The sequence below is a fragment of the Bubalus kerabau genome, chromosome 3, assembly GCF_029407905.1.
Source record: "Bubalus kerabau isolate K-KA32 ecotype Philippines breed swamp buffalo chromosome 3, PCC_UOA_SB_1v2, whole genome shotgun sequence".
Taxonomy (NCBI): domain Eukaryota; kingdom Metazoa; phylum Chordata; class Mammalia; order Artiodactyla; family Bovidae; genus Bubalus; species Bubalus kerabau.
The window spans coordinates 91,022,258-92,109,520 of record NC_073626.1 but is presented as its reverse complement, the minus strand read 5'-3'; the positions used below and the strand labels follow the sequence as shown (position 1 = coordinate 92,109,520).

The 1,087,263-nt window shown below is 40.1% G+C and overlaps 4 protein-coding genes, 2 long non-coding RNA genes, 3 other non-coding genes and 1 pseudogene across 28 annotated transcripts; 5 read left to right on the top strand and 5 right to left on the bottom strand.

Annotated features, from left to right (window-relative positions):
* Positions 1-83,637: 83,637 nt before the first annotated feature.
* Positions 83,638-83,741, bottom strand: LOC129648047 (U6 spliceosomal RNA). Its single transcript, XR_008712649.1, has one exon. It is a non-coding gene; the product is annotated as a U6 spliceosomal RNA (small nuclear RNA).
* Positions 83,742-126,910: 43,169 nt separating this feature from the next.
* Positions 126,911-136,907, bottom strand: LOC129647718 (uncharacterized). Its single transcript, XR_008712458.1, has 4 exons — positions 136,799-136,907; positions 134,280-134,399; positions 133,650-133,739; positions 126,911-126,993 (listed from the first exon to the last, which is right to left on the bottom strand). It is a non-coding gene; the product is annotated as an uncharacterized LOC129647718 (long non-coding RNA).
* A 61,029-nt stretch (positions 136,908-197,936) lies between these two features.
* Positions 197,937-236,780, top strand: UPP2 (uridine phosphorylase 2). 5 transcript variants are annotated; one of them, XM_055572510.1, is made up of 9 exons: positions 197,937-198,063; positions 198,590-198,654; positions 203,394-203,511; positions 209,364-209,522; positions 212,694-212,808; positions 220,059-220,268; positions 222,394-222,540; positions 234,168-234,319; positions 235,646-236,780. In XM_055572510.1, the coding sequence occupies exons 2-8, from the start codon at positions 198,593-198,595 to the stop codon at positions 234,317-234,319; spliced, it is 963 nt and encodes a 320-aa protein (XP_055428485.1). In that variant the 5' UTR covers positions 197,937-198,063; positions 198,590-198,592; the 3' UTR covers positions 235,646-236,780. The 5 variants fall into 5 exon arrangements, with proteins under 5 accessions (XP_055428485.1, XP_055428486.1, XP_055428483.1 ...); XM_055572511.1 differs by lacking the exon at positions 235,646-236,780 and having other exon boundaries at positions 234,168-235,425; XM_055572508.1 differs by lacking the exons at positions 234,168-234,319; positions 235,646-236,780 and adding an exon at positions 230,128-230,715.
* Positions 217,783-218,534, top strand: LOC129647990 (60S ribosomal protein L21-like; annotated as a pseudogene).
* A 22,967-nt stretch (positions 236,781-259,747) lies between the features above and the next one.
* CCDC148 (coiled-coil domain containing 148) lies at positions 259,748-577,065 on the bottom strand. Its single transcript, XM_055572507.1, has 16 exons — positions 576,759-577,065; positions 545,087-545,179; positions 490,948-491,010; positions 489,442-489,563; positions 481,910-482,013; positions 473,412-473,494; positions 471,241-471,392; positions 469,004-469,099; positions 468,746-468,927; positions 441,943-442,081; positions 435,407-435,613; positions 376,587-376,727; positions 329,562-329,680; positions 268,018-268,135; positions 265,701-265,841; positions 259,748-260,535 (listed from the first exon to the last, which is right to left on the bottom strand). The coding sequence occupies exons 3-16, from the start codon at positions 491,006-491,008 to the stop codon at positions 260,389-260,391; spliced, it is 1,812 nt and encodes a 603-aa protein (XP_055428482.1). The 5' UTR covers positions 491,009-491,010; positions 545,087-545,179; positions 576,759-577,065; the 3' UTR covers positions 259,748-260,388.
* On the bottom strand, positions 434,481-434,628 carry LOC129648144 (U12 minor spliceosomal RNA). Its single transcript, XR_008712727.1, has one exon. It is a non-coding gene; the product is annotated as a U12 minor spliceosomal RNA (small nuclear RNA).
* A 154-nt stretch (positions 577,066-577,219) lies between the features above and the next one.
* Positions 577,220-836,940, top strand: PKP4 (plakophilin 4). 14 transcript variants are annotated; one of them, XM_055572499.1, is made up of 23 exons: positions 577,220-577,236; positions 577,492-577,557; positions 649,335-649,471; positions 710,567-710,679; positions 746,411-746,445; positions 770,240-770,371; positions 770,483-770,673; positions 773,323-773,875; positions 782,290-782,478; positions 784,573-784,792; positions 791,342-791,474; positions 792,585-792,798; positions 811,221-811,404; positions 815,484-815,601; positions 817,049-817,240; positions 817,441-817,614; positions 820,612-820,762; positions 823,822-824,017; positions 828,055-828,139; positions 828,263-828,380; positions 830,813-830,941; positions 832,627-832,700; positions 834,467-835,478. In XM_055572499.1, the coding sequence occupies exons 3-23, from the start codon at positions 649,340-649,342 to the stop codon at positions 834,713-834,715; spliced, it is 3,582 nt and encodes a 1,193-aa protein (XP_055428474.1). In that variant the 5' UTR covers positions 577,220-577,236; positions 577,492-577,557; positions 649,335-649,339; the 3' UTR covers positions 834,716-835,478. The 14 variants fall into 14 exon arrangements, with proteins under 14 accessions (XP_055428474.1, XP_055428473.1, XP_055428477.1 ...); XM_055572498.1 differs by lacking the exon at positions 577,220-577,236 and having other exon boundaries at positions 577,438-577,557; XM_055572496.1 differs by lacking the exons at positions 577,220-577,236; positions 577,492-577,557 and adding an exon at positions 577,853-577,973 and having other exon boundaries at positions 770,240-770,365; positions 784,576-784,796; positions 791,346-791,474.
* A 41,030-nt stretch (positions 836,941-877,970) lies between these two features.
* DAPL1 (death associated protein like 1) lies at positions 877,971-988,388 on the top strand. Of its 3 annotated transcripts, none has more exons than XM_055572489.1 (5): positions 877,971-878,126; positions 878,473-878,597; positions 975,707-975,794; positions 979,743-979,803; positions 988,111-988,388. In XM_055572489.1, the coding sequence occupies exons 1-5, from the start codon at positions 878,110-878,112 to the stop codon at positions 988,225-988,227; spliced, it is 408 nt and encodes a 135-aa protein (XP_055428464.1). In that variant the 5' UTR covers positions 877,971-878,109; the 3' UTR covers positions 988,228-988,388. The 3 variants fall into 3 exon arrangements, with proteins under 3 accessions (XP_055428464.1, XP_055428463.1, XP_055428465.1); XM_055572488.1 differs by having other exon boundaries at positions 877,976-878,126; positions 878,470-878,597; XM_055572490.1 differs by lacking the exons at positions 877,971-878,126; positions 878,473-878,597 and adding an exon at positions 964,014-964,146.
* On the bottom strand, positions 947,870-949,867 carry LOC129646402 (uncharacterized). The gene is made up of 3 exons (XR_008711905.1): positions 949,446-949,867; positions 948,545-948,640; positions 947,870-948,415 (listed from the first exon to the last, which is right to left on the bottom strand). It is a non-coding gene; the product is annotated as an uncharacterized LOC129646402 (long non-coding RNA).
* Positions 988,389-1,037,231: 48,843 nt separating the features above from the next.
* On the top strand, positions 1,037,232-1,037,303 carry TRNAY-GUA (transfer RNA tyrosine (anticodon GUA)). Its single transcript has one exon. It is a non-coding gene; the product is annotated as a tRNA-Tyr (tRNA).
* Positions 1,037,304-1,087,263: the final 49,960 nt, after the last annotated feature.

Genomic DNA, 1,087,263 nt, shown 5'->3' with positions numbered 1-1,087,263 from the left:
TCGTGTTGGATTGATGTGCTGAAGTTCAATTTCTAGAAGTTTCTGGAAGAAAAAGATTAATGGTTGAAGGAATGAATAAACAAATTCTAATAAGTCTGTTCATTTGGTTTGGACACGTAGACCCCCCCCAAAAAAAATCCCTTCCAGCAGGCGATAGTACTGGGTTTACAATGTGAGCAGACATTTTTGTTCAGCAAGACAATATCATCTGTCTCATTAAATAAAGTTATTTCAAGCATTGGTTTTACAGTTCATACTTAGTTTGGATTTTACAGCTGTGTAACAGTTACAAGCATATGGAGATTAGTTTACATATAGTTTGGTGGTTGTTTACATTTAAGTTGAGCATTGAAAGCTAGGTAGGCATAATAGCTTAGAAAAAAAGGCAAAGTTTGAGGCTGGATGTGGTTTATGGCATAGCGATTCTCCAATTTTGTTTTGGTAAACTGGAACTGGGACACATACTCTTAGGGGATCTCCAAGTTGTCTATGAACTTTGTTCTTTTGCTTCAGTTATAATTTTTTTTTAATTGATGTCATATTAAAGTAATTAATATGCATATTCTGGATCTTATGTCTGTCATGCAACCATGATTCCACTACCATTTTTTGCTATGTACCTTTCATGTAGTTTATTTAAATGAAATTTTATAAAACTTATTTAAGATCTGTGAAGGTCTGTGGAACTGTTTTCCTCTTAACTGTGTCCATACGTTACTCAAGTGTGAGAAATGCTGACCAAACTGCATCTTTACTATTCCTGGAGAATGATAAATTCAAAGACCCTGAGATCTGGAATTTAGTCCTAATCCTGAGGCCCATAAGAAACCAGTTAACCAGTATTATGTTCCAAAGATTGAAATGACTGGATCAGAATAGTAAGGGGTGGAAAGGAAATCTTAACCTGAAAGGGTCACTAAAAATCCTGTCATTACTGGCACCCTTTTCCTCAAACGGTAAACATTTAACCCATCAGGACAGATACTTGTTTATCTTCCAATTAAACTTTGACAGGTGTATGAATGACTCATTAACTGTACATTTCTTACAAGACTTTATTGACCATCCACCATATTCAAAGAGCTGTGGGAGCTATAGCCACTTCCCATTTAGGAAAGTTCATCCAGTCACTCCTGGCACAGCAGGTTACAAGCAAACCAGTGCTCAGCTATGAGCCAACCATATGATAAAAGAGGCACTACCAAACCGTTGCAGAAAGAAAGATTATTCATTAAACAGTGTTGATGCACTTGGACAAAATCCTGTTATTGCGTCCTCTCACACTATTCCTGAAAATATTTCCAGAAGAAATAAAAAAGCTTACTTTTTAAATTATAAATTAACTCAGAGCAAATATAGGTAGAAACCTTTGGATGGAGATAGGACTGGTTTTTTTTGGCCGCAGCATAGGGCTTGCAGGATCCCGGCCCAGGGATCCAACCCAGGCCCATGGCAGTGAAAGCACCAAATCTTAACTGCTAGACCACTAGGAAATTCCCAGAAAGGACTTTCTAAATAAAAGCTATGGAAGAAATTAAAAAGATTGGTTGAAAAATAATAATAATAAATAAAAATAAGAAAGATTGGTTGGCTTGACTATGTAAAATTTTTCCCCTAAAATGTCATAGGGAATAACCAAACAAAATAAAACCACAGGGGAGCCAAGCAGTTAAGCTACCTACAACATAGACTCAAAAGGATTAAAATGTGTTTTTTGGTGTGTTTTGGCTGCTCTGAGTCTTCGCTGTTGCTTGCAGGCTTTCCCTTATTGTGGCGAGTGGGGCCTACTCTGTAGTTGCTGTGCAGGGGCTTCTCATTGCGGTGGCTTCTCCTGTTGCAGAGCACAGGCTCAGTAGCTGTGGCCCACAAACTTAGTTGTCCTGGGGCATTGGCAGCTGAATTCTTAACCACTGGACCATCAAGGAAGTCTAAACTCTTTAATATATTAAAATTTTTTTAATAAATATATTTTAAAAATTAAATTTAAATTTTTTAATTTAATTTAAAAATTAATATATTTAAAAATTAAAAATATCTAAATTCTTTAATATATTAAAAAAAAACTTGAAAATTAACAAAATGTACCTTTTAATAGAAAGTTGAGTAAATGTCATACTAGATAAGGAAAAATAAAATTTTACATATGAATATTAGGAAAAAAGTTCACTCTAAAAATTGAGATGGGAGAAGGCAATGGCACCCCACTCTAGTACTCTTGCCTGGAAAATCCCATGGACGGAGGAGCCTGGTGGGCTGCCGTCCGTGGGGTCGCTAAGAGTCAGACACGACTGAGCGACTTCACTTTCACTTTTCACTTTCATGCATTGGAGAAGGAAATGGCAACCCACTCCAGTGTTCTTGCCTGGAGAATCCCAGGGACGGGGGATCCTGATGGGCTGCTGTCTATGGGGTCGCACGCAGTCGGACACGACTGAAGCAACTTAGCAGCAGCAGCAGCAATGCAAATAAAACTAAGATAAAATGTTTTATACAATTTGTTAGCAATTGAGCATATTCTCTAGTGGTAAGATTGACTTTATAAAGGACATTTAGTTGCTATGGAGAGTGTAAACTGGAAAACAGTTTCTTGAAGATAATTGATGTGTATCAAACACCTTAAAAATATTTATACCCAGATACTTTAATCCCATTTCAGGAATTTATTCTATGAAAATAATCATCAATCACACAAAGATTTATATAAAAGAATGATCATCATCTAATAATTTTGGAAATGCAAAAAATAAAGCATAAGTTGAAAAAATAGGATACAAAGATAATATTCCAATCCTATGAGATTATAAACACATGAATCCCTCACACTCACATATACACTAAGATGAAAGACTAGAAGACAATTTTTTCAGATGTGTAGTAATAGCTTTGAATCATGGATAGGGTTGACTTATTTTCTTTTTTACACATGTCTGTGTATTCTAACTTTTCTATATTTCATAAGCAGAAATAATCATTATAAAAATAGAAATGCCTATATTTTAAAAGGGTCTGACAGTCATGGGACAAACCTAACTGGTGAGGAGTATATATGGACTTGTATGTGTGAAGTGGGAGTTAGGAATTAGAGAATAAAATTCAAATTAGGCATTTTTGTGCTCTGCTAGTAGGTCCATTTCTTTCCGAAGAGAATTTCTCAGAGATCTCAGAGCCTTATCTCATTCTTTGCTTGCATCTCAGTCTCCTTGTGACTCATTTCCTTACAACCTTGAGGGCCATCAGGGGCTATCAGCCATCAGCCCTGTTCTTGGTCTTGCTCACATTCTGAAGCTGCTTGAGTTTCTAGTTCCCTTCAGCCAGTTCAGTCGCTCAGTCGTGTCCGACTCTTTGCGACCCCATGGACTGCAGCACGCCAGGCTTCCCTGTCCATCACCAACTCCCGGAGTTTGCTCAAACTCCTGTCCATCAGGTCGGTGATGCCATCCAGCCATCTCATCCTCTGTCGTCCCCTTCTCCTGCCTTCAGTCTTTCCTAGCATCAGGGTCTTTTCCAAGGAGTCAGTTCTTCTCATCACATGGCCAAAGTATTGGAGCTTCAGCTTCAGCATCAGTCCTTCCGATGAACATTCAAGACTGATTTCCTTTAGGATATCTAATTCCCTTAACTACAGTTAATTTAGCTACATTGTGGAGATTTGGATTTTTAAAAGCTACTTCCGTGGATAAATGCCCTCAGGACAACCAAATTAATTTCTTCCTCCAATTAAACGATATATTTTGAACATAACTGTGTAGCTCTTGGTAGAATTCAGCATTACAGTGGCTTTTCATTTTTAAGGAACATCCCTTTGCCTGACTGGTCCCTCTGAACATTGGCATCATGAAGACATTGTCATGAATAAGAAATCAAATTAATTTTCCAAGTCCTAGTATAGCCCCACTCTACCAATATCTAAAATCCAAAGGCTTCCTTTTTATTAACCTACTTTTGTTTAATGAAACTCCAGAGATCAGCTGCTCAGGTTAATTACATGTAGCGGAGGACTAGCTGTGTGACCTTAGGCAGGTAACTTCTAGATTTCAGAGCCTAGCTTCTCCTCCAGTGTAAACGTGAGGGGTGAGTTGCATTTCAGAGGTCTCTCGGTTTTAAAATTCCACAACTCAAGTTAGAATTACTAAGAAGCTTAATATGTGAAGTTGCTGATGCTGTGTTTGACGTTTTGAGAATGAAGCGCTTAAGATTCTCTAGGAACTGTCCAAAGGCCAGTGGGACTGGAATGAAAGGAGAATATCATGAAGTGACCATAGAGGACTGGCCCATTCTTGCAGGTATCCCAAAATCAGGCCAGGGAAGTGATGAAGTGATTAAAGGGGTTTAAGCAAAGGAGTGAGTGACAAGTTTGCTTAAGATCATTTATCATTCCACCCAAGACATCTATGCTCCTTTGTTAACAAGATTTTTCCCCTAATGATTATTTTGTTTTTTTTTTTTAAAAAGATACAAAGTATGCAAGTACAAAAGGATATATTGTATAAGGAAATGCAAATTTCAGAATCGCCAGTTTCCCAGTCACCCACCCTCTTAATATAGAAACTCTGTAAACACAGCAAAACTACATGTGTTCTCTTTTGCTTTAATACAGATCATAGCATGCTATACACTCTTCTGTCCTTTGTTTTATCACCAAACCAATAATACCAGTTCCCACTGATAAATAGTCTTTGCTATTACAAAGAAGTCGTTTCAACCAGTTTTAGTACTGTTTTTGTTCTCTTCAAGTAAGCAAAGACTCACAGAAGTCTAAAATTGGAAGGGACCAAAAATCTCATCTAGTCTCAGCTCTGCCTTTTACAAGGAAAAAGTTTGTTACCAAAAAGTCATGTAATTCCTCAAGGTCTCAACTCCTTAAAGTAAGGCTGGATTCAGAACTCGGTTGTCCTAATCATCTTTAGGTCTCTTTATACTTCTTGATTATACAGTTATACTTGTTGCAGTTAAAAGTGCTTTTTAAGTGATATGCATGGTAAGATCTGATTTAATCTTTAAGCAGATATGTATGAGCACAGAAATGAGTTTGGAAGGCCATGCAATAAGATGCTGTCAGTGGTAATCTTGGCAATGCAGGCAGCAGGTTTATGAGGTATAAATCACATACCATACAATTAACCCATTTAACCCATTTGAGTGTACAATTCAATGGTTTTTAGTATATTCACAGATTTTTACACCTATCACTACAATCAATTTTAAAACATTTTCATTATCTCCAAAAGATACCCTGAGCACATTAGCTGTCCTTATTTACATTTTTTATTCTTATGTTGTATTTCCTAAAAATTTTGAAGTAACTGGTACTGTTATAATAAAAATACATCTATTTGAAACCAAAATAAAACAATGCAATATTCACTGTGAAAATATACAGAGGAAATAGAAAGAAAAAAAATTTCAAATAAGAAAAAATCACTTAATTGTACTATTTCTGATATAAATAGGTATAATATTTTGGATAATTTTCTCTTGGTCTTTTCTGTGCATATTTATATATTACAAGGAAATAACATAGTTTACTCTTAGTTATATATGAGCATTTTCTCAGGTCAGTAGCTACTCTCTGAGCGTGATTTTTAGAGTGATTTAAGACTATGAGTCCATCTCACCACACCTTTTGGTGTCTTTGTCACCATACCCTCTATTATCCTTGCCAATTTGGGAATTTAAAAACATCTATGTTTTAATTTGTATTCTTTTGATTGCTAATGAGGTTGTATCTTGCTCATAAATATATCAACTGTATGTTTTCAATTTTCTTTTTATTTAATGCCCTTTACCTATTATTCCATTGGAATGTTAGTGTTATTTTTATTGATAAGAATATAAAGAGCTTTCTATTTTTCTTTCCTATTGAGCACTGACCAGGTAGAAATTCCAACCTATAAACAAGTTTTAAAGATTAACTTGGTTTCCGCTTATTATTTCCCAGATTTTTTTCAGTGGGACTGGCTGCTTTTCTTTAAGGGGACTCTTCATTTCTATTGTACTAAAGAAATCACTAAGGATGAGGGGCAGTCTGTGAAGTTCCTTGCAGTTTGATGAAACAGTTCACAAATTTCATTCTAAAGCTCCACAAATAATACCTTATTTACTACTAGTAATATAAAAACTATTTTAATGAGCTATCACTTTTCTAAGTAGCCAGGTAAGTTAGGTTGAGTCAAGGTCACCCACCCTTGTAAAAGGTAACATCAGCACTTTGCCAAGTATACCAGGGTATGTAGAATGCACTCAAGGCTCACTCCATTTTTCTTTTTGACAACCATGAGTTTTTAAGCCAGCGAACAGTCTGAATTTTTTGTGTTTTATATTAACTTTTCCTATTGACTTATCATTGATTCACAGTGTTGTGTTAATTAACAGTCTGAAGTTTTAACTATTACTCAGTTCCCCCAAGTGCTTCACCACAGAGTACAAAAGGTTACCAAATCCTCCAGTTTCTAACCTAGAGATCCAATGTGGAATGAAAAAAGTAAACCTATCACTCTTCAGCAGCTAAAGATGTTATACTCATCAGTATAATTTGGAAAGGAAAAGAAACACATAAGCAGCAAGGAAAAGATATCGATGACAACGATTATTCCTGGATAGAAAATGGTCACATAACCCATTTGGTAAAGAGAGAGGAAAAAGGCAATTTATTGATCTGAGTGAACACACAGCAAAGGCTATTCCATACAACCTCTCAAAGAGCTGAGACGAGCTTTCAATTTAGAAAAGCTCACTCTATTGCTGGTAAAGGTTGGGGTTCCCTGTTGACAAATCAAACAAAGATTTGTTGACAAAGCAAATGTTCATCAGAAGGTCTTCTACTGTGAACTTTCTGCTTCTACTTAATTTTCAGTTGTATGTATTAGGCACCAGTAAATTTAATACTCAGAACACAGCCCTAGTTATTAATAGGTACTATTTGTTTTTTAAAATCAAAACAAAAACCGCTTTATTATTTTTACAGTGATCATTGATTAGCCTTTGAAACAGAATGATGGAGTCTTCTATTTTGAAGAGAGTTTAGAAAAATGTAGTACAGCCTCCACTTATCTTTTCTTGTTGTTTTCGATTTTTTTTTTTTTTTGAGGATTTCGTGATGCTATAGTTTCTTTTTAAAGAAAACTTTCAAACATAAAAGAAAAAAATAGAATAACAACCCCCATAAACCTATTGCCTGGTTAAGCAACTATCAAGATTAGGCCAGACTTGATTCATTTATTTCCCATGCCCTCTTACACACCCTTTTTTTTGGTGGGCAGGGGAAAGAAGTATTATTCAGAAGTAAACTTCAGCTGTCATATCATTCTATTCCTACTTTTTCAGCAAGTATCTCTAATACATAGGAACATTTTTTTCTATGGTTAGGTATGATAATGCAACTATCATACCTAACAAAATTAATGATTACTTGGTATATCTCCAGTTCAGATTCTAATTGCCTAGATTTTCTCAGAAAAGTCTTTCATCAAATCATGATCCAGACAATGCCTGCTTATATTATTTAGTTGTTTCGCCTATTATTAAGTCTCTTTTAATTTTGAGATCATTTAATCCTCCCTCCATACCCCACTCTCATATACGGATGTGAGAGTTGGACTATAAAGAAAGCTGAGCACTGAAGAATTGATGCTTTGAACTATGCTGTTGGAGAAGACTCTTGAAAGTCCCTTGGACCATAAGGAGATCCAATCAGTCCATCCTAAAGGAGATCAGTCCTGAGTGTTCATTAGAAGGACCGATGTTGAAGCTGAAACTCCAATACTTTGGCCACCTGATTTGAAGAGCTGACTCATTTGAAAAGACCCTGATGCTGGGAAAGATTGAGGGCAGGAGGAGAAGGGGACAACAAGGGATGAGATGGTTGGATGGCATCACCAACTCAATGGAAATGGGTTTGAGTGGACTCTGGGAGTTGGTGATGGACAGGGAGGCCTGGTCTGCTGCGGTTCATGGGGTCACAAAGAATCAGACATGACTGACTGACTGACTATGATATGCAGATGACACCACCCTTATGGCAGAAAGTGAAGAGGAACTAAAAAGTCTCTTGATGAAAGTGAAAGTGGAGAGTGAAAAAGTTGGCTTAAAGCTCAACATTCAGGAAACAAAGATCATGGCATCCGGTCCCATCACTTCATGGGAAATAGATGGGGAAACAGTGGAAACAGTGTCTGACTTTATTTTTTTGGTCTCCAAAATCACTGCGGATGGTGACTGCAGCCATGAAATTAAAAGACTCTTACTCCTTGGAAGGAAAGTAATGACCAACCTAGATAGCGTATTCAAAAGCAGAGACATTACTTTGCCAGCAAAGGTCCATCTAGTCAAGGCTATGGTTTTCCTGTGGTCATGTATGGATGTGAGAGTTGGACTGTGAAGAAGGCTGAGTGCCAAAGAATTGATGCTTTTGAACTGTGGTGTTGGAGAAGACTCTTGAGAGTCCCCTGGACTGCAAGGAGATTCAACCAGTCCATTCTGAAAGGCGATCAACCCTGGGATTTCTTTGGAAGGAATGATGCTAAAGCTGAAACTCCAGTACTTTGGCCACCTCATGCGAAGAGTTGACTCATTGGAAAAGACTCTGATGCTGGGAGGGATTGGGGGCAAGAGGAGAAGGGGACGACAGAGGATGAGATGGCTGGATGGCATCACTGACTCGATGGACGTGAGTCTGAGTGAACTCCGGGAGTTGGTGAGGGACAGGGAGGCCTGGCGTGCTGCAATTCAGGGAGTCTCAAAGAGTCGGACACGACTGAGCGACTGAACTGAACTGAACTGAGCGACTGAAGTGAACTGAACTGAACCATACCCCACCCTCACCCATGTTTGTTATTGTTGGTCATGGTGGTAAGTGAAGTTGATGCCACTGATTTGTTGATGAAACCAGGTCACTAGGTTCCACTTCCATTTTACTTTTTAACTGGAGGAGAAATAGAGGCTTAAAGAATTTGAGTGAGTCTCCCTCGAAGAGGTAGTTAATCAATATAGAGCAGAATTCAGAGCTCCTAACCCCATCCTATCATGCCCTTTTCCCATATATAATGTTGTCATGCTGTTTTACAATATCTATGACTTTAATGTTCTAGTGGTTCAGAACATATTAAGAACATTTTAAGCTTTATTTCTTTTGGGATTATTTACATTTAAAATTCCTACTATTTCCCAAAAGTTAGTCAGGATTTAGAATTTGCAGCTTGCATTTTCCCAATGCCTGGTCCATTGTAGTTACTCTATAAATGTTACTTTCTGAAAATATACCAAAACTCACTGAAAGACTTAAGTTTTCAAAAATTCCAAATAAAATAGAAACTCATAGCAGACTAATAAAAAGTACAAGTGCTTTGAATCTGAAACAAAATTATTCAAACAATAATAAAATGCACCAAAAATTAAGATCAGGCATTAAAACTTAGAAAATGTCAAAAACAAATTGATTTATGGAAACCTATTTTAGTTAAGCAGGACTTATATTTTTCTACTGGTGATACAATTAGTACATGAAGTAAAACATGATCATTGGTAGTTTATATATTCTCAGGAAGCATGAAGGTAGAGAAGGCACAGGGAAATGAAGGACAAAAACACATCTTCTTTCATCCCTTTCTTAGAGTCTCCGGAGAAGATGGAGAGAAGAAACAAAACTTAAATCCATTTTAATGGCTCCAGCTTTGTCCTTTTTAACAAGTCAACCAACAAATCATTTTTTTTAACCAGTTTTAGCTAATAAAGACTTATTTGCATATGCTGTTTGCAGTCTTCCTGCGTTCAAGAACTCTGATTAGGAATTGTTACTTTCAAACACCACAACTTCCTCACATAAAAATGAAGAATTCTTGGCCACATTTTCCCCTCCTTCATAAGGCTGTTAAACAGGGGTCATCTACCACTCTCTGGAGTTTATTTCAGTTCTTAAGTATATCTGATTTAAAAATATTTGTTACAGTAGAATAGATTCTGCATGGTTGCTGCTGAATATGTTTTTCTTTCTTTTTTTCTGAGAAGGAAGGAGAAAAACACATTGTTTGAAAAACATGTTTTTAAAATAATTTTATAGATTGCAGATTTTGTAAATGATCATGTTAATTGTTGGGAAGGGGTTCCCAACCTTGTTAATGTCCCCTTCGCATTAGGCTTTTGTTCCCCAGCTTTGAATATGTCATTTTCTCCCACAGACTGCATTTCTAGGGGTATAATTGCTGTCTCCATGTAAAAGACAACTCATGTGCATAAATTTCCACTCACTGAAACAAGACTGCCTCCCCTAATTTTAATGCAGATGTGATCCAGGGGGTAGGGTTACACTTACTCCCCCAAGCAAAATGAAACAGATTATACATTAAATATTGTCTTTGGAACCAGGTGCACAGAAACAGCCAATTACCTAGACAGCTCATCACGTCCTGATATGTTTACCACATTGTTTTTTGTTTTCTCTTTAAACATTTGGCAAATTATTCTGAGGCTTTCATTTCTTTATAATGAAGAGAATATGCTTATTAATAAAGGCCACTTTTGTGTGATTCACCAAGAGTTGACTCACAAAAAGCCTTTAAAACCATGTTTGAAAGTTTCTGAACTGCACTTGAGTTCCTGTGAAGACAAAGCCTTATTACTATGAAGAGGAGCAGTTCTGGCTCTTCTGCTTCTGCTGCTGCTTCTTTTCTACATAACTGATATCTAAAAACAATCTAAAAGAGGAGAAGGGATGTGAGTTTGTGAAGAAGAGAGATGGAGGGAGGGTGCTTCTGTTTATCCTTGAGATATTTTATATGGTTCATACTTAAAGGTTACAGTATCCATATTAATTTATCACGTTTTGGTCACTGCTCATTCTACCATCTTGAATTTTTATGCATATTATTACTTCTTTGGGGTTTTGAATTCATTGAAAATGCTGATGAAGTCAAGAGCTCTTTCAAGGCTGGTTTCTATTATTCCAAGAGAATTTACCACTTCCTAAAAAGGGGCTATTTTAGATTTCCAGCCATTAACCTTCCAAAGAAATGTGAAGAAGAGATACAGTGGCAGCAAAGATGGAATTGGTGCAAACCAAGAGAAAGGTTAAAGTCAGGGGGCTTTGCGGTGGGCATGCCTGACAGTGGACTGAGGGGAGGGGTGGTTAAGTATAGGGAGGAAGAAGATGTTACTGGGAATTCTAGGGAAAGGCTTAAGGGCAAATGGCCTAGAGATCAACCATCTGCTGGTTGAGTGGTTCCACAGGTACTAATTTGCTGAGAGTCAGTCCTTAAACTGTATACTCTGAACTTCTTTTGGAAGTTAGTTCAATTCAGTCACTCAGTTGTGCCCGACTCTTTGCGACCCCATGAATCGCAGCACGCCGGGCCTCCCTGTCCATCACCAACTCCTGGAGTTCACTCAGACTCACGTCCATCGAGTCAGTGATGCCATCCAGCCATCTCATCCTCTGTCGTCCCCTTCTCCTCCTGCCCCCAATCCCTCCCAGCATCAGAGTCTTTTCCAATGAGTCAACTCTTCTCATGAGGTGGCCAAAGTACTGGAGTTTCAGCTTTAGCATCATTCCTTCCCAAGAAATCCCGGGGCTGATCACCTTCAGAATGGACTGGTTGAATCTCCTTGCAGTCCAGGGGACTCTCAAGAGTCCTCTCCAACACCACAGTTCAAAAGCATCAATTCTTCGGCACTCAGCCTTCTTCACAGTCCAACTCTCACATCCATATATGACCACAGGAAAAACCATAGCCTTGACTAGACGGACCTTTGTTGGCAAAGTAATGTCTCTGCTTTTGAGTATGCTATCTAGGTTGGTCATAACTTTCCTTCCAAGGAGTAAGAGTCTTTTAATTTCATGGCTGCAGTCACCATCTGCAGGGGGAGCTCTAAGCAAAGTAGGTGAAAACAGGAGAAATTCTCTATATGTGAACCAGGAAATTGAGTGTAAGCCTTATGTTATTCTTTTTGCTAAACATTTTAGAGAATATGAAATACATATGTGGGAGTAGAAAAAGAACTTGAAATCATCAAAAATAATAATAATAAGGAAATTCTTCATGTATTGCTATGAACTGAGCTCTTCAACATAGTGATAATTGGGAGGAAAAAAAGGCAATTGGATCATATGCTACCATTTGAGTTTAAAAAGAAGGAGAGATAATACATCTGTATTGGCTAGTATAATTGGACAAAAATTATTGGAGATAGTAGGATGGAGGAAAAAGGAAACAACAGAAAGACAGGGACAGGGTAATATATTTCACTTCTTTGAAAAGGAAAATGTTCAGCGTTTAGAAGACAAAAATTGCTAGGTCTGGAGTGAGGTGGTCCTGGTTCTGATCACTGGTTCTAGCACTTTCTGACTCTATAACCTGTTTCCTTATCTGCATAATGAGAAGATAATACTACCTGCCTCATGAGGGAGCTGAAGATATGAAGTAAAGGAACATATAGCCTGCAGTGGAGGAGGTACAGTGCCTGGGATACATTCATTCAGTGCAGGTAGTCACCATTATTCTTAGCAATACTACCACTGGCTTTCTCACAAATGACTGGGTATTTGGGGAAGAGGGTGGAAATGGGTTATGAGAATAATTTACTGGAACAGAGCATTTTCAGCTTTGAAGGAGTTTGCTGAAGGGTTCAATACCATCAAAAGCCTTTATAGATCACCTCTCTGCACCTGGCACTCTTCTCTGCAGAATTAACAAATAAGGACCCTTTCCTGAGCTTCATATCATGCACCTCTCTTTTCAAGTTCTGATGGAAAATAGGACACTAATTGGTCTGACTTGGGACAAGCAACAGAAGTGTCAGCCACGGAACTTTTTTGCACTTTTTATTATTTTTAAGAAGTGGGGAGAGAGGGAAGAGAGAGGATAGTTTCCTTACTATCTACATGATTGTAGGCAGCAGGCTGGGTGGCTTTGCCCTGGGCAGGCAGTGAAGGAAATGGTGTTCCTTGCAGATATATAGAAGGTGTAGCTTAAAGGCTCAACTGACCTGTGAATTTAAGGAAGCAGAGAATGAGTAAGTGGACACAACCTTGAATTTATGTTCCCCCAATCTGCAAGATTCCACAGATAGACCCTGAGTGGTTCTGAAAACCCAGAAATTATATGCAGAAGTGTGTTTGTATATGGTAATATGCATTTTCAGGGGAAATACATAACTTTAATCAGATTCTCAAAGAAGGCTGATCTCAAAAGGATGAGAAGGCCCTGCTAGACTGATGATGATTTTGTGATTCATCCAACATTGGGAACTTGAGGTCTACACAATAAAGATTTTCCTAAGATAAAGAAGTAAAAGACCACTGCTCTGCTATGGTTGCTTCCTAAGCTGCTAAACTTGCATGTTTTGCTGTATTCATTTTTATTATTACTTGCTGAATATTCTTCCTTAAATTTGTTCACTTTTTAAACTTAAACGCCTAGTTTAGACTCATCCTGTGCAAAAATATCTGTGAAATCATGGGTATATTGTGCCATTTGCAGTTCTTTTCCTGGTGTATGTTAGATGAAATTTATTACTTTTAAAATTTAAAGATGTTTGTATCATTGCCAAAATCATTTATTGCATGCTCAGAGGTGGGCTTAGGGCATTTTAGAAAACTGTCTCTAAGTATTCTAAAATTCACATCGAGCATTCCATTTTATAGGGGAGCATGAGGCAATTAACGCAACTTATTAGAGATTCTAAGCAAATGGGGGAAAACTTTAAGTCAGGTACCAGGCGATGCTGTATCTGCTAATGACTCGGCCATGCTGTCTATCTCATTGCTATGCAGACAGCTTAAAGAGATTTTCAAATGCTCCCATATTTCCCCACTACCACATAAAGAGAATCAACTAGAGGAAAACCTTGATCAATTTAATACTCTGGTAATGATCCCAGTAACTGAGGAGGGGGAGGGGAGAGCCAGTGAGTTTCTTTCTACTCAAATTCCATCTCATTTTTATTTTCTCTTAATGTTTTTTTGAATCCCAAGTTCCAAAACCTGTCCCCTATTATGCAGTGCAAACGAGAACAGATGGGGAAAAGTTATGTTGGAAAGGGCTTTGGAGGGCCACAGAGAAGAGAAATATGACTACTCAATGTGTCACACACCAACTTGCAGCTGCCACCAGCCCTTCCACACGACACGCTGCGTATGGAACCAGCCCATGGTGCTTGGAGGAGCAGGCTGACTGCAGGAAGGGAGCGCAATGAAAGAACAGTCGCTTTACTTGTGTTTCCTTGAAAATACGAATAAAGAGCGGAGCAGCAGCACAGCCAACAAAGGAGAAATAAATCCAGAGGCCAGGCGGGAAAACAGTGAGCTGTGCCCCCAAGTTCCCAAATGTTAACTGAGAATCAGCTTTATCCTGCCTTTTTATATCAAGCGATGCCTCAGCGTTTTTCCAAGTCACATTCAGGGCTTCACTCTGTCTAGGAATGCTTCCTCCAGAAAGACATGCTAGTTCACATGCATGGTGTGGCCTTCCAACAAGTATTTGTCAGTGCTTACATGGCGCTTATGCGTTCACTAAATATTTCAAGGGCAAGGCAGCTGATCTGGTTTCAACTGGCAGGTCTGTCAGGTACCAGCTGTGACACCTGAGGAAGTTACCTTCTCTGAGCCTGGGGTCCATCATCTGTAAAACAGCTAACATGACTTCCTGCTGAGGGTGTTTGTATTCAAGGTAATATATATAAATGTCTGGCACAGGACCCGTGCTCAATAATGGCAACTATTATTACTGTGATTATCAAAAAGCATGGAACATGTTCTCTCTTTTCTTTGAATTCAATATAAAGATAATAAGAATGTGTGTGTATGTGTGTGTGTGTGTATACACACACATATACATGACTAAGAATCCCTGAGAATCTACGTTGAAAGTAATTATAAAGTTAACATGGTTCAGATGATTTGAATCAAATGGTGATTCAGGTGAAACAGACATTATCTACAAACAAATCTTCATGTTGTAAATACCTGCGTTATTAAGTCCTGCAGGGACTTCCTCTGCCACTAGGCCCACCTTTGTAGAGTAAGTGTGTGAAGTCTTCATACCATAGAATACAGTTTTCCTTCCCAGGGTAGTTCGTAAATTACCTAGATCAAAAGCCCTATGAGCAGGGAGGGATGTTAAAATGCAGTTTCCTGGGCCCACCTATAGTTTCAACATCTCTAAGTTATTTTAAATAAAAATGCTGGTGATTCTTAAGCACATTGAAGTTCAAGAACTACTTCCTAAAAAACAGGGCCAACGATAATTCTAAATCTGAGTGATTAATTTCTAGCTACTTTCCCTCTCTCAGCACACAGAGCCAGGCGCACAAATGCAGCAATGGCTTCTGAGACAGCTTTAGGTTTGGTCCAGCGTCTCTTCCCCCCACCTCTGTTCTCTTGCTTTGCATGGTGTTTAGTTAAGGCCAGACCATCAGTACTCTCTTTGTCCATAGGAGACACTCGCTTGGTTACAGTTTGTCATGAGAGGGTGGCCATACATCCCAGTTTACCTCTGACAGCTCCAGGTTGACCAGCATAGTTATTAAAGCACTTCTTTTCATTTTTAAAAGTGTCCCAGTTTGAATGATTAATTATATTATTACCTTAGGTCTAGAGGAACTCTGACTTCACATGTAGGACATGAAAAAGGACTGGCAAAATATCTAAGATGTGTTATTCACCAGTAAAAAAGATATGTCTAAATACCATCAGCAACAAGGAGGTGCTTTGGGCTAAAGTGACGCAGGAGAGATCAAATAAAATTGTTTTATTTCAATTTATTCTATAAATTAGTATCAAGAAAAGAAAGGTACAGAAAAGCTAGGATTCTAGACTGGTTAATATCTCCCCTCTCACCAAAGCAGGTGAGCAAAAAAGCACAGATCTTGGCACTGAATAGAGTTAGATATTATCTGTCTTTCTGCTTACTGGCTGTGACTCTGGGCAAGTTACTCAATGTCTCCAAACCCCACTTTAATCATGTGTATAAAGGTAATAAACTACTTCAGTTATGAGGATTTCATGATATGTGTATAAAGCAGCTGGTGCCATGATTAGCTAGCTGCTCAATGGTGGCAGTTCTGCCGTTAATTCTCTCCATCATGGCCACTCTGCACTGTCGTTCCACCAAGAGATGTGACTTTTAAAGTAATGAGTCCTTGCGAGAGGAGTCATGAGGGTGCTGTGGAAATGGGACTAGATTCCTAGATTCCAGTATATGAAAACTTCTTCCTTCTTCTATCTTTCTTTCTTCCTTTTCTGATAAACTTAAAGCCACAAACCTTTCTTTTTTTTTTTTTGGATAGAAAGAAACTAAAGGGATGAGTAGTAACAGAAGACTGATCAAGAAAGGTATATTTATAATCATGGGTGGGGTGAAAACAAAAGAAGAGAAAAGGAAGGAAAGAAAGAAAGGGAGGAAGAAAGGAAAGAAGGGAAGGTGAAAGAGAGGGAGGAAAGAAAGAGAAAAGGCGGTGATGAGATATAATCACTGGTCAGCCAAAACCTGACTAGAACTTGGGCTGAGAACTTCTGTAAGGGGTGCTGCTAGATTTGGGGGGTGGCATAGGCGGGGTGGGACATAGTCCATCCTATGGAAATGATGCTACTGTTCATCAAATTGTCGCCTCTCAGCCATCCAGGCTGCTGTTTGGGTGGGCGGGATGGAGAAATACTATTCTGTTAACACGAAGAGCTTTGAAGTGGAGACCAACACAATCTGGTAGTATTACAGAGCATTATTCACCCTGATGACTCACTCTCTTTGGCTCCTGCACAGCAGAGACAAGAAGTAAAATCAGTGACCTTGAAGATGTCGGCCAAGTATAGATCTAGCTATAAGGCCTGATTTTTCAAATGAACACCTCTGTGTGTGTGTGTGTGTGTGTGTGTGTGTGTGTGTGTCTGTGTGTGTGTGTGTGTGTGTGTAGATGGAGAGAGAGGGAGTGAAAGTGAAAAGTGAAAGTTGCTCAGTCATGTCCAACTCTTTGAAACCCCATGGATTATATAGTCCGTGGGATTCTCCAGGCCAGAATACTGGAGTGGGTAGCCATTCCCTTCTCCAAGAGATCTTCCCAACCCAGGGATGGAACCCAGATCTCCCACATTGCATGTGGATTCTTTTACCAACTGAACCACCAGGGAAGCACAAGAATATTGGAGTGGGTTGCTTATCCCTTCTCCAGCAGATCTCCCCAACCCAGGAATCAAACCAGGGTCTCCTGCATTGCAGGTGGATTCTTTACCAGCTGAGCTACCAGGGAAGCCTAAAAGAGGGAGAAGGGGAATACATGCTAAAGAGTGTATCCATGAGCAATTCTAAAAAGCCAATACAAAAAACTCGTAATATTTAAATAGCTAAGTCAACTAAATAACAAGTACTTACAAAGGAAATAACCATTGTGTAAGTAGTCTCAGCTCAAAGCATTTGAAATGGTAGTTCATTGTGGGAACACTCAAAATAATCTTTCTTAGCTAGGAGTTGAATATGGAATCCAGTCCCAGTCATGGATTCAAATCTCTCTCATCATTTCCATTCATCATGACTCCATGAATCCAGCTTGCTGAAGATAATGTTTTCTGTTTTACATAGCGTTTGACACACTACTTGATGCTTGGAGCCCTACAGACAAAACTCAAACAGATGCAGTCCCCAGGCCTTTGACGACATGCAATGGAGAGCAGAAAATAATAAAAGGCTGCATCAGAACATACAGATGTGCAGGCAGCTGCACAAATGGCAAACAGTCATGGCCTTAAACCAGATGGTCCCTGCGGTCTAGTGAAAAATTATCAACATGGAGCCCAGCAATAGTTTAAGGTTAATAGACATAGTTAATCTTGGAATGGTGCATTGAATCCTCAAAGAAAAATAAAAGGAAAACCATGAAGCTATTTGAAGCTAATCCAAAAAAGGGGAGGGGGAACTACAGGAGTTAAGTACTGAACACCTAGAATAGAAAGGATTCCTACTTACAGAGTATGACACAAGGACTAACCAGGACACGGTAGGAGAGCACAGCATTGTAAATGAAGCTTGAAGAATCTCAGACTGCCCCCTATGTCTGTATGGACAAAGACAGAGAGTTGGTATGAGAGGGTGGTAAAAGATGGCTTAAAGGTAAACTTGAGACAACTAGCCTCTTATAGTTTGTGATTGGTGTTAAGTTTCCCAAAGTTTACAGTAGTGTTTCAGGAGTATATTTGTCCTTCGGTATTTCTACTTTGGGTTTCCCTGGTGGCTCAGTGGTAGAGAACCCACCTGCCAGTGCAGGAAACATAGGTTTGATCCTTAGGTCAGGAAGATCCCCTGGAGAAGGAAATGGCAACCCACTCCAGCATTCTTGCCTGGGAATCCCATGGACATAGAAGTCTGGCAGGCTCCAGTTCATAGGGTCACAAGAGAGTTCAACACGACTTAGTGACTTAACAACAATAACTTATACTTTATATAAAATTTTTACTTTTCTTGGGTACATATAAGTTATAGGAAGTAAGATGCTGTTTGCTCAGCATTCATAGCTATAATTAAACAAAACACTCTTAGGGTCTCTTGTCTGCAATAAGCAGAACCCAGCTCAAAACTCAAGGCTGTATATTGTTTCCTTGCTTATTTAACTTATATGCAGAGTACATCATGTGAAATACCATGCTGGATGAAGCACAAGCTGGAATCAAGATTGCAAAGAAAAACATCAATAACCTCAGATATGCAGATGATACCACCCTTATGGCAGAAAGCAAAGAAGAACCAAATGGTGTCTTGAGGAAAGTGAAAGAGGAGAGTGAAAAAGCTACCTTAAAGCTCAACATTCAGAAAACTAAGGTCATGGCATTCAGTCCCACCACTTCATGGTAAATAGATGGGGAAACAGTGGAAACAGTGACATACTTTATTTTCTTGGGCTCCAAAATCACTGCAGATGGTGACTGCAGCCATGTAATTAAAAGATGCTTGCTCCTTGGAAGAAAAGCTATGACCAACCTAGACAGAACATTAAAAAGCAGAGACATTACTTTACCCACAAAGGTCCATCTAGTCAAAGTTAAGGTTTTCTTTAGTAGTCATATATGGTTGTGCGAGTTCGACCATAAAGAAAGCTGAGTACTCAAGAATTGATGCTTTTGAACTGTGGTGTTGGAGAATACTTTTGAGAGCCTCTTGGATAGCAAGGAGATCCAACCAGTCGATCCTAAAGGAAATTAGTCCTGAATATTCATTCGAAGGACTGATGCTGAGCTGAAACTCCAATACTTTGGCCACCTGATGCAAAGAACTGACTCACTGGAAAAGACCCTGATGCTGGGAAAGATTGAAGGTAGGAGGAGAAGGGAACAACAGAGAATGAGATGGTTGGATGGCATCACCAATTCAATGGACATGAATTTGAGCAAGCTATGGGAGTTGGTGATGGACAGGGAAGCCTGGCTTGCTGCAGTCTATGGGGTTGCAAAGAGTCAGACACAACTGAGCAACTGAACTGAACTGAACTCAAAACAGACCAAGGAAAAGGGAGATTTTATTGAGAAAATTCATATTTTCCCCAGATCCCAAGAACTGAGATACAGGTGGGTCTCAGAAACAATTGGAACCACACATACACCATGAGCATTCTCTATCTTTTGTCTTTGTTTCTCCATCAATCTGCTTCACGCCACCCTTTTGCTAACTGCTAATCTTTTGGTGGTGCTCACAAGTACACACAGGAAATACAATTGCCAAGAATCTACAAGTTTGCCTTTCTTCCATTTCAAAAAGCAGCAAGAGTGAGTTAAATCTCTCTAGTTTAATTCCAGACTCCTTGGGAAGGACTATGCTGCTGCTGCTGCTGTGTCACTTCAGTTGTGTCCGACTCTGTGCGACCCCAGAAACGGCAGCCCACCAGGCCTCCCGTCCCTGGGATTCTCCAGGCAAGAACACTGGAGTGGGTTGCCATTTCCTTCTCCAATGCATGAAAGTGAAAAGTGAAAGTGAAGTCGCTCAGTCGTGTCTGACTCTTCTCGACCCCATGGATTGCAGCCTACCAGACTCCTCTGTCCATGGGATTTTCTAGGCAAAAGTACTGGAGTGGGGTGCTATTGCCTTCTCCGTGGGAAGGACTATGATTGGCCCATTTTGGGTTAAGTACCCAACCCTGAATGAATCAACTGTGTGAAAGGAGTCACACTGTAATTAACTTAGCTCTCTTCATAACCATGTTCATTTAGATGGGAGGAACAGTCATAGAAAAGAATGATATTTTCTAGACCGGGGTCCCCAATCTCTGGGATCTAATGCCTGATTATCTAAGGTGGAGCTGATATAATAATAAATAAATGTAATGCATTTGACTCATCATGAAACTATCCACCATCCCCCATCTGTGGAAAAATTGTCTTCCACTAAATGGTTCGCTAGTGCCAAAAAGGTTGGGGACCGCTGGTCTACACAAACCATATCAGTGTATCAAGATGCTTTCAATTAGAAGTAAGAGGTTATTCATTATCTCACATAATAAAACAATTTGTCAGAAATTTGGTGAGTCTGAGATTCAAGTCAATTCAATTCAACCAATATATATTGAGCATCTGCTATATGCCAGTATTGCTTTATGTGTTGGAGATGGTTGAGTGAATACAGCAGACAAAAATTCCTATGGTTGGTTAATTCGGGAACTCAACAACATCAACAAGTTACTAGGGTTTATGTTTTCTGTTTTTGTTATCTGTTTTTTTTTTAACTCTGCCAAGGCCAGCAAGTCAGCTGTAATAATCTCTGACAAGAGGCCTAGAACTGAGAACACAAGTTTTAGTCACTCACCTGCTGCTGCTGCTAAGTCACTTCAGTCATGTCCGACTCTGTGTGACCGCATAGATAGCAGCCCACCAGACTCCTCTGTCCCTGGGATTCTCTAGGCAAGAACACTGGAGTGGGTTACCATTTCCTTCTCCAATTCATGAAAAGCAAAAAGTGAAAGTGAAGTCGCTCAGTCATGTTCGACTCTTAGCGACCCCATGGACTGCAGCCTACCAGGCTCCTCCGTCCATGGGATTTTCCAGGCAAGAGTACTGGAGTGGGGTGCCATTGCTAATGGAGGAATCGTGATCCTAGATTCTTAGCTGCTGTGTAATGCTGTTTCTTCCCTTCGCCTGGAGGGGTCCAGCGTCCCTGATGCATATGGTTGCCTGATACCTGAACAGAATCCGGGATCTATGAGCTAGAAATAAATGAGAAATGCTTCTAAAGAGGGAACTACTGTGACTTTTACAGCCTGTTGCATTGGGATTTCTTGGGGCAAATGTATCTCCAGGTCTTAAAACTGACCCCTTTATTTATTGGTTAGATGCTGTCCCAAAGGTCATGGTTAGGAGATCAGGAGAGAGCCTGGGTAACATGCACAGAATCGAGGCACCTGTAAGTCAGTGTTTCCATTTGTAAAGGCACTGACCACTGCAGAAGGGGTGGCGCTTGTGGCCATGCCACCGGGCAGTTTTCCTAAATAGAGAAGATTGATATGGCAAAAGCATACAAAGGCTGGAATATAGAGACTGGGATAAGTCCCTGTGATGGAACAGTCACAAAGTTCTTCAGATATGTTGGGGCAACATTTTGGCAGGCGTTGAGGAAAATTATCTTAATTTGGTTCTAACCAAGAAAGGTGCTTCTGAATCTCAAGGTCCCAACCTTGATTTAGGTGACCCTCTTCAGTGATGGAACTTAGGAACTTCTAGGGGGAAAAGCATAAATTTAAACAGAATTTAGATAAACTTAAATAATATAGGAGGAAGAGGAGGAGGAATCATATAGATAATTATTTCTATGAAATGCAAAGTAGAGGCATAATTTCCTATAAAAAGAACAATAAAGCTTCATATTAAGAGACAAGGAAGTCATCACAACAGCTGATAAATACACAGAAAAACTGAAAGTCGCTTAGTCGTGTTCGACTCTTTGCAACTCTATGAACTATATAGCCTGCCAGGCTCCTTTGTCCAGGGATTTCCCAGGCAAGAATACTGGAGCAGGAAGCCATTCCCTTTTCCAGGAGAACTTCCCAACCCAGGGATTGAACCTGGGTCTCCCACATTGCAGGCATATTCTTTACCATTGGAGCCACAAGAGAAGCCCAAAATACACAGAGAAAACGGAATCATATTTGCAATGAGTAGTGGGTACATGAGTATATGGTATATTATTCCCTATGCCTTCTTTTAATTTTTTCTGAAATAGTTCATTAACAAATTTGGTATCATTTTGCTTGTTTGAAATCTGTCATTTGTAATTTGATGAGTTGTCATTAGCAGAGAGGTAGAGAAGAGAATCTGAGTTCTGGTGTCTCCCTCCTGCCAGAAGGAAGGGTCAGATCTGGGGTCCCTGATCTTAGATCATCAGCGATGTTCCTCACATCTTTGCAGCCACAGTGCTGCCTTACTCTCCCCTGTCCCCTGCTCCTTTGCAATTTCTTTCCCTTTATCTTTGGGAATTCAGTTGCACCCTACAATTTGCCACTGTCCCAGTTGCACCAAGGAGTGGGTGTAGCAGAAATTCAATATCCACTGGTATGTGTCATTGTTCCTAGTCAACTTTGCTTTTCAAAAACACAATATGTTATTAAACAAAATCTTTCTTCAGTTCTGAACAACAGACTAGTGGTTGGGTTTTTTAATACAGATTTAAGAAAATAGTACACATGCCTAGTCCACTTAAAGGCTAATCACCCGCCAGGGTTTATTGAGAGTTGCTAGGGTGGGTTTCCTTTTTACCCCCCATACCAGTTTTTCAGTCACATAATGGCAACATTTTGCTATAAAAATGCTAACTTCTCTTCTGTTGTGCTTCTGCTGTTATTCAAAAACAGCCAAATGGATGTTATTGAAATCCGGTCCCAAAAAAGGTTGAAATTGCTCCCCAGCTGGGCCTGAGACCCTGTGTGCCAAATTTCAGCCTAAAGAGAATTCTTATATTTGAGTCACTGTGAGCAGCTGAAAATATGAGGTTTGGGGTGGAAATGCTAACAGACTCTTAACTATCATTTTGCAAACCATGTGATTATAACACAATGCAAACCTCCTCTGGAGCAACTCTCTGGCAAAAGCAACAGAAACAAGATGTCTGGGGCCCCAAGTTCTGCCTTTACAAGCTTCTGCCGGGCTAGCAGCAGGCAGGGAAGGCCTGACAGTGACATGCACAACCTTTCTGTTTTTGCTGAGGTCAAAAGATGGGCCCCTCTGGTGAACTCCTGTTAAATAACAGAGGTGTGTACAGCTCATTCCTTTACAGGGCTCCTTGGAACACGGGTTTATGGTCACCCTTGCTTGTTCTGAAGTGCTATCGCCAACATGGTGCTTGGTTCCAACCAGACATGAATTGTTTGCCACCTCTAGTCCCATTGGCTTAGTCACACTTGCTCCCATTCCAACTTGGCAAAAATGCCTGCACGGCTTGGCCACTTGCTTCTGTCATCTGGCATTTAAACGTGGGCTGAATCTCTCCTCAGTAACGTCCGGGGCCACAAAGATGCTTCAGTTCCAGGCTTTGAACACATGTTCCAGGCGGCAAATGCCCAACCATAGATGGAGTTTCCATAGGCTGATCCATTCATGGATGGAGAGGCGATCAAAGCTTCTCAAGATCAGCCCCCAGGAGTGCTCTTTCCAGAAGAGTCCCTTACCACACCTCCTATAACACTCAGCCCTCTCCAGGGGCTGTGATAAAAATCTTTCCTCCCAAAGCTCAGTTAGCTAATCTGTTTCTGCCACTTAAAAAGCCAGGTCTACTTTGGGCAAGGCATTTAACCACACTGAGCCCCAGTTTCTTCATTTATAAAATGGGGTTGGTACCTGCTTTCTATCCAGTTGTAAGGACCAAAAAATGGGAGAGTGGTTCCTAAATTGCAATGCACTATATGCATTTTTGTAATGTTATTATCTCCAGAATCTCATTAAAATGTCAAAGTTCTGAGTTAAAACTATGGTTGAAATCAATAGGAATAGAAAAGATCTCCCATTTGAAATAGCAGGCCACAGGTTCTAAGAATCAATATTTATCAGATGCCTCATATTAATATAAGCTCAGTTCTCTGCAGGGGCTACAGAGGATACACAGAAAGCAGAGATATAATTGCTAACTTTGAATAGAATTTAGCAGGAAACATAAGATATTTGACAATTGGTGATAGGTGCTCTAAATACAGTATCAGTTCAGAAGTGAAGAGGAGTGAGGAAGACTAGAGAAATAGAGTTGGCTATCTCTATAGCCACGGGAGATTCTATCATTTATCAAGATCCCTTCTTGAGTGGATATGATCTTCCACCCTCTGAGTAGTTTTAGCAGGTTTGCCAGTCACAATATCACTGTGTGATTATAACATAATGCAAACCTCCCCTGGACCAACTCTCTGATTACAGATGAGGGCTTAGGCCCCAGGCTTGTCTACCATGGCAGCCCATCCTTCTAGCTGGAATGACTGAACATGGGAATGGCAGGTGATCCAAATCAGGCCAACGAAAAATCTCTCCCACGATATTATAGCCTTTAGCAGAAGATGGTAACTAAGGGGAGGGCTTCAGCCATTTTGGTGTGTTACTCAGTTTTCCTGGGTCTCTCCCATGTATAATATGCTATTAAACTTTTGTGTGATTTCTATTTTAAAAAATCAAGTTACCAGAGGACCCAGAGCATGATAACAAATCAGTGAGATGCTGGAACTGGCTCACATATAGTACGCTCATCTCTCCCCAGATCCTCGTGTGCTCACATCATGTGGTAGCTTGAAATTGGCCATCGTGGGAATGTTTACACCATAGAAATTGGCAGATGCCTTAAGTCAGGTCTTTTTTTTCTTCCTCCTTGGAGAACCTCCCTAGTAAATGCTATTAAATATTTACCAGGATACCACCGGGTAACATTTTTAGAAATATTTAAAACAGTATATCACAGTAACCTTATAAAGGCAAGTATTTGGTGTGATGAGCACATTCAGGAACTGAATACTTCTTGAGAGGTAGGAAAGGAATGTGATTCGGGAGGGATACAAAATGGCTTCAACTGATCTTGAAATGTTTATTTCTTAAGCTGAGAAACAGGTATGTGAGTGTTCATTATTTTATGCTCTATACTTTGTGTTTTTCTAAAATATTTAGTAAATGATGAGATATAGAAGCCAGTGTTCTCATACAGTACAGTTACTTGGGTAAGTCAGGGGAGGCACCACACTTAGTCTCTATCCTTGAGCCGTCCTACCAGCTTGGCAGTGATGGGGAGATCTGTGGTTCTCAGGTTTGGTGACTGAGTAGACCAGATGAATCTGCAGGATCTCTGGGGCTGCACCCAGATTCCACGTTTGATTCTGAGGTTTCAGAAGAAAAAGGGAGTAAACAGCACAGCAATGAGGTAAGCTGATCTGAGGGGAATATTTCAGGTGCTTGTCATGATTATTTATGGATGACCCTTTGTGCTGCACTGTGCTTAGTCGCTCAGTCATGTCTGACTATTTTTGACTCCGTGGACTGTAGCCTGTCAGGCTTCTCTGTCCATGGGGATTCTCCAGGCAAGAATACTGGAGTGGGTTGCCATGCCCTCCTTCAGGGGCCTTTCCCAACCCAGGGATCAAATCCAAGTCTACCGCATTGCTGGCAGATTCTTTACCATCTGAGCCACAAGGAAAGCCCAAGAATATTGGAGTGGGTAGATTTATCCCTTCTCCAGGGGATCTTCCTGACTCAGGGATCAAACTGGGGCCTCCTGCATTGCAGGTGGATTCTTTACCAGCTGAGCTACTAGGGAAGCCCAGATGACCCTTTAGCTCTACCTAACTGACCATTGGGCTTCCCAGGTGGCTCAGTGGGCAAAGAATCCACCTGCAATGCAGGAGATGCAGGAGACTTCAGTTCAATTCCTGGGTCAGGAAGATCCCTTGGAGTAGAGCATGGCAAGCCACATGAATATTCTTGCCTGGAGAATCCCATGGACAGTGAAGCCTGGTGGGCTACTGTCCATAGGATTGCAAAGTCAGCCACGACTGAAGTGACTGAGCACACAGGCACAGCTGACCAGTGCAGGCCACCCAGCGGGCTGGGGGTATATTTGGTTACAGGCAGCAAACAGACCTTACATTGTTTAAGTGCTTGCTTCTAGTCAACCTGGGTCATAAGAAAGCTCAGGTTCTTCTAGCAAGGGGCATGTGTAGGAAATGTTAAGGGTAGATTTACAGCAAGCATAGGTCAGGGGATTCTAGGAGGGGAAGAATGTCACTGGGGGGAAATGCCTTAGCATTTCTATTTGGATTTTTGGCTTGTTATCATTCCTAGGTGAGGTGGAACGAAGTGCCTATTTTATTTCCATTCCCCCTTGCTCTTGAAAGCAATAAAGCATTTATAGGCTGATCTGGATTTTGCACCTTACCTGACCCCCTTCCTCCTCTTCCCATTTAGTGACACTAACAGTTTGCTAAACACACCGTGCTGTTTCTGCACACGCTGTTCTCTCTGCCTGGAATCTACTACCCCACCCACAGTCCTTCTCTTTCTTTAAGCTCCTCCTGTGTGAAAACTTTCCTCCCACCCCTCCACATGAGCAGAGTTTCTCTGTCTCCTCGGGCCCTGCTCTTCCTGGGACACACCATGGCAAGGTAGTGACTGCTCATTGGTCCAGCTCCCCTGCTGTGGTGCTGAGCTCCTTTGTGACAAGGATCCTGTGTTATTTAATTTTCTATCTCCAGGGCCTAACACCCTCTCTTTTACTCTATCTTTTCTCTTCAAAACTGTCTGCTAACACCCATGCAGAATTTAGCTGAAGGCAAGGAAGCAAGGCAAAGGGGGGTAGATATGCCAAAGACAAGGAAATGGACACTAGTTGGCACAAAATTCTAATCCCATTCATTTGTGGGACTTCACTTGACCTAGTGCAGTCTGTAGAAAATAAACCACCCAAGACCCAAAGGCTGGAGGTATGCAGAAGGCAGGGCTGTGGGGATGATAGCAAAGCTCCTCATACCTCTCTTTCCCTTTCCTCTGTGAACTTCTGCTTTTCTCTGTCTCCTGACCTGGTCTGAAATCTCCTGAATTGTTGTCAATAGCTAGCTCTTTCAAGTGTGTGGTGCCCTGAATTCTGTTCTGAATACAACACTAGTAGGTTCCACTAATTAATTAAATTGTACTTCATAGACTTGGAGTCAGGTCGCTTGAATACAAGATGCAAATTTATGCAACATATGCAAATCACTCATGTTCTCAAATTCCATGAACAAAATCTGGTAGCCTTGAGATAAAAAAGCCCCTGCCAAGCATCATCTCTTCTAATTATTGCTTAATTCCACCCCCCATCCCCCTTTAACATTGAACTAACACTTTCAGGCTTGGCAGGAACTGGTAGACATACAATGAGAATCAGTTATAAACAGGAAGTTCCTTAAGGGCAAAGACCCTGTAATCTATTTATTTTATGTTCTCCAGTGGCTCCTAATATATATATACTATCAAGTATACATAGTCTTGCATGGTGCACTCTACCACCAGTCCTGACTACTAAATTAGGGATGATGCAGATAAAAGTCAGGAGCTCTGTTAGCTCTGCAAAGCATGGCAGCAGAATCTAGGAACAAGGAGATGGTGACGTGCCCTGTTGAATACATGTGGCTATAGAAATTCAAGTTAGTTAAACTTAAATAAAGTATTCAAGTTCAGGGCTTCTCTGGTGGTCCAGTGGTTAAGAATCTGCCTTGCAATGCAGGGACACTGGGTGGACCCCTGGTCTGGGAAGATCCCATATGTTGTGAGGAAGTGAGCCCACAGGCCACAATTACTGAAGCCCAGGAGTCTAGAGTCTGCTACACAACAAGAGAAGCCACTGCAATGAGAAACCAGCACACCGCAGCGAAGAGTAGCTCTTATTCGCTGCAACTAGAGAAAGCCCACACAGCAACGAAGACCCAGCGCTGCCAAAAACAAAGTAATTAAAAATGAATAAATATATTTTTTTAAATATTCAAGTTCAGTTCTCAGAATAGCCACATTTTGAGGGTCTAGTAGTTATGGAGGGCTGGTGACTTTCTTATTGGGCAGTACAGATATAAGTCATCTCCATCATAACAGAAAGTTCTGTTAGATAAACCTGCTCAAGATCTTTGTCCCTCAGATGTGGTCCGCTGACCAGCAATATAGCATCACCTGGGTGCTTATTGGAAATGCAGGATCTCAGGCCCTACCTCAGGTTCACAGCATCAGAACCTGCATTTTAACAAAGTCCCCAATTCATTCACGTGTGTATTCGAGTGCAAGGCATCAGTCTACATCTAGAATAGAAATCAGGGGTTCTCACATTTTAGTCTGCAGCAGAATCCTCTGGAGGGCTGATTAAACACAGATTGCTGGGCAGCAAGGTAAGAGTTTCTGATTTAGTTGGTGTATTAGTTTCCTAGGGCAGTTATAACAAATGACTACAAATCAGATGGTTTAAAACTAGAGAAATATATTATTTTTCCCAATTCTGGAGGCTAGAAGCCTGAAATCAGTGTTGGCAAGGCTATGCTCCCCTGAAACTTTCCTTGGGTAGGAAAGAATCCTTCCTTGCCTCTTCCTAGCTTCCAGAGGTTTGCTGGCCATCTTTGGTTGGCTTGAAGGTGCATAACTTCACTTCCCACCTCCATCATCACATGGCATTCTCCTCTTGTGTATCTATGCCTTGTATCTGTCTCTTCTTCTAATGACACCAGTCATATTGCATTAAGTTCCCATCCTACTCCAGTATGACCTCGACTTAGCTAATTACATCTTCAGTGACCTTATTTTACATTATTATGTACTAGGGGGTTAAGACTTCAACATTTCTTTTTGGCGGAGGGATATAATTCAATCCATAACAGGCATCTAGGGTGAAATCTGATAATATGTACTTTTAACAACCTCTGAGGTGATGCTGTTGTTGCTCCAGGGACCACACTTTGAAAACCATAGGTTTAAAATATCTACAAAGCAGAAATACATAGAACTAAAAGTTGGATCATGTTATAGAAACAACTGTGTTCAACTTCCCAAATGTGCAGAATTCCATTTTAAAGCACACTTGAAAGATTGCCATCCAGCCTGTGCATGAATACTTCCAATGACAGGGTTCTCCTTACTAGCGGAACAGCCTTCTCCACAGCTATGCCTGTGAAAATTCACACCCTTTGAACTTCCTGAATATCTGATATATCTAGATATATCTAGATATTTGATGGCAACTGAATGTTTCAACATTGAACTCTACATTTCCTCTGTGTGACAGAGTTCCCGGAGTCCTCTAGATTCTGGCTTGCTCCAGACAGCAAGTTTTTAGGGGTGATAATCATGCCTCCCACTGGTTATGAATTAATTAGAAATAGACACAGGAATCCAACTGATGATGCTCAAATAGCCAGGTTTATTTCCAGTACATATACAGTGGCGAGTAGAGCCTGGACCTTGACCATAATTAGCCTTCCTACTAAGCGCTACCTAATTGACTTCATGTGACACAGTCAGATACAGAGAAGTAGGACAACTGAAGCAGGGCTTACCCTTAAAGCCCTACATTTCGTGCAGGGCTTTAAGGGTAAGTGTTATAGCTATTACCACAAAAAGATCAGGAGAGGGCCAGTTTCTCTCAAAGAGAAAGGAAAGCTACCTAGCTTCTCTTCCCCCTGAACTCACCCACCCAGTAAGACCTTCTTTCCCCTCTAATAGATTTAGCATCTATATGGCATTCATCTCTACTATTCTCCTCCTTTCAAAAAGAGCCCTGATGTTGTTCACAAAAGCCCCTCTCTTTCATGTTGCCTAAATGTCTCAGGAAACTGATTCTATTCTCTACTCAAGCCAGTCAGAGTAATTCTAATCCCCTTGCAAGTGATTGGTTCAGAATGTAAGCTTAAGCCAATCAGTTCATGGTATTATCCTAGAGCCTGCTGTTGGGATGGGTGCAGGATACATATTAGCTTAATTAGACTGAAGGTGAGAACTTTTATTCACTGGTTAGAAGAGAGATTTTCTAACGAGGAAGCACTTTGTCCCAGGACAGATGGTAGCCATCTTCTAACCACAAGAGGAGAGGGTTTGAAGAAAAAGCTTCTACCTAGAGGCTGCTGCTGCTGCTGCTAAGTCGCTCCAGCCGTGTCCGACTCTGTGCGACCCCATAGACGGCAGCCCACCAGGCTAGAAGAGTTCAAAGTAGAGCAAAGATATAGGTCCCTCACTCCAGTTATGACGTTTGCACTGCCTTTGAATTTATTATCATTGTTATGAACGACACTAAATGTCCTCATTGTTTAAGCTAGTTACATCAGTGTTTTTGTCATTTCCAGGTAAAATATTTAACAATAAAATACTCAAATATTATTCCCATAGGTTAGAAGTTGCCTCATAGAAACCTAAAGAAACAGAATAAGTCTCCACCTACCAATGCTCCACTTTAATTAATTAATTCTGCTCTTAAAGTACGTGCCCTTCACTGGACAGATTATTCCAGACACAGTACTACCATCAGCTCCCAGGATCCAGCATTGTACCTACCATGGAATACACTCTAAGCAATCATTTATTGAACATATGCAGCTGGAGACTGCATTAACATTTTTATCAGACACATAATAGTTGTCATATTAAGTTCCGATGAAATAAAACCCCTGGAACATTTTTATAAAAATTTATGTCAAAGCTGTCTGTCTCAACCCTGTATCTGAGCAGTTGCATTGTGTATGGAGTTTCTTTTTTTTTGAAAAAATTTAACTTAAATACAAGTCTTGATATTTATTGCTGTTCAAGTGTTTCTAGGAGAGTCCAGCCTGTGTTGCACTCAGTTGAGACAAATTTTAATTGGGTCCCATCGTTTGTCAAGTCAGCTATTCTTCCTATTTTGGAAACAACTTCAAAAGAGATACACATTCCTTCTACATCTTCATATGAATCCAATAGCAAAATGTGGACTAAAACAGCAACAAGAAGAGAAGACCAACTCCAGGTTCATCCGTTTTTGCCAGAAGTAACCACTCTATTTCTCTCCTTGCAATCCTAACTTGGCTGGTAAAATAAGAATTTCTGCCCTTCCAGAAATGTCAGGATTATAATGTCTGCCACTTTTAGCCCACTCCATCTACTTCTAACCATGCTTGGTGAATTTGGGGGAAGGCACTGCAAATGCTGCCTGAATCCTTTCTGAGTTCTTTGAAGTTTCTCTCAGTCTGTCTGCTCAGGACACATTAAATCTCTTCCACCAAGCCCTGAGCTGCCTCCTAGGGGGATAACCTGCAATGCTCCAGTTAAGCCCATGACTGGACAGAGTGTTGGAATATTAGGAATGATTAGGGGTTAGATTGTGGGCACATTACCAACCATAGTCTCCCATCAGTTTTGGCAAAAACAAAGCTGAGAGGTTTTTTCTCTTTTGGGTTGACATTTGCATTTACTTTTCTGTTGCTTCAGAATTTATACAGGTAAGAGCAATTTATTATTAATAAACAATTAGCAAAGCTCAATCTTAGCACTCTACATTTAATTGTCTGATGACTTCAAATCCTTCAAGATATATAGCTATTGAGGCCTTCAAATGAATCAAAATTAAACCAGGTCTGTGGAGAAGGCAATGGCATCCCACTCCAGTACTTTTGCCTAGAAAATCCCATGGATGGAGGAGCCTGCTAGGCTGCAGTCCATGGGGTCGCTAGAGTCAGACACGACTGAGAGACTTCACTTTCATTTTTCACTTTCATGCATTGGAGAAGGAAATGGCAACCCACTCCAGTGTTCTTGCCTGGAGAATCCCAGGGACAGGGAAGCCTGGTGGGCTGCCGTCTATAGGGTCGCATAGAGTCGGACACGACTGAAGCGACTTAGCAGCAGCAGCAGCAGCATCATAGTCCCCTACTCTGACAATATAATACTCCAACTCAAAAGGGAAAATAAGTGAATTTGGTATGACTTATTTTGAGCAAACTCATCATAATTTGAAATGATTACTTTCTTAGTTTGGACTTGTTATAACAGACTACCATAGACAAGGTAGCTTAAACAACAGAAACTTACCCCTCACAGTTCTATTTCACCTTTCCTTATTTCATGCAGACCCACTCTATTGCTCTGCCCCCACCCTCCCATCTTACCAGAGCTAAGTGACTAAATCTGGCTGATGAAATGTGAGCTTAAGTAACATCACCACTTTTAGGCCTGGCCCTTATGATCTCTCCATTGCCACCTCGAACGTCTTTCTGGTCTGGGTAGCAGAAAGCAAAGGACTGCAAAGTCTAGACAATGATTAGAAGAGCCGATGATGGAAGGAGCCCGGATCCCTGAGTTACCACCTAAGGAGAGCTGCCAAAAACAGCTCTCTGGCCAAAGAACACCTGGCCACCTTAGACTGGGTAAGAAGCAAACTTATCTTAAGACACTGTAATTTGACGTCTTTTGTCTAATGACTAGTTTTAATTACACTGCCTGATTCAGATGTCTCACCCTTCTTTCTCATGCAACACATATGCCTCCCAGATGCTTATAACTGAAGTAGGGGAGGAGATACAAATAATGGCTGAGATTGAATTTCTCACTGGCTCAATGGGATCCTGAAAATTGCATTTCATTTGACTTAAAGAAAATGCATTACTTGGAAACAAGACTTGACAACATAGACTAAGAGTTTTACCTCATTTCTCTACCCGAATTCCTTTTTCTTTCTGGAAAAGATGTAATTGAGGAATCTGACCTCTCTGAGTGACAAGATTCCCCATCATACACCTAAAAGCAATTCTTTCCACCAAAGTAGGTGTCAGCTTCCTGAAGCCCCACACCCATCCTTTTATTTTCAGCCCCTCTCGGTCCTTCAAGGGTATGGACATGACCGTAGAAGTGGCTTATGGGTAGCGAAGAGTTAAACCTTTCTTTCAGGTCTTTAGCTTCTTCCGTCAATTAATTAGATTGAAATTTGAACTTCAGGCTGCTCAGCTGGTCTCTAGTAGTGCTGCCACTCGAAACACTGCCCACCACACATGTGCTTTTGACAGCAAGAGCCGCTCAAAAGCCTCTCCACGCCTCTATTTCAGGAATAATCCAAGGGCTGATACCTGTGAAAACTGAGTGCTGAGGTCCTCTCTGTCCACCGCTTCAAACGAATAACTACCCTCAGCCTGCATTTATTTTGTGCTATAGCTCTTCTTTTTCAATGAAAAGTCCCTGTTCTCTATTCATTATAAGAATAAAGAGCTTTTCAAGTGTGAGTTGCTAAACCCAGAAGGGAACAGAGCTATTTTTAAGAGGGTTTCAACTCTGAGCTGCTGCACCAGGCCAGCCTGCCAGCCGCGGAGGTCTTCCAGGGAGGCTGAAGGCAATCACAGCCTCTCTTTAGGAGAGGACATTCAGGAAGGAAGTTCCTGGGGCAGAAGCATCCCAGCTCTCTGGCCCACAGACAGCCCTGGTGCCTTCATACCTGGCTCCTCCAGGCAAAACCGCGCAAGGGGGTCGGGGGAGTAGTTTTTATTCTCACTCATCTGAGGTTTGCCTGCTGCCTTAGGTTTCTCACATGCACTTCCTCCAAATAGGAAACAATCTGCTTGATTCTCATCCGGGAGCACAGGGAGGAGGGGGGCGCCTTTATGTCCTCTCCTATCTTCGTCAAGCCATATGCAACTGGCAGCCACCACGCTTCTCTCTGTGGGAAGAGGATAATCAGAGCCGGATTCCGAATGAAAGGGGAAACATGCAGAGTCGCCTGCCTCCCGTCCAACAGCAGTGGAATCCTTGTGGCCCAGGCCAGGCCAGAGCTCTTCTGAAGTCAGTGTACTTGAGGGGCAGAGTCGGGCTCACAGATTTAGAGCTAGAGGACCTGGGTTCAAGTCTCACGTCTGTTCCCTCAGGGTAAAAGGACAATGTTACCATTCTCTCAGAGGTGTTGCAATTGAGGATTATCCATCCTCTTGTTGGGTAGAGAAGGGTTTGTAAACTCTGCCATTTCATATGTGTATTAATCATTGATCCAAAGGCTTAGATATGCACTCTAATTTATTTCAAGAACAGAAAACGGTGCTGCTGGATGACAGAGGAGATATTGTCAGTTTGATAGAAACTATTAATGATTAGGGCTTCGCAGTGTGCTAGTGGTAAAGAACCTGCCTTTCAATGCAGGAGACATAAAAGACGTGGGTTCAAAGGGCATGAACTCACTCTAATATTCTTGCTTGGAGAATCCCATGGAGAGAGGAGCCTGGTGGGTTATGGTCCAGAGTTGCAGAGTCGGACACACCTGAAGCGACTTAGCACAGCAGACGTTAATGATTCAGTAGGACTGAGATTATGTTTTCAATCTCCCCATCACATTAAGTTTTCCACCATAGAAAAGGGGTAGGGAATTAAAACTATTTCATTATTCTGGTAGCTGCTGCTGCTGCTGGTGCTAAGTCGCTTCAGTCGTGTTTGACTCTGTGTGACCCCATAGACGGCAGCCCACCAGGCTCCCCCATCCCTGGGATTCTCCAGGCAAGAACACTGGAGCGGGTTGCCATTTCCTTCTCCAATACATGAAAGTGAAAAGTGAAAGTGAAGTCGCTCAGTCGTGCCCGACTCTTAGCGACCCCATGGACTGCAGCCTACCAGGCTCCTCCGTCCATGGGATTTTCCAGGCAAGAGTACTGGAGTGGGGTGCCATTGCCTTCTCCGATTCTGGTAGCTACTGGGAGTAAAAGATTGAATATATGCTAAAAGGTGATACGGAACAAAAATGCTTAGATTTCATGCAAAGAATGGCTAAAGAAAATAGAGAAACATATTTGATTATGATGCACCTTGAACCATAGAGGTATAGAGCTTACAGAGATATAGAACTTACAGAGATATGCTTCTGTAAAAGAAAAATTTTTAAGAAAAAAATAATAGGAAAAAATACAGGCAAAATACGATGATTAGACCTAAGGGCAGAGAGTGCATATACATGGAGGTGATAAAGTTATAAAGATGAGGCAACCAATAAGACTCTGAGCTTCCAGGAGGCCAAAGCAAAAAGGGAATATGATGTTACCAAATTTATATCCTATATGAGGAACCCCCTACTGCTACCAATGCCTTATCCTTTTTTATCATAAGACTTATAAGCATAGATATTTATCTTCAGGAAGAGAATACTTAGGGAGTTTCATTATGGTCTTCTTTGTGTATTTGATGGGCTGCCAAGTACAAAAAGGAAAGATTGCTTTGGGTAATTCCAGACCACAAAACTAGAATCAATGAGAGTAAGTTAAGGAGAACAGATTTTAGTTAAAAATAAAGAACTTTCTAACAATTAGAGTTGTCCATAAATGGAATGAACTGTCTGGCAAAGAAGTGAGCTCCCTGTTACTGGAAGTGATCAAACAGAGGCTGGCTAACCATCTGTTAAGGATAAAAAGGATTTGCGCATAACGAGAGAATTATGCAACAACATAATACAAGATTCTTCATGACAGTTTTATTTATAATCATAGGAAAGAAAATAGGATCAACCTACATGCCCAACAATAGGGGATTAGTTAGATTATTTAAGGTACTCTCACACCATTTGTTTTTTACAGATTTTACATAGCAATAAAATAATGATATTAAAAATGCTTATAATCTATCACTAAGTTAAAAACAGTCTACACAAAATAACATATATATTGTGATTCCATTTTGTAAAGAAAATTTCTGTATAGAAAAATAACTCTAAAGAGTGCATACAAGAAAACATTAAAAGTAATTACTATGAGTGTTTGAATTATGGGTGATTTTCCTTTCCTGGGCTTCTCACAGTTTTCCAAGTTTTCTACTTCAAGCATTTACCACTTATGTTATTACGGGGAAAAGTAAAACAAAAAGAACTCCCAAAGAGTCTCTTATTAACTAGTAGTTTGAAACATATAATGTCTATAATTTTTTAAATCTAATATCTTATAATTTTAATTTTAAACAGGTTAATTTTTTTCTCTTATAAAATAACTTATCTTTTAAAAAGATTTCTATCAAATATAAACACCTCCCTACCAAAAAAACTGACTTAAATTATCTGGTTTTGGCATAAAATCTAATGCATTTCTGATTGCTATAGTCATTTTCATCTGAAGTCTCTTTTGGAAATATGTGGGATATAAATTTAAAAGTTTGTACATTAAAGTAGAAAGAGCTTAAGAATTGGAGTCAGACAACCTAGGGACTCAAATTTTGGCTCTGTTGCATACCAACTCAGTTTATTCAATTTTAATTTGGGATAATAATAATAGATAAGATTTGTAGAAGATTCCCTATGTGTCAGGCACTGTTTAAGTGCTTTATGTGCAATGGAATCTTCAAAACAATCCTCTGAGGTGAATTCTATTCTTCTTATTTTTCAGATGATAAAATTAAAGTGCAGAAAATTTCAATATCTTGCCCAGGCAGACAGCTAGAAAGTATGGAGTGAAATTTCAATGTCAGGCAGTTCAACCTCAGAATCCAGGGTGTTAACCATTATGCTACACTGCCTTACAGAATTGTGAAAGGACTGAGTAAATCAGTAGATGTAAAGTACCTAGCAGAAAATTGGGGCAATCATTATTAAGTTTCTCTCTAAACTTCTCCATAGCTCTTTGCTCCAGAAAGACTTTTAATTATCTTCCCCAAGACTGCATTCAATCAACACACTGAGGGAAGTGTGGCTCTGTGGTAGGCAGTCTTATGAGTGCGTTTTCAACAGCACTCATGTCAAACTTGGGGAGATCAGAAATCATATCCCACAGGACTCTATTCTGGGACTGATTCTTTAATATTTCATCAATGATTTACATGGATAGAACAGAAAATAAGCTCCTAGAGCTGACAGATGATACATGCTGTTAGCAGATGACACCCATCGTCAGTTAGGAAGGCGGGCATCCAGGACAGGATTAGAATTCCAAATGGCCTGGCAAGATGGAGAAGAGGTGGAGGCAGAGAGAATGAACTTCATTAGCAACTAGCACAGAGTAATATGTTTATTAAGAGGGAAAATATTATATACTTGCATAACAAGGGCATGACTTAACAACGAATGATTGTTGCTGGAAAGAGTTAACGGTTAAAGTTGCCCACAAGCTGCTGGAAATGAGACAGAAAGTTGAGTATGATTCTGGAAATGTATGAAAAAATAGGCCTAGGTGGGGGTAAATAATTTTTCCTATTACATGCCATATTTTAAAAACTCTTTTCAAGTGCTGTTGTTTCCCCCTTTTTCTTCATCAGTGTTCTGGACATCTTGGAAAAGGTATATGGGAAGCAACAGAAACCCTTACAATTGCAAAATAAAACCTGAGGGGATAGGAACCGAGAACTTTTCAATGAAGAAGACAAGAATTGTTGACAATTCATGTAAGAATTCTTGATGAAGCAGCCTCCGTGTGTCGGTCTGTGCTGGGTGCTGAGAGACAAAGACAATCAGATCTGGTTTCTGGCCTTGAGAAACTCAGAGACAAGAGGGTAATCACTGTAAAGTTTATGAAGACTCTTATTTAGTACTCTGATATTTGTACGATTCCTGGCTAACTCCTACACCTTTCTTGAATCTCCCCTTTCTTCCCTTCTTTTCTCATTTCCTTTTCTCTATTCTTTCCCTTCGCTAGACTTTAGGTCTGTTATTGGAGCCCACCAGCATACCATGAGTAGCTGGGAGTATTCAATGGAGCCCCATCTGAGACTCTGCCAGAACACAAAGACTCTCTCTTCTTACATTTCAAGGTATTTCTATAAATTTATCTTTCACTCGACATGTACTCCAATAAAATTGCAAGCAATAAAGCAAGGCTGGGAGAGAGAAAAATAGGTTCCCAGATGGCAAATAGATCAGTTTGGCTAGAGAAAATGCTAGAGTAGACATATTATGAATTTTATAATATTAAGGAATTTGAACTTTCTCTTGTTGATGACAGAAAGTCAATCAAAGTTTGTGAGAAAGGGAGTGACAAGATCAATTTAGGGTTTTGGGAAGAGTAATCTTATTGTGGTAGACAGAATGGGTTGTTAGGAGACATTCTGGAGGCAAGCGTCTCATCAAAAGATGGTTATTATGCTATAAAAAATAAGGACCAGGCAGTTAGGCAATCTGAAGAGTTAGAAGAGGCAGAGACATATAGACATGAGAGACACTGTAAAGGGAAAATCAATATGATTTGGTGCCTAAATAAGTACAAGCATCAGAGGAGCAAGGAATTGAAAACAACCCATAGGTGGTAGACAAGGGGATCTGGGAAATGAAAATATCATTAACCAACATGGGGCAGTGGAAGCTGAAGGTGGCCTGTGGTAAGGGAATCAATGCTAGACAGCTTGTCTTTGTGCTGATGGAACATATAAACAAAAGTCATATATCCAGCAGGGAGCTAGGAATAGATTTCCTAGGTGATCCTCCTCACAGAGGTAATAGGGTGTTTTAGACACCTCCACCTGTATATCCCACTGACACATCACATTCTACATGCCTAAAACTGAGCTCGACTGTCATTCACAAGCACAAAGCTTAATTTACATTTCTCTTCAATGTTAGTCATGCTTTTAAACACTCAGGCTACTTAAACTCAGTCATTTCTGGTGCTTTAATCTCCCACCCTTTCTGCTCCCATGATCAACTAGTCACTCATTGCTTCTGAGAGATCAATATGTTGTACATCAATTCCTATTGCCATAATCAAAGCTTGCGTGATTTATTCCTTTAACTATCACAGTTTTATAATAGGTTTTCTTGCCACATAGGTCTGTATTTTTCCACTATTTACAGATTGAAATTCAGAGTCTTCCAGGAATGAACATACCTGTCCAACCTGATCCCTGAGAAGATCTATACATACCCAAGGTGAAAGCTCCACCTCCTTGCCTTTCTTTAATGATGCCAGGCATTTCTATCCCTGGGGTGCCTCTACTGATGCTGTTCCATTATTTTGGAATAACTTTTTCCACTCAAGGATAGTATCTTTCACAGTTCTGAGTCACATGCCAGTCCCATTGTGAGGGCTTCCTGACCACCCGTTGCCTGTCTCTCTTCACTCTCGCTGCTTTTTGTGAAAGCAAGAGCCTGAACCAGGAGGTGGGAGTGGACATGTGAAGAAGTAAAGGATGCTATAAAAATCCAAGCAAAGCATTGTGGGGAAGCAGGCACAGAGAAGGGAGAAGTTCAAGATAAAATGACGGTCTTGGTCAGCCCTGGCTGACTGGGGAGAATTATAGAGAGGGAAAAAAAAAGGAGTACTTGGGCTTTGAGTTTGTTCTAGAGTTGAGATAGCAGCAATGAATCCAAACTGAGCTGATAATTTAGAAGTCTTACAGAAATAAAAGAGGGTGGTTGGGCTAGAGAAAAACATTTGGGGTTTATATGCAAAGAGATAGTACTAGATGCATGGGGAATCAAGGAATGGAAAAGATCTCCAGAGAAAAGTCTGTCAGATAGAAGGTTGAAGACAGAGCTACAAACATATTACCAATTTCTAAAATGAGAGGAAGATATTCAACTAGCAAAAGAGCCAAAGACTGGCTACTGAGAAAATATTGCATATTTTACTTTTCCTAAAAGGCAAGCTTTTTGTTTGTTTGTTTTTAACCTTTTATGGGAAACTTTTTTTTTTTTTTTTTTTTTTTGACCATGCTGCATGGCTTGTGGGGTCCTAGTTCCCCAGCCAGGGATTGAACCCAGGCCACAGCAGTGAAAGCACCAAATCCCATAGGAAACTTTTAATTTCTGAGATGTTGTGCTTCTGATTTATGGAAACTGCTGGTTCTCTGCTCAAATTGGATCCCTTTTAATTACAAATCTTGATACTCAGTGGTATGAAAATTAGTATTCCAATATTACATGAGGATATCCAAATAAAACCAACAACCACCAAATATTAGGCTGTAGAATTTAAAGCGAAGTGGGAGAGTAGGGGCTGCTTTTCACATAATCTGATAGCATATTGGGGGTAAGGTGGGGGTCTAGAATAAGATGTGTTAAAATGGATTCGATTTGTCCAAATCACAGGCTTTGAAAGAACTTCTGTTTAGCACAGGGGATCTTTGTTGCTTTTGAGGAATTTCTTGAAATAAAAATATTATAAAAATACATGCTTGTTGTCAAAATAACTCAAGCAATCCATATAGAAGTAAATATGACAACACCCTAGGGGGATTCCCTGGGTATCTAGTGGTTAGGACTCTGTGCTTTCACTGCTGAGGGCCCAGGTTCCATCCCTGGTTGGGGAACTAAAATCCCATAAGCTGCAAGGCATGGCCCAAAAAAGAGAAAAGCCCATCACAATAAACAGTGTGGCATATACCCTTCTAGGCTTTTCAGAATACACACACAATCATATATGCATGTACCTTTTCTATATGTAACATGTCCCACTCCCACCATCTAATTTCCCCTAAAAATAACACGCTATAGCAATGAACAGGTGGTGCTAGTGGTGAAAAAAAAAAACCCTGCCTGCCCATGCAGGAAACCTAAGAGATGCGGGTTTCATCCCTGGGTTAGGACGATCTCCTGGAGGAGGGCATGGCAACCCACTCCAGTATTCTTGCCTGGAGAAGCCCATGGACAGAAGAGCATGGCAGGCCACAGTCCATAGAGTCTCAAAGAGTTGGGCAGGACTGACGTGACTCAGCACACACGCATAGCAATGAACAATTATATTAATAAACATTTTATTTGTACAGCACATCCACACACATTATATTTCACATGCATTATCTCCTGGATCTTCACTCCGATGTTCGGAAGTAGGCAGGGTGGGATTATTGGTGTCATTTTATAGACAATATCATTTGTCCAAAGTCTCAAAGCTACTGTGCTGAAGAATTTACAGGTGGACTTGGGTCCTCCATTCCAAACAACATGTTTATTTCCTACATAACATGGTTTCCCACAGTGGGTTTTGAATATCCAGGTCTCCCCAGCCTCAGCCAAAGTGTCCTACAGAGTTTATCAGCTTACAGCTTGAATTAGGATACTTCTGAACATCACCACATGGCTGCCTAGTAGTTTTCTTGAGATGGGAAAATGTGGCCTTGTCAGCTTGATCTGCCAAGTATTTGGGTTACAGGTTGAAAGTGATGACAATGGAGGGTACAGTGAAAATTCTACAGAACCCCACACTGATGTCCCTATATGTAACACTGATATCACTGTATGTAATCCAGCTAATAAATTATGCTGAAAATGGGCACATCTACTATTGAACAATGTGTTATTAAAAAAAAAAAAAAGACAACAGGCCCCAAACAGATTTCCTTAGGATAAGCCCCATATCACCATCAGTTCAGTTCAGTCCAGTTCAGTCGCTCAGTCGTGTCTGACTCTTCGCAACCCCATGAATCGCAGCACGCCAGGCCTCCCTGTCCATCACCAACTCCCAGAGTTCACTCAGACTCATGTCCATCAAGTCAGTGATGCCATCCAGCCATCTCATCCTCTGCCGTCCCCTTCTCCTCCTGCCCCCAATCCCTCCCAGCATCAGAGTCTTTTCCAATGAGTCAACTCTTCGCATGAGGTGGCCAAAGTACTGGAGTTTCAGCTTTAGCATCATTCCTTCCAAAGAAATCCCAGGGCTTATCTTCTTCAGAATGGACTGGTTGGATCTCCTTGCAGTCAGTCCAAGGGACTCTCAAGAGTCTTCTCCAACACCACAGTTCAAAAGCATCAATTCTTCGGCGCTCAGCCTTCTTCACAGTCCAAATGTCACATCCATACATGACCACTGGAAAAACCATAGCCTTGACTAGACGGACCTTTGTTGGCAAAGTAATGTCTCTGCTTTTCAATATGCTATCTAGGTTGGTCATTACTTTTCTTCCAAGGAGTAAGCGTCTTTTAATTGAGAGTTAATTACCGTTTCTGCTCTCTCAGAAATGGAATCTTAAACCAGGCAGTCAGGAATCTCTTGATCATCACTAGTTAGGTAATCTGTTTGATAGATCCCCACCATGCCCTAAAGAAAATAACCTTGTAACAACCAACTCACTCTTTTGCCTAACAAAAAAGGGCTGCTCCTTTCTGCATATAATAAGTCTTTTTGGTATAGTTCCTTGGAGCTCCTTTCTATCTGCTCAATTGAATGTTGCCAGATCCAAACCCATTTTTTCTCAAATGAACTCTTAAAATTTTTAATACATTTCAGTTTATCTTTTAACAGTTCTAATGAAGAGAAATTTGAGAGGAAAGATACAAGAAGTAGTGTAATGGAAAGAGCACTTCTATATTTCATTTCTGAGAAACATATTTTCCCCCACATTTTAATACCTGAAAATAGGCATTCATCTTACAAACCCACGGATCTTTGATTCGGTAAAGAGCAGTAAATAGAGACTCGTTAAAACAACTAAATTCTGGTCTAGACTGCATTTCCCCATCTTGGGCAGTGTTGTGAACATGAGGTGATGTATATCATGCACAATACAGACTATACAAGATGCTGTTAATGATAACCACCATTTATTGAGGGTTTACCCTATTCCAGTTACTGTTCTTTGCATACTGAGAGGATTTTCTCATTTAATCCTCACAGTGACCCTCTAAGAAAAGTCCTATAAATATCTCAGTTTTATAGAGAAGCAAAGTGAGATTTTAAAAGTTCAGATGAATATAGCTATAGGTTAAAAACTGGTAATAGCAAGACTGGGGGTTGAACAAGGTATGAGGCCAGGGACTCCCAAGTACTATTGACCTACTTGTGACCTATGACTTCACTTCATCATCCTTTTATTTGCCTTCATCCTTTCCCATTCCTCTGCAGGTTTACTAGCTGATTTTGATTTGTGATAAACTCAGATGCCTTCAGGATTATAAACATAGAGCTGGTGAGGGATGGCAGACATTAGGGATGGTGAACAATATGATTCTTAGCCAGGACACCACGCACGCATGCACGCACGCACGCATACCACACCATACACCACATACCAGACTGACCTTTGGATGACCTTTCCACAGCAGCAAAAAAATTAAACAACACATCAAATTTATCAAGTCCCCAAGGAAAACAATAGCAACAACAAATTGGACTGGCTCTTTAAAAAGTAAAACAAATTAAAGTTGTTAGAAATCCTTGAAATCTCAAAAAAAAAAATGTACTAACTTCAGCTACCTAGTTCAGGAATTTTGCCAAGTTTCAAAGTGTTAATAATAATATATATTCCAAGTGGATTAGAATGAAACCGGAGAAAAACTTCAATAAAGTGAAGAGAGACACAAAAAGAAGAGAAGCTAGCTCATAATGAATCTATAACATCCCAGAGAGGAGGTCTTCAAAATGGCATTTTAATTAATGCCTCCTACCAAACACAAGGTATTTTCTTTTCTCTCTTGCATCTTTCTCAAGCATCAATTTTGTAGATAGAGGGCCCCATTTTACAGATTACACAATTAAGGCTCTAGGGAGGGAAAAACTTGTCCAAGGGCTTCCAAGCCTCTGCTTTTCTAGTACACTTTACTGGGGCAGAGGCAAAGATACTGTAAGCAGACAGGGTAGAGGGTCCTCAGAGAAAAAGAACCAGACAGTTTTCTTGATATTAGAGAAGCGAATTTTGGCCTAAGCCAGTCTGTGATGTAGATAGCATATTAAAAAGCAGAGATATCGCGTTGACCACAGATATCCATCTAGTCAAAACTATGATTTTTTTTCAGTAGTCATGTACAGATGTGAGAGTTGACCATGAAGTAGGCTGAGTGCTAAAGAATTGATGCTTTCAAACTGTGGTGTTGGAAAAGACTCTTCAGAGTCCCTTGGAATGCAAGGAGATCCAACCAGTCAATCCTAAAAGAAATCAACCCTGAATATTCATTGGAAGGACTGATGCTGAAGCTGAAGCTTCAATACTTGGGCCACCTGATGCGAAAAGCCAACTCATTGAAAAAGACTCTGATGCTGGGAAAGGTTGAAGGCAGGAGGGAAAGGGGACGACAGAAGACAAGATGGTTGAATGGCATCAGTGACTGAATGGACATGAGTTTGAACAAGCTTTGGGAGAGAGTGAAGGACAGGAAAGCCTGGCGTGCTGCAGTCCATGGGGTTACAAAGAGTTGGACAAGCCTGAGCAGCTGAACAACAACAACAAAAAGAGTCCCAATTCCTCCTTAAGGGATATACATCACAATCTGATACATATTTTTGAGTTCTGCAGGAACTAAGGGTCCCACCCAAGTGGAGGACTATAACTACATGCAGAGACCACAGACTCGTCAGAACCTACGATATGATGATGGTGACATTTTCTGACCCTTGAGACTTCAGTCAACTAAACCCTGTCAGTCTTTTCCCTAATTCTATGCTGAATTCTCCTCTGCTCAAGCCCCTTTATCAGTATGCATACACTGCCCAAGCCCCCTTCATGGATATGCATGTACCTTTAGCCTAAAACTTCTCCAATTTTGCAATACAGGGAGACTTCAATATTGCTGCTCTGGGAAAGGGCCCCAGTGATCGCCTTACTTCCTGCAAGTAATAAATCTTTCCTTCTCCTGATCTTTGGCTGGATACCTAGCAAGAGGCAAACTCTGTTTTTTGGGTAACAGTATCATGAAGTCAATGATGACCCTCAGTTGTTCTTTTCAAAGCCTCAAATCTGACTGTATTCATGGTTTGTGTTCTTTCTTAAAGAGAGCCCTCCAAATTGTACAAACACTGGGCTCCCCCAAGCCCTGGGTCCACATCTGTATGGAAATCAAAAGTCTGTGATAACAGCCAACTTGAGTAAGTCAGCCTCTGACTCCAGCTCTCTCTGGAGAGAAGAGAATGCCTCGGATGCCAGGATCTCCAGCCAGATCCAGGACAGCGGGACTATAGACATCCTGCATTTCTCCTGGAGGCCTTCTCTGTCAATGTAGTGATTAACTCTCTTGTGCTGGCTCACCACACAGAGATGCTTGGAGGGCAAGGTTGACTATATTTTTACAGCTTTGGTTTCCCTATTAATTGCGAAGTTGGCCCTAGCCTACAGGAAATAAGATGCCAAAAGAAAGGGGAGTGGATCCCTTCCAGACCTCTACAAGACTCAGATTATACCAAACCAGGAGCAAAAACCCTTTTTAGCATTTGAAAGGGAAGGCAATTGTATTACTAAGCCTCACTCAACCGCCTCCAGACTTTTCTCAGCCAGAGAACAAAGGGAAAAAAGCAAACACCACTTCACACCCTTATTCACTGGAGGTTAAAAGAGACCTCCCACTAGACAAAAGTCCTTCTAAAGGTCAGCTTGGGAGTGTATTGAAGAGGAGGGCACTGGCCAGGGAACAAAATGTTTACCATCTCTCTGAGGCGGGCTGTTTCTGTTTTCCTTTCAGCACGTGCTTGGGGTACATCTGTCAGAATTGGACATTTTCATCCTGATTTGCTTGCTGGTGGCCAAATTATACTTCCTTGGACCTCAGTCTTTTTCAGATTCTTGATTCCCATTGAACTAAGAAAGAAGGGGTACCCAGAGCCAGGACAGCACCCTGGGGATGGTTACTCATTCATATTCATCAAGTCCACAGCTCTCATTGATGTGTACAATGTGTCAAACACTGCGCGAGGTGCTGGAAGGATGTAACAATGCAAAAGCTGAAGCAGTGCCTGAACACTTCAATCCAATGGGGACAGACTGCTGTTAAACAATGAAACACACACACTCCGTTGTCAAATACAACTAGTCATGTCCGACTCTTTGCGACCCCATGGACTGTAGCCCACCAAGCTCCTCTATCCATGGAATTCTCCAGGCAAGAATACTGGAGTGGGTTGCCATTCCCTTCTCCAGGGGATCTTCCTGACTCAGGATTGAACCCGGGTCTCCTGCATTGCTGGCAGATTCTTTACCATCTGAGCCACAGGAACATGATAAAGGTTTGAAGAAGCACAGTGTGCAAAGAGAGCTTAGCATGAGAGTGGCTGACATCACATGGGTTGTAAGAGAGGGGAATTCTTTGAGGAAGTGAAGGAGTTCTCTATGCAGTAGGGAGGTGGACTTCCCATGCGGTTCTAACAGTAAAGAACCTACCTGCCAATGCAGGAGACGTAAGAGAGGCAGGTTCGAGCCCTGGGTTGGAAAGATGCCCTGGAGTGGGGCATGGCAACCCACTCCAATGTTCTTGCTTGGAGAATCCATGGACAGAGAAGCCTTGCAGCCTATGGCCTATAGTGTTGCAGACGGACACAACTGAACCGACTTAGCAGGCACTAAGTCACTTAGTTTCCTGCATTGCAGGCGGATTCTTTAGTAGCTGAGCCACAAAGGAAGCCCTAGCAGGCACACAGAAAAGCTGAAATCATTCTGTTACAGGGGAGCAACAGGCAAAAACTCCCAGGGACTTCATTGCCTGGCACAGAAATTAGAAGAATACTAGTGGTTGGAGCCCAGTGGGCAAGCCAGATTGGGGCTGGGAACTAGGCAGGAGGGGGACTATGGTAAGGCTTTGAATTCTGCAGGCTTTTGCTTTCTATCTGCAAAGCAATGGGAAGCTAGTTAAGAATTTAATGACAGAACATGACTTACGTGGTGTGCAGTATAGAGAAAGAGTTTTAGGGGCCAAGAGATTGATATAGGAAGACTTGATATTCAGTTCAGTTCAGTTTAGACACTCAGTAGGGTCTCTTTGCAACCCCATGGACTGCAGCACGCCAGGCTTCCCTGTCCATCGCCAACACCCGGAGCTTACTCATACTCATGTATAAAGTCTGTCATTGTTTCCACTGTTTTCCCATCTATTTGCCATGAAGTGATGAGACCGGATGCCATGATCTTAGTTTTCTGAATGTTGAGCTTTAAGCCACCTTTTTCACTCTCCACTTTCACTTTCATTAAGAGCTTTTTTAGTTTCTCTTCACTTTCTGCCATAAGGGTGGTCTTCTGCATATCTGAGGTAATTTATATTTCTCCCAGCAATCTTGATTCCAGCTTGTGTTTCACCCAGCCCAGCATTTCGCATGATGTACTCTGCATATAAGTTAAATAAGCAGGGTGACGATATACAGCCTTGACATATTCCTTTCTTGATTTGGAACCAGTCTGTTGTTCCATGACCAGTTCTAACTGTTGGTTCTTGACCTGCATACAGATTTCTCAGGAGGCAGGTCAGGTGGTCTGGTATTCCCATCTCTTGAAGAATTTTCCACAGTTTGCTGTGATTCACACAGTCAAAGGCTTTGGCATAGTCAATAAAGCAGAAGTAGATGTTTTTTCTGCTATTCTCTTGCTTTTTCGATGATCCAACAGATGTTGGCAATTTGATCTCTGGTTCCTCTGTCTTTTCTAAATCCAGCTTGAAGATCTGGAAATTCATGGTTCACATATTGCTGAAGCCAGGCTTGGAGAATTTTGAGCATTACTTTACTAGCGTGTGAGATGAGTGCAATTGTGCGGTAGTTTGAGCATTCTTTGGCATTGCCTTTCTTTGGGATTGAAATGAAAATGGACCTTTTCCAGTCCTGTGGCCACTGCTGAGTTTTCCAAATTTGCTGGCATATTGAATGCAGCACATTCACAGCTATTATATTATAAAAGCTATTATAAAAAGCTATTATATTTTATTATATTATAAAAAGCTATTATAAAAGATTTCAAATCTTTTAGGACTTGAAATAGCTCAACTGGAATTTCATCACCTCTAGATATTAATCTTTGTCAAAAGCCGAGATGATAAGTCCTCAAATTTTAATGAATTCTCTGGAATTTTGACAAAAAGTAGATTCTGATTCAGGATTCTTAGGGTAGGGTTTGAGATCTGCATTTACAACACAGATGCCCATGCTTCTGGTCCATACAATACTTAAGTGACAGAGTTTTAGATCAAGGTGTCTGCAATGGAAATGAAGAAAAGCAGACAAATTTGAGAGCTTTCCTTGTGAAAGTCTAGAAGGGCTCTGACTTGAACAACTTGGTGGAAGAGGTTGACATTCACTTAGATATGATGCACCAGAAGAAAGAGCAACTTTGGGTGAGAGATGAAAAGCTCAGTTTTGGATATACTGAGTTTGATATGTCTTAGGAATATCTAATTAGGCTACAGTACATATGGATATGAAACTCTGGAATGAGGTGGAAACTGGAGATACAAATTTAGGAGTTATCAATATGTAAGTAGGAATTGAAGCTACGAAAATGGATACTGTCAGCATAGGGAGACGTTCACAAACTCATATTTGGCCTGCTGGCCACCTGTTGGTCTTGTAAGTATGTTGGGAAGAGAAAAGGTTTAAGACAAAGCAAGTGTTTAACATCTGAGTGGTCAGGAGAAGCTGGCAAAAAAAAAATATCTGTAAAGAAGAGGCCAAAATGATGGAAGAAAAACCAAATTGCTATCTAACAGTCATTGCCTCTCCTTCTTGCTGACAGAACAAGTTTCAGACATGAAGATGGTTTGAAATCCACGAAAGTAAACCCTTCCTGTAAGCCACAGTGGCTGATTCATGGTTGATTTAAATTAGACACAATAATCTCATCTGTTTTGCCTGAAGATTTGGGCTCTGATCAATGAGACAAAAAAGGAAGTAGATTGGGGTGAATGGGGATTCAAGGAAGGCATTTTTCTTTCCCAGAAAAAGGGTAAGAATAAGAAAAGAGCGTCATAGTGCCATTGCTACCTCCCTTTTCCTGCTCTGAACTCAGCTGTGATGTCAGAGCAATGTCAGCTATCCTAGGGCTGAGAGGAGAAAGCACAAGGGTGAAAGTTCAGCAGCTAAGGATGGTGAAATTGAAGGGTCTTCAGGTTGCTGATGATACAGCTGCTCTGGAACCACCTCCCTCTAATTTCTTTGTTAAGTGACATGATAAATGCCCCAAATTGCTTAAGCCATTGTTATGGGGTTCTGCCACTTGCATTTTCAACTGCTATTTAAGGTATATTGTAGAGAGTAGTTCTGGGACTAGATAGACATATTTGAGGTAGATACAGTGCTTAACTCTGGACATTCTGTATATTTCTTCATCTGCAAAATGGAGATAATAATAGTATCTATTCAAAGAACTATCATATACTCTTGGTGGAAGTGTAAATTAGTAAAACTACTTTATAAAGTATAATAATTTAGCAGGGTTTAGTATAATAAAACTGAAAATACATGAAACTTAAGGTATAGCAATTCCACTTTTAGGTAAATCCTACAGAGATTCTTGCATAATGCATTGAGAGATGTCTGTAAGAGTATTCAGTGAAGCACTTTGTATAATAGGAATTAGCAACAGCCTAGATATCCATCAGGGCTTCCTAGGTGGCTCGGTGGTAAAGAATCTGCCTGCCAAGCAGGAGACACTGGAGGCGCAAGTTCAATCCCGGGGTCAGGAAGATCCCCTGGAGGAGGAAATGACAATCCATTCAAGCATTCTTGCCTGAAAAATCGCCTGGACAGAGGAGCCTGGCAGACCACAGTCCATGGGGTTGCAGAGTCCAACACAGCAGCGACTAGACACACAGGCAGATATCCATCAGGAAAAATTTATACATAAGGTATAGTATATCATCATGATAGTATACAGTGGAGCAGTTTAAACAGATGAACTAGCTCTCTGTATGTATACATCAACAAGCATGGAGCTCAGAAACTTAATGCTGTGTAAAAAAAGCAAATTTCAGAGTGAGATGTGCAGTATGCTCCATTTATATACATTTTAAAAGCAGACACTACGCTACATATTTTTGTGAATCTGTAAGTCTATGGAAAATAGATTGGAAGCACACACATTAGATACACTCAGGGATGAGGGACAAAGGAGATAAGAAAAAAGAGGGGTCATGTCTAGACAGATGATTATATCATGCCAGTAACGGAAGAATGACTGATTAAATCAATTCAATTCTGGGCATCTGCAGCTCAACTTTAGAAACAAAATGAAACAAAACAAAATAGTATCAGTCTTCTAGGATTAAATAACCCAATGTATAGCACATAGTAAGGATTTAACAAACGGTGGCCATCCTTATCCTATGATGCTCACCAGCTTTGCTCTGCCTTTTTTGCTTTCCATAGGTTCTTTCTAGTAATTTTAGAAAGATGGTGAGTTTGGTAGGGTATTTCTCTCTGTACCTACATTTCTGTTCTCACTTATTGGTGTAAGGGCTGTAAAAGCAAAAGGCTTGGTTTGGGCCAGGCCCTGATGTGCACACAGGCTATTCTAATGAGTTAAAAAAAAGTGCTACCAGGCATACCCAGTGGTAGCCCTAACCTGCCAATCCCCCAAATAGCCACAAATAAGAACACTTTACTAGTATAAGTCTTTGCATCTTGAATAAGTAGTTTATATTAATTAGGACTAGATTGAGTATAAGGGAAAATTTTTTGGTGCTTATGAAAATTGGGAATTTCAAGAAGAAGAACTGGCTTCAACTTTCTCAACTAAATCAGGGAACTCTTACTGCCTTGCACCTACCTACTTCTGCTATTTCCATAGCTAAAAGTCTGTTCTTGCCGTGTCCACTTCCAGGTACCAATTTTGAGCCAGTTATGCAAGCAACTGAAAGAAGGTTTGACTCACCAAGTGGAAAATAGAATTTGCTGGAAGCAAATACTATAGTTCATAGAGTTAAAGGAAATGCTCAGAGCCAGGGCTTGGGAAGAGAGAAAAGCAGGAAGCAACATAATCTTAGTAAGGAGTACATACTCTTTCTTTAGGTCATGCCAGGGGCTTCCCAGGTGGCTCAGTGGTAAAGAATCTTTCCTGACAAGCTGGAGTCACTCAGGAGACATGGGTTCGATCCCTGGGTTTGGAAGATCCCTGGAGAAGGAAATGGCAACCAACTCCAGTAATCTTGCCTGTAAAATTCCATGGACTGTGGCCCCTGGTGGGCTATAGTCCATGGGGTCAGAAAATTGTTGGACATGACTTAGTGACTTAATGACTAAACAACAGCAACAAATGGGAACAATCCAATCCACCAGCCTAGATTCCCACTGTCATTCTCCCTGGAGAGTCTGACTGGCTTAGTTTGGGTCATGCGGGGTGGGCCCTGTGATTGACAGCCCTAGTAAGACTCCACAGAATTGAGAAGTTGTAGTCCCCTGATGGCACCCCACTCTAGTACTCTTGCCTGGAAAATCCCATGGACAGAGGAGCCTGGTAGGCTGCAGTCCATGGGGTCACTAAGAGTCGGACACGACTAAGCGACTTCACTTTCACTTTTCACTTTTCACTTTCCTGCATTGGAGAAGGAAATGGCAACCCACTCCAGTGTTCTTGCCTGGAGAATCCCAGGGACAGGGGAGCCTGGTGGGCTGCCATCTATGGGGTCACACAGACTTGAACACGACTGAAGTGACTTAGCAACAGCAACAGTCCCCTGAAAGACAAGCAGCTTTCAAAACAAGGGTAGGGATGCTGGCCTAGCAAAAACGGTAGACATCTACTTCACAGCTAAAAGTGGTTTGCATCTTATTAGAAGTTTCCAAAGGTCACAGACAGAAAGATGTGATATTATAATGTCACTATCAGCTCACGTTCAATGTTGGCAGCTTACTTCACAATTCTATCTTTTCCCTCTTCCATATCTGTAAAATGAAGTTTATGACGCATTCCTTTCTTGTATCACCAGATGTAAATCTCCATAAATTAATAATAACTCAGAGCTGGAAATGGTCTCAGATCTCTTAAGGGAGTGATTCTCAACCTTGCCTTGGCTGAACAGTTTTTTAAAAGCACACACACAGAGATTCTGATTTAATCGGTCTGGGAGAGAGAGCTTGGGCATCAATATTTTTTTCTGAAACTTTCCCAGGAGATTCTAACATGCAGCCACGATTGAGAAGTCCTGGGAAAGGCTTTCAGGGGTAGTTTGCTCTCATGCACTCTCCTCCTGCTGAAAGTTCCTCTGTATCTCCAACAGGTGATTGTCAGCTTGTTTTAATGATTCTAGTGAGGAGAGCATTTTAGTTTGCTTCAGCTGAAATAATAAAATACCATAGGCTGAGTGGCTTAAACAACAGCAATTTATTTTCTCATAGCTGTGCAAGCTGGAAAGTCCAAGATCAAGGTTTCAGCAGGGATCAGCTCCTGGTGAGAGCTCTCTTTGCTGTGTCCTCACAGGGTGGAGTGGGAACAAGCTCTCTGGTATCTGTTCTTATAAGGACACTCACTCTATGAGGTGATGGTTCTACCCTTATTAGCGCATTTCACCTCAATTACCTCCATAAAGGCCATATTTGCAAATACAGGTGGGGTTATTTGGGGGTTGAGGTTTCACTACATGAATCTTTGGGGGATGTAAACATTCAGTCTATAGCAAGGAGATCACAGCTCATTGGGCTGTAGTAGGATTCAAATTATTAGAAAACTTTTTCATTAAGCCCCAAACTGTCTCTTTCCAAAGCCCTTCTTAGTCTTAGCTCTTCAGAAAGGCTTAAGGGAATTTTTTTGTAGTTCTTGTTTAGTTGCGAAGTCATGTCTGACTCTTTTGAAACCACATGTACTTGTAGCCCGCCAGGCTCCTCTGTCCATGGGATTTCCCAGGCAAGAATGCTGGAGTGAGTTGCCATTTCCTTCTCCAGTGGATCTTCCCTGACCCAGGGGTCGAAGCATCATCTCCTGCATTAGCAGGTGGATCCTTTACCACTGAGTCCCCCAACACATCAGGGAAGCCCTAGGGAAATAGGAGGCAGCTAATCCAATAAACAACCATTTTGCTAGGCATTTTACATACATTCTATCTCTCAAGCCTCAGGAGGATACAGTGAGGAAGATATTGTGCCTAATTCCCAGATCAAAAGACTGCTATCAGAGAGGATGGATAATCTACCTTAATTAATAAGGCCGATCAGTGGCAAAATGAGAATTCACACCCAGGTCTTTCTATCTCCTAAGCCCATCTTCCTTCTATGCTTGTGCTGCGGAGTCATCACTTCTACAGAAAACCCTCAGATACATGAGGGTAAAGCTGCCCATAGGATTGAAAGGAAAGTTCTCCTGAGAACTTGCCTTATCCATCCAAATACTGCTTCTGCTACTGTGGATGTCTTTGCTTTTCTTTCTCTCCTTTTCTCCCCTTTATTTCATACTTTGTTATTTATACTTCATCCTAGTTTTGATTTACTTCTCTCCCCCATGATCTTATTTTTCCTCAGTGTTCTTTCTGGACTTCCTTTCATTTCACAGACTCTAGTATAGACCAGATATTAGCATGAGTAAGAATCATAGAAATGTTCGGATTGACTTGGTGAGGGGGGGATGAAGGATCTACATTTCAAACAAGTTCTCAGGTTGCCACTGGTTGGTAGATTTCATCTGAACGTACTGGAATATATTCACTTTTCAGCCTTTCTAACTAGCTGATCTGTAGGAAGGGTTTCATATGCTTCTGTACTTTCTCCTCCACAGATAAGATCAGCTTGTACTTCCAGTGCCATTATGACAGGCATAGACAGAAAAAAAGGGCTTCCCTGGTGGCTCAGTGGTAAAGAATCTGCCTGGCAATGCAAGAGAGGCTGGTTCAATCCCTGGGTCAGGAAGATGACCCCCCTCCCCTGCCCCAGGAGAAGGAAATGGCAATCCACTCCAGTGTTCTTGCCTGGGGAATCCCATGGTCAGAGGAGCCTGGTGGGCTATAGTCCACTGGGTCACAAAAGAGTTGGATATGACTTAGCGACTAAACAACAAAAAGAAAGAAAAAGCCGTGAGAGGATAGAATCTCGAGGTCATGAGAGCAGCAAACCATCATTTGTACATAACATGATGTTCTTTTTCTGCCCGTCACCTGTCCCCCTTTTTCCACAATGGCACTTCTCTTTTATTTTGGGGGAGAGCTTTTAGCCCACTCTGTGTGATCCTGGTGGTTCTGTCAATCATGTGGCCTCACATATTTCACTGTAGGAGTAAACACAGGAGTCAGAAGAGCAGGTCAGAATGTGTGCACCACTTCCCTGATCACTGTAATTGGAATCTAAGTTGTTCAGCAAATGATCCACGAAGAGCCAGTCAGAATTTTTTTCAAAATGGCCATAAATGCTGGGAGAAAAGAGGTTTATTTCCTTGCTGTTGCTGGCTATTGGGATGGCGCAGGTCTGGTGATGCTGGTTGCTGTCTTTGCTCTCACATGGAGGGAGTCTATGGGGGAACAAAGCTAACACAGAGGGGAATAGAACCCAAAGATGGAGAGGGAGAAAGAAGGCCCAGTGGCCTTGCATCTAGCTTGGCTGTAGCCTGTTTCTCTTAGATTACCCATTCCCTTGAGTCAATAAGTACTGTTTGGATTAATCTTGTTTGAGTTGAGTTTTTGCTTTTTGCAGCCAGACTTAAGCTATAAAATGTGCCCACCTTGTTCAACACTGTATCTCCAATGCTTAACAATCAATATGTGCTCACACAGTACTCACCAAATGAATGAACAGAGAAAGATCTCACTGTACAAATACTTTTCTGGGTCTCAACATTCACTAAAATACCACTCTTCCAGGTAACTTCACTTGGAACCTACTTCAGAATCTGCTTTGGTTCCTGGGCTATAGCAGATTTGGGGATGAGAATAGTGATTAAGAAATCAAACTCTAGATTGGGCAGAACTGGGTTCAGATGACAACTTTATGACTTGCTACAAAGTTTAGTCTCTGAGACATGGTTTTCTTCCCCATCCTAAAATAAAGGTAACATTATTTATGAAGCAATTATCACTTGGATCTGCTCCATTCCTCCTCTTCACTCCTTCTTCATAGCTGAACCTGCTCTTTTGGCCCAAGGTGGGCTTTGTCCCAAACAGGGGCCAGTGATAGCACCTTTGTCCCAGCAAGATAAGATTAACTTGAGTTGGAATTTAAATTGCAAGTGAAAACCCAGAGAAGTGGAAGGTGGTTTAGATAGTAATCTGAAGACAGCGCCGTAGACTGAGGAAGCACTAAGAGCTGCAGCTGAGCTGAGTTCCTCGAGCTGTTGCTACTTCTCTTTCCTAACTCTACTTGTGCAGTTCTTCCGGTCCACGAGCCAGTCCAGAGGCCTTCCAATAAATCTTTTTTCTTAGTTTAAGTAGGATACAAACCAAGAGCCTAAGCAAAATCAATCTACCTCAAATATCAGCTTAGAGAATTAAATAAAATACATGTGAGGTAATTTGCTCAGCACTAGGAATATAATAAATGTTCAGTAAATGTTAGCTATAATACATTTTTTACTTCAACTTGACTTATTTGGATCCTACATGATAAACAAATTAATCTCTCCTAATTATCCAGAAGTCAGCTACATGGAGTTGCCTGTGCGAGAAACAGCTTGACTGTGAACAGGAGCCTATACACCAGTATCTACTCTTCTGCCTTTAGTGAGGGTGAGAATCAGATGGAGAGATTCTGATTCAATAGGTCAGGGTTAGGGAGGGGGTCTCCAGAACTCATGTTGAAACCACTGATTATTTTCTCTATCTGTGATGTGCTAATCCCTTCTGATTGCACACTGCTTCTCAATTTGGGGCTCTAGAAGCAGACTGCTCTTCAAAAAGCCAGCGCCCCCAAAGTTGATTTCATATTCATTATGTATTTTAAATTGTCTGTAGCAGTTCCACAGATGTTAGGTCCTAATCTTTGGGACCTATAAATGTTAACCTATAAAGAAACAGGGGTTTTGCAGATGTGATTAAGTGAAGGATCTTGAGATGAGGAGATTATCCTGGGTAAGCCCTAATTATTATCATCTGGGTGGCCCCCAAATGCCACACATGTCTCAGAGAGAGATTATACCCACACACAGCAGAGAAGGCAATGCAAAGACAGGAGGTCTTTGCAGCTACAAGCCAAGAAACATTGACAGCCACCCGAAACCAGAAGAGTCAAGGAAAGGATTTTCCCCCAGAGCCTCCAGAGGGAGCGTGGCCCTGACAATGTCTTGATTTCTGCTGAGTGAACCTGACTTTCCATGTTTGGCCTGCAGAACTGTGAGAGGATAAATTTCTGTTGTTTGAAGCCACCAATTCTGTGGTAATTTGTTACAGCAGCTGCAGGAAACGAATACACCACCCTACATACATTTGTCAAATGTATTGAAAATCTGTCTAACCAAAGCTGTAAGAAACAAACTTCATTTGATTTATATAGGTTTTTTGGGCCCTTTTCTATCCTGTTAACTTGCCAAAAAGCTGGGAAGAGTTGTTAATGTAAGACTCAACTACGCCTGTGGTCTCTCTCACAGACCACCCCCTGCTGAATCACCCTTTGGTAACAGGTACCCAGGTTGATCTTCTTCTCATGCAATTTTGGGACCCCTGGATCTGAGTTGGCATCTGAAAACCCTTAGGACCCTTGTGAAAAGGGAATGAAAGACTGTGGCTGCTAGCAGATAATAAGCCTTTCCCCCTCTTTTGCAGGAGCAGGTGACTGGTCCACTGCACAGTGGCCTTCACCATCCCTTACCTCCCCTTGAGTTGGGGTCAAGTGAGATCAAACCTCAGGGTGAAATCAAGAATATTGTTAAAGTCTTCTTCCTTCTTCTTTCAGTTCTCTCCCCTGAAGGCGGATTGGCAAACTTTTTGGCCAACCCAATACATCAAAAGTAAATAGTTCAAGTTCCTCTATCCACATCTTCCCACTTTACTCCCTTCTATATATTTAACCACCGTTAAAAGTCTGATATGCACTTTCAGAAATTTCTTTAAAGGCTTGCAAACTCCATGGGCATTACATGCCTGTGTGTCCACTTGTACAGATAGACATAGAGGTTTGGGGGGTTTTGTTTTAAATTGAAAACAATTATGGGGAAATGTTTAAATGCTAAACCAAAGCAACTCTGTTATACCAAGGTCAGAACCATGGTTAGGAAAAACAGAAACTTACCCTGGAGCTGGGGTCGTGTGGGTAAATGTTATTTAAGATTTTGAGCCCCAGACTCTCTGAATCCTCCTGGCCTATAGAAGGGACCATCCCTCTCCATTAAGAACTAGCACTCTTTACTTGTTTGAAAACCATGCAGAGACTTTTCCGGCAAGGCAACACATACCTTCCTTGTGATCTGCCCTGCTTTCCCTTCCTGGCCCCTAGGCCTATAACTAGGTTAAGCTCCAAAATTACACAGCTGGGGACATGCTAGACGTGATAAGGAAGGAAAGGGACTCTACCCAAAGGAGTTGCAAATCCCACCTAGAATGTATTTGTAGGAGCTGGAACTGGGTCCCAAGAGCATTCTATTAAGCAGTCTGGAACAATATATTGGATAGAGAAGAGTTTATCAATTTGTGGACACTCTCTCAGAATATAAAGTTTAGCACTCTGTCAAGGATCTGAGGAGATCACGGTGTGAACTCGTCACTAAAATGGATCTTAGGAGCATGGAAAAAAATGATGGCTTATGCTAAACAAAGATGAAATCCAATGGACAGAGGAGCCTGGTGGGCTATAGTTCATGGAGTCACAAGGAGTTGGACATGACTGAGCAGCTAACGCTTACTGTGGTTGACAGTGGAGGAAGGGGTTAAACGGTTCAGAGAAATGGGCATGCTGAAGTGGATATCTCTGCAAAGTTGGAAGAGACACCAGATGATATGTACCATGGGAAGGACTATCACACTCATCATTGCTAAGGCCATAGGTAATGTACTGGTGAAAGGAGTACCAGCGTCACTCAGAAGTTTATAAGACAGGGTTAACCATAGGAGAGGCCACTACAGAATTAGGCTCAATGATAATAATGGGGATGTTAGGACTCCAAAACAATAGAGAATATATAGTGGTATTTCTCAAGTGGGGCTAATGGTAAAGAGCCTGCCTGTCAATGCAGGAGACATAAGAGACATTGGTTCAATCCCTGGGTCAGTAAGATGCCCTGGAAGAGGGCACAGCAACCCTCTCCAGTATTCTTGCCTGGAGAATCTCATGGAAGAGAAGCCTGATGAGTTACAGTCCACAGGATTGCAAAGAGTTGGACATGACTGAAGCGACTTAGCATGCACACATGCAGTGGCACTTAACTGCCAGAAGCAACATGGGTGTAATTTTCTTGATAAATCTAAGGGTCACAGGGTAGACAATGGGGGCTAACTTGTAAAGAGAACTGGAGATGGTTAAGAGAACACAGTATCCCTAGGGACAAAATAGATGGGCGTCCAACAAGGGTACAACTCAGCTTGTACTGTCAAAAGAAATCAAAGAAGGATGACTGCTAGATGGAGGACAATTACATGTTATGATTGCTTGCTCAGCTCCTGGACCTGAGTTACTTTTTAGGTATAAAACCCCTTAACTGAGTATTCACTTATAGTTAGGTATCCCAATCATTATGAAGCCTGTTGGAAACAAAGGACTAAACTGATTTGATATTCAGAAATCATGGTCTCTCTGTAAGAATGAAGGCTTATGGAGTGTTGACCAACATCCTGCTTACAAGCAAATCTACAGAATCTGTTGATCCACTCAGCAGTCATTTTCACGATCCCCAAATGTATATTTGGGATTGACCTATGTAGTACTTGATAGAGTTCCAACTTTGGGTTCTTGGCTTTTGGGTTTAAGGTTTCTTGTAGTGAGGAAGTCCAAGTAGAAGCCTCTGAAAATACTCCATCATCCCTCAATCCCATCCAAGGTCCCAAACCAGTATTGCAACCCCAGTGTAGCGAGACAGCAAAAATTAGTGCCATCTTTAAGGACATGAAAAAAAGGAAGGATGGTGGACTCTATCCTATCTCCATTTAATTTGCCAAGCTGGCTCCCAGAGGAAACCAGATGGATCTTGGAAAATGATAGTTTACTGTAAATTTAAACAAATTATCCCCCTAATTGCAGCCACAGTACTAAGTATGGTTAATATCTTTACTAAAGCAGATTAACATGATTTCAGGTACACAATACATGACCATTGGCTTGGCAAATGCATTCTTTCATATTATGATAGAAAAGAGCATCAGAAATAGTTTACATTTATATAGAGTGGATAATAGTACATATTTACACTTTATTCCGGAGAAGGCAATGGCACCCCACTCCAGTACTCTTGCCTGGAAAATCCCATGGATGGAGGAGCCTGGAAGGCTGCAGTCCATGGGGTCGCTGAGGGTCGGACACGACTGAGCGACTTCACTTTCACTTTTCACTTTCATGCATTGGAGAAGGAGATGGCAACCCACTCCAGTGTTCTTGCCTGGAGAATCCCAGGGATGGGGGAGCCTGGGGGGCTGCCGTCTATGGGGTCACACAGAGTCGGACATGAATGAAATGGCTAATTCTCTGCTTTCTATAAGAATATAGATCAAAGAGATCTGGACCATCTGGACATACTATAGAACTTCACATTGATCCATTATATTAATGATAATATACTAAGTGGGGCTAACGAATAGGATGTGGCCAGCACAGTGGAGGACTTAGTAAGACATACATACTCCATGTGAGATAAACCCTATAAAGAATCGTATCCCTGACATATGAAACATTTTTAGGCTTGTAGTCAGGGGTGTGCCAGGACATACCTTACCAAGTAAAAGACAAATCATTCTACCTTGCCACTCCCATATAAAGAAGGAAATCCTATGCTTGATAGGTGGATCTCAGTTCTAGGGAAAGCATTTTCCACACCAGAGAATAATTCTTCAACCCACAAACCGGGTGACAAGAAACATTGCCATCTTTGAGTAGGTCTTAGTCAAAAAACAATTTGCAACCAATCCAAGCAGCAGTGCAAGCAGCCCTTCTGCTTGGGCCACAAACCTGAAGGACCTATCGTGTCAGAGACATCAGTGGCAGGAAAAGATGCAACGTGGTGGAAGGGCTCATGGCTAGCCCCAGTGGGAAACTGACAGCACAAACTCCTGAGACTCTGGTTCAAGAAGAATTAGATACTTAAAAAAAAAAACTCCAATTTATACATGCTATTGGGCATTGCTACAGATGGAATGCCTGATCATGAGACACCAAATGGCTATGCTTCCAGAACTGCCCATTAAGAGCTGGGTTGACATTGAGCCCTGAGATTGCAGCCAGGTTCACATGAGTCTGTAAGTCAAACCCGAGAGCCCTGTAGCAGTGTAGGATGAGCCCCAAGCATGAGAAGGACTAAAGAGCAAAATCAAGCTGCACAACCATGTATCCCAGGCTCCCACAGCCTTCACCATGTGCATCAGCACCTCTCCCCCAGCTCACTATGATCGTATCAGGAATCTCTTATCACCAGCTGACGGGAAAGCAAAAATGCCAAGCTTGGTTTGCAAATAGAACAGCTTAGTATGTGGGTGCTTAAAAATGGGAGCAGCTGCACTGCAGCCTCATTCTGGAGTGGTTTTGAAAGACGGTAGTGAGGGGAAATTCTCCTACTGGGCAGAGTTTAGGGTAATGCACCTGTTTACCCACTTCATATGAAAGAGGTGGCCTGAGGTTACAATATATCCAGACTCATGGGCAGGCACCCAAGAAAGAGTAAGACTGAAAGAATGGAACAAGGAGGTGGATGAACATATGGGAGTGGGAACAAAAGTGTGAAAATCTTTGTATTGTATGTTAAAGCCCACCAGAGAGCATCAACTATGGAGGAAGATCTAAATAGCTAAGTTGACAAGATTATTCCACCAGTCCCTGTCATCAGGTACTTCACGGCTGGTTCAGAGGGTACACGAACATATTGGCCATGGTAGGAGAGATGAATGCTGTACCTGGGTCTGATATCATGCATTCCAACTTAGCAAGGCTGGTTTAATTTCAGCTGCCATCAGATACCCAATGTGCCAGCGGCATACACCAACGCTGGGTCCCTGATATAATACTATTTCTCAAGAAGGCCTCTGGTGTCAAGTTAACTACATTGAGTCTCTTTTATGTTGGAAACACCAGAGGTGTGTTCTAATATTGGTTTGGTTTAGTCACTAAGTCGTGTCCAACTCTTGCGACCCAATGGACTGTAGCCCTCCAGGCTCCTCTGTCCATGAGATTCTCCAGGCAAGAATACTGGAGTGGGTTGCCATTTCCTTCTCCAGGAATATTAATAAACACTTATTCCTGGAATGGGTTTGTTTTTCCTGCCTACCAGTCTTCAGCCACTGCAGCTACCCATGAACTTTAAGAATATTTTTTCTCTGGGGCAGAATCTTATATAACATTGTGTCAGAGAGGGGAGTCCACTTTTCTACAAAGGAGGTATGGGAGTGGGCCTGTGACTACCGGATCCACTGGGCATATCACATACCATAACCACCCAGAAGCTTCCTGCCTAATGGAACATTGAAACAACCTACTGAGGGCAGAGTTAAAATGCTAGCTTAAAGGTGACACTTCACAAGAAATGGCATCCACCTCCCAGAAGAGGGAATCAAAAAAATTTACATAGCATTGTTTTCCCAAGTAAGAGTAATACACAGGTTTAGGAATCAAGGGATGGGAACAGAAATTATCCAAATTATGATCTCTCCCAATGACCCCCTGGGGACTTTGTTCTTTCTGTCCCCACAATTCAAGACTCTACAGCGTTAGACTTTCTGGCTTCCAAAGGGGGCACACTTTTGCAGGGGAACCCAGTGAGTGTTCCATGGAAATACAGACTACAGCCACCACCTAAGCACTTCAGGGTCCCTTGTGTCCAGGGACTGGCAGAAAAGGAGAGGAGTTACCAGCTTGGCAGGGACTCGGCCAGGATCCTGGACCCTGATTATCAGGAGGCAGTAGAAGTGCTTTTACAAGATGGGGGCAGCAATAAGAACGCATGATATCCACATAGTAAATACACCTGAGTGCTTTTTTTTCTATTCCTATGGTCAATTGTGATGATAAAGGGACATGTCAGCAACTTTGGCCTCAAGAAAACATGATGTCCAGAACCTCATACTTCTCAGGTATGAGGGCCTGTAACTCCATCAGATAAGTCACCACCATCAGCAGAAGTAGTGCTGAGATAGAAGTAATCCAGAATTTTTTTAGAGGAGAAAGACAATAAGTATCAGTTATGGTCTTGAGACCAACTCTAGAGGAAGGGGCTATAATTTGTCCCACTGACTTTTTCCTTTTAAGTTTCTTTTGGGAAGAGAGGTACATCAAAATTCTGGAAGAACAGCTCTCCAAATCTATTTGTATATACTTGAAGAAATGTATCTGAGTGGCACAAAGGATGTAATGGATATGGACATGAGCTACAATGATCCCTCATCAAGGAAAGGCTTGCTGTCCTGTCAGCCCCTTCAGAGTTAATCCTAGCTGCAGACAATTGCCTTGCTCAAGAACACATGCTGTTCAGGATAGCCTACATCCAATGACTGGTCATGTGGAGGTATAAAGGCCTAGCCATTGGGGTACTATGATGTCTATATATTCTAATATAGACAACTTTGATTGTCTGTATTCCAGAGATCCCAGTGAGGTTGTTAAGATTTTACCAGAATTACATTGTAGTTCAACTTTCCCCTCTGTCAATCATATTTCCTTCCCTTTCTTTCCATGTCTGTTGATTTCTAATAGCTGATTCACATAAAACTCTATCTCAAGGTGTGTCTCTGGAGAACTCAACCTATAATATCTATAATACCACCCTTAACCCCCAACTCTGAAGATGTGAGGAGGGTATCCATGCAGTGTGGAATGGAGAATAAGAGCTAATCAGGGCGAAGAAACTATATATGTGGAAGAGAGAACAACAGCAGAGTTGTGAGATTTACTATACATGAAAATTAATAAACAAGTAAATATTTCAAAGATATTGGAAGTCGGTTTTTTCACTGTTGAAGAAGTTGTAAACACAGAGAAAGAGAAAATTAGAATAAACTCTTGATCTTAAGTTATTGGAGGCATTGGTGCAAACTATTGGTTTTTAATATATTTAGACAGAGATAGAAATTTAAAAAATTGATGCAACTCTGTGTGCCCACTGAGGGGAACTGGGAACATTGACATGTTAATAAGTAAGGAGCACATTTAGCACTCAAATGTGGCTTTTAGAGACCATTTTCCAAAAATGAAACTAGGGCTCATTGAAGAAGTGACTGATTCTAGAATTAGGGCAAGAAAAGTACAGGATAATTATAAAATGTCTTGTTGTTTCAGAAAACATGTTTGTTAAGAATTGTGAAGGGTCAGAGAGTTGACCCTACTTGCAAACTAACAAGTTAGCCTACCATGGTTTCAGCAATGCTCACAGAGGACATGAAACTCCTAGGTTGGGTATAAAGAACTGTTAGATATGGCATAGCAAGCAGCAGGACCTTACTCTGTCAGTGCCCCTAACCTCCCAACGCTTGTGGGGTCTGACACAGAGGTGGATGCTGCACAGGCAGTCTATGTTACAGCTGAGGAACCCTGAGCTTAGGGAACCTGAACTTTTATAATGGGCTGTAAGCAACCTGCCTGATCTTTGTCCTGAAGGGAGACATTATTTTGGTAACACTAGAGGGTAAACAAGCTGGCCTTTGCTTTGGAGGAAGTTACTTTATCTACCTTCAGAGCTTTTTGCTATACAAACATTCTTGAAAAGGTGATCCAGAACAAAAGCACAGTTGGACTTTCTGCTTACAAGATGTACAGAAACACCAGAGACCCATGAAAGATTATTTTCCAACTATGTTCAAAGAATGATAAAGATATGTCAAAATGAGGTTTTTCAATAAACTAAAAATGGAACTACCATATGACCCAGCAGTTCCATTTGGGGGTATATATCTGAAAAAAAACCCCACTAATTAGAAAAGATACATACACCTCGATGTTCCTAGTAGCATTATTTATAACTGACAAGATATGGAAACAACCCAGGTGTCCATTACAGATGAGTGGATAAAGAAGATGAGTGGACAATATTAGATGTGTTATACACACACACACACACACACTCACACACTATGGAATACTACTCAGTCATAAAAAAGAATGAGCTTTAAAAAAAACCTTTTACCATTTGTAGCAACATGCATGGGCTGGAGGGTATTATGCTAAATAAAATAAATCAGAGAAAGACAAATATTGTATAGTATCCTTTACATGTGGAATCTAAAAAAATACAACAAACTAGAAGCAGACTCACAGGTATGGAGAACAAACCAGTTGGGAGTGCAATACAGGAGTAGGGGAGTGGAGGTGCAAACCGCTGGCTGTGAGATAGGCACAAGGGTGTCCTGTACCACACAGGGAATGTAGCCAATATTTTGTTATAACTGTAAATGGAAAGCAACCTTTTAAAATTGTATAAAGAGATTTTTAAAAAATACCAAAAAAAAGTAAAAGGACGCAGAAGCCAGTTTCAAAATGTGCTAACTGGTTAAATTAGGAAAAATCTGTGCATGAGAATAACTGAGTAAAAAGGACTCTAACCCATTGAATAAAATAGAAAACTATGACTCTACTTATGTATTAATATATATAAATAGTCTCTCTTTCTCTCCTTCTATTTTTTCCTTTACTTACCCTTCCCTCATTCCTGTTCTGTGGATTGAACTCCATAATTGTTTAGTAGCACATAAACCTTGGCTCAGAGTGTATTTTGGGGGAAACCCATGATATGATGATGTCCATTGTCCTATTTTCCCCTGAACTTGTTGTATTTTCATTTTGATTTGTAGTTGATATTTCTCTACTAGATATAGATATTAAATTCTTATGATCTTTAGATATTAATTTCTTATAATCTTTAAACTTCTTCCTTAGTCATCCAGGTACTAACTTGTCCAATGTATTCTTTGTTCAACAGGAAGCCTCAAATTAGATGTAATCAAATTCATTTCCTTTTTTTTTCTTGCTTTATGATTTGTGCCTCTGAAGTTTTAAATAAGCAATCCATCCTCACACGTAGGCCACAAAGATGCTCTGTTACATTTTGCTCTATTAATTTATAGCTATATCTTTGTACTGGTTCTTAAGTCAATTGGACTGCCATCTTTTTGTTGTGTTATATAAAGATACTGTTCATGGGGTTCTCAAGGCAAGAATGCTGAAGTGGTTTGCCTTCCCTTCTCCAGTGGGCCATGGTTTAGCAGAACTGTCCACCATGCCCGGGTGGCCGGTCATGGCATGGCTTACAGTTTTACTGAGTTAGACAAGGCTGTGATCCATGTGATCAGTTTAGCTAGCTTTCTGTGATTGTGGTTTTCATTCTGCCTGCCCTCTGATGGATGAGGATAAGAGGCTTTGTGCAAGCTTCCTGATGGGAGGGACTGGCTATGGGAAAACAGTGTCTTGCTCTGGTGGGTGAGGCCATGCTCAGTAAATCTTTACTCCAATTGGTGGGGCTGCGTTCCCTCCCTGTAGTTTGGCCAAAGGCATGGTAGGGGTAATGGTGGCAGTGGCAACCTCCTTCAAAAGGACTTCTGCCAGCACTGTTGCGGTCAGCGCCCCTGACCCTGCAGCTGGTCACTCTCAACCGACACCTTCACTGGAGCCTCGGGGATACTCACAGGCAAGTCTGGCTCAGTCTCTTTTGGCGTCACTGCTCCTTTCTCCTGGGTCCTGGTGTGTAAGGTTTTGTTGTGCCCTCCAAGAGTCTGTCTCCCCAGTTCTGTGGAAGTTCTGTAATCAGAAATTCCCACTGGCCTTCCAAGTCAAATTCCCTGGGGGTTCTCAGTCCCTTTGTCAGATCCCCAGGTTGGGAAAACTACCGTGGCTCCTAGGAATTTTTGCAGCAGAAGAACTTCTTTGATGCAATTGCTCTCCAGTTTGTGGGTCGTCTGCTCGGTGGCTCTACAGTGGGGCTAATGGCGACCTCCTCGAGAGGACTTAGGCCACACGCTGCACCTCCCAGGTTTGCTGCAGCCAGAGCCCCTGGCAGTGCGTCAGGCCATTGCTGACCCATGCCTCTGCAGGAGACACTCAAAGTCAGGTCTGGCTCAGTCTCTTCTGGGGGTCACTGCTCCTTTCCCTGGGTCCTGGTGTACACAAGGGTTTTGTTTGTGCCCTCTGAGCATCTCTGGCAGGTATGAGGTTTGATTCTGAATGCGATTGCGCCCCTCCTGTCATTTTGTTGAGGCCTCTCCTTGCCCATGGGTGCAGGGTATCATTTTTTGGTGGGCTCCAACATTCTTCTGTTGGTGTTTGCCCAGCACTTAGTCGAGATTTTGGTGTTCTCGCAGAAGAAGACGAGCACACATCCTCTACTCCACTGTTTTTTCTGTTTGATAAAGAAAATGTAAAGATACAATTTTGCGTGCCTACCACGAGTTACCCTTTAGTATCTACTAAGTTCCTGCATAAATATGTCCCTGGCACTTATTTCTTGTCTCTACATTACTATGGTGGTTTTGTACTCTGTCACATTTGCTACGCTGGAAATACATTTCCTATAGTTCTCTTTTCTGCATAGTTCTGACTTAGTGCTGGCCACGAGAGACATTTTGTGTGATATTTCAAAGGTAAAAATGAAAAAGCAGCTTTTCTTTTTCTTTCCTTTTAACGCTGTGAAGGTCAATGGTACAGTGATACCTTGCACATACTGTCACTGATCTGCTAGCTCACCTTGCTAAATCAACCCAGATATTCAGCTCCTCCAGCACCTGTCACATCTCCAAGTTCTGCCTCAAGTGCATGGGCAACCTGGTGAAATGTGCTGCCATTTTTTCTGATCACTCATAGCATTGAGACAAGGTGTCAAGAGACAGATGTTGGTTTTCCTTTATCCTGTGGGTCTGTTTGTCTTCACTGGTTTCAGTTTGTCTGTTCCCCATCCACATCTTGCTTTGCTTTCAAATGCTAGTTGATCTGACCCATAGAGACTTCAGGCTCAACACCAGATGCAGATGCAACAGCTGCATAGTCTTCTACCAGCTCCCATAATTGCATGGACTCTAACACTATGATAGATCATTGTTTTATACCATTATCAGAGTTTATGCATTTATTTTCCATTTCTCATTCATGTAAATATCATCCTGCTCTTTATTATTATTGTTTCAAATTATTATGTTTTAATATTATGAAGTTTTATTCTATTCTTAAAAGGCAATATAAATATCTGAGGACATTACTTTTCCATATAAGCTTTAGAGTATAAATCTTCTCACAAAATCCAACTGGAGATTTGAGGAACTACATTAAGTTGACTGATTAATTTGGGGAGGCATGGAATATTTGATTGGTTTGCCTTGGAAATGAACTGAGATCACTCTATTATTTTTGAGATTGCACCCAAGTACTGCATTTTGGACTCTCTTGGAGACTATGAGGGCTACTCTATTTCTTCTAAGGAATTCTTGCAGTAGTAGATATAATGGTCATCTGAATTAAATTTCCCCTTTCTGGGCCATTTTAGTTCACTAGATTCCAAAATTTTAGATTCCTAAAATGTCAATGTTCACTCTTGCCATCTCCTATTTGACCACTTCCAATTTACCTTGATTCATGGACCTAATATTCCAGGTTCATATGCAATATTGTTCTTTAGAGTATCAGATTTTACTTGCACCACCAGACACTTCCACAACTGGGGGTTATGTTCCCTCATAGTCAACAAAAGAGTTTGAAATGCAGTACTTGGGTGCAATCTCTAAAACAACAGAATGATTTCAGTTTGTTTCCAAAGTAAACAATTCAATATCACAGTAATCCAAGTCTATGCCTCAACGACTAATGCCAAAGAAGTTGAAGATGAATGGTGCCATGAAGACCTATAAGACCTTCTAGAACTAATACCAAAAAAGATGTCCTTTTCATCATAGGGGACTGGAATGCAAAAGTAGGAAGTCAAGAGATACCTGGAGTAACAGGCAAGTTTTGTTTTTGGGTACAAAATGAAGCAGGGCAAAGGCTAACAGAGTTTTGCCAAGAGAATGCACTGGTTATAGCAAACACCCTAATCCAAAAACACAAGAGACAACTCTACAGGTGAACATCGCCAGATGGTCAATACCGAAATTAGATTGATTATATTCTTTGCAGCCAAAGATGGACACACTCTATACAGTCAGCAAAAAACAAGACCAGAAGCTGATTGTGTCTCAGATCACAAACTCCTTATTGCAAAATTCAGACTTAAATTGAAGAAGTGGAAAACCACTAGACCATTCAGGTATGACCTAAATCATACCTGAATCATACCCTTATGATTATACAGTGGAAGTGACAAATAGACTCAAGGGATTAGATCTGATACAGTGCCTGAAGAACTATGGACAGAGGTTCATAGCACTGTACAGGAGGTGGTGATCAAGACCATCCCCAAGAAAAAGAAATGCAAAAAGGCAAAATGGTTGTCTGAGGAGGTCTTACAAATAGCTGAGGAAAGAGAAGCAAAAGGCAAAGGAGAAAATGAAAGAGATAACCATCTGAATGCAGAGTTCCAAAGAACAGCAAGGAGATATAAGAAAGCCTTTCTAAGTGACCAATGCAAAGAAATAGAGGAAAACAATAGAATGGGAAAGACTAGAGATCTCTTCAAGAAAATTAGAGCTATCAAGGGAATATTTCACGCAAAGATGGGCACAATAAAGGATGGAAATGGTATGGACCTAACAGAAGCATAAAATATTAAGAAGAGGTGGCAAGAATACACAGAAGAACTATACAAAAAAAGATCTTAATGACCCAGATGACCACAATGGTGTGATCACTCATCTAGAGCCAGACATCTGTAGTGTGAAATCAAATGGGCCTTAGGAAGCATCACTACAAACAAAGCTAGTGGAGGTGATGGAATCCCAGCTGAGCTGTTTCAGATCCTAAAAGATGATGCTGTTAAAATGCTGCACACAATGTGCCAGGAATTTTGGGAAAGTCAGCAACGGCCATAGGACTGGAAAAGGTCACTTTTCATTCCAATCCCAAAGAAGGGCAATGCCAAAGAATATTCAAACTACGACACAATTGTACTCATTCCACATGATAGCAAAATAATTCTCAAAATTCTCCAAGCTAGGCTTCAACACTACGTGAACTGAGAATCCCAGATGTTCACACTGGATTTAGAAAAGTCAGAGAAACCAGATATCAAATTGCTAACATCCATTGGATCATAGAAAAAACAAGAGAATTCCAGAAAAAAAATCTACTCTGCTTTATTGACTACACTAAAGCCTTTGACTGTGCGGATCACAACAAACTGTGGAAATTTCTTAAAGAGATGAGTATACCAGACCACCTTACCTGCCTCCTGAGAAACCTCTATGCAGGTCAAGAAGCAACATTTAGAACCGGACATGAAACAAGGGACTGGTTCCAAATTGGGAAAAGAGTACATGAAGATTGTATATTGTCACTCTATTTATTTAACTTATATGCAGAGTACATCATGAGAAATGCCAGGCTGGATGAAGCACAAACCAGAATCAAGATTGCTGGGAGAAATATCAATAACTTCAGATATGCAGATGACACCACCCTTATGGCAGAAAGTGAAGAACTAAAGAGCCTCTTGATGAAAGTGAAAGTGGAGAGTGAAAAAGTTGGCTTAAAGCTCAACATTCAGAAAACTAAGATCATGGCATCTGGTCCCATCAGTTCATGGCAAATAGATGGGGAAACAGTGGACACAGTGGCTGACTTTATTTTTCTGGGCTCCAAAATCACTGCAGATGGTGACTGCAGCCATATAATTAAAAGACTTGCTCCTTGGAAGGAAAGCTATGACAAACCTAGACAGCGTATTAAAAAGCAGAGACATTGCTTTGCTGACAAAGGTCCATCTAGTCAATGCTATGTTTTTTTCAGTAGTCATGTATGGATGTGAGAGTTGGACCATAAACAAGGGTGAGTGCTGAAGAATTGATGCTTTTTAACTGTGGTGTTGGAGGAGACCCTTGAGAGACTCTCAGACAGCAAGGAGATCAAACCAGTCAATCCTAAAGGAAATAAACCCTGAATATTCATTGGAAGGACTTATGCTGAAGCTGAAGCTCCAATCCTTTGGCCACCTGATGCAAAGTACTGACTCATTGAAAAAGACCCTGATTCTGGGTAAGGTTGAAGGCAGGGGGAGAAAGGATGACACAGGATGGGATGGTTGGATGGCATCACCGACTCAGGGGACATGAGTTTGAGCAAGCTCTGGAAGGTGGTGAAGGACAGGGAAGCCTGGCATGCTGCAGTCCACGGGGTTGCAAAGAGTTGGACACAACTGAACAATGAAATGATATCTTTAAATTATAAAGTTTGAGAGCTGAATTCGTTTCATGTATTAAGGTCATATCTATGCCCTTTATTAAGAGTTTAAAATTTCTTTCATCGATGTGTTGTGCATTCTTGGTTAACTAGCTCATTTTAACAAAATGCCTTGATTTCTTTTTGTGCAAAAAAATGGATTTATTTTTTAAAATATTTTTATTTGGTTATTGAGAGTAAAGGGAATCAATTTTTATTACAGTCATATATTTGTCAACCTTGTTAAAGTTCCTTATTAGTTCTGATAGTTTTTTGATTCTGTGTTGTGTGTGTGTATTTTAAGTAGATGATCACATCATCTACAAAAATGATGTATGTTTTTCTTCTTTGACATCTTAAATTTATTATCTTTTTGTTGTTCTTTATAGAGCTAGCTAGTACATATAATACAATATGAGTGAATAATGGTGATAGCCTGCCTTATATTATGTACCTTTGAGCACTGTTATTTAATTTATTTTTTGAGCACTGTTTTATAAGCGAGGTATTACTAGAGTTCCAGTGAAGCTAATATGACCAGTATTCAATCTACAAGGCAGGCTCTCACCATTAACTTAACCGTATGCTATGCTCTTTCAAGTCTCTCATCTTTGAACACACTGTTTTCTGTCTAGAATTTCTGTTCATTTTTCTTCATTTGACAAATATGAACCCTCCTTCAATACTAAGCTGAGATGTTGTTTATTTCAGGAAGCTTGTTCTAAATCCCTTGTTTGAACTAAAGGCCCATAATATCATGTACCTCTGTCTTAACACTTAGTTATTTAGGGATATGTCTTCTCTCTTAGACTGTAAGCTATCTGATGTTGGGGTGGTATACTAATAACCTTTGTACTCCTGTTAAGTCCAATACCTGGAACACAGTAGTTACTCATTTAACTTATTTTGAATATATTTGAATTGAATTGAACTGAATAAAAGAATCACAGTTGGTAGGAAACATGCATAAATTACCCAGAGTATCCTAGAATCATGATCAGGGGCCAGTGTTCATGTAGGGAAGGTTTAAAAAGGAAATGGCAATACAACTAAATGCCTACCAGTTGGGGAATGATTACATAAATAATGGCACATTCATACTATGAAACAGTCTGCAGTAGTTTTTTTTTTTTTAAAGATGGCTCTATATGTAGTGAGACAGAAATAAAAATCTACAAAGTATAGTAAATTTTTTAAAAAGAACACTGAGATTGAAGCTAATGTATAAAATAAGTGTTACCTTTATTTGCAAGTTTGTGCATGTGAATATTTGTATGTGTATATGTACGCATGGGTGTATTTATTTATGTGACAGGCTCTGATGTTTGCCTACCCACTGTCCCTTCTACCTTCTCCCTTGTAGTAATATGTCTAATTTCAGGACAAGGATTATAATTGGTTTATCTACAAATTTAATGTGATCTTTATCAAATTATCCATGACATTGTCACAAAACTAGAACAAGTAATCCTAAAATTTATAGGGGAAGACATAAAAGACCTAGAATTGCCAAAGCAACACTAAGTGAAAAGGACAAAGTTTGAATAATAACCATTCCAGACTTCAGACAACATTATCAATACTGTGCTGTGCTGTGGTTAGTTGCTCCAGTAATGTCTGACTCTTTGCAACCCCATGGACTGTAGCCTGCCAGGCTCTGTCCATGGGGATTCTCTAGGCAAGAATACTGGAATGGGTTGCCATGCCCTCCTCCAGGGGATCTTCCCAACCCAGGGATCAAACCCAGGTCTCCTGCATTGCAGGTAGATTCTTTACCGTCTGAACCACCAGGGAAGCCCAAGAATACTGGAGTGGGTAGGCTACCCCTTCTCCAGGGAAACTTCCCCACTCAGGAATCAAACCAGGGTCTCCTGCATTGCAGGGGGATTCTTAACAGCTGAGCCACCCAGGAATCCCATGGACTACAGTCTGCCAGTTTTCTCTGCTCATGTGATTTCCTAGGCAAGAATAATGGAGTGGGTTGCCATTTCCTTCTTCAGGGGATCTTTCCAATCCAGGGATTGAACTCGAGTCTCCTGCATCTTCTGCATTGCAGACAAATTCTTTACCATTGAGCCGTTGGGAAAGCCCAGTTATCAATACAAAGCTACAGTAATCAAAACATCATGGTATTGGCACAATTACAAACACATTACGGAGCCCAAAATAAACACCCATGCATCTTTGATCAATCTACAACAAAAGAGGCAAAATATGCAATGGAGAAAAGACAGTCTCTTCAACAAGTAGTGTTGGGAAAGCTTGACAACTGCATGTGGATCAATGAAGTCAGAACACTCCCTCATACCCTACACAAAAATAAACTCAACATGGCTTGAACAATTAAATATAAGACAGGATACCATAAAACTGGAAGAGAATATAGGTAAAACATTTTCTGACATAAATTATATCAATATTTTCTTAGGTCAGTCCCCCAAGCAATAGAAATAAAAGCAAGACTTATTTTATTTCAAACTTACTAGTTTTTGCACAGCAAAAGAGATCGTAAACAAAATGAAAAGACAACTTATGGACTGAGATAAAATATTTGCAAACAAGGCAACTGATAAGCACTTAATTTCCAAAACATGCAGACAGCTCATACAACTCAATTAAAAAAAAACGACAACCCAATCAGCAAAGGAGATGCAGACATAAAGGATAGAATTTTGGACACAGTAGGGGAAGGAGAAGGTGGGATGATATGAGAAAGTAGCATGGAAACATATACATTACCATATGTAAAATAGATAGCCAGTGGGAATTTGTTGTATGATGCAGGGAACTCAAGGCTAGTGCTCTGTGACAACCTAGAAGGGTGGGATGGGGAGGGAGGTGGGAGGAAGGTTCAATAGGGAAGGGGCATATGTATATACCTATGGCTGATTCATGTTGATGGATGGCAGAAACCATCACAATATTATAAAGTAATTATCTTCTAATTAAAAATAAAATAAAATTAAAAAAAAGACTTTAAACCACACACACAAAAAAACCATTTAAAAATGGGCAGAAGACATTTCTCCAAAGAAGTCATATAAAAGATATGAAAAGGCATGTGAAAAGATGCTCAACTTTGCTAATTATTAGAGAAATGCAAGTCAAAACTTCAATAATGTATCACCACACACCAGACACAATGGCCATCATTAAAATGTTTACAAATACATTGTGGAAAGAGTATGACAAAAAAGTGGGATATAAATTGGTGCCACTATGAAAAACAGTGTGAAGGTTCCTCAAAAAACTAAAAAAAGAACTACCAACCATATGATCCAGCAATCCCACTCTTGGGCATATACCCAGAAGAGATGAAAACCATAATTCAAAAAGATACATGCACCCCCAATGTTCATAGCAGAGCAATTTACAATAGCCAAGACATAGAAACAACCTAAGTGTCCATTGACACTTAGATGAATAGATAAAGATGTGTTATACACGTATATATATATAATAGAATACTAGGCAGCCATAAAAGGGAATGAAATAATGCCACTGGCCGCAATATAAATGGACCTAGAGATTATCACGTTAAATGAAGTCAGAAAGAGAAAGACAAATACCATATGTTATCACTTATATGTAGAATTTAAAAATATGACACAAACGAACTTACAAAACAGAAATGAACTCATAGACACAGAAAACAAACTTCTGGTTACCAAAGGGGTAAGGTAGGGGGATAAATCTTGAGGTTGGGATTAGCAGATACAAACTGTGCTTAGCTGCTCAGTCATATCTGACTCTTTGTGACCCCATGGGCTGAAGTCCACCAAGCTCCTCTGTCCATCGGGATTCTCCAGTAAGAATACTGGAGTGGGTTGCCATGCCCTCCTCCAGGGTATCTTTCCAATCCAGGGATGGAACCCTGGTATCCCACAATGCAGGCGGATTCTTTACCACCTGAGCCACCAGGGAAGCCCAAGAATAGTGGAGTGGGGAGACTGTCCCTTCTCCAGGGGATCTTCCTGACCCAGGAACTAAGCCAGGGATTCCTGCATTGCAGGCAGATTTTTTACCAGTTGAGCTTCCAGGGACGCTCACAGTACAGCACAGGGCTTCCCAAGTGGCGCTAGTGGTAAAGAACCCACATGCCCATGCAGGAGATGTAAGAGACGTGGGTTTGATCTCTGGGTCAGGAAGATCCCCTGGAGAAGGGCACGGCAACCCACTCCAGTATTCTTATCTGGAAAATCCCTTGGACAGAGGAGCTGGGTGGGCTACACTCCATAGGGTCACAAAGAGTGGAACACAAGTGCAGTGACTTAGCACAGCACAGCACTGTATAGCACAGAAAACCATATTCAATATCCCGCAGTAAACCATAATGGAAAGAATATGAAAAAGAATATAAATATAAACAGATATACATATATATATATATATCTGAGTCACTTTGCTATATACCAGAAGCTAACATGACATTATAAATCAGCTATATTTCAATTTAAACAAAAAGAATTGTGATTGATTTAAACCATATGACAATCTCATTTCTCTTTGACTGTGTTTGGTCTAGCAGCATATTACCAAGTTCTGCTCTGTCGAGATCTTTAGGAAAAGACTATCCGCTCAGATAACAGGAAGGCATGAAAAGAAAAAGTTTCCTTTGCTCATTCCTACTTCCTCCCTGCTTAGGTAGTGATTGAAGTGGATGTGGGAGATTTTGTGCTTAGAGTGCCAGCAGTCACTGTATATAACCATAATGAGGGACTTGGGGACACAGTGGAGATGGCCCAGAAGAAAGACTGGAAAAGCTGGGACCCTTGGCTACTCCATGAGCTTCCAGACCAACTGGGTATCATTTACTTCCAGAGTGCTGTCAATTGAGGAACAATTGTCCTAATGGCTAAGTCACCATTGGTTGAGTTCTCTGTCATTTACAGCCAAAATTATCCAATTTGCTAAAGTGGCAGTACAGTTTCATAGTAATACCCCTTGAGCACTCCCCTTTACAGTCTCAATTACAAAATGTATAATACATATATTCTTGTTTTTTTTCCATTTTTACATTTCTGCCTTATGTTTCATCCCTATACCCCCAACGAGTTTTAGCACCTTGAAAGTGAAAGTGAAGTCGAACTTCAGCTCTGGACTATTTCCACAGACAACACAGGAAATAGTCTACAGTGTTAAAACCCTGTTGGGTTTCCAGTAGAACCAGATCCATCTTGCTTCCCTTTATCCTTCACCTAAAGTTACAGGTAGGGAATTCCTTGGTGGACCAGTGGTTAGGAACCTGCACTTTCACTGCCATGGCCAGGCTTCATTCTCTGGTTGGGGAATTAAGATCCCACAAGCTGGCTGGCACAACCAAAAAATAAAAATAAAAAAAACAATAAAAGGGACTTCTCTGGAGATCCAGTGGTTAAGAATCCATCTGCCAAAGCAGGAGGCATGTGTTAGATCCCTAGTTCTGGAACTAAGATCCCATATGCAGCAGGGCAATTAAACCTGTGTACCACAACTACTGAGCCTGTACACCTAGAACCCGTGCTTTGCAACAAGAAAAGCCACAGCAATAAGAAACCTGCACACAGCACATAGACAGTAGCCCCTGCTTGCCACAACCAGAGGAAAGCCCACTCACAGCAATGGAGAGCCTGTGCACCCAGGACAACAAATAAAACATTGCAAGCAACTTTAAGCTCTCTATTAATACCCGGGATATTAAAACCTTCTTGTGGGTATTCATAAAGCACAAATAATGACACGTATGAAGCTATGATGAACTGGACTCTAGGGAGTTTCAGACACTTGCCCAACACTTAAGCTATTCAAAGTGTCACTTTGTGTTTGAAATCTCTCATTTGATTTTGATAATACTTATAAACAAAATGTGTCTGGTAGGGCAAAATGGAAAGATCCCAGTGAAACACACACGAAAACTCCATGTACACAGTAAGAGAGATTAGGGTGAACTAGAGGTGGGGGGTAACGAAGGAAAAGGGGACTGACTGTAACTGGCTAATGAGGACATTTTAAAGCTATAATAAGAGGTGAACATCAACTCGCTTTATTGTATTAAAGATGCCTACCTAGAATGTCAGGGAGCTGACTTCTACCTTGTCAATTAATATTTCTGTGACCTTTGAGATTTTCCTTTTTTTCACTTTTCTCACTAAGAAAAAGAGAAGGGTCGACAGAAGGTGTTCATATGGAAGTGAGAGCCACCTTTTTAAAGTTATTAAACTCGAAGAGGAGAGAGCTCTTCCTGACCATACACAGATATTCTTAACTCCTTCTCATCCCCAACATTTTTCCCAACATTTGAAACATATAATAGTGAACTAAAATTTATTTAGCCTAAGGAGTGAGTAACTCTGAGTTTGTATTCTAGCTTTCAACACTCACTAGCTTCTGCATGATCCTAGCCAAGTCACACTTCCGTCATTCTTTCTCTAAGTCAGTAGGTACTCTTTGTGTTCTCCCTTCAAAGGAAAGATGACACACTTCAAGAGAAGTAAAGTCATATTCTTGGAAAGATCATTTCGCACCATCCCCAGCAGGCGCCAGGAACAGGGGCAGTTGGTAGAGGGGCAGGAACATCTGTGATCTGAGTCAAACAGCCGTGGGGTAGAAACTCACATACTTAAATTCTGGAAGCAGGATATTCTTGCCAAGGGTCAAGTTTTCCAAACAAGAAGGAGTTTCCTTTTTCTTTAAACATTTTCTTGTCATCTTACTAAGAAATAGTAAATGTTATTTAACAATTTCTTAAAGATATGAAATTACTATTAAAACCAGTAATTCTTAACTCTATCGAAGACCAGCTCTCCTTTTTATGATAGATATTTTATAAGACCTGCTTACAATTCTGAGATTAAATTACTTTGTTGCTATTCAGCCACTAAGTTGTGTCTGACTCTTTGCAACCCTGTGGACTGCAGAACTCCAGGCTCATCTGTCCTCTATTATCTCCCAGAGTTTTCTCAAATTCAAGTCCATTGAGTTGGTGATGCTATCTAACCATTTCATCCTCTAGTTTAAATAATTAATATAACTCACATAGGAATATACTGCCACAAAAAAACCCCCACAATGCATGATTATAATATAAAGGAGTAAAGAATAAAAGCAAAGTTCTTTATAATAAAATATGTACTTCAATCTGAAAATGTCTAGGTATGACTGGTAGATATAATAACATCATCAGATGCCTGCATGTATATGTAGAGTCAGTATGAGAACGCTATAAAAGCAGACTGATACAAGTTTGTTATTCTGGAGACTCAAAAACCATATGCAGAATTGCTACTTGTGATCTTGAATAACTAATGGTAAATTTCTAACAAAATATTCTTGGAAAGTTTGGATCTATTAAGCATTGCAGAAAATATATGGTATTTGGTTGTAGAATGGAGTTAGATTCTGAGTTCAGATCATTAAAAACTCCATTGTTTACATAAATGTGTGTCTTGGCAGGTGTTGAAAAGTGTACAGGCTACTGGACAATTCTCACTTCATGAGACTGTCCATGCATTTGAAGAAGTATTATATTCCAAAAATCAACCCATTAAGTAGTACCAACCCCCAGTTATTGTAACACTATAAAAACCTTCCCACAAATGTGTAAAATGCTCTCAAATAATAATATAGTCTGTATTGATAAATTATGCTATAAATAGTGCCTGGCACTCAGTATGTGGTTAATATATCCCTATTGATTGAATAGATGAATGAATGTATAAGTATTATATCTCTAAAGATGATTAACTTTTGATGGCAAGTAACAGAAAACCCAGTTAACTCATTGTTAGACAAATAAGGGTTTATATCACTTTTTTTTTTTCATATATAGCCTTTATTATGTTGAGGTAAGGAAACAATCCCATACACCACTGCAACAAAAAGAAGAAAATATCCAGGAATAAAGATACTAGAGGAGATAAAATACCTGTGTGCAGAAATCTATAATGATAAAAGAAATCAAAGAAGACATAAACAGATGGGGACATATACCATGTTCCTGGATCGGAAGAATCAACATTATGATAATGATTATACTTACACAAAGTAATCGACAGACTCAATGCACTCCATAATCAATTACCAATGCTGTTTTTCACAGAACTACCACAAAAAAAAATCCACAATTTGTAGTCACAAAATAACAACAGTAATGGGAACAATAAGACCCTGAATAGCCACAGAAATCTTGAGAAAGAAAAATGAAGTTGGAGGAATCGAGCCCCTTGACTTCAGACTATACTAGAAAATTCCAGTGACCAAGACACTATAGCTCTGGTACAAAAACAGAAGTATAAATCAGTGGAACAAGATAGAAAGCCTTGATAAAGGTAAAAGAGGAAAGTGAAAAAGCTGACTTAACTACCGCCCACAGTGGTGAAAGTGCGCAGGTTTGATCCCTGGCCAGGGAGCTAAAATCCCGCAAGCTGTGCAGTGTGGCCAAAAGAAATTCAAAATTGTTTTAAATTAAAAATAAATAAGGGAATAGTATGAACAATTAAACACCAACAAATTTGACAACCTAGAAGAAACTGACAACTTCCTAGAAACGCACAGCCCACCAGAACTGCATCAAGAAGAAATCTGTAAAGCGTCTAAGATGAGAAAAAGGAAAAGGAGCACAGACACAAACAGAAAACAAAGGGATACACTGTGTTCAGCAAACAGCCTCAGAAGAAAATCTACTTAGACGGTGAACGGGAGGAAAAACTGAAAGAGCTTAAGACAAGATTGTGTCAGGAAACGGAGGAACAGACAGCATCTCAAAAGAAGAAGCTCACACGTGTCCACGGTCAGACTGCGGGGGGCAGTCAGTCAGCTTTTTAACTTAAGATGTTTAGAGTAATACGTCTAGGGTTGGTGCCACAGCTCATGATGTTATTGTTTATGGTTCTTATTCTCCTTCCACTTTGCTGTTGTTGGTAAATCTGTTATTTTATCACTTCATGAATTAAAAACCACGGCAGCATCTCTGAGTCTTACATCTATATTCAAAGCAGAAGGAAGAAGAAAGGATCACTGCCTGTAGACTTCATTTTCTATCATACTGGCCAGAACTGTATCACATGGCTAGTGCTCACCGCCAGGAAAATGGTGGTCCTCCTACTGAAAGCAATAATTCTGACATATAAAGTGTAAAAAGCAAAGAAACAAGCAAACAAAAACGTTCAAATACATTACTGAGCTGCCAAGAAAATAAAGATTCTAAGAAGACAAAAATTGGTGAAGTGAACATAGAACTCCAAGGAGGTGGGGAGCACCAGGAATGGCTTTTGCCTGTAGGCATGTGTGCCAAATTCTGGTGATCGATTTCATTTTTAATGGTTTCACAGGAAGTGTGGATGGGGGACAGATGACAAAGCTTAAGGCCTGCTCAATATATGAAGTCTAATAGTAGCGCTTGAACCAAAGTTGGGAAATGAGGAAAATGTGGTCTAGTGGTTAGCAATCCACCTGCCAATGCAGGGGACATGAGTTCAATCCCTACTCTGGAAGGATCCCAGCTGCCTCAGGGCAACTAAGCCCATGTGCCACAACTACTGAGCCTGTGCTCTCAAGCCAACATGCTACAACTGCTAAAGCACGAGCTACCTAGAGGCCGTGCTCCACAGCAACAGAAGCCACGGCAACGAGAAGCTTGCGCACCACAGCTAGAGAAACCCCTGCTTGCTGCAACTAGAGACAGCTCCCTCACAGCAATGAAGACCCAGTGCAGCCAAAAATTAACATCAAAGTAATTAAAAATTAAAAAAAAGTTGGAAAATGAACAGGCAAGCCACAGACTGGTAGAAATATTCACAAGGACTTATGTTCAGAATATATAAAAACTCCTATAAATCAGTATCAAAAAAGAAACAATTCAGTTTTTTTCACTGTGCAGTAATGTAATAAGGTACATGTACATGAAAATTTACATACATTTTTGTTTTTCAATTTTTTTAAACAATTGATATTTATTTTAAAATTGAATCTTTTTCATTAGTCTTCAATTATAAAATTCAATTCCAACTTTAAAGACATTTTTGTAAAAGAAAAAGGAGAGCTATGGAAAACTTAACTAAAGGGAAGGAGAAAAAGATACATGAGTGAGCTTGAGATCTTTGGTTAAAGTGAATACTTTCAAGTTTCCATGTGTTTAGAATCTTAATCCAATGTTTAAATGGACAAACATTTTGAAAAGATAATTTTAAAAAGAAGATACACTAATAGCCTATAAGGACTGAAAAGGCACTTGACATCATTAGTCATCAGTGAAATGCAAATTAAAACCACATTGAGACATTATTACACATCCATTTAAAAAGTTAAAATTTAAAAGACTAACCAAACCAAAAGTTAGTAAGGATAAAGAACAATGAGAAATTTCATACCTTTCTTGTGGCAATATAAAATGTACAAACACTTTGAAAACTGTTTGGTAGTTTCTAAATACTGTTAAATATACACTTATACTATATTCTAAGAAAAATGAAAAATTATGTATATACAAGCCTTGTGTACATGAATGTTCACAGTAGTGTTTTTAATAATAGCCAAGAAACAAACAACCCAAATGTCCATCAACTGATGAATGGATATAGAAAATCTGGTATATCCATGCAATGAAATATTATTCAACCATAAAAAAGGAATGTGCTGATACATGCTACAACATGGACGAACCTTTAAAACATTATGCTGCATAAAAGAGGTCAGATGCAAAAGTCATATAATGCGTGAAATTATTTATATGGTATATATCTAGAAGAGGCGAATTCATGCAAACAGAAAGTAGGTGAGGGGTTGTCAGGGGATGGGGGAATGGGAAGTGAGAAGTGACTTCCAATGGATTTGAGGTTTCTTTTTGGAGTAAGGAAAATGTTCTGGAACTGGAGAGTGGTGATGATTTCATAAGTACCATTAAATTGTACACTTTACACAGGTGGAATGTTCAGTATGTGAGTTATATCTCAACAGTGTTGTTAAAATAACAGAAATGAATCAAACAAACAAAGCATATGTAAAGATCACCATCGTTGCCGTCATCTAAGATTACCACTGCCGGCCTCTTGGTACGTAGACTTCCAAACTCATTTCTGTGCATCACATGCATTTATTTAAAGAATAAAAACTGAACTCTACCATTTGAAAAGTATTTTTACTACAACACATATAACTTTGAAATTATAAAGTGATATCAGATTGGAGTGTGATTGCCTTGTAACTGATCTTAGGGGGGATACCTCTAATCTTTTGTCATTAAGTATTGTGTTAGCTGTGGGGGTTTTGTTGAGTGGTTTTGGTTTGTCTGTCATTAAAGGGTGTTGGATTTTGTCAAATATTCTTTTCTACATCTATTGACAAGATCGTATGGGTTTTTTCCCCTTTATCATATTAATTTGTATATTATATTGATTTTCATGTATTGCACCAAGTATAAATCCCACTTGACAATGTTATAAAATTCTTTTATATGTTTTACTGGATTCAGTTTTCTAGTATGTATGTGGTTGAAGAGTTTTATTTCTATATTTATAAGGATTTGGTCTGTAGTTTTCTCTTGTTATGTCTCTGTCTTGCTTTGCTATCAGGGACATTGGCCTCAAAAAAATGAATTAGGAAGTGTTCCATCTTCTTCTTTTATTTGTAAAGGTTTATGAAGAATAGGTATTAATTCTTCTTGAAATGTTTTATAGAATTCACCCATGAAGCTATATAGTCTTGTATTTCTTTGCTGGAACTGTTTTGATTATTAACTTAAGCTGTTTACTTGTTATACATCTTTTCAGATTTTTCTATTTCTTCATTAATCAACTTTGGTAGTTTTTGTTTCTAGGAATTTATCCACATCATCAAAGTTGTCTTCTTTGTTGGCCTACACTGTAGGCTTTATATCTTAGTCATCTCAGGATGCCATAAACAATACCATAGACTGGGTAGCTTAAATAGTAGAAATATATTTTTCACAGTTCTGGGGGTTGGAAGATCCAGTACAAAGGTGCCAGCCAATCTGGTTCCTGGTGAAAAATCTCTTCCTGCCTCACAGACAACCACATTTTCACTGTGTCCTTATGTGGCCTTTCCTTGCTTGCACCTAGGGTGAGGGGAGGGGTGGGGTAGAAAGAAGGGAAGGCAAGAGTGGGGTCGGAGAAAGAGGGAGAGAGAAAGATCTATTTCTTCTTTTAAAGTCACTAGTCTCATCATTCTCATCATGAGAGCTCCACCCTCTTTACTTAATCTTTCCCTATTACTTTTCAAAGATCCTATTTCCGAACACCTATCTCCTAACACATTGGGTGTTAGGACTTCAATATATGAATTTTGAACGATACAAACATTCAGTCCATAACACCTTATAATCTTTTTTGTGTGTGATGTTGATAATAACATCCCTTCCTTTCTTTAGTAGGGCTTCCCTGGTGGCTCAGACTGTTAAGAATCTGCCTGCAATGCGGGAGACTTAGGTTTGATTCCTGGATTGGGAAGATCCCCTGGAGAAGGGAACGGCTACCCACTCCAGTATTCTTGCCTGGAGAATCCCATGGACAGATGAGCCAGGCACTCTACAGTCCTTGGGGTCACAAAGAGTCAGACAAGACTGAGTGACTTTCATTTTTTCTTTAGTAATTTTAGTATTTTCTTTTTTGCTTGATTCGGTTAGCTAAAAGATTTGTCAATTTTGTTGATCATTTCAATGAACCAATATTCAGTTTTGTTGATTTTCTTTATTATTTTTCTATTCCCTATTTTATTTTCACTCCAACCTATATATTTCTGTCCTTCTGCTCTAGACTTAGTTTGCTTTTGTTTTTCCAGTTCCGGAAGGTGGAATATTAGATTATTGATTTGAGATCTTTCTTTTTAAATATAGGCAAATATAGTACCCTGTTTTCATTGCACCCCATAACATCTGGTATGCTGTGTTTTAATTTTCATTCATCTTAAAATATTTTCTAATTTCCTTTGTTATTTACTTTTGACTCTCTGATTATGACTGGGTTTAATTTCCATGTATTTGTGAATTTGCCAAATTTTGTTGTTATTAATTCATAATTTCATTCCATTGTGGTTGGAGAACATATTTCATATGATTTCAATCTTTTAAAAATTATTTACACTTGTTTTATGGCCTAACATACATTTTATAGTGGTAAATGTTCCACATGTATTTGAAAAGGATGTATTTGAAAAGGATGTTTTTTGTAGTTGTTGAATGGAGGCTTCTCTATCTCTCTGTTAATACAATTATAATATCATTCAAGTCTTTTACTAGCTTGATGATTTTCTGTCTAGTTCTTCTACTCATTATTGAAAGTGAGGTGTGGAAATCTCCAACTGTTATTACTGAATTGATTATTTTCCCCTTCAATTCTGTTAGCTTTTGATTCACGAGTTTGGGATTGTCATATATATATATGCTTATGATTGTTATATCTTTTAAAAGACTTTAAATTATACATTTGTTAGTTGTTCACTCATGTCTGATTGTTTGAGACCCCACGGACTGTAGACCGCCAGGCTCCTCCATCCATGGGATTTTCCAGGCAAGAATTCTGGAGTGGGTTGCCATTTTTCCTTCAGAGGATCTTCCTAGCCCAGGGATCAAACCTTCTTTTCCTGTGTCTCCTGCATTGCAGGTAGATTCTTTACCCACTGAGCCATCAGGGAAGCCCGGGGATTGTTATAAGGATTACAATTAATGTCTTAATTTATAAGAATCTAGTTCAGATTTATACCTAATTCATTACAATACTATACAGAAACTTTGCTCCTGTATGACTTCATCTTCTCTTCCTGTGTGCTGTTACTGTTATGCAAAATATACCTTTACAGATTGTGTGTCCATCAATAAAGAAAAAAAATAAATACTTTAGAAATTTATAAGTCATTCTATCAAAGTGGTCATGCTAGTCTTCTCTGTATTGTTCCAACTTTAGTATATATGCTAAGCACAGCATAAGGTAATATTGTCATGAAAAGCTACTCTGGCTTCAGTATAGAAAATGAATTAAACAGGAGGCCAATCTAGAATGAGAAAACTCGATAAAAGATGCTCAAATATGTCTGGTAAAAGATGATAGTGATCTGAACTAGAGTTCAGGACTAGAGTACTAGAGAAGAGATGTAGGCAAATTAATTAATTTGAAAGATATTAAAGAGATAATAAACTAGCTTTGGTAACTGGATATAGAGTTGAGCAAAATAAAGGAGTCAAAAATGATTAATTTTCCGTATTATGTAACTGAGGGAATTACGGTGCTATTCACAGAGAGAGAGATAACACTGAAATTGAAGCTTTGGGAGAAACTATGATGAGCTCAATTTTGGATATTCTGAATTTGTGATTCTTATAAGATACTTAGATGGAAATAGGAAATGTTCAGTAAAGATGACTAAAGACTTGAGAGTGATTAATATGTATATTGTAATGGAAGTCTTGAGAGTTTATTAGAATGTCCAATAAGATAAACAGAAAAATATAAAGTAATAATAGAAGAGGACCAAGGATGGAATACTAAGGAATAATACTATTTCGAGTTTAGAGAAGTGGATTCTTAACAAAAGGGTTAAGAGTGTGTTGTCTTAAGAAAACAAGGGGAGTGTGTTGTCATGGAAGTTGAAAGAATGAAATATTTCAAGAATTGAGATGCCACAGAAAATAGAAACCTATTATTTTTAGTTAGCAATAAGGAAGACCATTAATAACAGTGGTATATTAAAGTTGGTTGCAAATTCTTTCCTCTTCCTCCCATCAAGAAGTGAAATTTATTTCCTTCCCCTTGATTCTAGACTGCTTTGTGTTTGTATTGACCAATAATATATGGCAGAAGTGAAACTGTTAACTCTGAGACTGCTGCTGCTGCTGCTAAGTCGCTTCAGTCGTGTCCGACTCTGTGCGACCCCATAGACGGCAGCCCACCAGGCTCCCCCGTCCCTAGGATTCTCCAAGCAAGAATTCTGGAGTGGGTTGCCATTTCCTTCAACTTTGAGACTGGGCAGCTTCTATTTTCACAGACTTGAAACATTCCTTCTAAAAATCTAGCATTCATGCTGTGGGAACCCCACACATGACGGTACCATGAAGGGAAGGACTCAAGCTTCCAGCCAAGAGCCAACACCACCTCCCAGCCCTGTGAATGAACCACAGTGGATGTTCTAGTCCAGTCAAGCCTCCAGATGACCACAGCTCCAGACCACACAATGCAGGACAGAACTCTCCACCTGTGCCTAGTCAATCCCCAGGATTATGAAAGACAATCAGTGGTGGCTGCTGTTCTAAATGACTAAGTTTTGGGTTTGTTTGTTACTCAGTTTTTACCCTATTTTATGACCATTCTGTAACATCTGTAAAAGACCATATCCTGTTGGAGTATAGCAGATGTAAATTGCCATAGGTTGAAGAGTGACTTGAAGGGTAGTAACTGGAGACAACTATTTTGATAAGTTGATAGTGAAAGAAAGAAGGTAGCTAGAGTGTCATATGTAAGACAGTTGATGTTTGACAAAGATCTTATGTTAGTTTTTTTTTTTTACTACTTTTAAAATGGTGTTTAAGAAGGTGCTAGTATAAGCAGAAGATATTGATGATACAGAGGAGAGATGAGTTAATTGATGGAGTGAGGTTCTGAAGAGATGGGAGAAAAATCTATTCAGGCTCTTCCAGAAAGGGTCTGATTGGTCTCATTAGATGTGATCCAGCCAAAAGGTCCTGATCAGTAGACTCTTAAATCCTGACTCGATGGCAGTTACCCTATGGATAGCTGCTTTTGGCTCAGATACTAACCATTTTTTTCTAATTATTTATGGCTAGAATCCTAGGTTGTATTTGTTAGGATTTGGGGAGGGAGCTACAGGTAACATAAGATTTATTTCTAAGAGACTGAAACATAAATCTGAAGTGTGAGGGTTGGTTAATTCAGCAGCTCCACAGCATCATCGAGGTCCCAGGTTCTTTCCATCAAGCTACTCTGTTACCCACAGACTTTTGTCTTACTCTCTTAGTTTCAGTTCAGGTCAGTTCTGTCACTCAGTTGTGTCCGACTCTTTGTGACCCCATGGACTGCAGCACACCAGGCCTCCCTGTCCATCACCAACTCCCAGAGTTTACCCAAACTCAAGTCCATTGAGTTGATGATGCCATCCAACCATCTCCTCCTCTGTCTCCCCTTCTCCTCCTGCCTTCAATCTTTCCCAGAATCAGGGTCTTTAACAATGAGTCAGTTCTTCCCATCAGGTGGTCAAAGTATTGGAGTTTCAGCTTCAGCATAAATTCTTCCAATGAATTTTCAGGACTGATTTTCTTTAGGATGGACTGGTTGGATCTTCTTGCAGTCCAAGGAACTCTCAAGAGTCTTCTCCAACACCACAGTTCAAAAGCATCAATTCTTCGGTGCTCAGCTTTCTTTATAGTCCAAATCTCACATCCATACGTGACTACTGGAAAAACCATAGCTTTGACTAGATGGACGTTTGTTGGCAAAATAATGTCTCTGCTTTTTAATATGCCATCTAGGTTGGTCATAACTTTCCTTCCAAGGAGCAAGCGTCTTTTAATTTCTTGGCTGCAGTGATTTTGGCGCCCAGAAAAATAAGGCTCTCAGTATTTCCACTGTTTCCTCATCTATTTGCCATGAACTGATGGGACCAGATGCCATGATCTTAGTTTTCTGTATGTTGAGCTTTAAGCCAACTTTTTCACTCTCCTCTTTCACTTTCATCAAGAGGCACTTCAGTTCTTCTTCACTTTCTGCCATAAGGATGGTGTCATCTGCATATCTGAGATTATTGATACTTCTCCTGGCAATTTTGATTCCAGCTTTTGCTTCATCCAGCCCAGAATTTCTCATGATGTACTCTGCATATAAGTTAAATAAGTAGGGTGACAATATACAGCCTTGACGTACTTCTTTCCTGATTTGGAACCACTCTGTTGTTCCAGGTCCGGTTCTAACTGTTGTATCCTGACCTGCATACAGATTTCTCAAGAGTCAGGTCAGGTGGTCTGGTATTCCCTTCTCTTTCAGAATACCCCACAGTTTGTTGTAATCCAGAGTCAAAGGCTTTGGCATAATCAATAAAGCAGAAGTAGAAGTTTTTTTTGAACTCTCTTGCTTTTTCGATGATTGAATTGATGTTGGCAATTTGATCTCTGGTTCCTCTGTCTTTTCTAAATCCAGCTTGAACATCTGGAAGTTAACAGTTCACTTACTGTTGAAGCCTGGCTTGGAGAATTTTGAGCATTACTTTACTAGGGTGCAAGATGAGTGCAATTGTGCGGTAGTTTGAGCATTCTTTGGCATTGCCTTTCTTTGGGATTGAAATGAAAACTTACCTTTTCCAGTCCTGTGGCCACTGCTGACTTTTTCAATTGCTGGTATATTGAGTGAAGCATTTTCTCAGCATCATCTTTTAGGACTTGAAATAGCTCAACTGGAATTCCATCACCTTTACTAGCTTTGTTCACGGTGATGCTTGCTAATTGATTTCGCATTCTGGGATGTTTGGCTCTAGGTGAGTGGTCACACCATATTGATTATCTGGGTCATGAAGATTTTTTTTTTGTATAGTTCTTCTATGTATTCTTGCCACCTCTACTTAATATCTTCTGCTTCTGTTAGGTCCATACCATTTCTGTCCTTTATTGTGCTCATCTTTGCATGAAATATTCCCTTGGTATCTCTAATTTTCTTGAAGAGATCTCTAGTGTTTGTTGTTTCCTTTATTTCTTTGCACTGATCACTGAGGAAGACTTTCTTATCCCTCCTTTCTAGTCTTTGGAACTCTGCATTCAAATGGGTATATCTTTCCTTTTCCCCTTTGCCTTTCATGTTTTCTTTTCTCAGCTATTTGGAAGGCCTCCTCGGACAACCATTTTGCCTTTTTGCCTTTCTTTATCTTGGAGATGGTCTTGATCACTGCCTCCTGTACAATGTGCCGAACCTCCGTCCATAGTTCTTCAGGCACTCTGTCTATCAGATCTAATCCCTTGAATCTATTTGTCACTTCCACTGTATAATCATAAGGGATTTGATTTAGGTCATACCTGAATGGTCTAGTGGTTTTCCATTTTCTTCAATTTAAGTCTGAATTTGACAATAAGGAATTCATGATCTGAGCCACAGTCTGTTCCCAGTCTTGTTTTTGCTGACTGTATAGAGCTTCTCCATCTTTGGCTGCAAAGAATATAATCAATCTGATTTTGGTGTTGACCATCTCGTGATGTCCACGTGCAGAGTCTTCTCTTGTGCTTTTGGAAGAGGGTATTTGCTTTGACCAGTGCCTTCTCTTGGCACAACTCTATTAACTTTGACCTGCTTTATTTTGTACTCCAAGGCCAAATTTGCCTGTTACTCCAGGTATCTCTTGACTTCCTACTTTTGCATTCCAGTCCCCTGTAATGAAAAGGACATCTTTTTTGGCCTTGTTGGTTTTCATAGAACTTTTCAACTTCAGCTTCTTCAGCATTACTGGTTGGAGCATAGACTTGGATTACTGTGATATTGAATGGTTTGCCTTGGAAACAAACAGAGATCATTCTGTCGTTTTTGAGATTGCATCCAGGTACTGCATTTCGGACTCTTTTGTTGACTATGAGGGCTACTCCATTTCTTCTAATAGATTCTTGCCCACAGTAGTAGATATAATGGTCATCTAAGTTAAATTCACCCATACCAGTCCATTTTATTTCTCTGATTCCTAAAATATTGTCATTCACTCTTGCCATCTCCTGTTTGAGCACTTCCAATTTACCTTAATTCATGGACCTAACACTCTAGGTTCCTCTGCAATATTGCTCTTTACGCATTGGACTTACTTCCATCACCAGTCACATCCACTACTGGGTGTTGTTTTTGCTTTGGCTCTGTCTGTTCATTCTTTCTGGAATTATTTCTCCACTGATCTCCAGTAGCATATTGGGCACCTACCGACCTGGGGAGTTCATCTTCAGTGTCCTATCTTTTTGCCTTTTCATACTGTTCATGGGGTTCTCAAGGCAAGAATACTGAAGTGGTTTGCTATTCCCTTCTCCAGTGGACCCCGTTTTGTCAGAACTCTCTGCCATGACCCGTCTGTCTTGGGTGGCCCTACACTACATGGCTCATAGTTTCATTGAGTTAGACAAGGTTGTGGTCCATGTGATCAGATTGGTTAGTTATCTGTGATTGTGGTTTTCAGTTTGCCTGCCCTCTTAGGTTGACTCCTGTAATTATCTCAAGATAAATACTGCTGTCCATGGGTTCATATTCAAAAAAGGTCATGTCAGGGGACAGAAACGGGAGATTTCTCCTTGCATGTTTCTTTACCCAAAGTCCAACAGCAGACTTCTCTAACAGTTAGAATCTCATCATAAGCTCAGTCAACAATAAGGCTGATTTTAGGTAGGTGGTTTAAACTTTCTGAGCTTCATTTTCCTCAAATGTTAAATGGGTAGCAGAGTACCTACCTCAAGATTATAATAAGGAATATTCTATTAAGTGCATAGCATAGTGGTTGTCTCACAGAATCTCTTTTCATCCTCTCTATCCCTCATACTGTGTTAAGAGTTTATTTTCTAAGAAGGAAACTTGAGGTTCTTCTCCCATTCTTAAATGGGATACTGCAGCCAGCTTAAATAAATTTGGTTCATCTTCTGGTGCTGGGGTCTACTCTCCTGAAAGCACTCAGAAGAGAGAAAAAATATTTAGATATATATTATAAACGACTACCAAGAAGGGTAGTACTAAAGAACATTCTAACCATTGGACAATTGAACTTATCTCTCATGCTAGTAAGGTCACGCTTAAAATCTTGCATGCTAGGCTTTAGCATTACATGAACCAAGAACTTCCAGATGTCCAAGCCAGATGATATCACTCTAATGGCAGAAAGCAAATAGGAACAAAGCGTCTCTTGATGAGAGTGAAAGAGGCAGTTTAAAATTAAATATTAAAAAAATTAAGATCATGGCATCCAGCCCCATTACTTCATAGCAAATAGAAGAGGAAAGGGTGGAAGTAGTGACAGATTTCCTCTTTTGGGGCTCTCAAATCACTGTGGATGGTGACTGCAGCCATGAAATAAGAGGATGACTGCTTCTCAGCAGGAACGTTATGACAAACCTAGACAGTGTGTTGAAAAGCAGAGACATTACGCTGCTGACAAAAGTCCATATAGTCAAGGCTACAGTCTTTTCAGTGGTCACGTACTGTTGTGAGAGCTAGACCGTAAAGAAGGCAGAGCGCCAAAGAATTGATGCTTTCGAACTGTGGTGCTGGAGAAGACTCCTGAAATTTCCTTGAACATAAAGAGATCAAACCAGTCAATCTTAAGGGAAATCAACCCTAAATTCTTATTGGAAGGACTGATGCAAGAGCTGAAGCTCCAATATTTTGGTCACCTGATGTAAACAGTTAATTCATTGGAAAAGTCCTTGATGCTGGGAGAGACTGAGGGCAGAAGAAAAGGGCATCAGAGGATAAGATGGCTGTATGGCATCACTGATGCAATGGACATGAGTTTGACCAAACTCTAGGAGATGGTGAGGGACAGGGAGGCCTGGCGAGCTGCAGTCCATGGAGTCGCAAAGAGCTGGACACCACTGGACAATTAAACAACAACAACAACAATAAAGGATAAAGTATGGATGGGCAAGTAACAGTATCTACAACATAGGAGCACCCATGTGTAAGAAACTGATCTGGTTGCCTTGGTTCCAGGGGTGTGAGATTACTGTGTGCTGGGCAGGAACCAAGGCATCAGAGTGTTCTACCTTGGTAAGGGGGAATCCAGTGCCTAGGGTAGAAGTCCAGCCATAGATAGAGTACAGATACTGATTTATGTGTTGGGTGATAAAGTAGGTGAATGTTCAGAGTGATTTATTCTTATTCCAACTATATCTCTCATAGAATGGCCCTGGGCTCCACTACAGCCTTGAGTCTGAGCCAGAATAGTAAATCATAAAGTTCCTTGAGCTCCAAAGAGAGTGCTAACATGAATACTAAATAGCATTTGTGTTATCACGTCACTCAATAAAAATATAAACCATGCATTATCGAACGCAGTATGCCTTCTCTAGAAACAATCAGATTTCCCATCTAGACTTTCCTTTTGCTGCTCTCAATAGACACACTGCCATCTACTGAAAATAAAGCACCCATAACCATGGTACCAGGGATTCCCAGGAGAGCCCCCCTTTCTGTGCGCTCCCTGTCTCACTCACTTCCCAGATGGACTGGAGGGAGTAGGCGGATCCACAGGCTGTTCTCCTGTCACAAACTGCAATACATCTGTTCCCTGGTGCTTTCTGAGAGCAGCAAGAGTAAGATGGTCCTAGAGGACCTAAGGAGCTTGGCCAGAAATTTTAAAATGTCTGTGAAAGCTCTTTTAGGCTATCCTTTTGCCTTCAACCAAATATGCACTTCAATGATCCTATTAATATATAGGCAAGGCACTCTTTTATAGTAAAACATGAAAGGATTATTGACATCTTTCTTTGAGTAATTATGATGTTTCCATGTGATAGTGTAGCAATGTATCCAATTTCTTTTATCTTTGTGAGATTTTTAGTAGGTAGAAGAGATAAGAGGTTTAATCACATAATCCTGGAACTTTAATGAAGACTGCCATGTCTTTGGGATTTGTGGATAATCTATGTTGCTAATTAAGAAGAGAAAGCAAGAATAATCAGAAGAACTGTACAAAAAAGATCCACATGACCCAGATAATCACCATGGTGTGATCATTCACCTAGAGCCAGACATCCTGGAATGTGAAGTCAAGTGGGCCTTAGGAAGCATCACTACGAACAAAGCTAGTGGAGGTGATGGAATTTCAGTTGAGCTATTCAAATCCTGAAAGATGATGCTGTGAAAGTGCTGCACTCAATATGCCAGCAAATTTGGAAAACTCAGCAGTGGCCACAGGACTGGAAAAGGTCAGTTTTCATTCCAATCCCAAAGAAAGGCAATACCAAAGAATGCTCAAACCACCATACAATTGCAGTCATCTCACACGCTAGTAAAGTAATGCTCAAATTCTCCAAGCCAGACTTCAGCAATACGTGAACCATGAACTTCCAGATGTTCAAGCTGGTTTTAGGAAAGGCAGAGGAACCAGAGATCAAATTGCCAACATCCAATGGATCATGGAAAAAGCAAGAGAGTTCCAGAAAAACATCTATTTCTGCTTTATTGACTATGCCAAAGCCTTTGACTGTGTGGATCACAATAAACCGTGGAAAATTCTGAAGGAGATGGGAATAGCAGATCACCTGACCTGCCTCTTGAGAAACCTATATGCAGGTCAGGAAGCAACAGTTAGAACTGGATATGGAACAACAGACTGGTTCCAAATAGGAAAAGGAGTACGTCAAGGCTGTATATTGTCACCCTGCTTATTTAACTTATATGCAGAGTACATCATGAGAAACGCTGGGCTGCATGAAGCACAAGCTGGAATCAAGATTGCCGGGAGAAATATCAATAACCTCAGATATGCAGATGACACCACCCTTATGGCAGAAATTGAAGAAGAATGAAAGAGCCTCTTGATAAAAGTAAAAGAGGAGAGTGAAAAAGTTGGCTTAAAGCTCAACATTCAGAAAATTAAGATCATGGCATCCGGTCCCATCACTTCATGGCAAATAAATGGGGAAACAGTGGACACAGTGGCTGACTTTATTTTTCTGGGCTCCAAAATCACTGCAGATGGTGATTGCAGCCATGAAATTAAAAGATGCTTGCTCCTTGGAAGGAAAGTTATGACCAACCTAGACAGCATATTAAAAAGCAGAGACATTACTTTGCCAACAAAGGTCCGTCTAGGCAAGGCTATGGTTTTTCCAGTACTCATGTATGGATGTGAGAGTTGGACTATAAAGAAGGCTGAGCACTGAAGAATTGATGCTTTTGAACTGTGGTGTTGGAGAAGACTCTTGAGAGTCCCTTGGACTGCAAGGAGATCCAACCACTCCATCCTAAAGGAGATCAGTCCTGGGTGTTCATTGGAGGGACTGATATTGAAGCTGAAACTCCAATACTTTGGCCACCTGATGGGAAGAACAGATTCATTGGAAAAGACCCTGATGCTGGGAAAGATGGAGGGCAGGAGGAGAAGGGGACGACAGAGGATGAGATGGTTGGATGGCATCACCGATTCGATGGACATGGGTTTGAGTGATCTCCAGGAGTTGGTGATGGACAGGGAGGCCTGGCATGCTGCGGTTCATGGGGTCGCAAAGAATCGGACATGACTGAGTGACTGTACTGAACTGAACTAGGTTGCTAAGGAAATTCACTATGCCAAACTGCACAGTCTAGTTAAGTGTGTCTTCTTCAGGTCACAGTGTCTCTTGGTTGCATAAATGAAGAAACAAGAGAAAGATTGTTGCCAACATTTAGTCATCATGGTCAGGAATAAAATAGAAACTGAAGCTCTTTAAAATAAACAGCCTTCTGCAGGGCATACTCAACTCCTGCCCTCTCCACATCTTATTCTACCATGCCTCCTCCCATGGAATCTTGGCTCTGACTGGTGGCTAGCCCTTTAGGGACCAATTATAATTTAAAGCTTTGGTTTGAATTGATTTTGATCTGCCTTTGGTAGTCAGGCCTGGCTTCTCGTCCATTTGCCTCTCCAAATCTGGCCCCATTTTCTCTAGTCCATTTGCTGCTCATTCTTTTTGCTTTCTTTTTATTTGATTTTTCAAAGCAAAAATTCCCATAGTTAAGTTTGTGATCTGGTAATTTATCATGAATATTTGTGAAATTGCCTCATTAAAAGGGGCATTTGAAGCTGAAACCTAGGTATCTGCTACCATGGGAACCAACAACAACTATTTAGAGCTGCCTGCTTAAACTAGTTAAGGTAAGGGTTGCTGTTGGCAGGAGGTTGAAGGCAGGCAATCAAAGACTACTGGGTGGAGTAGACTCTGGTCTGGACTTCTCAAACTTATGTTGGATAGTCTTCTGGGTTGGTGCTATGCTCCTGAATTCTCTACATGATGCAGTTTAGAAACTGGAAGTTCCTTTCTCCATCAGATTACTGAGGAGAGTTTGAATTATAAGTTTACAACTTGAAACTTACTTGATCACACTTTATGTGTTCCTGAGCCAGTCATTTACCTGTCTGTGCCTTGTTATCAATTTTAAAAATGTGAAAAATAGTCCCTGTGTCACCAGGGTATATAAGCATCAGTAAGGCAATAAAAGTAAAACCTTTTTGAAAACAGGGTGCTATACTCATGCAGACTAAAATCCATGCTCGAGTCTACAACTATTCTCTAGAACCTGTTTTGGTTGCTATCAGTCCACCGTCTTTCTCAAACAAAAGACAGTTTCTTCAATAGAGAGCAGTGTCAAACTAACCTTAGTGATTGCCTCTGCAAACCAGGATTCTCCAAGAGTTCCATTACCCACTGGGTCTGTAAAAGTGAACACTGGCAGTTAGGCATGTCTTGAAATGTTGAAAAGGTGGTTATAAAGAAAAAAGTATATTTGATAAATAATCAAGGTTACAAGAAGTGCAAATTACATTCCTTCACCTTTTTTTCCTTTGCCTTTCAGTTGTAATTTTGGGCAGAATATTAAAGAGATAATCAAGAGTGGCAGGCTTTGTATTAAAAAGAGAAAGAAATGTCAAGTCAGGCAATTCATATGGGAAATGCAGAAAGATCTATACACAAAAAAGTGTGTATTTACTTGGGAGTATTTTGTATGTGTCAAACTACATATCTTGTTAGTATTGCTTTCTTGGTAGGACTATAATGCATTTGAATCAATAGGATTAGACAAAAATGACAGAAAAATACATCTTGGTGAATAAAGCAAGGAGCCAAATAGACAAAGAGGAAGATACTGCATAGTGTTGACATTCTTATGACCACAAGAGAGGGGGTGCACTGGGGTGAAGTCTTGGTAGGAATTCTTATGGAACACAATACCCAGGATCATATAGAGGAGGGGTTGAGTTATGGATATAAGTGGATACATCAAATCTGTCAGATTTCTTGGGCACGACACCCTTTTGTCACTTCTCTTATTAGCACAACTGCCATCAGCATAAGTAACTGAAGCGTTAGTGCAGATCTGGTGACTCATTCATGTCCTGCATGAAGGAACTGGAGTGGACAGTACTCTTTCTTCAAGTGGTCATAAGCAGGCAGTCTGCTACCTCTAAAGTTCTAAATTCCTTTCTTCTCATCAACTGGGTAGGGAATCAAACCTTCTCAAAGATAGGTGGGTGTGGAGGAGTTCTCAGAATGTTGAAAATAGTCAGATGTTGGAATCAGAATGGGTTCACCATCAAAGAAATATCTTACATGTGTTTTGAGAAAGAATACACAACATAATTCCTCAAAAAATTGCTAGTTTTGTGGTTGTTAATGAGAAATATTCAAAGGGAAAAAAATACCTTTTACTGTTTACATTTCAAACCTTGTAAATCATGAAATGCAGTTTCAGTTTTTGGTGTAGGACCTATAGAGTAACATGGTTATTGCTGTTAGCTGTAAATACAGTTATTATGGTTGCAGCTTGCTCTTCCTAAAATAAAATTCAGCATTTGCTGAATTTAAGTTTAGCTTGGCTTACTTTTCTGCCAAATAGAATATAAGGATACTGCATATAATACTGTGCTAGCTTTTTTTTCAACCAGAAATTTGAATGTTCTTATCATTTATTATAAAATTTGCATGCAAAAGCAAAATGGGAAATTTTAAGAGCATAATCTTTGGCATTAGATAGACCTAGTTCAGATCTTAACTATGCCACTTTTGTGATTGGTAGTCTTCATTTATCTATAAAAACTGGCTGAGAAAAATGCTTATCTCATATGGTAGTTATGAGGCTGAAAGGAGCTCATGAATGTAGATTGTATTGGGGTATTTGCATAGCTTTTAAAAAGAATATTCATTCTCTCCACCCAAGTCCTGAAACAATTAAGAAACTCAATAGCTTACTTTCAGAAGCACCTGGACAACTAATACTCATAATGGTAATTCTGCAGTCCTCATTTTGAAAAAAAGTACTTGAACCAGGATGAGTTTACATGGGTGGTCTGAGTCAGGACAAGGACCTGGGTCAGATGATGCTATGCTATGCTAAGTCACTTGAGTCGTGTCCAACTCTGTGCGACCCCATAGATGGCAGCCCAACAGGCTCCCCTGTCTCTGGGATTCTCCAGGCAAGAACACTGGAGTCGGTTGCCATTTCTTTCTCCAATGCATGAAAGTGAAAAGTGAAAGTGAAGTCGCTCAGTCGTGTCCAACCCTCAGCGACCCCATGGACTGCGGCCCTCCAGGCTCCTCCATCCATGGGATTTTCCAGGCAAGTGGGTCAGATGAGGTGATGCCCAAATATAGCCTATATATATAGGCTAATATATATATATATGTATACACAGAAATGCCATATGAATATATACTTAGACATGGAAGGGGGCAATTAAATGTCCAGAAGATCTGATGTAACTTTAACTCACTCAGATAATATCTAAAATGGTCCACGGCCCAATAGCTTGCATTTCCATGTCTCTCCTGCAGAACTGATGCATCCTATGCTCTATCAGATGGCTGTACTATTTTCTAAGTTCTTTACATATGTACATCGGTTGTGATTCACTCAGCTAATATCTGTGTTGAACGTCTCTGTTAATCTGAACTTCTAGGGCAGAGTTAGGCCAACTACAGCCTGTGGCCAAATCTTGCCTGCCTGTTTTTATACAGCCCGTGAGCAAGGAATGGTTTTTACGTATTCCAATGGTTGTAGGGGGAAAAAAAACAAAAGGGAAAAGAAGAATATTTTCTGACACATAAAATTTATATGAAATTCAAATTTCAATGTGTAAATAGCTTTACTGGAAATGAAAAAAAAATAGCAAAAGAGTAAGGCAGACAGGAGACATGATCATCAATAACACTGACATTGGAGAGCGTAGGCTTCCTGACCTGGAACACCAGAAATAGATTTACCACCTGGTCACAGTCCTAGACAATAGGTCTCCCACTGGGCAAAGGTCTTTTACAGCTTGCCTGAGATCAATTGGGAGCACATGCTCCCTGTGGGGAGATTTGCTACAGAGAGAGGCAGAGGCTGAATTATAAATAGCCAGTTTCTTCCGAGCTCACCAATGAGATGTATTACTCTCCTCCCAGGGAAGCTAAGTGAGGAGGTGGATGAATCCAGGAGGGTTACAGCTCATGGAGTGCCCTCTCCGGGAGATAACACTGGAAAACACAAAGACTATGAGTGTTCCTTCCAACAGAATGTTTAGCACACTGCTTGGCACAAAGGAACATATATTATATATGATAGAAGATACATTGAAATATATTGAACATTTTAGGAGTTTATTTGAATAAAAATAAATTTGAATCAGGCATCATCCAATCTAACAGACTGAAAGGAACTCTGAGCAGCTGTACCAAATGAAAGACTTTCATAGGCAGAAGAGAAAGGGTCATTTTTTACTAAGCAAAAAAGTGGGCTGGTTATTGTAAGCGTATTTTCCTTTAGGGGATGACATGAGTCTTTCAGGAAGATTACCAAACTAGTGATGATCAGGAGATTCCTAACTGACTGGTTTGAGATTACATTTCTGATAGAGCTGAAACTGCAATTACCCCTTCGTTTGGTGACCTGGTGCATAAATGACTCCATTTTGGGCTTGTTGTCTTGTTAACCTACGTCACCTATGTCTGTTATAGTTACTGACCCTTAAGGACAAGTGGGCTTCCCTGATAGCTCAGTTGGTAAAGAATCCACGTGCAATGCAGGAGACCCTGGTTCAATCCCTGGATTGGGATGAGTTGCTGGAGAAGGGACAGGCTACACACTTCAGTATTCTTGGGCTTCCCTTGTGGCTTAGCTAGTAAAGAATCTGCCTGCAATGCGGGAGACCTTGGTTCGATCCCTGGGTTGGGAAGATCCCCTGGAGAAGGGAAAGGCTACCCACTCCAGTATTCTGGCCTGGAGAATTCCATCGACTGTATAGTCCATGGGGTCACAAAGACTGGACATGACTGAGCGACTTTCACTTTCAAGGAAAAGTGAAAATACAAATTTTATATTGGACCTTGATACATGTGTGAGAACGGTAGGTGGCAAGTCTACAAAAGTGGATGAAACCCGAACTAAAAACGTCTTCATTGTCTATAATGTACATTTCCATTTTGTTTGGTAGAAAATGGGTAAGTAAAAATAATTTTAAGTTGAAGAGAGATCCTCAAGTTTACATGTCCTAACTCTAACTGTACTATGCAGGATCAAAAGAGTGTCCAGGAGCCAGGCACTGAGCTATGCACTTAAGATAATGTTCTCTCTTAATCACCACAATAATCTTGAGAATGATACATAATCATTATTCTGATGTTACAGATGAGAAAACTGAAGCTTTAGAAGTTTAAATAACTTAAGATACTCAGCTTGTAAATGAAAACCTAGGATTTGATCTCTAGTCTCAGGACTGGCCCCATGGGCTTGTGGCCTGTACATTTACACTGGGCTCTGTTCTTGGTATAATGCTTTGCTGTCACCATCTTAAAATTCTTAACAATTTTAGAACAAGAGGTCCTCCATTTTTATTTCGCACTGTGTTTCAGTTCTGCCAAGACATCTTTTCTTTCCATTACCCCAGTCACCAGTTTTACAAGTCTGGAGGATTCTACACAAATAAAACTTTCCATTAATCAAAGAACTATGGAGAATTAATTATTCCACTCTAGGTGGAATAAATATGTAGACAATTATATATGAATGTTTTCACATTTATACATACAAATATTCACAATTTGGAGCCAGATTTCCATCACCAGATGATCCTTCTTCAGATTCTCTTTGGTTGCTGGTACCTCCCCAGTGCTGTAAGTGGAACCAAGCCAAGAAGTGGTGAGAGCATGGTATGAGGTTTAGTGGGGGGTAAATATATTCATGTCTAAGCACATGTGTCTGGTTATATTCCAAGCCCAAGAACAAATTAATTTAGGATTATCTTTTTGATGCTTTCCATATTTCAGCTCCCATCAGTTGGCACAAATAATTAAGGGATGATGGAACACACATTGGCACAATTTCGCAAATTTTTTGAGGCTATAGGCTACTGAAAGGCAGGCAGCTATTATAGAAGATGGGGGAGGGTATTTTAGAAGAATATACTACATAAGCAGCACTTCACTAGTTTCTAATCACTTTCTTTAACCATGAACTCACAATACTACTCTGAATCTTTCTTTAAAAAACAACTTTTTTTTTTCATTAAAGAAAAACACACATAAACAAACACACATATGCACACACACTATTACAAAATGGAAAGTAATGGGCATACAGTTTTTAACCTTTTTTTTTTTTTTCTAATTAATATACTGCGCTGGTTCAATCCCTGGGTCATATTAATAAAGATTCCCTGGAGAAGGAAATGGCAACCGACTCCAGCCTTCTTGCTTAGGAACTTCCATGGACAGAGGAGCCTGGCAGCTATAGTCCATGGGATCACAAGAGTTGGACATGACTGAGAGAGTAACAACACCACAGTTGTTTTAAAGAACTTTTCCGAGTCCTAGACTTGCTTTGCTGAAAGCCATATTGATCGGGGCCCATATTAGTAAGAAGTTTAATAGGGAATTATAATGAAACCCTTTCTGGCCAGATACTGAGTAAGTAACTTTAAGGCAATATGACATGCTTTGAGTGATAAACTGTATTCTGAGAAGACTCTTGAGAGTCCCTTGGACAGCAAGGAGATCAAACCAGTCAATCCTAAAGGAAATCAACACTGAGTATTCATTAGAAGGACTGATGCTGAAGCTGAAGCTCCAATACTTTGGCCGCCTGATGCTAAGAGCCAACTCACTGGAAAAATCCTGATGATGGGAAAGATTGAGGGCAGGAGAAGAAGGCGGCAACAGAGGATGAGAAGGTTGGATGGCACCACTGTTTTAATGGACATGAGTTTGAGCAAACTCAGGGAGATGGTGAAGGACAGCGAAGCCTGACGTGCTGCAGTCCATGGGGTTGCAAAGAGTTGGACAAGACTTAGTAACAACAACAAAAGAGACATTTATTCAGTCATATTAATAAAGTAACCACAATTCTTTTCATTAATTGATTCTGTCTCAGCAAACATGTTTAGTCAACTAAAGAACCAAGAGAACAATAATATCAACTTGTCCTTTAACTTTTAATGTCAGCAGCGTGTCCTCATACCACTGCAGGAGAGTACTGCAGGCTGAAGGAAAGGCTACAAGCAGACATCCTTCCCTGTTGTTTTCTCATAACATTGCTTTGGAATACTGCCCTAAATGCTAAGGGTAATTTGTCTGCCTATAGAACTGGACACGGAACAACAGACTGGCTCCAAATAGGAAAAGGAGTAAGTCAAGGCTGTATATTGTCACCCTGCTTATTTAACTTATATGCAGAGTACATCATGAGGAATGCTGGGCTGGATGAATCACAAGCTGGAATCAAGATTGCTGGGAGAAATATCAATAACTTCAGATATGCAGATGACACCACCCTTATGGCAGAAAGCGAAGAAGAACTAAAGAGCTTCTTGATGGAAGTGAAAGAGGCGAGTTAAAAAGTTGTCTTAAAACTCAAAATTCAAAAATGAAGATCATGGCATCTGGTCCCATCACTTCATGGCAAATAGATGGGGAAACAGTGGACACAGTGTCAGATTTTATTTATCTGGGCTCCAAAATCACTGCAGATGGTGACTGCAGCCATGAAATTAAAAGAAGCTTACTCCTTGGAAGGAAAGTTATGACCAACCCAGACAGCATATTAAAAAGCATAGACATTACTTTGCCAACAAAGGTCCATCTAGTCAAGGTTATGGTTTTTCCAGTGGTCATGTATGGACATGAGAGTTGGACTATAAAGAAAGCTGAGTGCTGAAGAACTGATGCTTTTGAACTGTGGTATTGGAGAAGTCTTTTGAGAGTCCCTTGGACTGCGAGGAGATCCAACCAGTCCACCCTAAAGGAGATCAGTCCTGAGTGTTCATTGGAAGGACTGATGTTGAAGCTGAAACTCCAATACTTTGGCCATCTGATGTGAAGAACTTACTCATTGGAAAAGACCCTGATGCTGGGAAAGATTGAAGGTGGGAGGAGAATGGGGATGACAGAGGATGAGATAGTTGGATGGCGTCACTGACTTAATGGACATGAGTTTGGGTAAACTCCGGGAGTTGGTGATGGACAGTGAGGCCTGGCTTGCTGCAGTCCATCGGGTCACAAGGAGTCAGACACGACTGAGCGACTGAACTGAACATCAGCAGGACTTCTTCACTGTTTGATTATTAGATCAAAGGGGATGATGAACTTTGAAACTTATTTTGGAATCAATAAAACATATTCTGGTGACTCAGTGATAAAGACTCTGCCTGCAATGCAGGAGACGCTGGTTTGATTCTTTAGTTTGGAAGATCTCCTGGAGAAGAGCATGGCACCCTACTCTAGTATTCTTGCCTGGAGAATCCCATGGACAGAAGAGCCTAACTGGCTACAGTCCATAGGGTCGCAAAGACTTGGACACAACTGAAGCGACTTAGCATGCAAAGCATATTCAGGACACCACATAATATTTTGTTTCTGGCTCTACTATCTTTTGTTTTGCTTCCAGGTACTCTACTGCTCATTTGGGGAATCTTTGCTCATTTATTTTATGACAAGGTAATCATTTTACAGTATACAACACTGAAGATGTATAAGGATCACCCACATTTTTAGGTAGTTAAAATTTGAGCTCAATACTTTTTAGAACACTGTTTCTTAGTAGTGTTGGAGTGAAGGCTATTAGCTATTTTCAAAGTATTAACAAATTCTGATTTCTCTAGAGATACATTTTCAACTTCCCTTTTCAGGACAGATTATCCCTGATTGTTTACTTCTGCTCCTTAGTTTTCAATTCTATGCATATTGTCTATGGGGGAGATGCCACCATGTCATGGTCTTTGAGTCAAAGTACATACAGAACTCCACCTTTTCAGGATGTTATCTCTCAATCGCCACCATAACTGAGTCTTTGGTAAGTAAGCTTTTCTAGCTTTCAACAGCCTAACCTTTTCCAAGAAATGGTTCAGTGGTAGACCAGGTATTTCCATGAGCATTTAGTCCATTGTTATATTTCTTTTGCTGGGAAAACCCTGTGATAACTTTCTCTGGGAAAATTGCCTTGAAAGGGAATGTCCATTCCCTGTAAGACTTACCAAAAGCCTCCCATTTTAGCACTAAACCTGTGGATTAGGTCAAATCCAGCATTTTCCAGGGAATGGATACCCATTATGATCTAAGAGAAAATAACTTACACCCCCCCAAAGATTCCAAGGCTTTGCTAATAATATTCATCAATGGAAACCTGGGGAATATCTGTAGTGGTGCATTTAAAATGCATTTGTTCAAACAACATATAATAGTAGATTGGGTTGAACTCATTGATATGGGTATAATTCCTAGAGATTTTAGATTTAATGAGTTAACTTGTGCGGCTGAAGGTGACTCTCTCTTCCTTGGTTGACTGACTAAAACTTGGACTTGGTGGTGGCCTACATTTAGTGAGATGACAGGCCAAAGCTTCCTTGGCATGATATGGAGGAGGGAATCCACAGGCTTAGGGAGATAAGAATGTTAGACTAAATTTATCATGTGCAATTTACATATTGATCTCCACACCTCTGTTCCACAAGGTGGCCCAAAATTCATTCTTTTAATCCAGCCATTGAAAAATACATTAATGAACAGAATATTTGCATCTTTAAAACAATCTGTGGTTGCCCTCATTGGGAGGCTAGGTATGACCATCAGAGATGCTGCCACTGAGATAGGCTCCCTGATTTGATGATAAGATGCTGTGGTATGGGTTCTTCATGTTTCTTTCAATTAGGATTTAATGAGTCTTAGATCTGTATGTTTACATTTTTCAACAAATTTGGACAAATTTCAGACATTATGTCTTCAAATAATTTTTTATTTATTCTCTCTCCTTTCCTTTGGGGACTACATTTGCATGTAGGAGGCTGCCTGGGTGGGTCCCACAGCTCAGTGATGCTCTGCTGATTTCTTTTTTAGTCATTTTTCTTTCTGGGTTTCATTTTGAACAGTTTCTATTGACACGTCTTTGAATTCACTAGTGCTTTACTCTGCAGTGTCTGATCGGCACTTAATTCCATTCCGTATATTTTTCATTTTAGACATTGTACTTGTCAACTCTAGATGTTTGATTTGGGCCTTTTTCATACTATCATCTATTTTTTTCCCTAACACACTTATGGTGTCCTCTACTTTCTTGAACATGTGGTTATCATGCCCTTGACTACTTAGTTCTATTATCTGTGTAATTCTGGATCAATTTTAATTGATTTTTCTTCGTATATGGGTTATAGTTTCCTACTTCTTTGCATGCCTGGTAATGTTTGATTGGATGTCAGCAAGTGCAACCTTTACATTTTTCGATGCTGCATGTTTTTGTATTTCTATATGTATTCTTGAGCTTTGTTCTAGGATATAGTTAATTTACTTGGAAACAGTCTGATCTTTTAAAGGCTTACATTTTGGGTTTGTTATGCAGAGCTAACAAAGTTCAGGACTGATGTTTCCCCCACTACTAATCATGTAATAGATTTCTGAGTATTCTGTGTGGTGTCCCATGCATCAGAAGTTTTTTCATTCTGGTTGTGGTACCACTAACTATTTCTGGATCTATGTGGGCCCTGAGGATAGTCCCACCTGCTCCATTTGAGTATCTTTCCCCAACCTTGGGGGCTTCCTTGTACACAAATCTTGATCGCTGCTCAGCTGAAGAATACCTAAGTAAGCTTCAATATATTTACAGAATATTTTTGATAATATATAACAGAAATACCACTTACATCAAGTAGAAAAGTAATTGTTGGCTCATAAGAAGAATCTAGGGATAGAAGCTACTTGAAGACAGAGGATGCAGGAGCAAATTAGGTCATCTCTCCTGGGTTTGCTCTTGGTCCATCTGTCTCTTCTCTCTGCATGATATGGTTCTCTTTTCATGATATGGTATGATTTCTTACCAGAGATAGCTTTCTCCAAGCAGAAGGAAAGGTGACCCTAAGCAGTGGCAGCTAACATCATTAAATTTCTAGCTCTTTTTCTAAGTTCATATATCAAAACTCAAGGAAAACTTAACTGGTCTGTTTGGGCTATATGTTCACTGAACCAAATATTACACATGTGAGATGTATTGTTCTAAGGCCCGAGTTAGCCCTACCTAACATGTAGGATGTGTAACTTGTAAAAAAGTTCTCTTGCTAGAAGATGTGGACGGAGGGATGTTGAATAAACAAAATAGCAATGAGCAGTGCACCCAATTTCCTCATCTGTAAAGCTCATAAAATAACGTGTGACAGTGTATTGAGAGCTTAGCACAGTGCCTGGCCTACGATAAATCACAGTTCTTATGTTGTCATCAGTGAACTGAGGTTGGCACCTCCAGGTGTCAGTAGGTTTATTCACTTCTTTTCATCACTAATCTCTAGTAATGAAGTTTCTCCTTTGTCCCTCTGTGTCAAGAGTGACTTAAATTCCTACCTATGGGCCTTCATTTCCAGGTAACTGGGTTCCTGATCATCTCCCATTGCAATTTCCCAGAACACCTGCTTCTGCCTTGTCTAAGCAGACCTTGTATAAGCATCAAATTAGTAGCAGGAAACAGATGGTCCACTAGAGTTGAGTAATTTGAAGAGGGTTTAATAAAGGGATTATTAACAAAGGTGTTGGCAGGTTATAAGGAAATCATGAGGGGTAGTGAGGTACTCTGGGCTAGTAGAAAGGACAAACGACAGAATGGTGACTAGAAATGAAGAAAGGAGACATCTGACAGGAGCAGGGATAGTCAGCCAGTCTGTAGTGATCCCGTGGAGAGGGAGCCAGTGAATAAACACCCTGACCTCTACAGCTTCCTGATCTCCTGTGTTCCCCGCTAGGTGAAAGAAACAAGATGCCAAAGGGCACAGAAATCTGTCATTCCAGTCCAAGGCCAGCCTGCTGCCTGTGGCACAGGGAAAAGAGCAGCCTAGAGGAAAAATTGGTAAACATAACATGCCCATGCTGTGGTCTTAGTTTGGATGGTTTTCTCTGAGTGTATGTAACCCACCCATTTTACTCTGCTGGTTGATTTTCCAGTCCCTTTGGACTTATTATTTTGTCTCTATTCTCAGAATAATCTATTCCTGGTCACGATCACAGAACTTATGTCTGTTTAGGATTTTCCTGGTCCTAAGGTAGGGACCTCTGAAAATCTATAATCTGGAATGGGATAAAAGACTGCCAGGTATAGTCTGTATTTATGACGAGGAAAGCTCAGTTGCAAGTGCCTGGAAATTTGCAGTCTCATAACAGGAAGTTTTGTTCATTTGTTGTAATCTTGTGTGCATCCTCAATCAAGCCATTTCTTCAATGGGGCAGCTTTACAGGTGGACTGGAAAGAATTTGCTGTCAAGAAAGGAGAGCTGTCACTTTATGTGGACTCAAGTGGAAGGAAAAGACTGGGTTAGCTTTAAAGATCTGCCTCTCAGCAACTTCCACAGACACAAAATTCACCTCATTCCCCAAAGTCCTTAGAGAGGAAGCCAGGGACATAGGCACGGGTAGTAAAACACAGAAATACTAATGAAAGAGAGGGAGATGAGGTAAAAACAAGTTGTTGGAAAATACACAGATAAAAGTGAAGTCAAGGGAATGAGTGAATTAATGACAAAATGGAAAGGCAGTAGTACCCTGGAAAGACAAACTTTCCACTCAGGAACCACAGGCAATCCTGCAGTTACAGAGGAAGAGCAGGACCCAGCCCGGCTTCGGCTGTAGCCAATGAAACAGAGGCCAAGCAGCTGCCCATTAACACAGTTAGAGGAGAATGCAGGCCTGGCCCAAGTGTCTGTTCTTTATTTTGAATCCCTCATGTTGCTCTCTGAAACACCTCGGAAGCAACTCAGTCAAGCCAAGTAAGGAAAAGAGGAAGCCTGGCTGTCTGGCAGGCTTGCATCCACCAAGAGTTTTGCTGAGCCATTTGAGATTGGTGGGTGATCTCAGACTGGAACCTCAAGAGATGGTCCCTGGGGTGGTTTGAATATTTTGTATATATTACCTAATATTTAAAAAGGAATCTCATAACCTAAGTGCCCCATGGCTTAAGTGCATGTTTATTTTCTCAGCCTTTGTCTTTCAGAGATCAGCACTCGGTTGCGGTGCTGCTATTGTAAGGGTGGAATAAATAGAACCATTTTAATGTGCTGTTTGCACTTCCTGACAGTTAAAAAGCAGCCCATTATTAGCTGCAACACTGTTGTGACATCAGTGGGGACTTTGCTGCTCGGGTTTCAGCTCATGAAATATTTTCCCTGATACAATTATCTTTCCTTTTTTTTTTTTCTTCTTTTTTCACCTTTCATATTTCATCCTCATGCAAATGACTGGCTAAATGGCCATCCATGTTTCTGGTCTTTTCAAGAATGGGCTATGAAGATGCTAACACATATTCTGCTTGACCCAGTTTCACAACTTTGGACCCCAGGAGCCACTTTCTTACAGCGACCCCTGAATGGGCAAGGGAGCTGTCCTTGTTGTATTGAGGAGGTATAGGGGCATGGAGTGTTACATGGAGTAGGGAGAGCCTGGCACAAGAGAGGGAGTGTCTCTGAGCTTTGTGCTGGTAGGGGTTGCTGGAGCCTGGGTGAGAGGGGGAGACTGCTCCATGACAGGGAGGGAAAGGGGCACCTGAGGGGTCACTGTGAAGTGTGAGAGGCTGGTGAAAGAGAAAGACATCTTCTTCGGGGAGGGAGACAGCAGAAGTGAGAGGAGGTGGGTTATATGCAAGGGATCAATTTAATAAGTATACTGAGGACAACTGAATTCAGAATTCGCATTATTAGAAAAGAGAAATAGGGGGTTCAGGATGCGGAACACGTGTACACCTGTGGCGGATTCATGTTGATGTATGGCAAAACCAATACAATATTGTAAAGTAAAAAAAAAAAGAAAAGAGAAATAAACATATAAAAAGAGAGAAAACTAAAACTTGATATAAGAATTGAATTATAGATATTAGTATGATCTCATGGGTTTTTAAAACATGTAGATATAGAAGTATATACAAAATGTACCTACCTGTATGAGTTTGTGATACTTTGTATCTTGCAACCTTTTTCTAAGTTTGGGGTTATTTCAAAATAAAACTAAAAAAAAAAGTTTATATGAGTATAATAGCACTATTTAAAGTAGAAGTATAATACTACCAATATGATGTTGTTAAATGAATTAAATAAGATAATTCATATGGAGGGTATAATATAGTCCCTGGCACACAGTAATCTTCCAGTAACTATTCTTATTATCTTCTGGGATAAAAACATACCATGAAAATTATTCTGTATCTTTTTTCCCACTAAAAATTATCTTGGAAAGCTTTTCATAACAATTCATACCTTGTTTTTTAAAATTAATAAATCTAGCTTGTATTCTTTATTATATTACTGTTATAATTAGAAAAACAAAAAAACAATAATTGTGGGAGGGGGGATAATCTGCCTCAGTATGTCATCTGCTGATGACTCATAATTTAATTAATTCTCGTTGCTAATGGAAACCTTTGGTTGAACAGGCATAGCTGTATTTTAATAGCAGCTTTTGAGTGGAGAGTATAAGAAAAAAATACCCAATACCACATCACTGGACACATAGATGTTCACACAAATTTTTCCTATATTTGTAAAGCTCAGAATGAAAAGCACTGGGTAATTAGAGAAGCTGTTAAAATTCATTCATTCAATCATTTCTTCAGTCCATTGACAAATCCCTATTTAAGGACTGCTGTGATCATTCACTGTTGGATGTGCTAGGAATGCAGCACGAATTAAACAGGGTCCCTGCCCTCAAGGGGCTCTCTCCTTCTAGAGGAAGAAGAAAAACACCCAGTCAGTCTTACATGATACATTGCTTGCTATTTGCTATTGCTAAGTCACTTCAGTCGTGTCCGACTCTGTGTGACCCCATAGACGGCAGCCCACAGGGCTTCCCCATCCCTGGGATTCTCCAGGCAAGAACACTGGAGTGGGTTGCCATTTCCTTCTCCAATGCATGAAAGTGAAAAGTGAAAGTGAAGTCGCTCAGTCGTGTCCGACCCTCAATGACCCCATGGACTGCAGCCTTCCAGGCTCCACATGATACATTAGTTGGTGATAATTTAAACATGAGATCAATCCCTTCCCTTCATGAAGAAAGCTAATTTGGTAATTTTTTAAAGTTCATGCCTTACTAATCATCTATAATAACTCAGTAACCTTTTGAGCCTGGGTTTCCAGATATCAAAAATGGAGATAATAATAAGGTTGCTGTAATCAAATACATTAAGTGCCCAGCATAAAGACAGCCCCTTAGCAGGTACTTGATAAACAGAAACCCTTATTTGCTTTTAGTTGTACAATTTTGGGTTCTTATATTTGAGACTAAGAGAATAGGAGTGGCTTTGATTTACAGGGAAGCTGTTTCCTTCCCCAGGTTGGGTGTGTCACTGATGTGTCCCCAGACCTTACTAACCTGCTCCGTTAGGCACATTTTCTTTACTGAGCTGTCATACCTTCCACCCACAGGAAATGGGAAGTCCATTTTTTTTTTTCTGGGTTGCTTTCCTGAAGGAATCCCAAGAAGCACTAGTCCCAAGAGCCTATCATAGACTCTTGCCACCGACCTGGCAGCCCACACTTTGAACAGTCACTTGGCACTGCCCTGTAGTTGGGCCCCAGCTGACTTCTCAGAGGCCAAAGTTCACATTAACCTCTTGAAAGTGCATCCAAGTCCAAACATGGCCTTGCCAAATATGCTGAACCTTTGGGTCTTTATCCTGAAAACACCAAGGAAACAAAGTTTTTAAGGGAATGAGCTGGCTTCACTTATATTTTAAAAAATTTCCCCTGGGTTGCTCTGTAAAGAATGGAGAATAAAACTCAAGAGAAGAAGCAGGAGAGTGGGGTTGCTCCTCTGTGACCCAAAAGGGCAGAGAAGAAAGGGAAACAGCACAAGTTTGAGATCTGGCCATTTTGGAGGCAGAATTGATAGTACTGTTGACGGATTTGTTGTAGGAGTGGGAAGGAGTAGGGAAGTTGCCAGCTTGAACATTTGGATGATTTTATATGGCTGTGCCACTTGTTAAAAATGGGAAAAACCAGGATGTCTAATAAAAACTCAACTAAGTGCTAAAGAAATCTCAAGTTGGGTGCTTGACATTGCAGGGACCAATAAGCAAACTTGGGGCTTACAACTGGCCCAGAATAAACCTCAGTGTCCCAGGTTAGCCCCTGGAGGCTTCTGCATGGCCAGAACCAGCTCAAATACACCAATAAATAGTCCAGGTCTCAGTGAAACTTAGACCCATGCCTAAGCCATCAGTCCCCTTGGAGCAAAGCAGTCTCTCTCCTTTCCTATTCTAATGTATGTTCATTTCCATTTCAGGATGGCTAAGGATGGGAAAAATCGTCCTGTACATGGAGGATGGCCTCAGCTACACTGTCCAGCTTAAAGAATCAGCAAAAAACTTCAAAGTACATTTCACAAAATCTAGGCTCTCCAGTTTCAGACTACAGTAAATGGAGGATAGTCCAGGTTTCAAACACTTTATGGCCAGAAAAAGTGCTCTGGAGCATAGTCTAGTTAAAAATGCCCATAATCCCCATTATAAAGCAGAACATTTTGCATCTTACAAACTGTGGTGCCTGTTTGCAGAAGGAAACCTCACTGCCTTCTCCAAGAATAAGAGTGAGGTACTTGTTTAACATTTTTGCAATAGAAGGGACCATTTACATGAATAAAAAAAAAAATAACAACTTTCAAAAAAATCAGTCGTTTGCATAAACAAAGCTAACAATCTCCAGTGGATGTCCTACCACGTGTACCTGAGAATGGTGAGGAAGCCTTTCTATGGAACAAGCTTCTCATTCTCATTTAATATTTGCATTTGTCAAATAGCAAGGTCTTAATCGGGCTTCCCAGGGGAATTTCAAGATGGCAGAGTAGAAGGATGTGCTCTCATCTTCTCAAGCAAGAACTCCAAAATTATAACTCGCTGCTGAACAACCTTTGACAGGAGAATGTTGGATCCCACCAAAATAAGATACCCCACATCCAAGGGCAAAGGAGAAGCCCCAGCAAGATGGTAGGAGGGGAGAAATCGTGTTTAGAATCAAACCCCATACCCACCAGAGATGCTTGGAGGGCTCAAACGAAGCTTGTGCACACCAGGACCCAGAGACCCCACAGAGACTGAGCCAGAACGGTGTTTGAGAGTCTCCTGCAGAGGTACAGGTCAGCAGTGGACTGCTACAGGGGCAGGGGCTCTGGGTGCAATAGACCTGGGTATGGCATAAACCCCTTTGGAGGAAGTAGCCATTAACCCCACCATGGAGCTGCCAGAACTTACACAGGACTGGGGAAACAGACTCTTGGAGCACACAAACAAAACCTTGTGCACACCAGGACCCAGGAGAAAGGAGCAGTGACCCTACAAGAGACTGACCCAGACTCGCCCATGAGTGTTCAGGAGTCTCCAGCGGAGGCGTGGGTCAGTGGTGGCCTGCTGCAGGGTTGGGGGAACTGAGTGCAGCAGTGCCTGCATGGGACATTTTGAAGGAGGTCAACATTATCTTCATTACCTCCACCATAGTTTGGCCTCAAGTCAAACAACAGGGAGTGAACGGAGCCCCACCCATCAACAGAAAATTAGATTAAAGATTTACTGAGCATGGCCCCACCCATCAGAAAAAAACTCAGTTTCCCCCTCAGTCAGTCTCTGTCATCAGGAAGCTTCCAAAAGCCTCTTATCCTTCTCCATCAGAGGACAGACAGAATGAAAACCACAATCACAGAAAACAACCAATCTGATCACATGGACCACAGCCTTGTCTAACTCAATGAAACTATGAGCCATACCATGTAGGGCCACCAAAGACAAACTGGTCATGGTGGAGAGTTCTGGAAAAATGGGGTCCACTGGAGAAGGGATGGCAGACTACTTCAGTATTCTTGCCTTGAGAACCCCATACACAGTATGAAAGGGCAAAATGATAGGACACTGAAAGATGAACTCCCCAGGTCAGTAGGTGCCCAATATGCTACTGGAGATCAGTAGAGAAATAATTCCAGAAAGAATGAAGACACAAAGCCAAAGCAAAAACACCACCCAGTGTGGATGTGACTGGTGATAGAAGTAAAGTCTGATGCATAAAGAGCAATATTACATAGGAACCTGGAATGTTAGGTCCATGAATCAAGGCAAATTAGAAATGGTCAAATAGGAGATGACAGGAGTGAACATAGACATTTTAGGAATCAGCAAACTGGACTGGATGAATTTAACTCAGATGACCATTATATCTATTACTGTGGGCAAGAATCCTGAGAAGAAATGGAGTAGCCCTCTTGGTCAACAAAAGAGTCTTAAAAATCACTCACCTTGAGATTTGGGTGCATTCTCAAAAATGACAGAATGATTTCTGTTTGTTTCCAAGGCAAACCATTCAACACCACAGTAATCCAAGTCTATGCCCCAACCAGTAAGGCTGAAGAAGCTGAACAGTTCTAAGAAGACCTACAAGACCTTCTAGAACTAACACCCCAAAAGGATGTCCTTTTCATTATAGAGGACTGGAATGCAAAAGTAGGAAATCAAGAGATACCTGGAGTAACAGGCAAATTTGGCCTTGGAGTACAAAACAAAGCAGGTCAAAGGTTAACAGATTTTTGCCAAGAGAATGCACTGGTCATAGGGAACACCCTCTTCCAACAACACAAGAGAAGACTCTACACGTGGACATCACCAGATGGTCAACACCAAAATCAGATTGATTATATTCTTTGCAGCCAACAATGGAGAAGCTCTATACAGTCAGCAAAAACAAGACCAGGAGCTGACATTGGCTCAGATCATGAACTCCTTATTGCCAAATTCAGACTTAAATTGAAGAAAGTGGAAACCACTAGACCACTCAGGTATGACCTAAATCAAATCCCTTATGATTATACAGTGGAAGTGACAAATAGATTCAAGGGATTAGATCTGATAGACAGAGTGCCTGAAGAACTATGGATGGAGGTTCGTGACATTGTACAGGAGGCAGTGATCAAGATCATCTCCAAGAAAAAGAAATGCAAAAAGGCAAAATGGTTGTCCAAGGAGGCCTTCCAAATAGCTGAGAAAAGAAAACACAAACGGCAAAGGAGAAAAGGAAAGATATACCCATTTGAATGCAGAGTTCCAAAGAATAGCAAGGAGGGATAAGAAAGTCTTCTTCAGTGATCAATGCAAAGAAATAGAGGAAAACAATAGAATGGCAATGACTAGAGCTCTCTTCAAGAAAATTAGAGACACCAAGGGAATATTTCATGCAAAGATGAGCACAATGAAGGACAGAAATGGTATGGACCTAACAGAAGCAGAAAGTATTAAGTAGAGGTGGCAAGAATACAAAGAAGAACTATACAAAAAAAATCTTCATGACCCAGATAACCATGATGGTGTGATCACTCACCTAGAGCCAGAAATCCTGTAATACAAAGTCAAGTGGGCTTTAGGAAGCATCACTACCGACAAAGTTAGTGGAGGTGATGGAATTCCAGTTGAGTTATTTCAAGTCCTAAAAGATGATGCTGTGAAAGTGTTGCATTCAATATGCCAGCAAATTTGGAAAAGTCAACAGTGGCCACAGGACTGGGAAAGGTCAGTTTTCATTTCAATCCTAAAGAAAGGCAATGCCAAAAATGTTCAAACTACCACACAATTGCACTCATCTCACATGCTAGTAAAGTAATGCTCAAAATTCTCCAAGCCAGGCTTCAGCAATGCGTGAACTGTGAACTTCCAGATGTTCAAGCTGGATTTTAAAAAGCCAGAGGAACCAGAGATCAAATTGCCAACATCTGTTGGATCATCAAAAAAGCAAAAGAGTTCCAGAAAAACATGTACTTCTGCATTATTGACTATGCCAAAGCCTTTGACTGTGTGGATCACAATAAACTGTGGAAAACTCTTCAAGAGATGGGAATACCAGACCACCTAAACTGCCTCCTGAGAAATCTGTATGCAGGTCAGGAAGCAACAGTTAGAACTGGACATGGAACAACAGATTGGTTCCAAATAGGGAAAGGAGTTACGTCAAGGCTGTATATTGTCATCCTGCTTATTTAACTCATATGCAGAGTACATCATGAGAAATGCTGGGCTGGGTGAAGCACAAGCTGGAATCAAGATCACTGGGAGAAATATCAACAAACTCAGATATGCAGATGACACCACCCTTATGGCAGAAAGTGAAGAAGAACTAAAGAGCCTCTTGATGAAAGTGAAAGAAGAGAGTGAAAAAGTTGGCTTCAAGCTCAACATTCAGAAAACTAAGATCATGGCATCTGGTCCCATCAGTTCATGGCAAATAGATGGGAAAACAGTGCAAAAAATGACAGACTTCATTTTTGGGGGCTCCAAAATCACTGTAGATGGTGACTGCAGCCATGAAATTAAGACACTTGCTCCTCGGAAGAAAAGTTATGACCAACCTAGACGGCATATTAAAAAGCAGAGACATTACTTTGCCAACAAAGGTCCGTCTAGTCAAAGTTATGGTTTTTCCAGTAGTCAAGTATGGATGTGAGAATTGGACTATAATGAAAGCTGAGTGCCAAAGAATTGATGCTTTTGAACTGTGGTGTTGGAGAAGACTCTTGAGAGTCCCTTGGGCTGCAAGGAGATCTAATCAGTCCATCCTAAAGGAAATCAGTCCTGAATATTCATTGGAAGGACTCTTGCTGAAGCTGAAACTCCAATAGTTTGGCCACCTGATGTGAAGAACTGACTCATTGGAAAAGACCTTGATGCTGGAAAAGATTGAAGGTGGAAGGAGAAGGGGATGACAGAGGATGAGATGGTTGGATGGCACCACTGACCTGATGGATACGTTTGAATAAGCTCTGGAAGTTGGTCATGGACAGGGATGCCTGGCGTGCTGCAGTCCATGGGGTCGCAAAGAGTCAGACACGACTAAGCAACTGAATTGAACTGCGCTGAACTGAGGTGGTGCTAGTGGTAAAGAATCTGCCTTCAATGCAGGAGATGTTAAGAGACTCTAGTTGGCTCCCTGGGTCAGGAAGATCCCCTGGAGGAAGGCACGTCAACCCACTGCAGTATTCTCATTTGGAGAATCCCTCGGACAGAGGAGCCTGGTGGGTTGCAAAGTGCTGGACACAACTAAAGCAGCTTAACACACACACACAGGGTGTTAATAAAAAATAACACTAGGTTTGCTTTCCAGAGAAGATACTACCAATGAACAGCCTCAAAAGGTACCTTTAAGACCAGGTACTGGTAGGTAGACATTCTTAGAGGAAAGATTTAAATGTCCAAATAAGACATCAGCTCAACTTAGATATAGTAAGCGGAGTCCTCACTCTTCTGGCCCCTTTTGCCCTGCTCTTGTCTCCTTCCTAACTTTGAGGTGCCCATTCATTTCTTTCTCTGAGGCTGGCACTCAGCTCAACATTGCCAGATTCTCTGGCCTCAGCAGTCGTAAATAATACCACACATCTGTTAAACCTTTTCTGTACACTGGTAGGCAATGTGATAAGCACTTGACACACACACTCTGATCACCTTGTATCAATTCTGCGAAGCAGTGATACAGATCATTATATTCATTTATACACAGAAAACACCAACCATGATATGAAGCCCTTTGCCTGACGTGACAGGAGTCAGGTTTTTGTGACTTCAAAGCCCAAGCTCTTTCCTCTTTGCATTCAGCCCCTTCTTGTTCTTTTTCCTTGTTTCTCCTGGCTGGTGCTTCCAGTTAGCAGCCTCTCCATTCAGTTGATTTCCCTATAACAGATTGATCTTGCCCAGCTCTTCAATGTCCTCGGGGTTCCCTGGCAACCACCAGGCCCTAAGGGTCTCAGCTAACTGTTCTTTGCAAGTGCTCTCTGCCGCCCCCGCCTGGCAAACCTTAACACAGATTAATCCCTTGGTCAGCACATTTGCTAAGAATAAGGCCCAAGGACGGAGGAGCCTGGTGGGCTGCAGTCCATGGGGTCGCTAAGAGTCGAACACGAATGAGCGACTTCACTTTCTCTTTTCACTTTCATGCATTGGAGAAGGAAATGGCAACCCACTCCAGTGTTCTTGCCTGGAGAATCCCAGGGACGGGGGAGCCTGGTGGACTGCTGTCTATGGGGTCGCACAGAGTCGGACACGACTGAAGTGACTTAGCAGCAGCAGCAGCAGCAGAACTTTTCCTTATATATCCCTTTCTGTGAATCAGACGCTCATGTATTACTGTTTAAATTAAGAAAAACAATGATAAATTGTCAAGACCAAGATCTAAGAATACATTTAAGGTCTCAAAAATTGGACTCAAGACAAAGTAAATTTAACCTGTATTGGATACATGGATCCTCAAGAAAAGTTAATGGGAAGTAAGAATATCGGCGTGCTGCAGTCCAAGGGGTCACAAAGAGTCAGACGTGAATTAGCAACTGAACAACAACAAAAACAAAAGAATATTTCAAATTGAAAATCTTTGGAGACTTTTCCTAAAGATGAGAAATTATGATTTTATGATTTTTCCTAAAGATGAGAAATTTGGATTTTTTAAAAAAGACTTTATCTACCCCAATAAAAAACAAAGAAACAAAAGACTATATCTTTCACATGATTTCCTGCTTTTGCAGCAGTCCCCCTTATTTGCAGGGAAAGCGTTTCTCAGTGAATGCCTGGAAACTTTTATATCAATATACTATGTTTTTTTTCCACATACATGCATATCTATGATAAAGTTCACTTTGTAAATTAGACACAGTGAGAGATTAACAACAACAATAATAAAATAGAGCAATTATAACAAAAATACTGTAATAAAAGCTGAAATGAATAAAAACTGAATGTGGTCTCTCTCTCAAAATATCTTGTACAAACTTAATGCCTTTTCCAAATTAACTGAGCACTTACCAGGCATTGTGGTGATAAATTTTGAAGTTTGAGGTACAAGAAAAACAAAACCAGCAGAAGTTTCTTTTGCCTTCTTCACAATTTCAAAGAGAGAGGATTCCGTCTTACCATAGGCCTCAGCATTGGATAGTTTCCCTTTCCTCAAGTTGAGTACTTTCATCTTTTCACTTCAAGGAAGCACTTTATAGCTTCCCTTTGGCATAACTTAATTGCCACAATAACTAGACATCCACTTTGGTGTCATTATTAAGCACAGTAAGGGTTACCTGAACCCAAGCTCTACAAACCACCACACCAACAGCTGATATGCAGGCAAAGGAAAGACTCAAGTCGCGGGCAGGACATCGTGAGATTTCATCATGCTACTCAGAATGGCCTGCAACTTAAAACTTGCTAATTATTTATTTCTGGAATTTTCCTCATTATTTTTAGGCTGCAGTTGACTTTGAGTAACAAACTATAGGAGGCAGAACCTCGGATAAGAGAGGATGATTGTACATATGTCTGTTTATGAAACTTTGCCAAAGTGTTTCAGGAAAGCCAGTATTAAAGTGTAAATTTACTGTTTTGAGAAGATCATTACTTCTTCAGCTTGATAGAAATAAGCCAGTGTGAGATTAGTAGTTATCTTTTGAAATGTTAAATTACTTGTTTGATTCTGTTGTGTGCCACGCATACAGTAGGTGTCCAGTCAATGTTTGATGAATTATAAATAGGACCTAAATAGCTTTTACAAATTCTGGAGAAGTGGAAAGGAATGTTATTTGACTTGGGTTAACACTGGAATTTCTGCTAAACACACAGTTGTTTGAAAGTTCTACTCAATAAAATACTGTACTAGTACAATGATGTAGTGGGTATCCTCTTTCCCCAAAGTTAATGACTTTCTCAAGCATTTGGCTTTCTTACCATAGGATTAGTTCCATTATTTCTAGGCCAGTCAATAGGCACAATTCCAAGATTAAGAGCAATTTGGATCACTATTCTCCTTTCATCACATATTCATTATTCTCTGTTTGAATAAGACCTGTAATCAGTGTTATTTACCAATCTTTATGGTGAAACTTTAAACCACTGATTATTCCTGTCTTTGCAGGTATTAAACACCATTTCAAATATCCTTTCAATAAATTTGTAGTAGCTAATGAGGTCCATTTTTCCAGATTTTTCAGTCCACTGAAGGCACATTGAAACCCCGAGAGTCTTTAAAATGTATGTGTTGTTTAATTGGTGGCAGCTGTTCCTTAGAATGTTACCTAAGTACATAAGTGTTTTTTTCCCCCTGTTTAATAGCTTTTTAAAAAATCACAGTTTAAGTTATCCTTGATATATATATGGAACACATATAAAGGTCCCCTGAAGTTCTTTGATACTGAAAATTTCAAATATTATAAGTCTAATATATGCAAGAAATTATAGGACAGTACTCTTTTAAAAATGTATATTCTTTAGGTACTCAGGATAGATTTCTTCGAAAGAAGGTATTAATTTATTGTAGTTAATTCTAAAGCATATACATTCTGTATTATTTGAATGCAGCATTTTCCGCTTTGTCCTTGAATTCTTTCCAAAAATCATTAAGTACTGGATACATACAATAATAGCAGATACGCTTAAAAGTCACTATGAATCCAGTGTATACCCGCTAACATTTTATAGGAGAAATTTTGAAAAGAAACACACAGACATCTAATGTTCAAAATAACCAGAGCCAAATATAATGATTTTACAGTTGAAGGATTGCCAAGATGTACATTTTCTGAGTGTGGTTTTCCTGAGAGTCTGTATGCAGATGAAATATGGCTTTTAAGAACATAATCTTCATGGATCAGGTCTTTCTTGTCATAGCACTGGACTGACTTTCACGTCAAGGTCAAAGTCCTTTCTGCAGATCTAATTTTAGGTTTTCCATTTCTCACCAGGACACTGCAGGTTTTGAGTTAGTGAGACACAGACTGCATTCATTGTGCTGTAGAAAGAGGAGGGAAGCCTCCTCTCTGCGGTTTTCCCTGCTTCTGTCCGGAGACTCCCTGCTATGATCCGGTTGGCCGCCCCCTGTGGTCACCTCGCCCCATTAAACGGGGTGGTCTCTGGGATGGCAAAGCCATACTCAGGGCTCTCCCTTCTTTTGTCTGTTTTGGATTTTCTGAGACAGCGGCGAACTTATGTTATCATTATTAATCAAAAATTGCCTAGATCTTCAAACTGTAAACCTGAAGGAAAAGTAGTGAAGTCAACGTGATTTCATTTAGATTGAGATAGAAGAGACCAGGAAACAAGGACATGAAGATAGAAAATATCAAATGTCATTCATTTACTTTTAGTTTTATATACAGAGCACATAGACGTCTGTAACAACAACAACAACAAATCAAAGAATTTCCATTTCATTTTATGGCCTTTCACTGAAAGAGACAGAGGAATGAAGATAGAAGGGCCAGGGGGAAAGCCAAGCAAGCAACCTTCATGTTAGCAAAATCTCCAATAAGAAAATAGCTAATATAATAAGCATGTATTTTTTTTCCTAAAAAGGAATCACTTGTTTTTTAAAAAGGAATATTTTCTATATTTATTATAAGCACTATTTTGATTTTATAAAAAGTTTAGAAGCATATACATCCATAAAATATTTTTGCCTTCGTTTTTAGTGAGGAAAGATTTAAATATCCACTTCTGGATGTTGGAAGATTTTTTGCATCCTCTCCAAGTGCCCCATAAAATGGTATTTTCATTGCATAGCAGCCCCATCTGGTGGTTATTTGTAAACTTTCCACTAAAGATACGTTGCATTTTCTCAGTTACGGGCATAAGTGGGATCCTTGCTTTTAATTTTCTCTGTAGGCTGGATGAAGTTAAGCAGGGAAGAAGAAAGAGCATGCATCAATTCAGTTTAAAAGGCCACAGGCTGGAGAGGGGAATACATGGTAGGGATTCAGTAAATAAGTGCTGAATTAGTGTTGGGTGAAGGGCGAGTTGTGTTCAAAGCTGAGAGGGAGGGTAATATGATCCCTCAGAGAGAACACCATCATTTCCCTCCTTAATCTGCAAAGACATTTGACCCTGTACCTGTCTGCTTCGTTAGACTGGGGAGGCTTTCTTATGCATCTCGATCAGATCAGATCAGATCAGTCGCTCAGTTGTGTCCGACTCTTTGCGACCCCATGAACCACAGCACGCCAGGCCTCCCTGTCCATCACCAACTCCAGAAGTTCACCCAGACTCATGTCCATCGAGTCAGTGATGCCATCCAGCCATCTCATCCTCTGTCGTCCCCTTCTCCTCCTGCCCCCAAACCCTCCCAGCATCAGAGTCTTTTCCAATGAGTCAACTCTTCTCATGAGGTGGCCAAAGTACTGGAGTTTCAGCTTTAGCATCATTCCCTCCAAAGAAATCCCAGGGCCGATCTCCTTCAGAATGGACTGGTTGGCTCTCCTTGCAGTCCAAGGGACTCTCAAGAGCCTTCTGCAACACCACAGGTCAAAAGCATCAATTCTTCGACGCTCACCCTTCTTCACAGTCCAACTCTCACATCCATACATGACCACAGGGAAAAACCATAGCCTTGACTAGACGGACCTTTGTTGGCAAAGTAATGTCTCTGCTTTTGAATATGCTATCTAGGTTGGTCATAACTTTCCTTCCAAGGAGTAAGCGTCTTTTAATTTCATGGCTGCAGTTACCATCTGCAGTGATTTTGGAGCCCAGAAAAATAAAGTCAGACACTGTTTCCACTGTTTCCCCATCTATTTCCCATGATCCTTGTTTTAACACAAGGCTTTGCAATGCTAGGTCCTACCCTGGCAAGGTCTCTGGTTTCACGGGGCTGAAACACAACTGAAACTAGCTTCCTAAGAACTGGAAGGTAACCAAACGGCCAGAGGAACAGAAGTGGTCGGCTCAGGGAGAGCTGAAGCAGGGATTCGAATATCAGCAGGACTCTCTCTTTCTCTGGTGTCTCTGAGTATCTGAGTATTGCCTCATTTTCTCCTCTGCTTCTTAACGGGCTCTTTGCTGCTTCCAGGTTCACAGCGCCACAGCTCTCAAACAGGTGGCAATAGGCAGTCAATAAGACTAGCTTTATTTCCTGAGAAGGGTGCTTGCCTGTTGGTCTCCTAGGCACTTCTGTATCTGGACAAAAATAGCTCTTAGCAGCAGTAAAGGGAGCTGTGAAGGGCGAACAGCAAATGAGCTCACGCACGGGAAGGAAAGTTTTTTGCCGCTTGTTTGTGCAGAAGCCAAGCCCAGGGGTTTTATTTTATGTTGCTTACATAGGTAAGTCACAGACAGGGGCTTCCCTAGAGACTGTCTTCTGTAGCCACTGTCTGCTCCAAATAGTTCCAGGAGCCACCTCTTACTCCCGCAGCTGGAGGGAGTGTGCTTCTGCAGGGTCCCTGATGGGGAAGAACTGAGATATTTAGGAATGAATTGCCCACCTACTGTTAAGTAATGTTCTGTCTCTAATGCAGTCTCTCCATGTAGGAAAATGTGTTGTGCACTTGGCTGCAGCCTTTACTACGCATCTGCTTGTCAAGCCTGAACTGCAGCTCTGAAGGCCCAGCTTCCAAACAGCAAGCGATTTCTGAAGCCAATGCGGGCTTTAGGAGGCAGACCACAGCTGCGGAGGCGTCAGGGTAACAGCTAGTCTACTATGAAGGTCTGGTGGAATCAATTAGGAAAGTTAAGCAGGGGAGCCCATCAGTGGCTGATTGTGTCTCCTAGAACAACCCCATCTAGCAATCCTCCCCAGAGTTATTCCAACAGCAGTGGACCCTAGAGGGGTGGCTTAAGCTGGAAGGTAGTAAAGTTTAGTTATGGGCGTCCCACAATCCAAGCTAAAGCCACAGTTTCCTGAACAGTTTTCCAGCAGCACTCCGTCTCTTATTAAAAGTACAGTTGATCTGGACCTTTTCTCCCCCTTAATGTCAGAAAAGAAATGTGTTTCTGATAATAAATGCTTCCTTTGCTGCACAGCTATATTTCATCAGGGCTGTAGTTGGCAAATTGCTGCTGCATAGTATAAACTAAGTAATGAAACATAAGATATGTGCCTTGTATAATTTGCTACTGGTGGACACAGAAGGCAGCCCCCACCCCAAGCAGGATCAGATCAAATTCTATCACACCTTCCACCCCAACACAACAAAACAACCAAACCATTGAGTTTCCTAGGGAAATTTGGTTACCAGGAAACTGCTGGGTCACAGAGTCTTTTGAAAATTATTCTTATATTCCAAAAGAATTATTGGGTTGTATGGTAATGGAGTGGGTTTCCCTAGAGGCCCAGTGGTAAAGAATCCACCTGTAGTGCAGGATCTGGAGGAGACATGGGTCCAGTCCCTGGGTCCAGAAGATCTCCTGGAGGAGGGCATGGCAACCCACTCCAGTATTCTTGCCTGGAGAATACCATGGACAGAGGAGCCTGGAGGGCTACAGTCAATAGGGTCGCAAAGAGTTGGACGTGACTGAAGTGACTTAGCATGCATGCATGCATGGTGATAGAGTATCTTGGAATGCTTAGCCAAGTTGATTTGCAGGAGGCAGGAAGCCCAGTCTAGCAACAGGATGGATAGTAAAATTATGCATATCCCTATCCCATAAGGACTCTTTGAACATCATTTAATTTACCTTGATTATGGTCATTAGAAAAAAACTAACTTTTTTTTTTAAGAGATCCATTTTAAAAAATGAGAATTGAGAAAAGATTTTTTCAGGTCTTCCCATTAAGATCCTCTCTTAGTGTCCTTGGTATTTACTGAGTAACCTGTAGGTTTGTGTAGAAATTGATAGGAGATCTGTGTAAGCAAAAAATATTCTTGTAAACCAGATAGTGCTGTGGACTTCTACACTGTTGGTGTATTTCTGCTACTTCATTTTTCCAAATTGAGTTTGACAAACAAATGCTGTGGGTCTAGGTCTTGATTACCCAAGCCCTCTTCCTGTGGAATTTGAACTTGAGTTTAGCTCAGGCAACTTTGCTGATTGCTGGCCTTCATCTCTAACCCTGGAGCAAGCCCAGAGATTTCTCAATAATTAAGTGAGATGGTCCCCTTCCCTCCTCACCTCACAAGCTCAGTCAGGTGGTTGATATTTCAGGCGTTAAGTCCAATCCTCTTCAATTTTCCCCTCTGCACAAAAAGGAGAGCCAAGGAAGAGTGACCAGACTTTGTAACGGCTCATTATTGGGCCATTCATTACACTTTTTGTGTGCAGTATGTTAATAAGCCAAGAGACCATGGCAGAGAGTCCATAACTAATCTCCTGTTATAAATAAGAGTAATGGCAATGGTACCAGTATATTCTATGGACATAATGTGCTGCTGGCTAAGTGTGACATTTTGAATAAACTTTATTCTTGAGGTATTTAAAAAAACATAAAGGCAGTAATGAAATATGGAGCACAACATTAGTTGACACAGCAATTCCTGCCTCCCAAGACCCTGCTAAATAACCAGAGTTTAAATCTTCATCTTGAAATATACAGCTCTTCTAAGATTTTAAGTGAGTTGTAAAACTTTTATGTACTATGCCCTAACTTTATTTTTAAAATATTCTCCACTTTTATAGTAAAGGTGACCCAGAAGTACCTTATGAATAATAGAACAACATATTTAAGCTATTAAATTCACCTCTCTAGACAATACATAAGCTTTCCTGGTACTCACATCTTTCCTGGATGGAAGCAGGAATTGGAAAGTATCTTGAATTGTCCATTTACCCAAAACATACTGATTTTAACTCCAGAAATGACTGAATTGTACTTCAAATGGGAAAACTTAAAATTTATGCCATGCAGTTGAAACAAGAATTCAAAACCTAACACCATTTATTATAGAAACTTAGAGAAAGTCAAATATTTGTATACTTGAGTGTTGAAATAGTGAAAAGTTCATACCCCCAACACCTAGTTTAGAGTTGTTGTTTTTGACATACAAAAGCTGACTTAGGCCTGGGGGATGAGTTTGTTCCCATATACAGCGAACTCATTTTTAAGTCCAAAAACTAATTAAGGTACTCAAGTACTTTTTATTTATTGCCTGTCTCATCATTGAGTTATGGTTCTCTGATTATATCAAGCTCCCATACATCTCTTAGTGAAGGACAATTTATTTTCTACCTTTCTTTGTTTCTTCTATTTAAGCTTACATTCTTTGAAAATAGTTGTAGTCTAACACACACACATACACACACACACACATAAAGTACATACACGCACTGTATGGCCTTCAGCTTAACCACAATATGTTCAACCTTGTTTGACTATGACAATAGTGTTTAAAAAATGAGAAACTGGTTCATCTATTTATTTCTTCTCTTTTGCACTGAAGTCACCTATAAGTAGACTGTATCCTAGTTGACAAAAGGCTCTTAGTCAACAGTTTCTTTTATGTGGTGCCATATTAAGCATTATCCAAAGGACAGTAGTCTAAGTCACAGACTACAAGTTCTACTGTCTGTGACCTCTCAGAAAATATCTACTTCCACAGACATTTAGTAAGAATGCAATTGTTTACTGAATTCAGAGGTCTTGTTACAACTAATAGTCTCTTTTTCAGTGTTTATGGAAGGCAGGGCACGTGGCCATGTGTCTTTTTTCCCCAGTAGAACTCTACCGTGTGAGCATCAGTTTCTTTTATATCTGTGTTCATTCGCTCTTCCCTTGTCTTTTCTGTCTTAACTTCCAGCCTCAGTTCTCTTGTTAAGGGAAGAAGCCAAGTGGGGATCCAGCCAGCTGAGTTTAGTGGCCGCAAGTACGGAAGATATGGATTTGGTTGCTTCCCATGTGGCTTTGGGGGAAGCACACCGCTTAGTCTCTCAGGAGAGCAGGTGGGCACTGCAGACAAATGCCCTTTTATTTCAGGCAATGTTAAGTGAACAGGAAGTCTATAGAGGGTACAGTTTTAGCGGGAGGAAAAAAGGAAATCCTTTCTCTTTTGTCAATAGACTCTTCATTCCTGTATTACTCACTGGAGGACTCAGAGATAGAAAATCAGAGAAGAGTAGCAAAGACAAGGAAGAGGCAAGTAGGTGGGATGAGGGGTGGAGAGAGGAGCTACTGGAGAGTCGCCAGGACCTGGTGCAGGGAGGGAGCTGGGAGCTGGCAGCCTCAAAGGTCCTGGCTGGTTGATGGGGACTCTGGGGGATGCTCTTGGGTCTCCTTCCTGGGGCCACTTTAGGCCTCACCCCTTGGTTTGCAGGGCGGCTCTAATGTCTTCTGTCAAAATTTGAAAACAGTCAAAACATCATTTTTCTTTGCAAAATTGTTGAAAATGCTCTTCAACAGTGGCCTGTGCTGGATATTTTTCAACAATTTAAAATCCTCCCAAGTGGAAAGAAATCAAATCCTTTAAGACACAAACACACACACCTACATACAGAAATTCTTTCCTACAAATAAAATGCATGCTTCATTTTACAAATACCCCTATCATGTAACTATTTTTAAAACTATTTTAAAGGGCTAGCATTAAGGAGCTTATTGGAGCGATGGATCTGTATTCTGAAGGTGGTTACCCAAATCTAAACATATGTTAACATTCATAGAACTATATACTCAAAAAAGTCAATGTCACTGTATTATAATTTTTATTTTTTATTTGGCTGTGGGATCTTAGTTTCCCAGCCAGGGACTGAACTGGGTCCCCAGCTGTGGAAGCTCAGACCTAGCCACTGGACCAACAGGGAATTCTCTATAGTTTTTAAAAGTGTAATAAAATACATTTTACTGACATAAGAAATAAAAAGCCCAGCTCCCTTGTAAGTTATCTCCGCTCTGTGATTAGCATAAAGCTAAGATGGCTGTTTGGGAGAAAACAGATTCACTTGAAATGTCTAGACTCTCTGAAACATTAATGCATCCAGTTTAAACAAAACTTGTTAAACCCTTGCTGTGGAATTTCCAAAAGTCACTTTCTCCTCAAAATGTGTGTTTTGTTCTCCCCTCTGGGTATTTATATAGATTCAGATTCAGGAAGTTTGTGCTCTCCTGATACTGCGCCTCACTCTCCTTGAACCTCAGTGGTCCTCCTTTGCAAGTTAGGGGCTCATTCCTTTTCTTTTCTCAGATGGGTTGGTATGAGGATCCCCTCAGGTGAGGTCTAGGGAGAGAGCTGAGTAAAACACCTTGAGGATGACAATTGTGGGCATTATTAGGACCCACTCTGTGTTCCCTCAAGTCCAAAGACTGGATGAGAGGCTTGAGGCGGCATCTCTGTTCCTTTGCTGAAAGGGAGAAACAGAAACTCTTCTCAGAGTTCCCTGGGAAACTGTAGTGTTGACACCCCAAACAAGTTCTAAACAGCCTCGCACTCACACACCCTGATATCCCAGGAAGAAGGGAGGATGCAGCAGAGAGTTATGTCTGGAGATTTAGGGGAGTCCAGTGGAGCAGAGTGAGGACTCCAGGCGCGGGGCTGAAGTTTGGGTGGCACATGCCAGAATTGTCTGTTTGCAGGTGGCAACCTGGTGTTATACCGAGGTTCTGAGGTGTTGAATTTAACCCTTGTGGGCAGAGATCATTGAGGCAGCATAAATAAGTGGGACAGCCTAGTATAAGAATTCCATGATCCTCTTGGTTCATTTATATTTTTCCAACTTTTAAAAGAGATTTGATTACAGGGAGATATTTCACCATTCTTAGAAAAGCATCAGTACAGTGGAAAATGGAAACACACGCACAGTCTCAGAGCAAGGAAAGAGTGATGAGGATGATGACCACTTATGCAGGTAAAGGGGAGAGATGCTGCTTGGCTCGAGACTTGGAGGTCTTAACGCTTATTGGGCCCCTTTGGCAGCCTGGTGAAGCCTCTGGATCCCATCTCAGGATGATATTTTTAATGAAGTGAAATACATGAGATTATAAAATTAATTACATAAAAATACAGGGATTTCATAGATTTAGGTTAAGAATAGTTGTTCCTGTGCAGCAATACGGGCCTTGTAGTGCTAAATATTTTTATTTTCTTAGAAATGCCAAGTTCCAAATTTTTAAATGAAGCTTTCTGATTTTTAAGTGTCTCTCTCTCTCTACATATATATATGTATGCTATGCTATACTATGTTAAGTTGATTCAGTCGTGTCTGACTCTCTGCGAGCCCATAGACGGCAGCCCACCAGGCTCCCCCGTCCCTGGGATTTTCCAGGCAAGAACATTGGAGTGGGTTGCCATTTCCTTCTCCAATGCATGAAAGTGAAAAGTCAAAGTGAAGTCGCTCAGTCGTGTCCGACTCTTAGCGACCCCATGGACTGCAGCCCACCAGGCTCCTCTGTCCATGGGATTTTCCAGGCAAGAGTACTGGAGTGGGGTGCCATCGCCTTCTCTGATATGTGTGTGTGTGTGTGTGTGTGTGTGTGTATATATATATATATATATATTTTTAACATGGAGTCAGTCTACCCAAGCACATGTCTGCTGGTCACCACTTTGAAGTTTTCTTACTAGAGATTGTAGGAGACTCTTTGTAAACAAGGAAGGGTTGAGATCCTATATGATGTCAACAGATAAGGCTGGGGACAGTGTCTTGACCCGGAGAAGGCAGTGGCACCCCACTCCAATACTCTTGCCTGGAAAATCCCATGGATTGAGGAGCCTTGTAGGCTGCAGTCCATGGGGTCGCTAAGAGTTGGACACAACTGAGCGACTTCACTTTCACTTTTCACTTTCATGCATTGGAGAAGGAAATGGCAACCCACCCCAGTGTTCTTGCCTGGAGAATCCCAGGGACAGGGAGCCTGGTGGGCTGCCGTCTATGGGGTAGCATAGAGTTGGACACGACTGAAGTGACTTAGCAGCAGCAGCAGCAGCAGAAGTGTCTTGACCAAACCAGTGAAAGCTTAAAATGGTCATTTGTCTAATGGAAGAGGATAAAACACAGTGGAGAGGTTGTATGTGCCTTACATGCTTGGATTCAAGTTCACAGCAAGGTCAGTAATTATTTTCCTTCTTTTGTAATTTTAATTTTAGCATCTCACCTTCCGCTGTAATTTTCCACTGAGATATTTAGATAATTTTTTTTTTTTTAAGTTTGGCTTTGGGATTTAAGTTTTTAGATTTATTTTATCACTTCTTTCTACTAACTCTTAGTAGAAATAGATTTTTCTCCCTGAAGGAAAAAAGCAGAGAGCTAGTGTCACGCTATTGGCATAGAAAGGTAATGCAAAGGACTTCCCTGGTTGTCCAGTGGTTACATGCAGGGGGCACTGGCCCGATACCTGCTAGGGGAAGATCTGAAATGCAGAGAAAAAAAAAAAAGGTAATGCATGAGTACACACCAAAAGAAAAATAGAGGGTAAGGTCTCTATTTCAGTAAAAATGTCTTACAATAATAATCTCTAGAAAGGATATTTATCTGTTCTGAACATAATTGAAATAAGGTTAAATCGGATCATTATCATTTCTTATAATTAGAAAATATATTGATCTCCAAAGAGTCATGGGATCTGTATACATTTCCTTACAAAAAGGTCCTCACAATCCAATAAATGGAAGCCACATCATAAGGTCACTGTTATTTTTCTCAAATGGAGTCAATGAAGTGTAAAGGGACGACCTTTCCTAAATCTGTGGCTTCTAAATCTTTTTGACACCATGTGAAGAGAAGTATATTTTGCATCTTTATATATATATATATATGTAGTGTTATGTATATTCATATTTTCATGAAGATAAAATGCAAATTCCAGAATCCATCCTGGTATGTTCTAATCCTTAGGTCTTACGGTAGGAAAACCCTAAACCTGGCTTCTAAATATCTTCCTCAAAGATGCTGATGAATGTATCCCCTTGGAGCACATTTGGAAGAACATAAGAGCAATAGCACATTGGCTTTGAGTAAAACAAAGACCTGGGCTCCCAGGAAGTTGTTTCCCCTCTTGACCAAAACACAGTTTAAGGAGTCACAAGATTTCCTTTACCTAACCCACTGAAGCCACTTAGAACAGCTGTCTTTCCCAAAACTGTCAGGAAATCTCCCCAAGTTGACCTTCAGAAGAGCAGATTGGATGTGAACTGCATGGAAAAAGATCTTATTAGAAGTCGTTTAATTAGCAGCAAGGCCCCAACCTTGGGAAAACCCAGCAGAAGTCTAAGTGGCAGATTTCACAGTGGCCACGAGGTGGCGATCTTCTGCATCTATTCGAAATGCTCTTCTGTCATCCGGTTTTAGCTTACTTTCAATATTAAACACATCATTAATTTTAAAAGTGTGTATTAATTTTAAAAGGATGCAAGTAGATATGATTTAACCTGTGATACCTCAAACTTGCATTTCACTCAAATACTGACATGCTCTAGATGGAGGAATTTAGTGAGATTTCCACATCAGACCCCAGAAAAAAGATAAAAATCTGTTTGAGAAAAGGCTGTGGTCCTTGCAAAATGAAAAATGTCACTCAAAGAAAGTGTCTTAAAAGCTTTCTGGGAAGCTGGTTTTCTTGAGAAGTAGCAGATGCACTTTGGTCATTAGAAAATAAAAAAGCATCATCTGGTAAAACTTCCTTTTCACTGGTCTGTAGTCAAGATCAGAAAATGAAAGACAGGGAGTGGGGGAAGAGAGAGAGGAAGAGAGAAAGGGAAAAAGGAAAGAAAGGAAGAAAGAAGAAAAAAGCTCTGGGTAAACATACTAACACCAGAAAATAAGAGCCAAGCTGAATCAAAAAGAAGAGCCAAGCTGTGGCATGGCTTGTGTGGACTTGAACCTTTCTCCCAGTCATTCTAGTGAGTTCCCCAGGAGGAGCAGCAGCAGGCGAGGAAGCCAGTGGGCTGAAAGCAGAGGCCTTGGGATCACCACAGCTCAGCCTCAACTATGCAGCACAGCCTAGGACCACTGGAAGGCTAAGTCACTGCCAAGGTCACTGTGAGCCTGGGATCCCAGGGACAGAGAGGCTAGCAATTGGGCTTACAGTGAGGTCAAGGCACCATTCCACAGGGACAGGCTGCAAAAGACCCAAGAACCTCAGGCCAGCAGAGAGTGCAGGGGATAGTGTGGTCTTTGGGCTGTATTTGTACACATCTGTACACAATTGGCTTGATCTGTTCTAGTGAAAGTGTCAGTCTCAGTCATGTCTGACTCTGCGACCCCATGGATGGTAGCCCACCAGGCTCCTCTGTCCATGGAATCCTTAAGGCAAGAATACTGGAGTGGGTTGCCATTCCCTTCTCCAGGGGATCTTCCACATTTGGTGTGGGAGCAGCCGCAGGCCAGAGCCTCACACTGAGAACATACAATTCAGTGAACGAACAATGTGTTGGAGGAGGTTAGTAGGAGGGGCCCTGTAGAGAGTTACAAGTCACATCCTCACTCTCTAAGGGCACAGGGGAAAGCTGGCTTCACATCCTGCCCCTGCTTCTCCCTGTTTCTTCTATTGTGTCCTTGGTCAGGATAGGAAATGGTAGGAGAGAGAAAAGTCTTTCAAAGAGGAAGAGCTGAGAAGGCCATTGTCTTAGAAGTTTGTAGAGTACAGGAAAGAAAGAAAACCTATCTCTTTTCTCTTATTCCCCCAGGGTAGGGCCAGGAGAAAGCCGCAAGGTCCTGCTTGTTTTGAGGGACAGCCATCCTTTGGTTCAGGGGAAATCAGACAAGAGAGGATAGTGGTTGTCTGCAGAGAAGATAGCGGTTCTCTACACAGATCTAGTGTGTCTTCAGGACTGTAGCCCAGGAGAACCTTCCCTGTGCTGCTAGGCAGCTGGAGGAGATGCTTACATGGCTGAGGAGAGGGGATATCTAAGAGACACCCCTGCCTTGGCAAGACCCTCTTCTATCGCATTATCCATGGATCCAGGGAGATGAGCTACTCAATGCTAGGCACCCAGAAAGAACCTATTTGCAGAGCAGAAATGGAGATGCAGACATAAGACTTGTGGACACAGTTGGGGAAGGAAAGGGAGGGATGAACTGAAAGAGTAACACTGGAACATATATGTTACCATATGTAAAATAGTCAGTGGGAATTTGCTGTATGATGCAGGGAGCTCAAATTAGGTACTCTGTGACAACCTAGAGGGATGGGGTGGGAGGTGGGAGGGAGGTTCAGGAAGGAGGGGACATAGTATGCCTATGTCTGATTCATGTTGATGTATGGCAGAAACCAAACACAATATTGTAAAGCAATTATCCTCCAATTAAAAATTAAAATTGAAAAAAATCTTTCCAACTCTTGTGAGACTGCTGGGCCATATTTAAAGTAAAATACAGTAGGTGATACAAAGGCAAGCAGTTCATTTAGTGACCTTTAAATGAAAACCTTATCCCACATGCAGTTTGAGAAATGCCTTGTCTTTGGGGTACATGTCTCACTGACTCGGGCTGATTTCCTTACACTCAGGCAGTCAGCTCAGAGGCGAAATGGAGAAACGTAGAGGATGTCAATTATAAGAAGCAATTTTTTGAGTCTTTTTTGGTTTTTACCTTGCATGGCAGACTTCATGTTTGAAGATGAAGTTTCTGATTCACAATATGGGGGTGGTGGTAGTGTTCAGAGTGATTTTCTGATGAGTGGGAGTGGATTACATGAACTTTTTCACGATGTCCCCTTTAGTCTCTGCATATCCATCAGTATTGTACAGGCAGTGTGTGTGTATGCTCAATCACTCAGTCGTGTCTGCCTCTTTGAGGCCCCACAAACGAGAGCCCATCAGGTTCCTCTGTCTATGGAATTTCCCTGGCAAGAATACTGGAGTGGGTTGCCATTTCCTCCTCCAGGGGATCTTCCCTACCCAGGGATTGTACCCACATCTTCTGCATCACCCACCTGGAAGCTTACAGGCAGTAGCCCAAGGAAGGCTTGCAGGCTGGCACAGGGGCCAGAATTCTGATATGAGCCCTGTGGGCCCAGAACTTTCAGGAGCCACTCTGCCTGTTTCTACACCCCTCATCACACACTTCACACTCACATGCAAGACACTGAGTAAGACATGAACTTTCCTTAAACGAGCTGTCTTTGTAAGTATGAGTGGTCAAAGTGTAAAATAAGAAATAAAGACAATTTCCCTCCACCTATTTAGAAATGTTAAACTAAATATTTTGTTTAATAATAAATGAAATGCACTATTCTCAGATCAACTGAACTATTCTCTAATTGTTATTGGATTTTATTAAAAAAAAAGAATTATTTTAAAGAAATGTTTCCTCTAGAAGCAGATGCTGTGTTGACTGTTGTCAGATTACCAGAATCTTAGACATTTTCATATCACTTTAGATTATTAGCTGCATTTCTTTCATTTCCAACTAGTGCGCCCTTGGTTCTGTCTGGGACCCATGCAGATGTTAGTCTCACAGGAAAGTTGCTGAATGGCCAATGTGTTGGATGTCTTGGCACAGTCACAGAATTACGGTATAGAGTAATATATACTCCTCGGGTAGCTCAGCAGTTAAAGTGTCTGCCTGCAATGCAGGAGACCCGGGTTCAATCCCTGGGTAGGGAAGATCTCCTGGAGAAGGAAATGGCAACCCACTTCAGTACTCTTGCCTGGAGAATCCCACGGACGGAAGAGCCTGGTGGGCTACTGTCCACGGGGTCGCAAAGAGTCGGACACAACTGAGCGACTTCACTTTCACTTTCACTGTAAGTACAGTAACTATATAATTTATTGTCCAAACTGGGACACTTTTGAGACTAAAGGAGGCACTATTAATAATTACTTCAGGAAAACAGATATAAACTTGGACCTCCTTACTTTTAGGCAAGGTATTTCACAGAAAGGAAGAAGATGCAGATATAGATATTATTCAAAGGCTCATGGAATTTTTCATATTTTAGGTCAAGTTCTGTTTTATTTTAACAGTAAAATACAATTTAAAAAGTCCTGGGACAATTTAATCACTGCTAGTTTTGCATTTTTATAGAGGTCAGCTAATGGAAAGGATATCCTTTTAAAAGGAGGCATAGAATCTTGATGTACATTTAGAAATTATTCCTGGGGTAGTCACTCAAAATTTTAGTTGTTGAGTTTTGCAAGCACTTAAAAAAGAAGAAAGGTGAGTGGTTGGGCTGTCAACCCGTAGGATAAATGGAAGCTCCTATTGTTATGAAAGCTCATGGTTTGAAAGGCATTTTTCAGCGACATCATCAGACATGATTTTTCAAATTGCTGTCTTGTCAAACAATGAAGCATAAAGATGTGCTCTGGACAACTTAGTACAAGATAAAACAAAATTGGCCATTATGTTGAAGGAGATAATGAAGATGAAATATTTAGGTGGAGACTGAATATGAGCAGATGACTCATATTCAAATGACTGAATATGAAAAAATTCTAAATTAAGCATTATTTCATTTAATATATAAATACATGACTTTTAATATCAATATGTACAAATTAAATATTATGAGCAGTCACTTGAATATTTCATCTGTAGCCCTAAAAGCTGATATATTTAAATTCACCAAAAAGTATCCTTTGACTCTTTTTATAAAAATTCATCTTGTATTTGGGGTCAGCTTATAGGGCTTCCCTTGTGGCTCAGATGGTAAAGAATCGGCTTGCAATTCAGGAGACCTGGATTCGATCACTGGATCAGGAAGATCTCCTGGAGAAGGGAATGCAACCCACTCCAGTATTTTTACCTGGAGAACTCCATGGACAGATGAGGCTGGCAGACAACCCCTTCTATGGGGTTGCCAAGAGTCAGACATGACCAAGTGACTGACTAACACTATTTCCAGGCATATGTTATCATCATATGGATTTCTGTTCTGTGTAGTTTTATAGCACCTGGGATTAAGGCTAGGAGAATGCAGGGTCCCCCAGCTACTTTTTTGGGCAGAAAACACATTGAAACTCCAGGTGATAGATCAAACCATTAGCCTGTGAGTTATGTCTGCTTTATCCTAAGCCCAGCTTGCGAAATACCACTATGCATGGAGTACGAGATGATGGAGATGAGCAGATCCTAAAGATGATTAGATGACTATCAGGGTTTCTGCAACCAAAACTCTCAGGTCTATACTGCATGGCCCAGGGGCACTGCCTTTCCATCAAGGGCTCTGAGCAGTCTCAGTCCTAGACCCAAGCCTTAACTCAGTTTGGGATTAAAAAGGTGGCCTGGGGTACCTTTATCAAAAGCCAGCCACTGGGTGCATCTGGAAAGAAGGATGTGTCAACCTGGTCTCTTCTGGCTTCTTGGGAGTTTAACATCTAGCTGGGGATGGATGAGGCATGCTACTATACTAACCAGCTCCGCAGCTTTAGGCAAATCCCTTAACCTTTCTGAGGGACTTAGATGTGTTTCCTTCTAGAGTTGATTACTCCTTTTCTTTATGAAAATAAAAGTAAAAAGACAGAACGCTTTTAATAAATGGTTCAGAAAATAAACACCTCAGAAGTAAAAAGAAACAAAGATTAGTGTGACGGAAGTGATTAGGGAGATCATCTGATTTCTTTGGATTTCCTGAAAAAAGGAAATTAGTTTTCCCTCCTCCATTAGCTATAGATTTTTAGTTTCATAGATTTTGGAGTAAACTCAAGGTTAAAGGAGGAGAATACATTTACTTAAGGCCATATAGATACACAAAAGGCCCTTAAGAACCAAAGCAGATCCATCTGGCCTCCCAAGCCCTAAAGTAAGATACTACTTAGTATGTTGAGAATCTTATGGAAATGAAAGTCATGTATTCCCGGTGACCTTACTTTTAAATGTGATGACCCTGTTCTCCTGACTTGGTACTTCAAAGGAACTGCAGAAACTGTGAGGTGCTAGGGGCAGGATTAGGGATGGGTGAGGAGTGCAGGAATGGGGACCCAGGGGTGCTGGAGCACCTTCAGGACCACTGAAGCCAGTTAGGTGACTCAGCTGTTTTCTAACAAGAATCTGAAGAGTCAGCCAGTGCCAGGTTGGGAGGCTTAGAGCTTTGACACCCTTCACCCTCCAACTTGCTCTACTTACATTTTGGTTTGGCACCTTTTATAGCTGGAGAACCAGTTACATGAACTTCTTTACAGAACTCACATGAACTGCAACTATGCCATCAGAAACCTATGAGATAAAATTGAGAAAATAGATTTCATATCTGCGGTAATCCAGGTGGTTCTAATTCCTACACTTTGGGTTTTATTTAAAACTGCAATGCCTTGGTTGGGTAAAATACTTACTTTTTTTTTTTAGCTGCAATACACAGCATGCAGAACTTCCCTGACCAGGGATTGAATGTGCGTCCTCTGCAGGAGAAGTGCAGAGTCTTAACTACTGGAACATCAGGGAAATGCTGCTATCTTTCTTTTTTAATTAAATTTTATTTTTTAAAACTTTTAATTTATATCAGAGCCAATTAACAATATTGTGATAGTTTCAGGTGTAAAGCAAAGGGACTCAGCCATACATTTATATACACGTAACCATTCTCCCCCAAATTCTCCTAACCAGGCTGCCATATCCGGCTTTCTTTTTTAAAAAAGCATTTCCTTCTTGTTTTAAGCAAAGATCATTAGAATCCGGTCATGATCATAATCATCACAGTTATCATCGAAACACCTCCCTCATGTGCCTCCCCCTCTGTGCTTTGTACTCATCACCCACCTTGCACATCATCCATAGCTGAATATTGCATTCAGTTCTTGGAAGCACATTGCATGGGTGATACTGGAAACCAAGAAGTTCCCAGAAAGAGAACTGCTGGGACGATGCAGGATCTGGAAACTACAATAAATGAAGAACAGGCAAAATTACTGCAGCTCTCTGGTATGGAGAAGAGAATCCATACTTAAAAATTGAGAGCTCGCAGCTGCTCATAATGCAGAATTGGGACCAGATATGGCTCATTTTGGCTTTGTATAAGGAAGAACTTAGTAGAACTTAGAGCTATTTGGTATTAGAAGTCACAAGCATCCTGACCCCAGACATGTTCACAAGGAGATGGAAGTGAGCATCTTTCAGGGATGCTGTATTGGGGATTTCTCCCAGGGTAACTTGCAGTGAAAGATTCTGCATTTGACCTGATGATACAGAGAGATTTACAGCAAAGAATCTACTGCCTTCCACAAGGAAAGGCGCCTTCATAAATATATAAGTAACAGCGTACTGATAGATGAAACAGACAAGGCAGTGGGTGGTGAAACTGAAAGTCTGACTCTTTGTGACACCCATGGACTGTGTAGTCCATGGAATTCTCCAGGCCAGAATGCAGGAGTGGATAGTCTTTCCCTTCTCCAGGGGATCTTCTCAACTCAGGGCTCAAACCCAGGTCTCCCGCATTGCAGGCAGAGTGGGTGGGGAGGAAGGCAATAGATGAGAAAGGCTTCATAAGGACGTGGGATGTGGGGTGGGAGCTGAAATGTGGCAGGCACTCAGTGGTGAAGGAGATTACAGGGGTGCATCTGGGGCTACAGGAACGACACCGTGAACAAACAATTGTGCTAGAACAATGAGTCTGCCTAGGATAGAGAGGAGGATTTGTGAGAAGAGGGGTCCTTGAGAAGATTAGAGACACCATAAAGACCAGATCCTGAGAATTCTTGAACCCAAGTCATTGAAATAAATCTTCTGCTGGAACTTGGATTGCTAAATAGCAATGCCTTTCATATTTGACAGACAGTGCTGGCCTCTTTGTGCTGCACCTCAGGGTGGCCAAATGCTAGGGTAGACAGTAATTTCACCGCATTTTCCTGACCTCTTTCATCACTGGAGGATCTAGCCCTAACAGGCTTTTAAGGGAAATAGTACATTCTTTTGGCATTTGCCAGTATGAGCCTACCCACCCCTAAACCCTCAAAGCCCGCTGTATAATTACCCCCAGGAGGCCAGAGGTCATTTAGAACAAGTGTAGGCAACACCCAGCTATTAGAACTCAAATTTCAGAGCTCTGCTTAAATTCTGACCTGAAGCATTTTGGAAATGAGAGGAGGCCCCCAAGTTGGGGGGCCTTTGTGGTTGGTATTTCCTGTGTGTGGTTTGTGAGGTTGGCCTGGCAGGCTGTGTGCCTGGTAGGAGGGGTGAAGCTCAAGGAGGCCCCCTTCTCAGCCCTGGCTGCAGGCCGGCTACAGGCCTCCCTGCCTCCTCAGAGGCACATACTCAGCTGTTCTGTCTTTCTGCATTGAACTGGGCATCTTGGGAGCGAAGCCCAGACAAGACTCAGGGCTTCTGTAACCCACTACCTCAGAGGGGAGAGGTGGTTCCAACAGGGAGTGCTGAAAGGCAGCTTTTCCCAAAGGGACCTTCCAGTGAGCCTGTGAGCAGTCAGCCAGCTAGCCAGGCAGTGTTCCTCCTGTTTCCTGAGAGAAGGGGATGAAGCTAGGGCAGGGGCAGTCCAATAGATGGTCTCCTTGTGGAGTGACCCCTTGGCCAAGATGGCAGCAATAACAGCCTTGCATGGTACCAGAGCTGCCTGCAGATGCCTGCTCCCCACGGTCTCATCTGAGGGGTCTCAGAAACCCCACATTAGCCTATGCTGAGATCTAAAATGATGCCGTCAGGATAGAGTCACTGGATTTTAGCATAAATCTCACCCTGAGGTTCTCTTTAAAAAATGCAGTTTCACCAGGATGGAATAAATTAGTCTATTGGTTCATTTCTCCTTGACAGGAGGAGTGCGCTGCCCTGAAAGCATCAGGGGCTGGCAAAGGCAGCCAGCGGCAATTAGATGCTCTGAATTGAAAGAGCAGAGTAACAAGGGCCACACTCACTTTCTTCATGATGTGCCCTGGCCTAACACAGACCCAGATGGCACTAGTGGTAAATAACCCGCTTGCCAGTACAGGAGACATAAGAAATGTGGGTTCAATCCCTGATTGAGAAGATCCCGTGGAGGAGGGTATGACAACTCACTCTAGTATTCTAGCCTGGAGAATCCTAATGGACAGAAGAGCCTGGCAGGCTATGGTCCATAGGGTTGCAAAGAGTCAGACACAACAGAAGCAACTTAACATGCACAAAACAGACCCAGTCAAGCATCTCCTGGCTCTGGAAACCCAGAGCCCATGATAAGAGTCTATATCCTGAAATTGATGCTTTGGAACCCAGCTTTATGTTCAGTCTCTCCAGGAGAAGAAAAAAAAAACAAAACAAAAAAACACAGGAATGCAGAGTTTGATCATGATTACCAATTCCAGCCCTCTTAATGTTCCCTGTTCTGTCTGCTGATCTTGCATTCATTTTCACCATTCTGGCCTTTGTCTTTGAAGTTGGCTGGAGAGTCTGAAGTTTGTTCTCTGTGGGGAGAAACACAGCACTCTGCAGGGCGTGGCAAGCTCTCCATGCCTACCCCAGTCTAGAAACCAGTACCTTGGGACCATCACACATAGAGCAAAGGCTTCTGCTCAGATCCTACTGACTGTCCAGCAGATGTCAGTAATTTCTAAGATGTGCTGGGAGCCTGACTTGACAATCAAGTGTCTTCTTTTCCAAACCAGCTTAGCATCCAAAGACCTCAGAGGGGATGTGACTGAGCAGAGGGCCTGTAGTAGCGGAGATCCTGAAAAGGAGAGCAAGGAGTGGAAATAGAGTCCATGCTCCTTGCGGAGAAGAGCTGAGATCGGTCATGTGTCTGAGGCTTCCAGGGAGCCTGCACTATGGAGCCCAGGCTGAGAAATGCCTGGTAATTGATGAGGCAGAGATTTTGAGGCTCCAGATAGGAGTTCATGCTGTCTATTTCACTACCAAGGGGTACAATCTTGTTCTGGCATCAGCTAGGGGCAACGTGTTTAAACTAGCCCTAGATTTCTCATTCAGTTTGAATGAGGCCTTAACTGAGCTAACTGAGAAGAGCCCAGGCACGTCAGTCCAGCCCACTGGACTCCATACTACACTAAAGTGACCCTTTGACCCCCCTCCAAGTGCCTGCAAATGTGCTAAGTCGCTTCAGTCATGTCTGACTCGTTGCGACCTTATGGACTATAACCCTCCAGGCTCTTCTGTCCGTGGGATTCTCCAGGCAAAAATACTGGAGTAGGTTGCCATTCCCTTTTCCAGGGAATCTTCCTGACCCAGAGATTGAATTTGCACTTAAGTCTCCTGCGTTGGCAGGTGGGTTCTTTATCACTAGTGCCATTTGGGAAGCCCAGTCCAAATGCACAAATACACAAGTGTCGAAACTCATTTCCTGCCAATTAGCAGCTATTATCCTTACAAGCTGTGTGGATAGAGGATGTCTAGGAAGTTGATTTTCACATTAAACCTAGATTAGTGAGCTCTGAAAGACAAGGATTGTGTCCACTAGTTGACTGACAGTTGAAGTTGCTGTTGCTAATGCTTGGAGTTGCTGTTGCTATGCTTGGACAGAAAAAGAAGGGTACGCTGTTGTTGGGGATGGGCTAGGAAATGCCTGCTGAGCTTCTTAAGCCATTCTCCAAGATTCACAGTGTTATACCTTCTGTTATTAAAGTTATATTTTCTGTTTTGCACTTTTCTTTTTCATAGTTTAATCTAAAGTGTTTTCACTTGAGCCTAAAGAGCAGGAGGAGCAAATACTCAGCCCATTCACCACTACTGATCCCTGTGCTAAGCACAGACATCACATGTTTCTCCTGGGTCCATGGGTGGTCTTACAATTGACCTCAACACTGAGCTCTGGGCCTTGGCATTCATTACTAACCCATTAGTGTTGGCCTACTGCATGCCATGTGAGATGAAAGCTATTTTCAAGCATGAACTATAACCAGTGGTGCAGGTATATGTAAAGACCATGAGCAGGAATTTTGCTAGCTCTTATCTGTGCATATGCTGGTGTAAGGCTTAGAGAAATACACAACTTCAAAATCAATCACCTATAGATTGTGACACCGATGCTGTGAATATAGATGTTTATGGAACGGCAAATGAAGATAAGACCAGTTACTTCTAAGTACTCTATGCATCAGTTTCCTGTCCCTGCAGGCAGAAGATAAATATTCATTGAATGAATCAAAGAATAGTGATCCATTGAAAGGAGTGCAGTCAAAATTTCACATTTCCAAATGTGTTTTGCTTCTTACTGACAGCTCCCTGACAGTCAAGGAGACTCAAGGTCGTCTCTATGTTCTTTAAAAAAAAAAAGTGACGTATTGCCAACAAAACAGTGGCTCAGTCCAAAGCCTGCATTGGGCTGGAAAAGTTTTCTGTGCTCAAACTCTTTTATTTCCTGGAGTCTCAGATTCATTCTCATCTCAGAGGGCCAGTCCTTTGATGACTTGACAAAGAAGATGGAAATATAACAATCCCTATAAGGAGAATATATTTATTCCTTAGAGCTATTATAATAAAGTACCACAAATTAGTGGCTGAAAACAACAGAAATTTATTCTTTCACAGTTCTGAATGCTAGAAGTATTCTAGCATTACCCTGGTGGCTTAGGGGTAAGGAACCCGTCTGCCAACTCATTAGATGTGGGCTTGATCCCTGGGTCGGGAAGATTCCTTGGAGAAGGAAATGGCAATCCACTCCAATATTCTTGCCTGGGAAATACCATGGACAGAGGAGCCTGGTGGGCTACAATCCATGGGGTCACAAAGAGATGGACCCAGCAACTGAGCACATACATAATATTGGATTAGGGGCTACCCTACTCCAGTATAACCTCATCTTAATTAGTTACATCTGCATTATCCTGTTTCCAAATAAGGTCATATTCTCAGGTACTAGGGGTTAGGTCTTTGATGTATTTTTTTTTTTTTTTCTGAGGTTGAGTGTAGGGAACACAATCCAATCCATGATAGAGAATGAGAAATGATCAGACTTCATCAAATAATTAATGTTGCCAAATCATGTAAAGCAACATCTTAGGTTTAATTTGTGATTCACAGGGGCTTTAGAAATAAACTAAGACATCTAATAATATACCCACAATGGATAGAAATGTTTCTGTTCTATTATTTTCCATCTCAACTCTGATTAGGATATTACCATCCACCTAAAAGATAAAAGGTCCATATTCCATCACCAACTTCCAGAACCGTCTTATTTTTAGTTTCCCAAATTTGCAGATGTCAGGAACACAGAGTTCAGTATTTGTATCAATAGCACTAGCTTTCTCTGTCTTGTTAAGCTGACTTTTCTCCCCAGGGCATTCCACATATCAGATTTTCAATATAGCTTCAATGCATGTAGAAACAGAAAAAAAATATTCTACAGAGGTTAAAGTGATATGAGGCTGAGTTGTTAAAAGAGTTGTGTCTTTAGGATAAGTGGATACTAAAATAGTTGATTTCAAAGAACTAGATTGATCACTCCACTTGGGTTGCACCAATAATAAAGACAACCAGAGTGATGATACTTTTTGTCGTGTATTTGTTACCATGTTTGTAATTTTTTTCACTCGGCAGATGCTGGAATGATATATTTTGTTTTATGCAGCAACTCTAGACAGACAGCTAATATTTTTTCCAGTTCAGTTATTCATAGCTCAGCATTGCTGCAGAAAGAAGTCATTTCATTCCTTTTACTGCGGAGAAAGGAAAAAATCTGTGCTACTCTTCACCATTGAGCTGGAACAGCCTGTGTCGAATGCCCATTTGCAAAACTACACTGGGGGAGAATTTTTACTCTCTCTGCTTTCTGACCTCCCCATAGACATCACTGTCGAGTGCTAGCGTTAAAAACTCTATTCAGCCCTGGAGAAGGAAATGGCAACCCACTCCAATATTCTTGTCTGGAAAAGTCCATGGACAAAGAAGCCTGGCGGGCTGCAGTCCTTGGGGTTACATGACTGAGCATGCATGCATGAGGGTGGAGGGAGATGGGTTGGTAGTAATAAACTGGTAGAACTAAAAAAAAACAAAAAACAAACAAAAAAACCTCTATTGAGGCTTTCTACAAAGATGCTAGAGAAGAAAAGAGGGGTGTAGGTGCCCAACACTTGGAGTAGACTGAACTTTATCCCTGTCGACCAGGTCACCAAGACTAACATTATGCCGAGTCTACACCATAGGTTCTACTAGGGCTGTCATAATTTCCCCAGGGAGGAAATGCCTTTCCTTAGAGCCTGGGGGCTTCTGCATACTGCACTGAGAAGATGTAATCCATTTTGGCTGGCTGCACTGGGATACTCTCTGTTCTCAATTAAATCAATTATCTGAGTAATCTTCATAATTAATGGCAGAAGACTTGAGCTGTCAGGACCGGCTGGAGCAAAAATATTTGGGCGTGTGGGTTAAGCCACAGTTGTTCTGTGGGTGTCTGAGGCTGGGGCAGGGAACGGGGCTGATTGCATGCTGCGGGCAACTTTTTCAATTAGCAATGGACTCTAACTAGACGGCAGAGAGCATTTTTGCTTAGAAGTCAGGAGATAGTGTTCCTGTTCAGTCTCTGGCACTAGTAAGCTGTGACATATTGAGCAAGATTCTTTACCTTGGAATGACTTATCTTTACTTCTGCAAAATGAGGAGTAAAGTCATATGGATTTTGTTAGCATTTACAAAGCAGATGCTGAATATCAGGCACTATAGTAAGCATTATATCATTTAATCCCCATAACCAAACTTTTATGAAAAACAAAGAACAGAGAGGATAAGTAACTTACCCAAGATCACACAGCTAGTAATTTTCAAAGATGAGTTCTAAGCTCCCTCCCTGCTGTGATTTTAATGGCCATTCCTGAGAGTCAAGTGGAAATATCTGTGTCCCAATTAAGGCTTAAGTTAATTTAGATTCTTGCTACATAAAGTTCATAGATTAACAGCATGAGTGTCACCTGTAATCCCACTGGAAATCTGCAATCTCAGATCCCACATCAAATTTATTAAACCAAACCGGCATTTTAAATTAGATGCTTATGAAAGATCGAGAGGCAACGATCTAAGGCAGACCACAGGTCAGTCAAATTGGAACCACTGTGAGGAATTTCTGTTTTCTGTCTCCTCTGGTAAGGTCTGAAGGCCCTAGAATGAGGTGCCAGGCAAGGGATGCCCTTTTGCTTGAAGTTAGTCCTGAGCTGGAGAAGGCAATGGCACCCCACTCCAGTACTCTTGCCTGGAGAATCCCAGGGATGGGGGAGCCTGGTGGGCTGCCGTCTATGGGGTCGCACAGAGTCGGACACGACTGAAGCGATTTAGCAGCAGCAGCAGCAGCAGTCCTGAGCCAGTTGCCCAGTGCAAGAATCTGTGTTTCATCTTCTCATTTCTTACCCAAGTTATGTGCTCCTGACTCTCTGCCCCACTTCCAAAAGGAAGCTTCCAGTAGCCAGAAGAGATCTTTGGGGGCTGACTGCAGAGGGGAGGCCATTGTGAACAGATTAATGTATGTGCGAGATGAAATTCTCCAGTGTCCTTTTGCAGGCAGAAGAAATTGTTGTTCTAATGTTCCCACTGGTTCCCCTCCTTTCTATAACAATGACTCTACACAAAAGCTTTCTATTGAAAGATAATTGGATTTCTAACTCTATTTGTTCAAAACTCACTTAACATTATAATGACCCTAGTTACATTATTTGTATCAACTCATCAGTAGTAAAATACCAATTTCTGAATAAATATCTAGATTTTGTACCTACATCTAGCATTACCAAAGCAAGGAGGGGAAAAGAAGCCAGAAATAGAAATCCATTAATAAAGACAGATACCACATATGCCTTGCTGCACCAGGCTTAAATGTGTAAATTGGGTAAATTTCGGTTTCAATCATTTCAGTGCTATTCTTTATCTTATCTATGTATGTATTTGCTTAGTGTTTAATCACTATAGTACTTTTGGCAAATGGGTCACTGAAGAAGAAAAATAGAGCCTGGTGTATTCACGACTGAAGTGCCGATGTAAAATGAATGAAACATATACTTTAACTTAACAGTGATTATCCCTCTCTAGCAATGGAGATTACAATGGATTCCTGTTTCCTGAATACTCTAGAGGTTCCCCTTTGACACTTTTAGAGCAAAATGAGGGAGAGAAAGAGAATTTCTAAGGCTTTTTGTGTTTCCATTATGTACAGTGGAGATTTCTTTTTCACCTTTTCAGATATATCATGTATCTATGGCTTTCTTTCACATTTTTCCTTCTCTGCTCCTTCCCCTGGACAAGAAAGAAACTAATATCTTCTTTTTATCCTGTTGTACATTACATCCCTAGTACTTATTCATCTTGCAACTAGAAGTTTGTACCTTTTGGCTTGTTGTTATTCTATTGCTAAGTTGTGTCCGACTCTTTGCAACCCCATGGACTGCAGCACGCCAGGCTTCCCTGTCTTTCAGTATCTCCCGGAGTTCACTCCAACTCATGTCCATTGAGTCAGTGATGCCATCCAACTATCTTATCCTCTGTCACCCCCTTCTTCTCCTGCTCTCAATCTTTTCCAGGATCAAGGTCTTTTCCAGTGAGTTGGCTCTTCACATCAGGTCGCCAAATATTGGAGCTTCAGTTTCAGCATCGGTCCTTCCAATGAATATTCAGGATTGATTTCCTTTAGAATTGACTGGTTTGATCTCCTTGCTGTTCAAGGGACTCTCAAAGTTTTCTCTAGCAGCACAATTCATAAGCATCAGTTCTTTGGTGCTCAGCCTTCTTTATGGTCCAGCTCTCGCATCCATACATGACTAATGGAAAAACCATAGCTTTGACTATATGGACATTTGTTGGCAAAGTGATATCTTTGCTTTTTAATACACTGTCTAGGTTTGTCACAGCTTTTGGCTACCTTCATCGGATTTCTCCCTCCCCTCACTCCTCACCTCTGGAAAACTACAAATCTGCTCTCTTTTTCTGTGAGTTTGTTTATTTTTGAAGCATAATTGGCCTATGACACTACGCTAGTTCCTGGGACACAACATAGTAATTCAATAGTTCTATGCATTGCACAATGACCCCTACAATAGGTAGGGATCTAATTACCATCTGTCCATCATGGACAGTTATTACAATATTAGCAACTATATTCTCCATCCTGTACATTTCATCCTGTAACTTATTTATTTTGTGACTGGAAACTTGCACCTCTTAATTTCCCTCACCCATTTCATTCCCCTACTTCCTTCCCCTCTGGTTATCAACTATTTGTTCTCTGCATCTCTGACTCTGTTTCTGATTTGTTATATTTTTTCATTTTTTTTTTAGATTCCATACATAAGTGAAAATATATGATATTTGTCTTTCTCTGACTTATTTCACTTAGCCTAATACCTTCTAGGTCTATCCCTCTTGTTGCAAATGACAAGATTTCATTCCTTTTTATGGCTGAGTTGTATTCCATTGCCTATATATGACACATCTTTATCCATTCATCTATTGATGGGCACTTAGATTGCTGCCATATATTGGTTATAATGCTGAAAGGAACATGCAGGTGCATATACCTTTTTGAATCAGTAGTTTTGTTTTCCTAGAAAAAATTTCTCAGAAGTGGGATTGCTGGATAATAATTTTTTGAGGAATCTCCATACTATTTTCCACAGTGACTGCATTCATTTACATTCCCAGCAAAAAGCATGAGGATTCCCTTTTCTCCATATTCTCACCAATACTTGCTATTTGTTTCTTTTTGATGACAGCCATTCTGACAGGTGTGAAGTGATATCATTGTTGTTTCAATTAGCATTTCACTAATGATTAGTGATGCTGAGCATCTTTTTATGTGCCTGTTTCCATCTGCATGTCTCCTTCAAAAAAGTGTCTATTCAGGTTCTCTGCCCATTTTTTAATCAGGTTGTTTGGTCTTTTGATATTGAATTGTGTGAGTTCTTTGTCTATTTTGGATGTTAAACTCTTGATTGCATACATTGTTTGTAAATATTTTCTCCCTTTCAGTAGGCTGCCTTTTCATTTTAAGATAGTTTCCTTTGCTGTATAAAAGCTTCTTAGTTTGATGTAGTCCCATTTATTTAGTTTTGCTTTTGTTTCCTTTGCCTGAGGAGACAGAGACAAAAAAGTATTTCCAAGACCAATGCACTTGAGTGTACTGCTTATGTTTTCTTATAGGAGATTTATGATTTCAGATCTTATATTTAAGTTGTTGATCCATTTTGAATTTACTTTTGTATTTGGTGTGAGAAAGTTGGACAAAATTTTAAGTGCCACTTTACCTCACATTTGACTTTTGCTGTTCAGTTACTTAGGGTTTCCCAGGTGGCACTAGTCATAAAGAACCTGTCTGCCAATGCATAAGACATAACAGACACAAGTTTGATCCCTGGGTTGGGAAGATCCCCTAGAGGAGTGTATGGAAACCTACTCTAATATTCTTGCCTGAAGGATCCCCTGGACAGAGGACCCTGGTGCGCTACAGTCCATGGGGCCACAGAGGGTAAGACACGACTGAAACGACTTAGTGTGCACACATGCACACAGTTACCAAAAGAGTCAATTTTTTTTTTTTTCAAAATATTAAAGGACTTCACTTATTCTCCCAAGGGTCTCTTTTAATTCTCTGATATTTAAATCAGTCTCTTATAAAGCTCAAATTGTGTCCTCGTCCAACTTGGATGAAAGCCTGCATCTTTTGCAGAATGGGCAATTTCACTTCGTTGCAATCAATTTGCATTTGATTTGCATTGTATTGTTGACCACATGGGAGTGTCCAACAAAGATCTTGATGCCTTGTATGAGGGTCAACACACCAGCATAATAGGAAGTTATTAAATGGGAACTAATTACAGAAGTGGTCAAATGATGGATGAATATTTTTCTGTCCTGAGAATTTTTGCTTCCCCACCTAATCTTAGGACTGCATCAATGTAGTTAATGAGTTCCTATCCTCCCATTAAAACTGTATATAATCCAATTCTCAAGAAGTTGATTTGGAATCAAATTTTTAAGAACCAGATTGTATTTCAAATGCCCTTGAATGGGAGACACTATATTAAGACACCGTTTGATGTTTCTCAAGTAAAACGGAAAACCTACCTAATCTCTGACTTAATCTTACTTTCATAAATCTGGATTTCCAGGAATCAGATTTTCTTAGAGCAGAACACATCCACTTCTTTCTTACATGAGTTGGGGGCCCATGATGTCTGGCTTTTCTCTCTGTGCAGGCAAAGGACCAGGTGCAGGTGGGACAGGCATGGAAACAAGTTCTCTACTTGCAGGGAAAGAGTGAATTCTTACTGGGAGCACCTCTCCCTTTCTGAGCTGCCCTGACTAAAACAGGCCTTTGAAGTTCTCTCTTTTCCGTCCTCTGCAGGCACGACATGTTGATGCTTAAAGACATAAGCAGACCAGGAAAGAACAATGTCTCAGAGCACCTCCCAAAACCTGTAACATCCCCTGACTCATCTGGAAGGGGAAGTGTCTGATGTCTGTTGCGATCACAAAAGCAACCTTTCCCTCAACTTGAACCAGACTCCACTTTCCTATCCTGTGGGGTTGGCAGTGGATAGGGCTGAGATCAAACAGGATTTCACGGTGCTTTTGTTAGATTTCCTAAACAGGCAGCTGTGGGCAGAAATTTAAACAAACAACAGGCCTTGTAAGGGGATTCTGAAATAATCTCATCATTCTTGACCTTGTCGCTCTGTTTCCACAGTCTGACCTTAGTAAGACCAGAAGCTTGCGCTCTGAGGAATTGGGGCGCCCCTTTTGAATATGCTTTGTTCTCCTCTTCCTCCCAAGGAGGAGAGTGGGTGGGAAGGCGAAGGAGAGAGAGAGGAGGGGGAGGCTCTGAAGAGTCCACTGTGCTGGCTGGAGAGGAAGGGAGGGGCCATACTGTGGGGAGGAGGCCTTTTGAGGAAATGAGCGATTTCCACCCAGAGTCCTCTCACGACAAAATGGCCACTGCAGAACCTTCTCTGGCCAGCTCAGGTCTGCACAAGCTCCCACACCCATCCACAAAGACCCAAACCAAATGTTGACTATCTCAGAGCCTCACTTCACTACATCTTAGAGTTCTTAAGGCCTGAAGCTTCTCATTTAGGAGAGGGAAGAGAAATCCTCTGGGGAAAATCTTTTTTGAAACGTTAAACTCTAATGTTTAAAATCTGTTAGCAAACCACATACTTCTCCACTCTCACTGGGGCAGCTGGTTTCTTTCCAAATAAATCCTGGGCTGCTGAGCATTTTAAGGAGAGACCTTTGGGGGTCTCCTTTAAACTCTGCTCGAAAAGCCTGGCCTCAAGGGAACTGGCCAGAGACACCCCTCCTGCAGGCTATGATCCTGTTTATAAAATCCTTTGGGACTGGTGCGTCTGAAAGGTGGGTTTAGGAACACTGAACCACCTTGGCACTGCAGAAAGGTGTCAGTGGTGGCCAGGGCTCTGGGTTGTCAGAAGTCACACCTGGCAGGTGGGCAGAGAGAGACGGAGTCTCCATGGGGGAATCAGATGCCGCCTATCTCGGGTGGTTGTCACCTCAGTGATGCAGTGGCTCACAGAGTGTTCATGGGAAGAAAGGGGAGAGACGCAGTGCATAACCTTACAGAGGCTGAGGAAACCTTGAAGGGAAAGGTTGTGTTGCTCTGTGTCTGAAAATGGTGATTCTATGGGAGAGGCCAGTCATGGGAAGATAAGTATAATTGAAGGGTCTATTACGTACTTGCTTAGGAGGACCCAGAGAGCGCAGAAGTCGTGATCCTGCCCACACAGTTGCCTGTAATCTAGTTGGGGCCATTAGAGAAAGACACTTGAAGGTAGAAGGAGCAATTCTCTGGGGTAAAAGGCCATATGAACGGAAAGTTTAGCCTCTGACATTTGATTTCTTTGCACAAATTGTTTCTCCATCAACTACCCAGTTCTATAAGCTTGGGAAAGCCTCTGAATTGCCAGGAGGCCCAGGTTCCTCACCTTCAAATGTGCATATCATAGTACTCATCTCACATGGTTGGTGTGGAGATTAAATGAGCTATGCCTGTGGAGCACTTAGTCCATAAAAGGTACTCAATAAATATTGTTGTTCTGTTGCCAAATCATGTTCGACTCTTTGTGACCCCATGGACTGCAGCACACCAGACTTCCCTGTCCTTCATTATCTCCCAGAGTTTGCTCAAACTCGTGTCCATTGAGTCAAGGATGCCAGCATTAGCTATTGATATCATGTGTTATCCAAAGATGGAATATAATGAAGCTCTAAAGTAGTGTGGCATAACCTAGTATGCGTGCATGCATGCTTAGTGGCTCAGTCGTGCCTGACTCTCTGTGACCCCATGGACTGTAGCCCGCCAGGGTCCTCTGTCCATGAGATTCTCCAGACAAGAATACTGGAGTGGGTTGCCATTCCCTTCTCCTGGGAATCTTCCTGACCCAGGGATCAAACAACCTAGAGTAACAAACAATTCTGAAAACAGAAGATAAGTTGCATTTGAGATAGGCTTGGGAAAACAGTTGGATTTAAATTAACAGTTGAGAGAGGAAAAAAATCATTTCAAAGCATGTAAAAAAAAGTGAGAAAGGCACAGACTGCAGTGTTTCTATTCCTGTGCCAGTTGGGACAATGGTCTGCCTAGAGTAGGAGAATGGTGATCATGGAGGGGATTTGGGGTTTGTTTACAAGAGCAGAGCCTGGAAACTGGGCTGAGGCAAATCCAAGTCACTGAGATAGGGAAGAGGGAAAGGTCCATCCCTCAAGTCTCTGAACAGGAGGTAATGTGGTGAAGGTAGAGTTTCAGGAAGACTATGGGGGCAAGAATTTTAGGATTAAGGGAGCAGAGAAACTATAGTCTGGCCAGTTAGCTAGGGTGACATATTGGTGATCTGGAAATGTGACAGCTGGGGTCTGGAATAAGGTGGAAGGGTGAATTAGAAAGACTTCCATAGGAAACATGAAATAAGATTTAGTGATACTCATATGCACAGTGTACACACTGTGGAATGTGAAACCTTCAGTTCAGTTCAGTTCAATTGCTCAGTTGTGTCTGATTTTTTGCAATCCCGTGGACTGCAGCAAGCCAGGCCTCCCTGTCCATCACCAACTCTGGAGTTTACTCAAACTCATGTCCATTGAGTCAGTGATACCATCCAACCATCTCATCTTCTGTCATCCCCTTCTCTTCCTGCCTTCAATCTTTCCCAGTATCAGGGTCTTTTCAAATGAGTCAGTTCTTCGCATCAGGTGGCCAAAGTATTGGAGTTTTGGCTTCAACATCAGTCCTCCCAATGAGTATTCAGGACTGATTTCCTTTAGCATGGACTGCTTGGATCTCCTTGCAGTCCAAAGGACTCTCAAAAGTCTTCTCCAACACCACAGTTCAAAAGCATCAGTTCTTTGGCACTCAGCTTTCTTTATAGTCCAACTCTCACATCCATACATGACTACTGCAAAAACCATAGCCTTGACTAGATGGACATTTGTTGGAGAAGTAATGTCTCTGCTTTTTAATATGCTGTCAAGGTTGGTCATAACTTTCCTTCCAAAGAGTAAGTGTCTTAATTTCATGGCTGCAATCACCATCTGCAGTGATTTTTGGGAGCCCCCCAAAATAAAGTCTGACACTGTTTCCCCTGTTTCCCCATCTATTTCCCATGAAGTGATGGGACCAGATGCCATGATCTTCGTTTTCTGAAAGTTGAGTTTTAAGCCAACTTTTTCACTCTCCTCTTTCACTTTCATCAAGAAGCTCTTTAGTTCTTCTTCGCTTTCTGCCATAAGGGTGGTGTCATCTGCATATCTGAGGTTATTGATATTTCTCCTGGCAATCTTGATTTCAGCTTGTGCTTCCTCCAGCCCAGCATTTCTCATGATGTACTCTGCATATAAGTTAAATAAGCAGGGTGACAATATACAGCCTTGACATACTCTTTTTCCTCTTTGGAACCAGTCTGTTGTTCCATGTCCAGTTCTAACTGTTGCTTCCTGACCTGCTTACAGGTTTCTCAATATTTATGGAATATAATTAACCTCTCAAGAGGCAGGTCAGATGGTCTGATATTCCTATCTCTTTCAGAATTTCCACAGTTTATTGTGATCCACACAGTCAAAGGCTTTGGCATAGTTAATAAAGCAGAAATAGATGTATTTCTGGAACTCTCTTGCTTTTTTGATGATCCAGTGGATGTTGGCAATTTGACCTCTGGTTCCTCTGCCTTTCCTAAAACCAGCTTGAACATCTGGAAGTTTATGGTCCACGTATTGTTGAAACCTGGCTTGGAGAATTTTGAGCATTACTTTACTAGCATGTGAGATGAGTGCAATTTTGTGGTAGTTTGAGCATTCTTTGGCATTGCCTTTCTTTGGGATTGGAATGAAAACTGACCTTTTCCAGAACTGTGGCCATTGCTGACTTTTCCAAATTTGTTGGCAGATTGAGTGCAGCATTTGCAGAGCATTGTCTTTTAGGATTTGAGCTAGCTCAACTGGAATTCCATCATCTCCACTAACTTTGTTTGTAGTGATGCTTCCTCAAGCCCAATTGACTTCACATTCCAGGATGTGTGGCTCTAGGTGAGTGATCACACCACTGTGATTAATCTGGGTCATGAAGATCTTTTTGTACAGTTCTTCTGTGTATTCTTGCCAAATCTTCTTAGTATCTTCTGCTTCTGTTAAGTTTAACTGAAAGCTTTTATTCATTTAAATACACTCAAGTTAAACCAAGTAATTAAAGATTTGCACACAAGCATGGAGACTCAGGAAAGGTTCAACAAACTAACTAAAGGAGGTCTCAGGGAGACTAACTGGAGACAGTCTTCTATAACTGAAATGGCTCTAGTAAGGCAATTGTGAGTTTCATTTTAGTGCTCTAGCAATAACAGACTTAATTTTGCTCTGCGTGTTGCATCTCAGTTTCCTCATTTCTGACCAACTCCCCACCCTTTATAAATATATTTTATATTCTCTATAGTGCAATAGGGATACTATTTGCAAAATATTAAGCTAATATGTTTTACTTTCTTCCTGAAGTCATATTCTTTGGAACTTTCCACCTCTGAGGATCAACCATAGAATCCAGTGTCTTATGAGAAAGTAACAGATTTGAAAAGCAGACTTGAATGAAAGAGATGATTTTCTAAATCCCTTTAGAATTTCACGAACTAACTTGACAGGTCAGATCATAGAAATCCTCCCAGGGAATGGAGATGACACCTTTTTTGAGCACATTCACATGCACACAAGTAATGGTGGGAGGATAATATGATGCAGGTGAAGTGATGAAAAACCCCACCTTTTATAACCTGAAGGACAGTGGGAGAACGGAGGAGGCAGAGGTAGAGGAAAGGAGACATCAGACACGTATTTTTTCTTCCTCTTATCTCCTCCCATCACCTCAAGGTTAAACGTCAAGGGCAATGGGCAGCATTAGTAGCATCTAGGTAACTTGGGTTCTTAATGTGAGGAGTCTGCTGCACTCCACACCTGGGAGTCTGGAATGCAGTGAGTTCCCACGTGCCCTCTGCAGCTCTCCATGACAGCCTCATCAAAGTAAACATAGTGTGCTGTGTGGCAGGAAAGACAAGCTTTCTGATGCTTTAGTGTTTTTGGTCTGCCTTTGGTGCTCCATGATGTGGATTCAACATAGAGAAAATTGAGAGTTTAAGGAGCTCTCTTTCTTAGCAAGAGGGTTTTGAAGCTGTAGCAGATGAATGGGAGGGAGTCATAGCCCTTTAGCATCAATAAGAGCAGAGTGGGGCCACATGAGCCAGGGAGGGCCACCAACCACAGTCCACACTTCAAGAGACCAGATCACAAGTGACACCATCTGCCAATGGCTGTCGTGAGGGCTAGCAGGTCCAGTTCAAGGGTGATGACTGTGAAGACTAGAGAAGATAGGCTGCCAAATGGTTTTTAGGCCTGTTTCCATTCAGAGTCACAAGGTCACTTGAGCCCTAGTTGTCCCATAGACCCAGATACCATACTGAAATTGAGAAGGGAAAGCAATAAAATTCAAAAAAATTGAAATGCTAAAATTAATAACTCAAGCTAAGAACTAAAGTTTATTTTACTTTGTTCCTTTTGTTAGTGGATAGGGGTACATGAAGAAGATTAAAGGAGTCAGAAATCAAATAAGGAAGCTCTATTTTCTCTGCACAGTAGCTGCTGTGTCGCTTCAGTTGTGTCCGACTCTGTGCAACCCCATAGACGGCAGCCCACCAGGCTCCTCTGTCTCTGGGATTCTCCAGGAAAGAACTCTGGAATGGGTTGCCATTTCCTTCTCCAATGCATGAAAGTGAAAAGTGAAAGTGAAGTCGCTCAGTCGTGTCCAACGGATTGTAGTTTAAATGAATTATAACACCACCACAAGAGTGTCTGCCTGTTCGTAGTTTCTACTCCCTCCAAACCTCACTTGAAAATGGTCCATTGTGATTTCCCAGTCAACTCCTCAGTTGCTGTCTAAATCATTACCTACAATTTACCTTTCCACTGCTAGGAGTCTGCTTTGCACACAGTGTGTTAGTTTAGGAACTCTGCAGTTGAGAATCTTTTGGACCTAGATCACCTTTTTGAGCCAGGTTGCAAGTACTGGGACCTGACCTTTGGTTCAGGAGATAGAAGACAGAGCCCAGCACAGGGGAAGTCACAGGAAAGTGTCTGAAGTAGATAAATTAATAGAATAGCCAATTCTTTACTCTTCCATCCATGCTGAAAGTCATGTGTGTTTAGTCGCTCAGTCATGTCCAACTCTTTGTGACCCCATGAACTGTAGCCTGCCAGGTTCCTTTGTCCATGGGGATTCTTCAGGCAAGAATACTGGAGTGGGTTGCTGTGCCATCCTCCAGGGGACCTTCCCAACCCAGGGATTGAACCCAGGTCTCCCGCATTGCAGGCAGATTCTTTACTGTCTGAGCCACCATGCTTAAAGTCATCACCAAAGAAAAACTGGGAAAAGTGCCCTGTAAAAGTATAAAAATGTTGACTCTTGACAGCCTGTTCTTTCCTCTGCGTCTTTTCAATACACTTATGTAACTGTGACCGTTTCTCTACTATCATAAACAAACTTGATAAGTTCTGTAAATTTCCCTCCTTTTCCTCTACAGGGAATCAGGGATCCATCAATTCTTAATTATGCAGAATTTCATTTACATTTTCCAGTTACTCTGATATTATAATAGTTAATAAACTGTCAGCATTATGTTATAGTGGAATATGACTTTTTAAAAATTCAAATACATATACTGCAACAGATAAACTAAGACCACACTATACACTATCCCCATTTTAAGATTCAGAAGAGAGTTCAGTATTTTGCATTCTCTCTGGGTTGTAATTATGAAAATAAGTTATCATTTTCTTTATATGTGCATCTGAGAGAGTTATGGTTAACAATCTAAGTCAGTTGATAATTCTCTTTCACTTTGCATTTATTCCAAGTTTTATTCCATCGAAAAGCAACTTCAAGGTGTCCTGTGGTGTATTTCCTACCTCATAAACATCTTTGTCAAGAGCTCCACATGTTCACCCAGCGGGGGTGTTGAGGTTCATTTAAGGGGAACCATGCCAGGTGATCCACACCGAAGCATGAGTGCAGGGCTGCTGAGCCAATGGAAAAGTCACGTGAGGACCTGGGGGCTGTTAGGAGATGGAGGTGGCTGCTGGTTTACTCACTCACCTAACTTCAACATAAGTTTAAACATGCCCTTCTTCCAAGTTTTAAGTCAGTGGCAAGATGAACATGCTGATATGAGGATTTGTTAGCTGACATCAGCTTTAAACTTGGGTGTTAGTGTCTACTCAGAGACATCACATAGGTTTGCCCAAGGCCAAGCCAAGAGACCAACAGAAATGGGAAAGCACAGAAAAATTTCTTTTTTCTAATTCAGTACCTCTCCTTAGGGTCCCTTGTGAAAATAACACTCACTTCAATAGCAGCTGTAATTGTTGAAAAACAGAAGAGAGGGGCATATTGCAAATGTACCTTCATTTTTCAGCTTACTCTAGTGGCTCAGACAGTAAAGAATCTGCCTCCAATGCAGGAGACCTGGGATCAATCCCTGGGTTGGGAAGATCCCCTGGAGAAGGAAATGGCAACCCACTCCAGTATTCTTGCCTGGAGAATCCCATGGACAGAATAGCCAGGCGAGCTACAGTCCACAGGGTCACAAAGAGTTGGATGTGACTGAGTGACTAACATTTTTCAGTTATATTTGCAGATAGGAGAGAGTTCATCATCCTTATTCCATAACCCTATGGCTTGTCTGTTAACACATTTGATCCCACTCGTGTTCAGTGAACTCCTACTATATGCCAGACTGTTTGAAACTGTCGGGGCACAAATCTGTTCAGCTAGCTTTTCTCCCACCTCAGCCCTGATGTATGAGGATATTTACTTGTTTTGTTGGATTTTTACTCTCAAACAGCTCAAAATCTGAAGAGAGAAGTATGTAGGGTAAAGAGTCTCGAGCAGCATTCAGTAGGGGGTGGGTGAAAGGGTGGGACCTCTGAGAATCCAGAGCATGCTGTTCAACCAGAGATGGATTAAAGTGTGGCGTTACTGGGCCTCTCCCCTCAAGCACCTCATCAAGCATGCTGGCCATTACTGAACATTAAATGAAAGACAGCACAGATTTTTGCAAGACCTCTTCTCATATTTTGTGCTTTATGTCGTTGAAAGCGATACTTGGACAACACAAGTGGGCAGGAGCCAGGGAAGTGTGACTGTTCACTCTGGAGGCTTTCATAGCAATGATTGTTAAGGCATATTTTTGTTTTGCTGCTCTTCCTCATGGTGGTAGCCAGGGCTGAACTGACCTGCTCAGGAAAGCAAATAAAACGGAAGGCTCATCACATACCTTCCCTCTCAGTTCCCCTCCATGATGTAGCAAGACCGTTTCTCATATTTTGAGAGACCTCTAAGTCAAGTAAATATTTAAAGAATATTGGTTTAAAGTATTGCAAATTATTGGCTCTCCAAGACTCCTGCTTCCATGTTTAACCATACTCTTCTTGTTTTGCTTGGACCCACCATGAGTGGCTTGAAAAGGAGGAAATCAGAAAGCCACATGAGGACCTGATCTGTGTCTGGAAATAGAGGTGAAGACCTAACTGATTTCTTCCTGTGCCCCCCTCCCTGTTAAACAGAGCAGGTTATTAAAAGATGTGATGAGAATGATTGTGTCCTTGGCCATCTCTCATTCTCCACTGCAACATCTGCCTGCTTCCTGGGCTGAGCCCTGACAATTTAGGTCTTCCCAGTGTGACTCCAGACATTCTGTCTGTCCTGCCTCATCACAATTTAATTGCCAGGTGTCTGATGTCCCTAGGGTCCCACTAGGTGACTTTTACTAAAGTACCATATTCTAAAATAATGATTAGCTATGGAACCATGTTCTAACTCAATGAAACTAAGCCATGCAGTGTGGGGCCACCCAATATGGGCAGGTCATGGTGGAGAGGTCTGACAGAATGTGGTCCACTGGAGAAGGGAATGGCAAACCACTTCAGTATTCTTGCCTTGAGAACCCCATGAACAGTATGAAAAGGCAACATGATAGGATACTGAAAGGGGAACTCTCCAGGTCAGTAGGTGCCCAATATGCTACTGGAGATCAGTGAAGAAATAACTCCAGAAAGAATGAAGGGATGGAGCCAAAGCAAAAAAAAAAAAATACCCAGTTTTGGATGTAACTGGTGATAGAAGCAAGGTCCGATGCTGTAAAGAGCAATATTACATAGGAACCTGGAATGTTAGGTCCATGAATCAAGGCAAATTGGAAGTAGTCAAACAGAAGATGGCAAGAGTGAACGTCAACATTCTAGGAATCAGCGAACTAAAATGGACTGGAATGGGTGAATTTAACTCAGATGACCATTATATCTACTACTGTGGGCAGGAATCCCTTAGAAGAAATGAAGTAGCCATTATGGTCAACAAAAGAGTCCAAAAGGCAGTACTTGGATGCAATCTCAAAAACAACAGAATGACCTCTGTTCGTTTCCAAGGCAAACCATTCAATGTCACAGTAATCCAAGTCTATGCCCCACCAGTAATGCTGAAGAAGCTGAAGTTGAACGGTTCTATGAAGACCTACAAGACCTTCTAGAACTAACACCCAAAAAAGATGTCCTTTTCATTAGAGGGGACTGAAATGCAAAAGTAGGAAGTCAAGAAACACCTGGGGTAAGAGGCAAATTTGGCCTTGGAATATGGAATGAAGTAGGGCAAAGACTAATAGAGTTTTGCCAAGAGAACGCACTGGTCATAGCAAACACCCTCTTCCAACAACACAAGACAAGACTCTACACATGGACGTCACCAGATGGTCAATGCCGAAATCAGATTGATTATATTCTTTGCAGCCAAAGATGGAGAAGCTCTAAATAGTCACAAAAACAAGACCGGGAGCTGACTGTGGCTCAGATCATGAACTCCTTATTGCCAAATTCAGACTGAAATTGAAGAAAGTGGGGAAAACCACTAGACCATTCAGGTATGACCTAAATCAAATTCCTTATGATTATACAGTGGGAGTGAGAAATAGATTTCAGGGCCTAGATCTGATAGATAGAGTGCCTGATGAACTATGGACTGAGGTTCATGACATTGTACAGGAGACAGGGATCAAGACCATCCCCATGGAAAAGAAATGCAAAAAAGCAAAATGGCTGCCTGAGGAGGCCTTACAAATAGCTGTGAAAAGAAGAGAAGTGAAAAGCAAAGGAGAAAAGGAAAGATACAAGCATCTGAATGCAGAGTTCCAAAGAATAGCAAGGAGAGATAAGAAAGCTTTCTTCAGAGACCAATGCAAAGAAATAGAGGAAAACAACAGAATGGGAAAGACTAGAGATCTCTTCAAGAAAATTAGAGATACCAAAGGAACATTTCATGCAAAGATGGGCTCGATAAAGGACAGAAATGGTATGGACCTAACAGAAGCAGAAGATATTAAGAAGAGGTGGCAAGAATACACAGAAGAACTGTACAAAAAAGATCTGCATGACCCAGATAATCACGATGGTGTGATCACTGACCTAGAGCCAGACATCCTGGAATGTGAAGTCAAGTGGGCCTTAGAAAGCATCACTACGAACAAAGCTAGTGGAGGTGATGGAATTCCAGTTGAGCTATTTCAAATCCTGAAAGATGATGCTGTGAAAGTGCTGCACTCAATATGCCAGCAAATTTAGAAAACTCAGCAGTGGCCACAGGACTGGAAAAGGTCAGTTTTCATTCCAATCCCAAAGAAAGGCAATGCCAAAGAATGCTCAAACTACCACACAGTTGCACTCATCTCACATGCTAGTAAAATAATGGTCAAAATTCTCCAAGCCAGGCTTCAGCAATATGCAAACCGTGAACTTCCAGATGTTCAAGCTGGTTTTAGAAAAGACAGAGGAACCAGAGGTCAAATTACCAATATCCAGTGGATCCATCAAAAAGCAAGGGAGTTCCAGAAAAACATCTATTTCTGCTTTATTGACTATGCCAAAGTCTTTGACTGTGTGGATCACAATAAACTGTGGAAATTCTGAAAGAGATTGGAATACCAGACCACCTGATCTTCCTCTTGAGAAACCGATATGCAGGTGAGGAAGCAACAGTTAGAACTGGACATGGAACAACAGACTGGTTCCAAAGAGGAAAAGGAGTACGTCAAGGCTGTATATTGTCACCCTGCTTATTTAACTTATATGTAGAGTACATCATGAGAGATGCTGGGCTGGAGGAAGCACAAGCTAGAATCAAGATTGCCAGGAGAAATATCAATAACCTCAGATATGCAGATGACACCACCCTTATGGCAGAAAGTGAAGAGGAACTCAAAAGCCTCTTGATGAAAGTGAAAGAGGAGAGTGGAAAAGTCGGCTGAAAGCTCAACATTCAGAAAACTAAGATCATGGCATCTAGTCCCATCACTTCATGGGAAGTAGATGGCGAAACAGTGGAAACAGTGTCAGACTTTATTTTGGGGGGCTCCAAAATCAGTGCAGATGGTGACTGCAGCCATGAAATTAAAAGACGCTTACTCCTTGGAAGGAAAGTTATGACCAACCTAGAGAGCATATTCAAAAGCAGAGACATTACTTTGCCAACAAAGGTCCATCTAATGAAGGCTATGGTTTTTCCTGTGGTCATGTATGGATGTGAGAGTTGGACTGTGAAGAAAGCTGAGTGCTGAAGAACTGATGCTTTTGAACTGTGGTGTTGGAGAAGACTCTTGAGAGTCCTTTGGACTGCAAGGAGATCCAACCAGTCCATTCTAAAGGAGATCAGTCCTGTGTGTACTTTGGAAGGACTGATGCTGAAACTGAAACTCCAATACTTTGGCCACCTCATGAGAAGAGTTGACTTATTGGAAAAGACTCTGATGCTGGGAGGAATTGGGGTCCGGAGGAGAAGAGGACGACAGAGGATGAGATGGCTGGAAGACATCATCGACTCGATGCACATGAGTTTGGGTGAACTCCGGGAGTTGGTGATGGACAGGGAGGCCTGGCGTGCTGCGATTCATGGGGTTGCAAAGAGTCAGACACGACTGAGTGACTGAACTGAACTGATGGAACCATGTCTAACTTCTTCCCTATAGAAAGACAAAGATTAATAGCAAAGCCTGAGACATGGACAGTTATTTCAAAGGCACGCAACTATTATGGTAGGCTTGGACTGATGCTAAAGCTGAAATCCAATTGGCCACCTGATGTGAAGAACTGACTCATTTGAAAAGACCCTGATGCTGGGAAAAATTGAACGCAGGAGGAGAAGGGGATGACAGAGGATGAGATGGCTGGATGGCATCACTGACTCAACGGACGTGAGTTTGAGTAAACTCCGGGAGTTGGTGATGGACAGGGAAGCCTGGTGTGCTGCAGTTCATGGGGTCACAAAGTGTCAGACATGACTGAGCGGCTGATTCCCTTTCTCTGAGACAGATGGAGAGTGACTTGGGGACACCCTCAAAATCACAGCACCTGGGAGCAGCTAAAAAGCCTCCTCTTATATGCCCCAATCTTTCTTTCTTTTTTTAGCCTCATTAGTTAAGTTCCAAATTGTTTTCAAGTGCAATGCAAACCAGAGGACATCAGGTCTGGTCATGTGTTCTTTCACACATTTTCCTTTAAAATTTCCTCATCTGTTTGTGGCCCAGCATTTCAAAGCAGAGAGTGGGTTTTCAGGCCCTTTCATTTGAGGCAGGTAATACATTAGTGAGTCTTTTTCCTACTGTGAACAATAGGTACATGGAAATCGTAGTCAGGGAGAACAGGCTGTAGCCATCAGACTTTCACATACTCTGTGGGAAGTAGGAGCTCAGGCACATTAACTGCCTCTTGCATTTGGGATTTAAGACCATTTCAAAGGTCTAAGTCTGCAGTAGAATAGTTGTCAGCTTACATCTGAAATTCTAAAGTGAACTGGGGAATATTACCTGCAGAGAAGAAGTTTGTAAATGTTTTCCATTAGTTTCTTATGATTATACATTAGAATTTGAACATGTTTGTTTACACCCTGTCGATAGTTTTCACTTGGAAGAGACTTCAGCAAAATGGCTCTTAGGTGATATTATTTATTTGGATCAACAAACCCCATCACAAGTTGAAATAAAAAATCCCTTTGGTTCTGGGCTTCTTGCTTCACAGTAGTGATTTGTGTTTTCTTTCTAATTGTCAGTTTCCTTGATTTCCTCAGTTTTATTTTCTTTTGTTTTTTTTTCCTGAGTGGAGCAGTGGAAATAATATGAATAATAGGCAACAACAGAGAGTGGAGGGGATTATGCTGTGTTCCTAACACAGACATTTAGCAGAGAGGGCTTAGCTAAAGAGATTCATGAGAAATAAATAAGAACCTTTACGGGCTAAGGCTTTCCATGAGTGTATTTCAGAATAGACCAGTTCCTGAGGACGGGTAACATATTATTTCCTTTATTTTGCATTTTTAAGAACCTGTGAGAGCCATTAGCTACTATCTGTTAAAGGCATAAAGGTAGAGACTCTAAGTGAAGACTAAGAAGTAAAAGTTTGGCTCCAATTTGTTCACATGGATTAATTGCTTAATCGCTTAGTTTCTTTCTTTCTTTCTTTCTTTTTTTTTTTTCAGGTACTACTTTATCCTGTCCTTGTTCTCTGAACTGCATTAACCCCAACTGTAAAATTCCAATCTCTAAAGGAGACCTTAGAATAGGAAGGATCTGGCATTTATTAAAAGAACAAGGAGGACAAAAGTTCTCTAATGCAAGGAATTTTTAAAAATGAGTTTTTAGTTTCTGCAATCAAATGTGAATATGGAATTTGAAACAGGTTGACATTCAAAAGCAAATAATATAACTGGTTGTGAGCTAGTCACATCCACTCAGGGAGAAAATATTTATGGAATATCCTTCATTTTATAGGAACTGAATTTATTTTAATTTTTTCCTATGAAATTTATAAACCAGGGGTGGATTTTGTGTACTTCATGATTAAATCAATTTTAATGGATGTTTAAATTCCTCTGTCAGATGTTGAGGAAGGGAGTTCGGGGAACAAAAATCCTACAGCACTGTGCTGAGGGCATATGGAGGAATGTCTGTTTTACAGAATCCAGACTCTCAGAGGGAATAATTAAACAGAATGAACAAATTTTACTTGGATAGAAGACAACAGTTACTAGCTTTTTATCAAGCATGATACTACTCACATACACCATTTCACTGAGTCTTCACAAAACCAAGCTAGTAGGAAACTATTATTTTCATTTCATGGGGGGTGAAATATAGATATTTTGAATTGTAGGTAATTTTCCCAGCTGTCCTGGCACACACATCTTCTAACAGCAAATCATACACTCTTTTTCCTAACCCACAAGGCCTTCCAAGTAAATGCCCTGCCACTCCGCAATGGGTAATTCATCTTCCAGCTACAAAAACACAGAGATGGGGTTAAGGTTGCCAGACTTAGCAAATTAAAATGAAGGACCCTGTATAAGTCCCAAATATTGCACAGGGCATACTCATACTAAGAAATTATTCATTGCTTATCTGAAATTAAAATTCAACGGCTCTGCTGCATTTTATTGGGCAATCTTAGGTGGGGAACTAAGGGGCATTTGCTCAAAGGGAAGAACCTGAAGGAAGAAGGAGGTAAGATATTAGAACTCAACAGTGTGTCTAAGGACTTCCCTGTTGGTCCAGTGACTAAGACTCCATGTTCCCAATGCAGGGGGCCTGGTTTGATCCCTATCAGAGAACTAGACCCCCATGCCACAACTAAGAGTTCACATGCTGCTACTAAAGAGCCTGTGTGCTGCAAAAAAAATACAGTGCAGCCAAATAAATATAAATATAAAAAAAAGTCTATGGTCAAATAAACAGTGAGAGATCTTTCTAAGGAAAAAAGATGCACTTTTACTTTCACATGAAGCTGCAGGAGAAAGCAGGATGGTAGAGATTCTGGGATGTGTATAACTTGGGAAGAAGTACACTTAGAGTAAATGTTCAGTAAACAGAGACAGCATTAAGTTAGTGTTGTCTGGAAAGGACTTGCGTACTGTTAGATCCCTAATGACTAATGTCCTGGACAACAAGAGTAGCCACTCACTCTACAGGCCATGAGTGACTGAATTAAAAGCACACACTTTGGAGTGATATTAACTATTAGGTATTAACTCTGTCACTTTGATCAGTTTACAAAACATCTTTGAGCTTCAATGCCTTTCTTTGTATAAGAGAGTTGATATCACTCTCTTTAAGAACTATTTTACTCAATTAATGGCAGAAGTGTTGTATTTTCTTTTTTCCCCTTCTCCTCCTCCTTATAATCTAGAGTAGGAATTGGTGAATGTTTCCTGTAAAGCCCCAAATAACAAATATTTTAGATTTGATGGGATATAATGGGGCTTCCCAGGTGGCTCAGACGGTAAAGTGTCTGCCTACAATGCTGGAGACCCAAGTTCAATCCCTGGATTGGGAAGATCCTCTGGAGTAGGAAATGGAAACCCATTCCAGTACTCTTGCCTGGAAAAACCCATGGACAGAGGAGCATGGTAGGCTACAGTCCATGGGGTTGCAAAGAGTCGGACATGACTGAGCGATGTGACTTTCAATGGGGCTTCCCAGGTGGCTCAGTGCTAAAGAATCTGTCAACCAATGTAGGAGATGAGGTTTGATCCCTGGGACAGGAAGATCCCCTGGAGGAGGAAACGGCAACCCACTCAAGTATTCTTGCCTGGAGAATCCCATGGACAGAGGACCCTGGCGGGCTACAGTGCAAGGGGTTGCAGAGTTGGACACAACTTAGCGTCTGAGCATGCATGCAGGGGACGTGTCACAATTACTCCGTTCTGCCATTCTAGTGAGAATGCAGCCACAAACAACACAGAGAAATGGTTTTGTTCACTAAAACTTTATTAACCAAAAGGTATTGAATTGGATTTGCCCTGAGGGCTGTGGTATGCCAATCCCTATTTCAAAGCAGGGCTCCTGATTTCTTCCCAAATCTCATCATCACAGGGAAAGGATGAGGAAAGAAGGAAGGGGGTGCTTCTGGACCTGTTGATTTAGCAGGAGTTTATCTCTGACAGAGTACCACTTGTATGTGATGAAAAGCAAACTGCTTCTTTTTTTAAACTGGCTTATTTTTAAGCAGTTTTAGACTCACAACAAAATTGAGAGGAAGGTACAGAGATCTCCTGTGTCCACACATGCATAGCTCCCTGCATTACCACCATTCCACACCAGGGTGGTATATTCATTACAACTAATGCATTTATATGGACACATCATAATCACCCAAAGTCCATGGTTTATGATTCATTCTTGCTGTACATTCTATGGGTTTGGATAGGTGTATATGTCATGATACAATGACATGTACTCACCATTACAGTATCATAGTCTTTTCACTGCCCTAAAAATCCTCTGTACTCTGCTTATTTATCCGGTTCCCCTCCAACCCTTGGCAACTGCTGATCTTTTCATTGTCTCTGTAGTTTCCAGAATGTCCCAGAGTTAGAATCACATAGTTTTTTGCCTTTTCAAATTGCCTTATTCCTTTCACTTAATAATATGCATATGGGTTTCTCCATGTCTTTTTGTGGCTTGATAGATCATTTCTTATTAGCACTGAATAATATTTCATTGCCTGATTATACTAGATTTCTTTTCCATTCACCTACTAACACATGGCCTCATTGCTTCTAAGTTTTGGCAGTTGTGAATAAAGCTGCTATAAACATCTGTGTGCAGGGTTCTGAATGGACAAAATTTTTTCACTTTTTTGGGTAAATACCAAGGAACACAACTGCTGGACTGTATGGTAAGAATATGTTTTGCAAGAAACTGCCAAACTGTTTTACAAAGTGACTGTACCATTTTTCATTCCCACCAAAAATGAATAAGAGTTCCTATTTTTCCACATCTTTGCCAGAATTTGGTGGTGTCAGTAGTCTGCATTTGGTCATTCTATTAGCATAAACTGATATCTTGATTTAATTTCCATTTCCCTGATGACATATGATGTGGAATATCTTTTTATGCTTATTTGCCATCTGCATATCTTCCTTGCTGAGGTGTCTATTAAGGTCTTTGGTCTGTTTCTTAATTGTTTATTTAATTTCTTGGTGTTGAGTTTTAAGGGTTCTTTGTATATCTATATATATATTTGCAAAACATATATCTTTATTTTTTGCAAATATTTTCTCTGTGTACCTGCCTTTTGAGAAGCTCTGATTTAGAGGAATGAGTAAGAAAGACATAAACTATCAAAATTCCAAAGGAAAGAGTTGATTTTTATGCACTTTTATAATAATATCTAAAATATACTGGATGTTTATTGTGTGCTAACCACTGAGATAGCATTTTATATACGTTATCTCATTCATTGCAGTCCAGAATTTCAAAGAGTGGGTACTACTACTATTCCCCACTTTGCAGATGGGGAAACTCAGGTTTGGGAAGACTCACATGATCACCTAATGATCCAGAACTTAAATTCAGGCAGTCTGACTCCAGCGTCTGGATGCTTGACTCCTACACCATATTGCCAGTGGCAGTACTGTTTAATACAACACAGCTTCCTCAAAACAAGGGAGGAGAGAAGCCAGCTTTTCATGTGCCAAGTGCAGAATGTTGGAAGGCACCAAAGCATGAAATAACACGGTGCCTTTCAGAAGCGGTGAGAGGTTTGGCATAGCTGGTCTTACTCTAGGCTTCTCATTTCTGTGTCTCAATGAGTGACAACTCCATCCATCCAGCTGGGTCAAGTCAGCAATCTATAAATCATTCTCAACTCTTTTCTTTTCCTTAGCTTCATGACCAAATTTTCTACTCACTTGAATTTCACCTTCTTTACCCTTCAGGTCTACCTATTCCTCTCCATCTCTTCCACCTCCACCACCACCCTGGTCTGTGCTCCTGTCACCTCCACCTGGACCATGGCAGTAGCTGTCTAACTAAGATGCCAGATCCACCCCTTCCCTGCCAATCCATTCTCTTCACTGCAGCCAGAGTGATCTTTCAAAATTACAAATCTGATGACAATGTCATGTCTTCTTCCCCACAAACTTTTAATATCTCTAATAGTTTACCATTGTCGTCAGGAAAGACAAAATCCTTGGTTTGACCTCAGGGTTCTGTGGGGTCTGGCCCTCTGTTTCTCTTTCCAGCATCTTCCCACATTAATACTCACTCTCCCTCACTCTGCTCCCTGAGCAGAATGGCTTAATCCCTCATATCTACATGCTCCCTCCCACCACAAGGGCTTTATGTTGACCATTCCCTCTACCTGGAGACTCATTTCCCTCATTCTTTGCCAAGTTAACACACATTTCTCAAGTCTCAGCTCAGGCTTTACACCCTCAAATTTGTCTTCCTTGACTTCTGTGACTAAGTGATACCTCTCTAAAAATGCTCTCATAATAAACCACGATCTTCGCTTTTATAGAACATGCAAAAGCTGTGATTTTAAGTTAAAGTGGGTATTCAACGGTCATATATCTATTGAGTCAAAGGAGAGCAGTGAGTTCAGGCATAACCAATTCCAGGGACTCTAATAATGGCCCCAGACCTCTCTTCTGCTGTCCCCTTGGATGGGTTCTTTCTCTGCTGAGCTCTCTTCCCAGGACAAAGAGTATGTTGTCCTTACAGCGAATGATCCAAGTTTAAAAGCTCACAGGGCAATCTGGCATTTGTTTGTGTGATTATATTTGTAGTGTCTGTCTTCTCCCCTGGATGACAAGGGCACTGTATGTACCTGGCACATGTCCTGGCACAGAATGAAAAGGTGGATGGATAACTAGATCTCGAATGGGGACGAGGAGAGGAGAGGAAGCAGATAAGACTAAATTAGGAGCATGATGCCTTTAGGATGGCTTTCTGTGGGGCACTCTCTGATTCTTTAAAATTAGAATGCAGTTGATACAAACAACATAGAAGCAGATGATTCAAAACAAGAGCTTGGAGGAAATAAGAGGCCTTATTTCAATGCTTGCAGTGATATGAACAAAATATTTTAAAGCTATACTTTATTTTTAGTTTTCAGTTCAGTTCAGTCACTCAGTCGTGTCTGACTCTGCGACTCCATGGACTGCAGCATGCCAGGCTTCCCTGTCCATCACCAACTCCTGGAACTTACTCAAACTCATGTCCATCGAGTCAGTAATGCCATCCAGCCATCTCATCCTCTGTTGTCTCCTTCTCCTCCTGCCTTCAATCTTTCCCAGCATCAGGGTCTTTTCCAATGAGTCAGGTCTTTATATTAGGCGGCCAAAGTATTGGAGCTTCAGCTTCAGCATCATTCTTTCCAAAGAATATTCAGGATTGATTTCCTTTAGGATTGACTGGTTTGATCTCCTTGCAGTCCAAGGGACTCTCAGGAGTCTTCTCCTGAGATGGCCAGCTTTCTTTATGGTCCAACTCTCACGTCCATACATGACTACTGGAAAAACCATAGCTTTGACTAGATGGACCTTTGTCAGCAAAGTAATGTCTCTGCTTTTTAATATGCTGTCTAGGTTTGTCGTAGCTTTATCACTATTTTACAGTATGTTATTTAATATTTTTAGTTACTGAATAATTGTGAAGACAGTACAGAGAACCAGTTTTTCTCATTAGTAGCATCTTACATTAGTATGATGATACATTTGTTACAATTAGTGAACCAATATCAATACATTGTCATTAGCTAATAATGAACAGTTTATTCAGACTTAGCTTTTACCTACTGTTTTTGTTTTCAGTTCCAATACTGTATTAATTCTTAAGGGTGACATTAAAAAATTCCTCAAACTAGGTGGTTTGAAACAGCAGAATTTTATTGTCTCACAGTTCTGGAGGTTAGAAGTCTGAAATCAAGGCGTCAGTAGGACCATGCTCCCTCTAAAACCTGTAGAAGAATTCCTCCTAGCTTCTAGTGGTTCTCCGGCAATCTTTGATGTTCCTTGCCTGCAGCTGCATAATTCCAGTTCTTGCTTTGTTATCAAGTGGCCTTCTCCTGTGTTTCTCTCTTCACAAGGCCATCTTCTTATAAGGATGCCCGTAGTATAGGATTAGGGACTCACTCTACCCAGTATGTGCTCATCTTAACTAATTACATTGCCATGACACTATTACCAAATAGGGTCACATTCTAAAATACTGGGAATTAGGACTTCAACATATCTTTTTTGGGGGGGACACACTTAATCCATGACAGACCTCATCCAAAATACTACGTTATGTTTAGTTGTTGTGTCTTTTTAGGCTCCTCTTGGCTAGGACAGTTTCTTCAGCTTTCCTTGGTTTCAATACCTTGAGAGTTTTGATGAATACTGGTCAGGTATTTTGTAAGATGCCTCACTGTTGATACGTGTCTGATCTTTTGTTCACAGTAAGATCAGGATAATGTGTTACTAGTAGCGGAAAATCCACAGAGGTAAAGAGTTATTGTCATCACCTAGTATCCAGAGTGCATACTATCAACACGATTTATCACTGTTGATGTTCACCTTGATCACCTGGCTGAGGTTGCATTTAGCATGTTTCTCCACTGGAAAGTTGCTCTTTCCCTACCTTTCCATATTGTACATTTTGCAAGGAAGTCACTAAGCATAGCCCCTAAAGAATGAGGAGTTATGCTCTTGCTCCTTGAGTGTGGAGAATATACACAAATTATTTGAAATTTATCTGTATGAGAAATCTGTCTCTTCTTGCCATTTATTACTTTATTCAATCATATGTTTCTATCAGTATGAACTCATGGATATTTATTTTCTGTTTTGGATCATAATTCAATACTACTTTATTTTGTTGCTCAAATTCTTTCAGCTTTGCCACTGGGGACTCTTTTAGTTGACTCCTGTGTCCCTTTGACATAATCCAATCAAAAATTTTATGCATGTCTTTATTTTTTGACACTACAAGATAAGACGCTCCAGACTATTTTTGCATATTTTTGCTTCAGTATCAGTCAGTTCTCCATGGAGACTTGGTACCTTTTATCAAAGAATGGTATTAGAAACCAAAATCTGGGCAATGAAAAGGGTTTTGTAAAAGGGAAATGAATGATTTAGGAAGCTGAGAGGGAGAAGAGAGTTTTAGGTACAAAACTCATGAGAAAGGGAGGAAGGGAATTGCCCAGGTTACGCAATGATTTCCCGATTAAAGTTCAGACAGGTTAGGGAGGTGAGAGATAGTGGAGGGACGTAAATGAAGAGGACAGTATAGATGGTCCCAAAGTCAACCAAGTGGTATCAAAGCAAATGACCTTGGTATTACCTGAGCTGCTAATTGTAAGTCATTAAAAAGATCTTCCATAGCAATCTTTAATTCCTGTCCCACCTCCAAAACAACTATCTACTTGACTATAACTTCAAGGTCTTGTAAGATCATTAAACCCTTCAAAGAGCCAAGCAAGATGGGACAATGTAGGTAAAAAATCTCTGCACTTAGACTTTTTCCCTGCCTCTAGCCATTTAGTGAAACTGACCATCAGCAAACCAAGTTGGCCGGTACTCTCAGCCAGATTTATATTGGACATGAATACCTATCAGCCTTTGGCTTCTGCAGCTGTTTGAGTTGATGGCTAGGAAATTGGCTGTTCATTCATTCTGTCATTTAACTGGACCATTGAATTTCTTGAGTCTATCCTGAGTGTTGTCCCATATGAAGTCATATTTTAACATAAGCTATGTATTGCATCTAGATGGTAAAGCATAACCAACCTTGAACATCTGGCTGACATGAAGACAGGTTTTAGTGGCTGGTGCTGGCTATGCTGGGCAAAGGACAAAAGTAAATAAACCTGTCCTAGGAAGCCTATACACAGAGAACAGATTTTTTGTTCAAATGTTGGCTATTTACTAGGTATGTAATTTTAGGTATGTTTTGAATATCCCCAGGATTCAGTAACTACAATATAGGAGTAATAAAATCTACTTCCAAAGATTATTGTGGGGAGAAATGAGAAAATACATTTATAATGTCCCAAGAACAGCGTCTGTCATGCCGAACTCTAGAGAGGGTACACTCCGTTTCTGTACTCCTCTCCTCAGCATGACCTCCCTATTTTCTCCCTCCATTTTCCTCTTTTCAAGTGCTTAAGCCTTTGTCTCATTCCCTAGTAGTTTGTGGTTCCTAAATTCAGCCTTCTTTCCAAGGCTCTCATCCCTCAATTGCTCCAATCCAAAATAGCTTCTTTCTCTTAACTGCTCATCAAAACTCTCATTTCCTGAAATTCTGATCTCAGACAGGTGTTAAGAAAAAACATTTTGCTGAATTGATTAAAATACATCATATTGCTTATAGGCATTAATATGTTACTTACATGTTAATTAATACATGTTTTTGATATATCAATACAACTCTAGGGTGTGTGTGTATGGACTCTCCCGATAGTCTGTGTCCAACCTGAGAATGTAGAGCATGGTAATTAGGTGGGCAGGCTCTGGAATTAGTCTTCTGGGTTTCATATGCAGATTTAGTCTCATGGTAACTGTGGGAGCTTATGCAAGTTACTACAGCTTTCCACATATAAGTGTCTTTATCTCTGCTGCTGCTAAGTCGCTTCAGTCGTGTCCAACTCTGTGCGACCCCATAGACAGCAGCCCACCAGGCTTCCCCGTCCCTGGGATTCTCCAGGCAAGAACACTGGAGTGGGTTGCCATTTCCTTCTCCAATGCAGGAAAGTGAAAAGTGAAAGTGAAGTCGTTCAGTTGTGTCCGACTCTTAGCGACCCCATGGACTGCAGCCCACCAGGCTCCTCGGTCCATGGGATTTTCCAGGCAAGAGTACTGGAGTGGGGTGCCATTGCCTTCTCCGGTCTTTATGTGGGTCTAATAAGGTCCCTGATACTGGGAAAGATTGAAGGCAAAAGGAGAAGGGGATGGTAGAAGATGAGATGGTTAGATGGCAGCACTGACTCAATGGACATGAATTTAAGCAAACTCTGGGTGACAATGAAGGATAGGGAAACCTGGCATGCTGCAGTCCATGGGGCTACAGAGTTGGACACAGCTTGGTGACTGAACAACAACAATAATAAGGTTGCTGTAGGATGAAATGAGATCGTTCATACAATACACTTTGAAGAGGGCCTCATGGAAATAAGCTGCTCAGTAAATGTTAGCCATCATGATCATTGATAACTGAGGCAGTCATCTTTCCATCCCACCTCTGCTTTGAATCTCAAGAAAGGTGAGACTCAATCTGATACTTCTTTCTCAAAAATTTCCTACTGATGAGAAAAGCATCTCCTTTTGTCTTGTACGTAACCAGAGAGCAAACTTCCAAGAACTCAGCATCCAAGCATAAAGTAATTTCAAGGTTTGTGCTGCAGACTGAATTCAGTCTCCCTGCCAAGTTCATGAGTTGAAGTTATAATCTCCAGTGTGATGGTGTTTGGACATGGAACCTTTGGGGGTAATTAGGTTTAGTTGAGGTTATAAGAGTGGGCTATCATCATGTGAGTGTCCTTATATGAGGCGACACCAGAGAGCTCTCTCTCTGTGTATTTCTCTCTGCCATGTGAGGACGCAGGTAGAAGGTAGCCATCTGCAACCAGAAAGAGGCTCCTCATCAGGCACTGGCCATACTGGTGCCCTGATCTCAGACTTCTAAACTCCAAAACCTGAGAAAATATATGTCTGTAGTTTAAGCCTCCTGGGTTATGGTATTTTGTTATGATAGCTCAAGCAGACTAATACAGTTTGAGAGATAAGATGACCCCCACAACCATCCAAGTATAAAATGTCAGAGCTTTTCAGTGAACTGGTAGAAGCTTACTAATAAAGCTAAGACTTTATTCATTAACATGTGATCTGGTTCTCCATGTTAATTATAATCTCAGCTACAACCCCAGCCAGATGTCTTTCAGATGAAACATAGATTGTTATCTAAGCTGGGTAAGAATGTAGTAGTCATTTGATTCACATTCCCATGTTGCCTATGAAGTCACTGAGGCCTAGAGTGTTAAGAGATTTTGCAGAAGTCACACAGCTGGAGCCCAGGTTCTCTCCCTCTGAGGCTGTGTTCTCTTCACAGAGCGCCTTGGTGCAGATCATCAGTCACAGGGAGACCCTGGAGGGGCTGCAGAGATGAATAAGCTCAAACCAGAGCTCCTAGGAAAAGTGCTTTCCTAAGCTCCATGTGCATATAAGAAAACATAGTGTAGCAGCATTAACCTTTTAGTTACTCTGACTCAGAGATGCAAAGAATGGCTTACCCATTTTCTAGAATTGATCTAAAGTTCCTCTGGAGTTTCACCCTATCCCCTTGTGTAAACTGAGGTGGGGGGGTTGGGACAGTGGGTGATGACATCTACATTTGCCAACAAACAGCATCACTCTCTCTTCCAACTTTAACAGCATCCTATGGGTCATTGACTGATTTGAGGTTGGTCTTGCAGGTCTCTTCCCTCTGTGTTCCTTCTCAGGATGGCCTTGACTCTGTGTGTGCAAGTTTGTGTGCTGTTCTACAATGCTAGTCTGGTCCTTGTGCTGAATTTCACCTGGACCTGCACTGCTTTGGGTGCAAAATTGGTCCTATCCCAGGGCTCCACTAGTCCACCAATTCTTTCAGTGGTTTCTGTCCCTTCACTGAGGCACTCATGTGGGGATTTTCAGATCTTCTAGACCAGAGATGAACATACTGTGGCCCTTGGGTAAACGTTTTTTTTGTAAATAAAGTTTTATTGGAACATAGACAAGCCTGCTTATTTACACATGGACTATGGCTGCCTTCATGCTACAAATACAGTACTGAGTAGTTAGGAAGGGAACTGGTCCATACCTCCCAAAATATTAACTATCTAGCTTTTTAGAGAAAAAGTTTGTTGCTCACTGCACTAGACCACTGCTGTCTAAAAAAACTTTCTGCTGTGGTGGAAATGTTTCCTATTTGCCTTTCAATACAGTAGCCACCAGTGACATATTGTTTTTGAGCACTAGACCTGTGGCTCGTGTGACTAAGGAACCAAATTTAAAATTTCACTTAATGTATTTGGCAAAACTAATACAATTATGTAAAGTTTAAAAATAAAATAAAATTAAAAAAAATTTCACTTAATGTGAATAACTTTAAAATTTACAACACATTTATAACAACAACATCATACTCAACAGTGAAAAACTGAAAGCATTCCCTCTAAGATCAGGAACAAGACAAGGATGCCCACTCTCACATTTTTATTCAAAATTATTCTGGCCAAAAAGCACAAGAAAAGAAGCTCAACATCACTAATTATTAGAGAAGTGCAAATCAAAACTACAATGAGGTACCACCTCACACTGGATCAGATGGCCATCATCAAAATGTGGTGGCTCAGAATGGCCATCACCAAAATGTCTGCAAATAATAAATGCTGGAGAGGGTGTGGAGAAAAAGGAAATCTCCTACACTATTGGTGGGAGTTTGACTGATACAGCCACTATGAGAACAGTATGGAGATTCTTTAAAAAACCCAGCATAGAGCTTCCATATGATCCAGAAGGGCTTCCCAGGTGGCTCAGCTGGTAAAGAATCTGCCCGTAATGTGGGAGACCTGGGTTCGATCCCTGGGTTGGGAAGATCCCCTGGAAAAGGGAATGGCTACCCACTCCAGTATTCTGGCCTTGAGAATTCCATGGACTGTACAGTCCTTGGGGTCAGAAAGAGTTGGACATGACTGAGCAACTTTCACTTTTACATGATCCAGGAATCCACTCCTGGGTACATACCCAGAAACAATTAAAACTCTAATTTGAAAAGATACATGCATGCCAATGTTCATATCAGTACTAATGACAATAGCCAAGACATGGAAACAACCCAAATGCCTAACAACAGATGATTTGCTTAAGAAAATATGGTATGTACACACACACATGCACACACAATGGAATTTTACTCAGCCATTAAAAAGAATAAAATAATGCCTTTGCAGCCATGATTTGTTTAAGAAAATATGATATGTATATATACATATATATATACACAAACACATATATGTACACAATGGAATATTACTCGGCCATGAAAAAGAATAAAATAATGCCATTTGCAGCCACATAGTTAGACCTAGAGATTATCCTACTAAATGAAGTAAGTCAGACAAAGACAAATATCATGTGATATCTCTTTTTGTGGAATCCAAAAAATGATACAAATGAACTTATTTATAAAACAGAAGTAGACTCACAGAGGTAGCAAGCAAATTTATGGTTACCAAGGGGGAAAGGGGTAAAAGGATAAATCAGGAATTTGGGATTAACAGATATATATTATTACATATAAAATAGATAAAAGCAAAAACCTACTGTATAGCACATGAACTATATTCAGTATCTTGTAATAACCTATAAAGAAAAAGAATCTGAAAAAATATATGTATATAAAACGGAATCACTTTGCTGTATACCTGAAACATTGTAAATCAACTATACTTCAATTTTTAAAAGGATAAATAAGTTAGGGGAAAAATACCATTTAACTACCTTATGTGTATAGCAGCTATCATACTGGACAGTGCAGCCGTAAGCACCCTGAATAGGCCTCTGGGAGCCGTTCTGAATCCCTCGGGATCTTCTCTGGCCCCTTCCCTGGGCATCTACATTATCACTCTGGGAACACGTGTTCACATTCAAGGTTTTTAACTACAGGTATGCAACTTTCCTCAGGCAGGGAAGAGGAACATGCTGTTAGTCCCTGATGTTCCAGACTCTTCCATATCTATGAAATGTTCACTATCCAGCACCAACCAACAGTGTCCCAGGTTCTGACCCAGGGATGCACTGCAAAGAGTTAACCCTGGAATATTCTTCTTCTGTGGTCTACTGGGTTAGGGGTGGCACTGTTCCCTCCTTCCTCATGTGGCTGAGGCTTCTCTTACAAGATGCTGTATCCTCCTCCCTGAGATCACATCCATTCTTTCCCCTTTCCAAGACCATCAGATGGATGAGGTACAGAGAGAGAAAACAGCTTAACCACAAGGGAAGGCTATCATACCGGCATTCCAATACAGGTCCTTCATAGGACTGCTGCATTAACTTGGTTTGTATAGGATAGAAGCTGGACTATGCTCAGATTCAATGCACATTTGTTGAGTACCTAAAGTTTTAAGCCCTCAACCCACTGCTAGAAAGGACCCACTCTACTTCTCTCCCTCTTCTCAAGCTGACAAATACAGTTCCTAATTACCCCTTTGAATCTGCTTCGGTAGCTTTAGAAGAAATACTTGCAACATAAGCATGGCTTTTTCTTGAATAACTTACATTTTCTAAACTATTACCTTTATATAGCATTTATACCTGATATAGCACTTATCACCTGTCAAACCTGATTACCTAGTTAACTGATTTCCTGTTTCCACATTCAGAATATAGGCTACATGAGAGCAGAAATTCATTGCTGTAGTGTACAGAATTGCACCTGAGAGAAGGTAGGTGCTCAAATATTTCTGAGTAAACAAAACATGCGGGTTATACCTCATAGGATGCCTTTGATGTTTAAAAACAAAACACCTTCCACACCAGTGGTGAAGATGGAGATGGAGCAGGCTAAAGAAGTTGAAGGCTGTAGAGAATCCCTCTTCACAGCCTTGGTGGGGATAGTGAGTGGCAAAAATTGTAAAACAACATGGAATCTCACCTGCATCATGGATTAAAAATCTACAACTTTGAGAACTTAAATGATGACCCGTTGTTGGTGGAGAAGATATATAAATTCACATGCCCTGCTTTCCAAATTTCAAGTGTTCATCCATTCTTTACTTGACTATGACTACTGTGCTGTGCTGTGCTGTGCTGGGCTTAGTCACTCAGTTGTGTCCAACTCTTTGTGACCCCATGGACTGTAGCCCACCAGGCTCCTCCGTTCATGGGGACTCTCCAGGCAAGAATACTGGAGTGGGTTGCCATGCTCTTCTGCAGCAGATCTTCCCCATTTAGGGATCAAACCCAGGTCTTCTACATTGCCAGTGGATTCTTTACCATCTTAGCCACGAGGGAAGCCCAAAAATACTGGAGTGGGTAGCCTATCCCCTCTTCAGGGGAATCTTCCCGACCCAGGAATCAAACTGGAGTCTTCTCCATTGCAGGCAGGTTCTTGACCAGCTGAGTTACCAGAGAAGCCCTATAACTACTGAACCTGAGATTAACTTCTGAAACTCACTTATTTACCTAAAATTTCAAGTTATCAACTTCTGGAGTTGTCTTTATTCTTTTAGTAAAAAAAAAAAATTAGGTTGTGGAGATTACTTCAGTTTTTGTTTGAAATGAACTGGAATCTTTTCTTAATTAAGTTTTGCCTTAGCATCTTTCAGCTGCAAAATATCTTCAACTAGGCTTCTTAGTTAAAAAATAAAGGGTTACTTGAAAATAAACTTTCTGAAGATTTATTTCAAATGAAATAATGTATAGAAAAGTTTTATCATAAACATGAAGTATTCTGCGTTAGTAAGCCTTTGCGACGCTATTGTCTTTATCAGCAATCCTGAAGAAAAAACTTTGCAATAAAATTTTCTTTCTCACCTTACAAAGAGTGTAAAATTATGTAAGATTTTGGAAATCACCTAACATTTAGTTCCTTAATGAAAATAGCATAAATTTCCCATTCTGTTAAGTGATAGGAATCTCTACAACCTCATCAGATAAAAAGTGATGGCTTTGAAAATGCAGAAGGGTTAAAGTGGGAATCAATGAAATTGTTTTTGTAGTAGTAATTATAGATTGGGAAGTGCTGATTTGGTTTTAAGGGATTTTGAGTGGGAATTTACATGAGAGCAAACTTAATATCAGGGTCGTTAACCCAAGGAGAAACCAGTCTTTATAAGCTTGCTGCAGAGCATTATGAAGACATTTCTTCCAACAATCTCCTCATTTTATGTAAGTGAACAAAGTCTATGCAACACAAACAGCCCAAATCTAGTACAAGTGTTTGACAAATCCACATATACGTTTATTTCTTGTCCTTGACAAACATCTCCCCATTCCCTTTTCTCCCCAGTCCTTGGCAACCACCATCCTGCTTTCTGCTTCTATGAGCTTGACTATTTTAGATCCTGCCTGTAAGTGAGATCATGTAGTATTTGTTTTCTGTGCTTGGCTTATTTTACTTAACATAATGTCTTTAAGGTTCATCCTGATGCTGCTGCTGCTAAGTTGCTTCAGTCGTATCCGACTCTGTGCGACCCCATAGACGGCAGCTCACCAGGCTCCCCTGTCCCTGGGATTCTCCAGGAAAGAACACTGGAGTGGGTTCTCATTTCCTTTTCCAATGCATGAAAGTGAAAAGTGAAAGTGAAGTCGCTCAGACTTGTCCGACTCTTCGCGACCCCATGGACTGCAGCCTACCAGGCTCCTCCATCCATGGGATTTTCCAGGCAAGAGTACTGGATTGGGGTGCCATTGCCTTCTCTGAAGTTTCATCCATGTTGACACAAATGGCAGGATTTTTTTCTTTTTAAAGACAGAATAATATTCCATTGCATGTGTATACTACATTTTCTTCATCTGTTATTGAGCATTTAGATTGTTTCCATATCTTGTTAATAATGTTACAATGAGCTTGAGAGTGCAGATAGATATCTCTTCCATATCCTGGTTTTATTTCCTTTGTCTATATACCTGGAATTCCACCTATATTTTAAGAAAAAGAATTGAAGAAAAGGCTTTTCCCAAACTTTCATCATTATTTGCCACTTTTTCTGCTCTCCAATGATGAGTGTGCCTCTAGCAGAGAAAGACCGAACAAGTAGAAATGAGTCAGTCGTTGACAGAGGGGTGCACGACATGCCGCCTGGTCCATTGTTCCTTCACATCATCATCGTGGATAAATGGAAGGTTAGCTGCATCCAGAGAAATGTTTCACAGGGATCACTTTCTTGTCTGTCAGGCACAGAGACATCCAGAACAATCACCATCTGTGTTTGAAGTCTGATTCTCTGGGGCAGAGCCTTGCTGAAGATACAATACAGTCATGTAAACATGCCCGGTGTTCTCCTGGAAGCCCTCCTTCTGAGACTGCTTATTTAACGAGGGGATTTGGGTTCCAAGAACCACACTTCATTTCACATTTCTTTATTTGTGTGTTCTGTAATTTTTTTAAAAGAGTGTGTTAAGATAATAAATGGTATTAAGATAACAACTGCCATTCTTTATGATGTGTTAATGAACCAGGCATTTAATATATATTTTCTCATTTTATCTTTCAGAGACTCCTTTATGGTAATTACTATTATTTCACTTTCTAGGAAACAAACTACAGTTGGGAGAGATTACAAACTTGCCCAACAGTTCAGTCTACCGTATTGCCTCTGTAGTTGCAATTTTTTTAGCCTACCATTTTGAAACATAACAGCATCCCTATACTGCAATAGAACTGTGCTTATTGTTTCCTTCTCCTTCCAGAGCCAAGAGTATGGCTTTTCTCTGAATGCAATGATGTCCATTTATCCACACACTGATTATACTCAAGGACAATACATCATTTGATATATTGTTGGTATATTTTTATAAATTTTGATGTTTTCTTTTTTAAGCATATTAAAGCCATAATTCTTTTTTTCTAGCTAGCTCAATTCAAGAAAAAACTTGCCAAATTGCAATTTTTTTCCCTCTACTTTGCAATAGAACTATGAAACTCTTACCAAGATCCAAGCCTTTGCATTTTGTTCACCAAACTATGATCTCATTGGTGTGTGAATGAAGGAGTAATTAAGGCAAAGAAATAGAGGATTAGAACCAGGAGGAACATCTCTGGTACTTGTCCACTGCCCCTTCCTTCACCCCCAGAAAGGAGAAAGAGTAGGCTCTGTCTAAAAGAGAGGGGAGATGCCCAGTAACCCAGGTTATTTGTTAGAAAGCCATACATTGTAGCATTTTAAAAATATTCATTTAAAGGCATTTATTTTAAAATATTTTCAAATAAAACTTACTATTTAAAAATGCGGTATACCATGCCTGTGTCCTATTTTAAATGTTGATTTGCTCTATTGTTACATCCCAATTGAGTTATAGAATAAGAATCAAGTATTGCTAGCAAAATATATGCATAGACATATTCTCATAAAAGAAATTACAGAATATAACAGAATTTTGGGAAATGCTGATATTGGTATCAAGTTTGATAAGCTTAGAAACTACTTATGTCAATTCTTGAGTATTTAACTGAAATAGAGTCTACTTTTAGTGCTTAACGAAAAATCAAGGCTATCAGCCAGGACATGAAAGCAACCTAAATGTCCATCAACAGAGAAATGGATAAAGAAGATGTGATATATATATATATATATATATATATATATATATGTATATATATAATGGAATATTACTCAGTCATAAAAAGAAATAATGCAATTTGCAACAACATAGATGGATCTAGAGATTATATACTGAGTGAAGTAAGTCAGACAGAGAAAGGAAAATATCATATGATATCACTTATATATGGAATCTAAAAAAATGAACTTATTTACAAAACAGAAATTGAGTTACAGACGTAGAAAACAATCTTATGGCTATCAGAAGGAAAGGCAGGGGGCTAAATTGGGAGATTGGGACTGACATATACACACTGCTATATAGAAAATAGACTTGAGGACTGTATAGCACAGAGAACTCTACTCAGTCCTCTGTAATGACCCACACGGGAAAAGAATTTTTAAAAGAGTGGATATGTGTATACATATAACTGATTCATTGTGCTGTATACCTGAAACTAACATGACATTGTACATCAACTATATTCCAATAAAAATTAAACAACAGCAAAACATAGGCTATTAAAAAACACCAAAAACTGTTGTCCTGATCCATATTCTTTGTAACGAACCATGTTTTTCTTTTGCCCGAGTGCTGGGTCAGTTAAAAAAAAAAAATCTCTGTCTAATTTTTACGGCCAATTATCTGTATTTACTAAACAAAGCAAGTGCATGTGCAAGCAACATGGAAAAACTGAGTGAACTAGATGTCTTTCCTAAAGTAAACAAAAAGAAGTATTGTGCAAAAGTCAATACTGGGTGAACTTTAAGGAATGAAGCTAATCTCAAATTTCAGAAATGAAGAATGTCATAAATCATACCAATGTTTTCTTAGGTTAGTTTCTCAAGATAATATAAAATAGTTGAAAATAAACAAATGGGATCTAATAAAACTTACAGACTTTTGCAAAGCAAAGGAAACCATAAACAAAATGAAAAGACAACCTATAGAATGGGAGAAAATATTTGCAAATGATGCAACCAACAAGGGCTTAAATTTCTAAAATATACAACCAGTGCATACAACTTGACAACAACAAAGAAAACACAACCCAAGTGGAAAAATGGGCAGAAGAAGCAAAGAGGCATTTCTTCAAAGATGAAATACTGGTGGCCAATAGGCACATGAAAAGATGCTCAACATCACTAATTACTACAGAAATGTAAATCAAAACAACAATGAGTATCACCTCACACCAGTCAGAATGGCCATCATTAAAAAGTCTACAGATAAAAAGTGCTGGGGAGGGTATGGATAAAAGGGAACCCTCCTACACTGTTGGTGGGAATGTAAGTTGGTTCAGCCACTGTGGAAAACAGTATAGAGGTTCCTCAGAAAACTAAAAATATAATTACCATATGATCCAGCAATCCCATTCCGGGGCATATATCCAGAGAAAAGTTTAATTCAAAAAGATATATGCACCTCTACATTCATAGCAGCACTATTCACAATAGCCGAGACATGGAAACAATATAAACGTCCATTGACAGGTGACTGGATAAAGAAGATGTGGTACATATATAAATGGAATATTACTGAGCAACAAAAAGAACAAAATCCGGCCATTTCCAGCAGCAAGGATGCAACTAGAGACTGTTAGTAAGCCAGAAAGAGAAAGACAAGTACCCTATGATATGGTACAGACATAGAATTGGGGACATAGAGAATATATTGGTATTCGCCAAGGGGAAAAGGGTGGGAGAAGGTTGGATTGGGAGTTTGGAATTAGCAGTTGCAAATTTGGTATTAATATATATATATATATATATATATATAGAATGGAAAAACAACAAGCTCCTACTGTATAGCATAGGCACTATATTCATTATCCTCTGATAAATCATAATGGAAAAGAATACAAAAAAGAATATATATATATGTTTTATATATGTGTGTGTGTGTGTAACTGAGTCACTTTGCTGTACAATAGTAATTCACACACCATTGTAAATCAATAGTAGGTCAATAAAAATTTTTTTAAAGTCAGCTCACAAGCTGATGACACTATAGCCAGCCCAGTGAGGATTAGCCTTGGAGTAGACCCTCATGCCAAGATGCTGGGTTTACAGGACACACAGACATGGTCCTGGTCCTCAGGAGGTGGAACTTGGACCTGGAATTCCTACATTAAGATGGGACCTTGGAAATTCTGTACCTTCAGTGAAAGAGGATTAAATATTCAGATGACCAGTCTGAAAATGCAAAAGAAGCTTGTCTCTGACAGCAGATGTGGTTAGAAAAAGTTTCTAGTGAGAAACTGAAACAAAACATGATATGTGGTCGTAGACACAACTTATGCTAGCCATGTGGTGCTGAAATCATTAAGACAGGGATTTAATGTAAATCTGGTCCTGAGGCTACCCCTGGAGCTCCTGGCAGAAGCAAATACAAAACCACCGCCTTGGGACATTTTCCTGAATCCATCTATACCATGAAAAGTGAAAATGTTAGTTGTTGAGTCGTACCTAACTCTTTATGACTCCGTGGACTGTAGCCCACTAGGCTCCTCTGTCCATGGGATTTTCCAGGTGAGGTTACTGGAGTGGTTTGCCGTTTCCTTCTCCAGAAGATCTTTCCAATCCAGGGATCAAACCCAGGTCTCCTGCACTGCAGGCAGGTTCTTTACTGACTGAGCTACCAGGAAACTCTACACACATAGAAAAAACAATATGGAGTCAAAAATTAAAATTATAGATAAAATGAAGAAACATTCCCTTAGGAGAGAAATCAGTGGACGCAACAAACAGAAAGATGAACACTGTAAGAACTTGACATAATTTAACATAATTTAAATGGTGCTATTTAAAGTGATTAAGTAGAAACATGATGGAGTAGAAATATATAGAAACAATTTACAAAGAATAGGCAAGTTTGAAAAAGTAACAATTAGAATATCCACAAATGAAAAAATATTCATCGGAAAAAAAGTCTCAGTGGATGGTATATCAGTTATCTATTGCCATAGTATATTGCCTTGGACTCGAGAGGTATGAAAGTCTGAAAGTATTAGTTGCTCAGTTGTGTTCAACTCTATGCGACCCCATGGAGCCCACCAGGCTCCTCTGTCCATGGATTTCTCCAGGCAAGATACTGGAGTGGGTAGCCAGTCCCTTCTCCAGTGGATCTTCCCAACCCAGGGACTGAAACTGGGTCTCCTGCATTGCAGGCGGAGTCTTTACCTTCTGAGACACCAAGGAAGCTGAGAAGTATACAATAAGCATTTATTCCTTATGTGCCTGGAGTCAGCTGGGGCTGCCTAGGTGGCATTGTTGCCCTTGGCTGCGATTGCTCACTTATAAGGGGTCAGCTGGCTTTTGGCTGCTATAAGCTGGCCTCAGTTGGGGTGACAAGGGTGACGGCTCCATTTTACATGTTTCTCTTCCTGCAGTAGACTCCTGGGTATGTTCTTATGACAATGATAGAGCAAGGGCATAATAACTGACACACTGTCACTCCTACTTCATTTCCTTGATCAAAATCATGACTCGACCAAGCCCTGAATCAAGGTCAGGGCAGGGTGTCTCATTCATGATGAGAGAGCACTGCATTGCACAGTCGTGTGGAATAGGATATTTCAGGGAGACGTGAAGAATTGAGGACATTACTGCAATAGATTGCAGATGAGTGAAAGAGCTCATTAAACACACCTGAATAGAGAATGAGTGAAAAAGGAAAACCTGAAAAAAACTCAATTTACAGCAAGCAGAGAAGCAAAGAGATAGTATACATGAAAAAGTTAAGACATTAGAAGTACAGATTGAGATGGCCTGTCATACATCTAATAAGAGTGCCAGAGAAGACAGTACATTTAAGGAAGAAATACTGAGAATTTTCCTGAGTTTATAACAGACCTATTTTTTCGTAATTTGAAAGCATGATGGGCCCTGAGAAGAACTTTATTTTTTTTTAAAGTCATACCTAAATGCACTTTAGTAAAACTTGAGAATGTGAAAATTTCAAAGCCACAAGGAAGAATAGACAGATTGCTTACTAAAATACAACCGGTTGCTGCTGCTGCTGCTACATCGCTTCAGTCATGTCCAACTCTGTGCGACCCCATAGATGGCAGCCCACCAGGTTCCTCTGTCCCTGGGATTCTCCAGGCAAGAACACTGGAGTGGGTTGCCGTTTCCTTCTCCAATGCATGAAAGTGAAAAGTGAAAGTGAAGTCTCTCAGTCATGTCCGACTCTTAGCGACCCCAGGGACTGCAGCCTACCAGGCTCCTCCATCCATGGGATTTTCCAGGCAAGAGTACTGGAGTGGGGTGCCAGTTCCTTCTTCAAAATACAACCAGTAAATGAAAGCAAACTTTTCATCAACAACAATAGATACCATAAAACAACAAACTATACCCTACGGGGATTGAGGGAAAATAGCCATCAATATGGAATTCTATATGATACAAAAAAGTCACTACAAAATGAGGGCAAAATAAAAGGCTATGCTAAACAACTATTACATAATGTTCTTTAGAAAGAAAAAAAATAAATCCAGAAGGAAGGAATAAGATCAGAGAAGCAACAGTGATCATAGACAGTGCAGATGTGGATAATTTAAATTTTTATTAACTGAAGATACCGCAATAACCAAAATAATGACTATGGCTGAGGGAGGCTTGAAAACAGTAGATTAAGCTCCTTCATAAGGAAAATGTGAAGGAGTAACTAGAGTCAAAGAATTCCAAGTTTCTTGTGTTACTCAGGAGAAGACTTGAGGTATTAATTAACTGTAAATTTTGTTAAGTCAAGCATACTTGTTAAAATATAAGGGTAACTATTAGAAGGACAGAAATAGAATATATAACTTCAGAATCAACAGAGGAAAGTGGAGTCTACAGAGAACCTAATTATTTTATAGAAGGCAGGAAGTGAAAAGAAGCACTATCTTTCTCTCTATATATAATTAGAAACACAAAATAAGGTAGAAGAAATGTAATCACACTATTTGTAAGTGTATTAAACTAAAGAATGCTTGGCCTCATTAACAGTCAGAGAAATGTAAAATGAAGCAAAGAGATACAATTTTATGACCATCATATTGTGAAAAGAATTAAACTGCTAACAACACCAGATTTGTTGCCAAGGATATAGGAAAATAGGTCATGTTGTACACTGTTGGCACAAGCGTAACTTGGTACTTTGTAAGGCAGTGTCATAATACCTGATAAAATTGAAAACATACAAACATATGTCCAGGTGTTACAGAAACTCTCATGTGCATACAGAAGGAGATATACATAACGATGTTAACAGGGAAAAACTGGAAGCAACCAAAAACTGTAAGGTAGAGGCAACCTATAAAAAGCAAACAGTAAGGAATATATATAGTATTCTCCTGTTTCTCTGTGTCACATATGTGTGTGTGTGTAACATACACATATATACCTTAAAGTATATACTTATAAGTATATTATAACTACATGAGCAGGTTATATGTATATACCTTAAACCTGCCAATGCTATGTGGGTAAATAAAAATATACTTATAAGTAGAAGCTATAAAATGTGCCCTAGAAGGACATCCACCAGCCTCAGGGTGGTGGTTACCTCTGGGGAGAAAGAAAAGTTATCTAAGGATAAAGAAGGTGAAGAGGGCTTTAATAGACTCTTTAAAAAAAAAAAACCTGTATTAAGTATGGCAAAATGTTGGCAACTGTAAAATTTGTGTGGCAACTTCACAGTCATTTGTTACAGCTGTACATTTCTAAAAGTTTGAAAAATTTCCATAATTAAAAATTTAAAGAATTCTGGCTAACACAAAATACTCAGAGAAACACCAGCAATCATCACAGCAGAGAATGAAATTCAAAGCCAAGAAGTGTTCAAAGGAATCACATTTTTGGAAAGTCATGACATTCCTAAGGTGAGGCATTAACAGAAATGCAACTGTAATCACGATTATGTACTCAAGATTTCCTACTTCTTTAGCAACAAATTAATGTTTAACCCAATGTATTGCACTTGGTAGTGTTAGGAGAGCACCATAAACACGCTGTTCTCTGTCCCTCAGCTAAATTCAAATTATAATCAGTCAGCTTTGACATTTCATGACTTTCTGGGCCTGGAATTCACCACCTCCACAAAGTATTAGCATTATTTTCCCATCTGAGCCCTTTTGGGCCACAGCAGTAATAACCTAGGTTTTTTTTGTGAGAGGTTATAACTGAACCTTCCTTGCGTTCCAAGGAAAATAGCCCCCATCTCATTTCAGTGTGAGGTTTGTCAAACTCAGAGCTTCCTTCCAACTGTGAGTTTGATTTCCCAATATTCTTCATGTTCCATTTGGGGCACTTTCATCTGGTGCTGAGAATGAACATAGGCTTTAATCTCCAAGGCCCAAAGTGATTAGAATGAGTAGGAGCCTCTCAGCGCTGTGCTTTTTAAATGCCCTTTTCAGGGACAGCTTAGGAGCAGACAGTTCTGCAAGCAGGGTGTTGAACTGGACCTAGCTTTTGGGGTAAAATCATGGGAAGTAGTAAGCCTGAGATGAGTTAAACTGTAAAGTGTATTTGAGGCATATTTTAAAGGTCAATTTAAATTTTGTCAATGAGGTAATTTTTAAAATCAGCATTAGGACTGGGCTACCAATCTAATGGTAGCCACAGAGCACACACTTGCTATGGCTTGGCTATGCCCTCTGCTCCCATAAATGCATGAAATCGACAACCCTTCCAACCAGGGTAAGATGTTGCAGAGAGATGCTCCTCACATCCCAATCTTGTGTCACCTTTAAAACACATGGCAAATTTCCTTCTCTTGTTGATATCATTCTCTGTGGATTATTGTCTTCTTTAAGGGACACTAACATTTAAAAGGGTTTCCCTGGAGGCTCAGACGGTAAAGAATCTGCCTGCAACGTGGGAGACCATTTCTCACAACTTTGTAGTTGGACAAACCTAGGTGTGAATTCCAGTCTTGGATTACTCATTGTAGGATCTCAGGTACCTTATTTAACCTCTCTTTGCTTTAATTTCCTCATCTGAAAATTGGGAAAATAATAAGACTTTTTTTAGAGGCTTGTTGTGAGGACTGAATGAGATAGTACAGAGTCTGCCCTGGCATAATGCTGAATTAATCACAATTGTTACCAACATTCTTCTTTCCACTAATTTTCCTTGTCCTTCAGATTTCCATGCTGAGTTGAGAGTGATTATTTTGAACTTAGAGAAAAGCATTTTCATTTTATTCTTGTCTGCTATTGATGAAAAATATCATGCTTTATTTCCAATGAAAGAGATTTTCTTGAATTATTGTTTGGTATTCTGTGTCTTACATTTCCTTTTCTCTAACATCATTAAGAACAGAAACATTTGAAAAATTGAAGTCAAGCATATTCAGCAGTCAAGTGGTTTCAGTCTTAAGGACCACTGTTCATCAAGCCACTTGAGGTACTTCTGACCTTTGCTGACTTCTCAGAGTGGCTGTTAATTCACTGAGGCATTGGTGTTGGTGTTAAGATCAGCCATTGGGGAATAGGACATTTAAGCTTTATTACACTATGGGAGTTGTATTTCCAGTAAGAAAGGCCAAGAAAACAACCAGAGAAGTTGTAAGTTCAGTCCTTTCCACTTACAGGTTGCCAGGAGAATGAGTCTGAGAACAAATACCATTCCTTTATGTCTTTTAAGCAGTGTCAGCCATGAACAAACATAGTCGGTACTTGATAGTCGCTTGCTGAGTAACATGTAATGCCTCCCATGGGCAGTCACCTCAAGACAGACTGTCATGGACTAACTGTGTCCCCCCAAATTCACATGTTGAAGTCCTAAACTCCAAGGTGATGCTATTAGGAGTAACTAGTTCACAAGGGTGGAGCCCTCACGAATGGGCTTAATGCCCTTGTGAAAGTGACCTCTGAGGGCTCCTTGCTCCTTTTCTACTATGCAAGTATACAGCGAGACGATATAGTCTATACGAGGAAGTGGTCTCTTACCAGACTCTGGATCTGCAGGTGCCCTGATCTTGGACTTCCCAACCTCCAGAATTATGAGAAATAACTGTTTGTTTTTTAAACCAGCCAGTCTGTAGTGTTTTGCGGTAGCACCCTGAACAGACTAAGAAACAGACCCTATCAAGGATGCCTGACAATCGTCAAGTCTTCCCCACCCCTCAAAAAAGTCCTGAAACTAAATGCCTATACAACTTGAACTGTGTTCTTTTGTTTATTATTTTCAGTCATTGCCCAAAGAAAAATTCGTGGCTATATATACTTTAAATATTAGAAAATATAATTCTGGAAGGAAAAGCAGATCAATGAAATTTTATAAATCAAAAGAAATCATTTTCCTTAAGAGAAATTCAACTTTGTAAAGATTCCAGATGTCAGTGCTCTGTGAATCCTGGAAAATCTGTCATTGTTTTGTATTTGTAATCTCATACACAATTACTGAACTTCAAAAACCTGCCCACAGTAACTCCAGCATCTCCTGGGACTGAGAACCGGCAGCTGCAGTTCTATGCTGTCATCCTTGCCACGGTCTCAGCATGGTTCAGCTTCCACTAGAGAGCCCTTCCAGTGGCCCTGCTCATGGCAAAGTCTTCTTCATCTGCTCCCCCTCTGTGTGACCCTGCCTAGAAGAGTCTCGTATAGCTCATATAGACTAAGTATAGCACTTTAACAGAATAATGGAGGGACAAGCACTCCAAAGAACAATACAAACCCTGTGTGGTTCCTGGCATTTGGGCTAGGAAGTCAGTTCTTATTATTTATAATGCTAATGGAGACGGTACTTTTTTTTTTTTAACTTTACAATATTGTATTGGTTTTGCCATATATCAAAATGAATCCGCCACAGGTATACATGTGTTCCCCATCCTGAACCCTCCTTCCTCCTCCCTCCCCTGGAGACAGTACTTTTGAGAAATATTACTAAACTCTTTTTTCCTTTCTGTGTACATAACCATTTTCATATCCCATATTCCCACCCATCTGCTGTGGGGATGGGAATTAGAGTAGAGAATTCTATATCTATTCTTTTACAGATTATTTCCTATTATAGTTTATCACACGATATTGAATATAGTTCCCTGTGCTATACAGTAGGATCTTGTTGTTTACCTATGGAGTAGGGAATTCTGATGATTTGAATAGAAATTTTGAGTCTCTAGTCAGGCAATGTGGCAAAAAATAAGGATTTGAAAAATGTTTATGTTTTGGGGGGAAAGGTGGGGGAAGGAAAAATTGGGAGATTGAGATGGACATAAACATTCTATTATATATAAAATAGATAACTAATAAAGACCTACTATATAGCACAGGGAACTCTTCTCAATACTTTATAATGATCTATATGGGAAAAGAATTTAAAAAATTGTAGATGTATGTATGCTAGTGCTAAGTTGCTTTCAGTCTTGTCTGACTCTTTGCGACCCCATGGACTGTAGCCTACCAAGCTCCTGTGTCCATGGAATTCTCCAGGCAAGAATACTGAAATGGGTTGCCATTTCCTTCTTCAGAGGATCTTCCCAACCCAGGGATCAAACCCATATCTTTTATTTCTCCTGCATTGGCAAGTGGGTTTTTGCCGCTAGAGCCACCTGGAAAGCCCAAAGATGTATGTGTGTGTGAAAATGAAAGTGAATGTCTCTCATTAGTGTCCGACTCTTGTGGCCCCATGGACTATACAGTCCATGGAATTCTCCAGGCCAGAATACTGGAGTGGGTAGCCTTTCCCTTCTCCAGGGGATCTTCCCAACCTAGTGATCAAACCCAGGTCTACCACATTGCAGGTGGATTCTTTTTCTTTCTTTTTTTATTTTATCTTTTAAATCTATTTTTTAATTGAAGGATAATTGCTTTACAGAATTTTGTTATTTTCTGTTAAACTTCAACATGAATGAGCCACAAGTATACATGTATCCCCTCCCTTTTGAACCTCCCTCCCATCTCCCTCCCCATCCCACCCAGATTCTTTACCAGCTGAGCCAAAAGGGAAGCCCAAGAATAGTGGACCTATTCCTTCTCCAGTGGATCTTCCTGACCCAGGAATCTAACTGTGGTCTCCTGCATTGCAGGTGGATTCTTTACCAACTGAGCTATCAGTGCGTGTGTGTGTGTATAAATGTGTGTGTGTGTGTGTGTGTGTGTGTGTATAAACAAAAAATAAATTTAAAAATGTTTATATCTCTATTAGCATACTGACAGTAGATAAGGGCATTTCACATCAGACAGGGAGAAACGTTATGAAGGGGGACCTTATTTTCTAGTTATGAGAATGAGAAGGCAGGAGAAATGGAGTAAGAAGATCAGACAAGGGTCCTTGGTTCCCATCCACTGTTGTGGATAAAATTCAAGGAAGAAAGTAGTATTAAATATCTCATTAGGCATAGGTCAGCCTGAGAACATTGGAGCAAGAGACCTGCATCTTTTGATGTCACCCAGGGGAAGATATAGGGATGGCCTGACAGGAGGATGTAGGATGTCTCTAGAAGAAGTTCCGTCTTCAACCTGGGCCATATCCAACATGGGGTGAGTGAATTAGCAGCCACGGTAGAGAGAGAAGAGTCGGGAGAAACAGCCAGAGACCACACTAATGGCTCCCCAAGCCTAGGTCTGGCAGGTAGGGTCTTAAAACTTCCTGAGTGTTCTCTTGAAGAATGCAGAGGTTTTTGGGTGTTGGTGCACTGTCAGAAGCCAGGAGACTGAACAGGAAGGACACAATGGAATAGGGCTTTGAGGCTGGAGTAGAGGCCACAGACTTCAGAGATGGGTACATGATGTTCCAATAGTGATAGATGGAATTAGCTGCATCTCAGTGGCCTCATTCAGGGACTCATGGACCAACCCAAATAGTCACAGATTCCTCACAGGGACACAGTGGACAACACCTGACCTGCCACCTGCCAAACGGCAAGGAACTGAGCACATGGCTCCAGAGGCCCTCCTTTTCCTTACTGCCAAGGAATCAAGTAAATTCTCCCCACCCACTCTATTCAGTAGGTGTCATTTCAGATAGAAGAAGCAGGCAGAGGCAGGAGATTAGAGAGACTGAGTACACGTATCAATAAGAGCAGGTCATCTGAATGAGACCATTTAATCAAAGACACGAAGCTGCTATTGATTGGCAAGTTTAAAGTCACCACCCTCTGCCTCAACTTCCAGGACAGTGGGTACTGTGAGAAAGACTGGGTGGCTAATAGATAATAAGGTACATTTTCTTCACACATATGTGTAAAAATATTAAGCTGCAGAACATCTATACAACAAAGGAAAGAGTTGTGTATTTTTAAATATCTCCTTTCTTCTAAAAAAGATTTGAGACAATTAAAACCTATATATTGTAAAATAAATGCTTAAGGGAAGAGCCAAAAATTGAGTAAGTTTTAATTATTAGGCATGAAGAATAAAATGATGCAGATACACTTAACATATGTGTTACAATCTAGAGAGAGAGAGTATGAGATGGGTGATACCTTGCATCTTCTCTGTTCTTGTAATGTCAATATGTTTGTGGAAGAAATCAGAAAAGCAAAAACTGTGCTAGTCACACCTGTATTGCCAGCACTTCCTAGACTTGTTGGAGCATAGTGTATGCTCAGTAAATATTTGCTGAATGAATAAAAGAAAAAATACAGGAAGCATTAGCATCCAAATGGATAACAAGACATTTTTTGAACTCTCAAGTCATCAATAGTGGGCCAAATGATGGGGGGAGGGGTTCTGGTATGGCAGGAAGTAGGAATACCCTGCGAGACCTGCACAGAAGCAGGAAAAAAGAAGGAAGTGGGCGTGGGGACTTAGCTGTGCTTCTCACCTTATCTCCCCAAGCTGTGAGTTTGGTGCTGTTGTCTGTGTGTGTGTGTGTGATTGTTTTCTGGGGCAGAGGTGCCTGCTGTAGTTTCAGGTGAACGGATATGACCTTCAGTGGTACCTTATGCAGCAGAGATTCAGGGCCAGGGCAGAGTGGATTGTCTGGGAGGAAGGAACAAGGCACTCAGCATGGCTTCTGGGAGGCAGGCCTAGATCAGTGGGCCCCGGAGAGGCCTTTGGTCTACAATTAGACTTTATATACATATACTCATAACTCACTGATTACCCAGAAAGAAAGAGAAGAACATGCTGTAACTTTAAACTGTATTTCATTAAACTTACATTGTGTGATGAATTAAGAATTGTTTTAATAACCCTGCAATATCTTGTTACTAGCACAATTTAACTCATTGGAAAAGACTCTGATGCTGGGAGGGATCGGGGGCAAGAGGAGAAGGGGACGACAGAGGATGAGATGGCTGGATGGCATCACTAACTCGATGGACATGAGTCTGAGTGAACTCCGGGAGTTGGTGATGGACAGGGAGGCCTGCCGTGCTGCGATTCATGGGGTCGCAAAGAGTCGGACACGACTGAGCGACTGATCTGATCTGATCTGAGCACAATTTGACTATTGTTTATTAAAAGAGTTAAGATGCCAGTTTACTAAATGTCAACATTTAAAGTACACTGCAATTAGTGTAAGTTTGTTTTTGGCTTTTCTTTATTTTTTAAAATACCAGAATCTCAAAAAGAAAAAGCCACTAAAGGCCCTGTCTGAGATATTCTGGTGCAAATAGTAAAACCACGCAGCGCTACTGATGGTTCTCTCAATGTGATGCTTTTTCTGTCACCTCTATGCATTTCACACACTGTTCCCTGGGCCAGGAGCACAGACTTTCCATATTTAGCCCACTTCCACCCTCAGCAATATTTTTCGGGATTACATCTTTCTTCAAGACTCAACCCACGTATCACATCCTCCCAGAAGCTCCCACTTCTTCCATCTTGGGTTCAAGGCTGCTCTTTTCATAGCACTCATCATATTTACCACTCATCTCTCTTATCCACTAGAGTACAAATTCCTTTAGGAAAGACAGCAACCATTTCACCCTTTTTGTGTTCTTAGAATTTGGCACAGTGTCTGGCACTAGGTAGATGCCCAGCTCTTACAGTAAAGTTCTGGGAATTCCAAATTTCTAATTATGTCCTTCCCCAGCATGATCGGAGCACAGTTTTAGAGGGTGGGTAGGTGGCACTAGTGGCATAGAACCTGCCTGACAATGTAGGAGACAAGAGAGACGCGGGTTCCATCTCTGAGTCAGGAAGATCCCTGGAGGAGGGCATCGCAACCCACTCCAGTATTCTTTTTTTTAATTTATTTTTATTTTTTAACTTTACAATATTGTATTGATTTTGCCATATACAAACATGAATCCACCACAGGCGTACACGTGTTCCCCATCCTGAACCCTCCCCCCTCTTCCCTCCCCATACCATCCCTCTGGGTCGTCCCAGTGCACCAGCCCCAAGCATCCAGTATCGTGCATTGAACCTGGACTGGGGACTCATTTCATATATGATATTATACATATTTCAATGCCATTCTCCCAAATCATCCCACCCTCTCCCTCTCCCACAGAGTCCAAAAGACTGTTCTATACATCAGTGTCTCTTTTCTGTCTTGTATACAGGGTTATTGTTACCATCTTTCTAAATTCCATATATATGCGTTAGTATACTGTATTGGTGTTTTTCTTTCTGGCTTACTTCATTCTGTATAATAGGCTCCAGTTTCATCCACCTCATTAGAACTGATTCAAATGTATTCTTTTTAATGGCTGAGTAATACTCCATTGTGTATATGTACCACAGCTTTCTTATCCAATCATCTGCTGATGGACATACAGGTTGCTTCCATGTCCTGGCTATTATAAACAGTGCTGCGATGAACACTGGGGTACACATGTCTCTTTCCATTCTGGTTTCCTCAGTGTGTATGCCCAGCAGTGGGATTGCTGGGTCATAATGCAGTTCTATTTCCAATTTTTAAAGGAATCTCCACACTATTCTCCATAGTGGCTGTACCTAGTTTGCATTCCCACCAACAGTGGAAGAGGGTTCCCTTTTCTCCACACCCTCTCCAGCATTTATTGCTTGTAGACATTTGGATCGCAGCCATTCTGACTGGCATGAAATGGTACCTCATAGTGGTTTTGATTTGCATTTCTCTGATAATGAGTGATGTTGAGCATCTTTTCATGTGTTTGTTAGCCATCTGTATGTCTTCTTTGCAGAAATGTCTATTTAGTTCTTTAGCCCATTTTTTGATTGGATCGTTTATTTTTCTGGAATTGAGCTGCAGGAGTTGCTTGTATATTTTTGAGATTAGTTGTTTGTCAGTTGCTTCATTTGCTATTATTTTCTCCCATTCTGAAGGCTGTCTTTTCACCTTGCTTATAGTTTCCTTTGTTGTGCAGAAGCTTTTAAGTTTAGGTTCCATTTGTTTATTTTTGCTTTTATTTCCAGTATTCTGGGAGGTGGATCATAGAGGATCCTGCTGTGATGTATGTTGGAGAGTGTTTTGCCTATGTTCTCCTCTAGGAGTTTTATAATTTCTGGTCTTACGTTTAGATCTTTAATCCATTTTGAGTTTATTTTTGTGTATGGTGTTAGAAAGTGTTCTAGTTTCATTCTTTTACAAGTGGTTGACCAGTTTTCCCAGCACCACTTGTTAAAGAGATTGTCTTTAATCCATTGTATATTCCTGCCTCCTTTGTCAAAGATAAGGTGTCCATAGGTGCGTGGATTTCTCTCTGGGCTTTCTATTTTGTTCCATTGATCTATATTTCTGTCTTTGTGCCAGTACCATACTGTCTTGATGACTGTGGCTTTGTAGTAGAGCCTGAAGTCAGTCAGTCCTCCAGTTCCATTCTTCTTTCTCAAGATTGCTTTGGCTATTTGAGGTTTTTTTGTATTTCTGTACAAAGTGTGAAATTATTTGTTCTAGCTCTGTGAAGAATATCATCGGTAGCTTGATAGGGATTGCATTGAATCTATAAATTGCTTTGGTAGTATACTCATTTTCACTGTATTGATTCTTCCAATCCATGAACATGATATATTTCTCCATCTATTAGTGTCCTCTTTGATTTCTTTCACCAGTGTTTTATAGTTTTCTATATATAGGTCTTTAGTTTCTTTTCTTTCTTTTTTTTTTAGTGACAAAGCAGTTTATTTATGATAGGCTTCTTTCCCCTGCATAGTAACATTTGCTATTAGAATGTTCCCTAAAGACTCCCTATGTTTTTATTTTATTTTATTTAACTTTACAATATTGTATTGGTTGTGCCATTTAGTTTCTTTAGGTAGATATATTCCTAAGTATTTTATTCTTTTCGTTGCAATGGTGAATGGAATTGATTCCTTAATTTCTCTTTCTATTTTCTCATTATTAGTGTATAGGAATGCAAGGGATTTCTGTGTGTTGATTTTACATCCTGCAACTTTACTATATTCATTGATTAGTTCTAGTAATTTTCTAGTGGAGTCTTCAGGGTTTTCTATGTAGAGGATCATGTCATCTGCAAACCGTGAGAGTTTTACTTCTTCTTTTCCAATCTGGATTCCTTTTATTTCTTTTTCTGCTCTGATTGCTGTGGCCAAAACTTCCAAAACTATGTTGAATAGTAATGGTGAAAGTGGGCACCCTTGTCTTGTTCCTGACTTTAGGAGAAATGCTTTCAATTTTTCACCATTGAGGATAATGTTTGCTGTGGGTTTGTCATATATAGCTTTTATTATGTTGAGGTATGTTCCTTCTATTCTTGCTTTCTGGAGGGTTTTTATCATAAATGGATGTTGAATTTTGTCAAAGGCTTTCTCTGCATCTATTGAGATAATCATATGGTTTTTATTTTTCAATTTGTTAATGTGGTGTATTACATTGATTAATTTGTGGATATTGAAGAATCCTTGCATCCCTGGGATAAAGCCCACTTGGTCATGGTGTATGATCTTTTTAATGTGTTGTTGGATTCTGATTGCTAGAATTTTGTTAAGGATTTTTGCATCTATGTTCATCAGTGATATTGGCCTGTAGTTTTCTTTTTTTGGCATCTTTGTCAGGTTTTGGTATTAGGGTGATGGTGGCCTCATAGAATGAGTTTGGAAGTTTACCTTCCTCTGCAATTTTCTGGAAGAGTTTGAGTAGGATAGGTGTTAGCTCTTCTCTAAATTTTTGGTAGAGTTCAGCTGTGAAGCCGTCTGGACCTGGGCTTTTGTTTGCTGGAAGACTTCTGATTACAGTTTCAATTTCCGTGCTTGTGATGGGTCTGTTAAGATTTTCTATTTCTTCCTGGTCCAGTTTTGGAAAGTTGTACTTTTCTAAGAATTTGTCCATTTCTTCCACGTTGTCCATTTTATTAGCATTTAATTGCTGATAGTAGTCTCTTATGATCCTTTGTATTTCTGTGTTGTCTGTTGTGATCTCTCCATTTTCATTTCTAATTTTATTGATTTGATTTTTCTCCCTTTGTTTCTGGATGAGTCTGGCTAATGGTTTGTCAATTTTATTTATCCTTTCAAGAACCAGCTTTTGGCTTTGTTGATTTTTGCTATGGTCTCTTTTGTTTCTTTTGCATTTATTTCTGCCCTAGTTTTTAAGATTTCTTTCCTTCTACTAATCCTGGGGTTCTTCATTTCTTCCTTTTCTAGTTGCTTTAGGTGTAGAGTTAGGTTATTTATTTGACTTTTTTCTTGTTTCTTGAGGTATGCCTGTATTGCTATGAACTTTCCCCTTAGGACTGCTTTTACCATGTCCCACAGGTTTTGGGTTGTTGTGTTTTCATTTTCATTTATTTCTATGCAAATTTTGATTTCTTTTTTGATTTCTTCTGTGATTTGTTGGTTATTCAGCAGCGTATTGTTCAGCCTCCATATGTTGGAATTTTTAATAGTTTTTCTCCTGTAATTGAGATTTAATCTTACTGCATTGTGGTCAGAAAAGATGCTTGGAATGATTTCAATTTTTTTGAATTTACCAAGGCTAGATTTATGGCCCAGGATGTGATCTATCCTGGAGAAGGTTCCGTGTGTGCTTGAGAAAAAGGTGAAATTCATTGTTTTGGGGTGAAATGTCCTATAGATATCAATTAGGTCTAATTGGTCTATTGTATCATTTAAAGTTTGTGTTTCCTTGTTAATTTTCTGTTTAGTTGATCTATCCATAGATGTGAGTGGGTATTAAAGTCTCCCACTATTATTGTGTTATTGTTAATTTCCCCTTTCATACTTGTTAGCATTTGTCTTACATATTGAGGTGCTCCTGTGTTGGGTGCATATATATTTATAATTGTTATATCTTCTTCTTGGATTGATCCTTTGATCATTATGTAGTGACCTTCTTTGTCTCTTTTCACAGCCTTTGTTTTAAAGTCTATTTTATCTGATATGAGTATTGCTACTCCTGCTTTCTTTTGGTCCCTATTTGCATGGAAAATCTTTTTCCAGCCCTTCACTTTCAGTCTGTATGTGTCCCCTGTTTTGAGGTGGGTCTCTTGTAGACAACATATATAGGGGTCTTGTTTTTGTATCCATTCACCCAGTCTTTGTCTTTTGGTTGGGGCATTCAACCCATATATGTTTAAGGTAATTATTGATAAGTATGATCCCGTTGCCATTTACTTTATTGTTTTGGGTTCGAGTTTATACACCCTTTTTGTGTTTCCTGTCTAGAGAATATCCTTTAGTATTTGTTGGAGTTCTGGTTTGGTGGTGCTGAATTCTCTCAGCTTTTGCTTGTCTGTAAAGCTTTTGATTTCTCCTTCATATTTGAATGAGATCCTTGCTGGGTACAGTAATCTGGGCTGTAGGTTATTTTCTTTCATCACTTTAAGTATGTCTTGCCATTCCCTCCTGGCCTGAAGAGTTTCTATTGAAAAATCAGCTGTTATCCTTATGGGAATTCCCTTGTGTGATATTTGTTGTTTTTCCCTTGCTGCTTTTAATATTTGTTCTTTGTGTTTAATCTTTGTTAATTTGATTAATATGTGTCTTGGGGTGTTTTGCCTTGGGTTTATCATGTTTGGGACTCTCTGGGTTTCTTGGACTTGGGTGATTATTTCCTTCCCCATTTTAGGGAAGTTTTCAACTATTATCTCCTCAAGTATTTTCTCATGGTCTTTCTTTTTGTCTTCTTCTTCTGGGACTCCTATGATTCACATGTTGTAGCGTTTAATATTGTCCTGGAGGTCTCTGAGATTGTCCTCATTTCTTTTAATTTGTTTTTCTTTTTTCCTCTCTGATTCATTTATTTCTACCATTCTATCTTCTAATTCACTAATCCTATCTTCTGCCTCTGTTATTCTACTATTTGTTACCTCCAGAGTGTTTTTGATCTTATTCGTTGTATTATTCATTATATATTGATTCTTTTTTATTTCTTCTAGGTCCTTGTTAAGCCTTTCTTGCATCTTCTCAATCCTTGTCTCCGGGCTATTTATCTGTGATTCCATTTTGATTTCAAGATTTTGGATCATTTTCACTATCATTATTCAGAATTCATTATCAGGTAGATTCCCTATCTCTTCCTCTTTTGTTTGGTTTGGTGGGCATTTATCCTGTTCCTTTACCTGCTGGGTATTCCTCTGTCTCTTCATCTTGTTTATATTGCTGAGTTTGGGGTGTCCTTTCTGTATTCTGGCAGTTTGTGGAGTTCTCTTTATTGTGGAGTTTCCTTTCTGTCCACTCCAGTATTCTTGCCTGGAGAATCCCATGGACAGAGGAGCCTGGTGGGCTACAGTCCATAGGGTTGCAAAGAGTCAGACATGACTGAAGTGATTTAGCAAGAATGCATAGTCCTAAGTCTACATGAGTAAATAGCACAGATTCAGCAGAAAGTATATCAACTGGGGAGAGACACAAATGCCACCCAGTTACACAGCAGGGCTCTGACTTCTTTTCTCCAAAATTAGAGGTTTGGGGGCAAGATTAAAGCAGAGAGAAAATTTTTGTTAGACTGAGGATAGGAGGTTGCTGTTACTGTTCAGGAAGACAGTTGGAAGTGAAATGCTTTGTCCCAGGCCAGGAACTGTGGAGAACGAGCTGATGCAGCCCCTGCTAATCTCAAAGCTGTGCTGAGTCATGGGCTCTTCCTGGCACATGGCCTCTGCTCACAAAACACCCACTGATGGTGTGAGTTTGCATTGTGCATGCTTTCTAAAAACAAAAACTTTTCCTGTTCTTGTTTAGATGACTGGCCTTTTGCAATACAGGCAGTTTTAAAAAATTATCAAGGACCAATCTGTCATAAGAAAGGGCTTGAGTCTTAAGAATATTGAAAACTAGGGAAAATAAGACAACTCAGAAGACATGAATTAGTACTCCACTTTCATAGACTGAACAAGACTATTCTGCATTCCACCCAGATGATGACCACTTGTGTAATGTCCTGGAGCGTTGTTATATGGGGTCCATAAATCTTTGCTGGCATTACCTGGCACAGGCAGTGATGAAATCATTAGCTGACAGGCATAGAAAACATGCCATGTTGCCACAAAGGAAAGGATAAATTAGGGAAGGGATAAATTAGGAGTTTTGGATTAGCAGATACAAAGTACCATATATAAAACAGATAAACAACAAAGTCCTAATGTATAGCACAGAAAAATATTTTCAATATTTTAGAATAATCTATAAATCAAAAGATATGAGAAAGAATATATATATGTGTGTTTGTGCATAATAATCACTTTACTGTACACCAAGAACTAACACAACATTGTAAATCAACTATAATTTTGAAAAAAGATCATTGGCTGACAGAAATTGCACTGGAAATCAACATGTCAACTGGCCTAATTAATTCACTGGAGTAATTAATTATATAGCATTTTTCCAATTAGTGAATGTTTTCACCTGTCAGAACCAGAGGTAAATGCCACACTGGAATTGGCGGCGGTGGGTGAGGGGTGCGGGGTTCCTCCTCATTATACTCAACAGTAAATTGAGAGGAGCACAGAATACTAAACATAAGTGGGAAGGTCCCAGCAGTGGGAAGTGGGCATGCTGAGTCTCAACACTGTCAGTGGGCATTGGGAAAAAGCAGCACGTAGACCACTTTGGGGTAGGTCATGAGGTCAGAGACATACGTGTTATTATAAACTACAAACAGGAACTACTGTACCAAATTACAAGCAACATACATGTGCAGGTTTATTTTGCTTCAAAGTTTTCATTGCCTTCAGTTTCCTTGGGGATTTTTGGATACCCAAAGTGACAAATGTATGTTTGGTGGTGGCAATGACAGGATTTAGGCTGCTATATTGGTTCCCTATTTATGGCCTTTCCTTTTCAATCAGTAAACTTTGCTAGCTGACTAAGATGGACCAAAGGAAGCCAGTATGGAATTTGAGGAGTTTTCCACAATGACTGTCACCAGGAAGAGGAGTGTCTTCTAACATGCAGACCCCAATTAAGACATGGGCATTTGATACCTAACAAGGACATGTTGTATAGCACATGGAACTGTACTCAATACTCTGTAATGACTTGTATGGGAAAATAATCTAAATAAAAATGGATATATGTATAACTGATTCACTCTGCTGTACACCTGAACTTAACACAACATTGTAAATCAACTATACTCCAAAAAAAAATTTTTTTTAAAGATATGGGCATTTGATTCTCCACTGTTATGCACATTCTTACAGAGAAATCCATGCACATTATGGAGTGCCTTGATCTGGTGCTGTTTGGGCATTTATGGACATTTGAAGCTCCAGTTTGCTTGAAAGTCATGAGATTAATATTCTTGATGCTCTCACCAGCATAGAACCTCAACTGATTGGCGCTGGAGCTGAGCCAAAAGTGAAACAGGATGATGAAGTTCCCGTAACGTCTTTTAGATTTTCTGTCTGTAGAAGTATAAAGTGATAAACAACAGCAAACATGGTGAATTCATGGATTTCTTGACAGAAATACCCTGTTTTCTGAAAATATTAGTCCGTATTTTGTTTTTCTACCTGGGTTGATTTCTGACAGCTGCTTCATTGGATTTCACAGGCAGCCTTGGGTTTAGCTAAATAAAGAGTACCTGGAAACAGGTTTTGTTTAATTATCAGACCTTCTGTGTGAATTTGAACGGGCAAAGTTCAAATGAAGGGGTGTTTTGAGTTCCTGAGTTTGTGTGTTTTTCTCACTTGTGATCACAAAGAATGAAAACAAGTTGATGAGAGGTAGGATGGGGTAAGAAAACGAAATGTTTGGGAACTGAAAGTTCTCACGTGTATCGGATACATTTTGAGACAACCCGGTGGATTTGTTATGGAAATCAGTGGAGGACTTGAAGCCATATACAGTTGTCTTAAAGAAAATAAGTCTGTGTGCTACCCCAGACCCATACTGGACCAAGGACAAATGTAAGGAGAAGGTGCACTGGTCAACAGTTAACAAATCAACCAACCTATCCTATTAGAGAGATAGATGCCACACCTTCAGAGGGGGCCTATCTTCTCGGGGAAATGTTGCCCTGAGAGCTGGGGTATAGTATAAAAGGCTATGTCGGGGGAATATTTTTGAATTGATAAGGGAGTTTAGAAAGCTAAGGGGAAAGTTCCATTAGCAGTTTCAGAAGAAAACGAGCTTAAAGGGAGAATGGCATTCTAACATCATTCTACCGTGATTTGATCTGTAAATGAATAGCAAATTACAATATTTTTATTTTCTGTTATCAAATTAAGAGTGACTATCTTCATATTACAGAATATGGCTTCAATTTTACCTGCTTCCAACACATCCATGAGATCTGACAGGAATACATATGTTGGGTGAGTAATTTTGACTTTTTTCTATTGACTTTGACAAGATGGAGATTCTTTGGACTTTATATTAAATGTTCAGAAGATGGATCTCTACAGTTATGTAAGTTTCTTAAGTTTAGAGATCACATAGTTGGAAAGCAGTTCAGAATACAAAGCAAAAACAATGCCAATTTTCTTCTCAGTGGCATTTTCTTTCCTCAGTCCTTGGGAGAGTTTAGCTCATCTTTAAGAAAGTGGGGCAATATGTCAATTACATCTCAATTAAAGAAAAAAGAAAGTGGGGGCAAAACAATTCACCAAAAAACATGGAAAAGCTGAACCAACCTGCCTGAATGAACAAATTCACAGTTCAGCCTGAAATTCAGTGTGGAGTTCAGTCTTTAATTCCAAGACTATGTGCTGTATCTGAGATATAATTAAAGGGGCCTCCTGGTATCTAAGGCAGATTTAACTGTGTTGCAGCATATTACAAAGTGAATTCATATGCTTTGTGATGGACTTTACATAGAATTCACTTCTAAAATACCATGTAGGTTATTCATCTCAGAGGTAGACATAAATCTGTTGAAGCTGTCTGCAAATTTAGCTCCAATTCTTGCCCCAGGTTCATAGAACATAATAGAGCATTAATCTTCATGAAGCTTAAGGAATTTTTTTAAGTTCTCTCTGATTTGCTGAGAGTTGTGTAAAATGTCTGCTTAAAGCTTCCATCAGGTCAGCATTTCAGAAAATGCTACACTTACACATCTCAAACAGAAGTAGCCTTCCATTGTGTTCATTTCTTCAGGGAAGCCAAGGAGAAAGAAAAGGAAAAATTACAAAGATGGAGGTAATAGTAAAATGGAAAGACTTCTCAGCCAGCACTTTACTTTGGTTAACAATATTTAATACTGACCGTGCCATGTAGCTTGTCATAGTTTGCTAAGACTTTATTCCCAACCCCATCTCTGGCTTATGTTTTAGCAAAAAAAAAAAAGCAAAACAAGGTAGAGGAGAAGACAGTAAATGCAAGTCTATTTAATAAATATCTATCTTGGAAAAACTGAAGCAATTGTCTGATTCATGCTGGATTGAATTTGGTATGATACCCCAAATTAATACTTTATTTGGTCATTGGTAAGCATGATCATCTTAGAAATGCTTCTCGATGAAGCCAATGTAATAAAAATCTTCTACAGACATCTCCCTGCCCCAATTTCTAGTCCAAGGGATCATTAGACAATGGGACAGACATCAAGGAAAACTAAAGAATGAATTATGAGAAGTATTATTATTAACATGAAAGAATATAATTAATGGTTATGCCAGTTTGAGAATTTCTTCTTGAAGATAGGAGAGGTGGAATAGATCAGTGATTTTAAAAATATAAAATCCCAGATCTCCTTGACCAACTAAATCAGATTTTCAAGGACCTGGGTCCAAGTATTACTAATTTTAAAGCACCATGGGTGATTCTGATATGTAGTTAGGGTTTGACTCACTGGAGTAGATGAACTCTTTTATAGAGTAATGATTCACTCATTCAATTGGGAATCCAAAGGAAAAATATCCAGATAGTGAAGCTGTTTTGGCAGAGTAAGACAGGAAGCATAATAGAAACTGGAAAAGAAAGTGGATGGTGGTGTTTCTCAAACTTTAATGTGCATGAGAATCAAAAAACAATTAGTTGAAATGTAGACTTCATTAGATCCAGGGTAGGGAGTAAGATTTTGCATCTCTAACAAGTTGCCCAGGTGAATGCTGCTGACCCTGCTGGTTCATTGACCACTTTGTCTAGCAAGGGACAGTGGGTAAATGTCCTCTTGCCCTTCATCAAGAGAAGAAAGGACACCTGTGGCGGATTCATGTTGATGTATGGCAAAACCAATACAATACTGTAAAAAAAAAAAAAGAAAGAAACCTTAATAAAAAAAAGAATTAAAAAAAAGAGAAGAAAGGCGATATCCTTTTGCCTTGAAGCTTATTCTGAAAGTGCACTAATGCCATGGAATATTTTATTTTTGAAATCTACTCTGATTCACTAAGAATCTGTTATCCTAAATGTCTTGGAAATTAATAGTATTTTCTGTTCTACTTCCTGAACAGTTAAATTTAATTCAGCTAGTAGAATTTTTAAAGATTTAGGAATTAAAAAAAAAGATGTATATGTACAGCTGAGTCCCTACGCAGTTTACCTGAAACTAAAATACCGTTATCGGCTGTTCACGTGTCCTCATTGTGTCCGACTCTTTGAGACCCACCAGGCTCCTCTGTCCATGGAATTCTCCAGGCAAACATACTGGAGTGGGTTGCCATTAAGTAATTAGCTATACTCGAACAGAAAATAAAAAGCTTTAAAAAAAGATATATGAGAGAGCTTGTATGAGGGAATCCATATCTTTCTGGGGAGGCAAAAAAAATTAACATGTGAAATGCTAAAATAAATGCTTTAGGAGCACAGTGGGGGAGGAATTCATACTGACCAGAGAGGAAAGATGCTTTGAAAAGCCTTCACAGAGAATATGGTATTTGAATTTGACCTTGAAGAATGGGTAGAAGGGTTTCCTTTTCTCCATACCCTCTTTATTGTTTGTAGACTTATTGTTCGTAGACTTTTTAAATGGTGGCCATTCTAACTGGTGTGAGATGGTACCTCATTGTAGTTTTGATCTGCATTTCTCTAATACCTAGTGAGGGCTTCCCTGATAGCTCAGTTGGTAAAGAATCCACCTGCAATGCAGGAGATCGAGGTTCAATTCCTGGGTCGGGAAGATCCGCTGGAGAACGGATAGGCTACCCATTCCAGTATTCTTGGGCTTCTCTGGTGGTTCAGCTGGTCAAGAATCTGCCTGCAATGCAGGAGACCTGAGTTTGATCCTTGAGTTGGGAAGATCCCCTGGAGAAGGGAACAGCTACCCACTCCAGTATTCTGGCCTGGAGAATTCCATGGACTGTATAGTCCATGGGGTCACAAGAGTTGGACACGACTGAGAGACTTTCACTTTCAGCATATTTTCATGTGCCTCTTGGTCATCTGTATGTTGTCTTTGGAGAAATGTCTATGCAGGTCTCTGCCTATTTTTGAATGAGTTTGTTGTTTTGATATTGAGCTGCATGAGATGTTTGTATATTTTGGAGATTAATCTTTTAATCAGTTGTTTCACTTGCAAATATTTCCTCTCATTCTGAGGGCTATCTTTTCATCTTGTTAATGTTTTCCTTTGCTGTGCTGAGGATTTTAAGTTCAATTAGGTCCCATTTGTTTATTTTTAAAATTTTCATTACTCAAGGCAATTTTACTCCAATAAAAAAAAATCTATATATATCTGAAACCATACTTTAAAAAAAAAGTGAGTAGGATTCCAGTAATTAAAAAACAGAAGGGTAGCAGAAGGCTGTTTCAGGAACAAAGGCCTAGAACAAGGGTCCTTAACTTTGGCTTCACATCAGATCATCCCAGAAGATCTGAAACATAATCAGAGTTTAAATTAATTGGGGCCTGAGCACCAGTGTTTCCTGCAAAGCCTCTTGGTGATTTTAATGTACAATCAGGTTGAGGGTCATCAGAGATATAGAAAGATACAAGGTTTTTGTTAAGGGGTTTTGAGGTATTTGGAGGGAAATGGGAGGTCTATAGAACAGAGAAGTCCCAGATGGTTCTTGGTAAAGTTGGCTGGATCCACTGTGGTGTAGGGTACATAATTTTTTATCACTACTAATTAAAGCAGTATATAATTATTATTGAAATAACCAAAGTCTATATAGATGATGTGTTTCATAAATATGAATGTTTGAATTAAGGTGATTTCTATAACAGCAGTCAATTCACTGTCTTGACTTCCATGTCTTGTATTACTTTTCCAAGAGAGGGATGAAAAACTGGTGGTTCAGCTTGCACTGCTGTGATGGAGGTCTAAGCTGGGGCAGTGGCCACTGGCGTGGAGAGGAGGTGGTGTATTCAGCGTGGTTGATGGAATCCTCAATGGCAGTGCTACTCTGAGTGTGATCCTTGGGCCAGCAACATCACACCAATGAGCAGCTTGTTTAAAAGGCAAAATCTGACACACACACACACACCCCCCCAAACTGCTGAATCAAAATTTCTAGAAGAGAAGCCATGAAGTGTCCAGTGATTCTTATGCTTGTTAAACTTTGAGAAACACCGGTCTATGGAGCTGAAAGACACTATTGGACTCACAGATTACATGTACACATACACTCAGATACAGACATACACAAAACCCCATGGAAAGCTGAGGAGACAAAGAAATATGCAGAGATGAAAAGACAGCAGTGATAATATTCCCTCAGCAGAGCGTATGGAAGGATTGTCATGGGAGCAAAAGCCTGCCTGTGCAGAAATGACTGCTCTGCAATTTCTTGGTTATATAATCTTGCACAAGTTTCTCAACTTCTGTAAGCTTTGGTGTCTTACAAATTGAATTATTAGTATTTGTTACCTAATAGAATGATTATAGGATTAAATGAAGTAATATATTTATTATATGCAGTTTTTATGACATTGTGGAATTTTCATGCCTAATGCTATGCCTGGCACACAGTAAATGCACAGCAAATCTTTGTCATTTTTATTCATTATACCATATTTCTTCCTTACAAATCAATAAATCCTAAACAAAGGTTTGTGTCCAATATTTGGGCTTGTGGTTATCACAGATGTAGAACGATATTTCTCTTTTGTGTGGTATCTCTCCAGATTCCTTTACATGTTTGTACTATTATTATTATTATTTTTTTTTTTTCAGAAAAAGTTTTGTTCATGTTAAAAATCCTTACCTGGACTCTATGGATGAAGATGTTCTCTATCACTTGAATTTAGGAACAAAAACACACAACCTACCAGAAATGTTTGGGGATGTAAAGGTAAAATATTTCTAACTTTAGGGAAAACAATTTAATTTCCTCTGGTGATATTTCTCCTTATTTTCCTAACATAAACATTACTCTTTTGGCTAGAGAAATGTCAGAGGTCCAATAGGAACCAAAATCATGCTCATTCTCTGAAACAATTTAGATTGTGTATGTCATAAACAATCATTTCCACCTCAACAAGACACAAAAGTTCCCAAGCTAAATCTAATGCAAACATTGTTATTTGACTTCTTTGGCCCCTAGAGATAAATCTGACTTTATTGACAATCCTGCTGGGTGTTCAGAATTCATTATGATTCAGTTCACTGTTTAACATCTTTATTTATAGATGAACCTCACTAATCTTCATTTTATCAAACCATGAAATAACTCAACAGAACTAACAATAGGATCTACCACTTCCTGAAAACAAGCATTATTCAATATTTCATATTATTAAGATTTTTGTTATTTCATAAGACAATATTATGAGAAAAAATGTTTATGGAATTTTACTAGGAAAATTGTATGTCTGTATTATTTATTTTATCTTAAATGTATATGTTAATTATAAAGGTGGCTCATATTCACTATTTAAAATTGGAAAAATATAAAAAAGAATAATGACTTTAAAAAACACACCTAAGAAAAACTCCTACTCCTAGACATAGATGCCATCAACTTATTTTCTTTTCTTTTAAAAGGGAGGTGGGAGGGGGGTTCAGGATGGGGAACATGTGTATACCCGTGGTGGATTTATGTTGATATATGGCAAAACCAATACAATATTGTAAAGTAATTAGCCTCCAATTAAAACAAATAAATTTAAATTAAAAAAATAAAACTTTTTTAATAAATAGATTTTATAATTGTTGGAATTACATAACTTTACATCTTGTGATTTTCATTTAACTTGATGTCATTAATATTTCCCCATATTACAATATTCTCTTTGAAACAGTTTTTATGGATGCCAAGTGCCTGTGCCATACATTATATAGTCTAAAACTGGCTTTCCTGTTGAAGTATTTTCCATCATTAACAGTGCTCAAATGGATATTTTTATACCTAAAATTTTTTCACATATAAGTCTATTTCTTTAAGATGATTTACAGAAGTAGTCAAAGGGAATAAACTTATTTTTAAATTAATTTTTATTGGAGTATAGTTGCTTTACAATGTTGTGTTAATTTTTGCTGTACAGCAAAGTGAATTATAAATCTACATGTGTATATACATCCCCTCTTTTTTGGATTTCCTTCCCATTTAGGTCACCACAGAGCATTGTGTAGAGTTTCCTGTACTATATACTAGGCTCTCGTTCATTATCTATTCCATATATGAACTTAAAAAAAGATTTGTGTGCTCTAAAAGGCCTACACTGGATCACAGTCCCACTACTAGAGAACTGTGCAGTTTTCAGCTGACTTTTATTCACTCCTTTAGCAATTATAAGAACATAAAAATTAATGCATCCACTATCTCAAATCTTCACATTCCCTCTGTTAAGTGGGTATAGCAGATATTCATTTCCTCCATAAAATAAGGAAATTGAGTTTGAGTGGTCAAAGGTGGTTAACAAGTTATGCCATATAGTGGCATCGCTAGGACTTGTCCAGTTTCCAGGATTCTTGCCTACTGCTCTAGGTGGGCTCTTTGAGTAATCATAACTGAGAATAGTCCATTAATTGGCAGGGGGCACTGGAGAAAGGGAGCAAGAGGAGGAGGATGTTAGGTACATGAAGAAGGAGGGGAAGGAACGAAAGCGGGAAGAGGGAGGTGAAGAAATCAATCTATGATGCTGATTAACAGTAGGTGTTAAACTCTTCCTCCCCTCCCATTGCTCCTATGGCACAAGGTGTGAAGATACAGGCTGATCTGATGTGACCTGCCTGTTTCCTCACTCCCCTGCGATCACTGACTCCTTGCCTTTTCATGGCAACCCTCAATCTTTTGCTTCATCTTTTCAGTGTGACCTCTTTTCCTACTGCTGTTTCTGATATTTATGCTCCAAGAGAAATTGATCAAGGCTGTCTGTGATATTCACTAACCAGACTTTATCTGAATTCAGATGTTAGGTTTGAGGTTCATGCCTCACAATTTTTCCAGGACCCTTATTTAAACATAACTCTGATTAATTAAATGATCCATAATAATTAATAAACTAAGGTGCACATCTAATTAAAAAGACATGTTTTTGAGACAGAACATGATCTGTTATTTACATATCTAGGTATCTCTCTCTCTTCTACCTGACTAGATTTTTATCAGCACTCATTCTTATACTTTGTCATAACCACTATCCAATCTTAAAAATTCACAACCCACTTGGTTCTGGACCACTTCAGTGATTCTCTTTTGGATAAAAAGACATGCTCTGGTTTAGAACACATTTCTACCAGAGAACAACTCTATTGATTGGGCCATTTGGATGGCTAGGACGCAAACATGTTTGTGTGTGTGTATGTAGATTGGGGAGCAAGTAATGTAGTTTAAAATAATCTGAACTGGCTGTTTAATGTATTCTTTAGAGGCAGCAGGTAAAGTCTGACATATTTATTAATGTTCTTCTCAGAAACTTGCCTCCTTCCAGTTACATTCTTATCTTTGATTGAGAATATGCTAGGTTCAATTGTTTGACTCACTTAAATTCCAGGATAGCAATCCTAGGTAAGAGAGAGGACATAACCCATCAGTACCTGAAAACTTAGCCTTGTCTTCACAGAGATGATCATTATTAATACCACTATGTTCAAAGAAAAGAAGGACTTTGAGTGTGTAAAATTTTAAAACTTAAAATTTTTAATCATTGAAATGATCTCTATTTTCTTCATTTTCTTACTTACTGTACTTAAAGGGCTTTGTTAGCTGCTACTTCAAAATATCAGTGGCATAACACAGTGTAAGTTTGTTTCTCACTCACAGTGAGTGCCCCTGGTCAGTGGGGGGTTTCCTCCACCTGGTGATCAAGGATCCAGACTTCTTTCATCTTGTTGCTCTGTCATCGTCAAGGGGTGCCTTGCAAGGAGTGCCTGGGTGTCAACACCCATTCAGCAGACACATGGAAGACAATCTATAGCATCATTACTGGGAGATTTCTATGGGTGAGAACTGGAAGTGACACTCATCACTTCTGTTCACATTCTAGCAGCTGGAACTCAGGTATATGGCCTCATCTAACTGAAGAGAAGGCCGGAAAGCTACATTTGGTAGTGTATCCAGAAAGAAGGGGGAATAGCTTTGGTGAGCAGCTAATGTCTTCTGTCGTACTGACTTGACTCAATCAATCCTTTGAAAAATATAGTGGGGAATCTTTAGAAGTTATCTACTCAAATTCAGCCTCCAAATATATCTTTTATAAAGTCACTAACTGGTACTCTCCATTCTCTCCCTAGAAATTTCAAGCAATATGGAAAAGCATTATACCACTATATATGTGTACTTTAAGTCTTTTTACTCCTTTATTAACATATGAAATACATATACTGAAATAGGACTAGATTAATACAACATGGCAAAGCTAAGTCTTTCAAAACAGTAGGCATATTTGAAAGTGAGCTTATGCTGGCAGTCATTAGGGCAAGTCCTTGACATAGTTTTGCAATGCTTCAGACTCCTTCCCAACACAGTTTTATCTCCTTTGATAAAACCAGGACACATCATCATTGAGGGGAGCATAAGTCACAGAAAGTGTCGCTTAAGGTTAATGTTGGCTGGTGGTCTTCAGTTGTATTTTACTTCTCATCAAAGCAACCAGACTGAAAATTGTGTCCAGAGGTGATATTTAGTAAGTCTGATTTAGATATAACTCGTTAAGAACAAAAATGCTTTTGTCTATACTTATCATCTTTATGTCTCCAGAAACATTCAGAAATTCCCATTGATTACAGCAATATCTATGTTCAAAGAAGAATTCAAACCGCAAGCTATTCCAACATCTGTTTTGGTTTTATGGTCAATCTGAATAGCTGTATTTTACATTTATGGTACCACACAATGAGGTTATTTTCAAACTACTGTATTTTGTAAAAAGGAAACAACGACAACAAAAATGACCTCCTTGTACTTAGATCTTGAGCCAAGTCTTAACTATCCATACCCACAAGGGGAAAATTTCATGAATAATCAATAATAATTCAAAAACTCACCTTAGACCATGGCCTTATCCTCTTTGCTACTCAGGCTTGACGGCTACCTTTCATTACAGTTCATACCAACTTTAGGCCCCAACCGAGAGCCTTGTAAAAAGGCACAGAAAAGACAATAACGAGAGTAGAAGAGAAGCAGAGGGCCTGGATAAAAGGGTAATTACATCCCTTAATTGAGAATGAGGGTGGCATAGGAATTATTGCTAAATGGAAACAGAATGCATCATGTAATGGACCACCCATGATTCACAGTAAATCGTTTGTGAATTGGGCACCTAACTCTACAGCCTCAGTTAGGTATTTCCTTAGGCAAATACTCTTCATCCCTGTGAGAGACCTCATCGACAATCTTTCTGAAGCTCTGCCCAACACTGCCTGCATCAGTCAGGCAGCACCAGCTGCCTTTTCCTTGCTGGATTTGAACCAGCTTCATTTGCAAAAATTATGCAAATACAGAAACACATAACCAAGCTAAAAGCAGGGCTAGGAAATTGCTCTATGAAAGATGGAAGTTACCATTTGTTGACCACTCAGAAGGTGCCTGGCTTTGTCCTCTATCACACTCAACAAAATCCTCAAAAGGGACTGTTTTTTTTTTTTCCTATTTTGGTGATGATGATCCGAGGCACATAGAGATTACATGTATAACACTGAACAAGCTTCTTAATCAGAGACAGAATTGGGGTACAAAACCAGGTTTCTCTAACTTCAAAGGGCAGTCCTTTAACCACTATGCTTCCATGTCTCTCTGACTCGGGGCTTCTTCAGACTCTGCACTTTACCACTCAGCTCAGATTCCAGAATGACTTTGCAGCTGGTACCTTTCTGTGGACTATGCTTCATTGGGTCTCTGATACCTGCTGCCACTCATCATCCCACTGCTGAGCACTGGTCCCCACAAAGCTGGCTGCTCATCCACACTACACTTAGGTCATGCCCATCCTGTCTCTGGCATCCACCTCTCTCAGCCCTGGGGCTGATGTACCCCTAACAGGCTATTGCACAAGCAATTACCAGTCAATTTTATTACTGTGCTTTATTAGATTTGACACTCTTGACTGCAACACATATTGTAATTTCAAAAATGTTAAATGTGAATGAATAAGACAAAAATAAAGCCAAATCACTGGAAATGATGAAATACCATACTGAGATTTTTAGTCTACAATGATAAGGCTTGTTCCATGAGGATTTCTTCTGAATGAGAAGTTGGAAAGCCTTGTGCTTTCTTTTAAGTTTCATGTTAACATTGTGTATTTCACAATAAAAACATATGATTGGGAGAGTGGAATCAGAAAACGTATCTAAACTTGTCATTCTCCTATGGTTGCTCTTATATTACTTGCATTCCATGTCCTCGGGATCGCCATGTTAAGCCCGTAGCCCACTAACGCCAACAACAGGTTGCCTATATAAACTTAAGATGCTGGTTGATATCCATTGTGACAAAAACACCCACTTGAACAAAATCAACACTTATTTTGATTATGTGATTATCTTTTTTTTACAAATTAAGTACATCAAACTTTTTTTCTGGTTGCCTGATTTACTGGTTAATGATGCCAATTATTTAACTCATGAACATTAACCCAGAACGTCTACATATATCCTTAAGTATATAACTGAAAAAACGAAATAACAACATTAAAGTTGAAAGATGACCCTTGCCTTTTATCTCAGGTACTCAGGTGGGTAATTGTTTATTTTTATTATCAGTTTGTCTGTGTTGGTGGGAGCCCCAACAGAATGAAAGCATTTGCACTGTTTATGCACAAGGAGCTTGGATTGGCAGACAGTGAAGAGGACATCAAGGATATCTGTGCTGGGACAGACAGATATTGTATGTACAAAACTGGTCCCGTGCTCTCCATCAGTGTAAGTACTCTAATAGCTGCATGTCACGTAGTCATCACAAGCTAGCAAAAGAAAGTGGGACCTTCCAAATATAGGAGTTCCTTTTCCTCTCCTTCTTTGCATTTTCACACAGTTAAATGAAGTGTCCAGGTGTGACATTCATAGTTGGAAAAAGTTCTAGGGGCAGAAAATAACATTCTGTGCCACTTTGGTATACTTTATTAGTTACCACTAAGCTATGCAAGTTAGGGGAAAAAGCCTTCAAAGCACACTTCCTCTCTTTAGTTTGTAACTGATTAATAAGCCACCAGCAATTTTTTTCTCCTCTATGTCTTATCCAACTTTGGAAATGTTGGGCTTTTAGTACACAGGGTCTGATTTTCAGGGTTACCAAAGTGGTGCCATTTAACACTATACTAAGCTTGCTGAAAAGCTGCTAATGCATTTCTATGGAGATCTTGTAAATTGCTCTCCTGTATTTAGAACATGCTAACAGCTCTGGACACACAGTGTCCTGGGACAGTATGAAAGTGGAATGACTTGCAATCTTAGGGAACACAAGGCCTCTTTCCCTCTTGGACCCAGGATAGCATACACTTAGCCAAGTGTAAATGTATGTGCATCCAGCTTGCCTTCCAAGTGGGTCTCTCTGCCACAGGGCTGTTTTCTGAAACAACAGTTCTGAGGCTGTACATATCTAGACACTGAAGCCCCCATAAGGAGACAGTTAACCATGTCAGATGACAAGGGAAGAATCTACAATGGCATGTGACAATTCTAAGGAGCTGCATTATATATGACTCCTGCACTAGGGGATAACTACTTTTCCTCAGTCACTCTGGAGATGGAAAAATGGATGATCATGGCTACAAGCCTGGACTGCAGAAGGGAAAACTATACAACACTAGTGGAACAGCTAAGCTGATCTCTCCTCTGGGTCAAAACACATGAAACCTGCTTTGGACTCGAATGGGAGAAACCATTCATTCATGTATTTGTTTAGCCAACAATTATAGAATATCTACATTTGAAAAAACTGAATATCCCCTGATCGTGGCATATTTTGTCTTACTTTTGTTTGACTTTTAGACTACAACTATTTGTCCTTTTTTGCACAATAAATGGGAAAGGACAAAAAGGTAAAATTTATAAAAATGAGAAACTATCATAAACAAGTAGTAAAACTTCAGATATAAAAACAGCAGTGAGTGATACTCTTGGCCTGTCAGAAAAAGAATGGAAATATGTATCATGCCCGAAGAGGTCAGCCAATTGGAAATGAGCCTCAGTAGGCAGAAAGAGGATTTCCAGTTGAGATCCCTTCTTTGAAAATTCTTCCTCTCCAAAAGCTGCTGAGGTCTGTGTGTGTGTGTGTGTGTGTGTGAGAGAGAGAGAGAGAGAGAGAGAGAGAGAGACAGAGAGACAGAGAGACAGAGAGAGAGTTCAATAGAAATACACAAGCCCATTTGTCATATCACCATGCCATATATAAAGTGATAATCATAAACCTATCAAGTATCTGATTTAGGAGGAACCTAATAGACTTCCCTGGTGGCTCAGATGGTAAAGCGTCTGCCTACAATGTGGGAGACCTAGGTTCGATCCCTGGGTAGGGAATATTCCCTAGAGAAGGAAATGGCAACCCACTCCAGTATTCTCGCCTGGAAAATCCCATGGACAGAGAAGCCTCTTAGGCTGCAATCCATGGGTTTGCAAAGAGTTGGACACAACTGAGCGACTTTACTTTTCACTAATAGATCAAATAATGGTTCATTCTCTTCATTTACAATCAAGGAAATGAGACTTAGAGAGTTTGCTCATTAGTGGCAGAGCCCAGACTTGTTAATCTTGGACATACAATTAACGTAGGTTTGATTCAGGCCTCTCAGAGACTTATGATGCAATTGGAAGTCAGAACATGTTCCGTGGCAACCAAAAATAGGAAGTCCAGAGGTTCAAAGTTTCTGTAGTTTAATATTCATGATGGTGAGAAAAAGGGAACTCAGGTGAAAGTATTGTGCCCGTGGCTGCAGTGGTTTTCCAGATTTGTTAATGAAGAATTAGTGGAAGCCATCATCTAACTGCCAAGATGCCCCTGGTGCTTTTGTGCACTCAAAGTCTTTGTGCCTGATAGAATACTGAAGACCACATTTGACTTTCTGGCATTATGTTAGAAATGAAATAGAAACTGATTCGAAACTTAGCTCCATCTACCACAAATTCCAGCATGGAGGATCTTTCTAGAACATTATTAGAACATATTGTAAATGCCAAGAATGGCCAAATCCTCTAACCTGTGTTGATCTTTATTCTATGACAATGATTCTACTTTCCCAAATGCTGAGGAAGACAGGGTTGCAGTCATGAGCTATAGCAACTTATTCAACAACTTAATCTCACCTACACATTTAGCATGGGCTTCCCAAGTGGCGTTAGTGGTAAAGAACTCACCTGCCGATGCAGGAGACATAAGAGACGTGGGTATGATCCCTGGGTTAGGAAGATCCCCTGGAGAAGGGCATGGGAACCTACCCCAGTATTCTTTCATGGAGAATCCCAAAGACAGAGGAGCCTCGTGGGCTACAGTCCATAGGGTTGCAAAGAGTCAGACACAACTGAAGTGACTTAGCAGGCATGCACACATTTAGTATATGCTCCAATTTTTAGGTGTAGGTATAACCCATATCTCTAACTTTGTACCTTTCAAAGCTCACACAGAATTACCATCAATTGAACATGGACACATGAGAGCAATGAAATGGATTTACTCTTTCATTTAGTATGGTGGAAAAGGACTAAATACATGGCAGCCAAATCTATATTTCCTCGAAATCAAGTCAATCTTGCAAAAAGCTCTTTTTCAAAGACTCACTGTGAAAAGCCCAGAAATGGCACTGCCCTGACACACCAGTACACCACGCTGTCCCCACCTTCTGCTCTTGACAATGAGGGTTGAACTCAGTTTAACTGGCAGGGAGATGCCTCTCTTTGATCATCACAGATGGACCCATCTATCAGCATGTCATGTGGGCGTCAGTTAGAGCTGACTTACGTTTTTCTCTGCTTTGGCAAAGTCATAATGATTATGTAAATTTATCTGCGGGCTGTTAACTTGTAATGAAGGAAGAAAATATGTCCTGTGCGTGTATCAGTCTGCGAGATGTATAATGACTTTCCCTTTTCTCTCCACAGCATGGCATGGGCATCCCCTCCATTTCTATTATGCTTCATGAACTCATTAAATTACTATACCATGCCCGATGCTCTGACGTTACCATTATCAGAATCGGCACATCAGGGGGAATAGGTGAGATGAACTGATTTCTATACTATACTAATAAATTCAAGGAGTGGTTCTGTACAGGGTAACTAGCTGGCAAAGCATACCAACATACCCAGAGCCCCGCTGAAACCCAGATGGGCTGAAAAGTGTCAGGAGGCTGAGCTGGAGGCAATTTGGAAATTTAAACTTAGAGAAAACTAAAGGAATTTAAAGAAATGTGTGTGTATATGTATATATATATATATGCATATATATATATATATGTATGTACATATATATGTATGTATAATCTTTCTCTTTTTACCTGCATGGAAACCTGGAGTGAGATCTCACACTGCCTGTTGCCCAAATAGGCTTAGGTGTTCTTAAGGGGAAGAGTGGAACAACTGCTAGGAAATTTGTTTTGAGGATAAGAGTAAGTTTCAAGGGTTAGCATAAATTTTGAGGCTTAAAAATTTTATAAGTGACAGAAATAAGTGCTTTCAAGTGAAAAAAAAATCACTACGACTTGCTTTGTATCAGCTAAGTAAGAAGATGTCAATAGTTCTCAGAAAAACATTGCTTTTAGCTCACATCAGTGACTACCCTTTACTTGGCTTGGTCTGGGTCTTTTCTACATGGACATACCAGAAGACATCAGGCAAGGCTGTTAGGGAAGAGTTGGGTGATGCTTCCAAAGTTTTTCTCAGCATCTCGCCTCCTCCCTTACTCCTCGGCCGGCCAGGCAACTGGTCAGGAGCCTTGTTAATATATCTACCCTGTGTTTAGGTAAAGTTCTGAGGAGACCTTCTTTTTCAACCGTTTCTTCAGGAGCAGATCTTGTGAGAGGATGATTCTACTATGTCAAGAAATGCAAACATAGCAGGGCATTGTAACTGAAAAGGTTGGGTTGACAGAGTGACAGGACTGAATGGGAATTATTTTTTTTTTTAAGCTGGGAATTATTAACAAAAATTTGGTCTTAGAATTACACAGGTGGCTAAGTTGTGCTTCACTGGAAACCAACATATTAAAAAAAAAATCATGTCCTTTCCACAGCTATTGTACAGGAATAAAGTCCATCCAAGACCCTCACAGATGGATTAAAGGACATCTATGGATGTTCATTTGGAAAGAGAAGGAGAATGTTAGCAATCATTGTTAGATCAGGCATCCTTCTGGATGGTTATTTAGCCAATGTTATGCCAAATAGGCAATAGTAGGGAATGAGGCATTTGGGGATGAAATGGATAATGTTGTTATAAAAAAGTGCTCAGAATTCTTGAGTTGTGGGATACAAGGATCTGTCTGGGCAGCCCGTGCCCATGCAGTGTACCATCCTGACCGCTGAGGTTTCCCTGTGATATTGGCAAGTGTCCGGTGTGGGCAAGGTACCCTACTGACCATCCAGCTTATGGTCATGGACTCTAGGTGTCTTGCTTCATGATACATACATCCCTTGCAGCACAATGAAGGGCTATGAATTGTGGGAAATTAAAGCAACGTGCTGTTGTGGATATCTATCATTTTGAAGTTCTGGTCTCACTAAGAATTCTTAGCTTATTGGTAAGATGTGTTTGTTTGTTTTGTCTTAAGAAACATTGATTTGGAGATGAAGAAGGTGCAACTTGTTTCTCCCCCAACTTATGTTTCCATTCTTTAAATGAGCCAACAAAACTTGATGATGATCAAGTACTTGAATAAATAGTAAATAGTACATTAGCCTTTAACTGGGATATAAATGTTCCAATGCATCTAAATATTAGGATGGCATGTGAATAATTTCGTTATTGATGTCCACATTTTCAGTTTCCTTCTCAGTCACTTTCTTGTCTTTAGGACATTGTAAATAATTCAAGAAGTTACTTTTTTGATTTATTTAAAAAGTATTTGACCTACCAAGGTTCTATCATCATAGTCCACGTTGGGTCTCTACCTGGATTTTCTAAATTAACCACATGTTGACAATGTTTGAATTTATTAAGAACCCAGATAGGCATTATGGTAAGGGTTTGTAATTTTTTTCTATACTAAGTCACATAATAAATATTTTAAGATTTGCAAGCCACATGGTTTCTGTTGCAACATCTGAACTCTGCCATTAGTGTGGAAACAATCATTAAAAATATGCAAATGAGTGAATGTGGCTGTGTTTCAATAAAACTCTATTTACAAAGATGGACTGGATCTGGCCCATGAGTTGTAGTTTGCAGATCTCTGTCTATGGCATCTCTATGGAAACATTTCACTCATTCAATGAGTTTTTACTGAGTTCTTATAATGTGTCATGGATCACAACTTTGTTGTGGCAAAAGGGCTTGCATACCTCAATGAAGCTATAAGCCATTCCATGCAGGGCCACCCAAGATGGACAGTTCATAGTGAAGAGTTCTGACAAAACGTGGTACACTAGAGGAAGAAATGGCAACCCACTCCAGTATTCTTGCCACGAGAACGCCATGAACAGTATGAAAAAGCAAAAAGATATGACACCAGAAGATGAGCCCTCCAGTTCAGAAGGTGTCCAATATGCTACTGGGGAAGAGCAGAGGGCAACTACTAATAGTTCCAGAAAGAATTAGGTGGCTGGGCCAAAGCAGAAATGACACCCAGTTGTGGATATATCTGGTGGTGAAAGTGAAGTTCCATGCTGTGAATAATAATATTGCATAGAAACCTGGAATGTTAGGTCTAAAAATCTAGGTAAACTGGAGGTGTTCAAGCATGAGATGGCAAGATTGAACATCGACATCTTAGGAATCAATGAACTATAATGGAACAGAAAGGGTGAATTTAATTCAGGTGACCATTATATCTACTACTGAGTACAAAAATCCCTTAGAAGAAAGAGAGTAGCCCTCATAGTCAATAAGAGTCCAAAAGGCAGTACCTGTGTGCAGCTTCAAAAACAAAAGAATGATTTTGATTCATTTCTAGGCCAACCATTCAATATCACAGTAATCCAAGTCTATGCCCCAACCACTGATGCCAAAGAAGCTGGAGTTGATTGATACTATGAAGAGCTACAAGAGCTTTTAGAACTAACACCAAAAAAAGATGCCTTTTTCATCATAGGGGAATTGAATGAAAAGGTAGGAAGTCAAGAGATACCCAGAATAACAGGCAAGTTTGGTCTTGGGGTACAAAATGAAGCAGGGTAAATGCTAACAGAGTTTTTTCACAAGAAGATGCTGGTCACAGCAAATATCCTTTTCCAATAACCCAAGAGACAGCTCTACACATGGACATCTCGAGATGGTCAATACTGAAATCAGATTGATTATGTTCTTTGCAGCCAAAGACAGAGAAGCTCTATACAGTTAGCAAAAACATGACCTGGAGCTGACTGTGGCTCAGATCACCAGTTCCTTATTGCAAAATTCAGGCTTAAATTGAAAAAAGTAGGGAGATCAACTAGGATCTCTTCAAGAAAATTGGAGATATCAAGGGAACATTTCATGCAAGGATGAAAAGTGAAAGTGAAAGTCGCTCAGTTGTGTCTGACTCTTAGTGACCCCATGGACTACAGTCTGCTAGGCTCCTCTGTCTATGGAATTCTCCAGGTAAAAATACTGGAGTGGGTTGTCATTCCCTTCTCCAGAGGATCTTCCTGACCCAGGGATCGAACCTGGGTCTCCTGCATTGCAGGCAGATTCTTTATCAACTGAACCACTATGATAAAAGACAGAAATGGTAAGGACCTAACAGAAGCAGAAGAGATTAAGAAGAAGTGGCAAGAATATACAGAAGAACTATACAAAAAGGTCTTACTGACCTAGATAATCATGATGGTGTGGTTATTCACCTAGAGCTGAACATCTAGGAATGTGAAGTCAAATGGGCCTTAGGAAGCATCACTATGAACAAAGCTAGTGAAGGTGACAGAATTCCTGCTGAGCTATTTAAAATCCTAAACGATGATGCTGTTAAAGTGCTGCATTCAGCATGTCAGCAAATTTGGAAAACTTAGCAGTGGCCACAGGACTAGAAAATGTCAGTTTTCCTTCCAATTTGAAAGAAGAGCAATACTAAAGAATGTTCAAATTACCATACAATTGAGTTCATTTCACATGCTAGCAAGGTTATACTCCAAATCCTTCAAGCTAGGTTTCAGCAGTAGGTGAACTGAGAACTTCCAGGTTTACCAGCTGGGTTTTGAAGAGGCAGAGGAACCAGAGATCAACTTGCCAACATTCACTGGATCATGGAGAAAGCAAGATAGTTCCAGAAAAACATCCACCTCTGCTTTATTGATTCCACTAAAGCCTTTGACTGTGTGGATCACACCAAACTTGGAAAACTCTTAAAGAGATAGGAGTACCAGACCACTTTACCTGTATCTTGAGAAACCTGTATGGGGGTCAAGAAACAACAGTTAGAACTGGACATAAAACAAAAGACTGGTTCCAAATTATGAAAGCAGAATGACAAGGCTGTATATTGTCACTTTGCTTCTTTAACCGTTATGCAGAGTATATCATACAAAACAGGGGGTTGGATGGATCACCAGCTATAATCAAGATTGCCAGGAGAAATATCAATAACCTCGGATATGCAGATGATACCACTCTAAAGGCAGAAAATGAAGAGGAACTAAAGAGCCTCTTGATGTGGGTGAAAGAAGAGCGTGGAAAAGCTGGCTTGAAACTCAACATTCAGAAAATTAAGATCATGGCATCTGGTCCCATCACTTCATGGCAAATAGAAGGGGGAAAACTGGAAACAGTGTTAGATTTTATTTTCTTGGGCTCCAAAATCACTGCATATAGTGACTGCTGCCATGAAATAAAGACATTTGCTCCCTGGAAAGAAAGCTGTGACAAACCTAGACAGTATATTAAAAAGCAGAGACATCACTTTGCCAACAAAAGTTCATATAGTCAAAGCTATGGTTTTTCCAGTAGTCATGTATGGATGTGGGAGTTGGACCATAAAGAAGGTTGAGCACCAAAACTGAAGCTTTCAAATTGTGGCGCTGCCCTTTCGGCTGGAACTGCCACCTTCCAGTAAATTACAAAAATAACCAACACAAAGGCAAAGAGGAGGGGCACCCACTACATGTTCCCTAGGCCTTTCAGAAAACATGGAGTTGTTCCTTTGGCCACATACATACAAATCTACAAGAAGGATGATATCGTGGATATCAAGGAAATTGGTACTGTTGAAAAAGGAATGCCCCACAAATGTTACCATGGAAAAACTGGGAGAGTCTACAATGTTACCCAGCATTATGTTGGCATCATTGTAAACAAACAAGTTAAGGGCAAGATTCTTGCCAAGAGAATTAATGTGCATAAGGCAATGGCAACCCACTCCAGTACTCTTGCCTGGAAAATCCCATGGACGGAGGAGCCTGGTGGGCTGCAGTCCATGGGATCGCTAAGAGTCGGACACGACTGAGCGACTTCACTTTCACTTTTCACTTTCATGCATTGGAGAAGGAAATGGCAACCCACTCCAGTGTTCTTGCCTGGAGAATCCTAGGGACGGAGGAGCCTGGTGGGCTGCCGTCTATGGGGTCGCACAGAGTCGGACACGACTGAAGCGACTTAGCAGCAGCAGCAGCAGAGCATATTAAGCAACCGAAGAGCTGAGATAGCTTCCTGAAATGTGTGAAGGAAAATGATCAGAAAAAGAAGGAAGCCAAAGAGAAAGGGACTTGGGTTCAGCTGAAGTGCCAGCCTGCTCTACCCAGAGAAGTACACTTCGTGAGGACCAATGGAAAGGAACACGAACTACTGGAGCCCATTCTCTATGGATTCATGGCCTGATGGATGTAAAAATAAAGACCTGGGCTTAAAAAAAAAATTGTGATGCTGGTGAAGACTCTTAAGAATCACTTGAACTGCAAGGAGATCAAACCAGTCAATCCTAAAGGAAATCAATTCTGAATATTCATTGGAAGGACTGCTGCTGAAACTGAAGCTTCAGTACTTTGGCCACCTGATTTGAAGAGTTGACTGATTGGAAAAGTCCCTGATGCTTGGAAAGATTGAAGCCAAAAGGAGAAAGGGGTGGCAGAGGATGAGATGGTTAGATCGCATCATCAACTCAATGGACATGAATTTGAGCAAATTATGGATCTTAGTGAAGGACAGAGGAGCCTGGTGTACTGCAGTCCATGGGGTTACAAAGAGTTGGATTCTTAGTGACTGAATAACAACAAAACCTATAATGTGATAGGCATAATACTACCAAGGAGAGAACAGAGGACAAATACTGCTCTTGCCTTTATAGAGCCTATGTTTTATCAGGATAACAGACAAACAAATGAGGAATTATGAAAAGTGTAATGAATCTTAGGACAGAGAGAATCTAGTGAAGAAAGTGTGGTCACTCAGTCACAGCCAACTGTCTGTGACCCCGTGGACTATAGCCTGCTAGGCTCCTCTGTCCATGGGATTTCCCAGGCAAGAATACTGGAGTGGGTTTGCCATTTCCTTCTCCAGGGATTCTTCCCAACTCAAGGATTGAACCCAGGTCTCCTGCATTGTAGGTGGATTCTTTACCATCTGAGCCACCATGGAAAGCCTTCCTGGGGAAATTGAATGTAATCTATCTGTGTGACCTTTTAGACCTCCCCATACCCCACTGTGGATTCAGATCTTTTGAAGGAAGTGATTTAAACTGACACTTGAAGAATGGGTTGGAGTTAGTCTGATGAAAGTGCATGGGGGAGGATGAGAGAGCGAATCAGGCCAGGGGAATACCAGTTGTCAGAAAATGGTTTCTCAAGTCCCAGAGACTTGAGTTCCTGAGTCCCAAGAGCAAACCAGACTTTGTAGCAATGGAAGGTCAGACAAGAGGCCTAATTTACATGGGGTGGGAGAGGGGAGGAGGGAATGGATGTGATGAAGATCAAACAGAAGGGAGGACAGTGATGCAAACAAATTATAGTAATCAAAGAGTTGCAGAGAAGATTAAATATCAAGTAGTCACATCATTTTACGAAGACTACTTGCTGGCAGTCTCACTTAGTTTATTCCTGACCTAATTTATTCAAATTTGAGCCCGAAGGTCAATACTAATTTGCATGCCCAAGAGTCATGTTTATCTAAAATCTAAACCCCATCACATTGTAAATGTGAATCTGGAAAGACAGCAAATGTAAATGCCTGTTTGGAATGTTATTATTAATTGCATTTGGAAAAGAAAATAATTTAAAACTTGAAAGTCCAGAGAATCATTAGCAACTAGCATTAATTAGGAAGAAGAGATTATATTATATACTACATGTCACAAGTCAACTCTAAGTGACATTTTTCTGTAACCATCTATTTATTCCCACACTGCAGGGATTGCACCAGGATCTGTTGTAATAACAGATGAAGCTGTAGACTCCTTCTTTAAGCCCCGGTTTGAACAGGTAATCTTGGACAACATTGTCACCAGAAGTACTGAACTTGACAAAGAACTGGCTGAGGAAATATTCAACTGTAGCAAAGAAATTTCCAACTTCCCAACCCTCATTGGACATACGATGTGTACCTATGATTTTTATGAAGGTGAGAAGAATTTATAAACTGTGAAAGCAGCAGAAAATTACCAGCAATATTTTGTTATTCAAACCTATAATTAATATTAAAAACTTCACCATAGAGAATTAATAGTTGGGGATTTAAAAAGGCACTGAAACAGCCTTTTCAACTTACTAAAGTAAAGAAATGTAAGGACATAATAAGCAGAAGAGACATACACATAATGAATTTATTTTGAGAGTGAGTTTAATCCTCCAAGAACAAATTGGATACTCTATGTAATTAGTGATGTTAGCAAAATCTTATCTCTGTTTATACCTTTAATTTAAACTGGAGAAAGGGGATAAACGTCTATGCTTCTGCCATTTTGAGGTACATTCACCTGTACCTTGAAAAGAAGCAGGTGCCTATTAAAGAGCGGGAACCTGGAAATCAGGAGAAATACTTGGAGGAGGAAATCTTGAAGGGATGGAATAGTCTCAGATCAGTTCTCTTCTCTCTCAGCCATGAGTAAAATGTCCTCAAATCAAGTTTAGGAACAAACTGAAGGTGACTTCCAAGTAGCAGTTCTTGCTACAAGGGGTGGGGGGCCAGCAGAAAAATCGCTCCGGGACAGACCCTGCTCATTCCACAAGAAAAATCTAACCAGGGTTGGTACCATTCCTTGGAGGGCATTCTAGAAATCTTGTAGTATAGCTGTGTCTGAGTATATTCATTAAACCACATATTACTTCACTTTAAATTATTTTTCTTTTCCCTTTGGATCAAACTTAATGTATTACATTGAATTATAAACAATTATGTATGAAGATACATTATATTATCTATACAGGTTACTTCAGGTTAGCAAACGTGTTGTCACAACATATGTGTTATAAAATAGGAGGTGCTTTGGGTCTGATAGGGTAAAGACTCCATCTCAGGCCACTGGTCCCCTTCATTGGGAGGGTCACCAATGAGTTTAAGCCAGAGCTTGCAAAGAGCACAGGTAGGAGTCAATGTTTCTTTGGGCTGCACAGTATTTTTAAAGTGTGAATTGTTTTGCCAACATTTATACGTTCTGGATTTTTCACATGAAAAATATCCAGATTTGGGGCTTCTTGAAATAACATAATAACATAATATTAAAAATATAAAATAATTTATGCATGGCCTCCCTGGCAAGTCACATCCGGGGCTGCATTCATTGAAGGTGAGGTGAGGCTGCTCCCTTCCCACCAGGCACACCTCATTGACATTACCTGCTTGACTTGTGGGACTTCTGAGTTTAGATTGGTTCATTAGTGGTGTTAGCAGGCAGCTACAAGGAGTGCAGGAGAAGTAGGCAGAGTAGAAGTAGCATGAAAGATAAAGGAAAGGGGAAACGGAGAGGAAAGGGAGACAAAAAAAGAGAATTGTGCAATATGGATAACAGTATATACTGGCCTCCCTGCTTCAACAGGACACCCTCAGAGGTAGGACGCGGTGAAGTCTGTTCCCAGCGCATGCGCAGTGGAGTCATAGCATCTGCCTTTTCTCTGGACCCACTAGTAGATGCAGGTGGAAAAAGTGCTAAATAAACACTGAGAGCATCCTAAAAGGGAAAAATGTGATCACAAAAGGCTGGCGTGCAGCCTGAGGTGTGTGGCAAGGAACAGGGTTGACAAATCAACTGTCTGTATGTACCTACCATGGTCATGATGGTCAGACGGAACTGCAATATACAAACCACCCTCCCAGTCCTCAAATAGCTTAGGATCATCACTGGGGCTTGGAGCATCGTATTCTTCCGCAGCAACTGTTTCTGGGCCATCTGCCAGTCACAGGAGCAACTTGAGATTTTCCTCAAAGGGCAGATCTTCCAGCAACCCTCAGATCCTGCTATCCCTGGGCACAGTGCTGGCTGCTGAGGCCACTCAATGGTTACTTGCCCCAGAGTTGGGGAGCTCAGTGCCATGGAGACCCCACTCTATGTGAGATGCTTGAGCTAGGCACAATCTTGCCTCATGTCCTCTGGTAGGATGATTCAGATGGCTAGATTTATCTGATCTGGGGTGCAGGCTCACAGGTTAGAGTTAGCCACAGAGCACTTGGTCTGACAGCAAGCCTCTTAGTGATGCCACAGTGACTGTAGAGGGCATCAAGTCACTAAACATTCTCCATTCTCTTTCAGGCCAGGGTCGACTTGATGGAGCACTGTGCTCTTTTTCCAGAGAAAAGGGTTTAGATTACTTGAAGAGAGCATATAATGCCGGCATCAGAAATATCGAAATGGAATCTACGGTGTTTGCAGCCATGTGTAGACTTTGTGGTCTAAAAGGTAAGACTTTCATGAACGCCTAGGGTCAAATTATCTTCTTTCATGAAGTTATTTTCATACTTCAGGAGAAGAAAAAGGAATTCAGCTATATATTACTTTGGGTTGAAAGCATGATTATGTCTTAGTATCTTGCGAGTGGGTTGGACATTATTCCTATTTTGCAAATGAGGAAACGAAACCTTAAGGGTCAGAAGTGAGTTGCCCACCATCACTAGATAGTGGGTTATGTAGCCAAGACTTGACAGCTAGTTCAGTTTTCTTCATCCTAATAGTGACTGCTGTTTTCTACTACAATTGAATTTACTGAGCCATAACACAAATAACATATCCCTAAAACAGTCCATCAAAGGACAAAACATCAGTAGAGCAGTGTGTTTTTAGAATTAATTTACATGCATTTTTGCTTTTCCCACCCTTTTATTTTGAAAAGAAATCAAGAATACAGAAAAATTAAAAGAATAGTATACTTAGGTACCCTTTACCAAAATTCAAGTTTTTAGTATTTTCATGTTTGTGCATATATATCTAAATATATATGTATGTGTGTGTATGTATATATGTGTGTATGCATATATATATATATATACATATATACACACACACACACATCTATTTGGTTTTTTCTTCTGAATCATTATAAATAAATTACAAATATCATGCCACTTAACTTTTGTACCTCAGCATCATTTCCTAAGAATAAGGATGTTCTCCTAATGTCCATAATATAATTATCAAACAAGAAAAGCTAAGAAAAGTAAAAATCATTTCATAACATCATTTAACATCCATTCCATATTTAAATTTTCTGATTGTCCTAAGAATATCTTTGAAGAGTACTTTAATCCAGTATTGAATTAACTTTATATGTTGTATTGCTTGGTTATTGTATCTCTATATTTTTACAACTAGAACAGTCTCTCTACTTTTCTTTTTTCCCTGGGATTGTGATTTTTTTGAAAAGTCCAGGCTGCTATCCTGTAGCACACCCATGATCATTTCAAGGTTTTGCTTGTGCATTTATACTGAATATTTCCTGTAAAGCAGAAGCAAAATCTAGGGGCTTGATTAGAGTCAGCTATGTGGCAAGAAGATTTCATAGTAATGTAAGCTATGTACATTAGTTTTTCTTGTTCCATATCAGAGAAAGGTAAGGTGAAGATATTCCACTATCAGTAATTTTGCATCACTTGGTTCAGGTGGTAACATCCATCTCTCTCCATTGAAAAATTAATGCTTTCTCTTTGTAAGTAACAAGTAACCTCGGGGATGATAATTTGGCATTTTGATAATTTTGATTTTCTAATTCCATCATTCCTCCTACATATATTAGCTGGTATTTTTTAAAAAGAGGCTTTCTTTCTCACACTCCTCTCTCTCTCTCTTTTTGGTGACAGGGAGTTATTGTTTTGCTGATTTTGTTCAAAACAGTTTGTATATACGGCTTCTGTCATTATTCTTTTTGATACTCAAATTATCCCAAAATTGGCTAGAAAGAGTCTCTTCTAGCATCCTTTTTTGACATAATCCTCTTAGCTCTTAGGCATCACTTGCATCAGGTTTGGAATCATCCATTTCTCCAAGAAGCTCTGCTTCTTTGGGTGGAGAATGGCATTATGAAGCCAAATATGGATGTGGCATGCATTTTTATTTTGGGTGAAATTATTCCATTAGAACCACTAACCTTTGACCAATACCGAGAAAACCTATTGTAGTAAAACATAATTTTCACAAGAATTAATCAATATAACTATTCTTTTTGATTTTAAATTATTTTCATACTCATCTTCTAGATTAAAAAAATCAAGCTTAACTGATCGAAAAGGTAAAGCTGCAAAGTTAGTTAAATATTATATATTAACTTGGCTATGAAAGCCTCAGATCTAAAGCTAAATAGCATCATCTAAAATAATATTTTTGAGTGGCAAGCAGTCCCCAAATATGAATAATGATGTTCAAGAAAACATTGGAGCAACTTTTTTTTAAATGCCTAGTTTTGTTTTTCACATGGCAATTATCTTTTTTCATGAGTCCATAAAAAATGTCATCTATTCAAATGTGTTTTAGAGCATGCCTACTGAGTGCATGGCACAATACAAGAAGCCAGGTTTTTTAATCAGATTTTTGGCTGATAAGATTTGTCTCAATCATTGTCTTCCTAAAGAGAGAAGAACTTTCTCCTATGCATCAGCTAGTTTCCTGAGCACCCAGGCAGTGTGGACACAGCAGAGGATGACACAGAATCTCCTCCCTTGAGGAGTTCTAGAGAGGAGAGAAATAACAACAAAGAGTAATCTATATTAATATAGTAGTGTGTTAGATGCTGAGGAGCATGATGGTGAAAAAATAAGGCAGGGAAAGGGCACAGGGACAACCAAGGTAGGGAGGAAAACCATAAATTAAAATAGGGAAGGGTGCACGGAGAAGGTGCCATTTAGGAAAATGCCACATGGGTGTCTGGGCAAAGCAGTCTGGGAAATGCAAATCTAAGACTCCCAAGCAGGAGCATTCAGAGTGTGCTGGACACACAGGGAGACCAGTGTGTCTGGAGGGCAGTGACAGCAGTGGAGAGGGTAGGGGATGGAGTGAGTGAGGACTGTGTGGTCCCCGTGAGAACTGTGAGTTTCACTCTGAGCAACATGAGAAGCCATTGGAGGCCTTTGAATGGAGAAGTGATGGGATCTGGCTTGCCTTTGAACAGAAGCACACTGGCTGCTGATCTGAGAAGAGCCTACTGGGGTCCATGGCAGAAGCAGGGAGAAAGGAGGGCTGATCCCATAGTCTAGGGAGATATGAACAACAGTCGAGAAAGTGGGAAGCAATCATGCTAGATATAACTTGAAAGCAAACCCAACAAGATTTGTTGACAATGTGATGTGAATTTGGAGAGAAATACAAGAGTGAAGATCAACTCCCAGGCTTTGGGCCTGAACAGCTGGAAGGATGGAGTTATCACAGCTGGGACAGAGAAAATTTGGTGGGGCTTTGGGGGTACTGTGAAAGTGAACGTTGCTCAGTCGTGTCTGACTCTTTGTGACCCCCTGGACTATACAGTCCATGGAATTCTCCAGGCCAGAATACTGGAATGGATAGCCTTTCCCTTCTCCAGGGGATCTTCCCAACCCAGGGATCGAACTCCGGTCTCCCGCATTGCAGGCAGATTCTTTACCAGCTGAGCCACAAGGGAAGCCCAGGAATACTGGAGTGAGTAGCCTATCCCTTCTCCAGTGGATCTTCCTGACCCAGGAATTGAACCAGGGTCTCCTGCATTGCAGGCAGATTCTTTACCAACTGAGCTATCAGGGAAGTCCTGGGAGTACTGTAGTAGATGTCAAACAGAGGTTAAATAAGCAGGTGGGCTTATCAATCTTGAGTTTAGGTGTGAAGTTTGGACTGGAGAAGTAAAGAAAGAAAGTTGTAAGTTGACAACATGTAGGTAGCATTTAAAGTCCTGCAATGAATGAGATGACAAAGCAAATCAATGCAGATACAGATGAAAAAGTTAGGGCAGGTGAGGGAGGTCTAGCAGAAACTAAGGAGGAGGGGTCAGTGCAATTGGCAGAACACTTGGAGAGTCTAGTGTCCCAGAACCAGAGAATAAATCTTCAAAGAAGCAAAGAATTATAGCCCGATAATGATTTACTTGGTCACAAGTAGACATTTAATTCTAGTATTTGTCCTTATTGTCACCTAATTTTAATACACAAAGCTACAAACAAAATGTACGTGGTAACATTTCCAAGCACATCTTAGAAAGAAGTTGTAGGTCCCAAGAAGAGATGAATTGTAGAACCATTACTCTCATCGCAGAGTGAATGCACACACAACTCCTTGTAACATATGCGTGAAGATGCAGTTGCATCCTTGTCCTCTTTAGAAGGCCATCATTAATACCCACTTTCAGGGAAGCAATAACACCTGCTTTTCTTCCACAAGTTAGTGAAGGTGGGAGGCCTAGCTGGGAGCAACTCGCCCTTCCCTGAGCAGCAGCCCAACCAGCACATGACCTGCAGGAGCACCTGGATTCAGGTTATTTCTGCTCCAGGAAATGTTTCCTCACATTTCTTTCTTATGGAAATAGCAAGTGGTCACCTGAGTCATGGCTCCCTCTAATATGCAAATGGAGGAAATTTTGATAACCAATGTAGTCAAACACAACACGCCAGGTCACAAACTGCTGCCCTGATGTAAGTTTGGCGATCACCATCAGTTCTTTCTTAAGAGGCAGTCAGAGAGAGTTCTAGGCTTGTGAACACTGGACCCAAGTCTTTCTCTCTTTGAAATGTTGCCAAAACTTCAGAGAAGTTACCCTTTTTTGAGAGAGTTTTTGCCCTTGCCACAGGTCCTTGTGACCTTGCTCTCTCTGCCACCTGCAGGTCCCCTCCTAGGCTCTTTCCTCTCTAGCTTGCTCTAGTTCCTGCCCTCTGCTGTGTTTTCCCTTTTCTGTTGCTATTGAAGCTGTTGGTAGCTGATTTCAGCCTGCCAATAGCTGTCTTCCAGGCCACTGATGCAGCCTTTTTCTTGAGCAGATCCCTTCTGGGCTGCCAACATTCACACTAAAGGTTATATCTGTAAGTATGTAATTCTGTAGTTCTTGGGAGAATTTCTGTCCAAATTTCTTCTTGGTGACAGTGACTCTTTATCTCCCTCAGACACCACTGTTTCCAATGATGAATTCTTGGTACAGGAAGATCAACCCCTGGAAGGTCAACCACCAAGGACACAGACCAAAACCCCATGCATATGATTCTGCCACATTCCCATCTTTCATCCCCACTTCATTGTATTCTACTCCGAATGCAGTGAAGCTTGGAAAAGCTCTGTATGAGCTGGAAGAGCTTCATTTGGGGAAGGGTTGTGAGAGCCTTCACAAATGGCTGCTTTAACATACTTATCAGGGAGGTCATATACCAATGGTAAGCAACACTGGAAAATATGTTTCATCTGGCACCAAAAGCTCAAGACTCCCAGGCCTATTCCCCCTCCCCCTCCATCTTGCTCCCACTGTCAGCAAAGACCCATTCCCCATGTGTCTCCAAATGGCCTTCTCTAATGGCATCACCGACTCAATGGACATGAGTCTGGGTGAACTCCTGGAGTTGGTGATGGACAGAGGGGCCTGGCATGCTGCGATTCATGGGGTCGCAAAGAGTCGGACATGACTGAGCGACTGAACTGAACTGAACTGAACTGAACTGAATGGCCTTTTATGTCTCTTTAGTAGTACCAGATGACTGGCTTCATACTAAGGCAATGATGCCTAATGGTTTCAGCTTATAAACAATGTTTTATTTAAACAAGAGTCTTCTAGAGGATCATTGTTCTCAGAGGAATCACTCATTGAGTATGGACTAGTGCAAAAACAGATCTTTCTGCATTCACCAGGACAAGGAGGTCCTGGGACCCCATGGACTAGCACTTCTTATCTTTACAATTCATGTAAGGTCTCACTTACATTAAGGGACATAATTCTCACTTCATCAGGGACATTTTGCATGACTGCCTGAACTACTCACTCCCATTCATTCTACTTACCCACTCATTCACTTTTTCTACCTCATTTCTCTGTATTGTATTTACTACTATACCAAACTACATTTCTTATTTCTTTATATATTAACTTACATATAATTTTGTATGTATTAATACATGAAGATATATATTTATCATCTCTCTCCATTACAACATAAGTACAAGAACAGGAATGCTGTTTGTAATTTTCTTGTTATATCTTTAGCACTTAGAATAATATCTGTATATGGTCCTTCAATAAATATTTGCTAAATGAATAAAAAGAATGACTACTCAACTTCTATAGACCATAGAAGATAGCTATAACAAACTCAACTGGTTCCTTGTTATTCAGCTACATTTATGGCTTGGGATTATCTAAAGGACTCTGGAGTGCCTCATACTCATCCCAGTAGGAAGTGGCAAAACCTTATAAAGTTAAGCATCCTTTTGCTATAAGGTTCATATAATACTTCTATATCTCCTAATATCTGATAGATGGACAAACTACTTGAAATGGAGCCATGGACACCTCTACCGTCACTGTTGTTATCTTGATCTCATTATGCTGAAAAAGAATAGTGGGAGTCCATTGTTGCTTTAACAAAGATTTAAGTGAGGGAAATAGTGGTCTTCACAAAATTATTCTACCTTGAAAGGCTGAACCTTCAGAACCATGTAAACCCACTGTACAATGCTATATACATATATTCATCTATGGTTCTATAATATGCACACATCTTTCCATCTCTTAAAACAAAATCTACTTTAATTAAAACCCCTAACATTCTGGTTAAAGATGATATTCCTTTTGCACTGGGAACTTGTGATAAGTATGTTCAGTTTTTATCCATCTTTAAAAGACAGTGCTGGCTGCCTTTTGACACATGCTTGCTTGCATGACAATATATGAAACCTAGTATTTATCCAAGATTAAGTTCACTTAAATCTTCTTTGTCTTTAGTTTTTGGCAGTACTTACAGTGGTTTATCTTTAGGGTAAAGGAAGAATTCACTGTTATTTCTTTTGACATATACTGGGAACTTTGGGGATAAGTTCAGTCTTCATAATATTACTTTGCTAGAGTTTGATGAAAGCAAGCAGAATCCTGACTTTAATTCCATATTATATTCATCTGCTGATCCAAGAAATGAAGGCTACTGGGCTCTGGGAACTGCAGGATGATCATTGATAGAGTAAACAAGATATTACAACAAGGATTAAAGATTATATTCAGTCTGGAGCTGGAGTATTTCTTTTTTTTTTTAATTTAATTTAATTTTATTTTTAAACTTTACATAATTGTATTAGTTTTGCCAAATGGAGTATTTCTTAACTCAAAAATGGGAAAACTGGGGTTTTGAATTATTATTATACAAAAGCAAAAGGTGACCCACTGCAGTTCTTCACCCTCACAGTATTTGCTGAGAGATACTGTAGCTCAGAGAGGCTAACAACTTTCCCAAGTTCTCACACTAAATAAGAAGTAGCTGAACTGGAACTGGAATTGACCTCTCTCTGACTTGAGGCCCCTTTGCACCATGCCCTGCTGTGTCTTCTGGCAGCCTCTGATGGATACACAAGGTTCAGAGTCTCTATTCACAGGAAACAAAAAAATAAGTGCAGATTTTTCTATTTTATATGTTGTGAGCAGATAGTTGTGCTACTTCAGAAAGCAAAGCCCCTAAAGGCTAATCATATATCAAGATAGTGTTGAAATCAAGTAAAGCATCACATAGATACTTATTCAGTTGTAAGTATAGACATTATTTTATCAAGAAAATAAGTCAGTGTATTTGGGAAATCAGACATAAATGATAATTCATTTATTATGCTTATAAAGGTAAAAAATTTTAAAAATTGTTTCTTCTTATTTTGCTGGGTTTTACATATTTTTAATGAAAGTCAGTGTCTAGAATTTTGTTTGATTCATTTTAATTCTACTCTCCTGCCTCTATCCTACTTCTGCTTGCCTTGTACCAACACACTCACACATTAGAGAATGATTTGGATCCATGGATCCAACTTTTTGTGTGATAGCATTACCCGTGACCTGCCTCTCTCCATCTGTGACCCCAGTGAGGAATTCTCCCTGCTGGAGCCCCCAACCCCAGCACAGCAGGTTCCATCCTCTGCCCCTCCTGACACAGCTCTGCATGGAGGTCCAGCATCCAACAGAAGCACAAGTTCCCAAGGCTGAACCAGGATCTCCAGGAGATGACAGCATGGTCCTCACACCAAGATAATGTGAGACACAGATGCTGAGGGTGTGGGCTTGGAAGAGACCTTTGAGGTCCAACCTGCTCCTTTCTCAGAGAATAAGACTCAGAGAGTAAAAAGTGACCTGTCAAAGGAAGCACAGCTAGATCAAAATGATGATGGACTAGCCCTGATATCTCCTACCTCTTTGCTCCCACTTTCTACATTACTCCATAAGGTGTAAAAGAGTAACATATTTATCTATTGACAGATTACCTATACTTTCCCCATTTTTTGAAAAGGCATGAGCAGCAGCTTTCGATAAAAGATGAATATATAAATAATTTAAGCAAAAGTAAAGAGAATAAGAGGCATGTAGTTAAGGGAATGAATGGGATGTTCTCAATAGCAAAGAGCTACCTGGAAGGCCAATACTAAATATAAATAGTCTGAGTTTCCTAGAAGCCAAGTTGAAAATGGAGACCTGTAAAAGAAAGCATTTGAAGTTTGTCATAAAACTTTATTCAAATATGTTAAACATAAGTGATCAGCTGTATTACATTGACAGTGTCTTTAGTAACACTTTCATAAAAGATATGGGACAATTTTTGATAGAGTTAATACTAAATCTTGGTTCTAATCCAGCATTTCTTTGGAAATCTAAAGTGCTAGGGTGCAGGTATGAGCATTTGTTTTCATTTGATTTAATTAGGGATAAAGTTTAAAGTCTTTAAGGCAATAGTTGTCAAATATCAATGTGCAAATAATTTAACTGATAATTGTTTTTTTATAAAATAAAGCTTAACTGTCCTTTTTTACTCCTCACTCCTAATTCTGTAAGTCTGCTGTTGCTGCTGCTAAGTCACTTCAGTCGTGTCTGACTTTGTGCTACCCTAAATTAAAAGACGCTTACTCCTTGGAAGGAAAGTTATGACCAACCTAGATAGCATATTGAAAAGCAGAGACATTACTTTGCCAACAAAGGTCTGCCTAGTCAAGGCTATGGTTTTTCCTGTGGTCATGTATGGATGTGAGAGTTGGACTGTGAAGAAGGCTAAGCGCCAAAGAATTGATGCTTTTGAACTGTGGTGTTGGAGAGGACTCTTGAGAGTCCCTTGGACTGCAAGGAGATCCAACCAGTCCATTCTGAAGGAGAACAGCCCTGGAATTTCTTTGGAAGGAATGATGCTAAAGCTGAAACTCCAGTACTTTGGCCACCTCATGTGAAGCATTGACTCATTGGAAAAGACTCTGATGCTGGGAGAGATTGGGGCAGGAGGAGAAGGGCATGACAGAGGATGAGGTGGCTGGATGGTATCACTGACTCGATGGACATGAGTCTGAGTGAACTCCAGGAGTTGGTGATGGACAGGGAGGCCTGGCATGCTGCAATTCATGGGGTTGAAAAGAGTCGGACACGACTGAGCGACTGAACTGAACTGAACTGAACTGATAGATGGCAGCGCACCAGGCTCCCCTGTCCCTGGGATTCTCCCGGCAAGAATACTGGAGTGGGTTGCCATTTCCTTCTCCAATGTATGCATGCATGCTAAGTTGTTTCTGTCATGTCTAACTCTATGCTACCCCTTGGACAGCAGCCCACCAGGCTCCTCTGTCTACAGGATTCTCCAGGCAAGAATATCGGAGTGGGTTGCCATTACCTTCTCCAATATACAAATACTAGATTGGCCAAAGTGTTTGTTCAGGTTTTCCCGTAATATATGGGAAAATCCGAATGAACATTTTGACCAACCCAATATTTTATGTGTATATGCACATGTATATTTTTTTGAAGAGAGGTTCCAGTTACAGCTTTTATCAGGGGGAAAAAAAATTAACGATCAAAGAGTTGAGAATCACTGGGAGTTCCTGGTGCAGCTCTGAGTGAATTGAGCTCCATGTTGACACTGGTGTGTTCCCATCCCATTGCAGCCTGAGGTCACTTAGTTGACAACCTCTTTGGTGACAGCTAGGTAACTAAATGTCCCTCCACAGGAGCCATCCTCCCTGCCCAATATGAGGATTATGGTAGCAAAACTGTCAGGCTTAATTCTGAAAAATTGTTTTGGGTAAGTTGGTCCCTTTTAATTGCTTGTGGAAATTGTAATTTTAGATGACAAGATTATTACAAGCTGCTTGTTAATTGGTCTGCCAGCATCAAGAAAACCCCACTGAGATCACAGTGACCTGTTCTTGTCCCTCTTTGGCACTACCCATGAAATCACCAGAGAAGACATTTAGTAAAGTCAGCTCTTGCTCCTTGACAAGCACGAGTTTCCTTTTATCCCTCTGCCAAGTGAAGGATTAGAGAAGGACTTTCATCTTTTCCCTGCTACCACCAGCCCATGTCAGCCTTCACAGACTAACTGATCATTAACTTGAAAAGCTGAGGAAGTTTCTAGCCCTTCTGTTTGCTTGTTTACCTGTTGAGCCAAGTTGCTTTACAACCGGATGATTTTTGAATAAATAGGGTCCTAGATGATGAAATATTTGACTCAGTTCCAGTTGGATATTTTCATTGCTTTTCACAGGTCACTGAGCAGGAGAGTCAGTTTGACTGGTAGGTCAGGACAGGTCTGCCTTATGGTTTGCCATGTGCCTGCTCAGTAGAGGAGGGATGGGAGGAAAAGGAGTCTTCTCAGCAGTTTATGAAGTGGGGAGTTGATTGGCTATTTACTAGCTGTGTCTTCCTGGGCCTTTTGACCTCCCTAATTCCTCATTTCATCATTTGTCAAAAGAGGCTAAGAATAATAGCTAGCTTATGGCACAGCAATGAGGTCTAAATAGTATTGTAAATACCCAGCATATAGCAAGAGCTAAACCAAACAAAAAAGATAGCACCTATTATAGTTACAGTTCATTTTTCCTTCTCAAATCCAGAAGTCTGAGATAGCAGAGAAGTCAAAGAAATAAATATCACATTCATACCCAACTGTATCTTCATGACCTCAAAGCTTGTGAAGGTAGCTACATCTAATCCCAGATCCACTGAAATGCTTATTTAAATGATGCAGATGAACATAGAGATTATGATACTGCTATCAATTCAAAGTGATTGTCACTGATTTCAGTGTATGTAACCATATTCCTTGAAATCAAAGATTTCATGTGAAACTGGCAATAAAAAATTTGTAGGGTACCCAGTGTTTCTCTCGAGTTCTTGATGGAACAAACCAAGATGTTGCCTTTATGGTGACTTATCAAAATGAAACTTTCATTTTTTAGAAAAGAAAGATGCTTGTTCTTTCCCCTTAGTTTTGCAACTGTCACAAGATTTTGTCATCATTCTTTGGAAACTAAATGCTAATAAATGTGCTACTTCATGGAGCTGATTCTTATGTTTAAGCATATTGTTTCACCTTTTTCTCAAATTTCAAAAGGGTCAGGACTTGCCTTTAAGGCTATTTCCCAAGGTTAGCGTGCATGTCTCTTCTCTGGTTACTATCCTTCCCAGCAGGCACACTCAAACATTGGATCAAGGAGTAAAATGTCATCTCAGGAAAAATGGCTAGCTCTCTAGTTATATCCTCAAGAAAGAAAAGCCTGCCCTAAGAACTGGAAATGGGATAGAAAGCTGGAGGTTTGTGTATCTTGAATGGCAAAGATCCTTTCTCATTCTTGTCTTGAATACAAAGCTATTCTGAGCCTTAATCTAACCAGTTGTAGGGGAAAGGGAGAGTACTGACAATTATTTCAATTAATTTATTTAGATGGAGTGTTTGATGGGAGTCCACAGAAACATGAATCATAACATAGGAGTCTTGAGGGTTCAGTGGGTTGCGTTCACACGACAAGGAAAACAACACAAAGCCCACGTGCGAGGGACATGGGGAGTGACCGGTTAATGTTTCTATAAGAAAGATAAACCCATTTGCTCAGTAATGGTCTCGGCTCAGTAATGGTCTCGTTTACGTTTCCAGCTGCTGTGGTCTGCGTGACACTTCTCAACAGACTTGAATGTGACCAGATCAACTCTCCCCATGATGTTCTCGTGGAGTACCAGAAACGGCCTCAGCTCCTAATCTCCAAATTCATTAAACAGCGGCTTGGATTACGTGACCAGACATCATAGGTGGGCAGCTCAATCCTTCTCTGCAAATTCACAGTTCCAGTCATAATGTTGAAGTCATATATTATTTATGGCATTTTTATATAGCTCTCATCCACATGGTAAAATCATAATTGAATGATTTTATAAAACCCTTTCTCTTAAAAATGAATTTGTTGAAAAAAATTTAATAACTTACATTAAATTAAGTTCAGATTTCGTTTTAAAATGAGTTAGCTAAGTCAGTCTAATAATTAAAATTGTAAAACTGTATTGTGACATTTGGAGTTTCATATGCAGCATTAATTAAGTTCACATCAAAATAGATCAACCACTTGTAGATTCAGTTATCCGTCACTCTGCTTCTGAAACCAATCCAGAAATTCATGTTACGATGTTGTCAGGCACTTCTAGGTGTTGGACAAGTGACAGAAATTGATCATGCACTTTCAAAATATTTACAGAAAAAAAGCGTCAGTGTAATGTAGGTCTCTATGAAAAAGCTACTCATAGGGAAATAGGGCCATACTTCTTTTTTTCCCCCCCTGCGGGATTTTAGTGCACCACAGAGTAGGATTAGAGGCTGAGGTTTGCCTATGTTTGTGATTTTACCACAAGCTGTAACAACTCTAGATCACACATTGATTTTCAGATGAAAACCTTTGGAAATGCAAAGAAAGATCTTCATTTTTCTTCCAAAATCACACACGATTAAACTATTTTCTAACAAATTTTTCTTTTAAGGAAGTGCATTTCAAACGGGCTGTATTTTTAAAAGTTCATTTCAATATTAACTTCATAGGCTGAGGAATAATAACAACTGAATTTAGACTTGAGTTCAAGATGTTAAAGTCATCCTTTTGTGTGACTTTGAAGTGGTCTTGCCTGCACCCTGCCCTGCCTATTCAGTTTGACTCTCTGGCAGGCATGGTGTCACTTGGAGGGTACACCATGCTTTGTATGAGTTGATGCTGCCTGGAGGGGGCAGTTCTTCTAAAGATGATATACTTAGGAGTTGGGAGGCATGGATGGAGGATGCGTGGAGGATGGCTTACAATCTTGAATAGTATGTAATGTTGTATACATATATTTATATTGTTGTGGCTCAAATAAAGTTTAATCCCAACCATGATAGAGATTTTTTTGCCTACTGTAATCAATGACAATAAACAATCCCCAGAGAGGAACATCAGTCTGGAAACATTTTTGGTAACAGTTATGCTTGGAGTGTTTTTAAAGCCGTCCCAATAATTGACCATCAAATACCATGATTAGAACTAAAAGTAAGGTAGAATGACATTATAGTTATTAGGTGGGGTTTTCACTATATTTCATTTTTCTTTTTTTCAGACAAAGTGGACAGTACTTCAGAGTGTTCTCCATAGCCTTCAATTTGAACTTTTATCTGTCTGTTCCTGGAAAATCTTATTTTCCTTTTTATTGAGAGAAGAGGAGGTTATGGGGGCAGAGAGAGAGAGAATTAAATACTCACAGTTAATCCTCCTCTCAGCTCCTGTGTAGGGTGTGTATATGTGTGCACACATGCCAGAAATCTAGGAAACCTTTTTGATGATTCTGCCTCCTCATCCAATCAATCACCATGCCTATTAATTGATTCTAAGACATTTTTCCAAACTGTGCTTCAATGAAAAGCGTTCCCTGTCCTCAAACCAGATTTCTCCCAGCCTCACCCATAGCTTCCCACAGCACCCTCTACAGCTTCTTTAAAGTATTCATGACAGCTTGCAGTTGTGTTGAGATTTGGGTCTTTAATGTGTTTAGACTATAAGATTCATGAGGACAAACACTACATTTGTCTTATTCACTGCTGTATCCCAAGCACCCAAAAGTGCTTATCTCATTCTGCTGCTGCTAAGTCACTTCAGTCGTGTCCGACTCTGTGAGACCCCATAGACGGCAGCCCACCAGGCTTCCCCGTCCCTGGGATTCTCCAGGCAAGAACACTGGAGTGGGTTGCCATTTCCTTCTCCAATGCATGAAAGTGAAAAGTGAAAGTGAAGTCGCTCAGTCGTGTCCGACTCTTCGCGACCCCATGGACTGCAGCCTACCAGGCTCCTCCATCCATGGGATTTTCCCGGCAAGAGTACTGGAGTGGGGTGCCATTGCCTTCTCCGTATCTCATTATAGGTGCTTCATTTAAGTGAAGGATGTATTCTCTGCAAACATTTCCCTTATAAACTCTCACTAAAATGCCTCTAGTCTTTGCAAAACCCATCCTCTCCTTATTCAGTCCCTTGTCAGCTCAGCTCTCCCTGGCTTCCTCCCATGACATCCCACTTTGTGAGGTGGAAAGTTCTCTGTATCATCAGTGTAGAGTTGGGGTGATGTCTAGAACTTCTTGTTTTCTCCTATAGCACGTGACTTTCCCCTCTGTCAAAATCAAACCCCAAATTCACCCTCTTTAAGAAGGTCTCCAAGCTTAATTCCCCTTGATTCATCACACCTAGTTCCTTAGAGAGATACCAATGTGTTCTCATTTATATGCTGTTTTGAGAACACTTGTGCTTTTATGTGAACCTGGGGAATGGATGCCCAGCTTCATTTGGGAGGCTCGTGTTTCCTTTCTACCCTTTGACTGCCATGGAGTGTTATCCACTGCGGGCATTCAGCCACTACTCACCTATGCCTGCCCTAAGGAACCACCTCTTCACCTCACCCCTAACCTCACCTTCTGCACACTCATTCAGTCTTGCCCTCCTAGAAGTCAGTTCAAGAAACAGTTAGACTTGCAAAAATTCCTCTGATTATTTCTATTTATGGGTGTTTCCATGCATTTTTGGTATGTTTTTCCTTTGTTCATTCATTTGTTATAAATCCATATCTCTCCTTTTTCCCCAGAAGAATAAGAGACAATTTATAAGGAAAAATTAAAGTACATCAAGATAGTATAAACTAGACATAAGTGGGGGGAAAAAAAGAAAAAGGGAAGGGAAGGGCCCCACTGACAAATCCTGAAGCTAATACCACAATGCGTTGCATATAGCCCATGCAGTGGCAGACAGTAGGGCCTGAATTGGCTCTGGGTTGCCCAGCAGTTCCTTCATAAAGAGAAAAAATTTACAGCGCCTCTAAGATAAAATGTGAACTAATCATCAGAAGAACAACTAGTCATGATTCTAAGAGGTTAGAGTGTAGTGTAGTGGTGAGTGAGGGAGGTGGGGAGGGGGAGAGATGTGTACGTCAATGCCTTTACTCCAGGTGGCTCTCAACACTGGTGCACGTTGGGATACCGGAAAAGCCTTCAAAAAACACTGTTTGGCGCCCCACCTCAAACCAGCTAAATGGGAATCTCTCAGAGTGGGATTGGGAAGCTCTATTTTAATAATTTCCCCTGATGATATGCAGCCTGGGTCAAAAGACACTGATTTTAAAAGAACAAATAGTCTGTGAATCTAGCAGGTACTCCTCCAGGTGAACTTCTAGAAGTCTTTTGATGATGACTTCATTGGAAGAGTTATATACAGATCAAGCTCTTTTACTTGATTCTTACTCCTCAACAGGAACAGTATCCTTTTGTTTTAGTATTTTCAAGTGTACAATATGATGATTTGATAATACGTACATTCTGAAATGATTACCACAGTCGAGTTAATTAACATATCCATCATCTCACATAGTTATATGCATTAGCCAAGCTATGGAAACAGCATGTGTGTCTGTTGACTGATGAATGGACAAAGAAAATGTGTTATATATATGTGTGTAATATATACATATATATATACACAATGGAATATTATTTAACCGTAAAAGAGGGGGAATCCTGCCATTTGTAACAACATGGATGAAACTGGAGGGCATTATACCAATAAAATAAACCAGACAGAGAAAGACATATACTGTATGGTATTGCTTAAATGTAGAATCCCCCCAAAAAATCAGATTCATAGAAACAGAGAATAGAATGGTGGTTACCAAGAGCTGGAGCAGGAAAAGGGGAGATGTTGGTCTAAGCAGTCAAAGGATACAAATTTCTAGTCCTAAAATGAATAAGTTTTGAGGATCTGACATGCAGTATGGTAACTCTAGTTTAACATTGTATTGTATACTTGAAATTTGCTAAAAGAGTAGTTTTTTAGCATTCTCACACAAAAAAAGAAACAATGTATTAACAGCAATGTGCACAGTGCGTAACACATAATAAAAGTGGATTAATTATACATATTTTATATATCTATATATATTGCTATCGATTGAATTTTTGTGTTCCCCTCACCTAATTCTTATGTTGCAGCTCTCACCCTATATTGTGGCTATGTTTGGAGATGGGGCCTATAAGGAATTAGGTTCAGTGTGGTCACAGGATGGGGCCCTAATCTGATAGAATTATTGTCCTTATCAGAAGGGACACCAGAGAGTTCACTGTCTTTCTCTCTGTGTACATATGGACTGAGAAAGGTCCATGTGAGGATGCAGTGAGAAGATGGCCATCTGCAAGTCGGGAAGAGAGCTCTCAACTGATATGGAGTCAGCTGAAATCTTGATCTGGAACTCCTAGCTTCCAGAACTACGAGAAAATAAACTTCTGTTATATTTATTTAATCACTCAGTCCCTGGTATTTTGTTATGGCACCCACAGCTAAGATATATATCATATATATGAATTACATGTGTATACATATATATATATGTATATATAACCCCATAAACAAACAAACAAAAATGATCAATTGATCAGTTAATACAAACACATAGCTGACTCCTGTCAACTTAATTTTGCCTGAATATTATCCCCTGACCAACCTTTCAGAATAACATGTGTATATTATTCAGCGTAATTTTCTATGTGAGATCATTACCAGCCAGTTCGCCTCCTCTGTTCCACGTTTCACTGCCAAACACACTGGACAACTGACGCACAATGCATTCTTAGTAAAACTCAATCTTTGGTCCAAAATATCCTCAGTAACTTCCTGTCTTATTTTTACACAGTTATAGAATAGTTATAGAATGTTAGTAAGTGCTCTGCACTATGTAGGTACTTAACAAGGACTAAAAGCTATCACCTTCAGAAATACAACAAAATGAGTTTAAATTTTATATCCTTCTTCTAAAAACATAGCTCTTAACATTTGGATTCATTTAGGAGACCGTTGATAGCAATCTATGGACCAACTCCACAGAAAAAGGCATATTCACACACATAACTCTGAGTTTGCATATAATTCGTGGGTTTGCACACCTTCCTCAGGCTGTCATGGCAGGATACCTGCATCCCCTGCCACAGGCCCAGTCCTTCTGGGTGACCCAAGTTACAGTGCTGTTCTTGATGTTCTGGTTGTCGCTCCCCTCCAGCCACCTCACTCCAGTGCTAACAGCTGTTTTGGCTACACCACCTTTGTCGGTCCCTAAATCCTGCTCACCCTTTTGTAAATAGTTCAGTAAATTCTCTCAGTTTCCTAGTTTAATTGTGCCATCTGCTTCCTGCTGGGGCCCATTAATACGGCCTCCAAGATACATCTGGGGACCCAGAACCATTTGGAAAAATGTAAGAAGCTAAAGTCATTCTATATGCAGATCTTTCTATTATAATTTTTTTTTAACTGCAAAACAGAAGTTAGTATTTTTCCTCTTAACTGGTAGAGTACTTTAAAAAATATATAACCTTCTATTCAAGACTGTATATTTGTATTTAAAATTCTCCTGGAACGCTCCAGGACTTGTAGCTTGAAAAACAGAATGTTCAACTTACATTTTCTTAGCTGGCTGCTGGGCATCCCGTGTATGATAGAACTGAAAGCTTGAATAAAAGACAGATAAATGACTTCTATTGCTTGCCTCCAAGCTACATGTTTCGTCATCCTGTCATGGAAGGAAATTAAAATTGTCTGACATACTGAGCTTCATAAAGCCACACTGTTCCTCTCCAGGATCCTGTGTGCCTCTAGATGTCTATACCACGAGTAGATTTTTTCTGGGATTTGATCTACAATCTTCATCTCAAGATTAAAACTTAAGCAAACTCAATCCTTAGTTATTAGGGTCTCTCTTTAACCCTTTAAAAAATAAACTATACAACCATTTCATTCATCAGTCCACCTGGACTTTCTCTACCTCTTAATAATCCTAAAATTTTGGCCAGTGGGTCTACCATCCAATGTCTCCTAAGATGAATAAATGAAGATACTTATAATTTGCAAACTGCTTCATTATTTACTTCTTAAGGGTTTTCCTCATTTCTTATTTGCTTTTTTAATCCTTCCAAATAGTTGTTACTCAATATAGAATCAGCTTAACATTTATTTTTCTAAAAACTGAGCAATTTTCACTTGAGAACAAAAGCTCACCATTAAATCACTTTTTCCCCTGAAATTTTAAATGTTATTTAAACATTATTTTTATAAGTATAGTTTAAAAAATCATCAGGCAAACAACCTAGAAACCAGTATCATCTAGTTTGTACAGGATTAGTAAAAAATTACTCTCCAAAATGCAGTAATTTAAGATCATGTCCATTTATTTTCTAAATTTCCAAAGTGTTTTAGAAAATCTGTTACTCTCTACAGTAGCTTAGTCATTAACATTGTGAAGCACTGGGTGCATTCCAGAGTTACAGAAATCATTTGAATAATCTGATTTTGGCCCTTCCTCTGTTAGAAAAGGAAGTACAGATCTTTAAAAATCTGGTTTCTTCTTTTTACTTTCATATGAGTTTACTTTTTCATCTGAGTTTATGGACATTTGCATTTGTATTTTCTCCTAACATTGTAACCAACAAAAACCAATGATGTGGCAAATAAACGTTACCCATGTCCCACTTACTCTGGGCAAATAATCAGCAGTGGACACCAATTCCACTAGACAGATCTGTCTCCTACACTGCCTGGTCCCGTCCTCTCCTTTCTTCCCCTTGGACTCCAGAGATCGCACCTATTCTGGAGCTGGTTCCATGATTGATTTAAGGTTGTAATGCCATTGGCTAGCATGCAAGTGATAGAACAAATATAAAGGACCTACTATGCACAAACCACAGTTCTAGACGTTGTGGGAGAGCAAGACACAGTCACCTCCTTTAGACAATGGACAGACATTCTACTAAGTTTGAGGCACTAAAACAAAGGTGTGGATAACTACAATTCAGAGATAATTGGATAGACTTGAAAAGAGAGGTGGAAATAAGAGTCTTCTAAGGAGGTATTGGACTTCCCAGGTGGTGCTAGTGGTAAAGAATCTACCTGCCTTTGCAGGTAAACATAAGAGATGCGGGTTCAATCCCTGGGTCAGGAAGATTCCCTGGAGGAGGGCACAGCACCCCACTCCAGCGTTTCTGCCTGGAGAATTCCACGGACAGAGGAGCCTGGCAGGCTGCAGTGCATAGGGTTGCACAAAGTCCAACATGACTGAACCAACTTAGCATGCACGCAAGGAGTTATCAGGAAAATGATGGTATAGTGGTGGAAATATTTGAAAGGGTTTCTTGGACAAGGTAGATATTTGAGATGAGCTTTATTTAAGGGCCATAATTCTGAAAGGACTCTAAGGAGGGTGTTGTCATTAGAGGAAAAAAGAAAACATGAAATAAAACAAAGGAGGAAAATACAGGACATATATAAGAATTGTGAAGAATCCTATTTGGCTGGATCTGGAAAGCTAGCTTGGGGTTCTATTATGTGGGACCCCAGAAGTCGGGGTAAGGAGATTGGATCTTATTCCCAGGCAAAGGGAAGTGACTGAAGCACATAGAGCAGAACCGATCAGTAGTCTGTCAGGATAAGAAGAAGGCGAAGTAAAGTTGAGATAATTAAAAATAACAAAAAACTGCACCAGGTGGAGGTGACCAAGATGTGACTAATTCCCTCCCACAACATTCCAACATTGCGGGATGGGCAGAGATGGAGTAAAGATAAGCTCCTCTGTAAAGATGGTCCGCCAGGCTCCTCTGTCCATGGAATGCTCCAGGCAAGAATACTGGAGCGGGTTGCCATTTCCTACTCAGGGGATCTTCCCCATCCAGGGATTAAACCCACATCTCTTGCATCTCCTGTATTGCAGGCAGATTCTTTACCCATTGAGGCCCCTGGGAAGCCCTTAAAGATAAGTTAGGGCTGCCAAAAGACATTATTATTTTTTTTTTTTTTTGTTAGACTAGTCAGCTCCCCTACTTGTGAAGGTCAGTGCCTTCAAATTTTCACCTAATAAGTTAAATAGCATACATATTTCAGAATAAAAATTCCCTTCTCATGTGAAAATGATGTGTTTCCAAAATCTTTCTCTTGCTAAAAGGCTAAGGAAAGTTCAAACATGACAGAGCCAGAGCAGTAGCTGTGGGAGAGAATGGCATTTAAAGGGCTAATGAGTGAGAGATGTCAGTGGTGATCTCAGTATCCATTTAGATAAAACTTCTTATGGCTTTGTGGCTAATAAAAAATCTTCTTTCCCTCAAAGGATAAATGTAAAGTAAAGACTTGACTCACAGATAGAGAAAGCAAACTAGTGGCTACCGAGGGGTGGGGCAATGGGAGGTGTAAACTGCTGAGTGTAAGACAGGCTCAAGGATGTATGTACAACATGGGGAATATAGCCAGTATTTTGTAATAACTGTAAATGGAAAGAAACTTTTTAAAACTGTATAAAATTTTTTTAAAAGATTTTAAAAGTAAACCAAATAAAAATGAATAAATAAAATTAGAAAATAAAAGGAGGTTCATCAGTCTGCATCTCTATTTCGGCCCTGTAAACAGGTGAATATAGGAATGGAGACACAGACACAGAGAACAGACGAGAACTCAGTGGGGAAGGAGAGGGTGGGATGAACTGAGAGGGCAGCACTGACAGATATACACCACCATGTATAAAATCGATAGCTAGCAGGAAGCCCGTGCTCTGTAATGACCTAGAGTGCTGGGATGGGGGTGATGGTGGGGGGAGGCTCTCCAGGGAGGGAATATGTGTATACATACAGCTTATTCGTGCTGTTGTACAGCAGAAACTAGCACAGCATTGTAAAGCGATTATCCTCCAATTAAAAAAAAAGTAAAGGCTCAATGAAATCCTGTCACATGATGCACCGTGAATGAACCTTGAGGACATGACGCTAAGTGAAATAAGGCAGACATGAAGGGACAAGCATCGTACCTAGAACAGTCAGACGGTTATGAGAGACTGAGGGAAAGCCTGTACTGGGTACAGAGTTTCAGTTTGGGGTGGTAAAAAAAAGTTGTGGAGATGGACACAATAGTGGTATTGTATTGACAGTTGCACAACAATGTGGATGTACCTAATGCCTCTGATTTCTATGCTCAAAAAAGGTTAAAATGGTAAATGTCATAGTAGGTACATTTTACTATAATAAAAAAGTAAAAGCTCGTTGAGGTCTGCATTGTGGTTTTGATAACAACAAATTCTAACTTACTAATTTTTGGAAAGAAAGTTCATACTATATTGTCTGCTGGTTGACAACCTATCCATATATATGGGCTTCTCTGTTCTACAGGAGGAGTCATGGGGCTCTGAGAAGCTTGCTTGGTGAGTGATAAATCAGGGCTGGGACTAGGTATGGTGATGGTTACCAGTAGACAGACTATTTTGTTTAACGTTCTCATCTTCAATATAGGAATATATCTGCTAAGGAGGCCTGAATCTTCGGATCAGCCAGTTAGGGCATTCTTCCTCAAAACAGTGTAATCAACCAAGGTTATTTTTCAAAGCACAGTTTATCAGAGTCAGGAATGGAGTAGGAGAATACTAACACATCAATAACTGTCAGGAAGAATGATGAAATCTAAAATACTCAGAAGAGAGACGAGAAGAGTAACATCAGAAAATATTACTACCAGATGAAAGCCAGTGATTTTAGAACTGCCTGCATCAACCCAATATGCATTCCCTTTGGTTCAAATGCTTTGGTGTCTCGATGGTAGAAGACCATTTAATAAGGTTATTTATCTTTTCAGGTTGTCATAACACATATGAGAGTCTCTAGGATTGAAATATGCTACTGGGGAAGGAAAGAAACGGATATGAAATGGGGGAAGACAATAAGATGAAAAATGAAATATTGAGAAGGAAGGGAGACTAGTAAGGAAGAAGACAGTTGAGAAATAATGTTGTGAGAAGAAGCAAGTCTACTGGGGCTTCTAAGAGACGAAGAGCTTGTATATCCTCAAGAACTGGAAATACCTACAAAAGCTACATGAAACATTTCTGGAAGAGAATTAAAACATGCTAATAAAAAGGAAGAAACTTAAAGCCAGAGTAGGGACCTGAGCAGATACTTAATAACCTGGAGGCTTGGCCTTAAAGTTCATGTAGACACATTTTGAGTGAGGTGTTGGGACTAAGCCTCAAGAGTAAAAAATCTGCCAACCTGAACAGGAGATCCTAGTGAATATAGTCTGTCTCTGTCTAGACAACCAGTGGGAAAAAGCATGTAATTCCCTGAGAGATCCAAAATTCATTCCTGATCCTTACTCAGGCTTGGAGTTTAAATTTACATTGCATTCAAAGAAACCCTATTTCAAAATAAAAACAGAAAATTAAGTTATGGAACAGAGATGTCCCTGGCATGAGTAAATGAAAATCAATGTGGGAGAATATAGACCCAGCTAGGTGGCAGGGGATTCCCACAAAATATTCAGCCTCATTGAATATGAACTCAGGATAAAAAATCACACAGTAAGTAACAATTTTTGTGTGAAGCAAAGTCAATGGTCATAAAATACAGGAAAATTATATTCAAGAATTTGAATTACTAGATGAGATATAGAAATTGACTGCCAAGGAGAATATCTTTAAAATTATTAAAGCTATACTAGACATAATTAAAACACAGAAATGAAAAATGAAAAAAGTCAAGACTGCTTTGAATGATGTTGTTGATGATAATAATAAAAACACAGCACTGATCACTTTTCTAAATGCTTGGCAAATATTAATTCATTTAATCCTCACAACAACACTGTTATATTGTATTATGAGGGATTACTATTTTATCATTTTGTAGGTGAGAAAACTGGGGCACAGAGAGCTTAAGTGACTTGCTCCAGGTCACAGATATAATAAGAGACAAAACTGAAGTTTGTACTAAAACATTCTTTATCCAAATGTCTTAGTCCTTTTGGCCTGCTATAACAAAAATACCATAAACTGGGCGACTTACAAGCAACAGAAGGGTATTTCTCTCAGTTTGGAGGCTGAAAAGATCAAGTTTTGTGCCAGCATACTTGATGTCTGGTGAAAAATCATTTCCTGGTTCATAGATGGCCATCTTCTCACTGAAACTTCACATGGCAAAAGGAACAAGGAACTCTCTGGGGTCTCCTTTACAAGGGCACGAATACCATTCATTTGGGCTCTACCTCTGTCTCAAATGTGTCATAATCGTGTGATTTAAGAATTGCCAGCTTTCCTTGTCTGTGTCCTTTGCAAAGAGTCGGGTTTTCTCTCAGTCAAGTCTTTTACAGAGAGTAAAGTCGTTTCAAGTGTCCCATTTGTGGGGAGTCTACACTTCACCTCCTTCTCTTTGTACAGACTAAGGGCCCAGGCTTCACTTTCATATGGTTCGCTCTATGTAGTCTCACCCTGGGCCTCTGGAACAGGGGTCAGCAAACTTTCTTATAAAGGGCTAGATAGCAAGTGGGCTTCCCAGGTGGCATTAGTGGTAAAGAACCTGCATGCCATTGCAAGAGACATTAAGAGATGCAGGTTCGATATCTGGATTGAGAAGATCCCCAGGAGGAGAGCACGGCAACCCATTCTAGCATTCTTGTCTGGAGAATTCCAAGGACAGAGGAGCCTGGCGGGCTGCGGTTCATAGGGTAGCACAGAGTTGGATGCGACTGAAGTGACTTAGCATTGCACACACACAGATAGTTAAGTATTTTACCTTTGCCAGTAATATGATCTCTGTTGAAACTACTCAGTTTTGTTGTAGTACAAAAGGATCACATGGCAAAAGGGGCAAAGCAACTCTCTGGGGTCCCTTTTACAAGGGCACGAATACCATTCATTTGGGCTCCACCTTCATGACCTAATCACCTCCTAATATCCCCATTTCCTAAAAGCACCACTTTAAAATGTCATATTAGGCTCATAATAAATTAGAGAAGTCCTTAAGACAGAGAGAAAGCAAAGAGGAAGCCCACATCACAGAAGTAGATGAATACAAACACAAAATGTGGGGCTGCTCTGGGTCAGGGGTCAGCAAACTACAGTCTGGAAGCCAAAACTGCCTCTCCTGTTGTTGTCAAATTTTCTTGGAACCCAGCCAGGCCCATTGTTTACATGTTGTCTCTGGATCCTTTTGTACTACAACAACAGAACTGAGTAGTTTCAATAGGGATCATATGACTGGCAAAGGTGAAATACTATCTGTGTGCATGCAATGCTAAGTCACTTTCAGTTCAGTTCAGTCACTCAGTCGTGTCCGACTCTTTGCGACCACATGAATCGCAGCACGCCAGGCCTCCCTGTCCATCACCATCTCCCGGAATTCACTCAGACTCACATCCATCAAGTCAGTGATGCCATCCAGCCATCTCATCCTCTGTCGTCCCCTTCTCCTCCTGCCCCCAATCCCTCCCAGCATCAGAGTCTTTTCCAATGACTCAACTCTTTGCATGAGGTGGCCAAAGTACTGGAGTTTCAGCTTTAGCATCATTGCTTCCAAAGAAATCCCAGGGCTGATCTCCTTCAGAATGGACTGGTTGGATCTCCTTGCAGTCCAAGGGACTCTCAAGAGTCTTAGTCATGTCCAACTCTACATGATCCTATGAACCACAGCCCGCTAGGTTCCTCTGTCCTTGGAATTCTCTAGGACTAGGAGATTTTCAATTTCTCCACAGAGGTTTTCTGAGGGTGGTCTTGGTCATAGTCGCCACAGAAGTCCTCAGTATTGGCACCCCAATTTCATGTTTTAACTTATATGCCAAGCAGTAAGTCTACTATAAAACTCCCTTTCCTCCTTGACATAAACTTTAGGATCCATCCCAGCTGGTTTACCTTTTCCCTTCCTTTCATTTCTAAGTTCTTTCTTATCTCTGTGTATAAAATGGAAAAGGAGGTTAGAGAAGGAATGGAGAAGACATGAGTTGTTCCAATGTCCCAAGAAGCCAAGGCGTTGGATTACAAACATTAGTGAAACTGGTGAGATGTGTCTTGCTCTGAGGTTCTCTCATGTCTACTGCTTTTACTGTATATGTTTTACCTCCTCAAATTCTGAGCATGTTTTAGGAACAGAAGAGATTTTAAACCTTGTCTCTCTACCATGTATATTTATCCTTATCCAGAGGATATATAGATAAATATTTCTAGGTTGAGTATCTCATACAAAAACAAAGTCATATAGTTTGCCCATCCATCCATCCATCCGTCCATCCATTTATTGAGAAAACAAACATTTACTGACTGACTCCTATTCACCTTGAAGCCTGACTAGATGCTGCCTGCCACTGCAGATGGTTTGTGAAGGCTCTAGAACTCCTGGATTCCCCAGCATTTGATACATAGCACCCTATAAAATATTCATTATTATAAAAGTAACACAAGCTCATGGTAAATATTAAAACAGTATAAAAGGGTATAGAGGAAAATGTTTTACTTTCCTAGTCACCATTCTATCAAATTCTTCTGTTTCAGTTACTCAAAAGAAACCGTTGCTGATAGTTTCTTACATATCCTTCCAGAAATGTGCATTATTCTTTCTACATAAATGAAATCATTCTATATGTAATTTCTGTTGTTGCTCTCCACCCCTCACCTATACAATGCATTTTGGTTCTCTTTTCACATTAGCTCGTATAATTTTCCTTGCTTTTCTTGTAATACTTTACTGAGATATAATTCAAACACTATGTAATTCACTCACTTAAATTATATAATTCAATGATTTTTAGAATATTCATAGAATTATGCCACCATCACCATAATTCTCATTCTTTTTTTAATGGTTACAGAGACTATTTTATCTTATGCATGATTTCAATAAATATTTGTTGAATTGAATTAAACCATAGATTTGGACTAAAAAAGTAGGCTAAAAAAGCAAATTGTCTAGAAACATAACAATAAAGAGGTTCTAATTCTTCCACTAGTCTTTTAAGTCAATTTGTAACTATGTTATATTGATGTGAAACATGGATGAAAAAATATTCTCCACACATTATCTGGATGTTTTCTTTGCAGGTAATAGGGTCCTAATCCACATGGACAACTTGATGTTGCACTGCACTGGATTTTCTTTAGCGAGTCAATTATTTTTACTTCCAAGTAAAGTTTTACTTCATTTTAGTAAGTTTAAAAATAAATATTACCTCTAATAATCTTCCCAAAGTAAGCTTATAACATTTCAATAGTAACAGGACTTTCCCTCCCCCTAGCATTTGTTTTAAATATATGCGAAGGTAAGCATTTCAGATTAATACAATATTTATAAAACGTCTAAAGAAATGCAAGCAAATTGTTTTTGCAATCGTTTATAAATATTAGGAATTTAAAGCATATGTGGTGCTAAGTAATATTGACATGTTGGGAAAATGTGCAAAGCAGAAGGAAAATCATGCAACTACTCCTTCCCTGCAATTACATTTCCATTTATAAAATAAATGCTCTGAGGGACAAAAAAAGATACTTGGTAATATTAGTAAGGCCTACAGTGACATTAGGAACATATATTTAAATAATTTCAATAAACAAGTCAAGTTAAGCAGTGTAAAAAATAGACTCAAATACTCTCTGAGGTAGGAAAGAAAAAGAACACAATCACTTGTCAGAATAAAAGAGGAATTACTGTAGAAAGGGGAAATCATCTTTCTAGAGATTTAAAAAATATGAACAGGACAGATTTGATGCCACATTCCTCCCTAATGATTGAGACTTGATTCTATAAGCGGTCATGGAGATTGTGAATTCTATTATTATAATCCAGTCCCACATTGAGTCTCAAAGTGAAATATTCAGTGTTTCAAAATGTTCAATGTCTAAATTCCTGAAAAATTTTCCCCCAGGACCTCTCCAGTACTTGCCAATAATGTATTAAGTGTTCGTCCTCAAATGCATCAGCCACATACAACCATTTTTCCAAAACAAATTAATCAGATGCCAGAAACAGGCATTTTTTTCTAGAATTTCAGAATTTTCAGATTTTTTTTTTTCTTCTCAGATCAAACTTAATCATTTCTGGGATTTGACTGAGATCTTTAAAAGTCTGTATCCTAGATTTTTCCTCGAAACTTCTCTAGGCAGTTTTGGACTTAAAAGACCTTCAATTATTCCAGATTTCCTCAAAAATGTCTTTTGTCTTCAAAATGATTTCATATTTTACCTCTGTGTCCTATGCTTAAAATCAAGCACAGATAGAGATGATGTAGCTGTTTTAATGGGGGCAAAATAAAACCCAAGAAAATGCAGTCTCCATAAAAAAATAACTAAATATATGCCAGATGTAGGAAGCCTCACCCTCTTCATGCTTTTTAAAAATAAAAATACTACATAGGGCTTTGGATATGGGAAAATGGGCCGAACTCTTTAAGAAGATAAAAAGTAATTTTCAGTAGGCCCTTTCATAGAGTCGAAAATACTGCTGTGGAAAATAGCACTCAGCAATTAATGTGACATGCAAAAAAAAAAATTAACATAGAAATATTCTCTTCATTCTACTTTTTGGAGAAAAAGAAAATGATAATTAAGAGGACAGATTATGGAGATGGAGGGATTATCTACTTATCTAAAGAGGGCATGAGACTGAAAAAAACCACTTTTGTGGTTGGTGCATTGAAAAAAGAACAATGTATCAGAGCATCCATAGTAGCAAACAACAAAACCCACTTAAGCTGGTTGGATAGGAAAGAAGTTTATTGGGTTGACCAGAAAGTTCATTACTTTTGGATTTCTATAACTTCTTGTGGAACAACTCAAATGAATTTTTTGGCCAATCCAATATTAAAGGGTGTTGGATAGTTCCTAGAATTTCTGGGAGGGCCAGAGAAGATGCTCAACCCTCACTAGGAGACTGCTACCCTGAAGGCTTGCTGCAGCTCTGCTAGTTCCATGTACATATGTCTGCATCACCTGTCCTGACAGCTAGATACTGTGAGCATGCTGCTGCTGCTGCTGCTAAGTCGCTTCAGTCATGTCCAACTCTGTGCAACCCCATAGACGGCAGCCCACCAGGCTCCCCCATCCCTGGGATTCTCCAGGCAAGAACACTGGAGTGGGTTGCCATTTCCTTCTCCAATGCAGGAAAGTGAAAAGTGAAAGTGAAGTCACTCAGTCGTGTCCGACTCTTAGTGACCCTATGGACTGCAGCCCACCAGGGTAATGGTGTTAATTAGACTTATTGTGGTGATCATTTCATAATATATACAACTATTAAAACATTATGTTGTACACCTGAAGTTAATTATATGTCAATTATGCTTCAATTTTTAAAAGAAAGAGGAGGAGATGTGGAGGGGAAAAGAAGGAAGATGAGGAGGAGATAACAATGATGACAATGACAAGCTGGCAGATTTAGCTGGAAAATAATAACCCACAGGCATACCTCAGAGATATTGTGGGCTTGGTTCCAGGGCACCACTATAAAGGAACTATTGCAGTAAAGCAAGTCACACAAAATTTTTGGCTTCCTAGTATATATGAAAATTATGTTTATATTATACCCTAGTAGTCTATTAAGTGTATAAAATCATCATGTTCAAAAATGTTTTACCTTAATTGGAAAATAATTCATTGCTAAGAAATCCTAATCATCCTCTGAGCCTTTGATGAGTCATAATCTTTTTGCAGTAGAGGCTCTTGCCTTGATGTTGATGGCTGATGACTGATCAGGGTGGTGGTTGCTAAAGGTTGGGGTTGTTGTAGCAATTTCTTAAAATGACAATGAAGTTTGCTGCATTACTGAACTCTTCCTTTCACGAAGGATTTCTCTGTATCATGCAATGCTGTTTGGTACCATTTCACTCATAGAAGAATTTCTTTCAAAGTGGAAGCCAATCTGCTCAAACCCTGCTAGTGCTTCATTAACTAAGTTTATGTAATATTCGAAATCCTTTGTGCTCTTAAGTGAACAATGCAAAGAAATAGAGGAAAACAATAGAACAAGAAGGGAGAGAGATCTCTTCAAGAAAATTAGAGATACCAGGGGAACATTTCATGCAAGGATGGGCACAATAAAGGACAGAAATGGTACAGATCTAACAGAAGCAGTAGATATTAAGAAGCAGCAGCAAGAATACACAGAAGAACTATACAAAAAAGTCTTAATGACCCAGATAACCACAATGGTGTAGCCACTCGCCTAGGGCCAGACATCCTGGAGTGTAAAATCAGTGGGCCTTAGGAAGCATCACTACGAACAAAGCTAGTGGAGGTGATGGAATTCCAGCTGAGCTATTTCAAATCCTAAGAGATGATGCTGTGAAAGTGCTTCACTCAATATGCCAGCAAATTTGGAAAACTCAGCAGTGGCCAGAGGACTGGAAAATGTTAGTTTTCATTCCAATTCCAAAGAAGGGCAATGCCAAAGAATGTTCAAACTACTGCATTATTGCACTCATTTCATTTGCTAGCAAGTCATCCTCAAAATCCTTCAAGCTAGGCTTCAACAGTACCTGAACTGAGAAATTCCAGATGTATAAGCTGGATTTGGAAAAGTCAGAGGAACCAGAGATCAAATTGCCAACATCTGTTGGATCATAGAAAAAGTGAGAGAATTCCAGAAAAATATCTACTTCTGCTTCATTGACTATGCTAAAGCCTTTGACTGTGTGGATCACAACAAACTGTGGAAAATTCTGAAAGAGATGGGAATGTCATCTTACCTTACTTTTCTTACTGGCCTCCTGAGAAATCTTTATGCAGGTCAAGAGGTAACAGTTAGAACCAGACATGGAACAATGGCCGTTCGAAATTGGGAAAGGACTACGTCAAGGCTGTAGATTGTCACCCTGCTTATTTAACTTATATGCAGAGTGAAAGAAAGTGAAGTCGCCCAGTCGTGTCGACTCTTTGCGACCCCATGGACTGTAGCCTATCAGGCTCCTCCGTCCATGGGATTTTCCAGGCAAGAGTGCTGGAGTGGATTGCCATTTCCTTCTCCAGGGGATCTTCCCGACCCAGGAATCGAACCGGGGTCTCCCGCATTGCGGGCAGATGCTTTACCGTCTGAGCCACCATGCAAAAGGCCAGGCTAGATGAATCACAAAGTGGAATCAAGATTACTGGGAAAAATATTAGTAACCTCAGATATGCAGATGACACCACTCTTACGGCAGAAAGTGAAGAGGAACTAAAGTCTTTTGATGAAAGTGAAAGAGGAGAATGAAAAAGCTGTCTTAAAACTCAACATTCAAAAAACAAAGATCATGGCATCTGGTCCCATCATTACATGGCAAATAGGTGGGGGAAACAATGGAAACAGTGACAGACTTAATTTTCCCAGGCTCCAAAATCACTGGGGATGGTGACTGCAGCCATTAAATTGACAGACGCTTGCTCCTTGGAAGAAAAGCTATGACAAAACTACACAGCATATTAAAAAGCAGAGACATCACTTTGCTGACAAAGGTCTATGTAGTCAAAACTATGGTTTCTCCAGTAGTCATGCATGTATGTGAGAGTTGGACCATAAAGAAGGCTGAAGAATTGATGCTTCTAACTATGGTGCTAGAGAGTCCAAGGGACTCTTGAGAGTCCCTTGGACTGCAAGGAGATCAAACCAGTCAATCCTGAAGGAAATCAACTCTGAATGTTCATTGGAAGACTGATGCTCTGGCTGAACTCCAATACTTTGGCCAGCTCGTGGGAACAGCCAGCTCATTGAAAAAGACCTGGATGCTGGAAAGATTGAGTGCAAGAGGAGAAGCGGGCACAGAGGATGAGATGGTTGGATGGCATCATTGACTCAGTGGACATGAGTTTGAGCAAACTCCAAGAGATAGTGAAGACAGGGAAGTCTGGCGTGCTGCAGTCCATGGAGTCCCAAAGAGTAGGATGTGACTGAGTAACTGAACATTTAACAATCCTCACAGCATCTTTACCAGTAGTAAAGTCCATCTCAAGAAACCACTTTCTGTGCTTATTCATAAGAAGCAACTCACCATCTGTTAGTTTTGTCAGTGATTCAGATACATGTTCAGGCTCCATTCAAGTTTTCTTGCAATTTCCACCACATCTGCAGTTACTTCCACCACCAATGCTTTAAACCCCTCAAAGTAATTGAAGACGATTAAAATCAACTTCTTCCAAACTCCTGCCAATCTTGACCCCTTTCCATGAATCACAAATGTTCTTCATGGCATCTAGAATGGTGAATCCTTTCCAGATTTTCAATTTTCTTTGCCCAGATCCACCAGAGGAATCACTATCTATGGCAGCTATAGTCTTACAAAACCCATGAGTTGCAAAATGGATGCTGTGTTAGCAGGCATGAAAACATGAATCTCATTGTACATCTGCATCAGAGCTCTTAGGTGCCCAGGGACATTGTCTATGAGCAGTAATATTTTGAAAGGAATCTTTTTTTTTTTTCTGAGCAGTAAGGCTCACCAATTGGGCTTAAATAATCAGTAAACCACGTTGTAAACAGTTGTGCTATCATCCAGGCTTTGTCATTCTGTTTATACAGTACATAAAGAGTGGATTGAGCATAACTCAATGTTTCTAGGGGTTTCAAAATGGTAAATGAGCACTGGCTTAAACTTAAAGTTACCAGCTGCATTAGTCCCTAACAAGATAGTCAACCAGGCATTGACTTGTCTTCTCTAGCTACTAAAGTCCTAGAAAGCATATTCTAATAGAAGGCTATTTCATCTACATCGAAAATCTCTTATTTAACGTAGACACTGATACTGTGCCCCATAGTGTTAATAGAAGCTGATAACTAACAGAAATTCCTGAACTTGCATTATGAAAGAACAGACAAAGGATCAGCTTGTTAAAACCTCTTTGCTTTTAATCTGTCTTCATTGATTAAGTTCATGTTAATATTTTTTTCTTCCTCTTTTCCTCTTTTAAACAGCATACCTTCCTAGCTTCATACAGCTCAGTTGCTTTATAGGAATTTGGAGTCAGCTGCTGACCGGTATGAGCTGGCTGGAGGCTAAATGGGACTATGACCCTAAAACTGTGCCTGCTCAGATGCCCAGGAATGGTCTTTTGATGTCAAAGAGCCGGAAAACTCCACCCTCAGATCATACTAAGTGTCTCCATTTTGAATATGCAGACTCATATAACCCAGGTGCACCTGCACAGAACACTGATTCCCTAGCCACTGTCCATACCTCCAATCTCCTTTCCCCATGCCTGAGAGTGCCCTGCTTATTCTATAAGTACCCCAAGGTGGATCTGAGACTTGTTCTCCATCTCCTTGTTTGGCTGCCTTGCAAATCAATTCTTTCTTGGTTATGAACCTCAGTGTCTTGGCATTTGGTTTGCTGCACATCTAGCAAATGGATCCAGTTTGGTAACATCACATTTATTAATTATCTTAGCCAGATCTCCTGGGAAATTTGTTTCAGCTTATACATCAGCACTTGCTTTACCTTGTGCTTTTATGTTACAGAGAGGGCTTTTTTCCTTAAACCTCGTAAACCAATCTCTGCTAGCTTCCAACTGTTCTTCAGGAGCTTCCTCACCTCTCTCAGGCTTCACAGAATAAATGAATGGTCTGGATTAGGCTTTGATTTAAAGGAATACTATGGCTGGTTTGGTCTTCCATCCAGACCACTCAAACCTTTTCCATTCCAGAAATAAACCATTTTGCTTTCTTATCATTCATGTGTTCACTGGAGTAGCACTTTTAATTTCCTTCAGGGACTTTTCCTTTGTGTTCACAACTTGGCTAACTTTGGCCTGAGGAACCTAGTTTTCAGTCTAGGTCTTGACTTTTGACATGTCCTTCCTCACTAAGCTAAATCATTCCTAGTTTTTTATTTAAAGTAAGAGACATGTGACTCTTCCTTTCACTTGAACACTTAGAAGCTTAGGATTATTAACTGGCCTAATTTCACCAAGAAATTGTGTCCCCAGGAATAGGGATTCCCAAGGACAGTGAGAGAAATGAGGAAACAGCAGGTTGGTGGAGCAGTCAGAACACACACATTTATCAATTAAGTTTCCGTATTGTATGAGCATGGTGTTAAAATAATTACAATAGTAATATCAAGATCACTGAGCACAGAACACCACCACAAGTATAACAGAAATATTTGAAGTGTTTTGAACACTACCAAAATGTGAAACAGACATGAACAGGCAAATATTGTAAAAACCCCACCAATAGACTTGCTTGATGCAGGGTTGCCACAAACTTTCAATTTTATAAAAAAACAAAAAACAAAAAACCAAAAATCAAAAACACAATATCTGTGAAGCACAATAAAGAACAATAACATGAAGTATGCCTGTAGTTAAAATGAATAAATAAAAGCTATGCAATTATTCTACCCCAAGCTGAGTGCTTTCCTTGCCACCCTTGCCAGAAAGTAGATTCTTGCTTTCTCACACAGCTCTCTTAACAGTGAAGTATCAAATGGGTGCATTTCATAGCCACATAGTAGATCATGAGAGGCTGGGGAAATTGAGTCTCTAGCCTCTACTCTGGAAGATGAATGCACAATATGGGGTATTCCCCAATTGTGAGAATGGTGTGGCCAGGGAGCCCAAAATCATGGCAAGTATTCTCCCTCAGCAGAATGGTTCCATTGTTGGCACTAGAAAGACAGTAGGTCTTGACAGACGCAGTACTGAAGTGAGAGCACAGGGCCTAGCATTGCGAGTGGCAACCAGATTTCAGGTTTGTGTAGGGTGGTGGACAGTGTTATCATTACTTTGATGGGGGTGGCTTGAGGGAGAAACATGTTTAGTGCAGGAAAGGCAGGTGGGATATCAAGAGCAGTTTAAAGGGATGCTGGGAAACAGAAGTGGCATATTTTTTGAATCTCTTCAAATTATTTTATAAAAAGAAACAAAAATAAATAGAACAAAGCCAAAAATCATGGTGATAATCTTTACCAGTAGGTGACAAGGTATTGCCATATACCAAAAAATAGGAATGGGCAGGGAGTAAACCACTGAGAGTTAAAAGACTTCAGTGTACCATCTTTGCAGGACAGAAGAAATCAAGTGTTATCAAATGGACTTGAGAACCCTAAAAGAGTCAAGAAGTATTTATTGGAAACATCAGCTGAAACTGAAGAGTTTTACACTCTCTAATAATAAATGAATATAGGAGTTTGCAGTAAAGTCTAAAGGAGCCAGAGAAGTCTGGGTCCCACAAATTCCCAGACTAACAAGTCAAAACTAACTTCTAGGACAAAGTCTCACAATAATGAGAAAACTTCTGCAAAGAGAATCCAAAGTAAGTAGCACAGGAACAACAGTCAAAGAAAATAGCAGGTCCAAATAAAAGTAAGGGAAGGCAGGAAGACAAATCTCTAGAAAATAAGCTGTAATAAAAAAAAAAAATGTTGCATACACACAACAAAAAATTCTAAAACTATGAAGTTAGAGGAAATATCTTGAGTCACATCCACTTCTGTAAGTTAAGAAAAACCTCATTTCAAGTATAAAAGGAAAAATAAAAGGATTAGATCTTGACACTAACAGGAAAAAAACAGATTAAGAAGCAGAATAACATCCCTACAGATCAGGAATGAACACAGAAAGACATCGCATAAGACATATTAGAATTATAATCTAAAAATTAACAAAATAATACAAGATAAAAAATAATAATCAGAATTGGAAAACTCAGAAATGAGGTGATATAGTCGCAGAAAAAATTCTAAAGAAAAGAAAAACATTTCAGAAACAAGGTTAACTAGAAGGAAAACAAACCAATGGCCTAAGGATTTCAATGGACATTTCTTCAAAGAAGACATACAAATGGTCAATAAGCATATTAAAAAATGCTTAATGTCACTAATAATTAAGTAAATGTGAATCTAAACTACAATGAGATAGCAATTCACACCTATCAGGATGGCTGGTAAATGCAAGTCAAAAACAAAATAACAAGTCCTAGAGAGCTGTAGAGGATGTGAAGACATTGGAAACCTTGTACATTGCTGTCAGGAATAAAAAAAGAAACAGCTGCTGTGGAAAACAGTTTGACCAATTTTCAAGAAATTAAACATAGAGTTACTATATCATCCAGTGATTATACTTCTGGGAATATACTCAAGAGAATTAAAAGCAAGGGGTGTGAACAGATATTTGTGTGCCAATATTCATAAAAGCCATATTAATGATAGTCAAAAGGAGAAAACATACCAACTGTTCACTGAGACATGAATAAAATATGGTTTTAAAAAGTGGTATATACTATTCAGCCTAGAAAAGGAATGAAATTCTATACATGCTACAACATGGATGAATGTTTAAAGCATGATGGTAAGTGAAATAAGCCATTCACAAAAGAATAAATACTTTATAATTTGAATTATATGAAATACCAATTTGGAAAACTCAGCAGTGGCCATAGGACTGGAAAAGGTCAGTTTTCATTTTGATCCCAAAGAAAGGCAATGTCAAAGAATGTTCAAACTACTGCACAATTGCACTCATCTCACACAATAGCAAAGTAATGCTCAAAAGTCTCCAAGCCAGGCTTCAACAGGATGTGAACCAAGAACTAACTTCCAGATGTACAAGCTGGATTTAGAAAAGGCAGAGGAACCAGAGATCAAATTGCCAACATCTGCTGGATCATCAAAAAAGCAAGAGAGTTCCAGAAAAACATCTATTTCTGCTTTATTGACTATGCCAAAGCCTTTGACTGTGTGGATCACAACAAACTGGAAAATTCTGGAAGAGATGGGAATACCAGACCACCTTACCTGCCTCCTGAGAAATCTGTATACAGGTCAAGAAGCAGCAGTTAGAACTGGACATGGAACAATGGACTGGTTCCAAATTGGGAAAGGAGTATCTCAAGGCTGTATACTGTCACCCTGCTTATTTAACTTAGGTGCAGAGTATACTATGAGAAATGCCGGGCTGGATGAAGCACAAACTGGAATCAAAATTGCTGGGAGAAATATCAATAACCTCAGATAGGCAGATGACACCACTCTTATAGCAGAAAGTGAAGAGGAACTAAAGAGCCTCTTGATGACAGTGAAGGAGGAGAGTGAAAAAGCTGGCTTAAATCTCAACATTCAAAAAACTAAGATCACGGCATCTGGTCCCATAACTTCATGGCAAATATATGGTGAAACAGTAGAAACAGTGAGAGACTTTACTTTCTTGGGCTCCAAAATCTCTGCAGATGGTGACTGCAAGTCATGAAATTAAAAGATGCTTGCTCCTTAGAAGAAAAGCTATGACAAATCTAGACGGCATATTAAGAAGCAGAGACATTACTTTGCCGACAAGGTCCACCTAGTCAAAGCTATGGTTTTTCTAGTAGTTATGTATGGATGTGAGAATTGGACCATAAAGAAAGCTGAGTGCTAAAGAATTGATGCTTTTGAACTGTGTTGCTGGAGAAGACTTTTGAGAGTCCCTTGGACTGTAAGGAAATCCAACCAGTCCATCCTAAAGGAGATCAGTCCTGGGTGTTCATTGCAAGGACTGATGTTGAAGCTGAAACTCCAATACTTTGGCCACCTGATGTGAAGAGCTGACTCATGTGAAAAGACCCTGATGCTGGGAAAGATTGAGGGCAGAAGGAGAAGGGGACGACAGAGGATGAGATGGTTGGATGGCATCACCGACTCGATGGACATACGTTTTGGTGGACTCTGGGAGTTGGTGATGGACAGGGAGGCCTGGCGTGCTGCGGTTCATGGGGTTGCAAAGAGTCAGACATGACTGAGTGACTGAACTGAACTGAACTGATGTACATGCTAAAGGAAAACTTGAAAATATAGGTGAGAAAGAGCATAACCAAGCAAGACAAATTCTTGTGGAATTGAGAAGGGATGAAACTCAAATCACACATGGATTTCGGGTTATGTCTTTTTGTGTGTCATTTAAAAACTACTTACTAATCAGGACTCACTATATTGATTTAATGACCCACAGTTTGAAAAACAATGGAATTACGGCATAATATTTTACCTTCCTGAATCTATTTCTTTAACTATAAAATGGGAATGACAATCTTATAAGGTTGTTAGGATGGTCAAATAAGACATTATATGTAAAGTATATATATGGTACTGAGCACACAGCTCATGCTCAATAAATGTAACTATTATTACAAGTATTTTTAAAAACAGAGAAAGTTAATAAGGTCTGAGTCTGGGCATTGCCAGAACATATCTAGGCTGCTGCCCAAACTTCAACTAATATTTTCATCATAACCACAAGCATCAGATCTATGGTGTCACTATCTCCTGCTGTGTAGCACCAGCTACTTCTATTTGTGTGATTGTTTAGAAATAGCAAAAAATTACGCTTTAGTTTATTTGAAACACTTCCTTTCTATAAAATCATCCAGATATTTAATTGAGAACATGGAAATTTTGGTAGCATTCTAAATTTTAAAACATTCCTCCCAAACAACCATACGAATACATTTTCCCAAGTCAAACAGATATCCCTAGGCTTGAACTGCTATTTCTAATTTCTAATTTATTCTTACAGGCTAATTTATAAAATGAAATTGTTTGGATGATTGGTTTGCAGTAAACATGGTAAACCAAACTGGTTTCTAAATTTAGAAAAAGGTTGAGTCTCCTCTTATAATAATGGAGAAATAATAGAAGTATTAATGACAATGAAACTTTCATAATTAAAAAGTCAAATTCTGAAATAACAAGAAGAAATGAACATTAATAGGTAACAACAGCATAAATTGTGATTCTTGCAAATGGTTATTTTAAGCTCTTTTCACGGGATACTGTAACCTCCAAAATACAATTTACTAAATGATAATATATGTTCCAGATGTGTCCTAATTAAGTTCCATAGTCTTTGGAGAATTTAGTACTATTAAACATAAAAAGAGATTGGAAAATAGTGCATAAAATTCTAAAAATCATAAAAGAAGGACAAAATTGTTTTAATAGATGCTATGACATCTACATCTGATAATTTGTAAACTTTAAGAAAGTAGTAATTATTATTATCCATATAAATGTATTCAAAGAAAAATCTTGTTTATGTATAACAGAATTTGAGGATGAACTCTAGATTTTAAATACAGTAGACTCCATATCCTTTCTTGGAGGTTTTTGAGGACTGATTTTTGGTAATATCTCTTTGGCATAAAATGTTTTATGAAGTCCAGCTTCTCGGAGTGCTAACTCAAAACGAAGTCTAGGGTCAGAAATTATCTGTAGAAATAAAATGATATAAATATTATGTATATAAATAACATAAGTAATACAGATAATATAAAATAATACAAATAAATTTAATGAAGTTTATTTTATCATTTAGTTCCATATTTCCCCAAGCTGTATAGCTTGTTTTTGCTAGATGGATGACTAGATAACAATAAATTTTGTGCATACAGTGACTATATTCTGCTTATTTTTACTGAAAGGTCAAAATTTTTTGACATTATCACTTTTTAGTATATCAGTGGTTTCCAACATAAGATGTATAGAATATTGTATACTAGATTAGTCAAAATAAAACATAAAATTATTTTAAAATGAGATAAAAGAAGCTTACTTTCAGTACTATCATTGATTTGTTATTTATCGTTAGCTGGGATTATAAAATATAAGCAACCATTCATTAAATAAACCTAAATCACAATCTTGTATATTTGTCTTTAAACAGACATTTTAATTTCTCCATCATTTGGCAGTATGTAAGTTAAGTTCAAATACATGGCTACTACTTGAAAAACACAATCAATAGAACCTTTCTTCCAAGGCCAGATTTCTATTTCAAGCAGAACTAGAAAATGGTTCTATCAATCTAAGTGGGAATAGATATATGAGTAGTTCAATTTCTGTTTTCATTTATAGCTGATTAGGCTTTATTTCTTCTTCTTATGAATATTAATGTCAACAGTCACTGTTTGCAATGATAAAAAAGTGGCCATATCAAGAATATACAATGGATTAAAGACAATCTCTTTAACAAGTGGTGCTGGGAACTCTGGTCAACCACTTGTAAAAGAATGAAACTAGAACACTTTCTAACACCATACACAAAAATAAACTCAAAATGGATTAAAGATCTAAACGTAAGACCAGAAACTATAAAACTCCTAGAGGAGAACATAGGCAAAACACTCTCTGACATACATCACAGCAGGATCCTCTATGACCCACCTCCCAGAATATTGGAAATAAAAGCAAAAATAAACAAATGGGACCTAATTAACCTTAAAAGCTTCTGCACATCAAAGGAAACTATTAGCAAGGTGAAAAGACAGCCTTCAGAATGGGAGAAGATAATAGCAAATGAAGCAACTGACAAACAACTAATCTCGAGAATATACAAGCAACTCCTACAGCTCAACTCCAGAAAAATAAATGACCCAATCAAAAAATGGGCCAAAGAACTAAATAGACATTTCTCCAAAGAAGACATACAGATGGCTAACAAACACATGAAAAGATGCTCAACATCACTCATTATCAGAGAAATGCAAATCAAAACCACTATGAGGTACCATTTCACACCAGTCAGAATGGCTGCGATCCAAAAGTCTACAAGTAATAAATGCTGGAGAGGGTGTGGAGAAAAGGGAACCCTCTTACACTGTTGGTGGGAATGCAAACTAGTACAGCCACCATGGAGAACAGTGTGGAGATTCCTTAAAAAACTGGAAATAGACCTGCCTTATGATCCAGCAATCCCACTGCTGGGCATACACACTGAGAAAACCAGAAGGGAAAGAGACACGAGTACCCCAATGTTCATCGCAGCACTGTTTATAATAGCCAGGACATGGAAGCAACCCAGATGTCCATCAGCAGATGAATGGATAAGAAAGCTGTGATACATATACACAATGGAGTATTATTCAGCCATTAAAAAGAATACATTTGAATCAGTTCTAATGAGGTGGATGAAACTGGAGCCTATTATACAGAGTGAAGTAAGCCAGAAAGAAAAACACCAATACAGTATACTAACGCATATATATGGAATTTAGAAAGATGGTAACAATAACCCTGTGTACGAGACAGCAAAAGAGACACTGATGTATAGAACAGTCTTATGGACTCTGTGGGAGAGGGAGAGGGTGGGAAGATTTGGGAGAATGGCATTGAAACATGTAAAATATCATGTATGAAATGAGTTGCCAGTCCAGGTTCGATGCACGATACTGGATGCTTGGGGCTGGTGCACTGGGACGACCCAGAGGGATGGAATGGGGAGGGAGGAGGGAGGAGGGTTCAGGATGGGGAACACATGTATACCTGTGGCGGATTCATTTTGATATTTGGCAAATCTAATACAGTTATGTAAAGTTTAAAAAAAAAAAAAAAAAGTGGCCATATATAGATTTCAGCTAATGAAGCATTTTACATGAACATTATCCCCCTAGAGGATGGGATAATAAGCTGTTGAAAGCAGCCCCTCCTTCAAGGAGCTCTTAAACTAACAGAGGTAGTAAGAATGTACACAGATAATTATAGTCCATGGCAACATGTGACAGATGCTCCAAGAGTACTAGAACACATTGGGACATCTCCTGGTACCAGTGGGACTAGGATGGTCTCAGGTAAGGACAATAACTTGAGATAACTTTGAGGTCCAACTTATTCTTCTATAAAGTTGGGAGTGCGAGTGGAGGAGGAAGAGAGATCAAGTAAGAAAGGAAGGCTTATGCTAACTTAGAGATGAAATGGGTCAATTTAGGATCATGGTAATTTGGGTGGAGTACTTGGTACCATTGGGGAACATTGAAAAAGGACACTTCTAAGACTAGGACTTGAATTTTAAAGGCTTGAAGTCTGTGTCATGGAGTCTGGGGAGCTACTGAGGTTTTGTTTCTGTTTTCAGCATGGAACTAATATAATCAGAACTGTTGCATAAGGAGATACATCTGATTATAAGTTCGGGATAAATTAAGGCAGCAGGCAAACAAGAGACAGAGGCACAAAGAGTGCTTAAGAGTCTACTACAGTTGTCTAGACATAAAGTAATAAATGCCTAAAATTGGCTGGTAGCAAAGAAGAGATAACTGTCCAAAACATTATGAAGGGAAGAATCAGTAGAACTTGGCAACTGATCAGATACAGGGACGGGGGCAATGATGCATATAAATGGAGAATAACACAGAATTTGTGTCGGCAAAGCAAAATATTTAAGTCTTAGACTTAGGTTTCTTCTCTTTTGCCCCAAAAGAGTCTTCCTGGTCACTTTCATCCACTTCCACATATTCATGCTCCACCTGTTTGCTGTTGACATCCTAATTATCTCCAGGATTCACCATTTCTCCCCCAGCTCCAGATATGTGATGTTCAAAACATTTTCATAATTATAGTTTTTTCAACATATATCAAGTGAAATGGACATCTGCCTCCCATACTGATGTCCCTTTCCCCAATTCTCCTCCCCAGAGAAAGCCGAGTAGTTTCTTGCGAGCATGTATTAGACATCTTCACCCTAAACCTGACATGAACAAAGCAATTGCTCTCTCCCTAAGTCTGTTTTTTCCTTCTGTATTCTTACATGGTTAATGGCAGCACCACCTAACAATTGCAATTTATTGAATTACTACTAGGTGCCAGACAATATTCTAGGCAATTGACATGTATTATCCTAATCATCACAAAAAACTTACGAATTATTGTTCTACAGATGAAGTAAACAAAACATAAAGATGTTAACAGCTTACACAAGTTCACACAGCCAGCAAACAGTGGATGTGGATTTCTCAATATCACTTGCTGCCTAGTTTAGAATCACCCTCACTTTCATTATCCTCTCCTCAGCCAGAGCCATACATGCCTCCACATCCCACCCTCCCCCTACGCCGCCCTCCCCTGACTCCACTCCACTTCCATGAAGTCTCCACCATCTTAAAAGAACCCAACTCCACCTCCACCAATTTTCCATTCAGACACATTGCTATAACATGAAGCTTTTATATACTTCACTTGCTTCAAAGTCTCCCCTCTGCTCATAGGTCAAAAGTTCAAAAGTCTTTAGAAAGTAAGATCTACTATACGTTCCACAGTCTGACCCAAACTTATGTTTGCAGTCTTATCTCCTAGCACCCAAGATGTACAAGTAAGGACCTCTTTTCACCCTCTTCTGCTTGATCAAACCCTTATTTCCTCAGCCTAGGTACCTGAAAGCTTTCCAGCTTCTGACTTCAATTCTTTATAAGCCCAGATGCCTTCCTGCTTTGAATTCTAGAGATACTACTGCATCTTCTAAGTAACCGCTCTTCCTATGCCCACCCCTCCCCAGTCAGTTTTGCCGTTCTTTTCAGTTAAATTATCTGGAATGAATTCTGTTACTGATGCCAAAATTCCTCAGTGAAGATGGAGCTTAGTTTCATCTTTTCTGCCTTCTCTGACTTCCTCTTGTCTTCACTCCCTTCCTCTTGCTGCCGCAGCCCTGAGCCCTCTATCAGGGAGGTAGGTGATCTCACTCTAGTGGCATTATTCCCGTGCATTCTACTTTCTTTCCCAACCCAATTCCCCTGCTCACTTCCTTCACACAGAACAAGTTTATCTTGTTTGGGATGCAGCCCTGGCACCTGGCTCAGTGCAGATACAGTATATGTTCCATAAATATCTGCCCAATTAATATGTAAATTGTTCTTTTTATTAATATTCCCTAGCAAAGTGTGCAGCACATAATAGAGGCACATTAGATTTATTTGTCATTGGATGAATGTATAAAGTTTCCTACTTTTAAAATGATTAAACATTTAGCTTCTCTTAGATTTGTAAAGTTTATAGCTACTTTCTCCCTTAACTCCTGTGGTATCCAATCATTCATATGTCCTGGCTCCCTCTCTTCCATCCACCTAAAAAAAAGCTTCTTAAAATCCCTTCTCCATTACAGAAACAGACTAAAATGATTCAGAAGCACCTAGAAATAGTTAAATAATCTCTTAATACCTTTTTCCACAGCAAGTGTTTTATCATTAGCTCCAATACATTATTTTCTGTTCATTTTAATTTCAGAAAGCTTCCCTCTGCTTTGTCTTATCAGTATCATCAATTGTTTCATTAATAGGATTTATATTATGCATTTAAATAAATTCTGAATATGATAAATATTTAAACAAAAATACAATATTAACACAACTTTAAAGTAAAATTTTATAAAATTGTTTTAGATTAAAATAATTTCCAATGACAGATTCATAATATTTTCAAAGTGTTTTGTTCTATGGTCACCTATTAACATTTTATAATATTAAGAACTGTTCAGTAATTACATGCAATTTATGCTAATATGCATGGTATTTAAATAGAAATATAAATAATTTGTAACCCAAAATACACACTTCTACAATTCTTATCATCATCATGGCTTTTGCATCAATCTTGCCAATTTCCATAATTACCTGCTGTTCATTGTATGTATTCAATGTGAAGAGTGGCTTTTGAAGAATAAATTCTTCTTCAGTTCCAATACCCATCCTTGCTTTTGATGCCACTGTATCTGACATCATTCTAACAGGATCAAATTGAGCAACAATAGCAACCTAAAAAAAGAGAAAACATGGCTGCTTGGAGCAAGATACAAGCTAAATACTTCTGGGCAACATTATTAATGCTTAATGTCCATTAAAGTTAAGAAATTTTATTATTGCATAGTTACAGGTATGATTAAGTTTAGATAAAAATTTCTTCCTGATCCAAAGTCAAGGGAAATTTTATACAGAAAACCTACATATTCAATCACTTTGAAAGTAACCCAAAGTAGAAAACATTAATTTTTAGCCACTAGAAATCCGTGGCCACAGTAATGACTCCATGAAGCTTTCTAGAAAGTTTAATCTGATTAAACTGAGTCTAGAGTATATCATTTATGGGTAAAGTCATGTGTGTTAGCATTATTGAGCAAGATGGGTGAGTTTTCATTGTACTGAACAACAAGATTTCCAGGGACTGTTAAAAACCATTGTTTTCTCTTCCACTGAAAAACTGTAAGAGTCATTTTAACCCAAATGTCCTTGAGCTTTATGATAATTGAAATCAATCAAACCTGCATTCTGATGAAAAGAAGCCACTAATTTTGTAAATTATATGCCACCATTAATAACACCTGCCTGCTAATTCCTAAAGTCAGGAAATAGCAATAGGAAAATGGCATTTTTAATTCTATTTAGAAATTATAATGACATAACTGGAGGTTGAGCATACTTTAATTATTATAGGTTTTACTAGCCAAAATGTCTTTTACTATAGTTCTAAACACTGATTACAGATAACAGGCACAGACATTTCCTCTTTCAAAGGTCTCACAGATGGAAAAAGAATCTTAATCATATGGACTGTAGTTGTCAAAATGATATTTTGAACAAAATGTGTTTAGTAATAGTAACATTAAATTTTGTCCCTAGAAGGCTATGGTATATCATTATTGGCTAATGATTGAAACATTTAAATTTCGTTGACTCTAAGATGACCAGATGTATATTCCTATGCTTTGAATTTGTTTCTATAATCTGTTTTATCAAAGATGGATACAATGTTTGTATGCATTTATACTTCCTTTATATGATTTCATTTAACTTAATTTCCTTGGTTTGAATTCATATTTACATTGAGTAGCTAGGTGACTTTGGGAAAACTCTGGGCTGCCTCAATTTTCTCTTCTATAAAATAATAATTCTTACATCATAGGGTTGGGGTAGGAGTTAAACGAGGTAAGACCTAAGAGCATTTAGAAGAGGGCTTTACACTTAATCAATATTCAAAACATGTGAACACACACATTGCTACAAACCTATGAGGTAGGCTGTTGTTCTGTTGTTCAGTCACCAAGTTGCATCTGACTCTTTGCGATCCCAAGGATGAGATAGGTACAATTACTATTATTCCATTTTTCAGAGGAGGAAATAAAGTTTAGGGAGGTTACGTGAAAGACCTAAGTTTCCTCTGCCAGTAAGCAGTGAGCCAGGTTGTACCAGCTTTGAAGGAAGCCAGAGGTGGAGTTCTTACCCAAGATTCGAGGCTAACTCCCAACCATATGGAAGGAGAACCAGTCAGTCATTTCCTGTCAGCTAGGAAATGGTATCAGAGAAGACTCTGGAGCTGATGAGCTGTGCTTATCACTGCTATGTTAACAATACTGAAAAATTACCAAGCAAAACTACTTTATAAAATTTCCTAAGGTCTGAAATTCTTGTTCTTGCTGTCTATAAATACTATTTTCAAAACTTTTGTCTACTTTTATGAGCCAAAGCAATAGAAGGCTTTTATTTTCCCACAAAAACAGTCATTTTAATAAGTGATTTTTAACCTTTCTGTTGACTGTAGGATATTTCCAAACAGAGGTCCCTTCCCTAGGGAGTATTATCTTGCTCAAGCTCCACCACATGTTTTTCGAGGAGAGTAAAATCCTTTAGCTACAGGCAGGGTTTCACTGCTATAAATGGATACTATTCAGCTTATAAACTAGAGGTAATATGGATGTATTTAAATCTTGGGAGAGCTTTCTTTAAAGGTTCTGATGAAGTTCTTTTCATATACTAAGAAACTGAAAATAATTCAACATAAAACTAATTGTTCCCAGGAAAGAAGATCAGTGTTCCAATTTGGAAAAGTTACATTTTATATAGCAGATGTCATGAACTAAGTCCTAGTAATAATGTTATTAAGAGCACTTAGACACATTTTTTAAACCACCCATGAAATTCTCCAAATTAAAAACACCTGTTTCCTCAGGGCTTCTAGTCGCTTTTCCCTCTCTTCTTCTTCAAGTGCTTCTTGAAGGGCCACTTCTTTTTTCTCCATCAAACGCTTTTCCAATAATTCTTGTCTATATTTAACCCTTTAAAAATAATGCACAGGGAAGTTAGGAGAACATCATGATAATGTTGGCGATTATGTGGACAGCAGCATAAGGGCAGAAGTCATCCCCGAAGTCACATCACTGTCATTTTGTTTTGCTTGCTTTGGATGATTTCTCGTATCACAACCATACAGGATGTTTCTATAAAATATAATTTACAGTAATTCTAATAACAATCATAGAACTGCAGGTCACGCGGGCAGGAAAACATGGGGTAAAATCCAATCTTGCTCCTTCTTCATTGAAATCATTCTATTAACCATCAGCTGCCACAACTGCAGCTAATCCAACTTGACAGATGACAGCCTCACTCTTGAGTTATTTCAGCAGTCTTCTAGTAAGTTTTAATACAATATGAGATTTAAAAGGCTATGTTACTGTTTGAATAGGCCTAATTTTAAAAAGACAAGTAAATAAAATACTATAATATGCCCAAAGTATCTCAATTACTAGAATTTAAACCAAACTTTATATTGTCACTCATTTTGTCAAGAATGCTCTATCTGGATGGATGTGTGTGTTTGTGTTAAGAAACTTTGAAAATTGTACATTGACTGTAGATGGCAGCAAAAACATGACTTTCCCTGAGCATTCTGTTTCCATCCTCCTTAACAGCAGCTATTAAAACCGAGCACATTTAAATACCTGTTTAATACTCCAGGTTTCACCTGGCCCTCCTCTGTTGCTCTTTTGGGGCAGCCTCCCTAACTATATTTTTGTCCAAGGTATTATTCTATTGAATTATAGAGATAAGATTTGCCTTTTCAAAAACAGTAGGCACCTGGCTTCTCAAGGTAGAAGGAGGTGTTAGCTCTGTCTTCTATCATTGATGGTTTAGATTTGACTTCCTCTATAGCATCAGGGCTTCCTCAGTGGCTCAATGGTAAAGAATCTGCCTGCCAATGCAGGAGATGCAGGTTCAATTCCTAGGTCAGGAAGATCCCCTGGAGAAGGAAATGGCAACCCACTTCAGTATTCTTGCCTGGGCAATCCCATGGGCAGAGGAGCCTGGCAGTCTGCAGTCCAAGTCCAACACCGCTTAGAGACTAAATAGCAATAGCTTCAGTCACAAATGTGCTTTGCCCCAGGCGTGCACACCTGTATTTTCCATGGATGTCCCTGCACTAGACCATTTTTATTCTGGATCCTGACATTTACTGAGGTGTTCACGACACATCAAGTCTTGTGCTAAGGGCTCTTTCAAACTTCACATGTTGGGGTACCATTGCTGCTAAGTCACTTCAGTTGTGTCCGACTCTGTGTGAACCCATGGACGGCAACCCACCAGGCTCCCCTGTCCCTGGGATTCCCCAGGCAAGAACACTGGAGTGGGTTGCCATTTCCTTCTCCAGTGCATGAAAGTGAAAAGTGAAAGTGAAGTCGCTCAGTCATGTCCGACCCTCAGGGACCCCATGGACTGCAGCCCACCAGGCTCCTCCATCCATGGGATTTTCCAGGCAAGAGTACTGGAGTGGGGTGCCATATCCCATTTTAAAGATAAAGAAATGGAGGCATAGAAAGGTAATGAAACTTGTCCCAAGCCTCAGTGGCAGAACCTGAGGTCAAACCCAGGCGAACTGGCCCCAGAGCCCATGAACAGTTAACTACCATGTTCTTCTCTCTTCTCCCCTTGACAGCTCTCCTCACCTCACTGACTGATGAATACCTACTTTGTGCCAAACCCTGTGCTGGAAATTGAGAGCATTCTGAGAAAAAGACCGCTCTTAAAGAGCCTGTGGTTTAACAGAGACAAAAGACAAGCCCAAGAACTAAACAAGGTATACAGTATCTTCAGAGAGGTATAAATAAGGTCCACTGAGGATTCAGAGGAAAGTGAGATGCCTACTTGCTGAATTGTGAGAAAGACTGGGCGACTTCAGCAAGCACTTTATGGAGGAGGCAGCATCATCTGAGCTGGGTCTGGAGGACTAGGGTTTGGAGAAGCCAGGAGGCATGGCTGAGGTGGGGCAGAGCGAGAGCTGGGACGAGGGCGAGTCCAGGGAGGCTCAGGCTCTGCAAGTGCACGGTTGGCCTCCCAGAGTGGCCGACTTCTTCAGTTTTGTCCTCTGGGCACCTCGCTTGCCCCATCTCGTCACAGCAGTGGGCAGGGAAGGGTTCAAGGTGGCTAAACAGAGTGAGTGGGTGAGCAGTGACAGAGAAGCCCAGAAAAGCACTGAGTAGTCACATGGTTCCCTCAATGATCTGCTCTTGGGGAGGAAAACTTTAAAACCAGGTTGCTCCTGAGGCTGGCATTGAAGAAGCAGCACTAGGAAAGGAGAGGAGGGAAGCAGGAAGCAGATACTTTAGGAGTACAAAACCCAGAATGGAATTTGGAAAGAAGGTCCTAAGCTCTCTTGATGGCTGTGGCTGTTCTGCCCCATCATCTCCCATTTCAAGAGTCACTACAACCGGATACGTGGATTAAGAATTCACAGACCAGATTGCTCGCTTTCTCTGATGCCTCTCTGTCATAGAAAGCTCTATTTCTCATTCCCTCCATTTTCACTAAGGCGTGACACAACTTTCCTAATGAGGTTCTACTCAATTTAAGCACTGAGTACAAGCTAAGGGAACTACTGTGAAGGTTCAATTAAAAGACACCCAGGGATTTGACAATTACCATATGTTAATTCTCAGAACTTCTGAAAAGTTTCTCTTCCTTTGGGATGTATAGGTTGCTTTGTCTGCTACAAACTTTTGGCTGCTTTGTGGAAAAGTAATAGCTGTTTTGGTTAGAGGAGCTTGACTAGTGAGGAAGAGATTAAAAAGGGGAGTGAAGCATTTGAAGCTATTTGGTAAAGAAAGCTGGCTCATGCTTTACTTTAAGTTCATTCATTCATTCAACAAAAATTTGAGCGCCTCTCTGTGTCAATTACTGTTGTTAGCACTGGACAAAGGACTTCAGTACAGAAGACATACTCCTGTCCTCACAGAAGTGACCGTCTAATGTAGATACAAAGATCCAGGCAATTATGGCACAGGGTAGCTCTTGCCCTGATGAGACAATGGGGCAGAGATCATGGGAGAAGCATCTTTGCCAGACTTGGGGCATTCAGAGGAGCAGCCATCAGGAAGTGCTCTGAATTTCAGATCTAAAAAAGGAGCAGGAATTCTTCAGAGGGGGAGAGAACAGAAAGAATGTTCTAAGTAGAAAAAATATATATATATCATATGAAGGCCCAGAAGGTGAGAGAGCATGGTATGCTTGAAGAACTCAAAAATATTTGGAATGACCAAAAATGAAAATTGTAAGGTGAGGAATACCAAGAGCTGAGGCTAGGAAGGCAAGGGAGGACAGGTGATGAGGACTTAGCAAGCATGAGGGCTTTGATCAAGGCAACACAATCAGAAAACTCTCTCCTGTAATGTGGAGGATGGATTGCTAGGAAGCAAGACCAGAGAGACTTATTCTGATGCAAAACAGCTTTCCTGAATTAGGGCAGGGGAGGGGTGCTTGTAGGACTTAGGGAGACGATATAGTCTTAAAAATTTATGTAGAAAGTAGAATAAATAAGCATTGTTAGTGTTTTTTAAGGGAAAGAGAGAGGAAGCTAAGGTTTCCATGCTGCATGGTGAACAATGGCATTCCTCTCTAAAACTGAGGACTTAGAGAAACCAGGGAGAGAAGGAATTAGGTTGAGTTTAGACATAGATCTACTGTCATAAGATCTGGGCTGGAGAAATGGATGGGGATCTTTATCAATGGCATGAGACTGAGACTGAGAAACAGATAGCATCTATCCAGGAAGCTACTATAGTGTAAGAAGAGCTTCTAGGCAGGCCTAGAACTGATTACGAAGGAAACAACTTTTTCTTTTTCATTTTTTCTATGTATGTTTTCAGTATTTATAATTTTATATCATTCACTCATTCATTGACTGGGTGCCCACACTGTGCCAAGTGCTATTCTAGGGTGAATGATCCACACTGATTTAAAAAAACGAAAACAACAAAACCCTGTTCTCACACTTTCAATTATAGGCATATATTTTCATGTATTTAGAAGTTTAATTTCTTTTCAAAAAGGGGGTAAATTACCAATTTAATTTCCCCACTCTACTCAACCCAAGGAAGGGGCCACTTTTAAGAAGGGGACAGAAAAGGAAGAAACTAGGAGAATGAGGAGAAATTGTGGCAAAGAAGAGAATGACAATGGAAACAGCAATGTCTCATGCTAAAAATCAGCTCTAATCTAAGATAATCATTGGATTAAATAACAGGGAGCCACTGGCAAACTTGGCAGTAGAGAGGTGGCTGAAGAATTAGCAGTAGATAAGGAAGTAAGAGGTAAGAGAGACAACACCTTCAGTAAGGCTGATGCCAGTGGAGAGGAGAGAAGCAAGCTGGGGCTGGAGGAAGCTGATCACAGTTGCATTGGTTCCAAAGTGATGACCAAATGGGAAATTTTAAGGAGACATACTCAAATTCTTCATTCTTAGAGATGCCAATGTTTAAACTCAAATAATAATTCACTGTAAAAGGGGAAACTCCTGATACACCCTCCTTTTCCCAGTCTGGATGGAAAAATGTCTTTGCCTAAAGAGAAGTGATGCAGAAAAATTCCTGGGAGAAAGCCAAATACTCACATATTCATGGGGAAAGAAAATAGCAACAGTAAAGTCAATCATTTGGAAAATTTTCCACATAAATACCTTTAGCCATTTGAAATAGCAGATTTTCTCCAAATTAAACTGTTGCTATGAAAGTCAATGTCAGGAAGTGGCAAAACCCAATAGTCTTTAAGCTGTGCACTGAATTCCCAAACAAGAATCCTAGGTTCATCTCTCAGTCTGTTTCATACTCCCTGAGTTGACAAAGGTTGAGAGTGCAGCAAAGGAGGCCTTTTCCATTCCTCTTGGGGGAGGAGAAGCATCATATTGTTCAAAAGCAACAGCTGTTGCAGAACTAGGCAGAGCATTAACAATAATCTGAAAAGGATTTTGTTTAAGCTTCCAGACCTGAGTGTAGTTGAAGGGACAAGAAGCTTTCATGTAGAAATGGAGAATTTATATATCATTTTGGAGATATTTTTATTTGTGTATTGCATTAGAAGAGAGGAGTTGCTGTTGTTGTTTAGTCACTAAGTCATGTCTGACTCTTCTGAGACCCTGTGGACTGTACCCTGCCAGGCTCCTCTGTCCATGGGATTTCCCAGGTGAGAATACTGGAGTAGGTTGCCATTTACTTCTCCAGGGGATCTTCCTCACCCAGGGATCGAACCTGCATCTGCTGCATTGCAGACTGATTCTTTACCACTGAGCCATCATGGAAGCTCAAGAGATGAGCATACAAATGCAAAGAGTTGGGAAACATCATGAACTTCAGTGACACCCTCCTTTGCTTCAGTGAAACTAGCAGTTAGAACTAGGCAAATTATTAACTTCAAAATTTGACCTCCCTCCTATCTGAAGGGAGACACAGATAACTTCAGTCTTAAAAGAAGCTACAGGAACTAAGAGGGGAAAAAAGACTTCAGAGTAATTTTTTGCTGACAGTGGCAGGTTCTACAGTTTGTTTTCTTTAACTTAAGCAGTAAATAAAACAGCATTAACAATACATCTTAATTAGGTTACACTAACCAGTACTGGAAAATCCCATGGACGGAGGAGCCTGGTGGGCTGCAGTCCATGGGGTCGCTGAGGGTCGGACACGACTGAGCGACTTCACTTTCACTTTTCACTTTCATGCTTGGAGAAGGAAATGGCAACCCACTCCAGTGTTCTTGCCTTGAGAATCCCAGGGACGGGGGAGCCTGGTGGGCTGCCATCTATGGGTCGCACAGAGTTGGACACGACTGGAGTGACTTAGCAGCAGCAGCAACCAGTACGGAACTCCCACCAAAAATGTTTCAGGGAAGTAATTTGCCCTACTGAATTAGAGCCAGTTTCCAAACAAATCTGCTATTTCATTTTTAGGTAATGTGGCTTACTCAACACTGAACAAGAAATCTTTAACAGGCACATGCTGGAGGTGCTATTGCCAGAGGAGTTTGAACAGCAGTGCAGCAGAGTGAACCTGTTTCTCCCTGCTGGGAAATCCAGTTTTGGCTTAAACCCCACTCAGAAAGTTGTTCTTCCCACCAAGCAAAGAGACACCCCCATGAGCTCTACAGGACTCCAACAGGGAAGAGTGTGCAGATCAAAACATAGGCAGGCCAAGTGGCAGCACCTGCACAGAGGAGGTGGTGGAGAAGCCAGCGCACAGAGAAGAAGGAAGAAAACATGACAGGTGTTCACCTTGGCCAGCATCACCCCTCCAGTGGTCAGGGCCATGAGATTCTATACTCAGTGAGGGTTCTGGCTAAGGGCATAAACAGAGACCAGCTCCTGCAAATGTAATGTGAATCCCGATACAAGGCAGTGACATCCTGGTACAGATCAGCATGGGACAAGAACAAAGAGGATTCACAGAGAACCCACAGAACCAGAAGGAGATGAACCCAGGCCAGCCCCAGACAGAGACTATTCTTCTAGCTCAGAGTGCTTACTGGCTCCTTTGTGGGGTGTAAAGGCAAGTTCCTGTTGGAACTTATCTTTAATTGATTAATCCAATTAGTCAACATAGAGTTATTGGCAAACCTACTGTGTGCCAGGCACTGCCCCACAGGCTCAGGATACAATAACGAAAAATAAAATCCAGACAAACAAGATCCCTGCTCTTAAATCTTACATTACTTATGGTTTGTTGTATATGAGCATGCCTAAATTAACGTCCTAGTAAAATACATAAAATTGTTTTAATAAATTATTTTAAATTTATCACTAAGTCCTAAATTAGAGATCTTTTTCTTTTATTGCTATAGCTCGATAGTTCTCAACTATGACTATCATTAGAATCACTGGAACTTATAAAAACTTCTGATGCCAGGGCCTCACACCACACTAATTACATCAGAATCTGGTTTTGGGGCTCAAGATTGGTATTTTGTTAAAAGTTTCTCGGTGATTCCGATATGCAGCCTGGTCTGAGCACAGCACTGCCTGGCCCAGTGGATCCCTAATTCACACTAGTGTCAGAATCACCTGGAGGGCTTGTTTTTGTTTTTTTATATTTGTCTGGGCTGGGTCTTCGTTGCTGCATGGGCTGTAGTCGCGGAGAGCTGGGGCTGCTCTCTAGTGGCACACAGGCTTCTCATCAGGGTGGCTTCTTTCGTTGCAGAGCACGGGGCTCTAGGGCATGGGCTTCAGTAGCTGCAGCTCCCAGGCTCACGAACACAGGCTCAGTTGTTGCGGTACACAGGCTTAGTTGCTCCGTGGCATGCGGGATCTTCCCAGATCAGGGATGGAACCCTCCTGTCCTGTATTGGCAGGTGAATTCTTTACCACTGAGCCACCAAGGAGGCCTTGGAGGGCTTGTTGAAGGTCAGATTCAGGAGTAGTGAGTTGGGGTCTGAAAATCTGTATTTCTAAGAAATTTCCAGGTGATGCTGGTCTGGAGACTACACTTTGAGAACCACAGCACAGATAAATATTTAGATTAAAGGAAATCTAATTGCCTATTATTAGCAAGACAAAACTAGGTGCAAATCACTACCTAGATCAGCTTCTTATTTCTGGTTGCATGTGCTAAACATCACAGTTATATGCCTCAGGATTGATCCAAACTAGAGGTTTCTACTTTTGTGCTACTGACATTCATGAGCAGAAACTTTAATTTGTGTCATATGTTAGATTCCACATATAAGTGATGTCATTCATAGTCCATTGTGTGTATGTATATATATATATATATATATAGTGTGTATATATATATGTATACATATAGTGTATATATATATATATGTGTGTATATATATATATATATCCACATCTTCTTTACCTATAAAATAGAAACACACTCATATAGAGTGGTTCCCAAGGTAAGGGGGAAGAGGGAGAGGGTTGGCTTGGGAGTTTGGGGTTACTAGATGCAAACTGTTATATAGAGAATGAATAAACAACTAGGTCCTACTGTATAGCAAAGGGAACTATATTTAGTACCCTGGGATAAACCATAATGGAAAAGAATATGAAAAGAACATGCATATGCATAACTGAATCACTTTGCTGTATACCAGAAACTAACACAATGTTGTTAATTAACTATACTTCAGTTAGAAAAACAAGAAGCAGAATCTTTCAATCCCAACCTATCCCATGGCCTTAACACACATGGATGACAGGTTTCCTAGTGACAGTGGTCCGCCCAGGCTTGAGAGAGCAACAGTGGCTATCACTGAACCTCTTTCTTTCCCTCAATGGACAAAACACTGGGATAGCCTGACAACAACTGGAAACCTCAGACTCCTGGTGATATTTAAAGGGTCTATTCAATAAAATCAAAGAAGGAAGAAACAACTTGAAAGCATTTGAGCAATGAGCCACTTCCCTTGGGACTAGTTCCTGAAACTCCAGGGTTGGGGGAGGGGAGGGGGTAAATATTTTTCATACTGGAAGTGAAAACCCATAAATGAGAGTGATATACATCTTCCTGTTGGCTGTAATCAGTTCCAACCTAGCCATCTGAGTTCACTTGAGTTGGAAATGCAGAGATACAAAAGCTGTGAAACAAGGACTTAAACCTGGGACTCCAGAGTTAAATATAGGATAAGCTGTGAGGACAGGGTTAGTGAAAGAATGTTATAAATATAATTTTGGCCTTTGCTCCAAGTAAGTTCACAAAGGCATTTCTGCCACATTTACCTCCTCTTTTTGAACTATTTCTAAGTCTTTCCATCCAGTTTTCAGTAATCCTTTTATATCCTCACATAGTATCAAAAATTTCCTAGAATACTCCTTTCCCAATAGCATTTCAAGTAGGGTATAGGAAATAAAAGATGCATTGTCTATGGAGAATTAAAAGCAATAAATAAAAGCTAGCCTTTTTTTTTTTTTTTTTTTTTTGTATTTTTAAACACTATGCATCAGCAAGTCTCAACAAAGTTAGTGATAAAAACCCCCTCTACTGGAGCATGCATTCCTATCTCACTTACTCACTTGCCCCTTCCAGTGCTTCCCAGGTGATACTACTTCCATTGCTACCTATTTACAATGGAGAGAGAAGAAAGATGATAGCATTTTCTTGGCTCTCTGACAATTCCAGAAAAGTTTTATCCATTGACTTGGGTTAGATCATCCTGTTTCTAATACAGTTCTCGGGATCAACTACTGGCTTCCCAGCTCACTGCCCATATTTACTGAGGGTTATTCAAAACTCCACTTTTACAGTTCCTTGATCCTGAACAGCATTTGCTTTTCCTCTCCTTTAACGGCCCACTCCTTAGACCAAAATTGGAGCTTGGCATCACCTAAAACCTTTGAAACTGTGGATAATTATCAAATCCACTTTACCTGCCTTCACTACTCAAGAGCATTTCATGACGTGCATGTTCTCCCCAAGCTGCATGGAGCCTAAACAATAAGATGTTTGCCCGAGGTGCTCTCCAGGAACTGGGAGTCAGTTCTGTCCTATTGGAACTGAAGGACCACCAACCCTCCAAATGAGCATGCTCGAGTGTCCACTAGGTGACTTTTGACATCAGAGAGCTGAAATCTTTACCCTCAGATGGTGCTAAGCATCTCAATTTTTGGATGTGCAGAGGCCTGTAACTTAGTTACACCTGAGGAGAATGATGATTACCTTTTCCCAACCAGCTTTCTCCATGCTCCACATACTTCAGATCACCCTGCCCATTGCTTCATGGCAATGGGGAAAACATGGAAACAAGGACAGACTTTATTTTCTTGGGTTCCAAAATCACTGTGGATGATGACTGTAGCCATGAAATTAAAAGACACTCACTCCTTGAAAGAAAGGCTATGACAAACCTAGACAGCATATTAAAAAGCAGAGACATCACTTTGCCAACAAAGGTCCATCTAGTCAAAGCTGTGGTTTTTCCAGTAGTCATGTACAGATGTAAGAATTGGACCATAAAGAAGGCAGAGCCCTGAAGAATTGATGCTTTTGAACTGTGGTGTTGGAGAAGACTTTTGAGAGTCCCTTGGACTGCAAGGAGATCCAACCAGTCAATCCTAAAGGAAATCAACCCAGAATATTCATTGGAAGGACTGATGCTGAAGCTGAAGCTCCAATACTTTGGCCATATGATGCAAAGAGTTGACTCACTGAAAAGACCCTGATGCTGGGAAAGATTGAAGGCAGGAGGAGAAAGGAGTGACAGAGGGTGAGATGGTTGGATGGCATCATCAACTCAATGGATATGAGTTTGAGCAAACTGAGATAGTGAAGGACAGGGAGGCCTGGCATGCTGCAGTCCATGGTGCTGCAAAGAATCAGACATGACCGAGTCACTGTACAACAACAATGTATTTCAGTTCAGTTCAGATGCTCAGCCATGTCCAACTCTTTGCAACCCCATGGACTGCAGCATGCCAGGCTTCCCTGTCCATCACCAACTCCCGGAGTTTACCCAAACTGATGTCCATGGAGTTGGTGATGCCATCCAACCATCTCATCCTCTGTGGTCCCCTTCTCCTCCCACCTTCAATCTTTCCCAGCATCAGGGTCTTTTCAAATGAGTCAGCTCTTCGCATCAGGTGGCCAAATATTGGAGTTTCAGCTTCAACATCAGTCCTACCAATGAACACTCGGGACTGATCTCTTTTAGGATGGACTGGTTGGATCTCCTTGCAGTCCAAGGGACTCTCAAAAGTCTTCTCCAACACCACAGTTCGAATGCATCAATTCTTCGGCACTCAGCTTTCTTTATAGTCCAATTCTCACATCCATACATGACTACAGGAAAAACCACAGCCTTGACTAGACGGAGCTTTGTTGGCAAAGTAACAATGTATTTATTGACAGGCAAAAATATCAAATACATGAGAAATTTTTAAAGAATTTGCATTAAGATATATTGGCTACCTCAGATTGAATAGCAATGTATGCTTTATTCTTTATCCCACAAATACCCAGCACCCCATGCCTCTGGGAAGTGTGTGTGGGGGGAGGGGGGCATGGGGCAGTCTGAGACTTGTTCTCCTGTCTCCTTAATTGGAGATGCTCTCCAATTAGAAGATGCTCCTAATAAATGCTCTCTTTGCTGCACGCTCTGGCTTCTCAGCACTTTGCTTTGCTGCCTGTCAGGCAAAACGAACTTGGTTTGGGAACACCATTTCCCTGCCAAAAGTTTACACTGAGGTATTCTGTTCTGACTCCAATCTCCAGAGTCACTGAATAGACTGACAAAGGTTGCAGGCTAAGTAACCAGGAATGGATTGCCTTCAACCTCCTGTCCTTTATGTGTTGATTATTTAACCTTATTCAACCTGATATTACCTTAGTTTATCAGGCTCTCCACTTATCAACAACTTTTTATAAACTATAAACTTTATGCCAGGCACTGGGCTAGGTCTTCCCTCATGAAGCTTACTGTCATTCTACTTCTTTCTTTTCTCCCAGGCTATGAGACACAATCAGATTTACTCAGTTCTCTCTCCAGCTTTGGACTGATGGATCTATCTCTTCAAAGGCATTACCACTAGTATTCTTTTGTTATCTTCTTTCCACAACTGCCTTGCCAATTTCCAGCTCTCATTGTTTACTGAATTTATTATGTATTCATGAGGTTTGAGCCTAAACTGAGACATTTAACACTCCTCCAGAATAATTTTTACTTACCCCAGCTACTCTATATTCTCCCTCTTAGCAGAGAAGCTCACCTCCTACTTCACTGAAAACAAAAGGCCATAAGCATTTACTTTCCCCACCATGCGTTGCTCCTTTCCAATCTTGTTAGGACCATCTTAATTCATCCTTTGCTCCTTAAACCTGGGCTTTTAATCCCAGAAATATGGCTGTCTCTAGGATCTTGCCCCAGTGAATCTTTTCCTTTCTTTTTTCTTCAGACACTCTCCCATTCATGGTCTTTTTTCCTCTGCATATAAACTTCTCCAAATGGGGAAAATACGTAACTCTCAACTTTCCTTTCAGCTACCATCTTCTTTGTCCCTTCCTTGCAAAATTTTTTAAACAAAGAAGCCCCAATTTTGTCTCTAATTCTTTGCTTCTAACTTGGTGCAACAACCCCTGCAGTTGGCTTCTGATCCTTCCACTCAGAAGGATCCTTTTACTCAGTCGGCTTCTGATCCTTCTACTCCAAGTAAAAACTACTCCCCCCAATGTCTGTGTAAACTCGGGACCTTCTTTTAGAAGAAATTTTAGTCTGACTTGACCTGAGCAATGCCTGGTACTGATGACCACCTCCTTCATGAAATGCACACCCAATTTTTGACTGCTGTTTCTCACCTTTCACTGGCTCCTCCTCATCTGTGTACCCAAGTTTTCAACACAAATCCTCTTTTCACAATTTAAAAACATTGTCTGGGAACATGGCTTCAGCTACAATCAAGGCATGAATAGCTACAGCCTCCACCCCTTCAAAGCCCCAAATCCTTTGATCTTTTATTTTTTTCCTCTATGTAATTTCAGGATTGGCTGCAGACAAATCCCTCAAATGTTACTATATTACAGCGATAGTTAAATGCAAAGCTTCTGCTTTAATGGGCATCTGAGCTTTTTGTAGTAACAAACCTAATGACACAAGGTTAAGTAGAAATCTGGAATTCCTGCCCACATCCTCTTAGAAAAAAGCCACTGGAGCACCATGGGTACCATGGACAGGGCCAAGATTTTGCCTACTCAGTTATTTTAGGTTCACTCTAATCCACAGACCAATACTTAAGCTCCCTTATAATATGGCTGCAATACAGTTAGTCACTTCAGCTACCTAAAAATCAGAGAATGTGTAACTTTGAGCAATACAACTCGGAACCAAGAAAAATTTTTACATCCTTAACAGATTAGGGCCAAAACTTGTGGGGATATTAGCTATAAACCATTTTATAAATTAGGAGATATCTCCCACAAATAATGGCTTTAATATTAGAAGACTTGATTTTTTAAAATCTCTGCTTTCTGATAGTAATTGTATAGGGCTACTGCCTATTATGGCTACATCTAGATTTTAATAATTAGGCCATACCGTGGTAGGTATCTGTTGCTTTTTTTTTTTTTTCACCCTCTAGCATCAACCTAGTAATATCAATTCCCTTTCCAATTGCCTTTCTTCATTCCATGTAGGTTTATTGAAGCCTTTAAACAAGAATCCCCCACCTTTCCATGTGATCAGATATGGTTAATATTAAGTACATTACAAATATGACCACAGTGATTGGCCCTCGGTGCCCACATGATTTCAGCTGAGCTAATCAGAATCAGAATCTTTCCCTGGGGATTTATATACAGATATTGAAGAAGAATTCTCCCAGCGAGGTTTAAAATTCTCCAAATGAGGCTTCAACTGTACGTGAACCAAGAACTTCCAGATGTTCAAGCTGGATTTAGAAAAGACAGAAATCAGAGATCAAATTGCCAACATTTGTTGGATCATCAAAAAAGCAAGAGTGTCCCAGAAAAACATCTACTTCTGCTTTACTGACTATGCTAAAGCCTTTGACTGTGTGGATCACAACAAACTGTGGAAAATTCTTCAAGAGATGGGAATACCAGACCACCTTACCTACCTCCTGAGAAATCTGTATTCCAGTCAAGAAGTAACAGTTAGAACTGGACATGGAACAATGGACTAGTTCTAAATTGGGAAAGGAGTATGTCAAGGCTGTATGTTGTCTCCCTGCTTATTTAACTTATATGCAGAATACATCATGTTAAATGCCAGGTTGGATGAAGCACAAGCTGGAATCAAGCTTGTCAGGAGAAATATCAATAACCTCAGATATGCAGATGACACCACCTTTATGATAGAAAGCAAAGAGGAACTAAAGAGCCTCTTGATGAACTGAACTGAACTGACTGAAGAAGAAAAGCTTTCTCTTCTCTCTTTAGTTGCTAAGCTCAAATGATACAATTAACCCTGGAACTGCTAGTAGCCATGCCTCCTTTTCCTTCTGACTCCCCCAACCCAGACACATGAGGAAGTCCATTTCAGTGTACAAACATGGACAGATAAGTGGAGAGTGAGAGGAACCCAAAGATGGCATTTGAGTCCCTGAGGCAAGACCCACTTCTGGATTCTCATTCATGTGAATCAATCCATTCTCTTTTCAGCCTAACCTAGCTTGAGTTAAATTTCTCTCAGTTGTTTCTGAAGAATCCTGACTGAAAACATAATTTATAAGGGAATACTAATTTTTTTTACTCTTTATAACATACAGAGCTGTTTCAAGTGATAATCAGTTCATTTCTTAAATTGATGGCCCATGAATTGTTAACATCCCATAGGACATGTTAACATCCCACATGACATGTATGCCATGAAAAATGTGTTGGATGTCTAGTAAGTTTGAGGAAAACTAAGATAAAGTGAAAGAAGATTCTTTACAGTAGGAGCTCTCAAAAGATTTATTATGGTATAGTGGGGTGAATTATGACTCTCCAAAAGGAGGATTTAGCATGCCAATTCCCCCAAATTATCTAAGAATAGAAAATTTTTAATAGAAGCCAGTTTGGGGAATGTTATTTGCCTTTCTATGACAAGCAGGGATATTCAACTCTGAGCCACCAGGGAGGCCCCAGTAAATGAACTAATGGGCATCAACACAAATATACTTATTGGTTTGTTTTATAGCTATAAATGTTTGTTTTCACATGTTCCTTCTGTTAGACTGCATTTCCCGAGTACAACCAGTTCAGTTCAGTAGCTCAGTTGTGTCCAACTCTTTGCAGCCTCATAGACTGCAGCACACCAGGCTTCTCTATCCATCACCAAGTCCCAGACCTTGCTCAAACTCATGTCCATGGGGTTGGTGATGCCATCCAACCTTCTCATCTTCTGTCATACCCTTCTCCTCCTGCCTTCAATCTTTCCCAGCATCAGGGTCTTTTCCAATGAGTCAGTTCTTCGCATAAGGTAACCAAAGTATTGGAGCTTTAGTATCAGCATCAGTCCTTCCAGTGAAATTCTGGGCTGATTTCCTTTAATTTTGACTGCTTTGATCTCCTTGCAGTCCAAGGAACTCTCAAGAGTCCTCTCAAACACCACAGTTTAAAAGTGTCAATTCTTCAGCACTCATCTTTCTTTATGGTCCAACTCTCACATCCATACATGACTACTGGAAAAGCCATAGCTTTGACTATATGGCCCTTTGTCGGCAAAGTAATGTCTCTGCTTTTTAATATGTTGTCTAGGTTTGTTAAAAAAAATGAACAGAGATTTATTTATTTATTTATGTATTTTGATGTTCAAGCTGGTTTTAGAAAAGGCAGAGGAACCAGAGATCAAATTGCCAACATCTGCTGGATCATCAAAAAAGCAAGAACATTCTAGAAAAACATCTATTTCTGCTTTATTAACTATGCCAAAGCCTTTGACTGTATGGATCACAATAAACTGTGGAAAATTCTGAAAGAGATGAGATTACCAGACCATCTGATCTCCCTCTTGAGAAACCTGTATGCAGGTCAGGAATCAACAGTTAGCACTGGACATGGAACAACAGACTGGTTCCAAATAGGAAAAGGAGTACCGTCAAGGCTCTATATTGTCATCCTGCTTATTTAACTCATATGTGGAGTACATCATGAGAATTGCTGGGCTGGATGAAGCACAAGCTGGAATCAAGATTGCCGGGAGAAATATCAATAACCTCAGATACATAGATGACACCACCCTTATGGCAGAAAGTGAAAAAGAACTAAAGATCCTCATGATGAAAGTGAAACGAGAGAGTGAAAAAGTTGGCTTAAAGCTCAATATTCAGAAAACTAAGATCATAGCATCTGGTCTCATCACTTCATGGCAAATAGATGGGGAAGCAGTGTGGATGTGGAAACAGTGGCTGACTTTATTTTGGGGGGCTCCAAAATCACTGCAGATGGTGATTGCAGCCATGAAATTAAAAGATGCTTACTCCTTGGAAGGAAAGTTATGACCAACCTAGACAGCATATTAAAAAGCAGAGACATTACTTTGCCAACAAAGGTCCATCTAGTCAAGGCTATGGTTTTTCCAGTAGTAATGTATGGATGTGAGAGTTGGACTGTAAAGAAAGCTGAGCACTGAAGAATTGATGCTTTTGAACTGTGGTGTTGAAGAAGAGTCTTGAGCATCCCTTGGACTGCAAGGAGATCCAACCAGTCCATCCTAAAGGAGATTAGTCTTGAGTGTTCATTGGAAGGACTGATACGGAAGCTGAAATTCCAATACTTTGGCCACCTGATGTGAAGAGCTGACTCATTTTGAAAAGACCCTGATGCTGGGAAAGATTGAAGGCAGGAGAAGAAAGAGAATGAGATGGTTGGATGGCATCACCGACTCAATGGACATCAGTTTGGGTAAACTGCGGGAGTTGGTGATGGACAGGGAAGCCTGGCATGGCGTAGTCCATGGGGTTCAAAGAGTTGGACACGACTGAGCAACTGGACTGAACTGAGGTTTGTCATAGCTTTTCTTCTGAGGAGCAAGTATCTTTTAATTTCATGGCTGCAGTCACCATCTGCAGTGATTTTGGGGCCCAAGAAATTAAAGTCTCTCACTGTTTCCATTGTTTCTCCATCTATTTGCCATGAAGTGATGGGACAAAATGCCATGATCTTAGTTTTCTGAATGTTTAGTTTTAAGCCAGCATTTTCACTCTCCTCTTTCACTTTCATTAAGAGGTTCTTTAGTTCCTCTTTTCATATTTGCAAGTCTGAATTTTGCAAGAAGGAGTTCATGATCTGAGCCACTGTCAGCTTCAGGTCTTGTTTTTGCTGACTGTATAGAGCTTCTCCCTCTTCAGCTACAAAAAATATAGTCAATCTGATTTTGATTTTGACCATCCAGTGATGACTATGTGTAGAGTCATCTCTTGTGTTGTTGGAAGAGAGTGTTTGCTATGACCAGTGTCTTAGCAAAACTCCTTCAACCTTTGCCCTGCTTCATTTGGACTCTAAGGCCAAACTTCCTGTTACTCCAGGTATCTCTTGACTTCCTGCTTTTGCATTCCAATTCCCTATGATGAAAAGGGCATCATTTTTGGTGTTAGTTCTAGAAGGTCTTGTAGGTCATCATAGAACTGTTCAACTTCAGCTTGTTTGGCATTGGTGGTTGGGGCATAGATTTGGATAATTGTGATGTTGAGTGGCTTGCCTTGGAAACGAACACAGATCATTTTGTCATTTTTGAGATTTCACCCAAGAACCCTGAGTACACTCAGTTCAGTCATTTCAGTTCAGTCACTCAGTCGTGTCCGACTCTGCGACCCCATGAATCACAGCTCTTGCCAGGCCTCCCTGTCCATCACCAACTCCCGGAGTTCACTGAGACTCATGTCCATCGAGTCAGTGATGCCATCCAGCCATCTCATCCTCTGTAGTCCCCTTTTCCTCCTGCCCTCAATCCCTCCCAGCATCAGTCTTTTCCAATGAGTCAACTCTTTGCATGAGGTGCCCAAAGTACTGGAGTTTCAGCTTTAGCAACAGTCCTTCCAAAGAAATCCCAGGGCTGAGTACACTGGCTATGTCTTAATTGTCTTTGTATCCCTGAGAGCTAGCATAAGGCCTAAAACAGAAGGCATCCACCAACACGTGAATGACAGAATGAATGATGAATGAATTTCTAAAGCTATAGAAAGTACCCAATTGAATTTTCTAAGTTGTAGGTAAATAACAGGATGCGGGAGTTGATAAAATAAGTTTAAAAATAAATTGAATATATACATCTCCATTAAACCTGTCAAATAAGTCAGTGGGAATTTTTTGGGTAAGATATTTAATTATTTGAGGAGTGAAAGACAAGTTGAATTCAGTTCAGTTCAGTCGCTCAGTCATGTCTGACTCTTTGTGACCCCATGAACCACAGCACGCCAGGCCTCCCTGTCCACAACCAACTCCCGGAGTTCACCCAAACCCATCTCCATCGAGTCGGTGATGCCATCCAACCATCTCATCCTCTGTCATCCCTTTCTCCTCCTGCTCTCAATCTTTCCCAGCATTAGGGTCTTTTCAAATGAGTCAGCTCTCTGCATCAGGTGGCCAAAGTATTGGAGTTTCAGCTTCAGCATCAGTCCTTGCAATGAACACCCAGGACTGATCTCCTTTAGGATGGACTGGTTGGATCTCCTTGCAGTCCAAGGGATTCTCAAGAGTTTTCTCCAAAACCACAGTTTAGAAGCATCAATTCTTCGGTGCTCAGCTTTCTTTACAGTCCAACTCTCACATCCATACATGACTACTGGAAAAACCATAGCCTTCACTAGATGGACTTTTGTTGACAAAATGTCTCTGCTTTTTAATATGCTGTCTAGGTTGGTCATAACTTTCCTTCCAAGGAGCAAGCGTCTTTTAATTTCATGGCTTCAATCACCATCCGCAGTGATTTTGGAGCCCAGAAAAATAAAGTCATCCACTGTTTCCCCATCTATTTGCCATGAAGTGAACGCACCCAACTCCAGTACTCTTGCCTGGAAAATCCCATGGATGGAGGAGCCTGGTAGGCTATAGTCCATGGGGTCACTAAGAGTTGGACATGACTGAGTGACTTCCCTTTCACTTTTCACTTTCATGCATTGAAGAAGGAAATGGTGACCCACTCCAGTGTTCTTGCCTGGAGAATCCCAAGGACAGGGAGCCTGGTGTGCTTCCGTCTATGGGGTCGCACAGAGTTTGACACAACTGAAGCAGTAGCAGATGGGACTGGATGCCATGAACTTAGTTTTCTGAATGTTGAGCATTAAGCCAACTTTTTTACTCTCTTCTTTCACTTTCATCAAGAGGCACTTTAGTTCTTCTTCACTTTCTGCCATAAGGGTGGTGTCATCTGCATATCTGAGGTTATTGATATTTCTCCCGGTAATCTTGATTCCAGCTTGTGCTTCCTGCAGCCCAGTGTTTGTCATGATGTATTCTGCATATAAGTTAAACAAGCAGGGTGACAATATACAGCCTTGACATACTCCTTTTCCTATTTGGAACCACTCTGTTGTTCCATGTCCAGTTCTAACTGTTGCTTCCTGACCTGCATACAGGTTTCTCAAGAGGCAGGTCAGGTGGTCTGGTATTCCCATCTCTTTTGGAATTCTCCACAGTTTATTGTGATCCACACAGTCAAAGGCTTTGGCATAGTCAATAAAGCAGAAATAGATGTTTTTCTGGAACTCTCTTGCTTTTTCGATGATCCAGCCGATGTTGGCAATTTGATCTCTGGTTCCTCTGCCTTTTCTAAAACCAGCTTGAACACCTGGAAGCTCACAGTTCACATATTGCTGAAGCCTGGCTTGGAGAATTTTGAGCATTACTTTACTAGCAAGTGAGATGAGTGCAATTGTGCGATAGTTTGAGCATTCTTTGGCATTGCCTTTCTTTGAGATTGGAATGAAAACACACCTTTTCCAGTCCTGTGGCCACTGCTGAGTTCTCCAAATTTGCTGATATATTGAGTGCAGCACTTTCACAGCATCATCTTTTAGAATTTGAACTAACTAAACTGGAATGCCATCACCACCACTAGCTTTGTTCGTAGTGATGCTTCCTAAGGCCCACCTGACTTCACATTCCAGGATGTCCGGCTCTAGGTGTTGGGAGTGATCACACCTTCATGATTATCTGGGTTGTGAAGATCTTTTTTGTACAGTTCTTCTATGTAGTCTTGCCACCTCTTAATATCATCTGCTTCTGCTAGGTCCATACCATTTCTGTCCTTTATTGAGCCCATCTTTGCATGAAATGTTCCCTTGGTATCTCTAATTTTCTTGAAGAGATCTCTACTCTTTCCCATTCTGTTGTTTTCCTCTATTTCTTTGCACTGATCACTGAGGAAGGCTTTCTTATCTCTCCTTGCTATTCTTTGGAACTCTGCATTCTCCTTTTCTCCCTTTTCTCCCTTTTCTCCCTTTCTCCCTTGCTTTTCGCTTCTCTTCTTTTCACAGCTTTGTAAGGCCTCCTCAGAAGTTGAATTACTGTAAAATAAATCAGGTGTCCAGTTTCTTTGGACAATCAGGAACCATTGATGCTAAAAGGCAAACTCAAATGACATCCATGAAACTGTGCTTTTGGAGGGGTAGTACAGGAGAATGACATGTTGGCTTGCAGGAATTATTTATTATGAACTGAAATTTAAAAAGCTACCCAGGCAAATCGGCATTTATTTGCCTACTTTCCTCCTTACATTCATTTATTCATTGTATTCATATTATATGCCATATATACATGATTGTGTAAAACATCATATTCTGCAAAACATGGAAAAACCCAGAGCAATTGGAAACACCTGTCAAGTAGATAAGAGCAGAGTCTATATCTGGATTTATATTTCAAAAATCTGCATTTTTGAGCCTATATCTGGAGCTTGCCACTTGGCGTCATATGAGTTCACTAAGAAAAGACATCTGTCATTTGACACTAATTGGGTAATTTGCACAGTGACTCTTGAACCCACAAATGGTTTACGTAGATAAAAAATGGTTTACGTAGTCTAGCATCACAATTAATATGCATTGCATTTTAAAAATCTTTAAGATGCACATAATCATCTTATCCATTGTATAAGAATGGAACTCATGTGGAGGGTTTATCTCATAGCTGTCTTTAAATTCTTTCCACTAAGGTTTATGAACAAAAGGAAATGATTTAAGAGCTAAGAAAATTATAAGCATGGGTGATTTGTTTTATCAGAGCTTTTTTTTTTTTTCCCTCTGAAGGATTTCCTGATTGCTCAGACAGTAAAGAATCTCCCTGCAATGCAGGAGACCAGGGTTCGATCCCTGGGTTGTGAAGATACCCTCAGAAGGCAATGACAATCCACTCTAGTATTCTTGCATGGAGAATTCCATGGACAGAGGAGCCTAGTGAGCTGTAGTCCATGGAGCTGCAAAGATCAGACATGACTGACTAACATACACAAAGACAGTTTCTGATAAACCTAATTTCAATGAGTGTTTTCAGAATCACCAATATTGAAAAATGCATTGTGTTAGTGTGGAACTTTGAAAAGTCATGCTGAAGAAATACACCACTTTGTTATCAAATCATTTTGGTATGGTTTTATATCTTTTTAACTTCTGACTTTAACTGGTCTTTGTTTTCCAGGGACAGACACCTGTATCATGATGGAACTGGTTTTTCTTCTTCAGGAGTCCTGCCGGGATGGTATTGAGACAACAAAAGAAACCGCAGTCCTCTCCCTCAAACAAATGGCTTAAGTAAATAAGATTAATAAAACTTGCCTTCTCTAATCCTGTTTGAAAATCCCCCTTACATTCTCTTTCTTCCTTCCCAGGTCTCTCAGAACTTCTGTAGACAGCAAACATCAAAAAGACCAGATTTTTATAGTGATTCAGCCGCCCACGACAATGAAGTAAACCCTGATTTTCTTTCAGCCTAGGAAAAGATTAGGAAAGAGGCTTCACAAACAACCTCTTTAACACTTGAGGTTAAAAAAAAAACAAACCAGTGTAGCAGAAAGGTTACTTTCATCCATACCTTTGGCGGGGGGGGGGGGGGGGGGGGGGGATGGGGAGCGGTGGGGGGAGGGTGGGGAGCGGTGGGGGGGCGGTTGTTTCCTTTCTCTTTGCTTTTTTTTTTTCTTTTTAAGTAACTCTTAATCCGTACCTATTACCCCCTATACAAACATTATAAAATATTTTCTTTACCAAAATTTTTGGTTACACATTTAAAGTATACTTTAAAAAGGATGACAAAATGTATTTCTTCTGGGGGCATGGCATTTCTGGTGCCTTTTTTCCTTTGCTCATTCCCTCAAATGCGGATTTGCTCCTGCTGCAGCTGGAGTTTCCCTCTTCAAGTTTAAACTAGTTTCTCAGGTGACTTCCCGCCAAGGCTCATCTCTCTTAGCAGTCTCCTTTCTCTCGGAATTCAGCTTCCCTAAGTAAGTTCTGGAATCCTTGTTCTTTATTCCTTTTGTTGTTGCTCTTCGGTGGCTAAGTCGGGTCCGGCTCTTTTCGACTCCATGGACTGCAGCGCACTAGGCTTCCCTGTCCTTCCTTTAGAGACAGACACCCCACAAAGTAGCGCCCCCTACAGTCTCGCCGAGTGAACGCTGGTGTTCGGATCTGCGAGCAGAGTGCCGCAATCGAGAGCACTTCATGCACCAACACTAGCTTTTTCCAGGTAAAAGTTCAAAGCTGATGTTCTGGAAAGGCTACTGCTTGAGGCCAAGAGAGAGATGTGTGTCTTTATCCAGAGCCCAAGCGAATAAAATTAAAAATAGTATTATTGACTAAACTGATAGGGAACCAGCTTTGTTGGAAAACGTAGAACAATAAACTGGACAGAGATACAAATTAGTTTACAAATAATACCTTGGTCACAAACAACAACATCCTTTAAAGGATACCTATATTTTCTCAACAGCGTTATTTAAGTATGGGCAGAAATAAATCTCCAAAAGCCCTGTATTTTTCTTTCCTATAATAAATTAAAGATGTCCACACCCATATTCCATGGGACTTCTCTTTGGAAGCCTTTCAAAGGAAATGGAGAAATTCCTAAAGGAGGGTCATGGGCCAGAGAAGTTCAGTAAAGCAGGCTTACAAAAACACACAATTTGTACAATTTAACAGTATACTAGAATTACAATTAAATCCCAAACTTAGGGAGCAGCTAGGGAAAGGGTGGAGAGACTAAAGAGAGAAGTAGCACAGATTCCTAAGTAAGTTGGTGGTGTAAATACAACAGATAATGAACTTTTATGAAACTGTATTTTAATAAACATTACAATGGTCAAATGTTGGCCCATCTAGACACAGCAGTGGTTGTGTTTCCTGTATTCAAATTTTGCAGAGAGCAAAGCAACAGCATAAGAGGCTCCTTAGGAAGAAGAGCTCTCTCCCAGCACAAGAACTTTACAGCAGTTGAGCTCAGAAAATAGGCTGACCCGGCCCTCCCAAGCGGCCTAATCATGACCCCCAAACAGTAAATCTGCAGGAAAATCCACATAGTCCTTGTTAAAATGACAAAAGGGTAGTGACTCTTGCTCCTCAAAGGCAGATTATTTACTCTAACCCAAGCTACTGGGCAATCCAATGGCTTGGATAGCAAAAAGGATATTTTATTTCCTCTAAAAGCTATAAGCTGAGTGTCTACATAATGCTAATGTCTTAGAGATATAGCCAACCTTGTCATATATATGAAAGGCAACTCACATTTTTCTCTTCAAGTGACTCTAAATTTTAATCTTTATTGTCTTCTCCCAGATGTCACAACTCTTCTCTGCCAGATTCCCCATTATTTCAAGAGACAAGAATATTCCCTGAAGCCTCCTTTTGAATATACATTTTTCTGAGATCATGTCTCTGGTTTCCCTTGAGGACTGTCACATCAATAAATCTATCTACTGCCTGGATCCTTGGTTTTGAAAATAATTTTACCGCCTTGGCCAGGCATAGCCAGTATTTTTCTCTAATACATATTCTTTAGTTCAAGTAAAAAGTCTTGCTTGGGCTGTTTTCTTTCTGTTCATAAAAATGTTCATATGCAGAACTTGGCATAACTGCAGATGGAGACAAGACTTTCTGCAAAGAGGCCAGTTCTTACATATGGGCCAAGGAAGACCTTACCTGAGCCTGGTCCAATATAAAGTTATATCCATTACATGGATTCCTCAGAGAGTATGGTTCACAGGGCAATACTCTGACAGAGCATACGGATTAACTTGAACCAAAAGCTCCCAGTATTTTTAAAAAAAACACAACAACAACAAAAATCAAAAAGCTTTACTCTTTTAGAAACATTTAAAGCTTTCAAGCCCACACACACTCAGATAGTACTGATAATCCTCTCTCCGTTTGTGGGATTTGGAAGAGCTACAAAGAATGAAGAGCCACAATATTTTGACAAAGTGATATAGTCTTCTCTTTAGGTGTATTTGATGGAAACTTTTGGACTTTTCCCCTTCACTTAACAAAATGTCATAAATGCAGCAACATTTGAGTAAATGGAGACTTTATAGTAATACAATACATAAATATACATACTTCTCTGGTATATATAGTGTCAATATCTTTAAAAAATTACCTTTTGTATAAAACTTTACAATTTTCAAATTACTCTCACATACATTATCAGTACAGATTCTGTATTAAAAATAACTTATTAGTCAACTAATATCTAAGGAGCATTACTCACTCCACTTCTGATTATGTGAGAGAGGGTATCAGTTCAGTTCAGTCGCTCAGTCGTGTCCGACTCTTAGTGACCCCATGGACTGTAGCCCACCAGGCTCCTCCGTGCATGGGATTTTCCAGGCAAGAGTACTGGAGTGAGGTGCCATTGCCTTCTCCTCACTCTCTGTTTGTATCATTTGGGATCGGTTTACTCCATTGTTCTTCAAGGGAACATGGGAGACACTCTCTTCTCCAGCTTCTGGCCATCAATGCCCAGATAAGGCCTTCAGTTCAGTTCAGTTCAGTCGCTCAGTCACGTCCGACTCTTTATGACCCCATGAATCGCAGCACATCAGGCCTCCCTGTCCATCACCAACTCCTGGAGTTCACTCAAACTCATGTCCATTGAGTAGGTGATGCCATCCAGCCATCTCATCCTCTGTCATCCCCTTCTCCTCCTGCCCCCAATCCCTCCCAGCATCAGAGTCTTTTCCAATGAGTCAACTCTTAGCAGGAGGTGGTCAAAGTACTGGAGTTTCAGCTTTAGCATCATTCCTTCCAAAGAACACCCAGGGCTGATCTCCTTTAGAATGGACTGGTTTGATTTCCTTGCAGTCCAAGGGACTCTCAAGAGTCTTCTCCAACACCTTAGGTAGGAGAAATGATCTGATCTCTGCTCTTTAATGTTATTTCCAGTTCATGGGCTTTATTTGATTATTTTCTCTATGTGAGGTATATATATTATGCTTTTCCCACGCTTCAAACTCTCTTAGACACAGTCTGCTGCCCCTGTCATTTTCTGCTTTCCTCAATACAGTCACTGGCTTATACTATTGTCTTCTACATTTGATGTGACTCCTATATCTGACTTCCCTAGTGGCTCAGATGGTAAAGTGTCTGCCTACAGTGCGGGAGACCCGGGTTCAATCCTGGGGTTGGGATCTCCTGGAGAAGGGAATTGTAACCCACTCCAGTATTCTTGCCTGGAAAATCCCATGGACCGAGGAGCCTGGTAGGCTATAGTCCATGGGGTCGCAAAGAGTCAGACACGACTGAGTGACTTCACTTTCCTTTCACTTTCCTATATCTGATGATTTCATATGAAGGCACACTCAACATTTTGACTTCAAAATTTATGGCCCTAATTTCTACACTATAATTGTCAGTCCTCCAGGCATATATTTGGGAATCAATTCATCATCCTGTAACACTCACTTACCCCCAAGGTTTTTCTCTTGTTCTCTGTGAATTTTTGCCTTTTCTCTAGCAGTGCAGAGTATAATCCTAAATTTGAAGAGAAAATTTTTACTAATGTAAAAATTTTACAGTATTTTTCAAAAATATTTTCTCCATCTTTGAGAACTATCCTTTGTCCCTAGTTCAGAGCCGCTTTTTCTGGCCATGAACTACTTAGGAAACTACTTTTAAAAGATAGTAGACAGTGTAACCTGAGAATTTGTTATGTTTAACTTTGCTTCCAAAGTTGTCAGTATTAACAGGAAGAACAGGTGGAAACACCATCTCCACAACCAGCTCCTCTGGTCTTCTTCCTAAGACACCAGAGTTTCTGCACACCTTCCACTTTTCTCCAAACTTACCATCCAAACCAGAACAAGTGCAGGGTGTCTGTTGGGTGCATGAGGTTAGGACTTCCCTTCTAAATTTTAGGAGAGTTTTACAGGGGAGGCAGCTAGCGGATAAGGTCCAGCAGATTGGCTCATGGGCAATTCCATAGCGATCAGTAGGAATTCACAATGATATCTTCATGTGACCTTTGTTATATGATTCCACTGCTGGGGTGCCTAAGAACCCTAGTCCAGAGCTAGAGCTGCCTCACACCAGCTGGAGAGAGCAAACTGCTCAATATTTAGGAATATCGCAAGCTAGTTGTTAAATATAGCCACTAATAAACATTCAGTTAATGTGGCTCAGACAGTAAAGCGTCTGCCTGCAATCAAACCCAGGAGACCTGGGTTTGATCCCTGGGTCGGGAAGATCCCTGGAGAAGGAAATGGCAACCCACTCCAGTATCCTTGCTTGAAGAATCCCATGGGTGGAGGAGCCTGGTAGGCTACAGTCCACGGGGTCGCAAAGAGTCAGACACGACCGAGCAACTTCACTTTCACTTTCTTTCTATAAATTTAAAATGAAATAGACTATATTTAAAAACAAAGGTAAAAATACTCAAAACTCATCATTGTTAATTTACAGTTACTGTTATCTAGGCTCTAAAAATAATATGTAATGATGTGCAATGGCATATTTCTCCATAACTCTGTCCAGTAACATCAAGTCGGTCATTTGAAATAAGCCACAGGAGAGGATCTATACCTCAGAAATCACCAAACTACAAACCGGGACTCACTCCCATCCTCTCCTCCCACCTCCAGCCAGTTTTTAAATATTTGTCAGTACATTATCGCTGTGAATCCACTTAGTATTAAGATGGAAAGCCACAAAAGAACAGTACAGTTATGTGAACTTTCTCAATTTGACAATTCCCTTCAGACTGCTTTCCTTTCAACGTGGTCTTGCATCTCCCAAGTCAAAGCCTTTGGAAGCAGAACCTGTATCAAATAACTCACCTGAACAGTGTTCAGTCTGAGTTTTTACTTTATTTATTGGCTTTCCCCTGTAAGATGAAATCAGAAGTTCCTTTATAGAAACTGTATATCTAAATGCTCCCTGCTCAGTATCCCTGCTCTTTTGCTGACATTGTATCTTAGGCCCTGCACTGCACATGTGAGTGTGCCTCAGTATTTGTGTTGTGTTTGTGTTTATGCATATCTGTGAGTACTATAAAATAGCTGTACAGCTACTTCCAATAGGCTAATTTTAACTTAAAATAACTACAATTAAACCCAGCTCTGTACCTACTAAAACCCTAGAAAGGGAGATCATTAAATGTCTTAGAATCAATATTTTAATTCTGAAGAGGAAATTCAGTAGGAGGTCAGCAAATGTTATTAAAGGATCAGGAAACTGACTCAGGAAAATCTAAAGAAAGTAAGACTCCTTATATGGCAATGATAAGGCTAATGGGAAACTGAAAGCGATCTTGGAGACGGACTGGAAATTTTATACAGAGGAATCATTGTTCTCTGTTTCCACTCAGAATAAGTCAAGAAGTATTCAACTTACAGCGCTTTATTGAGAGAACTTTACAAGAATTCAGTAAAAGAAAATTATCTTAAGGATTTTTTCTCCTAAAGTTATTTCTTAATCAGCCATTTTAATCAGTGATCCCACAGAAGCTTAAATTAAAGGTAGAGTGTCTTATTACGAAAAAGTCACCCATAAGTGCACTCAATGGAAGATGGATGTCTGGATTTTCCCCACAAGTAGATATGGACTTTAGCTTTCAAAATATTCTTCAAAGTTCTAAGCTCCCTTGAAGGTCATATTTACTAAGGCTAACCTGAAGAGATAGGCATGTATAATTAAGGGATAAGGATATAAATACCTAAGACAGGTAATACCAAATCAGACCAAAGAAACATTATATCTGAAACTCAGTTTCTGATCATGTCAATGAGGTCCTTTTGTGGGAGGGCATGTGAGGGGCTCAGATAAACAACTTTCCCTAATAATCCACTAAGTCCATATGTGTGTCTAATTCCATTTTGAACTCACTTATATATTTATATGTTCAACCTCTTAGGGTAATTACTTCCCTAGTTTTTATGACCACTTCTTCTGGTATACTGAAATTTGTTGAATCTCTATGGATGCATTAAAATCCTTTTGGAAAAAGATAGAGTATAACCCCTAAATGTATTCACTAATTGTTTAATGTGATTAACAATAATTAATCAAGTAATTAAAACAGAATTTAATCCCACAAGATTTAAGACTCCCAAGGGTTTCCATTATTTGGCCTCTGCTTATCCTGTTATCTTCTCTCACCATAAACTTTCCTCAACCCACTGCATATGTTATGCTTCAACTACTTTAAATTATTTTCAGTTCCTTAAAATTGCCATAGAAATTTGGCAGTTGACATTTTAAAGATGTTTCTTTCCACCACAAAGACTTCCTGGCTTCCCCCTGCCACCCTCTACCTGGTTGAGGTGGTGGGCCCTCATGAAGAATATTTTAATTTCCCATTAAACTGTCAGGTCTTTGAAAATAAGGACTGTGTCTTGTTTGTTTACTACTCTACATCAAGACATAGGCATTCAATAATAATTATGTAAAAAATAAGTAGATCAATGGCTTTAAAACAATATCACCACTGTTCATATACTAGAGGCTCCATCCATTAACTCTGACCCTCACAAACATGGCCCAACTTCATGGCCATTATATTTAATGGCCATTATATTTATCATTTTTTGAATAATAAATAGAAATCATGCAGTCCCCCAAATGCAAATTTATAAAGATCTTATACACATGCCAATTCATGCTTTTGTATTCTTTGTTAGCAGTCAGATAGCATTACTGACTCAATGGACATGAGTTTGAGCACACTCAGGGAGCTACTGAAGGACAGGGAAGCCTGGCATGCTGCAGCCCATGGAGTAGCAAAGAGTCGGACAAGACTTAAGGACTACACGACTGCTAGTGGTACTTTGGATTCACTGGACTTTTTTGGCTGATACCTTCAAGCAAATACATATAGTGGCCTCAGGATCTCTTTAATAGGCTGTAAAGAATCATTTAGAATTATCACCCTATAAACATGGTTTGCAGAATAGAAGAAGCAGAAATGGTGAACTGAGTTTCAGTTTATCTTTTGATTTTGTATGCTACTGGCAGCACAAACTTTCGGCCTTTGTTAAGGGGAGTTGAAGAGTCACTGTAAAGTTTAAGAACATCTCCTCCTTCAAGGAACAAAAGCAGGAGAAACTTCCATCATGATGATGTAAATCAAACAAACCTTGGTTTTGAAACTGCTTTGTCCTCACGAAGGTGACTTCTTAAGGGAGGAAACCAAAACTAAAGTGGGAAAATAGAGGCAGGGGCCATCAGACTAGTCAAGATTAGTCGAATATAAAGAAGTATGCTCTTTATAAGTTGTGTGTAGACTTTATAAGAACAATAGTAGAGGGTCATGGCAGCAAAGTATGGATTTTTAAAAAAATATATCTTGGTCTATATGAGATCTTACTTGACTTTATTAGTTTGCTCTAAAGTATATGATACTTTAAACTTAGAAAATGACTTTCTTATAAATGGCTTCAATAAACACATATGTTGATAGTAAGACAGTTTTTGGTTTATATGTTATTTTAAATTGTTCTTTTTAACAGATCTTGGGTGCTGATGGGTGACATTTTCTGAAATAAATCAAGATTTTAAACTCCAAGTTCCTTCTGTCTTACAGGAAAATCACAGGTGAATAGGATGATCTTTTATTACAATCATTAGTGAAAAATATTGTTATCTGCTTAAGTTACTCTTCAGAACAAACAAAATTTTTTATTTTGGAATAAAAGGGTCAAATCATATAAACCTCCAGCTTGTGACTGATGGCGAAGATTGGTGATTAAGGCACAGACATTTTTTTCTCTCTTTCCTTCTTTTTATAAGCTTTCTCTCTTAATGATTTTAATGAAAAGTTCAGAGAAAAATTGTATTGATTTTATGTCATGAGGCTAAGAGAGTTGAGACACTCTCAAACTAGTCATTCTGGTAATGATTACAAATCATTCTTATGGAGGGAAGAAGATATTTGAAAGATTCTGCATATTGTTCCAAAAACTCATCTGCACAAGACAGGGATGAGAAGACAGGGTTTAGTGGCACCATGTTTTAAAAAGATGGCTTTTATCTAGGTTCACGCATTGAGACTGATTTTTATATCTTAACTAGTTTATTTTAGTCTGAACAGTCCCATCACTTTTTCCCCCAGGACACTGACTTTTTTGAAGCATTTAAACAAGTTGGTTTATAGAATGTCCCTCATTTTGGATGTGTCTGGTTATTTCCTCTTGATATCTAGTAATTGCCTTTTATTTCTCTTTTCCCTGAATTTCCTGTAAGTTAGGTCTCAAACAGGGGTCAACAAACTACAAATTACAAGCTACATTGAATCCCTTGCTTATTTTTGTAAATAAAGTTTTATTGGCACACAGTCACATCCATTTGTTTATATACTGTTTGTGGCTGCTTTCTGCCAGCCATAAGGACAGGGTAGAGTAGTTGTGATGGAGACCATGTAGTCCACAAAGACTAAAAAAAATTACTACACTCAGTCTCTTTCTAAAAAGTACTTGTCAATTCTTAGACAAGAAAATTGGTGGATTGAGGTAAAATACCTTTGGCATAAAAGTGATATATTTCCTATTCAACATCTTAGAAGGCACAATGTCATGCTATCCAACTATTAGTGATGCAACATTAGTACCCTTGATGAAGCTGGTGATAGCTAGATCTCCCCATTGAAAAGGTACATTTTTTTTTTCCTGTTTCCATTCTGTAAGTAATTCATGGAGTGACATTTTGGCTCTGTATAAATATTCTATTACTCAAAAATGTTCCCTCCAAATGTTTTACTATCCATTGATGATCTTTGCCTGAAATAATTATTTCATTAGGGGTTGAAAAAGGTCATTTTCCAAATCTATCATTTCTTTAACAATTATCAGGTGATACAATAAAACAAAGTTCACCTTAGAAATTTAAATCAGCAATATTTTTTCCCAATTAGCTCTGGTTCCTTTGAGTGAAAAATTGTATTTAGAAATCAATACTTAAACTGATTTAGATACTAGACTGTATGATTTAGTACTTAGAGTGTATGACCTGTGGGCCTGAAAGAGTTTTATTATCTGGCCTTTTACAGAAAAAGCTTACTGATCCCAGGTCTAGTGGGATGACAAAAGGGAGGGGCACCAAATATTTAAAGACAGAATGTGGCCCACTGGAGAAGGGAATGGCAAACCACTTCAGTATTCTTGCCTTGAAAACCCCATGAACAGTATGAAAAGGCAGAATGATAGGATACTGAAAGAGGAACTCTCCCGGTCAGTAGGCACCCAATATGCTACTGGAGATCAGTGGAGAAGTAACTCCAGAAAGAAAAAAGGGATGGAGCCAAAGCAAAAACAATACCCAGTTGTGGATGTGACTGGTGATAGAAGCAAGGTCCGATGCTGTAAAGAGCAATATTGCATAGGAACCTGGAATGTCAGGTCCATGAATCAAGGCGAAATGGAAGTGGTCAAACAGGAGATGGCAAGAGTGAACGTCGACATTCTAGGAATCAGTGAACTAAAATGGACTGGAATGGGTGAATTTAACTCAGATGACCATCTATCTACTACTGTGGGCAGGAATCCCTCAGAAGAAATGGAGTAGCCATCATGGTCAACAAAAGAGTCCAAAATACATTACTTGGATGCAATCTCAAAAATGACAGAATGATCTCTGTCCATTTCCAAGGCAAACCATTCAATATCATGGTAATCCAAGCCTATGCCCCAACCAGTAACACTGAAGAAGCTGAAGTTGAGTGGTTCTATAAAGACCTAGAAGACCTTTTAGAACTAACACCCAAAAAAGATGTCCTTTTCATTATAGGGGACTGGAATGCAAAAGTAGGAAGTCAAGAAACACCTAGAGTAACAGGAAAATTTGGCCTTGGAGTATGGAATGAAGCAGGGCAAAGGCTAATAGAGTTTTGCCAAGAGAATGCACTGGTCATAGCAAACACCCTCTTCCAACAACACAGGAGAAGACTCTACACATGGACGTCACCAGATGGTCAATGCCGAAATCAGATTGATTATATTCTTTGCAGCCAAAGATGGAGAAGCTCTATACAGTCAGCAAAAACAAGACCAGGAGCTGACTGTGACTCAGATCATGAACTCCTTATTGCCAAATTCAGACTGAAATTGAAGAAAGTAGGGAAAACCACTAGACCATTCAGGTATGACCTAAATCAAATCCCTTATGATTATACAGTGGAAGTGAGAAATAGATTTAAGGGACTAGATCTGATAGAGTGCTTGATTAACTATGGACGGAGGTTCGTGACATTGTACAGGGGACAGGGATCAAGACCATCCCTATGGATAAGAAATGCAAAAAAGAAAAATGGCTGTCTGGGGAGTCTTACAAATAGCTGTGAAAAGAAGAGAAGCAAAAAGCAAAGGAGAAAAGGAAAGATATAAGCATCTGAATGCAGAGTTACAAAGAATAGCAAGAAGAGATAAGAAAGCCTTCCTCAGTGATCAATGCAAAGAAATAGAGGAAAACAACAGAATGGGAAAGACTAGAGATCTCTTCAAGAAAATTAGAGATACCAAGGGAACATTTCATGTAAAATGGGCTCAATAAAGGACAGATGGTATGGACCTAACAGAAGCAGAAGATGTTAAGAAAAGGTGGCAAGAATACACAGAAGAACTGTACAAAAAGGATCTTCATGACTCAGATAATCACAATGGTGTGATCACTCACCTAGAGCCAGACATCCTGGAATGTGAAGTCAAGTGGACCTTAGGAAGCATCACTACGAACAAAGCTAGTGGAGGTGATGGAATACCGGTTGACCTATTTCAAATCCTGGAAGATGATGCTGTGAAAGTGCTGCACTCAATATGCCAGCAAATTTGGAAAACTCAGTAGTGGCTACAGGACTGGAAAAGGTGTGTTTTCATTCCAATCCCAAAGAAAGGCAATGCCAAAGAATGCTCAAACTACTGCACAATTGCACTCATCTCACATGCTAGTAAAGTAATGCTCAAAATTCTCCAAGCCAGGCTTCAGAAATACATGAACCATGAACTTCCGGATGTTCAAGCTGGTTTTAGAAAAGGCAGAGGAACCAGAGATCAAATTGCCAACATCTGCTGGATCATCAAAAAAGCAAGAGAGTTCCAGAAAAACATTTATTTCTGCTTCATTGACTATGCCAAAGCCTATGACTGTGTGGATCACAATAAACTGTGGAAAATTCTGAAAGAGATGGGAATACCAGACCACCTGACCTGCCTCTTGAGAAAGCTATATGCAGGTCACGAAGCAACAGTTAGAACTGGACATGGAACAACAGACTGTTTCCAAATAGGAAAAGGAGCATGTCAAGGCTGTATATTGTCACCCTGCTTATTTAACTTCTATACAGAGTACATCAAGAGAAGAGCTGGGCTGGAAGAAGCACAAGCTGGAATCAAGATTGCCAGGAGAAATATCAATAACCTCAGATATGCAGATGACACCACCCTTACGGCACAAAGTGAAGAGGAACTAAAAAGCCTCTTGATGAAAGTGAATGAGGAGAGTGAAACAGTTGGCTTAAAGCTCAACATTCAGAAAACTAAGATCATGGCATCTGGTCCCATCACTTCATGGGAAATAGATGGGGAAACAGTGGAAACAGTAGCAGACTTTATTATGGGGGGCTCCAAAATCAATGCAGGTGGTTATTGCAGCCATGAAATTAAAAGACTCTTACTCCTTGCAAGGAAAGTTATGACCAACCTAGATAGCATATTAAAAAGCAGAGATATTATTTTGCCAACAAAGGTCCATCTAGTCAAGGCTATGGTTTTTCCAGTGGTCATGTATGGATGTGAGAGTTTGACTGTGAAGAAAGCTGAGAGCTGAAGAATTGATGCTTTTGAACTGTGGTGTTGGAGAAGACTCTTGAGAGTCCCTTGGACTGCAAGGAGATCCAACCAGTCCATTCTAAAGGAGATCAGTCCTGGGTGTTCATTGGGAGGACTGATGCTAAAGCTGAAACTCCAATACTTAGGCCACCTCATGCGAAGAGTTGACTCATTGGAAAAGACCCTGATACTGGGAGGGATTGGGAGCAGAAGGAAAAGGGGACAACAGAGGATGAGATGGCTGGATGGCATCACCGACTTGATGGACATGAGTTTGAGTGAACTCTGGGGGTTGGTGATGGACAGGGAGGCCTGGCGTCCTGCGATTCATGTGGTCGCAAAGAGTCGGACACAACTGAGCGGCTGAACTGAACTGATCTGAACTGCGTTCTACTCAGTACTACTTAAGTGTCATTATTTCTGGGGATACATTCAGAGTGATCCTTTTCAGAGGGAGAAATGTTTTTTCTAAAAAGAAAAAAAAACTCTTACTGATATTTTCATTTTATATTTAATATTATAGTCTTTCAAAAATGTTATTTAATATAGGTATCTTTTATCATACACTAAGTACTAATCCTGTTAACATTAAAATAATCATTTGTATGTTTTACTCTACCAAATGTAAAATATTTCAGGCTCACAATACCAATGTTATCACTGAATGTCAAACCTACTGAATGAAGTTTAGGATTTCTTTCTAGCATTTTTTCACTTAGAATACAATCAAATAAGGATGTACAGAGCATTATTTTCAAAAATCAGTTGAAATAATTTTTTTCTTCATGTGGTTTTATTATCTTAGCTGGGGAGGCTATAAAAATTCTTATGACAGGAAAATTTGAATACAGACTGGATACTAGATGATGTTATGGAATTATTGGTCATTTTCTTAGCTACTTCATGTCAAAGTTTTAATGGTGATGTGTCATGATATCTACACCTTTCTTTTAAATAGTATGGCAGAACGCAGTGTGTGTGTGTGTGTGTGTGTGTGTGTGTGTGTGTGTGTTGAGAGAAAGCAAGATTACAAATAAAACAAATAGGGCACAATACTAAAAATCCATTAATCTAGGTAAAAAAAATTTTGTACCATTCTTGCAACTCTTCTTTAAACTTGAAATTTTATTGAAGTTAACAGTTAAAGAAATAGGTGGAGAAAAACAGAGGATTATTCGTCCAATATGGATTTTAAAAAGTGATTTACATACGCATGCACAAATACTTTGCCACCTTGGGCAAAATTAATTAATGTGTTTATCTTGGGAAAGAAGCTTTTAATTCTGCTCTGCTTTGTCAGGAGAATCAGACCATATACTTAGAGCTCCAAATACTTTACCGTGAAAGGGAACAGACAGAAACGAATGCAGTGAAAGAAGACAGTGGTGTGTTAGGTGGAAAAAACATCAAGTTTTCTTTGTTTTCCTCATCCCAGTTAGGTTTATTTGTACACTATTTGAGGCTCGAGCCCAAGTACATAAGAATATCTTGCTTTTTGATGCAACAGCATGAATTCCTCTCCCTTTCACCATCCCATTAGACCTGGGGTTAGCAAATTTCTTCTGTAAAGGGCCAGATAAACGATTTAGGCCCGTGGGCCATACAGTCATCAAATGCATCACACTGCCATCGTCACAGGGAGCCACAGGGTTTCCGTATGTGTTACACAGTAGGTGTCACTAAAATTTTGCTTATGGATACAGAAATTTAAATTTCATATAGTTTCCACAAAACACAATTCCTTCTTTTTTTTTTTTAACTGCTTAAAGCTGTTAAAAAACACTCTTAGCTTGTAAGAAATGCAAAAAAGTAGAGGGCTAGATATGGCTAAACCCAGAGAAAAAAGGGGGAAACTTACAATTGTACCTTTGTGTTGGCTGCCTTTTAGCTGCTCCATTTGGCTTTGATGAAGAAAACAGGCTCCTTTAGATGGTATGACAGGTCAAAGCAGCTTTCTCTTTCTCTTTTTTTATTTTTTTTTGGTCATGCCCTGCAGCTTGCAGACTTTCCTGTTGGCTTAGACAGTAAAGAATCTGTGTGCAGCAGGAGACCCAGGTTCGATCCCTGGGTTGGGAAGATGCCCTGGAGAAGGGAATGGCTCCAGTATTTTTGCCTGGAAAATTCCATGGACAGAGCAGCCTGGCGGGCTACAGTCCATGGGGTTGGAAAAAGTCAGACATGACTGAGTGAGTGACACTTTCACTTTTCTTTTTTCACTGCAGCTTGCAGGGTCTTCATTCTCCAGCTAGGGATCAAACCAGGGCCCCATGCAGTAGAAGTGTGGAGTCCTAATCACTGGAGCGCCAGGAAATTCCCAGCTGTGTCACTAAGCAGACTGTAGAAGACTCCTCCCAGAGCTTCAAGATTGAAGAAGTCCATGAACTGCTCTAAATAGGAAGGCTCATTTCAAGCTTGTAATCAGTGTTTGGGGGAGAAGTCATGATGTAGGTGATCATACATAGAACCTTGATCTGTCAGCCCAGGATCCAGCTGGAACTAGAGAGAAGTGTCTTTGCACTCTAGGGCCACTGCCTTGACAGATCCATGTCATGTTAATACCTCTGTGCCATCAAATTACTTTGCTTCTAGATACGATGGGTCTTATTTAAACAAATGAATATTAGACACAGATACAGGTAACTTCCTAAGTAATAACCTTTATTTACAATAATTTATATACTTTGATAGTACTTCATAGCAACCCTGAACAATGATATGTGGTTCACTGCTCATGTTGGGGTGCTCCTTTGGCCAGTGAGGATCTCCCTTGGAGTCTTCCTTTACTATACATGACAAATGAGTTGAAAGCATACCCCTTCCAAAAACAATTTATAAAAAAGAGGACTTACAGGAATGAGGATGGATATGTAGGGAGAGACATGCATAGCTATCCTTAATGTTTAAAGTGGTTGTCAAGGGAAAGAAGCTTCAGACTTGTTCCACGTGGTTTCAAGCAATGGAAGGAGGATTAACATGTAGAAGATAGTGGGACAGATCTGGGCATACCAACAACAATAAAGGAATAAAAAGAGGAAAAGAAAAAAAAAATCCAGTATCTATCCAAAGGTGAAATGGACTGCCCTGAAAGATAGCAAGTTTAGTATCAGGAGGTACATACATGCCTAGGATATATGATTACATAGTGGAGAGGGAGTAGAAGAAATCTAAAACTTAAAGTCATTGAGCAATATTACTTTTAAGACATGACTTTTAATACTTAGGCTTGAAAATTTTGAGATGGCATTCTTTTCTTTGTTAAAAAAAAAGACAAATATAAGGAAAAAAAGAGAGAAACAATCCCTCATTTCTCTAGTTTAATGACAACAAAGATAAGTGCAGTTCATTCACCTACAACAAATCAAGGCCCTACCATTTGTCTAGTAGTAGTTTACTTCAGCTATATTCACTCTTACACTTAAAGAATATTTATTGTGACTGAGTTTCCCCCAATATGTAATATATGAGAGCATGATGGTAAAGACAGACACAGATTTCACTCTCATAATATTAACAGCTCGCTGGAAAGAGTTAAAAATTTAACAAGTAATTACACTGGTGTTGATATTTTATAGATATAGGGCACAGTGATGCTCTGTAAACATGATCACAAATTCATTAATATTATTCCTTTTGAGAGTTTGGGTCTCTGCAATGAACATTGGGGTATATGTGTCTTTTTCAGTTTTGGTTTCCTCAGGGTATACGCATAGTAGTGGGATTGTTGAGTCATACAGTGGTTTTATTCCTGGTTTTTAAAGGAATCTCCATACCGTCTTCCATAGTGGCTGTATTAATTTACATTCCCACCAACAGTGCAAGACCATTCCCTTTTCTCCACACCCTCTCCAGTATTTATTGTTTGTAGACTTTTTGATGATTGCCATTCTTACCGGTGTGAGGTAATATCTCATTGTAATTTTGATTTGCATTTCTCTAATAATGAGTGGTGTAGAGCATCTTTTCATGAGTGTGTTAGCCATCTGTACATCTTCTTTGGAGAAATGTCTGGTTAGGTCTTTTTCCCACTTTTGGATTGGGTTGTTTGTTTTCCTGGTAATTAATTGTGTGAGCTGCTTGTATATTGTGGAAATTAATCCTTTGTCTGTTGTTTAATTTGCTATAGGGCTCAATATTGAAAATGTGAATTCATGAGATTTACTAAGCCCTTGGCTGGGGGAGCGGGCAGGGAGACAGTGAGAGAGGGGGGAGTCACCTGGGCTTCTGATTGGGCAAGGGGGTGAGCGGGGTGAGTCATTTATGAAAAGGAAATATTGGAAGAAGAACAGGTGTAAGGGGTAACTAGTAGCTCCATCTGGGCCATGGAGAATTGGAAATGCCAGTGAGATATCCATGTGACAAAGACAGGAGACAGCTGGCTAAACATTACACATAAGGAGAAGAGTATGGAGAGGAACTAACATTACCAAGTGTGTATTCCAATATGAGTGCCATTTTATAGATGTCATTTCCTTTAATTCTGTTAAGAACCACGTGGGAGTGTTCAGAGAGGTAAGTTCACAGACACAGGAAGTGGTAAGGTAGTAATTTCAATATAGACCTTCTTACTCCTTGTTCAAAGTGAAAGGCACATCGTACTCTGTCCACTAAAAAAAAAAAAGAAAAGAAATCACCATGCCCAGTGATACTCTTTGGATTTTGAAGGCAGTAAAATCAGCATTTAGGAATGCCTCTCCAGTCAATTTAGAGAGTGACCTGAAAAGCTAGCAGTTTTGAACAGTGGCCAGAGCAAGAGAAAAGTGTCCACCTGGTCTAAGCCACACTGCAGAGGGCAGTGCCACTTGGCCCTATGACACTGTGGATTCAGTGTTGCACTGGTATATTCTGGATGACCAGACTGTTCTACAGAGCCTGCCAAAAACCTTATAGGTTTTTGTATCATAGAAACCCTCAGGATTCAGTGACGCACTCATGCTTTCTTTGCAAGTTATGCTTTTTCTTTTAAGAAGTAGCTCTTGGCTTAGTACTCAACTATCATCTGTCAAGCAGGTACAATGTAATAAGCACTATTATAAGGGCTTCTGTGTTTTTAGCTTATTTATTCCTCTCAACAACCAGGTATTATTTTTCTGTTCTATAGGTGTCAATTGGACTTTTGACTTTAAGACACCAGATGACAATGAGACTCTAGCTACTCATAATAAGCTGAGTGTTATCTAAGCCACCTGGCCATAAAGCTGGGAGTGGCTCACAGCACAGATTAATAAAAAGAAGTGCACTAGGCTTAAGCATGATCTGAAGACATAAGTAATTTGCCCAAGGAGATGGCTCACTCTCCTTTCAACTGACATGCCTCCCTCAATCCACAACTATGGCCCATGGGGCATTCTCAATGATGAGCTGATGAGGGAGAAAAAAGTGGATCTGACACAAGTAGACTGCTTTGGTGGATAGGTCTGTACTGAGGTGTCCTGAGAGGTGGTAAAGAAGAGAAATTTTCACTGAGTATAATTTCAAGAGGAACATCTCATTGTTCACTTTACCTGAGCTAAAGGACTAGTGACTGCCACATATTTGAGACTCAATAAATATTTTTTGAGTCAGTGAATAAATGAATTAATAACACTCTGTGGAAAGTAGTTCATAGTTGGGCCAGCTGGTTAGGGACATGGAAGGAATATTATTAGAAGATTTGTGACAGGAAGATTCAGAGAGATTATATGGGTGAACTTGATGGAGTTAGTCCAAAGGATAGAAGTAACTTACAGAGGTGATTTAAAAGAATTAGGTGAAAAGAGATTATGTGCTGTGTGTGTGCCAGTCTTCTCCAGAAGCCTGATATTTGCTTAATGGGCTCATGATAAAATGCCCCCCATGATGAGAACAGGAACTACAAGTTACTCAACTGCACTGATTTGCCCTTATCAAGGCTGACCTGGCTATTGTCAGTCTGAACTCTTGACATATATATATATCTCTCTCTCTTATAACTCGACACTTCAGTGCAGACCTATCTATATATATATATATACTATGCTAAGTCGCTTCAGTCATGTCCGACTCTGTGCGACCCCATAGACGGCAGCCCACCAGGCTCCCCCGTCCCTGGGATTCTCCAGGCAAGAACACTGGAGTGGGCTGCCATTTCCTTCTCCAATGCATGAAAGTGAAAAGTGAAAGTGAAAGTGAAGTCGTGTCCGACTCTTAGAGACCCCATGGATTGCAGCCTAACAGGCTCCTCCGTCCATGGGATTTTCCAAGCAAGAGTACTGGAGTGGGGTGCCATTGCCTTCTCCGATATATATATATATATATATATATAAAACACACACCAGGGGAACTAGTCAGTGTTAGCTGTTACAACATTATATCACACCCATTCTTTCATGGGAAAGGCAGAAAAAGAATTTGGATCTTCTCTCCTTATATACCACATTTGTACCATCTGTGCAACTTAACATCCCACAGGATATTGCTTCATCCTAAGGAACTCCCTTCACTCTGTAAGATGTCAGGCAACAGGCTGCAGCCCATATGCTGCCATCCTTACAAGACAAATGGCCTGTTGAAGACTCAGATACATCGTGAGCTGGGAACTAATATTTTGTGAGGCTGGGTGCTATTTTACAGGAGGTGATTTTGCTGTGAAATAGTGACCAATATATGGTGCTATTTCTCAATACAGTCAGTATATGAACATAGGTGGACCACTGCTTTTTCACTACAAACCTTAAAGACCCATTTGCAAAATTTGTTTCTTATCCCTGAGATTTAAGACTCTGCTCATGTTAACCTCTAATACTTCTACCAGGATGACAAAAATAGTTACATTGAACTGGACCACAAAGAAGGCTGTGGTGCTGGAGAAATTTTGAACTGTGGTGCTGGAGAAGACTCTTGAGAGTCACTTAGACAGCAAGGAGATACAACCAGTCAATCCTAAAGGAAATCAATCATGAATACTCATTAGAAGGATTGATGCTGAAGCTGAAGCTCCAATACTTTGGCCACCTGATGCGAAGAGCCAACTCATTGGAAAAGACTCTGATGCTGGGAAAGATTGAGGGCAGGAGAATGGGGCAACAGAGGATGAGATGGTTGGATGGTATCACTGACTCAGTGGACATGAGTTTGAGCAAACTCAGGCTGATGGTGAAGGACAAGGAAGCCTGGTGTGCTGCAGTTCATGGGGTCACAAAGAGTCAGACATAACTTAGCAACTGAACCATAGCAACAAGGAGCTAAGGTAAGTATTTGCCTTTGGGGGGTTATCTTAACACTAAGTAAATAGGTAGAAAAGGAGGTTACAGTGCTGGCTGGAACAACTGATCTATCAAAAGGAAATAGGACTGCTATTATTTAATAGTGACAGGGAGAAGTAGAGGGAATTCCCAGGACATCTTCTGGTATCATGTGGCCAGTGATAAAAGTCACCCTATACAACCCAGAATAGGTTGACCTGCTAGGTAAAGAATCTCACACAACCAAGAAGCTGGCTAAGAGCAAAGGCCACATGTAATGCATAATAGAGAAGAAAAATCATAAATTGGAGTTGTGATCTTAACCATTTACCTAAGGAAGGCACTCACTCTTGATTTACCATATACATGCAAATACATACGTATCTGTCTAGATAACGTGCATAAATATATGTATGTGCTCACTTATTAAACTAATTTTCTGTCTGCTTCTTTCATCTCTCTTTTTCTTACAATTTTACATGAGGGCGTTTATTGGTAGTAAACTTTAAAGTTTAGTTCATTGATCATAAAATATTCAGATGAATCATGACAGACTTGAGAATGATATGGCAAAAACATATCACCTAGAAGATATTAAATTTAGGGATGGATGTTATAATAAATGAGACTTTAAACTGATTCCCTTTAGGAATGAGGTAGGCATGATTTGGGTTGTAAAAAGTAAAATTACACAGTGTTAGGTAGAAGGCAAGTTTGGGATAGTTTACGTGTAGAAAGAAGGGTACATGTTGATTTTGCCAATTAAAGTTGTGGATTGTAAGAGACAGTCTTTTTCTTTTTGTCTCAGCTTCTGCACCCTCTTCCTCTTTTGAAGAAATGCCCACTATCAGCTGATGCCAGATACTTGCTTTCCCAGCCTCCTTTGCAGTTAGAGAATGAGCCTCTGGCCTGAGTTCAGCCCATCACAAGCTTCACTTAGAAGTCAGTGATGCTAAGAAGCAAGGCCTGTGGAGGCTCTGTTAAGGCCATGGGCAGTGGCAGTCTGGCAGGAATGTGAATCATGTTGCCAACAGTGATGTCTGGAGTCCAGAGTCAACAGAAGAGGAAGTGCAGGCAGTGACATCTAACAGTCAGTGGTTAGACTCGCTGGGGTGATTCTGTACAGGGAGTTGTGTAACTGTCCTGACTCTCATCTTCACAGTCTCTGTTATTTCCAGCCATTTTCTAAGCCGATTCTGTAGGTGATTCCATAAGCTACCCAAATACCTCTCAACAAAATCATTTTACTGCAAAATTTGACTTTCTAGTTGAATTCTGCCTACCTAGCCCTGCAGCTTTATAAAGTCTTCCTTTATAAAAACTTTCTAAAAGTTTCTGCCTGGAAAGTATCGCATTACCTGAGAGTGATTTCTGTTGTTTACAAACTAGAACCCTACTTAATACAAGGGAGCGGGACTAGATGCTTTCTGAGATTTCCAGGGGCTCTAAAATTATATGACTCTATAAAAAGAAAATAACCCAGATTACAAATATGCTCCTTTCAATAAATAATTACTTTAATATCACCTGATAGCTCTGTATATATATTTTTTGCAGGAGTAGTTTCAAACAAAGATAAACATCAAGTTGTATCCACTATAGCGGTAGCATTTTATGAAAGTTGCCATTACCTTTCTCCCTATATAATGGCTTTATACTTCCATTATAGCTGCTAAATTTCCGCCTACCTAGCCCTGCAGCTTTATAAAATCTTCCTAAAGTTTATGCCTGAAAAGTATTTCATTACCTGAAAGTGCTTAGTAAAACTCCCTAGCTAAAGACATCAATACCATCCAGTGTGGTTGCTCCAGTTTACACAGGATTTACTCTGGAATATGGTGTAGGGTGCTGGAGGACACTGCCTCTCTTTGCTGCAAAAAAGGAACAGCAAGTCATCTAACTCTAGGTATTAGTGTAAATGCTGAATGGGAGAAAGGCAATGCAGTTTCAAAACAACCCAGTGCCCAAAGAGAAACTTTCAAGTATCTGCAGAACAAGAAAGAAGTCTGTGTTCCTGGGGAACAGTATATGACATAACTTAATCTTGAAAATACCACTCAATCTATCTCTTCTATTTGGAATTATAGCATCTATGATCATTTCACTGATACATACATATGCAGGAAAATAATGATGGGCACAAAGGGGAGGTAGTAATGCTCATTTTCTATTAAAATTGTATTATGAAGGGTGTCTGAATACTGCCAGCTCTCAAACAAACACATACATGCTGATACTTCATTTTAAGTCCTAAACAAGTAACTGCAACAGACAAATCAACTTGGTATTGTAGAAATCCAGTAGCTTTTTTTTAATGAGCAAAGATTTCTAAAGTCAAAAATCCAAGTTGTAAACAATAAGTAAAAGTAGCCCAAACTACTGTGCAAAAAGCATTCTCCAATTGCCTGTGATTTGGAAAGGACCACAGATCTGAAGTTGGACTTGTGCAACTCAGGAGATAAATCACCATCCAAGACCTTTAGAAAGTTCCCAGCTGAGCCATCCCTGCCCAGCTGATGCTCCATCTGCTGAGGGCACAATTTTGCTTATTCAATTTCACATTAAAATGACTCTACATATTATGCTTTGTCCACAGATTTCTTAGCCTTCCTCTGTTGATCATGCTTGCTCAGCTAAGATCCATTTGAGGACTGCTATTGTTGTTGTTCAGTCACCCAGCAGTGCCCAGCTCTGCAGTGTCTAACCCATGGACTGCAGCACACCAGGTTTCCCTGTCTTTGATCATCTCCTGGAGCTTGCTCAAACCCATGTCCATCAAGTTGGTGATGCCATCCAAATATCTCATCCTCTGTCATCCCAATCTCCTCCTGCCTTCAATCTTTCCCAGTATCAGGGTCTTTTCCAATGAGTTGGTTCTTCACATCAGGTGGCCAAAGAATTGGAGCTTCAGCTTCAGTCCTTCCAATGAATATTCAGGATTGACTTCCTTTAGGATTCACTGGTTTGATCTCCTTGCAGTCCAAGGAACTCTGAAGAGTCTTCTTCAACAGCACAGTTCAAAAGCATCAGATCTTTGGTGCTTCTCTATGGTTCAATGCTCACATCCATATGTGACTATTGGAAAAACCATAGCTTTGACTAGACAGACCTTTGTTGGCAAAGTAATGTCTCTGCTTTTGAATATGCTATCTAGGTTTGTCATAGCTTTTCTTCTAAGGAGTAAGTGTCTTTTAATTTCATGGCTGCAGTCACCATCTACAGTGATTTTGGAGCCCAAGAAAAAAAGTCTCTCACTGTTTCCATTGTTTCTCCATCTATTTGCCATGAAATGATGGGACTGAATGCCATAATCTTCATCTTTGGAATGTTGAGTTTTAAACCAACTTTTTTATTCTTCTCTTCCACTTTCATCAAAAGATTCTTTAGTTCCTCTTCGCTTTGTGCCATAAGGGTGGTATCATCTGCTTATCTGAGGTTATTGATATGTCTCCTGGAAATCTTGATTCCAGCTTGTGCTTCATCCAGCCCAGCATTTCTCATGATGTACGCTGATATAAGTTAAATAAGCAGGGTGACAATATACAGTACTCCTTTGACATACTCCTTTCCCAATTTGGAAACTGTCTGGTGTTCCATGTCCAGTTCTAACTGTTACTTCTTCACCTGCATACAGGTTTCTCAGGAGGCAGGTAAGGTGGTCTGCTATTCCCTCTTTAAGAATTTTCCACAGTTTGTTGTGATCCACACAGTCAAAGGCTTTCGCATAGTCAATGAAGCAGATGTTTTTCTGGAATTCTCTTGCTTTTTCTATGATCCAACAGATATTGGCAATTTGATCTCTGGTTCCTCTGCCTTTTCTAAATCCAGCTTGAACATCTGGAAGTTCTCAGTTCACACACTGTTGAAACCTAGCTTGGAGAGTTTTCAGTATTACTTTGCTAGCATGTGAGATGAGTGCAATTGTGCAGTAGTTGGAATGTTCTTTGGCATTGCCTTTCTTTGGGATTGGAATGAAAACTGACCTTTTCCAGTCCTGTGGCCACTGCTGAACTTTCCAATTTCCCTGGCATATTGAGTGCAGCATTTTCACAGTATCATCTTTTAGGATTTGAAATAGTTCAGCTGGAATTCCATCACCTCCGCTAGTTTTATTCATAGTGATGCTTCCTAAGGCCCACTGGGCTTCGCACTCCAGGATGTCTTGTCTCTCAGTGAGTGATCACACTATCATGGTTATCTGGGTCATTGAGATCTTTTTTTGTGTAGTTCTTCAATGTATTCTTGCCACCTCTTCTTAATATCTTCTGCTCCTGTTAAGTCCATACTGTTTCTGTCCTTTATTGAGCCCATCTTTGCATGAAATGTTCCCTTGGAATCTCTAATTTTCTTGAAGAGATCTCTAGTCTTTCCCATTCTATTGTTTTCCTCTGTTTCTTTGCTGTGTTCACTTAAGAAGGCTTTCTTATCTCTTCTTGCTGTTCTTTGGAACTCTGCATTCAGATAGGTATATCTTTCCTTTTCTCCCATTATTTGGACTACTATGATTATGTCCAAATGATCTGTTATCAATCATCCAGTATATAAAAAAATATGGACACACATATACACAAAAGCCATAGTCAGTTTTACAGTTTTACACTGATAAGCAGATTCTACAAGTTATTATTTTTATTCACCTCTGTGGGTTGTAAGACTGCTTGTTGTCTGTCACTGGGGTCTCTTTCAGTCTTTTAAATGAATGGTAATTTGTGAAACTTTTATAATATCATTTAAAAAACAAAACAGGAAGCCTTGCTAAGAACTCTATTTGTTTAATGCCTCATGGTGATCCGTGGTTGACATAATTTGGCAAAAGTACTTGTAATGGGGATTTGGTTGACAGAGATTTAATGAACAAGAACTTTCCCACTAATTTGGGGAAATCTCATGCTGAGAAGCAAAAGCATAACAAACGTTTATTAAGTTTCTGTTGAAGTCACTTTACTAAACATACTCTTTAAAATCTCAAAGATTAGACTGTGGACCCACTTTAAAAGTTCTCAATTTCTTCTAATACAACATACTGAATTTTACATATTGTAAGGAAAAGACATGGAAAATAGAGAGAAACATCTGGTTTTACTACTTAGAAAATGCAATAACTGTCAATTCCCTCCTGTTGGCATGCACCCCAAAATACACACTAGATTAAGAAAACCAATTTAGTGTTAGGAAGGCAGCTGACTCTAGTTTCTTCCTTCCAAATAGCCACTGCCATCTTCAACTTCAAATGTTTGTTTTACAACATAGGAAAACTCTCCTCTTTTGGAAAAAATAAGAACTAGTGTTCGTTATTGCTAAACATATTTGCAAACACACACACACCTGCTTAATGAGAAACATGCAAGATTTCTGCTTACAGAAGATTCTTGTAATTGATAAACTCTTCCATGAATATAAAGTTTTACCTACATGACTTTCCTGAACTATTTCAGTGAGGGTATAGCATTGAGGAAAGAGAAATTAGGAGCACTTCTAAAAAAGTGTAATGTTCTCAAGAATCCAATAGATAATTAGAGGCCCATACTTCAAAAAGTATGGAAAGAACTCTAGTAAACTGGTTCTCAAACGTTGCTGCATTGCAGAATCACTTGTGGATTTTCAAAAACTATTTAGGAAGAAATCCCATTGTCAGGGATTCTGATCTAACTGGTCTGGGGCCTGACCTGGACATCAGAACTTTCGAATGCTTTCCAGGTGAACCTATTGCAGCAAAGAATGGAAATTCTGCTCTCTTGCTGCATTAGCATTGATCAATGATATGCTCAGAGTTTGTATCTTCTGTTTGTTGGCTGTGCTCAGCTTCAGATTCCTGGTTATAAAATTATGTCCAGAGGAACTGCTTAACCAGGTTAATTTGCCTTTAGAAATCTTTAAAATTTCTTTCTATAGTGTATAGTTTAAAACATTTTTTTAAATTGTTATTAATTTATTTGGCTGCGCTTAGTCTTATTGCTGCATGTGGGATCTTCCATTTTTAGTGTGGCATGCGTGATTTTTAGTTGCAGCATGGGATCTAGTTTCACTGAACTGCTAGGGAAGTCCCTAACCATTTTTAATACACTAAAATTATTACAAAGGATGTAAATGGAAAGGGCAGAGTATTTGTTAAAAGCCACAATTATATCCATCCTTGTAGAAACAAGAATTGGCAAATACAGAGAAAAGAAAGTACATGTTTGCTACAAGAGAGCTCAACTTCAGAAAAGTTAGAAATTGAGCATTTGAACATGGATTTTGAAAATGTCCTAATGACAAGGGCAGCCCTTGCATGGAAGGGTGATCTAAATTTATCCTTGTTTACTTTGCAACTTTCAGTGGTAATGGAAAGCAATATGCTTATTTTCTGCTGCTCCCTGTGTGTATCTAACATAAAGAATACTCAGTCAAGAAAATTTTTGGAGACAATACAAATATGTTTAAAATTACACCCAAACAAAAGAAACATAAACATCACAGAATCATCACACACCATGGTGATTAGGACTGTGCCACTGGCCCCAAGAGGCCCCAGTAGGAAGGCTGTGCATTCAGAGTCCTGCTGGCAAGAAAGGACCACTGTGTCTAAAAGAAGAGAGAAAGTTTAACTTACATCAGAGGATGGAAAAAGAAGGGTCTGGGGGAAGCCATCAGGAGATCAAATGACAAGGAAGCAGGAAGACTAGAAAAGGACCTCAAATGTAGAATTAGAGAAATTAGATCATACCAGGTATAAATTGGGTTCCCTGGTGGCTCAGACAGTAAAGAACTGGCCACCAATGTATGAGACTGGGATTCTATCCCTGGGTGGGGAAGATCCCCTGGAGAAGGGAATGGCAACCCATTCCAGTACTCTTGCCTGGAGAATTCCATGCACAGAGGAACCTGGTAGGCTACAGTCCATGGGGTGGCAAAGAGATGGATAAGACTGAGGACTAACACTTTCACACAGGTATAATAAATATTGTGGTAAACAAACACAAAGACGTGTACGTTCTTACGGCTACTTTGAAGACTTTTCTCTTGCCTGAAAAGTGTATCTTCTGTTTCATACTTTTATATTTGAATTCATATATTCACTTCTATACATTTCCATTACTTCCTACTTTTCCTACCAATTTGAAACCCACAGACAAACAGTTGATGAAAATAAAAAAAGTATGTTTTATTTATTATTTTTAAAACTACTGAGGTTTTTTTCTTACTGTCAGAAATATATGCTCATTGTGGAACTTTTGAAAAGTGCAGAAATATAAAGAAGAAAATCAGAACTGTCCATTTAATTACATGGAGACAAAAACTGTTATCATAGGGTTATGTTTTTTTCTAGACTTTTTTTTCATACTGATACTACAGAGACAACATTTTGAAAATATTAACCTCATCTACTTTATTTCTCCTGGATATCATATTTTCCTTTGACCATTTCACTAGTGTGCAAAGGAGAAGTAGGTGAAGTTCTCAAATACTAGCTCCATAGCTTTCTACCCCTCAGTGAATCAACTGTAAATGATGGGAGCTTGTTAGAAACACTGAGATAGTTATGGGAGAACCCAAGAACATGGGACTAGTTCCCCACTTTCCTGGTATAAAATACCTCCCAGGGAAGGCCTATATTTAGCATGTCCAGCATGACATAGGAAGGGGAGGTGTTTAGAGATTACATTAGGGAACATTTGCTTCCCACGGTTTGCTCGAGGTCTTACTGGAAGTATCAGTCACACGCTGGGAAAACCAGGGCTGAAAAGACCTGGAGGAAGAGACCTCAGGACCAGAGAAAATGTCAGGTGTGATCAGTTGCAGCGTTAAATATTGCTTGCATCCTAAGGCTCAGTAGGTCCAATTCTGTTACCAGCAGATTGCCTAGAAACTAAGGCCTATTCCAGGGGACAAGAGCTACCAAGGACAAACTGGCAAGGGCAGTGAAAACTTTGAAAGATAGAAGATGAGTTCTATAGAAGAACATAAAGATGAGAAGTTCTAAAATAAAGAAGGTAAGATAGAAGAAGATAAAAGCAGAGTTCAAAATTTTTATAAAAATGATATCAATTCTATTAACATAAGAGTCAGAATCTTCAGGTTGACCAGCCACTCAATCCTCCATTGGCAAGAGGCTAATAAGCTTTTTTGTATACCTCCACTGGCCAGTATGGCTCCCTCTAACCACATGAGGTTACTGTGCACTTGAAATGTGACTAGTTCAAACAGAAATGTGATGAAAGTGTACAATGTATAGCAGATTTCAAAAATTTCCTATGAAAAAAGAATATAAAATATGCATTAATAATTTTTATATTGACAGCATAGTGAATGGATGTTGTTAGTTGCTGTCTAACAACCCCATGGTTGTTTGCAACCCCATGGACTGTAGCCCACCAGGCTTCTCTGTCCATGGGATTTCCCAGGCAAGAATACTGAAGTGGATTGCCACTTCCTTCTCCAGGGGATCCTCCCGACCCAGGGATGAAACCCATGTTTCCTGCATTGGCAGGTGAATTCTTTACCATTGAGCCCCCAGGGAAGACCATGGAATGGATAGACAGGTTAAATAAAGTGTACTATTAAAGTCAATTCTACCTGCTATTTTTAAATCTAGATACTAGAAAATTTTTAGCTACATATGTGATTCATGTAACATTTTTATTGGATAGCACTGCGTCATACCCTGGGGACATGGAGGGATGGAGTGAAATTATGGAAAGTAATGAGGACCCTAAGGGATATCAGAATCTGCATGCTGACCAGCCATATCACCCTTATATTGGAGGAGGCTGTCTGAGCTCCAGCGTAGGTTGGAGTTTCTACCTTTACCACCCAAAGAGACAATCTGAAATGAGACCATTTAGAAATGAAAGACTTATGGATACAGGGAGAGGGGAGGAAAGGATTAGATGTATAGAGAAAGTAAGATGGAAACTTACATTCAGTTCAGTTCAGTTGCTCAGTCATGTCCAACTCTTTGTGACCCCATGAATTGCAGCACGCCAGGCCTCCCTGTCCATCACCAACCCCCAGAGTTCACTCAAACTCACGTCCATCGAGTTAGTGATGCCATCCAACGATCTCATCCTCTGTTGTCCGCTTCTCCTCCTGCTCCCAATTCCTCCCAGCATCAGGGTCTTTTCCAGTGAGTCATCTCTTCTCATCAGGTGGCCAAAGTATTGGAGTTTCAGCTTTAGCATCAGTCCTCGCAATGAACACCCAGGACTGATCTCCTTTAGGATGTACTGGTTGGATCTCTTTGCAGTCCAAGGGACTCTCAAGAGTCTTCTCCAACACCACAGTTCAAAAGCATCAATTCTTCAGCACTCAGCTTTGTTCACAATCCAACTCTCACATCCATACATGACCACTGGAAAACCATAGCCTTGACTAGATGGACCTTTGTTGGCAAAGTAATGTCTCTGCTTTTGAATATGCTATCTAGGTTGGTCATAACTTTCCTTCCAAGGAGTAAGCGTCTTTTAATCTCATGGCTGCAATCACCATTTGCAGTGATTTTGGAGCCCCCCAAAATAAAGTCTGACACTTTCCACTGTTTCCCCATCTATTTTGCCATGAAGTGATGGGACCGGATGCCATGATCTTCATTTTCTGAATGTTGAGCTTTAAGCCAACTTTTTCACTCTCCTCTTTCACTTTCATCAAGAGGCTTTTTAGTTCCTCTTCACTTTGTGCCATAAGGGTGGTGTCATCTGCATACCTGAGGTTATTGATATTTCTCCTGGCAATCTTGATTCCAGCTTGTGCTTCTTCCAGCCCAGCATTTCTCATGATGTACTCTGCATATAAGTTAAATAAGCAGGGTGATAATATACAGCCTTGACATACTCCTTTTCCTATTTGGAACCAGTCTGTTGTTCCATGTCCAGTTCTAACTGTTGCTTCTTGACCTGCATACAGGTTTCTCAAGAGGCAGGTCAGGTGGTCTGGTATTCCCATCTCTTTCAGAATTTTCCACAGTTTATTGTGATCCACACAGTCAAAGGCTTTGGCATAGTCAATGAAGCAGAAATAAATGTTTTTCTGGAACTCTCTTGCTTTTTTGATGATCCAGCAGGTGTGGGCAATTTGATCTCTGGTTCCTCTGCCTTTTCTAAAACCAGCTTGAACATCTGGAAGTTCACAGTTCATGTACTGCTGAAGCCTGGCTTGGAGAATTTTGAGCATTACTTTACTAGTGTGTGAGATGAGTGCAATTGTGCGGTAGTTTGAGCGTTCTTCGGCATTGCCTTTCTTTGGGATTGGAATGAAAACTGACCTTTTCCAGTTCTGCGGCCACTGCTGAGTTTTCCAAATTTGCTGGCATATTGAGTGCAGCACTTTCACAGCATCATCTTTCAGGATTTGAGGTAAAATAGATAGCCAATGGGAATCTGCTGTATATCTCAGGGAACTCAAACAGGGGATCTGTGTCAACTTAGAGGGGTGGGATTGGGAGCTAGATGGGAGGAAGGTTCAAGAGTTAGTGGACATATGTACATATGGCTGATTCATGTTGACATTTGACAGAAAACTACAAAATTCTGTAAAGCAATTATCTTTCAATTAAAAATTAAATGAAATTTAGAAAAAGAAATGAAAGAACCTAACATGCTTTTAATTTAAAAGTTTCCATTTGTCTTACTACCCAACAAGAAGGGGGCTCATAAGGAAGTTGAGATCAGTTCAGTTCAGTTCAGTCGCTCAGTCGTGTCCAACTCTTTGCGACCCCATGAGATCAGTTACTACTCTTCAAACATTTGGGATAACGTGAGTGAATATGTCACCCTGGTACAAATTAAAGTCTTATATTATATTGATATCACACTTTACATACATTTTAAAACTTCCTTTTATACTATTTTGCATACATTAATATTAATATTTTACCAACAAGAAAGGAAACAGCATTGCCTTGAAAAACAGATTTAAAAAGTAATGCTGTCTTTTCATCTTGCTCATAGTTTCCTTTGTTGTGCAGAAGCTTTTAAATTTAATTAGGTCCCATTTGTTTATTTTTGCTTTTATTTCCAATATTCTGGGAGGTGGGTCATAGAGGATCCTGCTGTGGTTTATGTTGGAGAGTGTTTTGCCTATGTTTTACTCTAGGAGTTTTACAGTTTCTGGTCTTACATTTAGGTCTTTAATCCATTTTGAGTTTATTTTTTGTATGGTGTTAGAAAGTGATCTAGTTTCATTCTTTTACAAGTGGTTGACCAGATTTCCCAGTATCACTTGTTAAAGAGATTGTTTTTTCACCATTGTATATTCTTGTCTCCTTTGTCAAAGATAAGGTGTCCATAGGTGTGTGGATTTATCTCTTGGCTTTCTATTTTGTTCCATTGATCTATATTTCTGTCTTTGTGCCAGTACCGTACTGTCTTGATGACTGTGGCTTTGTAGTAGAGCCTGAAGTCAGGCAGGTTGATTCCTCCAGTTCCATTCTTCTTTCTCAAGATTGCTTTGGCTATTTGAGGTTTTTTGTATTTCCATACAAATTGTGAAATTATTTGTTCTAGTTCTCTGAAAAATACTGTTGGTAGCTTGATAGGCATTGCATTGAATCTACAGATTGCTTTGGGTAGTATCTTCTTTTTTACTATATTGATTCTTCCGATCCATGAACATGGTATATTTCTCTATCTATTTGTGTCCTTTTTGATTTCTTTCACCAATATTTTATAGTTTTCTATATATAGGTCTTTAGTTTCTTTAGGTAGATATATTCCAAGGTATTTTATTCTTTTTGTTGCAATGGTGAATGGAATTAGCAAGGTGAAAATACAGCCTTCAGAATGGGAGAAAATAATAGCAAATGAAGCAATGGACAAACAACTAATCTCAAAAATATACAAGCAACTCCTGGAGCTCAATTCCAGAAAAATAAATGACCCAATCAAAAAGTGGACCAAAGAACTAAACAGACATTTCTCCAAAGAAGACATACAGATGGCTAACAAACATATGAAAAGATGCTCAACATCACTCATTATCAGAGAAATTCAAATCAAAACCACAAAGAGGTACCACTTCACATCAGTCAGAATTGCTGCTATCCAAAAGTCTACAAACAATAAATGCAGGAGAGGGTGTGGAGAAAAGGGAACCCTCTTACACTGTTGGTGGGAATGCAATCTAGTACAACCACTATGGAGAACAGTGTGGAGATTCCTTAAAAAACTGGAAATAGAACTGCCATACGACCCAGCAATCCCACTGCTGGGCATACACACCAAGGAAACCAGAATTGAAAGAGACACGTGTACCCCACTCTTCATCACAGCACTGTTTATAATAGCCAGGATATGGAAGCAACCTAGATGTAAGAAAGCTGTGGTACATATACACAATGGAGTATTACTCAGGCATTAAAAAGAATACATTTGAATCAGTTCTAATGAGGTGGATGAAACTGGAGCCTATTCTACAGAGTGAAGTAAGCCAGAAAGAAAAACACCAATACAGTATACTAACACATATATATGGAATTTAGAAAGATGGTAATGATAACCCTGTATGTGAAACAGCAAAAAAGACACAGATGTATAGAACAGTCTTTTGGACTCTGTGGGAGAGGGTGAGGGTGGGATGATTTGTGAGAATGGCATTGAAACATGTAAATTATCACACGTGAAATGAATCACCAGTCCAGGTTCAAAGCATGATACAGGGTACTCGGGGCTGGAGCACTGGGATGACCCTGAGGGATGGGATGGGGATGGAGGTGGGAGGGGGGTTGAGGATGGGGAACACATGTACATCCATGGCGGATTCATGTTGACATATGGCAAAACCAATACAATATTGTAAAGTAAAAAAATAAATTGATTAATTTAAAAAAGTAATGCTGAAGTGGAATATTATTCAATATAAAAGGAAAAAAGCTAATAATACACACAACTATATGGATGAGCCTCAAGAACATTATGCTAAATAAAATAATTCAGTGAGTTACATTATATAATATGTCTAGAAAAGGCAAATCTTTGAGTCAGAAATAGATTAATGGTCATTTGAAGCTAGGAGGGGGATTGGGAATTAATGCAAATAGGCATGAAAATCTTTTAGGGGTGAGGAAAATGATTTAAGACTGGACTATAGAGATGGTTGTAGAATTACATATATTTATTCTATATAAGTGTGTGTGCATGTGTGCTAGGTCGCTTCAGTTGTGTCCTTGAGACTCCATGGACTGAAACCTGCCAGGCTCCTCTGTCAATAGGACTCTCCACACAAGAATACTAGCGTGGGTTGCCATGCCCTCCTCCAAGGGATCTTACCTACCCAGGGATCAAACTGACATCTCTTGTATTCCCTGCATTGTCTGAGGGCTTTATTACAACCAGCGCCACCTGGGAAGCCCCTGGTGGTGGTTTAGTCGCTAAGTCGTGTCTGAATTTTGAGACCCCATGGACTATACCTGCCAGGCTCCTCTGTCTATGGGGTTCTTCAGGCAAGAATACTGGAGTAGATTGCTATTTCCTTCTCCTGAGGATCTTCCTGACCCAGGTTTTGAACCTAGGTCTCCTGCATTGCAGGCAGATTCTTTACCAACTGAGCTATGAGGGAAGCCCTTATATAAGTGTAAATCATTTAATTGTACACTTAAAAGGGGAATTTATGATAACATAAATTATTTTTCAATGAAGGTTTTATGTGTTAAAAGTAGCAGTGTTATTAGCTTCCCATAAATCATGCTGAATTTTTACTCATCTTTATGAAAGACAGAAAATAGAAAAGTTAAAGAAATTAAAAACTGTTAGCAACCTTGCCTTTGTCAAGCACCCTACCAATATATTGTTAGGACATCAAAAATGAAACCTAAACTATTTAAAAATTAAATAATAAAAACATATTTCAAACCATGTAGAAAGTGGTCAAAGATACATAGATAATATATGCAAACAAATTTATCAGAAAGTAAAAGAGATTGAAAACAAAATAACTAAAAGCTTTAAACCCAAGAGGACAGAAAAAGCTCTATAATATTCAGGATCATGCTGTCTCCTCTGTTTTACTTCAAACACCTTCCTCAGTGAAATTAATTTTACCTAATCTAGGTACTTCCTAAGAGTCTATCACCTCTGCATCCCCACTGCCACTTTCTAGTTCAGACACTTTTCACATAGTGACTAAAGAAAATTTATAATTGGCTTCTTGGTCACTCAGTTCTACTTATTCCAAAATAATTTCCAGGTCTTCACCAGAAAAAAAAAGAAATAACAGAGCAAAACAAAAACTATGAAATCTTCCAGAGAACCTAAGAAGAGATTTGAACTGGAGAGCTACTCTGGAATGATGGTCCGAGAATGGAGATTAAATTTGGCACATAAATCAGCTCTCAATAACAAAGTTTCAATGTAAAAAATTAACAGATTTTAAAATTGAAATGATATAGTAATTAACATATTTTTGAAAAGAACAATGAATGAACACAAAATTATTAAAACAGAAAAACAATAATTAAAACAGCATGTTATTGATGTAGAAATAAAAATATAGATCAGTTTTTATTTAATCTAGTCAAGTGTCTATATGGATATAAAAGCATAATTAGAAATGTAGTATATAATAAAAGAGTAGCATTAAAATCAGGGGGAAAGGATGAATCATTATATAACTGGTGTAGAGATGGTGGTCTATCAGTTTAGAAATATGAAAGGCTTCCCTGGTGGCTCAGCTGGTAAAGAATCAGCCTGCAATGACGTAGACCTGGGTTTGATCCCTGGGTTGTGAAGATCCCCTGGAGAAGGGAATATCTACCCATTCCAGTATTCTGGCCTGGAGAATTCCATGGACTGTATAGTCCATGGGGTTGCAGAGCTGGACACAACACTGGGCAGCTTTCATAAAAGTCAGAAACTTAGCTCACATCTTTCATGAAAGAAATAGCAGATGGCTAAACTTTAGAAGCAACATGGATAATATATAATATTTAAAAAGAATTAGGTTGGTTTATTTGCAGGGATATCCATTTTGAAGATTGTGCTTTGCAAAAGTGATGCTTAGCCAGGAGTAAAAATGGGGTATGATGTCCAGTTTTGCCTCTGCTTGTCAAGCTGTGTGTCATGGTTCAGGAGGGGAGTCTTGTCTTTTCCTAATTTGTCTGCTTCCTGTAGGGAATCTATGTACTTTGCCACCAGAAAGGGGTTCAGTTCAGTTCAGTCGCTCAGTCGTGTCCAACTCTTTGCGACCCCATGAATTGCAGCACGCCAGGCCTCCCTGTCCATCACCATCTCCTGGAGTTCACTCAAACTCATGTCCATCGAGTCGGTCATCCCATCCAGCCATCTCATCCTCTGTCGTCCCCTTCTCCTCCTGCCCGCAATCCCTTCCAGCATCAGAGTCTTTTCCAATGAGGCAACTCTTCGCTGAGGTGACCAAAGTATTGGAGTTTCAGCTTTAGCATCATTCCTTCCAAAGACATCCCAGGGCTGATCTCCTTCAGAATGGACGGGTTGGATCTCCTTGCAGTCCAAGGGACTCTCAAGAGTCTTCTCCAACACCACAGTTCAAAAGCATCAATTCTTCGGCACTCAGCCTTCTTCACAGTCCAACTCTCACATCTATACATGACCACTGGAAAAACCATAGCCTTGACTAGACGGACCTTTGTTGGCAAAGTAATGTCTCTGCTTTTGAATATGCTATCTAGGTTGGTCATAACTTTCCTTCCAAGGAGTAAATGTCTTTTAATTTCATGGCTGCATCACCATCTGCAGTGATTTTGGACTTAGGCATATATAATTTGTATGTATGTATTAAACAGCTGATATTAGAGAAGACTTCCAGTGGAGAGATTGCATGAGGGTCTCCCAAAATATACATACAGCTCATACAACTCAACAATGAACAAACAACTCACCCGCCTGGAAAATAGGCAGAAGACCTCAATAGACATTTCTCCAAAGAAGACATACAGATAGTCAGTAGGTACGTGAGAAGATGCTCAATATCACTAATTATTAGAGATATGCAAATACAATGGGAGACAGTACCTCCTCAAATGGTCAGAATGGCCATCATTAAAAAGTCTACAAATAGCAAATGCTGGAGAGAATGTGGAGAAAAGGGAATCCTCCTATGCCGTTGGTGGGAATGTAAGTTGGTACGGCCACTGTGGAAAACAGTATGGAGGTTCCCCATGCAAGCATACTCAGTCACTAAGTTGTGTCTGACTCTGTGTGACCCCATGGACTGTAGCCCACCAGGTTTCTCTGTCTATGAGATTTTCCAGGCAAGAATACTGGAGTACATTGCCATTTCCTTCTCCGGGGGTCTTCCCAACCCAGAGTTCCAACCTACATCTTCTGCATTGGTAGGAAGATTCTTTACCACTGAGCCACCCAGAGAGTCCTCAGAAAACTAGAAATAGAATTACCATATGATCTAACAAACCTGCTTCTGGGAATATACCCAGACAAAACTATAATTCAAAAAGATGCACACACCCCTATATTCATAGTGGCACTATTCACAATAGCCAAAATATGGAAACAACCTAAATGTTCATTGACAGATGAATGGATAAAGAAGATGTGGTACATATATACAATGGAGTACTACTCAGCCATAAAAAGTGTGAAATAATGCCATTTGCAGTAACATGGATGACACTAGAGATTATCATACTAAGTGAGGTAAGTCAGGAGAAAGGTAAACACCATATGATATCACTTATATGTGGAATCTAAAATATGACACAAATGAAATGAAACAGAGTCAGACTCACAGACACAGAGATCAGACTTGTGGTTTCCAAGCTGGGGCAGGAGGGTGGAGAGTGATGGACTAGGAATTTGGGGCTGGTAGATGCAAGCTATTACATTTAAAATGGATAAACAGCAAGGTCTTAGTATATAGCACAGGGAACTATATACAATCTCCTGGGATAAACATAATGGAAAAGAATCTTTTAAAAAAAGAATGCATAAAAATTTAAAACTAAGTCACTTTGCTGTACAGCAGAGATTGCCACAACATTGTAAATCAACTATATTTCAGTTTTGAAAAGTGTCCCCATTATTACACCTTTTATTTAAAACATTTAAAATGCTTAAATATTTTGAGAACAAATTATGTTAGTGTCACATGTTTTAAAACATCAATTGACAGTAATCTTTATATCTAATGGATGTTCACTGTGTGTGCATTCCATTTGATATCTCACTGATTTCTTGCAACAATCCCACGAAGAAGATACTATTTATTTCTTCATTATATAGGTGAAGAAACTGAAGCACAGAAATGTGAAATAATTTACCCAAATGTCACACAGTTATAAAGGATAGAGACAGGATTCTTATGTTGACAACCTGATTCTAGAGCCTTCCCTCTCCACTTCTTTGACATTGTTGAGAAATAAAAATAGGGCATTAGGAGGTTAGTGGAAACTATGTCAAGAACAATGTCAATAAAGTGATGAGGGCACAAGACAGTTTATAACAGATTGAGACAGGAAATGTAATTAGTAAAGAAATTGCTCTATCTCTTTATTATGTTGAACTGCATAAAACTGCCAATACTTAACCATTGTTTGACCTATAAAAAGGGAATTTTCTTATGGTTTAACCTAATATATGTGTTAATTTATGAGTACTGTTTTCAAGAAATTTAATATTAGAGTTAGAAAATAGAAAAATGAAATAACAGAAGTTTGCAAACTCTCAAGGCTATGTGTATGTGTGTTTTTAACAGATTTGGAAACTGCTTCAAGCCTTCTTATTCTGACCTGAGAAAAATGTGCCTACAGTTAAAATATCATGGTGTGGGGAGGGTGGAGGGAGGAGGGTTCAGGATGGGGAGCACATGTATACCTGAGGCGGATTCGTTTTGATGTTTGGCAAAACTAATACAGTGTTTCAGGTTTAAAAATAAAATAAAATTTAAAAAAAAAAACAAACAAAAAACAAATATGAGATTTGTGAATTGTATTTCAGTAGTGGAGAAAAACATTTTAACCAATCAACCACATTTCTCAGCATCAGGATGGCTGCAAAAGAACACAATTTCTAGCTCTTGTCAGAAGCAAAAGTTATCAGCTGTTTTTACATGTTAGATTCTCTTTCTCTAAATCACAAAATGAGGACTGTGCTTTTATCTACAATATCATCCAAAAATTTCTGAGAATTATGTTCTGATACATTATCTGGATATTTTAATGGCCCTCCTCACTCATTTTCCATTGGCATACAAGGATTGGATTCATAATTATCTGAATCTATATTTCAGATGAGTAAAATATACAGATCATAAACTCTTAAAAATTGATAGCTCACTTAGCATTCAAAAGTTATCCAGTTCAGTTTTTTTACAAAGAACAAAACAGAGCCTAATAGAGGTTAAATTAATGACTTTCCCTAGGTCGTACACCATTCAAATAATATACTAAAACCCTGGTCTCCTGGTTCCTAATCTTTAGTACTGTTTTCATTATGTTATAATATGACACTTATTTTTCTTTTATGTTAGGTAAGACAGGCCCATTTAATTTTCCTTTTCTTCTTTCAACTAAAGTTCTGAATCAGCTTATCTTGATAATTATTGGGACAAGAAGCACAAGGCTGAAATGGCTCTGTAATCAAAGAAACTCCTTGGCTAAGAGGGTAGATTCTACTAGAAGCATGCAGGGACTTCACCGCTGTTCCTTTTTCCCCACCCCCTTTAATTCCTGGGGCTCTCTTTTGTTCCTCTAGCTGAGTTTCAGACTATCCAACCAGCCTTTTGATCCCCACATTTGCCTTGCCTTTAATACTGAACTGCCTCTTTCTGCCTCTGACCCATGGCCTGGCCTGCCCTCTGGTATCCTCTTATATCTTGGTTTGTGCTTAACTGATTTCTCACTGGTTGTTTCATCACTTAGCCTTGAGCCCTAGCTTTGCTATATTCTTGATTTTTTTCATAATAGATTAAACTCAATTATAAATCCTGAGATACATGGAAAATCAACTGAATTTTATTCAGAAGCTTGAGGGGAATTGCCTGGCATCTGTGTGGAACCCCAGATTCACTCTGCAACTTGGTGACTGGAATTTGAAATTATTTCCATGGGTCACAAAGGAAGCTTCCTAGATATAAGTGAACTTCGTTGTGTAAAATGGTTATGTCATCTTAAGTTAAATAAGTCTAAAATGTAATTTTTACTACTTTAATAGACTTCATTTTTAGAGCAGTTTTAAGTTCACAATGAAATTGAGCAGAAAATATGAAGAGTTGCAGGCAATTTTTTTTTTACATTGACTAACTGTAAAGAAAACTTTATTATGATTTATGTTACAAAATGAAAGATCTATTTTTAATTTATCTTTTGTGAAAATCCACTCAGGAGCTGGCTAAACTATAACTATGCCAGTTACCAATTTATTGTCTCTCAGCTCCAAATCTACCCTTCATTATCTGCTCTATGAAAATAGAGATGGACCTTGTAACATTTCTGCTTTGCAGCTGGCACAGTGCTTAGCCATGATGGAAAAGTGTGCTGGAGGGATTCTGAAGAAGGAAAAGGCTTTCCTTCCTAGTTTCTGTGTTTACTCCTCCTTCTTGCTCCTGCTTCATGGCTGCCAGCAGCACTTGTGGGGTACACTCAGGGGTGCTTGTGGAGCTCAGTTGCACCCTGTGGGCAGTTTCCCATCAAATTTCAGAAGTACTCTCATCGTCAGATTCCCATCAAGTCTTGGAAGCATGAGCATCACAATGCTTGACTTCCAGTTTGGGCATCCTGCACCCAGGTAGGGTGTTCCTGCTTGCCCAGTGACTGGGAACAACTTCTGGATGAGCCCATTCAAGGACTTTCCCACCACGTGGCAGCCCACAACCACACCTTCTGCAGTGAGATCTGAATCCCAACTGTGAAGAGGAGGGTTCGCACTCTCAAATTTGTTTCTTCCATGAGAACCCTCCTTCAACCCTGGGACATTCTTTAAACTTCTCTATATCCTTTTACGTAACTGAGAATTAATATTTTTTTATCTTAAACTTCCCCTATTCAAAATACTATGTTGTCTCTGCCCCTTCACTGACCTTGATTGTTACATTAAACTAGGGAAAAGTAATTTTAACTTTCAGTGCAGTAAATCCTCATAGAATGAGGAAACTGGATCTCAGATGTCCTTTCCAGCTCTAAAATTACAGTATTCTAGGGAATTCAAGGTTTTTCCTATATCAAATATCTCATAAGTATAATAAAAGGAATACCACACAGCACAGTATGATTGTGTATTGTCTTTCTCAGCCTCAGTCATAGTAAATGGGTCTCCCTTTTCCTCTGAATAATGGTCTCTTTCTTCTAGGACAAAATATTAAGTCACTGCAGCAGCCAGTATTATTTCACAAACACAGGGGGCAATCAAATACTATGAAATTCTCTGTGATGATTCTAACTAGGAAGCTATCTAAGGAACAAAATGGAAAATTAGAGATTTGTGTATGAATATGAAAGTTTAAAATATAAGTATCACTTTTCAATTTGTGAATATAAATATTGCAAGGACATATTAAGTACAGAAAAATGCTCCCTCTGATATTATTTATCCTAACACATTATGTAAGATTCCATTCACTTAACACATTACAAAAGACTTCTATTACCACACAATTTACTGTTTTGGTTTTTTTTTTTTACCTTTCTCTGTCTTTTACTGATTGTTCAGCCATTAATTTCTTCAGTTCTTCCAGACGCCGAAGATCTCTCATTTCCATTTCCTGCCATTTCTGTTCTTTATCAGCCCGGTATTTTCTTATCTAATGTATAAGTATCACATAAAATTTAAATTAACGACAAATACAAAAACAAGGAACAAAGTTATAACAACATTATCCATTGGTTCATATAGCAAAGACTGAATTTAAATGGCCCTCCATGTTTTTGGTCTGCCTACAATACACTGACAACAGAAAAAATAAGTTAAAACATGAAAGTACATGTCCTGAGAAACTGCACGGTTTAACAGTTTCTAAAGTGAAAATGTAACATGTGCTCAAGACCTAAAGTTTTAATCTATGGCTAAAATAATCGACTTTCAGGGAACCACAAAAAAAGCATATTATCGTCTCTAAAGTATATGATCTACCTGTTACTCAAGAATATTTTTATCCTCTTATGGTAATGTAGTCTTTAATAAATATAGCATTAAATCTATTTTTACTTTAAAAGCATGAGTTTATTTATGCTAATGGACAGCAAGATATTGAAAGCTTTATGCTTCTGGGGATGTGGCAGGAGATAGGCGGGAGGAAGGAGGAAAAGAAAAAATTAGCAGGGTTGTGATAAATAGTAGTTCTGACTTATGTGGTAAAATGAAGGACAAATTTATCAAGCTCAAAAAAATGAAAGTACTGTCTCACTAGGCATGTTTTACCTCCCTTTTCTGGGAATGGAGTCAGCAAGAGAAAACCTGAAGCACACATAAGCTATTTTCAGGGGGCCAAAACCATTATTCCCCTAGTGACGGTGCAACTGAAGTTTATGTTTAATTGACAGAGGACCATTCAATGACTGGCCTGCCATGCTGTGTCTGGGTCAAGAGACTGAATCTTGCTGGTAAAAAACAGTACATTAATGGTGAATTGTAGTGAGTTACTACCAGCAGAGGGGCTTTCGTAAAGGTTGGGTTAGCCTCATCCCCAAGGTGGCATTTTTCTCTTTTGAGAAGTGAATATGAAAAGCTAAGTGGTTTTCAGACTTGCCCAGCAATGTGGTCTCTGGCCCCTGGAAGAACAAGAAGAGGCATTCCAAGTGCCATGGCCACAGCCTAGCAACTCTGCAGCAGGCCTGCAACACCAGCAGCCGCAACAGCAACATCCATTCAGTGCTTAATGAGTAACTGCATGGCTCCAAGGTAAGGTGATTCTACAACAGACATGGTTGAAGTCTGAATTTGGGGGGAACAGAGAGGAAGCTAGAAAGGTAGCAGCACCAAAGATGGAAGGTGAAAGAGAGGGTAGGAAAGGGAGAAAAAGGAACACTGACACATTTCAGAGTCCTAACTGACAAATGCCTCAGCATTCTATTAGTGCCAGATATGGAAATGTTAACAACCATTATATTACCTCCCTCTGGGTTTATAACTGATCTTTATTTTATTCTTCATACTTTTCTGTGTTACCTTATTTTGTGCAGTGAATATATATTTCTTTCATAATCAGAGAGAAAAGAGATACTTCAAAAGAAAAGATATTGGATTACAGGGCATTTTTCTCTGGGTTCTGACCATTGACAATATTGCTTACTCCCAGCATTGACCTTGAGGGGAAGTCAGTGGTCCTTCTGCCGACAATCCCTTGACAAGAAGTGGACCAATCCCAGGTTGCTGGTATCTTCAGATCACTGACACCATGTGGTTCAGTGGCCTGTGCAGGCTCTGGAAGTGTGTCACACCTGAGGCTTTTTGGCATCTCAGAACCAACAATTTCCATCCTTGACTCTGGTATCCTCAGCCTTTGCTATAGCTAACAAATCACTCTCTTTCTCTCTCTCCCCCTCACTCCCTCCTTCCCTCTTGTTTTGGCTGAAATTCTCCTGAGTGAAGGATGCTTTTCTTATGATGCCTTGTTTGCCAGGAGGCTGGGGAATGGCTTGAGCATTTTCTGTCTTGTTAATGGCTACTTTGAGACCACGATGCTGTCCCTCGCAGGTACAATGCTTTCTTCCTTTGATGCTTACACCATCTGGCTGTATTACACCATCTACCTAGCCTTATCACCAGTATGTGTGGACTTCCAGGTCTCTCTCAAATATTCATTGAGAATTCAGATGTCTGAGCCACAGCCACATGGGCCTTGTCTAGAAGAACTCCTTCTACCTTCCTAGTCAACTTCCGTCTGAAGCCCCTCTGACCTGCTAACTCACAGATGCATGACTTCCTCCATTCCAGTGAGCCACCTCCCCGTCCAGGATTCTACTATCATGGAGAATGGCTCCAATTCCAAGAGCTTCAATTATAGCCAGTTATCTTACAACCAGACCTATGACCCTTTCCCATCATCCTCTGTGTTCTGCTTGTATAATTTTATTCCTCTGGTATAAGCCTCGCCACAAGGCTTTGCTAATTAGTATACTTATTCCTCTGTCCCAGTACACTGCAGAAACGGTGATTTATTATCCTCCGCACTTCCAGCAACGACCAAAGTGTCTAGGAGATAGAATATACCTAATACACGTGTGATTGATGAAAGAATTACATGACTTTATAAACTGGTACCAAATTGATGGTTTCAGTTGAATCTTTATTGACAATCAACATTCCTTTTATGAACTCCTGGCCAGTGCTTCTCAGCTTGCTTATGGTATCATTTGAAAGCCTGTTCACTATATTAAGTTCCATACCTGCCTCTATTTCTTTGCTTTTATCAGAAGAAATGGAGATTCTAATGTCCTGCTCCTCAGAGGAAATGAGGAGCACTTCCAAAACTTACCCCCACCTGGGCTCCATATCCTATTCTCCAATTCCATTTCTATAATCTTCCTCCATCACCTACCCTTTCTTCTCTTGTAACTTCAACCTCTTGGTCTTTGCTTCTTTCTCCTCACATGAAAATCTAAACAAATTTTATTCGTTAACCAAAATTGTAAAGTACTTTCTTTACACACCCCAAGACTGTAGCACCATACCCTTCATTGTCCCCTTTCAGCCAAGAATCAGATCAGATCAGTCACTCAGTTGTGTCCGACTCCTTGCGACCCCATGAATCGCAGCACGCCAGGCCTCCCTGTCCATCACCAACTCCCAGAGTTCACTCAGACTCACGTCCATCGAGTCAGTGATGCCATCCAGCCATCTCATTCTCTGTCGTCCCCTTCTCCTCTTGCCCCCAATCCCTCCCAGCATCAGAGTCTTTTCCAATGAGTCAACTCTTCGCATAAGGTGGCCAAAGTACTGGAGTTTCAGCTTTAGCATCATTCCTTCCAAAGAAATCCCAGGGCTGATCTCCTTCAGAATGGACGGGTTGGATCTCCTTGCAGTCCAAGGGACTCTCAAGAGTCTTCTCCAACACCACAGTTCAAAAGCATCAATTCTTCGGCGCCCAGCCTTCTTCACAGTTCAACTCTCACATCCATACATGACCACAGGAAAAACCATAGCCTTGACTAGACGAACCTTTGTTGGCAAAGTCTCTGCTTTTGAATATGCTATCTAGGTGGGTCATAACTTTCCTTCCAAGGAGTAAGCGTCTTTTAATTTCATGACTGCAGTCACCATCTGTAGTGATTTTGGAGCCCAGAAAAATAAAGTCTGACACTGTTTCCACTGTTTCCCCATCTATTTCCCATGAAGTGGTGGGACCGGATGCCATGATCTTCGTTTTCTGAATGTTGAGCTTTAAGCCAACTTTTCCACTCTCCACTTTCACTTTCATCAAGAGGCTTCTCCTATTTTAATCCTCACCCATGATGTACCTCTGCCTCCACTCCAATTGACTGCTTCTGACAGTGACTTCCCAATGAACAAACCAAATTCATTTTACATAATGTCTTATTTTTTTAAGTGTCTTTGTATTTGATTCTATCAATGCTTATAGTCTTAAGAAACTAGTGACTTTGGCATTCATTTATTCAAAAAATACTCATTGAGCATCTACTTTAAGCCAGATACTTGGAATATGATGCTTAAAAAGAAATAAAGCCTTGGCTTCAAGGTTCTGAGAGTTTCTGGAAAGAGAGATAACAAGTAAATGAATGAAAAGAATATTATGTTAAATTCTAGGAAGGAAATAAATATGGCAATAATTTAGAAAATCTGGGAAAAACTATTAGAAAGCATAGTTTTAAATGACATTTGGATTAAAATTTGGAAGATGAGGGTAAGGAAACAATGAAAAGAGATGAAGGAGACCACTGAAGGAAGTGTGAGTTTTGGGTGCAATAGCATTGAGTGAAAATGACTTTGCACTTGTTCAGAATTGGGAAGACACCAGAGCAGCTGGAACAGGTGGTTCCAATTTAGACTGGAGGTGAGTTTGGTAAACTAGATGGTGGCTAGACAATTAGGCAAGGATTTAGTTCTGAAAAAAGACATAGAAGAGTTTAAAGCAAAGAGTGATATGATGTGACTTAAATTTTTAAAAGAATGGACAGTAGAGAAGCAAAATAGAAGAAAAGCAAAAATAATCACTGGGATTCAGGAAATTAAGAATTCAAATCTAAAATGTGCTTTTGAGTAGAGTCAAAGTGCTCATTGAAGGATTAGATATAGTAGTTGAAGTTAAAAGAATCAAGGATAATTCCTAGGGTTTTGGTAGAGCAACCAGGTAGATGATGGTACCAATAACTGAGATGGGAAATTAGAAGAATAACAGGTTCAGAAAAGAAAGTCAAGGGCTCACTATTAAACATTAAACAGTTGACATAACTGAATGACATCTAAGTAGAAATTCCACATAAACATCTGGAGGTACACAGATGGGTGGCTCAGGAGAATTCAGGACTGGAGATCTAAATTAAGGAGAGATGCCAAGGGACTAGACAACATCTGTAGAGTAAGAACATAAATAGAAAAGAGAAGGCAGTCATGCACTTTCATGTTTATCTGCCTTTTGCAGTTTCATCAACCAGTATAACTTCATTTTCCTTCTCTACATGTCAGTTTTACTCTACCATTAAGACCAGAACAAATGCCATCTTCTTGAATCTTCCTCTGAACCCTCTAGGAAAAATGTTAGCTCAATCCTTGGCATACCACTGGTCCTTAATTAAGATTTTTTTACCCTCACTTCTTTGTTCTGCCTTGTACTCTTTCATTTGCTTTCAGGAGGGACTGCCACTGCCATTGTTATTGATCTATCTGGGCATTTACTACATGCCTGGCATGCTCTGCCCTGCCTTATTGCCTGCTAAATCCCCCTGTCCATCATTTAAGACTCAACTATAGCATTGCTTTTCCAGCCTTCCTCCTTCCCCCTCTTCTCCAGACATAGTTAGGCACTATTTTATGTATCTTTAGCATAGCACTTTCCATATTGATCTGCATTATTCACCTTTGTATGCCTAGGACATTGTATCATGTCTGACACACAATAGGGCTTAAGTGATCATCGCTAAGGTGAGTGGAAGCATTTTCTGATCTCTGGTCTGAGAATAACAAAGTTATGGATGGGAACCAGGCCAGCAGTTTTATTTGCAGGGTGGTAAAGTCCAAACTAAACACTTCCCTAAGGACAGTTCCATTCACTTTCCATCAGTTAATAAGAGCAGGAAGTGTGTGTCATGAAATACTTTTCAAGCTTTAACTAAAGTTAAGGTTAAGAGTATTTAACTAGCCCTTTAGGACATTTGTTGAGACATAGATTGTAAACATACTACTTTTTAGACTTTTTGAGTGGTTCTTACAGCTTTCCAATGATAGGGGAACCAGAAAGCTAGCGCACAGGAGACAAGTTGAATTTAAACCTTGTTTCTTCTAGACTTGCAGACTAAATTTCTTGAAAAAGTTTTCTTTTCTGAAAACCGAAATGGGCCCTCATTATCCTTCATTTCCTCTTGTTATCTTTGATTCTACTGGATAGTCCTCTTTCACAGTTCCACATTTTGTTCATTTTGGTAAAGTTAAGCCATTATAAGTATAAACAAACTTAAGAAACTATTCCCTATACAGATTTATGAGCCAAAATAATGTTGTGCTATCTTTTCAGAGGGTTTAAGATACTTTTTATATCCCACCTTACTTTTGTAATCTTCCAAACAATTTGTTTCCTATTAAAAACTTGACTAGTAAACATGATGTTTATGGTATTAGAGTAAATCAGAGTTTAATTTTTAAAATCTTGTGCTAATATTACATAAACATTCAACTATAACTTTTTCATTTCTTCAGTCCGAGTTATAATTCAGTATGGAATAAAAATTTCTTATTTACACATAGAAGGGTTTCCCCTGTGACTCAGATGGTAAAGAATCTGCCTGTAATGTAGGAGACCTGGGTTGGGAAGATCCCCTGGAGAAAGGAATGGTAACCCACTCCAGTATTTCTGCTGCAAAATCCCATGGACAGAGGAGTCTGGAGGCTACAGTCCATGAGATGGCAAAGAATCGGACTAATCAACTAATCGGACCAAGCAACTAATACTTGGACTTCTCAGACATTAGAAAGTTAGGGCTAAAGCATTATAGTAGGAAGACAGTTTAGTCTCTAATTTCAAGCAATCTATGTGATATTGAATCTTTGAACAAATAAACTTCTGGACCTTGCTCCTAAGTCATAACAAAGGTTTCAATGACTTATTCAGGAGGAGGTCATAATTTTTAACCAGATAGGCAAAGTATATGAAATATGAAGTGAAAAATATTCAGTTCCATTCCTCATAAACCACTGAGGTAAAACAATTTTGATTTAATTTTCTAAGATTCATTTACTTAGCTAATTCCTTGCATCTTTTCTACTTTGGCCTAGAATATGCACTGCCACACACACACACACACACACACACACACACACATACACAAATGTGTCGTTGCTATATATGAAAACATGACAGGACCTCTTAATAAAAAAACCATTTTTTTTTACTTTAAATTTTCCCACGTTTCACGTAGATGAGCCTATATCACATAAAATCGCCACCAACAGAAGTTTGACTCATTTCTATGCAATCAGTTTGACAATCATCTATATTTTGCCACATAAAGTTTCATACATTTGTGTGAACTTCTGAAAGGTTAGGAACATGCTTTACACTGCAGCATTTATTTGTAACCAGTAGTATCCCATCTTGGAGATAAGAGATATACAAGACACATATTTGCTAAATTACTCCAGTAGAAAATAATATGGAAAGGCAACATTGTACATAGCACTTTTCTTGTATCAATTCATATAAATCCAAACCTATTAATAAAGCATCCAGATAGATAATAATGACAGACCACAGACATGAGTGAACCAATTTGTTTAGTTGTGTGGTGTATAGAGGTATGTTTAATCCCAGCAGAGCATGGGAACATGACATTTCTCTAAGTCAAATTGTCTATGGAAGCCAAATTCAAGGTTTTTTGTGCTAAAGATGGATACTTGGTCACTTCCATCCTCAGAACCTTTCAACTAACATTATCTCTTCATCCTTTATGGTATAGAGATCTCTGTGGGCTTTAATCCAGGATGTGCTGAAGCTTCTGAGCAAAAAATTAGCCTCAAAAGAATTATTTTGCAGGATATTCTTTATGCAAAGATGGGACAACTCTCTATATGGGTAAAAAATCAAAGCTAGTTCTCTGGTTTTTAAAATAGAAAATCAGTTTTTACATCCTCCTGCCTGGTTATTTGAATATAATGGATCTCCTTTCAGTCTACAGTTCAGACTATTTGTATTTCAGCTACTTACTTTCAGTGTCTTGAAGATTTTTGACACCAATCTCCAATCTGATAAACAAGAGCATCTACCATTAGTGAGAGGGTAAACTGTCATACTCTTTTAAAAGAATAAATAGGGAAATGACTAGCAAAAGTCTTAAAAATTAAAAAATGAAATTAAAGAATTAATACCAGATACCTATACAAAGATTTATATATAGGTATATTCATTACAGCCTTAAAATAGGCTGAAAAATTGAAAATAATATAATACCTCCCAAATAAGAAATTGGTTAAATGCAATTATTCACATAATGAAACACTAAGCAAACACTAAAAATTATGTGGTAGAAATACAGAGTAAAATACCCTGGATATATTGACAGATGGGAAAAATCAGATTAAAAATATATATGTAGTATGTATGCAGTTAGATTAAAATCCTGCCTGGTGGGCTACGGCCCATAGGGTTGCAAAGAGCTGGACATGACTAAAGCGACTTAGCAGAGTTGGTGATGGATATGGAGGCCTGGCGTGCTGTGATTCATGGGGTCACAAAGAGTCGGACATGACTGAGTGACTGAACTGAACTGATACATAAGGAAAAAAGAATAAATATAAGAATATTTAATCTTTTGCTAATGGTTTACAATTTGGGGTGGATTTATGGTATTTTGTGTGCTTAATTGCATTTTCCAAACTATCTACAATGGACATAAAAGACTTCATAATTACAAAGGGGTGTATTAAAAGTATAGCCAAGAAAAATAAAAATTTAGAAGAAATATTTACGGGACATGACTGTTATTCATTCTGGAAGTTTCCAAATTCTATTCCCATATCAAATCAGATGACAAAATACTGTATATCCTTGTATATAACATTTTCTATATTTGTCACCTTGCATGCACCACTTTCCATTTTTGTAAAAACGTTTTATAGAATTATGATTTAATTTTATTTGGAAGGCCTTATAAAGGTTAACACGATATTATATGAGAGTTGGTTTAGATGCAGTAAAACTACTGAAGATGCTTTTCCTTGGGCAGTTTGCCTCCCTCCCCCTGCCAGCTCTGGTTGTGCTAGATGTTGTCTATTATTAGCAAATAAGAACTAAATGCTTCCTTTTAACTTTACCCATGTTCAATTACAGCACCCCTTTTTAGTCTTGGTGTGCTGACATAACTATATTCCCATCCTCTTGGTTTTTTGTCTCTTATTCTCTTACTAATTTTCTATTTTAACGATTCCTAATAGGAAACAGATGGCACACTCAAAACTAGGATAAATCCAGAAGAATGTAATAAGGGGATGATGATAAAGAAGGTTGGAATGCAGGGCAATCACAAGGGCGCATGTGGCAGCCAGGCTGCTCTACCCAGAGCCAGAGAAGAGCTTGTCAGGTGGCCTTCCCCATCTCCTGCATGGGGAGGGCCACCTGGCTATGGCTGAGACCTTTGTTGGAGGACACAGCTAGTCAACACAACTCTGCAGGGTCAGGAGCTGCGAGAACAACGGTCCCAACCTCACTTTCTTATCTTATCTTCATCCGTAGCATTCCACTTCGACTGAACCCAACCAAAGGCCCAAGAATAAGGGAGCCTCCTATAAGACAACTCTCAGGGACATAGAGCAGAATGGAGAGTAGACATGACCGAGTGGGTGGATATCTAGCACAATAACATTAGTGCCTTTATTATAAATTGTTTGGAAGTATGTGGTTTCTATATGTGTAAGTAAATAACATGAATTTTTTTAGGTGATGTTCACTTTGGTCATTTATGTGAGCATTTTTCCCATAGCTGAGCTGCCAACTCAAATTGGCAATAGCTATTTTCTGCCTCAGTGTAGTCTTATGCCCCTAGAACATGATGAGCCAAGAAAGTATTCTGGGGTAAACACATTAGTTATCTCCCTCTTAATTGAAATGCCAGGTGGATTTAAAAATAACTGTGATATCTTCTTTAGGAGTAAAGTCTATTTTCAGTCTGCGCATTGAAATATTACATAATGATCATGTCATATGTTGATATGACTAAAATGAATTTATAATCTTGTTTAATTTCTGTCTTTTCACTATTCATTAAAAAGGGAGTATATATACTGAGGATGTTGTATTTCAAAGCCTGAAGTGTTAGGGAGAGTGAAAAGTGAAAAGTAATCAAACCTAAGAGTCATTCAATCACGACTTCTTAGAGCTGAGGTGATTTCAGCAATCATTTAATTCAAACACTTCATTTTACAACTGAGTAAGCAAAATCCCACAGAGCCTACATATCTTGCCCAAGGTCACCCACCTTGCTAGGGTCTCCTAGTTTGACATATTTTCCTCTATATCTCAGCATCAAAGTACAGTTGTATTCTGTTCATTCACTAAATTCACTCATTCAAACAATATTTATTGAGTGCCTTGTGTCAGGCACTGGAGATAAAACAATAAGAAAATGGACAAATTCCTCCTTTTTATTGGGCTTACATTCTAGAAGAGATAGTCAATAAATAAATAAATAAATAGATGTCAGACAAATGATAAATCCTAAGAAAAAAATTAAGTAGGGTAAATGGACACAGTGACAGGGACTGCTACTGCTGCTAAGTCGCTTCAGTCATGTCCGACTCTGTGCGACCCCATAGACGGCAGCCCACCAGGCTCCCCAGTCCCTGGGATTCTCCAAGCAAGAACACTGGAGTGGGTTGCCATTTCCTTCTCCAATGCATGAAAATGAAAAGCAAAAGTGAAGTCGCTCAGTCAGGTCTGACCCTTAGCGACCACATGGACTGCAGCCTACCAGGTTCCTCTGTCCATGGGATTTTCTAGGCAAGAGTACTGGAGTGGGGTGCCATTGGCTTCTCCCAGTGACAGGGAAGGAGGATGCTATTTTAAATTTGGTAATCAAGGACAGATGCTCTCTTTGATAAGATGACATTTGAGCGGGACTCTGAATGGAGTGAGTGAGTTATGCAGACATCTGGGAGAAGACTCTTCCAGGCACAGGGGACAGCCAGTGCAAAAGGGTAAGGGGACCTGTGCTAGGGTGTTTGAAGAGGAAGAAGCAGGTTGTGATGGGTGGAGCAGGAGAAGTGATGGGGAAGTGGCAAGATAGGAGATCCAAGAGATATTGAGTGCAATGCAGGGAACGATGTAATCTGATGTGACTTAAAAAAAAAAAAAAAACACTCCGACTGCTATGTGGGAAACGGATGAAAAGGGAGGGTGGGAATGGAAAAGGAGGAGGCAGAGAAATTAATTAGAAGAGTAAGAAATTTATAATAGTTCTGATTTGAAACATGGAGCCTTATATTCATGACAATAGGTAAGGCATGACAATGTGAGTATAGGATGTAAGGGGGAGGGATGAGTCAAAATATCACGGCTTTTGAACTCAAACTAGGGCTCTGGGACAACCTAGAGGGGTGGGATGGGGTGGGAGGTAGGAGGGAGGCTCAAGAGGGAGAGGACATACGTATACCTATGGCTGATCTATGTTGATGTATGGCAGAAACCAACACAATATTATAATCATCCTTCAATTAAAAATAAATAAGGAAGAAAAAGGGCAGAAAAAAAAAATCAAGATGTTTAGCCCAAGCACTGGGAGAATAGGTTTCTATTTGTTTGAGAAATGGAATGTGGAGGAAAGAGAAGGTTTAGAGGGAAAAGCAAGATTATATTTGGGACATATTAGATATGAGACAGTGAGATATGTGAGTTTGCAGTTCAAGAGAGAAACCTCTACCAGTGATATTAATTGGTAATTTGAGTCAGCATGTAAATGGCATATGAAGTATATTGGGTCCATTGAGATCCCCTAGAAAGTTCCCCAAGCGAATTCCAAGACTTAGAGGTGGAATGGTGAAGAGGATCCATCCAAATTTATTGAGGACAACCCAGTGAAATAAAACAAAGAGAATGGCTTCCTAGAAGCTAAATATCAAGTTTTCCAAAGAGGAGGCAGTGATCATTTCCATCTTAATAGCTTATGTAAAGTGAGGACTGAGAATTGACCCCTGAAATTAGCAACATGGAGATCACTAATGCCCTTGACAAGCACAATTTTGCTGGAATCAAGGGAGAAAATGGCTCCAGAGACAATGGGTGGGAAGAAGTGAGGACAGTGTGCATAGGCTACGGGGGGTGATGTAATTTTCTTAAGGGAGGAGGTGTGAAGTCAAGGGAGAGTAATTTTTTTTTTATTAATAAATACAAGTCAGAATGGTATATTTGTAGGTTAATAGGAAAGACTTAGAACAAAAGGAGGGGAATCACGGTGGTGGGAGAGAGATTTGATGGCCTTGAGTAGGAGAGGGGGAACAGGATCCTGAGCATAAATGAAGGGACTGGCCATAGACAGGAGCACAAATACATAATGCATTGTAAAAGAAGGAAAGGTAGCGAATGGGTGCAGATTCTGATAGGTTGGTAAATGCAATACTGAAAGCCCATGGAAATTCTCTTCTTGTGAAATATAGACAGGCTTAAAATAAAACTCACATCAAAATCATTAATATTTTCTTCAGTCAACTTAACAAAAGAACAACACCAAGGAGGCAAATGAAGCTGGTTTCTTTTTTTTTTTTTTAACCTGTTCACAAAACATGTCTTATACTTGACACTTCAACTGTGATCAAACTCTAACGGTCTGGTTCCTTGTACTGTTAAGCTATACTGGTTCATTAACCCAAGGAGAGAAATCCTGAGAGAATATTAACAAGAATAAGACAGACTGTACCTGTGGAACATGAAAGAAATACTCCTAGTAAGCAGACTACTAAAGAGATTTTAAATTAACAATTACCTATTTAACAGTTCTGAGTAAACTAGGACAGGATCAAAGCCATGAAAATGACCCTAAAGCAAATAGTTTGAAACCAAGTGTTCTTAAAATGGATTAATCACAAAATTAACAGTAAACAGCAGAGTGATGGGCAGCACGGCACAGTGTTTAATGTCATGAATGATGGAGTTGCACCTCCTGGGTTCAAATCTTAGCTGCACCTCTTAGGGGCTATGTGACTTTGGGGAAATTATGTTCCCTCTATGTATCTCTGTTTCTTCATCTATAAAATGAAGATCATATTAGTACCCACCCCTTAGGGTTATTAAGAAGATTAAATAAACGCAGAACAGTGCCTTGCACATAGCAAGCATTGTATAGGTGCCTGTTAATTAAATCAAATCACCATGAATAATCAAGACCCAGCCAGAAAATGCAGCCAAAAATTGACACCTGGAGATAATTTTTAAGACTTTACTTTTTAAATTTCCTAGTGGGAAATCTTTTACAGAAAAACAAATACATCTGCTTCTTGATCATCCTGGATATTTTTCCCCCTCCATCTGACTTTTTCTTCAAATTGTATCCTGACAAAGGTTAGGAAGAATCCATAATCAGCATTTCCATGCTCAAAAAAAAAAAAAAAATTCTAATGGAAATCTTCACTTTAAAAGACATGGAAACTAAAAAAGTGAGTCTCTTGTATTACCATCCTACCTTTCTGTCACTTACTGACTCAAATACTAAGAGTTGACTCTACATTTGGACTCATATTAGAAGGTCATAATCTGCTGGGAGCCGGCATATTGCATATTGAGTGAGGATCTGGAATAGCTCAACTGGAATTCTATCACTGCTGAGAGCCAGCGTGAGGCACTCCACCCATGACAAAGGTCATGAGGAAGGAGGCTCGGCATACGCAAAGGCGGGATCGAGCCTCAGGAGTCCCCCTGGAAATTCTCGAGCATCTACCCCCAAAACCAGAGTCTGCCTACTTTCTGCTTTGTGCTTTCACCTACACCTCTGACTTTACGGGGGGCTGTCTCCCACTACCTCTCTCTGAAAAAAGAGTTAGCTTACAGCTCCAGTTAATAATTCCTGGATGTGACAGTGTTTCAACCTACAAACTCCTTTAGAAATCCTCTAGCCTGCCTGAATGGGTTTTTCCGGCCACATGTGATTGTTCAGAGCCTCCCAACTGTGAGAGGCAGGAGATGTTCTAAACTGCCTAAACACAGATTCCTTTGAGCAGTTAAAAGATTGATTAGAAAATGTATTGGTGAAGGGTTTTTCACTTGTTGGGCCAATGTTTGCTGCTAAGTCTCCATACTCCTTACCTACTGTGTCCTTGGCAGTGTATTGATTGATATAATGGGTGTATAGAAATGTAAAATGCAGCTTTGTTCAATGCTTTTTGGAAGGCTGGCGCCTGACTTTGGAATAATCACCTTTAGAGAAAGATAAGTTTCTTAAAATGTTAACAGGCCTCCGGGCCAGAAGATGATGTCTATCACCTGAACTTTTGCATATGATAAGTTTACAGGAAAAAAGCCTGGCTTGCTGCATGACTCTACCCCTTCCCCCATTATCCACTATGCATAACTTAAGGTATAAAAACTACTTTGGAAAATAAAGTGCGGGCCTTGTTCACTGAAACTTGGTCTCCCCATGTCATTCTTCCCTTTAACTTCCGGCTGAGCGTCCATCTGGAGCGTGGATGTCCTCTGCGACCATTTATTTGCCTGGGCTTCTAAGACCCACTCGAGAAGGTGTCTAAGGTGGGGCACCTTCCGCTATTCGAGAGGGCGCCTGCGGCCTCCGTGGTCAGAGCTAACCTGGTGTCACGGGTTATATTGATTTTCCGCGTAAACCAAGCCACTCAGCTTCTTTTCTCCACTGAATTTTCCTACTGAGCTATCCTTATTTCAGCCGCTTTTCTCCACTGAATTTCTTCACTGAGCTATCCTCATTCTATTACTCTTTGAATCTTTGATGAATAAATAAATATAAATAGGTCGCCGACGCCGTCCCCGCTTCGAATACCCTGGATCAGCCGGGGCTGGACCCCGGCAGGTGGCGCCCGAACAGGGGACATTCGAAGGTAGGTCCCCAACCCTTTCCCCAAGTGTTAAATTTTAGGGACGGATAGGACCCCACTCAGGGTGCCGCGGACCCCCCTGTAGGATAGACAGGGCGAGTAAGAGTGGGAAGTGTTGAAAGTGTTAAAGAGTTAGAGAAAAAAAACGGTTTCTGAAGTTAAAAGGCCAAAAAAAAGCCTGATCTTTTAAAAGCTAAAAGCTTTATCTTCTATTACACTTAATTTTCTGACATGGGTAGCACTGAAACTAAGAATGGCAACTCTTTATACAAGTAATCTTCAAACTGATAAAGAGGCTACTGTTAATTTAGATACTTGGGTGAAGGTAAAAAACAACTAAAAACTTATCCTATAAATATGATTAAAAATGTTCTGGACCCTCCTCATGAGGCTGTGGGATAGCCTATGGGAGAAGCTATAGCGGTGGATGGTAGTGGGTCTCCACCTTCTGCGCAGATCATATTTTCTGCCATTGACAAAAGAAAGGAGGGAGACTGTGCTCTACCTCCCGAAAAAGGAGAGGGCTTACAGGACGCTGCGGCCGGGCGCCCTGGCGAGCCCCCTCCCCCTCTACACAAACCTTTAAAAATTTATCCAACAATTTCTGATTTAAGGCAACTACCCCACCTCCGCTTGCACCTCCCAGGGCCTAAAAATTCCCCAGTTTACATCCAAAGTCTCCCAGAACATTGCCTAAAGCTGAAAAAGATAAAAAAGATTTTTTTTTTAAAACAAAGGAGCTTTTAAAGAATACACAATATACAGAGCCTGCTCATTGCACAAAAACCCCTCGGGGGGCCTCACCCAAGCAAAAATAAAAAAAAAAAAAAAAAAAAAAAAAGAAAAAAAGAAAAAAAGAAAAAAAAAGTGAAAAAGGAAAGAAAATAGAGAAAGATGTAAAGATAGAGAAAGAGCTAAAGAGTGAAAAAGAGGAACAGAAAAGTATTAGAGAACGCAACAAGATAGAAAAAGGAAGTTAAAAAAAGAGATACAGAGAAAAAGATAGAAAAAAAAAATTAAGGAAGAAAAGAGAGTAAAGAGAAAAAAACGAAAGAAAGAAGGGTAGCAAAAAAAGAAGGGTGAGAAAAAAGTGAGAAAGGCAGGAAGAGAGAGAAAAAGACAGTAAGAGACGCTGTGACCAGGTGCCCTGGCAAGCTCCCTCCCGCTCTGCACAAACCTTTAAAAAACAAAAAACAAAAAACTTATCCACCACTTTATGATTTAAGGCCATCGCCGCCGCCTCCGTTTGCGCCTTTCAGGGCTCAAGAGTTCCCCACTTTGCCCCCAAAGCCTCTCAAAGTGTTACCTAAGCCTGAGAAAAAAAAAAAAAAAAGTTTTTTAAACAGTGGAGCTTTTAAAACAGACTGCCTGCACGATATGCAGAGCGTGCTCCTTGGAGAAAACCCCCTCAGGGGGGTCTCACCCAGGCTAAGAAAAAAACCGTAAGGGGATTTAACAACAATATTAACCCTTGACTAGCTGGTTACTCCAATTCCAATGGGAGTGGCTGGCCCCCTGCCTGAGGGCATTGTAGGACTTGTGCTAGGGCGAAGCTCGCTTTCTTAAAAAAAAAAAAAAAAAAAAAATTCGGTGGTACATGGTGTAGTAGATTCTGATTATATTGGAGAAATTAGTTTTGATCTCGCAGCCTACCAAAACTGCAAATTAATAAAGGTCAAAGAATAACACAGTTTTTGCTTTTACCTTATCAGACAGGAAAAAACTTGACTTCTCAAGCTAAGAGCCACAGAATATTTGGATTTAGTGATCTAGCTTTTTGGGTGCAGAAAATTACAGCTCCAAGGCCTTTAAAAGATCTTTTAATTCAAAAAAGTAAAATCTCAGGGCTATTAGACACAGGAACAGACGTCTCTTAACATTTCTGGGAAAGACTGACCCAGCTCCTGGCCAACACATACTACTGAAAATGAGTTGGTGAGATTAGAAAAAGCAGAGTGGGAATGCTATAGAGAAAAAGGTGAGAGAGCGTTTAAAGCCTTGAAGAGTAGTGAGTTCCCCGTTGCTGGAAGTATTCAAGCAAAGATTAGATGGTTACTTGTCATATAAAAAGCTATAGACCAGATTTAGTTTACAAAATGATAATTGGAGAAGCTTATAAAGATGTTGTGTAACACCTCTTTACTTGCTTCTCATATTTAGGTGCCAAAAGTTTTAAAAATTGATAATGCCCATTTGAAGATTGTTTACTAACTTTAAATGATTTCCAAAAATTATTAGGGGACATTAATTGGATACGCCCACATTTAAAACTGACTACTGCAGATTTAAAGCCTTTGATTACTTAAAAAGCAATCCTAATTCCAGTTCTAAGAGAAAGTTGACTAAATGAGACAGTCAGCTCTTGTTAAAGTAGATGAGACTTTAAATGATCAGTTAATTAGGATTAATATTACCAAAAGATGAGATTAAATTATTCTTGCCACAAAACATACACCTACAAGGCGCTTGTGACAAAAAGGCCCATTGGTTCCATCTATCAGTGACCCCAAGAAAAATAGTTTTATCTTTTCCCAGCCTGGTGACACAATTAATTATAAAAGGAAGAAAAAAGAAGTGTAAAACTTTTTAGAAAAAAAGTAACAAATATAATAATTTCACTCAATAAGGATCAACTGCAAGTCTTTTACAAAATAGTGATGATTGGCAAGTTGCCCTGATAGATTTCAAGAGTCAAATTTTGTTTCATTTGCCCTCAAGCCCCCACAGTAGTTAAAAGTTCAAAAATGTTAGATTGGAAGTTTGAAGATACCTGTGAAACTTTCCAACCCTATGTAGTTCCTACGCTCCCCTTTACCCTATGGGGGAGGGACGTGCTGTCTCAAATAGGAGATACTCAGAGAAGGGTTTTCTCAATTTCTTAGTTGTCAACAGGCGGTACAATTAACAATACTTTATATGTTGTTATAAATACATAATATAAATATATTTACATAATTACAGTTTGCCTAGTTAGGTATGGGTATAAATAAAATATAATGAAGGTATACCTAATTCTATTTATAGATCTATACTTAATTAATTTGTATATAAATTAATATGTATACTATATATGCATATTATATATATACTGTATAATTGAATATATATTACAGTAATATAATGTGTGAATGGCTGATATTAATTGGTATGGATTGATGTACTGTGATATATGTTCTATATACTGTATTATTATATATGTGTGACATGTATTATTGCAGTGCATTGGTTTGTGTTGGTTGGTATTAGCTGTGTACGTATTGTATTGCTGTAATATATATATTAATATATTAATTATAAAGATTAATTCAAGTATATCGATTTATATATATTATATGGTAACAAGTATAAACTATATAAATACATTTTGCATTTAGGTATATCTGTATACTAAAATGAGATAAGGAGGTTATACGTTTATTTTTTAAATTTATACAAAGACCTAAACTAAACATTAGACCTAAATTAACATATCTTTAAATTCATGTTGTTAAAATGTAAATTTTAAAAATTAAAAAATTAAATTGACAACTGCTTGACAATTCCTTTGCCATAAAACCCCCATAGGTGTAATTGGAGAAGCCAGGCAAAAAATTGGTTTTATGGCAAAACGGCTCCCTAGAGTGGGTCCATCTTCCCGCTCAAACTAAAAAAGTAGTGGCTTCTTATCTAGGATTAATAGCTACTTTGATATTAAAAGAAAAAAGCGGAACATTGAATTATTTGGTAAAGAGCCATCAGAAATTGTAATTCCATATAATAAAAAACAACTTGATGTGCTTCTAATGTTTGAAAATTGGCAGATTACTATAAGAAACTATTTTGGTCAAAATTTTTGCATCATTTTCCTTCACATGTTTTGCTGAATTTTATATCCAGACATCCAGTTATTTTTCCTGTCAGATGTAAACAGTCTCCTATTCCAAATGCTCAGATAGCCTTTACTGACAGGTCAGCAAATGGTAAAGCCTCCATAGTTACTAAAAATCACCAAAAGGTTTTAGAAACACAGGAAACTTCAGCTCAAAGAGCTGAACTAACAGCAGTCATAGAGGCTTTTGCTATGTTTACAGATGAGGAATTTAATCTTTACTCTGATTCTCAGTATGTGGTCAGGCTGATTCCACACATTGAAACTGCGGTTTTGCCTGAAAATAAAACTACCATATTTCATTTGTTAACTAAGTTACAGCAACAAATTTGGAAAAAAAAAAATAATATTTTTCATTGGACACATTCGGGCTCATTCCAGATTGCCTGGCCCTTTAAATGCCTTTAATGATTTGGCTGACTTGTTAACCAGAAATACAGTGGCTGCTGTGATTGAGGAGGCCAGAGCCTCTCACTCACTTCATCATCAATACACTACTGCTTTAAGATATTAATTCCAAATTCCCAGAGAGACTGCTCGAGAGATTGTGCGTTCTTGCTTACACTGCCCCACTGTTTATAATAATCTACCTATGGGAGTTAATCCTCATGGTCTCAAACCTAACGTACTCTGGCAGACGGATGTAACTCATGTCTCTTCATTTGGAAAACTGTCTTTTGTTCATGTAACTGTAGATACCTTTTATCACGTTATTATTACAACTGCTCATACCGGAGAGGCAGGTAAAGATGTGATACAACATCTCTTTACTTGTTTTTCATATTTGAGCCTGCCAAAAGCTTTGAAAACTGACAATGCTCCTGCTTACACTTCTAAGTCTTTTCAAAAATTTTGTATAAAGTTTCAAATTAAACATAATACAGGCATCCCTTATTACCCACAGGGACAAGCCATTGTTGAAAAAACACATCAAACATTAAAAATCCAAATTCAAAAACTAAAAGAAGGGGAGTTTAAGTATAGTTCTCCCCATCAAATCTTGCAACATGCTCTTTTCGTAATAAATATTTTAAATACTGATTTCAGCCAGAACTATTGCAATGCTTCGTTATTGGTGCCTGGAGCAATTAAATACAAAACCATTAGTCAAATGGAAGGACCTCCTCTCAAGACAATGGAAGGGTCCTGACCCATTATTAACTAGCAGTCGAGGATGTGCTTATATTTTTCCACAGAATGCAGATTCTTCAATTTAGACAGGCTGATTCGCCATGTTGCAGACCCCCAGACATCCAGTTCACGCATTGCTTCGATCACAAAAGAGGAGCCCGCCAGAAGGGGAGGCAAGATAAACATCAAGATCCCCGCGGGACCGACGGGGCTGCTGCAGCGCGAACTCCAACCAGAAAATAATTCTACTTATTCTGTTTTGGCTTGTCTACCCTCTTCTTATGTTTTTCTCTTTACCAATGATTCTGGAAAACTTAATGTACATATGACTTTAAACTGGTGGACCCAATGTAGTGACCTGTGAATAATGTATGCTCTCATCTTGTTTAAACCCTCAATATAATGTTTGCTCCTTTGTAAGTGTTACAACGTCCACCTTATCTTATAATGTAACCACTTATTGATATAACTATAGTCTTGCTGTATTACAACAACTTCAGGATTTAATGCGATTGCGACGATTTGTGGGCTTACTTATTTTAGGAATATCAGCTTTAATAACTGCAATTACTTCTGTTACTGTGGCAGCAATATCATTGACTCAACAAGTGCATACTGCCCAATATGTTGATACCATGTCTAAAAATGTTTCACTAACTCTAGCAACACAGAAAGCTATAGATAGGAAATTAGAGATGAGAGTAGACGCCTTAGAAGAGGCAATAATGCATATTGGGACTGATTTACAGGCTTTAAAAGTGAAAATGGCTTTGTCTTGCCACGCTGATTACCGGTGGATATGCGTGACATCTTTAAAGGTACATGAGACAGATTATAAATGAGAAAAAAATTACAAATCATATCTCAGGTGTTTGGAACAGCTCTGACATTGGCCTGGACTTAGGGAAACTTCATAATCAAATCCAGACCCTGAAACACTCTTGACTGCATTTTACCGCCGCTGGAGCAGCTAATAACTTTTTTCACACCTTCTCTAACTTTTATTTCTAGAAAAAACATTCTGTCTAATCTTATAATCATTCTTCCTTGTATGGTCAGGATTCTTCGGCAGAACATTCAGAAGCTCGCGACTGAGCTGTATCTGGCTGTTTTTAAGAAATAAAAAAGGGGGAGATGCTGGGAGCCGGCATATTGCATATTGAGTGAGGATCTGGAATAGCTCAACTGGAATTCTATCACTGCTGAGAGCCAGCGTGAGGCACTCCACCCATGACAAAGGTCATGAGGAAGGAGGCTCGGCATACGCAAAGGCGGGATCGAGCCTCAGGAGTCCCCCTGGAAATTCTCGAGCATCTACCCCCAAAACCAGAGTCTGCCTACTTTCTGCTTTGTGCTTTCACCTACACCTCTGACTTTACGGGGGGCTGTCTCCCACTACCTCTCTCTGAAAAAAGAGTTAGCTTACAGCTCCAGTTAATAATTCCTGGATGTGACAGTGTTTCAACCTACAAACTCCTTTAGAAATCCTCTAGCCTGCCTGAATGGGTTTTTCCGGCCACATGTGATTGTTCAGAGCCTCCCAACTGTGAGAGGCAGGAGATGTTCTAAACTGCCTAAACACAGATTCCTTTGAGCAGTTAAAAGATTGATTAGAAAATGTATTGGTGAAGGGTTTTTCACTTGTTGGGCCAATGTTTGCTGCTAAGTCTCCATACTCCTTACCTACTGTGTCCTTGGCAGTGTATTGATTGATATAATGGGTGTATAGAAATGTAAAATGCAGCTTTGTTCAATGCTTTTTGGAAGGCTGGCGCCTGACTTTGGAATAATCACCTTTAGAGAAAGATAAGTTTCTTAAAATGTTAACAGGCCTCCGGGCCAGAAGATGATGTCTATCACCTGAACTTTTGCATATGATAAGTTTACAGGAAAAAAGCCTGGCTTGCTGCATGACTCTACCCCTTCCCCCATTATCCACTATGCATAACTTAAGGTATAAAAACTACTTTGGAAAATAAAGTGCGGGCCTTGTTCACTGAAACTTGGTCTCCCCATGTCATTCTTCCCTTTAACTTCCGGCTGAGCGTCCATCTGGAGCGTGGATGTCCTCTGCGACCATTTATTTGCCTGGGCTTCTAAGACCCACTCGAGAAGGTGTCTAAGGTGGGGCACCTTCCGCTATTCGAGAGGGCGCCTGCGGCCTCCGTGGTCAGAGCTAACCTGGTGTCACGGGTTATATTGATTTTCCGCGTAAACCAAGCCACTCAGCTTCTTTTCTCCACTGAATTTTCCTACTGAGCTATCCTTATTTCAGCCGCTTTTCTCCACTGAATTTCTTCACTGAGCTATCCTCATTCTATTACTCTTTGAATCTTTGATGAATAAATAAATATAAATAGGTCGCCGACGCCGTCCCCGCTTCGAATACCCTGGATCAGCCGGGGCTGGACCCCGGCAATAATCAGTAAACAAGTTCTGTTAATGTTAATTTCTAAATTTTAATGACAAAATACAGAATGTTATTATTTTAAAATTATATGATCCTTGATTTATTTTTTTTCTCCCATACCACATTCATTTCTTTACTCATATAGCATAAGTCAGAGGACTGGTTAAATATTCAGAAGGTAAAATCTGAACCCCCAAGTTTATTTTGGAGTCATTTCTACATGAAATATACATTAACTATCTTTTCCTTTTGACCAATATAATATCCTGATGGTTAATTTACCTGCTAGATTTTATAGCAACACCTGCTTAAACTTTGTGCGATCACATTTCTGGTAGTTAGTAATTGAGCAAACTACAAAACAGAGGTTGGGAAGTCATTCAATAGATGGTCCTCAGCCAGATGGTCCTCAGCTATTCCTTTAGCTGTAGTAGCAGGAGGTTCCTTTGCAAAAAAGTTTGCAGTGAGAGATTTGGGTGGGTGGATTTTAGAGAAGAGGTCAAACTGGTGTTCAGAGAGATTCAAGAGACATTTTTAGGGTCTAAAGAGTCTATAAAAGTTTTTACATTCTATATTCTTCATTTTATAAAGACATAAAAAAGTGCTATAAACCAATCTGAGATCATCTGAATGTCCCTTCCTGACTAAATGCCTCCATGGTGGTTTTTTGTGTTTGCAACTCAGTTGGTCCCCAGTGGTATATTCCATAAACTGGCAGTATAGCTTAAGTTATTTTACTCTAAGTGGGGTCCAGTTAGATCAATTAATCTTTCTCTATCTCCCTCTCCCTCCCCTGTACCATCTTCAGTCAAGGTTGAGAAAGAGCAGCTTGAGGGAACAGGATGGAGGATCTGGACCAGGAGATGCTAAAGGCTCTTTTTCCCACTGCCTAAATCCCCGAGATCTGTATCACCCTCCTCTGCAACAGCAGAGAATTCACTGGAAATGAAAAGCAATCAGTCACAGACATTTGAAGGAAATTGCAGAGGACAGTTCTGTATCCTGCAGTTCCTTTGGTGCACAAACACATACAACAGCAATCAAAGGCCTAAACAGGAAAGAGAAGAATTAATAGAAAAAGAATTGATGAACCCTTTTGGAATCAGTCAGGGCAAAAATTTTGTATTCTAAGGCCTGAACTTTGACCAATTGTGGCAAAACCAATAAGTTTCTTTGGCATAAGAGCATTCTTACTAGGAAGCAATCAGAGCAACATGGGCCAGTGTGAGGATGGATGATATGGGACGAGGAAATAAGAGAAGGTCTAGGCATAAATAATGGCAAAGGTACTATCCTAACCACCCCAAGCTTAAACCCTCATCAATACCCACTGAAAGGAGCAGGAAAGTCACACCATAATTGTGCATGTCTATGTACACAAATATACACATTTGTATATGTCCATATATATTTAATTTACTATATATAGTTGGGCTTAATTTAACTAATTGAAAATTTCATGTATAGTTTAGTCCACTTTGTATTTTTAGTTTTTCTCTTTTAACCCTTTTATTTTACTTATAAACTTTGAAGCTAAAATAAATTCTTCTGTATTATTGGGAAGGGTCCTAAAATGGTGGAGGAATAGGACAGGAAGACCACTTTCTCCCCTACAAATTCATTGAAAGATCATTTGAACGCTGAGCAAATACCACAAAACAACTTCTGAACGCTGGTGGAGGACACCAGGCACCCAGAAAGGCAGACCATTGTCTTCAAAAGGAGGTAGGACAAAATATAAAAGATAAAAAGAGAGACAAAAGAGTTAGGGATGGAGACCCATCCCCGGGAGGAAGTCGTAAAAGAGAAGTTCCCAAACACCAGGAAACCCTCTCACCAGCGGGTCTGTGGGGAGTTTTGGAATCTCAGAGGGCGACATAACTGGGAGGAAAAAATAGATAAATAAAACCCACAGATTATGCGCCTAACCACAACTCCCAGCAGAGAAGTAGCCCAGACGCTTGCATCTCCCACCAGCAAGTGGGCTGAACAGGGAGGCGCGGGCTGCATTGCTTAGGGTAAGGACCGGACCTGAATGCCCTGAGGACAATCTGAGGGAGCTAACCTGAGATAGCAACCCAAACTGTGGGATAGCCAGAGAGAAAAAAAAAAAAGAGAGAGAAAGAGAGAACTTTCCCGCTAAACGCTCTAACCTAAGGCACTGCCAGGCCACTCACAGAACAAAGGACTGAGCAAATACCAGAGGAGAGTTAGCCGGCAGTTGACAGGCCCATTCCCCGCCGGAGGCAGCCAGGTGACAGCCAGAGCCAGAAGGCAAGGGGTAAACTCGGCCCCAGAGATGGCATCCTCTACCAAACTGCAAGCAGGCTCCCCAGTTGCTAACCAAGTCTTCTTGGGATCCTGAACGGTTGACATCCACCAGGAGGGTTGCAGCCAGAGATCAGCTCCCCAGAGGAGACACAGGGCACACAGTGCTCCCGCTGTGCACCCAGGAAACAGAGCGGCTGGGACATGGGAGGTGATAAGACCCACTGCCCCACCTGGGGAGTGTGCACTCACCAAGGACCTGGTCGCCTAAGCTGCTCGGACCCAGGAAGGGCACAAAACGCAGGCCCAACTGAGTCTGTGCCTTTATGGAGTACCCGAGAACCTGAAACTGAGTGGGTTAGACCTGGGAAGTGCACACAAACCAGGGCCCCCCCTTAGACAGTTCCCCTGCAGAGCAACCTGGAGCCTGAGCAGTGTAGACCAGGAAAGCACACACGCCGTGAGTGGGGCAAACCCAGTGTGGCCCAGACACTGCGAGCACTCCCCACGCACACCAGTGATATTTGTTTGCAGTGTTCCTCCCTCCCCACAGCACAACTGAACAAGTGAGCCTAAATAAATGACCACCTTTGCCCCCTTGTGTCAGGGCGGAAGTTAGATACTAATGAGACTTGCAAACAGAGGAAGCCAAAATAAATGAAGAAGAGGGAACCGCTTTGGAAGTGACAGGTACAACAGATTAAAACCCTGTAGCTAGCACTGGCTACATTGGAGGGACCTATAGACCTTGAGAAGAAGTATAAGCTGGAACAAGGAACTATCTGAAACTGAACTGACCCCACACTACCCGCAACAGCTCCAGAGAAATTCCTAGATATATTTTTACTATTATCACTTTTTAAATTAAAAAAATATATATATGTTTTTAAGTCCTCTATTAATCCTTTAATTTTCATTTTTATAACCTACTATTACCTTGCAAAAAAAACCCCTATTTTTAAAGCAAACTTCATATATACTTTTTATAACTTTTGTGATTTTGCTTTGTTTTTTTAATAGTGTATTTTTGAGAGTCTAACCTCTACTCTAGATTTTTAATCTTTGCTTTTTGGTATTTGTTATCAATTCTGTACCTGTAAGAATCTAATCTTTAGTGCCCATTTTTACTTAGTGTGTGATTACTAGCTTGATTGCTTTCTCACCTTTTGACTCTCCTTTTTCTCCCCCAGGTCACCTCTATCTCCTCCCTCCAACTTCTCTTCTCTACTTTGTGAATCTCTTTGGGTGTTCCAGGCTGTGGAGAACACTTAGGGAATTGATCACAGGCTAGATTGGTCTCTCTCTTTTTGACTCCCCCTCCTCTCCTCCCTTCTCTCCTCCTGGTCACCTCTATCTCCTTCCTCCATCTTCTCTTCTCTATGGAAATCCGTGAACCTCTCTGAGTGTTCCAGACTGTGGAGAGCAAATAGGGAACTGATTACTGGCTAGATTTCTCTTGCCCCTTTTGATTCCCCCTCTTCTCCTCTTGGTCACCTCTATCTCCCTCCTCCCTCTTCTCTTCTCCGTGTAACTCTATGAACCTCTCTGGCTGTCCCCAACTGTGGAAAAACTTTTCACCATTAACCTAGATATTTTATCATCAGTGTTGCATGGATGGAGAAGTCTTGAGGCTACTGTAAGAATAAGACTGAAAACCAGAGGCAGGAGGCCTAAATCCAAAACTTGAGGACACCAGAAAACTCCTGACTCCATGGAACATTAATCGACTGGAGCTCATCCAAAAGCCTCCATACCTACACTGAAACCAAGCTCTACCCAAGAGTCAAAAAGTTTCAGAGCAAGACATACCAAGCTAATCATCCAACGAAGCAGGAAAATAACCCTGAGCACAAAAATACAGGCAGCCAAAAGTCATATCAAACCCAGAGACACCTCAAAACTCACTACTGGACACTTCATTGCAGTTCAGAGCGAAGAGGTCCAGCTCCACCCACCAGAACACCGACACAAGCTTCCTTAACCAGGAAACCTTGACAGGACACTCATCCAACTCCACCCACAAGGAGGAAACTCCACAATAAAGAGGAACCACAAACTTCCAGCAAACAGAAAGGCCACCCAAAACACAGCAATCTAAACAAGATGAAAAGGCCGAGAAATATTCAGCAGATAAAGGAACATGATAAAAAGCCCACCAAACTAAACAAAAAAAGTAGGAGATAGGGGGTCTACCCAAAAAAGAATTCAGAAGAATGATAGTAAAAATGATCCAAAATCTTGAAAACAAAATGGAGTTACAGATAGTCTGGAGGCAAGGAATGAGGAGATGCAAGAAAAGTTTAATAAGGACCTAGAAGAAATAAAAAAGAGTCAATCAATAATGAATAATGCAATAACTGAGATCAAAAGCACTCTGGAGGGAACCAACAGTAGAATAACTGAGGCAGAAGATAGGATAAGTGAGGTGGAAGATTGAATGGTGGAAAAAAATGAAGCAGAGAGGAAAAAAGAAAAAAGAATTAAAAGAAATGAGGACAACATCAGGGACCTCTGGGACAATGTTAAATGCCTCAACATCAAATCATAGGAGTCCCAGAAGAAGAAGACAAAAAGAAAGGCCATGAGAAAATACGTGAGGAGATAATACTTGAAAACTTCCCTAAATTGGGGAAGGAAATAGTCACCCAACTCCAAGAAACCCAGAGGGTCCCAAACAGGATAAACCCAAGGTGAAACACCCTAAGACACATATTAAACAAATTAATGAAGATCAAACACAAAGAACAAATACTAAAAGCAGCAAGGGAAAAACAACAAATAACTCACAAGGGGATCCCCATAAGGATAACAGTTGATCTTTCAATAGAAACTCTTCAAGCCAGAAGGGAATAGCAGGACACGCTTAAAGTGATGAAAGAGGAAAACCTACAACCCAGATTACTGTACCCAGCAAGAATCTCCTTCAAATATGAAGGAGAAATCAAAAGCTTTACAGACAAGCAAAAACTCAGAGACTCCAGCACCACCAAACCAGCTCTTCAACAAATGCTAAAGATTCTTCTCTAGGCAGGAAACACAGAAAGGGTGTATAAACTCGAACCCAAAATAACAAAGTAAAGAGCAATGGGATCATCAGTTCACTTCAGTTGTTCAGACATGTCCAACTCTTTGCAACCCCATGAATCACAACATGCCAGGCCTCCCTGTCCATCACCACTCCCGGAGTCCACCCAAACCAATGTCCATTGAGTCAGTGATGTCATCCAACCATCTCATCTTCTGTCATCCCCTTCTCCTCCTGCCCACAATCTTTCCCAGCATCAGGGTCTTTTCAAATGAGTCAGCTCTTCACATCAGGTGGCCAAAGTATTGGAATTTCAGCTTCAGCATCAGTCCTCCCAATGAACACCCAGGACTGATCTCCTTTAGGATGAATTGGTTGGATCACCTTGCAGTCCAAGGGACTCTAAAGAGGCTTCTCCAACATCACAGTTCAAAAGCATTAATTCTTTGGCACTCAGCTTTCTTTATAGTCCAACTTTTACATCGATACATGACCACTGGAAAAAACATAGCCTTGACTAGACAGACTTTTGTTGACAAAGTAATGTCTCTGTTTTTTAATATGCTATCTAGGTTGGTCATAACTTTCCTTCCAAAGAATAAGCATCTTTTAATTTCATGGCTGCAATCACCATCTGCAGTGATTTTTGGGAGCCCCCCAAAATAAAGTCTGACACTGTTTCCACTGTTTCCCCATCTATTTCCCATGAAGTGATGGGACCAGATGCCATGATCTTAGTTTTCTGAATGTTGAGCTTTAAGCCAACTTTTTCACTCTCCTCTTTCACTTTCATCAAGAGGCTCTTTAGTTTTTCTTCACTTTTTGCCATAAGGGTGGTGTCATCTGCATATCTGAGGTTATTGATATTTCTCCTGGCCACCTTGATTCCAGCTTGTGCTTCCTCCAGCTCAGGGTTTCTCGTGATGTACTCTGCATATAAGTTAAATAAGCAGGGTGACAATACACAGCCTTGACATACTCCTTTTCCTATTTGGAACCAGTCTGTTGTTCCATGTCCAGTTCTAACTGTTGCTTCCTAAAGTGTATACAGGTTTGCTGGTCAGGTGGTCTGGTATTCCCATCTCTTGAATAATTTTCCACAGTTAATTGTGATCCACACAGTCAAAAGCTTTGGCATAGTCAATAAAGCAGAAATAGATGTTTTTCTGGAACTTTCTTATTTTTTCAAAGATTTATCAGATGTTGGCAATTTGATCTCTGGTTCCTCTGCCTTTCCTAAAACCAGCTTGAACATCTGGAAGTTCACGGTTCACATATTGCTGAAGCCTGGCTTGGAGAATTTTAAGCATTACTTAACTAGAGTGTGAGATGAGTACAATTGTGCGGTAGTTTGAGCATTCTTTAGCATTGCCTTTCTTTGGGACTGGAATGAAAACTGACCTTTTCCAGTCCTGTGGCCACTGCTGAGTTTTCCAAATTTGCTGGCATATTGAGTGCAGAACTTTCACAGCGTCATCTTTCAGGATTTGAAATAGCTCAACTGGAATTCCATCACTTCCACTAGATTTGTTTGTAGTGATGCTTCCTAAGGTCCACTTGACTTCACATTCAAGGATGTCTGGCTCTAGGTGATTGATCACACCATCATGATTATCTGGGCTGTGAAGATCTTTTTTGTACAGTTCTTCTGTGTATTCTTGCCACCTCTTCTTAATATCTTCTGCTTCTGTTAGGTCCATACCATTTCTGTCCTTTATTGAGCCCATCTTTGCATGAAATGTACCCTTGGTATCTCTAATTTTCTTGAAGAGATCTCTAGTCTTTCCCATTCTATTGTTTTCCTCTATTTCTTTGCATTGATCACTGAGGAAGCCTTTATCTCTTCTTGTTATTCTTTGGAACTCTGAATTCAAATGGGTATATCTTTTCTTTTCTCCTTTGCTTTTCACTTCTCTTCTTTTCACAGCTATTTGTAAGGCCTCTTCAGACAGCCATTTTGCTTTTTCGCATTTCTTTTTCTTGGGAATGGTCTTGATTCTTGTCTCCTGTACAATGTCACAAACCTCCACTCATAGTTCATCAGGCACTCTATCTATCAGATCTAGTCCCTTAAATCTATTTCTCACTTCCACTTATAGTCATAAGGGATTTAAATAGGTCATACCTAAATGGTCTAGTGGTTTTCCACACTTTCTACAATTTCAGTCTGAATTTGGTAATAAGGCGTTCAGGATCTGAGCCACGGGTTGAATGCCCCAACCAAAAGACAAAGACTGGCTACTGAATGGATACAAAAACAAGACTCCTATATATGCTGTCTACAAGAGACCCACCTCAAACCTAGGGACACATACAGACTAAAAGTGAAGGGCTAGAAAAAGATATTTCACATAAATGGAGATCAAAAGAGTAGCAATACTCGTATCAGATAAAATTGACTTTGAAATAAAGGCCATGAAAAGAGACAAAGAAAGATGCTACATAATGATCAAAGGATCAATCCAAGAAGAAGATATAACAATTATAAATATATATGCTCCCATATTGTCACCCTGTTTATTTAACTTATATGCAGAGTACATCATGAGAAACATTGGACTGGAAGAAACACAAGCTGGAATCAAGATTTCTGGGAGAAATATCAATAACCTCAGATATGCAGATGACACCACCCTTATGGCAGAAAGTGAAGAGGAACTAAAAGCCTCTTGATGAAGGTGAAAGAGGAGAGTGAAAAAGTTGGCTTAAAGCTCAACATTCAGAAAATGAAGATCATGGCATCCGATCCCATCACTTCATAGGAAATAGATGGGGAAACAGGGGAAACAGGGTCACACTTTATTTTTCTGGGCTCCAAAATCACTGCAGATGGTGACTGCAGCCATGAAATTAAAAGACACTTACTCTTTGGAAGGAAAGTTATGACCAACCTAGATAGCATATTCAAAAGCAGAGACATTACTTTGCCAACAAATGTTCATCTAGTTAAGGCTATGGTTTTTCCTGTGGTCATGTATGGATGTGAGAGTTGGACTGTGAAGAAGGCTGAGTGCCGAAGAATTGATGCTTTTGAACCATGGTGTTGGAGAAGACTCTTGAGAGTCCCTTGGACTGCAAGGAGATCCAACCAGTACATCCTAAAGGAGATCAGCCCTGGGGTTTCTTTGGAAGGAATGATGCTAAAGCTGAAACTCCAGTACTTTGGCCACCTCATGTGAAGAGTTGACTCATTGGAAAAGACTCTGATGCTGGGAGGGATTGGGGGCAAGAGGAGAAGGGGACGACAGAGGATGAGATGGCTGGATGGGATCACTGACTCGATGGACGTGAGTCTGAGTGAACTCTGGGAGTTGGTGATGGACAGGGAGGCCTGGCGTGCTGCGATTCATGGGGTCGCAAAGAGTCGGACACAACTGAGCGACTTATCTGATCTGATCTGAACATAGGAGCACCACAATATGTAAGGCAAATGATAACAAGAATGAGAGAGGAAATTAACAGTAACACAATAATAGTGGGAGACTTTAATACCCCACTCACACCTATGAATAGATTAACTAAACAGAAAATTAGCAAGGAAACACAAACTTTAAGTGATACAATGGACCAGTTAGATCTAATTGATGTCTATAGGACATTTCACCCTAAAACAATGAATTTCACCTTCCTGGGCCATAAATATAGCTTGGTAAATTCAAAAAAATTGAAACCATCTCAAGCATCTTTTCTGATAACAATGCAGTAAGAATAGATGTCAACTACAGGATAAGAAAACTATTAAAAATACAAACATATGGAGGCTAAACAACACACTTCTGAAAAACCAACAAATCGCAGAAGGAATCAAAAAAGAAATCAAAATATGCAAAGAAATGAATGAAAATGAAAACACAACAACCCAAAACCTATTGGATTCAGTAAACGCAGTGCTAAGGGGAAGGTCCATAGCAATACAAGCCTACCTCAAGAAACAGAGAAATCAAATAAATAACCTAACTCTACACCTAAAGAAACTAGAAAAAGAAGAAATGAAGCACCCCAGAGTTAGTAGAAGGAAAGAAATCATTAAAAATAGGGCAGAAATAAATGCAAAAGAAACAAAGGCGACCATAGCCAAAATCAACAAAGCTAAAAGCTGGTTCTTTGAGAACACAAATAAAATAGACAAATCATTAGCCAGACTAATCAAGAAAAAAAGGGAGAAGAATCAAATCAACAAAATTAGAAATGAAAATGGAGAAATCACAACAGACAACAAAGAAATACAAAGGATCATAAGAGATAACTATCACCAACTATATGCCAATAAAATGGACAACTTGGAAGAAATGGATAAATTCTTAGAAAAGTATAACTTTCCAAAAGTGAACCAAGAAGAAATAGAACATCTTAACAGATGCATCAGAACCACAGAAATCAAAACTGTAACCAGAAATCTTCCAACAAACAAAAGCCCAGGGCCAGGTGGCTTCACAGCTGAATTCTACCAAAAATTTAGAGAAGAGCTAACACCTATCCTACTCAAACTCTTCCAGAAAATTACAGAGGAAGGTAAACCTCCAAGCTCATTCTATGAGGCCACCATCACCCTAATACCAAAACCTGACAAAGATCCCACAAAAAAAGAAAACTACAGGCCAGTATCACTGATGAACACAGATGCAAAAATCCTTAACAAAATTCTAGCAAACAGAATCCAACAACATATTAAAAAGATCATAAACCATGACCAAGTGGGCTTTATCCCTGGGATGCAAGGGTTCCTCAATATTTGCAAATCAATCAATGTGATACACCACATTAACAAATTGAAAGATAAAAACCATATGATTATCTCAATAGATGCAGAGAAAGTCTTTGACAAAAGTCAACATCCATTTATGATAAAATAATTAAAAAAAAAAAACCTCCAGAAAGCAGCAATAGAAGGAACATACCTCAACATAATAAAAGCCATATATGATAAACCCACAGCAAACATTATCCTCAATGGTGAAAAATTGAAAGCATTTCCCATAAAGTCAGGAGCAAGACAAGCATGCCCACTCTCACCACTACTATTCAACATAGTTTTGGAAGTTTTAGCCACAGCAATCAGAGAAAAAAGAAACAAAAGAAATCTAGATTGGAAAAGAAATGAAACTCTCACTGTTTCCAGATGACATGATCCTCTATATAGAAAACCCTAAAGACCCCACCAGAAAATTATTAGAGCTAAACAATGAATATAGTAAAGTTGCAGGATATAAAATTAACACACAAAAGTCTCTTGCATTTCTATACACTAACAATGAGAAAACAGAAGGAGAAATTAAGGAAACAATTCCATTCACTATAGCAACAAAAAGAATAAAACACTTAGGAATAAATCTACCCAAAGAAACAAAAGACCTATATATAGAAAACTATAAAACACTGATGAAAGAAATCAAAGCGAACACAAATAGATGGAGAAATATACCATGTTCATGGATTGGAAGAATCAATATAGTGAAAATGAGTATACTACCCAAAGCAATCTATAGATTCAATGTAATCCCTATCAAGATACCAATGGTATTTTTCAGAGAACTAGAACAAATAATTTCACAATTTGTATGGAAATACAAAAAACCTCGAATAGCCAAAGCAATCTTGAGAAGGAAGAATGGAACTGGAGGAATCAACCTGCCTGACTTCAGGCTATAGTACAAAGCAACAGGCATCAAGACAGTATAGTCCTGGCACAAAGACAGAAACACAGATCAATGGAACAAAATAGAAAGCCAAGAGGTAAATCCATGCACCTATGGACACCTTATCTTTGTCAAAGGAGCCTAGAATATACAATGGATTAAAGACAATCTCTTTAACAAGTGGTGCTGGAAAAACTGGTCAACCACTTGTAAAAGAATGAAACTAGAACACTGTCTAACACCATACACAAAAATAAACTCAAAATGGAATAAAGACCTAAATGTAAGACCAGGAACTATAAAACTCCTAGAGGAAAACATAGGCAAAACACTTTCTGACATAAATCATAGCAGGATCCTCTATGACCCACCCCCCAGAGTAATGGAAATAAAAGCAAAAATAAACAAATGGGATCTAATTAAACTTAAAAGCTTTTGCACATCAAAGGAAACTATTAGCAAGGTGAAAAGACAGCCTTCAGAATGGGAGAAAATAATAGCAAATGAAGCAACTGACAAAGAATTAATCTCAAAAATATACAAGCAACTCCTGCAGCTCAATTCCAAAAAAATAACTGACCCAATCAAAAACTGGGCCAAAGAACTAAACAGACATTTCTCCAAAGAAGACATACAGATGGCTAACAAACACATGAAAAGATGCTCAACATCACTCATTATCAGAGAAATGCAAATCAAAACCACAAATGAGGTACCATCTCACGCCAGTCAGAATGGCTGCTATCCAAAAGTCTACAAACAATAAATGCTGGAGAGGGTGTGGAGAAAAAGGAAACGTCTTACACTGTTGGTGGGAATGCAATCTAGTCCAGCCACTATGGAGAACGGTGTGGAGATTCCTTAAAAAACTGAAAATAGAACTGCCATATGACCCAGCAATCCCACTGCTGGGCATACACACCGAGGAAACCAGAATTGAAAGAGACACGTGTACTCCACTGTTCATCGCAGCACTGTTTACAATAGCCAGGACATGGAAGCAACCTAGATGTCCATCAGCAGATGAATGGATAAGAAAGCTGTGGTACATATACACAATGGAATATTACTCAGCTACTAAAAAGAATGCATTTGAATCAGTTCTAATGAGGTGGATGAAACTGGAGCCTATTATACAGAGCGAAGTAAGTCAGAAAGAAAAACACTAATACAGTATATTAACGCATATATATGGAATTTAGAAAGATGGTAACAATGACCCCATATGCAAGACAACAAAAGAGACACAGATGTAAAGAACAGACTTTTGGACTCTGTAGGAGAAGGCGAGGGTGGGATGATTTGAGAGAATAGCATTGAAACATGTATATATTCATATGTAAAATAGATTGCCAGTCCAGGTTTGATGTATGAGACAGGGTGCTCAGGGCTGTTGCACTGGGATGACCCTGAGGGATGGGATGGGGAGGGAGGTGGGAGGGAGGGTCAGGATGGGGAACACATGTACACCCATGGTTGATTCATGTGAACATATGACAAAACCCACCACAATATTGTAAAGTAATTAGCCTCCAATTAAAATAAATTAAATTAAAAAAGAGAAATTCTTCTGTATTATTAACAAGAACTTCTATTGACCTAACCAAGAATTGCAAACACACCCACAAAAAATCTTTATGGCACAGTGGGCAAGCACCCTTTTAAAAAGACACCAGAGAAAGGCCAATTTGTGTTTGCATGAAGTGAACTCTTAGAGTTGCATGAAGGACTGAGTGTAATATGTATCACATTAAAGTCACTTGGTACATACTTACTGAAGAAGCAAATAAGTGAATGAATGATCAGTCTATTTGGATCTTTAGTGACCCATTTTGGATTATATACAATCTTATTGTCAATACTGTCAAAAGCAGAGACACTACTTTGCTGACAAAGGTCCGTCTAGTCAAAGCTATGGTTTTCCCAGTAGTCATGTATGGATGTGAGAGTTGGATCATATAGAAAGCTGAGCACCAGAGCTGAAGAATGATGTTTTTGAACTGTGGTGTTGGAGAAGACTCTTGAGCATCTTTCAACTGCAAGGAAATCAAACCAGTCAATCCTAAAGGATATCAGTACTGAATATTCATTGGAACGATTGATGCTGAAGCTGAACCTCCAATATTTTGGCCACCTGATGCAAAGAACTGACTCATTTGAAAAGACCCTGATGCTGGGAAAGATTGAAGGCAGGACGAGAAGGGGACGAGAGAGGATGAGCTGGTTGATGGCATCACCGACTCAATGGACATAAGTTTGACTAAGCTCTGGGAGTTGGAGATGGACTGGGAAGCCTGGCATGCTGCAGTCCATGGGGTCACAAACAGACTGTCAATATATCTTACTAAGAGCTGATACAATTATTCTATGTGCAAAGTGGTGGGGAGTTAATAGAGTTAACAGAGCTCTTCCTGAGCCTAGATGGGTGGTCTGATTCCATGGTAGCACTATTAGGAATGCCAGGTGGCTGAGCAGTTTTATCAGCCTGCTTCCTGCCAATGGAATTTGGGGGATCCATTAACCTCCTTTCAATTCATTCTCTCTCTGTCCCTTTCAGTCTAATCTTACAGCATTTTTGATAAATTTTTTTCAAGAACCCAGTGGGACTTAGTGGATTTTATGGGATTCCCTCCATTAGACAAATACCAATAAACACAAGTCTTTTTGAAATGAACCCTTCTCTATTTTGGCCTCCTACTGATGTGGTTGCGAGAAATTGCCCTTAAACTTCTCTGAAGTTCTCTACTTAGAGAGTACCTATGAGAAACACCCCTTATCTCTTGGAAGGGTCATTTATATGAATGGATACACTGACCTTTTGATCTTTCCAAAGTTATTAACAAAACAACTGTACATTAACACTTTCAGCTTTTTCTCTGTGCTATTGGAAATAACCTCTTCAGTCTATAATCTTTTTCCGTTTGGATAGGTGGAGTTTCCCAAAGCATCGAGTCCTCATTCTTTTTAGTTTAACAGTTCCTCTCTCAATTTATCTCACTCTCTTTTACTATAAGAAGCAAAATAAAAAATACAGGTAGTATGTTCAACATCTTGGAAATTTTAGTTCATTATATATGAAGTTCATTGTTTAGTAAGTTTTTCCATTTAACTACAGGACAAAACTCCCTAGGTTTTAGTGCCATAACATAACAGTGATTCTCCTTTCTCCAATTTCCAACAACATGTTCATCACTTCCTTTGAATCCTCACCAGCCACATCTTAAACACCAATATTTCTATTAATACTAATGGTCTGTTCAAGGCATTCTAGTCTTTTTTCTATCATGCTCCTCAAAATTCTTCCAATTTCTCCCTGCTTCCCAATTCCAAAAAGATTTCTATATTTTGATGTATCTGTTACAGTAGCATTTCACTTCCAGATACTAAAATCCATATTAATTTTTCAAACTGCTGTGCAACAAGCTACCACAAATTTCACTACTTGAAACAATACTCACTTATTAGCTCAGAGTACTATAAGTCAGAGGTTCAGCAAGGCATGGCTGGGCCTTTGGTCATGACATCACAATGCTAAAATCAAAATGTTGACAAAACTGAGCCCTCATCTGGAAGCTTTAAAGAAAAATTTGCTTCCAAGCTCTTTTTTTTTTTTTCTGGCAATATTCGGTCCATTATAGTTATAGGGCTAGACCAGCCAAAGAAAACTCTTGGCTTTTAAAGGGTTCATGTGACTACTTCAAGCCTGCCCAAGTTATCTCCCTTTCTCAAGGCTGTTTATGCCATATAATATAACCCAATTAGATATTTAGAGATATCTGGTGTATGATATAGGGTATGTATCACAGAAGAGCAGGAAATCTCAGGGTCCATCTTAGAAGCCTGCCTATCACGGGGCTATTCAATAACTCTTTTAAGCCCCACAATCCTAAAGAAGCAGAGCTCAAAATCTAGGAATTCTTTTTTATTATTCTTCTATGTTTTTCACCTGTTTTTCTACTCTTGGTTCTTTTGACCAGTATATTATTAGATTAAGAAACATTTCAGAAGAAATTTCATAATTTTATGATGAATTACTCTCATAAGGAGGACTTTCTATGTGGTGCTGGTGGTAAAGAACCCACCTGAAAATGCAGGAGACATTAGAGACATGGGTTTTATGCCTGGGTTGGGAAGATCCCCTGGAGGAGGGCATGGCAAACCACTCCAGTATTCTTGCCTGGAGAATCCCATGGACAGAGGAGCCTGGCAAGCTACAGTTGATAGGGTCGCAAAGAGTCAGACATGACAGAAGCAACTGAGCACATATTCTCATGAGAAACCATAAATTCTCACATAGAGAGACTGGTTTTGATCTGAATGTGCTCTGGATTCCCTCCTAAGCCTGTGGTTCTTAAATCTTCTGAGAAGCAGCACTGTTCCAGATCTCTAGCATCCATTCTGATTAAGACAGCCTACCATCTCTTGTTTTAGACTTTTTCCTCTCTTCTCAGTTATCTCTCAGATGAATATAATTCTGAGTATTTTCCAGGTCACCTGAGGACAAGGGGAAGCACCCAAGTGCTGAGGTTCTACTGAAGACTGGGTCTACTGGTATTTACTGGTGTGATGTCCCTTGAAGTTCCCCAGAAATACCTCTGAGATAAGGCTAAAGGTCACATGGCCAGTAGAGTCATTCTGATTTTTCTATGTCCCCCACCACTCAGTTGTGCAAAATGAATGGTTTCAAAGCTGGATTCAGAGTTGGTGAAAATAGGGAGAGAACTGTGACACAATAAATCAAAGAAAGAATGTGTTTCCTTTTTATGTGAGCCTTGCTTAAAAATCTCCATTTTGGGCACAAGGCTAAAACTATCCTTGCCTTGGATCCCATAGCATGCCAGGCATTATGCAGCAATAAGATCTCCAAAGATGCTATGATACAGAGCAATTTTTTTTTTTGTTATTCAAGCCATCCAAACAGTCACATGCAGTGAAAGGGGTGGTTCTGGGACCAATACTACAGGTCAAGCATTTTGAGGTTTATCTAACATGATAAACTTGAGTTTTACAATAGCTCCTAGGGCTGGTTTATTGAAAGGCATCATCTCTTGATTTAGCCATGATAATTTCAACAGTGGAGACATGCTTCTGAAATATTATCTTTATCACCTAACAGCTTCTGCATCAAAATTGTCCTTGGGTCTTGAGATATAACTATGAGAACCATGAATATAATGTTAAACTATATTTTTAAAGCACAGAAGGAAAAAAGTGATCTACTAATAGTAAATGTACATTTGCAAGAAGCTGGGCACCTACCAGGATAAACTTTAATACTGGATACAAATTATGTTATTCTAGCAAAAATACAGTATTATTTCCTAACAGACAAATACTGGGAAGAAGAATTAGGATAATGGTGATTGCTTGTTCAGGAATTCTAAGATAATGTTTTACACATGGCATTGTATCTCTTTTTTCATTTCAATCCCAAGAAAGGCAATGACAAAGAATGTTCAAACTACTGCACAATTGCACTCATCTCATATGCTAGCAAAGTAGTGGTCAAAATTCTTCAAGCTAGGCTTCAACAGTATGTGAACTGAGAAATTCCAGATGTTCAAGCTGGATTTAGAAAAGGCAGAGGAACCAGAGATCAAATTGCCAACCATCTGCTGGATCATAGAAAAAGCAAGAGAACTTCAGAAAAACATCTACTTCTACTTTACAGACTACATTAAAGCCTTTGCCTGTGTGGATCACAACAAACTGGAAAATTCTTAAAGAGATGGGAATACCAGACCACCTGACCTGCTTCCTGAGAAATCTGTATGCAGGTTAAAAAGCAACAGTTGGAACTGAACAGAGAACAACAGACTGGTTCCAAATTAGGAAAGGAGGACATCAAGGCTGTATATTGTCACACTACTTATTTAACTTGTATGCAGAGTACATCATGCGAAATGCCAGGCTAGATGAAGCACAAGCTAGAATCAAGATTTCTGGGAGAAATATCAGTAACCTCAGATATACAGATGACACCACCCTTATAGCAGAAAACAAAGAGGAACTAAAGAACCTCTTGATGAAAGTGAAAGAGAATGAAAAAGCTGGCTTAAAACTCAACATTCAAAAAATGAAGATCATGGCATCTGGTCCCATCTCTTCATGACAAATAGATGGAGAAACAATAGAAACAGTGACAGACTTTATTTTATGGGGCTCCAAAATCACTGCAGATGCTGACTGCAGCCATGAAATTAAAAGATGCTTGCAACTTGGAAGAAAAGCTGTGACCAACCGAGACAGCATATTAAAAAGCAAAGACATTACTTTGCCGACAAAGGTCCAGCTAGTCAAAGCTATGGTTTTTCCAGTAGTCATGTATGGATGTGAGCTGAGCACTGAAGAACTGATGCTTTTGAACTGTGGTGTCAGAGAAGACTCTTGAGAGTCCCTTGGACAGCAAGGAGATCCAACCAGTCCATCCTAAAGGAAATCAATCCTGAATAGTCATTGGAACGACTGATGCTGAAGCTGAAGCTCCAATACTTTGGCCATCTACTGCAAAGAACTGACTCATTGGAAAAGACACTGATGCTGGGAAAGACTGAAGGCAGGAGGAGAAGGGGACAAGAAAGGATGAGATGGTTGGATGGCATCACCGACTAGATGGACATGAGTTTGAGCAAGTTCCAGGAGTTGGTGATGGACAGGGAAGCGTGGCATGCTGCAGTCCATGGGGCTGTAAAGAGTTGGACATGACTGAGTGACTGAACTGAACAGAACTAGTATCTCTACTTCTGTTGCTGCTCTCTTTTGAGAAGATATGTCAGGAATTGAAACAGTAGATGAGAAGACAAAGAACACCAGGTAACAAAGCAGCCAGTCTCAAGTCAAGGGGAAGTTGCCTATGGGGAGTTTTCTGCCAAGCTTCCAGGAGAAGGGAAAGGCTACCCACTTCAGTATTCTAGCCTGGAGAATTACATGAACTGTATAGTTCATGGGGTCGCAAAGAGTTGGACACTACTGAGCAACTTTGACTATTCTATTAAACACTGAAGAGCTAAAATTTGTCTCCAACATAAAAAAAGACAGTTAAAGAAAATGTATATTTGTGGTTAGAATATATAAAGATAGTCAGAAGCTTGGTCAGTATGTCTGAGTTGACACAGAAATCTCCTTTACCACTTTAAACACAGAAATTTTGAACAAACTATACCACAACCACACACACACACACACAGTCAGTACCTCAGTGCTGAAAATAAAGATGGAACTCAAAGTCAGAGCAGTAAGAAGGATCCAAAGCCAAGTGACTCCTGGGGAGAGCTGGACCTGAGATACATCTGAGAAGCTAATGGCTCAGTTTTTAATAATAGGTGTGGGACCTGTGCACATGGGTTAGGAACCAGCTACCTATGAAGAGCCAAGAAGTCATGTAGGACTTGTCCATACATACAGTGCAAACTAGCTACGCCATAAACTCTGCCCAGGAGAGTGACAGGGAGCTGATTTCCTGCTTGGGACCAGAGGAGGAATAGGGTCAAGTGCAGAGCCCAGGGTGCTGTACATGAGTGCCAAATCAATACCCACTCCCAGCTCACACCATGGGTCCCAAGTCTCAAAGTTAATGCTGTACACAAACTGGTGTGGGGCCAGTAAAATACACAGGGCCCTGCCCTTAGCAGAGGCAAACATCAAAGCTCTCCACAGAGATGTTCTGACTACCAGGTCATAGTTTATACACGAAAGCATGATTCTCAAAGGAAAAGTTTAAGAACTTGGATTATTTGATCATTTTAACTTTCCATGAAACTAAAGACACTGAGGCAAATTTATAGGCCAATGACCAACGAAAGAAAATATTTGCAACTCATGTAACTGATAGAAAGAAATAGTACCAAGAATTTATAAAGATCACCAACAGATTAAATAAAGGAAAAATAGACAAATGGACAAGAAGCATGAATAAGCAATTCACAGAGGAAGAAAACAGCTCAATAAAAACATGAGATTTGCCATCTCACAGGTGACCAGGGGAATCCAATTTAAAACACTGACATACTGTTCCCTTTTGTCAGATTCTTCTGCTGTTGTTCAGTGCGACTCTTTGCAACCCCATAGACTGCAGCACGCCAGGCTTCCCTGTCCTTCACAGTAGGAATACCCCTTGATGTACTCATTTCCCAGTTTTGAACCAGTCAGCTCTTTCATGTCCAGTTCTGTTTCTTCTTAACCCACATACAGGTTTCTCAGGAGATAGGTAAGGTGGTCTGGTATTTCCATCTCTTTAAAAACTGTCCACAGTTTGTTGTGCTCCACACAGTCAAAGGCTTTGGCACAGTCAATGAAGCAGGAGTAGATGTGATTTTCTGGAGCTCCCTTGCTTTTTCCATGATTTACAAATGTTGGCAATTTGATTTCTGGTTCCTCTGCCTTTTCTAAACATAGCTTGTACTGCTGCTGCTGCTGCTAAGTCACTTCAGTCGTGTGCGACTCTGTGCGATCCCATAGACAGCAGCCCACCAGGCTTCCCCATCCCTGGGATTCTCCAGGCAAGAACACTGGAGTGGGTTGCCATTTCCTTCTCCAATGCATGAAAGTGAAAAAATAAAGTGAAGTCGCTCTGTCGTGTCCAACTCTAGCGAGCCCATGGACTGCAGCCTACCAGGCTCCTCTGTCCATGGGATTTTCTAGGCAAAAGTACTGGAGTGGGGTGCCATTGCCTTCTCTGTAGCTTGTACTGGAAGTTCTCAATTCATGTACTGCTAAAGCCTAGCTTGAAAGATTTTAAGCATAACCTTACTAGCATGTGAAATGAGCACAATTGTATGGTAGTTTGAACATTCTTTGGCATTGAACTTCTTTCAGATTGAAATGAAAACTGACTTTTTCCAGTCTTCTGTGGCCACTGCTGAGTTTTCCAAATTTGTTGACATGTTGAGTGCAGCACTTTAACAGCATCGTCTCTTAGAATTTTAAATAGCTCAGCTGGAATTCTATCACCTCTACTAGCTCTCTTTGTAGTACTGCTTCCTAAGATCCACTTGACCTCACTCTAGGATGTCCAGCTCTAGTTGAGTGACCACACCATTGTGGTTATCCAAGTCATTAAGATCTTTTTTGTATAGCTCTTCTGTGTACTCTTGCCACCTCCTCTTAATCTCTTCTGCTTCTGTTAGGTCCTTACAGTTTCTGTTCTTTATTGTTCCTATCCTTGCATGAAACGTTCCCTTGATATCTCCAATTTTCTTGAAGAGATCTCTAGTCCTCCCCAATCTATTGTTTTCCTCAAGTTCTTTGCATTGTTCATTTAAGAAGGCCTTCTAATCTCTCCTTGCTATTCTGGAACTCTGCATTCAGTCGGGAATAATCTTTCCTTTTCTCCCTCGTCTTTTGCTCTCTTCTTTCCTCAGCTATCTGTAAAGCCTCCTCAGACAATCACTTTGCCTTCTTGCATTTCTTTTTTCTTGGGATGGTTTTTGTCACCACCGCCTGTACAATGTTCTAACTTTCTTCCATAGTTTTTCAGACATTCTGTCTACCAAATCTAATTCCTTGAATCTATTCATCACCTCCACTGTATAATCATAAGGGATTTGATATAGATCATATCTGAATGGCCTAATGTTTTTCCCTAATTTCTTCCATTTAAGCCTGAATTTTGTAATAAGGAACTTATGATCTGAGTGACAGTCTGCTTCAGGTCTTATTTTTACTGACTGTATAGAGTTTCTCCATCTTTAGCTGCAAAGAACATAGTCTGACTTCGGTTTTGACTATCTGAGGATGTTCATTTGTAGAGTCATCTCTTAGGTTGTTGGAAAAGCGTGTTTGCTAAGACCCTTGTGTTCTCTTGACAAACTCTGTTAGCCTAAGCTCTGCTTTATTTTGTAGTCCAAGGTCAAACTTGCCTGTTACTCCAAATAGGTATCTCTTGATTTCCTGCTTCTGCATTCCAATACCCTATGATCAAAGAGACATCTTTTTTTTTTTTTTTTTTTGGTGTTAGTTGTAGGTCTTGTAGGTCTTCACAAAACCAGTCAGCATCAGTATCTTCAGCATCAGTGGTCGGGACATAGACTTGGATTACTGTGATGTTGAACAGTTTGCCTTGGAAACTAATTGAGATCATTCTGTTATTTTTGCAGTTGCATCCAAGTAGTGCATTTCAGACTCTTTTGTTGACTATGAGGGCCACTCCTTTTCTTTTAAGGGATTCTTGCCCACATTAGTAGATATAATGGTCATCTCAATTAAATTTACCTGTTCCAGTCCACTTTTGTTCACTGATTCCTCAGATGTCAATGTTCAAACTTGCCAACTCCTGCTTGATCATGTCCAATTTATCTTGCTTCATGGATTTAGCATTCCCGCTTCCTATGCAATATTGTTCTATATGCCATCGAACTTTACTTTCACCAGACACATCCACAACTAAGCATTGTTTCTGCTTTGGCCCAGCCACCTCATTTTTCTGGAGCTATTAGTAGTTGCCATCTGTTCTTCCCCAGTAGCATATTGGACAGATTCTGACCTGCAGGGCTTATCTTCTGGTGTCATATCTTTTTGCCTTTTTCATACTGTTCATGGGGCTCTCATGGCAAGAATACTGGAGTGGATTGCCATTTCCTCCTTCAATGGACCACATTTTGTCAGAATTCTTCAGTTACCCATCTTAGATGGCCCTGCCGATGTGTTTTATAGCTTCACTGAGTTATGTAAGCCTCTTTGCCACGACAAGGCTGTGGTCCATGAAAGGGATTTATTAGATTGGCAAAAATCAAAAAGAATAGTTTAAATATTTTATGAAGTCTTATAAAGTTGAAAACATGCAAATCCTGCAACACAGTGATTCCCACCCAAGGTATACCCTAGAGAAAGCTGTGCATACATGCCCCTGTCATTATATACAGGTGGCTGCTGCAGTACAGTTTCAAGAACAAAACTTAAGAAACTTACATGTCAACTGCTCAAAGAATGGATAAATGGTAACCTAGTTCTACAGTGAAATGTAATATAGCCATTAAAAGAGTAAACTAGCTGCCTCTACTAACATGGCTGTATCTCAAAATTCATGGTTAAATGAAAAAGCACATGCTGCAGAATGATACAGTGTGAAAATATTTATGAAAAAAGTAAAAGAATTAAAATATATTAAAAGCAATAGATGGTCTGAAATATAGCAATAACATTCATGGTCAAGACTCCTTTGGGGTGGTAAGAAGAAAAATGGTACTGAGTAAAGTCCTCAAAAGAAGACTTCAACTTTATCTATAAAATTAAATAGGAAACAATGAAAAATTTTAACAGTTTCAATGTTAGGTGATGAGTACTGTTTTAATTTCATCAAGCTCTGTACTTTAATTTTTTTTCTAAATGTTAAGAAGTAATTTTTAAAAGAAAAAAAATAAAATAGATACCTTGGTCGCATACATTTGCAAGAGGTTGACCATGAATTTGACTTAGAGCTCGATTATTCATTCCATTACTATTTTCTTTGTTGTGGTTGCTGCTGTTTTGGTGTTAGGCCAAGTTCAGTCCAGATCAGTTCAGTCAGTCATGTCTGACTCTTTGAGACCCAATGGACCACAGCATGTCAGGCTTCCCTGTCCATCACCATCTCCTGGAGCTTGGTCAAACTCATGTCCATCCCATCTCATCCTCTGTCGTCCCCTTCTTATCCTGCCTTTAATCTTTCCCAGCATCAGGATCTATTCTAATGATTCAGCTCTTCGCATCAGGTGGCCAAAGTATCAGAGCTTCAGCTTCAGCATCAATCCTTCTAAAGAGTGTTCAGGGTTGATTTCCTTTAGGATTGACTGGTTTGATCTCCTTGCTGTCCAAGGGACACTCAAGAGTCTTCTCCAGTACCACAGTTCAAAAGCATCAATTCTTCAGTGCTCAGCCTTCTTTTATGGTCCAACTCTCACATCCATGCATGACTACTGGAAAAACCAAAGCTTTGACTAGATAGACTTGTTGGCAAAGTGATGTCTCTGCTTTTTAATATGCTATCTAGGTTTGTCATAGCTTTTCTTCCAAGGAGCAAGAGTCTTTTTAATTTCATGGCTGCAGTAACTGTCTAGAGTGATTTTGGAGTCCAGGAGAATAAAATCTGTTACTGTTCCCAATTTTTTCCACATCTATTTTCCATGAAAAGATGGGACTAGATGCCATGATATTCATTTTTTGAATGTTGAGTTTTAAGCCAGTTTTTTTTTCTGTCATTTTTAACCCTCATCAAGAGGCTCTTTAGTTTCTCTTGGCTTTCTGCCATTAGAATGGTATCATCTGCATATATGTGTTGATATTCCTCACAGAAATCTTGATTCCAGCTTGTGATTCGTCCAGCCTGGCATTTCACATGACGTGTCTGTGTATGGCACTTAAAATGACACTACATGCAAGCTAATGTTTAAAAATACATCCTTTCATGGTCATACTAATTTATAGAAAGGAAGTTTTATGAAGGTAGATGACAAATCTCTAAGGATATACTTTTCCAATACTATAGTTTCATAACAGCAAATGCTGGAATTGATGTTTTATCCAGAAATGTGTATAGGTCACATTTGTTTGTTTTTGTTTTTAGTCGCTCAGTCATGTCTGACTCTCTGCGACCCCATGGACTGTAGCTCACCAGGCTCCTCTGTCCATGGAATTCTCCAGGGATGAATAGTGGAGTGTGTTGCCATTTCCTACTCCAGGACGTCTTCTCAACCCATGAATCGAACCCAGGTTTTCTGCATTCAGGCAATTTCTTTTACCATCTGAAACACCAGGGAAGCCCTACATTATCTGAAACATAGTTGATATTTATGAGTATCTCTTTTGATGGGGACTTGATGAAACCACTTAATGTACTCACTTAGAAATCAAACTGTAAATTACATCTTCTTCACAGCTCATTTTGTCAAAAATTATATAATTCCTATACATGTTGTTTTTCACATATACTGACTCTACAACAATTTGCTGACATAAGAGCACAAACCAAGCAAGAATAATGATAACTGAACTATAAAAATGTAGAAAATCTGACTTTTAGCTAAAAAACCACGGTGTTATTTTTTTCTTCAGGTTGAATTTTAAAGGAAAAACTTCTAGACAAGAGTTTCATATGGTTTCAATGGACCGTATAGCTTAAAGTATAGCAACTGTGTTCATGAAGCAAAAATTTATTCATCAAGGACTATGAATTAGTCATTCTTAGCACTTTACGCAACTCCAAAAAGAAACATTTCACACATTGTCCAGATCAAGTCAATACAGATTAATGAAAATTCCTTTCTTTATGTTATAAATTGACCATAAATTGCTTTTTGTGAATTATTTCCACAGAAGTCATAAAATCTTAAAGAAAAGTATTCTTTACTATAAATTCTATCACTTTTGTGATATGGGCAAATAAAATATCTAAATATATACCCTATATATATTTTTAAATCCTCTGTGAAATATGTTTTATCTTCCACAGGCTGTCAATAATTATTTTAAAGCTATTAATAAGTATTTTGGGGAATTCTCTGGAGGTCCAGTGGTTAGGATTCCACACTTCCTCTCCATAGGACATGGATTTGATCCCTGGTCAGAGAACTAAGATCCAACAAGCTACATGGTACAGCCAAAAATAATAAAAATAAAAAATACCTTTTTAAAAATAAGTGTTTTAATCAATATTTTGAGGATTGGGAAACCAATGTTCATTCAAAAATAGGATGATGAATTTGTATCAGTATGAAAAACCAAACAATCTAACACATAATAAAACAAGAAGTAAATTCTTTAAAGGGACTTTTGGTATTCTATGAACTGTACTGACCCCAGTATACTGTATTTTCTAATAAATACATCTTTTCACAGTCTTATGCTGTACTGTAGTCAACCAAAATGCTATTCCAGTACCTCTGGCTTTGCCATGTCCCTACTTAGAACATGCTTTAACAACAACCACAAACCCTGTCTTTTCTTTATCTATAGTATCTCTTCTAATCACAAGTACTTGTGCTTATGAAGTCAATAAAGTGGGTTTTCCTCCATGTACATAAATCTCTGAAGCTCATATACATTCAAGCAAGACTCCCCTAGAACCTTATGAATATTTCTAAGAACTGCCTATGAGGATTCTATGCCAAAGACCAAGGTCAATCAAATCTCAATCAGGCAATTAAATATTCATTCACACCTTTGCAGCAACAGTATAAATACCTCTTTTTTCTTTTCTTCTCTTTGTAACAATTCCTTCTTCTTCCACAGTTTCTCTTTCTCCTCTTCCTTTTCTCTTCTTCTGGCAGAGATTTCCATTTCCAGCCTTGTTATCTCTTCCTGGCGGGCTCGCCACTGAAGAACCTGAAATAAATAGAAATTCATCCAATAAATAAATACTCTCAAGTGATTTCACAGATCACAAGGAGACTAGGGTTTGTATCAAGCAGATGTTAAAGATTTTCCAAGGACACATTAAAATTCTGCATGCACATGAGCGTGTGATGTATGTGTAAGGTGTAGAAAGCAACTGTAAAAATCACCTCATTCAGAGATTGTTCACTTGGATTCATGGAATGAAATTCTAAAGAGTCTGTGATTTGACTTCAAAAGGTCTGTGAATTCTCATAAATATTATGTCAAAGTTTTGTGTTTTTGCAGATGTGTTTTCCTGGAACAATATTTCTATTTTCTAGTCAACAGTTTTCAAATGGTCTTAATATCCTAAAACTTTTAAGTATCACTTATATGTTTCATCCTGATTTTTATAAGTGAAGAAAATGAGCCTGAATGAAGATGAAAAAAATTAAGACATTTAAAAGAACTTCCTGGGTACTAATAGGTGTTATTGGTAGAAATATAATTGGTACAGCACTTCTAGAGAACACTGGGTAACATGTAAATATATATCACAATATGAAATATACATAGTCTTTCACCCATAACCCCACTTTGAAGAAGTTATTCCAAGAAGACAATCAACAGGACATGTGCACAAATTACCAATAGGAATGTTCATTGCAGTGCTGCTTAAACAGAACAAATGGAGAGTCTAAGTGTCTGGCAACAAGAGATGGCTTAAATTAATTATGGCATCATCATGTAATGATTTCCATTGAAAAAGTTTCTATAGTTCCATATTCATCAACACAGAAAATATCTACAACCTATTATTAGATGTAAAAAAGCAGGTGCAAAACCACATTCACAGTATGATCTCATTAAAATAAAATATCATCTATCTATCTATGCATAGAAAGAGATTTGGAAGGAGGTTTACCAAAATAATAATATTGTTTATCTCTGAATAGAAGCATTTCATGGAATTAAAAAAAAATTTTATAATAAACATGTCTTATCTTTGTGAGCAGTAAACCAATAAAACTAACAAAATAAAAGCAAACACACGTTCCATGTACACATATAGCTAACAAAGCAGAGAGGAAGGAGATGGAGACAGATGCAGAAAATCTTTTTTTTTTGAAAAGGAAGAAACTAGCATTCTCAGTTTAATATATCATTGTCATATATTTGATATAAGCATGATTCACTGTGGTAATATATGAAATGAAAATTGAGTAAATAAAATATCATAAAATATAGTGAACTAAAATAACTAGTTAAGCTCTTTTTGCACTTTCATTATTCAAAGTTTGCTTTCTAAAAATATATTTTGCTCTATTTATCAAAATAGAAGGAATATCAAGGAAATTCAGACTTTTGGGCTTCAAACACTTAGGTTTCCCCAACTACTGATAATCTTGGCCATATTTACCTTCTTCTTTTGAACCCTATTCCTAGAATGAGATCATCTATGCCCTCTGTCCTAACCTGTTACTTCCAAATCATTCTTTCCTTTATCTACCCTCTGTCTGTAATATGCTATATCAAAATCAAGTGCCCTTGTCAAATATTGCCAGGGGTCTCCCTCCTGAATTGGTCCCCCTTTCTTTAACCTTACAGTGGTATTTAACTCTGTCAACCACCTCTTCATGTTTAAAACTCTTTCATTCCTTGGCTATAACGCTGTTCTCCCCTGCTTCTCCACCAGTTGATACTGCTCTCTTCTCTTCTTCCTGCTTCCTGTGTCTACCTTATACTCCTAACTCTATTGCTGTCCTTTCTCAACCTCACCCTCTCTGTTTGTTATCTAATGTGCTTGTCCTCACCTCCATCTAATCCCCCACTTTAACCTTGTTAATGTGGAGTCTCTAGGTAGGTTTTTTCCCGTTCCTTTCTTTATACCACCATCTTTGTTCTTTGCCTTATGGTGTGACCCAAACTATTCCCCTGCCTGCAATGCCCTCAGTTTCCCCCTATTTCATAAAAAGCTTCTTGGGCCAGCACATGTCCCATAGCTGCCATTAAACATTCTCCAACCCACACTCATAACTGTTCTCTAATTATTTTGAGCACAATATTTCTATTTCCATTTCGAGCAGAGGCCATGATATATAGGTATTTTGTTTTCCCCTTATACTATCTAGCAGAGTGCTAGCACATGATAGATGCTCAAGTAATACCTATTTAAATTACCCAAATAACATTTTTAAATGGAACCAAATAAATAAAAAAGAAATGATAACATTAGAATATACCCTATTGCAATGCATAATGAAATAATGGGTTCTCGTTCATGATAATCATTTGCTACTGAAATTGATTTGAGCTGATAGGAAATGTTATAGTAATGGATGGATCAGGCTGACAATAGCTGAAAACACTGAGTAATCTTAACATCAAAGAGGAAACAAGCAGCCATTTTAGTTTCTGATTTGAATACACCTAATATAAAAAAAAACCACAGATATATTTCAATATTGATTAGTAAGTAGATGCTATTATGAAAATACTGTTCAAGTTTTTAGGTGTGATCATAGTATGGCTATGCTTTTATAAAGGCTTTATAAATGGTTTATTCTTTTTAATTTTAGAGATAAATACTAAAATATAGATGAAATGATACATATGGGTATTTGCATAGGCATGAGAGACTAGATAAGGGTATAGATGAAAAAAATTTGACTAGTAAGTTGATAATTGCTGAAGTTGAATAATGACAGACTTCTAGATTTATGTGTATATTTTTCTGTATTAAAATTTTTATTTAAAAAAACACAAAATATAATGTATGTCCAAAGAGATTTGTATAATAAAACACTGTAGTCTCAAGGTTCTCAGACAATGAGACCTGAGAAGCAGTGAACTAATGTAAAGAAAATTAGTACACATTCAGCCTTTCTGAGTCCTGGACTATTCCTATAAATTTCAATAGAAAAAAGTTTGTGTTTTGAAACTATTTTACTCACTTTTGATTTAAGACTAATTTATGGGAATTATCATTGAATGACTTTGCATATGTACTGTTGTATGATTTATGAAGCCAAATATAAGCAAATACCTACAACTGGACAAGATTTCTGTTTCCAAAGGTAAGTATAGCAAGAGAATAACCAGACCAATAAAATTCAGGTACCCCAGTTAATCTCCCAGTTTACCCTTCTTGTCATTTGCAAGTCTAAACAATGTTTTTCCTGTTCTCCAGAAAAGATTACAGTAGTTTTTAAAATGGGGACTACACTGTAAATCATAAAACAAATGCAAGTTGAGCAATCAAAAGCCAATGCGTTATAGATGTTAAACTATGTGCACATATATGAATTGCTGGAACAAAAACTCTGGAGCAAGTCAGCAACAGCCTTTTGAAACAAAATAGCTTCTACTTCATATTAGAATCATGAGAGTGGACAGGGACTGTTAGAAGTTTACCTGCAATCAATAACTCACAATATCATCTGTAATTATACCTATATCCCCTCTCCCCCACAAAAAAAAAAAAAAAAAAGGTGAAAATTGAAGAAGGGAACGTTGTTGAAGCTAGCATTATATCCTCCTAAGTAGCTGGAGTTGTGAGATCATGACAATGAGAAACAGGCTCTGCAACGGTTAGTATCCAGGAGGTAAGGTAATGGGGCTTTTTGGAATACACAACAAATAGAGTGAAGACTCTGCTGGGAAAAGGGTGCCATTGAAAAAATCTGTACCCAGTGGATCCCCACAGAGGCAGCCAAAGGATTTTCCATGAGGAGAGAATGACAACCGATTATGGTGTTTTCAAGTCCAAGAACAAGAAAGCTGACAGGTGGGCAGAGGAATCAATATAAGCACAATAAGCTGAAGTACCAAAGAGCAAACCATGAGCAAAAGGAAGAATACCCCAGAAAAACATTTTAGTGGTTTTTACTTTAAAAGGTTTGGTAATTATATAGCTTTAAATGGAGCATGCGAACATAACTGTGTAGCAATAACAACCAGGAAAGAACATTACCACAGTGGTAGTCAGGAGCACATTATAAGTAAAGTATTATTTAGATTATTAACTACAGAAGTTTTTCCAGTTCTTTAGTTAATTCTTTGTTTAATATTCCTGCCAAAGGGACAGTCTTTGAATGAAACCTTAACCTAACAGAGAACAAATGAAGTTTAAAATATATTAATCTTTTGCCAATAATAAATTAAGGATTAAATGAAAATGGTTAGTAGTATTACATATGTCCTTTGCTCTTGATGTAAAAGTTAAATAGTTCAAGGGAAATTAATTAACACGCATATTTTCAGAATGAATCAAGTACTAGAAAACACAAAATGAAGCCCATGTAAATTTCAAAGGCAATACTGGAAATTAATATCAAGGTAACAATATTAACACAATTTTACATCAAAGTTGAGAGCATTGAAAATAACTCTGAAGTTGGCAATGCAGTATAAAGGAAATGAGGATGAAGGTGCTGGTCAGAATACCAGCCTTTTTGTCTTCTCGCTGCCACTAACTGACAACATTGCTACTTTGAGCAAATGGCTAGCCTAGTTTTCTCCCATGTTAAAGGGAATGACTGGATCAGGTGACTTCTATAGTTTCTTTAAGTCTTAATATTCTGATTCTATTTTCTATTTTCCTTATACAGAGAGACCACAATATGCTCTGTAGTTTTCAGAATGAAAACTGAATGCAATTCAAAATGAATTGCAATGAGGAACAAACATCAGCATTTTATGAGCCTGTAAAATAATAATAGACAATTAAACATTAATTGTGAATTCTATCAGCCATTATTTGCAGAAACATTGTATCATGCGTATTGTTTTACATGTGGGAAAAGTACTATTGAGCAGTGTCTATTACTTATGATAAAATACTAAAAACTGCCATATATGAGGGCTTACTGTGTGCTGGGCCTATGCTTTGTAAACATATTAATCACAGTGTCAAGTAATCCTTGAAACAAGCAAGCTCTCTCTTCTTCATGCTTCATCTGGCTAACTTTTCCTTATCCTACTCAAGCCTAAACTTAGACATCATTTGCTCCAAGAAGTCTTCCCTAACTTACCATGTCCAGATCAGGTGTCTCTTCCCAACTCCCCTAGCATCTTGTCCCTCTCTTGTATTACAGCACATATCAGCATTGAACCACTTGGACTTGCCCATATCTCAGACTTGGCTACAAACTTCTTAAGGGCAGGGACCAGATTTGTCTTATTCGTGAGCTCTCTCCAGAGTCTTGCATGGTATCTAGCACTTTAAAGGTTTAAGAAATATTTATTGGTAAATGCACAGATAAGACTCTGAGGCTATGCTTGGCAGTTAGATGGACAATATATCCCTTTCTCCCCCACTGGATAGGTCTTTGGAAAGAAAGGTACCCTCTCCAGACACGTTATCGTTTTCTGACTCTTCCACCCTGTGATGCTCGATCCCTGCTTTCCCCATGGGAACTGTTTCTAGGATTCCCAAGCACCACTTCTGCTTGTCAGACAAGGAAAATATCCAGAAAACCTTGTCAGGATTTTCAATAATGAATTATATTTCTAGCAATGTTAGAGGATATGTGCAAAAAGTGTCAAGCAAATCTTTTTCTATCTTCTCCTTAAATGCTCCTATAAGCTTCTACAGCTGAGTAAACCTCAAATTTTCATTTTATTGAATCTTCAACAGTCTGATAGTTTCACTAAATTCTTTCCAAATGTCCCACAATTTTTCAATATTACCTAAGCTTTTTTTTTTATCTTATATGTTCCTTTTATGTTTAAACTCCACTCATGAACATGGAGAAGGAAATGGCAACCCACTCCAGTATTCTTGCCTGGAGAATCCAATGGACCGAGGAGCCTGGTGGGCTACAGTCCATGGGGTGGCAGAGTCAGACACGACTAAGCAACTTCACTTTCACTTTCATGAAATACAGTACCTGTGCTTTTGCATACATTATTAAAACTTCCTGTTCTCTCCTTGGCATTTTTGCTTAGTGGAAAGATTTGGTTTTTCCTCTTGGTTTCACAATTGTCCCTTGGTTTCTTGGATGACTTCATAAGTGCATTTTTTGATCACCTCTCTTTGATAACTGCTTTCTATTTTCTGTGAATTTTTACTCGTCTTTTTGAGAATCTCAATGATTAAGCACTATTATCTGACTGTTTCGTGTCCTTTTCTTTTCAAATAAAATCTTGCAAAATTTCATTTAAACAGGTCCTAGAGGGTCTTAACCTTAGTGTAAAATAAGACTTGCAGAGGAAGAAACAAACTAAATGCTAATAAGTGAAAAACTATCAACAGATATTTTTTCCTAAGGGACAAAACTTACAAACCTATCATTGTACTATATTTACAAAGCTGACAAAGCCAAATTGCATAATAGACTCAGAAAATGGGGTTATCAGTCAGGAAATCACTTGCCTGCTGACTATGAGATCTAGGGAAACCATTTCCCATTTCTGGGCCTCAAATCCTCTTCAAAAAATGAAGAGCACTAAATCAGTTTTTCAGACAAAGGGTTACAACTCATTAGTGGATAATGAAATAAATTTTATGGATGGGAACTAGCATATTTTTATGGAAGAAAATATCAGAGTGCATCTCATATCATTACAGTAATGCTGTTTCAGGAAATTTTTATTTCCATTCTCTGTGTGTGTATATATATATATATTCATTTGTGATGTAAAATACATTTCTCATGTAGGTCACAGTGAAATAAGCTTGAAAAACACAGCAGTAAATTCTCTATAATCTCTTCCAATGCTGAGATTCTATGACTATGTGATATAAAGACCAAAGCTATTGTGCTGCCATTATTAAGCCACAGTCCTCATCCTTTCTGCGGTCAACCGAGAAGCATAATGAGAGAACCCAGGTTTTGAAATCAGAAACCAGAGATTTAGTCCTACCCTTGTGACTTATTAATGGCACTCCCTGGGGCACATTGTTTAACCACCTCTAACTTCAGAATAATATAAAATGGGATAAAAATGGCACATACCTTACAGGATTGCTATGCAAATATCATCAGTTTGCACAAGCCAGATTTTCAAGAATCATCCTGACACTGCCTGTCCCTGACACTCCACATATAATCCATTACCAAGTCCTGCAGACTGCATCTGACATCATTTGGACTGACATTCGATTCTATCTTCAGGCCTTCCATCCTAGAGCTATCAGAATACATCCTGCATCCATGCTGGTTTCATTTCCTGCCCACATCCCCATCTCACTTCCTACACTTTTAAAGATTTCCATCACTCTTAGGGTGAAGTCTAAGCTCCCAACTATGGACTACAAAGCCTCCAGAGTTTGGCCCTGCCTATATCTGCAGCCCCAACTGCTAAACCCATTACAATAACTGACTCACCCTCTCTGCTCCAGGAGCCCTGGTCATCATCCAGATCCCTAAACAAGCCACCTTTCCTCATCTATGTGGATGCTGAACATGCCATTTCTTTCACTTGCATCCTCCCCTTCTCTTTGCATCCTCCACATCTTTTCCTATTCAATACTTAGCCCCAAAGTTTAGCTTCAGTGTCTGTCAGGGGAGTTTTACCCACCCATCCTAGTTGCATGCTCCCATAACTCGCTTATTTTTCAACATACTTGCCATAGTTTAAAATCAGACATTCAGCTTTGATTACATGACCATGGTCCGCTTCCCCACTAGACTGTGATCTCCATGAAGAAAGGGACCACATCTGATTGGCTCATCGTATTTCCAGTGCCTCACACACCACCTGACACCTAATAGATGCTCAATAAATATGTGTGAAGGGGTGAATAAATGAGATAAGAAAGCATAACTGCTATACAAATGTTCAGTATATTCCTCAATTGCTACTATTGTTTTCTAGCTGACTTTTCTGACGTCAGTGCCATTTTGATTCAACCAATTCAGTAGATATTTGTATTTTGGATTAATTTTCACATATTTTTGCTCCCCTTCACATGATTCTAATAATAATGGCTTTGCATTTGCAACCATTTCAAGCAGTTTCTATGGCAATTTGGACATTACCTTGTTCAAAGAAATACTCAATCTTTTAAGGCATATGTGGACTTGACCCCATGTATATCACCTTATTTCCTATTACTCCCCAAAGCAAACAGCCCAGGCCTTCCTCTTCCTCTGCCTCTTCCTCTCTGCCCCACTGCTACACATCCATATTTATCTCTGTCCCAGCTCTTTGCCTGGGAAACCCTCACTGCTGCTCATCTGTCCTTCAAGGTCCTTCAGGGTTGTCCTTCATAACATCCTCTCTACCATTTGTCAACACCAGCTCTTGTGTGCATCTATGAATGTGTCTCAAAATAGATATCATCCACTCTTTAACCATCTTGCTTTATTTTCATTCCACTTACACTATAAAAAATTATCTTATTACCCTAAGAGTTCTCAACAAAAGGAGGATTTTGTTTTTCTCATATCTATATGAGATGATATCAACTAAACATACTGTGGTAATCACTTCCAATAAATATAAATCAAACCATCATGCTGTACACCTTAAACTTATACAGTGAGGTATGTCAATTATTTCTCAATAAAACTGGAAAACATTTTATTATTGGTCAGTTGATTTATTTTCTTAACAGTGTTTCTCCCTAGACTTTAAACTCCATGAGAACAGGTACTTGGCCTTATTTACTTTCTAATCCACTGCTGGAACAGTGCCTCCTCCAAAGTAGATGCTCAATGAATATTTCTTGGGTAAATGAACAAGAATGGCTTTCATCAAAAAGATAAGAAATAATGAATGTTGGTGAGGATGTGAAGAAAAGGAAACCCTTTTGCACTGTTGGTGGGACTGTAAATTGGTGCAGCCATGGTGGAAAACAGTATGGAGGATCCTCAAAAAATTCAAAACAGAACTATCATACAATCCAGCAATTCCACTTCTGTATATTTATCCAATGGGAATGAAATCAGTATCTTGAAAGATATCTGCACTCGCAACTTCACTGCAGCATTATTTATAATAGCCGAGACATGGAAACAACCCAAGTGTCCACTGACAGATGAATGGATAAAGAAAATGTTGTACACATATACACTGGAATATTATTCAGTGGTAAAAAGAAGAAATCCTACAACTTCCAACAACATGTATAGATCTTAAGGGTATTATGCCAAGGGAAATAAGTCAAAGACAAATACTATATGATCTCACATGTGGAGTCTAAAACAAAAAACAAACCCCCAAAAATGAACTTTTAGATACAGAGAACAGATTGGTGGTTGCCAAAGGCAGAGGGGTTGGGGAGGTAGTCAAAACGGGTAAAGCATGTCAAGGCGCAGACTTGCAGTTATAAGTCCTAGGGGTACGATGCACAGCATGGTGACTGTGCGTCATACCCCCAGGACTGTGCAACAGTTAACAATTCTGTTTCGTATGTTTGAAAGTTTCTGAGACAGTAAATCTTAAGAGTTCTCATCATAAGAGAAAAATATAATAATTATGTGTGGTGGTGAATGTTAACCTAAACTTACTGAGGTAATCATTTCCCACAATACATAAATATTTCAAATTATACTATATGCCTAAAATTAATACAAAGTTATATGTCAGTTATATTTCAATTGTTAAAAAGGTGGGAAAAAGGTTTTATTTATTAGCCATTTCACAGGCACATACTACTTTTCCCAATTAGATTATATGCTCCTTATATTCTGAGGTCAAGGTTTACACAATTTTTATAATCTATAAAATCTTCTGCAACACTAAAAGTTATTATTAAAGATATCTGCGATCTAACAACATCTTGCAGGAAAGTTGAGATAACTTTATGCTGAGCCCTAAGTTTAACTTCAGTATCAGGGATTTTCCATAAAGCCATCAACCCAAGAAATGACTACACTTCTGATTCTGCAATTCAGAGTTTTCTTATCTTGGTCTATGGTTAAAAATAAAATACAAATAAAATATGTAGTACATTTGCCTAACAAGGCATTTGGCTAATTAATGCAAGTGAAATAGATTACAGAAGAGAGAAAAAGTTACCTAGAACCCCTTCCTGTAATTAGGATGGTTTGCTGTCTAGAGGGAGAAAGTGGGAGATATATATTATATAATGTAAATAAGTATTAGTAAGTTATTCTTAAATTCACAAGTTTATACTAGCATAATCATACACCTCAAGCTCTGATATTTTTCCCTGAGAGTTATTATTTTAATGAACAGAGCCTCAAGAGAAATACTTATGGATTAGTAATCACTGAAATAGTCTTTTTTTATGAGAATAAGATGATTTTGGAGCTATGAAATGAAGACCACTACTGAGAATAAAAATTAGGGAAAGTTATTATGGAGTGTGATAAAAGTGATTACAGTTTATGGATTTCATAACTCATAGGACCCAAATAGGAAGCCTTCAGTGAGAGTGTTTTTCTTTCCATCGACACAGTTCTGTCTAGATATAGCACAGAATCAACAACAGAATAATTCAACAGAAATAATTCAAAGAACTTGGCAGTACTTTTAATCTCTTCACTCAAACTTATTACATCTTACCTATAAAAAGGGGCCATGAATAGAAGTCAAGCAGAGATCACAAGAAGATTAACTGGGAAAAATCATAAAAGAAAGTGACTTCCATTATCATCAGCAGAACCCCATTCACTTAGGATGTTATTCAGCAATAAATATTTCAAACTAGATATAGTGCATGTTGATAAATGTGTATTGCCTGAATGCCTTTCTTCAGAAAGAACAGTCAAAACATATCAGAAAAAATAAGCAATATCTTCTTGGTGGAAGCAATAGTAGAAAAGAGAGGAGGGAAAGATAAAAGACAAGATGAAAAATTAAGGGGACCATTCTGTTCAGTTCAGTTCAGTTCAGTCACTCAGTTGTGTCCAACTCTTTGCAACCCCATGAATCGCAGCACGCCAGGCCTCCCTGTCCATCACCAACTCCCGAAGTTCACTCAAACTCATGTCCATCGAGTCGGTGATGCCATCCAGCCATCTCATCCTCTGGCGTCCCCTTCTCCTCCTGTCCCCCATCCCTCCCAGCATCAGAGTCTTTTTCAATGAGTCAACTCTTTGCATGAGGTGGCCAAAGTACTGGAGTTTCAGCTTTAGCATCATTCCTTCCAATGAACACCCAGGACTGATCTCCTTTGGAATGGACTGGTTGGATCTCCTTGCAGTCCAAGGGACTCGCAAGAGTCTTCTCCAACACCACAGTTCAAAAGCACCAATTCTTCAGTGCTCAGCTTTCTTCACAGTCCAACTCTCACATCCATACATGACTACTGGAAAAACCATAGCCTTGACTAGACGGACCTTTGTTGGCAAAGTAATGTCTCTGCTTTTGAATATTATATGAATGCAAAGGGGCCTCACCAAGATTATCCCTAAAAATGCTAATGGAAGTTACACACATCAATTTTCTGAGCAGTCACAAGATAATAAATCCCATTATCTTGAACTTTTTCCAAATAGATACTAAGAAAGAGGCAGATTGCTGTACTGATACTACAGCATGAGGTGTTCGTGAAGATGGGAAACCTTGTTCTTCTCCATAAAGTCTTGGTGCTGCTGCTAAGTCACTTCAGTCATGTCCGACTCTGTGCGACCCCATAGATGGCAGCCCATCAGGCTCTGCCGTCCCTGGGATTCTCCAGGCAAGAACACTGGAGTGGGTTGCCATTTCCTTCTCCAATGCATGAAAGTGAAAAGTGAAAGTGAAGTCGCTTAGTCATGTCTGACTTTTCGCGACCCCATGTACTGCAGCTTACCAGGCTCCTCCATCCATGGGATTTTCCAGGCAAGATGAGAACCTGCTTATTCTCAGATCCAAGGCACAGCTAGCTGCCGCTCCTGCTAAGTCGCTTCAGTCGTGTCCGACTCTGTGCAACCCCATAGATGGCAGCCCACCAGGCTCCGCCGTCCCTGGGATTCTCCAGGCAAGAACACTGGAGTGGGTTGCCATTTCCTTCTCCAATGCATGAAAGTGAAAAGTGAAAGTGAAGTTGCTTAGTCGTGTCTGACTCTTAGCGACCCCATGGACTGCAGCCTACCAGGCTCCTCCGTCCATGGGATTTTCCAGGCAAGAGTACTGGAGTGGGGTGCCATTAATCTCTGAAATGAATGGTCTGAACAGATAAACACTAAAACAGTGTACATTATTTTTAATTCATTTATCTTATATTTGGTTATATTTAACCAGTTTTGCTTCTAAATGACAACTCCTTTGCAGTTCCAATTTCCCCAGTCTTCAAATTACTTACTCTGTATATGTTTCTTGAAGGAATAGCTCTGACCCCCTATATAAAATTCTATACTATTTAACCAAGGAGACAACTCTGTCCTAATTCATAAAAACATATTAAGCAGAAGATATGAAGCATGATGGTATGAATCCAATTGCCACTTATGCTAGGAGATTTAGAAATTTGAATTTGGTCTTTTATGTCTGTGTTCTATTGCAAGTTTCCTGCCTCCAGATAATTACTCCCAGCTAGAAAAAAAAAAGATCCTATCTGTCATTACAGAGCTAATGTAACTGACCAACAATTCTAAACACCATTATGTGCAAATGTCTTGGGGATTTTTTACATTTAAAGCTATTTTGTCTTTTCACAGGAGTCCAGTGAATTATGGCATTCCATGTTTCTCATGTGTAATTCCCGTCATGTACCTTCCCTGCATCACATAGACAGAGATTCTAATCCTTGAATAATATTGCCATTAGCACTTAAATTGAGACATGCTCTGTGAAATTAATAAGAAAATCTCTAATTTGTAATTGAATAAAAGCATGTTTAAGAGTTAGTATCATGTCAGAATTAATAATACTGATTATACATCTTCATCAGCTAGCCGGATCCACCTCTGATGTTCCCAGGGTTTCTGTTTTGGTTTTTTTGCTTCTCACTCAGCCCACTGGGCCTCCAGTACCATGAATGGGCTCATAACTCCCAAATTCATGGCTCCAGATCCATTTTGCCAACTGCCTGTTGGGTAATCTATAGCCCTCTACAAGCAATACATTAAAGACAGAATCACTATCCTTCCCTCAGAACCTTACTACTTAGCTAAGTTGGTGGCATCATAGACATACCCAGTTGCCCAACCCAAGAGCCACTCTAGACCCCTTTCTCTCCAATATCCTTCACACTCTGTCACTAAATCCTTCTTAATATATCTAGACTCCCTTATCTCACCTCTAGTCCCAAAGCTACAAAGTTCAGTTAAACTTTGATCATCTCATTCCTCAACTTTGAGAATTAGTCCTAACTGGGCTCCCCACATTCAGATTTATCCCATATCAATCCATTTTCCACATCTTTACTGAATAATCCTTTATAATGAGAAATCTGATGTTACTCCACTTTTGTGGTTGTTGTTTTTCACTCGCACAGTTGTGTCCGACTCTTTGCGACCCCTTGGACTGCAGCATGCCAGGCTTCCTGTCCTTCGCTATCTCCCAGAACTTGTTCAAACTCATGTCTATTAAGTCAGTGATGCCATCCAGCCATCTCATCTTCTGTTGTCCCCTTCTCCTGCCTTCAATTTTTCCCAGCATCAGGGTTTTTTCCAATGAGTTGGCTCTTTTCACCAGGTGGCCAAAGCATTGGAGCTTCAGCTTCACCATCAGTCCTTGCAGTGAATATTCAGGACTGATTTCCTTTAGGATTGACTGGGTTGATCTTGCTGTCCAAAGGACTCTCAAGAGTCTTCTCCAGAACCACAGTTCAAAAGCATCAGTTTTCAGTGCTCAGCTTTCTTCATGGTCCAACTCTTACTTCCATACATGACTACTGGAAAAACTGTAACTTTGACTATATAGACCTTTGTTGGCAAAGTAATGAAATGTCTCTGCTTTTTAATATGCTATCTAGGTTTGTCACAGCTTTTCTTCCAAGGAGCAAGTGTCTTTTAATTTGAAGTCTGCAGTCACCATCTGCTGTGATTCTGGAGCCCAAGAAAAGAAAGTCTGTCACTGTTTTCATTGTTTCCTCATCTATTTGCCATGAAGTGATGGGACCAGATGCCATGATCTCAATTTTTTGAGTGTTGAGTTTTAAGCCAACATTTTCACTCTCCTCTTTCACCTAGCTTTTCAAAGGTTCCCCATTGTCTCCAGCAGAGACTTAAGTTCAAATATCTGTTGGAGCCAGGTAAGTAGCAAAAGTGAGAAAAGGGGGGTGGGTGTAAAACACCCAAGTGGTAGTTGGGAAGCGACCCATATTGACAGGCACATGCTCCACTTAAAGTCACATAAGGGAGGCAGTGGCTTTTGACGTTAGACAGTTGTTGCCACAAAGAAAGGAATTCCTAAGTAATTCAGTTCAGTTCAGTTGCTCAGTTGGATACCTGCAGACCCCCTGGACTGCAGCACACCAGGCTTCCACGTCCATCACCAACTCCTGGAGCTTGCTCAAATTCATATCCATCGAGTTGATGATGCCGTCCAACCAGCTCATCCTCTATTTCCCCTTCTCCTCTTGCCATCAATCTTCCCCAGCATCAGGGTCTTTTCCAATGAGTCAGTTCTTTGCATCAGGTGGCAAAAGTATTGGAACTTCAGCTTCAGCATGAGTCCTTCCAATGAATATTCAGGACTGATTTCCTTTAGGATTGACTGGTTTGATCTCCTTGCTGTTCAAGGGACTCTCAAGAGTCTTCTCCAAACCACAGTTCATGATTGTGATACTTTTGAACTGTGGTGTTGGAGAAGACTCTTGAGAATCCCTTGGACAGCAAGGAAATTATTCCAATTTTTCAAAAGAAGTTCAAAGTCTGGATTTGTATGCATATATTCCAATATTTTAACATTGAAAATATACTCATATTCTTAAAAACAAATATTGCTCACTCAGTTGCTTCAGTCATGTGTGACTCTTTGCAACCCTATGGACCATAGCCTACCAGGCTCCTCTGTCCATGGGATTCTCCAGGCAATAATACTGCAGTCGGTTGCCATTTCCTCCTCCAGAGGATCTTCTCAACCCAGGGATTGAACCCATGTCGTCTGTGTCTCCTGCAGGTAGATTCTTTACCACTGAACCACCAATTAAGCCCAAAAAGCAAATACATGAAGCCCTAATTTAATATTTAGGCTATCTTTTTTTCAGCTTCTCATCTACCAGATAGAATTCCAAGTCTTCACATGATTTACCAGGTCCTCCATTATCTGTCAAAGAATATTCTTTCTTCATCCTTCCTGCACCCAAACCACATTCCCTGCACCTATAACAAAATATATGCAGTTCTTCAAACATGACATGCTGTTTTACATACCCATGCCTTTGAATAGTCTCTCTTACTTCTGAAATACCCTGCTTCCCTAGTGGCAAATGGTTATTCACTTATCCAGTTTTAGCTAAAGAATCTCCTCCTCTAATAAAGCCTTCCTGGATCCAGCCACAGTAAGATAATTATCCTTGGTGTCACTTCCACCTCTAGGCCATAACCATATGACTCACCAGTCCCATTGGGCATGTATCCAAGTGAATTAATTGAATTATTTTATAAATAAGCTCACTAAATTGAAATCATTTATTTTAAAGTTGCCTCTTCTGTATCAGGACCACTTTTAGGGTAAAGACTTATTTCACCTTTTTTATGTCTATTCTCAGCCCGTAGCCTATTTAGTAGACATAATAGTATTAGAACTAAACAGGAGATATGAGTTGATGTATGGCAAAACCAATACAATATGGTAAAGTAATTAGCCTCCAATTAAAATAAATAAATTTAAATTTTTAAAAAATGAAAAAAAATAGGAGATATGAGACTTGTGTCATTTTTACTAGTTGATAATTAAATATTAATGATAGGAAAACAGAGATCTGCATTGCTATCTGAGAGAATTTAACAACTTTCATAGAAGTAGAATACCTTTAGCTTTAACTGAAAAAGACTTCTACTCTGCCTCTTCTCCTAGGCTGGTCAGTCCTTCACTAGATATGTAGTGGCTTCAGCCCTGTTTACTGTCTCTTGACCCTGTAAGTTTTGCCTTTTCCACTGTTTTATATAAAACTACATGTAGCTTTGGACTTGGCTTCTTTCACTTAGCATAACACATGTTGTTACACGTATAGAAGCTGATTCCCTTGGTTGTTGAGAAGTATTCTGTTGTGTAGATGCACCACAGATTGTTTATCCACCCACTAGTTGTAGGACATTTGGGTTGCTTCCAGTTTGGGGCAATTACAATTAAGCTGTTTATAAACACTTGCTGCAGGTTTTGTATAAACATAAGTTTTAATTTCGCCTGGATACATACTCAGTAGGATTGGTGAGTCATACAGTTAAGTGTAAGTTTAACTTTACAAGAAATTGTCAAACTGCTTTTTCCAAAGTGGCTGTACCATTCTGCACTTCCATCAGCAATGTATGAGAGTTCCAGTTGCTTCACATTCTCACCAGAACTTGCTACTGTCAGATTTCTGGATAGTTTTTTTAGGGTAGCAGGTGTGGTTGACTGCAAGAGGGCATGACAACCCACTCGAGTGTTCTTGCCTGGAGAACACCCATGGACAGAGGAGCCTGGCAGGCTACAGTCCATGGGGTTGTAAAGAATCGCACACGACTAAGCTACTAAGCACAGCAAAGCACAGGAGTGGTTGAAGCCATTCGAACAGAAATGTAGCAGAATGTAATTGTGGTTTCAGTTTGCCTGACATCCTCTAAATAATGTTTTCTTCCCTGTTCTTTATTAGCTGATATTTGCGACATCTCTGTGTCCTGCCTTGTATCCTCTTGGTCAGCCTTTTGACTGCAGCTGTTGCTCTGTCAGCCAGTTGCTCACACATAGGGCCTGAGAGCAACTCAACCTCATCTCACTTGCACCGTGTATCTTGCACTTTCTGCCCCCTGGCTTCTCTGTCCCCACCTCACATTTGAAATATTTGTAAAAATCTTCTCATTCTGATGCAGTGTAAAGCTAGAAATGCAAGAAACCTTTTACCCTAGTGGGCAATTCTTGACCCATGGTGGACTGAAGCCAATGCATACATACTCCTGCCCATGGAAGGATAGTTCTAAGACATTTTCTCTATGGCTCCTCGCAGAATCCCCAGTGGGAATGAACACCATCTGAACATTATTTTTGCCCATAATGGTGATCTGCAAAATAATATATCCCAGGGATGGTTTTCCCTTCTTTCTTGTTTGACTCTTTCAAAGCTCCTACTTTTCCTCCTTGAGGTTGCCTCCTGAAATAAATTACCTGTGCACAAGCCTTTGTTTTGGTTCCTGCTTTAGGTGGTATCCAGAGTGAGTCAGCTCTGGGAAGTATCTCAGTTCAAAGGAGAAGTAAGTAACAAAATAAAATGAACCTAGGCTGATACTCTGTAAAGGACACAACATATTTTTTTTTTCTTCTTTAGTGAGTAGTATATTTAGTCAGGTCTTCAACCATGAGATTTAAGACTGAAAAGTTATGTGACTAAACTGTTGGATTTTTAATACTTAAATATGTCTCTTTAATTAGAACCTTAAGGAGATATATGAAGATAGTATTTTAGATTTATTGAAAATAATAAAATAGTAACGTCAACTTGCTAAACATTAATATTTAACTTTAATTCTTCACTAAAGGGATTTGCAAATTTGCATTGTCTTAGTTTACTTGCACATTTTGTGACAGAGCCTCATGGAAGTAATATGGAAAACTACGGAGGTGGCTTGCTGAGGTGTAGTCTCCTATGGAAGGGGCGTTTTATTCTATACAAGGGCTCTTACCAGGTCTGGAGAGAGGATGTGAGTGACAATGACTCTTATGTCACTTAGAACTGAAGCAAACAACAAAGGGAAGAGTTATTTTATGTGAGGAACAGAGTCCTCGATACTGATAACTCTGGCTACTAAAGTTACACTCAAGTGTAGCTCTGTCTTAGCTTACTTCTAAGAAATGTCCATAGAGAGAACAATTTATAGGTAAACAAGGGATTTTGTAAAGGTTTGTATTATTAGTATCATGCTTGACACTGAATACCACTTTTCTGATTATCTACGCAGAAAGAGCTTTTGTTAGCAAGCAGGATAAAGCTAATCTATTCAGAAGGAGAGAGGTCTCAATTTTCTTGATGACAATACACAAGTATAACTCAACTCTCTTTGGCACAAATCATTCTGGCATGTATACATTATATATGTGGGTTGATTGTATCTATGGACACTCTTTGCGTGGGTTTTCTTTTCCTATTGTGGAAGCATCCTTAGTCTTTTCATAAAAGGAAAAAGCTGACATGTTGGTAGACAGAAGCCACATGTGTGTTCTCTTAGAGGATAATCTTGATTATAGGCTTCATAGGTGAATGGTAGGAAAAAAATCTCTTGGGAAAAATGAGCAATTCAGGTTGAATGTGATTTCAGATAAAAATGTTTAACTACTTGGTATTTACAATAAGCAAGCCCTGTAAACATTTTCAACACCCTGCCTTTGTGAAACAGATCTATTCTGTTTCAGCATAATCATCATCACCTTTACTTTAACCAACTAACAGAATTAATGACGCAGGTTTTTAAAGTTAATAAACTATTCTGAGGGCTTTATGTGTACTCTTCTAAATCTCTCAGATAATAATTTACCAGTATATGAGTAGTTTCCAGTACATCTATTTTATTATACTGAAACCAGATAAAATGTTGTCTGCTGACTATTTTTATGTAGGTCTGTAACTATCATTTAAACAACATGCCTTAAAACCAAACAGTGATTTTGTCACAAAAGTAAATTGCTCTTCTCCTTTCTCTATTCCCCTAAACACTCCAGGTTGGAAAGCTTAGGCATCTTACATCCTCTTTGCCTCCTTATAGTAAATTAAACTCCATTAATTTATCCTTTGTTTTACTTGATTCTTCTTCTCCATTTCCTCTCCTCCTACTCAAGTTGAAAAGGCTAGGCTGATGCTCAGTGGATTAATAGTAGGGTCAGTAATCAGTAAGCTTTGAGAAAACATGAACATTACCTGACAAACTTAAATGCGGCATTCCAAAAGGTTTTCATAAGATTTATAGGGGGAACTTCTGGGGAAAGTACAAAGAGCTATAGCTCCACTTGAGACTTAGGAATGATCTCAGAACAATCACAGGGACAAGCAGAGCATATACTAGAGAAAGAAACAAATATATAGGTCCTAAGTGCAAGTTGGTCTCCTTGATGAATGAGATGATTTTGGTAATTCCTTTCTACCTCTCTGGTTTACAGAAGATGAATTATAGTTTTCAGATGAATAGAATAAAGTATACTTAAATGAAAGTCAAAAAGAAAAAGAGCACAACTATTGCCCATTGTTTGGCAATTCTTATCTTTGACAGAGATAAGAAAAAAGGGAAACTCTTTAATGCCTTAACTATACATCAGGCATGAAACTCTCCCCAGGCAAAGTGGATTCACACCTTTTGATGAAGCTGCAAAGGCCCCACCCCAGAGGGTGTTAGTGCCAGGTTGGATGTGCAGTACTTTCTGCAGAGGATGAGGCAGCTAAATGCAAGTCTGATATGGGAAATTATCCTGCACTATTCAAAGTTCAAGGAGAGCTTGCCTAGAAACAAGTGTATCAACCCTCCCCACCACTACATTTCTTCTCTTACACTTGGAAAGAATGAAACAATAAAATTCAGAATGTATCTCTTAGACCTTAGAAAGTTATCTCAGAAATTGAAGCCTTGGAGACAAAAAAGGTAGATTAACTTTTTCTTCTAATTAAAGGTCATGGCTTTGGAAGAGGCTGGAAAATGAGAGAAGTAAATAACTGGCTCTGAAAAAAGTATTAAGAAGATTTGGTTTCTGTGCTGTAAATTATGATTCCAGATTGATAAACTCCTAGAAGAGCATTTTATAAAGATTAGGAAGAAGATTTTGGCAGAAGTCATACAGCTCTGACATGGAGGATGTCAACCTTGAAAGCAGCTGAGGATTGGTAAAGAAGTATACATTATAGTGACAACAGGCACAGTATGTCGAGAACAATGGTGAAGGAAGTAGTTTATAATTATCAGTAATAAATAATATATTCCCATTGTCCCCATTTGAATGCAGAGTTCCAAAGAATAGCAAGGAGAGATAAGAAAGACTTCCTTAGTGATCAATGCAAAGAAATAGAGGAAAACAATAGAATGGGAAAGACTAGAGATCTCTTCAAGAAAATTAGAGATACCAAGGAAACATTTCATGCAAAGATGAGCTCCATAAAGGACAGAAATGGTATGGACCTAACAGAAGCAGAAAATATTCAGAAGAGGTGGCAAGAATACACAGAAGAACTGTACAAAAAAGATCTTCACGACCCAGATAATCACAGTGAGTGTGATCACTCACTTAGAGCCAGACATCTGGAATGCGAAGTCAAGTGGGCCTTAGGAAGCATCACTAAGAACAAAGCTAGTGGCAGTGATGGAATTCCAGTTGAGCTATTTCAAATCCTGAAAGATGATGCTGTGAAAGTGCTGCACTCAATATGCCAGCAAATTTGGAAAACTCAGTAGTGGCCACAGGACTGGAAAAGTCAGTTTTCATTCCAATCCCAAAGAAAGGCAATGCCAAAGAATGCTCAAACTACTGCACGATTGCACTCATCTCAAAGTAAAGATCCTTAAAGTAATCCTTAAAATTCTCCAAGCCAGGCTTCAGCAATACGTGAACTGTGAACTTCTTGACGTTCAAGCTGGTTTTAGAAAAGGCAGAGGAACCAGAGATCAAACTGCCCACATCCGCTGGATCATCAAAAAAGCAAGAGAGTTCTAGAAAAATATCTATTTCTGCTTTATTGACTATGCCAAAGCCTTTGACTGTGTGGATCACAATAAACTGTGGAAAATTCTGAAAGAGGTGGGAATACCAGACCACCTGACCTGCCTCTTGAGAAACTTGTATGCAGGTCAGGAAGCAACAGTTAGAACTGGACATAGAACAACAGACTGGTTCCAAATAGGAAAAGGAGTACGTCAGGAAGACAATTGTGAATTTTAAGCAGAGGAGTAACATGGTCAAATGTTTTGTTTCAAGTAGATTATTCTGGTGGCTGTTTGGAAAACAGATTTAAGGTCTCATGGCTGGTATAAGAGGAATCAACATGGGACACTGTGCCTGCAGTCCACATGAGTGTCAGAAGTGACCATAGACTAGAAGAAAAACTGGGCAGAACGGATTCTCAGAAGCAAGGATGAGAGGATTTCAAGAAGAAAGGGGCAAGTCAACAGAGTCAAATGGACTTACAGGAGTTATGTAAATTAGTAGTTAGGTGGCTATAAAAATGCATGCACAGCTGGAAACAAACAAAGCAAATTCACTTTGCCTTGGCATAAGTGTTTGAGGGAAATGAACATGGAAAAGAAGAAAGAGCAAGAAATGTTTTATTGCTTTTATTCTGAGCAGCATTTTCCCTTTTACTCCTATGTCACTGCAAATGATCTTGTAGTCTTTGGGAAATGGATTTGCTAAGAAACTGCAGAATGAATTCTAGTCCTAAATCAAATGCCAAATATGTCACTTCTGGCAGGCCAATTTTTTGTGACTCAATATTCTTATCCATGGCTTAGGGATAATAATATGTCCTCTCTCATAAGATAACTTTGGAGACAGGAAAATAAATGTCAAAATACTTTGAAAATTAAGGAAGATAACTAAATTGTGATTGTTGTACTGTTTAGATTTAGACAATATAATAGGTTTTTATTCAGAGCATCTGTATGCTCAAGTGGGAGCCATGCCATTCACTTCTAGGTAGTAATTAGGTTTTCCCTTTCTCAAAAAAGAAAGAAAGGACTTTCTGATATTAACACTTTTCTATGGCTTCATACTAGGGAATTTATGTGAACAAAGGGGCCTAATAATTCTTTGACTTTTGAAGTCTCTTTTTTTACTCAAATCCCTGTCAATCTAGTTTTATAATCAAAGTATATTCTTTGGAGACCTTTGGTGACAGCTGGAAGTCAGAGTTATAGTTGGCTGTATTTATTCAAAGTATTTTGTAAAAGATTCTTGATGGGGGAATTTTAAATTGGAAAAAGATCTCTGGAGAAATGATTATTACTTTAGAAAAATGTAAGTAGTCATGACGATTCTGAAAAGAAGCATTGTATGGTGAGCATTTTGCTGTCAGTGGAAGTTCCACACAGAATCACCCACCTATACCATCAGCACTACTTATTAGTACCCAGAAAAGTTTATTGCCTGAGCATTTATTCACTTCAAAATCAAAGAATTATACATACAGATTTCCTGACAGGCTCTCTGTTTTTTTGTTTTTTTTTTTTTTTTTAAGATATAAATGTCCAATTTCTCTTTTAAAAAAAAAGTAAATTGGTTTTGCTAAATAAAAGGATTAACATGTAAAATAATGATATTTAGCTATAAATTCAGAGAAGGCAATGGCACCCCACTCCAGTACTCTTGCCTGGGAAATCCCATGGACGGAGGAGCCTGGTGGGCAGCAGTCCATGGGGTCACGAAGAGTCAAACGTGACTGAGAGACTTCACTTTCCCTTTTTACTTTCATGCATTGGAGAAGGAAATGGCAACCCACTCCAGTATTCTTGTCTGGAGAATCCCAGGAACGGCGGAGCCTGGTGGGCTGCCATCTATGGGGTCGCACAGAGTCGGACACGAATGATGCGACTTAGCAGCAGCAGCAGCAGCTATAAATTATTTATCTGACTCGTAGTTCTCCAAGAGTCTTATCAGGCCAGGACAAAACACTAGAAGTTTACTGAGTTTATGTTCAAAACTGCCTCACTTTGTCATTGAGCCAACTTTAAGGTTGAACATAAAGTGAGCTGACACTCCATTCAGATACATTTCCATTATCATTCAGGAGGACTTCTCTCAGCTGTGTGAAATACTGTGACTATGTGTAGGCATCCAATATGGTCATTTATACACAGATAATCGTGGTGCTGGAACAGACTTTGAAAAGGCCTCTTAGGTCAGACTAAGCCTTATTATTTTAAATGTCACACATTTTTCCTAGAGTAAGTATGCTTTGTTAATATGACAAATGGAAAAAGTATGATGCTTCATGCTAATTATCAGCCTATAACTACAAATTCCAAGCTGTCCAACTAACACTAGAAATTCATTAAATATGCAAATTCACTACAAAGATACTAGAATTGTATTTTGCATGTGAATATTAGAATTTTAGAACTGAAGACAATTTAGCCCAACTCTTGTTTTTGACATACAAAGAAATTGAGGCCTGGGGATAGTAAGCCATTTGCTCAAGTCACACAGACAGTAACAGGGCAGAAACTAGAATTCAAGAAATTCTCTTAAAAAAATTGGAATAATTAAAACAGATTATGGTTTGAAAGTTAATATTGCAAATGTGTTAAGAATATACATTACTATTGAAAAATACTCCCAGGGCTACTGCGTGTAGTTGTACAGAGTGAATACAGAACACAGCTCAAGGGGTGGTGCCATTTTAGAGATGAAAGTTGGGTAGTACACAACCTAAACAACTATTCACATCAGGGTTCACTTTATTTCATTCAAAAGTTCTTTTGAGAATTTGGGGAGCTACTCTAAGGCAGTCTACATCTCTCTGAGGTAATGAAACTTCTTGATACTTAAGAGTTGGTATCTACCAAGAAATGTTCCAAATTACGCTAATGAGTTGTCATAATCAAGGAGACTAATCATTGACCTAAATATATCATTACAATTCTTCTCCCTGACAAATAAGGAAATTATAGCTAACATTTACGAAATGTTATGAAATGCCAGGGCCTACACCATGCGATTTACACATGTGGCCTCATTTAATACTCACTACAACATAGTGAGTTAGGGTTTTTATTGTCTCTAATTTATAAATGAAGAAGCAGATGTTAGAGGGATTAAGCAACTTGTTCAAGGTTAACAGGCTCATAAGCAATCTAGACAAGACATAAACCATGACAATCGGAGGCATGGCTCTGGTCCCATCCACTATACCAGTGTTTGCAAACTTCAGTCACTAAAGTATCCCTTCATAATCAGATCTGCAGATAATCTGTGGATATTAGTATTTTTCTTTAAATGGACTCACTTTAAAAAACATTAAATTTATAATAATAAACATTAAAATTTGAAAATAAACATAATAGATTAGGTATGTCAGACTAAACTGTCTATCAAACAACTAGAAAAATATTAATAACCAGCCAAAATTTTTTAACATAATGATAACTTCTTAAAAGCTAAGAAAAACTTCTCAAAAATTGAAAGAAATTAGTGGATCAAATGAGGATTTCCTTTGAGGAATTTGGAAAGCTACTTAAATCAATTCTTTTTTGAAAAACAGGAAGTTAAGCATTTTAGGGGCACTCACTAAATGGGGTAGGGGAAGAGCAACACTTTGAAAAGGTAAAACATGAATTTTGAAAGGCTGTACCAGTGAAGCCTGCCTTTGCTTGGGAGCACTTACCTGGAAGCAGCTATAGTTCTTAGGAGTGGAGGAGCAGCGAGTGGAGGCCAGCATTCTCCAAGCATAGAGATCTGAGTGAAACAGCCTCTGATAAGGGCTGGGGTCCTGAAATTTGATGAGTCAAAACTCTTCAAACCTCAGTCCTGGGCTTTAAATGATTTCAGGTATATGACAAAAGAGTAGAGGATATTTTCTAAAAGCAAATGATATCACATATGCATCAAATTATTTCTATCAGCATTTTAAATTCAATACCTAGTAAGCACTCATCTAAGGGAGAAAGAGCTGAGCTTTGGAAAGATCATAGAGAAAATATGGGTTTTGAAAGGCTGTACCATGGGAACCTGTTTGAGCAAGGACTGGCTAAATCTATGAAATTCTGCAAAATCTGAAATTCTGCAAAAATTGTCAGAAGCAGACTGTAATTTACTATGTTTAGAAGCATAAAGACTGAGCTTGAAATTTTAAGCTCTATGAATTTAATGGTGAACATCTATGAACTATGAACCTTGATGTTTAACATTAGTAAAAGGCAAATAGAAATTCTAGAACTGAAAATCAGAAAAAGCAAGCAAGAATTCAATGGTGGATTTAATTGCAGATTAATCATAGCTGAAAGTGCAGCCGAGAGGAGCTACCCCACGTCCAAGGAAAGGAGCAGCGGGTGCACTTTGCTGGAGCAGCCGTGAAGTGATACCCCACGTCAAGGAAAGAGAAACCCAAGTAAGACGGTAGGCACTGAGAGAGGGCATCAGAGGGCAGACAGACTGAAACCACAATCACAGACAACTAGCCAATCTGATCACACAGACCACAGCCTTGTCTAACTCAATGCAACTAAGCCATGCCATGTGGGGCCACCCAAGACAGACAGGTCATGGTGGAGAGGTCTGACAGAATGTGGTCCACTGGAGAAAGAAATGGCAAACCACTTCATATTCTTGCCTTGAGAACCCAATGAACAGTATGAAAAGGCAAAAAGATAAGCACTGAAAGATGAACTCCCCAGGTCGGTAAGTGCCCAGTGTACTACTAGAGATCAGTGGAGAAGTAACTCCAGAAAGAATGAAGGGATAGAGCCAAAGCAAAAACAATATCCAGTTGTGGAAGGGACTGGTGATAGAAGCAATGTTCAATGCTGTAAAGAGCAATATTGCATAGGAACCTGGAATGTCAGGGTCATGAATCAAGGCAAATTGGAAGTGGTCAAACAGGAGATGGCAACAGTGAACATCGACATTCTAGGAATCACTGAACTAAGATGGACTGGAATGGGTGAATTTAACTCAGATGACCATTATATCTACTACTGTGGGCAGGAATCCCTTAGAATAAATGGAGTAGCCATCGTAGTCAACAAAAGAGTCCAAAGCGCAGTACTTGGATGCAATCTCAGAAACGACAGAATGATCTCTGTTCATTTCCAAGGCAAACCATTCAATATCACAGTAATCCAAGTCTATGCCCCAACCTGTAATGCTGAAGAAGCTGAAGTTGAACAGTTCTATGAAGACCTACAAGACCTTCTAGAACTAACACCCAAAAAAGATGTCCTTTTCATTATAGGGGACTGGAATGCAAAAGTAGGCAGTCAAGAAACACCTGGAGTAACAGGCAAATTTGGTCTTGGAGTACAGAATGAAGCAGGGCAAAGGCTAATAGAGTTCTGCCAAGAGAACGCACTGGTCATAGCAAACACCCTCTTCCAACAACACAAGAGAAGACTCTACACGTGGACATCTTCAGACGGTCATCACCAAAAAAAGATTGATTATATTCTTTGCAGCCAAAGATGGAGAAGCTCTATACAGTCTGCTAAAACAAGACCGGGGCCTGACTGTGGCTCAGATCATGAACTCCTTATTGCCAAATTCAGACTGAAATTGAAAAGTGGAGAAAACCACTAGACCATTCAGGTATGACCTAAATCAAATCCCTTATGACTATACCATGGAAGTGAGAAATAGATTTAAGGGACTAGATCTGATAGAGTGCCTGATGAACTATGGATGGAGGTTAATGACATTGTACGAGAGACAGGAATCAAGACCATCCCCAAGAAAAAGAAATGTAAAAAAGCAAAATGGCTGTCTGAGGAGGCCTTACAAACAGCTGTGAAAAGAAGGGAAGCAAAAAGCAAAGAAGAAAAGGAAAGATATACCCATTTGAATGCAGAGTTCCAAAGAATAGCAAGGAGAGATAAGAAAGCTTTCCTCAACAATCAATGCAAAGAAATAGACCAAAACAATAGAATGGGAAAGACTAGAGATCTCTTCAAGAAAATTAGAGATATCAAGGGAACATTTCATGCAAAGATGGGCTTGATAAAGGACAGAAATGGTATGGACCTGACAGAAGCAGAAGATATTAAGAAGAAATGGCAAGAATACACAGAAGAACTGTACAAAAAAGATCTTCACAACCCAGATAATTACAATGGTGTGATCACTCATCTAAAGCCAGACATCCTTGAATGTGAAGTCAAGGCCTTAGAAAGCATCACTACAAACAAAGCTAGTGGAGGTGATGGAATTCCAGTTGAGCTATTTCAAATCCTGAAAGATGATGCTGTGAAAGTGCTGCACTCAATATGTCAGCAAATTTGGAAAACTCAGCAGTGGCCACAGGACTCAAAAAGGTGTTTTCATTCCAATCCCAAATAAAGGCAATGCCAAAGAATGCTCAAACTATTGCACAATTGCACTCATCTCACACTCTAGTAAAGTAATACTTAAAATTCTCCAAGCCAGGCTTCAGCAACACATGAACCATGAACTTCCAGATGTTCAAGATGGTTTTAGAAAAGGCAGAAGAACAAGAGATCAAATTGCCAACAGCTGATGGATCTTTGAAAAAGCAAGAGAGTTTCAGAAAAACATCTATTTCTGCTTTATTGACTATGCCAAAGCCTTTGACTGTTTGGATCACAACAAACTATGGACAATTCTGAAAGAGATGGGAATACCAGACCACCTGACCTGCCTCTTGAGAAACCTGTATGCAGGTCAGGAAGCAACAGGTAGACTGGACATGGAACAACAGATTGGTTCCAAATAGGAAAAGGAATATCTCAAGGTATATTGTTACCCTGCTTATTTAACTTATATGCAGAGTATATCATGATAAATGCTGGGCTGGAGGAAGCACAAACTGGAATCAAGATTGCTGGGAGAAATATCAATAACCTCAGATATGCAGATGATACCACCCTTATGGCAGAAAGTGAATAAGAACTAAAGAGTCTCTTGATGAAAGTGAAAGAAGAGAGTGCAAAAGTCAGCTTAAAGCTCAACATCAGAAAATGAAGATCATGGCATCTGGTCCCATCACTTCATGGCAAATAGATGGGGAAAAAGTGGAAACAATGGATGACTTTATTTGGGGGGGCTCCAAAATCACTGCAGATGGTGATTGCAGCCATGAAATTAAAAGACACTTACTCCTTGGAAGGAAAGTTATGACCAACCTAGACAGCTTATTAAAAAGCAGAGACATTACTTTGCCAACAAAGGTCCGTCTAGTCAAGGCTATGGTTTTGCCAGTGGTCATGTATGGATGTGAGAGTTGGACTATAAAGAAAGCTGAGCACAGAAGAATTGACGCTTTTGAACTGTGGTGTTGGAGAAGACTCTTGAAATTCCCTTGGACTGCAAGAAAATCCAACCAGTCCATCCTAAAGGAGATTAGTCCTGGGTGTTCAATGGTAGGACTGATGTTGAAGCTGAAACTCCAATACTTTGGCCACCTGATGCAAAGAGCTGACTCATTTGAAAAGACCCTGATGCTGGGAAAGATTGAGGGCAAGAGGAGAAGGGGAGGACAGAGGATGAGATGGTTGGATGGCATCACCAACTCAATGGACATGGGTTTGGATAGACTCCGGGAGTTGGTGATGGACAGGGAGGCCTGGCATGCTGTGGTTCATGGGGTCACAAAGAGTTGGACACGACTGAGTGACTGAGATGATCTGAAATGAATAGCTGAAAAAAGAATTGATAACCCAGAAGACAGTCAGAAAAAAGCATCTAGAACAAAATATACCAGATAAAATAGAGGGTATAGACAGGTAAAAACATAAGCATAGAAATATAAAAGGTATTTAATAATAATATATATACATGTACAATTTTACAAGAAGCAAAATAGTTATTCATAAATAGTACCATCATAGACAATCTAACATAGAGATATATTATTAGAATTAATACTACTTAATATATGAATATTAGAATATCAGTTATTTATCAGATCAGATCAGATCAGTCACTCAGTTGTGTCGGACTCTTTGTGACCCCATGAATCGCAGCACGGCAGGCCTCCCTGTCCATCACCAACTCCCAGAGTTCACTCAGACTCACGTCCATCAAGTCAGTGATGCCATCCAGCCATCTCATCCTCTGTCGTCCCCTTCTCCTCTTGCCCTCAATCCCTCCCAGCATCAGAGTCTTTTCCAATGAGTCAACACTTTGCATGAGGTGGCCAAAGTACTGGAGTTTCAGCTTTAGCATCATTCCTTCCAAAGAACTCTCAGGGCTGACTCCTTCAGAATTGACTGGCTGGATCTCCTTGCAGTCCAAGGGACTCTCAAGAGTCTTCTCCAACACCACAGTTCAAAAGCGTCAATTCTTCGGCACTCAGCCTTCTTCACAGTCCAACTCTCACACCCATACATGACCACAGGAAAAACCATAGCCTTGACTAGACGAACCTTTGTTGGCAAAGTAATGTCTCTGCTTTTGAATATGCTCTCTAGGTTGGTCATAACTTTCCTTCCAAGGAGTAAGCATCTTTTAATTTCATGGCTGCAGTCACCATCTGTAGTGATTTTGGAGCCCAGAAAAATAAAGTCTGACACTGTTTCCACTGTTTCCCCATCTATTTCCCATGAAATGATGGGACCAGATGCCATGATCTTCATTTTCTGAATGTTGAGCTTTAAGTTAATATAAATTATATTGTTATGTTCTAACAATAAATATTAGTTATATTTTTAAAGATATCATTTTCAATACCATCAAAGACGCAAATATCTAAAAATAAATATAGCAAAAGATGTATAAGATCTCTGCAAAGAAACTATAAAACTTTATAAAAGAAATAAAAATTAAAGAAGACTTAAGTAATTTAAAGGGCTTACATAAATCAATGAAACTATGAGCCATGCTGTGCAGGGCCACTGAAGGTGGATGGGTCATAGTGAAGAGTTCTGACAAAACATGGTCCACTGGAGGAGGAAATGGCAACCAACTCCAGTAACCTTACCTGGAAAACCCCATCAGTTCAGTTCAGTTCAGTTCAGTGCCTCAGTCATGTCTGACTCTTTGTGACCCCATGAATTGCAGCATGCCAGGCCTTCTGTCCATCACCAACTCCCGGAGTTTACTCAGTCAGACTCACATCCATCAGGTCGGTGATCCATCCAGCCATCTCATCCTCTGTCATCCCCTTCTCCTCCTGCCCCCAATCCCTCCCAGCATCAGAGTCTTTTCCAATGAGTCAACTCTTCGCATGAGGTGGTCAAAGTATTGGAGTTTCAGCTTCAGCATCATTCCTTCTAAAGAATACCCAGGACTGATCTCCTTTAGAATGGATTGGTTGGATCTCCTTGCAGTCCAAGGGACTCTCAAGAGTCTTCTCCAACACCACAGTTCAAAAGCATCAATTCTTTGGCACTCAGCTTTCTTTATAGTCCAACTCTCACATCCATACATGACCACTGGAAAAACCGTAGCCTTGACTAGACGAACCTTTGTTGGCAAAGCAATGTCTCTGCTTTTGAATATGCTATCTAGGATGGTCATAACTTTCCTTCCAAGGAGTAAGCGTCTTTTAATTTCATGGCTGCGGTCACCATCTGCAGTGATTTTGGAGCCCCCCAAAATAAAGTCTGACACTGTTACCACTGTTTCCCCATCTATTTCCCATGAAGTGATGGGACCAGATGCCATGATCTTAGTTTTCTGAATGCTGAGCTTTAAGCCAACTTTTTCACTCTCCTCTCTCACTTTCATCAAGAGGCTTTTTAGTTCCTCTTCACTTTCTGCCATAAGGGTGGTGTCATCTGCATATCTGAGGTTATTGATATTTCTCCTGGCAATCTTGATTCCAGCTTGTGTTTCTTCCAGTCCAGCGTTTCTCCTGATGTACTCTGCATATAAGTTAAATAAGCAGGGTGACAATATACAGCCTTGATGTACTCCTTTTCCTATTTGGAACCAGTCTGTTGTTCCATGTCCAGTTCTAACTGCTGCTTCCTGACCTTCATACGGGTCTTGCTGGAGCTATTACTAATTAGCCTCCACTCTTCTCCAGTAGCTTATTAGACACCTTCTGACCTGTGGCGGGGGGTTGGGGGTGGTGGTGGTGGTGCTTAAGGCAAAATGATAGGACACTGGAAGACAAGCACCAGAACCAGCCCCCGCACGCCCTGCCACAGGTCAGAAGGTGTCCAATATGCTACTGGAGAAGAGTGGAGGCCAACTGTAATAACCCCAGCAAGAATGACGTAGCTGGGCCAAAGCAGGAATTTCTTTGACATTCAGCTGTGGATGTGTCTGGTGGTGAAAGCAAAGTCTGACTCTGTAAACAACAATGTTGCACAGGAACCTGGCATGTTAGGTCCATGATTCAAGGTAAATTGGACGTGGCCAAGCAGGAGAGAACAATAGTGAACATCGACATCTCAGGAATCAGTGAACTAAAATGGACCAGAATGAGAGAGTTTAATTCAGATGACCATTATATCTACTACTGTAGGCAAGAATCCCTTAGAAGAAATGGAGTAGCCCTCATAGTCATCAAAAGAGTCTGAAATACAGTACTTGGGTGCAGACTCAAAAATAACAGAATGAAATTTAAAAAAAAAAAAAACAAAAAAAAAACAACCAGAATGATCTCAATTCGTTTCCAAGGCAAATCATTCAATATTACAGTAAGCCAATTCTATGCCCCAACCACTGATGCTGAAGAAGCTGAGGTTGACTAACTCTACAAAGACATACACGACCTTCTAGAATGAACACCTCCCCCCCCCAAAAAAAGATGTACTTTTCATCAAAGGGAATTGGAATGCAAAAGTAGGAAGTCAAGAGATATCTGGAATAACAGGAAAGTTTGGCCTTAGAGTACAAAATGAAACAGGACAAAGGCTAACAGAGTTCTGTCAAGAGAAACAAGCTGGTTGTAGCAAACACCCTTTTTCAACAACCCAAAAGACAACTCTTTGTGGACATCAACAGATGATCACTACCAAAATCAGATTAATTATGTTCTTTGCAGCAGAAGATGGAGAAGCTCTATACAATCAGCAAAAACAAGACCTGGGGTGGACTGTGGCTCAGTCATGAGCTCCTTATTGCAAAATTCAGGCTTAAATTGAAGAAAGTAGGGAAACTATGAGGCCATTCCAGGAGATAGTGAAGGACAAGGAAGCCTGGTGTGCTGTGGTCCATGGGGTCACAAAGAGTTGGACTGAACAGCGACAACAACAAGGCCATTCAGGTATGCTCTAAATCAAATCTCTTATGATTATACAACGGGGGGTGATCAACAGATTTGAGGGGTTAGATCTGGTAGACAGAGTGCCTGAAGAACAATGGAAGGAGGTTTATAACATTGTATAGGAGGCAGAGAAAAAGAAATGCAAGAAGGTGAAGTGGTTGTCTGAGGAGGCTTTACAATAGCTGAGGAAAGAAGAGAAGTGAAAGGCAAGGGAATAAGGGAAAGATATACCTAACTAAATGCAGAGTTCCAGAGAATAGCAAGGAGAGATAAGAAGGTATTCTTAATTGAACAATGCAAAGAAATAGAAGAAAACAATAGATTGGGAAGAACTAGGGACCTCTTCAAAGAAAAAAAAAATGGCACTATCAAAGGAACATTCTATATAAAGATGGGCACGATAAAAAACAGAAATGGTAAGGACCTAACAGAAGCAGTAGAGATTAAGAAGAGGTGGCAAGAATACACAGAAAAATTGTGTATTTAAACAGGTGTTAAAAACCTAAAAAAACATGGTGGTATGGTCAGTCACCTAGAGCCAGACATCCTGGAATGTGAAGTCAAGTGGGCCTTAGGAAGCATCACTACAAACAAAACTAGTGGAGATGATGGAATTCCAGCTGAGCTATTTCTGATGCTGTTAAAGTGCTGCACTCAGTATGTCAGCAAATTTGGAAAACTAAACAGGGGCCACAGGACTGGAAAAGGTCAGTTTTCATTCCAATCCCAAAGAAGAGCAATGCCAAAAAATGTTCAAACTACCATAAAATTGTGCTCATTTCACAAGCTAACAAGGTTATGCTCAAAATCCTTCAAGCTAGGCTTCAGCAGTAGGTAAACTGAGAACTTTCAGATGTACAAGCTGGGTTTTGAAGAAGGAAAGGAACCAGAGATCAAATTGCAAACATTTGTTGAATCATGGAGAAAGCAAGGGAGTTCAGAAAAACATCAACTTCTGCTTCATTGACTATACTAAAGCCTGACTGTGTGGATCACAACAAACTGGGAACAATTCTTAAAGAGATGAGAATACCAGACCATCTTACCTACCTCCTGAGAAACCCACATACAGGTCAAGAATCAAAAATTAGAACTGGACTTAATAATGGATTAGTTCAAAATTGGGAAAGGAATACAACAAGGCAGTACAGTGTCCTCCTCCTTATTTAACTTGCAAAGTGCATCATGTAAAATGCTGGGTTGGATGAATCACAAGCTGGAATCAAGATTGCCAGAAGAAATATTGACAACCTCAGATATGCAGATGATACCACTCTAATGGTAGAAAATGAAGAAGGACTAAGAGCCTCTTGATGAGGGTAAAAGAGGAGAGTGAAAAAGCTGGGCTTGAAATTCAACATTTAGAAAACTAAGATCATGACATCTATTTCCATCACTTCAATGGAAAAGACTCTGATGCTGGGAGGGATTGGGGGCAGGAGGAGAAGGGGACGACAGAGGATGAGATGGCTGGATGGCATCACTGACTTGATGGACATGAGTCTGAGTGAACTCCAGGAGTTGGTGATGGACAGGGAGGCCTGGCGTGCTGCAATTCATGGGGTCACAGAGAGTCAGACACGACTGAGCGACTGAACTGAACTGAACTGAACTGAATGGCAAATAGAAGGGGAAAAACTGAAAGCAGTGACAAATTTTATTTTCTTAGGCTCCAAAATCAATGCAGATGGTGACTGCAACCATGCAATTAAAAGATGCTTGCTCATTGGGAGCAAAGCTATGACAAACTTAGACCACATATCAAAAAGCAGAGAGATCACTTTGCCAACATAGGTCCATATAGTCATAGCTATGGTTTTCCCAATAGTCCTGTATGGCTGTGAGAGCTGGACCATAAAGAAGGCTAAGTGCTGAAGAACTGATGCTTTTGAATTGTGGTGCTAGAGAAGACTCTTGAGAATTCCTTGGACAAACCGCAGGGATAACAAACCAGTCAATCCTAAAGGAAATCAACACTGAATATTCAGGGTTGAAAAGGCTGTTGGTAAAGCTGAAGCTCCAATACTTTGGCCACCTGATGGAAAGAACCAGTTCAATGGAAAAGACCCTGATGCTGGGAAGATTGAAGGCAAAAGGAGAAGGGGGTGGCAGAGAATGAGATCGCTAGATAGCATCATCAAGTAAATGGTCAGGAATTTGAGCAAACTCCAGGAGAGAGCGGAGGTCAGAGAAGCCTGCTATGCTATAGCCCATGGGCTCACAAAGAATCTGATGTGACTTGGCAACTGAACAACAACAACAAATAATTTAAAACATATATGATGTTCTTTATCTTGTAAAAATCTCCTTTAATGCCAAATTTATCTATATATTTATTATAATCTTAACCCTCAAAAGGGCTGTTTTTAGACTATGGCAAACTGTTTTTAAATGTATATGACAGTTCTTGTTTTTCAGTTGCTCGGTCGTGTCTGACTCTTTGCAACCCCATGGACTGCAGCACACCAGGCTTCCCTGTCCTTCACTATCTCCTGGAATTTGCTCAAACTCATGGCAGTGCTAACGTCTAAGAATTACTAAGACATTTATAAAAAAGAAAAAAAGGTAGAAGGAATACTTTATCATGAATCAACACTTACTTACAAAGCAATAGTAACTGAGGCAGCACATTATCAGCCCATGCATTTCATACAGAAGATGAAACAGAATCGAGGGCAGAGAAATAGATTCATACATTTAGACCATTGGCTTATGACATAGATGGAATTGAAAAGGAGTGGGAAAGGACAGACCTTATAATAAAAGGTGCCAGAATAACTGAGTATCCTTATGATAAAACTAAAATTGGTCCTTTACCTCATGCTATTAAAAAAAAAAAATCCAGGTAGATCATAGACCTAAGTACCAGAGACAAAATAATAAAGGTTTTAGAAGGTTAAAAGGAAAATATATTTATGACTTTGATGGGAGGCAAAGATTTCTTACACAAAATACAAACATACTAACCATAAAAGAGAAAAAGTGATAGAGTCATTACTTAAAAACTTAAAACTTTCATTAATGGAATACCAGACCACCTTACCTGCCTCCTGAGAAATTGATATGCAGGTCAAGAAGCACCAGTTAGAACTGGACATGGAACAATAGACTGTTTCCAAATTGGGAAAGGAGTATGCCAAGGCTGTATATTGCCACCCTGCTTATTTAACTTATAGGCAGAATACATCATGCAAAAAGCTGGACTGGATGAAGAACAAACTGGAATCAAGATGGCCAGGAGAAATATCAATAACCTCAGATATGCTGATGACACCACCCTTATTGCAGAAAGAGAAGAACTAAAGAGCCTCTTGATGAAAGTGAAAGAGGAGAATGGAATAGCTGCTTAAAACTCAACATTTAAAAAACTAAGATCCTGGCATCCAGTCCTATCAATTCATCATGGCAAATAGATGGGGAAACAATGGAAATGGTGAGAGACTTTATTTTCTTGGGCTCTAAAATCACTGCAGATGGTGACTGCAGCCATGAAATCGAAAGATGCTTGTTCCTTGAAAGAAAAGCTGTGACCAACCTAGAGGGCATACTAAAAAGCAGAGACATTACTTTGCAGACAAAGGTCCTTCTAGTCAAAACTATGGTTCTTCCAGTAGTCACGTATGGAAGTGAGAGTTGGCCCATAAAGAAAGCTGAGTGCCTAAGAGTCAATGTTTTTGAAATGTGGTGTTGCAGAAAACTCTTGAGAGTCCCTGGGACTGCAAGGAGATCAAAGTAGTTAATCGTAAAGGAATCAGTCCTGAATATTCATTGGAAGGACTTATACTGAATCTGAAGCTCCAATACTTTGGCCACCTGATGCAAACTGTCTCATTGGAAAAGACCTGATGTGGGGAAAGATTGAAGGCACAAAGAGAAGGGACAACAGAGGATGAGATGGTTGGATGGTATCACTGACTGGATGGACATGAGTTTGAGCTCTAGGAGTTGGTGATGGACAGAGAAACCTAGTGTGCTGCAGTCCACGGGGTCACAAAGAGTCAGACACGACTGAGTGAGTGAACTGAACCGAACTACTAAGAAGGGTACTACTCTTGGACAGCAAGGAGATCAAACCAATCAATCTTAAGGGAAATCAACCCTGAATACTCATTGGAAGGACTGATGCTGAAGTTGAAACTACAGTATTTTGGTCATCTGATGTGAACAGCTAACTCATTGGAAAAGTCCCTGATGCTGGGAAAGATTGAATGCAGAAAGAGAAGAGGGTGTCAGAGGGTGAGATGACTGGATGGCATCACCAATGCAATGGACATGAACTTGGGCAAACTTTAGGAGATGGTGAGGGACAGAGAGGTCTGGCACGCTACAGTCCATGGGGTCGCAAAGATCAGATATGACTGGGCACTGAACAACATCTGCTAAGAAATTAAAAATGATACACACAGAGTGGGTAAATATACCTGCAACTCACATAACCCACAGTAAGTTTATATCCCAAATATTTAATGAATAAGAACAAATTGATAAGAAAAAGCAAGACAATACAATAGAACAAAAAGGATAAATAATCTGAACAGGCTATTTCATAAAGAAGTCCAATAGCCATTAATAATGTTAAAAGACCCTTCAGTTCAGTTCAGTTCAGTCACTCAGTCGTGTCTGACTCCTCATTAGAAACCACAGTACTGCAAATGAAAACTACCACAAAAACTTCCTGTCCACCAGATTGACTAAAATGAAACCATTTGAGTATACAAGCATCAGCAAGGATGTGGATCAATTGGAAATGGTATGTATACTTGGTGTAACTCAAAATTGGTACAACCCCTTTTGGAAAAAGTGTAGTTGTACCTTGCAAAGTTGTAAATACACATACTCCATGACCCAGTAATCCCCTCTTGGTTGTAGATCCTATAGAAATGTGGTACTGGGGAATATTTGCAAGAATGTTCACAACCATATTGTTCCTAAAAACTCCTCATATGTGGATAACTCAAATGTCCATCAATAGCAAAATACATTAATCATGATACAGTCATGCACAATACAATAATGTACTATTTTATTCCGTTCACAAAAGTTCAAACACAGGCAAAACTATCCAATTAAGGATGCAGGGCTTCCCTTGTGGCTCAACTGGTAAAGAATCTGCCTGCAATGCAGGAGACCTGGGTTTGATCCCTGGGTTGGGAAGATCCTCTGGAGAAGGGAAATGCTACCCACTCTAGTATTCTGGCCTGGAGAATTCCATGGACTGTTCATCCATGGGGTAGCAAAGAGTCAGACATGACTGAGTGACTTTCATTTTCTTCACTTTCTTCTTTCATCCAATAGTAAAACCATGGAAATGATTATGGCAAAAATCTGGTTTTATTATTCTGAAGATGAGAGTTTTATAGAGTTGGAGGGGAAAACTGTGGGAAGAAGTTGAAAGAAAAGAGCTGAGGGAAGCACATGGGTAGGGGCTGGGCTGAGGTTACAGTCTGGGGGAGGAGGGGGCAAAGAAGGACTATATGGAAAGGGGGTGGTGGGAGGGGGTCGGGGTGGGGGGACCTGAGGGGATGTGTGAGATGCAGGTGTGGAGGTCAAGGTGAGTCACTGGAGAGAGGGAGCTGAGGTCTGGTGTGGAGGTCAAGGTGAGTCACTGGAGAGAGGGAGCTGAGGTCTGGCAGCAGCTGAGGAGGGGATGAGCTGACAGGACCTAAACAAGCTGGGGAAGAAAGGAGGCTTGGGCGCAGGGCACGCTCTGCCAGGCAGTGCAGGTTGTCATTAAATATTAGCAGTTGGTTCATTGTCTCTAGCCTGGCTAACTGCAAACGACTCCAAATGGGTCTGCCAGCTTCTTCCCTTGGCATTTTAGCCTATTCTCAAACCAAGAGTCAGAGAGATTCTGCTAAATTGTTTTAAGTCAGATCATGTCATTCCTTGTTCACTCCAATCACACTACTCCAGTTTCTGTTCTCAAGGTGCAATAGACAGGGCCTTTACACTTGCTCTTCCTTTGCCTAGATTTATCTGTTACCTTTCACCTAGATACACAACTTGCTTTCTCATCTTGAAATAGGGTCATCATTGTTTAGTCAGTAAGTCATGTCTGACTCTTTTGCGACCTCATGGACTGTAGCCCACGTGGCTCCTCTGTCCATGGGATTTCCCAGGCAAGAATACTGGAGTGGGTTTCCATTTCCTTCTCCAGGGGATCTTCCCCTCCCAGGGACTAAACCAGAGTCTCCTGCATTGGCAAGCGGATTCTTTACCACTGAGACAGCAGGGAAGCCCCGAAATAGGGTAGAACCTTTGTATTCTATTACAAGTTAATCACTAAAGGGATGTTGCCTAACAGGCTTAAAGTGTATATAAAGGACCATCTCTGGGAACCCTGCCTCCCAGCTAAGGAGCATCAAGTTAAAATACCTTTGTTTAGCTCACAGGAAACACCCTGTCCAGGCCCACCTGTAAATGACTCCAGAAAGGAAAAAATTAATACATCCCCTCTGGAGGCTGACCAGGACAAAGAAATGTTTGACTTTATTCCCCTCCCCCTACACTTTTTTATATAAAAGAAGTCTGAATTTTAATTCAGGCAAGATGCTTCTTTGGAACACCATCTCCTGTGTCTACTGGCTTTCCAAATACAGTCACTATTCCTTGTCCCAACAACTTGTCTCTAGATTTATTGGCCTGTTATGTGGCAAGGAGTATAAACTTGAACTTAGTAAAAATCTCTTTCCAGTTTTCACTCAACTGTCAGCTTCTCCCAAAGACCTTCCAGAGACAGTCCATCTAAAATTTTAACTACATTCTCCCCACCACCACTTTTTTCTTTTTCTTTCCTTAATATTTTTTTGCCATTATTACCTATCACTCTCTTGCACTATACACTTCACTTATTTTGTTAGCCATCCTAACTTCCACCAAAACATAAGCACCATAACAGAGTGGGATTTAGGGGCATTTTTCATGTTTGACTCCATATTACTTAGAAGAATGTTTAGCATATGCTCGTGCATACATGAGTGCTAAGTCACTTCAGTGGCGTCCAATTCTTTGAGACGTTATGAACTGTAGCCTGCCAGGCTCCTGTGTCCATGGGATTCTCCAGGCAGGAATACTGGAGTGGGTTTGCCATGCCCTCCTCCAGGGGATTTTCCTAACCCAGGGGTTGAACCTGCATCTCTTATAGCTTCTGCATTGGCAAGTGAGTTATTTACCACTAGCACCACCTGGGAAGCCCCAGTATATACTCAGCACTAACTAAATATTTGTTGAGTAAATGAACGTAAGAATGAATGAATGAACCCATCCATCCAAAAATGTAAGTTAGAAACATGGGTACCTTTGGCTGTTTTTCCTTCACCCAGTTCTGCCCATTTACTTTTCTCAATACCCCTCTACCCCTTCCTCTACATCTCTATTAATCATCATTCCAGTTCAGACCACCATCATCTTTCACTCAGATCACAGTAATATATGTCTGACTTCTCTCCCCTCCACTATCCCTGTCCCAGAAAATCCATCTTTCCCCCAGCTATCAGACTGATCTTCTTAGAACATGTCAGTTTCCTACTAAAACCCTTCGATGGTTCCTCATCACAGATGCTGACTAAAACCCAAGCCCCTTGCCGTGGCACACAAGACCCTGCAAGATCTGGTTCACACCTTCCTCTCTCACGACTTCTCTTTACTCCCTGATACACAAAGTATGAAGAGGAAACACCAAACTGCTTTTGTGCCCTGACATGCTGTTGGTGATCTTGGGAGAGTGGCTCATCCATCCAATGTCTGGAATGTTTTCCCACTTCTCATTTGACTGAGCCGACAAATACCATCCTTTAGGATTTAATTCAAATGGTCGCCTCTCCCAGCGCTCATTACTGCTGCCTTCTCCTGTAGGCTATGTACCCTTCTCCGTGCTCCCATAAATTTCACATGTCTCTCCTTATCACACTCCATAATAACTATATGTCTCTTCTACTGGAATCTGAGATCCTTGAGGGCATCTTCTTCATATCTGGATGTTTAGTGCCTATTACAGTGCCTGGCACAAGGCAAACACTCAAAAACATTTGGTGACTGAGTAAATGAATGTGTTATATTATATGAGCTATACTACATACAAAGAAAAATAATTTTTATAATAATCACTAAACAAATTAGTAACATGCAACTTGTGTCACTTTCAAATACTCAGGCATTCAACATATGTTTTTTACAAATTCCATCTTCTGTGAAAGTAAAAAAATAGGCACAGAGCCCAGAAGAATCACTTTTAACATGTCTCTTATGGTCCTTTCATGCCCAGAAATTTGATTCTCTTTATTATAAATGCCTCAGGCACCATCAGATCATTTTTCTCATTTTTTGTTCAGCTTTATCCCTTCACTAGTCTGCCTCTCTCACCCACAAGAAAGAACTTTCAGCAAGCTACCATAACCAAATGTAACATTCATTATAATGAGACAATATAGGAGAAATTCAATACACCTTATTTTAGACATTTATAAAATGGGAATTTTCTCAAGTACTCTGCAGTGAAAATACTCTAATGGGAATTTACTATGTTAGAATCGACCTAGTAACAAGTGCTAAGCGGTCATTGTATTCAGACCACTAATGTTCACTAGGTAGAAATGTACTTAAATACCATAGATATCAGTAATTAATATATTTAGTTGCTCTATTATCATCCAGAGAGTTCTGTGAAAATACACAGCACATCAAAAAGATGACCTCATCTGTCCATTTGTAAACTATCAACCCTAAACTTGAAAGTCTTTTAATAAAAGATTTCCTGGGTTATCTGGAGCTAAGGGCGAGGAATCAGGACTAGAGTTTTTCTACCCAATTATCTTCACATTCACTGCCTAGGGTTTCCCCATTCAAACAAAACCAAGGTGAAAGGGCGAACTACAAAAAGCAGATCTGCCCTCTGAGTTTCCAGTTGGAGAAAAGTATATATAGAAACCAGAATGAGCTCTGGTATGATAAAAAAAAAACTATGGGGATAGCTTCAAACAGAGTTAGATCTACGTTAACACCATGAATTGATTTTAAAATACAAACTTTTTTAAACTATGAGGAACATCAAAGCCAGATGTGAACAATTTGAAACACAAATAGATTATCAGAGAGCATACATGAGTACACAAGATTCTTCCCATAGCACTCTTTAAAAAATAATACAAATTTCATACAAATACAACTTATTCAATGGTATATGATACTAATACCAGTGCTTATTGAGTATGTATTATGGATTATAACTGGTATTAGGCATTATGACACAAAAATGAATAAAAATGGACCCTTTTTTTCATATACTTAGAGTCTGGCAATAGACATATAAACATTTACTCAGATGTAATAAACATAATATGGGAGGTAGGCACAGGGAAAACAATATCAGAAGGAGGGAAAGAGCACATTTACCTTTTGCATCACGTGTAAAAATCAGATTTCTAAAGAAAGTTGCACTGTATATATAATGTAAAAGGTGGCAATACACCTTATACTTTCTATAGAGTAGGTTGTACCATATGAAAGTGCTGCCACTTTAGCTACTTAGCCATTTCTGACACACAGAAACAGTAATTTGACATGTCCTAACAAGTGAGTTTAAAGGAAAGTTTGTTTATTCCACATATATTTGTTCATCATGTAGGAAGTACAGATAGAAGAGGAACAGAGAGGAGGAAGAGTAGCCAGCACCAACATGAACTAAGGGAACCTACGTGAGTGTGGACGAAGTTGTTTCAGTCCTGTCCAACTCTTTGCAACCCTATGGACTATAGCCAGCCAGGCTCCTCTGTTCATGGGATTCTCCAGGCAAGAATACTGGAGTGGGATGTCATGCTCCCTCTCCAGGGAAGGGAACCTAAGGATTACATTCAGCACTTAACCAAGTCGTTTTGTACCTGAAATTTCCCCTGAAGAGTGCCACAAACTCAGCCCACCAAAAATTCTGCACAACTCAAAGAGGCTTGTGTTTGTTCTTATAGAAAACAGGCCATAGAGACCCTTTGCGAGAATGCCTGAAGCAGAGGTGGAGTCTTAGGGAGGCAGGGACCCCCACACCCCATGCTGGTAACTCATAGATGTGGTCGGCTAACTGTCTCTCTTATTTATTCTCTTCTTTCATAGTGTGCTTCAGTCATGTCCAAGTCTTTGTGACCCCATGGACCACGTGTGCTTCAGTCATGTCCAAGTCTTTGTGACCCCATGGACCACGGACTGATTCTTTGCAACCATAGACTGACCCCATGGACCATAGACTGATTCTTTGCAACCCCATGGACAGAGTAGCGTGTCAGGCTCCTCTGTCCATGGGATTCTCCAGACAAGAATACTGGAGTGGGTTGCCATGCCCTCCTCCAGGTGACCTTCCTGACCCAGGGATTGAACCCATGTCTTTTTATGCCACCTACATTGGCAATTGGGTTCTTTACCACTAGTGAAACCTGGGTAGCCCTTCTTTCATAGTAATGATCTCTTAATTTTGGCTGGATGTCAACCACCTAAAATAGACTACACTGTTCAGCTTGCTGCCAGGTATGGCAGGTATGAGTAAGTGCTTATTCAGGGGGAGCCAAGTGGACCAGATTGTGCAACCTGGAAAATAAACTTGACAGGTGGTCATGAAGCCTTCTTATTCCCTTTCTCCTGCTGACTGGGGAAGTCCTTCCTTCCTCAGTTTCCATAGTTTTGTCTTTGCAAGAAGATCCTACAAATGAAATCATATAGTGTGTAGCCTTTTGTGTTTGGCATTTTTCACTTAGGACAATACCTCTGATATTCGTCCATGTTGTTGCACATATCAGTAGTTTGTTCCTTTTTTTGGCTAAGTAGTAATCCATTGAATGGAAGTATCATAGTTTGTTCATCCCTTCCCCAGTTGACGGCATTTGGGTTGCTTCCAGTTTTAGCGGTTACAAATAAAGCTGCTATACATGTTCAATTACAGGTTTTTGTGTGAACAGAAGTTTTCATTTTAAATGAGTAAATATCTAGAAGTAGAAGTGCTGTGTCATGTGGTAAAAGTACATTTATTAATATAAGAAGCTGCAATAATGTTATACAACATGATGATCATTTTGCAGTCCCACAGCAATGTTTGAGAATTCAAGTTGTTTCACATCTTTTGTCAATATTTGGTATGATCAGATTTTTTTATTTCGACTTTCTAGATAGGTTATGCTGCTGCTGCTGCTAAGTTGCTTCAGTCGTGTCTGACTCTGTTAGTCATATTCTATTATGGTTTGGGGCTTACCAGTTGGCACTAGTGGAAAAAAACCTGCCTGCCAATTCAGGAGACATAAAGAGACATGGATTAGATCCCTGGGTCAGGGAGATCCCCTGGAGGAGGACATGGCAACCCACACTAGTATTCTTGCCTGGGAGATCCCATGGACAGAGGAGCCTGGTGGGCTACAGTCCATGGGGTCGCAAAGAGCCTGACATAACTAAAGCAGCTTAGCACAGACATAGCTTTATGGTTTTAATTTGCATTTCTCTAATGACTAGTAATATTGAGCATCTTTTTATGTCCTATTTGCCATATGACTTGTTTTAAGAGTGTTTAAATATTTTACTCCTTTTTAATTAGGTTGTTTACTTATTACTAAGTAAATAAGATACTTTATAAATCCTGAAAATTCTTTATAAATTTGAGTACAAATCTTTTATCAGATATGTGATTTGCAAATATTTTCTCCTAATGGGAGGCCTGCCTTTTTATTCTTTTAGGCATAATACTTTTGGTGTCATGTTTAAGAAATCTTTGATAAACCCAAGGTTATAAAGATTTTCTCATATGTTGTCTTTCCTTGTGTTTTTTAGTTTTCAGTTTTACCCTTAGGTTAATGATCCATTTCAAGTTAATTTTTATATAAGTCACAAGGTATGTATCAAGGTTCATTTATTTTTTTCACCTAAGTATTCAATGGTGCCCACATTATTTGTTCATAAAACTACCCTTTCTCCACTAAATGGACTTTGTATCTTTGTTGAAAATCAATTGACCATAGATGTGTGGGCCTATCTCTAGACTCTATTCTGTTCATTGAGACCCATGATTTTTAGTAGATATGTGCTTATTTTTAATAAGAATTTTAAAAAATACTGACTTTCCAATCCAAGTTGTGGTTTCCTCTCTTAAATTACCTAATCATTGAATTATGATTTCCTAGTTGTACTGTACAGTCACTGTAAAATACAAACATTCCATACAATATATGTCATACCAAGAATCCTCACTTGCAAAACATCTTGTGAGATGTTGTTATGACTTGCCATTGAAATGCAAGGCTCTCATTGTAAAGAACATTAAAAAGTACAGTCTCTTTTAGACTTTATAAATAGATCTCAATGCTGACAAATGTAATTTTTTTAAACTAAGACATTTTAAGAGTGGGGCTACTTTGACTATATTACTTGGAACTAATACATTTGAATCTGTTCTAATGAGGTGGATGAAACTAGTAGAGCCTATTATACAGAGTGAAGTAAGTCAGATTCCACACATATATGGAATCTAAAGAGATGGCACTGATGAATTTATCTTCAGGGCAGCAATGGAGAAACAGACATAGAGAATAGACCTATGGACATGGTGGGAGGAGAGGAGGGAGAAGGGGAGATGTATGGAGAGGGTAACATAGAAATTTACAACACCATATGTAAAATAGATAGCCAATGGGAATTTGCTGTATGACTCAGGGAACTCAAATAGGGGTTGAAGGGTGGGATGGGGCTGAAGGGTGGGATGGGGCTGAAGGGTGGTATGGGGAGAGAGATGGGAGGGAGGTCCAGGAGGGAGGGGACATGTGTATATCTAAGGCTGATTCTTGTTGATGTATGACAGAAAACCACAAAATTCTATAAAGCAATTATCCTTCAATTAAAAAACTTTTAAAAATGCATGCTAAATATTAAACAGTAAAAAAAAAAAAAAAAAAAAAAGAGTGGGGCTACTTTGAATACATTACTTGGAACTAAAACACAGATTCATCAAGTCCCCAGGCCCTGTGCAATTTCAATTAGCTATCTGCCAGGAGCCACAGACAGCATAATATAGCTGTACCAAGGAAATGCTATCTGCCTCTGTGACCAAAAATCACTCTAGTATTGATATGTATGATTCCTCAAAGCTCTCTTGATTCTGCTGATATTATAGCCAAGGTTAATCACACTTCTCTGAATGTCTTCAACTGCAGAGGCTATAGTACCCATGCAGCACTGTACAAGATTCCCAATAACACTGTGCTGTTGGTGCCTGGCACAGTTAACCACACCAAGATATTCATGAACAAATGTCCTCGATTGGCAGAAACTACTGAATCCTTGCCAGTTCTTGTGGTAAACTAAGCATCCAGGTTTTCCAATTATACATTTTTTTTCTTTATTGATTAAGGAAGTATATAACGTGAGGATCATTATTTCCCAAGAAGAAATTTGCAGCATCTCTCATTACCAAAAAAAAAAAAAAAAATACTCCTGAGATGATGTCAGAAGGATAAACAGAAGTAAATACTAATAACACTGTGGGCTTCCCAGGTGGCTCAATGATAAAGAATTCGCCTACCCAGGGCAGGAGCTGCAGGAGACATAGGTTTGATCCCTGGTTTGGGAAGATCCTCTGGAGGAGGAAATGGCAACCCACTCCAGTATTCTTGCCTGGGAAATCCCATGGACAGAAGAACTTGGTGAGCTACAGTTCATGGGGTTGCAAAGACCTGGACATGGCTGAGTCACTGAGCACACACAAATAACATTATGGACATTGGAAGATTGTTATGAGGTGGTAAAAGCATCCTTGCCCCTGCATCTAGTCCCTTAGGCCATGTGACTGAACAGTAAGCTTTTTGTGATCACCTCTTCCTTTGAGATGATCCTATATATGGTCCCATGTGCCTTTAGCATCAATTCCAGCTTGACCAGTTAAGTGATGGGTCATCACTGGTTCTGACTCCTGCTTATCTTAACCTGCAATCACCATACAGGCAAGTTAGAATAGCATAGCAGGACCTAGACATCATCTGTGCCAGAGTTATTAGTTGTGCACAAGAGAGTCCAGCCTAGTTATAAAAGGGAAGTATTAATTACAGGGCTTTAGAAAGTTCACAGTCTTTGGAAGGGTCTGAGAAGCAAGCTCTAGACAAAGCTTCCAGGAACAACATCCAGAATCGTACATCACAAAGCTGGTCTGGTAAAGGACATGCTGTTTCTGGTTGCCATCACCACTGACCCCAGAACACGCTGTATTTGCTTGGGATTGCACCAGCAGGATGGATGTCCATTCTATATCTGTCTCTTCACTTAACTGTATTACTCTTTACCTTTCATTTCAGTAATTGGATTATTACGTGCCTCAGAATAATTTCCTTTGTATTTATCCATCTTAGGAGTTTGCTGAGTTTCTTGAAAATACAGATTGAGATCATTCATCAAATTTGGTAAGCTCATATGTCACTTCTTCAATATTGCCTGTATCTCATTCTCTGTCTCCTATTTCTAGGGCTTTAACTACATGTACATTAAACCTTTTTACTATCTTTCATATTTCTATTATGCTTTCTTCCCTATTCTGCTTTTTATTATTTTTATCTTCATATATTTCAGTTCGAAGATCTATTGCTCTATCTCCAGGTTCATTAATTCTGTCTTCTGATATGTCTAGTCTGCTCTTAAGGCTCATTCAATGAGTTCTTAACTTAAGGTATTATATTTTGCATTTCTAAAATGCTCATTTGATTCATTTTTATATAGTTTAATTCTATACTGAAGTATTCCATATTTTTATCCATTTTCATCTTTTCTTATATTTTCTTTAACACATTAATCATAATTGTTATAGTTCTTACCTTTTAACTACAATATCTAGATCATTTCTGAGACTGTTTTATTCCTTTATTATCTGTACGTCACTTTTTCCTGTTTCTTTGAATGTTCGGTAATTTTTATTTTGGGCTGAATGTTGTGAAGGATCTGTTGTAGAGGCTCTAAGTTATATTATTTTTCTCTAAAGAGTGTTGAGTCTTTAGTCTGAAAGGTAGTTAAATTGTCACAAAAATCTCCTGGATTGTGTTGATGCTTTATTTTTACCTTTTTAAGGGTGAGTTTGTTTCAGTTTTGTCCACAATCCTTAGTTGTAATTCATACACCTTTCTGGAGTTTCACCTGAATGCCTAGAGTGCTCACCAAGATTTTTTCACATGAGCTCAGCTAGGATTCCAATATCTACACCTCCCCAAAACTGTGTGACCTCTGAAACCTCTGTTCTCAGCCTTCCAGTAGTTGTTCTCTTTTGGCCTCTTGGCATCTCATTCTCTGCATTCAGAGCTTACAAGTTGGCGAAGAACTCATGAGATATTTTTTGAAGGCATTTTGGAGGCTTTTATCTGCCGTTCCTTTATCTCTGGTACTCCGTCCCCCAAATCTCAGGTGACTCTGCAACCCAAACTCCAATATCTGCCTTCTTCACCTATCGAGATTATAATTTACTGCATAGTTTATTTCTCTTTTTTCCTTATATTAAAACATGATGTCAGAGGAATTTCATTGCAGTCTAGTGGTTAGGACTCCACATTTTCACTGCCAAGGGCCCAGGTTCAATCCCTGGTGGGGGAAACAAGATCCTGCAAGCCACAAGGTACAGCCAAAAAAAGAAAACAAAACAAACCAAAAAACCATGACGAACCCATGAAGTCAGGAAGAAACCTAAGGTGAATACAGGGCTCATCTTTAAAGTTTTTCTTATTTTAGGGATCTTATTCAGGCACTGGCTGTCCAATGCCTATAAACACTTTTTTTTTCCCTATAAACACTTTTAAAATAATACCTTGTTCATTTTTTATTGCTGTTTATCATGGTATCTGTTATTCATTATCAATGGAATTGAAATTCAAAAACTATATTATAGTACCATACACCATGCAATTTGTAAAACCTAAGTCTGTTCTCCAACAGCAAAGGAGGCTAAAATCTGTGGAGAAGGGATATTATGGGAGGAGCCGATGCCATGACAAATATGGAAAAGGTATTTCAGATATGATTTATTCAAAAAAGTATCTTCAGTCTCATTATTATCTGATTTCCCTTACTACTATGGTTTCTTGGTTAAGTCATTCATTAGATAGATAGAGATGGGAGGAAGGGCACACAAAGAAGATGAACTGGAGAAGACTAAGTACCTGGTAACATGGTCCATGCCTGAAATACACCTCAGTTTTATAGACTATCAGCTTTTCTTTGTAAAACCATATGTGACTTCACAGCATATTCAATGTTGACAATTAAGTCTTGTATTTCACTTTTTAATGACCTTAAACATCCACGTACTTGTTTCTATAGAAGATTCCCTCATAAATAAATAAGGTAGAAAGAAGGTAGTTAAAACAGTACTATATCAAGAGGTATAGTGGTGCTAGTGGTAAAGAACCTGCCTGCCAATGCAGGAGACGTACGAGACATGGGTTCAGTCCCTGGGTTGGAAAGACCCCTTGGAGGAGGGCACGACAACCCATTTCAGTATTCTTGCCTGGAGAATCCAGAGGACAGAGGACCCTGGTGGACTACAGTTGATAGGGTTGCAAAGAGTCAGACATGACTGAAGTAACTTAGCACACACACATTAAGAAGAGAAAAATGCCTAAGGCTTATTATATACTTCAACAAGAGTCACTCAGCACCAAGCATGTTCTGATCACTGAGAAATTTGTTGCGAGGGTGGTGTTAGAGGAGTAAAGGAGTTATAGGAGGTATATGCTATACCAAGATAAATAAGATGGGGCTCCTGCCTGCAGTTGTATAGGGGACATAGATTTTTTTCAGTGTGGCAGAATCACTGGCAAGTTATGATTATCCATAAGGGGCTAGGGATAACCAAGAATGGACTGAACCTAGCCAGAGACCCAAGAAAGTCTTCCTGTAGCAGACATTTGAACTAAATCTTGAAGATGAGTGAGACTTAACCAGACAAAGGAAGGCAAGAGCAGCATGCCTGACAAGCCAACACTGGTGGGAGCAAGGACACAAGGTCAGGGAACAAAATGCTGTACAATGCAGTGTCAGCTGGAGATGGAGAAAGGACTACAGGGGTTTGGCATGTTTAAACTGTTAAATATGAGGTGGAGTATCAAGAAAGGAGGCTAGGAAGGGGGCCAGGGTCCGTGTTACTGAGGACTTAGAAAGCCATGCTAGGAAGTTTAGCCATATTGCAAGTTAAGGGCTGCTACTGAGGAGCTGTCATCAAGGGATGGACTAACGGAAGTAACCAGAACGCTTTTAGACAGAGCGCCCTACCTGCAGTTTAGGGGGAAACTTACAGAAATGTTTTTGTGGGATGTGAAGCATAGCCATTAGAAGGCTGCTGTAATAGTTCAGGAACAGTGGCCAAGGCCCCCTGATAGAAAGGAAAGGCTATATAGTTAATACAGAAAATTTTCCAAATTTGGCAAGTCGCTATGAGGGTGAGGGAAAAGAGGAAGCTAAGATAAGTTTCAAGAAAGAAGTGCAAATTTATTATGGGAAAACAAAGATTTCTATTTTGGACACTGAGTTCAAGGTATCTGTAGACTTCTAAGTTGGTATAACTAGCGTGTAGCTGGATAAATGAGGTTCAAACGAGAGCTGTTCAGAGATGAGAAAAAAAGATTTGAGAGTAATTAGCATATAAAGTAGGGAAAATAACAAGAGGGATGGAGAGCCAATGAAGTAGAGACAGAAGAACAAAGAGCAAGGACAGAATCCTCGAAGAAACCAAGGTTAAAGGAGGGGCAGAGTGACAAATACACAGGCTGGCTGAGAATCACTTTAAGACATGACGAAGCTAATGATATTTTGGAAGCTCACAGAGTGAAAAATGTCCAGAGTGAGTAGTCAAGAGTGAGAAAAGAGGCAGAGGGGTCCACTAGGATCAGCATGGAAGAGTGTCAATTCCATTAAGTAATACAGAGGTCACTCGTCATCTTGGAGAGAGGATAGGAATTTGATGGAGTGGAGACATCTCAAGTCTTGAAGAAAAAAATAATCTAGATTATTCTTTCAAAAGTTTGATTTTAAATGAAAGGGTAGAGAATAGGGACTGCCCAGGACCTAGAGGATGACAGAGAGGAATACCCCACAGAGTGAAAATAAAGGAAAGGGGGTAAACAGTACAACCAAGTGGCTATATGGGTCAGAATCCCAACTATCAGAGGAAAGGACTGGACATGAACGTGTAGAAGATCTCACACTGTGCATCAGAGGGGAGAGCAGGGGACTAGCAGACACAGGGCCACGGAGATAGGAACTGAGGATTAATCTTATACCTCCATGACTTCATTTTATTGATAAAGCAGGAAGTGGTTTGTCTTCTGGGAGTGTGATGGGGAGGGTGTATAGTGTTAGATGAAAGTGTTAGTCACTCAGTTATGTCCGACTCTTTGTGATCCCACAGACTATAGCCCACCAGCTCCTCTGTTCACAGAATTCTCCAGGCAAGAATACTGGAGTGGGTAGCCATTCCCTTCTCCAGGGGATCTTTCTGACCCAGGGATTGAATCCCCGTTTCCTGCATTGCAGGCAGATTCTTTACCATCTGATCTACCAGTGAAGCCCAAGAGTCTTTTAAGGACCTGTCTGGGGCTTACTTAATGTTGGCACTAGTGGTAAAGAACCCACTGCCAATGGAGGAGACAGAAGAGACACAGGTTTGGTCCCTGGATAGGAAGATCCCCAGGAGGAGGGGATGGCAACCCACTCCAGTACTCTTGCCTGGAGAATCCCCATGGACAGAAGAGCCTGGAAGGTTACAGTCCATAGCGTCAAAAGAGTTGGACATGACTGAAGTGACTTAGCATACACACACAATGCTTTGAAACAGGGATAAGAGGACTAGGAAGAGCATTCTCATGTGGACATTTCATTCAGAGTCTGGATCAAATAACTTTTTCTTAGCAGTACTTGGCCACCCAGCATAGAGACAGAGAAAGTCAACTGTGAGACAGATCTGGGAAAGAGGCCCCCCAGCCATTCCATAGACAGTTGAAGATGTTAAGGAATCAAATACACAGCTAACAGAGTGGTCCAGGCTAGTGCTAGGAGGGTCTGGGGCTAGCAGTCTGAGAAAATTTAGGGGACCAAACAGAAGGCTTTGTGGGAGCAAGAGAATGAGAGCTCTGTTTTCCCGCTTTCCTCTCAACAATCTTGTGAGAGGCCTGAAAGTCCCTACTTGCTACAGCAGCTGCTGCTGATAGAAAACTAAAACAGAGAAAGCACATTATTTCAAAATTCCTTTAGCTCTTTCCTTAAAGACACAAATCATCTAAATCACTCCCCAAAAGCCCTTTTAAATTCCAAGACTAAGAACAAAATTATGGTTAAATATTTAACTAGTGTTTATTATAGCTAGCATGTTGGTTTTAGAAAGATCAAATTTATGATACGACGAAGTAATATTTTTCACATTCTGTAAGTCTATTTTATAGCACATTGGGGCCCAGAGTATAATAAATATCTTCTATTATTTTATAAGATTCTTATATGCAAAGCTGTGTAGGGCAGAGATAATATTGAATTTCAAATCAAATGAGCTGGCATGAACCTTAAGTCAGGTCACTTTGTCTTTCAGGACATCATCTTTTGGACTTGTAAAATGAAGACTGAGAATAAATCTCCAAGTTTCTTTCCAGGTTTTAAAAAAAACATGAAATGAAAGAGGAGAGTGAAAAAGCTGGCTTAAAACTCAGCATTCAAAAAACTAAGATCATGGCTTCTGGTCCCATCACTTCATGGCAAATAGATGGGGAAACAATGGAAACAGTGAGAGACTTTCTTTTCTTGGGCTCCAAAATCATTGCAGATGGTGACTGCAGCCATGAAATTAAAAGACCCTTGATCCTTGGAAGAAAAGCTATGACAAACCTAAACAGCATATGAAAAAGCAGAGACATTCCTTTGCTGACAAAGCTCTGTCTAGTCAAGGCTATGGTTTTTCCAGTAGTCATGTGTGGTTGTAAGAGTTGGACCATAAAGAAGGCAGAGCACCAAAGAACTGATGCTTTTGAACTTGGTGTTGGAGAAGACCCTTGAGAATCCCTTGGACTGCAAGGAGATCAAATCAGTCAATCCTAAAGGAAATCAGTCCTCACTATTCATTGGAAGGACTGATGCTGAAGCTGAAGCTCCAATACTTTGGCCACCTGATGCAAAGAACTGACTCATTGGGAAAAACCCTGATGCTGGGAAAGATTGAAGGCAGGAGGAGAAGGGGACGACAGAGGATGAAATGGTTGGATGGCATCACCAACTTGACGGACATGAGTTTGAGCAAGCTCCAGGAGTTGGCGATGGACAGGGAAGCCTGGCATGCCACAGTCCATGGAGTTACAAAGAGTCAGAAATGACTGAGTGACTGAACTGATGAGATTAATTTAATATTTTTAATTACTACAGAATTAATAGAGTGACCACTTTTCTTTTATGATATATTTTTGTTATGAACTATAATTTGCTGAGGCTCAGTTCTTGATCAGGAACACAGACTCCAACAATAACACTGTCTCTATGAAAAATAGAATCCATTTTACCAGTTTACTTTATGCTCCAATTTTTCCACTCTCTGCCCACATTTACTCTTTGGAGGCTGCATCTCCAAAAGTTCAGAGATATTTGTTCACCATATTGTGATCATGTGTCTCTGAAGAGACCCATATTATATTGCCTCTGCAGAACCCAGCCCATGATCTCATGGCTGAGTGCTCTACAGCACTCATATGCAAAGCTGTGTAGGGCAGTTGTGCACCTTAACTTAGATTTGTCATTGAGAGTAATATCAGAAAGTGCCTATAAAGCATCTATTCAAATGTCTGAGATGTTGAGGGCACTCCACAGAGTATGCCTGATACACTGGGCAGCATGATGTGTGGGAAATAATCAAAACACAGCATTATTTCTGTCCCCATTCAGATATTTCTCCTGCCACTAGACGAAACCTAGGCAGAAACCATAGCCCACTCTTGGATTACAGAGGGTCCCACAATCACTTTAAGTCACAAAATATAGTCTTGATTCAAAATTAAATTATCTAGTTCTAAGAGATTAAATAACTCTTCCCTCTTTATTCAGAAGATAACATTTCCTTTTACTCCCTACATGCTTAGACCATCAGAGCCCAGGAGTGGGAAAGAAAAGGAGAGGAGAGATAAAGGGGAAAGGCAGTTTTCTCATGGACTGGTAATGAGGCTGTCTGGTAAACTCAGTAGGTACTTAATGCTGCTGACTCTTCCCTTCCTATCAGTTTTGTTGCCTGGGCTGTTCCTGGAAAATTTCCCCATACACAATTTCCTTTAGTTACTTCTTTTCCACCTTCAGGTTCCCATTTACTGCTCTTCCAATTCACTGTTTTGGGTGGAGCCTAAACCTCTGGCAGGACCCTTGTTGGGCAGAAAGAATCTCAGACTTTTGAAAATGACCCCATGCCACTAGCCAATGATTTCTTAAATACAGCATGTAAAAGACTGATAAACTGCATTGCATTAGGACCTTCCAGAAACCAGAAAAGAATGGCACTCCAACTTTAACCACAAGAAAAAGCTGGATAGCCTACAACATAAAAATTTTTCTTGAATCTAACAGAGAGAAGACATCATAGGACAATAAACTAGCCTGATATTTAAAGAAAGGTAGAGGCCTCCAACAAGATAGGCAATTCTAGAGCTACTTACCTGAGGCAGAGCCCCTGGGAAAGACAAGGCCATTTTAGAAGGGATAAAATGATTGCAGGTAAAATTTTGTGATGATTCCATAGTTTCATTTTAACAATTTGCTGTTGTGGCAGAGTCTGAGCTTCTGCCATACGGAAGCTACAGATGGAAGGGAAATTTACACCCCTTCACAAGCTTTTCTTTACAAATCTACTAGAATGTTCCTAAGAAAGATCCCGGTCAGGGAAAGCAGCAGAGGAAGACTCCTGTGGTCATACAAACCAGCCAGAGAGGAACAAGGACCTAAGGAACAAAAGGCACTGTGGGTGGGGAGGGAGGCGGAGCTGCAAACCCTCAGGGCGCAAGTGTAGACCCTTTGAGGCCAGGGAAAGGGGACAAAGAAATCCTTCTCTCCTGAGGAAGAAACAGGAAGCTTTCTCCCCCACAAGAACCAGCAAGACCTGAGGTGAACTTGAAGTTCATCTGCCCTGGGGAGGAGGGCATAGTCACTGAATAGGTTCTGGCCCCAATATCCAGGAACGTAGGTCCTGCCTGATACTGAGGCTGAACCAAGAAAGCAGAAAGCCTCTTCCCCAAGCAGGCTAGCAAATGACAGTAAGAATCTGCAACTTGAGAAGATGCGAGAGTGGCAAGACACTCTCTTGGGCTCAGACTCACAAGGAAAGCCTGAAGCCTACTTCCACCATAAGCAAAGTGACACTAATTGCCAAAAACTGAAGACAACTGGTGAGTGACAAACTGTAATAAACCCATATCACGGAATATTACAGCAACAAAAAGGACCGAACTGTTGGCATTTACACTATCATGGCTAGATCTCAAAGGCATTATGCTCAGTGAAAAAAGACAGACTCAAAAGAGCACATGTCATACTATCTGGTTATAGTCATATGACATTCTAGAATAGGCAGAACAATAGAGACAGAGATCAATAGTTGCCAAAGGCTGAAGGTGGGTGTGGTGTTGACTTCACTGTGGGAGAGGGAGAGGGTGGGAAGATTTGGGAGAATGGCATTGAAACATGTAAAATATCATGTATGAAATGAGTTGCCAGTCCAGGTTCGATGCACGATACTGGATGCTTGGGGCTGGTGCACTGGGACGACCCAGAGGGATGGAATGGGGAGGGAGGAGGGAGGAGGGTTCAGGATGGGGAACACATGTATACCTGTGGCGGATTCATTTTGATATTTGGCAAATCTAATACAGTTATGTAAAGTTTAAAAAAAAAAAAAATTAAAAAAATAAATAAATAAAATAAAATATAGTGGACTAAAAAAAAAAAAAAAAAAAAAAAGAGGCATGAAGGACTGTTGAAAGTGATAAAACAGTTCTATATCCTGACTGTGGGGGTGGTTGCATGTCCAGCATTTGTCGAAACTCATAGAGCTATACACTAAAAAGGGTGATTTTGTGTGATAGTCATTCAGTTGTATCCAACTCTGCAACCCCATAGACTGTAGTCTGCCAGGCTCCTCTGTCCATGGGAATTCTCCAGGCAAGAATACTAGAATGGGTTGCCATTTCCTTCTTGACATAGGGATCAAATCCAGGTCTCCCACATTGTGGGCAGATTCTTTACTGTCTGAGGCCCCAGGGAAGTCCCCCAAAAGGATGATTTTAACCACATATAACTTACATCTCAAAGATATTTAAAATTAAAAGAAAACAATTTCATTGCAATTAAATTGTTCATCAAAAAACAACATTAACAGTGTGAAGAGACAAGTTACAGATTGGGAGGAAAAAATGGAATTTGCCTACAGAACATATAAAGAATATACAAATGAGCAGACAATGGAATAGAAAAATGGGCAAAGGACCTAAGTGGCTGTTTCACAAAAGAGGATATTCAAATTGCCAATATGCATAAGAAAAGCTGCTCAACATCTTTATTCTAAATGCAAATGAAAATCATAATGATGTACCACTACACATTCATGAGATTAGCTGAAGTTAAAGATTTGGCAATACCAATGTTGGCAAGAACGTGGATTAACTGAAACTGGTTGTAAATTTGTATAACCACCTTGGAAAACTATTTGGAAGTATTTAACATGAGCCTTATGATTCAGCAATTCCACTCTGAGGTAATTATTCAAGAGTTACAAGGGCCTATGACCACCATAAGTCAAGATCAAGGATATTCATAGCACCATTATCATAACATGAAAAGCTGGAAGCAAATCAAATGTCCACCAACAGGAGAAAATATAAATAAACTGTGGTATATGTATGTGCACAAAATATTACCCAGATGATTACGACATGCAACAAGGATGAAACTCACAGATATGATGCATGAAAGAAGTATCAAAGAGTAACTGTATGATCTGACTTATATGAAATTCACCAATAAACAAAACTAATCTTGAATGATTAGATGAATTTGGAATAGTAGTCATGGATGGGGCTAGTATATATTGGGGGTGGGGGGCGGCTTCCCTGTAGCTCAGATGGGAAAGAATCTGCCTTCAATGCAAGAGAACCTGGTTTGATTCCTGGGTCAGGAAGATCCCTGGAGTAGGGATAGGCTACCCACTCCAGTATTCTTAGGCTTCCTTTGTGGCTCAGATTGAAGAATCTGCCTGCAATGTGGGAGACCTGGGTTCAATCCATGGGGTTCAGAAGATCCCCTGGAGAAGGGCATGGTAATCCACTCCAGTGTTCTTACCTGGAGAAACCCCATGGACGGAGGAGTCTGGAGGGCTACAGTCTACAGGGTCACAAAGAGCCGGACACTACTGAGTGACTAAGCACAGTCTATATTGAGAAGAGGGGTGAGGGAGCATTCCGAGCCCTTCTGTATCTTGATCTCAGTGGTATTTCTATGGGCAGCATACATTTGTAGATCTTTATTCAATAGTACACTTATATTCTGTGGACTCTACTCCATGTATTTTTACCTCTATGTGATACAAAACCAGAAAATATCCCCTTCAGCACATCCTGAATGTGTGCAAAATGAGTATAAACAGACTAGGAGTATATAAGGATTTGTCAAGACCCCTGACCATCCTTCTTCTCTTGTTTTTTTATAGTCACTGAGTATTTCTTATCAGCCACAGATGGAGATGAAACATGCATTAGCTCTGTAGGCCATGGTAGATTGGGCTTTGTGTGTGTGTGCATTTGTCAGTCATGTCCAACTCTTTGTGACTCCATGAGCTATAGCCCACAAGGTTCCTCTGTCCATGGGGTTTCCCGGGCAAGAATACTGGAGTGGGTAGCCATTCTATTCTCCAGGGCATCATCCTGACCCAGGGATCAAACCTGGGTCTTCCAAATTGCAGGCAGATTCTTTACCATCTGAGCCACCTTGGAAGCTTCATGTAAATTCTATTGCTTTTAGGTCCTAAGTTTATGCAATGTCAAAAGAAATATCTTTGTGTTTAAAAAACTGCAGAGGAGAAATTTTTCCTCTAATGTTTTCAAATAGAGACATTTATGTGTTTGTTTTTTACTTTATTTATTTATGGCTGTGCTGGGTCTTTGTTGCTGTGCGGGCTTTTCTCTGGTTGTGGGAGCAAGGACTACTCTCTCGTTGCCACGCATGGGCTTCTCATTGCGGGGGCTTCTCTTATGGTGAAGCACAGGCTCCAGGTGAAGGGCTTCGGTAGTTGCAGTGCATAGACCCAATAGTTGTGCCTCCAGGGCCCTAGGGCTTGTGCACGTCCCTAGATGTACAGGGTCGGTAGCTGTGGTACATGAGCTCAGCTGCTCTGAGGCATGTGGAATCTTCCTGCACCAGGGACTGAATTCATGTCCCCTGAATTGGCAGGCAGATTCTCAGCCCCTGGACCACCAGGGAAGTCCAAGACATTTGTTTTTATATGTTATTAATTGCTACAACGTAACATCTACCAGCTTACTTTTTCTTTCAAGAGAATAAAAGGTTGCAACATCCTCCTGCTATGTCATTTATCAATAAATTAAGATCTGTGCACCTTACTGTGTGTATGCGGTACCTCAATACAATTGTGTGTGTGTGTGTGTGTGTCGCATGTATCTTTATTCCTCAAGTACAAACAAGCAGTTGGCATTATACTGCAGTTACAGAAGTAAGTTTCAGAGAACTGCCTAAGGTCACTAACTCCTGGTTCAACAGTTTCATGGTTAATAGTATTTTCAGCAATTCTGTGAGGTCCAAACAGTCCCCTGCCCAGGGACTTCAACAGTGAAGGATTAGTGAACTCCTCGTCCTGTCTCAGCTCCTCCAGTCTGATTGGGTCAGGCCATTCTACTCTTTAAGTATAAGGGGGATGGGCACATCACAGCTCCCAGGCATCCTGCAAAGTAGGCAGGTCACCTTAGGGACAGCTTTACCCACACAAAAATTCATCTCACATTAGCTGTGAGGATTCAGTGTCACCCCCAATCATAATTTTCCTTACTCAAGAGTTTAAAACATGATACAGTTTATGTTTGACGGCCCTTCCAACACTCCTAGGGAGGCCAAATCCACCTGGGGCCGCTGGGACTCATGCACCCGAGATCCATTTGAGGGGTGCAATTACTCCCAACACAGCAGCCACTCTTGTTTGCAGTTCTGCCATTAAGTCAGTTTCTCTATACTTCCCGATTTTGTGCTGTCTGTACTTCCCTGCAAGCCTCAGACACCAGTCCCCAAGACTCCACTACAAGGGTTACCCACTCAACTCTCCAAGCCATCCTGGAGGTTCCTCGCTGGGTCTGGGCAGGAGGAAAACCCAATCTGCTCCCCATCTCACTTTGTCGAGAGCTCAAACAGCCCGTCAAGCTCTCCCCAACGTATCTGTTCACAAATCCTCCCTCCTCTTCATAACTGGATCCTTTTTTTAAAAAAATCTTTAAAGTGAATGAGAGGTTCCTGAGTCTGAACAAGTATCAGACATTTACTCTATAATTACACTGCATTTTCATCCCGTACCCCATGCTGACGTATAGCATTCGTAGTTGGTATTGGATATTCACAATCAAAGCTTCAATACTCACCTCCTGTTCGACTTCAGGTTGAACTGTATGAAACTGTTGATTGTTTACAATGTTTTGACTTAAAGGAATTGCAATTTCATATAGTTCAAACTAACAATTTTATTCAAAATAGGCTTTTTAGAGAAATTTTAGGTTGGAATTGAACAAACAGGAAAAGTGAATTCTGAAATGAATACTCAGGCAAATACTGAAGCATCATCTGCAAAGCGTCTCACCTTGGCTTTCAGATCCGCACACGCTTCCTGTTGCTTTTTCCTGTCCTTCGCCAACATGCTTTCCATTTCATGAGTTGCACAGGCTTCGGCCAGCGTCAGCACAGCCTTCTGTATAAAGTCTCGCCGATTCTTATTCCAACTCAATATCAGGATTCTTCGCTGCTCCTTAGCAAAGCGATATTGGTCACAATATTTCTCATGTTCGACCTGAAAAGACAAAAGATGATAAATGCTTATTATGAAACTGAGCTTATGTGTTATGTCATTGCTAGAAAAGTGAATAAAATGAATTAAAATCAATGATTTTGAAAGGTGAAGACCAAATATCTTAATAGTAAATACAACAATCAGGATCAGGTACCAGTTCCAGATTTCTGGGTCCATGGCTAATTGGTGACTGAGGACCAGTCATTTATTCTTTTTAAGTTCTCATACAGGATGGAGTCAGGCCAGGTGGTCCTAGAACAACTTCTACTTCTATATGGTGATGAATCTATAAGCAGAAAACATGATTTCCCCTGCATATAATTTTAAAAATACTCAATCTAAATCAATTTTGTTATATTAATAACGACTTCAGGTGCTTTGGTTAGACATGTGCTAATAAACATTAAAAATCACGATAATAATTCTAAAAACTCAGTTTGCCATTGATTAGGGAAACAATCAGATATTAGAACATCTAAACTTAAAATAATTATAGCACTGACAGTAGCTCTTCCCATCCTATGCTCTTGAAGGGCATGACATTCTGACATGGGGATCAATAGTTCCTACTGCCAGTGAATACCAACCCTAAGAGGTCTGAGTCTTAAGAGAAAGAAGAGCAAGAGAGATAGCCTGAAGAGTTTGAAAAACCTCTGTAGGTGATTCTGAAATACTCCTTATAAAAAGGTGTGTGTGTGTCTATGAGAGCTCAGTTGCTCAGTCATGTCCAACTCTTTGTGACCCCATGGGCTGTAGCCTGCCAGGCTCCGCCATCCATGGGACTTACAGCAAGAATACTGGAGTGGCTTGCTATTCCCTTATCCAGGGGTTCTTCCTGAACAAGGGATTGAACCCATGTGTCTTGCATACCCTGCACTGGCAGGCAGATTCTTTACCACTAGTGCCACCTGGGAGGCCCCTATATAAAGGTATGTCACCTGAAATTAAGAGTTGATGACCTAAATAATTCTTCATTTTACTAGTATAGACTGCATCTCTGAATTTAATACATTATTTAACCTCTAAGTGATGTGAGAAAAGAACCTAGCAAACAAGATAAGGTGGCTCCTACTTAAAAAAAAATTATAATTTAGGTATGGTTAATTAAGTAAACAGTGGTATAATCACTCACCTAGAGCCAGACATCCTGGAATGTGAAGTCAAGGGGGCCTTAGGAAGCATCACTACAAACAAAGCGAGTAGAGGTGATGGAATTCCAGTTGAGCTATTTCAAATCTTAAAAGATGATGCTGCGAAAGTGCTGCATTCAATATGCCAGCAAATTTGGAAAACTCAGCAGTGGCCACAGGACTGGAAAAGGTCAGTTTTCATTCCAATCCCAAAGAAAGGCAATGCCAAAGAATGCTCAAACTACCACACAATTGCACTCAACTTGCACGCTAGTAAAGTAATGTTCAAAACTCTCCAAGCCAGGCTTCAATAGTATATGTGAACCATGAACTTCCAGATGTTCAAGCTCGATTTACAAAAGGCAGAGGAACCAGTGATCAAATTGCCAACAACCACTGGATCATTGAAAAAACAAGAGAGTTCCAGAAAAACATCTAGTTCTGCTTTATTGACTACACCAAAGCCTTTGACTGTGTGGATCACAATAAGCTATGGAAAATTCTTCAAGAGATGGGAGTATCAGACCACCTGAACTGCCTCTTGAGAAATCTGTATGCAGGTCAGGAAGCAACAGTTAGAACTGGACATGAAACAACAGACTGGTTCCAAATAGGGAAATGAGTACATGAAGGCTGTATATCATCACCCTGCTTATTTAACTTATATGCAGAGTACATCATGAGAAACACTGGGCTGGAAGAAGCACAAGCTGGAATCAAGACTACCAGGAGAAATATCCATAACCTCATATATGCAGATGACACCACCCTTATGGCAGAAAGTGAAGAAGAACTAAAGAGCCTCTTGATGAAAGTGAAAGAGAGAGTGAAAAAGCTGGCTTAAAGTTCAACATGCAGAAAACTAAGATCATGGCATCTGGTCCCAACACTTCATGGCAAATAGGTGGGTAAACAGTGGAAACAGTGAGAAACTTTACTTTTGGGGGCTCAAAACTACTGCAGATAGTGACTGCAGCCATGAAATTGAAAGACGCTTGCTCCTAGGAAGAAAAGCTATGACCAACCTAGACGGCATATTAAAAAGCAGAGACATTACTTTGCCAACAAAGGTCCATCTAGTCAAAGCTATGGTTTTTCCAGTAGTCATGTATGGATGTGAGAGTTGGACTATAAAGAAAGCTGAGCACCAATGAATTGATGCCTTTGAACTGTGGTATTAGAGAAGACTCTTGAGAGTCCCTTGGACTGCAAGGAGATCCAACCAGTCCATACTAAAGGAAATCAGTCTTGAATATTCATTGGAAGGACTGATGCTGAAGTTGAAACTCCAATACTTTGGGCACCTGATGCAAAGAGCTGACTCATTTGAAAAGACCCTGATTCTGGGAAAGATTGAAGGCAGGAGGAGAAGGGGATGACAGAGGATGAGACGGTTGGATGGCATCACCGACTCAATGGACATGAGTTTGAGTAAACTCCGCGAGCTGGTGATGGACAGGGAGGCCTGTTGTGCTGCAGTCCATGGGGTTGCAAAGAGTTGGACACGACTGAGAGACTGAACTGAACTAAGAACATAATGAAACAGGCTATGGCTTCACTTAAATCAAATATTAGCTACTAAAATCCATTCTATAAATTCTTAGCTTTAGTCCTCAAAGCCAAGACTATGCTTAAAACTTGTCAAACACTAAGAAAGGATGTACACATCATACAGAAATGCATACTAATTATTCCAGTGTAAGAAGTAAATGCAAAAATCTTTATCGTATTAACAGTAGGCAAATACAAGTAAGCCAGAAAGAAAAACACCAATACAGTATACTAACGCATATATATGGAATTTAGAAAGATGGTAACAATAACCCTGTGTACGAGACAGCAAAAGAGACACTGATGTATAGAACAGTCTTATGGACTCTGTGGGAGAGGGAGAGGGTGGGAAGATGTGGGAGAATGGCATTGAAACTTGTATAATATCATGTGTGAAACGAGTTGCCAGTCCAGGTTCAATGCACAATACTGGATGCTTGGGGCTAGTGCACTGGGAAGACCCAGAGGGATGGTATGGGGAGGGAGGAGGGAGGAGGGTTCAGGATGGGGAACACATGTATACCTGTGGTGGATTCATTTTGATATTTGGCAAAACTAATATAATTTTGTAAAGTTTAAAAAAAAAAAATGACAGCTGGTCACAGATACAAATGAAATCAATAAGGAATAAAATGAAAGCTCCAATTTAATAAATTAGGACTTGTATAAAATCTAGAATGAATTATTAATATTATATAACATATTTTTTGCATAACAAGAATTTGCAATAAAATAAAGGTCAGAAGGAAAACAAATAACTGAATGGGGATTAATGGGATAGGAGAGGTTGGTCATACTAGTTGTGTGGCCTTTGCTTCAGTTTCTTCACCTGAAAAGTAAGGATGATTATAGTACTTCTCTCATCCACTATTATGTGCACTACATGACTGACATAAAATAAATTCTATACACATTAGTATTGGTTTTTTAAATTTATTTATTGTTTTATTGAAGAATAATTACTTTACAGAATTTTTGTTTTCTGTCAAAGCACAACGTGAATCAGCCATAGGTATACATATATTCTCTCCCTGTTGAAACTCCCTCCCATCCTCCTCCCTCAAGTATTGTTACTTGATTTAAAACAATTACAAAAGTACAGAGTATGTAATCATATTTTATGGCATGGCCTATAATATTTAAAAGGTAAGAGTCCATACATGTTTGTTTACATATATGTTTTAAAGTGAATTACTGTGAAATTCATTGGTGACATGGTAACTTCTGTTTCCTTGTCTCTGTGGTCTTGTCCAGGAAAGAATGTAACCATAACTTCCCAGGCCTGTCTCAGGGAAACTTCAGACAAGACTCTGATTTATGAATTTGGGGTATTTGTGTTCAGACCCATCTAGGGGATCAAGTGGAATTGTGGTGGGGATGGTGTAGGTAGACACAAGCTCCTAAGGCAAGTTTTGGCTTCCCCATGACTAGAAAGATTGAGATGTGGCAGGCTGTGTGAATGGAAGGGCAAAAACCCATTTTCTGGCAAGACTCAAGGAATGGCAGAACCTCTGAGATGGGCAGGTGAATTTGCAGACACCTGGAAGTCAAACACAAGCAGAGCAAGCCAGAGGACCCTGGTGAAGCTCTCTGGGGTAAGTAAGCCACAGAATAAATGTTGCCAGAGGGGTCGCCCATCTTTTTATGCAACAGGTTGTTGTTCAGTTGCTAAGTCATATCCGACTCTGTGACCCCATGAACTGCATGCAGCACACCAGGCTTCCCTGTTCTTCACCATCTCCCTGAGCTTGCTCAAACTCATGTCCATTGAGTCAGCGATGCCATCCAACCATCTCATCCTCTGTTGTCCCTTTTCCTACTGCCCTCAATCTTTCCCAGCATCAGGGTCTTCCAATGAGTTGGCTCTTTGCATCAGGTGGCCAAACTATTGGAGCTTCAGTTGCAGCATCAGTCCTTCCAATGGATACTCATAGTTGATTTCCTATGGATTGATCTTTTCCTATGGTTTGATCCTTTACCGTCCAAGGAACTCTCAAGAATCTTCTCCATGACCACAATTCAAAAGCCTCAATTTCTTTGGCACTCAGCCTGCTTTATGGTCCAAACCTCACATCCATACATGACTACTGGAAAAACAATAGCTTTAACTAGATGGGATTTTGTCAGCAAAGTGATGTTTCTGCTTTTTAATACATTGTCTAGGTTTGTCATAGCTTTCCTTTCAAGGAGCAAGCATCTTTTAATTCTTTGGCTGCAGTCATCATCCACAGTGATTTTAGAGACCAAGAAAATAAAATATGTCACTGTTTCCATTTTTTCCCATCTATTTGCCATGAAGTGATGGCACTGGATGCCATGATCTTAGTTTTTTTTGAATGTTGAGTTTTAAGTCAGCTTTTTTACTTTCCTGTTTCACTCTCATCAAGAGGCTCTTTAGTTCCTCTTCAATTTCTGCCATTAAGATAGTATCATCTGCATATTTGAGGTTGTTGCTATTTCTCCTAGCAATCTTGATTCATCCAGTCCAGCATTTCACATGATGTACTCTGCATAGAAGTTAGATAAGCAGAGTGACAATATATAGCCTTGATGTACTCCTTTCCCAATTCTGAACTAGTCTGTTATTTCATGTCCAGTTCTAACTGTTGCTTTTTGACCAGCATACAAGTTTCTCAGGAGGCAGGTAAGGTGGTCTGGTATTTCCATTTCTTTGAGAATTTTCCACAGTTTGTTGTGATCCACAGCCAAAAGCTTTAGCATAGTTATGCACCATGCTGTCTTGTAAAACAAGACTTCATACCTATAACCCTATTATTATATAACCTTATATATAACCCTTCATATAACCCTATTATTTTCTAGAGTGTAGGAAAAAATAATTTTAGAGCACCATTTAAAGTGTATATATATATATATACACACACACACACACACACACATATATATACATATATATACCTGCTGCTCTGTGACAACCTAGAGGAGTGGTTTGGGGTGGGAGGTGGGTAGGAAGATCAAGAGGGAGGGAACATATGTGTATACCCATAGCTGATTCACGTTGATGTATTGCAAAAACCAATATAACATTGTAAAGCAATTATCCTTCAATTAAAAATAACTTTTTAAAATATGTATATGTGTGTGTGTGTGTGTGTGTGTGTGTGTGTGTCTATGGTGGTGGTTTAGTTGTTAAGTCATCTCCAATTAATGCGACCCTATGGACTGTAGCCTGCCAGGCTCCTCTGTCCATGGGATTTCCCAGGCAAGAATACTGGAGTGGTTTGCCATTTCCTTCTGTAGGGGATCTTCCTGACCCAGGGATCAAACTCGGATTTCCCACATGGCAGACTGGTCTCCTGCATTGCAGGGGATTCTGTTATTGCTGAGCCACCAGGGAAGATGTGTGTGTGTGTGTGTGTGTGTGTGTGTGTGTGAGACAGAGAGAGAGAGAGTGTGTGTGTGTGCATGTGTGTGTGTGTGCATGCATATTGTTTAGTAATTATTGACCACCAAAACAATTTAGCTTGGCAGTATATAAGGACTGAAGCTAAGTCACTTCAGTCATGTCCCACTCTATTCGACCCCATAGACGGCAGCCCATCAGGCTCCCCCGTCCCTGGGATTCTCCAGGCAAGAACACTGGAGTGGGTTGCCATTTCCTTCTCTAATTTAAGGTCGAGCACTCACCAAATCATGCCTCGATTTGTGTGGAAGACATCTTTGTAACATGTCCAGATACAAAGTCCTTCTGCCACAGAGATCCCCAGGATACTGATCCAAAACAGCCTGGTAAATCCAGTGGTCTTCATCACTTAATTGGAAGTTCCTGGAAGCAACAAAAATATCACATGATATTATGATTATTGAGCAATCAAAGGAGATTGAGGGACCTCAAACTGTTTAAGCTGTTAGAAAATGACAATGATTACATAAAATGAAGTCTGGGAAAAAATATATTAGCCAAATAAAATGTCTGCTCTATAAAAGGCTCTAAATTCTAACACAGTGGGTTCTCTCATTATTTCATGTTGCCATGAGATCCAGGCTTAATCTGAACAAGTTTGACAAGGAGACATCATATTTTTAAGATATTCTATCTTTCCTATAACAATAGTTTAAAAAGCATGACAATGAATGAAATAAACAAACATTGGGAAACATTATTAAGCGTATAGATTAAAAAGGAATTTTGCTAATTCAACAAAATTTCTATTTCTAGACTGGAGGAAAATACAAATGTAGACAAATAAACAATTACATAAAGGAAACTAAGGCCTGAGGAAGGGACATATTATGGTTTGATATTAAAAGTAAGTTTAAAATTATCTTTTACTTTATCCCCTCAACTTCCTGCATTGTGGCGCTAAGACTAAATGTTGGTGGTAAAAAGATACCCAATGGCATTAGATTTCAAAGTGATAAAGAAATCATTTTTCATAGGATCCCTACAAGTCACCTTCCCAATAACAAGGCCACTATGCTCCAAAATACCTTTTTTAATTCAGAATTTTCCTAGGCTTTGTGTTCTACAGGAAGTATTAGCAAAGCCCTATGCAGAGTGAAAAGGCTACAGGATCAGCTTGAACTGTAGACTGAATTAATGTCTGTTTATTATTTAGTTTATTTGCATATCATTATTCTTATTTAATACTTTGGAATAATCAAATACAGATGCAATCAGAGTGAATATTATTAGCAACAAATATTTCTTTGATCTAAGATGAAGACTTACTATTGTTTATTTCTACCATGTCAATGGTCTTCTACTTTAAAGTTAACTGCAATTTAAAGCATTTTTATAATATGTCCTCTATGCCCTTGTAAACTATTTGGAGATTTAAAACAATAAAAGCTCTTTAAATCATTGATATTAATTGACATTTTACCATCCTCATTCAAGTTACTCAGTTTCTTAAGGTATTTTGTTATTCTGATAAGTAGTAAGAAAGAAACAAAATTATTTTTCAAAGAAGATACCTTCTCTAACAGCTCTGTAATAGGAAGAAAAAGTGGGTTGGAAATATTCCATTAGAAAGAAACAAAGTCTGCTGTTCTTCTGTATGACATAACAATCTATAGCAGATAAAGAATTCAAGATTTCATTCATTAAACAAATTGAGTAGTGGGTTCTCTCTGAATCGGTTATGCATGTATAGACAACAATAAGGCATCCACAAATAAAGAATCTCAAATAGGAGTATTAAGCCTGGTAAAAAGCTTGCCTGGGTGTTTTTGGCATTTAAAACACCCTTGAGCTTCCATGATAGCTCAGTTGGTAAATAATCTGACTGCAGTGCAGGAGACCTCGGTTCGATTCCTGGGTAGGGAAGATCTGCTGGAGAAGGGATAGGCTACCCACTCCAATATTCTTGGGCTTCCCTTGTGGCTCAGCTGGTAAAGAATCCGCCTGCAATGCAGGAGACCTGGGTTTGATCCCTGGGTTGGGAAGATCCCCTGGAGAAGGGAAATGCTACCTACTCCAGTCTTCTGGCCTAGAGAATTCCATGGACTATATAGTCCATGGGGTCACAAAGAGTTGGACATGACTGGGCTGACTTTTACTTTCAAGTCTTCATGGACAGTATCTCAGGTCCTCTCTCAAGGAACTCATTTCGTTCATGATCCACATAAATGCATTTTAACAGCAGACGTAGCCACAGAAAGGGATTCCCAGGTGGCACAATGGTAGAGAATCCACTTGCCAATGTAGGAGACACAAGAGATGTAGCTTTGATCCATGGGTTATGAAGCTCCCCTGGAGTAGCAAATGTCAACCCACTACAGAACTCTTGCCTGGAAAATTCCACAGACAGAGGAGCCTGGCAGGCTACAGTCCATGGGGTTGCAAAGAGTTGGACACAACTGAGTACACACACACGTAGCCACAGAAATTCTCTATTTCTATTTGGCAAGCAACAGAAAAGGGAATAGATCCACAGTCCATTCCTCACTTATGCTTTTAAATTGTTTTTGTAATCAAAAGGACTTGAATACGGTTTGAATTTCCATCTATATTTGATTACAAATGTGGATGTGCAGGGGTGTATGTGCTGGGGAGGAGGAAGAGACAGAACCTAGGTCCAGTAAGTTCTGTTTTTGTTTTGTTTTTTTATTTACTTATTTGTGCCAGGTCTTAGTTGTGGCACACGGGATCTCCAGTCTTTGTTGCAGCATGTTGGAACTTTAATTGTGTGTGTGGTATCTAGTTCCTTGACCAGAGACAGAACCTGGGCCCCCTGCATTGGGAACCTGGAGTCTTAGCCACTGGAGCACCAGGGAAGTCCCAGTTCTCTTTTAAATTGTTATTTATCTACATAAAGACTGCTGATGAAGCTAGGCGCAGTCACCTTGATGAACTAGAATTCCCATCATAAAGACGCTGATAATTCACAGATGTAAATTTCTCCTCTGGAGAATTGTCCTGGGCCAAATGGGAATAATCTCACCCAGGAGGCTACTCTCCCACCCACCTTTGAGAGCCAACCCCAAGCAATGATTGGCTGACATGGGGCACAGAAGACCAGTCCACTTGCTTCAAGATGAGACCAACTCTGTGATGCCATCTGTGCTCTGGAGTTTCACTATAAGAGCAAACAGTAACCTGTTTCAACTGAGATATTCCGCACAGACATCTTCCCCTCCTTCATCCTGCTTCCCTTACCATCCTTTTCCTGAGAGCTTTGCCCAACAAACCACTCGTTCTTACAATCCCTGTCTCAGAACTGCTTCTACAGAACCTGACCTAAGATAATGTACGAGTAATCTTACCCATAATTGTCAAAAATAATTTAAATCCTTTGGTAAATGGAGAAGTACTTCTAAGCTAATTGCTTTGATGATTTCTCATACTGAATTGTGGTGTAAGATTGTGGCTGTCCTCAAAGAGAAAGTGCAAATAGCAAACATTTACAAAAATGATTTTTAAATAAAAGCACGCATTAAGCAGTGTACATCTCTATAAAAAAAATATAGCAGCAGAAGAATTTGTGGCACTCAGTGCATTATTATACACTGCATAAATGTATTAATTAGGTGCCATTTTAGCAACATTAAAATCACATAAACATATGAAATGATAACATTAAAACGAGATATTTCAAACCAAGTATGCTATGAACAATGATCACATCCATTTGCTATTGATTTTAGAAACCTCACATCTCAACAGCTTTTTCCAATTACCACAGTTACACAAATTGTAAGTCATTATTTTGGTACATGTAAGATAAAAATGAAAAACATGCTTATAAGAAATGATATATTTCAGTTCAGTTCAGTCACTCAGTCGTGTCTGACTCTTTGCGACCCCATGAACCACAGCACACCAGGCCTCCCTGTCCATCACCAACTCCCAGAGTCCACCCAAACCCATGTCCATTGCGTCGGTGATGCCATCCAACCATCTCATCCTCTGTCGTCCCCTTCTCCTCCTGCCCTCAATCTTTCCCAGCATCAGGATCTTTTCAAATGAGTCAGCTCTTCGCATCAGGTGGCCAAAGTATTGGAGTTTCAGCTTCAGCATTGGTCCTTCCAGTGAACACCAAGAACTGATCTCCTTTAGGATGGATTGGTTGGATCTCCTTGCAGTCCAAGGGACTCTCAAGAGTCTTCTCCAACACCACAGTTCAAAAGCATCAATTCTTCGGCACTCAGCTTTCTTTATGGTCCAACTCTCACATCCGTACATGACCACTGGAAAAACCACAGCCTTGACTAGATGGACCTTTGTTAACAAAGTAATGTCTCTGCTTTTTAATATGCTGTCTAGATTGGTCATAACTTTCCTTCCGAGGAGTAAGCATCTTTTAATTTTATGGCTGCAATCACCATTTGCAGTGATTTTGGAGCCCAGAAAAATAAAGTCAGCCACTATTTCCACTGTTTCCCCATCTATTTGCAATCTATCTATAGTCCCCATGAAGTGATGAGACCAGATGCCATGATCTTAGTCTTCTGAATGTTGACCTTTAAGCCAACTTTTTCACTCTCCACTTTCACTTTCATCAAGAGGCTCTTTAGTTCTTCTTCACTTTCTGCCATAATGGTGGTGTCATCTGCATATCTGAGATTATTGATATTTCTCCTGGCAATCTTCATTCCAGCTGTGCTTCTTCCATCCCAGCGTTTCTCATGATGTACTCTGCATAGAAGTTAAATAAGCAGGGTGACAATATACAGCCTTGACGTACTCCTTTTCCTATTTGGAACCAGTCTGTTGTTCCATGTCCAGTCCTAACTGTTGCTGCCTGACCTGCATACAGGTTTCTCAAGAGGCAGGTCAGGTGGTCTGGTATTCCCATCTCTTTCAGAATTTTCCAGTTTATTGTGAGCCACACAGTCAAAGGCTTTGGCATAGTCAATAAAGCAGAAATAGATGTTTTTCTGGAACTCTCTTGCTTTTTCGATGATCCAGTGGAAATGATATATAAATACTCACAATATTATTATTTTAGAGTATTTATAGCAGTTTCCAGAGCTGCTGGCTTAAATTTCGAAGCAAATATTCACATCAGCGATACTAATGACACCGTCATACATATCCATTAGGATGCTGTCTGTGAAGGAGAAAACTCCCACCACCATATATATACTGAGTCTTCTTCATAATAAAAATTTAACAGGTATGTTCAAACATGATAACTTCTTCATAACAATTAACTAGGTATTTCCTACTTAGCATTTAAAATAAAATCAAATTTAATGTATCTGAATTTCTAAATTCAAATTTTCACATTTATCTTTTCTAGTCAAACCTTCATCTTTTCATTGTAGAAAAAAATCTGTATAAAATAGTTTAATTATATGAAATAACTAAGGTTAGCTTTTACCTTCCAAAGTTCTTGTTTACTTTACCTGTTTTACAGGTGATCATGATGACAGAACTAGCTAAATTACACAGATACTGAAAAATATTCCAATCACTTTTTTACCTTTGAATTTGAAAAATGACTATAATTTAAAGAAAAATTTAAAGAAGATTTTAAAATTATCCTAAAATTTAGTACTTTTGAAAATACCTTTAGACAAAAGGTCTTTGGTAAATTTCTGCAATTTCTTTCTTTCTTGTTTTTTTGTCCATCTAAATTTTCTAATTTAAAATGTTTCAGGAAATTTTACCCTGCATGAATGTGAGATATTTACTACTCAGTCCTTACCTTGCATCCCCTGCTTCCCAATATTGCTGCTACTGCTGCTGCTGCTAAGTCGCTTCAGTCGTGTCCGACTCTGTGCGACCCCATAGATGGCAGCCCACCAGCCCCCGCCGTCCCTGGGATTCTCCAGGCAAGAACACTGGAGTGGGTTGCCATTTCCTTCTCCAATGCGTGACAGTGAAAAGTGAAAGTGAAGTTGCTCAGTTGAGTCTGGTTAGGATTTTTTATAATGACTCAAACAGGTAGAATTAGGGGGACAGTTGGCTTTGGTCTGGTTGAATGCTCACAGCCCTGTTGTCCTCTGCTCTGAATTACCTGTTTTCTCATGTTTACATAAAAAATCCTAACCAGACTCACAATTATTAACTACCAGTTTTCTTCATAGTCATGTTTCAATCACTTCCCAGGGTTGTGGTTCCATCATGTCTAAAGACATTTAGAAGTGTGGGGACAGCCAAGATGGCAAGCAAGGACGTAAGACAACAGGAGAAACAAGTCTCTGAAACTAAAGACTGTGTCTTCAAACTGCCTGAAAGCTGTCTTAAATTTTCTCAGGGTAAAGGAGGCTTTCCAGAAAACTGGTAATTAGTGCCTCCTGAAGCTAACTGGTGCAGTTACCAGCATCTGATGACTGCCTTGATTGCCAAGTGATCATAGTGAGTCTAGCCTAAAGAAAAACTTATCTCTTCAAGTGTAACGTTGTCAGGAGAGTGAGCCACTGGTGGAAGAATGTGGATAAAAGATGGCTCAGACACAATCTGCTTGTTTGGCTGCATTGAGTCTGACTCTCTAGCAAATACAACTTGACAACACTTTCCAAAGTTGTCTTTCCAAGTCAAAACCATTCAAATACTAAAACTAATCAGCCTAGCTCCTCAAACTGTCTCCCCAGCTACTCACCACTCCATCCCAGGCCTATTGTCCAAATACCAACCTATCTTTGATTTTCTGCCTGGTTTACAAAGGGCTCTCTGACCTCAGACTCATTGCTGACCAACAGAATCTGCTCCTTGGATTTTGTTTGGGTGTGTACATTGTCTTCCAGGAGATCTATTGCCACCTAGCAGTCCTCTCCCTCCAGGCTCCCCAAGCTCTGCTCAGTTTACCTTCTCAGACAGTCAGAATAAAGTAGGCTCTTGGGAATATGATCAAAATCCACTGAATTGAAAAATCAACAAGCAAAAAAGTGACCTCTAAGGTAAAGCCAGAACTTGCACCAGCATCCAAACCACTTTCTTCTGAGGGGTGATAGGAAAGAAATAGGACAGGGTTCCAAAAGTGATGGCTCCAGAATTTCTTACAGGAGGGTTTGGGAATGGAAATCTGGTCAAGAGGCTAAGAGATTTATTTGGAAGCTGCAAGTGCTATTTTCATAACAAGCACTCTGCTTTTACTTACATACTTTTTGAAAGTAGTTTGCATCAAAAACTGAATTTTTTAACCTAGAATGTGTATATTTTTTGGAGGTGGAGTAGCTGGAATAGTGGCAATACATCTAAATCATCTTTGTCCTTACATCCATTCACCACTAGTTTTAAGAGGAAGTAGGATTCCCAGTGGAAATTTGGAAATAATATGATCAAGACAAAGCAGCTTGTTAAAAGTAAAACATAATGGCTCAACCATCCCATATGCAAAGTTTTAAAGAATTATAGTCATCACAAGACCAGTAAGAAAAAGAAAATTGTAGCAGACATTGCCTCTACCTTTGCTTCTGCTCACCAGAATCCTGATTTTATTCAAGATTTATCTTCTTCCATAATCCCTACCCACCCACCCACTTCAGGAAAAGTGAGCCCCATTCCAGACTCGGGAGTGAATCTTGATTGATCTTAAGCCATTCACAATCAACCATTCTCAGGCTCTCTTTTCTTGACAGTGCTTGATATAATCATGGACAAATGTCCCAATTCTGGCCACTGAAATGGGAGGAGAAGTCTTCTGGGGCAAAGGTTTCCTGGCTCTTCAGACAAGACACAAGGAAGAGGTCGCTTTCTGCTTGAGTGTGGCGGTGTGGAACTTTATAGTTATCTGACAGAAGGTCATCGATCTGTCCCGCCAGAGGGCAAGGCAAAACAATGCAGAAAACTAGGCCTCACTGTGCTTAGACTTCTCTACCTCTGGGCTTCAAGTGAAATAAGAAATAGCCTTATTGTTTATGTTACTTTCACTTGGGTTAATATTCTCTGTTTTTAGTCAATGATATCCTACTTGATAGTTCACGGAATGGAAGAAAAATGACCTTTTTAAATGTAACATCCTAATATTGCTTTGGAATTAAGGATACAGTGATTCAAGAGATGCAGAACAAGTGCGCCCAGTGACCAGCACCAACAGGGACACTGCTTAGCTGACTGAGAATAGACCAGTTCAGTTCAGTTCGGTTTAGTCGCTCAGTCATGTACGCCTCTTTGTGACCCCATGAACTGCAGCACACCAGGCCTCCCTGTCCATCACCAACTCCCAGAGTCCACCCAAACCCATGTCCATTGAGTCGGTGATGCCATCCAACCATCTCATCTTCTGTTGTCCCCTTCTCCTCCTGCCCTCAATCTTTCCCAGCATCAGGGTCTTTTCCAATGAGTCAGCTCTTTGCATCAGGTGGCCAAAGTATTGGAGTTTCAGCTTCAAAATCAGTCCTACCAATGAACACCCAGGACTGATCTCCTTTAGGAAGGACTGGTTGGATCTCCTTGCAGTCCAAGGGACTCTCAAGTGTCTTCTCCAACACCACAGTTCAAAAGCATCAATTCTTCGGCACTCAGCTTTCTTCACAGTCCAACTCTCACATCCATACATGACCACTGGAAAAACCATAGCCTTGATTAGACAGACCTTTGTTGACAAAGTAATGTCTCTGCCTTTTAATATGCTGTCTAGGTTGGTCATAACTTTCTTTCCAAGGAGTAAGCATCTTTTAATTTCATGGCTGCAATCACCATCTGCAGTGATTTTGGAGCCCAGAAAAATAAAGTCATCCACTGTTTCCCCATCTATTTGCCATGAAGTGATGGGGTCGCACAGAGTCGGACATGACTAAAGTGACTTAGCAGCAGCAGCCGCAGCAGATGAGACCGGATGCCATGATCTTAGTTTTCCAAATGTTGAGCTTTAAGCCAACTTTTTCACTCTCCTCTTTCACTTTCATCAAGAGGCTCTTTAGTTCTTCTTCACTTTCTGCCATAAGGGTGGTGTCATCTGCATATCTGACCAGTGTTCAACACCAAAGGCCATTTTTAAGACAAAAAAAAACAAAACAAGCTCAAACTCAAGTGAACAGAATCAGTAAAGATCACCCACAAACGTATTATTTGTTTTAATTTTTTAAAAAAAGTCTTATTGAGCCAAAATCTGCTTTCATGTTACCGTTTTATTCTTCACTTTTGAGAGACAATGATATTTTTAGATGCAATAAAGTTGAAGTGAATAAAATTACTTTATATTGATATTATTACTCAATTTTCCAGGTTCAAAAGCAAGAATAATAGAATTGGACTATTTCTTTGGGATGGGATGAGGAAAATTTTAATTAATGATTATAGGCCTTCTGAAATTTTATTTGTCACATAAAACTTTTATAATATCACCTCAAACCAACTACCAGTAGTCATTAAGAATTATAAGACTGGAATAGAAGAATGATGGTTCTTTTTCTCAATTTATTATTTTTTAGACATTAGCAATGCTCATAGTTTCTTACATTACTGGTTCTCCATAGTCTCAGTTCTAATGATATGGTTTCCTCAAAGGATTATATTTATCTACAGGCGGACTTCAAGGTATAAGGAGTAGGAAAAACTTGTTATTAACAGTTGGTTTGATATATTAAATAGACATTATAATTCCTCTCATCTCAAAATTTGGCAACCCTGTCCATTGAAATTTTAATCCTGTCTTTGCCTATAACTGCACAGGTTTTATTATTTTAATAACAAATTCTATCTGTATCATCCAGGTTAAAAAATAACATAGACCAATTGTCTTGGACACAAATCTGTCAAGCTGATATGTTTCCATTTTCTTCAATCTGATTTACTCAAGATTAATTTGATTTCATATAGTGAAGAACAAAAACCTCTCATAAATGACTCTCACTCCATCCTTGTAAAACCCTGATTTTTCAGTTTTCTGAAGTATCAAAAATGTAGCCTCATGCACCATTATACTGTGTAGCTTCTATTTGAAGCAATTATATCAAGAAGGCAGTTGTGGGCTACAGTGATACTAACAATAAAGACTTCTGAACTAGAAATTTATTACCACTAGTCTTGTACTTTCCAAAGAGACATTTAAATGAACATAACATATACATCAATACACAGACTAAGTTATTAATTAAGCAAAAGCAAAAATCTAAGACTAGTTTTGGGGATGTCCTTGAGAAATTGGACCTATTTTTCCCCTTGATAAAATGCATTCCACTGAAGTCAAGAGAATTTAAACTTCATTTTATTCCCACAGCAAACCCAGAATAGTTTGAGCAATCACCAAGTGTGACTCTTAGTTTAAGAACACAAAGTAAATATTTTCAACAATGTATTTATTTTAGGAGAAAGCTATGAAATACATATGACAAAAAATAAAAATCTCAGTTTGCAATTATTACCTGTCCAGGAGAAACATAAATTCCCAGGTAAGGCTGGACCATCCATGTTGGAATACGCCAAGAGAAAATGGGAGTTGCAGTGACCGTGGATATTGCTTGAGGGGGTCACGTAACCAGTGTGACTAAGTGAATACGTTAGTGTTCAAATAATAATACTCTTGTTTCTGAGCACCTCTCTCCTCATTAACCACCCTAAAAATACAGCCAGAAATGTAGAACCTGAGACTGGACATGCCCAGGCACTGAAACTTTCCAAAAGTTCTGAGACTACATTCTCAGAGAAAAATGCCACCTGCTAATTAAAGCTCTGGTTTTTCCAGGTGGCTCCATGGGTAAAGAATTCACCTGCCAATGCAGGAGATGCAAGTTTAATACCTGGGTCAGAAGATCCCCTGGAGAAGAAAATGACAACCCATTCTGGTATTCTCAGATAATCTTATGAACAGAGGAGTCTGGTGGGCAATAATCCATGAGGTCACAAAAAAGTCAGACATGACTCGGTGACTAAACAACAATTAAGGCTCCAGCATTTGAACTTCTTGTAACATCAGCAAGTAAGAGAATTACAGTTGTTTATTATGCTCCTTTCTCTTTCTTCTATCTTGTATTCATCAAAATATAGTCACATGTTTAAGTATATGTTCATTCAAATTTTTTTAGTGCTTCCCTGGTGGCTCAACAACCTCAGATATGCAGATGATACCACCCTATGTCAGAAAGCAAAGAGGAACTAAAGAGCCTCTTGATGAAGGTGAAAGAGGAGAGTGAAAAAGCTGGCTTAAAACTCAGCATTCAAAAAACTAAGATCATGGTATCTGGTCCCAGCACTTCATGGCACATAGAAGAGGAAAAAGTGGAAACAGGGATAGATGCTACTAACTAGCTATTTTGAAAATCATTAATAGTTAGGGTAAATTGAAAAATTTTAGTTGAAAAAATATAAAACTAGTGGGTCTTCACAATGTACACCCAGAGGGCCAAAATTGTTAAAATCATTGTGGGTTTTTAAATAGCACTCAAGGTTCAGATCTCATGAAAGAATGATAATTATGAATCAATATTTTAAAATGTAATATATTTATCAAACAATAAAGTAGAAATTACTTGGTATCACTGTATAGTTTTTGCCACATATTGGCTTCAAATCTGACATAGCTAAGTGGAGCATCAAACAATTTTGTCTCATCTATATGATTAATTCACCAAATGTTAGGAAATTAAAGCCACAATCTCATCTAAGTCTAAAACAAGTAATTAAACTTGTCATGTTACTAATGAAATACAGTCCAAACAGAATTTAAATAGCTTCACAAACATACTGAATAAATAAATAGGTTCAACTGAAGCCAATTCTTATAAAAAAAATTGTTTTAGTAAAACATTTAAGCCATATTGTCCAAGATAGTAACCACTAGCCACCTGTGGCTATTCAGCACTTGAAATGTGGCCAGTCCCAACTCAGGTATGCTGTGGTGTGAAGCACAAACCAGATATCAAAAGATTTTGTGTAAAAAAAGAATGAATATGCCTCATTAATAATTTTAAATTATTGATTAAATGTTAAAAATATACTATTTTGCACTGTTAAAATATTATATTAAAATAAATTTTATCTTTTAAAATGTTTCATTATGACTAGTTAAAAATTTTAAATTATGTATGTGGCTCACATCACACTTGTATGACACAGCACTGTTCTGGTCATCAACATAATTTACCAATACCCTGGTACATATACATGCTTGAAGTGGTGTGGTGTAGGGGAGAAGCTTTCTATTCAGATGCATCAGAAGAAACTCATTCCTGTTCAGCTATCTACGTTTTAGAAACTTAGGGGAAAGTGCTCATCTATAGCTACAACTGTAAAATAAATCAGTAAAATAGAGCTTTTTAAATGAGGTGTATTGAAGATTAAAATTACAGGTATTTGTCATGTCATGTAATAGGTACTCAATAAATATCAATGGTCCCCTCTTCCCTCTTTAACTTAGATTTTTAAAAGTCTCTATTTTTGCTTTATAAAATAGAAATAGTATGTATGCCAAAATTATTTATAATATTACTACCTGGGGATAGCTATTATTATAATTTATGCAGGTAGATAATCTCAGTCTTTTTTTTTTTTTCGTGTGGCTAAGAGGGAAAGGGAAAAAAGAGAATCCGTGTTATGTAAACTATTTTGTGGCCTGATTTTTTAATTGCATAGCTACTTATTGCAACTACCTGTGTCATTAAAAATTATTTAATATAATTATTAATGACAGTGTGGCATTCCATTGTGTGCAAGCTAAATCCCCTATGTGTTGGCTATTTAGTCATTTTGAAGATTTCGCTATCACTAAAGAAAGAAAAATAATATTGAACACTCTCAAAGCCAACTATTTATTTCACTTTTATGATTATTTCCCTTAGGATTATTTCTAAAGAGATAAAGATAATTTACACATATAAAGATATGTGATGACATATTCCCAGACTGCCTCGCAAAAGAGTTTATATACTAGTCATGTATAAAAATACTCATTTCCCCCATACTTTTAATCTTGGATAAATTCCTTTTGTGTTTTACCATTTTACAGGTAAAAATATGAGTATTTTTAAGTTTTTCCATGAGTAGAGGGGTTTTCATAAATTCCTCTGTCATTTGTATGATGCAGAATTCCATGGACTGCTACCACAATATCAATTCATCTCCCAGAATCTGACCATATACTCTACATTGAACCACTTGTGTGGTTCTAAATCCTCTTAGGGGTTATTCTCATTAGTATCAAACGTACTGATATCTGTCCCATTTTAAGCAAAACAAAACAACAACATAAAAGTCTGGTCCTACTTTGTTGCTCTCCTTTGAAAAAGAACTTCTCAAAAGTATTATCAATGCTCTTTGCCTTCGATTATTTCCTCCCATTCACTTGAATGCAACCCAGTCAGGCATTTGTTACCACTTCTTCAATGAAAACAGTTACCAACGACCTCCATATGGAGTCGGCAGTCAACCACCAGTCCTATTTTATTTGACTTAGTGTATCCCCCCTCCTTAGCTTACAGTGCTGCCCACTCCCTCTTACCTTGCCTTCTGGAACAGCACACTTTTCAGGTTTCCTTTGTTTTTAACAGACCTAGTATCTCCTTTCTTGGTTACTCCTCTTCATGCTGACACTGTAATGCCAGCAGACCCAAGGAGTCAGTCTTTATCTTCTCCTTTGTCCCTTCACTCACTGTTTTGGTGATCACATCCAATTTCATGCTGGTGACTCACAAACACGTACCTCCAGCTCTGATCTCTGTCCAGAACTCCAGACTCATAAAACTGACTGCCTTCCTTCCCAAAGGCTGTACTTGGACCCTGATGGCATCAAACTCAAAGTTCCAAACCTGAATGCCTGATTTTCCCCTCTGCTTTGCTTACAATCTTCCCCAACGCAGTTAATGGTAACTTCTTCCTTCCAGTTCCTCAACCACAAAATTTTGGACTATGCTTTTATTGCTCTCTTTTTCTCACATGCCTTATTAAATAGTAGGTGCTACTGGCGTGACCTTTTAAATGTGTCCAAAAGTTGATGATTTCATACTACCTCCACTTCCTAATGCAGGCCATCATTATCTCTCACCTGGGCTTTTAAAATAACTTTCTAAAGGTTCAGTCTTCTCTTGCCCCTCCTTTCCTCCATCATAAACACAACAACTGCCAGAGTGATACTGCTAAAACATAACTTAGGTCTTGTTACTCTGCACATTTCCTCATACTTCTGCTTCCAATAGCTTCCCATAGTACTCAGAGTAGAACTGGAAGTTTTAGAAATGGCTATTGGGCTCTAAATGTCCCACCCTCACTCTTACCACTTAGATTATACTTTCTACCCCTCTCCCATCTATCACTCTGTTCCTGCCACACAAGCCTCCTGCCAGAAACATACCCACCTTAGTAAACATGGCTAGAACACTCATACTCCATATTTCTGCATGACCAGCCCTCTTGCCCCCTTCATGACTTCCCTTCAATGTCACTTTTTCAACTGGGCCTATTGCCAAAAATCTATTCAAAATTACAATCTGCCTCCTCCCCCACGACTCCAGCAACTTCTCTTTTACTCTAATGTCTATTTTTTTCAGAGGACTTTTCACCTTCTAATGCACTGCTGTGAATAATTTAACTAGGTATCATGTTTAACTGTGTGTCTCCAACTTGCTTCATGAGTACAGGGGGTTTTGTCTATTTTATGCCAGTAATTTCTCAACAAATATTTGTTGAAAATATGAAATATAAATAACTTCTTCATCTCTTTTGTCCCTTTTCACTTCTGGCTGTTCATTCAATCAATTAATTAGCAAACTGTCTTCATATGTTTTAATAATTTTAATTTTTTGTGCCTGAGATTTGCCAATATTTCCTATTTATCCTTTAATTTTTACCCTTATTACTTTTTCCTTAAAAAATTCCTTGTCTTTAGAATAGATATTATATTCACAGGTTTCAAAATTCAAAAGGTTCAATAAAATGGGGGGAGTACAATAAAAATTTTCTTTCACACTCAGATGCCCAGTCTTCTAGCTCCTGTCCCCAAGGGAACAAAAGGTATCAATTTTTTTGTATTTTTCAGACATATAAGCAAATATATATCTGAATATACATATATGTAATGAGAGAGAGAGAGTACACATTTACTTTTTCTTAGTTTACAAAATGTGTACTGTACACTGTTACAAGGTTTGCTTAACCTTATATCACACCCTAATCATCTTGACCCTGGAGAGTGTTTCACATCAGTGAATGCTAAGTATTTACTTTTTTTTTTTTGGCTGTGCCATGCAGCTTGCAGGATGTTAGTTCCCAGACCAGGGGAGCTAAGGGTCTCCAGAAGTGAAAGCACAGAGCCCTAATCACTAGATGACCAGGGAATTCCCTACATTATTTTTTAATCCAGAAAATAATACACTGTACAGAAACTTACAAAATTAGCCCCTATTGGTATTAAGATTATTTCCTTAATCTTTAGCTACTACAATGAATAACCAAAAATAAATCACTATATATTCAAGTATCCCCTGGAGTAAGAAATGGCAACCCTCTCCATATTCTTGCCTGAAAAAATTTCATGGACAGAGGAGCCTGGTGGGCCACTGTCCAAGGGGTCAAAAAAGGGGTCAGAAATAAATCACTGTATATTCAAGTAAACAGTTGACCCTTTAACAATATGGAAGGAGGGTGGGATCTTCCCAACCCAGGGACTGAATAAGAGTCTCCTGAGTCTCCTGCATGGGAAAGCTGATTCTTTTCCACTGTGCAGTCTTTGTTAAGAAGAACAGAATGCTCTGGGGTTACTCAAAATGTGCTTTTCCCCTTCCCCTACCAGAGGCTTGAGGGGAGTTTTCACAAATATTCACTGTGGATATCTAGTGGAACTCCTTGAGGTAAAACTCAAAAAAGTGTGGGGAGCCCCCATGACTAAGGTCCCTAGAATTTTTAATTCTGAGTTGTCCACACTCAGCATCTAGCAATTCATCAACTATAGTGCAGGTTTTTCTACCCCAACACTGGTTCCTATGAAAGTTTCTGCTAATGGGTTTCTTCTCAGATAATTTGTGATTCTCTGTATCACCTGTGTCTCCAGTTTTGGGTGCAGTGATTTCCCCTTGGCCTTATTCCTCTGACATACAGAAGAAGAGTTGATTTTTCAGTTTGCTCAACTTGCTACTCCTCATCAGAGCAGAGTAGCAAATGATAAGCCCCTTACTTGCTGGACAGAAAATTAGAAGTCCATATTGATTCTTTAAGGATTTTATACTTGCCTCAGGAAACATCTTGTTAGATTTTATTAAGTATTTATGTCATTGTATATATTTAAACTTTTTCTTCATGATTTCACTGCAGGTAACATGTTTTAAAAGGACTTCTCTACTCCAAGATTACTTAATATTTGTTTTTATTTTTATCTAATTCTTTTATGATTTTTTCTTATTCATATTTTAATGCATCTGGAGTTCACTGAGTCACGTGGAATAAGAGATCCAACATCATTTTCTAATTCCCTGTTATTTAGTATTATCATATAAATAATCCAATCTTTCCCTCACAGTATAAAAATTTTACCTTTACATCAAATTAAATTATTATAGATACTCTCTGTATTTCTATTTTGTTCCACTGAGCTCTTACAGACATATAAAATCTTCTAATTTGCTTTAATATTAAATATATATTTATATTTGGTATGCAAGTTTTACCACTCTCCTAGCCACAATGAAGTCAATTTCACTGTTGTCCTTTATTGTGCCCATCTTTGCATGAAATGTTTCCTTGGTATCTCTAACTTTCTACCTCAGGACAACCACAATGGTGTGGTCACTCACCTAGAGCCAGACATCCTGAAGTGTGAAGTCAAGTGGACCCCAGGAAGCATTACTACAATCAAAGCTAGTGGAAGTGATGGAATTCCAGCTGAGCTATTTCAAATCCTAACATATGATGCTGTTAAAGTGCTGCATTTAATATGCTAGCAAATTTGGAAAAGTCATCAGTGGCCACAGGACTGGAAAAGGTCAGTTTTCATTCCAGTCTCAAAAAAGGGTAATGTCAAAGACTGTTCAAACTACCACAAATTGTACTCATTTCACAGCTAGCAAGGTAATGCTCAAAATCCTTCAAGCTAGCCTCCAGCAGTATGTGAACTGAGAACTTCCAGAAGCATAAGCTGCATTTAGAAAAGGCAGAGAAACCAGAGATCAAATTGCTAACATATGCTATATCCTACAGAAATTTTTCTTAGAGAAAAAGCAAAGGAGTTCCAGAAAAACATCTATTTCTACTTCATTGACTACACTAAAGCCTTTGACTGTGTGAATCACAACAAACTGTGAAAAATTCTTAAAGAGATGGAAATACCAGACCACCTTACCTGCCTCCTGAGAAACCTGTATGCAGGTCAAGAAGCAACAGTTAGAACCAAACATAGAACAGAGGACTAGTTCAAAATTGGGAAAGGAGTATGTCAAGGATGTATATTGTCATCCTGTTTATTTAACTTCTATGCAGAGTACATCATGTGAAATGCTGGGCTGGATGAATCACAAGCTGGAATCAAGATTTCTGGGAGAAATATCAACAACCTCAGATAAACAGATGATACTATCCTAATGTCATAAAGCAAAGAGGAACAAAAGGGCCCCTTGAGGGTGAAAGAGGAGGTGAAAAGGCTGGCTTAAAATTCAGCATTCAAAAAACTGAGATCATTGCATCTAGTCCCATCACTTCATGGCAAATAAATGGGGAAATAATGGAAGCAGTGACAGACTTTAGTTTCTTGGGCTTCAAAATCACTGCAGATGGTGACTACAGCCATGAAATTAAAAGACATTTGCTCCTTGGAAGAAAAGCTATGACCAACCTAGACAGCATATTACAAAGCAGAGACATTACTTTGCCAACAAAGGTCCGTCTAGTCAAAGCTATGGTTTTTCCAGTAGTCATGTATGGATGTGAGAGTTGGACCAAAAAGAAAGCTGAGAACCAAAAAATTGATGCTTTTGAACTGTGGTATTGGAGAAGACTATCAGCGTCTCTTGGACAGCAAGGAGACCAACTTGCTAAAGGAAATCAACTCTGAATATTCATTGGAAGGACTGATGCTACAGCTGAAGCTCTAATAAGTTGGCTACCTGATGGGAAAAGCCAACTAATTGGAAAAGATCCTGATGCTGGGAAAGATTGAGGGCAGGAGGAGAAGGGGGTGACAGAGGATGAGATGGATGGATGGCATCATCAACACAATGGGCGTGAGTTTGAGCAAACTCCAGGAGATGGTGAAGGATAGGGAAGCCTGGCATGCTGCAGTCCATGGGGTTGCAAAGAGTTGTACATGACTGAGCGTCTGAACAACCACCCCCAGTTATTCTTCATTCTGAAACTTTGGGCAATTTCACAACCTTAATCTTCCTAATATATTCTGGAATAATGTTCAAGAATTCTTCAATTCCAATTGTATTAAATTAACAGATTAATTTCATGAGTCATGGGTAATGGCACCCCACTCCAGTACTCTTTGCCTGGAAAATCCCATGGATGGAGGAGCCCGGTAGGCTGCAGTCCATGGGGTTGCTGAGGGTCAGATACAACTGAGCGACTTCACTTGCACTTTTCACTTTCATGCATTGGAGAAGGAAATGGCACCCCACTCCAGTGTTCTTGCCTGGAGAATCCCAGGGATGGGGGAGCCTGATGGGCTGCCGTCTATGGGGTCGCACAGAGTCGGACACAACTGAAGCGACTTAGCAGTAGCAGCAGCAAAGTATTTTGAAATCAGATCAACTATTGAATAAAATTAGGAATTTTATAGTCAAACTGATTTAAGACATTAATTGGACTAATTGCTTTTGGAAATGCAGCAATGAGGTTGGTTTCCCATGCTATTCAAACAAGGTACCAACCCAGTTTCCCATGTTATCTGTACCCTCTCCTCTGCTTGTTTGCTGCTTTCCTTCACTCACAACATGGCTGCCAGCAGCAACCACAGTTGTGTACTTTCCTGGTAGAACCACAGTGAAAAGAATGCACTACTTCTCACCTGTATCTAACAAAAGTTCTGAGCTTTGTTCTGATTTGAACACCTTTTGCTGTGGCCTGAGGAGATGAAGCTACTGACTGGTACATGCTCCCAGCTAGGGTGTACCATTGGATCTGGGGATGGAATCATTCCAATCCAAACTGGCAAGCTGCTACTAAATAGGAGCAGTTAAATGTTGGGATTAACCATGATGGCAATGAAAATTTCTTATAATTTAAAAATGTCCCCCAGACCTTTCAGCCTTCTTAGTCCTAGCAGTAGGCATCTATTTAAAATATACACACACTCACTTGTGCAGGTGTACACATACATGTGCACAAGCTATGCGAATTCTTACAAGGCCTAAAAACTAGAACCAAAAGGTGAAATGGTCTTATCAAAATCATGGCAGACATTGGCAAATGAGAGTTAAACATATAATTCATTGTGCTAGATAGAACAGTATATTTACATGACTGACTCACCAATAGCCAGAGATTTCTGATGCGCGCCACCTCTGTAGTTATTCAGAATAGCCTATTTATTCTCTTTCTCCTCAATAAGACTACTTCTGAAATCTCATTCAATTTTATTGGTGTTTCATCATTCACTGCCAGCATATTTGTCATAGTCTCTGCAGTTGGCATTTGTCTATAATTTGGTCAGGGTAAATGTGCATATGTCCATTCCCCTCAATATTCCAAGCCTTCTCAAAGGGAAGGACACATTCTAGTCTAGTCTACCTGTTGAACCCCTTACCAAGGAGCTTAGCAGCGACCACTGTATATTAAGGATTACTGAACAAATATTCATCAAGTAGAACATATCATTAGCTATATGAAATTTATTCTGGATAATTATATGTGACAAACAGACTATTAAACTAGAATTTATGAACCCATATTCTTCCAAAGTACTTTTCTACTGCTCTCATAACAGGACTTGCCACTCTCACCTCATTGTTTTCACCTTTCATTCATCTCAATTGCGCAATCATTTATTTAGAAGCTGCTATGTGCCAGGATATGCTTGGTGCTAAGGATACAAATATTGCTAATTACTTTATCTTCTAGGGTTTACAGCCTCAGCATTGAATATACCTTCTGGGAAGGTTCTCACCAGCACCCTTCTGTCTTATTTTAACCCTATGCATTCCTCAGATTCCATAGTGAATCTTACTTCTTCCGTCAAGTCTTTCTGAGCTATTTTTCCTTCAGTGCTGCTTCTTTGTGCAGAAATCTTAGCATATTCATCTCATTCTCTAATCTCAGTAATGGCAATGGAGCTGTGAATCTCAGTCTTTACTGAGTGGTGCAGGGTTACCCAAAAGAAGAGCACAAATTGAGTTTAGATTCAAACAGAGGTAAGAAAGTGTGCTGTAAAAAATAGATCCTAGTGGAAGGGAGCTGATACAGGCTGCTAAGGCAAAGCTTCCACGTTTAGGAGCCATTAACCTAGAAATACCACAGGCTCAGCCAGCTTTCCTGAGGGACAAGATGCCATCTGGGAGGAAAGGTCATGGGGCAGCCAACCCGCTTTAAAACGACAGTCAGGTTTACCTCCCTTCATGGCACCATCAGTCTAATTACTAAAAACACCAACAGCAAACACAAAAAACCCCCTCATCCTTGCTGGATGAGTTCTAAAATCTCTTTAACAAGGTTGGGGTTGGGAAGGGAGAGAGGATGTTTATTTTACAATTAGAGACAAACTAAGTACATGGTTAATATTTCACTGTGATTGAGTTTCAATTAAAGTATAATTAATCAATAAATAAACTATTAATTATATATTATTAATATTTTCTCAGCTTTATTACAAGATGGGAAGAAAGGAAGACAGAGAGGCAGGGGGCTTTTAGGAGACCAAAAACATGTCTGCCTATGAGGAACATGTGACCATTGCCACAGAGAAGTAAGAAAGCAGCTTAGGTCTTGAGAGACACAGACTTCACCTAGGACTGCCTTTCCGAGAGCTGAGACACACAGAAGCTGTCACAGAGGAGTCTGGATCAAGAAGCTAAGAAAGCAAAGAGCTCTGGTTGGTAGGATTTAAGATTGCCTTTGTTATTAATTTCTTAACACTAGTAATTTTACATAGAAGAGCTTCATTCACAAGCAATTCATTAAGAAATAAAATAAATACTAATATTTGCTGGGTGTTCATTGGAAGGACTGATGCTAAAGCTGAAAGTCCAGTACTTTGGCCACCTCATGTGAAAAGCTGACTAATTGGAAAAGACCCTGATGATGGGAGGGAGTGAGGGCAGGAGGAAAAGGGGACAACAGAGGATGAGATGGCTGGATGACATCACCGACTCGATGGACATGAGTTTGAGTGAACTCTGGGAGTTGGTGATGGACAGGGAGGCCTGGCGTGCTGCGATTCATGCGGTTGCAAAGAGTTGGACACGACTGAGTGACTGAACTGAACTGAATATTTGCACATTCATCATCTTTCATTTCAAGGGAAGTGTCTTTTGCTTCTAATTTACTATAAATATGTCCCTTCAATAGTGTTTCTTTCTTTTTAAATGTACATTCTTTGGGGAAATTTTTGAATTCAATATAATAGAGTAAAAAGCATATTTTCCTACAAAATGTTTCCCAGAAACTTTATATACCTAACACTATACGAAGTAGGTTATTGATTTGACCCAGGGTGGCATTTCTCAGTTTGTTCATTAAATGAATTTTAATATAGAATTTACACTAGAGAAGATGGCCTTGCCAGCAAGAATTTTAAGTCACTTAGCATTATAGTTGTCATTCAGAAGAGGATTGTCATTCTCATCATACAATCAAAAGTCATTTTCTTATTGCCATTTACAGCAAAACGGATGGACTTAGAGATTATCTTACTAAGTGAAGTCAGAGAAAGACAAGTATTACATGTTATCATTTATGTGTGGAATCTAAAAAATAATACATGAATCTATGCACAAAAAAGAAACAGACTCACAAACATAGAAAACAAACATATGCTTACCAAAGCAGAAATGAGTGGAGAGATAAATTTGGAATATGGGATTAACAAACTACTACACATAAAATAGATAAGCAACAGGATTTACTCTATAGCACAAGGAACTATATTCAATATCTTATAATAACATATAATGGAAAATAATCTAAAAAAAAATATATATATATATAGCTGAGTCACTTTGCTATACATCTGAAACTAACACAAAATTGTAAATTAACTAAACTTGAATTTTAACAGTGCATTTTCTAAAAAAGTTTATAAAACATGTTTTGTGTTCAATATAGGGCAAAATCATGGTAGATTACAGATAACATAATTACATGGGTATATTTTCCACTGTAATCAACTTTTAGTACTGATTTTAAAATTTCCACTGAAGAGGAGCTTCATATCTTGAAATGAAAATTCAGTTATAAAAAATTCACGTTTTAAAAAAATTCATGTTTAAAAACTATTTCTGAGGAGGAGCCAAGATGGCGGAGGAGTAGGAGGGGGAGAACACTTTCTCCTCCACAAATTCATCAAAAGAGCATTTAAACGTTGAGTAAATTCCACAAAACAACTTCTGAATGCCGGCAGAGGACATCAGGCACCCAGAAATGCAACCCAAGTCTTCGAAAGGAGGTAGGAAAAAATATTAAAGACAAAAAAAGGGACAAAAGAGGGAGGGACGGAGTTCCGTCCCGGGAAAGGAGTCTTAAAAAGAGAGAAGTTTCCAAACACCAGGAAAACTTCTCACTGCCGAATCTGTGCCAAGCTTTGGAAGCACAGAGGGCAACATAACAGGGAGAAAAAATAAATAAACAATTAAAACTTGCAGATTGCGAGCCCTACGGTAACTCCCCCAGCGGAGAAGCAGCACACAAGCCTGCACACGCCATTATTAGCAAGCGGGGGCTGGGCGGGGAGGTGCGGCGCGGGCTGCATCGCTTAGAGTAAGAATCTGGTCTGAATATCCTGAGCGTTATCTGAGCGAAATAATTTGGGCTAGCAAACTAGACTGTGGGATATCTACCACGTGAAAAGCCAGCCCTAACCTAAGACACCTCCAGGCCCGCGCACGGAACAAAGGACTGAACAGAGATAGCCGGCTGCAGACCTTCCCCCTCCGGTGACAGGCAGCCAGAGCCGGAAGGGGGCAATCGCAGCCCCAGAGAGACATTATCTACAAAACTGTAAGCAGGCTTCTTTGCTAACTAAAACTTCTTGGGGGTCAGGATGGTCAACATCTGCCTGAGAAGGTGTGCCGGTTTTACACCCAGATAACCGAGTGGCGGGGAGGCGATAAGTCACAGCACTGGCGCTCGCCAAACACCTCATCATCTGAGCTGCTCTCTCAAGCGCACATGGAACCTTCTCCAGCATAGATCACATCCTGGGCCATAAATCTAGCCTTGGTAAATTCAAAAAAATTGAAATCATTCCAAGCATCTTTTCTGACCATAATGCAGTAAGATTAGATCTCAATTACAGGAGAAAAACTATTAAAAATTCCAACATATGGAGGCTGAACAACACGCTGCTGAATAACCAACAATCACAGAAGAAATCAAAAAAGAAATCAAAATTTGCATAGAAACAAATGAAAATGAAAACACAACAACCCAAAACCTGTGGGACACGGTAAAAGCAGTCCTAAGGGGAAAGTTCATAGCAATACAGGCACACCTCAAGAAACAAGAAAAAAGTCAAATAAATAACCTAACTCTACACCTAAAGCAACTAGAAAAGGAAGAAATGAAGAACCCCAGGGTTAGTAGAAGGAAAGAAATCTTAAAAATTAGAGCAGAAATAAATGCAAAAGAAACAAAAGAGACCATAGCAAAAATCAACAAAACCAAAAGCTGGTTCTTTGAAAGGATAAATAAAATTGACAAACCATTAGCCAGACTCATCCAGAAACAAAGGGAGAAAAATCAAATCAATAAAATTAGAAATGAAAACGGAGAGATCACAACAGACAACACAGCAATACAAAGGATCATAAGAGACTACTATCAACAATTATATGCCAATAAAATGGACAACGTGGAAGAAATGGACAAATTCTTAGAAAAGTACAACTTTCCAAAACTCGATCAGGAAGAAATAGAAAATCTTAACAGACCCATCACAAGCACGGAAATTGAAACTGTAATCAAAAATCTTCCAGCAAACAAAAGCCCAGGTCCTGACGGCTTCACAGCTGAATTCTACCAAAAATTTAGAGAAGAGCTAACACCTATCCTGCTCAAACTCTTCCAGAAAATTGCAGAGGAAGGTAAACTTCCAAACTCATTCTATGAGGCCACCATCACCCTAATACCAAAACCTGACAAAGATCCCACAAAAAAAGAAAACTACAGGCCAATATCACTGATGAACATAGATGCAAAAATCCTTAACAAAATTCTAGCAATCAGAATCCAACAACACATTAAAAAGATCATACACCAGGACCAAGTGGGCTTTATCCCAGGGATGCAAGGATTCTTCAATATCTGCAAATCAATCAATGTAATACACCACATTAACAAATTGAAAAATAAAAACCATATGATTATCTCAATAGATGCAGAGAAAGCCTTTGACAAAATTCAACATCCATTTATGATAAAAACTCTCCAGAAAGCAAAAATAGAAGGAACATACCTCAACAAAATAAAAGCTATATATGACAAACCCACAGCAAACATTATCCTCAATGGTGAAAAATTGAAAGCATTTCCTCTAAAGTCAGGAACAAGACAAGGGTGCCCACTTTCACCATTACTATTCAACATAGTTTTGGAAGTTTGGCCACAGGAATCAGAGCAGAAAAAGAAATAAAAGGAATCCAGATTGGAAAAGAAGAAGTAAAACTCTCACTGTTTGCAGATGACATGATCCTCTACATAGAAAACCCTAAAGACTCCACCAGAAAATTACTAGAACTAATCAATGACTATAGTAAAGTTGCAGGATATAAAATCAACACACAGAAATCCCTTGCATTCCTATACACTAATAATGAGAAAACAGAAAGAGAAATTAAGGAAACAATTCCATTCACCATTGCAATGGAAAGAATAAAATACTTAGGAATATATCTACCTAAAGAAACTAAAGACCTATATATAGAAAACTATAAAACACTGGTGAAAGAAATCAAAGAGGACACTAATAGATGGAGAAATATACCATGTTCATGGATTGGAAGAATCAATATAGTGAAAATGAGTATACTACCCAAAGCAATTTATAGATTCAATGCAATCCCTATCAAGCTACCAACAGTATTCTTCACAGAGCTAGAACAAATAATTTCACAATTTGTATGGAAATACAAAAAACCTCGAATAGCCAAAGCAATCTTGAGAAAGAAGAATGGAACTGGAGGAATCAACCTACCTGACTTCAGGCTCTACTACAAAGCCACAGTTATCAAGACAGTATGGTACTGGCACAAAGACAGAAATATAGATCAATGGAACAAAATAGAACACCCAGAGATAAATCCACGCACATATGGACACCTTATCTTTGACAAAGGAGGCAAGAATATACAATGGATTAAAGACAATCTCTTTAACAAGTGGTGCTGGAAAATCTGGCCAACCACTTGTAAAAGGATGAAACTAGAACACTTTTTAACACCATACACAAAAATAAACTCAAAATGGATTAAAGATCTAAACATAAGACCAGAAACTATAAAACTCCTAGAGGAGAACATAGGCAAAACACTCTCTGACATACATCACAGCAGGATCCTCTATGACCCACCTCCCAGAATATTGGAAATAAAAGCAAAAATAAACAAATGGGACCTAATTAACCTTAAAAGCTTCTGCACATCAAAGGAAACTATTAGCAAGGTGAAAAGACAGCCTTCAGAATGGGAGAAGATAATAGCAAATGAAGCAACTGACAAACAACTAATCTCGAGAATATACAAGCAACTCCTACAGCTCAACTCCAGAAAAATAAATGACCCAATCAAAAAATGGGCCAAAGACCTAAACAGACATTTCTCCAAAGAAGACATACAGATGGCTCACAAACACATGAAAAGATGCTCAACATCACTCATTATCAGAGAAATGCAAATCAAAACCACTATGAGGTACCATTTCACACCAGTCAGAATGGCTGCGATCCAAAAGTCTACAAGTAATAAATGCTGGAGAGGGTGTGGAGAAAAGGGAACCCTCTTACACTGTTGGTGGGAATGCAAACTAGTACAGCCACTATGGAGAACAGTGTGGAGATTCCTTAAAAAACTGGAAATAGTCCTGCCTTATGATCCAGCAATCCCACTGCTGGGCATACACACTGAGGAAACCAGAAGGGAAAGAGACACGTGTACCCCAATGTTCATCGCAGCACTGTTTACAATAGCCAGGACATGGAAGCAACCTAGATGTCCATCAGCAGATGAATGGATAAGAAGGCTGTGGTACATATACACAATGGAGTATTACTCAGCCATTAAAAAGAATACATTTGAATCAGTTCTAATGAGGTGGATGAAACTGGAGCCTATTAAACAGAGTGAAGTAAGCCAGAAAGAAAAACACCAATACAGTGTACTAACGCATACATATGGAATTTAGAAAGATGGTAACAATAACCCTGTGTACAAGACAGCAAAAGAGACACTGATGTATAGAACAGTCTTATGGACTCTGTGGGAGAGGGAGAGGGTGGGAAGATTAGGGAGAATGGCATTGAAACATGTAAAATATCATGTATGAAACGAGTTGCCAGTCCAGGTTCGATGCACGATACTGGATGCTTGGGGCTGGTGCACTGGGATGACCCAGAGGGATGGTATGGGGATGGAGGAGGGAGGAGGGAGGAGGGTTCAGGATGGGGAACACATGTATACCTGTGGTGGATTCATTTTAATATTTGGCAAAACTATACAATTATGTAAAGTTTAAAAATAAAATAAAATTAAAAAAAAAAGAAAAACTATTTCTTATCAATAGTAAAGTGATAAATAAGAAAGATACTTTAACCATATATAAATCTTTAAAACCATTACTTCAGGGAAATTACTTTGCAGAAAAAATAAGAAAACCTCTCCTTTCAACAGTCAATTTCAACATTTACTGATAGACTATATTCCAAGCACAAGGTGTCTATAAAAATGGTAAATTAGAAGTATAGTGACCCCTAAAAAAATAAAACTTTTTATGACAAAAATCTACATAATTAAAGAAGTTTTAGCTTATCACCTGTATATGTCTTCTAACTGCAGATCAAAATCTTGAAGTTTCTTTTGATATTTCTCCGTAAAGTTACAGAATTCATTAAGGATTGAAGATTTCAAGTCAGGGTATGGACATTCCAAAGTTTCTAATTCCATGGGCAGTTGACTAAGCAGGTTACTTCTTTCTTCTGAAGAATGATCTAGTATCTGAAAAAATAATTATATGATTGTTCTATTTAATATAAATGACAAATTGATAGATTACTATCTGTATTGCACTTACTTTCATGCTCCAGTCTGAAAGATAATTTTCTATTTCCTGTTGCTCTAGCCTAAGTTGTTCATAGACAGCTTTCAATTGTTTCTTCACGAAGTCAACCTATAGGACATTTAAAGCAAGTGGTATGCAAATTATTGATTTATTCAATATTTAAATTTAAAGTCACAGAAATTTTTCTCAAAAGTCAGTAAGTGATGACAAATTAAATAAGTGAAAGTCCCTTTCAGAATCCATGGAAGACGGTTCAAGAGATGTCACATCCAGGCAGTGTCCATCAGGCAAAGGAGCTTTAAAGGGGCTTCTAGACAGATAACCCCAAAATGAGTTCAATTATAGCCACTGTGCATTCACAGTGAGTTTTGTTTGTGATTAGGCAGAAAGCTTACCAGGCGCCTCTGTTTCAATCACCCCCTCCTTTCCTCACATCCTTGCTACTAATCCCCAGATGGGCATTGATTTTTAATGTTCATTTTTAATTATTTATGAAAGCAATATGACAATACTACAAAAACAACTAAAAAATAGAGTAAGAAAAAAATCACCTAAAAGCCTACATGCAGTGGTAACCATGATAAGGGAGTTTATGCTCTAGTCAGTGGAGGTAGTCAGTAAACTCATAAAAAAGTAGGTAAGAAAGTATCAGGAGGAGGTAAGTGAGGTATAAACTGGGTGAGGGGATAGGGAGTGACTGGGGCTTCTCTCATATGAGTGGTCAGTATGGGCATCTCAGAGGAAAGGACATTAATGCTAAGACTAAAAGACAAAAAGAGCCATCAGTGGGACAGAAGAAACAGCCCGTGCAAAGGCCTTGAGACAGGAAGGAGTCTGGCTTATGTGAGGAATAGGAAGAAGGACAGCACTGTTAGGACAAAGTCTAGTAGGTAAAGCAGGGTATCAGATAGATAGTAAGACTAAAGAGGTGGAAGCTGGGGTCAGATGTATGGGGAGTTTTGGTACCAGGTACCCAACGCACAGTGAGGCCAAGAGATATCAAAATGTCAGAGTTTGGAGCAGAGAAGGCTTGCTACAGGGTCCTGCAAAGAGACAGGTGGCTCATGCCTTAAAAAACCCGAAACTCCCCAAAAGCTTTTAGCAAATCCCTTTTTATAGGAAAGGTATGGGAGGGGCCATAGTTAGTTGTTGCAAAATTCTGGCGTCAGATCCTTTGTTCTCCAAGTTAAGTCATGGTCAGGTCACAAAGATCATGCAAACCTCCACTGAAACAAATGATAGTCTCTGTTCTAACAAGAAAGAGCAAAGTCCCAAGGTTCAACTTCTCCCCTCCCGCCAAGATCCAGACTCTGGCTAGGAGGAGGGAGTCCCTGTGCCAGCCGGTTACCTTGCCTGGGAGCATTAGTCCAGCAAGCAGTCTGGGTCCTCCCACCAGTGCCCAGGCCTGGCTGAGGAGACAGATCTCAGCTGGTGGCACCTTCAGGGTCCACTCCCCAGGCCTTGCCCAGCCATCATCACTGAGGGAGCAAGAAGCCCAGGACCCAGCCATCACATGGCCCAAAGCTGGGGGGACCTGGTCCTACAGGCTGTGGCCCATGGAGACTGCCACACCATTAGGTCTAAAAGATGGGGATTGGGGAGAGTTTTGCTGTTGCTTCAGGGCCTGGGCCTGGCCAGTGGGTGGCCATGGTGAAGGTTCTGGAGCCTTGAAGGACACAGCCCTCACCCTTTCCCCAGGTCTACCAGCTCACCTGCTAGCTAGAGGTCAGAGGGCCTGGAGCACCCCAGAGAGGGTGGTGATCCACTTCTCACCACACTTCGTGCTGTGAGGACCACCTCATGGCTGACTGCTGGTGAAGTGGGACTTGTAACCACAGTGCTAACGGTCACCCGCTAATGGTCACATGCTAGCGGTCTCTAAGGATCTCACTCTAACAGTCTCTCTTTAAAGGTCTCACGCTAAGGATCTTGCGCTAAAGGTCAAGAGCTCAGGCTGCACACTTGCCCCACCCCTATTACAGGAGGAACCCTGGCCAGTAGGAGCCCTGAGGGGATTTACCAGGAGGATGACTTGATCCTTGTCCCTAGGATAGGATCTCAGAATACACTGGAAGGAGGAGAAAGGAGGAAAGCAGGGTTATGAAGTTATTGTAACATTTCTAGGTGAGAAATGAGCATGTTGGACAGATTCAGGGGTAGAATTTGCTATACAAATTCTACAAAACATACACGTTTATCTCAGACTCTTCCAAATACTACAGTATTAAAAGTAAAGGAGATATACTGACCTCTTCCAATACTTTCATAGAGTTGGATTCACTGTGTGAATGTGAATACTGTGAAATGTGGTGCTGTCTGTATTTTAGATCTTCTCTCAATTGCTGAATAGGATTTATTACATTTTTAAGATACGTGCACCATTGTTCTGATAACTCCTGTTCTATGGTGAAACAAAATCAAAGCAACACATTATTAAGTTTCTTCAAGAACAGGTCATTAAGATGCAGATTTTTTGGATTCCTTTAGAAAAAAACAAACAGCAGTTAATATTTAAAAGACTGAAATGTGTGGTCCACTTTCATCTTTAAAACAAAACTCCCATATGGAAAAACAAAAAACCTCGAATAGCCAAAGCAATCTTGAGAAAGAAGAATGGAACTGGAGGAATCAACCTACCTGACTTCAGGCTCTACTACAAAGCCACAGTTATCAAGACAGTATGGTACTGGCACAAAGATAGAAATATAGATCAATGGAACAAAATAGAACACCCAGAGATAAATCCACGCACATATGGACACCTTATCTTTGACAAAGGAGGCAAGAATATACAATGGATTAAAGACAATCTCTTTAACAAGTGGTGCTGGGAAATCTGGCCAACCACTTGTAAAAGAATGAAACTAGAACACTTTCTAACACCATACACAAAAATAAACTCAAAATGGATTAAAGATCTAAACATAAGACCAGAAACTATAAAACTCCTAGAGGAGAACATAGGCAAAACACTCTCTGACATACATCACAGCAGGATCCTCTATGAATATTGGAATATTGGAATATTCCCAGAATATTGGAAATAAAAGCAAAAATAAACAAATGGGACCTAATTAACCTTAAAAGCTTCTGCACATCAAAGGAAACTATTAGCAAGGTGAAAAGACAGCCTTCAGAATGGGAGAAGATAATAGCAAATGAAGCAACTGACAAACAACTAATCTCGAGAATATACAAGCAACTCCTACAGCTCAACTCCAGAAAAATAAATGACCCAATCAAAAAATGGGCCAAAGACCTAAACAGACATTTCTCCAAAGAAGACATACAGATGGCTCACAAACACATGAAAAGATGCTCAACATCACTCATTATCAGAGAAATGCAAATCAAAACCACTATGAGGTACCATTTCACACCAGTCAGAATGGCTGCGATCCAAAAGTCTACAAGTAATAAATGCTGGAGAGGGTGTGGAGAAAAGGGAACCCTCTTACACTGTTGGTGGGAATGCAAACTAGTACAGCCACTATGGAGAACAGTGTGGAGATTCCTTAAAAAACTGGAAATAGTCCTGCCTTATGATCCAGCAATCCCACTGCTGGGCATACACACTGAGGAAACCAGAAGGGAAAGAGACACGTGTACTCCAATGTTCATCGTAGCACTGTTTATAATAGCCAGGACATGGAAGCAACCTAGATGTCCATCAGCAGATGAATGGATAAGAAGGCTGTGGTACATATACACAATGGAGTATTACTCAGCCATTAAAAAGAATACATTTGAATCAGTTCTAATGAGGTGGATGAAACTGGAGCCTATTAAACAGAGTGAAGTAAGCCAGAAAGAAAAACACCAATTCAGTATACTAACGCATATATATGGAATTTAGAAAGATGGTAACAATAACCCTGTGTACGAGACAGCGAAAGAGACACTGATGTATAGAACAGTCTTATGGACTCTGTGAGAGAGGGAGAGGGTGGGAAGATTAGGGAGAATGGCATTGAAACATGTAAATATCATGTATGAAACGAGTTGCCAGTCCAGATTCGATGCACGATACTGGATGCTTGGGGCTGGTGCACTGGGACAACCCAGAGGGATGGAATGGGGAGGGAGGAGGGTTCAGGATGGGGAACACATGTATACCTGTGGCGGATTCATTTTAATATTTGGCAAAACTAATACAATTATGTAAAGTTTAAAAATAAAATAAAATAAAATAAAAAATGTAAATGGCAGGCAGAGAGCTAGTCCTCTGAGAGTCTTGGCCATGAGGAGTAAAATCTAAATTTAAAAAAAAAGCTAAGATTAAAAGACTCTCTTAAAAAAAAATTAATAAATAAATTTCTTCTTACTTAAAAATAAAAGTGTTTAAAGCTATGAAATTTTCAAAAAAAAAAAAAAAAAAACTCCCCTTTAAATGTGGGACCAAATAAAAAACAAAACCTACCAAAATTCATAAGGTCAGAAAGACATTCATTTCCAATGTTCTCTTCACTGAATAAGGATTTTATTTCAGATTCCATTTTGTATCTGAAATAGACAATATCTTAATCAATTATATTATAATCATAAACATATATACAAGTTAAAAAATAACTAGCAGTAGAAATACTCAATCTAATGTGGTTTCATTCACCTGTTCATTAATTCAGACAGCATAGTACATTCCTAATGTCCATTAGCAAGGCAAGGACAGGGTACATCCATGCACTATTTCAGGTGGAAAGAGCAGTGGGAAGTGGGGAGCTGCTGAGGGATATTAAGCTGACCACACCAATTCAGATCTGTGTTTCAGAAAGATTTCCAAGGCAACAAGATGGATGATGGGCTGGAAGGAGGGTGGTCAATAAAAATGGAAGATGAAGAGGGGATAAGGCAAACCTGGACCAACAAGGAGGTTATTTTAAAAGTTCAGAGAAGGTCCTGACTTAGGGAAATGGGAGTAAAAGTATATATTTTATATACCAAAAATATAATAAATCTTAATAAACTTTTACTATATTATTTAAATATAGTCATTTTAGAGTAAAACTATAACCAGCACTAAATGGACATAAATATACTGTACTCAATCCCTTATTTATGGCAGGTTTAATAAAAATCATAAAGAGTTTTGATTTATTATGATTGTTAAGATACCATCATTTAAATGGTATAAAATAAGAAAATATACTTTAATATGATTATTTTTATTTTTGTATGTAAGTTTCTAGCCCTTGTCTATAGGCATGAATATTTTAAATAGTTGTAATTATAGCCTATCTACCATTTTACATTAAGACTTTTTGAAAACTAACTTTAATAATAATAAATAATTATTTATTTATCCCAAGTAATTTTTGTAATTATTGTTTACCTTTGTGGCTGCATGCTATCCTATTTTATATAGTGCCATCATCTTTTAAGCCAATTTACAAATATGAGACAAGGGTTTTGTTTACATGTATAAAGGAGGGGGTGCTACTGTAGATGACACTATTTCTTTAGCATATGGTCTTAGTCAAAAGTTTTTTTAAGATTACATATGAAATTGATGGGACTGGATGCCATGATCATAAACATGGCATTCGGTCCCATCACTTCATGGCAAATAGATGGGGAAACAATGGAAACAGTGACAGACTTTATTTTGGGGGCTCCAAAATCACTGCAGATGGTGACTGCAGCCATGAAATTAAAAGATGCTTACTCCTTGCTTCCAAGGAGTAAGCTTGGAAGCAAGCTTACTTGCTTGGAAGCTATGACCAACCTAGACAGCATATTAAAAATCAGAGACATTACTTTGCCAACAAAGGTCCATCTAGTCAAAGCTTTGGTTTTTCCAGTAGTCATGTATGGATGTGAGAGTTGGACTATAAAGAAAGCTGAGCACTGAAGAAATGATGGTTTTGAACTGTCATGTTGGAGAAGACTCTTGAGAGTCCCCTGGACTGCAAGGAGATCAAACCAGTCAATCAAACATGTATATTATCATATGTGAAATGATCAAACCAGTAAAGGAAATCAGTCCTGACTATGCATTGGAAGGACTGATGCTGAAGCTGAATCTCCAATACTTTAGCCACCTGATCCGAAGAACTGATTCATTGGAAAAGACCCTGATGCTAGGAAAGATTGAAAGCAGGAGGAGAAGGGGATGACAGAGGATGAGATAGTTGGATGGCATCACCAACTCGATGTACATGAGTTTGAGCAAGCTTCAAATATTGGTGATAGACAAGGGAGCCTGGTGTGCTGCAGTCAGTGGGGTCACAAAGAGTAGGACACACCTGAGTGACTGAACTGATGAAATTGGTATACTGAGAATGGGTGCATGATAGTGGAGAATACCCAGAAGTTATTTCATAACATTTTTTTTTTAATTTATTTGGCTGTATTAGGTCTTTGTTGCGTCATTTGGGATTTTTTCTTATAGTTTCAGTATAAGGGCTTAATTGCCCTGTGGCATGTAGGATCCCATTCCCAACTAGGGATCGAACTTGCACTCTCTCCATTGCAAGGCACATTCTTTTCTTTTTTTTTTTTAATTGGAGGCTAATTACTTTACAATATTGTGGTGGTTTTTGCCATATATTCACATGAATCAGCCATGGGTATACATGTGTTCCCCATCCTGAACCCCGCTCCCACCTCCCGCCCCATCCCATCCCTCAGGGTCATCCCAGTGCACCAGCCCTGAGCACACTCTGTATAATAGGCTCCAGTTTCATCCACCTCATTAGAACTGATTCAAATACATAGACTGGCGATCTATTTCACATACTATAATATACATGTTTCAATGCTATTCTCTCAAATCATCCCACCCTCGCCTTCTCCCACAGAGTCCAAAAGTCTGTTCTTTACATCTGTGTCTCTTTTGCTGTCTCATATATAGGGTCATCGTTACCATCATTCTAAATTCCATCAGATCAGATCAGTCGCTCAGTTGTGTCCGACTCTTCACAACCCCATGAATCGCAGCACGCCAGGCCTCCCTGTCCATCACCAACTCCCAGAGTTCACTGAGACCCACGTCCATCAAACCAGTGATGCCATCCAGCCATCTCATCCTCTGTCGTCCCCTTCTCCTCCTGCCTCCCTCCCAGCATCAGAGTCTTTTCCAATGAGTCTGCATTAATATACTGTATTGGTGTTTTTCTTTCTGACTTACTTCACTCTGTATAATAGGCTCCAGTTTCATCCACCTCATTAGAACTGATTCAAATACATTCTTTTTAATAGCTGAGTAATATCCCATTGTGTATATGGACCACAGTTCTGCCAATGGACATCTAGGTTGCTTCCATGTCCTGGCTATTGTAAACAGTGCTGCGATGAACATTGGGGTACATGTGTCTCTTTCACTTCTGGTTTCCTCAGTGTGTATGCCCAGCAGTGGGATTGCTGGGTCATATGGCAGTTCTATTTTCAGTTTTTTAAGGAATCGCCACACTGTTCTCCATAGTGGCTGTACTAGATTGCATTCCCACCAACAGTGTAAGACGGTTCCTTTTTCTCTACACCCTCTCCAGCATTTATTGCTTGTAGACTTTGTGATAGTAGCCATTTTGACTGGCGTAAAATGGTACCTCATAGTGGTTTTGATTTGCATTTCTCTGATAATGAGTGATGTTGAGCATCTTTTCATGTGTTTGTTAGCCATCTGTATGTCTTCTTTGGAAAAATGTCTGTTTAGTTCTTTGGTCCATTTTTTGATTGGGTCACTTATTTTTCTGGAATTGAGCTGCAGAAGTTGCTTGTATATTTTTGAGATTCATTCTTTGTCAGTTGCTTCATTTGCTATTATTTTCTCCCATTCTGAAGGCTGTCTTTTCACCTTGCTTATAGTTTCCTTCATTGTGCAAAAGCTTTTAAGTTTAATTAGGTCCCATTTGTTTTTTTTTGTTTTTTTTTTGCTTTTATTTCCATTACTCTGGGATGTGGGTCATAGAGGATTCTGCTATGGTTTACATCAGAGAGTGTTTTGCCTGTTTTCCTCTAGGAGTTTTATAGTTTCTGGTCTTACGTTTAGATCTTTAATCCATTTTGAGTTAATTTTTGTGTATGGTTTTAGAAAGTGTTCTAGTTTCAGTCTTTTCAAGTGGTTGACCAGTTTTCCCAGCACCACTTGTTAAAGAGATTGTCTTTTCTCCATTGTATTTTCTTGCCTCCTTTGTCAAAGATAAGGTATCCATAGGTGTGTGGATTTATCTCTGGGCTTTCTATTTTGTTCCATTGATCTGTGTTTCTGTCTTGATGCCTGTGGCTTTGTAGTAGAGCCTGAAGTCAGGCAGCTTGATTCCTCCAGTTCCATTCATCTTTCTCAAGATTGCTTTGGTTATTCGAGGTGTTTTGTATTTCCATAAAACTTGTGAAATTATTTGTTCTAGTTCTCTGAAAAATACCCTTGGTAGCTTGATAGGGATTGCATTGAATCTATAGATTGCTTTGGGTAGTATACTCATTTTCACTATGTTAATTCTTCCAATCCACGAACATGGTATATTTCTCCATCTATTTGTGTCATCTTTGATTACTTTCATCAGTGTTTTATAGTTCCAAGGCACATTCTTAACCACTGAACCACCAGGGAAGTTTTACTTAGATTTTTTAAACAAAAATATAGCACTTATGAATTATTTAGCTTAGTCCCCTTATATTTTCATCATCCAGAAAGCCATAGTAGAACATAAAAACCAACAGAACTGGCTTTGTTCATACAGGAGATCAATCTGCTACTGTGCATGTAATAATTCTAGTAAGCTCCATCCTGGCTTTCTAGATCAACAACCCTGACCCAACAGGCAAGACTAGTCTATTTCTCTAACTGTCCTAATTGGCTAACAAAATCCAGAACCAAGTACTACATGACAAGCTTGTGAATATACATTGTTTCCCAAATCATGTCCCATAAAACAGAAACATCAATAAGATGGTAGGGAAAACTTGGAAATGGCGAACTAAACAAATCAGATAAGTTTATATAGTGCTGGATTATTCAGAAACTTGATTATGCTAAAGTGCATTGAGGTTCTCCAAAAAGGGATGAAATATGTAATATTTTCCTAATTATGGGACATGGAAATTCATTATTCTCCATGGAGTATCTTGAAGAATATATCTGCTTTGTAGAATTTGATTGAGGAAATATAGATAAAAATTGCAATGGGCTCAAAGGCATTAAAACTGGTAACTCTTGGGAAGAGAACCCTGCCTGTTCACCACTGACATGTAGACTTAGTACCAAGTGTTCACCAAGTCAGAACTCTGCAGCACATACAATTGCCTCTGCATCTGAAGATGGGACAAATTGAAGGCAACTTTCCTTGTCCAAATCTGCCAATTTAAGTACTTCCTGCTGCTACTTGACCTGTCCTCTGGTACCACTGAATATGATGATACTACAAGAATTCTCCTGAGTCTGTGTGTGACTGCTTGTCTAGAGGATATATTAATCTACTTCCTAGATAAACCCAGTTGCAATGCAATCTCTTGCAAGATAAATCAGCCTGGTAAGGACACATTTGAGCTCTCAGGAGTCTACTCTCACACTCCTTGCCCTTCCAAGATGCTGCCAAAGTTCCAGGTGTAGTAGAATCAGTCTCTTTAGGAGATCGAAAGTTACCCAGAGCCTCCTGGGATTTCTGAGGCAACGTTACCAATTTAGGCAGAACAAGTGAAACATGGGGCACTGGAGAGTGGTGGAGTCATAAGCCACTTATGCAAACAACAGCACAGTGGCAAGGACTGTGAAAGATGGAGTAAGAGAGGATGTTAAAGTTCCTTCATTGGAACTAACAGACAGAGGATCAGCAGAAAATGAGGGCACCAGACAGGCTGAAGGCCAGAGCTCTACCCCTCCAACAAGGAAGGAATTCAGCAGTGCAGACAGTTGGGGACCTCAGACTATCTGTTTGATTGGCTTTTCTCTCTTGTAAGAGGCTGTCCCAATTTCTGTGTACCAGAAAAGGCAGGGAAGGAAATCTCACAATAATTGGCTAAGGGATCAACTCAGTAAATTCTCAGATGGCCTGAGTCACACAGTATGGGTACTGGTCTCATTTTCATACTTAAAGACACTTTTCCAGATAATATTTAATTATTGGTAAAACCTCATGATGTTTTCTGGATAAAGGTGCTATTTTTAAAATAATGCTTTAAAACTAAAATTATGAGTAAATGACATATATTTCTAAAAGAAACTATAGTAAAAGTAGTAAGGCTTACAAATAAACCTCTCAAACTTTATTACTCAAAAGGTCTACTAAAATAATAATTGTAATTCCTTACCACATGGCCAATATAAATAACCTCCTCCTAATCTCTAAACCAGTCATTCTGAAACAAGGAAGAAAGTGCTCCTGCCAAATTGTATCAAGGTCTTCAAGGGGGTATAGTTTGGAAACCATAGTAATAGTAAATATAATTTTATAAATTTAATATAAAATATAATTTTATACTTTAAAATTTTAATCATCTAATCTTCTTATGATAGATTTCAAAGAACTAAGTTTAGGGAAATGCTTTACTTTTTTTTTTCCCTAGCAAGACTAGATCAATTAGATCTCAGGTGATGAGAATGGAGCCCACTAGAAAAAAAGAAAAACCTGCTCAGATCCATGTTCAATGAGCCTAGGAGTTAAAGGCAAATGATTCAATACCACCTCCACATAAACTAGCTGATTTACCTTCTGCAAATAACTTTAATCCTCTGAACCTCCAGGTTCCCATCTGTAAAATTAGGATAACAATGATACCTACTCTGCAGGGTCATTGTAAAGATTAAATGAAACAAAGCGTGTAAAGTACTGAACATACTACCTGAAAGTGAGTGAAAGTGTTAGCCACTCAGCTGCGTCTGACTCTTTGCAACCCGCCATAAGCCTGTAGCCCGCCAGATTCTTCAGTCCATGGAATTCTCCAGGCAAGAATACTGGAGTGGGTAGCCATTCTCTTCTCCAGGGGATCTTCTCGACCCAGGGATCAAACCCAGGTCTCCCACACTGCAGGCGGATTATTTACTGTCTCAGCCACCAGGGATGCCCCAACATACTACTTGGTATATACTAAATTACCCAGCAAAAGCTAGATGCCATTGGAAGCCCTTACCTTCTGGGGATCTGAGATTTTTAAATGAAGTGTCTTACGGTGATACATAAAAATTTTTACTTTCAATCTTTTATTAAAAGGGAAGGTAGGTTTTAAACATTGAGAGACACAGAGTTTAAACTCCTGATTTTCTGGTGGTCCTTAAATTCTTGAACTTTTAGCCATTTCTTGAACTTTCTTTCCATCACTAGTAGTTTTTAATTTCACTGACTACATGTTGAAATTAGCCTACATTCAAGAAAACAGAGAAAGTTATCTTGGAATTCTTCTTGTTTATCCAATTTCAGTTCTTACAAGTTTCAAGACATAATGTTGTTACTTGAATATTCCTCATTTTCATCATCTTTGTGTCATTCCAGTTCAGCCCAAAAGAATTACTTTCCATAATAATATGTATATACCTCTTTTATCTACCTCAAGAACAACACATACACACAGGAAGAAGGGTATGGAATAGCCAAGATAACTTTCTCTAGTGTCTTTATATTTGAGCCTGCATCAGTGAACACCATAATTAAAACTTTCTATTGGCTTTCATTTTTCAATTATGCAAATCTAAAAATAAAATTTTCCAATGGGCTCAAACATTATCTCCATAAAAGTTGATATTTTGAGGGATAAGATGGATGTGATTTGTTTTCATTTTGGAAATATGAATGAGAAAATCTATATAATTTTTTCTTTAAGTTATATAATAATGTAAAACTATTTCCATTCATGAGCCTTTTATGTCACATGTAGGAATCACTTGCCAGAATAGGAAACTCCTATAATATGAAAAGCATGCATGTCAAAAATAAAGTTCATGGTATTAATACTTGGAAGTTTAGCTTAGAATGAGACCACAAAATTATCTGTTTTTTATAAAATATATGCTTACAAGTATATATTTTAAAAATCATACTTTATAAATACCACCATCATTAAAACTAATATATATGCCCCAAAAGGAGGGGAAACACATCTGCCTCCTCTTCCTGCCTTGACCTTTGAAAAGGAATTTCTCTCTCAAAGATTACATTTAAGACCAAATATAAAATGTGGCTCAGTTGGTAAAGAATCTGTCTGCAATGCCTGGAGACCTGGGTTCAATTCCTGGGTCAGGAAGATCCTCTGGAGAAAGAAATGGCAAACCACTCTAGTATTCTTGCCTGGAGAATCCTGGCAGGCTATAGTCCATCACAAGAGTCGGACACGACTTGCAACTAAACCACCACCACATAAAATCATTATTTTGTTTTAATTTATCTTGAAGTGACTGCTGAAAATAACAGCAAAAGTCAAAAATCCAAATTGAATTAGTTATGATGCAGCTGCATTTAGAAATCACTCAATTTGAATCCCTTAGTTCATTTACTGTAAACATTTATCTCTTTCTATGTATCCTAGGTAAAGATGAATATGATGGGATGTTTGTCCCCAAGAAGTTTACCACTTTGTAAGAAGACAAATATGTAAGCCTAATATTATAATCCAATGTGCTAAAGTATAATATAAATACAAGTATGAATGGGAGTGCAGAGAAGTAAGTGATTAGCAGATATAGAAGATTATCTCTTTTTTTCTGAAGGAAAGGAAATGTATTAATAAATTAATATATTTAACAGATTCTAAATTAAACTGAAGAAATGAAAGGGCTCTTTTTTTATTTTTTGAAAAAAACTGTATTGGAGTATAGCTGCTTTAGAGTGAGAAAGGAAAGGATTTTAATTTGATTTACTGTCCAATTCAACTGTAATGTTACATTTTGATTATAATGGTTTAATTAAAATAGAAAGTTACAGAACATCTACCTAGATAAGTGCAACTCAGTAATTCCTGCATATTCATATTGAGATTTCTCTCAGTTCTTACCTGACTTCATTTAGCCTTTGGTGTTCTTGCCACCACACTTGCTTGTGTTGCTTTATTAGTGTTTGTTCTTTAGATAACTTTGAAGTCTGCACTGTTTTTCTGATCTAGATTCAGAGGAACAAAAGAAAGCAATTCTGATGTTTTTTAAGTGTTTCCAAAATAAAAATGTTTAATTTGTATTTTCTAAGTTAAATACTTTCTCTTTGTCAATCCTATTCATGCATTTTCTAACACTAGCATCTTTCTAAAGAAAGTTATTTTTCTTTCTTTAGAAAGGAAAAAATCTATTTTCCACACATATAATAAATAACACCTTATTCATCCAACTCAAGGAAAATTTGCATGAATATTCTATATATTATCTTGCCTTTTTACACATCTTCCCTGCCAAGCATCATAATATCATTATTCTCATTTTACACATGAGGACACTGAAGTTCAGATAGATTAAAAAACTTGGTCAAGACCATCAAGGTTGTAAATATCAGAATCACATAGAACCTTGGTATTCGGATTGGTTTTATGTAATCCTTCAGCACAGGATGGGAAAAAAAAAATCATTGGATAAGTTATTAGGAGGACTGGCCTTAGTTTCAGCATCTACTAGAAATATGACTTTGAATTATATGTACAATTTTAATCTTTTGACTCCATGACTTTGTAAATAAAGTTTTTTAAAACTTCAGGCAAATCTTTATTTGAAGGTATTAAACAAGGAAATAGTGAAAAAGAGCACTGAAACCCAAATTTTCAAATCAATTTAATTTTTCCCAAATTTTATGACTTTTCAAAAAAAAATGTACATAATTCATGCTTTGGGGTTTCTGCTAATAAGCTATGTCAAGCTTGGGTCTGTTTGCCTTAAGATCCATTCTTGGCCAGCTCCCTCATCTGCTTCCCATCAGAGAGCAGCCTGTGTTTCTCAGACACCCCTGAAACTGCCTTCCAGCTGGGTTCAGCCAAAGGGAGACACTGGTGGTGGGTGATTGGAGGGAGGAAGGAAAGGCAAGCCAAAGGATTATTCACTCCTCTCTGCTCTCAGAGGGGTCTCCACAAGCATCTGCATCTTCTCCATTGCACCAACATTTCCTGACAGTTCTACCCTGGTTCCAGCTATCTCTGGGTAACCTTAGCCTATGGAGTGTGCTACAACCTTGCTTTTGCTAAATGTCTCTCCAACCCAGGCAAGATAATGACTTTCTTCTGTTGTAATCCCTATGTTGGTTCACAGCCCTCTGGCTTCTCAGCTCCATCACCTGTGTAACTATTTCCTGCATTAACAACCCCTCTATTCTAAATCCTTGAGTATTTGTCTGTTTCCTGGTTAGACTCTGACTGAACTTGTATATTTCATATCAATACTTTAAAACATCTATAAAAGTGCTAATCTCAAATCAGAAACTCAATGAAATATGCATATTTTATATTTTCACTGCCACTAGAATACTCAGTATTCTAAAAGCTTTAAGAGATCAATACTGAAGATATAAAAACTTCAGAAGAGAAACTCTAAAAAGACTGTATAATGCATGCTATTTCTAGCTGTCATTCACTGATTACTGTAACCTTGAGTTTATCTTTCTGCTGTTCTGGTTACTGATTCAAAATTAGGAGTATAAGAAAATAAAATAACCCAAGCATCACTTAAAAAAACACAAAGTCAAATCTTAAGAGTGTTACAATTATGAAATTTTGGAGAAAAGTATATTTAAATCAGAACAGGTCATTGCAGAAAAATATATAGCCATCTCTATTTCACTGAAAAAATAAAATTGCATATGTAGTGTTTCTGAATTCAGACACTCTTGTGTTTGCTTGAAGAATGCCTAAAACTCATTCCAACTTTTGCCATCTATAGTCTCTGGAGTTTGTTGCATCAGGCAAAACTTTTAAAATTAGATTTCTTTGACATATTTGGTCCATATTGTAAAAAAAAATTAAAACACATTGGTGAAAGATGAAGACAGATTTTTATAGCTTAAAAAAAATCAATGCTGCTGCCTGTGGACCCAGGGAAAGACCAATTAGGTAGACTATAAAAGTCAAAACAAAGCTACTATTTTTCACTAGACACTGCCAATATTTTGCAGAACATCCTGATTTCTTTGTAAATTCACTCACTGACTCTCCTTCTATCCTCAGGCCAAAAACTTTTTTTAAAAAAAGAAAAGTTTTTTTTAAAAATAAAAAGATTTAATGTTGTATCTTTTTATCAGTAATTTCTAGATGATTCCAATTCAGTTTGCTGAGCAACAAGCCATCTGAAGTCAATTTTTAAGGTAGATGATTATTTAGGCAGAATGCTGATGAATTAAAAATTATAAAAGTCATACATTCATTAAAAACATCAGAAAGTAGATGTTTTATTTGTAGTTTACTGTGATGAGCCAAGATAATAAAACCCTAAATGCTGCTGCTAAATCACTTCAGTCGTGTCCAACCCTGTGTGACCCCATAGATGGCAGCCCACCAGGCTCCTCTGCCCCTGGGATTCTCCAGGCAAGAGTACTGGAGTGGGTTGCCATTTTTCTTCTCCAATGCATGCATGCATGCTAAGTCACTTCGGTCGTGTCCGACCCTGCGACCCCATGGACAGCAGCCCACCAGGCTCCTCTGTCCACAGGATTCTCCAGGCAGGAGTACTGGAGGGGGTTGCCATTTCCATCTCCCAAAACCCTAAATAGGCACCCTAAAAGTCCTATGGGCCACATAACCCATCTTTAGATAGAAGCAGCAGTAATTAGTAGACAATTTAGGTGCTGGTTGCATATGCCTGTGCCAAAATTCACTGACATGTACACTTTAGATTTGTGTACTTCACTATATGTGAGTTATAACTCAATGAAAACTGTCAAAATTAAAAATTACACTAAGATGTCATTCCTCATCTAACATCAAATTGGCAAAAATTCAAATGTTCAACAAAACACTATGATGTGAGGCTATGGGAAAACATGCTCTCTCTTACATTGCAAGTGGGAATGCAAACGGTGCAAACTCCCATGGAAGGGAATTTGGAGTTTCTTATGGATTTATCCTTTGACCTCGTGCCTGGAAAATCCCACGGCAGAGGAGCCTGGTAGGCTGCAGTCCATGGGGTTGCTAGGAGTCGGACACGACTGAGGGACTTCACTTTCACTTTTCACTTGCATACATTGGAGAAGGAAATGGCAACCCACTCCAGTATTCTTGCCTGGAGAATCCCAGGGACGGGGGAGCCTAGTGGGCAGCCGTCTATGGGGTCGCACAGAGTCGGACACGACTGAAGCGATTTAGCAGCAGCAGCAGCAGCAGCAATCATACCTATACTAATCTACCTGAAAACTATATTGGCCAAAGTATAAAAAGATAAATAAACTAATCTATCCCCTGCAGCACTGTTTGTAATGAAAAAAGACAAGCACAGAGATTCTGTCAATGTGTTCTTACCAAAATAAATTGAATTTGAATCTGATCAAGTCTCTGCAAATAACTACCAATTACTGGAAATACAAGAGATAGGAAAACATATTTAATGACACCACCAGGATATAATCAGCAAAATCCAGGCTATAAGAAACTATAAAGAACAAATACTATAATTTTTTCAAAAAATAAATTATAAGAATATAAGAGGATGGAGGAGAAAACCTTAAAAAAGTAAATATCAAATATAATATATGGATATTATTTAGATGCTAACTTGAAAAAAATTTGAAAAAATTGGAGACAATCAGGGAGATTTAACATCGATTATTTGAAATTATTAAGAAATCATTAACATTTTAATAGTAATGGTATTATAGGGTTTGGGGTTTTATAGCCCTAATCTTTTAAAAATACATAGTGAAATAATTATGGTGAATATTATAATATCTGAGATTTGATTCAAAATAATCTGTTATAGAGGGAAATTGTAGGTGAGAGTACAGTGGAAACAATGGTCAAGAGTTGTTAATAGTTGAAGGTGGATAATATCATGTGGAGATTAATAACTATTCACTCTAATGATGCAACTGTCCATATTGTAATGTATTTTACAATTGTAATTGTATTCTTGCAGTTGTCCATATTGTAATGTTTTTAAAAACAAGAAATAGTAGGTGGATTACTTGAGCTAGACAAGAAGAAATATTAATTCTTGCTAGGCAAAGAAATTCAAATAAAAATAATTGGAAATATCTCTTTTGTACTTAAATTGGGAATGAAGAGTTAACATTTAATTTACCAAAAATTGGTCTTGATTTTCTGCCCACCTTTACTCTTTGGCTTCAGGTCCAATCTCAGCCTTTGAAAGACTAGATTACTCAATGTGAGCATTAGCATCTGATCTAGCATACCATAACTTGTGCATGATCAATAACATAGCAATTATATAGGTCACTATCACATCAAATCAGTATAACAATATCAGCAAAACAAATCAGGGAAGTCTCCTGAATTTATTGTTAGTTAAAAATACTTATTGTTAACTGCTTTTCAAATATAGGTAAGCATTCTAGATATAAGTTGAAGTAAAAATCTTACGTGCTTTAAATGTTAACATTCTATCATTCAGGTTAAGAATGTCTACATTCAATATTGCCATAGTAAAGTGCTATAGTAACTAACAATGATTGTTGAAGCTGTTAATTTCATGTGCAAAGAATGAGCACATTTAATTAGTAAAATGAATTGAGAATTCACTGATAATTAATATAAATATTAAGAGAGAATGTGTTAACTATTTGACACTAAGAATAAAATATAATTTCTTAGCCAACATATTTTACAAAAAGTTAAACCACAATATAAGAAAGGATAACAGAGACAGTATTATCATAATTCTAGTTGGTGTAGGCTGTTTGATATATTAGCATTCATAACATTAAACAAAATAAATGTTAATAATTGTATCTAATTTTCCATTATCTAACTCCATCTAAGCCATGAGTCTTTCAAGAAAAAGTCCTATTTGGGAATTCTTCACATCTTAGAAGAATAAATTAAAAGCAAAATGTCAACTTGATATCTCTAAATTAAATGAGAAGGGAAGGATCCAAAAATCATGAAAACAACATTCCCAATACATCTTCCTTATAAAATAAAATAAAAAGTGAAATTTATAGAAAGCAAAGAAGACTGTTAGAAAATGCTGAGCTATGTAGGACACATTTTGTTCTCACTGACCAAAATTCAAAACAATAGATTTTACAAAAATGCTTTAAATGGATAATTCTTTATTATTATGAATCTATGGACACCAAAAATGAAAGCAAAAAGCTTGCCAAAATGATTGCTACAGACATTTTCAGTACTGAACCATATTTGGTAGTTTAAAGCAAGAGATTTCTTTGAGATTTGCCAAGTTATGAATCCCGGATAACAAGTTTTTTCTAGAAAATATGTAACTAAAAAGCGTCTTTGTAAATTATATTCTGTGAACAAAAAGGTACTTGATATTATTTAAAATATTGGTTGTAGATGGTTATTTGTTTAATCTCACAAATGAATAACACAATAGCCAGAGAAGCAGCCTAGTTAGCTGACAGTGTTAGGAAATTATTATCCCTGCACTTAATGCCAAACTTTAAAAATCACCTTAATAATTTAAAATTTGATAGCAATTCTATCCTCAAAGAGAAATTCACTTTGACCAAATATTGATTTTTAACATTCAGTGATTCCCCATTCAAAGAGGGGGAATCATCCAAAATATGTGTCTGGTTTTACACAGACATTCTTCAAGCCGATGGTCAGCACCCCTAACCCTTGCAATGCTCAAGAGTCAACTGTACATTTTCCAATACTGAAAAGGGCATAGATAAAATGTTTGTGGTGACATATTTGTTACAACAGTACTTTGGGAGAGAACTAAAAAAATTCATACTTTTTTGGCCCAAACATCCCATTCATGGGAATTTACCCACATAAGGTGTCTAGGCATAAAGATATTTATGGAAATATGATTTTCAATATCAAAAACTGGATACAAGCTACATATCTAATAATTGGGATGTGATAAAGTAAGCATCTTTTTCTACTTGAAGTAGTTATCATTCCTGTTTTTTTGGCTAATTCTTATTGTCCTTGAGATCCCAATTCAATGTCACTTTCTTAGAAAAGCCTTCCTTTCCACCCAATTAGTATCAAGTTCTGTTATTGTACATTAGACTTTTTTTTTTTTGGTGGGGGGTGGATTTAGTTTATACTTAGTGTGGGCTTCTAGGTGGCACTAGTGGTAAAGAACCCACCTGCCAGTGCAGGAGACTTAAGAGACCCAGGTTTGATCCCCTGGTCAGGAAGGTCCTCTGGAGGAGGGCATGGCAACCCACTCCAGTATTCTAGCCGGGAGAATCCCATGGACAGAGGGATCTGGCAGGCTACAGTTCATAGGGTCATAAAGTGTCAGACATGACTGAAGCAACTTAGCATATATGCACGCACATTCTTGGTACTACTAATTTCATTTCAGGGCTTATTTCATAAACACTAGCTTCTATTCTTCCTCTCTCCTGAAAATATTACACCCCATGAAGGTAGGTGTTGTATTTTGCTCACCACTGTACATTCAAGGCACATAGTAAATATTTATTATATGTATGAATGTGTACAATGGTATATATACAATGGATTAGCACAGAAGTCAGAAATATGAAAATGGCTTATTAGGATGATAGTCATATAAAAGATCTTCCCATAAATTTTCTTTGAATGTCCTGATAATATTAAATTATTTTAAAGTTGTATCTGAAACAGATAGTGCCCAACATTTTAAGTGGTCTCCATAGTTTGAGGGGACATAGCTCATGAATATATGGTAATTTCTCCAGAATAGGGTAACAAATATGCCTTGAAATCATGACAGTTGCCTTTTTAAAAAGATATTAACAATAAAAAGCAATGCAAAGCTAATATAGCACAAAATATTAAATACACATAAAAGTTTGTAAATTGCTTAGTTTGTTGCTTCGCCAAACCAGATTTTTGGATGCAACCAAGCAATGGAAATGCTATTTATAAAGTATTCTATTATTTGAATAAGAAGGAAATATATTGCATGAGCAATCCTAAACTCATCCATGATCCTAAAATATTGTGCACAATCACTTGGAACATTAACCTCTTTCAAATCTAGTTGAGGTTCACTTTTCTTAGATCAAGGCAAAAAGAGAATTCTAGAAAAGAGACACCTAGGGGCATATTTTGTGCTGCAGAAGGAGCTGTAAATTAGATGATAAGCCATGGCTAGCACTTTTTGTATTTTTAATTTTTTTAGACTATGTTAGAAATTGTTGAAAGCTAATGAAATAGCTATCTTTCTGAAAATAAAGTTGAATTCAGGCTTCATGGGATTGTTACGAGCAGTAAATGAGTCATGCATGTAAAGTACAGAGCCCAATGTCTGAGAGTATCCAATAAATGTTCCCATTCACTATTACCAATAGTTGGAAGATTCTAAAAACTACTTAGAATGTTATTTATTTTCACATTTCATTGTAAATATCATTTTACTTCCTAGCAATTCAATTTTCCAAAACTATTAATAGAAAACACACATACACGAATCTAACCTTTAGCTCTGTAGAGGCAGAAGCTAACTTTTTTGCTTCAGTTAATGCATGCAATTGTTGGTAGTCTACTGGTTTATACCTGGTGCTTCTGATTTCATTTTTCATATGAAATATCAGATTATCTGTTTTTCATCAAAAACAGAAAATGACAAAGAAACAATGTTATGTTATTGGAAGTCAAAATAGAGTTTTGGCAACATGTTGACTACTGGTCTTATTTTTAAACATTTTAAAGCAAATATAAGAAATAATATGTTACAATATTCATAGTATATTTAAATTCTATTTCTGGAAATTTAAAAAATATTACCACTATATTCCTCAAACAAAATTACTTCTAAAAGAAGATAAAAGGAATACTTCCATTTTTTTAATATATTGAGAATTTTAGAAAATTATACTGTCAAGATACAACGTGTGATCATTCTTTTTATTTAATATGTGTTAGTCATTAACTGTGACTATTTAAGTATCACATTCATATGAATCAAATTAAGTAAATATAACTTTTAAAGTCATAGTTGCATTTTTAACCTAGAAAAATTGACTCAGTTAAATACAAAAGAGATTAAAACTGATAGCTAAGAAATTTAATAGGCCAGATAAGATAAAAAATGATATAAAATGTGTGGGCAGGCATTCTCCATCCAACTATATAAAATGTCCTAGTTTAGCTTGATATTAACTATTTTGATAAAATAAAATATAGGTAGAGGATAGTCAAGGCTATGGTTTTTCCAGTGGTCATGTATGGATGTGAGAGTTGGACTATAAAGCTGAGTGCCGAAGAATTGATGCTTTTGAACTGTGGTGTTGCAGAAGACTCTTGAGAGTCCCTTGGACTGCAAGGAGATCCAACCAGTCCATCCTAAAGGAGATCAGTCCTGGGTGTTCATTGGAAGGACTGATGTTGAAGCTGAAACTCCAATACTTTGGCCACCTGATGCAAAGAGCTGACTCATTGGAAAAGACCCTGATGCTGGGAAAGATTGAGGGCAGGAGAAGGGGACAACAGAAGATGAGCTGGTTGGATGGCATCAATGACTCAATGGACATGAGTTTGGGTAAACTCTGGGAGTTGGTGATGGACAGGGAGGCCTGGCATGCTGCAGTTCATGGGGTCGCAAAGAGTTGGACACAACTGAGCAACTGAACTGAATGAACTGAACTCCAAGGCGAAGAAACATGAAGTATAAAAATTTGAGTAATTCAAGCATCATTACCTCAATGATGTGAAAAATTCACCTGTGCAATGTAAAGCAACTAAAATTTATTAAGTATATCATGGGTCTCACATGATGGGAAGAAGGCTCCAAATGACTTAAGGACAAGCACAGTGAAGGAAAGAATGATTGGTCTGATTACTGTGAGGAAACCGAAGAAATTTTCACTATGACCAAAAAAATGAACCTTCCATTATTAAAATTTTGCAAATCAACATTCTAGTTTTATATCACCCATAATCCACCATAAATCATAAAATAAGCTTAGAAGTAGGAAAAATACCTGAGCTATCATTTTTCTGAATTGTCATGAATAGTTGGTCTCTTTTATTCATATTTTCCATACCTGTCAAGGAAACAAAAGAGAGCTAAAATTTTACAATGTTATTTTAAAACCTGTTTTAAAGAAATGTTCACTGTAGTGATTGTTGAAATCAAGTTCCAGGACTGGGTGCCATTTTATTAAAATTTGTTTCTCTTTGCTCCTAGAAGCCTCCTTCCACTAGTTTTTTCTCTTTGTGCTTTTCCTGGTCTTGGTTTTTCTTCTTCCAATCTCTTACCTCTGTCAGATTGTCCCAGAGACTGGTAAATATTTCACGATTTAAAAATTGTGTGTTTTATCTTGAGTTCTCAGGAGGAAAGAAAGTACATAAATTACAAAATAAAGCAGCTAGACAAATTACTTACTACTTCTCTTTAGCAACACAGCTCCTTTGGAGGACATGGGAATGTGGCATCCACTTCTAGAGAGCACTTAATGCTTAGCTGTCACCTCCTCCAGGGTCGGACTCAGCTGCAGACAAAGCCCTCGCCAAGAGACACATCATTCCTGGAGCAACCCATGCCAAAGACAGAGTGAAGCAAGGAGGTAAGGCAAGCCCAACAGTTTGGGCTTAATGAAGGTCACTCTGATGGGTAATATTAGCTCCAGGGTCCTCTTTGGGGTTGACCCAGACTTTGCTGAACCTGCATGAGAACTTTTTCTTTTGCCCAAGCTTGCTTCCTCCTTTCTTTCACAGGTATGCATCCCTGATAAATATCTAGCACTCCAAATTCTGTTTCTCCTTCCTAAGAACCCAACCTGCGATAGCACTGAACTGAAACAACATCTTTTTACGGCACATCCAGGGCAAGAGACTAGTCAAGTTGTTCCTCAAAAGACAGTACACATTTTTCATATATTTTTGTTCACTATCTACTAGGTTGAATTACCCATGTCTAGTGGTTTTTGCAGTAATGTAAATCTTCTTAAATGGAAGAAAAATTAGCAAAAATCCATATTTTCAGAAACTCTGCCAAGTTACCAAGAATCATGATGATTGCTCAACAGTTTTAGGGGTAAGCCTCAATGTGTAATTTCTTTAGGGTCTCTGTTAAAGAATTTTTTTTAAGTCTTTCACAAATTGACAACCCTCCCTACTGACTGGTTTTTTACTCACACCCATATCCTATCAATTAAGAGTCTTCCTCGTTCTGAAAGATTTTGCACGTCCAATCTGTTGACCTGCACTGTCTCCGGCACCCACCACCTGGATGACAGGAGCATTGCACTTCGTACCCTTACAGTGCATCCTCCACACAGCAGCCCGAGTAACCTTTTAAACGCTCTAACCTTACCTTGCTTGAACCTCTTCAGTGGTACCTATACCCTTTGAAATAGTATCCCAGCTTCTTTAAATGATCTATAAGGTCCTGCATAATCTTACCCTTGGTCATCTCTCTACCCACATTTCAATCACACCAGTCATTCTGTTTCTCAGACCTACCAAGTTCATTCTGCTTCAAGGTCATCCCACTTGTGGTTCTCTCTTTCTTAAAGACATTTCCTTCTTCTTTTTGCCTGGTTGGTTCCTTCCCAACCTTCAGCTTGACCAGCATGTCACCTCTTCTGAGAGATCCTACCAGATTTTTCCATCTAAATAAGGGAGGACCCTTGTTTCTCTCTCATTCGATTCTCTTCGTTTCCATGATAATTTGTATTTGTCTTCACATTTTCATGGTTACTGATCTGATATCTGTCTCCCTCCATGCTTGTCATATTTCTGATTGCATCCCCAGTTGCTGGCACAGAGTAGTAAGTGCTCAATAAATATTATTTGTGGAAATGAATAAAAGGTAGCTGGTGATAGCTAGATATTTTCTAGCTCCTCAAAAGAACTGAAACAACAATTCCTAAATTCACACTGTAGCCTCACTCTCCTAACAATAACCTTGCAATTTTTAAAAAGCTGCTTTGATGTATAGCCAACAGAGAAGAATGACAAGCTTAAATACCCTCAGGGCCATCCAGTAAGTTAAATGAGAGAAGTGGCAAAATATACAACCATAAGGACTGCAGAAAACATGGAAAATTGAAAAGTATTCCATGCCCAAAGATAATCAAATATACATTTTTTTCTTTTTCTAAAAACAAGTACTAGACAAATAAAGCAAACTCGGAAACAAATTTGTTCTTTTATTCAGCAGCCAGTTTCTGAGCTCTGGTCTACTCCTTTTCACATCTAGTTTTCATTTCATTCTCCCATGCATAACTGAACAATCTAAGTTTGCATCTCCATCCAAGAAAGACCTCACCAGTTCTCTGACTGGTTTTAGTTTTTCCTCCTTGGAGAGTTGAGCACTCCCCAAGGATTTAGGATTGATTTCCTTGGGCTTAAGATGATAAGACTGAGGCTCTAAAATAAGATGGGGTTTTGCAGATTTCATTTCGGTTACCTTGCATGCATGCTCAGTCGCTTTAGTCATGTCTGACTCTTTGCAACCCTATGGACTGTAGCCCACCAGGCTCTTCTGTCCATGGGATTCTCCAGGCAAGAATACTGGAGTAGGTCATGCCCTTCTCCAGTTCAGTTACATTGGTCTACCCCTATTTAATTTGTTCCTCCTGGTTTTCAGAGAAACATCATGAAAGCCACACCATGTTTCTCACCATTTCTACAAAAGGAAGCAGAATTTGCCACCCCAAAATATGTCTCCTTAGAATAGTATTTTAAACTGGTCATTTTCTAGGAAACAGCAGACATGGAAAACACTCTAGGGGCCCACGTTAAAGTTTTTTAATGATATGACCATTTGGCTGCTATATTTGTTCTTTCACTTGGAACAGAAGGTATTATTAATCATATAGAGGCATTAACAAAATTTATGTAGCAGCTTCAAATAATAACAATCAGGCCAATAGCTTGCTCAGGTTGAAGTCTCTGTGATTAAATTGGGGTCCTATAGAATTCAATGCATGGTCCTCAGGAGTCTAACTGCTTCCCAGTGAGAAACTTGAACTATAATACACACTGAGTTAATGAGTTTTGGCTTTTTATACATGAAGTGTCTTCTGATGTAATTCGTCTTAACACACATACGTGAAGAATCAAATTTCTGCTCTGAATGATCCTCTTCCTAGTTTAGGAAAAATACTAGGAAAATAGTTTGGTTTAGGAAAATCTTGGCTTAAATCTTTACTAATGGCATTGTTACTCCAACAATTTTGATTACAATTTGTGTGAGTATGCCATTTCCACTTTATGCTTACTAGTGAATTTGTGAAAAATTCAAAGTGGCAACTTCAGCCCATAGTTTAAATGCTTTGGGTTGACTAATGGCAACTTGAACAGAATTTTCCATGTTAAATAATTTAAGAACACTTAGTTTTAGATATTATTCCATGTTCACATTATGTGACATTTTAGAAATTGCTTATAGTGTTGTCAAAATAAGTCTCTTAGATCTACCCGATTACTGAAAATATTTTAAAATGATATATTTTTATGAGAAATTTACTATTCTGTAGGAAGAACATGGAGAAGGCAATGGCACCCCACTCCAGTACTCTCACCAGGAAAATCCCAAGGATGGAGGAGCCTGGTAGGCTGCAGTCCATGGGGTCGCTGAGGGTTAGACACAACTGAGCAACTTCACTTTCACTTTTCACTTTCATGCATTGGAGAAGGAAATGGCAACCCACTCCAGTGTTCTTGCCTGGAGAATCCCAGGGACGGGGGAGCCTGGTGGGCTGCCATCTATGGAGTCGCACAGAGTCAGACACGACTGAAGTGACTTAGCAGTAGGAAGAACATTTTGATATATAATATAATGATAGCCTTGTAGTAGCTTCTGCTGCTGCTGCTAAGTCACTTCAGTCGTGTCCGATTCTGTGCGACAATGGACAGCAGCCCACCAGGCTCCCCCATCCCTGGGATTCTCCAGGCAAGAACACTGGAGTGGGTTGCCATTTCCTTCTCCAATGCATGAAAGTGAAAAGTGAAAGTGAAGTCGCTCAGTCGTATCCAACTCTTCGCGACCACATGGACTGCAGCCTACCAGGCTCCTCCATCCATGGGATTCTCCAGGCAAGAGTACTGGAGTGGCTAGAGGGCTGAAAAAACATTTTAATATAATGTTAATTTTATCAGATATGATATAGAATCTAAACCTAAAAAAAAATTCACAACTTCAACTAGTTTCTACAGGGTAAGTGAACAATCAGGACTTCTCTAGAGATGAGAACAAAATAGCAAAGAGGCCATTTGTACAATAAGGCAATCTTTCTACTGTGTTAAAATTTGTATTCTGTGACCAGGGATTGAACCTGGGCTCCCTGCATTGAGTGCCATCTTAGCCACTGGACTACTAGGAAGGCCCCATATTCTCTTTTAAATTCTAAGCAGAATGGCACATATTACTCCTATAATGAAACATTATGTTTTGTAGTTGGTATAAGATAAAATTATCATCCTGGAAAAACTAACGGAAACAAAGGGTAAATTATGAGAGCTAATAAAAATGATTACATAAATTATTCAGTTGCATTATAAATATCTCAAAATTAGACATAATGGGAAAAGATCTCATTCAAAACAGCAACCACGGGAAGGACTTCCCTGGTGGTTCAGTGGTTCAGACTTCACCTTTCAATGCAGGGGTGAGGGTTAGTTAGATCCCTGATCAAGGAGCTAAGATTCCACATGCCTTGCCTCCAAAGACCAAAACATAAAACAGAAACAATATTGTAACAAATTCAATAAAGACTATTTCACTGTTCCACATCCAAAAACAAAAACAACATAAAAAAGGAAACAAAACAAACAACAAAAGAAGAGCAACCAAACAAAACAAAATATCCTGGTATAATCTGTACATGAGGAGAAGGCAATGGCACCCCACTCCAGTACTCTTGCCTGGAAAATCCCATGGACGGAGGAGCCTGGTAGGCTGCAGTCCATGGGGTCGCGAAGAGTCGGACACGACTGAAGTGACTTAGCATAGCATAGCATAGCATAATCATACAAAAGTTTATAGAACTCATAAATTTGTAGAACTCGTAAAAAAAAAACACAACAAAATGTAGTACAGGAAATAAAGCTTGGATAGAGAGAAACAATGCTAATTCTGTGTACCAAACATTTAATAGTGGCAACTTTGGGGTAGTAAGATTATATTTCGGAGAAGGCAATTGCACCCCACTCCAGTACTCTTGCCTGGAAAATCCCATGGACGGAGGAGCCTGGTAGGCTGCAGTCCATGGGGTCGCTAAGAGTCAGACATGACTGAGCGACTTCACTTTCACTTTTCACTTTCATGCATTGGAGAAGGAAAGGGCAACCCACTCCGGTGTTCTTGCCTGGAGAATCCCAGGGACGGTGGAGCCTGGTGGGCTGCCGTCTATGGGGTCGCACAGAGTCGGACACGACTGAAGCGACTTAGCAGCAGGATTATATTTGATTTTGATTTTTTCTTTTTGCTTGAGCAGTTTCTAAATTTTTCTCTTTTTAACAGAAGAAAAACACATTTTAAAAAATACTAAGCAGGAACAAATAGTTATTTCACTGTATTGGGGGAAATGCTACTGCATTTTCCACATTTTACCAATTTAAAAAGAAACAATTTCATGATACCAAGGAACCTTTAAAATGTGAACTTGATTATAGCAATGTAGTTTTCCACTCTAATACTGAATTGAATGATTTCTTACTAACCTTTTTTTATTAAAAGACATGATCTATTAAGTACATTTGTAGAATTTCACAGAACTTGAAAACATTAGCATTAAAATATTTACAAAATCGTATTTTAATTCTCTATAAAGTGTTAGCTGCTCAGTCATGTCTGACTCTTTGCGACCTGATGGACTATAGCCTGCAAGGCTCCTCTGTCCATGGGATTCTCCAGGTAAGAATACGAGAGTGGGTAGCCAATCCCTTCTCCAGGGGATCTTCCCAACCCAGGGATCGAACCCGGGTCTCCTGCATTGCAGGCAGATTCTTTACCATCTAAGCCACTAGGGAAGCCTTAATTCTCTCTAGGGAATAAATACATATATTAAGTTTTTTTTTTAATTATAAAAGTATTGGTTAAATAGCATCAAACCGTATAGAAAACTATAGGGTAAATAGTTTCCAGCACTTGTATTTAGCCCTAATAGTCATTTTTAATGTTTTCTTTTCTATTCTTTGAAAGACTTTTTTATGTATATAGAAGTACACATCCAGTTTTATACAAATGCAAGCATGATATATATACAATTCAAAAGTTGCTTTTATTTTTTCCTTTTTTTTTTTTTTAACTACACCACATAGCTTATGGGATCTTAGTTTCCTGACCAGGAATTGAACTCAGGCCCTTGGCAGTGAGAGCACAGATTTCTAACCACTGGACTGACAGGGAATTCCTACAAGTTGCTTTTCATTTTATAACCTGATTATATTTCTATATCATGTTATTGATGTGTCCATGTTTATATATATACTTATCTTTAATGGCTATTAAATGACATACTAGTATGTCATATATATGTTACTATCATCATCATTATTTATATTATATATATATATATATATATAATCTAACTAGTACAAGAATCCATGAAAGAAAATTTCAAAAAAATTCTGCCCTTTTACTGTAAAACCAGATCCATAATCAATGAAAATCTATAAAAGTGTCTGCCCTTTTACAATTCTTATAAATTTGCTTATGAAGCAAATTCTATATGTAGTCAACCTTTAAGAATTTTGCTATTTTTAAGCCTCTAATAGCTCAAAAAGGAGAGCTTAAATCAACCTCGTTAATGAAAAGGATTCAAATGCAAACCTAATTATCTCAAATGCTTTTCCAGTAAAACTCTGGCAGCAGAGTCAAGCAGCAAAAACGTATTAACTACGGAAAGAAATCTAGAAATTTCTGAGGGACTTCAGATATCCACAGAGAGTGAAGGTAACTTAGTGGAGCCACTCATGCCGTTACTTCTGCTACATCCTTAGAGTATTTCAATCATTTTAAAAGCTGGGAGAAAAAAACATAAGCAACCAGTATAAAGCAGCACATAGTTGGAAAAGGGAGGGGGCAAATTTGGGGCAGGGGGTGGATTTCCAGACACTGAGGTGGAGGGGGGTTAAATGAATTCATACAGCTTATATCGATAGTCTCAGAAATCTGACCAGAAGTCATGGCTGGCATTTTCAAGTTTAGGCCAAACAACTGGGGAAATTAAGTAATTATTTATGAAGAAATACTATTTTGTCCCTATTTTCTCCCATAAAAGATAACACTGATCTTCTGTTATGAAAAAACTCACCACCTGTCCTGCTTACTTGACTTGCCACTTTGGACCTGAAAACTTTGTTACCTTTCTTGTGACACAATTTGGAAATCCACTTTCTTGTCCTGCATACCTGGACTTGAAGTGAGAGGCTCATCTGCTTCTTCCTGGCCCTCTTTACTTCTAACCTCTTCATCAGTAGAGGGGTTTCACATAATTCACTCTCTGAAAATCATTTATATAGATTTTTGCAATATTCTTTCATCTGTTCTCCTAGTCCCGGCTACTATCACACAAGTGCCTGAATGAGTGATGTCTCAAAAACCCGAGTATTTCTATTTTCCCATTGCTTTCTAGACAAAGGTCCCAACTCTGCAGAGTTGACAAGGGCCTCTTCCTTGACAAGGATACAGCTCTTGCCTACTTAGCCCCCTTTTTAGCCATCACCCCATACACGATCTATACTCCAGCCTTCCTAAACCATTTGCAGATCGCTGAACACATACACACACATAGATCCCTGAACAAACACACAATGCCTCCCAGAGATTTTCACATTCTAATCCACAAAAACCTGTGAATATGTTATGTTATACAGCACAGGAGAATTAAGTGAAGCTCATCAGCTGATTTTACCTATGGAGTGTACCTGGAATTACACAAGTGAGCCCAATATAATCACTAGGCTTCCTAGTAAGAGGAAGGCAGGAGAGTCATAGGGAAGGAGATGTGATGACAGAAGCTGAGGTCAAAGAGAAGATTTGAAGATGCTACCCTGCTTGCTTTGAAGATGGAGAAATGGGACCATGAGCCAAGGAATGTAGGGCTATCACTAGAAGCTAGGAAAGGCAAGGAAATACATTCAAATCTCCATAGAGCCTCCCAGAAAGCACATAAACCTACTGAAACCTGATTTCAACCCAGTGAGACTTTTTATGGACATCTGACAGACTTGTAAGACAAATTTGTATTCAGCTACGAATTTGTTATTGGTAATTTGTTATTTAGCAGTAGTAAACTGACAGTTCTGCTGTTTCACGCCTTCTGGCCTATGAAGGAAGGCCTCTTCTTTGTTGGCCAATACGTTATTTTTCAGTCTCATTTTAAGCATCCCACTGGAGCTTTTCCTGATCCAGATTATGATTGTTTTTCTTTCTTGTGCTACTATTACTGTACTTTGTATACCTCCATACTGATGCATTTATTCATTTCTTCAATGTTTCTTGAACATCTATCATATACTAAGGGGCTTCCCAGGTGGCTCAGTGGTAAAGAATCCACCTGTCCATGCCGGAGATGTGGGTTCGATCCCTGGGTCAGGAAGATCCCTTGGAGGAGGAAATGGTAACCCACTTCAATATTCTTGCCTGGAAAATCCCATGGACAGAGGAGACTGGTGGGATACAGTCCATGGATCCCAAAGAGTTGGACACATCTTAGAGACTAGTCAACAACAATGATCATATACTAATTAAGGGATATAGATTTATTCAGGCTCTGCAAAGACCTTCCCTGGCCATATCATCTGAAGTAGCCCCCTCCACACTCAATCACTGTTTATGCCCTCAATCTAATTCTTTTCCTTCATTGTACTTCTCACTATATGGCATTATACTATGTATTTATCAATTTACTTATTTATTAATACTTATTGCTCACTTCTGCAACTAGGATGCACGCTCCATGAAAGCTAGGCCTTTGGCTGATCGTTGCAGTCTCTCTAGTGTCTAAAATAGTGCCTGACATAACAGACACTCAGTATACATTTACTGAAAAAGCATTGACTGATTATAATAGAGATCACAGTTCTGTTCCTAAAGCCTGGGAGTACTAGAGGCAAACATGTACTTTTCACCTCCTCTCTTCCAATTTCTAAAAATCTAAGTATGAGGTGAAAATTATTATAAAGGACAAACTCCAAATGAAAATGGGCAGTGGAGGGAAGTGCATGTCAAGAAGTAAGGAAAGATAAACACTCCCGCATCATCCTGGTGAGCACTGACTGTAAATCCTTGTTAACTACAGTTGAAGGTGCCTCTTGACCAGCTATTCAGCTGCCAGTCACAGCACACAACCCCCCAGTGGACAGAAACCAGGAAAAGGTATCTGTTTATTAGTAATTTAAAGATGTCTACGCTATTTTATTTGTCCAAGACCTTGAGGGTAAGTACATACTTTGCATAGCGTACTGGTCTTTCTTATCTCCAACATATACTGAGTGAAAAAAGCAAGTTGCACTATGATGCATATTATACGATACCATTAAATAAACATGCACAGACACAAAGAATTGTATGTATCTCTCTATTTCTCCAAACAGAAAAAAAAATGCCTACAGGTTATACAAATAGATCAAGCTGAAGAGGATACTGCAACTGGAGTTTTAGTTTCAAAGGGAACTTTAGCTTTATCTATAATAAAATTTTGGCTAAAATATTAAGGGCTTCCCTGATAGCTCAGTTGGTAAAAAATCCGCCCGCAATGCAGGAGACCCCAGTTTGATTCCTGGGTCAGGAAAATCTGCTGGAGAAAGGATAGGCTACCCACTCCAGTTTTCTTGGGCTTCCCTTGTGGTTCATCTGGTAGAGAATCTGCCTGCAATGCGGGGGCCTGGGTTTGATCCTTGGATTGGGAAGATCCCCTGGAGAAGAGAAAGGCTACCCACTCTAGTATTCTGGCCTGGAGAATTCCATGGACTGTATAGTCCATGGGGTCACAAAGAGTTGGACACAACTGAGTGACTTTCACTTTTCACAGGCTAAAATATAGGCCTTTACTTTTCTTTTTAACAACGAGAATGTATATATGTATATTTGTATAATTAAAAGTAATAAACACTACAAGATGTCTTTTTCCTAAATAATTATATTACCTTGAGATCAAATTGCCAGCATCCGCTGGATCATGGAAAAAGCAAGAGAGTTCCAGAAAAACATCTATTTCTGCTTTATTGACTATGCCAAAGCCTTTGATTGTGTGGATCACAATAAACTGTGGGAAATTCTGAAAGAGATGGGAATACCAGACCACAGGACCTGCCTCTCGAGAAACCTGTATGCAGGTCAGGCAGCAACAGTTAGAACTGGACATGAAACAACAGACTGGTTCCAAATAGGAAAAGGAGTATGTCAAGGCTGTATATTGTCACCCTGCTTATTTAACTTCTATGCAGAGTACATCATGAGAAACGCTGGGCTGGAAGAAACACAAGCTGGAATCAAGATTGCCGGGAGAAATCTCAATAACCTCAGATATGCAGATGACACCACCCTTATGGCAGAAAGTGAAGAGGAACTCAAAAGCCTCTTGATGAAAGTGAAAGTGGAGAGTGAAAAAGTTGGCTTAAAGCTCAACATTCAGAAAACGAAGATCATGGCATCTGGTCCCACCACTTCATGGGAAATAGATAGGGAAACAGTGTCAGACTTTATTTTTCTGGGCTCCAAAATCACTACAGATGGTGAATACAGCCATGAAATTAAAAGACGCTTACTCCTTGGAAGGAAAGTTATGACCAACCTAGATAGCATATTCAAAAGCAGAGACATTACTTTGCCAACAAAGGTTTGTCTAGTCAAGGCTATGGTTTTTCCTGTGGTCATGTATGGATGTGAGAGTTGGACTGTGAAGAAGGCTGAGCGCCGAAGAATTGATGCTTTTGTTTGTTTGTTTGTTTTTCTTGTTTTGATTTTATTTTTTTAATTTTATTTTTAAACTTTACATAATTGTATTAGTTTTGCCAAATATCAAAATGAATCCGCCACAGGTATACATGTGTTCCCCATCCTGAACCCTCCTCCCTCCTCCATCCCCATACCATCCCTCTGGGTCGTCCCAGTGCACCAGCCCCAAGCATCCAGTATCGTGCATCGAACCTGGACTGGCAACTCGTTTCATACATGATATTTTACATGTTTCAATGCCATTCTCCCAAATCTTCTCACCCTCTCCCTCTCCCACAGAGTCCATAAGACTGTTCTGTACATCAGTGTCTCTTTTGCTGTCTCGTACACAGGGTTATTGTTACCATCTTTCTAAATTCCATATATATGCGTTAGTATACTGTATTGGTGTTTTTCTTTCTGGCTTACTTCACTCTGTATAATAGGCTCCAGTTTCATCCACCTCATTAGACCTGATTCAAATGTATTCTTTTTAATGGCTGAGTAATACTCCAGAATTGATGCTTTTGAACTGTGGTGTTGGAGAAGACTCTTGAGAGTCCCTTGGACTGCAAGGAGATCCAACCAGTCCATTCTGAAGGAGATCAGCCCTGGGATTTCTTTGGAAGGAATGATGCTAAAGCTGAAACTCCAGTACTTTGGCCACCTCATGCGAAGAGTTGACTCATTGGAAAAGACTCTGATGCTGGGAGGGATTGGGGACAGGAGGAGAAGGGGACGACAGAGGATGAGATGGCTGGATGGCATCACTGACTCGATGGACGGGAGTCTGAGTGAACTCCAGGAGTTGGTGATGGACAGGGAGGCCTGGCGTGCTGCGATTCATGGGGTCGCAAAGAGTCGGACATGACTGAGTGACAGATCTGATCTGATCTGATCTGATTATAGAATTAACACAATTATATTCAAGTTTATAAATGATTATCCAGTGGGTTCTGGTACTGAATGCCCCATATACCAAACATACCCATCTTCGAGCCTGCCAAACTGGGACTAGCTCTGAGCACCTTGACCCTACCAGGTTGCAACAACCCTGTGAAATCCCTGAAATATCCAGTTAGCTTGATCTTTAATTTTGAATGTAATTAAATAATTTTTGTACAAGCTTGTTGTGCCTTGTACAAGAAATTTCTTCTGATATTTTTAACTAGATGAAACACAATACTTTTACTCTTGACTAATGGTCACAAATGCATTGCTCCTTGTGCTGATTATAAGCTTGCTCATTAAAAGAGAAGTGCCAATGTCAAGGTTACAAGGAAGTTTACAGAGTTCAACAATAAAATGGAATTTTGATATGCTTTTCACTATTACTGCTGAGGAAATGTTATCATCTGATATATAAAACTGTGGCAGACAGCCAGTTGACAGTATCCATTCTTCCCATTTTCCATCCTAAAAGAATCCAATTTTGTTCAGAGTTAAAACATTGGCCTTCCTTGATACCCCTGAGGATCCAAGTGACCATGTGACACAGTTCCAGTCAATGAGCTGTAAGCTGGGAATTTGGGGACAAGACTTGCCTTTTCATATGGGCACTGCCCCTTCTTCACATCCTTCCTCTTTCATTCTTTCCTGGAATGTGGATGTGAAATTAGGTGTAGGGAGACCATCAAGATACACACTAACTATTGTAGAGTATAAAGCCAAAGGGACCCTGGGATCCTAATGACATCAAGTACTGCTGCAACAGCTGAGGACTACTTTTCTCTGGACTTGTTGTTATGAGAAGAATAAATTCCCGAGCTTCTGCCACCAGGTTCAATAACTTTCAGCCAAACACAATTCTGAGCTGATATAGGCTGGGATGATATGAAGCATCCAGGTGACTTTGATGCTTCGCCATATAAAGCAGGGCAAAAAATGCTTCTAGAAAAGTACCCATCAATATAGGCATAGGTTAAAAAATAGTTCAGTCATTGCTCTTCAATAGTAGCATGAGAAAATTACAGCTAGCAAAATTTCCTATTTTAAAACTCCAGTAGAGTTTTATTTGTAATTTCAACACAGCTCAGTGAGACTATAGTTAAAAAGATGTGTAGGTGGTTCTGGAAGGGGAAAGATAAAAATCCTTGGAAACTTAATTCCACTACCAAAAAGTAAAACAGAAGAATGTATCTGTGGGGTTTCAATACTTCTGAATAAATCGCTTTTGCACAAAGAATCGATTATGTGAGGAATTTTCCTTTTAAATGCTACACAAAAGTGTTGGATGTTTTTTTAGTTTTTAAAGAAAAATAGCAATCTACCACTTTTTAACAACACTCTAAAATGCTATTAAACGACTATCTGGAACGTGATCACACTAATACATTTTGAATGAATGAAATAATAATAAGTAAGAAGTATTAACTCATTTTTGTGTTATTGCTTGTTAAAGAAAAGATATCCAGGCTAAGATGTGAAGAAACAAAGAGAAAGATTAAAGACATTACTGTAAAGTTTAGAGAGAGTAAAAAAAAGGAAAATCCGAGGGAAGAAAATTATGTTTACTTCCTATTTTCCCTTTCCAGTTCTCTCAAATTTGGGTCAACAAACAAAACAAAAAACATCTTCCCTCCCTAGAAAAGCAAACTCATATTTTAGTTCAGCGGCACTGAAGTGGTTACAAGTTTGACCACAGAGGAAGCAGGGTGCTGATTTTGAACCATCAAAGGTGGGCTCTAAGGTAGGTCTGGTTGGGATTTTCAGTGATAGGAGAGCACCTAACTCAGGCTGAGCAGCTTACTCTGAAGAAAACGGAGGGAACTGTTGATGTGGGAAGAGGGGCTGAAAGGGGAGAGTGTAGTGAAAGATGTCAAATAGCCTTTTCCGGTTTCAATTTATGTTTCAACTTAGTCCTTCACACAGAAATGAATGGAAAATTCTCTACTATTCTTTATTTCATGTTCTCTTTCCATGGGAACCCGTATTCTCTGAACAATGATTAGAAAGTCCTTATATGAAAAATCTCAAATATATCCTATGAAAGCTAGAGGGGTAAAAAAAATAAATAAAAATAAAAAACATTTTTTTTCCCTCAGAGAAAGAGGGAAGGAAGCGTGCTCTTTTTGCCTGAGGGATCAGAGGTGGGAGGGGCTGAGAGAAACAAATAATCCTGTGATACAAGGACAAACGGTAAGAATTTGGTTGTACAGGATTTTCCCCTTGACTTTAAAAGTACTACCAAAATCAGTTCAGTTCAGTCGCTCAGTCGTGTCCGACTGTTTGCGACCCCATGAATCACAGCACGCCAGGCCTCCCTGTCCATCACCCACTCCCGGAGTTCACTGAGACTCCCGTCCATCGAGTCAGTGATGCCATCCAGCCATCTCATCCTCTGTCATCCCCTTCTCCTCCTGCCCCCAATCCCTCCCAGCATCAGAGTCTTTTCCAATGAGTCAACTCTTCGCATGAGGTGGCCAAAGTACTGGAGTTTCAGCTTTAGCATCATTCCTTCCAAAGAAATCCCAGGGCTGATCTCCTTCAGAATGCACTGGTTGGATCTCCTTGCAGTCCAAGGGACTCTCAAGAGTCTTCTCCAACACCACAGTTCAAAAGCATCAATTCTTTGGCGCTCAGCCTTCTTCACAGTCCAACTCTCACATCCATACATGACCACTGGAAAAACCATAGCCTTGACTAGACAAACCTTTGTTGGCAAAGTAATGTCTCTGCTTTTGAATATGCTATCTAGGTTGGTCATAACTTTCCTTCCAAGGAGTAAGCGTCTTTTAATTTCATGGCTGCACTCACCATCTGTAGTGATTTTGGAGCCCAGAAAAATAAAGTCTGACACTGTTTCCACTGTTTCCCCATCTATTTCCCATGAAGTGATGGGACGAGATGCCATGATCTTCGTTTTCTGAATGTTGAGCTTTAAGCCAACTTTTTCACTCTCCACTTTCACTTTCATCAAGAGGCTTTTGAGTTCCTCTTCACTTTCTGCCATAAGGGTGGTGTCATCTGCATATCTGAGGTTATTGAGATTTCTCCCGGCAATCTTGATTCCAGCTTGTGTTTCTTCCAGCCCAGCGTTTCTCATGATGTACTCTGCATAGAAGTTAAATAAGCAGGGTGACAATATACAGCCTTGATGTACTCCTTTTCCTATTTGGAACCAAAATATGTTGGTTCAAAATATAACGATCAATAATATATGAAAGAGTAACTAACATATGACTACTATCTATCAGTGGCAATCAAAAATATAAGACATCTAAGATATTCATGCAATAGGAGATTTTAAAAAGAGAATCCTAAAGAAAACACCATATTAAGCCAACAAAATAGGTTTGTTTAAAATATAATTGAAGTCAATCTCCATGTCTTCAAAACTAAGGTATACCTTAATTCCAGAGTAGTGTTGAGCTTTGGAGTAAGGCTAATGAAGATTAAATTCCACCTCCACTATTACCATATTGTGGGACTCTCAGCAAATTATTTAAACAGTAGAAAAGATGTAATATTGTAAGGATGTCAGCTCCTTCAAACTGATTTATACAATCCCAACTGAAATCCTAGATTTTTTGTGTGTATATGAGTTTGGCAAGCTGATTTAATAATATGTATAGAACTTCAAATACAAATAGCCAAGGGAATCTTAGAGAACAAAGCTGGACAAAGCTGGGGGATTTACAGCACCATATAATAATATTCAATATGAAGTTGCAGTAATTAAGACAGTGTATTATTGGAAAAAGGATGGATAAATAGAACAATGAACAGTAAGTATAGAGTCAAGAAACAGATCCACACATAAATGGTCACCTGATTTATGGAAGAGGTGAGTCACACTGCTGTGAAATATGCAAAAAAGAGTCTTTAATAAATATTCCTGTGTCAATTGGTTGTCCATATGGAAAAAATGAATCTTGACCCCATACCTCCCAACAGTCACAAAAATCAATTCCAGATGTGTTAAAGATCTACATGCAATAGATAAAAAATGAGGCTTTTAGAAGAACACATAGGCGAACATATTCATGACCTTGGAGTTGGCAAAGATTTTTTAAACAGTTCACCAAAAATGCTAATCATAAATGGAAAATGTATTAAGTTGGGAAATACTAAAATTAAGAACTTCTGTTCATCCAAATATACCACTCAGGGAGTTAAAAGACAACCCAAAGAGTAGGAAAATGTATTTGCAATACATATATTCAACAAAGATTGGAATCCAGAATATATATATATATTTTTTTAAGCTCTTATTTTTTATTTTTTTAATTTTATTTTATTTTTAAACTTTACAACACATAGAAGTAAATAAGGAAAGGCAGACTGCACAATAGAAACTGGGGCAGAAGGCCTGAATAGCCACTCCACAAAAACAAAACAAAACACAGAAGCTGATAACCAAAAGGCCAATAAATATTTTAAAGAGCTGAACTTCATTCATTGGGAAAATCCAACTTGCAGTACCAAAATCCAACTTGCAAATCCAAATTGCAGTACCTCTATAAACACAGGAGGGTGGCTAAAATGAAAAAGGCAGACAATACCAAATGCTGATAAGAAGCTAGAACAACCAGAAAATTCATAAACTGTAATAAGTGTGCAAATTGGTTCAACTGCTTTAGAAAACAGTGCAGTTATACAACCCAGCCAATCTACTCCCACAGAAATGTGCACATACCTTCACAGGAAATACGTACAAGAATGTTCATAGCAACACTGTTTCTCATAGCCCCAAATTAGAAACTATCTAAACATCTATTAGTGGTTGAGTAAATGAATTGTGGTCTTTCTGTCTGGAACTGTCTTTCCTTGGTTTTCACTATCTTGACACTTCAGAAGATTACAGGCCAGTTATTTTGTCAAATGCCCTTCAATTTGGGTCTGATTATTTTCAAAATTAGACCCAGGCTATGCGTGTTTGGCAGGAATATCACAGAAATGATTTGTGTTCTTCTCATTGCATTCTATCATCTGATTTCCATGTGTCCATTACTGATGATGTTCACTTTGAACGCTTAATTAACGTAGTATCTGTCAAGTTTCTCCTCTATAGAATTAATTTTTTTTTCCAATTTGCAATTAGTATTTTGTGGAGAGTTACTTTGAAATGCTGTAAATACCATACTTCTCTTTAATCATTGATGTATATGTTAATTTGTCTATAGTATCTAATCAGCTTCCCTAGTGGCTCAAACACTAAAGAATCTGCCTGCAATGTGGGAGACCTGGGTTTGATTCCTGGGTTGGGAAGATCCCCTAAAGGAGGGCATGGCAATCCTCTTCAGTATTCTTACCTGGAGAATTCCATGGACAGAGGAGCCTGGCAGGCTATATAGTCCATGGAGTAACAAAGAGTCGGACATGACTGAGCAATTAACACTTTCATAGTATCTATCTAGATTCATTTTATTCAGTGGGTTACAATCTGTTATTATATTTATTTTGATACTCAAATTATCTCCACTTTGGCCAGTAGGAACGAACCTCTTCAAGATGGCTTTTATGCCCTACTTAAAAACAAACAAACAGTTTATTAGTTACAGTTCTGTAGGTCAGAAGTCTGGATGTCATGGCTGGGTTCTTTGCTCAGTGTATGACAAGGTTGACATCACCACATCAACCAGGCTGAATTTTTCTAAAGAGGCTTTAGAATAGGAAATTTTAAAAGTGAATTCTAAAGAAAACATTATATTAGACAAACAAAATAGGTTTAAAATGTAATTGAAATCAATCTGCATGTCTTCAAAACTAAGGTACACCTTAACTCCAGAGTGCATGCTCAGTCAATGAGTCATGTCCAACACTTTGTGACCCCATGGACTGTAGCCTTCCAAGCTCCTCTGTTCATGGAATTCTTCAGGCAACAATACTGGAGTGGGGTGCCATTTTCTTCTCCAGGGGATATTCCCAACCCAGGGGTCAAATACGTGTCTCCTGCATTGGCAGACAGATTCTTTGCCACTGAGCCACCTGGGAAGCCTTAACTCCAGAGTAGGGTTGGGCTTATTACTCCAGCTATAGGACTGGTCCCCATTTCTTGTTGTCTGTCAGGGGCTACTCTCAGGAACTAAACATTAATTGCATTCCTTGCCATGGACTCCCACCATTTTTAAGACCACTAAGGATAATCACTCTCATGTTAAGTCCCTCTCATGTCTCTGACCTGTAAACTCAGATTTCAGGTGCTCATGTGGTAAGATCAGGAGCACTAGATAATCTACCTATAGTAAAGTCAAATAATCTAGGGCATTAATTACCTCTGCAAAATTCCTCTTGCCATATAAAATAACATAATCATAGGAATATTATCTCCTGATAGTCACACTCTCAGGTATTACACAAGTTGCTTAAGCTAGGGGACAGGGAGCCTTATGGGTCATTTTAAAATTCTTCCTACACATATATAAAGTGATGGGAAAGTGCTTGGGACGTGATAAACACTATACTGTATATGCATTAGCAATTATTGTTATTGATTATCTAAACCATTTGCAGAAATTTTAAAAATAGTAATTACACAGTAATTACTTCAAAGAAATAAAAAAATATTTCTTTCTTCAAGGAAATAAAATTTTCTAAAAGCTTCTGGAGATCAATTTGGCAATGTGTGTTGAAAACCTAGTATTTCCACTTCTAGCAATTCATCCTAAGGACACATCAGCGGTATACACAAAGATATATGAAATAAGATATTAATTACAGTATATTAGTAATACTAATAAATAGTTAAAAGGAAACCAAAATCTCCTTTTAGGGGTTTGGTTAAGTAATAAGGCACAGCTATTCAATGGAATACTATGAAAACCCCAAAGCAAAAACAATAAACAAACAAATAAAAATACATGGTATAAAAAGCATTGATGAGAAGGGAACATACTCCTGTTACAGTGAAACAATTACAGAGTACAAAATTGCCTAAGTAATTGTATCCAGTTTTCACACAAATACGAAATGGATTCCTGCTTTTCTTTCTCTCTCTTGAGCTGTGTTACAGAGAGCTTCTATGGCATGGCAAGATAGATCTTAGCCTCCTTATATCACTGGCCGTTAAAAACGTTTCTGGTTACTCCTTAGGGAAACCCAGCATCCTCCAAAAGTATGAGGTAGACTTTTGGCAAGAGAGGGTCATGTGAAAAGGGAGAAAACATTCTCTGACACCATCTGTCTATCTGTGCCATTTGCCAACACAAGGGCCTCCTGAAAAAGGAGGCTCTGCATCATCTCCCTTCGTATCCTGTGCTACTGTCTTACCCAAGACCTTCCTTAAAATGCAAAAAAAAAAAAAAAAAAAGTGACCTCGCCTTTGATTCTTAATGCACAGCCCGGCCTTTATACTAAACTGGTTAAATTACACTCTCACCTAAGACTTTAGACTATGATTTTTGTTTGGTTTTAGCTATGATGAGAGCATTCCAGGATAGAAAAAATATGTATTAAATTGAAAAGGAAGGTGACAGGTGTTAACAATTATTGAGAGAAAACCTACAGTGTCCTTTATAACACAACAAAACAGCTATTCTTAGTCCCACTTTACAGGTGAGAAAATAATATTCAAAGGAGGGAAATAACTTATTCAAGGATGCACATTTGGGAAGTGGTAAAAATAGACTTTGAAGCAACTGGTTCCCTTTTCACCACACCAGTGATTCCTGATGATTTTTGACACTATTTTAAATGCCCCTAGAAATCTTAATGACTAACCTAAGACCTACTGTGCTGCATGTGACTGCTTCCCTATAAATGAAGGCAAATTATCTATAAGCTATTAATTTTTTAATAGAGCAGATTAATTTTTTTCCTCCTAAGCTTTTTTTCGTTCTAGCACCTCAGACTTTAACATTCAAATCAATAGATGTGCTTTTAACTGGAACAACCAGATATCATCACAAGTTCAGGTTGAAACAATTTTTCTCATTGCTCTCCACCCCAAAGAGAGACAGTCTAGACTCCATAGTCTTTGGAACTAGCAACTTTCAATTCAGTTCAGTCACTCAGTCGTGTCCAACTATTTGCTATCCCATGAATAGCAGCATGCCAGGCTTCCCTGTTCATCACCAACTCCTGAAGCTTGCTCAAACTCATGTCCATTGAGTCGGTGATGCCTTCCAACCAGCTCATCCTCTGTTGTCCCCTTCTCCTCCTGCCTTCAATTGTTCCCAGCATCAGAGTCTTTTCCAATGAGTCAACTCTTCGCATGAGGTGGCCAAAGTAGTGGAGTTTCAGCTTTAGCATCATTCCTTCCAAAGAAATCCCAGGGCTGATCTCCTTCAGAATGGACTGGTTGGATCTCCTTGCAGTCCAAGGGACTCTCAAGAGTCTTCTCCAACACCACAGTTCAAAATCATCAATTCCTCAGCACTCAGCTTTCTTCACAGTCCAACTCTCACATCCATGCATGAATACTGGAAAAACCATAGCTTTGACTAGATGGACCTTTGTTGGCAAAGTAATGTCTCTGTTTTTTAATATGCTATCTAGGTTGGTTATAACTTTTCTTCCAAGGAGCAAGTGTCTTTTAATTTCATGGCTCCAGTCACCATCTGCAGTGATTTTGGAGCCCCCAAAAATAAAGTCTGTCACTGATTCCATTGTTTGCCCATCTATTTGCCATGAAGTGATGGGACCGGATGCCATGATCTTAGTTTTCTGAATGTTGAGTTTAAGCCAACTTCTATTTCACTCTCACTTTCACCAAGAGGCTCTTTAGTTCTTCTTCACTTTCTGCCATAAGGGTGGTGTCATTTGGTATCTAAGATTATTGATATTTCTCCTGGCAATCTTGATTCCAGCTTGTGCTTCATCCAGCCTGGCATTTCATATGATGTACTCTGCATATAAGTTAAATAAGCAGGGTGACAATGAATAGCCTTGATACAGTTCCCGATTTGGAACCAGTCTGTCGTTCCATGTCTGGTTCTAACTGTTGCTTCTTGACCTGCATACAGATTTCTCAGGAGGCAGGTCAGGTGGTCTGGTATTCCCATCTCTTGAAGAATTTTCCACAGTTTATTGTGATTCCCACAGTCAAAGGCTTTGGCATAGTCAATAAAACAGAAATAGATGTTTTCCTGGGACTCTCCTGCTTTTTCGATGATCCAGAGGATGTTGGCAATTTCATCTCTGGTTCCTCTGCCTTTTCTAAATCCAGCTTGAACATCTGAAAGTTCACAGTTCACATAGTGTTAAAGCCTGGCTTGGAGAATTTTGAGCATTACTTTGCTAGCGTATGAGATGAGTGCAATTGTGTGGTAGTTTGAGCATTCTTTGGCATTGCCTTTCTTTCAGATTGGAATGAAAACTGACCTTTTCCAGTTTTTTTCTTTATGTAAAGCAACTTTACATAGATCCAAAATACAGGATAGTTTCTTGTATCTTTTGCTGTTCTCTGACATGATTCTTAATAACAGTCTATGCCTAGACCCCAGATGTTACCAATTGTTCATTTCTTCTTCAAGGACTTCCCCAATATCCTTCCTACATATTCTATTTTCCCTCATGTTCTCAGGAGTCTTCAATCTACATTTATCTTCATCACCTTTAATTTCCATCCATCTCAAGCTTCAACAATCCGTCCCCTCCCATTTTAGTTTTGGCCAATCTATCTCTGGCCAGTCACCTCAAATCCATTGTTATATCAGGATATAAGAAGTGCCCTTACAGGTTGAGGAGTTCTGTTTCCTTTTAAAATTACTCTTTGAGCATTTCCTTCTCTTCTGGAATAACTTATTTTACCAGTCTCTTCTTGTGCTTTGCTTCTCATAGTCCTGGAATTAGTTATTTTTCCAAGGATTTCTGATTCCTTGGAGGATGGTATTTAGAAGTCAAGATATAGACACTAAATGTATTCATGTCTATCAAGATACCACTGCTTTTTGAACCCTATGTATGGGCATAACTAGAAAGTACACACATACACATTTGTTTGTAGCTCTATTTCTCTTTTTAAAATAAGTATATAAAGAGAAAACACCATGCACAGTATCTCCAACTGCAGTACAATAAAAAGTTCACTCTCATTTTTTTCCCTATCTGTATCTGTAACACTTTATTCAAACTGTGATAAATGCAGCCCCCATTATCATGTATACCTTTTATTTGATCAACTCCCCATATCTAATCAATCCGCCATCTCCTATGTCACCCATCCTCTACCCAAATGCCTTTTTCAGCCCACTTGGGTTCCAACAACCCACAGAAGGTGCCCCCTACCACCATATAAGTTTTAGTGTTCCATGACAGACTATACCCTTCCAAGCAGACTCTCTCTTCTCTCTGACTCCCCATGCTGCATTCTGTCTCATGGCATGGACATGTCTCCCCCTCCAGTTGAGTTTGTAAATCTCATGTCAGTCTGTCCCTCATTCTTGGGCTCTGGCACTCTGTGCTGGGTTACCTCCAGTGGGTGCTCCCTCCCTGACTTCATTTGAGTTCTGACACCCACATCTGGCTGCCCCTCCACATGAAGGCAGTTCTTATCCTGGTTGGTCTCTGACATAAATGCAGGTCAGGTCTCCCAAATGAATCCCTTCTTTTATTTTTTGGACTCCAGTACCATATTTCCTTCTCCCTTCCTGTGGAGAGAGCAGCTTTGTTCCTAATGGCTTTAAGAATAATCCTTCAAGAAAGGAAAAAAAGAAGAGAAAACTGGACAGAGGCTACATTGTCTTCTTCCTAAATAGTTAATGTGCCTCAAGCAACATTATGGTTGAACAGTTTTCAGTTGACAACTTTCAAAATATTTGATAAGTAAATTTCTTCTATAAGTAATCACATTCTTAAAATGGGTACCAGCCAACATTTCCTGAAGTCTTTATTCTAAGAAATTAAAATCTATGTCTATTAATGAAAGTAATTATTTTTAATGATCATAAATATGGGTAACCAATGATAAAGGAAGGGAACATATTCATTACCTTTATGAGGGAAGAAAAATATCAAACCACTCAAAAGTGTGAGCTCAGGAGCTAGAATATTAGGTTCAAAACCTAGCTCTGGGGCCTGTGGTAAGTTCCTTAATGTATTTATGCTTCCATTCTCTCATCTGTAAAACCAGGATAATAATGGTACTTCTTAGAGTCATGAGGATTATGGCAGATAATGTGCAAAAATGTCTTAGAAGAGCATCTGACATCAAAAGTATCATCAAAAAGTTATTAATATTATTACAAGGTACTCGTAGAAGCCTGAAATTGTGTTCATAGACTATGAGTCTTAGACCTTGATTTGAGAAAGAGCCTCCCTGGTGGCTCAGACAGTAAAGCGTCTGCCTGCAGTGCAGGAGACCCGGGTTCAATCCCTGGGTGGGGAAGATCCCCTGCAGAAGGAAATGGCAACCCACTCCAGTACTCTTGCCTGGAAAATTCCATGGACTGAGGAGCCTGGTAGGCTACAGTCCATGGGATCGCAAAGAGTCGGATACGACTGAGTGGCTTCAGTTTCAGTTTCATATTAAAAACAGACCCTGTCACTTAGGCGATCACTTGGCACTAATGTCATCGTATCCTTGAAAATAAAAAATAGCTATCAAAACTGAACAAATGGATTTAAGACAATATGGTTATATTCTGCCTTAAAGATTGTGTTTGAAACAAAACAAAATATTTACATTCTCAAGGAGAACTTATAGGTCTCCTAGCATATATTGGTGGTCTCCAGTGTGAGAATCACTTATAATATTTTCATTCTCTCTACAATTTAAGGGGATATAAACAAAGACTAAACAGTTGTTTAATTTGATTTTAGTTTAAATAAGCAGCTCTAGAATAACTTAGAATACAAAAGAAAAGAAAGTTTATGCATGATAGAATTCATGCTTATCAACTACTGGTCATGAGATTATAATAAAGTCAATTGAGTGGATCCTAGATCAACTCCAGTTTTCAACCTACTTGCTCTTAAGGGCTAGACTGTTATTCTTTCAGAGGCCTTTATCTACATCTTCATAAACTAATAAAAGTAAAACTTCACTTTTCTTGATTTTTAAATGATTTCATCATAGAGCTAAGTGAAGAATGCTCTATAGGGCCACTACTTATTTAGATTCATTCTGCTCTCTGACTTAATTAGTAATTATTTTCTCAAGGATTAACATGTGTTTCCAGGATAAGTTTTTCACATTTTCTAAATTCAGCACAAAAGTTTAAGTAGAATAAGGAAGATGAAATATCCTGCTCTAAAAATGGGCCAGTAACTCTTTCGGTCGTAGTGAAATAATGTCATTGTCAAATCTGACTCAGATGAAGGATATGCTATGGCTGATGGAGAAGGAGCCTTAACTGACTGTCCAGAAACAGAAAGGAAGGGCTGCATTGATCATTTCTTGCTTCCACATATATGTACCTTTTTACTAATCAAGGTCATTTCTTAGCACTTCTTGCAGTGAAGTGCTGAAAATTCTAGTTGTCTGATGATTTAAGGTGTCCCACTTTATTTTTTTTTTTAAGTTATTTTAAGAACTTCTACCCTATTTACACGCTGCTTGGGATTACAGTAGATATAAAATAACTGCCTTTTGTCCTTAATGAAAACCTTCTAAAAGCACCAGGAAGATTTAATACAGCTATGGTTTATGTCATTTTGAAACTTACACATTACATGCCTCAATTCCTCCCAGACAGAATTTGGAATGGGACTCCTTGGGTAAGGAGTCTTCACTCAAAACAAGAAGATAAAATGACTAAAAGGCATATCAATCACAAGGAACAGGAAATCTACGGGCCAAATATGCCTGGAGGAGAGTTAAGAAAGGGAAAGACTGGGCAAGGAGACCCGGGCTCAGAATTAGAGGAATGATGCTGAAGAAAAGCAGATGAGACTAAAGTGAGGGGTTTAAGAAAAGGGGGGCTAGGAACACTAATTAATTACTTCGAGCAAAAAATGTTCAAATCTTTTTCAATAGCCAAATTCTTTTATAAACAAAATTCTTCCTTCAAGATTTTAAACTTTAAAGCCAAAGAAAGCTTTTAGTTGGTCTTTATCCAATGACTAAAATTCCAAGATACAAAGCTTAACAGTTGTCATAAACCATGTGTCCCATTAAAAGAAACTGGTCTGCTGTGAACATTCATGAAGCTAACCTGCTGAAAGATGGAGATGTTGAACTTTTTTGAAGCCCAGTCTGAGTCCTGCTCTTTACTCATTTGTTCCACCTTTGTTGGTATTCCTGAACCAATCATTCTTTGACTGAAGCTAGATTGTATTGTAGCTAAGAATCCTGACAAATACACTCAGGCAATGTAAAGGTTTGGCAGAAAGTCATTACTGTTTGCAGAACCCCTCAGCATCTCCAAAAGCATCATGGTTCCCCAGATCAGAAAGTAAAGGCCACTGTCCTAAGTTAACAACTGTTATTTTAGGCTTGCATTCATAAGCAGAGATAGATATAATGTGTGGCTTGGGGCAGAAATAAACTCATACGTAATTCATTCATTTACTTGACACATTTTTATTAGACTCCTATTATGTGCTAGGCACCATACTAGACATAGGTGCTAAAACAGTGGATGAAAAGATATGCTTCCTGTGTTCGTGTTGTTTCCAATGGCCTGGTATGCTCACGGGCAGTGAATTACAAAAGGCTGTCTTTCCCTGTTATTGATGGTTGCTACTCTTTCATAACAATGCAATGAAAAACATTAGTGCTTAAAATGAATACTCTGTATTTATCATGAACATTTAGTTGTACATCAATATCATTTGTGAAATGCTTACCTCACTAGTACTAAGACATACTAGGTCAGTTTATATCTGCCATAAAGTCTAAGAAAGCATTTAATCAAGATGACAGAGATGAATTAAACATTTGCTACCAAAGTATTTTTTTAATAGTACTAGTTATTGAGGTTTCCCTGGTGGGTCAGGTGGTAAATAATCTGCCTGCAATGGAGGAGACACAGGGGACCGAGGTTTAGTCCTTGGGTTGGGAATACCTGTGGAGAAGGGAATGGCTACACACTCTAGTATTCTTGCCTGGAAAATTCCAAGGACAGAGGAGCCTGGTGGGCTATAGTTCATGAGGTCGCAAAGAGTCAGACATGACTGAGCAAGACATAGTTTCACTCCTTTAAAATACTGGGGAAATTATATATTTCTTTACTTCTGGAAACACAAGTAAATTGCTAGCCCATATTGCTTTTTCACTGATTCAGTGGACATGAATCTGAGCAAACTCTGGGAAACAGTAGAGGATAGAGGAGCCTGATGTGCTACAGTCCATGAGGTTGCAAAGAGTTGGACATGACTTAGCAACTGAAAAAAGCAATTGCTTTCCTTAGCACTTAATATTGCTATGAAAAGCAAGGACTTAATATTGGGGCTTCCCTCATAGCTCAGTTGATAAAAAACCTGCCTGCAATGCAGAAGACTTGGGTTCAGTTCCTGGGTTGGGAAGATCTCCTGGAGAAGGAAACGGCAACCCACTCCAGTATTCTTGCCTGGAGAATCCCATGTACGGAGGAGCCTGGCAGGCTACCATCCATGGGATCGCAAGAGGTAGACACGACTTAGTGACTAAAGAGAGAGAGGGCACTTAATATTATTATTTATGAATATAAATGATTAAAGTATTCCTCTATGAGGGATCCAGAACTTCTGAGCATACCTAATCCTTAAATAGTAAAACAACTGAGTCCTAGTATGATTTGTTGCTGCAGTATCATGACATGAATCTGAAAGACTTTTGTCTCTACGTTGAAGGACAAAGCCTGGGCTTGCAGAGTTAGGTAAGTTGTAATCATTTATGAGAAAATACCTGTGGGGCTGACCACACTAGAGGTCAGAAATTTAAGTGAACATTTCAGGTTCCACAGTTTCCACAGTTAACAGTGGCACAAGTGGAAGATGTGAAAGGACAAGACCTGGATGAGGATCTGAGCAAGGGAGTGCAGTTTTAGGGTGAAATTTTAAGAATGATCCCCAATTATTCCCTTGAACTGAGTCTCTCTTTGTCCATCAGACAGGAAGTGATGACCTTACCAGACATATTCACATTGCAGGATCATCATTTTGCCACATGTACTAAGACATAAATCCACTTCAGGCATCTGAGTCAAGATGATTCTTTCATCTTGGTTCCTCCCCCCTAGTTTGAGGTTGCACTGAGTAACAGCTCAGACTAGGAAAAAAAAAATGACTTGGGTTTCTCTAAACAGCATTCACTTTCTGTACTGGATCTTCCATTGATTTATCCACTCACTATTTACTGGGCACATAGTATATTCCAATCACTGTGCTTGGTGCTGGAGATACTGGAGCTACAAAGATGAAGATGACACCGTCTCCCTCCTCCAACAGCGCTAAGCATTCAGTGCCATGACACTGGTCTCTAAACTTTTGTATTACATGCTCCTAATAAATGTTTTAGTATTTTCTGACTATCAGGGATATTTACCATTTGTAACTTATTATAATCATCATAGATTTCCATTATTGTATTCCTTTTGTTACCTAAATGCAAGTCCATGAGTCCAACACACAGTGAGGCTGAACAGTACCAAAACTTCAGAGTTTGGAACAGCTCTGCAAGGAGACAGGTGGTTTAATGCCTTAAAAAATCTCAAACTCCCTAAAAGTCTTTAAAGAAAAGAAAGAAAGTGAAGTCGCTCAGTCATGCCCGACTCTTTGCAACCCCATGGATAGTAGCCTGCACCAAGCTCCTCCGTCCATGGGATTTTCAAGGCAAGAGTACTGGAGTGGGTTGCCATTTCCTTCTCCAGGGAATCTTCCCAACCCAGGGATCGAAACCAGGTCTCTCACATTGTAGACAGATGCTTTACCGTCTGAGCCACCAGGGAAAGCCTTTAACAAAGTCCTCTTATAGGAAGGGTGAAGGTTAGCTGTTGCAAACTTCTTGGTGTCAGATCCTTTGTTCCTCACGTCAGGTCATGGTCACGTAACGATGTTCCTGTAAACCTTCACCAAACAAACATTCTCTTTTCTGACAAGAAAGGGCAAGGTCCCAAGGCTCAATTTCACTCTCTGAGGTTCAGGTCCTGTTAAGAGGAGGAAGATCTCAGTTGGCAGCTTCCTCAGGGCCAGGCCCCAGACCCACCCTAGGACTTAACTGGCCTTCCATCTTCTCCACCTATTGGGTCCCACAGACTACATCCTATGCAGATGGCCACCACCATTAGGTTGCAGATGCAGGGATGGGGGAAAGGTTCAGTCACCTCAAGGCCTGGGACTGGCCAGTGAGTGGCCTTCACAAGGACCCTGGAGCCCTGCAGGACACAGCGCCCGGCCTATTCCCTGGGTCCTCCAGCCCACCCGCCGGCCTGAGGCTGGGTGACCAGGAGGGCCCCGGGGGGAAAGCCAGGATCTGCCTCTTTCTTCACCATCTGCCTGATGACCACCACTCCACTGCTGGCTGAATCCCTTCACTAACTGCTGCTTTTTGACAGTTGGTTGCTAGTGGGCAGGGCCCACTGTGGCACCAACCAATGACTGAGCAAGACCACTAACAGTCACTCACTGACAGTTGGTTGCTTGGGGGAGGGGCCCGCTGCAGTGCGGAACAATGACTGAGCAGGACCACTAACGGTCACTCACTGACAGTTGGTTGCTTGGGGGAGGGGCCCGCTGCAGTGCCTGAACAATGACTGAGCAGGACCACTAACGGTCACTCTCTGACAGTTGGTTGCTTGGGGGAGGGGCCCGCTGCAGTGCCTGAACAATGACTGAGCAGGACCACTAACGGTCACTCTCTGACAGTTGGTTGCTTGGGGGAGGGGCCCGCTGCTGTGCCGGATCAGTGGCTAAGCAGGACCACTAATGGTTGCTCATTGACAGTTGGTCACTTAGGTAGGGAGCCCACTACGACGCTAACCAATGGCTGAGCACTGACATTGTTACCCTGTGGTAAAGGGGTTGGGATGGGGGAGTGGCGGGTGGGTAATGGCGCACACCAATGGCTGCCTGCTAAAGGCTGTGCTCCGCTGTGCTCTATTACACTTTGATCTAATATCTCAGGGCAAAACAACCCCTTAGGACAATGTTCCTAGGTAGCAACAGTTGAGGTAAGTCTACATTTTACATGATCTTAATAATTTTAATTTTAAGGGCTTCCCTGGTGGCTCAGAGATAAATAATCCACCTGCCAATGCAGGAGACATGGGTTTAAGCCTTAGATCGGGAAGATATCATGGAGAAGGAAATGGCAACCCACTCCAGTATTCTTGCCTGGGAAATCTCATGGACAGAGGAGCCTGGTGGGTACAGTCCATGGGGTAGCAAAGAGTTAGACATGACTTAGCAACTAAATAGCAACAATAATTTTAAATCTTTTTGTAAGATGCTATCAGTTTGTTATTGTTATTGTTTTTTGTTTGTTTGTTTGTTTTGTTGTTTTTACCTACAATGGGTCTGATGGCAGGGCCACCACATATTATTACACAAAACCATGTGCCATCCTGTTGCTGAGGAAGCCCTCATAGAGGTACAGAGGGGTTGGCTCTGGTTTTTTCTTGTTGTTTGCTGTGCCTACATTACAAGGGTCGTTTAGAATCCAGGGAACCTTGTAGAAATACATTTAAAGCACTTGTTCATTTCATGCAGGTTAGGGGGAAAAGTTAACTAATCTATAAATCCTCTTCAGGGCTTCCCACTGGCACTAGCGGTAAAAAAAGAAAAGAAAAGAAAAGAAAAAAACAACGGCCTGCCAATTCAGGAGACGTAAGAGATGTGGGTTTGATCCCTGTGTCAGAAGATTCCCTGGAGGGGGGCATGGCAGCCCACTCCAGTATTTTTGCCTAGAGAATGCCCTGGACAGCGGAGACTGGTGGGCTGCAGTCCACAGGGTCACAAAGTGTTGGACACAACTAAAGCGACTTATCACACATGCCGGCAAATCCTCTTAAAACCAGAAAAAAGTGATTATATTATTCATAATGTGCTGAATACGAGCAAATGAATGAGAGCAAACTTGGTTCAATGGGGGACTGAATGAAGGTACCAGGATAGTTCCATGTATTAGAGATTAGAAAGGCCTATTCTATTTCCTTAGATTTGAAATAAATGTAAGTAGAATATCTAACACTGCCTTCCTGTACCTTCCTGTATAGGATCGACCTGTGTTCCATTTGGAAGAACACTAGTCTGCAGAGTGAGACAGAGATACTGCCATCCAAGGTATTGAAACAGACAGCATTGTTTTGCTTGAGGTGGAGGAAGATGGAGGTGGAAGATGGCAGAATAGGTGATGTGTCTGGTGAGCCTCATACTAGGGTGGTTTCATTATGTATAGGGAGAGAGAAGGCCTCGGAAGACACAGCTATCTAAGTCAGTGGGGTACAAAAGCTGAACATGTTTGGAGGAGCACAAGCAAGCAGTTTGGGATAGTTACAGGTTAGGGGGCCAAGTGGGCAGCCTTAGATACAGAGACATAATAGATGAAAGGAGGATTGACAGAAATCTGCTGGTGCCAAGAACACTGATGGCTTCAATTTAGAAAAGTGTAGCCAAAATTAAATAAGATGAGCTGACAAGAGAACAGATCACAGAGGTGTATAGATTTTTAAAGAAAAACCATTGAGGAACATGTCATATTAAGACACCGCTGAAGAGCAGCTTTCCTGAGATACTGGGAACTAAATAAGTGATTTGTAATGCAAAGAATATCACAGAGAGTGTAGCAGTTACCCATAAAAGCCTTTCCTAGTACCAGATATTTGTGGGTTAGACAAAATGAATAATTACATAACAAATTTTATTTTAAAGGATATGATGGCCATTTTGCCTTTAATGACCAAAAATCTCTCTTAAGTCCTAGCCTCTGATATTCCTCTTTGTAGCTTTCTTGCTCTTTAATACATCTAAGAAACTCTAGAGACTGACCAGTGAGAGAAGAGTAAGTTCAAATAGCTGAGTCCATCTCATTGAACCTTATCTCACAATCACTATCCACTAGTTTTGAATTTATTTGCAAAATATTAAGCTTAGGGAATTCCCTGGCAGTGCATTGGTTGGGACTCCATGCTTTTACTGCCAAGGCTAGGTTCAATCCGTAGTCAGGGATCTAAGATCCTGCAAGCTGTACAGGGCAGCCAAAAAAAAAAAGTTAAGCATGGCTCTTCTACATTAATATATGCATACATTCAAACACTACTCTTATATCAAATCATCATGCTGTACCCCTCAAATATCTTACAATTTTATTTTTAATTATGCCTCAATAAAGCTGAGAAGACTTACTAGTCTTCTATTCCTGGAAAAATGCAAACTTTTGCAGAAAGACAATATACTCTGGTTAAGGCAAAGCAGCTATTACCATTGACAAATCAGTAGGGAATTGAGTTAAGGATCCCAAGTTGCATAGGAACCACCATGAAAGAATCAACATTTTTCAAAACTGGTTTTCAGAATGAAAGCAAAGGGGAAGAGAGTGAAACTATTCTGGGATTGCCAAAAAACTGTGAGAAGAAGGATTCATGTTGCAAGGAAGCCTGGGCAAATTCTAGGAGGGTTTAGCACACTAAATATTAAGTGGATGTTTTGGGCAAAGTTGTCTAATAAATAACAGCCAGTACTAAGACTTAGCAGATGTCAGGGAACTCTTAGCATGGAATCTCCCTGAGTTCTTCCAACTATTCTCACTCTTGCTTGCAGAAGGGAAAAAACGAATTCTGGGAGAGCGCCACACTCTTGGGGCTAAAGGAGTCGGGGCAGGAAGAGAAAGCCCAAAGACGACTTTGAGAATCACCCCTTCAGCTGCTCCTTTTCCTGCACCCTATAGCCCCCCTGGTGGCTCAGATGGTAAAGAATCTGCTTGCACAACTGACAAAGAATTAATCTCAAAAATATACAAGCAACTCCTGTAGCTCAATTCCAGAAAAATAAATGACCCAATCAAAAAATGGGCCAAAGAACTAAACAGACATTTCTCCAAAGAAGACATACAGATGGCTAACAAACACATGAAAAGATGCTCGACATCATTCATTATCAGAGAAATGCAAATCAAAACCACAATGAGGTACCATCTCACGCCGGTCAGAATGGCTGCTATCCAAAAGTCTACAAGCAATAAATGCTGGAGAGGGTGTGGAGAAAAGGGAACCCTCTTACACTGTTGGTGGGAATGCAAACTATGGAGAAGAGTGTGGAGATTCCTTAAAAAACTGGAAATAGAACTGCCATATGACTCAGTGCCATATGACCCATATGCCAATCCCACTGCTGGGCATATACATGGAGGAAACCAGAATTGAAAGAGACATGTGTACCCCAATGTTCATTGCAGCACTATTTACAATAGCCAGGATATGGAAGCAACCTAGATGTCCATCAGCAGATGAATGGATAAGAAAGCTGTGGTACACAATGGAATATTACTCAGCCGTTAAAAAGAAAACATTTGAATCAGTTCTAATGAGGTGGATGAAACTGGAGCCTATTATACAGAGTGAAGTAAGTCAGAATGAAAAACACCAATACAGTATACTAACACATATATATGGAATTTAGAAAGATGGTAACGATGACCCTATATGCGAGACAACAAAAGAGACACAGATGTACAGAACAGTCTTTTGGACTCTGTGGGAGAGCATGAGGGTGGGTTGATTTGAGAAAATAGCATTGAAACATGTATATTATCATATGTGAAACAGATCACCAGTCCAGGTTCAATGTATGAGACAAGGTGCTCAGGGCTGGTACACTGGGATGACCCTGAGGGATAGGATGGGGAGGGAGGTGGGAGGAGCTTTCAGGAAGGGGGAACACATGTACACTCATGGCTGATTCATGTCAATGTATGGCAAAAGCCACTACAATATTGTAATTAGCCTCCAATTAATATAAATAAATTAAAAAAAAAAAAAAAAGAATCTGCTTACAACACAGAAGACCTAGGTTTGATCCCTATGTTGGGGAGATCCCCTGGAGAAGGGAATGGCTACAAACTCTAGTATCCTTGCCTGGAGAATTCCATGGACAGAGGAGCCTGGCAGGTTACAGTCCATGGGCTTGCAAAGAATCAGACATGACTGAGCAACTAACACTTCCACTCCTCATGCTCTCAGTAGAGCCTCTCTTCTTTTTTTTTTTAAAGCCTTCATTGAATTTGTTATTATATTGTTTTTGTTTTGGATTCTGGTTTTTTGGCCATGAATCACCTGGGATCTTAGCTCCCCAGCCAGGGATCAAACCTGCACCCCCTGTACTGGAAGGCAAAGTCTTAACCATTAGACCACCAGGAAAGTCCTAGGCCTCTCTTCTTGAGGTAATTTCAGATTTTACCTCACAAAAGCAGTAAAACTTGCCCACCCTGTTCTTACCATACATTGAGAGCTAATAATTTTTTTTCATTCATTCTTGTTCGAATAACAAAAGTCTGCTATTTGTTCTCCTTCTAAAATGAGCTTTCTTATTATAAAAAATTCAAACAATACATAAAAAGTCCATCATAATCCTATCCCTTGGAAATAGCCTTTTTGTGATTACTCCTTCAGCTTTGTTTTCTCTTCCATTATTCATTGGGTCTGCTCCTTAATCTGAACCCAAAAAAAAAACAAACAAACAAAAAAATTGTTTTTTAAAAGATTATATTTTTATTTTAGAAGTACAAAAGATGTTCAAAATCTATTCCAAGCAAAATGCTGCCTTCTTGTAGTATAAATGTAATAGAATAAAAAGCACCAAGCAATAATGCAGCCCGGTCTATCTGAAGAGATAGCTCTCAATAAAAAGTAAAGTAGCTTGAAAAATTGTGTGTCCAATGCCATGCTTCTGAAGCGGCCAGAAGCCTGCTTGTTACCTAAGGGACAAATTGGGGGCCGGGTCCCATAGTCCAGTCACTCTGTCTGAATGGTGGCCCATACTTCCAAATGACCCCTTCTTCCTTGCTGTCCTAGGGAAATTCCCATGACCTCAGCTAGTTATTGGAAGGATGTAATCAGATTCACTGCAGGTTAACAGGTAAATAAATGAAGAAAAGATTGCTTAACCAGGAACTTTCCCAGGAGTATGTCTATTAACACAGAAACAACCCCAAAGGCTAGAGTTTCAGGCTGCATGATAAAGTGAAATGGAAGAATTTCCAGTAGTGTGCAGAGATCATTTTGATTCGAGGAACTGTTCCCCACGAAAACCAAAAATCACAACAACATGGAAAGCCTGTCCCTGACTATGTGAATTCTAGCCTGATGCAAATCTCATTGCAACACTACACGGTAAAGGCAGGAGAGCCAGGAGGAAGCTCAAGGGCTTTGGAATTATGCACCTATGGACTTAAACCCACCCTGCCCCTCACTAGAGGAAGGCCATTGGCCAGATGTTGTTGTGTTGTTGTCATCCAACCTCTTAGAGAGCTTTCCTCACCTGTTAAGCAGGGTTGCTATAGGAATTTAAATAAATAAAATCGCCTATATAAAGTGTAGCACATATAGGCATATATAGCATATGTAAGTGACACATAGTAAATACAGAAGTTATTGCTTATTTCTTTCAGGCTTTATACAACATTTCATACAGTGTGATTTTCCCAGTCTTCTGTTAAGCAACATTGATGGAGTGGAAGAATGGTCCTACTACTAGTCATTGGGGACCATATGGCTACTTTTCTGGAGAAGGAAATGGCAACCCACTCAGGTACTCTTGCCTGGAGAATCCCATGGATGGAGGAGCCTGGTAGGCTACAGTCCATGGGGTCGCTAAGAATCGGACACGACTTCACTTTCACTTTTCACTTTCATGCATTGAAGAAGGAAATGGCAACCCACTCCAGCGTTCTTGCCTGGAGAATCCCAGAGACAGAGGAGCCTGGTGGGCTGCCGTCTATGGGGTCGCATAGAGTCGGACACGACTGAAACGACTTAGCAGCAGCAGGAGCATGGCTCCTTTTCATATTGCATCATTACTCACTGAAATGGTTAGACTGTTGTACATTTTTCCCAAAAGAGGTTATAAACTAGGTAAAATTTGGCCCCCAGACATAATTACCTTAACCTTCACGGTGTTTAGCTTATTTTTTTGAGTTAGTTGTTGACATTCAGTATCAGAAATACAACATAAAATCCCTATTTCCATCATCTTTTAAAGAAGTTATGTTTCAACCTAAGTGTTCATCACAGATAAAGAAGATGGAATATTATTTAGCTATAAACAAGAATGAAATAATGCCATTTGCAGCAACAGGGATGAACCTAGAGATTATCCTACTAAATGAAGAAAGAGAAAATAAAATATTTTATGATATCATCTATAAGTGGAATCTAAAAAGAAGTACAAATGAACTTATTTACAAAATAGAAACAAAGTCACAGACAAAGAAAACAAATGTATGGTTTGCAAAGGTGTGGGGAGGGATAAATTGGTAGTTTGGGATTCACAGATGCATACTACCATATATAAAATAGATAATCAACAAGGATTTACTGTATAGCACAGGAAACTATATTCAATATATTGTAATAAACTATAATGAAAAATAATTGAAAAAAGAATATAGAGATATATATATATTAACCAAATCATTTTGATATATACCTGAAACTAACACAACCTTGTAAATCAACTATAACTCAATTAAAAAACAAGTTCATGTTTCAAAAGTGTGTTCCCTCATAAGAACAACTGCTAGAGTAAGGAAGTCACAGCTGGCTTTTTTAGGTAGAACACAGTTTCTCCAGGAAGCCACAGTCATCACCATGCCTGAGAATTCCCCCAGCCTGTGGAAGAACATCAGTTACCATTTACCATCCAGTTTGTACTCTTGTCTTGCTAACTCTGGGTTCTCTCTACTACTTCTCAGTTCTAGCCTGGCTCCTATGGGCATTTGAGTTAGTGACCTCTGCCACAAGAGCAAATTAATATATTTCACAATAGAGCAGTATATTCAGGTTGTGAAATAACATAACTTGGGTTTGAACACTGATTCTCCAGATTACTAGTTTTGTGACCTCAGACAAGTTACTTCACCTCTCAGTTTCTTAAACCCTACAAGAAAAATAGTAACTGATTCATCTCCCAAGTTGGTTGTGAGGTTTAAACAATGTAGTATGTATATAAAGACCCTCTCATCATTCCTGGCTAGGGGCAATAAAGGATAACTACTACACAGAAGGAGATGATGATAATGATTGGTGCTGCTGCTGCTATTATCGCTATATATATACTTAGACGACTCTAAGTACTATCACAACAGTTACTTACTAGTGCTAAGTAGTTGAGAAGAATAAAGTTGTTACAGGCTTTCTCTGTTCTCACTCTGCCTTTTCAAGCTGGAAATTGAAATTCGTTTGGAAAGCCCTAAGGAACGTGGAGCCTTTCAAAAGTGGTAAAGACCAGTTTCTATCAGCGCTGCCCAGAAGCACAAGGAGATCAGCCGCTGAGTGAAGCGAAAGAGCTTCCAATCTCTAGGGCAGTGAGACCACTGTAAGCCAGACCCACACTCCAGTCCAGGGGAAGAACGCAAGACTCTGTCGCAAAATCCCAATAAGAAATAGGTTTCACATGTAAATATCATGTATGAAATGAATTGCCAGTCCAGGTTCGATGCACGATACTGGATGCTTGGGGCTGGTGCACTGGGACGACCCAGAGGGATGGAATGGGGAGGGAGGAGGGAGGAGGGTTCAGGATGGGGAACACATGTATACCTGTGGCGGATTCATTTTGATATTTGGCAAATCTAATACAGTTATGTAAAGTTTAAAAATAAAATAAAATTAAAAAAAAATAAAAATAAAAAAAAAAAAAAAAAAAAAAAAAAGAAATAGGTTTCAGGCAAGCCAACCTATCTGACAGAACTAGAGTGGGGAGAAGACAGGATCTCTAAAGATTTGAAGGGGGCGGTCCTAAGATGCCAGAGGAATAGGACGGGGAGACCACTTTCTCCCCCACAAATTCATTGAAAGAACATTTGAACCCTGAGCAAATTCCACAAAACAACTTCTGAATGCTGGCAGAGGACATCAGGCACCCAGAAAGACAGCCCATTGTCTTCAAAAGGAGGTAGGACTAAATATAAAAGAGAAAAGAGAGACAAAGGAGTTAGAGACGGAGACCCATCCCGGGAAGGGAGTCTTAAAAGAGAAGTTTCCAAATACCAGGAAGCCTTCTCACCGGCAGGTCTGTGGCGAGTTTTGGAATCTCATAGGGTGACATAACTGGGAGGAAAAAATAAAGAAAGAAAGAAAACCCACAGATTACATGCCTAACGGCAACTCCCAGCAGAGAAGTACCCCAGACACTCGCGTCCTCCACCAGCAAGCAGAGACTGGACAAGGAGGCGTGGGCTGCATTGCTTAGGGTAAGGACCGGGCCTGAATGCCCTGAGGGCAATCTGAGGGAGCTAACATGAGATAGCAACCCAAACTGTGGGACAGCCAGAGAGAGAGAGAAAAAAAAACAAAAAAACAAAAAGAGAGAGAGAACTATCCCGCGAAAAGCCCTAACCTAGGGCACTGCTGGCCTGCTCTCAGAATAAAGGACTGAGCAAATACCAGAGGAGAGCTAGCTGGCTGCAGCCTGGCCCATCCTCTGCCAGAGGCAGGAAGGCAGGCGGGCAACAGCCAGAGCCAGAAGGCAAGGGGCAAACTCGGCCCCAGAGACGGCATCCCCTACCAAACTGCGAGCAGGCTCCCAGTTGCTAACCAAGTCTTCCTTGGATCCTGGATGGTTGACATCCCCTGGGAGGGTTGCAGCCAGAGATCAGATCACCAGAAGATCTGATCTCACAGCACACCTGGGAAGGTGCTCCTGCTGCCACCCAGGAAACCGATCGGCTGGGACGGGGGAGGCAATAAGACACATCCCCCACCTGGGGGAGAGTGTGCTCGCTAAGCACGTGGTCGCCTGAGCTGCTCTGACCTGGGAAGGGCACAAAACGCAGGCCCAATCGAGTCTGTGCCTTTGTGGAATACCCGAGAACCTGAACCTGAGTGGCTTAGACCTGGGAAGTGCACACAACCCAGGGCCCACCTCAGAAGGTTCCCTTGCAGAGCAACCTGGAAACTGAGCAATGTAGACTGGGAAAGCACACCCACCACGAGTGGGGGCAAACCCAGTGTGGCCGAGACACTGCAAGCACTCCTCACACACGCCAGTGATATTTGTTTGCAGTGTTCCTCCCTCCCCAAGGCAGAATGAATAGGTGAACCTAAATGAGTGACCACCTTCACCCCCTTGTGTCAGGGCAGAAATTAGACACTAAAGAGACCTACAAACAGAAGAAGCCAAAATAAACAGAGGGAACTGCCTTGGAAGTGAAAGGTGCAACAGATTAAAACCCCATAGTTAGCACCGAATACATTGGAAGGGGCCTATAGACCTTGAAAAGTATAAGATGGAACAAGGAACTATCTGAAACTGAACTGACCCCACACTGCCCATAACTCCAGAGAAATTCCTAGATATATTTTTACTATTATCATTTTTTAATTAAAAAAATTTTGTTTTAATTTTTAAATCCTCTATTAATCCTCTAATTTTCATTTTTATAACCTACTATTACCTTGAAAAAAAAACCACCCTATTTTTAAAGCAAACTTCATATATATATTTTATAATTTTTGTGATTTTGCTTTGTTTTTTTTAATAGTGTATTTTTGTGAGTCTAACCTCTACTCTGGATTTTTAATCTTTGCTTTTTGGTATTTGTTATCAATTTTGTACCTTTAAGAATCCAATCTTCAGTACTCATGTTTACTTAGGAGGGTGATTACTGGCTTGATTACTCTCTCCCCTTTTTGACTCTCCTTTTTCTCCCCCAGGTCACCTCTATCTTCTCCCTCCCCCTTCTCTTCTCTACCCAACTCTGTGAATCTCTTTGTGTGTTCCGGGTTGTGGAGAACACTTAGGGAACTGACTACTGGCTAGATCTGTCTCTCTCATTTTGATTCCCCCTTTTCTCCTCCTGTTCACCTCTATCTCCTTCCTCCATCTTCTCTTCTCTATGCAAATTCGTGAACCTCTCTGAGGCTTCCAGACTGTGGAGAGCACATAGGGATTTGATTACTGGCTAGATTGCTCCCCCCCCTTTTAATACCCTCCCCCTCCAACTTCTCCTTCTGGTCAACTCTATCTCCCTCCTCCCTCGTCTCTTCTCCAGGTAACTCTGTGACCCTCTCTCGGTGTCCTTCAATGTGGAGAATCTTTTCACCATTAACCTAGATGTTTTATCATTGGTGCTGTATGGATGGAGAAGGCAATGGCACCCCACTCCAGTACTTTTGCCTGGAAAATCCCATGGATGGAGGAGCCTGGTAGGCTGCAGTCCATGGGGTCACTGAGGGTTGGACACGACTGAGCGACTTCACTTTCATGCATTGGGGAAGGAAATGGCAGCCCACTCCAGTGTTCTTGCCTGGAGAATCCCAGGGATGGGGAAGCCTGGTGGGCTGCCATCTATGGGGTCACACAGAGTCGGACACGACTGAAGTGACTTAGCAGCAGCAGCAGCAGCTGTATAGATGGAGAAGTCTTGAGGCTGCTGTAAGAATAAGACTGAAAACCAGAGGCAGGAGGCTTAAGTCCAAAACCTGAGAACACCAGAGAACTCCTGACTCCAGGGAATTTTAATTGGTAAGAGCTCATCCAAAAGCCTCCATACCTACACTAAAACCAAGCACCACTCAAGAGCCAGCAAGTTCCAGAGCAATACCACACAAATTGTTCAGCAATGCAGGAACATAGCCCTGAGCTTCAATATACAGGCTGCCCAAAGTCACACCAAACCCACAGACATCTCAAAACTCACTACTGGATACTTCCTTGCACTCCAGAGAGAAGAAATCCAGCTCCACCCACCAGAACACCAATGCAAGCTTCCCTAACCAGGAAACCTTGACAAGCTACTCGTCCAACCCCACCCACACGGAGGAACCTCCACAATAAAGAGGAACCACAAACTGCCAGAATACAGACAGGCCACAGCAAACACAGTAATCTAAACAAGACGAAGAGGCAGAGAAATACTCAGCAGGTAAATGAACATGATAGATCAGATCAGATCAGTCGCTCAGTAGTGTCCGACTCTTTGCGACCCCATGAATTGCAGCACGCCAGGCCTCCCTGTCCATCACCAACTCCTGGAGTTCACTCAGACTCACGTCCATCGAGTCAGTGATGCCATCCAGCCATCTCATCCTCTGTCGTCCCCTTCTCCTCCTGCCCCCAATCCCTCCCAGCATCAGAGTCTTTTCCAATGAGTCAACTCTTCACATGAGGTGGCCAAAGTAGTGGAGTTTCAGCTTTACCATCAGTCCTTCCAAAGAAGTCCCAGGGCTGATCTCCTTCAGAATGGACTGGTTGGATCTCCTTGCAGTCCAAGGGACTCTCAAGAGTCTTCTCCAACACCACAGTTCAAAAGCATCAATTCTTCGGCGCTCAGCCTTCTTCACAGTCCAACTCTCACATCCATACATGACCACAGGAAAAACCATACCCTTGACTAGACAAACCTTTGTTGGCAAAGTAATGTCTCTGCTTTTGAATATGCTATCTAGGTTGGTCATAACTTTCCTTCCAAGGAGTAAGCGTCTTTTAATTTCATGGCTGCAGTCACCATCTGCAGTGATTTTGAGCCCCACAAAATAAAGTCTGACACTGTTTCCACTGTTTCCCCATCTATTTCCCATGAAGTGATGGGACCAGATGCCATGATCTTCGTTTTCTGAATGTTGAGCTTTAAGCCAACTTTTTCACTCTCCACTTTCACTTTCATCAAGAGGCTTTTGAGTTCCTCTTCACTTTCTGCCATAAGGGTGGTGTCATCTGCATATCTGAGGTTATTGATATTTCTCCCGGCAATCTTGATTCCAGCTTGTGTTTCTTCCAGTCCAGCGTTTCTCATGATGTAATCTGCATATAAGTTAAATAAACAGGGTGACAATATACAGCCTTGATGAACTCCTTTTCCTATTTGGAACCAGTCTGTTGTTCCATGTCCAGTTCTAACTGTTACTTCCTGACCTGCATACAAATTTCTCAAGAGGCAGATCAGGTGGTCTGGTATTCCCTTCTCTTTCAGAATTTTCCACAGTTTATTGTGATCCACACAGTCTTTGGCATAGTCAATAAAGCAGAAATAGATGTTTTTCTGAAACTCTTGCTTTTTCCATGATCCAGCAGATGTTGGCAATTTGATCTCTGGTTCCTCTGCCTTTTCTAAAACCAGCTTGAACATCAGGAAGTTCACGGTTCACATATTGCTGAAGCCTGGCTTGGAGAATTTTAAGCAGTACTTTACTTTATAACAATTATAAATATATATGCACCCAACATAGGAACTCTGCAATATGTAAGGCAAATGCTAACAACTATGAAAGGGGAAATTAACAATAATAATAGTGGGAGACTTTAATACCCCACTTACACCTATGGATAGATCAACTAAACAGAAAATTAACAAGGAAACACAAACGTTAAATGATATAATGGACCAGTTAGACCTAATTGATATCTATAGGATATTTCACCCCAAAACAATGAATTTCACCTTTTTCTCAAGTGCACATGGAAACTTCTGCAGAATAGATCACATCCTGGGCCATAAATCTAGCCTTGGTAAATTAAAAAAAAATGAAATCATTCCAAGCATCTTTTCTGACCACAATACAGTAAGATTAGATCTAAATTACAGGGGAAAAAACTATTAAAAAGTCTAACATATGGAAGCTAAACAACACACTTCTGAATAACCAACAAATCACAGAAGAAAACAAAAAAGAAATCAAAATATGCGTAGAACCAAAAAAAAAATGAAAACACAACAAAACCTACGGGACACTGCAAAAGCAGTGCTAAGGAGAAAGTTCATAGCAATACAGGATTACCTCAAGAAACAAGAAAAAAGTCAAATAAATAACCTAACTCTACACCTAAAGCAACTAGAAAAGGAAGAAATGAAGAACCCCAGGGTTAGTAGAAGGAAAGAAATCTTAAAAATTAGGGCAGAAATAAATGCAAGAGAAACAAAAGAGACCATAGCAAAAATCAGCAAAGCTAAAAGCTGGTTCTCTGAGATGATAAATAAAATTGGCAATCCATTAGCCAAACTCATCCAGAAACAAAGGGAGAAGAATCAAATCAACAAAATTAAAAATGAAAATCGAGAGATCACAACAGACAACACAGAAATACAAAGGACCATAAGAGACTACTATCAGCAACTATGCCCATAAATGGACAACTTGGAAGAAATGGACATTCTTAGAAAAGTATAACTTTCCAAAACTGAACCAGGAAGAAATAGAAAATCTTAACAGACCCATGACAAGCACAGAAATTGAAACTGTAATCAGAAATCTTCCAACAAACAAAAGCCCAGGACCAGACAGCTTCATAGCTGAATTCTACCAAAAATTTAAATAAGAGCTAACACCTATCCTACTCAAACTCTTCCAGAAAATTGCAGAGGAAGGTAAACTTCCAAACTCATTCTATGAAGACACCATCACCCTAATACCAAAACCAGACAAAGATGCCACAAAAAAAGAAAACTACAGGCCAATATCACTGATGAACATAGATGCAAAAGTCCTTAACAAAATTCTAGCAAACAGAATTCAACAACATATTAAAAAGATCATATATTATGACCAAGTGGGCTTTATCCCAGACATGCAAGGATTCTTTAATATCTGCAAATAAATCAATGTAATACACCACATTAACAAATTGAAAGATAAAAACCATATGATTATCTCAATAGATGCAGAGAAAGCCTTTGCCAAAATTCAACATCCATTTATGATAAAAACCCTCCAGAAAGCAGGCATAGAAGGAACATATCTCAACATAATAAAAGCTATATATGACAAACCCACAGCAAACATTATCCTCAATGGTGAAAAATGAAAGCATTTCTCCTAAAGTCAGGAATAAGACAAGGGTTCCCACTCTCACCACTACTATTCAACATAGTTTTGGAAGTTTTGGGCACAGCAATCAGAGCATAAACAGAAATAAAAAGAATCCAGATTTGAAAAGAAGAAGTAAAACTCGCACTGTTTGCAGATGACATGATCCTCTACATAGAAAACCCTAAAGACTCCATCAGAAAATTACTAGAGCTAATCAATGAATATAGTAAAGTTGCAGGATATAAAATCAACACACAGAAATCCCTTGCATTCCTATACACTAACAATGAGAAAACAGAAAGAGAAATTAAGGAAACAATTCCATTCACCACTGCAACAGAAAGAATAAAATACTTAGGAATACATCTACCTAAAGAAACATAAGACATATATATAGAAAACTATAAAACACTGATGACATAAATCAAAGAGGGCACAAAAAGATGGGAAAATATACCATGTTCATGCATTGGAAGAATCAATATAGTGAAAATGAGTATACTACCCAGGGCAATCTATAGATTCAATGCAATCCCTATCAAGCTACCAACAGTATTTTTCAGAGAACTAGAACAATTCACAATTTGTATGGAAATACAAAAAACCTCGAAGAGCCAAAGCAATCTTGAGAAAGAAGAATGGAACTGGAGGAATCAACCTGCCTGACTTCAGGGTATATATACTACAAAGCTACATCATCAAGACAGTATGGTACTGGCACAAAGACAGAAATATAGATCAATGGAACAAAACAGAAAGCCCAGAGATAAATCCATGTACCTATGGACACCTTACCTTTGACAAAGGAGGCAAGAATATACAATGGAGAAAAGACCATCTCTTTAACAATTGGTGCTGGGAAAACTGGCAACCACTTGTAAAAGAATGAAACTAGAACACTTTCTAACACCATACATAAAAATAAAATGGGTTAAAGATCTAAATGTAAGACCAGAAACTATTAAACTCCTAGAGGAAAACATAGGCAAACACTCTCCAACATAAATCACAGCAGGATTCTCTATGACCCACCTCCCAGAGTAATGGAAATAAAAGCAAGAATAAACAAATGGGACCTAATTAAACTTAAAAGCTTTTGCACAATGAAGGCAACTATAAGAAAGGTGAAAAGACAGCCTTCAGATGGAAGAAAATAATAGCAAATGAAGCAACTGACAAAGAATTAATCTCAAAAATATACAAGCAACTCCTGCAGCTCAATTCCAGAAAAATAAACGACCCAATCAAAAAATGGAGAAGGAAATGGCAACTCACTCCAGTATTCTTGCCTGGAGAATCCTGTGGATAGAGGAGCCTGGTGGGCTGCTGTCCATGGGGTCGCACAGAGTCGGACATGACTGAAGCAACTTAGCATGCATGCATGCATTGGAGAAGGAAATGGCAACCCACTCCAGTATTCTCGCCTGGAGAGTCCCAGGAACAGAGGAGCCTGGCAGGCTGCTGTCTATGGGGTTGCACAGAGTCAGACATGACTGAAGCGACTTCGTAGGCACATACATGAAGTCGTTCAGTCGTGTCTGTCTCTTTGCGACCCCATGGACTGTAGCCTACCGGGCTCCTCTGTCGATGGGATTTTCCAGGCAATTTTACTGGAGTGGATTGCCATTTCCTTCTCCAAAGGATCTTCCCAACCCAGGGATTGAACCCAGGTCTCCTGCATTGTTGACAGATGCTTTACTGTCTGAGCCACCAGGGAAGTGACTTTAGTTCAATTCAGTTCAGTCACTCAGTCATGTCCAACTCTTTGCGACCCCATGAATCACAGCACACCAGACCTCCCTGTCCATCACCAACTCCTGGAGTTCACTCAAACTCATGTCCATTGAGTTGGTGATGCCATCCAGCCATCTCATCCTCTATTGTCCCCTTCTCTTCCTGCCCCCAATCCCTCCCAGCATCACAGTCTTTTCCAATGAATCAGCTCTTCAAATCAGGTGGCCAAAGTATTGGAGTTTCAGCTTTAGCATCATTCCTTCCAATGAACACCCAGGACTGATCTCCTTTAGGATGGACTGGTTGGATCTCCTTGCAGTCCAAGGGACTCTCAAGAGTCTTCTCCAATGCCACAGTTCAAAAGCATCAATTCTTATGTGCTCAGCTTTCTTCACAGTCCAACTCTCACATTCACACATGACCACTGGAAAAACCATAGCCTTGACTAGACAGACCTTTGTTGGCAAAGTAATGTCTCTGCTTTTGAATATGCTATCTAGGTTGGTCATAACTTTCCTTTCAAGGATTAAGCGTCTTCTAATTTCATGGCTACAGTCACCATCTGCAGTGAGTTTGGAGCCCAAAAATATAAAGTCTGACATCCTTTCCACTCTTTCCCCATCTATTTCCCATGAAGTAATGGGACCAGATGCCATGATCTTAAGTTTTCTGAATGTTGAGCTTTAAGCCAACTTTTTCACTCTCCTCTTTCACTTTCATTAAGAAGCTTTTTAGTTCCTCTTCACTTTCTGCCATAAGGGTGGTGTCATTAGCAGCAATCAAAAAAATGGGCCAAAGAACTAAATATACATTTCTCCAAAGAAGACATACAGATGGCAACAAACACATGAAAAGATGCTCAACATCATTCATTATCAGAGAAATGCAAATCAAAACCACAATGAGGTGCCATCTCAAGCCGGTCAGAATGGCTGCTATCCAGAAATCTACAAACAATAAATGCTGGAGAGGGTGTGGAGAAAAGGGAACCATCTTACACTGTTGGTGGGAATGCAAACTAGTACAGCCACTATGGAGAACAGTGTGAGATTCCTTAAAAAGCTGGAAATAGAACTGCCATATGACCCAGGAATCCCACTGCTGGGCATACACACCAAGGATACCAGAATTTAAAGAGACACATGTACCCCAATGTTCATCGCAGCACTATTTACAACAGCCAGGACATGGAAGCAAGCTAGATGTCCATCAGCAGATAAATGGATAAGAAAGCTGTGGTACATATACACAATGGAATATTACTCAGCCATTAAAAAGAATACATTTGAATCAGTTCTAATGAGGTGGATGAAACTGGAGCCTATTATAGAGTGAAGTAAGTCAGAAAAAAAAACACCAATACAGTATGCTGCTGCTGCTGCTGCTAAGTCGCTTCAGTCGTGTCCGACTCTGTGCAACCCCATAGACAGCGGCCCACCAGGCTCCCCCGTCCCTGGGATTCTCCAGGCAAGAACACTGGAGTGGGGTGCCATTTCCTTCTCCAATGCATGAAAGTGAAAAGTGAAAGGGAAGTCACTCAGTCGTGCCTGACTCTTCGTGACCCCATGGACTGCAGCCTACCAGGCTCCTCCGTCCATGGGATTTTCCAGGCAAGAGTACTAGAGTGGGTTGCCATTGCCTTCTCCGGTCCAATACAGTATACTAACACATATATATGGAATTTAGAAAGATGGTAATGATGACCCTGTATGCAAGACAGCAAAAGAGACACAGATATATAGAACAGTCTTTTGCACTCTGCGGGAGATGGCGAGGGTGGGATGATTTGAGAGAATAGCATTGAATCATGTATATTATCATATATGAAATAGATCGCCAGTCCAGGTTTGATGCATGAGACAGGATGCTCAGGGCTGTTGCACTGGGATGATCCAGAGGGATGGGATGGGGAGGGAGGTGGATGGGAGGGGGTTTCAGGATGGGGAACACATGTACACCCGTGGCTGATTCATGTCAATATATGGCAAAAACCACTACAATATAGTAAAGTAAATAGCCTTCAATTAAAATAAATAAATTTTTTAAAAATTAAAATCATACAACCAGAAAAAAAAAAAAAGATTTTAAGCTAGAAAACTTACCAGGGGCAAGGGAGGTATCCACAAGTTAGAACTGCCCCAGGGAAGACAAAGGAATGAGGTACTGGCAGAGCAAGAGGGAGAGGTTGGGAAAGCAGGCCGTCAAGAGGTAATGGAGTACAAGCTGTGGCCAGAGCAGACTAGCCCCAACCTCCACTAGAGAACCCAAGACAAGACCAGAAGGGAAGGGAGATCACGTGATGGCACACAATCTGAAATTACTTTTCCTAGGGGTTTCCATACAGTGGAGAAAAACAACTGGGTTGTGCACTGAATATACTCAACACCCCCAAGGCAAGAGGTTCCTCATCAACCCAAACGCCAATATCCATCTTCTACAATGTACTTTCCTGTTTATCATTTGATCTCAGACTAGCTGCAGGAAGTGAAATTCTCCTATTTTACAGATGAATAGAGATGAAGAGATTAAACCATTGCTTAAAGGCACAAATCTAGTAAATGGTGCAGCTTGTTAGAACTTAATTCTTCTGAAACCCATTACTTTGCACTGCTCACTGCACTGTCTTCAGAAACTGCCTTTTGTTCACTGTGTGGTTTCCAAGGTTTTTTTTTTTTTTTTTTTTTTTTTCCTTTAAAATTTTCTTGCTTTAAGGAAGTTTATTTATTTATTTATTCTTTGTTTCTTATTTTTAGTGCAGATATAGGTTGGTTGAATACAGAAGAAAAAGGTCAAGGAAAACATATGTCAGAGCCTAGAAGAGCACAGCTAAAAAATTAATTTCCCTGGAGTGTTAGGCATGGGGTCACCAAGAGTCCCACCTATAGAACAGAGGAACACAATTTCCTCAGCACCACTCCAACCCCCAGACCACTAGAGTTTGGGATTATGATGTGTTAACATTTCCATAGGGTACTTGTAGTAACTTCGTTCAATGTATCTTCATCCTCCCAATGGATAGATTAATCTTGTATTATTCTAGTGAGGATGAAGGACTACAGTCAAGAAGAGACCTTTGAAAGTTGTAGAAAAAATGTAACTCAAAGGAATATTCTCTGCCAGCATTTAGAACATGCCTATATAGCTAGCATAACTTTGCCAAGAACGTTCCAGTTAATACTATGATTTCAACAACTGATTAGAAAGTAAAATGTACTATCTCAAGCTACAGTAATATTGTTTCTCAGGTCATGTGATTCTGCTTTAAGAGATTTTTCCAGAGCTGAGAATAGAACATGTCTCTAAGGCTCCCAGTCCAGTGAACTAAACAATGTGGCTTCTTCATTTTTAAATGGCCTGTTTCAAAATGCACAAATCTTAACACTTCATCAAGCTAAGAAAAGAAACAAAAGGAAAGAAATAGTCTCTTTGCCCAGGAAAAAGCTGAGATAGGTTTAAAGACGCTGAAGCTGAAGTTACCTGTAAGGTTGCCAAACTAAACAGAATCAATTGATTCAATTTTTTAAATCAAACAAAACCCACCACAAATCTTTCTTCTGTTTTTCTGACTGAGAGTCTGTGTTTCGAAGTTACACAAAAATGCCTATCAAACCCAATGATATGTAAGAGATTCATTCACAAGGGATGTTGATATTTCTTAAGAAAGATTTGAAAAATCTAGTGTATAAGTTTCTGAGACTGGGCTTTCAAACAAGACATGCACGCACTCACACACACACACACACATACACACACATGTACATCTTCTCTCCAGAAGGTACTAAAGTACTCATTTCAATCAATGGGAGAAAGCACCTGCAACACATATAAAATATCTATTATATCACCCACTGAAGTCTGTATTTTTAGAGCTACTGACCTTTATGTGAATGAAACAATAAAGCTGTTCACAAACCTGACAGAGAGCAGCTTTTCCAAAGTGAAACACTGAACCACTGTCCCTAATGCACCCATCAAACTGAACAATTAAAATGGTAGCTAGCACAAAATTTAAAACGCCATTGTAACATAACACTGTCAAGATTATCAGTCCTGGCTCAATAAAAAAATTCTTTGTTTGCTTTGTCATTTATTAAAAAGAATTAAGTTATTTATCAGATGAATGGGCTGAATAAATTTAAGGCCATCAAAAGACACTCAGTGGTCCACAGCTCCTTATGTTGCTGCCAAACTAACTTGGGCGCTGGTAGCCACAAACTGGTCCTAATATCACAGTTTCAGTAACAAACAGTCATTGTGTGGATTAAACAGGCCCAAATTCAAGTCCATTTCTTCAGTTACTAGTTGTATGACATGAGTAAATTACTTAACCTCTTAGCTTCCATTGTCTCTTGTAATATAACACTAGTCACTGAATGGAAATTAGGCTATATTCAGTTATAAATGAAGTTGTAAATGGGCTTCCCTTGTGGCTCAGCTGGTAAAGAATCCACTTGCAATTCGGAAGACCTGGGTTCGATTCCTGTTTTGGGAAATTCCCCTGGAGAGGGGAAAGGCTACCCACTCCAATATATTAGCCTGGAGAATTCCATGGACTGTTTGGTCCTTGGGGTCGCAAAGAGTTGGACACGATTGAGTGACTTCCACTTTCAGTTATAAATGAAATCATATATGCAAAGAGTTTAGCATAGTGCCTGGTGGAGAGCAAATGTCCCCAAAGGTTAGCCATTATTATCGCTGAGAAATCTTAGAGGGACCACATGATTTCTTATCTAACCTAAGATACTTTGAGGTTGAAAGGGCGCTCTATTAGCAATATGATGGTAGTGATGGAAGGTCAATCTAATCATTGTCTATGGAGCACAGTCTAGTTGCATAGAATACTGGGGATTAGGAGTGAGGTTCTAGTGATAAGCAACAATGGCACCCCACTCCAGTACTCTTGCCTGGAAAATCCCATGGAGGGAGGAGCCTGGTGGGCTGCAGTCCATGGGGTCGCTAAGAGTCAGACACAACTGAGCGACTTCACTTTCACTTTTCACTTTCATGAATTGGAGAAGGAAATGGCAACCCACGCCAGTATTCTTGCTGGAGAATCCCAGAGATGGGGGAGCCTGGCAGGCTGCCGTCTATGGGGTCGCACAGAGTCGGACACGACTGAAGTGACTTAGCAGCGGCAGCAACATGAAGTACAAACTGTATAAGCAAATGAGGATGCCAAGCTACCCCTCAACAGAAATATTAGCAATGAGGGAGAACTCAAGCTAACTGAAAATATCAGTTGGTTGAAGATTGGATCACACCAAAAACAACTGTTAATACCCAAACTGTTTCAGCATTCTAAATTTAAACAGATCACACTCCTTTGCAACATCAATTTACATAAGACTTTGAAATTGAGTTTTTAAACTTTGCATTTATCATGAAATATCCTTAACCATTTCCTAGATCTATATACACTTTTCCATGTGGTGTTTTCAGCATAGCTTTTGTGCTAGAAATTAAACTAGTTTAAAAATTTTTAAAGAAATAGCACAGCAATTATCTAAATCATCAAACCAGGAAAGCAGTAACCTGGACAGTGCTCCAGAATATTCCAGTCACTAGAGTGGCTCAGCCTTCCTATCCGAAATCCTTAACACAAGCATTGTGCTTCCAGAAAATTAGCCAATTCCACCCTGACATTTGTAAGAGGGAAACCAATGAATGTTTATTTTAAATCATCTTGTTATATATATATATAGTCTTTTTCAGATTATTTCCTGTTATAGACTATTACAAAATATTGAGCAGAGTTTCCTGTGCTATGCAGTAGATACTTGGTTATCCATTTTATATACATTAATAGTAGTGTATACATTTTGTTAATTTTGATAACATTATGGAGCCCTTGTGAATATGTATGTAGATCAGTTCATTGAAACTTTTTGCAAAGAAGAGGTAAGTTACCAACCGACAAATGAGTCAGTAGAAAGAGTAAAAGGGCACAACGGGGAGAATTTAAATATTTTTCCTGTTTTTTAAGGAAAACGAGAAAAACAAAAATGCATACTTGTGTTTTCTTTATTTTCATTAAGAAACAGAAAAAAAAAACAGAAAAGATTAACAAGAAATTACAAAAAAGGCAGTAACACTATGAACATGGTGACTTCTGAAACTATTTCTGTAGTTATTTGTGAAAACATGAAAATTATAACTAGTTTATGGATGTGAGAACAATCTGACTGAAACATCTGCATCTTGACTGACTGCCAGGGTGGTTCTCTGTGATGTAGATGGACCAGTGTCTTCTTCCTCCTTGACTTCAAGGTACATCTCCCCTAAACCTGACTGTTCTATGACCTTACTGCCCAGATTCATACTTACTTGGATAATTTGAATCCTAAAAAAAAAAAAAAAAAATTACAATGTTTACAGTAGAAGCTCTGACTTTTAAGAGACCTACACTGTCTTTATACAGATCCAAGTGCTCTCATCTGCTCTACTGCCTGAAGCCTAAGCAGAAATTCAATTTTTTGTAACAGGGCGAACTCAAAGCATTGGGCAGGGAGTTTCCTGAACAAGCAGGTCTGGCAGTGGAGAGAAATGGGACTGAAATCTCAACTGTGCTGCTGAGTAAGCCACACATCCTGGTGTGGGACTGTGTCTGCCTGTTTCTCATTCACACATGCATTCTAAGGGCTAGCGTGAGCCCTGTATCCAGTTTGGCATACAGGACTGGCCCTCTTGTATTTTCTGATACTCTTCCCCTCACAGTAAGGCATGAAACACTACAAATATACACTTCCAGGAAATCATTTTTAAGTACACGCTGTTGACATTACAGCCAGGTAGGCAGATGACATTTCCAGCATAATCAATGAGCCCACTTTTGTCTACATTAATACAAGTGTGGTTTCTTTGCCGAACTTCTCTCTTTCTGTCTCTGATCTCTGTCTCATTTCTCTCTCTCCCTTCCTCTTCCCTCTCTGCCCCACTCAACATTTCTCTCTCTCTCTCCCCCACTGACCTCATTCCTAAAATCTTGAAGAAAACAAGATTCTTCCTGCCTGAGTTTTCGATACATGGCTCAAATTTGGGTTGAAACAGTTCTTTCTGAAGCCATCTGCCACCCAAGCTGTTTGCATCCTTCATTGAATTCCCATTTCTAAAACCAGGGAGGAATCAAGGGCTTGCGTTGCCAGCTTCCTCTGAATTCACCCCTTGGACTCTGGTCTGCCCTCTGTTTTTCATTGCTGGCTTCTGGTCCTTCAGCTCCTTCCCCAGGCACCTTCTTCCTTCCCTCATACTCTACCTGGGGTCACCCAGTCTCAAGGCAACTGTCCCTCTATTATTCTACTGACAAATTAGCAACTTCCTGCTCTTTCCATAAATGGCATCCCCCAAATCCACAGCTGTATCAAAATATGTGAAATTTTTACTTTTTAAAGGACATATTAAGCAAAAGAAGTACAATGATGATATATGTCCTATTTAACTGGAAAGAGAGATACATACAGTCAGGATACTGACACAATTATTAAATTTATAGCACCTGATGGGGGAAAAAAAACCAAAGGGTAAACACATTTACATATAGATCAAAATTAAAAACAAAGGGGCTCCTACTGAAGAATATTTCTTAAACTGGTCCATAGTCATAGTCCATTATTATATGTCAGGATAAGTAGAAACCTTGTGATTATATGCAAAAATATTTTGTGCTAACTTTCCTGGGGAGAGATTACACAGATTTCATCAACTTCTCAGGGGAAATCTCTGACCCAAATATGCTTAAAATATTGAAGGAGAGTCAGTGACTGAAATATCAAAAGAAACTCACTATAAGTAATTGATAACATTTTTTAATATTTAGCATTTTAAAGTACAAATATTAAATTCTATGTATAAATATTGAAATGGCCTCATCATAGGTGGGAGTATATTAATAGGATCAGGTAAGTTTTTCGAGCTTACTCAGATTGCTTCATATATGATTTTTTTAAATGTGGAGGCATTCTTTTTTTAAAACTTTTTTTTTATATTGGAGTACAGCCAATTAACAATGTTGTGATAGTTTCAGGTGGACAGCAATGGGATTCACCATAAATATCCATGTGTCCCTTCTCCCCCAGACTTCCCTCCTATCCAGGCTAGTTCATAAATAATATTGAGTAAAGTTCCCAGTGCTGTATAGTAGGTCCTTGCTGATTATCCATTTTAAATATAGCAGTGTATACATGTAGATCTCAAACTCCCTAACTATCCCCTCCCCCCATCTTTCCCCTCGAGCAACCCTAAGCTTGTTTTCTAAGTCTGTGAATTTGTTTCTATTTTATAAATAAGTTCATTTGTATCATTTCTTTTTAGATTCCACATATAAGAGATGTCATATGATGTTTCTCCTTCTCTATCTGACTTACTTCACTCAATATGACATTCTCTCATCAATGGTAGGAGTATATCAATAGGACCATGTAAGTTTTTTGAGCTTAGTAAATCACTTCATATATGATTTTTAAAATGTGAAGGTATTCTTTATAGTAGCATTTCCTAAAACTTCTCTGATGATGTGAATCACTTGGAGTATTTATATTTAAAAGAGTCCTGGACCCCACCCCACAAATACTGAATAGAAATTTAGGAGGCTTAGGAATTTTATTAATTTTTGTTTAAGATTTTACTTTTTTAGAGCAGCATTAGGTCCATAGCAAGCTTTGGAGAAAAGCACAAAGATTTCCCATATATTCCCTGTGCCACACATGTATAGCTGTTATCAACATTCCCCACCAGAATGGTACATTCGTTATGACTGATGAACCTACATTTGACATACCATTATTACCCAAAGTCCATAGTTACATTAAGATTGACTCTTGGTGTTGAACATTCTATGGATCTGGACAAATGTATAATGACATGTATCCACCATAGTATCAAACAGAATAGTTTCACTGCCCCTACAATCCTCTGTGTTCTAGCTATTCAACTTTCCCCTTGGAACTTTTTTGAAACAAGTATCACAGGTGATTCTTATCAATAAGAAGCATTTTGTGAAAAAATTTCCAAACTTAATATTAATATTTGTTCCATCACAGAAAAATGAATGGACTCACAGAAGGAAAGCCAGAAGTCCATACACTAATTTTTTTTAAGTATCATTTCTAAAATTAGATTCCTTTCTTTGCAAAATTTTGAATACAAATGATGAATAATTACAATAGTTTAGAGCACTTTGATCTTTATAGAAATGCAACAAATATTAAAATTAATTTTGTAATACATCTGTAACCGGAGAGGTACCAAGGTTTTTCTACTCAATTTTTCCAAACCAGATTCTACAATACGCTTACTGAAAATACGTGGAGAACTTCATGTTCATGAGTCTTGGAATTTGATGATAATGCCTAAAGTATTAAGAAATTATTCAAGGAATCTTAGCATAAAAGGCAAGACATTAAAAGAAGCAGCAGGGGGTCAAGTATTCTTTCTCAAACATATGATTCCATTAAACTAATAGTTTTTTTCACAAAAGGAATGTTTTTCTAATGTATTACAAATCACCCAGGGAGATTATTTATAATGGTCATTCTAATGGGCTAGTTCTGCTAGTTTACTCTACAGTGCCAACCTTAATAACAACATAACAGGAGGAAACTTCTTTTTAATTTTAAGTATTTAATTTTTAAAATTAATGTAATCAATTCAATTCCACAAATATTTGTTTAATATCTTCTATAAGCCCAGCTCTAGGCTAGGAGCTAAGGATAAAATGATGAGTGAAGGCACAATTCCTACCTTAAAGAAGACATCCTGTTTCAGATTTTTTAAAAAATTTCCTCCTGATTTTTAAAATCTGGGGTAAACTAAATCCAGGGTTGACAAACTTTCCTGTAAGAAATCAGATAATAAATACTTTATGCCTTGCAGACTGTAGAACCTCTTTATAACTATCCAATGCTATTGTAGCATTGAAGTTGCCGTTGTTTGCTGTTGTTTTAGTTACTCAGTTCAGTCTGACTCTTTTGTGACCCCATGGATCGTAACCTGCCAGGTTCCTCTGTCCATAGGATTTCCCAGGCAAGAATACTGGAGTGGGTTGCCATTTCCTTCTCCAGGGGATCTTCCCTATCCAGGGATCAAACCCATGTCTCCTGCATTGGCAGGAGGATTCTTGACCACTGAGTGGTCAGGGAAGCCCTAAAGCTGCCATAGACAATATTTAATCTAAAAAGCATGGTTACAATAAAGCTTTATTTATATGAGTAGTCTGCTGGCCAGATTTGGTCCTTGCACTAGTTTGCCAGTGACTAAATAATTTGTGAATGTTTATTTAAATTTTTAAATGCTCATTTAACCCTTTATCATATCTGCTTTATGGAAAATGTTTAGACCAGAAATAATGAAAATCACCTTTAGAGTTCTAATTTGTTTTTAAAAAAAACAGATGTGTTCAGTTAGTGTTAGTAGCTAAGTCATGTCCTACTCTTTGCGACCCCGTGGACTACAGCCCACCAGGCTCCTCTGTCCATGGGATTCACCAGGCAAGAATACTGGAATGGGTAGCCATTCCCTTCTGCATGACATCTTCCTGATCCAGGGATCAAACCTTGGTTTCCTGCATTGCAGGCAGATTCTTTACCATCTGAGCCACCAGGGAAGCCCTGGATATGTTCAACTGTACTTCAGTTAATAACATTTTTAAAAAGTAGATGTGTCAAAGAATTGGAGATAAAACTGAACTGTAATACAAAATCATCTTTTTTCAATTAAAAAAACAAACAAGCACAAAGGAAAACATCAATATCTCCTCAAATACTACCAACCCAGAGACACTTCTTTTTCACGGAATAATTTTCAAATGAGTTAGAACAGTTGACTCTTCAAAGTGTCCTTCCCATCATTCACGCCCAACGTTCACATTTTCAATGGCTACAGTGCTCAGCCAGCAAGAGCCTGTGTCAGGCACTGTGTGAGGAACTTTCTGGAGGTCATCTCACTGAATCCTCCCCACAATCCAAGGATTCAGGCGCTATTATTATTCTATCCATGTTAGAAATGAGAAATCTAAGGCACAGAGAGGTAAAACAATTTACCTATGTTCAAGCAGCTAATCAGTGGCAGAATAACTGTATGAACCCAGGAATTCTGTCTCCACCATCCATGCTCTGAATTTTTGGTGCTTCCTGAGGAAAAATGGCTTCCCCAATGGCTCAGCGAGTAAAGAATCCAGTTGCAATGCAGGAGACACAGGAGATGTGGGTTCAATCCCTGGGTTGGGAAGATCCCCTGGAGTAGGAAATGGCAACCCAGTCTAGTAGTCTTGCCTGGAGAATCCCATGGACAGAGGAACCTGGCAGGCTACGGTCTATAGGGTTGCAGAGTCTGATGTGACTGAAGTGACTTAGCACATAGCACAAGCAAAAATAAGTGCATACACACCTATCATGTATCCCTGTCATCAGCATTCTGACACTGCTTGTTTTCACTGTGATACATATGAAAAATATGCATGTCTCTGCAACTCATGAAGAAATAATGGAAACAATGGCACAATTTTCAATAGTTTGGTGAATGACTCTTATTTATTGGCCTCTGGCAGGAAAATTGGTACTAACACTTTGGTTTCTGATGCCTACAACATAACCACTTCTATGTCAGACCTGTCAATGGTCCTGAACATTTTGGGGGACCCAAACATGTTGCAAATAAGATAAAAGTCACAGCTACTTTTCCCAGAGGAATGGACATAAGTATAGCGTGATAGCCATGTACGCGCACTGCTCATATACCCTTCCAGAGAACTCCTGCCAGAAGAGTTTTTGGACAGCCCTATCTACTGCACCCCTGGATCTATGACAGTAGTCACAACAAAGCCTCACTTCCCCTGAGGTGGCGTGGAACCAATAACTGAGGATGGCAGTCAAACTAGTGCCAGTGCCTTTCTGCCTGACCTGGGATGCTTCCAACAAGCAACTTGTCCTTAGGGACTTCTCATCAGCCTGGTTGAGCCTTTCTTGAAATTGTACTACAGTTCGAGACTTTCTACCCAATCCTTCCTTCTTGTTCTCCCTTCACAGGTGTCAGACCTGCACTGTGGTCTCATTGCTACCTATTCCTGCTCCCTTCTGCTTTATCTTCCATAGGAGTTTCCTCATAGTTGAGCTTGTCTGATACTGTCTTGATGTCTATTTCCTGAAGGACCCAAAATGATATTCACAAGCATGTAAAGTGTTCTGCACCTTTCAGAGGGTTAGCTGAAAGAAACTCAAAGCCTATTTGTAGACCCCTTGGAGTGTAAGACGGAGAAGGCAATGGCACCCCACTCCAGTACTCTTGCCTGGAAAATCCCATGGATGGAGGAGTGTAAGAACACCAGGTTAAGAACCTGTTTAGATGGTACAATGAAAGTAAAATGAAAAGACACTAAGTTAACATCTATATTATTCTGCTTTTTATAGTTAAAAGAACTTGGCCAATGATTAAAATATATATATATATATATATATATAATACACAATCCGAATTTAAATCAATTACTTGTACCTAAATACTGGTAGTTAAATTATGGTAACTTATCTTTAAAAGCTTTAATAGAAAACAGGAGAGCCACAAAAATGCCATAAATTTTTTTTAAAAGTTAATGTTTTCTTAAAAACTGTTTGCTGGAAAGAACACTGGGCTCTACAATACTGAAGCTTGAACTAAAATCCTAGCCTGACCAGTCTTGCTGAGTTACTTACTATAAGCCACTTTATTTTTCTGGGCTAAAAATGCATTATCTCTGAGATGAAGGAGTTAGATTAGGTAACTTTTAAGGAACCTTTAAATTCTTAAAATTTTGTGATAATATACATTCCTCTCTGTGGCATAAGTAAAAAATAGTGCCAGGATGATACAGTTAATTCTAAGGCAATTTTAACAATATCAATAATGTTATTTCAGAAAAAACTGATGATAACTTTATTTGAAATCCTCAAGATCTGACCCTTGCCTCTTTTTCCAGATTTACTCACTATGTTCCAGCAAAACTTTTCTAGTCCTGCTACCTCTCATTCCTTCCTCTATGTCTGGTGCATCTGTTTGGAAAGTAGTTCTTGTAGATCTCAAATGACCAACTCCTTACAGTTGAGGTCTTGATTCAAATGTCACCTCCACCAAAAGACCTTATGTGATCATTCTGCCCAAATTAAAGCTCCTGCCCCCACCATCTCCAACCCTCTTTATCAGAACACCCTGTACATTTATTTGCCCACCAGTAATTACCACCATTTCATCGTTTGATTGTCCCAACTAGAATAGAAAAATCTTTGGGACAAGCATTTTGTCTGTTTGTGTATAACTGGAATGATGCCTGGCATGGAGGAAGCACTCAATAACTGCTTTCTACATGAACAAATGAGTTAGTAAATGAATAGATGCACTGTAAGAGAAAACATTTTAACTTTTAAAAGGGTTACATAAAAGCAGAACATAAACTTGATACTGTATGTTGTTTTTTACAATTTGAGAAGATAATAACCCAAACTAAGCCAGAGGAAGCATTAGTTTTCGCTTTGGGCTGTGTTTTTCTATGGAAGGTCAATAGCGTTATATGCTAATCAATACCAAGATCATGTTTTAACTGACTAAGTGAAAAGGCTTAAATTACTTAGCTTTTAATATTTGGGAACAAGCTAGTATCAAAATAATTCTATTGATTTCCAAAGAATTAAAAATCACAAGGCCTAATAATAAAGTCATGAAATAGCTCAATGAAAATTTAATTATTGTAGAAAGGTTACATTAAGAATGAGTCATAGAAGTTTAAGGAAACATTTTTTAAAAAAACAACACAAGTCTTTAACAGAATTTGATGCCATAAAGTCCAAGATGCAGACAATTTTGAAGTTAACTCTCAATTTCCCACAATAGACTTCGGAGTTGTAGCAGAGAGGATACAACTTTTGAACCTCATAAATTCTGTATCTGGCACTAGTAACTAAGGTTTTGAGCAATTCTTTTAATTTCTCTGGGCATCAATTTTTAATTTGTAAGACAGGACTGGTAATACATGTTTTTAATTATTACTAATACTTATTTTGAAAATTCATGATACTCTAAAGCACTAAACATGGGATTCAGCACACATGAGATAATAACCAACAGCTCAGCTGGACAATGAAAATGTACTGTTAGACTATGGAGAACGGTGTGGAGATTGCTTAAAAAACTGGAAATAGAACTCCCATACAACCCAGCAATCCCACTGCTGGGCATACACATCAAAGAAACCAGAATTGAAAGAGACACATGTTCCCCAGTGTTCATCGCAGCACTGTTTGCAATAGCCAGGACATGGAAGCAACCTAGATGTCCATCGGCAGAGCTGTGGTACATACATACAATGGAGTATTACTCAGGTATTAAAAAGAATGCATTTGAATCAGTTCTAATGAGGTGGATGAAACTGGAGCCTATTATACAGACTGAAGTAAGTCAGAAAGAAAAACACCAATACAGTATATTAACACATACATATGGAATTTAGAAATATGGTAACAATGACCTCATATGTGAGACAGCAAAAGAGACACAGATGTAAAGAACAGACTTTTGGACTCTGTGGGAGAAGGCGAGGGTGGGATGATTTGAGAGAATAGCATTGAATCATGTCTATTATCATATGTGAAATAGATCACCAGTCCAGGTTCGATGCATGAGACAGGATGCTCAAGGCTGGTGCACTGGGATGATCCTGAGGAATGGGATGGGGAGGGAGGTAGGAGGGGGTTCAGGATGGGGAACACATGTACACCCATGGCTGATTGATGTGAATGTATGGCAAAAACCACCACAATACCGTAAAGTAATTAGCCTCCAATTAAAATAAGTAAATTAAAAAAAGAAAGAAAATGCACTGGCAGAGTAAGGCTACAGTGCTCAGGAGTACTGTGTGAGAGGGGAAAGAGGGCAGAATTACCTCCACAAGCCCATTTTTTTCTTGAGAAACTTGATATGATCACTTTCTTTGTAAAACATGAAATGTGTATGGTTGAAAACTGACTGACATATTTTGAAAGTAGGCTTTTCCCCTAGAAAGAAAAACACAAACAGCTCTAGGAGGTAAATCTTCTCATAATATTTTTTAAAAAGAATCTGCATTCATAATGAACGTTAACACAAAATTATATCTTCTATGCTACGTTTTGGCCATGCCACGTAGTTTGCAGGATCTCAGTTTCCCAACCAGGGATCAAACCAGAACACATAGCAGTGAAAGCCTGGAATTCTAACCACTAGGCCACCAGGGAACTCCCTTTGCCATTATTTTCAGTGTCATATGAACTAATTTTTACTTTTATTTATTTTTTTAAATGTAAATTTATTTATTTTAATTAGAGGCTAATTTCTTTACAATATTGTATTGGTTTTGCCATACATCAACATGAATCCGCCACGGCTGTACACGTGTTCACAATCCTGAACCCCTCTCCCACCTCCCTCCCCATACCATCCCTCTGGGCCATCCCAGAGCACCAGCCCCAAGCATCCTGTATCCCGCATCAAACCTGGACTGGCGATTTGTTTCTTATATGATATTATACAAAGTTACTTAATTATTTGTTTAGCTGTGCTGGGTTATAGTCACAGCACACAGGATCTTCATTGCTGTGTGTGGGATCTGTTAGTTGTGTCACATGGAATCTCTAGTAGCAGCATGCGAACTCTTAATTGTGGCATGTGGAATATCTAGTTCCTTGATTAGGGATCAAACCTGGGCCCCCTGCATTGGGAGTGTAGAGTCTTAGCCACTGCACTACCAGGGAAGTCCCTGAACTTATTTTTAAAAGGCTATAAATAAACTATCATGCAGAATACAAGAAATGATGCACATTAGGCATTCATAAGATGGTCAATAAATATTTATTTAGGATCTAGCATGCTCATGAGTCTATAAAAATAAAAAGGCAATCCAATCACTGGCCCATTCATTCATTCACTCAACAAATATTTATGTAGTACCTAATGCTGAAGACATGAAGCTTATTTCCCCTGGGGATAAAGTGGCTGTGGCATTATTAGTTTTATACCAATATACACAAAGTTCATGTTTAAAGGGAGAGAAAGGCTGTCTTGAAGAGGTGACATGAACTGAAATCTATAAATAAGGATTAAACTTGAGAAGAGTAGTCAAATTAGGAAAAGACACCCCAAACAGAGGTAATTGCAAATGCTGAGATCTCATGGCAATAATGAAGGTGACATCTCCCAAGGACTGAAAGAAAGCCAATGTGGCTGGAGAGCATAGGGTATTGTGGTGACAGAAAAAGAGTGGTAGTCAAGGGCCAAAACTTGTAGAGCCTTTTAGACTTTGTTTAGGATTACAGCCTTTGTCTTAAAATCAATGAGAATTCACTGAGGAGATTCAAGAAATCAGTGGCATGCTTTGATCTGCATTTTGGGAGATTATTTTAACCTGAGGTGTTGAGAACAGATTGGGGTAGATCATTAGACAGGAATACATAGATGACAGGTAAGAGACTGTTTTAGTAGGTCGGATGAGAGGTGATATTTAGCTTGGGCTAATTCAGTGGCAATAGTGATGGATGGATGGAGTCCAAAAATTTTATGAGGTGAAACTTACAGGGCTTGTTGATGGAGAAAATACACAGAGAGGCATAGTTAGGGATGGCAGAGAAATAAAGGACAGGAAACTGTCCAAGTCTCTCTTGGGTTTTTGACCAACACAAGTGGATGTTATTGTTGTTTAGACATTAAGCTGTATCTGTCTCTTTTGCAACCCTGTGGACTGTAGTCCACCAGGCTCCTCTGTTCATGGGATTTCCCAGGCAGGAATACTGGAGTGGGTTGCCATTCCGTCCTCCAGGAGATCTTCCTGACCCAGGGATTGAACCTGTATTTCCTGTATTGGCAGGTGGGTTCTTTACCACAGCCACTAAGGAAGCCTACACAAGTGGATAGGGTGAAGCTATAATTCACAAAAAGAAATTTTCCTTGGAAGAAAAGCTATAACAAACCTAGACAGCATATTAAAAAAGCAGAGACATTACTTTGCCAACAAAGGTCCGTCTAGTCAAAGCTATGGTTTTTCCAGTAGCCATGTATGGATGTGAGAGTTGGACCATAAAGAAGGCTGAACGCTGAAGAATTGATGTTTTTGAACTGTGGTGTTGAAGAAGACTCTTGAGAATCCCTTGGACTGCAAGGAGATCAAAACAGTCAATCCTAAAGGAAATCAAGCCTGAATATTCATTGAAAGGACTGATGCTGAAGCTGAAGTTCCAATAATCAGCACACGATGCAAAGAGCTACCTCATAAGAAAAGACCTTGATGCTGGGAAAGATTGAAGGCAGGAGGAGAAGGGGACGACAGAGAACGAGATGGTTGGATGGCATCACTGACTCAATGGACATGAGTTTGAGCAAGCTCCAGTAGATGGTGAAGGACACGGAAGCCTGGCATGCTGCAGTCCATGTGGTCGCCAAGAGTCAGACATGACTGAGTGATTGAACAACAAATAATTCACTGAAGTACGAAATACAGGAAGAGGGTCAGGTCTTGAGGCTGGCGTCTGGGCAGGTGAGAAGATCACAATTTTATTAACTTGACTTCGAGTTGCCTTAGAGATATCCAAGAAGGCAGGAGAGTCTAGAGTATGTAAGAGAGATGTAGGCTGGAAATAGAGGGTTGAGGGTCATTGGTGACCTTTACTATTATAGGTGAGATTTTCCAGAAAGACAAAATAAAAAGGAAAAGGGATCTAAACTAAGGCTTAAAAAAATTCTAAGTTTAGAATACCCGGGTAGAAGATGATGAACCTGAAAATGAGTATTAAAAGAAATGGCAAGAGAAGAAGGAAGAAAGTCAGACCAGGATCTGTTAAAGAAATCAGTGGAAGAGAATCTTTTAATAAAGAAGGAGTCAAGGATATCCAGTGCATAACCACACACATATACAAAAATACAAACTGTTGAAAGGTTTTTCTGAGGGATTAAGGTAGTAATAATGGCAACCCACTCTAGTACTCTTGCCTGGAAAATCCCATGGACGCAGGAACCTGGTGGGCTGCAGTCCATGGGGTCGCTAAGAGTCGGACACGACTGAGCGACTTCACTTTCACTTTTCACTTTCATGCATTGGAGAAGGAAATGGCAACCCACTCCAGTATTCTTGCCTGGAGAATCCCAGGGACAGAGGAGCCTAGTGGGCTCCTGTCTATGGGGTCGCACAGAGTCAGATACGACTGAAGCGACTTAGCAGCAGCAGCAGCAAAATTAAGAAGAACAAATTAGGCTTCTGCTTCTGATCATGATGGAGTATCAGAGACCAAGCTTACCCTTCCACTGAAACAACTAGAAAACTGCACAAAATTTATGAAACCCATGTGAAAACATAGAAACACATTCGAGAACAGTGTCCATGATCGCTGAGAAAAGAGAAACAAGCTGAATGAGCATCATGATTTCCCTGGCTTTCAGCCTGGAGGTATATTCTAGACCATGCAATAGGAGGAATGGTTCTCAAGCATTAGTAAATTTGAAGAGTCAGACACCAGTCATCAGAGAAGCTAAGGTATCCAGAAGCTTGAGGAGTAGAGTTCCATAAAAGAAGGGAGCTATGCAGAAAGTCAGCTCCATAAATCTGAATATGGTTCTTCTTGAGTCTTTACTGAATTCTAAGAGGTGTGTATAGGGAAGAAAACAGTCAAAATCTAAGCAAACATTGAATGGGAAAATGTAAGATGAGCAGTTACTACAGTTCAGAGGGATGGGAGATGTTCAACTTCTTACCGCTTGAGTAAAAAGTCCTTGTTAATCACCCTGGGCATTCAGTAGTGACCCCAGGTGGTTATACCACAGTAACAAGGCTAATTTTTGTTTATAGTGAAGGCAACTCAGCACTCATCCTACCAAAGCTTAAGACAAGCCTTGGTCTGGTCCACAGTCTTAACTGCCTACCAAACAAGACCCAGCACTAATTTTAAGACAGAAAAATCAAGATGTTCAACAATGTAACATTTAAATGTCCATTATCTGCTCAAAAAGCTCTAGACATACCAAGAAGCAGAAATACACTGAGTGATAAACAGGATAAAAATCAATAAATAGAAACAGATACAGAAATGATAGAGATGATAGGATTAGTACAAAAAAACTTGAAAAAAAAACCTCTAATAAATGCTATAAATAGGCTCAAGGGTTTAAAAGAAAATACAAACATAAGAGAAGAGACACAAATAAAAATGATCACAGACTATTTGTCAGAAACTACAAGTCACGAGGAAATGACACAAGATCTGTACAGTGCTAAATGGAAAACAAAAGTTGTTGGGGCTTTCCTAGTGGCTCAGTGGTAAAGTGTCTGCTTGCCAATGCAAGAGACATGAGTTCAGTCCCTGATCTGGGAGGATCCCATACGCTGAGGAGCAACCAAGCCCATGCGCCACAACTGCTGAGTCTGTGCTCCAGAGTCTGGGAGCCGCAACTCCTGAGCCCATGTACCGTGACTACTGAAGCCTGAGTGCCATAGGGCCCATCCTCCACAAGAGAAGCCACTACAACGAGAAGCCCACGCACCACAACCAGAGAGCAGCCCTCACGCAGCACGACTAGGGAAAAGCCTGCACAGCAATGAAAACCCAGCACGTTTCACCTCATGCTTGTGCTCAAATAGATAAAATTATTTAAAAGAAAGTTTTAAAGACTGTCAGTGTAGAATTCTACAAACTCAGTGAAAATAGCTTTCAACAACAAAGGCAAAACAAAGAATTTTTCAGACAAATAAAAATGAGACCTTGTTGTTGCCAGGAGACCTGCACCACATGAAATGTTAAATAAGGTTCTCCAGGTGGAAAAATATGATACCAGATGAAAAATATATGTAGTGGTATTTACATCATAAATGGATAAAAAAGAAATTATAACAATGAAAAATGATAGGAGGTGGGAAATGAAAATATTGTGTGATAATGGTTATACATAATGGGTAAACTACTAAAATATTATCCAAGTTAGACTGCTGCTGCTGCTGCTGCTAAGTCGCTTCAGTCGTGTCCGACTCTGTACGACCCCACAGACGGCAGCCCACCAGGCTCCCCCGTCCCTGGGATTCTCCAGGCAAGAACACTGGAGTGGGTTGCCATTTCCTTCTCCAGTGCATGAAAGTGAAAAGTGAAAGGAAGTCATTCAGTCATATCCGACTCCTCACGACCCCAGGGACTGCAGCCTACCAGGCTCCTGCGTCCATGGGATTTTCCAGGCAAGAGTACTGGAGTGGGTTACCATTGCCTTCTCTAAAGTTAGACTAGGATGAGTTAAATATAAATCCTAGAGGTACTACTAAAAAATCAAATCAATAATCTCTTGGTAGAGATGAAAATAGAATACTAAAAGCTACTCAATCCAAAGGAAAAGAAAAAAAGTAGAGAAAATGAACAAAAAATGGATGTTATAACAAAAGAAAAATGGCAAGATGGTAGGCTTAAATCCAATCATATTAATAAGTATATTAAAATAAATGACCTAGAGGACTTCTCTGGTGGTCCAGTGGTTAAGACTCTGCACTTCCATTGCAGAGAGCACGGATTTGATCCCCAGTTGGGGAACTAAGATCTCACATGCTGTGTGGCACAGCCAAAAAATAAAAATAAAAGTAAATGATCTAAACACTGCCATTAGAAGATAGAGATTATCAAACTGGTAGAGATTATTTTAAAAAGACCAACTATATGCTATCCCAAAAATATACTTTAAAAATATAGACAAATATAGGATAAAAGTATAAGGATGGCAAAATATATATCCATGTAAAAGTAAATATAAGAAATCTGGAGTGATATAATATATCAGAGAAGGAAGATATTGGAGTAAGATATATTACCAGAGATTAGGGGGACTTTTCATAATGATAAAGGATTTGATTCACCAAGAAGAGATATTAAATCTAAAATGTTTACATCCAGTAACTGAATGGCATAGTACATGAAACAAAAGAAAGAATTTTTAATTGAAAGAATAAATAGATAAACTGTCAGTTATAGCTGGATAATTTAAGACTCTTTTCCAAATAATTAATAGAAAGTAGATAGAAAATCAGTAAGAATATAAAATATGTATATAACACTATCAAACAACTTGACCTAATTAACATCTGGAGAACATTCTGACAACAGCAACATGTATATTCACTACAAGTGCAAATGAAATATTAACCAAGGTAGACCATATTCTGGGTCTCAAAACAAGTCTAAAAACTTAATACGGTTTAAGATTTTATAGAGTGTGTTCTCCGAACAGAATCAAATTTTGAATGGAATTAAATTAGAGATCAGTATCAGATAAAAGCTGAAAAATCCCTCAATATTTGGAAATTAACATACTTTAAAAAACAAGTTTAACAAATTATTTGAACAGATGCTTTACAAAAGACATAGACATGTCCAATAAACACATGAAAAAAAAGTTCAATATCTTTAGTTATCAGGGAAATGCAAATTTAAACCATAATAAAATACTACAACACACACATTAGAACAGCTAAACTTCAAAATACAGTTGACTCTTGAACAACCCAAGGGTTAGGGGCACCAACTATCTGTTGAAATCTGCATGTAAAACTCTGAAATCAGCAGTTGAAAATCTGCATGTAACTCAGAGTTGACCCTGGAAGATTCTGCGTCTGTGGATTCAAGCAACTGCAGGTAGGACAGTACTGTGATACATAAGTTGAAAAACATTTGCTTATAAATGGATCCTTGCAGTTCAAACACTTGCTGTTCAGTGGTCAACTGTATTGACATACCAAGTGTTGGCAAGATTGTAGAGCAACTAGAACTTCATGCATTGCTTTCAGGGCTTTAAAACAGTATAGCTACTTTGAAAAACTGGCAGTTTCTTAGATAGCTAAACATAAAACTACCATAGGGCCCAGCAAGTCCAAGAGAAACAAAACACATAAAGACTTGTACACAAATGTTCATTGCAGCTTACTCATAATAACCAAAAACTGAAATAACTCAAATGTCCATCAACAGGTAAGTGGATTAAAAATTGTAGCATATACATATAATAAAAAATTCTACTCAAAAAAAGGAATGAATAATGATACACACAGTATGGCTGAGTCTCAAATCACTCTGCTGAGGCAAGACGTCAGAAAGACTACATGCAGTATGATTCCATTTATGTGAAATTAATCTAAAATGACAAAAAGCAGATCAATAGTTGCCTGGGAAGGGGTGGTGAGGGAAATTGTTGAAGTGATGAAAATTATTGTGTTGATGCTTAGATAGGTGACTGATATGTCAAAACTTGTCACACTATACTTGAAATAGGTACTTTTTAATGTAAATATGTCAATAAAGTTTATTTTAAAATAACACTCCACATTTCCATCCTAATGTTCAATATTAAGAGAAAATATGAAACAGGAAAAAAGATAAAGATTCATCAGAAAACTAGATAATTTGGAAGTTAGAAACTCAATTCTAAATCTTTCATGAATAAATTGCTTTTAAGTGTAGACTCTGGACGCAGGATACCAAGGTTAAAATCCCAGCTCTGACACTTGGTAGCTGAGCAATTCTGGACAAGTTAAGTGACTATCTGTGCCATAATTTACTATAAACTGGATGATAATTGACCTTCCCAGGAAGCACTAGTGTTAAAGAACCCACTTGCCAATGCAGGAGATGAGCATTCGATCCATGGGTCATGAAGATCTCCTGGAGGAGGGCACGGCAACCCACTCTAGTATTCTTGCCTGGAGAGTCCCATGGACAGAGGAGCCTGGTGGACTACAGTCCATGGGCTTGCAAAGAGTCAAACATGACTGAAGCAACTCAGCACGCATGTAGGATGAAGCGCATACCTACCTCATATCATTCTTAAAGAGACTAAATGAAATAATATATATGAAGTGCTTACAACTGTGTCAGGCACACAGTAAATGATATGTGTTAGCTATTATTGTGCAAATCAAAACAACTGTAGACTTATTCCAGGATGCTCATATGAGTTGTTTCTATCTGATGGCTGTTTAATAGTCTATTAAAAAATAAATCCAACATACTTACTTTACAATGAAAATCACCCCCTATATGCTATAAAGGCAGGCAGACCAAGATTTCACAGAAAGAGAGCCTGAAAGAGAATCTGAAGTATCATTATAATCTAGAGGTGAGTCCCAAGTCTGGACAAACTAGGACAATTTTCAACATCTCTTTTATGGGTCTTTGTAAAAATGAGATTTTCATTTCTAGAGCTGTCAATTCACCAAATCGAACTATGAAAGTTTAAATAAATGCACAGTACATAAGAAGCAAAATTAAGAGATTCTCAGAACTCATTATATTAACTATAACATTTCTAAACTATCACATCAAAAAATATAAAATTAATTAGAAGCATCTAATTAAAATGTTGCAAAATAAGCTCAGATTTAGTTGCCTTATATATCCTGAGAGATCTGTTGAATAGCAAAATTTCCTTCTTTTTTATGGATGAAAAATATTTCTTATTGTATACATATACCTTAGCTTCTTTATTCATTCATTGAAGCATAGACACTTAGGCTGTCCCCATGTCTTGTCTATTGTAAATAATGCTGCAATGAAATTGGAGAGCAGATATTTTTTCAAGATAGTGATTTCATTTTCTTCAGATATATACCTAGAAGTGGAATTGCTCGATCATATGGTAGTTCTGTTTTTAATTTCTTGAGGAACCGCCATACTGCTTTTCATAATTTACATCCCCACCAACAGTGTACAAGAGTCCTGTATTCCCCCGCAGCCTGCCAGCACTTGTTCGCTGTTGTCTTTTTGATGATGGCCATTCTAATAGTTGTAAGGTGATGGCTCATTCTACTTTTGATGTGCATTTTTCTCATGATTAGTGATGTTGATCATCTTTTCCTGTACCTGTTGGCCATGTGAATGTCTTTCTTTGAAAAATGTCTATTCAGTTCCTGTGCCTATTTTTTAATCAGATGATTTGGCTTTTTTTGTTATTGAATTATATATCAATTTCTTACATAATTATGCAATATCTGACTTTTTCTTGTATGTTAGTATTTAAAATAAAAATATTCTGAAGATGTTTTATTAAAAGGCAAATTCTTTGCTATGTGGCATCCTATGGCTTGGGAATTTTAATCCCTTCTTTTGTTGATATAGTTCTTTTTCAGCTTCAAACACAATACCTATGATCTGAAAAAATATATGTCCTAAGTATAACTTTTTGTCAATACTGTTTACTATCATGTTTTCTTTCCATCCTAGAAGAATATGAGAAAGAGTAAAATATTTGTTGATTTATTCAGGTTCAATCTCCCCCATGTTCACCAATCATGTGCAATATAATTTTCTAAATAGTATAGAATTTTGGCTTCTTTCTAGTCAAAATCTTTTCTTATGGTTTTATTTTTACATGACATTTGTTACATTTGAGTTACAGAATATTAGACATGTGACTTCTTAATCAAAATGAATAAGCACCACCTTAAAAAAACTCATAGGGTTAACTATTGAGGTGGAAAGTATACTTTGCACCAAATTAAAATCTTGTCATTAGATCTGACTGCTTTTTTCTTATTAAAAGAGCTGTTACACATTAAAAACTTGCTTTGATGGAGAATAGGAAAAATACCCCATTATCAGAAACAAAGACTTGTTAAAGGTAGTATTGAAAATAAATAATTGGCTTTTGTTCATGAATGGCTAAATATGTTTTGTGGTTTGAAAGAGCTAAGAACAGATTGCTTCTCTTACATTGTTAGCAAAGAAATGTTTTCATCAATTAACATTCTTTGCTAAGAACAGTTTTTTTTTTTTTCCCAGTGCTTTTTCTCAAATAGAGTATTATATAAATAGGCCTGCCCAAAGGACAATTCCTGGGCTTTTTTCTTTGATGTCTTAGAGCATAATAATTATGGCATGCCAGTTCTGAATTATGGCAGAAAACAAAAAAATCACATTTCAAACAGATCATTTACTTGAAGAAAACATTGCCACAGGTAGCCATTCCTGCTAATTAAATGAAAGGTACATCACCCACAAATCATGGCAGTCTTCCTCTTCATCACGCTTTTGCCTAACATTTACATGCCGGAAGGATGGAAGTAGGGGACAAAGAGTTGTAAAAGAACTATTAGAATACACCATTCTACTCACCCTGCCTCAGTATTACTCATCCCTCTTCCACCCTGTGCTGAAGTGATTATCACTTTATGAGGGTTGGGTGCAATAATTGGCAACATTTAAGGAGCAATTTCTCCTAACCAGGCTCTATCCTAGGTGCTTCATCTATTTTGATTCATTTAATCCTCACAATGTGTGTGTTAGTCACTCAGTTGTGTCTGACTGTTTGCAACCCCGTGGAGTAGCCCTCCAGGCTCCTCTGTCCATGGAATTCTCAAGAATACTGGAGTGGGTAGTCATTCCCTTCTCCAGGGGATCTTCCAGACCCAGGAATTGAACCGGGTCTCCCACATTGCAGGCATATTCTTTACTGTCTGAACCACCAGGGATGTCCAGTCATCACAATAATGTTTGGTAACACGGTTGTTTCTATGTTGCAGAGTAGGAACCTAAGGTCAAAGATCATATAGCTGCTACATGGCAGAGACTAGATGCACACCCAGGCAGTCTGGCTCTAGAGCCCATGGACCTAACTGCTCAATTCTATTCCCCCTCAGGGAATAGAACTCCTCAATACAGAGCAGGGAACCTCTGTCATGTTGTTTTGTTTTTTTTTTTTTTAAGTAAATAGCTGCTCCCTTAATAAGATAAGAGTAAGGTCCTAGAGGGAAAGAAAGGAAGGCAAGATAGAAGTAGGAGCTAAGGGAAGAGATGGATCTCGAATAGGGGAAAAGAAAGCAGTCTATTTAAAACAGTTTATGGAAAAATGAAAACAAACAGGGTTGTGGAAATAAATTTAAGGGCTACAGCAAAGTGAGAAAAATTTTTGGTAAATTTCTTTCAAAGAAAACAAGGCCACGATTTAGAATGAGATCATGCAGTATGTCTTTTTATACATGAATTAACATAAGCCTGGAAAAGATTTTAGTCTGACTGATAAGATTTTACAATCGGTAAACATAGAGCCAGAGAGATTAAACGCTTTATCCAAGATGTAAAGAAGCAGGGAGCATATGAGGGCTAGACCCCCAACCAGATCTCTTGACTTTGAGCTCAGCACCCTTCCACCAACTGTATCAAACACAATTCGTCAGCTTTCAAAACACAGAAATGATGGTCAAGAGGTTTTTACTCTTTTCAAGAATATAAAAAATAACTACAGCATATACATATTGGAGATTAAATGCAAAAACCCCTAAAGTTATCTTCTCAATAGTCAAATAATATTGCAGGAGAGTAGCACAGATAATTTATAAATGCAAGAAAGAAAACTCTTCATATAAATGCAAAATTTTCCCCTAATATTCTTTCCCTATAAACATTTTAAATTGATATTTTTACCTAATATTAAAAAATAAGAGGAAGGATGCAAAAAGAAAAATTGATTAAAAAGTAAAAAGGAAGAGGCCTTTTCTGAGATAAACCCTCAAATGTCAAAGAACCTTGTATTTAAGGTCAACAATAGATACAGTAGCACATTCATACTAAAAGTTCAGAAGTTTACATATTTTACTTTTTTTAATTTTGAAAGTTAATAATTAACACTTGTGAGAATGCAGAAGTATATTAAACCTCATTTTCTAGTTGTGAGGCAGAGTCAGTAGAAAAATATGTGACATTTCCAATGTCAAACAGATCATTGAAAGCCTGGGATATTGAAATCAGATTTTCTATTGATCATAAAAATGTATGAATTCTGCAAGGGTGGAATTTTTTTTCAAATTTCAAATTCTCTACAGCAATTTCCTTTGCTTTCTTTCTATGTTTCACTTTCACACCATTTGCATGTGTCAAAAGAATAATACTAGTCCTAATATCACTCAAGACTCCACTAACTTTTCTTGATTTGGATCACAATAATGATCAACATCTCTGATGACGTTAGAGACTTAAATGTGATTAATTGCAGACAAATGATCCAAGTGATCTTCAAGACAAAACATCGAAAATTTAGATTTGAATGTCGTCTTTCAACAATTTATTTCTACTACCTGGGGTAGACAGGAAAGGAAAACTAAAAAACCAAACCAAAACAAACCAAAACAGGAAACTAAGGTTTCTAAACATTCTCTGACACATACCTCTATTAATAAGCATTTTTTAGCACATACTTAAAAACTAATGTCATGAATTCTTTAAGTATAATGTTGTAGTAACATTACATAAATTATAAAACATAAATAGAGAAATCCATAAATACAAAAAGATTTTAAATGTATATAGTGCTGATAATTTTACTAAATTTTAGTGAGAGTTATGTGATAGAAAATGCTGTATTACCTTGAAAATCTTGGCTAATACCTGATCATAGAGGGTTCAAAGTCTAAGGTCAGTTTATTCCCATACTTAGATATAAGGACTATTGTACTTAAATTAGATGGCACAAAGAGATATGGAAGAAGTGCAAAATTAGTTTCATGTACTCAATTATGATACTCAAATTTCAGTTCATCCATTATTTATACAAAGGTTGTAGCTTAGTATTTTTCTAGTCTAGTAATTTTCTGACTTCGCTGATATCAATCAGTTTTCCAAGCAAAGCTTTTTTTTTTTTTTAATTTAATGTTTAACATATTGGGTCTAAATCCACTGACATGCATTTGGAAGATTTTCAATCATGTTAAAAATTGTCTGCAAATTTACTAAGTGTTCATAAATGAGAGTTTTAAGACAATGTGCTCATGCTATTTTTTAAAGTTTTTATTTGTAATAACAGCTTTATTAATATCTAATTGATACTCCATAAAGATACATCCATTATAAGTGTACAATGCAATTATTTTTAGTAAATATACAGTAGTTCAACCATCACCACCATTTAGTTGTAGAACATTTCAATCACCTGAAAAGTTCTGTCATAATCACTTGCATTCAATGTTCCCATTCCAGCCCAAGATAATCATTGATCTGCTGCTTTCTGTCTCTATTTTTCTTTTTTAGAAGTTTCAAATAGATGGTATCACAACGTATATGATCTTTTATGGCTGTCTATTTTCCTCCTAGCATAATAAATTGGAGATTTATCTATATTATAACATGAATCAGTAGTTTATTATTTTTATTGTTAAGTAGTATTACATTGTGCAGTACTTTTAAAAATATTTATTTTTGGCTGTCCTAGGTGTTGGCTGCTGTGCATGGGCTTTTCTAGTTGTGGAGAGTGGGGGCAACTCTTGGTTGTGCTGTGTGGTCTTCTCATCGCGGTGGCTTCTTTGTTGCAGGGCACAGGCTCTGCGGTGCAGGCTTAGTTGCCCTGAAGCATGTGGAATATTCCAGGACCAGGGATCGAACCTATGTCCCCTGCATTGGCAGGCAGAATCTTAACCACTGGGCCACCATGGAAGTTCCATTGCATAGCATTTTATCTAATCATTATTTGACGGACATTTGAATTATTTCAGATTTTTCCTATTACAAACACTACTATAATAATTCATGTAAAAAGTCCATTGTTTAGACATATTTTTTTTCTCTCAATATTTCTAAAGGTAGAATTGCTGGATCATATGGTAAGCTTGTATTTATATTTTAAAGAAACTGCCAAACAGTTCTCAAAAGTGGGTACATTTGCGTGTGCATGCTAAGTCGCTTCCGGAGAAGGCAATGGCACCCCACTCCAGTACTCTTGCCTGGAAAATCCCATGGATGGAGGAGCCTGGTAGGCTGCAGTCCATGGGGTCGCTAAGAGTCGGACACGACTGAGCGACTTCACTTTCACTTTTCACTTTCCTGCATTGGAGAAGGACATGGCAACCGGCTCCAGTGTTCTTGCCTGGAGAATCCCAGGGACGGGGGAGCCTGGTGGGCTGCCGTCTATGGGGTCGCACAGAGTCGGATACGACTGAAGCGACTTAGCAGCAGCAGCAGCTAAGTTGCTTCAGTCATGGCCAGCTCTAAGTGACCCCATGGACTGTAGCCCACCAGGCTCCTCTGTCCATGGGATACTCCATGCAAGAATACTGGAGTGGGTTGCAGTGCCCTCCTCCAGGGGATCTTCCCGACGCAGGGATCAAAACCAGGTCTCCTGCGGCTCCCACATTATAGGTGGTTTCTTTATCATTGAGCCACCAGGGAAGCCCAAATTGGGTATAGCAACCAGCAACTTATAAGAACCAGTTTTTCCACATCCTTGTCATCACTTAGTATTGTCGATCTTTTGCCTTATACTTATTCTAGTAGTTCCATAGGGCATTGTATTGAAGTTTTAATGTGCATTTCCCTAATGATTAATGATGTTGAGCACTTTTCATTTGATTATTAACCATTTGTATAACTTTTTCGTGAAATATTTAGTAAAATATTTTGTCCATTTATAAAACTGATTTTGCCTTATTTTGATATTTAAAAGTTTCTTTATATATCCTGGTGTAAGTCCTTTGTAAGATTATGCTTTACAAATATTTTTTTCCCAGTCTGTCACTTTTTTTGTTTTCTTTGTTCTCTTGAAGAACAAAATTATCTTTTATAAAGTCCAGTTTATCAATTTCTTATTTCTTGATCATGATACAGTGTCATAGCTAAGAAATCCTTGCTTAAAGCAGGGTCACAGATTTTGTACTATGTCTTCTTGTAGAAGTCATAATTTTAGTGTTTACAGAACTAACAGTTCTTATACAAGTCTCATAATTTTAGTTAGCTCAATAATGCATTTTTTCCTCTAAGATATGAATTGAGTGTAAGTTCATTATTTTGCACATAAATGTCCAATTATCCTAGTAGCATTCTTTGAAAAGACATCCTTTCCCCCACTGAATTATGTTGGCATCTTTGTCAAAAATTAATTCACCACCAGTGTAAGGACTTATTTCTATACCTTCTACTCTACTTCATTGATCTAATTAGATGTTATAATTTCTTCTACTTTGTTGTTGTTTGATATTCTTGTTCCTATGTTTGTCCATTTTAAGACTGGCTCATGATTTCTACAAAACGTTTGTTGGGATTTTAATAGGGATCACCAATGTGATCAAGAAGGAAATGGCAACCTACTCCAATGTTCTTGCCTGGAGAATCCCATGGATGGAGGAGCCTGGCAGGCTACAGTCCATGGGGTTGCAAGAGTCGGACACGACTTAGCAACTAAACCAATGTGATCAATAGAGGTCTTATTCTTCTTTTCTAATATTTCTTTTTTAAAATTGATTAATTTTGGGGGCTACACTGGGTCTTTGTTGCTGCACATGGGTTTTCTCTAGTTGAGGCGGGCAAGGGCTACTCTCTAGTCATGATGCACAGGCTTTTCACTGCGGTTGCTCCTCTTGTTGAAGAGCATGGGTTCCAGGGTGTGTGGGCTTCAGCAGTTGTAGCACAGAGGCTTATTTGCCCTGTGGTATGTGGAATCTTCCTGGACCAGGGATTGAACTGTGCTCCCTGAACTGACAGGCAAATTCCCAACCACTGGGCCACCAGGGAAGCCCTACAATTTATTTCTAAGTATTATATATTTTTTTCATGTTATCATAAATGGAATCATTTTCTTAAGCTCATTTTCAAATTGCTAGTTCTTAGGGCTTCCCTGGGGGCTCAGATGGTAAAGATCTGCCTTCAGTGTAGGAAACCTGGTTTTGATCCCTGGGTTGGGAAGATCCCCTGGAGAATGGAATGGCTACCTACTCCAATGTGCTTTCCTGGAGAATTTCATGGACAGAGAAGCCTAGCGGGCCTCAATCCATGGTGTCACAGAGTCAGACACAACTGAACAACTAACACTTTCACATCGCTTTTCACTTTTTCAGCACATAAAAATTCAACTGATATTTGTATACTTGTCTTATATCTTGTGACCTTGCTAATTTATTTATTACTTCTAGTATTTTTTTTTTTTTGGTATATTTGTTAGGATTTTCATGCATAGAATCATGTCATCTGTGAACAAAGTCAGCTTTAATTTTTCCTTTTCAATTCATATGCTTTTATTTTTCTTTCCTTTCTACAATGAATGAAACCTCCAATGAAGTGTTGAATGGAAGACATAACAGTGGACATCATTTTATTCTCAGTCTTAGGGGGAAATCATTTACCATTACCATAAATGTGATGCTACCTGTAGACTTTTCATAGACGCACTTTATCATATTGAAGAAGTTTCCTTCTTCACGAATGGGTTTTATTTTTTTAGCATTTTCATCATGAATGGGTATTGAATCTTGTCAATTGCTCTTTCTCCATCTACTTTCATCTTTTTTTTTCATATTTAAAAAATCTATTAAACTCTAAAAAAATATGCCAGTTCTTGACTTCCAGATTGCATCAAGATAATACTAGCAGGTCCTGTTGACTTACTCCCTCAGAGTTCAACCTCAGAGATGCATAGAAGTTATAACCAACCATGATGACACTGAACTGATTTACCATATAAAGGAAACAGTGACCCAGAGATGGAAAGGGCTGGCTGCCATGGTCAGAGGACAGGATGGGGGACAGTTCTTGCTCTTATTTCCTCTTCCTCTAGTGTTCTGGTCAGCTTACTGCCACCTCTATGAAGCAGATAGAGAACTCTGAAGTTAAAAATAATGAGGTCATATTTGCCTGAAATTTATTTTAGGAGAGCTTCAAATCTAATATTTTAAACAGAATTTTAATGTGGTAATCATTTGATGTTCCAGAGTTAGCACTGAATCAAGAACTGTTTTTCAAATGGAGATTATTGACTTGCCAGGTGTCCTGCATCTGACAGCTTTCTTTAGCTTTGGACCTCACTTATAAGTGGTAGCCATATGGATTTTGTCAGTATTAGCATATTTCTAATATAGGTTTATTTATGAGGACTGCCACCTTCATTTTTGATGGTTTTGCTAAAGAAAACTTGATTGACAGGATTTTTTCTTTTCAGTACTTTAAATGTGTCTTTCTACCTCCCTCTAGTTTCCTTTATTTCTCATAAGTTAGCTGTTAATTTTATTATGGTTTCCTTGTACATGATGAGTTGTTATTCTATTTTTGCTTCAAAACTTTCTCATCTTTGTCTTCCAGCAGTCTATGATGTAGCTAGTGTGGTCTCCTTATGCTTACTCTACTCAGGATTTACTGTGTTCTTTGGATCTGTAGATTAAAATTTTTATGAAATTAGGGAAGTTAGGCCATTGGTTCTCTTTTTTTTAGACAATTGCTTCTTTAAATTTTTTATATACCCTTCTAGCCTTCCTTTCCTTCTGTTACTCACAGCTGTCCTACCAATTTGAGGCTCAGTTCATTTTTTCTCAATATTTTAAAATTTGTTTTTCAGATTGGATAGTTTGTCAAGAATCTCCATTTAGTTCCTTTTTTATAATCTTTATTTCTCTACTCAGAGTCCCCATTTATTAAGTCATTTTTCCTGTAAGTCTTTAAATATATTTATAGTAGACCCTTGGATTAGCTGTCTGCTAAATTCAACAATATGCTCACTCAGCCTGTCTACTGGCTACTTATTTTCCTGAATTTGGATACTTTTCTGGTTTTTTTTAGCTGTCTCATAATTTTTTGTTGAAAACTAGGTATTTTATGGATGTCCCCAGTGGTTCAGTGGTTAAGAGTCTGCACTTCCATTGTAGAGGGCACAGGTTTGATCCCTGGTGAGGGAACTAAGATCCCACATGCTGCAGGGCACTGTCAAAAAAAAAAAAAAAGGAAAGAAAGGAACTCTGTGCGGTAAACAGTATGCTAGTTTATACAGCATATTATATAGGTATTTCGGAGCAGGCAATGGCACCCCACTCCAGTACTCTTGCCTGGAAAATCCCATGGACGCAGGAGCCTGGTAGGCTGCAGTCCATGGGGTCGCTAAGAGTCAGACACGACTGAGCGACTTCACTTTCACTCTTCACTTTCCTGCATTGGAGAAGGAAATGGCAACCCACTCCAGTGTTCTTGCCTGGAGAATCCCAGGGACGGGGGACCCTGGTGGGCTGCCGTCTATGGGGTCGCACAGAGTTGGACACGACCGAAGTGACCTAGCAGCAGCATATAGGTATTTTATGTAAAACACTGTAACAGTTTTGGATGGAGTCTGGTTTTCCTTCTGAGATATTTTATTATAACAATAATACTGAATCTTAAACTTCAAAATCTGTTTCCCTTGAGTTGTAGGTCTACTAGTATCTCTGATAAATTCTTCTGCTTTTATTTTTTTAGTCTAGTTCCTAAAACATTAGCATAAATGTCTCTAAAAATAGTATAACTGTATTTTCTTCCTACACCAATGGGATGGTAAAATGATTCTACCCTGAAACAGGAATCATATTGCTTATCTTCTCAAAGTTCTTTTCTTACTCCCAACTTCAAAAGAGGAAAATTGAGACTTGAGGAATATAAGGCTTTGTGGGGAGTAGGGAGGAATAGATGCCACACCAAGGAAAGCTCTTTTACCCAAATTTGGTTGGTAATGTTTGGATCTAGACAGATCCTTTGTTTTCTATTCTTTGCTCTTTAGAAATTTTTAGACTGCTGTCTTCAAGTCCAATATGATGGTCATAATATATGTTTTGTTTTGTTGTAAATATTTGCATAATATTTTCATGAAACCTAAAGTCAGGAACAAGACAAGGGTGCCCACTTTCACCACTACTATTCAACATAGTTTTGGCCACAGCAATCAGAGCAGAAAAAGAAATAAAAGGAGTCCAAATTGGAAAAGAAGAAGTAAAACTCTCACTGTTTGCAGATGACATGATCCTCTACATAGAAAACCCTCAAGACTCCACCAGAAAATTACTAGACCTAATGAATGAATATAGTAAAGTTGCAGGATATAAAATCAACACACAGAAATCCCTTGCATTCCTATACACTAACAATGAGAAAACAGAAAGAGAAATTAAGGAAACAATTCCACTCACCATTGCAATGAAAAGAATAAAATACTTAGGAATATATCTACCTAAAGAAACTAAAGACCTATATATAGAAAACTATAAAACACTGGTGAAAGAAATCAAAGAGGACACTAATAGATGGAGAAATATACCATGTTCATGGATTGGAAGAATCAATATAGTGAAAATGAGTATACTTCCCAAAGCAATCTACAGATTCAATGCAATCCTTATCAAGCTACCAATGGTATTTTTCACAGAGCTAGAAAAAATAATTTCACAATTTGTAAGGAAATACAAAAAACCTCGAATAACCAGAGCAATCTTGAGAAAGAAGAATGGAACTGGAGGAATCAACCTGCCTGACTTCAGGCTCTACTACAAAGCCATAGTCATCAAGACAGTATGGTACTGGCACAAAGACAGAAATATAGACCAATGGAACAAAATAGAAAGCCCAGAGATAAATCCACGCACCTATGGACACCTTATCTTTGACAAAGGAGGCAAGAATATACAATGGAGAAAAGACAATCTCTTTAACAAGTGGTGCTGGGAAAACTGGTCAACCACTTGTAAAAGAATGAAACCAGAACACTTTCTAACACCATACACAAAAATAAACTCAAAATGGATTAAAGATCTAAATGTAAGACCAGAAACTATAAAACTCCTAGAGGAGAACATAGGCAAAACACTCTCCGACATACATCACAGCAGGATCCTCTACAACCCACCTCCCAGAATATTGGAAATAAAAGCAAAAATAAACAAATGGGATCTAATTAAAATTAAAAGCTTCTGCACAACAAAAGAAACTATAAGCAAGGTGAAAAGACAACCTTCAGAATGGGAGAAAATAATAGCAAATGAAGCAACTGACAAAGGACTAATCTCAAAAATATACAAGCAACTCCTGCAGCTCAATTCCAGAAAAATTAACGACCTAATCAAAAAATGGGCCAAAGAACTAAACAGACATTTCTCCAAAGAAGACATACAGATGGCTAACAAACACATGAAAAGATGCTCAACATCACTCATTATCAGAGAAATGCAAATCAAAACCACAATGAGGTACCATTTCATGCCAGTCAGAATGGCTGCTATCCAAAAGTCTACAAGCAATAAATGCTGGAGAGGGTGTGGAGAAAAGGGAACCCTCTTACACTGTTGGTGGGAATGCAAACTAGTACAGCCACTATGGAGAACAGTGTGGGGATTCCTTTAAAAACTGGAAATAGAACTGCCTTATGACCTAGCAATCCCACTTCTGGGCATACACACTGAGGAAACCAGAATTGAAAGAGACACGTGTACCCTAATGTTCATTGCAGCACTGTTTATAATAGCCAGGACATGGAAACAACCTAGATGTCCATCAGCAGATGAATGGATCAGAAAGCTGTGGTACATATACACAATGGAGTATTACTCAGCCATTAAAAATAATACATTTGAATCAGTTCTAATGAGGTGGATGAAACTGGAGCCTATTTTACAGAGTGAAGGAAGCCAAAAAGAAAGACACCAATACAGTATACTAACGCATATATATGGAATTTAGAAAGATGGTAATGATAACCCTGTATGCGAGCCAGCAAAAGAGACACAGATATATAAAACAATCTTTTGGACTCTGTGGGAGAAAGAGAGGGTGGGATGATTTGGGAGAATGGCATTTAAACATGTATAATATAAGAAACAAATTGCCAGTCCAGGTTCAATGCAGGATACAGGATGCTTGGGGCTGGTGCACTGGGATGACCCAGAGGGATGGTATGGGGAGGGAGGTGGGAGGGGGGTTCAGGATGGAGAACACGTGTACACCCATGGCGGATTCATGTTGATGTATGGCAAAACCAATACAATATTGTAATTAGCTTCCAATTAAAATAAATAAATTTAAATTAAAAAAATAAATCAAGCTGTTGATCAAGTAAAAAAAGAAAAGAAACAAAGACTCATTAAAGGCAAAATAGGAAAAGGATGGGTTGGGTGATTTTAAGTAACAAATCTCTTAAAGTGATATCTGCACTCCCATGTTTACTGCAGCATTATTCTCAGTAGCCTAGATATGGAAACATCTTAAATGTTCATCAAGCAGATGAATGGATTAAAAAAAGATGTATATAAACACAATGGAGCAATATTATTCAACCATAAGAAAGGAGGATAGCCTGCCACTTGCAAAAACATGGATGGACCTTGAGCACATTATACTATGTAAGGTAAGTTGGAGAAAGATAAGTACTATATGTTACTTGGAACAACAGACTGGTTCCAAATAGGAAAAGGAGTATGTCAGGGCTGTATATTGTCACCCTGCTTATTTAACTTATGCAGAGTACATCATGAGAAACATTGGACTGGAAGAAACACAAGCTGGAATCAAGATTGCTGGGAGAAATATCAATAACCTCAGATATGCAGATGACACCACCCTTATGGCAGAAAGTGAAGAGGAACTCAAAAGCCTCTTGATGAAAGTGAAAGTGGAGAGTGAAAAAGTTGGCTTAAAGCTCAACATTCAGAAAACGAAGATCATGGCATCTCGTCCCATCACTTCATGGGAAATAGATGGGGAAACAGTGGAAACAGCGTCAGACTTTATTTTTCTGGGCTCCAAAATCACTGCAGATGGTGACTGCAGCCATGAAATTAAAAGACGCTTACTCCTTGGAAGGAAAGTTATGACCAACCTAGATAGCATATTCAAAAGCAGAGACATTACTTTGCCAACAAAGGTCCCTCTAGTCAAGGCTATGGTTTTTCCTGTGGTCATGTATGGATGTGAGAGTTGGACTGTGAAGAAGGCTGAGCGCTGAAGAATTGATGCTTTTGAACTGTGGTGTTGGAGAAGACTCTTGAGAGTCCCTTGGACTGCAAGGAGATCCAACCAGTCCATTCTGAAGGAGATCAGCCCAGGGATTTCTTTGGAAGGAATGATGCTAAAGCTGAAACTCCAGTACTTTGGCCACCTCATGCGAAGAGTTGACTCATTGGAAGAGACTCTGATGCTGGGAGGGATTGGGGGCAAGAGGAGAAGGGGCCAACAGAGGATGAGATGGCTGGATGGCATCACTGACTCGATGGACCTGAGTCTCAGTGAACTCTGGGAGTTGGTGATGGACAGGGAAGCCTGGCATGCTGCGATTCATGGGGTCGCAAAGAGTCGGACACGACTGAGCGACTGATCTGATCTGATCTGATCTATTACTTAATTTGGGATCTTAAAAAGTCAAATTTCTAAAAATCAGAGTAAAATGATTTACCAGGGGATAGGGAGTGGAGCAATATGATTGATGTTTAAGGCTACAAACTTGCAATAATTGGCAAATTAGCAATGGAGATCTAATATACTATATAATTAATATAGACAATAATAGTTTATTGTATAATTATGTAATGTGATAAATATTGCTACATTAGCAATCATATTACAATATATGTGTATAAAAGTAATACATTATATACCTTAAATTAACACAGTGTTATATGTCAAATATATTTAATTTTAAAAAATCTCATTGATCAATAAAAAATGAAGTATATATTCTGCCTTCATGGAGAGAATAAGAACCCAGAAAACATCAGGATGAAGGCAGCTATTCTCTCTGGCTCACTTGTTTTCTGAATCCCAAATTTCTTGGGAAAAAATATGATTGGTATTATTATAGTTTATGGGTCAATAGTCAGCTGATGGATTGGTTACATCTGTGTCAGGCCCCCAGCAGGGCTGGTTCCATGGTTAGATGCAAGGTCATGAGACATACAGGACTGCTTACTTCAAGGGCTATGCATATATAGGTACTTGATATCATGTCAATTACACTTTCCAGATGTTTAATGACTTTCTGATTTTATGAAGTTGTTAAATTTGCATGATTCTATGGTGTTTCAAAAGACAGAGCAACCTGGATGCTTCAGATGGAAAAAATGTAGACAACCCTTATTTAAACTGTTTGACAAACTTGAGTTTCAACTGCTTTCTCCAACATACAGATTTTATAGCCTTAGCTCTGGATATGATAAGTTCGTGCCAAAAGACATGCAGCCAGTTCTGTTCACATTGGTCCCTTCCCTCACAGAGGAGTAGAGATAGGTCATGGTAGAGATGAGATCTGAGGTCTTTCTCTCTTAGGAGGATACATGGCAGAAACCTCTACTCCGCTCTGCCATACATTACCTCACTTTTCCACATTGAACCTCTAGTCCCATCTTTTTCTAATTACCGCCCAACATTACCGATTCCAATTTTTCATTGTTGGAAGCCAAATTCTTCCAAAGGCTAAAAGAAGGATTCAAGACTGTTGGCATTTTTCTAGTGTGGAAGACACTTTAGCAGCACTGCAGAGGCTATTATCATGACCACGACATAAGGCTCACACACTATTTATCTGCACCTTGGGGTCGAAAGTGTTGGTGCCTCAATAAAACACTAAAGCAGAAATAATCCTCTTTGGAGATGGGTACTATCAGGACCCTTACAGAAAAGACTCTACAGGTAACAATTTGGCTGGGTTGCTAAAGGCAGAGGGATGATTTGCATATTCAGAGAATGTGCTACAGGTGGGATACAGCCAATTCTGCAATCCTGAGAGGAATTGTTATTAAGCTCTAGCATCCTCTCCCAGGACAAGTTTATTCCACTGCACCCTTTCCCTCCTTTGCCACCTGCCTCTTTTTAACATTCCTTTTAAAACAAACACCACCCTCATCCCCTAACCAGCACGCTTTGTGGAATTTTTATCTTCACTTTTCCCACCTCCTCCCTCGGCATCTAAGAATGAGGAAAGAGTGTTCCTGCTTCTCTCTTTCCCTTGCTGCCTTTGCTATTCTTTGTCAGGAATTCACTACTAAACATTATAGGCTAATATTAAAATAACTTTAGAAAGTTACAAAATTTTCCTAATTATGAAAGGTTCAGGCTGACTTCTTTCTGAGATGGTAATTTAAAAGTTTCTTTGGATTTCTGCTGTTTACTTTTGTACTTGAGCATGCTCCACTGTCAGGCGAAGTAGAGGCCCGGTTTCCTACCTCAATTTCCCAGCAGTTAGAGCCACCAAGGTGGTGGGGCTAGCAGGTGAAATGCTTCCTTTTCTCAAGTAAATAATTTGCATTTCTATGTATCCAAAAGGGTGGGAGACAATGGTTTCTATCCTGCACTGGAAATCTGGATTGAGGCACTGCAATTTGCAAGTAAAAGGCACATTTATAAAGGAAAACTTTGTTGGCAAAAAGAGTTAGGGTTTTGAGGGCAAAGAGCACAATCTTCAGAATCATTTCAGTAGTACTCAAGGGCAGAAAATTGAAAGTGGAAAAAATAGAAGCCACAAGAAATTCCCTTCAAATCGTTTCTTAGGGATTTGGCCAATAGAAGGATAGAAGGGAGGTGATGTTACTGAAGGTCACATATTTGTAAGATATAGGATAAAATTTTTGGAGGAGAGGATGTAACACATGATCTAAGAGAGTGATTATAATCAATGGAGGAAAATTCTGGGGTGGGAGGATGGCCAATGTTTAAGAGCACAAGTGAAGTGTGAGCTCAGAACAGAAGGCTGGCACCCTTCTCAGCCAGGACTGAAAGAAGTGATGAAGTGTGAAAACTGAGACTGAGATTTAGGAAAGTTAAGTTGAGAAACCTCATGGAGGATGCCTCAGTCAAGTAGGAGACAAGATCATTTGCAGAACTGGAAGAAGACCAAGTACAGTGGAGGCTGAGTAGAGCAGAAATAGGACAGTTTTGGGAGAAGTGCCCTGAATAATGTCTTTGCATCAGTATCCTAGATAATCACCCTCCTGATGAGGAAAGGAATTTAGAGAATCAGTGAAGATCCAGCCAAGACTGGATAGCATAAACTTTAAGTGGAACAAAGTAATTTTTTTATCCAACAATGCTTGGTTGTGCAGGAGCAAGTTTAAAGTTTTCACTGGAGCATAAAAATGACGACTAATAATTTGAATGACAACATTTTAAGGGACATTATTAATGGTGGATTTTAGTAACATTTTAATCATTACAAACATGAAATACACAGTATCAAAATACTCATCAAACATGTGATCTGAGAAATATGCAAAAAAGAAAAGACTATAAGAGTAAAAAATAAATTAGTTCTTGTTTCTTTCCTTTTATATTAGCCTAAGGGAAGGAAAAAGGACATATCAATGTTTTCTTTCCATTTGACATATCTTCTATTGATTATTATAAAATTTTAAAATAGTCATTGGTATTTTGCTAGTACATTAAAACTGAGTTTTTATTTATAAAAATTTGCACTTTACTTTTTCTATTCTCTTATAAACAAACACCAGAAAGAAAACAAAAGGCAGAAATTGAAAGCATGATGAGCTAATTTCCATGATGGCAAGGCATGAGACAGCACTCCAAAGTCCCTGCTGATTTCTTCCCAAGTCTATAAATATTTAGGGGGGAGCACTTGTATGTTTAGCTGTTTTGTTTCACAGTCCAATCCTGCATAGGATTATGGACAAAGTTCAAATTTTACTACAAATTGCGAAAGACACTTTCTAATTAAGGTACCATTGAACAATTCTTGTTTATTTTTGTCATTTTTAATTATGGCAAGATAACAAACAATAGCATATTATCCAACTTAAAATTCAGGACAGTAGAAAGACATATGTGGCTTGCACACACATTAATCTGTTGCTCTTAACAAAATATTTGTAATTTCCAAAATTCTATCAGTTTTTTCATACAATGTGGTCCCTTCAAATTGAAGGGCAGCAGCCTAAACATAGTCTTCTTACTAAAAAAATTAATGTAAAAATGGCAAAATCAACAAAAAGAAGGAACATAAGAATATCAGTGACTATATCACAAAGCAATATAACGCTTAAAAGCCCAATATGTTCACAAAGTTCTATTTTAATAGCTAGTATCTATATATGAAAATTATTTACAAAAAAACAATTGGTATTTACGAACTAGCAAAGTGACTTTAAATGAAAGCAAAGCACTTGTAATTAAAGCTCAAGATTTTCTATGTGACTCCACGTCTCAGTTTATTTATCAAATTTACAGGTAAACTTGAAAATACGCAGAAAAGAAAATCTAGCAAGTGTAATCTCCTTCCTTTCCTCTCTTGTGAAATCATCAGAAGACATGAAGGATCAATTGCCTGTGTCTTGCCCCACCTTGTAAACTCTTAGGGGAAAGAGCATGCACCTGTCAAGCTTATAGTGCAGAATGCACACACAGATGGGCATTTAATAAATATCCTTCAATGGAGAGATCAGAGGTTTTCTTTGGGAAGCAGGGAACACACCTCATGCACTGACTAGATGACATCCATCATACAATACGTCAGCCTGTTTCCTCATCAAAATATCATCCAAAGGAAGTCTTTGAATGATGTTTAGTCTCCTTTTAAGTCTTTAGACCCAAAATTTTGATGCAAGATCTACCCCAGGGAAGGGGGAGTGGTTGGGAAGAACAAGTAGATGTGATGTGGATCAGTGACGTCAGGAAGAAGCAATGATTTAAGGGATGGGGTGCAAACTCACCTGGAGAAGCAGAAGGTGCACACGTGTCAAAGGCCAAAGGGTAGAGGCCGAGGGACTCCCTAATCGCAGAAAAAGTGAAATGCCCACTCCCGGGTTCTCAAGGATTCCTTTAGGGGCTCAGTTGTCCCTGCCTTTGACGCGACGGACTAACCCTTCCATGCACAACTGGGTTTGACAGGGAGACAAAGCGAAAGCTGTCCCAATTTCAATCAGCACTCACGAATCCCTCGGTAGCTCTTTCCTCTACCCCCTCCCGCACCCAAAGCCAGAGACACCTTCATCCTCACTCCCCACCTTCTCCAGGCCCTCTAGCTCTTAACAGCATCGGTCTCTATGGCGACCTGAAACCTCAGTTTCCATTGGCCAGTTCAATATGAGGGCCGGTCCAATGGGAAGGGCCAGCCTTCTCCTTCCGACCAATGGGGTAGGCAGGGAGCAGGTCCGGAGACGGCGGCGTGCTGACGTTCCCGGGAGCCTGGTGCTGGCTGGGCAGGCGGGCTGAGTGCTGGGCGGGCGGCGGCGGCCTCTGGGCAGTAGAGGGGGCTCCGGGGCTGAGTCCGCGTCGACGCCGGCCGCGGAGGCGGCACCATGGGCAAGGGGTAGCGGGGCAAGTTGGCCACCGCCGCCGCCAGGGGTGGTGGGAGAGCCGCTTCGGGGTAGGGGGCGGGTGGGGGAGGGAGGGGCGGGCAGCCGCTCGGCCGCGGCACTTTTTTAATTTTTTCGAGTGCCGCAGCGGCGACCCCACCGCGCCGATGTTCCTGATCCCCGGAGCGACGGCGGCTGCTGCCTAACCTAGAAAGTAAGTGTGCGGGCTCGCGGGAAGGCGCGGAGACTCCTGCCCACAAGACCCCCGGCCCTCGCCCCCTCGGGCCAGAGACAAGACCTGCCTGCGAGGGGCGCGGGGAGGGACGGGGACGGGCGCCTCCCTCCCGTTACTCCGTCCCCACCGCCTCGCGGCCGCCTCGGCTTTCCTGCCCCGCCTCGTGTTCCTGCCCGCACTCGCCTGCCTGCTCCCCTCCCCCCGGTAGGCGCACAAGTTTCACCCTCCATTTGCTTTTCCCGGCGATTACTCTTCCCCCGGTCTCCCCTACATGCAGCGCACGACCCCACCCCGCATTGGCCTTTTTGGATCTAGGGCCCGCAGCCCCAAACTTGAGCGCCACGCCGAGCCCTCCTGGACGTCTGCCGGGAGGCTTCCCCTCTCCTGCCCGCCTGGTACGCCGCCTCGCGCCCCCAACACCCCTGGGCGCCCGCCTTCCCGAACCCTCGGGGCGGTCCGTCCTTCCCTCCAGCCCCAACTCCTGCACCTTGCCCCGCCCCCCCTTCCTCCCACGTCCCTTCTGCCGGGGCTGTCTTGCGTTTGCCCGGCGTCCCGCGCTTCTAGCTGGTCCTGCCCACCCACCCTGTCCAGTGCGCCCCTCTCTCCTCGCCGCGTATCCTCACGCTCCACCCCTCCCGGTTCTCCAGCCGCAAGCTTCCCCGGTTCCCCTCTTGCGCGGCCGCTTCCTTCTCTCCCTGCCTGGAGTTGAAGAGCTGCGGCACCCCGGGGCGGATAGTGTCCCTGTCCGCCGCTGGCGCTGCCCACCCCTCTCTCTTTCCCCCTCTACCCGGGAAGCGAGGGGCTGAGCGGTTGGGCCGAAATTTGGCTGCGTGTTGGCTGAGTGCGACAAACAGCGAGAGCGGGCAGTAGAGGCGCCGCGGCGGCCGTGGCCGCGCGGGGCGCAGCAGTAAGCAGGTGTGTGTGTCCGGGGGGGACGCGCACCGCGGGCTCTTCGGCTGGCGACAGATTGTGCAGGAATGCGAGGAATGCACCGGGAGCATAGTCCACGCGGCCCGCCGCGGCAGAACTAGAGCCTTCCCCAGCCCAGCTCTCACTGAGCAGTCAGAGGTCACCGGAGCATCTTCGGAGCTGGTGAGCCTCTCTCCACTCCTCTCCTCCCCTGGCTTTTCTCCATGCGGCAGAGGGCGGCGGAGGGGAAGCGCGGCAGTTCTGTTGGGCTTCAGCTAGTCTTTCGTCTGGGATTTTGCTGCATTGGTCTCCAGGACCGTGAATTTCGTGCCGATGGCGGTATAGCCAAGGTTATTGATAATTGCACAAGGTTCTTGGCGACTTTGGTTTACAAGGTTTAAATAGTGCCTGGATTTTTTGAGTTTTTTTTTTTTTTTTTTTTGATCTGCAGGAAAGGGTGCCTAAGGTTCTTTGAGTAATGAGCTTGCAGCCAACGTATTTTGGCTCTATCAAAAAATGTTGTTAATGCTCATGGACGGGGATGTTCTTCAGGAGATAACTTGAATGCATCACTTTACTGTCATAAAAATTGTAATTTTTTTCTCGAAAATTGTGATTTTTTTCTCTCATACTGGGCTGTGTTTAGACCTCTTACAATCCACAATGAATAGAAACAGAGAAGCAGTGTTTGGTCAGCGATGGGACAGATAGGACTGTCTGGTACAGTTAAATTCGGGGCGTGTCAGTTACCATTGGAAGTAACGGGGTACTACAAATGATGTGTATTTCAAGATGTAATTTATTAGTTGAGGTCGCAGTTCTTTATTTTTTTGGCACCGAGTTTGAACATAAAATAAAAATACGGGTCTACGACTTTTAAAGAATGGTGGTTATTTATGTGTAAAATCCAAAATGATTAGTATATAGTTTTGGTCAAATTTTATTTCCTTAATGCAGAAAAGCAAATTTTTGACAGAAGTTGCTTTGCTAGAACAGGGCTTAGATTGTTTTCTTTTAAAAGGTAGAGTAGAAGACCACTACTCTTTTTGAATGTAGTGTATTGCTGTAGAAAGTATTTAATTTCCTTTCTGGTACTAGTGAAACAGTTACGGAAAATGGTAACTCATCAGCATGAGAACAGTTGATGTCCAAATTAAGTATTTCTGGATTTGGAAAAGTATACTATGTGTGCTTTTATTTGACACAGTTTGCTTTGGAGGTTGAATTTACTATAAGCCTCTCCATGCTTGGCTATTTTGTATCAGATTCAGGAAAATAGTTGATTGTCCAGCTGTCCACTAACACCTTCTGTGTAGGGATCAAGGGCGTTGAAAAGTATAAAATGCGAGCCTTTTATTTGGTTAAGGACCCAGCGGGAAAGGAAAAAGAGAAAAGAAAAAAACTTTGTGATGGATAAAGTTATGTCTTTTGGCTGCTACATTGCTTTTCAGATATGTTCATAGTAAGTGGGCCTTCTAATTTAGAGGGTTAGCTCTAAATTAGAATTAATAACACTGTGTTGGGTATCGAGAAGTGTTTGGAGATGTGAACAGGAAACTTATTATGTAACACCTCACAGCAGAGTTTAACATGTGCATATTTGATGTGATATGAATATTAGAAAGTAAAAGCACATTTAGTTTATCTGCTACATTAGAAATTGAAATAGCCCATTCAGGCATATAGAAAATGTGTATATACATTGGTATATATGATTGGCTGTACAAATAGTTTTACATGCTTCAAGGTAGGCTTTCAGTTAGAATTATCGTCTATTTGTTATTGACATTTGAAGAGAAGAAGTTTTAAAATTGGTTATTGTTCACAATAAAATAACAAACTATTTCAGTCATTCCCTCCCCAACTCCCACTATTATATAAGAGAAAGTGCTGTATTTCATGTCTTATATGTTATATAGAAGATTCTAAATTGGGGACAAATGTTCAGTTATCTTAATTCTTACCCATGTTGTTTTTGGAAGGAAATAGAGGACCAAGGTAGTGATGGAAAGCACGAGTAAGAGAAGGTAAGCAGAAAGTAGGAGCAGCTGGCATTCATTCAGGAGGGGGGAAAAAGGCTACTGCTGCATTTACAAGCTGAATAAACCAAATCTAATTCTATCAGTGGTTGGTTCTGACATCATTTGAATTTCAGGAAATTACTACCAAACTCAATTCAACAGGAACTTTAGCAATTTTATAACCTTGAGTATTTGGATTGTCTATATTAAGTCAGAGTTACAATTTTCTTTCCTTTCTATACAAATCGGGAAAGGGATTTTAGTTTAAAGCTCTTAAATTTGCTTAATTTTTAAAAATCCAGTTATTGTCAGTTTTCAAACTGAGTTATTTCCTTGTTTTTGACCAGGGGTTGATTTAAATAGAGAATTTCCATACCCTGGATGATACCAATCATTTACATCCAGGGCTTAACCTTACAGCTTTGAAATATTAAGGTATTTTGAGATTGCTCCATAAGCTTTTTTTTTTTTTCCAGTCAAGAAGGATGTCCCTAATTTGCTTCATTCTAAAGTGGATATTATTGCTTCCTTTTTAAGTGAAAGATGAAGTAGAGGTTATTCAAGGTTTCTTCTAGGGATTAAGCATTCATGGAATTGTATGTCACTTTGGGAAGTTACCTTCACACCTTCAGTGTACTGGGAGATAATTACTTCCTCAATGTGTTAAATGGTTTTGTAGTGCCTTTCCTGCAATGAAGAGGGGAAACAAACCTAATTCATAACACCAATGAACTGGATATGTTGGCAGTATCCAGTAACTATTTCATGCCCAAACTGTAACTACAAATAGCTGCAAACAGAGAGAGAAGACAGACAGACAAAGTAAAACTTTAAGTATACCTGGCTATAAGACTTGGAATCCTGCCAATAAGTGATAATAACAGTTAGCAAATTAGTTTGATGCCCAGCAGTGGAAAATAACATTTCTTTTAGGGTAAGGGGATCAGGCCCTGAGTCACAAACAGCAGTGATTCATGTGCTTGCTGGTTGCAGTTGAGAAGTTGTATGTATGTCATTCAAAAGTTGGTCCCTCTGTCACTTCAATAATTCAGTGGAATTATGTTCATCTTTTGGAGGCTATGTTGCCAAAACTAAATTGGGGACATTACATGATGGTGCTCTATGTTTAAATTTAGAATGCTACAGACATTCCATTTGTCATTGGTCTGAGGTTTTTTTTTATATATATAATTTAGATTTACTTTTATTTGATATACCAGTAAGTGTTGGCTACACTGCTGATCATTTCATTATTCATAGTCTTAATAATATTATAGTTTATTATGACTCATATATGGTGATATAGTGATTCATTGCAAGTGATAAAATATCATTAGAAATTATACTAAATCTTTAATACTATAAAATATATAAATTAAAATATGGAAGTATTTGAATTATTTTAAGTCATGTCATGGTGAAGCATTTTTCATGAAGTGAATAATGCCTGAGGATTGGTTAGATGCCATTCTCTGAAGGACAGTATATCATATAGCCCTCCCAGAGTCCAGAACTCACAAATTAAGTGTGGAGAGGGAAAGGATCAGAGGAATCAGTAACGCTTTTTTCATCAACAAGAAAGGCATGTTTAACTTCTATAATTGTTGCTTTATTCAGTATGAGTTTAGTGGGTTGCAAATATGCAAGGATGTTTATTCTGCTCTTCCCTAATCTGCATCCCTGTCCTTTCTCCCCACAACACACATACCACCACCACCACCACCAATGCATCTGCCTGCTTGGAGAGCCAGAAAAAGCCCGCTTTCAAGAGCCACTTATATAGAATATAGAAATTGGCACCTAGTGTTGTAGGTTGAATTTAGAGCAGATGTGCATTTTTGTCATAAAAATGATATTGTATATGAATACAAAAGGTAAAATGTGAGGTTGAAGGTGGGCTATCAGCATACTGTGCAGGCTTTGGGGGCTGGCCTAGAACTTTGAATACAGTGTTTTATGGGCACGCACTGCTGCTGCTGCTAAGTCGCTTCAGTCGTGTCCGACTCTGTGCGACCCCAGAGACGGCAACCCACCAGGCTTCCCCGTCCCTGGGATTCTCCAGGCAAAAACACTGGAGTGGGTTGCCATTTCCTTCTCCAATGCATGAAAGTGAAAAGTGAAATTGAAGTTGCTCAATCGTGTCCGACTCTAGCGACCCCATGGACTGCAGCCCACCAGGCTCCACAGCCCATTACAAATAGACTTTTAAAACACTGGATAGGTGGTATCTGAAATTCTGGTCCCTTGTAAGCTCTCTCTTTAATTGCAAACATGAAAAGGAGGTGAAAAGCACCCTAAGCTAGGAATTAGAAGATCTGCCGTTAAACCATATAACCTTGACAAACCATTTAATATTTGGGTTACAGCTTCCTACTTTTAAAGATACAGGGTTTGGATTGCATTGATCTAAGATATATTTCAATTCAAGGTTCCCAGAGTTCTCAGGGTTTTTTGGTTTGTTTGTTTTTTAAGAAAACAAAATGGTTTCAAAAGCATTCCTGTATATAATCAGTCCTGTTTTCCCTTCTATCCCAAATCATACCAACAGGAGATTTGGGTTCTCTTTTGAGACTCTTGATTCTCCTTTGTGTTCATCTTAAATAACTTTGTTTTCTTTAATAGGTTAATTTTGGAAAGTGAGGGGAAGGGAATAGACCATATAATGTGTTGAAGGTACCTATTTACCCCAACTCTAGTTCAAGGTGAACCAATGTAGTTTAGGCCAGGGAAAGCCTTTGGGATTTCACCCACACACTGAGTAAAAGCCCTTGAAAAGTATTATAAGGCAGTGAGGTATCGTAATTAGCAGCCAGAGTGTCATAGTTCAATTCTGGCTCTTCTGTTTGCAAGGTGTCTAACTTGGTAAATTATCTAACCTCTCTGGATCTTGTTCTGCTCATCTGTAAAACAGAATGACAAAACTGTCCACCTCATATGGTTGTTTGAGGACTAAGTGGGCTAATATATGTAGAGCACTTAAAACAAGGCCTGGCTTAAGGCTGGCTTTAATACATCAAGTCATTTTTATTCTTATGTTGTGATACTTAATGATGCTTTCTGTAGCATCTGCTATGTCCCAGGCAAATTATTGGCTTGTTTTCTGTGTTCTTAGTCAATATGATTATGGATCTGAATAGGATATTTCAGGAAAGAAAACTACCAAACAAAAAATACGATGAACTGGATGGTTTGCAAGAGATTGCCTTTAAAGAAGAGAATTGATAAAAAATAAGTCAACTAAGGGTATTTTTAAAATAGGGAAGTTGGACCTTCCTTAGGCATGCAGTACTTGAGGCATGTAAACACCACTAACCATCATGTGTAGGAGGTTTGGGTAAACAGCTTAATTGTTATGTTTAAAAGGTAAAAACTGACAGTATTATGCACTTGAAAATGTAAAGCATACCTTTTAAATGTGTATACTACCATGGTATTTGTAGTTCTAACTGTGGTCGTTATGTCCAGCGTCTTTGCTAGTCAACGTATGAAGAAAATGCTAGTGTGATCATTTATGAGCTAAAATGCACCTTGTAAATAAACTCTTTTCTGCCTTTTCTGTCTGAAATTCACACTTGAAATTGGCAGGAAACTACAAAAGCAAGAAAGACTAGAAGAAAAGTTGGGAAGATACTTGATGTAAACCAACAGACAGTAATTTAATAAAGAGTCTCTAGTCCTAGACCTGGCCGTGTTACTAAGCGGTATGTGTCCCATGAGCAAGTCATTTAACTCCTCTGGGCTCTGGTTTTCTCATCTTATAAAATGAAGATGTTGGACCAGATGCTCTCTAGAGCCCTTCTGGTACTTATATTTCACTTTAGCACAGCAAGCATTCTCATTCTGTTGCATTTTTTTCCTTGGCAAGAATGTACTGTCTTCTCAAGAATTTATTACAATTTACCCTCTGGGGTAAGGGAAGAAGATTGAAGTTATACATCTGAAATGCTCAACTCCTAAAAATATAAATGTTGCAGCCAGACAAACATTTGTCCCCATAATGGCTGAGTTAGTGGCTACCTTCTTGGACTCATTGGTTAACAAACAGCCAGTCTACTGTACACATTTGAGGCTTAACCTCTTGTTGAGACTAAATTTTCTGGAAATTGGATTGAAACAGAAGAGAATTTAAATGGTGGTTAGATGGAACTGGTCTAGTTAAAATGATAAAGACTCACTTATCATTTGTTTTGGTCTTATTTATCCTCAGAGGTTTGATTTGTCTTCAAAGAAATTAAACAACTGAGAGTTGTTCCTCTGGAGAAACTGTTGCTTTTCCATGAATGGAGCTCATTCATCCACCTCTCATCATAGAATATAGGTACTTTCATTTAACTGTAATTTTTTAGGACATAACCAACCAGTGTTTAGAAGTTGTAGTGTAGTTCAACAGGATGATATTTTACTTAAATCTGTGCTCTGGGATCTGTGTTGTTCTTGTAAAAAGCAATTAAAAAATCCAAGTGAAGAGATTTTGACATGAATCCTGCTCTCTTCCACAAAGAGGGGAGATCTCTATAGAACTTACATACATATACATTCATACACAGTTGTTTAAAAATTTATTGAGATTGGCTGTTTCCCTTTGCTCATACAATAAGTACATTATTTTCAAAAAAGAGAATCAATTATATTGCTAACAGTGCAATATTGATTGAATTCTCATTGTGATCAAAGTACACACTTGAACCCACTCTTAAGTTTCTGTACCGTGAAGAGAATTATAAACATTCAATGTGAAAACCAGTAATAACCACTTTGCAGTGAAGTTCATCATTCTGTCTGATACTTTGCTCTTCGATTGAATGGGAAACGGGCTAATCTATTTAGAAGTTACTTCTTGTCCTAAGTACCACCAGAGATCCATGTGAGGGGACTGAATACAAGTAGCACTTCAGGTATTTGCTGAAGGTCTACTGTATGTGAAGAGCTGTGTTCTGTGTTATATACCTCTTATTTTAAAAAGATACATGATTCATTTTGGTTCCATTCAGTTAACATTTATCTGTCCCCTGCTCTGTATTGGACTCAGTGCTAGACCTCATAGCCAAAAAATGATTTTTCCTGGGGAGTTTTGTCATCTAGGTTGGATTCAGTATTCAGAGTCTGCATCTTTGAGGAAACAGTGATTAATTTCACAATCTAGTTGGGAAAGATAAGACATAATGAACTGGAAAAAATTGTCCTAGAAAACTTTGGTATATAAATAAACATGCAAAATTGTTCTGTAAGTGTTAAGGATGAGCTGTAAAATGACTTTGTATTAACTAGGTTTTAGCTAAACCTACTTTTTAGGTGTGTTTATGTGATAACATTACCAGAGTCTATAGACAGCTGCGTTAAGCACCATCAGTGGCTTTGTTTGGAAAAAAAACTTGCATTTGAAAAAGTGCTTCCTACCAATAATAAAATAGTGATTTCAGAAAAGATTTTAATCAATGAAAATTCATTATATATGAAGAAACATAATTTATGCCTTAAGAACAACTATTTTAGGTAAGTTCTTACCTTCATATTGCATTACTTTGGTTTATTGTGGGTTTTTTTTATTCTTTAGGCAATTTGTGTGCCTTTATAAGTCCAAACTTATTATCTGTTATTGAAAATAGTCCCTTTTGTTATGAATAACTAGCAGAATGTTTTGAAAATCTCTTGTGACATCTGCTAGAATAAATGGTCTCATTGAATCATACCTTGAATCTCGGACTGATGCAGTGATGGGAATTTCCTGCTTATTGTCAATTTGTCAATGACTGAATAAGCAGAAAAGTCCGTTTTTAAAAAAGCACCACAAAAGGAATTAGAAAGCGCAATTGGACTTTCACAAGAACTATTATTTTGTAACCTGCAGTAAGCAACTCAATTGTTAAGTGTCTAACTCAGATTATCCATACAGGAAAAATATGTCAGTTTGATATCTCTGCATAGTGTATTGGCAGGTATCAATCTTCCAAAATATTCTCTATGAGTTACTTCATCAGAACTCTGAATACACTTTTATATAGAAGCAACACTGAAGAATATCAGTTCCAAGTTCCTTTGGTTCTTCTGCTTCCCTGAGCTACTTGAGGCCAGAGACTCTGTGTTTTTGCATGACTTAATCTTGACTTCCAGTCTTTCTAGATATCTCAACAGGATTAATGGGTTTTTAATTCCAGCCTTGGCATACCCTCACCTACTACTCTTGGATAAATCTATTAGCAGCCCTCTTTACTTTGGCCACCTGATGTGAAGAGCTGACTCATTTGAAAAGACCCTGATGCTGGGAAAGATTGAGGGCAGGAGGAGAAGGGGACGACAGAGGATGAGATGGTCGGATGGCATCACCGACTCGATGGACGTGGGTTTGGGTGGACCAGTAGTTGATGATGGACAGGGAGGCCTGGCGTGCTGGGGTTCATGGGGTCGCAAAGAGTTGGACACGACTGAGCGACTGAACTGAATTGAACTTACTTTTGTTTACTACTTTTATAAAATTGTTTTGGTCTTAGATGCTCAGAACTATTTATTGTTCATGTTTCAATGGAAAAATGCATTCTGCCTTATCTAAACAATTACCATTATAATGCAACTTGCTAGATAAATAATTCTTTATTTCAAATTACTTGCTAAAAACATTAGAAATTTTTATTTATTTATTTTTTTAATTTTATTTTATTTTTAAACTTTACAATATTGTATTAGTTTTGCCAAACATCGAAATGAATCCGCCACAGGTATACCCATGCTAGAAATTTTTGAACAGACTGGTTCATATTCATTATTGCATGGTTTATAACTATGGTGAGATGAGTTTACATACTACTCTCCTTCTCAGGCCATTAATATGTAGCTATAGAGCACCAACTCCAGCTTGGTCAGGCTTTGGCTGTATGATGTTGAGCAAACTTTCTATGTCCTTGCCTTTTGTGAATTAGTAATATCTTTTGTATATTCAGTTGATGAAGTAAAAAAGAAAAGTAGGTGCATTTCTAAGCACATGGAGTCTTTCAAAGGAAAAAGTTACTAAAATAATACAAGTATAATTAAAACTGTAAAAATAAATACACATTAATAATCAGGAAAAAAAAAAAAAAAACAAAACAGGGAATTTCACAGCTTGTTGTGACCTAGTGGGTATAGCAAATCTTTATTTGGTTTTGACAGTGTAATTAGAAATACTCTTAAACATTTTGGTGGTTCCTTCCCCAACCTCAAGTAATCACTGTGATAAAATTTGAAGAAGTTAAAATTTAAAACTTAAATGTTTAATCATGATATGATTATGAACTCACAGGCACTTATTAGGAACAATACACACATCCTATGTACCCATCGCCCATTTCCCCTAATGGTAACATCTTGCAGAACTACAGTACAGTATTATATCCTGTATCTTGACGTCAATGCAGTCAAGATACAGAACATTTCCATCACTCCCAGGGACCCTTATGTGGCCCTTTTGAAATCATACTTCCACTTCTCTTCTACCTCATCCCCTCCTTAATTCCTAGGAACCACTAATTGTCCTCTTTCTATGTATTATAGGAATATATTAGTTGTGTAATTTCTGTAATTTCATCATTTTAAGAATATTACATAAATGAAATCATACAGTATGCAACTTGAGAGTTTTTTGTTTCTATTCAGCATAATATTTTAGAAATTCAAGCAGGTTGTTAACATGTATCAGTGTTCTCTCCTGTTCTGTTGCTGAGTAGTATTCTATAATAAGAATGTACTAGAGTTTAACCACTCACACTTTGAAGGACATCTGAATTTATTTTTTAATTTACAGAGCTGCTATAACTATCTACAGGTTTTCATGTTTTCATAAGTTTATTTCTCTGGGATAGATGTCCAGGAATGCAATTACTGGGTTAAATTATAATTTTTAAAGCTTCCTTTCTATAATTATACACTGAATTACATGTGACCTCAGTAATTTTAAAGTTAGATTTATAGCTTTGGTAAATTACAAAAACTTGTCTGTAAAGTCGAGTGTTTCATCTTTTTTTTTCCCCCCACAAATACTGCCTTCTATGAGTTTACCTTGTTTTTAGCAAATCCCCGTCATTGATTTTATTTTATTATTTTATTGAAGTATAGTTGATGGACAAGGTTATGTAAGTTACAGGTGTACGATGTATTTGTTGTTTAGGTGCCCAGTTGTGTCCAACTCTTTGCTACCTTAAGGACTGCAGCATGCCAGGTCTCCCTGTCCCTCACCATCTCCCGGAGTTTGCCCAAGTTCATGTCCATTTCATCAGTGATGCCATCCAGCTGTCTCATTCTCTGACGCCCTCTTCTCCTTCTGCCCTCAATCTTTCCCAGCATCATAGACTTTTCCAGTGAGTTGGCTCTTCGTATCAGGTGACCAAAATTAGGAGACCAAATTAGGTGACCAAAATTCAGCTTCAGCATCAGTCCTTCCAAGACTATTCAGGATTGATTTCTTTTAAGATTGACTGGTTTGATCTTGCTGTCCAAGGGACTCTCAGGAGTCTTCTCGGTGCCACAGTTCCAAGGCATCAATTCTTTGGTGCTCTGCCTTCTTTACAGTCCAGCTCTCATAACCGTATGTGACCACTGGGAAGACCATAGCCTTGACTATATGGACCTTTGTCGACAGAGTAATGTTTCTGCTTTTCAACACACTGTCTAGGTTTGTCATAGTTTCCCTGCCAAGATGCAGTCATCTTCTGATTTCATGGCAGCAGTCACCATCTGCAGTGATTTTAGAACCCAAGAAGAGGAAACCTGTCACTGCTCCCACCTTTCTCCCCTCTATTTGCCATGAGGTAAAGGGGCCAGATGCCATGATCTTAGTTTTTTTAATATTGATTTTTGAGCCAGCTTTTTCACTCTCTTCCTTCACTCTCATCAAGAGGTGCTTTAGTTCCTCTTCACTTTCTGCCATTAGAGTGGTATCATCTGCATATCTGAGGCTGTTGATGTTTCCCCCACCTATCTTAATTCCAGCTTATAACTCATCTAGCCTAGCATTTCTCATGATGTGCTCAGTATATAAGTTAAATAAACAGGGTGACAACAGACAGCCCTGTCATATTCCTTTCTCAATCCTGAACCAATCAGTTGTTCCATACAGGGTTCTAACTGTTGCTTCTTGACCTGCATACAGGTATTATGTGGTACTGTATACTGTTATACTCCATTTTCACTTATTATAAAATATTGGCTACATTCCCCGAGTTGTATGGTACATCTTTGTAACTTATTTTATACCTAATAGTTTGTACCTCAAAATCCCCTACCTTTATATATTTCCTCCCCTCTTCCCTTTCCCTATTGGATATAGAGAATGAGAACTAATTTGTTCTCTACATCTGTGAGTCTGCTTCTTTTCATATCCACTAGTTTGTTGTATTTTTTAGATTCCATGTGTATGTGATATCATACAGTATTTGTCTTTCTCTGGCTTGTTTCACTTAGCATAATGCCCTCTAAGTCCATCCATGTTTCTGCAAATGGCAGTATTTCATTTGTCATAGCTGGGTAGTAGTCCATTGGATATATATACCACATTTTCATTATCTATTCATCTATTGATGGGCACTTAGACTGCTTCCATGTCTTGGCAGTTGTAAATAATGCTATGAACATTAGCCTCATCATTGATTTAAAATGGAATTCATAAAGTTACTCTGTAGCTTAACCTCAGGGTTTGTTTTTTTGTTACATTTTGTTTTTTAGATAGCAAGTATATTTAATTTCCAATAACAATACTGTATTTCAAAATGTATTTGTTAATATAAGTTCTTTCAAAATTTCACCTATATTTGATGTAAACAATTTAGGTAACATTCTTGCAAAACAAAAGTTTATTGTGTACCATCCTAACAGGCCAACTAGGAATTTAAAATGAAGACAGTATATTTTTGTGTGACTGGAATCCATTCAGTTGTCAGGTGGAAGCCAGCAAGCATAACTGAAACTTTTAAAGGCAAGGAGTCTGCTTTTTTCCCTAGAAGAGAAGATGTTTTCTAAAGCATAACTTTTTCATTTTCCATCTCTCCCCAATTTCTACCCCCCAACACCCCAGCTTTTTGCATACAATTTCTGCCAGAGAAAAACATTGAAATTGTGTCTGGTCTAAATAAAATTATCACAGTTGATAACTTGATTTGTTTTTATTAGTGTCCTTTTGTACCTTGAATGTCAAATGTCAAATTCTTTTCATAGTTAAAATACCATCTGATCATATATCTTGTTCTGTATTGTTTATATTCTAAGATTTTTATCAATGCTTTTACATTTACAGTCTTCTGAAATCAAAGCTGAGAAGTGATGACTACGCTTAGTCCTAAAACATAGCTTATCCAGTTACAGTCTTCTTCAACACTGTGCTTTTAAGGATTTGATCGTTTCTCTATATTTGAATAATATGACCTCAGCACCCTTTAATTTCACAGAAATATGGTCTTTCCACCAAATCGTATATTTCCTGAAGGCTTTTCAGTAAGTAACTAGTATGTGCTTCTCTGGTGAGCCTGCGGTTTCTTTTCCTTAGTTTAACTTAATATTCTCTCCTTGGTGAAGCCTCCTAGCTCTTCTGTCCAACTGAAACCTTCCCACCTGTGCCTCTTAGCACTCTGCATGTAGTTCTGCTACAAATACGTGCCATATGGGGTTCAGGTCTTTCCTGCGCCTGTGTTCTGGCTGTTTTGAGTGCTGTCCAGGTTAGCACTGGCACAGCCATTGTAACCCTCACCTATCAGTGTGCCTCGCATAATATTTTTTAAGCACCAGATGCCTGCTTTGGATGAATGAATAATGAAATACTTTGTTTATAACCTTAGTAGTCCTTCTCCCCTCTAACCTTAAGTGATTCCCCACTCTGTAAGATCACTTCAGACTCCAACTTGCCTACCAGTGGAGGCCCTTCACAAGCAAACCTTGATTATTCTCCTTCCTGAACCTTCTGCATCAGCAGAACTGGCTTCTACTCACTGTTCCTTGCCTCTCTGAGCTATCTGTTTTAATCCTCACGGTCCTCCAAGACCTTGTTCAGCTATTGGCTGGTGGTCATCTTTCCTTCTCCAAATGCCTCTCTTCTCTGGGTTTTAATGCTAAACTCCACCTGTTGGTTTTTTGTTGTTTTGTTGGGACTGTTAACATCTGCTGATTAACTCGTCTCTCATCTCTTTCCTCCAAATTGACTGTAGCTTTTGAGGAAAAGCCCTTGTCTTGTACATTTGCTGTCTACTTGGAGAAGGAAATGGCAACCCACTCCAGTACTCTTGACTGGAAAATTCCGTGGACTGGGGAGCCTGGTAGGCTACACTCCATGGGGTCGCAAAGAGTCAGACACGACTGAGCAACTTCACTTTTCAAGTGATACATTTCAAGTAGAGCTCTCTCAGAAAGTAGAGGTAGTGAGTGCCTTGATGATGTTGGGGGACAGGGTCAACCTCTAACTTCGGATTACTGAGATGTATATTAACAGTCTCTCATATCCTTCTTTCATTATTAGTTATTTGCAAAGCACCTAGCGCATGCCAGTCTTTAGTGTATGCCATTTAGATGGTTTGGAGAACTCAGCTGTCAAATAAGCTACATCAAAATGAAGTTTTGATGGTTTGTTTTTAAAGATCCCTTTGCCAAATATGCTATATTAAGTGGGGTTTTGCTTCTGTAAGGTGTTGTCTCTGATTTTTATATAGTACTGTCCCATGTTGAAAAGAGTGAGTACTGTGGCTGAGAAAACAAAATTTTATCTCTTGTACTTTTTTTTTTTTCTACAATGAAAAGATTATGTTTCTGAAGCTACTGTGATGTCCAGTCTAATAACCACTGACCATATGGACTATTTAAATGAAAAATTCAGTGTCTTATCTTCACTAGCCACATTTTAAGTGTTGAACAGCCACATAGGGCAAGTGCTATACTAATAGGCAGATACAGAACATTTTTGTCATTGCAAAAAATTCTGTTGGAGCTGGTATAGAGTGTAGCGGGGACCAATTGTAAATAAAATATTAAATGCTTTTCAATTAACAAAGCAGTATGACATAACTTTACAGTTTCCAAAGCATTTCTATTAATATCTATCTAATGAAATAGATGGGGAAACAGTGGAAACAGTGTCAGATGTTATTTTTTTGGGCTCCAAAATCATTGCAGATGGTGACTGCAGCCATGAAATTAAAAGATGCTTACTTCTTGGAGGGAAGGTTATGACCAACCTAGATAGCATATTCAAAAGCAGAGACATTACTTTGCCAACAAAGGTTCGTCTAGTCAAGGCTATGGTTTTTCCTGTGGTCATGTATGGATGTGAGAGTTGGACTGTGAAGAAGGCTGAGCGCCGAAGAATTGATGCTTTTGAACTGTGGTGTTGGAGAAGACTCTTGAGAGTCCCTTGGACTACAAGGAGATCCAACCAGTCCATTCTGAAGGAGATCAGCCCTGGGATTTCTTTGGAGGGAATGATGCTGAAGCTGAAACTCCAGTACTTTGGCCACCTGTTGCAAAGAGCTGACTCATTGGAAACGACTCTGATGCTGGGAGGGATTGGGGGCAGGAGGAGAAGGGGACGACAGAGGATGAGATGGCTGGATGGCATCACTGACTCGATGGACGTGAGTCTGGGTGAACTCCAGGAGTTGGTGATGGACAGGGAGGCCTGGCGTGCTGTGATTCATGGGGTCGCAAAGAGTCGGACACGACTAAGTGACTGAACTGAACTGAACTGAATGCTTCTAATGGAGAAGGCAATGGCACCCCACTCCAGTACTCTTGCCTGGAAAATGCCATGGATGGAGGAGCCTGGTAGGCTGCAGTCTATGGGGTCACTAAGAGTCGGACACAACTGAGCGACTTCACTTTCACTTTTCACTTTCATGCATTGGAGAAGGAAATGGCAACCCACTCCAGTGTTCTTGCCTGGAGAATCCCAGGGACGGGGGAGCCTGGTGGGCTGCCGTCTAGGGGGTCGCACAGAGTCGGACACAACTGAAGCGACTTAGCAGCAGCAGCAGCAGCAATCCTTCTAATAGCTCTGTAAAAATAGGTGATATTCTACTTTCATTTCATGAGCAAGGAAATTATTAGTGAGTCACAGGAGTAGAAAGAGTATCAAAGTAAACTATAAGTTTAGTTTGTGGTTCAGTTCTTCATACTAAAACAAGATAGTTGTTATTTAGTGTTAATATTTGATTACTGAATTATAGAAAGCATTTGATGTATAAGAATGTGTGATCTTATTTTTTTCTTCACTTAAAATTTCATGAGGTTAAAAAAATTCTATTGGGCTTATCTTTTGAAATTTTCAGTAGAATTCATGGAGTTTTAGTCAATAGCCATTTAATACAGAGGCCCCAGTGCTTGGTATGGGAAGGGGGCCTTGGGAAACGGTACAGAAATGATGCACAAAAGGCCTTGTCCCTTTGTTTATGTCCTACATTCAGGGCATTCGCTCTTAGAAGTGATATTAAAGTAGCAGGTGAGCCTCAGCAATGCCAGAAACATCGTTACTGACTGCAGAGAGGCTCGACTGTCTTCATCAGTGTGGAACTGCAGGTCTGCCAGAGCCTTTCCCTCTCCTGCATTATGTCTGCAGGCTGAGACCTGTCAGGGCAGCAAAGGTATAAAACAGAGTGCCTGTCTTCAAGGAGCTTGTCCACAATTCTGGGGATAATAGAAAGAAAGAGTTGTTCTAAACAGCTTTGATTTGTAGTTTTGCTTGGAAAATTAAATACTGCCTGAAACACACTGAAGTGTGGGTATGCAAAGTAAGTTAAAAAGCCTGCTGAATAGAATTAATTTAGTGTGTAAAGTCGGAGAAGGCAATGGCACCCCACTCCAGTACTCTTGCCTGGAAAATCCCATGAACGGAGGAGCCTGGTAGGCTGCAGTCCATGGGGTCGCTAGGAGTCGGACACGACTGAGCGACTTCACTTTCACGCATTGAAGAAGGAAATGGCAACCCACTCCAGTGTTCTTGCCTGGAGGATCCCAGGGACAGGGGAGCCTGGTGGGCTGCCGTCTATGGGGTCACACAGAGTCGGACACAATTGAAGTGACTTAGCAGCAGTAGCAGCAGCAGTGTGTAGAGTATCCGGAGAAGGCAATGGCACCCCACTCCAGTACTCTTGCCTGGAAAATCCCATGGACGGAGGAGCCTGCAAGGCTGCAGTCCACGGGGTCTCTAAGAGTCGGACACGACTGAAGCGACTTAGCAGCAGCAGTGTAGAGTATAACCTTGCTTCACAATCACAGGAAAGCCAAGCAGAGCCCTCCCACTTCCTTATTTTTTCTTTTTGTGCTGATCTAAGACAAATTTCAGCTGATTATTAAATTTTGATGAACTAGCTTCAGAGCAAAAAAAAAAAAAAAAAAAAAAATCCTGATGTACAATTTGAGTTACTTAAATGTATCTTGACATTTCATGTTTTAATATTCGTTATTGTCATTGTTCAGTTACTAACTCATGTCTGTCTCTTTGCGACCCCATGGACTGTAATCTGTACTCTATCCTATATTCTCATTTTTCACTGCTTTTAAGAAGCTAGGTGATTGAGCCTCTTAGGGAGAGAATGGGCTGTAACTAGCATGCAGCTCCCTTCTGTGTGTCTGACTTAGTTTGCTTGTAAAGACATTAGAACTGATGGAGTCAGTCTGAAGATAAGTTTTCATTCACCTTTTTGGGATTCATTTTAATTTTCAGTTTTGTGCTGAGCTTCTTAAAGCTTTTTGGAAGAGGGAAGAGCTGGAGAATACATTTTCACTCTATATCTTTAAGAATCCATATGATAAGATTTATTTAAGTTTGGGCTAGCTGTAGAATGAGACTGAATAGCTTAACCGTGTTTAATCTTTCAGCAGTTAGAAATGTTTAAATGCCTTTGTTAAGTTTAATATGGATTCTGAAATGGAATTATTTTTCATTGAGTAGTTCTTCGTTTCTTTGAAATAATGCTTAGTTCGATAAATGGCAGTTAATAGAAGAAGGAAATATCTTGATTTTGTAACTATGAATAAGATTGGAGAAATATTAAAACAGGCATTTATTGATATTTAGGTTGGAAGCTACTGCTTATGTCAGATCAACTAGAAGAAAAGATGAATCTTATTTCCAGTGTGTCTTCTCTCATACGTATGATGAGCTTCTGTTACTGCAGTGATGTGCACAGTTGGAAATAAAGCACAATTTTTTGCGTCAGCACTTGAAGGCTTTTTTTTGACAATGAGCAGAACATTAGACATTTCAGTGTGAATAGCTCTTGTGATCCAGAAAATTCGAGCAGACAATTTAATTGTTCTTGACTGTAAAAATTAAATCTGATACTAAATTTAATCCAGAATCTTTTCATGTAGGATTTTCTCCCTTATATCAAACAAAAATTAAACTTGCATGTCTAAGCAACTAAATGGATGTAACATTCAGAAGAAACTTCATGCTAAGTGATTTATAACCCATCCTCCTTACTCCCTGATCGTTATTAATCCTGTTCTTTGACTTATCTGGCCCCATCCATTCAGTTGAGTTCAGTCGCTCAGTCGTGTCTGACTCTTTGTGACCCCATGAACTGCAGCACACCAGGCCTCTCTGTCATCACCAACTCCCGGAGTCCACCCAAACCCATGTCCATCGAGTCGGTGATGCCATCCAACCATCTCATCCTCTGTCGTCCCTTTTTCCTCCTGCCCTCAATCTTTCCCAGCATCAGGGTCTTTTCATATAAGTCAGCTCTTTGCATCAGGTGGCCAAAGGATTAGAGTTTCAGCTTCAACATCAGTCCTTCCAATGAACACCCAGGACTGATCTCATTTAGGATGGACTGGTTGGATTTCCTTGCAGTCCAAGGGACTCTCAAGAGTCTTCTCCAATACCATGGTTCAAAAGCATCAATTCTTAAGCACTCAGCTTTCTTTATAGTCCAACTCTCACATCCATACATGACCACTGGAAAAACCATAGCCTTGACTAGACGGACCTTTATTGGCAAAGTAATGTCTCTGCTTTTTAATATGCCGTCTAGATTGGTCATAACTTTCCTTCCAAGGAGTAAGCCCCATCTATAACCAGGCTCATGTCTTCATCCTTACAGCTTTTCTTCTGTCAAAGCCCCCTGTCGGGCCATAACTTTCTCTTCTTCACGTCCAAGGCCCTGAGAAAGAGATTCCTCTGCCCTGGGTGGCTTCCCAGTGTTTGCTGAGAAGGGGCATAGGTTGGCAGGCTGGCTGAAGGTGGGACCAGGGTCCTGAAGCTGCTTTTGAGTTAGACTGTTCATAGAACAGGATGACCACACTATATTGATGAATTCCCAGCTACAGTGGGCTTTCACCAGTGTTCCAAGGAGGACAGGGTTTTTGCCCTTTCCTCAGCAGTTCAGTACCAGAGATAGAAGAGAAAGATCCAGGTAGGATTTCATGCCTCTCCCAAGGCAGCTGCTGTTCTCTTCCCCAGGCTGGCACGTAGTGGGAGGTGAGCTCTGGACTCTGGCCAGAATCATACGTTGGTACCTGCAGAGGTCCATGTAAAAGAACCTGTTTGTGGGTTCACCTCCTGTCTGTGACCCTGCAGAGTTCTGTATTCTCTTGCTTGCCCTCATTCAGCCTTTATCAGTTTGCTGAAAACTCTAGCTCATTTCTCCTTGCCAGCATCCAGCAGCATCACCCCAGGTAGGCAGGTCCATCTCCTTGGAGGTGCCTCTCTTTCCTTAATTTCAGGTTAGTGGGTTATACTGAGGTTTCTCCCATCGCCCCTCCGATGAGCTGACGAAAATTATACGTTGGCAGACTGTGGTGGTGGTGCCGCCATCATGAGGGTAAGATCTCTGCTCTTTTTTCTCTTCTCCTGGGTTATATGCCTTTTCAGCCACTTTGATGAAGCTCAGTGTATCCACTCCCAGTGTCAAGAGCCCCTGCCCCCACTTGTAAAATCTTTTTCTTAGAGCTTTTTAATTTTTCAGCAACCTATCTATGTGCTGTCTTGCCACTAGACAGTAGACTGTTGCTGCTGCTGCTAAGTCGCTTCAGTCGTGTCTGACTCTTAGCAACCCCATGGATTGCAGCCTACCAGGCTCCTCCGTCCATGGGATTTTCCAGGCAAGAGTACTGGAGTGGGGTGCCATTGCCTTCGTAGACTAGAAATCATAAAACTATGTCTGACACAGAAAGGGCACTCAGTAAGTATAGACATTGTGGTTTGCATTTTAATCTAAATAAAGGTATTTTTCTTATACTTAATGGTTACAGCATGTTCTGTCTGTGCCCTGCCCACTTGCCATGGCTCTCACAACCAGTTCATTATCTTGTAGCTTTCTGCTACAGGCCCCTGGGACTTTTAGCCTGAAGGCTCTGCCACCAGTGTTGGGTCAAGTCAGAAATGCAGGAGGTAGCCCCCAACCATCAATCAACGGGAAATGAACTAGTAGCCTAACTTCTTAGCCTCTTGGTTGAGACATCCCTGGGTCCTGCCCTCTACAGGCTCCCTGAGGTCCCAGCAGACAGGAGATCCATTTATTCGGAACATTGACTCACTAATGTACCCCTTAGTACATCCTTCCCTACCTTACTTGTCCACCTCCTGTCAGTTGCTTGATTTCCAGCCCTTGTCTTGGGTTTGATTTGGGGGAATTCCAATTCAGTACAGTTATGATGCACATAGATACTCAGATGTTTGAAGTTCTGTATATTGGGAACAATCAACAAAATCAAGACTTAATGCAGTCTTTTTTTTTTTTTTTTTGAGATGAATTACAACTTTCAACAGATTTTCAAATGTTTCTTTGCTTCTCCACTCCAAAGATAGGAGGATAATTGCAATAAAGGAAAAGGAAAAAAAAAATTTTTTTCCCTTTAGCTTAAGACTTTAGAGCAGTTCTTTCCTTTTTAGAGGGCTGGAACACTGAATCTTTTTAGATATGATCAGGAAATTACTGAGCATCAGGTGCACATGTGGACACATTTCAACTGGAATTTAAAGGTATGATTTCAGGTTTAACTTTATGTTATTGGTTATCATCCACACGCGTAGCAAAATGTACTATGATGTCACATTTTAACATCCTTTTCCTCACTTTAAATTGGGAGCTCATCTTCTGAAGGCTTAATTGAATTAAAATAGCATCACTTTTGGATCAGAGAACTGCTATTTTAAATACAGGAAAATTCACTTTAAAAATAGATTTTTTGCTAATTATAAACGTGATCCCTACTTTTATAGAAAAATCTTTAAATTTAGAAAACCATGAAAGAGGAAAGTAAAACCCACCTTTATTTCCCTGCATCCAGAGGTGATCACTGTAAGCATTTTTTAATAAATAGTCAAATTCCTTTTAAAATGTATGACTGTGTTAAAATTAAGCCATAGATACAATCACACTTGTTTGACAGTAACACTGCTGACAAGGTTAGGGTTTATGGAATCACAATGTGCAGTCCCTTCCTTTTACAGGTGGAAAACCTGAGGTCTGGAGAGGTCGTCACTCAGGTTCAAGTTCATGCCTGAATCAGGAGGTGGAGGCACTTCCTCAGGGGTTGTATCTGTGTGTGTCTGCAGTCTGGTCATCCTTGTGGAAATAGCCTTTGCTGTCTGAGCCTCTCCAAATCTCATTGAGTCCTTCCCTTGATGGATGCCAGATTGTTTTCTGTAGGCCACATCTCTGCTTTATTTCTTAAGGTGTTATCGAATTTGCTGCTCCAGTGGTTTCCTCTACTTGGGTTCCTCTGGTAGAGTTACTTGGACGACTTGCCTTCAGTAGAGTGGCAGGAAACAATGGCATGTGTGCAGCATCTTTGGAATTTGTGTTACTGGCATCATTTTGGTCATCCAGTCTCTAAGGCAGGTTTAAGTCTTGAAGAAAAAAACAGACCTAACTCATGACCTGAAGCCTAAGCCAAATACCATGTTAATATCCCCAAATTATTAGCCTGGCCATAAAAGATATGTTGATCTCTTTGAGAGCTCTTACTGGTCATTTCATGGATTAATTTTGTGTTTGTATTTAGATTTTAGGTTGTATGAGTTCTTTTTTATCTTTGTATAGTAATTGCTGCTTTATGCTTTAAAATTTTAGAAAGTGCTTAAAAAAAAAACCACACATACAAGTGTTAAGGAATCCAGATATAGCCCCAGACTTGACATTCAAATGTCTTAAAAAAAAAAAAAAAAATGGAATCAAACTGTTCCGCTTATTCAAAATGTACCTTTTTCTAAAAAGTAAATACAAGATACACACTTTTCTTGAATGACTCACATGTTCAGTGAGATGAATCAAGTTGTTGGTCCCTGAATCATTCATTCTCACCGTGTCACCAAGACATTCAGTTGGCCCCCTCATATCTACTCTTGGATTTATTATCTTGATGAAATGGTCTAACCCAGGAAAATCTTTCTGCTTCACGTTAAATACCTGCCTTAGTACTTGAAGCTTTGGTCTAGTGGTACATTGTGATGTTGACAAGTAAATATGAGAAGCTAAACTAAAGATGGTGGACTTCCCTGGTGGCTCAGACGGTAAAGCGTCTGCCTACAATGCGGGAGATCTGGGTTCAATCCCTGGGTCAGGGAGATCCCCTGGAGAAGGAAATGGCAACCACTCCACTATTCTTGCCTGGAAAATTCCATGGACGGAGGATCCTGGTAGGCTACAGTCCATGGGGTCGCAGAGAGTCGGACACGACTGAGCGACTTCACTTCACTTCACTTCAAACTAAAGATATTATTGAACAAAATCTTAGGTCCTGAAAGAAATCAGTGAGGTGACTGTGGATGATAGGCAAAAGAAATCTGCATCAGGATTTGTCTTTTGTTGGTATAGTTCATATTTGCTTGTTGCTTCAAGTATCATGTATTGAGGTCATTTTACTCAAATCTAAGAAACTCAGAGTGGGTGGGGAAGGCCTATCCATGCTACCTAGCTGGTTGGTTTACAGTCTTCGAAGGACCGCAGTCAAACCCTGCCATGGTAGTGTTAGTGGGAATACAAAAAATTCAGTCCTAGAAACATGGAGGTGAATCATGGCAAGGTTGATGAAGTCACCAAAGTAGGTGTGCACACAAATAGCCAGCCACAAAATCCAGGAGTTTGGCTGTCAGTACATTTGGTTATATATACGTTTTTTTGTATGTGAATTCACATTATCCAAATATATGTAGTTGTGAGGCAATTGCCCAGTACATAAAGCCTTTCCTTTGTAGGTACCAGACTTTTTTTGGTCCTGAATTTGTTGGAGGCCAGAAACAAATTCAGGATAGGAACCAGTTGGTATCCATTAGTCATTATCTCAAAGTAAAGCAGTAAAACTATCATCAGTAATTATAGACATCTTAAGTGCTGGTTATGTTATCTCTGACTTTGCAGCACTGGAAATGGCCAGATCTTTAGGTCTGGAGTCTGAAGCTGACCTCATGGTTTGGCCAGAACTGCTTCAGATCCTTAGATGTCTACATGCACAGTGCTAGACCTGATAGGGAAGTCACACACGGGAACTCAGTGCATTCCATAGGCCTTTAATATACAGTCTGCCTCCAAGGAGAGAAAGCAGTGTGCCCCAAGGAGACAAAGAAAACTTGACAGCAGTTGATGGTGGCCCAGCTGCCTCACAGCCACAGGGAGCCTTCTCAAAACTGCAAGGCCAGTAGGGTCGAATCACGGCATCCTGGGCAAGGTACCATGTTTCCCATTAGATAATTTAGATGAGAATTCAGAACTCTAATCCCCTCTCTCCCTCCCCCACAGAAAATTTTTTAAAAAACAGGAAATGATCTAGGCCAACTAACCTGGAGGTGTGCCTTCAGCAAATAAGGAATTGGAGGAAAAGCTTGCCAAAGTGAATGAACTACTTCACTGCAGCATAAGTATCAGCTCTTGTGTCATTGAAATATTAATTATGGTCTGATTTCTCTAGAAGCCAAGCAGCAAGGGACAGACTCTGTGAAGAGAAGTGAAATATCAGTCTTACAGCAGGGTTCCCTGGAATTCTGTAATATTGATCAACTGGGATTAGGCCAAGGTTCAATTTCCTGATAACAATTTCCTGATTTAAAAAAATGACTAAAGCCCATGCCAGCTAAGCTGTAGGAACCAGCTTCTGAGGTATGCAAATAACACTGTGATAACTATTAGAATGCCTCATGTATGTAACTGATAAGCCAGGAACAAAGTTTATAGTCTCAGCTCCTAGAGAGAAACTTCTCATTTAGGCAGAAAAACATTTTCAGTGTTTTCTAAAATATACTGGCAAAGTTTAGAGATCTTAAATGTGCAGTTTTGCTTTTGAAAGGGTGTGGTTTGAAGCTTAGCCTCTTGTTAGGTACAAGATGTGAGGTTGAATAGGAGGAATGGTAGCTTTATCCCAGATTGTAAAGACATAATCATTGCTTAGATTATTATGTTTTTAGTTAGGGAAGCATTCACTGTGTTTACTTCTGTGCCTTAAAAGTGATCACATTCTGTTGTGTGCTTTGTTTCTGCCATGCAGTGAGTTAGAATATTGTAAGATGAGATGCTTGTAGGCAGATGACTTGCTATGATTTTGATTTTCAAAGTTTAATAAACACTTTGGACTATGTTGACAATGTGGTCTTTAAATTCTTTGTACGGAAAGGTACCCATTTAAGAAGTGTACTAGATCCTAATCAAGATAAATGAAATCCTTAGCAAGCATGTGTCATCAGTCTTCTGTCCACCTCTTCTCAATTTTTCTGTTAAATAGCTTTATACATTTTTTAACTGAATCACCTAAGGTATTAGTAATGGTTTAAACCTGAATCAACAGGGCGAAGTACAGACGAAATGTTAATTAACTACATAATATTTTAGTAGTTCTTCAGAAACATAATTTGAAGTGTGATGAGTGAAAGGGGTCAAAAGGTACAAATTTCTAGTTATAAAAGAAATAACCCAAGAGGATGTAATGTAAAGCATGATGACTGTAGTTAATAATAGCACATTGCATATATGAAAGTTGCTAAAAGAGTAGAGCTTAGAAATTCTCATCACAAGAAAAAATGTTTTGTAACTGTGTGGTGATGGATGTTAACTAGACTTACTGTGGTGATCATATCACAATATGTACAAATACTGAATCATCATGTTGTAAACCTGAAACTAATATAGTATTGTAAGTCAGTTATACCTTAATAAAAAGAAAAACATAATTTGAACTTTTGGGATAACTAGAAACTGATGATCACAGTGATAATGAGACTTTGTTTAGAGCTTTTATGCAATATTTCAAATGCAGAAAAATACAAAGAGTAATGTAATAAATACCCATGAAGTGTTGTGTTAATTGCTCAGTCGTGTCTGATTCTTGACCCCATGGACTGTATCCTCTGCCCATGAGATTCTCCAGGCAAGAATATCGGAGTGAGTTGCCATTCCCTTTTCCAGGGAGTCTTCTTGACACAGGGATCAAAACCAGGTCCCCGGCAGAATTGCAGGCAGATTCTTTAGCATCTGAGCCACCAGGAAAGCTCATTGGAGCCCATTTTCATGTACTTATTGGCTGTTTGTTTGTCTTTAGAAAAGTATTCACTTACTTGCCTATTTTTTGATTGGCTTATTTCAAGTACATTTATTACAAGTATTGAGATTACCTTTGGGGGAAGAAAATTTTATAGGAATGAATTATAATGTATGGGTAAAATGCATGAAGAATTAACTATCACATAACACACAAAAACAGTGAAACTGGTTGTACTAATTAACATTACTCATCTATATGTGTTATTGAAATGTACCAAATTAGTTTATAGCTTTTAGTGTCAGATTTTAAAACGTTGTGAATGTTAGTTATATTTCATTGTATTTTCCTTAGAGAGTAATAATTGGTAAAGTGTGCATATTTGTAAACTGGGATCATACCTTCTTTAACTGTCCTGTCTGATACATATCCACAAACCACCTTTAGCTGTGTAAGTTTAAATTTAAACTTAATTAAAATTAAAAACTCAGTTCCTCAGCCACACTTGCCACATTTCAAGTGCTTGATTGCCTTTAATGGCTAGTGGCTGACACACAGAACAACACCACAAATACATGTTTGCATTGATTGGGCGATTCCGGTCTGCAATTATTTTATTCAGTTGCCCTCAAGTGACAGATTTTTAAAAAGAAAAAACTGAAGTGGCATTTGATTAGGTTGTTTCCACACTTACATGTCTTCCCATTGTTCTGAGATAAAGACGGAAAACTTGAACATGATCCACAGAGCCTCGCCTGACCACCTTTCTCTCTCAGCAGAAGTTCTCAACTGGCAGCTTGGCCTCTATACAAGTCCAAATTTCCAGCTTTCCAAAACAGTAGTCATTGTTTATTGACTTATAATCAATTGCTTGCAATCAGTATATGGAAGGAACTATTCTAAGTATTTTTTTGTGAATTAATTCGTCTAACTCTCACAACAACCCTATGAACCAGGTGTTATTAGCTCTATCTTACAGAAAATAACATAGAAAAACAAAATAGTGAAGTATGTCATCAAGAGATAGATAGCTTGGAAGTGACAAGACTGGAATTTCAGTTCAGGGCAGTTAATCTAGATCCCCCCATACTTATAACCTGTGCTCTACTGCCTGAGTTAGGCTTAGTATAACCCATAACACCATTGTTCAGAGTTTTGCATTTATTTGTAGGATTGTTTGATTGAAGTCTCTTTCCCCAACAAGAAAGTTGTAAGTTCCATGAAGGAGAACTGGGTCCTTTTCCTGCTTTACCATTTTGACATGTAATAGGTAGTTGGTGTATGTTTGTTGAAGGAATAAGTGAAAGTGGTTTGACATGACTCATCACTAAGCTTCAACATGAGACCGGAACCTTTTAGAAGCCAAAATATTTAATCCTTTAGTTCATTGTCATTTGTAAAATCAGGGAATGATACTGAAATTTCAGTAAAGCAAGTTGAATTCTGATACAAAAAATGTGTAACTTCATAATGCCTAGAGATTTGTTTTTGTAGTCTTGTTTTGATCACAAAGTATGAGAACAGGTATTAATTAGCTTATGTTCAGTAACACCCATCCATTATGTCAATAATTAAAATACACTGGCATATGTAATCTAATTAAAGTTATGTTTATAATAACTTGTTATTTAAAACTTTTTAACAGCATTCATATTTTGTTATCAAAAGAAAATACATATTCTGATTTGGGCCACATTGAATTTTTTATTTCTAATTAAATCTATGTAATCATTAAGAGTGGAGTTCAAACTAAAAGCATTACAAAAAACAGAATTTGATAAGGAGAATTGTTTTTTTGGCATTTAATTAATAATCGTGGTAAACTTATTTTGAAGATGCTTGGCAGCTCAGTGTCCAAACTTTTACTTTTGTGATAGGTTATAATTAAACTAGTTTCTTGCTATTTGAATGTATGTTTGATACGATATAAAAAGAAAATTTTATTAAGTTGTATGAAGTACGGAGACAATATTAATTGTTAATTGTGTCATGAAAAAGCAGAATGTTTTTTCCTTTGATAATATTAAAGTAATAAATCATGGTGAAGTCAAGAAATTTAAACAAAATACGACTGAACACTTTCCGTTACTTCCAGTGGATGTTTTTGAGAGCTACTTGTTTAGTGGCAATGTAGAACTTAGTTTTAGGTGAAACTAAAAACTTAAAGCACAGAGTTTTGAATGACTATGAGATCCCTGAGGCCTACAGATCTCATCCAGTTTTTGTGCATTGTTGCAGCTTACGAAGAGCTGTGGGCGGTCCTCTAAGGTTGGGATTTAGAACAAAGTGGCCTGCATTCCAAATCCAGCTCTTCTCAACTAAACCACAGGGCAGAGTATCAATTAAAGTGTAATAAGTTAGTACCTGTTACATGGCAAACTGATTTGGGGAAGCAGTCTAGAAATACACTTGAAAGATGTATGTTTCATGTCACCAGCAACATGTCATTGTCATGAAGTATGTAGAATAACAATTATTGAAGGCCATTCTGTTTGCTTGGGATGGTCCCTCTTGAATGTGTAAAGCTTGAGGATGGATCATATACAGTGTGTGAATCCAGGGACAGTGCTTAAAGGTTGAGTACAGCTATTTGGGCCCTGGTCTTTTCAGTTATAGCTGTGTATGCAGAGAATACTTAATGTCAAAATTAAGGTAACATTTTAAACACAAAGAAAAGTATCTTCCACGTAACTTGTATATAACTTTATAGTCATGTATCTGTTTCCAGCCCTCTGATACATGCCTTAAGAAATGTTGTATCAACAGCCTTATATATGGTATAACTGTAAACAAAGAGAATACAGAGAAGTGGCCAGAACATGGAGTTTATCACACAGTGGTTCAACCTTCAGTTAGTGATGACTACAGAACATGTCAGCGTCATGTAAACAGTTAAAAGCAATTGCAGGTGACATAGTGGAGCCTTAAAGGCCATAAACAGGACATTTTAAACTAGCACGAGGCCTTTATAAAAGTGCATTTTGTAAACTATATAATGCTTCTGTATATTTTATCATTTACCAGTTGTCTTTACCATCATCTTTGTAAGTATACAGTGTTATCATTGTATGTGTTCTATATACCAGGAAGCAGGCTGAAAGAAATCTATGACTTGCCTAGAATCTTGCAGCTAGTACATAGTAGAATGGGAATTCAAACCTTAGTTTTCTGATGTAAAAAGTAAAGGCCTCTATTTGACCATGCAGCTGTTGTGAGTTAATGTGGGTGATGTCCTATGTAGAAGGCTCCCATGGGTTTAGAGTTTTTTTTTTGTTCAGTGTGGTGTTTATGTAATCATTCAAGTTAAATTTTGGTAGATTTGTGCTAACAGAACTCGGGTGTTGGGATAGCTTCTGCAGATACTGTTCTATACTTTTTTTTTTCTTCATATATTTTTGTTTGCTGAGTAAAGACATTGCACTGTCCTACTGCCAGGCACAGTCCTAGATCAGGGAGACTCAATGATGTCGAAGGAATGAATGAAAAACAGATTTGGCCAATGTTTGTATCTTGTAAATAACTAGTGATGAAATACAACATGTCTGATAAATTAAGTAGAAAACTCCAGAGATGTGCCTAAGTCATAAATGAAAAGGATGACTTGTTTCTTCAGTTTGGGAATTATTCACTTATGAATTCATTCCACAGGATTAGATCATCTTCTAGGTAGACCCTCCACATTTTTCAATTTCTTTCCTTTATATCCACAAATTTATCACTACAGCTCACTAAATCATTCCTAACCACTGTCTGCATACAGTAGATTTCTGCACACATACACTACTATCAGATTTCATCTTCTCATGAAACCGGATTATAAAATAATTTTGAGGGAGAGCTGTAAGATACAGATAGGATATGAACTTTAAAAATGTATAAAAGTTTAACAAATATTTGTTGACCCTATGATGTGCTTGGGGCATCCTCTTTAGCACTCAATAGCACACATTATCCTTACCCAAATTCCTTCACCTTCTCCTCAGCACTTGCTGCATCTTCTTCAGAGATGACTCTTTTGTTCTTCTCTGACAACTGAGGCTTCTGCAGAGCTGGTACCTTGCTGAACTCACTTACATATCATATGCACTTTCCCTATTTTTTTTCCCCTTCTTTACCACTTACATTGTCCCACCAATGTGAGGAAGCATCCACAGGAAAGAAGGGATCACCCCTGACTGTCTTAACCTTGCTTGCTGCTTCCTGTCTCACTGATACCCAGATATCCAATATATGGTAGGATATGGTAGACAGCTCGTAAGATAGCCTTCTATGATCCCTACTTTCTGGAATTCCTACCTTTCTCTTGAGCAGGGTCTAATATTCACCTCTATTAAATAGAATATTCCTATGGGGTGATAGAATGTCACTTCCAGCAATAGCAATGTTACCAGTATCGTGATCCTTGACAGCTTTGTGCTGGAAGAACTTAGAATTGGCCTCTGAGTCAGGAAAAGGACAAGGCCTCTGACTGTTTAAAAAGAGCTGTCCAAAAAGGTGTTGATATCTGGAAACAGACAGGAACAGGAGAGCCAGGTACTGACCTTCCTAGAAGATTTGTCTCCACTTCTGTTGGCTACCTCTGGTCTTGGAGGAGGTAGTGCATCTCTCTGAGCCATTATTTTCTCATTTCTACAATGGCTGGAGTTCAAATTTAGGATCGTACTGAATGTCTTCAGTCCACATTCTCTACATCCAGATATTTAATATTTTGCTTTTTGATAAGGATGTTAACAACAACAACAAAATCTCATCTGGGCAGGTTAATTACTTCCTTCAGAAACCTTATGTTGTAGATTTGAAATTTATATACCATCTTAAATATTCTGATATTATTTCTCTGGATATTAGTATATCTGGGTGTCTCTTTTATTGAGTTACTGTTTACAGTAACTTCCTAGAGATATACTTTTTATAGTTGTAAAGGCAATTTGAATGTGGTCACACTATCTTAGTCTTTTTGAGTTTGTGTTCCTGGCAAGTCAAAAAGGTTTCTGAAGCTAAAAATGACTCGCTCGGGGAAAATGATACATGTCCCTTTCTGTACACTGCATGTATTTTGTTCCTCCTGTGGAGCTGGCATGATGTGCCTGAAACCATCTTCTGAGCTCTAAAATGTTGCTGGTATCTAATAATGGCACGTGAAATACTGACGAGGTTCCCACGACCCTCTGGCCACCTGCTATAACTGGACACAGGCAAGTGGCTTTTTTTTTTTTTTTTTTTGCCATGATCTGTCTCTACTGAGCCTCTTCCCACTCAGCTCTCTGTGGTTTATTAACAGCTTCTTTTCAATGGCAGTGTTTCAGAAACTAAATTCTACTAATTTCCTTTAAGCCCATGTGTGTGTGTGTTAGTCAGTCATGTCCGACTCTGCAGCCCCATGGACTGTAGTCCACAGGGCTCCTCTGTCCATGAAATTCTCCAGGCAAGAATACTGGAGTGGGTAGCCATTCCCTTCCCCAGGATATCTTCCCAACCCAGGGATAGAACCCCAGTCTCTCACATTGCAGGCAGATTCTTTACCATCTGAGCCACCAGGGAAGCCCATTTAAGCCCATGTGACTTACAAAATTTTCCTGTCTTTGGGAATCAGTGAAAATACTTTTAAAGCTATATTTATCATTAAGACAAAAGTAGGTATGGTAAAAATAAAATTATGTTTAGGAAAATATCAACCACATATATGAGGAGGATGTAAAGTGAGGGGAATCTGGATTCCTCAGGTTTGGCTCTTGTGCTGAGTTCTATATCCCTTGCCACTGTTTTCTCCTAACCCCTAGCTCCGTCTTCTTTGAGAAAACACCTAACAATATGAATCATTTTTCTTCAGCTCTTGGTCATTATGAAAGATCAACATTTAGGAGACATGTCAAATTGCATTTTTAAATAGATGCATTGAAAATATTAGATCAAACAGTTGGATTTACTTAAAATATTTTCAGTCAATTTAAGGGTGTGCAGATCGTTAGTACAAGATGGCATCTACCTAAAATTTTTGAAGGGTGAAATTGGGATCCTTGTAGCCGGCGTGTGTGAATTTAGCTTGTGAACAGTTACTGTGCCAGCAGATTGGTTGGTGCCACTGTGCACATCGCGATGCAAGGGGATTTAGGGCATTAGTGGTCCACCCTTCTTTCTTGCCAGGCTTCTGGTACCTCTCTGATAATGGACCTGGTTACCAAATCAAATATAGGGCGGCGGGGGGAGAAAACGCTTTGAAGGGAAAGCAAATATGGTATCTGCAGACAAATATATTTACTAAAATGTTTTGAGAGGCTAAAGCATACATAAGTAAAGTATATATATATTTTTATACTTTCAAAAACACCTGTAACAGATTTCCACTTTTAATGGCTGCTTTTAAAAATTGCTGTTGGGCTTGAAATGGTTGATAATAGCTGATTTGTCCATAGAGACTTGAAGTTTGGAAGTGGAAAATAGCAAGTTGGAATAAGGTATTTTTCTAGAGGAAGAAGTACAAATTGCAATGCTCCTTCAGAGTCAGTGCAGGGGATGGTTTTAAACATCCATTTAATCGGTCTTGAAAAGGGCATGAGTGTCTAGATTTTCAGAAGTGAACACTCTAAAAGACTGACGAAACAGCCTTTGTTTGTTTGCTTCACATTGCTAATTTTTATTTTATAGACAGTTTCTAGTTGGACTTCAGTGATGGTTGAGTTTTTCATGCATCTAGGTTGGTGGCCCATTGACACCATTGGTCTGGGCCAAGCCTGTGTTTTATTGATCAATTCCTTGTTATTACCATCCACTACATATACCCCCAACCCCCATTACCATGCACACTAGTCTAGTGGGGTTAGCGTGTGGGGTTTTTTTGTTTGTTTGTATGTACTCTGTATAATCTGTATTTTATATTATATAAACTGTTACATAAATGGTATTATTCTCCTCCAGTTAATATTTTCACTCCGTGGTGTAATGTAAAGTTCTGTCCCTGGTCCTGTGTGAATATTAGCTTATTGATTCTGACTGCCATTGGATATTTTGTGATGTACATTCATCCAGTTTTGTTCCTCTACTCCTGTGACCGGAATCCAGATTGCTTCCACATCCCCATCATCACAGAGTGGGCTGCATGTCTCTTGGGACCTGTTTGATATTTTCTCTGGGAACTATGTCTAGAACTATGATTGCTGGGTCATAGACTGATGTGTGCCTGCTAAGGCACCTCATTCGTGTCCAACTCTGCCCCCCAGGCTTCTCTGTCCACTGGATTCTCCAGGCAACAATACTGGAGTTGGTTGTCCAGTGACTGCATTTAATTTGCATAATTTATACCTGATGGTCTCTGGAATGACTGCATCCATCTATATATCCTCATACCCAACCAACACTCAACATGGTACAGCTTTCAAATACTTTTGCCAGGGTATCAGGTATAAAACATCTCATTCTTAGTTTATATTTCTTTGTGTGTGAACTTCATCATCTTTTCATTAGCTTTCCATTTTGGGGAGGGGAGTATCCTTTTCTACTAATTTTTTGTGGATAGCTTTTGGCCATTTTTCTGTTGGGATTCCCATCTTATGTTGATTTGAGGGCAAAACAAAAATCTTCTGATTTTTCATCTATCTGTAAACTTTATCCATGAAAAAGATACTCTTAAATGTGTTTTCAAAAAACTTTTTTCTTACTTATGGCTTGTAGATTTAAGTCCTTCCCTACTAGGGTTCAAAGGTGCTCTACAACATTTTTTTTTAACTTTGCAGTTTTACCTTTCCCAGTTCGGCTTTCTTCCATCTGGAGTTCCCATCGTATCTCACTGCCCTGATCTAAAGCCTTCAAGCATGACCTTCTCTGGTGGTCCAGTGGTTAAGAGTCTGTGCTTTAACCGCAAGGAGCACAGGTTCGATCCCTGTTCAGGGAAGTAAGATCCCAAATGCCAAGCAGTGCAGCCAAAAAAATAAAAAACTTCAGGTAGCCTAAGTTACCTATAGAGTGAAGTCCAAGCACCCAGAGGGTATATGAAGCCTCTCAACATCTGTCGCACTTTTCCTTCTGTGAATGTGTTCCTTCCAGTCAGATGTATTTGCACTACAGACTTTACTCATCTTTGGACCTCAGGCATAGAGAATATCACGTTGTCTGAAAACATCCCCTAATGGTAAAGTGAGCATTGTTACATAATTGAAAACGTATTTTTCCTGCTTAAATCATTTTCAAGTCTAGAAAAAGACTTTGCTTTTCTTGATTTTTTAAATTGAAATACTTTTATGTAAATTGTAAAGGTAGTACCTTCTCATTACTTCAGAAGTAAAGTAATACAAAAGTGTGCAAAGTAGGGAATGATAAATTTTAAATCCCAGCCCTTTCAAAATACTATTTCTTCCTCTTTAATATATATAGAATTATTTGAGTAGAAGTCTGGGGAGGGATGTCGAAAATCCCAGTGCCAGGCCATGTTCCAGACCAAATAGACCAGAATCGCTGGAAGTGGGACCCAAGCATTGGATTTTTGATAGCTCTCTAGGTGTTTCTAATAGCAGCCAATGTTGTAAATGCTTTTACAATACTTTAAAACATAAAAAGTGGGTCATGTAGCGTTCAGCATCTTGCTTTTTTCCCAGATACTTGCTTTGCAGGATTTAGAAACACTTTGCTTTATAGCATAAATTAGCACAACATTCTGAATCAACTACAATAAAAAAAAAAAAAAAAAACCCTCCCTTTGGTTTAAAGTTTATCTGTAGTTAAAAACTCCATTTATTTTGAAAATGTTCTCAAGTCTGTCAGCCTTGTTAAGCATTTGATTAGCATTATAGAATAGTTATTTTAGATGGATTAACTATTCCTGGGAATAATGGTAACTTTTGACTTGTTAGTAGTAGTATCAAATTCTTCCCTTTTTAAATTAAGATTCAGAGTTTGTCAAAATTCCTACTGAATGGCCAGTGTCCTTGTGGGAACTTTGTTTCTATGGTGCCAAACGGCAGAATATAGTCAAGTAATCAGTAGGACCTAAGTTTTGTAAAAAACTTAGAAACCAAAAGAATCAATTTACTCAGAGTTAAATTGTGCCCCCCCCCCCCACACACCTTTTTTTTTTTAACTGAGAAATCACCTTATCTCTTATTTTCAGTCGCTTCCTCTCCTCTGGCTTATTTTCCTTAAACATCGCTCTCCCCAGATGTTAACAGCTAGAAACCTGCTTCACCACCTGTGAGCTGTCCTGCGCTCCCTGCTGCCTTTGAGTCTGGTGCCTGATGCTGGGATGCACTCTCATCTTCCTCAGTCCCCAGTCCTGTCCTCCCCTAGCCCTGCTAGGGAAGATGCTCATGCTGTCCTAGTAGAGGTCTTCCCAGCAGCAAGTAGTCCATCGATGGCCACTCCTTAGTGAAATTTCTTTTCTTCCTTGCCTATTAGGATCCTCTTTTTTTGCAGTTTCCTTTTATCTTTGACTTTTGTTTCTTTAATCTCAATTCCAGCTGACCACTGTCTTTCTTTTAAAAGTTACCTTTTTTACCCTTCTTGTAAAAGTGTTATGCTTGTTTCCAGTAGAAAGTATGGAATAGTTAAAAAAAAGTATTCAAAATCTCACTAGAAATAGCATTTCAGATTTTTTTGATTCTTTGTGAAAAATGGGATCATGCTACCTATGCAGTCTTTAGATATCCATAGCCTTTATTTCTTCTCTGCCTAATCATTGTGTTTGTTAGGGGAAGCACACTGACTGAAACCGCCCACCCTGGCCAGGCACCATGGTAACCATTTGCATGAGCTGTTTTACGACAGGGTCCTGGTAAGGAACACAGAACTAATAAGCCACCACCAACCAAAAGAGTTCAGGAAAGGTCAAAAGGAGACACCACATGTCCGACCACCTCCCAGAATCCTTCTTGCTGGCATCCATCTTGGCTGAACAAGGTGTGCGCCACCAGGAAGGACTCTGAGTCAGAATGATTGGCTAAAGACAACCCGGAAACTAACCCCATCACCATAAAACCCAAGACTGTGAGCCACGTGGCAAAGCTGTTCTTCTGGGTTCCCTTACCCTACTGCTCTCCGCCCCGGTGCCCTTTCCCAATAAAATGTCTTGCTTTGTCAGCACATATATCTCCTCGGACAATTCATTTCCAGCTGTTAGACAATAGCCCAATTTTGGGCCCTGGAAGGGGTCCCTCTTCCTGCAACATGTTTACTAAACTGTTTCAGTTTTGGTTACTGTTTCAGTTTTAAAAATTCTTTTAAATTAATGTGCATATAGTTAGAGTCAAGTAATACCAAAAGGCATATAATAAATTACAGTAGTCACCTTGCCTCATTCTTTTTCCCAGAGGCATGGACTTTTAATTATGGTAGCTTTTTTTCTGATATTTTTCTCTCAACTTCTAAACAACATGGTTGTAATGTTTCTTGAATCATCAACATTAGACAGTATCTCTCTACTTCTTCTTATTTTGTAAGTGAAAATTTCTGCCTTGCTTCTCTTTCCTCGGGCTTCCCTGATAGCTCAGTTGGTAAAGAATCCGCCTGCAGTGCAGGAGACCCTGGTTTGATTCCTGGGTCGTGAAGATCTGCTGGAGAAGGGATAGGCTACCCATTCCAGTATTCTGCCCTAGAGAATTCCATGGACGGACTGTCCATGGGGTGGCAAAGAGTTGGACATGACTTTCACTTTCACTTTTCTCTTTCCTCTTCACTTTCTTAATACTTTCAGTCTTTTAAAATTGAATCACTGTTTCTTTTCTTTTTTTAGTTGAAGTATAGTTGATTTATAATGTTGTGTTATTTTCTGCTGTACAGCAGAGTTATTCAGTTATGTACATACACACACACGCACACAATTTTATATTCTTTTTCATTATGGTTTATCACAGGATATTCAATATAGTTCCCAGTGCTATAAGTACGACCTTACTGTTTATCTGTCCTGTGCATTCTAGTTTGCATCGCTAATCCCAAACTCCTACTCCATCCCTCCACCATCCTCCCCACTTGGCAACCACAGATCAGTTCTCCTTGTCTGTGAGACTGTCCCTGTTTTGTAGATAAGTTCATTTGTGGCATGTTTTAAATTCCACATATCAGTGATACAGTATGTATTTGTCTTTCTCTTTATGACTGACTTCATTTATTATGATAATCTCTAGGTCCATCCATGTGTATCTTTTCTAATTACAGTTTCTCCAGCTATATGGCCAGGGGCAGGATCGCTGGATCTATGACAACTCCAGTTTTTGTGGAACCTCCGTACTCTTGCCCGTAGTGCCCGTAGTTGTCCACCAGTTTACATTCCCACCAGCAGTGTATGAGGGTTCCCTTTTCTCCACACTCTCTTCAGCATTTGTTATTGTAGACCTTTACATGATGGCCATTTTGCCCAGTGTGAGGTGGTACCTCATTGTAGTTTTTATTTGCATTTCAAGCATCTTTTTATATGTGTATGGACCATCAGTATGGTTTCTTTGGAGATATGTCTGTTTAGATCTTCTGCCCATTTTTCCAACTGGGTTGTTTGTTTTTTTGTTGCTGAGTTTTATGAGCTATTTGTATATTTTGGAAATTAAGCCCTTGTCAGTCACATTGTTTGAAAATATCTTCTCCCATTCTGTAAGGTTCTTTTTTCATGTTGTGTATGATTTTCCTTTGCTGTGCAAAAGCTTGTAAGTTTGATTTGGCCCCATTTATTTATTTTTGCTTTTGTTTCTGTTCCCTTAAGCTTGGTGAGTCACTTCAGTCGTGTCCAACTCTTACGACCCTATGGACTGTAGCCCACCAGTCTCCTCTCTCCATGGGATTCTCCAGGCAAGAATACTGGAGTGGGTTGCCATTTCCTACTCAACAGATCTTCCCAACCTAGGAATTGAACCCAAGTCTCTTACATCTCCTGCATTGGCAGGTGGGTTCTTTACCACTAGCACCACCTGAGAGGCCCTCTATTCCCTTGAGAGGCTGTCCTAAGAAAACATTGGTACAATTTAATCATAGTAATTGTTTGTATTATTTTGACTCACCATTATTTTGATTCACAGATGAATCAAGTCGTCTTTCTTTTTGTATTTATCCTCCAGTGGAAATACTTGCCTCATTTTTCCATTTCCTTAATTCTGTTTTGCTCTATGGCTGAATCTTCCCATACTCTCCTTCTGCCTCTCAGTACCGCTTTCCATGTGGTGGTTACTCTAGCAGATAATAATTGTGTTTCAGTGTTTTCTTTTGACTCACCCTACTGGGGCCAGCCCTTCTGTCTTCCTGCTCCAGACTCGGCTAGTTGCTTTGCAGGGCTGCTTCACAACGTCCATTGCACCAGGATAACCTTCATCAAGGGACTGAAGGAATCTCTGACAATAAGGCATGTTGAGAGCTAAATTCATTGATACAATGATGTTAGCAAATTTGGGCATTTGAGAAGGTCTCAGAAAGCCTCTAGTCTCTCTGGGTGTCAAGCACTTGCTGCTGACGGTGAGCATGGCTCAGCCCAGCCTTCAGACGTGTGTGTGCCTGCTCATTTGCCAGCACACTTTTTACCTCTCAGGAATGCTAGTCTTGGTCTGACCATTGGTTTCCTTTTTCCCACTTCCCCTCTCCCTGCCCTCTGGAGATCCCTTCTCTCAATCTCCTTAATTCTCCTGTGTGATAATTGATTGTACTGCTAACGTTTTTTTTGCATTGGGGCGGGGTGGGGGGGGGAGGGGGGGGAGGGTGGTGGCCAGGAAGAAAGAAGTGGAATCCAGGGGCAAGATTTATTTAAAATGAGGTTGACATTTTCAGACTTCAGGAATTAGACTCTTACTATTATAAAAAATTGGGTTATTTTCTTTTTAAAATTTAGGACCTTTAAATGATTCACTGATGAAGAGGGAAGAAGAGTTGTTTGCACTTAGTGTATTTCTCATTATACAACTCAAGATCCTCATCCCTTACACTACTTTAGGCATTTTGCTCTGTTTTCAGCAGTCTAGGACAAGAGATTATGTTTTCATTATGTGCATTGTAAAAATCATTTCACTGCAGCAATAAATTTTTAAAAAAATTATGGAGTGGGAAATGAGTTCTATTTAAAACAGAAAAGACTTTTTAGTAGCAAAAAAAGTGACCTTTATACAGTCTTACCTGAAGTCCATTTGAAATAGCAACTGTGCCAAAAACATTCTGTGAACTAGGAAGTGATTTGCAAGTGTGAGTAAGTGACTTAAAATATGCCTTAGTTATTTGAAGGTAGATGAGCAAATTATGAAACTGCTGTCTGAAGTGATGATTAATAACATTAAGGATGATTTATTTTGGAATAAAATATTTGAATGAGGCAATCACAGATAGTAAAAACACTTTAAATTTGATGGTAGATTGCTTTCATTATTCAGTTTATTTAGATTTTTTAATATGAAAATTTGTAGATGAATTGCAAAGACTTTTTTGAGATATAAAATACTTTCATTGTAGATAAAATACATTTAATATTTATTTCTTTTAATTTGTGTGAGTAAACAGTTATGAGCTTTTAAAACTGACCAAAAGGTTTAGTTTGGCTATTTGCTAGTCCTTAAATTTGAGCAAATATTTTAACTGCTTTGAGCCTATTTCCTTATCAATGAAGATAAGGAATTATCAAGATAATTCATGCCTGTAGGGTTTGTTAAAATTCAATGAGATGAACTAAATGGCCATTCTGTTTTTTTTTAGTTCTTCCCTTTTTAATAATAAATGAAACTATTAAAACAATATGGTACCATTTTTGAGACTGATAAGAGACTGGAAGGAACAATAGAACCTTGTGTCAACAAGGGTCAGAGACACTGGCTCACACTGCTACAAGTCTTCTATAGAAGAAGTTGGCACTAGGCGTCAACAGCCCTCAGAAATCCAGAAAGAACATCTTGTCCACAACTTCTAATGTACTGTGAGGCAGTAATCAATCAGGTAGACAAGTATTAAAAGCTATGCATGTAAATATTAAGCTAAGCGAGAGAGGAGCTGGGGGTTGAATGGAGTGGGAATTCGGGATTAGCAGATGCAAACTGTGATATATAGGATGGATGAACAACAGGATTCTACTGTATAGCACAGGGAACTGTATTCAATATCCTGTGATAAACCATAATTGAAAAGAATGTAAAAAGATGTGTGCGTGTGTATGTGTGTATATATATATTATAACAATCACTTTGCTATATAGCAGAAATTAATACATTATAAACCAACTGTACTTCAATTAAAAAAACAGGAATAAAAAATATTAAGCAAATACATCATACAAGAGACTTCTGTATAGCCAATAAAGTATTAGTCACTCAGTCAGTTTAAACTCTTTGCGACCCCATGGACTGTAGCCCGCCAGGCTCCTGTGTCCATGGGGATTCTCCAGGCAAGAATAGTGGAGTGGGTTGCCATGCCCTCCTCCAGGGGATTTCCAGATCCAGGGATTGAACCCGTGTCTCTTGCATCTCCTGCAAGGCAGATTCTTTACCTGCCAAGTCATGGGGGAAGCCCATAGCCATTAAAGACTTCTGTAAAGCCAATACCTATGTGTTTCAAAAATAAAGGAGAGGTGTATGTATGTACTTTTAACTTTTATTTAAGTAAATGTATATCAATTTAAACATACCTTTTTAAAATGACTACAGTGATACGCTGACTCTTTCTAGTCCATGTTGGGCTGCATTTGTGTTTATGCGTTTTTGAGTGCCTTCCTTCTTGTTTGGTTCTGCCTAGGTTACCATAGCTCTATGATCCTTTCCCTTTTGCCTCCTTTTCCTACTCCTCTTTAGTTCCTTTGCTTTTGCTTGCCCAGTGCTAGGTATAAATCACATGAAGAAAATTAATACTGATTGAGGAGAAGTTATCTTAAAAAATTATCTTCCACTTCTTTAGAGTGTTTCTGTATAAAATGGTCTGCTGTTTTTTTTTTTCTGGAAACATAGAGTGTTGAGAGTTTAGGAGTCGATTAGACCCTGGCTTGAATCCAGACTGTGTCACCTGCTCAGTGTGTGACCTTATGCAAGTTATTTAACTTCTTTGGCTTCTGTATTCTCAACAGCGAAACAGGGATAATATGTAACTCAGTTTTACCTTGAAGATTAATGATATAATATTTGTAAAGTGCTCACCTGACTCATAAAAAGTATTCAACAAATGATCGCATTAACTTTCCCGAGATGAAATGGAGGCCAGACATCTTATTTCAAGTACTGTGTCAGTGTTAAAAATCCCAGTAAATGTTGCCTACTCACTGTAGATTCAGAACCCAAACCAAACCAACTGATAAGACAGAAATGTGGAGTACAACTGCTTTACAACTGTTGTTTCAGAAGTGTTATGAACTTTGATATGAAGCACGGCAGATAGAGAATGAGGAAAGGACTGTGGGGAAAGGGGGAATAAACAAGTCTTGGTGGTGGTGGTTTGGTTGTTAAGTCATGTCCGACTCTTGCGATCCCATGAACTATAGCCCACCAGGTTCCTCTGTCCATGGGATTCTCCAAGTAAATAAAAAGATAAATGATGACTGGTTAACTTCCTTGAGGCAATGTGAGCATGGGCAAAAAATGGGAGGGGAGAGCTTTTCACACACTTTAAAATGAATATGAATATAAATAATTTGAAATGGACAAAAACCATATCCAGATATAATAAAAGCATTTTTACAGTCTTCACTACATTCTCATGATAAACCCTGTATTTTGGTGCTTTGTCTCAGAACTTTGCCATATTATTAGTTTTACATAGTGTTCCCAAATGTTAATTGTGTTGTGAAAAGTAAATTTTGAGCTTCATTTTTCTTTACAACATTTCTTCAGTGGTACAGATCATTGGAAATCTAGCTTATTATGTTGATATTGACCATATAGCCATCTTCCCCAAGATCCTTCTTTATAATATCTGGAGATTCTGCAGTGTTGAACCTTGGGAGGCAAGTTGGTAGGGCAGAAGTCTGAGGCCCTTCCAGAACTTGTTCCTCTCTGCCTTGCTCCTCTGTACACTTCTGATCCTTTAGTTCAGACACTTGCTGTTGCCCTGTACCTCCAGCAGGAAGGTTGTAAATGCTTTTTTCTACAAAGATGGGAGATTTGGGGAAAGCCAGGTGCCCTGCCTCTCCTGACCATGAGTGGCTTTCTCTGCCACAGTGGGTGACAGTCACATCACAGCCTGTGGCCACAGAAGGGAGCAGAGCTCCCCGCCTCCCCCAGAGATTGAGCCTTTAGGGCTAGTGCATCAGTTCAGCTCCTGAATCCAAAATAAGTGTGGAAGCTTGTACAGTAAGAGCAGCAAAACACTCCACATGAAAGAAGCTGCCATGGGGTTGCCTTCAGGGGTCCAAAATAGCAATCACTTTAGATTCCCTGCATGTTTGAGCTGTTCCTGATGGTGGCTAATGAGGACAGCCTGTGAAACTTAATTTTAAATGCATGAGGCTAAATGACCAATTGGGCTCTTGTTTAATTAAAAAATGGACCCCTTTGACATCAGCACGGTAGATATGAACATTGCCTAAGGTGCACAGTTGCCAACCTCAGAGGGTGATGTTCCAGTGGGGCCCCCACTCTGAACCCGACCAGGTTCCACAGCCCTCTTGCTGAGCACCTTGCCCCAGCTGGACCCCTCGGACTGCAAAGCATCCCAGTACCCACCTTGCTCAGTTTCCTGGCCTGTTGTTCTGTGACCTCTTTGTATGTCTAGCCCTAGAGAAACTATACAATCACTGAGTTTTGGCCAAATAATATTTAGCATGTATCTGCATTTTAAGTTAGAATAGCAGAGGTCAGTGTTCTGATAATCCTAAAGGATGATTGGCCATGTGTCCGCTGGCCTGGAGAGAAATTTGTATTTGGGTGGGTGGCCAAAGAGAGCACCACTGATCCTTACTACATTTTGAAAGCTAGGTGGCCTGACTTCATGAAGGGATGTTATCAATCATGCCATCGTCCTAGTACCTACTCATCCACTTAGCTAAAAATGAGGTCAGCTATTTCTGGGAAAAAAATGGGTAACACTTGCACCAAGCTGGGGGGAAAAAAAGCCCTTGCCTGTAGACTTGTTTCAGGCTTCTGGAATAAAATGGAGTTATTGAAGTATAGAGAGTATAGAGAGTCTGGGTTTAGAGGGTAGGATGCATGAATTGATCAAAGCCTCACCTCCCCAAACTTTAATTTGCAGTATCTGATTCTATTATTATGCACAGTAACGTGTCAGAAAGTTAGATGGTATTCTCCCAGACATGTTAGGAAGTTCTAATTATTGTCTGTTGCTAAAGAAAGCAGTCAAGAAAATCATCTTCAGTAGCAATTTGTCGGCACTTTTATGTACAGTATATGAGGTAATTTCGTGTGGTTTACATCCACAGATAATCAGAGCAGACTAATCTTGCATGTTTGTTTCCTAATTGCTTTATTTTTAGCACCCCCGTCATGTCTCTTTCTACTGAAACCCCCAAATGCGGTGGCATGCGCGTATTCGTGGTGCAGTGGCAGAGGTGAAGGCCCTAGTCAGCTCCGCTGCTTCTGTAGAGAAAGCAATCATCCCGAGAACTGCCAGTGACAGCCTTGTTGCTTATACCAGCCAAGGTCTATTATTAAGCACGCAGAAATTTTTGTTTTTGCCTTTCAAATATATTTTTGTTCTTTGATAAACATGCATAATAGCAAAAAGTAAAGATAACTCATCCTTACTGAAATCTGAGTTCTATCAAGAAAAGGTGCAACAGCATTTATAGATGTTTTGTTTCCCTGGGCAACAGAAAATGCAGTCCTTGTTTAACTTAGTAGCAGTGCTTTAGGAAAACAGGAGCCTGCAGATGGTAATGGCCTCCGTTTTTTCCACAGAGATACCCCCAGGTCTAGGCTTAACTTCAGCCTGGGGTCCATAACAGCACGTGTGCAGTCGAGCCAACTCTCATGCGTTGTGGCCTAGGGCCCTCTGGTCTGTTGAGCTCTGCTTGTAGAGTTGCCCACTTTGAGACTTGAGCCTGGACTGAGCAAAGCCAGCTGGTAGCTGATGAAGTTGCAGTTCCAGCCTAGGTCCTTGCTGTTTTTCTGTGGCCTTCTCCATCGCAGTGACCCAGCAGGTCTGTGAATCCCATATGTCCAAACTGAGCACCTGACCTGGACTCTTCTCTCATTTTCCCTAGTTTCATTCATGGTACCAGACCTCAGACCCTAGCTCATCTTTGATTCTTTTCTTTCTTCTGCCCCCATGTCCAGTCAGTTATCAAGTCTTATTGACTTAATTGTTTGAATTATTTCTGTAGTATTTCTCTTACCTATGGTCTCAGCTCAATGCTTCCTTCCACGTTTCCTCCTGCCTGAACTGTTGGGATAGCTCCCAGCGAAGCCTCCTTTCTGCTCTTCTTTCCAGTCAGCACACAGCTTCCTGAAGCACACAGGTGATGGCATCACTCTCCTGCTCAGATATTTCCATTGGAGCCCTAATGCCCACCATGCAGATGAGACCTCATCTGTAATACCAGCCATCCTTCGTTTCCTAGGATTCACTACTGTCTCCTTCAAGCACAGTGCCATTCAGCTCTACACACAGGCTAAAGTATGTTGCCCCCATTCTTCTTCCCATTTGTCACTCACTGTCCAAGGACTTTACATCTGCAAGGCCCTTCTCAAGTATTTCTTCCACAAAGATATTCCTGACCCTGACACCCTCCTTCCCCCTACATGTATACATACACACATGCGCGTGCGTGCCATTTACCACTTCCCTTGTGCCTGTTTTATTCTAATTACCTCAGATACTTTTTAACAATGTGTTTATAGCTATGTGTCCCATTATTTACTTCTGAACTTAATTTCTTTGTGGTCAGTTCGTTTCTGATTCACCATCCTATTCTCCATGGTACCAGGCATGGTGTCCCACACATAAATCAATAAATGGATCCAGATTTTGATTGTTAAGATTCCCACCTGTCTGTGTTTCATTCTCTACAAAATCCCTTTGTAAACTGTGCAGAAATTAATGTCAAAAAAAATCAGTCCTTGGCCAGTTTTAATAAAAGTTAATTCCTTCATCTCTGTGTTAGCCAGTTTATGAGGATTTTATGGTAACATTGATGCTTTTGAACTGTGGTGTTGGAGAAGACTCTTGAGAGTCCCTTGGACGGCAAGGAGATCCAACCAGTCCATTCTGAAGGAGATCAGCCCTGGGATTTCTTTGGAAGGAATGATGCTAAAGCTGAAACTCCAGTACTTTGGCCACCTCATGCGAAGAGTTGCCTCATTGGAAAAGACTCTGATGCTGGGAGGGATTGGGGGCAGGAGGAGAAGGGGATGACAGAGGATGAGATGGCTGGATGGCATAACTGACTGGATGGATGTGAGTTTGAGTGAACTCCGGGAGATGGTGATGGACAGGGAGGCCTGGCATCCTACGATTCATGGGGTCGCAAAGAGTCGGACATGACTGAGCAACTGAACTGAACTGAACTGATGGTAATGTTTAATTGTGTTCTGTCTGTAAGCAGGGAAAGATAGCATTATAGAAACAGAATGGAGACACACCTACCTTTTTGTGCTTTGTGGTCTAAATACATAAATCAATATGAAAAGATACATTAAATGCATTTTTTAGTTTTCTAACAGGCCATGGGAGTTTGTGTGTTGAAGAAATCATAAGGGTTGACTACCATAAGAAATGATATCCATTCTTCTGTTAATTAGAAAAGGTTTTCTCTACGAGAACATTTTAGACTCTAATACTAGAGAAAAAAATTGCAGAGAGATGTAGGTATCTGGGAGAGGGCATGGACTAATGAAAATGTGTGTGTGTGTGTATGATGTGTATTCTGAGCGACTGTGACAGGTGTGCCTTTAGGGCCAATCTAGTCATTCTGGCCTGCAGGTCTGTTTTGGGCAGAATGGGTACCAGAGAGTTGTGACAGACCCCTAATCTGAATGCCCAGCCTCCCTGCTTGTACTCTGCTGGTTGAGGCTGCCCTTCACTACTAGCCATCTTGTAGAGCTATTGCTTTGTCTGAGAACTCAGAAATCTGGGAGAATTTAGCTGCTAGACCTGGGCGCAGAGAGGTTTTAGATTGAACTTCAAATGGACAAGGGTCCTGGCTCAACAGTGCTCCGCAAACACTGTGCTCCCTGGGGCAGGCTTTCCTGCTCTGCTGCCTCCTGGGCTACGACCTTGAGTAGGCTGTTTGACTTCTGAGGTGTATTACCAAAAAGCCTGTCATTACCAATGATAACCTCTCACTTCATAGGACAACAGCCAGTGCAACCAGAATCCCATTTGTTATTGCCTTGAAACTCTGCCTTTTGGGCCTTTCTGAGTATCCATTGATGTTGCCTAAAGGAATCATTTTACTTCTAATCGCTACACACCAGGTTGTTTTATGTGCTTCTGTTTCTCAGCGTTCCACGGATGCCACATTACTGAAAGCTGTGCTTTAGAGTGTCTTCACAGATTTCCCCCTCCCTGCCCTGCACAGCCTGCCTGCTTGAGGTTCTCGCATAGCAGCTGCTCACACACCCTGCTGACATCCATCCACAGCACATGTCCAGCCAACAGAGCTAAATTGGAGTGAGCAGGGCTTCAGTACTGGTGAACTGGCTACGCTCCAGGACTTTGCCACTCCAGTCTTACTCTCTGATGTTCAGTGTCTTTTTGAAAAAGCAGATTTAAACATTTCAAAAAGAGTAGAACCAAGTTTCACAGCTTTGTGAAAGGTGCATAGCTATCTTCAGTCTCTCTAAAGTGTGTTGGTTTTGGTTCATGTTCATATTTTCTTCTCAAGCACATGTGCAGTATCACCATGCATTGTTTACTAGGTGAGGTTTTTTCCTTGCCTAAAGCAGGTTGTGACCTTGATCTTCCCTGGTACTGTAGACTCTGTAGTATCTTTAAGACACCTAGTATCTTTAAGATCACCCTGGGGCTTCTCCAGATATGTTACTTCAGGAGCATGGTTGTTGGCAGTGGGCAGCTTCAGGACAATATTTATAAAGCACACTAGTTCATACTTACATTCTCACTCAGGTTTTCTGAAAGCTGAAAGCACTTGGTAAAGTAAAATGGAGGCTATTAATGAGTTTGCTTTGCTACATTCATGACCCTCCTTATGAATTCAGAAGACTGATCATGAAACCTCAAGTTCTTACTATGTCAGAGCAGTTATATTTTAGGAACTGGGATAATCCGGGTTGACTGGTGATGTAAACTTTGCAATATCTTGATAGTTCCTGGAAATAAGACACTAGACACATTGGTGACCTCCAGCTCCATTAGAACCCAGATTCCTGCCTTTGTAGCTTACGGTGCATACAAACTCTGGTTCTGATCTCTTCTGAGGTATATCTTCCTATTCCTCTTGTGGGGCTCCCTGCAAACTTTCATAGACGCTCGATCTCTCATTCCCAACTAGTGCCCTGGGCCGAAAACCTTAATTTCTATCATCTCTCAAGTCCATTTGAGCTTTAAGATTCCATGACATGATGCTTCTCCTTCAGTTCCTGCCACTGCTCTCTCCCTGACATCTAACCTGTCTCCATGTCTCATCGGGTCTGCAGCTGAAGTGTCTTCCAGTCACCGCTCACCTTCTCTGTGGATCCCTGCTGTCACTTCAGCTGAAACCCTGCTGCCACTGGCCTTCTGCGGCCCCTCAGCCCAGCTAGTCCCGTGTCGAATATAAAATGTTTCCAAGGCACTGCTCCCGGTTAGAGAATACCCAGATGCCCTTGGTGCAGTGAGAGAGAAAGGCGGTTCACAAAGTTAACTCATACATGCTAACAGGTGCTGATGGTGACTCAGTGTTTACTTGTCGTACAGCCTCTACAGTGTGTGAGAGAGGGGTTCTGTAAGATTAAAAGTTAGACATTCATAAAAGCAAAGAATAGTAAGCTCTCCCTGTTTTAAAATAAACTTTTGGCACAAATTCTCCAGACTTTCTGCTCTCTGGCCTTCTATTTATACCTTTAAGAATGCTATGAGAATTCTCAGTAAGAAGGTTTCGGGCCTACTTACACTTCTTAGCTTTGCTATCCACATCTGTTTTGCATAAATTCAGTTAGACCCTCCCCTCGTAGGAATTCTTCAGCCTAATTAAAACTTTGAGCCATAACACATGTGAAGGAATTGGAAGCGCTCCTGGAAGCGACATTTGTCAGATGATATAAGCAGTATTCAAGTTGTTAGCTGTAGTTACTATGTTTCTGGTATTTCTTAGATGCACGTCTACTCATGTAGAAGATATGTCACCAGGAGTTTCAGTGATGCTTTATTTGTAATTTGTTTCATAGTTTAATCAGTAGCTGTTTAACACTTTAGTATAGATCCTCTTGAATCTCCTTTTACCTCTAATTTCCTCCTTCTCCAAAGATTCAAAAATATTGTGGTAACTTATAAACAGATAGTTCAATAGCAGACTAAGGGAAATTGCTATTAAAATGAAGTCCCATTAAGTAATTTTATAAAGGAAAGAATATTTTGGTAAAGTGAGACTGTATGCTTATATAAAAATTAATATTTTATCAAATTATTTTCTTAGTGGGGATATAATTGCAATTTTTAAAATTATGCCTTAAATTTAAGATCTTAGATATCTCATTGAAATTTTATGTTGAAAATTTGAACATTGCAAATATTTTAAACACCTCCATTTTTTTAATAGGAAATTTTAGCAGCTGGGCATAGTTCATAACCATTCATTTACTCAGAACTGTTTTTAATTCCAAGTCTAGTAAATGAAATATTTTGAGTTAATTATTAACATTCTAAAAGTACATTATTCCTATAGTTAAAAAATTATCTTTAACATTTTTATTATAAGCTTTTCTATAAGTATTACCCAAACTATGTCTTCATCTTTGTGTACGCAGTTATGAATGTACTCTCTGATTTGTTGTTTTGGGTTTTCTCAGCCTTCAGTGTGTATCAGGACCACCCAGAGGGCTTGTTAAAAACAAATAGCCATGCTTACTCCCAGAGTCTGATTCGGCAGGTTGGGGTGGTGTTGGCCCTGCGAGACTGCGCGTTCAGCACTACTGGTTGAGAAATCAAGTAAGCAGTGATCTGTTGTGATTTTCAAATATAATGAGTTGAGGTATAAGAGAACAAAGGAAAGGTAAGAATGGTTTATTGGAGTTTGTATGGTTCCCAAACTTATATTTAACTTGGATTTTTAGCTATATTACCTTTTTTTGCTATTCTGAGAATATTGCATTTTACTTATTTTGATTAAATGTGTATAGTGCTGACAGTGTGGTATTTCTTGGGAAATGACCACATGTACATTTGCTAGTTTTCATTAATAATTTGAGAGATGGTGAATGGAGCTTTGCAGTGACTTCTATACTCTTAACTTTGCATCAGTACTAGGAACTCAATATAAATAGATTTCTATAAAGTACATGCCCAGTGCCAGGTTTCATAAAGGGGACATTCAGTAAATGTTGAACAAATGATTTATGTAGCAGTTCATCTTGCCCTACCATCATGGAGTTATTCCTTGAAAACAGCTGATCCAACTGTGAATATCTGAGAGTTATCTGGTTTATTGACTTTGTAGTTTTTATAACCGTTGCTTCTTATACTTGTGTTCCTGAGGGATGGTTATCTCACTGATAATTTAGTGCATCTACTGTCAAAAGTGGGAAGCAAGTTAAACATAAAATTAAGCTTTTACTCTTCTCTTACTTGTTAGTAATAATTACTGGAATAGGTGTATTAACTTTTTTAAAAAGTTCTTTTGGGGATGATTTGGGTTCATTACTCAAGCTGGTCTTACAATCTTCTTATTATATGTTTTCAGAAAACTTTATTAGCTAATCTGGAATGTAAGTGTATAGCAAGTTAGATATTATTTTTATATGCATCTTCCAAATTGACTGGAGTTGCCAATTCTTTTTTTAAAAATTTATTTTTTTTACTTATTTAGGGCTGTGCTGCGGAGAAGGCAATGGCACCCCACTCCAGTACTTTTGCCTGGAAAATCCCATGGACGGAGGAGCCTGGAAGGCTGCAGTCCATGGGGTCGCTAGAGTCAGACATGACTGAACGACTTCACTTTCACTTTTCAATTTCATGCATTGGAGAAGGAAATGGCAACCCACTCCGGTGTTCTTGCCTGGAGAATCCCAGGGACGGGGAAGCCTGGTGGGCTGCCGTCTATGGGGTCGCACAGAGTCGGACACGACTGAAGCGACTTAGCAGCAGCAGCAGCAGGACTGTGCTGAATCTTCATGGCAGCGTGAGGGCTTGCAGCGTGTGGGCTACTCTTCATTGTTGTGAATGGGCTCTAGAGCACAGACTCAGTAGTTATGTTGCACGGGCTTAGTTGCTCCATGGCATGTGGAATCTTCCCGAACCAAGATTGGAACCTACATCCCCTGCATTGGCAGGTGGATTCTTAACCACTGGACCACCAGGGAAGTCACTCCAATTCTTTATCATTATTACTTTCTAATAACGTTTAGGGCTTCATAGCTCAGTTGGTAAAGAATCCATCTGCAATGCGGGAGACCTGGGTTCAGTCCCTCAGGTGGCAAAATACCCTGGAGAAGGGAATGGCTACCCACTTCAGTATTCTGGCCTGGAGAGTTCCATTTTCTGTGAATTCTCTGGAGTCGCAGATAGTCAGACAGGACTGAATGACTTTCACTATCTACTAACCATGTTTACTATGATAACTCCCAAAATGTTGAGAACATTGAGTATCTACGTAATGTTACATTTTCCAGTTACTTCAGTGCAATTTCAATGATGCTTTAGCTTCATTTTTGATGACTCTCCTGTTGATTATGACAGATGGAGTCACTGTAGATTGCTAAACAGCCTGCTCATACCAGTTTGGCCAAGATGCTTCTTCCATATGAGAAAATGGACAAAAGAGCTTAATGGTGTTTTCAAGTGGAAAGTAAGAGAAGTGTTCATTCCTGTCCTGATTCTGATGCCATTGGTTCATGGACTCTAGCTTATAAAACATTTCTGTACCATTCCTGCTTGGTTCATGAAGAAATCATAAGAGTGAATTAGATAACTATTACAATCCTGATAAGAAGGGTGCTCCATAAACTTTGAGTTTAGGAAGATGATGAGCTCAGCTATGGGCATGCAGAGTTTTTGAGTGTCTGGAAGAATACCCTGTTGATGGTCAGGAAACATGAAAATTGAAATTGAGCTTAGAGCTCCAGATCATATTTTTAGTGGTTATCCTAAAAGTGATCACTAAGGTTTTACCTCCCCCCAGCCCCCTTTCCCTTCAAATAGATCTTTTTTGGAAAACCAAACACCTTGGGAACTCCTGGGGCTTAGGAGGAATCAGGACTCGAAAAACTGAGTCCTAGTCATAAGGGGATTGACATGCTGACGAGTCAGGCATGACTGAGTGACTAAGCACAGCACAGTCATACAAGGAGGGCTTCGCTGAGACCAAAGTTCTTCCTCCTGCACCCTGCTGCTATTTGTGATAAACTAGTGAACACAGTCTCTACTATACTTATGCTGCTTATATTCGAAGCAAGAGACGATGAGATCAGGTAGTGATGAGTGTTAATATGAAAAACAGCAGGGTGGATGAGAGGAAAGAAAAGAAAGCCATGGAATGATGGGAGGGTGTTGGTGAGGTCAGACTTAAGGTAAGGATTGACTCAGCTTAAGTGCCTCAGCAGTATGAGGTAAGGGACGTCAGGCTGGAATGGGAGCATGCCAGGGCCTGGCCCAGCAGGTGCAGGGGCAGTTAGAGAAAGGGGCAGAGTGCCGAGTTCCTGAAGTGCAGGTGTGGGTCAAGGAGCCTGGACCGGGCTGAGGCTCACCTCTGCCAGCCTCCACTCTGGTGCAGAAGAGCTCTGCGGTTCTCAGCAGGCATGCCTTCAACTGTGAGTTCGTGCTGTTCTCCATCTGAAACATGAAAACATTTGGAAGATAGTACATCTGAACTTTTTTCCTCAAAGCTATATGTGAAATTTGAATTTTAAAAAGGTTGTGTAGTAAGAAGGAAGTACTTTTGAGTTGGATGTGACAGACTTGTGTTTCTTCTAGGACTGTACTGCTTTGGTTGCTCACTGCCTTGAGAACCTGCAGACCTCTTAGCAAAACTAGGCTAATGAGCTTCCAGGAATCTCTGAAGTGCAAGCCTTGAGGTGAAATGACCTTCCTCAGGGAGCCTCCTGACTGGCTGTGGTTGAGGAGAGAAGACACTCTGTCAAGAATAGCTCCTGCTTTTCTTTTTCTTTCTTTCTTCTTGGTATTATCTTGAGTTTATTTAGAAGAAGAGTTGAGAATAAGGAATTTGAAAAAGCACTCAACTAGATGGTCGTCAAGGGTCCTTTATGTTTCCAGAGTTCTGTGAAGTTGCTGTTTTTGTCTTCAAGTATATATTGCTACCACATAATTGAGCCACAAAAACATTTAGATTTGTGTTGGTGACCTCAGAAGTTTCTGAAAGAAGTATGACTAATTGTGTTGTTGACACAAGGGCATCCTTAGCAATAAGAGTTGCTACTGTGTTTAATACTACTTGTTTTGTGATTACTTCTGAAATCTGATCAATAATTGATGTAATTATCTCTTCAAAATTTATTCTTATGTCTATTTGCTTTTAAGCTTTTAGTAAAACTTTATAAATTAAAATATTCTAAAACTCGGAAGAGAATAGGGAAGGGTTAGAGTGGAACTTTTCCCTATTCCCTCTGACTAAAATGCTCACATGAAATGTTGCCAAGAAGTTCCTATAAATGTAATTTCACCTTGTGTGCTTTTGGAAGGAATGGAACAGCTGGTTAAAATATTTTATTTTTGACTAGAGAAGATAAATCAGACATGATTAGGTTAATAAGAGAACTGCTAAATGTTTTCTAAAAGTGCCATATTTAGTTTATGGTCATTGTTCATGACTGCACGTAGAGGACATAGTCTTAAGAGGTACTGCCACTACTTGATCTCTTATGAATAACTGTGAGGAATTATAGAAAGTCAGGAGTGGGAAATAGTGAAGTGATTCTTTTGGCCAACCTAAAGCCTGTTCCATCCAGCCATAGTCTGTTCTGTTCTTTCTTTCCCTTTGAAGGCCAAGGTGGCATGCCCATTACTTGGGTGTTTTCATATTCTGTACATTTATCATGATATGTTTATTTGGCAGTGGTACAGATATACTGATCCAGAAATGATTGATATCACATACTGAATGGTTGTATACAAGTTTGGAGAGAGACCTGTGTGACTAAACCACTATGATGTGTGATGTATGATGAGTTTATGCTGTTAATGGAATGGCTTTGTTGTGATGTAATTTCAGAAGCTGCTCATGGCAGCTGTGAGTCGAAAGTAAATTGAAAGCCAGCTGGTTTAGGTATCTTGGTGGTGAAGATCAACAGAGTACTGTGAAACTGGGACTCACTTATGGCAGCATGAGACTGTCCCAACTAAGTCTCAGATGTGTTTCATCTGACACTTTCCTAGCTCCGTCCCTTGCTGTACTGGCTCCATTTGAAAACTTGACTTGCTCAGGAGAATGAACTACAGATCTTGACAGGGAAGCAGACTTTTGACTTCTTGGTTACTTTAGTATTTTTTGGTTCATTTGGATCATCAGATTATTGAGGTTAATATTGATGTCTTGTTCAAACTTCTTTTGTCTCTCTCACAGTAGCAGAAGAGTAGAGAAAATACATTGTATTAAGCAAGGGATATGAAAGTGATGTTTGGGGTCTTTGGGTTCATAGAATTGCTGGAATGTAGACTGCTCGGAGAAGACAATGGCACCCTACTCCAGTACTCTTGCCTGGAAAATCCCACAGATGGAGGAGCCTGGTGGGCTGCAGTCCATGGGGTCGCAAAGAGTCGGGCACGACTGAGTGACTTCACTTTCACTTTTCACTTTCATGCACTGGAGAAGGAAATGACAACCCACTCCAGTGTTCTTGCCTGGAGAATCCCAGGGACGGGGGAGCCTGGTGGGCTGCTGTCTGTGGGGTCACACAGAGTCAGATATGACTGAAGTGACTTAGCAGCAGCAGACTGCTACCTGAAAAGCCCTCTAAACTTTTGTTGCCAATTGAATGCGGGGTAATGTGAACCCAGGCCCTTTGTGGTGGGCTTTTGTTCACAATTGAAATATTCCTGGGTCTGCCCCCAGGGGTAGACTTCGTCCATCCTCCATCTCTGCTCATTGTGATTCTACCACAGAGTGACTGCTGCCTTTTTCCTTCAATAGGTATGTCCAATTTTCCCTGCCCAGGGAACATTTTATCCTTTAGACATTCTGTATAAGACATTGAAAAGAGAAAGGAAGATGCCAGTGAGGGAAAATTAGGAACCACTTTGTATCCTAGGCAATTCCTCATTCTTATTGACGGTTTATAATTGATATATAGGTAGGAAATTGATACTAAGAGATCCATCTGCTCTAAGAGTAAGAGTGTAGTGACTCAGAAAGAGGAGAGACTTGTTGAGCTGTAAAGTGAGCAGATTGCCATTTCGGTGTCTTTTTCTATCCTATCAAAATACCAGTTTGCTCCATCTTCACCAAACATTTTAAATTAGTCATATTTATGGTGCCTCTGATGTTCAAAATTACGTATGTTGCTGTAATTCTTACAGGGTGTAAGGGCACATACTTTCATGTAGACAGATGGTACTTCTGTCATAGACTTTTTAATCCTGGTATGCTGATTGGGCATCAAAATTTTGTATTTACACTATTACCTTAACTGTAAAGAGATTGTGGGGCGGCTGTGGAAAGTCATCTGACATGTTTTCTCTTTCTTTGTACTGCCAGGGTTCTAAATATTTATCAACATTACTTATTCATACTCTGTAATGCCATACTTATTGGTGAATGTTCTACCTTTCAGAGGGCATTAGATAGGTTTTCTGCAGTATTCAAGAGACATGAGCATAGATAGCCCTATCAACCTATCAGTGAACTTTGAATCAGTTTATGATCTTCAGATTAATAAAGGCAAGCCTCCCCCTCTGCCCCCCAAATTAAAATGATACAAAAACACATCTAGGGCACAGTAGTTTAAACCCAAAAGTCACACTTATCTTTTGAGATCTAGTTGTGTCGTGCCAATTTATATTCTGATAGATTATGAATTTGTGATGAATTCATTTTGATAGACTAAAGTTATCTTTGCACTCTGAATAATGAAGTTTTAAGCAAAAAAAGTTTCAGGGGTATATATAAAACATAGTTAATCTTTGAGGTAATTTAACACAATTTTAGAATCACTAAATGCTGTTTTTGACCTATTCATTAAATCACAGCACATAAATCTATGTTTTTATTAGCAGCAATAAAAAACATGTCTTTAAAGTATGGAATAATTCAATTCAGTCCCTTTATTTTTCTGCCCATTTAATTGGAACTGGTGATGTTTTGATATATTGAAACATAATCAAGATTTTGATAACAGCTTTCTGGCTTATTGTGGGAATCATAACTCTGATGTATAGGGTTTCATTAAAAGTACACTTTAATTATATGCTAGATCTGCAGCTGAGAATTTAGAAATACTAGTGTGACCACGTTATGACAAAGGTTATGTTATCTCCTGCTAATGGAATGTAGCTTCCTTGACTTGTGGCTCTTTTCCTAAGTTCTTCCTTTAATAAAGACAAAACCCTCACCCTAAAAAGAAACAGGTTACCCAAGTAGGAAGATTGAAAATGAAATCAGACTCTTTCTGACATTTTTAGTGCCAGCTACTGAACAAAAGACTTCTTTAGGGAAGCACTTTATTCAGTGGCTCTTTGACTATGAGCCATCTAATATATTAAACATTTTTCAGTAAGCGCAGCAGTAGAATGCCACTTTCTGTTTTCAACTCCTCACATAGTAAAACCTGTTCTGTCAGCAAGCAGTGTATGAAATGCCCTAGCACATGTGTTAGACACCAAAGGAAAGACATGTCTAAGACAAGAATCCTGGTTTCAATCAACTTAAGTCTACATAGATGAGAGAACATTTATAGGACAGATACAAGTAGGTGAAAATGAATATTGTGTGCTGGTTAAGACTCTAGATTAGTTGGACCAGAGGAGTGAGTCATCAAAAAAGAAAAAAAAGCATTTCCAGAGCACGTTGAGAAATGCCTTCCTAAGAAGGAGGCGTGTACAAACTCTGTGTCGAAGGAAGAAACAGTTGGGTGAGGCAGAAGGCAGTGGGCTTGGTTTTATGCTTGCTTGTGGAATGTGACATGACAAGAGGTGGAGTAGCTACTCTCAGGAAGCAGCAAGACAGTCCAGAGCTAGAGCTCTGTGAGGGGGAGGGAGAGGCTGTGATTCCACTCAGCCAACCTCACAGCAGATCTCAGGCCTAGGATTAGCACCAAAGAGAGAGGCTTTGTGTTGAGGGAGCTACTGTGTGCAAGAACGCCCACGGTTTGGGGACAGACAGATGCAGTGGGGTCCCTTCCAGATTTCTACCTGACTTTTGCCTCTGATTTCTGTGGTGATCTATACTGCTGTATAAATTTCCACCATCCACCATTCTTCATCCTTGAAAGGGCTGCTCAATTCCTCTTGTTCTGGAAGACCACAGTGGTCAGGGAAGCCTTCTGTGAGCCCATGTGGGTTGAGGGAGGAGAGGAATGCAGGGGAGAGGAAACAGGCAAAGGTCTAAAAGCCCATGTTAGAGGCTTCTACTGTGAGACCAATCTTCACAGAACATTTTCTCAAATCCTTGAAGTCAGTGGTTTTCAGTTTTCCATACATATTGTATACATTGATCAAAATTGTGCTTTTTAGTTATTTTGAGATAAATTTTATTTGAATGCTGAAACTTAGCAGTACTTCAAAACAAACAAATATTCTGCCCTTTGGAGGGGGAGAGTTTGCTGTAACTTCAAAATATTTAATGTATTATTTATCTGATGAATAATATTTGCTTGGTTAACTGTATTACCTGACTGAACTTCCTTCTGGGACGTTATTAGAGAGAGACACAGGCAGACAGACACACTAAGACCAGTTAGGAAGACATTTTCAGAGTGGAACATTTCTGTTGTCCAACTTTATTTGCATTCAAGCTTTCATCCAGAAAACATTTATTTACCTTTCCTTTGACTGTGGCATGCCATTTAAAATGTTATGTATGAAATAGCATATGTAAACACAAACTATTCGTAATAGATACCCTCTCTGAATCAGTCCCCTAGAATGCTTAATAAAAAAATCTCAACTAAAATATATTTAGTCATAAAAATGGATAGTAGTAAAGCCAGTAGAAATGGTATGTTATGAATTGTATCTTAATTTTCTTATATGTTATGATAACACCTTGTTGGAGAGAAGTTTTTCTGGTTGCTTACTGCAAAGTTAAAGACACTTCTGTATCATTGCATAGGCTTTTGTATGCATTTGTGCTCCCAGGGAGACCAGATGAGAAGTAGACAAATACTGTGAACTTTAATGACTACAGGCTTTATTTTTAAGATGTATAGGGAAACCCTCCTAGGTGCTTTCTGGATGTCACATGTGGAATACAGAACCATGCTATCCTGGTTCTTGGTATTGAAATTGTTTGCACTTTAGATGAGTAAATACATTGGTTTTTGAAAGCAAAATTTAAAAACAGATTTTAGATATAAATGATAACCTAGAATTAAGGCATGGTTCTGCAGAAGTTGACTTAAACTAGTGAATGTTGAAAGAATCACGTTTCATTGCCATGCATATGGTGGTCACGCAGCATACAAGCACAGCAGATAAACGGAAGTGGTAGACTGTGGATAGGGCCCCATGTACAACTTTCATGGGCAGCTCGGTGAGTATGTAGCTGTTTGTTTTTATCATACTCCTGAGTGACTAATGGACATCAGTTACTCGTGTTGACTAACCTGTTCATTTGTTTTGTGTTAACTCTTTCTTACATTTCTGAATTGGGGTGAACCACTCCTCAGCTAGACTTTTTTTGGGGGGGAACAACTAGTGGCAGAGGCCAGGCTTCCCTCAAACCCATCCTGAGTTCTGAGGTTAGCACAGTGCTGAGCCAGTCCTCAGTTCTGCACTTCTAGGAACCAGAACTAATGTGTAAACCAGAGCACTCATTTATTAAATTATGAATTCTTAATTGCCAGAGTGTTCATGGTTGTTGAGTAAGCGTCTCCCTTCTGGCACCTGGGTAACTGCTGCAGTAATGAACCTAGAATCCTGTTAAAGATGAGGAGAGTTTCAAGAGAGGTCTTGTTTCAGGACCATCTCTTGCCTTAAAGAGCTTACAGAGAAGATCTTTCTAGTAGCCTCATAGATTTGACTTCCCCAGACAGGGCCAAAATCTAGATTTTCCTCTCCTGTTCTTCACACTCAAAATGTCCCCTCCTCCAATTCTGATGTTAATTACATGTGATGGGGCATAAATCACGCCTGTGTTTTCTATAGTCTTTTCCTGATTATAGATTTTATAAAGTTCTTGAGGGGAATGCATTTACTGGTTCTTAGTTTATTTCCCAGGGCTTCCCGGGTGGCGCTAGTAGTAAAACATCCCCCTGCCAGTGCAGGATATGCAAGAGACTCGTGTTTGATCCGTAGGTCCCGGAGGTCTCCTGGAGAAGGGAATGGCAACCCACTCCAGTATTCTTGCCTGTAAAATTCCATGGACAGAGGAGCCTGGCAGACTACAGTTCATGGGGTCACAGAGACTCAGACATAACTGAGCAGCCAAAAACAACAAAGAGTTCCTTAATCTTTTTCATATCCAGAGTTTTCTCTCTCCTTTTCTTCTCCTCCTCTCCACCCTAATTTTAATCTGTTGGCATTCTCTGAACACAACACATTGTGATGTTTTATGTCTCTTTGTCTTTGTAGTAACTCTCATGTTCCTGGATGTCCCTCCTGTTGTGGCATATTTTATTATCTTTTCTGTTGCATTTATCACACTATTTTTATTCCTTTCTCTCCTGTTAGAATGTGAGCTCCTTCAGCATCTTGAGGGTTCTGAAGCTTAACACTGCTTGGTACATAAATATTTCTTTGATAAAAGTGAAGATACATTGTCATTCTTCCCCTCAGTCTTCATCTCATTGTTTCCTTCTTTCACTCAACAAACTCTATTGAACACCTTCTATGTTTCAGGCATTTTATTGGTGCTGAGAATACCGTGGTGATTTAGATGAAGAGAGTCCCTGGTCTCACTGAATCTAGAGTGTATGATTGGGAGATGCAGAACAGTGAATAGGAAATTCAGTCTAGTTCACTGCATGCTCCATCTGTGATAAACAAAATGCTAGAAGCTTTGTAATTTTTTTCTTGTGCTTTCTTCAAAAAGCTGTTTGGAGATGTTAAGTATGGAAATGTGTGTGTCTTCTGGAAAATATAGTATTAAGTGCACAAAATCTAAACTAATTAAAGACAGAAAGTGAAGTCTCTCAGTCGTGTCCAACTCTTTGTGACCCCATGGACTGCAGCCTACCAGGGTCCTCTGTCCATGGGATTTTCCAGGCAAGAATACTGGAGTGGGCAGCCATTTCCTTCTCCAGGAGATCTTCCCAGCCCAGGGTTAGAACCCAGGTCTTCCACATTGTGGGCAGATGGTTTACCATCTGAGCCACCAGGGAAGCCCTAATTAAACTAATTAAAGGAGGCTGAAATACAAGTATCATTTCTCTGACTTCAACTTGCTGAAGACAGGGACAAAAAGGATTGTTATTACAGTTGTTAATCTACCATACTTCCAGTTTTGATGCCTTTTTAGATGTAGGATTTTCCAGAGCTACTTGAAAAATTGAAATCATTATGTACTGCCAGGGAGCAGCCCCAGCTGATCCAGGGTATTCGAAGGAGAGATGGCATAGGCGACCTATTTATTTATAAATATTTATCAAAGATATAAAGAGTAATACAATGAGGATAGCTCAGTAGGAAAATTCAGTGGAGAAAAGAGGCTGAGTAGCTTGGTTTACACGGGAGACCAATAAAACTTCAAGACAAGAAGTTTGCACCACTTATGTAGGCCGCAGGCGTCCTTCCGTTCTCCCGAAGGAGAGGAGACACTGAGGCCTCCCCGGTCGGATCTTAGAAGCCCAGGCATAATTAGCAAGCATGGCGGGTTCCGCGCTCCAGATGGAGACTCAGCCAGAATTTGAGAGAGAGAGCGACATGGGGAGACCAAGTTTCGGTGAACAAGGCCCACATTTTATTTTCCAAAGTAGTTTTTATACCTTAAGTTATGCATAGAGGATAATGGGGGAAGGGGTGGAGTCATGCAAGGACAGCAGTTCCTGGTTCTAATCGAAGCCAGGCTTTCAAACTTATCATATGCAAAAGTTCAGGTGATTGACATCATCTTCTGGCCAGGAGGCCTGTTAACATTTTAAGAAACTTATTTTTCTCTAAAGGTGATTATTCCAAAGTCAGGCACCAGCCTCCAAAAAAGCATTGGACAAAGCTGCATTCCTATAGGGCAAAGGTGAGGTGGGCTCAATCAAGAAAAGAATTAACTCAAGGGTCCAAGGTTACAAACATTGAGGCTACTACTTACATTTCTATACACCCATTATATCAATCAATACACTGCCAAGGACACAGTAGGTAAGGAGTATGGAGACTTAGCAGCAAACATTGGCCCAATAAGTGAAAAACCCTTCACCAATACAATTTCTAATCAATCTTTTAACTACTCAAAGGAATCTGTGTTTAGACAGTTTAGAACATCTCCTGCCTCTCACAGTTGGGAGGCTCTGAACAATCACATGTGGCCGGAAAAACCTATTCAGGCAGGCTAGAGGATTTCCAAAGGAGTTTGTAGGTTGAAACACTGTCACACCCAGGAATTATTAACTGGAGCTGTAAGCTAACTCTATTTTCAGAGAGAGGTAGTGGGGGACAGCCCCCTGTAAAGTCAGAGGTGTAGGTGAAAGCACAAAGCAGAAAGTAGGCAGACTCTGGTTTTGGGGGTAGATGCTCGAGAATTTCCAGGGGGACTCCTGAGGCTCGATCCCACCTTTGCGTGTGCTGAGCCTCCTTCCTTATGACCTTTGTCATGGGTGGAGTGCCTCACGCTGGCTCCCGGCAGTGATAGAATTCTAGTTGAGCTATTCCAGATCCTGAAAGATGGTGCTGTGGAAAGTGCTGCACTCAATATGCAATATGCACTCAATATGCAATATGCCGGCTCCTGGCAACGTACATTATTACTTAAACCAGTATTATTAAAAGTGACTTCAAGCATTTATAAGATCAGTGTTTTTGATAATACTCCAAATCAAAACTGTCAGCTTTCCTTCTTTACCTGTGCTTTTAGGAAAGCATCTTCTAGATTAATATCTATATTGAACTGGACATATTTTAGGCAAATTGTTGTATGTCTCAGATGGGGAGTTGATCCTCCCAGCCACAGTACCAATGTGTACCATATACCATGTCTATTTCCACATAAATGTTCATGAGACAAGCATGAAAAATATAATTAAAGTTCACACCTGGCCTGGAGCAGGTTGAGTTCTTTTTCTGGAAAACCATTATATTCCTTCATTCAGAAATGATGTTTTCCAAGAAATTGTTACCCAACTTAACAGCCAAAACACAACTCCATGCCTAATTTTGTTGGAAGGAGCCTTTATTGAAGAGAACTTTAATTTTTCTGTACTATTTTCTTTAAAGTACTTAATGTTTTTCTTTTAATACACTGACATTATTGGAAAAGCTGAGAGAGCCCTATTTTAATTGTGAAGGATGGAGCAGTACCTCTTTCTAGCTTTATTTGCTCATTAATAGTAATTATTATCTTGTGGGATTTCCCAAAGCATATTCCTCAGAATGTTAATAGGTGGCCCTGAAAACAATTGCGGGTCAGATAAGTGTGAGATACTGAGATAGATGAGATTAAACAGGTTCATTTACTTTGAGATTTCTCAGTCTTTAAATGCTCTATGCCACTGCTTCTGAATCTTGAACTTGTGTACAAAACACTGGTGATGTTATTCACATGAGGATGATTCAGTAGGTCTGGGGTGAGGCCTGAAATTGTGCGTTTCTTCTAAGCGCTAAAGGGCTGCCAGTATAGCTGGCCCACAGGTCTCACTTTAAATAACAATGTTTTTAGGAATCTTCAAGAGGAAGCATTTCCCACACTTATAGTTTGCAACGTTGGAAACATTGTTTCTGATGTACTAGAAGTAGTCCATGGAGCATATTTTGTAATTTTTAATTTTAATTTGAATCTTTCAAATTACAAATAAATTTATAATTTAAAAATAAGTCTGATATAACACTTCTGAGATATCTAATACAGAACTTGTAGGTTATTATCAGCTAGAAAGCCTGGTGTAAATCACAAGACACTCAGAAGTCATTTAAAGAGTCCATGTTAAAAAAAAAAAATCACTGTCGTAAACTAAAAAGACAAATACTGCATAAGATAACTGGTTGTTAGTAGACTGTATACTTCTTTTAAAAATAGATCTTATAAATGTTATTAAATACCCAAGTCCTAAACAATTTTACTGTTTTTATTGCCTCTGGTTATTCACTTATAAATTACCATATTTCTGAATCCCCATATGTGCTGTGCTACTGGTTTTATTAGTCTTTAATCTTTAATACTAGCATTTGATATGAAAAACTAATGATAAAAACAAATTTTTGTTTAAACAGCTTTAGATTTGATATGGCTTGCCATACCCTTAATTGCATATATTATAAAACAAGAGTCTAGGGACGATTTTGAGAAATCTATTAAACCTGAAGCAAATTTTTACATACAAAAGCTTAATAAAATGAATGCATTATAGCTAGGCTTCTCCCTACCTGTGTCCTTCTGTTGCACCTAGTATTCAGTTCAGTTGCTCAGTTGTGTCCGACTCTTTGCAACCCCATTTGACCGTAACACACAGGCCTCCCTGTTCATCACCAACTCCCGGGGTTCACCCAAACTCCTGTCCATCGAGTCAGTGATGCCATCCAACCATCTCATCCTCTGTCGTCCCCTTCTCCTGCCTTCAATCTTTCCCAGCATCAGGGTCTTTTAAAATGAGTCAGCTCTTCACATCACATGGCCAAAGTATTGGCGTTTCAGCTTCAACATCAGTCCTTCCAATGAACATTCAGGACTGATCTCCTTTAGAATGGACTGGTTGGATCTCCTTGCAGTCCAAGGGACTCTTAAGAGTCTTCTCCAACACCACAGTTCAAAAGCATCAATTCTTCGGCACTCAGCTTTCTTCACAGTCCAACTCTCAACCATAGCCTTGACTAGATGGACGTTTGTCGGCAAAGCAGCATCTCTGCTTTTTAATACACTGTCTAGGTTGGTCATAACTTTCTTTTCAGGGAGTAGGAGTCTTTTAATTGCATGGGTGCAATCACCATCTGCTGTGATTTTCAGTTCAGTTGCTCAGTCGTGTCCGACTCCTTGTGACCCCATGAATCACAGCACGCCAGGCCTCCCTGTTCATCACCAACTCCTGGAGTTCACTCAGACTCATGTCCGTCAAGTCAGTGATGCCATCCAGCCATCTTATCCTCTGTCGTCCTCTTCTCCTCCTGCCCCCAATCCCTCCCAGCATCAGAGTCTTTTCCAATGAGTCAACTCTTCGCATGAGGTGGCCAAAGTACTGGAGTTTCAGCTTCAGCATCATTCCCTCCAAAGAAATCCCAGGGCTGATCTCCTTCAGAATGGACTGGTTGGATCTCCTTGCAGTCCAAGGGATTCTCAAGAGTCTTCTCCAACACCACAGTTCAAAAGCATCAATTCTTTCGGCACTCAGCCTTGTTCACAGTCCAACTCTCCCATCCATACACGACCACAGGAAAAACCATAGCCTTGACTAGACGGACCTTTGTTGGCAAAGTAATGTCTCTGCTTTTGAATATGCTGTCTAGGTTGGTCACAACTTTCCTTCCAAGGAGTAAGTGTCTTTTAATTTCATGGCTGCAGTCACCATCTGCAGTGATTTTGGAGCCCAAAAAAATAAAGTCTGACACTGTTTCCACTGTTTCCCCATCTATTTCCCAAGAAGTGATGGGACCGGATGCCATGATCTTTGTTTTCTGAGTGCTGAGCTTTAAGCCAACTTTCTCACTCTCCACTTTCACTTTCATCAAGAGGCTTTTGAGTTCCTCTTCACTTTCTGCCATAAGGGTGGTGTCATCTGCATATCTGAGGTTATTGATACTTCTCCCAGCAATCTTGATTCCAGCTTCTGTTTCTTCCAGTCCAGCGTTTCTCATGATGTACTCTGCATATAAGTTAAATAAGCAGGGTGATAATATACAGCCTTGACGTACTCCTTTTCCTATTTGGAACCAGTCTGTTGTTCCATGTCCAGTTCTAACTGTTGCTTCCTGCTGTGATTTTGGAGCCCCCCAAATAAAGTCTGCCACTGTTTCCACTGTTTGCCCATCTATTTGGCATGAAGTGATGGGACTGGATGCCATGATCTTAGTTTTCTGAATGTTGAGCTTTAAGCCAACTTTTTCACTCTCCTCTTCACTTTTCACTTTTTCACTGTGCTTTCACTGTACCTAGTATAGTGTCCTTATTTATACATGCTATTGAAGCCCTTCTTTAAGCTTCCTGTGTTTGAGCTCTTAGTACCCCATTTATCTTGAGATGTATTTTATTTTGGATGTTTATTTACCTTGTCTTTCCATTTAGGCTATAAATTGAATAGGAGGTCTTACTCATCTTTATATTTTCAGTTACACCTAGTTTATAGTATCTTATTTAGTAAGTCAAAGAGCAATAATGTATTAAATAAACTATATCTTAGAAGACAATTCAGCATGTAAAATTTAATTTTTTAATCTTATAATACTTTAAAAATAACACTGATAAGTTAAAATTTCCCCCTGTATCCTCATTTCTTGTCTTGATGGTTGTATCAGTTAGTATCACTTACCATGTAACAAGTCATCTGAAATCTCAATGGCTCAAACAACAGTTTTTAAATTTCTCCTAATTCTAGATTGTTAAGGAGGTTCTGCTAGTCTAACCTAGTGGCATTGTCTCCCTCTTGATCATCTGATTATGGCCCAGGTCTAAGAATCCCAAGATCCTCTGACTTTGAGCTCCCTCACCTACTGCTCCAGCCACTCATCAGGCTTGTGTGTGTGTGGTTTGGTTGCTTCTGGTTATTTTGCCATAGGTCTGCAACCATTATTTTTCTAATATATTGGCATACTGAAGGCGTTTTTTGAATTTTTAGACTGGCTAATTTTCTTATCCTAAAAAAGAGAAAATGCCTTTTCCATTATTTCATGGTGTTGTGAGTTGGAAAATAGCAGAAATGTATGCTCATCTCACCTGTCAATCCAGTCATCCCCACTCAGAGTTACATTCTTACCCTGTTGGTTATCCCCATCCTATCTTTTTTATACCCTTTAACATGTCAGACAGCTATGTGCTTTAAGGGATCCCAAATCCTAAAACAACAAACAATAACAAAACAAACTGAATCTTATCAGTTCAGTTCAGTTCAGTCGCTCAGTCGTGTCCGACTCTTTGCAACCCCATGAATTGCAGCACGCCAGGCCTCCCTGTCCATCACCAACTCCCAGAGTTCTCTCAGACTCATGTCCATCGAGTCGGTGATGCCATCCAGCCATCTCATCCTCTGTCGTCCCCTTCTCCTCCCGCCCCCAATCCCTCCCAGCATCAGAGTCTTTTCCAGTGAGTCAGCTCTTCGCGTGAGGTGGCCAAAGTAGTGGAGTTTCAGCTTTAGCATCATTCCTTCCAAAGAACACCCAGGACTGATCTCCTTCAGAATGGACTGGTTGGATCTCCTTGCAGTCCAAGGGACTCTCAAGAGTCTTCTCCAACACCACAGTTCAAAAGCATCAATTCTTCAGCGCTCAGCCTTCTTCACAGTCCAACTCTCACATCCATACATCACCACTGGAAAAACCATAGCCTTGACTAGACGGACCTTTGTTGGCAAAGTAATGTCTCTGCTTTTGAATATGCTATCTAGGTTGGTCATAACTTTCCTTCGAAGGAGTAAGCGTCTTTTAATTTCATGGCTGCATTCACCATCTGCAGTGATTTTGGAGCCCCCCAAAATAAAGTCTGACACTGTTTCCACTGTTTCCCCATCTATTTGCCATGAAGTGGTGGGACCGGATGCCATGATCTTAGTTTTCTGAATGTTGAGCTTTAAGCCAACTTTTTCACTCTCCTCTTTCACTTTCATCAAGAGGCTTTTGAGTTCCTCTTCACTTTCTGCCATAAGGGTGGTGTCATCTGCATATCTGAGGTTATTGATATTTCTCCCAGCAATCTTGATTCCAGCTTGTGTTTATTCCAGTCCAGCATTTCTCATGATGTACTCTGCATATAAGTTAAATAAGCAGGGTGACAATAGACAGCCTTGACGTACTCTTTTTCCTATTTGGAACCAGTCTGTTGTTCCATGTCCAGTTCTAACTGTTGCTTCCTGACCTGCATATAGGTTTCTCAAGAGGCAGGTCAGGTGGTCTGGTATTCCCATCTCTTAAAAGAATTTTCCACAGTTTATTGTGATTCACACAGTCAACGGCTTTGGCATAGTCAATAAAGCAGAAATAGATGTTTTTCTGGAACTCTCTTGCTTTTTCAATGATCCAGCGGATGTTGGCAATTTGATCTCTGGTTCCTCTGCCTTTTCTAAAACCAGCTTGTATTTTCCAAAGAAGATTTCCTTTTTTTTTTTGCTCTCTGTAAGAAATGTTTGTTTAGAAGGATTGAAAATACCAAAGTGCAGTCTATGTTTATCCAATATAGAAAGAAGAAGAATCTTTAGTTTTTATTAACAGTTTTACAGGATTTACCTGTCATGACAGGTAAATGTCATGACAGTGTCAGTACTCCACCTGACTCTGGGAGCACCATTTACGCAGCACACAGCGTAAGCGGCCATCTCAAGGTGTGAGTCGTGCTATTAATACTCAAGTTTACTTATGCAAAAGAATGGAGAAAAAATACAGAATCCAGTGTATTTCACTGGATAAGAGAAAATAAAGTGTATTATTATACTTTGACAAAAATTATCAGTAAGGCGAGTAGAAATGGGTAAATAGAGGAAAATCCACTATCTAGTTGATCTTCTATCTCATTAGGTTAGTGGAGATGATTTTGTGGGTTAGTGTCATCTGTGATAAAAGGGGGTTGTAGTTGAGTCTTAAGTTATTCCTGTATATTACATCCACAGCCTGCAAAGAAAGCCTTTTATAATCACACTAGAATGTACTTGACCTGCAACCTGAACAGAAAATTTCTTGTTAATTTGTGAGTTCACTATGAGAAACACACACTATGTTATACCAACAGTTTTATGTAAAAATTTGTCTTCAATAGAGGTATTAGTGAAAACACATAACAGTTCATAGCTTTCCAAAAAGTATTTCACAAGGCTCAAAAGAATGCTGTCCAACAGAATTATAAAAAGTAATGAAATAAAATGAAGTAATAAAAAAGTAATGAAAGGCTGGAATAACATGAGAACACAGTTGTAAGAGTTGATTTCAAACTCTTCTGAGCTTTTTGTGTAGCTAAACAGAAACAGTCAGCAGTAAGACTTCCAGTCACCATCATTCTCTCAGGAAAAACCCAGTGTCCTGGCCTTCAGGTGCCTTTTTACAGAGAGGTGTGATGTGGTAGACAACACTCTGAAAACCCCTGAAGAGCATTCACATCAGTTCAGAACATAGATGTTGTCATATCTTTGTCTCTGCCTCCAGATTCAGAGAACTTTGTCTCCTATTTCTGACACACACCCGGTGCAGGATTCCTTCTGTACCTTCCCTGCTACTTGATCTTCTGAACTGTGGTTAAAGACCTCCAGCGATGGGGAATATACCACCTCTGGGGGTTTAGTTCTTGAAATTGTGGATGTCTGGCTCTTTTACTCTGAAAGGAAAGACCTTCCTGAGCTTGCCCTCATAGCGCCAACCTTTAATTTTACAATATAAATATAATGAAACATAACTGTTAGCCAGATTTGATTCAGAGTATAAAGACAGTAGTAATTTAGGTTAATACAAGTTTGGTACAAAACCATTAGTTTTTGGTCTAGCTCTTGGGACCAAAAATTCTGACCTTGTTTGTGCTTGGCAGTCCTGAAGAGATTCATAGACCTTTGCTTGTCTGCATGGTCCTTTTCTTGTTCAGGTTAGATTTTTCTCTTCCTGTTCCGTCAAGTGTTCTTCCTGTGTTCTCAGCTAAGCTTCAAGCTCATCATTAATTTTGTCCTTGTGCCTGGAAATAAATGGTGGAATCCTTTCACCATCCTACGCATCCTCTCGAATGAATACATTTGTGTCCATTCCTGTTAATGTGCCACCCATCACTGAAAGTGGACATGGACCTGAAGAAGAGGTATACATTCCCTTGTCCCTTTCTTTCTATCACCTTAAATGCTGATATCGATACAACATGGCATCACCTTGGCTTTGTGGAAGCCTCTTTTCATTCTTGATTCACTCATTGTGCTCTTGAACCTTAGGTGATTATGGTGAAGATCGCTCAGTCATGTCTGACTCTTTGCGACCCCCATGGACTGTAGCCTACCAGGGTCCTCTGTCCATAGGATTTTCCAGGTAATAGTACTGGAGTGGATTGCCATTTCCTTCTCCAGGGAACTTCCTGACCCAGGGATTGAACCTGGGTCTCCCACATTATAGACAGATGCTTAACCATCTGAGCCACCAGGGAAGTCCAAGTGCCTACTAAATCTTTCCCCTGTGTGCTGCTGAGTTAACCCTAAGTACAAGATCCTTGTTTATGCTTGGTGTTTTTGTTTTTTTTACATTTCATTAGAAGCAACTCATTATTGCAGTGTATCAGCGATTTTTATATTTGAATTTCATCACCTGGTAAATTCAGTATTCTTACTCATTGAAGAATTTGAGCATGCCCTGTATATTACATTATTTTATATACATTACATTATGTATATATTATTATTACATTGTGGTTAAAGTTTTTGGTTAGGGCTGGGCCAGGATCAGAGTTCTCTAGCATTACATTAGAAACCTCTGTAGTTTGATATATTTTGTTCCGCTTTTTACAGAATGTCAGAGGCAGCAGTTATCCTTGTGCCAGCCCTATTTCTATGCTGATTATAATACCATGGGGGACTTCTAACATCATCATGCCTCAATGAGTCTAGACACACTGCACTTCCGTGGTTACAGTGCCAAAGAGAAATTAGATGAGCTTAACATGACTTTTCTTTGGCGTGCCCCTTTTTGGTTCTCACAGTCATCTCTTGGATAAAATCCTTGTAAGAATCTCACCCAACATCTATGTCTAGCTCTCTAGTTTGTAACATGAAGAGAGTCTACTTTCTTCTTTCCAAAAACAGCAATGGCATTTTCCTGTTTCCAGTTTTCTGGCACCTTTTCCATTCTCTGATTTTTCAAAGAGCCAGAATGGTCCAGCAACTTATTTGTAAGTGTACCCAGGTCCCTAAAATGTAATTGCCCAGATCGGGCCAGTTGAGATAATTGAGGGAAGCACAAAGCTTAATTTCTCACAGTCTCTTTGCCATATAAGTAGTCATTGCTTTTTTGCTTTGCTAATGGGGAGAAGTAATAATATTCTGTAACTTTAGTCTTAGCTTGATTCCTTCCAGCTCCTAAAATTGTTAGGAGACCTATGTAAATGAACAGATTACTTTACTAGGTGTATAGCTTGTCAGTAGTATGGCATCCCTTCTTTGCCCCATCTTGGTGATGGTGTTTAGGGACTGTTCAGAGATGAGGTGTAGAGAAATGTCTCACCCTCAGTTAAGCCTGGGTACCCTGGTCATCATCGTCTATCCCCTGAGTGTTGGTGATTGCCTGCAGTGTCTCCTAGTTTTGAGGAATCTGAGAGTAGAAATCATGCCTACCTATGCAAGTCTCCTCTCTTGCTGAATAATAGTTTCTTTTTCATCACCTCTTCCTGTTGATTTCAGCGTTGTTACTCCATCACTTGTCTCTTGCCTCTGTCTTGGTCTGACTCATATTTTGCTGCCTTAGCTAGATGATGAGCCATTAATGGTCAGTGACCTTTCTTTATGCCCGTACCCTGGTATCATCCTGCATGTTGTTACATGGGCAAAGTGGTATTCAGAAGATGTTCATCTGATACCATAGATCTGGACAGTCATCAGAAAATAAACATCATGAAATTAAGTGTGGTGCACTCACAGTGACGTAATGCGTTACAACAGTATTTTTCAGTATCTTTCTTTAAATAGCAAGGATCCTCCTATTTTTAGTCAAGAGTAATTACTTCCCCAGTGATGTTTCTTTCTTTCCCAAATTCTCTTTGTTCACTGAAAATTTGCTTCTCTTTTTCTTATACATTGGTTATTTCAGGGTATTATACTCTTGACATTTAAAATTTTTGTTTCTTGGCATTATTTGTTTCACTGTTGCATAGTAACATTTTTGTTCTTTGCAACCATCTGCTTATTTTAAGGTGTGTAGTTTTTTGATGGCATAGAATATTTTCATATCTTTACCAGCCTTAAGTGCAAGTCTAGGATTGTTATGTGTGGCTTTTTTTTTTTTTATAGACCTTAAATCTTATCTATAATGAGCACTGGCTAAATACAGAAATGCATTATTTTATCCAGTTAATAATACTTTCCCCTGGAGAAGGGAATGGCAACCCACTTCAGTACTCTTGCCTGGAGAATCTCATGGACTGAGGAGCCTGGTAGGCTACAGTCCATGGGGTAGCAAAGAATCAGACACAACTGAGCAACTAACAACAACAATGATATTTGAGAGCACTATTCTATATATCAATATTAACATACCTACTAAAAAATAAAGATTGTCATAAAAATCATCCCATGGTGTTGTGGGAAGAATTAGTAAGCTCTTTTTGTAAGTGAGGAAGTGGTGGCTCATGTTCAAGGCACTTAGGTTATGATCCTTTACTTTACTTTACTTTACCCACATACTTTAAGCCTGGAGGTCCTCCTCCCACTTGAACTGGAGGTCCTCCTTTTTGCAGTTGAGGCTGCACTTAGCCTGGGGCTCCACAGAAACTGACAACAAAGAATTTACCTCTAGAGCAACCATGAGAACTCCTCATGGAGAGCCCCATTAGGGGAAAATACACATACTCATCAGACCCATTTTCCATTTCTGCCCATTAATGTGGCAGCAGTAAAGCAACATTGACAGCACCCTGGAACCTAACCCCAGCTTCCCCAGTGTGCAAGTCAGGAGAGTGAGGAAGGAGGTGGAGGCTCGGGTGATATGTTCATCTTCCCTTGTCTTACAGATTATGAGTTTGGAAATAAACAGCAAGCTGATATTGACATTTGAGGGAATGGGGACCTTCTCCCCTGTCCCCCCACCCCAGATCATCCTACAGAAATGAACATTGTTGAAGTTGAAAAGAAATCAAAATATGAGAGTAGAGTCATTTTTAGGAGAAAACTATGAAGAATGTCAAAAATAGCACTTGCGGTCTGAAATACAAGTACAGAGTAATGTATTAAGCAAATAAGGTCTCAGGAGCACCATAGCACTTGCGGTCAGATTTGCCTAATGACTGTTATGAGACATGGAAGAGACAGTCAGTCCTCATTCATGTATTCATTTATTTGGCCAAGATTAGTTGGATATTATATATGCCAGGCTCTAGGCTGGTCTTATGGTATGATAAACTCTATTCTGGAGGAGACAGACAGAGAGACAGACAGGTCAACAAGTTATTAGAATATTTACAACATTTTATGTGGGTACCTCTTCCCAATCTTTTTCAAATTTATATAAAAATCCATATCAAATCAGTAAGTTTCCCAGCAAACACACCACTCTCAGTCTGTGTTATGTAGGAGAGGCACCTGTTCACTCGGCAAGAACCCGTTTCTGTCACAGTCGATGATCCTGAGAAATCAGTTCTCGTCCAGCGCCATCGCCACAGTCATTGTCATCTTGGCATCGACAGATTCCTCTAAGGAAACCAAGCGAGCTGTAATGCTCCACCAGCAGTCTTGACTTTTTCAAATACCACAGAATTTCGCCTAGACTTTCAAGCCTTTTGTAAGTTTTACTTTCCCTTTTCTTCTCATGCATAAGCCTCTTCTGCAATTGTAAAGCGTTTACAGTTGTAGGTGTCTTCTTACTCGAGTACTTCTTTGAAAACTGACCCTTACAGCAGTCTAGCGTATTTGTTACTATTTTGTTCATGATAAGGTAATCCTATTTACTTAATGGTGAACTGTTTAGAAAATTCAGCAATTTTATAGCATCTTACAGCTTTATTTCTCCTTGGTGTATTTTTGCATCCTCTTCCTTAACACTTTCCACATCATTTTTAGACTATGATTTTGTTTAAATATTTTCTCAGTGTTTTTTATTGTCATTATTATTCTATTGTTACTTTTTAGTGTTTGGTAGTACTAGTTCTACTTTGACCCTGGGTGTTGCCTTTTAGACATCATATAGCTGTATGGCGTTGTGATCATGGTGTGTTGAAGTCTGTGGTAGTTCCTGGGAACCCTGCGTAAGCACGCAGCCCCTGCCTGTTCCTGCACAAGAGCAGATGAAAGTGTTAACCCTTTGCCTGCTTGGTTGCAGGAGGAATGCCAGCTCCTGAACAGGCCTCATTGGTGGAGGAGGGGCAACCACAGAGCCGCCAGGAAGCTGCCTCCACTGGCCCCGGCATGGAGCCCGAGACCACAGCCACCACTATTCTAGCTTCTGTGAAGGAGCAGGTACATCTTCCGATTTTAGACTTTGCAATTAATTATTTCTTCATTGCCTTTAAAAATTAATCTTTGGATGTGTTTTCAATTTGTCTAACGTCCTTGACGCCTTCACGTTTTCTAATTATAAGGTGTTTACATCCCTGAGTACATTGGGATGACTGGCAGGTAGAGCCGCTCCAGGTGCCAGTCAGAATCGGAACATGCAGGATACTTGTGCGTCTGCAAGTAAGGACAATATCAGTGGTGATCGGTGTCTCTGTCTCGCTCACCTTGCAGAGTGTGTGCATGCACGCCCAGCTTTGTAAAGCGTGTTTCACATCGCTGACTTTTCTGTCAGGACTCTGGCAACTTGAGGCCTGTGATAGCCTTAGATCTGTTGAACGTTTTAACATAGGTATTACATAGGGTTGTCTCCGTGCTTTTTTGGATTAAAGGTTCTATTTGTTGTGTTTGTCTTAATCAGAGTATACTCATCTTGTGAGCTACTGTTCTAAAACTTGTCACACTGTGCCAGTTTGCTTAAATGTCATGTTTATGTTGATTTTTTAAAGGCACTTAATACTGTTATCCTTCAGATCCAGGTAGCCTTCTAAATTAGATTTTGATCTGGTGGGCTTAGAGAAAGTTTAACTGCATAAGATTTAGAAGCTTAATAAAAGTGAATGTCAGTGTAAACCTCCAGGGAGACTTGTCTTTTCTGCCCTCCTCCCTCAAAAAACACACAAACAACCAAAAAGTATATGCCCTCTGTGAGGGTTATTTTGTTGGAGATAATCTAATAGTGAAATTGTCTTTTTAAATCTTATGATTTAAAATACTAGTCTTTTTTTTTTCTCAAGAGATACAAGCTTAAATGTTGTATGTAGGCCGGAATTCTTTGAAAAATCAGTGTCAACAACTCCCATGACTAATGATGACAAAGAGTGAAAGGGTATTTAAAACTTCCTTATTTTATTTTTTGCTGTAACTTAAAGATGGGTGTGTATATAAAAGATTGCTCTAAAACTAGGAGATGTGTCTTGCCATTAGAGCTGTATTTTCAAGAAAAAATGATTTCACAACTTATCCTAGTAGCAAGATGTCAAAATATTTTTCATTCATTACAGAAATTTGAAGTTTTTAAACATTTCACAAACTAGGAATTTGGGAAGACACAAGGAAATTAGAGTCAGTACTATTTTCATTTTCTCCCAAACTATAGATTATCTATCACCTTTAGGGAGGAAAAAAAGGACTCTTTCTTCTTAGTTGCTGAGATCTGACCCAAGGAGCTGTAAAATGAGAAGGCTCTGATTTATTTGTGACTCTTAGTGTATACTGCATTTTGGTGAAATATGACAGTAAATTTATCAAAGTACCCAGAACTAACTTAAAACCAGAAACTGTGCTCAGTAAGCATAACAGTAGGAACCTTCGTGTCTGTATCTTTAAACTAGATAACGCTGCATATAGAAGAGATTGGAAACCTATCAGAATTTTTGCCCTATAATTCCTTAATGGCCTCAAATGACTTCAAAATTTTATCTTTTGGCAATGAATAGTATTTTGAATGCATGTTTTGTGAGAGAAAGCAAAAAGAGTTCTGGTTTCTTGGGTTAGGCAAAAAATATACAGATATTTGTTATTTAGTAGAATTATCATGTGTCTCCCACTTTAGTTAGTGGGAAGATACACTTCTATTCTTGTTCTTAAGAATTTGAGTCCATTATTATACATTCACAGTTTTCATTCTTAATTTCTTTTAAGATTGTCAGTGCTCATTACTCGGTGCGTCCATCATTCAACCCAAGACACCATATCTATCTCTTGTTCCAAGATACTTGCCTGATTTTAAATAGCTAACTCTAGTTCCCATAGGATTTGTGTGGTACAAAGCAAGATACTCAAATTTCTCTGTAATTAGAGTAAAAATTTCTTAGACTTTCCTGAAATATGTCACTTGCCTTTGTCTGCCAAATGAGACAGAGCACAGAAAAGTTAGCTGAGAATAAGAAAACTAATTACTGTTTACCTTATATATTTGATTCTAAAATACTAGTCAGAATGTCACATTTGTAGTTGTGTTAGACTCAAATAAAATAATTAATTTTAGATTATGTCCTTAGTCATGTATTGTATCAAAGAGCAGTATTACTGGGTAGGATATACAATTATAGGGGGGAAAAAGGTGCCTTATTTTCATAGGCTTGGAGTGATGGGATCAGGTCCGCTGATCTCAGAGAACAGACCTTGTTTGATGGTGGATGTGTCTCAGAATGAATGTTTTGTTGGGATACAGAGACTCCTTCAGTGCGAGGGGGCGATGGCTGGATTCCCATCATGGCTCCACTACTTACTGTGTCATCTTGGCAAGATTGTTAACCTCTCTCTGCCTCAGTTTCTCATTTGTAGAATGAAGATAGTAATAGTTATTGAAACATTAAATTAACCTATGTAAAGTTTTTATACTCCCTTACACTTAGTAAATGCTCATAGTAAAGGCTAATATTACTATTATCATCATCATCATCTCTACTTAAGAAGAAAATGCCCTCCCTAAGAGAAGCTGGTGGTTCTGCTTTTAAATATGTGCCTGTTGGGACTGAGAAACTTCTTCCAGGCCACTGATATGAAGACAAAAAAACTTTTTTGAATACGAGCCATGTTTATGCTGTGACAGTATATACTTCAACATGGCATTAACATTCCAAAACTTCACCATGTTGATCTCACCAATTAAAACAGCTTTATGTATTTATTATAAGAAGTAGAATAGTGAAAATAAATTTTATTAACATGCTGACATAGTACAAACCCAAACATCATGTCAAAGCACTTGGTTTAAGAATTAGAAAGTAATATCTTTTAACATGCACCTGAATTTTGAGAGGAAGAATCTGGGTTCTTATAGATTATATCCAAGCCACTACCTTACCTCATGTGAGTTCCCCCTGGACATTTCATGATAACTAGTAGGGAAGAAAATGACAGGCAACCAGTAGCCATCTTGTTAACAAATCATTAGTCTGTTAATACCTGAAATTGGATTTAGGGAGTCATGGGAACACTGAAATCTTCCTCTACTGGGCCTCTCTTTGCTTCAGATCCTCCCATGCCAGAAGCTGTTCCTTTTTCTTGACAAAATACAGAGATTCATATTCTCTCTCTTTTATGAAGCTATGACCTTTCATGTTGATGTCAGTCCCATAGATGCATACATGTACCTTTATAGAAAAAGTCCTTGCTTTTTTGCAGAAAGAAGGAACTCACTTCTGTTCAAGTGCTACCTCTTTCATGAAGCCAACCATGAAGTTCACCCCAGCCTGAAGTCAACTCTCTGCTGATCTTTCTTAGCACTTTATACCACTGCTCTGACTCATCACATGCTCCTTTGGATGATATAATTAAAAGCTACCTGAGGATGAAAATGAAAGTTACTTAGTCATGTCCGACTCTTTGCAACCCCATGAACTGTACAGTCCATGGAATTCTCCAGGCCAGAATACTAGAGTGGGTAGCCTTTCCCTTCTCCAGGGGATCTTCCCAACCCAGGGATCAAACCCAGGTCTCCTGCACTGCAGGCAGACTCTTTACCATCTGAGCCACCAGGGAAGCCCAAAGGGCTTGAATATACTAGAGCTGCATGAATGACTGTTGAAAGAGGAAGTAAATAAATAACGCTATCAGATCACTTTGTCACCAACTGGCTATTCTGTAAGGATAATGGAATCTGTTGCCACATTCATAGAAACATTACTAAGCAAGAGAATCTCAAGACAGCACCTAGAAAACTAGTTACTCAGCTGTACATTCTTATCTTTAAGACAATTTGAGTTGCACTGTATCCATATTGATCTAGAAATTAAATCTGATCTCTGCGTGGAACAGACTTACATTTTATTTCACATGGATGGTCAAATAATGGCGTAAGTCTTTTAAAAACATGAAAGAAATTTATGTTTCATCTTCTATCTGTCCAACTTAGCTGCAAATGAAGTGTAGGGAATGAAAGGATGCGGTTTATCTTGGTGATGTCACAAAATATCCACCATCATCATGTAAACCAAGTAATCGCAAAAGAAATGTCTTCCAGTTAAGGATCATCTTTCAAGAGAAGGAAAAAGTCAGCCCATGGGATTAGCAAAGTAATGTTATCCTTGGACTCCAGTCTAAAAGTACAGAAAGTGTCAGTTGAACTTAAGCCACCAGTTGGCTGTTGGATTTATACAATCAGGATCATCATTTGGCAGTTTCTACTGTTTAGTTCAACTCCTGCTGAGAATACAGGATTCCCAAAGTGAATGTAGATGTTGGAAACTATTTTGTATCCTGATAGTTTTCAGGCTTACCCAGGAATGACCTAGTGCCTAGCTTATATGTGGTCAGGTAAAGAAATATGGCCAAATGCAGTGCCCTCAGAGAACCTTGCCACTTCCTGTAAAAATCATAGACTAAACTGATTCATCCTTGAAATGGACAGCATGCCTTTGGATGGAAAGGAATTGGAATCTGGTAAGACATTGACTCATTCAGAAACTCACTGCCATCCCTGCAACTTAGAAGTGTCAGCATGCTAACGTCACAGGCTCAGGGAAGCAGTGAGCCAGGAGCCAGGAGCAGACTCTTATTATCAATGGGGGAGTATATTGAACTTTTATAATTGGTAGAATCTCATACTAGATGTAGAAGTACTCTAAAAAATCATATGGCCAGTCCTGAATAGCGTTAAATATTTTCCATAGCTCTGTTTAAGGTGCAAGTAGATTTACATTCTGTAAAATCACACATGTAATATTTATTACACTCTTTCATCTTCTGTCATAAAGTTTCTTGAATAATTGAGATCTCTATTTGAACTTGGCCTGACTCCCTAGGTGCTCTAACTTCCATTGTTCTCCCACAAACCACACCCTCTTATTTTGGGTTTATGATTTAAGAAGTTTGGAATCCAGGTTTAAGATTGAGTTCAATCCAGATAGCATGAAATGGTAAGCAAAGAATAGATTTGGTAAAACGTGCTAATATTATGTGTACTTCTCTTACTCTGGTGAAGTCCTAAGTGAGGTATTGGGTATACTTTTGTTATCTTGTTATCTTTGATGAGTGAAAATTGAAATATTCTTCATTTGTGAGGCTTTCAAAGAGAATAATACCACCTTTAAAGATAATATTTTCTGACTTTGTGAAAATTACAATTCTGCCTTCATGTGTTCATATTAACTTAAGTGATATTTAAATATCAAAGAGTGAAATGAGAGTCATTATAGAGATCCTTAATTTTTTGAAGATTAAAAAGGAAATTTAGATCCCAACTGTGTTCTATTGGTATTACTTCATTTTTACATGGATGTGTTAGCTTCAGTAATTACACACCCTTTCCTGTATGGCAGAATGCCCAGAACTGAACAAATTCCAGGACAATTATTTACTTTATTTCTCTGAAACTGAAACAACTCAACTGCTGTACACCTGCTTTTGCAACTTCCTTTTATTTGGCCCCTAGATTTATTTACAATGAAATAGTTCTCCCTGACACACCTCAGCCCCATGCAGCAGACAGAATTTTTACTTCAGCTGTAAACAAGCATAGTTTGTAGCCTAGCTAAAAGCATTGTACTGTAAGTTCAACACTGAAAACTTCACACTTTCCCATTTAGTAACTTAGTAATTTTTTCTCTTGGTAACTGAACTATCTTGGCAATTGTAATTATGTAATATAGGAACGTCTTCTGTGCCTGAACTGCAATCATCAAACACAAGGTAAGATTGGATCTTTTCTTAGTGACTTCTGTGGGATCATCAAATTTTACGGCTTTTACTCTTTAATATTATGGAATTAAGGTTCAGAGTGGGGTCAAGTGGTAGATGTCTTGCGACACTCTTTGGCCTGGATTCAAGAATTCTGAATGCTAATAATTGGTTCTTAGGAGATCAGTCCTCTTAAATTGCATATGACACAGTGAAAATTTAACATTTCTCTTCCATGTGTTAATGATATAGCGTAACCCCAGTTCGAGTATCTCTGTGGTTAAATAATACAAAAGAGTATAGTTAACAGGTTTATTTATTCATATATTTGAGTGTACAAAAAAAAACAAAAAAAAAACTGTCCTTAGATTGCCAAGTTAGCTAACAACAACAGGTAAATTGTTACATCTGCCCATGTTTTCCAGTAGTCTGATAAATGATCAGCTGGACCTGTGAGCACAGTTCCCAAGTCTTTCTGTCTGAGGCATACATTTTGAGTAACTGATTTTTTGTTCTATTTGATTCCCTTGGAGACATCTTTTTAGATGTATTGACACAATAGGTGGTTGTTTTGTTTTACTTTGTTTTGTTTGATGAGCTCTTAACTTACAGGAGTTTCAACAGCTTCTGTCTGGCTCTTTATCCACAGCTGAATTACACTTGCAGACATGGAATACATAGTAAAAGACCCCCCAAATATTTATTGGGTAAATGAACTAAGAATGTAAAAATGCTCGCTATCCCACTGTAGTTCATTTACACTTGCTTTTAACTAGGTAAATATAGTAAAGCCTATATATATATATAAAGCATATATATATATATATATATATATATATATATATATAAAGCCTACTGTGAGCAAAGACTGTCCAGGAAAGAGATGGAAGGGATGGTCAGGAGACCTATAAAGGTGGTCTGTTTAATACAATTTCTGCCCTAAGAAGAATACAGAGTTACAAACCATATTGTATATTTTTATTTGTGGTAATTGGCACATAATGAATATTCATTCATTGGAACCACAAAACCCAAGAATTTGTTCCCTTTTTTTAATCAGGCTATATATATATATATTGTATTATGCCAGGTTTATGTAAATTTGTTAACTTAGGCATTATTATTATTACTATTATTAACTATTAGGCAAAATTATTTAATTTTTACCATTGAATTAGCTGTACCTTTTGTTTACATTTGAAAGTAATAGAATATTTTTTCTTTATTAACAGTTAAAGTCAACCTTGCCTTTGCATATTTAAAATGATAATTTCCTTTTCAATTGAATAACTCAGTTCACAATTCCTGTTCAGAGTTAAATTATGAATATATGGAATAATTTTTCCCCTGTACATGCAAACTTTATGATATTAAATGTGAAATGAGTGACTGCTGAGTTGGTGAGATTAAATGGATGACAGGATCATTCAGCATTAAATTCTTTGTGCCACTTGATTGTTTTTCTTTGCAGAATCACTTCTGGAGAGAAAATTATTTCAGAAGCATAGTTTTTTCCTGCAGGTATAACCTTGAAGTCATTCCACAGCTATTGCAGAACAGTCTGTCTTCATGTTTGTGTTCTTCATATCTAAATTGTAGTTTTGTCACTTTTGCCGAAAGGGGTCCATTCGGTGTTACTGTGTCTGTTTTTATTTTATGTGTGTATTCTTTCCAAAGTGATCAGATCTGCTTGTACCTCAGCAAAGTAATTTAGGCTTTGAGTATTTTGTTCTAGGCACTCCTAAGAAAAATCATTTAAAACATAAAGTTGATTTCAAGTAGTGCAAAGACAAATTTGTGTCTTAGCTTATAGAATCTTAATAGTTTTTATGCACTGAAACCTTCATAATATAGAGATTTAAAATAACAGAAAAATTCTGCAAGCAAATTGAAAGAACACATTATTGAAACATAAAGATAAATCATGTTATAAAATTAAATTCCATATAAATCATATTTCAGGTATGAAAATGGCTATCATAAATTGGAAGACAGTTTCTTTAATTTATCTATTTTTTAATTGAAGGATAGTTGCTTTACAGAATTTTGTTGTTTTTCGTCAAACATCACCATGAATCAATCATAAGTATACATATGTGCCCTCCCTCTTGAATCTCCCTCCCATCTCTCCCCACATCCCACTGCTCTAGGTTGATACAGAGCCCCTTTTTCAGTTCCCTGCAAATGAGCAAATTCTCATTGGCTCTGTATTTTATATATAGTAATGTAAGTTTCCATGTTGCTCTTTCCATACATCTCACCCTCTGCTTCCCCCACCACCTACCCCCCTGCCTAAACCCAAGTCCATAAGTCTATTCTCTATGTCTGTTTCTCCATTGCCCTGAAAATAAATTCTTTGGTACCATCTTTCTGGATTCCATATATATGTGTTAGTATACAATATTTATCTTTCTCTTTCTTACCTCACTCTGTGTAATAGGCTCTAGGTTCATCCACCTCATTAGCACTGACTCAAATGTGTTCCTTTTTATGGCTGAGTAATATTCCATTGTAGATATGTACCACACTTTCTTTATCCATTCATCTGTTGATGGGCATCTAGTTTGCTTCCATGTTTTAGCTGCAGTGAATAGTGCTGCAGTGAACATTGGGGTACATGTGTCTTTTTCAATTTTGATTTCCTCAGGGTATATGCCTAGGAGTAGGATTTCTGGGTCATATGGTGTTTTTATTCCTAGTTTTTTAATGAATCTCCATACTGTCTTCCATGGTGGCTGTGTCAATTTACATTCCCACCAACAGTGCAAGATGGTTGCACTGTTCTTCACACCCTTTTCCTCACACCCTCTCCAGCATTTATTGTTTGTAGACTTTTTGATGATGGCCATTCTGACTGGTGTGAAGTGATATCTCATTGTAGTTTTGATATGAATTTCTCTAATAATGAACGATGTTGGGCATCTTTTCATGTGTTTGTTAGTCATCTGTATGTCTTCTTTGGATAAAGGTCTGTTTAGGTCTTTTTCCTGCTTTTTAATTGGGCTGTTTGTTTTTCTAGTATTGACTTGTATGTGCTGCTTGTATATTTTGGAAATCCTTTGTCAGTTGTTTCATTTGTTAGTATTGTCTCCCATTCTGAGGGTTGTCTTTTCACCTGTTTATAGTTTCCTTTGCTGTGCAGAAGTTTTGCAAGTTTAATTAGATCCCACTTGTTTATTTATTTATTTATTTGTTTTCCATTACTCTAGGAGGTGGGTCATAGAGGATCTTGCTTTGATTTGTGTCATTGAGTGTTCTGCTTATGTTTTTACTCTGAGAGTTCTATAGTTTCTGGTCTTACATCTAGGTCTTCAATCCATTTTGCATTTATATTTGTGTGTGGTGTTAGGAAGTATTCAAATTTCATTCTTTTACATGTAGCTGTCCAGTTTTCCCAGTACCACTTATTGAAGAGGCTATTTTGCCCCATTGTATATTCTTGCCTCCTTTGTCAAAAATAAGGTACCCATAGGTGTGTGGGTTTATTTCTGGGCTCTCTAACTTGTTCCATTGATCTATATTTCTGTTTTTGTGCCATACTGTCTTGATAACTGTAGCTTTGTAATATAATCTAAAGTAAAGAAGGTTGATTCCTCCAGCCCCATTCTTCTTTCTCAAGACTGTTTTGGCTATTTGAGGTATTTTGTGTTTCCATATGAGTTGTGAAATTTTTTTGTTCTACCTCTGTGAAAAATGCCAGGTAGTTTAATAGGGATTGCATTGAATCTGCAGATTGCATTTGTAGTATAGTCATTTTCATAATATTAATTCTTCCAACCCAGGAACATGAACTATCTCTCCAACTGTTTATGTTGTCTTTGACTTCTTTCATCAGTATCATAGTTTTTCTGTATACAGTTCTTTTGTCTCCTTCAGTAGGTTTCTTCCTAGATATTTCTATTCTTTTTGTTGCAGTGGTGAATGGGATTGATTCCTTAACTTCTCTTTCTGATTTTTCATTGTTAGTATATAGGAATGCAAGTGATTTCTTTGTATTGATTTTGTATCCTGCAAGTTTGCTAAATTCACTGATTAGCTCTAGTAATTTTCTGATAGTATTTTTAGGGTTTTCTGTGCATAATATCATGTCATCTGCAAACAATGAGAGCTTTACTACTACTTTTCTGATCTGATTTCTTTTATTTTTCTTCTTCTCTGATTGCCTTAGCTAGGATTTCCAAAACTATGTTGAATAATAGTGGTTGAAAGTGGACACTCTTGTCTTGTTCCTGATCTTAGAGGAAATGCTTTCATGTTTTCACCATTGAGAGATGGTTTTCTTAGAATTTAAATCTTTTGGCTTTTGAAGGAAAATTTAATTTTCCTTTCAAAATTGGAGTTCTAGGCATTTCAAATTTGAATTTCAATTTGTATGCATTTACATGTGAAAATTCCTATAAACCAGCATGATATCAGAATAACATTAATTATGTGGTATTATCTCCTCTAATATTCATATATCCAATTAATACATTTTCCTAAAATCATTGCTAAAGCCTAAATCAAGATAAAGGCCTTCAGCCACTACATATATGGCCTTCTAATCTGTTCTGGTGGAATCAGTCCTTACACTTTCCTCAGCATTCTGTTTTCCTTTAGAAATTCCTTTCTATTAAAAGTTGACATAAACCATAATTTTTCCCCTTTGCAAAATATTTTCATAAATTGTTTTATTAATAAAAGAGTAAACATGTCTTGCCCAAGTGTAGAATAAATTGGCACCTTTTTTCACTCATGACCTTATCTACCTTCTATGTTTCTTGCTTAAAAGAGACAGTTGTTGGAAGAGGGCAAGCTTACTGGATTTTCCCCATTGTCCCAGTTTTCTCAGTTGTTTCTTAGAAAGATGAATATTGGTTTTTTTCTTATAATATAAGCAGTTAACAGCAGGATCTTGATTTTTTTTTTTTTTTTTTAGTTAGCAAAGTATAATGAAAATGTGAATTGTTATTAAATTATTTTGTGGAAAAATACATCTTAGTAATTGCTGCTGTTGACATTATTCCCAGCTGATTAGAAGATTTGATGGTCTGTAGGTAGGAATATGAAACTTATATAGGTATGGATACTGAACAGAATGCTGTTTCACTTAATTTATTTGATCTGCACTATAGAATAGGGAAAACATTTTTATTCATGCAGAACTTTTATTTAATTTGATTTTTTTTTTAATATCATACCCTTTAAAAATGTCTCTTGATTTCCCATTGAAAACTATGAAGACACCCACCCTATTGTCAGAGTTGGAGAGGAGTTCTACTATAAGGACAGTAGAACAAAATTGAGAAGAATGGTTAGCAGATCATTTATGTTAGATCTGCCCTCGTAAGTACGGAGACCCTACATTGCTTTATGTGGCTTCCCTGCTTTTCAGTGCGGTCAAATTGCTGTCTCTTCTCTTTCTGCCACCATCATCACCACTACTACCACAGGAAACAAGCCAAAAATTTTAGAAAAGATCTTATCACTGTTAGTGAGATATAAAAGGCAATAAACTCTGTGGAATAGAAATCCATTAGGAAACTAATACCTAACAATTATTATTACTTAAACTGTGTGCCAGGCATTGTGCTAAGTGCTTTACGTGAAGGATTTCCTCTGTTATTTATCAAACCTTTATGAGTTGTGAAAATCTGTCAGGTTTTTTTGGCCACTGAACATATCCAAATTTCTCTTTCTTTGCATTTTTCCACCTGAATAGACTGAGAAAATATATAGCCTAGTAAGTTGTTCCAGTAAATTGTTTTTAATCTTTAAATTAGCCAGGATGTTTTCAGTTGCTTGTAACTAAAAACCTAGAATCATACAGATAGTTATTATTATTACTGCTGTTTACAGATGGGAAAATTGAAATTCTGGTAAAGTTGAGTAATGTGTCCAAGCTTATGCAGTTAATCAGTAGGAAATCTAGTATTCATATCCAGGCAGTTATACTCTAGAGATGCATAGTAAATAATTAACATCTATAGTGGAGATAATAAAGGAAAAATAGATACAGAAGGAAATTGAATCACTGTGGTTGATAAATATTATTTGAAAAGTTATCTTGGAATATGGAAGAAAAGAACAAAAAAGATATAGATGTCCCTAGACATGGAGGGACATAAAGAGAATATGTGGAACAAAGAGAATAAATCTAACGTAAGTATTGTGGATGTTCTTGAAAAAGACATTAGAATAAGTAGAGCAGAAATAATACTTAAATATAATTTTGGAAGTTTTTCTAAGCAGACAATATAGCTGTGAGTATACAGATTTGAAGTGGTCAGCACATTCCAGGCATTACATATGGAAAAGGGACCTGTCCAGGAATAATTTTGACAAAGTTTTATATTATACAAAGATAAAGAGGAAAGGGGTTCTAGAAGAATCCATATAAATAGTTTTAACTACAGAAAATAAGATCAGACTGACATATAACTTGGACATATAACCAGGAATCTAAGGTTATTATATGCTATCAGTTAGATTTTGCAGTTTTTCTCCAGTGTTTTCCTGATTTTTATGGTTCCCAAACTATATTCTCCTTCACATAGTTCAGATGGATATATTACTCTCTCTGGTGACTGTCCCTGTTAGCCATTGGTACTATTCTGATTCACTCTTGATAATAGTAGGTAAACTGCATATGTATTTTAGATACTCCACAGGAAGAACACCTAGTCAGTGTAGGGTATCATTTAAACATTTGGTGGCATTTTTCATTATCACAGTGCTTAAGATGTTTTGCAGCCTATAAGCTTATATTGAAAGCTCTGAGTCATGGTTTGTTGGCTTATTGAATTTGCAAAGACATAAAAGAAAAAAAAATCTTCGGTTTGAGCTGGGAACAAATATCTATACATATTTTTATCTTCCTTGGATGTATGCGTACTTTAACTGTATGTAAAACATCAGTGTCAATGGTATCATCTTAGGTATGTTAAGATATGTATTTACTTGGAAGAAGTCTTATAAGGAAATTCCCAAAGGTATTCTAGACTATGAGGAATAGATAGAACAGTGTCCTTAGCACAGGACAGATAGGTTAAAAGAGTTCAGCAGTTACCTATCAGATGAGTGAATAAAATGAATGCAATCTGTACTGAGTAATTACGAATGAAAAAGAAAAATACAGTAACTACCTAATGAAAGAGAGGTATTTGACATTAACAGACAATTGACAAAAGAAGGGATATAAATAACTAACATGAATGTGAAATAATATTTTTACCACACTGGTAATTATAGAAATACATATTAAAATAATGAAAATATATCTGCCTTTCATATTGGTAACAGTTAAAGAGTAAAAGACAGTGTGAATACAGTGATGTTAGCAATTTAATGCAGTGTCGCTAAGAGTGAATTGGCAGCCACTTTGGAAAGCACTTTAATGATATGTAATAAAAGCCTTAAGAATGGTTATATTTTTGGTCCAATAATTCCAATTCCATGCGTCTAGTCTAAGGAAATACTAAGCATTAACCCAAAAATATTAATCATAGTGATGTTTATGATATCTAATAATTGGCAACAGCTTGATTGTCTAATAAAGTGAAATGAATACATAATAGTACGTGAGTATGAAAGGCTTTAAGATCAGATCAGATCAGTCACTCAGTCGTGTCCAACTCTTTGCGCCCCATGAATCGCAGCACGCCAGGCCTCCCTGTCCATCACCAACTCCCGGAATTCACCCAGACTCACGTCCATCGAGTCAGTGATGCCATCCAGCCATCTCATCTTCTGTCGTCCCCTTCTCCTCCTGCCCCCAATCCCTCCCAGCATCAGAGTCTTTTCCAATGAGTCAACTCTTCGCATGAGGTGGCCAAAGGACTGGAGTTTCAGCTTTAACATCATTCCTTCCAAAGAAATCCCAGGGCTGATCTCCTTCAGAATGGACTGGTTGCATCTCCTTGCAGTCCAAGGGACTCTCAATCAAGAGTCTTCCCCAACACCACACTAAAAAAGCATCAATTCTTCGGCGCTCAGCCTTCTTCACAGTCCAACTCGCACATCCATACATGACCACAGGAAAAACCATAGCCTTGACTAGACGGACCTTTGTTGGCAAAAATCACATTTCTAAAGAATTTTTAATAACAAGGAAAACTCATAGTACAAATGAAAATATGAGGCATCTAACCATATAGGTAAAAATTTGCTATAGAAATGCACATGAATGTATACATGTGTGTATACACACACATGTGCAATCATTAATAAAACAAGAGTCACTTCTAAATACTGAGTAAGTATCTTCAGGCTTTTTCCTTTGTATTTTCCAAATTTCCTTACAAAAATCATGTAATGCTTAATAAAAATTCTGAAGCTATAAAATAATATGACTGAAGTTTTCAAAAAGATAGTAAAAGGTTCAGTTCAGTTCAGTCACTCAGTTGTGTCCTACTCTTTGTGACCCCATGGACTGCAGCATGCCAGGCTTCCCTGTCCATCACCAACTCATGGAGCTTGCTCAAACTCATGTCCATCGAGTCAGTGATGCCATCCAACCATCTTGTCCTCTTTCATCCCCTTCTCCTCCTGCCTTCAATTTTACCAAGCATCAGGGTCTTTCTAATGAGTCAGCTCTTCGCATCAGGTGCCAAAGTATTGGAGCTTCAGCATCAGTCCTTCCAGTGAATATTCAGGATTGATTTCCTTTAGGATTGACAGTAAAAGGTTACCATAGATTAAGTTGACAGAGGCGGAAAGAAAAGAAGTAAGTGTATATAGATTGCAAGCTGTGGAAAATATGTGAGATAAATCATGGTTGAAATGGAAAATTTAGCATCACTGTGATGGCAGGCTTCAGATCCAGAGGGTATCATAGCACAGTGATTAGGAGCAGCAGCTCCCACTTCTGCCCCTGGCTATGCTGTGTGACTTTGAGCAGGTACTTTAGATAGAGGCTCCTGTGTCTTCATTTGTAGTAAAATGAGGATAATGGTTCCAATCTTTCTGAAACAGTGAGTATTCAATAAACATTCACTGGCATTCAAGGATACAGTTGTTACCCTTGAGATGGTATGAAGAAAGGTTGTGGAAGCAGCAAGTTCTAGCCCAGGGCCATTTAGGAAGCACCTGCATCCAAACTGAAGAATATTCAAAGGCATGGGGCCAGGCAGAGGTTGCATGCCTTGGGGCCCCTGTGGCATCATGCTGATGAAGCTGATGGGAGGAGTCAACATCTTTCTGCACCCATGGAGATAGGGGTTGTATCACCTTCAAGCAATTCTGCATATCCAATTATTTGTAGATATCTTTACACAGTATATTCAGAAATCTCATTATGAGATTCCTCAGCTATATCTTTACCAGTTGCCTTGGAGGGCTTTTCTACAAAGAATCATTAAGTCAGAAAAGGAAGATGTGGAGAAGTGTACCAAATACCATATTTTTGGAGTACTCGACTCAAGGATATAACTCTAAGGATGCTTTCCACTGTATTTCAGAGCTTAGAGTAGTGTCTGATGCTAATCAACTTTCCATACTTGTTGAATATATATTTATTGAAAATGTCTGTGTGTTCATGGAAAATAGGCAGGGAACAAAACACAAACGTAGTAGCAAACATCAGAGTCACTTCATGAAGTAGTCATTCCCTAGAAATAGTGAGGGTGGAAGTAAGAAGCTCCTTCCCCAAAAAAATAGTAGGAGGGAGGTTATATATCCAAAAAAAGAGAATAAAAGTTTCCTCGTGACGTGTGTCCGAAAATTTATACCTGATATTTTTTTCCCTTCCATTATAAAAATCAAGTCTACCTAAAAATGATATCATGAGAGATTTGTTCAAAAATGAATGTTCGTTTCTAAAGTGGAATGGTGGTCCTCGCATCTTGTTCAGAACCACACTACCCTTGGGCTTCCTCTGCTTTTGCAAACATCTGCCTCTCCAGCCCCACTGCCTGGTGACAGCAGACTGACTACTTTTCAAAATGATGTCACTCATTGGGGGTAGGGAGTGAGGCATCTGTTCTGACATGATTGTATTTTCCAGCTTTTAAGTGCTTCCAGCAATATTTCATTGAAAATGTAGCCTTAGTGAGTCATGTCTAAGCCTGAAGAAACACTGGTGCTTTTACAGAGAAGTTGAGTTTGTCACTGCTGGATTGGCTCATACCTCTAATCTATTCTTGCCTTCCATAACCTGGATACGATCCAAACCCAATTGTATCCACTCTGATTTATTTGAACTGGCAGAACTCACATGGGTAGACTCTAAATGTTCCCTTATGATATATTCCTACACAAAAGAAAGTAAATGTAGTAATTAGGACTGTCTTATTTTATGACTAGAACCATGCAAAAAAAAAAAAGAAGAAGCCTTTTCCAATACGATTCTTATATTTGGAAAATAACATCCCAGCTTCAAAATCCTTTAGCCCAGGAAGACTAGAAATACAGAACGAAATAGAGTAGATTGGCCACAGACTATTGCAAAGCACAAGGTCCAGTTTGTATTCTGTGGCTGTTTTAGGTAGCATTTTGACTGCCTGAAATAGGTTTTTAAACATCTTGAGAAAACCATGTTCCCCAATTCAGATTTTGATTCCCACAGCAGAGTAGTACTGGCAAGTTTGAAGGTCATGCACCTTGACAGCTAAGAAAAATGTCAGATGGCCACCTGAGAGCCAGGTTTTGAGGCGGGAGGTTACCAAACAGGAGAACTGAGCCAAAAAAGAATAGCTCTCTCCCACGGTCTTCAGTAGGACACTTTGGAGGCTGCTGCTGGCTACTGGGCAAGCTAGTCAGTCCTGGGACCCTGTAGAAGAGGCACATGGACCCCTGAGCTGAGGCAGGGGGCAGGAGGGGGCATGTCAGTTTGTCCTGAGGACGTCACTGTACCATAGGGAATATTTTTAAATGTTAGCCTTGTTCTTATTTATACTAATAATCTGATAATCCTGACCCATCAATGAACTCTTACAGAGTTTCACTGTACCCTTACAAAGAATTCAGTCATTTCTTAATAGAATGGGAAGCATGCAGACGTTGATGTCAGGATTCAAATCCAAACTCCCACAAGTAGCTTTATGCTATTGGGCAAGCCCCTTAACCTTTCATAGCCTGTTTCCTCTGTGAAATTACAACCATGCCCAGTTTGTAGGTTATAGGGTGTATATTTAAAATGCGAGTAAAGTGCTTGGTACTTAATAGGTGGTCAAGCCCCTGTCTAGAAGCAGAACTGTCAGATATTTCATGATTATTGAAGTTTTCTGTCTTTGGGGGTTAGTAATAAAACTAGCATTCAGATCTAATTGCTCCTGAAATTGCTTTTGCAAAATGAAGCCACCCACAAGTGTGGAGTATTGTTTATCCTGTTGCTCTTTGTTTCCTGCAGAGCATTTAGTTTTCCTTTTCATCTACTGGAAGTCTTTATTTCCCAATCCTTCAGTTTTGTTTGGTAAGTTGAAAAAAATCCCACTCCAACCCCTTGTTTCTTGTTAAAACCTGCCTTAGGACTCTTCGTTGCCTAAAATGGATTTAGACATTCTGCAGTCCAAAATAATGTCATAAGATTATTCTGAAAGAGCTCTCTGCTGGATCCAAGAAGCCATTAATTGTTTTGAGACTATGAACCGTAGCTGGTGGAAGTGGCAGATTCTGACTCAGTGCAGGAGACGTGCTGAAGCAATCTGGTATGCTTCAGGTCCTGCAGCCACAGGGAGGTGGGCAGTGCTGTGGTTTGGGCCCCAAGCCCTTGAAGGCTGTTTCCAAATGATCATATGGCAAAGAATCCACCCGTTTCCTTAAATCAGTTTAGAAAAAGGGATTATTTCGTGAATATTTTTAATATTTTCCATTTTAAATATTAGGCCCCACATGCTGTGTGATATATTGCATTTAGTAAACCCTTATTTATCTGTAGGACATGTCTAGAATTCCTATCAAACTGACAGCACAGATGAGACTCTGATAGGAAATAGTAACCTCCGACTTCCTTTTCTTACTGGATGCTAAGAAACAGTGCTCCGATGTTGTGACAGTTAGTGTGTATCTGTACACCAAGCACAAATTATTGACATTTCTTAGTTACTGTTGACATTTATCGAGTACCAATGTGCATGACACTGACTCACATAAGCACTTTGTATCGCCTCATGTCATCCTCACAGAGTCCTAAAATCAGTCGCTGTTATTAGTCCCATTTTACAGCTGAAGTAGCTGAGGCTTAATGAGTTTATAAAATTTAAATCTATCAGAATGTAGACACTGTGATCCATAGCAGAAACCCTTGTTCCTAGAATGAGGCCTGCTGCAAAATAGATGCTCAACTGATGTTTGTTGGATGACTGAACTTCCTAAAGTTCACACATCTGATTAGAATTCCGGAATTGACAAAGGATTCAGTTCCAGGGGACTCTCAGACACTAAAGCCTGTAGCTTAAACTTACATGTTTTTCTGCCCCTCCTTTCCCTTAATCAGCCCTCTGTTAGACAGTTTCAAGAAACAGAGGACATGATCCCTGCCCTCTAGATGCATAATCCAGTGAAAGATGCTTAAAACCCAGTAAAGATGTTCAGAATATACTTGCTAAGCTTCAGAATACGAGTTGAGGCAATTAGGCATTAAAACAGTCAACTCTGCCATAAATATGTGTTAATTGGGCTTCAGGTTTAGCTGCTCTGAAAAATGAGACCTCAAAATATCATGGCTTAAATAAACAAGATAGAAATATGCCTCTGTCGCAGAACATTCCAGAGAGAAGTGGTCCAGAGCTGCCAAGGCAGCTTTGCCACATGGTTGCTGTCAGCATCTGAGACAGCTCCCAGTTCTCATCAGGTTCTGTCAGGAGGTAAGGGTGAAGAATCAGGGAAACAGACGTGTTCCTTTCGGAGGGCATGGTCTAGAGAGGCTTGTTCCTCTCAGGCATTGAACTGGGTGAACTGGATCATGTGGCCACAGCAAGCAGTCTCAAAAGCTGGGACTGCAGGCTCCAGCTGAATTCAGACACAATGATGATCAACAACTAACAGTTTTTCCCGCAGTCCACTTGGCAGAAGTGTGGGTGCCCTGGTCTTTGGGCCTTGTTCCTCTTCTGCCCTCTTTTCTGTCTGGCTTACTCTACCTTCTTGATTAGTGCTGGGCGGGGCTGAGCTGTACTGGGTGCTCACTGTGGCTCAGCAAAGGTCAGAGTCATCACACTGATTTTTATATTCTCTGTTTAACATTTGTAAGTGAGATGCTGTGGAGGATAGACTAAAATTTGATTGCCTTGTGCTTAGTTTTTAAAATTTATTTTATTAGAGTGTAGTTGGTTTACAACATTGTATTAATTTCTGCTGTACAGCAAGGTGAATCAGTTATACATATATATAATTTTCCTATTTTTTCCATTATGGTTTATCCCAGGATATTGAACATATTGATAGTTTGGTGTGCTGTATATACTAGTTTACATCTGCTAATCCCAAACTCCCAATCCATCTCTCCCCCTTAACCCTCACCTCTTGCCAACCACAAATCTCTTACTGTCTGTGAGTCCATTTCTGTTTTGTAAATAAGTTCTTTTTTTACTATTTTTTTGGATTCTACATATAAGTGGTTATCATATGATATTTGTCTTTCTCTTTCTGACTTACTTCACTTAGTACGATAATCTCTAGGTCAATCCATGTTGCTATAAATGGCATTATTTCACTCTTTTTTATGGCTGAGTAGTATTCCATTGTGTATATTTACCACATCTTTATCTATTCATCTGTCAGTGGACATTTAGATTGTTTCTGTATCTTGGCTGTTGTGAATAGTGCTGCTATTTATAGAGGTGCTAGTATCTTTTTGAATTACAGTTTTCTCTGGATATATGCCCAGCAGTGGGATTGATGAATCACATGACAACTCTAGTCTTTTAAGGAACCTCCATACTGTTTTCCAGGCTTCCCTTGTGGCTCAGGTGGTAAAGAATCTGCCTGCAGTGCAGGAGACCTGGGTTCGATCCCTGCATTGGGAAGATCCCCTGGAAAAGGGAAGGCTACCCACTCCAGTATTCTGGCCTGGAGAATTCTGTATTACAGAGAATTCTAGAGAATTCATGGCTTGTATAGTCCATGCGGTCACAAAGAGTTGGACATGACTAAGTGACTTTCATTTCACTTCATACTGTTTTCCATATTGTCTGCACCATTTCTGTTCCCATCAGCAGATGTATGAGGGTTCTCTTCACACCCTCTCCAGCATTTATTTGTAGATTTTTTAAAATGATGGCCACATGGTGATACCTCATTGTGATTTTGATTTGCGTTTCTCTAATAATTCGTGATTTGAGCTTCTTTTCATGTGCCTGTTGGCCATCTGTATGTATTCTTTGAACAAATGTCTATCTAGATCTTTGCCCATTTTTCGATTGGATTGTTTCGTTGTTGTTGAGTTTAATTTCCTTGGTTCTCAATAAGTTTCTATTTTTAAACGTTCTTTTGTTTCCCCTTTAAGCCTAAATATGCCGATTTTTGAAGTCATGTTAATATTGCTTAAATTTTTTTAAAAACCCTCATCAAACTTTTCATGCTCTTGCCATCTTGTAACATAGTAATGGAAATTACTAAATATGCTATGATATCTTAATGTTTCATTTCTATTTCTTTACTTCTCTGTTCCTGCATTTGGAAAAATTATACTACCCTAGGGTCTTAACTTTAAATATATTTTCATAATGTTATCAGGTCTCTCTCCAGAGTTACATCTGTTAGTTTTTTTCCCATGTAATACTGAAAATTTTTCCTCTACAGTTTTTAACTAGAAATGAGTAAATTTCACAATATAATCTCAACAAAACATTACTCTTTTAAGAAAACAAAAGACGTTTTCTAATTCAAACTTTTTAATCCCTAAGAGTAGGAAAGTTATCTGTTCTTTTTCAACTTTTTATTCCCAGTACCTAGAACAATGCTCAGCATATGACTGTAGTACTCCAATATTTGTTGACTAAATCATATTTAACTTTTTAAGGTTAAAAAAAAATTCTCCATTTTAGTCTGTAGGCTTAGTTTAAAATATTGCAAAATAATACACTTAAAGTGTTTTGCCTACAGTAACTATCTCCTGTGTGTGTGTGTATGTGTGTGTCACTCGCTCAGTCATGTCCCACTATTTGTGGTCTCATGGACTAAGGCCCGCCAGGCTTCTTTGTCCATGAAATTCTCCAGGCAAGAATACTGGAGTGGGGTGCCATTTCCTTCTCCAGAGGATTTTCCCAACCCAGGGATCAAACCTGGGTCTCCTGCTTTACAGGCAGACTCTTTGCCGTCTGAGCCACCAGGAACCATCCCCTAAATAGCCAGTGTATTTACATACAGCACGTGCTCACACACAGGTGTATGCACTCCCATATGCGTGTACACATATGCATTTGTTTGGAAGCCAGGCCACTGTCAGCCTCACCCCTTTGAAACATTCTAAAAATTGCCATGAAAATGTCCTTATAAGGCCCTCACTCTTAACCTTATTCCATCTAGCCTGCAGCCTATAATTTGATTATCTTTGTATTTCAGTAGATTATGTTTTGGGTGTGCAGATTTAGCCAAGGGGTTGAGAAGGGGGGAGGTGAGGAGAGGGAATAGAGGGAAGGAAAAAGAAAGGAGGATGGACATCAGAATTAGAAGAGGGACTGTGACAGCACCGAGTGGCGTTCCCGTATCACAGAAGGATACAGAACAACTCAAAGGCAGGTCCCAGGCATTAGTGATGCCACCATATGTTTGTGGTTGGGCATGTTTCGTTAGTAAGATTGTGATTAATTATTAAGAAAAGTGTGTGTGTTCCATATATTCTATTTAGAAGAAAGCATAACATCTTAGGGGTGTTTGAAATCAGAAAATAAATTGCCTTTTGGAAGATTAGCTTTGGATATCCAGAAATTTTAATCCTGTGAAGCAACTCTTTACTCAAAGATGACAGAGAAATGAAAAATTATTAAGTAGTATAAAGAATCCATGTAGCCAGTTTTAGAAAGGAATGCATGAAAAGGTTGTAACTAGGAAGAAGAGCACTGAGGGACTAGACCAGTTTAGCCGTCCTAGTTATCCTTGTCAGAGAGGTAAGTAGAACTGTGTAAACACTGTGCACTTGGGCCAGGCACTGTGCAGGTGATGACAGTGTGTATACTGAATAAGTTCCCCCCAGTAGCTCTGTGATCTAGGAACTGTGCAGATTATCTTAAATATTTTAAATGCATGGGAAATGAGGTGTAAATGGGTTAAGTTGCTGTTTGTGAGCAATAGTAATGAAGAATTTGTTTTGTTTGATGACATTGAGTATTGAATGTGGTCTAAATGGAACATGCCACCAGAAGCCAGAAGGTCCTCTATTCTCATTCAGTCATCCATCCAACTCTGTCTACGCATAACTGTTGCCATATATAACTAGCTGTTGAATAAGTTCACATGCTTCATCTGTCCAGACTTTAGGAGAACACAGAATTATGTCATGAGAGACCCCTCTTTACGTGCAGGTGCAAATGGGGAATAGTAACCATGGAGTGACATTTAAGAAAGCTGGAGCTCAATGAATGAACCACCACTCTCCCACCTTCCATCCCTCCCTACACACACACACACACATACACACACACACACACTCTCTCACTCACTCACTCACTTCCTCCTCCTTTTACTCTCAAAGGCCTCTCAGTCACAGGACCAGGATCTGATTCCATTCTTTCCACATGCCCATGTCATTGGGCACCCAGAGAACCAGAACATGTAGTCTTGAGTCCTGAGCGTGACAGAGAGCAAGCCTAAATTCCATATTTAGTTGGGAGCTACTGGGCACTGGAAAGTTGAGCTTTCATTCTGATTAGCTTGGTTATCTCAGGAGGAAGTCTTTCTCTGCTTCCCTTTTTGGGGGCCCAGCTTCCTCACCAGACGCCTGGGCCTCCTCCATTTCTCTGTATACTCTCACTTTACCACCTGTTTCCTCTTCCTGCAGCCTCAGTTTTGTCCTTTTTTGCTCCTCCTATAACCCCACCAGAAGCACTGTCTCTTGTTGTTTGTTCAAAGAAAGGGAAGTGGGAAAAGAGGCTTAAAATTTTGAGATATGGGTAAGTCTGTTCTTCTAAGTTGTAAACTGCTGGAGGGCAAGTGCCCTTGTTACACATTGCAAAGCATTAATAAAATCTCATGAACTTAATGCTTTTTATAGTAACAAAGCACAACTATAATGGAATTTAAGCAGATGTAGAAGTTAGGATTTTTCTATTAATACCTACATTCAATTCATAATCTTCACATGTATTTAAACTTGCTTCCAGTAGTTATTCATCATATCCATGAAAAAATATAGCTGTTTATTTATATATATATATAAAAATATATATAATTATATATAAATATATGTAATATATATAAATATGTGTGTGTGTAATATATCTGCATATTTACCACCTAGTGACATGCTTGTTTCTAACCTGGTACCATAGTTTTTCCTATTTGTAAACTTGTGAGAAAATTTCATAAGTGCATTGTATAATATGATCTAATTAGTTTAATGTTTATAAAAAGTCTTTGAACGTAAGTTCTGTACACTTGGCAATCAGTTGTGCCAAAAATTATGATTGCTTTCTTCATGTAATTCCCAGGACCCAGTTTCTCCTACATATAGTTTCTCTTATGATCAATCAAAAACGGTTTATATGCAATGCCTTTGAAAACACTTCAAAATTAGAAGCATATTTATGGTTGAGGGAGATACTGGATTATAGTATACTTGCTGGGTTTAATCTTGAAAATAAATGAATTGTAAGCTCAGATTAAATTGGTATTTCTTCAGTCATTTATATCTTCAGTCATTTATACCTTGACATTTGGATTCTACCCATTAAACTCTGCATTAGGCTGTCAGATTATTTTTTAAATGTTTCCTGAATTTGTAACACTATTCTGGGATTTATTTGAATTGAATTTTTTGTAGGTAGAGAATTTTATGTGATATACTTAAAATAACATTAAATATAATGAATAAGTAAAAGATTTCAAATGCCTAGCTTTTTAGATTCCTTTAACCAAAGAATTTAGTAAAGTTCTTTCCCCAATATACTTTTTCATATAGTTTGGGTTTTTTGTTGTTGTTGTTCAAACATAATTTTTCTTCAGATTTTTGCTTCACTTTCCTTGAAAGATTATGAAAACCGTCTCTATTACTGCATTATTGTTGCACTCTAAACCTAGACAGCATATTGAAAAGCAGAGACATTACTTTGCCAACAAAGGTCCGTCTAGTCAAGGCTATGGTTTTTCCAGTGGTCATGTATGGATGTGAGAGTTGGACTGTGAAGAAGGCTGAGCGCCGAAGACTTGATGCTTTTGAACTGTGGTGTTGGAGAAGACTCTTGAGAGTCCCTTGGACTGCAAGGAGCTCCAACAAGTCCATCCTACAGGAGGAGACCAGTGCTGGGTGTTCATTGGAAGGATTGATGCTGAAGCTGAAACTCTGAAACTCCAGTACTTTGGCCACCTCATGCGAAGAGTTGACTCATTGGAAAAGACCCTGATGCTGGGAGGGATTGGGGGCAGGAGGATAAGGGGACAACAGAGGATGAGATGGCTGGATGGCATCACTGACTTGATGGACCTGAGTTTGGGTGGACTCCTGGAGTTGGTGATGGACAAGGAGGCCTGGCATGCTGCGATTCATGGGGTCGCAAAGAGTCGGACACAACTGAGTGACTGAATTGAACTAAACTGAAACCTGCAAACAGAAAATGCTTAGGTAAAGATGGTTAGGTGGTATAAACAAAAGGCATTGTATATTTAAAACCTGATGCTTTTTTGGAATGTTGCTTTTCTAAGTAGTCACAAGATACTTGGGAGTTCAGTTGACCTCGGTAAACAAGAAACAAAAGTGATATTTTTGTTGGGATAGTAACAGCATAGGGCATGAGCCAAAAATTGTAAGCAGTAATTAGCCCAGTTAGGTGTCAAATTCAACCTAATTTCACTTTTGAGAAAAATACTCCTTCTCAAGCAGCTCAGCTTGGTGAATAGAAGATTAAAACAACCTCCACAAAGAAACAACAAGGGGAAGCATTGAGGCCCAGGTTATGAATAAAAAGCAGTGGGGTATGATTTATGGACTGAGAGAAAAGTAAGCTGGGCCTGTATACATGAATGGCTGAAGTACCAAAGTTCAGGTGGTAAAAGGTTAGAGATGAGTTGTAATCACACAGCACAAGGCTAGAGTAAGTCAGACTTTTTTTTTTTTTTTTTTTTTTAATGTTTGTTCTGTCACTGAACACTGGGTGATTTTAGAAAAGACTTGACTTCACAGCATTTCAGCTTCCCTACTGATTAGGTGGCCAGGGATAATATGGCAGCTGTTCAGAGAGTGGGATTTGGAGTCTGACCAGTCTGGTTTGAACTTTGAACTCAGTTTTAATGTAAGTGTTAAATCAGACTGGTAACTTATCTATGGCAAGTATGTTTCAGGAATTTTATCAGGTTTCAAGAATTAATTTTGCATTGTGAAATGCAAATTTGTATTCTACACATTTTTAAGAGGAAAGGTAGACAAACAGAGGAAAGAAGAAGCTGTAGTAATCTCGGTGTTTGATAGTATATATAACATTACATTTATACCAAAACCAGCAGAGACATTACATGATTTAAAAAAAAACAACTATAAACTATTATCCCTCATGAATATAAATATGAAAATCTTTTATAAAATATTACAGAGACCATCTCAACAATATGTAAAAATTTAGAGCATCATGACCAAGTTTGTTTTATCCCAAGAATGCAGGGTTGGCTTAGCATTTGAAAATTTTGCAGTGTAATTCACCAGATTAATAGAAAAAAAGAGAGAAAACCCACATCATTATCTCAGTGGAAAACAAAAAGCATTTGATAAAATTTCAGTGCCCATTCATGATGAAGCCTCTAATCAGGCCCAGATAAAGGGCATTTATGAAAAACTTAAAGCTAGTGTTATATTTCATGATTAGAGACTAAATATGTTCCAAGATTTTAACCAGTACAGTAAGGCAAGAATAAGCACAAAAATTGGAAAGGAAAATTAAAATTATGTTTTTACAGAGAAGACATGATTTTACATATAGAAAAGTTTAGAGTGGGAGTCAGCAAACTACAGCCAAATTTGGGCCATCTCCTACTTTCATATGACCTGTGACTGTGACTTAAGATGTTTTTTTACATTTTTTTGCCTATTTGACTGTAAGATAGATAAAACCATGTTAGAAAACATTTTGGCAATTCTAAAATTAATCATACACTTACCTCATGATCCAACACTCTTGAGTACAACCCAAGAATGAATGAAATAAAAACGTCCACACAAAAACTTACATATGAATGTTTATAGCACCATTTGTGGATGTCTACAGTACCCTCAAATTAGAAACAGCTTAATTGTCTGCATGCAGGTGAATAAACAAATTCTATTTTATTCATACTACTAAATAAGAAAAAAGAAACTACTGATACACACAACAATATGGATAAATCTAAAAAACATGCTGATTTAAGAAATCAAACACAGAAGAGTTCATACTACATTATTTCATTTATGTAAAATTTTAGAACAGGCAAAATTCACCTACAACAGCAGAAAGCAACCCATGGTTGCCAAGGAGTAGGGGGAAGGGCATATGAAAAGGAGTTAAGGCAATTTTTGGAGAGCGAGATACCCTAAATCTGATTAGAGTTATAGTTCATTGTTGTGTATGTTCAGTGAAACCCATCAAACTCTGCATCTTTGAAATGGGTTTTATTATATGAAAGTTATACCCCAAAGGTGACTTTAAAATAAAAAATACTATGTTTTAAAAAACCCAAATGTGACTTCTCTTAAACTGAATCGTGAGCTTCAGCAGAGCACATGCTCTTTGGTAACAATTTTTTTTTTAAATCTTCTTCATTTAGCTCAGTACTCGGTGCAAATATTTTTGAGCAAACACCTTGAGTAAAATATAGAAACAAGGTGACCTAATAGGCTGGGAGTAGAAGAATGAAGTTCCCTGGAGTTCGGCCAGCGAGGCTCAAAGGCCAGAATTCAGATCTGTGCTGAGGCTGGGTGAAGCTGCTGTTTGTAAAATTTTTGTTTTAGATTTGTTCATCCTAACATTTATTTTTCTGTTGGATAAGAATGTGTGCAATGTAATCTGCCATGACTGGAATTACAGATAAAGCCTTTGGGATGGCAGACAGGGATTCAGATGATTAACTGTCTATGGAGTACTTTATAGGAAACGATTTTATTGAAATAACATAAGGAGCCTGTGTTGGTAGTTTAATAAAATCAAGCCTGACTCGTCTATTTGAGGACCGGGATTATGGGAATAACATCTTATACTTCTGGAGTATTTTAAGATTGAAACAGTTATATTCATGTTTGCTTATGAAGAAACAGAATTGGATGGATAAGTAAAACTTTAACCCTGTGGAAAAAAATTTAATATTTGTATCTGGCTTCTCTATGTTAACACTGAAGAAATTGCTTTAGGTTATACAACTCCATAATGTTAGTTTCCAGCACTACCAGAGGGTATTTTTTACAGAGGAGTATCATGTTTTATTTCATGTCTGAAAAATAAACTTGAGGCACTGTGTTCTGCTTCAGTCCCTTAAAATTTTATTGCAGTGTATTTCAGAGTTTGGGAGAAAGTTCTTAGTGGCCTTGAGGCTTCATCCCTATAAGGGATGAGTGATTGGGCTGAATCTGCACCCCTCCCCTAACCCCACCCCTGATTTTGACTTCTTCCCCCATTCTTTGCTTATTCAGCACTCTGGGAATAGCTGGGCCTACAAGTAGTTAGGTGCAGTCAGCCCTCTGAAGTTCATCCATATTTCATCCCTGCTCCCTTCTTTTAAAAAAAAAAATTATGTTAATTGGAAGATAATTACTCCAATTTATGTTAATTGGAGGATAATACTTTATAGTATCGTGATGGTTTTTTCATACATCATTATGAATCAGCCATATGTATACAGGTGTCCCCTCCATCCTGAACCCCACTCCCCATCCCTGTTTCTCTTAACCCTATTAACTCATTGGCTCATCTTTGCCTTATCAGGAAGCATTTGATCTTGTGGGCTTGTTTGGATCAAGACAAGCTATTAATCCAGGGGATGCATCATTGTATTACTTACATTGTATTCTTATAACTGGACATAGATGTGTCTTGAAGAGAGAAGAAAATTGACCCCCACCTCTGAAATGTTTGTAATTGGTACTTAATCGATACACACCAACCATGGTATTTTGGCAGATGGGACTGCTGCTTCCTGGTTAGAGGGTCTTATGGGGTTGGGTCAGCCTTTCAAGTATTAATAGTTGAGGAAAAAAGATCAGGAATTCTTGGGGTGTAATGAGTAGATAGCCTTTCTCAGAACCATCCATTATTTTTCATGAGCATCCATTATGCTTGTGCAAAATTAATCCTGAAATAGAATTAGGAAAGAAAAAAACCCACCTTTGGCAACCACCATAGATGGTTGGATGGCATCACTGACTTGATGGACATGAGTTTGAGCAAGCTCTGGGAGTTGGTGAAGGACAAGGAAGTCTGGCATGCTGCAGTCCACAGAGTTGTAAAGAGTCAGGCAGGACTGAGTGACTGAACTGAACTAATAGTAATAATTGTTTGGAGCATGAATCACCAAATGGCTGCTAAAACTAGTATATAAGGATGATGAGAAACATGATATTTATATAATCTATTTATATAGTCTCAAAGTATCTCCCTATAGGATGTTACTAGATACAAAAGGAAAACAAGTGACTTTACAGTGGGAAAACATGATACACACCACCTAAATAAAGTGCTCTAAGTTAAAATTAACAATAATGGAACAAATCAATGTTATGTGCCTTTTCCCACTTTCTCCTCCCCCCCCTTTTTAATGTGCATAGATGAATTTGAGTAAGCTAAATTTTAGGTATAATTTCCTTCCCTGTAGAGGTCCCTCCTGTGCATAAAATATCCTAACCAGTATCTCTGGACCATGATTTTCAAGATGGAGCAAAAGCTTTGGTTGCCTTTCCGACTATGCTATATACCGTAATATATCAGCACTTTGTGACTGGCATATTTCTGCACCTTGACAACATATAGATAGATACCTTTGATCTTACTTAGCAAGGTCATTTGCCTAGCAATTTGCCTCTGTACAAATATCTGTTTTGAAGTTTTGAACAGTATTGACTTTTTTGGTTCCTAGATGGGGTTCTTAGAACACAGACCCTCCAAAGATATTCATATAGACCTACATAGGATTTGTTAGGGCTAATTGGCCTCTACCTGTGTATTGCTCTATGACCTAAATGTTTCCTGAGGTATATTGGTTCCCACTTGATCCATTTCCTTGATAAACTTAATATCAGAGCTTTCAGTGGTCTGGTCTCAGTGTGATTCTGCAGTCACCGTTTGTACGCTCACTGTTCTACAAGAGTGAAGACTCCCTTCCTTGGGTTGTCCTGTGTGTAAGATGTTACAAATTCCAAGAGACTAGCTCAGACACCTTTTATGTCTTATCCTTCTATTAAAGTTCATTTTAAATAGACAAATTTGGAATTAAAAGTGGGCAACTTTTTTCTCATTTACAATTTATTAATAAACAGAGGAAGAAGGCAGAGATCGGTTTAACTTCAGAACCCAGAATTTTAATCTTTCATGTTGATGTATTTAGAAAAGGATTATTAATATTCTGGTGCCTGTATTTTGCATTTGTTAACAAAATTTTAAATTAAAACAAGTTTTTTTAATATTACAGAACTTTTATTGAAGATACAGTAGCTTACTTTGATAAATATTATTTTCTTTCAGTGATTACTTTAAAAACTGTATGGACTGATAGGAAATAAAAACATCTAAGTTGTGTAAAATATTTATAGTTATGCCTAATACATATGGTTGTGGTTTTAAAAAGGGTTCTAAATGATTTAACCTGATGTAAATAGCATTCTCCCTCAGAGCAATGTGGCTAATGCTAATGGTGTTATCCCAGCATCTTAGACGAGAAAACACCAGAAGGGTCGGGCACACACTCTTCCTAGGCTCTTTCTGTGGCTCCGCTCCAAAGTTACATTTATAGATCTCTCAGGGAAAAAAAAATTTATTCTGTTGACATTGAAAAGTTAAATTGTATAGTGTTTTAATGTGGAAAGTGTTGCCTGAAACACAGAAATCTATTTGTACAGCACATCATGGTGGATTAGTGAGTGAACCTTATAGCGTTATTGCCAGAATTATAAGAAAGGCACTTGTGGGTGAAAATATAACCTAATAAAAAGAAACTATGACGATGTGTGTTAATTTTCTGAAGGCAAGTTTATTAAGGCATAGTTTATATACAATAAAATACACCCTTTTAGTGAGTAGTCCTGAGTTTTGACACATGAATACAGTCAAGGTTTCAACACAGTTCCATCATCCTGGAAAATGTTCTCTAACAGGCTTTTCAAAAGGTGGCTGTGAGTCTGTGGACAAACAGCATGGGACACAGCAAGCTCTTTGCCCTCAAGGCCGAGACTCCGTGGTGGGTGATCTCCAGAGCTGCGCTGTGTGCAAGGGTGGCCACTTAGTACCTCTTCAATAGAAGGCCTTTCCAGTGGAGTCTTCCTGCTTCTCAGTTTCAATGGATAATCCCTGACATTCTGCATTCTGGTGAAAAACAGTGTTCACAGCCATTCTCGTTGCTAAAATTCTATAGCTGTGAATTTTTAAGTTTATAAGGGAGTGATCATTATGTTTTACATATTCAACATTTATTGCTACTTTGTTAGTTTAGGCTTGCAAAATACGTACTTTAAGAGAAAACTTAGAAAAACTTCTGGAAAATGAATGGGATGCCCTACAGGGAATTCACAGTCTAGGCAGCCGGGTCTTTTAAATATGTGAATAACAGAGAAAACAGATTAGGTTGCTTTACTGCTTATTTATGCCTTTTTTAAATAAAAAATACAACTATATATGCAAAGTGACTTGCATGAACCCTTTTTTAAATATTGTTTTTAATTGGAGAATAATTGCTTTATAATACTGTGTTGGTTTCTGCCATTCATCAGCATGAATCAGCCATAGGTACACATACATTCCTTCCCTCTTGAACCCTTTTTTTTTTTTAGATAACATTTTTATTTATCCTTACTTTTTTTTAGAATAATATTTTGCAAATACAGTTACTTAGGTCTCATTATTCTTTTCACTATTAAGTATTAATGACCATTCTCTAATGTAACTCTGGTTTCCCTGCTAGGCTTAAATGGAAAAGAACAATTTCCTTCTTAGTGTTAAAATTCCCACCAGGCCTGTGGTCTTTGGGTTAACTTTACCAAAGCAATTAAAGCTATTAACAAGGACACAGTTTTTATTTGGCCACTACAGCTCCAGAGAACTCCAAGCTGTTTGCCTCTAGGTTAGAGGAAATGCGTTAATTGTTGAGCAGTACTCCTGCTTCTCTACTTCCCTTTACTGTAGCAGAAACGCCAGTGGACGAGCTAGTTTCTTGGCTGTAAAGCCCCTTCCAGGATAATTGATCAAATTGGCAAGGACTTAGCTTGCCTGCTGTTCTCTCAAAACCATCTCAGCCAGGATTCTTCCATCTGGTATTTGATCACCCTTGGCCCTTCTTTATCCCAAAGAGTACAAGGATAAACTGGATATAACTTTAGTTATAAAGAGTTATAACTTTTATAAAGTTATAAAAGAGAGATGTCAGCCACTTATTTACCCTAACTCCTAAGGGAAAAAAGTATTTTCCTAAAGAGTAGTTTCCTAAAATATAGGCATTTCTCTTCCTAAAATCTTTTGAATTTCCATGAAAATTTTTTTTAGTCTTTGCAACTATTTATATTTGCTAATTTACGAGTACTTACGCTACTTAGCTGTACTATCAACCTCATTTTAAAGTTATGTTTGCAAAGTTAATTACACTTATCTGTAAGTGGAAAAATCAGAATAAGCATTTCATATTAGCATAATAGCTTTAGAAAAGTAATTTTTTGGTCTTTTATTGCAATATTAAGTAACAAATGGTCACTTTGAAAGAGCCAAATTCAGTTTCAGTGCTTTTTTTTCCTTAATAGATGTAACAGACTTGTAGTAAATTAATATGCTGTTCTTTTATATTGTGATTGTAGTGGGCAGAATACTGCTCTTCTCGCCAAAGATATGAGGTCCTAATAACTGGAATTTGTAAATGTTACTTTAATTGAAAGAGATCTTTATGGATGTAGTGAAATTCAGGGCCTCGAGTGTGGGAGATTACCCAGACCAGCTCTGAACACCTTCACGAGTGTCCACAGAGGAAAGAGGCAGTTGGAGATTTGACACATGTTCAGAAGAGAAAGCAGGGTGGAGGTGGAGACAGAAACAGCAGTGATGTGGCCGTGAGCCTACGTATGCTAGCAACCATTGGAGCTGCCAGAGGCAAGGACCAGATCCTTCCCTTCAACCTCTGGGAGGAATGTATCCCAGCTTACAACCTTGATTTTAGTCAAGTGAAACTAACCTCAAACTTCTAACTCTATAGCTATGAGGGTATGCCTTTCTATTATAGCAGGCATAGGACACTAATATAAGTTTTGATACCAGGAGGTAAGGTGCTGATGTAACAAATACCTAAAATGTGGAAGTGGCTTTGGAACTGGGTAACAGGTAAAGGCTGGAAGAATTTTGAGGCAGTGATAAAAAAGAAGCCTAGATTGCCTTAAGCTAAATGTTGGTAGAAATACGGACATTAAAGGTGCTACTGGTGAGAGCTCAGAGAATGAAGAATAATATATAACTGAAAACTAGAGGAAAATTGATCCTTGTTACATAGCAGGAGAACACTTGGCTGAATTGTCGCCTTCAATTGTGTGGAGCACATGTAAGCAGTGGACTTGGTATTTAGCTGATAGATTTCTAAGCAAAGTGTTCAAGGTACAGCCTGGTTTCCTCTTGTTGCTTATAGTAAAATGTTAAGAGGAAAGACAGAACTTGAGGGAAGAACTCTCAAGTGAAAACAAACCACAGCTTGACAATTCGGAAAATTCACAGCCTATCCAGATCACCAAAGACATTAAGATTAGAAGATTCATTGTTGGGTAAGTGTGGTCTGGAGGGAATACCAAGGGTGTAACAGGACAGTCTTCAGTACTTTGAGTGCTTACAAAGTAATTAAGCTTCGAGTATGTTCAGTCCTTTCTCCTCTGGGGTCTGTTGGTGTATTTGTAATTGTGAGTCATCTGTCCTCCTGGCCAGCAAGCTTCTGGGACACCACCTTTCCCTTATAGCAAGTAGATATTAGGGCCTGTTAACTGATTTAAATAGTAGAGCACAATGTAATTAGAAAGGCAGATCTGCTACAGAAACATCGTACCATGCGTTACAAAGCCAAATGTAAATAATTTGGATTAGAGCCACACCACTGGGTGTTTTCTAGTAGCGTAAATAACAGAATTGGTAGTGTAAAAATAACTCTTCATGAACATTCCTCTGTCCTTTGTTTTGAATATTTGTGAAATGTTTTACTCTGTCTCCAGTACCTCTTATAGGCAAATGTGGGAAGAGTTAGTTAAATGTATTTGAACATGAAAATGGATGGTAATAATTTGGATTTGCTTTGAGTTGACTTCTGATGGTTGTGGTGGATTTTGCTCATGCCATCTGTGTTCTTACCTGGCCATGATAATCAGTAAGACGGCTGCCATTTTGTGATAATCCACAGACATAAACTACTTTTTTTTTCTCAGTAAACTTTTTTTGGTTATTAGTATGCTGTCCCAACTGAGCAATAGACCAAGTCTAAGTATAAATGGCTTCCCAGGTGGTGCTAGTGATAAAGAACCCGCCCGCTAGTGCAGGGCCATAAGAGAACACAGGTTCCATCCCTAGGTCAGGAAAATCCCCTGGAGGAGGGCATGGCAACACATTCCAGGATTCTTGCCTGGAGAATCCCACGGACAGAGGAGGCTGGCATGCTATAGTCCACAGGGTTGCAAAGAATCGAACATGACTGAAGTGACCTAGCATGCTCTCAAGTGTAATCTACTATGAGCCTGAGGTAGTTTTAACCTCGGGTTTTTTCCCCCCCCTATAGTTACTGTAGTTATTGTTTATTTAACTCAAGGTACAGTACTTTAATACTCCTGATCAAATTCTAAGGGCAGTCCATTTATATTCTGTCACAATCACAATGGAGAATTAAGCAAATATTTATGAACCAGAATAAGGATTCAATATTTACTTGTGATAAAAGGTAGTAATGCCCAATTTATCACATTACTACACTGTAACATTGGCAAGTTCTGAACTAGTTTAAAAATGTCTCTCTTGTTTTCTAAATAGAAGGGAAATGGGCTACATGCAATTAAACACATCTCAATGTGAACGTAATGTGAAAAATATCTTCACATAGGGTGGCTTATTTTTTAAAGTTCTTCAGTACACTAATGGCACACAATTTAGTTTAACAGCTCAGTGTGCTATAATCAAGAGTGTGAATAGGCAATCAAATACTTGTGTGAAATTCTGCTCTCCAGAGCATTCATGGCAGGCCTGTTGCTATGGTGCAGTCTCACCTGGGACTTGTTTAGCTTCTTTCTCAATCAGATATATTGACAATAATGAGCTTAAAAACAGAAGTCCATGTAGAAAATTCAGAGAGGAGCAATCCAGACAGATAAATGAAGCAATATGGCACTTATTTTCCTACTTGCACTTTCGAGTTCTTATTTGTGATCCCAAGAGTCTAAGATCCACTAAAGGCATTGCTCGCTCTCTGTAAAGTGAGCTGGCCATCACAGAAGGCCCTGTTTATCAGATGGGAAACAGTGGAGAAGATCATTTCTAAAAGCTGCAAACTAGATTCTCTTCATCCACAGCTGCTTCCCTGGAACTTGAGACCATCACGGTGCTACTTAACAGTGCCACCTTACTTAGATAATGCCCAGGAGGGACTGATGTGTCACAGTTACTAAGTTGAAGGAGATGGCCACATCAGAGTAAACTAATAAGCCAGGCAGAGAGACCTTTGATGGATTCCTTAGGCTTGTATTGTTTTTAAGAGGTATTATTTCCCTTACTTCACCTGGAAATGAGTTTCATTGCTACACTCTGTAGCTCACTGTGTGAGGCTGAAAGACAACGACAGAACCAACTCTGGAGTCACAGCACTGAGCTCCATCTCCCTGCTCTGCCATCCAGCAGGTGTGTGACCTTAGACATCTCAACAATGAGAGTAACAATATGTTAAATCATGAAGCGGCTGTAAAAAACAGAGATGCCTAGCATGTAGAAGTCATTCATTAGTTGTTGGTTGTACTCCCCCGGTATGATGTGCATAGAAGGCATTAGTACAGTATCTGGCACATGCTGCTGCTTAGTCGCTTCAGTCATGTCCAGCTTGGTGTGACCCTGTGAACTGTAGCCTACCAGGCTGCTCTGTCCATGGGATTCTATAGGCAAGAGTACTGGAGTGGGTTGCCATGTCCTCCTCCAGGGGATCTTCTTGAACCAGGGAACAAACCCAGGTCTCCTGCATTGCAGGCAGATTCTTTACTGCTGAGCTACCAGGGAAACCCATATGGCTCATAGTAAGCACCTAAAAAATAATAGCTAGTAATACTAGTATCATAATCCGTTAAGTGAATCTTTGCTAGATGCTTATTAAAAACGAAGGCCGATGTATAAGAAGATGGTTAAAGTTTGATGTATTCAACCATGAAAAATTATATTCATATGAATGAAATGGGGTGGAGAGCCAGAAACTATCCAAGCCATTCATTCTAAGGCAGCCAAGTTAGAGTCATTGGCCCAGCAGCCTTTACAGTGAACATGTCATTGTTAAATCCAGCTAAGTATGTGCTCTTCTAAAACTCTGTGCTGTTTAAACCAACGTACTGTGTGCTATGAGAAAATGCTAGGCTTTGCCAAATTGTGTCTTCTTACCTGCCATTTGATAGTCTTGACTTTCATTACACAGTACAGTTAAAATGCTTTAAGTACAAATACATTAGTTTATTTTAAAAGGTAAGTGTCACAGGTGTGTATTTAAAGTGATCATTTAGGTTTAGTTTCGAGGAGAGTGGGAGAGAGCCATAGCCTGCCACTTGGTGGTCTTTTTACACCCTTTCATTCACTCTGCTTATGGACTCAGAAGGTCTCCTGTGGCAAACTGTGTTATCCTTCCTTCCCAGAGGGACCAGTGTTCTCATTCTTGATCACACACACAAGCAGGCAGGCATGGTCCTAGGTACTGAGGCGGGTGTACCTCTGAAGTGGGCGTAAACCAGTGGACTAGCCTCTGCTTACCTGAGCCTCAGCCCTGGACAGGTGCACAGGCTGAGCGGGACGCTCCACTTCCTATCTGCTCCATGCATTCGGCTCAGAGGTAGCATTCTTTCCATAGCCACTTAATGCTTTTAGAAGAGAAGAGTTACAGAATTCAGCTCCGTCTTTTTCACATCTGTTAACTGGAGGTTTGAGTTGTTGGTGTGAAAATACTGACCAGAATATCTTCAAAAAACAAGAGGAAAAAGCTATTTTTCAGTATTTTCACAGAATAGACACAAGGAATTTTTTTATTTTTTTGGCCATGCCATGTGGCTTGTGGGATCCCATTTCCCAGACCAGGGCCCAAACCAGGGGCCACATCAGTGAAACTGAGTCCTGACCACTGGACCTCCAAGGAGTTCCCAGGAAGGAATTTTTTTTTAAATTGAGATGCAATTGATACATTTGTTGTTGTTCAGTTGCTAAGTCGTGTCCGATTCTTTGCGACCCCATGGACTGTAGCACGCAAGGCTTCTCTGTTCTCCAGGAGATTGCTCAAATCATGTCTAAACTGATATATAACACTGCATTAGTCTCAGATGTACAACATAATGATTCATTATTTGTATATATTGTGAAATGATCACAATAGGTCTAGTTAAGGAACAGAGTAAGATGATAGGAAATATTGAATAAAGGTTTGGGGATGTGTTAAATCAGTACCTGAGTGTTAAAGAGCAGCTTAACTTACTCATCCACCATCTTCATATTGTTCATTGACATTCATATTTTGATATTGTCACACTGACTATAGAAATCATACATTTTAATTTTTTGAGTGTCCTTAAATTTTCTGAAGTTACCTGCTTTGAAGTTTAATAAATAGAAAATAGAGCATATGATATTAACAAGAAGCAACCACTCTTTTTTTAGTCATTTATCATGAGTGCTGCTTCAGCTACTGCTTCTTATGATTTGATATATAAAATTGGATCCGCCTTATATGAGGATTAAGAAAACAAAAATGATGAAGCAGAACTACTGAGGACAGAATATGATCAGAAGGTGAAAGAAGTAAATTTTTAACTGAATAGTATATTAGCATTGTATAATACTAAGAGCTTATTAAAAATGGAATTCAAGCATCTCTCTTTAGTCAGATTACTTCATTTTTTCCTCCACTTATGAATTGAAAATAGATCCCCTGATTTTTTGGCAAGTGAACCCCTTAAGGAAAAACATGGTGCTTTTTAAATTGTATATTTGTTACTTTATAGTGCTCAGTTCCCTGAAAACAACTATATGGTTTATACAGCATTCAGGATCTAATTCACATACTCACACCAGTTCCTCTGTAATGTGAGTGTTATTCCTGTTTTATAAACAATTAAACTGGGGTTTAGAGATGTTCAAATGACTTGTTCAGTATTATTTAGCTAGTAAGTGACAGAGCCTAGAATCAGATCCACGTTGGAGTGCAAGTCTTACAGTCCTTCCATATTTGTTGTAATCTGCTTCAAACTACAGACTGTTAGCGATTCTTATAGGTTTTTAAACTCTAGTACATGGGTGAGCAAAGACTGGCCCACAGTCCAAATCTGGCCCCCACCTGTTTTTTGTAGCCTGTAAGCTAAACATTTTTTTTTTTTTAACTTTTCTAATGGTTTAATCAGAAGATTTCATGACAGTAGAAAATTAGATGAAGTTCAAATTTCAGTATTTATAAACAAAATCTTATGTTTGCTTAAATTTGATACAAAATTTTTACTTTTTAAAAAAATATATAGAAGCAACCCAAGTACTTTCTAATAGATGAATATATAGACAAAATGTAGTATATGTGAACAATGGAATATTGTTCAGCCTTTGAAGGAAGGAAATTTGGACACAAGCTACAGCGTTGATGAGGCCTGAAGACATGGTAAGTGAGAAAGCCAGCCACCAATGAGAAATACTGTATGATTCCACTTATATGATGTCCCTAGAATAGTTAAATTCATAGAGACAGAAAATAAAACGATAGTCACCACAGGCTGGGTGGAGGAAGAAATGATAAAGTTCAGAGGTAGATGGTGGTATGGTTACATCACAGTGTGAATATCCTTAATGCCAATGAGTTGTACACTTAAACATTGTTAAAATGCTTAATTTCATGTTATGTATATTTTATTCTAACATGATTTAAAATTTAAAGTAAATGAGTTATTAAAATTAAAATTTTAAACGTGTGTGTGGGGTTCTCTACTGTAATTTATTTCTGGAAGGTATGTTGATATATAGAATTTGTAAAAAAGAGTACATGGATTTTATTTTTATGGTTATACTGAGCATAAGTTTTCCCTATTGTTGGCAAATTGTTGGAAAATTCATTAAAACTATAGAACTAACTGAGAAGTTCTTTCCTTAAAGATACCAATTCTTTATTAAAGAGTCCTGCAGAGTTTGAAGGGAAATATATACAGGAGAATTGATTATCAATACATTATACACCATTTATTTTCAAGTAAGGCATTTATTACTGGTGTCAAATGTTTCATGCCCTTTAAAAAAATTAATTATTAAAATGTACTCTTTTAATAGGTCAAAATGAGAGCCTTTAACTAATAGTAAAAATTAGGTACTTAGTGTGGTTTTAAATGAAACAGCAGTTCTTATTCTATTGTATTTTTAGAAATTAGTAACAGATGAATATACAAGTTAAAAGAAATTATTCACCTTCAGTTCAGTTCAGTCGCTCTGTCATGTCCGATTCTTTGCGACCCCATGAATCACAGCACGCCAGGCCTCCCTGTCCATCACCAACCCCGGGATTCACTCAGACTCAAATCTGTCGAGTCAGTGATGCCATCCAGCCATCTCATCCTCTGTCATCCCCTTCTCCTCCTGCCCCCAATCCCTCCTAGCATCACAGTCTTTTCCAATGAGTCAACTCTTCGCATGAGGTGGCCAAAGTACTGGAGTTTCAGCTTTAGCATCATTCCTTCCAAAGAAATCCCAGGGCTGATCTCCTTCAGAATGGACTGGTTGGATCTCCTTGCAGTCCAAGGGACTCTCAAGAGTCTTCTCCAACACCACAATTCAAAAGCATCAGTTCTTCAGCACTCAGCTTTCTTCACAGTCCAACTCTCACATCCATACGTGACCACTGGAAAAACCATAGCCTTGACTAGACGGACCTTTGTTGGCAAGGTCATGTCTCTGCTTTTGAATATGCTATCTAGGTTGGTCATAACTTTCCTTCCAAGGAGTAAGCATCTTTTAATTTCATGGCTGCAGTCACCATCTGCAGTGATTTTGGAGCCCCAAAAAATAAAGTCTGACACCGTTTCCACTGTTTCCCCATCTATTTCCCATGAAGTGATGGGACCGGATGCCATGATCTTAGTTTTCTGAATATTGAGTTTTAAGCCAACTTTTTCACTCTCCTTAAAAGTATAAAATAACAAGTAACCTACCCTACAAACATCTAGTTTATATTCCCAATGGTTAAACCTTACCTGGTTAAGTTTCCTGAGTATATCAAGGAAAAAAATTCTGCTCACTTCAGCATATGTCTTTTTAAAAAACAATTACATAGCTTTATTTTCCTGGGTAGTCTTTCTTATTGGTTATTCCACACGTTTGGAATAATGTTATAGATCATACCAGCACATGTGGATTTCCTTCAACTCTTCCTAGCAATTGCATGGAGTTCCATCATATAGATATGTATAATATATTTACTATATTATACTCTAAATATATTTAAGAGTCTATTGAACTGCATGGAAATTGAACCAGTCAATCCTAAAGGAAATCAACCCTGAATATTCATTGGAAGGACTGCTGTTGAAACTGAAGCTCCATTACTTTGGCCACCTGATGTGAGGAGCCAACTCACTGAAAAGGACCCCAGTGCTGGGAAAGACTGAAGGCAAAAGGAGAAGGGGCAGCAGAGGATGAGATGATTAGATGGAATCACTGACTTAATGGACATGGACATGAATGTGAGCAAACTTAAAGAGATTTTGGAGGACAGAGAAGCCTTGCATGCTGCAGTCCATAAGGTCACAAAGAGTTGGGCAAGATTTACCAACTGAACAACAGCGATAGCAAATATATTTCACCAGTCCTTCGCTGACTGATGTTGTTTCCTAACATTTGATTTGTTACTTTTGTTTACCTTTCCAAGTATATCCGAAGTATTGGCATTAGAATTCGTGGGTCAACAGGTTGGTACGCTTTTATTTTTTAGGCATTATTAAATTGCCCTTCCAAGTGTTTGCACCAAATTGCATTCCAGGTCAGTTCAGTAACTCAGTCATGTCCAGCTCTTTGCGACCCCATGACTGCAGCAAGCCAGGCTTCCCTGTACATCACCAACTACCAATGCTTTCTCCACCTCATACCCATCAAGTCAATGATGCCATCCAACCATCTCATCCTTCATCATCCCTTTCTCCTCTTGCCTTCAATATTTCCCAGCATCAGGGTCTTTTCTGAGTCAGTTCTTTGCATCAGGTGGCCAAAGTATTGGAGCTTCAGCTTCAGCATCAGTCTTTCCAATGAATATTCAGTACTGATTTCCTCTAGGATTGACTGGTTGGATCTCCTTGCAAGTCCAAGGGACTCTCAAGAGCGTTCTCCAACACCACGGTTCAAAAGCATCAATCCTTCAACACTCAGCTTTCTTTGTTGTCCAGTTCTCACATCCATACATGACTACTGGAAGTCAAGAGATATCTGGAGTAACAGGCAAGTTAGGCCTTGGAGTACAAAATGAAGCAGGGCAAAGGAGTAGCCCTCATAGTCAACAAAAGAGTCGAAAATGCAGTACTTGGATGCAATATCAAAAATGACAGAATATCTCTGTTCGTTTCCAAGGCAAACCTTGAATATCACAGTAATCAATGTTTATGCCCCAACTACTAATGCTGAAGAAGCTGAACTTGAGTGGTTCTATGAAGACCTACAAGACCTTCTAGAACTAACACCCAAAAAAGATGTCCTTTTCATCATAAGGAACTGGATTGCAAAAGTAGGAAGTCAAAAGATAGCAGGAGTAACAGGCAAGTTTGGCCTTGGAGTACAAAATGAAGCAAGGCAAGGACTAACAGAGTCTTGCCAAGAGAATGCACTGGTCATAGCAGACACACACCCTCTTCCAACAGCACAAGAAACAACTCACACATGGACATCACCAAATGGTCAATACCGAAATCAGATTGATTATATTCTTTGCAGCCGAAGATGGAGAAGCTCTAGTCAGTCAGCAAAAACAAGACCGGGAGCTGACTGTGGCTCCAATCATGAACTCCTTATTGCAAAATTCTGACTTAAATTGAAAAAAAGTAGGGAAAACCACTAGACCATTGAGGTATAACCTAAATCAAATCCCTTACGATTTTACAGTGGAAGTGACCACTAGATTTAAGTGATTAGATTTGATAGAGTGCCTGAAGAGCTATGATTGGAGATTTGCGACATTGTACAGGAGGCAGTGATCAAAACCATCCCCCCCAAAAAGAAATGCAAAAAGGCAAAATGGTTGTCTGAGGAGGCATTACAAATAGCTGAGAAAAGAAGAGAAGTGAAAGGCAAAGGAGAAAAGGAAAGATATACTCATCTGAATGCAGAGTTCCAAAGAATAGCAAGGAGAGATGAGAAAGCCTTCCTAAGAGATCAATGCAAAGAAATAGAGGAAAACCATAGGATGGGAAAGACTAGAGATCTCTTCAAGAAAATGAGAGATACCAAGGGAACATTTCATGCAAAGATGGGCTCAATAAAGGACAGAAACAGTATGGAACTAACAGAAGAAGATACTGAACCCCTTTAGAGTGCTAAAATAGTTTCCAAAGGGTGAAAAACCTGTTCTCTCAATGAGAATGCTGTTTTCCAGAAATTGGATTGTTTCCTAAGCAGGATCTGTCCTTGTAGTATTTAAACAGTAATTTTTTAGCCCTTGTATTCTTTTCTTTCTTCATAGTTTTTTGGGTTAGGGCTTCCCTTGTGGCTCAGCCGGTAAAGAATCTTCCTGCAATGCAGGAGACCTTGGTTCAGTCCTTGGATTGGGAAGATCCCCTGGAGAGAGGAGTATCTACCCACTCCAGTATTCCGGCCTGGAGAAATTCCATGGACTTTATAGTCCATGGGGTGGCAGAGAGTCAGACATGGCTGAGCGACTTTCACTTTCACTTTAATTAAGGAAGTCGTATGCTTGTTGCAACCAGTGAAGCAGTATAAAGAAGAAAGATTAAATAAATAAAAGAAAATAAACATAAATAGTATCTTGTTCCCTCTTTCATTCCCACTTTCTGCTGCTGCTGTCACTTCAGTTGTGTCCAACCCTGTGTGATCCCATAGACAGCAGCCCACCAGGCTCCCCCATCCCTGGGATTCTCCAGGCAAGAACGCTGGAGTAGGTTGCCATTTCCTTCTCCAATGCAGGGAAGTGAAAAGTGAAAGTGAAGTCATTCAGTTGTGTCTGACCCTCAGCGACCCCATGGACTGCAGCCTTCCAGGCTCCTCCATCCATGGGATTTTCCAGGCAAGAGTACTGGAATGGGGTGCCATTGCCTTCTCTGCTGCTGCTGCTGCTGCTAAGAGGCTTCAGTCACGTCCGACTCTGTGCGACCCCATAGACGGCAGCCCACCAGGCTCCTCCATCCTTGGGATTCTCCAGGCAAGAACGCTGGAGTGGGTTGCCATTTCCTTCTCCAATGTATGAAGGTGAAAAGTGAAAGTGAAGTCGCTCAGTTGTATCTGACCCTCAGCAACCCCATGGACTGCAGCCTACCGGGCTCCTCCGTCCATGGGATTTTCCAGGCAAGAATACTGGAGTGGGGTGCCATTGCCTTCTCTGCTGCTGCTGCTGCTAAGTGGCTTCAGTCACGTCTGACTCTTCACGACCCCATGGACTGCAGCCTACCAGGCTCCTCCATCCATGGGAGTTTCCAGGCAAGAGTACTGGAGTGGGTTGCCATTGCCTTCTCCAGATTGCCTTCTCTAGAGGTAACCAATCTTATGCTCTGCTGTATTCCTTATCACACTTTTTTCCATGCTCAAACTAACCTACATAGAGGTTTTTTTATTTTATTGTTTTGTTGTGTTTTACTAAGGTCTTCAATTGGCTTTTTCACTTAATTGCATGTAATGGTCCTTCTGAAGCAACAGATAAAGGTCTATTTAGCTCATTCTTGTAATAACCATGTATATAGTAGTTATTATGTATAGTGTGGAGATTCAATGGTTTCTTAAAATATTGCCATGTAGACAGATTTTCAAGTTTTTTTCTAACTGCTGCAATTGATTTTATGTATATGACTGCTTTTTTTTGTGCACAGTAGCTATCCAGAAGTGGAATTGCAAAGTCATGGTGAATATACACACACACACACGTGCACATTTTAAAAATTGGTTTATTTTTATTTTTTGGCTGCCCTGGGTCTCCATTGCTGTGCATGGGCTTTCTCTAGTTGGCTGAGCGGGGGCTGCTCTCTAGCTGTGGTGCGCAGATGTGTCATTGCAGTGGCTTCTCTTGTTGCAGAGCATGGGCTCTAGAGCAAACAGGCTTCAGTGGTTGCAGCAAATGGGCTCTGTAGAGCACAGGCTTGGTGGTTCTGGTGCGCAGACTTAGTGTCCCCACAGGATGTGGAATCTTCCCCAGACCAGTGATCAAGTTTGTAGCCCCTGCATTGGCAGACAGAGTCTTAACCATTGGACTGCCAGGGAAGTCCAGAATATATATTTTTCATTGTAATAGAAGTTACCAGATTATAAGGAAACCACACTAATAAGAACAATATATGTCTGTGCCCTTTTCCCCAAATGTCCCTTTCTATCCCTGTATGAGACACTTTGAAAATACTTGCCAATATGATGAAAATTGGCATTTTGTCATTTGGTTTTCTTTCTCCTTATGCATGAAATTTAACAATTTTTTTCTGATATTTTATTTATTTTTTGTTGTTGTTCTTCAATTTTATTTTATTTTTAAACTTTACATAATTGTATTAGTTTTGCCAAATATCAAAATGAATCCGCCACAGGTATACATGTGTTCCCCATCCTGAACCCTCCTTCCTCCTCCCTCCCCATTCCATTCCTCTGGGTCGTCCCAGTGCACCAGCCCCAAGCATCCAGTATCGTGCATCGTACCTGGACTGGCAACTCGTTTCATACATGATATTTTACATTTCAGCATAGATAGATTGCTTGTTGGTACCCTTCGCCTATTTTTATTATGTGTAAATTTGTTTTATGTGTTTTTAAATGTCTTTTACGTGTTAGAGGTTACAGATATTTCTGGCTCTCTTTTTTTTTTGGCATTTGACTTTGTTTGCCTGATCTTTTGGAGTATGAAGTTTTATTTTTATGTATTTGAATATCTTATTTTTACTTCTTATGTTTTTGGGGTTTCTTTAAGGATGTCTCTGTCACCCCAAGTATAAAATTATTCTCCTATATTTTCTACATTGTTGGGGGGAATGTAAGTTGGTGCAGCCACTATGGAAAACTATGTTGCTTCCTCAGAAAACTAAAAATAGAATCGAGCAATCCACTCCTGGGCATATATCCAAACAAAACTCTAATTCAAGAAGATATATCCATAGCAGCACTACTCACAACATCCATCAACAAATAAATGAATAAAGAAGATATGGTACACATATACCATGAAGTACTACTCAGTCATAAAAAAGAATGAAATAGTGCTGTTTGCAGCGAAATGGATGCACCTAGAGTCTCATACTAAATGAAGGAAGTCAGACAAAGACAAATCATATAATATCCCTTATATGCAGATTCCAGATTGTGACACAAATGAGCCTGTCCATGAGATGGAAATGGACTCAGGAATGCAGAGGGCACACCCGTGGCTGCCCAGGGAGGCAGTCGGGGGTGAGATGGAGTGGGGAGTTGAAGTTAGCACATGTACGCTTTTATTACAAGACGGATAAACAGCAAGGTCCTACCCTATAGCACAAAGAACTATTTATTCAATATCCTATGATGACCCACTGGAGAAGGCACCGGCACCCCACTCCAGTGCTCCTGCCTGGAGAATCCCATGGATGGATGAGCCTTGCAGGCTGCAGTCCACGGGGTCGCTAAGAGTTGGACACGACTGAGCGACTTCACTTTCACTTTTCACTTTCATGCATTGGAGAAGGAAATGGCAACCTACTCCAGTGTTCTTGCCTGGAGAAGCCCAGGGACGGGGGAGCCTGGTGGGCTGCCGTCTTTGGGGTCGCACAGAGTCGGACACGACTGAAGCGACTTAGCAGCAGCAGCATGATGAACCACAGTAAATATTTTTTAAAAGAATATATATGTATAACTGAATCATTTTGCTGTGGAACAGAAATTAACACAAGATTCTAAATCAACTATCTTTCAACTTTTTTTAATGTATTAAAAAAAGAATATTCTCCGAGGTCAGGGGTCCCCAGTCTCCAGGTTCTAATTCCTGCTGATCTGGGATGGAGCTGATGTAATAATAACAGAAACAAAATGCACAGTAGATGTAGTGTGCTCAAAACATCCTGAAACCAACCCCGCCCCCACCCCGTCTGTGGAAAAATTGTAGTTCACAAAACTGACCCCTGGTGCCGAAAGGTTAGGAACCGGTATCCTAGGTCATATTTTTATATAGTAGGTTTTTTCCCTTATATTTATTATACAACTTGTGTGGGTGGGTGGGTGGCTTGAGGTGGTAATCCAGCTTTGTTTTCTCTAATTATACCCACAGTTCTTTTCCCATTGAAGGAAATTCTACCTTTGTCATAATTAGTAAGTTCCTATATATACTAGCATCTGGGTCTTTAATTTTTATTACATTCTAGGGCTTTATTCGATTTTGGAAAAAAGTTTTGAAGCAATAAAGTCAATTATAGTTCTAAATATAACCTTCAAGAATAGAAAATGAGACAACCTTGGTTTTTTTCAGAATATAACCTTCAGGAATAGAAAATGAGACAACCTTAGTTTTTTCAGCTTCCTGTAATGGAAAAAGCAAGATTTTAGGATTCCATTCCCAGCTCTTCACTTACTAATTTTGTGACCCTGTGCAAGTCATTTATTTTGTCTCTCCCACCCTGTGGTTCCTCAACTCAGCAGTGGCCTGCACTTTTGTAAGGATTAGAGAAAAAAATATGTAAAGTGCCTGACACACAGTGGGCTTTCATTCAGTGGGACTTAGTATTACCACTAGTTTTAGGACTTAACAAAAAAAAAGTAAGATATTTAATATAAAATTATATCTGTTTTAAACATAAATGTGTTATTTCACAAGTATATATTGTGTGGAAGAGGAATTCTAAATTTAGTAACTTAAAAATTCAGGCAAGTATATTAGTCTGAATAGCAAAAATAATATCATGAAATCTGGCACTTTATTCTAAAAACTTGTTTCTTTATTTTCTATGACAGCCATATAGACCTAATGCAAATAAAAAGTAACATTTTTTAACTTGTCTGCTTTTTTAGCTAAGCAAGAAAAATACAGTTTTTGGTAGCAAAGTATTAATTTTCATTGCTTTTCTATATAACTAATCTATAGAAGGAACAGACAGTTTTGGGGGAAAAGCAGGAGAGTCAGAGCAAACCAGAGGGATACTGTGGACCTAAAAATAGGGATGGGCCTGAGATAATGCAGATGCATTGACATGTCCCAGTTCTGTCCTAAGGCTTTTATGTTTCCTGTACGTTAGAGATGTCCTGTGGTTATCAATAATACACTGATTTTTCTTACCCTTTTTTCTCAAGAACCTCAGGCCAATTTCTGGAGGTTTAAAAACAAATGGTAATGTTAGAGAAGCCATACAGATAAAATGTAAAATTAAAAAGGTAAAAAAGAAAAACAATTGAATACCTCTTATACCTCTTGAGCTGGGTAACAAGATTTCTCAGGGAACCATTGAACTGACTAGGGCACAATTAATAAATGTATATTCTTAGTCCAGCTACCTCCCCCTTGCCCACACTTTGGTCTTAAAATATCTGCAAAGTAGAAAGAACCACTGTAGAAAGAAGCCTTGTAATTTAAAAAGTAGAATCATAAGACAGGAGCTACCTGCCCTGGACGGTATTTGTTTTCTTTCTCCATTACATTTCATTAAGTTATTAACCAAACCTTAAATTAATCATTTTGAAAATTAGCCTCTTATTCCCTGGTACTATTTATTAGACTTACTCAAGAAAGGAAGATTAAATTTCCGCTTGTTTTTGTTTCTGTTGTCATTTTCATATTCTTTGCTGTGTTTGCAGCAACTAATCCACACCCAGGAAGTTGGAGGTTGGTCATTTATTCCTCTCACTTTTCCATTTCGGCAGTAATGATTTATATGCGTTATTATCATCTGCGCAGTCAATTAGCTCTCAAATAAGCATCTGACATTAGGTGATTTGCATCACTGGTCTTACTAATTTTGAAATATTTATGTACTGAAAACCAAATAAATTGTTAATGTTAAGTCATTATTATTTTTTATATTTTCTTAATGAATGTTAAAGTAACATCTAATCAGATATTCAAGACATTACCTTTTAAAGAAAATCTCCTTTGTGTTTTTGACACTAATTCTACCAAATGCCTACATTGTTGGAAAATGACAGCAAGAGTTGTCACTGACAACTGCAACTGACACCGACTACAGGCATCAATTTTTCATGCTGTTGCTCTTTTATTATTTGTTTGATTACATTAAACATAATAGTAAAACCTCAACCAATATTAGATTTAACCAGCATTTATGTTTATACACACATATATTCATACACAGATGCTTACACTTCTACTATTAGGAGACAAATGGAAATAAAAGAAGGCATTTCTAGTTTAATAACTTAAAGTGTCATTGGACTGTTAGGTTTTCAGAAATGGCATGCCAAGGCTGGGAAACTCCTTATTTTTTGAAAGGCGGTATATATATGATGACTGAGAGTTCAGGGAATTTGGCAGATGGAAATGGGTATAAATAAATGAGGGAAGGAGAAGAAGTGGCGTGGGGAAAGTCAGTAATGGCATGAAGCTACTACACCACGGAAATTGTGTGTATTATTTTTTTTTAAAGAACCTATTTGCCCATGCCACCATGAATAATATGAAATCCCTGATCAGTTCAGTTCAGTCGCTCAGTCGTGTCCAACTCTTTGCGACCCCATGAATCGCAGCACACCAGGCCTCCCTGTCCATCACCAACTCCCAGAGTTTACTCAAACTCACGTCCATCAAATTGGTGATGCCATCCAGCCATCTCATCCTCTGTCGTCCCCTTCTCCTTCTGCCCCCAATCCCTCCCAGCATCAGAGTCTTTTCCAACGAGTCAACTCTTCGCATGAGGTGGCCAAAGTACTGGAGTTTCAGCTTTAGCATCATTTCTTTCAAAGAACACCCAGGACTGATCTCCTTTAGAATAGATGCAATCTCAAAAATGACAGAATGATCTCTGTTTTTTTCCAAGGCAAACCATTCAATATCACAGTAATCCGAGTCTATGCCCCAACCAGTTACTGAAGAAGCTGAAGTTGAACGGTTCTGTGAAGACCTACAAGACCTTTTAGAACTAACACCCAAAAAAGATGTCCTTTTCATTATAGGGGACTGGAATGCAAAAGTAGGAATTCAAGAAACACCTGGAGTAACAGGTAAATTTGGCCTTGGAATATGGAATGAAGCAGGGCAAAGGCTAATAGAGTTTTGCCAAGAGAATGCACTGGTCATAGCAAACACCCTCTTCCAACAACACAAGAGAAGACTCTACACATGGACATCACCAGATGGTCAACACCGAAATCAGATTGATTATATTCTTTGCAGCCAAAGATGGAGAAGCTCTATACAGTCAGCAAAAACAAGACCAGGAGCTGACTGTGGCTCAGATCATGAACTCCTTATTGCCAAATTCAGACTGAAATTGAAGAAATCCCTGATAGAGCTGATTAGTTGAAAAAGCAGTCAACAAAATTTAGGGAAAACAAGTTTCTTGTTGCAGCTCTGCCTTCTTATCTCTTTGTGACTTTAAAGAAAAATAGAAAATCCTGTTGTATCATTCAATTTAAAAATTCATGTGATCGATTATAACATACTAAATAAAGTGTACTGTGTAAAATTCACCGTGAATAAATTAGCAGGGATTTCTTGTCTTGGTTTTCCATGAAGCTAGATGAATCAAATATAGATTTCACTGTTCTTTATGGGGAATTCAGCTTAGTAAATCCAGCACATGTAATGGCCAAGTGCTTTACCCAAGGGCTGGATAAAGGAGTCTAGGCACATAGGAAGGTGATTTTTCAGGTGGATGGAGTCACATGAGAAAAAGCTCTGAGTGATATGTATGGAAAAAAATGAATAGTTCTGTTCAGGTACAAGAAGGGAAATGACAGGATCCTGGGAGGGGGGGAAAAGGTTTAGGGCAAACTGCAGAGGGTCTTAAAATAAGGCTGAGTCGACTGTTTGTAAGTTGTATTACAGGTTGGCTGCAAGGGGCATGATGCATGGTGGTTAACACCATGGAGTTAGGAGTCAGACTAATGTGATTCAAACCCTGGATTTGGATGACTTCAGACAAGTCAGCTGTCTGTGAACAAGAGTAACCTTCACTCCCTTGCAGGCTGACTAGGAAGTTAGCAAGGTAATGCATGTTAAAGCTTAGCAGAGAGCCTGGAGCACAGGAAACACTCGGGAAGGGATTATTGATCAATATATTGTACCTTCAACCGATTTATCTGGAAAAGATGTGAAAAGCGAGGCCAGGCTCCTCAGCACCATTGGGTGGGGAGGAGACTTAGTGCAGGGTCATTATAATAATCTAAGGTGAACGTGACTCTGAATTAGGATAGTAGTGGCAGGTATGGCAAGGAAGTGAATGGATTCAGCAGTGGTAGAGAGGTTGGGAGACAGGGTTTGGGAAACCATTTAATATGTGAGGAATGAGGAATAAGAGAAAGGGAAAAATGATGAAAACACTTTCATTTTTGAGCCTCAGTAAAGAGTTGACTCACTGGAAAAGACCCTGATGCTGGGAGGGATTGGGGGCAGGAGGAGAAGGGGACGACAGAGGATGAGATGGCTGGATGGCATCACTGACTCCATGGACGTGAGTCTGAGTGAACTCCGGGAGTTGGTGTGGGACAGGGAGGCCTGGCGTGCTGTGATTCATGGGGTCACAAAGAGTGAGACACGACTGAGCGACTGAACTGAACTGAAAGAGGAATATGTGACTTACCTGGTAGCTCAGACGGTAAAGCGTCTGCCAACAATGCGGCAGACCCAGGTTCAATCCCTGGGTCGGGAAGATCTCCTGCAGAAGGAAATGGCAACCCACTCCAGTATTCATGCCTGGAAAATCCCATGGACAGAGAAGCTTGGTAGGCTACGGTCCATGGGGTCGCAAGGAGTCGGACACGACTGAGCAACTTCACTTTCACTTTCAAAGAGGAATAGTGGTTCCAGTAGGTCAGTGTGCATGAGCATCTCCCAGAAGACCTGTTCAAGCTGGACCTGACCCCTCTGATTCAAGTAGGTTTCTGAGTGATGCTGATACTGCTGGTTCAGAGCCCCTACTTTGAGGACCTCTGCAGTGGAGAAATAGGAAACAGAGAAGGCAAGGTGGTATGGCTGGTTGTGGGGCATGGCTCATCTGTTGAGTAGAGCTGCTTAGCTCACTACCATTGAAAACATCGGTTTGAATCTGATTAGACGTAGTAGATTTGAGCATCACTGGTGTACACAGACCCATGCAGTGGTCAGAGGGCACCAGGAAAGAGATTAAGAGCCAGTGGCAATGAGCTTTTTGTAGTGGCAGACAGATTTTTATAAAGCCATCGGTGGTGCTGTAGGAAAAGCTCGAGCTTTTGCCTATTTGGCTGACCTTCTCATCCACATGTGGCTCTAAGCAAAGCTTTCATTAGTGTGTTTCAGTGTAAACCTCTCTTCCTTTATTTTGATTTCCTAATAAAGGAGCTTTGGTGACAGTTACAGGTAAGAGCCTGAGCTTTAGAATATAAATTTAGAACATCTGGTAAGCTTTGCTATTTCCTCTCAGCTTCATTAAAACTGAAGGATAGATATCAAAGCTAAAATCTGATATAATCCTATGTGATTTGCTACTAGGATAAAACAATAAAGATCTGAATGTTGATCATCTCCTATAGAATGTTAACTAGTATAATAGGAAATCAGATTGGTGGTCATATCTCATATTTTTCTATTATCTTAAAAAAGATCTAAATGTAAGAAGCATTGGGCATAGGTTAGGGCAACTGATCCATCAGAAATATTCTAATAATGTGTTCCCTTCCTGTCTTTGGACTGATGTGAGGTCAACAGTTTCCATCTGAAGGTTAACCATTTGTGATGACCTCCCTGTTGTAAATATTCAGCCTGGACCAAAGTAATGAAAAATTGGGTTTTCCAGTAGATGAGGTGGTGGTGGTGGTGTTTTCTTTCTTTTTTTTTTTTTTTTTTTTTTAGTGTAGAATACAAGGCAGTATCCCTTAATTCAGTCATCTCAAAATACAAAACATGAGATGAATTTTTAGTGTTGACTAAGTTGTGTTCTGCAAGGCAGTATTGTTCCTTGTGATGTTAATAGTTATTCTTTAGAAAATCGAGGTTAGTTTCAATAAATGGAAAAATCTCCAGGTAGTACAAAGGCAAAGCAATTTCTTACTGGTAGACACCTGAGAAATTTTTATATTCTAGTGTCATGTGAACCTCCAAGATTTGGAATCCTCTGGGCAGCATTTTTCAAACTTCCTCAAAGGCTTAAACCCCTTCCAATAAGGGCAAACCTGTGGGACTCTGATGTCTGAGAACACAGTTTGGTTGAGAAAGGCAGTGTTTCTTTTTAACGAAAGGCTCTGGTCAGTACAAAGTATATGCTATAAATATCATATACTTAGGTAGCATTTTTATAATTATGTATGATTTTTAGGGACTACCAAATACACTTAATAATGACTTGTCAGTTATTAAGTAACTGTGATAGAAAGAGCATTTGATTATCTCTATGCTAATGAATGGTTATTTCAAGGTTGAGAAATTTAGGGGTGCTTTGAAAATATGACTGCTTTGGTTTTAGTGTCAGTCTAGATTAGGGAACAGTATCTGGGATGTTTTGAATATTTTAGCTCTTAAATATTCATTTTTAAAGTAGTTCCCCAGGCCTGACTCAAGATCCTCAAAGATATCATCATGACCATAATTTGTTCATCTTTTTAATGTGTAAAAGAGAAAAAATGCTGTAATATCAGTATGTCCTGAGATGGGATGTGTGTGCATGCTAAGTCACTCCAGTTGTGTCTGATTCTTTGTGACTCGATGAACTGTAGCCCTCCAGGCTCCTCTGTCCGTGGAATTCTCCAGGCAAGAATATGGGAGTGGGTCTCCATGCCCTCCTCCAGAGGATCTTCCCCACCCAGGGATCAAACCCATATCTGTATCTCCTGCATTGCAGGCAGATTCTTTACTACTAGTGCTGTCTGGGAACCCTGAGATTAGGACATATCTTGTGAAATCCTGTGGACCTTAAAAATCCAACGTATTATTATGCAGTGATAATTGATAATTAAGTGATATAAAACTCTTTCATCATACTAAATTAGAAAAAAATTATTATTGGAAGATTTTTAGGCAACAGTAATTAAAATATAGATATTCTCACTTAAGCACTGATTACATCAAATAATGATCATGTCAGTTTACTTCTTTGAGTCTAAGCAGTACTCAGACTTTCCTGCTGAGTTGTGTACGTATGGAAAGGTGTGTCATCCCCTGGTGTGGTGTACCTGTATTGCTAATGTGAATGGGTTTTTAATGCACAGATATACATCTTTTAAAATTATGTATTTTAATTTATATTAAGATAATTATATAAATGGAGAAGGCAGTGGCAACCCACTCCAGTGCTCTTGCCTGGAAAATCCATAAAAGCATTAGAAATCAGGATTTCAATTATTTTAATACTGAGATAATACTGTTTTTAAAAGGAGTCAATTTAGAGAGAAATATTTAATTAAAGGAAGTACAGGTCAAGGAGAAGGAAACAGATTGAGGAGTCCTGAGGTTGAAGAAGATGTTTTCCAATGAGAAAGATTTAAGCATTAAACTGAGAGGAAACACTGACAATTCAGGAAAGAGAAGCAAGATCCTAGAAGAGGCAAGAGGGCATGGAGAGGCCGGCCTTAGACAAGAAGGGGACACTGCCCCCTCCAAGCCTGGAAGAGAAAGAACTAGTGGAAATCTGGGGGCAGGGTCACTAATGGCCTGATGGGAACCCCTGCTGCTCTTCTTAGTTGCCACCATCACAGCGTTAGTAACGAGCGTAGCCACTCGAATTAGTGAGTCAGAACAGCCTGAAGTAAATAGACCTAGTGATGCAAGCGGGCACCTGTAGTCGGATGGCATGACCCCCAAACAGGGAGCTTTTGCACACGTTTGGAGGAATAATCGTCTCCAACAATTAAGGGGAAAGAGAGCATGGCTTAATACAAGAGTGTAAGAGGGAATATGATTACAGATTCAGCTGACAGGGGTCTATGAGGAATCCTATGTACAACTTCATGCTAGTAAGTAGAGGTAATGAGCCAGTGATGGCCAGCTTCCTGCTCTGGGCACCTCAGCTGTGATGTTTGAAGAATGCATAGTCTTCACCAGAGAGAGGTTAGAAGAAGCGTATTTTCAGGAAAGAACTACATTTCAGTTAAAGCTTATAGTGGGAGAGTCTTCTTAGTAACCTTGAGATGGAGAATATTCTGAGTAAAAAAAAAATGACAGGTTTATAAACAGAATTTGCAAACTGGAGTGAGGCTTCCATAGGGCACTGTTGGAAAGCGCCACGAGATATGTGACTGCTGGCCATCAGTGAGGAATTAATGAAGCTGAGAGAGGCCCTGAGGCCACAAGAGGGTGAAGAATACCTTGTTTTCAGTGCCAGCGCCAGGGTCCTTGACACTGTGGTCTGGGTTGGAGCTCTTCCTGCTTATTGAAGGAAATGAAAGCGGAAGAACCTAATGCTTGTTGGGCTTCTTGAAGCCAGTGGCAGGAGACATGACTAGGTATGCAGTATTATTTCTGTCTGAAAGAAACACTGAATCACAATCTAAAGTCTCTTAGGACTGAGGTACGTGGAGTTTAGGTAAAGGTAAACCTAAATAGGAAGGGAGATGATAGAGCTTTCACTCCAAGTGAGCAGCAGGAACAGATTTCACTTGAAATGAGCAGCAGGAACAGGTGGGTAAGAAAAAGACCCAACTAGAAGTCTCAGAAATGGAAAATATTGCCATTGGAAAAAAGTATAACAGATGACATGAACCCTTAACAAGGCAAACAGGGAAATAGTGAATTGAAAGAAATACTAAGAACTTCCTCCTGAATAAAGCTTAGAAAAATTCAGAGAAAATATGAAAAAGCTGTGGAGACTCCCATTTCTGGTATATTCAGTACCCTAACTAGTCTTCCCCTAAAAGAAACTAAATATGTATACTGAATAAAGTGCTTAAATTGTCTTTTCAAAAGCAAGGCTAAGCTGCCAAGAAAGTAAAGAACTCATAAAAACGAAAACCAAAATGAAAGTGAGACTTCTAAGCCAAGTAAACAGTAAACCTGGGTTCCACCCTGAAGGTGTGTGTCAAGCCTAGGTGGTCTTGAGCACACTGTGTGCCCTCTGAGGACAGCCTACTGTGGGGAGTCTAATGGGCTATCCCTTGCCCAAACCTAAAGCATTAGTGCAAGGGTGTTGAGAAACCTGGCCCCCTGACAGTGTATGATAGCTATGTGAGAAGAGGGTACCTAAGTGGCCAATAAGCATATGAAAACATGTTGTTTAGCCAGGAAACACAAAATAAAATAAATGCAAGATAGTACTCCATGCCTATCATTCCATGCCTTTACAAAAAGAAAAAAATGAAAAGAAATTTCAGCCCCCACATGCAGATTGGCATCAGTGAGAATGTACATAAACTGGAACTCTCATACAATGCTGACTGGAATGTAAATCGGTACAACCACTTTGGAAGGTAGCGTAATAATCATTATCAAGTAAATTTGAAGATGTACACAGCCTTCAACTCAACAGTTCCATATCTAAGACTCAACTGGAACTGTCTGGCACATGCGTATAGATGATTTATACAAAGATGCTTCTTTTGCAGCATGTTGATAACTGCACAAAATTGGAAACAACCCAAGGGTTCATTATGATGAGAATATACACTGTGCTGTAGTCATACAATAGAATATTTTTGAGCAATGGAAATAAATGAACTGGGTCTAGGTGTACTGATATTGATAAATCTCAAAATCATATTGTAATAAGAGCAATCTGCAGAACACTGGGTGTTTTGTATACCATTGATATAAATTGTATGAATATGCAAAGTGATGCTATGTATTATTTATGGCACTGTATATATGGAGTGTTAAAGGCTTTATATATGGAGTAGTAATAACATAAAATATTCATGTGAATATTAAACACCAAATTCAAGATAATGGTTTCTTCTGGAGAGAAAAGGAGAGAGAGAGAGAAATAAGATCCAGGAAAGAGAAACCAGGGGATTTCATTGTATCTGTAATACTTTATTTCTCAAAAAACTTCAGGCAAATGTAGCAAAAGAGTAAGATTTGCTAGACCTAGGTCAGATTTGCCAAAGCTCATTGTGTTATTGTCTGTACTTTTTCAGTACATTTAAAGAACCTCACAATTTTAAAAACTAGGAGTGAAAGAAAACTTCCTGTCATTCTGTAAAAGAATCCGAAAACAATACTGTCTCAGGTTGGGTTCTCACTGAAGTGGAGTTTTCATGCAGAGTGTGTATTATAGATCAGCTCTTATGGAGGAAAGGGGAAGAAAAAGCAGGCTTGGGCACTGGGGTCGGGGGCATCCACATACTATGCCAGGAAGTTAAGCTGATGGCAAAGTCTAAAGCATGTCTGAACCTGGCTTTTCTCTTCTCATCTCAGTCAGTACTGCACGCAGCCCGCCCAGAAGGATATAACTTCCTGGGTCACGAAGGCTCTCTTCAGCTGAGGGACCCCTGAAGGCATGACCTCTGGGGCAGCGAGTCTTTCCTTGGGCCTCCTCAGCCACACATTTCTGTCTACCATACAAGATCATGAAAGTGAATCTTTATGTTGTCTTCTGTCCGCTTGACTCTCAGAGAATGATTTCTGATATACTTACCTGAGAGAGATGAAGTAAATATAAACAAAAGCTTCCAAACACATGTGAACTGACTCCATTTTTATAGCATGTCAGTAGCCTTGACTTTCTTTCTAACCTTGATTATGGTCTTGTTTAACAGAATTTAAGGGGAAGTTGTCATGTACTAAATCACTGGCAGAAGATTTTAACATTATTTCCTTGCTCTTCTCAAAGGATCCTCCCATAATTTAGATGCCCAGTTTTGGAGACAGTGGTAAGGGTCAGATTTCACACATTATGTTTAGAGGATTAAAAAAAATTAAAATTTAAAATTTAGGGATGGTATCACAGCATAATCCTCTTGATGAGTATTATTTTGGAAATCATTAGAGGTGTTTTTATATGACTGTGTAATACTGTCTTCCTTGTCAATCAATCTTAAGAATCCAGTGGAGACAAAATTGTCAAATGTTTATATCATACTCATTCATCTTGATGGCAGTCACATGTGGGAGTTCAACTTATATTCTTTGGAATTAGTATAATATTAATAATTTTACAACAAAGTGTACATATATTTTGCTTGTAAATGTTCACAAGTATTAGGTAACCTGAATAGATCCCATGCTTTACAGCTTCCTGAGAGTCTGCTGTGGAGGCTTTAACTGTGTTCTACTTGTGAGAAGGGTGGGCAAATAATGGGTGAAATAGGTTTGATAAAAGTAGCCAGTGATGTTCAATATTATAGACTCTGCAGCTAGGAGGGATACAACGTGGACTTTACTCAGTCCAAATGAGTGTTAAAGGAATTGCCCAACTTCTAAAAAAAATGAGCTGCATCATGGGTACTGAGGCTCTTCTCATAACTTGACAACTGTAAATGATTTCTAGAGGTCTATCAGTCAGAGTTTCTAGTTGCAAGAAAAAGAGACTAACAGCTAATTATGCGGGGGAAAAATACTTACTAGTGGTTATTCGTGAATTCCCATGTTTGTTGCCAGGACTGGAGAACAAACCTTGAGACTGAGCTCTCAGGAATAGTGTCCAAATCAAGGCAACACTGGCGCTGCCATCAAGTATAAACACAGTTTGTGTGGAGGTTATTTCCATGTTAGAAACTTGGCCTCGATTTCTACTACAGGAAGTGCAGCAAGAAGGTGAAAGGAAGAGAGGAAACGAGCTTCGTGTTTTCTGATGTCAACATCTTGGTTTCAGCATCCTAGTCACAGTCTGGCACCTTCTCGGCAGAGTTGAAGTTGCCTATATCTGCTTCAGAGGGAAGGAATTATGGGACATTAAGTTCCGTTGTCTGCCTTCAAGCAGGAAATTTCCCAAATATTTCCTTGAAAGGATGCTCAAAAGACCATAGGCAGCTATAGACATAATTTAAAAAAAAAAAAAAAAACTACTAAAATAGATTTTTTTTTTCCTACGAATGGAAAATGTTTTACTGTTCTAGTATAAAACATACCTTAATCCTATCCTGGTAACTTTTGGCCATCCCAAAATGAAACCCTCCAGTCCTCAATCCTTAGTAGCCACTGAACTAAGAACTCAAAAGTTATATAATGTGTTGGGGGATATTTTGAGATGCACGGATGGTCCTTGCGTGGCCCAGCTTGGTACAAGCAGCATCTTCCAGGAAAAGAGGTGTATAATAAACAATCTGCAATTGTATAGAATCCAACTGCCAGTGCATGAGAGTCATATTTGGTTCCTGGATCAGGAAAATCCCCTGGAGAAGAAAATGGCAACCCACTCCAGTATTCTTGCCTGGAAAATCCCATGGACAGAGGAACCTGTCAGGCTACAGTCCATGGAGTCACAGAGAGTTAGGTCCTATAGTCCTTGGGGTCACAGAGAGTCAGACATGGCTGAGCAACTGAGCATACACACACACAAAGTAATTGAAAGAATGGAAGTGTATCACAAAAGCTATGAAGCTGTTTAAGGACAAAGACTGTGAAGTAAACGTAATAGTATTTGTCCTTAAAATCAGTGATCTTAGCCTGGAACTGAATATTATGCAATTATTATCGATCTGGTGTTTTGTGGCCGAACATTGATCAGAAGCCTGTGATCCAGGAATTAAGTAGAGGTAGGCAGTGTTGCCCTTACCCATTATGATCCCATTTTACAGCATTGTTGGGCCAACAATTCAGTTCAGTCACTCAGTCATGTCCGACTCTTTGCAACCCCATGGACTGCAGCACGCCAGGCCTCCCTGTCCATCACCAACTCCTGGAGTTTACCCAAACTCATGTCCATTGAGTTGGTGATGCCATCCAACCTTCTCATCCTCTGTTGTCCCCTTCTCCTCCTGCCCTCAATCATCCCCAGCATCAGGGTCTTTTCCAGTGAGTCAACTCTTCTCATGAGATGGCCAAAGTATTAGAGTTTCAGCTTCAACATCAGTCCTTCCAATGAACACCCAGGACTGATCTCCTGTAGGATGGACTGGTTGGATCTCCTTGCAATCCAAGGGACTCTCGAGTCTTTTCCAACACCACAGTTCAAAAGCATCAATTCTTCGGCGCTCAGCTTTCTTTACAGTCCAACTCTCACATCCATACATGACCACTGGAAAAACCATAGCCTTGACTAGACGGACCTTTGTTGGCAAAGAAACATCTCTGCTTTTTAATATGCTGTCTGGGTTGGTCATAACTTTCTTTCCAAGGAGTAAGCGTCTTTTAATTTCATGGCTGCAATCACCATCTGCAGTGATTTTGGAGCCCCAAAAAACAAAGTTTCTCACTGTTTCCATTGTTTCCACATCTATTTGCCATGAAGTGATGGGACCAGATGCCATGATCTTCGTTTTCTGAATGTTGAGCCTTAAGCCAACTTTTTCACTCTCCTCTTTCACTTTCATCAAGAGGCTCTTTAGTTCTTCTTCACTTTCTGCCATAAGGGTGGTGTTATCTGCATATCTGAAGTTATTGATATTTCTCCTGGCAATCTTGATTCCAGCTTGTGCTTCATCCAGCCCAGCATTTCTCATGATGTACTCTGCATATAAGTTAAATAAGCAGGGTGACAATATACAGCCTTGACGTACTTCTTTTCTTATTTGGAACCAGTTTGTTGTTCCATGTCCAGTTCTAACTGTTAACTTCCTGACTTGCATACAGGTTTTTCAAGAGGCAGGTCAGGTGGTCTGGTATTCCCATCTCTTTCAGAATATTCCACAATTTGTTGTGATCCACCCAGTCAAAGGTTTTGATATAGTCAGTAAAGCAGAAATAGATGTTTTTCTAGAACTCTCTTGCTTTTTTGATGATCCAGCGGATGTTGGCAGTTTGATCTCTGGTTCCTCTGCCTTTGCTAAAACCAGCTTGAACATCTGGAAGTTCACAGTTCACTTATTGCTGAAGCCTGACTTGAAGAATTTTGAGCATTACTTTACTAGCGTGTGAGATGAGTGCAATTATGCAGTAGTTTGAGCATTCTTTGGCATTGCCTTTCTTTGGGATTGGAATGAAAACAGACCTTTTCCAGTCCTGTGGCCACTGCTGAGTTTTCCAGATTTGCTGGCATATTGATTGCAGCACTTTCACAGCATCATCTTTTAGGATTTGAAATAGCTTAACTGGCATTCCATCACCTCCACTAGCTTTGTTTGTAGTGATGCTTCCTAAGGCCCACTTGACTTCACATTCCAGGATGTCTGGCTCTGGCTGAGGGATCACACCATCGTGATTATTTGGGTCATGAAGATCTTTTTTGTATAGTTCTGTGTATAGTTCTTCCGTTTAACAACTGTTACTACTGCTGTATATTCTCCCACACCAACTGGGCTCCTTAGGAAAGAACTGTCGATATCAGAAAGCAGTAAGAGTTCACAGACTGTTTTCTTAAGAATGATTCTAAGAATAGTTTGTAGAATTTGCTCAGCCAGTGCTGTCAAGTAGTTGTACCTTTGCCTAATCTCACAGGGAGTTAATTCACTTTCCAATCGAATTGTATGTTACTGTCATAGATCGTATGTTGTCAATAATATTATTATGAACAGAACTAAGGTAGTTCTATGTCTGATTAGTTCCTTTGCTTAAGGTGCATCTCCCTGGTGTTTTGAACCAGTAGTCAGTGTCCAATTAAACCACTTACAGTTCAGCATTTGCTTTGAGTAGACTTGTAAGGAGTTAATATGGCACAGGGGAGCTTGAGGTGTTATTGGAGATGTTATTTGTGGCCTAAAGCCTTTAGAGCGTACATGATTTATAGGTAGTTTATAGCATGGCGTGCTTTCTATATATTAAAATCCTGTTAAGATAACAATGAGATAAATACAACTAATGTTAAAAGATTTCTCCTAGAATAGAATACTTGCCTTCGTGATGCATCATAGTATGAAAAATATAATTTCTGTAGACAATCTTCCATCTTTTTAATACAATTTTAAGTTCTATATTATGACTCAGACTTTTTCATTATTTTTTCTCTTGTCCCTTCATACAGTGACACATGAATGCATTTGTGACAGTAGGAAAAATGTGTTTGTATTATAGATAAATATAACAGGCTTTTTTGTGGGATTGTTATGATTTTTTTTTTTCTTAACAATTGAAAGGTTTTGTATCTAATACTGTCAAGCGAGTCTCATCACAGGAATTTACTTTTTTTAATGCTGAGCTAACATACAGTATGAGAGAATGAAATATTAGCTGTTGAGGATGAAGAGATTATTTATATTGGTTGGTGTGTCTCTAATATAAGGACTCTGCAACCCTTACGTTACATCCCTGTGGCATAAGTACTATTTGAAGACCTCAATTAGAACCAAAGGAAAAAAAGGCCAAATAAGGATTTACATATTTTCAGTTTCAAACAAAGACTGAAATTCTAGTGCCTTTAAGTTTGTTTGTAAGAGTTCAAATCAGTAGGTTGTTTAGGCCCACAATTCCTTCCAAAACCCTACTCTCGTAAGGCCACACTATAGTGTTATGTTTTGGGTATGTTCCTGTGTTTCTTGTGACATACATGAATTCATGTATCTGCCTGAGCAACCTGGTGCTTTATGTTCCTTTTATTTCCTTGAATCACAGGAGCTTCAGTTTCAGCGACTCACCCGAGAACTGGAGGTGGAAAGGCAGATTGTTGCCAGTCAGCTAGAAAGATGTAGGCTTGGAGCAGAATCACCAAGCATCGCCAGCACCAGGTACAGGGCCAATGGCGCTATCTTTTTTTTTTTTTTTTTAGTTTGCAAGCTTATTTTTTTTTTTAATAAAAATTTATTTATTTTAATTGGAGGCTAATTACCTTACCATATTGTATTGGTTTTGCCAACATCAGCATGAATCCGCCACGGGTGTACACGTGATTAGGGCTGGTGCACTGGGATGACCCAGAGGAATAGTATGGGGAGGGAGGAGGGAGGGGTGTTGAGGATGGGGAACACGAGTACACCCGTGGCTGTATCTTTTTAAATGCCTTTATCTTCTTAACTGCCTTCAAGTCACGGGCCATATTAATTGTCCCAGATGCAGCAGATGATGCTTTTAGTGTTGTCACTGTTAACTTGTCTTCCTAAAATTGATACCAAAAATGTCAATTTATTCTAATTTTCAGAAACCTCTTGCGATATTGATTATCCTTCAGTTTTGTACCTGAAGTGTTTTATATGGCACTGGTACGATTCTCTAACAAAAGCCACTAAGCTGCCTTTAGAAATTTGATTTATTATATGTAGACAAAGTTAATGAATGGTTTTAACAATGAACTGCTAATTATTTGGTAAAGCTAATTGATTTTGGAAACCTGATATTGGTTTTTTGTTTTTTTTCCTTTTTAACTAAGAAGTATTTCCAAGTAATAGCATTTAGCTAGCTTTGAAAAATGCCTTCAATTTACCTTGAGTTTTCTAGAACTCTGTAAAAATACTATATGAAATGATTACTATTTGAAATAATTGTATATTCAAGTCAGCACAAAACCAGTATATTACTGGACCAAAAAAACATTTAATCACAAGTATTGTTTTATATTTAAATAACCTGTTATGCTATTTTAAAACATCATTAGAATATGAATTACTGCCACAACTCCAACTGGTGAATCACTGTTTATCCAATCTGTGGGTTTCTTTCTTAGTATTTACATATTCCAAGAAAGCCTACTATGCAATACTTCTGTTGCTTGCATTTTTAAGCTCAGTTTGTTTATTACTAAGTAGGTGTGTGCCCGTAGTAACTTGTCTCTCCTTTGTTTCTAACCTCATAATTGTTGTACTTCTCTGTATCTCCTATTATTCATAGCCAAAAAATCCTTCTTGGTGAGTAGAATGCTGTTTATAGCTGATTGCTATCCATTTAAAATTTCTAGACAGATAAATTGTATTCTCGTGAATTTTTTCATCTTTGATCCTTAACAGTTATGCACATACGTATGTTTAGTACAGCATGAAGCATGCAAATAAGATAAAACTTTAAACACAGATATCAAATAATGTGAACATTTTAAAAACATCAGTTTTTTATAGGATGAGAAATTATAAGCAAGGTATAAAATTATAAATAAAAAATTTCTAATATATAACTCAATTAGATAACTTATTAAGAAACTTAAAATTGTCAAAACAAAACTTCTTTTAATTTTACCCAGTTTTTTAAGGTTATCTGTATCTTTAGCACAAAAAAGAGCAGTTCACAAGCTCAGTAATGTAGTGTTGAACATTTCAAAAAAGTATGAACCAACAGATTTTTTTCAAATATAATTTATACTATTAAAAAAATTAAATCAATATTTAAAGAATTCAGTTAAGATGTTTATCCTGACAATTTAGACAACGAAAATGAACATAAAAGTTTCTCAGTAAGCTCCTTGAAATACTTGATATTCAATAATACAGGTCAATAACTAGAGGAAATAGTAAAGGAGCAAAGAAAATCCTCAGGTTCTAGAAATACAGAACCAGAAGCCAGGGTCACGAGTATTTGAGCTGCCAGTGCAGGAGGCCTGGGCATAGTCAAGCCCCCAACAAAGCACTAGAGTCTTAGGTTTAATACTCCTTTAGGGACCAAAGAGTGAGGCCTTGTGTGCTCGTGGTGGTACACTTGAACTTGGAAACATAAGCCATGGGCCTCAAATGCACTCCTGGACAACCCCAGGCCTGTACCCCATGTGAATTTAGAGTCCAAATGTAACCATATGCATTGTTTAAGAATCTCCAGCTGAGAAACTAACATCACCAAAGATGAGCTCACTATCAGATAATTAAAAACTCAAGTAAAAAAAAAACTCAACCATGAGAAAAATCACCAGGCCAGAGAGTAGGACTTAAAACTAAGAACTTAATATCATAGGAGAAAGTTTGACAGGTATGCACAGGAAGACAAATACAAATGCTTATTGTAACATTTGGAAAAGTAAAAGCTTAGAATCAGGATAGATATGGGAAATAAACCGTGAATTAGTTCAGTTCAGTTCAGTCGCTCAGTTGTCTCCAACTCTTTGCGACCCCATGAATCGCAGCACACTAGGCCTCCCTGTCCATCACCAACTCCTGGAGTTCACCCAAACTCATGTGCATCGAGTTGGTGATGCCATCCAGCCATCTCATCCTCTGTCGTCCCCTTCTCCTCCTGCCCCCAATCCCTCCCAGCATCAGGGTCTTTTCCAATGAGTCAAATCTTCGCATGAGGTGGCCAAAGTATTGGAGTTTCAGCCTCAGCATCAGTCCTTCCAATGAATACCCAGCACTGGTCTCCTGTAGGATGGACTTGTTGGATCTCCTTGCAGTCCAAGGGACTCTCAAGAGTCTTCTCCAACACCACAGTTCAAAAGCATCAATTCTTCGGCGCTCAGCCTTCTTCACAGTCCAACTCTCACATCCATACATGACCACTGGAAAAACCATAGCCTTGACTAGAAGGACCTTTATTGGCAAAGTAATATCTCTGCTTTTTAATATGCTATCTAGGTTTGTCTTAACTTTCCTTCCAAGGAGTAAGCGTCTTTTAATTTCATGGCTGCAATCACCATCTGCACCATTTTTTTGGAGTCCCAAAAAATAAAGTCTAACGCTGTTTCCACTGTTTTCCCATCTATTTCCCATGAAGTGATGGGACCAGATGCCATGATCTTAGTTTTCTGAATGTTGAGCTTTAAGCCAACTTTTTCACTCTCCTCTTTCACTTTCATCAAGAGGCTTTTTAGTTCCTCTTCACTTTCTGCTATAAGGGTGGTGTCATCTGCATAGCTGAAGTTATTGATATTTCTCCCAGCAATCTTTTTTTTTTTTTTTTGAAATTCAAACTGACTTTATTTACAGGGATAAAAAATGAAAGCAACTGAGATATTTCAGAGCAGATCATTGATTTTACATATATTTTATATAAATCGCTGTTCATCCTTGTGATGAAATGCAGTGCACCTGTAAGAGATCGGGTTAGGAACATCCAGCTTGTGCTTCATGCAGCCCAGCGTTTCTCATGATGTACTCTGCATATAAGTTAAATAAGCAAGGTGACAATATACAGCCCTGACGTACTCCTTTTCCTATTTGGAACCAGTCTGTTGTTCCATGTCCAGTTCTAACTGTTGCTTCCTGACCTGCATATAGGTTTCTGAAGAGGCAGGTCAGGTGGTCTGGTATTCCCATCTCTTTCAGAATTTTCCACAGTTTATTGTGATCCACACAGTCAAAGGCTTTGGCATAGTCAATAAAACAGAAATAGATGTTTTTCTGGAACTCTCTTGCTTTTTCGATGATCCAGCAGATGTTGGCAATTTGATCTCTGGTTCCTCTGCCTTTTCTAAAACCAGCTTGAGCTGTGGAAATTCACTGTGAATAAGTAAACTCAAGAGCCATTAAAATGAAATAACTACATGTGTCAACATGGACATCTTTGCAAAACACTTTTGAGTGAAAACTACAAGTTACAAAAGAATAGATATGAGGTTATCCTTATGAACATTTAAAAATATATGTGATATTGAATTTAAATAGTGTTTAATATTGTTTATACATCAGTGCATCTCTAGTAGAAGTATAAAAAATATTTCAGGATGATACCAAATTAAGATAGTGGTACCTCTAGGGAGGAAGGGAAAGAGGGAGCTATTAGAAATTCAGCTTTAGCCAAATCTGTAACATTTTATTTAAGATTGACATCTGAAATAAACATAACAAAAATATTAATATTGGTTAAACAAGGGGATTATTGGTACATGCTTGGTGATTAGATACTTTTCTGTACTAAAAGTTTTAAAATATTAACTAAATTTAAGGTTATATAATTTGAATTAGGTTATTCCACAAGTTTGTTAGAAATTGGTTAGTAAAATCATGTGGGTGGTTTGTGGCTTTGTGTCTGATTCTCAGTGCCCAGCTTGGTGCCTGGCATGGCACTGGAGCTCAGCCGGAAAATGTTGGTGAATGAGTGGGTCCTGCAGAAATGGGAGCCTAGCTGACCGAAGAAAGAGGGAAAGTATGCACAGATGTGTGTCTCACACTGCAGTATTGGAGGCCCCCAAGGCACGGTAGTGTCTAGGATGTGTCCTAAAAGCGCCTCGTGGCTTTTGAGATTGGAAGAGTAAAGCTGGCCTTTGATTCTGGAGCACTGGGAACCCGTGAAGATGAGTGTCACCTTCCATTAGGTCTGTAAAGTAGACATGTTGAAACACATTGTTGTAGTTGGAGGCAGTTGTTCTGATAGTGTAGGGTGAGGTCAGAATGAAGAGAGGCCAGGCAGCAGGACAGGAATCTGTTATGGAACCTTAGGGGTTGAGAAGAAAGTGGGTTTCTTTATTCTGTGAATTCTTCTTGGAATGGTAACTGACCCACTTTGATTGTCCTGGTCCCATCTCAGTTGGATTCTTATGTATTCTTGATATCCCCAACTAAGTGCTAATCAACTCTTACAGCCTTTCCCATATTTCTCCAGGGAAGTCACCTCTTCATCTCAACTCTTATAACTGTTCCTCTGTGCATGTATTAGCCTCCTGTGAGGTGGTAAGGCCCACCCCAGCCCCCAGCCCCACAGTCCTGGCCCCTGCTAAGTGTTCATTGAATGAATAATGTTATTTAATGAAGCTCAGTTTGGTTTAAGTTCCTCAGGTAAGCATTCTCTACTGTTGGTCACTTACTTGATATTCTCCCCTTCTCGTATCTGCGTTTTCACACCTTTCAATTTGCTTTTTGGTGGACCTTTAGGAAGACTATTGATGCAATTACTTTGCCCAGGTTTAACACTGGCAAGAGCCATTTAGAAAATAGTGTCAGTGAAGGGAGATAGGCTTCTACTGTATCACTTGAGAGATCCCCCTTTTGTCTGCAAGTCCCCACCAACAGTCTCAGAACCAGAATCTAAAGATAAAGAAAATAGCTCTCAGACCCAAACCCCCTTTCCTGTCAGCCATTTCTGATTTGCTCGAAGGACCTTAAAAGTGCCATCACTGCTTCCAGCCAGGAAGCTTCCTTTCAGGATTCAGGTCCTCCTTACTTGGAAGGGAGGAGGATGGAGTCTTTCAACAGGGTGGAGGATTTGAAAACCAGTTGTCTTCCACATTGTTTGATTTAGATCCTGTGTCCGAGTTTGTAAGGTGATCTGTAAGATTTTATTTTTCCAAGTCCAGATATGATCTAACAGGGTAACAAAAAGCATACTTCGATTTACTTTTCCAGTTGTCTGAAGTTCTTGCCATATTGGCCTCATCATGTGAACAAGGAGGCAGTGGCGTGAGGACCTATCGAATGAGTGAGCAAGTATAAGTTGTTCAGTCATATCTGACTCTTTGCGACCCTATGGACTATAGTCCATGCAATTCTCCAGGCCAGGATACTGGAGTGGGTAGCCTTTCCTTTCTCCAGGGTATCTTCCCAACCCAGGGATCGAACCCAGGTCTCCTGCATTGCAGGTGGATTCTTTACCAGCTGAGCCACAAGGGAAGTCCAAGAATACTGGAGTGGGTAGCCTATACCTTCTCCAGTGGATCTTCCCGACCCAGGAATCGAACCAGGGTCTCCTGTATTACAGGTGGATTCTTTACCAACTGAGCTATGAGGGAAGCCCCACCTATTGAATAAATGAGTCTAATATTGTGCTCAGTAATATACTGTGGAGCCCTCTCCCACATGGCTGTAAAGACAAGCAATTTGGTTTCCTCACATATGTAGTACCAAAGATGAATTTTGAACCCTGCCATGCGGTGTCTCCATTTTATAGTAGGGAAACTGGACTTTTGCATGCCTGTGGTTATTTAGGAAGTGTCCTAAAAAGTGAGATAGCTGCCTTTGGCAGTTTTCTTGCAATATGCCTTGCTGAGAACGTTAGAAAACTCTTAATTATTATCAATGATTGCTAGGTTTTCTATTAATGACTGTTTGGAAGTAGTAGTCTTTTAAACTAGGTAGTAATAAAAATTCCCGTTTGCAATACGACTTTTCATTTGTTTTATTTACTACAAAAAAACATTAGTAACACTAGTAGTAACATCAGCAATATCAATATACAATCATCCTTAATCTGGAATTAATGGTGCTTATATCCGAAGATGATATATCAGACCAAAAATAATCACTGCAAATTGAGAAATCTTGAAGGGGAGATACAGAGTTAGTTAATAGAGAAGTTAGAGACTTTCTGCCTTTGCACCAAGTATGCTATAGTTATCTGTGTATGTAACAGTTATCTATTTTAATATTAGGCTACAGAATTGTAAGCAAATTATACCTTTTCTGCATTTATACTGAGTATAATATAGTTATTTATATATTTAATTTTTTTCCTCATTTAAAGTGGGCCTTGGAATCAGTTAATAGAGAAGATAGCAATTTTCCACATTTGTTTTGCATATACTACAGTTATCTATGTATCCAACATTTCACCTTATAGAAAGTAGGCTGTGGAATCTGTTTATTTCTGCATTTGTAGTGAGTACAATATGGTTATCTATGTACTACTCAATATTTTACCTCTCTATGTATTTGACACGTTTGGAAAATTCAAAAACCAACAGTGGAGGAGGGAATTAGGGCAAAGATAAAAATGAGGAAAATAAGATGAAGGAAAGGTTAAAATAGTATACAAAATGTTTCTTATTAGTATACCATGCACTGGCTCAAAGTAAAGAGCCACTTTGACTGTGTCCTGGTTGCTAGGCTAAAGAAAGAAACGTCAATGAATTACGTGATTTAGAGTGTCTGGAAGATAAACACAAACCAGGTTGCTCAGGAGGATTTACTGTTCCTGGGGCTGAGACTTGAGAGGATTCTCTTGTGTGTCACTATTAGACCTCTGCATGATGAGGCAGGCAGCATGCCTGGTATTTTCTCTCTGAATTACAATACAGTATCAGGCTCATAGGGTTCTCCCTTTGGTTGCTAAAGAGTTTATGAATGGATAGGGAAGCAACTTAGCTAAAGTAATTTTCCAAGAGATCAATTCTGTCACTCCAATTTGGTTGGGGAATGATATTAAGCCTATGTAGATGGAGGGGTCAATTTCAGGTCCTCCACGCAGGCAGCCTGCCATGGTGATGTTCTGTCTGCAGAGCCTCTTAGAGTCATGGGTGGCCTTGGGTTCCAAGGTGTGAGAGGTCCATGTTGCAGATCACTGTGCAGGTGCACGGTGCTCACACCTTAGCAACAGAAATGGTCCTCAGGGAGCGCTGAGGTATGCACAGCGCATCTCAGGAGAATCTTATAGCACAGGCACCTCAGAGGAAAATAACGCCCTTTAAAATTTCTGCTTCCCATGGGCTGAGCAACCACCTTCAAATCCAAATTTCCATGAATGTAGGATTTATTCTTTTTCTCTTTGCAGTATCATCAGTAGGGTGTTTTTCTCACCTCAGCTGATTTAGTGAGGGAACTTAGATTTACTCTGCCTATGTACACTTCCAAGGGCATAGAAGGGGACAAGGGTGTCCAAAGCTACATTCTTTTTAACTGACTGTGGAGTTACTTAGCCAGTTTGTAAAGTTCAAGAAAATATAAAGAGAAAAATCCTTAATTTTATCATTCATAGATAACCACTTTTTTAGATCAAGTTTACTGAAGTGTAATTTACTTACAGTAAAATTTACCCTTGGTAGCATATGGTTCTATGGTTTTGGGCAGTTTGTCATTTAGTTGCATAACCACCATCATGATCAATATATAAAATGTTAACCCTTGAAAAGAGGCATCCACTTCTAAAAATTTGCTGCATTTCATTCTCTTCAAGAAAAGTTTGAGATAGTTCCCTCCAGCTAACTTTTGTCTTATTCCCAGAGCCCCACTTTGATATGCCACTTCTAAGTTTCAGTGGCTCCCACCAGCCTGAGGAGTTGTCAGGGAGACAAGTGCTTGGAGCTGTACCCAAAGGATGCTAATTTAGCAGTGGTTAGAGATGACTACAGCCTTGCCGTGGCAAGCTGCACTCAGGGTAGAGGACTTGGAACTACTGCGAGGTACATCCAGCCTTCCAATATTCAGGTTATGGTCTGTATTGCATGTTTTATCCAAGCAGAGAAATTACACTAGTGGTCAGCTTGCTGGGTAACAAAATTGTGAAAGGAGAAGAAAATATAGTTCAAAATGAAAAGTCAGTAAATATAAATATGATCTCACAATTCAAGAAATTATCTCTGAGATTTTATAGTACACAATTCCAAATCTATTTCTAATAGTAGGCTTAGAATCTTAACAATGCCCAGAAACAGAAATTTCACTTCTCATTTACTTCTTGATAAAGGAGAAAGTTTATTTCTTTGGGACACGTTGGTTCCACATATTTTACCTTCTAAGTAAATCATAGCTTGCCTGCTCCTTAAGATGAAGCACTAAATTTTCATTTATATTGAAGTCAAAAAGACATAGTTAAAAAGTGCATATTTTATTAATTGTGGAAAATACTAATGACAACTTTTGAAATTAAAGCTTAGTTTAAAATTGTTGCTTTGATTTTATTTTTTTTTTGCACATTGTTTTAAAATTTGTTTATGCCATTTGGATGCAGTTGGCTCCTTTGCATTCTCTGTCCTTTAACTGGCTGCCGTTGGTATTGGGAAGTTACTCTAAACCCTGAAAAAACTCCTGTCCATATCTGTCAAATGAATGAGGGGGGAAATAGGTGGCATTATTGTAATTAAAAAACTTCCCTCTCATCCTAAGATTATCTCTCCCTTTTGAGTTAGTTAAAGCTTTGCTAGAATAGAATTCTTTATGGTTTCAAAAAGGTCATACAATCTTGACAAATAGTCTTCTTACCAACATTTAAGAAAAGGACTCTGTTATTTTTTAATGAAAAGATTTGATTCCCCACTGCCATTCAGACTTTTTTTTTAATACTTTATAGGATCATCTGCTAGTGCCCATCAGGCTTCTATTGATACTATTAAAAATTCTAAAAATGCCTTAGGGTTGACAGTCACAGAAAAGGCTCTTTCATGGGTCAGGTCTTTTCTCCAGCAAATATTTTTAAGTCATTGTGAAATACACTTGCTCAAATGGAGAGTCTTTGAAAAGACTGAATGCTTATGCTTTGACAGCTTATTACTTATTTAATGTACCGCTTGAGGAAGATGCTTGATAAAGTTTTGTCCCTTTGACCTTCAGTACTCTTACCAGCCAAAACCTGGATTTTTTATAATAGTAATTTTATTGAGATATATTTCATATATCATGAACTTGATACTTTTAATTGTATGAATACCTTCAGTAATTTTTAGTATATTCACAGAGCTGTGCAGTCATCACCACTGTCTAATTTAAGAACATTTTCACCATTCCAAAAAGAAACCCACTACCCATTAGCACACTTCCCTGGTGGCTCAATGGTAAAGAATATGCCTGCAGTGTGGGGCACACAGGTTCGATCCCTGGGTTGAGAAGATCCCCTGGAGAAGGGAATGGCAACCCACTCTAGGATTCTTGCCTGACGAATCCTATGGACAGAAGTCTGGCAGGCTACAGTCCATGGGATCCCAAAGAATCAGACATGACTGAGTGACTTACACACACACTCATTAACACTCCTTCCCTATTCTTCCTTCCCCTTACCCCTAGAAACCAATAATCTATTTTCTGTCTCTATGTGTTTGCCTATTCTGGACGTTTCCTATATGTGACATCATATGATATATAGCCTTTTGTAACTGGCTTCTTTCACTTACCATGGTAATTTCAAGGTTCATCCATGTTTTAAATATCAGTTCTTTATCCCTTTTTATCTCCAAATAATATTTTACTATATGGATATACCATATGTACATATATGGGTTACAAGCTGGATTTAGAAAAGGCAGAGGAACCAGAGATCAACTTGCCAACATCTGGTGGGTCATAGAAAAAGCAAGGAAATTCCAAAAAGAAACATTGATTTCTGCTGTATTGACTATACTAAAGCCTTTGACTATGTGGATCACAACAAACTGGAAAATGCTTAAAGAAATGGGAATACCAGACCACATTACCTGTCTTCTGAGAAACCTGTATACAGGTCAAGAAGCAGCGGTTAGAATGTGACATAGGACAACAGACTGGTTCAAAATTGGGAAAAGAGTATGTTAAAGCTGTATATTGTCACCTTGCTTTTTTAGCTTCTATACAGAGTATATCATGCAAAATCCTGGGCTGGATGACTCACAAGCTAGAATCAAGATTGCCAAGAAAAATATCAACAGCCTCAGATATACAAATAACAGATGATTCCTCCTTAATGGCAGAAAGTGAAGAGGAACTAAAGACCCTCTTGATGAAGGTGAAAGAGGAGAGTGAAAAAGCAGACGTAAAACTCAACATTCAAAAACCAAGATCATGGCATCAGGTCCCATCAGTTAAGTTCAGTTTAGTTCAGTTGCTCAGTCATGCCCAACTCTTTGTGACCCCATGGACTGCAGCATGCCAGGCTTCCCTGTCTATCATCAACTCCCAGAGCCTACTCAGACTCATGTGCATCATGTTGGTGATGCCATCCAACCATCTCATCCTCTGTCATTCACTTCTCCTCCCATCTTCCATCTTTCCCAGCATCAGGGTCTTTTCCAATGAGTTGGTTCTTCGCATCAGGTGGCCCAAGTATTGGAGTTTCATCTTCAGCATCAGTCCTTCCAATGAATATTCAGTTCCCATCACTTCATGGCAAACAGATGGAAAAAAAATGGAAACAGTGACAGATTTTATTTTCTTGGGTTCCAAAATCACTGTAGATGATGACTACAGCCACAAAATTAAAAGATGCTTGCCCCTTGATAGAAAAGCTATGACAAACCTGGACAGTGTATTAAAAAGCAGAGACATCACTTTGCCAACAAAGGTCCATATAGTCAAAGCTATGATTTTTCCAGTAGTTGAGGCTGGATGTGAGAGTTGGACCGTAAAGAAGGCTAAGCACTGAAGAACTGATGGTTTTGAACTGTGGTGCTGGAGATGACTCTTGAGAGTCCCTTGGACAGTAAGAGAGCAAGTCAGTGACTCCTAAAGAAAATCAGTCCTGATTATTCATTGGAAGGACTGATGCTGAAGCTGAAGCTCCAATACTTTGGCCACCTGATGCAAAGAGCCAACTCTTTGGAAAAGACTCTGATGCTGGGAAAGATTGAGGGCAAGAGGAGAAGGGGATGACAGAGGGATGATATGGTTGGATGGCATCATCAACTCAATGGACACGAGTTTGAACAAACTCAGGGAGATAGTGAAGGACAGGGAAGTCTGGCATGCTTGTCCATGAGGTTGCAAAGAGTCAGACATGACTTAGTGACTGAACAACAACATGGATATACTGCATTTTGTTTATTCTTTTATCACCTAATGGGCTTTTTTGATTGTTTCCAGGCTTTTTAGCAACTGAGAATAATGCTATGTCTCAGATTTTAGAAGGAGAACATCCCAAGGGTTCTGCTCCCGGCATTCTTTCTTTGGCATCAGGGAGAGACACAGAGAGTAGTCAAGATTCCCCTCTGAGCCTCTCTATCCAAGCCTCTATCTGAGCCTCTCCTAATCCCTCCAAAGGACTTGCCTTGCTTTTCTCTCTCCTTTGCTCTGTTATGGTAAACCATTGTATGTTGCTGAGTTAACTGAGTTAGTTTTAAGTGTGTAGTATGTAAGCTGTTTGAGAGTTCTCGGACATTCATCAATCAGCATGTAGTTCACCATATTTTCTTTCTTCACCTTGTGTTTGGTCACTGGTGACTCTTAATGGTCAAACAAATAAAAGCTCTCTATGTTGACTTAAAATTCAGACTAAATGAAGAATAAACTATTTGATATTTGAATGTAATTATCAGAAACCCTCTTTGGGATCGCTATAGTGAATATTTAATAAATGGATGCTCTTGTGAACAAATTTAGTAATGGGATATGTTTATGATTCAACTCTCCTGTGTTAACACAGTAAAAGATACAAATGAGTTTGTGGCTGACTACAGCTCTATATAAGCCCTTTTTACTCAAGCACAGTTCTTTCAAAAGGCCTTTTAATTGATACTTCACAATGCCATTGCGATCACAAGCCAGTTTCATCTGGAACATACAGATCCAAGTGGCAACTATCTCTGTACATTTGAATTAAACTCCATAAACTAAGTCTTATGTAGGGCATGTGGAGAAGGAAATGGCAACCCACTCCAGTATTCTTGCCTAGAGAATCCCATGGACAGAGGAGCCTGGTAGACTGCTGTCCATAGGGTTGCACAGAGTCAGACATGACTCAGGCGACTTAGCAGAGCATGTAGGGCATGAGTTCAAGGTACTTCAACCACTGTTCCATTAAGATGACCTATTTTAATCTAAGAAACGTGACCATATAGAATTTGGATTTTAAGCCAAGTAATAGTATCATAAATATTAGAATCTTTTAGGGACCTGAAACATTAAACAACAAAATGCTGTAATCATAGTGAATAAATATTTCAAAATGAATTAGTTATTGCTTAAACTGAGCATTTTAAAATGTTAAAATGGTGATATGGTTAGAAGGAGCCACAAAAAGAGATCAAGTTTATAGCTGGCATCAAAGTTTCAGATTAAGGCTATTTTAATACATTTGGTTAAATACAGAAGCAGCCCAGGTGTATCAACTTTCCTAATTAATGAAGAGGAAAATACTTTTCATAATTCAGAAGCCCATGCGTCTAAAATATAGGTACCATTCCATTATTTAATTATCTATTAAAGAACTAATTTAATTAAAATAACATCATTTCATTTTCTGTAATTTTTCATAGTTCATTTCTATAATTACAATTCCTAAAATAGGTAACAGTGATGAATTATTCAATCAATACAAGAATTATATTACTAGCCCCCACTCTTAGTCATTAGGTTTTTTGAAACCATGTGTATATATTGATTAGTTATAAAGTAATTTAAATAGCTGTATAGTGTATGCTACTGCTGCTGCTAAGTTGCTTCAGTTGTGTCCAACTCTGTGCGACCCCATAGACGGTAGCCCACCAGGCTCTCCTGTCCCTAGGTTTCTCCAGGCAATAACACTGGAGTGGGTTGCCATTTCCTTCTCCAATGCATGAAAGTGAAAAGTGAAAGTGAAGTCACTCAGTCGTGTCCAACCCTCAGCGACCCCATGGACTGCAGCCTTCCAGGCTCCTCCATCCATGGGATTTTCCAGGCACGAGTACTGGAGTGGGGTGCCATTGCCAGGATGCTTTTTGGAAAGATTTACTGCCTTATAGGAATTAATATAATAATTACTTTAATTCTATATTTTCTTATTAGTTTGCATTTTTTAATCTTTATCTTGAGAGATATGAAAAATACTAAAAATTTACAGAGAAGATATGACAAAAATTCAGGTACATTCCAGAATTGAAAAGCATTGATAATTCATCATTTTAGCTTTTTATATAAAAAATATCCTGAACATAAAATTCAAGACCTCTTTGTCCCATTCTCCCTTCCCAATAGGTATTAACTAAGACACAGCCTTTCTCTGTGAACTTTTATATAATATACATTCATCATATACATCCATGGCCTGTTTTGTGTGCTTTTTTGTTGACATACACATATGATATACTCTGTGTGTCATTCATCTTGATTACTCGGTGTTTGAGATCTATCTATTCATATTGATATGTGTAGATGTAGTTTATTTAACTGCTATTATTTATTTATGTCACAGGATATTAAACTCTCCTTTCCCCTATTGAAGAACATTTATGTTACACTTTTAAGTATTTTAAGTAATGCAGTAGTGAACATTTGGAGACATATCTCCTGTTTTACATATATGAGGTTCTAAAAAAGGCATCATTAGAAGTAGAATACTTGGGACATAATGAATGCATGTTTTCCATTTTTCTAGATCTTGCTGAATTGCTTTCTCAGGTTACCACAATTGCACCCTCTCAAGCAGTATGTGAAAAAGTTCCAGGTTCCCTCTCCTTCTCTCTCTTTTTTTTATCTTTTTTAGCCAACATTTGATATTAGGCATGCTCAGTCTAATGTTTTCTTGTATTACTTTGCATTTTCTTGATGGGTGGTTAGGGTTAAGTATCTTTTCACATCCTTTTGATAATATTTGCATTTCCTCTTCTATTCATATCCTTTGTCTATTTTACTAATGAGGAATTTGGTTATTCTTTTCATTTCTATCATTAGTCTTACTGAGCTGGAGTAACTGGGATATACATCTAAAATAGTATAGGCCTTGGTACACTACAACATAAAGAATACCATATTAATCTATTTTTAAAATATAAATCCTTAGTGTTATGACAAGTATGGAAGAGAAACCATCCTCTATATGTGATATCTAAAAATGGATCCCAAATTCTCCAAATCTACCCAAACAGATGATACTAACATTCCTTTCTCTTTCTATATTTCCTTTAGTGATTGCATTTGTTTTCTTCTGCAAATGTTTATGATGTCTTCTCTAAATTCATTCAATAAATAGTATGCCTTTGCTTTATCACAGAGATACAAAATACAGAAGCCTGGAATTTCAATTCTAATAGGAGGGACCATTGTGTGTAATTAATTAGCCATATGACAAAGCAACTTAGAAGCATGAAATATATATCTATATTATATTATTTTTAATTTTTGAAGAGTGCTATGTTGATCAGATTACATTGCCCTGTCTCTTTGCAGGGAGGCCTTACTTTGGTGTTTTTGATTCTCATATCTTTAAGTGAAATTACTTCTTTGTAATTATATTAGAGGGAAGAGAGCAATAGCCATTGAGCACCTATGATATAGTAAACATTTTTGCTAGTTAATGTTTTATACTCATTATCTGCTTATTGTTCAAGGGTTTCTGTTTTGGTTTGTTTTTGTTTGCTTTGGTTTTTATTATTATTTTAATAACATACAATTACAATAATGTTAACCTGATTTTAACATTAAGATATTTTCTCTTAAAGATAATGTTATTCTATTGGTTTTCCACCGTGCTGTCAAGAATTAGTTACTACCACTGTTTTATCTCTCCTTCACAGAAACTTTGAATTGGCTGCCATTTCTATTCTTGGTTGGTCATAGGCATGTTACAAGAAGTCATGTAGATATTATTTCAAAGATTCTGTAAACAATCTTGAGAAAAGTTGCCACTAATGTACTCTCTGCGGTTCATTTGGCGGGGAGGGGAGCAGTTTACCATGCTTTCATCTAATCCTTTTACTCTCCATGATGAGCTAAAGGAAGGTTGGCATTAAGTTCACATTCTCATTATCATTGGCAGGTTAAGGACAGAGCAGAGAAAGACTGATGTGTGTGATGTGATGTTTCCTTAGTCCTTCAGAAAGAAACTACTGTATACATTGTAGCCAATGATGTATAGAAAAGGAAATTGGAAATGTGATTATCCACCTAAAAGTGAGAGCCATTCATTAGTGCATTTTCAGCAATTAATCAGCTTGCCATAAAAATGAACATGGCATGTCTGCCAAGGGCAGGGAGAAACAACTGACAAGTTTGCCAGACTTTGTAGTGACTAAATTGTTATTATAGCTATCCTCCCTGAGGCTTCACCATCTATTTAATAACAAATCAATCTAATCTGTTTCTTGCATAGATTTTTCTGCTCTGCTGTTGTGTTACTCTCCAATTAAATAGGGAGAAAACCACTCTAAAACTGAAGAGAAAGAAAGCCTCTGGGCTACAGATTTTCATAGCTAAAAAAATCTTACACTAAACAATTATGCATTTTAACCACTGTCACATAGTTTAGATACAGCATTGGTTTGCGTTATTGGATTGCTTAAAGGCCAGGGAAGAATGTCTTTAGGGTGTGCGTGTGTGTTTATTTCTTCTAGCCTTGTATTTTTTTTTTTCAAAGAAAAATAGCAGCCAGTTATTCTAGGATCTTATGATCTGCTGTTTCTGCTTCAGAACACATCAATTAAAGGTTGATCTATACCCAGCTTTAGTTACATTATCAATAAAGAGGCTATTTGAGCCACAGAGAAAAGTCAAGCAAAATTATCAACCGTCATCTAAGAACTGGTGTTTTGGAAGTACAAAATACAGATGGATACCTATTTCCTGAGCAGCATTAGCAAAATACTTTTCAGTAAAGACTTATTTAGAAGTAGTAAGTAAAGCACTTTTGTATTCCTTATGAACATAAATACAAAGGTAGAAACTACTATTGACTAGAGTAGTACATTAAAGTCTAAAAGTTAAAATCTTGGCTGAGGTTTTTTTGCAGCCACTAACAAAACAGTGTATCTTCATCAATGATCATCAGTGACTGGCTAAAATCATTAACTGAAAATTGATGAGAAACTTTACAATAAATGGATCAGGCTGACAGCGCCTGAACTCATTGATCTTATGTTCTGCAAAGCAGAACACAGACGAACTTTTGGCCTTCTGATGAGAGGCAATGAGAAGTACATACCATTACCTGTGACATATTCTTGCCCTCAGATTTCTCAGTTATCTGGATTTAAGTACCAATTCATAGGAAATTGGAGACAGAGAAACAGTAAATGACACTGTGCTGATGTGTTAGTTAGATCCAGTCGGGAATTTTGCATAGCAAATCAAATCAGTTGAAACAGGAAAAAAAGAAAAAGTAAGAGAGAGGGTGAAATTTTGCATGAAAGGAAATTCTTAGAGACATAGCAACCAAATACAATGTGTGGACCTTGATTTGGTGTTGGTTCAGTCAACGGTTTTTTAAAAAATTCAAACAGGACTTTGAATACACTGACTAGATATTTGTTGATGTGAAGAATTTTACTGGTAATTTTTTATGTGTGATAATGTTATTGTGGTTATGATCTTTCTAAAGCCTCTGTGTTTAAGGACTTCTCTGGTGGTCCAGTGCTTAAGATTTCACCTTCCAAGGCAGGGGGTGTGAGTTTGATCCCTGATCATGGCACTAAGGTCCCACGTGTCTCGTGGCCAAAAAAACAAAATGTAAGACAGAAGCAATATTGTTTGAATAAAGACTTTCTGAAAAATGGTTCACATCAAAGAGAAATCTTATAAAAAGTCTATATTTAAAGATACATCTAAAGTAATAAGATATCTGAGGCTTGGTTCAAAGTAATCTAGTAATGCAGAGAAAATAGTGAGTAAGGGAATAGGTGAAAAGCGTTGAGCACATGTTCCCTTTTATTTGTTAAAGCTGGGTGATGAATCTATAGAGGCTTCATTATACTGTTTTCTTTTATATATACATGTATATGTGTGTTTTAAATGTTGTATAACAAAAAGCTTAAATGTTTAGTGATCCAACTCTTAATTTTCTTTTCTTTTTTAACAATATTTCTTTGCACTGGGTCTCTGTTGCAGCACACTGACTAAAATTATGGTTAAAACTTTTCTTCATTTTTATAAAGCTAGAAAGGTCATAGTTCTCAAAATCTGAGTGATGGATGCTTTCTTTAATAGTTTAAATGAAGAGTATTTATTAAAATTAAATTAGATTATGCATCAGCACAGTATGTTCCACCATACTCTGTAATGCATTTTCCATCAATCACATTGGCTCATTGTGGCATGAATGGGAGAGGGAGCAAAGAGGAGAAAGAAAGTTAAAACAGACCAACTGCTTCCTCTTTCACTTTCCTCTTTTCATTTATATTTCTTAAAAGAAGAATGCTGGATATTAAAACTAGGAATTTAACAGTCATGTCCAGCCACTTGTCCATTTGCCATGGAGGGTGCCTAAGCAGTGTTTTTGGCTCACCCATTATATATCAAGAATTCTGGTTGAAAGGACTTTACTTTCCATTTTCATTATAGTCATTCCTTTTCATTCCTTCTAACAGGCCTTTTTTTTCCCTATTTCATTCCTCCATTCAGTAGTTTGGAAACCCTGCACACTTATGTTGGGGGATAATAGAGAAGAGAAGGAAACAGGGTAATTATGTAAGGGAATGTGGGACAAATTAGGGATCTGTGAGAGCTTTCAGGGGAGTTTTAAAGCATTCTATTACAACTTTGCTAGGCTCCTAAGTCTCACTACCTAGAAACCTAGCATGAATGAAAGTCACTCGGTCATGTCCGACTCTTTGCGACCCCGTGGACTATACAGTCCATGAAATTCTCCAGGCTAGCATATCAGAGTGGGTAGCCTTTCCCTTCTCCAGGGAATCTTCCCAACCCAGGGATAAAACCCAGGTCTCCTGCATTGCGGGCAGATATTCTTTACCAGCTGAGCAACAAGGGAAGCCCAAGAATACTGGAGTGGGTAGTCTATTTCTTATCTAGCAGATCTTCCCAACCTAGGAATCGAACCGGGGTCTCCTTCATTGCAGGTGGATTCTTTACCAACTGAGCTATCAGGGATATGCTCTGCCAAATGTTGACTGGGCAGTTATTGATGATGCAGGGCCTGTACTCTACCCAACAGGAGGACTCAAAACAGCTATTTATGGTGCTTGTCCATGAATTGAAGGCTGAAAATGCTGTTATATTATGTATTTTTACACTCTTAATGAAAATAAAAGTTTCCTCAGACATTCAAGAAACTTGACTGGTTAAAAAAAAATTAATTAAAATCTTCTGGGTAGTAAGTGGCTAGAAAGTGTATATCATTCTTTAGATATGGCAGAAAGTGAAGAGGACCTAAAAAGCCTCTTGATGAAAGTGAAAGTGGAGAGTGAAAAAAGTTGGCTTAAAGCTCAACATTCAGAAAACGAAGATCATGGCATCCGGTCCCATCACTTCATGGGAAATAGATGGGGAAACAGTGGAAACAGTGTCAGACTTTATTTTTTTGGGCTCCAAAATCACTGCAGATGGTGACTGCAGCCATGAAATTAAAAGACGCTTACTCCTTGGAAAAAAAGTTATGACCAACCTAGATAGCATATTCAAAAGCAGAGACATTATTTGCCAACAAAGGTCTGTCTAGTCAAGGCTATGGTTTTTCCTGTGGTCATGTATGGATGTGAGAGTTGGACTGTGAAGAAGGCTGAGCGCCAAAGAATTGATGCTTTTGAACTGTGGTGTTGGAGAAGACTCTTGAGAGTCCCTTGGACTGCAAGGAGATCCAACCAGTCCATTCCGAAGATCAGCCCTGGAATTTCTTTGGAAGGACTGATGCTAAAGCTGAAACTCCACTACTTTGGCCACCTCATGTGAAGAGTTGACTCATTGGAAAAGACTCTGATGCTGGGAGGGATTGGGGGCAGGAGGAGAAGGGGACAACAGAGGATGAGATGGCTGGATGGCATCACTGACTCGATGGACGTGAATCTGAGTGAACTCCGGGAGTTGGTGATGGACAGGGAGGCCTGGCGTGCTGCAATTCATGGGGTCGCAAAGAGTCGGACATGACTGAGCAACTGAACTGAACTGAGACACATACTAAATTTGATGATGTCTGTACATGAGATCAAAGAATTTATGTGAATATATCATTTGCTTTTGAATGCCAGAACAGGATAAATAGAGTGGTCAGTACATGTTTAATAAGACATTTAGGTTATGATATCTTAAAGTTACTTTTAAGTGAATTTTTATATAGGGTTTTCAAAGTATTTTATATCCTAAATAATATTCAAAATGAAATTATAGGCTTTATAATGAGGAATTTTAAGGGTTTGGGATGCCGGCCAGTAGATCTCTTACTGCAGGTCTCTACACCTTAGTCCACATTAACTACGTGCTCCACCTCCTGTAGAGCAAGGAGTAAAAACAGGACCCTTGCTGTGTTCCATACCAGTGCCAGCTTTATTTTGAAATGTAAGATTTGAATTGTCTTACATTTTTCTAAAAGAGTTTATTTGTGTGTGTGTGTGTTTTAATCTTAAATTTTAAAAAATCTTTTCCCTTTGTGTTTCTTTGCCTTTGGAAGAATGTAAAAGAACACAAATGAGGGAGACAGTAACATTTTGTAGACCTCAACACAAATAATTCACAGCAGCTCATCTATTCTGAGGCTTGACCCTTTGCCTAAATATGAATAGCATCCTACATTATGGCAGAATACTTAGGAAAGAGAGTTTGGTGTTGTGTTTAGTCATTTTACTATTTTCATCTCAGTTTCTTTCATTCTTTCAAATGTCAGCTGAAATGTTAGAAAACCTTTCTATTCTGATTTCTGCTTTTATGATTGAAACACTTGTTGTGGGATGGGCTTAACCAGAAGTCATGCTTCCTGTATAATTTATGGAGATACCAGAGGGAACCGTTGGTCTCATTTCTGTCTAGTACTACATTCTTTTTGATCTTCCCCTTCCCCTGAGGTCCTCTGGATCTTTTATTCATAGATTCAAAGTACTAACACAAAATGCTTTTGTCAAAGAATATTTATCTTCTAAAATGTGTGTTCACCTTCAGTCCCCATGAAAGTTACTTGAATTGTCTAAATGGCTAATCTGATATTTCCTGTTCCTTTAATGTGTTTTTGCTGTGCACCAACTACATAGTTTTCTCTTTCAGAGACTCACTGTAATACTATTTATTTTTTGTCTTACCCTTTCCTGGAATGTATTTCAGACAGGTGTTATAAGGGTCCAAAATATGGTGAAGTGGCATGAGAGAAGAGTGGAAGAAAGAATTGAGTTAAACAAGGGTGAGAACTACATAGAGCCAGTATGAGATCAAGAACATTCACCCCCGTGTTCAGTTGTGCATTTTACTCAAAACTCATGAGCAGCCTGTGGAAAACAGGACTGCACTTTTATCCCAGCCCTTGCTGTTCTTCATGATCTTTTGAACACTGACGTTTTAAAAGCACGTTCTGAAAGCGAGGCCAGTTTTTTCAGGCGAAGTGTCACCAAGCGGGAGGGAGAATATGGGTCAGACTGTAAGCCTTCGACCCTTCCCATACTCCATGAAGCAGCGTGCCTGCCTTCCTGCAGCCATCTTGCTCGTGCCTGCAGTTGGTCACCCAGGTGACTGTGACATGTGAGTGCGGGTTGCTGGGCGGAAATCCATCACCAGGCAGGGAAGGGAACTCGGGGCTCGTGTCATGTTGCCCATGGGTCAGGAGCAGCTGTATCCTATGTGAAGGATATCATTTTAAATTCCAGTGCCTTTTCTTTTTAATCCTCAGTGTTACCCTCAGACATACAGATAATTATGAAAAGAAATCATTTGCCCTGTCTCATTTTTTTATTCCTTGCTTAGTTCAAATTATAGGCATATACCATTTTCAGGGGCAATTTAAAACCGTAACACAGAAAAATAATAATAAACTACAAGTAAGAGCATGTTGTCATGGTTTCACTTTTCTTTTTTTAATATAATTTTATTTATTTATTTTTGGCTGTGCTGGGTCTTGGTTGCTGTGTGGGCTTTTCTCTAGTTGTAGCGAGTGGAAGCTACTTTGGGTTGTGGTGTGCGGGCTTCTCATTGTGGTGGCTTCTCTTGCTGCAGACCAGGGACACTGGGAGTGCAGGCTTTGTAGCACATAGGCTCAGTAGTTGTAGCTCCCAGGCCCTAGAACATAGGCTTAATAGTTGTCGTGAATGGGCTTAATTGCTCCGTAGATAGCGTATGGGATCCGCCTGGACCAGGGATTGAACCTGTGTCTGCTGCATTGGCAGATGGATTCTTTACCATTGAGCCACCAGGGAAGACCTCGTTTCAGTTTTTTTGACTGCTGGTATCAAGTGGTCCTTTGGTAGAAAGAAAGAAATCAGTCTCCATCCAATAAAAAATTTTCTAGGGTCTGATAACACAATAAAGAAATCATGAATTTGAAGGAAGAACTTTTGGTTTTGGTTTGTTGAGACTGATTGTGAATAGGCAATAAGTAAATTTGGAAGAGGCTCCCAAAATTGTAGTATCACTGCTAAGATATCTTTATTATCTAAAGGCTAATGATTTGTTATTCTAGGATCCTCAGAACCCCTTCAGTTCAGTTCAGTTCAGTTCAGTTCAGTCTCTCAGTCATGTCTGACTCTTTGCAACCCCATGAATCGCAGCACGCCAGGCCTCCCTGTCCATCACCAACTCCCGGAGTTCACCCAGAATCACGTCCATCGAGTCAGTGATGCCATCCAGCCATCTCATCCTCTGTCGTCCCCTTCTCCTCCTGCCCCCAATCCCTCCCAGCATCAGAGTCTTTTCCAACGAGTCAACTCTTCGCATGAGGTGGCCAAAGTAGTGGAGTTTCAGCTTTAGCATCAGTCCTTCCAAAGAAATCCCAGGGCTGATCTCCTTCAGAATGGACTGGTTGGATCTCCTTGCAGTCCAAGGGACTCTCAACAGTCTTCTCCAACACCACAGTTCAAAAGCATCAATTCTTCGGCACTCAGCCTTCTTCACAGTCCAACTCTCACATCCATACATGACCACAGGAAAAACCATAGCCTTGACTAGACGGACCTTTGTTGGCAAAGTAATGTCTCTGCTTTTCAGTATGCTATCTAGTTTGGTCATAACTTTCCTTTGAAGGAGTAAGCGTCTTTTAATTTCATGGCTGCAGTCACCATCTGCAGTGATTTTGGAGCCCCCAAAAATAAAGTCTGACACTAACAGTGAGTTGCGATAGCTGTCTGCCTCCCAGCTCCCCTCCTCTGCTTCAGCAGGCAAAGCAGTTCACCTTCATTGTCTACGTACTGGTCTTCCTGTCTTCAACTTACTGAAATAGCCTAGTGGAAAAATAGCCATGCACACCTGTCTTGGGAAGAATAGTCATGATGTATTATTTAATTTTGTCTTACTGCTGTAGTTCAGGCATGAAAACAAAAGGTAGGTCTCTGTTTAATGTAAGGTATTTATTTCCTAGTTAATTCTTATCTAACTAAAAGCGAGAGATGAGGTACATTTCGCAAACTTAAACAATACTAGTTAAAACCTATCAGTTACCTGCTGGTAGGTGGTATGAGTTCTTGGAACATCAGAAGATGCTTCATGATATTAGAGAGCCCTTTGATTCCATCAGGAGAAGGCAGTGGCACCCCACTCCAGTATTCTTGCCTGGAAAATCCGATGGACGAAGGAGCCTGGTAGGCTGCAGTCCATGGGGTCGCTGAGGGTCGGACACGACTGAGTGACTTCACTTTCACTTTTCACTTTCATGCATTGGAGAAGGAAATGGCAACCCACTCCAGTGTTCTTGCCTGGAGAATCCCAGGGACAGGGAGCCTGGTAGGCTGCCGTCTATGGGGTCGCACAGAGTCGGACACGACTGAAGCGACTTAGCAGCAGCAGTAGCAGTTGATTCCATCTTTGGCTTCTAGACCTCACTTCTCACCTTGCTAATGATGAGTATAAAATGAACTCAAAGATGTTCTTGTTGAGGTCAAGGTGAGGAACAATTTGACCTGCTTACATGATGAATGCTTTAAGACCTGGTACTTCAACAGGCATTATCTTCAAAAAGTGGTTTTCTCAACCATTAATTCAAGAGCACTCAACAAAGCTGAAGCACACAGTGAGCTTTACTCAGCTAAGAACTCACAAAAAAAAGCTAATGGAATGTTTTACCAATGCATTCAAAGGAACTGAACAGAGTTTTAAATGTACTAATTAAAAGGGAATCAAAGCAATACTAGATAGAAATTTTAGAAGACTCAGAATATGGTATGATGTTATTGCCATATTGAAAATTTACCTATAATTAGTGAAGATAGAGAAATTTAAGTGTTGGATAGACTGGGTTACTCAGTTAAGGGAATTTATTGAGTTTAATCTGGTAACATTCCAAATAGAGACTAAAAGTTGAGAATCATTAGTAGTTATTTCGGAGAAGGCAATGGCACCCCACTCCAGTGCTCTTTTGCCTGAAAAATCCCATGGACGGAGGAGCCTGGTAGGCTGCAGTCCATGGGGTCACTAAGAGTCCGGCACAACTGAGCGACTTCACTCTCACTTTTCACTTTCATGCATTGGAGAAAGAAATGGCAATGCATTCCAGTGTTCTTGCCTGGAGAATCCCAGGGACAGGGGTGCCTGGTGGGCTGCCATCTATGGGGTCGCACAGAGTTGGACACGACTGAAGAGACTTAGCAGCAGCAGCAGCAGTCGTTATTTTGCCAGATTCTGGCAGAGAAAATCCTAGGTGCATAATAGGAAATGTGGAGTTACTTGGGAACTCTGGAGTCCCACTTTCATATCTAAGAAGATTCTGAAGCAGTTTATTAAAAAGCAATTTGTAATGCCTAGAGGATAGCAAGGTATTTGTTGTTATTGTTCAGTTTCTTAGTCATGTACAACTCTTTGCAACCCCATGGACTGCAGCACACCAGGCTTCCCTGTCCTTCACTATCTCTCAGAGTTTGCTCAAACTCATGCCCATTGAGTCGATGATGCCATCCAACCATCTCATTTTCTGTTGCCCCTTTCTCCTCCTGCCCTCAGTCTTTCCCAGCATCTGGGTCTTTTCCAAAGAGTCGGCTCTTTGCATCACATGGCCAAAGATTTGGAGCTTCAGCCTCAGCATCAGTCCTTCCAGTGAATATTCAGGGTTAATGTCTTTTAAGATTGACTGTTTTGATCTCTTTACTGTCCAGGGGACTGAGAAGAGGCTTCTGCAGCACTACCATTTGAAAGCATCAATTCTTCAGTGCGCAGCCTTTTTTATGATCCAGCTCTCACATCTCTACATGACTGCTGTAATTTCAGTGTAAATTGCCTAAGATAAAAAGGCAAACCAACCTTTCATCTTTTAACTGAGAGAAATAAACCTTGGAATCAAGTAAAAAGTAGACTTGTAAATATTAGAGCAATGAATTACAAAGGTAATTACAACAAACCAATAATGAGTTGCCAAAATTTTTCTCAAAATGGATTTAGTATCCAGAACACCTACACATTTGCTAATGGAATAACTTCAGTTAGTAATGAAATGGTAGAGAATGAGAAAAATGCATTTTGGAATTTATTCCAGCTACTGAGATTTCATCTCAGTGAACATGAAGTGGTTCTTGAATTCAGGAGTTAACATGTACAGAAATTACAGAACTTTTTTAGAATTGAACTTTTGTTGTATACAATATTATATGTTATCGGTATACAATGTAGTATACCTGTGCACAGAATTATACAAAAAAAAATCTTCATGACCTAGATAACCACTCTTGGTGAGTACCAAGAGCCAGACCTCCTGAGATGCAAAGTCAGGTAGGCCTTAGGAAGCATCACTATGAACAAAGCTAGTGGAGGTAATGGAATTCCAGATGAGCTATTTCATATCCTAAAAGATGATGCTGTGAAAGTGCTGCACTCAATATACAGCAAATTTGGAAACCTCAGCAGCCACAAGGCTGGAAAAAGTCAGTTTTCATTCCAGTCCCAAAGAAAAGCAATAATAATGTTCAAACTACCACACAATTGCACTCATCTCACACACTAGCAAAGTAATGCTCAAAATTCTCCAAGCCAGGCTTCAACAGTAAATGAACTGTGGACTTACAGATGGAAATTCAAGCTCGATTTAGAAAAGGCAGAGGAGCCAGAGATCAAATTGCCAACGTCTGCTGGATCATAGAAAAAGCATGAGAGTTCCAGAAAAACATCTACTTCTGCTTTATTGATTATGCCAAGCCTTTGACTGTGTGGATCACAACAAATTGTGAAAAATTCTTCAGGAGATGGGAATACCAGACCACCTGACTTGCTTCCTGAGAAATCTGTATGCAGGTCAAGAAGCAACAGAACTGGACATGGAACAACAGACTGGTTCCAAATTGGGAAAAGATTATGTCAAGGCTGTATATTGTCACCCTGCTTATTTAACTTATATGCAGGATACATCATGTAAAATGCGGGGCTGGAAGAAGCACAAGCTAGAATCAAGATTGCCAGGGGAAATATCAATAACCTCAGATACGCAGATGATATCAACCTTATGGCAGAAAACAAAGAAGAACTAAAGAGCCTCTTGATGAAAGTGAAAGGAGAGAGAAAAAGTTGGCTTAAAAACCAACATTCAGAAAACGAAGGTCATGGCATCCAGTCCCATCACTTCATGGCAAATAGATGGGGAAACAGTGAGAGATTTTATTTGGGGGGCTCCAAAATCACTGCAGATGGTGATTGCGGCCATGAAATTAAAAGACACTTGCTCCTTGGAAGGAAAGCTATGTCCAACCTAGGGGGCATAATAAAAAGCAGAGACGTTACTTTGCCAGCAAAGGTCCGTCTAGTCAAAGCTATGGTTTTTCCAGTAGTCATGTATGGATATGAGAGTTGGACTATAAAGAAAGCTGAGCACCGAAGATTGATGCTTTTGAACTGTGGTGTTGGAGAAGACTCTTGAGAGTCCCTTGGACTGCAAGGAGATCCAACCAGTCCATCCTAAAGGAGATCAGTCCTGGGTGTTCATTGGAAGGACTGATGTTGAAGCTGAAACTCCAATACTTTGGCCACCTGATGCGAAAAACTGACTCTTTTGAAAAGACCCTGATGCTGGGAAAGATTGAAGGTGAGAGGAGAAGGGGATGACAGAGGATGAGATGGCTGGAGGCACCACCGGCTCGATGGACATGAGTTTGAATAAGCTCCAGGAATTGGTGATGGACAAGGAAGCCTGGCATGCTGCAGTCCATGGGGTCGCAGAGAGTCAGAAAATACTGAGTGAACTGAACTGAACTGAATCAATGTAGTAATTCATAATGTTTAAAGGTTATAGTCCATTTATAGTCATTATAACATACTACCTATATTCCTTGTGTTGCACAATATATCCTCTTGGCTTATTTATTTTATACATAGTTTGTACCTCTTATCCCCTACCCCTATTTTGGTATTCCCCTCATCCCTCTCCCTACTGGTAGCCACTAGTTTGTTGTGTATATCTGTGAATCTGTTTCCATTTTGTTATATTTACTAGTTTGCGTTATTTTTTAGATTTCACATATTAGTAATATCATAGTTTTTGCTTTCTCTGACACATTTCACTTAGGATTGTACCCTCCAAGTCTATCCATGTTGCTGAAAATGGCAAAATTTCATTTTTATGGCTGATTAATATTCTGGGGGGTGTGTATGTGTATGTACACACACAACATCTTCTGTCTACTCGTCTGTCAGTGGATACTTAGGTTGCTTCCATATCTTGGCAATTATAAAGAATGCTGCTATGAACATTGGGGATAAATATATCTTTTAGAATTAGTGATTTTTGTTATTTGGATATATACCCAGGAGTAAATTGCTGGGTCATATGGTGGTTCTATTTTTTCGTTTTTCTTGAAAAACTTCCACAGTGTTTTGCACAGTGGGTGTACTAATTTACATTCACACCAACAATGAACAGAGTTCCTTTTTTTCCACATCTACACCAACGTTTGGTATTTATATCCTTTACTTTGTCAACAAAGATCTGAATAGTCAAGGCTATGGTTTTTCCAGTAGTCATGTGTGGATGTGAGAGTTGGACTGTAAAGAAAGCTGAGTGCAAAAGAATTGATGCTTTTGAACTGTGGTGTTGGAGAAGACTCTTAGAGTCCCTTGAACTACAAAGAGATCCAACCAGTCCATCCTAAAGGAAATCAGTCCTGGGTGTTCATTGGAAGGACTAGTGTTGAAGCTGAAACTCTAGTACTTTTCCATCTGATGCAAAGAACTGACTCATTTGAAAAGACCCTGATGTTGGGAAAGATTGAGGACGGGAGGAGAAGGGGACGACAGAGGATGAGATGGTTGGATGGCATCACCGACTCAATGGACATGAGTTTGGGTAGATTCCTAGAGTTGGTGGTGGACAGGGAGACCTGGCGTGTTGAGGTTCATAGCGTCACAAAGAACCAGACACAACTGAGCGACTGAACTGAACTGGTGATAGCCAATCTGACAAGTATGAAGTGACATCTTATTGTGGTTTTAATTTTCATTTCCCTGATTAACAGTGTTGATCATTGTTTGCTTCTTTTCACCATTATATCCCAGCCTCTAACAATGTCTGGCACTCAGTAGATGATCAACAAATACTTGTTGAATGGGTTCATGTAATATTTACAGTAGACATCTTTTCTGTAAGATGTAGAAAAAGCCAAAAATTCCTTTGTAGAATGATTGAAACAATCCTAAAATAACAGGATTAGCCCTAATAATGAGCAACTCAAAAAATTAATATCAGCTATCATTTATTTAGCATTCTACTCAATTGTGGTTGGATGCAAATAGAATTAAGCCACAATCTTTATCCTCAAGAGAGCCATAATCTGGTAGTGGAAACAGATAAGCAAGTATTGCAGTTACAATCATATGAAAAACAAGAATCAAGGTAGATTAATTGTTAATATAAAGAAGAAGTGATCAACTTTGATCATGCTGATTTTTGAAGAATGATTAGTACTTACCAGAGAGAATGTCATGGAGGGTATGTAGTCTAGACAATGGTACATGCCCATAGTCTGTTCATAAGTAAAACAGTTTCTGGTGTATTCCTTCCAGTAATTCCTGTCCACTAATACCAAATGAAGCTTAAGTTTTGACTGTGCTTAACTTTTTGAGCTATTAATAAGGGCTATACATATACTTAAACACATACATGTCTCTGTGTGTAATATAAAATTTCTTAACAACTATTTTTCTAAATAAAACAAAGTGGAATAACTTGGATTGTATCCCAATTCAATGGGACGAGAAAGTGACAGTGGCCTGCACCTCACTAGTGATGATAGAGCCCCAGTTAGACCAGGGAGAAGGTGAGAAGTGCCGTGATGCAGTTACTGTGTAGCTTCATCAGGCTTTCTCCACTCCAGCCTCTCCTGCTGTTTTGCTACTGTCCACTGAAGCTCACGTCAGACACAGTAGAATCCAGGAGGAAATCGAGTACTGACTTATTAACGTTGACCATTTTACAAAGATATTCCTGTTATTATTAAGTGATTAAAAAGTGAAAGTGAACTAGAGTGTTCAATCCATGGGTGAGTATGACATATATATTGTTACATTGTAACACATATACCATTCTGAAATTTGGGTAATTCTGAGTTTCCAGACTGTGTTCTACACATTCTACCCCCAAAATAGCACTAGAAGCCTGAAGCAGCCTGATATGTGAGGAAACTGCAAGTAATTAGAAATGCCTAGAATGTAGGTTTGTGTGGAAAAGGGCAAACTCGAAGGAACCAGGTGGTGGAGGGCCTTCTGCACCATCTGAAGATGTTTGAATCTCTGCCATACTAACCAAGATGCTTGAAATGTATCCTGTATGACTCTGTTGTGCGTTAGCATCAGGAGAATTTCAGATTTGAGTGTTTGAAATATCACCGTAGCAACAGCCTGGAAGAGAGCCTGAAAGGATGAGAAATCAAAGCCAAGCAGACCAGCTAGGAGAGAGCCTGAAAGAATGATCCACCCAAGAGACCATGAGGATGAAAGCCTGAACTGTGTACTTGGTGGTAGCGATGGATTCAGAAGGTGTATGTTTTGAGTGACAGCCGTGTGCCACAAGCTGCTGCAGGTTCTGTAAGTGTATCTGTGAACAAGGCAGGCTTCCCGGCCCTTGTGGGGCTGTCATGAGGGGGTGCGGAGACAGTAGGTAGTCAGTAGAACAGCTCCATGTTCTTCAGTGAGTGACTAGGTGGTGATGATTAGATGGGAATTTATTTGGGGCGGGGGGAAGGGTTTCAGTATGTCAACTACAAAATGTATTATATCCAGTACGCAGCTGGAAATACAGGTCAAGAGTTAAGGAGTGAGGTTTTATCTTTTTTCAGAGGGCCATTTATATTTGGTCTCAGTCATAAACATCAGTCAGAACTTTCAGCTACAAACAGTAGAATCCTCTCTGGCCTGTGTAAGCTAGAAAAGAACTTGTCAGAAGCTGTGAGGTGTTCATCTTCAGAATCTCCGGGAAGGCCAGAGAGCCAGCTTCTGAGTTGGGGATGAGGGGAACAGTGCCCACTGCCTCTCCTGGCCCCCGCTGCTGGCCCCTGCTGCGCCACTGCCGCACTGAGCAGCCTTCTTCTAGACCCTGTCACTGGCCCTCTGGCTGCAAGGGACTGTGAGTGCCTGGTTTTCTGACTCATAACATAGGAAAACATCACTATAAGGGGATTTCAAGGACAGCTATGGGCTTCTCTGGTGGCTTACATGGTAAGAATCCACCTGCAATGGAGGAGACCTGGGTTCGATCCCTGGGTTGTGAAGATCCTGTGGAAGAGGACATGGCAACCCACTTCAGCATTCTTGCCTGGAGAATCTCATGGACAGAGGAGCCTGGTGGGCTACCTGCCTCCTGAAAAATCTTTATTCAGGTCAAGAAGCAACAGTTAGAACCAGACATGGAACAATGGCCTGGTTCCAAATTGGAAAAGGACTACGTCAAGGCTGTAGATCATCACCCTGCTTATTTAACTTCTATGCAGAGTACATCATGCGAAATGCCAGGCTGGATGAAGCACAAGCTGGAATCAAGATTGCTGGGAGAAATATCAATAATCCCAGATATGCAGATGACACCACCCTGGTGGCAGAAAGCAAAGAGAAACTAAAGAGGATCTTGATGAAGGCAAAGAGGAGAGTTAAAAAGATGACTTAAAACTCAACATTCTGAAATCTAAGATCATGGCATCCGGTCCCATCACTTCATGGCAAATAGATGGGGAAACTATGCAAACAGTGAGAGACTTTATTTTCTTGGGCTCCGAAATCACAAGAGATGGTGACTTCAGCCATGAAATTAAAAGACGCTTGCTCCTTGGAAGGAAAGCTTTGACCAACCTAGACAGCATATTAAAAAGCAGAGGCATTACCTTACCGACAAAGGTCCATCTAGTCAAAGTTACAGTTTTTCCAGTCGTCATGTATGGATGTGAGAACTGGACCATAAAGAAGGCTGAGCACCAAAGAATTGATGCTTTTCAATTGTGGTGTTGGAGAAGACTCTTGAGAGTCCCTTGGACTGCAAGGAGATCCAACCAGTCCATCCTAAAGGAGATCAGTCCTGAATATTCATTGGAAAGACTTATGCTGAAGCTCCAATACTTTGGCCACCTGATGCAAGGAAGTGACTCTTTTGAAAAGACCCTAATACTGGGAATGATTGAAGGCAGGAGGAGAAGGGGACAACAAAGGATGAGATGGTTGGAGGACATCACCAACTTGATGGACATGAGTTTGAGCAGCTTTGGGAGTGGGTGATGGACAGGGAGGCCTAGTGCACTACAGTCCATGGGTTCGCGAAGAATTGGATACATCTGAGTGACTGAACTGAACTGAATGACTGCAGTAAATATGCAGCAATGGTGTTTTGGGCTCCATTTATGTCTGTGAATGAAAAAAAAATACATAATTTCTTAAGTGCACGGAATTTTATAGTGATTTATTGCATTTTCTCATCAATACTGTGATGAAGGCATGATGTCTTTCTTAAAACTAAGATTTTTTTTTCTCATTAAAATGAATTGCCTTGATTTATTAATTTGCTGCTGATTTTGCTTTTAACTGTAGTTTGCTGTCTAACCAAACAGTCCCAAACTTATGAATGGATTTCATTCTAGAAGGTTGTTGATAATTAAGTTGTTAGAAATTGTGAATGCATCTTCCCACTGAAACAAAGTTGTCATGGATGATCCCATTCTTGTATTTTAAAATGTTTTCACACTGCAGAGGAGGTTCTTGGCATATTCAGATGAGAAGTGAAAGGGAATGGAATGGAGTCATCCGTGGCCACAGTGCTCTGAGACATGTTGTAGACATTCCTTCCAAGGAGCAAGCGTCTTTTAAGTTGGGGAAATCTTTTTTGGAATAGATGGCTAGAGGGAGAGAGGGAGGAAGGAATACACCTATGTGTCATATGGAGCTGCCTCTAGTTTTATTGTTCCAATAAAAGTGACTTGAAACAGCATTTCAGAACTTCACGTATTTACTGCCTGATCTCTGAATCCCAGAGTGGTGGTTCCGAAAGAAATAGACTATTATGAATAATATATAATGACCAGGATTGTGGAATTAGTGTGAAAGTAATTGGGCTAAATATATAGTCTTCAAAATATACCATGGAATTTTTTATCTTTAATCTTCAATATTAACTTATTTTCCCCGTGATTTTTTTTTATTGTTTGTCTAGAATATGATAGGAGAAAAAGTAATTTTAACTCAGACTTCCTCATGCCTTCACCTCAGTTCAGTTCATGTCGCTCAGTCATGTCTGACTCTTTCCGATCCCATGGACTACAGCAAGCCAGACCTCCCTGTCCATCACCCACTCCCACAGCTTGCTCAAACTCATGTCCATCGAGTCGGTGATGCCGTCCAACCATCTTATCCTCTGTTATCCCCTTCTCCTGCCTTCAGTCTTTCCCAGCATCAGGGTCTTTTCCGATGAGTCAGTTCTTTGCATCAGGTAGCCAAAGTATTGGAGTTTCAGCTTCAGCATCTGTCCTTCCAATGAATATTTAGGACTGGAATGCCTTACTGTATTTTGATGACCAAAGGTCTTTTCAGCACCAGAAATGCTGCTTGCCTGCTTATTATACAATGAGATTACTGGAACTTCCTACCTAGAGTAGGGGAGAATAATTAGACCTGTTTGAACAAAGTGGTGTTGTTCAGTTGCTAAGTCGTGTCTGACTCTTTGCAGCCCCATGGACTGCAGCACACCAGTCTTCTCTGTCCTTCTGAGTCTTCTCCAGCACCACAATTCGAAAACATCAATTCTTTGGTGCTCAGTCTTCCTTTTGGTCCAGCTCTCACTTCCGTACATAACTAGTGGAAAAAACATAGCTTTTTGCACCTTTGTGAGCAAAGTGATGTCTCTACTTTTTAATACGCCATCTGGGTTTGTCATAGCTTTCCTTCCAAGAGGCAAGCATCTTTTAATTTCTTGGCTATAGTCACTGTCCACAGTGATTTTGGAGCCCAGGAAAATAAAACTATCACTGCTTCCACTTTTCCCCTTTCTATTTGCCATGATGTGATGGCACTGGATACCATGATTTTAGTTTTTTCTAATGTTGAGTTTCAAGCCAGCTTATGAACAAAATAGTAATAATTTACATATACCTGATCCCTCAGAACAATGAAGAACTCAGTATTATTAATACTTTTTTCACAATTTGTGTTACAACCGTATATATTAGGGGCTTCCCAGATGGTACAGTGGTAAGGAATCCACCTGCCAGAGCAGGAAACACAAGACACAAGGGTTTGATCCCTGGGTCAGGAAGATCCCCTGAAGTAGGAAATGGCAACCCACTCCAGTATTCTTGCCTGGAAAATTCCATGGATGGAGGAGTCTGTCAGGCTACAGTAGAGGGGCTTGCAAAGATTTGGACATGACTGCGCACACACACACACATTAAACATCTGTGTGCCAGGCACTTGACCTAAAGAGATGCACAGAACAGCCACAACCCGTGCCCAATTTGAGCAGTTAAAATGACATGTAATCTATGATCTAAAATTTCAAAAATAAAAAAAACTTGTAAAGATATTTCATTAAGGTTTATGTAAATTTCAACCAGAAGATAATAGACTTCACCACTCCCAAGACACCTGAGATATATTAAACATTTCTGGTTGGTAGTTTGATTTTAATGTTGACAAAAAATGTGAATATGTCGATAGAAATACAGTTGGGTAATAGCAACTTTGGTGCTTAGAAAGCTAGTTTAGATGATAGGATTAAATGATAATATTCAAGAGAATTGGAATTCAGTTTTGGAAACCACTTTTGAGAATATGGTAATATCTTCAGGAGCAAGACAAATATGCCATTTATTGATATTTGACCAAATTTTCATCTGTTTTTTCTTCCCATCAGTCCCTTTTGAAATTAGTTAGGAGTACATCAGGTGGAGGATCATGATTGGAGTGCTGAAGATGAGCGTTAACTGATTGACTCTGTTCATTGGGAGCATGTCCCCCTGGTCACAGCTAGTTCAAGGAAGGTCCCAGAATGTGAGCTGCTCGCAGATCACAGGCAAAATTGAACTTTGGGGAGTTCTTACTGAATCTAGAGTTTTTAACCAGCAAGAGTTTCATCAGCCAGTTAATGACTTGGGGAAAATACCAAGGGACTAACATGGATTTAAAATCTTACAACTACAGCGCTGAAAGTATTGTTCTTTTCTTTGTTTTAGAGTTTCCTTAAGTGCAAAGTCATGTACCTTTTCCTTAAAATTAATAAACACTTCCAAAATACTTCAGTATGTATTTGTTTCTGATTTCTAAATAAAATACAAATGTTTAAAAAGAAAAATCCTTTTAGTTGTAACCCACAGAAAAAACCACTAGCACTTTGATTTTTATTTTTCTGCATTTCTTAGGCATATTGTGTGTGTCTATGTGTGCATGTGTGTGTGTTTAATACAAAAATGGAATCACAAGCTGTTCTATGTAGCACAATGGTAAGAAGCCCTGACTTTGAAATCAAACCATCCTTGGTTTAAATCCCACTTCTTCCATTTACTAATGGAATAAGACTTTGTCCAGTTTTTTAATCTGTGAAATAAAGATAATAAGGCACCTCTTGATTAGGTTGTTGTGAATAATATACAGGAGATAATATATGTGAGGTACTTTAAAATTTAATGAATGCCTAATAATTCAGCCTCTCTTATTGCTTTGTTCTGCTACACTGTCCTCTGAGAACCATGCTTTCCCATATTATTTTAAGGAAGGGGGTGGACAGGGAGGCTCAGATATGTTTTTATGCACTAATTTTTAAAATTGATACTCTATAAACTGGGCTTCCCAGGTGCCTCAGTGATAAAGAATCCACCTGCCAATGCAGGAGACACAGGAAATGCAGGTTCTATCCCTAAGTGGGAAAGATCCTCTGGAGGAGGACATGGCAACCCAGTCCAGTATTCTTGCTGGAGAATCCCATTGACCGAGGAGCCTGGCGGACTATAGTCATGGGGCTGCAGAGACTTGGACGCGACTGAGCATAGCACTCTATAAACTAAGAAAAATATATAGTTAAAATTTACCCCTAATTTGTAAAACCTTGTGTTTTCATATAAAGATTTATATTTAAATTTTTTAAGGCAACATTCAGTAAACTATCCCATTAACTTATATGTCTATTATAGCATCTAAGGCTTTTTTGAAAATAAGTAAAATTAATAAACTTAATAACAACCTTTTTGGTTCTTTTTAATGTATATGTCGTACAGTGTATGATATATATGTTGTTTTATATGTAGTTTTCATATAAATTATTCCACGTAAAGCAGCATGCTGCTGATGCTGCTAAGTTGCTTCAGTCGTGTCCGACACTGTGCGAGCCATGGACTGCAGCCTGCCAGGCTCCTCCGTCCATGGGATTTTCCAGGCAAGAGTGCTGGAGTGGGTTGCCATCACCTTCTCCGATAAAGCAGCATAGGCCCTCATATAAGTACTATGAAGGTCACAGTTAGCTATGCCATTATATTTGTCTTATTCAAGGAGAATCATACGTCTTTTAATAATTTGCCTTAAGTTCTAAGAAATACAAAATTTGCCCCAGATTGGCATTAGGGGGTTAAATACTCTCTAAAAATTAATTTAGAACAGTCACTTTAAATTTTGTTTGAGGTTTTAATATACTTTTATATAATGTGAAAATTAAATGTTTATATGCAAAACAGATCCACAATTAAAGTTTACAACAAAGGAAGTAAATGTTACATTTTTTTTCCTTCTTTTTCTCTAGCTCAACTGAGAAGTCATTTCCTTGGAGATCAACAGGTATGAGTTTTTAATCATATAAAAAAATCTTTCTTACGTTTTGCCCAAGCAGAGTGTGCTTTCTAAATTTACTGTCTCTTGATGAGATTAGTCAAGCCAAAACTTTTAATAGTGACAATATTGAGCTACTTTGCTTAAAGGTAGTACTTCTTAATATGTTTAATTTTTTAACAAGTTTGAATAGATTTATATATGTCATTTGTAAAGAAATTAAAGGATTGAGCATCAGTATTTTTAATGTCAATTCAATATTTGAATTTTTTTATCATAAAGAAATACAGTGATGCCCTCACACACAGGTTTTTGTATAATCTTGGGAAGTTGGCTAATCATTTATCTCAGTCAAAGTCTTTCCTTTCACAGTTTTTTTTTTTTTTCATATTAAAAGAGAAGAGTTGCCTGAAATGTTCATTTTTTTGTACTTAAATGTGGACTACCTGAAAGCTTCTAAAGTAGCCTGGAAGATTCTAATGTAGTCTATATGTTCTTTTTACCTTAAGTTCACCTCATATAAAGGATGAATTACATTAAGGAGAGTGTCTCCCACTTTCACAGATGTTTGATGTCTTCACTCAGTAAATGTTTACTGAGCAGCCTCATCATGAACCATATACTATACACATTGCTGGTTAGATAGTGATGGACTCCACACACACACATGCCCCTTGCCTCTCATGAAGCTTATAATGTGAGGGACAATGCCAGCAATTTATAAATGCTAGATTAGGCCTTGATATCCAAATACTTTGACAGTTTTTAAACAAAGTTTGAATTCAGTAAAACTCAGATCACTAAATGACTGGTATCTGAGTTTATCTGAACCTGATACCAGGATTCTGGTGTTATTTATAGTGTATACAAGGCTCTTTGCTATTATCTAAAGAAGGTATTCCCAAGAAATGTAGTGTTTTATTCAAAGCATAGATGACGTAGTATGGAGGCTTCACAGGTGGGACAGTTGTAAAGAATCCACCTTCAATGTAGGAGACGCAGAAGATACAGGTTTGATCCCTGGGTTGGCAAGATCCCCTGGAGTAGGAAGGGCAACTCACTCCAGTATTCTTGCCTGAGAAATCCCATGGGCAGAAGGAGGAGCCTGGCAGGCTGCAATCCATGGGGTCTCAAAGAGTTGGACATGACCGAGCTACTGAGCACAAAGATGAAGAGATGTGAAAATCTACTTAACAATAAGACTTAAAAACCACAGTTTAATAGTAGGAAAGACATGGCATGAAATAATATGTGGTTAAGTGCCAAGTAAGTATTATGCAGGAAACATTGTCATCAAATGGACAATCCATTTGTGAGATGACTTTGCAGGGCTGAGCCTGGAGCCTGGGGCTTGACTGGCAGCCCAGCTGCGGAGAGAGTGTTGTCACTGTCGCAGCAGCAGAGACCACAGAAATGTCTCATGGGAACATTTAAAACTGGTTTGGGAGATGATAAGATGTGCAAAGACCACACTGGGCCAAATTAGAGAGATCTGTAAATACCAGGGACTTTGAACTTCCTACAGGTCATGGGCAGCTACTGGAAATCCTTTGAGCAAAAAGTCATTCGATTTAAACATTCCTCAGGAGACATGGCAGTGCTGTGAACTGTTAAAAAGAGATTTGAAGATTTCAGTTTAAAGAAAAATACAGAGTGCATTTGCTACTTAGCTATGGCAGAACTCTACCATTTAATATAAAATTCTCCTATAAGTTCATGTTTAATACTGCATCATTAATTTATTCCAAAAATAGTTCTTGAGAGCCTAGTTGGCTTGCACATAGTTGTCACTGTTTAAAACAGATATCCTTGCCCTGTTCAGTGTTTCAGGTCTAGTGGAGATATATAGCTCTATACACTTAAAATTGGGGAGGGGAATTCTTTAAAGAAAAACTACAAGTATATATCATATTTACCCATAGCTCTGTTTTCGGACATTCAGGTGTTTTTCATGGATATAAATAACGTTATGGTAAACATCCTTGTGTATAAAATTATACCTGCAGCTTTGATATACCTTTTAGGCTAGGTTTTCCCAGGGAAGAAAACTATTCAAAGTATATGAACATTTTCAAGGCTTTTTAGATGAATAACCAAGTTGTTTTCCTAGAAGAGTTGTATTTCTTCTCCCTCCCTTTCGGTATATGAGGTTAGTTCTCTCACTCCCTCACTAGTGTCACCATTTATATTTCTAGCTACAAAATATTTCGATATCCTGTCATTGCCCCATTCTCTTGGAATGCTAGCATTTGATAGGCGGAAGTTCTTCTCAGCCCAAGGAAAATAGTTGTATCATTTGGGGCCCAGTCACCCATAGGAGTAACTGTTCCTGGAAGCTGCTGCCATGTCTAGGCCTGCAGGGACCAAGCGCTACGTGGGTTGCCACCAAATTGTAGCAGTGGTGGGAGGTAGAGCAAGGCAGTCTTCTGGCATTGGCTGGAACCGCAAGGGAGATACAGCCTTCCCAGCAGTGCTGCCTAAAGTAGACCCGGAGAAACATCCTGGCTGAAGTAAGCTGGAGGGAGCAGTTGTAGATTTCTAACTACCAAAGCCAGGCAGGCACAGTATGTAATTGTATTGATGTACTCGTAAAGAAAATGAGCTTAGATTATGAAGACACCCAATAGGGAATGACCATCCCTTAGCATCCTTTCTACCTCTCCTCCCAACCAGTGTGTTCACTCAGTTTCAGTCATTTGACCACCTTCTTCCTGGTGGCTCAGAGGGTAAAGCATCTGTCTGCAATGCCAGAGACCCGGGTTTGATTCCTGGGTTGGGAAGATCCCTGGGAGAGGGAAATGGCAACGCACTCCGGTATTCTTGCCTGGAGAATCCCATGGATGGAGGAACCTGGTAGGCTACAGTCCACAAGGTCACAAAGAGTCAGACACGACTGAGAGACTTCACTTTCTTTCTTTCTTCATGATTTACTAATGAATAAAATAGAGATAGATAAAACATTATAGATAATTTGTAAAACATTATATTTATGTTTCATTTAATATATAAATATTGTATAATCTTTTATTTTTATACATATGCCAAATAGCTCACCAAATACTTTAGTGTTTAGGGAAATACAGCTTCAGTAATTTATCTGTCTTCACCACATGCACATTCATAATTCACACCTGATAACTATACTTCATCCCTTACTTAAATCAGAGTATACTCCTGCACAAGTTCATATTCCAACATGGAGGTATTACATTTACTTACCCTCTTTCCTTCTTCAGGGAAACATAACCTTCAAACACAGCAAACACAAATGCTATTTACTTCACTCTATTATTTTAACTCAGAGAAGGCAATGGCACCCCACTCCAGTACTCTTGCCTGGAAAATCCCATGGATGGAGGAGCCTGGTAGGCTGCAGTCCATGGGGTCGCACAGAGTCGGACACGACTGAAGTGACTTAGCAGCAGCAGCAGTATTATTTTAACTACATTAATGTTACTTGTGTGTTTCTTAAGGCATTTCAGTTGTAACCATGGCAATAAGCTATAATGATAAGAGTAGTAATTTGAAATCTGATTATATGAATAAAAGAAATATCTGGTTTGTTTCATAATCCTTTTTCTAAGCAGTTATAGATGCCCTTAAGTTTGATTGTGAGTAAATGGGATGAAATGACAGTTTTGCTGCTACTTTTCCTGTAAAGTTTGTTATCTTCTCTTTACCAGTATGCATGCAGAAATACTGAATGTAATATGAAAATAATCTTGATTTAAAATTTGGTAGTCCCACCCAGAATGAGGTAGAGATGGCTTAAATATAAAATATATTTAAAAAGTCTTTGGTCTATTTTGTCTTTGGCTAGGTCTTGGCAAAAGAAACATCTTTATTCAATTATCTTGGTTTCCTAAATAAAAAGGATCACATGAAAGGATTTAGGATTGGAGGTCTGTTATTGTTCCTCATTTTTCTTTAGTATTTTGAACATTTACTTGAAGACAATTTCTCTACCCTTTATTTTTCTCTTTTTGATATTACAAATTTGACTTGAAAAGATTTTCAGCAACAAAGTGAATTGATAGCAAGGCAATGATTTGATCACTACCAGAAATTGAGACCAACTGCTGAATTTGTTTTTAAATAGCTAACTTACCATAGAGTCATTTTCTAGGGACGAGCTCAAGAGGCCCTAGGCAGAAAAGATTTCCATTTGTGATTCAGTTCAGGATAATCAGCTTGCTTGTTTTTTTCTTGGTTGGTTGGTTGGTTTGGTTGATTTTTAACTCGTACCAGGGATTGTACGGAGAAGGCAATGGCACCCCACTCCAGTACTCTTGCCTGGAAAATCCCATGGACGGAGGAACCTGGAAGGCTGCAATGGGGTCGCTGAGGGTCGGACATGACTGAGCGATTTCACTTTCACTTTTCACTTTCATGAATTGGAGAAGGAAATGGCAACCCCCTCCAGCGTTCTTGCCTGGAGAATCCCAGGGACGGGGGAGCCTGGTGGGCTGCCGTCTATGGGGTTGCACAGAGTCGGACACGACTGAAGTGACTTAGCAGGGATTGTAGGCTCTTGGAAAGCAAAAAGCCAAAACTTTGAATACTCAGAGAGATAACTTCCCAAAGCATATGGAATAATCACCCATTCTACAACACATTTCTATTTTCCTAGATTGATTGGGAAGCAGTCTTAAGGAGAAGCTCCCCTGGATGTTATAAAGTTGTTTTAAGCATATATACTTTGTTGTTATCTTGCATTTCTGTTGTCCTTCTGTCTTCATTATTCTGTATTTTCTATCTTATCAGCATTATATATCTGCTCTCTAAAAATGTAAATGCACCTCCTCTTCTCTTTTATGCAGAGGAGAGTTATCATTTTCTGTCTGGCTTTGTCTTTTCCATAGCCTTGCATTCCTTATGACCGTGGATTTTGTGAATGTGTTTATGTATACTCTGCTGAAAAGGAGTGAAGGGGGAATGTTGTCTTAGTGTTCCTGTTTCCCCTTTTGTTAATGTGCCATTTTTCCACTCTTCACACCTTCATACCAATGTATGTATTTCTACAGTCTCTTATGTTCCACCAAAATTTGAGGTAGCTTTTAAGAACCTATATAATACAATAGAAAAAAAAATCCATATTCATAGAAAAAGTATATTAGAATAATAGGTAAAGACCTGAAGAAAGTGAGAATGCAAATTTATGCACAAGTAATTATATTTCTTCACGTTGGAAAATATTATATTATGGAAGGTATCTTCTAAAGGATAAACCTTGGCCTTTCCCTTCTTTTAAGAAATAGCACACCAATTCAGTCATAAAAATAACCAAACACTGTGTACTCTTTGCATGAGAAAGAAGGGCTGTTGAGAAAACGAGGAGGTACTATTGTATAGCACAGGGAACTGTATTCACTATCCTGTGATAAACCAGAATGGAAAAGAATATGAAAAGGAATATACATATGTATAACGGGGTCATTTTGCTGTACTGAAGATATTAACATTGTAAATCGACATTGTAATTCAAGGAAATTTTTTTTAATTTGCTGAAGTATGAAGTGGAAAAAAAAAAAAAAGACATAGAAACATAAAAGTAGGGTAAATTTCTGGTTGACCAAAAGGCATTAAGGGATTAATAAACTTGGATGGGTCTTTCACTATAAGAAGGAGAGAAACTATGGATGATTCCATTCCATTCATATATTTGATGTTTGACAATACATGTGAAAGAGAAGGAGAAAGATGGTGGTAAAATAGAAATTTTAAGCTGATCAGATTATTTAACTTAGTGCTACATTTATTTGTTGTGGAATATGTACTGAAGTGCCATAATTTTAACATGCCATCCATTTAAACCATTATTGTATAGTATATACAGATATATATATATATATTTTTTTTTTTTTTACCGTTTTCTTTATACATTTAAATTTTGCTTCTAAAACGGACACAAGTTTTCTTCCACTGGGATGGGTTAAAAAAAAAACCCATAAATACTGAAGATAAAAGATAATTGAGAGACTAGCCCTAGTCAATTTATTTTTCTTTTTTCCTCCATCTGGAGCAAGTAATTTACAACACAAAAAATCATCAGCACATCATGAGACAAGACCAAACTTAAACGAGAACACTTTATGCCTCAGTAGAAATGTACTGAATTTGTAAAGGAGATATAGTAGGAGGTTATATTATACATATTCATAGGCAGAATATTAGATTAGCAATCATGTATAAAGGACTATTATTGAGCTTGAATTTTATGATTTATTATGACTATAAATTGTATAAATGACAAAATTTTGTTTCTGCTTCTCTTCCGAATACCAAGAGGAATATGAATTTCTCTTAATATCAGCCTTGGCGTCCTAAGCTTTTCCTTGCTTATTTTTTCAGGCCTTTTTTAGTAACATAGTCATTATAGTCTTCTTACCACAATTGCAGTGTTGTAGCTTCCTAAACACTACTATGAAGGTTCACTTAGCTTTTTCATGTTTTGTTACAAAAGGCATGCTTTTTTTTTTCTCTTTGAGGAATGTTTCTTACTTAAAATAATAAAAGAATTTGGAGTAAAAGCTAAAAATTTCCCTCATTCCCACATCTACCCATACCATGACCATTGCGCCAAACACCTACAGACACACACACACACACCCCTATACACACACACACACCCCTGTACACACACATACACCTACACACACACACCTATACACACACACACACACACACATCTACACACACACAGAGTAAATCTGAAAACAAACCAAACTGGTGAGTGTGTGTGTGTGTGTGTAAATATGTACACATCTGCATATGTTTTCTTTTTACTACAGTGAAGATAATATATTATACATTGTTCTGTGACTTTTTTCCTTCACAACATAGTAAAGCCATGCATGTGTTTCTAAAACACTATGTATAAAGGTCTGCCTCCTGTTTAATGGGTGTCTATTGTTTAGAAAATTATATAACCAGTTCCTTTTTAGTGAACAGTTTGTTTTTCCCAGTTTTGCCCTTTGACAAGCAATGGTAAAAATTATCACTGCATATTTGAGTGTCTCTCTTGATCACATTTTTAAGGGTAACTGACTGGACAAGGGTGTATACATTTCTATTTTGGCAAATAGTGTCAATTTGCCCATGAAAATGCTTAGTGAGATGTGGGAGGGGGAGACTTTTCCTCTACGCTCTTGGGTTAAATAATTGGGGGCCGGTGAATTTAACTGACAATAGACAGATTAATAAGAATAATAAAAACCCTAAGTATTCATATGCATATAAAGCTCACAAAAGTAGTAGTTCCCTAAATGACTAGGGTTAGGGGTTATATGTCTAACTTACTGGAAAGGATGCAGGCAGGAAAGGCTTCTGTAGGGAGAACAAATGGATTTCCGGGAGAACCAACAGGAGATAAGACAGTTTGTGATGATGCTTGTTTATGCAGGTACAAGGTGCAAGTGGTCTCTCCGTTTTTGTTTTTGTTTTGTTTTTTAATTCCATAAAATTCCTCTGGAAGGAATCCATGGCAGCCTCCCTCCCAGAAGTTTTCTGCTCTTAGTGAAATAAGGAAAGCTCCAAAAAACCTTCTTTCTGGTACCTATTGAATCTCAAATAGTTTAGAATAACCTTCATGCAAACCCTCCAGGTCCAAGTTCATCCCCACAAACATATATTCCTACCTTTACCAACTGTTACGCCTATCTGTGCTTCCCTTGTTACCAGTGGTTAGTAACATTTGAAATGTAAATCATCATGATTATTTAAATTTTTAATAATTTATTAGGCTTTTAAGAAAATTGTTTCCAATTTCTCTTTAAGCCTCTGCAGATTAAAGAGGGTAAATTATTTAAAGAAATAATTATTAAATATTCATTGAATCATATTGCCTGGAGACTTCAGCATACCACTGACCACTCTATTATTTGATTAATTCTTATGAAAGTTGGAGTTATGCCTGATCTTAAACTTAATAATTTTGTTACGTTACCTGTCAGCTTTGCTTTCTTCTCTTTTCATATATCTGATACAGTTTTCTGTCAACAAAAATGCAACAACCACTATCAAAACAAGTAAAAAAAAACTTTTTATCACCACTGGAGGTAATTTTGAGTAACAAATAACCTCACTCCAGAGGTTCCCAAACTTTGGTGCATATTAAAATTGCCTGTGGAGTTGTTAAAATATTATTCCCAGGCCTCCCTACACATGACCAAGTCCTAAAGTGTGGGGCCCAAACCAGACATCAATGATCTTTTAAGATCCACCTTTAAACACCAGGTGATTCCACTCTGCTGTTTGAGACCCACTGCCTTACTCATAATTAAGTTAATTTACTTACTAGTAATTAAAGAGAAGAATTAAAATTTTATCCTTCCTGTCCTATATGTATTTTTCCCCAGGATCATCCAATAACCCTAGACAGTGTAATAAATACAGAAAAATCAATAAAATTAGAAAATCAGCAATTTACAACCCTTAATGAAATCATTGATTCAAGCAAAGATTATTAATGTATGCAAAAACCTCTATGTTCTTAATCCTAGCTGCACATTAGAATTACCTTGTGAATTTTTTAAAAGTCCTACTATTCAGACCACAACTTAGGCTGAGTGACTTGGCATCTCTGAGTGTGGGACTCAGTCAGCAGTAGTTTCTAAATTCTGCGCCCTATACTTCCACTCCAGGCAACCAGTTGTGTGGTGTGCAACCAAGGGCGAGGATCCTTGCATTAGTACAAAGGAAGGTGGTAAACTTGAAAATACAAACAAGAGGCTGCCACCACTTGAACTGGCTGATTGATCTGAGCAAATATAAAAGTTATGATATGACAGGATGTAAAGTACATGGCACCCTTCGTAAAGTACTCTAACCCATAGAAGCTTGACCTGAAATCTTTTTATCTCTAAATTTCTGCTTACAAGAAAAATTGTAGTTCGAGGTTGTGTAAATGATACCATGAGAAATCCATCAAACAAATTCAGCATGTGGCACATCCTGTGAGTTTATTGCTATGGTTCCAGCAGTGAACCAAGAAAATGAAAATGAAGGAATGGGAAATCCTTTTTAGATTTAAAGGACTTAAAGAACAATCACAAACGCAATCACAAGCAATTCACAAACGTGAACCTTGTTTTAGCCTGACTAGTGCATGCCACTGAAGAAAGACATTTGTGAGACATCAGAAAGATTTTGAATATGAACTCATTATACGGCATTATGGAATAATGGTAGTTTTCTGAAGTCCTTATAGAGCTACAAGTGGAAGTATTGAGAGTTCTGATGATCTCATGTGAGAGAGCTGTTTTAAAATTCTCTAACAGAAGAAAGGGAAAAGATATATGGAGCATGAGAAGTGTGGCGTAATGTAATTATTAAATCTGGGAGGTGGTTAATTATACTTTTCTCTATTTTTATATGTGTTTGAAAGTTTATTTCTAAAAAAATTAAATACAGATTCTGTAAACAAAGGGGTTTAAATTGTACATCAGAATGACATATGTTAAAGCCTGCCAAGTGTTGCCATACTCTGAAGGCAGCTTCTAATAGAAACGAAACCAACTATGAGACAGTGGCATGCGCTCTTAGGCAGTGGGTGGTACTTTAAGTTTCCACATAGATGAGATCTTGCTAACATTAAGCAAAATTACCTCTAGCATGCTGGGCATCAGCTTAGAACTCCACATTTGTCACTCTGTGCATGGGTGTTTATGCCACCAAATAAGAATATTAGCATTTTGCTTTAGTCAGTGTATATCTGAATGTTCCCGAGCCAGTTATTCATGATGTATGAACATATCCCTGAGAAGCTTAAATATTTTGAGTTAGTACTTCATGTAAAAATCAAATATCCAGTTTTAGCCTTTAACATTTTATGTTTAATTCAAACATGTCAAATAAATATTTAAATTCTCTCATGCTTTTAGTGATAATGTGAAGAAATATTCTATTAGCTAGCTAAAATAAAATAGAAATTGTCAAGTCAGAAAGCTCCTGTTTTTCCATTACCACTTCCTCAACACACTACTTTGGTGTGTGTGCACATGTTAAGTCACTTCAGTCATGTCTGACTCATTGTGACCCCATGGACTGTAGTCCACCAACCATCTCTGTCCATGGGATTCTCCAGGCAAGAATACTGGAGTGGGTTGCCATGCCCTCCTCCAGGGTGTCTTCCCAACTCAGGGATCGAACCCACGTCTCCTGCGGCTCCTACATTGCAAGCGTATTCTTCACCACTGAGCCACTGGGGAAGCTTAGTTGTTACTTTAGAAAACATTAAAAAGGCTACCATCTATAACTCCACATTTCATTTTTATACCAAAGTTAGCCTGCTTTTAGCTTTATCTTGATAATCTGTATCCAAATAGATAATCAAATAGAAAAGTACAGAAAGAAGTTTCACAAGCCCCGTTCATTGCTTTTGGTGGTGAATATATATGGATTATTTTTTTAAGATTCTTTTTGGTTTTTTAATAGAAGAAGTCTATCTCGTATCTCCCATTAGCAAATATTTTAATTGATGTATTTGATAACTTTTCTTCCCATGAAAGAATGAAATTTGTCTTTGAAAAATTATTTTAGTGATTTTTGAGCACTTATTTTCCATAGACTTCACTTTACAGCTTCCCAGGTGGCTAATGGTAGAATCTGCCAGCCAAGCAGGGTTCAATCCCTGGGTGGGGAAGATCCCCTAGAGAAGGAAATGGCAACCCACTCCAGTATTCTTTTTTTTTTTTTTTTTTTTTTTATGATCTTCTTTAACTTGCCTTTATTGCTCAGATTATTTTTGTTATTTATCCATGCTGATCAATTATAGTTCACTGATTTTCACCATTGAATTGCATGAATATGCCAGTTAATTTATTCCTTTTCTTGTTGATGGGCAATTGGGTTGTTACCAGTGTTGTTTTTTATTTAAGTTTATTTTTTATTAAGGATAATTGCTTTACAGAATTTTGCTGTTTTCTGTCAAACCTCAACATGAATCAGCCATAGGTATAGATATATCCCCTTCCTTTTGAACCTCCCTCCCATCTCCCTACCCATCCCACCCCACTAGGTTGATAGACACTCCAGTATTCTTGCCTGGAAAATCCAATGAACAGAGGAGCCTGGTGGACCACAGTCCATGGGTTGCAAAGAGTCAATCACTTAGCAACTAAAGTACCACCACCACACTTTTTACATGACAGCAAATCCCTTATTCTTTTCTCAGCTTTTCTCATTAGGAAGTGAGCCCCCTGGCCTTTCATGAACAGTCACCTGTTAAACTTCATAATGGGATCTGTTTCTTTTCATCTTTATATTTCTAAACTTAACTGTTTCTGTAATTTTTCTTTTGTAGATAAAAGAGTATAAATTTTTATGATAGGTGTAACACCTGTATTTTTATTAGTGCCCAGACTAAAACCACTTAATAAACACTCATCTTAATTTCCATTACTTGTAGAAATTCCTCTGTTTTTTCGTAAAAATTAGTTTTAATCATTTTGAATCCCTGGACAGAATTCAGGAATTTTAAAGTATTTTTGAACAAGAGCTCTCTCTGATGACATACAAAGCAAAATTATTTTTCAGATTTGTCATCGTAGAAATCAGAGTACTTCATACCAATTTATACAGATAAGAAGTTTGCTTAAACTGTGAGACTGAATTCAGGTAGATGAGCTTTTACAATAGATTTTAAAGCAGACTAGTTGATGTTTAGAGCAAGGTTTAAAGTGAACTAGAAGGTACTTTGTTAATATGGTTTCTGTTTTCCAAGGCTTTTAACACAGTGTTTTCTGGATGAGTAAAAACTTTAGGGCCATTGTCGTACTAATATTTAAAAGAAAGTATGAGCATGCATAAGACTCAAGAATTCAGATATACTCAAGAGAACCAGACTAGAAATAGCTTCATAAAACATGGTCTTCTATTCATTCTTCTAAGTTTTTACTTCCATGAAAACCCAACTTTTAAAGGATATCATATGTGTATAATAGTTTATAGTTGTCAACAAACTCCAAATATGTATAATATTCTTAAAATATCAGTCAATATCCATCTATGTCTTATGTGGATTAAAGAACATTCTTATGCTTCATGCTTCCGTCGCCCTAGTTACATATTCAGTCTGAATCAGGATTTGCCAGTGTTCTCATTGTCTCCAGTATAAGGCTTCCTTCTATAGAAATTAATCTTGTACATCAGGGAAGCTACTGAAGAGGTCAAGTCTTTGGGGGACCATTTTCCAGGTGCCCTTCCAGAATTTGCTGAGAGTTTTACTTCTTAGCTGTTGAAGGCACTGGAATACTATTTCTGCAACAGCTCTCTGGAAAGTAGACTCCCTCCTGAGCCTCTGATCCTATGAAAAGTGGGAGTCCCAATGCCAAATAGCAAGTTGAGTCCCCATAAGACTAAATACTCTGCTCATTTTTCACGGTGTTGCCCCTGTGTGTAATAGCCTTAACTGGCTTCTAGGCCAGAGTTGGAAAAAATGTCACATGCCCAGTTCCCTTAACAAAGAAAGTATCATCTGCCTTAACATTGCGTGCTGTTAGCATCCTAAGAGCCCTGCCAGAACTCACACTACACTACTTTTTACGAAAGGGCACACCCGTAAATGCTATAGCAACTCAGGACAAGGAGAATGTGGCATAAAGTTACAGCATGCTGGTTTGTGAAAGACTAGTTACAGGGTTGTACGTGCTGAGTCTCCTTACTACTGATCTCTAGGTTTCTGTTTCCATGGTGATTTTACACACAGTATAGACCTCTGTCATTTCATATAACATAAACAGACACATAGATTAACAAAGCAGAGGCATTTTCAGAATTTCAAGTTCTTTAAAGAAGTCTTAGACTTTTTACTGAGCATATTTTCATGCGTATTCAATATGTATCGGGGAGATACATCACAGAAAAGATAAAATAATCCACTTTGTATTTCATCTTTTACTATGAGCCTAATGGGGTGGATAATATAACATTTTCAATAGGCCCACAACATTATTGTCCCTTAACACCTATATTTTTCTTAGCCGCAACCTTGTACTTTTTCTAATTAATTGCCCTTTTTTGAGTAATACTCAGGCACTCAGATGAAGTGTAGTCGACAGGAAGGACCATGCTTCCACAAATCCCCTACTCCTAATCACAGATGGAGATTACTTCATTCTACTTTGAAGCTTTTTCAAATTCTATATTTATAGACATTCATTTTCTTGGAAGATGCTAATTTGATGCTTGAAAATGTCCTAAAGTATATTTCTGGTGTCCCAGAAAACATGTTTATGATTTTTTTTTTTTTAAGGAAAGGTAACACATGTTTACACAGATGTAAACACATATTTACACAGATTAAAGAAGTAGCATTCATACTTTGCCATTTTTACTCATAAAAATGTCTTAATTTCATGTTCTGATTGTACTAAATCACAACATGTCAACTTTTAAATTATAGTTTAGAGCGTTAATCATGAAATGATTAACCCCATCATGTAAGTCTCGGTGGGTTTCTCTGATAAATTTGACTAGTATCTGCTTCCATTCCACATAGCAGATGTTTTTAAAAGACATTCATTTGAAAGATTGTGTAAATAATGCATAATTAGTCATTGTGACATGCCATACTACAGTAAGGAATGCTTTAGTAATTCGGAAATGACCCTTTTGTTTACCTGAGGTATAGTGGCTGTGTGTACATACATTTATGTGTCCGTATATAATTGGTGGATTATAAATTTTCAAAGAAGCAGTAAATAATAGCAAAACTATTTTGAAAAAAAGTTTTAATTTTCTTTTAATGATTTGGAAGAGATTTCAGTGTCTTTTTCTCTTCACAGATATACATGTAATTGAACTCTACTATCAGATCAGATCAGATCAGATCAGTCGCTCAGTCGTGTCCGACTCTTTGCGACCCCATGAATCACAGCATGCCAGGCCTCCCTGTCCATCACCAACTCCTGGAGTTCACTCAGACTCACGTCCATCGAGTCAGTGATGCCATCCAGCCATCTCATCCTCTGTCGTCCCCTTCTCCTCCTGCCCACAATCCCTCCCAGCATCCGAGTCTTTTCCAGTGAGTCAACTCTTCGCATGAAGTGGCCAAAGTACTGGAGTTTCAGCTTTAGCATCATTCCTTCCAAAGAAATCCCAGGGCTGATCTCCTTCAGAACAGACTGGTTGGATCTCCTTGCAGTCCAAGGGACTCTCAAGAGTCTTCTCCAACACCACAAGAAAAATGATTGAAGACCTTATTCATAGTATAGAATTTGGTTATTTTACAATTCATATTAAATGAACGTTTTACCAATTTTGTAGAATTTTGTATTATATTTACTGAAATGTAAAGCACAGAGTATGTACAGCGTACATACTCTGTGCTCTAAACCCAGTTATTTAGGTCTTCAAATTAGATTTTTGGCATATATGAATTTAATATTTTAATTTTCCAGTACTTTGACCATTTGATGCAAAGAGCTGACTTACTGGGAAAGACCCTGATGCTGGGAAAGATTGAAGGCAAAAGGAGAGGGGGGTGGCAGAGGATGAGATGGTTAGATAGCATCACTGACTCAATGGACATGAATTTGAGCAAACTCTGAGAGACGGTAGAGACAGAGGAACCTGGGCACGCTGCAGTCCATGGAGTCGCAAAGAGTTGGACACAACTTAGTGACTGAAAAACAATTAACATCTGTGTCCTTTTCCATATTCTATTTTCTGAAGCATTTCACTTAAAAAAAAACAGGCTTTCCTGGCAGTCCAGTGATTAAGACTCCATGCTTCCATTTCAGGGGGCATGGGTTTGATCCCTGGTTGGGAAACTAAGATCCTGCATGGCTGAAAGTAAATAAATAATAAAAATATAAGATAGATACTAACATTTAGAGGGTAGATGATTATATTACTTGGGGGTAATTTTAAGTCTAGTAAGCGTCTGTCACTGTATAGTTACCAGAATGTTGTTGATTATATTCTCTATGTTATACATTACATCCTCATGACTTATTTATTTTATAGCTGAAAGTTTGTACCTCTTAAGCCCTTTCACCAGTTTTGCCAACTACCCCCTAAGCCCTCACCCCTTGACAAGTAGTTTTTTCTCTGTATCTATAAGTCCATTTTTGTTTTGTATTTTAGATACCAGATATAAATAAAATCATATGGTATTTGTCATTCTTTAACTTACTTCACTTAGCATGATACTGTATCCATATTGTGGCAGATGACAAAATTGCATTTTTAATGGATGGGCAGTACATAATGGGATACCACATCATTAGTCAATTCATCCACTGGTGGACACTTAACCTGTTTGCATATCTTGGCTATTATAAATAATGGTGCAGTGAAAATACAAGTGTATATATCTTTTCAAATTAATGTTTTCACTGTCTTCAGGTAAATATCCAGAAGTGGAATTGCTGGATCATATGGTAGTTCTGTTTTTACTATTTTGAGAAGCCTCCATCATGGCTGTACCAATTTACAGTCCCACTAACACTACATGAAGATTCCCTTTTTTCCACATCATTGTTAACACCTGATTTTTGTCTTTTTGATAATAACTAGTCTGAGGGTATGAGATGATATCTCATTGTAGTTTTGATTTATATTTCCATATGATCAGTGAAGTTGAGCATCTTTTCTTGTGTCTATTGATCATCTGTATGTCTTCCTTATAAAAATGTTTATTCAGATCCTCTGCCCATTTTTAAATTGAACTATGGGGGATTTTTGGTGTCCATTTGTGTGAGTTCTTTATATATTTTGAATATTGACCCCCTAACAGATATATCACTTGGAGATATTTTTTCCCATTCAGTAGGCTGCTTTTTTATTTTGTTGATGTATAAAAGCTTTTTAGTTTGATATAGTCTTGTTTACTTTTGCTTTTGTTGTCTTTGCCTGGGGAGGTTGATCCAAAAAAATATTAATAAGACTGTTGTCAAAGAGCGTACTGCCTATGTCTTCTTCTAGGGCTTAATGGTTTCAGGTCTTAACATTTAAGTCTGTAATCCATTTTGACTTTATTTTTTTGTATGTGCTATTAAAAAAAAAAGTGACCCAGTTTTAGTCTTTTGCATGTAATTGTTCACTTTTTCTCGGAGAAGGCAATGGCATCCCACTCCAGTACTTTTGCCTGGAAAATCCCATGGACGGAGGAGCCTGGTGGGCTACAGTCCATGGGGTCAATAGAGTCGGACACGACTGAGCGACTTCACTTTCACTTTTCACTTTCATGCATTGGAGAAGGAAATGGCAACCCACTCCACTGTTCTTGCCTGGAGAATCCCAGGGACGGGGAAGCCTGGTGGGCTGCCGTCTCTGGAGTCGCACAGAGTCGGACACTACTGAAGCGACTTAGCAGCAGCAGCAGTTCAGTTTTTCTAACAGCATTTTTTGAAGTGACTGCCTTTCCCCTGCTGCATAATATTGGCTCCTTTGTAGCAAATTAATTAACCATATAACCACAAAGGTTTTGGAGTAGTTTAAGAAGAATAAGTCTTAACTTTTCTTTAAGTATTTGATAGAATTCACCTGTGAAGCCAGTCTGGGCCTGGGTTTTTGTTTGTTGGGAGTTTTTGATTAGTGATTTAATTTCATTACTAGTGATTAATCTGCTCATATTTTTTTTCTTCCTGATTCAGTCCTGGAAGATTTAGTGTTTCTGGGAGTTTATCCACATCTTCTAGCTTGTCTGATTTATGGACTGTAGCCTGCCAGTCATGTCTGACTCTTTGCAACCCCATGGACTATAACCTGCCAGGCTCTTCTGTCCATGGAATTTTCCAGGCAAGAATACTGGAGTGGGTTGCCATTTCCTTCTCCAGGGGAACTTCCCAACCCAGGAATCAAACCCGAGTTTCCCACACTGCAGGCAGACTCTTTACCATCTGAGCCACCAGGGAAGCCCAAAGGGTCAGAAATAGTTGCCAAAAACTAGGACTGAACCAGGGACCTTTAGATCTTCAGGCTAGCATTCTCCCAACTGAGCTATTTTGGCCACCGGTTTGTCTGATTTGTTGGCATGTAATTGTTTGTAGTAATCTCTTAAAATCCTCTGAATTTCTATGATGTCAGTTGTAACTTGTATTTCATTTCTAATTTTATTTGAGTCCTCTCTCTGTTTTTCTTGATGAGTATAGCCAAAAGTTTATCAATTTCGTTTGTCTTTTCAAAGAACTGGCTCTTAGTTTCATTGATCTTTTCTATTGCTTTTTCTATTTATTTCTGCTCTAGTCTTTATTATTTCCTTCCTTCTGCTGACTTCTAGGCTTTGTTCTTTTTCCAATTCCTTTAGGTGTAAGGTTAGATTATTTATTTGAGAATGTTCTTATTTCCTGAGGTAGTCCTGTATCACTGTAAACTTCCCTCTTAGAATGGATTTTGCCTAGTCCTGTAGAGTTTGGAGTATTTTGTTTCCACTTTGTTTTGTCTCAGAAGTATTTTTTAATCTCTTCTTTGATTTCTTCTTTGACCCATTGGTTTTTTAGTTGCATGTTGTTTGGCCTTTAGGTGTTTGTGTTTTTGCTAGATTTCTAGTTTCATGTGGTCAGAAAAGATGCTTGATATGATTTCGGTCTTCTTAAATTTATTGAGACTTTTTTTGCAGCCTAACGTGATCCATCCTGGAGAATGTTCTGTGTGCCTTAGAAAAGAATGTGTACTCTGCCATTTTAGGGTGCTGGAATGTTCTGTATATATATTTATTAGGTCTGTCTGATCTAATGTATTATTTAAAGTCATGTTCCCTTATTGATCTTCTGTCTGGTTCATCTGTCCATTGAAGTAAGTGTGGTGTTAAAGTCACTTATTACTATATTGCTGTCAATATCTCCCTTTATGTATTAGGTCCTCCTGTGTTGAGTGCACAGATGTTTACAAGTGTTATATCCTCTTGTTGGATTGACCCCTTTATCATTATGTAATGCCCTTCTTTCTCTCTTGTTACAGTTTGTATTTTAAAGTTTATTTTTCTACCCCGGCTTCCTTTTCATTTCTGTTTGCATGGAGTATCTTTTTCATCCCTTCACTTGTGTGTTGTTGGATCTGAAGCATATATATGGATCTTGCTTTTTTCATCCATTCTGCCACCCTGTGTCTTTTGTTCTTGTCTGTTTCCATTAAGGGTGATTATTGATAGGCATATACTTATATCCATTGTGTTAATTGTTTTCTGGTTGTTTTTTATAGTTCTCTGTTCCTTCTTCTCAATCTCACTTGTGATTTGATGGCTTCCTTTAGTGTAATGTTTATGTTTCTTTTTCTTTCTTTTTTGTGTATGTGTTATGGGTTTTTGGTTTGTGGTTACCATGAGTTTTATATATAACAACCTGTGAATATAGCATTCTATTACAAGTTGATGGTCACTTCAGTTTGTGCATATTCTAAAAGGCACTACATTTTTTACTCCCCTCCCTGAATACTTTGTTTCTGAGGTCATATTTTTATTTTGTGTTTTACTTAACTCATTATTTTAGATATAGATGATTTTACTACTTTTGTCCTTTAACCTTCATACTGACTTTTAAGTTGATTGATCTACTACTTTTACTATATGTTTTCCTTTACGAATGCAATTTTTCCTTCATTATTTTTTTGTTTCTAGTTATAGCATTTTCTTTTCCATTTAAAAAAGTCCTTTCAACATTTTTTTAAAAAAACAGTTTAGTGATCATGAAGTTCTTTATCTTTGGCTTATTTGGGAAACCCTTTATCTCTCAATTCTGAATGATAATCTTGCCAGGTAGTATATTCTTGTTTGTGAGTTTTTCCTTTTAGTATTTTATATCATGCCACTTCTTTCTGGCCTGTGAACTTTCTGCTGAAAAATCAGCTAATAGCCTTATGGCATATTAACCTTTGTATGTGATTTTTTTGTTTTTCTTTCTTAGCCATGTAATCATATGTCTTAGTATGGATCTCTTTGTATTCATCTTATTTGGGACTTAGTGCTCCCTGCACCTGGATGTTTGTTTCCTTCTGCAGGTTAGGGAACTTTCAGTCATTATTTCTTCAGATGGTTTTTCTTGTCTTTTCTGTCTCTCTTCTTCTGCAGCCCCCATGTAATGTGAATGTTAGTATACTTAATGTTGTTGCATAGGTTCCTTAAACTTTCTTCATTTTTAAATTCTTTCTTTTCTTTTTACTCTCTTTTTGAGTGATTTTCACCATCCTGTCTTCCAGATCATTGATAACGTTTTTCTTCATCTTCTAATCTGCTGATTTTCTCTAGTGTATTTTTAACATCAGTCATTTTATTCTTCACTTCTGATGGGTTCTTTTTTTATATTTTCTCTCTCTTTTTTGAAGTTTTCCCTGAATTTATCCATTCTTCATCCTAGTTTGGTGAGCATGTTTATGACCATTATTTGGAACTCTTTATCTAGTAAGTTGTTTATCTCCATCTTGTTTTACCTTTTTTCTGAGATTTTGTCTTTTTTTTTTTTTTTCCATTTAGAAGCTATTCCTTTGTCTCCTTGTTTTATCTAACTCTCTTGTATTTGTTACTATGCATTAGGTATATCAACTATTTCTCCTAGTCCTAAAAGAGTGGTCTCGTAAAGAAAGTCTCCTCCGAGGTCCAATGGCTCAATCCCTTCTAGTCACAAGAGCCAGGATCTCCAGGAATACCCTCCATGTGGGCTGCCTTTACTTCATGTGGTTGGACCATGATTGCTCTGGGCACTCTGGTAGATTGGTTGCTGCTTGGTTCAGCTAGCGGAGAGGTTTTTCCTCAGTTGCTGCAGGCACACTGATGTGTGGGTGGGGCTGGTCCACCCACAACTGGCTGTAGGTCCCAGCTGGAGCTGTTACAGACACACTGGTATGCTGGGCTAGTTCCCTGGAGTGGAAGCCGCATTGGAGGTGTGCTGGTGCTGGCTCGGGTCACCCACTGTGGGGGCAGAGTGAGAAACGCTTTAAAGGGGCCAGTGGGGCCAGGTGGATTGATCAGGGCTGGTCCTCAGGAACACCTGGGCAAGGTTCACAGTGTTTGTTAGGTAGAAAAACAGTAACAGAAACGACACCTGCTGGCAACACGGCACCCAGGGGAAGAACAAAAAATAAAAAAATGACATCTGTCAGTGTTTTCATTCCCGGAGACAGTTCCACTAGACCCCTGCCCTCTGGCAAATGTCCCCAGATTAGTCGGTGAATCTCCTTCTCTTATATCTTCAGTGTTTTTCAAGCTGTTGCTTCTGCCCTGGGACTTGGAGAAAATGAGTGTGTGTGTGAGCTCTCTGTGGGCAGATTCTTGGTTTCCCACAGCTCTCTGGCTCTCCCAGACTCAAGTTTCACTGGTTTTTAAAGCCAGGCATTATGGGGGCTCATCTTCCTGGTGCAGGTCCCCTGGGATGGAAGCCTGACATGGGTCCTCGCTCCTCAGGGGTCCTCCACAGTTGCACTCTCTCTCCCACTGTGGGTGGCTGCACTGAGGCTTTGTGTTCTGACTAGACCACATCTCTGCCCCTCCTGCCCATCTCAGTGTGGTCTTTTCTTTGTATCCTCAGTTATAAAAAATCTGTTTTGCTAGTCTTCAGATCATCCTCAGACATGGTGGTTCTAAATGTAGGTGCCGTTTTGTATATCCATAGGAGGAACTAAGCTCAGGATCTTCCTACTCCTCCATCTCCATCCCTCTAAGATTATTTATTTTAAATATCTTCTTTTAGAAAAGAAGCACAATTGCTTGTCTCCTGGGTTGCAATAAAATGTTCCATAGGATAAAGAGACCAAATTGCTGAAGTACAGATTTTTAGGGTGTCTCCTACTCTTTTCTTATTTAAATAATATCCCCTAATGGTTAAAAAGAGAGAGACATACACAGAACTGTAATGGTTTTGGTTTCCATGGTGATAATTTTTTCACATTCTGACACTGCATGCCACCTAGTGTTTCCAAGCCAAAAACTTTGATGTTTTGGTATCGCAGGTTTTATCTTCTACTAAAGCCGAAGCTAGGAAATATCTAAACACCTTTTTCTTCTTTAAAATGGCACATTTCCCAATGTATGTGAAGTCTTGAAGCTACCCCAGTGATTCCTCCATATCTATAGTTTGTTACCATTTCATGTGTGGTTTTCCAGCGTTCCTTTCCTGGATGAAATAAAGGTGGATTGCTGCATAGCTCTCTGATTTCAGGTTCATCTCTTGTTTAGCTTCTCTCAGTCATCCTATTCCCTGTAAAACTCTTGTAACCCAGCAAACTATGTATTTCACTTGTTCCTCAGAAAACTCCTTCACAAATTGCGGTGTAAGAATGTTTAGAACTGTGGAAAAACAGAAGACTTGCAAATTGAAGCAAATAACTCTCCAGTATTATTAGCCTGATAGAGAGATAGAGCATGTTTCAGTATGTACTGGGGGAACCACATGCAATCTGAAATCTATATTGAAATTTCAAACTTAAGAATTCAGAACTGTCACAGAGCTCTGCTACCTAGAAGTGTACTGTCAAATAATGAATTTGGAGACATATTCATCAAAAACCTATTATTAAGAATGTCAGCAAATCTTTCTGGGGGCTAGGAAACAAAACCTTGGATTGAATCTGACATCAAGTTAAAGGATTAGAATGTAGGATTCCCAGTTTGCCTATAAACCCTGTTTTCACTTTTCAAACTAGCTTGATCAACAATACCTAAAAGTTATACTTTGCTTTACAGGAGTGAGTGAAAGGTGCTCAGTCATGTCTGACTCTCTGTGACCCCATGGACTGTAGCCTGCCAGGCTTCTCTGTCCATGGAGTTCTCCAGGCCAGAATGCCTGAATTCTCCAGGCCAGAATGCCGTTCTCTTGGCTAGGGGATATTCCCAACCCTAACCCTAACCCAACCCAGGGATCAAACCCAGGTCTCCCACACTGCAGGCAGATTCTTTACCATCTGAGCCACTAGGGAAGCCCTTGCTTTACGTAGACAAACCTTGTTGAACACAAGTTACAGCACAATGCCAGGTGTGAATCAATACTCAGTAAAGAGAAGCCGCTATTCTTTCTGGGAATTTGTTTGCTCAGTAAGCACTTACTGAGTACCTGCTGAGTGCTATGCACCTGACCTAGGCGCTGAGGTACAACAGTAAGCAACTCAGACAAAAGTCCCTGCCCACTGTGAGCTTCTATTCTAGTGGAGAGAGATGGTGGTAAGTGCTATAAATAAAGCACTGTGACCTCCTGTGGTAAGTGGATACTACTTAGATACTACATCCTCTAGGAAACCTCCTAAGGTCCTTAACCCTAGACAGTAACACAAACACGTGTTCATGCACACACACACATACACTGTGTCTTTTCTCAGCCACATTCTTCAGTTCAGTTCACTTTCGTTGTGTCCGACTCTTTGCAACCCCAGGGACTGCAGCACGCCAGGCTTCCTTGTCCATCACCAACTCCCAGAGCTTGCTAAAACTCGTGTCCACTGACTCAGTGATGCCATTCAACTATCTTATCCTCTGTCGTCCTTTTCTCCTCCTGCCTTCAATCTTTACCAGCACCAGGGTCTTTTCCAATGAGGCACCTCTTCACATCAGGTGGTTAGAGTATTGGAGCTTCAGCATCAGTCCTTCCAATGAATATTCAGGATTGATTTCCTTTAAGATGGATTGGTTTGATCTCCCTGTAGCCCAACAGACTCTTAGGAGTCTCCTTCAGCACCACAGTTCAAAAGCATATCAGTTCTTCGTCATTCCGCTTTCTTTATAGTCCAACTCTCACATCCATACATGACTACTGGAGAAACCATAGCTTTGACTGTGTGGATCTTTGTCAGCAAAGTAATGTCTCTGCTTTTTAATATGCTGTCTACATTTGTTAAAGCTTTTCTTCCAAGGACAAATTTCAGTCCTCCTCAGGACTGTGTGTTAAACTCAGAATATGATACAGATTCAATTTATAAAGTGAGAGTGAAGCAGCATTCCGAAAAAAAATGTTTGTTAGCAACATGAGGGTTAAATCTGAGGAAAGAAAGACTTGTCATCAGAATTTGGGCAAATATATTTTGAAGATAATAGAGAAACAAGAACATATTCGAATGGAGTTGAATAAAATGCAGTTTAATCTACACCACCTACATTTATAACATAAAAAGGAAGTTGGAATTGGGAAGAAGAAGAAGATAAATAGTTTTGTTTTTTAAGTTCAAGATGGCAAAATGATATAGTTGAAAATAAAACAAGATAATAGGCAAAAGAGATTTGACTAGAGAAAACAGTAATGAGGTTAAATTTGTCTGTATTCATTTGGAAAAAGACTAAAAGCATAAAAGAAGCAAATGGATAAGAAATTAAACTTTCCATTGTTGACAGTTCTGAAAACTGTGCAAAGTTTTTTTTATTTTAGTCCATATGAAATTTGACATAAAAAGCTAGCCCTGGCTTCCAGAGTTTCATCACCAAGCTCAATAATGTGGACATCATGCAAGTTTTCATTTCAAAAGTTTGACATATAGAAGATCTTTTGTTTAAATAGCATCATTCTCACTCAGTTTGTTGATCCTCTTGGAGGAAGTCACCCAGGAGGTGAGTTTTCCAAGGGAGAACAAGGTCAGTTTTCAGATTTTAATTAAATGCAGCATGTGAGTTAATTTGTAGCTAGTAATCAGGATGACAAATACTCATGAAATTTAGCAAAACATAGTAACAAACTGAGTATATGCAATACTTTTCTATAGAAAAGAGTCAAAATGACTGTGGTTTAAGGTGAAAATAGTCTTATATTAACTTGTATGAAGTCTTGAGTTGATAGTCTTGTATTAAGATTATCTGACGTTGCTGACAAATACCTGAACCTTTTTTTTTTTTAAGCAAATTTTTATATAATGTCATTCATTTTAGCTGATTAAACTTATCTTCTTACAGATGTGCCAAATACTGGTGTAAACAAACCTAGAGTTTCTGACACTGTCCATCCCAACAACTATTTCGTCAGGACAGAGCCAGAACCAGGGACCCTCTACTCACCAGAACAGACGTCTCTCCATGAAAGTGAGGGTCTGTTGTATTATCTTTTTAAGTATTAGATTTGCTTTTAATGCTTCCATTTTGAAAATGAGCATCAGAAATGTAAAATAAAGGCATTTCCTGCTGGTTTCATTCCTGCAGGATCTTTGGGTAACTCAAGAAGTTCAACACAAATGAATTCTTATTCCGACAGTGGATACCAGGAAGCAGGGAGTTTCCACAACAGCCAGAACTTGAGTAAAGCAGATAACAGACCACAGCATTCATTCGTAGGATCAACTAATAACCACCTGGTGAGAAATTCAAGAGCTGAAGGGCAAACACTGGTTCAGGTAAGCCAAACACATCAAGATCTTTGTAAAGAAATGCCCTCCTAATTGATTATGTGTTATTAATTTAAATATTCTTTATTAAAAGTAAACCCAATGTGTACAATTTTGAAGTTCTAGAATGGATGACACAGCAAAATCATTTTATACCATGATGCTAATGAAATTTTAAACTTGAAAACTAAAAATATATTAGTTCCTACTAATTAAATCTGATAAATTCTAGATACAGGTTTGGCATCAGGAGAGTAGTCCAGGGAGAGTGTGAGAGAACTGGGTGGTATATTCTAGTCTAGTTGTGGGTTCCTCAGAATACTAGAGCTAAAATGTGCTGTGAAGAGTCCTAGAGGGGCAGAGCACAGTTCCCACGCTTGTATAAAATGGGACTGGTCCATTCTAACCAAAGGTTTTGCCTTCATCATTGGAATTTTTCTCTGAAAACACATATCTTTGCTAGAATATAGATATTCCTGCCTATAGAAAGCTAGTGTATAGAAGCATAACCATTCTGTTAAGTTATGATTTTCTTACTTGATGTTAATAATAATAATGCATATATGTTTATGAAAACTCCTTAGCTCCTCACTCATTGCCACTTTATTCATTCAGTCTTCCAGCATATGCCAAAATTAGTAGAAGTTATAGGAGTCCCAAGTGGCAGTAACCAGTAAGGATGACTTTCTGGCCAAGTGCCCCAGTGATTTCTCTGGAGCTGAAAAACGGCATGATGATCAAAGAAGTTAGTCTAACACTAATCTCTTAATGTAATACAGGAAGCCCTGAAGATACACACAGCAGTGGGCCAATGTTCCCAGTGCCAAAGGAGAAACACAATATGACTTTGGCTCAACAATTTAAGGGAAACTTTTAGGTATTAAGAAACATTTCTGTATTAAAACAAACACAAATATGGAGCCTGAATTTTTAAGCTAGGACAGGAAGTCTTGTGCCCATAGCAAACTGCTTCCAGCTGCAATACCCTCCCCCACCCCCACCCCACCCCTTCCTCAGATGATACATTTATTCCTCTGCTGTTTGGGATGCACCGAGGGAATGGTTTGACAAGCTTTACACTAAATGTTCATCTGCTTAGGTCAATCTCTATGTCAGCAGGTCTAAAGTCACACTTCTGAATAATAATTACAAAGATTTTCTATTTTGCCCCTAAGGGTGGTCATGTTGACTTTTTGTTTAATTTTTTTTTTAAAGTTAGTTAAGTTGATCTTGTTCCTGGAAGTTGCAAGGGGGTCTTTATATTTGCATGTATTTCGGGAAACACAGATCGTAGACATCTGAGCCAAGTGTCATCCTTTTTTGATAGTAAACAACTTATATGTGGGACTTTTAAAATTACCTTTAGTAGTATTAATAAACCCCAAGCACAGATTTTAATTTTCCAACTGCCTACTAATTTTTAAACCACATTTTTCTTGCCTTATTGTTTATTTACAATCCCCTTCCCTCCCCAGACCGTCTCCTTTCCATGGCTATTGCCTTCACAGAATTCTTGAGTTTGAGCACCTGAGTGGTCTCAGACCCGTGTTTCAGGCAGCCAGTTGCTTGTGACACATGGAGACAGAGCGTATGTCCTCTTACAGCATCTAAGAATATACAGAGCCCTTGAGTCATCCTTGTTTCTTCCTTTATTGCCCCAATTAAAAGTAACAGGAGGTTGATGACGAGTGAACTCTAGTCATCACTAAGGAAATACAGAAAGCTCAGTTCTGAGCTTGTAACCCAACACCCCAGTCCAGCCACTATTCTTTTTTATTGTAGTCCTGCATGAAGACAGAGATCTGAGATACAATATTTGCAAGAGTCTGTGGACTCATAGGACTGGCCATGGCAGAAATGTTCCTTCTTTCCCAGCTGGCCAGAACCCAGTGGAGATTTTGAGCATTCCTCCTGCTGCAGCAGATTTGAGGGCTGATTATTCATATATCTTTCAATCCACCAGCTTAAGACAAGAGCCTATAAATCAAAGGAGATAGAAAGAAATGGCTGAAATCACTAGCAGCCACAATGAAGCTAAAAGAAAAGACAGATTTGGCTAGAGCACTTGTACAGTGCTCACAGAGGAGACCTTTGGACCCCAGACCCTATCCAAATGTTCAGTTATTCCACTTTGAGGGAATACCTTCCTTTTGTAAATGGTGTCAACCCATAAAGACAGTTACAAAGACAATTATAGATACTGCTCTAACTTAACAGATTGAAAACACTTTGTTTTACACAAATGGGTTACCTTAGCCAAGCTTAGATTTACAGGGTACAAAGTAAGTACACTATTCCAGTGGCCCTTCACGCTTGAGATACAACATACTATGTGTTGTGAAAAGTGCATGGGCAGAGGGTAACATCAAATAAAGACAAAAGTAAAAGGAATATTAAATGTCTTTGTATCTCTCCTTACGGGTTGGTTTTAGTATTCTCAAAGGGAAAGGTGGAGGTTAAATCACCAAAAACAAAAAAAGTAGCACAAGAAAAACAGTATAAGGAAAAATTAAGATTCAGCTCTATAGCTCAAAAAGGAAAGGAAATGCCTGAAATAGTGAGTTCACATTCTGTAGTTAGCTATGTGCATGCTTTTCTGTAATGACCATGGATACACAACCCTGGATAAACCATTCTCTTTTCTCCCCCTTCCATCAGCCATCAGTGGCCAATCGGGCCATGAGAAGAGTTAGTTCAGTTCCATCTAGAGCACAGTCTCCTTCTTATGTTATCAGCACAGGCGTGTCTCCTTCAAGGGGGTCACTGAGAACTTCTCTGGGTAGTGGATTTGGCTCTCCCTCTGTGACCGACTCCCGACCACTGAACCCCAGTGCATACTCCTCCACCACATTACCTGCTCAGCGGGCAGCTTCTCCATACTCTGCACAGAGACCCGCCTCCCCATCAGCTGTACGTCGGATTGGGTCGGTCACCTCCCGGCAGACCTCCAATCCCAACGGACCAACCCCTCAGTACCAAACCACCACCAGAGTGGGGTCCCCACTGACGCTGACGGATGCACAGACTCGAGTAGCTTCCCCATCCCAAGGCCAGGTGGGGTCATCGTCCCCCAAACGCTCAGGGATGACTGCCGTACCACAGCATCTGGGACCTTCACTGCAAAGGACTGTTCACGACATGGAACAATTCGGACAGCAGCAGTATGAAATCTACGAGAGGATGGTTCCACCTCGGCCAGACAGCCTGACAGGTGAGTACAAAGTGACACCCCTACACAAGCCCAGTGGGAAAGTGTTCCATGCAACCGTTGCTAAAACAGAGCATATAATGTGGAAAAACATTATATTTTCATCTCAAAATTTGTACCACAATGTACCGCAGACCTCAGGCTGACTTTTCTTTCAGGCTTTATACTTTTTAATGCATCAAACTATATACATTTATATCACCAGACCTCTTTTGCAATTAAAACATTTCCCCCATCATCCCTCAGAAAACTAGGATATAAAAGGTAGGTACTTTTTGCATATTAGAAGAATTGGCTAGAATTCGAAACTGTTGGTTACAGTTTTTCATAGTGAAATATTTTTCACTAGCTAGGCCTACCCATTGGAGAAGGAAATGGCAACCCACTCCAGTGTTCTTGCCTGGAGAATCCGAGGGACGGGGAACCCTGGTGGGCTACCGTCTATGGGGTCGCACAGAGTCGCACACGACTGAAGTGACTCAGCAGCAGCAGGCCTACCCATACTCAAAACCCTAAATTATGTTAAAAGGTGGTATCAGAATGGCTATTCAAATATAATTTTTTTAAAGAAATGCCTTACTAGTGTAGACTAGAATGTGGATTTCCTCACCTACTGCCTTGATTTTTAGCACCCCAATGGGAAGTGCACAAAGTTCTTATGAATTGCCTTCAAATGCCACTTAGATTAAGTCAGAAAGACACCCACCAGATCACTGATAGTACAGCTGTTTCTTTCAGAGTTTTCTCATCGTGGGTTTTCTACAGGATGTACAGACTTTTGATTAAAATGATATTCATCTTTAGCTAGTAAAAAACAAAAGTTAAAACTATGCAGGAAAATAAAAATTGTGAAGTGAAAGTCTCAGCCCCCTCTTACCCTCACCCAATCCCACTCCCCAGTTTATGTTTCTTCCAGACTGTTTGATTACATATGTAAGTATATACATTACATATAGATGTGCACATACTATATATTTTATGCTGTTGGAGCTCTATTATGTATATCTCCTATACCTTCTTTTTTTTTTTTTTTAAATGTATCTGAGGGTTCTACCTCATTCTCTCAAGGGATGCCTAGGACCTTATTTTATAGACATATTATAATTTGTTGAATCACTTCTCTATTAACAGACATTTAGATATCCTCATTTTTAGCTGTTAGAGACAATCATACAATATATATTACTCTTGCTGCATATCTGCACATAGCTTACTAAGATAACTGTGAGATCCATTTCTTGAAGTAGGACTGCTGGATCAAAATATGTGTTTGTGTTTTCTTAATGAAATACTGTCAAATTGCCCCCACTAAACTTTTATAGATCTTTCTTTCCACTAGTAGCTTGAGTGCCTGTTCCCTACACCTTCACTAGCACTGCATATTGTCCAGGTGTTTCATCTTTGCCAGCCTGTACCTCATTGTTTTAAGCAGCCTGTGTTGAGTAATGACTGAGGTTGATGATTTGATGTTTATCAGCCATTTTATTGCTTTACTGCAAACTGCAAGTTCAGGTCCTTTGTCTGTTTTTTTAAAATTTGTAAATGCTTTTTATACTTGAAATAAATTGACCCCTTGTAATATGCTTCTCAATTATTTTTCATTTCATAATTTGTCTTTTGACTGTTCTTTTTGTTATTTCTTACACAGAAGTTTTTAATATTTATTTTGTATGATAAAATTAATATCCTTTCCTTATGGCTTCTGGGAAAAATAAAGCCCTTTTGAGATTTTCTAATTGCATGATCTTGCACAAAGAATAAATATTGGACTTGATTTGAGCTCAAGGAAATTCCTATTGGAGAAACTAGCTCTGTTTCATTCAGCCATCAGAAGGGTACACTGGCTTAGAAATTTTCTGGCATGGCTCTGGAAAGCGTGCAGCAGAGTGAGGTAGGGATCATCGATGACACGCCTCCTCCAAAGGAAGCCTGAAGAGAGAAATAGTTCTGAGGATTCCTGTTCCCCCTACCCACACCCCTCCCTGTTTATGAACAGTAGCTGAAATCCATGTTTGCAGGAGAGCACAGAGAAAACCAGGAAAGAAAGTGGGCACAGAAAGGACCATCTCCATGTTTAACCCTGAGGGCTGGACTTTTGTGGTTTAAGAAACCTGCTTCTCTTCACATTGCAGGTGAAGTTAAACTTTATGTTTCAGGGGAAAAAAATTATAGCCTACTATGGATTTTTTTGTTCCCCTGAATACCACAGTGTTCAAAAGAAGCAAAGGGTTTCTTAAAAATGTTGTAAGGAAGCTTTGGTTCCCATCATCTGTCCACCTGCCCAGTTATTCTGAATGTAGATCCTAACTTGTAAATTCCTTTCTTTTTTTAATTTCAGAAAGTGATGTGCTTGTCATATTTACTATGGTTCTTGAGTTCAAAGACTTAACAACCTGCTAATTGAAAAGCCTAAAGCAATATTTTGTAATAGATTCAGACACTTGAATATTTGGTGATCACAATTTAAGTGATGTGTATAAATTATGTCCTACAACAGAAAAATAAGTCTGCCCCAACACATTCATTAAAATATAACCATAGCATATTAAGGCAAGTTTTGAGAATAAAAAGAATTCACATTTGAAAGATAAATTTATGTTTGTTTTCACTGACTTAAATATAGAGGTATATATCATTGAGGTAGGTAAACTTGATATGTATTTGTGGAATTGCAGCAAATTGTCTTCCACTTCAAAAGATACTAAATTATAGTAGCCTTTCTACAAAATCACCTTACTTAATCTATTCAGTTCAGTTCAGTCACTCAGTCATGTCTGACTCTTTGTGAAGCCATGGACTGCAGCACACCAGACTTCCCTGTCCATCACCAACTCCCAGAGTTTGCTCAAACTGATGTCCATTGACTCAGTGATGCCACCCAACCATCTCATCCTCTGTCGTCCCCTTCTTCTCCTGCTTTCAATCTTCCCCAGCATCAGGGTCTTTTCAAATGAGTCAGCTCTTCGCATCAGGTGGCCAAAGTATTGGAGTTTCAGCTTCAGCATTAGTTCTTCCAATGAATATTCAGTACTGATTTCCTTTAGGATGGACTGGTTGGATCTCCTTGCAGCCAAGGGACTCTCAAGAGAGTCTTCCAAAAGCATCAGTTCTTCAGCGCTCAGCTTTCTTTATGGATCAACTCTCACATCCATACATGAATGACTACTGGAAAAACCATAGCTTTGACTCTGTGGACATTTGGTGGCAAAGTAATGTCTCTGCTTTTTAATATGCTGTCTAGGTTGGTCATAATTTTTCTTCCAAGAAGCTAGCATCTTTTAATTCCATGGCTGCAGTCACCATTTGCAGTGATTTTGGAGTCCAAAAAAATAGTCTCTCACTGTTTGCATTGTTTCCCCATCTATTTGCTATGAAGTAATGGGACCAGATGCCATGATCTTAGTTTGCTGAATGTTGAGTTTTAAGCCAACTTTTTCACTCTCCTCTTTCCCTTTCATCAAGAGGCTCTTTAGTTCTTCACTTTCTGCCATAAGAGCAATGTCATCTGCATATCTGTTGCTGCTGCTGCTAAGTCGCTTTAGTCACGTCCAACTCTGCGACCATACAAACCGCAGCCCACCAGGCTCCTCTGTCCCTGGTATTCTCCGGCAAGAACACTGGAGTGGGTTGCCATTTCCTTCTCCAGTGCATGAAAGTGAAAAGTGAAAGTGAAGTCACTCAGTCGTGTCTGACTCTTCACGACCCCATGGACTGCAGCCTACCAGGATCCTCCATCCATGGGATTTTCCAGGCAAGAGTACTGGAGTGGGTTGCCATTGCCTTCTCCATCTGCATATCTGAGGTTATTGATATTTCTCCCAGCAATCTTGATTCCACCTTGTGCTTCATCCCCCCCAGCGTTTCTCATGATGTACTCTGCATAGAAGTTAAATAAGCAGAATGACAATATACAGCCTTGATGTACTCCTTTCCCCAGTTGGAACCAGTCTGTTTTTCCATGTCTAGTACTAACTGTTGCTTCTTGACCTGCATAAGATTTCTCAGGAGTCAGGTAAGGTGGTCTGGTATTCCCATCTCTTAAAGAATTTTCCACAGTTTATTGTGATCCACATAGTCAAAGGCTTTGGCATAATCAGTAAAGCAGAAGTAAATGTTTTTCTGGAACTCTTGCTTTTTCGATGATCCAGCAGATGTTGGCAATTTCATATTTGGTTCCTCTTCCTTTTTAAATCCAGCTTAAACATCTGTAAGTTCATGGTTCATGTACTATTGAAGCCTGGCTTGGAGAATTTTGAGCATTATTTTGCTAGCGTATGAGATGAGTACAATTGTGCAGTAGTTTGAGCATTCTTTGGTATTGCCTTTCTTTGGGATTGAAGTGAAAACTGACCTTTTCCAGTCCTGTGGCCACTGCTGAGCTTTCCAAATTTGCTGGCATATTGAGTGCAGCACTTTCATAGCATCATCTTTTAGGATTTGAAATAGCTCAGCTGGAATTCCATCACCTCCACTAACTTTGTTTGTGGTGATGCTTCCTAAGGCCCAGTTGACTTCTCATTCCAGGATGTCTGGCTCTAGGTGAGTGATCACACCATGATGGGTATCTGGGTCATGAAGATCTTTTTTTTGTATAGTTCTTCTGTGTATTCTTGCCACCTCTTAATATCCTCTGCTTCTATTAGGTACATACCATTTCTGTCCTTTATTGTGCCCATCTTTGCATGAAATATTCCCGTGGCATCTCTAATTTTCTTAAAGAGATCTCTAGTCTTTCACATTCTATTGTTTTCCTCTATTTCTTTGCATTGGTCACTGAGGAACATTTTCTGATATATCCTTGCTCTTCTTTGGAACTCGGCATTCAAATGGGTGTATCTTTTCTTTTCTCCTTTGCCTTTAGCTTCTCTTCTTTTCTTAGCTATTTGTAAGGCCTCCTCAGATAACCATTTTGCCTTTTTGCATTTCTTTTTCTCTGGGATGGTCTTGATCACTTCCTCCTGTACAATGTTACGAACCTCCATCCTTAGTTCTTCAGGCACTCTTGTCTATCAGATCTAATCCCTTGAATCTATTTGTCACTTCTACTGTTTAATCATAAGGGATTTGATCTAGATCATACCTGAATGTTCTAATGGTTTTCCCTATTTTCTTCAATTTAAGTCAGAATTTTGCAATAAGCAGTTCATGATTGGAGCCACAGTCAGCTCCTGGTCTTCTTTTTTCTGACTGTATAGAGCTTCTCCATCTTTGGCTCCAAAGAATATAATCAGTCTGATTTCCGTATTGACCATCTGGTGATGGCCACGTATAGAATCTTCTCTTGTGTTGTTGGAAGAGGGTGTTTGCTATGACCAGTGCATTTTCTTGGCAAAATTCTCTTAGCTTTTGCCCTGCTTCATTTTGTACTCCAAGGCCAAATTTTCCTGTTACTCCAAGTATCCCTTGACTTCCTACTTTTGCATTCCAGTCTCCTGTAATGAAAAGGACATCTTTTTTGCATGTTAGTTCTAGAAGGTCTCGTAGGTCTTCATAGAACTTGAACGTTACTGGTTGGGGTGTATACCTGGATTGAATGTGATATTGAATGGTTTACCTTGGAAATGAACAGAGATCATTTTGTTGTTTTTGAGATTACACCCTATAACTGCATTTTGGACTCCTTTGTTGACTATGAGGGCTACTCCATTTCTTCTAAGCGATTCCTGCCCGTAGTAGTAATGGTCATCTGAGTTAAATTCGCCCGTTCCAGTCCATTTAAATTCACTGATTCCTAAAATATCGATGTTCACTCTTGCCATCTCTTGTTTGACCACTTCCAATTTACCTTGATTCATGGACCTAACATTCCAGGTTCGTGTGCAATATTGCTCTTTACAGCATCAGACTTGACTTCCCTCACCAGTCACATCCACAGCTGGGCGTTGTTTTCACTTTGGCTACATCTCTTCATTCTTTCTGAAGTTATTTCTCCACTCTTGTGCAGTAGCATATTGGGCATCTACCAACCGGGGGAGTTCATTTTTCAGTGTCTTATCTTTTTGCCTTTTCATACTGTTCATGGGGTTCTCAAGGCAGGAAAACTGAAGTGGTTTGCCATTCCTTTCTCCAGTGAACCACATTTTGTCAGAACTCTCCACCATAACCCGTCCATCTTGGCTGGCCCAACACGGCATGGCTCATGGTTTCATTGAGTTAGACAAGGCTGTGGTCCATGTGATAGGTTTGAACTTAATCTATTGGGGCTATATAATTTTGTAATTTTTTAAATGTTAATCTTTAAGACTGTGTATTTTTGTTTTAATGCATGAGTAGGTAAATAAAAATATTAACCATAATATTACAAGGATTTCTAATATCAAAAAATTGCTGTGTCTCACTGTAATTCTTTTTTTTTTTTTTTTTTTTTTTTTTTAAGTTCTTTATTTCCTGTTATAATCTGTCACATACAGTAATTTCATCTCACTAGGAATCCTGTATCAGGAAATGTTCACTGGATACTTTCTATAGTTGTAAGTGTTAACAAGCTCATTTAGGTCCTTTCTTATGAAATCATAGTAAATGGTCACAAAAGTTTGCATATTACATGAATTCCATGGAAGACTCCAGCCAGATACTTGCACGATGAGCCTGTCACATTTTGAATGGAACAGAATGCTTTGATCTCGTTTCACACCACAGTGGGAGTGGGCCAACGGGACTTGGTGGGCTTTAGGAGCATCCAGGGCTCAACTTGCCTTGGCCCAAGTGTTTGTGATCTTCAGTCTCACAGTAAATCAAGTGTTCTACTGAATATGAAAATAGCACCTCATACTGAGAAGATTTCCAAGGACTAGGTACATTTTGCTGTCCTGTTTATGTCACAGTTAACAATGCTGGCACTTTTGTTCAGGATTCTCATGGGCTCTATAAAGAAATGGAGTTTATACTCTCTAAGAATGAGAAATCTGCCAGTAAATACAAAGCTGAAATCCTCAAATGAGAACTTGACAATAACAATCATAATATCATCCTTAGAGTTACACGGGCTTCCATGAGCCCCTGGTGAACTAACCTCCCTCTTTAACCTTATGTTTGTGGAGGGCTCTGTCCAGTTCAGGGTTTCTCACACTGTGTGTCATTGATCCTTGAGAAGTAGTTTTGTCCAATGTTGAGTGTGCAGTGACAGAGAGGGTACAGAGAGAGCTTCCACTCAGCCCTCCTCGAAAGCTCTCTGAAGAGGATGAACTGCATTTCCTTTTCGGCTCTGTTTTCTCAATTTTGGAATGGGAAGATTTGACTGAATAATTCCCCAATTACAAGTTATATAAACCTGTGATCTTTATTTCAGCAAGTGGGTAGCCAGTAGCCAAAACCCACATTTGTTCATTTAATTTCTTCCCCTGTCACATTGCTCTCTGGGATAGGTAATAATCATTCATTTTAGAAGCTTTATGTATTAACTCTCTTGCCACTCCTCACTAAGCAACATATAATTATCACTCACATTCAGCCCCATTTGTTTTTAGTTATGCTATGATTATGTGAGCTAACAGGATGTGAATGATTATATCTTTTTGTAATTAGTTACTGTGTTGACTATTTGCAATCTTTTTAAAAGCAAATATATGCTGACTGACTTCAGATATGTTTGTGCTTTTCCTTCCTCATATTTGGAATATAACCTGAGTTGATACTCTTACAAAGTGATAAATTTTGCTTACTAATGATGACAAATCATAAATTTCTGAGCATCATAGTACAGAAAATACTACGTCACTTTTTTAAAGAAATTAAAATATTTGGGTTTGGAATCTGCATTATAAACAGTTTGAATGAAAGAGTGGTTGAAGTAACAATACTAATACACTAACTTTGTACTTTTCCTTTATACCAGAAAGAAGGTAAACAAGAATCTGGTATGTGGGTTCCTGGAAAAATACCTGTTTTGGTTTTGTCTTGTTTGTTTTTTTTTAAATTGCAATAACAAATAATAAAATAATGCTTTATACATCTTATTAGTTTGCTGATGGTTTTTTAAACTCTATAACATAAATTTCATTTTTCTGTAAAAAATTTGCATGAGTAAATTAAGACAAAGGTCAGAACAGTTCTTGAATATCAGCCTATTTGTAAGTACTATGATGTAGGTGTTATCTTAAGCATTGGGATTTAAAGAGGTGTGGGACATGGTGGTGTGCTCTTTTTGGTCACCATCATAAAATAACTTACAGTTGGGGGATGAATTTCAGAATATCAAGCCATTTAATAATTTTGTGTGTATATATGTATATTTTAGAAAATTTGCTTTTATTCTGCTGCCAGGAGAAAGTCTTACTTTTAGAGTGTATATGATATCCTGTAAAACTCAGTGGGTTTGGTATTTAGACTCAGCATTTGGTCATATTGATTAGGAGTTATACTTTTCACCTCACCACAGTGTTCTAAGTTTCTTAATGATGTAATTTTCCTGCCTGTAGGCTTACGGAGTTCTTATGCTAGTCAGCACAGCCAGCTTGGACAAGACCTTCGTTCAGCTGTGTCTCCCGACTTGCACATCACTCCTATATATGAGGGGAGGACCTATTATAGCCCAGTGTACCGCAGCCCAAACCACGGAACCGTAGAGCTCCAGGGATCACAGACAGCGCTGTACCGCACAGGCTCAGGTGGGCATCTGCTCTCTTCGGTTCCTTTCTTACTTTCACAGGTCCAAGAGTAGAGGATTTTATTGAGATGGGTTTCCTGGTAGAATGAACTCACATTGTCCATTTGGATGTTAGATAAACAGTTACAAAAGCAGATCAATAAACAGGAAAATAGAAGTTCAATTAGTACCTATTTATTTGTTGGCTTCCCTGGTGGCTAAGATGGTAAAGAATCTGCCTGCAATGCAGGAGATCTAGGTTTGATCCCTGGGTCAGAAAGATCTCCTGGAGAAGGGAATGGCTACCCACTCCAGTATTCTTACCTGGAGAATTCCATGGACAGAGGAATGTAGTATCTGGTGGGCTACAGTTCATAGGAGTTGGACATGACTGAACAACTTTCACATCATAGATAATATATTTTTACCATAGTTCAGTCTAAACAGTTATACTTTAGTTCACAAATAAGTTTGTATAGCTATAAATCTGACTCCTTGAGTTCAAAGCATATAAGAAAGAAAAGTTTGGGGGAATATTTCTTTGTAATTTTTGTTGCCTAGAATGCATCTTTAGAGAAAATCCTATGTGAGCTATTCGCTTGTCTTTGATTTGGCACATATGTGGCCCAGGTATATTTGGTATTACTCTTTTTTGATACTGAATTTTTTCTGAATGTTTAAGTGGTAGGATGTGAAATAAATATTCCTTATGATGGACTCAATCTAGGGCAGAATGCAGTGCTGACAGTTACAAAAATAGGGAGCTAGTGAGGGAAGGATTGAGAGTTTGGGATTAGCAGATGCAAACTAGCATATGTAGGATCGATGAACAACAAAGACTTACTGTGTGGCACAGGGAACTATATTCAATATCCTGTGATTAACCAGAATGGAAAAGAATAGGAAAAAGAATGTATATATGTGTGTATATATATATGAAATGGAGTCGCTTTGCTATAAGGCAGAAATCAATTCAACATTGTAAATCAACTATACTTCAATAAAAAATTTTTAAGTCAAAAAAGGAAAAACAGGGAGCTAGTGAATCACATTCTTGCACCCCTGGCCTCATGTGTGCCACTCCATAGTCCCTGATAGAGCAGAAACTAGAGCCTGTGACCCCAGGAGCTGCCAGATTGTGCTACCAGTCTAGTTTATAGATTCTCAAGAGGCCCCTTCTTTAAAAAAGAAATTAGTATAGGTTTATTAACATACCCATAAATGAATTCTAGATAGCAATGATAACACCCTAAAGGCACAACTCTAAGAGCCATATCTCACAGACCACCACGAGGGAAAAGACTGTTATTGCAAAAACTGACAGTTGGGTCCACTGTGGGGTTTTTCTTCTAAGAGAATGTTACAATTTTTAATAGATGTTAGTGGAGAAATATTTCACTCTTTTGGTCTACACATTGAAGAATTTTTTGTGAGGTTTAAGAAATAAATAATGTTACTAAAATATGTTAATTGCAGGAAGATTATAAACACAATCATTGGAGAGCTACCTATTGGGATAATATGGAAAAAAATGTTAAATACACTGTGCAATACCTTATACATAGCATCAGGCAATAATTTTAGGGAGTAGCTTTAAAAGAATTTGATTGATTTATCAGTCTTGTTTCCTGTAAAGTTTTTTTTTCAGTGTTATCAAAATCACACATCTATAAATAAAATGTACATCAAAATAAGTAACCAGTATTTACTACATGTCCAAAGATTGGTTTCAATAATCTATAAGTTTGAAAAAATATCTTGCTTGTTTTTTATTGCTAAAATTAAGTTATAAAATTTTCCTATTTATTTCTAAGATCGTTATCCTTTCTTTCACTTGCAGTTTTGTTACTGAATCTTAAATATATTAAGACTTACTATGGGAACGGATTTATAGTTTCATTTTTGCTCTTTCCTGCCAATAAAATTGATATTAATATTCGTGTTATATTAAAAACTTCAGTTCCTTTTCCCACTAATGAACTAGATTGGTAATATCTAAAAGTAAGCAATTTATATAACTGTTAAAAACCCTTCTTAAAATTAAAAACATTTTTACTTTGAAAATTATTTCTTTGTGGAGAACATACTAATCCTTTTTAAAATGTTGACTTTCTAGTAGGTGTTGGAAATCTGCAAAGGACGTCCAGCCAACGAAGTACCCTTACATACCAAAGAAATAATTATGCTCTGAACACAACAGCTACCTATGCGGAGCCCTATAGGCCAATACAGTACCGAGTGCAAGAGTGCAATTATAACAGGCTTCAGCACGTAGCACCGGCTGATGATGGCACAACGAGATCCCCGTCAATAGACAGCATTCAGAAAGACCCCAGGCAAGTACTAGCTAAGAGTCTCCAGAATGCCACCGTATCTCAGGAGTCAACCCTTTCCTTCATTCTTTTTCTTTTTCCCAAGTTGCCCTATCTATTATAGTGTCAGTAAATTCTCATCTCTAATATTTTGCAGCACTGTAGGTCACTGAGGTTAATTTTTAAAGATAGTTTCCTTCTTTTGGTGCATTAATAATAAAGTTAGAGAATGCACAGGTCTATGTGAATATCTGCAGCATCCATCATTTTTCAAAATTCTTTACCAAGGCAACTACCTGAGAGCCTTAGTCTGAATTACACAAAAGATTTTAAAGGATCATTTTATACCCTTTCTTTTATCTTGACTGATTTTTTTAGATGATAGCTTCAGAAATGCATGAGGTTGTTTTGTATCGGGAAGTCCCAGTGTCACGTGTATTTTGAATCATGTTGGTCAGTGCCGTGTTGTGCTTTTATCAACTAGGTCCTTTGAAAAGCTTCTTGCCATTTAGGGGGAAATAGTTTACAAGAAATTGTCATATTGCATAAGCAAAAAATATTTATTTCCTTGTTTTAATTTTATTTGGTCTTGTAGAAAACATGTTTTATTAAGATATGCATGAGTCATTTAGTACTTGATTGATTTTGAAAAACTAGCCTCATGTCTTTAATGAAAGTCATTTAAAATATTCAGGAAATAAAGATTTTTAGAAACTAAAAGAGAATTTTAACTTCTGAAAGAGTGATATTATTTCTAAATTTTAAGCAGCTTGAGTGTTATTTTAAGGCATATATTAGCAAGATTTCATTCTCTCTTCACCCACAAATAGTTATTTCACTGAAAGATTGTTATAATTATCAATTCATTTTTAGCAGCCTACCAGCTCATTCTAATGAATGTGAATTTAAAGTATGAGTGAGCTTTGGTTATTAAAACAAAATAACCTTAGATACTTTGAACTGAGTGGGAAGCCCACTCCCCCACTAAAACTACTCCACCTATTCACTCTTTTGCCTAAAATTTTTTTACAGTGTATGCATACATTTGATTCAGCTATTCCTGTTTGCCACCATTCTGTCATTTTAAGGATTTTTTAAAATAATTTGTCTAATAGCACCTCCAGTATAATTAAATTAAAATTTTTTACATGGTTTTGTTTTTTTGAAGTCCTCACAGGAACAACAGAGTAGGGCACTCTGATAATACAGAAATTCTCTAAAGGGTTTTGAATTGTAGATAATTTAGACCATACCTTGGCTGAACCTGCTGAGAAGAGAATAGCTATCCAGAAAATCAGTGAAGTGTGATTAGAGCTTTGAGTTTAGTATGCATTCCTGAAGACTTAAGTTTTGACCTCTGTTTTGAACTGATTCATTATAAACAAGGATTTCATGTCTGATAATACACTTCAGTTATTCATAGTATGATAATTTCATAGTCTGATGCATAAAACTATTGTGGCTAGCTTTGATTATGTGCAACTTCACTGATAATGTATTTTGTAAGATGAATAAATGATTGTCTTATAATAATAGGTGCGTTTATTCTAGTCAAAACTGGAATCTAAGTGAGTTTAAAGTTTGAATATTCAAACCAAAGTAAAAGCTCATGACAATTTTAGTTTTAAAAATAACAACTTTAATATTTGTATTCACTTCTATACCTACTTTGTTATTAATGCCACATCATAGTTAGCCTGACACTTTCCCTGTAAGACTAAAGAAATTATTGATGTTTTCTATATATAAGGGATGAATTTTTTTAATAATGATCTAGTTTACAGCCAAAATGTATTAATGGTACAAATAATTCATCTGAAAGAAGGAACAAAGTACTTACTATGGAAAGTGGCAGTGAGACAGAATTCATGTTATTCTTTTTGAGGAGGGCTTTAGCTCTGACACTCACCAGCATAATTCCATTTACTGTCTCTTTGATCTTTATGCTATTGTCAAATATTTTACTTCTACATACATTGTAAAGCCCATAATATGGTACTGTTATTTTTACTGTAAATAGTCAGTTGTATTTTTAAAAAATTATACGAAGTCAGAAACACGATCTTTTTATTCTCCTACATAATTATTTATAGTTTCCTGCACATCTTCCTATAAATTCTAGTTTCCATCTCAACTCATTTCCCTTCATCCCAAAGAACTTTCTCTAGCTTTTCTTGTGTTTCATGTCTGCTGCCAACACATTCTCTCGGCTTTAACTTATCTGAAAGTGTTTTTATTTACTAATTTTTAAAGGATATTTTTGCTAGATATATGATTCAGGATTAATAAGCTTTCATTTTCAGTGCTTTAAAAAGGACATTGTTCATTATCTTCAGAGTTCCATAGTTTCTGATGCAAAATCAAGCAACATTTGCATTATTTTTCTCATTAAAATAATGTATCTTTTCTCTGACTGACTTTCATATTTTTTCTCTTTTTTGTTGACCTTTAGCAGTTTTACTCTAACAAGCCTTAATTATGTTTTTCTTATATTTAACCTGGTTGGGGTTCACTGAAATTCTTTATGTGTTGGTGATTTTACCAAAGTTGGGACATAGTTAACTATTATTTCTGTAAATAAATTTTTCTGGCCCAAAATTCACTCTCCTCTCCTGGAATAACTTGACACCATCTCTCAAGTTACTGTAGTTCTGCTCACTTTTAAAAAGTCTTTTTTCTCTGTGTTCTTCATTTAAGACTTTATTAATCTGTCTTCAGATTTGCTGTTTTTTTCTCCCATGGGCTCCAATCTGTTGTTAAGCCCATCCAGTGAATTTTTTTTCAGACAATTTGGCTTTTTTTTTTTAATAGTTTTCATGTCTCTGATGACATTCCCCATCTATTCCCTCCTTAAGTATATCTTTTGCATTATGTCGTTGAGTGTGTTTATAAAAAGCATTTTAAAATCCTCTGATCTTCCCAGCATCTATGTTTTCTGTAAGTCTGTTTCTGTTATTTTCATCTCTGAGAGTCACAGTTTTCTGTTTCTTCTTCTGCCTTGTAGTTTTAAATTATAGGCTGGTTGTTGTGGATGATATATTGTTAGCACTCTGCGTTGTCTCCTCTTAGGGGTCTAAGCTTTGTTGTGGCAAATAACTAAATTACTGACAGGTGCTGTTTGATCCTTCACAGTTGATTCTGTTCCTTACTAGGACAGATCTATTTTAGATGGGTTTTACTCCCTAGCACATGGCCCTTACTCTGTAGCATTGTTGTTACTCCTAAGCATGGCCTTTGTGGAGACTAAATGCTGAGGTGATCAGTAAGGTCTGCACTGTAACTGGGCTGGAGGTCCAACATCACCTGGTACGTATTCAGTTCTCATTCTGCCCTCCACCAAACCTGCATATATGCAGTGCTCATACATACATATACAGCCCAGTGCTCAACTAACGACTCGTGAGTAGACCATACACAGACTTGCAGCGTCTCCTCTGCATAGCCCTCTCCTCCCCAGTATCCTGCCCTGCAAATTTTAACCTCTTTAGCATCTCCAAATTCCAGTCTTTCCCCCTCAGGTAACTAAGACCATCATGCCCAAATGAACTTGCCATCCATCCAGCCCATGAATTGATAGCAGTCTTTCCAGGATAAATTTCTGCTGAAAATCAAGTTTGGAGTTGATGCCAGCTGAGCCTAACTCCCCATCTCCAACTGGAGCCCAGCCTTTTTGTTGTCTGGCCTTAGTGACACCCAGGGACACTAGGAAATCTTGACCATTTAAAGAGGACAGAATGTATATTCGTAATTATTGAGTCTTCAAGGAAAGATTAAATCACACTCCTTGCACTCTGCTAATTACCTTGTAGATTTATATAGTGGGCTGTAGACAGATTTTCATCAGAAATGATTAACAAAGTTTCAATGCATAAATGAAAATCTGCCTTTATAGAGACTGCCCCTACTTAGTATATGGTTCATTTTTCAGGGCTGATCAATGTTAGTAAAATATATATATCCTAATTCTAAGTATGTAAAATACTTTAATATATCACCACAATTTAGTCATCACAATCAGCCTAAGAAGAAGTTAGAAATAATAGTTTTATTGTTCCTATTTTACAGATGGTAAAACTGGAGTTCTAAATAAATGGTTTTCAAAATCACATCATAATTGAAAGACCTTGGACTTAAACATAGGCAGTCTAGCTCCAAATTCTGTGCTTTTTCTGCTCTTATCCTCTGTCTCTTGGTATTTGTGGTTTTCTTAGTGCCTGTCTATCCCCCAAACTGGAAATTTCCATGTCATCCTTGACTTCAGTTTTCAGTAAGTAGATTATCTGGCTGCTGTCCAAAGAATAGGTGGGGGAGGGCTGACATTTGAAGGACAGTGAGCCCAGGTGGCATGTTATTGGTTCAGCCAAGATGGAAAGAGTAGATGGGTTGGATTTATATTAAATATTTTGGAGATGGTTAACAGAGTTGCAGGTGGATCGGATGAGAAAGATAAAGGGAAGAGAAAAATCAAGGATGGTCCTATTTTATTTTGGGCAAATGTGGGGATGGTGGATAGTCTTCTTGCAACCAGTTTTTCCTGATTCTAGTATATTCTCGACTTGGCCACAAGAGTTATCTTCCTTATAAATGTGACTGTATTGCATTCTCTCACTCTTCTGCTTTAAAACCTCCACCAGGTAACGTTTCCTGTGTGGGAGAAGAACACATGAACCACTGAACTCCACCTCTTAATACTAATGCCAGGTTCCTTGTCTATCTATATCTAATGTTGTTTGATAGTGCCTACCTCATGGGGCAACAGTCAAGCTAAGTGAGATAATGTCTGTAAAGCTCTTGACATAATATCTGACACAGATAAACTCAGTAACAGTTCATGTTAGAGTATTAAGACTAAGCTTTTTTAGCTTGGAATACATGACCCTGTACATAAAATCATGTCTTACTCAATGTTTGTCTCTCCAGCACCCCCTGTGGCACTTGTAGTAGGAATTCCCTGATGGGCGGTATGAATGTGTGTGTGCAGGTATGCAATGACCTGCCCCTTTGAAGTGGGTGAACCAGTTTATAACAGTTTACTCCATCCTGTTATCAAAGTCTGCAAATGTGTTGCTTTGTGAACCATTTGTAAGAAACTTATCTTTATGCAACATAAGCATAAAATCACATATAACAAGGATACCAAACAGTGAGCCATTTAAATGGCATCAGAAAATTCTGACCATGTGGTATTATCTTTTTTTAAAAATGGTATGAAAATGTGTATGTATATTTAGTATGATTGTGTACTCATTATACAAGGAGGGGGATAGTACAGGGGTAAGGGCACAGACTCTGAAAGCTGATTGCTTGCTTGCTGTGTCGTGTCTGACTCTTTGCAACCCCGTAAACTGCCATGGGATTCTCCAGGCAAGAATACTGGAGTGGGTTGCCGTTTGCTTCTCCAGGGGATCTTCCCAATCCAGGGATTGAACTTGCATCTCCTGCATTGCAGGCAGATTCTTTACCACTGAGCCATCAGGAAAGCCCACCTGAAAGCTGATGCCTGGATTCAAATGTTGCTCAGCTGTTGACTAGCCAGGTGTCTTTAGGCAAGTCGCTTAGCACTTCTGCTTCAGCCTCCAAATCTGAAAGACTGCTTTAAATATAAATGCATTAACATACATAAAATGCCTGGAATAGTGCCTGGCACAGAATAGGTGCTCAGGAAATATTACGTTCTGCTGCTGCTGCTGCTGCTGCTGCTAAGTCGCTTCAGTCGTGTCCGACTCTGTGCGACCCCAGAGACAGCAGCCCACCAGGCTTCCCCGTCCCTGGGATTCTCCAGGCAAGAACACTGGAGCGGGTTGCCATTTCCTTCTCCAATGCATGAAAGTGAAAAGTGAAAGTGAAGTCGCTCAGTCGTTCCTGACTCTTAGCGACCCCGTGGACTGCAGCCTACCAGGCTCCTCTGTCCATGGATTTTCCAGGCAAGAGTACTGGAGTGGGGTGCCATTGCCTTCTCCGATATTACATTCTACTTAATAATAATACAGTTTTTAATAATTCTGTATACACACATGCACACTTGATATGTTGAAAAAAGGCCAACAGGAAACATAAACAGTGGTTTTCTCTGGATATAGGATTACTGGGGAAAAAAATTGTTACCATGTTTTATATTTATTATAATCAAGAGCAACCATATATATTAAATTTCTTATAAACCAGCAGGCATGCGGTATTTCCACTCGCCTTCTTCCTCCCTCCCCAGACGTGACATCTTCTCAGCTAGCTGAAGTGCACTTGCACTCACACCTGCAGATTTCTTGCAGAGGCAGAAAGGCATAAAATTAGAATCAGGAGAAGGAAAACAAAAATGGAAAAGTAACTCATATTAAGAACCTCCTTTGTGCCCCGGATTCTTTCTGTGCATCATGATTCTTTAAGATCATAAGTATCTGTGATATGTTCATCAGTGGAAAAATATTATTTATGTATATTTTAAAATTTTATTTATTTTTTAGGATATTCGTAACGTCCTATTGTGGTCTCCACTCTTTTCTTTTGACAGATGTTTTGTTCAGTTTATGGTAGACCCTGGGCCTTGCTTTCTGAAGCCGTGTTTTTCTCTTGCAGGGAGTTTGCCTGGCGTGATCCTGAGTTGCCTGAAGTCATTCACATGCTGCAGCACCAGTTCCCGTCAGTTCAGGCAAACGCAGCGGCCTACCTGCAGCACCTGTGCTTTGGTGACAACAAAGTGAAGATGGAGGTACAGGACCAGAGCCTGGGGTGCCCAGGACAGCAGGCGGGGAGCAGGGAGGGTGGAGCAGTGCCTTTCTATTTAGCAGCTGTGTGCCTGCGTGCTTGAGAAATGGCCCAGTGTGTCTAGAGGCCCTTTAAAAGAGATGTTTCGATACCAGTTACTCTTTTACTTCTCAACTGTGCATTTCAATATTTCTTGGGAAAAGCTGCAATGAGGATATTTCTGGAAGTACATTTAGCTTTTTCAAATCATGTGTCCACTCATTACCTTATTTATAAAACATGAAGCAAAATCAATTTAAGCTGCAGTTTTAAAAGTATTTTCTGTAAATCTATTAGATACAAATTATAATATGTACTTGTGAGCTCATGTATTTTATGAGATTCTGGTCAAGATTGGTGCCAACACGTAATTAAGTAAAGAATTTATAGCCATTACTAATTCTGAATATATATGAATATTTTATTTCAGATTTTAAGCATTTTGAGCTTTTATTGAAAATAGTCACTGGTTTTGGCTGGATTTCACATTTTAAGCCACTTTTCCCCCTGCAGTGTCATGCAGCATTTGTTTTTTTCATCCCTTAAAATTTAGAACAACACACAGTTACAGACCTAAAGGTGGATACTGCAGATAAAGCCCCAAAATATTCATATAATATACTAATGAAGTGACAAATGGAAGAAAATTTAGAAGAGGAGAGTCACCCAGAGACACGATTCTAGAAAGCCAATGACTTCAGTCAAAACTCCGCTCCTGTGTTTTCTTCATCCCCGCATAACTTTGTTGTGCTTGTGTATTTGTGCATTTCACTCAGAAACAGCAGCGTGATCCCTGTGTACGTTCAGAGGTTGGTGTGTGACTGTGCTACCTGAGTGTGGCCCTTCGTCCACCTAGGGTCTCCCTTCCCTTCTTTAAACCATGAACCTGTGAAAAGAGCTTCATCTTAGAGAGCGTCCTTAAAATTTATAAAGCACGTTTTCTTAGAATAAAAAGTGCCCTTTTGAAATGATCTGAACTTATCTGTTTTCCATGATCTTTCCATAATAGTCTTTTGTTTGACCTCTGATTGACCACATGTCACTTAGGCCTGGTGCTTAATATTTTTCATTCTAGGTGTGTAGGTTAGGGGGAATCAAGCATCTGGTTGACCTTTTGGACCACAGAGTTTTGGAAGTTCAGAAGAATGCTTGTGGTGCCCTCCGAAACCTTGTTTTCGGCAAGTCTACAGATGAAAATAAAATAGCCATGAAGAATGTTGGCGGGATTCCTGCCTTGTTGCGACTGTTGAGAAAATCGATTGATGCAGAAGTAAGGGAGCTGGTCACAGGTGGGTAGAAAATGTGATCTTGTCTTGAAGGAGGTGTTGAAAACCATCTAGACTCTGCCCGTGTGTGCTGGCATTGGGAAGGACTGTAGAAGGTCTAGGAGGAGGTGCTGATAGAGTGCTCACAGCTGTGACGGTGGCTCGTACAAGTTACTCGAATGGTTCAGAGGCCCTTGCAGCGCTCGAGTCGTCTCTCCTAGTCTCATTCGTTGTGTTCGCTAGTGAGCAAGTATCAGCTAACAGATCTCTTGTTCACAAAGGGTTGAATACATTATTTTTCATTACACACTCCATAGTAATTACTCATTTTAAATAGATTTGGTTTCCTTCGTTATGAAAATAAACTGTACTTAATGGATTGGCTACCTGCCACTTCAGTTCAGCCAGTGTCTGAATGCCTATTAGTATCTCAGACACTTCTCCAGGTAATTGGAGATGTAAAATGGATAAAAGTCCCTGCCCTCATGTAGCACTTCGATTCCAGTGGAGCACAAGTGATTTTCTGTGAATGTCAGTGAAAAGTGGCAAGTGCCCAACTCAGTAGAGGTTGCCCTGGGAGCACAGCTGATGGGTAGGGAAGTTCTCTGAAACCAAAGGAGGCCGAAAGGTTCAGGAGGCATTGGCTGGGTACAGAGGGGATATATTTCCAGTCGCAGGCAGAGGCTCGGAGACAGCATGGGATGTAAGCAGAGCTATCAGCAGAAGGGGGATTCTGCAAGAAGATAAGACCAGAGAGGAACACAGGCCTGCTTTGGGGAACTTGTGTTCCCGATGCAGTGGGAGGGATCACGGGGCATGGCATGGCTAGTTTGGGCTTTTAAATGCGTTCTTCCAGCAGGCAACTGGGTGGGGGATTAATTTAAAGTAGAGGAGTCTGGCACCTGAGAGGGATGTGAGGAGGGTAGGAGTCTAGAGATAATGGCTTGTACTATTCACTGGTAGTGGGCAGTGAAGAAGAGGGAGCCATGAGAGAAATATTTCATGGCCAGGGCTTGATTGTCAAATTTGGGGAGTGAGCAACCCAGAGAAACAGTGATGCTTTGTCTTGAGGTCAAGCTGAAAAAACCATTCTGTAGGAGGGTGAATAAATGACAGCACTATTTATAATAGACTATTAGGGGGAAATACTGAGTATTCATTGGTAGAGAAATGGTTAAATAAATGGCAGTACATCCACACAGTGAAACTACATAGAAGGGTTAAAATAAGTGCATTAGCACTATCTGTAGCAACAGAGAAATCTCTACAACTGCTTGCAGAATGATAAACCCAGTATGATACTATAGTATAAGTGTTAAAGTATGCAGGTTGAGGCTATAATTAATTTTTTGATAGAGACACACGCAAGAAAGTCAAAAATTTTTATTGAAATGATAAAAGAGAGATTCAGGATAGTTGGTTATGTCTACAGGGTTCAGGTGGAGAAAAAGGGATTGGGGAGTAAAATCCAGCTCCATTTCTTTAAAAAGAAAGAGAAATCTAAAACAAATAAGACAAAATGTTAATGCAGCTGATCCTTGGATAACCTGGGGTTTGGAGGCACTGATCCCCTGTGCAATCAAAACTCTGAATAGCTTACAGTCAGCCCTCCACATGTGTAGTTCCGCCGTATCTACAGTTCTACATCCATGGATTTGTACCGGCTGTACAGCACTGTAGTTTTTACTATTGAAAAAAAAGCCACATTATTAGTGGACCCATTTCAAACCCATATTGTTCAGAATTCAATTTCATTTAACAAAACTGGGGCTAATAGACATCTGGGTGTTTGTTTTATACTTGCTTTGCTATTTTTCATGCTTGAAATAGTTAACTTAAAAAGTTGTAACAACGTTCTTTTTCAAAATTAAACCCATTCCCCAGTGGCTTCCAGTGTCAAATCAGAGCTTTAGGTTCTGTCAGCTCTTACTCAGTCACACTTAGGAATATATTAATAACAAACCATCTTGAATCTAATATTTAGTTAAGGGGAATCAGCTTTCTTGTAAGATATTAATGTTCAAAGTAAATACCCTGTATTCAAATAAAGTATGAAAATTGTGTACTAAAAGTAGAATCCACATTATGTATAAACTCCAAAATGGATTGCTTGCCCTAATGTAGTTTGAATATTAATGCTTTAACACATCTAAATTACATATTGATTTAGGTGTATGTACTTCCTTTTTATAATATGTTCTTAAAACATCAAACCCTCTCACACACACAAAAATAATTTCTTTGTATTTACATATTGTGTATTGTGTGTGTGTATGAAATGAAAACTAGAACAAGAAATAGAATTAAGAAGAAAAGATTATAGACATAGCCGTTTAAGAAGCTAGGACCGTCACTGTGATTACACCCAAAAATTTATCCTAAGCTCCCTGTTAGGCATAGAGAAGATGGTGTTATTTGCAGTATATGAGTTTTTTCTTTCCTCATATGATATTTCTTTCCCATCACTTTGAACATATATATGAATGTTCAATATTTTCTCCTAGTAACATACCTGTGCAGCCAGCAAGGCTACCAAATGATGTGTGCGGGCTCCCTGAGGGACCAGGGGCAATCCAGGGTCAACCTGACCTTGGAAACACAGCGTCTGCTAGATCTGGTTCTCTTTTGATTAACTAGGCCAATTTTTCATGGCTTGGTCCTTAACATCCATAATGTGCAGCTTTTTTCTCTTCTATCATAATTTCTCACAGGAAGAGGGAGTCTTGGCAGCTTTTTTGTTTCTGAGGTTTTATCCTTGGGAGGAATTGTTACAGTGTCTTTCCTGAACTGAGCTCAAGAAATTTGTTATGATTTAGTGATGAACAAGAAGTAAAGTACATGAAAGTTTGGTGATTTCTTTTTCATTTTAGAATAAATCAAATTTATTTGAAGTAGAGCCAGACTGTACTACTAAGGGCTTTTATGTACTAATTTACCTGGTGCATACTCTGGATGGGAGTGCTAATTTAGCTGCTTTACTATATATTTCATCATTTCTATTTGGGAACAGTACTAAGTTGCTGAGAACACAAGATATTTTAAGACTTGGACCTTGACCTTGAAAGGAGGATATGAGTTTTCCCAATTCAAAAAACTATTTCCCTAATAGATTGTATCAGTTCCAATATAAAACTAGCAACAACCTCTGATATTTCTGTCTTAGAAACAGCTGCCAGTAGCTTTTAGCCTATTTTAGAAGTATTTTTTAGCCATAGTTATAGGGTAGGGAATATTACCAACTGTTTTATAACTCTGTATTTGTACCTGTAACAATTTATGCTGGTGTGTGGATGGATTGCTTACGAAATTTTTTTGCAAAAGTAGGCTTTGCTTTGGAATGGGAGTAGCCAGTGTGTAAACAGGTCACTGAGATGACAATATAGAAAGGAGCTGGACCAGAGAACTTACAGAATTGAGTTTCCAGTTTCAAAATGCTATATGTCAGCCCAAGTTTGATTTGTATATAAACATTATCTACCTAATATGAAACTACCAAATCATAATATAAATTGAGCATGGTTACTTGGCGGTGTATGTGTATTATATTTATACATTTATTTGTAGGTTAAGATTTATGGAGACAAGAAAAATCTACTCACATTTCTCAATTCCAGAATTTAGTAGTACCAACTTTAATGATCAGTAGTGGTTTATTGTTATTTTTAAATTTATTTATTTATTCGTATTTTTAGCTGTGCTGGGTCCTCATGGTGGTGCATGGGCTTTCTCCAGTTGCAGTGAGTGGGGGCTACCCTAGTTGTGGTGCAAAAGGCTTCTCGGTGCAGTGTATTTTCTTGTTGCAGAGCACAGGTTCTGCACATGTACTTAGTTGCCCCGTGGCATGTGGAATCTTTCTGGACCAGGAATTGAACCCTTGTCCCCGGCATTGACAGGTAGATTCTTAACCCCTGGAACCACCAGGGAAGTCCTCAGTAGTGTTCTAAGAGCAACTAATCCCTGATATGTTTTAGAGAATGACAACATCTAGAGATCCTTCTGCCCTTTCATTAACTATTCTTCAAGTCAAACACTCGTAAACTGTCTCTAAATCATAGAATCACAGGATTGGAGGGGACCTCAAAATTCATTTTGCCCATCAGCCATCTAACGCATGGAGCCCCTGGGTGGCTTCCCTGGTGTGCAAGCCGCCCACCATTTGCTTGAACCCACAGGGACAGGGAAGTCACTACTTTGTTATTACTCAGTCATTAAGACTGAGCAGCAGGGTTGTCCAGAAAGCACCAAGAAAACATTAAGTATGACTGGAGAAGCAAGGAAGAGAAGCCCTTGGGAGCTCATTTTGCCTAGGAATAGCCACTCCAGTATTCTTGCCTGGAAAATTCCATGGACAAGGGGAGCCTGGTGGCTACAGTCCATGAGGTTGCACAGTCGGACATGACTAAGCATGCACACACATAGTCCCAAGCCCAGCCTTCCAGACTGCTCCTAACTGGGAAGGCGTGCCCCAGTCTGAACCATTCTCATTAAAACACATCTGCTCCAGTCTTGGTATGCAGGGTGTGCTATGTGACTGCATCACCCAGCATTCCCTATCACCTGTCCATCTCCTAGAAGCTATCCTTCCAAATACTAATGTTCTGCCAGTGTCTCCACAAAGTACTCTGACCCTGGCCAACCTTGCATGATGCTTAGTCTTTGTAGGTATAGCCTAAGAGTTCTTGAGTTAAGTTATAGTCAACTTTGGATCATGAAATGTTCCAAAAAATGTTCCATGAAAGCACAATGCAACTGTCATGTTCAAAATATTGTATCACTTGAAAATTGGTATCCCCTTGTCCTGTTGTTCTTAATATTAAGTAATTCAACCTAGTTATTAATCCAAAGCCCTTTTTTCTAGTTCCTTTTGTTTCAGTTTGGCATTCTTAACACACTTCAGTGAAGAAGTTTTAACCATTAAAAAGATGCCTCGCCTTTGCTTTAAATATAATAACTGTCCAGGGCCTGCATTTTGGGCCACATCTTTATTTTCAGGGGAAAAAAGGAAAAAATACTTTTAGCCAAGTATATTTTCCCAGGAGAGTGTGGCTGCCATTGTTAATTAAAATAGTTCTCTAATATGTAACATGATTCTGTGTTTTCTTCATTGTGTTGAACATTTTCCAGGTTGAAACCTAATGAGCTTTTCTTCCAGTAACTGCTGATATGTGTAGGTGAGGTTTGTATTACAAAGATACTTTTTGCCTTTATTGTGCTTAAACCTGAAAGCTGGATAAAGTATGGTTTTCCCCCGGTTGGGTTGTAACATGAACATCTACTAGGTCACAGGCTATGGATGAAAAGTGGGATCATCTTGTCACTAGAAAAAATGTGTTGAATTTACTTGTTCAGGATAATTAGTGTTTCTAAGCTAGGATATGTCAGCTTCAAGTTATTGAGCATCCTGAAAGAATCACTTTTTAAAACTATAGAAATTGAAGATATTGCATAGAATCTGGAGGCCTGCCTTTTAATGCACCAGATGTCCCAAAATTATCACACTTCTCTTACCCCCATTAACACTGGTGTTAAATACCCAAAAGTAGCCTTTGGATAATAATGGACTTTGTTTAAATGACTGCCGTATTCACATTCCTTCCAATTTAGCAAGTGATTATTCATCCATATGGCTAAATAAAATATTTCCACACTGTTTATTTTAAAATTTTTGGATGCCAGCAATGGATTCCAGACACTATGAAGAACATGAAATTACGCATATTCCTTTCCTAATCATTAGCTCCATATTTCTAATTAGTTAATTAATAAGAAAATGATAGCTGTGGAAGAGGAAGAGTAGATGGGCCAGGCTAAAGTTTAGCAAACAGCAGGACATCCTATAAAGAGCCAGAGCTTAATGGACATGCATTCAGCCTTTTGGACGGTTGCTTGCCATTACAGGATGAAATAATTGCTAAACATGTCCCCTTGGCCTAATTAATGTGCCTTCAAAACAGTCATTTATTCTCTGATCCAGAGAGGAGTTGGCCTGCTACTGTCTGCTGTGCTTTTTGTCGGGCCCCTAGAGCTCTTCGGAGCCGCGTGGGTAGTTTTCAGAAATGAAGCAGCATCGCCCCCCAATTCTCAGCATAATTCGGTAGAATCCTTACCACTTGGCCCACTTTATAAAATAATAGCATTTTATTATTAAATGCATTCTCTTCTTTACTGAACATTTCAAACCATAAAAATCAGTAATGAGAAATAAAATGACCAAAGTTTCATTGGTAGCAAGACAATAATAGCTTGATAAATGCAACAACTGCTAATTCAAAGTCACAGAACTTTGAGCTGGAAAGGGCTGTAAAGAAATCTATTCTGCCCCTGGTATTTCAGCATAAGAAACTAGGGTGCAGAGAGGTTGGCTTCCCTGGCTTGCAGGCTGGAACTGTTTCCTCCCTGCCTCTGCCTGCCCCAGCCCATCCCCCAAGTCTGGGGGAGGGTGCAAAAGCCCATTTTCACATCTCATGTCCCTTAATCTTTCAAATTACTACCAAAAAGAATTTTTTTAAAAGTCCCATATCTCCTTTACTATGTGAATTTCACCCAGATGTATAGAGAAATATTTTTGAACTTAGTCACTAGCATGACTACATCAAACTAATGATCAGGTAGTTTGCTTCAAATATGTGAAATGTGATCTTAGCCCTGTATTTCAAGATTTGCATCCTGAGTATGAAAAGATTTGCCCTTGGAAGTGGAATGTGACATTCTGTTTAGTGCATAGGGTTCTGAACACCAAGCAGGATGAGGCAGTCAAGTGGGGAGACTCAGAGACTCCTGTAGAATTCAGGTGGTCAGCCACTGGTCTGGGTGGGGTATCTCAGCACGAGCCAGGCCCCGTTAACGACACTCTCTCAGTAAACTAGCCAGCATGTTAGTGTGAGAAGGATGAGAGCACATGACAAAATACCCAAAAAAGATGCCCAGAAGACCCCATCCATGTTTCTCAGGTCTTTTGCAGTTTCGGAGTCTTTCTGATCTCTTAAGACCTAGGACTGGAGGCCCTTCTGTCTCTAAGCTGCTCTGCTTGGATCAGATGACTCAGTAGAAGCTTGGTGCCATTACAAATGCATAAGTACATTCCTGGAACACATAGAAGTCAGCTGTGGAACCTACAACTGCAGGAACTTTTTCTTAGGGCAATCTCTGTGTAAATGGCCTAACTCTGTCAGCACCTGAAGTGACCTGAAGATCAACCAGGGTGGCCACGTCACTCCCCCCACTGCCACCTCTGCATCAGAGCACTTCTCTTAAAGGATTTCCCTTCATGTGACCCATTCACTTTTATAAACTGCCCCCCAGCAGAAGCAATCATCCTTTATGTGCCTTACGGGCCATTCTTAGTCAGCAATTCTAAATTGTAAGCTGATTTATTTTCAGAGGAAATGCCTTTCCAGGGTACATAAGACCTTATCCCTCCGTGATGTCATTAATCCTCTCAACCTGCCTCTGAAGTTGGGAAGTTACCTAGGTAAGAAAGAATATGATGAAATGCAAATGTGGGTCTGTAAGTGGAGCTTTAGAAATTGATAGATCTTTTTAAAGATGCTGTGATCCACCTTTATATCGGAAAAATCACAGAAACAAAGGCTAACCCTTACGTTAAGACTCTATACAGATAAAGATCAATCATTTGAGTCCTTTGGCTGGAAAGAATTTAAACAGCCAGAGTAGTCCCTTCCAATTGAATATGCAGGCTGGGACCGCACTGTGTGCAGCATCTGAGCCATCACTCACTGTGACAGCAACCGGAGGTCCTGACCATCGTGACCACAGCAGGGTCCGAGTTAGCTTTCCCATGCCTGGCATGGAGTACGTGTTAGCTGAACAGGAAATCTCAGGGAGCAACCAGGGTCACAAAGCAAGCCCCGCAGGCTGGCTGGGCCAGGCCTCCCTGTGGGACCCAGCTCTCGAGGCAGCTGCACTGCCCCCCACCTAGGATGCCACTGTGCCAACCAGCAATGAGTGTAGCAAGGCCCAGGCTGGCAGCAGGGGCACAGGAAGAAGAAAGCCAGGAGCTAGGAGTGTAAGCCAGGCCCAGGACTGCACATTCAGCTAGTCTGGGGGTCACCACACATGTTTTAGGAATCTCTGCTGAGATGGTCTCATCTTGGGAACCCTGGAGATGATTATCCCACCATGACTTGTTTTCCTGGGAATTTCCAGAGAAAGCCATTACTATAATTAAAGACACTCTCATAATAATTGCTTTCCCATTATTTCATTTCTGTCTCAGTGTCATAATTTATTCACAGCATTCCTGTCCTAGTGGAAAGTTTGAGACATTTACCTGAAGCCACAAATAGCAAATACTTCTAACACTATTTTTTCCCACTCCCCCCTTGATTTCCTTGTTTCTGTCAACTGAACCGTAGTGTCACACATGAGCTTAAACTGTTGACTCATCTTTGACATCACCCTCAGCTTACATCAGGCTCCAAATTATCATCACAAGCATCCTCCCTCCCTCTTCCCGTCCCCTCCGCACTCCTTCAGGTCCTCATCACATGCTCCCTGAAGTACTGTCCTTGGACACAGGCTCTGCCCCTCCTGGTCCCTCAGTGTCACTGTCCCCTCCTGGGATGACCCCTGGCCTTACAGTCCACACTTCCCCACCTGCCAGCCAAATCTACAGCCCCTGTGCTCACCTTCCCTTCTGGGCCAACCCCAGCCTCAAGGTTCCCCCATTCCTACCCCTCTCAATGGAAGAGCACCCCAAGCCCACTTCCCCCTGGCCTCTACCTTTCACACTCCAGCTTGAATGCCATGGTCTCCAGTTCCACACCAAGGTGGAGCTTCGCCTACTCAGTGAACATCCAGAGGCAACCTGGTATTGGGAGTGAGTGTGGGCTCCAGAGTCTGATGGACTTGTTTCCTTCTTGATCTCTGACCCCTGGCAAGTCCTCCTCACCAGCACCAGCTTCCCCCAAAGATAAACACAGCACCTGCCACTTGGGGTTGCTGTGGAGTGCCTGACACAAACCACATGCAAGCTGGCCTTGTTGCTCTTCCCGCTGGTGACTCCTTGGTCACTGCTGCCTGGAGCTGTAACTGTTTGTGTCAAGGCCTCCTGGGAGCCAAGGTCCCGCCTACTTGTATCCTTTAGTGTCTGACGTAAAAGCACCCCTACCAGCACTTTTCCAGTAGAAGTGTAAATGCAGGGCACGTGTTATGAACTTCCTAGTAGCCACATTACAAAGGAAAAGAAACATCTGTTTATTTTAATAGTGTAATTTGTTTAACCCAGTAGTTCCAAAATATCACTTCAACTTGTAAGCACTACGGAAACTATTAGTAAGGTGTTCTGCATTCACTTGTTTCATACCAGGTCCTCATAATCAAGTGCATATTCTACACTCAGCACATCTCAGTTTGGACTCGCTGCACTTTACATGCTCGATAGTCTAATATTTGTACCCACCTTTTTCAAAGATGCTTGCAGGGTGGGGATACACAACTGTAGCCTGTTCCTTAGAGCCCATGGATGCAGAATAGCTGGGAAGGGATGAACATGTATATACCACACAGTGTTCTGACCCCCAGAGAACTGAAACATGACCTGACTTGTCATGATGCGTGCTCTGTGCAGGGAACCATGGGCCAAGACCTTACTATCCCTTCTCTGAGTTAACACTCTTCACACCCCTATGGCTTGGATGCCTGGTGGACATCTCGTGAAAGAGCATAACTAAAACAAGAACAAACACTGAGCATGAGGGCAACTTATGAAGGAAAATGCAGGGGATGGTCAGGTCAGTTCAGTTCAGTCGCTCACCCGTGTCCAACTCTTTGTGACCCCATGAATCGCAGCACGCCAGGCCTCCCTGTCCATCACCAACTCCCGGAATTCACTGAGACTCACGTCCATTGAGTCAGTGATGCCATCCAGCCATCTCATCCTCTGTCGTCCCCTTCTCCTCCTACCCCCAATCCCTCCCAGCATCAGGGTCTTTCCCAATGAGTCAACTCTTCACATGAAGTGGCCAAAGTACTGGAGTTTCAGCTTTAGCATCATTCCTTCCAAAGAACACCTAGGACTGGTCTCCTTCAGAATGGACTGGTTGGATCTCCTTGCAGTCCAAGGGACTCTCAAGAGTCTTCTCCAACACCACAGTTCACAAGCAGTAGTGATACCTGAAGTGTACTAGTACTGTTTTGGCTGTTTTATTTTTCTTTTTTCTTGCAGTGCCCATGAACTCATGTTGTTCGGCGTTGGGTGTTTTGTTTTGTTTTTGATAACTAGGAAGCAACATGAATACTATATAAAAATTAATGGGTTTAGATTTATTTCATATCAGAAAAAAATTGCATAGGCTGTTATATACGCTACTCGAAAAATAGCATTTTCCAAATGTTGTTTGGTTTTCTAATATCCTTTAAGAAATACATTTTTCAAATGGTGCTATTATTTTAATTAATCAGGTAAAATCAGTTTCTAATTTAACTATAGAATTATCACTTGGCTCTTTGAATAGCTATAAAACTAGTTTTAAATGTGAGCTCTTTCAAAATTCTGCAGCCAAGGATTTATGTGAAATGGTATTCTAATTACTTTATTCATTCTTTGTGGGGAAAATAAGCTTTCATCTCATATGGCAGTATTTCATTGTGGTTACTGGTTACTCTTAATTACGTGTACTTTTTCCTGTGATAGAGAATAAGCAGCATTTTCTTCAATAGGAGGCATGAAATTCCCTAACATATTCTAAATTTGTTTATGCATGTTCATAGTTCTTACAACAAAAAAAACTAATTGTTTTGAATAAAAACCTCAAGTTTCCTAAGCTGAATTATAGTTCATTTTTAACTTTTTCTTATTGTGGGCCCTGCATAAGTGTAACCAGACATATAAAAGAGTGAAAGAGTATTTCTTACCTACTATGCTTGCCTAATGAAATTTAAATTAATATTAAATTTAGAAAAAATGCTCATCATACTGTGAAAAGTCAACATGCTGAATATCTCTGAAGCACATTCTGCATTAGGATGTTAGAGCTAGAGGTTTATCGTGTTGATGGAGAATGCTAATCCTGAAGTTCTCTATTTCTTATCAGTCTCGCTGCATGTGGGAGTTGGTGTATTTTCTATTCATTACTTACTGCTCTAGGAGCATTCTCCCTGACCCATTAAATGAAGCCCTAGACAGACTAAGTGGAAAGAACATTATTTTATTACTACTTTAGTGATGTGGGTGCACACAGGTATTATTAGTCGGTCTTAAGACTGGTGCTTTTTACTTCGAGTAGAAAAGTCAAATCCATAGCTAAGGCTTTTAAGTTTAATTGAACCTTCTTCATCTAATATTGGTTGATCAGAACTGGTTACTTTAGCTTTCTATAACCTTTATTTTTTAAATAGAAAGTGGAAAAGAAAAACCAGTGTCTTGGAACTTGCTCTGATGTTCAAAATGGCAAGTTAAATCCATACCAAATGTAGTTTTGAGTGTTATATGGGAAAGTGCATGATTGGAGGTATAATGTAACCCTTAGTGTGGGATCAGAAAGCTGCCTTTGTGTGGATGCCACAAGCATATCAAAAATAGAATCCTTCCTTTTTTCTGATCAAGAATAATTTTGAACATTTTTTGAAGTTGCAGAAGAGGAAGCCTGAATTTCTATGGCAGACTGGTCTTATGAGTCATCCGAGTTGACCAAAAGATAGCCTACTTTGCTGCTCTATACATCTACAGAAGGATTCAGTTCAGTTCAGTTCAGTCGCTCAGTCGTGTCCAACTCTTTGCAACCCCATGAATCACAGCACACCAGGCCTCCCTGTCCATCACCAACTCCCGGAATTCACTCAGACTCACGTCCATTGAGTCAGTGATGCCATCCAGCCATCTCATCCTCTGTCGTCCTCTTCTCCTCCTGCCCCCAATCCCTCCCAGCATCAGAGTCTTTTCCAATGAGTCAACTCTTCGCATGAGGTGGCCAAAGTACTGGAGTTTCAGCTTTAGCATCATTCCTTCCAAAGAAATCCCAGGGCTGATCTCCTTCAGAATGGACTGGTTGGATCTCCTTGCAGTCCAAGGGACTCTCAAGAGTCTTCTCCAACACCACAGTTCAAAAGCATCAATTCTTTGGCACTCAGCCTTCTTCACAGTCCAACTCTCACATCCATACATGACCACTGGAAAAACCATAGCCTTGACTAGACGAATCTTAGTTGGCAAAGTAATGTCTCTACTTTTCAATATGCTATCTAGGTTGGTCATAACTTTTTCCTAAGGAGTAAGTGTCTTTTAATTTCATGGTTTCAGTCACCATCTACAGTGATTTTGGAGCCCCAAAAATTAAAGTCTGACACTGTTCCCACTGTTTCCCCATCTATTTCCCATGAAGTGATGGGACCAGATGCCATGATCTTCGTTTTCTGAATGTTGAGCTTTAAGCCAACTTTTTCACTCTCCACTTTCACTTTCATCAAGAGGCTTTTAAATTCCTCTTCACTTTCTGCCATAAGGGTGGTGCCATCTGCATATCTGAGGTTATTGATATTTCTCCCGGCAATCTTGATTCCATCTTGTGCTTCTTCCAGCCCAGTGTTTCTCATAATGTACTCTGCACATAAGTTAAATAAGCAGGGTGACAAATACAGCCTTGACATACTCCTTTTCCTATTTGGAACCAGTCTGTTGTTCCATGCATACCTCTAAATAATTTCACATTTTATATTTGGGAAACATTGACCCTGCAGTTTTGCAGTTTGAGGGATGGGGATCCAGGCATTTTGGTGTAACTTCTGGTGCTGGGAGATGGATCAGCAGTGTGCTTCCCCTAGCCCATAACTAGGGTGCTGGTTTCAGCAACTGTCCGTTTAGGTCTTCAGGTGAAAAACAAGCAAAACTATGCTGGCGAATTCCCTTGAAGATTCACACCACTGTTCTGACCCTCTCCCTATAGTTACAGACATGAAAGGATACTCTCAGGACACTCAGAAAAGAAGTGAAAAGGGTGGAATACTTAGGAACTAAATCTGACAGGCAAGCAGTAAAACAGAAATCTAAAAACAAATACAGGCTATTTAAGTGGATCCATTAACATATATTCCTGAGCTCCTATTGTGTTCCCTGCATAAGTGTAACCAGATATATAAACGAATGAAAGAGTATTTCTTACCTACTATGCTTGCCTAATGAAATTTAAATTAATATTAAATTTAGAAAAAATAAATGCTCATCATACTGTAAAAAGTCAACATGTGGAATTTCAAGCCCACCAAATCATTAAATGGAAAGTTTATTTTGTGTGTCTTGACTCTTTAAGGTATGATGTGTAAAGCACATTGTGCCTGGCAAAGAGTAAGACCACAGTAAAAAGGCTGTTACTGTTATTGATGTTGATTTGTGAACGTTCTGCTGTCCAATCCCAAGTAGATGTAATGGCTGGTAGTAGACTGTGAAATGACATATAACTACACTGATCATTCTAAATGCTGGACAAGGAACAGAAAGAGCCAGACAAAATTCTCATTCTGGGACAGAAAATCAGGCCAATCTACAAACCTGGTAATTATTCTTTGCCACAGTAGATCTTAGAAGGGGCCAGGAGTGGAGGCAGGAACCATGAGAAACAAGCTTTTCTGCCAGTGATCAGGAGAACCTCTAAGCATCAGCCTCAGGAGAAGTGTGCCAAGAACCAGCCCTCTTCTTAGTCATGGTCTCACCTGAGGTTTGTGACTCAATACTGTTTAATTTTCTGTATAGATATATCTCATTTTATACCTATAGCCTACAATATGATAGACTTTACTTTCCATAAACCTTGCCTTAAGTGGATTTTACTGGAATGCATTATTCTATGAAGTAGAAGGTAGCTTATTGGAAAATGCAGCTCTCCCCCATGTGTAGAATTCTGTAGAGTGAGGACGGTGAAATTATTTCACAGAAAAAAAAAAAAAATTGCTCTATGGCCTTAGTAATCACATGATATAAAATTGTCAGCAGGGGAGGTTGGGAAATGACCCTTGCCAACACAGCCTCGGGGCCACACGCTGCCACGGATGCAGGCCTCTTCAGCGCCCTGGCAGTGGGGCCGGCCTGGTTGGCAGGAAGCGGTAGAGCCTGTTTGTGGCAGCTGCTGCCACCCACCCTTCCACCTCAACCTTTGGGCTTCTCTCAGCTCACCTATCATCTAGGCCAGAGCCAATCTTCAGAGACTCGTTTTTCACTCTTAGCTCCCAAGGTCTGTTCTGTGGTCATCCATCCTCAGATATTTTTCCCCTAATACAGCCCTTTTTAAATGCCTTTTAGACCCAAAACCCAGTTTTTCAAACAGCAACACACAAGTGAAGCCCAGTATTGAGAAAAGAGGCTGGAGCCACTCTGGGTGAACTGGGGTAGGACCTAGAGCCCTGCCCCCAGTTCTCCACCCACCCCTCCCCTGGCTCCCCCTGGAAGCCCAGCAGAACCCTCAGAATCTGTAGAGAAGTGGGGCCGCCTGTGGAGTTGAAGTTCATTTTGTGAACACCTGCCATGTGCGTCTGCCACAAAATAATTACGGAAGCAAAGGTCTGTCGTGGTGGACAGGACAAGCTTTAAGAGACAAAGCAGGGTCTTTCCTTTCCCTGATTCTGGACTGTCCAAATCTCCCTCGAGTCTGAGCCTAACAAGATGGGTCACCGCTAAGGCTGAGGTTTTGAAAAGCTGTGCTTTTTTTTTAAATATAAATTTATTTATTTTAATTGGAGGTTATTTACTTTACAATATTGTATTGGTTTTGCCATATATCAACATGAATCCGGCACAGGTATACACGTGTTCCCCATCCTGAACCCCCCTCCCACCTCCCTCCCCGTACTATCCCTCTGGGTCATCCCAGCGCACCAGCCCCAAGCATCGTGTATCATGCATTGAACCTGGACTGGTGATTCATTTCCTATATGATATTATACATGTTTCAATGCCATTCTCCCAAATCATCCCACCCTCTCCCTCTCTCACAGAGTCCAAAAGGCTGTTCTATACATCTGTGTCTCTTTTGTTGTCTCGCATACAGGGTTATCGTTACCATCTTTCTAAATTCCATATGTATGCCTTAGTATACTGTATTGGTGTTTTTCTTTCTGGCTTACTTCACTCTGTATAATAGGCTCCAGTTTCATCCACCTCATTAGAACTGATTCAAATGTATTCTTTTTAATGGCTGAGTAATACTCCATTGTGTATATGTACCACAGCTTTCTTATCCATTCATCTGCTGATGGACATCTAGGTTGGTTCCATGTCCTGGCTATTATAAACAGTGCTGTGATGAACATTGGGGTACATGTGTCTCTTTCAATTCTGGCTTCCTTGGTGTGTATGCCCAGTAGTGGGATTGCTGGGTCATAAGGCAGTTCTATTTGCAGTTTTTTAAGGAATCTCCACACTGTTCTCCATAGTGGCTATACTAGTTTGCATTCCCACCAACAGTGTAAGAGGGTTCCCTTTTCTCCACACCTTCTCCAGCATTTATTGCTTGTAGACTTTTGGATAGCAGCCATTCTGACTGGCATGAAATGGTACCTCATTGTGGTTTTGATTTGCATTTCTCTGATAATGAGTGATGTTGAGCATCTTTTCATGTGTTTGTGAGCCATCTGTATGTCTTCTTTAGAGAAATGTCTGTTTAGTTCTTTGGCCCATTTTTTGATTAGGTCATTTATTTTTCTGGAGTTGAGCTGTAGGAGTTGCTTGTATATTTTTGAGATTAGTCCTTTGTCAGTTGCTTCATCTGCTATTATTTTCTCCCATTTTGAAGGCTGTCTTTTCACCTTGTTTATAGTTTCCTTTGTTGTGCAGAAGCTTTTAATTTTAATTAGGTCCCATTTGTTTATTTTTGCTTTTATTTCCAATATTCTGGGAGATGGGTCATAGAGGATCCTGCTATGATTTATGTCGGAGAGTATTTTGCCTATGTTCTCCTCTAGGAGTTTTATAGTTTCTGGTCTTACATTTAGATCTTTAATCCATTTTGAGTTTATTTTTGTGTATGGTGTTAGAAAGTGTTCTAGTTTCATTCTTTTACAAGTGGTTGACCAGTTTTCCCAGCACCACTTGTTAAAGAGATTGTCTTTTCTCCATTGTATATTCTTGCCTCCTTTGTCAAAGATAAGGTGTCCATAGGTGCGTGGATTTATCTCTGGGCTTTCTGTTTTGTTCCATTGATCTATATTTCTGTCTTTGTGCCAGTACCATACTGTCTTGATGCCTGTGGCTTTGTAGTAGAGCCTGAAGTCAGGCAGGTTGATTCCTCCAGTTCCATTCTTCTTTCTCAAGATTGCTTTGGCTATTCGAGACTTTTTGTATTTCCTTACAAATTGTGAAATTATTTGTTCTAGCTCTATGAAAAATACCATTGGTAGCTTGATAGAGATTGCATTGAATCTGTAGATTGCTTTGGGTAGTATACTCATTTTCACTATATTGAGTCTTCCAATCCATGAACATGGTATATTTCTCCATCTATTAGTGTCCTCTTTGATTTCTTTCACCAGTGTTTTATAGTTTTCTATATATAGGTCTTTAGTTTCTTTAGGTAGATATATTCCTAAGTATTTTATTCTTTTCATTGCAATGGTGAATGGAATTGTTTCCTTAATTTCTCTTTCTATTTTCTCATTATTAGTGTATAGGAATGCAAGGGATTTCTGTGTGTTGATTTTATATCCTGCAACTTTACTATATTCATTCATTAGTTCTAGTAATTTTCTGATGGAGTCTTTAGGGTTTTCTATGTAGAGGATCATGTCATCTGCAAACAGTGAGAGTTTTATTTCTTCTTTTCCAATTTGGATTCCTTTTATTTCTTTTTCTGCTCTGACTGCTGTGGCCAAAACTTCCAAAACTATGTTGAATAGTAGTGGTGAGAGTGGGCACCCTTGTCTTGTTCCTGACTTTAGGGGAAATGAAAAAGCTATGCTTATGGTGGGCTGTCCCACCCCAAAAGGGTAGGAGCAGAGAAAGGGTGAAAGAATGTCTTGGGGGAAGAAAGGAAACCCAGTCAGCGAGGCCCAGAAGTCAAAGCCAAGTGAGAGTGGAGAGCAGCCAGGACCCAAGACGGAACCCTGCATCTGCCTCCATCATTGACCATTGACAACCGTGTGGGTGGGTCAGGGCAGACATGGGGAATGATGGTCCTCTCGGTTCATAGAGTATTCTCTTTGGTTCTGACTGTGGCTTATACCCCTCCTCCAACCTTCATAAAGAAAGCAAGAAAGCTCCTGTCGGTTCTCTCCTGCCTCCCTCCTTTATAAAGGGCCCTGTGATTTTGTCAGGCCCAGAGGAGGCTGTGCAGTTTCTAGGCTGGCTTCTTGGTCACCAGACCCAGAGCAGCAGTTTTCAGTCTTGTCTCTGGCCTGACACTCTTCAGTCATGTTCACAAGCCTGATGTGCTTCCATGGACATGGGCAGATTTTGCCAACTCTGTCCCCTCCACAGGGCCTCGAACATTTTGTGTGCTGATAATTCTAAAAGCACTGTACTGATGAAAGCAACTTGCCAAGGGTACATCAGGAGTGTAGGGTTCTGAGGGACTTCAGTGCAGAGGAACCAGCTGTACCATTTCTCCTCCATCCCCTTCCCCCTTACTTAGGAAAATGCATTGATGTAAAAATTAGAGTAGGTATAATCTTGAAATTTCTCTAATTTCTAAAAGAGTAATTATTAGAAAATATGCATGCTACAACAATAATTTAACCCTCTTATGGTTGACACAGAAATGAGGACCTTCAAGTATGTTTGTAATTCAAGTAACACTCTAATAAGCTACGTTTAAGGTCTCTGGTCCTTGGAATCTTGATATGAATTACAGTATCAGTAGCTTTTAATTTATTGTTAGTGTCTTGCCTGTAACCAAAAAGGAATGGTAGTATTTTGCACATACTAAAAACACTCTTAACGTGGAAACAGAAATGTTTAAACCTTTTCTAAATAAGAGAGACGAAGCAAATGTGTGACCATTCTTTGTGCCAGCAAGTCATTGCACACATAATATTTATGCCTGAGCTTCCCACTAGTGAAAGTAAGAAAAGGAAGTGTGATGAAGAGAAAGTGTAAGTCTTTTGAGAAAGAGAAGTTCTTTTCAAGTACTAAATTGTAAAAATGGCTTGTCACAGAGAACATTAAATGTAAGAGACGATACAGGAACCTCATTTTTACAACCCTCACAGACGCATCATATTTGTGATCCTTGATTAGATTGTGCCCGTCCTCCTCATGAAGTAACTCTGCTTTGCTTTGCAAAACCACAGTCGTCTTGCCTAAGGATGACTTGATGATGTACCAGAAACTCATATATGTTCACTCAACATTTATTAGAGGTCCAGCCCCAGCCTGGGTATAAATTCAGGCCATAGATTAGGTTTGAAACAGACTGAGTTCCCAAGTAATGCTAATATGTTCATTTCATCTCTAAAACTGCAGGATTTCTAATTGATGATTTGACTTTAAAATCTGCCTTCTTTAGGAGTTCTGTGGAATTTATCCTCATGTGATGCTGTAAAAATGACAATCATCCGAGATGCTCTCTCGACCCTGACAAACACTGTGATCGTTCCACATTCTGGATGGAATAACTCTTCTTTTGATGATGATCATAAAATTAAATTTCAGACTTCACTCGTTCTGCGTAATACAACAGGTTGCCTGAGGTAGATATTTTATTTCTTCTTTCCGATTGTCTGATTAAATAATGTGTGTCATAGCTAAGTTGATTTTAGGATGATTTACTTCACTTTCATTAATATCTGTGTAAGTTTCCAAGTTTGTTTAAAAGTTTAAGCCACTAGACTTTGTTAATCTGTGAGGAAAACATGAGCACAGACTAGTGGCTTGATAGACATTATCTTGTAAATGACTCTTCTATAGACTAGTCAAAAAAAACCTTTCAGTCTGAAAAATTACTGCCAAAATTCCAGTGTTTTACACTTTAACAGCATTTTTCTGGTTATTACATTCTGATTGCTACTGTGTTTGCAGCCTGGTTTTTGTTTAAATTCAAGATATGGAAGTATAAACTTGGAGTTGTAAAATAAGTAAGTCATGAGGATACAGTGTACACCCTGGTAGCTACGTGCTGTGTGTGTTGTGCTGAGTCACTCAGTCGTGTCCAGCTCTTTGCGACCCCACAGACTGTAGCTCCCCAGGCTCCGCTGTCCATAGGGATTCTCCAGGCAAGAATACTGGAGTGAGTTGCCATTTCTTGGAACAGGGGATCCCCCCAACCCAGGGATCGAACATTGCAGGCGGATTGCAGGTGGATTCTTTAGCATCTGAGCCATCAGGGAAGCCCTGGTGACTATAGTCAACAATATTGTGTTGTAAAGTTGAAAGAGACTTAAGAGTTAATCTTAAAAGTTCTCATCACAAGAAATAAAATATGTTTTGACTTTGCGTGGTGATAGGCTCACTGTGGTGATCATTTCACAGTGTATACAGATGTCAAATCACTGTGTTATACACCTGAAACTAATACATTGTCTGTTAATTGGACGTCAGTCTTTTGAAATCTGGGCTTCCCTGATAGCTCAGTTGGTAAAGAATCCGCCTGCAATGCAGGAGACCCCTAGTTCGATTCATGGGTTAGGAAGATCCACTGGAGAAGGTATAGGCTACCCAGTTTTCTTGGGCTTCTCTTGTGGCTCAGCTGGTAAAGAATCCACCTGCAATGCGGGAGACCTGGGTTCAATCCCTGGGTTGGGAAGATCCCCTGGAGAAGGGAAAAGCTACCCATTCCAGTATTCTGGCCTAGAGAATTCCATGGACTGTATAGTCCATGAAATCGCAAAGAGTTGGACATGTCTGAGTGACTTTAACTTTTTTAATGTAACAGTTGAAACCTTTCTGCTTTTAAAAGGGTGCAGAAAGGTATAGTTTAAACAGTCATTGGATTTGAGTTTTATAAATAAATGAAAATAAACCCAAATACTATTTTCAGTCATTATCTTTAGCATTTGAAATCCAGAAGGCCTCCTTTAAGTATTACAGTATTGTTCCTTATTTGCTGGTCATTCTCATCAGCTGTTGCCAAGGCTTCTTGGGAACTTGAAACAAACCTTAGGGCTCTGCCTCAGACAGACGGACTTCCTGTCCCATTCTGAGCCTTGGTTTCCTCATCTTTAGAACAGGGGTAATAATACCGTCTCAGAGTTGTGAAGACTCAGCTTGTATAGAATGCTTCATGTAGTGATAACACAGTGAACGCTATTCACATTTAAGCTAAGATGTCTAAGTATCTCTACAACAGAGCTTGTGGGAGCAGGGGAAGGGGCCTGGGCTTCTCCTCTGAAGCCTTCCCCTATTGGAATGGTTAACTGTGGGATCCTTCGCCTAGAACCGGCAGGGGTGGTGGTGGTGACAAGAGTCAGGCTCTTAGAGGACAGACCAACTCCCTGACTCAGATTCCTGCATCACCAAGCAGGTCACATGGCCTCTACTGCTGATTCGTGGGTCAGCATCTCATCCTCTCCCCATGCCTGAAAGGGGAGACTGTGATCACTCAGCCAGTCTGCCGGGCTTCAGGGAAAGCCCAGGAACAGGACACACAGGCTCCCCCAGTGGCTCAGAGCTATTAACATTTGGCAACTGCCTTCTGTGTACATTTAGTGATGACCAAAACAGACTGGATCCCTGCTCTGATAGAACAAAATTCTATTGATGAAGACAGGTAAATAAACAAGAAAATAACAGATGTCATTTTAAAAAAATAGGGTGACCTAAGAGTTACTAGCCAGGTACTTTGAAGGTCAGGTGGTCTCTCATGGGAAGTAAAGTTTAAGCCTGGATCTGAAATACTACAGGAGCTGCTCACATGAGAGCCGGTGAGGGAGGTGAGGAGGACACATTCTAGGCAGAGGCAACAAGGCGTGTAAAGACTCTGGGGCAGGGACGGGCTCGAGGCTGGAGCTTAATGTGCAAGGTGCAGAGTGGTGCCAGGTTATGTCAGATTTTTTAAATCATAGGAAAGAGTCTGTACCACCTGCCAAGTGCCATGGGAAACAGGGTTTTAATCATGGGAGTGGGTATGGTTTCTGACTGTGATGTAGTAGACAGTGGAGGCAAGAAGGTGAGGCTGTGCATCATTCCAGGCAAACAATGAGAGTGGCTGAGACCAGGCTCTGGAGACAGGTAGGCAGAGTGGGGTATGTTATAGAGGGAAAAGCTGACAAGATTTGCTCATTGACTGACTGTGATAGACAACGAAAAGAGAGGAAGTAAGGACACCGCCTTTATCTTTGGCCAGATCAGCTGGGAGCATGGAAGTGCTGTTGATGAGGTCAGGCAGAGGGGAGGAGGGAGTAATTGAGGGTTTTGGCCGATCTACTTTGAGATGTCTAATTAGCTATCCATACGGTAATATCAAGATTAAATGAGTTTGGAGTTCTTGAGAGGGGTTGCCCTAAAGATAGACATTTGGGGGTCATGGGTCCTCAGGTTGTGTTCCTTGTGTTAAATCCAAGGAACAGAAGGACACCACCCAGGAAGAGTGCAAAGATGGAGGCAGGGACCAGTATAGCCCTGGGCACCCCCAGAAGGACCCACAGGCAGAAGAGGCTGAGAAGGAAGACAGCAGATGAGAGGAAAACCAGAGAGATACGAGGAACAGAAGAGGACAGCTGTTGAGTGCAGCATAAAGGTTACCACAGAGGGATTATGCTGCTGCCAAGTCGCTTCAGTCGTGTCCGACTCTGTGCGACCCCATAGACGGCAGCTCACCAGGCTCCCCCGTCCCTGAGATTCTCCAGGCAAGAACACTGGAGTGGGTTGCCATTTCCTCCTCCAACGCATGAAAGTGAAAAGTGAAAGTGAAGTCGCTCAGTCGTGTCCGACTCTTCGCGACCCCATGGACTGCAGCCTACCAGGCTCCTCCGTCCATGGGATTTTCCAGGCAAGAGCACTGGAGTGGGGTGCCATAGGTGATAGTATCTCTTTGGCCTCAGAAAAACAAAGGTGAAAAGAGAACTCATTCTCAATCCCCCTTACAAAGGCTAATTTTTGAAAAATTGCCGAGTTAGACGACTTTGTTAATGGCACATAAAATAGAGCCTTGTAATTTGGTATCAATTCACAAAGTTGAATGGACAGTAAAATTTCAGTATGGATGAGACCTAAAAACAACTCAGAGTTTTTAATAATTTAAAAGAACAGGCAAATTGTAGCATGACCAAGTGTTCTCATTTAACTTGAAGTTTTTGTGTAAGAAATGATGTTTCCTCTGTTCATTCAAGAAGCATTTATGACCACCTACTACATGCAAAACATGTTTTAATAGGTGCAGGGACTGCCAAGACCTTATGGCCTTACAAGGAAAGTAAAACTGCCTGAATATAGCAACCATGCATGGCTAACAAACATCCTTTCATATGGTGGGCACTTTTGTAATTGCTTTATCTGTAGCAATTCATCTTTTCCTCACAGCAATCCTATGAGATAGTTACCATTATTCCTCCTTTTTTACATAGAAGGAAACTCAGGATAAGCCCCAAAAATAATTCTATTAGGAGGTTAGAAAGTGACCTGTCATGAGAGAGATACGAAGTTCAAGTGTCCCTGCTGTCTTCTATTCATGGCTCATGAGGGGCTGGCTATTATTATGAGCTCTTGAGATATTAAAATGCAGGCTCCATACGCCTCCTCAGACCAGATTTACACGCTGCTCTGTCGTCCATTCTCGGATCATTAAGGTAAGGCTCCACGGCTAATGAGCTCCCCCGTGTCTCTGCCTGTATAGGAATCTCAGCTCTGCTGGGGAGGAAGCGAGGAAGCAGATGCGGTCCTGCGAGGGGCTGGTGGACTCGCTGTTGTATGTGATCCACACGTGTGTGAACACTTCCGATTACGACAGCAAGGTCAGTGAATGCTGGTTGGCAGAGGACAACAGCTGCTGACCACCACTATCTGCATGCCCTTGACTCTGGCTGGAATTCCTGACCCTCTCCTCTTTGTTAGGTTACGCTCCAGGTTAAAGGGAGAATGTCTCTAAAAATTACAAGTTAACAGAGACAAGAGAACTTAACGAAAATAGCCTTAGAACCGTGAAAACTGAGTGATTCCATGCGGTAAGAACCTTAGCAGGGTCCAGACGTTCTGTGTGACTCTCCTGTGCTCAGTGTCAAGGTGATTGCCCCACTGCTGTTCCCTCTAATTCTGTATACCCTTCTGCTACAATCAGATCTATCTGCATCTGAGTATTTACTGAATAAAAGTTCCTGATTGAGGCACTGGAATCCCCCCCACCTCTCTGCCCAACCTGCCTCGGTACCAAAGGATGCCCCTTTCTGCATCCCAGGTTGCTGCATTTCATCCGTTCCCTCTGTTCCCAGCATGAGCCCCTTATCCTCCCCTCCTATTTCCTCCATCCCGGCCCTTGTACAAGGCATTCTGCTCATCATCCAGGGTCTACACTGGCATCAGAAGCTGGGGAAGGTGGGAAGAAACAGGAAAGAGGGACTAAATGTATCTAGAATCCCAAGGCAGGCCAGTCATGTATTGTTCAGATTGGGCTAGACAAAGAGAGGCCACAAGTAAGCCTGGGTTTGAAAATAAGGGTCTGTGAGAGAAAAGAATGATGAGTGGTAGGCTTGGGAGGAGGTAGAGGAGAATTCAAAGTGACAGCCAGGTTTTCATTTGAGCTTCATTGAACCAAAAGCTCTGCAGATGAAACTGAGAGGAGTAAACAAATTGGAAGGGGAGCGCTTGCGGGGCAAAACTAAACTTGGTTTTTGACACTCTTTGTTGAATAGACAGTTGGCTTCCCAATTAGAGGTGTGATAGAGACTTTGGAGGGGCAAAAGACCATGTACAGAAGACAAAATGTAGAACGAAAGAGATTGTGGAACTTTCCACAGATGGAGGGGAGAGGTGGGAGGTGGAAGAAGAGGACAAAGATGGCACTTGGGGGAGGGGCTGTGCCGGAGGGCCTTGGCCACACCTGCTGTCATGATGAGAGTTCCCAGCTGGGAGAAGGGGTGGGGTTCTGGTAATGTGGGGGCATCTGCCACTGCAGCAGCCCTGAAGCAGAAACCTTGGGCGTTCTCCCCTCCAGAGCCCCACACATTTCACTCAGTGTGAAATCAGAGCCTCAGCTCTACTTTGGGTGGCTCTGCACACTCTGTGAGCTTGGGGTCCCACCAACAGTCTGGAATCCGAGTTCTGACTTTCAGGTTGCAGGTTCCCATCAGTGAAAAACAGTTCTTTCATCTTCTACATTTATTTAGTGCCACCGGTGCTTGGTACAGAAGCATTTTGCACTAACACACTACAATGGTTTTAACTGTGCGCCGTGTTGGGTTTCAGACCGTGGAGAACTGCGTGTGCACCCTGAGGAACCTGTCGTATCGGCTGGAGCTGGAGGTGCCTCAGGCCCGGCTGCTGGGGCTGAACGAATTGGATGACTTACTCGGAAAAGAGTCTCCCAGCAAAGATTCGGAGCCAAGCTGCTGGGGGAAGAAGAAGAAGAAGAAAAAGAGGACACCACAAGAGGATCAAGTTAGCATTTTATTTGACATGAAACTCTTAAAGTTTTGTTTCTCTGGGAGTAAGAAATCACATATTTGGCAAGAAAAAATTTTTTCTCATGATTCAGCTTTTCTGCATAGCTCTAGCTGAGTCCAGCAGAAAGGAATGTTTTCAAATGTTGAATACTGTGTTCACTTTGCCTCCACCAGTACATGTTCTTTGTCTTTCAGTGGGATGGAGTTGGTCCTATCCCAGGACTGTCAAAGTCCCCCAAAGGCGTTGAGATGCTGTGGCACCCATCGGTGGTAAAACCGTATCTGACCCTCCTAGCAGAAAGTTCCAACCCAGCCACCTTGGAAGGCTCTGCCGGATCACTCCAGAACCTCTCTGCTGGAAACTGGAAGGTAGGATGTCCTCCGCTCGTCCACACCTCCATGCAGTCAGACCTGCCATGGTCAATGGAAAGGGATGAACAAAGGTGTTTAGAGCTTGGTAAAGGGTAGGAGGAAAAAAGTGAGGAGACTGCAGTTGGCTCTGGGGATCCAAGGATGAATATGACATAGCCCTTCCCCCTGAGAAACTGAAGGTGAAAGAGAAAAACAGACGTATTGAGTAAGTGTTGTATAGACTCCATAGTCTTGGAAGAGGACCTCTAACCCAGCCTGGTGAGGGAAAGGCAAGGAAGGAGGGACTCCAGGAGGTAGGGAAGAGTTCCTGGGGGGATGGTGCTGCCCAAGTGGAACCTTTAAGAATGAGCAGATGAAGCCCACACAGTGTGAGGTTGGGTGCAAAGGGAGCTTTCCAGATAAAGGGACAAGAGGGAACAAGAGCCCTCACAGTGAGGATGTCATGGGTGCAGGCTACAGGCTGGTGGCTGAGATGTGCAGGGGGACAAAGAGTGCCCGTGGTGGAACTGGCCCTCGTACCCAGGACTGACAGCCAAGCTTCAGGAGCTAAAACCTGACCTTCAGACCAGAGGGGCCACTGAAAGGGTTTAAGCAGACAGGCAACATAGACAGACTGATGTGGACACTGTTGGATCCCGTCTGCAGCTGCACTGAGAGTGAATTTGAAGTCAAGAGCCATGGAGGCTGGGATTCTGTTGGAGAGCCTGGTGAGAGATGCCGAGGGCCTAAATTGGAGCTGAGATTGGGCCTTTGTTCCTTTCTAATACTTGCAGAACCTACATGTGGCAGAGTTTCTGCCTCCACTGGTAAATCTGTGACTTCATTAGGAAAATTGAAGGTGATTTCCTACCGTTACCACTATAAGCAAGTTCTCAAAACTTTTAAAATATCATCTGACAACGTCTCAGACAATTCTTGTTTGAAACATTTCAACCTCTAGAAGTTTGCCAACAAGTATGTTTTAGTAGAATTATTATAATGCTTGTTTTTGATTATTTCCTCCATCACCACCTCCCAAAACGAAAATTGTCTGGGCGTTGTTTTTTTCCATGAGAGTGAAAAGTATTGCATTGCTAGCATGCAGCCAGCTGTTCTAATGCTTCTATATAAATAATTAGGCCTAGTGCTAAGCCACTGTGGGTTTTTTGTTATTGTTCTTGGTATGTGTATGTCACTTTGCTGTACAGCAGAGATTGGCACAACATTGTAAATCAACTATTAATTAAGTAAAAACATTAAAAGTACTAATAGCATCTAAGTACTGACTCTGGAGCCAGACCCCTGGCTTTGAATCCTGCCCTACCTCCCTTACTAGCTGGAGGCCTCAGATCTTTCTGTCCTCAGGTTCATCATCTGTAAAATGGAAATAATACTCACCTCATTATGTGGTTTTAAGGATTAAATGAGGTAATAAATGTGGAGGACCGAGGACAGTACCCAGCACATAAGTATTCATAAATATTTATGTTGGTGATGTGGTGTTCACCTCCAGCTCCTTATGACCTGAGAATCATATGGTGATTTTAAAAGCAATAACTAAAATAGATATGATTTGAGTTGTAGAATTTTGTTTTCTGGGACCTTTAGTGAATAGAAGTTAAATGGCAGGGTCATTTAAAATGTAAATATTATATGGAAGTGATTTCAAAGGTATCGAAAATAGTAAATCAAAATATTGGACTCATTAAGAAAACAAGATAGTCATGGTGAGAGATGTGAGCAAGTGAGAAGCTGTTTTGGGAGTGGTAATGGTGGTAATGTTCTGAAAGGGAGGCCCTCGAGGTAAACTGAGCCAGTTGTCTCCAAGAGAGACAGGCATTGGTTCTGTCCTTGCAGGTTTCAGAGGGAGAAGTTGCCAAAGCTGCCCAAGTCCTTTACCTGATGGCAAGTTGTGTATTATGTCTCCCCTGCAGATTTCATTTGATTTAGAAAACAGGAGTATTCACTTTACCTGAAAAAAGCTAATAGGATCTTTGAAATGTATCTTTTCCTTTTATTTATGTTTTTTAAAAAATCCATTCTGTTGATATTAAAGAAGCATCAGTAACATATTTTCATGTTCAAAATAATACAAAGGACTGGCAGATCTTTGTCCTTGTGTCTTGACCACAGCAGGAAAGTATTAAGATGTTTTATGAGCAACATTTTTCAATTATCCTCAATTTTGAAAGATAGTTTGTATTGGTAAAAATGTCAGTGAAAGCTCAAAACAAGATTAAAGACCCGTTTTCAAATGTTACTTTTTCTGTTTGTTTGTTTCCTTGATGACTTTGTGTTCATTTCCAATTCATGTGGTGCCCAGACTGACTCACTGTACAGACTTGCCTCTTAATCACGAAAGAAGGTTTTGACTGTGGATTTTAAAAAATCAGCAGCAGCAGTTAACTAATCTTGAATGATAAAGCATTTTGCGCACAGATATACTTACTTTTTCACCAATGTGTATGAATTATGATGCTCAGTGTTCCTAGAGAGTTCCTTTTCTTCCAAGGCAAGGGATTTTTTCCCAAGAAATTTCTTTGAAGGGTTACTAAACTGTAAATATTGTTGCAGAGAATACAGGGAAAAGATGACTGGATGGAGACAGGTTCTCCTTTAATGTGCACTGATCAGTTACCAGCTCTGCCATGCTATTTATAGCCTCTGGACCTGGCATGGAGCCAACTGCAGAGAAGACACGCCATCCGTCCTTAATCATGTTTATGTAGCTGAAGTAGAAAGTAATCACTGCCTTCTCTTTTCTGCACAGAAATATCTGCCAGATGGTGGTTTGAGGTTTTCAGGCTTTGGGATTTCTTTTTAAATCAGTCATCCTAGCTTATCTTTTTCCCAAACTGGTTTTCTCTTGACTGGCATCACAGATTTAATCTCCAGTTGGAGAGAAAACATTTAATCTATTAGTTCATCTTTTGAAAACATTTTTCTTAGGTGACAGTAATTCCTGAGAGCTGCGCTCTGTTTTATAATTGCTCATTACCTTGTTTTGTTTCCTAGTTTGCAGCATATATCCGAGCAGCCGTCCGCAAAGAAAAAGGGCTCCCCATCCTAGTAGAGCTTCTGAGAATGGATAACGATAGAGTTGTTTCTTCTGTGGCGACTGCCTTGAGGAATATGGCCCTAGATGTTCGCAACAAGGAGCTCATAGGTATGTTCTGGTGACCTGATGAACTCTAAAGAGAAATGACAGCATTTATAAAGCTCTTCTTTTGATTTATAAAAATATGACATTTAAAATGATTAGCAACTGAGTCCTAGTCCCTGGTTTCTTGGTGTATTTGGTACCTTTGTGTCTGTCCTTTCTGACCACTCCATTTCAGCGAGAGGTAGGCTTATTAATTAAACATTGATCTGGAAGATACATGTTCAGAAAAGCTAGCAGTTTCAGTCATACATTACAGAGCTACTTGGTAGATTTGGCGTGACTGTTTCCCAAGAGAGATTCATTTCTTAAACAACAAAAAAAAGGTTTGATTCTCACTTTTCTGATTTTTGAGACTTATATCTGCTAATTCACCAATACTACCATGTTCTAAATTTTAAAAAGAAATCACATGAATGTTTTATAGCTTTTCCTTCTCAGATCTGTGTAAGTATTCACACCAAAACAGAGCCACTGCCCCAAGGCCTGACCCCAGGGCAGGGTCAGGATGAGGGAAAGGCAAATGAGGCATATAAAGTACAAAATTATAGGAGGCATTCACCCTTAAATGTGGCTAGCACTTGCATAAACTTGAGAATGAGGTCCTCTTCAAAGTTCTGCACTCTTGGCAGCTTCCCTTGTTTGGCTCGTTGGGACGGCCACCATCCCAAGCAGAGTGTGGCATACAGAAAAGAGCAGCGGGCCTCAGGTTAAACCCTGGATCCACTGCTCACTGGCTATGTAACCTGGGGTGTCCTGCATTGAGCCCACCAGGCTCCATTCTTTCATCTCAATTGAAAACCCTTTCTTGGTTTCCATCTCTGAAAGGAAGCTGCCCATGCCAGCTCTCCTCACAATGGATTTGCTGTGAAAATGTAAGTTCCATGCCAGACCCATAGCTGGTGACGGGTCAAGGGAGGAGGAGGAGAAATTAGACAAGACCTTATATGGATTAGTGAGTGTATGTTGAACTTATTAAAATGCCCATGAGAGATAGGGAGAGAGGAAAGGAATAGGGGCCAGAAGGTTTACCTTACAGAGTGACTGAGAATTCTCTATGGCCCCTCACACAGTGCCTAACAGCAGTGCTATTTTAAGTCATTGCCTGGATTATCCTGTTCTTAAAACACATTCCTCCATGGAGCCAAACTGTACCTCACAGAGGGGAAAGGAGCTTCTTCCACAGCCTGTTCATACTCCAACTCATGCCTGATTCCAGTAGATGTGTTTATAGCTCTTGAAGTTTCCACATTTCCTTGAGAGAAATCCTCTAGGTCCCTAAAGAGAGATGTTTTAAGTTATTTCTGTTACATCTATATTATTTGAATTTATAGTTTGGGCATTCTTACTGCTAAAAATTAAAGGGTTGGCCACAGATGCCTTGCAGCCTATCATTCCACACATGGAGGAGAGAGTGGGAGAGCAGAGGGTGCCGGCCAATTCCGTGAGAGCCAAGACCTGTGGGGAGAACCAGTGTGCATTCCGGGGCCTTGCCTTCTCTCAGTGCCTCCCTGTGTTTTTGAGAGTTCCTCACCCGCTTTTAAACTTCAGTGAGCATTTTTTCCCTCCACTGATGAGCTTTATTTTGCCCGCGTTATTTACTCAGGAGTCACTTTTTCTTGTTTCCCCACCAAGATCCCTTCCTTCCTAGGCAGTCTGAGCGCCTCCCGGATCTGACTCTGATTTACCCAGCATTTCTGTTCCTAAGAACCACTCCCTTCACTCTCCTCACGTCCAGCACTAGCAGTGGACTCTGTCTCCAGAGAGGTTTCTTCACAAGGAAACACAGTTTTGTGAGTTCACAGAAGTTCCTGCATATTCACCTGAGTCTGACCAAGCCAGCTGTCTGGGCCGCAAGCTCTGAGAGAACTGCTAGGGTCGCTCACAGATGGAGTGAGCGGCCTTCTCCCAAACTTCCAGAGTGCAGTTTAAAACTATGCCTTAGCAAAATGACAGATTACATGTTGCGGACCTGCTGGTCGTTCACAAGTATTCACAATCACAAGTGCTAACTTATCATCTTTTCCTAAAAACCATATTTATCTTCTGGCTTAAGATGTCATCACTGTTTTTCCACTCTTGGTAACAGTATTCTCTATGAGTAAAGCTCAAGTCTTCCCTTGACATGCTGTAAATCATGGAGCTTGTATTCAGGCACTATCTTCTCCTGCTTACCACTGTATATAAATAGGTCTTCAATAAAAACCCCATTTAGCATCCACTCAATTATTAGCATGGGGGAAAAAACTAAGAAAATATTTACTTGTGCTTTAGTTAATTTCCAGTTTGTCAGTCAGTAATTGAAATGGGAAAAGCTCGAGATAATTCCATTTTGGAGAAGAGTAAGGGAAACTGAGGGTCTGTAGGGAAATGCTTCAGGAGCGAGGGGGCTCCCCTGCCTTGTCCTGTTGGGAACTTTATTATTACGTCACTCCTGAGACATACAGCATACTCATTCATACCAGAATTGTATTTGTGTCTTCTTTAAAAGAAACAAACACGTTGTTACTGATGTCAGATGTCAGACCGATAGAAATCCTCAACTTGATGAAAATATGTAACTACCCATTTCACATGTTGAGATCTAGAAAGATGTCATGAAAAGTATTTTTGGCAGCCTTATTTGATCAACTTAAAACTTATTCAAAAAAAAGTTTTTAAAAGCTTTAAGAGGAAGTTGTAATTGTGATACATAGGAATTGAATGGAGAACAATATGTACTATCATAATTCCTTTATTCTCACTGTTCATGAAAATAGTGGAAACTAAAGCAGTGTGATTAGTATACCAGTTTTATACCCTGATTTACATTTTCTTTTAGCAATTTTCAGTAAAGTTTTATAAACCAAATCATTTCCCCAAGTGGCCTGGCCATGATGTTAACCTGCCCCTTACAGTTAAAATGTTTGTCATTTCCTTTTTCACTGTGGATTTTTTTCTTTCCTGTTATTGTCTCTTTTGAGGTTTTATCTTAAAGAGACCATGCAATCACAATTTTTCAATAACAATAATAACAAAAACCAGGTCCCTTCCAGAATCGGAATGAACTCTTTTGTCCTGGGCAGGGAAATATGCCATGCGAGACCTGGTCAACCGGCTCCCAGGTGGCGCCAGCCCCAGCGTGCTGTCGGATGAGACCGTGGCGGCCATCTGCTGCGCCCTGCACGAGGTCACTAGCAAGAACATGGAGAACGCCAAGGCCCTGGCTGATTCGGGAGGCATAGAGAAGCTGGTGAACATCACCAAGGGCAGAGGAGACAGGCAAGTCTGCTGCAAGGGGATGCCAGCCCCAGGCCCTCATTCTTGGGTTGGCCCTGTGACAAGTGCTTTGGTCAAGGATACATTTCCTGTTGGGAGGGATTTATTTCTGCACTTCTTACATGCCAGTAAGCTAAGCAGTTAAAACCTATTTTGCTGGGAGAAGTATTTGTGGTCATGTGGCCCCTTTTCTGCTCTTTATTTTCTTGGAGCATCCCTTAGCCCTACTATTGTCCTGTCCCTAAAGCCACATGTGGTCATTTTGCCTCCTGGAAGAATCAGACGTGTCATGGGGAGGAAAACCTGAAGACCCATCTCCCTCGGGCATTTGGCTCTGCTCCAGGCTCCGGGGCCTGTTCTGCAAGAACTTCTTCCTAAATCCTCAGTTCTGGGATTATTTGCTCCCACAAAGTACTAAAATCACCACGTGCAGCAGAGCCTACGTGTGGCCTCAGGATGAGCCCTGGGCTTGGATCATATGTCGCTTCTGGGTGACACCCAAGTGATGAAGCAGCAGAAGGATTGGTGGCAAAAATAGGTTTCTTGTCACAGAGCCATAGTGGTGACTATGAATTTGCCTTAGTGCCAGATCAGAGAATCCTTCAAGGAAGTGGGACATGTAGGACACGCAGGATAGCACCTCCACTTCAGCTGTAAAATGTCTCGCCCCCAGATCACCTCCCGTAGGGCAGTGGCTTCCCTGGTTTATCTACGGCCCCTCTGGCATCTACCACCACCAGTAGCAGGCGCTTTGTGTTTTTATTCACTGCTGCATCCTCAGTGTCTAGAACAAAGCCTGGCCCCCAATTAGTGAACATTTATTAGTTGGCTGAGCATCAGTGCTAGAAGTCACATTGTATATACTTTTGAAATAATTTCTGTTGATAAAATATAAGAATAATGTAGCAAAGCATAGTCTCACTCCACAGAAACCACAGCTATCAACATTATCCGTATTTCCTTTTAGTCCTTTTTTTCCTTATGTATGTATCTTTTTTATCTCATTAGTAATAAGTGCACACACACTCCTTTTTATTTCAAAGGAAATGAAACATTACAGAAAAAGCTAAGGTCCTGTTCCACTAACTCCCCTTCTCTCCCCTCTTCCATAAGAGTAACCAAAATCGCATTTCGTGCTCTTAAAATTTTGTCAGATAGCCTTTATTTGTGAAAGGCATAAGAGCAGACTACAGAAATGTTGAAAGAGTGCCAAAATCTTTGTATATAAAAAAAAAAGTCTAATTTTTTTTCCAAAACAGATTCAGAGAGTCCTAGATCAAATCAAGTTTTCTTCTGAACATAAACTTACTTTCCTTTCAATTCACTCACCAAGCATCTGTCTCCTGCCTGCCTGCCATGTGCTACAGCGGTGTGCAGGTCACACCTACCCACAGGCCGCTTACGTTCCCTGGGCAGAGCAGATGAGGTTCCAGTGGAGTGAGCAGCGCACTTAGCCTGCGGATGGTGCTGAGTGTGTGGCAAGTAATAAAATCAGGGATAGTTATAGGGCTTGCCAGGGTGAGGAGGTGGTGTTACAATTTTAGACACAGTCGTCAGGAAGACCTCAAGGAGATGGTGCTTCTTGAGCACAGACCTGGAGGAGGGAAGGAAGAGCATCTGGGGGCAAAAGGAACAAGTGGGAGTGCCCAGAGATGGAAGAGCACCCATGTGTGTGATGAAGGGAGGAAGCCAGAGGGGCTACAACGGAGCAAGTCAGCAGGGAAGAGGAGGAGGGACAGTAACCAGAAGTACAGGAGCCTGTGGATCAGTGTCAGAGGACTCTGACTTTACTCTGAGCAAAACTGGGAGCTATTGGAGAGTGTACAGCAGAGGAGAGCCGTGATCCAATGTCCCTGAAAATAATCAGAGTAACTCCACAAACTCTTCTCCCCTGACTCCTAATGAGACTAACAGTGACAGGACTTGAGGTGAAGAAGTGGTTGATCCTGACATGTTGGAAAGTAGAATCAGTGAAGGATTTACTGAAGGGTTAGATGAGCAGCAGGAAAGAAGGAAAGTGTCAAGGATGACTCTGAGGTCTTTGACCAAAGAGACCATGGGATGGAATTGCCACTTAGCGACATGGGGCGGCCGGCAGGAGCAGCAGGTCTTCAGGGAGGACCAGAGTTTGGGATGTGATACCCTTGAGATGGCTATTAGATGTCCATGTGAGGGTCTGGTCAGGAGTGGAATGTACTCGAGTCAAGTTCAAGATGGAGTCCAGGCCGCGGATCATTTTGAGAGTCATAGGGTGTGGATGGCGTATTTAGAGAAGAGAAATGGGATGAGATCAACAAGAGATGTAGATAGAGAAGAGAAGAGGCCTGAGGGCTCTGGTGTCCCTCATGGTTTGAGGTCAAGGAGATAAGAGGAGCCAGCAGTGAGCCCGAGAAAGGGCAGCCAGACCATTCAGAAGAGACCCAGCCACACCTGGTGCCTTGCAAGCCACATGCAGAAAGTGTTTTGAAGGTGAGCGCATATCACATGTGCTGCTCAGCCAGGTAGGACTAGGATTGAGATGTGCCCAGTTTAACAATATTGAGGAGAAGATGGGATGAGAGAAATTAGAGATGAGACTACGTAATTGCATCTAGGAATGGTGCTGCAAAGGGAGAGCAGAGAAACTTCTTGCTTTCTTAGGAGTCAGGTTTCTGCTCAGAGAACCTGTCTAAAAATTTGTGGTCTAGCTGTTGGTGTCCCGGTGTGCACCTAGCACGCCCCTGCTGTCAGGTTTGTGGAGTAGTCCTTGGAGCCAGGTCTGAGGTCTGCCTTTCCTGACCTGATCCCAGCTGCCCAGCATTCAAAGATGGAAAACAATAGCAGCAGTAACAGCAGTGTGAGACCCCGGCTGAGAGTGGGGTGGCTGTGAGCTGTAGACACCTTGCAGGCGTCTGAAATTTCCTGTGCATTCTCTTCTTTAGGGTATTCCTTGCTCTGTTGTCTGTTTTGGAAATTTTAAATTTAAAAAGTCTTAGAGTGGTTGGGTCTGACCCAGATTTTCCCTTGACTCACCTCTGGGAACTGAGATTGTGAGGCTCCGGCACTTGCCTACACGCCACCCCCCTGCTGAAGCCTCAGAATCATCACAGCCCAGATTCTGTTGTGATGGACTGGGTGGAGGAGGTGCCACTAGCCTGCTCTCCTCTCTTCTTCCCCCATGTCCTGAGGGTTTAGTTGGGAAGATAAGGAATGGAAGAGGACAGCAGATCAAATCTTCAATATCAAAATGAAGTCTGAGGACAGAGGTGTTCAATTCTCTTCAAGGCCCCTGAACCACCCTCACGAGGTGCTCTGAAGGCCTTCGCTGAGGCAGGAGGCCGCATTCCCGCTTCTCTTCATGGTGAGGCCGCTGACTGAGAGGACCAGCTCCTGAGCTGAACTGCCTGGACTTGAGGTCAGCGGCGCTCGAATACAGCACCGACATTCAACAGTCTTCAGAGAGGGGAGGCAGTAACTGACCTTAATTTCCAAAGCAAATATGAGAGCACACAGACACACGTGTTTACAAAGAGGTATACATGATAGGAAATACAGGGTATACATGGAGAAGGAAATGGCAACCCACTCCAGGGTTCTTGCCTGGAGAATCCCAGGGGCGGGGAAGTCTGGCCGGCTGCCATCTCTGGGGTCGCACAGAGTCGGACACGACTGAAGCGACTTAGCAGCATACATGATAGGAAAGTTATAAGATGGCCTCATAATGGTTCAGAGGGTATTTCAGCCAACTTGGCAGGGCCCTCAGACCCTTGGGATGTGTGGTCACGGTCAGCGGTCATGGGCTCATTCCAACCACAGCTTCTGACCACACAGCCGAATGCCTGGGAGCCTTTATTTGGTCCCTGCCACATCTGGCCAGCCCTGAGCTTGACAGACTCCCAGGGGCTCCTCACACCTTGATGGTGGTTCCTAGCAGCAGCCTCCTCCCTGCCCCGGTCCTTGGAGAGGTGGCCTCATGGCCACCGCTTCGCTGCCAGAGTCTCTCAAGTGGAGCCTGGGGGCGGTGCTGCCCACGTTCATTAACATGCCCGCTCTTTCCCTAGATCATCTCTGAAAGTGGTGAAGGCAGCAGCCCAGGTCTTGAATACATTATGGCAATATCGGGACCTCCGGAGCATTTATAAAAAGGTAACTTACGAGAATAGCTCTAGTATAATTAGCATTCATCAGAGCGCACAGTCGTAATCATTTATTATCATGAAATGTCATTTTTCATTTTGAGAGGTTTCTTTTTCTCTTTTACCTCCATAGGATGGGTGGAATCAGAACCATTTTATTACACCTGTGTCAACGTTAGAGCGAGACCGGTTCAAATCGCATCCTTCCTTGTCTACCACCAACCAACAGATGTCACCCGTCATTCAGTCAGGTCAGTGGGTAAACGCCCCTCCTAGGTGAGAGCGTGTGACAGAATGTCATTTCCCGTCCAGAGGAGACTGAGCACGCACACTGATTAAGTCTGTCGCTTCCAAACACTGAGGGAAGGAGAGTTTGCTCTTCAAACTGAAAGCCTTCTTCAGGAATTACATGTTATTGTAAACAGCAGGCCCACTCTCCTCCTTCTGTTTTAAAGGTTTATGCAAGTTTACACCAACTAGGGTACAAAAGTGGCCCAGCCTCCTCCATAGCATCTGTTACCCCAAGCTTCTGCTTCACTAGGTTTGCCAAGGGGCCTGGGAACCTGCACTTCATAAGCCGACCTGGTGACGCGGATATAGGAGAGTGGAAGAACACACTTTGAGAACCACTAGCTTGTGCCTGAAAATGGTTGCCCTTGTCTGCCTGCTGGCCATAAGTCTGAAATCTCTTCCAAAGTGATTTTTTTAGTTTTCTTGATGAAAACTATTCGAGTCCTTTAGACCCTGGGAGAGCCATGATGTCCCCCTGCATCTTACTTCTCACCAGTTAAACCTCTGTTTGCTGGCTGCACCCAGACCCCAGCATCCATAGCTCATGGGCAGGCCTTGTAGGTGGCTTTACAGGGATTCCCTATGATTTGTAAGTTGGGAGTCTTGGCAACCATGCTACCTACTTATTAGTGGTGTTTAATTTGGTGGAAAGAATGTTTTGAGACTCAACATAATTTTTTTTTTACATGTAAGAACAGAATATTACCACCAAGTTGATTCAGCCCTGTAAATTTAATTCTTAGCTAAATGAAACAGGAAAAGTAATAAACATCTTTCATTTGGCTTTAAATCTCCCCTTCTGACATATAAATATTATCTGTTGTATTCAATTGTGTTCCTGCTGGCAGTCTTATTTCTCTTGTGGACAAATGTGGCCAAAAAAACTAATATACGACTGGGGGTTCTTGTCGCGTAATTAGATGTCTTCACATATACCAGGAATTTTTAAAAATTATCTCCGCCTACTACATGATATATATTTATATCTTAGTTTTTAAATTATGAGTTGTTTTCCTTCAAAAAGACCTCTGCTTGGGTTTTGACACATTCTTGCCGGGCTCCCAGGTATAGCCTGAGGCCGTCCTGCTTTATGGAAATGCTCAGGATTCTTTAGGGAACTTGGAAAGAGTGGTGCCAGGGCAAGTGGGAGAGCGGGCTGCTTAACGAAAGGCATGTGTACAGGCAAAAGAGTAATTTCAGACAAATTAGAACATAGTAAGCAATGAACTCGTTTTGAGGACTCAGATATCCACACTGGACAGTGCTGACGAGCCCCATCCAAGTTCCGAGGTCCCTCTCTGGGTTTCATTTGAAGGTAGGATATAATTCACACTTGTTTCTCGAGTTATTCTGAGGGCTGATCATCCATCCCTCGGGATTAGTGTGATATCTGTTTATGGGCACATCTCATATCTTGCTGACATTGATAATAGTGGGAGGCAGGTGGGGATGTCTACCTACCTTCTAGAAAGTAGGATGAGAAGCACATAGACATGGCCCATGCTCAAAATATTTTCTAGGGAAGATACTTTGCTATCAGTCTTCCTCTGAAAGCATCAATGCATGCAAAACCACCAGTGGCAGGTCTGGGGGCCGCTGCTCTCTAGTGGATCCAGTGAATAAGTGACCATTCTTAATTGTAAGACACTTCAATACAAGCAAGATGATCCCTTAATGAGAAAAAGAAGGTGTGCAGTGTTTTCCTTCTGTGCAAAAATGTCCCACAGGATACCCAAGGGTAGATACGTTGTTATGAAACGTTTGGCTCCAGCTGGATAAAAAAGCTGGACCTTTGTGAAGCTGGGCTTCTCAGCATCCTGAGCTTCTTGATGAGTAGGGCTTACTGAGCTTAAAATTTCCCTGACAGCTGATCACCATAAAAGGAATTATAAGTTTCATGGACTGGGCACTCTTATTCAAACACATTTAGAGATGCAGATTTTTTGGAAATCATCAGAAATCAAAACATGCCATAAAACCATCTATTTACTGAAGAGCTATACATTAAGGATAATAGATGGGTGTGTCACGAGCGACTGAACTGAGATCATAAAACAGCAAACGTAACTTTTGCATTAGTCTCAAAGGCCTAAGCAGGTCATTGAGACCCACCATCTCAGTGGGGAAACTGCACAACCCCTGTACCACGCTGGGCTCCCAGCGATCTCCGGGGTTGGCAGCACTGATCATCACAGTGGCCGGTCTGCAGGCCACCATCCAGGGACCTGGAGTTGGCTGCCCTCCAGCTCTCCGCACCTCTAAGAGCTGACTTTAGTGCTGGCCGAGTCTAATTATTGACCTTTGTTCTTCCAGAAAGGACTTCCTAGAGACACTGACAGTCTGATCTCTCTTTCTTCTCCTCTCTCCCTTCTCCTCTCACCTGTCGGTTCAGTCGGCAGCACCTCGTCCTCACCAGCACTGTTAGGAGTCAGAGACCCTCGCTCTGAATACGATAGGACCCAGCCACCTATGCAGTATTACAGTAGCCAAGGGGATGCCACACACAGAGGCCTGTACCCTGGTAAGATGCCAGTCGGGTGTGTGATAGAGTATCTCGAAAAGCCGCGTGTCCCCAGGCACTTGAACGGCAGCCTGGGAGGTAACCTCTGCCTGCCTTGAGATGGTCCCCCAGCAGCAAACCATGGTCCACTCTCTCCATCTCCTTCCTGCTTCAGGGGCTGTTGCCTTTCCCACTTGTTTTAAGTAAAACAAGCAGAGGCAGTGGTCTGCTGACCACAAATAAAAAGAGCACTGTATCCGAGTGAGAACGCATTTCCGGCTCCCGTGCAGCGCAGGCCCTGTGTCCTGCCCCCTCCCCACTCCCCTGTGTGTTCCAGAAACCTGTGCTCTGTGACAGTCGGCAGGGCCGAGCTCCTGGACCGACTCATGCATTCAAACCTGCGGATGGGGGTCAATTCCATTTGCATTTTCGTGGAAAAGTTTGAATGAATAACAAAATATATAATGTGATTCTCCTCAGAGTGATTATTTATTTTTTAAGAATAACAAAAGTGATGTTGCACAGTATTATTTTTATGTCCTATTCAGAAAGCCGTGCATATAATTTATTTAAAGAATGCCAACCTGAAGGGTTACCACGATTTCATATTATCTCCATTCTCAGCTATCTTGCAAATTGAAACTCCTCTGGAGGTTTCAAAAAGGAGGGGAATGCTCCTTTCTCAAAAAAAACTATTTATTAAAAAGAAATAAAAGCTGGTGGCAATTTAACAACTGCTGGGGGAGCAGTCTCAGTTGTGCCGTTGTCTTTAAAATTGTGATTCCACAGGACTATTTACTAATCGACTGTTGTTACTATGGCAATTAATAGCTCAGAAAATTGCAGATGCTACATTTCAAACACCACGCTCTTTGCAGAGGAAATGCACATACCAACTGAAGTGCATTGTTGCTTCAGGTTTGCAGCAGCCTGCTTTATTTTAAAGATCGCCTCCTCAGCATGCGCGCCCTTCTGTATCTTCTTTGCTTGCTTCAATAAACTAATTTGCCTCAAATATGTTTCATTTTCCTCATTAAAATAAAAATCTTTGCTAGCCTTAACAATACTAGAAGGGTAACCAGTGACATCATCAGAGTCTGCTGTGGCCTCTTGAAGACAGCTATCTGGTTACCAGGTTCTTTTTAAGACATACTCAAATATGGCAGACACAAGACTGTGCCTTCAGGTGGCTGGCCTTTTAGAACACAGGCTGTGCCTGCTCCTTGCAGGACCTGGGATTTTGAATCAAGGCTGTTCTGAGAGCGTGGAGCTTGTTCCGCTATGTTTCCCTTCCCCCATCTGAGGGTGGGGGCAAAGCTCAAGAGCCCTGGAAAAGCCATGTTCCAGGCTCTGGGAGCATGTCTGCTGTTCAGAAAGCCAGCCAGCAGACATCTACACAGGTGGGAAGAGCTCCCCATAGTGACCAGAGTTTGAGAAGCAATCCTTTTTGGATCTGTGCGTTGGCATTGCTCTTTGGTGAAACACACAGCCTCTTTTTGCCATATTCATTAGCCCCTGAGAGCCCTGGGTTAGGCAGCAAGCAGGCTTGATCTGGGGCACCCAGGCTGCTAACCGTCTGGGGCTATGCCATGCCGGGAAGGCAGGGCCTGTCGGGCACACCACCAGCCCTAGCCCTGGGAGTCCATATGACCTAATGGACCGAATAATGAGCACTAGTTTTAATTTCATAAAATATTTTCTTACAGGCTCCAGCAAACCTTCACCAATTTACATCAGTTCCTATTCCTCACCAGCAAGAGAACAAAATAGACGGCTACAGGTGAATTTGCAATACCATTTTTACAGAAGGCCGATTAGCAGGGATCAACACAGTAAGGGGTCCGCGCCGGTTGACTTACCTGAGCTGGGCCCACACGGCAGGGCCGGGGAGCTGTCCCAGGGGATCTCTGTTCCTTGGAAGCTCCTCCGTGGTTTAAGCAAATCACTTCTCCAGTAGCCTCTTGTCCTTGCATATCCGAATTGGTAACCCCATGCCACTGATGGCAACCAGCTGAGAAGTCTTTAACTCCTGTTTTTTACCCAACAGTTTCCTCTTCCCACTTTTTTTCTTTTTTTTTTTTTTTAGGTCTCTAAAATCTCTTCTGTTCTCTGGGTGGGGAAAGATCAGTAAGCACACTTCATCCTCTCACCTCATTGTTCTCTTTTTTGTACCTCCGTCTCTTTCTCCATCTTCATGGCTCCCTCCGATTCGGGCCTCCATGGTTTGAAGACACTTGAGTCTTAGGCTCAGAGGTCACAATGGACTCAGCCCTACAGGGGTAGACCCCAGTCCTCAGCAGAAAGGGGACTAGTGATTGTAACATTTAATCTCTGCTTTCATGGGGGCCTAAAATTCATTTTGGTCCTGTCTGATGCCATGTCCACATGGGTCATCTGATCTCTCCTCTTACCTTCCATTAACACAGCAGTTGGGGGGTTCCCAAACAAGCCTGTAACCTGCCCTGAAGATAAGGATGCTCTCAGACCTCCTTCCATATCTTTTCCCTGTAGATGGAAGAAGAACCTCTCAAGTTACTCATAATCCCTGCTATAGTTTTTTCATCAGGAGAAATATCCTCAGAATCATCACTCTAAATTAAAAAGCAAATTTAGCTCTGAAATCCTTATAATATTAGAATGCCTTTAGTTCCAGAATATGGTGTTGATCCCTATGTGGTAAATTTGTAACATCTTGGCTACAGGCAGGGCAGGGGTGGAATTTGGGTGTAATCAGAAGGAAAGACAGACATTAGGACCATTACAGTTTTTCTCCAAACATGTGAAGAAATCAATGTGAAGTCAGAGATAGACCAGCACAAAGGAAATGAGGTCAGGCTGTGGGTGCCCACCTGTGTTTCACTTTGCTTCCTTATAGATGAAGTTAGTATCAGCCCTGGCTTGGGGGGCTTGTTCCTTTTGAATTGTATTTGCTCACATATCTCTTCTAATTTTACTACTCTCCTGCCTGGAGATTGCTTATTCGTTTAAAAGCACAGCAGGGTTTCCAAGGTGTGATTTGTTCACCAGACTACATATTTCTTTTAAAACTGAGGGATGGACTCAATCTTCATCTCTGAGATAAATGTTTTCAAAGATGGTTCTGCGATTATACAGCAATCCGAAGCCCCAAAATCCAACCTTTAACTGGGTTCTTGATGTGCTAATTGTACCCCTGTGTCAAAGCAAAAATAAAGGCCATCTTTCAACGGGCATGCCCAAATCACAGGCTCTTCCAGAGCAGAGCACAGAACTTGGCCTCTAGGGAGGAGGGAGGTAGCAGGGGCTATCTGGGGTTCTCCCAAGTTGCTGACTTCTAGAAGTCCTAGGACAGGACTTGAGCCAACTGCCAGCTCACCTGTAAACAGTTTAAAATCCTTCCAGTCCACTAGTAAACATACAGTGTGCACCAGAAAAACATTCAACGATAAATTCACAAACACTGAATATTGCTTTAAAAATATAAAGCAGGAAGCCCACATTAATTTTCCCTAAACATGTACTTCCAAAAATTGCCTTGATTTATTTGCTTTCTCATTTTGCCAACAGCATCAACAGCTGTATTATAGTCAAGATGACTCCAACAGAAAGAACTTTGATGCATACAGATTGTATTTGCAGTCTCCTCATAGCTATGAAGATCCTTATTTTGATGACCGAGTTCACTTTCCAGCTTCTACTGATTATTCGACACAGTATGGACTGAAATCGACCACGAATTACGTGGACTTTTATTCCACTAAACGACCTTCTTACAGAGCAGAACAGTACCCAGGGTCCCCAGACTCATGGGTGTAGCATCCTGATGCTCGGGAGAGGAACTCTTTCTTTCTAACTTTGTTTGGATTGAGATGAGAAGTCCGTCTTGCTGATTTGCTGATGAAATGTGAAAGTGACATGGAAGGAATGAGTGAAGAGCATATTCTTTTTTTCTTTTTTGAGGAATTTTCAGGGAAGTGAGGCAACCTTCGGGAGAAAGGACTTTCTAAGCTATACTTAGGTGTTAGATCTAATTACTTGTAGATTCTATAGTCTGGTGAAGGTGTGGGCGATGTGATGAGAGGTTTAAGAAATGGGTGAAATGAGATGGGGGATGTGTAGGTCAAATCAAATTAAAAATGATTTTTTTAATGTGAATAAGTTATGTTCTGATAGTTTGTACAGAAAAAAAAATAAATAAAATGGATGCCCTTCGTGTTTTATTGCTATTACTAACTGTCAAGATTGTATGCTATTATGTCTTGTAAATTTCTTTTGTTGATGTAAATATGGAAATGCCACATTGGCTAAGTGCCATCACTTGTAACGCAGTGTGTCATCTGAAAAGAGATTTGAAGAAACTGACAGCTTAAAAAACAAATGGGAAACCCAAGGAATTGTTAGCAGTTAAAAACAAACTACAACATCCTTTGTTTTCAAAATGAATAGTGTACCTTTGAAGCACCAAGTCCAGTCTGGTATAGCAGCACCATGCCCATTCCCTGCCTCTTTCATAGGACCCTTCACTGCCATTTTCTATGCACATGAAAGAAAATAAATGTGGAAATTTCATCCTTGGAAATTTGTTCCCTGTTCTTTTTCTTTGTTTTTTTTTTTTTTTCTGTGTATGACACAGAAAAGTAAATTAATAAATGTGAATCTCATTGCATATAGGAAACAGCTTAAATATATCCATCTATTTTGGACTTTTCCTAGTTCCATACAGTTAATATACTTTGCGGAATGGACTGTTCCACAGAATGATGCTGTGAACTTTCCTCTTCTTTATCTATCTTAGTGTTTTTATTTCTTGTGATCTGTTTTTAATCTAATGCCCATTATCATTTTATCATGTTTTTTTCCAGACTGCTGTATATTTAACACCATTTTTCACCGAAGAGAAATTACATCTGGCAGCCTGGCCCTAACTAAATTGGCAGACTCCTTTTGGCATCATTTTAAGAACTCCATAACTGCGTAAGAACAGTGGTTGGGCACTTATTGGTTGGCAGCAATGTAATAAGCTGAAACAAATTCTAAATAATTATTTTGCTGAGTAATCCCTTGAGACAAAATAATTCCTGGCTTAGAAATAGGGTAGGGAAGCCCCACCATGCATGGCAGGCAGGGGTCCTCATAATACCAAGCTGCATCCCTTCCCAGCCTTTCTCCATCCCTGAAGACCCAAAGTCTGAGAACTTCCCAAGTCTTGTGGTTTCCACCCTGGGTCTTACATGGAAAACAACCCATACAGCAAGTCAAACCCAGTGGAGTTCACTCAGCTCAATATATCCTGCAAACATGATTATAAAAGAAAAAAACCTAGTCTGGCCTGTGTGTTTAAATTTGTGAGTATTCGTAGAGAGTTCCAAGAGGAAAGTGCTTTCTCTCTCTTGCTGAATGGACTACAGCTCAAGAATTAGGCTCCAAAGTGAAATGGAAATACAGAAATAAGCAAAAAGCTTCCCAGGTGGCGGCAGTGGTAAAGAACCCAGCCTGCCAATGCAGGAGACGTAAAAGACATGGGTTTGATCCCTGGGTCAGGAAGTTCCCCTGGAGAAGGAAATGGCACCCGTCTCCAGTGTTCTTGCCTGGAAAAATCCATGGACAGAGGAAGCTGGTGGGCTAGTCCATGGTGTTGCAAAGAGTCAGACACTACTGAGCACAAACATCTCATCATCTTTCTCACGTCCACCAATGGCGAGCCTTTCCGAAGTGCAGGCTTTCTGAAATGACACCTGAGCCAGTTCCCACAGTCAGACTGCCCAGCTGCTCCCAGCCTCACGTGCCCTGGAAACCACCTTCTTTCGATGGCAGAGGCTGCCGGATTTCCCCCAGGGAGCTGGCCTCAGGACTTTGAAGATGTGTCTGTGTGAGTTTTGAATCACTGTCTTCACTGAACCTGCTTTCCATGCATCTGGCTTAAAGGCCCTCCTGGAGTCAGGAGTAAAGGACTCTGCAGCTGGCCTGAGCTCACTTGACAGTGACTGCTGCTTCTAGTAACCTCATCATCCTTTGGGATAGCTTGGTGAACCTGGACCCCCATCTGACAGGCAGCATTTCAAAAACTGATCCAAATTTAGGTTGCAAAGAATTCACTTGGGTCTCAGCCAGACCTTGTAATGGCGCCAGAAAGAAGCCTGTGGGTGAGAACTGGGCATAAGATCAGGTGCCCTCTCTGGCTCCTCCCTGATAACAGAGGGAAAAAGAATCTGCACATGGAGCCTGAAAGACAAAACCGCATCGTGGTTCAAAGAGCTGAGCCCTACCTCCACCCTGCTCTTCAAGGTATGGAAATAGAAAAGCTCTGCTGAAACTAACTTGACTTTCTGTTACCGCCCCCAAAATGTTAGGCAGAACTCAGACCTCCTGAAGAGACCTGTGCTTCCACTCAGCCGTGGTCAGCGTACTGCCCTGCTCCCAAGTCCTGGAGAATTGGGGCTGAACTGAGCCAGTGTTGGTGAGCTAGACCCATGCATCTCCACTCTGACCACACATCAGAGGGTGCCCCCCCAACACTGACCAGTGGCAACCCCAGGAGGTGGGGTTCAGGCATCTCTTCTTGAGAAGATCCCTGATGATGGCAGTGTGTGGTCAAGCCACTTGACCTGCACACCATTCCCCTCGCCAGTTTCCTGCCCTGGAACCTGAAAATGTAGCAGTTGGAGTTAGGGTTGGGGAGAGCTTGCCTGGAAGATAGTGATAAAGATTTGGAGTGTTAAAATTGAAATTTTTATTTTTTTTAATTATGAAATTATGATAACACATTTACAGGAGACTTGGAAAATATAGAACAAAGTTACATATATTTCTACTACGAAAGGGAAAGTGCTAGTCCCTCAGACGTGTCCGACTCTTTGCAACCTCCAGGCTCCTCTGTCCATGGAATTCTCCAGGCAAGAATACTGAAGTGCCATTCCCTTCTCCAGGGGATCTTCCCAACCCAGGGATCAAACCTGGGTGTCCCATATTGCAGGCAGATTCTTTATCATCTGAGCCACAGGGAAGCCATATTATAATTATTTTTTAAGCAGCTAAGATTTTAGTTGGAGTTTCAATATCAAATTCTCAAATATTAATAGAATGAATATACAGAAAAGTAGAAGGATATAGTAGACCTGAAAACCACTGTGAACCAAATTCAACATAATTAAGGTTTATATAATTTTCACACAAGAGTAGGATACAAATACTATTCAAGTTCCCATAGACTATAAGAGACACTGGAAGATATCCAGGGACATAAAACAAAGGTGCAAAAATTTCATGGGTAAGGTTAAAATTGAGATCTTAAATTTAAAATGTCAGAAATGAGGTTTTTCTTCTTGCCAGTGTACATATCTTTTGCCTATGAGTACTTTTAAAAAAGTTATGAAAGCCCTTGGGTGTTCATGAGTATCAAAAGTGAGGACCTCAGTAACTCCTCCAGTCATCAGTTCCTGGCCAGTGTTTGGTTATCCACATGATTGCTGATTCTTACAGTGAAACACCGCAGATTCACTTTACCCAGCACTCGAGATGCACTCCTAGTTTCACAGACATCCTTCAGCCCTCAGAGCACATGGGTGAAGCCTGCACCAATAGCTCGTTCACAGATGCAGAAGCAACGGGCTGAGTGGCCAGGATGACACAGCGAGGGGCCAAGACCAGGACAGTTAGCACCGCAGTCTACCTTAACTACAGTGCTCCTGTTTTTTTAATTGAGTAATTTGAGCTTCAACTGAACAATTTTCCTGAGAATTTTTCTTCGGTCTTAAATTTGCCGAAGGGAACTTAATCACACAGGATAAAGGAAAATCTGTCACCGCTTACCATAAGTAAAAGGCAAGCATAAAAAATGAACATTTAACTATTAAACACAAATATCCATGTGCCACCAAAATTCACTGTCTTCCACCACTGGTGTTACATGAACCAGTCATTTTTGGAAACATGAGTCCTAATCATTCATTCTGATGTTTGTGATAATTTCGATTGGGCTGAGAATTCCCCTTAAAAGAACTTTGTAAACCATGTCTTTGAACACAGGCCCATTAAAACAACTCTCTTATTTTGGAGCCTCAGCAGTGCCTTTGGAGGAGACACTGGATGGTTTTACTTCCATGATCACACCAGATTATAAAGGAAAAAAACTTGCAAATTTAGCCATTACTTCTCACGTACATTTTTAAAAATCATTTATAACTGCATTATTCATAATAGCCCAAAACTGTAAACAACCCAAATCTCCAACAGGAGAGTAGATGAACAAACTGGAATACCCTTGTGTAATGGAATACTAGTCAGTAATAAGAATGAGCCCCAGATACTGATAATAGCATGGGTGGATCTCAAAATCAGGCTCCAAAGAAACCACACACAAAAATGTATACATACAGAATAATTCTGTTTGAAGAAGAGGCAAAGATCATCTATGTTGATAGAAATCAGAACCAGTGTTGCCTATTGGGGCACCGATATCTAAGAGGTATTGACTAGAGAACCCTAGGAGATGATGGGAATGATGTGTATCTTGCTCGGCAGCTCTTACACAGGTGTATGCAGTTCACAAAACTCATCAAAATGTAGACGTAAGATCTTACATCTCATCATATGTAAAATGTATCCCAATAAGAAAATTAACACTTAAAAAGTCACAGAAGAAATGAGTGATAGCATTTTCTGAGACTTAGTTTTATAACCTAGATTCAAAGTTTATTATTATTACCAGTCTCCTGAGTTGAGAAAAATCCAGTTTATAAATTTCAAACCTTATAAAACATCCACTTATAGTAGTTTCTCAGACTAAAGATTTTAGCACAAAATTCTTTGTAGTTATATACACAGTCTATTTAAAAGCTGACAGCTTACTAAAAGTTAAACAGAAAATTTATATTTGAAAAGCACTACATAGGAGAGTCCTTTTGAATGAGCTGTGATAGGGCTGATTTATGTGTGTGTTGACAAGAAAGTAAGTGGAGAAGTAAAACTCGGGCTCATGTTTAAACATGTTCCCAGGAGAGAGAAGTGTGTCATCCCTTTTATCTAATGATCCAAAGAGATGTGTAAATAAACACCTCACCCACCTCAGTGCTGCCCAAGCTGGAGGGAAAGAGTGTGGGAAAGGAGCCCTTTCAGCAAAGTACCAGAGAGGTGTGAGCAGAAAAATAAACAGGTCACTGAAATCAGACATAGAGCAGCTAATGGGATTTTTTTTTTTTTTAACTCTACAAATGTAGGGCAGACAATTCAAAGAGGATCTTTGCTGTAGGTTAAGGAAATCCTTACTGGAGAGGAAGAAAACAGTCTTAATTAGTGTGCAACTGGCAAGGGGGTTGAAGGAGAACAAAGGATGCAAGGCATGTTGAGGGATTCTATAGGAAGCTTCCACCCTGCCAGAGAGCTGCCCTCTGCTGACCTATCCAGGTGCTAGCCTGGGCCTCAGAGAACAGGGGATGCCACCCATACAAAAGCACTTCTCAGCTGTGTGTGTGAATCCTGCCGCACTTTAGGAGATCCTGGCTTTTGTCATCAGCTTCACTCACTTTAAGTCAACAAACGAGTCCAAAAGGCAGTACTTGGATGCAATCTTAAAAATGACAGAATGATCTCAGTTCGTTTCCAAGGCAAACCATTCAATATCACAGTAATCCAAGTCTATGCCCCGACCAGTAATGCTGAGGAAGCTGAAGTTGAATGGTTCTATGAAGACCTACAAGACCTTCTAGAACTAACACCCCAAAAATATGTCCTTTTCATTATAGAGGACTGGAATGCAAAAGTAGGAAGTCAAGAAATACCTGGAGTATCAAGCATATTTGGCCTTGGAGTACAGAATGAAGCAGGGCAAAGGCTAATAGAGTTTTGACAAGAGAACACACTGGTCATAGCAAGAACCTCTCCAACAACACAGGAGAAGACTCTACACGTGGACATCACCAGATGGTCAACACCAAAACCAGATTGGTTATATTCTTTGCAGCCAAAGATGGAGAAGCTCTATACAGTCAGCAAAAACAAGACCAGGAACAGACTGTGGCTCAGATTATGAACTCCTTATTGCCAAATTCAGACTTAAATTGAAAGTATGGAAAACCACTAGACCATTCTGGTATGACCTAAATCAAGTCCCTTATGATTATAAAGTGGAAATGACAAATAGATTCAAGAGATTAGATTTGATAGAATGCCTGAAGAACTATCGACTGAGGTTCGTGACATTGTACAGGAGACAGTGATCAAGACCATCCCCAAGAAAAAGAAATGCAAAAACACAAAAAGGTTGTCTGAGGAGGCCTTACAAATAGCTATGAAAAGAAGAGAAGTGAAAGGCAAAGGAGAAAAAAAGAAAAAATACACCCATTTGAATGCAGAGTTCCAAAGAAGAGCAAGGAGAGGTAAGAAAGCCTTCCTTAGTGATCAATGCAAAGAAATAGAGGAAAATAATAGAATGGGAAAGACTAGAGATCTCTTCAAGAAAATTAGAGATAACCAAGGGAACATTCATGCAAAGATGGGCACAATAAAGGACAGAAATGGTATGGACCTAACAGAAGCAGAAGATATTAAGAAGAGGTGGCAAGAATACACAGAAGAACTGTACAAAAAGATCTTCACGACCCAGGTAATCACGATGGTGTGATAACTCACCTAGAGCCAGACATCGTGGAATGCGAAGTCAAATGGGCCTTAGGAAGCATCATTACAAACAAAGCTAGTGGAGGTGATGGAATTCCAGTTGAGCTATTTCAAATCCTGAAAGATGATGCTATGAAAGTGCTGCACTCAATATGCCAGCAAATTTGGAAAACTCAGCAGTGGCCACAGGACTGGAAAAGGTCAGTTTTCATTCTAATCCCAAAGAAAGGCAATGCCAATGAAGGTTCAAACTATCGCACAATTGTACTCATCTCACATGCTAGCAAAGAAATGCTCAAAATTCCCCAAGCCAGGCTTCAACAGTATGTGAACAGTGAACTTCCAGATGTTCAAGCTGGGTTTAGAAAAGGTAGAGGAACCAGAGATCAAATGGCCAACATCCATCAGATCATCGAAAAAGCAAGAGAGTTCCAGAAAAACATCTGCTTTATTGATTACGCCAAAGCCTTTGATTGTATGGATCACAACAAACGGTAGAAAATTCTTTAAGAGATGGGAATACCAGACCACCTGACCTGCCTCCTGAGAAATCTGTCAAGAAGCAACAGTTAGAACTGGACATGGAACAACAGACTGGTTCCAAATTGGAAAAGCAGGACATCAAGGCTGTATATTGTCACCCTGCTTATTTAACTTCTATGCAGAGTATATCATGAGAAATGCTGGACTGGATGAAGCACAAGCTGGAATCAAGATTGCTGGGAGAAATATCAATAACCTCAGATTTGCAGATAACACCACCCTGATGGCAGAAAGCAAAGAAGAACCAAAGAACATCTTGATGCAAGTGAAAGAGAAGAGATAAAAAGTTAGCTTAAAACTCAGCATTCAGAAAACTAAAATCATGGCATCTGATCCCTTTGCTGCTGCTGCTGCTGCTACGTCGCTTCAGTCGTGTCCGACTCTGTGCGACCCCATAGACGGCAGCCCACCAGGCTCCCCCGTCCCTGGGATTCTCCAGGTAAGAACACTGGATTGCCATTTCCTTCTCCAATACATGGAAAGTGAAGTCGCTCAGTCATTCATGGCAAATAGACAGGGAAACAGTGGAAACAGTGAGAGACTTTATTTTGGGGGGCTCCAAAATCACTGCAGATAGTGACTACAGCCATGAAATTAAAGACACTTGCTCCTTGGAAGAGAAGTTACGACCAACCTAGACAGCATATTAAAATGCAGAGACGTTACTTTGCCAACAAAGGTCCATCTAGTCAAAGCTATGGTTTTTCCAGTAGTCTTGTATGGATGTGAGAGTTGGACTATAAAAAAAAGCTGAGCGCCAGAGAATTGATGCTTTTGAACTGTGGTGTTGTAGAAGACTCTTGAGAGTCCCTTGGACTGCAAGGAGATCCAACCAGTCCATCCTAAAGGAAATCGGTCCTGAATATTCTTTGGAAGGACTGATGCTGAAGCTGGAACTCCAATACTTTGGCTACCTGATGTGAAGAATTGACTCATTTGAAAAGACCCTGATGCTGGGAAAGATTGAAGGTGGGAGGAGAAGGGGACGACAGAGGATGAGATGGTTGGATGGCATCACCGACCCAATGGACGTGAGTTTGAGTAAACTCTGGGAGTTGGTGATGGACAGGGAGGCCTGATGTGCTACAGTCCTTGGGGTCGCAAAGATTCGGACACAACTGAGCGACTGAACTGAACTGAACTAAACTCACTCACTTATGATAGTAGTTGGCTGTTACTCATCTGTGTGATGGCTTGACCTGACTCACTGTCTTTATGTATGCACTTATTCAGGACAATTTTTCAAGGCTGCAGACACAAAAAAGAAATTATTAGCAACCAAATTATGACTTGAATTGTATCTGTTTTAGTGCTTTTTCCCTGTTTTTATGTCAGCAGCTTCACTGGAAGCAGCTGGCATGTCCCCTAAGTGGCTATTTGTGCCCATTGCCATTGCCTAATTCTGACTTGAAATCACTAAAAAGCATTTTGTGCTATCATAATTGTTTGCATGAGCTATAACCAGCTTTTTCATTATTAAAGCGCCATCCAATGGATGGGGGGATTTTGACACAGACTTAATGATACAATGGGCTATTTCACCCTCCATTCATGCCCCAGTGAGCCCAGTGCATTATCTTGTAAAATAAATTAAACAACTTATGCTGGATCAAAGGTGTCATTCTGAGATCAGTGGGAAAATATTCAGTTCTTCTTTCAGAAAGCTCCTATTCCTGTTCATTCGCTTCCCAAAAGACAATACCCCTGAAATCTGCCTTTATGTGCTGGTGATGAAATCTAATGTGTTTGACTCCAGTGCCTTGATGAGCTGCCATCCACTGAGTACTAATCTAATAAAATGACTTCGAGGAGGAAAATGCCCTTCCAGAGTCTCGCTTTCAGGGTTCTGCAGAGTCAGTGGTCATCCCATCCCAATCCTAAGGAACTCTCTTTGCCTTTTCAGGTGTGAGAATGAGTGTGTGGTGTGGTGTGCCCATGAGATGAGGTGTGCCCAGCTTCCTGGGGGACTAGAGGGAAGGATTCCATCCAGATGGGCTCCAGGTTGGAAATGAGCATGATAGGAGGGGATCTGCTGGTTATGTTATAAAAATGGTTGTGCAGTGGGGACTGCATCTCAAGCCTTTACAAACTATTTTGTGAAGACAAACCAGGAAGCACATTCTACAGCTCAATGATTAAGATATTTACAGATCCACCAATATCACGGCAATTATGGTTGGCTTCAGTGACCAGAAGTCTCCTTTTTGTCTCTAAACTGTGATCTACAGATAATGGTGTGTTTATTTCACAGCAATCAGTTTGCAAATAATTAGGTGCCCCCCTTATTTCACTTTTATAGCTTGTAGCCTACTTTTAAATTGCTTCTTTGGTAATTAACACTTCTATGGAGAAAAGCTATCAAAGGAAAGGTGAGGTGATACTGGAAATTATCAAGTCTGTCACTATATAACATCTTAATTAGAGAAAATTTGGCCCAACACCACCTGGAACTACTAATGCTGTCCTCTGAGGCCACGTCACTGAGTTGTGGTAGTGGCATAATTATAATCGGCCGATAATAACAAAATCTCCCAAAGTTGTGACTTCAACAAGATGAGTTATAGAAGGTCTTAGATTTTTTTCCCGTCACATACTGAAATTAATAAAGAAAGGTAGACCAACGCTAGTATGGTGGTTTTTCAATGTCCTCAGGGACCCAGGCTCCATCCTAATCTCCAGGTATGGCCCTCATCTTCATGGTTTCCCAGCTGGCTGCTGGAGCTCCAGCCGTCACATTCTCATTCTTCAACAAAAAGAGGCCCTCATTCCTCAACTCAATTTGCAGGGAATGTGGAACCTGTCATTTGAATCCACCTCTTAAAAGAACTTTTCTAGAATCCATCCCATATACCTCATGGGAAGAGTAGCTTAACCTGGACTCATTGTTGCTGCTGCTCACTGTAGGGGTTCTGTGGGAAGGGTATGGATAAGGCAAAGCTTCTATAAGTCTCTGCCCAAGACACAGATGGTGCTGAGATGATCTCTACTCATCCATTACTGGGGTTCCTAGGAGTATAGGCTCCAGACCAGAGATCCAGGTTGTATTAATTCTGTGTGTGGGCAGAAGCCACAATATCCATTCATCCCTAGACATGGAAGACAGATCTAGATAACATTTCTCAAGCTTAGGTTGTCCTAGAAGCAAGGTTCCCTAGCAGGTTGGTTTTAATTTACTGCTCCATCTTGTAGCTTAGATGTTAACCGTGGAAAGCCAGTTACCATGCAACCTATGGTCAGAAACCCCACCCTCTAGTGGCTTCCAGTTTCTGAGGACAGAGCCATAGAGGTCCTCAGAAGAGCCTCAGGAGTCCAGAGGAGGGGATCTGGGCCCCTCTCTCCACTGCATCAAAAGCAGCCCAGAGTAAGCAGTTTTCTATCACATGGCCATGTAAGTTTCTTTAGCAAACTTTCTACCCCAAAAAACAAAAGTAATGCTAGCCAGTGACTGACCGTGTGAGCAGCTCCCTGGAGACCTGTGTGTGCTCCTGACCGGCAAGCCTGGTGGAGTCACAGCAGTGGGCAACTTCCCTCAGCCACCCACTCACTGCAACCTTCATGCAACTATGGAGCATCCCCCTGCAACGTCCTGGGCACAGTGGGAAACCTGATGAGTTTGCCATCACCCCGAGAGCTTGCAGTGCCCCCTGAGCCCATCAGAACACACAGCAGCCATCAAGTCAGCTGTCAAGGTAAACCTCATAGAGCAAGAGGAACTCAACGTCGGGGTAATTAACTTCAGGTTAATCCCGAGCAAAGGCAGCAGGAAATACATGAGAATGGCACAGGGCTAAGGAGAAAGCCAGCTGCACCCAAGGACGGGGAGAAGGTCAAGTGGAAAAGGCAGAAAGAAGCAACAGAGAATTTCTCTCACTGGTTTGGGTGAGAATAAACCTCTATATAATAACCCTCTGCTGAGTGTTTACTAGGATACAGGGTGTCAAGGGCTGTGCTAAGCGCTTTATGCACGTTAGCCCATTTAATCTTCACAACAGTCTGAAAACAATGTGCAAGAGAAGACTGTGCTCAAAAATGGAACATGAACAGCTAAAAAATCTGCCTGCAATGCAGGAGACACGGGTTTGGGAGGATCCCCTAGAGAAGGAAATGGCAACACACTCCAGTATTCTTGCTTGGGAAATCCCATGGACAGAGGAGCCTGGTGAGCTACAGTCCAGGGATCGCAAAAGTTGGACACGGCTGAGCAATAAACCACCACTACATCAATAAGAGTTCCATTGGCTTCTAGAGCCCCCGTCCGTCCTTCTGGGTCTCCCGCAGGAAGCAAAAGAGCAGTCGCTTCCAGCCTTCACATAATCTAGGTTGATGTTAACGTGAGTCCATGAGACAACCCTGTCCCAGCCAGGGATCCCCCTCCAGCTTCCCACCAACTTCTCTGCCAAATTAGGTGCATCAAGAAATGCAAACTAATTTTAGTTTGCCTTAGTAAAGATAGTTAGGAAAATACTTTATTGACTTGAATCAAAGTGGATGTGTTTAAAACGATAGAAAACTATATATATGTAAAGTGCCCTGTTCATGAATTACGCTCTGAGTTTCAGCAGATCTGCAGCAAAAGAACTCAAGGAATACAACAAAATCAAGAGAGCACCTTCCCGGGTCAACCAGCCCAATGCCACAAGCCCAGCCTGCAGGAGCAACTCAGCTGGGAACCCTTTGTGGCCTGGGCAGGGAGAGGAGCAGAGGGCCCCCGGCAGTGCGGCCTGGGAAAGGGGCTGGCAGCCTCCAAGACAGAGAAAGGGCCTACCCTCTGCTCTAGCTTTTGTGGAGAAATGTATTGTGTGTTAGTTGTTCAGTCGTGTCCGACTCTAAGACCCCCATGGACTGTAGCCCACCAGACTGCTCTGTTCATGGAATTCTCCAGGCAAGAATACTGGAGTGGGTTGCCATTACCTTCTTCAGGGGATCTTCGTGATCCAGGGATCAAATCCAGGTCTCCGTCTTTCAGGCAGATTGTTTACCCAAATGAATGCTGATTCACAACCCTGCAAGTCTAAAATGGGAACTGTGGACATTCTGCTGCTGCTGCTGCTGCTAAGTCACTTCAGTCGTGTCCGACTCTGTGCAACCCCATAGATGGCAGCCCACCAGGCTTCCCCATCCCTGGGATTCACCAGGCAAGAACACTGGAGTGGGTTGCCATTCTGGAAGATGCTAAAAGCAAACGTTACTCTCTCTCTCTTCGTTCTTCACTCCCTCTTTACTCTTCACTACTTTTCGAGGGCAGAGGAGGGACCACCTGACGTGCCTAGGAAAATTCAAGGTAAGCTCACGGCGCTCGGCTGCCCAGGTAAACACCAGAGTATCCAGCCTCCCTGCCAGGTTGGGGGATCGCCGGGCAGCTGTGTGCTCAGCGACCCCCATTCCCACACCCATGAAGTCCTGGTTGTGTGAGTTCTGTTCCCCCGGGTGGCTATGGAAGCCTGCTTTCACTCTGGTTCAGGCTGTAGGCCCTAGATCCACTTCCCAAACAAGAATTGCTGACTGGTGTTTGAATACACACAACACCTGTGTTGCTACCTGGTTCTGACCATAGAGAGGAGTGCGTCCTTATCACACAGAGACCAAATGGAATCTCAAGATGTGAACCAGGCCCCCTTCCTGGGAAAAGATAAGAAGGAGATTTGTCTTGGGTGCCAGGGAACAGGCACGCCCTGAGAGCAGGAGCCCACCTTGCTAACCTGGGAAGCACCCGAGTCCCCGGGAACACAGCTGCCCTTTAGGAGAACATGCTAAAAGCTGGGGTTGAAGCTGGAATTCTCACCTCTCCCCCAAGAGCATGGTGTAGGTAGGTCTGAGTTGACCTGCTTGCCCCAGTCAGAGGCCAAAGGAAGGCTAGAGAGGCAGGAGTGGGGTGCAGACAAGGCAAGGACGTCCGCTGAGCCTCACTGCCCACCTCACCCGCTCCCGGGGCTCTGTATTCATGCTGTGTCTCAGGCACTGAGCTCAGCCCTTCACCTGGATTGTCTGATGGGGAGATTGTGAGGAAAGGGTCACTTTGACTGCATTTTACAGACAAGGAAGCCCTGTCTAGGGAGGTTAAGAAACACCCCAAATGACCATGGCACAGTGGCTGCCTCCAGAGCCACCTCCAGAAAGGAACGTCAGGCTCTGCGCCATCAGATGAGTGACTAGTGACTGGCCCTCTGCTGGAAGAACAGGGAGGAGGGGACTGGAATTCTCCCAGCAGCCGTGGACCTCTCATCCATGGCGAACCCTTCCTGGCGTGTGACTAGGTGGGTGAGGCGAGCAAGACCTGCCTTCTCTTCCCATCTCTCACTTTGTGTCACTGTACCCCCCCGCCCTGGGACGGAGAGCAGGCTTTGCTTTTTCGTCCCCAGTATCCCATGTCCCCACTAGCTCTAGAGAAGCCCCCTTTTGGCTTCACCCCAGAGCCTGCCCTGGGCTTCCAATCACCTCTGTATCCACCTTAGTGGGGTGAATGCTTTCCAGCCCAACCACCCCCAACCAGACCCACACCTGCATATCTGGAGTGAGCACGCAGCCAGCTCTCACCTCCCTTACTGGAGCAAGCAAGTGGGTTTCGGGATACTAAGCAGCTCTCAGCACTTGGGAGACCACTTCATCACTTCATCCTTTTGCTGAGTAAATGAGTTCCCTATGTTCCTTAGAAGATTAGTTCCACAAGTTGCCCCAAAGAAGAGTTTTATGCTCTGGAAAGTGGAGCACAGCATCTCTCTCACGGAGATTCACAGTACTCATTTTGAGATCTCTGAGTAAACTTGGAATAAATATTGGATTCAGAAGTCCAGTATTTTTCAGGTTTATTTGACCCAAGAACATTTTTTTTTTGGAGAGTGGCACCTTTTTTAGAAACAGTGTTCAGTGGAAGGCCCACCCTCATGCAATATGAGACTACAGTAAGTCCCCCACATATGAGCAAGTCCCATTCCAAGGACAAATTTGTAAGTCCAACAAAGTTGAAACCCAGGCCACTCAGTGAAAGTGGTAAGTCCTAACTACTGGACCACCAGGGAATTCCCGCAAATCTCTTTAATATCTGGCTTTTTCTTAAATTAATTTTTATTGGAGGATAGTTGATTTACAATGTTGTGTTTCTACTGTACAGCAAAATGAATCAGTTACGCATACATATATATCACTCTTTTTTAGATTTTCCTGTATAGGTCATTACAGAGTATTGAGTAGAGTTCCCTCTGCTATACAGTAGGTTCTTCTGTTCAGTTCAGTTCAATCGCTCAGTCGTGTCCAACTCTTTGCGACCCCATGAATTGCAGCACGCCAGGCCTCCCTGTCCATCACCAACTCCCGGAGTTCACTCAGACTCATGTCTCGAGTCAGTGATGCCATCCAGCCATCTCATCCTCTGTCGTCCCCTTCTCCTCCTGCCCCCAATCCCTCCCAGCATCAGAGTCTTTTCCAATGAGTCAACTCTTCTCATGAGGTGGCCAAAGTACTGGAGTTTCAGCTTTAGCATCATTCCTTCCAAAGAAATCCCTGGGCTGATCTCCTTCAGAATGGACTGGTTGGATCTCCTTGCAGTCCAAGGGACTCTCAAGAGTCTTCTCCAACACCACAGTTCAAAAGCATCAACTCTTTGGTGCTCAGCTTTCATCACAGTCCAACTCTCACATCCATACATGACCACAGGAAAAACCATAGCCTTGACTAGACGGACCTTTGTTGGCAAAGTAATGTCTCTGCTTTTCAATATGCTATCTAGGTTAGTCATAACTTTCCTTCCAAGGAGTAAGTATCCTTTAATTTCATGGCTGCAGTCACCATCTGCAGTGATTTTGGAACCCAAAAAAATAAAGTCTGACACCATTTCCACTGTTTCCCCATCTATTTCCCATGAAGTGATGGGACCGGATGCCATGATCTTCATTTTCTGAATGTTGAGCTTTAAGCCAACTTTTTCACTCTCCCCTTTCACTTTCATCAAGAGGCTTTTTAGTTCCTCTTCACTTTCTGCCATAAGGGTGGCATCCTCTTCATATCTGAGGTTATTGATATTTCTCCCAGCAATCTTGATTCCAGCTTGTGCTTCTTCCAGCCCAGCGTTTCTCATGATGTACTCTGCATAGAAGTTAAATAAGCAGGGTGACAATATACAGCCTTGACAAACTCCTTTTCCTATTTGGAACCAGTCTGTTGTTCCATGTCCAGTTCTAACTATTGCTTCCTGACCTGCATATAGGTTTCTCAAGAGGCAGGACAGGTGGTCTGGTATTCCCATCTCTTGAAGAATTTTCCACAGTTTATTGTGATCCACACAGTCAAAGTGTGTGTATATGTCAATCCTGATCTTCCAATTTATCCCTCTCCCTTTTCCCCTTGGTAACCACAAGTTTGTTTTCTACATGTGTGACTCTCTTTGTTTTGTAAATAAATTCATTTGCACCATTTTTTTAGATTCCACATATAAGCAATATCATATGATACTTGTCTTTTTCAGTCTGACTTACTTCACTCAGTATGATAATCTCTAAGTTCATTCATGTTGCTGCAAATGGCATTATTGAATTCTCTTTCATAGCTGAGTAATACAGCCTTGTATGTTTGTATCACTTCTTCTTTATCCATTCATCCATTGATGGCCATTTAGGTTGTTTCCATGTCCTGGCTATTGTAAATAGTGCTGCAGTGAACACTGGGATACATGTACCTGTAATGTCTGCTTTAATTGAAGACAGCTGTATTTTACCAGCTTTACATTCAATCTGTTCTGACATCACACATCATGTGGTCTCCATAACATGCCACTGAACACTCATGAGAAAATAAGGATGAAAAGAGAAAATGACATATTAGTACTATGCAAGTAATAATTTTGATCTTGGGGACCCCCTGAAAGGCTCTCTAGGACCCCAAGATCCCTGGACCACTCTTGGAGAACTGCTGCTTCACATGATCAGTCCCATTCCTTCTTACTCTGCATCTGCACATACCTAGGCAGGGTGGGAGGATGGATGCAGCTCTCTGCTTCTGAGAGGAGCACATCCATCACCGAGGCACCCATCTCTCAGGGGCCCTGGTGCTCTGGGCTGGCTGATGCTCCTTCCTCTCCCCTGCCCACAATTTTTCACTGGGAGCCCAGAAGAGGAAGAGTCATTTTGCATATTTGTGATGCAAAGGTTTTTTAAAAGAGTTTTGATGTATAGAATTTTATTAAAACCATAAAGTCCCCAAGGTAGCTGTTGTCCAAACACAGATATTGCCTTCATTTGTAAGCCATCCTATTCCTGCAAGAATGGAGTTAAGCTTTATCTATAATCCATGCCCTATTCTCCTGCAGGGTTTGAGTTGGTCCATGATATAAGTGAGCCGAGAAGAGCTATCTTTTATTCTTCCTCACATGGCAGGAGGATGAAACAATGTTTTATCTTGGCCCTGGGAGATTTGAAGCCCAGACACAAAAGAGAACAGAGGGAAAGAAAGACACCAGCTTTGGCAGATCTGAATGTAAAGACCACAAGCTGCGCCCACACGGAGCCCCTCCCTTGGGGCAGCCCCTTAAGACTGAGCGAGAGATGGATCCAGATGAATAGCACCCGCGTGCATTGTTGAGTCAACATTGTTCTTTTGAGTCCCCAGGTGAACAGTCAGACACAGCTAATAACTTTTCAGCCTTGGACCAAAAGGAGAGGAAATGAAACCCTGAGAATCTTGCCTGGAACCATGGCAGTAGCTCAACTCCTATTCCCTCTGCATGAAGTTATGTTTAGGAGGCTCAGGATAGAAGTTCTGATTTTCAAGGTTGGTGGATAGAACATAGTCCCAGCTCACCCACTCACTGACTGGGTGACCGCTAGCAAAGCACAAGTCTCAATTTTTACCATCTTTAAAATGAGTTATTGTAGGATTTGCTGAGATAGTGCATATAAGCACTTAGTACAGTATCTGGCCTACAAAAAGTGCTCAATAAATGCTAGCCATTATTCTGTACTCTCAGAGAAGGCAATGGCACCCCACTCCAGTACTCTTGCCTGGAAAATCCCATGGACGGAGGAGCCTGGTAGACTGCAGTCAGTGGGGTTGCGAAGAGTCGGACACGACTGAGCGACTTCCCTTTCACTTTTCACTTTCATGCATTGGAGAAGGAAATGGCAACCCACTCCAGTGTTCTTGCCTGGAGAATCCCAGGGACGGGGAAGCCTGGTGGGCTGCCGTCTCTGGAGTCGCACAGAGTCGGACACGACTGAAGCGACTTAGCAGCATTCTATACTGTACCTCACCTCCTAACATGATTCAGTCCAGTTCAGTTCAGTTGCTCAGTCGTGTCTGACTCTTTGCAACCCCATGGACTGCAGCACACCAGGCCTCCCTGTCCATCACCAACTCCCAGAGTTTACTAAAATTCATGTCCGTTGAGTCAGTGATGCCATCCAACCATCTCATCCTCTGTTGTTCCCTTCTCCTCCCAACTTCAATCTTTCCCAGCATCAGGGTCTTTTCTAATGAAGTCAGTTCTTTGCATCAGGTGGCCAAAGTGTTGTAGTTTCAGCTTCAGCATGAGTCCTTCCCATGAATATTCAGGACTGATTTCCTTTAGGATGCACTGGTTGGATCTCCTTGCTGTCCAAGGGATTCTCAAGAGTCTTCTCCAACACCACAGTTCAAAAGCATCAGTTCTTCGGCCCTCAGCTTTCTTTAGGACAGAAATGCAGGCCTACCCTTAACATTTGCAGAGCACAGGGAAACATTTGCCATATAGATATATAAATATATACAGAGAGAGATTTAAAAGATATAAATCTGTTAATACTGTTATATAAAATGTTTCATGTATTTTCCTCAAGTATCCCTTCATAAGCATGCCTAAAGGTATGGTTTTCATATGACTAAAGGTTTGCAAGATATCAAATATGACTGAATTATTATTGCAATTATCTGGGGGCCAGTATTATTTGGATGAATAATAAATACTAACATAATTCATTCTTATAAGTATTTTGCACACAACATTTTCTTGCCTTCACCTTTGGCAAAGGTCTTTCCTCAGTGGGTTTTCCTCATTTACCATATGTATTAGCTTCCTAGGGCTGCCATTAACAGAATAACCACAAACTGGGTTGTTTAAAACAACAGAGATGATTCTCTCTGTTAGAGAGGCTAGAAGTCTGAAATCAAGGTGTAGACAGGGCCATGCACCCTCTGAAGGCTCTAGGGGATGATCTTTTCATGTCTCTTCCAGCTTCTCATGATCCCGGGTGTTTCTTGTTTCTTTTGTGGTGGCAAAACTTAATCTCTCTCTGCATCTCCATATCGCTTTCTTCCTGGCATGTCTGTTTATGTTTTATCCTCTTTTAGAACTCCAGATCTTAACTAATTATATCTGCTAAAACTCTGTTTCAGAGAAGGCAATGGCACCCCACTCCAATACTCTTGCCTGGAAAATCCCATGGACGGAGGAGCCTGGTTACAAAGATCACATTCTGAGATGAGAATTTGAGGTAGGGGGCGGGATACTATTCAAATCAGTATATCTTAGAAAGGAATGACTTTTTAGCTGAAAGTAGTGGCAGTTGATGTTTTATTCCACCCCCACCCCCTGCAGATTTCAAATTTGGGGCTTTATTTTAGTCACCTCTTCTTCTGTTTCCCTCCCTTTAGAAGTTTTTTAAAATTTATTTTTATTGAAGTCCAGTTGACCTACAGTGTTGTGTTAGTTCCTGCTTTATAGCAAAGTGAATCAGTTATACATATATCCATTGATTTTATTATTTATTCATTTAGCTGTGCCCGGTCTTAACTGTGGCATGTGGGATCTTTCGTTGTGGCACGTGTGGTCTTTAGTTGCAGCCTACAACCTCCTGTGCATGGCATGTAAGATCTAGTTCCTTGACCAGGGATCAAACCTAGGCCCCCTGCACTGGGAGTAGAGTCTTAGCCTCTGGACCACCAGATAAGTCCCTATCCAGTGTTTTTTAGATTCTGTTTCCATGTAGGTCATTGCCAAGTATTGAGTAAAATTCCTTGTGCTAAAAAATAGGTTCTTATTATTTATTTATTTTGTATATAGCACTGTGTGTAGGCAGTTGATGTTTTAGAAAACAAAAAGCTGTGGGTACCCATCCCTACCTCCTAAATATTCAAGCTGCAGAGAAGTGAAAATAAAGTAGGATAATCTGGCAATACCCAGCCATCTACTGTCAATTTTAGACACTAAAAAGGTAGGTCCATCCTCTCTGTGTGTTCCCCCTGCTCCAAGCTTTGCTTTTTTCCCTTACAGAAAAATGAACAGAAAATAGCACAGAAAATTGAACTCCACAGGAAGTGTATGGAGTCTGTGACTTTGGTGGCAATTTTAAAGCATGGCCACAAATTCTTTGGCATTCCTCCCATTGTAAGATCCCTGTCTTAGTCTATTCAGGCTGCTATAAACAAAAGAAATATATTTCTGACAGTTCTAGTAGAGAAGTACAGGATCAAGGCACCAGCAGATTCAGTGACTGATGAGCACCCACCTGCTGGTTCATGGATGGCCATCTTTCTGCTGAGTCCTCACATGGCAGAAGAGGCAGGGGAGTTCTCTGGGGTCTCTCTTACCAGGGCACTAATAAGCTCTGCCCTCATAATGTAATCACCTCCCAAAGACCCCATCTCCACATGTTGTAGCCACACGTTCCAGGAAACAAACTCAGTCAGAAGGACAGTGCAGATACTGGAGTGCAGTTTATTACACCAGCGGGCCCAAGGCAGAGTCTCCTTTAGCCAAGGACCCCAACCAGTTTTTTTGTGAAAACCCTATATACCCTAAGCGTATGTGCCCAAACCCACCTCCCCAAATTCCCTGAAACTAGTCTGAACAAAGGAAAAAAAAGATACAATCAAAGTTAACCTGGGATCATTTGCCTTAAGCCTAGGTAGTTAACAGTGGACAATTATCAATAGGCTTGTGGTCATACCCCAATAAGCATAATAGAATGTATGATTCTATTCAGTCACACAGATAATTAGGGTATTCTTTTAGGCAGTGGGAGAGCCCTGGGGCTCTTCCTTCGGGGGCCTGGTTTTCCAGTTGGTATGTTGTTTCCATAATACTGGCCATATAGCTCAAAGTCCACAATCCAGCCCAAGATGGAGTCCTGCTTTCAAGACAGAGCCTGTTCTGTTTCCTCCTTCACACATACCAATATATTGGGGATTAGGTTCCAGCATATGAATCCAGGGTGACACAAACATTCAGTCTCTAGTAGTCCCCTTGCCTTGAATCTGGGTGAGCTTGTGTCAGCTTTGTCCAACAGTAGGGTGAAAAGTTAAACAGCACAGCTAGTTGAGCCAGTCCAGTCAGGATCTACATCCCTTGCTCCCAGACTCTACGCTCTCTTCCTTGGAGCACAGCTTATCTGGAAGGGTTACCTACACCTTCTTCCGGCAAATTAAATTCCGGACGTTTGTGTTCTTGAGAAAACTAAATTAAAGCCCTGTTGAAAAGGGTAACAGCATGTCAGGAAGGATTAATTGAATCAAAACCTCCCTGGGGGTGTTTTGCCCCAAGAAGGCCCAACCAGTGTTCATTTGACTCCTTTGTGTGGATTTTTTTCTTTTAAGCTCACAGCAAATATTCTTGACAATGAGAGACCTTGCAAGGGGTGGTCTTCTGTTTTCCAAGTATAAGCCCTGGAATTTTCTGCTCATATCCTCTAAGAACAGTTTGTCCAAAATGAAAATAAAGGTACCTTATTTAGCATGTAACTTGTAGAGACCTGAAGAAACAACTTTATGTTAATTTCTTTTAAACAACCCTTAGACTTTCAGGTTTTGGTCAAACATGTAAGGAGTTTTAAAGTCATCACTCCATCGTAACAAGTCAAATGCTGAAAATCAACAGCTCTTAGATACACCAGAGAACTGAGGTCACAGAGAAAAGCCACTGCCCCAAGAGGTGGAGAAACAAAGAGGCAGACACAGAGAACCACAGTTTCCCAGAGCAGAAACCTCCGTGGGAACAAGTGCTGGGGTAGGGAAACCTAAACTGTAATTAACAAATTGGTGGAAGTTCAATCATTCATCAGCCTCAACTCTGAGAGTTGAAAACTCCATGGGGCCCTCAGTCTTGGGTGGGAGGAGGGCAAAACTCCAGAGCCCTACTAGGCTCTCACAGGGAAGATGGGAGAGAAATCCCCTCCTGCTTCCAGAACCAAGAGGGGGAAGATAATCATTCTAAAATAACAATAGAGCATTCTGTTCTTAACAAGACCTGCCCTCCAGAGAAACTATCTTACCAGAATCTGACCTACTGAGGTTTTAAAAGAGCCTAACAGAGCCTAATCAAATCCCTTATGATTATACAGTGGAAGTGAGAAATAGATTTAAAGGACTAGATCTTATAGACAGAGTGCCTGATGAACTATGGATGGAGGTTTGTGACATTGTACAGGAAACAGGGATCAAGACCATCGCCAAGAAAAAGAAATGCAAAAAAGCAAAATGGCTGTCTGAGGAGGCCTTACAAATAGCTGTGAAAGGAAGAGAAGTGAAAAGCAAAGGAGAAAAGGAAAGATATAAGCATATGAATGCAGAGTTCCAAAGAATAGCAAGGAGAGATAAGAAAGCCTTCCTCAGCAATCAATGCAAAGAAATAAAGGAAACAACAAACACTAGAGATCTCTTCAAGAAAATTAGAGATACCAAGGGAACATTTCATGCAAAGATGGGCTCGATAAAGGACAGAAATGGTATGGACCTAACAGAAGCAGAAGATATTAAGAAGAGGTGGCAAAAATACACAGAAGAACTGTACAAAAAAGAGTTTCATGACCAAGATAATCACGATGGTGTGATCACTCACCTAGAGCCAGACATCCTGGAATGCGAAGTCAAGTGGGCCTTAGAAAACATCACTACGAACAAAGCTAGTGGAGGTGATGGAATTCAAATCCTGAAAGATGATGCTGTGAAAGTGCTGCACTCAATATGCCAGCAAATTTGGAAAACTCAGCAGTGGCCACAGGACTGGAAAAGGTCAGTTTTCATTCCAATCCCAAAGAAAGGCAATGCCAAAGAATGCTCAAACTACTGCACAATTGCACTCATCTCACATGCTAGTAAAGTAATGCTCAAAATTCTCCAAGCCAGGCTTCAGCAATACATGAACCATGAATTTCCAGATGTTCAAGCTGGTTTTAGAAAAGGCAGAGGAACCAGAGATCAAATTGCCAACATCCTCTGGATCATTGAAATGGCAAGAGAGTTCCAGAAAAACATCTATTTCTGCTTTGTTGACTACTCCAAACCCTTTGACTGTGTTCAGTTCAGTTCAGTTCAGTTGCTCAGTTGTGTCGACTCTTTGCAACCCCATGAATTGCAGCACGCCAGGCCTCCCTGTCCATCACCAGCTCCCGGAGTTCACTCAAACTCACGTCCATCGAGTCGGTGATGCCATCCAGCCATCTCATCCTCAGTCGTCCCCTTCTCCTCCTGCCCCCAATCCCTCCCAGCATCAGAGTCTTTTCCAATGAGTCATCTCTTTGAATGAGGTGGCCAAAGTACTGGAGTTTCAGCTTCAGCATCATTCCTTCCAAAGAACACAATAAACTGTGGAAAATTCTGAAAAAGATGGGAATACCAGACCACCTGACCTGCCTCTTGAGAAACCTATATGCAACAGACTGGTTCCAAATAGGAAAAGGAGTACGTCAAGGCTGTATATTGTCACCCTGCTTATTTAACTTCTATGCAGAGTACATCATGAGAAACACTGGGCTGGAAGAAGCACAAGCTGGAATCAAGATTTCTGGGAGAAATATCAATAACCTCAGATATGCAGATGACACCACCCTTATGGCAGAAAGTGAAGAAGAACTAAAGAGCCTCTTGATGAAAGTGAAAGGGGAGAGTGAAAAAGTTGGCTTAAAGCTCAACATTCAGAAAACGAAGATCATGGCATCTGGTCCCATCACGTCATGGGAAATAGATGGGGAAACAGTGGAAACAGTGTCAGACTATTTTTTGGGTTCCCAAATCACTGCAGATGGTGACTGCAGCCATGAAATTAAAAGACGCTTACTCCTTGGAAGGAAAGTTATGACCAACCTAGATAGCATATTCAAAAGCAGAGACATTACTTTGCCAACAAAGGTCCGTCTAGTCAAGGCTATGGTTTTTCCTGTGGTCATGTATGGCTGTGAGAGTTGGACTGTGAAGAAAGCTGAACGCTGAAGAATTGATGCTTTTGAACTATGGTGTTGGAGAAGACTCTTGAGAGTCCCTTGGACTGCAAGGAGATCCAACCAGTCCATTCTAAAGGAGATCAATCCTGGGTGTTCATTGGAAGGACTGATGCTAAAGCTGTAACTCCAATCCTTTGGCCACCTCATGCAAAGAGTTGACTCATTGGAAAAGACTCTGATGCTGGGAGGGATTGGGGTCAAGAGGAGAAGGGGACAACAGAGGATGAGATGGCTGGATGGCATCACCGACTCAATGGACATGAGTTTGAGGAAACCCTGGGAGCTGGTGATGGATGGGGAGGCCTGGCGTGCTGCAATTCATGGGGTCGCAAAGAGTTGGACTGAGCGACTGAACTAAACTGAACTGAGCCTGGGGGCAGGGCCATACTCATCTCCACCCTCCTCAACTTCCTGCCCCACCTAAGGGCAGGAGCAAGGAGCACAAGCTCAGAAGTCTGAGATCTAGTCATAGGTTTATAGAATACCTCCTCTCCCTGTATAGTTTACCACTATGACACTAAAGGCCATGAACCTCAGTTCTTTTTATGGAGAACATCTGGCTTTCAACAAAAATTCACAGGATATACTACAAGGCAAGTTTAAAGAGACAGCAAGTATTGAAACCAGAGTCAGATATGGAAGAAATGTTGTTTATCTCAAGTGTAGAGAGAGGGGAGTTAAGGTCTCCAACTATAATCCTGGGTTTGTCTGTTTGTCTTTCCTATTCTATTTCATTTTACTTCATGGATTTTGCAACTTTCATTTGGTAGATACACCTTGAGTATTGCTAAATTGTTTTCTTGGTGAATTGACTCTTTTTATCATGATAGAATGTCTCTTTCTGCCCTTGATATTTTCCTTTGCTCTGACATCTACTTTATCTAATATTAACATAGGCACTCCTGCTTTCCTTTGATTAATGTTTGCATGGTATATCCTTTCCTATCCTTTTACTTTTTCTAAAACTGTTTTTTAAAAACTGTTTTTAAATGTATACTTCAGTGGCATTAAGACCATTTGCATCATTGTACAACCATTACCACTACCCATATCCAGACCTTTTTCATATTCTAAAATTGAAACTCCATACCCATTAAACCATAGCTGCCCATTTTTCTCTCCCCATCAGCCCCTGGAAACCACCATTCTACTTTCTGTCTCTATGAATTTGACTATTATAAGTACCTCATCTAAGTGGATTCATACTGTACACTCTTTTTTTATGACTGGCTTGTTTCATTTAACATAATGTCTTCACAGTTTACCCGTATCTTGACAAGTGACAGAATTTCCTTATTTTTAAGGTTAAATAATATTATATTGTCTGTGTACACCGTATTTTGTTTACCCGTTCATCCACTGATGAACACTTGGGTTGTCTCTACCTTTTCACTCTTGTGAATAACGCTACTATAAACATGGATGTACAAATATCTGTTCAAATCTCCACCTCTGTTTCCTTTAGGTAAATACCCAGAAGTGGATCATATAGTCATTCTACGTTCGATTTTTTGAGGACCCACCATACTTTTTTCCATGTTGCTGCACTATTTTACATTTCTATCAGCAATGCACAAGAGTTCTGCTTTTTCTGTATCCTCACCAAGGCTTATTATTTTCTGCTTTATTTTTTAAAATAATAGCTTTGCTAATGAATGGAAAATGAAATGGCAACCCACTCCAATATTCTTGCCTGGAAAATCCCACGGACAGAGGAGCCTGGTGGGCTGCAGTTCACGGGGTCATAAAGAGTCAGACATGACTGAACGCACACACAATATACCAGACTAATGTATGTGACATGGTTTTATCCTTTTACTTTTGACTTGCCTATATCATTATACTTGAAGTGAGTTTCTTATAGACAGTATATAGGTTGGTCATGTTTTTTTATTCACTTTGCCAGTCTCTTCTATTTGGCATTTTTAGGTCATTTGCAGAAAAAGTAATTATACTTATGTTAAGGGCTTCCCTCCTGGCTAAGTTAGTGAAGAATTTGCCTGCAATGCAGGAGACCTGGGTTCGATCCCTGGGTTGGGAAGATCCCCTGGAAGGAAATGGCAACCCACTCCAGTATTCTTGCCTGGAGAATCCCATGGACAGAGGTGCCTGGTGGGCTATAGTCCATGGGGTCACAAAGAGTCAGACACAGCTGAGCAACTAAGCACACACACAGAGTAATGTTAAGGCTTAAGCTTGCCATTTAATTTTTGTTTTATATTTGTTCTCTCTGTCTTTAATTTCTCTTTTTCCTGCCTCCCATTGGGTTACTTGAATTCCATTATAATTCTTTAGTGTATCTCTTTGTATTACTTTTTGGCAATTGCTCTAGGCATTGTACTATGTATACATAATTTAGTGCCATTTACTGGTGCCATTTTGCCAGTTTGAGTGAGACACAGGAACCTTACCTCCCTTTATCTCCTCACCCTCCTCTATTTATAACTGCCTTAAATATTTTCCTACATTTACAGCCACATTAGTCAGTGCTGTAATTTGTGCTCCAACCATCAAACGCAATTTAGAAAATTTAAGAGAAGTAGACTGTAATTACCCATGTTTTTACTTACCATGTTCTTTCTTCCTTTCTGATATTCTAAGGTTCCTTCTTTCTTCATTTCCTTTAGCTGTTTTTTTGCTTACTTATAACAAATTCTGTTCATTTTTGTTCATCTCAGAATATCAGGACTTTTCTTAATTTCTGAAGAATAATATCACTGCCTTTAGGAAAATGACCATTCTTTTCTTTTCAGTTCTGTTCAGTTGCTCAGCCGTGTCTGACTCTTTGCGACCCCGTGAATCGCAGCACGCCAGGCCTCCCTATCCATCGCCAACTCCCAAAGTTGACCCAAACCCATGTCCATCGAGTCAGTGATGCCATCCAACCATCTCATCCTCTGTTGTTCCCTTCTCCTCCAGTCTTCAATCTTTCCCAGCATCAGAGTCTTTTCAGCTCTTCTCATCAGGTGGCCAAAGTATTGGAGTTTCAGCTTCAACATCAGTCCTTCCAATGAACACCCAGGACTGATCTCCTTCTTTTCTTTTAGCACTTTAAAATTAATATGGTGATTCCTTCTGTCTCCATGGTTTCTGCTGAGGATATCTACTGAAATTCAAATTAGTTTTCCCCCGTAAGTATGGCGGTGTTTTTTTCTGGTTGCTTTGAAGATTTGTTTCATGTCTTTAGTTTTTAGAAATTTAATTATTATGCATCTTGATGTAGATTTGAGTTTATTCTATCTGTATCTTACTCAGCTTTTAGAAGCTGTAGAGTTATATCTCTTTCTAAATATTGGAAGTTATCAATAATTATTTCTTTAAATACTTTTTCATTCCTTCCCTCTTTTTCTTTCTGGACCTCCAAAGATACAAATGTTAAATCTTTTGTTATAGTCCCACAGGTACCTGTAGCTCTCTGTTTCAGTCTCTGTTTTCTCTCTGTTACTCAGATTGGATAATCTCTATTGTTAAATTCTTCTAACTCACTGATCATTTCTTTTGTCCCCTCTGTTCTGCTATTGACCCCATCCACTGAGGTGTTTTATTTTGGTTATTATGTTTTCCAGTTCTCAAATTCCATTTGGTTCTGCTTTATATGGTCTATAGTGTTGCTGCTATTTTCCTGTTTCTTTGCTGAGGATTTCTATTTTTTCATTTGTTTCAAGTATGTTCATAATGGCTCATTGAAGAATTTTTACCATGACTACAGTAAAATCACATTAATTACACTCCTGTCATGTCAGTGTTGGCATCTACCAACTGTCTTTGCATTCTATTTGAGATGTTCTTGGTTTTTGCTGTGATGAATGACTTCTAATTGAAATGTGGACATGTTCCCTTTATTTTCTGTTTTAGCTGCCTTTCTTTGACGTAGCTCAAGCAAGGGAAGGGAAGTTGTACCGTCTCATTATTGCCACATGGAGGTAGAATTCTAAGTTCCTTGCTCAGCTTCCACTGACACACAGGGATGAGAGAGCTCCTTGTTACTGCTGGGTGGGAATTCTGGGTCCCAGTGGGGTCTCTACTGACACCACTGTGGAGATGTCCTTGTTACCGCTGGGCAATGCTGAACCTCCTGACTCCGGTAGGTCTCCTGGGATACCACACAGGCAGGGATCTGGGAGGAGACAGTAAGCCATTGTTCTTGGGTCAGGGTGGAAGTTCAGGCCCCCTGTGTGGTGTCCACCAACACTGTAAGGCAGGGAGTACATCGTTACCAGCCAGCAGGGACACAAGTGCAGGCTCCCCGTTGGCCTGTGCTAGTAAAGGGGACCCAGGGGCCTCAGTATTTCCTGCAGTGTCTGGCTCAATGAAGTTGTTATTCCCTAAAAGTTTTCTCTCTGGTTAGCAGGCCTCTTTCCTGGTCTTTTGATGAGAGAGAACAGGGTTTTGTGGGAAATTTATTTTGTCTGTGCTTATTGCCATTTCCAGCTTCTTTTTTAAAAATTATTTTTTAATTGAAACATAGTTGATATATAATATTATATAAGTGTGTAATATAGTGATTCACAATTTTTAAAGCTTGTACTTCATTTGTAGTCATTATAAAATGTTGGCTAGATTCCTCATATTGTGCAGTATATCCTTATAGCTTATTTTATATGTAATAATTAGTACCTCTAAATCCCCTACCTGTGTCCTCCCTTCCCTCTCCCCACAGGCTAACCACTGGTTTGTCCTCTATATCTGTGAATCTGTTTCTTTTTTGTCATATTCACTAGTTTATTGTATTTTTTAGATTCCACATATAAGTGATATGATACAGTATTTGTCTTTCTCTGACTCATTTCATTTAGCATAATACTTACTCTCCAAGTCCATCCATGTTATTGCAAATGGCAAAATTTTATTCTTTTGGGGGTCTAAATAGTATTACATTGTATGTTTATACCACATCTTCTTTATCCTTTCATCTACTGATGGACACTTAAATTGCTTCCATATCTTGGCAATTGTAAATAATGAACATTGGGGATGAATGTATCTTTTCAGACTAGTGCTTCTATTTTATTATAGAGTGGAATTGCTAATCATATGGTAGTTCAATTTTTAGTTTTTTGAGAAGCCTCCATACTGTTTTCCATAGTGGCTGTACCAATTTACATTCCCACCAACAGTGTACAAGGGTTCCCTTTTCTCCATTTCTAGCTTCTTTAGCTTCACATCGTGATAGATGAGGCAAAAAAAAAAAAATCACTCTGTCATTTCTGGGGTCAACTTTCTTGGTCAGGCTGTTGCCTTCTCTTCTCCACCTTTCAGAATCTTCTATGTTTGTTTCATATGCAATGTCCATTGGTGGTTCCAGTGTGATTAGTAGGAAGAATTGGGAAAATTATGTCTACTCCACCTTCCCAGAAGCAAAAGTCTGAGAGAATGGTGTTTAGCAGAAGAGTTCTTTCTTTTTTTTTTTTTTGAGAATCTGGTATCTAAAACAGCATAATCTTGTTTAGTCTAAAAATCAATAAAAACTATAGATATTTTGTATAGCCAAAGGCATAAGAATGAACATTGGCATTTACCACTCTGTTTGAGAGTTGTGCCATGAGAAAAGTATTTCTCTGAAATCAGAAATATCTGGGAAAGTCTGCATGTTATGCCCCTCCCTTTGAGATTCTTAATGCAATTAGCATATTAAAGGCTCTGAGGTCTCTAATAAAGAAGTGCTTAATTTTTTGATCCAGTGTTCACCAGATAAATGTGAATATGAAATATGTTTTCCCAGAATATCTGATCATATCCTGTAATAGTGTCCACTTTGGAAAAATTGAGCCACACACATCAGCCAGGGAGTTATCTCAGGACCCAGACTCTACAAGGGAAAGCGCTGGCATCTCCCTATGTGAGCTGTCCTTCCAGGTCTCCAGAAGGCTGGCACTCTGTCTTGATGGAACATGCACAGTGCAGGGCTGGAGGGAACATAGTAATCTTTTGCATTTTCTAACTCTTGTAACCTGTGCTTTTACTCTGTTTTAGTAACTGATTTGTTATCTGTATATTACCTCTACAAGGTACGAGCAGAAAGCATTACTATTTTCATTTTGAAAATGATGAACAGAAGCTCCAAAAAATGTGTGTTCCTAGAAGATCCAGAAGTGGATCTGTAGCCTTTGAGCTGCAGAGGCTGCTAGTAATTTCTGAGTCCCTACAGCTCCCAACTGGGGCCCTGTCCTGCCAAATGTGGGTACAGTGTGGCCTTCTCGGCCTGTCCACCAGAATCCTGTGTCCTGAATCCTAGCTGCATCTCCTCAGGCCTCCCCAGCAGAAGCACCCCCACAGGGTTCTATAACATCCCTCCCTGCTCCACTCAGGGCTCTGCCAGGATGGCCTTCCTGCTTTCCAGAAACCTTTGTTCTATGGAAAACAAGTGCTGTTTTCCAGAACCAAACCTCTGGGGAAGTGAGGGGAAGCTAGAATCCTAAATACAGGATGAGGATCAAAATTGCTCCCTGACCCTCACTTCCTCTTCAGCCACCAAAGCCCACTGTGCGACTCAAGAGAGGAAGTGGCCGGGACTTTAGAAAGCAGATTTACTGAGAAGAGATGTTACCAATAAACATAACATCCAAGTGGCATGCCTCCTGCTCCCAGAACCACACAATAGTGACTTGTCTGCCACGTTGCCTTCAGGGACTCAGGAGGAGGAAATGGCCACTCTCCTATTTTAAGGAGGTTCTGCGTGAGGGCAAAACACTGGAATATAATGAGACACTGGATGATGCTCTAAAAACTAAACATTTGGCCCAGCAAAGAGCCCCTGTCTGAAGACCTTGATGTTTATCTTCCATTCTGGTGATGTCATAGCCCCCTTTCCTCAAAATGGTCAGAGAGGAGGGTACTTCTTTAATGGGGAAGAGATGAGAGAGAACAAGGGATTTTTGTAGTTGACATCGCTAGTCTGACTGGCCTCACCAGAGAATGGAATTTAGTGGTGCCTACAGTTAGTTCTTCCTTCCTACTTAGCAATTCTTCTTGCTACTAAGAACATTAACTGAGGCATTAAATTCTTAAAGGCTCACCCTACTGGCCAGGCCTAGCTGCTGCAATGGATGCAGGAGTCTTGTAAGTCACTAATGACTGATGTTAAAATCTAGCTATAATCTGTAAGGGGAAGATAGTCTCAGACATTCACTTGTTAGCCTGAATTAGTTTCTCCAGCTTGATCAGATAGGTTCAAGGAATCAGACATGGACACAAGACAGATTTGATTGGGAGGGAGGTCAGAAAAACATGGAACGGGTTTCCTTGGAGGCTCGGTGGTAAAAAAAAAAAAAAAAGAAAAGAATCCACTTCCTAGTGCAGGAGACACAGGTTTGATCCTTGATCCAGGAAGATCCCGCATGCCTCAGAACAACTAGGCCCATGCACCACAACTGTTGCCTGTGCTCCAGAGCCTGTGTGCCACAACTACTGAAACCCACACACCCTAGAGCCTGGGCCCTGCAGGAAGAGAAGCCACAGCAATGAGAAGCCCCTGCACCCAATTAGAGTGTAACCCCTGCTCCCCGAAACTAGAGAAAAGCCCTCACGGTAATGAAGACCCAGCACAGCCAAAATTAATTAACCAAGAAAGAAAACATGGAGCACATCCAAATGGTGGGCCCAGGAGGGACCCCAGAAAAGGACTGTAATCAGCCTGGTGCCAGCAGAAGAGCCCTCTGCACTTGAGGCAGACCTAGTGATGGTGAGAGGAAGGGAGGGATATACTTTGTCTAGTTATCTTTTATTGAAACAGATTTGACATGTAGCATTGCGTGCATGTATGGTGTACAGCATGTTGATTTGATACATTTATACATTATGATATGGTTGGTTGCCATGGTAGCTATCACATCACATAATTATCATTTCTTTATTGTGTTGGGAATAATTAAAACCTAGAGCAAGTTTGATTTATAATACAATATTTTTTGTTGTCTACATTCACTATACTACATTATATCTCCAGGACTTAACCTACTAGTTGCAAGTTTGTACACTTAAACATCTCTATTTCCCTACCTGCCACCCTTGGGAACCACCATTTTACTTTCTGTTTTTATGAGTTTGGCCTTTTAGATTCCACATATAAGTAATATCATAGAGTATTTGTCTTTCCCTGTCTGATGTACACATGTTAGAACGGCTATCATCAGAAAGATGAGGTAGCAATTGTTGTCAAAGATGTAGAGATGAGGGAACATTTGCACACTGTTGATGGTAATGTAAACTGGTGCAGCCACTATGGAAAACAGTATGGAGATTCCTCAAAAAGTTAAAAATAGAATTACGAGGTGATCCAGCAATGCCACTTTTGGTTATATATCTGAAGGAAATGAAAACAGGATATCAAAGAGGTCACTGCCCTCCCATGTTTTTTGCAGCATTATTCACAATAGCCAAGATAGGAAACAACCTGAAGATTCATCAGTGAATAAATGGATAAAGAAGATGTGGGATATGCATTCACTGGACTATTATTCAGTCACGAGAAAGAAGGAAATCCTGTCACTGACCACACTTGAATGGACCTTAAGGATGTTGCACTAAGTGAAGAATGTAGAAAGTCAGGTGAAGGAGCAAGCAACTCAACCTCAGACCTCGCCTCCACCCTCAGGTGGAGCACAAATACTGTCCTGCGGGAGGAGCTGAGAGGAAGTGACAAGGACAGTCAGGATGGAGGGTTCTTCTCCAGATTCTGTCCTCACCACCTCGCTGAGCAGCCTGGGACGATTCCTTAACCTTCAGGACAGTTTCCTCCTTGGGCTAGATCATCTCTAAGGTCACTTTAAGCACTAACATTTCATGATTTAAAAAAAAAAAAAAAACAGGACACTTTTTCTTTTCTTTCCCTAGATTTGCATTTTTATTACATATTCACCTCAACCAAACTTTATAATGGAAAAAGTGAAGGACCCCACCCACCTCCCCAGCCCCACTTCCCCCAGGTTGTTGCCCCTGCAATTTCATTTCTATACATTGAAAGCAGAATTTAAAACTGTGGGTTTCAGAACCACATGCTGCTGCTGCTGCTGCTAAGTCACTTCAGTCGTGTCCAACTCTTCACGACCCCATGGACTGTAGCCTACCAGGCTCCTCCATCCATGGGATTTTCCAGGCAAGGGTACTGGACTGGGTTGCCATTTCCTTCTCCATCAGAACCACATGGCTTTGCTCAAATCCATTCCCTGCTTCTTGCCAGCTCTGGGAACTCAAACATAGTTTTCCTCTCCTGTTCTTGTCCTAATCTGTAAAATTCGGAAATGGGAGTGTGTATGTTACTTTGAATTGACACATATAAACACAACAATGCTTGATACCTAGTGTTCCATACCTGTTAGCTGTTTTCCCCACAGCAGACTTCTGCCTATAATAAGGGAACAATAGATAGAGTGGACCTGGGTGCTACCTGCAAGGAGCTCACAGTCTAAAGTCAGCCCAGGCAGCTGTCAGGACCTAGTCTGTCCGTGGACATTTTAGAAACAAGGAAATTCTGGATAGAGCAGTAAGTAAGTAAGGAGCTGCCAGGACAGGCACATCCCATACCGTAACGTTACAGTACCAATCCCTTCAGGCAAACGAGTCCTCAAAAGAAAACTGGACAATCTATTTTAAAAAATCTGAAAATGGCATTGCCAAGAAAGCAGCAGAAGAAAAACTGAATTTCCTATTAATAGTGATATTTTTTCAGAACTCCATTCCAGGCAGAAATTCCCAATTGGGCATCATCTGGCATTGAATACTCTGCCCCAGAGAAAAGCAGAAATGCTTCTTGACACAGAGAACAACAAAACCCCTCCTGTCCCCATTTACCCCTTCTTCCCCTGGGTGATATCCTGCCTTCTTCAGCTTCCACCCAAAACTGAGTTGAAGATGTTTATTACCTGCTCCCCAGCAGGTCCCCAGCCCGCATGCACATTATCCAGCTCCTCTGGTTCATTATCACCACACCTCACCCCTGGACTGATTCAGTGGCCTGTGACTTCAGGTTCCCAGTGTATGCTGTCAGCCGGGATCCACTGAGGCTTTCCCCTCAACCCCTGAGGGTCAGCTGCCCCTTCCTCTGAATCTTTCAGATGTATACAGGTCATAGGGGGACATCAGGAGCTGGCAGGAAAAGCATGGGCTTTGGAGTCAGGACTTAATTTCCATAGGCCTCAGTATTCTATTCTCTAAAATGGGCTAATAATAGCATCAGCCTCATAGGCTTGCAGTAAAGACTAAGTGAGATGAGAATGTCGATAAAATGCTTAGCATTATGCCTGGCATATAGATGATGTTCCATCAAATTGATCTACTTGTCACTTCCGGTTACAATTATATAATATGTTTGTCAGCCTCTCTGCCTCACTAGACTGTGAGCTCCTCAGGGTACCAGCAATGTCTTAGCTATGCCATCTCTGTAACTCTCACTCTCTGTGGCTCCAGACTCTGGAACAGTGGTAGTATATAATAGGAACCCGGGGTATTTGTTATCTATTTCCATAATAATGCTACATAGTGAACCAAAATTAAAACAGTCATTATTTAGCTCATGATTCAGCAGTTAGTCTGTGTAAGCCAGGCTTAGCTGTGTGGTTCTTCTGCTTTGGGCTGGGCTCAGCTGCAGGTCATGTAGGCTTTGATCTGAGGATGGGGGAGGGTTGGGGTGAGTAGGGGAGGGTGGTGGCCATGTCCCTCATCAAGTCGTAGCTGAGTCTGGGCCTCTGCACATGGCATCTGGCAGGGTCCTCAGAGTGGAAGAGTGAAAAGACTCTTGGGGATCTGACTAAAAACTTCCATTGTCACATCCACCGCATTCTGTTGGCCAAAGCAAGTCACAAGGTCAGCTCAGGTTCAAAGGATAGCAAAATAGATTCCATTATACCATCCCTTATGAGAAGAGTGGCAAAGTCACATTTTAAAGGGCATGGGTTCAGAGAAGAGTGGAGACTTACCACTGTTTTTGCAATTTGCCACGCCCAGTTTTTCGAATGAATGAGGTTAGTTAGGGAGAGAAGAATGAACCAAAAAGGCAATAAGAAGAAAGGTCCAATTTAAGTCATGGGCAAGGATATTTAAATTCTAGGTTGTTCAATACAAGCAAGATGAAAATTGACCTCTCAAACCATTAAGTAGTTGGGCGCTCTCTAAGGTACAGTAAAGAGAATATGTGCCAATTGGGGGATAAATCAAGATACTCCTCTCCCAGTGTCTTGGAAAGGCAGATGAACCTGGATTTATTGAGGACACTCAGTCTCCTGACAGCAGTATAATTACAGACTCCAGCATCATTAATCAGCAATCGCTGACCATTGAGGGAGTCTATAAACCTCTAGCTCTCTCTGTTTCAAAATTGATTTGACTTAAAAACAATTATTTAAATTCAAAATACTTACACACTTAGCTTAGAAGAAAGAAGGAAATATTGAAAAGAGAAATCTGTGTTTTTTTTTTATTAATCTCCATCTCTAGAACATCCTTTATTAGCCTTTCAATAATTTAATAAACCTTCTGTTACTCACACATACACAAATTCTATCAGAGAGACTCTCATCAACACCAAGTAAAATGGATTAGGGACATCCCCATTGCACCTACTGCAGGAAGTCTGTCATCTCCCAATATATGTGTGAATTTCCAAGGGCAGGGGCTCCCATTCATCTTGTCATTCCTTGCTACCACTGTCACCGAAATTCATGCAGTGCCCACCTCTCTCCTTTCTTAAGATGTCCTGGAATGGTGCTAAAGACTTGTCTTCATCTCCTGCAAATTTTTTGTACACAGGCTCAAGTAAGAAATTTTACTTAAGGTTTTGTGGCTAAAGGGTGGTAATGACAGCACAGAGTAGAAAATAAATTCACTGTCAAGCAAACATCAGTGTTCCTAATTTTGATAGCCTCTACTTATCAGCAGGCTTTTCCTCCTGCTCCGTCTTCCATGAGCTCCAGCCTTGTGCCATATCACTGTGCTTTGGGCTCTCTCAGAGCTCTTTCTAGACCCCTGTGCCATCTCCCTCTGGCTGTCCTTCTAGCCTCTCATCTCCTTCTCCTCCTAGATGCTAACAAAATTTTAACAGTTCTTGATTCCAAAAGCTGTTTAGCCTTATTTTGTTTCACCCTGACCCATCCTGCTCAAAATTCTCCAAGCTAGGTTTCAGTGATACATGAACCAAGAACTTCCAGATGTTGAAGCTGGATTTAGAAAAGACAGAGGAACCAGAGATCAAATTGCCAACATCCATTGGATCATAGAGAAAGCTATGAAATTCCAGAAAAACATGTACTTTTGCTTCATTAATTATGTTAGAGTCTTTGTGTGGATCACAACAAACTATGAAAAATTCTTAAAGAGATGGGAATACCAGAACCACCTTACCTCCCTCCTGAGAAACCTGTATGCTTGTCAAGAAGCAACAATTAATACTGTTCATGAAACAATGGACTGGTTCAAAATTGAGAAAGGAGTACATCAAGGCTGTATATTGTCACTCTGCTTTTTTAGCTTCTATGCAAAGTACATCATGCAAAATGCCAGGCTGGACAAAGCATAAGCTGGAATCAGGACTGCCAGGAGAAATACCAATAACCTCAGCTATGCAGATGACAATACCCTTATGGCAGAAAGCAAAGAACTAAAGAACCTCTTGATGAAGGTGAAAGAGAGAGTGAAAAAGTTGGCTGAAAATTCAACATTCAAAAAACTAAGATCATACCATCCAGTCCCATCACTTCATAGCAAATAGATAGGGAAAAAATGGAAATGTTGGCGGATTTTGTTTTCTTGGGCTCCAAAATCATTGTGGATGATGACTGCAGCCATAAAATTAAAAGACACTTGTTCCTTGGAAGAAAAGCTATGACAAACCTAGATAATGTATCAAAAAGCAGAGACATTATTTTGCCAACAAAGGTCTATCTAGTCAAAGCTATGGTTTTTCCATATGGGCTCCCCTAGTGGCTCAGACGGTAAAGAATCTACCTGCAATGTGGGAGACCTGGGTTGATCCCTGGGTTGGACAGATCCCCTGGAGAAAGGCATAGCAACCCACTCCACTATTCTTATCTGGAGAATCCCCATGGACAGAGGAGCCTGGCGGGCTATGGTCCATGGTGTCCAAGAGTCGGACACGACTGAGCAATTAAGCACAACACATGGTTTTTCCAGGAGTCATGTATGGATGTGGGAGTTGGACCATAAAGAAGACTGAGCACTGAAGAACTGATGCTTCTGAACTGTGATGCTGGAGAAGACTTTTGAGAGTCCCTTGGACAGCAAGGCGATCAAGCCAGTCAATCCTAAAGGAAATCAGCCCTGAATATCTATTGGAAGGACTGATGCTGAAACTGAAGCTCCAACACTTTGGCCTTCTGATGCAAAGAGGGAGAGCTCACACAGAGAAAGTAGAAAAGAAGGTAATATGAAGATGGAGGCAGAGACTGTAGTGATGTGGCCACAAGCCAAGACTGCTGGCAACCCTCCGTACCTGCAAGAACTGATGGACAGATCTCCACAGGGCCTCCAGACAGAGTGTGGCCCTGTGATAGTGATTTTCAACTTCTGGCCTTCAGATCTGTGAAAAAATAAATATCTGGGCTTTGGTTTTTCAGCAGTCTTGGCTTGAGGCCACATCACTGCAGTCTCTGCCTCCATCTTCACATTGCCTTCTTCTGTGCTTTCTCTGTGTGAGCACTCCCTCTGCCTCTCTCTTATAAGAACTCTCGTGATTACATGTGGGACCAGATAATCTCCCCGTCTCCAGGTCCTTAATCACATCTGTAAGGTCCTTTTTTACCACACAAAATAATATTCACAGGTTCTAGATCAGGATGTAGATATCCTTGAGGGGCTTTTTCAGCCTGCCACACAGTCTATCAGGATTCCCAGGAATGGGGCCAGGATAGGAGGAGGAGGTGGGATTCTGACCTCAGGGAGAGCAGGTCCAGGGGAAGAAAGGGAATCTTGGTTAGACTAGGGCAGGGCTCTGTAGTTTCCTGGTGTTGGGGACACTGTCCCAACCTAGTAAGAGGGACCAGCTCAAGATGGATCCACTTGTCAGGGAAGGAGTGGTCAGGATGCAGCCAGAGGCCAATCACTGCCCAGCCTCATGGATCTTCCATGGTTGGTGGATACCTACATGCTCCCCGAGTCACATGCTTTGAGTTAAAAGGGAAGCAATAAGTGACCACCACATCCTCATGCCCACCTTGGACCCCAGTGAGAGTATCCGAGATCTCAAGGAAGGACAAAGAGCCAAGTTTAGCTCCTACTGTGTGTCAGGAATAGAGCCAGGCTCTCATACCTAATCTCATCTAAGCCCTAGGAGAAGCTGTATTAAGTTCCCTTTACACCTGTAGCTCAGAGAGGTCAAGCAGTTTGCTTACAGTTGCACAGCAGATGTGAGTTCCGTGGAGGTGAAGAGCTTGAATACAAGCTGTACAGAGCTGGATTCACATCCTGGCCCTGTACTTTCTGGGCCTTGAACACAATCCATTGGCACCTGCTTCTTCCTCTCAAACCCCAGGGACACTGCTGCAGGAAGCATCTACCTCATGGGGTCAATTGTGGTGAACGTAATTCGAGTGCTGAGCTTAGTGTTTGGCACAAACATGCCCAGATAATCAATATTAATATTCCCAGCCCAGCCCAGGTGCAGAGTCCAGGCTCCTCCCTCCCCTGCCCAGTGGGAGGGTCTGCCCATGAGAGGGCTTGAGGCAGGCCTGCAGCCCCTGAGCAGGCCTGGGTTGGAAGGCAGTTTCTGTACAAGGAGCACTTGGGTTTGCAACAGCTGGACTCTGCTAGTCCCTGCCCATCTGCTTCCCCAACAAAGGACAGGGCAGGGAAGCTTCAAGATAATCCCCTGTTTGTTCTCCACCCCCGTCACTGACACGGGTTTCAGTGCGGATATGAACAGCCCCAGCCTTGCCCCCAGTGGCAGCTGCAACCACAGAGCTGGCAGCCAGACTGAGAAAAGCAGGGGTGACCCCGTCCCCTACCCTGGGCCTTCTTGGGGTTTTGCCTGCACAAGAACCCCTTTCAGGACAGGCCTGTAATTGTACGAGTTGTTTTAAAGTTTTGGCAAACATAACTGGCCCAATAATAGCCAGACTAACATTGACTCTGGAGGTCAGCAAGCCTGGGGCAGCCACAGGGAGAATACAGAGGCCTGTCCTGAGCCACCTCAAGTGCCCAAGGCCTGGTGGGAGTGAGCAATGATTCCCATGGGCCATGCTCTGGACACATTTCATACTCCCTCGAAAGGAGGGAATCTGCCCTTAATTGAGCACCACTGTATGCAGCCAGATATCTTCCCCATCAAAGGAGAGGGGCTGGTGCTCTGTGAAAAAGCCCAGGCTCTTTTCAAGGCCGCCGTGAATTTTTCCCAAATGAACCTCCTGCCCTCAGTTCCAGACCTACCTGGGGTCTCTAGTTCCTACCCCATATCCCCATAACTGGTTTATGTGCCCACTCACAAACTCAGAGAGGGTGATGTGTTAAATACCCCCCCACCCCTTATTGAGCTCACTCTGTGCCCTGCTGGTTCCCTGTCAAACACAGTCCTGTTTGCTGTGGCCTTTGCCCAAGTGTAAACAGCTGGTAACACTGGCTGCAAGGCTTGCACCTGGCCTCATGCAGCACCTTTCTCTTCGCATCAAAATTTAATATCTCAGAGTTCATCTTTTAATTTTTTTTTTAATTTACTTATTTTTGGCTGTGCTGGGACTTCATCGCTTCCTGAAGGCTCTCTCTAATTGGGGCAAGCAGAGGCTACTCTCAAGCTGTGGTGCTCGGGCTTCTCATTGCGACGCTTTCTCCTGCTGTGGAGCGCGAGCTCCAGGCTCACAGGCTTCAGTAGTTGTGACACATGGGCTCAGTAGTAGTGACTCAGGAGCCAGAGCACAGGCTCGGTGGTGGTGGTGCACGGGCTTAACTACTTTAAGTTGCTCCACAGCATGTGGAATCTTTCTGGACCAAAGATTGAACCTGTGTCCCCTGCATTGCAAAGCAGATTCCTAATCGTTGGACCACCAGGGAAGCCCTCAGAGTTCCTCTTTCCACATAAGAAGAGCTGCAGGAAAAGCAACATGACCCATATGAGGCCTTCCCTGGTGGTCCAGCAGTTAAGACTCTGCCTTCCAGAGCAGGGGTTGGGGGTCAGTCCCTGGTCATGGAACTAGGATCCTACATGCTACATAGTGTGGCCCAAAAAAAATTTTTTTAAGGGCCCATATGGACTGTTTGTGCTTATCTATATATACTTTGGGGAGGGGAGTGGACATGCATGTGGCATACAGGATCTTAGTTTTCAGACCAAGGATCAAACCTGTGCCCCCTGAACTGCAAGTGCAGAGTCCTAACCACTGGACAGCCAGGGAATTCCTGGATGAGCTTGTCTCTGACATCAGTGACAACAGCAAACAAAGCACTCTGACACAGGAGCCAATTTCCTTTGCTTTCATTACAACTTTATTTAGCACCTGCAGACTGTGGTGCTGCAAAGGGTGTGAAGTCTAATCCTTCATTTTATAAATGAGGAACCTGGTGCAAGGACGTCCTCCAAGGTGCACAGCTGCTCTGGAGGCGTAAACCGTGTGACCCCCAGTACATTCCTGCGTGCAGAATGACAACCTGGAAGACAAGGCTGGAAACTCAAGTCTTACCAGGACTCCCCTGAAATGAGGATCTGAGCCTCCAACCTGGATAAGTGGGAGCTTGCAGGACTGACTTGGGTACCCATATGGGTTAGCGTGATCCACAGCAAGGGTCAGGAGGCAAAACCAAGTCATAAACAGGCCCAGGCCGATTAAGTCAAAAAAGTGAGGCAGACAAAGGGAATCCAGGTACGAGGCCTTGGGATGGCTCCTAGGCCAGGAGGTGAAGTGCAGAAGATTGACCTTCTGCCCTGCAAGCCTGCAGGAGTCAGTTAAGTGGTGCAGCAGCTTATAAACTGGATAGCTGTCTGAACTGTTGGCTCCACCAAATTCACAATCAGCTTCAAACAGCATAAGGAGGTCAATTTTTGTAGGTGCTTAATAATACAAACAAGAACTCAGAGAACTTCCCCTCCCTGCTCCCAGCCCAGGGCCCTTCCTGCCAGATCAAGAAGCTCGCTGCTCAAGCAGAGCCTGAACTTGTTGAAAACACATTAATTTCTTATGTATCTATGTTTGTACCCTTCTGGCTTGACCTGTATAAATGAGCTAGGGAATTGAGGCTTTCTTCAGCTAACTTTTGAAGTCTGTCTAGCCCCATAACAAGCAGTAGGTCCTAGAATGGGGACAGGTAGGTCAGCCATCAGTCCTCAAGCCAGCTCACAGGTGGACCTGTCACCTGGGCCTCAGTTTCTCCAGTTATGAAAGCTAAGAAGATGAAGATGAAGAATAGATTTACCTGATGAAGGTTGATTTTCAGGAGGCCCCAACTTGCACAAGCAATTTTCAAGGCTTATTAGTGTATATGTAATTTGCATTTCTTTTCTTTAAAAAAGGCTCTCAATTACATACAAGGAAATGGCAACCCACTCCAGTGTTCTTGCCTGGAGAATCCCAGGGACGGGGGAGCCTGGTGGGCTGCCGTCTATGGGGTCGCACAGAGTCGGACACGACTGAAGCGACTTAGCAGCAGCAGCAGCAGCAAGACTCTATAAAAACCTCATCTAAGCCCAGATGGCGTCATGGAGCTAATTTCACAGGCCCTGAATATTCACATTTTGAAGAAAGATGCCAAAACTCCTTGAGATAAAGACTGGAAACTATATAATCTCTGGTTTTCACCAACTCCTTCCCCTCCCCCCACCACTGAAATGATGTTGCTGGTATCAACAGCAAGTGAACATCAGACATTCATAAACATGATTCTATTTGAAAACCCACAGAACTTTGGGTTACAGTGGTGTCTTATTAATGAGGAGATGGGGAGCTTCCACTGTGAAAAACAAAACTGCTGCTGCTGCTGCTAAGTTGCTTCAGTCATGTCCGACTCTGTGCGACCCCATAGACGGCAGCCCACCAGGCTCCCCCATCCCTGGGATTCTCCAGGCAAGAACACTGGAGTGGGTTGCCATTTCCTCCTCCAATGCATGAAAGTGAAAAGTGAAAGTGAAGTCGTTCAGTCGTGTCCGACTCTCAGCGACCTCATGGACTGCAGCCTACCAGGCTCCTCTGTCCACGGGATTTTCCAGGCAAGAGTACTGGAGTGGGGTGCCATCTCCTTCTCCATGGGCAGTGGACTAGAGAGAAGCAAACAATAAGGAGACCAGTTTGGCCATGGCAAAGATAGTGGCCTCAATGGAAGGAAGCTGCCACTTTGGGATAGAGAGATTTGTACAGATTCAAAAAATATTAAGAAGCACAATATATTTGCTTTGATAATTGTTTAGAAATGACTATACTATACATGGAAAGGACAACCAGTGGGGACCTGCTGTATGAGGTGGGAATCTCATCACCTCTATATGAGGTGAGGACCTTTGTGCATGAAGAATCTAAAAAAGAATCAATATATGTGGCCACTTTGTCATGCGCTTGGAGTTAACACAGCATTGTAAATCAATTATATGCAAATAAAATTTAAAAAAAAAAGGAAATGAAGTGTGAAGTGTCCAACTGTCCAAGGATGACCTCAGGTACGTCTGGCTTGAGCAGTTGGGCAGCCAGGTGGTAGAGCCATTTGGAAAGGCAGCAGCTCCAAAAGGAACATGTTTAGTGCTTCTGAACTGAATCACCCATTAGGATAGAAGGAGGCTTCAGAATTCACAGCAGAAGGCCAGGTTGAAAGACTCAGAAAAGACTGAATCGTGAAAGTTATGGCGGCCAGGACAGAGGAGAAAAAGGCAAGAGTGAAAAGAAGTCCAAGTGAAAAGATGTTCAGATTAGAAAAGAAGGCTACAAAGCCACATGTACAATAAAATGCACATATGCAAAACACAAAGAAAAGATACTGATGGTGTCTTCATGGACAGGTTAGCAGTAGTGAGACTATTGCTGATTTATATCTGCTTCTCCTTGCTCGGTTGTGTTGACTTAGAAAAATGCACAAAGTGAGAGTTGCAAGTTAAGTTTCACTGGGAGCAAAATGAGGACTATAGCCCAGAGATAGCTCTGAGAAAATGTTCCAAAGAGTTCGGGGGAGAGGTTTGTATAAATGTGATTTTTGGTGAAGGGGGAGTTATATGCAATCAGGCACACAAGTTTTGCAGAAGGTTTCTGCTAGTCTCATGAAGGTCATGAGCTGCTAGTCATGAGGAGCAGTCATCCTAGATGTGAGGAGATACAAGAGTTGGGCTCATAAAGTTGTCTGCTGAAAATATCTATCTGAAGACCTGTTCTGCCAGTCTCCCCCGACCCCCACCCTGAGCACAGAGTGCCTCATTTCTGCTCTCCACTTTCAGGGGTTGTTGAAAATTAGCAGCTGCAGCAGCACATGATTAATCCTTGTAGATGGCAAATGCCAATGGCAAGCGCCAATTTATAGTTGACAGCTGTATTTGCAAAGCTAAAGACTGTAAAACAAATGTATTTTTTTGCAATAAAAACAAGTTATTTTTGAAAAGTGGCTTAAAAAGGAACAATTATTAAAGGGCTTTTAACTTAAAGAGCTTAATTGGAAAGGGTAGCAACAACTGAGTTAGTGGACAGCTGAAGGAGGTAAGTAGCATGATTTACTGCCTCACAATCATGGCTGCTATTGGGATCACCTGCAAAATGAAACAAGATACTGATCCTGGATCCCACCTCCAGAGATTCTGGTTTAATTGGCTGGCAGCGTGGCTTGAGCCCTGTAGATGTTAATGCTCCCAGCTGATTCTAATGTCAGTGAGGCTGGTGGACCACTCACGTAATTAGTGAGAGGTAAGAGGGTTCACTTCAGAGTAGCATTTTGATTTATTAGGAAAGAATAAGAATCTCCAGGATAAAGACCATGAGGCAAGCTCAAAGGTGAGCAGTGAGATGGCATGGCTGTGCTGGGTGTGGGCCAGTCACATAGGATGCTTTTAAATGATAGAAGTGAAGTGAGCTTAAAGCAATCTAATTTTAAAGAATGTGGTGGTGGTGAGGGGAACTCTCAGAAACTGCGAGAATTGGGGGCATTTACATGGACAGAAATTCGGTAGTTTTGGATACTTCAGTGCAGTCAAGAATAGGCAGGGAGGTTGGTCCCATGTTAAAGGCAAAGGGCTCGGGCAGCCCAAGGGGCTGCTCAGTAAAAGGCAATGTCAGTGCGGCAACTCAGCTGAAGGCCTGCAAGTCCACGGAGGACAGTGTGTGGATTTTTCACCAGCAGGAGCGGTTGCAGCGTGTTGCAAAGCACGCGGCGGAGCTGCACGTGGAGACGCCAGCTCGGCAGGGCTGCAGGGACACCTTTTTTGAATTCTGGTCCCACCACTGAAGATCCCCCCTTCTGTTTGGGTGAGTTATTTTATTTATCTGACTTCACTCTCTTCACTTGTGAAAAGAGGATAATAATACCTGTTTGACAGGTTTCTATGTATTAAAGACAATAATTGTGAAAGCAGCTAATAGGTTTTTTAAATGTTTTATGTTGGTGGGTGTTTAAAGTAGGAAAAGGAGATCCGATAGTTGTTAGAGGCAGTCTGGACCCATGTCTTTCTGCCTCATTTCCCTCTCTCACCTGATATTCTCTCCATTCTTATTTAACTTTCTAAATTCTAAAGTATGGTGGCTAGAGCTGACGACCTGTTTTTCTTAGTAGGAGATTAAAACCGTAGAGTTGGAGGACCTAAAAAGTGTAAAACTTAAAAAGCAGAATTAACAAACTCAAAACTTTATTTTCTGTGCAAAAAAGTATCTATGTTAGGAAGCATCAGAGTGAAGCAATGATTGCTGAAATTTAAACTCTGAGAGAAAGCAATTTGGTAAAGTGTGTGGGGTTTTCAGTTATATTTCATGAAATCTGAGATGTCTTTGGTTGTAGGATACACCATGTTATGTATTATGAAGGAAAAGTGTTCCTTATTAAACTGTGACAAAATGCTTTCTTTGCTCATATAATTTTTTTCTTTTTTGAAAGAGCCCCTTAAGGTTAAACATGTATTGTTACCATGTGTTACTCTTAGGCTTGTCTAGGGAGAACAGTGGAAAAGTTGGTTAACATGTTTTGCAAATCTTGTTTGTGTTCACCTAACTCTTCTGAATCACATTTTAGTCACTGATGTGTGTATTTTCCCAAACATCTGTGTCCTCTGGGCTTTCAAGTGAACTGATGATATGGTCTCTCATAACATCCCATATCTTCTTCTAAGTCACTGACATCTCTTTGCAAGCTTTCGTGCCTAGCATGTGATAGGTAATCTTTCTGTGCGTATCTCAGTAACTAAACATAACTCAGCTTTATCTACCTATGGATATCTTCCTTAAGTCCTATAATGCTCTGCTTCTCAAACTTTCATATTCATACAAGTCACAATCATGGTTGCTATTGGGATCACCTGCAAAAGCCAGTGTGAAGTAGGTCTGAGATAGGCCTGAGATCCTGCAGTTTTCTCGTGGTCCAAGTTGAGGCCAGCACAATTGGTACCAGTTGATTTGAGAAGTGAAACTATAAAGCAATTGTTTCAATGGGTTGCTTCTTTGCAAGAAAATGAGGAAGTGTGATTGTTCCTCCAGTAAATACTTGTTTCGCTAATGTCAAATGCATGCCCTGCTGCTCTGTTTTCATGGCCTTCTGTGTATATAACAATTTCTCATTTCAACACCAAATGATAGTATAATCTCCTTGAAATTATTTGAATGGCAGTGAAACTCAACATGTGTAGTGTAGTGTAGTGCCAGCAACGCACATAATTCATTGGCATGATGGTGGAGTGAAAAGCGAGGACCAAGTTAGTGTGTGGACAGGCAGTGCTGGACACCAAAGCGGACTGTAAGCTGTACTCTGACGTCAAAGATGCAAAAATGTGCTGCTCACGGAAATATAGAGAATCTGTTGTAAATCTCTGTGCTATTTTAACCTCTACTCTTTGCAGTTATTTTCACTTAAGAAAATGCTGAAGTCAGCCTTAAGAAGTATGAGAGATAACAGTAATAACCCTAGTGCATTTCTCAGCGTCTTTGTTTTTTAACCTTTCCAGTTCCAGTTCCATTTCAGTTGTTCAGTCATGTCCAACTCTTTGCAACCCCGTGAATCGCAGCATGCCAGGCCTCCCTGTCCATCACCAGCTCCAGTTCACCCAAACTCATGTGCATCGAGTCGGTGATGCCATCCAGCCATCTCATCCTCTGTCATCCCCTTCTCCTCCTGCCCCCAATCCCTCCCAGCATCAGAGTCTTTTCCAATGAGTCAGCTCTTCGCATGAGGTGGCCAAAGGATTGGAGTTTCAGCTTTAGCATCAGTCCTTCCAATGAACACCCAGGGCTGATCTCCTTCAGAATGGACTGGTTGGATCTCCTTGCAGTCCAAGGGACTCTCAAGAGTCTTCTCCAACACCACAGTTCAAAAGCATCAATTCTTTGGCGCTTAGCTTTCTTCACAGTCCAACTCTCACTTTAGGTTTCACCTAAGTGAATGGTACACAGGATGAAAGTTGTTGAGTGTGTGAGCATTGGTGACTTGTGTGTTTTCTTTTCTTTTAGTATTTATTTATTATTTGGTTGCATTAGGTCTTAGTTATGGCATGTGGGATCTTCAATATTTGTTGCAGCATGTGAGAGCTTTCATTGTGTCATGTGGGATCTCTAGCCAGGGATTGAACCTAGGCCCCTGCATTGGAAGTAGGGAGTCTTAGCCACTGGACCACTGGGGAAGTCCCTGATTTGGGTGTTTCATAACTGACTTTTCAGTGGTTGAAATCACCTGAGCACTTGTAGCAAATGCCTGACTCCAAGTTCCCCCAGCCTACTGAAGCATCATCTTTGGGAACAGACCCTAAGAAACCAGGTCCCACAGGAAAGCCTAACTCAGCTCAAGTTTGAAACCATGGGTTTAGTGTCTTCACACCTTCTCCAGGGTTTAGTCTGTCCATCTCTAGGTAGGGGAGCCTGTCATGTACCAAACACTGCTACTGCTAAGTCACTTCAGTCGTGTCCGACTCTGTGTGACCCCATAGACAGCAGCCCACCAGGCTCTCCCGCCCCTGGGATCCTCCAGGCAAGAACACTGGAGTGGGTTGCCATTTCCTTCTCTAATGCGTGAAAGTGAAAAGTGAAAGTGAAGTCGCTCAGTTGTGTCCGACTCTTATCGACCCCATGGACTGCAGCCCACCAGGCTCCTCCATCCATGGGATTTTCCAGGCAAGGGTACTGGAGTGGGGTGCCATTGCCTTCTCCGTACCAAACACTGCCAGGTGTTAAAGGGAATACCATGCCCATCAGAAATCTATCACAGCATTTCTCCCTGTCCTCACAGAGCTTATACCCCATGTATGCTGAGAGAGAGAAGACTGTGTCATGGGCATTCAGAAGTGGGGTGGAAGAAAGAAGGAAGGACACTGCTTCTGATGGATATGATTGGAAAAGTAAAGGTGGGAAATTGGCTAGGTCTTGAAAGGGGGCTGAAATGTGGATAGGACACAAGAGGAAAAGGGTGTTTCAGGCAGGTGGTACAACAGAAACAAAGGCAAGGAGGCAGAGAGCACTGACTGTGATCTGTAGACAGAGAGCAGACCAGGTGTTCTAAGGAGATGGTTCCTGTCACAGGATCATATAGTGCACTGGGAAAGCTTGATGGGAGTAAGGCGATGCCCCAGGAGGCTCTGCTCTCTTGTAATCCGGTCTGTCCATAGAGTTTTTAAATTCATTTCCTTTTCTTCTTTTTCCTTCTTATCCTCCTCCATTCTAATATCTTTTCAAGTTGCGAGAGGAGACCCAGAGCCTTTGATTTTTCATCAGTACCTGGGCCTTACCCTTCTTCCCTGGGCACTGGCTTCCCCTGCCACTCACCTCGCTTCCGCACAGACTCCTGTGTCTCGCCGCCTCTGCTGTCAGCTGGCATGTGAGGAGAAATGCAAGCACAATGCAATATTAATCTGAGCAAAACACAACTAGAGAGGAAATTTTGCTTCTCTGTTGCAAATAGCATATGGCACTTCCCCAAAGCCAAAAGAAATGATTTTTTAATCATCTGCTGTTCGGGATTATCCACGCTCCCTTTCCTTGGCGTGGATAATTGAGGGTTGACTGTATTTGGATTTCAAAGCAATTTGGACTTTACTGAAATCCAAGGTTCCCAGTTTGCACCGTACCCCCTGTAGGCATCGGTGCCTGTAATTAAAGTGATCTGCAAAGGGAAGGCCACGGAGGTACCTCTGATGTGAGTGGTTACCAGAGAAGGACAGCCAGCATTTTTTATGTTGTGTATATGAGGCTAAAATGATAGTAGCTGCCCTCCTTCAGGAGAAAGGGCCTTTGTGCTCCAGGTCTGGGGTACTGTTAGCTCTAGACACTTCGGTCTGCACTCCAAAAAGCCTTCAGTGAACTTAACACCTTTTTACGGTGAGACTTCACTAGGGTGCCCATGGGGTTTCAGAAGGAAACATGAAACATGATGCAAGTAGAGATATTAGAGATGATTCATTTTAAGGTGGGCAAATTTTGGCCAACACGCATATTCTGGGAGCTGAAGTTTTGAGGGAAGGAGAATGCTGAATACAGAATGGTTAGAAAAATATGTCTGCTCCCTGTGTGTGTGCAGAGAGGAAAGAGGGGCAGCTGCTTCTAGAGCACATGGGGCTGGGGAGCCAGAGCTGTACTGCTTCACAGAACGTACCCTGGTGCAGGGGAAAGGAGGCGGCGGCTTGTGGAGGGGATGTAAGCCAGCTCTTCACCTGGACATGTTTGCCACCGAGAGAAGAAGAGAGGAAAATTGTAAATTAAATCATAGGGACATACACAAGAAGTGCTGGAGGATGTCCTTGGTCTCCACACGGCGCTGGGGTGAGGGCTGAGATGCCTGGAGAAGCCCAGGAGCCGCGTCAACACTGGCTGGGCTGTTGGGGCAGAATGACAGGGAAGGAAGGTTCGAGCAGGACTGCACCCCTTTCTGGCACCACCTGCAGAGGAAGCATCGGCTAAAGCTTGAGCACTCAATGTCTCTCCTTGTTGGTGAGAGTGCTCTCAGCATTATCCTGAAGCCTACTGACTGTGCCACCCTGCAGGGGGACTCCCTGTTTAATGTCAGAAGCAGAAAATGGCTGTGTGTGTTGGGGACCCCATCCCTTCTTTGCTGAAGTCAGAATAGGAAGTCAGGAGCCCAGTGCCCCTCACTCGCTCCATCTCCCTGAAATTGCACCACAGCAGCCTCTCCTCACCCTCCCCCTCGCCACATCCCCACCATGCGCTCCCCTGCCCCACTGCAATACTCGTTTGGGTTTGCTGGCTGGCACCAGCTGGCCCGTGAGAAAGGACGGCCTTGATCAGTCCAGGAAGGCAGTAGGGTCCTGTGGCCAGGCACTCCCTCCCTCCCACTCCTCTGCCTCTGCCAGAGACACTGCTCTTCTCGCCTGTATCATCTGGGGAGATGTTCAGTCAAAACTCCCTGCTCTCCCAGGGAGCTCACTGCTGCTGCTAAATCACGTCAGTCATGTCCAACTCTGTGCGACCCCATGGACTGCAGCCCACCAGGCTCCTCCGTCCATGGGATTTTCCAGGCAAGAATACTGGAGTGGGTTGCCATTGCCCTCTCCGCAGGGAGCTCACGGATGAGTATTTATGCCCCTTGTCCATCCCCTCAGACAGCCATGCTCTCCCAGGGAGCTCACGGACGAGTATTTATGCCCCTTGTCCATCCCCTCAGACAGCCAGCTGGCTCCCCACTGAAATGAGGGTGGGCACTGGGCGAGGATGGAAAGCCATCCAAGGAGCCACTTCCCTGCCCTCCTCAGAGAAGACAGCTGGGCCATTGTCATGATTAAACACAGGAACCGCTCCCATTGGCTCTGTGACAGCTTCTCCCGACCATCCTGGTTACTGATTAAAGAGAAGCTGGATTATTTTTCTTAGAAGAAAATTAAAACCACAGACTGAGGTGAGGGGAGGGGGGCCGGGGGGAGCTCCACTGCACTGCTTTGGTGAGAGCCACAGATTGCTCAACCCATCTCCACCCTCGTGACATGCAGCGCTCTCCGGTCACTCAGGATACAGCCCAGATGGGATGCAGCCACTCTGGCCCTGCCTTCTACAAGCCTATATCAGTCTTCCCTGCTGGGTCATAAGTGCAAAGCAGTTTGGCCCCTGGCTCCCTCTCCCGCAGAGAGACCAGCCAGCACACTGAGCATCCGGGAGAGAATTTCACACAGTCCTCCCACCCGAGTTGTTTTGTCCTGCAGAGCAGCCCGTGCCTCTTGCTTTATAGACTGCAGAACTGCAGCTCTGCTCAGAGGCTAATATGTGTCCCTCGGCTCTGAAGCAATGACCTGTCCACTGGCAGCTTTCCCAGCAGGACTATCAAGCCTGTACTTCAAATATAGTTTCCTCTAAAAAAGAACATAAGGCACTACCCTGGTGTTTCCCATCTGTGTGCCTGCCTTTTATGGTCTGGACTCTTGACTCTCATTCGAGTTGCTGATGAGGAGCTGGTGACTGAGCATAGGAGTGGCTCCAGGATTCCTGTATGGGATCCTTGGGGGTAGCTTTGTGGTCAGTGGTAGGGTCCTTGTTTATTGAGCTTGCTGGTTATTTGGGGGATGCTAATGGAGACTGTTGGAAGGTTAAACCCTCTCCCATCACTCCACAAGTCTTTGGCAGCATCCCAAATTGAGCCTTTGCTCTATGAATAAAGCCAGCATTGGAAATCAGAGCTGTGGCCCAGTTCCAGCCCTGATTGGCTTGGGGGGGCTTTGTACAATCCCAGAATTTTTCAAAGACTTGGGACTCTCATCTGTGAACAGACTGGGGTTGGACCATACCATTTCTAAAATCCCTTGCAGTGATTCTAGGTCTTAGAGGTAGGAAATGAGATTGGAGATACAGTCCCCAACCCAGAAAAAGCTGACGGTGGTGAAAATATATCTCTAGAGGAAAAACTGCATGAAACTGCAAATGGTGGAAGTAATGGAAAGTTATTGATCTTTGTCCACCAGCATCTATCACCACCTCTTCTGACAACAACCCCTAATCTCCATTTGGGAAGGTTGTGAGGCTCTCCCAGGGATGGACCTCTAACTTAAGATGTGTCCTGAGTCCAGCCACTTCTCCCCAGTTCTGCCTCCTGTGGCAGCTGCCGTCGCCTGAGCCGGCTTCCCCCTCACCCTGCCCTTTCCACACGAGAGCAATGGAATCTGTGGTTGTTGCTGTCACCTGTTGTGTATGTCTTTCATTTTTAAAAAAAACTTAAAAACTCAGATATAATTGACATATGACATTGTATACCTTTAAGGCTTCCATGTTTGCTTGATACATTGGAATACTGTACTTTACTACCGTAACCTTACTAACACTTTGTCCTGTTGCATATTTATCATTTCTATTTTGTGTTCAGAATCATTAAGATTTAGTCTATAAGTCACTTTGAAGTTTATAATACAGTATTGTTGACCATAATCACCAGGTTGTATATTCAATCTCCATAACTTATTTATCTACTAGTTATAACTGTCTACCCTTAAAAAATGGCTCTTCAGTTTCTCAACCCCCAGCACCTGGTAACCACCATTCTACTAGTTTTATGAGTTCAGCTTTCTTAGATTCAAAATATAAGTGAGATCATTCAGGTTTTGTCTTTGTCCGACTTAGTTCACTTAGCATAAAGCACTCAAAGTCTACATATATTGTCACAAATGTCAGGATTTCCTTCTTTTTCTTGGTTGAATAATATTTCCTTGTATATATGTACCACATTTTCTTTATTGACTCATCCATTGATGGACTAAGGTCATTTCCAAATATCAGCTATTGGAAATAATGCTACAATAAACAAGGGAGGGCATATATCCCTTCTAGACACTGATTTCAATGCCTTTGGATATATACCCAGGAATGAAATTGCTGGATCATGTAAATTCAGTTTTTAAATTTTTTGAGGAACTATTTTCTGTAATGACTGCACCAATTTACATTCTACCAATAGCATAGAAGGGTTCATTTTTCTCCACATCCTCACCAACATTTGTTATCTCTTACCTTTGACAAAAGCCATCCTAACAGGGGTGAGGTGATAGCTCCTTGTGGATTTGATCTGCATTTCACTGACGGTTAGTGATCTTGAGCAACTTTTCATGTGTGTGTTGACCATTTGTACATAGAAATCTTGATCAAACATAACTCCTGTCTCTTTCCTTTTGAAAAGCCTCCCATCTCACCACCATGATCAGAATAAAATTCCATCTCCTTCCCTTGGCCTTCAGGGCCAGCATCTTATGGTCACTTCTCTACCTTCTCTCGTCTGCTCGGCCCACACAGCTTAGACCACACTGGGCTCCATGGCTCTTCCTTAATAAGCCTGGCTTGTTCTGCCTCACAGCCTCTGCACTTGTACCTTCTGCCCAGGTCTTCACACGGCCTCTGTTCTCCTTTCATTCAGGCTGCTTCTCAAATGCTACCTCCTTCCCTGAGCATCTCATCTAAAATCACACTCCACTGTCATCCAATATCACTCTCTACGTTCTTAATCTGCATTGGTTGGTGGGTTTTTTCCATTAACTCTTGTCATTTCTTAATTTTGATTCATCTTACACAATGTATTTGTTTTCTTTCCTACTGTAAGTTAGCCCCAACAAGGCAGGGATGTGATCTGTCTTGTCCCCACTGTGCCCCCAGTATTGTATATGCCCCACATATGCAGTAGTGCCTGGCGTGTAGTTGGTGATCAATAAACACTAGATGGGGCTTCTTTGGTGGCTCAGACTGTAAAAAAAAAAAAAAAAAATCTGTCTACAATGCAGGACACCTGGGTTCAACCCCTGGGTGGGGAAGATCCCCTGGAGAAGGGAATGACTACATACTCCAGTATTCTTGCCTGGAGAATTCCATGGACAGAGGAGCCTGCAGGGCTACAGGGGTCACAAAGAGTCAGACATGACTGAGCTACTAATACTCACTTTTTTTTTTTTCCAAACACTCAGTGAGCGAGTGATGTCAATCTGTGCATTCAGTGTCCTGGCCACACTACTTGGTTCAGGGTGGGCACATGACTTAACCAGATTAAGGCGGAGGGAATCCCTGGACTTTGCCAGGACGGAAAGCTGTGGGTGCACACTCTCCTTTGCTGCCCCGTGTGTTGTCATGGTGTGAGGCTGAGCCCAGAGCTGCCACGTGGATCCAGAACCAGGGCCAATACAGGGGAATCAAGACCAGGGGGCAAAACCTAGTAACATCCGTAGGGCCCTCCCTGAAGCCATGCCTGAAGTTGGACCTTTCTACGGGTTTTTTCCACCAACATGAGTCAATACATTTTTTAAGCAAAGTAGTTCTGCTTCCCTACATCTCACAGAGAATAGAATAAGGCTCAGGGGAAGAAAACTGAGTGACTTGACCAAGGTCACACGGCCGGACTGGGGCTCATTTCAGGTCTTCTGACCACAGTGCTGGGCTTTGTATTCTCCTCTGCATGACCTCGAAGGGTGCTGCCCTGGGAAAGGCAGAGCCTTGCTGACACAGCAGAGCCTGACAGCCGGGGATCGTCTTAGCCTCAGGGCAGAGGACCCTGCTGCCTGTGTTTTCTGTTGATAGGAGGCTTCTCTTCAAAGCGCCCCACCTGCTTTTGCAAATAACTATTACAAATCTTCTCTGTGGCATGTCTAAAGGAGACAGGTCAAACGAGGGCAACAGATGTTCTCCAACCTTAGAAACCAATGAGTGTCCAGCTCACAGAGGCCAGGCTAACCACGCAGGCCTCTGTGATTTGACTGATGGAGTAACATGGCACCTCCAGGTGTTTTTTTGTTTTTTTTTATTTTAATTCTGTGTAAAGTGACATCATACAGACAAACCACAGAGGATTTAGATACAGTGTTGACCAGTTTTAAAACAGTAACAGCAAATAATCATTTACACGGACTCCTCATCTCTAATTTTACATCTCGTTATACACAGGTACTATTAACACAGGTACTATTAATCCTCCTTGTCCATTGGCCCCAGCAACAGAGCGTGAGGTGTGCAATTCCTTATGGTTTAAAGGGCAGCCCTCGGCCCTCACTGGCTCCTCTTCCATGAGAGCTGCCGAGGATAGCTTTGCTGGGCAGTCCTACAGGTCCGGCCTGCCTGCCCTAGGGTGAGCTTCATTTCTGGAAGCTGGGCTTACACCAAGTGAATCCTAAGCCCTCCTCTGAGGACTGGGGTCCCCTAGCAGCTTCCTGCTGACAGTCCAGGGGCTGTTCAGGGGAGCCAGCCTGCAGAGAAACCTCTCAGCCACGCAGTCTCACTTTCTCAGGTACGCCCCACGCTGCCAAACAGTGTCCCATGAGCTGTGCGCTGGAGGCAGTGCTTGGACTCCTCTGCCAAGCCCCTGGTTTCTTAGAGTGAGGGATGGGACCCCACTCATCCTTGGGAGTTGTCCTCTCTGCCCCCCAGGCCAGGCTAGTGGGTTCCTTCCCAGTGCCAGGCTGATCTGCCACTTGGACCTTACCACCTGGTGTCCATCAGGGGCCACCCATGGCCAGGCTGTGGGAGACAGTCTACATACACCCAGCAATTGGTGCTTGGTTCCCCATCTCCAGCCAGGACCTCAGTGGTAGGCTGGGTAAGGAACAGCCACCCCGAGCCAGAGGGGTTCTGCCCTCCAAAAGGGATGCCACTCTCAGTCTCAAGAGGGCCAGGGCCAGGGTGGATGTCTCTGGGGAAAGACACAGTTCTTTGGGGAACTGCCCACAGTTCAGCAGGAAGCAAGTCCTGTGTTTGTTCATGGCAAGGATCACATTTCACCATCGGTTAGCTGGCTCCCAGCGAGCAGCAGGAATCCCAGCCTAGAAGGTCGCGCGTGGTGGGCTTTCTCTGCAGCTGGGCTGGGGCGTGTGTGGCCATGATGCCACTTCCACGGTCAACAGTAACAGCTGGCACGTTCTAAGTCCCATTCGCAACACGTCGTGTTATTCACTCACTAATCCCCATTACAACGTTGTCACTATCCCAGCATTAAATATATCCCACTTGGTAGACAACTGGGGCACAGAGAGGTGATAAGCTGTCTGAGAGCACACGGCAAGTACAGGGAGGAGCTGGCAATAGAGCACGAGCGTTCTGCCTCCAGAGTTCTCCATAGGTCGGGTATGAGGACAGGGCACCGGGTGGGTCTCCTGTGTCGCCAGGTCAAGGTTCAGGAATGCATCAGATCCGAGGGAAATGGTGGTGCAGGCACTGTCGGCCTCACAGGATGGTTAGAGTTGTAGTCTGGACACTCAGGGTCAAGGTTTTTGTGATTAATGTCATGTACATTGGACTGTGTGACATAAAACCACCATCAGAGTGCTCTAGCCCAGCGTGACTGGTGAGGCAGAGAGGCAGCACCAGATACTAGCCATGGACACCTGAAGGGCTGGGCCAACTCAAGCTCCTGCTTCCTCAGTCTCCAGTTCCAGTCTCAGGAAAGAGACGCCAGAACCCAGCTCCAAAGCCAGCTTCAGGTCCCATCCAAGGCAGCTGTCATGATCCGAGACGCCCATGGCTCCCTCCCGCCTCTGCCTTCAGCCAGGTGCCCACCTGCAGGGGGCCTTCTCTGTGCCAGGCTTGGGAGGCACTGAACAGCACCTGCCTCGTATGGCTGTAGCTGGCACTGTCCTGTGTAATTCATCAGCATGCTCTGAGGTGAAGGAAAGGCCACCTGTCCTCTCTTCCCCTGTGTCTGCCCACGAGGTCCTTCCCCTGCAGACCTTAGGGAGGGGGATCTACTGATACCTTGTGAAGAGTCAGCGCTCCTGAGCAGCAAGTGGGTGAACGGGAGACGCTGAATGGTTCTGCCAGAAACAAAGAGCAAAGGCTTGTGGATGGAGCAGAGGAAGCCGGAGGCAAAGCTGAGGGGGTCCACAGAGCCGGGCAGCCACTCCCTTGTGTGGCTGTGAGGCGGGTAGTAAGAAAACTGCCTGACCAATGGGTGCTGAAGAGTAGGTGTAAGAGAATAAGAACATCTTGGAAATCAGGACAAGAGGGACCTGGGATGGAAACAGGTGGACTTGGCCAAGTGAACAAGGAATCTAGAGCTCAGGAACGGAACTCAAAGGAAAAGCTATGTCCTGGCCTGAAGAGTTGCACAGTCCCTAATCGCTTGTGACCGGGACTGCTAGTCTGCATAAGGCCTGGTCCTCTGAGGCAGGCAGACACCTGAACTGGCATTTAACAAGGAGCAAAAGGAGTGGAGAGGAAAATGGAAAGTAGCAATTCTGAGGCCCAGTCCCAGATAAAAGCTTAAAGAAGAAGCTCCCAGTCTCAATACAGCTTATACAGTGACAGTGTAACCTGCAGCCAGCTGAGCGTTTCCTCTTCTTTCTCACACCTCACCACAAACACACTTGCCCCACCACGAACACACTCCCCCTACCACACACTCAGCCCACCACAAACACACTCGCCCCACCACAAACACACTCACCCCACCACAAACACACATGCCCCACCACAACCACCCTCTTCACACCCACCTCCCCCCACACACACACTCAACCACATGTACACACACATACACATACACCACAGAGTATTAAGCTATGAGCCCAGGTTGGAGCTCCAACCTTGGGTCCATGTTCTGGAACAGTGCCACAGTCTTATCTCAGGAAATTTAGAACTGCGGGGACTGAAACCCCTAGGATGAAGTCCAATGAGGCCTTATTCTAAATTCTGGTCTCCAGTGAATGCGGGCAAAATGAGTTTCCAGCTGACGAGCAGAACCACAAAGCCAGACAGTATCTCAAAAGATCACTCAGTGCTGAGGGAACAGACGGGACTCCCCCCAAATCCCCGCCAGTAATCACAGTTGCCTTTTAGTAATCCTTTCCGGAAGGCTGATATGGCTCAGTCTCAATCCCAGAATCACTGAGTTCTTCTTAGGTTGAAATGGTGCATGGTTATCATGGTTTGGAACCAGACTCAAAATCTGCTCCTCATTATTTATTCACTTTATTTATTATTTTTTTTTACCATTACTTAAGACGTCATTTTTGTTGGAGTCTCTTCATTGTAGTCAGTGCCATTCCTCTTTCAGATTCTTGCCCCCACTCACATCAGAGTTGCTTTAGAGTGGGAGACTGTGAGGCTACTGGGGGTGTACTTGCAGGGTGGGATCTCTTACTAGGGGCTGGGGTGAGCACTTAGGGTATCTGTGGAGCAAAAATGAAAAACACAACAATCCAATGTACTGGTCGCTCACAGGAAGATGCACAAGCCTGGAGGCCTCTGTGGCCAGCAGATGCCATCTTGTACCCTGCTTGCCTCTTATGTGTGGTGGTTGGGGTGGAGGAACCCAATCCTTGGTGTGGTCCTTGTTCTCCCAAACATCCCTGAGTTGGTGTTGCCCAAAGCTTAGAGGCCCATGGGTTTGTCAGTTTCTCCCTTCAGGTCCTCTGTTCAATCTTCAGAGTCCTGAGGTGAGGAAGAAGAAGGTTGTAGCAGCTTCAGAGGGCAGACCAACCTCCCTAGAGCGCATGGTCTGAGAAGTCCCCATTGAGACTGCTGGTCAAGTTTCCCCAGAGCCTCAGATTCTCAGCAGTTAATGCAAACTCCCCCCGACCCCTCACCCCGGAAAGGTCTGACCGTGCAAACTCCACCCAAAATTGTTCAAAGAAGTAAGCTTTATGGCGGACAAGGGTAAATACAGACACTAGGGTTCTTCTCCGGAGAAGGCGATGGCACCCCACTCTAGCACTCTTGCCTGGAAAATCCCATGGATGAAGGAGCCTGGTGGGCTGCAGTCCATGGGGTCGTGACTGAGCAACTTCACTTTCACTTTTTACTTTCCTGCATTGGAGAAGGAAATGGCAACCCACTCCAGTGTTCTTGCCTGGAGAATCCCAGGGATGGGGGAGCCTGGTAGGCTGCCGTCTCTGGGGTCACACAGAGTCGGATACGACTGAAGCAACTTAGCAGCAGCAGCAGCAGCAGCAGGGTTCTTCTCAAGCTAGGAAGGTATTTAAAGTTATAGGTCTTTCTGCATCTTCCAAATTTTACATTCTATATTTATTTGTTTAATATAAAAATATGTTAATTATTTACAGGCTACATTATAACTTTCCCCCCTAAGTCTTCAAATTAAATGGACTTTCTAGGAAACTGCCTGCTCTTTTTTTGTATTCCTGGCACTAGGACTTAATGCATTAAGAGTGAGCCGATTCTGTCTGTTACTACTGTAATTGGAATAAGAATATAACTGTAACTACCATTAATGACAGTGGGATTCTGGACAGAATGCTGTGCTGTTTTCTATGTTTTCCTTTTTTCCCATTAAAAAAAAATTGAGATATAATCCACATACCATAAATTTAAACACTTTAAAGTATATAATTCAGTGAGTTTTATATTTATACAGTTGTATAGCCTTCACCACAATCTAACTTCAGAATATTTTCATCCCCCCAAAAAGAATTGCTGTGTGCATCACCCCATGACCTTTAGCACTCACCCCCCATTCCCCTTCCCAGCCCCTGGCAACCCCCTAATCTGCTTTGTCTCTATGGATACTTGCATTCTTTCAAATCATCCTAAACAATTACTTTGTAAAGGATGAGAAAACTAAACCTCTGAGAAGTTCAGTAACTTGATCAAACCCCACATGTAGTGAGTGGATGAGGCAGGTTTAAACCCAGGCCTGTCTGACTCCAGTGCCTATGCTCGCACACTCCCCTCACTTCCTCTGCCCTGTCTACCACCGCTCTCACTCCATCCAAGCACCCCAGTTCAACCTGAACACATTCAAGGGACCTTGCTCGTGCCCCATCTCTGTGGGGCCAGGTGCCCTGCTGCTGCGCGGCAGGTGCTGGCTACCTCACACCTGCTGGGGATCAAGCCAGCCCCTCTTTGTAGACCTTTGGAATGAAGTTTATCCCCATTTGGCCCATGTGCTGGGTTCCACCTGCAGGGCAAGGCTGATGTTGAAAGTAGGGACCTGGCTGAGAATAAGAATGGGACCAGATGCATGAAGCTAGAGAGCAAGGAAGTGCCAAGAGGGGAAGCAGGAAGGCCAAGAATACCTCACATCTTTGGGGACAATTCATCCTGTTCAGAACCACCCAGTGACTTGTTATGCACTTAGGACGTAGTTGGTAGCCCCTCATCTTTTATTTGGAGAAAAGTCCAGCCCACATGGTTCTTTCATAATCAGGAAGTGTTTCTGGGATGGAAAACTCAAGGAGAGTAGGGAAAACTTGCAACTTTAGATGTCTAATAACTTGGTCACTAGGCCCAATCATCAAAAGAAGCAATTTTTTCAGGTCGTCGGCTTTTGATGTGAACTGCCCCTTCTGCCAAAGGACAGACAAAAATTCTCCATGGCAGCACGGTTTAGGTTAGAGCCCCTGTTTAGTGCAACAGCCTCGACTGCTAATCCCACATTACAAGGCATCTTTATGATACCTTCTGCCTTCACCAAGGCCCCTCCTCCAGTGCTATTGCCAAGGGGAGCAGAGAAAATGATGCCTTTAGCTGTGACCTTTCTGCTCGGAAATCTCTCAGTTGATCAGTTCCCAATATGTTTAATGTGATATTTGCAGCGAGGATGACCTTCATTAAATGGTAAGGTCAAGTGCAACATTGGAGGAGAGAGCCAAGAGACGCATAAGAGTGGCAAAGAGACAGAGAAGGAAATTATTGCTCCCTCTCCCCAGAGTGTTGAATGAACCCAGAAATATTGAAACCAGTCTCTAGGTCTACGACTATAGCTTTCCAACATTGAAGGGTGCTAAGTCAAGCTCCAAGGGCTCACCAGGAAGCTCCCTGTATGTACTCGCTTAATAAATAAAAAGTAAAGGGTAAAGTGAGGCCTGGCTGCCACAGAGCTCAGTTTGCTGTGTCTTTGGGAGGAGCCAAAGTATTTATTTAATTCAGTGGCTGTGAAAGGCATAAACTTCAGCAGTTCTCTTTAGAAGCTTCCCACCCATTCTAGGGAAGAAAAAACAAACCAAGATCACAAAGTGTTTTCTAAGGGCACTCAGAAAGATAAATATATAGAAAAGACCACAAAGTGTAGCTGCCAGTGAGTTTTTAAAGTCCACATTTGGCTTTCATGTGCCTACAAAACCCAGGCAATCAGAATAAGCTCAGGTAATATCCAAGGTAAAATACTTTTCTTATGTCCCTAAAGGTGTCATTTCTTGGTTATCTTGTCAGTTTCTCCACAAGATCCTTTGAAATACAGATACAGTTCATGAAGGGAAAAAGCAGTATGACAGAAACAAGAAAGCATGTGTTTTGGCATCAAGAACATCTATGTTTCTGTCCTGTTTCCCCCTTTTACTAGGTAGCAGACTGGGCAAGTTATTGAAGTTCTTTTAGCCTGAGTTTCCTTATCTGCAGAATGGGGTTATCAACTGAGGTTCTTGGGCTACAAGTCACAGAAAGTCTAACTCAGTGTTCAAACAATGGAGGGGCTCAGTGGCTGACACTGCAGAGGACCAGAGGACCAGCAGCAGCTCAGTCTGGGCCTTCCCTCTTTCTCTGTATCTGGGCTCCCTGCCCTAGCACATGTCAGCAGTAGAGAAAGGGCTGCAGCAGTTCCAGGCCTTTTATGCATACACAAGTTCAGGAGAAAGAGACTCTCTCCTCCAGTCGCTCTCCCTAGGAGAAAGCAGATTTCTTTCCCAGAAGCACTGAACTAACTTCCTCTTGTTTCCTATTGGCCCAAAGAAGACACATGCCATTTCTTAACTAATTGCTATGGCAACAAGGATGCCATACCCTGACTGGCTAAGAGCTGAGATAATCACGATGGTGTGATCACTCACCTCGAGCCAAATATCCTGGAATGTGAAGTCAAGTGGGCCTTAGGAAGCATTACTACACAAAAAGCTAGTGGAGGTGATGGAATTCCAGTTGAGCTATTTCAAATCCTAAAAGATGGTGCTGTGAAAGTGCTGAACTCAATATGTCAGCAAATTTGGAAAACTCAGCAGTGGCCACAGGACTGGAAAAGGTCAGTTTTCATTCCAATCCCAAAGAAAGGCAATGCCAAAGAATGCTCAAACTACTGCACAATTGCACTCATCTCACACACTAGCTAAGTAATGCTCAAAATTCTTCAAGCCAGGTTTCAGCAATATGTGAATTGTGAACTTCCTGATGTTCAAGCTGGTTTTCGAAAAGGCAGAGGAACCAGAGATCAAATTGCAAACATCTGCTGGATCATCAAAGAAGCAAGAGAGTTCCAGAAAAACATCTATTTCTGCTTTATTGAGTACACCAAAGCCTTTGACTGTGTGGATCACAATAAACTGTGGAAAATTCTTCAAGAGATGGGAATACCAGACCACCTGATCTGCTTCTTAAGAAACCTGTATGCAGGTCAGGAAGAAACAGTTAGAACTGGACATGGAACAACAGATTGGTTCGAAATGGGAAAAGGATACGTCAAGGCTGTATATTGTCACCCTGCTTATTTAACTTATATGCAGAGTATATCATGAGAAACGCTGGGCTGGAAGAAGCACAAGCCAGAATCAAGATTGCTGGGAGAAATATCAATAACCTCAGATATCCAGATGACACCACCCTTATGGCAGAAAGTGAAGAGGAACTAAAGAACCTCTTGATGAAAGTGAAAGAGGAGAGTGAAAACGTTGGCTTAAAGCTCAACATTCAGAAAACAAAGATCATGGCATCCGGTCCCATCACTTCATGGGAAATAGATGGGGAAACAGTGAAAACAGTGGCTGACTTTATTTTGGGGGGCTCTAAAATCACTGCAGATGGTGACTGCAGCCATGAAACTAAAAGACACTTACTCCTTGGAAGGAAAGTTATGACCAACCTAGATAGCATATTGAAAAGCAGAGACATTACTTTGTCAACAAAGGTCCATCTAGTCAAGGCTATGGTTTTTCCAGTATTCATGTATGGATGTAAGAGTTGGACTGTGAAGAAAGCTGAGCACTGAAGAATTGATGCTTTTGAACTGTGGTGTTGGAGAAGACTCTTGAGAGTCCCTTGGACTGCAAGGAGATCCAACCAGTCCATCCTAAAGGAGATCAGTCCTGGGTATTCATTGGAAGGACTGATGTTGAAGCTGAAACTCCAATACTTTGGCCACCTGATGCAAAGAGCTGACTCATTTGAAAAGACCCTGATGCTGGGAAAGATTGAGTTCAGGAGGAGAAGGGGACAACAGAGGATGAGATGGTTGGATGGCATCACCGACTCAATGGACATGAGTTTCAGTAAACTCCATGAGTTGGTGATGGACAGGGAGGCCTGGCATGCTGCTGTTCGTGGGTTCCCAAAGAGTTGGGCATGACTGAGCAACTGAACTGAACTGAACTGAGTTCCTCAGCTTATCAATGACAAATGATTCCTCTTGGATCAAATAGGCCCACTTCTGGAGCTAGAGCTGGGAATGGGATCTCTTTCCTGGGAAGGCCAAGGGATGGATGGATGATGCTTAGGTAGGTACCACTAACCCAATTCAAAGAAAATTGTGAGAATTAAATGAAATATGTGACAGTATTCAGCCCAGTCCCTGGCACAGAGTGAATCTCAGTGAGAGAGTTTTTTAAGGTGGAAGCTGGGGAAGAATATCATGGATGAAGTGAAACCAGAAATGAATCACCTATCTGGAGGCTACAGGTTAAGAGAACATGCTTCTAAATTGCTTAAGATTCTATTCCAATAACTTACCCAGCACCCACCACCTCCCAAACACAAACACTTAGTGTGTTAGAGTTAAGACAATCCTCAGGATGCCTCTAAGCACTGGAGTAGGAATCAGAAGACCATTTCCTGGCTGAAAGACACAACTTGTTTGAGCCTTCATTTCCTCCCATTAATTTGCTCTTGGTTAATTGCCATCTCTGAAAGTGGTCTCTCATTGTTCACATGTGCTCACTTGCTTCAGTCGTGTCCGACTCTTTGTGACCCTATGGATAACAGCCCGCCAGGCTGTCCATGGGATTCTCCAGGCAGGAATACTGGAGTGGGTTGCCATTTCCTCCTCAGGGGATCTTCCCAGCCCAGGGATCAAACCCCCATCTCTTATGTCTCCTGCGTTGGCAAGCAGGTTCTTTAGCACTAACAGCACAGGTCTCTTTAGCAGGAATTTCTGCAATGATGGAAATGGTTTTGGTGCTGTCCAGTACAGTGGCCACTAGCTGTATGTATGGCTTAGGAGTTGAATTTTCAATTTTCTTTACTCTTCATTTTAATATAAATAGCCACATGTGGCTAGTGGCTACTGTAATGGATAATACAACCCTAGACTATAGTTTCCTAGACACTGAGGCAGAAGTTTCTCCTTCCTCCATATCTCACCCCAGCCTTGAGTCAAGCCCTTGGAGGGCCCTTCATCAGTGCCTCTGACTGACTGACTGAATGATGCCACTTTGCACTGAATCAGAACAGACCTGCCCCCACACAGCTGTGTGACAGAGGAGAGACAAGTGAAACTAACTTGGGCTCAAGAGTGATATGCTGCTTGCTCCATTCTCCGCAGTACTGGATTGCTTTATTATCTAGGTCATTATCAGGTCTGTTCCTGGCTGGGTTTGCATGTGTGCCTGTTAATCGTTTGTGTAAATAAGAATGACCCTGGATGGTGAGAGGCGCTGCCCCCTCTTCGTCTTCCTGGCGCAGGGCTCTGCGTTCCGGGTTGATGGCCTGTGTCCTGGTCTCCTGCTCACTGGAGCACTTGCTGAGAACATACAGGCTTGAAAAGGGGAGGGAAAAAACCCACTCCAAGAGCTGAGCAGACTGAATATGTTCTTCAGCTTCTACCACTGGGTTCTGGAAGTGCCACCGCTAACCCTCTCTTGGGAGAAACAATGGCCCCTGTGAACAGGGCCCTTTCTTGGGGAGCTCACGTTACCTCTCTCTCCATGGGCTCACATTACCTCTGTCTCCTCCAGGAAAAGGCCGTGGCCGATCCTCAGGTAGATACGATGCCCTCCTCCCTGTTGTCATCAAGACGATCGAAGCCCTACCATCGTTAGGTTGACTCTAGAAGGGTTGAGATGTGGGGGTTGTTTTTCGGCTTCATTGAGGAGTAGCATATTTGTAAACTCTACCCTGCTTCTGAACTGAACCTTGAAACTCAATTTGCTGATGAAACTGCCTCTTCTCAGGGTGTTTATTACGGTGTGTGCGCCACCTAGTGGCTGCTGTCTGAAATTCAGACAGTCCGGCCACCAATCGGTCGTCTCATTTTTCCGTGTCCAACAAAAGACCTTAGGAAACCTGTCTTTGCTGAGTAAACTCCGTTTTCCTTCTACCCCCTCGCAGATGACTCTCTGTGATCCCAAACTCTCCTTTCGTGGAGCTCTCGTCCTAAGAGAAGCCTGGACGTCTGCCCGGGACTTTCCAGTGTCTGTCAAAAGAATTTTACAGGCTGCCTTGAGACTTCAGAAAGCTTCTCAAGAAAGAATAGATGAGCCTTCCTCCTTATGTCCCAGAGCTTCACAAGCTCCCTCGGTGCCAGCGGCACCCTGAGCGGCGCTCTGGCTGGGTTCCTGCACGTGGGATTCAGTCACCCAGGACTGAAGGGTGACTAGGGGGCCTCTTACCCTTCTTCCTGGGACCACACCTGCCACACAGCATGGATTATGAGCTGTCCCTGGGGATGGACATCATGTTCAGGGAACCATAGCAAATATTTTATTGAAGTCATTGCTGTTTATTTTGTTTTATTGTGGCAAAATATACATATCATAAAATTTACATTTCTGACCACATCTAAGTGTACAGTTCAGGGGCATTAAATACAAGCACATTGTCGTGCAGCTCTCATCAACTGTCCATCTCCAGAGCTTTTTTGTCATTCCCTACCAAAAACTTTCACACTCTCCACACAATCGTTCCCCATTCCTCCCTGCTGCCTGCCCCTGCTTACGCTGATCCTGCTTTCTGTGAATTTGCCTCATCGAATTAGATACCTTATATAGGTGGAATTATACAATTTTTGCTGTTCTGTGTCTGGCTTAGTCAAATATTTTTAGTTGTGGCTGTTTTACTTGGGCTGCAGAGACCTTTCTTTTCTGTTTTCTCTGGAGGAGAAACGGGAAAGAAGTCAGCAAAATGAACTTAAACCTTGCCCTTGAGCCCACGCCAGCCCTGGATGTGCTCTGCGGCTGGGTGTGCCTCTGAAAACTGCTGCGGTGTCAAGCAAAGGAGGAGCCACCACTGAAATCTCTCAAAACAAACAAGGAAGAGTCCATTGTTCAGTGGCTTAGGCGAATCAGGTCTCGCCTGGCATTTCCTGGCCTAGGTTTACAGGGACCCTAAGGAGGCAGTTACTGTGAAGTCTGACTCCAGGGGCTGTCACTGCAGAGCCTGTGGGGACCTGGAGGGTCTGACCCTGAGGGTTTGTGGCCAGGCAGGCAAGAGGCAGCTCTGAATGTCTGGACTTGGTGGTGGAGTGGCTTTGGGGTTTGTGTGACTGTAGGTAACCTGAGGATTCAAGGGGGTTTGTGTCTATACTTCTTTCTTCCTCCATTCTGTAGGAACAGATTGTTTACCTATTGCATGAACAGAAAGGACCCTTTGGTAGAAATGGCTGTTATTATGTGTGTAGGTTTCAACTCTGTTATGGAACTATAATTCTGAAAACGACACTTTCCAGGGAAAAAGGGTTTGGAGCACCAGAGTGAGTCATCGTACTGGTAACAACTAACATTTACACAGCATTTAAATGGCTTATAAAGCACTTTTCACTCACATGATCTCATTTTTCATCCCAAAGAACAGAAAGAGGCAAGAAGCATCTATAAATGGCACCAGGAAATGGTGTTTCATTTATTGGTGTCAATTAATTGGTGGTTATCGCAGATCTGCCCATGGGCTTCAACTCTTTTCCTTGGCTGAAAAGAGGGATTCACTAGGAAGTTCTCCCAGGAACAAGGAAACTTGGCCTCTAGGCCAAGGTCTTTTAGTTGATAAATGGGACATGTTGAGTTCAATAGTAACTTATTTCTTTGCAGAACTTCTCAGAGCCTTTAACATGTTAGTGTGCCAACGTTGTGACTTCCCCAAGGTGGAGTAGAGTATATGTTTCTCACACATATTTTATAATGGAAAAGTGTTTGAGACTAATGTTCCTTGGGACACAGTTTGGGAAGTACTGACTCAAGAGGGTGGGTCCCTTGGACCAGGGCTACCAAAAAATGGAACCAAAGAGCTTTGCAGAGAGGTAAGGAAGCTGGAGATCTAAGCAGAATGGTCAGAACCCCATAGAAGGAGAGCACGTGGTGAGGGGCTCACTCTTGGAGTAAGGGTAGAATAAGTCTGAAGGCAGGATGTCCAGCCACAGAACTTCCCATGGCTACCCAACTCGTTTGAGCAAGATTGGTGAGGCATCTGCCCTTCCAGTCTCTACCAGGTGGACAGCAGTGGGATATGGAAGGACCTGCATCCACTCAGGTTCAAGGGGAGTCCCTCAAAATGGTCAGGCCCCCTCACAGAGGAATTCAAGGATACCTGCATCATTTAGTGCCATGGGGATCACACTTAACAGGAGCCATCAACACAGGTTTGGAGACCCCTCAGTCATGCCTTTTGAATGACACATTTATTTCAGTGGGGTTTGATTTTTATCATGGACAAGCATAGAAGTTGTAGAAATATTGCTTTCCCAGCCTCTTAAATCATAGGCACGGCAATAGCTGCCCTTTTGCAGGGCTTTCACTGTAACACACGCTGTCCTGAGCATTCTACATCAACATTTTTACCTGACTCACAACAAACCTCTGCAAGAGGTTTTATTACTTTCTTCATTTTATAGATGAGGAAATTGTATCTTAGAAATATTAGGTGTCTTGTTGTTGATCACTCATCTATAGCTCAGACATTAACCCAAGTAACGTTGTAGTCTCTATGTTTAACCAATGATACTTGACTGCCTTATCACATGTAGAAAAGATTGCTGGTTGCCCTACCTGCCTAGTCATTCTCCCCATCTAACTTTCCAGAAGGGTCAAATTTATTCCAAAAACTCAAGACTATTTCCCAGCTTCCTTTTCAGCCTGTCCACTGAGATGTGAGCAGAAGTTGTTGGGTGTTGTTTCTGGGAAGGCTACTTCAAGGGCTGATATACACCCTGTTGACCTTTTCCTGATTTTTGTGCATGCTAAGTCGCTTCAGTCATGTTTGACTCTTTGCGACCCCATGGACTTGTAGCACCCCGGCTCCTCTGTTCATGGGATTCTCCAGGCAAGAATACTGGAGCAGGTTGCCATGCCCTTCTCCAGGGGATCATCCTGACCTAGGGATCGAACCCGTGTCTCTTAAGTCCCCTGCATTGGCAGGCAGGTTCTTTACCGCTAGCGCCACCTTTCCCTGATTCCACCTGCCTAAATCTTGGAGGTGGTGGCAAGAGTTCCAGCAGCCATCTCGGACCACGAGGTGTTCTTGAGGGTGGACATCCCCATTCTAATGATGACAAAGCAGGAAGGTAGATGTCTCTGCCAACCATGGAATCAACACACCCACTATTGAATCCATACCATCAGAGATAAATTAACCTTTATTGTTTTTAAACCACTGTTAGATTTTCTTTCAGTTCTGTTAAATGAAACAAATCCTGACAGATACACCAAGCCATATTTCAAATTGTGCTTCCTGGTGTGAATTTCTGCCTGCCCATCAATGAATAATTTCCTCCATTAAGCCGTTTCCCTTCCACGCCCCAGGGAAGCATGTTCCCTCCCTGTCTGATTCAAGTCCTAAGTCCCAGTGACCTTTTCCACACCCACCCAGCCTCTTCCTTTCTAAATCCAGCAATGAATACCATTCCCACACATCTGGCCCTGCATTTTTCTCAGCACCATTCAAAATAATATTAGGAATGTTTTATACCAACAACTGTTTGGGGAGAAGCACGGTTTAGTGTAAAAAGCACTGACGTGGTAGAAAAATAAGGGGGTGACTTGCCCCTTTGCAAACAGCAAGGTTGTAAAGGGAGAGCTGGTAGGTGATCGCTTCCTCCACATGAGCCTGAGACCCCCTGACTCGGCCAGTAATGACTTTTCCATTTTATGGAAAGCAAATGGGATTTTAATGGACTGTGACTATTGTCTATTTTCTTTAAGCAACATACACCGAGATCTCTGTGCCCCTTCCAGGCACTAGGAAGCATAGTCACAAAAAAGGAGGTAATGTTTGCAAGTTCCTACTTAAACCCTTTCCTTTAGAAATCATGCTGCTTTGTTTTTTTATTTCCTATAAATAAGAGGAGACCCCAGCCCTCTGTTTCCTAGATGAAGCAAAAGAGTTGTGATTAGGTAGTACCCCAGTGCCACTTTTTTTACCCTGAAGAAAACAAACAAAAAAAATGGGTCATTTCTTGATACAATAAATATGAGGATACTCTTAGCAGGGGCTTCCCGGGGGGTGCAAGTGGTAAAGAATCTGCCTGCCATGCAGGAACCACAGGGGAAAGACTGGGTAGAATTTGGGAAGAGCAGTGGAGAGGGGTCCTGGGAAGGCTGGCAAAATTCTGCCTTCTAACAAAAGTACTGGTTATGAGGGTTTTCACTCCATAGTAATTTATGAAGCATACATTTGTTTTATGGCACTCTCTGTGTTTGGTAGCTTAGCTGGTAAAGAATCCACCTGCAGTGTAGGAGACCTGGTTCAGTTCCTGGTTCTGGAAGATCCCCTGGAGAAGGGATGGGCTACCCACTCCAGCATTCTTGGGCTTCCCTGTGGCTCAGCTGGTAAAGAATCTGCCTGCAGTGCGGGAGCCCTGGGTTTGGAAGATCCCCTGGAGAAGGGAACGGCTACCCACTCCAGTATTCTGGCCTGGAGAATTCCATGGACTATATAGTCCCTGGAGTCACAAAGCGTCGGACACGACAGAGCGACTTTCACTTTTTTTTCTGTTATATTTAACATAAAAGATTTTAAAAAGGGGAGAAGAAGAGATCACATCCTCCCATTAGAACTGTCTCTTAGTCATGTTCATATGTAAGTATCAGGGTTCTTTAACCCCCTCATTGCCAAGGAAGCAGTGCAGGCTCCAGAAAATAGAAGAATCCCATTTCTGTAGAGAAGGTGTGACAATAATAATTGTCCAGCTAGTTGCAGCTAAAAGAGTATTATATAATTTTTTCTCTTCTGATCTTTAGTGTGACCCCATAAGACATGCTTTAACAATTTTTTATTTTATATTGGAGTATAGTTGATTTACAATGTTGTGTTTCAGATATACAGCAAATGAATCAGTTACACATATACATTCTTTTTAAGATTCTTTTCTCATGTAGGTAATTACAGAATATTGAGTAGAATTCCCTGTGCTATGCAAAAGGTCCTTGTTGATTATTTTATATATACTAGTATGTCTGTGTTATCCCAAACTCCTAATTATCCGCACCTCCCCCCAGTTGGTTTCCCCTTTAGTAACCATAGTTCTTTTTCAAAGTCTGTAAGTCTGTTTCCAAATAGAAAAAGGAGTTCGTCAAGGCTGTATATTGTCACCCTGTTTATTTAACTTATATGCAGAGTACATCATGAGAAACGCTGGACTGGAAGAAACACAGGCTGGAATCAAGATTGCCGGGAAAAATATCAATAACCTCAGATATGCAGATGACACCACCCTTATGGCAGAAAGTGAAGAGGAACTAAAAAGCCTCTTGATGAAAGTGAAAGTGGAGAGTGGAAAAGTTGGCTTAAAGCTCAACATTCAGAAAACGAAGATCATGGCATCCGGTCCCACCACTTCATGGGGAAATAGATGGGGAAACAGTGGAAACAGTGTCAGACTTTATTTTTTGGGCTCCAAAATCACTGCAGATGGTGACTGCAGCCATGAAATTAAAAGACGCTTACTCCTTGGAAGGAAAGTTATGACCAACCTAGATAGCATATTCAAAAGCAGAGACATTACTTTGCCAACAAAGGTTCGTCTAATCAAGGCTATTTCCTGTGGTCACGTATGAATGTGAGAGTTGGACTGTGAAGAAGGCTGAGTGCCAAAGAATTGATGCTTTTGAACTGTGGTGTTGGAGAAGACTCTTGAGAGTCCCTTGGACAGCAGGGAGATCCAACCAGTCCATTCTGAAGGAGATCAGCCCAGGGATTTCTCTGGAAGGAATAATGCTAAAGCTGAAACTCCAGTACTTTGGCCACCTCATGCGAAGAGTTGACTCATTGGAAAAGACTCTGATGCTGGGAGGGATTGAGGGCAGGAGGAGAAGGGGACGACAGAGGATGAGATGGCTGGATGGCATCACTGACTCGATGGATGTGAGTCTGAGTGAACTCCAGGAGTTGGTGATGGACAGGGAGGCCTGGCGTGCTGTGATTCACGGGGTCGCAAGGAGTCAGACACGACTGAGCGACTGATCTGATCTGATCTGATCTGATAAGTCTGTTTTGTAGATAAGTTCATTTGTATCATTTTTTTCTAGATTCCATGTATAAATGCTTTGTCTTTGTCTGATTTACTTCACTTAGTATGATAATCTCTAGGTCCAACCATGTTGCTGGAAATGATATTATTTCATTCCTTTTATGGCTGAGTAATATTTCATTGTATATACGTTCCATGTCTTTTTTATCCCTTCCTCTGTTGATGGACATTGAGTTGCTTCCATGTCTTGGCTATTGTAAATAGTGCTGTACTGAATATTGGGGCACATGTATCTTTCTGAATTATGGCTTCCTCTGGATATAGGCACAGGAGTGGGATTGCTGCATCATACGGTAGTTCTATTTTTCGTTTTTTTTTTTTTTTTTTTTAAAGTCTCCTGCTAGTGGTAAAGAATCCGCCTGCCAATGCAGGAGACATAAGAGACATAGGTTCAATCCCTGGGTCAGGAGGATCCCCTGGAGAAGGGCATTGGCAGCCCAGTATTCTTGCCTGGAGAACCCCATGGACAGAGGAGCCTTGCAGGCTACAGTCAATGGGGTTGCAAAGAGTCGGACACAGCTGAGCAACTTAGCATGCATGCACACGCACACCATTTTCCATAGTGGCTGTGCCAACTTACATTCCCACCAACAGTCTAGGAGGGTTCCCTTTTCTCCACACTCTCTTCAGCATTTATTGTTTGTAGACTTTTTGATGATGGCCATTTTGAGCTGTGTGAGGTGATTCTTCATTGTAGGTTTTTTTTTCACAAATCAAAAGACATACTTTTTTTTTCTTAACAGTTGTCTTACAAAGGAAGAACCTGGGGCACCAAGGGGTTGAGTTAACTTGTAGTTAGGAAGTGCCCAGGTGGGAACTCAAATGCAGGCAGTCTGGGTTTTCCTCACCACCTCTTTGGGGGATGGGAAGTGGGGTAGAATCTTCTCTCTCTGGGTGTCTTACATTTCTTCCATCTCATTTAAATGAAAATAAAACAGGATCTTACCAGAGAGAGATGCTTCTAATTTTGGCACGGCTAGCATTAGCCAGTTTGGTTGTGCCAACAAGCAGGCCCAAGCTCCCGTTCCCTTCTCAGTGTTGCAAGTCATCCCAACGTACCCAGGTCTGAGAGGTGTCCTCACACACAGGACTCTTGGTGCTAAAAGAAGGAAAATCCCAGGCACCCTGGGAGAGTTGCCCTCCCTGAATCGGCCCCTGCCTCAGAGGGATGCAGGGACAGTCTCCCCAGAACAAAGCTCAGGCGACAGAGGGACGCTACGAGGCATCCATGAGCCACAGACCCCACTGGCCAACACAGCAAGCAGGGAGATGTGGCACTGCAGCCTGAGTCAGCTTCCTAACGTGGAAGGCTGAGTTAAGCCTGACACCTAGAGAAGGAAAAAAAATCGATGATAGCATAGGAATGGTTTGAATGAGAGCAAAATTTGCATTTCTTTGTATTGGGCCATAAATCCCTTTTGGACTTCCTGTGAGTCCAGACCTTGTTTAATTCTGTCAGTCACTCTAGCCGGGCACTGTGGTCTTCAGACGAGGATTTGTGCATGCTGCTATAATCCCTTGCCGCAGGACAGGGCTCAGGGCATCCACAAATGTCACGGTCGCCTCTGCAGCTCTTAAGTGATGGGCTCGTTGTCAGAGGGGATGTGATTCAGCAGAGGCCACACAGCTTGCCAGCAGCATCCTTTTCCTTGGGTCGTGTCATGGACAGGAGAGGCAGACATGGAACTGCAGAGTCACCGCAGTGGAAGGGACATGGGAGGAGGTGTGTGGTTGAGGCCTGGGGGGAGGGGTGGTACTGCCATAGGTGGTCGGGGCTGGTGAGGAAGCAAGGACGTTAAACATGATCACCCTGTGACTTCCTTTCATGCATATTCCTCACTATATTGCTTTTAATATTAATTCAACAATATTTGTTAAGCATCTGGTGAGTGTTTATTCTAGGCTTTGGGGATCAGCACCAAGTGTCATGGATGAAGTCTGTGTCCTCGTGGCATTATGTTCTGGTAGGGGAACTGACCTTCTGGAGGAGCTTATATTCCTAGGCCTGGGTCTCCACCTTGCTGCCTTTGCTGCCTGTCTACTGTAGATCTTATACATGGAGTGCCAACGTGTTACCTTTAAGGATCTGTTGCGAAGGTACCCATTTCGAAAAACACGCTTGAGAAGGGTTGGTACAGCTGCTCCCCACGTCCCCAGTGAACATCTCTAATCCAATCCTAGGAACCCCGTGGACAGTCATACAGGTTGCACTCTGCACAACGTCATAGGGCACCATAAACTTAGATCCACCTTGACCAGCACCAGCTTAGGTGATACCCCTGCCCCATCATCGACCTCAGGCAGAAACCTTATCATCTCATCCTGCCACGGGAGGAGGCCTTTGAATTCATCCCTACAAATGAGTTTACCCTACTTGACTTCCAGTTCTAAAATCTTGACCTGTCTTTGTTTCTTCTAAAATGAAAATTGATCTTATTACTCTATTCAAACCCTTTTTAATTCAGTGGCTTTCAAACTTCAGTGAACTGCATCTTACATTATGACCTGGTGTATATTTACGTGCATGCATACGTATACAGAAACAGATAGACAACTAAAACCTTCCCCTCAGCTACTTACGTTGTGTTCTCTTTCCTACTGAGAAAAGTACAGTGGTTGAGAGTGGCCAGGACCTGGTTTTCCATCTCAGTTCCTCAGTTATTAGCCGCGTTAACAAAGCAGCACAACCTGAGTGGTTTTAAACAGAAATATTTATTCTATGACAGCTCTGGAGGCTATAAAGTCTCAAATCCAGGTGTCAGCAGGGTAGACTCCTCCTGAGAGCTGTGAGGGAGAATTTGCTCATGCCTCCCTCCTGGCTTCAGTGCCAGCCAGCCATCCTGGCCATCCTTGGTTTGTAGACCCATCACTTCCTCTCCTCCTCCATCTTTACATGGTGCTCTCCCTGTGTCCCCGACTTCACATAGCCTTCTTATGATATCAACACCAGCCATGTTGGATTAGGGGCCACTCTGCTCCAGTATGACCTCATCTTAACTCATGATATCTATAACACCTTATTTCCAAATAAAGACCCATTCTGAGATGGTGGGGATTCCCCCTGGTGGCTCAGTTCAGTGCAATTCAGTTGCTCAGTCAGGTCCAATTCTTTGCAACCCTATGAACTGCAGTATGCCAGGCCACCTTGTCCATCACAAACTCCCGGAGCTTGTTCAAATTCATGTCCATTGAGTCGGTGATGCCATCTAACCATCTCATCCTCTGCCATCCCCTTCTCCTCATGCCTTCAATCTTCCCCAGCATCAGGGTCTTTTCCAATGAGTCAGTTCTTTGAATCAGATGGCCAAAGTATTGGAGCTTCAGCATCAGTCCTTCCAATGAATATTCAGGACCAATTTCCTTTAAGATGGACTGGTTGGATCTCCTTGCAGTCCAAGGGACTCTCAAGAGTCTTCTCCAACACCACAGTTCAAAAACATCAACTTTTCAGTGCTCAGCCTTCTTTATTGTCCAACTCTCACATTCACACGTGAACTACTGGAAAAACCATACCTTTGACTAGACGGACGTTTGTCAGCAAATGTCTCTGCTTTTTAACATGCTGTCTAGGTTTGTCATAGCTTTTCTTCCTAGGAGCAAGCTTCTTTTAATTTCATGGCTGCAATCACCATCTGCAGTGATTTTGGAGCCCAAGAAAATAGTCTCTCACTGCCATGAAGTGATGGTACCGGATGCCATGATCTTCATTTTTTGAATGTTGAGTTTTAAGTCAGCTTTTTTACTCTCCTCTTTCACTTTTATCAAGGGGCTCTTTAGTTTCTCTTTGCTTTCTGCCATAAGGGTGGTACCATCTGCATATCTGTTATTGATATTCCTCCTGGCAATCTTGATTCCAGCTTGTGCTTCATCCAGCCCAGCATTTCACATGATGTACTCTGCATACAAGTTAAATAAGCAGGGTGACAATATACAGCCTTGACGTACTCCTTTTCCTATTTGGAACCAGTTTGTTGTTCCATGTCCAGTTCTAACTGTTGGTGTTTGACCTGCATATAGATTTTTCAGGAGGCAGGTAAGGTGGTCTTGTATTCCCATCTCTTTCAGAATTTTCCACAGTTTGTTGTGATCCACACAGTCAAAGGCTTTGGCATAGTCAATAAAGCAGAAATAGATGTTTTCCTGGAACTCTCTTGCTTTTTCGATGACCCAGCGGATGTTGGCAATTTGATCTCTGGTTCCTCTGCCTTTTTTAAATCCAGCTTGAACATCTGGAAGTTCTCAATTCATGTACTGTTGAAGCCTTGCTTGGAAAATTTTGAGCATTAATTTGCTAGCATGTGAGATGAGTTCAATTGTGTGGTAGTTTGAACATTCTTTGGCATTGCCTTTCTTTGGGATTGGAATGAAAACTGGTGGCTCAGTCGGTAAAAAGACTCTATCTGCAAAGTGTGAGACCTGGGTTCAGTCCCTGGGTCGGGAAGATCCCCTGGAGAAGGAAATGGCAATCTACTCCAGTATTCCTGCCTGGGAAATCCCATGGACAGAGGAGCCTGGAAAGATACAGTGCATGAGGTCACAAGAGTTGGACAGCTTAGTGACTAAACCACCACCTGAGATGGTGGGAGTTAGCCCTGTAGCATGTTTGTTTTGAGGGGGACACAATTCAAGCCATAACAGACCTTAGACAAGTACTTCAGTTTCCTCATCTGCAAAACGGAGATAAAAATGGAACCAACATCTGAGGATCAGAGTTAACAGTGATACATGAAACTCTCAGAGAAGTGCTGTGATGGACTATAGTAATTACTACTTGCTGCTTCTGCTGCTAAGTTGCTTCAGTCATGTCCAACTCTGTGCGACCCCACAGATGGCAGCCCACCAGGCTCCCCTGTCCCTGGGATTCTCCAGGCAAGAACACTGGAGTGGGTTGTCATGTCCTTCTCCAATGCAGGAAAGTGAAAAGTGAAAGTGAAGTCGCTCAGTCGTGTCTGACTCTTAGCGACCCCATGGACTGCAGCCTACCAGGCTCCTCCATCCATGGGATTTTCCAGGCAAGAGTTACTACTTAACTCACCATTATTTTTATATGTGGGTTATGAACTACTGTATTGATTTCATACCCACATTTTGAAGATCATTGCTCTCAATGTACTTGATCCATTGCTGTCAGAATAGAATCTCAACTCCCCCACATGGTTTCCATGGTTTTTGTGATTGGCCCCTATTAACCACCCAGCCAACTCTATCTCAGTCTCCCCTCCAAGAGTGAACTTCTCTCCACTTCCTGAATATACTATAATCACTCTTGCTCCCAGGGCTCTCATGCAAGCTCTCATTCTACTACTACCCCTAATCATCTGGAAAATGCCTATTTTATCTCAAAGAGCAACTCCTCCAGAAGTCTTCCCTTGCCACCAATCATGGGTCACTGCCATACAGTTCTCTCTGCATAGCACCTACACACGATACTGTTAATGCCAGTTTACTTGTCCGTGACCTCTCATATAAGCTCCCCAGGAATGGTGTCTGTCTTAACTACTGTTGTGTCTCTGCGTGCTCAGTCGCTTGTGCTAAGTTGCTTCAGTCATGTCCAACTGTTTGGGACCCCATGGACTGTAGCCTGACAGGCTCCTCTGTCCATGGGGTTCTGCAGGCAAGAATACTGGAGTGGGTTGCCATGCCCTCCTCTAGGCTTAACTACTGTATGCTCAACACCAACTACAGTGCCTAGAAAATACCCCTGGTTGCCTGCCAAATTTCTTCCCTTCTGTCTTTACCTAATTGATTTTGTTCTGGCATCAACAATTCTGGAAAACTAAGGGACATCTCACAGTCGCTCCCATGCTGCGCAGCCACTGCTTCCATGTCAGTTCCAAATCAGGAAAGGAGTACGTCAAGGCTGTATATTGTCACCCTGCTTATTTAACTTATATGCAGAGTACATCATGTGAAATGCTGGGCTGGATGAAGCACAAGCTGGAATCAAGATTGTTGGGAGAAATATGAATAACCTCAGATATGCAGATGACACCACCCTTATGGCAGAAAGCGAAGAGGAACTAAAGAGCCTCTTGATGAAAGTGAAAGAGGAGAGTGAAAAAGTTGGCTTAAAACTCAACATTCAGAAAACGAAGATCATGGAATCTGATCCCTTTACTTCATGGCAAATAGACGGGGAAACAGTGGAAACAGTGTCAGACTTTATTTTGTGGGGCTCAAAATCACTGCAGATGGTGACTGCAGCCATGAAATTAAAAGACGCTTGCTCCTTGGAAGAAAAGCTATGACCAACCTAGATAGCATATTAAAAAGCAGAGACATTACTTTTCCAACAAAGGTCCATCTAGTCAAGGCTATGGTGTTTCCAGTGGTCATGTATGGATGTGAGAGTTGGACTATAAAAAACCTGAGCACCGAAGAATTGATGCTTTTGAACTGTGGTGTTGGAGAAGACTCTTGAGAGTCCCTTGAACTGCAAGGATATCCAACCAGTCCATTCTAAAGGAAATCAGTCCTGGGTGTTCTTTGGAAGGACTGATGCTGAAGCTGAAACGCCAGTACTTTGGCCACCTGTTGCAAAGAACTGACTGTCTCATTGGAAAATACCCTGATGCTGGGTAAGACTGAAGGTGGGAGGAGAAGGGGACAACAGAGGATGAGATGGTTGGATGGCATCACTGACTCAATGGACACGAGTTTGAGTACACTCCGGGAGTTGGTGATGGACAGGGAGGCCTGGCATGCTGCAGTCCATAGGGTCGCAGAGGCAGACATGACTGAGCTGAACTGAACTGAAGGGACATCTCAGGGTGGATGACAACTGGTCCATTCCAATCACAGAAGCTCATTCATCTCACTAGGAACTGATTCAGGGAGGAGCAAAGTAACCCACTTTTGGTCCATGAGACATGAGATAAGGTCTGTTGGGGCAACTTCTGGAAAACAGTTTGAGGAGAATTCTGAAGAGTTGCCTGAGAGGAAAGAGCCCAGGCCTGCTTCCAGGTGAGTGGGGAGCCGCTGTTCTGCAGCCTTGGAGAGAGAGGCACCAGGACAGACGTAAACTTGCTGAGGACGACGGAGCTAAAGTAGCAAAGGAGTCAAGTCCTTGGTAATTGTGCTGAGACTCCACAGTAACCCACCCTAGAACTGCCCTGCCCAGACCAGGGATTGAACCCAGATCTCCTGCATTACAGGCAGGTTCTTTACCATCTGAGCCACCAGGGAAGCCCAATGAGATAATACCTTTTCCTTACTGTTTACTGCCCTTTAGGTAAGGTTTTCTGTCACTTGCAATTAAAAGCAACCTAACTGATACAGGTACTCAGGAAATATTCTTGAATGATTAAGTGTTAATAAGCTAGACTTGCTAAAGAGGGGGAAGAGAGGAGAGAACTAGAATATTCACTGTCTACAAAGAGCCACGTAGGAGAGCACTCTCACGCACATTATGCTATTTACTCTTCATAGCCAGCTGGTAGCCATGATAGTTTTCCCCATATTAGAGATGAGGAAACTGAAGTTCAGAGAAACTGTCTATCCAGCCCAAGATCACAGAGTTGGTAGGTGCTGGAGCTGGGCAACATTTCCAGACTGTTTTATGAGGACTTAATTCAACATCTGAGCTGAGAGTTCCCATTGATAGTACAGGTTTTTTTGTTTTTAATTCCTTTTTTTTCTTCTTTCATTTTCACTTACAGTTGAATTTTTGTCTGCTACTTTAGAAGTTAAGCAATCTAATTTTGATCTCTAAAAGGCCACTTCTGACTTTTGACCTACACTCATGCTTACTCACCCCACTTAACTTTCCCATCCCATCACGATCTCCATGTTCCCCTCCAGAATAGTGTCTCATCACCCCTTCATCTGAAATCAGGGCCCGAGGGCCCCAATCCAAGGGACAATCCTAACACCTCTTGACCTCACATTAGGTTACTGTTGGAGTTTCTCCAGGGTTGCCAGCAGCCCTCTTGACAGGAAGCTTGGTAAAGGGAAATGAATCCCATATAGACCTAATTTCACACTTTATTATACTATACCATGAAGCCTGCTAGACACATGTAGCCCACCAGTATATTCTACTAGTAATCTCTGGAACAACAAAAATCATTTGTTCAACTTTTTGCAGCCCTTTTCTTCTCCCTGGGCTGGAACTACACGAGAGAAGTAGAGAATGCGGTCTTTTCCTTTGCCCGCCAGAATGTCTGCTTCTCGCAGCCAATATTTCACAGATGAATGCCGTAGAAAATGCCTTAGCTGCATCCTGGGAATTTCAACTGCTTTCCTCCTGTTTCTGAGGGAAAACAAACAAACAAACAGAAACTGTCCTTTCTATAGCAAAGCCCCAGGAATTGGCTGTTGGCTGTGCAGAGGGCCTTATGAGCTGGCAATCATGTGCCCTCTTGTGGTCATCTGGAGGAAGTCCCACCAGATGGCCCTGTCTGCAGAAAATCTGCAGGGAGTGTGGGATTCAAAAACAGAATGCCTCAGAACACTTTAATGATAAACTTTATGGTGGAAAGTCACTTGCTTTAGAGTTTTATGTAAAGTACCAAGTACAGGTCATGGGTGTTAAAAGGGACATCCAAGCCATCAAATCTTGTCAGGTTTCACTGACGTTGCCCTGGGACTGGCATCCCAGCCTGAGCCCCTAAGGATTGGATGGGTTCCCAAAGCAAGAATTCCCCGTGGGAAGAAAAGGCTGTTACTGATAGGAAAATATTTGATAAGAAGCTGAGGCCTGAGTGGACACAATGGTTCTGGCTACACCCTGGGGGAGGATCTCTTTTATTTTTAAAATTGCAGCCTAAGAAAGGGAAGATGAAAAGAACAAATGAAAAAGTGAGAAAGCCAGGTGAGAGAAGGTTGGCCACACCTTCATGTGTAAGCGTGCCTGGACTTGCCCCCCCACAATCCCATCAAGATTTCAGATTAGTCTGTAAGGCCCACTAGTGAGTTAGGGGTCCTTTGGGGGCATCTCAAAAGGGGACTAAACTCTTCATCAGAGTCAGTGCAAAAGTGAAACCAGCAGGTGGGCACAGGAGTGGGGAGGCCTGGAGAAGCACAGAAAGGAAGCCCGATGAGCCCACAGGTATCAGGGGAAGGGATTGGAGCATAATTATCCAGATCTAACAAGATTTCTGTGGGGCACTCTAGAAGGTAAAGCCGCACAACTTAAACTTGGTTAAAGCAGATGTTCAGGCTTGGGTGTTCAGAGACAACTACCCATCTTAACAGCAACTCTAGCCTAAAGGCCAAAATTCACATCATACTAACAACAGCAGGATAGCTTTTTACAACAGTCCATCTGAACTCAGAAATGAAGACTGTGATATTAGGGTTCAAGAACAAAGCCTTTGATCTCAGAATGGTGTAATAAGCTGTTGAAATGCCTCCAGATTTACTTATTCAAATTCCTCAAGATAGGGATGTGACAGGAACGATAGACCCCAGTGAGCACCCCAGGTCCAGAGACGTGTCCGTTGGAATACGACAAATGAGTAGCAAAACTGGGACTCAAACCCAGGACTTTAATTGCAAATCTCACCTTCTTATCCTAAGTTGCCTCTCCCATACATAAAGGCCTTTTTTATTATTTTTCTTAATGGTGAAATAACTTCAATTGAGAAAATCTCCATAGTCAGATCCTTCTCCCTGACCTAATCTACTGCCTTTCTATTGGTACTAGAAAAATAAGTATTATAACAGCCCTAAAACTGCCAACACATCTGAAAAATATTTAGCTCTTCGTCAAAGGATGGGACCCACCCGACAAAATAAAACCAAAATAAAGCACCTATCACTGCTCTTCCCCACATCTGTCATGTGTGCCTATAAACAAATGTTATATTCCCTTCCATGGAGATTTCTTTCCTTCAAAGTAATCCAGGTGTGTGGCTTCTTAACATGCTTCCTCTTACACAGGAACACCCTGGGAACAGGATGCGATCTGATTTATGTTTGCTTTCCTAGGGCGTAGCCCGTTCTGATGCCTTTTGATAAATGGAAAGTGGACAAATGCTCTGAAGTGGGCTGCAGGAGGAGGAATGCTAAAGCTCTTCCAATTTTACAGTGACAAACAAGGGAAAAGAAAGGGCTAAGTCACGCAGGGGCACACATTCACCTCGTCACTAGGCGAGAGCATTGCGTGCCAGAGTCAGTTTCCCCAGAAGGCTTACATTTATTGCGTGATGATTCATTTACGCGCCTCTAAGAGCTCTTTTCATCCTCCAAACTTACTTGTTCAGGCATGATAAAGCAAAGACAGTTTGGAGTCATTTACTTTGTTTCTCCAATAAAAGATGTGGATTTACACAGGCTCTCTTCTCCAAAGAGCTCAGCATGCTTGTCCATCTGGTGTCTCATGTGTCTTCATTGGAAGGCTTTTTGTATGTCAGGGCAGACCAGGACAGGTGAGACTGCATGAGTGCTCAGTGACTCAGTGTTTGTGACCCTTTAGACTGTGGCCCTCCAGGCTCCTCTGTCCATGGGATTTTTCAGGCAAGGATGCTGGGTGTGTAGGTTTATTCCTGCTCACCACAGGAGGGAACCCATGAGCCCTTCAGTCACACATTTAGGCTTCAGACACCTATTGCCCACCTGAGGGGCCAGCACGTCTCTGCAGGTATCAAGGGATCTCTGCCTACAAGCAACCTCAGCCTGGCAAGTCTAATGATGGAAAGAGATGTGCAAGCACAGAATAACAGTATAGAATTACAATATAGTGTGATTAAGGGCAGTGCTGCAGGAATGGATCAGGTACGGGTATGGAGAGTCTGGAGGGGGCATAAAAGGGAAGAAATTATTGAAGGGTTTAAAAAGTAAAGCTGCAGGGGCTTCATTGGTGGCTCAGTGGCAAAGAATCCACCTGCCAATGCAGGAGACAGGAATTGAATCCCTAAACCAGGAAGATCCCATATTCCACAGAGCAACTAAGCCAGTGCACCACAGCTATTGACCCTGTGTTCTAAAGCCTGGGGACCACAGCTACTGAGCCCCTTGCACCGTAGAGCCCATGCTCCACAACAAAAGAAGCTCCCGCAGTGGGAAGCCCAAGCACCGCAATGAGAGTAGCCCCTGCTCTACACAACTAGAGAAAAGCCCATGCAGCAAAAAAGACCCAGCACAGCCTAAAAGAAGCAAAATTAGTTTTAAAAGGCCCACATCAACATAGTAAAGCTTCAGCATAAGTCATAGTAAATGAAATAACTGGAAAGGTGGTATTCAATTCTAATTAAATTAATTAGCCTGTCCACTCTCCAAAAGGATTGCCTTCTATGTTTTCTATGCTTGATTGGAAAATTTGGCTTAAAGAACTAAATGATGCTTCACATAATAATCACAAAGTAAATAGAAAAACTATTCCCCTGTTTTTTAAAAAAGTAAAGCTTCAAATAGCAAGTGTTAATGAGGATGTAGAGAAGTTGGAACCCTTGTGCATTGCTGGTTTGAATGCAAAGTAGTTCAGCTGTTGTGGAAACACTTTGGCAGTTCCTCAAGAAGTTAAACATAGAATTACCATATGACCAAGTAAATCCACTCTTAGATATATATACAAAAGAACTGAACACTCAAACAAATCTCTGTACTCGCATGTTCATAGCAGCACTATTCACGTAGGAGCACCATCCACAATAGCAGAAACAACCCAAACGTCCATCAGTGGATGAAATGATAAACGAATTCTGGTGCATCCATGCAGTGAAATATTACTCAGCTATAAAAATGACTGAAGTGATTGAGCACTGTGTACTTTGTACTACAACTTCAGTGAGCCTAGAAAACATTATGCTGAATGAGAGAAGCCAGACCCAAAAGGCCACATCTTGTGTGATTCCGTTCATATGAAATATCCAAGACATGCAAATCCATAGAGACAGAATGTGGACTGGTTGCCAGGGGCTGGGAGAGTGTTGAAAGAGGAGCAACTGTTGAATGAGTATAAAGTTTTATTTTGGAATGCTGGGAATGTTTTGGAACTAGACAGAGATGTTGGTTGCATAACATTGTGAATGTACTGGATGCCATGAAACTGCTCGCTCTAGAATGATTCATTTTGTGTTATATGAATTTCAACCTTAATAATTTTTTAATTAAATGTTTTAAAATTAAATAATTTCTTAAATTTAAATTACTTTAAATTTTTTAAAAGTAAAGCTTGAGCCAAGAGGTGAAGGGGAACAGGAGGATAGCAGGATTTTGACAGATGGCTGGGAGGAGGGCGTTTGAGTCAAAGCATCACGTGTAAGAGAGAAGCGGCGTGAAACAGAGGACGTGGGCGGCCTGTCTGGATGGGGGAAGCAGTGTCGTGTGCTGGGTGGAGATCCCCGTAGGGAGGAAGGCTTGAAGAAGGCTGTACCCAGGAATAGAGTATTAGACGGCACAGGTATATTGCCTTCATTCTCTGTGTCTTGTCGCAGGCATTTCCAGTTCGTAGACAAATGACTGAGGAGCGTAGGAGTTGGCCCAGCCTGGGGCAGGGGCCAGCACTACACAGAGCACTCCAGGTCTCACCTGAGGCCAGGACAAGAGTTTCCTCAGAAACTGTGCGCTCTCGCTCTCGGTCTGTCTTGAACCACTACAGGAACGAATGAAGGATCGAGGCCCCAGGCTGGGAATCCGCAGGGCAGGGCTGCAGCTGTTTTCACTAGGGAGCCTTCTCAGACCTTTAAGTTACAGCCCGGGGCAGAGGTTCCTAAGCTTTACTATGCCACGGAACTCTGGGTGCTCCTTAGCTAACAGAAACTGTGCAATAACATAATCCAGAGGCAGTTCTAATAATTATGCTGCTGCTGTTGTTCAGTTGCTAAATTGTGACTGACTCTTCGTGACCCCATGGACTGCCGCACACCAGGCTTCCCTGTCCTTCACTATTTCCCTGAGCTTACTCAAACTCATGTCCATTGAGTCAGTGATGCCATCCAACCATCTCATCCTCTGTTGCCCCCTGCTCCTCCTGCCCTCAATCTTTCCCAGCATCAGGGTCTTTTCCAATAAGTTGGCTCTTTGCATCAGGTGGCCAAAGTATTGGAGCTTCTGCTTCAGCATCAGTCCTTCCAATGAATATTCAGGACTAATTTCCTTTAAGACTGACTGGTTGGATCTCTTTGCAGTCCAAGGGACTCTCAAGAGTCTTCTCCAGCACCACATTTTGAAAGTGTCAGTTCTTCGGCACTCAGCCTTCTTTATGGTCCAACTCTCACATCCGTACGTGACTACTGGAAAAACCAAAGCTTCAACTATAGATATGTCAAAACTTTGTCAACAGCGTGGTGTCTCTGTTTTTAGTGATAACTATAAATGAAATTCTGAGGGATCCACAACATCTAAAATGTGATAGAAAAATACCCATGATTTCTCCTGCTGAAAAGACACGGGAGTTAATGACTGAGGTGGTTTGTTGTCTCTATTCATGACTGAAGGAGATACTGAATGTCAATGAGAGGCTGATGAAAACAAAGATGTGTTTCACAGATTCCAGCTAAGATCCTTGGCATTACAAACCAGAAGGGAGATTGTGAAGCAGAGGCTAAAAGCTCCCCTCCTCAAACTGTTGGGTTGTCACTGGTGTCTAACAAAAAGAATTGAGGTATTATGCACAACCTGGTTGGCTTGAGTCTGTTCTCATCAAGGTTAGCATTAGGGGAGAGGTGATGAGCTGAAGGAGCGAGGGGTGGGTAGGAGAGTGCTGGGGAGGGAGAGATTTCCAAGGGCAGGGTCAGTGGGAGGGAGACATCAAGGCGGCCGAGGCTTCCCGCCTGCACAGGTGGCGGTGTCTGCACTTCCCTCTCTGTAGAACTGGTCGAGTGAGTTGTGCTCAGTGAGGTTTGTAATGAGCAGGGCTTAGTAATGACACCTTTGCTCAAGCAGCTGTGTGTGTGTTTAAGGGTGAGACATATGTAGAAAAAGTTCCCCAGAAATTGCCTTTTTTTGGCAAATGGCAGAAGAGGGAGGGAGAGCTCAGTGCAGTGTGCCTCTCATTCTACTCTAATGACCAAAATGTAAGCCAGTCCCCTGTTTTAAAGCCCCTCATTCCCTTGCGGGGCACCTGGAAGACAAGGCTATTACACGTGTGTCCTTCCCTCCATCCTGATTGCAGCTGCTGCCTCCGAGCACCCCCAGCTCTGTTCTACCCCTCAGAACCTCTGTGCTTCCCGCCTAAATGTCATCACTATTCAACTTGGCCTCCAAAGCCCGACGTGAACTGGGACCAGTGACCTCCTCCCCTCAGCCTCCTTAATCATTCTCTCCACCCTCTCTGGAGCACCCAGCAGGACCGGGCCACCAGGCTCTCTCATTTCCAGACCTTTCTCTCCTGCTCTGGCCCCTCCCAGGTCTGTCTCCACCACCCAGTGATGAAAGGGATTGTGTCTCCTTTATAAGACTTGGGCTTCAGTGTCAGGAGATGGTCAGTGCCTATTTGTTGAGTGAATGAACATTTGAGTGACAAATTAATACTCACTAAACCACTCCAGAACTCTTGCCTGGAAATTTCCATGGACGGAGGAACCTGGTAGGCTGCAGTCCATGGGATCACTGAGAGTTGGACACAACTGAGTGACTTCACTTTTACTTTTCACTTTAATGCATTGGAGAAGGAAATGGCAACCTACTCCAGTGTTCTTGCCTGGAGAATCCCAGGGATGGCAGAGCCTGGTGGGCTGCCGCCTATGGGGTGGCACAGAGTCGGACACAACTGAAGCGACTCAGCAGCAGCAGCAGCAGCAAATACAACAGAATGTAGCTGTTTGGGTCTCATATTAGTCTGCTCAGGCTGCCATGAGAAAATATGACTGTTTTAGTGGCTTCAACACAGAGAAGCCACAGTTATTTTCTCACAGTTCTGGAGGCTAGAAGTCCAAGATCACACTGTGGGCAGGTTTGGTTTCTCCTGAGGCCTCTCCCCTAGGCTTGCAGATGGCCACCTTCTCACCGTGCCCTCTCCTGCTTTTCTTTGTGTGTGCACGTCCCTGAGACCTCCCCTGTCTTCTCATAAAGACAGTAGTCCTGTCAGATCAGGGCTCACACTATCAGATTAGGGCTTGCCTCATTTCCACTTAATTATCTCTTCAGATATAATTAGGAAATACTGTATTTGGAAATTCAGTATTTCCAAATATAATCACCTTCTGACGTACCGAGGGTTGGGGTTTCAAAAGATGAACTTAGAGGTGGGGGCATAATCCATAACAAGTCTGGAGCAATTTATTGAGCAGGGTAGATTGCCCTGAGGCAATATAATGGATTTGCACCCCTCTATTTACTATGCTACCATCTAAATATCTTAATAAACATAAAGCCCAGAAAACTGAGACTGAGCTCCAGCCTTTGTCTTCCAGGACAGTAGCTTCCTTAGCAGACTTCTCCCTCGAGGAGCTGGAGCTATGGTGGGTGGGGGGGATGGGGGTGGGTGGTAGGGAGAAACTCTCACAATCACACTTTCTTAAATGCAAAGAAAGGCTCTTACAAAACTTTCAAGACAAGTTTAAAATAACTAAATAGGTACTAATCTCCAAATCAGAGGTACATTTTGTCTTCATATTTACTGGAGACCTACTCAGAACACAAGACCCAGAGGACCTTTGAAGAATCACCAGTAGCCTTTGGTCCCTCCAAAGGCAGATTCTTTACTACTGAGCCATCCAGGAAGCCCCTTAGACAGCAAGGAGCTAATGTGGGTTTTTGAGCAGAGATAGATTATGAGCAGATTTGTGATTCAGTATGATCCCTCTGCAAGTTAAATGGAATCATTAAACCATGAATCCCTGAATGGCAGAAGTGTCTCCAGTACATAGTAGTAGTTAGTAAATATTTATTGAATCAGGAGATAATGACAGACTCAATAGAGGCAGTAGCAGTGGGACTAGAGAAAAGGGAGACATTTTGAAAGACATTTTGGAGCTAGAATCAACAGGACTTAACAACAATTAGTGAGGGAAAAAATTAAGAATGATTTAAGTGGTTTCTCTCTAGAATGACTAGATGGGTAGAAACAAGAAACAGGACAGGTTTCCAGGTGAAGATATCAGCCTCACTTTGAACAAATTAGACGTGGGCCTGAATTGGAGGGTGAACTTTTTGGAAGGAAGTTGGTTTAACAGACTAGGAGCTCAAGAAAGTGGTCAGGGCAAAAGATGGGAGGGCCTGGAAGTCATCATCCCAAAGAGGCAGCTCAGAAGAGGGAGTCTTAGTTGAGAGAAAATTGCTTCTGAAATGCTAGAAATTAGTCAAATTATGATCGTCCAAAAGAATTAAGAACAGCAGGACTCCCCTAGTCCCCAAACCCCCAAACAATGGTGGCAAGTGCCCCTGCACTACAGCAGGGATAAAATAAGGAAGACTCCAGAAATTTGACTACTTGGCACGTCTGAGCCACAAACAAACCAACCGTAGATTTCTGGAGATTCTGGCTGGCAGCTGATGTTGGCCCATTCATGAGAAAAAGCACCAGCCTCCGCTGACCCAGACAACATTCAAAGTCCTGCCAACACTTGGATGCTCACAGAGCCTGGAGGCCATTGGATTTTCCTGCCAAACTGGCTACATGCTCACTCTCCCTCGCCAGGAGTCCTTGCCTGAGCCTCCACAGGCACTTGATAAGATGCCATGGTCCTTGCGGTGGACACACACAGGAGCATGGGGGCAAGCAGCAGCGGGAGCCAACAGCCCAGGGCCGGTTGTACCAGTGACACTCAGCTAAACACTCTGGTTGAGCTGAGGTTCAGAACCTGATTCAAATATGAATCTATAATACGGTCAGAAAGTAGATTACTTATTGTTGTATCCAGATGAGTTGACATCAAAGGGTATCTATTCTATAAAGCGGATTGTATGGCCATATAATAATATGACTTGAAAATATTAATTGCTCAGTCATGTCCAACTCTTTGTGGCCCTATGGACTGTAGCCTGCCAGGCTCCTCTGTCCATGGGATTCTCTCCAGGCCAGAATACTGGACAGTGTAGCCATTCCCTTCTCCAGGGGATCTTCCCTGACCCTGGGATCAGACCCAGTTCTCCTGCATTGCAGGCAGATTCTTTACCATCTAAGTCACCAGGGAAGCCCAATATGGCCCGGGTTTTATATATATGTGCTTCCCTGGTAGCTCAGATGGTAAAGTGTCTGCCTGCAATGTGGGAGACCTGGGTTCGATCCCTGGGTCGGGAAGATCCCCTGGAGAAGGAAATGGCAACCCACTCCAGTACTCTTGCCTGGAAAATTCCATGGATGGAGGAGCCTAGTAGGCTACAGTCCATGGGATTGCAAAGAGTCAGACACGACTGAGCAATACAACTTCACTGTGTATACATGTGTGTGTGTGTGTGTGTGTGTGTGTGTGTGCAGAATATGCCTGAAAGAATATATCCCCAGCACTGGAAGCTAGGATGAGGGAATGCAGAACTTTTTATTGTTTCATATAGTTTGCTGGTTTTTTTTTTTAAAGTTAATTTTCAAATAAAGCTTTTTTCAAAAAGCATCAAACATTTAAATCAATCATAGAAGGACAGCCCAATGTTCAATAGATTTCCAAGGCCTGCGTGTGAGCATACATCACTGAACATCGTGGTTTCCTAGCGATGCTCTTAGCCGAGTCAGGACAAGTCTCAGATGACTGACTGAAGGAGCAGGTGGCCTCCTGTCCCTGGAATCCTCCCTGTTGGTCTCCCTTCATCTCGCCCAGGTCAGGTAAGAACTTGTCTGAAGAACACGTGTAGGAGAAGGGAGTTACCATGATGGTACCTGTGGGAGTCACTAGCTGCAAGGACTCCCATGAAACAAGACCAGGCACTGGATGACTTACTGCAAGTTCATGGGGAATTTAACACTCTTGGTCCAAACCAACCCAGGCTTATCATCCCCAGTCTAAGCTAACATGAAATTCATAATCAGTCAATGATCACACCTAAAGCTGGTTTGTTCCTGGCTTCAAGGCAGGTGGATACTTGTTCTGGGCTGACTTCTTTCCCTTGGCAAGACCTCAATTCCTGACTGATTAAGGTACCTTCCTTGCCAGCCTGGGGAAAAGCCATTTGGAGCATAAATCCTGAGATCCTTTTCAGAAAAATCAGAATAAACCATGAGGAATCAGGATGAACTACCTCAGAAACACTTCATAAGGGCAGAGAGTTTTAAAAAAATTCTCATTTGGGGAATCTAAGAAATTAAGTAAAATTAAAGAAACATAAAAATCAACTTGGAAAATAATATACAGGCATACCTCAGAGGCATGTTTGGTTCCAGATCACTGCAATAAAGACAAGTCACACATATGTTTTGGTTTCCCCGTGTGTGTGAAAGTTATATTCATTCTATACTGTAGTCTATTAAGTGTGCAATAGAGTTGTCAAAATAACAATGTATATACCTTAGATTAAATATACCAAACAAAAAACAGTTACAATAGTAACATCAAAGACCATGATAAATATAATAATGATTTTAAAAGTTGGAAATATTGCAAGAATTATGAAGTGTGACACAGATCACTAAGTGAGCAATCACTGTTAAAAAAATGGCACCAATAGACTTGCTCAAGGTGGGATTGTCACAAAGCTTCCACTTGTAAAAACACAATTATTTGTGAACCACAATAAATTGAGGTATGCCTATACTCTCTATTAATTTTTGATGCCCTTCAAATATTAGGAAATTGAACACTTCACCATCAATGACAGACATCCCAAATAGGGAAGAGGCTTTCTTTGCATCTTGCAACATCACCAATGATCCCATTGCAAGAGCCCCAGCTGACCAAGGGCTCCCCTGGTGGGTGGCTTATTCGGTAAAGAATCCTCCTGCCATGTAGGAGAGCTGAGTTTGATCCCTGGGTCAGGAAGATCCCCTGGAGAAGGAAATGGTAACCCATTCCAGTATTCTTGCCTGGAAAATTCCATAGACAGAGGATCCTGGCAGGCTACAGTCCAGAGTTGCAAGAGTCGGACATGTCTGAAGGACTAAGCCGCCACGACCTGCCCAAGGCAGAGGGAGACTGTTAGGAAGAGAGCTTGAGAAGCTTCCTCTCTGCTCACTCAGCTCCCCATTCCCTGTACCCTCTACAGCCCCCATCAAAGGGTTTGCTTGACTATTCCTACTACTGCCACAGAGTGTCCTCATCCTCCACTCTCTCTCTCTTTCCTATTTTATGTTTGTCCATATATTTCTTTAAAATAATCAATTTCTATGCCAGGCTCAGGTAATAGAAGGGCTTTCTGAGTAGTTTACATTGTCTAGACCCAAAGTCCGCTCCTCAGTCTGGAATGAAGTGAAAATGACAACTTTCTAAAGAGAAGCTAGAAATTCTAAGCCAGTAAGTTAAGCTACTTCTTTCTCTGGGAGCAGGGATGAGTTATGTGTCTGGCCACAAAGCCACCATTCAAAGGTATAACCAAGAAAAGAGGGAGAAGATCACACAAAAAACAAGATCAGCCATGGGATATACCATGTTACAGAACAGTGACCATAATTCAAATTACCTGCACTCAAAGGTGAACTACAAAATCTTTGTAATGTACGTGCATCATCCAAAGTGAGGTCACTGCCATTGGTAACGCGGTAGTTTTCTAACCTATGTCGCACTTAAGATACATCAAAAAAGGCTTTTATATATGCAGAGAAATTAGAACCCTTATGCATTGCTGGTAGGAATATAAAATGGTGTATCCACTGTGGAAAACAGTAGGTAATTCCTCAAAAAATTAAACAGAATTAACATATAGCCCAACAATTCCACCTCTGTGTTTATAACCAAAATAAGTCAAAGTGGGACTCAAAACAGGTATTTGTACACCTCTGTTTATAGCCACATTATTCACAATAACCAAAAGGCAGAAACAACCTAAGCTGTCGATTGGGTAAACAAAAGGTATTAGGTACACACAATGGAGTATTAACTTAAGAAGGAATTCTGACAAAGGCTACTATGTGAAAGAACCTTGAGGACATTATGGTAAGTGAAATAAACCAGTCATAAAAGAATAAATATTGTATGATTCTGCTTATGTGAGATAGCTAAAGTAATCAAATTAATACGGCAGAAAGGAGAAGGGGAGTTGCCAGAGCCTGGGAGAGGGATGGAATGGGGAGTTGGTGTTACATGGATACGGAATTTGAGTCTGAGAAGGTGATAAAGTTGTGGGGGTGAATGATGGTGATAGTTGCGCAGCAGTGCAAATGTGCTCAGTGCAGATGAACGGTGCACTTAGAAATGGCTACAATGGTGAACTTCTACTCTTTAATAATTGTAATAAAATAATAACTGTAATTATTACTTACAATAATTGTAAAAAGACTGTTCCTAGGCCACAGAGAATAGCATTAAGTTCAAGGCTTGTTAACCCAAGTTCAGGTAGATCCATTTCCACTTCAGGAACTTGGCTTATGTCTCTGGTTATGATATCAGAAGTCATCAGGTTTTCCCTGATGGTATCACCTGGTCCATAGTTTTCCACCTTGAGCTGTATGCTCCCCTTTTCTCCGCAGCTGGCCACTCCCCTGGTCCTTCTGCCACGCCCAGCGCCCTCTGATCCAGGCACAGCCATCTTTGGCTGTCCTCATTCTTCCGCATGTTAACCCCACAGGCCTGCCCTGACTTCTAGTTTTACCGGCACTCACTATTAGCATCATCTAAAACTCCCGAAGCCTGCCAACCGGCTCTATACAGAGCAGATAAAAGGCCTACTTCTCATCCTGGAGATAGCATTCTAAAGATGACAATGAGTTGAAGAGGTCAGGAATTCTTTCTTAGGTTGTGTTTTTGAAATTCTTAGCGGAAGGAGTCTGGCCCATGTGAATTTAGAAATATAGCCTAGAGGTGATAATTTCTCATGATTTTATCTCATCTCTCACCTCTTCACTCTATTTTCTCCCGCCCTGTGCAAAAACAAACAAACACAACTCGACTCATCTCAGGTAGAGTATGAGTGTTCACTTCCTTCTTTGAAATACTAGAATCTCACCTTCATTCCTAAGCAGACTTATCAGAAAGTTCTTTTCAAATAAGTACTTTAAATATATTTTGGTAAATAAAAATTTAAAAATTCCACCTACTTATAAATATCTCATATACATCTTACAATTGTATAGTGTTTTGGAGCTGGCCGCCTACTTTAACAAGCATGGTCTGATTGATCTTGCCAAGAACCCCGGGAGGAAGGCAGGATTGTCAAGCCTCCATGTTGCAAATGAGGAAACTGAGGCCCAGAGAGGTTGTGTGTAGCCTAAAGTTAGAGGTGACCAATCAAGAAAACCAAGATTCATTCCAAGTCTGCTTCTTATTCAACGACTATGTGTGGCCAAAGCAATTAGCCTAACACCACCAGCAGCCACCACACTGGCTTCCTTCTGTGTATGGGATTTGGAGCTGACCCTAGAGTACCAAAATTTAGTCCCTGCCCTCAATGGATAGATCAGTGAGAAAGGAAGAATTTAGTCAATAAAATGTGGCATGTGCCAAACACCAAATATGCCCTAGAGGCAGTAAATGCAACAAGCAAAGTGTCCTACACCTTCTAATGCATGAATGGGCCAGACCTACATGGAATAGTACTGACACCCTGGCAGGACCTGTGAAGGGAGTCTGAGAAATCTAAGACCCTCTAGAAAAGGATGAGCACCAGTGTATGGTTCAAACCCCTTTCCAGGCACTGACTGAGTTGGTCTAAGCCAATTGTTTTGTCTGGTATGGCTGTACCTGGGTCTTTCCTACCCTTTTCTGTGGGAGACCCCAATAATGACTTACCTCCTTTTCCAATCTTGCTACATGCTCAGGTGGGCTGACAAACCTGGCCTAGAGCCTCAGATACCCTTGCTCTCATTTCTGCCTCCAGGCCGTATACCCATACATAATTGCTGCTCCTCCTCTGGAAACACTGCTGGAATATTTTTGTTTATTTGTTTCAATTTTTAATTTTTAAAAATTTCTATTTTATCTTGGAGTATAGTTGATTAACAATGTTGTATTAGTTTCAGGTATAAAGCACAGTGATTCAGTTATACATGTATCTATTTTTTTTTCAAATTCCTTTTCCATTTAGTTTATAACAGAATATTGGCAAAGTTCCCCATGCTATACCACAAATCCTTGTTGGTTATCTAGTTTAAATATAGTAATGTGTATATGTCAATTGCAAACTCCCAATTTATCCCTCCCTGCCAATGGCACCCCACTCTAGTACTCTTGCCTGGAAAATCCCATGGATGGAGGAGCCTGGAGGGCTGCAGTCCATGGGGTCGCTGAGGGTCGGACACGACTGAGCGACTTCACTTCCACTTTTCACTTTCATACATTGGAGAAGGAAATGGCAACCCACTCCAGTGTTCTTGCTTGGAGAATCCCAAGGACGGTGGAGCCTGTTGGGCTGCCGTCTGTGGGGTTGCACAGAGTCGGACACGACTGAAGTGACTTAGCATAGCATAGCATAGCCACCTTTCCCCATTTAGTAACCATTAATTTGTTTTCTAAGTCAGTGAGTCTGTTTCTGCTTTGTAAATAAGTTCATTCATATAATTTTTTTTAGATTCTACATACAAGCAATGTATATTTGTCCTTGTCTGACTTCATTTAGTATGATAATCTCCATGTCCATCTATGTTGTTGCAAATGGCACTATTTCATACTTTTTAATGGCTGGGTAATATTCCATTGTTTATATGTATCACATCTTCTTTAGCCATTTATCTGTATGTAAGTTGATGTTTAGGTGCTTCTATGTCTTGGCTATTGTAAACAGTGCTTTCTACAATGAACACTGAGGTGCATGCATCCTTTCAAACTATGTTTTTCTCTGGATATATGCCCAGAAGTGGGGTTGCTGGTTCATATGGTAGTTATTTTCTTAGATTTTTATGGAACTTCCATACTGTTCACCATAGTGGCTGTACCAATTTACATTCCTACCAATAGTTCAGAGAGTTCCTTTTTCTGCACACCCTTTCTAGCACCTCTTGCTTGTAGATTTTTTGATGATGGCCATTCTGACTCCATTCTGCAAGGAGATCCAACCAGTCCATCCTAAAGGAAATCAGTCCTGAATATTCATTGGAAGGACTGAGGCTGAAGCTGAAACTCCAATACTTTGGCCACCTGATGTGAAGAGCTGACTCATTGGAAAAGACCCTGATGCTGGAAAAGATGGAAGGGGACAACAGAGGATGAGATGGTTGGATGGCATCACCAACTCAAGGGGCATGAGTTTGAGTAAACTCTGGGAGTTGGTGATGGACAGGGAGGCCTGGTGTGCTGCAGTCCGTGGGGTTGCAAAGAGTCGGACATGACTGAGTAACTGTACTGAACTGTACTGATTCTGACTTATGTGAAGTGATATCTCATTGTATTCATAGTTTTGATTTGCATTTCTCAACTAATTAATGATATTGAGCATCTTTTCATGTGCCTAATAGCCATCTGTATATATTCTTTGAAGAAATGTCTGTTTAGGTCTTTTGTCCATTTTTTGATTGGGTTGTTTGGTTTTTGGATATTGAGCTTTATGAGCTGTTTATAAATTTGGGCGATTAATCTGTTGGGTGTATTGTAAATATTTTCTCCCATTCTATGGGTTGCTTTTTTCATTTTGTTTATGGTTTCCTTGGCAGTACAAAAGCTTTTGAGTTTAATTAGGTCCCATTTGTTTATTTTTGTTTTTATTTCCATTACTGTAGAAGATGGATGGAAAAAGATATCGCTACCATTTATGTCAAAGAATGTTTTGCTTAAGTTTTCCTGTAAGAGTTTTATAGTATCTGGTCTTACATTTAGGTCTTCAATCCGTTTTGAGTTTATTTTTGTGTATGGTATTAAAGAATGTTCAAATTTCTTTTTTTTTTAATATGTAGTTGTCCAGTTTTCCCAGCACCATTTATTGAAGAGACTGTCTTTTCTCCTGCAATATTAGCACCCTTCCTGTCCCTCTAATTTAAGAGAGCAAAATACTTGGGTAAAGTCTAGAAAAGACTACTTTAGCCAACAAGCATCTATTTAGCAAAACATTTATGACTTTAAGCAATCATCAGCCATCAATTACATTAATAATTAACCAAACATTTATGTCTATAATTTACCCTGCATGTAGGTTGAATAGGTGCCCAGTGGAAACTGCCAAAAGCTTGCTCAATTTATCTTCCAGTGAGACTGCCTATTGGAATTTGCAGGGAAATCTGTGAAACCTGACACACCTAATTGCTACCGCTCAACAGACTCTTGTTGATTCTTTCTGGATCCATTAGCCGTCTTGTGATATTAGCTGAAAGACGGTCTCAGAGGGACACTAGAATAGGACAGTTTATAGGGGCAGAGAAAATGGAAACTCTGAAGCATAAAACATTGGCCAATCAAGGCTGGTCTAAGGGATAAACAACAGTGAGTGGCCTTGGACAACCAAGGTTTAATGAGGACACAGAGCATCAGGGGAAGGATATCTAAAAGACAAAAGAGAGAGGAAGGATAGCACTGGAGAGGGAGCAGCCTCCCCCAGGGGGGCCCTGGGCCAGCCCTGAGCACAGCTAATGGAAGCCTGTGGAAAAAGAGACACCGCCTCTCATGCCTCCAGCCCCACCTCTGCCTGGGAGAGAGCAGACAGAGACTGCCGAGGCTGGAATTGAGTGTGCTCTCCCATACTCCACAGTCTCCCAAGACCAAAGAGGCCTCTTCTTCAGAAGCTGTCAAGCTAATGTTTCTCTGAGGCAGCTACTCTGTCAAGAAGACAAGGCTGTATGTAGGACTTCAAGATGCACAGCTCCTTGGAATCTTCTTGGTAGAATGGAATCCTGCTCTTAAGTTTTCCAATCCATCCAATTCTGTGGCCAAATGATTTTGTACAAAACATTAAGTCTGCGACTGTCCTCCCTTTGGGGGGCTGCCGTATTGTTAATGTGCTAGAAAACAGCTGAAATTAAAGCTGAATGGAGCCGAGGGAGATAGTCTGTAACGAGCATTAATAAGCACCAAGTGTGAAACTATTCGTGGGATTGTCACTGGGATAAATCACCGTTTTAAATGGCATGGATTACTTTGTAGTCCAAGGAGTCCAGCCGTCTGTTCCTGATACTTTATCAAACTCAGGAAAGCATTCAGTGTTTCAGCCAATTCTCCTGGACATTCTTGCCCTGTATCTATGGGAAACTGAAACTGTATCTATGATAGGAATTTTAAGAACAAAATTTTATAGTGGTTTCAGTTTTAAAGTCTGAATATAGTGTGATATTTTGTAACTGGTTACTTTTCCATGACTTTCTCTTTTTTGTACTTGTAAATATAAGAACCAGTCTACTAGGGAGTCATTAACATTATAATTTAATTTAATATTAGAATTTTAATAATTTTCTTAAACTGTACAAACTATGATTTCCCCCTTTAGGGTATTTTAGTGGGGATATGTACAGTGTGAACCGTGTTTCCCAGAATTTCCTCATGGTTCCAGATAGAGTTGGCTAAAAGAGAAATTTGTTTAAGGTTTAGAAAGCAGGAGGAATATGTGTTCATTATTCTCCAAAGGTGACAGACATAGAGGTGTGGGCAACTTCCATGCTTCCTCATTTTCTCCGGCTCTGGATCTAGCTCTTCCAAACTGCCAGCACTACTGACAGAAAGCCCCCCAGACCCCCCACCTGAAGCTCGGCTGCAGACTTTGAGAAGCAATAGTTATGAAGAAATCACATCTTTCATCAGGTCTCCATGATCCTACTCTGGCAATTAGATGTGTCTGGTTTCCCAGGTAGATTCTCCTGCAAGTTCCATACTGCCCGCCATACCAGCAGATCAGTGACTTTTCTCTGATCCTCCAGCTCCCACTTTCAGGCTGGCACCTCCCCAGCATCTCCCACGGCTGTGTAATGAATCCCTTCCTCCCTGATACACCCAGTAGTTCTTCTTCCCTGATTAAGTCCTGACTGAGTCCTTTGCCTCACCATGTTGGAAGCAGTCAATCAGCCAAAAAGATTTCACAGGGTTAAAGAGTTGCTTCCAACACTCATTCATACAGAAAGGTGTCCAAAGCTAAGCTCAATATCCATTAATGATTCTCAGCAGAAATTGACATGAACCATGTAAAGCTGTAATATTCTATGTAAATCCTCCTTCTTGTGATCTGAAATGAAGATCCGGCCTTTAAGGGAACTAAGAAGTTAGTTTTAAAATTGTCCTTTGTGGATTTCAAAGACAGTGCTGAGATGAGTGTCAGCTTTCTGACGCTCATCTTAAGGCCCCAGTTTTACCTTCTCATTTACAGCAATGTACAAAGGAAAAGGGAATTGGAATCTGTGGTTTTTATGCTGTTTAAACTGTAAGGCTCCCATCTTTAGTCATGAGCTGGGTACAGCAACAATGCAGTAATCATAAATATTTTTCCACCTTCTGAAAGTATATTACACAGGAGATCTCCCAAGCACTAAGACTCCTTTATTATTCAGATATTTCACCCTCTTACTTACCCCCAAGGGTCTCATCTCAGTCTCTGCCAAATGCAGCTTCTCTTGATTATCTTATGAAGTCCTCCATGAGCCGTAAGCAACTCTTGTCTGTCTCCTTGCTTTCTCTGCACTTCCTTAGGTGCCCAAGAGACCATCCAAGCCCCCAATCCTTTATCTGCTGTGACTTGAGAATATTCTGCCATGTGGTGTTAAGTGTCATGAGAAGACCCACACACAGTATCACATACATTATCAGAATGTCACACACACACATAGGGAAATAGCAGTTTAAGAAAACCTGATAAGTTACCAGAGAGGCATCTGCCTATGGTAGAGAGATGTATGCAGTTCAGTGGGTAAGATAAGGAGCTGGAATAAAAAATGATACCAAACAGCAAGTAACAGGAAACTTGGGAGAACTGGCTTCTATCCAGTTCTGACTCTACACTAACATGCTGTGTAACTGTAGGCAAATCACACACATCTGTTGGTTCAGAAAGTACTCGTTTTGCTGCATTAGAATGTCCATAGTTTATCTGAGCACGTGGCAGCCAGAAACAGAGACCCAATTTTCTAGCCTTGTTTGGAGTTAGGTGTAGCCATGTGACGAAGTTCTGGTCAATGGGCTGTACGAGGAACAATTACATGGAAGTTTCCAAAAATTTCCTTAAGAGAAAACTGAGACTTGTGCTCTTGGCTTTATCACCAGCTTCTTCTTCTTCAGATGTGGCAATATAGAAAGTATTCTATCTTGGAACACGATGACATGAGACATACTCTGCTGCTGCTAAGTCACTTCAGTCATGTCCGACTCTGTGCGACCCCATAGACGGCAGCCCACCAGGCTCCCCCATCCCTGGGATTCTCCAGGCAAGAACACTGGAGTGGGTTGCCATTTCCTTCTCCAATGCACGAAAGTGAAAAGTGAAAGTGAAGTCCCTCAGTCGTGTCCGACCCTCAGCGACCCCATGGACTGTAGCCCACCAGGCTCCTCCGTCCATGGGATTTTCCAGGCAAGAGTACTGGAGTGGGGTGCCATGAGACATACTCTAGTGACTACAAAGTCAAAAGGGAGAAATAGCTTGAGTTGCCAATGACTGGTGAATCCCTACACCAGACTTTCATATGATAGAAAAATTAATTTCTATGTTGTTTAAGCCAGTTTTTCAAATCTCTGTTATAGTGAGAGCTAATCCCAACAAATGTGTATGTTATTATTTTTTCAATTGTATTTAGATGTTAAAATTAATAAATAACCAATTGAAACAGTACTGCATTATATACATATTTAAATTTATTTGGCTGTACTGGGTCTTAGTTGTGGTAAGCAGGATCTTCCATCTTCATTGCAGCATGTGGGATTTTTTTGTTGTGGCCTGTGAACTCTTAGCTGTGGCATGTGGGGTCTAGTTCTCCAGCCAAGGACTGAACCCAGACCCCCCCTGCATTGAAAGTGCAGAGTCTTGGCCACAGGATCACCAGGAAATTCCCTAGATATTTTTGATTCTATGTGTTTTTTAATCAGCAGAAGCAGCTGCTATTGCAGTTTTTCTAGAGACCTTTGATGTTAAAAAATCTTTATTCTCACAAATTTTGGGATACTTTGCTCTGGAAGTTGGGAAGAAGTTGGAAGTGAAGAGAGGAAGGAGCAGGAGTAGAAGACAAATCATGCAAGCTGCATTTTTCCACTTAGCAAATTTACACGGTTGACCTACTGGGCATAACTGGAGAAAAAAGTAACAGCAAATGGAAGAAAATAGCGCATGGCTTCTCCAAAGCTCAGTAGGGTAATCAACAGTATAGCTGGGGTTTGTCCCCAGGTGTCCCAACTGGGGGCCCTAGCTGGGCCCTTAGCTGGGCCTCTTTATCACGTTGCTCCAGGGCTTGTGGTGTGAGCTGCACAAGTCTTCAGTGATGGGGGAATGTCTGTTTCACTTGTCCCTTTCCTTGCTATCCTTCGCCACTCCATGTCTGCACTTGAGCTAGCATCGTGATGGAGCTTCCTGCCCAAATTCTCTCTAGAATTCTAGCTCTTTCTCTCTTCCCTTCTTGTTCCTCAGGTCATCAGTTTCACTCTCCCAGAGCTGTAGTCTCCTTTCCCCTCACGTCTCCTGCCTCTCTGCTAGGATGTGCAATATGCACATTTTTATTAGAAAAGAACCTCCACTGGTCAGCCATCCCTCATCCAGGTGTTTTAACTACACCTTGATCCTTGTCAACTTGGAAGCAGAATGCAGACCCTTCACTGATTATCACAGGAACCTCATTATTGCAAGCGCTTTTTCTTTATTTTCTGGTCTTTACTGAATCTCTGTGGATATCAAAGGGAGATCAAGTCAAGCAGCACATTAGATATTTCCCATCTCCAGGAGCATTGTCACCTGAGTAGTTTTCTCTCCAAGGTTTCCCATCCTCCCATGCCTCTCACCTCTCTGGCTTCTCCCGCCTTAATTTCTCCCTCCATACTCCCTATTCCTTTTTCTGTAAAGAGCATTTGAGTCCATTTTTCATAGCCTGTCTCTGCAGATTCAGACTCTCCAAGGTGCTTAAACAAATACCTGTGAATTGACAGAAACCCTCTTAGGAAGAAAATTTATCCATTTCCTCTTGTTACCTGACTTTGCCCCTGGGGCCTCACCTTTCTCTCAAGCTTATCACAAGTATTTCTTCCAAACAAATATAATGCCCTTCTCAAGGGAAAATCTACCAGCAGATGAGAGAATAAAATGTCTCTATTTGTTTCTGCCTTATGGATTTCCATGGAACCACTAATCTAACCTTGATATATCCTCAATTAACACTTCACTTCACAGTTAGTTAATTTCATGAGTTCATTGAAAACTATGCAGCTCTTTCCCTTTTGCTTTACTTTTTTTCTTAAAATTACTTTTCACTGTGAGCATGAGCTACAGCAGTTCTGCGTATGCACTTAAAGTCAACCATGCATTATCCTTCTAGAAGCGTAGTTCCTCTTAGGTTTTAATATTTGCTAAAGAATATTTCTAAAGAAACTACATGTACATATAGCAGAAGGAACAACACTAACTTTATCCTGAGAAATTCAAAATAGAATTTAGTGAGTTGACCCTTAGCTCTGGGCCTGGGATGGGTGTGTGTTCAGTTGCTAAGTCCTGTCTGACTCTTTGAGACCCCATGGACTGTAGCCCCCAGGCTCCTCTGTCCATGGGATTTTCCAGGCAAGAATACTGGAGTGGGCTGCCATTTCCTTTTCCAGGGGAAGTTCCCAACCCAGGGATTGTACCTGCATCTCCTGCATTGGCAGGTGGATTCTTTACCACTGAGCCACCAGGGAAGCCCAGCTCTGGGCCTTACACCACACGTATAATTTCCAGAAGATGGATTCACTTCTATAGCATAAGGAAAAAGCATAATTCATTAGTAGGGCATATGACCATTTCATTTGCTGAGGACAGTCCTGGCATGAGTGTAAATATTAGCCCTTTTCATTCTCAAAAATGTCCTATTTTGGACAATAATCCATATGGGCACACACAGTCTGGAGCCCAGCACAGTGACTATCTGCTGTAGAAGTGGTGCCTGTGGAGCTTAAGGGTATGGGTTCTGGGGTCCAGCTGCCTGGGTCAAGTTCTGGCTTCTCCACTGGAGTGCCCGAATCAGTTAGGGCTCTTAACTATGAGTGCAGAAACTAACTGCCTGGTTTAGGCAGAAAATGAATTGATTAGGATTGGGAGTGGCTCATCCAACATTGCCAGGAAGGCTGGAGAACCATGCCTGAAGCTAGGCACCTGGGTAAGATCCGAAATCACAGTGCAGAAGAAGTCTGACGGTGAAAGCTACCACTGGACCCTTGAGCAGCAGCTGACAACAATACAAGGCCAGCACTACCCTGAGAGGGCTTTCCACGCCCCTACTTTAGGTGGCAAGACAGTCACACAGGGGAGCCCCGGGTCACCCCTTCTTTAGGTCATTTGCATATGCTTCTTAAATATTCAGTTTTACTTTGCTCTTGTGGACTCTCATCTGCCTTGGAGCTCTTGGGTCTCTGATTTTAACACATGGGATTATTCTATCCCAATATTTGTAAGAACATGTAAGTTAATAAGCACGAAACAAGCTCTAAGCCATCACTATAGATAAAGAAGAAACAGGTAATATAAAAATCTTCTGTTTAATCTAGAAATATCAGAGGGATATATTCAGACTTTATTTTGAAAAACAGTACATACTGACAAAAAAATTTATCTATCACTAAATCTATCCCCACAGTAGACTCTGATACACCTTGGCTTTTTTATGGCTCACCTTGAGCAATTTTTTTAGACTCTGTCCAGCTCCTCAGGACAATGCACAACCTGGGATTTATGCGTTAGCCACTGGCCTTGCTAAATCAGCAGGTGGTTGTCTCTGAGTCCTGTGTCTTTGAGCTCTCTGGAGAGGTCATGGATAGGAAACACTCTAGTCCCATTCAGATTTATCCTAATGGTTTGGCAAAGATGTCCAGGCAGATGAATCTATGGGAAGACAGAGCACAGAGTCAGCATTAAACGCAGAGGCAGACGCTGTTTATGCTGGTCTCTCCAAAGCTGGCGTTCCCATCCCCTGTGAGCAACCAAAATACTGTCCCTGCTTGCCAAACTCTAGAATTAGAGAGCTGAGCCTGGGCTACTCTTGTCCCATGAATTTAATGGACAATGACGAGATTTTACGGTGATTCAAATGTGTGCAGCACTCAGTCACGCTCTTGGGAAAGGACGTGCCTATTGTGGTAGATGGAATTTTCTGTTTTAATTACAAACTATTGGTGAATTATGTTTGAAATTTATCAAATAATAGGCAAGTCCAGGTCTCAATCTTCATCTCACAGTTGGATGCTGTGAGAAAATAGGGCAATCTTTGTTCCTTCTAGATTTTCATATGCTGAGCCTCTGAGGCGCTTGTGAAACCAGTAAGAAAGGGAAGGCAGGAAGCCTGGCTAAGTCATCTATCTGGATTCTAATTCATCTGAGACATAGCATAAACTTGCTATGCATCCTTCCTCTGAACCTTGAAATTTTACAGAAAATAAACTATGACAGTGACGCTGTTTCTGCTAAAAGAAAGATTAAGTCCTTTTTAAAAACATAAATAAATAAAAGAGATAATGTAGTATATGCATGGATATAAGCACAGAAGAACTGAATTGGGGGGAAAAATCTATGTTCAGTATAGCAAATGTCTGTGAATAAATAAGAAGTTGACCTCATGGGACTTCAGCTAGCTTGTAGAGCAACTTGTACAAGTTAGAAAAAGGCAGCCCCTTTTGGGAGGCTGAAAGGGAAACAGGTCTGTGCATTAAGACAAAAGAAGGCATACCCCAGGGTGTTTGGCATGGTGAGCATCCTGGTTGGACTTGGTGAGGGTCATCCAGAGACCTGAGCCTCAGATCAGTTTCTTGATGGGCTCTTCTTGTCCTGCACTAAAAGCAGAGTGTAGAGGTATAAAGGCTGGGGCTGTAATGGGCTGAATTATGTCCCCACCAAAATATGTAGACAGTCCAGCCTATGAATATGGTCTTCTTTGAAAACAGGGTCTCTACCAAAAATCAAGTTAACATGAGGTCATTAGGGTGGGCTGTTATCCAATGTGTGTGTGCTCAGTCATGTCCAACTCTTTGTGACCCCATGGACTGTGGCCCACCAGCCTCCTCAGTCCATGGAATTTTCCAGACAGGAATACTGGAGTGGGCTCCCATTTCCTTCTGCAGGGATCTTTTCCGATGCAGAGATCAAACCCACGTCTTTTGGGTCTCCTGCATTGGCAGGCAGATTCTTTACCACTGAGCCACCTCCTTATTAAAAGGAGAAATTTGGACGCAGAGAGAGACACACAGATGGAACCGCATGTAAAGACACAGGGAAAAGAAGGTCACTGACAAGCCAAGAGCGTCCTAGGCCACCAGCAGCCAGGAGAGCGACCTGGAGCCAGTCACTCCCTCTTATCATCAGGGAGACAGAGCCTAGTCCTACTGACAGCTTGACGTTGGACTTCTGACCACAAGAATTGCGAGCTGATTAATCTCTGTTGTTTAAGACACCAAGTTCGTGGCACTTTCCTACAGCAGCCCTCGGAACTCAGGCAGGGAGCAACAGTAGGGTGCAACAGAAAGAAGTCTCCAAGTGAGACCTGTGATTCAACAACCCCAAGTTGTCTCCAGGGCTATGGAAACCATGTAGCTGAGACCAAAAGTGAGCCTTGGGAAGGGCTGTAGAACTGCCAGCCTACATGGGAGAATGGAGCCGAGCTCTGCAGGAACATGTAGGGTGGACAAAATCCTGGTCTGAGTATTGGAGCTGCCACTCTAGGCCTGTGGGGAGAACGTCAGCAGACACCTCCCCTATAAGACAGGAGTAAGACGATGGTGTGATCACTGACCTAGAGCCAGACATCCTGGAATGTGAAGTCAAGTGGGCCTTAGAAAGCATCACTACGAACAAAGTTAGTGGAGGTGATGGAATTCCAGTTGAGCTATTCCAAATCCTGAAAGATGATGCTGTGAAAGTGCTGCACTCAATATGCCAGCAAATTTGGAAAACTCAGCAGTGGCCACAGGACTGGAAAAGGTCTGTTTTCATTCCAATCCCAAAGAAAGGCAATGCCAAAGAATGCTCAGACTACCGCACAATTGCACTCATCTCACACGCTAGTGAAGTAATGCTCAAAATTCTCCAAGCCAGGCTTCAGCAATACGTGAACCATGAACTTCCTGATGTTCAAGCTGGTTTTAGAAAAGGCAGAGGAACCAGAGATCAAATTGCCAACATCCGCTGGATCATGGAAAAAGCAAGAGAGTTCCAGAAAAACATCTATTTCTGCTTTATTGACTATGCCAAAGCCTTTGACTGTGTGGATCACAATAAACTGTGGAAAATTCTGAAAGAGATGGGAATACCAGACCACCTGACCTGCCTCTTGAGAAACCTGTATGCAGGTCAGGAAGCAACAGTTAGAACTGGACATGGAACAACAGACTGGTTCCAAATAGGAAAAAGAGTACATCAAGGCTGTATATTTTCACCCTGCTTATTTGACTTATATGCAGAGCACATCATGAGAAACGCTGGGCTGGAAGAAGCACAAGCTGAAATCAAGATTGCCGAGAGAAATATCAATAACCTCAGATATGCAGATGATACCACCCTTATGGCAGAAAGTGAAGAGGAACTCAAAAGCCTCTTGATGAAAGTGAAAGTGGAGAGTGAAAAGTTGGCTTAAAGCTCAACATTCAGAAAACAAAGATCATGGCATCCGGTCCCACCACTTCATGGGAAATAGATGGGGAAACAGTGGAAACAGTGTCAGACTTTATTTTGGGGGGCTCCAAAATCACTGCAGATGGTGACTGCAGCCATGAAATTAAAAGACACTTACTCCTTGGAAGGAAAGTTATGACCAACCTAGATAGCATATTCAAAAGCAAAGACATTACTTTGCCAACAAAGGTCTGTCCAGTCAAGGCTATGGTTTTTCCTGTGGTCATGTATGGATGTGAGAGTTGGACTGTGAAGAAGGCTGAGCGCCGAAGAATTGATGCTTTTGAACTGTGGTGTTGGAGAAGACTCTTGAGAGTCCCTTGGACTGCAAGGAGATCCAACCAGTCCATTCTGAAGGAGATCAGCCCTGGGATTTCTTTGGAAGGAATGATGCTAAAGCTGAAACTCCAGTACTTTGGCCACCTCATGCGAAGAGTTGACTCATTGGAAAAGACTCTGATGCTGGGAGGGATTGGTGGCAGGAGGAGAAGGGGACGACAGAGGATGAGATGGCTGGATGGCATCACTGACTGGATAGATGTGAGTCTCAGTGAACTCCAGGAGTTGGTGATGGACAGGGAGGCCTGGTGTGCTGCGATTCATGGGGTCGCAAAGAGTCGGACACAACTGAGCGACTGAACTGAACTGAGCTGAAGACGAAAGTGCCAGACCTCAGGCCTACAGAATAAAGTGGACAAGGCCTCAGGCAGAGCTTGGGAGTTCAGAAAAGCATATTTGGAGCCAGGAAACTTGAGCCATTTGGAAATGAAAAGAGAGGTTCCTGACCACAGTCAAAGCAATTGGGCTGGGAAAAAAAAAAACAGGAAAAAACAGTGCTTCAAAAATAACAATGCCTTTATAATATATTGCTTTTACTTCCATAAAAATAAACAAGATACAAAATTAAAATGTGTATTAGTCATTATTGGCAGATCTGTTTTCCTTACTGTCTATAGAAACCAAGGGAATACTTGCCACTGGAGGAATTTCGGCTCTGTCCAGAGAGGGATACCCCAGGTCTGCATGATTGCACCACATTGAGACCGTAATTGGCTCCTTTAAGCTGCATTGCTGAATGTTTTCTATTGACATTTCCTGCAGATAAACATCAAGTCATAAATCGTGTGTTTGATCCAACAGAAATACCGAAGCAGTTGCCAGTTCAGAAAAAATAACCTTTGATGGCCTAGGCGGGAATTAACTGAGTCTCGTGTTACATTTGTGAAACATCCAGAACTGAATTGAGCCTGCAAGTAAAAGGCAAGTCAGCATTTCAGAACAAAAATAGAATAATGCATGAACTCTACCCACTCTTGATCACATCTGAGTACAGGCAGAAGCGCTGGGTTTTCCTTTCTGTTCGTCATTCTTGTCTTACCCACACATAAATGAACTAGCTAAGTGAGGTATAATCATAGTGTCCCAAATGGCTCCATTTTCCTAGACAGTTTCAAATCATCTCATAACCACATTCAGTTCAATACGCTCTCCCTTAACCCATAAAAGGGAGGTTACGTTCCTCTGCCACACAAAATATGAACATTATCCACGTCTCCAAACAAGCAGGAGACTGCCCAGATGTGTGTTATTCTGAATCCTTCAATTCGAAGAAAAACTGGGGATCTTTTTTCTTCTGAAGAAAACTGTCTCCATCTCTTAGAAGAAAGGACCATAAATATATCACATATTCACAGCAAAACTATCTATAAAATCTTTGGAAATACAAATAATGATGGCAATGCTGTTTTTCAGCTCTGTTTGCTGTAGCAGCTGAGATCAATGCCTGTGGATGTGGCATTTACTTTACATTATACGACAGCAGTGGAATGCTGCCATATGACACCAAGCAAATAATCTCTGAAGAGCGTTCCCCGGAACTTAATTTTATTATCTCCTGGAGCTCTTTAAGGGAGGAGGTCAAAGGTCATTTGTTAAATATCATTTGATATTGTTTCACCAGGTTAAAAATAGCTTTGCAGGGAGTTCCCTGGTGGCCTAGTGGTTAGGACTCCAGGCTTTCACTGCCATGGTCCAGGTTCAATCCCTGATTGAGGAACTGAGATTCCACAAGCCAAACTGTGAGGCCAAAAAACAAAAAAGAGCTTTACAAAAAATGCAATAACTATATAAGGTCACAGAATCATCCAGTTGGGGAACATTTTAATCAGTAATTAGACTCAACCACTAATCAATCTAATCTTGGTGATAAAAATGATCAGAAATACTTAACTGACCATTTTTTAATCTGCTGTGTTCATTGTGTGAAGACACTGAGAGGAAGATATACACACACAAACCATGCACACAAAACCCGACCAGTGCGATGATTGCACTAGAATCTTTCTATCTAATGGGAATTACAATAATAAAGTGGCAACTGTCACACCCCCTCGAGGACCTATTACGTCCTGGATGGTGCGCTGATTAGGCTTTACCTGCAGCATTTCCGTCATCCTTTCAAGGCTTGGAGGCAGATATCAGTAACTCCATTTTACAGACAAGGAAACTGAGGTGTAATGAAGTACTTGCCAAGCATCATACTGTCACTAGGAAGGGTTTGAGATTTTATTCTACTTGCCAGCTCGTAACTTAGCCTGCACCATTTTCATGCATGATGGTAGAAGACACAAAACTCCTGGGTCAAAGACTTCAGAAAACAGTATTTTCCTGGCATAGCAGACAGCAGGAGTTTCTTGTACACATCAGTTTCCTACTTAATTGGAGTGACCAACCATCCCACAGTTGACACAGGACTGTTTTAGTTTTAGCATTGAAAGCCTGGGCAAACCAGGACATTGGTCACTGTAATGCCCCCTGGCCCCCAAGTCTGATGAAGGGACTGAGAAGCAGCCCAGATGTAATGACTCAGAGCTGAGGAACCCCAAGGTTAGGATATTCCCACTCTTAGAAAGAAGCTGTTAGTAAGCTTGCCCACCGTTTTGCCCCCAAAGTGACATTATTTTTATTATTTTGGATAGCAAGCAAATCTGCCTCCTGCCCCAGAGGGAGACACTGTATATTCTAAGACTATTCACTATACAAACATTCTTGGAAAGATTATCTGATACAAAAGCTGTAACCAGGGCAGAAATGTGAGAGACTCATAGAGAACTATCTCCCAACTCCCAGGCAGTCTTCAAATTCAGATTCTTCAGCTGTTAAAGCCCATGTGCTATCCTGCCTCTCAAATTATTATGCTCAGATTTAGAGAATTAAGGTCAAAAGAGGGGGAGTTTTTCTTTCAGTGGAAGGTTTGAACTCTTACTTTTGATGATGAAAATTCAGCCTCTGTACATTGGTGCTGAATTGAATCTTGGAAACAGGTTTGGGTGAAGTTAGAATAGCTTTATTGCTTTGCCAGGCAAAAGGGGACACAACAAGCTTGTGCCCTCAAAAACTGTGTCCCAACCTGGAGTAGGATTGGGGAAATTTAGTGAAGAGTTTTATACCAGTGATTCAAGGGTGGAGTTGCTGATAAGGATCAGGATGTGTGTCCAGAGCCTGCACTGCTTTAATCTGGCCTCAAGTGGTCTCCTGGTGAGCTTCTTTGGTTCTCAAGATTGTCAGACTGTGATCGTCTCTGGAATGAAGAATGATTAATCAAGGAGTTAACATCTTCCATTTTTGGGGGGGTTTTAGTCCTGTTGTCGTCGTTCAGTCGCTCAGTCATGTCTGACTCTTTGCGACCCCATGGACTGCAGCATGCCAGGCTTTCCTGTCTTTCACCATCTCCCGAAGCTTGTTCAAACTCCTGTCCATTGAGTCGGTGATGCCATCCAACCATCTCATCTTCTGACATCCCCTTCTCCTCCTGCCTTCAATCTTTCCCAGCATAAGGGTCTTTTCTAATGAGTTGGCTCTTCAAATCAGGTGGCCAAAGTATTGGAGCTTCAGCTTCAGCATCAATCCTTCCAATGAAAATTCAAGGTTGATTTCCTTTAAGAATGACCGGTTTGATCTCCTTTAGTTCTGTTGTTGTTCAGTTGCTCAGTGGTGTCTAACTCTTTGTGATGGACTGCAGCTGCCAGGCTTCTCTATCCTTCACCAACTACCAGAGCTTGGTCAAACTCATGTCCATAGAGTCGGTAATGCCATCCAACCATCTCATCCTCTGTCATCCCCTTCTCCTCCTGCCTTCAATCTTTCCCAGCATCAGCTTTAGGATTGACTGGTTTGATCTTGCAGTCCAAGGGATTCTCAAGAGTCTTCTTCAACACCACAGTTCAAAAGCATCAATTCTTCAGTACTCAGCCTTCCTTATGGTCCAAATCTAAACATCCATACGTGACCACTAAAAAAAACATAGCCTCGACTATATGGACCTTTGTTGGCAAAGTGATGCCTCTGCTTTTTAATATGCTGTCTAGGTTTGTCATGACTTTTCTTCCAAGGAGAAAGTGTCTTTTAATTTCATGGCTGCAGTCACCATCTGCAGTGATTTTGGAGCCCAAGAAAATAAAGTCTCTCACTGTTTCCCCATCTATTTGCTATGAAGTGATGGGACCAGATGCCATGATCTTTAGTTTTTAAATGTTGAGTTTTAAACCAGCTTTTTCACTCTCCTCTTTGCCTTCATCAAGAGGCTCTTTAGTTCCTCTTTGCTTTCTGCCATAAGGGTGATGTCATCTGCATATCTAAGGTTATTAATATTTCTCCCAGCAATCTTGATTCCAGCTTATGCTTCATCCAGCCAGGCATTTCGCATGACGTCCTCTGCATATAGGTTAAATAAGCAGGGTGACAATATACAGTCTTGACATTCTCCTTTCCCAATTTGGAACCAGTCTATTGTTCCATGTCCAGTTCTAACTGTTGCTTCTTGACCTGCACACAGGTTTCGTAGGAGGTAGGTAAGTTGGTCTGGTATTCCAATCTTTTTACGAATTTTCTGGGGTTTGTTGTGATCACATAGTCAAAGGCTTTAATGTAGTCAATGAAGCAGAAGTAGTTGTTTTTCTAGAATTCTCTTGCTTTTTCTATGATCCAATAGATGTTGGCAATTTGATCTCTGGTTCCTCTGCCTTTTCAGTTCTGTAGAAGAGATCAAGGAGAAGGCAATGGCACCCCACTCCAGTACTCTTGCCTGGAAAATCCCATGGATGGAGGAGCCTGGTAGGCTGCAGTCCATGGGGTAGAGAAGAGTCGGACACGACTGAGCGACTTCACTTTCACTTTTCACTTTCATGCATTGGGGAAGGAAATGGCAACCCACTCCAGTGTTCTTGCCTGGAGAATCCCAGGGACAGGGCAGCCTGGTGGGCTGCTGTCTATGGGGTCGCACAGAGTCGGACACGACTGAAGCGACTTAGCAGCAGCAGCAGAAGAAGAGATCAAAGATACTGTTATGTATATCTCTTTTTTTTTTTTTTTAAACTTTACAACATGGTGTTAGTTTTGTCAAATATTGAAATGAATCCGCCACAGGTATACATGTGTTCCCCATCCTGAACCCTCCTCCCTCCTCCCTCCCCATACCATCCCTCTGGGTCGTCCCAGTGCACCAGCCCCAAGCATCCAGTATCGTGCATTGAACCTGGACTGGCGACTCGTTTCATACATGATATTATGCATGCTTCAGTGCCATTCTCCCAAATCTTCCCACCCTCTCCCTCTCCCACAGAGTCCATAAGACTGTTCTATACATCAGTGTCTCTTTTGCTGTCTCATACACAGGGTTATTGTTACCATCTTTCTAAATTCCATAGATATGCATTAGTATACTGTATTGGTGTTTTTCTTTCTGGCTTACTTCACTCTGTATAATACGCTCCAGTTTCATCCACCTCATTAGAACTGATTTAAATGTATTCTTTTTAATGGCTGAGTAATACTCCATTGTATATCTCTTAAGTCTGAACCAGGATCATGTCCCAAGGCTGCACTATTGTTTCTGACTCCTCTTCACTTGTCTCTGCATCCCCTCCCTTCCCTGATGAGCAACTGTTCAAATCTGCCCTTTGGAACTCAGGGAAGGTCATGGAGACTGGAGTCTATTTCCTATAAGAAACAGGGAACACATAAAGGCTTCTGTGCCCAGGAGCCCCATAGGCACTGCTCGGTTTCAGTTATATTAAAAAAAAAATGGCATGTTCAATCTTGAGTGAATTTACAGACTATAAGTTTGGCAATATTCTAGAAGCAACACAGTAATCCGAAATAAAGTTAAACGAGTTGGTTAAGCTACTTGACTCCTGCCCTGAGAGTCTATTATTTTCCTTCCACTTTATTACTAGTTGCTATTTTCTTTCCTCTTGTTATGATGAATGCCTTACATAAAATTATATTCTTCTGCCTCATTTTGAATCCATGCAAAATTTCAGCAACAGAACTAGTGTATGTTCTGTTACCAGAGTAATTAAAAAACAAGTTCGATTATAAAAGAAAAACAAATAAGATTATAACATAGGAGCTCACTTTTTCAAAAACAGATTTTCATTAATCGTACAGTGGTAACCACAGCATCAAACAGATGTGAATTTTTTTAGGCAGACAGAGTTTAAAGTATATTTTTTTCTCTAATATTCAGATCAAATTTCCTTTCTCTTTTTTTTAACCTGAGGTGCTAGTAGGGGAGGATATTACTGTATGTTTTAAAAGGTGATTTTGATTTCCTTTCTGGATAGAGCTAGTTCTTCTGTCTATTGCCCTCTAAAGATCAAAGAAAGATGAAAAGAAACAAGTAAGCAGAGAACAAAAGACCTGTGATAAGTTTCTATATTGCCTGAGTCATAGTTTGCACAAAAGTTAAGCAAAGTATGAAAAAGTTGATAGAACAACTCCTCCTTCTAAGAGGTAGCTGGTAATTAAGGTGCCCTCAGGCATGGTCACGTCATACAGAAACCACACGGATTAGCCTGTAGGAACAATATGGTTCCCGTTCTGGGATCTCAAGCCTGCTGGGGGACTACGTAGATTAGCAGTCAGGATCCAGGGGTCCTTTCAGTGAAGGGAAATCACTTACTCCCCCAGCAGGGATCCTCAAGAGCCAGACCATCCATCCAAATCCATGAAGCGGAAGCAACACCTTAGGGAATGGTGTAGCTTTTGGCAGACTAGAGAGCACTTGTCCCCCCTGAAAATGTTCAAATTCAACTTTAACAAAACGGCCCAAATAGAGGAGCTTTCCAGTTGGCACTGATGGTAAAGAACCTGCCTGCCAATGCAGGAGACATAAGAGATGCAGGTTCTGTCTCTGGTTCAGAAGATCCTCTGGGGGAGAACATGGCAACCCACACCAGTATTCTTGCCTGGAGATTCCCCATGGACAGAGGATCCTGGCAGGCTACAGTCCATGGGGTTGCAAAGAATTGGACATGACTGAAGTGACTTAGCAACAGCAGCAGCCCATATAGAGAATTCCCTGACAGTCCATTGATTATGACTCTGTATTTCACTGCTGGGGGCCCAGTTTCAATTCCTGGTCAGGGAAAAAAGATCCTGCAAGCTGTGAAATGGCCAAATAATAATTAAATAATGAGATGGCATGGCCAAAGAATAATTAAATAAGTAAAAAACTTTTTTTTGTTTTTTGCAGTACCACGTTTTTGTTGCATGCAGGATCTTTAGTGAACTCTTAGTTGTGGCATTGGGATCTAGTTCCCTGACCGGGGATCAAACCTGGGTGCCTTGCTTTGGGAGCTCAGCATCCTAACCACTGGACCAGCAGGGAAGTCCCATAAGTAAATTAAAAAAAAAAAAAAAAAAAAAAAAAAAACCTCTGCCCATATAGACTCTGAGTTATTTTGCACCATCAGAGGACCAAACTGCAACTCTGCCTCCCAGGCTAACTCAGACACAATTTGCCGGAATTTTAGCAGCAGTGAGAAAATGCCTATAAAAAGCTTTGGTCCACACAACTGATAAAGTTAAAATATGACTTGCTTATCAAATGCAGTCTGGCTGATAAATCTTTCAGAACACAGATTCCATGAGATAGAAAAGAATGAAAGGGATGCTTAGAATGGGATTGGTTTTCTCTCCAAATGAAGCAGAATCTGGCATGCAAAGAAAAAAACCAGAATGCATTTGGATTGTGGGAGAAAATTTAATAAAATTTGTTTTCAGGAGGCTTATTTTGAGAAGAAATACTCCTTTGAGACCTAAGGCCTCTGTTTTCTATTCCCCAACACAAAGCATGAAGACGCCACAGTTTGGGAAGTACAGGCACACTGCTCACCTGAATGGGGGCAACAAAGGATATTGTGCTTTTCCAAGCATTTCCTGCTGGCTTAAGAGCACAGAATTCTGGCATTTAAGTAGGGTCCAGGTACCTCCATAGATTTGCTCTTGAAATCAGCTCCCCTCCCCTGACTGATACCAACACATCACCACACAATTGCCATTTTATACAAAATACTCTTTACATCTTCTTTTTACTTGCTTCCCTCTCTTGTGCCCAATTTTTGACATTTCCATTCTTTGCCTGCTACCTTGGCTCTTTTCTGACCATTCCCACAGTTCACAGGCTTAAGATTCTTTTTTTGTCATTTCTATTTTCATGGAATACATATTGGTCACAGAGGAGAACCCTTAATATGACCATTTATTACACCTGTTTATCATATTGTCTTCCAAATGCTTCAGTAAGATTGTTTGGTGATCTGGTATAGCAGTCCCCCCTTATCCATGGGGGATATGTTTTAAGATCCCCAGTGGATGCCTGAAACTGAGGATAATACTGATGCTGAAAACTTGGCCTCTGCGCATTGGTGTTGAATCGTCTTAAGAACAGAGTTTTGGGAGCAGTATGTAAGAATAGCTTTATTGCTTTACCAGGCAAAGGGGGACACAACAGGCTCATGCCCTCAAAAACTGTGCATTCCAACCCAGGAGGATTTGGTAAGGACTTTTATAGCAATAGGGCTTCCCTGGTGGCTCAGAGGTTAAAGCATCTGCCTGCAATGCAGGAGACCCAGGTTCGATCCCTGGGTCTGGAAGATCCCCTGGAGAAGAAAATGTCAACCTACTCCAGTGTTGCTGATAAGTATCAGGGTGTGTACAGGGCCTGAATTCCTTTAATCTGGCCTCTGGTGATCTCCTGATGAGTTCCTCTGGTTCTCAAGGTTGTCAAACTGTGATCTTCTGTGAAGTGAATACTGTTTCATCAAGTAGTTAACATCGTCCATTTGTTGGGATTTTAGTTCTGTAGTTGGCATCACCAACTCAATGGACATGAGTTTGAGCAAGTTCCAAGAGCTGGTGATGGACAGGGAAGCCTGGCATGCTGCAGTCCATGCAGTCACAAAAAATCAGACACAAATGAGTGAGTGAACTGAACGAGTTCTGTAGAAGAGCTCAAAGATATTGTTATGTGTACCCCTTGAGGCGGAACCAGGATCCTATCCCAAGGTTTCTTGGCTTTTCCTCCCATGTCTCTGTATCCCCTCCCTTCCTACTAGCAACTGTTTGAAAGGCTTCTGTGTGCCCAGGAGCTCCATGGGGTCCTGCTCGGCTTCAGTACTGAATCCTCTACATACTGTGCTTTTTACCTATGCACACAGACCTAAGATAAAGTTTAATTTATAACTGGGCACAATAAGAGATTAACAACAATAAAATAGAGCAATTGTAACAATATATTGTAATATAAGTTTTGTGACTGTAGTCTCTGTCTCATATCTTATTGTACTGTGCTCATCCTTCTTATGATGATGTGAGATGATTAAGTGCGTATGTGATGATGAAGTGAGGTAAATGATGAAGGCAGTGTGGTGTAGCATTAGGCTACTAATGACCTTCAAGCACACATCAGAAAGAGGGTCATCTACTTCTGGTGATCCTGGATCATCAGGCTGTGACACTGTCAATGGTTGGAAATCCTGGACAAGACAGACTGGGACAGCACGAGATTTCATCACCCTACTCTAGGAATTGCTTATTTCTGGAATTTTCCATTTAATATTTTCAGACTATGGTTGACCACAGCTAACTGAAACCACAGAAAATGAAACTGTAGATCAGGAGGGATGACTGTATACTCAGCATCAGTAACATGTTTAAATTGCCATGAGTTGCCACATGCCATGAGATCTAAATAACAGATTCCACTCTCCTAATTCCCTTCCCCACCACTTCCAAGCATATGCAAAGATAAAAATGTTGAGGTTGTTGGAGAAGGAAATGGCAACCCACTCCACTATTCTTGCCTGAGAAACCCCATGGACAGAGAAGCCTAAAAAAAAAGAAAAGAAAAAAAATTGTTGAGGTTGTAAATGTCTATCAACAGATGAATGGGTGAAGAAGATGTGGTACATATATACAATGGAATATTACTCAGCCATTAAAAAGAATGAGATAATACCATCTGCAGCAACATGGTTAGACCTGGAGATTATTCTTCTAAGTGAGGTAAATTAGAGAAGGACCAATATCATATGAGATTGCTTACATGCTGAATCTAAAAGAAAAAATAACACAAATGAACCTGTTTGCAAAACAGAGACAGGCTCACAGACTTGGAAATGAACTTACAACTGGAGGCAGGGGGAAGGAATGGAAGGAAGGATAAATTGGGAGTTTGGGATTTACATGTACACACTGCTAAATTTAAAATAAATTCCTTTCTATGAAAAAAAAAAAAAAAAAAAGCTGAGGTTGCAAGTCAGCTTGTGTTAAAATCCATGCATGGGCTGAAGAGGCCCAGAATCCAGAGTCTAGATTTTTGTCCTAACTGTTCTGCGTCATGAAATCCATGGGTTTGTGTTTACCACACCTACACAGAGACACAGGATTTCAAATAGTATATAACCCAAGCGAAGAAAAGAAAACCAAGGGACTATTTTTCAAAATCTCTTTTGTTGTCATCATATAAGATAAAAAGGAATCATGTTATCATTACCTACCTTGAAAAGGTATTATATTCAGAAATCAGATTATTGGGTGATATAATTCACTAAATTTATTGATATACTATGAGAATTTTAGTATAATATATACATGTGTGTCTTATTTTTTTAATCTCCAACCAAAGCTATAAAAGAGCAGATGATTTTTGGAAAGTAGATATTCTCTCACAACTTCTCTTTAGGAACAGTTGAAATCAGAATTCTCTAAGTCTGTCAGTCTCTTCAGATTTTCATCAATTTTTCCATTTCTAAAGCACATCAATCACCATATACATCCACAGCACAATATCCAAGGGAGAACAAAGAACATGTGCCTCCTTTTCAAGCCTGCCCACACCCCAACCCACACAAACATACATCTTTTGCTGCAGGCAGGTTATTGTAGTTTCTTTCATACATGCAAGAAAGAGAAGGCCCAAAGCATGGGCATCTGTAGAAATCTTTCAAAGAAGACATTTTGCTTCTAATTTCATCAGTTTATCATGTTTCATACCACAGCATAGCCGTGAGATATATTTAGAAAAGTCATTTTTAATGGTTTAAATGGATTTAGCTAATAGGATTGAGAGAATTATAAAAAAAATTCAGAAAATAGGATTATTCACTGTTGTGTTTCTATTATCTTATTAAAAAAATATTTTTACATGGGAGCATAGTTGATTAACAGTGTTAGTTCCAGGTGTACAGAAACTGATCCTATTATACATATACACATGTCTATCCATTTTCAAATTCTTTTCCCATTGAGGTTATTGCAGAATATTGAGCAGCATTCTCTGAGCTACATAGTAGGTCCTTGTTGTTTATCTATTTTAAATATACCATTGTGTATCTGTTAATCCAAAATTCTCAATTTATCCCTTTCCCACCTTTCCCGCTTGTAACCATAAATTTGTTTTCTGTGTCTATGAGTCTACTTCTGTTTTGTCAATAAGTTCACTTGTATCACTTTTTAGAGTCCATATATAAGCAATATCATGTGATTTTTCTTTTTCTATCTGACTTACTTCACTAAGTACGATAATCTCCAGGTCTATCCATGTTGCTGCAAGTGGCATTATTTCAATATTTTTAATGACTGAGTAATATTCCACTGTACATATGAATCACATCTTCTCTATCCATTCATCTGTAGATGGGGATTTAGGTTGCTTCCATGTCCTGGCTATTGTAAACAGTGCTGCAATAAACACTGAGGTGTATGTGTCCCTTCAAACCATGTTTTTATCTGAATAAATGCCCAGGAGTGGAGTTACTGGGTCATATGGTAGCTCTGTTTTTAGCTTTTAAGGAGCCTTCATACTGTTCTCCATAGTGACTGTGCCCATTTACACTCCTGCCAATAGTGTAGGAGGGTTCTCTTGTTTGCACACCCTCTCCAGCATTTATTGTTTGTAGAGTTTTTGATGACGGTCACTCTGCCTTGTGTGAAGCAATAACATCTTTGTAGATTTGATTTGCATTTCTCTAATAATTAATGATGTTGAGCATCTTTTCATGTGCCTGCTGGCCATCTGTATGTCTTGTTTGGAGAAATGTCTAGGTCTTCTTCTGCCCAGTTTTTGATTATGTTGTTTGTTTTTCGGATATTAAACCACTGGAGCTGTTTGTAAACTCGAGAGTATTTCGATGTCAGTCTCATCATTTATAAATATTTTTCCTGTTCTTTGGGTTGTCTTTTCATTTTGTTTATGGTTTCTTTTTCTTTGCAAATGGTTTTGACTTTATTTAGGTCACATTTATTTTATTTTTATTTCCATTACTCTAGGAGATGCGTTGGAAAATGTATTGCTGTAATTTATACCAAAGAGTGTTCTGACTATGTTTTCCTCTAAGAGTTTTATAGTATCTGGCCTTACATTTAGGTTTTTAATGAATTTTGAATTTATTTTTGAGTTAAAGATTGTTCTAATTTTATTTTTTTACACATAGCTGTCCAGTTTTCCCAGTACCATTTTTGAAGAGACTGTCTTTCCTTCATTGTATAGTTTTGCCTCCTTTGTCATAGATTAATTGACCGCAGGTGCATGGGGTTATTTCTGGGCTTTTTATCCTGTTCCATTGGTCTATATTTCTGTTTTTGTTTCAGTGAAAGTTAGTTGCTCAGTTATGTTTGACTCTTTGCAACCCTGTGGACTACAGCCTGCCAGGCTCCTCTGTCCATGGAATTCTCCAGGCAAGAGTACTGGAGTGGGTTGCCATTTCCTTCTCCAGGGGAGCTTCCCAACCCAGGGTTTGAACCCAGGTCTCCCACACTGCAGGTGGACTTTTTACTGTCTGAGCCATGAGGGAAGCCTTTTGTTTCAGTACCATACTGTTTTGATGACTAACTTTGTAGTATAGTCTGAAGTCAGGGAGCCTGATTCCCCCAGCTCCATTTTTCTTTCTCATGATTGCTTTGACTACTCGAGATCTTTTGTGTCTCCATACTCTATTATGTTATTTGAATAATAGAGAAATATCTTTTACCCAAGATGATCATGAAGTAGATATTCACTTCACCTAAACATGTAAGCACTTAGAAACAGATATTGTAGAGTGGCATTGGAAAAAGTTATTTTCCTTTGAGATACCACAGAGGCTAATTGTCCTAGAGAAAATGCAATTTTTAAAGTAGCATAAAACAAAGAAACTAATTGCCATCAAACAAGTACTTCTTGAGGACCTTCAGGTTGGTCATATCTAGGATACAATGAAATTCTCTTTCATCAAACCCATAGAGCATTATGGATGTGGGAGTGGGATGATTGTAGGAGCATCTAACAGACTGATGGAATCAGGGAAGGCTGTGGGTCAACCAGAGCAGGGAGCTGTAGAGAGAAAGGAAAGTGAAAGCTCAGAAGCGAGGAAGACAGGGTGAGCAATAGACATTCAGACACTTTTTAGGAAACTGAAAGCCATTGTGATCACAGCTCAGACCTCAGACATCAAGTCTTTTTGGGAAGACATTTTCCAAGCCCCCTAACCTTTTATTAACATTTTAGAGGCAGAAGCATTTTTAAAAGTGAGATATAAAAAGCAAGATAAGGACATTTTTATTCCAAGTCAAATGAAAAGAAAAAGAAACAGAAAAATGCCTGAAATACTTCGTTCGACACAATGAGCCTTCAAATACCTGAATGTTGAACTAAAAGAACAATTTTCTTCTGAGGCTTTCACTATATTAAACATGAGAGCTCTTTACATCACGTGTTCTTTCCTCCCAAAATGAAGGGGTGCATTTCTCCTTTGGCACTTCATTTTCTATAGAGAGATAAGTTTTGTTTTCACTCTCTAATAGCATTTTTAAAAAGCAGAATGTCAGTAAAACTGACAGACAACCTCAACATCACACAGAGAGAGATAGCCAGACTTTGTGTGTCTCTTGACATGATTCAGGAGGACGTGCATGATAGCCCCCATCAAGTATAATTATCCCCCCCCACCAAATAATAATAAACCTGAATCTAATCAAGTCTCTAGATCTAAACACCAGTTTGCAGGAAATACAGTCTGCAGGAAAACATGGTAAACACAATATGACAAATCCAGCAAAATGTGGAATGTGGCAAGTTCTACAGGACTATAGACCCAACTTCTTCAACATATAAAAACAAGAAAGAAACCAAGGGGAGGGAACCTGTAGATTTAAGAAAAGTTAACAGACATATGTCCACCAAATGCAATATGTGTACTGGTTTGAGCAAACCATCTATAAACAAAAATTTAGGAGAGAATCAGGCAAATTTGAATATTGACTAAAGATCTGATGAAATTAAAGAATGCCTATTGATTTTGTTTAGGAGTCTAATTGTACTATTTTAAAATAATAGAAACCATGATGAAATTGTTTAACACCAGGGACTTTGCATCTAAACAGTTCAAGGTGCATGGGAATTTTTGTGTGTGAGGGGGAAGCTGTGGGTGTGAGGGAAGGTTACATTTGAAATAAAATTGGCCACGTGTTGATGATTGCTGAAGCTGGATAACAGGTACATGGTTGTTTGTTGCATTGTTCTCTCTTCTGTATATGATTGAAAATATCAGTAATAAAAAGGTTTTGTTTAATGACTAAAAAATAATTCCTTTAGAGGAGACTTCTGACATATACATCAATAATCTATATGTACTTTCTAATTTACACAAGAAAATTATCAGTGTTGTTTGCTATACTCATGAAAGTGTACAAAAGCTTCTAAAAAGTAATAAGAAAATGACCAAAATACCAACAAACCAATAGAAGAATCAAAGTAATTTATGAATAAATGATTCATAACACATCAATAGAAAATACCACTGTTAAACATTAAAAGATATTCAACTTTACTCATACTAAGAGAAGTGCAGATAAAAATAAAATACTGTATTTCACCTCTCAGCTGACAAATATCAAAAGTTGGCATATTGACAATACCATAGGAGGAAAGAAGAAAGAGAAGTTGCTCATTCGTGTCTGACTCTTTGCAACCCTATTGACTGTAGCTTACCAGGCTCCTCCATCCATAGGATTTTCCAGGCAAGAGTACTGGAGTGGGTTGCCATTTCCTTCTCCAGGGGATCTTCCCAACCCAGGGATCAAACCCAGGTCTCCCGCATTGCAGGCAGATGCCTTACTGTCTGATCCACCAGGGAAGCCAAAGGAAAGGTACTCATATGTTTCTGGTGAGAATTGCCCTCCAAATTTTATGGAGGACAACTTGGCAATATCAGTATTATAAACCCATGTGCCTTTTGATACAGCAGTCTACTTCTAGGAATTTATCTTACAGATAAACTGGCACACACAGGCAGTACTGCATTTGTACAAGATCATTCACTGTAACATTATTTGGAATAATAAATGGCTAGAAACAACTTAAATCTTCATCAGAAAGGTACTAATAAAGTAATTTAACTAATAAAGTAAATTGTGATATATCCAAACAACAGAGAGTTATAAAGTCACTAAACAATAGCAAAAATTTTATGTCTAATTAGAAAACTATGTTCAAGATATACCGTAAGTGAAAAATGTTAGGTATATAATATATACACATATGACCATATGTGTTATAAAAAGAAATACACACACACACACACACACACACACACTTCTATAATTTCTTAGGAAAACTGATAACCTTGGTTGCTCCCAGAGACCTGGAAGATGAAGAAAGGTGGGCAAGGATTGGGGAACAAGTGCATATAGATTCACTATATATGCTTTTGTATCTTTTGAGTTTTGAATTATAGGAATATGTTATTTATTCAATAAGTAAAAATGTAAAACTCTTTGGAGATGTTAAGTTAGATGACTAATTTGTAGGAGACCTAAGACAGGTCTTTGTCAATAAAGAGATATATAATAAATACTTTGCAAGGGCTCAGAAATCACGTGAAGTAATCCCCAGGCTCAGAAATTCATTCCCTACTCCATGTGGCACCAAGAGAAGGCTGCCATAGACAAGTATGTCTTAGCCCTTTAAGCCAACGGACCAAGTGAACACTTTCTCCATAGAATCACCCCCACATGCCAACATCTTGCCTAGAGTACATTTCATGGGGAAACAACAGAGAAAATATTGAATGAAAATAAAAGAGAAAACAAAGATCCAGGCTAAAGATGAAAATTACAGCAAAGTCTATGAATTTCCAGCTCTGGTTTTCCCTCTAACAGGAAAGGCACGAGCACCTTGGGCAGGAGAGGAAAGCCACGGGCAGAGCAGATAGTCAAACACTGGCCCACAAAAATCTGGTGCCCGGCAACCCTGCAAGGCATCTCTTTCCCATGGCTAGTCTGGCCATGGTTAGAACTTTGTTCAGAATCTTTGGTACCTGGGACTTTCTAACACATCGACATATAACCTGGTATTAGCGTCTGCCGCTCAGAGAGTAATGTTGCTCTTGGACTGTTTTCTTATCTGTGTGCAATACAGATTCCCAGTAGAACTTTTCAGGTGCTTGATGGTTGTGTCAAGCACCTGGACAATAATACAGATTAGGCCAACAATGGCTCAATAGCAGCTTCCAATCATTTCTCTGCCATTTTATAATATTTTACAACTAGTTTGCCTCTCTTTAGGTCATACCTGAATGGTCTAGTGGTTTTCCCTAATTTCTTCAATTTAAGTCTGAATTTGGCAATAAGGAGTTCATGATCTGAGCCACAGTCAGCTCCTGGTCTTGTTTTTGTGGACTGTATAGAGCTTCTCCATCTTCTAAATCAAATCCCTTATGATTATACAGTGGAAGTGAGAAATAGATTTAAGGGACTAGATCTGATAGATAGAGTGCCTGATGAACTATGGACTGAGGTTCCTGACATTGTACAGGAGACAGGGATCAAGACCATCCCAATGGAAAAGAAATGCAAAAAAGCAAAATGGCTGTCTGGGGAGGCCTTACAAATAGCTGTGAAAAGAAGAGAAGCAAAAAACAAAGGAGAAAAGGAAAGATATAAACATCTGAATACAGAGTTCCAAAGTATAGCAAGAAGAGATAAGAAAGCCTTCCTCAGTGATCAATGCCAAGAAATAGAGGAAAACAACAGAATGGGAAAGACGAGAGATCTCTTCAAGAAAATTAGAGATACCAAGGGAACATTTCATGCAAAGATGGGCTTGATAAAGGACAGAAATGGTATGGACCTAACAGAAGCAGAAGATATTAAGAAGAGGTGGCAAGAATACACAGACAACTGTAGAAAAAAGATCTTCATGATCCAGATAATCACAATGGTGTGATCACTCACCTAGAGCCAGACAACCTGGAATGTGAAGTCAAGTGGGACTTAGAAAGCATCACTACGAACAAAGCTAGTGGAGGTGATGGCATTCCAGTTGAGCTATTTCAAATCCTGAAAGATGATGCTGTGAAAGTGCTGCACTCAATATGCCAGCAAATTTGGAAAACTCAGCAGTGGCCACAGGACTGGAAAAGGTCAGTTTTCATTCCAATCCCAAAGAAAGGCAATGCCAAAGAATGCTCAGACTACCGCACAATTGCACTCATCTCACACGCTAGTAAAGTCATGCTCAAAATTCTCCAAGCCAGGCTTCAGCAATACGTGAACCATGAACTTCCAGATGTTCAAGCTGGTTTTAGAACCAAATTGCCAACATCCTCTGGATCATCGAAAAAGCAAGAGAGTTCCAGAAAAACATCTATTTCTGCTTTATTGACTATGCCAAAGCCTTTGACTGTGTGGATCACAAGAAACTGTGGACAATTCTTTAAGAGATGGGAATACCAGACCACCTGACCTGCCTCTTGAGAAACCTATATGCAGGTCAGGAAGCAACAATTAGAAATGCACATGGAACAACAGACTGGTTCCAAATAGGAAAAGGAGTACGTCAAGGCTGTATATTGTCACCCTGCTTATTTAACTTACATGCAGAGTACATCATGAGAAACGCTGGGCTGGAAGAAGCACAAGCTGGAATCAAGATTGCTGGGAGAAATATCAATAACCTCAGATATGCAGATGACACCATCCTTGTGGCAGAAAGTGAAGAGGAACTCAAAAGCCTCTTGATGAAAGTGAAAGAGGAGAGTGAAAAAGTTGGCTTAAAACTAAACATTCAGAAAATGAAGATCATGGCATCTGGTCCCATCACTTCATGGCAAATAGATGGGGAAGCAGTGGAAACAGTGGCTGACTTTATTTTGGGGGGCTCCAAAATCACTGCAGATGGTGACTGCAGCCATGAAATTAAAAGATGCTTACTCCTTGGAAGGAAAGTTATGACCAACCTAGATAGCATATTCAAAAGCAGAGACATTACTTTGCCAACAAAGTGCTGTCTAGTCAAGGCTATGGTTTTTCCTGTGGTCATGTATGTGAGAGTTGGACTGTGAAGAAAGCTGAGTGCTGAAGAATTGATGCTTTTGAACTGTGGTGTTGGAGAAGACTCTTGAGAGTCCCTTGGACTGCAAGGAGATCCAACCAGTCCATTCTGAAGGAGATCAGCCCTGGGATTTCTTTGGAAGGACTGATGCTAAAGCTGAAACTCCAGTACTTTGGCCACCTCATGTGTAGAGTTGACTCATTGGAAAAGACTCTGATGCTGGGAGGGATTGGTGGCAGGAGGAGAAGGGGACAACAGAGGATGAGATGGCTGGATGGCATCACTGACTTGATGGACGTGAGTCTCAGTGAACTCTGGGAGTTGGTGATGGACAGGGAGGCCTGGTGTGCTGCAATTTATGGGGTCGCAAAGAGTCAGACACGACTGAGCGACTGAACTGAACTGAACTGAACTTGCCTCTCTTTATCTCTTTATGGCCGTTTTCCATCCATAAAATGGGCTGACTACATTTTACCTTTTCAGCATTGGGGACGTTTGGGTGTTGCAGAAATTGGTGTTTTCACTTATCTTCTCAAGTGTGCTTCTGTAAATAAGTGGCGATTATTATCTCCTAATGAAGACTATCCACCCCTTTGTCCTAACACCCAAGGCCCAAGGCAAGAGTATGCTCTTCACTGTTTACCTTATTAGGGCTTTCCAGGTGGTGTTTGTGGTAAAGAACACACCTGCCAGTACAGGAGACAAAAGAGATGCAGGTTCAGTCCCTGGTCAGGAATAGCCCCTTGAGAAAGACATGGCAACCCATTCTAGTATTCTTACCTGGAGAATCCCGTGGATGGAGGAGCCTGGCAGGCTACAGTCCATAGGGCCACAAGTCGACTTGCTTCAGGACTATGCCTCTATGCCATCCTGCACACAGAACAAGCCTTGTTTTGTTGCTGGGGAAATCCCCCATTTGCACAGGCGTATGTATGTGTGACAATTCAGAAACAACCTCCCTACATTCGTGTCTGAATTATTCACAGATTCTTTGTTTGGGGACCAGCAAGCGGACAGAGAAAATAGCACAAGTGTGCTGCTAAAGAACACTAGAAATTAAAAATGTGCCTGGAGGAGAGGAAACATCCAGCGTTTTGGAGAGATGGCGGCAGTTGGGGGGTGGGGGAAAGAGGGGCAGGGGCGAAGGAGTGCTACTTCTGCAAAACAGACAAAGGAAGCTGGTGAACCCAGGAGGCAGGCAGGCGCTGGAAGCTCAGAGACATCTTTCAAAACAAGACACAGGGTCCCTTGCAGGGGGCCTTCCCACTAAGCCACCTTCTCATGTGAAAGTCACCACCTTCCTGGTTAGCTTTCTTGAAGATCGTTCCTGACATAGATTTCTCATACTTTCAGAACTGGGGATTAGATGCAGTGTATAACTAATATAATGCAAAGAAGTAGATGAAAACAATAGAATGAGAAAGACTAGAGATCTCTTGAAGAAAACTGGAGATATTAAGGGAACATTTCATGCAAGGATGGGCACAATAAAGGACAGAAACAGTAAGGACCTAACAGAAGCAGAAGAGACTAAAAAGAGGTGACAAGAACACAGAAGAACTATATAAAAAAGGTCTCAATGACTGAGATAACCACAATAGTATGGTCACTCACCTAGAGCCAGACATCCTGGAGTGTGAAGTCAAGTGAGCCTTAGGAAGCATCACTATGAACAAGGCTGGTGGAGGTGATAGAATTCCAGCTGAGCTATTAAAATCCTAAAAGATGGTGGTATTAAAGTGCTGCACTCAGTAAGTCAGTAAATTTAGAAAACTCAGCAGAGGCCATAGGATTGGAAAAGATCAGTTTTCATTCCAATCCCAAAGAAGGGCAGTGCCAAAGAATGTTCAAACTACCAGACAATTGTATTCTTTTCGAATGCTAGTAAGGCTGTGCTCAAAATCCTTCAAGCTAGGCTTCAGCAGTAGGTGAACTGAAAACTTCCAGGTGTACAAGCTGGTTTTAGAAAAGGCAACGAACCAGAGATCAAATTGCCAACATTCATTGAATCATAACAAAAGCAAGAGAATTCCAGAAAAACATCTGCTTCATTGACTGTACTAAAGCCTTTGACTGTGTGGATCACAGCAAACTGAAAAATTCAAGAGATGGGAGTATCAGATTATTTTACCTGTCTCCTGAGAAACCTGTATGCGGGTCAGGAAGCAACAGTTATAACCTTACATGGAACAACTGACTGGTTCAAAATTGGGAAAGGAGTACAACAAGGCTGTATATTGTCACTTTGTTTATTTAACTTAAATGCAGAGTACATCATGCAAAATGCCAGGCTGGATGAAGCCCAAGCTGGAATCAAGTTTGCCAGGAGAAATATCAACAACCTCAGATATGCATATGATATCACTCTAATGGCAGAAAGTGAAGAGGAACTAAAGAGCTTCTTGATGATGGTGAGAGGAAAGTGAAAAATCTGACTTGAAGCTCAACATTCAAACAACTAAGATCATGGCATCTGGTCCCATCACTTCATGGCAAATAGATAAGGAAAAAGTGAAATCAGGGGCAGATTTTATTTTGGGGGGCTCCAAAATCACTCCAAAACTACAGCCATGAAATCAAAAGACTCTTGTTCCCGGGAAGGAAATCTATAACAAACCTAGACAGTGTATTAAAAATCAAAGACAAATGTCCATATAGTCAAACCTATGGTTTTTCCTCACACATACATATGTGAGGGTTGGACCATAAGAAGGTTGAGTGCCGAAGGACTGATGCTTTTGAACTGTAGTGTTGGAGAAGACTCTTGAGAGTCCCTTGGACTGCAAGGAGATCCAACTAGTCCATCCTGAAGAAAATCAACCCTGAATATTCATTGCAAGGACTGATGCTGAAGCTGAAGCTCCAATACTTTGGCCACCTGATGAGAAGAGCCGACTCATTGGAAAAAAGCCTGATGCTGGGAAAGATTGAAGGCAAAAAGAGAAGAGGGTGACAGAGGATACGATGGTTAGATAACATCACCAACTCAATGGACACGGATTTGAGCAAACTCCAGGAACTAGTGAAGGACAGGGAAGACTGGCGTGGTGCAGTCCCTGGGGTCACAGAGAGTCAGACATGACTTAGCGACTGAGCAACAACAAATAACTTACATTAAAAGGAAAAAGTAAAATACAAGCATGAGATACAGACTACAAAGCTGCACGTGCATGAGGAGGTAAAATCATGGCTCCCCACACGCAGATTAAAAGAAGAAAGTACTACGATGAAAGTGTTGTATAAATTTAAAATATTATTCATGCCTTTAATATTATATTGTCCTTTCATTTAAAAAGACAAAAAGCTCCCTGGCAACCTCAGTGTCCAGAGAAGCCGTTTTACTAGGCTTTTAGCATTACAAAGCATGATCCCAAATACTTTGGTCCTAGCATGAACTGCTCTCTCCCTGCAGTTAACTAGACTAATGCCTCTCTTAAAATGAGGTTTACAAGCCTATTTAAAGGGTAATAACATACTGCTTTTCTGGGGTGAGACTTTCATCCTGATGAAGGCTCTACTATATCTCCAAAGTAAATGATCAGGCTCGGCTCACCTCACTGGGTGCAAAACGAGTCTGGGCTTTTAGTCACTAATATAAGACAGGGCGGGGGAGCCCCTACCCGCTGAGGGGCTGCCCCGTGTGGTTCACATGCGCCCCAAGTGTCAGAATTGTGTGGAAGCAGATGGTGGCAGAGTGGGGAGGAATGTGCTAGAAGCGGCCACAAAGGAGGAAAACTGTGGTGGCCTCATCTTTCCTTCTCCCCTTCCTCTACTGACGTTTCTGCAGTACAACAGGTTGTTTGTCTCATAAGAAATCATGCTGCTATCTTATATATCCTCATTTATCGTCCTGGTATTAACTTACAGATGTTTTCCATGTTAGAAAGAACCAAAAAAGTTGAGCCTTTTATCTATTATTCTATGATGCTTGTGCTCAGTGTGTAGGGTTGGGGGCAGAATAAAGGATACTCTGTGGATTCTAACCAATTCTTCCTGTTTCCTTGCTTATTTGCTTGTCACAATCACCTCCTGAACACCATCACTCCTGTCACCTCGGATTCGAGTTTTCCTACTTGAGTTTCAAGAGCAGTAACTCTAAGAGTTTTCATCCAGGGCCATTAGAACAAAGAAACCTGAAAAGAGCCCTGAGTTGCCTACTAACTCTCCCTATGGAGGTTCACGACATACATCCACCGTGGAAAGCTCTGCATGTAAATGAGGTGAAAAGGAAAGTTATTTAATATGACTTCATGGTTACATACAGCAGCACGTGCTCAGAAGATGTCTTCTCCTCTTGAGCATGCATTATGTTTTAGTCCTATTATTAATAGTTGGTCTGTCCTTTGCACAGACTCCTAAGGGGATGGTTGCCCTTTGATGTTCTCCTCATCTTCTGCAACCTGTAGATGCAGAGAGTACTCCATGAGATCTGGGCAAGAATCACATGTCTAACTTTTATGCTACCACCCTGTGCCATTCAGAACAGTAGCCACAAGCCACTTGTAGCTATTTACATTGGACTGGATGAAAAGTTCGTTTGTTGGCACAGAAAAAAAGATGGTGCAGAAAAACCCAAATAAACTTTTCTGGCCAACCAAATATTTAAATTATTTAATTGTAATTAAAATTAAAAATTCAGTTCCTCAGGGGCACCAGCTGCATTTCGAGTGCCCGCATCACATATGGTTGTGGCTACCATTTCGGTCACAGCAGAAGCAGAAATTTCTGTCTGACCTTGTTGCCGCTGTCACTCATATAAGGAATCCTCTTAGCCTTCTTCTCATATCATCTTCTACATCCCCCATGAGCCTGTGAATTTCTCTGAAAGCACGGATGGGGTTGTGTGACCTCTGATACCCAGCCCCTAGTCCAGGGCACTTTAGGGAAGGTCACTCACAAAATATTTGCCAATAATATGGACGATCCCTTCTCTTTGCTCCTACAGCATGTGACTGCTTGGGTCAATGCTTTAGCACACTCCCCTCCCCCAAACCCCACCAATTTTTATAATTGGTTTTCATTAATTTTAAAACCAACACACACACACAAAAAAACTGAGAAAAGATAATAAAACTCAACAGGCAATACTCTCACCTGTAGACAACCACTCAAAATTCTGTAACATTTTCATCCATTTAACAAATAGATATTTTTATGTACTGAGGTATAATTTACATGTAGTATAATTCACCATTTTCATCTAACATGTGTATGATGTATGTAATTACCACTATAATCAAGATATAGAACATTTCTATCAGCCTCCAGAAGTCCCATCTCCTGCTTCTTCATGATCAAACTTCTCTTCTCGCCTCCTCCTCTGGCAATCACTGGTCTGATCTCTGTTCTGTAATTTTGACTTTTCAGGAAGGTCATATAACTAGCCTTGTCTAAGTGGCTTTTTCTGTCTCACTTCTTCCACTTAGCACAATGCTTTTTAGATTCACCCATGTTGTTGCAAATATCTTTTCCTTTCTTTTGTTGCTGAGTAATATTTTATTCTATGGCTATGCCACTGTTTATCCCTCCTACACTTGGTGGACTTTGTGGTTGTTTCTGACTTTGGGCAATTATAGAATAGAGCCGTTATAAAAATTTACACACATGTTTTTATGGGTACATATGTTTTCATTTCTCTTAGGAAAATTTCAAGGAATTAGATTGTTAGTTATGTAATAAGTATATGTTTAATTTTATAAGAAACACCAGACTTCCAAAGTGGCCTTGCCAGTTTGTATTCCCACCAGCCAGGTATGAGATCTTCACTACCATACTATATTTTCAATTTTTCTTAGATGAATCATTCTAATACATATGTGATGTAGCTCATTGTGGTTTTAATTTGTATTTCCTTAATAATTAATGATGTGGAGCATCTTTATATGTTGTCAGTATCTCTATTTGCAGAGTTTCTGTTTGAATCTTTTCCCCATTTTTAAATGGGTTTTTTTTGTACTTCTTTTATCGAGGCATGCTGCGATTCATGGGGTCGCAAAGAGTCGGACACGACTGAGCGACTGAACTGAACTGAAGAGTTCTTTATATAGTCTAGATGCCAGTATTGACAGAAATGTATTCTACCAATATTTTCTCCCAGTTTGGGGCTGGTCTTCACTTCCTTAACAATATCTTATAAAGAGAGGACATTTTTAATTGTGTGGAAGAACAAAGAGACATTTCTAACTATCTGCAATATGCTGAGCTTTGATTGGCACTGGAAATATAATAATACCTCAGCTTACATTTGTACTTTTTTCTTTTTAGCAAAATAGGCACTGTTGGTTTACAGCCTCCTTTTTCACTGTCATATCATGACTATTTTCCACATCATTAAATATTATTCAAAAACAGGATTTGTAATGTATACATAGTACTCTCATGGATATTTCTTAATTTATTTAACTATCCCTCTCTATTTTGGGGGTACTTGGGCTTCCCTGGTAGCTCAGTTGGTAAATAATCCACCTGCAATGCAGGCGACCCCAGTTCTATTCCTTGGTTGGGACAATCCGCTGGAGAAGGGATAGGCTACCCACTCCAGGATTCTGGCCTGGAGAATTCCATGGACAGGAGCCTGGCAGGCTACAGTCCATGAGGCTGCAAAGAGTCGAACACGACTCTGTGACTTTCACTTTCAAAAAATAAGAAAGAAATATATGATTACCACCCTTTGCAGAAATCTCTGTGAATATCCTCAATTATTTTCTTAGTATAAATGCTTACAGTTGCAAAGACTGAGACAAAGACATAACACTTTGTTTCGTAATTGCCTCTGAAGAAAGACAGCTGATGTCTTGAAGATCTCATCTTGCCCTCTTTGTCATGCCAGTACACAACAGAGAGCCTGTCACATTGTAAGTGCATCGCACATACTTGGTGGATAAATATATAGTTGGAGAGAAAAAGAATTCCCCTGAGCTTGATCCTCTCCACTTCCTCCTGTGAAAGAAAGTAAGAGTGCCCTTCACCTCTCAGATGAAGGGAATAAGAAGAAAGCATTCTTCTAAGAGAGAACTGGTCAAAAAGATGTAGGTTCCCAGAAAAGCTAGGTGCTAAGCCCTGTTGCTGCTCAGCAAAGCCCTTAAGGGGCCCCACCCCCAGCCCATATAAAGCCAGGATGCAGTGGGGCGGCTGCAGCAGCTGGCACTCAGCCTCCAGAGCACCGGCACTGCCACTGGCCTTGGCACACACTATGGCAAATGAAGTGCAAGTCCAGCTCTCCCCACTGAAAGGGGGGCATCCTCCTGCAGGTAGGCTGCCCACCCGCCCTCTGCCCTGCAGATAGCAAGGCCCCACTGCTGCCGCCCCTGCCCCGCTTCCATCAGTGCCTTCAACAGAGATACCCCGACAGAGCCAAGGCTCTGTCTCCCGTGTTAGTTTAACTTCCTGCAAACTGATTTCCTCTTCTGTCTTTGATCCTTTTAGGCTTATGTATAAAAACCACCTGGGGACTTAACAGGCCCCGGTTTGGTTGAATTAAAGCCTAATGTTCTATGAGAGCACAAGGGATTGGGCACTGGTGGAAAGGAACAGGTGGAGAGCTTGGACCTTCCCTCTCTGGCTGTAGGTTTGTAACGACCAGTCCACACTCAAGAGGTGATTTCCTACTCATGGAAACCTTCCTCTCTAGAGGTTCCAGCTTCTAGACTCAGTCTCCCCAAGACGCCTACACATTATTTGACTTGGTGCCCAGGCAAACCAGCTTCTGCACAGAAGACAGGAATGCAGTTTCTCTCGCCCTCCTCAGGCGTGGGGTTGGCAGTGTTATCAGTAATCTCTTTAGTCTGTCACCAAGCTGAGGAGCACTTTTTTTTTTTAATTTAATTTTATTTTTTAACTTTACAATATTGTATTGGTTTTGCCATATATCAAAATGAACGAGGAGAACTTTTAAAAAAGGATACGGGCCTGGCAGGGGCTGACTGGAAAAGGTAGCTGTCGAAGTATTTTACAAAGGATCCACAGTTCTATTTTTTTATTTTTTTTTAAGTATGTTATTTATATCAATTCTCTGGAATATGGAAATTATTTTTATTGTACTTAACCATATGTTCATATAGATTGGCTGAGGCACTCAGGCCTATTTTTAGCCAGTTCGATGTTCTTTCTACTGTCTTTCTCATTTTTTTCCTTGAGAATGATCTCACGAGTTCAACTGCTTTGTTCTTGCCTTTCTCCAAATAACAAAATTTATTTGTTGGTATCATTCTTTGGCTCTTCTAAGCCAAGGTTGTTTCAGTCATCTCTGCTGCAGAGGACAATGGCAGGTATAACCTTCACAAAGCATCAAAAGCTGACACAAGGCTCAGTGGCTTTCTGGTGGGCAGCCCAGCCAAAAAAGAGTCAGAATTTTTACACTAATTCTGAGTTTACACGTCTTGGCACCCTGTCATGGTCTCTTGTGGCAGATTCGTGACTTTTTATATTTGTCATTGGATTTAAGAATAATTAACATTATCTGCATTTAAAGTTAATGATGCTAACTAATGATCAAGAACTATTGATGTCAATTATTAGAAGCTTTTGATAGTGAAAGTGAAATCACTCAGTTGTGTGTGACTCTTTGCAACTATAGCCTACCAGGCTCCTCCGTCCATGGGATTTTCCAGGCAAGAATACTGGAGTGGGTTGCCATTTCCTTCTCCAGGAGATCTTCCTGGCCCAGGGATTGAACCCAGGTCTCCCTCATTGTAGACAGACGCTTTACCGTCTGAGCCACAGGAAGTGCTGCCTGGAAGGACTAATTTAGAAGTTTCTACCTAAGGACAAAAGAAGACATCATTCTCTTCCTGCAACTTCCATCCCAATCCTTCATAAAACAGTTCAGCTAATGCCTGATTTGCTAAATGACATTTATACACAAAGAACACAGAGATAAACTCAAGCAAATAAAAATGTGAATGAAACCACCAGGAACTTTTTGTCCCCACTGCTAATGATTGCTAATTACTCTGTGTACATAGCACACCATGACGCCATCAAGCATGTCACAATGCCTCTGGCATGACAATTAATTATTATGAACCGTGACACTTCAGATAAGAGGTTTGGGATAATTAGAATGGAGATGAAGGCAGACTTTTGCCTCCCCGCTGAGAACAAGGGAACAAGAAAGCCTCATCCTTCAGCTTGTCTATTACGTAGTTTAACTCTGAACCAGATTGCTACCACACAAAATTTTATTTATAGAACAAAAATAATTCATTGCCAGAATTCCATTAAATTTCACCTGAGTTTTATAAGCAATAGATTGGCCCCAGAAAGTAGGATGCAGACATGATAAGGTGGAAAGGTCTGACATGGCCTTTGGAACTAGTCAGTCCTAGATTTAAACCCTGCCTCCTTTCCACATGGCTGAGCCTCAGTTTTCTTATCTCTAAAACAGGAGGGGGTGTGCATGCATGTTCAGTCATGTCTGACTCTTTGTGGCCCCATGGACTGTAGCCCACCAGATTCCTCTGTCCATGGAAGCGGTAATAAATAACATTGATATTGTAAGGTTGTTATGACTGTTAAGAGAGATAACCTGTGTAAGGTACCCAGACATGAATGTTAATCCCTGTAAAGTACAGGCCTGGGAAAACACATAGCTGTCACAAGAAATGATTTTCTTCCATGGCAAGACCTCCTGATGTTTGAGGGAGGCATTAGAAACTACTGCAATCATCAGAACAGAAGGAAATTGCAATGGGAAAGAACCATGTGCCTGCCCCATCACAGTTAAAAATGAAACCACTCAAAAGTCAGCCAGCTGTAACTCTTTCCCACCTACGCGGCAAGTGTGTAGTGGTTTTTTCTTTCATGTATGTTATATAATATATGGCACCTCTGTGAGCCCTGCTTATTTATGTTGTGAAACAAGACTACATTAAACATGAGGTGGCCTGGGCTCTAGGAAGCTTTGCTGGGAGCCGGCATATTGCATATTGAGTGAGGATCTGGAATAGCTCAACTGGAATTCTATCACTGCTGAGAGCCAGCGTGAGGCACTCCACCCATGACAAAGGTCATGAGGAAGGAGGCTCGGCATACGCAAAGGCGGGATCGAGCCTCAGGAGTCCCCCTGGAAATTCTCGAACATCTACCCCCAAAACCAGAGTCTGCCTACTTTCTGCTTTGTGCTTTCACCTACACCTCTGACTTTACGGGGGGCTGTCTCCCACTACCTCTCTCTGGAAAAAGAGTTAGCTCACAGCTCCAGTTAATAATTCCTGGATGTGACAGTGTTTCAACCTACAAACTCCTTTGGAAATCCTCTAGCCTGCCTGAATGGGTTTTTCCGGCCACATGTGATTGTTCAGAGCCTCCCAACTGTGAGAGGCAGGAGATGTTCTAAACTGCCTAAACACAGATTCCTTTGAGTAGTTAAAAGATTGATTAGAAAATGTATTGGTGAAGGGTTTTTCACTTGTTGGGCCAATGTTTGCTGCTAAGTCTCCATACTCCTTACCTACTGTGTCCTTGGCAGTGTATTGATTGATATAATGGGTGTATAGAAATGTAAAATGCAGCTTTGTTCAATGCTTTTTGGAAGGCTGGCGCCTGACTTTGGAATAATCACCTTTAGAGAAAGATAAGTTTCTTAAAATGTTAACAGGCCTCCGGGCCAGAAGATGATGTCTATCACCTGAACTTTTGCATATGATAAGTTTACAGGAAAAAAGCCTGGCTTGCTGCATGACTCTACCCCTTCCCCCATTATCCTCTATGCATACTTAAGGTATAAAAACTACTTTGGAAAATAAAGTGCGGGCCTTGTTCACTGAAACTTGGTCTCCCCATGTCACTCTCTCTCCCAAATTCCAGCTGAGCGTCCATCTGGAGCGCGGATGTCCTCTGCGACCATTTATTTGCCTGGGCTTCTAAGACCCACTCGAGAAGGTGTCTAAGGTGGGGCACCTTCCGCTATTCGAGAGGGCGCCTGCGGCCTCCGTGGTCAGAGCTAACCTGGTGTCACGGGTTATATTGATTTTCCGTGTAAACCAAGCCACTCAGCTTCTTTTCTCCACTGAATTTCCTCACTGAGCTATCCTTATTCTATTACTCTTTGTATCCTTAATTAAAGTGTAATTAAGCAGTTATTCCCTGACCCTCGCCTAGCCGTCTCTCCTTCGAATACCCTGGATCAGCCGGGGCTGGTCCCCGGCAAAGCTTAGCTTTTGGTTTTCTGCTGTTTTGATTTGCTTCACTCTCAGTTTTATAAGACCTCCATTACATGAACAGCCAAAACTGTGCGAGTAGAAAGTAATCTAAGGAAGCTAAGGGCATACATATTGAATGAGAAAGAGCAGCATTCATGAGTTTTCTGTATCCCTCACACTTTTTTATTCGGCATAAGACAAACGAATCAGAGCCATCAAAGGGGCCACTGCTGAACCCCCAGAGAAAATCGTTTACTGACTCATTCAAGAGAGAGGGAAGTTTAGGGAATGTATCCCCTGCATGAGTGAGTGTTTAGTCACTAAGTCATGTCTGACTCTTATAACTCCATGGACTGTAGCCCACCAGGCTCCTCTATCCATGGGATTCTCCAGGCACCTCTGTACAGGGGATTTCCCAGGCAAGAATATTGGAATAGTTTGCCATTTCCTCCTCCAGGAAATCTTCCCAACCCAGGGATTGAACCCCAGTCTCCTGCATTGCAGACAGATTCTTTACCATCTGAGCTACCAGGGAAGCTCCGTGTATCCCCTAGGGTTAAATTAATGCAGAAAAGGGGGAAGAAATCATAGTTGCAGAAGGGCCAGTATGATTTTTTTTTAAAGCAAACACTAGAGGTTTAATTCTATCAACTCCATTCTGTTCATGTCAACTTCTGGGAGTTGATTTGTGAGGTTTGACAGAGAGGTTTGCGAGACCACTACCCCACACGCACAGCACAGGGGTTTGATGACAAGAACAGCTGCTTTTCACTTAACCCTGTGTGCTGGCACTCCACGGAGCCTTCTAGACACAAAATCAACCCTGCAGACCAATGATGTTCCCACATCCCTGTTTCACAGAGGAGCAAACTGAAAGTTAGCAAGGTCAAGGAATATGCTCAGCACCACACAGCTGGAGAGCAGGGGTGCAGAGATGGACAGTCAAGTGGACCCATGCCAAGCCCTTTCTCCTTGATTCACAAGCTATTCCTGATGCGGGTCTTTTGATGGATAGTTTAGAATTTACCAAAAACTCAACTGTGAAAGCAAAGAAAGTGTTTTGCAAACATCTGACTTTTAAATTAAAATGTTCAAATGAAAGTTCTAAGTCACAAGGCAGAGTTTGCCCAAACCTTCATGGTGGTCATCTTTTTCACACACATTCTCCACTGATTATTGAAGGAAAGAAGCTCAATTTTTCTTGGAGGTTTGTCTTTCTTTATCTTAACCACCCTCTACCAAACAAGATGCAAAATGATTGAAAAATCTTAATTGAAAAATTATTGTATAGCATTCTAAACTCAAGGGTCCACTTTTGAAAACTACAAAAATCCATAAACTACAAAAGTGACCACCAAAGTATAACACTTAGTCATAGATAGGAAATCAAAATTTTGTTTTCTCCACATCAATGTAGGTTTTCTAATGAAACTATTAAAAAATAGTTTTAATATTACATTAAATTACATTAATGTAATGTAAATTGCATTACATTAAATCTGTAACATTCTTTAAAAATCTCTAGTTCATTTTACCTATTAAAAGGACCTGAAGTCTTGTATTTGAATATATTTGTATTCAAAGTCCTGTTAAAATTTTAATCAGTTCATTTTGCACTTTGCCCAATTCTAGTTGGTTGTTCTACCAAGGTTCAAAAGGCAATATAGTCCCAAACATGGAATTACATAAATAACTACAAATTTAATTGAGCTAATTTAGTTACAGTAAAACTTTGAGGTCCTGTGAGTTAGACCAACTAGTTTAAATAAAACTGGCAAGAATCTGATTGCAAATGTTGGTTGCAAATGTTTATTTTTTTTAATGGCTTGTTTAGGGAATTCCCTGGTGGTCCAGTGGTTAGAACTCTGAGCTTCCACTGCTGAGGTTGTGGGTTCAATTCCTGGTTGGGGAACTAAGTTCCAGCAAGCCACACTGCTGCTGCTGCTAAGTCGCTTCAGTTGTGTCTGACTCTGTGCGACCCCATAGACGTCAGCCCATCAGGCTCCCCCATCCCTGGGATTCTCCAGGCAAGAACACTGGAGTGGGTTGCCATTTCCTTCTCCTATGCATGAAAGTGAAAAGTGAAAGTGAAGTCACTCAGTCTTGTCCAGCTCTTAGCGACCCCATGGACTGCAGCCCACCAGGCTCCTCCGTCCATGGGACTTTCCAGGCAAGAGTACTGGATTGGGTTGCTATTGCCTTCTCCAGCAAGCCGCACAGCTCAACCAAAAAGAAAATGAACAAAAATAAAAAACAATAACATTTAAAAAAAAAAAAGGCTTGTCTAGACCCAGGGAGATCCAGGAGATAAGTGTCAACAGTATTCCCTGAAAAATTTTGAAGATGACCCTCCCACAAGGTTCCATCTGGTTCAATCACCCCTGTGTAGTGAGAGCCTTACTCTATATCTAGGTGTATCCACATATAGTGTGGAGGGATCCTCCTCTGCTCCTTTCTACTGTACTTCGCTGAACAAGTGAGATTACTTATCAGAACAAGTTTGGTACAAGAACTATACTCTGAAAATTCAAGGTGTGGTTGACTTGTGCTTCCTAAATCACTCAGAGCCCACAGCCCTGGATAGATTCAAAGACTCCTGGATGAAAGTAAGAATCTTGTGAGAAGAATTTTTTCAAAATTGGGTATAGCTGCTTTGCAAATTGTGTTAGTTGCTGCTATACAACGAAGTGAATCAGCTGTATGTATACATATGTCCCCTCCCTCTTGGATCTGCCTCCCTGCCCCACCCCACTGCACCCCACCCCAGCCCACCCTCACCCCTCCAAGTCATCACAGAGCACCAAGCTGCGCTCCCTTCACTATACCGCAGGTTCCCACTATCTGTTTTATACACGACAGTGCACGTATATCAACATCCGTTTCCCAATTCATCCCCTTTCCCCCCGCTGTGTCCAAACATCTGTTCTTTACGTTTGCATCTCTATTCTTGCCCTACAGAGAGGTTCATCTGGACCATTTTTCTAGATTCCTTATATATGCATTAATACAAAATATTTGTTTTTCTCTTTCTGACTTACTTCACTGTGTGTGAAAAACTCTAGGGTCTGTCATGAGAGGATTTTTATTTTCCCCTCAAATGTCTCTGTTTTATTGTTCTGAAGAATGAAGAACTCCCAGGTTTGCATTCTCTTTACTTTTTTTTTTCTTTTTCTTTTTTTGGCATTTGCTTTTCTAAGTGCACTGTATTCTTTCGAAAGGGAGGGAACATGATAGATTTTCTTTTGTAGGTAGATGGGAATAGTTAGACTCACATTAAAGACGTTACAATAAAAACCATCTAGTGACTTCTACTGAGTTCCCCAAAACCCTTCTAAAATATTCATGACAGATACACTTCTTTTCAGCACACTGTGGGGCCAGAGAATATACTATTGTACTATGCGGTCTACTTCACTTTGAATAAAAGTTATATGCAGCCAGGCTCTGCCTTTCAGGAACTTTTGCTCTTTGGTTTTCATTCTGTCCTCTGGAAAAACAAATGTAAATAATAATAACTACTAATTATTAAGTGCTTCCCATGTATCCAGGTGCTTCTGTTACCTCTATTTTTTAGGACAACTCACACAATCAGTATCATTCCCTTTTGAAGGATGCAAAAACTGTGCCACAGAGGAATTTAAGTATTTTGTCCAAGGTCACAGAGCTCGGGCAGGGTAGAGCTCTCTGACCCTAATAACATCTCCTCACCAGGAAACCAGGCCTCCTCCATAAGACAGCCTCTAAAATCCTTGAAAATGACACCATAAGTTTCCCTTATGCCTCTGCTTCCTCAGAAGAGGTCTTTCCAGTGTGACACGGCTTCTTCTCCTCTCTGGTCACTCTCCTCTGGACATTGTCTAGACTGTCCACGTCCTTTCAAATGAACAGCACAGACCTCAACATTCCAAAGTTCTTCTCACTTTAAACTGGTGCTCATTTTAACTATAACAAGTGTGCTTCTGTAGCTGGCAATGATAATCAGTGGAAGAAAACATGTGAAAACCATAACAGAGAAAACAAAAGGAATACTAATAGGAAAGTAATTACAACACTCCATGTTTAAAAAGCATTTCTCATTTCTCGTAAGAATGAAAGATACTACTGAAGGGTACTGAAGACCCAAGCTCTAGCTCTGGAGCTATTGTGATTTGATTCTTCTTGGCAGAAGAGAGAGCTGTGCTGTGAGCAACACCCTTCATACAGAGGCATACTCTCCTCAAGCAGTCTCCAGAAAAGGTGCCTCTCGGTTTATTTCATCTCTATTTCCCATGGCTATTCAAAAGATGTTTCCACATCATTTCCATTTCTGTTGCTGATTATTTTGTATGCTGTGTGTGTGTATGTGTGTGAATTTAAAGCAGAGCCTAGTGGCTCAGATGGTACAGAATCCACCTCAATGCAGGATACCCAGATTCAATCCCCGGCTTGGGAAGATTCCCCTGGAGGAGGGAATGACAACCTACTCCAGTGTTCTTGCTATGGACAGAGGAGCCTGGTGGGCTACACAGTCCATCGGGTTGCAAAGAGTCGGACACAACTGAGTGACTAACACACACACACGTGTGTGTGTAAACACAGGACTTTTCCCCCCCTGGACTATATCTAGTATTATAAAAGTATAGTGATATGCTTTTATTATCAATAGAAAAACTTGGTTATTCAAAATGACTAAGAAGAGTTTATTCCATGAATACAAGAATGGTTTGATAGTAAAATATTCATTAATATATACTTATAAAACTTTTATCTATTAACATAATTAACCACATTAAGGAGGAAAACCATATGATCATATACATTAATTATAAAAGAGCATCTAGTCAAATTCAACCTGTGTTTGTAATTTTTTAAGCCAATGAAACAGTAATAGAAGGATATTTCCTTAATACGGTAAAAGAAATGCATTTGAATAGGTATATATATTACAGACATGTGTTTGTGTGTATATCCAACTACGTACACATTATACTTAATGGGAAAACACTAAAAGTAATCCCTTAAAAAATTAAGATGACAAAGATGTCCTTCATGACCACTATTTAATATTATTCTAGAGGAAGAAATAATATTCTATTGTTTGCAGATTATATAATTTTTAACCTGGAAAATAAAAGGGAATCAACAAAAATACTATAAACAATAAGAGATTTCAATAAGATATGGATATAAAATCAATGATATTAATATAAGAACAACAATCCGTGAGAGCTATAATGGAAGAATAGACCCTCTTTACAATTGCAACAACAACAACAAAGAGAAAATGCTTAGGGAATAAACCTAATAATAAATGTGTGAGATTCATGTGAACAAGTTACTAAAGGACCCAAAAGAGGATGTAAAAAAGGAAAAGCATACCATGGTCTTGAAAAGAGAGCAACCAGGATATGAAGATATGAATTTTCCCTTAAAAAATAGTCTAAGGGCTTCCCAATGGTTCAGTGGTAAAGAAGCCGCCTGTCGATGCAGGAGACACGAGTTTGACCCCTGATCCAGGAAGCTCCCACAGGCCATGCAGCTGACTAAGCCCACGCACCACAGCTATTGAGCCTCTGCTCTAGAGCAAGTGCCCCTCAACAATGAGAAGCCTGCGCACCACAATCAAAGCATAGCCCCCTCTTGCCACAACTAGAGAAAAGCCCACACTGCAAGGAAGACCCAGCACAACCAAAAATAAATAAATAAGATTTTTTAAAAATCTATAAATCTAAAGCAAGACCATTAAAAGACTACCAGCAGGATATTTTTGGTGGGAATTGACAAAATGATTCAAAAGTTCATATGGAAAAATAAATAAGAATAGCTAATAAAATTCTGCAAAGTAAATATAGCAAAGAAAGACTATCAATTAAAATATAAAGCTACAATCTTTAAAATAAAGTTGTAACAGCATATAAAAAGAGAAAATTTAAACAGTCTTTAAAAAGAAAATACAACTGCCTTCTGAAACACAGAAATAAGCTCAACTTTTAATAAAATATAAGAAATGCAAATTACCTTTCTTTTTCTTATTGGTTAATGAAATGAAATATTTTCTAGTTCACATTGTTGCTTGAGGTATAGGGAAACAATCAATGTCATTGTAGCTAGTGAGATTGTAAACTAATGCAACTTCTGTGAAGGATAATTTGACAAGATTGAACAAAATTACAAATGCACATACTCTTAAGAATTAATAAGATCACTTCTAGGAATTTACCCCATGGATATACTTGTACTTGTGCAAAATTATGTACATGAAAAGGATATTCATTACAGCATTGTAGAATGCTGTAATGTCCATATTATAGAATGTCCATATAATGAAATTTTAAAGCAGATGTCAAAAAAAAAGACATTCTCTTTTTACATATATTCTTTTTTTTACACATATATTTTTACATATATATGTGATACATATATACATATATATCTCTTTTTACACACAAATAGGGAACTTACTCCAAAGTGCATGACTGAATGAAAAATATAAATAAGCAAGATGTAGAACAATGTCTGCTGCCATTAAAAAAATATATAGGTATGTGTATAGAATGTCTATGGATGAATACATAGGAAACTTGTTAACGTTAGCAGTATTTAGGGAGGTGAACTGGAAACCTAAAAATAATTGTAGAAGAGACCTTTCCATGTTTTTTGAATTGTGTGCTTTATGAATGTATATTACATAGTCAAAAAATGAATAGTTTTAAAAGAAAAATGAAGTCAATTCACGAAGGCATTGAGAAAGAGAAGAGGTTTTCTTATTTTTCGCTTTATTGAAGGCAGTTTTAGAAAATTGCCAATCTAACATTTCCATAAAAAGAATTAACAGGCTCAAACAAATCAATGTCCATTTAGCTTTTAATCATTTGAGCTTGTCAGATTTCAAATGTGCAAATTTCCTGGGAACAGAAAAAAGTATTTGCTTTGACTTGCAATATGAAATGGGTTGTTCCTTTTCAAGTTGATTTCATCTGACATTGTTAAACACTTGAATTGCTGTTAGGTCATCTGTAGCCTAATTAACACTAATTGATCTCTTGAACGGCAGGATTATTAATGCATTTTAATTACTTATTAGAACATCTGAGCTTCTCCAACATCGGAGGTTTGAGGTCTGGGATGGAAGGTGGGTATCTGGTGGGATCAGAAGCATCTCTCTTGAATTAAGTGCCTGTTATCACCGCTGCCCTGACTTTTGGCTCTTTCTCCAATCTAGCTTTTGAAAGCTTTGGTTGGATTAAAAAATTTGCAAGCCTTGCACTTTAATCTTGTGGGAAAACAGGAGGGTCACACTGTAATTGTCAGTTGCTATCATGAAGAATGTAATTGGTTTGATAATAAGAAAAAATGTTTTTCAGTGAAATGCCTAAGGGAATGCATTGTTATCTCCTCCCAAATCGAAGGTATAAACACCACTGCTTTTTTTTTAGTCTTAGTTCCCCCTCTCTGAACACAAACAGGCAAAAACCTCAGCCCTTCTCTCCTTCCCACTTTGATTGAATTTTTTTTTTCTTCTGTAACATTACCTCAAGGTACTTTTTTTATTATGTTGTTTTAGATAAAAGTTCAGCTCTTCAAAAGGTTCTGAAATTCTTCAAATGTCAATTCATACCTTGAATAATAAAACTAACTTTCTCTTGCTGCCCTAACCATGTCTCCTGTGCTGATTCTTCTTTGTTTATAGTAAAAGCTGGAGGAAAGCGAATTTCCAAAAAACAGGAAATTGGCATCTTGGAGAGACACACCAAGAAAACAGGGTTAGAGAAAACAAGGTAGGAGACTGCTTCATTTCTTTTCCTTCGTCATCTCGAGTTTTAGATAATTCTGCTGCCAGAAGTCAGAGGCATTGCGGTATCTTAGGGCAAACCAAGGCTCCCCAGACACTGGCTAACCAGAGTTAGAGGCAGCAGGTGGGGTGGGGTGGGGTGGGGTAGGTGATGGGGGTCAAGATGGGAGGGGAAAGCGGTGGGGGGAGGTAACTACCCTCTGGAGACTCTCTGCCCACCCTCCTCCTCTCTGCAGACAGCCTAACTGCCTGCTATTAAAAAACACAGTCCTAAATGCATCAAAACTGGACTCAACATTTCTTTTTCACCTTAGCCTTTAAAGTACTACGGTCTTGTATTTGCAATATGCTTTCTGCTGAAGCAAATCTCCTGAATTAAAAACAAATGCTTTCTTGTTTGTTTATTTCAAATTCCTCACTCAATTATTTAGAAAATAATGGCCACTATATTTGGCACAGCCAAAAGGCATCTGGATACTGAGGTTGTTTTCTCCCTGAATTCCTTCCCGGATAACCTTGACACTGTGTGCTTTTCTCAGAGCTAAGCAAAGAGCCATGGGCTGGATCTCTTGTACAAATGGCCCAGCCCTCTATGCCTTGGGTAAGGAAAATAGTGCCTTCAAAAAGAAGCATATTAAGTTAGCTCCTCCAAATAGGGGCATTTCAGAGACTAATTTCAGGGTAATTTCCATAGGTGAGTTCACGAGTAATTCAAAAGGAGTAAATTATAAGATGCTCAGATATGTCCTTAACACTTAAAATGGTAACAGTTTCAGAAAGAACATGTGAAAGCAAATAGGCTATGGAATTTCTCAGATTTTTTTTTCCATATAAAATTACTTTTTAGATCACTTTAAAAGTTTTCTTCTTGATTTCTGGAAAGAATTTTTGTTGAGGGTTTTTCTACTTTAAAATGAAATACTCTATCTCATACATAAAGAATTCATATAATTCAGTAGCCAAAAAGCAAACACACCAGTTTTAAAATGGACAGATTTGAGCAGACATTTTCCCAAAGAAGAATCAGATAACCAACAGGTACATGAAAAGATGCTCAACATTATTAATTATCAGGGAGAAGCTGCAAATCAAAACTACGATGAAATATCACCTTACATCTGTCAGAACGGCTATTACCATGAAGTCAAAAAATAACAAACTGTGGCAAGGATGTGGAGAAAAGGGAACATTTGTGCATTCTTAGTTTCTAATATAACACCTATGGAAAGCAGAATGGAGTTTCCTCCAAAATTAAAACTAGAACTGCCATATGACCCAGCTATTCTACTTCTGAATATTTACCTGAGGAAAATAGAAACACTAACTTGAAAAGATACGCACATTCCCACATTTATTGCAGCATTATTATAGTAGCCAAGATATGGAAGAAACCCAAGCGTCCATTAATGGATGAACGGATTTTTTAAAATGTGATACCTACATACATACACATGTGTGCACACACACACCAACACGCTCACACAGAGGAATATTTTTCAGCCATATAAAAGAAGGAAATCCTACCACTTGTAACAATATGGATGGACCTGGAAGGCATTATACTAAATGACATAAGTCAAACAGAAAAAGACAATTAACATGTGATCTATCTTGTATGAGAAATTGAAGAAGAAAAAACCCCAGAAAAACAGCAACAAAAATCTCAAGCTCTTAGATACAGAGAGCAGATTAGTAGTTGCAAAAGCTGGTGGGGGGGGGGCAGGGAGGGGGGATGGTGACACGTAGAAAATGGGTGAAGGGCATCATCAGGTACAAACTTCCAATTATAAAATAAATAAGCCATGCGGATGCAATGTACAGCATAGTGCCTATGGTTAATGATTTTGCTGTTGTTCAGTCGCTCAGTTGTGTCCGACTCTGTGTGACCCCATGGACTGCAGCACACCAGACTTCCCTGTCCTTCACCCTCTCCCACCATGACCCCTCCATCTTGGGTGGCCCTACATGGCATGGCTCAATATTTCATTGAATTAGACAAGGATTGTTAGTGATACTGTATTGTATATTTGTAAGTTGCTAAGAGAATAAACCTTAAAACTTCTCATTATAAGAAAAAATATTTAACTATATATGGTGAGAAATATTAACTAGACTTATTGTGATCATTTTGCAGTATACACAATATCAAATAATTATGTTGTACACCTGAAACTAATGGAATCTTTATGTCAGTGATAGCTCAATTTTTTAAAATTTGCCCATTTGGCATTGAGTGTTTGTTTCTTCTGAATCACAAAATAATCACCACATAGTGAAAGCAAAGCCCTAAGCCCTCAATAGTGAGAGTCACATATTATTTATCTCCTGACCCAGCATCTAGGACAGTTCCTAGAATAGAGAAAGTACTCTGTAAATGACATCAGACTGTCATTGAATTGTCAGCTGGTTAACTTTGAAAGCCTATCCTGATGTTAAAATCTGACTCAAGCATAAGCTCTGTTTATTGTGACACTCGTCATCATCCCTAGGCCAGGGACTCGGGAACTAGAGAGTCATAACTTGAAAATGGCCTTCTAGTTGGCAGCCGGTGGACAAGTCATTTTTCTCTATACCTCAGCAAATGGGACTTACTGTTAATCCGAACATCAAGTGAACATTATGAGAAGGAGTTGCCTAGAGAGTTATAAAGTGGTGAGTGGAACCCTCTTTAAAAATGCAATTATTTGCTGCTGCTGCTGCTTCTAAGTCGCTTCAGTCGTGTGCGGCTCTGTGCGACCCCCTAGACGGCAGCCCACCAGGCTCCCCTGTCCCTGGGATTCTCCAGGCAAGAACACTGGAGTGGGTTGCCATTTCCTTCTCCAATGCATGAAAGAGAAAAGTGAAAGTGAAGTCGTTCAGTCACGTCAGACTCTTAGCGACCCCATGGACTACAGCCCACCCGGCTCCTCTGTCCATGGGATTCTCCAGGCAAGAGTACTGGAGTGGGGTGCCATTGCCTTCTCCGAATTGTTTTCTAATAGTCATTAAAAGATGAGAATTGGACAACTGCAGAACCTAAACAGCTAGAACTAGCTTTCTTGCACTATTTACTGGGGATAGATATAGGTATGTGGGACTCGAAGCTTATAGAATTGGGAGGCCATTTTAAGGAAAGACAGTATAAAATTATAAATATGAGATGGTTAGGGCCCCCTTGGAAGGAGACTGCACAATGAGAGGCCCTGGAGCTTCCCCAGCTTCCCCATGAAGTCAACTCTGTTCTTCATATCCGCTTCATGTTTGCAGGGATATGATTGCTTCCTTTTCATGGGCAAATATCCCTCCTTATATATTCTAGGAAAACAGCTCTTGAAAAATATATCATAGAAAATAAATTCCTAAGCATCATCAAATTTATTTTCCTTTCCTAATAACTTCTACTAACCAACCCACACATACACAAAATAGGCCAAGAGCAGAGTTCCTTCAAGAAATTACACTGGAAGCTCGTCCCTCGTTGAAACTCTGCTACAAAACAATGTGGCCTGAGAAAAGAACTCAGACACAGAAGAGTACCAGCTATGTGGTGCATTTTGCTATGTACAAACAAAGTCAAAACTAATATATGGGGCAGTAAGGCAGGGTAGTGATTATCCTTAGGGGCAGCCAGTTTGACTAATGCTACAGGTCTGTAAATATTCGCCAACCTATATGTTGATAATGTGTGCACTTTTCTGCATGTATACTCTACTTTGAAGAAAAAATTTTTAAATATTAATAAATTTATTATAATTAAAATTATAATAACTTGGCCTGCAAAGCTTGTAGTTCATGGTCACACAGAGCAGGATTTTGTGGGTTTTTTTAATCTTCCAGAAGTAGCCAAGCAGCATGAAAGCGTAAAGACCAAGTAGAAAACCATCTATGCAGATCATTTAGCATCTTTAGTGGGAAAGTTGCTGCTTCTATATGAGGTTTCTTTTCATCTTCACAGTGCCACTGCAAATGTTGCCAAAATACAGACGATGGATGCCCTGAATGACACGCTGGAGAAGGTGAGCCATGGGTGAGGCAGATCACGTGATACTCCTAGCCAGTTTTCACCTAGCTGATCACGCTACATGGGTGAATGAGCGGATGACCAGAATTTTTTTCCAACTCAGAGGTTTGATGTCCCTGTGAAAGAATCTGCTTTCAGTTCAAGGAACACAGTCATTTTGATGGGAAAAGCTGATGCTCCCGAATTCCTAGCATCTATTTAAGAAATCATTTCAAAAATAAGATAGGAAATTAAGCAGGAATCATGATGCCAAATTGGCAGAACTTTACGTTGCCATCCATTTATTTTCTGGAGACCTTGGCATGTTGCTCAAATAAGGCAAACTGTGTACTAGGAATTCAGCCCTTTTTGACCTTCCTCCCCACCACTGCTTTCCCATATGGAAATGTTTGATCTGAGGCCAGGATGGGTGGAGGGTTGCCCAATTTAAGACTGGAGGAAGGCTTGGCACTGGCTGGCTTTATCTAATAGAGTCTATTTATAAAGGTGGTCGACCATTACTATTTTTATTTCTGTATCTTGAATTCTTTCTTAGTAGCTCAGGAAACTCAGAAAGTTCTTCCTGAATAGACAGTGGTTTAATTTTGGGTTCAATAGTTTGTTTTTAAATGTTGTAAGTGATCCGAGTGAGGATCCTTATTCTACTCCTAGGGAGGGGGCAGATACACTGAATTCAGGCATTGAAGAACCACCATTTCTGTTATCCCAACATATATTGAAGGTACAGGACTGGGTGTCCTTTGTAGAAGGAAGACTTGCTGTTATTGCCAACATCAGGGGTCTGAAATATTAATAGATTAGAATGGAAATTGTGCAGCTAAACTTCTGGGACCTCTCTTTGGTACTGGCTTCTCCTCTTACTGTCTTTAAAGCTTTGAGCAAGTTATTGATCTTGTACCTCTGATTTGCCATTTGTAAGATGAGGATAAGGAAGAGATGGTTGTTGTGTGGAATCAATGAGATTCACACACAGGAATCTCTTAGAACAGTGCCTGACACATGGAAACCTGTCTGCATTCTCTGCTCTGATTAGTAGCATCCATTTTATGACAGTGTAATGGAAAGTTATGTCTGAGGCCCCTGAGGCAGGTAGTAGTACCAGATGAGATCTTGACAATAGACCATAGCTACAGAGCCTTCTCACATGGTGGAGTGTTGTTCTCCCATCAGCGGGCAGGTTATAAATGACTGTTTGCCTTCCTGACTTTAGAAGAAGGGAAGGGGTGGATGGTGATCTGCCTCTTGCATTCTCTGGCTCCTGCTGTCCAAACACCTCATCCTCAGGGGCAAGAGATGTCCACAGTAAGTGGAACTGAGTGGAATAGATACATTCCTCTAAAATATGTTAACCCAAAATAAAGTGTTTAAAAAGAGTGGTCAGTAAAGGTCAATTATGCTGTACTTTAGGTATGATGCTGGAGTCTTCACTGTTTTTTAATAGACACATGTGTATATGTCTATGGCATAAAGGACTCTTTCCCTGCCAGTTAAAAATAGCACCTCTGTATTTCAAAGATAAAATAATCAAATAGCAACAACAATAAGTTATATTTTGAAATCATAAGAAAACACAGATGGTGTGTTGTTACAAATATTTTTAACAGTAACTATTCTATATTTTAAAAACCCTTTAACACTTAGCTCAATGTGTACTGTGTGGGACTGTGTATATTACTGATTACAACAGTTTCTGGCATCAGCTGTCAGGTACCTGGGTCCTGTGCTGGCTCTGTCACTTGGTAGCTGTGTGTCTTTAGCCAGGTTGCTTCACTTTTCTGTGCTTCTATTTCCTTTTCTGTAAATAGGAATGTGATTCACAGAATCCACTTCACAAAGATGTGAAAATAAAATGAGGTCATATAACATGTGCAAAGGACTCAGCATAGTGCCAGACACACTTAGCCCTCGGGACGGGTTAGCTTCTATTCCCTGGGGGAGATGTCCTATAGAGCATCACTTGGAATCCAGGCAAAGGATAAGAGACCAGTAATAGAGTCCCAAGATTACCCTAAGTCACTGTATTGAATATGGAGGTTGGTGGGATCCACGTGTTCCCTTACAGCTGAGTAAAATTTTCCATAAATCCATAATTCAACCTGAAGTGTAACAGGATTTCATAATAAAGGTCAACCTGAGGTGGAAAGAACAATGCCTTTTAAAAAATAGATCTGCTGAGATCAGTGGTTGCCAGAGAGTAGGAGGAGGAGTTGACCACAAAGTGGCAGGAGGGAATTTTGAAGAGTGATAGAAAGGTTCTATATCTTGATTGTGGTGGTGGTCACAGACTGTATACACTTAAGAACATCCATAGAGCTGAACACTGAAGAGGGCATATATTTTACTGTGGATAAATTATTCTGTAATTTTAAATGTAAAAATTGTATGATTATTAATAAACAGTCTAATACAAAAAAAGATGTAAAATACAGAGATGTAGATTTTTGCTAATAAATTTCCATCTGCATTATGATGACTCCCCCAACAATACATATTGTCATGAAGATCTAACCATATATAATTGGCCTGAAGAAATATTGTAGCAGTAATGAGGGTCATAGACTCTGCATTTATTAGCATTCATTCATGCTCTCAGCTAGAATTATATCTAGTTAGTAGAACCCATGTTAATTCTCATGCCAGTTTAAGAACTTAAGAGTCCAAAACAGTGAGAGTTACAACCCTACTCATAGGATCTCATTAACAATTCAACCATGGCAGGAAATTTCTATCCATATACTATTCATGTCTGTATACCCTTTTAAAACCAACCTAGATTTAAGATTTTGGAGAATGAAAAACAATTCCCCAAAGGTTGGAATTGTACAAATCTAAGTGGAAAGGAGGGCTTCCCTGGTGGCTCAGTGGTAAAGAACCCACCTGCCAATGCAGGAGACGTGGGTTCAATCCCTGAGTCAGGAAGATCCCTGGAGAAGGAAGTGGCAACCCACTCCAGTATTCTTGCCTGTAAAATCCCATGGTCAGAAGACCCTGGAAGGCAACAGTCCATGGGGTCTCAAGAGTCAGATACGCCTTAGTGACTAAACAATAACAAAGTGGAAAGCAACCTAAAATTTCCTCTCCCATTCTTTCACCCACTCATCCCCACAAAGACCTCATGACCAACTACCTTCCTCCTACTCTCCCTTCCTCTCTTGCCAGTCCTTCCTACCTGTTTCAGCCATAAATACTGAAAGAATTCATGTTGCTCAGTGATGGGCCATGCAACGTGTTTATTCTTGCAGAAGATGGGTTATATAAACTCTCCAAGCTAAAAATTTGGGAGATCTGGTCTTAGACCAAGTTCCACCTACTCCCTAGAGGTTTTTGACCTTTTAGAAGCCACGTAGCTCCTCTGAGATCTATGAATGCTCATTTACTTGATTATTTTAAGGCAAAGAATAAGAGAGAATGGTACTGCCAAATATGTTAATTCTCTGGATAGTCACAGAAGTAAGTTTGGCAATAGTTGTGAAGCTTCTCCCAACAGAAAAGTATCCAGTTAAGCCATTAGTAATGGAGTTGGGTTATAGTGTGGATGTGGGTGGAATGTTGAAGCCTGGTTAAATTGGGGCCACTTTTCAAGCTGCCAGCTGTGTAACCAGGCTCACAGTGAGAAGTATGTGAAATGGGATCCTGGGGAAGAGGAAGCCATCAAAGGCATCTGCAAATCTAAAAAGGTTTCTCTTGTTCTGTGGATTAACATCACCGTAGGAGAATCCTTGAATTTCATCGACTGAATGTTTTGTGTTAAGCGCTTTGCGTAATGGGGTGTAGAAATCTAAGTGCCAACATTCAAGTTGGAAGTTAACACCCTGGAAAGATGAATGGAAGAGCTGCCAGTCTGCTAATACCACCTGACTTCAGGCTCTAAAACAAAACCTGCCACTGAGTTTCACAGCTCTAATCATAAAGACTTTTTAATATACTTCTTTGACTTTTTCTCTGAAATGAAAAATACAGGTTCTGAGGTCACAACTACCCGAGAGGAAGGTACATTCTCAATGTGGAACTTTCTATTAATCTGCTTTTCAAGTCCAATGTTTTGCCCCTTATGGGACGGAGTTGCAGCCAGGCAGAATCCTTACACGCATACTGGCCTTGAATTCATTCTCTTATGGACTTACCGTAGTTTCTTTTATCTTAATGAGTCAGACAAACACCTTTCATTCTACACATCCTATCATTTTACAAAGACTAATAATGAAAAATCCAAAACAACCCCAAAGTTAAGATGCCAGACTAAAGCTCAGCTGTTTGTAAGTTGGAAAGCTATTCCTACTTATTTTTGGTTAAGACTTGAATACAAAAATGTTCCTATCTCCACTGATATAAAATTTACAACAAATTAGGGCATTTAAGGGTTCATTACTTACCATTTCATCAGTTCTGAAGGTAGACCCTTTATAGGCTCTCTACCAACAACCCGCAAGTCTTTCTACTTTATTTTATTTATTTATTTATTTTTTAGTCTTTCTACTTTAGAGTGCCCCTGATCGAGGGGGTGAAGTATTTGAGAAAAAGAACTCAGCTCTCTTGTATTTTCATGCATTGCTATAAAGCCCTGACCCTCCCAAACTTGTACAGTTGTAAGTTAATAATCATGAGTGGTTCCTCTAAGGTTATTATCCTTGGCAGAATTATTTCCACTATATTCTCAGTCCTGTTGATTTTTTTCCCCCTCTAAAATTTACCAGGCCAGTTCACAGATGGCTAACAGCCCCCAGGGGCAGTCTCCCTTTCATTCTGACCTGTGTCATTCCTCTGTGGAGAAGCCATTCAGCAGAGCTCTTAGAACCTCAGTTAAATGACTTAGTTAAAAGGTAACCCCTAACCAGTGGGAATAAAAAATGGTAGAGCCACTATGGAAAACAATATGATAGTATCTCAAAAAATTAAATATAGAATTACCATGTGATCTAATAATTTCACTTCTCAATATATACCTGGAACTGGAAGTAGAGATTTGAAGAGAAATTTGTGCAACAGTGTTCATAGCAACATTATTCACAATAGCCACAAGGTGGAAGCCACCCAAGTGTCCATCAACCTATAAATGTATAAACAAAATGTGGTCTATAGACATGCAATGGAATATTATTCAACCTTTAAAAGGAAAGAAATTCTGACATATACTACAACATGGATAAACCTTGAAGGCATTATGCTAAATGAAATAAACCAGACACAAAAGAACAAGTATTGCATGCATGCTAAGTCACTTCAGTCGTATCTGGCTCTTTGAGACCCCATGGACTGTAGCCCACCAGGCTCCTCTGTCTGTGGGATTCTCCAGGCAAGAATACTGGAGTGAGTTGCCATGCTTTCTTCCAGGGGATTTTCCCACCTCAGGGATATTGCATGGTTCCACATACATGAGATACTTGGGGTGGTCAAATTCACAGAGATAGAAGGTAGAATGATGGTGGCCAGAGGCTGGAGGAGGAGATAATGAGGAATTATTCTTTAATGGGTACAAAATTTCAGTTTCGTATGATGGATACGTTCTGGAAATGGATGGTAGTGATGTCCATGTTAGCACAAGTTCGTGTACCCGACGCACAGTGAGTCCAAACATGCCAAAACATCAGAGTTTGGAGCAGAGAAAGGTTTATTGCAGGGTCATGCAAGGAGACAAGTGACTCATGCCCTAAAAAAGCCCTGAGCTCCCCAAAGGTTTTGGCAAAGCATTTTTAAAAGCCAGGTTTGGGGGTGGAATCTCAAGGTATTGATCAGCTCTGCACAGCGCTATGGTCAGCTGATGGTGAGGTAGCAAGGTGATGTTATAGGGTTAACATTATCAGTCCTTAAACTCCAGGAAGCCTGGGGCTATGTACTCATGGTCATCAAATAGTTAACATCAAGTCTTCCATTTGGTGGAGGGGTTTTCACATCTGTAAAATACCTCAGGAAATGTGCATCAAATGCTATTATCTAGGTACTTTAGAGAGGAGCTAAAGCAGAGGATATGGGGGAAGGCCTATCCTGGGAAGGCCCCATAGGGTCATGCTCAGTTTGAGTTATGCAACAATGTAAGTGTACTTAATGCTGTACTTAAAATGGATGAAATGGTAAATTTTATGTTATATGTATTTTGTCACAATTTTTAAATTACAAAAGAAATGTAGCCCCTGAACTGTGGAGATAACCCTGGAAATGATCAAATAATGAGTTAATGCCAAATTAAGCAATAGGCGTGCCATTACACACTGTTCTCTCCCCTTTTCCTTTTACACCTCCACCCATCATCCGTCTTGACACCTTAAGAACAATAATCACACTGTGGCTGTCTCTCTTCTGTCTTAACTTGTCATCTTGCTCCGTCTCACCTTGGCTAATTGCCCAGACTTCTGTTATATCAGAGCTACTTGTTCATTTCCTTTCTCACCCTCCTTTACCTTATATTTGACTTTAAGTACTACATCTTCCTACCTATAATCTCTTGAATGTGATTTAGAGCTAACCTGAAATAATCCATCTGTTTTAGTTGACACTAAAGACACCTAATCTGAAAGAAAACTACTGAAGTCAGTGACTTCTTAAGTTTCCTTTTGGTTCTAACCTTAAAAACAAAACAAGACATTCTGCTCTTACCACACTATAACATGTATGTCATGAGGCCCAATGTTAATTAATCTGACCCTCCAAAATTACCAGCTCTTTTTTAAGTTCTAAAGCAATATTTATAACCAATACCTCAGTTATGTTTCTTCCTTTCTACTAGAATGTCAGCATAGACCATCCTTGGGTTTAATTATTAAATAACTTGTAGCTTCTCATTGTAAAAAAACACTTTGAGCAAAACAAAGGCAAAGTAAAGAAAAAGACTAGGAATTGCCCATAATTCTACCCCTCAGAGATAAACAGTGTTAACACTTCAGTGTATATTCTTCCAGTGTGTTTAATTTTTTAAGACCAAGAAGAAAGAGCTTTCCGGAGTATGAAAGGGAGTGCTGTGTGCCCAGGGACATTTAAGAAGACATGTAAGGCACTTATGTTTCCCTGGCTTAGAAGAGCCCAAACAAGCCATAAACAGTGTGATGTTTGGGGTCATGAACAGTTTATCTCCCCTTTTATTTGACTTGAGTGTCAAGGCAAGGGCATCTAAGTTCAATAGAAATAAATTAAATTCCTAGTCAGCTGAGACATCCCTTCCTTGCTGGCTGAGGAAGGTGTCCTTAGGTTCCTTTATATTGAGTCAGTGGGCTGGAAAACCAATAAGTGGAATGGGCCCAACAGGCCACTGAGTCTAAATTCTCCTCCTAGGAAAAGTGTGTTTGAAATTGTCCCAGCATTGGGCATCCTTTATGATCTCATGCTGCCCTTGATGTAAACTCCATAAGGTCTCTTTGTCCCATATGAACTTCCTCTTATTGTCGAAGTCTCAGTCTGTGTTAGTTTAGGCTCATTTCCTCACAAATGTCTTCTGGAGGGATGACTCAGTTCAGTTCAGTTCAGTCGCTCAGTCGTGTCCGACCCTTTGCGACCCCATGAATCGCAGCACGCCAGGCTCCCTGTCCATCACCAACTCCGGGAGTTCACTCAGACTCACGTCCATCGAGTCAGTGATGCCATCCAGCCATCTCATCCTCTGTTGTCCCCTTCTCCTCCTGCCCCCAATCCCTCCCAGAATCAGAGTCTTTTCCAATGAGTCAGCTCTTCACATGAGGTGACTAGTGAGCTAATAAGTCATTCCTCAGCCTTCCCTTTACAATGATGGTTAGGTTGGACCATACGAAACAGCCAGTATTTGGCCATTTTTTTACCTACAAAAATAGAAATGTCACATGCTTCAATCTAAAAAATAACCCTAAGTTTTCCTAACTTCCTTCAGAGGCTCTTTATTTCTGATCTTTTGGCATCTGAGGGGTTCCTTCTCCCCACCCCAGGCCCTCTCCAATGTGCCCATAGCCTTCTTAGCATATTGTATTTCGTATGATGCATAGTGGTGCCAGAATAATGGTCAGTATTGGAGAACTGATGAAGATACGGTTAACCATTTCTATCTTTAAAAATATCACTTCAAAACATATATATAGATGCACATATATATATTATTTATATATTACATATAAAATATTTTATAGTTAAAAAAATTAAAAACATACTAGTGAGGGAAAACCCAGGTTAACACATATACTCATGGGTACAGAGCTAGAGGTGGTATGGAAAAGAGGTTATATCAAAGAACTAAACAAAACTGTGAAATTCCTCTGCCCAGCTGTTTTGCTTTCTACTATGTTAATACTTTATGACCCAAAAGATCCAATATGCTTATTTTTTTTTCTTTCCTTCTCACCTCTAGCTCAGCCATAAATTTCCAGCAGTAGCGCACATGGCACATCAAAAACCCAGACCTGCTCTGGAGAAGGTCACTCCACTGAAAAGGATCTACATTATTCAGCAGCCTCGAAAATGTTAAGCTGGGACGTAAAACAGCCGTCTAGCCAACTGCCTCGAATGTCTGAGAGCTTAGCAAAAAGGACCACACTTTGCATAGGCCTAGAGTACTTGCTTGGTAAATAAAACAGCTTTTATATCTTCTTTTTTGACTTCAGATAATAAAACATTCAAATTTGCAAATCCAATGCATCCTTGGACCTAGTTAGCATCCTATTGATGTTTACTATGTGCGTAATTTTGTTGAATAAATGGAGAAGATAGAAGGACTATTCCACGCCACCCCTGTGGATAAGCTCTTTTCTTCTTGATGCTGACCCTGAGTGGTTCCACCCACAGCAAGTTCTCCTTGAGGGCAAAGGTTAGAGAGCGGTCCACTGAGCTTTGCAAGGCGAACATTCTGTGCAAACCTGAGCAGTGATTCTTTTTGATAGGTTTGTCTTAAGATGCTTAAGTTTTCACTTGAGGTGAAACGTCTTTTCTAATTTCCCACATAAATGTGTAGTTTGTCTTGACGTTTTGTTGAGAGAAAACGAAAATATTAGATTTATTTCAGACATGTTCTCTTCTACAAAGCAATCAGGTTTAGAAGGTATTAATAGAATTCTACTTTTAGTGGCACATTTGCTCAGGGCTTCTGCAGAGTTCATGCTCTGGAACTGGGGGCTCCTGATGCTCAGGGCATTGTGGTTGGGGTACAGAAGTTGGTGTTCACTGGAGGCGAAGCTGAGAGGGAAAGTGTTGCTGTAGTTGAACCTACTCTAGCTCTCTTGCCCTCCAACACACACTCCATATACTCACAAATGAATAGCCAAAGACATCCCTAGGTGACAGTAGGGGGCAACCACATTGTCCCCACAGAGGTTGGCTGCCACGCATAGTTCACCATTCTGTACCTCTAATTAATGATGCTATCCAGCAGTAAGCATTTCTCTTTACCCAGGGAAGGGGTCAGTGCTTCACTCCATCACTTTACAGGTTGACAACACTTGGAGTATGACTTGATGCCAAGACTGTCTCTGATTTCTGGAAATCCAAAGGCACCTGGCGAAGGCCCAGAAGTCATGACGACACACCCCACTGGCTCCCCTTCATTGTTTGGTTCTTCTTCAGAATTAGGAGATCTGTTTGAGGCAATATCAAGCTTCTGGTCAGCGCCAGCATGAATCAACACAACAGTAATAACCACCCCACATTGGCTTAGCTCAGTACCTGGTCCTCTGGGAGTATGGTCAGAAAGATGAGTGTTGCAATTCAAATAGATGCTCAGATGTTCAAAGTCAGCCACCACTTCCCAAGGGACAGTAGCAAGGTATAAACCAGATGGTGAGTGCTTGGTGTAGTGGTGGACTTCAATTAGGAGACTGGGGTTCTACTTCTGACCCTTACTAGGTCGTAAGCCTCAAGCAAGCCACTCAACTTTTCTGATCCTAATCATATGAGCATAAGAACATCTGACTCCTCAGTTTAACCCCCGCAGTGGCATCCTGGGAAGAAGAAAAAATGGATACTTGGATTTATAATAAGCCATTTAAAGATTATTGAGAGCGATGTGGTACCAGGATGATTGTTCAAGAAGCTACCAGAACTACAGTAATTGGAGAGAACTATGAGAGCTGGTATACACTGAACCTTGGATAGGAAATTCAAGAAAAAGCTGAAGATTGGGGCTAGATGACAGCAGGGAGGAACCTGGGGAGATTGATAAGATACATGGGAAGCAGGGAAGGCAGCACTGCACATTTGGCTTTCCTGAGTGCAATCTGAAGGCCAACCACCCAAAGGAAGTGCAAAGGGAAGAGGGTGCCATTCTCTCTGTCCCGAAACAGAAGGTGAATTGCAGGGGAAGAGAGGCTGCTCAAAGGGACACTGGGCAGTGAGGACCCCACGTTAACCGAGGCCCACAATGGCCATCTCTTGAATCACAGAATCACAGGAAGTAAGAAGTTTGATGTGAACTCCAGATCTGAAAGGAAACCAGAATGATCTTAGAGAATGTCTTGGAATGGCTGAAAATGTCTTGAAGAGGAACTAGGCTGGTAAGAGAAAGTTGTGATGGAAAGCCGCAGGGGCTGTTCCCGCTCCCTCCTGAGGAACAAAGCCCTGCACCAGTGGGCTGTGGCCGCGTGTGGTTAGAGGCCCCTAAGATACAGTCTAAGGCCCAGTAAAAGCCACCACAGTGGCGGAGGGGACATCAGCCAGTGCAGGCCCAGGGTTTACTGATGGATAATTTAGCTCATTTCATCCCAGTTCAACAGGATCTATGCTGGGCACGATAAAGGGGATTAAGACACTAGCCCTTGCCCACTAGAAGCTCTTAGGCCGAAGGGAAATTGGCGAGCCAACAAACCAATGTGGAAAGTCTAGAAATGGCTCAGTGAGTGATGAGGGATGTACTGGTGATTAAGTCATGTATAGTAAAAAAAAAAAAAAAAAGGAAAAGAAATATGTTAACTGTGGAGATTAGTGACTCCCATGCAGATCTTTAATATTTTGAGCTTTTTATTATGGAAATTCTCAAGCATATAAAAAAGTTGAGTGAATAATATATTGAACCCTCAGGTACCCATTGCAGAGCTTTAACCATGCAGCCAATTTTGTTTGATCTAAAATAGTGAGCAACCCCCTCTGCCCCCACTACCACTTCTTCCTCTCCCTTCTTTTTTTCTGGATTATTTTAGAGCAAATTCCAAACCCTAAGTAATCTTATCTAGAAATACTTCAGTATGTTATCTCCAAGAGATAAGTGCTCCTGTGTGTCCACATACTCCCTCCCCCGCTCTCAACTGAATTTTACAAATATTGTGGAGCAAAGAGAGTATTTATGCAAACCATCCAAGAATCCTTCACCATAAAAGGGAGACTTGGATTGCTAGACTAGCCACAAAAGCCAGAAACCAAAACAAAACCACACGCACACACACACGAAGAACGGAGGCAGTAACAGCCACAGAAATTACTGCTGTGGAATCTGGGAAAACAGAAGTGGACTTCTGGAGAGGAAGTAGAAAATGAAGATGACTTTCAAGTGGAAAGAAAGAAAAAGGTAAACATGCCCTTGTCAGGGGAAACAAAAGGTGTAGTAAATACCTCCTGTTGAGGAAAAGGATAAAGAGAACACTTAAAATAATTCTGAGGTCACTCAGAGGAAAAAAAAAAGTTGGTTGAGGTAGGAATAAAGAAGGGTAAATTAATGGTAGTAGAACATGAAAATGATTTATTCAACAATTATTAAGTTCTTCCTGTACAATAGGCTTTCTTTAGATGGAACTCAAGTCCAAGGAGAGTATAGCATCTTGACTCCATGTCCTTAGGGAGTCACCTTACCCCAAGATAGTTTCGCTGCCTCCAGCAAGGCTGATGCCAATTCTTCAGGATCTCAACATTTTTATCCAAATAGGATAGGATGCATGAATGATCAATCAATAGTTAATTAGAGAAAGCAGTGACAGAGAACCTGAGCCAAGAAAAATGAAGAGCCAAAGGAAATAGAGGAAAAATTTCAGAGGAAATATCAGAAGACTAAAAGAAAATACACACACACACATGTTAAGATAAGCGAAACTTCATCTAAATGATTTGCATACAGTATTTCATGACATCTTCACAACAGTCGTGAGAGATGATAGCTGTCATTCCATTTTACAGATGAGAGAATTAAACCTCACAGAAGTTAAGATTCTCTCAAGGCTTTATAGCTTGTTAATTGGTGAAGTTTCTCTGGGAATCTTTTAATATCAAATATAGAGCTGTCTCCATTATCCCATAAGAATGCAGGCTGGAGATGAAGCTTAGAAATCTCCAGAAAGATATAGAGGATATGAACGTAACTTGGGCTTAAGAAATAGAGCTGATTTGAAGAGAGAAATCTATGTATGAAAGGACTGCTTTGGGACTAACCAAATTCCTCAATGGGAAAAGAGCCACCCAAGTTCAGATTTCCAGATTTTTGTTTAAAAGTTTGGAAAGATCATGGAAGCGAACAGGTTGAGAGGAAAGATGCAATTTTTATACCTGAACCCTCAAAAGAAAGAGTGCACGCAGAAAAAGGAAAATGTGCACAAGATGCCTCTCCTGTGTCCAGCAAAAGGCATGAGTCTGGGGGAGAAGTCAAGTGCATCTTAGGAAAGGAGCTGCGGCCAGGGATAAACAAACGCTGACCCCTTCAGTGAAGTATTTGTTATCAGCCTGGAAGATGTAGATACAAAAATGTGAATGTTTTCTATTAGAGCTTTCCAAATCAATCTGAATAATTGCAAAAGCATATCTGGATGACCTGTATGCACAGTTTATCAGCAGGTATGAAACAAAACCTCAGGCTCAAGTTTGTGCTAGTCTTTTCAACCCTAGTCTCATTGGGGTCAATCATACCGCTACTATAATTATCCAAAAGCTGTGAAAAAAGAAGAAAGGAGGGCTTACCACATAAATGTTCTTTGTGAACAGAAGTTTCAGAATAGTTTGAAAAGAATGTGAGAGAACTGAGTCTTCTAAGGCTTTCTAGAGTCAGGAAACTGCCCATATTAGCCAGAACCACATCTGTATTAAAACAGCAATTTATCATAAATAAAATAATTTTGGTCAATACTGTGTGTCCAGAAGATTTTTTTTCCTTTTTTTTTAAAAAAAGTCTATCAATTATTCAAGTTTAAAAATCACTAGATTGGAGAGAGGGGTATTTATTTAGCTGTCTGTGCTAGCTAGCCATTTGAATGTAGTACTTTGAGAGTATCACAAGCAAAAGTGCTATAGGTCATAAAATTTAAAGTGAAACGTTTTATCATTTCTATTCATGCATTGGTAGAGATTGAAATTAATTTCTTAAAACATAGGGAATTGGGTAGAGAAGCGAAGAACCAAAGTCATGCTCCCTCTTAAAGATTTCAGAAAAATGAAACATTTTTTTTTAATGACATAAAAAGAGTTCTCTCCACAGAAATATAGCCAAAGGCTTTTAAGAATAAAATAGATATTGTCGCAAAAGGGAGAGCACAGACAGATAAAACCAAGGTGAAGACACTGGGGCAGAAATAGAGAAATCAAAGAACAGATGAAACAGAATGGAGATGATGAGAGCACAAAAGGGTCACAGAAGAGCAGAAACACTCCCTCCAAAAGCTAAAGAAGAGAGAACTGCTGCAAGATTAAAATGGGCAGAAAAAGGCACCAAAAGAGGGAGCCTAGAGATAATGGAAGGGTTTAACCAAACACATCAAGTGCAAGGAAAGATTGAGTGATGAGCTCGACTGTGGACTGATGAAGAAATAAGCCGTCTGACAGTGGACATCATGGGTCAAGTGATTCTAAGGGAGCCAAATTTCAAAGCAAGTATGCACTCCTGGGTCTGGTGGACATGCTGCTTAGTTCTTCCAGGCTTTTAAAAATCCAGTCAACTGCACTTTTCCATGGCAGACACTTATGAGGAAGGTGAAGTGGCCTATAGAGTGAAACGAGGAGCTAGTGATCATTTAAAAATGAAAGAGGGCAGATGTTGGGAACTAGACACCAATCATTTTAAGGACAGATTAGGGGACTTTTGTAGGAAATTTTCTATTGCATACAACATTTGTTCAATGCTCAACAGAGTAAAAAAAATTTTTCAGCCATTATTTCTACAAATAAAATTGATGCCCCTTTCTTTCTTCTTCAGGGTGTCTTATAATGCAAGTGTTAGCTCATTTGATGTTGTCTCATATGTTCTCTAAGCTATCTTCAATTTTTAAATTATTTTTTCTTTTTGCTACTCTGATTAGATTAGTCCCATCCCTTGTCTTCAAGTTCACTGATTCTTTATTCTTCATTTTATCTGCTTTTGAACCCCTCTAGTGTAGGAAAGTTATGACCAGCCTAGACAGCATATCAAAAGCAAAGATATTACTTTGCCATCAAAGGTCCATCTAGTCAAGGCTATGGTTTTTCCAGTAGTCATGTGTGGATGTGAGAGTTGGAGCATAAAGAAGGCTGAGTGCTGAAGAACTGATGCTTTTTAACTGTGGTGTTGGAGAAGACTCTTGAGAGTCCCTTGGACTGACTGCAAGGAGATCCAACCAGCCCATCCTAAAGAAGATCAGTCCTGAGTGTTCATGGGAAGGACTGGTGTTGAAGCTGAAACTCTAATACTTTGGCCACCTGATGCGAAGAGCTGACTCATTTGAAAAGACCCTGATGCTGGGAAAGATTGAAGGTGGGAGAAGAAGGGGACGACAGAGGATGAGATAGTTGGATGCCATCACCAACTCAATGGACATGGGTTTGGGTAAACTCTGGGAGTTGATGATGGACAAGGAGGCCTGGCGTGCTGTGGTCAATGGGGTCGCAAAGAGTCAGACATGACTGACTGACTGAACTGAACTGAGTGTATTTTTCAGCTCTATTATTGTCTTCTCTGTGACTTCCACTGGTACTTTCTTATAGTTTCAATGTCTTTGTTCTATCACTGTGTTCATTTATTCTTCTCCCCAGTTCAGTGACTAATTTAATGACTGCTACCTTGAACCCTATCAGGGTAAATGAAATCTGATTCATTGAGGTTTTTTCTAAAGTTGTATCTTGTTCTTTCATTTGGAAGATAGTCTTCTGTTTCTTCATTTTGCTTGACTCTCTGTTGCTTTCTATGCAGTAGATAAAAAACAAAAACAAAACACCACTTGCAGTCTTGAAGGAGTGGCCTCCTGTAGGAGATGAACTTTGTCACTCAGTCCTGCCCTAGTTTATCATAGTTGTCTCTTAGACTTTTGTGACTATTAAAGCAGCTATATTCAATAACTCCCAGTAATTGAGGATGTACCAAGACTTCAGTGTTAAGGGTGGGGAGGCTCTTTGTACCTACATTTGGACTGATTGAAAGCCAGACCTTCAGCGAGCAGCTTTTAAAATTATGCAAAAATATATACTCCTGTAAGACCACAAGCATAAGCCCTGAAGGCCACCACAACCAGGCAATCTGGAGATATCCTCTGGGCAGCAGTTACAAATTTAAGGGTTCCAGACAAGCATATAAGTTCTTCTTTGGGAGATACTAGCAAGCTGGAGAAAGGCCAAGATAACATCTACAGTCTACATTCTTTGAGAGCAGCTCTGTAGGCTACTAGATGCATGCCCAATACAAAGCCGGCTCCTCAGCCCAGAGCTCCAGGACAAGCAAAAGACCTCCTTCATAGAAGGATGGTGGTGGGTGCCCCAGTCTGCTACCTGTGCAGTATTCTGGGGGTGGTATCCTGCCAAGAGTCATCACTCCAATTGCCCGCAGGACCCAGGAATGCAAGCCCCCTTCTCCCCCTGTCACCAGAGCTAGACATCAAAGCAGCATTCCCTGGGAAACATGCACAAAACTGGGGGCACCAGACATAAAAATCAGGGTGCCAGATGCACGCAAAGCTCTCTTTAGGGGACACTGGCACTCTGGAGCATGCCAGAGGGAGAATGCAAAGATAGCACCTGCCTCTATGTCCTCTCTGGAGAAGGAAATGGCAACCCACTCCAGTATTCTTGCCTGGAAAATCCCATGGATGGAGAAGCCTGGCAGGGTACAGTCCATGGGGTCTCAAAGAGTCGGACACGACTGAGCAACTTCACTTTCCCTTTCCCTATGGCCTCTGGAAAGGATTATAGTCAGCCCCTAGATGCATGTTTAATTAGAAGTCTGACCGTCCGGCCACAGCTATTATAGTTAGCTAACAGGCATCCTTCACAGAAAGACCAAGCTGCTGGGTCTGTGACCATGAAGACACATGAGTAACTAGTACAGGTGGGGAAATGGCAAACAGCTCAGTGTCACTAGAGTTCAAGGCAGGGAATAACAGAAAATGTGGCTGGAAATTGGGAGATTCTTATATCGTCTGTCAAGGAGCCGAGACTTGACTCTGGGCAATTGTTAAAAGGAGGAGCTTTGGCACGTTTGCCTTGTAGAAGGTTCATCTTTCTCTTGGCTTTGGTGTGGAGGGTGGTTTGGAGGAGGGGATCAATCCATAGGCAGAGAGACATAGGGATAGAGAAGAGGAGGTGTACTTGAAAAAGATTTGGACAGCAAATTATGCAGGATCTTATGGTTATTGGTTGTGGGTGGGAGGAGGCCAGAAAGACCCATGGGTTCTGATCTGTGTGATTCAAGGAATGGTGGTTCCATTAAATGAATCAGGGAAACACAGAAGGTGAAGGGATGTAGTGATGAATTCTGTTTGAGTCATGCTAAGTTGAAGATAGGAGGCGGATGGCTATGACTGGTGGTCAGAGGAGAGTTTTGATATTAGAGATATAGATTTGAGGATTGTATTATCACAAAGCTTGGGGAGCCTGGTGGGCTGCAGTCCATGGGGTCACTAAGAGTCGGACACAACTGAGCAACTTCACTTTCACTTTTCACTTTCCTGCATTGGAGAAGGAAATGGCAACCCACTCCAGTGTTCTTGCCTGGAGAATCCCAGGGACGGGGGAGCCTGGTGGGCTGCCGTCTATGGGGTCGCACAGAGTTGGACACGACTGAAGCGACTTAGCAGCAGCAGCAGCAGTGACTTAATAAAAATATAGTCTCTTACAGTTTTAGCATTTAGAGGTCTAATATTAGTCTCACTGAGCTAAAGCCAAGATGTCACCAGGGAGGTCCCTCCTGGAGGCTCTAGGGGAGAATCTTTTCCTTGCCTTTTCCTGCCTCTAGGGGCCACTGACATTTCTTGGCTGGTGGCCCTTCCTTCATCTGCAAAGCCACCAGTTAGCATCTTGTTTCTGTGATCACATTGCTTTCTTCTCTCTCCCCCTGCTTCCTTTTATAAGGACACCTGTGGTTACATTGGGCCCACACAGACGACCCAGGATAATCTTTGCATCATAAGATCCCTTTTGCCAAAAAAGGTAGCAGTCACAGGTTCTAAAAGTTAGAACCTGGATATATTTGGAGGCCATTATTTAGCCTACTCTAGGTGCTGTTGGCATGAAGTTCACGAGACCATGTACAGTCAGCAGGATGGATGTGTGTGGAGAGAAGAGCATTAGATCAAAGTCAAAAACATTAAGGGAGTGAGCACTGGAAGAAGGAACCCAAAGAAGATGGAGAAGAGAGTCTGGCCAGGAAGGGGAGAACAGGAAAGAGCTGGTGTCAGGAAATAGGGAGTGGGTAAGAGCTGCAGGTGAAACTGGGTAAACCCTCTGGAGGTTCCTGGGGATCTTCTCCATCCATGGAGTACAGGGATAGAAAACCCACGGCAGAGGATAGCAGTAATGGGCAATGAGGAAGAGTGGACTCCCTTTTGACAAGTTGTCCAGAAAGAGAAGAAAAAACTAGTAGCAACTAGAAAGCAATGCAGACTCAATGGAAGCTATTTTATTTTGCTTTGTTTCTTAAAAGATGTGAGTCTAGAGCATGCTTCTGGGCCAAACAGAAAGAGCCCATGGATGGGAGAGGCTAAATGTTTGTGCAGGAGAGGGAATCCCTGATAGAATGAAGTCTCAAAACAGGGTAATGAATATGAACTCCAGGAGCACAGATAAACAAAATTTGAAATAGGCCTATGGTGGCTCAGAGGATAAAGCATCTGCCTGCAATGCAGGAGACCAGGGTTCGATCCCTGGGTTGGGAAGATCCCCTGAAGAAGGAAATGGCAACCTACTCCAGTATTCTTGCCTGGAGAATCCCATGGACAGAGGAGCCTGGCAGGCTACAGTCCACGGGGTCGCAAAGAGTCAGACATGACTGAGCGACTTCATTTCACTTTATCCTTTGATCCAGCTTCTAGGGATTTATCTTACCAAAAAACAAATCTTGTGAAAATATTCACATAAGAGGGGAAAATGTACAAGACTCTTAAAAGGCAGAAGGTGTGCAAGAGTGTTCAGGGCAACATTGCTTCTAACAGGAAAAACTGGAAGCAACTGTCTTGTCTATCAGCAAAGGATTAGTTAACCTCTGAAGTTGAGAATAGCTTTAAAATCCTAGAGTATAAAGGTTTCCCTGTATATGATATGATTTATAAACATCATAAAGGAAGGTATTACAGAATGATAATAAAACATACAGTTCCTATAGACCCCATAAACACATAAAAACTTCAAAGAAAACATTTCTAGTCTACCTAGTATTTAAAGAATTCTTTCAACTGCATTTTTAAATAACAACCTAACAGGAAAATGACCAGAAGCTGTAAACTAGCATTTCAGAGAAGAAAAAAATCAAATAGCTTATAAATATATATTTTTAGTAATCAATGTCATTAGAGATGAGAGATATACAATGAGATACCAACATTTTGTTTATAAGATCAACAAAAATTAGAAATATTGATATCTGTTACTGGTAAGTTTATGAAGAAAAAGGCATTCTCAAACAGGGTTAATGGAATTTAAATATATATAAGTTTTATAGTTTTTATAGAAAAGTTTGGTAGTATTTATTAAAATGCTTCATATACCTGACTCGTAACAATTTCACTTCTAAAAAATCTATCTTATAGAAATACTTTACATATGCACATGAAATTTTGAACAAGTATGTGTTTTATTGGTTCATACTTTGTTATTTGCCAAAATTGTGAAAATCTGGACATGACCTGAATGTCTAATACACGAAGAGCAGTTAAATACACTCCGTAAGGAATACTGGGCAGCGATTCAGAAGAAAGAATTAGATCTAGATGTAATAAATGATACAGAAGTAGGTTTATAATAAGTAAACAAGCAAAAAAGATAGCTAAATTCCAGGTATAGTATGATCTCACTTTTGAAAACAAAAGCATTTCCATGTACTTGACAAAATAAGGACTTGATAATACATCAATACGGATGAATTGCAGATGCATTATGCTAAATGAATGAAACCACATTCAAAAGACTGCACACTGTCTATTCTATTTATATGACCCTCTGGAAAAAGCAAAACCATAGGAACAGAAAATAGGTCAATTGTTGCCATGGTGGGTGTTGAGAAGGTCATTAAAGAGGGGCATGAGGGGTTTTTTGTGTGTGTGAGTGGGAATGAAAATATGCCATATCTCAACTACAGTGATGGTTTCACAACCATATGCATTTGTATGCTACAAAAGGTGAATTTTACTGTATGTGAATTATGCTCCAGTAAATCTAACTTTTAAAAATTCATAAAGGTTCCCAGCAAATTGTTACTAATAGTTAGCTCTTGGAGAATGGGACAGGGGAAGTACAGAAAGGGAAGAATCTTTCATTTTTTACACTTCAGTATAATTTGGATTATTTTTAGTAGGCATACACTACTTTTGGAATTTTGGAAAAAGTTTGAATAAACATGGCATACTCAAATAGCAGAATGCTATACAGCCATTAGAAGCAGATTTACATGTACTGACACATAAATGCATTTATAAGCATTGTTAAGTAGAAAAATGCAAATGACACAAAAATAAACAATCATAGTTTTGGAAAAATATAATAAAATTTTGTGTATATGTATATGTTTAGGTATATATGAGGATATGTATGTCTGTCTGTGTGTATGTGTGCAAATCAGGATTTCTTCCAAATATTTAACAGTAATTTAACAGTACTTACTTTTGAGGAGTAGTATCATTGTGAGTTTGTGGAGGGGATTACTGTTATTTTCAACTCTGCCTGAATGGTTATGAGAGTATATCATTTCTATAATTATAAAAAAAAAAATTATGTTTTTGAAATAGCATAACTGAAGAGGTCAGAGAAGGCAATGGCACCCCACTCCAGTACTCTTGCCTGGAAAATCCCATGGACAGAGGAGCCTGGTGGGCTGCAGTCCATGGGGTCACTAAGAGTCCGACATGACTGAAGTGACTTAGCAGCAGCAGCAGCAGCAACTGAGGAGGTTGCTTTGACTAAAAGGAAGACTGTTCATTCTCTGAGAGTGGAAGCAAGATCTGGACAGTTATGGGAAATTTTGTAGACTGGACAATAGAAGAGTCAATAATTTTGGTCTCAGTTTTGTCAGTAAAATGGGTCATCTATGGAATGAATCCCCACTCCAGTACTCTTGCCTGGAAAATCCCATGGACAGAGGAGCCTGGTGGGCTGCAGTCCATGGGGTCGCTGAGGGCCGGACACGACTGAGCGACTTCACTTTCAGTTTTCACTTTCATGCATTGGAGAAGGAAATGGCAACCCACTCCAGTGTTCTTTCCTGGAGAATCCCAGGGATGGGGGAGCCTGGTGGGCTGCCGTCTATGGGGTCACACAGAGTCGGACCCGACTGAAGCGACTTAGCAGCAGCAGCAGCAGGGAATGAATGTTGGGGAGGGGAAGGAGTTAAAGGAAGTGCTAAGATCTGGAATAACTTTTAAGGGGCTTGCTGAGGAAGGACACTGAGAGTAAATGAAAAGTATTGTTGAGGAAGGTGGTTTCAAATGTCCTTAGCGGCTGGGTCATGAGGTAAATGTGGGAGGCGCACCAGGAAAGGGCTTCAACAAACCGAGGTGGGCAGGATCATCCAAAATGGGTCCTGGTGACTGTCACAGCCCAGGTCCACCAAGACCCCAAGAGAAGGCAGAAATACAACTTTTTAGGTGAACTCATCCAATTGAAAACACTGGCAACTAGTTACATGTTACTTCAAATGCTGTCCAGACCGAATGAAACCTGACAGCCCTTGGCAGGGGGTGTTTGTGTGTGTTATGTTTTTTTTGTTCCTATATTTTTTATAGCTCAGCATCTTTTAACTCAGCTTGTTTCAGGGACAGGTGAGATGCAATTCAGAGCAATATAAAAAAAATCATTGCTCAGTTGTGATGCTCAAAACAGACCTTTTTAAAAAAACATAACAAACAGTAGATTCAAGCTTTTATTGCCAAGAGCCCCGTTCCTGAGAATGAGAAAAGGCTTTCAATCTTCTAAAAACTTCCTCTTAAATATTGAGAACAAGAGCCTGGGTCTCTCAGGATCCATAGAAGAAGGAATTCTAGAAGATGTAGGAGCAGTTTTCCTTCAAGGAAAGATCTTGACTTCTGGATTGGCAGGAGCAATAGGAGACAAGAGGAGGATTATTAGACAGGAGATGACTAATAAATCCCCAGAGAGTTCTGGCCTTGGTAGGGGGGCAATTATGACCCATTTCCCTCCTGAACCCCTGAAAAGAGGTGGCCTCTTCCAAGCCCTTTGCCCACACTAGGCAGCTGTATTTGAGTAGCAACCTCAGTAGGATGGATCTAGGCAGTAAGATGGACTGCGTTAGCCTCTCTGACCCTCAGGAGGCCTAATGGTACCAGAATTTCCCAGAGGCCTCGGAGGAGACAAAGAAGATGAGCTGAGAGGGCTGACCCGCAAGCCAAGGGGTCACCATGGTGAGGGCTGAAATGGCCCTGTAACTGAAGACTTTGGGGTGGACTGTCCAAGTCCCAGCAATCCTCAGGGAGGTCTAAGGATGGCCAGTGGGTGCTGAGGTGGGCTGTTGACCCCAACTCATTTGTATCAAGTGATAATAACAAGCATTTCTGTGATTCTCAGGTACACTGAAGTTGGAGCACAACTGAACGAATGTTGGATTTCACCTGGCTGGACACGAGAACAAGTGAGTGGTAAAGACGAAGGTATTTGTAAAAGAATGACTCCAATTACCCAATGAACAGAATAAATCCATGCTTGAGGTACCAGCTATGCAAGGGTGCACAGAAATGAAAAAAAAAACAACAAAAAAAAAGGTTTAAGAGTATTTTATTCTCCCCACAACCCTACCACTTCCTCTCCACCTCTTCTCCAAAACAAACAACTGGGGAGAAAAAAAAAAGTTACCCTAAGAAACAAATCAGAAATTGAATTTCTTTATACTTTTTGAATTTTATCTAGGACAAACGCACCATTGCATTTTCAGTTTTCAGTGCCTGGGGCATCTAATCTAGCCCTGATTTTCAGGTGAGTGACAGGAATCCTTTCTAGATGAGCTAAGGAGCAAAAGGTGCTGACAGCAGGAAGAAAAAAGTCTCAAGGGTTCAGAGTCTCTGCGGGGTCAGAGAGCTGGCAGCAGGGGAGACAATAGGAAGGGTGTGGTCAGAGCACCCTTGAGGGTCAAGGAGGCAGGTGGCTAAGTGTTGCTGGAGAAGGGAATGAGGTTACTGAAAATGTCACCAGGATAAACAGGGTTATAGGATGGAGAAGAGGCCCACAAGTCCCCGTGCCAGCCTCAGTGAAGCCAGAGAATAACCCAGTGCTGAGTGGATGCCAAATGCAGTTGGTTCACTGAATGTAACTGGTTAGCCACACGTTTCCATAACTGGACCTTCATCTAACACAGCCGCGTAGGCTCTTGCCTGGAAAATCCCAGGGATGGAGGAGCCTGGTGGGCTGTAGTCCATGGGGACACTAAGAGTCAGACACGACTGAGCGATTTCCCTTTCACTTTTCACTTTCATGCATTGGAGAAGGAAATGGCAACCCACTCCAGTGTTCTTGCCTGGAGAATCCCAGGGACGGGGGAGCCTGGTGGACTTCCGTCTATGGGGTCGCACAGAGTCAGACACGACTGAAGCAACTTAGCAGCAGCAGCAGCAGCAGGCTAGTTACATTGAGTAACAGGTTTACATGGAATACTGATATAATTACACACTGATTAATAACATTGAATGTGTTTCTCACATTTGTCAGATTTTAGCAAAATTAGGCTCTGATATGCAACATTAATTTCATATACTGCTTACTTTGTTTCCTATTAAACACACATATAAACTTCTTCCCAGTTTTTCCCTTGACAAAAGGAAATATGTTATCTTCTGGAAATTTTGTTTTTAAGCAGTTATATTTGGATTCAAGCTGCCAGGGGAGACTGTTTTGTACATTTTTACTTGACACTCAAAATGAGCTTGTAGAGAAAGCTTTCTATTCAACGTAAATGCTGCTTTTCTTATTTAAGTCTCCAGAGAAAAATTACTACCCAGGAATGATTTTTTTCAACTTGTTTTCATTTTCCCTATGCCAGACTAAGTATTCCTGAGAGAAAACAGACCTTTTCAAGAACCCAGACTCAGTGCCATGATATCCCATTCTGAGTGAATTAACATTTTTTCCCACTGAGATGAGTTGAAAACAGACTATAAGAGAACCTGTTGACTCCTAGTTAATCTTTTGTTTTACAACAGCATTAGGCTGTCTTTTCTCCTTAATGATTTAAGCATCTGATACTCGGCTTTCTTGTCAGATAAATGAAAAATCTGGCTTTATTCTGTCTTGAAGTTTGTAGCTAAATATTTATCTCTGGCTGAAGAAAGAGAAAGAAGGTCAGTTGTTGGTGGTAGAATGTATTTCTGCATACATCCTCAGAAATTGTGCAAGATGGTAACATAATTACTGCTCTTGTAAACACTCAGGTCTGCTGAGTAAAGGAGGTTCTTTTGGTCTTCCCAACAATGTTCACTTAATGTTCTCTTATTTTACTTTGCTAATCAAGACTTCTGTAAGATCTAAGGTGGCATTGGCTCTAATCCAGGAAATTTGTGGGGTGTGAGGAGTCCTTTCAAAATGAAAGCAAAAACTTTACATCCTTGATATGATGGAGTAGGAGGCTTCCCAGGTGGTGCTATGATAAAGAACCCACCCGCCAATGCAGGAGACGTAAGAAATGCAGGTTCAATCCTTGGGTTGGGAAGCTCTCCTGGAGAAGGGTATGGCAACCCACTCTAGTATTCTTGTCCAGAGAATCCCATGGACAAAGGGGCCTGGCAGGCTACTGTCCATAGCGTCGCACTGAGTCAGACACAACTGAAGCAACTTAGCAATCATGTCTGCAGGTGACAGAGTAAGTACTCAATTATTCATTTAGATGGAGAGGGGATATTTAGGAAAATAGGATAGATGATATAAAAATCCTTGTTATTTAATGTGGACTCTCCAGATATACCACAGAGTAATGTGCTATGTTTGCAAATTGCTCACAGGTTCTAGAGGGAGATACTGTCAAACTTGCTTTCCTATCTCCTTGGAATCTTCAGAATGGGTACAGAGGGGTCTTTTGTGATGTAGAAAAATTCTGAGAACTACTAGGGTTTCCTCAGTAGGAACGTTTGTGTTACACTTTAAACCAGGTGCGTTGTTTTCCTATTGATTCTGTAACAAATTACCACCAACATAGTGGCTTTGAAAAAACAGATTAACTATCTTAAGTCCTGGTGATCAGACGTCCAAAATCTGTCTCGCCTTGTGGGTTAAATCAAGACGTCAACAGGGCTGTGTATCTTTTTGGAGGCTCTAGAGGAGAATCCATTTTCTTGTCTTTCCCAGCTTCTATCGGTTACTTGCCTCCATCTATTTACAAAACACATCACTCCGCCTTTGGCTTCTGTGGTCACATCTCCTTTTTCTGACTTTGATTCTCTTGCTTCCCTCTTGTAAGAACCCAGTACATTGAGCCCACCTGGATAATCCTGTGTCAACTTAAAAAATATCCACAACCTGAAAGTTGAGAGTTTTATTTTATTTGGTGAGAATTTGGGGGACTTCAAGCCCAGTAGACAGCATCTCAAGTAACCCTGAGAGAACTGCTATAAGGAGGCGAGGGGAGGAGTCAGGTTATGTAGAAGTTTCACCACAAAGGGCAGGTAGCCTGAATATCAAAAAATTATTGTTAATTAAGGAAAACCAGATATCCCAGGTTAAGGAATTTAGCACGTTTCTATGTACGGGAAGATGCAAGGGTCTGGACACACTGAAATCATCCCTTTCATATGCAAGTCAGCCCTCCTGGGATAGTAACCTGTGTTTTTCACATCCTGAGCTCCCTTGGGGCTCACCATAGAGGGTGGCTGCAGTCTGATGGCTGCTAGAGCACAGGTATTCTCCTTCCTGAGTGCCCTTAAGGCTCACCGGCTTACATTAGAGGGCTGAAATCACTGATGACTGTGACATCCTTGTTTACTAACATGATGGGAAGTATTCCATTTCTCACCAGGTTAATCTTCACATCTCGAAATCTTAGTCTCATCAGCACAGTCCTTTTTGCCTTGTAAGGTAGCATGTGTATGGGTTTCAGGAATTAGGATGAAGTTGTTCAGCCTGCACCACCAGGGTGGCCCATATCTCCTCAGATCGGGGACTAAGCCTGTCTTCAGTCACAGCAAGCTGAACCACACAGTCAGTGTACCTTCTGCTGGATCCTCCCCCATTCCACCACCCACTTCTAATTCATCCAAGAGCATCCAGGACATAGTTGAACAGCTGTGGAGAAGAACCCTCCGGTCAGTGCAGAAAACCCAAAACAGTGTTTCAACCCAGAAGAAAAGGATATGGTGAATGAGCACGAATGATGATATGATCAAAATGTACTTCTATTCTTGCCTTCCATGGCCTTTTCAAGATTTGTTCAGAGAAGAGGTGATCCTGCCTCCATGCCTGTGTCTCAACCAAGGCGCTGTTAGCATTCCAAGCAGAATGATTTTTGGAATATTTAGCATTCCGGTCCTTGCCCTCTAAATGCCAGTGGCCTCCCCACTAACCATCATGACAATCAAAACACACTCTCACACATTTCCTCTGATCCCTAGGGAGGGGGATAACCCAAAAACTCATTACCCATACCCAGGCAGGCATGGGACTCATCTGCTGACTCCCAGGGCCTCAGGGAGAAATTGCATTATGGTCCTTTTTGGTCACACACAGTCTCTATTCAGTAATTAGGATGCCTGATCAATACAAAAATTAAAAGTCAGATAGATTTAGGGCTGCTGCTGGAGAAATCTGCTTCCCCTTATCCCTCTCAGGGCCCCAACTTGCTAACTTGAGTGGAGAAGGATCAGGAAAAGCGGGTGAGAGAAGTTTCCAAGTTTCTTGCTAAAAATCACAACTGATTTTTCCTTTTGTGGGTTTTTCGGAGAGTCCCATCATTGGGAATTTCTGGTACAACTCTCAGGAAGTATGGAGTGCATTCCATTCTCAGGGCCACACCCCCTCCATCCCTGCCCTGGTACCGGCCTCCCCACCTTCCCCCATCTTTTGACTTCCCCCTCCCTGCCCCAGGACTCACCTCCCTCTGGGGTAAAGGGTCATGAATTAGAAAACTGTTCTCCATTCTGCAAACAGTCACCATGATGGGGCCTCCACTCGGAATGTCACATCTATGGCATCTTAGTATTTAGTCGACACTTCCATTGTAATATCCTGTTATGGGAAGGAATTAAGAGTGTTATTTCAAAACAAGTCAATAAAGCTGATTCTTCAATGACTAGAGAACCTCTGGGTCTCTGAGTTTCTGCAACATGGTAAAATATATACAATTATTTTTTATAATCCGATACCTTTTCAAGTTGAATTTTGAAGATAATATCTAAAATGCTCTTTGTCTGGAAGAGGGTTTGGGAGATTTTTTTCTCCTCCCTCCCATTAAAATGCTATTCTTCTCCTTCCTACTAAATCTTAAAGCTCTTATTCTTGCTGCTTTATACCCCAATCCCTTCAGAATGGAGGTTTGGGACCCACAGATCACTTCTCATTCTTATTCTTTTTTTTTTTAATTTAAGGAATACCTGGAACACAGAGGAGTGACTGATTCAAATATGATGAAAATAAAATAACCTGTATCACAGTAACAACTAGTGATGTAGCACTTCCCAGCTTATGAAGTTGTCTTTATACAGTGTTTCTCCTTTGATTCTTGTGAGGTAAGGATGAGGCAAGTCCCGTTTTACAGATGAAATAAGTGAAGCCCAGCAGAAATGGAAGGGGAACTAACATGTAGCGAATACTGTTATGTACTAGGTGATTTTTTTTTAATACATTTATCATCTAATTTGGGCTTCCCTTATAGCTCAGTTGGGAAAGAATCTGCCTGCAATGCAGGAGACCCGGGTTTGATTCCTAGGTTGGGAAGATCCCCTGGAGAAGGAAATGGCAACCCACTCCAGTATTCTTGCCTGGAGAATCTCACGGAGAGAGGAGTCTGGCAGGCTACAGTCCATGGGGTCGCACAAGTCAGACACGACGTAGCGACTAAACCGCCACCACCACCATCATCTCATTTAGCGTCCCTCGTGAACACATAGGATAGATATTATCATCATCCTCGGGAAATTGAGGCTTAGAAAACTTAAGCTCCCCAAAGTCATACAGCAGGTACCTTTGTCTTTTTGCTGTAACCATATATTTAATCTGCTTTTTTGAACTAGAACTTGATCAGTTACCCATAAAATGCCTTTGATATTCACTTGAAACCAGAAAAAAAAATGTCTAGGAGTGTTTTTGTCTGTTTTATTGGATTCTAACGCCAGCAGAAAGTCAGATGGCCAAAAGAGCCGACTTTTATGGCTCCCAGTTTTGGCATTTAAAAGGGAATGAAAAGGAACGTGAGTTTGAGGAAATAGCAGTGCAAGCCATCGCACTTTATAAAACAATTCCTTTGAGACCAATCAAACCAAGATGAACACTGAATCATTTCAAGTGAGACAAACCCAATCCCATCTCCACGTTGCACATGAGGAGCCCAGAGCACAAGGCTCACAGGACTGGTGGGAGAAGGTTATGTGCTGGAGCACCCTGTAAACATTTCCAGGACCTTCTTTGCCCTTTGTCAGCCGTACATTAAACAGCTTCCTCAGCCCGTGGGGCCTTCTCTTTTGCAGGCCTCCTACTGACCAGGGCCTTGCACCCATGATTTCTCTCTTTACCTGTCATTCTGGGAAAGCCCTGATCCCTCCCTCTGCTGCAGAGTTCTGTTCAGCCCTGAGTACTTGGGCTTTCCTGAACCCTTTGTCCCCTGAAGTTTTATTGCTCTTGCTGACTCTTCTACCCAGCATAGCACTTCCTAACGTATGGTATTCTTTGCTGTTATGTAAGTTCAAGTATTACAACAATCAAGCCTTTATAAATCATTGAGCTGTGGCAAAGAACTGTGTAATGCAAGTTCAGATGTTGATATTTTATTGAACATGGGACATCCTTAAGAAAACAAAGAGCATAAATATTTAGCAGCAGTCAGGTGGCTATCCATACAATAGTACCCTATCTAGGAGAGTCTGGCTAGTACTGCACGGAGGACCCTGTCTAAGAGGATGAGGTGGTGATTATATGTAAATAATGGGGGAGAATTAAGAGAAGGACAAGACAAGCCTCAAAACTGAATGGCTCCCCAGAAGGAGACCTCTCTTCTCTGAACTTTATAACCTCACTTCAAAGCAGTTTTATGGTGCCAAGAATTCTATGGCTGGTCAGTATGAACATAAGGAACTTCTTGCTTTTAGAGCAATCGATGATGGAATAAAGCGCACGGGATCAAGCTGGGAACTCATCTGTGTCTATTTAGCATCAAAGTGGTTAAAGCACATTGTGGGTTTTCAGAAACAGGTCTACACTGTCTAGGGATAGAGTTCACGACTGCCCGAGGGAGGTTCTTTCAGATGGTCAGGAAAAAAGGCTCAGATGTCTTGACTTCAAGGACAGGTTTTTGGTTGGGTTTTGTTTTTTTTTTAACCTTACAACAATCTCATTATTGATAACTTTCTTGGATCTAAACTCTACTTCCCATATCATATAACATCCAGGTCAATTCTATAAGCTTCTGATGCTCATAACTTTCAGTATTGTTTTACATTCTCCTATTTTTTTGTCTTAACTTTATTATTTTATTGCATTTTTTAAATTATGTAAGTTTGGTATGTACAACATTTATTTCTACTTCTGTATTCCTTACAACCTGCTCACCACCAACAATTTACTTTCCGTCTGTCACCGTACAGTTGATCCCCTTTACCCTACATACCACCCCTCCTTCTGCTCCCTCCCCTCCCCTAACCACTATTCTGGTCTCTGTAAAGATGTGGCTTTGTGATTAAAACAGAAGAATAAAGCCATGTAGCTAGACCCTCAGGCTCTGAAGTCAGACTAAGTAATTCAAATTCAGCCTGTCATATCCTTGAACTGTGTGTAAATTGTTTAACTTCCCTCAGCATTGATTTTGTCATCTGTAAAATGGAAAGATGAATATCTAACTTATAAAAGTTTGAAAATAAATAAAATAACACTGGTAAAGCACTTAATACTATGTCTGGTACTCAAAACAGTATGCGTTCTTTCATCAAAGAAATCACTAAGAAAATGAATAGGCAAGCTACTGACTGGAAAAACACATACAGCGTATTTATCTGGAAAAGTATTCATATCCAGAATACATGAAGAACTGCTACAAGTCAAAAATAGATGAACCACTCAGGTTGTTGTTTTTTTTAATGGGAAAATACGTCACAAAAAAAAGAAATACAAATACATGAAAAGGCATTCAACATCATTAATCCTCAGGGAACTGCATATTAAAGCTACAATGAAATACCCTTTCCACCCAAAAGAGTGGTTAAAATGAAAAAGACTGATGATACTGAATGTTGACAATGATACAGAGCAACTAGAATTCTCATCTGTGGCTATTAGGAGGGCAAAATGGTACAATCACTTTGGAAAACAGTTTTACACTTTCTCATAAATGTAAGTGTGCATTAATCCTATGACCCAGAACCAAAGAAAATTAGAATACATATCCACTAAAAGAGTTGAACATGTATCCTTATAACAGTCTCTTCTCTTAGGCTCAAACTGGAAATAATCCAAATGTTCATCACAGGAGAAAAGATAAATTTTAGCACATTCTTGCCATGGAATTCTACTTAGCCATGAAAGGAAACCAACTATTGATACTTACAACCACATGGATTACTCTCCAAAGAAATGAAAGAAGTCAGACCCAAGACTTCTCGTGGGGACAAAGAAGGGGACATTGTGTCTGAAGCACAAGAAGAGGCACATTAGTCTATGGAGCTCTGGTATAAGAAGAGTTGACTAGAAAGGGGTGCAAGAGAACTTTCTGGGGTCATGAAAATGTTCCATCCAGTTTTGGTTGGTGGTGACGACTTTCAAAATTCGTAGAACTGAACATTTCAGATCTGTGGATATAATTGTGTTAGATTGAACCTCTGCAAAAGATAAATAAATGTTGCTTATTACTTTATTATTATTACAACCAATCATCTCACCAGCAACACTGCAAGCTAGGTGGAGAACTGAACACTACGAGCCTCAGTGCAGGATGCTCCCACAGCTCGAAGGCTCCAACATTGTACGGTCCATTCAAACCGAGCACCTGATGTTCCCTGGTGACTCGGCACACTCATGACTCTGATCCTCTCTCAAGTCTCTAGCTGTTTCTACTGCTGCCTGCATCTTTACTTCTCTTGGCTTCTGACTTTTCCTATTTCCCTCTCTTATCCCCAGAATGAATAAGATTAACATGCTGTTTGACACCCCTGTTGGTCTGTTTCTCGTGTCCCACCAATTCAGAAGCCTCTGCTTTCCTTATGTCTAACATATAGAGTTGCCATTATTAGAACCCTGTTTCTGCCCTTTTTCCAGTTTTTTGAAGACATAATTGATATATAGCACTGTGTAAGTTTAAGGTGTACAGCACAATGACTTGACTACATATATTGTGGAATGATTACCACAATCAGTTTCGTTCATAGCCATCATCTCATACAGATACAAAAAGAAAAAGAAAGAAAATTGTGTTTTTCCTTGTTATGAGAACTCTTAAGTTCACTCTCTTGACAACTTTCAAACATACTATGCGGCATGGCTAGCCATCGTCTCCATGTTGTCCTTTACGTTCCCAGTCTTGGGCTTTCCTGGTGGCTCAGTGGTAAAGAATCCACCTGCTAAAACAGGAGTTGTGGTTTTGATCCCTTGATTGGGAATATCCCCTGGAGAAGGAAATGGCATCCCACTCCAGTATTCTTGCCTGGGAAATCCCATGGACAGAGGAGCCTGGAGGACTATAGTCCATGAGGTCACAAAAGAGTTAGACATGACTTAGCAACTAAATGGCAACTCATTTATCTTATAACTAGAAGTTTGTACCTATTGACTACCTTCATCCAATTCCCCATTGTCTGCTTCTGGTGACCACAAATATGATCTCCGTTTCTTTTCTTAAAAAAATATTTTTTTGATCTCCTTGTCTACGAGTTTAGGGGGAAATGTCTTATATTTTTTAAATTCTACATTCAAATATTTTTACCCATAATCCATCTTTCCACAATTCCTCCATCTTCACCCCTAGGTAACTTACCATTCTACTCTCTATTTTTATACATTCTTTTTTTTTTTTTTTGGTTTCATGTGTAAATTAGATCATATACTGTCTGACTGTTTCATTTAGTATAATCCCCTCAGGGTTCATCCATGTTGTTGCAAATAGAAGGATTTCCTTCTTTTTATGGCTAAATAATATTCCACAGTGTAAATGTGTATATACCACAACTTCTTTATCCATTCATCTGTTGACAGCTGGTCAGGTTGTTCTCATATCTTAACTGTTGTCAGTATTGCTGCTGTGAACATAGGAGTGAAGATGTCTCTTTGACATAGTGTTTTTACTTGTCAGAACCTTATTTCTGGTCCAGTCTGTTTGGCCAGGTTGGCAGGGTCTCATGACACACTTCATGGCAGCTTGGGTGGAAGTCAGGAACTCAAGGGGCTGTGGATGGCGGGCATTTGAAGGTCCATGAGCCAGTCGTTGTAAATACTTTGTCCTATCACACACAGTGTCAGTGGGCCCCCCAGTTTATAAACTTCTGGTCTAGTTTTGGGGCACATCAGGAAAGATCCAAATGTTTGTTTTATACCAGTAAGGCTGTGCTAAGACTTGGTCGTCTTACTGACAAATTCACAATGCTACCACGATACATAGTTAAATATATGCTTGATGTCAACTGTTAACTTCTCCCATACCACCAGAAAAAAACCTGTTGATGAGCATCACCATACAGGGCAGGATAATTTTAGGTTTTTAGGGCCTGAGCTGAGTGATTTTTCAGGCAGCTCTTGCAAGATGAGGAACTGGCTGGAATTAGGCAGAGTTTACAGCATAATAGCTGTGCATTTGTGGGTTCAGTGAGGCAGAGGTCTTAAGGGGCATCTTTATGAGCAAGTTCTTTTATTTTAATATTTAATTTTAATATTCTTTTATTTTAATATTTATTTGTCTGTGCCGAGTCTTCATTGTGGCACGCTGGATCCCATGCAGCATATGGGATCTATTCACTGACTAGGGATCAAACTCGGAGAAGGCAATGGCACCCCACTCCAGTACTCTTGCCTGGAAAATTCATGGACAGGGGAGCCTGGTGGGCTGCAGTCCATGGGGTCGCTAAGAGTCGGACACGACTGAGCGACTTCACTTTCACCTTTCACTTTCATGCATTGGAGAAGGAAATGGCAACCCACTCCAGTGTTCTTGCCTGGAGAATCCCAGGGACGGGGGAGCCTGGTGGGCTGCCGTCTCTGGGGTCGCACAGAGTCGGACACGACTGAAGCGACTTAGCAGTAGCAGCAGCAGGGATCGAACTTAGACCCCCTTCATTGGGAGCATAGAGTCTTAGCCACTGAACCACCAGGGGTGTCCCACAGTTGTTATTCTTGATTGGGAAGATATTTAGTTGGATCGTACTTTTCTCTTCCAAGAGTAAGAATTTTTTGGAATAGGTAGCTAATTGCTTTCTGCCTGACCCAGCATCAGTTAACCAAGAGAGAACTCTGATTTTCAGTTCTCACAGGTTGACTTGTAAATTTTAAAAGCAATTTCTCACATATTCTACTTTAATCTTCTGCCTTCAAATCTGTCAATCACAAAACAAAGTTTTAGTGCAAGTTGTAGCTGCTGGAGACCTTGGTCCATGAAAGCAGGTCATGATGGTGTGGTTGTTGTTTCTCAAATTCCTGTGAGACAGTTGGATGCTTTTTACATTCTACTCATTGTTTTCATTCTATTAAGTGGATCCAGTGCACTCCTCAATTTCTTCATTTGTAAAATAGGGATGATAACTGTATCTTTGTTCAGTCACTCCGTTGTGTCCAGCTCTTTGTGACCCCATGGACTGCAGCACGCCAGGCTTCCCTGTCCATCGCCATCTCCTGGAGCTTGCTCAAACTCATGTCCATTTAGTCAGTGATACCATCCAACCATCTCTTCCTCTGTTTCCCCCTTCTCCTACTGCCTTCAATCTTTCCTAGCGTTCTTTCCGATGAGTCCGTTCTTCGCATCAGGTGGCCAAAGTATTGGAGTTTCAGCCTCAGCATCAGTCCTTTCAATGAATATTCAGGACTGACTTCCTTTAGGATTGACTGGTTTGATCTCCTTGTAGTCAAAGGGACTCTCAAGAGTCTTTTCCAGCACCACAGTTTAAAAGCCTCAATTTTTCAGCACTCAGCCTTCTTTATGGTCCAACTCTCCCTTCCATACATGACTACTGGAAAAGCCATAGCTTTGATTATATGGACCTTTGTCAGGAAAGTAATGTCTCTGTTTTTTAATATGCTGTCTAGGTTTGTCATTAGCTTTTCTTCCAAGGAGCAAGTGTCTTTTAATTTCATGGCTGCAGTCACCATCTGCAGTGATTTTGGAACCCAAGAAAACAAAGTCTTTCACTCTTTCCATTGTTTCCCTATCTCTTTGCCATGAAATGATTGGATGCCATGATCTTCATTTTTTTTTATCTTTATTTTTTTAATGTTAAGCTTTAAGCCAACTTTTTCACTCTCCTCTTTCACCTTCATCAAGAGGCTCTTTAGCTCTTCTTTGCTTTCTGCCATAAGGGTGGTGTCATTTGTATCTACCCCCATGCAAATGTGGTGAGAATTAAAAGAGTTACATAAGTGTGAAGATCTTGAAAATGATTATCATTAGGATCTCCTCTTTTCCCCAGCCCCAACCCTGCAGCCATCTGTTATGGCATAAACATATATATCCTGACAAGTCCTTCTGTAACACCTGCCCCAGGTCTCGTGATCCTCACCTCTCACCCTCAGTAACCAGGTGCACCAGGATGGCCACAGGAATTATTTAAAATATTGAGACCCTGCCATCTGAGTGTACCTGTGCCTGGATTTCTGCCTTGCCACACCACTACCACCTCTTCCTTGGGATAGTTGCTTTTCTCTGTCAAGCAGCCAAAGTGTAAGTATCTTTACTGGGCTCCCAAAAAGGGCTACAGACCCTGCTTAGCCCAGTTCTCCCTCTACTCCTGCCTCCGCTCTCGGTTTCAGCCCTTACACCCTTTTCCTCCTTCCTTTCCTAATATTAATAATATGCAGCTTTCTCAAAACTATATCCATAAGCCATGGGGAGACATACATGGTTATAAGGAATGAATCTCATTAAGTTCATCACTTGAGTTTAATTCCATTTAGGAATCTAGTTCTACCAGAGCCAATGTTATGCTGGCTACTGAACAAAGGATTCTTCTCAAATGCTCAGCTAGAAAGTGTTCTCAGCTGGTAAGATTAATGCTACATGAGCCCCAAGGCTGAGATCCAAGAGATCATCTCAGCCTCTGGGGTTCAGCCGACTCCCTGGCCCTCTGCCTGTTCTTACAGGATTTGGTGGCAACCTTAGGGCTGATTCTGATGCATTCTCCTGGAATTCAGCCACTACCAGATTAAAGCATTTCTCTTCCATGGGTATTCACCTTTGCTTTGCACCTAAATGCCTGGTCCCTCCTGCTTTTCTCAAGATGCAAGGCTGTTGGAGGGATCAGAGACATTCTTGTTTACCTACTGATTTTTCCAGTCTTGTGGTGCATGTGGAAGCTGAAGACATCACGTGGCCTGCATAGGCAGACTCGCCTGAGATGGGAGTTGGGGTGGGAAGCATTCACCACAGGCCTCCCTTGTTCTTAGCTTTTTCCACTGTTTCAAATATCAGTAGCAGAAGTTCAGCTGCCTCAGGAGTGGGAGGAGGCACAGCCTGTGTGAGAAGGAACAGATGGCTGCAGTGGGGTGGGGGCCCAGCCACTCTCCATGCCCTGCCCGGCTTGTCCTGGCATGTTCACTGACTAGCACAGCCTGGTATTGCCCGGGCCACCCCTGCTCTCTCCCACTGCCTTTCGTCCTCCACTGGAGCCAGCGTCGTCTTCAGCAAGGAGTCCTGTTATGCTCTGTTCCACAGCCTTTGTTGATTTTGCAGGCTCCCAGATAAAATGCCAAGTTTTTAGCTTGACCCATTCTCCACTAATCACAGTGTTCCTGTCAGACATGAGTGCTTTCTCAGTCATATCGGACTCTTTGCGATCCCATGGACTGTAGCCCACCAGGCTCCTCTGTCCATGGGATTCCCTGGAGAAGGCTGCCATGCTCTTCTCCAGGGGGTTGCCCTTCCCCAGGGGGTTGCCATGCCCTTCTCCAGGGTATCTTCCAACCCAGGGATTGAACCTATGTCTCTTAAGTCTCCTGCATTGGCAGGTGGATTCTTTACCACTTCGCCACCCAGGAAGCTCATACCCTCTCATCATTCCTAAAGTTATTCTACCCACAGCCACTCCCTAGACTGCCACAGGACAAGGCAATTTCTTCCACCTAGAATTCCTAAAATTGTCACAATCATCCCACCTGCCAAACTCACATTCACCTTACAGTACCCACTCTAACATCTCTTCCTCTGGAAACAGCTTTCCCAAAGGCCTCTGTGGGAAATAGTTGTTCCTCTTCAGAGTCCCTTAGCCCTGGATTCATACATCTAATACCACAAATTTCAGGTTTTATTATAATTTATCTGTTTATATCTCTCTCTCACTAGGCTATAAGATCCTTAAGGACAGTATCCTTGTCATAAGTTGATGTTCAATATATTTGATGAATAAATTATTTAAAGCCTAATTCACACTGTGTCCCTACAGTTCCTTCTTAAGCTTTAAGGGGCTTCTCAGTGTTACCAGTATCTTTTGCCTCCCCCTTTTGCCTTCCCTTTCACCCTTCCTGGGGCTTACGGGAATTTATGGTGACTGTGAAGTGGGACACCTATGTCTCTGGAACCTTCTACCTGCTCTTTTGTGACTCCCCTTTGAGAACTCTCTCCTCCTCCAGATGCCCAGAGGGAGAACAAAGCAAAACCCCATTAGTGAGCAGCTGTGGGCGAGTCATTCATTCAACATTCTAGACAGCAGGTCCTCATCTGTGAAATGAGAGGTTTGAACGGGCAAAGGCTAAAAAAGTTATCAGTAGTTCTGACCATCCATAAGTCATAAAGAAAGCAACTGGGACTCTAGGCATCCTCAACTAATAGGACGATCAGTTCTGTACAGAGGGCCTTTTCCGTGTCTCATATGACATCCGTCTAAGTGTTTATCTGTGAATGAGGCCAACTTGGGTGGCATCTTCCTGTCCTGGCACATCGCCGCCCACCACTTCTGACTCAGAGCTGCCTCCTGAGTTGCCAGCTAAGCCCCTTGGGAGCCTTCATTTCTGGCTTATTCATGTTCATGTGACAGCATTTTCAGCCACTGCCGCCTATAGAGTCCAAACTCTCCATATCAAACATTGCTTGTATTCTTCCATCTCCTGAAGTTTCAAAAGGCCACCACTCACACTGTGGACTCTTTGCAGAGCGTCTCAGAAGTGGGGAGGCCAGAGCCCTTGCATTCCGTGGAGCTCTTAGCTGGGGATTCTTTGAATGACTCTGCATAGCACAGGGCAAAATTCCATGGGGCACTCTTACTGCTGAGATCCTTGTGGACTTGTTCCTACAGGAGAATCACTTTCTGGCTGATGGTATCTGCCAGATGGTGTCTAGCAAGGTGTCTGAGGAAAAGATGCCTTTTCTTACTTGCACAAAGGTGCTTTGAGGGGTTGCTCACCCCTCCCCCTTTTTTAAGGAAACTGTGCCAGAATAGGGTTATGCAAATAGTAGTGATCATCAATGTTTCCATGTAACAAATTGATGTTCTTTTAAATTGTGGTAAAATATAAGTATAAAATATAAAATGTACCTTCTTAACCACTTTTAATTGTTAAATTCAGTATTCTTTTAAGTTTAGAGGTATTAAGTATATTCACACTGTTATACAGCCAATCTCCAGAACTCTTTTTATCTTGCAAAACTGAAATTCTCTATCTAAGCTCATTGAGCAACAACGGCCACTTGTTCCTCCCCCAGCCTCTGGGAACCACCATCCTACTTCCTGTCCCCATGAATTTGAGTGCTCTAGGAACCTCATATAAGTGGAATCACCATAAAGCATTTGTCTTTTTGTGACAGATTGACCCACTTCACTTAGTATAATGTCCTCAGAGTCCCTCTGTGTTGTAACATGTGACAGGATTTCCTTCCTTTTTAAGGCAGAGTAATATTTCCTTGTATGTGTAGACCAGATTTTCTTTATCCATTTATATATTGGCAGACACTTGGGTTGCCTCCACCTTTTGACTACCATGAATAATGCTGCTGTGAACATAAGGATGCATAATTAATATTTTTAACATACCAAAAGGGTTGCATGGTAAGTAACTCCCTTGGGCCTTTGAGAGTGCCTATGGGGTTACTTGTATAAACCCCATTTCCTTTTGTAGGTATAAGGATAAGATTCTACTACTCCCACCCCACATACTGCAGGGTCTTTTTACATAATTGCTCTCACAGGCCTCCCTCACATAACCAGGACAGAACACTTTTAACACTCCTCCTCCAAACAGCAAAAGTATTTTCAGAAATAACTATGCAATAAAATAAATAATAGTGATGGCCAGAAAAAAAAAATGCAGACAGTGTTCATTGTACTTTATTGAACTTCGCATATATTGAAAACTGGAATTGACTACAGTTTAATGTCTGCATTAACATGACTTTACTCTTGTAAATTTCCCAGAAAAGTCCTTGAACAGGAAGGTTAAGTTGAATTTTCTGAGAAATCAATTTATCCAAACAAAGACTGTCAATTTGCCCTTGGTAGGGTGTCTTAATTTGGATTGTTGTAAAAAAAAAAAAAAAAAAAAGAATGCTGTAGTCTACAGCATTGGTGGCTAAAACAAAAGACATTTGATTTCTCACAGTTCTGGAGGCTGGGAAGTCCAAGATCAAGGTGCTGATAGATTAGGGTCTTGGCAAGGGTGCTCTTCCTGGCTTGTGGACAGCCGCCTTCTTGCTGTGCATTCGTGTGGCCTTTCCTTAGTGCGTGCCCATGAGAAAGAGAAAACTCTGGTGTCTCTTCTTCCTCTTATAAGGACACTAATCCCATTATGGGGTTCTACTCTTTTGACCTCATTTAAACCCAAGTACTTTCCAAAAGCCCCACCTTCAGATATCATCACACTGAGGTTTAGGACTTTATCACATGAATTTTTTGGGGGGATACACTCAGTCCATGACACTAGGTAAATAGTTGCTGAGCTACTTCTCAAAGCAATAGTTAACTGTACTTTGCAAGTGATTGTTTACTTTTTATTTACTTATTGTTTACACTTCAAAATCCTAACTGTATCCACCAATATTAAATTATTATATCTTGAACTTTATCCAATCCCAGTCGAGCCTGACGTTGAAAGACCCTAAACACCTTATAAACAGCCCACGTCTGACCTGCCTCTTCAGAAACACTTTGTTGTTGCTCAGTTGCTAAGTCATGCCCAGTGCTTTGCACCTTCATGGACTGCAGCACGCCAGGCTCCTCTGTCCTCCACTATGCCCCAAAGTTTGCTCAAATTCATGTCCATTGAGTGAGTGATGCTATATAATCATCTCATCTCTGTCCTTCAGTGTTTCCTGGAGTTTGCTGAAATTCATGTCCATTGAATCAATGATGCTATCTAACCATTTTATCCTCTGCGGCCCTCTTCACCTTTTGCCTTCAGTCTATTCAAGCATCAGAGTCTTTTCCAACAAGTCAGCTCTTTGAATCAGGTGACCCAAGTATTAGACCTTATCAAGAGAGTGACCTCCACAGGGCATCAGCAGTCATCAGTATAATGAAGTCAGTAAACAAAAAAAATTAATAAAAAACAAATATTATAGGACACAAAAGAAAACATGTAATGGATTTTTGAAAAGTCAACTAAAACTTATTCATACATTTGGTGTGTTACAGAAATGAATAACATTAGTTTCTATTTTTGAGCTTTCACTTCTGCAAATTTGTCAGTGATCATTGAAATCAATCTTCTTCACATGTTTAATAGACAGTACAGCAGTCTCCACTCAAATTAAACAAAACACTTTTAATTATTTTAATTTTGACAGTCTTTTTCCAAATGAGGCAATACATATAAAAAGAGCAAAAAACCATAAGGATGAGACTTACAGAGATCTCCAATAATCCTATTTCACAGAAAATCCCAGAGATTGCAATATTGTCCAAGTCTTTGTTCCCTCAGGATGTATAGTAACAGTTTTCAACTGTCTCTGTAGTCCAAAAAAAAAAAAAAAAAATCCCCTAATATATATTCACCAGAAAAATTCATCATACATTTCTACCTTATTTGGTTATGCTTCCTAAAGTTTTCTTCTGCAAAAGTCAGAGTGAAAGTAAACGCTGACTGTATCTGATCTTTTGCTTTAGAATGAGGCTCCCATTCTTGGTCAAAATGATGGAAGCATCAAACATGGTCCTCTCGAATGCTTCTGGCAGTGTAAGACCAGCATCTTTTGCTACTTGTTCTAATTTTCTTCTTCAAAATGTCCATTTCCCTTATGCTTTGTTTTTGCAGAGTTACAACTTTTCTCCACAATTTGTATGTGCCAGTCTTCAATGAACATTTCTAAAGCTCAGCATTTCCCTGTTCATTGTTCTAGTCAATTCTGGTTACAGTGAATGACAGAATGAAAGTTACTCGAATTCTGTTAGTCTTTATAATCACTATGTTATCACTGATTCTCTCAAATCTGTAGTTTAGACTCAGGAAAATGTGGTTCAACTGTGCCCAAATTTAGGTCTAATGATTCCAGTTTATCATGAATTTACTCCTGAAAAAAAATGTGTATAGCTGAGTTTGCATGTGTCGTAGGCCAACTGTATAACTGGAAGTTCTCCAAATAAATTTCTATGATATGGAACACAATGTTTATGAAAGGATAAGTAACACAACTGTGTTAATTAGAAACATATGCATGTTATTAAAACTAAACAGAAACCATAGTTGTTTAGAATTCAGACCAGGATAAGTCTTTCAGGGGGGAATAGGTTATCACTGTCATTGTTTAGAATTTCCAGCTGATGACCATGTGATAATAAAAAGCAAGCCCTTTTTAGGTTGGTTTTAGTATTGTTTTTAATTTCCTTTAGATAATGCATCTCTTATGCCTGCAAGAAAAAGGCTGTTCCCACTGCCCTCTTGTCTGTAGGCTACCACCTCCTAAGGTCAGCCAGGGATGGAGATTGGGAGACAAGAGAGATTAAGTAAGACTGTGATGTACTCATGTATCAGGGCTTCTTCCTCCTAAACAGAACACCAGGGGAGGGGACCACCAGGAGAATATACTGGTTAATCTAAGATTTTATGTTTATTCAGTTCCCCTTGCCTGTGATTGGTTTAGGCATGTTGAAATTATAACCTTTAAGCATGTTGAAATTGTGGAAATTATAGCCAAAGAGCCTTGAAGAGAAGTCTGTTGTGAGGCTTTCAAATCCATCAGTGTACCTCAAGCATTGTCTATAACTAAGACTTACACATAAACTATAAATAAATAACACACATGAATGGGCATATATATATATACATGTATGTGAAAGTACATATGGGCTTCCCCGATGCTCAGTGGTCAAGCATTCACCTGCCAGTGCAGGAGACACGGGTTTGATCCCTGGGTCAGGAAGAGCCCCTGGAGTAGAAAATGGCAACCCACTCCAGTATTCTTGCCTAGAGAATTCCATGGACAGAGGAGCCTGGAAGGCTGCAAACATGGAACCACAAAGAGTCTGAGCACTCACATCTAACCTAACCGCTTTATGTTTCAAAGGAATTCTTTTTATTGTTTGTTTTAAATGTATTTATTTTTTAATTGAAGGATAATTGCTTTACAGACAATGTTCTTTCTTGGTCATCAAATAGCTCAGTTCAGTCTCTCAGTCATGTCCGACTCTTTGAATCCCCATGGACAGCAGCATGCCAGGCTTCCCTGTCCATCACCAGCTCCTGAAGCTTGCTCAAACTCATGTCCATTGGCTCAGTGATACCATCCAACCATCTCATCCTCTGTCGTCTCCTTCTCCTCCCGCCTTCAATCTTTCCCAGCATCAGGGTATTTTCCAATGAGTCTATTCTTTGCATCAGGTGGCCAAAGTATTGGAGTTTCAGCTTCAGCATCATTCCTTCCAATGAATATTCAGGACTGATTTCCTTTAGGATAGACTGGTTTGATCTCCTTGCAGTCCAAGGGATTCTCAAGAGTCTTCTTCAACACCACAGTTCAAAAGCATCGATTCTTCAGTGCTCAGCTTTCTTTATGGTCCAACTCACACATTCATACATGACTACTTGAAAAACCATAGCTTTGACTATACAGACCTTTGTTAGCAAAGTAACATCTCTGTTTTTTAATATGCTGTCTAGGTTGGTCATAGCTTTTCTTCCAAGGAGCAAGCATCTTTTAATTTCATGGCTGCAGTCACCATCCACAGTGATTTTGGAGCCCAAGAAAATAAAGTCTCTCACTGTTTCCATTGTTTCCCCATCTATTTGCCACAAAATGATGGGACCAGATGCCATGATCTTCGTTTTGAATGTTGAGTTTTAAGTCAGCTTGTTCACTCTCCTCTTTCACTTTCATCAAGAGGCTTTTTAGTTCCTCTTCACTTTCTGCCATAAGGGTGGTGTCATCTGCATATCTGAGGTTATTGTTATTTCTCCCGGCAATCTTGATTCCAGCTTGTGCTTCATCCAGCCGGCATTTCACATGATGTACTCTGCATATAAGTTAAATAAGCAGAGTGACAATATACAGCCTTGACGTATTCCTTTTCCTATTTGGAACGAGTCTATTGTTCCATGTCCAGTTATGTTGCTTCTTGACCTGCATACAGATTTCTCAGGAAGTAGGTAAAGTGGTCTTGTATCCCCATCGCTTTAAGAATTTCCCAGTTTGTTGTAGTCAAAGGCTTTATCATATACCAACCACTAGAGGGCAGTATAAACCAACAAAAAGTCCCACCATCCAGCCTGCTGCAGAATAATCCTGAGACAACCTAAACAGGCTGTTTATCAGTCATTTCATTAGAATAACCAATTTAGGCAAAATAATTCAGCTAACATTGTTTAACAATCCAAAATGAAAATACTTTTACTAATTCCCATAAGAAATATGTATATTCTAAGCAGTTAGACAACCTTAGGCGTAAGTATTCAGAGTCTAGGGTCAGAGTGACCAGGTTTAAATCTGTCCTACACATACCCTTAATAGCAGTGTGACCTTGGGGACGTTTTTTCTACTTCTTTATTTCCTTATCAATAAAATAATAGTAATAGTGCCGTTAGAACAGTGCCTTCCTAGTGCACAGTGAGCATGCTCTGTTAGTGTTAGTTCTCATCAGAGGTTAAGCTCTCAGGCTCTAGAGTTACACTGCCTGGATTCAATTGCTAGATCTATCAAGTTAAATAAATAACTTGGCTAATTTCAAGCGAGATATTTTTCTTAGTCTCAGTGTCCTCGTCTGTAAAAAGGTGGTAATAACAGCACCCCTGAGATAAGTGCTTGAGGAGTAAATGCTTGCACACTTAGTATAGTGCCCGGCACGTAGTAAAATGTAATAAATGCTTATTTTAGTATTACTTTTAATATTCTTTTTATAATCACTTGCAGTATTATTATTAGACTTGTAATGAAAACTTTGGCAGTGGTCCTCACGCATGTTTGAGAAAGAGCAGCATGGAGCACATTTCCTGATTCTTGCTGAAGTCAGCCAGGTTCCAGACCTGTTCCAAAGCTTTGCCTCTACCAGAAAACCAAATGGAAACTCATACAGTTAAGTGGAGAATTTGATCTTTGTCAACAGACAGTGTATATAGTTGAGTGCCCCTTTAAAACCTACTTTCTTTTTGGAAGGAGATATTTTCCTTGGGTTGTTCAAAAACTTGGAGTTTCTGTACAAGGTGTCAGCCTTTGTGCATTTCTAGAGAGGCTTTTACAGATCAAAGTGGGCATCATTTTTAGTTTTTCCCTAAGGGGGTGTATGCTGGTGTTTACTGTCACTGAGCAAGGATGGCTTGGCATTGGCATCTTGGCATCTTTCTATCTGCATGGAGAAACTTGCCTTTTCAAAAATCATACTTCAAAATGGTATAAAACATCACCAGTCACTTTAGTATATCTGCCAGAAGAATTTGATGATGTTGGACTATTGCTTAGCATATAGACCTTTTAGTAGTCAAAAAAAATTGTTAATAATGGCAACAACAACAAATTGATTTCAGGAGTTTACCAATAGGATTTTAAGATTTATACTTTGTCAGGCTTCCCTGGTGGCTCAGTGGTAAGGAATCTGCCTGCCAATGAAGGAGACACAGGTTTGATCCCTGATCTGGGAAGACCCCACACACCACAGAGCAACAAAGCCTGTGTGCCACAACTGTTGAATTTGTGCTCTGGAGCCCAGGAGCCACAACTACTGAAGCCCCTGTGCCCTGCTCGTGCTCTGCAACAAAAGAAGCCACTGCAACGAGAAGACCACACATCGCAACTAGAGAGCAGCCCCCGATCCGCGCAACTAGAGAAAAGCCTGCGTTGCAACGAAGTCCCGGCACAGCCATAAATAAATAATTTTTTAAAAAGATTTTTAGTTTGTCAAAATGAACCAAAAAAGCAAAACTGCTTTGCCTAGTCTAAAAATCCTGAAGATGCCAGCCCATCTGGTCAATGTGGGGCAGTGAATTGGCTTCCCTGTCAGTTTTGCTCAGTCTCAACTCTGAACTTCCTGTTTCACTGATCACCATTGCTGTTCAAATTGTGATATCTCGGAAAGATGGAGAAAATGGCTGTCTTGGACTGTTCTAAGCGCTGGATCACTTCCAGAAGACAGCTTCCCCACGCGAGCCAAGGAATCTGTTTTCACCAAGTTAAAAGTTCAAAAGACTTGCCCCCAAAGTCAGAGCTTCTGTAGCCAGACAACTGGTGTTCCAGTGTGATCATGTCTGCCCTTTCAATGTAAAAACTAAAGCACTTTGTAAAACCTGAAAACAGTTTAAGACATTAAAAAGAGAGACGCCTCCCCTCCCCAAAAAAAGGAATTTTCATGCACTATAGAAACCATTCAGAGGCAAAACATCACGTCCTAGTGGATATAATAGGGTCTTGCATCCCCCTCTTATTTGAACACAACTCTCATTGACTTAAAAGTGACATTTCCAAATGGGCTGCAAGAATGATTTGTCCTCTAGACAAAGCAGGCTGCATTTGTTCTGGTAGAATGGCTTCTCTTCTTTGTCTCCAGATAATTTGATACAGCATTCATTCATTCAAGTGTGACTCTCATTTGAAAATTTTCTCAATGAGACCATTTAAAAAATATTTTTTAATCTGGAGCTTTCATGACTTAGTCTAAGGCTTCTTTCAGCCTTTTTAGCCTTGTCCCTTTTAGCTTAATAGTACTGGCAAACATTGATCTTCAGAAATAAAACTCTTCACAGTAAATCTCAACTTAAATCCGATCATTTTCCGCTAAGACTTTGTTTGGGCTATACAGGTGCAGTGTCTGTCCACAGTTTTAGAACTAGGGATTTTCTAATGGCTTCAGAATTTTTCTCCCAGATAAAACGAGAGGTTATCAGCCTTCAAACTTGGAAGGGAAGGGAAATCACTTAAATGACATCTAGTGTCTTCCACATGCCTGCGGTTATTTCAAGAGGAGTAACAAATCTTTGCAAGTTGAAAAATCGACAGCTGTGAGTGATATTGTTTTCTCTCCTGGGAAATGTGCCGCACCAGGGGCCAATCTCCCTTCTACCCACCTTCTTCAGTCTCCTGCACTTCCTGGCCCTTCAGGTCAGAATTCCCATAAATTTCAGGGTCTGCCATTTTCTCAGGGCAGAGGTGAGATGGGGAAGAGGAGACTACAAAATCACATCTTCATTAACTCAAACAAAACAGCCTTTCAGGGTTTACATTTTCAGCCTATGAATCTTCTTCGTGATGGTTCCCATGTCTCCTGAAATAAACAATGTAGAAAGAAAAATGTTATGGTCTCTATTTGCAGCATTTGGTTCTGAAAATAACTGCAGGAGAGGTGACCTAGTGAAACATGCCTGAGCAAATCTCTGTGGCAGCGCTTTCACAGCTGCCTCTCTCTAATCAACAACCAGTGTCCTAGGTGCTGCAATACCTGTGTGTGAACACGCAAGCCAAAATTAGAAGGTCTCCTTAATGCTAAAGGTGAGACGCCAGTTAAATTTAGAACCAACCAGAAGGCAGTCTGGTTAATGGTTGTGCTGTACATTCAACTTCTGCTTTAGCTTATGACTAGGGTTTGAATGAATAATCAGTATTTAAAGTCAGGGTGGCCCTTTAAAACATAAATAACAGAGACCATCAATGAGATTGTTAAATATCAAAGAGGTTACTACTACTTCCTAAATTTCCCCTTGAGTGAGAAGTGAGGGATCAAATTCAGAAACACTTCATTTGATAAAAACTAAATGCAGTCCTTCTTCTCACTAATCTCCTCCCAAGAGTTTGCTCTTCACCAGAGCAAATTAACTGAGGGTGAACGATGATCAAAAGAACAACTTATGAAGAGCCAACTCCATAAATCGCTGGTGAGACTGAAACACAGATCAGAAAAAAATCTTTCTTTAGTCTGAGATCAGAAGCAAAAGGCCCAGATATAAGCATGAGATAACTACTATAAATAAATGGAGAGAAAAGAGCAAGCAGGGTCCAGCCGCGATCACCAGAGGACTTGCTGGTGCCTGGCAGCTCCTCACAGCCCTCTTCCTGCACCTTGCCCGTCGGGTAGAGCCAGAATCACGAGGAGCTCCCAACTCGCAACCTCCACACACCCACCCATTCCTCCACACGCGCTACACACACACACATGCACCACCCCCCTATACAGTGCCCTCACACACACACACAAAACACACAACACCCCACATACATCCAATACCCGCTCCCACATGTAACACCCCCAGACACAGCATGCCCCAACAATGCTCCTATACACATACCACCACACACACACCATCTCATACACACACAAAAACACACCACCTTCCCATACACATACATCAGCCTCCAAACACACAATACCCCCCAAAACCTCCTCACACAGACACAAAAAATATATAGTATCTTATACAATATCTCACATACACACAGCACCTACACTCACACACACCATACAACACATACAAACACAAACTGCACACACACACACCATTGTCCCTATATACATACCACTCCCACGCACATATATCACCCACACACAACACCCACACACACACCACAAACATGCATACCATCCTCCCTACGCACACACCCCTACACACACACCACCACCTCCCCCCAACACAACACACCAGCATGCACACATGTATGCAAACACACACACCATCCTACACCCACACACCTCACACACTGATTTTCTTCTTTATGAGTGGGGTTTACACAAGCCCTTTGAGTTTAGCAGAAATGAACAGAGGGAATTTACATAGGAGTTAAGAAAGTCCATACTTTAAGAAACAGTCATCTGAAAATCACTTCTGGAATATATCCTACCGAGAGAACTGCACACATGTCAAAGGACTTGTGTACAAGGTTATTAATTGTAGTGTTCAATATACAGAAATCACTGGAAATAAGCTGCTCCTCATCCCCACAATAGAACCACGTGATTATAAAAAGAGTACCATCTGAGAATGCTCTTCAGGATATATTAGTGCTGAACAGTGTATATATATTATTTCTAGTGCAAGAATGGAGAGGACATAGGATATGTATTTATATTTACTGAAACTCTGGAAGGAAGCAAGTTAATGAAAGCATTCTCTAACAGGTTAATGGAGACAAAGATGGGTACATTCTGATGAATGAATTTTTTCAACTTTTTTAAAAATAGATTTTTTTTTGATGTGTACCATTTTTTAAGTCTTTATTGAATCTGTTACAATGTTGCTTCTATTGTTTATGTTCTGATGTTTTGGCAGCAAGACATGTGGGATCTTAGCTTCTTGACCAGAGATTGAGCCCATATTCCCTGCATTGGAAGGCAGAGTCTCAACCACTGGACTGCCAGGGAAGTCCCAGTGAATGACTTTTTAAGTCACTTTTGGTTTTTCAACCATGTGAATGTATTATCTATTCAGAATATTTTATTTAAAACAATGACACTACAACTCAATAAATAAAACAAGCCAATTTTTTTTTTAATGGGCAACAAATTTGGATACTTCACCAAAGAAAAGAGATGGATAGTAACTAAGAACCAAAAAAGGATGCTCAGCTTCATTAGTCATTAGAGAAATGCAAATTAAAGCCAGAATGACTCAAATAAAGACCCCAAGAATACCAAGTGCTAAGAGGGATGTGGAGCAACTGGAATTCACATACTGCTTGTGAGAACACAAAATGAAACAGTCACTTTGGAAAACAGAGCATCAGTTTCTTAAATGTTTAATATCAGTTCAGTTGGACACTCAGTCGTGTCCAACTCTTTGTGACCCCATGGACTGCAGCACGCCAGGCTTCCCTGTCCATCACCAACTCCCGAAGCCTACTCAAATTCATGTCCATCGCATTGGTGATGCCATCCAACCATCTCATCCTCTGTCAACCCCTTCTCCTCCCGCCTTCAATCTTTCCCAGCATCAGGGTCTTTTCCAATGAGTCGGTTCTTCTCATCAGGTGGCCGAAGTATTGGAGTTTCAACTTCAGGATCAGTCTTTCCAGTGTTTAATATACATTTACCATATTATCCAGGCTTTCCAGGTGGCTCAGTGGTAAAGAATCCGCCTGCCAAGCAGGAGATGCAGGTTCAATCCTTGGGTTAGGAAGATCCCCTGGAGAAGGAAATGGCAACTCACTCCAATATCTTGCCTATTCATCTTTGACAAGAGCAAAGACTATCAGATAGTTCTATTCCTAATTCTACCATGAATTACCTGCAGAGTCTCTAAGTGCATGTTAAGGACTGGAATAATAATATAGAAACTGGAGAACGTGAGACCAAGAATCCTTTTGTTGTTTATCCTAGAAATTAAAAAATAAAGAATTGATCCAGTCAAGGTCTTCTCAAGCAGGAAGGGCTAATTTGAAAGAAAATGCTTCCCACTGTAGAAGGGCAACAGCAGAAAGTTGAAATTCTGTTACTTGTATTTTTTGGTCAACATAAAATGGCCTAACAAGGAAAGGAGGGGAAAATGGAAATGTATCCTATCTATTAATTAATACATAATCATTATAATTTATTCATATTGGTTTTTTTAATCTATAAAGTTCATTTCCCATGCACATGTATTTTCTGTTGACTGATTGCAGGCTGACAAGTGACTGCCCATTGGCCTAGCTTAGGCATTCCTGGCTGTACCATTAACATGTTGAATCCAGTTTGGATCTAACAGTTTAAAGCAGGGCACTTGCCTTTGTTCGCCTCACCTCAGTTTACAGTCATTTGCTCAAAGCAGCTAAACCAAATCCTAGAATGTCATGTGAAGTTCAACAGAATATCCTTTAGGTTTGTGCCAGTAAAATCCCTTTATGATGAAGGTGAAAACAATAAAGAATTGCAATAGAGGCCAAAACTGCTAGGTAAAACCTCTCATTTTATCTTACATATATGCATACACACATACACATGCGCAAATATATTCTGATTATAAAAATAATGCAAAAGGCTGTAAAACATTTTAGAAAATCCTCCCCAATTCCACTTCCCAGCTATCCAATGTTAGTTTTTCACTAAATATTCCTCTAGACTGTTTTCTATAGAACTACATGTTTATTTTAAGAGCATTGCTTATACAAAGATAATTTAAAGAAATTCAAGCCACGATACACAGATTGGATATTAATACTTCACCCTAATTAGAAAAAGGAAATTATGTGAGAGGATATATATAAATATCTCAAAAGAATATGTCTGAATAATTCATTAACTTTTAAAGTATTAATCTAGGGCTGTTCCCTTTGATGATTATTAAGAGAATGTAATAGAAACTGTATGTAAAAAGAGTAAAATAAAATTACAGAATCGTCTGATTCTACATAAAAATTCTTAGCAGCAGTATTTCACAAAGAGTTAGTATGTTTAATTTATGATAGTGACAGTTAAGAACATGCTACCCCCCAAATATGGCACCTTAGCACACTGAATATTTTAAGCTGAAGGAATTTGAGAAATGGCAGGTGTGGGAAGGACTCTCTGATCTGCCCTTCTCCCTGGAAGAAGGTCAAAAGACCCTCCTGTGAGAAGTGATTTCCCTCTCTCCAGAGAAAAGGGGGGACACTGAAAGGAATCTGAACAAACAGGCCTCCTTGCTAGGTTGCCCTCGGTTTCGCACTCTCCGCTCTTGCCCTTTTGTCCCATCACGTTTCTCTGTGACTTTGCACTCTTCATCAAAGCTAGTATAAAAACACTCAGGTTTAACTGTTTTCTGGGGGTCTTCATTCCCTTGTGAAGACTCCTGTGTCACATAAAACTTATACTGAATACATTTGAATGCTTTTCTCTTGTTAATCTCTTTTGTTACAGAGCCCCAACAGAGAACTTAGAAGAGTAGGAGGAAAAAAAAAATTTTCTTCATCCCATACAATAAAAAATATTTTACTGATAGGAATACTTAATATAATATAATAAAGTACATGCCCTAATGCATTTAGCCATTTGAATTAGGTATTTGAATTAAGGGAAAACAGTGATTAATAACTAGAGGTAATTAACATCAAGATATCTTAACTGTCTCAGTTCAGTTCAGTTCAATTGCTCAGTTGTGTCCGACTCTTTGCCACCCCATGGACTGTAGCACACCAGACCTCCCTGCCCATCACCAGCTCCCGGAGTTTACTCAAACTCATGTCCATTGAGTCAGTGATGCCATCCAACCATCTCATCCTCTGTTGTCCCCTTCTCCTCCTGCCCTCAATCTTTCCCAGCATCAGCATCTATTCCAATGAGTCAGTTCTTTGCATCAGGTGGCCAAACTATTAGAGTTTCAGCTTCAACATCAGTCCTTCCAATGAATATTCAGGACTGATTGTCCTTAGGATGGACTGGTTGAATCTCGTTGGAGTCCAAGGGACTCGCAAGAGTCTTCTTCAACACCACAGTTCAAAAGCATCAATTCTTTGGTGCTCAGCTTTCTTTATAGTCCAACTCTCACATCCATACATGACCACTGGAAAAACCATAGCCTTGACTAGATGGACCTTTGTTGGCAAAGTAATGTCTCTGCTTTTTAATATGCTGTCTAGGTTGGTCATAACTTAACTGTCTAGACCCAGCCTATTCCAGAAAGATTAAGAAAACCTTTAAGATCAGTGTTTTATATTACCATATATACAATTCATTTGGGTCATAAAAATATGTTTGGCAATCAAAAATATACCCAGTCAAGGTTTGAAAGGTCAAATACTTACAACATTTAAAGTAATAAACAAACAAACAACAAAACAATACTCAGCCCCAGAAGTAGATTCCTTGAAGGCAGAGGCAACGTCTAATCCAATTAGCAGTTTCTCTTCTTATATTTAACTCCATAGTTTTCCTAATAACTTCATGCAAGTTTAGACATTATCTACTCATTTCCTACTATGGAAGAATTTTTCTTGCAGAATTTTGGAGACACTGCTGCAATAGCTTGTAACTACTAGTGTTGTTGAGAGTCTAATGCTATTCTAGTTCCTTGTGGCTTTTCTTTTTCTTTCTTGAAACTTTTAGATTCTTACTATCGCTAATGATGGAGGGTTTTTCAATGACGTGCCTTGATATGGCACTTTCATTTTCATTTCTCATTCTCATTTGGACCTGTCATATTTTTATTCTGGAATAGGCTCCTGTATCATGTCTAGGATGGTTAACTTTATGTGTCAGCTTGACAGGGCCACAGGGTGCCCAAATAGCTGGGTAAACATTATTCTTGGTGTGCCTGAGTGTTTCTAGATGAGATTAACGTTTGAATCAGTGAGTAAAGCAATTGTCCTCCAGTGCGGGGAGGCCTCTTTCAATTCACTGAAACCCTGAATAGGAAAAAAAAAAAAAAAGGCTGAGTAAGAGAGAATTCATTTTCTGCTAGTCTTCCATATGGGAAATCAGTCTTCTCCTGCCTTTGGACTCAGGCTTGAACTGCAAATACACCATTGACTTTCCTGGGTCTCCAGCTTACTGATTGCAGATCTGGGTACGTGCTGACCTCCATAATCAATAAGTAAACTGATTCCTTATAATAAATACATTGAATTTATATAAATAGATACATATACACCATTGATTCTGTTTCTCTGGAGAATCCAGACTGATACAATAGCTGACAATTTCTGCTGCTTTTGTTTTATTTCTGAAATCCCTATTAATCAGATACTGAATCTCTTAAACTGCTCTAGTTTTCTTTCTTTTTCTAGTTTTTTTTTGTTGTTGTTGTTGCTGCTGCTGTTCTGCTTTTCAGGGATTCTTCAACTTTGTCTTTTAACCCTCTATTGAATTTTTTACTTAAGTCAACATATTTTTAATTTCAAAAGCTTTTCTTGTTCTTTATATATTCCATTGTCTTATCATCCTGTTTTCATTTCAAGGATGTGGTATCATCACTTGTCTTTCAGAGGATGTTAGTCATTTGGAGTTTCCTTCTGTTCTCTGCACTGTCTTTATTCTTCTGAGCTCCTTTTCTCTTCTCATTTTGTCCCCATTTTTTCATGTCTCAGGCTTTCCTCACAAAGTCTGCCAGTTCATATTAAACACGAGGTGCTAAAAGGCTGATTGAAAGCTCTAGGAACATGAATGGGGCTTGCTGAATGGTGAGTTTCACTGTAGGGTAATCAAGTGGAACTTGGACATTTTACTGGACAACCCTAAATGTCAATAGGTCTTTTTTCTTGGACCTTCTCCAAGGAAAAATTATCTAGTCTACTGACTGAGGGGTATACATTTCCTTGCCAGCATTCTGGGGACTGAGGTGGGGAGAAGGCATGGGCTTCACTGTGCCGTGTGTAATCTTTCTCTCAACCCCACTATTTTCTGTCTGGTGCCTCATCCCCTTCAGTTGTGCCTGTCATCATCCCTGAGGCCAGAGTCTCTTTGGCATCATCTCCTCATGGATCAAGCCTCCCATTTCCTGATGAGGTGGAGGGTGGGGGGTGCTATAATCTGTGGACATCAGGGCTGGGATAGAAGTTCAAGGGGTCTACTTGCTCCTTGTGCAAACTCTCAACTAATTTTCCTATGTTCATCTCACATCTTGCCCCTCCTGAAAGTACATGGTGTCTCTAATTTCTGAGTCTCTTGGGTATTCTGGGCCATGAATCAGTTTGCTTCTCACTGGTGACTACTTCTGCAGAAACATAAGCTTCAGTTTTCACCATCCTGATAATTCAGTTACTGCTTATCCTCCACTTTAACCTTCCAAAATTCTGCTGATATCGCTAATCCTCTTCATGCTCTCTCTGGTCTATTGGCCCTGTATTACCTCTTAATGTCTTTACTGTCATTTGGGTGAGATTTTAGGAAAAAGCATTGCTGTTGTTGTTGTTTAGTTGCTGCTGCTGCTGCTAAGTCGCTTCAGTTGTGTCCGACTCTATGCGACCCCATAGACGGCAGCCCACCAGGCTCCCCTGTCCCTGGGATTCTCCAGGCAAGAACACTGGAGTGGGTTGCCATTGCCTTCTCCAATGCGTCATGTCAAATTCTTGCAACCCCACGGATTGTAGCCTGCCAGGCTCTTCTGTCCATGGGATTTCCCAGGCAAGAATACTGGAATGAGTTGCCATTTCCTTTTCCAGGGCATCTTCCTGACCCAGGGATTGAACCCACATCTCCTGCATTGACAGGTGGATTCAGCCACCAGGGGAGCCCCAGGAAAAAAGCATAGATGAACTCAAAACACATGTTGCAATAGATCTTTTGCATTAAATATAGAGAACAAAACCCCAAAACACCATTCTTCCAAGCCCTCCTTTCTCCCAAGGCAGTATCTGTCTGTGGTCTGGCATACACACCCTCCCCAGGTTAATTCTTGATGATTATACATACACAAACTATTTGATTGTTCTGTATTTTTTTGTTCTAGCCTTGGTTTCATCACTTAATAAAATGTCTTGGAGCTATTTCCATATTAGTACCTATAGTCCTAACTCATTCTTTCTAATAACTATATAATATTCAATAGTGTAAATTTATCATAATTTATTTAAATACTCTTTTAAACTTTATACACATAGACATATATATATATATACATACACATTTATCTTCTTGAAAGGTAAGTAAATTAAGTGACTAGAATTGCATAAACATCAAATAATCATATTTGACATTTGATATGTAAAGGAGAAATCAAAAGGACCATGTTATATACATAGAAATCTTCACTGTTGAGTTATGTCTAATAGTGGATGAATAGAACCATCTCCAGTGCCTCCAGAATCTGAGATATTAGGATTCAACACCATTTAAAGATGCACCAGAATGAAGCTCAAGCATCCTTGAAGCTATGCACTGACATAAAGCTATGTTCTATAACTCTGTGGTTCAGTTTGCAGTTTATCTTTTTACAAAGCATGAGATGTATTCTCCTCTAATCAGAACCACTTTGTGTCAGAGTCCTGACAGGAAACAGATGGCACTTTCAAGTAGGGGAACTGAGGTGAATTTAATGAAGGGACCATTTTCAGTGGTGTGAGGGTTAAGGGAAACCAAAAAGGCGAGGTATTAAGGGCTTGCAACATAGAGAGCGATGACCACCTTTAAGCCCTAAGATCAGAAAAGAGAACAGTCACTGGCCCCAGAGAGCAACTCTAGCTGTAAGCCAGGGCACCTGTGGGAGCCATGCCTTGGCAGAATGACACAGCCAAGCTTCTGCAACCACAAAGGGAAAACACCTGACCTCACTCTTCATGGGTTTCTGTTTGCTGAAGCTGGCACCCTAGGTGAGGAGAAGAATAGAGAGTCAGTCTGGAGAGGCAAAGGGAAACTAGTTCTCCTATATGAAAGAGGTACCTCCGTGTCCTACTTTTCTCATTATTAGTCACGTTTGCGGACCTCAGGGCAAAGCCTTTCACCAAGAACCACAGATGATATATTTATCCAATCATAGGGCACCCACGCTCATGAGCGCATGCTCGTTTGCATTCGACTCTTTGTGACACCATGGACTGTAGCACACCAGGCTCCACTGTCCATGGAATTTTCCAGGCAAGGATACTGGAGTGGGGTGCCATTTCCTACTCCAGGGGATCTTCTCAGCCCAGGGATGGAAACAGAGTCTCCTGTGACTCTTGCACTAGAAGGCAGATTCTTCATCACTGAGCCACGAGGGAAGCCCTTAGCCAATCATGAGTGAGCCTGTGCTCGGTCGCTAAGTCACGTCTGACCCTTTGTGACCCCATAGTAATGAATTAATTGACATCTCTGAAAATCGCCCACACCTCTGGTTTTCATTCCAATTATATAGAAAAGAGACTACGTATAAGAAGAGTCAATAGTAAACCATCCTCTACCTTCCCCCTCCCATCAGTATTTAGTTTCCTTATTATTCCAGGCTCGGGCTCTGCAGATAACATATACCATCAGTACTGAATGGGATGTCTCTGTCCAGGCTCTAGGAGAAAAATTCCATCACGGCTGAAGGCTAAGCCCACCAGAGAGTGCAAGAGGGGAGTAAAGGATGGGGGCCATCCTTATGTTTGTAATAAATATTAATCCGTGACAGAAACAACATACAAGAATATGGACGGGGTCCATAAGGAAGCAGAGTCTTACACAAATCAATATAGTTAAATAGTATTCTGGCAATTCCAAAGCAGCAATCTTCTTTAAGAATAAAGTTTGTTTTCATTTATAAGCAATAGAAAAAAAAATGGAGATGGGAATATCTGCAGATAGTCTTACCCTAAAAGAGTAAATCTGTGATGACGGTTACACAAAACTGGGCTTCCCTGATAGCTCAGTTGGTAAAGAATCCGTCTGCAATGCAGGGGACCCCAATTCGATTCCTGGGTCGGGAAGATTCTCTGGAGAAGGGATAGGCTACCCGCTCCAGTATTCTGGCCTAGAGAATTCCATGGACTGTATGGTCCGTGGGGTCACAAAGAGTTGGACACAACTGAGTGACTTTCACTTTCACTTTACACAAAACCACACACAGATAAAATTGTATAGAACTGTACAGGTACCCACCAATGAGTGAACGTTAAATGATGAACATGGAATGAGGGCTGTGGAGTGTATCAAGCTCAGTCTCCTGGTTTGATGTTGCACTGTAGGTATGTAAGATGTCAGCCTTTGGGGTGACTGGCTGGAGTGTACCAGGACCTCTCTGTACTATTTTTGCAACTGTGAATCTGTAATTAACCACAACCCTCCCCCAATCTTTTAAAGGTTACAAACTGTGTGATTCCATTTATTTGACATTCTTGAAAAGACAAAAGCATAGCAACAGACAACAAATCATTGGTTGCCAGGGGCAGAAGAAGGATGTGACTACAAAGGAGTCGCTCAAGGAGATTTGGGGGGAGAAGGGAGGGACAATTCTGTATCCTGATTGTTATTGTGGTTAGGAGAATCTATACATGTGTTAAAACTCTTAGAACTGTATACCATGAAAATGTCAATTTTACTGTATATTAATTATTTTAAAAAATTTGTCATTATCTTACATATTTAAAAAAAATACTGCTGAAAGCTTTGGATCAGACTTTCATTTGAATTTTGCAATAGGGAATTCCTTGGCGGTCCAGTGGTTGGCACTCTGCGCTCTCACTGCCAAGGACCTGAAACAGGAATTCAGATCCCTCAAGCCACTGGGTGAGACAAAAAAAAAAAAAAATTGGGCAATTGGGCAAGTTAAGTTCCAGTTATCCAATCTATAAAATAGTACTGATAATATCCATCTAATGATGATGTATGCAAAACTTAGCACATTGCATAGCACTGAGTAAATAGCATCACTTGTTTTAATCTTTTTTTTTTAATTTTGGAAATACAATCTGTAAGGAAATTTAGAATAAGAAAAAGAGCTTAATGGATATTTCTAATGGAAACTGAATTGTCTAGAACACACCCTTTGCTTTATCATTTCTAACCTTTTGCTGACTTTGAGCTATTTCATAACTCTGAATTTGTAGATATTTGATAGTAATACAAAATAATTTTTATAGTGTCATACAAATAAATTCCTTGGTGGAACTGTGGTGTGGTGGTTTAAACTGACTTTCCCCACATTGCTGAACCACCCTGCCCCGCCACCCTACCCATTTTTCCTAGTGAAAAATTCCCATTTTGCGTCCTTTTTGTAAATTAACTTCAACATTCCTTTATTCCATATGAAATGGTGGTTCTTTTGATTTCTTCTTTTAACCAGTTATAATGTATTTCCAGTTTCATCACTGAATAATGAGTTAAGTAAAATCTTTAACATATGCTTATTTTATATCTGCATGAGAGGCATGATTTTACCTCTTGGAGGGAAATCTACCCTTTAACAATTTTATAGCTGGAAAATGCTCAGCGGCAATGGGAAATTGTAACAAAAATCACTAAACACAGCATTTTAGATACTAAGTTGTTTTGGCTGTTTTGAATTATCTGAAATTTTAGTGTCTTTTAAATCAATAGTCCTGATGATCATATAAAGTTTTTGTTACTCTTGTTAATAGTGCTTTGAACAGACTAGGTCCTTAATTAATATTTGCTAAATGCATCAATCAAATTATTATTTTATCTGAGATTGCACAATTGGATGGAAAAACAGACTTAATTTTTGTCCTCACAGGTTGAGGCAAAAGTCCACAGGACTCATTATTACTTATTTATAGTTGTTTCAAATTATATGGCTAGAGGGGCTAGATTATACCAGATAGCTCCCAAACCTTAGTGGCTTAGCATAAGGAAAGTTGATTTTTCCCTAATCATTGCAATGAGGGGGGCTTTTAATGATTGTGACTCAAGGACTTAGGTTCTGGAGACTCTGCTGCGTGCTGTGCTGAGTTGCTTCAGTTGTATCCACCTCTGCAACGCTATGGGCCGCAGTCTGCCAGGCTTCTCTGTCCAAGGGATTCTCCAGGCAAGAATACTGGAGTGGGTTACCCTGCCCTCCTCCAGGGGATCTTCCTGACCCAGGCATTGGCAGGCAGGTTCTTTGCCACTAGCACCACCTGGGAAGCAGTGGAGATTCTATTTAACACTTACTTCCCTGGTGGCTCAGACGGTAAAGCATCTGCCTGTAATGCAGGTGACCCAGGTTTGATCCCTGGGTTGGGAAGATCCCCTGGAGAAGGAAATGGCAACCCACTCCAGTATTCTTGCCTGGAGAATTCCGTGGATTGAGGAGCCTGGTAGGCTACAGTCCATGGGGTCACAAAAATTCGGACACGACTGAGCGACTTCGCTTTGCTTTGCTTTTTGCTCTATAAGCACTGCAGCAGCAGGATGGGAATCTGAGACATACACCTGGGCTTTTAAAGTTTTCCCTGGGAAATGATGGGGCTTCCCTCATAGGTCAGTTGGTAAAGAATCCACAGTGCAGGAGACCCTAGTTCAATTCCTGGGTCAGTAAGATCTGCTGGAGAAGGGATAAGCTAGCCATTCCAGTACTCTTGGGCTTCCCTTGTAGCTCAGCTGGTAAAGAATCCACCTGCAATGTGGGAGACCTGGGTTCAATCCCTGGGTTGGGAAGATCCCCTGGAGAAGGAAAAGGCTACCCACTCCAGTATTCTGGCCTGGAGAATTCCATGGACTGTATAGGTCACAAAGAGTCAGACACTTTGTGACTGAGCGACCTTCACTTCACTTCACACTTCACTGGGAAATGATATGTTACCTCTCACATTCCGCTAGCCAAAGCAAGTCTCACAGTCTCACCTTACTTTGAAAGGGGCAGGGAAGCACAGCCCCTGCCTTGTGCCAGGAGGAAAGAAAGACCAAAATGGCATTAATGAATCCCACATCAATATGCTCAGAGATAAAATAAGCACAAAAGGATGAGGTGCCCCACAGGAGACTTCTGATCATTGTTAATATAAACTGTAGAGATGTTAGAAATGTACTTGGCACCTTCTCCTCTCACGAAAACATTTCCATGCCATGGCCCCACAAAATATCATCCTTTGTGATTGTTTTTGTTGTTGTTAGAGTTTCAGAGAGAAAAGAAAACTTTCCTTTTTATTATCACCACCAGAAAATCACTGAGGTCCCTGGCAGAGGTGAAGAGAAGCTGGGGGCATTCATTTAAGAAAAGGAATAATTTGAATATCCAAGGGAAAACATAAAAATAATCAAAATAAAATGTCAAGTGAAGAAGCAAAATAAGAGTGAAAAAAGTTTTTATCAGGTAAAAGAATATTTTTCAAAAAGCAGATCAAGAGTCAGATAAAGTGCTTACCTGATAATCTACAGCCAGGGTGGGTGCAGAGCCCTGGTTGATTTTTGTATACTCTTGGTGAAGAAAAGAGTGGTTATGCCCTGGCACAGTTTTAGAACAGGAAGAATGAAGGTTTTAAATCACTGTTTTATTGAAGGAAAAAAAGTAGCCTGCACCAGAGGACTCAAAAAACCCAGGAAGTAAAGTGTAGCCAACGACTGCCCGGGGGCACGGGGTGGGGGGGATCTGTACTTGGATCCAGACCAAGTCTGTTTCAAGTTTATTTGATTGAGAATTTCACTTTGAAAAGAGTACTTCATGGGGACCTTTGGGAGCTGTCAAACTCTGCCTGGAGGCAGAAGATTAACGGCTCTGTGGACCAGCAGGGAGAAGCCCAGTAAATCAGAAGCCCCTTGTCTATGGGCCTGTGGCTTACAGGTGGCAATGTAACAGGCTGTGCCTCTCTGCGGGGGCCTCAGGGACTTCACAGTTAATGGGTCAGAACTAGCCGTGTGGATGGAGGAGAGCCTCTGAATATGTTCTCCAAACTGCTGATTGAAAAATGGGCTTGAAAGAGCCTCCGAAAGAATTACCTATCTTCTGGAAGGATCCCCAGGAAGCTGGTAACAGTGGTGTCCTCTGGGTAAGGGACCAGCCTTTTGTGTCTTATGAGGGGGGCGGTCAAGTGTAGCGGTTAAGAGGGTGACCCTGGAAACTTTGGCCTGTCCTTTAGTAGTTGTATGGGTTTTCAACCTTAAAGGGTCTCAGCTGTAAAATGGGGATTATAATAAGGATTAAATGAGTTAATTATTCAAAAAGCGGGACAATGAACATAGTGCTATGCAACTTTTGGCTTTTCCCATGTATTTGCATATATTTACCTATTGAAAAAATTATTTTATTCTATTTTATTTTATTGAAGTATAGTTGATTTCCAAGGCTTTCCAGGTGGCGGTAGTGGTAAAAAATGGTAGTGGTAAAGAATCCGTTTGCCAGCACAGGAGAGGCAAGAGACATGGGTTCAATCCCTGGGCCAGAAAGATTCCCCTGTAGGACAGCATGGCAGTGCACTCCAGTATTCTTGCCTGGGCAAGAAGAGTCTGGCAGGCTATATAGTCCATGGGGTCACGAAGAGTCAGACACAACTGAGCATGCACACAAGCTGATTTGCAATGTTGTGCCATGAAAAAAAAAAAATTTTATGTTTTCATAAAGCATTAGAAATATTTCTATAGAGCAAATAATTGTCTCATAATATGCTTTCTTGGATTTTATATTTGTAAGTGAAATTTTCTTACAGTTAGACACAACTATAATTCTCTTTCCTCCGCCCATCTCCCTTCTTTGCATTTCTTTTCCATGATCTGGTCCTGCATTTGGCTATGTGGTAGCCTGGAAGTGTGAGGGGTCATTTCTATCAGTGGCCCCCATATCCCAGTTCTCTGGTGATCACCTAAATATTTGCTTCCCAGAGAGCTTTTCAATAGCAAGGAAAGGAAATAATATTTACCACTCCTGCACCTCATACAGTCCCCAAAGAGGGGTGATGCTCTCTTCCTGCATTTTATTTGGCAGTTATGAAGGCAAGGGTATGTCTTCTCAAATAGATGTTTAAAGGCATGGATGTTCAGAGAGAATTACCATCCTCCAGTTTTGTTTTGTTTTTTTAAATTTCAAATATACACAAAGGTAGACGGAATAGTGGAACAAACCCTCATGTATCCAGCACCCAGGTTTAACAATGTTAACTCTGCCATATCTGCTCCTTTTTTCTCTTAGTTGTTTTAAGCAAAATTGTAGAGCATGACTTTGTTTTCCCTTTTTTTCCCTCCTTTGTAAATACAGCTTTATTTATACAGTTGGATGGCATCACCGACCCAATGCACATGAGTTTGGGTGAACTCCAGGAGTTGGTGATGGACAGGGAGGCCTGGCATGCTGCAGTCCATGGGGTCACAGAGTTGAACACAACTGAGCAACTGAACTGAACTGAAGTCATGCCATACAATTCACCCATTTAGAGGGCACAATTCAATGTTTTTAGTATATTCACAGATATGTGTAGCCCATTACCATAATCAATTTTAAAACGTTTTTATCATTCCAAAAGATAAACTTGAATCCTTAAGCTGTTAACCCCACTTCCTTCTACATCCCCAGCCCTAGGCAACCACTAATCTACTTTCTGTCTTTTTTAATACATTTGCCTATTCTACACGTTTTACATAAGAGGAATCATACAATATGTAGCCTTTTGTGATTGGTGTCTTTCATTTAGCATATTTTCAAGGTTCATCCATGTTGTGGCATGAGTCAATACTTTATGTCTGGATAATATCCCATCATGTAGATATTCCATATTTTATTTATCCATTCATCATAATTGACAGACTTTTAGGCTGTTCCTATTTTTTTAACTAGTATGAGTAAGGCTGCTATGAATATTGGTCTATAAGTAACCTGGCATTTTATCTCTAATTTTTTAATATTCATATCTAAGAGATAACAGCATTTTCCCACAATCTCATCCAAATTAGAAATCCTCTAATGACCTAATCATGGCATCTGGTCCCATCACTTCATGGGAAATAGATGGGGAAACAGTGGAAACAGTGTCAGACTTTATTTTGGGGGGCTCCAAAATCACTGCAGATGGTGATTGCAGCCATGAAATTAAAAGACGCTTACTCCTTGGATGGAAAGTTATGACCAACCTAGATAGCATATTCAAAAGCAGAGACATTACTTTGCCAACAAAGGTCCGTCTAGTCAAGGCTATAGTTTTTCCAGTAGTCATGTATGGATGTGAGAGTTGGACTGTGAAGAAAGCTGAGCACCGAAGAATTGATGCTTTTGAACTGTGGTTTTGGAGAAGACTCTTGAGAGTCCCTTGGACTGCAAGGAGATCCAACCAGTCCATTCTGAAGGAGATCAGCCCTGGGATTTCTTTGGAAGGAATGATGCTAAAGCTGAAACTCCAGTACTTTGGCCACCTCATGCGAAGAGTTGACTCATTGGAAAAAAACTCTGATGCTAGGAGGGATTGGGGGCAGGAGGAGAAGGGGACGACAGAGGATGAGATGGCTGGATGGCATCACCGACTCAAGGGACTTGAGTTTGAGTGAACTCTGGGAGTTGGTGATGGACAGGGAGGCCTGGCGTGCTGTGATTCATGGGGTTGCAAAGAGTCGGACACGACTGAGCGACTGAACTGAACTGAACTGAATGACCTAATCAAGATACAAATTTCACTAATTTTTCTCAAAATCTCCTGTTATGGTTTATTTGTTCCAATCAAGACCCAATCAATACAATGTTTCAATATACTATATTTGGTTGTCATGTCACTTCTAAGTAGAAGAGTGTTATTGGGAGGCAGTCCTAAGATGGTGGAGGAATAGGACAGGGAGACCACTTTCTCCCCCACAAATTCATCAAAAGAACATTTGAATGCTGAGTAAATTCCACAAAACAACTTCTGAATGCCAGCAGAAGACATCACGCACCCAGAAAAGCAGCCCATTGTCTTTGAAAGGAGGTAGGAAAAAATATAAAAGATAAAAAGAGAGACAAAAGAGGTAGGGACGGAGATCCGCCCAGGGAAGGGAGTCTTTACAAAGAGAGAAGTTTCCAAACACCAGGAAACACTCTCACTGGTGAGTCTGTGGCAAGCCTTGGAACCTCAGAGGGCAACATAACCGGGAGGAAAAATAAATAAATAATTAAAATCCACAGATTACATGCCCAACGGTAACTCCCAGCGGAGAAGCAGCACAGACACCTGCATCCGCCACTAGCAAGCAGGGGCTGGGCAGGGAGGTGCAGGCTGCATTGCTTAGAGTAAGGACTGGGCCTGAATGCCCCAAGGGCAATCTGAGGGAACTAACTTGAGATAGCAAACCAGACCGGGATAGCTACCCTGAGAAAAGCCCTAACGTAAGACACTGCCAGGCCCGCTCACAGAACAAAGGACTGAGCAGAGCTAGCCGGCTGCGGACCAGCCCATCCCCCGTCAGAGACAGGCAGACGAGGGCAGCCAGAGCTGGAAGAGGGCAATAATGGCCCCAGAGAGGCATCATCTACAAAACTGCAAGCAGGCTTTGTTGCTAACCAAGACTTCTTGGGATTCTGGACGGTTGACATCCACCTGAGAAGGTGCACCGGTTGTACACCCAGAAAACTGAGTGGCAGGGACGGGAGAGGTGATAAGTTGCAGCTACCGTGCTCGCCAAACACCTGGTCACCTGAGCTGCTCGGACCTGCTTTTGCTGCTGCTGCTAAGTTGCTTCAGTCGTGTCTGACCCTGTGCAACCCCAGAGACGGCAGCCCACCAGGCTCCCCCATCCCTGGGATTCTCCAGGCAAGAGTACTGGAGTGGGGTGCCATTGCCTTTTCCACTCAGACCTGGGAAGGGGACAAAATGCAGGCCCAACCGAGTCTGCGCCTCTGAGGACTACCCGAGTGCCTGAACCTGAGCAGCTTAGACCTGGGAGGTGCATGCAGCCCAGGGCCAGCCTCAGATGGTTCCTGGCGGAACAACATAAAGCCTAAGCAGTGTAGACTGGGAAAGCACACACACTGTGAGCGGGGTCAAACCCTGTGCAGCCGAGACACTGGGAGCACTCCCCACAGATGCCAGTGTTATTTGTTTGCAGTGTTCCTCCCTCCCCACAGCACAACTGAACAAGTGAGCCTAAAAAAATGTCCACCACCACCCCCGTGTGTCAGGGTGGAAATTAGACTGAAGAGACCAGCAAACAGAAGAAGCGAAAACAGAGGGAACTGCTTTGGAAGTGATGGGAGCAATAGATTAAAACCCTGTAGTTAGCAACAACTACATAGGAAGGGGCCTATAGATCTTGAGAAGTATAAGCCAGATCAAGGAACTATCTGAAAGTGAAGTATAGATGGAGAAGTCTTGAGGCTACTGTAAGAATAAGACTGAAAACCAGTTGCAGGAGGCTTAAGTCCAAATCCTGAGAACACCAGAGAACTCCTGATTCCAGGGAACATTAATGGATAGAAGCTCATCAAACGCCTCTATACCTACACTGAAACCAAGCACCACCCAAGGGCCAACAAGTTCCAGAGCAAGACATACCATGCAAATTCTCCAGCAACACAGGAACATAGCCCTGAGCTTCAATATACAGACTGCCCAAAGTCACTCCAAACACATTGACATCTCATAACTCATTACTGGACACTTCATTACACTTCCAGAGAGAAGAAATCCAGCTCCACCCACCAGAACACCGACACAAGCTTCTCTAATCAGGAAACATTGACAAGCTACCCGTCCAACCCCACCCACAGTGAGGAAACTCCACAATAAAGAGAACGCCACAAACTGCCAGAATACAGAAAGGCCACCCCAAACACAGCAATATAAACAAGAGGAAGAGGCAGAGAAGTACCCAGAAGGTAAAGGAACAGGATAAATGCCCATCAAACCAAACAAAAGAGGAAGAAATAGGGAATCTACCTGATAAAGAATTCCAAATAATGATAGTGAAAATGATCCAAAATCTTGAAAACAAAATGGAGTTACAGATAAGTAGCCCGGAGACAAGGATTTTTGAGAAGATGCAAGAAAGGTTTAATGAGGATCTAGAAGAAATAAAAAAGAGTCAATATGTAATGAATAATGCAATAAATGAGATCAAAAACACTCTGGAGGGAACCAACAGTAGAATAACGGAGGCAGAAGATAGGATAAGTGAGGTTTATGATCGAATGGTAGAAATAAATGAAACAGAGAGGAAAAATGAAAAACAAATTAAAAGAATTGAGGACAACATCAGAGACCTCTGGGACAATGTTAAACACCCCAACATTCGAATCATAGGAGTCCCAGAAGGAGAAGATTAAAAAAAGACCATGAGAAAATACTTGAGGAGATAATAGTTGAAAACTTCCCTAAAATGGGGAAGGAAATACTCACCCAGTCCAAGAAACCCAGAGAGTCCCAAACAGGATAAACCCAAGGCAAAACACCTGAAGACACATATTAATCAAATTAACAAAGATCAAACACAAAGAACAAATACTAAAAGCAGCAAGGGAAAAACAACAAATAACACACAAGGGGATTCCCATAAGGATAACAGCTGATCTTTCAATAGAAACTCTTCAGGCCAGGAGGGAATGGCAGGACATACTTAAAGTGATGAAAGAAAATAACCTACAGCCCAGATTACTGTACCCAGCAAGGATCTCATTCAAATATGAAGGAGAAATCAAAAGCTTTACAGACAAGCAAAAGCTGAGAGAATTCAGCACCACCAAACCAGCACTCCAACAAATGCAAAAGGATCTTCTCTAGACAGGAAACACAGAAAGGGTGTATAAACTCAAACCCAAAACAATAAAGTAAATGGCAACAGGATCATACTTATCAATAATTACCTTAAATGTAAATGGGTTGAATGTCCCAACCAAAAGACAAAGACTGGCTGAACGGATACAAAAACAAGACCCCTATATATGTTGTCTACAAGAGACTCACCTCAAAACAAGAGACATATACAGACTGAAAGTGAAGGGCTGGAAAAAGATATTCCATGCAAATAGAGACCAAAAGAAAGCAGGAGTAGCAATACTGAAATCAGATAAAATAGACTTTAAAACAAAGGCTGTGAAAAGAGACAAAGAAGGACACTACATAATGATCAAAGGATCAATCAAAGAAGAAAATATAACAATTATATATATATGCACCCAATGTAGGAGCACCGCAATAAGTAAGACAAATGCTAACAAGTATGAAAGGGGAAATTAACAATAACACAATAATAGTGGGAGACTTTAATACCCCCTTCACACCTATGGATAGATCAACTAAACAGAAAATTAACAAGGAAACACAAACTTTAAATGATACAATAGACCAGTTAGACCTAATTGATATCTATAGGACATTCCACCCCAAAACAATGAATTTCAGCTTTTTCTCAAGTGCACACGGAATCTTCTCCGGGATAGATCACATCCTGAGCCATAAATCTAGCCTTGGTAAATTCAAAAAAAATTGAAATCATTCCAATCATCTTTTCTGACCACAATGCAGTAAGATTAGATCTCAATTACAGGAGAAAAACTATTTAAAATTCCAACATGTGGAGGCTGAACAGCACGCTGCTGAATAACCAACAAATCACAGAAGAAATCAAAAAAGAAATCAAAATATGCATAGAAATGAATGAAAATGAAAACACAACAACCAAAACCTGTGGGACACTGTAAAAGCAGTGCTAAGGGGAAGGTTCATAGCAATACAGGCATACCTCAAGAAACAAGAAAAAAGTCAAATAAATAACCTAACTCTACACCTAAAGCAACTAGAGAAGGAAGAAATGAAGAACCCCAGGGCTAGAAGGAAAGAAATCTTAAAAATTAGAGCAGAAATAAATGCAAAAGAAACAAAAGAGACCATAGCAAAAATCAACAAAGCCAAAAGCTGGTTCTTTGAGAGGATAAATAAAATTGACAAACCATTAGCCAGACTCATCAAGAAAAAAAGGGAGAAAAATCAAATCAATAAAATTAGAAATGAAAATGGAGAAATCACAACAGACAACACAGAAATACAAAGGATCATAAGAGACTACTATCAGCAATTATATGCCAATAAAATGGACAACATGGAAGAAATGGACAAATTCTTAGAAAAGTACAACTTTCCAAAACTGGACCAGGAAGGAATTAGAAAATCTTAACAGACCCATCACAAGCACGGAAATTGAAACTGTAATCAGAAGTCTTCCAGCAAACAAAAGCCCAGGTCCAGACGCTTCACAGCTGAATTTTACCAAAAATTTAGAGAAGAGCTAACACCTATCCTACTCAAACTCTTCCAGAAAATTGCAGAGGAAGGTAAACTTCCAAACTCATTCTATGAGGCCACCATCACCCTAATACCCAAACCTGACAAAGATGCCACAAAAAAAGAAAACTACAGGCCAATATCACTAATGAACATAGATGCAAAAATCCTTAACAAAATTCTAGCAATCAGAATCCAACAACACATTAAAAAGATCATACATCATGACCAAGTGGGCTTTATCCCAGGGATGCAAGGCTTCTTCAATATCTGCAAATCAATCAATGTAATACACCACATTAACAAATTGAAAAATAAAAGCCATATTATTATCTCAATAGATGCAGAGAAAGCCTTTGACAAAATTCAACATCAATTTATGATAAAAACCCTCCAGAAAGCAAGACTAGAAGGGACATACCTCAATATAATAAGAGCTATATATGACAAACCCACAGCAAACATTATCCTCAATGGTGAAAAATTGAAAGCATTTCCCCTAAAGTCAGGAACAAGACAAGGGTGCCCACTCTCACCACTACTATTAAACATAGTTTTGGAAGTTTTGGCCACAGCAATCAGAGCAGAAAAAGAAATAAAAGGAATCCAAATTGGAAAAGAAGAAGTAAAACTCTCACTGTTTGCAGATGACATGATCCTCTACATAGAAAACCCTAAAGACTCCACCAGAAAATTACTAGAGCTAATCAATGAATATAGTAAAGTTGCAGGATATAAAATCAACATACAGAAATCCATTGCATTCCCATACACTAATAATGAGAAAATAGAAAGAGAAATTAAGGAAACAATTTCATTCACCATTGCAAAGGAAAGAATAAAATACTTAGGAATATATCTACCTAAAGAAACTAAAGACCTATATATAGAAAACTATAAAACACTGGTGAAAGAAATCAAAGAGGACACTAATAGATGGAGAAATATACTGTGTTCATGGATCGGAAGAATCAATATAGTGAAAATGAGTATACTTCCCAAAGCAATCTATAGATTCAATGCAATCCTTATCAAGCTACCAATGGTATTTTTCACAGAGTTAGAACAAATAATCTCACAATCTGTATGGAAATACAAAAAACCTCAAATAGCCAAAGCAATCTTGAGAAAGAAGAATGGAACTGGAGGAATCAACCTGCCTGACTTCAGGCTCTACTACAAAGCCATAGTCATCAAGACAGTATGGTACTGGCACAAAGACAGAAATATAGATCAATGGAACAAAATAGAAAGCCCAGAGATAAATCCATGCACCTATGGACACCTTATCTTTGACAAAGGAGGCAAGAATATACAATGGATTAAAGACAATCTCTTTAACAAGTGGTGCTGGGAATACTGGTCAACCACTTGTAAAAGAATAAAACTAGAACACTTTCTAACACCATACACAAAAATAAACTCAAAATGGATTAAAGATCTAAACATAAGACCAGAAACTATAAAACTCCTAGAGGAGAACATAGGCAAAACACTCTCCGACATAGATCACAGCAGGATCCTCTATGACCCACCTCCCAGAATACTGGAAATAAAAGCAAAAATAAACAAATGGGACTTAATTAAAATTAAAAGCTTCTGCACAACAAAGGAAACTATAAGCAAGGTGAAAAGACAGCCTTCAGAATGGGAGAAAATAATAGCAAATGAAGCAACTGACAAAGAATTAATCTCAAAAATATACAAGCAACTCCTGCAGTTCAATTCCAGAAAAATAAACGACCCAATCAAAAAATGGGCCAAAGAACTAAACAGACATTTCTCCAAAGAAGACATATAGATGGCTAACAAACACATGAAACGATGCTCAACGTCACTCATTATCAGAGAAATGCAAATCAAAACCACAATGAGGTACCATGTCACACCAGTCAAAATGGCTGCTATCCAAAAGTCTACAAGCAATAAATGCTGGAGAGGGTGTGGAGAAAAGGGAACCCTCTTACACTATTGGTGGGAATGCAAACTAGTACAGTCACTATAGAGAACAGTGTGGAGATTCCTTAAAAAACTGGAAATAGAACTGCCATATGACTCAGCAATCCCACTTCTGGGCATGCACACCGAGGAAACCAGAATTGAAAGAGACACGTGTACCCCAATGTTCATCACAGCACTGTTTATAATAGCCAGGACATGGAAGCAACCTAGATGTCCATCAGCAGATGAATGGATAAGAAAGCTGTGGTACATATACACAATGGAGTATTACTCAGCCACTAAAAAGAATACATTTGAATCAGTTCTAATGAGGTGGATGAAACTGGAGCCTATTATACAGAGTGAAGTAAGCCAGAAAGAAAAACACCAATACAGAATAATAACGTGTATATATGGAATTTAGAAAGATGGTAACAATAACCCTGTATGCGAGACAGCAAGAGAGACACAAATGTATAGAACAGTCTTTTGGACTCTTTGGGAGAGGGCGAGGGTGGGATAATTTGGGAGAATGGCATTGAAACATGTATATTATCATATGTGAAACGAATTGCCAGTCCAGGTTCGATGCATGATACAGGATGCTCAGGGCTGGTGCACAGGGATGACCCAGAGGGATGGGATGGGGAGGGAGGTGGGAGGGGGGTTCAGGATGGGGAACACATGTATACCCGTGGCGGATTCATGTCGATGTATGGCAAAACCAGTACAATATTGTAAAGTAATTAGCCTCCTATTAAAATAAATACATTTATATTTTTTTAAAAAAGAGTGCTGTTGTTATTCAGTTGCTCAGTCATGCCTGACTTATTGTGACCCCATGAACTGCAGCATGCCAGGCTTCCCTGTCCTTCACCATCTCCCAGAGCTTGTTCAAACTCATGTCCTTTGAGTCGGTGATGCCATCCAACCATCTTGTCCTCTGTCATCCCCTTCAATCTTTCCCAGCATCAGGGTCTTTTCTGATGAGTCAGCTCTTCACATCAGGTGGCCAAAGAAGAATGCTATACTTCCCCCTTTTTTCCTCGAGATTGACTTGTTGAAAAGTCACCATCCTCCTTTAGATCATCTTCTGACAGCCTATGAGAAAACAGCAGATAGGGTTTACACAAACCTCATTTCTAGCATGTTCATCACTCTTTTAATAATGATTTTGAAACTCAGTCTACTAAATAAGTGTAACTTTCTTTACCAATACAGAATTTTGAGCTCTGCCCTATTCTACCAAATGAATCTTAATCATGATCTAGATTGGGGTTTCATCTTTCCCCAGGGTGGCATCCAAGTTGCTGGGGGTTTATAGAATGTGGACATGTGTAGAGGGGTGGGTCTTGGGTGCCTCAGTACCATCTCTCATGGCATCCACTGAAGCATTCCCATGGCCTTCTGTCCACTCAGTCCATGCAGAGAAGTGCTAGATTATATTCCACTCAGCCTGAATCTTACCAAATCAAGTCTGACTGCTCACCACTCAAAATCAATACTCAAGAGGCCAATATTGGTAGAAAAGAAAGATGCTTTTAATCAGATTGCCAGCAATCTGGGGAGATGGTGGACTCAGTGTCTCCTCAAAACTATCTCTGAAGATTCTGCAGCCATGAAAATTTTTAAAGGGTAAAAAGGAAGAAATCTTAGTTAATCATTGAGATAGTGGGTCAGAGTCATCACCATCCCCAACTGTGTGTCGGCTTATGAGCAGCTTGTTGAAACTTATGAGTTTTCTTTAGATGCTATCTTATTCCCACAGTTTGTTCTTGCAATTACTGAAGAGGAATCCAGGGAAGAGATCTGGTAAACTGTTAATTATTTATTCTTCATTTCTATTTCTTTGATGTACAGAAAGAACCAACAGGTTAGGCAAGGTATTGTGTGATCAAAAGATTTGAAAGGCGTGCTAGAGCTGGAGATGAATAGAGCATGGTGTTAGAGGGGGGAGCTGGTTTTAGGTTAGTGGAAAGACAAAAGGGACCTCCTGCAGAGAAGTTTTCCTTCAAAAGAGCTTTTTCCTGTCGGAAACTGATTATAAAACAAGATCTCCTTAGGTCACCCGGCTTGGTCCTTGTCTATGATACTCGAGCATACAAAAAACTTTTTATGGCTCCAGTTCTCAGCTATGGGATTCAGCAGTCCATGGGGCCATTTTCGTCTGTCTTGACCTGTGCTATTTGGCAGTCTCAAGCCACAGGTGGCTGCTGAACATTTCACTGAAATATGGCTAATAAAAACTGAGGTGTGCTGTGACTATAAAGTACACATTAGACTTCAAAACCTTAGTACAGGGACTTCCCTGGAGGTTCAGTGGTGAAGACTCCATGGATCCAATGCAGAGGGCATAGGTTTGATCCCTGGTCAGGGAACTAAGATTCCACGTGCTGTGTGGCAGGGCCAAAACCCAAAAACTTTAGCACAGAAAAATGCAAAATATCTCATTAATAATTTCTCTATTGATTACATGTTGAAATGATAATATTTAGGCATATGAGGTTAAATAAAATAATGTATTAAAATTAATTTCACCAGTTTCTTTTTACATTCTTTAATGTGGCTACTTATTAGAACGTATAATAAGACAGAAGGGTTAGTTACTTAGTTGTGTTTGACTCTTTGTGACCCCATGGACTGTAGCCCGCCAGGCTCCTCTGTCCTTGGGATTCTCCAGGCAAGAGTGGGCTGTTGTTGTAGCTGTTGTTCAATTGCTCAGTTGTGTCCGACTCTTTGTGACCCCATGGACTGCAGCATGCCAGGCTTTCCTGTCCTTCACCATCTTCCAGAGCTTACTCAAACTCATGTCCATTGAATCAGTGATGCCATCCAACCATCTGATCCTCTGTTGTCCCCTTCTCCTGCCTTCAATCTGTCCCAGCATCAGTCTTTTCTAATGAGTTGGCTCTTCGCATCAGGTGGCCAAAGTATTGGAGCTTCAGCTTCAGCATCAGTCCTTCCAATGAATATTCAGGACTGATTTCCTTTGACTGATTATATCTCCTTGCAGTCCAAGGGACTCTCAAGAGTCTTCTCCAGCACCACAGTTCAAAAGCATCAATTCTTCAGCACTCAGCCTTCTTTATGGTCCAACTTTCACATCCATACATGACTACTGGAAAAGTGGATAGCCATTCCCTTCTCCAGGCAATCTTCCCGACCCAGAGATTGAGCCCGGGTCTCCTGCATTGTCAGGTGGATTCTTTACTGTCTGAGCCACCAGGGAAGCTGACTTACTAGAACACTCAAAATTACATATGTAGCTCAAATTACATTTCTATCGGACACTGTGCTGGTCTAAATTTTCCGTGAGGCCATTTCTTTCCCACTATGCCATTTCCTCTCCTTTGTCACATCAAGGTAGGGGAATTCTGGTGATTTACCTACTCCACAAACTAGTCTGGAATGGGATTCAGTAGGGTGGGAGGTAGCCTAGTCCCCTTTCATAGGAACACTCACGGCTATCTCACTTGTTTACTTTTCCTCAGCTTTCCTTTCTCCTTCACATGTAGTCAGGGAGTAGGTAATAGAGCTTTTCGGTCTGTCTTCCAAAACTGTTGTTTATACCCCACCTGAGTATTTGAAAGTCAAAAGCCAAGAATTTGACTCTGGTTCTACTATGTTATTCTTAGCCCGAGGCAATCTGTGCATAAAACACTCTCACTACTGCCAGAATGGGGTAGATGTTACAGAGAAGCAGGAAATACTGGGAATGAAAGCTGCATTAGTTGCTACAGCAAAGCCTCACCCATCATTCTAGAAACACGTGTTGTGCAGTGATTCTCTCAAATGCTGTGCTAGGGTTTGGGAACCCTGAGATGAAGGTGACCCAGGCTCTACTGTCAAAGAGGACAGGCCTAGTGAGTGCTTTAAGTGTATAAATCCATAGGTGCAGTGAAATTTTAGAGGCACTGCGGCTGAAATACCTCTTCAGGACACAATACGGCACAAGAAAAAGGCTGACTGGCTAATTCTCCTGCAGGGTCGGGGCACAGCAACCAGGAAACTCAAGCCAAAGCACTATGGGTACCAAACAGTTTGTTATGAACTCTTTGTGCCTCAGGAAAGTCCCTTTCTGAGCCTTGGTTTCCTCATCTAAGAATATTGTGGATGATTTCTTCTATCTCAAATCACTGCCACGAAGGAGAAAAGTTCATGCCGTAAACATACTAAATTCTTAGCATGGTTTGGCACTGGGTGGTAGGTAAGATTATGGGTGACTATTGTTTTGTTCTTAATGTTCTGTATTACCCAGTGTTTTTTTTTTTTTTTAATAATAAACAAGTATTACTTTTATAATTGGTTCAAAAAAAGAACAATTTGATCTTAAATTTTGCCTTTGCTGCCAAACTTCTTGAACTAGTGATCTATACTGGCTCCCTCCTGCACTTCCTCCCCATTCTCTGAATCCAGCCATTGTAATCTGGCTTCCATTCCCTCATCCAAAGGTCTCCAGTGGCCTCCCACTTGCCAAGGCCAGTGACCTCTTTTCAACCCTTGTCCAACTTGATTCTGCCATATCATTAACACAGCTTCTTAAACTTTCTGAAAATCACTGTTTAAACTATGGAAATAATGTACCTGTACTACACACACACAGACACACACATACACACACAAGCCCATCATCTACAATGTTACCACCATAATACTACCAAAGTCATTTTGATGTATTTCCTGCTAGTCTTTTTAAGTATTTTTCACATCATTATAGCATGACTATAAATCCAGTTTTGAATTTACCACCTCTTTCTTGAAACTCTTCTTATTTCCATAAAACAATTATTTTTTGAGTTTTCAATAATTTACCCATTTTTAAAACTTATACTACTTTACGTAAAATTTCTAAAGTGCTTGTTAATGTGTAAATCCCTGGACCCTGCTCTGCTGCTGCTGCTGCTAAGTCACTTCAGTCATGTCCGGCTCTGTGCGACCCCACAGATGGCAGCCCACCAGGCTCCACCCTCCCTGGGATTCTCCAGGCAAGAACACTGGAGTGGGTTGCCATTTCCTTCTCCAATGGACCCTACTCTACCCCATCACAAATATTCTATTTCATTACTATTGGTTTGGGCCAAGAGCCTGTTTCCTGTTTTCTATTGCAAGAGGTCCAGAAATTCTGCTGAGAAACATTTCTACAGACTTACCCCTCCACAGCAACCAGCTAACCAACCAACTGAGGACCAAAAACAACTTTGGAAACCCAAACCAGTGCTTCCTAATCATGAGATTCCCTACGGGTTGGGTTTGAGTATCTGTCTATTTTTTAATCCCTTCTCATGATTTTTTAAAAAATATTTATTTGGCTGCAATTTTTGTTGAAGCATGTGAACTCTTAGTTGTGGCATATGGGATCTAGTTCCTTGACCAGGGATTGAACCCAGGCCTCCTGTATTGGGGAGCATGGAGTCTTAGCCACTGGACCACCAGGGAAGTCCCCCTTCTCTTGATTCTGATGAGCCATGACCTTAACTGAAACTACACTATTCTATTTGCATTTTTCACTTTCAAGTCCCAGGGCCTTTGTGCTGTTCCCTTTGCCTGGGTTTCCATTCCTTCTCACATTCATCCTTGAAGCACAGCTCAAATGTGGCCTCCTCTGTCAGATTTCATGGTTGCTGTTGTTGTTCAGTCACTCAGTTGTGTCTGACTCTTTGCTACTTCATGGACTGCAGCACACCAGGCTTCCCAGTCCTTCACCATCTTCTAGAGCTTGCCCAAACTTCTGTCCATTGATTTGATGATGCCATCCAACCAGAGGCTTTTCCATGTCCTCTTTCTTTCCCACTCACAAATTAGTCATTTAAGTGTCTATGACTTTAGGCTGGGCAATGAGCTACTTGAGAGCAAGTACAATACATGTATTTGCTACCTATTCCTGAGTAACAAATTTCCTCAAAACTTAATGTTTAAAACTCACAGACCTTACAACATCTGCAATTCAAGGATTCAGAACCAGCTTAGTTGGATGGCTCAGGCTTGAATCTCTCATGAAGTAGTCAAGGTGTTGGGTAGGGCTATAGTCACCTGAAGGTTTGACTGGGGCCGAAAAATGCACTTTCCAGATGGCAAACTTAAGTGGCCAGCAAATCAGTATCAGCTGTTGGCAGAGGGCCTCTGTTATTCTTTACGTGGATCTTTTCATAGGGCTGCTTGGGCATCCTTACAACATGGTGGCTGCCTTTCTTCAGAGCAGGCATTCTGAGAGCAAGAATAAGACTACAATTTCTTTTATGACCTAGCCTTGAAGGTCACCCACCATCACTTCTATAGGGTTCTATTGATCACACAAGACAACCATAATACAGTGTAGAAAATTATGCATGGATATAAGTAAGGATCATTTGGGGTCATCTTTGAGGTTGGCTACCACAGAGAATATCTATTTTTTTCTTTTGTCTATCCAGCACTCTTTGTAGGAAACACATTTCATGTTATACAACCAGGTTGAACCTTCCTCATCTGAGGGTGAAGCATATAACCTAAGCCTGGCCAACTTGATATTTCATTGCTCTGGTCAGAGTGGTCAGTTAAATGGGCTTGTGACCAACTAGAGATAATCATAATCTTCCTTTACTTTTGATATACGGATTCTAAGGAAGAGAGGGTCTCTATTCTGCTATTTTGAGATCTAAGAATGATCTCAGCTGGAGTTTCTAAAGGCCATTTGTTCAGGTCAAATTGGAGGAAGCTATCTTTAGTAAGAAAAAATGAGGCCAACTCACAAAGAGAGGTAAAAACGAGTAGAGATGAATAGAGAAAAAAAAGAGCCCTGATGAAATAATTTGCGCTCCCTTGATCCAGTCAAGCCTGAAATTAACACAGACTTTTTAGTTACATGGGTCAATATATTTCCTTTTTTATTTAAGCTAGTTTAAGTTGGATTCCTATCGCCTGCAACAAAAACAACTCCAACACATTAGCAGGGTCTATATCTTACTCCTCTTAAGTTTCCAACATTGGGTTCTAAGTACTCACCTCAAGTTGGATGAATTTATTGTTGTTGTTCCTGTTTGGTCACTAAGTCCTGTCTTGACTCTGCAATCCCATGGACTGCAGCATGCCAGGCTGCTCTGTTCTTCATTACCTCCTGGAGTTTGCTCAAATTCATGTCCATTGAGTCAGTGATGCTATCTAACCATCTTGTCTTTTGCCACCAGTCTTTTCCAATGAGCAAGCTCTTCACATCTGGTGGCCAAAGTATAGGAGCTTCAGCTTAAGTATCAGTACTTCCACTGAATATTCAGGGTTGATTTTCTGTAGGATTTACTGGTTTGATCTCCTTGTGGTCCAAGGGACTCTAAAGAATCTTCTCCAGGACCACAATTTGAAAGCATCAGTTCTTCAGTGCTCACCCTTTTTTATGGTTCAACTCTCACATCCATACATGACTACTGGAAAAACCACAGCTTTAACTATATGGACCTTTGTTGGCAAAGTGATGTCTCTGCTTCTTAATATGGTGTCTAGGTTTGTTGTAGCTTTCCTTCCAAGGAGCAAGCATCTATTAATTACGTGGTTGCAGCCACAGTCTGAATTGATTTTGGAGCCCAAGAAAATAAAATCTGTCACTGTCTCTACTTTTTCCCATCTATTTGCCATGAAGTAATGAGACTGGACAACAAAAGAGTCCAAAATGCAGTACTTGGATGCAATCTCAAAAACAACAGAATGATCTCTGTTCGTTTCCAAGGCAAACCATTCAATATCACAGTAATCCAAGTCTATGCCCCAACCAGTAATGCTGAAGAAGCTGAAGTTGAATGGTTCTATGAAGACCTACAAGACCTTTTAGAACTAACACCCAAAAAAGATGTCCTTTTCATTATAGGGGACTGGAATGCAAAAGTAGGAAGTCAAGAAACACCTGGAGTAACAGGCAAATTTGGCTTTGGAATACGGAATGAAGCAGGGCAAAGACTAATAGAGTTTCGCCAAGAAAATGCACTGGTCATAACAAACACCCTCTTCCAACAACACAAGAGAAGACTCTACACATGGACATCACCAGATGGTCAACACCGAAATCAGATTGATTATATTCTTTGCAGCCAAAGATGGAGAAGCTCTATACAGTCAGCAAAAACAAGACCAGGAGCTGACTGTGGCTCAGACCATGAACTCCTTATTGCCAAATTCAGACTTAAATTGAAGAAAGCAGGGAAAACCACTAGACCATTCAGGTATGACCTAAATCAAATCCCTTATGATTATACAGTGGAAGTGAGAAATAGATTTAAGGGCCTAGATCTGATAGATAGAGTGCCTGATGAACTATGGAATGAGGTCTGTGACATTGTACAGGAGACAGGGATCAAGACCATTCCCATAGAAAAGAAATGCAAAAAAGCAAAATGGCTGTCTGGGGAGTCTTACAAATAGCTGTGAAAAGAAGAGAAGTGAAAAGCAAAGGAGAAAAGGAAAGATATAAACATCTGAATGCAGAGTTCCAAAGAATAGTAAGAAGAGATAAGAAAGCCTTCTTCAGCGATCAATGCAAAGAAATAGAGGAAAACAACAGAATGGGAAAAACTAGGGATCTCTTCAAGAAAATCAGAGATACCAAAGGAACATTTCATGCAAAGATGAGCTTGATAAAGGACAGAAATGGTATGGACCTAACAGAAGCAGAAGATATTAAGAAGACATGGCAAAAATACACAGAAGAACTGTACAAAAAAGATCTTCACGACCCAGATAACCACAATGGTGTGATCACTGACTCAGAGCCAGACATCCTGGAATGTGAAGTCAAGTGTGCCTTAGAAAGCATCACTACAAACAAAGCTAGTGGAGGTGATAGAATTCCAGTTGAGCTATTCCAAATCCTGAAAGATGATGCTGTGAAAGTGCTGCACTCAATATGCCAGAAAATTTGGAAAACTCAGCAGTGGCCACAGGATTGGAAAAGGTCAGTTTTCATTCCAATCCCAAAGAAAGGCAATGCCAAAGAATTCTCAGACTACTGCACAATTGCACTCATCTCACACGCTAGTAAAGTAATGCTCAAAATTCTCCAAGCCAGGCTTCAGCAATATGTTAACTGTGAACTTCCAGATGTTTAAGCTGGTTTTAGAAAAGGCAGAGGAACTAGAGATCAAATTGCCAACATCTGCTGAATCATCGAAAAAGCAAGAGAGTTCCAGAAAAACATCTATTTCTGCTTTATTGACTATGCCAAAGCCTTTGACTGTGTGGATCACAATAAACTGTGGAAAATTCTGAAAGAGATGGGAATACCAGACCACCTGATCTGCCTCTTGAGAAATTTGTATGCAGGTCAGGAGGCAACAGTTAGAACTGGACATGGAACAACAGACTGGTTCCAAATAGGAAAAGGAGTTCATCAAGACTGTATATTGTCACCCTGTTTATTTAACTTATATGCAGAGTACATCATGAGAAACGCTGGAGTGGAAGAAACACAAACTGGAATCAAGATTGCCGGGAGAAATATCAATAACCTCAGATATGCAGATGACATCACCCTTATGGAAGAAAGTGAAGAGGAACTCGAAAGCCTCTTGATGAAAGTGAAAGTGGAGAGTGAAAAAGTTGGCTTAAAACTCAACATTCAGAAAACGAAGATCATGGCATCCGGTCCCACCACTTCATGGGAAATAGATGGGGAAACAGTGGAAACAGTGTCAGACTTTATTTTGGGGGGCTCCAAAATCACTGCAGATGGTGACTGCAGCCATGAAATTAAAAGACGCTTACTCCTTGGAAGGAAAGTTATGACCAACCTAGATAGAATGTTCAAAAGCAGAGACATTACTTTGCCAACAAAGGTTCGTCTAGTCAAGGCTATGGTTTTTCCTGTGGTCATGTATGGATGTGAGAGTTGGACTGTGAAGAAGGCTGAGTGCCGAAGAATTGATGCTTTTGAACTGTGGTGTTGGAGAAGACTCTTGAGAGTCCCTTGGACTGCAAGGAGATCCAACCAGTCCATTCTGAAAGAGATCAGCCCTGGGATTTCTTTGGAAGGAATGATGCTAAAGCTGAAACTCCAGTACTTTGGCCACCTCATGCGAAGAGTTGACTCATTGAAAAGTCTCTGATGCTGGGAGGGATTGGGGGCAGGAGGAGAAGGGGACGACAGAGGATGAGATGGCTGGATGGCATCACTGACTCGAAGGACGTGAGTCTCAGTGAACTCCGGGAGTTGGTGATGGACAGGGAGGCCTGGCGTGCTGCGATTCATGGGGTTGCAAAGAGTCGGACACGACTGAGCGACTGATCTGATCTGAATGAGACTGGATGCCATGATCTTCATTTTTTGAATGTTGAGTTTCTAGCCAGCTTTTCCAGTCTCCTCTCTCACCCTCATCAAGAGGCTCTTCAGTTCCTTTTTGATTTCTATCATTAGAGTGCTAATATCTGCATATCTGAGGTTGTTGATATTTCTCCTGGTAATCTTGATTCCAGCTTGTGCTTCATCCAGCCTGGCATTTCCCATGTACTCTGCATCTAAGCTAAAGAAGCAGGGTGACAATATACTGCCTTGACATACTGCTTTCCCAATTTTGAACCAATTCATTGTTCCATGTCTGTTCTAACTGTAGCTTTTTGACCTGCATACAAGTTTCTCGAGAGACAGGTAAGATGGTCTGTTACCTCCATCTCTTTAAGAATTTTCCACAGTTTGTTGTAATCCACACAGTCAAAGGCTTTAGCATAGTCAATGAAACAGATGTTTATCTGGAACTTCCTTGCTTTCTCTGTGATCCAACAAATGTTGGCAATTTAATCTCTGATTCCTCGGCGTCTTCAAAACCCGGCTTCTACATCTGCAAGTTCTTGGTTCATGTACTGCTAAAGCCTAGTGTGAACGATTTTGAGCATTGCCTTGCTAGCTTGTGAAATGAGCACAATTGTATTAACATTCTTTCATGTGACCCTTCTTTGGGATTGGAATGAAAACTGACTTTTTCCAGTCCTGTGACCACTGCTGAGTTTTCCAAATTTGCTGACATATTGAGTGTATCACTTTAACAGCATCATCTTTGGGGATTTGAAATAGCTTAGCTGAAGTTCCATCACCTCCACTAGCTTCGTTTGGAGTGAAAGTGAACGTTGCTCAATCATGTCCAACTCTTTGCGACCCCATGGACTATAGAGTCCATGGAATTCTCCAGGCCAGAATACTGGAGCGCACAGCCTTTTCCTTCTCCAGGGGGATCTTCCGAACCCAGGTCTCCTTCATTGAAGGCCAATTCTTTACCAGCTGAGCCACAAGGGAAGCCCAAGAATATTGGAGTGGGTAGCCTATCCCTTCTCCAGGGGATCTTCTTGACCCAGGAATTGAACTGGGGTCTCCTGCATTGCAGGCAGATTCTTTACCAACTGAGCTGTCAGGGAAGCCCTCAAGCATTGTTTGTAGTAATGCTTCCTAAAGTCCACTTCACGTCACATACCAGGATGTCTGGCTCTAGGTGAATACCATCATGATTATCTGGGTCATTAAGACCTTTTATGCATAATTCTTTAATGTATTCTTGCCACCTCTTCTTAATCTCTTCTGCTTCTGTTAGGTCCTTACCATTTTTGACCTTTATCGTGTCCGCCCTTGCATGAAATCCTCCCTTGATATCTCCAATTTTCTTGAAGAAATCTCTAGTCTTTCCCATTCTATAGTTTTCTTCTATTTCTTGGCACTTTTCATTTAAAAAGACCTTCTCATCTCTCCTTGCTATTGTCTGAAACCCTGCATTCAGTTGGGTATATCTTTCCCTTTCTCCCTTGCCTTTCGCTTCTCTTCTTTTCTCTGTTATTTATAAAGACTTCTCAGACAGCCACTTTGCCTTCTTGCACTTCTTTTTCTTTGGGATGTTTTTGGTCCCTGCTTCCTGTACAATGTTACAAACCTCTGTCCATAGTTCTTCAGATACTTTATCTACCAGATCTAATCTCTTGAATCTATTCGTCCATCACCTCCACTGTATAATCATAAGAGATTTGATTTAGGTCATACCTGAATGGCCTACCAGTTTTTCCTATTTCTTTCAGTTAAGCCTGAATTTTGTAATAAGGAGCTCATGATCTGAGCCACAGTCAGCTCCAGTTTTTGTTTTTACTTTACTGATAGTGTTTCTCCATCTTTGGTTGCAAAGAACATAATAATTTGATTCCGTTGTTGACCATCTGGTAAAGTTCATGTGTAAACTCATCTCTTGGGTTGTTGAAAAAGGGTGTTTGCTATGACCAGTGTGTTCTTTTGACAAAGCTCTGCCCCAACCACTGATGCTGAAGAAGCTGAAGTTGCCCAATTCTATGAGGTTGGATTGATACCTTAATTATCATATTTTTAGATAAAAGTAATCTGATATATGCAAATGTTGGGGATTATTTTTTTAAAGAATTGGCAACTTACCAAGTAAGTAACAGCTATGAGAACACTAAAAATCCTAGGACTTTGAGAAGTTCGGGAATCTGGAAGCCTACAGAGCCATTGTGTTGGTCAGCTGTGCTCAGTTCCTTGCAGTTCTGGGTGATGCAGTTGAGTGAGTCGTTGACCAGCATCCTGAGAACATGCAGAAAGTGGCTGAGGAAAGGAGCACCGTGGGAGAGGCACAGCAGGTTGCCGTGGTGACGGGAAATGGAAGAAGGCGTGAAGTGCACCTCCCCACATCCGAGTAACACTTGGGTAATATGATATCACAGGAATTAGGATGAGTAAACCACCACAGACATCCACAGGATGCTGGCTGGGGGTGGTGGGTTTTTGGTCTCTCTAAGAATCATGTCCATAGGGGAATTTGCAATAGCAAGATGCACCATCAGATTTATAGCTTCAGGTAAAGAGTTCACCAAATAGCTGGACTAGTAATCAGATTATCCCAACTCTTGCCCAGGCTGAGGGACTGCAAGGACCAGAGGAGTATATGGCTTCATAAAGGAATGTTTGCTGTGACATAGATGAGTAGTATCACACGTGTGAGTGGTTGTTCTGATATAGAATGATATAGGGAGATATAAAAGGAAGGAAGTCAAATTGTCTGCTGCCTGCCTTTCTCATCAAAGTCTTCTGATACTCACCAGTCCTGTTGTGTCTAGGAAAACCATTATAAACATCATCAACCAAGTGACAGGTCTTTATTTTTAGTTCATTACAGAAACCCTGCTACCCAAATGATGCCTGACAGAAAAATCTCCTGTTGGTAAGGACCTTTTCTCAAGCCAAGGTAAACCTCAGAATTCCTGAGTTATCCCCTGGGCTTGTACAGCAAGTCAGTTTTCTTTAATTCCATAAACTCCTATGACTCTTAGTTACATACCAACCACTGTTTTTCAGAAAGGAAACTAGTGTCTATACCAATAAGAGCCTAGATTCTGGAGTTAGACTGGCTGTGTTCAAATCACGGCTTCCTCACTCAGTTGGCCTATATCGTCTAGAACAAGTCATCCTTTGTGCCTCAGTTTCCTTGCCAGTAAAATGGGGTTAACAATATGATAGTAGTATCTCCTCATAGAGATGTGACAAGTACTAATTGAATACGTGTGTGTGTGCATAGAGAGAGTTTAGAAAAGTGCCTAACACACAGTAACCCCTTTTTAATTTTTTGATATTATTATTATTATATAGACAAAATTGCATTTCCCTCTATGAAACTTCCTCAAATCTTCGTCATTATACACAGATCTCATTAGATGCATCTCGTTAATGAGAACTATTTGTGGATCAAATGTTGTTAACTGGCTTAAGCTACTTTGGTGTACAATTGTCGGTGTCTTGGTGGGGCCTCTGCCAATTTGTCCCCTTAGAGTCTGGTGTCCATGAGCTCAACCCTCCTGACCAGAACCCCTTGAGAAAACTGAACCAGATGTCATGATGTCGTACAGCCAGATCCAGCCACGCTTCTCATCTGGTCAGGTGACAGAATCCTACACTAAGTAGCAAGCATGGGACTAAACAAACACCCAGGCCTAGAGCACCATTGTGGGCTCACACAAAACTGATGCCCCATTCATTTAAGGGTAAGATGCCCGTGCATCACACATCCCTCAGTAATCATCCATGTCACCAATAAATTAAGCTATTTCTAGCATCTCTTATGCTAAAGAATAAGGGAAACCCATATTCCCCATTAGAGTACTTCAAAGTGTTCATTAACAACTTATACTTGCTAGGTGGTGCAGTGATAAAGAATACACCTGCCAAGGCAGAAGACACAGAAAATGAGGTTTGGATCCCTGGTTCAGGAAGATCCCCTGGAGAAGGAAATGGTAACCCACTCCAGTACTGCTGCCTGGGAATCCCATGGACAGAGGAGCCTGGTGGGCTACAGTCCATGGGGTCGCAAAGAGTCATGACTGAGCACGCATGCACAGGGTGAATATTAAAACTATTTTTTAAAGCACACTTATCTTGCTATGCTGAAGTATTTCAATTATGACAATAATCACCTAATGTCAGTAGAACTCTCAGACAAAAAAAAAAAACATGTTTTTTTTTTGTTAGGTGACAGCCTACCTATTGACCCTGATTTTTGAAGATGTTCATAGATTCCTCATTAAAAATGAATAATTAAAATAACATCAGCTGATAAATGCTTTCTTTGCAAGGAACCTTCATAGCTTCTGACTTGATAATCACCAAAAAATGTGTTTTCAGCTATGTGGGTGGGTTGGAAGTGATTCTTCATGTGACTCAGGCACTAACTAGATCTCCTTAATTCCAGGATTATCAGTGGGAAATGGCTTTCAAAGAAATATATTTTTGATGAAGCAAATGGAATTTCAGAACTTAAATATCAATGTACTGACATAGAACATCTTTTTAACTCTTGCAATCTGTAGAAAACAACTTTGATTTATAGTACAAAAGTCATGCAGTCAATATGGTGGGACAGAATTCACTGACATGTTTATTCAGGGCACACCTCACCCCTTTGCTTTTGACACTGAACCAAAAGTAGGTTATGGTAGGCAAAATATTAAAAGAAAATAAAGATATTTTTAGTGTCTTTGATGGTACATATATTTGTCTCTCACTAATTGCACAGAGGGCAGCAGGAGGGTGCAGATTTTCTGCAGGATAAGGAAGAGAAGGAAGAAGGAAGGAAGATTAAGAAGGCCAATTGCTGAAGACAAGCTTCATCTAATTGGAAGTGTCTGGTATATCACTAAAACCCTGAAACAAAAATTGTTTTGCTTTTTGTTGTTGTGTTAGGGGAAATGAAGGAACCTTATGATTATTCAGTCAGTTCAGTCGCTCAGTCATGTCTGACTCTTTGCGACACCATGGACTGCAGCAAGCCAGGCCTCCCTGTCCTTCACCAACTCCTGGAGCTTGCTCAAACTCAAGCCTATCTAGTCGGTGATGCCATCCAATCATCTCATCCTCTGTCGTCCCCTTCTCCTCCTGCCTTCAATCTTTCCCAGCATCAAGGTTTTTTCAAATGAATCAGTTCTTTGCATCAGGTGGCCAAAGTATTGGAGCTTCAGCTTCAGCATCAGTCCTTCCAATGAATATTCAGGACTGATTTCCTTTAGGATTGACTGGTTTGATCTCCTTGCAGTTTAAGGGACTCTCAAGAGTCTTCTCCAACACCACAGTTCAAAAGCATCAATTTTTCCATGCTCAGCTTTCTTTTTATGGTCCAACCCTCACATCCATACATGACTACTGGAAAAACCATAGCTTTGACTAGACAGACCTTTGTCAACAAGTAATGTCTCTGTTTTTTAATATGCTGTCTAGGTTATGATTATTAAGGCATAGCAATTCATGGGGGTGTAAACACGAAACTGTTTAACTGTCCCCAGCCCCGTCTGGTATAATCCCTCTTTTCTCAGGTCAGTGAACCCTCTTATCTTTACGATGTCTCCATCTAATTCCATAACCTCCCAGTCTCATCTTTAATGTTCAGCCCTATTCACTTCCAAACTTCAATCTGAAAACCAAAACAATATAAAACTTAAATGTCCACATAGTGGGAGTGGGGATGGGAGATGTGTCTACTATCATACCCACATCTTCTCCCTCTTTCCCAGACAAGAGCACCCTAGGTCTGGAGGATGGAATGAGAATCTCCTTCCCTGGCTCCTTTGGATGGGGGTGGAGGTAGGGAGTGGGGAAGGTGGTGGTGGGGAAGGTGCTACCACTGAGGCTGCTGCTGCTTCTCTAACGCCAACAGATTTTCTTTCCCCTCTTGACTTGCCAGTGTTGGCTTTTCCTGAGTCACATGTCCCAGCCCACAGCCTCCTGACAGAGAATCTGGCTCAAGCTCAGCCTCTTCTCTCCCTCAGCCCAAGTGGTCCTCTTGTCTCACATGCTCTTGGATGTGAAACTGACAAGATGGCTCAAGCTCAGCTACTTTGTCTGCTCCACTTACAGGAAATCCTATCCTTGCAGTACAAATTGTCGAAATGCAGTCTGGAGCCTCATTAAGAGTGAATTAGAAAGAAAAAAAAAAAAGAGTGAATTAGAGCACTTTGTAGGAGACCAGGGGAACAACAGAAAACAATCTGTCATTAACTTAAAGGCAAGGCAGCGTTCCTGGAAGTAATGCGATTCCAAGTTGAGTGGAGCCGATAGAGTAAGCCCCCAATCCATCTCCTAGCTCCAAACATTACTTTAATGCCCAGAACACAAATAAAGAATACATCAGGTGCTTTAATTGGTAAGACAGATAAGAAGTTTGATTTTAGCTAATAGAGAAGAGATAACAGTTCTACTTAAGCCACACCCATTCCTCTCACACTTGTGGTGGAAGCTAATACCTTCAGAGCCCCCTCCCCTCCCAGTGCTCTAAATCTAACCCTAATAGTGCTTTCATCCTATCCATCCTAAATCACTTCAGTCGTGTCTAACTCTTTGGCACCGTATGGACTATAGCTCACCAGGCTTTTATGTCCATGGGATTCTCCAGGCAAGAATACTGGAGTGGGTTGCCATTTCCTTCTCCAGGAGATCTTCCCCACCCAGGGATTGAACCAGAGTCTCTTATGTCTCCTGCATTGACAGGTGGATTCTTTACCACTAGTGCCACCTGGGAAGTGCTTTCACCTGATATAATGTGGTCACTGAAAATCAGTTTTGATGTCTTCTTCCTGAAAGAAGTGAAAGAAGAAAGTGAAGTCGTTCAATCGTGTCCAACTCTTTGCGACCCCATGGACTGCAGCCTGCCAGGCTCCTCCATCCGTGAGATTTTCTAGGCAAGAATGCTGGAGTGGGTTACCATTTCCTTCTCCAGGGGATCTTCCCAACCCAGGGATTGAACCCTGGTCTCACACACTGCAGGCAGACTCTTTATGTCTGAGCCACCAGGACGAGACCCACTCCAAACACCTTCCTTATTTTCTTACTCACTAAACTTAATTGATGAGCTCTATCTTCTCAACACCCATATTTTCTGTACTCTTTGGGGAGTCAAGGGACAATTCTGGGACTCAAATCCATAGACTATTTTTTTAAACTTTTTATTATGGAAATTTCCAAACATTAATAAAAGTAGAAAGAATAATATAATAAACACATATACTCACCACCCAGTTCAATTATCAACTCATGACTAAGTTGTACCCCCACCTACCTTCTCTTCCTTCTGGACCATGTGTCCCAAAGAAAAGAACTCTTTGTTTTAAACCTAACTGTAGTGTTATCAACACACCTAAAAAATAAACAGTAATTCTTTTTTTTTTTAGTAATTCTTAATTATCATTAAGTATCTAGTCTATACTCAAATTTCTACAGTGGTGTCATAAACTGGAATCCTAACAAGGTTTATCTTTTAGGTTTATTTGATGGAAACATTTCTTGCATAAATCAGATTACATTAAGGTTATGCTATGGTGGCAAACAACTCGAAAATCACAATGGCTTTTGACATGTTGGGTTTCTTTCCTGCTCACGTGAATTTCTGTTGTTAGTCAGCTCTGCATCCTCTTCATTCTTGGCCAGAAGCTGAAGAAACAGTCCCTATTTGGGATACACCCACTTCCTGGCAGATGGAAAGGAGAAATGGTCGAAACACAATGACTTTTAAAACTTCTGCTCAGAAGTAGCAACCATCACATCTGCTCACATTTCATTTGTCAAAGAAAATCACATGGCCAAAGCTGATGTCAGAGGGGGAGAAGGGAAGACTAACTCTCTCACAGGAGAGGTCAGCAAATACTGGGAGTAATACAATCTATCAAAGCTTGTAAGTCGCTCTTAATTTATAGATTCCCTTTCTCATGTTTTTACTTTCTTTTTTTTTTTCAACTTACTTCGGAGAAGGCAATGGCAACCCACTCCAGTACTCTTGCCTGGAAAATCCCATGGATGGAGGAGCCTGGTAGGCTGCAGTCCATGGGGTCACTAAGAGTCGGACACGACTGAGCAACTTCACTTTCACTTTTCACTTTCATGCATTGGAGAAGGCAATGGCAACCCACTCCAGTGTTCTTGCCTGGAGAATCCCAGGGACGGGGGAGCCTGGTGGCCTGCTGTCTATGGGGTTGCAGAGTCGGACACGACTGACACAACTTAGCAGTAGCAGCAGCAGCTGAAGAAATGGGGTCATTTATGCTGTAGAATTTCCTATTTTCTGGATTTTGCTAATTGCATCCCTTTGCACACTTATTCATCATAGTGTTTTGCCACCTCTACTTCTTCTAAACTTGTGTTTAAATACAGAGGCATTATCAGATGCAGGTTTTTGGCCAAGGATACTTTCTAGATGGTCATGAGTGTTCTGCTAATTATCTCTTTTCTAACAAATCATCCCCAAATTTGGTGGCTTAAAACAATAATTGTGTATTATCTCATGGTTTCTGTGGATCGGGGATTCAGACAGGGCACAGAGGAATGGTTTGTCTCTAGTTTATGATTTCTGGGGTCTAGCTGGAAAGTGGAAATGCTGGAGGGCTAAATCATCTGAAGGCTTGACTGAGACAGAAGTTTGTTCAAGATGGCTTATTTACTTGTTTAGCAAGTTGGCATTGGTAAATTGGTCTTTTCTCTGCTGAGGTGCTGGCCTGTCCACAGAGCTGCTTGAGCATCCTCACAACATGGTGACTGACTTCCCCCCGAGTGACTGACCCAAAGGACCAACACTAAAGCTGCAGTATCTTTTTTGACCTAGCTTATTATTACAAATTCATACACTGACACTTCCATTAGTTACAAAAGCAGCCCTCATTCATTGTAGAATGTCTACACAAAGGCATGGGTACCAAGAGAGAAGGTTCACTGAGGGCCGTCGTGGGGTCTGGCTACTATATGTATCAAGTGGTTTTCATGTTAAAACAATAAGTAGGGACAATCTATATCATGTTGTGTGAGACAATGGTCTCTAGCATTTGTGATGTCATGGTCCAGTAGGATTTCAGAGGGAAAAATAGGGCCTAAGTGAAACTATTTAATCTTTATTTCACAATGTAAAGCTACTTAAAAGATGTATCCTGGTAAAGCTACCATTATCATTGTTATCATTTTTTTTAAAAGGCCTTTATTACTGAAAAGTACACTATCTCAAAATGAAGAATAATCATTTTATTTTATTATTCATTTATCTAATTTTGGTTGCACCATGTGGCTTGTGAGATCTTAGTTCCCCAACCAGGGATTGAACCTGGGCCCACAGCAGTGAAAGTGCTGATTTCTAAGCACTAGACCACCAGGGAATTCCCAAGAATGATCATTTTAGGTGTGGAGCATGGAGAACTCTCCTAAACCGTGGTGGAAATGGACCTTGGGAATCCACTTGGAAAACACTCTGTAGTCTAGTTGAGAATCCACATACTCTATCCTAGGTACATTCCTAGGTACATGCCTTAAAGAAATGTTGTGCACACACACCAGGAATCATGTACAAGAATGTTTATAGCAGCACATTAATAATAGCTGGAAACAAAATTAATGATAGCTGGAAACAAACAGTCCATCAACAGCATAGATAGACAAATTGATGTATATTCATACTGTATTATTTCATTTATAAATTTCCAAAAAAAGCAATACTGAAGTATAGTGCTTTGGGATCCATGCTTAGTTGAAAAAAATTTTTTTAAAAAAAGGACCAAGAGTATGATTATTATAAAGGTCAAGTCATGGTTACCTTTTAGGGGAGGAAAGGGTTTTCTGATTTTGAACAGTCACAGTTGGAGACTGTTAGGGTGCTGGCAATGTTTTATTTATTGATCTGAGTGATAGTTACACAGATATTGCCTTGATAACTCAATAAGTGGCATATTTAATGTTTTTTCTTCTGTTTGTGTGCTATATTTTACCATAAAAAAGGGGAGTTTTAAGAAGGAAAAATAATAGTCTTTTTAATTAAAAATTTTAGATTTAGGAGAAACTTAAAAAAAAAAAAAGACCATCTGTTCTTTCTCAGCTCCATCATCCCTTTCTCACCCCTTACTCCATACGCGGTGTCAGCAGGATCTCTGCTGGTTCCAGTACTGGCAGCTTCATGAGAGACACTCTCACATGTCCCTGACTCAGTGGAGCAGGAATGGATGTGGTTACACACACACAACCCCGAAACTTCCCTCCCTGTGCTTCAGAAAGAGGAAGTACCTTTGCTCCTCTTCCCAAGTTGGTGAGAAGAGGGAATAGCCTCCCCTCAAGAACTCTGAAGCCCCCACCCCTGGCCAGAAGTCCCCCATTTCTTGCTCCCAGGGCTTCTGGGCAGGCCTGACAGTCGACTTGTTGGCTCTCCTGACATGCACTCTCAGCATGTCCTGCCGCAGCCCCAGTGCCTGGCAGCGCCCTGGACTAAGGCTGAGTGGTACTTCGTGCTGTGGTTCTAAGCAGTGGGCCTGAGCAGATCATTTTAGTACTGGGACTTCACAGCATCCTGTTCCATCCCTGTTGATGGAGCATCTAGTATATGCTAGAGTTTTTGCTAGTTGTTTTACTTCATGCAGTGCTTTATAATTTACAATATTTTATTTCATTCTGATAACAGTCCTATGTAACAGATGGAAGATATCTAATTATTTCTGCTTTTCAAATTGGTCATTGAGTCTCTCAGGTTTGAGTGTCTTAGGCAAAATCATTATAAAAGGCTAGTCATACCTCTGAATACTTGCCATACCCACAGCCTCATGGTAGAAAAGTAGGCCTGGGTGCTTCCTCAGACCACCCTGTTTAATGGCATCTCCTGATGCATTCCCACCCCTAGCCCACAGCCAGTTTTGCCAGAAGTGATTGCTTCATTCAAGGGCAGCCAAACTATAGGGCCAAGGTATATAGGATAGCCTGGAGAAACAAATCTGCCCAAACAGGAATAATAATGATTAGACAGATAATTAGATAATCTCAGAAATATTTCATAAGAAAGACAAATTAGATATTAGAAAAGCTAAAAGATCCCAGAGATGAGAAAGTTTTCCACAGATACCATAGGCAGTAGGAATCATCAATAAACAGAAAGTGTGAGTAATGTAACTGTGCACAGAAAAGATACTTTTGAAGGGCAATTTGATAGTACCTATCATAATAGTAAAAGCAGAAATGTTTTGATACAATAATTCCATTTATAAGAAAGTAACTTACATAAATACTTAAATAAGCAGGCAATGTTTTATGTACCAGCATATTTACTGTAAATATTCATAGTAGCAAAAAAATGTAGGCAACCTAAATGTATATCTTTGGGGAAATGATTAAATAAATTATGTTTTTAGTATCTAATGAAATGCTATGCAGCTATTAAAAAGGACGAACTATGTGTTACAGGAGAAGTGGTGTCCTTAACATATTATTTAATGAATAAGAGTTTGCAAAATAATGTTCATAGCGTTTTCTAAGAATTTTGTAAACAACTATAAATATATGTAAAACATGTATACAGAATAGATATATATTCATCTGTACCTCATATGTATTTGTATTTGCATAGAAAAAGGTCCAGAAAGCTTTGAACCAATATATTAATAGTGATGATCCTTTAAAGAACAGGATCACTATGGTGGTTTTAAAGTATGTCTACAAGTATTTCAGTACTCTTCTCTCCAAAAAGTGAGGCCCAATTTCCCTCCCCTTGACTGTGGGCTTGCTTAATGTGTATCCGTGTGTGACTTTTGCGATTAGGACACATAAGATTTTCAGTTGCCTCCTTGCTCTGTCTTTTGGATCCTTCACTCTGGGCATAGCTAGCTTCCACCTTGTGAAAACACCTAGCAACCCTGTGGTGAGGTCTGTGTGGTAAAGAACTGAGACCTCCTGCCAACAACCAGCACTAACTTGCCAGGCACGTAGGTGGACCCTACCTTGTTAGTAGATCTTTCAGCCCCAGTCAAGCTTTCAGATGACTGCAATCCCTGTTGGCACCATGACTGCAAACTTGTGAAAGACTCTGACCCAAGACCCACCCAGCTAAGCTACTTCAGATTTCTGACCCACAGAAGCTGTGTGAGATAATAGATGTTAATTGTTTTGGGCCACGATATTTTGGGGATAATTTTTTATATGGCAACGGACAACTAAAATGAGTATGAAGAAGAAAAGGATAAAGTTTTTAGAACAATTTACTCTAAAAACTTTTAAAAATTTATACTCCATTGTTTACATTTTTATAATGATTTTTATTTATCTTTTTTTGTGAAATTTGAACAAAATCTGTACTTTAGTTAATAAAACTGCATTACTTGTTAATTTTCTGTTTTTTTTTTTACAACATGATATTTCATTCTATTCTCAGAATTGGATTAGAATTTTCAAGTCTCATTCAAATTTTTTTAAATCACTAAGACAAGTTTTCTACACTTTCAGCAATAATACTAGACATTTATGATTTATAAATTAAAGAGAGGGAGAGGGTGGGAAGATTTGGGAGAATGGCATTGAAACATGTAAAATATCATGTATGAAACGAGTTGCCAGTCCAGGTTCGATGCACGATACTGGATGCTTGGGGCTGGTGCACTGGGACGACCCAGAGGGTTGGTATGGGGAGGGAGGAGGGAGGAGGGTTCAGGATGGGGAACACATGTATACCTGTGGCGGATTCATTTTGATATTTGGCAAAACTAATACAATTATGTAAAGTTTAAAAATAAAATAAAATAAAAATTTTATGTTGAAAAGGACAATCTTTAAGAAAAAGTAATAGCTCATTTGGAAGGTCTAGCTCATCAATAAACCTAGAAAGAATAATACATATTTCAAAAAACATGTGAGAAACTCAATGACTAGTCGTGGTGACTATATACAGAGAAACAAGCCAAAACATAAAATTTCTGCTCCCAGTGATACAAAACATAAGACATTGCCAATCATCGATCATTATGTTTTTCTGACTAAATATTACCCAGTCATCCCTGCCTTGCAAAGGAGAAAACCACAGAAGGGCATTTCTCTCTGTTGAACAAATATTTATGTTTGTGTTAACAAAGGACAAAGAACCCCTTTCTGATTTTTTTTTCCCTTAAAGAACCAGTACTTAAATATGCAGTTTTGATTAATGGTAATGTCACTAGTTAAGACACCAGTTAAAGAAGTTAAGTGTTTAACATCTGTTTCTTTCTCATCAACTCCACAACTCCACATTCGTTAGGTTGTACCCATTAGAATTTCAGTTTTTGTCTTTTATTCACATTCTTTCTTCTCTTCTACCCAATTATTTTATCTCTGCGGTCCTTGGGCAAAGCCAGAAAATCAGTCTAGCCAGGTTGCAAAGTAAGGACTTCCTAAAAAAAATACCATTGACTTCACAGCTTCCCCTGTTCATAGTTACATTTAATTCTTTTTGAGGTAATGGTACCAGGGGACTGATGTCTGCATCCTGAGCGAATATTCTCATAATTTCTTCCTTTCCATCTAAAAACATTCCTTAGCTCTTTCAAAAGTTAAAGGTCTCTGAGTTTTTTATGGAAGTATTGTATGTGCTGTTACATGGATTTTATTCATGTTCCAGATTTTTTTTAAAGTAAATATTAATCTTGCCTGTTATATAAACGAAACATCTGCAATATTCCATATGTAATGATACCATCAAGGGAGGAAGGAGTTTAAGAGAAGAAGGGGAAAAGTCATTAAAAACAGAATGTTAGGCTAAGACAAAGGAATCTAGCTAGACCTGGACCATCAGTCTCTGAAAATTAAAGTAATTGTTTAACTTGAATTACATCATCAACCCAAGTTGGGGTGTTCAGGGCCATTCCAGTTATGGCCATTTCGGCTAACCACCCACATAGTATAAAATCTACTCTCAACCTGTTCTTATTCATTTTTAGTATCCAGGCTTAATTAGTGTTCAGACAGGAGCTTGACACTACTTGACTCATTTAAAATATGTTAGTAAAATAACTGTCTGAACATCCTTTGCTAGTCACCTTTGCTAATACAACCAAAGCACCCACTGTAGCATTCCCCAGAGAGTCCAGATCCATACTGTTTTGACTATGGAAGGCGGGTCTTTTGGGTACCATTTTATGGTCTCATTTGGATTATGGTGGGCAAATAAGAGTGAGATAAAGTCCAAATACACTGGCTCTCAAATTCCCATGTTTGTGTGGATTTATTTGGTTCTTTGATGTCTTTTTTGTTTCTCTGTTGGACTGTTTCAAATATGCACTTAAGTCACCCATAGAAAAGGCTGCTAATGTAAATGGACGTGTGTTTAGAATGGGCTGTCATCTTAACCCTCCCAGAGATGCAAAACCCATAAAACACAAGGGGTCAATTGGAATTACCCCTTCTGTTTCTTCTTTTAAATATGAGAGGTTGCAGAGTTCAGATTGCCCTTTCCTTCTTGTCTCTCTGTTTATTCAGGTGACTTAAATTTTGGCTGTTATAAGGAGGGGTTGACCCTCAACGCTAGGACGTTCCTGTTAAAATTGAGTTTTGACTTCCATGCATTACTGATTATTTTAAGAGTACTATTTGAGTCTTTGATATGCTATCTTCACAGTAATTTCCATTAAAAAAATAGTAATATAGAATTGTGTCATCTGCAGTATTTGAACTCTTATTGTAAATGCTCTTTTCAAGTTTAAAATATATTTTGTCATAAAAGTGTTATAAAAGTAATATTAAAGAAAAATTGAGAAGCAGGAGGTGAGAAATAACCTCTGATCTATAACTCACACACATATTGCTAAAATAGACCTAATCGGAGGTGAGGTGGGCATTGACCCATGCATGTACCTCCAGGTTGGTATATTGAAGTTGGTGAGACTTGGCTGCCTAGCAGTCTAGAACCAGTGGCGCCATAAACGTGTAAGGACTGCCTTTTACATGTAACATTACATCACAAGCATTTTTAAAGTATAAGTCTTCACCAAAGGAGAAATTATATGGCTCCAAGTTTAGATTTTTTTTTTTAGTGTGTACTTAGACAAATCAAAATCTAGCTATATTACATCCACATTTTCAACTTTAAAAACATTTTTAAAAAGTTATCTATTTTTTGCTGCACTGGGTCTTTGTTGCCGCACAGCTTTCTCTAGCTGCAGAGAGCAAGGTCTCCTCTTCGTTGCCGTGTGCAGGCTTCTCCTTGCACTGGCTTCCCTTGTTGCAGAGCACAGGCTCCAGAGCGCAGACTCAGTAGTTGTGGCGCTTGGGCTCAGTTGCCCTGAGACATGCGGAATCTTCCCAGACCAAGGATTGAACCTGTGTCCCCTGCACTGGCAGGCAGATTCACAACCACTGGGCCACCAGAGAAGTCCCACATCTTCAGCTTTGGTTGAATACTGGTCTTGCCATTATGTAGTAGAAATGAGACCCAGTGAAAAAAACTATTCTAAAAGCTTAAAGTATCATTCTCTCTGTACTGAAAATTACATCCCTTTTTGAGGCAGGTCAATAGTATACAACTGTGCTCTGCTTGAGACTTCTAGATAGAAACCTTTTCGCTGGCATCCTTGAGTACACACTTCAAGTCAAAATGTGAATCCCTGTCAGAACTTGTATATTCAGAGCAATAATATAAAATATATACATAATGCTTTAAATGAACTTCCCAAATTTGTAAATAATCTTATGGATTAAGGGTGAGAATAACGGAACAACCAAGAGAGCTCTTGAAAGCAACAGGGCTTCACCCTGGGTAATAGGCACTCTGAAGGGATCACTCGAAGGCTTTTGAGAAACAGAAATAGCATAACGCTGCCTCTCAACTTGATAACACTGTCTATCTGACTCATTTGGCAGGCTTAGTATCTCCTTTAGCATAGTCTCATTTTAGTCACTTTTTGTTTCTGTTCTGTGGGGTTAAGTTTTGGATTCTTGGTTAGGTTAATTTGGTTGGTCCCCTCGTGATACTAATGAGGCCACAGAAATATGGACCCTTAGGTTTTGTAGAGAAAATCATTTCTTAATAAACCCTTCTTTTCATTCCCTACCCCGTCTTTCACTTGATCACCCCCAGATTGTGAGGCTGTGAGCAGCTGAACATTGTACTAGGAGGCTTCAGGAAATAATGGGAAAAGCACAGATTTTGGAATCAGATGAAAATGAAATGAGATCTACATATTAGCTGGAACTCTTCAACAAATTACTTGACGTAGGCCTCAAATCTCTCACTTGAAAATCAAAGTTAATATCGAAACTTGTTATGAGAATTAGATAACACAAGTGCTGTGACACAGAGCTGGTACATAACAGGCACTCAGTGATGCCACTTCTCTAATAGTGCAATTTGCCAACTCTTTCTGGAGCTCCCCTTCCCAGTACACAGTAGGATTGCCCCTCATGGCCCATTTTTGGTTGCTGGAGTTAAGGGACTGGTTCTAGCTGTTGAGGTGTGAGCCAAAGTGATACGTATTTGAAACTGCCGGTGCTAGTTTCTTTCTTTTGACATGGTGACTGGCAGCATTCAAGGTGCTGGCTTCTCTCAGCTTGGGTTCAACAACTGAGGAGCATGTCCTGCTGACCCATGGAGGCTGAAGAGAAAGAACAAGGAACACAGTTTGGTATCTTGAGCTCCTGAGGTTTTAGTATTGTGACCGCAGCATGAACCAACCTACTCTCTTGCTCTCCTCTACTTTTTATGACAATCAAGTATAAAAATGGAGGACATAGAACCATGACTTAATTAGCGGATTGCCGAGACATCTGAGAGCTTCTCCAGTTTCACCCTGGTCAGTGTGGTGAAGTTACATTTCCAGATGGAAGCTATTAATAGAAATAGCTTTTCTGATGTTGAGGATGAATCCAAGTAGTTGCAGTCCAAGAAGAGGAGCTAGGGGAAACCAAGATATGAGGGCAAGCTATTTATGGTGTCATTCTCACTAACTCTTGAGAAAGTCTTGACAAATCTCCTAGGGCTTTTAAGTAAATTTCAGACCAACTATCAGATGAATCAACAACATTCTTCCTACCCCCACCACCAGTCTTACTTAGAAAGCATTAAAATGTTCTTGAGTTCCAAAGAAACTAATCTACTATAAATAAAGAAAATAAAGAAAACATCTCTTAGAAACGAACATTTCTTTACACCAAACAAGATAAACATTCATCAAAATATTTCAACGTCTCATTCCCTTCCCCCTCAGATGTTTTCTAGGCTTACCAGTAAATAATCTCCTTAGAGGACTCGTTGAATACAACCTAGCAGACTTTTAAAGAATGACAATACAATGTCAAATTCTATTTAAACAAATATTATTACAACTAGTGTCTCTAATGAGAATGTTTACCAGCTGTAGTTGACAATGGATTACTTTATGCACTATTTACCATAACTAAATTCCAGAACAATATTTGTGAATCTCCCATAGTGCTCATTGCAATGACAGCTGACTTATGATGCTTTATAGAAAAATAAAAAGTAACCTTTATTATTACTATTGGCAGGCAGTATGCTGAGTGCTTAGGTCAGGATTTCATTCAGCTGCATTTAACAGAAACCTGACCCCAGTAGCTTAGCCAAATGAAGTTCATTTTTCTCATCTAACAAGAAGTTAGGAGATAGGTAGACCAGTCCTGGTACAGCTGCTTGAGAACGTCATCAAGGCAGGTTCCTTCTAACTTTCTGATCTACCGTTCTTAGCATAGAGCTCGTGTTGTCTTAGTTGCAAGATAGCTGCTTTTCTTCCAGGTAGCCCCATTCTATACAGAACGAAACAGAAAGGGCAAAGAGCAAAATACACATGCCAACTGGCTCTGTCCCTTTTTTTTTTAATCAGAAACCATTGCTTTCTCGGAAGCCCCTCCCTGTAGAACAGAATCAGATGGTCACCATAGCTATACAGGAGTCTGGGGATGGAGTACTTTAGCTGGGCACATTGCCACCTCAAACAAAATTGTGTTTCTGTAATAAAAAAGAAAGTAGGATGCGGATCTTGGGTAGATAACTAGCAAGATGCTCCATTAGGCCTTGAGGGCATTATCCCTGATCTTTGCAACAAAACTATGAAGCAACTACTGCCATTTCCTGTTATTTCCCTGTTTTATACATTAGGAAACCAAGGCATGGAGGCTGAAATAACTTATCTAGGGTCACACAGATGGTAGGTGGAGAAAATGGAACAAAGTTAGACACCCTTTGAAATGTAATTCTCAAGCAATCACAAAAGGCAAAAATGACAAGCTGATCAAGCTGGGAACTTGGTTCTCCTGGAAGGCCTCTGACTGCTTAATCAATCACACAGAAAGCCAACCCAGGGCATGGCCAAGGTCTCTTGGGCAATCTGCCAGCAGGTCCCTATGGGAGGCAGTTACGCTGTCATTCTTTCCTTGCTGTAACCACATACTCTCAGACTCCAAAGAGTCTTGAGGCAGCTGTGACAAGCATCTGCACAAGCCTGTTAATGAGGCAGAGTTCATGAGTGCAAAATACACGGAACATCAAGTTTCTGGGAAGCAACGTGGGCTGGGGGAGGGGTAAATCCAAGGTGTGGCCTTTCTGCTCTCTGGGTTTAGGGAATTTTGTTTCAGGCAGGGTATAAGGCACTTCAGGCTTGAGGGGTATGGGGGTGGGGGAAGGAGAACAGACCATTTTGAGTCATTAACATGCTAATAGCTAATGATTTTTTGTGGGGTGGGTATTTGTTTTTTACTCAACCTGTTATCTGTATTCATTGCTTTAGTTAACTTTAACAGCTTCTGGCCTGTAGCAAAATGCATGAAATATTTTATAGCAACAAGAAGAAAGGCTCAGCTTGGGGCAGGAGAGCAGACACACTCAGAGCCAGCCAGTGTTCTCAGGTTGTAAAATAAAATCTCTAGACCAATTGGACACTGGCCTCGGGCCATGGCAGTGATTAATGCCAGAGTTGTAAAAAGTGCTATGGTGGGAATGGTTAGCCAGGTTGTATTTTGTGTGTGTGCCTGTGTGTTGGTTTTTTTCTTCAAAGCAGCTTAACATGAAACATACTTTTTAGTTAGTTTGGAATCTAAAAATACAATTAAAGCCATTTACTTTTCTTTTTTAATTAAGAATTTAAGCAACTTTATAGAAGAAAGGAAGCCTAAGAAACATGAAGCTCTAGACGAGCTCCATTTCTTCAAGTCTCCCCTGATCTTTGTTAATCTACTTTTGTACATTTTTACACAATTGTAATTATTATAGTACACTTACAATTCTAGGTTCTACTTTTTTCTTTAAATTTCTTTTATGTGAACATTTTCATACTTATTTGAAATACAGGGTGCGTTTTTTAAGCTTTAAGAGTATTTTATTACATCCTTTTGCCATAATTTGCTCAATTGTCTCCCTACTGTTGAGGGTATGGGCTATTTCTCTGGTTTTGCCATTATAAACGAGGCTACTTTCAACAACTTGGTACACGTTTTTTATTTCTTTTTTGCCTTTATTTCTTTCAGTTATGTTCCCCTAAGTGGCACTGTTTAGTCAATGAGTATGAAGAGTTTCTTATCAGTAGCTGTGCTCTGACTCAGTGTTATCAGCAATGTTGAAGTACACCTGCTTCTCTAAATCACTGGGTGTGTTGACTGTTTACCTGCTGTCTCTGAGCTCCACATCGACCCTTCTACAATCTGCTTTGAAATGTTAGGGCTAAGAGCCCGGAAACTACATTTCCCAGGCTTCCTTTCTAGCTGGCTTCCTGTTAAGTTCTGCTAGTAGAAGGTGCCAGCAGAGAATTAGAAGGCATTAGAGGAACAGAGGGGAGAAGTCATAATTCGCTTTTTTTTTTTCTGTTTCTGGCAGTATCTTTAGAAGTGACCGTCTCTGATGCCCTGTTGCCGGTATTGCAGCATCCCGTGTAGCGCTTCCAGGGACACAGTAAGAGGTGCAGCCCTGAGCTAGCATAGTGCTGTTTCCTCCTGTTTGTTTTCCCACCTATTTTCTTTCTGTCCTCCTGGAGAAAGGGATGCAACCAACTCAAGTATTCTTGCCTGGGTAATCCCATGGACAGAGGAGCGTGTCCATGGGAATTCCTTTTTGAGATTCAGGCAGTTGCAAAGAGCCAGACATGACTGAATGACCGACACTTTCTGTTCTACGAATCTCAGGCTTACCTACCCCTCCCTCTGTGACCTTTCAACTCTCCCAGCAATATAGGTTCCTGTATGCAATGCTCACTCTGAAATACCTAGTTTGCTTTCTATTTTCCTGACTAGACCCTGACTTATAAACTGAGTTTTATAATTCAAATATATATATATTTTATTAAGGTAATGTATGTATGATGGCTCCCCAAAGCTTTATTTTGCATTAAAAAGTACTACTGGAAATGATTTTACCCATTTGTCATCAACCTAAGTGCTCTGTGTATTTTTAAGTATAATGATAGACATTTCTAGATGATAACATATATGTGCATTCATTTAATACAAAAATTATTTGTATTAAAAAGAAAAAATAAAAATAAACACTTTGTTAGCAAATGTGATTGATTTGTAAATATTTAAATCTAGTATTAGGTTCCTTATACAATTTGGTTAGCTTAGTTTTCTTTTTTAACAAATACTTTAGTAGGTTGAATGGCTGCCTGATGAAAAGATATGTCCACGTCCAAATAGGGCTTCCCAGGTGGCGCTAGTGGTGAGGGATCCGTCTGCCAATGCAGGACACATAAGAGGTACAGGTTCGATACCTGGGTTGGGAAGATCCCCTGGAATAGAGAAGGGCACCCCACTCCAGTATTCTTGCTTGGAAAACACCATGGACAGATGAGCCTGGTGGGGTACAGTCCATGGGGTTGCAAACAGTCAGACATGACTGAGCATCTGAGCACAGCACAGCATGTCCAAATACCTAGAACTTGTGAATGTTACCTTTTTGGGAAAAAAAGGTCTCTGTGGATGTAATTAAATTAAGGATATTGAGATTAGATCATCCTGGACTATCTAGGTAGAGGCCCTAAATCCAATGACAGGCATGTTTATGAGAAAAACGCAGAGAAAGATTTGAGACAGAAGAGAAGAGGCAGACACAGAGAAGGCCATCAAAGGTGGAGGCAGACACTGGAGTTATGCAGCCACGGCCAAGAAATGCTGGAGGCCCTTGGGGACTAGAAGAAGTAAGTTAGGATTCTCCCCCAGAGCCTTCGGACGGAGCGGAGAGCATTTTCCTACTGCTGATACCTGGCCTCCAGAACTGGGAGAGAGTGAATTTCTGTTGTTTGAAGCCCCCAAGTTTGTGGGTAGTTTGTGGCTACAGCTGCAGGAAACTAATATAAATATCATATAATTTCAATATTTGTTAACTCTTTTTTTTATTCCATTTGTAGTATTCAAAACATTTATACATTAAAAAAGGAACAGATCACATAAATATTGCCATTAGATAATTAGGTTTCAGTGCTTCTTTACTTGCAGCCAGCCCTATTTAGTATTGTTCCCACCTTTTTTAGGTGAGATTTATTACAAGTTGTTCTGTTCTTTTCTGTTCCATTTTGCTGATGACTCTAATAAGCCTTATAATTAGGCCTCTGTGTCATTTGTGTTCAAAAAAAAAACCTATTAGCTTCTTCTTGAGCCAAGATTCTTACAATTAAGTTATCTTTGCCTAAAACCACTACAATATTGTAATTAGCCTCCAATTAAAATAAATAAATTAATTTTTTAAAGTTATCTTTGCTTATGTTTTTTTCTGTCCAATCCTTCTGTTTTCATTTTTAATCCATATATTATCCTTTTCTCTTCTCTTTGCTTTTTTTTTCTTGTTATATTTGTGCTTCCCAACTTGTTTTTCTTCTTAATTGTGGTTAAAAAACATATAACTTTGTTTGAATCACCAAAGTTTCCCTTGGTTATTTCCCCTCATAGAGGTGAAATTTTTGCCTGTTATCCATATTTGTCAATTACAGTGGATGTTGTTGGTTTGCCTCTTCCTTATGTGATATTCTTTGGGGAACTTACGTTTTCCTGGTACTGCCTACATGCTTCAAGGCAAACTAACAACCTCCTCTTCTAACACCAGAGAGATCACACCAGAGATAGGCCGTGATTGACTCAGGCCAATCAGCACATTTCCACCTCTGTCCACTGACACTGATTTAGAAGTGTACATTGGACCTCAGATGATTCAATAAAGGTGGCTTGTACTCTTGCTTATAATATTGGGACAAGACTGCATTTTCTCCTTCTGGACGCAAACAGGGAAACATAGCCCAGTTGCAGTTGGAAGCCAGATTCCATTGTCAAGGGGAATCGGTTCCCAGATGAAGGATGATGCTCACATGGAACATAACTGAGCAGAGTGGAAAGAAAAGCAGTCTCTGATGACGTTGTTGAGTTGCTGGATCATCCAATTTTGAAGCTTACTCTACCTGTGACTTTGCCACTTAAGTGAGCCTGAAACACACGATTATTGGTTAAGCCCTTTAAAACCGAGTTTTCTCTGATGTCCTTAACTGGTATATCAAGAATAATTAATTAGTGATTTTTATTAAGACATATAACGTTTGGATTTTTAAAAATAATTGTATTTATTTTTGAGCTCTGCTGGATCTTCACTGCTGCTCTGATTTTCCTCCAGGCGTGGAGAGTGGGGGTTACTCTCTATTTGAACTGTGAGGTCTTCTCAATGTGGTGGCTTCTCTTGAGGCGGAACACTGGCTCTAGGGCTCGTGGGCGTCAGTAGCTGCGCCTGGGCTTAGCAGTTGCGGCTCCCGAGCTCTAGAGAACAGGCTTAATAGTTGTGCATGGGCTTCGCTGCTCCATGGCATGCGGAATCCTCCCGGACCGTGTCTCCTGCATTGGCAGGCAGGCTCTTTACCACTGAGTCCCAGTGGGGACCAAAATTTGAATTTTTGATCAACAACTATAATACCTGCTACTATTTATTGAATATCTACTCGATGCCATTACATTGGAAACTGATTGTAATCATTGTCATTAAAGTATAATTTGTGTGTCAGCTGCAGAGGGAGGGAGAATGGCACAGAAGGACACACAGAAGCAATGTTACCATAAACAACTTGCAGTTTAAAAATAGGTGTTCTATCATTATTAAAATGCTCTTTAGCCGCTCCATTGAAGGGACCTTCCCAGGGCAGTGGAGTTGGGGGTGGTCACTCATACACTCCTTTGTCCCTTTGGCTATCTTACGTTTCTTCTTACCTCCCCCTCAGAAACAGACACAAATTCCTCTCCTTGTCACACTCAGAGCTGTCTGGCCCTTGTCTATGATGCCTTGCCACTCAACTTACACTCAGGTTCAAAGTTCTCCCCTCTGACCCAACAAATATTTTCCTAATAAATACCTTCAAAAAGGTGAATTCTAATGCCAGTTATTAAGATAACAGTTTCACCTTGGGTTGCAGAGAAGGGGGAACTGGACTGTGAAATGCAAGTCTGCGTGTCTCTGAAGCCCAAGGCCTTTTTATTACACCACAGCCACTCCCAACAAGAGCAATAAAGGTTATTGTGTGACTGCTGTGTCTGGGTTAGAAAGGGCCACGCACCTTCCACAGTTGCTCTTGGGGACACAGCTGTGAACCCTCAGCTGCCCATGTGAGAGGCTGACTATGCTGGGCCACCAAGTGGAGACAGATAGAGATGCCTAAGGAATCTCAGCTCTTCTGTATCTTCTCAGTCCAGTACCAGACATATTCTGACTGCAAGCCGGCTGGGAACTGCCTAAACGAGCCCAGTGATATCCTAAATCACTATCCTACAAAGACTGAGTTTAGGATGGGTTAGTACACAACAATAGATAACTGGGGAAAACCCACAATTTATATTAGTTCAATCATGCAACATCCTCATCCTTATGGAATTCACATTCTAGTTGGGAAAAGCTGTCAGATTCACTATAAGCAGGCTTTAAACTGCTTTGCCATTTGAACATCAGCATTATTTATTGTGACGCAGTGGTAAAGAATCCACCTGCCAATGCAGGAGACCCAGGAGACGCAGGTTGGATCCCGGGTCAGGAAGATCCCCTAAAGTAGGAAATGGTAAGCCAATCCAGTATCTTACCTGGAAAATTCAGAGAAGCCTGGCTGGTAGGCTACTGTCCATGGTGTCACAAAGAGTTGGAAGCAAATGAGCATGCACATACATTATTTATTGTACATATCACTGTTCTCAAGGGCCTCTGGATGTTATGCTTTAATCAACATGTGGAGACAGTCTTTGCTTTTGATATGTTTGTTATTCTCAGTGATGATACACAGGACCTTTTGTTTATTGACAATTTTTTTCTATTAATATTTTGGTTTTCATCTTCTTGAGTATTTTTTGCCATCTGATTTTAAAAATTAAACTTTTTGTCTTGAGATCACTATTTATAACACATGCAGTTATAAGAACTAATGTAGAGCTCTCCTGTCCCCTTTACTCAGTTTATCACAAACAGTAATATCTTGCAAAACTATAGAATGTTATCACAAGGATATTGACATCGACATAGTAAAGAAACAGAACATTTCTATCACTACAAAGATCTCTTCTGTTGTCCTTTTAAGCCCTCCTTTCCCTTGCACCAGGGCTTCCCTGATGGCTCAGATGGTAAAGAATTTGCCTTCAATGCAGGAGACGCAGGTTCATTCCCGGGTCAGGAAGATTCTTGGAGAGGGAATGGCTACCCATTCTAGTACTCTTGCCTGGAGAATTCCATGGACGGAGGAGCCTGGCTGGCTACAGTCCATGGGGTCACAAAGAGCTGGACACAACTGAGTGACTAACACTTTCACTTTTCTCCCTTGTACCAATGTTGACTCCTGGCAACCAATAATCTCTTTCATTTCATAATTTTGTCATTTCAAGCATTTTATATAAATGGATCATACAGTATGTAACCTTTTAGAATTAGCTTTTTTTTCATTCAGCATAATCCCCTGGCTATTCATCCAAGTTGTGTGCAATAGTTTATTCCATTTAACTGCTGTGTTAGTATTCCAGGGCATGGATAGACCAGTTTGATGATCTATCTTTGCAGGATGTCTGGGTTGTTTCTATGCTTTGTTATTGCAAATAAAACTTCTATGAACATTTGTGTATAGGTTTTCATGTGAAATGCAAGTCTTCATTTCTCTGGGATAAATATCCAGGAGTGCAATTTCTGGGTCATGTGGCAGTTACATACTTAGTTTTTATTTTTTTAATTAAAAAATTTTTTATGTATGTACGTATTTGTTTCTTTGTTTTTGGCTGCCCTGGGTCTTGGTTGCTGCACGCAGGCTTTCTCTCGTTGTAGCGAGAGGGGCTCTCTTCATTGCGGCGCACAGGCTTCTCATTGTGGTGGCTTCTCTTGCTGTGGAGCACAGGCCTGGAGTTCACTAGCTGCAGTAATCGTGGTGCATGGTCTTAATTACTCTGTGGCATGTGGGATCTTCCTCAGCCAGGGATCAGACCAGTATCCCCTGCATCGGCAAGCCAATTCGTAGCCACGGGAACACGAGGGAACGTTTCCCAGAGTGGCTGTATCATTTTATATTTCCACCAGTGATGTATGAGTGATCCAGTTTCTCCGCATGCCACCTGATTTGGGGACGCTAAATATAGCTTCCCAGATAAATATTAGGACAGGTTTTTTTTTTTTTTTAATTTTCGGTACTAATTCTTTGTCAACAAGATTTAGGCCTCTAGCATTCTGGTTGGCTCCTGGGGGTAGGGTGAGGGCATGGAGAATTAGAAAGAGGATGAAGAGCCTAAGAGGACATCATCTAATTTTAACCCCCAGTGATCGCTGTCTTATTTTGGGCTTCTGATGTCTTGTTTTAACCTGTTTCTATTGTAATTGTATTAGTAATCTCTTTCCCTTCAGGTGGTCTTTTCAAAGGCACAGAAAATCCTGAAGACTGAGAGAAACTAGATTAACTGTAAAAGCTAGAAGAGCTTTGAATTCACTGAAAGATAACAGGGCTTTAGGTACAACTCACCAGGTAGTCAAATCAATCTTTACTAAGTAGCTGGATTTTAAAGCAAATTCTCTAGGTAAGGAGTGACTCCTCTAATGAAGCCCAGAGATAATTACATCATGCCCTATTTTCTCTTAGGCAGATATGATTCCTGTTAAAGCCATTGAAACATTTAGACATGACATACACCAAGATCTAGAGTGCAAACGTGTAGATTAAAAGATTTCTGCCCCAAATCTAAAGATTTTTAATAGACTGTTTTAGACAGAACTTCTAATTATTTTTAAAAATTATTTATTTATTTTTTTCATCTATTTATGTATGGCTGTGCTGGGTCTTCATTGCTACACATAGATTTTCTCTAATTGTCATGAGCTGGGATTACTCATTGTGATGTGCGAGCTTCTCATTGTGGTGGCTTCCCTTATTGTGGACTGCAGGCTCTAGATTGCACAGGCTTCAGTAGTTGTGGTGTGCAGGGCTTTGTTGCCCCAAGGGATGTGGGATCTTCCGGGACCAGGGATCGAACCCATGGCTGCTGCAATGGCAGGCAGATTCTTAACCACTGGACCATCACAGAAGTCCTAGAACTTCTAATTATTGTATTAAATCCCAAGACTAGTTTAAAAAAAGTTTTTTAAATGGGGGAATTCTGCTATATGCACATTTGGCTTGGAAGTTGCCTCTGTCTATTCTGCATTGCCCTTTAGTGGAGAAATCACTCTCTGTTCTAGGAAATCAATTATCATCATCATCAATGGTATCGATATTCCCCATCCTTCTGGATTAGATTGTTTGATCATCACAGGGGAAACAGCAAACTGATTTTTAAACAAAACCAAACTTTCAGTTTGGGCTGCTGCTGCTGCTGCTAAGTCGCTTCAGTCGTGTCCGACTCTGTGCGACCCCATAGACGGAAGCCCACCAGGCTCCCCCGTCCCTGGGATTCTCCAGGCAAGAACATTGGAGTGGGTTGCCATTTCCTTCTCCAATGCATGAAAGTGAAAACTGAAAGTGAAGTCGCTAAGTTCTGTCTGACTCTTAGCGACCCCATGGACTGCAGCCTACCAGGCTCCTCCATCCATGGGATTTTCCAGGCAAGAGTACTGGAGTGGGGTGCCATTGCCTTCTCCTAGACTCTCCATATTTATGCCTCCTGCTCCCTGCCCTTTGAACCAAATGTTGTGGTAGGTGCTGGTCTATGATTTATATTTCTTCAAGTAAATATGCAACTGCAAAGGAGTTTGACTAGTGTCTGGTATTACAAAAAAATGTTTATATGGGTTCAAGCTCATAATCTCCTTAGTGCATCAGTACTGTTTCACAGAATTGACAGGATGATTATTAGTCATTAATAATGTAAATAAGATGGTAGTGGCACTGGCAAAGAATCTCAGCAAGAATTCTTTAAAAGGAAACATTTCATTGTAATCAATATGTTGTGTAATTAAGGGTTTCCATGTTGATTTGCATAAAGTGAGGTCCACCTGTATTGTAAACATACTCCAGTTTTTCCTCCTTAACATTAACACACAAGAAAACCATAAATGGCTCCTGTAAAAATATAACGTGTCTCCTGACTGCTACTGTTTGAGACAAGAACTGCCAATTTAGCCCCAGATGAGCCTCTGAGAGTTTGATTTGTGTTATTATCTACTACTAAATCATCGTTCAGGCTCTCTCCTTCTCACATTTGGCAAACGTGGGCCCTCTGGGCTGCTCTGATCAAGTTTCTAGGTTGTTATTCCAATCAAAGCGGACCCAGGTAATGGGGAGGAAAAACATAGCTTATTGTTTATTAAATAAAAATTAACAATTGTAAAGCATTTTCTAATTTATTAAATGCTTTTCACCTTATTTCATTTAATCTTCTCAACAAAACTGGGAAGCAGAAATTCCAGGCTATCTTCCTTATTTCAAAGATGAGGGATCGGAGGTTCAAAAAAACTAAGTGAATTGCCGGGAATCACAAACAATAACTGCCAAAGTCAGAACTCTAGAATCTAAATATTATTCCTGTAATGTCCAGACTTGTTGTGCAACTTACTCAGAAGAAGGAAGGCACCCCTCCCATGGTGGGGAACATTAAAATGCATTTGTTACACTGAAACTTAGCAACACATTTCTCCTTTCTTTTTAAGATGACTTAAAAAGATGGTTAAGCCATCTTAACCAGACTCAACATTTATTGGAGGGATTATTACCTGATTGCATTACCTCATTCTTCCTGAACATAGGAAATGTCTATTTCCCCCGACAGACCATTTCACCATCACAAGATAGGGCTAAATCTATATTTAAAATGTTCGTCAGATGGCATGCCGTCTTAAAGCAGATTCTCCCAGGATTTTAGTTACTCCTATACTGTCATAAGGAAATGTGAATCCCTGAATCTACCTTCCTACTTTCTTCCCTCAGTGGATTCCTTACCAGTTTAAATAATTCACGGCCTGGTCCCTATTGGATGAGTTTCTACAATATTGGCAGGCCATGTGCTTGATCTGCAGAGGGGTTCATATGTCACTTTAGATGACTCTTATAACTGCCTGAATAACTGTGTACAAGTATGGCTTCTGATATCCCTGGATGGATGTCTGCCATTATCCCACATCTGACCATGTGTTGGTATATGTACATGACCATGGATTATTACACATGTGGTAAGGGTATGTAATTTCTTTGTTTTCCCCAATTGATTTCTAACTATAACCCAATTTATTTCATCACTCCCCAGGTTTTATTTTTTCTTTCCCCCCAGGTTTAAAAATTTTCTTTCCTCTCCACAGAGTTAAAAGGGAAAGGAAGAATGAATGAATCAAAGGAGAATGAATTCTGTAAACATTAAAAAAATACTCCAAAGTAGGCAAAAAATGTTTGTGGGCTCAATTATTTTGAGTCTGGATTGCCTACCTTACCTTTTTTTGAAGTCCTGTCTCA

Excerpts from the sequence above, each read along its gene's own strand:
- DAPL1 (XM_055572488.1), top strand. Across the intron at positions 878,598-975,706 it reads AGATCCCCCCTTCTGTTTGG|TAAAAGCTGGAGGAAAGCGA; the intron begins GTGAGTTATTTT and ends CTTTGTTTATAG. Across the intron at positions 975,795-979,742 it reads ACAGGGTTAGAGAAAACAAG|TGCCACTGCAAATGTTGCCA; the intron begins GTAGGAGACTGC and ends TCATCTTCACAG.
- PKP4 (XM_055572499.1), top strand. The coding sequence starts at position 649,340 with ATGCCAGCTCCTGAACAGGCCTCATTGGTGGAGGAGGGGCAACCACAG. Across the intron at positions 820,763-823,821 it reads TCGCAACAAGGAGCTCATAG|GGAAATATGCCATGCGAGAC; the intron begins GTATGTTCTGGT and ends TGTCCTGGGCAG. Across the intron at positions 828,140-828,262 it reads TCCGGAGCATTTATAAAAAG|GATGGGTGGAATCAGAACCA; the intron begins GTAACTTACGAG and ends TTACCTCCATAG.
- UPP2 (XM_055572509.1), top strand. The coding sequence starts at position 198,593 with ATGGCTTCAATTTTACCTGCTTCCAACACATCCATGAGATCTGACAGG. Across the intron at positions 220,269-222,393 it reads TACCTATGATTTTTATGAAG|GCCAGGGTCGACTTGATGGA; the intron begins GTGAGAAGAATT and ends ATTCTCTTTCAG. Across the intron at positions 222,541-230,127 it reads TAGACTTTGTGGTCTAAAAG|TGAGGAATTCTCCCTGCTGG; the intron begins GTAAGACTTTCA and ends CTGTGACCCCAG.
- CCDC148 (XM_055572507.1), bottom strand. The coding sequence starts at position 491,008 with ATGGAAAATATGAATAAAAGAGACCAACTATTCATGACAATTCAGAAA. Across the intron at positions 468,928-469,003 it reads TTTCAGACTGGAGCATGAAA|ATACTAGATCATTCTTCAGA; the intron begins GTAAGTGCAATA and ends TTATTTTTTCAG. Across the intron at positions 265,842-268,017 it reads TAGAAGCCCTGAGGAAACAG|GTTGCTATTGTTGCTCAATT; the intron begins GTGTTTTTAATT and ends CTCTTTTTTTAG.